Source organism: Aedes aegypti, chromosome 3 (genome assembly GCF_002204515.2).
Source record: "Aedes aegypti strain LVP_AGWG chromosome 3, AaegL5.0 Primary Assembly, whole genome shotgun sequence".
Classification (NCBI taxonomy): Eukaryota; Metazoa; Arthropoda; class Insecta; order Diptera; family Culicidae; genus Aedes; species Aedes aegypti.
The window spans coordinates 286334348-287487780 of NC_035109.1; the positions used below are offsets into that span (position 1 = coordinate 286334348).

A 1153433-nucleotide genomic window follows, 5' to 3' on the forward strand; every position below is an offset into this window, starting at 1 on the left:
CAAAACAATGGTAGCTGCCAGACTGAAAGACCTTAAAGCTTTTCTGAATTGAATAACGTTAACGCTTTAGATCGGACGTAATGAAAAACCTCTTTGTCAACCATAGAGGCGCAGTCTAAATGATCCAGAGTAGTATGAGTTATCTGCATCGAGTTGTATTGTTCAACAACGGTGGTCGAAGTCTGAGGAACTGGATAGGTGCCAAATTCGAGCTTAGTCCTATTACCATGGTCAAGTGATGGACGCCTCATCAGCAGAGGGGTGAAACCGGAACCGAAACCTCCACCGAAGTAGTGGAAGATGAGAAAACCTTGCAGACCTTTTAGCTGATCGGTCAATCAGTGCAATCCAGGACAACATCGTCAATTTCCTTTCCGATTATGTATCTGTTCCGAGTGGAACAGCTGAGGGTAGTGTAGTATCCGCAACTCAACATCACATCCGGCTGATTCCACCATCAGCCGAATTATTTTTTCGCTGCTACAAATAGAGCATCTACACTCCACAACAATCTTCACTCAACTAACTCTTCTTTTGCAAGCACACTCCAAACCTGCCTGGTTCCTGGTTTCAAACTGTTACTCATTGCGGACCTCATCGACTGGATATGGTTGAAGATCGACGAAAATGGAACGGAGTACGTATTCTTCGGCTTCAGTTCTGTTGAAGAATGAGTTGAAGGATGTCGTTTACACCTCCGTTGATCTTTTTCGAGGGCATCTAAACGATTCGATCCCATATTCCAGACAGTACAGTTCTCAGCAGGCATTACTGATCTAGACGGAGCTAACGGAAATAGATCTGTAACCAGGTGATAATGGACATTTGTTCATGGGCTCCAAAGTTTTAAAGGCTCTTCGTTGCCAGCAAAGATGTGCCCAGACAGCAGTAGGATATCGTGGAGGGTTTATTTCCGAAGTACAAACCAACCACATGGCCACTGGAACAGTCCGATGAAAATGAGACAGCAACCACCGAGTATCTTTAAGTGTCCACTAGAAGACTCTAGCAGGCTACCATCCTGGCAAATCCGAACACATACAGGAAAGTGCTGCAGAAGTGTCTAACTTGCCAGAAGTGTGAAAGATTCAAAAGCTGGTGCTGCTCCCTAAGCAAGAAAAGCCCGCTGGATACGCTTTGAAAACTTCTTCATCCTTACCTTACTAGTCAAGCTATAGTTGGGGTGGCCTCTGCTGTACGTATAAGACGTCTCCATTCGACTCGGTCCATGGCTACCATACATACTGCGTATGTTTCACAGATCATCCTGATCGCTGAGCTCCATGTTATCTTGTGCCGGTTGGATTGTTTCCGAGAACCATTTTCACTGGGTTGTTATCCGGCATTCTGGTGACAGCTGCTGCAATTCATGGTTCAACCGCCTTCTTCACGTTCCGTCTTCAGTGTGCACTCCGCCGTAGATGGTCCGCAACACCTTCCGTTCGAAAACACCAATGGCGCCGCGTTGATCCTCTGCACCATCGTTTCCCAAACCTGGCTTCCGCGACCCCCCCGACCTGTTAGCGCCTCGCTTTGCATGTACTACAAAAAGCGAGCTGACGCGGCGTTGGGGAGTCGTGAAAATCAAGTTTGGGAAACGATGCTCTGCACGTAGGGTTCATGTTTAGTGTCCATAGAGAAGTATGGGTCAAATAAGCGTCTTGTAGACAGCTAACTTCGTTTAATGGCGAACTTTGTTCCACCATCGGTGAAACCAAGTAGCTATCCCGATGTCTATATCCGTTCTTTTAATCACAACCTCTAAGGCAATGTTGAACAGTAAACACGAAAGACCATCACTATATCGTAACCCTCTACGAGATTCTAAGGGACTCGAGAGTGCCCTGATACTCAGAGTACGCTCATCACTCGCTCCATCGTCGCTTGGATCAACTAATCATTTTGTCCAGGAATTCGTGCAAAATCTGCCAGATTCTTTCAGATAAGAGTCTCGGTATAAGATATACGGAGAATGACAGCGTGCATCCCCTCAAAGGTTCATTCTGATGGAGTCATGACACTGCTATGGACCGATGCACGAGTTCACTAATTTGACGTTTGAGCGGTGCCGTATTCACTAGTTGCCATGGTCACTTAAATAACACGGCACCGCTCAAACGTCATCTAGTGAACTCGTGCATTGATCCATTGCCCATAAAAGTGAAGATGGTTGGTTTTTCGGACGACGTGTCACTTACAATAATGCTCAGACGGTTTGGCCAGCATTGACTCTGCCCTCAAGTTAAAGCATGGCCCACTTAGCAATGGAACAAACTTGTTTGCTTATTACAGCGCTCCTAGTGGACGGTTTAAGAAACTTTTGACGTTCATTTGTTGACAATAACACTTGTAATAACACTGTTTCTGTTCATAAAACTCTCCGATTTATGTTGATGCAACGGTTTGACCAATTGTCTAAATTCGTTGCAGCTGGGAATGGCTATGGAAATTTCTCCAAACATTTTTCACAGTATCTTTCAGGTGTTCCTCTAGTTATTTTACTTTGGAGTTTTTCTATGAATCCATGGATTATACTAGAGATTCGCCCATAAATTCTTCTTAGGATTCTACGAGACATTTTATCAATGATTCCTCTTGAAGTTTATCCACAAATTTATCCAGAAATTCGTCCGGGGAAAATCGTTCGGACATTCCTTTAGGAATTCCTACAAAGATGCCTTCAATGGTTCCTCCATAAATTATTCAGGATTTTTTCCGGTGATTTCTTCAGAGATCAATAAAAAAAATCCTCAAGTGATTTCTACAGAAATTCTTCTTGGCTTACTCCAAGGTTGTTCGAAAGATTTCTTCAAAGATGCCTTTAGCCATAAATTTCTGAAGATTTCCAAGAATTTCCACCAGGAGTTCCTCTTATCAAAAATCTTCCAGTGATTCTTCTAGTAATTTCCCTAGGAATTCTTCCACAGATTCTTCCAGCAAATCCTTCAGCGATTAATCTAATTATTCTACGCAATTTTCTCTAGAAATTTCTTCAGAATTTTTTACAGAAGTAAGAATTGTTCGCGAAATTCCAGGTAGATATTCTCATGGTGGTTTATTGTGGACTCCTTGGATTTTTTTTGGTTAATTCCATTGAAGAATTTCTGATAACCCTGAATGAATTCTAAAAAGGGAAATCCTGGTGAAAAATTTGAAAGTTTTTCTGATGAGACTTCTGGTGAAATTATCAGTGTTAACCCTGTTGACCTGGTGAAAATCCTTAAAAAGCTCCGCTCTCGAAGCATTTTCACCACTAACATTTATCGAGAAAATATTGGTGAAGTCTCTGAAGAATTTACTGGTGGAATCTTTATGGGAAATTGTGGTCGAGCTCCTTGATATATTCGTTGTGGGATCCTTGGAGAACATCTTGGCGGAAAAACCTCAGGTGAAATTTTTGAATTCTTGGTTGAATCATTGGATAATTATTTGGAAGGTGGAATCCCTGAAGGATTTATGTAGAAATTTCTAGTTGAAATCCATAGAAGAAATCGTAGCGGAATTGATGAATTCCGGAACGAATTTCTAGTAAATAACCTGATGGAACCCAGAATAACCCTATAGAAATTTCTGGAGGAACCTTCAGAGGAATCCCTCACAGAATCAATGACAGATCTTATGATGGAATCTCAGAAGGTACTCATGATGGAATCCCATGAGGATTTCATTATACTATCTCAGCAATATTCCTAATGGATTCCAAGGTAGTACTTTTGCCAAAATATCTCTTTAAACTGCTACCAAAATCAATGAAAGAACTTCTTATGAAATGATGTAACCCTGGAGGAACTCTTGATAGAATTCATGTAGAAATTCCAGGTAGAAAATGCCTAGAAGACTCCTGATGGAAAACCCAGATGAACTCCTGCTAAAAATACTTAAAAGAACTCATAATGTAATCCCAGGATGAACTTCTAATGAAATCTCTGGAGGAATTCCTGACGGGATCCTAATAGGAACTCCTGATGAAATCCCTGGAGTGATTCCTGATAATATGATCTTATTATATCTCTGAATAGTTTAATCTTGGAAGGAGCTCCTAAGAGAATACCTAGAGAAACTTCTGAAAGAATCGTTGTAGAGATTACAGATGGAATCTCTGAAGAACCTCATGATAGAATTTTTGGAAGAACCTAGAAAAACTTCTGTCGTAATCTCTGGAAGAACTCCCAATGGAATCCCTCGAAGTTCTCCTGAAAGAATCCCTAGAGGAACTCCCTTTGGTATCTCTGAAGGAATTCCTAATTGAATCCCTGTAGGAACTCCTGATGAAATTCCTAGAAGAACCACCGTTGGAAGACTTATAGGATCTCCTTATGGAGAAACCAGAGAGCCAGAGAAACTTTTAACAGAATCCCTAAGGGAATTTCATGATGAAATCCATAAGAGCACTCCCGTTGTTATCCTCAGAAGAACTCCTGTTGTAATCGCTAGGAGAACTTCTGATGTACTTAATCCCTCGAGGATGGAATCTTATGGAATCCCTTTAGGAACTCCTGATGAAATCTCTCGAATCTCTTCCTGGAGGAATTCTTGATGATCACTAGAAGAACTAGATGATCTTTCCAGAAAAACTCTTTATGGAATCCTTAGAGGAATTTTCTATGGAATCCTGAATGAACTTTTTCTTGGAATCCCTGTTGGAACTCCTGATGGGATCCCTGTAGGAAATTTGCAGGATCAGCATGGAGTCTACGCAGCGTAAATTCGCGCATTTTGACTTGCCTTTCATCTGCATCGGCAGTTCGTGGAACGCCGAAGCTCAAATTTGACATGCTGACATTTGGCATACAGTGACTACTTGTTTTTCTAAGTGTAGATCGATCCTTACTTAGGAGTTTGCCCGAGCAAAAACGAGTTACAGGTTACGAGAGACCTTCCATCGTCGGGGAAGATTTATGTCGGCGTAGACCATTTCTACTGCTAGAGACCAGTTGAGTAGATCGCGGGGTAGCGTCGGCAAGCCTGTGAACAGAAAATTACCCTCGATCAATATCACAGAACTGACCTTGACATCGGTTCGGATAGCAACAGTTCGGGAGATCTTTCGCGGTGCATCACCGGGAAAACCTTCGTCGAAGAAGGATACAGATCTACTTTCTTGGACTGTTCTGAGTAGTGCGCAGCATATTACCGGCTAGAGTCGTTGGGGCGGCAGCAAACCGGTAGTTTTACTCTAACCAGAATCGCTGGACCGATCTCGGCATCCAACTACTCTACCTGAAGAGATCGAAAAGCAGCGAATTGATAGCAACTTACTGCAGGGCTACGCAGCACTGCAGTAATTGTACTGGACCCCGGCGTGATGCTGACTTATACACACAAAACAGAACCTAATGCAAAATCTGTATAAGATCCTTACAAGTACGGAAAACGTAAAAGTTTTCGTAAACTGTATGAGTACCATACAACCTACGTAAACTATATGAGAACTATACAGTGACTCAATTTCATTTTCGTACGGGGCACTGTAAATGGAAACATTTTGTGATTGCCAAATAATAGATTACACCTATTACCTTCAATGTAGATAAAGTATTTTAAACTCAATACATTATTTAATAGTTTTTTACTAACTTGATGTGAAAACAGTATCCCGTACGAATATGAAATTGGGCCACTGTACATGTAACGGTGCTATTGGATATTTGAAAGGTTCTATGCAAAACTGTATTGTAATCTTGCAGCCATATAATTACAAAGTAAAAGATATTATTTACAGTGAAACTTAAGAATTAATTGGTTTTTACTTCTGTAATATTTCTAGAAATTGATAAATATTGTTCTCAGAAACTACCATTAGTTCATGAATAGAAAACGAAATTTGGTGCAAATCAAATGAAACAAAATAGTAAAGTAAATTAACCAGTATTCGTGTATTTCAATTTGCATGCTTAAAACTAATAACGGGTTGAATTTGAATTTCTCATCTATATTTTTCTTACCTTATAAATAAACGTAAATTGTTTGATGAATGTTCACCTGGTCGGTAGACCTCTCGTTCTTCAAATAAGTATAAAACTAGACTAATGACTAGAAGTTTTCATTCCTCGCAACACATAAGAGCACATTTCATTGAAACTCATGATAATTACAACATAAATTAATTCTCTAACTCTACTCATCGTACAGCTTAAAGAATAAAGAACGAAACCAAACTAGACACATTTATACAACAGGTACACAATTTTTAACACACGGAAGGACATTTCAACAAACTAGTAACATTACATTGAAACACATTCATCCCGTCTCATTTTTTCTTGTCATTTCCTTGAACAATACATTCATACACGTTTTATTCTTCCATTCGTATTGCGTTGTAACTCACACTTTATTATTTATCCGATTCATCTCCGGATGCCACTGGGGGCTGATCGCGCAACGACATACGCACAAGGGAATAAGAGATCGTACATTACAGGACTAGTGGTAGTGTTGTCGGTGAAGTTCGACACGTACTTGTGAGTGAAGGAGCGGGGAGTCACCTTTTCATAAGATCGTACACGTGTTTCCAGAGTGTTCTACACAACCTAGAGAGTGAGTGTGTATTTGTGTTCGTGTGTGTTCGATTCGTCTTTGATGCGTTCCGGAGGAGGGATGAGTTCTTCTTCGATCGTGAAGTGCTCATCCGTCCTCTGGAACTCCTCATCAAAGCGTTCCGCTGTGGATCGAGGCGGTTTGAGGAGATTTTGTTCGTGGAATGAAGATTGAAGGGGGGCCAGCGGACGAGGGGCGACTTTGGAAGGAGTGGTGCAATGTGCGCGTGCTGTTGTTTGTGTGAATTGGGACGATTTTCACATGCTGGAAGGGTTAGAAGGATAGGTTTCAAAAGAGCAGATAATCCACAGCGGAAATTGCTGCGCGGGCTGAGTGAGTTTAGAGGTGTGGTGGTGACTCCCCGAAAGAGTGATTTTGGTGTTTGCTTTACTGCTGCTGCTGCGCAGATGTTATATCGATGATAAGTTGATGATTGTGCCAGTCACTTCAATTTTCTTAGATTAGAAAAACTACGTTGTACTAATGTTTTTCTTTCTTATTTCGTTGTTACATGCAGTACGTCAAGTGTTTATTTTGTTGCAAGTGTTCATCACAAACATCTTCTAATGATTCATAATTATGTTTAGAGTTTCTTAAAAGAGCACCTAGATATTTTATTAAAAAAGGTTTTTCAACTATTTAGAAAGCTTTATTTACTTCAAAATATTTCAGAAGATGAATCGCGGCATAAATTTAATGGAAGCATTTGGGTCTGTCCATTAATCCTGTAAGGCCGTAGTCACCAAAGTGCGGCCTGCGAGCTACACGTGTCTTCTGGATCTCCTAGATGATACAAACTTCGTACATTATACAATTGTTACAATTGGCTGTACTATCCCTAAAGTTATCACGAAGTTATCACACTGATCTTTTCGGGTAACTATTTTCGATCAAAAATACAGACGGTTGAAAAATGAGCCTGAGGATCACTGTTGTAAGGGGTTAGGGGAAAAAAGGAGGGTTTCCGTATATCTAACGCCCTATATAACTTATTCTTAGTTTTCATACAAATCACACTGTTGTGAGAGAGGGGGAGAAGCATCAAAATAGTCTTACGTGTGTAATAGGCAAATTTTTATAAGAATATGAGTGATCCCGCTTTAATTATGCATATATGGTTTTCTAGAAATTTTCCGGCATTCATTTCTGATGTAACTTTAAACAAATATCAAGTAAAATTGTATGCTTCCTTATGGTTGATGAAGCAATTCAATGGAAATTCTGGTAAGTGGCAACCTAATACTAAAAGTTAAGTATTTCATTTTCTAATATTTTGAAGATTGTTTCTGTCAGGTGTAAGTTATCCTTTATAGTTTCAGCAGCAATTCCATGAAGATGGCAGCTCTGCGCATTGTCGATAAACTGTCATATTTCGTTCCCCTCTGTAGTCTTACGCTATAATTGGGAGTGAACAACTTGCACAACAACAGTGGGGGATCCCAGCTTCAAGTGTTTTCCTGCGAGTTGTACTGCAATGACCTCGGAATATTTTTCCCGTGGATGGCGAAGAGTAAATAAATAATCTTGTAAGGGTTGTGATGAAACTATTTTTATCATACTCATCATGGATTAGTACGACATGTCCAGCACCTCTTTTTAAAATATTTTTTTCCGGACACTCACAAACTTTCTGGAGAATCATTTTGAAATCTGTCAAAAATCTGTATTTAAACCAATGATCTGACCAATAATTATTGAATGGTTTCACCAGGAATCAACCAAAGACATTATGAAGCATTCGTCTAAAACTCTCAATGATTTTTGTTGGTTTTTGCCTAAAATCTTGCTGGAAAAACTTCTTATTATTTCTAAAATAACCTATCATAAAATTCTTCAAACTTTGTCCTTGAATCTCTTCAATGGATGACACTAGAGATGTAATTATTCTCATGGAATTCTGTAAGATTGTTGAAAAATATATTTTGCTGAAGTGGTTTCGTAAGGTTCCTGGTTGTTCCATAGGGGTTTTAGGATATCTCTTGTAGAATTGTCATTAAAATTCCTAAGAGTCATTTCTCTTAAACATCCTTGCTTGAAACCTTTTCCTTACGCATCTTCAGAAATTGGTACTTAAAAAGTTTTTTTTTCAAAGAGGATGTTATCGAGACCTCTTTAAGATGTTTTAGAGCATTCTTTCAAGTGTTCGTTCAACCGTTCACTCGAAGGTTCCTCTTATGACACATTAATAAACTCCTGTACAGATTACTCATGTTGTACTTCAATATTTCTCTCATGAAATCCTCTATACATCTTAAAATCCTCAGGGAGAACCTCAGGAAACATTCAAAGCTTTCTCTTGTATTTATGTGGGGATTCCATTTAAATTGCACCAGCCAAGCATTTTCTCGGGTTATAAAACGCAAAAACACATTTTAGCTTCTATATATTGCGAAGCAGACTTCTACTTGTGCTCTGTCACAACGCTAAACTGCAACTGTTTCATTCATTTCCATTGTGTTCGATACAATACATTTAAAAGGGATTTCTGTCAATTTTTACTGCTTAAATTGAAAACCCAACATTTATACTAAAATACTTTTTATAACGGGTTTGGTGGTCTCATGACTACCGCTCCTGCTTCATAAGCAAAAAGTCTTGGGTTCAATCCCAAACCCATCTCTTTCTTTGTAATTTGTAGTTGTATCTTTCACTTGCTTCTATCTTCCTCTCTTAAGGTGAAACATTGCTAATATCATCGATCTCTGTGTAGAAAGTCATCGGAAAAAGATCTTTCTGGTGACCTTTTGCAAACTACTATCGGCTGGCATTATGCGCTGATGTGATATTTTGCTCTTCTTATTTTAAGCTTTCTGCTGGTGCACAAATCCAAAATAAAAAGTGCTTTGTTGCTGGATGCTTCCTTCGCGAGATTTGTGCCTTTGAAATTCTAGTTCAATCTTATAAGTTGATTCCAAACTGTTTCAGTATCACACTTAAACTATACGTTCATAGCAATCGCTAGAGCCAAAGACGAAAAAAAAAAACCGTTTCCCTACGCTTCCATTCTTGCAGCATTATAGCACGCTTTTCCTTACTCCTGGTACACAGGCAATTCGCTAACCAAAAAGCAAGCCTCTACCATGAAAATTTCTTTGCCCTTATACCGTTCCGCTTGAACTGGCGTAGATGCAGGGGTATTTCCGGTTTACTGTGAGTCAGTTTTAAATGCAACATCAATTCCTCTCCTCCTCTTTCCCTACATTGGTTTGCATTCTGGCAGGCGCCATTATTGCTTAAGAATAGAAGTTTATCAGCAGTTATACACTGAGGCTGTCTGTTATTCCCAGGCAGTCATCTGGTTGGTTCCTTATGTATGTGCAGCTGATCTGGCGATAGTGGAGTAGCAACCACGGGCTGCGAATCAAGCTCAAGTTTATATGTAAATTCTAAAATACTTTTAATGTTGTCTGAGAAACAAATGGATTTTTAACAACTTCAAGAATTAGCATCTCACGTCTCCGACAGGGCTCGTGCTTAAGCCCTCTTATTTACAACTTTTGCGAAAGAGATATTGATGATTGTCTCATGGGACATTGCTTGCTAAGTCAGCTTGCGGATGGCGCCAGGACCAAAGGCGGATTGTAAGATACTCTGGACAATTTGTCAATTTGGGCTGCAAAGCTGAGTATCGAATTCTCCCCGGAAAGATAAAATTAGGTTGGTTGTCATTTCTAGGAAGCGTATTACAGCAGAGATTGAGTAAGGAAATCTTTCAAGGTCTTTCAAATATGTACTTATGCGTACACTCACAGATACGTAGTGGGGCTATATCATACAATAATTCTCTCAGTCCTCGAATATGGTAGCTCTTGTTCAATCCGCTGCGAGAATACACATCTTTAAACTCCAGCGTTTCCAATATAGCTGTATCCGCATTGCGCTAGGCTGCATGACTCATACTATGAGTTTGAAGGTATTAGCAGGAGTACCGCCTTTATCAGATCATTTCGTGGAATTGACGTTACGGCTTTTCATCCGCTGTGAAGTATCACATTCGTTGGTGATTGAGAATTTGCGGCTAATCGAACGTAATTCTAAAACAAGATGTATGAGCCTGTATTACTTGTACATGATTCTGGAGGTTAACCCTTCTTCGATTGTTTCCAATCGTAGTTGTTTTCCCAGTCTTATCCAATAACACTGTAGCTTTTTGATCTGTCCATGAGAAAAGACACCCGCGGAATTACAGATCTGATTCGCTCGAAGCTCATACCAAAAATTTTTGCAAGCATTTAGGCCATTTCAGTTGAGACAAAAAGTTTTACATCGCCGAGCCAAAAACAAATGATTCTACTTGTTCTGGTGTATTAAATGAGGTTCATATCGCCGCTCAGAAACTTCAAAGCCCCTTCCGCCTTCATTACGCATTTGAGCGAATTGCCTCTCTTCCTTTTGATCAACACTTCATTTTACAGATAGTCTCAATTTTATAGAGGCTATTCGTTCAATGCGACCGGCGAAACACTCTCCGTATTTCCTTGATCTGGGTCTCTGCCCTTTGTACGATTCCGGGCAATGAGAAAACGGACTCGCTTGCGCTATGGAAGGTAATATTTATGACCACGAAATCACCTTCAACGAGTATTTTTACAACTGCTCGTCAGCACGGCTTGATTAGTTGGCAACATGAATGTGATGCAGGAGACATGGGCAGGTGGTAGCATTCCATTCTCCCGCAGGTTTCGAGAAAACTTTGGTTTAAGGGTTTGGATGTGAGTCGATTACATTACCTCCATTTCACTTTGATCAGGTTTGATCAATGCCGTACACTGCGAGAAATATGTAATAAATTTACTTTGGATGATCAATAAAAATCGATAAAAGTATGCAGTCAGAGTGGACCAAGTGCTTATTACAACAACAGCAAAAATGATCAGCGCGCTGAGGAATGCGAGAAAATTAAAAACATTTCAAGATGTTTGTCAGATTTTTCAATATCGAATGATTCTTCTATTCATCCATCAATAGGAATTCATAAATTTTACTTAATTCGATACATTTGATTTTGGTTTTTGATCATTTACCATATTTGGATGGGTGGTCAGAAATTTCAACAATTTCTGTGCAGACAGAGCGAACCAAGTATTGATTCTACGCTAACGCTAACGCTAACGCTAACAGAGCGAACCAAGTATTGATATGCAATAAACTGATTTATTATTGCATTTTTTGAGTCAATTTCAGAGTCCGATAGAAGTTTATGGTAGTTATATGGTGTATGCATCGAATGTCCTAGAACACGCTTATTTGACCAGTATATTTTGGTCAGTACTCAAGATTTTCACTTGGTCCATTCTGACTAAACGCATATTTGAAAATTTCTGGTCTTCTATGCCCTGACCCTGCAAAACCTTAATAATCTGCTTATCTTAGAGATATGCACCCAGTTTGAACATTGAAGCATTAAATGATTATTATTTCCTAGAAAGAGTGAACCAACTCACTGAACGGAGATGTTTAGTTCATTCAGAGTGGACCAATTCCATCAAAAAATCGTTCTATCAGAGGTTTGGATTATGATTTTACATGGTTATCACTTCACATTATATTGTTTAAAAGTAACTCAAAGATGTGTAGAAATATTGAACCAAAATTTAAACGAGTTTAAACATTACAGAGCTTTAGACTTTAAACCCATTTTCATTAAAATATGAAAAATGTCACTTGGTCCACTCTGACTTAACGCTGACCATATATATTTAACTCGTCGATTTATTTCTCTCATCTCAATATGAAATAAGTAATTTAAACTCAACTCATGATTGTAGAAATTTCAAGCTCACCATTCAATCAACTCAACTTCTAATCTGCGCAGCAGCTTCGTAGTTCTTCTACAGCAACCATTTGTAGAGCATTCTTGTGGTTCACAATCTAAGCGCTGTCTTATATGTGTGTGAGACCGATTAAGGCTAATGCGATGCGATGCGGTTTGTGTCGGTGAAAAGAATGCTACTTTTGAAAGAACACTAGAGAGAGAGAGCGTACATAAGTGTGTTGTTGTTGTTGGATACAGCTACCTACTTCACAAAGGTTACATTATTCTAAGAGCCGAAGTTGTGTCCATGGACAAAAAGCGAGCTGCTGCTGGGAACTAAAAGCGGTGCGGTGCGCGTTTATCGAACGTGTACGTTTTAAGCGGTGCCTAGAAACGGATAGCGAATGGGGGGAGAGATTTTCTGTTCTTGCAAGCGATTTCTAGATTTTCGATAGCGGGGGATTCTCCTCAAGAGTTGGGTTTGGTTAGAGAGGTTGTTTTTTTTTTGTTTGGTTTCGAGTCACTAAACATTCATATTTCAATATTTATGATTTCATATTACACATATTTTAACAAACACTTGTTTTCTTCTCGTAATTATGACTGACGTGTGTGTGTTTTCCTATGTGGTTTCTTTTTGTGTATGCGGTTGGTTTGATGGTCGCTCTAGAAATTGAGATATTTTTCGCTCTCACTGGATTGGGATCAAACTTTGGTTGAATCTCTTTGTTCACCTTGAGTTGGTTCTTTTGGGTTTCTTCTTGATTACTGTTTTCGTTTTCTTTTGGTACTTGGTGATGGTGGTAAGGTTTCGATTTCATTTCGATTGGTTCTTGCTCACCGGAAGCCGGGGTTTTAGTTTTGCTCCTAAACGAGAATCATCAAACATACACAAACGCGGAATATAAATTCGATAAATACGGTCATATGCAATGTTTAATGCTTATTCTAAAACAGCAGGAAAGATACTCTGGTCCGCCGAGCGTCACCTTTAGCGCCCCGGCGGGCCATCCCGTACTGTCACATGCTCGCCTCGGTGCTTGTCGTGGATCCCTTGCTATCTCCCTGCAGTCCGGAGGAACCGTCTTCGTCCCGGGCACCGCCACTGGCCGCTCGTCCTGCCAGGCCACTAAAGTCTAGCTTATACTGTGTTTTTCATGAGAATGAGACAATTACGTCAGGAAGAAAATGGGGAGAAAATTGTCCCAAGCACGCCCATTTCGGGACGTGCCAAGGACGGAAAAAAGAGAGAAGAAAAAGTATATTAATTAAATTTCGTTCAAATCTGCTGAAAAATGAGAAGAGCTATTAGTAAGTCGTTAGTTTAGTAAAAGCTACCATTCAGCTGGTAGAATGCGACGCGCTACTGGCAAAATTAGAAACAAAACAAAAAACCAACAACTAAACCAACTAACGACGAACGCAAAAACGGAAAGCTTACAGCAAAACAAAAAAAAAACTGTTGCTGAAACCATTTTGTGAGAACGGAAAGGACGGGAACAAAAAGGTTACAAAAGTAATCAGCCGTGAAGGAAAATACACCGAGACGGAGAATTAGTTTCTTGCTTCAATGGCGAGTATCCATCGGGTTGCGCACGGACCCATGCAATCGTTGACAAAATGGAATATCTAATCCTTCAAAATAGTTTAAGGTTTTTTATGGTATGCTGAAGTAGGGAAAAATATTTCAGTTTGTTCCGTTTAATGCCTTTCGACAAATTTGAAAAAAACCATACTTCAATATATGTTATTCAAAATGTAGCCCAATTTTAAGTAATTTAACAAGTCATAGATATAATTTGTTTTTTTTTTTTCTCAAAATGTTTATCAGTAGTATGGAAGAGAGGTTAGAAACATTGGAACATCAATTATTGTTTATATTTTCAATTTGGTCATGCTGTTTATATCTAGAACTTCTTACAAATTTGTGTAAACTAATAAACCTCAAAAATATCGTGTAGTCCACATTTTGAACCAAACTCGATTTGAATTCTATTATTGCTCGAGGAGATCAGATACCAAATGACCATAAATTATTGTTGTTCAATAGATATTACAATACTTGAATTCAAACTTGGTGATGTTCGAGTCAAATGTGTAAATATTTGGAAAAGCGTTAAAATTATAACCATTGTTTGTCTTCTGTGAATGATCTTCGAAATTTGATAGAAACGTCGTGAATGAAGATGAGTGTGAATTCCATGAGTGCAAGTCTAAAACTTTTAAGGGTAAACGCAGAGAAATGTTTAACTAATCGAAATTTACATACATTTTAATGATGATAGGATTTATACGTTGATTTGTAGATACGTAAACGTTACATACAGGTCGGATTCGATTATCCGGAGACTTGATTTTCCGGGATTCGATTATCAGGAATTTTAGACTTGATTATCCGGAATTTTTTTTCTATATTCTTGTTTTTCAATTTTTATCCATAAATCTGAGATAATTTGATACTGCAATATACAATATGAATGATTTTGCAGCTTAGAACGTATTTAAGAAAAGGGGGGCTTTGAAAAAGTGTTTATTGGGTATGCCGGCCAAATTTTTTTTTTTTTTTGGGAAGACCCCTACTGTTCCTAGAAAAAATTTCTGGCTACGCCACCGTATCATATAAATAAAATAACAAAAAAAAAAAAGATAATATTTAGGTTCTATTGTCGAAGATTTCAATTTTTTTCTTAGTGATTCGATTATCCGGAGTGAAAAAAAAAATGATACTCCAGATAATCGAGTCCAACTTGTATTTCATAAGCTGTAAATCGGATCTACAATGTATTTTTCTAGATTGTCAAATATAGTTGATATTGACGCAATTGTCTCATATATCTACAAAGTTGACAAATTTTTAAAATTGATACATGGATTACAACATAAATTTCGATCAAATTTGGTTTACTCCAAAGCTGCATATTGTTCACGTATTCTTATATTGTGTATTTCTTTCACTACTGCATTGAATTGTATTGAATCATGTTGGTGTCTTCATAGCACTTATTCTTTGGATTGTGAAGAATAAGCCGGCTGAAGACACCGACTCGATTTGATGCAATCGCGCACTTTTATTAACGTTTTCGCACATGTTAAAACTTCTGCGATTGTTTAGTGGTGAAAGAAATGCGCAATATGCCCAATAAAATATGTTACTAAACTACATACTAGAACAATAGTGAGGAATGATGCAAGGATGCAAGAGCCATTAGTTGCCTTTTTCAGAGGTTTTGCCCTCCCCATACACAAATTGATTGTTTTTATTTGGAAAAGCGATGCATGATCAAATTTGAAGGTATGTTTCCAATTACTCTCTAGTAAGGAGAAAGTAACAGATAACAATCATGTTCAAAGATAAAAAAAAACTGAGTCTATTCAGGACGGATTTCACGCCAACTCGACAAAGGGATTGCACTGTGTTTTATTTTCTTGATTTCATGTGCTTTTTGAATAGCACCCAAACCGTTGATTTTAGCGATAAAGTTTGTTCGGCGAAGATTCTTGCTATATTAAAGCGCAACTTTTGACGAAAAAAGTTTTTTGATCAACCCACCTAGCAGTGAGATAGAAACACTAATTTTTTTAAACATTTAGATAGACATATGGTGTCTTCGGCAAAGTTGTAGAATTGGCAATTTGAAACAACTTTGTAGAAGACACGATTTTTCTATCTCTTATACTTTTTGAGATATATGCCGTTGTATGTGAATGACCCCTAAAAATCATAGTTTTTATCATAACTTTTTTCCAAGATTTTTAACATTTTTTGTGTTTTCTACAAAGTTGTTTGTCATAGAAAAACCCGTATTTTTGCTGAACATATCATCACCCTATCTTTTGAAGTTACAAAGTTTTTCATGAATTCCCAGGTAACCAGTAAGCATTTAAAAAAGCATTTATGTAGCAGTATATGCGCCTTTACTGCAGGTCATTAAATGCCAGCGAGCCGTATATGCGCCTTAAATGCTACCAAAATGCAGGTTTTGGCCCGATATACGGCTGCTTAAATGCTAACCCTTCAGGAATTTCGTATCGAACTGTCAAAAAATGAAAACGTCTTGAACATAACGTCTCACTCTCAAATGAAACCAATCAAAACAAAATTTCTCTCCCCACACCACAACCTCCTACTCTCCTCTCCCCCTTCTAACTTCATTTTTCATCACATTACATTATCACTGCTGGTCCCTGTTCGTATCGCATCTCTCTTGAACTACATATGTTAGTTATTCGCCAACCCACCGGGAATTTAATACTGCGACCCTTAGCTTGTTGAGCGCATCGCGCTGCAGGATAGTCTAAAGATGAAATGTTAATGTGAATTGATTGTTTGCTCTATTTAAACTTTGCTACCACAGGATTTGTGTTTTGGATGAGTAAACGAAATAGAACTTAGAAAAGGCATTGATTCTGGCAGCATCTCTCTCGTGTTGGTGTAATGCATCCAAAGTACATGGTTAGAAAAGTGAGAAGGGATTTGTCGTCGTTGGCGTTGGTATGAACGTGACCCTCGTGTAGGTCACCGACACACCCTTTCATGTCATTCAACCTAATCGTAAACACTTAACATAATTATATTATTTTGTACGATGTAGGCACAATATTCAATTAATTGCTCGATAGGATTTCAATTCGTCATCAAACGTCAACATCCCACCGCCAAATCGCTAGTGTTTGGAGGGGATTTTAACCTCCAAATTGCCAAATAACCTCCAAATCATCACCTCCAAGTTAGTTCTAATAGCCTCTGTTATATGAAATATGGTGGCGCGTCGATCGTCGCAAGTTTATCGTTAAACAGTCAATATGATTTTACTGTCTTGGTCTCGTGTTTGTTGTCCCAGTGTTTTTATTTTCTACTCCCAGGGTCCCTCTTATTTCAATGCAAAGCAATGAAAATAGTATCGGAAATTTATCTGCGTTCATGTAATCACATCTATCGCATACTGTGTTTCAGTTTTCTTTGTTACTAAAACAGTACTGATTAATTATACTACTAAAATCATGTCTTCGTGATACCTCTTGGAAGGCAGGAAAGGGTTTCATGCAGGCCAGTGAGAAATATCATGAAAATATTTGTTTCTCTTAGCAGTTTCGTGGCAGTATAAAGGCAGTTGAGATGCTCTGAAACCAAAACAAATTGCGCATTTGAAATGCTGATTAACAGTTGAAAACATTTGAATAGCAGTTCTTTTGCTAATTTGAGGCACCTAAGCAATCAGTATGCTATATTAGGGCAGTGTGCACATGAAATGCAATTAGAAGACTGATTTACGGCTTATTCAAATGCTTATTGGTTACCTGGGTTACTCTTTTTTCGAGGGGAAGTTTAGGCCTCTATAACTGGCTTCGGCGCAAAATGGCGCAAACAACTCTTACAAATCATGAAAGTACCATATCTTCCCTTTCAGCAGTTGATAAAAACTTTTGTCTATAAGCGTCTTTGCATGGGTTTTTACTATCAAATATATAAGCCCTATTAAAACGAATTCGACTGATAATTATTTACTTTAAGAGGTAGAGAGTAGCAATTTTCAGCAAAAACACGCGTTTTAAGATGTTTAACAACTTTTTAGAGGGCATGAAAAATGTTAAAAATCTTGTAAAAGAGTTACGAATTTTTTAAGATAAAGTGCACAAATTTGTATGAAAAAAATCGTTTAAAATCATTTTTGTTTATAACTTTTTACTTATATTTTAAACATTTTTAATGTCTTCTACAAAGTTGTTAAACATCTTAAGGCTAAGTAGCCCGTCATTCGTTTTGGCAACAATGATGACTTTTCAGCTTGCATTTCAAAGTGATAACACTCAATCTTGATAGTTTATATTGACTTGAAAAAAGTATCACTTCACACGCTAACATGCATACAGTATGCTGATACTTTTTCAGCTGTGTCAGTTCAAAACCACCTGATTTTCTTTGATTCGGAATCGTGAGATGAATCAGCAACAATCATCAACGACGCGTACAAATTCCAATGACGGCCTTTTTTGCCTTAAAACGCGTGTTTTTGCTGAACATTGTTTCTCTCTATCTCTTAAAGTAAAATAATTATCAGTCGAATTCGTTTTGATAAGGCTTGTTTGTTTGATAGTAATAACCCATGCAAAGACGCTTATAGACAAAAGTTTTTATCAACTGCTGAAAGGGAAGATATGGTACTTTCATGATTTGTAAGAGTTGTCTGCGCCATTTTGCGCCGAAGCCAGTTATAGAGGCCTAAACTACCCCTTGAAAAAAGAGTAATTCATGAATAACTTTGTTACTTCAAAAGATAGGGTGATGATATGTTCAGCAAAAACACGGGTTTTTCTATGACAAACAACTTTGTAGAAAACACAAAAAATGTTAAAAATCTTGGGAAAAAGTTATGATAAAAAATATGATATTTAAGGGTCATTCACATACAACGGCATATATCTCAAAAAGTATAAGAGATAGAAAAATCGTGTCTTCAACAAAGTTGTTTCAAATTGCCAATTCTACAACTTTGCCGAAGACACCATATGTCTATCTATATGTTTAATAAAATAGTTTTTTTTATCTCACTGCTAGGTGGATTGATCAAAAAACTGTTTTCGTCAAAAGTTGCGCTTTAATATAGCAAGATACTTCTCCGAACAAACTATATCGCTTAAATCAACGGTTTGGATGCTATTCAAAAAGCGCATGAAATCGAGAAAATAAAACACAGTGGATTGGCAGCATCCTTTCAGAATTCAATTCAATGAAACTTTCTGGGTGTAAAGACTATGTGAAACTAAGATACTTTACATACTTTGTTTTTTCAAAATCGATCTAGACTAACATTTGGAAAGGGTCAATGTTTTTTTTTTACTTATTTTTTATAAACCCGTATAACTCGAAAAAGGTAAGACCTACAAAATAGTGTTGGATGGGGGACTGTCGTGAAATTTCCTGAAGTTTTAGAAAAAAATATTGAAAAATAAAAAAAAAACATTTCATCTGTAGATAAAACAATACAAATAATTAATAACATTATTGTTTTGTTTTCATATTCCATATAAAAAGTACCACAGAACATGATATGATGATTTTCGCATTTTTTATGGGTCATACTGTATACTTCCTGCTTCACATTGTTCCAAAAAGTTGTACATGGGAAAGTTGTAGAACTATTTGAAATCTAAAACTTTGCTGAAGTCAGCATGCCGATAGTTTTAAAATCTTGGGAGTTACGGAAGAAAATTGAACTTGTAGAGTATTTTTGAAAAGATTTTTTAATTTCAATTCAAAAATAATACGTTTCTACAGTTTTTACAAAAAAAGTTGCTTAATGCCGCTATATGGAAGCGATTAGTGAATTACTATAGAGCATTGCATTTTGAATTAAATGCAAGGTGGTATATCTTTGATAAGTGTAAACATTTCTGAACTTTCTGCTCAAGATTTCTTTTAAAAGTTGTATACAGAAAAGTTGTAGGTCTTATTGAAATCTACAACTTGGCTGAAACCAAAACGCCGATTACTTTAGAATCTTGGGAGTACATTCGAACGTCGAGTTTTTTTTTAAGTATTTCTGAAGAGAATTTACTCAATTAAAAAAAGGTTCCTACAATTTTTGCAGCAGAAGTTACTGTACGGCCTTTTGAATGCCCCTTAAAGAAAAATATTATTAAACCAATTCCTTGAGTAAACGGGATCTAAATATTTCATAATTTTTCACTTAATATTGCTCATAACTTAAAAATGCCAAACTTGCAATGTTCAGCAAAAATTTGTATCACAACTTCCTTTACAACTCTTCACATTCACGTAAAACGGAAAACAAAAAAGTTATATGCCATATGATTTTTTGGATCCACTCTTAGTAAAACTTTCAGAATCAATTTACTGAGATCATATGAAGAGTTAGATTAAAAGTGTCTTCAGCAAAGTTTTTCATAGCAACATAATCACGAATTTTCTCAAACAAAAGAGTTTGGTTCAAAATTGAAGCCTGTATAAGGAGCAGCCTGTTCAACTTTTTTTTATTAGAGGAATCAAATTTTCATTACAATCAACTTACGCGACAACATACGTCTAAAATGAACAAGAAACACTTTTTCCCAATGCAAACGTTTTTTTTTTCTAAATTGTCGACTCGGGCCATTATTAACTCTGTTGATATATCAGTCTGCTGTGGAAACTCTGTTACTATTGAACAATATTCAGTTCAATGTGACGGAAAATAACGTCATTTGTAACCTAAATTTACGTCATATTACTTGCTGTAAATTTTCGGGACATATGGATTAATTTTAAATATATTTTTAAGTGTACAGAAAGCAGTTTTACGCGGTTAGATGCATTTTGAGCTTTAGAATGAAACATTATTCGAAAAAGGTCTTCTACAAAGTTGTTTGTATTAGCTAGGCCCTTTATTGGGTGTTATTAAAAATAAGGGTGGTCTACATTTTCGTAAAAACGTTATAACTAACTTTCTTATTCGTAGAAATTATACTATAGATGCTTCACGAAAGTGGTCCGTAGAAAATTTGTTTTCTGGCTCCAGAAGTTTCAATATTAATATATAATTAAATAATGGACCACTTTTAGAGCTTTGAATTACAGGCTATTTGACGAGTAAAAGAGTTCTCTATCTCTTTCCTTTTGGCAGTTATTGTTGTTTTTCTTGCAAAACACGCTTATTTTGATTGTTATCTCCGGTTAGAGCAAACGCAAAAATATATTTTGACGAAAGATAAAATAAAATTATTTTGTAAATCCAGGAATTAAGGATGTGTTTTTGCTGTATCCCTAATAAAATGCATTGAAAAACAGTGCATTTTTATTAGAAAAACTATAATAATCTACTAATTAGAATAGATATCAACAATCTTCAATCTTTAATTTGCGTATTACCAAGTTCTACATGTTGTTCATGGATTACTTTGATAAGAAATCAATATTGAAAAAAAAACAGAGTTACAAAATTTTTTTTCTGGACCGCCTTATGCTGAATGGGGAAAAATGCTATAAGTTGTTTGTTTAGTCACAAAACAATTTTTTTTTTGAAAAAGTTCAAAAATTAATTTAAATTGAAGACTATATGCAATTATATATAATGGAATGGTGTCTGTATCTTACGAAAAGGCTTGAGAACAGGTTAACGGATTTGCACAATTCTATCACTGTTGCATTCGACACGGGATGCGACGTGTTCGTGTTTGGAAAAAGTCTAGGAAAGTTTTCGAAATAGTCAGAAAACGGGAAAAACTAATCTGTTATTTTGTATGGAAGATTTCATGACATTTTTCAACAGCCTATTTGATGGCAAGACGAAGTTTGCCGGGACCACTAGTTAAATAATAAATAATTGCATACATTTTAAGTAATATTGTGAACCATCCTAATTTTTAAATAGCTCTAAATAATAGGTAAAGTCATCCGACAAAGCTTATTATTGATTACCATTAACCATTAGTATGATGAACAATGGCAATTTATTTAAAATAAACTTCTTGTCTCTGAAGTTCAATCGTGTTTTGAATCTCATTTTATACAAAGTATTTACATTTAAATAATTTGAATATAATATATTCAAAAAACTTATACATTGCTGTTCTGAATAATAGCAGCGCATGTCGATTTTCATACAAAATGCTCAACTTTGACATGCTGTAGTTTTGTTCCCTTTCAAGCAATCGAGTTGAAATTTTCTCCACAGAACTACAAATATGCCCAATTTTGTAAACACAAAATTTCAAAATTTTCCAAGCCCCTGCCGGAAAGTGAGATACTAGGTGAAATTGTTCGAAAAAATAGCAGTTTTAAAAATTTGAATTTCGGCTTGACATTATAGTTTTAAATTGTATATCACTTACCATTGGAACAATCTCCTCCTACTTATCAAACCTACACCTAAACCGAAAATGTTTAAAATATTTGTAGAAGAAAAATTTTAAAATGAAAAACTGCTATTTTTTCAAAAAATTTCACCTAGTGTCTCACTTTTCGGCAGGGACTCAGAAAAAACTGAAATTTTGTAGTTACAAAATTGATCATATTTGTAGTTCTGTGGAGAAAATTTCAGCTCGATTGCTTGAAAGGGAACAAAACTACAGCATGTTAAAGTTGAGCATTTTGTATGAAAATCGACATGCGCTGCTATTATTCAGAACAGCAATGTACTTGCGTGTTATTCTTAAATTAGTTAAAACGCGTGGTAAAAATTGATAGATATGAGTGAAATAATGAAAAAAAAAATCCTCGTGCTCAGGTGAGATTCGAACCCACGGCTCTTGTATGCTTGACGAGTACTTTACCATTTGGTGATACAATAAATCAGAAGGCTACAAGTTTCGAATTCAAATCTCAACAAATCATGTGGATCCTCCTGCTAAACCATATCCATCAACCTCTTGTATACTATAGCTTTATAATAAAACTAACTATAATAGTGTAACTATAACAAAGTCCATGTTGGGGGCCCGTTGATTTGGGTTCTAGTGCAAATTAGAACAGAAAGATAATGTAAGGATAACTACAGTAACTTCGAAATTGTTTCCATTGGAGCTGCATTTCATGCTATAAAAATAAAATTCAGAATAATGCAATACATTGGTTTTTTATTCGTTATCTGTATGCAATACAAGTATTTACAGTGTAGATTATACAAAATATGTTTGTGAAATCATTATTTATAACTTGATGATTTTGTATGTGATATACTGTAAATGTTTGATTATACGCGATTCTCCATCAAAAACAAAAGGTTTTTGAGGGTATTTATCTGTACTAACTTATTTTTCTTGATAGAGAACCGTGAATAACTAATGGAAATGCCCTATTTTGTTAAAAAAAATTGCATAAACTTGAAATAAATCGAAAACTACTACCTCTAGAGAATGAACCTTGAGGATATCATCTTGATTCTGATCAAAAACTAAAATAGGGATGTTATTTAAAGCAGCGATACGAAATTAGACCAAAAAGCAATACAAATATTTTTGGAAATTTTTACAGCATGTCCGAAAAAATATCCATAAGTAATTGTAACCCATTCAAAAAGAAATATAAAGGTACCAGATTTAGCATCATATCATTACGATATTCACTTCACATCACGACCTCCAAGCTTAAAGTTAGTTTCAATTTTTAAACGTGGTTTTCTAAAATCTTAGTTTTCGTTGATGTTTTCACTTTAATTGACGCCCGTATCAATCCAAACATTCCAATTTAGATTCTTAGTCGTCCGTGCTTGTAGAGAATTCAATAAAATTTGTTTTTCCTCTGTAAAAGACACGGTGTTTATTTTACCACCACTTCCCTAACTATGTGATTGTTTACTAGAAAACCACTTATGATTTGGCTTATATGATTATTATCGAGTCCTTAAGACGGTCCGATCCAAAGACCGAAGCGTTCCAGCTTTGAAAACTGTTTTTACCCTACTGGTAATGATCTTTTTAATGAATATGATTGATGCCATCTAAAATATTCATGCAATGAAACAATTCATAGCATTGAACGACTAGTCATCATATGCAGTTATGCAGTGCAAGTTCATTTAATTATAAGCTCTACGTGTAAACTGTGCCATCATTCATTCATTGTCTCTACAATGTGCAAGCTATCATTCAACAATCAATGTTTGTACTGTAGACTACGGTGACGAAAAACTTTCGTCTAATTTCAGTGTAGTACCTTTTTTATAATATTCACTGACAATACCATGTACTGTGACCGTTAAGAATGTGTCGTTTTTAATTGAAAGTTTTTTCAACGAATCTAATTATTTCTTTTCAGAAATGTTATGCAAAAAACGTTACCCGATTACAATTTTCGAAGTACAAAAACGTCCTCTTCTGTATCTGTACTCTCTAATCAAACTTCGCAAAATCGTCATCGTTTCTCCTGTCTCGACGCTCAAAAGATTATTTTCTCTTAGAATTCGTTTCGCGTAATAAGCTTCCAAAACTCCAGCACTAATTAAAAATTTCTCTTTACAAGATGCGTAGTGCCCTGCAGGCACAATACCCCAGTCCCCCTTGTTCCCAATCGTTCCTCATCATGAGTAAAAATCGTCCCGGAGCGGCCCCAGGAAAAATCTCCCCCTAATTGAATTCCCATCAAAGCATAAATTCTCACACTGCTGGAGCCTGGTGGGAACCGAAGGATCCCAGTCCCACAGTGGATGGCGAATTCCTTCAAAGTCGTAGGACCGCCGGTGAACGGGGGCGTCTCCACCATTGGCGTTGGAGGTGGCCAGGTCGGTGTTGCTGCCGTTGTTGTTGTTGCTATCGTTGTTGCTTTCGCCGGTGTCATTGTTGTCGTTGCAAATGGCAGAGTTGGCAGACCCAGGAGTTTCAGCAATGGCAGCCAGCCGCTAGAAAGGTGGACATCAGGACGGAGGGGATGGTCAATCGAAAAAAGAATGGAAATTGAGAATTGAGGAAGAAAATTTCACGAAGGTGTGGGGGGTTTCTACGAAATGGCTCAATTAGTTTTGGCAATCACATCCAGCAAACATCGATGGGCAGCGGTGGATGTGGGTTGATTGGTGGACTCCATCAGGATAACGGCGTTGTTTCGATTCAGATCATGGAATGGAGTTTGACGTGAAGTGAGTGGTGGTTGCTTTCGATGGAAAACGTCGATGCTAATACTCTAAAACTGTTTTCAGTTCTCCAGGTCAGCGTAATCTTTGACAGCTTAACATTTATTGAAGTAGTATATGCCCAGGAGAAGTAGAGTCAGCAATGGTTTCAACAAGTCTAAAAAATAGTTCAGTTCCCAAGCGCTCACAGGGGTTCATGGAATTGTTCCGCCAAGAGCTTCATAAGGTTCTCAAGGTTTTATAATGGGTTTTTGAAGCATTTTAAAATTTTCTCAGGCGTTCACAAGAGGTTTTCTATATTATCCAGAGTCACCAGCACAATTATCTTCAATCGTCTCTAACAGAGCCGGGAAAATGAATTGCATTAGTTTAACAAGAGAGTAACAAATCATGTCAATTGTTTACCTTAATCTAATAGCAACTGAGAAGTACGACTTGATACGTCTACCGGATGTCGGATCAAAGTCGCCTTAAATCACATCCGATGTTGAACTAATATTGGCTTGACATCGAATTAAGTCGGGTTCGTAACGTGTCGTGTCGAGTAAACGTCGCTTTAATCATTTCAAATGTACTTTAAAAAAAACTATGCTTCTGGCTGATTCGTGTGATTTCATGTTATGCAGCCCACAGACGCTCAGACGGTTAGACCAACATTGACTCCGCCTCCAGGTTGATGCTCATCTTTGACCATGTGTCATGCTGCTTGCCGAACCAATATGACAGTTTGTGAAACTGATTGGATGGTTGACGAATCGGTCGGACAAAATCAGAAGAGTTTGATTTTGTTCAAAACACCGATGGGCGGAGCCGAATGTTTGACGAACTGGTCGTCAGCATGTCAAATTGAAGCTTTCACGTCTCATGAACTGCCGATGCAGATGGATGGCAAATCAAAATGCGTGAATGGACCAATGCACGTGTTCACTAATTTGACGTTTGAGTGGTGCCGAATTCACTGGTTCCATGGTCAAATAAACAACACTAGCGATTTTCCTCAATTTTTAACCTATTTCTTTAACTTTAAGTTCCACCAGGAATTCGTCCATGTAAAGCTGCAGGAATTTCTTCACGAATTCTACCAAAATCCCTTCATGGATTTCAATGGTAATTCCTTCATGATTCCACAAGTGTCCTCCAGAAATTTAATCAAGATTTTGTCCGGTGATTTAACAAGGATTTCCTGTAAGAATTCCGTTAGAAATGACCTTCTGAAAGTTCACCTGAAGTTCGTCAAAGGATTCCATCAGGAGTTCTTCTAGGAATTCCTTCAAACGGGATTCCAGGGATTCCAGGGATTCCATCAGGATAACTTCAAAATTTTCCATCAAAAGTTTTTGTAAGGAGCTCCATCAAAATTTCCTACAAGGATTTCATCAGGAGTTGTTACAGGGATTCCATCAGTAATTTCTCTAGAGATCAGGAGTTATTGCAGGGAAATAAGCACGAATTTGTCCAGGAATTCCATCAGGAGTACTTCTAAAGAATAAATCATTTAAGATTCAATCTCGAAAGATTCCATCACGAGTTCCTTCAGGGTTCCCATCAGGAGTGCATCTAGAAATTCCATCGGAAGTTCCTCTAGGGATTCCATCAAAAGTTCTTCTGGGGATCAGATGTTCGTCTAGGGATTCCATCAGGAATTCCTTCAGGATTTCCATCTGGAATTCCTCCAGAGATCCCATTAAGAGTTCCTTTAGGGATTGCACTTGAAACTCATCTAGAGATTCCATTAGGAGTTCCTCAAGCAATTCTATTAGAAGTTCCTCCAGGGATTCCATCAGGAGTTATTTCAGAGATTCCACTTGTCATTCCTCTATCATATTCTATAAGAAGTTCTTCTCAGGAGTTCCTCCAATGATTCCATCAGGAGTTCCTATAGGGATTTTATCAGGAGTACCTTTAGGGCTTCCATAAGAGTTTTTTTCTGAGGATTTTATCAGGAGTTCCTCCAAGGATTCCAACAAGAGTTCCTCCTGCGATTTCATCTGGCATTCCTCAAGAGACCTTACCAGGAGTTCTTCTAGAGATTATATCAGGAGTTCCTCGAGGAATTCCATCAGGATTCCTTCAAGGTTAATCATCAGGAGTTACTCTAGGGATTCCATCAGTAGTGCCATCAGGAATATTATCAGGAGTTCTTCCAGGGATTTCATCAAGAGTTTCTCTATAGAGTCCATCAGAAGTTCCTTAAAAGATTCCACCTGGAGTTCCTTCAGAGATTATATAAAAAGCTCCTTAAGAAAATGCATAAAGATTCCTTGAAGGGATGGCATTTGGAGTTCCTCCAGGGATTCCATCAGGAAGTCTTTAAGAAATCTTATCAGTTATTTGATCAGGAATTCCAACAGGAGTTCTTATAGGGATTTCATCAGGAGTATCTCTAGAGATTACATAAGAAATTTCTTAAGAGATTCCGCTTGGAAATCCTCCAGGGATTGCTTCAAAAGTTATTCTAGGGATGAGAATCAGGACTAAAGAAACATTTGCCTATTTTATAATCATTTATTAAGCAATTTTTCACAACTACATACTGAATAGTTGCTTTATTATATTACTTTGCAGCTGCTACGCACACACTGTTCAAGCAAATCTGGCGAAATTATTAAGCTTCTTATTATTTAATGACTGTAATCATATATTGTAATGATGTTTATTCAGGTTTCACTTAGCTTAATAAGGATTGATGATTTAACAACGCTAGTTCAACAAACTACATTATTGCAGTTTAATTCAGCATCATGTTGAACAACATTTTAATTATTTCCAAGTGAAGCCTTTGTTCAGGCGTTGTTCACACAAATTTGGAGAAGTTATAAAGCGTGTCGTTGTATATTGACTTTATTCTACAACTTCAAAATCGCTTTATAATCATTCATCTCAGCTTTTATTCAACTGCCACAAAATTGATTGAAAACAAATAAATTACTAAAAATAGCTAACACTGTATACATCAAATGCAGTGTATACCTTTACCATGAATTAATAACCACACTTTTAATAATTACCTGAATACTGGATTCAAACTCGAGACCTTCCACCTTCCCATCGTCAGCGGTATACCTTGCCATCTGCGTCATCCTTGAATTCATATATCAGCCTTCCAGTCCCCAATATAAACCTCTTGTAGCTGATTATTGATCATGCTTGAGCTCCTATTCAACAATAACTAATCAACACATGCTATGCTGATCAACAACTGAATAAGCGCATTACTTCTGCTGCTGTTCAGTACTGATGCGAGCTGAACTCAGTCGGCTATTTATATCGCACAGTGAGAAAATCTATTTCAATGCTGGTCAAAAATAAAGTTTATTCACAAAGTAAAAACAGTCTGAAATGATTAATCGAATTTCATAATAAGTTTTAACTTGTTAAAACTTTAATTGAATTGTTCATCTAACTATACTAAAATTCATTTATTAAATGTATAATATTTCTACTAGGTTAATATTTTTATTATTTGTCGTACTTTTTCCATCTATTAAACATTATACAAATATAAAATATATTTCAATCAATAATCCTATGTCAGAAGACTGATTCAAAATATTTTCTAAACATAATTAAATATTGTATTGGGAAAGCATCAGTTATTATTGTATCCAACATGTTTTTATATATTAGCAAGTTAGTGGCGAATTCGCCAAGGGCGAAAAGCCACTCAAATAAAGATAAATAATAATAATATTAGTAAGTTGAACATTGCAATACATTAGGAATACAACGCAATTTTTAGATATTTTGTCCATTTTTCAAAAATTTGGCTATGGTGTGACCTCTTTTGTAAGGCTTCTTTGTTGCTGAACAATGTGTTTAGTAATCGTTATTTTGGACTTCTTTGGATGACCTGCTCGGATGATATATTTATGTTGTATTAGGATTTTATAAAATACCTATTCAGCTTTTAATCATGTTCATGTTAAACATGGAAACAGCTGAAGTGCGAAGCAACCAAAACGTTAGTTCGTCTCCTGTACGTCTGTTTACACAATTATATTTGTTTGGTGGAATATTGGCTCTTTAATAGAAGGAAAAATGACTTATTCGACTCATTAGTAAAACAATCTTAACAAGTCGGCAGAGATTCTTTGGAGAAGTTTAATAAGTGTTGATTCTACTATTATTCATTCCAATGAAAAATGTTGAACATTGACTTAAATTTGGATCTAAATACCATCTTCTCAGCTCTTTGTAGGGCATTTTTTCAGCTGTCACCATTATTCAACAATAATTAACTGTGTATGTTTATTTGTGACACTTGACTGTAAGTTGGGTAACCACTTTCATGTAACTATTGTTAAATTATTATTTGTACTTCGATTATCATTAAAAATGTTATGATTAGTAACTTTTTCCGATATCAATAACGTCGCATTTGGAACATTTGGAAAATTTAAATTTTGATATTTTTAATCCAATGTGATTCGAACTTTACCCTCGTTGATCCATTACGTCGCCATTACGTCCATTACGTTAATCCATCCATCGCATACACGTCTTGGATTTGATTTGAAAAACATTTGAAACATTTGAAAATAACATAAAAAGACATAATATGCTTTGCTTGAATAAGAGCATACTCATATACTGTTATTCACATTGTTCATAAGTTTTACTAATCATGCTGGTCAACATTTTAAGTATAAGACACTGAAACTTTTGTACGATTTGTTGTTAATCAAATGTTCAATATGCTACTAAAATGATGGCTACAACCTATAGAAGCTTTTAATCAGTCAATTGTTAAACTTCTTATGTGTTGTAGAACAAAAGCTACTATATTTGCATTTTCGGAGGTTTATTCAGCTCTTATTCAAAACACAAACTGCAAGTGGAATAACAGCTTTTTCATAAGCGGAAATTAATTTTATTCAATTAATGATTCAACTAAAAATTTGTTCAGCAATGGTTGCTGCTATGCAGCTTGTATTAAACACGTAAGTATCTTAAAAGCTACCAATTGTTCCTTGGGGAGTTCTTTTGGGGATTTCATCTGGAGTTCCTTAAGGGATTTCATTAGCATTTTTTTAAGATATTCAACATGGAATTCCTCCAGGGATTCTAACAAAAGTTTCTGTAGGGATTCCATCAGGAGTTCCGCTGAGTATTTCATCAGAAGTTCCTATAGGGATCCTATTACGAATTCCTACAGAGATAACAATGGAAGTTCTTCTGGGGTTTCCATCGGAAGTTCCTCCAAAGAATCCACCTGGTTTTCTTACAAGAGTTCTTTCAGAAGATTCCATCAGGAGTTCCTTCGAAGATTGCACCTGGAATTCCACTAGAATTAATATCAGGGGTTTCTCGTGGAATTCCATCAAGATTTCTTCTTGGGAGTTCCGCCAGGCATAAAATCAGGAATCTCTCCAGGGATTCCATCAATAGTTCCTAAAGGGATACCACCAGGAGTTCTTTAAGGTGATTATAAAACGAAGCCAAACTTTGAATTTTCAAGTGCACAAGACTGGAGAATCTAGCAACAGTTTGCGCTGAAAATCAATCAAATTGCTTGGTTCCTGATGGTGACCAATGGGATTAATTTTCAACGCGGAGCGCATTTTGGTTCTCAAGTCTTGTGCTCTTAAAAATGTGAGGTCTGGCTTTGTTCTATAATCACCTTAAGAGGTTCCATTAAGAGTTTCTATAGAGATTCCATCAGGAGTACTTCTAGGGGTTTTATCAGAAATTCTTCTAGGGTTTCCAGTAGGAGTTCCTTCAGAGATCATACCTGGAATTTTTACAAAAAATCTATCAAGAGTTTCTCCAATGATTGTATCAGGAATTTTTCCAGGGATTATATAAGAAGTTTTTCCAAGGATTCCATTAGAAGTTCTTGCAGGGATTCTATCAGGAATTCTTCTAGGTTCCTCAGGAAATCCTCTAGCATTATTGTGGGTCCCATCAGGCTATTTACTACGGATTCATCCCGGAATTTATTAAGAGATTATACTACAATTTTTTTCCGAGGGGTTTCTGTAGGGTTTCTTCAGAGATTCTACCTGGATTTCCTACAGGAATTTTATCGAGAGTTTCTCTAATGATTCCATCAGGAATTCATTCAGGGGTTACATCAGAAGTTCTTCAAAGGATTCCATCAGAAGTTTCTAGGGGGGTTTAATCAGGAGGTCTTCAATAGATTTATTTGGGAGTTTCTGCAGGGATTCCATCGAAAGTTCTTCCATGGAATGCATTAAAAATACTTCTAAGGTTTCATCATAAAATCTTCCTGGAATTCCATTAGAAGTACTGTCAGAAATTCTGCCAAGGGTTCCTTCAGGAATTCCTCTAGGGTTGTTCTGTTTCTGTTGTGTTTATTAGGGATTCCTTCCGGAATTTGTTCTACCAAAATTTTCTTCCATGGGTTTCTCTAAGGAATTCTTCAAGAGGTTCCTTCAGAAACTCTTCAAGGGAGTCGTGTCAGAATTCCTTAATAGATTTCTCCCGGAATTTATAAAGAGATCCCTCCCGAAATACCTCAAGGGTTATAAGGAACTCCTTCAGGGATTTTACCAAAAATTTCTTATAAAGATTTCGTCACCGAAATTAATCATATAATATCTTCCAGAATTTATCAATGGATTCCTCGCGGAATTTTTCAATCGATTTTTTCCAGAATTCATCAAGGGATTCCTTCCGGAACCCCTTAAGGAGTCAATCCCGGAAATTCTCAAGGGATTTCCCCTGATTTTTTCAAGGAATTTATTGCGGAATATCTTCAGGGATTTTTTAGGGTTTTCAGTAATTCCTCCAGCAATTTTACCATAAATTTCCTGATAGGGTTTTATCAGAAATGTGTTATAAATATTTCAGAAATTTTGGAATCATCCAGTATACTATCCAGTGACTTTATCAGGAGTTCCTCCTGGGATTCAAAACAGAAATTCTTCCAGGGATTTCTCAGTGAATTTCTTCAGTAATTTCAACAGGAATTCTTTCAAAAATTCCACTAGGATTTCCTCTAAGGGTTCCAAAGGAAAATCCCCCACATAAAACCTTCAAAAATTTCTCCGTGAATATCGTCTGGAATTCACCCAGGGAATTCTCCAGGATTTCCATCAGGAAAGCCTTTAAGGATTCCAGCTGAAATTCTTAAAAGGATTCCCTATAAATTCTTTCAGAAACTCCACCAATATTTTTGCGATGATTTAACCGGAAATTTCAAATTCAAATTCCAAAATATTCTGGAAAAAATCCTCCAAGGACTCCGCCAAGATGAACTCCAAGGATCCCATTACGAATTTCTTATGGAATTTCTCCACAACTTTCTATAAAGATTCCACCAGTCATTCCTTCAGAGACTTCACCAGTATTTTCTCTCTTTTTTTCACCAGTAATTTATCGAGAGATAAGTTTTTTTAAATGAATTTCACCAGGAGTTAGGGTTGTCATACTAAAATCTGTATTTATCCCTTGAGTTTTCTTTATATCTGTATCCTGGAGCAAAACATCTGTTTTTTAAATCTGTATCACTGAAAACTGGAACAGTCATGAGAATTATATAAGATATGTAAGGAAATATCAATTAAACTAAAATGCAGAACTGTTACATCTAAGCTTGAGTTTTAATGTTTTCAAAAGTATCTATTTTCATTTTTGCTTTAAATCTGTATAATTTTGGATGAATAGAATGTGTAATTATGTATTTTTCCATATAACCTGTAATCTTTATACACAGATTCTTGGTCTTAAAATATTCAAGAAAATCCGTAAAATACAGATAAATCTGTAACCGGCAACCCTGCCAGGAGTCCTTCTAAGGTTAACACTGGGAATATTACAAGAGTTTTGCTGGAATTTACACCAGAAAAAATCACCAAAGATTTGCCAGAAGTTCTACCATAAAATATTTCAGAGGTCTCACTAAGTAGGATTTTCCTTCAGGATTATTAGAAACTCCTCCAGGAAATTCACTGATATTTACTCAGAGGATTAAACAAAGCATTTCCCTGAATGCCTTCAGTTTAAATCCCAAAAAAAAAAAACAAAACACTTTGACGATTTTTTTTTATTTCTGGAAAAACACTTCACCAAAGAAATCACTGGAGAAACTCCCATAGAATTACCTGAAAAAATCCTTAATATATCTCTGGAAGAGATTTTAAAGACTCCCTTAAGTAGTTACCAAAGGATGCTCTAAGGTAATTCCAGGTGGATTCCTTAATCCTTTAAGAAATACTGGAAGCAGTTTATGGATAAATTCCTTTAAGAATCCTCGGAGAAATTTTTGGTAGATCCTTAAAGGAATTCCTGCAGAAATCCCAGGACGAATGCATCGTAGGGTCCTTTCGGAGATACAAGGAAGAACCTTGAAAGGAAACACTGGTGGAAAAACGAATTCATTAAAGGAGGAACCTCACAGAAAAATGCAAGCAGAATCTCTAAAGGAAATTTGAGTGATATCCCGTTCAGGAAGTTTCGATGATTTCTTTTGCAGTATTGATCGTGGAAACTCTGAAGGCTTTCTTGGAGGAATTCTTGGTGGAACCCCCGGAGGAACTCCTTCATGAATCCTTGGAGAAATTGTGGGCAGAATCATTGTAAGAGTTTCTGGAATAAACCTGTGCATGTATTTCCGTAGGAATTTTTGAAGGAATATGTAGAAAAAATCGGTGAAGGATTTTCAAGAGGAATCTGTGGTGGAATAACTAGAGAAAAAGAAAAATCACTGGAAGATTTTTGATAGAAGCAATTCTTTGATAACATTCTTGTACTAGTTTCTTTGGAGGGATTTCTTGAGCAATCTCTTTGAGAATTTCTGGTGGAATTGCAGGAAAAGATTCTGATAGAATCTGTTTAGAAATTCCTAAAGTTTCGCTGGGGAATTCCTAAATTAATCTTTGGAATTTTTTTGGTGAAATTCTTGAAGGAAGCATTGGATAAATCACTGTAAAAATCCTTCGGGAAGTTTTTGTTTAAATCCATGGAGAAATCTCTAGAAAAATTACTAGCAAGAATCGCTGAAGAAATTCTTGGTGGAGGTTCTGAAGTAACGCCTTGTAAAATTTGAGGAGCAACCCTAGGAGGCAAAAAGTTCTGTTGAACTCTTGGTAATTTCTGGTGATGAATTTTTTGAGGAATCCATTGAGAAGTAACTGAAAAAAATCATGATGATTCCTTGGTAATGCGTGATGGAAAAACATCTAGAGGAATTCTTGAATGAATTTTTGAGAAATTGTTATAGCAATCTCTGAAGAAATTACTTGAGATTTTTTGCATTGGTCTTTGAAGGAATCAGTGGAGGAAACCCTGAATAATTTGTAGAGGTCTTTTGTAAAAAAACAAGTTTTTTCGACTACAGACCAAATGGGAGAATATCCTTACAAATGAATCCAAGCCATTTATGTGCACCCACTAAAGCTGTTTTCTCCCAACCTAAAATTCGTCCCCAACCCGGAGAGACGTCATCGATTGGAATTGGAAAGGTCACGGCCCAATCTGTATCGTCCCTCCTTCTTGATTGGATTCAATGTGTACCGACAATTGGGAAATTAAATCACAGCATCTATTTGCTCCATTATTGGGTGGTAGGTAGACTATACGGCTGCAACGCCAAAAGGACTTTAAATTGATGATGACGAAGTGGCGTTGGGAGAAGGACTGGAAAAGGACAAAATGGTACGTTTACCTAGTCTCCTACATAAGTCACAGACAAACGTGTGTTAGATTGGGACAACCGAAAAAATAATGAATGAGGCTAAAACCGGTACTACACGAAGAGAAGCCCAAAGGATGGACAATAGTCTGGCAATAATAATATCAACTCAGAGGATCCCAGATAGGGGTAAATAGTGATTGGTTTGTATCGATCGATTTTGTATTTTTTTATGTTTGAGGTACTGATGGATAGGTGTATTGTCGAGTATGGTGCATTGTATTCCCCAATCGACATCGGAAACATGCCATCTGCTTATTGGAATCTGTTGCACTTCGTTTGGGGTGGTCAAGGTATGTTTCTCACTGGAATGGATTCGAACAGGTCGTGGTCAAGCTTCTACTTGTGTGAGCTTATATATCTTTATAAGATAGGACCTAGATTTGGATCTAACCTATATCAGTTGGTGGTCAGCTCTCTAGCTTGGTGTCGATGTGGTTTCTATGGCACACGATGTCTCTGGGATGTGCTCAAACATTGGTGTTCAGGGTGTTGCGAAGAAGTGCATGTGTTTTTGCGATGACTGATTGTTGTTTCTTTGATTCGTGCACTTCCAGCCTATTCTCTATTCGTGCAGTGGTCGAGTGCCTTGTCCAACTTGCAGTAGCTTAGAGTAGTGTGTGATGCGATGAGCCTTTTTCCCAGCTATAGTGTCACTTTCACTCAAAGTTCACACGTTCTCAGTCAATCCACGAAATCCAGTAAATAACGTTAACTCGTGTACTCTATTCACAAATCCACTTAGTCAAAGTTACGCTCGTACCACAACAGTGAATGCAATGGCAACAACAAACCATCGCTGGCTTTTTCTTATCAGAAAGGATTCGGAGGAGTTTTGGATCGGAACGTGATTAGCGCGGTTCGTCTTACCCGTCTACACTCACCGGTCATCTGTTTCTTGATTGCTCCTAACGCTTGCTGATGACCGCACATTCGGAGACACAAATGATTAATTCCAGGATTGTATGACTGAACGCTAGGAGCTTGTGGTTTTCAGGGCTAACTAAGGAAGTGGGGAAATGAGTCCCAATCAAAATGGTTGTAATTGGTGTAGTGCTCTCTAGGTATATAGGTCTAGCGCATTCCAATTCGGTATGAATGGATATGGATATGTTAATCATGGAATATTTACAAGAATGAGAGATTTTCTTATAAAAACTGTGGGATTTATCATGCTTTTTTTACCTTGAACGTGTTTCAATCGATACTGATCTAGACACTGTTTTAAAAGGCTTTCCGCTAATTGTAGGAAGTGATGTTTATGCTCACCACATAATCTAGATCTTTATTGGACAGTCTGATGGAAGTAATATAAATCTTGGACTATTTGATATAGACAATATCCCAAATTTATGGTATCTAGAAGAAGTGTTCGCCTGTACACTCTGTGTGAACAGAATAACAGCTGTTCAATCAAAATGATAATGATTTCAATACCTTTCTGTAATTCTAACATTTGGAAAGCGCCCAAGAAGTTTAGAGCCATTTTTCAGAAACGTTGCTGTTAAGCACTTTTTAGTCCGCCCTCGCAAATTAACATCACTATCAGAAATATTAGTGTTAGCTCTTCCTGATAGTGGTATTGGTGAGCGTGAACGAGTTGAATTGAACTCAACAGCGTCTTGCAAAGCCATTGTTTACCAATATCGATGTGCCCTTTTCGAATGTTTATCGAGAATTAAAATAGAGAGCGTTATTTTTTGTCTCCCCAAGAGAATTTCTCTCTGGACTCCCTGAAATGGGTGGCATGGCATGGGTGCTGCCAGTTCAATCGAAGATGGTGTCGAAACAGTAAGCACTCCATGAGCGTATTGTACGGTTTTACGGTTTTACCCGACCAACTTGCCCCAGTGCCGTCCCTTTGCGATTTTTTTCGGCTCCCTCAGTACCCAAGTGTACAAAAATAATTGACGGGCCAAGGATACGGAACAGTTGACTACGAGGATCCGGAATTGTATCCGGAAGATGGATGTCAGTGCCGTTCAGCGCTCTTGTGAGAGCATCGCGACTGAGCTGCGTCGTACGGCTTGATCAGTGCCCCTTATCCAAAATTCATTGACGATTTTTTGAAGATTAAACATCAGGGGTATTCACTTAAAATCACGGAAAGTACAATTCTGCGTAAAATTAAGCAAAAGAAAGTTTCAAATGAAAGGAATATTTCATTTGATTTGGCGGAATGTCATATGAGTTACTTATAATCCAGTAGTAGCAGGCAATGTTGGCGTCCAAAATTCGTGTTAGAAATTCTCAGAACTTTTTATTCGTATTATTTCAGCTCGAAATTGGTCATTTTTGAGGGTTTATCTAAGTAGGTTGAATTTTGCGTAATAAGTGTTGGTATCATCTTCGGTAAGTAGGCCTTGACCGGGCTACAGGTCTTTTTTCTGCGCTTGTCATTTTTTTTCTACTTTCAGCTGATTTTCAACTCCGAAGCTTTGCAATTTGAGGCGTTTGGATTTTGTGTGCAGATCACTTGGATAGAAGGTGCCAATATCGGTTGTATCGTTGGAAAGCTTCAAATAGCAAGGCTCCTCGTAGGTGTTGGTGATTCCAGCCGTTAACGTTGCTGTTGTTGGTGTCGCCGAAGTTGATTGAAGCTCTATCCTTGGTTGCCGTTCAAGAGTTTCAATTCAAGCATTTGGATTCAAGTTTTCGTCGCTTTTGTTGTTTTTGGACGTTCCGCTAAACCTTGAGTATAGTTTTATCTTAATTATTTATTTCTTTAATTGTTCTTGATTACTTGGTAGTCCTAGTATTTTTTATTTTTTTACGTTATAAGTTTCCATTATGGAAACTGACGGGGATGAGGGAGAACCCAAAGAAAATAATAATTGTTCTGAATCCTCTTCTTCGACCAAACCTTTCCGTGTAAAAGTTTACCCTTCTAGTTTTTCTGGGCCTTTTGTCGTATTTTTTCGAAAAACGGAGAAACCCATTAATGTTTTACTGATTTCCTCTGAGATTTATAAAATATATAAATCTGTAAAGGAAATCAAAAAAATTTCTTTGGACAAATTGAGAATAGTTTTTGGATCACGAGATGAAGCTAACGCTCTCTTGGAATCCAAATTATTTTTTAATTCCTATCGTGTGTATGCTCCTTGTGAGTCATGCGAAATAAATGGAATTATATATGATGAATCATTAGACTGTGATGACATTAGCTTCATGGTTCAGGGTTTTTTAGGAACAAATCCATTTCTCCTGTCGAGATTTTGGATTGTGTTCGTTCGATGGAAATGATTCCAAATATGTTCACTCGAACTGTATTAAGATTACATTTTCTGGATCTGTACTTCCAGACTACGTAAATGTTGATAATGTAATTTTTCGCGTGAGACTTTATTACCCAAAGCTCATGCATTGTGACCGATGCCTTCTCTTTGGTCACACTTCAAATTTTTGTTCAAATAAACAAAAATGTTTCAAGTGTGGTGAATTTCATTCTTCATCCACTTGTAAAAATGTATCGAATGTTTGTATTTATTGTAAACAGAAACACAATTCTTTGAAAGAATGTGCTGTTTACATTGAAAATCAATCAAAATTTAATCAAAAAATTAAAAATAAAAATTCTTTGTCTTATGCTGAAGTAATGAGATCCACTGATAACATTGCTTCTACAAATACTTTTGAAATTTTGTCAGATGATGATGGTAAAGTAGACCAAGAAAATTTTGGTAACTATGTATATAAACCTCCTAGTAAAAGAAAAATAATTAACATTAAAACTTCTAACAATCATAATCAATGCTTCGAACCTCAACCATCTACTTCTTTTGATATGAGCTTTCCACCCTTAAATTATACTGTTTCTTCTAAAAATATTCCTGGATTTCGTGAAGTAGATACTGATCTTACTTCTAACAGTAAAAATCAAAATTCAAATAATTTTCCAGAGGAAAAAGTAAAAGAAGATACTGGTAGTTCAGTTTTGAACATTTTAGAAGAAATAGTAGAGTTTTTGGGATTGAGTGATTTTTGGAAAAAAATTATTAAATTATTTTTACCTATATTGGCTACTTTTTTAAATAAATTGAATTCTTTTGGCCCTCTTTTATCTTCATTTTTCTCTTTCTAATGGCTTCAATAAATATTAATAATTTGAACGTTCTACAATGGACTTGTCGAAGCATTATTCCAAAAATTGATAGATTGAAAGCTTTGATAAGCGGTTATAATATAGATTTGTTTTGTTTAAACGAAACTTGGTTAGAGCCATCCAAATTCTTTCGTATTTCAAAATTTAATATAATTCGAAAAGATAGAGATTCTTCATATGGAGGAGTTCTTATTGGAATTCGTGATGATATAGAGTTTAAATATTTGGATTTATCAATACATTCACAAGTTGAATTATTGCTATTTCTATTAAAAAAGAAAAGAGTGAGTTTTCAATTATTTGCTTTTATATTCCTCCAAATGTATCTTTTTCTTTATCCCAAATTAAGAGTATATTAAATGAAGTACCTCCTCCATTTTATATATTAGGCGATTTCAATGCACACAATTTTGCATGGGGTAGTGAGAAAACTGATGGTAGAGGTTCGTTGATTATGGATTTGATTGATGATTTAAACTTACATATCCTAAATGATGGATCTTTTACTAGGATTGTTGTACCACCAAACCATCATTCGTGTATTGACTTATCGCTATGCTCTAATAGCTTGTCTATGAAATCTTCATGGAAAACTATTGACGATCCTAATGGTAGTGATCATTTGCCAATTTTAATAGAAATTCAAAATCCTATTCGTGATAAATCAGTCCATGATTCTAATGTTTCTAATCTATGTGAAAATGTAAATTGGACAAAATTTTCCGATCTTGTATCCCTTTCATTGATTAATTTTATTGATTCGGTATCTCCAATTGACAATTACAATAATTTTTCAAAATTATTAATTGATTGTTTATTCAAATCTCAAAATAAAAAAAATGTTTCACGATTTATTAAAAAAAATCGCCCTTCTTTCTGGTGGGATAATGAATGTTCCATTGCTTTAAAAACTAAATCTGATGCTTTCAAATTATTTCGTAAATCAGGCTCCAGAAATCATTATTTTGCATATCGTAAAACTGAAGCACAATTCATAAGACTAACTTAATCCAAAAAGAGAAATTATTGGAAATATTTTATTCAAAATTTAGATAGAGAAACTTCTTTATCTACATTGTGGGATGTTGCCAGAAATTTAAGAAATTATGATCCCATCATTTCTACTGTTTTAGAATATTCGGAAAAATGGATACATGAGTTTGCTTCAAAAATTTGTCCTGATTTTGTCCCACGTTCCATTAAATTTAAAAATAGTCCATTAAATTATTTTCCTGATCTTTGTTGTCCGTTTTCATTAGCCGAATTCAATTTAGCATTATCAATTCCGAAAAATACTGCTCCAGGTATTGATAACATAAAATTTATTGTATTGAAAAATTTACCTGATGATGGAAAAACCTATTTACTTTCAATATATAATGCTTTCTTATATCAAAATATAATTCCTACTGAATGGCGATTTATTAAAGTTATAAGTATCCTTAAACCTGGTAGAGATCCGTCATCGGCTGATAGTAGAAGACCAATTAGTTTATTATCTTGTTTGCGTAAACTTTTGGAAAGAATGATTTTAAATCGTCTTGAATTGTGGGCTGAAAACAATAACATTTTTTCATCTTCTCAATTTGGATTTAGGAGAGGTCGAGGTACTCGCGATTGTGTTTCACTTTTAGCTTCACAAATTCAGCTTTCATTCAATAGAAAACAAGACTTAGTTTCTACTTTTCTTGATGTTTCTGGAGCCTATGATTCTGTTCTAATTGATTTATTATTTGAAAAGATGAATAATTTCAAAATTCCCAGTATGTTTTCTAATTTCATAATTAATTTATTTTCTTTCAAAATTATGAACTTTTTTCATAATGGAGAATCAAAATTATTAAGACATAGTTATTTCGGACTTCCACAAGGATCATGTTTAAGTCCATATTTATACAATTTATTTACCAGCGACATGACATCAATAATTCCTAATGGTTGTTATTTGCTTCAATTTGCAGATGATAATGTTATTTCTATCAGTGGCAAAAATAGAGAAGTCATTAGTCATTTTATGCAATGCGCCTTAAATAACATTGATTCATGGGCACATGAGAATGGATTTTCATTTTCTGTTCAAAAAACAAAATATATGATCTTTTCGAGAAAACATTCGAACATTTCCATTAATTTATATCTTAATGGAATCGAAATTGAACAAGTTGATGAATTTAAATACCTTGGCATATGGTTTGACCCTAAATTAAATTGGAACATTCATATTAAACAAATTCAAAAAACATGTTCAAAACGAATAAATTTTCTCCGTACTATTACAGGTACTTGGTGGGGTGCTAATCCATCTGATTTAATTACACTTTACAAAACTACTATTCGTTCAGTCATGGAATATGGTTGTTTCACTTTTGGAAGTGCTGCACAAACACACTTTATCAAACTTGAAAAAAATACAATTTCGTTGTTTGAGAATTTGTTTGAAACTTATGAATTCAACTCATACTCAATCAACAGAAGTACTGGCTGGTGTCGTACCACTTAAAATTCGTTTTCAAGAACTCAATTGTAAATTTTTGATGAATTGTTTATCAAATAATCATCCAATTATCAATATTTTGAAGTCTTTATTCGAAATTAACCCAACGAGCAAAATATTGGAATCTTACATTCATTGCTCATCTGAAAATATAGTATCAATTTCATATAACAGTTTTTATAATTTTGAAATTAATATTCACACTTTTCAACCTTTGATTGACTTTTCTCTATTCCATGAACTGAAACAAATTCCAAATCATCTGTATTCTTCTTTTGCCAATATTTTATTTATGCGTAAATTTGATGGAATTACTTCCTCACAATTTTATTTCACTGATGGATCCTTAGCTCAAAGTATCGCGGGTTTTGGAGTATACAATGAATTTTTGGCTCATTTTTTCAAATTAAAATCTCCTTGCTCCATATTCATTGCAGAATTGATTGCCTTATACTTTACTTGTAACTTGATAAAGGATTGTCCACCAAATGTTTACATTGTATGTTCTGACAGCTTGAGTTGTCTTCGTGCTTTGAGTACCATCTCTTTCAATTTCAAAACTCATCATGTTTTATTTATGATGAAAAAAATATTATTTTTGCAATTCGATTGCATATCGACTAACTTTTTATCAAGGGAATGACCTACATAACAGCCTACTTTTCCTATCGATACAAACAGTGCTGAAAAGTGTTACTTTTCAGCACTAATAACTGTATCGAAAAGTAGCACTTTTCAGTACTGTTTTGGAATTGGCGTCGGATCACCTCCATACGTCATTTATTGAAATGCTGTGATTTTCTCAAACCATTTTCTGATTCTAGGATCCGAATCCGATTCAATTCGGTTCGTCAAATGGATGTAGAATCAGAACTTAAGTTGATTTTTCATCCGTTTGTTGACGAACCGAATTAAATCGGATCCTAGAATCAGAATCTGGTTGACCGTGGGAATTCGGAAGTAGAGGATTTATGAGTTCACTATATAAAAGAACGGGAGCGTTACTCGTCGTATTTATCCAACTCGGCGAGCCTCGTTGGATAAATGTACGACTCGTGCTGAAAAAATCATCATTTTGCAACTTGTTGCATAAATAACTATTAATTTGCATAGTCAAGGATTTATTATTAAATTTGTGTGGATCCCTGCTCATTGTAGAATATACGGTAATGAGCAGGCTGATTCATTGGCTAAACTTGGTGTTGTTCGGGGTATAACTTATGATCGTGATATTTTTCCTTCTGAGCATTATCCTAAACTGAAAATACATTCCCTTGATAGTTGGCAAACTTGTTGGAACTCCAATGATAAAGGAAGATGGTGTCATTCAATTTGTCCAAAAGTAAGTCATTTTCCTTGGTTTAGAAATATACCAGGAACCAGAAACTTTATTTGTTCATTTTCGCGATTGATTTCAAATCATTATATTTGTAACAATCATTTATATCGTATTAATATTGTGGATTCAAATCTATGTGAATGTGGTGAATCTTATGAAGATATTGATCATATAGTTCTTCAATGTTCCAGGTTCATTTTACCAAGGAATAAATTATTTAATAGTATAATCAAATATGGCCATCCAATTCCTGTATCTATTCGGGATATACTGGGTACAAGATGTTATCATATACTTAAACTCTTATTTAGTTTTTTGAATGAAATCTCATATATTGTTTGATACTCGTGCCTTGTGTGTGTTTTTTTTTTCTATTTTTATTTGCAGATGTGAAGATGGATTCTGTTTTGGAAGACCCCCTCCCTCATCCTTGTGGAGTTTTGATAATCACTGGGAAAGGAATCACCCTCCACGCGATGCTCACACAACTTACCAAGACAAGTGTTGATTCTCAAGTGAGGCAGAGCATGCATGCATATAGTATGCAAGTGGCAGGAGCGTGTTACTAAGGGAAACCAATATTGTCAACATGACAGTGTGCATCACATTAGATCGTATTAAACCGCTTACTGTGATCAATCCTATTATCACTTCCCAACGCAGTTGATTCTATATCCCACATTCTTCCTCTGCTCCAAAGAAATTCCAATTTCTTGAAATTAATAGAAATCAAATATATAAAAAAAATCAATAAAAAATAAATAATTTTCTTATATATCGTTCAATTCAAACTACCATAAATTCATCTACTGAAAGCTCATTTCCTTACACGAATTATTGTCGAATCATCTAGCTATCTTGCTTATTTTCTAATACCATTTAAAATTGTCCATATTCCATATTCTATCGCAACACTTGTCTCAGCGTACTTTAAACATCAAATTTGGGATGGTCATATTTGCTGTACATTAAAAAAAATCTTCACTTCGAACTAAATTCCAAACAATTCTTCACTCCAAAACCAAATTTGTTTTTGCTCTATATTTTTGTATTACAACCTGACATTCATAGTTTGATTAATCGTGCAATGTTACGTGAAAAGGTTACATAGTGTTCTGATAACAAGTACCATCCGATTCAGGTATGACTGACCATTTAACCTGTATAGCAACAAAAAACCTTTAATCATTCTTTATTGGGACTATCTATTCATACTGCATACTTTTTTATGCATAGTGTGATGTATTTTTAACTAGTTCGTTTATGTGAAGCTCAATCGCGTTTAACGCTTTACGGAGCCGAAATTCATGTTTTTGTATTTTGAGTGTAATACTGTGATGTTGTAATTTAGTAAACAATATTTACACGAGACAAATTTCAGAATGACTGTCAATGCACCAGTAGCAGCGCCATCCAACAGTCTGAACACATTATTCAAATTTAAAACAAAATTCTCGAATAAAACATGTTGTCCCGTTAGTACACTTTTCAAGCCTTTTTTAGTCCAACAAATGTGTTTTTTTTAATGCTTGTCAAGAGCTAAATTTTTTCTGCCAGCTAGTCTCCTCTTGGGGCAACCAACACTCCCAATTTTTGTTATTTGGCATTTCGCACAAAAACACACTTATCGTATTTTCTTTTTCCCTACAAAGAATATTGTTCGGTCATTTACCATACAACAAACTAGACGTTGTAAACACATGCTCTGACGTTTGCATAAAGCAAAACAATATAATCGTTCTAGACAGCAAATATTTCCAGTTTTCTTTCCAACAAAACGCTTCATTGTTCTGGAATTACATTTACCTATAAAAATATAAGAATAAAACCTTGCTTATTTGTAACATTATAGCACGCAGGCAAGCGCTAAAAGTATCCAATCTGGTACTTGAATAAATCGAACAAAAAACATTAATAATTCTCGTAATTCGTTTGCGGACATTGCCGAGGCTCCTCTTTCATCACGGCAAACAACACGCTGTGATCTTCCAAACTGACATGTGCACACATCAATACAACAAAATCCACGAATTCTTGCTATTAGTCAGCGGGCAGGGCATTGCCGGGACTCCTCTTCCCCAACAGCAAACAACACGCTCTATCTTTCTGACCTGACATTTGCACTTAGCAAAACAACAAGGTCTGCGAATTCTAGCTTTTCAGCAGCGGACATTGCCTGGGCTCCTCTTCCCCCACAGCAAACAAAACGCTGTAAGCTTCTGATCTGACATTTGCAAATAGCAAAACAACAAGATCGAATAAATTTCGCTTTTCGGCAGCGGACATTGCCGGGGTTCTTCTTCGCCCACGACAAACAACTCGCTGTTAGCGTCCGATCTGACATTTGCACCAAGCAAAACAACAAGATCGACGAAATTTCGCTTTTCGGCAGCGGACATTGCCCCACGGCAAACAACACGCTGTAAGCGTCCACAAATCAATGCTCTTTCTCGGGTTGTTTCTTCAGTGTAAACTTTTTTTTTCACGAGCGGGAAGCAAATCTGATACGGAGAAAGAAATTTTCACTTAACAAACACCACGCTGCGGGCTGCATTTCTGATTTTCACTTTTTCACATAAGCAACGCGGCAGGGTGATTCCGTCCATTGAAAAAATGTAGAATAATCCAGGTATCTTTCCACAAGTTAGTAGAAAACTGGCAGGATCGCCAATGTGGAGTTTTGATAATCACTGGGAAAGGAATCACTTCATACTTCAGATAGCTTGGATTCATGTTGCAGTTTGTGGCTTTGTTATGGTATATCTTTGCCGTATGAGCCTTTAGTTATAAGATTTCTTTTTGTTTTGTAACGTTATACGAAAAGATGAAGAGGTTTTGTGCCTCTTTGAGAAAGATTTAGAAAGGAAATCACTCAAAGGGGTTTTTCCCTCTTCCAAAATTTTTGTTAAAATAAATAAATAAATAATAAATAAGTGTTGGTATCAATGGTAGTGTAGCGCATCATTTTTTTTATCGAAAAGAACGAAGTTTGATGCTTAGAAGATTTATATATGACCGCTTTTACCTGGACATAAGCAATCGATTTTGGATTATCGGCAATAATAATTGACTTAATATGTGGTGGAAGCTAGCCCAGTAATCCATATTTCCTTGAAAGCGCTATTTGGCGTCCTGCATGATTCGATTAGGGGAAACTGTATGTCCAATCGCAAACTATCCCTCACTGAAGTAAGTTTGATTTTTCCCTCACTTAATTGATATGAGGCAAAATGACACAGACTGTCTTAGTACTATCGTAATGAGCTTTTATTGGCTCTTTAAAATCAAATTGGCGAAGAAATTACAAAAACTTCGGTTCGCATAAAAATCACTTGGGCGAATTAGGGGCATATGAGACGAGGCGCGAAAAATCCAATAAGTACCGTGACTTTCATATGAATCCCCGAAAATATGCCATCGATCGATATAACTGAAACATCCGCCGAACAATATAGTTAACAGGTCGAGGCGAAAAATGTTTGCCTTTTGCTTAAGCAAACCTGGAGCGGCTGTACTTTATGTTAGGAGCGGCTCACAACAGCGTCTGTTCCCCAGGGGCGGCTGATCATCGTCCGAGTGCCAGAGAAGGACCCTAAGCTAAGCTTCGCACTATGGTCCTCCGAACATTTATGGGGAATGGTCTAGGGGGTTGCTGTCAGGTCCTGCAAGCCAACCGAAACACATCAGCACAGAAACGTCAACGAGAGAATACGGACTGGAACAATCGGCAAAGACCACAGCGACGGAAATGGACAAGCGATTGAAAACTCAGTACGTGAAACTACAAATCTCTCCACTTCATCGGAAGCACACGGATACTCTCCGATGTACTAAAGATCCGCGGTTTCGGCATCGTACCCAAGTAACCATTAGCACTAATAATAAGCACTTAATCAGCATCATAAATGCGTACATGCATTATAATAGCACCACAAATGCTTACACACCTTATAACAGCAATTTCGCTGCATAGAAACCCTATTACAGCATCATTAATGCTTCTAAGCCTGATGCATACAGGCATTAAATAAGCACTATATTGGCTCTATATTCGCATACAGGGCCTGTTTAAATGCCATCCAGTGTTTTGACAGAAATACCACGTGCTTTGTGTTTACATATAGTGGTGAGAGGGAGTCAAACATAAGTCTTCTCACTACTACAATTGCAGGTTTGATGACGGGGAAAAGTGGTGGTTTAAATTGGTCACTTTTCTTTCCAATACTATTCATCTTATGTGGGCGAAGGAGCAAAGGAGCAGAACTTCAACAACTCAACAATACAGGTGTCGCAGGTTCGAGACGCAAAATTAGGAATTTCATCATCATAAAACAAGGATCAATATGTGGCAATTTCAAGTCCTCAAAAGGATGAAAACCACCAAAATGAATAAGTCTGATACGGAGAAGTAGGGAAAGTGTACCAGTTATGGCCATAGTGGTTCCCTATTTGGCCATATGCAAAATATGGATAACTTTTACATTTTTAATCTTTCTGAATGTTTTAACATCAAGATTTATCCTTTATCTTACTGCTAAAACACAAAAGATCTTTCAAAATGTGAAGGCATTCAAGATATCACGTATGGCGAAATAGGGAACCACTATGGCCATAACTGGTACACCTACCCTACTATCTCAATCATTTTATTACATTTTGCATACTATTCGAGGTTTCCATTTTCATTCATTTATTTATTTACCTCGTGTACCAGCTGCTTGGCCGCATACGCGAAAGCTCTCTGGCTGCGTACGCGAAAGCACAAAATATTCGCCCGAAAAACCTGGCAAAAAACAACTGACGTTTCTCACGTGGTCTTATATCAGCACTAGTGATGCCGAGAAGCACGGTTATATCTTCGCATTATAATGGCACGCTATTTCGCCTTTTCTGGCATTATAATAGCATTATATGCGTATATAAAACTGACAAGCATCAAATGATTACCCTATATGCGCATATAATGCTGTTACCGTGCCGCATTATCGTGCTTACTGATTACTTGGGTAGTTCTGCAGGAGGTGCAGCATCTTGAGGCAGCGTTTCCGGATGAGGGCGAGCTCAACAGGGCCCCTCTTGAGGACTGCTGGAGGATAGTCAAAGCAGCCATTAACGACGCTGCCGAAAGCATTGTCGGATATGTTGAACGGAGCTCAAGAAACGATTGGTTCGACGAAGAGTGCCATGAGGTTTTAGAGGAGAAGAATGCACTGCGGGCTGCAATGCTGAAGCATGGAACGCGACAAAACATGGAACGATACAGACTGAAGCGGAAACAGCAAACCCACCTATTCCGGGAGAAAAAAACGCCGCCTGGAAGAGGTGGAATGCCAAGAGATGGAGTTGCTGTACAGTTCTCAAGAAACTCGGAAGTTCTATCAGAAGCCCAACACATCTCGCAAAGGCTTCGTGCCGCAAGCTGTAATGAGCCGGGATAAGGATGGGAGTATCTTGACGGACGGACGCGAGGTGATCAAAAGGTGGAAGCAGCACTACGATGAACACCTGAATGGCGCAGAGAACACAGGCATAGAAGGCCGGGACACCGAAGGCGATGGCTATGTCAGCTCAGCGGACAGTGGAATCCAACCAGCTCCCACGATGGGGGAAGTTAAGGATGCCATTCAACAGCTCAAAAACAACAAGGCCGCTGGCAATGATGGTAGATGGGCCCGGACAGGTTGGCCGCTTGTCTGCATCAGCTGATAGTCAGAATCTGGCAGACGGAACTGGAGTGTGAAAACTATCGTGCAATCACTATCCTAAACGCCGCCTACAAAATGCTGTCTAAGTTTATGTTCCATCGTCTAACACCTATAGCAAACAAGTTCATGCAAAGTTATCAAGCAGTTTCCATCAACGGTCGCTCGACAACGGTTCAGATCTTTTCCGTGCGGAAAATTCTTCAGAAATGCCGTGAGAACCACCACATGTTCATCAATTTTAAAGCGACATACGACAGTATTGACCGCGTAGAGCTGGGGAAGATCGTGAACGAAAACAGCTTTCCCGAGATGCTCACAAAGATTGATTAGAGCAGCGATTAACGGTGTGTAAAACACTCCACTTTGTTCGAGTCTCGCCGGGGACTTCGACAGAGCGATTTCATGCCTGTTGTTCAATATTCCGCTTGAAGGTGTCGTGCGAAGAGCTGAACAGTCAAGGCACGATTTTCACGAGATCCTAACAATTTGTTTGCTTTGCGGACGACGTGGATATTATTGGGAGAAAATTTGAAACGATGGCTGATCTGTTAACCCGCCTGAAAACGTGAAGCAACGATAGTCGGGCTAATGGTGAATGCATCGAAAACAAAGTACATGCTGGTAGGCGGAACCGAGAGCGATAGGGCCCGCCTAAGAAGAAGTGTCACGATAGACGGGGATACCTTCGAGCTGGTGGAAGAGTTCGTCTACCTCGGATCCTTGTTGACGGCTGACAACAATGTTAGTCGGGAAATACGAAGGCGAATCATCAGCGGAAGTCGTGCCTACTATGGGCTCTAGAAGAAATTGCAGTCAAAAAACATTCACCCCCGCACCGAATGCACAAAGCGCTCATAAGACCGGTAGTCCTCTACGGGCATGAGACGTGGACTATGTTCGAAGAGGTCTTGCAAGCTCTTAGGGTTTTCGAACGCCGAGTGCTAAGGACGACCTTCGGCGGTGTGCAGAAGAACAGTGAACCAGGAGCTCACCCAAGTCTACGGCGAACCTCGTATCCAGAATGGGGCCAAAGCTGGCAGGATACAATGGGCAGGGCATGTTGCAATAATTCCGGACAGCAACCCAGCAAAGCTTCGCTTCGAATCCGGTGGACACAAGAAGGCGTGGAGCGCAACGAGCTTGATGGGCGGATCAAGTGCGTATCGATTTGGCGACCGGGGGGCAGAACAGATGATGGAGAGGTGCGACCAAGAAGCGAGTATTGTGGCGTGGAATTGTTGTTTCAGTGTTATCTGTTTGGATGTTACCTAAATAAATGAAATGAATGGCTTTCACGGAATTCTGTGGAACGACGGACTCTTCCCGATATGAGTCAGATATGAAGTCTACAAGATGGGCTCGGAAGAAACGCTTTTGTAGAAAATTCTGAGCGAAACGCTTGATGTGCCAAGATAAGTTCCACTGCGCTAGCTGACGAAGCACTTATAGACTCTTTGTCCGGTTAAACACCTTTGATAGATCCAGGGAAACGATCTCGGTATGTAAGTCGCTATGTAGGACATTACTGGGTTGGAAAAAATAGGTTGAAGTCCCGTGTCCTGCTCTAATAGCGTGTTGTCTATGATCCAAGAACTGTTTCGGTTGACGGTTCACCGACCGCTCCATCAACTTTGACATACAGCACGTAAAAGTTTTTAAAAGTTTTTTAAATGAGATCCAGGTGTTTTCCGAAAGAAGCAAGATTTTTTTATGGTATGGTAACCGATGCCACCTGGGCCAGTAGATTTATCGGTACTGCATTCCATTGCAAAAATTAGCTCACTGAAACTGACTGGCTTGCTGATTGGTACGTTATCATGATCATCAGGAACGGAAAACTCCGCCACAGAACTGAGAGTTTGTTGAATACGGTGCATAAAGAGATCGCTGTAGCTTTCGACGTCTGTTAGCTTAGCGAAATTTTCGACTAGCGCCATGGCTACTGTTGGAGGATCAGATACATCAGAACCTTGAATTTGGAGTGTAAGTGTTATTGTCTTTCACTTGCCACTGAGAGGGTTTCTTATCATCGGGTTACACAACTAAAAGACGAGCACAACGATGTCGAGAGCATCTTCGGGTATGTGGAACGAAATACTGAATCGTTCATAAGAAGCCCCACAGTTTTAGAAGAAGCACAATACATCCCTAAAAAACTACACCAAACCAATAAAATGTATTGAAATAAAATTGGAATCATTTGATAAATGGACGTGAAGTGATCGAAAGGTGAAAGCAGCCATACGATGAACACTGGTATGGTAGAGAGAACACAATAGGACCAAGATAACGAAATCAACGGCTAAATCAAGAATGTGAATAATGGAAACAAACCTTCTCCCATTTTGAAGGAAGTTAACCTTCCGTCAGTCGCTCAAAAAAAAGTTACACCAGCGGTCGCATCGTGTACTGAGTACACGCGGAGCAATTTTGATTACCAAGCTAATGCTAGGCAAGATAGAGTATTGATGTCTTCGGCAAATTTCTTCAGTTCAACGGTACCAATTGGTCAGTGGACAAATGAAACTTTGAAAACATCCTCAACTTCCAGTGGCCATCGGATTGTTCCCCGGGGGAACCGATGAAGTGGATATTTTGCAATGCAACTTCTCGAACACAAATATCTCAGGATCTAGATATTTTAGCAAGATGGTGTCTTCGGCAAAGTTGTTCAGTAAGTCAAGGACCAACATGTGATAGGCCGCTTGTTTCGGAATTCTGCCACCATTTGGCGCTAGTGAGCATGTAATTTTTCAAACACAGATGTCTCAGGATCCTGACTACCTAGAAAGATGCGGTCTTCGACAAAGTTGGTAAGTAGGTCATGCACTAACATATTATAGGCCATCTAACTTGAAATTCTGCTATCAGCAGGTGCTAGTGAGTATACAATATTTCAATCACGAATATCTCAGGATCCCGATTTTTGAGAAAGATGGTGTTTTCGGCAATGTTGTTCAGTAGTTTAAGGACTAATATGTGATGATCTATTTAGTTCGGAATTCTTTCACCAGATGACGCTAGTGAGCATGACATTTTTCGAACACGTATATCTCAGGATCTCGATTACCTAGAAAGTTGACGTCTTCAACAAAAGTGTTGAGTGGGTGATAGGTCATGTGATAGGCCACCTAACTTGAAATTCTACTACCAGATGGCGCTAAGGACTGTTCATTTAAGTAAGTGGACACCTAAATATTAACATTTTGGTGTGAAAATTCCATAAAAACAAATAAAATTTTGTTTCAGTGTGTACCCAAGTGTTTATTTTGACAGCAGACAAAAGTTGACATAAAAAAAAAATATAAATTCCAAGCGATGGGTCGAATTGACATGGCGACTCGCAATTTTTTTCTGCACAAATGGTGTACAGAAAAACTGTCGTTCCGAGATTTGACTAAAATCGCGAAGTGTCCTAATTGAATTTTTTCAACGCTTTGGCCAAAACAGATATTCCTGACGACGTACGATACATCCCAACAGAAAATTTTTGGAAAAATGATTTGTTATGGCAAGCAATTTGCTCCTGCAGTATGAAAATACTAGTTAGTAGTTAGTAGTAGTTGAAGAATTTGTGTACCTTGGAACTCTAGTGACTTGCGATAATGATGTTACCCGCGAGGTTAAAAGGCGTATTACAGCTGCGAGTCGGGCTTTTTACGGACTTCGTAACCAGCTAAAGTCCCGCAGCTTACAGACGAAGACCAAACTCGCGTTGTACAAGACTCTAATTCTTCCGGTAGCTCTGTACGGCCACGAATCTTGGACGTTGAAAGAGGTTGACCGGAGAGCTTTTGGGGTCTTCGAACGTAAAGTGCTGCGAACAATACTCGGCGGTAAATTGGACAATGGCATCTGGCGGCGTCGCATGAATCACGAGTTATACCAAGTCTATAACGAAATGGATATTGTTAAGCGTATAAAACACGGCAGGCTGCGGTGGGCTGGGCATGTAGCTCGCATGTCGGAGGAACGTCAGGCTAAACTAATATTCAGCAGAGAACCAGGGAGAGGCCGTCGCCTCCGTGGAAGGCCGCGCACCAGATGGCTTTTTGCAGTTGAGGAGGATTTAAGGTCGCTTAACGTTCAGGGCGACTGGAAGCGATTGGCCCAGGACCGGGTCCAATGGAGAAGGCTTCTTCATTCGGCGTAGATTCAACGCAATAGCAAGGAATTGTTGCCCATCAAGTATCAAGTAAGTAAGTATGAAAATACTACATATTTCACGACGGGTTCAATCACCAGCGAAAATTACAAAACTGAATGCATTAAAAAATTGCTTCTGCCCATCTACTGCAAGCATACCATGCCTCCATTGTTTTTGCCAGACTTAGCATCGGCTCACTATGCTTCAGCTACTTTGGAGATGCTCAAGAAGGAAAAAGTCGAATTTGTAGAAAAATGATCGAATCCATCAAATTGCTCAGAACTACGCCCCATTGAAACATATTGGGCAATAATCAAACGACATCTTAAGAAGGATGGAAGAGAAGCAAGCTTCATCGATTTTTTCAAGAAAATGTGGTCACAACGAACAGCAGCACAACGAAAAGTTCCGAAAAAAGTTGTGCAGAACCTTATGGGAGGTATAATTAGAAAAGTAAGAGCATTCTCCAGCAATGCTCAATAAATGTTCAAATATATGTGAATTTGGTCGAAATTACGTTGATTTCCATGTATTTTAGGTAAACTCATGAATTTGTTCGAAAATAAACAGTTTACTGTAAAAAACACGTGTCCACTTTCTTAAATGAACAGGCCTTAGTGAGCATGCTGTATTTAGGTTGCGGCAATCTCAGGATAGCGATATTATAGCATGATGGTGTCTTCAGCAAAGCTGTTTAATAGATCAAGGACTAAACATGTGATGTGCCGTTTGATTAGAGATTCTTCCACAACACGGTCTATGCATTTTTTCGAAAGCATATATTTCAGGATCCTGATTAGGAAAATAAAATTACATTAGAAAGATGTTGTCTTTGATGAAGTTGTTCTGGTCAACGTGTGAGGGGTAAAATATACTTAAAATTCTTCCACATCCAATTTAAAATGCAGTGGGCTGCTAGATTTCAAATACTTACATCAGGCTACACTAGAGGTCCTGATTCAAATGTTTTTAATACAGAATCTCGAGTTCTCGATTATTTTAAAACTTGGCGTCTTCGGCAAAGTTTTTCAGTCAGCAAAGTGCTGACATGTTATGAGCAATTTTATTTGCAATTATGTAATTCGATGACAGTGAGCATTTTATTTTCTGAACATCTTGTGATGCTGACATTTAGGCTATCAGTGCACGTTTTGTCAAATGTTAAAAAAATTCACTACGAGGGAATTAAAAGGCAAGCACAACATAAAATGAGAGATATAAGGTTCATTCTCGTTCAAAATCAAGATTGATATGGAACATTTTTATATTCAGCCCATTAAACGAACTTCTGATGAATACATTGATTATGTTTGCGTGAAAAGACTTCGTAAAACGCACAGAAGTTATCACATAAAACGCACTATATCTACGCGGTTTACAGGTAGAATCATCTCGGAAATTCTCATGATACGGTGAACCGGGTAAATGGAGATCCGTACACACTTACATTATGTCTCCGACCTCAGCGAAACATGTCGACAAGAACCCAAGAGCTGAGAATTTGGTAATTTTCAAAATCGAATCTCGGAACATATTCTACTGAGATATCGGCAAACCGAATTTTTCACAACATAAGTACTGTTCGATTTTGGTAACATTCGTTTTCGACCCCAATGCAAAGCGTTTCCTGAATATGTTATGATATAGCATTAATTATGAACAATGTTTCTAACAAAATCAATGTTGTAGGATGACTTTTTATTTCAATATCTAAAAAATTTGACTACAAAAATGAGCCACGAAAAATCGTTTCATTTCGGCATGCTTCGTTTATAGCAACATAAATAATATTGAGTTTTCGTATATTGTGAAACCTCCATGGGTCAATTTTTCGCTACTCGATATCGACTCATGGAACCATACTAAAATTCAAATTTCATGTTTACTTTAATTATCCCCAACAACAGCTTTCCAAGATACTGTACATAATGCGATATTACAATGATTCGATGATCCCTTCAATTATCATAGCAATCATGGAGCGTTGACTATAATGATAAACATAGAAAATATGATTATACTGGAGATGCACTGAGAGCATTTTAAATTTATTTATAAACAACACAGGCAGTGACTATTAGAGTGGTTCAAAAAATCGTTTTTGCTCCACACCACTCATTCGATTCTAGATCAAATTCTGGGTGTCCTCCCAAAATTTGAGTTCATTTGGATGAAAATTGAGACTGCACAAGCCCTTTAAAGTTTATATGGGAATTACTATGAGAAAAGCAACGAATTCATTCAATCGGTCATAGTGTTTGCCCATGTGCTCTTGGGGATTAGTGCTACTTTGATAATGTGAGATACATTCATCAGCTACAACTTTGCTGAAGACCGTTTTCAATCGGACGCCTCAGTAATTAGTTATTGATTTATATCCAGTCACAAATTCTTCAGCAGTGCTCATTTAACTTCTGAACAGGCAACATTGCTGCACCTGGAGCGAAAGATAGCACGCACAAATCATGGCTACTATGTTTTACTGCATATATCCAGTGATGCCTGCAGAACAGCCTAATAATTATAGCCAAAGTTTCACAACTCATTCAAAAATCAATAACTAATTACTGGGGCGTCCGATTTAAAAACGGTCTTCGGCAAAGTTGTAGCTGACTATTGTATCTCACAGTATCAACGTAGTTCTAATCCCCAAGATCACATGGGCAAACACTATGACCGATTAAACGAGTTGCTTGCTTTTCCTATAGTAATTCCCATATAAACTTTAAAGGGCTTGTGCAGTCTCAGTTTTCATCTGAATGAGCTCAAATTTTGGGAGGACGCTCAGAATTTGATCTAGAATCGAATGAACGGTGTGGAGCAAAAACGATTTTTTGAACCACTTTAGTGACTATAGATCGTTGCACACCTGACATAACCAGCGCCACCTGTTGGATGAATTTTGAAACTTGAAGTCCTTGGCATTAGGCTTTCATCTAATGAGCAACTTTGCCGAAGATGTTATATTACTTAGTAATGAGGATATCTCAGGACATTTATTTAAGAATCATGATCCAAAGATATCTGCGTTTGAAAAATTCCATGATCACTAGCACCGTTTTGTGGAAGAATTCCTAATCAAACGTCACATCATATGTTTAGTCTTTGATCTACTAAACAACTTTGCCGAAAACACCATCTTGCTATAATATCGCTATCCTAAGATAGCCGCGATGTTTGAAAAATTACATGCTAACTATCGCCAAATGGTGGCAGAATTCCGAAACAAGCGACCTATCACATGTTGGTCCTTGACCTACTGAACAACTTTGCCGAAGACACCATCTTGCTAAAATATCTAGATCCTGAGATATTTGTGTTCGAGAAGTTGCATTGCAAAATATCCACTTCATCGGTTCCCCCGGTGAACAATCCGGTGGCCACTGGAAGTTGAGGATGTTTTCAAAGTTTCATTTGTCCACTGACCAATTGGTACCGTTGAACTGAAGAAATTTGCCGAAGGCATCAATATTCTATCTTGCCTAGTTTTAGATTTATAATCAAAATGCTCCGCGTGTACTCAGTATACGATGCGACCACTCGTGTGACGGGCCAGGAAAAAAAAGTTACACGAGCGGTCGCACTGGTGTACTGAGTACACGCGTAAAAACTTAGGTTAAAAACACGATGTTTTCGAACACTTTTCGTCGATTTTTTCGAAAAATTTCTTCTGTACAAGCAAAAAGAAGAGTAGATCTTGGAATAGGACCAACACCCGGATCAATTTGAAGAGATTTTCAACGTGTTTTTCGGCTTTTCGCAAAGTGCGTGTACTCAGTACACTAGGGCGACCGACGGTGGGTTAAGGATACAATGTTAAGGACATCATAGGAGCTGAACTGAGAACTGGTCTGCACCGGTTGTTTATAAGACATATCCTCAAATATAGGGAAAAACTGTAATCTGAAAACTACCCCGCGATAGCTATTCCTAATGACGAATAGAAAATGCTATTTAAGCTTGTCTTTCGTAGTCTATCGCATTTAACAAATGAGTTTGTATGATGGTTTCATTGGCCGCTCAATAACTGACTAGATCATTACTGTACGTCAAATTTTCGTGAATACTAGATAACTACACATTTTTTCTTCTTTGATTTCAAAAAGACGTATTGCATTGACCACACCAAGTTAGTAAAATAATCATGGACGACAACGACTATCCCGGGAAGCTCAAAAGACTAGTTTGGGCAAAGAAGCATGGTGTTCAAAATTGCGTGAAGATTCCAGGCGCACATTTCAGTTGGTTTAAATTCCGCTAAGGACTTCGACGTGATGATACCTACTGTTCAAAAATACTTGGAAAGTGCCAAGTGCCTTCACTGGCTCAACAACCAAGGCACGATTTTCACAAGATCCAGTCAATTGGTTTACTTCACTGATCATATTAACATTTTCGGTAGGACGTTTAAACATAATGCCCTTAAATATGTATATCTATACCATTGCCGACGGGCAAAAGACGATGAGCTTTCAATGGATTTTAGGGCGTAATCATAACTTGCGCGAGATTTCTATCTTGTTAGGAACAACAACAATTAAAATGTAAACATATATATTGTCCGGAAAGATTAGACCTGAAAGCTACCACGTATGCTTGACACTGCTTCTTTCCAACGTAAATTGCCAACCTATCCATGCCGATAATCATGTTCAACAAGCACTTTCCTTTTAATGAGACAACAGCTGTTTAGAGATTAGTGTTACGAAAAGAAATTCGATACAAGCATATTGTTAGCATCACACACACAGACATTTCCTAACCCACTCTTGCTAAACTTTCCCATTGTGAAACTTTTTTCCAGGCCATTCATGGGGATATTTATGGCGTACACCCAGAATAAAACATTTCGCATTCCTCCCACCGGCAGGGAAGTGTTGCCAAATTTCCCACCACTCGAGAGTTAGTCAACTGTTGCAAACATCATCTTGTTAGTGCAAAAGTTAGTAATTTTCGCAAAAATACACGCAAAAACTTTAGCAACCCTGTTTCAACTCGGTATGCTCACATATGAATTTGGTTTCATGTTTCCGTTTTCCCACCGCGCACCACAAGCAGGTAGTCGGGTTCTGGGCATGGCGTTCCGTTTCCTTGTAAACATGGCCTGGCCGCCATCCATCCCCAACTTCCTGGTTCGTGGCTTCTTCTGCAGCTGATTCGCATTTTTCTCGCTCTACATATGGTTTCCTTCGCTCGCTTGCGGTCGAGCCCTTTTTCCTTTGTTTTTTTGCGGTTCGTTCTTCTTTGTTTCTGGGGGAACTTCGGGGGGAGTGGGACTCGGGACATTTGTGTTCAGTGTGACGTAAGATTGGTGTAACAGTTCCGTGGCAATGCACTCTGGGTCACATTACGAAACGGTGGGCAGGCGGATTGGCACACTTTGCACACACACTCGCTCGGACGTGTATTGATTTATGGCGTGACTATTTTAATTTGTATGCCACTTGTTGAGGCATCGATAGGCCATTCTGGTGGTGGATTTTTGTTTGTTCGTGTCGGACATTCGGGTGGGATTACACGGTTACGGATTGAGCCAGATGCGAGGTTTTTTTTTCGAGGGTCACACACAGGTGAACGGTTATTTAGGGCGGATCACACATGCGGGAGGTGACCGTTAACGTTTAGCACACCGTTTGGAGGAGGTTAGACGTTTGTGGCAGGGCCATTAATTTCAATGGTTGGGTTCATGAAAGGAAATAAAACATAATTTTGGAAGGTAAATATGATAAATTGGTGGGTTTTGTGTGGTCACGGAGCCACGTCAAATAACCGCGGTAATAACTCTTAATCCTGCATCATACGTCACAGAGATTTGAATTATAAGGACATTTGTTGTGATTAAAAATAATGAATCATAATAAATTGAATGTTACATGTCTTTGTTACAACGTTGCAGAGTTAAACATGTGCATTTGAAACAGCTCAAAATCCATGGATAGCCATGACCGACATGTGTCACATTTACAAAAGGACTGAATCGCGATAATATATTGTAGATCTAGCACGAAATTGCATTATGATTTCCGATCGTTGATTTCAGTTGATGTTCCTTTACGATAAGCATAACATTGGAAGTAGTGCGCTGTATAGTTTGCCTGATGATTAATTCAGCGTACTTTTTCCAACAATATGTTTAATTGTGCAAAATAGGAATCATTTGATCAATGACTTCAATTTAGTGCTGGCTACAATAATCTAACAAAGAACAATGTGCATACAACCCCTTTAACGTCAGCATTATATTTTTTCCCAAAAAATATTCCTATCGCGATGACTTTATTGGTTTTCGTATAGATTTTCAATATTTTTACAAAATTTTTTTACAAGTTCTGAAAAAACTCTTCTATTTTTAGAACGTATGCCAATTTCAGTAAACCAAACAGTGATTTAAGCTGAAAATATTTTCGATTGGTGATCACCAGCGATTGATCAACTAATAATTTTCAGAGCAAGCCAATATCTATTGCACCTAGTTTACGTTCTTGGAAATTTGAGGTACGGCACCGGTACATATTTTCATCAATATAAAATTGTAATTGTTGTAATTGGAAAACATTGTATTGTGTGGCTTCACAGTAAATAAATACAGCTGGCATAATACAGTATGCACTAGGAAGTTTGAAAATTTAAACCCACCTCTTAATATCAGAAGAATAAATCCATCCCATCTGTGCTCACCAGTCATTTTTATGGTTAAGCTGTCTGTCTGAGTAAAATTCAAAAAAAAAAAACGTATAGCCCGTTTTCAAGTTGCGTCTTTTTGATGGCATATGTCCAAATTCAAAGGAACTGTCTTCAGCAACGCTCAACTGCAATTTATTCAATTAATAATTTTCCACAACTTTTTTCTAACTAACTCATCTACTTACAAAAAAGTGGTTTCCTTCTTACATCTTCCAAGTAGATTCAGCTTTTGGGTTGGACGAGTATTGGTGCAGTAAATTGAATCCTAATTGGTTTTCAGGTCCCCAGGTAGCCGTATGAACTGCAGCTACTTCTTGGACTACTTGCAGATTTACGGTACTCCTCTGTCCGTTATTATCAGAAAAACAACTCCATAATATCTGTGCTCACCATTCGTTTTCTATAGCTAAGCTGCATATCTGGACAAAATAAAAAAAATCGTAGGGCCCGTTTTGAAGTTACATCCTTTTTATTGTATAAGTCTACAAATTCAAAGGAAACCTGTGATATTTAAACATATTTTAATTGATCGTGATTGTCAGAAGCAACAAACCACCAAAAATAGGTTCAAATTTGATGTTTTTAAGTTATTTGTAACTTCTAGTTGGAGTTTTGAATGAGAAGGTCAACAAAATATGGAGTTACGCCCTTCTGGAGACAATAATTTTTAATATAATTGTTTGGGCGCATCGCCCCCTAAACACGCCAGTGGAAGTTTCTGCTGTTTTGCTCATCCAGACAGCTCGCCCAAAAACCAGACGGTATTGTTCAACCGATGGAGTAGTCGACGGAAGAACAATAGGTCGTCGCAGTCCATGCTATGCCTAGACGGCTACGGATGGATATATGGACAGACGACTCTTATCTCCATCATGCCCATGCGATTGTTGCTGCTGTCCTTGTCCAGCGTATTGCGGTGCGGAGAACATTTATCCGAGGCTTGGATGCGGCGATGATAGACAACCAACGATGGCTGGGGTGCTCTCACACTGACCAAGCCGATCGTTGTTTCTCTCAGTGGATGACGTCACTGATATCGATCATCAGAGCACGGTGGATGGATGGCTCGCTCTGATGATGATATCAAACGCATCCACTTCTCAGTTCCACTTTGGTCTCACGGCGCGATCGGTCGCATTTGATATTATTTACCCGTGAATTCGATTAGATTTAAGTTACGTAGAATATAGTTCTTAGTTGAGAAAAGAGGTGTTCTTTTTTGATCGGTAGAACGAAATTCCCGCGTCTGCTCGGAGTGACTCAGGTGTGTGACAAAGTGACGGAGGTAGAATCTGGTTCTGCTGTGGCTTAATTAGAAGTAGTTCTGGAGCTACAAAAGGTGTTCATAGTGAGGAAACTGGTACTGCAGTGTGGAAGATACCGTTCAATTTGCCCTGGTTGTGGCTAGCGGCTAGAAGGTGACATAGTGTACGGTTGATTGGAGATAATTGCGCCAATTCGTTACCACGAAATTTATTGTCGGCAACTGGAGCCTAGGCGAGAGTGTGGACCTTTTTTGCCAGAATTCGAAGGTGGGTTCCGGACCCGACATATGGTCCTTCGAGCCGGATAGTGCTGAACTGGAGTGGTCACGGATTTGAGCGTGTAGGATTTCCGCCATCGCGGTTCCACGTTATGACGCTTTGTTACCGCGCTGTAATAGCGAATCGCCATCCTTTCCGTGGATGAAAAGGAGTTTCGTGACAAAAGAAGAATAGGCTCTTGGCGCGTACCCAAGCCAAGCCAAACCTGGACGCCGCCCTGTTGGTTTCCTGTACTAAGGATTCGGGACGGCGACTGCTAGCATCGGACTTGGAAGGCAACACTAAGTTTGCTCCGCCTGTGGGTTTTCCAGGTAACTAATTAGACACTTAGTGTATGTCTTGTCGGAGCTAGGCATTTCCCTTTGCTAACACCGGTTTTATTCATTCACACTGTCATCGCTATTACGGAGCCATCATCACTCTACGAGGATCGTCGTTCCGCTTAACCAGATAGGAAGCTCTGGAGTTGTGAATACTTGGTATACGATTATCAGCCCGGATTGGAATCGGCGCTGGTGCTGATCGATTCATCGGATTACTACTCATCGCCTGCACGACCGACGGGTGGACTCAAGCAAGGAGGCAGCAACGTGGAGCGTTATCCAGGTTAGTGAACATTTAGTGTATGTCCGCCGAAGCGTGGGCGTTTGGATACTCCACAATTTTAAATAAAATTTATCCTCCTTGGCTTGCGACATCTACACCCACTCATCCCTGCTATATACTACGGATTATTGAGGCTATATAAACTATAATTGAACGTTTTTTTGGATACGTTCGGCATCATTTGGCACGGGCATTGGTACACCGTTGTTTTCTCCGGGTGAGTTGCACGGTATATGTCCCGTCGAAGCAATTTTTTGGATACTACAGTTAATTTCCCTCCATTTCACGCGACTTGATGAAATTGAACAAGATTTGATCCACATCTGGCTACGCTTTGCTACCAAAGTTGGACGATTTTACCCTATTGCTGCACCCGTGACGCTGTTCACTTGGTTAGGTGAGTCGAACAGTATATGTGCAGCCGAAGTTAAACTTTTGGATGCTACCGCCACGATTCTCTCCTCTATTCACACCAATCCATCAAATTACCCTCGAGATTCCGAACAATCGACGTTGTTGTCACAACATTGTGTGGCCGAATACCGCCGACTGCGTAGGGTGTCCTGTATCACTCTCATAGGTTAGTTAGAGCACGATATATGTCCTAGCGAAGCTAGGCAATTACGCAGTATACTACACCATCATTTTCATCCGTTCAACAACCGATTGATTTCGACGAGTCATCATGTCGCTGGCATCGTACAAGGTCCTGGTGGCGAAGCTGAGCGATGTTCAACAAACCTTCAACGATATTTGGAGCTACGTTGACGATCTGCCGGAGAATGCGACCATCAGCCAAATGACTGTTCGTTTGGAAAGACTGGACGACCTGTGGGAGAAGTTTTCCGAGTATCTCATCGAAATCAAAACCCATGCCGTCCACGACAGCGAGAAGAATCCGTACATAAAGGAGAGGAAGGACTTCAGTGATCGCTACTACCATGCGAAAGCGCTTCTACTGGATGCGATCAAGCTGAAGCAGGAACCAATGGAGTTGAACACGTCGGCTAGGTTTCTAAATACGTCCGGTGGTGGGAATCTTGATCATGTCAGGTTGCCACAGATCAAGCTTCAAACATTTAGTGGAAACATTGAGGAGTGGCTCAGTTTCCGCGATCTTTTCTCCTCGGTCATCCACTGCAAAGCGGATCTCCCTGATGTAGAAAAACTCTACTACCTCAAGGGATGCCTCCAAGGAGAACCGAAGAATTTGGTCGACTCTCTTCAAATCACTAGCGCCAATTACAAGGTCGCTTGGGATCTTCTACAGAAGAGATACGATAACAGTAAACACCTGAAGAAGCTCCAGGTGCAAGCCCTTTTCAAGCTTCCCAGCTTGACCAAAGAATCCTCATCGGATCTGCATACTCTCGTGGAAGGTTTCGAGAGGATCGTGCAGACCTTAGATAACGTCGTCCAGCCTGGTGATTATAAGGACCTATTGTTGGTCAACATTCTCTCTGCGCGATTGGATCCTGTGACACGTAGAGGATGGGAGGAGTTCTCTTCTACAAAACAACAGGATACGGTTGTTGAACTCACCGAATATCTCCAGCGACGCATCCGTATGCTGGAATCGCTGCCAGGGAAGCAATCGGAGTCCAAGAACTCAGCTCAGTTCCACCAACCCGGGAAGTTCAAGACATCTTCGGTCAAGACGAGCTTCAACACCGTCCAAACATCCGGAGTAAGTTGTGTTGCCTGCAGTGCCAATCACCAGCTGTTTCAGTGCAGTGTATTCCAAAGGATGCCGCAATCGGAAAGGGAGGCAGTTCTCAGAAATCATTCTCTCTGTAGAAACTGTTTCAAGTCCGGTCATCACGCTAAGGATTGCCAGTCGAAGTTCTCTTGCCGGTATTGCAAGAAGCGTCATCATTCGCTGGTGTGCTTCAGGCCTGACAAGGACAATTCTTCGAAGTCGGTAGTGGCACCGAAGCCGACGAGGTCCAACAGTTCGAGGGAAGAACAGGATTCTACGGAGACGGCTACCCCAGGTCCCAGCACTACGGGTAATTCTACATCGCAAGTATCCAACATGGCGGCCACCGATGCCGTTGTGGCTCACGGATCAGCCCAGTATTCCAAGGTACTGCTGGCGACGGCTATCGTGATTGTCGAAGACAACAGTGGACATCGCTATCCAGCACGCGCTCTGCTGGACTCAGGTTCAGAAAGCAATTTTGTTACGGAGAGGCTCAGTCAGCGGTTAAGGGTAACCCGCGGGAAGATAGATGTCAAGGTCCATGGAATCGGCCAAGCAAGGACCAACGTTAGGCAGCAGATCGAAACCACCATTCGATCACGTATATCGGATTACTCCCGACGGATGAACTTTCTCGTTCTACCGAAGGTGACAGTCAATCTACCTACATCTACGATCAACGTTTCAAGTTGGAGGCTACCAGATGGCATCGAATTGGCTGATCCATCGTTCAATGTGTCCATGACGGTAGATATGGTTCTGGGAATCGAATCATTCTTCGATTTCTTCAGGAATGGACGGCAGATTTCGTTAGGAGAGCGACTGCCAGCACTCAACGAATCTGTATTCGGTTGGGTGGTTTGCGGTGGAGTATCGGTTCCCAATCAGTCGCTGAACATTAGCTGCAACGTGTCGGCTTCAGAAGGTCTAGAGGAGTTGATGGCCCGATTTTGGTCCTGCGAGGAGGTCGGGTCGGCTGAAAACTATTCGCCACAAGAAGCGCGTTGCGAGGAGCACTTTGTTCATACCGTACAAAGGGGGGAGGATGGCCGTTACACTATCGCTCTACCGACTGACGAAGACGTTTTGGAGCGGATTGGTGAATCAAGAGAGATCGCGGTTCGACGTCTTCAGGCTACGGAGCGTAGATTGGCGAAAAACGCAGATCTTCGTACGCAATACTGCGCCTTCATGGCGGAGTACTTTCAGCTTGGGCATATGAGCAAGGTCGAGAATGTCCCAGGTTCGGTGAAACGCTGCTATCTGCCACACCATCCAGTAGTGAAGGAAGCCAGTACTACCACCAAGGTTCGCGTTGTATTCAACGCTTCGAGTGAAACGTCCACAAGGGTGACGTTGAACGATGCGCTACTGGTCGGACCGATCATTCAAGATGATCTGCGATCAATCATCATGCGGAGCCGAACGAAACAGGTGATGCTTGTCGCGGACGTTGAAAAAATGTTCCGCCAAATCCTGGTTCGTGAAGAAGATAGACCGCTGCAATCGATTCTGTGGAGGTCATCACCGGAGGAGGAAATCAGCACGTACGAGCTGAACACCGTCACCTACGGAACTAAACCGGCACCCTTTTTGGCGACTAGGGTCCTGAAGCAGCTCTCGGATGATGAGGAAGGAAGATTTCCGCTGGCGGCTAAGGCAGTCCGGGAAGATACATACATGGACGATGTGATTACTGGTTCGAACGACGTGGATGAAGCTGTGCAGTTGAGGGTACAGCTGCAGGAACTTATGAATGCCGGAGGATTCAGGCTTCGTAAATGGGCTTCCAATTATCCAGAGGCGTTGGATGGAGTTGGAACGGAGGATTTAGCCATTCCTATCACGGAGATTAGTCTAGACCCAGACCCGGCGGTAAAAACTCTCGGATTGACTTGGATGCCGAGAACCGACACTCTGCGATTCCAATTCACGATTCCAGCATTAGAAGACGTAGAATCCTTGACCAAGCGTAAGGTTCTATCGACCATCGCCACTCTTTTCGATCCACTAGGCCTCATAGGAGCTGCAATCACATCATTCAAGGTGTTTATGCAGCAATTGTGGACCCTAGAAAGCGAGGGTGGAAGGCGATTGGATTGGGATCAACCATTACCTCACACGGTGGGTGAGACATGGCGAAGTTATCACCGACAACTACCGATTCTCAACGAGATCAGGATCAACAGGTGCGTTATGGTTCCACAGACTGAACGAATTGACCTTCACTGCTTTTCGGACGCCTCGGAGAAGGCGTACGGTGGATGCGTTTACGTACGGAGTGAGGATTCAAGCGGAAACGTTCTGGTTCGTCTGGTCGCGTCTAAATCAAGAGTTGCACCCTTGAGTTGCCAGACAATTCCCAGATTGGAGCTATGTGGAGCACTTTTAACTGCGGAGCTGTTCGAAAAGGTCAACCAAGCAATCAGACTACCAGCAGATGTACATTTCTGGACGGATTCCACGTGCGTCTTAGACTGGTTAGTAGCCACTCCATCTACCTGGAGTCCGTACGTCGGAAATAGATGCGCGAAAATTCAACGGTTGACGGAGGGTTGGCAATGGCGGCATGTTCCAGGAGTTCAGAATCCCGCTGATCTGATCTCACGAGGAATTACACCGCAGAATATCTCAGGGAATCGTTTCTGGTGGCACGGGCCGGACTGGCTGTTAGGAAGTCCAGAAGGATGGCCACACTCAACAGTTTTATCGAACGCCGAGGAGGTGGAAAAGGAAAAGCGCCGAACTGTAACAGTAGTCACAGCGACAACCGCTCCGGAATTTGTAGAGGAGTATGTTGCGAAGTTTTCATCGTATTCGGAGATGATTCGGACTGCTGCAATCTGGCAACGATTGATGAAGCTCCTCAGGAAACCCAAGGCGGAGAGAAGAGGTGGATTTCTCTCATCGGATGAACTTAAAGATGCGGAATATACCATCCTTCGGCAAGTTCAGAAGGTAGCCCTCGCCGATGAATGGCGGGCCTTGTCAGAAGGAGTACCAGTGTCACTAAAATCGTCACTACGCTGGTTCCATCCTTACATTTCCGCAGATGGTTTAATTCGTCTCGGTGGCCGATTGAGACATTCGGCAGAATCTGAGGACTTCAAACACCCAATTGTTCTTTCAAAGGGGCATCGGCTGACTCGGCTTCTCGTTGAGCAATACCACGGAAGACTACTTCATGCTGGACCTCAGCTGCTATTGAGCACCATTCGGCTGAAATACTGGCCATTAGATGGAAGAAGCATCGTCCGCCAGGTTGTTCATCGTTGCCACAAGTGCTTCAGAGCCAAACCGTCTCCAGTGAAGCAGTTCATGGGTGAGCTGCCGGCTGAGCGAGTCACGATATCGCGCCCATTTTCCCGGACAGGCGTAGATTTTTTCGGACCAGTTTACGTTAGGCCAGGTCCTAGACGTACCGCGGTGAAAGCGTACGGAGCCATTTTTATATGTCTTGCGACAAAGGCTGTCCACATAGAGCTGGTCTCCGACTTATCGACGGATCGGTTCATCCAGGCGTTACGACGGTTCGTAGCAAGGCGAGGAAAGTGTGCCGATATATTTTCGGACAACGGCACCAACTTTGTGGGTGCCCGGAATCGGTTGCAAGAGCTGCTGCGTTTGTTGAAGGACAAGGGTCACAAGGAGAAGGTCAACAACTTCTGTTTGGACGAAGGAATGCGTTGGCACTTTAGCCCTCCAAGTGGCCCCCATTTCGGTGGACTTTGGGAGGCGGCGGTTCGTTCCACTAAGTACCACCTGCAGAGAGTAATTGGAGATACCCCAATGTCCATAGAGGACATGGTTACGCTGTTGGTCCAGGTGGAAGGATGCCTCAACTCTAGACCAATCACTCCACTCTCAACCGATCCTAGTGATCTAGAGCCTCTCACGCCAGGCCATTTTCTAATCGGTTCGTCAATACAGGCTCTCCCAGAGACCGACGTAACCGATATTCAGTTGAACCGACTAAACCAAATAGAGCTGGTGCAACGGAAGGTCCAGGATTTTTGGAAGCGTTGGAGACAGGAATACCTGAGCCAACTTCAAGGACGAAACAAACGCTGGCGACCGCCAGTTAGTATTGAAGTTGGAAAACTGGTAGTAATCTGCGACGACAACCTGCCGCCCATGCGTTGGAAGTTGGGCAGAATCGAGGAAACGCACCCCGGAGCTGATGGCGTAGTACGCGTTGTTACGTTGAGGACCGCTTCCGGAAATCTAAAACGACCGGTGGAGAAAATCTGCCTCTTACCGGAACCAATCGTTGAGCACGAATTTTACTCCAAATCCCAAAACTAAAATCCATTTCCCAATCCAAATCCATCTCCCGTCCTAGCCGAAGAGGAGTTTTTTTTTTTCTTTCTTTTCAGAAATTCATGGAATTTCAGGGTGGGTGAGAATGTTTGGGCGCATCGCCCCCTAAACACGCCAGTGGAAGTTTCTGCTGTTTTGCTCATCCAGACAGCTCGCCCAAAAACCAGACGGTATTGTTCAACCGATGGAGTAGTCGACGGAAGAACAATAGGTCGTCGCAGTCCATGCTATGCCTAGACGGCTACGGATGGATATATGGACAGACGACTCTTATCTCCATCATGCCCATGCGATTGTTGCTGCTGTCCTTGTCCAGCGTATTGCGGTGCGGAGAACATTTATCCGAGGCTTGGATGCGGCGATGATAGACAACCAACGATGGCTGGGGTGCTCTCACACTGACCAAGCCGATCGTTGTTTCTCTCAGTGGATGACGTCACTGATATCGATCATCAGAGCACGGTGGATGGATGGCTCGCTCTGATGATGATATCAAACGCATCCACTTCTCAGTTCCACTTTGGTCTCACGGCGCGATCGGTCGCATTTGATATTATTTACCCGTGAATTCGATTAGATTTAAGTTACGTAGAATATAGTTCTTAGTTGAGAAAAGAGGTGTTCTTTTTTGATCGGTAGAACGAAATTCCCGCGTCTGCTCGGAGTGACTCAGGTGTGTGACGAAGTGACGGAGGTAGAATCTGGTTCTGCTGTGGCTTAATTAGAAGTAGTTCTGGAGCTACAAAAGGTGTTCATAGTGAGGAAACTGGTACTGCAGTGTGGAAGATACCGTTCAATTTGCCCTGGTTGTGGCTAGCGGCTAGAAGGTGACATAGTGTACGGTTGATTGGAGATAATTGCGCCAATTCGTTACCACGAAATTTATTGTCGGCAACTGGAGCCTAGGCGAGAGTGTGGACCTTTTTTGCCAGAATTCGAAGGTGGGTTCCGGACCCGACAATAATAATTATGCATTATGATACCATTCAGCATGCTCAAATGTTTCCAATGACACATTGATTTTACATGCAACAAAAGTCTTTCACAATCAACTAATTTATCATAGGCTCAAGTGCTATAAGGAATTACGGAACCAATTTCTTCAAGTAATCAAATAAGTTTTTATCCAGAATATGATAGTTTGGTGAAGTAATGAACTCATGATTCAGATCATTGAACATGCAATTCATGTTGTATATAGCAGGGTATGAAATAAAATGAAATTAACGATGTAGAAAGCAGCGATACCAAATGGTTAAAATTATGCAAAGTATAGAACATCCATTATTATTTAGTTTAATCGAATTTAAAATTTAGAGCTTTTTATCTTTGTCACCTATGAATAGTTTGTTCAGCAAAGTATGATTTATTTTCGTTTGTCTTCAATGATTATATCAGCGGGTGAATCTGAACTTCACAGGCACAGTTTGCGATCGAAAAAAAAACAAAAGCTTACAGATAAATCATGGTATATGGTTATGGTATATAGATAAGAAGGTAACCAACACGGCCACAGAACAATTTTCGGCAACAAAAACTGGAAGTTAAGTCTTTTTAAATCATATCGCTCTGAATTCCATTACCCCGAACACATTGAAATCTTAAGACCATAACCTCGAGTTTCAGGTCCTAGAATGGCATTACATTAGGGGGCCCAGATAGCCGTAGCGGTAAACGCGCAGCTATTCAGCATGACCATGCTGAGGGTCGTGGGTTCGAATCCCACTGGTCGAGGATCTTTTCGTAAAGGAAATTTTCTCGATTCCCAGGGCATAGAGTATCTTCGTACCTGCCACACGATATACACATGCAAAAATGGTCAATCGGCAAAGAAAGCTCTCAGTTAATAACTGTGGAAGTGCTCATAAGAACACTAATCTGAGAAGCAGGCTTTGTCCCAGTTGGGACGTAACGCCAGAAAGGAGGATGAATGGCATTACTTCGTATTCCGTTATCACGTGGCAATGTCATTCAAAGTAATTATAAATTCGGGACTATTGCAATCAGCACAATGATACATTCAGAATGACGACTCTCGGGTTAATGACATTCGGGGAAATGAAATTCGAGGTTATGGGGTAGAATCTCTTCAAGAGCGGTTGCATTTGAGTATTAATTTTTAAGGAAGACATGTAAAATTAATATTTGCAAGTATAACGGTTTTAAAATCAATGAATCCAAACAATACCAAACATTTCTTACATTTTTTAAACGTATTTCAAGTATTTAGGCTTTTCACGAGTAAGCTTGTACTCAGCAGTTAAGGTTTGAGTTCTCAAGTAGTACAAACTTGGCCAGAACAGCCGAGGGGCAGCTAGTAGGGTTGGAACAATATTTTATGACAAATAATAACATTACAAATTGGCTCCGTAATGCCAAATATCGCTTGAGCCTATGAAAAGTCAATTGATTGTGAATGATTTTGATGGCATGTAAGTTCAATGTGTAATTGAAAACATTTGAACAAGCTTACCGGTATTTGAATGCCTAATAAATCTATTTGAAATTAGTAATTTTGACAGTTACACTTCAAATAGGGCGCAACTCAAAATTTCGACAATCATCTCATTCAAAACTCTACCCAACGGTTACAAATAACTAAAAATACCTACTTTGAACCTTATTTTAATGATTTATATCAGAAGAAATAAAACATTAAAATAAAGCCATCAAAGCCAATAAAATCAGTTTAAATTTTTCAGATTTCCTTTGAATCCTGTGGACTTACACACCCAAATAAGCGAACCTTCAAAACGGGCCCTACGTTTTTTTTTTAATTTTTCCCAGGCATGCAGCTTAACTATAGAAAACGATTGGTGAGCACAGATTTGATGGAGTTGTTTTTCTTATAATAACGGTCAGGGGAACACCGTGAGATTGTTATGCACTAAATCAATAGTTCTCGGGCTTTATGCAACTACCTTCACCAAAGTTTATACTTATTTCAGTATTAACATAAACCTCAAGATAAATCAATCCCCGTCTCTGCACCTTACCGTCAGCCGCCCTCACGTCCGGTCATCCGGTCATCCGAGCCCTTGATCACCGCTCCGACGACACCCCGTCTCCAGGGCTTCCGATTCTTTCCGTCGACTACGAAGACCAAATCGCCCACTTCGGGCGGTTTCTGATCGTCGAACTATTTCGTCGGAAGGTACTCCTTCGTCCATCTCTCCCACATTCGGTATGTTAGGAACATCTATCGCTTGTATACGTTCCGCAGTGCCTCTGCGGGAGCCGTTGATCCTCCATCGTCCTTCAGTCTGCACCAGACACCGTTCCTCGTAGGAAGTGGTTCGGCGTCAGTGCTTCGCATTCGCTTGAATCCTGTGGCAAGTAGATCAACGGACGCGTGTTGATCATGTTCTTTCACTTTTCCGACCGCACCATCCGCTCCCAGAAACCCATGTGTGGGATTCCAGCTTCAGCGCATTCCTGGTTTATCTTCTCCATATTTACCATCTCGTTACTCGCTCCTCTGAAGCAAGTGGCATTGTCGGAGAATATTTGGTGTGGTTTTACATACATGCTACGCTTCTCGTTTTGACGCCCTACCGTGACTTCCACCGGGTCAAGGTAAACTAGGCCGATGAAACTGAAGGGCCAATGTTGAGTGGTGACTCTCCATTTTCGGTGATCTCGGTCGACACTTGCTGACTTTGCACCAGACGCAATTTTTCATTATCTGATGTATCACATTTGCGGAATTTGAAACCGCTGCCTCATCTCGTTGAATACGATTTCCAAATTGGCGTGCCCGAACTCTTCGTGGTAGTGCTGTATCAACCTTTGCGTGATTTCGTGGGCCACGATAAAACAATTGGATGCTTCTCATCGAATGAGATCTCCTCCAAATTAGCAAGTCTGCCATCCATGCGCAGCACTTCGTCGTCCAATACCGGAGAACTTTTGTAGATCGGGATACTCTTCCTAATGTTCTCCACCGGTCTGCCCGACTGGCGCTTGAGGTTGATGGTGAGCGCGCAGTTCCACTGTCCCTGTCGCCAGAGCAAGGTTTCCGCTTGCTGAAGCTTTTCTCGCTGCAGTGGTGCATGCAGCGTCGCCTAATTCGTCGCTGTTGCCTCGATCATCTGCCGCTGCTTTGCGGTAGCCCGTGTAGAAATGATCGGCTATCCTCTTTTGTTTCGCCGGCAGTTGGCAATTAAGCGCACTGCGTTGGCTGTCATCCGCAAAAACTTCGTCCAGCGTGGTTCGACGTCGATCATTCCGTGGAACAATACAACGCCTCTTGCTTCTTCGTGGGTCTCTTCGATCGTCGCTTCTTGTGTCGGCTAGAGTGCCTGTAAACAAGAGTGACGTCTTGCTCTAGTTTGGACAGGTCTCCTGCTCGATTGGAACGCGGATTTGTATGAAAATGACAGTTCGCCGCTGTTCCAATTTTGACATTGACGCCACTCTTATTTAAATCCACTCTGGTGTCGGCCACTGCTCTTCTGCCCGGTACAGAGGGATTTGTCCCCACTTCGTCCGCAACGTGTTGGTATCCACCACCAATCCGTTACCTTTGTCAGCTCTTGGATCTGGCCGACGCGGAAGGCAACAAATCGTTTGTAGCGGTGTTGATCGGAGGGCATCCGTCCAGAAGACAGTACGGTAAATCTGGTACGAATGCATGTCGAGCACAGTTTGGCTTATTCATGCTCCTAGGACCGTGCCCATCAGTTCCAGCCGGAAAATCTACTGTCGCTTTATTGGCGCCACCTTAGCCCAAAACATCATCAAACTGCAGCGGACCGCTCCGTTGGTAACCGCTCGCAAGTATGCCACACAGTCGTTTCCATGTTCGCTGGCATCGGCAAAGATATGGACTTCTAGCGAATCAACTTCGGCAAATTTAGCGCCCCCTATGTAACAGCGGGGAATCCGGATAGCTTCAACCACCAGCAACTGGGGTGTCCACGGGATCGACTTCTTGGTCCCAATCGCAGCCGGATCGCCACAGATACTATTTGACGATTTTGCCGTGGATGGTAAACGGCGACAGCAGTCCAAGCGGACCGAAAAATCCTATCACGCAGCTGATGACAACTGGTCCATGTCCGGATCCCAAATGACTTCCAAGACTCTCTCATTCGACGTTGGCGTGTCACGGCTGAAATGCACCGGCGCCGCTTTTATTCGACTCCGCAGGACTTCTTGTGAATTTGAAACCCAGTTCCGGATCTCGAATCATCCTTTTTGGTGGAACAGTCGTACCTCATGCGCTCGCTTGACAGCGTTTTCCTCCGTATCAAATCCGTATCGAAAAAGTCGTCGACGTAGTATCGGTGAATGATCGCCGCCGATGCTTCTGGGTATTGCGAGACGAACACTTCAGCGTTCCGATTTTCGCTCGTCGACCCGAACGTCGCTACGTCCATGACGTAGATACTCGGTTGATCCTTCGAATGTTGAACCACTGCTTTTGATTGCCTTCAGCGCGAATCTTCAGCTGGTGGAACATTTCCTTCAAATCACCGCCGAATGCTATGCTTCGTTCGCGGAAACCAGCAAGAACTTTTACCAGCGGAACCAGCATGCTTGGTCCTGTTCTTCTTCTTTCTGGCGTTACGTCCCCACTGGAACAGAGCCTGCTTCTCAGCTAACTGAGAGCTTACTATGCCAATGACCATTTTTGCATGCGTATATCGTGTGGCAGATACGAAGTCGAGAAAATTTCCAACCCTAAAAGATCCTCGACCGGTGCGATTCGAACCCACGACCCTCAGCTTGGTCTTGCTGAATAGGTGCGCGTTTACCGCTACGGCTATCTGGGCCCATGTTAATAGCTGCCAATTCAGAGAAATTCCGTAGCCACGGCGTCCCAGGTTTCTGGGTTTTGAACGACGTTGAGCGAGAGGTACCAGACCTGATCGGAGACAGTGCCGTTCAGCTCTTGCACGGAGGCGAGGTGTGCATACGCGTTTTTGCTGGTACTCGTCGATCTGCCTGCAGACGTTTTTCCGCAACTTCTCGTTTTTCTCGAGTCGCTTCTTCAGCTGCTTCATCCTCCGCAGGGCCATCAGTTAACTGTCCGGGAATCGTGGGATGACGTTTTCCACAGCAATTCGGTCTCGAAGCGATCGCCGACGCGTTTTGTGGTGCGCTCCAATATTTCCGCGGGCACGTGTTTCCTTACTGTCTTTTGCGGAATCTGACTGGCGTTTGTGCTCGATATCCACAGGCTCGTTCTGTGGGTTTCCTCTACTCTCGATCCACCTGATGGTGCGTTGCTCTTGTACTCCGAAAGCACCCAGGTGATCGACGAGCTTTTTCTCCACCAGCGTGACGGAGCGAGCACCGTAGTGGTCCTTATGTGTGCACATAGTCCGAGCGCGTTCTCGACCGGGTGCATCAGTGGGTATTTGCGATTCTCTGCATTTGCCGACATTAGAGCGAATTCTAAATTTGCACTGCCCGTCGTGCTCGTTAAAGCAAACATGGCACAGCTTCTCTCGAGTCACCAGCCTCAATCGGTTAACGTATCGGAGCTTCTTGAAGTACGCACAGTGTCGCAGTTGGTGGTTGGTTGGTTCCTTGACATATTTTGCACGGTTTGAGGTTCTTCTCTCGCTGAGCGTAGTGGCAGGGTTGCTGGCTTTGTTGTGGAGGTGTAATCCACTCTTCTTCTTATGTAGCTTCTTCCCGGATTGGGAAGCTGCCTTCGGCTGCTGCAACGGCTTGAATTCAACATCAACGTTGGCCTCACAAGCATCTGCTACGATGTCCATTAAGAGGTCTGTGAACGTTTGCAACTTCGTTTCGCCACGGCATTCACGCTTCTCACGATCCGGCAGCTTATCGACCAGCGACTTGATCAGCAGTGGTTTGACAATGTGTTGATGAAGTTCCACAGCCTCCAGATGGCTGCAGAGTTGCGCCACCATATTTCCGAATGGAACAAAGCTACGGATATTATCCGCTTTCGGAGGTTGCAGCCAATTCACCTTATCCAGCAGGCTCTCGAGTAGTTGGTTTTGGGCGGCCCAAATACCGACGCAGCTTCTCGATGACCCTCGGGATGGATTGAGGGAGCAGCAACTGCCCGGAAACTTTTTTTTTACCGCTTATGCAGTCGCATAAGGTTTTCGTGGTTCATGTAACTACAGGCCTCGTTAGAAGCTTTGTAGGCGGCGTAAAACAGAAGCCACTGCGTTGGTTTGCCCGTAAATTGTGGAAGTTTGTCGATCAAGACTGCTGTTGCTGAAGTCCGTTCTGGTTCACTTCATCCACCTTCTGTATGTTTTTCTGATTGAGGTGCCTGTATGGCGAGATGGTACATACCTCGTCCGACGATCCGGAAGATTGGCTCGACACTTCGGATTCTTCGTCGTCCTCGCTCTCTTCGTCGTCTGCTGCTAGCTTCTTAACGTTCTCCTTGCTCAGCTTATACAACTTTTCAATGATTTTTCTGGCACGACCATCGCCGATTTTGGCCCTTTTTGTATCGACAGCTCCACCAACTGCTTATCCATGGCCTGATTCTCGAACGATTCCTGATTCGCTTTCATCCGTTCGGTTTGTTCCGACTTTTTTCGGAGCATTTCCGCTTGCCAAAACTTTTTGGCCTCTTCTTCTTCTCCACGCATCTGCAGCTTCAACTCCATCTTTTTTCGCTCAAATGCACGCTGCATCTCCCTTTCTCTTTTCCGCAGCTTCAGCTCCACTTCCATCTCCTCATACTGCGGCTCTTTACGTTCCTCTAGCGTTCGAAATTGCTTCAACGCTAGATGCGTCTAAGTGGGAGTTGACGCTGGATTTGTTTGACTCGTCGATTTCCTTGCAGCTGCGCTGCTGCTTCCTGGCTTCTCGTTGCTTCTGGTACTCCTCAGCTTCGAAAATCGACCGGGCAGTCTGCATTTTGGCAGAACCACTTTTTCGGCAACTTGCCTGACACCACATCGACACAAAGGGAATGGAACCACGCGGAATAACCATCACAACCGATCATTTCTTCGTGCTGAGTTGACGGACCGCAGATACCGCAATGAGTTTCCGTGAAATCAAGGACGCGTTGGTTGACGGAAGCAGAATCGGAAGCCATATTTGGGACAAGATTGGTTTCTCATAAGAACAAAATCGTATGACACTCTTCAAAATATCCATATGCTAAAAGTTCTTAAAAGTTTCGTTTCGAAGACAATTTTAAACGACAAATTGTAGAATAAAATAATTTTAATATTCCTCAAAAACCCTATTCTGCCCAGACATGCAGCTTAACCTTAGAAAGCGATTAGTGAGCACAAAATTGGTGCAGATTCTTTTCTGTTAACTGTCTAGTGATAACCGTAAAAACCACTCAATATTCTAATGGCTACCAACATTTTTGATTTAGTTTAAGGAGGAGAAATTTTGTATTTATGTAATCGTTGTTGCCAAATGGTGTGAAATTTGACACTGCACATCTTTACTTAAGATATTGATGCAAGTTTTGAGCCCAAATATGCTTCATAAATATCCCATGACCTAAAAGCTGCCGAAAATGCAACAAGTCACCCTATTTGTACCGAAGTTGAGAACAGTTAGAGAATTCCGTGACTGTTAGATCCGTGATGGACGGGATCGAGTGGTGATGATGGAAGTGAACGATTAATTTGGTCTACACGACAGGTGGGACTGAGTTATTGAGTGTGAAAGGACCCTGGGGCAACAACAGGTGGGTGCCTAGGATTGTCTTTTTGTGTTCACTTTCGTGTTGGAGATCGTCTTTCGCTCTCTCTCCCTTTCGCTAGCGATACTTTGACAGTGCAAACTTCCGTCGATTCCGGGGCAAAGCGGAGGACGGTTTGTCTACTTCCGAGCCAGATACTGCAGCCGTCGTTACCTTGTCTTTGGTGGACTTTCTGCCCAACGATGACGATTCGATGGGAGTCACGACGGACGGAACGTTGATTAAGCGGTTGTCGAAGGGCATGCCGGTCAATTCGTAGATCTGGAGAGAACAGGGAGGTTCGATTTACATCGGTTGTAAATGGATGCTCGTTATCATCGAGGGGATGATTTATTTGTTCAAGTGGTTGCTGTTCAACTTCAACTGTCGTCAACACTTTCGCCAGGATGATTTAACATCTTTCTGAATATTGCACGATGGGCCAGATCGTAAAATTAGGAGGAAATATTATTTTGACTATAAGAATGTCAAAATTGTCTTTGACATAATTGTTCTATATACACAGCGAAAAAGTCCTAAATTTACATGACACATAAACTTCTATGATTGTCATGTAAAACGAGTTATAACTAAATATTCATCGATAATTAATGTAAACTGCCTCACTGCATTCAAGAATGCTTGAAATCTTGAGTGAAACATTTCATGATCTTGCATCGAGCATTTGCCAATATTGCATGCTTTCTTGCATCTTGAAAGTGAAATTGCAAACAAGAATGCTCGGTTTACACTATTAAATGCTGTCTAAAATAATGCACATGAATGGATCGATAGCTCGATCATTTCATGTGCAATCATATTCATATTCATATTCATCATATATATGTTTGAAATTTTAGCATTAATCGTGTAGACGAGCCGTTTTGTTTGCAACATAGTTTGAGAGAAGATGTTTCATTCTAAATATTAAGAATTTTGATAGAAATGATGGGTATAATAGACTGCGAGCTGGCCCAATGTGCATTGGCAATAACGTTTCAGGACACCGCCTTTTGTAATTACAAAAAGCGAAAATCGAAGGCAATAAGTCATCGAAAATACAATTGGCCTTCCTGGAAACTGCTGTTTTAAAAAAATAATTTAAATTTTAAATAATGATTTATCACTGATTCCGTTCAACATGACACGATTTTACCACGTGTTCGGTCGCAATAAAGTAGATGAGATGGAGTGACCAAATTTCTCCGGTATCAAATTGAGTCATCCCCAAGCAAATTGAATCCCCACAATTCGATTATCATCCACCTCGTCTCGATTCCATTCAATTAGGAAGGATGACATGCACACATACCTACTCGTGCACCTTTTCGTCCCGGGACTTGTTTCCTTATCGCAGCGCGACCAACAACGAAAAGGGAAAACTTGCGGGGAAAATACCCATAATCTGAAACGTAAAATTCGGAACTCGCATGCAAACCATGAAACTGATATCAGAATCGAAATGAAAATGGAAATCACAGCATGAAATAAAATCGAACGATAATGCGCATCGTCTCCTCCGCTTCACGACCTCGATGCAAATCATGAACGAAAATTGAATTATGTAAATGCACACCCGAGATTCATCCCCCGAGGGACCCCGGGTTTTTCGTTACCGACTATCAACCCCCACGCTATGTTGAAAGGGGCTTTTTATGCAACCTTGTTGTACCTGCGATTTTCTTTCACTAGAAGTTGTTCTAGATCATTTGAAACAAACAAACAAAATTTGAACCAAAACAAAACTAGTGAAAACCGCAAAATATTCCACCTTCAGGGATTGAATACCGAGGAAATTACGAGCATCTCTCACTTTTCGCTTTCTTTAACAATCATGATCCGCAGTACATCATGAGAGCCTGCTTATCATCTTCTGTCACAGCTTTGAATTGATCGGGGATGACAGTGCATGATAAAACCTATCTAACCAAGCTTCAAATATGGAGAACAGTATTGATATAATTTTTTTTGAGGATTTTTTATCATGAAATTGAAGTACCGCCAACGCCAATGGTAAATAAGCGAGAAAAATGGGTTCTATCTTCGCTTTCTCTTTGGGGCTCTCGTTCGCTGCCGTTATTTATCAAGTTTGTACAACTTGCGAAACATTGTTGATCATAGACCGACACAGATGTGAAGTTTTTCTTCGCTTGCTTTGATCGTGCTTCAAAATCAAATGAGAGCAAATTCTGCAATGCCTATCTACCTTGGATTTTTTTGAGAAATCATCTTAATCATCATCTCATCAAATCCAAATCAAAAGATGCTTTCTCAAAAATCCAACGTAGAATATTTTGCGGTTTTCACTAGTTTGATTCTAATGACCAAGAGCAACTTTATGTGAAAGCGTATCTGAGGTACATGAAACTTGCATAATAACCCCCTTCGTACATAGCGCCCCATAATTCGCTCCGACGCCATATCGCCATGGCGACGGTCATCCGAAGCCATCCGCCCCACCCCTTTCTTACCTTGTTGGCGCAGTCGAAACAGGTCGAAACCACCTTCGATATCACATTCATCAGATTCTTCGTCTCCTGGATGACGTGATCGACCTTGACGAAGGTAGCGGCCTTGCCCACGGTCGGATCCTTGACGGTGAACTGCAACGTCTGCACGTAGGTTGGCACTTTGTCCAGGTGGTCTAGCAGTTCCTTCTTGGGGGCACCAGCCGGGACTTGGTAGGAAAATTGGCGAACCACCTTGTAGAGTCGGTTCGCCTCCTCGGCAAAGTACTCCGCCTGGGTGAACAGGTCCTGCGTCGTCCGGAGGGTTCCCTCGCCCTTGGTAAACTGATACATCGAGAAAGCCATCGCCGACATGTTTTTCGCCCTGGTGGGAATAAAGTTCGTCATTAGAGGATAGTAACCATTAATTTCTGATTGATCCGGATTACAAGTGTGTACATCACATTAATATACAGTATGTCTAGGGAATTGAGAAAACATTTGACCAGTAGTGTCTGAATATGGAATCATAAACTTAGCTCACTTTAGACTAACTGAAAACTGGACTAAGATGGAGAATTTCGAGTTCATCGAATCCTTGAAGTTATACGAGACTCTCAAAGTTCTTCGGATCAACAAAGATTTCCCAAAGACTCTTATAAGTGTAGTTCTTCGGGTTTTCAAGCGCAGCCTGCAGTTTTCGGAACCAAAGGAACTAATCATCTTTCCCAAACATGCTAGATAGCCGCGTTATGACGGTAGCGATTTTTTCATATGGCTAAAAATTAACACTACGGACTGCCTGTTCCGATGGTGAAATTCTACCTCTTAGGTGACGTCTAATTCATTGTTTGATGCAGCTTCATGCTTACCGTGCCTAGGAATGAATGGTTAGGGGGCTAAATAAAACCTAACCGTGAACGGAGCCTGTGGAGTACCAGGGCGCCATCCATAGTATTGGGGCCTTCCTGTACTACCCGGAGAAATGTTGCAGGTGACTTTGTGTTTTTCCGAGATATCGGCTGCCATTCTTCAGTCTCAAACCTGAGGCTTGATAAGGGTGAAACTATAAAGATTGTGTAATTTAGCTTAAATTTTCATTTCCAAGGTTTTGCCCCATGCGTTTTACACAGTGTATTTTGTGCTTTTCGCCTTTGGCGACTTCTAATAGATACCGATCTGTTTTTTTCGCAACTGGACTTTTTCGTGCTTAAATTGCAAAAAGTTTAATCCTGCCTTGTTTGGTTAGTTGCTGGGACGGGATAGCTCAGATCATTATTTAGCTTAAAACAACAGCAACGATCAGTTTTGCTTATTAATGCAAAATACTATAACCCAAGTGGCGTTAAATCGAAAACCTTATTTTTGTAATGGGATTTTCTATCTTGATAGCCTTGTGGACCTAGCGTTTGCTACTTTCAGCAACCATGAAATGGCAATCTAGCGTGCCATGCCTCGTGCATGCATGCTAGTAAATAGGGCAATCGTTTGTACACTCATTTTTAGTCAACTATCAGAGATGTATGTGCTACACAATCGATGATTTTGTTGATGAGCTCGATAGGAAATATGTGTCGTACACTGCGTAACAAAAAGCCTTCCGATGATTGTGGGCAGGAAATATAGGTGTTCGGATAGAAATGCAAACCATCCTCAAAGCAGTTTTTAGTGATGACAGTTAAAAATAAGCCGTATTGCGCTGGCCTTCGATGTGATGAGAACATTCTGTTTTAAAAATCAGATTGCATCGATCAGCTTCTTCGGGAGTATGATGTCGTGGAACAGATGTACTGCTCGCAATTCGATTTTTATATTTGCCGGAGAAAGTTGCTTAGATGGCCATAGTTCTTGAAGTTGATAGAGGAAGTACGGTCAGCTAAACCACTCGGGTGACAAACCAAATTCACTCTTCCATTTTGTTAGGCTATCAGCAATGTTCATCCTCGAGGGTACCCATCTCCATTTGGACAGCTGCGTTAGGCTTAAAATCTCTCCGATACTGTAGCAACAAAATTGTTTGTAGCGCTTCTGATCCGACGTCAGCCATGACAAGACAGTTTGGGAGTCAGCCCAGAAAAAAATTGACTTTCAACCACGCCATCACTAAGAAACATTTTACTCTTGCGTTGATCTTAATCCGCAGGAATTAGGCACATCGGAAAGCGTTTTCGCTTGCAGTTCTCCAGAAATCTTGGATACGCATCTTTCCCAACAACGGGGTGAATGGAGCTAGCAGAACCAATAGATCGAAGAGAACCATTAACGAGCTGAAGATTATTCTCTTTGTCGCTTTGCTTTTCAGGAGAATCAGGAGAAATTTCAATTCCTGATGGAACTGCATACGACAGAGTATCTACTTAGATGCGGATTCCAGATTGTTGGAGTACAATGCTTAATCTTTTTCCATTTGTGCCTCCTCTTCGGAGTCTAGACTGTCAGAGTAGTCATCCATATAAATTCGGTCCACGATTGCAGAAGCGGCATCAGAAAATTGCGACGAATATCATTCTACGGTACTCCATAGCATTTAGTTTCTTTATGAACTGAGCCGAACGAGGGGAACATGTTGCCACAAAGGTGGCTACTGTGTGGTTCAGAATAATAGAATTATTAGTAGTAGAACGCTAATAGCGTAGTTGTCACAAAACTGATTTCAATTTTTATTACCTTAAATTATGGTTTTTTATTGTTTGTTCTATACCATGATGTTGTTTTGGTTCTTAAAATTAATCTGACACTTTGAAGCCCGGTACTCACGCTGTCAGTTCGTGGCAAACTAGATGTTGGTAACACGAACAGCAGCGACATTAGCATTCTTAGGTTTATGCTTCTACTTTCAGAATAGATGTGGGCAAACGGGAGCGCTTTGCTTTGACTTTACTGGAAGAGTGAGGTGTTGGTTTGTTCGCTATGCCTACTTGATTGCCTGATTAATAATCGGGTGTCAACTTCACATTCTTTGGCTACTAGGATGCCACTTAGAGTAATCAGAACGCCACTGTAAGCATAGGGTTGTAATACTGCAGATTCAATACCGCACAGCTACATCCATAATGTAGACCGTTGGACATTGAGTGTAATCAAAGCGAAATAAAAGATCTGAACGTACACCTCAATCTGCTGGTGAACCTCGGATTGGAGCCATTGGTCCTTAACTGGGAGGGAGAAACCGATACGAAATTTATGTACGTCAAGGTGAGCCGAGATTCGGCTGTCACGAACTGTCACTGTGAGCCCAGATCTAAAACAATGGACAAACATGATAAAAGCGCGTAATTGATTAAAACATATTAACATATGTGAAAAATTGATTGAACAGCCATTCATGCTTATTCAAAAGTAATGTCACAATAGCACCTTTTATTTTGATTGAACATAAAGTATTCAAATACGCATTATTTTACTTTTTCCAATAAAAACGAAAATGAAATGCATACAAAACTCTGACCCTTTTTCCATGTTTGTCCAGAACAATCAAAGGAACACAACAAAAGAAAACTACCGATTTTAATCATATATTTATTTATTTGGTTTTACATCAATCATCTTGATAAAACCTCCCCAATTCACTCGATTCATGGCCGCTTCTCTCCTTCCTCGACTGCGACCCGCGCTCTCCAGGTCCTGGTGCACCTGCTCAATCCACCTAGCTCGCTGTGCCCCACGCCTTCTTGTTCCGACCGGATTCGTAGCGAACACCATCTTTACAGGGCTGTTGTCCGGCATTCTTGCAACATGCCCTGCCCAGCGTATCCTTCCAGCTTTAGCTACCTTCACGATACTGGGTTTGCCATAGAGTTGAGCGAGCTCGTGGTTCATCCTTCGCCGCCACACGCCGTTCTCCTGCATGTCGCCGAAGATCGTCCTTAGCATTCGGCGTTCGAAAATCCCAAGAGCTTGCAAGTCCTCCTCGAGCATAATCCACGTCTCATGGCCGTAGAGGACTACCGGTCTTATGAGCGTTTTGTACATCGCGCATTTGCTGCGGGGGTGAATCTTTCTTGACCGCAGTTTCTTCTGGAGCCCATAGTAGGCACGACTTCCGCTGATGATGCGCCTTCGTATTTCTCGACTAACATTGTTGTCAGCCGTCAACAAGGATTCGAGATAGACGAACTCGTCCACCACCTCGATGGTATCCCCGTCTAGCGTAACACTGCTTCCTATAAGGGCCCTGTCGCGCTTAGCTCCGCCAAGCCGCATGTACTTTGTTTTCGACGCATTCACCATTAGCCCGACTTTTGTTGCTTCGCGTTAAAGGCGGGTGAACAAATCTGCCATCGTTTCAAATGTTCGGCCGACAATGTCCATATCATTCGCGAAGCAAACAAATTGACTGGATCTCGTAAAAATCGTGCCTCGATTATTAAGTCCTGCTCTCCGCATAACACCTTCAAGCGCAATATTGAACAACAGGCACGAAAGCCCGTCGCCCTGTCGTAGTCCCCGCCGAGACTCGAACGAACTAATCAGTTGTGCACACCGTCTATCGTTGCTCAAATCAATCTTGTGAGCTTCCCGGGAAAGCTGTTCTTGTCCATGATCTTCCATAGCTCTACACGGTCAACACTATCGTATGCTGCCTTGAAATCGATGAACAAATGGTTCGTTGGAACCTGGTACTTACGGCATTTCTGGAGGATTTGCCACACGGAAAAGATCTGGTTCGTTGTCGAGCGGCCGTCGATGAAACCTGCTTGATAACTTCCCACGAACTCGTTTGCTATAGGTGATAGACGATGGAAGAGAATCTGGGATAGCACTTTGTAGGCGGCGTTCAGTATAGCCTTGCTTCCACTCATCCAGTAGCTGTTCCGTTTCTCAGTTCCGTTCTTGTCGAACCAATCGTTCCGTAGACTCCGGCCCACGTACCGGACGTTTATCTCAGCTGCATCGTTGATGGCTGCATTCACTGTTCTCCAGCAGTCCTCTAGAGGGGCTTCATTCAGCTCACCCTCTTCCGGTAATGCAGCCTCGAGGTGCTGCGCGTATGCAGCGGCGACATCCGGTTGCTTAAGCCGCTCTAGGTCATACCGGGGCGGCCATCGGTACAGTACGTTGTTAACTACGGAGAGATTTGGGCACAGTTTGACCATCACCAGATAGTGGTCAGAGTCGACGTTAGCGCCACGATAGGTCCTGACATCGATAATGTCGGAGAAGTGCCGTCCATCAATCAGAACGTGATCGATTTGCGATTCTGTCTGCTGTGGTGATCTCCAGGTGTATCGGTATGGAAGGTTGTGGTGGAAGTAGGTGCTACGGATGGCCATGTTCTTGGAGGCGGCGATATCAATTTGTCGTTAGCCGTTTTCGTTCGTCAGCCGGTGGGCGCTGAACTTTCCAATCGTCGGTCTGAACTCCTCCTCCTGGGCAACCTGAGCGTTTAGATCTCCTGTGATGATTTTGACGTCGTGGTACTCGCGTTCGAGCTGCGCGTAAAAAGCGTCTTTATCATCATCAGTGGTTCCGGAGTGAGGGCTGTTCACGTTTATTATGCAAAAGTTCACGCGCCTGAGTGATATGTAAACTCATCACTATAAAAGCTGTTCCCAGCTCATGTGTATTGCCGCAGCTCTGGTAGATGGCCTCTAAACATTCACACCATCGAACCTGTCCAGCACACCTCCTGCAGCGCTACGATGCCGATACCGCGGATCTTCAGTGTATCGGAGAGTATGCGTGTGCTTCCGATAAAGTTGAGAGATTTGCAGTTCCACGTACCGAGTTTTCAATCGCTAGTCCCTTTCCGTCGCTGTGGTCTTTGCCGAGTCTGCCTTGATTTTCGTTGGTAAGCTGGAGTTTTCTTGCAGTTCCCTGGCCCTTAAGACGTCCTTTATTTTCTGTGATACTTCTGCTTGATCATGCATGCTCTCAATAGTATATAGTGTTCTTAACAGATCGAAGAGATAGTAATTGCTGATCGGCTGAATCGCATGGTAATGTACGCAATGCTACTCATGCTGTACTTCGCATGCTAGGGTGAAGTTCGTTGTTGATTTGAAACATATATTGATCATCCAAGAAGTGAAAGGACCGCTATAGGTTCTCCGAAATTGCCCACTTTCGATTCCAGAGGAGCAAACAAATGGAGGTTATACAGACCTATCAAAATGCAAGGAACGTCCACAACCAATGCATTGGTTGCAATGATCGATAGTCTTTTCAAATGACGGTATCGCTTGATGATCTCCTTGATTGCGACGTCATACTTGGGCAAAATAAGTTCGTTCACCGTACGCGCCTCCTTCAGCTCATACCGATTCGACTACCCCCTTGTCGAGATTTGAAGCTCGATTTTTCGTGACGTGTCTTTGTACCAACTGGTTAGCTTAAACATCAACATTCGGAGAATCTTAAAATGCCAGAGGAATCAGAGCCGAAGGGAAATGAAGGTCGCAACTTATGTTGTGCGAGGACCATGATAGCGCAGACGACATGGTCTAATGCGATAACTGTGACCTGCGGGCCCACTATCGTTACGCTAAGTAACCGAAGCTGTCAAGGAAAACCCGTGTGTGTGCGCCAGAAATATAACAATTCCTTGTAGGTACCAAAAACCCCAGGAAGCCCACCACGAGGAATACTTCCGGTGAAAAAGATAGTAAAAGTGATACCAGGTCAGACATAGGGAACGAGGATGGAATCGTTGCTAGCTTTTAGGAGTCAACAAGAAAACAGAGATGCATTTGAACGTGTTCTGTTCATGTTCTGTTCAAAGCTTGTGCTCACGAGAGCCGTGTTCAAGTTCAAACAGTATGCATTGTTTGATCACAGTGCACTGTTCATCTTATGGCAACCGTCACACAGTGGGACGAAACTGAAAATTGACGGTCAAAACCTCTTAGAGGTGTTTTAGCCCATAGGTGTCTTCGGGACATTGTTTTGAATTAGCATCCCGAGTAATAATAAAAAATAATTTTTAAATTAAACTAAATAGGGCACCCGAGTAAAAATATTTTTTTGAAGTTTTTGTTTTTGGTCGATCATTACTTCAGCAAAGTTTTCAACAGCTTTGCTGTACATACTTGATATTTTTGACTTCGTTTTCACGGTGAAATTTTTAAATTTAACCTATTTTACCATTTCTATGCTCAATGTGCAATTTACGAGCATGACATGTTCTACAACATTTTATATATTACAAAAATAAACAAATTTTCCGAATATACCAAAGCTGTGAAATCATCACATTCCAAGATGTAATGAAATTATGTTAAAATTTATATAATTTTCGACCATTTTTCAAAGCAAGTTTCTCCTGAATCGGCACTTTTCGGCAGCCATATTTAGTATACTTTGATGCCTTATTATATCAGTTAAAGCCCCATGGCCACAGAATGATCGGATCTCACAGGGCTTATTGATTTCAACCATTTTTTGACAGGCCTGGAATTTTATTTTGACATCAAATAGTTTTTGACCTTTTGTATGCTCACAGTGCAATACTCTGTATTAGTTATATCATAAAATAACATATTAGAAAACACATTTATCACACTAAAATTGCTCAATTTTAGCATCAACTCGTAGTTGTCGACGATAATTTGGCTTCGGTCACAATGCGTGAAAAATTTGAGAAACAAATAATAATATAGTCGGTGTTCAAACAGACTGAATCAAGTGTTTTGTAAAAATTTCACCGTGAAAACGAAGTCAAAAATATCAAGTATGTACAGCAAAGCTGTTGAAAATGAAAAGAACTAAAACTTTGCTGAAGTAATGATCGCCCAAAAAAAAAAATTTCAAAAAAATATTTTTGCTCGGGTGTCCTATTTAGTCTAATTTAAAAATAATGTTTTATTATTACTCGGGATGCTAATTCAAAACTATGTTCCAAAGACACCTATGGGCTAAAACGCCTCTAAGAGGTTTTGACCATCAATTTTCAGTTTCGTCCCACTGTGCGTCACCGTCAGTCATTGAAGAAAACAGGAAAAAGTAGACAGAGTGAAACAGCTGTACTAAAAGAGAATCCTTCATGAAAAGCGACTTGAAATGGAGTGTGAGATGAAGGCAGAAAAAACGGTTGCAGAAAAGGCAAATATTGAACATACAGTGAGAGGCAAAATAAAGTGCCCACCTTACCAGTTTTCGAATTTCTCTCATTGATTTGGTTCAAATTAAAGTTAACACACCTAAATCTTTTGTGATATTTTATTTTTGATGTTCTTTTAAAGTTGCACTTACGAAATTTTGATAAAAAAAAGAATTTTACTTAAAGAAAAAGAAAATCAATTTGTATTGAAAAAAAAGTAGTGACAAAAATAAGTGCCCACTTCCTTCTTGGCCCCAGAAAAGATGATTTAAGAAAAATAAAAAGCAATTTAATAGTTAATGTGTCCTCCTTTGGCCTTAAGGACTTGCTGGAGGCTCTTCGGCATGCTTTTCACCAGGTTTTGTAGGTGTTGTGGATCTAGTTCTTCCCAGGCGCGCTCCAAGGCTTCAAAATAATTATTTTTGTTGGTAACACCAGTTTTTTCAACCCTGGCATCGAGAATCGCCCACAAATTCTCGATGGGGTTGAGGTCTGGGCTTTGTGGAGGCCATTCCAGCGGTTTAATCCGACAAGACCGGAAAAAAGACTTGGTCTTCTTTCCAGTATGCTTCGGGTCGTTGTTCTAGAGAAATATGAATTTCTCTTCAAGGCCCGTCTGGATCAGCGAAACCTCCAGATTTTCCAGCAAGATGTTAATGTAGGAATCTGCCATCATTATTCCGTCGATTTTCACGAGGTTTTCTACTCCACTCCATGAAAAACACCCCCAGACCATCACATTTCCTCCTCCATGCTTCACCGTTCCTTGGATGTGGTGCTCTGCATCACACACGAGCCCGCCGCTCTCGGTTAGACAGCTCGAGCTTCAGGAGCGCCACATCCAAGGAACGGTGACGCATGGAAGTGTGATGTGATGAAATGTGATGGTCTGGGGGTGTTTTTCATGGAGTGGAGTAGGAAGCGTCGTGAAAATCGACGGAATAATGACGGCAGATTCCTACATTAACATCTTGCTGGAAAATCTGGAGGTTTCGCTGATCCAGACGGGCCTTGAAGAGAAATTCATATTTCTCTAGAACAACGACCCGAAGCATACTGGAAAGAAGACCAAGTCTTTCTTCCGGTCTTGTCGGATTAAACCGCTGGAATGGCCTCCACAAAGCCCAGACCTCAACCCCATCGAGAATTTGTGGGCGATTCTCGATGCTAGGGTTGAAAAAACTGGTGTTACCAACAAAAATAATTATTTTGAAGCCTTGGAGCGCGCCTGGGAAGAACTAGATCCACAACACCTACAAAACCTGGTGAAAAGCATGCCGAAGAGCCTCCAGCAAGTCCTTAAGGCCAAAGGAGGACACATTAACTATTAAATTGCTTTTTATTTTTCTTAAATCATCTTTTCTGGGGCCAAGAAGGAAGTGGGCACTTATTTTTGTCACTACTTTTTTTTCAATACAAATTGATTTTCTTTTTCTTTAAGTAAAATTCTTTTTTTAATCAAAATTTCGTAAGTGCAACTTTAAAAGAACATCAAAAATAAAATATCACAAAAGATTTAGGTGTGTTAACTTTAATTTGAACCAAATCAATGAGAGAAATTCGAAAACTGGTAAGGTGGGCACTTTATTTTGCCTCTCACTGTACAGCTTGCGCAGGAACAACAACTCCTTGAGCAACAGCTCCGGAATGAACAAAAATTCCTTCGACGACGAAACCGTTTCCACAAACTCAAGCTTGACCTTAGTCAACAATTTGACCAGCCAGGCGATTCGGATTCAGGTGCAATTCAGCTATGAAGCAATTCATAGGAAACCACAAGCAGAACGTCGACTTGGAATATCCAAGACCTACGAATTGCTTCATTCTCGCTCTTTGCGTTTCGTGTACACGCTTCGAAAATTCTACATGAATTCATTTCAGAGCAATTCTCTCTGAAACCAGGCCGCCATCGGTACCCATCGTTAGAATTCCAATTTTATGTCACTGATCGCTATTTTTCGATTAAACTTAAAGGTGGTCCTTTCGGTTTTCTCAAATTGGTTGATCCCTTGTACGCCAGCTGGCTAAACAGTTTGCAAAAAAAAAAAAACATTTTTTCATATATCTTGGGTATTTCTTCACGTGATATGTCTCATATTTCCTTTGGAACACATAGCAAACTTAGTGGCATCGTGAAAAGAAAAGGATATAGCTTTCATTTGAAGTTGAAAAAAATGGCGGCCATTTTAAATTTGGCTGCCATCTTGAATTTTGTTAGAAAAATCGGGTTTTCACCATTAGTGCACCGCTCGTTTTGAATTCTGAGGTTACCATCAGAAAGCTGAGAAAAAATTGCATAAGGCTACAAAAACTAGGTGTGCAATGGTTTTACCCTACGAGAAGAATGATTTTCTAAATCATATTCTACGATTTTGACGTATATGGCGAGTGCAATCAATGCAAACATTATTTTTTGTACATTTTAGAAACAAGTTTTCAATCGTTGGTGTTTTATTCAAGTCGAGTGAAGAATAAAAGTATTATTTTTAATGATAAAATATGGCGGCCATGAAGGATTTTGACGCCAACTAAGGTTACGTATACTCTTTTTCTTATTATTCTTCATTTTCCTGACGTTATGTCCCTACCTGAACCGAGCCTGATACTCAGCTTTATTAGTTATAAACACCGGTTATTAACTAGAAATTTTCTTTTATAATGCAATTTTTGATAACAGAATAATTCTTCAACATATCTTTGAATTCAGGAATAATGATTAAATAAATTCAATAAATGAAAACCGTCCAGAAACATCGATTGAAATAAACGAACATTTTTTTACCACATACATTGTTGTTCATTGAATGAAGTTTATAGATTGCGCGTTGGGACATTAGTAAGTCTTGAGGTAATATCTGTAGTTTTAACGTAAAACATTGCCCAAAGTGCATTTATTTAGAATGGAAATCTCAGGTTTTTGATTAAAAAATCCTTGATTTTCTGAGCCATAAAGTATACTTTTTAACTACCGCCCAATATACATGTGATAATTAGCGAAATTGAAAGATAAGAAGCAGGCCATGTTCTTATGTGGATATAATGCCGAAAGGCTGGTGTATAATTTCGAGGTTGGAAAATCCGGCGGCCATCTTGGATTTCGACACCATCTTGGTTTTTAGCAGTTGCATGATTTCTTACTATCTCAGCGCTCATCATGTTAAATTATGAGGCCCCCGTTAAAAAAAAACAATCAGATTCTTGCTTTCTTATTTTATCGCAGCTGTTCAACTGATTGTTCATTTCTATGTGTAATGGTTTTAGACCAAATAAATGAAAGAAACAATACTATTTTCCAACTCGAAGATATATGGAAGAATCATTCAGGTAGAAAATAAGCGTTAAAATATCCTATTTGATAATTTGTTTAAAGGTGAAGATGAATCGAAACCAAACTTTAAATTTTCAAGAGCACGGATCTGGGGAACCAAGCATCCGTTAAAGCTGAAAACTTAATCGATTGGTCACTAGCTATCAGCTCAAACGGAAATCTCAATCATATCACAAAGCTCGTTTTCGGAAATCATTGCCAGAAATTCATGGAGGAATATCTCTAGACACAACTCAGCGATTTAAGCAAAACTTCGTCAAACTATTCTTGCAAGTTCTTATAAACTCTCCTCAAAAAGTTCATCAAGAATTTATTCCATGAATTTTATTGAAACTATAAAAGCGTCACGCTAGAAAGAGCTTGGTCAAATACTATGGTACTGGGACTCACATTATCAAAATATATGTTTGCTACTATTGAATCGATGAAGATTTGATTGTTTATTAAGAGCTCCAATATTAGAAACATGCAAAATTTAATTATAAACTGCATGCACAAAAACCATTCCCTTATAACTTTCATTCTATATTCATCTGAGTTGGTTTGCCTCGCGTTTGTCGCAAAAAAAGCATTAAATCTTAAGTGGAGTCCAGCGAATAAGAGAGTGTTTAACACAGTCCCTTAACTTTTCGACTAGACTTCATTTTATGGAGTGCTTCCGAACGGAGGAATAATGCTTTACTTTTTTAACGTCTTTCTAGATTATGTTGAACCAAAGCACCACGTCAGCTATTATTCTACTAACGGATTATTAAGCGTTTAACGAGGTGCAATTCACACCCCAGTGCTGGCGTATCGCGCCCATTAAAAGCATTTTTTCACTGCTGCATTCTCAACGCGAGAGCATAAAGTGGCAATAACAAATTAAAAGTTCCTCTCATCGGCGATGGCTTTTTAACCTTACCTCTTGACGATGTCGTTGTTCTCCTCGGACGCCCCGTTCCACTTGTCCGTCTCGGCGTCCATCTCGTTGGTGACCATCTTCATCTCCAGTCCGGTTTTGGCAATCTTTTCCTGCTCCTCCGAGTCGAGGCGCGTTGGCTTCAGCGGTTTCGATGTGGTTCCATGTTTCTGGTGGAGGAAAAGTTACAACAAGAAAATCGATTTATTAAATGTATGTCAATCAATAATCAATAATCATTCTTACCCCAGGTCTCGGAAGACTAAGATACTCGGTGGTTTTGTCGGTTTTGTTCGTTGTCTGTGCCAGGTCGATCACCTCCTTGGTGATGGTGGTCACGTCCGTCGACAGCCACTGCCACATATCGACAAACACTTCGAGGTTATCTTTGGCGTGTTTACTCTCCGGATGCGACGTCAGAGCCCGTGCCGCTGTGATCACCTGCGGCCCGTAGATCCTCACGTTGATTTCGGTGAACTTGGCTTGCACCTGCAGCGTTTCCGTCAGAGCTATCTGTCGCAGCAGTTTACATACCTGCAGTAAACGGGAATAATTTATCTTGACATCTAGATACCGTATTCTACCCAACCAACTTACCTCCAGTATATGATCGATATGCTCGTGAAACCGATCGGCGCACTCCTGTAACCGGTCGATCTCCTGATTTAAGGCAATGTTCCTGAGCGAGTTGGCAATGTCGATGCCAGCCTTGATGATATGTGACAGCTCGGCCGATTGGTCCTGCGCTGTCAGGGTGAGCTGCGTCGTGAGGTCATGCGCCGCCGTGAGGACGCTCTCGATGGCGCTTTCGATGTCGTAGGATGCGTTCGGATACTGCTCCATGCTGACGGCGATTCGCATCAGTTGGTTCAGCTCCAGCTTGGCACGGTCGCACAGCAGCAGAATGTTCTCCCGGTAGTCGTGACTCGTGTACGCCGAATCGGTAAAGTCCTGAGTCTTTTCACAAACCTTGTCGAGTGCGGCCAGCAGCTGCTCCCGGGTATCGGAGGAAAATATTGAGATCCCTAGCTGTAAAATCAAGAAGATACCCATGATATGACTCATCCTTGCGTACGCCCTCCCCGAAGCCTTACTTCAGATTTATTGTCATATTTGGGAAACTCGCGTTCCCTAGTACTATACTCTCTGGAATGACCGATGGAATTTCTGTCGCGATCGCGCTCGCTGTTCCGCCTCGTCAGCTCTCGCCGGTACTCGATTCCGGTTTCCTTGTCGCGCACGGCGGTCGGCGAAACACAATCTTTGGCACCAAGGGGAGGTGGCCCGACGGCTGCCGTCATGGAAGAACTGGTTTTACTGCCGGCACTGCGCCGCTCGTAATCCGGACGGGACATCTCGATGAGGCGGGAAAAGTGCCGCAGGCAGGTGAAGGCCGTCGCCCGTTCCGAATCCCATTCGGGAACCTGGTCGAAGAGTGGATTGGTAGTCATTAGTTGCGTGACCAAATTGCAAAATAACTTACCTGTCGTAACGCATTTCGTTCGCTAGCCGTCTCCAGAATGCCGTCTTTCACCACATAGTGTATCAAGTCCATTGCTCTTCGCATTTGGCAGAAAACGGTGTCACGGTTTTCCTTGGAGTGGGGACACTCGGGATGCCTCAAACACGTCTGTTAGGTTAAAGAGAAATGTGGATATATTATAACGATGAACTAATTCAGAAATACGATTGGAAAACAAAATGATGCAAATAAATACAGTATGGCCCGTAAAAACGATGCGAAAATTGTTTAAACGTGAATAAAGCATCCACAAGCGTTATTTTCATTGTTGTTGTGAGTGAATGTAATATCTATTCTGACATAACTCTGCTTTAAAAGACAATTTTTGTCAGATTCTCCTTACTGTCCTAAAAAATGTAATAAAGCAAAGAAGTTAAAAGGTTTTGTCCGCTCAAAGTTAGAAATAGCATCTGATTGTCGTATACTCTGGTGATAAATTTTCCACCTTCGAAAATCACATTCTATTATTAAATGTTTTAGTTTGTTTGGTATCAGAGGATGGAGTAGTTCTTAGAGAACGTGTTTTTCATGGTCACAATAATATATTTTGCCAGGATCATAGTTTTGAGGGCATTTGCGTCTTATAAGTTTTATATGCCTTTATTTTTTGTAAAAGTTCAATTAAAAATGAAAGTTGAGGTCTATAACAGTTTTTTGAGAATGAAATTTGTTCCTTCGGTTAGAGAAAGCTTATACCAATACTAGCTCATAGGTTTTGGACAAAACAGAGCCACTTATCACACTTATATGAAGGTTCAACCACGGCTCTCCAAAATGAGCCGTTTTTTGAAAATATGTTTAAGTGACCCAGATATGAACCAATTCTATCATTTGATATGGGCGAATGCTGGAGACAAGGCATGTGAAGAATCTCATGCCATCGTTGTTGATGTTTTAGAAGCTTTCATCACAAAGATATCGAACTCGACGACCGCATGATAAAATTTAAAGGTATGCTTCCAATTCCTCTCTAGTATGGTGAAAGTATCAGATAAAAATCATGTCCAAAGCAAAATACTGAGTCTATATAAGTTGAACAATACAAATAATGAATAACATTTATGTTTCGTTCACATTTTCTATATAAAAACTACCGTAAAACATGATGTGACGATTTTCGCATTTTTTTATGGGCCATACTGTAATAGTGTTTACACAGAATCGATCATGGAATCTTTTGAATCTGAATCTGAGTGACGTATTAGAACTTTTTGCATGTAGACGTAGCATTTTAAAAATTCCAGCATGAATTACATCAGGGATTAAGAATTTCCTCCGGTGATTTCACCAAGAAGTTTCCCAAAGATTCCACCGGAATTTACACAAAAAATCTCAAATCTGTTATTAAAATGCTTGGTGGACTCTCTGAAGGTATTCCTTGTAGAATTCCTGGAAAAAAATCAAGGTCTAATCCCGGTCGGAAATCTTGATTCAATCTCCTTAAGAATTCCGGAAGAAATCCCTTGAGAAAATACTTTGGAAGAGGTATGGAACCTTTTGGAACCCATTAACTAATTCCTGGAGGAATCCCAAATAAAATACTAGGGGTATCCTTGAAATAGATATTCGTGAAACTTCTGGTAAATACTTTGGAGGAAATATAAGTAGAATCATGGGAAAAATCGCTGGTCGAATCCCTGGGTTAATTCCTATTCGACACCCTGGAGGAATTTTCAATTGAATCCCTGTATGGGTTCCTGGTTGTGTCCTTAAAGATTTTTTTGGGATCCCTAAAAGTATTGCATGTTAAAACTATGACGTAATTCTTGATAGAATCCACAGAGAAAATACTGGGGGAATCCCTGAGGGCTTTTTCGAGAACATTGTGATGCAATCGCTAGTCAAATCCCATGTATAAACGGAATTCCTGAAATAAATCCTGATAGTAATTTCAGGTGAAATCCCTCTGGTAGAATCCCTGACGAATCTCAGGAGGCATTTCTGGAAGCATCCCTAGAAGAATCACTTAAGAGACTGTTGAAGGAATCTCTATAGAAATTTCTGGTAAAGCTTCATAAAAAATGGTGAGGTAATGAGCAATGGGGTATCTGGAAAGATTCCTGTAGAAATTTTAAAAGAAACTTCTGGGAGAATTTCTGAAAAAATTTCATGGAAAAAATCCTAAAGGAATTTATAGAAAAATATATAGATGAGTCACTAAATAAGTTTCTGATGAAAACGCTCAGATGAACTACTAGAGGAATCTTTGAAAAAAATCTGTCAAAAATTTCTAGTTTAATCCCTGGAGAAATCCCTGGAGGAATCTTTACAAGAATTCTTGAAGGTATCGCTGGAAAAACTCCTTGTTGAAAACACATTAGAGAATGTAAGAATAATCCCCGACAAAATTTTGAGTCATAATTTAAAGAATATTAAAAAAAATTCGAGAATATGTTTAACTAGAAATTTTTTATTATCATACAAATTCCTGAATAGAATATTAACAATATTCCCTATGTAAATACTTCAGGAATATCTAAAAAACTTCGAAGAATTATTTGTTACTTGCTTTGAGGCATCGTTGAAGAAATCTCTAGTAAAGAAAATAATATTTGATTTTGTTAGCATTTTGTAGGCAAACTTTGTAGAAGGATTTACTCTAGAGATCACCTTGAATATCTTACTGAATTCTAGGGAGATTCCTGCATGAATGAGTCAGCGATTGTCCCAGGAATGCTGCCAGAGATTTATCCAGGAATTCCTTTATGAATTAATCCAAAGATTCCTCCAGGAATTCCTTAAGAAATTCTCCCGAATTTCCTACAAAGATTTCTTGAGGAATTCCTGCACAAATATTTCAGCGATTTACCAGTTATTTTCCAGATATTACTTTAAGCATTCCTCTAAGAAATTTTACAATGATTTTTTTTGGAGTTTATCCAGGAATTCTCAAAGAATTTTTACTGATTTTTTTTCCAAGCTCTGGAAATGGATGGATGGCTCCATTAATTGGTCAGGGATTTTTTTCTGGAAATTTTTCGAAAATTCTCATAGAAATTTCTCTTCCACAAAGGAATTTTGGAGAAATCCCTGAATGAATTCCGAAGAAGCTTCTAGAGGAATTCCTTCAGAAATCCCCTTAACTGTGGTAGGAATCTCAAAAAATTTCCTAGAGGCATATTTGGGGAGTTCCTGGAGGAATCTCTGGAGAATTTTTAGATAAATCGCTGGGGATTTTTTAGAGGAATCCCTGAAGATTGTCTGAGGAACCTGGGGTTAATTCCTGGAAAAAATCAAGGGATTTCTTGGAGAAATCCCTGGGGAATACCTGGAGACGTCCCTTTTGACCTTCCTGGAGAAATTTCTGGAAGAATCCTTGGAAAATTCCTTGAGATACTGCTGGAGATGTTTTCAGGAATTCATTGGATATTTTTGAAAGAATCCCTTGAGAATTGCTTGAAAAAGTCCGGGAAAATTCCTGAATAGAGAACCCTGAGGAATTTCTGGAAAAATTAATGTTCATTTCTTCCCTTATTCACTGGAAAATTCTTGATGCTCCTGGAATAATTTTTGAAGCATTTCTCGGCAGTTTTTGGGAAATTCTAGAAGAAATTTCTGAAGGAATCCAGCAGGAGTTTCTAGAGGAATCCCGGATGAATTCCTGGAGGAATCCCGGAGGAATCCCTGGATCAATCACGGAAGAATTCCTGGAGGAATCCCGGTGAAATCCCGGGAGGGTTTCCAGATAAATCCCTGGAGGCATCCTAGAGAAATCCCTGAAGGAATCCCGGAGGAATTACTTAGGGATTCTTGGAGGAATTCTGGGAAAATTCCTGTAGGAGTCCTGAAAGAATTCCCTTTGGAAACAAGTCCTGGAGAAATTGCTAGGGATGTTTTTGAGAAATTCCTGGGAAATTCCTGGAGCAATCCCTGGAAAATTCTTCGAGAAATTCCTGGAAATTTTTTGGGAAATTCCTGGTGAATCCTTGAAAGGATCCTTGGGATTTTCCTGAATGAATCTTTTAAGCATGTAACTGAAATTCCTGAGGAATATCCGGAGTAATTTCTGGATGAATCCTTAGGGAGTTCCTGGAAGAATTTCTGAAAGAATCATTGGAAAATTCCTGGAGGAACTCATTAAGGTGTTTTTTTAGGAATTTCTGGAATTTTCTGGAAGAATATCTTGAGTTTTTCGGATGGAATCCCCTGAGATTTCTTTAAGAAGTTCCTGAATCATTCGTGAAGGAAGATCCCTGGTGAATATCAGGAGGAATGTATGTTGATTCATTCCTGAAAAATTAGCTGGGACATTCCTGGAATAATTTCTGCAGCATTTCTCTGCAGTTCCTTGGGACTTCTTGAAGAAATTTCTGGAGGAATCCAGCAGGAGTTACTAGGGAAATTCCGGATGAATTCCTGGAAGGAATTTCTTGAGGAATCCCTGGTGAATTCCCGGAGGAATCCTTGGATAAATCCCACAAAAATGCCTGGAGGAATCTCGGAGGAATCCCTGGAAGAGCCCCAGAGGAACCCCAGTAGGAATCCCGGAGAAATCCTGGAGGAATTCCTTAGAGAAACCCACAGGATTCTCTGGAGGAATCTCGGAGGATTTCTTGGAGGAATCCTTGGAGAATTCTTATAGGAACCCCGAAGGAATTCCTGTGAGAAAAAATCGTGGAGAAATTGCCAGGGATTTTTTAAAACATCCCTGGCAAATTCCTGGAGCAATACCTGGAGAATTCTTACAGAAATTTCTGAAAAATTCCTGGAGACATCCCTGGTAAGTCCTTGAAGGGATCCCTGAGAAATTTCCGAAATTATATTTGAAGAATTTGTCTGAAATTCCTGGGGAACTTCCTGGAGGAATTTCTGAATGAATCCTTCTATAATTCTTGGAGGCATTCATGGAGGTGTTTTTTTTAGGAATTCCCGGGATATTTTTGGAAGAATATCTTGAGAATTTCTGATGGAATCCCTCAAGAATTTTTGAAGAAGTTCCTGGAGAATTCCTGAAGAAAGATTCCTGGGGAATATCTGGCCCCAATTGCCTGGGGAATTCATGAAGAAATCTCTAGGACATTCCAGAAATAATTTCTGAAGCATTTCTCTGCAGTTCCTGGGGAATTTTTGAGTATTTTTTTGGAGAGATCCCTATGGAATTTCTGCAGGAATCTCTGGGAAAGTCTTGTAAAGATCCCTGGGGAATTCCTGGAGAAATCCTTGAAGAATTTCTTTAGGAATCTCTGAGGACATCCTGGAGTAACTTCAAAGGAAATCCTGGAGTGATCTCTGAGGAACTCTGAAAATTTCCCGGAGTAATTCCTAAATAAGACTCGAAGGATGCACTTGCCTATTTTTGTAGGAATACCTGAATAGTTCCTGAAGAAATTACTGAAAAATTCCAGTGGAAACCATTGAAAACTTTCTGTAGGAATTCCTGGCGGAATCCGTTGGAAATTTCCGGGGGAGTTCCTGCAAAATTCATGGAGGAATCTCTTGTGAAATTTCTAAATAATTCTATGAGCACTCCGACCACACACTCAGAGAAAAGAAGAGGGATACACCAGAGGAACATGAAAATCATAAATAGCAGAGAAACGACAATGAGTGCGTCAGCGAGCAGAATAACGGCATTGAATGGCGCACCATGAAAAGCCAGTAAGAGAAGTATGCAGCACGTAAGGAGAGAAAAAGAAAAGAGAAAAAGAAAGAAAAGAGACGGCCACCTTGTTAGAGGTTCAAAGGCGACGCTCGTGTAATTGAGGCAAGCGACAACACAACCTACGCGGCGATTCTCAGGAGAGTAAGGGAGTATCCAGAGCTGGTGCTGGGTAAAAACATGTGAGAACCAGGCGCACCAAGACAGGAGATTTATGAACTCAAAAAAGATCCGTCGATAGTTCGGCCTGCCGGGAGCTCGTCGCGAGTTAGCATCGGAGAGTTAGCGAAGAATACACTCATAATAACCATCAAGCGATCTTTGACAAGGATCGTTTCGTCGAAGCACTCCGAGCAGTAAGCGATGCTCCAAACATGGATGCAGGAGAGCTGACAGAAGCGTTGGCGAGAGCGTGTGAAGCAACTATGCCGAGAAAATTGGAGCCAAGGAATCAGTGACGTCCTGCATACTGGAGGAAAGACAAGCTCAGAACCCTCCGTGCAGCATGCTTAAGAGCCGCGTTCAAACGGGAGATAGCGACGAGTAAACCTACGTGCTACAAGGAATTTGGGCCAAAAAGCTGACGCAACTCACTGGGACAACGCCTATCGAGTAATGATGGCGAATCCTTTAAGTCGATAGTGGACGGTCTTTTTCCTACGTATGCTCTCACTGCGTGGCCGCTCACACCGTACGCTGACGTAGATGAAGAAATTGCCGATATCCAAATTTCTAACGCAGAGCTGATAACGATTGCGAAAGGAAGCTGAACAAAGCTTTTGGGTCCAGATGGTATCTCCAAGATACATTTAGGACAGCGTTGCAAAAGTGTCTGGCGGAAGGTTGCTTCCCAGACCGATGGAAGGTTCAGAAGCTGCTGTTCTTGCCAAAACCGGGAAAACCGCCAGGTGATCCTGCTTCACATAGACCAATATGCTTGCTGGATACTCTTGGTAAACTACTGAAGAAGGTCATCCTCGGAAGGCTGACGTGCTACACGGAAGTGCAGTTCAGATTCCAGGAAAAAGATTTCGACGATGGATGCTATTCCAATGGTCATCGCGTGCGCGGAGAATGCGTCCAAGCAGGAGAGAAGAAGCAATCGATACTGCGCAGTGGTAAAGATAGATGTGAACAACAAAATCAACAGAGCCAATTGGGAGGCTATTGCCGAAGCCAAACGCGGGTCCCCGAATATCTGTGTAAAGTTCTGCAAAGCTACTTTCAGAACCGGGTACTGGTTTACGACAAGACCAGGGAAGGATGTCAACCAAAGTAATGGAGGGAGTTCTACAGGGATCCATACCTGGTCCAACACTGTGAGCACAGACAAACAGACGTAACACTTAGAACAAATCGCGATTTAAATCATAGTCGCGAGAACATGTACGCCCAATGCTAAAATCACTGTGTTTGGCCGATGGACCAACAGGTGGCGGTAGTGTGTAAACGTCAAACATGAACAAAAACGATGCGAGCGCTACGGGTGGTGGATTGGCCACCTACCATATATTTGAATCAACCGTTAAAAAGGTGGTCGATGGACATCGAAGAGAGTGTGACGTCTGTTTGTCTGTGCTGTGAGTATGATGTACGATGGAGTGCTAACATTGAAACTGCCGAATGGAGTCAAGATCGACGGGATGGCAGATGACGTCCTTCTTGCAATATCTGGCGAGACTGTGAATGAGGTGGAGATGCTGATGGCGGAATCGCTAGACATCATTGAATCGTGCAGCTTGACTCCTGCAGTTTCATAAAACGGAGGTGGTACTGGTCAGCAACTGCAAGACGATTATGCAGTTCGCGATCAACGTCAGAGGACAGGTTAGTTCCACCGTCGGGGACTAGGCCGAGTAGCATCAATCGTTATAAACCACCAGTTTAGGGTCGTAGGAGCGCCAGTGAACCAGAAGTCCTCCTACCGGAATCGCAGGACCGACCTCGGTCGGAGCTCAAAAAGCAGCAGCGGAGAGTAGTCATAGAGTAGCGAAATGTACATGAGTGTCCAGTAGAAGTTCAACAGGGCTCTGACGAGGGGCCAGCCCAAGAAAAGAATGTGTCGTCGCACAGAAAGCTGTGCAAAGTCCCTGCAAACGTTAAGGCGCAAAACATGTAATCGCAAAGATACCGTAAAAATGTCGTAGTGAGCAGCGTTTTTGACTATATTAAGCTCCAACAGCGAAATACCAGAACGGCTAAAGGCTGAGACTGTCGAAGTGGTAGGGAAAGTTTTGTAGAGGTTAACGTGAGTCCCACACCGTGCCAACATACAACAGGCCAGGAGGCCAGGCTTTTGAAGCTTTTTTTGTATCCTACTATAAATAAAAAAACAGGGTGGTAGTGGTTACGACTAGAGGTGACATGGCGCCATAAGAGAAGTCGCCCGAGTTGCTACGAACGATGATCGATCCCGCATAACGACACGAGCCCACGGCCCCTTTCGCCGTATAAATGCTGCAGATGAAGGAGAAGAATTGCCGAGGGTGACGAACGAAGATCTTGACAAAGTCGTGAAATCATTCTCGTCAAATAAAGCACAGGGACCCAAAGGTATCCCGAATGTTGCACTTAAAGGCGCATTCAATGCGGATCCGAAATGCAACGCTGCATAGATCAAGGAATCTTCCCGGATGTATGGAAGCGACAGAAATTGGGCAAGTTATAAGAGAGGTTGATCCTCAACAGGCTATTACCGTATAGGGAAATGCAGCCTGTACTCTGGATGTGAAGAATGCGTTCAATAGCGCAAGCTGGGAAGCAATAGCTCATGCACTTCACCGCCTCAAGGTACCGGTGCAGTTGTGTAAGCTTCTAGAAAAGTATGTTGATGGTACGATTTTAAGTATGACACAGAGGAGGGGCAGAAAAGCGGTGGATACCGTGGGAGTACCTCAAGGTTAAATCCTGGGCCCGATGTTATGGAATGTGATGTACGGTGACGTACTAACGGTGCCCCTTCCGATGGCTGTTAAGATTGTTGGCTTCGCCGATAATATCACCCTAGTGGTCTCTGATGAATCGATGGAGGAAGTAGAGTTGACAACAGCACACTCTATCTCCATAGTCGAGGAATAAATGAAGTATAGGAAACTGCGACTGATCTATCACAAAACTGAGATGGTTCGAGCAGCGTACGCTTATCTCGATAGGTGATTGCACCATAGAGTCCAAGCGATTAGGCACCTTGGGGTAAGAATCGATGACAAGCTCAGCCTCACTAGCCACGTTCAGTATGCCTGTAGAAGTGCATCTACAGCTATAGCGACGTTTTTGAGGATGATGTCTAACAGCTCCACTGTATTTGTATCCTGTACCGAGGTATGGAGGACAAATCTGGTCAAAAGCGTTTAGAACGAGCAGAAACCTAAAGTGGTTAGAAAGCACGATTCTTAAGAGCCCATGTGAATCATAGCTGGTATAATGACCATCGGGTTCATCATCAAAGAAGAAGTTCTATGTATCAACCAAAAAGGTACCAGAGGAGTCCGTAACACGTGTACAAATACAGCACTAAGAGGTTAGCAGCCGAAATGGAATAACTCCACAAAAGGTAGGTGGACCCATCGGTTAATACCAAATGTGTCAGATTGGTATACAAGAAACGATGGTGAACTTCCATCTGACACAGTTTCTGTCAGGATATGGTTTTTATTCGCATTTATCTGCATAGGTTAGAGCATGCAGAATTACCTACGTGATTTCCACCTTGTAAAAGGAGCTCAGCTATCAATAAAAAAGCTGACATAATATATTTCGTTACTGATATTATTTGTTCATATTTACGCTGAGAAATTGCGTGTCAGACTCGACTGTGATAATGAGAAATTTGGGACGTATCTCAATGGATGTAATTGGCATAATATAGAACTATAGAATCATAATCCCCAACCAACATGACAACTTACCCTAGAAGACGTCAGCAACATCATCGTCGATCGCTCCAGTACCTGTCGTGCCGACGACATTTGCGCTCTCCGCCGTTCGTCCTTCAGATCGTTCTGTCGATTACCTACAAATATCGTCGTAAAAGCGAGAAACGAAATGAACCAATATTAATTCTCGATTCAGTCAACACACGTTCGTAATAAAAACACGAAACACTTGAGCTTTTCCACACGTGCAGGCAATTTCCCGAGAAAACGATGGTTCTGCGAGGCCCACCATGGATGGGCTCCCTCCTGCCAGCACAGGTCGATCAATTAAATTAATCCCATTAAATCTTTCACATCCGGGAGAATTTATGGCAAGCAATTATAATCTCGTCGTCAGTAGCTAATGTGTGCGGCTTTTCCAAGCTACATCGCAGTATAAATCAATGGCGACCGACGTGGAGGAACCTCACACGCTCCGCATGCACTGCACACACGCAGTCAGTCGTCAGTTGGGGATAAGTAGCTCTATCTGGGAAACCACGTAGCAGCAGCGGTGGATGCTTTACTGTCGGTTGTAAGAGTATGTGATATTTGTAAGGATTCCGTCAAAACCGGAGTGACTCTAATAGTTTTTTTTTTTTGAAAGAACATTTACACATTATTTCTTTAATATTTTTGCTTTATATTTTTAAAAACAAGTTATCGATTTCGATTAGAAGATCTATAATTTTTCATATAATTGTAACCCGACAGAATCGGTTAACTTCGGTAATGGGTAGGGAGAGATCTCCTAGGGTGCCGGTACCAATGGTTGTAATATACCAGTAGATTGGACTATGGAATAAAACGGACATTTTTCGATAAAAACGACATGTGCTATTTTTGGTGGATAGATCGTCTCTAAGTTAGTCGATTTGCCAAATTTCAGCTATTTATTTGATCAAAAGGTCATATAAATAATTAAGTTTAGGCAAAAAAATTGCTCTCTTGCACCAGTAGTTGCCGTCGTGTTCCAGTAGTGGATCAACGGATGGAAGCAGTTCTTAAAATAGATGTATAAAAATGAAGAAAAGCCCTAGAGATGATCTTTATGCTTCATTCGAAAGATATTAGTTGCTGTTCCGAGGGAAAAATGTTAAACCTGTGTAAAAATTTACCATTTTGTTTTAAATTCCTTGCATCATTACCGAACGTCTACTACTGGAGCACTAGCGCAACTACTGGAACACGTGTACCAATAGTGTCTCAAGGGATTTTATATTAAAGCAATAGTTTTATCACTCTTTTTTATATTTTTCCCATATAGTAGAGGTTGAAATCTTTCTGTTGACGCCAAAAGATCTCTGTTAAGGCTTTTCGTTATTTTTTATGATTTTTTATAGCTTAGGTAGTCCACTAATGGCACCGGAACCCTAGTACCGGACTTTTAAGGGATGTTTTATTTTTGTCAGTGCTGTAGATGGATTAAAACTTTGTGTTGGTCACAGAAACACATTAATAGCTTGGATAATTACCACGCGATCACTCATTCTGCAGTGATTATGAACTAGAGTGCTATGTCACATCACTGTTGTTGGTTATCAAATCAAAGTGATATTGATAGTTTTACTAAATTAGCCATCAGCTGATATGACTGATATTGAGCAACTCTGAAAAGCTACAACTGTACCTTTTAATTCCACCCTAATTTTTTTCTTTGACAGATACGCGTATTTCGACTACCATTTGTAGCCTTCTTCAGTGTCAGTTACTCTTATCCACTGTGGATATGGGTAGCCGGTACGTGGTAGTCAAAATGTCCATTTGGGCTGCGAAGCTGGGCATTGATTTTTCCTGTAGAAAACTGAGTTGGTTATCCTTTCTAGTGATCCAGCAGAGATTGAGCTTAAAATTTGGGTTAACCCGTATAGGCCTGAGTGAAAATAAAAAAAAAACTGAAACTCTCACAGCTCAGTGAATATACTTAACGAATTTCAATTATTTTTGTCAGTATACTTGCCCTGTGGCCGGAGTTATTCCGGTGGGTTACTGGGTCAGGTCAGGTGAAAAGGTTTATGTGTTTTGTGCTCCTGAAGGTAGGCAAACTTCAAGTCACAGATGGTTTCCAGAATCGGTTGTAATGTGTACAATATATCAAATAATTTAAAGAACGACTTATTATTATTCAATTCAAACGTTTCTCGAAAGATCAGTGTGAATCTTTCGAGAAACGTTTGAATTGAATAACCATGTTTCCTACAAATAATCTTTTGCGGGTCCCCAGGACGCCTCGAAATTACTATAAGGTGGCCAATTCATATCTAAACATCTGTGTCAAACTGGAAACGCATTTGTGTGAGCTATTATGTTTGATCTCAAATTTTAAGAGCATGCTTGTCCGTTTTCTAGTGTTAAATTCACAGTCTGGGCAGCTAAATGGCTGAAGACGGTGTCCGTGTCTTTTCTTTTATAAAATACACTGTGCCCCTGCTGACGCGAGCAATATTGGTATTTGACAGTAAGAACGACCGAGAGGGAAAAAGAAAGAAAATAGATCGGGTATAGAATAATATGTGATTTGTGTCTGGAAAATAATAAAAAAATCAATATATTGCATAATTGACCTGTAAATCCACTTCTGTAATATTCACTCGATTGTTTCAAGTACGCATCTTTCACAAGCAGGGATGCCAGGTAGGTAGACATGTCTTACATTGGAAGACATTCGAGGAGCGTTGAAGACATTTGGAACACGGAAGATATTTGGAATACATTTCAGAATTTATGGAGACATTTGAATGACAATTTCATATTTCCAAGATAAAAAATAAAATAACTAAGTTAAGGTGTTTACAAAATGAAGCCAAACTTTTAATTTTCAAATGCAAAAGACTTGAGAATCTGACAACAGTTTCCGTTGAAAATCAATCAAATTGCTCGCTTTCTGGTGGTGACCAATGTGATAATTTTTTAACGCTGATCGCTGTTTGGTTCTCAACACTTGTGCTCTGAAAAATGTGAGGTGTGGCTTCGTTCTATAATCATCTTAAATATAACAGGAACTATTGTAGAAGTTTCTTATAATCCCTCCCCTAATTCTAAAAAAAATCTATTGATTCCTTCTGGTATTTATTTAAGAACTCTTTCAAGAATTGTTAATACTTTCTTATATCAACTCTCCCAGGGATTCCAGGAGAAGTTCTTTAAATAATGTTTGCAAGGATTTTATTTCGTAGATTCCTCCAAGATCTCTTTGATTTTCCTTGTTTTTTTTTGCAAATCCATCAAAGGATCACTACATGAATTTATTTTTTTCATGTTTTTTAGAGTTGTCGTTAAAAATTGTCCATGACTTATCCAAAAAGATCCTCCAAATTCCTTTTCAAGGATTCCTCCTGGAACCTCTCCAGAAATCTTTAAAACATCCAGGATTCCTTCAAAATCTTTTGACAATACTTCGAAGAATATCTGTAGGAATCCGTTGAAGATTTAAGATACTTCAGGAAGATTCTGATTCCAGCAATCCTTGTGCAAACATCGTAGACATTCTATGCTGTATGTTTTAAATCAATCACTAGACGAATGCTAAGAGATGATTTTGGGAAGAATTAATGAATTAAAAAAATGGTGTAACGGTTGGTGGAATTCATGGAGCATTATTATGCAGAAAAGTTTATTATTGAAAAGAATCCCTGTAAAGTTTTGTAGAGCAATTGATGAATCCGTTGTTTAACTAATGGATGTACTTCTGGAGTATTTTATTATTAGGCAAAAAAAATTAAACCAGGGTTATTTGGTAAAGAAACCTTGCGATTTTTTCTAAAGATAATTTTGACAAAGTAGTATTTGTTTCTTAACGAAATTACTAGAAGATACCCTAGAGAACTACGGGGCCCAGATAGCCGTAGCGGTAAACGCGCAGCTATTCAGCAAGACCAAGCTGAGGGTCGTGGGTTCGAATCCCACCGGTCGAGGATCTTTTCGGGTTGGAAATTTTCTCGACTTCCCAGGGCATAGAGTATCTTCGTACCTGCCACACGATATACACATGCAAAAATGGTCAATTGGCATAGAAAGCTCTCAGTTAATAACTGTGGAAGTGCTCATAAGAACACTAATCTGAGAAGCAGGCTTTGTCCCAGTTGGGACGTAACGCCAGAAAGAAGAACCCTAGAGAACTTCATAAACAACTTCATAAAACGTTTCTCTGCTTGAAATTTTTTGGAAGTGTTTCCGATGCCTCTTCGGATCAAATCGTGCAAAAGCAGGATATCATTGAAATATCAAGAAAGCTTAAGGTCTTATGATTAACTTTTGCTAGAATTTACAAAGACATTCCTTTTGAAATTCTTGAGGTAATGAGAAAAACGTGTGAGAGAATCTCTGGATAGATTTCTTGAAGTGTTCCTGGAGTAATTCTTGGAGAAATCCCTAAAGAAACTTCTAAGGAAAGTTTTTGAGTTATAATACCTAGAAATTTTTCCGATGAATTGCCTGGAGTAATTTCGAAAAGAATTTCTGAACAAATTAGAGAAATTCTGGGTTTTTTCAGAATGATTTTTTTCGGTATATCAAAATCAAACCCATTATAATATCTTGGAAGAAATAACAAGAGAATACCGTGGATGACATGATTAGAGGAATATTAATGGGAACCTCGAAAGAATTCATAGATTGTGTTGACTAAAAAACTGTTTTTGTGAAATCATTTGGGGAGAATTTTCTAGGAAGGGTGTGACGAAGTTCCTTATATAATTCTAAGAGTTTCTGGACGAATCCTTACAGATTTTTTTTGGAAAAGTTATTTGAGGTATTTCGGAAAGAATTCTTGGATGAATACTTGTGATTAGTTTTTCAGGAATTCTGGGAGGAACTTCTTAAAAGTTGCTCAGTAATTTTGCAGCAATTCTTGAAAACAAAAATCCTTGCCCTGGAACAGTCGATGTGTTACAGCGCCTTTGACATTTTCTGGAATTTCTTCTCGAATTTCCCTTTTTAAAAAATCCTCAATCCTTTTAAATTTTTAATGAATCCGAATCATAATTTTCACCGGAATCCTCTACTTCCTTATCTTTCATAAATTCTCAACTCAACAATAAATGCAATATAAAATTTCATCTTGGCCGAAAATTTTGATTCTGTTTGAATCATTAAGAAAAAATTTCTATATATATTTTTAGGTTGAAGACATTGGAAGGCACAGAAGCAGGCTTAGCAGTACGGAACTACGTTGTTAATATTGTCATTTTTTAACCTTTAAAGTGTTCGTTCAAAAATTTCAAGCTGAAATTTTTGACATCCTTTTCTCTCATGTTGTTAAACGTGATCTTTTGAGTGTATTACAGCCCCCATTCTTACACAAAATATATCGTTACTACGCTATACTCTGTTTTCCTTAGCTGTCACTCTTTTCTGTTTTAGAAAAAACTGCTTTTCACTTGCTAATAATGCCTTCAATTTATGAACAACGTTTTGTTATTGACACATAGGTATATGTGGAGTATATCTAGTTTGGAATTTCAGATATATAAAAATCAGAAAGCCGGTGTTTTACTTTCAAGAGATTCTTAATCATTTTCATTTTATAGTGTCCACTTGAGATATTTCATCAAGGTATACCGAGGCAAATTAAAACAGATGTGGCAAAATCAATTGCAAAGTTTAGAATAAGATGTCAAAAAACCTTAGCAGATTTTTCTTCTTAAAAAGTTTGTTCCATTTGTTGACATAATGTTTTTCTAATGACATTTCTCATCATTATTAAACCTCACAATGAAATCTTGCCATTCAAACCTGTCTCGGTGCACCATAAAACATAATAATCTCTGCTCGTTTCCGCAAGATTTACAAAAAGTTTCAGAAACATCCCTTAGGGGTTCCCAGAAAAATATGACTGTTTTTGGTATTGCTATGCCCAAGTAACAATTGTTATTCCAACTGGGTTAATCTAAGTTTATGAAAGTTTTATAGTAGATTTGCATATTTTTCTAGGTTTAATAGTAATTTTCATCCAGTACAAATGATCTTGGACTGTTTTGGGTTTCAACACCTACCTTTGATAATTTGGCAGCATTAAAATCCATGCGTTAATAAACTAATGTGCGAATACTTTTCTCCAAAAGCAGAAAATGTAAATAAACAAACGTCAAATTGAGCTCCTATTGAATAAACCGAACAAATCTTATCACGACCTTCAAGAAGATCAGTTTGTATTCATCGAGACTGCCTTGAGCGTAAGAACTCTCAAGTGATATTTGTTACACTTGCCCGAGTTCAGCTTAATTTATTATGATTCTATGATGGTGTTGAGTAAAACTACAGCCATGATTAGTGAATATCGATGCTTTGGGATGGAAGCCATGATGGGAGAATCAGTTCCCATGAATTGCGTAAACAAAACTTTCAACAGGTTCCAGGGGCTTCTAGTGTGAGTTTGAAATGGTTTCTAGTGATTTCCGTGGGTTTAAGGAGAGTTTCCTAGCGATGACCAAATAATTTTTATATTTCCCAAAAGTACCGAAATCACAGTGAGTCAAATTTTTTTTTTTTAGGAATCCCCAAGGAATAATTTTTTTTAGACGTTCTAGAGGAAATTCTAGAGGCATTTTAAAGTGAATTTCAATAGTTTTATTTGTGTATATTGAAAATAGTTATCCTAGGTTCAAGGTTGCTTTAAATTATTTATAGGGAGTGGTCTGAGAAGTCTCTAGTAATCCCTGAGAACACCTCAGAACCTAATGTGTAATCTTGGGAACTTCTGTAAACTCCTCTGGAATTCTCAGCAACAGTTACGGTTACGGAACCCTTTGTAATCTACACGGATAAAAATCTGATCCCCATACCATGATTTACAAATCATGAAATTCATAAATTGATTAGGTCATAATATCAGGATCACAAATCATGGTTCCTGGAGTCATAATCATGATTCCTCAAAAGCGTAACATCCAGTGTGAAAACAGTAAGCGGCGCACTTTGCATCATCTCATTCGTATCGATCACTCTTAATTCAAAATGACGAAGCGGTTGAGTGGTAGAGTACGTGGCTCACAATCGGAAGGTTCTTGGCTCGAGTCTCGATATGTGCTTTTTTAACTTTTTTTTTATTTTGTCGATCATAAACGGATGCGCGACTCAGCATTTTTGGCAAATGAATCATGATTCCGAGCAATCAGCTACAAAAACCTAACGCGTGTGTTGCGTTACGGCAATCTGACTCATGATATCATGAGTCCAAATCATGGTGTATTTTCATAAGACGAAAACCCGCTGGAATCATGATATCATGAGTCATAATCTTGTTTTTGGATTCTGATTTCTACCCGTGTAAGCCCCTGATAACTTTTTGGGAATCCGAAACTATAATATCTTATCTCCGGCAAAGGACGCCTGAAATTGTTCGACTTTTTTGCTGGTTTCCCAATACCATAATGCGAATGCGTTCATTTAGCTGCCCCCTGAAATCCCCTCCCGAGCCTATTAGAATCCTATAGAAATGTTTTGCAATCCCATGAAAACGCCTAGGAGTCTTAAGGGCTTGATTTCTTCAAAACTATTTGGTTTATAATCCTAAACCTAGTCCAAAACTTTGTTTCATGATCTAGATTAGCTTCATTTATCAACATTCCTGATGTTTTGCCAAATTTTATGAGTTACACACATTGGCCGGAATTCCGTCCTCCAAAAAATCATGCAATTCAATCCCAAAGGACAGGCCAATTCTTATTTGAGCCATTAAAAAAAGGGAAATTTTAAAAGCCGCTTTTTGTGGTAAAATGGACAAATCCAAAAATAAAATAAAAACAAAACCATCGCTGCTAAGTTTACCAAATATACTACGGTTTTCACCTGAGTATTGTACGTACGGTGCTACCCAGATCGATATAATCAGAAAAAATCTTCATCAAATTTGTGCTCTCCAGTCGTTGTTTATGGCTAACCTGGATGTCTGACCAATTTCTGTGTTAACCATATTTTTCATAGCTTTTTTCAAATATTTCTCTGCAGAACTTGTAATTCTTTGTGTAATTTGATTTTTTTTTCACTGTGTTACATTGAAAGTTGAGCTTAATAACGGACATTCCTTCTTTCTTACTCATACATCTTCCAACAATCTACATTGATGTACATTGTACTGAGTAAGAATCAATCAAAAGGATCGAAATTGAAAAAAAAAACAGATTTAGCAAGGAAGAAAGGCAGCATACACTCGTCGGGCAAAGAGATAAAATTATTCTTCAAATCAAAGAAAGGTTAAGGAAATGTTGAACGTGAATGCTCAAGTTCACCTAGTCCAGATTATTGTGATATCTTTTTTCTATGAAATGTGTTTCGTAATGCCTTGTAGTACCTGAGTTTATAAAGTGATTTATCACAAATTTGTGCATCATTTATTTGCAGTTTGTCATACTTAACGGTATTGGAATACCTCATTTATCTATTTTAAAGCAGTGTTGATATACTCACACTCAAAGCTCAATCAATACGCTGTCCCGTGAGAGCAAACTCATTTGAGATCTGCTTCGCAAATCTCACGCTTGAGATTTTGATGCAAAATCACTCAATCAACTCAAACCGTAAAAATTGATTCAGTCGCAAAACCTGTCAAAAACTCGAAAGCTGCTGTTTACGTTAGAAAGGATTACTATAATTTTACCAGACTAACAAGAAATTAATTGAAATTATTATTATTGAGTAGTGTGTGATCCTTTGACCGTGACGCTTGCTCCTGCGGGGGCGGGTGAAGCGGTCAAGCAGGATTAATCGTGTTTCGCGCGCAGTGCAGTGGGGGGGAGAAGAGTGGCGTGATTCGCGGGTTTATTTAGTAGTGTGTGATCCGACGCTTGCTCCTGCGGGGGCGGGTGATGCGGTCAGAATCGATCATGTTACGTGCGTAGTGTAGTGAAAAAGTGTATTGTATTTTGCGGTAAGCTCAGTGCTGCGACGGAAGAAATAGCATTACATCCTGGTAAAATCATTCTTTATTATTATTTATCTACCTATTTCCATATGAAACTAAATACGTGCCAGGGTCGAAAATTTAATTTTCGATTCGGGAAGTGTAAAAATATTTCAGATATCCATTTGATATCTGGGTGTTTTTATGCGGGGCTTACTGTATATGAAAATGACCTCAGAATGTGTGTGTATTTACTGCCATTCTTGAAATGGGTCGTTGGAATTTCAGTAGAGCTATCACCTTTCATCTCCTGGGCTAAAATTGTCTGCAGATATGAAGATATCGAAGGGTATCAATAAATACATGCATACAATTTTCTTCCATAAAAGCACTGCCGGTCAGTGGGAGGTGGATTGTATACACACACACACACACACACACACACACACTAACAAGAAATTATTGCCTTGTCTGAGTTAACTGCGAAATTACGAGACAATAAGTCAAGAAGGTGAGCCAACTCATCCTTGTTTTTTTTTTTGACTGCTGAGTTGCGTGATTTACAACTTACGCATGATAAATCTCAAGCGTGAATTATGAGGAATTGAGTTTTTCACGAATCCGTTCCCATATCCAAACTCCCAGTGTTTTCTTGTGGAAGTGCAGAGGACTCCTCGGCTTTTATAAAGCAAGTAACACGTCAACATTTCCCTCCCATTCCCAAATTGACCTCATGCTAATTTCGTTTCGTCAACATTAGAGATACCGTGTATCGCTTCCATCCGTATCGACCTGACATATCGCATACCCTTAGCGGGCTGTGCATCCAACCGTGACCACATCGTCACCATCATCATTACCATCATCATCACAGCAACGCCACATTCTGTCCTGTCCTCGCAGTGCTGTATGTTATTACATCGGAACAGCCATCATAAATCCTTTTCCCAGTCAAACACACACACACGGACACGGGTTCCAACGAGGACTAACGAGGAGCTTCCCGATGGCGGAGTCTTGCGGATGAAGACAAGCAAGGGCGGCAGATGAGATCGAGAAAGTATTAGACTGACTTCCCACCATAAAGTGGCCATCTAATGCCCTCAGCTGGATGGTTTGACCCTAGTTACGTCCCGGAGCGCTTGTCATTTGAGCCTTCTAATGGTGATTGCAGTTTCTTTCGATGCGACAAGCAGTCTGTTCCGTTTTCTGGAAAGGGGTATTTTATGGTGGGAAAAAGGATGAACCAGGGACGAGGTGGTTGGGGACATGTAATAATCATAATTTGATTACGGCAAAGAAAATATTAGATTATTGGGAGCGGGATGGGATGGGCGTTGCAGACTGTGTTTGTCGAGCGGCGACGGAAGGATCCCAGTTCATGACACGATTAAGTTAATTGACGGTCCTTAGGGGGATCATAATATGGCTTCGAATTTCCCATACTTGAAAGATGTGTTCGGCTGTAGCGTTGAACTTTGTTCATTAGATTGCTTGGCACATTCTTGTCCCAGCTGTCGCAAAATGTGTCTTTTGGTAATTTTTGGTTCCTGAATATGTTCTTCTCGAGATGGGGCTTCTTTGGGAGCATCAAAATCATTTTCAAAATTTTATTTTGAATCCTTTGCCGTCTTCCTGATATTACAACAGCTGGTCCATATTGGTACAGCATACAATATAGCCGGCCTGAAAATTTGTTCGAAGATCAATAGCTTGTTCTTAAGACAAAGTTTCGGTGTTTTGTTAATGATACACTTATTAACAAAAAACCGAAACCCAAGTCCAAGTACATTTTCAGATTCCACAAATCAACAACGGTTGTAGGACAAAAGGTCGAAGGACAGAAGGTCGAATGACAAAAGGTCGAAGGACAAAAGGTCGAATGGACAAAAGGTCGAAGGGACAAAAGGTCGAATGGACAAAAGGTCGAATGGACAAAAGGTCGAATGGACAAAAGGTCGAATGAAAAAAAAAGGTCGAATGGACAAAAGGTCGAATGGACAAAAGGTCGAATGGAAAAAAAAGGTCAAATTGACAAAAGGTCGAATGGACAAAAGGTCGAATGGACGTAAGGTCTAAATTGTACCGTTGAAAGGATTATCGTACACTCAGTTGCTAACATTTTAATCACAAGTTCCTCCCTTCTCATCCGATTAATGCTATTGTTTTCCAAACAAAACATTCATTTTCTGAATATTGGTTGTTATTATTTTGATACTTCAAAGCATAAATTAATTATTATTAGCTTTTTATTTCATACATTTTCAATAGAGATTTGTCCTTCTTTTAAACATTGGCTGTTCTTTTGGAGTTATACATTATAGTGATATTATACTGTTGTAGACACTTGTATCGACGATTATTCCTTCTTTTATACATCGGCTGTTCTTCATGGATTTCACTTTCACATCTTGCCTGTATTTATTTTTGAATTGAAATGTTGCCTTCTTATAAATATCGGCTGTTCTTTCTGCTTTACAGTGTTTATGAGCATTTCAATTGCATTTCTAACACAGGATTTTCCTTCTTTTGAAGTTTTGCTGTTTTAGGGCTATGCATTACAGTTTAATCTGACTGTTGGTTTCGACTGATTTAAATTAGCATCAGGGAAAAATAATCATCATTTTTCTGGAATTAGGTCCCAACTAGGGTAGAGTCTGCTTCTCAGCTTCTCTAGCGTTTACTGAGAGCTTTTCTGATAATTCGATCATTTTTGCATTTGTGCATCGTGCTTTTTATAAGAAGACGATCTGCAACCCGAACCGTTAGAAGATAGTTCAAGGAATGCAGGTGTGATGTCGCACCACCGACGATCTGAAATCTACCCATGCTCTGAATAGAGTTTTACAGAAAACACATACATTACTCTTGGACTCAGACTCATTTCTCTTCCGAACCACCTGATGGGTTTACTACGAGGAGAGGCTATTTCATGTAGCATTTTAACATATGCAGCAGAAAAAGCCTAGGCAAACTGCTTCTCTTAGCCGCCTTGAACATTGTTACAGGGAACCAGCCTCGGCGAACTCTCTGCTCTGCAGTCGACTCATGGCGGCACTCATGGTGCTATAATTCCAGTATAATATGAATGACAGCCGCAGTTACTGCATTCCAGCACTCGGCATCCCAACACATTGCACATCGAGTGGCATGCACCTCGATGCACTTAGAGTTACATAATTACCAGGAGAACATAAATGAACTAACGAGTCTCCAACCAAACCGCCTTTCAACGCATCGGAATCGTAGTGTGCTGCGCTAGCCGGAGGTTAACGAAAATTCTGAAAGCGCGCGCTAGGGGAGATTTAACACATGCGCTGCTCAGTGCTACGCTCGCCATCGGTATCCAAGTAGTAAAACAACTGCTCAGTAACGAAGAGTCTCTACAGCCATTTTTACCTCATTATGCAGGTGTCTAGATGGTCTACATGATACGGTCGAAGACGCGCGATCCGGAAGCTACAATTTCGATTCTCGTTTTAAAATTTTGTATTCACATCAATTATTGTGCTGTTTTTGAACAACGCATGTGACGAAGCGCATGAGACGCATTGAGAAATTACCCTAAAAAAAGCGAGGAACACCAAAAAGAATCTCAAAATCTACAGTGCACGGGTGAGCATGGAAGGAATGTGGCTCTTGCTCATAAAGCTACAGCACATACACAGTAACTCTGGATGCACAACGACCTGAAAAGTCTAACAAAATTTCACCCCGAAATGATCGTTGCCCAGCTAAAATTGAACCTCCCTCAGTATGGTCTCTCTGAAAATATGCGCGTATTCGTCACGTCTATTTGAGCTGTAGCGCTTGTGATAACTTGCTTTTTTATCTAAAGAGTATAGCCTTTTGTTCTTCCTAAATTGTTGTCCATTCGACCTTTTTTGTCATTCGACTTTTTGTCCATTCGACCTTTTGTCCATTCGACCTTGTTTGTCATTCGACCTTTTGTCCATTCGACCTTTTGTCCATTCGACCTTTTGTCCATTCGACTTTTTGTCCATTCGACCTTTTGTCCATTCGACCTTTTGTCCCTTCGACCATTTGTCCATTCGACCTTCTGTCATTCGACCTTTTGTCATTCGACCTTTTGTCCTTCGACCTTTTGTCATAGATTCATCAACAACCGCTAAAAGCATGTCGAAAAAGACTCCACTTACCGCGAAGGAAATTGGGCATTCGGCAATATTTATCACAATAAACAATTTGGCATTTTTCTAGCAGCAAACAATGGCAACAACGGCAGCGACTGTTACCCGGACCAGTTGATAACGCTTAGCTGCCATTGAAATGCAAATGTGAGACCCTGAGAACGTGCTTCTAGTGATGCCGACGACTCTGCAGAACCACTACCAGGTCCAGAGGACCAGCAGCGCCACAACGACGAAAACCAGCTGAACCGCATTTTCATGGAACATTATTCATTTGGGTTGCCGCGGCAGAGGGAGAGAAAATGGTTCCGATGCGTCGCATTTATTTCACCGCGATTCGCCCATTTCCGCTGAAGCAGGACGACGTCGTTTTTGACCTTCCGCTTCTCTAAGTGGTGGCGCTGTTTGTTATGCAACAATCGAAACTCGAACTTGCTCTCCTGGTGACCGTTAACGAACCAAGTCTCAATGCACAGCGGCAACTACACTGTTAGCTCAATTTGCGAACTAAATGGAGGGTTCGTAAATCATGGTTTTGCCTTTTGGAGGCTACTTGTATGAAATTCATTTTTATGGTTTCAAGAAATGGGGCTTTTTAAGGTGAAGATAAATCGAAGCCATACTTTAAATTTCCAAGAGCATTCTTTCCATCTGAAGAACCGAACACCAGTTTGAGCTGAAAACCTAATCGATTGGTCATCACCAGCTAGTGACCAATCGATTAAACATTGAACTAATGTTTGGTTCTCCAGATTTAATTTAATTTATTTAGTTAACATCTCAACAGGTAACACTGAAAATTTCACGCCACAATACTCGGTTCGTGGCCGCATCTCTCCACACGGTGTGCTGGAACACACATATTATCGAACTTGCATGAACATCTGATATTTTTTCACTAAAAGTTTGCCTTAGTAGACAAGAAAAGCATGTGGCATATTAAAAAATCTTTCATCGGCAATAATTTGAAAAAAAGTCGATTTTTGTGTTTTTGTCCTCTCCCCATATGTTTCATGAACAATAATAGAGACACTGATTTCGATAAATTTCAACGGTAAAAGACCAATTTGACACATCATGAACCCAAATTATTTATAAGAGGTTTTAAATTTAGCGTATTTTTTTTCAAACACCCACACAATATAACCAGCCCATGGCAGTATGCCACATTTTATGTAATCAATAGGATACTGGTACTAACATCAATTGCTACTAGTGCACGTGTTACAATAGTTTGGATTGTACTCCAGTAAAAGACTTTCTGAATTGGTGCAAAAGATTTCAAATAAAATAAGAAATTTGCATGTAAGTAAAACATTTTTGTAGTAGCAGCCATTTAATCTTTTGAATGTTGCGTACGAATAATCTTTAGAACTTTAATTTATTTGGAGACGAAGATGAAACGAAGCCACATCTCAAACTTTCAAGAGCTCAAATCTAGAAAATCAGAAAGCCATTCTATCTGAAAATTTGAACGATTGGTCACCACCAGCGAGTTATCAATCAATCAAGTTTTCAATTCAAACCCCTGACTCGTTTTCTAGATGCGTTACCATGTTACAATAATACATCTATATGAAAGTTGGCTTCCATCAGTGAATCAACTACCACTATGGAACATCGGATTCAAATACTCTTTCCAGTCCACTCATTGGATTCCAGAAGAACTGTTCAAGTTCTCAGCTCAATTGGTATAAATTAAATTTTGCGCCTGCCGTTCAATGTTTATACCAATGGAATATTGTATGGAAGGACTTGCTTATGCAATGAAAATCACCAGAGGTCTTCCATTGACAGCTATAAAAATTTCAACGTATACCTCAATTCATATTTTCACGATGAAGAACATTCACCGCAAATTCAATCTTTGGAGAAAATTGGCTTAGCAGTTTTGGTAGGAATTGAAAAAAAGGTTTTAAAATCTTCCCCGACGTTAAAACCCGATTGGGGTATTTTTAAGGATTCGAGTTTTTTTTTAATATTCAAAAATCCCAGAAGCAAAACAATTTATAGCTACAGTCAACGCTAGAAGTAAATGCCATTTGATTAAATTTATCCAGCAAAAACCTGTCTATACCTTTCTCTGAAAATTTAGGAAAGAAATAAATGTTTTAATATTTCTGGCGCAAATATTCTGATCTATTATGTTCTAATGGCTATATGCAATTGTATATTTGTAAAATATTATCTATTTTCTCAAGAAAACTCCTAACCTTCAGAACTAATGAATCCCAATGATTTCAATTATTTACAGAACTCAAGGACATTGATAATACTTATGTGTGGTCAGTAAATGTGAAGAAAGTTATATACGACATACTGTCATGGGCTGGTCATATTGTGTAGATGTATAAGAAATTGTCCTAAATTTTCATCGTTTAATAATTTATTTGGGTTTATAATGTGCCAAATTAATCTTTGAGCGGTTTAAATTCATCGAATTTAGTGTAACTCACTATTCTCCTATGAACCCCATAAATGGGAGAGAACAAAATACAAAAATCAACTTTTTTAAAATTTTTGCCGATAAAAGATTTTTTAATATGCCGCAAGTTTATCTTGTCTACCAAGGCGAAATTTTAGTGAAGAGTTGTGTTTGATCCTTCAACCTAAACGCTTGCTCCTGCGGGGGCCGGCGATGAGGACAGGATCAAACATGTCGCGCATCGGTCGAGTAAAGTGAAAAAGTGCCGCGTTCGATTAGTTCTTTTCGATCTTTCGACGTTGACGCTTGCTCCTAGGCAGTTCGTCAAGAAAGCCCGAGCAGTCGTCAGTTGTTTTCCCTTCTCAGGTCGCGCGCCTATTTTCTCTGAGTGCTTCTATATATCCAAGCAAACGAGTGAAGCTGAAAGTGGATTGTTGCTGTTCAAGGATGACGGATCAATTGGTGAGCTTGTTTCATGCTACTATTTCTAATCTATAAAATATGTATGACTGCACCATTAATCGTTTCAACGGTGAGTCGTAAATATGATTTTTCAACAAACTATGGAAGGTCCGTCACTGTGAGTGTCGACATAAACCTTGGTTCATAAATTATTTATGTCAATTTTTTTTTAAAGCACCTTTTTCCTTTTACCTCTATTTTTGTAATTAAGAAAAACTTTGAATGGTTCGACACTACGAGTGTGGACTTGCGAAAGGTTCACTTTATTCAACAAACTTTGAAAGGTTCGTCACATCAAGTGTTGGCATAATTTTTCTCTACATAGATATTGTTCATATCAAATGAAAATATTATATTTACATATGAGTATGTTTATATCTCACCAATAATTATTTATCATGGTCTAATCGCTTATCAAAGTGAATCCTGTGACCCAACGATCCTCTTCATTAACAAACATCCCTCCAAGTAACCTTTGTGGATATGCAGAGGCAAACACGGTCTTCAAATAGCAAAGGTTACACACTAACATTCCTTCCCCCAATCCCACCTGACTGCAAGGACTTGGCCGGCGCCATTATTGACCATGTATAAATAGAGGCACTGAATTATGCACACTGAAGAAGATTATGGCCAATCCCAGTCGATCTTCTAGTTGATTCTTTGTGCATTTTCACTGACTTCGGTCAATCACGGAATAGCAATCATTGATATGTGTAGTCAGTTCAATCTAAGCTAAGCTCTACCAAGGCGAACTTTTAGTGAAAAAAGATCGGAGGTTCATGCAAGTTCGATAATAAGTGTGTTCCAGCACACCGTGCTCCATCCTCGGTTCTGCACTACGCTCGCCAAATCGATACGCACTTGATCCACCCACCTAGCTCTCTGCGCTCCACGTCTTCTAGTACCAACCGGATCCAAAGCGAACAATCAATCTTTGCAGGGTTGCTGTACGGCATTCTTGCAACATGCCCTGCCCATCGTATCCTTGCTGCTTGGCCCACCTTAAAGATTCTGGGTTCGCCGTAGAGTTGGGCGAGCTCGTGGTTCATCTTTCGCCGCCACAAACCTGCATACCGCCAAAGATCGTCCTAAGAACCCGACTTTCGAAGACTCCTAGTGCTTGCAAGTCCTCCTAGAGCATCGTCCACGTTGCATGCCCGTAGAGAACTACCGGTCTTATGAGCGTTTTGTACATGGTACATTTGGTACGGGTGTGAATCTTTTTTGACCGCAGCTTCTAATGGAGGCCCAACTTCCACTGATGATGCGCCTCCGTATTTCACGGCTAACGTTATTGTCAGCCGTTAGCAAGGATCCAAGGTAGACGAAATCGTCGACGAACTCAAACGTATCCCCGTCTATCGTAACACTGCTACCTAGGCAAGCCATGCCACGCTCGCCCCCACTAGCTAGCATGTACTTTGTCTTGATTGCACTCACCACCAGTCCAACTTTTGCTGCCTCCCGTTTCAGGCGGATGTTCAGGTCTACCACCTTTTCTAATGTTCGGCCGACAATGTCCATATTATCTGCAAAGCAAACAAATTGACTGGATCTCTTAAAATCGTACCCCAGCTGTTAAGCCCGACTCTCCACATAAAGGCTCCCACAGATCTAACCGACTTTCTACGGCGACAGCGACAAACAATCTCCGCGATTTCGCTCATGTTTCGCTGCATGCACTGTTTGATGAGCCCGTCTAAGCCACAGCGAAGCGATTTCGCTGCGATTCGCGTCGTGTCAGTCAATATGGATCCAAAGAACAGTGCTTACAGCGACACAACAACGCAATGAACTTTGCCAGTCGATCGAACGGTTGCTGCAACATGAATTGGTTGACATACTTGGGGATGGAGTCAATGCTGGTCAAACCGTCTGAGCGTCTGTGGGCTGCATTAGATGAAGAAGAATGCACGATTCATCATGTCTACTGAATGTGTTCTGCTTATCGAATAATCAGTTAATATGCTGGTAGATCTTGTAGCTGCTTCTTCTTCTTTCTGGCGATACGTCCCCACTGGGACAGAGCCTGCTTCTCAGCTTGGTGTCCTTATGAGCACTCCCACAGTTATCAACTGAGAGCTTACTATGCCAATGACCATTTTTACATGCATATATCGTGTGGCAGGTACGAAGATACTCTATGCCCTGGGAAGTCGAGAAAATTTCCAACCCAAAAAGATCCTTGACTGGTGGGATTCGAACCCACGACCCTGCTTAGTCTTGCTGAATAGCTGTGCGTTTACTGCTACGGCTATCTGGGCCCCATCTTATAGATCCTATGGACTTTCTATTCGGACGTTCTTGATTCGCTTAGAACTGCTGCTGCATTCAACGAGATTCGCAATTATATTTACAGTGCATTTCTGGATATGTACTATATTAAAACTTCTTCAATAAGTAACAAGTCAGGATGACCTCGATAACAGGAAGTTTTTAGAAGGCCCAGATTGTTCATAAGCATTTTTTTTTTTCAATGAACATTATTTAGATAGATCTGAAGACTTGTATTTCAGGAGGCTCTTGAATGATACAACAACACAATCGAAGCGACATATTGCGCTGAACTTTTTTGCCCATGTTAAAAAATAAATGGCCCATAGTAAACCCTTGTAGATCTGGAGATTATACAACAGATCATTCTGGAGTGCAGTGCAAGTATGACCAATAATTTGATTAAGCGGTAAGCGGTAAACGCGCATCGATTCAGCAAGACCACGCTGATGGTCGTCGGTTCGTATCCCACCAGGCAACGATCTTTTCACAAAAAATGGCTTCGTAAAACGAAGTTTCAGTGTACCGGGGCGTCGCCATCGTCATCATCATTGCTGCATGGGCCAATTCATTTGGACAGCTTCTTACCGGGATGTTGTTCTTGTTCTGAATGTCGGACAACTTGGAAACACTTTATTGGATATGCTTCGCTCTCCGGAATGGTTTGTTTCCGACAAGGTAACGTGCCTTGAGCAGGGCCATAAATATTATTGTTCAATTGAATTGAATTGCTTGGCGACCTGAATTTGATCGGATTAATAACCGAAGCGAAATTGATTTATTAAAAAATGGATATTTCCGTTGCAGTAAGGCGTGCAAATTTCACGAAGATAGGTTCTGATAATGACATTATTTTTAAAGTGGTATGATTTCCGATCTGGTCAAAATAACGTATTGAATTGGCACATTCGTCGATTTCAAGAGCATTAAGCCTATCCATTTTTTAAGGGATTTGATATGTAAGTAATCAGGTTACTCAACCCTAAGAGGAGTCTTTGATCTACATTTTAGAAGATTTCAGCTGATTCAATTACAATTCAGAGGAGTCATCACCACAATCAATTTTGTGTAGCAAAGACATGTTTGTTTAACAATTCAACCCTCAAAGAAGCAACTTACTGTGTGTGTCGAGAGTCAGTAACACATCTTTAATAACTTATGATCCTTGCGCAACACTATCAGTTTCACTTTCCAAAGCAACGCTGATATTGCCTTGTGCCCTCTCGTTTGCACGAGTCAATATTAGGACAATGATTGTAATTGATGCTTCTTCATTGGAAGAAGTGATTCCACCGTATCACTCAGTCCCTATCCTACCGAGTTGAAGAGTTGAAAAGTCAACACTTGATCTATTTCACATGATGTCGTTTGCTGGTCTTGCTCTATGACCTTCTGAAGCAGAAATTTTCCCATCAAAAAGTTGCCAATCAAACGCTGTTGGTTCACTGGCTCGGTACATCATCGTTAGGAAAGTTTTATGGTTGCATGAAAATAGCCGCCCTGCTCACGTGCATTACTTCCGTGCTCGTGTGTTTAACAACGTTTTCCGCATGTCGGTTTCTATCTAATCCGAGCGACTTTTAATTTTGTACGTGATACGTCCTCTGGCTTTCTTCGAGTGCGTCAGCAAATACGACCCGCGGAGCAAACATTTATGTCCCCCTCGAATTATTCTACATGGGTCCGGATAGGGGTGCTCACGAAGGTGGCCCATTTTTATGTAAAAAATACTAGCTTTGAAGTCACCCCCCTAATATTCTTATTTGTAGCATCAGAAGCTAATAGAAGCCTATGTTCAAACATGGAAGATAGCAAAAAAAAAAATTAATCTTTTGGTCGATTTTTTCCAGACAAACTTCGAGCTCGTCAAACCCATCTTAGAGTTGTCGGATTCCGCTTAAAATGTCACTGTTCCTTTCAGGAGTCCAAATGTACGAATTTGGGGGATGTAACAGTAGATTTTGTTTTCCTAAGTTTGTCTTTTAAGGGCCACCCAAATGCTCACCTTTCCATATCGGTTGCAATGATTGCCCGGAAGAGATTGACGAACACGACCGGCAACACCTCATTGATGAGGCCTCGCAAAAGCGCACGACCCGTCGCAAAAGCTGGCCCATAACCGTTGTGTCGTTAGCTGGGAATACGCTAAAGATGTATTCTACATCTACGGTCAACGGGTTTGGGTCGTTCGCAAAATTTTGGGTTTGATTGCTACCAAGTCATAAAATTTTGCAGCAGTCCTAAAATGGACGATCTAAATTTTGAGGTATGAGGCTATTGGGTCAGGTCGGTGTACGTAGCAATGTTTACTATGAACGAGGTTAATTTTAAAAGTGATGAAGGCAAAAGATTTTGCGAAGTTAGATAACTGTTTTATAGCTTATTTCTTGGTCCCACATTCTTCCTTATCAAATAGATGAAAAGTGCACCGTTTGTAGTGCCAACAGAGTTGGGAGAGAAGAGGACTATGATAAGATGGGTGTTATGTCCATCGCAACGTTGAAGCAGTAATGCGAATGCTCATCACACTACTTAAACAGCTCCAGTTTAATGGGATTCTTAAAGGACGAGCATATTGTCTTCAGCCATTTTAGCTGCGCAGTTTGTAACTTATCACAAGTACCCAGACAAACATACTCCAATGACACAGCCTAGAAACATTCCTTACTAAAAGTGTCGAAAGCTGAAGCGGGAATCGAACCCATACCCCACGAACACGATGCGCTCAATCGTACGGCCACGAAGCCCACTAGTACAGGTCTTGAATTACGTAATAGGAAACAGGTCTGTTACCTTCAAGCCAGCTCTTACTGTGTATTAGTGGTGTGCAAAAATTGAAACAAAAGGAGCTCATGCCGGTAAAAGCGGCTGTCAAATGGTTTAACAGAAGCTCGGTGAAATTAATTTTGTCGTCGAACTTTTCGTTAGTATTTTTCAGGTTTACAGTAAATTTGCTTGTTTTCACGAATTTCACAGAAATTCTTTATTTTTTTTTTGCGAGTTATGTTATTTTCACAATATTCGGCGATTTATTCATATGCATATTGAAATGATTCTAGTGTAATTTTACATAATAATCACGACGTGAGAGATGTAAGGACACCTTGTACAAGCAATATCTTTTTAATTTCTTAATGAAATCGCAATCGGTTTTCTGTGCATCGTTCGACTTATAATAAGGCAAAACGTTTAGAACAGTCGATTTTTGAAAGTTAGCGAAATCAATGATTATTAGAAATAATCTGGAAAATTAGACATTCTATATTTTTTTATTTTCAAAAAAGGCTTGTTCTTCGAAAGCATCATCAATCAGAAGCTTGCCGAACAATATCAAGTTATTTTTGGAGCAACAATTTTCCGGACATCATGAAATCATTTTTCACTTATGGGCATTTTTTTTTATTATCGGACAGGTTTGGCCCGGAGGTTCTCTGATTTGTATGAAATTTTCACCAGAGGTAGAGCTCGTGGACATATGACCAAAAGTGAAATTCAAAAAAATTATGGTGGCCTATTTTCCCGGAAAACTCTCGATGAATTTTCACGATTTCCCTATATACCTCAAACTTGAAAAATTCATATCTCCTGAACTATGCATCGTAGAACAAAAGTCTTTAATGAAATCGAAAGAAAATTTTCTCGGCAATCTTTCATTATTATTATTTTATAATATTAATTACTACCGCCGTTAGCGCACGGTTATGGGGCCCACAATATAACACATTTTCCTATGCAAAGCGGCCCAAATTGTCCGAAATTAAAAAAAAAATCCCCTTATTTTTTTTAGAGAAAAATATAAAATTCAATGGGACTGATGTGGGTAGAATTTTAAGGTTCAAACTACGTCCTGATGGAAGAACAAATATAGTTTTAAAGGGGAAAATAACCTACTTCCTAGAGTTGCTAATCTGGTCAACACGTTACATCAAAAGAACAATTGAAAAACGAATGCTTTATTTCCAGAAGACCTTCCAAAGCACAATGACAATAATCAATGTAGGGAACACTGCTGTAATGAAATCAAGTTTATTTTCCATGTATTGTTTTCATTGTGTGTAATTCTGAGATTACCCATCAAATTACGTAAAGAAAAACGCTTACAATTTGCTGTAGATCGATAAATATGCGTACAGGGTGTCCGCAAATTATCCGTACAAACTTTGAAGGCATGGCTCTATACAATCAAGCATAATAAATTCAATATTCTTGCATGGTTTTAAACCTTAGCTTATTATATTCTTAAAAAGTAAGTTTGACACATTTCCAACTTCAAATAATTGCAAAACCAACCCAAATGTATTGAGGTGTCTTGAAGGGAGCTGTTTTCCGAGCTCTATGACGGAAGAGGAATGTCCATAGAATTCACTGGATTTGAACCGTACAATTTTCTATTTCCAGTCTAACTTGAAGCCACTAACCTGTAGATTACTTCAAATAATAATAGGACATTTGGATTCATCTCTTTTAGGTTTAAGGGATAACTCATCTCCAGTATGACTAACGGCCCTCAGGAAAAACGTCTCCGAAAAATTTAGATTTGTCAATCTCAGTAAAAAGCAATTATTCCGAATTTTTTTAAAGTTGCATTTTGTGTTAACATATAAATGTATTATAAAAGGTACATGGACATTGACTTTTCATTGTTTTTAATGCGAGAACATCTTTCCAATATTTTGCTGTTCGGATAATTTGCGGACACCCTGTACGATTATCGAAGTGCCTAACTTTGACGAACAGTTTTTCTCAGGTGTTTTGGGAAAAACTTTCTAGGTCTTCAATCAGAAGCATTTTGTAAGATTTTATTTTCATTACATTGTAGAATAATAGTTGAACAAAGCACAGAAAACCGATTACGGTTTTATTAATAAATGGATATAGCAAAACCAAAGTGTCCACTTTATAAAATGAACAGTCCTTACACCCTAATACTAATTCTAAGCTTAGTGTTCTAGGAGCAATTACACAGTTATTAATCAAAAGTTTGCTTTGTCAAAGTAGCCATTTTGCATTCTTATTTGTACACAATACTCGAGCTTCATGGCCAAGGAAGTGAAGAAAACAAAAAGACCCTGGAAGGAAACGAAATAAGATACTTTCAGCATGGCTGAAGGCACTTTACAGCACTGTTATACTGATCATTTAATCAAAATTTGCCCTAGAAATTTACCTTAAAGGATTCACATTTATGGGACGACTGGAAGGCAACCGCATTTGAAAGGACACACATTAAAATAAAAAAAGTCAGCTCACTTTTTGCATGCACGATTTCAATATTTATTTCGGAACTTATGCCTGTCGTCCATTATGACAAACGTCCATTATGCCTATCGTATTTATGCCTGTCGTCGTGCATGGTGCACCCGCAACTAACAGCTTAATAAAACAGCTCTGAGAAACTTTCCTTAACCCTTCAAAATCCGAGATGAACCTTGAATTTTTAAAATGACGACTATTCGGAGACTAGTAGATCAATTAATTTGAAACAAGTTTTGAAGTGCATGCGGTTAGTTGGTCTTATTATCTTTGAGTGATCCACCCTGACCCCTCCCCTTTCCTGCCTAGGGTGTGGTTTGGTTTGGAAATAGGTACAACTGAAGCAAAACACTGGTTTCCTAGGTAACGGAAAAAGCGTGGACACGAGGGGTTCAAAATTGGCCACTAACGGATATCTCAACATTTAACCCTTTAGTCGTCGCGCGGTTTGCCACCGTTCGAACCACCACGCTGAAGCTGTATACGATAAGCGAGGTTTTTTCACCACTGTTGTGCAAAATACAACAGCGCGACGACTGAAGTGTTAAATGAGCTAGAAGGTTGGTATCTTCGGCAAAGTTGTGCAGCAGATCAAGGGCTATGCGTCGATGAAGAGTTTGGTTGGAAATTTATCCACTAGGCGGCGCTAGTGACAAATTTTATTCAAATATCTGTATCCCAAGATCCTTGCCAGCTAGAAGGTTTGTGTTTTGGGCAAAATTGTTCAGCAGGTCAATGCATTACTCAAACAATTATTAAGTATGCCCTACCCTAAAGCTGACTACCTAAAAACACTGATCAGATTTGGAATAGATATTCAAAACCTGATTGGTCGCATGGCCATAATGAATCGGCAAAAATATTGTTGCTCAAGATCCTTTTCAGGTGGAAGGTTGGTGTATCCAACCGTTAGGTGACGCTAGTAACATTTTTTATTCATTCCCAAAGGGCTTCTGTATCTCGATTTATCGCAAAACCACAGATAACAGATGTTTAAGTTCTATTGTAAAACTGTGTAAGACAATTAATGGTGATTTTATGTGGCAACACAAGTAGCAACATCGTGGTGGCGCTGTTATCGCTAAGTTCCCATGGTGATGTCTGTGGTGAATATGAAACATTTCAAGATACTTATATTCACCACTGATTGCAGCAATAGGTTGTGTGGCGGCGCTAGTGTTTTCAACGTGTTTTAATTTGAATATTTACACAAGTTTTCAGAAGATTTTTGTTCTAGCAAAAACATCTGTTATGTGTGGCAAAACTAAGGGTTCATGAATTACGGTGGAATCGTTTGCGAAACAATCCGACTGATACAGTTATCTCTCCATAGACCTGTGCGCCGCCGCGCCACGTCGCCGCCGCCGATCAATTTTACGTCACGCCGACGCCGAGTGAGGCATCGGCGGCGTGCCATACGCCGATCAGCACTTCGCCGTCGATTTTGTGTTTTCACGCCGAAAAATAATTCGGCTCGTAAAATTTGATAACTTTACTTTGAAAAAATGCTCTACAAAATAATTCATTGTTGCTTAAGAAATTTCTATAAGGATTCTTACAGGAATTCATCAAGGAATTAGTCCAAGAATTCCTCTATGTATTTCTTTGGGAACTTAAGGAATTTATCTATCAACTCCATCTTAAAACCTTCCAGAGATTCTTCAGTGATTTATCCTGGAATACATACACGGATTTCTGCTTGAACTCCTTCAGAGTTTTCTGTATGAATTCTTTCAGATAATACCGTCGATGGGGGATAATGGGTCTAGGGGGTGAGATTGGGTCAAAACGGAAGAATATGATTTATGAAATATTTCTGCTAATAACGCTGATATTTGTAAAATTTATAATTCATATGTTAGAGAGCATGTTATAACACATAATTAATCACAATATACATTTTTAGAAATAGTAGTTTTTGTTAAAAAATCAACAAACTTGTATGTTGTAACTAGAAAAAAATTACAACACTTAAATTTTTCTGTACAAAGTATCACGCATGTACTTTTACCTCTAATATTATGTTAGTAGAAAGTTGAAAGTCTATTCAATACACTTCACTCATTTTTCAGAATCTTTTTGATTTTTCCATAAGAAATTTAATTTTTTCAGTACGTTGTCTAAAACATTAAAAATGGGGTTGAGATTGGGTCATATAAGAACGATTGTGAATGAATTCACAAGTCTACGTTTTTATCGTTTTACGGTGCTGTGTACTCTTTTATCATCGCATAAACATCAAACAAGTCTACTTGAGGATTTCGTGCATTGAATAACAATGCAAAACATTTTGCCAACTTCTCAAACCAGCAACTGTTTTTCGTATGCAAAAACATCGTAAAATTTTATCAATTGATTTTTTTTTATATTTAATTATTTGTTAGTATTTTCATATCATTGAAACACGGAAGTATAAATGAGTTGGATCGCTGAAATACCGAGATTCTGACGTCAACAACTTCCGGAAATATTTTGATCGTGGTATGTCGCATCGAAATTTAACTATTTACGAAGGTTTAAAATAATCATAGTTTCAGTACACCTTTGGCAGTTGGAATGAGATTTCGAAGACAATTTGAAGGAACAAAACAAGAAAATGTATGTAAAATTGACAATAAATGCTGGGTTTACATAATTTTTTTCATAGCTCTTCAATTCTTCGGTAAAATCGTACTTTTAAGTGGTTTTATCATACTTGTGAAACAAATTAGATGTCTTTTCGTTTTTTTGCACCGTATTTCATCAATATTTTTCAGCTATGAATGGTTCTGCAACCATATTCTCAAAAACAAGTTATTTCAATTACAGTGACCCAATGTCACCTCCACTATGGGGTGAGATTGGGTCATTTTTCATTCACTTGTAGTGCCGTAGTGAATTAAAATTTGTCTTTGATTTTTTTTCTTTGGCGGTTGGAAATGTACCATCAAAGTACATACACACCAAATTTGAAGTTTATTGGAGTTAAATTGCGATAGTTAGTCAATAAATAATTCGTACATATCCTTTTTTGACCCATTCTCAGCCCCAACGACGGTTCTTTAGAATTCTTACAAGACCAGCAATTACTCTAAGAATGCTTACACAGATTCTATCAGTAAGCTTTCAACTAATTTTAAAAAATCCTCGATAAAAATCAATTGATTTTTTACAGGAGTTCCTCCAAGACACTACTCAGGAATCTTTATAGAAGGATTATCAAATATTTCTCAAATAATTGAAACAAATATATGCCTAGGAATTATTGCCAAAGAAGTTTTTTTAAAGTTTTCTCGTGTTATAACAAATAGTGCAACAAATTATTTGAAAAAAAAAAAACTGTAGGAATTCTTCTATAAACCTACAAAAAAAAACCTTTGCGGGATTTCTTCATATGTTTCTGCACTAATTCCTCCAATTATTTGTTTAAGAAACACTTCAGAAAGTCCGTTAGTAATTTCTTCGAACGGGGACGGACCTGGTGTAGTGGTTAGAACACACGCCTCTCACGCCGAGGACCTGGGATCGAAACCCATCCCCGAGATAGTCACTAAAAATTTCAGTGACAACTTCCTTCGGAAGGGAAGTAAAGCCGTTGGTCCCGAGATGAACACTTAAAAAATTTCTTCGAACGTTGTTATAGGGATTTATCGAGAAATTATTGCAAAGATGCCTTCAAGATTTCTGCCAGCACTTTGGAATTTCTCCAAGGATTACACGGATATAGGATACCTACATTTCTCAATCGCATTTGTGAGTAGGTAATCCGTTGATTACTCCTGAAATTTATTCAGAACTTATAGAAGATACTTCTTTGAGTTTATCCGTCAAATGTTCATTTTAAAATTTTTCCAAAGAAAATACTTCAAAGCTTGTTTAAGGACTCTTGGACTGTCTAGTAAATTCTACTCGATTTTCCAACCTGTACTTTAAAAAATTCCTTTGCTAATTTTAACAAGAATGCTTTCAGTAAATAACGTAACGAGTTTTGAAAAAAAAAAAGATTTTAGTATGGTGGCAATGTAAATTTCTATAAGCGCACCTGTATTTTCGATGTAAATGTTTAATGAATTGATAAACTAAATAAGCAACCATTGCTAAAGAAAATAATTCACCAAACACAGCAGAAAAATGTAACAAAAGTGGTTTCACAAGCAAATATACCTCTTTTAAAACCCCAAAGAAAAAAACACTTTATGCACATTTTTATCGTTCTTTCCGAGCGGCTGAATTATAGATTTTTAAACTTGTTATTGACTTTACTACTTTTATTGAACTGTAAATATAGAAAATAATAACAATTTTCTTATGAAAACAAGATAACCAAGTCAATAACTGGTTCAGTTTTTCATTCTCGCTAGAGTTTCGGTTATTTCCCATCGTATGTATACTGTAATTAATATAGTATTACAGTGTCTTACCGATTTTGGCAACCAGGCTAGATTTTTATGTTGCCAAAATGGGGATGTTGCCAAATTGGGGAATTCTGAAATGCTCATGTTTTTATTATTCTTATCTCTAAAAGAATCAGAAAATACATGGCAATTACTACGAATCATGTGAAAATTGTCTGGGAGCCTTCTTCAGTTGAGCTTTTGATTCAAAAGCAGAAACATCGTGAACTGATTATATGCACCATCTGAAAAGTACACTTGTTGCACACAGTACAAGCGTGGCATTACTTTCAGTGACCATTTGCGACTGTTCTAGAGCGCAAAAGTAGATCTTCCAAGCAAGTCTTTACTAGCACATAGATTTCTGCTAGAATTTCAATAACGTCCTTTATTTTTTTTCAGGGTTACTTGAGAATTCTTCAAACATTCGTGCTAGAATTATTCGAATAGTTTTCCCAAAAATCCAGCAAAAAATTTCCAAAGATCCCTCTTACACAGTGTTCCTATAAATCACACACATTTGTCTGTGGTAATTTCACCAAATATTCTTGTGAGTTCCTTCCTTGTTCGTCGAGTATTTTTCCTGGTTCCTAATTATTTTCCCAAGGATTCGTCCAGGAACTATTTTTAAATTTTATCCGAAGAATAATAATAATGAATAAGTTGTCTTGAAAGAATTTCACCATAAATTTCCCCAAGTTTTCTTTTTCAGGGTCTGTTGCATTTTTTTTCAGAGATTTTTCAAGATTATTCCAGATAAGCGCATATGGGACAACAATTTCAATCGCTGTAATTTGAATTATTGCAATGGTGCATTAACTGCTTCATCGTTTTAATTGTCATTTATATTTATGCACCTAAATTTATGTAGCATTAAACGCGAAAATATTTAGCATGATCTTGGGGTTTGGGTTGTGAGCTCAAGCCCCACAGCTAGAGGGTTTTTTGACGTAATTTTCTTGACACTTCGCGACATAGAGTATCTTGGAGGCTTTTTTAAGCCTAATGGCAATGTCCCGGCTAGTTCAGGATTATTTCGTATATTTCGAATCTCACTTAACAATTGTGGAAGTGCTTGTAGAAAACTAAGCTAAGAAGTAGACTCTGTCCCAGTAGGAACGTAACGCTGGAAAAAAGAAGACAAACTCAAACATTTTGGTGTCCAATTTTCTTCACGCCGATGCTCGCCGCCGCCGCCGCCGCCGAAAGTTGTTAACGGCGTGACGCCGATGACGCCGCCGCCGCCGGTATAAAAATGCACTCACGCCGCCGCGATTAAAAATATTTCGGCGCACAGGTCTATCTCTCCATACCCGACTAAGGGTACGTAACGAAATTATATCAGCACATGTCATTATGTCATAAAGTTTTTTTCGAACATAAGTTGTTACAAACTTGATGCAGGATGTTGTTAAATTAACTAAAATTATAGCAAAAAATATATGAATAGTAACATAAACATTACAAACTGTGTTTTAATTCTATCAAAAATACATCATACCAAGTTATAATTTTGAATACAAAGTATTTAAAATTATAATACTGTCTAATATACGGCATAACTCATTCAGTTACAAGCTTTTGATAAATCATATGACAATTCAAACAAAACATGATGCTTGGTGCAATTGACAGAAAAATGTATGATTTGATGTACAACAAGCAATTGAGGACTTATGCCGCAACGAGTCAATCTTCAATCGCTTTCAATTAGTCAAAATTAAATTGATGATCACAACATTTTGCGATAGCTTGGATAGTTTGCGAACCATACAGGTTTTTTTTTCATTCTTCCCAGATGAAACAAAGTAACTAATTTTTATCTTCATTTAGGTTAATATTCTTCAAATGGTTACATGATCTGATCAACAACAATATAGCTTTAGATTTTGTGTAAATGTTTAAATAATGTAGAATGGTGATCAGAGACATACAATAAAGTATATTTCGCTTTGTAAATCAAAACTCAAGTTGAATGAATTGGATTAAACATTATAATATCAAATAATCGTTAGTCTAAAATAATAGAAAACAAATCCAAATATTGTATATTATTGAAATGCATTTAAGTTTTTTTATAAAGTTGTCAAAAGTGAACAACAAAATATATTCACGAGAAATAAAACACAAATGTTACATTTTTGTTTTAATTTGTTCTGTGGCTAAACTGAGCTTGACAAAATAATATCATAATAGGATATGCATATCATATTCTGATAAATTTATTATATTTTTGTTACAAGCCTCTAGTCGGGTAGCTTTACATTCAAAATCTTCATAAATGTGTTATACAACTATATTAAAAGTTGGTTTGCATGGTTTCCCCAATAGTCTCTTAAAGCGCAGTTGCATTGATTTTGTGATTTATATGTCGACATTTCGGTTATTTAGTTTCTTGAAAATTGAGTAATAGATAGTTGACTGTAATTTGATGTTCATTCAAACTTCTGTATCTTAAGATAGTCTAGATGGAATACCAACTTTTAGTTTAGGTGAACCATATCTTTCTGATCATGAAAATCGAATCTAGTACACGACACTGGAAACGGTCTTACAGTTGAGGTCTTACACATATGCGTAATCTGTCCAAAGGATACAAACTCTAGTGAAATTAAATATTATAGTACTACCCACTGAACCACGTATCGTATAAGAGTGTGCATCGAAAATCACATGTTCGTACGTCAAAAAAATCGCGCAAGATGCTAAAATATGGCGTTATCAATGTCAACACAACATGTATATGAATCCCCACTACAGACAATCTGTGTTGACAACAAAACATGTAAACAGTGCAACAAAGAATCGGTACAGTGGTAGGGTGTCAGGGTTAATAATCCAGATATCCTGCCTTCGAGGTTTGCTGGAAACATATTTTTTTATTTTCATCCAAATGTTATGGCATCGTATTTCTGGTCGCAGGAAGTCTGAAAAAGTCGTGTCAAGTGCACAAATAGCCTACACTTTGGTATGCATTATATACGATAAATTGATTCATATATAATGATGTATAACAAAAGCTATACCGACCGAAATGTTGACTGGGTAAATTCGGTTTTTTATTTACTTAAATAAAATTTATTTCCAGATGTAGCTAGTGATTTTTTTTATATTTTGTTGAATAGATGCAGTATCGCCCCCTTAGGTACAATAGCCATCGCTAGGATTAACGTGAGCCTAGCGGACTAGTGTTCTACATTTTAAAGTAGAAATAAATCTATAAATAATTGCAAATTTGTGACTGATGACAACACTTGTAGACAAATGTTTGAATTCAGAGTTACAAAACCTGCACGATTACTGTTTTTTACTTATATACCGAGAATAAACATTTGTTTACTGAAATGTTGTATACCGATACATTTTTCTCTTTTCAAATAATAAAAATGCAATAGGATAGCGTAAATCTTGTACTTTTTTTTTGGGAAAATGTTACTTAGCGAATGGATCAGATAGTCTACCGTTCTTGTTCGGCTGAACAGCTTTGCCGAATACACCAACCTTCCAAACTAATAAGGATTGTGAGACACATACTATTGAAGAAAATTTATTACTAGCACCACCTAGCGGATAAATTCTGAATTAGATAGATTCTGCTGAATAACATGGCCGAAGGCACCAAACCTTCTACCTGGTAAGGATCTTGAAAGTAGAGAATATTGAAGATTTATTTTAATTTGCACCACCTAGTGGATAAATTCATCAGAACCTTCACTGTTAAATAGCTCTTGATCTGCTGAACAACTTTGCCAAAACACCAACCTTCTAGCTGGTAAGGATCTTCAGATACCACCTAGTGGATAAATTCATCAGAACCTTCACTGTTAAATAGCTCTTGATCTGCCTGAACAATTTTGCCGAAGACAAAAAGCTTCTAGCTTGTAGAGATGTATCTCAAGATCTGGTTGAATAAAATTTGTCACTAGCGCCGCCTAGCGGATGAATTCTGAATCAGATTTCTTTTCGCCAAATAGCCCTTGTTCTACTTTGTCGAAGACACCTCTCTTTGAAGGAAGCACCACACTAGACAACAGACTAGCATGCAGTGTGGCACAGTCGAAAAACCTTCATTACGAAAAGTTTTCCGGACTGAAGCGGAAATCGAACCCACACCCCTTGACTCGATTACGGTTAGATGCACTGGGTAACACCTAACCGCACGACCACGAAGCATATTTCAAATTAAATTGACCTACTAGTCGCCATTTGAAAAATTCAAGTTCGTCTCGGGCTTTTAAGGTGAAGATGAGTCGAAGCCAGCATCAAATTTTCAAGAGCATGGATCTGGAGAACCAAACATCCGCGCAGGTAACAATTTGATGCTGTTCAAACGCTTCTGCAGCTAATTTCAAACAGCCTTTGTTTGAATAAAAGCTGTGCATGTCAACACACTCGATTGTTCAGCTCCTAAGCATCTAATTCTGTCGATTTTATCCAGCCTTAAGCTTATTTGAAGCTTTTTGGGAAGCTGAATTATTACTCAATATGCGCTTATATCGAACCCTTCTTAATGACGACCATTTCTATTTTTTAAATAGAAGGCAGCTATCAAAAGCTTAATGATCGCTTGTCAACTCCAGCACTCCAACAGTAAGGAATAGGAAAAGTGAAATACATTTGTACAGATTGTCAGGCAGCCATAGAAGCTTTTGCTTCGGTCCAATCAAGGACGAGGCTTGTTATCGCATGTCGAACTTAAATTGAGGAACTGATTTCAATCAACTCTGTTCTCGCTTGAAATAAATTGGCTGAACTGCGATTTCAATGACCTGGTAAACGCGTATTTAGTAAAATTACCATTGGTTATCTATGCAAGCAAAACACGAAGAAGATCGTAACCAGACTTGCAGTTAAACAGAGCATTCAAATATGCCATAAGGAAGATCACCATGATAACAACAGGTCAGCGTGGGTATGATCAGGAACCATATTAGTGTGAGTGAAACGATGCTAGGTGGTGAAGTGTTTGAAGTGGTGGAAGAAATGAAGTACCTTAAGGTGATATGCCCTGGATAGATATAAGAGATAAAAGATCTAAAAATGATTTTTAAAATTTACTCCTGGAATACCATAAGCATATCATATTTAGCTATTGATAGATCTAACCAATATCAGCGAGCTATTCATTAGATCCGTAAACATCAAATTTTGCTATGGTTCAGAAGTTCCAGGAATAATATTTTGATATTATCTCCAGATATCTTATCTCTTATGTCGATCAAAACAATATCTCGATTTGATGGTCAGAACTTCACTTCTGCTCGGGTTGGAACACGAGGCACGTGCGATAATCATGTTAGGCTAAAGCCGCAAACTTCGCGTTCAAGATTTACCCTTATTAAACAGGGAGACTGAAAAAAATGTCCCAAAATCAAGACAAGGTTAGAAGGATTATCAATTTGGTGTAGACTCAACGTAGTGAATTGTAACTCACCAGGTATGAAGTAAATAAGTACTTTAGACTATATTTGGTGGCGTGTAGGCTGACCTCAATGGTTAAACTATCTCCAGTAGATGAAAAAAACAGGAAGGATACGTTGGGGTACAACATGTTGTGAGAATGCCAGCTAACAAATCAGCAAAAATAATCTTCGAGGTCTATCCGCTTCAAACTAGAACGCGTACAACACTAAGGATACGACAAGATGAGTTTCGAAGTGTGGATTCAAAATAATGATCAAAACCCAGGAATTTTCTTCAATTTATTCATGCTTTTTATTCCATGAAACATCCTTACGCTCGATCGCAAACCTTCAAGCTTCAACGGATGTCAGAGATGTTCATAAACTTTCCACCATAACTTAACAGCATGGAAACGGACTGATAAAAGTGTAAGTAAATGGAAGAACAACAGATTATTGAATGTAGAAAAAATGTGCTCAAAATATTGAACCCACATCGCCGCAGCCGATTCGTGCTCAACGAGGCAAAAATATATTTACTCACCCATGTTGATCATCCGTGGTGTGCGAGCAACGGCTCCATTCCTACACCCTTAACATGTGAGCTTTCGTCACGCTTGATTCCATCCAGCTGGATGGATAAATTTCCGCCATTGTATAGTTATAGTTTGGAAAGTGAATACAGCCAGCGATCCCGTCACAGTCAATGGTGTGAAGAAGACACGACACGCACAAAAGCGACGCGATAAGTTGTGGTTTATGCTCACCCGAGTGGAAAACACGTTAGTTACACCGAATTTTATTTACGAATCCTGTTTAAATAATTCATGAAGCCCACCGGTGTGGATGAAGCTCAAGTGGTGGGCTGATTACATTGATGTTTGTTTGACGAACGGAAAGGACCGCCTCTACTCACCTGTCACATGCGCCAGCTCCACCATCTCAGCGCCGAATACTGAGAAGGCTTTCACGAATTCTGTAAAATTGGCCACTGATTCTAATCTACTTAAAGTTCTAGCTACCTGTTTGTTGAGAGATAAGAAAGGATGAGAATCGTTAATTCTTTTTAATTATGACTCATTGTGTTTGTGACTAATCAACCCAGTGAAATTTTTAACAACTACCGAATATCTAGACATTACATGTACTTTGCAATGTAATATAATAATCCGCAAAAAATCGCTAGACATGCGTGTTGGTAACATTGACGGCAACACGATTGGTCTAGCGAATAGAAAATCGTGAGTTCGATTCTCACCGAGGAAATGTGCTTTTTCGAGATTTCCACTTCAATTAGTCCGTTTGATCCAATTGCAAGATATATGTAATGTCTACACTTCGGTAGTTGTTCACAATCGTTACATTGTTTGTTAAATCGCTTGACCGCATCATCTAGTAAGACTTACCCTGTCTTTGGCTAATAATAACTGTTTAACGACCACGATATCGGCCAGCAGCAGAACCCGCGTCACCGAGCTCAGCAAGGTCCGGGCCGCCCGTATCATCGGTCCTCTGTCGTCAATCGGATTAGGCCGGGGCGAGTATCCCACCGGATCCGTTGCCGCAATATCACATAAACGCTCTATCGATGAGCCTGGAAAAAAGAGAAAGAAGAAAGCCTATGGTAAGAAAATGTGACAGTTACCACCACTGCACTGAAGGGTTTGCCGCGAGTGATTAGAGGATGCACCTGAGGCGACTCAAGGCTGGTATTTGTTGTGTTCATTGATGGGAAGGATTACGGCTTTTCGGGGTGGGATATAAATGGGCAAAAAGATATGGAGGTTATTGGAGCATCGTTGTTGTGTAGAACTGTCCGCATTCAGAGAGAGAGCGAGGCACAGGGACGCTATGGTCTTCCAAAGGCTTCATCGTTCCCTGCACATGGTGAACGATATGATGAAGATGAGGCTACTAGCATGGTATTTGAATTATCTGAGAATGCGTGATGAACACTATCGTTATGATATTGATTGCAAATTGAATAAGAGCAGGTATTTGTTGATAGTTGTTTTTCGTGATTCTTTTTCACGAAATAATTACAAATCGAGTTCTATATGGTAGAATTAGTTCGCCAATATATTTTCTTATAAAAAATGTCTCAGTATAAAATATGTGCCTACAACACTACATGACTGACATTTTTGAACTACATAATTACTTACAACACTTAAATTACAGCAAATACTTTCAATTCCAACATCATTTATTCCAAATTTATCATGGTTTTTAGAACCGATTTAAATTTAAAAAATGTTGTTTTGAGTTTTAGACCAATGGTACGAAGATTTTGATTGCAAGTGAGCTTCAGTGAAGGTTGTTCCCAGGAGAAGAGAATATCAATCACACGATTTTAGTAACCAGCATGCAATTGAAACAAAAAGAATGGAATATAATATCTGACATGTTTTTTCGGTGAAACTATAATAGGCCAGCGTGCGAGTAACGCTGGAATGGTTCGAAGTCAAGTATTGTAATTTCAGACGAGAAATCAATCTCGAGTTAAGGTTGAGTCTAGTACACGACACTGAAGACGCCCTTATAGTTAAGTCGAAACACGCGTATCTGTCAAAAGGATGCAAACTCTAGTGGAATCATATGGTATAATACTAATTCGGGTTTAAGTATTCATGTTTGAATGTATTCTTCAAACTCTTCAAAGTTCGTCAAGCTCGTTAAAAATACCTGCTTCCTTAAAGAAGTTGAGTAGGATCCTCTCGCAGGCGGGGTCATTTTGTTGCACTTCGACTGGATGAAGTAATAATTTTACTGCCTTCTGAGGTATTCGTAGACAAGGGCAGTTCCTAATAATGTGCTCGATGGTATTCTTGGTGTTACAAGTCTCGCAAACTTCCGGAAGTTCCTTCCGTCCCCCATGTTGTGGGTTGCTCGGGTGTGGCCTGTTCTGAGGCGCGTTAGGACCCTTTACTCTTCCAGTCACGCACGTCCGTCCACGGTAGACGTCTATCTTGATTCGCCAGAGGAAGGAGGATCTGTCTCGCGTCCACTCAGTCGCCCATGCTTTCCATATTGTCTTTTTTGCCCAGACCATTGATGTCTCACCCGGGACTTCATTTGTTGGAAAACGACTTTGCCGAGGCTAACCAGTGCGTCGGCACGTTCGTTGCCATTATGGCGCAGTGACCGGTACCCCACATAGCGATGGGCGATTTTGAATCGATGTTCCGAAATCGATTTTTTTTGTTCCGATTAATCGATTTTTTAAATCGATGTTAGGAGCAACTCGATTGAATCGATTTTCTCCATTCGATTTTTGTTTCGATTCAGAACGATGTAAATTGATTAGAATTTTTTATGAGTTGACATAGTTTTGAATCAACCTTGAAGTGTTAATATATAATTTTTAATTTCAAACGTTATTCAATCCGAGAAATTTAACATCATATGCAATTTCGTTTAGTCTTATTTTGAAAACTTTTTTTTTGTAAATTTTCATATGAGCTTGATATTGAATCGATTCAAAACATCGATTCAAAAGATTCGATTAAATCGGTGAATCAGTAACATCGATGTTATGGCAAATTTGCCCAACGCTAACCCCCACATGAATGTTATTGGTCCGCTTCTGTTATCTAGTTTAGTCTGCGTGGCTTGAATGTAGGGATGCCTGTTAGTACATGATCAAATCGCTAGCAGGGCGCCTAGCAGAGTCACTCACAATAAGGACTGGAGCCTGGCTATCTCAGCCGACCGCAAAGAAGATTGCTCTGCTGCTCGACGGAAAACGCTGAACACTGCTCTGGCAGGCGGTATGCTAGATTCAAGCTGGTATCATGGATACCTATGCCCACTCGGCCCGCTAGCTTGGAAACATCCGTGTAGCGTACTTCGGTGTCATTGTATCGTTCCTCCCAATATTTGCCGAGCATGTTTTAACCGCTGCAGGGGTTGCGCCGCTTCGGAATTGGGACCTTAACCTTTCGTTGTCGCGCAAATTTTTATAACGCGAGTAGTCGCGCGTTGTACTTTGTAAACACGCTTGGTTTTACAAATATCTCAGGAACCTGACTTCTTAGAAAGATGGCGTCTTAGGCAAAGTTGTTCAGTGACTCAAAAACTATCATTGATCGAGTTAGTTGATTCTTAATTTTGCCAACAGGTTGAAGCTAGTGAGCATGAAACATTTGTTTTGCAGATCTCAGGATCTTGATCACTTAGAAAGATAGCATCTCCGGAAAAGTTCTGCTTTCTTTGTTTAATCTTGAAGTTCAAGATTAGCTAAAATAACGATTGTCTATGAGCTACACATCAGCTTTGTCGAAGATACCATATTTCTAAAAGGTCAGATTCCTGAAGTATCTGTAAAACAAAAAGTTTCATGCTCACTAGCGCCGGCTGGTGGCAAAATTTTGAATCAACTTGCTCGAATATTGATAGTCCTTAACTTACTGAACAACTTTGCCGAAGATACCATCCTTCTAAATGACCAGGATCCAAAAATATCTGCCAGAACAAAAATAAAAGTTCCATACCCACTAGTGCCACTTAGTGGTCGAATTCCCGAAATAAATGAGGTACCATCAGATTGCGCTCCACCTCCAGAAACAACTTCACTGAAAACCCATGTTTCGAAATTATTTGGATTTTGAGGTATACCGATTTAAAATTGCGGTCTACTCATTATTATGCGACTTCTATGTACATTTGTTGATTTTACCGCATTATAGAGAGTCATACTGTAAACAAAACTATTGAGTATTGTTCTTAAGAAGATTCTTGAGGAACACATTTTGGTTTGGGTGTCGATAGTATCTTTGTTACAAAATCATAGCATATAAATCACATCTGTTTGTACAAAGTACAACAGCGTGACAGCCCGAAGGTTTATCGAGGAGTCGAAGGTGATCTCTCTGGCTTTCCAGCTTCTCGATCCTACACTTACTTCAATAATGGCTCCAGAAGCCGAATATGAAGGTCAAATTTCTTCAAGTCTACTTTAACTTTTGTTTTGCAAATATTTCCGGATCCTGTGCATTTATAAAAATGGCGTTTTCGACTAAGTTGTTCAATAACTCAAGGACTATCATTGCTCGAGAAAATTGATTCAAAATTTTGCCACCAGGCGGCCCTAGTGAGCATGAAAGTATTATTTTGCAGACATCTCTGGAGCATGACCACCAAAAAAGATGGCGTCTTTGGAAAATTTGTTCAGTAGCTCAAGGGCAATCATTATTCAAGCTGAAAGAATTGAGATTTTTAAATAATGATTGCTCTTGAGCTATTGAACAACTTTGTTGAAGACGCCAAGTGGTCAGGATTCTGAGACAAATGTTCATACACACTAGTGCCATCTGGTGGAAAAACCTAGAAACTTTTGGCTTGAACAATGAATAGCCCTTGGCTTATTAAACAAACCTTGCCAAAGACGCCATATTTCTAAATGGCCAGGCTCCTGAGATATTTTGAAAACAAAAGTTTCATGCTCACTAGTGCTGCCCGGTGGCAAAACTTTGAATCAACTGCCTCTAACAATGGTAGCTGAACAACTTTGCCGAAGACGTCAGCTAAGACTAAGTTGTCAGGATCCTAAGATATTCGCAAAACATATTTTTCATACTCACTAGCGCCGCCTGGTGACAAAATCTCAGATTTCTTGGCTCACATAATGATAGCTCTTGTGCTTCTGAACTACTTTGCCGAAGACGCCATCTTTCTAAGTGGCCAGGCTCCAGGGATATTAGAAAAACAAAACTTGCATGTACACTAGCACCACCTGTTGGCGGAATTCCGAAACTGGATAATTACCGCATGTCAGCCCTTGACCTCCTTAACAACTTTGTCGGAGATGGGTTTTCTATATTTTATCTAGATTTCGAGGTATTCCATGGTGAACATGAAAAATCAAGGGTGTTGTACCGTACATAATACGGTTAAAAAATATAAGGGATTACTCCACATAATTCCCATAGTATATATTAGAATTCCCAGGAATCCTCCTGAAATTATTTTCGAAGTTTTCTTTCGGTTTTTTAAGAAGGAATTGATTCAATTAACACTCCAAGGTTGATTCCAAAGACTGTTTTTCGGAGTACCGGGGTGCCCTCGTTGGTTTGGCCACATTTAATCTGAACACTTCGAAAAAAAAAAAAAAAAAAAACAAAAAAACACGAAGACTTGGTTGTGTCGTCTCGATGGTGACGAACAACTGCGGCGCTTCGTTCTTCACTCCACACTCATTCGTTTCGATGCCCCGATCGAAAGCTAGAAAGGTGAAATCAATGAGTTATAGTGCCGTTTGGTTTTATTTAATTTAAAATTCATCAAAATGTTTGAACTTAATTTTTTTTCTAAGTTTTTGCAATAATAATGTTGTGTGTCAGGTAATAAATAATCTATACGGGCCACCACGTCCTTAATTTGAATTAATCAGCTTTCAATGTTCTTTATCTTTAGCTGATTAACTCAAATGAATGACTACCAATTTAAAGACCAGCTCGCTACGGCGAGGCACCAATTTTTGATGCGCGATACACAAGCAGCACGAATGAAAGAAGAGACTACGCTTGCTGCGATAAAAGGAAAGGTTCGTCGGTTTGAAACGAAGCAGTATAGTTTCAGTTGAATGGCAGGCATGAGTCAGTCAGCTGGGGACTGAAAATGTTTTCAAATAAATTTAATTGTTCGACCCTGAACAAAGAGATAAAGGGGTAACCAGAAGTACGATTTTCAGTTGTTTGTAGAGTGACTATGAATTCAAATTAAAAATGATCGCCGAGATCTCTAAGGTTATTTCAGCAATGCCTGAATCTTTCTTTTTGTCGGTAATGCATCTTCACAATCCTGTCAAAACATTTTTCAAAACACAACAAATTGGTTAGAAGTTAAACCGGGAATTTCGCTTTGGAAATCACGTAAACAACTTTTTTCTTTGATTCCTCGTAAAATTTGGCGAGCTTTTTTTTTTTTTAAATATCTAGAAATTCCTTAAGTCATATTCTAGAAATTCCTTTTTTGGAATTCATGAGTTACTTTATAAGCTCCTTTTGTGACAGCACAGCTCCATGTATGATTGTGAAGAAATTTGATATAGGCCAAAAGTCAACCTTCAATCACGACCGACTAATATGAAGCTGGATAGTGACTTGCTTTATTTCTACACATTATTGGTTATAAATGTCTGTATATCTACATACAGTATTGGACAATACATTGGCAACTTTTTCGATTTTCCATACAAAGTAATAATTTTTGGAAGCTAATATCTCAATTATTTATATGCCGATTTAAATGAAAATTTCACAGTACGTCAGGCTACTTCTCACCGACACGTTAATGCTTTCAGTGGACGATTTGCCCTTTGAAGGAAGCACCACACTAGACAACGGAATAGCATGCAACGCCCAGTGGCACAGTCGAAATACTTTCCTGATGAAAAGTTTTCCGGACTGAAGTGGGAATCGAACCCAAACTCCTTGACACGATGCGGCTAAATGCTTGGTAACACTAACCGCACGGCCACGAAGCCCACTTAAATTTCATCATATATTTTTGAGAGATTTTTCCAATCACAAAATCAAAAGCAATAACGGTTTGACCGAAGTGAATTTTTTGACAAATTTTACAAATTGATGTGACATTAAAAGCTGAAGGAATAGCTCTATGGTATATTCAACAAAGTTGTAAATTTGCACAAGAAAAACGAGTTTGCTGAAGACAGTTTTATGTAGCGCTTATATTTTATTTTCAGATAAATCATTTTCAATATTTAGTCAAAAATTTCACTTTGGTCTATCCGTTATGACTTCTAGACTCATGATTGGAAAAACTGTGTAAAAATATATGTTGAAATTCAAGCTATATCTGGCTTGCTGTGAAAATTCAATTCAAATCTGTCAAAAAATAACTGAGATCTGGCCTACCAAAATTGACAATATTTTATGGAAAATAAAACAAAAAGTTGCAAATGTTTTGTTCAATACTGTATGTTTGTAATTTAAGTATGATTTATTTCTATCAATCTTAATGCTTAGTTCAAGATCAGAACGTTAAATATTTTTGTTTTTTTTTTTCATTTGGATATTTTTACATATTACACTATTACTTATTTCGCTTCTTAGAAATGTAATCGGGGTAGATGTACATTGTAGATGCATCTTCATTCGAGATAGTGGATAGATGGATAGCTTACAAAAAAAAACAATCAGTTCCGTGAACATGTTGCATTCACCGATGATACCTTAACATTTTAAAAATGTTGTGAGAAATAGTTTATAAAGTCACCTCTCCACATCTCGATATCGAAGGAACCATCGAGATCAATGTGCTGTAAAAGAGGTGAGGAGATGATTCCTTGTAATACACGACTGTTTGTATGTATTAGTGCACCGATTGTGTCTTCACACAGCAACCCATTGCATTATGACTATGTGTGACGTCATACAGTTTGTTATCGAAGGTTTCTGGGGCTGCGTTGCTAGTCACCCTTTCGTTACCAAGGTTGTTTTGTACGTTGTTACTCAAACAATAACACGAAAAAAAATCAGCACGGGAAGATGGTACTGGAGGTAGTTTATGTAATTAAGTTTTAACTTTTGTTTTACCCTGGGAGGGAGGCACCGATACTACACACGAAATATAGAACAAAGTTTATTTGAACTGCAAGATAACTCCAGCTTGCCAACAACAATCAAGGCAGGCTTGGGGAAAATCGCTAGTTTTCTTTTGTTGTGTACTTTCGATCTTTCCTGACAAACATGGAAAAAGGGTCACAGTTTTCTACGCACCAAATATTAATTTTCATTGGAAAAAGTAAAACCATGCGTTTTTCAATACTTTATATTCAATCAGTTGAAAGGTGCTCACGTGACATTACTTGCATTATGTGCATGAATTGATTTTCATTCAATTTTTGTCACTTTTGATGAAATGCGAAAATGTGTTCTAATCAGTTACGCGCTTTTTCCATGTTAGTCCAATGTTTGAGATCTGGGCTCACAGTGACAGTTCGTGACAGCGGAATCCCGGCTCACTATGACGTAAAGAAATTTTTTATTGGTTTCTCCCTCCCAGGTTTTACCTATTCTAGGAAGGAATTCTACAATGCATACGATTGACCATGGAAGGCACCGTAAAGTACTGAGACCAATACTGAGCTGTAAAATACTTGTTGCTAAAGGATGTGCATGAAATCCCCTAACACTTTACGCTAGATGATGCACTCGTGAATGTAGTGCTGTAGTTCTTATTCCAATTTGATTGGGAAAAGTGGAAAAAAGTATTTTTATCCGCGAGTTAATTGCCAACAAACATTATTCCTGGAATCTAGCTGCAGGTATTTTTTCGGTCTAATCTTAGCTTGTTCCACGATATGAAACGTTTCGTACCCACTCTTAGCATTCCATTGAAACCGTATGACGTCACTCTTCTTCCCATCCATGTTTATTTTGATTTTACACAGCACTAATACAATCACACACCGACTTTCTCCTCACCTCTTCTATATCACATTGCATCGAGATAGGGAGAGATCGAGGCAAAGAACATTTATTTAATGAACACTAGATTGATTATGTTCACATCGACATATGGAGAGAAAATTGGGAACAAATAATCAACAGGGACACATAGAGATATGGAGAGAGGAATCGTATGCAGTATGAAGGGACCGAAGCAATCTCCGCATAGGGAGAGGTATCGAGATGTAAAACATTGAGATGTGGAGAGTCGACTGTAATTTTCAATATTATTACATAAGAGATCACGTTAAAATTTCAATCGCATTGAAACTCACGGTAACGTAAGCATGCAAGCTAAAATACAATTTAACGACATGTATTTTGGTAACATTTTATTCGGAACTCTGTAACTTAACTCGGTTGTTCGTATGTTACACAGTTGTAGAAATAAGAACGACTTTAGTTAAAATGCGACTAGTAATAATTTACTTCAGTTGATACACATTGGCTCCACCTCCTGCGTTTCTTTCGTTACAAATTTGTAAAATATTTTGTTGCCTTTTTCTGTGAATTTTCTTCGCACAAATTGCTGTGATTTTAAAATGACATGAGAAGACTAATCAAAAATTTTGATCCTGAATACCTATGAGGACTCTCCCAAGAAATATTTTAGAAATTTGCAAAACACCTCCGATAAATGAAATTTGTTCAGGGATTCCTCATCTGTATATTTTTTGAACATTCCTTCACTCGAAGTGTGAAAAATTAGATCCTATGGCGTTTCCTGCAGAAAGTTCTCCAGACTGTTTTTGGGGATTACATCAAAGTGGTATCTCTTTGTTTCGCTTTTTGATTAGTCCCAGCAAAATACGTTAACTAATTTTTGAGGTCACTTGCCACACACCCCTGATGAAAATCCTTGCTTCTTTTTTTCAAACTTCTGAAAAATATCAAAAAACGAAGAGTTTGTTTTTTTTTGTGATAAAAAATGCTTCCGTTAATTATTCCCATTACTGAAAGCATATAGTTTTAATCACAGAAAACAAATATTTAAAAAGTTCGTCGTTTTCGGTGTTTAAATAGAGATAATGTTCATTATCACCCAGGATAGAAAAAGTTCGTTTCCGTTCTATGAACATTTAAAAAAATCCATCAATCAACCTCAACGCATAACTCTTCTTTGTTTTGACATCGAACTTTTCGCGTGAATGAATAAAACCGTATCACACATTCCACTCGAGTCAGTTTTAATGGGAAAACTTTGAAACTGTCTAGCGACATGAGTTATGAGCTCTTGTAACGCCATTCCAAGCCCGGTATTGACTGATGGCAAAGAAGAAATGGGTACGCGTTCCCATCATCCCGAGAGGAAAAGGGAACAGAAATGTCAACACCATTACGATCCGCTCAAGCGTCAAGTCATTTCCCGGAAAAACGGTACCGTAAAGATGATGACTTAGATAGTTTTTAAAGCAAATTTGACTATTTTTGCATTCTGGTTTAAACATTTTGTTTATATTGAAGAAAATAAATACTGGCAACTGGTAACATCATTGTAGGCGGAACTAGATTGCTGAAATCTCATCAATGTTTAATATTCGAATATAAAGCGTCAAATATTCTCGATTTAAGGTGAAGATGAATCGAAGCCAAAGCTCAAATTTTCAGTCTAGAAAACCAAACATCCGTTTAAGCTGAAAACTTAATCGATTGGTCACTAGCTGCGAGTGACCAATCAATTAAATTTTCAGCTCATACGGGTGTTCGGTTCTCCAGATTCGTGCTCTTGAAAATTTGAGGTTTGGCTTCGATTCATCTTCACCTTAACGAAAATAGCTCTAACAAGGAGTGTCATATTAAAACGTATTTCTTGTGCATTTATTTTACTTAACTGAATAACATAAATTACGTTACTTCGTTAGATATATTGTTAGGCTGGCACTATCAAAGCTACCCGTATTATCAAACATACCCCGTTTAACGGTACTCCCTGTTTCCTGCTGAATGACGACAGTCCGTTGAGCTAAATCCGCAGCTTCTGTTGCATATATGTGTACTTAGGCATACCCTACAGGTCTGCATAGAAGACAAATGAAGTGGAGAAATCGTTCCTGCTCTCGATGATCAAAATCATAAATATTCGTTACTTTCTGCTCTCGGGACCCGGGAGATTTTGCTACCATCAATCAATCATGAAGCAGAAGAAGAGGGATTCCACGGAGGCATGCAAGTCGATTCTGATCGACCATTTCAAAAATATCTGAAACTTTGCACAGTTTTTCAGTTCCATCTAAATCGTCATTTTCCGATATGAAATCTTCAAGTTGAGTCACGACTAACTTTTCAAAAGGGTGTATGTGAAAATGGTTCAAAAATATTCAAAAAGCTGCACAGCAAAAACGGTTCGTTCGATTATTAGACAACTAAAGAAACAAAGTTAGACAACTAAATAAAGATTCCAAGAAAATACACACAGTAAAATTTTTTTTTTTTTTTTGCATTAAAAAACATCATTTTTGTCACAAAAACTCAAATATCTCAAAACCCTAACGGAATACCAACGTAATTTTTTGAGGGAAAACGGTCCATTATATTAGCTATCTACCATAAAAATTTGGTGATGGTAAGCCAGTAAACAAAACAGTTATGACATTTCAAATATTTCACAAATTTGACACTCAGTGAAAATTGTTTTTTTTTTCAATGTTAATTTTTTTTAGGACCGCAGTTTGTTGCTGAATTTTTTGTTAAGGGTACCGCATGAGGTTAACAAGTTGTTTTCATGATATTTTATTTAATTATTCATAACTATTTACTTACTTATTTGGCTTTACATCAATTATCTTGATAAAGCCTCGCCAACAATATTTCGCCAATTCCCTCGGTTCATGGCCGCTTCTCTCCATCCTCGACTGTGACCCACGCTCTCCAGGTCCTGGTGTACCTGGTCCATCCACCTAGCTCGCTGCGCCCCACGCCTTCTTGTTCCGACTGGATTCGTGGCGAACACCATCTTTACAGGGTTGTTGTCCGGCATTCTTGCAACATGCCCTGCCCAGCGTATCCTTCCATCTTTAGCTACCTTCACGATACTGGGTTCGCCGTAGAGTTGAGCGAGCTCGTGGTTCATCCTTCGCCGCCACACGCCGTTCTCCTGCACGCCGCCGAAGATCGTCCTTAGCACTCGGCGTTCGAAAACCCCAAGAGCTTGCAAGTCCTCCTCGAGCATAGTCCACGCCTCATGCCCATAGAGGACTACCGGTCTTATGAGCGTTTTGTACATCGTGCATTTGGTGCGGGGGTGAATCTTTCTTGACCGCAGTTTCTTCTGGAGCCCATAGTAGGCACGACTTCCGCTGATGATGCGCCTTCGTATTTCCCGACTAACATTGTTGTCAGCCGTCAGCAAGGATCCAAGGTAGACGAACTCGTCCACCACCTCGAAGGTATCCCCGTCTATCGTAACACTGCTTTCTAGGCGGGCCCTGTCGCGCTCAGTTCCGCCAACCAGCATGTACTTTGTTTTCGACGCATTCACCATTAGCCCGACTCTTGTTGCTTCGCGTTTCAGGCGGGTGAACAAATCTGCCACCGTTTCAAATTTTCTTCCAATAATATCCATGTCGTCCGCGAAGCAAACAAATTGTCCGGATCTCGTAAAAATCGTGCCTCGACTGTTAAGTCCGGCTCTCCGCATGACACCTTCAAGCGCAATATTGAACAACAGGCAAGAAAGTCCGTCGCCCTGTCGTAGTCCCCGTCGAGACTCGAACGAACTGGAGTGTTCGCCCGAGATCTTCACGCAGTTTTGCACACCGTCCATCGTTGCTCTGATCAATCTTGTGAGCTTCCCGGGAAAGCTGTTCTCGTCCATGATTTTCCATAGATCTATGCGGTCGATACTATCGTATGCCGCCTTGAAATCGATGAACAAATGGTGCGTAGGGACCTGGTACTCACGGCATTTCTGGAGGATTTGCCGCACGGAAAAGATCTGGTCCGTTGTCGAGCGGCCGTCGATGAAACCTGCTTGATAACTTCCCACGAACTCGTTTGCTATAGGTGATAGACGACGGAAGAGAATCTGGGATAGCACTTTATAGGCGGCGTTTAGGATGGTGATTGCACGATAATTTTCACACTCCAGTTTGTCGCCCTTTTTGTAGATAGGGCATATAACGCCTTGCTTCCACTCCTCCGGTAGCTGTTCCGTTTCCCAGATTCTGACTATCAGCCGATGCAGACAAGCGGCCAACCTGTCCGGGCCCATCTTGATGAGTTCGGCTCCGATACCATCCTTGCCAGCGGCTTTGTTGTTCTTGAGCTGTTGAATGGCATCCTTAACTTCCCCCATCGTGGGAGCTGGTTGATTTCCGCTGTCCGCTGTGCTGACGTAGCCATCGCCTTCGCTGTCCTGACCTTCTGTGCCTGTGTTCTCTGCGCCATTCAGGTGTTCATCGTAGTGCTGCTTCCACCTTTCGATCACCTCGCGTCCGTCCGTCAAGATGCTCCCATCCTTATCCCGGCACATCTCAGCTCGCGGCACGAAGCCTTTGCGGGATGTGTTGAGCTTCTGATAGAACTTCCGCGTTTCTTGAGAACGGTACAGCAACTCCATCTCTTGGCATTCCACCTCTTCCAGGCGGCGCTTTTTGTCCCGGAATAGGCGGGTTTGCTGTTTCCGCTTCAGTCTGTATCGTTCCACGTTTTGCCGCGTACCATGCTGCAGCATTGCAGCCCGCGCTGCATTCTTCTCCTCTAAAACCTCCTGGCACTCCTCGTCGAACCAATCGTTTCTTGAGCTCCGTTCCACATATCCGACAACGCTTTCGGCAGCGTCGTTAATGGCTGCTTTGACTGTCCTCCAGCAGTCCTCAAGAGGGGCCCTATCGAGCTCGCCCTCATCCGGCAACGCTGCCTCAAGATGCTGCGCGTACGCATTGGCGACATCCGGTTGTTTCAGCCGCTCGAGATTGTACCGGGGCGGGCGTCGGTACCGTACATTGTTGATGACGGATAGTTTTGGGCGCAGTTTCACCATCACCAGGTAGTGGTCGGAGTCAATGTTGGCGCCACGATAGGTTCTGACGTCGGTTATGTCGGAGAAGTGCCGTCCATCGATCAAAACGTGGTCGATTTGCGATTCTGTCTGCTGAGGTGATCTCCAGGTGTACCGATACGGGAGGCTGTGCTGGAAATAAGTGCTACGAATGGCCATGTTCTTGGAGGCGGCAAAATCTATCAGTCGTAGGCCGTTCTCGTTCGTCAGCCGGTGGGCGCTGAACTTTCCAATCGTCGGTCTGAACTCCTCCTCCTGGCCAACCTGAGCGTTCAAATCTCCTATGATGATCTTGACGTCGTGGCTTGGGCAGCGGTCGTACTCGCGTTCGAGCTGCGCGTAAAATGCGTCCTTGTCATCATCAGTGCTTCCGGAGTGTGGGCTATGCACGTTGATTATGCTGAAGTTAAAGAATCGGCCTTTGATTCTTAACTTGCACATTCGTTCATTGATCGGCCACCACCCGATCACGCGCCTTTGCATATCACCCATCACTATGAAAGCTGTTCCCAGCTCGCGTGTGTTGCCGCAGCTCTGGTAGATGGTATGATTACCTCTAAACGTTCGCACCAATGCTCCTGTCCAGCACACCTCCTGCAGCGCTACGATGTCGAAACCGCGGGTCTTCAGTACATCGGAGAGTATGCGAGTACTTCTAATGAAGTTGAGAGATTTGCAGTTCCACGTACCGAGTTTCCAATCGCTAGTCCATTTTCGTCGCTGTGGTCTTTGCCGATTGTTCCGGTCCGTATTCTCTCGTTGACGTTCCTGTGCTGATGTGTTTTTACGGTTGGCTTGCAGGGCCTGACACCAACCCCCTAGATTTCCGGAGGACCATTCCCCCTAAATGTTCGGAGGGCCATAGTGCGCAGTTTAGCTTAGAGTCCTTCTCTGGCACTCGGACGATGATCAGCCGCCCCTGACATGGGGAACAGACGCTGTTGTGAGCCGCTCCTAACGTGGAGTACAGACACTCAAGGTTCGCAGAAGCAAAAGCAAAAGCAAACCCCCCCTTCCCTGTCAGCATACGACCAAAGTTCTCACCGGGGGTTGGTTACCCGATCTTCCCCAAGGTTACTCGTACCCCGGCCAGTACCACGAGGAGGTAGGGATAGGAGTTGCTGGGCAAGAGGCTAAGGACCGCACAAAGGGGTCTATTTTATTCCTGCAGGTACACGAGGTACCAATGGTACGCCATGCCCAGCCATTTACCGCGCCACATCATCTATTATAGCATCTATTAGAAAGTTAGACGCGATCCAGTGTTGTGATCTAAAGTCTTGATAGTGTCATATTTTTTATTGTACGTAATTGAAGAAAAATTCTCTCAATAGTGTTGAAACCTTTTGATAATGAAACCTATAAGAAATCTAATATTGAAGACAAAAGCTACAAAAAAAGTTTTCTATACAGGTATACGACTAGTTTACCTGCAAAAAGTTTACCTCGTAGAGAACAAGGCGGGTCTATGCCCAGGTGATCTAGTATACGTAAAGCAGGTCGGTTTTCTCCCCAAAGTTAAAATCTGATTACACCTGGGTATAGACCCGCCTTGGTAGAGAATAGACTTTGTTAATCATATTTGGGAGAAAGCGAGTAACTTCAACAACATCAAAAACATGATAGGTACATACCATGAACATACTCACGAAAAAGCTAAAAATATACTACCACTATGGTTATAAAAGATTTAATTGTAAAATTTTTCTTCAGTCAAGCAAACGACACCAAACTAGTCAGTAAAAACTTAAAAGTGATTTTGTTTATTAAAATCTAACGAGTAACATGAGTAGTCGCTTTCTCAACTGCTGCAGGCCGTTTGCAGAAAAAAAGTGTTCGAAAGAGCTACGAAATCTCACCGAAAGCACCATAGATAAACTGAAAGCGGCTGGTTATGCTCCAATGTCTACATTGAATACAAATTTACGCATTTGTACGTCCTGCCGTTTAAACGTTGACAAACGGGCAATCTGTACATCATCGGTGGATCAGGTTGCAGGAAGTTCGAAAACAACAACAACTGAGGAATTACTAGATGCACCGACAACAACTGAGGAGTTACCAGAAGTAACAAGTGCAGATAGTCTTGCCACGGTACCATCAGCGACATCTGTTTCAACAAATCAATCAGAAGATGAGTGCATCCAGAAGGTCAACATCGAACGCTTCAACGAAGGGATAGCTGGAATAAAAGTGACTCCGATTAAATGGACGAAGATGGGTTACGTCAATTATCCCGAGAAAAAATACCGTGAAATCAACGAAGCTGTACGAAGAAACCTCTTCAAATTAGGATCTGAGGATGTGGAAAATACAGACTACGATGAGGTAATTATGAATATGAAGGAAAGGTTCTCGAATCTAGCCACGACAAGGAAAGAAAAATTATTGATTTTGTCGATGCTGCCAAGCTCGTGGTCTATTCAAGACGCCATTGATGAGTTCAAAACCAATAGAAATACGGCAAAAGAGGCAAAACAATTCAAAAATAACTGTCTTGCAACCAAAAATGCTAGGTCGAGTACTTCATTAACAGATGAGACAAAAGAAAAAATAATTCAATATTTTGAAGACGATGAAGTAAGTAGAGCTATGCCTGACCAAAAAGATTATGTATCTGTAAAAAAAGATGGAAAGCGTCAAGTTATCCAAAAACGATTAATGATGACTACTTTGAAAGAAGCGTATACACGCTACAAGGAAATTAACGAAAATATTAAGGTAGGTTTTTCCTCATTTGCAAGCCTTCGTCCAAGGCAATGCAAGCTTCTATCCAATTCAGGAACACATAATGTTTGTGTGTGCACAACACACGAAAATATTAACCTAATCTTACATAGTTTGAAAAGAATCAATTTATCAAAGGATATTAAAATGTTAACTGGTAGTCTTTTGTGTGAAAATACAACTTCAAATTGCTATCTACGATCTTGTTCGGATTGTCCAGATTCTTCATCATTGGAAAATACTTTATTCGCTGAGTTTGAAGAAAATTATATTGATCAGTTATCATTTGAGCCATGGGTGACCACGGATAGGTGTGACCTAGAAACTATTGTAAAACCTGTAGATGAGTTTGTGTCATTTTTTTGCTTGAAATTAGAAATTATAAATTAATTCCTCACGACTTTATTAAAACAGAGCAATCCCGCTTTTTAAAAAATACGAAAAATACATTACAAGATGATGAATTTTTAGTCATTTGTGATTTTTCTGAAAACTATAGCTTTGTATTGCAAGATGAAGTGCAGTCCCATCACTGGAACGTACAACAAGCTACAATTCATCCATTCGTTATTTATTTCAATGGAAGTACGCAAATTGAACATTTTAGTTTTATTGTAATTTCCGAAGATTTAAGACACGACTCAGTATCTGTAAATTTGTTCATTGCCAAAATGATTAACTTTTTACGCGTTGATAAGGATAAAGAAATCAGAAAGATATATTTCATGTCTGATGGAGCAGCATCGCAGTACAAAAACCGTAAGAATTTTTCGAGCCTATGTCAATTTAAATCAAAGTACGGAATTGATGCAGAATGGCATTTCTTTGCTACGTCACATGGCAAAGGTCCTCGTGATGCTATTAAAACTGCAAAAGAACTATTTGGTTGGGCGAATCGCAGAAAAGAAGAAGATTTAACAAAATTATCATTTTGTTTTACTACTACTGAAGAGTACGAATTAACGGCATCAGAGCTCAGCGAGCAATATAATAACGCGAAAACGATCCAAGGAACCCAAAAATTTCACTGTTTCATTCCATTGTCAGAAAATAAAATTAAAGCAAAACTATACTCGAACTGTACTGATAATGATGCAAAAGTGTTCGATATTGTAAAAAAAATGAATAACAATAAATAAATAAATAAGTATTAATAAAATGTTTTCATGATCTCATAACGCATACCCAAATCCAAAACTTTTAAAGTTTATATATAACATTTAGGAACTCATCGATCATACTCTAAAAAAATATCCTGATAAAAAAAAAAAATATTTTCGTGTAATCTGTTAATTCATTTTAATTTATACATATATACATATACATATAATATTTATACATATAATATACATAATACTAATGAATACATGAAAACGACTTGTTTAATTCACGCAAGGCCCTTAACAATAAAATCAGCAACAAACTGCGGTTTCCGTAATAATTTACACCGAAAAAAAAATTTTTTTTCTACTAAATGTGAAAATTGTGACATGTTTGAAATGTCATAACTTTTTTGTTTATTGGTTTACCATCACCAAATTTTTATGGTAGATAGCTAATATAATGGACCGTTTTCCCTCAAAAAATTACGTTGGTATTCCGATAGGGTTTTGAGATATTTGAGTTTTTGTGTCAAAAATTATGTTTTCTAATGCAAAAAAAATTTTTTTTTTTACTGTGTGAATTTTTTTGGAATCTTTATTTAGTTGTCTAACTTTGTTTCTTTAGTTGTCTAACAATCGAACGAACCGTTTTTGCTGTGCAGCTTTTTGAATATTTTTGAACCATTTTCACATACACCCTTTTGAAAAGTTAGTCGTGACTCAACTTGAAGATTTGATAATGATGACGATTTAGATGGAACTGGAAAACTGTGCAAAGTTTCAGCTCAATAGAAAAAAATGAATTAAAAAATTTACCAAAGTTTGGTGCTGTTGCTTGGAATTACTCAGAAGTAACATCCGATTGGCTTTCCGTTGAACGATTCCGACAGAAGAGAAGCTTCGAATCAATCCGACATTCGTTATCAGTTCGGAGTTGATTATTTTCGATTGCAGCTATTCATCGTTACTGCTGACCATATTTCAAGCATTATTTGCACTGTTCAAGTGATCCAAATCCGAAGACAATCCAGTAAGGAGTAATTTGAGCGAATCGTAGCCAATAACGTTCACGGCGGTAAAATATGAACAAAATGGTCATTCTGTCTCGGTTGCCAGTTGATGTTTTACGCCGTCATAAATCATGGTGGTTTGGTCGGAGGATATGCTGTCTGCTTGTAACCAGTCGTCTTCATATCCGTTGTTTCCTAGGTCAGCGAGAGGAGCGAATGGAGAAGCCATGGGCGTAGCCAGTTATTATGTTTTAGGGACAAACTGTCAGTACGCATCGAACCTTCGTACTGTGCGTACACGAATTCTCTTTGCTCTTGGAAGTTTTTTTTTAACTACCTATAACAATAAAACAGTACTTCTCAGTGTTAAGAAACAGTACTATTCAATGCTTAAATAATAAACTGACTTAATCCACCGATGGTGAGACTGAATCCTTCTTACATTTCCATACAGGTTTGAGATAATTATTATTCATCATTCATTTGGAGCCTTGTACCAGTATAACTAAACATTAGAATTTTGTGATTATGTTCTATCTGCTCTAATAGTTTAATTGTTTGCGAGAAAGTCCTGGTGGATATCAAACTTTATTACTTTTCATATGCTTTTTATCATAGTTTAAGAGGGTCTATAAACCCATGTTGCCATCCTGCAAAATAATATCGAAAAATGAAAAATAGATTGCCTTAAAATGATTTGCCAGAGATTTTTTTAAGATCTATGTGCAGGTTTAAATTATAAAAGGGGAATTCTAAAGATTTTTTGGAAAAAAAAAAAGATTTTTATCTCTGTAATTTATAATTTGATTGCAGTATGATTGTGAATGATGTCAGAGCTTTCAATCGATGAAAAAAGAGCTTAAATCGGATTAAAAATAGCTGAGAAATTGATCAAAATGTATAAAGTTGAATATCTTAGAAAAAAAAATTCCGAATATTTTTAGAACTTTTAAAAACAACTTTCTCCGAAAAAAAAAGGTTCTATCCTTTATATTTGCAGAGTTAGAGATATTATTCGAAAAACAAACGGTTGTTTTCAAATATTGTTATCACTGAAAGGCGCAACTGTTTCAAAAAATTTTGACGCAATTGGAAAGACTTTCCTTTGATTTTTTTTTATTTATTTTGAATTAAATAAGATTGATTATTTTTGAAAATAATACGTTTTTGTACGTAAGCGTCCATGATAAAACAAAACTGAGTTGTGTTTGATCCTTCGACCTTGACGCTTGCTCCTGCGGGGGCCGGCGATGAGGGCAGGATCAAACATGTCGCGCGTCGGTCGAGTGAAAGTGAAAAAGTGGCGTGATCGCTTAGTTGTGTTTGATCCTTCGACCTTAACGCTTGCTCCTGCGGGGGCCGGCGATGAGGACAGGATCAAACATGTCGCGCGTCGGTCGAGTGAAAGTGAAAAAGTGGCGTGATCGCTTAGTTGTGTTTGATCCTTCGACCTTGATGCTTGCTCCTGCGGGGGCCGGCGATGAGGACAGGATCAAACATGTCGCGCGTCGGTCGAGTGAAAGTGAAAAAGTGGCGTGATCGCTTAGTTGTGTTTGATCCTTCGACCTTGATGCTTGCTCCTGCGGGGGCCGGCGATGAGGGCAGGATCAAACATGTCGCGCGTCGGTCGAGTGAAAGTGAAAAAGTGGCGTGATCGCTTAGTTGTGTTTGATCCTTCGACCTTAACGCTTGCTCCTGCGGGGGCCGGCGATGAGGACAGGATCAAACATGTCGCGCGTCGGTCGAGTGAAAGTGAAAAAGTGGCGTGATCGCTTAGTTGTGTTTGATCCTTCGACCTTGATGCTTGCTCCTGCGGGGGCCGGCGATGAGGGCAGGATCAAACATGTCGCGCGTCGGTCGAGTGAAAGTGAAAAAGTGGCGTGATCGCTTAGTTGTGTTTGATCCTTCGACCTTGACGTTTGCTCCTGCGGGGGCCGGCGATGAGGGCAGGATCAAACATGTCGCGCGTCGGTCGAGTGAAAGTGAAAAAGTGGCGTGATCGCTTAGTTGTGTTTGATCCTTCGACCTTGATGCTTGCTCCTGCGGGGGCCGGCGATGAGGACAGGATCAAACATGTCGCGCGTCGGTCGAGTGAAAGTGAAAAAGTGGCGTGATCGCTTAGTTGTGTTTGATCCTTCGACCTTGATGCTTGCTCCTGCGGGGGCCGGCGATGAGGGCAGGATCAAACATGTCGCGCATCGGTCGAGTAAAGTGAAAAAGTGCCGCGTTCGATAAGTTCTTTTTGATCTTTCGACGTTGACGCTTGCTCCTTGGCAGTGCGTCAAGAAAGCCCGAGCAGTCGTCAGTTGTTTTCCCTCTCGGGACGCGCGCCTATTTTCTCTGTGTGTTTTCATATAGCCGAGCAAACGAGTGAAGCTGAAAGTGGATTGTTGCTGCTCAAGGATGACGGATCAATTGGTGAGCTCGTTTCATGCTACTATATCTAATCTATAAAATATGTATGATTGCACCTTTAATAATTTTTAAACAAACTATGAAATGTTCGTCACTGTGAGTGTCGACATAAACTCTGATTCATAAATTATTTACGTCAAATTTTTTTTACTCAAAACACCTTTTTCCTTTTACTTTTATTTTTGTAATTAAAAAAAAAACTTTGAATGGTTCGACACTACGAGTGTAGACTTGCGAAAGGTTCACTTTATTCAACAAACTTTGATAAGTTCGTCACCTCAAGTGTCGGCATAATTTTTCTCTACATAGATATTGTTCACACCAAATAGAAAATTTTATATTTACATATAAGCATATTTATAGCTCACAAATAATTATTTATCATGGTCTAATCACTTATCAAAGTGAATCCTGTGACCCAACGATCCTCCCCATTAACAAACATCCCTCCCAGTAACCTTTGTGGAGATGCAGAGGCAAACACGGTCTCCAAATAGCAAAGGTTACACACTAACATTCCTTCCCCCAATCCCACCTGACTGCAAGGACGTGGCCGGCGCCGTTATTGACCATGTATAAATAGAGGCACTGAATTATGCACACTGAAGAAGATTTTGGCCAATCCCAGCCGATCTTCTAGTTGATTCTTTGTGCATTTTCACTGACCTCGGTCAATCACGGAATAGCAACCATTGATATGTGTAGTCAGTCTAAGCTAAGCTAAGCTAAGTAAACGTCCATGATAAAACAAAACAAGATATTTTTGCTATCCTAACCGAAATAAATGTTGGAATAAGTAGTTTTGGAATAATACCTAGTAGTAAAACCTAAAGGAATACTCGGAAGAACCCCCAATCCTTGGGAAATAATGATTGAAGATGTTTTTAGTGGAATAATTGGCCAAGTATTTGAAAAAAGTAAGAGGTTGTTTCCGAGATACGACCGCAAAGTTGACGTTGGATAATGTTAGCTTCTTCTATTTTCTGATTTAGGACCGTCACGAACTTATGAAAGATTTACCTAGAAATCTAAAAATCTTATCAATTTTCAAACTATTTGTTGCATGTCAATTCTGATCTATTATGGATATTGAGTGTTATTATTTGGTTGGTTCGGTTAACACTTCAACACCGATAGAGCCGGTCGATGGAAGAAGAAGCATGAGCGGTAACTCTCCAAAAAAAATATACCGGTTGAACATTAGGTCCATTCATGATCCACTAAGATTGGTTGCTTTAGTGGATTCCGAAGCCAGTTTGAGATTGAGGTTTTTGTCCATGAAGTCCGCTAACTCTGTGTACTCCTCTTTGCTCAAATCGATGTTGAAGTTACCTGTCACGATGATTGGTATGGTCTCCTTTTGATTCTCGAAGAAGTTCCGCGCCATGAAGAACTTCTTCTGCTTCATTGTGGTATCCGGAGAAATGTAGAGGCAAACCAGTAGTGCCCGACAATTCATTATAGTGATATCGGCAGCGCAAATATCACCATAATCATCTGACAAGCCCAGCTCTACATCATAACAGGTGCAGAGTTTGCGAATCTTGTGCGCCACAGCAATAGTTGTTGTTGGCGGTGAAATCGATCAGGACTTCTTGATTAAGGCCGCACGGGACGGTGTTTTAATCACCCTCTCCATTTGAAAAGTTAATCTCAAGTAACACTCAATGTATCGATGCGAAAAATGTATCCCTAGCATTATATATATGTAGTGCACAACCCATTAAATTTTCAGTTTAATCGGTTCACTAAAACTAGAGATTTGCTTCTGCAAAGTTTTGATGATACAACAACCCTTTGCAGGGCCACAATTGATTAATTAATTTATTTAGTTATCAATTGTAATTTCTAATGATAAGTTTTCAAAGGAGATAAATGGCAAACAAAGTTTAATCTAGGTTCCCAAAATATCTGAATCAATCACATCCAATCACCAGTAATGTCGCTCTTCACGGTGGAAAATTCTCACAACTCTTTCAAAATGAAATGGTCGTCCTGAAAAGGACGGTTGGGGCTTCACCGTCGATCGAACTGGGTTGTCAATCTATTGTTAGACACAATAGACCAAAACACACCAAAAGATTACCGAAGACGATTAAATCGAAATGCGGTCGGTAATTTTGTGCTTCCTTGTTTTCGTTGATTTTCTCACTCCTTCGACGGCAATTTTCAAGGTTTCTAGACGCATGCTCCACGAATTTGATGGTCTAGCTGGATGCCCATGGCCATGATGAGCGATTCCACGGAACCCACAGCATTTAGCTTGGGTTGGGAATAAACAAAGGCAGAAGCAGCGGCAGCGACGAATGTGTAAAATTTATTCCGATAGGAGTTCTTCTCCAATTGCTGGTCGACGATTGACTGATGTGCGCGGGGCTCATTGAAGGTTGGTTGGCTTCGACTGAAGACGATAAAATAAAGATGAGTAAGAAGAAGACCGAAAGGGGCGTGTCCCTTTGCATGACGAAAGTGGCTAAGATATCGAGCAATGATGTCTGTGCTAGGAATACACAAGAAAAACGTGCTTTTCTATGGAAAATGAGACATGCCTTGATATATATCAATTTCTCAAAAGTTTATTCATGAAAATTAATAGTTTCAATTATTGGAGTCGATTCGTAGAAAGATTTCTAATATTCAATGGTTAGCTATTGATAATCAATAGTTATCTTTAGTATGAAGGAAAATTTCTGATCCATGGATGCCAAAATGATGAAAATTGTTCAATGAGAATTTCTTTTCAAAAGCATTCTAAATATGTCGCAATTTTATTGCATATATTCTCATAAAATATGGCAAGTCTAAGAAGCTGTTGGAAATGCCACTCTATTTTACAACCGTTGTGAAATGTTGAATGCACCCCACAGACGCTCAGACGGTTTGACCAACATTGACTCCGCCCCCCGGGTTGATGCTCATGTTGGTGCTATGTTTGACCGTGTGTGATGCTGCTTGACGAACCAATTTGACAGTTTGTGAAACCGATTTGACGGTTGACGAATCGGTCGGCCAAAATCAAACGAGTTTGATTTTGCTCAAACCACCGGTGGGCGGAGCCAAATGTTTGACGAACCGATCATACCGTCTGTAGGGATGTTGCACGAACATCGACGTCATCATGTCAAATTGAAGCTTCTACGTCCCATGAACTACCGATGCAGATGGGTGGAAAGTAAAAATGCGTGAATTTACGCAGCGTCGGTGCCAAAGTGATTCATCAAATGCGCGCTCTTGAGTTGTTTCTATATAGATAGTGAAATATCGTTTCCAACTATCTCTAACCGTTTTCTTTAGCAAATTCATCAAGCATTCTTTAATTATTCCTGAACCAATTTCTCCAGAAATATCTTCAAAGAATCCATCAGCAGTTTTACCTGTGATTCAAAAAAATCCATCCATGGCTTGTATTTGGATTTGTACTACAGGGATTCCATCAAGAATTTTACAAGGAATTTCGCCAGGTAATTCCCTTGTAATATTTTTTGGAATTCTTCCAAAACTCCTTCATGATTCCACCAGTTGAACTTTCGGTAGGAATTTATAAAGGAATTCTTACAGAAATTTCTTGTTATCACTAGACAAAATCTTGATTGGATTTCTGGAGGAACTCCAGAAATTTCGGTAAGAATTCCTTTATAAATTCCTACCGAAAGTTCAACTGAAATTCCTCATGCGATTCTATCAGGAGTTCCTACAAATATTCCATCAGTGATTCCTCTGAGAATGAGGAGTTCTTCTTCTTCTTGGCGTTACGTCTTCACTGGGACAGAGCCTGCTTCTCAACTTCGTATATCGTGTAGCAGGTACGATGATACTCTATGCCCAGGGAAGTCAAGGAAATTTCCATTACGAAAAGATCCTGGACCGACCGGAAATTTAACCCAGAAACCTTCAGCATGGTTTTGCTTTGTAGCCGCGGACTCTGACCACTCGGCTAAGGAAGGCCTCTGCTCTAGAGTCAGGAGTTATTCTAGGGAATTAAACACAATTTCATCCAGGCATTCCATCAGGAGAACTTCTAAAGATTCAATCATACATTTCACGAAGGTTTCATTTAGCAGTTCCTTCAGGGTTTTTATCAGGACTAGCTCTAGGGATTCTAGTTCCTCTAGGAATACCATCAAGAATTCTTCTGGGGGTATCATCAGGTGTTCGGCTAGGGATTCCATCAGGAATTATTTCAGGGATTCCATCTAAAATTCCTCCAGAGATTCGATCAGGAATTCTTTCAGGGATTGCACCTAGAACTCAACTAGGGATTTCATCAGAAGTTTCTCTAGGGATTCTATCAGGAGATATTTCAGAGATTCCACCTGGAATTCCTCCATGGACTCTGTCCGTCGTTGCTCTAGTTCTAGGAGTTCTTCTCGGGATTTCAACAGGACTTCCTTCAATGATTCCATACAGAGTTCCTTCAAGAATATCTTTACAAATTCTTCCAAGGATTCCTTCAGGAGTTCCCCCAGGGATTTCATCAGGGGCTCCTGTATCTATATTATCTGTATTTATGTATCTGCATCTGGATTCTATTGGGAGTACCTTTAGGGCTTTCATCAGAGTTCTTCTGGAGATTTCATCAGGAGTTCCTCCAGGGATTCTATCAAGAGTTCCTTCTGAGATTTCACCCGGATTTTTTCAAGAGATTAAATCAAATGTTCCTCGAGGAATTCCATCAATGTTTCTTCTAGAAATATTATGAGGAGTTCCTCTAGGGATTCTATCAGGAGTTCTATCTGGAAACTTATCAGGAATTCTACCAGGGATTTTATCAGGAGTTCCTAAAGGGATTCCATCAGAAGTCCCTCCAATGCTTAGGAGTTCTTTCAAGAATATCTATAGATAGAAGTTCTTCCAAGGACTCCATCAGGAGTTAATCCAAGGATTCCATCAGGAGTTCCTATAGAGATACTATCAGGAATACCTTTAGAGCTTCCATCAGATTCCTCCAGGGTTTCTTCTGAGATTTCACCTGGAATTCCTCAAGAGATTCTATCAGGAGTTCCTTCAGGAAACTTATCAGGAATTCCTCCAGAAATTTCATGTGGAGTTCATCTAGAGATTTCATCGGGACTCCTGATTCTATCAGGAGTTCCTCTTACAATATCTTTATATTCCTCCCAGTGGCGATTCCCTAACCTCAAATCTACCTGTCCCACGAATATAAATTCTTGAACTTCAGCAACAAATTTGCATGCAATAAGCAGAGATTTGTTAGAAAGCACGATTTCAATAATTTACTCTTTGATTACATTTTGATTTATATTCTAAATTTGTCGAAATAGTCATTTTTAGAATCATAGAACAGGTTGAAAATGAGGTTATGATTCGCCACTGATTCCTCCAAGGATTCCATCAAGAGTTCCTCTAGGGAATCTATCAGGAATTCCAATACGGATTCTATTAAGGACTGTTCATTTTATAAAGTGGACACCTTGTGCATACTGTATCTTTTTAATTTATCAATGAAATTTCAATCTGTTTTCTGCACATCGTTCGACTAGTATTGTACAATGTTGTGATAATAAAAATTCTCCAAAATAATTCATTTTCACGCGAATATGGAACAACGATTAGAACGGTTTTTGGAGGTTATCAAAATCAATGATTGTTAGAAATTGGCTGGAAAATTCAACAACTTACATTTTTTATTTTCAAAAAAGGCTTGTTTTTCGAAAGCATCATCAATCAGAAGCCTGATGGAAAAATCAAGTTATTTTTGGAACAACAATTTTACAGATATAATAAAATCATTTTTATCCCATATTTTCTAGAGAAACTATTTTAAATTTGAAGGGAACTGATATGAGTAGAATCTTTTGATTAAAAGTACGTCCTGACGGAAGTCCTAATATAGTTTTAATATGAAAAATAACTTACGCCTGCAAAGAGTTACTTATGTAGTCCCCACGTCACATTTAAAGCACAATAGAAACACAATTGCTTTATTCTTAGAAGACCTTTCAAAGTACATTGACAATCATCAAAATTGGCAACACTGCTGTAATAAAATATATTTTATTTTCCACATATTATTTTCATAAAATGTTATTCTAAGATTACCAATTGAAATATTCGGAAAAAAACATTTACAATTTGCTGTACATCGATGAATATAAGTACACGATTTTAAAAGTATGAGACTTTCTAGTAAAACTACCATAAACAGTAAAATTTGTACTTAAGACTGTGGTTTAAACGCACGATTTAGCTTTCGTTTGTACAAATATAGTTTCTTTAGTGAAACAAACTAGTTTTGAACACACTTTTTGCTTTTCTCTTTTACTGGGAGTGATAGGATGGAGTATCAACAAATTTGACCATAAATGAGTAAATCACTAAAGTTACCTAATGTCAGAGAATGGTGGAATATAGTGAATTTTTTTAAAGCTATACCTTTAGTAGAATGGTAAAGGATACAAACATACAATTTGTTCATTAAATTTGTAAGTTTTGTTTTACGAAAAATAATGTTGAACTTTGACGAACAGCTTTTATTAGGAGTTTTTGGAAAAACTATTTAGCTCTTCAACCAAAAGCATTTTCTAAGATCTTATATTTTCATAGCATTGTAGAATAATAGTTAAACGATGCACAGAAAACCGATTATGATTTTATCAATAAATAAAAAAAATATATAGCATAAACAAAGTGTCCACTTTATAAAATGAACAGTCCTTAGGAGTACCTTTAGGGCTACCATTAGAGTTCTTCTGAGGATTTCATCACGAGTTCCTCCAGGAATTCCATCAAGAGTTCCTTCTGAGATTCCAGCTAGCATTTCTTCCGAGATTCTATTAGGAGTTTCCCCAGAGTTTATATCAAGAGGTCACCTACGAATTCTATCAGGAGTTCCAGCAGGAATTATATCAGGAATTCCTCCAGGGATTTCATCAGGAGTTCCTGTAGTGATCCCATAGGGAATTCTTCAAGGGATTTCATCAGGAGTTCCTCCTATGATTTCATCTGGAGTTCCTGCAAAAATTCTTCTTCTTCTGGGCATTAACGTCCCCACTGGGACAGAGCCGGCTTCTCAGCTTAGTGTTCTTATGAGAACTTCCACAGTTATTAACTGAGAGCTTTCTTTGCCAAAGTTGCCGTTTTCACATTCGTATATCGTGTGGCAAATACGATGATACTCTATGCCCAGGGAAGTCAAGGAAATTTGCTTTACGAAAAGATCCTTGACTGACCGGGAATCGAACCTAGACACCTTCAGCATGGCGTTGCTTTGAAGCCGCGGACTCTAACCACTCAGATGAGATGCCTCCCAAATTTCATCAAGGAATAAATATCTCCAAGGATACTTGAGGGTTATCAGGAATCACTCCTAAAATTTTTCCGGAAATGTCTCAGGATTTTATCACCGGAATAACTCTACAAATTCCTTCGGGAATTTCTCAAGGAATTTCTCACAAAATATCTTCAAAGATTCTTGGGAGTTTTCAGAAATTGTTTCAGCAATTTTACCACAAATGTCTTATAAAGATTTCACAAGTAATTAGGGAATCCATCAGTATATCCTCAAGTGACTCTATGAGGAGTTCCTCCTAGGATTTAAAAAAGGAATTCCTTCAGCGATTCTTCTGAGAATTCGTTCATTGAATCCACCAGGAATTGATTCGAAAATTTCGCAAGGATTTCCTCTAGGCATTCCAACTAAAAACCCTCCAAGAATTTCTCTAAGGATTCCACCAGAGGTCCATCCATGGATTGGATCTGAAATTCGCCCAGGTAATTCTCTATGATTTCCATCATGAAAATCTTTAAGGAATGAGCTGAAATTCTTATAGGGGTTCCACTAAAAATTCTTTCAGAAGCTTCACCAATATTTTTCCGGTGATTTCACCGGAAATTCAAGAAAATCTTCTAAAAGTTCTTCAGAACATTCTGGAAAAAAATCTTTCGGTTCCTTCAGAGATTTCACCAGTATTTTCTCTAACTATTTCTTCCGGAATGGTGTTTTTTTAAAGAAATTTCGCCATGAGTTCTTCCAGAATTAAGAATATCAATAGAGTTTCGCTAAAAATTCTTTACCAGAAAAATCTAATACAGCTTCGCCAGAAGTTCTACCAGAAAATACTTCAATGATTCGACTAGGATTTTCCTTCTTCGAATTTTTCAGGATTATCAGAAATTCCTCCAGGGTATTAATAAAAAAAACACAAGTTCAAATGACTTTTTTTTCTGGAAAACCGCGAGAGAATCGACCAGCAATTCCACGAAGGGTTGAACTTCATGTTGAATCCCTTGAAGGATTTTTTGGAAAATTTCTGGACAAAATCATGGAATAATTTATACTGAAATCATTGGAGGAATCACCAAAGAAAACACAGGAGAAATTCACTGGGGAAATTCCTTAACACATCTCCGTAAGAACTTTTAAAGGAATCCCTGAAGGAGTTTCTACAGGATTCTCTAAGGCAATTCCTGGTGGATTCCTTGGAAAAAATCCTCCAAGATATACTGGAAGGAATTGCTGGATAAATTCCTTTAGGAATCTTCGAATATTTTGGTAGATTCTTAAAGTAATTCCTTAAAAAATTCAAGGTCGAATGCCTCGTAGGTTCCCTTAAGGGATACAAAGAGAAATCTTTTAAGGAAACACTGGAAGAATGCATAAAATTATTTATTGAAGAATCCCCTGAAAGTAACCTGGGCAAATTCTTTTGCAGTATTTCTTGCTGAATTCCCGAAAGCTTCCTGGTGAAATCTCAAAAGGAATTCCTTAATGAATCTTTGGAGAAATTTTGCGTGGAATCATTGTAAGAGTTCCTGAAGTGAATCCCTACATGTATTTCTGTAGAAGTTTTTGAAGGAAATTCTAGCAAAAATCGCGTTGGAATCTCTGGAAGAATGTTAGGGTTAATCACTGAAGAATTTTTTGGAGGTGTTCCTAGGGAAAGGTTTTTGATACATAGGAGAAATTCCTGGTGGAATTATTGACGGAATTCCTGTAATAATTTCTTGAGCACTCTCTATAAAAATTTCTAGATGAAATCCTATTAAAAGCGCAGGAAAAAATCCTTATATAATCTGTATAGAATTTCTTGAAGTTTCGATGGAGGAATTCCTAAATACATCTGTGGAGGATATTTTGGAGGAATTCTTGAAGGAAGCATTGGATGAATAAATCCCTTGGAAGTTTTTGGGTAAATCTCTGGAGGACTATGTAGAGAAAATTACAAGAAAGAATCGCTGAAGAAATTCCTTTTGGTTGAATTTATGGAGGAGTCCTAGGAGAAGCCCTGAAAAAAGTTCTGGTGAAATGCTTATGGGAATTTCTGGTGATATATTTATTGAGAAGTATCTGAAATAATTTCTTATGTGATTCCTGAATAATGATAGACCTTTTAGAGGAAATAAAGGAATCTTTGAATAATTCGCAGAAAAATCTTTGAAGGAACCTCTGGAAGAAAACCAGCCTGAAGAATTTTCCTCGGAGGAATTTCTGGGTAAATCTGTGGATAAATTTCTAGAGGAATTGTTGATGAAATTCCTGGTAGAATTCCAGGAAGACTTTCTGGTGGAATCCCTAGTATAATAAATGGTTCTGGAAAGACTTCAAAGTAGATTAACTAGAGGAAACCGCTAAAGACTCCGGATACAAACTTTGAAGAAATTACCATAGCCATTCTCATTTCGATGACTGCTGAGAATAATCCCCGATAGAGATCCCTCATAATTTTAGAGTTCTGCCGGAATACTTCGTGCGAATTGTAATTGTAATTCCTTCTCAATATCCATTACTTCCGGTATTTAAATTCTGAAAGTTCTGCTCTTTCTCACAACGATTATTGCCATAGAAATATTCACCCCCACAGCCACAGAAATCGAAAAAAATAACAATCACATATTCACTAGGCTTGCCGAGAGTATTCAAAACATGCGAAGAAATATGGTGTTGCTGCAACAAACGTTGACAGTCGGTCAAACGGTTGCAGAAACATGAATCGGTTTGACTAACTTGGGGGCGGAGTTAATGTTGGTCAAACCGTCTGAGCGTCTGTGGGCTGCAGAACACTCACCCCGGCGGCACTGCAGCTACGTTTGCGAATACAGTATCAAATTGTCGTGCTATCAATTATTCATGACAAATTAAATTTTGTATGAAGCTGTGAGATTGATTGAAAAATATAAGATGTAATAAGGTCGGAAATATTATTCTTTTAACTCTTTTCATCACTTTTGATGGCCCTGAAAAGCGCCGATTTGCTTATACGACGAACCAGCTAAATGTTCCGTGACGTGGATGGCGCACAAGACCAGCGGGTTGTGGATCACCGGGCATAAGTCGGAATCTGGAAACGAAGCTCATTCTTGACATCTTGTGCGATTTCACCAATCCGACGCTCGATTAGCAGCAGCTCCTCGGATCAGCAACTGCGGTATTTCGTTCCTAGCGGGCTTGCTTCTTGACCACCGAAACTGAATTTATTACGAGTCGAAATCTGCAAGCGCGGATAAATTTTCGGCGACGAAGACGGAGACTTGGGCGCTTCTCTAAGCGGCAGTAGTTCGCCGCTCAGAGAAGCGCCCAAGCCATCGGCATCGCCGCCGCAAATCAATCTTGCGTCTTCCTCTTCCGACGACACCAATTGAACTGTGAAGCGGGTGCAAACGCAAACAGGGTTGCCACATTGAAATCTGTATTTTTTCCTTGAAATATCTGTATTTCTGTATCCTTGAGCAAAATATCTGTATTTTAAATCTGTATTCATGAAAATTTATTTAATCATGAGAATTTAACAAGAATGTTAAGAGAATGCTCATCATTCTTAACTAAAATGCAAAACAGCCACAACTCAGCTTGAATTTTAAGGTTTCCAAAATATTTATTTTCATATTTGTTCAAAAAATCTGTATAAATCTGTATACTTTTGACAAAACTCTGTATACAGAATCTGTTTATCTGTATTTTCCCAAAATATCTGTAATCTGTATAAACAGATTCTTGGTCACAAAATATTCGCGAAAATCTGTAAAATACAGATAAATCTGTATATGTGGCAACTCTGAACGCAAAGCGAAAATGACTCACCCGACCGTGTTCACAGTTCGACCGCAAAAAGAAGACTGAAGGAAGAAGCAGGGTGCGGTGCGCTTTTATAGAGGGAAGCGGAATCCAAAAATGTGCTTGGACGTGATTGGTTAGATAAGAAAGGGGTCAACGTTTTACGATTTTTCAATAGTTTGTTGCGAATAATCAATAGTGTTCTCCATTTGAATCGACGCGTAGATAAATTTCCAATCGATTGATGGATAAATATTGAAAATCTATCGATAAATGACTGAGTTATTAGCGGTCAAAACCTGACCATTTTTCGTTACATGCTCAATTTTTCGTTTTTCTGAATTGTACCCCCATATGTTGCCGAAAGACGTTATCCAACGTCAAAAAAATATTCTTGAATAATTGCTTGAAGGTCGTTAGGCCGAAATAGCATTTGATCAGTTAAGGCAAAACAGACTTACTACTATTCCAAATGGCTAACACATTTACTAGTGATTTTTCCTCCTTTTAAACAAAGGCTGTTCTTTCTAGTTATAGTCCACAGCGGATATTGTGGGCTAGATAATGCAAATTATCCCGACCTAACAACTCACAACCTATACGACCTGAAAATTCATTCGGTGGTTCCTAGGTTATTTAAATTATTGACCTAAACACTATCAACTCATCCGATCTTAAAATTCATGCGCCTGACGATCTATTAGAACTATCGGCCATTTTCGGCCTAACGGTATTCGGCCTAACGGCATTCGGCCTTATGGCCATTCGGCTTAACGGGATAGAACCTGTTTTTAGAGGAATAATTGGTCAAAAATTTGAAAAAAAAAATCCTTGAATAATTGCTTGAAGAATGTTCGAATAAAAAAAAAACTTCCGTAGAAAAGGAAAAAGGTTCATGAATTATTTTTTAAAGTGATTCCTTGCTAACCCTCGACAGTAGTTCTAAAATAAAACCTGCATGGGTATTACGCGGTTGGTATCAGTGCTGGAAATGGTAATAGTAGTAGGCCTGAATTTCGAGAAAGTCACGTGGTTTTCTTTCCAGTAGGGGTACTGTGGGTAAAATGAACATAGGGGGTAAAATGAACAGGTTTGTATTTTACGATAATTATGATATTAATCTATGCAAAACAAGGCACCACCCTTAACCCTCGAAAAAAGAGCTATTTCGAGAACTCTTGCGTAATCTTGAACTGTCAAAAGCCGGAAAAGTAAACAAAAACAAAGTACGCCTCTCCGTTTTCTCATATGATGAAAATTTTCACTCGTGGAATATGAGGTTTTTATGACTAAAATCATCAAAAATCTATTGAACTGCGTGGCACATCATATCTTTAAATTATTTATAATAAGTAGACGGAAATTGAATGAATTTTTATCGGTCGAGTAAAGTGAAAAAGTGCCGCATTCGATTTGTTATTTTTGATCTTTCGACGTTGACGCTTGCTCCTGGGCAGTACGCCAAGAAAGCCGAGCAGTCGTCAGTTGTTTTTCCTCTTGGGTCGCGCGCCTATTTTCTCTGAGTGCTTTTATATAGCAGAGAAAACGAGTGAAGCTTGTAATGGATTGTTGCTGCTCAGTCAAGGATGACGGATCAATTGGTGAGCTCGTTTCATGGTACTATTTATAATCTATAAAATATGTATGACTGCACCTTTAATCGTTACAACGGTGAGACGTTAATATGATTTTTCAACAAACTATGAAAGGTTCGTCACTGTGAGTGTCTGATTCATAAATTATTTATGTGTATTTTTTTTCAAAACACCTTTTTCTTTTTACCTTTATTTTTGTAAATATTTTTTTTTTAAATGGTTCGACGCTACAAGTGTAGACTTACGATAGGTTCACTTTATTCAATAAACTTTGAAAGGTTCGTTACCTCAAGGGTCGGCATATTTTTTCTCTACATACATATTGTTCATATCAAATGAAAATATTATATTTACATATAAGCATGTTTATATCTCACAAAAAATAATTGGTCTAATCGCTTATCAAAGTGAATCCTGTGACCCAACGATCCTCCCCATTAACAAACATCCCTTACAGTAACCTTTGTGGAGATGCAGAAGCAAACATGGTCTCCAAATAGCACACTAACATTCCTTCCCCCAATCCCACCTGACTGCAAGGACGTGGCCAGCGCCGTTATTGACCATGTATAAATAGAGGCATTGAATTATGCACACTGAAGAAGATTATGGCCAATCCCAGCCGAACTTCTAGTTGATTCTTTGTGCATTTTCACTGACTTCGGTCAATCACGGAATATGTGTAGTCAGTCTAAGCCAAGCTAAGCTAGCTTAAGATTCTTGAGAGGTAAACAAAAAAAACAATCTAGGGGAAAGTTTTAAATAATAACGCAGGAGAAATATTCAAACTTAAGGTTCGTCTTCTTAAGGTCACGGTTGATATAATTTGTTTTAATTAGCCTGTTTTAATTTCCTGCTCCCTCTCCTTGGCTCCGCCTATGAAAAAAAGCCACCGAGGACATCCTTACATGGGCGCACAAGATTTAGTGCTTGACAGGATATTTGCGACAAACTTCCGTCCTATAGAGAGCAAGAAGTTGCTCCAGCCGAAACATGCCCATCATAATAAAATCGGTAAATAAAATATCCGGAATTAGACCGTCGTCGATGACTGACTTGATCCATGACAAATTTTTATCGCTAAGCAGTTGTCCGGAAGTGTACCAACCAACCAACTCGCAAGACAAAGTTCTGTCGGTCGATCGAATAAAGTAAGCCAAAATAGATGATAAACTTGGTCGTTGCCATTCCGAGAGCCACTTCGAAAGGTGATTCACAGGGCAGGAGAAAAATCAAAAACTTTCGGCAAATCGATAAGCATCGTGGAAACGAATGGATGGTATTTTGGAGATTGGAAGGAATAAAACAACGCATTGCTTTCAGTACTTATCGAACGGTTGTTATGCTGCTTACAGTGACTAATAATTCAAGAAATATCTGATTTTTGGATTATTATGCATATATCAATCTCTTCCATGATTTATTTTACTTTGCAATGCCGATGTCAAGAACTCCATCAGTCAACCATGCAAAGAGCTGGTTCCGGCGACACATTGATCCACTTATGTCGCTAGTAATATTTACGAAGGCATTAAATTTAGAAACAGTCAGTCAATGAAACTGATTTACGAAATCCTTCCAAGGATTCCGAAAGAAATCCTTTCAGTGATTCCTTCAGAAATTCTTTCCTCCAGTACTCTTTCCAATGATTTCTCCAGGAAAACTTCCTGAGATTCCTCCAAGAACTCCACCAGGAATCCTTCCAAAAATAGCTCCAGGATTTTTCAAGAATTCCTCTAGGAAAAAATCCTCTGATTCCTCAAGAAATTCTTCCAGGGATTCCTCCAAGAACCATTCGAGGGATTTCTTCATAAATTCTTTCAGGAATTCCTCCAGAAATTCTCTAGGGATTCCTCTAAGAATTTTTTCAGAAATTACTCCAGGAATCCTTGGAGGAATTTCTCCAGAAATCCTTCCAGGAATTCCTCCAGAAATCCTTCCAGGGATTTCTCAAAAAAAAATAATCCTTGAACTCTTTCATGAATCTTTCCAGAAACCCCTCCAGAAATCCCTCCAGGAATTCCTTGAGGAGTCCTTCATAGGAATTTGTATTAACAAAGTTATGCTCAATAAGTAACAAATTTACATTCACTCCAGTTGAGAAAAAAAGATTCACTATAATTTTCAGCACAAACCGGCAATACCCTAGCAAGTACAGCACAGTATACAAGTTTATGATTTCAGCACCTCTTATCTGCAGCAGGCAGCAACACACCAACACGCCAACAAAGGGAGTTGTCTGCCATAAACAAGCACCAGAAATAATAAATTCTAAAACGATATTGGCTGTGCATGATTTTCCACTTTCTTCCCACCCGCCAAGAAAACTAAACCGGGAGGAGGGAGGATGGAAACGGACTCTTTATCAGTGGAAAGAATTTTTCCGAACTCAATGAAGCTGTACGTACCGACGTAAAGGACGAATACAAAGAACTCGGTGAAGAAAGCTTGGCGGCAGCAACAGGACAGGAGCAACAGAGTGCTGATGACGGTGGCGCTTCACAACAACGTCTGGATGTGGTGGTGGTGCCCAAGGTGGGTGGAAGTAAGAAAGTTTTCCACACCCAGACAATCGGTTGCAATGTAGGTTTTGAATTCAATGAGCTAGCTAGCTTAGCTTAGACTGACTACACATATCAATGGTTGCTATTCCGTGATTGACCGAAGTCAGTGAAAATGCACAAAGAATCAACTAGAAGTTCGGCTGGGATTGGCCATAATCTTCTTCAGTGTGCATAATTCAGTGACTCTATTTATACAGGGTCAATAACGGCGCCGGCCACGTCCTTGCAGTCAGGTGGGATTGGAGGAAGGAATGTTAGTGTGTAACCTTTGCTATATGGAGACCGTGTTTACCTCTGCATCTCCACAAAGGTTACTGGGAGGGATGTTTGTTAATGGGGAGGATCGTTGGGTCACAGGGTTCACTTTGATAAGCGATTAGACCATGATAAATTATTTGACGCGAGCTAAGGATCGAACAATACCAACCTGCTTCGCGAACCGCGCCACTAATAAATCATGCCACGCGAGCGACGCGCGACACGATTGATCCTGCTCACATCACCCGCCCCCGCAGGAGCAAGCGACGCGAGCAAAGGATCAAACACAACTAACCTGCTTCGCGAACCGCGCCACTAATAGATCATGCCACGCGAGCGACGCGCGACACGATTGATCCTGCTCACATCACCCGCCCCCGCAGGAGCAAGTGACGCGAGCAAAGGATCAAACACTACTAACCTGCTTCGCGATCCGCGACACTAATAAATCATGCCACGCGAGCGACGCGCGACACGATTGATCCTGCTCACATCACCCGCCCCCGCAGGAGCAAGCGACGCGAGCAAAGGATCAAACACAACTAACCTGCTTCGCGATCCGCGACACTAATAAATCATGCCACGCGAGCGACGCGCGACACGATTGATCCTGCTCACATCACCCGCCCCCGCAGGAGCAAGCGACGCGAGCAAAGGATCAAACACAACTAACCTGCTTCGCGATCCGCGCCACTAATAGATCATGCCACGCGAGCGACGCGCGACACGATTGATCCTGCGACGCGAGCAAAGGATCAAACACAACTAACCTGCTTCGCGATCCGCGCCACTAATAGATCATGCCACGCGAGCGACGCGCGACACGATTGATCCTGCTCACATCACCCGCCCCCGCAGGAGCAAGCGACGCGAGCAAAGGATCAAACACAACTCTGCAATGTAGGTTTTGAATTCAATGAATAGAAAAAGGCGGGAATCTTGTGCTTGTGCTAGTGCTTGTGAGCACAGATAACGTATGAAAAGTAAGACTTCTTCGGCACCATTGAGCATTTCTCAGTCGGAAAATGTTTGGAGGCGATTGAAATCTTTATTTGTCGAACTGAATTTGAATGCGTTCATCCAGGCGGATATTGTTAGATGTTAATGCAATTTCGTCTGAGACATAAGCTTTTGCATTGAGATGGTAGACTCTACGTGAAGATTCAACATTTCGAAGTAACTTCACGGGAAACAATAATAAGCAACCATATTTTTGTTTTGAGGTGTCATGAAGAAAATATAGTTACAAACGTCTAACGTTGAAATTCAACTTTATTTTAGTCGATTAAAAATAAGTTTTGCTAAAAAAAGTATGCTTTGTGATGTTTACCTTATGATTACTCTTAAGCTTTATCAACATCAGTGGTTTTCAGATCGATTTTCAGATACCTGTAGGTTGATCTGATGAATTAAGTACTAGGGCAAGTGTACCATAGGGCGGTTCAAAATTTAAAAATGTTTAAAAATTCAATCTCCCATATGCTCCTTACCATCCTTATCATAAAAATAGTGTTTTGTGAAATTTTCAGCTCTCTAGGTGATGATTTAAAGGTGGGCCAAAGACAATGTAGGTTTATATGGAAATTACTATGGAGAAATTTTGAGAAATGTTCCAAACACGCTAGTACTGTAATGTAAATACAAACTTATTATCCCATAGTGAAAACTCATTCTTCAAACCATAATGAAGAGATTGGCTGAAGAGGGAAACTCAATCCGACGGATAGCAGAAGAGATATTCGTGAGTTTGTTTGCTATTATTTAGCTCAATATGGGATTATAGCTCTGCAAACATGTACAAAAATCCCAAATAAAATTAGCTCAAAAGGGATTTGTTTCTTCAGCAACATCCTTCATTATGTTTTGAAGAATGAGTTTTCAATATGGGATGATAAGTTTGTACTTACATTACAGTACTAGCGTGTTTGGAACATTTCTCAATATTTCTCCATAGTAATTTCCATATAAACTTACGTTGTCTTTGGGCCATCTTTAAATCAGCACCTAGAAAGCTTAAAATTTCACAGAACACTATTTTTATGGTAAGGATGGTAAGGAGCATATGGGAGATTGAATTCTCAAATATTTTTTAAAATTTGAATCGCCCTAGACTGTACCATTATTGGTGCACCTAAGGGAAAACTGCTTAAACATGGTGATAAAACCATGAAATATGATTTTAATGTATCATTCGATAGATCTCAAATCATTCACTCAAATGTATAAAAATCACAATTCATATGAAATTTCCCTACAAAAAAGCATTGCACCAATAATAGGAACACTGTTCCTGTAGTGGAGGTATGTTTTAAGAATGGTTCCTTTAGTGGCGCAAACCATTGATTTCTTATGGGACCCTCCACTATTGGTACTGATGCACCACTATAGGTGCAAAGGACCAAAAAAATTAGCAAAATAATTGTTTTAAATAGTTTTACGGTTGAAATTCATGAATATTATTCGATTACTTGTATCATTTTCACATCGTGCAGCATAGAAAAATATTACATAATCATTTATTAGTACGAAACATGAAAAACACACTACCTCCACTAATGGAGCGTTTGCTCTATACCATTTAATCCCACTAAATTTTAAAAAATAACTGTTTGTCTAAATTTGCTATATAGTTAAGATCAAATATGTTTTTCATCGAAACAAAGCTAAATCGGTTTCAAACATGCTGAGATGGATTCAAGCTTTTCACATGTGGTAAGTTTAGAAGCAGAATCCGATACAGTGGAAATGTAGTTCCATTGATAAGAAGAGGAAGAAAAAGGATAAGACGATGAAGAGGAAGATAGTTGCATACCTACCCGAGCAGAAGAAAATAACTACTGAATACCAAATTGAGGTATTCCATACCAGATAATTTCCAATACTTACAACCTGAATGAGGTATGAATGAGCCCTGCATAAGAGGTAAAATACCTCAAATAATACCTTCTGCATATTCTACAAATACCAAGCTGATAATTAGATCAGGTATTGTAATATCTAAATAATACGTGATGGGTTTTCATATAAAAGTGTTTTTTTTTTTTCAATAATAGTTCAATACCTCCAGCAGTCCTCAATACCAATCGAATACCAAAATGAAGTATTTTTAATTGTTTTAAACATTTTTTTAAATACCATTATCATACCAAAATGAGGTATTGATAACTGAACAATACCTAATTATGGTATGATACCAACATATGGTATGCATAAGTTATTGCGAGTTATTCTTTCCTCCTCGGGTAGGCCTGTCTTCGTCTGCAATCATTTATGTATTTGTCCAAATGTACTTTATGAGTAGATAAGTTGGAGAAATTTCCAACCCGAAAGCGTCCTCGACCCCACTAGAAGTCAAACTCAACCGCCTTCCGAACAGCATTCCGATAAAATTCAAACCATAATTCACACTACGGCCAGTTTTCATTGCAGTGAATAAATTAACACAATCGCTCCCCAACGCAAATTTATCGGCCGTTCATGATCCTAATGACGTCATTCAACCAACTATTTCATTCCAAAGCAACCATCGAGCCAGCATCTACCGAACTACGAAGTCGGAAGGAGAACCCCCGACGTCGACAAGGACCAAGCCCAACAGTGTGGATCTATTGTTGCCTTTGTTGTTTCAGCCGCTTTGTAGAGCCGACTGCTAAAAACTTGTGCCGAACACCAACCGGAATACCATCACGGCACCACCATCCTTGGAGAGTAATTGGAAAGTGTCATTCGCTTCGGGCTTGTTTTCCTTCGGTGTGTCGAAACACCGAGGAAAATTTGACTTTGGCCTTCTGTGATCCATAGTTGGAGTTGGAGTTTATTCTCTCGTGAATATCTTAACTGCCAATTTCTCACAGTGCCATTGGAGAGAAGATACGGCATGGCAAGGTCCAAAGAGAAAGTCACAAACAATGCAACTATTTTAATTCCTGTCTGCAGTGGTATAGGGGGAGGTTGGTCAAAATGCGTCCTTCAGGAACCAATTGTAATTCAAGTTACTCAAAGTATTCTCAATCAAGAGAACGTTTTCGAAAATTCCTGGGGGACTGATTTGGAAGAAATGAAAACTATCATCAAAAAAAAAAAAAATAAAATAAAATAAAAGATATGAAAGCAATTGGCGATGATGGAATTTTTTACATCCTCATCAAGAAACTTCTATAGAGTAGCTTATCATTGTTGTTCGATATATTTAACAAACGTTTTCAGATGGAATATTTTCCTGGCAAATGGAAAAATGCCAAGGTTGTATCAATTTTAAAACCAAACAAAAATTCTGCCGAAGCTTCTAGCTATCGTCCAATTAGCTTGCTTTCCTTCATCAGTAAACTTTTAAAAAAGGTCATTTAAAACAGATTAATGGTCCACATCAATGAAACTTAAATTTTTGCCAACAATCAGTTCGAATTCTGACATGGACATCCAACAATTTTTAGCATTCACTGTTATTCCCCGATATAATCAGAGTTGTAGCAGAAGATAATAAACATACTCTCATGATGTGCTGCGGATCATGATTGTCACAGAGAGTGATTGGGGAAATATACTCTTAATTTTCTCAGATTTCAATCAAATACGTCTCTGTTTCAACCCCTGTCTGTGATAGTTAGAAATAATTGCACAGTACACTCCATCACTAAAAAAAATTGAATCAGAACGAATCAAATTATTTTTACACGTTGATGGGTTAGTTGGTAACCATCTTCCTCTGGATAGGCTCCACATTTTCATTCCACAACCCGAGGCATGTTCATTTCCTCTTCTGTTGGCACAGTAGAAATAAGATTCACGTGTGCATAACTAGAGAATAGTAGACCGATGGACCGGCAAACCGTAGTATGAAGACGAAAGCTGAAAAAACTAGGTATGTATTGAATTATACTTGCACTGGATCGACGGTGAAGTCACCATGATCCTGAAGCAGACATTGACCCAATTTCACACTCTCACTTACGGGCTTGGACGGGAAGACAAATTGTAGTACGGTAGATGGCGTATTGCTGTGCAGCTTACTGTTTTAGTCGTGTACTTATTCACAATCTCTCCATTGACTACTAATAGGAATTGAAAACAGTATACTAGATTGACTTTGAAGGATTTTTCAATGCGAACTAGTGAAAGTAATTGGAATCACAGTTGCGCATAAACTGAACAGTAGACTGATGCAAATTTTGAAGTTATTGCTCCCCTATGCTTAATCGATGTCAATTATGATGAAAATCATTCTCCCAAAATTTGAAGTGATTTGGAAGAAATTTGACTGTGCACACGCCATTTGAAGTTTATATGGAGATTACTATGGGAAACGCAAACCTTTTGTGTTCAATCTTGTAACTGCTCGTCATAATAATCTATGGAAAAGTGAACACACTCATCTCATGTAAAAACTTCCCAGCTACAACTTTGCCGAAGACCACATTTCGATGGGACGTAAGGATAATTTGTTATTATTGATAACAAAGTCTTAATCATGCTGAAATGATCATTCAATTACTTTCAGAGCAACACTGCTTATTTGCTGTAGAACATAGTAGCCTGGATTACTTTGATCTATTCTTCCCGCCAGGAGCACCACTGTTGCCTGCCGAGCAGTTGGTTAAGCATGCTACATGAAAACCAACTTTATGATGATGAATAACATTGGCGTAGCTAGGATTTTTTGTTTTACAGATGTAATGTCAGTCACAATAATCACGATTTTCAAAAATTTCATAGTTTTGACAGATTTGTATTGATTTTTTTATTTCTTATTGTTATATTTGTATCAGCAATTTTCGCTACGAAAAAGCTTCATTATTTTTGTAATCCAGTCAAAAATCCTTCATGAATTCTAGCAAAAAAAAACTCACCAGATATGTACTTTGTGATTCTTCCACGAACTTTTCAAGTATTCAACCATGTGCTTTGATGAGATTCCTCTGATAATTCCTACGGAAATTTCTCCATGAATTATTTTCGTACTATTCAGTTCTTTCTCCAAGAAATCCCTTACCAGTTTTCACCTAGTTCGTCCTGGGAATCCCAAGGAAAATCTTTCCCAGATTTTTTGATCTCAGCAGAAAATTTCTCTAACAATCTCTATCGAATTGCTTAAAAAATCTCTTGAAGAATTCTGCCAGAGAATGCATTATAGATTCTTTTAATCATTTCTCCTGAAAGGTCTCCTACGTACTTATTACATATAAATTGCAATTGTTAGTATAAAGTGTTCATTAATAACTATTTTTAATGTATTCGAATCCTCTGAGCAGAATCTCAAAAGAGAAACTTAAAAGTAGATTGGATTATCTTGTACCTTTTAATTCCACCCTAAATGCTTATCTTTGACAGATACGCGTATTTCGGCTACAACTTGCAGTCTTCTTCTGTGTCAGTTACTTGTATCCCTTATTAATACGATCAGTTACTCGTATTAATAAGGGATACGAGTAACTGACACAGAAGAAGACTGCAAGTGGTAGTCGAAATACGCGTATCTGACAAAAATTAACATTTAGGGCGGAATTAAAAGGAAAAAGGTACCCCAATATACTGTTCATAAATAATTTGTTTAGAATTTTAGGAATAACTGAGGATTTTTTCAAAATATAGTACCCAAAATTCTAGTTTTCTCACCAAAAATGTCTTCAAGATCACTAAGCCAGTATTCATTCTACGAATTCTTGAGAGAGTTTCCCAACAGTTTTTCCAACTTTGCTTTTGAAGTTCTTCCTAAAGTATCTTTACACGAAATCGCAGCAAAAATTATCCAGACTTCCTGCTAAAAAATTGATTGACTCTTCCTAGTGTTACTGTAAGGATATAATAGTTTAAAATTCCACAAGAATTTCATGAGCAATTAAACGATTCTTTTTGGAAATTCTTGAAGAAATTTTTCATAAGATTTATTAGGATTTACCATTTTATTTCTCAACTTGTCAAAAAATTTCTCCAAAAATTCCATCAAGTATTATTTTTGGTTCTAGAAATAACTCCATTTTTTCGAAATGGTAATCTCTGGATTCTTCCATAAATAACATTTAAAAGTGTATCCGCTCTCCAGTTTTTTGGTTCAAAAACTACTCCCGGGATATCTCAATATGTTCTAGGGATTGTTTTACAAAATCCTCTATGAATCACTTCTTATCAGATTTCTAAAGAAACAAATACAAAAAAGGTTCAAAAGAACTTTCTTGGTATTTTTTTTTTTAAATTGCAGCTTAAATGTTAGTTGGAAAATTTACCACATTCTTGTCGTAAAATTTAAGAATTCAAAATCGTTGAATTTCTGAAACTTGTTGACAATCTACCTCACAGAAAAGCTGCACTACAAAAATTATTGTTTTTTTTTTCTTCGTCTTTTATAATAGAAAATGATTATTGTTAAAACGGATGGAATTTTTACTGAAAGTTTCATGATACTATGGTGAACATACTGATTCCTACCTTTAGAAAATAAAAAAAAAACTTTTTTGAAGGGTCTATTAGCGATTAACAAATTAACGCAAAAATATTACAGGTGTTTTTAAGAACATTACCGAAGATGTATTGTGGTAAAATTCTTAATTTAAGATTTTAATGAATTGAAATATAAAGGGAAACTTTTGCATTACTTTGAAAATTTGATGAGGATCTCCTGATGAACTTTTAGGAATCAGGAACTATACGTATAAAAATACTTCAATCTTTCAAAACTCATGATTCATCTTATATTTAGATTCTTTAAAATGTTGCTTTTTGCCGTATAGAAATATTTTTGTACGAAGTTCATCAAAGTGTCATGCGAAGGAAGGGTTAACGACAAAATGTTGAAGCAGGTAGAACAATAGATGGGCAATGGCACAATGAAAGATAATTTATACTCTTACAACCTCTACAATTAATTTACGAATAAAACAAATTTCTCAATAAGGTCCATCAAAATCTTCTTTAGAAATAATCATTGGTGCCTAGGGCTGCAAATCTCGTTAATAAAAATAATGATAATAATAATAATAATAATAATAATAATAATCATTGAAATCTATCCTTCCTTGACTTTTGGTTCTCTAGAATCCACTCTCGTATCGCACAAAAATTCAAACAAAGAATATAGATTCTGTCAATAATTGGTAAAATTATTTCTAAAGAAGTATTTTAAGGAAGATCAAGACAAAAATCTTCAATAATATCTTAATATTTTTCTTCCTTCTTCCCAGTTATTTTGCTACATGTTTCTCTAAAGATTCCTTTACCGCAATGCTAATTTCGGAAGCAAAAGTATTCCAGGTGGGGGTGGGGGGGGGGGGTTGTTTGGTTAACAAATTTCTTCTGAAAATTCGGAGGCAAGAGACAACAACAATTTTCTTTCTAATTCTTAGATAATCCGGAGATTGAAAGCAAAATTTCTAGAAAAAAAAACATAGAAGAATTTTTGACGCAATTCGTGCAGTTTTGTGGAAATATTTCCTAAGGACTTTTGATGAACTTCGCGAAAGAATTTGTAATACATTTTTTGGAAAATGATATAAAGAAATTTACAGAAGAATTTCTAATACAACTTTCAGCAAATTATTTCAGTGTTAGGTTAAACAGAATCAATGTTTTTTTTTGGAAAAATTGCGAGGAAAAACTGGACTTTTGAAAAATAATTAACATTTTTTAGGTAAAACCCGGGGAAATTTTCCGGAATTAATTTCTAATAAAAAGTATACATAGAAGGAATGGATGTCAACCAGGAGGAAGTTGCGATGAAAGTATAAACAAGCCTCACAATTGTATTTGACTAATTTCCAAGAGATTTGCAAAAGGTCTGAGCCCCCCCTAAATATTCCTTGAAGAATTTGATTATTTATACTAAAATTCTATAAAGACCATCGAATTTTTTTGAAAAATTTTTGTTGGAAATCAATCAAAAAAATTATGGAATAATAAGTTGTCCTGGAAAAATATAGTTTAAGCAATTAATTTATTAATGCAAAAATAATAAATAATTTTAATCAAAATCAAAGAGAAAATTCATTGCTGAAATAAAACACTATAGTCGGTTTTGTTACATTTTTTTCATACCAGGTTAAGTTTCTGTTATTCATCTAAAGGAAACTTGGCCATGCCGGAAAGTCTTGAAAGTTAAGCCTAAATTTTTGACAAAATTCCCTGCTTTGTATTGTCTGAGAAATTCCTTTAGTAATTTCGTCTTATTTTTTTAATTATTTGTTTTCGGACACTGTACGAGTTATAGTTAATTTATGGATTTCTTTAGTGAATTCTTTTAAGGGAAATCTTCATCACCGGACACCTCGAGAAGGGATTGCTCCAAACACATGAGAATGCAGTGAATGTTCTGCTCTATGCTGAAACAGCATTATTCAGAAAAAGACGAATTTTGGGAATCAAATTTCCAGGATATCAACCCTTTTTGTACCACGGTATTTTTTTGCAACAAAGATGTCGAAAAATTGCACTTACCGAATATCACAAGAAGCTAGTTCTAACAGTAGTTATTCGATCGACAGCCGGACGGTTAAGCTTTCGGTTGTCGTACGATTCACCGAAGTCATAACTACCACGCTGATGTTGTGTAAGACAAGCGAGGTTTTCTCACTATAGTTGTACAACATAAATTAACGTAAAAATTCCGAAGATTTTGCTTCATGCTAAATTGTTTTATTTTTTCAAATTTGTTTTATTACCATCGAAAATTCTGGGGGGTGCCTGGATGATTCTGGAGGAGGCCAGGCCCCTCAGGCCCCCCTGTTCCTACGCCAATGATGAATAACAATTTATCCTGAGGTCTTATCGAAAAGTGGTCTTCGGCAAAGTTGTAGCTGGGAGGATTTCACATTAGAAGAATTTGTTCACTTTTCCATAAAATATTATGACGAAGAGATAGAGAGCTGAACACAAAAGATTGGCCTTTATCATAGTAATCTCCATATAAACTTCAAATGGCGTGTGCACAGTCAAATTTCTTCCGAATCACTTCAAACTTTAGGAGGATGCTATTTACCATAATTAAAGTCGTTTAAGCATAGGGGAGCAAACATTTCAAAATTTGCATCACTCTACTGAACAGTCACGTATCAGAAGATAAGAAGTTCCATAATCGAATTCACAACTATTGCATTCAAATGAGTCAGCACACGGAATGTTTGGCATGTGATAGCTGAGATCAGTTTTGTTAGCAATCACGGTAGTTGACACGTTTCTGTTCATATTCGACAGCCTTTGCCTTCAGCATTCACAACATGACCGATCAAAAAAACGTGCAAAAGGAAAATGTCAATTGGATGCAGCTGACCACGATGGCGTCGACGGAAAACAACACGGTTTTGTTTATTTCTATCTGTTTTCGTAATAAATGCTGCTTTCCTTGTGTGAGCGTCACAGATTAAACGATTAGGGCAAACGCTCCCTTAGTGGAGGTAGCTCCAATAGTGGAGGTAGTGTGTTTTGGCATGTTTCGCGCTAATAAATGATTATGTGATATTTTTGTATTCTGTACGATGCGATATGGGGCCCAGATAGCCGTAGCGGTAAACGCGCAGCTATTCAGCAAGACCATGCTGAGGGTCGTGGGTTCGAATCCCACCGGTCGAGGATCTTTTCGGGTTGGAAATTTTCTCGACTTCCCAGGGCATAGAGTATCATCGTACCTGCCACACGATATTACGCATGCAAAAATGGTCATTGGCATAGTAAGCTCTCAGTTAATAACTGTGGAAGTGCTCATAAGAACACTAAGCTGAGAAGCAGGCTCTGTCCCAGTAGGGACGTAACGCCAGAAAGAAGAAGAAGAACGATGCGAAAATGATACAAGTAATCGAATAATATTCACGAAATTTTACCGTAAAACTATTTAAAACAATTAGGGCAAGTGTACCATTAGTGGTGCACCTAAGGGAAAACTGCTAAAACACGGTGTTAAGATCATGAAATATATGATTTTAACGTATCATTCGATAGATCTCAAATCCTTCTATCATTCAAATGTATAAAAATCACGATTCATTTGAAATTTCCCTGCAAAAAGCCTTGCACCAATAATAGGAACACTGTTCCTTTAGTGGAGGTATATTTTAAGGATGGTTCCTTTAGTGGCGCAAACCATTGATTTCTTATGGGACCCTCCACTATGGGTACTGATGCACCACTATAGGTGCAAAGAAGCAAAAATGTTAAGCAAAATAATTGTTTTAAATAGTTTTATGGTTAAATTTCATGAATATTATTCGATTACTTCTATCATTTTCGCATCGTACATAATACAAAAATATCACATAATCATTTATTAGCGCGAAACATGCCAAAACACACTACCTCCACTATTGGAGCTACCTCCACTAAGGGAGCGCTTGCCCTATTTTGCTTAATTTTTTTGCTCCTTTGCACCTATAGTGGTGCATCAGTACCCATAGTGGAGGGTCCCATAAGAAATCAATGATTTGCGCCACTAAAGGAACCATCCTTAAAATATACCTCCACTAAAGGAACAGTGTTCCTATTATTGGTGCAAGGCTTTTTGCAGGGAAATTTCAAATGAATCGTGATTTTTATACATTTGAATGATAGAATGATTTGAGATCTATCGAATGATACGTTAAAATCATATATTTCATGATCCTAACATCGTGTTTTAGCAGTTTTCCCTTAGGTGCACCACTAATGGTACACTTGCCCTATTGTTGTTCATGATTTGATATTTCTGGAGTGTATGTAAAACTCGTGATTTATTAAAATGTTATCGCGTCAGACGATATTCATTTCACAGTTTTTGTATTTCTCGATGTTATATGTGAGAGGTAACGGTAGTGGATGAGTGCACAAAAATCATTTGACTGCTGACCATGGAAGCAAAATGAACATCGCTAGAAACGTCTAATGTTTACAACACTGGCTGAGACGGCAGTGGGTAGTTAACGCTCTGTCCAAGAGACTACAATTTTGCTGGAATAGATTTGTACAATACTTTGCCATTGTTGTAGATGGCTCGTTAATGCACATTTTTTTTTGACGGCATGACTCCAAACTAGGGATTCCAGTAAGCATCATGCGCAACGCACAAACACTTTTTCTTCAACACATTTCGTTGAAATAATTATGTTGGAGAAATCTTCTTAAATATTCCAAAGATGTTTCTAGAAAAAAACATTACCTAAAATTATCAAGGAAATCTCAACAGATACTTTCAAAAATTCTTTGAAATTATTTCAACGGCTTCCCTAACAGCTTAAAAAAATATTATGGAACTTCACTAACCATAACTTTAATAATTTCTCTAACAATTCTCTCACGGCATTCCATTCTAGGATAACTTCCGCAATTACTCTTGGAAATGTTTCAAGATTATTTCCAAGGATATTTTAGAATAAAACAGTATACCCAAGGAACACATATGTTATAATTGATGCATATTAGCTCTTATATGACTAGATTTTGTCATATAAGAGTTAATATGCATCAATTATAACATGTGTGTTACTCGGGTATCTTCTTTGCATTTGTTCATAAATCCGTCCAGAAATAACACTGATAACACCTCTATAAATTATTTTCTGAGGTCTTTCAGAAATTACTTCTGGAAATTTATCAACTTCTGTTAAAGCTCTTGCAGACCATACAGTTGCAAGGATTCTACCCCATTACCCCGAACATCATCATCCTGAATTCCATATCCCCGAACGATCTATTACCTCGAATTCCAAAAACGCGGGGTAATATCATTCAAGGGAAACAGGGGTAGTGGCATTCGGAGTAATGGGGTAGAATCACAGATAGTTGAGCTTGAGCTTGATTGGCCGCACGTGGTTGCTCTTCCAGTAACGCTAGATCATTTTTTCCCCGTTACGCGGGTAGATTACCTTTTCGAGGTGCGTTACGTGGTAAGATCTACCATATTGTACTCTTGTTGTATCTGTTCTTGTTAATACTTATAAGTTACACAGAAAGAAAAATCCATGTAAATTTCAGCGTAAAATCATGCACATGAAGGGAATGTTAAATTTATGCGAATTGTCGTGTAATTGGTTAGAGTCCATGCTACATTACACAATATATAGCAGAAACTTACATGATGTTATTGTAATTTTTGATGTGACGTGTAAATTTTCGACGACTTTGGCATCCCTTTCATGTGCATGATTTTACGCTGGAATTTAAATGGATTTTTCTTTCTGTGTATGGTCGGAAGAGTATAAGAGAGTAACAAGCCACCAAGACCCACCTATTTGTCCTAGATGATGAGAAGGTTGAAGTGAAAAATGAGTCAAGTGTTATCAGGGCTTAACATTTTCCTTTGTAATCGAACAGTCACTCCTTTCACGAAACGTCAAAAGCTCATGGTAAACAAAAAAAAAACCAGCTGATCGCAGCTGTTTCATGGATTGCCTTATTGTATGTCATTTTTCATTATATACAATATGCACGTACATCACACATGCACAATTTGCCCATATAAGCAACGTTTACTGCAAAAGATGATTCCGTTATGCATAAATTTTGGTTGTCCAGGAAAAATATGAATATCTCAGTGAGCCTCATTGCTCTCAATAATATCAGAAAAAGTTTCACTGACAGAAGAAAAATGTTTTCAGTTCGATTTCATGGGAACATTTTTCTGCTCCTAGTATTTCGACCGTTAAACGACTAAAATGATAACAAAATGAGGCCGCGATCGGTTAATTCCTTCGACCTTGACGCTTGCTCCTGAGCAGTGCGTCAAGAAAGCCCGAGCAGCCGTTAGTTTTTTTTTCCTTTTCGGGTCGCTTGCCAATTTTTTTCTGAGTGCTTTTATATAGCCAAGCAAACGAGTGAAGCTGAGAGTGGATTGTGGCTGCTCAGTCAAGGATAACGGATCAATTGGTGAGTTCGTTCCATGCTACTATTTCAAAGCTATAAAATATGTATGACTGCACATTTAATCGTTATAATGGCGGGACGTAAATAAGAATTTTCAACAAACTATGAATGGTTCGTCACTGTGAGTGCCGACACAAACTCTGATTCATGAATTATTTATTTTTAACATTTTTTTATTTTTAGAACACCCATTTTTACCTTTATTTTTGTAACTAAAAAAAACTTTGAATGGTTCGACACTACAAGTGTAGACTTGCGAAAGGTTCACATTATTCTACATACTTTGGACGAATCGCCACTGTAAGTGTCGGCATAAGAATAAGAGTGTTCTATGATGTTCCAACCTATCAAGTTTTTTGTTTCTTTTCAAATACCGCCGTGCAGGGTGACATTGGGCCTAGGGGGTGACTTTAACCGCCCTTTTCGATGCATCTCATGGCTAGTACGGGAGCCTAAAAACTAATCCATGACCATCCAGCGGCTATGATCGTTTATTCAAATATGCACTTGTTTTAAAAAAAACCTGCATAAATTACTAAAAGTGCACTTAAACTCGAAACTATTCTCGGAGTATAGTCCTACACTTTACGCAAACACATTTCATCAGTTTTTCTCACCACGGGCAAAGTTTTAAATTGCGCAAAAAAAAAGCTACTGCCATTACCAGCGACAGTGCCGTTCATCATGGTTCCCATCAGAAACGCTTCCACTTCAATGTTTCGTTTACTTTGAAATACTTTCGCCACCTTTTTCACTAACGTACCACGTTCATACCAGGTATCCGCACTAGGTAGCAGCTACCCACGCAGTTAGTTGCATACGTGTACATAACATCTAGCTGGAAGGTGTACTGAACGCGTGTGACTATGGAAATGAGCAAAGGATCCCACTTCTCTGTGTGTGTGTCTTGAGGTCGGGTAACTTCCTAGGCTGAACCAAACGAGTGGGAGTTGGTTCCCACGCTTCCGTGCGTTTCCTTATTCAGCGAAACAGATAGTAAAACTTACCACCCACTTAGCCCACTTGTTTTGATTTCATCAGCATGGGTGCCATCGACAGCAACAAGCTGCCTCTATCTAATCTAACATTTACGCAGCTGGATGTGGCAGTTACTAGTACCTAGTAGCAGCAGCAGCAGGTGGCAGTAGTTTAACTCAATCGTAACTATTCATCAAAGCAAAGTCAGTAAGTGGTTTACGTGGTGCCAACGGAGTACCTCCCACTGTTCAAGATTCTGTAACATTTGCCGGAAAAGCATTAACCGAAACCATCTATCCAAATTGTATAGTACTACGAATTAGTTAAGATATATGGACGTAGGGTTTCGATCTACGTCGCAAGCGTTAATATTCGTCGCATCAATCTTCAAAAATGTTCCACTATGGCGGATAATCCAACTTACTTACAATATAGATTCATGTTTCATGTGTATTTTTGTGAAAGGTTCGTCCTCTTGTACATCAAAAATGGAATAAACCTATTGTATTTCGGTAAATAACTTCAGTTCAATTATACACTTTGCACTTTTTCAACGGAATCGTATAGACGAAGGCGTACCGAGCGAAATATGATTAGCAATCGAGTGAGGCATGCCACTTTACGATGCATATTTCTTACCGTCTCTCAGTGTGATTCACTTTACAGGGAACTTATTTACCCTATGAAAAACGTTCGTACATCTCATTCCTATCACAAGCCGTAAAAATCCTTAATTTACGAAATTTTAAGAAATTCCCTCAACGACCGCATTCAATTGAGAACGTAAACAAAATCCGGATTAAGAAAAAAACTTATGCGTATCATTGTGTGAGTGAGGTTCGACTGATGCGTAGGGGGAGATCCCCCAGTGCCGGACAGCACCCAATACCGGACAAAGTCGAAACATTGAGAAATCATGGTCCAATCAAGATGGTGTATTAGTAGAAAAGAAAGCTATTATGTAGACTAATGTTTGCGTAGAATAACACATCCTTGAAATATGCATCCTTTTTTAAAAAAGTAGAAAAGTTTGAAAATCTTTAAAAAATTGACGTATCTTCTTAATTTTGAGCCTATTTAGTAATTATTTTGAATACGAAAAAACACTTTGGATCCCGCAAGCATGATCGAACACAATCCTAATTTGATAGTATGAATGTATTTTGTACCACAATTGAAGTAAATATGGACAAATTACAATTTTGGCTAAGCACCTCCTGTCCCTCAGTTTCGGACAGCTTGATTTGTTATATGATATCTTTGTAATTATTGCATCAGTGTCTCAAAATACTTTCATTTTTCATGGGTTCCGTCGACCATGGTATCAAACATGCAATAAAATTAAGGAGAATGAACATTCATAACAACATCGTAAAATGTGCTATTTTTCATCATATATGAAAGAGGTTTTTGATAGGCATCTTGCAAACTAAGAAAAACTCAAATTATGTTTGTAAATGTTGCAAATGCATTGAATTGAAACTATTTCTATAGTGTAAATATTCAATGATGTTCAAATTTACGGAATTCGAGGCATTTCCGGATCGTGTCCGGTATTGGGTACCACCTTTCAAGATCCATCAATTTGGTACTAAAATACATCATCAAAACTCAATGTCAAAATTCATATTTATATTTTCAAATTTATTTTTGTACACTATAAAAATGATAATATTTATCATAATTGGGTAACACGAGCCCATCAAATCAATATTTTTCGAATTATGAATTTAGTGGCTTAAGTGTCCGGTACTGGGGGATCTCCCCCTATCATTGTGTGAGTGAGCGTTTCCTTTGTTTGTGGTGTGAAAACAATCGATGCAATGTGAGCCGTATTTGTTCGGTAAATGTGCATATTTTAGCGTAATCCAGCATGCTGTAGGAATGCAGAGGAATGCCCAAAATCCAAATAATCTAGGTAAACGTTTCATTATTAGTGTGATATTTTGACCACTTACTATATCACAGTAAGCGATTAGTTGTGAGACGAATCAAAACTGATTGCGACCGAAATGAAAATGGAAACGACGGGTACATATAGCCAACGGAAAGTTACAGCATCTTTACATTATTTTTCAATAAACGGTAAAGATTTATCCAAGTCATATTTCACAATGCGAAAACCGTCTTGACATAGGATTGTTTGGCAGCAGTCTGTATCAGCATCTTTCACTGAAAAACTGGGAAAATTGCAAAATTAGTTGAAATTAGTTCATCACCCTATAACACTCAAAAATGTTTTAAAATATCATCAATTTGGAGTGTGGCAAACGGCAACTTTATTACAACGATCGAGAACTGTACTTGCTTAAAAGTACTATCGTCATATTCTTCAAAATTCCTCCACAAAAATGTCCATATAAACATTTCGCTTCTTGGTGTCACTCTCAAATGACCATCACGGAATTATATTTTTAGCAAAATGATTGTAAGAATATCAGAAATAATTTTCAAACTTTTTGCAATTTAACAGCCCTACTGTCACTACTACTAGCTTCTAAAATTGTAATGAAAAAAAAAAACGGGTTAAGTTGAAAATTCGAGTAAATGGTATTCAGCTAAATGGTTTTCGGGTATTCGTCATACCAGTCCACGCAGCTGTATCATTGCCACCGTTGATGGGGATGGGGTTGATTTGGATCCTTCGATTGAGACACGAATTTCCCACCTTTTCTTGGTGCGCACTCCGTGTTGATACAAGAATACTAGGGTGCTGTTTCGGTGTAATGATGAGAATGTTACGGAGAGAGGGGAGACATGTTATTTGCATAGGAAGCGACTGGCTGACGGTGGAGGTGGCGTCGGTCTTCGTCATTTATGGATGCGTTGGGCGTTGGGAGGCTCATTTTTGTGATTACTTCCCGCACATTGGTTGCTTGTTTGGATGGATTGTGATGGGGATGAGGTTTCCCAATGCAAGCAACGACAAATAGGGCCGACTTTCTTGATTTGAGTTGGAAGATTGCTTGAGTTCTTTGGCAAGGTGGAGTGGATCGATGGCGGTGTTGGTGGAAATGGGTACTCGTTTACCTGAAGTGGATGAAGTTTGAACCGGGGCCGTTTTCCTGGAAACTTTTAAATGAAATTGTTGCTGTTTGTGCCTTGCACTGACTGAGATGCTTCTATGAATGTGTGTCGTTATCAGAATGAATATGAGTCATGTCAAGTTGCTGATTGTGAAGTTTGTCTTAGTCCTTGGGTGCTGATCATGTTTTTCCATAGACTTCACACAAGGCGTTTGTTTACCGAAGAATGTTTCTCTGGTGTTAGGTGTATACTTTTAACCTCTTGGCTTCAATCTTACTTGGCTTAGTTTATCATTAGATTATTCACATGTTTGACTAGATCAAGGTGATGTATAAGAATTATTATCACATCAAATGTTTCCTTGAGATCCTTGATAGTCCGAGCATCGAACCCAGAAACCTGAAGATTTTTATTGATTTTTAGACCGAACGAGGTGGAATTTATCAGTGTCGCTAAACGTAGCAAAAATAAGAAGAGGATGCTTTTTCGGAATGCGCTCTCTCTTCCAAGGGTTGCATGAATAACAACGAAAACTGCATCAAAGTGAGCAACCACTTCGATGCTTTTAAGACATTTTTAAAGGGGTAAATTGAAGCAGCCTGCCCAGGTTTTTCGCTTCAAGTGAGGAAGCAAAGGTGTCACCAATCGCTATTAGTATTTCCGAATTTGCTGGATTTTTTCATGGGATCTTGAACCCCATTAGGGAAATCAAGCATTCCTTCCAAATCTCAAATTTTACGTTGGCTTTTAGCCTTCTTAATATGAATAAATAAATTAATTTTCAAAAAGCATCAATAAGAGAGCGGAAAGCATAATATGATTGACCAATAACAATAATAATGCCCAAATACTTGCTACGCAGTTTGGAAGCATTAATGTAAGATGTAAAAGATCATTCTGGATAGCATTGGCGTAGCTAGGATTTTTTTCTGCAGGGGGTCTAGCAAATACTTGTTTTACAGAAGTAATCTGCCCATAACTGCATATTTGTAACATTTGACAAAAATAGGCATTGAGTAAATGGAACATCAAGTGTGCATTTTATGGTATGGAAAGAAACTAAAATTTCTAAAAATTATCAGGAGATCAAAAATTCTTATTTGAGGCTGAAAGTTTGAACAGCTTATATCGTATATTGGGTAAGTTGTCAGAAAATAGTTCTGATAGAAATTTCATTGCTACTACATAACGATACTCATGCATATTCTCAATGTGACTGTTATGCGGTTGCAATTACTAATGTGACAAAAAAACTTGGCATTTTTTTTTGAAATTTCTAGAACAAAATCACAGATTTTAGTAAGTTGATCGAAAGTATACAGTGGTTACACTATCATGGGTCACCCACTAGTATGGCAAATGCCTTTGAATTACATGCAGAATAGAGTGACTAATAACCGTAACTAGGTGATCCATAATAGTGTGGGCAGTGTATGTCATTTGATGACTCTCCAAGGTATTAACCTTCCTAAGGTGTTCGGGTCAATATGACCCGAAACGCACCTTCAAAGCGCCACAACTTTTGTTTGTTACTTCCTATTGGTATGAAATTTGGTGAATTTAAATCTTTTGTGGTTGCATCAAATGAATGAATTGACTTCTTCTCCGGGAATCCCGGAACTTGTTGCGAAACCACTAAGTAGTAGAGCTGGTAGGGTTTCACTTTTTTCAAAGCCGAACCTACTTATTTCAATTCATCAAACCCGGACCAGACCCGAACCCGAAAAATTGTTGCTGTTCAAACCTGAACCCAAACCGAAATTGATTTTTTTTTTGCAAAAAAAATAACAGAATAAATTTCTGATTTCTGATGCATAGAGAAGCTTTCAGGTTGTTAGACTTTTCACAATTCTCACCAAACTCGACCCAAACCCAACCCAAACCCGACTACCCCACCATTTTCAAGCCCGAACACGATCCGTACCCGATAATTTAATAGCCTTCAAACCCAACCCGAACCTGAACCCAAAAAATTTTAAATTTTCAAACCCAAACCCAACCCGAACCCGTCAGGTTTGGGTTCGGGTTCGAAAACCGACACCCGACTATCTCTACTAGGAAACCAATGTTACTTTAAATAACTGAAAATATCTTTGATAAATCCTCTATGAAATTCTGAAAATTTTTAGGTGTCACACGGCTCAGTTCTATCAAATGCTTGCATTTACTACTTCTCCGGGAATCTCAGAACCAGTTGCGGAGCCAATGTGTTGACCAATATTGACTAGATGACTAAGTGAATATCTCATGAACTTTATATGAAATTCCGAAAAATTCCGAAAAAAACTGACAACTTCTCCGGGAGTCTCGGAGCCTGTTACGGAACCGATAGATGGCCAACGTTGCCTTTGATAACTGAGGGCATCTTTAATGAATTCTGTGTGAATTTTTGAAAAACTTTGATAGGTCGCATGATATGGTTCTATCAAATGAATGAATTGGTCACTTTTCCAGAACCCTTGAGGGAACCCAAGAATCTGCCATGGGAAGTCATATAGGAAATGTTGCCATACTCAGATAGCAACGTCTTGGATGAATTTATTATAAAATTCTGCAAATTTTGATGCGCTTGGTCCCATTGAAAATATAAATTGGCCACTACTCCGGATACCCTGGGAACCATTTAATGGCACCCGGAACTGGCCACTTGGCCACTTGGTAACCAGTAGTGCCCTGAACAACTAACCAGTTGATTGGATACCGTTTTCAATGCATTTTAGACAAAATACTATATTTGTGTGTCTCGTGGCCGTGTGGTTAGTGTCGCCAGGCATTTAATCGCATCGTGTCATGGGGTGCGGGTTCGATTCCCGCTTCAGCCATTGAAACTTTTCGTCAGGAATGTTTCACGGTTGTGCCACTGGAGCATGCTTGTCCGTTTTCTAGTGTTAAGTAACATTCTGTGCAGCTAAATGGCTGAAGACGGTGTCCGTGTCTTTTTCACAATTCACAACAAACGCATTTTGCTCTTACAAATGCTCTTGCAAAAATGACCAAACCTTGATCCCTTTGACACCGGTTCTGAGCGGCTAAGTTTAACCATACTAAGATTTTAAGTTAGATTCACAAAATATAAGCCTTGACGATAATTTTGAGTACAAAATCATTTATATTTGGTGAAAAAACGACTGCGAAATTCGTAGGTCAAGTCCGGGTCAATATGACCCGAACACCACAATTTACCACAGTTCATCGATTCTGCCAGTCAAGCAAAACACAAAGCAGCAGCAGCATCAATTCGTGTCTACGAAGGTAATTACCACAGTTGACCTTATGCGTGAAGCTCCGATTATTTTATATGACAAAGCATAGGAAGTCAATTTTCAAAACTTCTTAAAAAATTCAAAACACTTTTTAATTAAATTCTGTTGAGTGTACGAGGTTAGACTATTGAATAAGCAGTATATTGAGAAAAAAATATAAAACTCAAAATTATATGCCTATAATGTAGCCCATCAAAAATATATCAACATATACTGAAAAGATTTTAAATAACTATTGTAGTTAATTTTATATGAGCATTTAAAATTTCGCTTCCTATACCTTGCCGGGTAAAAATTTTGACGCTTCACGCATCGAGCAAACTTTTCCCAGATGGCAGCACCTTCGTACATTCGAATACCATCAGATGTTGTGCTGTCAACGGTTCACACACTGCTTGACTGTTTTTGTCTCTCCACTATGACCGTTTTCGGGCAGCCATTCCATGGTGAATGATTGAAAAAAATGTTAAATAATTCAATCGCTAATATTTCGCTTGTGTTTTCAACTAATTGAAATCTATTAGCTCTAACAGCAAGAGCACAATCATTCCTTTGCGATATATATAAACAAGTTCATTTTCATGCTGCCTTTATCGAGCAAAAATGCAAAACCCCGAAAACCGGAAAAATCGTGTTACCACTGTGCTCGAGTCATTTCGCATTCGGGTTTGAAAAAAAACGTTGGGAAGAAGAAGATTACAGTTTTGAAGAGCCGTGACATTTTTTTGTTTTGAACGGTCATGGTTTGCTTTGGATTTTTATGGTCGTGTAGAAAAATGTGAATGTCGAGGTGGTAAATGTTTGCTACAGTACATTTCCCATTCCTGGACCCGAGCATCTTAAACGTAACTTTCTTTAACACCTTAGGAAGGTTTACTCTTAGGTTAACTAATTGTCGAGTGTGACTAATATGCAGTTATAGGCAGTAATGTCGGACGCAATAAACACGATTTTTACAAATTTGATAGTTTTAACAGATTTGTTTTGACAAAAAATCATTTCCAGACTCTCTGATCTCACCAGAAAATTTCTCGAGAAATTTCTATAGAGTTGCTAAAAAATCTTTTGAAGAATTCCGTCAGAAAATGCATTAGAATGCAATTCTTTTCTCCTTCAATCCGTTAATCCGTTTCTCCTAGAAGGTCTCCTAGGTTCGTATTAGATATAAAATTAAATTGTTAGTATAAAGTATCTTCCAGGTGTTCATTATTGATTTGTTCAGTATTTTCAGAATTACTGAGGATTTCTCCAGATAAATATTTTTTTTAAAATTTCTCTACAATCCAGGAGCAACACTACGCATTTCTTCAAAACCCTCTCGTTTTCTTTTTTTTCTGAACGCCTAATTAAGAAATGCTTAAGGAATTCTTGTTTTTCTTGCAAAAACTATTCCGCGAAACTACTTTTCAGAGTATTGTTTCCCTAAGATTCTCCCAAAAATTTTACCTTAGATTCATCTTAGTCTTTTCCAGAGATTTTTTTTAAACCACACTAACGATTCTTTTGGAAGTTTTTGAAGAAATTATGTATCAGATTCACTAAGATTTTTCAGTTTATTCTTGAACTTCTTAAAAATAATATCCAGAAGTTCCATCAAGTATTTTTTTAGGCTCTAGAAATAATTCCTTTTTTTCCAAATCGTGATCTCAAGATTCTTTCATAAATAACATTTAAAATTTTTACCACTCATCATTTTTAGGTTCAAAAACTACTCCACAAAAATCTCAATATTTTTATTGATTGCCTTAAAATTTTTTCTACGAATCACTCTTTGTGTCAGATTTTCAACCCCTCTACCGATGCGCAGCCATAACCCACGTGAATATTTAAGCCTACAGAATTTATATCGTGTTCGGATATTTACTCCTCCGAACAATACATTAATGGGAATATGTTGTGAAAATGAAGCAATTTGGTGCAGCAGTCTTTGAGTTATGAGCATTTATGTTTCTGGTACCATGCTGGACATATAAATATCTTGAATTCATCAAAAAACCTCAATCGTAATTTTCAAGAATACTGAACCGATTTGCATGTTTTTTTTTCAGAGTAGCTCCTTATTTCCTGGGATTGTTTAGCCCACAGTTTAGTTTTTTGATAAATTGATCGCGTCGCTTGCTCTTGCGGAGACGAGTGATGAACACTTGTTTGGCGTACATGCTAGTATCGAATAATATCGCGAATCTGGTTAGGCGTGATTATATCATGGATCGCACCACCATTAATGACTCCCAGATCTTTACCTTACCCACTAACCCAATATCCTTTCCATGACAACCGTGGAGATGCAGAGATGATCTCGGTCTCTAGTAACAACGGTAGTCACAACATTCCGTCCCTTCCCCGATGACCGTAAGGACGTGGCCGGCGCCGTTATTGACTTTTAATATTTGAGCTCTCGATTTGTGCACATTTAAGAATGGTAAGCTAATCTTAAGCCCCATTCATTGATTCCCTGTCCAACTTCGATTGTTCTGGTCAATCACGGAGTAGCAACTACGAATTGTACGGCCATCTTTGCTCATGCTCATTCTCTAGACAGTTATCAAATCTTAAAAAGACCTACGAACGATAATCATAAAACAATCACGCTCAGCAGTCACAGATACAACTGGTTCCCAATTTTCATCACTCACTCTATTATTTGTCTTGTACAATTGCTTCAAGGACCTAAGGAAGTTTGAGAAAAAAACTCATCGAGCGGATATTCAACATGCACATTTCCGTTGTTTTTACCGATAGCTATTTTTCATTCACATTTGCTTCTTTGTGCAACTCTACAAAAACAAAGCTCATGCAAAATTGAGCAGGTTTCGTTTAATTCGTTTTACCTCCCTTCCGAATTTCTCCGCCACCAAAACGACTCATAGCTGATTCACCGAAAAGCTTTATTTTCCTTGTCCAGCGAAAAATGTTTGGCTCCTCCAAGCTAATTGGAGGCGAAACATGGCAAATTCCTCTCTGGCTGGCCACGCTAGCAGTTTCCGTTTCCGTGTCGTACGGAACCGTCTGGCTTGAAGTTTGAATGGTGCCTGCTTCCCAACGAGCATAGAGTAAGGTGGGGACAAAGTTTGACTTATATAATCAATATTACCAGGAAAATAAATAAATACTGCATAGTCCATCTCACATTTATTGGTAACAATTCCATTGAGCAAGCTACTGTCAAAATATTTACCCATTTTAAGTAATAAAAGTTTCAAAACTGATATTAAAAAATAAACTTCTACGCCATAAGTGGGGTAGAAGTTTGAAACTCATTTGGGTAAAAAATTCGCTAACTGAAATTAAAAAATATTGATATTTTTATGATAAGAATACCTTTCACCAGTCATCAAGTGATGTTTACAGTACACATTGAATTTTCATCAGAAAAGGCCTAATTACACCCTTACATAAAAAAAACGAACAAGATTTTGTTCTTATTTTGATCCATGTAATAACAGTTCGACCATAAATTTTAGTTACTTGGATAACATAAGGAAACACCATGACGTTTATAACATTTGGTTTGAATCAAATTTTAATTCTTAAAAAATATCCTACTTAAACTTTTACCCCACCTTACTCTACACCGTATTTTTGCTGATCCACGGTTTCTTTACTTTTGCACAGCAGGCACACGACAGCGCGATCCGTATTGTGTTTCTAGAATTCGAACCAGCTGCTGCAATATTGCATGAGAGACCAAATGGTTCCGCGTGGTCACTTCAGAACTGGTTTGTGGAAATGCTCCTCCAGTGTAGACGTTTGAATGCTTTTCCGTTCCCACATAAATGGTGCATTTCTGACAGAGTGGGCATTTTGTGGGATAGATTATTTCAAGTCTGCTGAGTTTGAACAAATGGAAAGATATTCAATCAAATAGTATTGTGGGTCCATTCATAGTCTATGTGCTTAGATTGAATGAAACATAAGAATAGACTATACTAACACTGGAACTGTTTAGATTTAGAGTACACCACTTTAGATTCAGAGAACACTCTTTTTAAACTTTTTCCGGAAACATTTTCGTGCTGACTGATTTTACGAGAAATGTGCATACAAGACAAATTAAAAACGTAAAGGACCGCAAATATCACAGATATCTGTTCCTTTAAGAAGCATTGTTAGATTTGTTGGTAACAAAGCGTTTCATCGTCGTTTAACATTGTATCCTAAAAATAAGATAAATTCTAAAAAATCAACAAAGTATTGTCCATAAGAAATCAAGCACTTCTTGGTCTGATGTTAGGTATATCTTTTCGTATATGGTCTATTTTTATAGTTAATGTAATGTAATATGTTCTTCTTCTTCTTGGTATTATGTCCTCGCTGGGACAGAGCCTACTTCTCAGCTTAATGTTCAATGATCACTTCCACAGTTATTAGCTGAGAGCTTTCTTTTCCAAAGATGCCATTTTTGCAATCGTATATCGTGTGGCAGGTACGAAGATACTCTATGCCCAGGGTTGTCAAGGAAATTTGTATTACGAAAAGATCCTGGACCGACCGGGAATGGAACCCAGACACCTTCAGAATGGCTTTGCTTTGTAGCCGTGGTCTCTAACCACTTGGCTAAGGAAGGCCCCATGTATACATATTTTCGTATTGCAAAATCTCCTTACTAGATTCATTATCAATTTCTTCAATTTTTGTGGTATTTTATCACATCCCTTTTCGCCGACAGGACCACGTGGTTTATAAATGGTCTCCAGTATACTCGAAATGCTTAACACAAACAGCTCAACGCCCTACAGTACAATCCAATCCCGTTGCAGTCCCGTGATTTAGAAGCCTCAAACGAGAGCCAAGTTTCATTTAATTAAATTTCGTATTTATAATCAGGGTCACACCATTGTTGAAACTCGAACATAGAAGGATCTGTCGTCGTTTGTGAAACCCTTGCGTGACCTTTTTCGTCTGGAGAAGTGTGGAGATTCCTCCAACCAAGCGAACTGCATGGCAATAGTTTGGATTTGCATTTCAAAGTTTGTCGTTTCGGGCATTCCTGCTACCACACCGTCGTCACCAGTATGAAATAATGTAGCAGAGGGGGGAATGGGAAAGGTTAAGCAGACACATGGGAGGTATCCGTTTTTCCATTAGAATGGAGCGCATACTGTCGACAGGTACACCGGGGAGTCTATCAATGGAACACAAATATGAACAAGCAGCTGAAACTGCCAAAATAAGTATATAAGGCGGTTGGAGGTCTGAACAAAGTCTACGTTCCATACATACTTTTAAAAGTTGGCGTGAACAAAACTCTATGTGTAGGTGATAGAGACGGTCGGGCTTCACATTTTATCAACCCAAATCTGATCCTCACCTCACTTACTGAAAATTTTCAAATCGATAATAACCAATCAAATGGTCCATAAATACGTAATCTAACCGAATTTGACTTCAAAATTTTATATGACTGATAATATGATAATAATATGACAAATTTTGTTTGTTTTTAAGACATATCATTGATAAGCTTTTGAAAACCATATTCTTGATTTGGATTTAGAACCATGATTTGATATCATATTTATATCCCATAATCCAATTTGAAAATTTACTTGTTCATCGCAAGTCACAGTAAGTACACTAAAGACTCATATCGACTCATAGAACCATAGTAAAAATATTAGTATTTTATTAGTTGCTATGATTAAGGGGACCTTGACTAGCTTTCCAAAAATAATCTGTTCCATAATTCGAAATTTCCAGTGGTCGCCCAATGTCCTCAAGTGGACACCTTTAACAAGAACAATTACGAGTGAAATTCATACAGCAATATTACTCATAATTATGTGAAACCGGCATACATTTTGTTTTTGGTTTTCGAAATGATCGCCTGGATGGAAATTATGGTGGAGTTGCTATCATCAGTAATAGACGCACAAAACATCAACTTTTTTCGTCATTTGAAACTAACTTTTTTTAAACTTTGGGTGTTTCTGTTGAAAAACAGCTTAGTAAATACACTCTCATAGCTAACTATTTGCCAGTGCAATAAGTTTATTGGTTTCAAACTGACTTGGGAAATTTGATTCGCAAAACATCATTTTTTCTGTCATTGGCGACTTAAATGCCAAACATTGCTCGTGTTATAATTAGCAAAGCAATTTCAACGGCAGGATTTCAGTTGATGAGTGCTCTTCACAATATTTTTCAATTCAATATCCTGAGAGCCCTATTTGTTTTTCCTCTTCTAGAAACCTTTCTACGATTTATCTGGTTTTACTCACGCAGATTTTAGTCATATGAAGTGATTGTCAATCCTATCAGCTCCACTTTCAAATGAATGGAGCTCAAAATTCAGTTGCAAGACATTTGGGAAGAAACACAATGTTCTCGTTCATCCTGGGTTCGAACCCAGAAGCGGTGGAAGCAACGACAGCGGATCGGATGGCTGCGGTTCTGCAAGCGGCATTGGAAGGAAGGGCGACGCAGCAAGATCACATGATGTTTCGGAAGCAGCGGAAGATCAACAAGCAACAGAACCTCGACAGCAGGATCATACAGCGAAGGATGGAAAGCTGCAGGTCAAGTGTATTTCTAAAGTGGTTGTGTGCCCTGCTAGATAGGGGATCAGAGGTGACCGTGATGAGTAAACGGCTGAGTCAAATGTTGAAGCTGAAACGGTGGACATCATACGTTCCTATGACGGGAATTGAAAAGGCAGAAACTCCGGCAAAACATGCTGTCAGCGTAACAGCTGGTTCCCGAGTCACTGATTTCTCTGAACTACCAATTGATTGTCCTGAACTACCAATGCTCATTGATTCGGTGTTCGGGTGAGATACAAGTCTACAACAAACGAGATCGATTTGATGCTACACAGTGACTGCTACGGTACCCCTCGGGGAGTTGTTGGAAAGGTTCTGGAAAGTGGGAAGTTGCGACGGTCAACCGGCATGGTCCAAAGAAGAGCAAGACTGCGAGCAGAATTTCAAGCGGACGCATTCGAGGGCAGACGATGGACGATACATAGTGCAGTTGCCGAAGCATCCAAATTTCGGTCGGATGTTGAGTGACTCAAGGGTGGAAGTTCTGGATAGATACCGAAAACTGGTGTACCACCTGCTATATATATATATATATCCAATGCCTAGCCCGAGAGCGCATTATTGTTTTATGTATGGAAATAGCACACTGCACTAGCCAGCAACTGCGCTGGCTGAGATTTCTATTGTGTGGGCTTCCAATGGGTCGCGACGTACTCAAACGACCGGTTACGGAACATAAGTCCGTTGCTCGATAAATATTTGTTTTCAATTATGAATTGTGGTTTACGGCTAACCAGCCAAGTGGAAGATTAACAACTACCAAAAAGCTAAACGTTACTCAGTTCAAATTCGTTGTGGATTACATTGACGTACAGCTACAGAAGTGGCATACGGAAATTGCATATACGTGCGCTATGTGGATCGTCATGGCACCGTCTGAATCTAACTTCTTTCTGCAAAATCTCGAGTGACGCCACTGCGAAGAATGACTGCCCCAAGATTGCGACTATGTGCCGCTCGAGAAGCTGCACACCTTTGTCAGACCAAAGTCCTTACGCTGGATGGCATCGAATCTTATTTCTGGTCGAACTCAACTCTAGTTCTTCACTGGTTGAGATCTCCACCAAATACGTGGAAGACCTCCATTGCGAATCGTGTTTGTACAATTGAAACCGAAACTTACGGACTCCTATGGCAACATGGGTTAAGGAGAATCCTGCCGATTTGGTTTCTCGTTGAATTCCCGTAGACGTGGAATTCCCGTAGACAAATAATCTCGGGAAAATGGGACCTTATTGGCTGCAGGAAGCGCCCTATAGCTGGTTGTCAGACAATGTGGAACCAATTCCTGATGATGAGGATTTAGAACACCGAATCATCGTTCAAGCAAACATCATAGCTGTGTAGCCGAACTCCATTTTTTCTCTCCGATCTACGCAACATCCTCTCATCAGAATAGTCGTTTTCTGTTTACTGTTTTTGAACAACTGCCGGCGAAAATCCCAACGGAAAAGTGCAATATTTATCACTGCTAAGATGGCTCTCGTACGGTTAGTACAGCAAGAAATCTTCTCTGATGAAATCAAATCCTTAAAGAAGACCTACCAAGTGTCGCCTAAATCTTTTTTTGAAGCTTCTATGCCCATTCATCGACAAGGAAGGAATCATAAAAGTGAGTGGCTACCTGCGCAATCCCCTCGAGGACTACGCCCCCAGACATTCAGCAGTCCTTCCACAGTCACATGTTTTCATCCGTATGCTTATTCCCAAGTAACACAACTTGTTTTATAAATGAATAAAATACTTGATTCATACAAATTGGTATGTTTCGTGGTGAATATGGATAACTTTATTTTGTACACTTATATCACCGAAACAGCGCAAAAAATGGCGGCTTATAAAACATCTTTCATGTAATAGAAGATGTTTCCCAAAACATCATTAGAACATACAATTATGTGTTAAAGATGTATTACATAGCATCACTAATACTTACTTCTTATATTGAAGCTAAGAAGATGTATTGTTTTACAAATTACATCTATTTTTGTTTTGATAGCATCAGTTCAAACTAAAATCAAAAAAATGAAAGCGATTTTTTTTCTCTTCACGAATTGCTTATGGTGATTATTAAATTTTCTTCTGTTAATAGGGTAACGACTGTTTATTTTGATCTTAATCGCTAACAGTTGGCGCCAGTGGCAAAAAGTACAGACAACAACCCTTCGAACATTCAGTTTATCTGTGCTGGCCGCCTAGCGGCGACACTGATGTGTGTATTCCTTTCACTGATCGCGCTACGCTGGATTCTCAAATTTCTCAAATTTCAAACACAAGCGCATGGAAGAATGGTAGTCGGTGAACTGTCAAAACGTATGGAAAATAATGAAAAACGTAAATTACTTGCAATTAGGAAACGGGATCGAAAAAGTAGTGATTAGAAATCAAGCGTAATATGAATAAATTACTTTTTGTGTTTAGTTCATCTTCCATTGTGCTTCCTTTGCTTCAGGATTTCGTTTTTACTACCACTGAAAAAGAGACATCTATTGCCTTTTCAGTTTTGAATATCGCCCTATTCCCAATAGTGTACTCAAACTGTGTGCGGCTCCAGATTTATTGTGAAATGCACAATTTTATTAATTGTAAATTCATGCGCCTCAATGAAATGGAAAAACGAAACAAACTGTCCTAAAAATATGTGTGCCATCATAGAATTTTTCAGCGGATTAATTCCCAATTTCAGAAACACAATATGGTGTCTTCCTCACGAAGCCTGCAGTGCCGTCAAAAAATGTTCGGATGTTTATCGATTAAATATTTTAAACTATTTTATGAAAATCACGTTACTAAGTAGCATCCACATTAATATCAATCGAACTACCCTGAATAACACACTACTTGTGTATAATCACAATGTGTTTATTGCACTTCTCAAATTAACATTCGGACAGCATAAATCAAACGACTTTATATACTGTGCCGTCAATGCTGCCCCCGGCAAATTTTTACTTTGCATTCGTACGTGCCACGTGGCAACTGAAGCGCTTGTATAGTTAGTTTGAACAACGTATTTAAGACGTAAAAATAACATGCATCTCAAACCATCAAGTTGGCTCAAACAGGAGTTAATAATGCACTACTGACATCTCATTTTCAAGAAAGGTAATGAAGTCATATACTTGTATAATCAACGTATTCAATACGCATCAGAAACATATGTTTTTTGATTGAACGTTGTGAGGCAATTTGTAATCATCAAACCTTACAATGACTGTATTTCACCACAAGATGTTTTTCAATAGGATTATAATACAGTTGTAACACATCATATGTCAATCTCGAATAGCATCGAATGCAATCGCTGTAGCTCAGCTGTGATGACGATGGACTTCAAAGAATAACAGAGCATGTGCTACTGTATAGAATGCTTGCATTTATATTGGTGAACAATCTCGGCTCAACTATGCATTACTTGGTGGTGTAGTGATAAGGTGTTGACTTCTGAATCCAAAGGTCACGTGTTCAAGACCGGGTGAAATTTTTTTTTTTAATTTTCATCAAATTTTTGTGGCATCGTATGTCTGATTGTAAAAGTGTGGAAAAGTCGTGCGAAGTGCTAAGATAGCCTCCACTATGATAGATGTAAAATGGTTCGAAAGTTTATACCAGCTGAAAAATGTCTTTTTGTCACCTTAAAAATTAAGGTTCAAAACTTTGATCGTCATACGGGAGTGGGTTAGAAAGGCCCGGGCCAATATGAACAACTTGCCTGATGTAAATGCATCTTCATGGTGTTTGAATGTTATTGAAACCAAGTTCAAAATACTTTTTTAGCGCATACGTTTTGATAAAGTAAACATGTGCGGTTTAAATCTTGAAAAAGTTATATTAACCCTCTAATACCCAACCCCGCCACACTTTGGAATTTTGTGTATTTTTTCGTACCTCGGAAATCAAAATGATTTTATTTTTGGCTTAAACCTTGACTCATAACACACATATAATGCAGGTTTTTTATGACTTTTGAAACTTTTTTGAATTTTTGAAAATTGTTTGAAAAATTGTATTCTTATATAACCTACAAATGACTGGGGTTCATTTAACGTGTAGGGGGAGATCCCCCAGTGCCGGACAGCACCCAATACCGGACAAAGTCGAAACATTGAGAAATCATGGTCCAATCAAGATGGTGTATTAGTAGAAAAGTAAGCTATTATGTAGACTAATGTTTGCGTAGAATAACACATCCTTGAAATATGCATGCCTTTTTGAAAAAAGTAGAAAAGTTTGAAAATCTTTGAAAAATTGACGTATTTTCTTAATTTTGAGTCTATGTAGTAATTATTTTGATTATGAAAAAATACTTTGGATCCCGCAAGCATGATCGAACATAATCCTAATTTGATGGTATGAATGTATTTTGTACCATAATTGAATAAAATATGGACAAATTACAATTTTCGTTAAGCACCTCCTGTCCCTCAGTTTCGGACAGCTTGATTTGTTATATGATACCTTTGTAATTATTGCGTCAGTTTCTCAAAATACTTTAATTTTTCATGGGTTTCGTTGATCATGGTATCAAACATGCAATAAAATTAAGAAGAATGAACATTCAGAACAATATCGTAAAATGTGCTATTTTTCATCATATATGGAACAGGTTTTTGATTGACATCTAAGGCAAACTAAGAAAAACTCAAATTATTCTTGTAAATGTTGCAAATGCATTGAATTAGTAATTATAAACTATTCCTATCGTATACACATTCAATGATGTTCAAATTTGCAGAATTCGAGGCATTTCCAGATCGTGTCCGGTAGTGGGTGCCATCTTTCAAGATCGATCAATTTGGTACTAAAATACATCATCAAAATGCATTGTCAAAATTCATATTTATATTTTCAAATTTATTTTTGTACACTATAAAAATGATAATATTTATTATAAATGGGTAACACGAGCCCATAAAATCAATATTTTTCGAATTATGAATTTAGTGGCTTAAGTGTCCGGTACTGGGGGATCTCCCCCTAATATAAAAATTCGAACCTATTACATTTTTCTACGAACAACCTATCGCAGAAGAAGAGCTTGATGGTATTAAAATAATTTCAAACCTGTTTTTCCGTTAATTACACGAAAAATAAAAAAAATCCAGAAAAACAATTAAAAATGTAATATTTTTAAAAGTATCGTATAAACTTGCATTTTTATTATTGCTAAAAATCAGTAAGTAGAAGATGCTTCTAGAAAAAATGGAAAAGTATAGGGATGCTCAAAAATAAAAATTATAAAAATCAAAAACCAAATATCATAGATTTGCGAATAAAAATAAATCATTGCTCAAAACGTGTTTAGAACGATTTTAGATAACTAAAAATGATATTTTGATCGAAAATAAAAATTTGGGTATTAGAGGGTTAACGCTCATGAAACTATAATAATACCTAGACCGTTTGTTTTATTTCCAATTCATGATCTTGCATGACATGTTTTTCGAATACTGTACTATAGCTCATATATAACACAAGATGTTATATAATACTCAAATAGAGCTTCAATATAACAATATATCGTTAATACTGCACAAAAAGATGTATTTGGTGTTACTTGGGTTGGGTATTACCATCTTCAAACCCACCACGGAAGACTCAAGCGACCATCGCTGTAATGCGACAGGAGTTTTGGACAATTCATGGCAAAAGAGCTGTCAAATCCGTCCTTCAAAAATGCCATCGCTGCTTTCGCTTCAACTCCAAACCCCCAAAGCCGATGGGTCAACTACGCTCCGCCCGAGTATGCCCTGCTCGACATAAAAACTGGCGTCGACTACGGCGGGCCTTTTTACCTTAAACCTCTTCATCGACGAGCAGCTCCGCCATCGCAGTGTTCATCTGTTTCACCACCAAGGCGATCTATCTTGAGCTCGTCATGGACCTCTCTTCGGCTGGATTCATCTCTGCGTTACGCAGATTCATCGGTACATTCCGAAAATGCGACAAATTTTCAAGGGGCAAAGCATGAGTTACACGAATTTAACAAGAGTCTCAACAGCAAAACTGGTCAATAGACGATTGGATCCAAGCTCGCACACCAAGGAATATCGTAGCACTTCATACCACCCTGTGCTCTCAACTTTGGAGGATTATGGGAGGAAACAGTCCGCTTCACAAAAGCTTCCCTGAAATAGGACATCCGTGCCAACCAACTTACTCAAGAGAATTTCTGCACTTTGTTCGTACAAATCGCAGCTGAGCTCTTTCACCGGCAGGTATGGAGACCCACCCAACCCCACTTCTTGATCGGGCCCTTCATGCAAGCCCTCATTTATTCATTTATTTAGTTAACATCTAAACAGATAACACTGAATCAACAATTCATGCCATAATACGCTCGCCCAATCGATACGCACTTGATCCGCTCACCTAGCTCGCTGCGCTCCACGCCTTCTTGTACCAACCGGACCCGAAGCATACGCCATCTTTGCAGAGTTGCTGTCCGGCATTATTGCAACATGCCCTACCCATCGTATCCTTTGGCCACCTTCATGATACTGGGTTCGCCGTAGAGTTTGGTGAGCTCGTGGTTCATCCTTCGCCGCCACACACCGTTTTCCTGCACACCGCCAAAGCTCGTCCCAAGCACCCGACGTTCGATGACTCCAAGTGCTTGCAGGTCCTGCTCGAGCATCGTCCACTTTACATGCCCGTAGAGGACTACCGGCCTTATGAGCATTTTGTACATGATACATTTGGTGCGGTGTGAATCTTTTTTTGACCGCAGCTTCTTGTGTACTAGGCCCGACTTCCACTGATTATGCGCCTCCGTATTACACGGCTAACGTTATTGTCAGCCGTCAGCAAGGATCCAAGGTAGACGAACTCGTCGACCACCTCGAACGTATCCCCGTCTATCGTAACACTGCTACCTAGGCGAGCCCTGTCACGCTCGGCCCCACCAGCTAGCATGTACTTTGTCTTGGTCGCATTCACCATCAGTCCAACTTTTTATGCCTCGCGTTTCAGGCGGGAGTACAGGTCTGCCACCTTTCAAATGTTCGGCCGAAAATGTCAATATCATCCGCGAAGCTAACAAATTGACTGGATCTCGTAAAAATCGTACCCCGGATGTTAAGCCAAGCTCTCCGCATAACACCTTCTAGCGCAATATTGAACAACAGGCACGAAAGTCCATAACCTTGTCGTAGTCCCCGGCGGGATCCAAACGTACTGGAGTGTTCGCCATAATTTTCCATAGCTCTACGCGGTCGATACTATCATATGCTGCCTTGAAATCGATGAAAAGGTGATGCGTTGGGATATTTTTGCCGTACAGCAAAGATCTGGGCCGTTGTCGATCGGCCATCAACGAAGCCGGCTTGATAACTTCTCACGAACTTGTTTACTACAGGTGACAGACGATGGAAGATAATCTGAGATAATACTTTGTAGGCCACATTTAGAATGGTGATCGCTCGGAAGTTCTCACAATCTAACTTGTCGCCTTTCTTGAAGATGAGGCAAATTACCCCTTCCTTCCACTCCTTCGGTAGCTGTTCTATTTCCCAGATTGTGCCTATCAGCCGGTGCAGACAAATGGCCAGCCTCTCCGGGTCCATCTTTATGAGTTCAGCTCGGATACCATCCATACCACCTGCTTTATTATTCTTGAGCTGGTGAATGAAATCCTTAACCTCCCTCAAAGTGGGGGCTGGTTGGTTTCCATCGCCCGCAGTACCGACGAAAGCATTTCCTCCGTTGTCCCGTCCTTCATTGTCAATGCTCTCAGCACCATCCAGGTGTTCGTCGAAGTGCTGCTTCCACCTTTCGATTACCTCACGCTCGTCCGTCAAAATGCTCCCATCCTTATCCCTGCACATCTCGGCTCGCGGCACGAAGCCGTTGCGGGATGCGTTGAGCTTCTGACAGGACTTGCGTGTTTCTTGAGACCGGCACAGTTGTTCCATCTCCACGCACTCCGTCTCTTCCAGCCGACGTTTTTTCTCCCGAAGGAGGCGGGTCTGCTATTATCGCTTCAGTCTATAACGTTCCACGTTCTATCGGGTCCCTTGCTGCAGCAAAATCTGCCGACATTTCTCATCGAACCAATCGTTCCGTCGACTCCGTCCCACGTACCCGACGTTGCTCTCAGCTGCAATGTTGATGGCTGCTTTCACTGTTCTCCAGCAGTCCTCTAAAGGGGCTTCATCCAGCTCACTCTCTTTCGGTAATGCAGCCTCGAGGTGCTACGCGTATGCCGCTGCGACATCCTATTGTTTGAGCCGCTCTAGGTCGTACCAGGGCGGCCGTCGGTACCGTTCGTTATTAACGACGGAAAGTTTTGGGTGCAGTTTGACCATCACCAGATAGTGGTCAGAGTCGATGAAAAAACCTCAGTAGTCAATTCCGGCATTGAAAGAGGAAAATAAATTGTTACTAAATAACTGCAAAAAGCTCAAAAGCTTGCAATGCAATTTAACGCACAATTCCAATTTAGGACACACATGCCTAATGCAGATAAAAGACATGCTAAAATTGTTTTAGTTTCCTCATTAAATTATACCGATAAATGATCGCATAAGCCCCGTGGCTTACAATCTTGCATTCCATTACACGTTTATCATACAAAGCACTTAAGCGTAATCACGAACGTAAACTAATGAATCACAGAGACCAACCAGTTGAGCCCCAAAAGCTGAACTACTACGCTATACTTAGTTACCGGGGGATGTAATCGCATTTTACCGCACTATCACCGTGTCACGTCAACCAACCACTTGTGCACGTATAAATTTTAGACATGCAACCCGAGACAATAAAACTCAGCCATCAACCCCCGTTTGAAACTCCCTCCCAAGGACCCACTTCCGGAATTCTTCGGACCCTGCAATAACACTCAATAATGGTTGCGCGCACACAGGTGGCCAGTAGGTATGCCAAACCAGCCGAATATGGGTACGTGTGGAACGGCCTTTCTGCATGCTCATTAATCAAGATTAGAATTTAGTTCCATTTGGTGCAGCAGCAGCGGCGGCACAACGTAAGCACCAAACCAAAGTATAGCAGTGCACTATGGTCCAGGAATCAGTTTTACGCGGAAAGATGCATTTTGAGCTTTAGAATGAAACTTTAGACAAAAACGGTCTTGTACAAAGTTGTTTGTATCAGTAAGGTCCTTTGTTTGGTGTTATTTAAAATTAGGGTGGACCACATCTTCATAGAAATTGTGTAACTAACTTTCTTATTTGTAGAAATTATACTATACATGCTTCAGCAAAGTTGTAGACCATTCAATTTTAAGCAACTTTGCCAAAAAAAGTTTTTTTATATCTCTTAAATTGACCGATTTAGAGCTATTTTACTACGGTGACATAGGGTGGTCCGAACAAAATTGGTTTTCTGGCTCTAGAGTTTTCAATTCAAATTTCTCATCAAAGTAGTCTATGAGACACTTTTAGAGCTTGGAAAAATGCGTAGTTTGGTGAGTGAAGAAACTCGCTATCTCTTTCCGTTTGGGAGTTATTATTGTTTTTCTCTCAAAAACATGCCTACCTCGATTGTGAATATTTCTGATTGGGGCAAACATAAAAAATATCTTTTGACGGCATTCAAAAGACAACAAAAAATTGTAAATTATATCAAAAAATTACAGATGTGTTATTTTTGTAACTCTAATAAAACACCTTGAAAATCAAATATTTTTTATCACAAAAACTTTAATAACTTTTGAACTAAAATAGATATCAGCAATATTTTTGCATGAAAATTTGCGTTTTGTTAAGTTCTAAAAGTCGTTCATAGATGACTTTGACGAGAAACTAATATTAAAAACATTAAAATTGAAAAACTGATTTTTGTTGGACAACCCTTTGATGATTAGGAAAAAATGCTCTAGATTGGTCAAATTTTGAGCTACAGAAAAACTTTTTTTGGCAAAGTTGGTCAAAATTCCAAGTTCTACCGCTTTGCCTAAGAGTATATACCAGTATTTTTGCAAATAAAAAAGTTGATTATATGATTTGTCTGAAATTGTGGACCACCCTAGTTTTGAATGACTCAGTATGAAAGCCTAAATTTTTATAAACAATTTTGTAGAAGATCATTTTTGTCTAAAATTTTATTTTCATGCTCAAAATGCAAAATAATAAAGACATACATACTATGAAAATCTTCAAAATAGTTTTAAAGCCCTATCTTTCTTATTTCAGATTTCTCGTCAAAGCGGTCTATGAACGACTTTTAGAACTTAACAAAACGCAAATTTTCATGCAAAAAGATTGATGATATCTTTTTTAGTTCAAAAGTTATTAAAGTTTTTCTGCTTAAAATCATTTGTTTTTAAGGGCATTTTTTAGAGTTACAAAAATAACACATTTGTAATTTTTTGATATAATTTACAATTTTATTTTGTCTTTTGAATGCCGTCAAAAGATATTTTTTATGTTTGCCCCAATCAAAAATATTCACAATCAAAATAGGCATGTTTTTGAGAGAAAAACAACAATAACTCCCATACGGAAAGAGATAACTAAGGGTATGCGAAATACCGAATGATTCCGTCAAAAACGCTTCGAAACGAAATTCCGCGGAATTCCACGGAACTCATACGGGCGAAATTTGTATTTTGCTATTTCGTTTCGTTTCGCCAAATTGTTAAAATATTTCCACGGAAAATTGAAAACAAACGGAATAAAACGGAATTTCGCGAAATTCGAGTTTAATTTCGAACAAAAAAAGGCAAAAAGGTTTCTAGTTCTAGCTACAGTCAAAAATGGGTCCGTATTATGGATCAAATCGACTCATATCATGGATCAGAACACTATAACAGCAATTTATCTGCGAGGCAAACGAATGGTGTGCTAGTGAAAGTATACGTTTTGGCGTTTCTTTAGGAATCGTCTTATCTTAGATGCATAACTGTGGTATGGGTTTCAATGCCCCACAGATATGAATCAACGCTTCTAGGCATATGAAAAACATTTTATTTCCTACGAACGGAACAAATGTGTTTAAGGTGACGATGAATCGAAGCCAAACCTCAAATTTTCAAGAGCACGGATCTGGAGAACCGAACACTCGTTTGAGCTGAAAACTTAATCGATTGGTCACCACCAGCGAGTGACCAATCGATTAAGTTTTCAGCTCAAACGGATGTTTGGTTCTCCAGATCCGTGCTCTTGAAAATTTGAGGTTTGGCTTCGATTTATCTTCACCTTAAGCATGTTATTGTTGATTACGATGCTGTATATAATTATGGTTCGCGTAGGTAAAATGGGTTCTGCGTAATTGCAACTCTATTTGATGAGATATTCTCCGTTCAATCCAACTTTGATCCATATCTGTGGGGTGACTGTAGTATTGACTGGTCCGCAGGATATGATAAACTGCACTGCTGTTGTAAAGTTTCCAAAAACGCCCATTTGCCCTAATTTCCTTGCGGCGAATAGCCCAGGAAAGGAACAACTGCGTTTGATGAACTACCGCAATGTTATCTTCCATAAGAATGAAGAAAGCAAAACCACGGTTGTTCGTTTCCTCCGGGGAACATCGCGTGTCCTTTTGAGCAAATCCGTTAATATATCTCAAAAATTGTTTATAAACAAATGTAAAAAAAAGCTGCGAAGCGTGAGTCCCTGATTTTTTGGATTTGCTCAGGTGGTGCAGATTATTGAAGCGCGCATTAGTTCTCTCTTGCTTTCCCGCTGTGACGTGACTTTTAACTCTGCATAAGAACAGCGGGAGAATAGAAGAGAAAACTAATAGCACGCATCAATTATTCGCGCCACATGAGTAAAGGCTCCCCCAGATCTAAGCGACTTTTTACGGCTACAGCGACAAACAACGCGATTTCGCTGATATTTCGCTGCAAGCAATGTTTGATGAGCACGTTCAAGCCACAGCGACGCGATTTCGCAGCGATTCGCGTCGTGTCAGTCAAGATAGTTCCATAGAAGAGTGCTTGCAGCGACACAACAACGAAATCGCGACAATTTCTTGTCGCTGTCGCCGTAAAAAGTCGCGTAGATTTGGGGGAGCCTTTAAGGACGATGCGTTCGCGACGACGACGAAAAATCGTTGCAATTATTTTAAATTCATCTTGATTGATTTCTTAGGTATGTGTTGATGGATTCTTTAAAATGTAATTTAATTCAATACTCCAGTGAAGACTAAAGCAAATATACCAGTGATTCATCTATTCTACTTATTTTTCTTCTTCTTTCTGGCGTTATGTTCCAACTGGAACAGAGTCTACCTTTCAGTTTAGTATTTTCATGATCACTTATCGACTTGTGTCTCCAATCATATTCATTCAAGCCACAAAGCATACAGTACAGCAAAAAAAAAAATGAAAATCATTATTCCATGTTTTATGGTATATATTGGCATAACATCACATCCACATGATTAAAAAAATTGTAAGGCACTTTTAAAAATTAAATTAATTTTGGGCTCAACTCAATATTTTTGAGATTGTTTAAAATGTTTGTAGGGTGATGTGCTAGTATCCATCGTATTATGCATTGATCAGTGAGAACAGCAATTTTCGCAGTATTGCAGTGAATGATGCTGATACAAACCGATGCCAAACAATTCTTTCTCAAAACGGCTTTAGCATTGTACAGCAACATTTTGATAAATCTTGATCTCTTTTTGAAAATAATACAAAGAAAATGCATCTTACCGTATTCTCAATCCGTCGTATCGTTTTCAACTCCGTCGCAATCAGTTTCCAGATTCATCTCATAACTTACGACTCATTTTGATGTATTGAGTGGTTAATCACAATACATTAACGCTATAATAACATGTTTTACTAGAAAATATAGATCTACGGGCATCTCCCTCCATTCCTTCAGCATGATTTGCATGAATTTCCTTTAAAATTAATTGTTCCTCATCAAAATTCAGCCCAAACTATGAACACAATTCCTTTTGACCGTACAATTCTGGCATTTGATCACAGTACAGCGAAAACAACACAATCAAAGGAACCGTATTTTTACGTCGAGCGTCGCGCACACATTGATGCGCACAAACTTTCTTTTCTCAGTACGACGGATTGAACTTTGTTTACATTCTCAATTATACGCGGCAGTTGAGAAAATTTCGTAAAATTTGGGGATTTATTGAAGTTTTACGGCGTGTGATTGGAATGAAATCCTTTAGTAAAGAAGTACGAAGGTTTTCCATAGTGAAAATAAGTGCCCGGCGATGTAAGTCACACAGGGGGGCGGGAAGAAACTTGTGTTGGAAAGTAATGTGACTGATGTCGATCGCTAAGCATTTCTCTCAAATCGTGTTCGTCCATGCGGTTTCGGTGAAAAAGTGTAAAGTGGATAATTGTACTGTAAATAACTATCGAAATACAGTAGTTTCATTGCATTTTTGATGTACAGGTGGACGAATCATAAAAGCTTTCACAAAATTACATTTGGAAAATGAATCTATGTTGCAGGTAAGTTGGAATATCCGCCGTAGTGGAACATTTTAAGTTTGATACGACGAATAGTGGCTTTTACGACGAAGTAGAACGAAACCCTAACTGCTTTTCGATCCACTTCTTAGTTGTAACATTTAACCCACTCATTCCCTTGTGTGAATGTCAGATATGTTGAAATGAAACCTTATAAAATTAAACAAACAAGAGTCTTACCAAAACATCTAAGGATTCCGCTGAGCAACACTAAGGCTTCCATATGGTAGAGGATTTAAAAAAAAGTTTTTTAAGCCTTTTGTCAAATTTCCAGCTTTTGACAAGAAAAAAAAACTTAAAAGTGTATTCCGCGAAACAAACTCAAAAATTTCGTTTCGTTTCGAAAAATTCCGTGAGATATTTGATTTCGTATCGAGTTACACGAAACATTTTTAAATTTCATTTCGTTTCGTCATTATCAGCGCAAGATATTCCGCGTATCGTTTCGTTTCGTATCGACATGGAAAAAATCCATATCGCATATCCTTAGAGATAACGAGTTTCTTCATTTACCAAACTACGCATTTTTCCAAGCTCTAAAAGTGTTTCATAGACTACTTTGATGAGAAATTTGAATTGAAAACTCTAGAGCCAGAAAACCAATTTTGTTCGGACCACCCTATGTCACCGTAGGAAAATAGCTCTAAATCGGTCAATTTAAGAGATATAAAAAAACTTTTTTTGGCAAAGTTGCTTAAAATTGAATGGTCTACACCTTGCTGAAGCATGTATAGTATAATTTCTACAAATAAGAAAGTTAGTTACACAATTTCTATGAAAATGTGGTCCACCCTAATTTTCAATAACACCAAACAAAGGACCTTACTAATACAAACAACTTTGTAGAAGACCGTTTTTGTCTAATGTTTCATTTTAAAGCTCAAAATTCATCTTTCCGCGTAAAACTGATTCCTGGACCACTGTGCAGTGTCAACGCCAGGGCGTCATTGGGAATTTGGAATACGGCTTGTATCTGCATAAGCGGGAACGGTGTGTCTGAAATCGTTAAAATAGAGAAAATGACCATCAATTCTGTAACAATCATTCAAAAGAAAAGGTATCCAAGCATCCTCTCTGTTGATTGGAAGATGTCATTACTTCTTCACTGGGACACTGCCTGCTTCTCTTCTTAGTGTTCTTATGACCACTTCCACACTGAGAGCTTTCTTTACCAAAGTTGGCATTTCCGCATTCGTTTATCGTTTGGCGAGTACGATGATACTCTATGCCCAGAGAAGTCAAGGAAACAGAATTGATGGTCATTTTTCTGTCAACAACGGTTTTAGATGCACCGTGTGGTCAGTACTCGTGACACGGTTTGGTTAGCTTTGACCACGATTGTCTGCCACATGTACATACATATTACACTCTCCTCCACCCAGACCTTCACCACCCGAGTACGAATTTATGCTAGTCAGCTGCCGGTGGTGGTGCTGACAGCTCGCTGTAATTAATATGCGGACATTTCAGGAAGGTGATTTCATATCATATGCAGATTGAGCTCGGATAGGAACCCATGGGAGCAAAGGACTGATTCTATTCTGCGATTCTATGGCCTCTGTATGTCGAGGCTGTCTGTCTGTCATTCACTCACCAGCTGCTCGTGCCTCCTTGCAGGCATCGTACATGTCCTGCTTGATTTCTGGATTGTCGTCTGCGATTGTCTCGCCCACCGTCACGAACCGTTCCACGGCCAGGTTGACGGCCTGGCCAACCCGCCCTATGGCCCGCATCGTGCGCTCCGAGGTGTGGTGCTGCTGCTCGGACCGGTGCTGGACCAGGTTGGAGATCTGTGCGGAATGGGAAGAAGACAGAGAGAGTGGTTAAAGGGGTCATTAGATGACAAGTGTGGCTTCTGTGGGATGAATTATATTAAAGGTGATTGTTCTAAGGAAAGCATTTATCATTTAAGGTCCTAATAATATATTTACGAGCTGAATCAAACTACGAATGAAAATCCTAGATATAAGGATAAATAATGATAACTTTTCAATAATCACTAATTGCACCAAGTGTTTACATAAGTGTTCACATAAGTCTCTTGAGAAGATTCTTTAGAGGTCTCCATTGAAATCTTAACAGTGTTCACCATAACTTTAAGCTCCATATACCTTTGTCGTTCCTCCTTGACTACAAACCACTACTGTCAGGCGTATTTTAAAATTTCATCATCGTCAGTAAAGAGCTCTATTTCTACAATTGCCCCGACCTTTTATGGTTTCCAGTTCCAAGCCAGCATATTCGTGGCATTCCACGTAGTCACCGACCTCTACCTGGTTTACGCTCAAGAACACTGCCAAGTTTCCGTTTTGCTTCTCCACGTAAGTTTGTAATGAAATTTCTATAGAAATCTATAATAGTTGTTTACGGAACAAGTTGCAGAATGATGATTTTTACAGCACGAGTCGTAAATTTATCCTACGAGACTTGCCGACAGAAAGCGTTGCGTAATAAATCATTACAGCACTGGTTTCAGTTGCGTAAATACTATAGACTATATATTTCAGTGGAGGAAAGTAGGCCGTTTCATGACAGATTGGCATCATGAAAAACATCCTGATGAGAAATTGTAAAAAGCAATTTTATAGAGTTCTTCATATATTGCTCATAAAAGATCGCCAAAAGTCCCCATATACAGTCGATTCTCCACATCTCGACACCGAAGCGATCATCGAGATAGGGAGAGATCGAGACAAAAAACGTGTTTTTAATGAGTACATGATCGAAAACCGCTCCGTTGTTAGGAAAATAGGGGAAATAATAAACAAGCAGACGTCATTTCGCGTTCCTAAGTTGTTCTGAATCAAGAAAATCTGGTCTAGTAACCATTGATATTGGTCATATCGACATACGGAGAGAAAGTTGGGAACAAAAAATCAACAGAAGCACATCGAGATACAGTGATATCGAGATAAGGAGGAAATAGAGATATAGAGATGGAAATTGTATTCAGAATGAAGGGACTGAAAAAAATATCGACATAGCGAGAGATATCGAGATGTAGAACATCGATATGTGGAGAGTCGACTGTAACAGGATTCTTCATAGGATAATGCATAGATGTCTCCACAGATTTTTTTTTTCACAGCAGTATCCAAAAGTCTGCACAGAAATCTTTGGAGAAGTATTCAAATAAATCTCAACAAAAGTCTTCGCAGAAGTGTTTGAAAAAAGTCCAAGTATTCACAAAAGTCTTCACAAATGTCCATAAAAAAGTATTTTCACAGAAAACTTCGCTGCAGTTTTTTGACAGAATTCTCCAAAGTAGGCTTCGAAACGGTTTGTATAGAAATCTATACAGCTGTCTTCACATAACTTCCCACTAATATATCCTATAAAGTCTCCACAGATGTCATCACAAAGTCTTCGTAGAAATGTACACAAAAATCTTCACAGAAATCTACATAGGGTAAGTGTACCAGTTATGGACATAGTGGTTCCCTATTTCGCCATACGTGATTACTTTAATGTCTTAAAATTTTGAAAACTTTCGTGTGTTGTAGTAGTTAGATTTAAGATATATCTTGATGTTAAAGCATTCAAAAAGACTTAAAATGTGAAAGTTATCAAATTGTCCCCTATGGCCAAATAGAGAACCACTATGGCCATAACTGGTACACTTTCCCTATAACTTTTTAAAGATGAAATAATTCCTCGTAGGAGCTGGCACGTAAATCTTCACATAATTATGTACAGAGAACTTCATACAAATCTAAATAGTTATTTTCAAAAGGATCTATACATATTTTTCGTTCAAAATCCAGACAAATTCTCACAAAGGTGTACACATATGTCTCCTCCAAAATAACAAAAACAAAAAATATTTAAAAAGTTCTTTACCTAAGCCTCTACGACATTAAACATCATATAAGTTTTCAAATAAGTCTTCGTAGAAAACTCTACTGAAGTCTTCAGGCAAGCCTTTGCCGAATTGTTATATCATATTTAACCGATGTCTCTGGAGATATCTTCAAAGTTCGAAGTAGTATTCGGTGAAATCAAATCTTTGAAGTAGTATTGAAAACTTTAGAGAATTGTTAAAAAAGAAACCTTTGCATAGGTCTTAATACTCAAGATTATCGCCTATACAGTACTGGACATAAAATATGCAATTGCCGTCATCCACCAAACATGTCCATGTTTGGAGGCCTAGATATCAGCTTCTAGTGATCCTAGGCTTGAAGTTACCCCAAATATTACTATTTGTATTTTACGATTTCCTAAGAATAAAATTCAGGTATTTGCTAAAAGTTTTCTTTAGTTAATAACTCAAAGAATTCTTCAAGAGTACATTAACCGATTCTTTAACAAATTTCACAAGGAATTCCCTTCAGATTTTCATTCGGGTAGAAGAATACATCCTGAATGTTTTTTTCTAAAAAAAACCCTCTGAAATAACTTTAAGGATTTTTTCAGGTCATCCATCGATTCTTCCATATAATTCACAAATAATTTCTTATTTCCCTTCGGGATTTTTTGTATTATTTTTATTTCCGTTTTAAGTGGTTTTTAATATAGCAAATGATAAAATTCTAATAAAATACCTTTAGATATTTCCTGTAGGACTTCTTCAACAGATTATTTTAAATAGTCTCAAACTCATCCAAGATTTCTCTAAGAACGTCTCCTAGGAGATCCTCAGGAAATTTTCCAGAAATAATTAGAGGCAATTTCTAAAAAAAAACCAGTGTATGTTTTCAAACTTAATCCAAAAAATAGCACAGGTTTTGGTAAAATAGATAATTTATTCCTACAAGAGAGAAGTTTTTAAAGATCTCTGGTTTTCTTCTGGATTCTTGGGAAAGTCTTGGATAAGTATCCCGAAGAACTGATTAAGTAATTATTGGGAAATTTGCCAAAAGAAATCCTACATTATTTCCTGCAGGATTTTCTTGAGGAAACCCTGGAAAAACTCGGGTGAAACTCTGAAGGAATTACAGGAAAAAATTTTGTAGCATTTTGTGATCTAAAACTTTAAATGAACTAATAAATTAGAGAATCTTTTGAGAACTCTCTCTTAAAATTATTTATGAAATGTTTGAAAGAACTTAACATTTCTGGAGAAATATATGAAGTATCCCCGGTTAAATGTTTTGCAAAATTTCTTGAAGAATTCCAATTAAATTTTGTTGATGGTAGAATTCATGGAACATTCTGATTCTGAAATGACGCAAAGTAATACTGAAGAAATGAATATGAGAGTTTTTCTTGTTTGTTTTTTTCGTTAAATTTTATACACGATTTTTTTTAGTAGTATGTATATTTTCTCGGAAGTGTTCTTTCAAGAATATTTATCTAATCATTAATTTGAGATGGTTAATACTTAAAAATAAATCGGTAGAATAAAAAAAACTTTCTAGAAAATTCCGTAATGTAACCACATTGTTGGACTGGTAAATGATTTTCTGTAGTAAATTCTGAAAATAATTCTTTAACCCGTATAGGCCTGAGTGAAAGCAAAAATTCTAGAACTCTCACCGCTCAGCGAATTCTTAATGGATTCAAATGATTTTTTGTCAGTATACTGGCACACATATCTAGTTTCTAGAAGTGGACAGTGGAACTCGGAAATATTCCTGTGGTCGGAGTGATTCCGGTGGATCACTGGGTCAGGTCGGGTGAGAAGAATACTGTGCGTTTGTGCCCCTGGAGGTAGGCAAATTTCAAGTCACAGGTAATTTCCGGAATCGTTTATAATGTGGCCACTACATGACGGAATTTAAAGAAAATTGTATCTGTGTAAACCTTTTGAGAAAGGATTGAATTGGATAACTATGAGCTTTGCGTTTGATTAATCCTACAAATGACCATTTTCGGGTTCCGCGACGCTTCAAACTTACGATAAAGTTTCCAAATTGTATCTGAACATCTTTGCCAAGCTTATGGAAACGCATTTAAGTGCATAATTATGTTTTATATCAACTTTTCGAGAATTGCAACGGTTTAGTATCCAACAAATCTATAGCCGGTTCTTCCGGGTATTACGTCCGAATGGCCACATCCGGTATATTTTAAACGATGCAAAACTCTTCATTTTTAATGTTGAATATCAGATCTTAATAATTTATGCAAAATAAAATTATTGTCATTGCAAATAAATAAAGGTTATTTGGCATGTCCCAAAAAATAGCCCTTTTTTACCCGACTTGACCCAGTGACCCACCGGAATAACTCCGGCCACAGAAATATTTCCGAGTTCCTCTGGCCATTTCTAGAAACTAGATATGTGGGCCAATGAACTGACAAAAAATCATTGGAATCAGTTTAGATTTCTCTGAGCGGTGAGGGTTTCAGTATTTTTGCTTTCACTCAGGCCTATACGGGTTAAGCATAGGTTGAGCAATCATTGAAGGATTTCCGAATCAAATTTCTGATAGAAATACTAGAGAAATCTTTATAATAATTTCTGAAGGGACCCTGGTAGAGTCTTTGTTTGTATTTCTAAAAAAAAAACTCTAGACTAGGAGAATTCCTTAAGCTTTTCCCTGATAAATTTGTAAACCTATGGAAAATCGCTTAGTAATATTTGGAGTACAAACATTCATTGTGAAAGGCTTGGTGACCGGCTTGGTTTAGAATATGGTTTAAAATAGAAATGTTTCCAAAGCACTTTCTGGCTTAAGTTATAGAGGGCCCTCGGATATTTGATGGTTTAAAGAATAGTGTATTTTTGAATTCCAAAAAACCGACGTCCTGTTCAAAATGGCTGTGCCTGGTTGAAATAAACGCTATATATCACACACCCACCGCACCCCCCTCTAGCTACGCTACTGCATCTTCATTTAAACCTGCAGTGCCCAAATGCGGATTGTGCTACTTTTCCCCGAATGTTGTTTCCCAAAATGCTGGTTCCACGAACGCCAGTTCCCCGAATGACCTTTTTCCCCGAATGCCATTTCCCCGAATGACCCAGTTCCCCGAAAAGTGGTACTGTCCGAATAGGTGCTCTAACAGTTTTTGGTGGCAAGATGGTGAACTAGAAAGAACGATAAGCAATAGAAAGAAGGAGGTTTTTGGTTTTCCTCGACTATACACATGTTTCCAAAAATGCTGAGGACAGTAAAACTCGTAAGAACCGCCAATCAAATGAAGAAGGATGCATATCAGATGACCAGTACGTTCAGTTCCCTGAACTATAAAAAGTTATGACAATTATGATTGCCAAAAAACTTTTCGGGGAAGGGGGTAATCGGGAAAACGGGATATTCGGGGAACTGGGATTCGGGGAACTGGTGTTCGGGGAAACGACATTCGGGAAAATAGCACAACCCCGAAAATAAACTGTTATAGATAAAACATTAATTTCAATGGGAAGTGAAATGTTATGCAAAATCTTGTTATTTGATGAAACGGTTCAGTTTACCGGTTCACTTTCGAACTGGTAAAATCATTTTTTTTTAGAAGTAATCGTTCAAGTTTGCTGCTATAATTTGGTAGCAGTTTAATCGTAAACTAAAATGTGTAACTGTTTGAACCGTTTCATTAAGGAGTGTACCGAAAAGTAGTCGCAAACTTTCAAACAGTCTCAAAAATAATGGGTTGAACCTACAAACAATGTTTTGATCAGTAATGCTTTACAATGTATTTAAAATGATGATGCGGTGAAATTATTTCAAGAAAGTGGTATTTTGCATGATAATTTTGCAAATTACTAACAGATGCCTATGAAAATCTTGCACACTTCTGAAAAAATTGATATGTTAATAAATGTGTTGAATTAAAAAAAAAAATTTTTTTTTTATGCTAATATATTCTGTGCCACAACTCTCATGACATAGTGTAAACAATATTTTGAAAAATTCATTAACAAGCATTTAATTTAAGCAAATACAAAAATCGAAAAAAGTCGATTTTTAAGGACCTCGTTTTTGATTTTTTCTTTCTACACGTAATGCTAATATCGAATGATTGTAATGAATAAAAAATTGTTTTTTGATTGGAAAAGATTCTTTGCATATTTATGAAGTAACGTAAGCAAAAAATGTTACTCTACATAATTACCGCTGTGTATGACAGAGCTTCAAAAGTTGATTAACCCTCTAATACCCAACCCCGCCTTTAGACGGGGTACACTTTGGAATTTTGTGTATTTTTTCATAGCTCGGAAATTAAAATGATTTTATTTTTGGCTTAAACCTTAACTCATAACACGCATATAAGAAAAGTTTTTATGATTTTTGAAACTTGCTTGTATTATTAAAAATTGTTTGAAAAATTGTATTTTTATATAACCTACAAATGCCTGGGATTCATTTAACGAGTATTATAAAAAATCGTACCTTTTATATTTTTCTACGATCAACCTATCACAGAAGAAGAGCCTGATGGTATTGAAATGATTTCAAATCTGTTTTTCCGTTAGTTACACGGAAAATAAAAAATGTTCCAGAAAAAAATTAAAAAAATCATATTTTCAAAAGTATAGTAAAAACTCAAATTTTTATTATTGTCAAAAATCAGTATTCAGAAGAGGCTTCAAGAAAAAATTTAAAAGGATAGGGATGTTCAAAAATAAAAATAATAAAAATCTAAAACCAAAATTCATAAATTTGCGAAGAAAAATAAATCATTGCCCAAACCGTGTTTAGAATGATTTTAGATAACGAAAAATAATATTTAGATCGAAAACAAAAATTTGGGTATTAGAGGGTTAAACAAAAGTGACTTTCTAAAACCGACCTTGTTCCAATTATTGAGCTCTTTTAGAGCAATAATTTATTTTTTTGCATTTCTTTTTACGTGCTGCGTGAAGTAAACATATTTTCCGATAGAATAAGCTTTTCATCCTATTTTGTTTGATATACATTTTGTTCAATACAAATCATCGAATCTTCAGAAGACACTTCAAAAATGTAATTTTGTGCAAGATTTTATTTTCCATGCTTTTTAAACCTTGTTGTACTTATATTAAGACTGCATATAATTCAATATATTTTTAGCTGCTTCAATTTTTGATGACATGATGAAGATTTGCGTAAAAAAATTTTTCAAAAAGATGAACTATGCTCTGAGATATACCGTTTTAAATGTTTGCGACTACTTTTCGATACACTCATCAGAATATGTTATTTTGAGATATCCAATCAAAATATTTGGAAAAAATCGCCTTCTATTTGCTGTAGATCGATAAATATGCGTAAATGATTTAAAAAGTATAAGATTTTTCAATAAAACAAGAATGCAAATAAAACTTGCGATTTAGCTCTTATTTATACAAATATAGTAATCTAAACCAATTTTTTACACGCTTTCTGCTCTACATATTTTCTAGGAATAAAATAATAGTATATCAGCAAGTTTGGCCATAAGGGATAAATACTTAGAATGATCTAGTGTCGATGAATGGTAAAATATTGTTGATGTTTTTAAAGCTCTACTTATATTAGAATAATAAAGGATACCAACACATAATTTGTTCATAAAAATAAGGATTTTTGTTATGCGAAAAATATTGCTTAACTCTGATGAAGAGTTTTTCTTAGGAGTTTTTGGAAAAACTATATAGTTCTTCAACCAAAAACATTTTAGAGATTTTATATTTTCATACCATTGTAGAATAATTGTTGAACGATGCGCAGAAAATCGTTTACGATTTTATCAATAAATAAAAAGATCTAGCATAAACAAGGTGTCACCTTTATAAAATGAACAGTGCTTATAAGGAAACTCATGCAGTTAGTGATTTTTCTTCAGTTGGACGTATTTTTATAATAATGAGAATCAACGTGTAATGTTATATCTTGTTATTTGATGAGCCGGTTCATTATACTTATCGATACACTTTATTCACTTTCGAATCGGTAAATTCAATATTTTTATTTTAGAAGATAATCACTGAAGTTTGCTGCTATAATTTGTATCTTTTTGAACCGATTCATTCCTAGGATGTACTAGTGAACATGTAATATATTTTAATTTTTTTCAAGAGAATAACCTATGAAGTTAACATTGTAGAGGACTTACAAAAGCTGTGCAGTTACGTTCATGATTAGTTGATTGGATTCAACTTTTTAAATACGCCATGATAATCAATTTTTTTTGCTTATGATTTTTCTTCGAAATGCATTAACCCTTTCAAAAATATTAATCCTAAACAGAAAAAATAACCTTTAAGTACATTAAATTGCACAAAAAATCATTATGAATAATTTTAAGCGAAGTTTGTCTATAACGACTTTTGATCGAAAGTTATCCTCCACAAAGTAACGAAGGGCCTCGAATGTTTTCAGTATGCCATTCCTTCTCAATTTTTTTCCGGTGGTTTGCAAAAATATGCTTTATCGTTTGGTGGGACGTGTACTCAAAATGTTTGGTGACCTATGATCTAGATGATTTTATACTATATTATGTCGAGTACAGTAACTCTATGATCTTCACAGAAATCTCCACATAATTCTCAATAAAGGTTTTCACAAAAGTATTAACACAATATTAGCAGAACCTTTTTAAAAGTTTTCACAGAAAAATTTGACATAAGTATTCAAAAAAGTCCTCGTAATGCCTTCGTAAAAAGCTTTGTAAAAGTTTTCTGAGAAGTCTTCACAAAAATCTTCATGGAAATCGCCATAGATATCTTTACAATGTTCCTTTCCGAGATGTATTCATAAAAGTCACTGTAGAATATTTCAAAGAGATGTCTTCACAAACAAATCCACTATGGAAATTTGAACAGAATACTTCACAGAGATCTGAACGAAGCATTTCATATAGATCTCTTAAAAAATCTTCGCATTAGTCTCCATAAAGGTCTCTTGATTATTCTCAGTAGAATTCTTCATTGCTTAAGTGGTCCCTCCAATGGTAAACAAGCCAAGAAAATGATTTTTATATCGTTTTCTCTTTGCGGCTCTTGTTTGTGCTCGCATTTGTCAAACTTGTTACATTGCCGATCATGGACCGACACAGATGGGAAGTTTTCCTTCGCTTGATTTGTCCGTGCTTCAAAATCAATTGAAAACAAATTCTGCAATTCCTGGTCTATACCGAAGTATTGCCAGAACTTTCCACAAAAATCTTTCCCACGCCGAGGACCTGGGATCGAATCCCATCCCCGACATAGTCACTTATGACGTAAAAAGTTATAGTGACGACTTCCTTCGGAAGGGAAGTAAAGCCGTTGGTCCCGAGATGAACTAGCCTAGGGCTAAAAATCTCGTTAATAAAGTCAAACCAACCAACCAACCAAAAATCTTTCCAGTCTTGGCGGAATTTTCATTTAATTTGTTTGCACAGAACTATACAATGTAGTCCTCACGTAATGCTCAACAGAGGTCTCCCATAAAAATTTCCTCAGATGCCTTTGTAAAGCCTTCGTAAAAATCTTCACAAAAATCTACATAAAATTCTTCACAGATAGGGGTCAGACAGCCGTAGCGGTAAACGCGCAGCTGTTCAGCAAGACCAAGCTGAGGGTCGTGGGTTCAAATCCCACCGGTCGAGGATCCTTTCGGGTTGGAAATTTTCTCGACTTCCCAGGGCATAGAGTATCTTCGTACCTGCTACACGATATACGCATGCAAAAATGGTCATTGGCATAGTAAGCTCTCAGTTAATAACTGTGGAAGTGCTCATAAGAACACTAAGCTGAAAAGCAGGCTCTGCTCCAGTGGGGGCGTAACGCCAGAAAGAAAAATAAGAAGATATCTTCGTAAAAACTTTACAAACGTTTTTGCAATCCCTTGCCAAAATCACTATATGTTTTGCAGTCTTTGCTGAAAATTCCCTAGAATTCTTCAAAATTACATTTTACAGAAGTTTCAACAGAGGTCTAGGCTATTAGGCAGTTGTCTCCAATTGCTGTTTTTCCATACAAAATGCTCAAGTTTGGGGCTCTGTACCTCAGCTTCTGGTAGTCCAATCTTGCTGAAATTTTAATGAAGAACTACAAATAACATGAGGTTTTGGCTGTTACACACTCAAACAGACTTTCAGAGTTCGGTAAAGCAATTTACCGAAACAGACCGGCAATTTCAAATATTACAGTTGTGTCGGTAATTATCAGCTAGATAACCGAAATTTGTAAATCAATCTACAGTAGATCGGTGATTTCGTCCCATTTTAACGAGTACGGTAATTTCATTCACCGAAAATATCTGTAAAACGGATCCAATACCGAGTTCGGTAAATTATTACTGAACCATCAGTAAATTTGAACTGCCAACTCCGGCCTCCGACAGAAAAAGTCAAATACGTAGTGCAACGCGATTCTCCTGAAAGGTGCAACGAAGGCGATGGGTTACGAAATTAGCGTAATAATTCATCATAATCCATCAGAAACTGTTGGTAAGTATTCTTTAGTTCCGTGATTAGCAAATGGAGACAGATGTTTCTACAATTTCGTCGGTGTTTCCTTTCCAGAAGCAAACGTTCACTCCTCTTTCATCGAGCACCATGGAGGTCGGAATCGGAATGAGAGGACTGGCAAAACGTGCGGCGCTGGTGGAAATATTATACTTAATCGTGTAAAATACATACAGGAATAAACGAATATTGTAATACAAATCGCATCAAATGGATAATGTTTTTTGTTTTTCATGGATCCAATAGCTAGGGAACGAAGCGGGAAAAAAATAAATTACCGTATAGATCGGTAAGTGGACCTAAAATTTACCGAAGCGGTCAGCAATTTTTGACGTTTCATGGCAAATCACAGTTTACCGACCATTCGGTACTTTTTTCGTTTACCGAACGCATTACCGACTGTTCAGCTGTTGAGATTTCGGTAAATAAATTACCGACGTCGGTGATTTATTCTAAGTGTGTAGTACTCAACATGATAGAGTATGCATTATTTATACAAAATGGTCAAGTTTGAAAACCTAGATCTGAGCTTCTAGTGTTCGATCGCCTTAAACTGCATCTGAAAAATAGTTTGAATTTCACTCATCTCAATTTCACTCACACAAGCTGCACAATTATCGCAAATCTTCCAATTTAAGAAAAAACGGCATTACTTTCATTTTGAACATCAATAAATGTTAAACTAAATTGTGATCTCTACAAAGTTGGTAGTCCAACCGAAAAACGTTGCGAGATATATTCCTCTAAATAAGTTAATACAAACAATATTGATGATTTGAAATTAGTCCATTTTTGTTGGAATTGGAGGTTTGTGTTAGCTCCATAGTTTTTTTTTTTTTTTTTTGTAAAAAGCTGTCCAGTTGTGCAAATTTGAAGCTATTTACTATTTTCGGTGAAAATTTCAGGGCAATTGAAGCCTTCAAGCTTAATTGTTTTGTTTATGGAAAAGACTATTTTCTACTTTATTCTGTCCAGTCTAGTAACTCCACACAAAAATCGACACAGAAGTCTTCACCGAAGTCTTCACAAAAGTCTCCACTTTATAAAAGTTTCAAAGATGTCCTAACAAATATTTTCACGAAAGTCATCACATAAGTCTTTCGAAAAATCTTAGAAGCAGATGGCTAACAGTCTGGATAAATGGTGCACGAAACAATTATTCTTGCTCCAACGTTTTGACCTCGATTTGGATCTTAATCAGAGGATTATTCGTCACTTCTTTATCCCCTGATGAAGATCCAAATTGGGATCGAAACGTAGGAGCAAGAATAATTGTTCCGTGAACCATTTATTCAGACTATTAGCCAGAAAAATTACCACAATAAGTAATCTAGTCGAAATCACAAAATTAGAAGCAGATGTCTTCACAAAAAACTTCACAGAACAATCAAGCAAAAGTAACAAGACTTCACAAGACAAAGGTCTCCATTAAATTATTCGTAGAGGTCATCATAGTGATATCGATGAAAATATTCACAGTATTCTTCACAGAGATTTAAATCAAAAGATTTAAGAAGTCTTTGCAGAAGTCTTTACAAAAGTCCTCCTCTTCTGATAAGTCACGATAGAATTCTTCACAAATGTCTTCATAGAAATCTTAACAATAGTCCGAATACAAGTGTTCACAGTAGCCTCTATTCAAGACTAAATGAAAGTCTTTACAGAAATTTACATCTAAGTCTCCACGGAAGTATATCTCCTGAAAAAAAAATCATAAACAATCTTTATGATAGAATTTTTAAAGGAATGCCTAAACAAATTTCCTAGGGGTAAACAAAATAAAGTGTAAATTACAAATAAGTTTCTGCAATAAATTTGGAGAATTCTGCAATAAAATTAAGAGAAAAATCTTTGGAAACTATTCAAAGTACAATGATTCTTCAAGCACTGTCTGAAAAAAAATAAACTAAAGAATCCAAAACAATTATTCTAAAATGCTTGAAAACAATTAGAAAAATAATCGTAGGAAAACTTTTAAGTTATTCAAAACAAATTTTGAAAGCCCTGGTAAGCAGTTTTGGGTAATCTTCTGTAGCAATTCAATATCTGTATAAAAAAAATCCAGTACCAGTACTTTAATAATCTTTCATAGTTAACCTAAGAATCCTATAAAAGTTCTTTAAAAATTCGATTAATATTTTTGGAGGAAACTTTCAAGCATTTTATCCTTTCAAATTGCTTTAAGTAGCTGATGATGAAATATTGAATGTTTGTTCATAGAGTTTCTCAATAACATACTTAAATGAATTCATTGTGAAACTCTTGTAATTCACTGAGCTGTCATCGAAACTGATCACAGAAGGATAGATGTTTTTAAGAATGGTTGGATAGGAGGTAGAAGTATAAAACGGATGATAGATGAAAAGAAGAATAAAATAATAAACTATTAGAAACATAAACGGATAGAAGGATATAAGGATAAAATATTAGAAGAATAGAAAGACACATAAATACAACAATTGGACAGAGAGATAAAAGTTTATTTGAGAATCTTCTACACGATTTCTAAAATCCTTGGAGAACTTTTTTTATGTAGTCTTTATAAAATTTTTGAAACTTAATCTTCTGAAAAATTACAAGTATTGCACGAGTCGCTAGAGATTTGACTAGCAGAATTGAAGGGAGTTTTTCTCATTTAAGTTACTAAGCATATTTCAAGAGCTGTTTTGAAAAACCAAAAGAACAATCTTGAATTCTTGAACCAACGCGTGAACAAACTTGTAGCTATATATGACAAAAAAAATAATTGCAAAAAAAAAAATACTGGTTTTTAGTGAGGATTGACGATTGAAGATAAAAAATTGAAAATTGACGATTGACGATTGATGATTGAAGGATGAAAATTCATCGGGAACTTCCAGAAGACTGCTACTTTCCATTTAACAACAGATGGCCCTAACTTTTCCAGTAAATAATCGACCAAGAAAACCAACCCTACTATTGAATTCAATTTTGCACCCTTAAGTACATTTTTCAGGTTGGTCCCACGCCATGCGTTCCGTTGTTAAATCCCAAAATCGGCTTCATTGAAAATCGACAGAGAACTATAATCAATTCGAAGTGCTTTCCGCAAGCAAACCACCGGCTCGCAAGCATAAGCAATCGACAATTGAAGATTCCACTCACATGTCATGCCGCACGAACGCTCAATTGCTGAGGGGTCGACCCAGCTCTACGTCACCAGTTTATTTTTATCCCACTTTGACACCCTCATATTGCTTGGAAAAGATCAACTCACCTGTCCCACTTTCCTTTCTTCCATATATGACACTGGGGCCATATAGGGCTTCCATTACCCTAATCGCATTTCGCATCGATTGAAAACCCTCTCACTCGTACCGGAGGTGACGGTCGTCCCGACTAGCAGAACATATTAAAATTATATCATAAATATATCATACTGAGATAAAATTATCTCCCGTTGATAGTATTTTAAAATAATAGTTAAAAATAACAAGAATAAATTGATATTTTTATACAATATCAATGGGAGATAATTTTATCTAAATATGACATATTTATGATAAAATTTAATAAAGTTCAATGATGCATCATCGTCTTCTTCTTCTTTTCATTTTTGTTCTTCTTGGCATAACCGTCCTCACTGGAACAGAGCATGTTTCTCAGCTTAGTGTTCAATAAGCACTTCCACAGTTATTAACTGAGAGCTTTCTTTGGCAAAGTTGCCATTTTCGCATTCGTATATCGCGTAGCAGGTACGGTGATACTCTATGCCCAGGGAAGTCAAGGAAATTTGCATTACGAAAAGATCCTGGACCAACCGGGAATTGAACCCAGACACCTTCAGCATGGCTTTGCTTGGCAGCCGCGGACTCTAACCACTGGACTAAGGAAGGCTCTCTTGAAATTTAAATATAACAATTTATTTAAATGATTCATAACAAGATTTTATAAGAATGTGTTAAAATTAGTTTAATGACTTTTCATATAAAAAAGGTTATATGAAATCTTGTTACAATCTTCTTATAACTGGAACGATATTTCAGCTAAGGTGTTTAAAACAAATTTGATATGCTATACTGGAAAATTTCAGTTCAACATCATCCTACAATTTAGAACAATCTTTGTTACATAAAATAACCATAATCGAATAAAACATCAAGTTATAACTCTGACAGTTTCATCTAGTCAGGCTGAGAAGAACCCAAACACAATTTTTATATTGGATGAAGAAAGAAAATTGAGTACAGTTCCATGGGCAACATTATTCCTCAATGATGTTTCATGATGGGTTTACCGGAAAGCCCGTAAGTATACGCCCGGAGAAGAGGTCGCAAAATGATTTCGATCACCCCTGGGCTACGCTGCCGGAGGAATGCGGAATCAAAACCAATCCCTTCAGGGGCGAGGGCGAGAAAGGCTTTCATCGTCGTCACAGCACAGCAGCAGCAAATTGATTTCTGTTTCGGTGGAAGACTATTTTTAGTAACCAGCAGCAGACCACAAAATGGTACCAGAGGAAGCGAATCCGCCCCGTGATGGGTTGATTATGTCTGGGATGTTTTTGGCAAATATGAAACTTAGATCTGACGTTGAAGATTGGAATCGAAAGGCAAATTTTAAGCAGCGAAGCCTATTAAAGGAACTGCATTTTGTAATCACAATTTTTGGAAAGTGGTTTTGATAAGAGTTCAGCATTATTCGTTGTCATTATATGTTCTGGAGGTATATTTCAGTTCCTCAGAATATTTTAAAAACATTCTCTGGATTGAGAATGTTTTGAAATTTTGGATAATTTCCAAAAGGACTTTGGATCTCTTTTGAGTTTCGATACAGGTTTCACATAAGTTTCAAAAATAACTGCTAAATGTATGTTATTAGCTGTAAGAAAATTTAGCATAAGAATTTCATTGGGTAAATCCATTCGAAATTAAAATATTCGAACGGCGAAAGAAAATTAGCATGTCAATGAGCATGATTATAGTTTACTTGATGAGTATAAGTCTTAAGCAAGCGACCGTTAACTGAAAAATGAGCATTGCTGGGGATTCTACCTGGGGAATGCCAGGGTCGAAAAACGTTACCGTTTATCTGCCTGTTACGAGCCTCGACGATTCGTTTACGCGAAAGTCAATTCCAAAAGTTAGATTTTTGGTTGCCCCCGCAATTTGCGCATACAAACTTTTTGGTATCTTCCTTCACAGGAAAGAAGTCCTTAGCATAGAAAGAACCTCCGCAAATAATGCATTTAGCATCCATGCGACAATGTTTGGTACCTTGACTCCACTGCAGTGCTGTAAAACGGTGAACAGAGTCTGTTCATGCACACCAGAAAAATGCCACCGCATCGGTGGTTCATTTTGTGCGATTGCGTTTTTGCTTTCTTTGCTCACGATCGCCCGAACACATATACTGTAAAGGGCATCGCATCATTTTATTTTGACATGCAATCACGCTTCCGATTCCGTGTGATATTTCTACAATAACACCACATATCGGTCAATTTTCTCAATACTGTCGTACCGTCAAACGGGGTTACTTGCAACAATTTTCAACTCCAATGCTATATGGATGGAAAATTTAAAGATACAGATGAAACAAAAACCATCTGGTACCCTAATCGCCAAGTAAAGAATACTACGCGGTATTAATTATATCAATATTTGGTTTTCTGGAATCAGGAGAGACGAAAAGTATACATTTTTAATGCTACCCCTGATGTGGGGTAACATGCAACACACAGTGCTACCTAAAGTAAATTATTAAAAACTTAACCTGTATCGTGTTATAGTGATCATTTATAAATTATCTGCAGTAAAAGCATGGCAATAACCAGGGACAGGCTGCTCTACTTTTAGAAAACTGATTATTATTGATTGCATTATGAGTATTAAACCACATCGATTGAATACTCCATTGGCATTGTATAGGGTGTCCACTCGGGGAAATTCTAGCATATCATAAGTCTTGACAGTTGTTGGAATGCCATTAAAACGTTTTAATGCAACATTTGTACAAATACAATGGTACTAGCAGTTATACTTCACTTAACTTATTTTTCTTATAAATATTTAAATTAATTCGACGTATCACATATTGATATACAGTTGTGTTCAGAATAATAGTAGTGAAAGCCGATTTTCATACAAAATGCTCAACTTTGGCATGCTGTAACTTCGTTTCCATATGAGCAATCGGCATGAAATTTTGGCAGTGAACTACAAATATACTCAATTTTATTATCACAAAATTTTAAAAATTTCACACTACCGGCTAAAAAGTTAAGCACCAGGTGAAATCGCTCAAAATAATAGTAGTTTTTCTTTTGTAAATTTTTGTTCTGCAACAATTTTATAAAAAATTGGCTTGTTTATACATTTATGACTTGGGTGAAAATGGTTGAAACGATGAATAAAGAAAAGTTCAAAAACTCAAAATACAGCAGATATTTAAATTATTAAAACTACTATTATTTTGAGCGATTTCACCTGGTGCTTAACTTTTTAGCCGGTAGTGTGAAAATTTTCAAATCTTGTGATAATAAAATTGATTATATTTGTAGTTCACTGCCAAAATTTCCTGCCGATTGCTCTTATGGAGACAAAGTTACAGCATGCCAAAGTTGAGCATTTTGTATGAAAATCGGCTTTCACTACTATTATTCTGAACACAACTGTATATGTCTTAAAATGGTCTCTGTTGGTGTTTTGTCATAATTTTCATTATATTTCATGGAGAAAGTTCCCAATTGCAGATCAGAAAGTTAATTTTAGTACAGATTTTAAAAATTATTCATTATTTTTATGAAGAAATAAAACCAAATTTAATAGTAATGCGATTCGTGTAATTTATCTAATATTTAATACCAAACGTGTATTGAATTGGTTGCGGTACATAAATTTCAATGTTACTGAACAAATAGTATGTTCAATTTAGCCTTTTCATGTGTTTTCGATGACAAATGGCAAGAAATATCAAACAATTGAGGTCAAAATTGCTGTTGCAAGTTACCAAACAAGGGTAGTCAAAAACGTTTTTGATTTTTTATAGTGTTTAAGCATAAAATTATCAAAACTTTTATATTGTCAATTTGTACACTACCAAGTACTGTAACTGATAGCAAATGCCTCGAATGACATATTTCTACCGTTTGTATGGTACGAGGAACGTTTTTCAGCATGAATTTCAAACAACCCAACGTGTAATATGAATTTCACGTCCAGCAAACCAACCAAAAAAGAAAAAATGCCCAAACCCTTGCCAAAATCTTCTGTTGTATACCTAAGGTCAATAAATGGCGGAATAAATCATAATAATTCATCTCAGTGCTGAACAAAACAATAATTCGGTTCAATGTCGAAGTGTTGCAAGTTTCACCCCTGTTGCAAGTTACCCCGTTTGACGGTACATTAGTTTGTAAACTATCCATTATAATCGTAATCCATCCAATTATTCACAAAAATAGCTATTAACGGAAAAAAGAACGGCTGTGAGCAGACTTTGCTCATCCAGCAATCACGCTCTTTTTTACATTTGTTTTGTTCTGGTTCTCCGATGCAAGAATCTGTGACCAAATCGGTCGATGTTGGTTCGTGAGCGTGTGAGCGTGGATTCTGCTTAATAATGGCTTATTTTGCGTAAACGGCATGATTCTTTCCACCACTGCTCCACTGTTGACAACGACGGCACTGAGTGGGGTTTTGAAAATTTCCTTTCCTTGTTAATTTGGGAAATATCCAAGTTACCAATGTATTCCATTTTTGATAGTCACTTTAGAAACCTTTTAAGATGACTTTGGACAAATGTTCAATTTTGTTGTCATAAGTAAAAAAATGTGCTTATTTTCTTCAACATTTTTGAGAAAAATTTTGCGATTTTTAAGAGTTTCTGGCAAAACACTAGAATCTCTTTTTTTGCGATTTGAAAGGAAACCTTTATTCCCCTAATGGAGTTCAATATCTCCTGCCTAAATCCTTCCTGATAGCCAACACATAAAGACGCTTCTCGAACTTTTGCTCAAGCGGTTCTATACTACAAATCCTAAAACTCCAATGAAGGCTAACAGCAAGAATTTGAACTTTACCAATTGAAATTGGAATCGGTAAAGTTTAAGTTTTTGTTGTTCAGCTGAAAAATTATCAATATAAATTCGAATGCACTTTATTGCGTATCGAGTTGCTTTGCCCGTTCATCCACCTCAAACTTAAAAATGAAAACCACCCCAGAAACAATTCAGCCACATTCGCTAAAGCAGCTAGCTCCAAGCTAATCGAATCACGTACCGAACATTAAATTCAAACTTACGGCTAAACGAACGACATTTTTTGAGCCACTTATATCCCAACACGCGCAGACAACTGCTGCCAACAAGTCGGTTCTGTGTTGCTAGTTGCTCATTTGAGACGCGATTGTCGTTTGTGGTTGAGCGTGGGAAAATGGGAAAACGTTTTTCCAGTTTCCTTGAAGCAGGTTATGGCGCATAAATCTCAATAAAATTGCAAGTGCTTCCAAAGTCAAATCGGTGCTTGTTTCAGCTTCGATAGCAATTGTTTTCGGATGTTCAAAGTGGATAACTGAATTCGAGAGACCGGCACTTGCAACTGTACCTTTTCTGTGGATGGAATTATGCCACCTTCACAGCGACGCAATCCAAATATTGATTTTTCCATCGTTCGTTCGTTAACTCGTCATTGTCGTAGTCATCATCGCTCCTAGATTATCCTCTTACGAATACTAATTAGTTTAATCTCTTCTCTTGTTCCATTCTGGTTCGCTCGCTTAGGGATCTCATATTTCTTCAACTATCCTTTGCTAATAGGATTGCTAAAACAGTGGGTTGTTTCTGTGGCAGTTGTCGTGTCATTTGGATTTATTCTTTTGGTCGTGTAATCGTTAATGTTAATCTAGTAGGAGTAAAACCTGATATTGATACATTTACATTGTACTCGTTTGTTTTAAACTGTTTGACATAAGTGGTTTGCAAAAAGGCTGGAATGGAATATTTACGCAAAAACATGGAGTTAGTGGCGAAAGTGGAAGCTTAGCTGAGGAGCAAAGGTCGAACAAGGTATGAGTTAAATGTATTCTACGCTTCCAATTCCAGCAGACCAGATTGGTTTGACTTAGTAACCGTGGTCAGTGACATTGATCCGGATACACTAACTTGTGAAACTGCCGAAAACAGGTAATGTGCAATCTACAGTTACAACTTTCGGATAGCCAAATATTGCTACTTGTGCAAGTATGCATCTCAAGGGAATAGCTAGATTATTTTTTTTTTTTAATTTCTTTATTAGTATCATTCCAAACATTACATTCATTTCTTATATCTAGGTGTTCTGTGTTATTAGACAACACTATCATCCTAATTTGGTAAAATAAATTTAAGATTTAATTAACATTTTGTTAACAACATATTACATTTCATTTGCCGTAGCAGTTCAGTTTTTTTTACAGGTGAGTTGATTTCACCTGCTTATAAGAGAAAACCTAACTTAACCTAAACATATAACTCATTAATCGTGGCAATAGAAGATTGTAACGATTTTTGCCTGAAATTATTAATGATTGTATTTGACATTTGTTCCAATGTTTCAACATTGGGTATTCTATGTAACTCATTGGTACTATACCAGAATCATTTTCAAAATTTTATTTTGAATTCTCTGCAGAGCTTTCTTCCTGGTATTACAACAGCTAGTCCATATTGGTACAGCATACAACATGGTTGGCCTGTAAATTTGTTTGAATATCAAAAGCTTGTTCTTAAGACAAAGTTTTGATTTTCTATTAATAAGGGAATAGAGACATTTTACATATTTATTACATTTGGCTTGAATCCCCTCAATGTGATTTTTGAAAGTTAAATTCTTATCTAGCATGAGCCCTAGATACTTAACTTCATCTGACCAATTTATTGGAACCCCTCTCATCGTGACAACATGTCTACTTGAAGGTTTCAAATAAAGAGCTTTTGGTTTATGTGGGAATATTATTAGTTGAGTTTTGGAAGCATTAGGAGAAATCTTCCATTTATGCAAGTATGAAGAAAAAATATCCAAACTTTTTTGCAATCGACTACAGATGACACGCAGGCTTCGTCCTTTGGCGGAGAGGCCTGTGTCATCCGCAAATAAAGATTTTTGACATCCCTGAGGTAGCTCAGGTAAGTCAGATGTGAAAATATTGTATAATATTGGTCCCAAAATGCTGCCTTGAGGAACACCAGCTCTTACAGGAAGTCTTTCAGATCTGGAGTTCTGATAATTAACCTGAAGTGTACGATTTGACAGATAACTTTGAATTATTCTAACAATGTATGTTGGAAAATTAAAGTTTTTTAATTCTACAATCAAACCTTCATGCCAAACACTGTCGAATGCTTTTTCTATGTCTAGAAGAGCAAGACCAGTAGAATAGCCTTCAGATTTGTTGGAACGGATCAAATTTGTTACACGTAAAAGTTGATGAGTGGTCGAATGGCCATGGCGGAATCCGAACTGTTCATTGGCAAAAATTGAATTTTCGTTGATGTGGGCCATCATTCTGTTCAAAATAACCTTTTCAAAAAGTTTACTGATGGAGGAAAGCAAACTGATTGGACGATAGCTAGAAGCTTCTGCAGGATTTTTGTCTGGTTTTAAAATTGGAACAACCGTAGCATTTTTCCATTTGTCAGGAAAATATGCTAATTTAAAACATTTGTTAAATATATCAACTAAAAACGATAAGCTACTTTCTGGAAGTTTCTTGATGAGGATGTAGAAAATTCCATCATCGCCAGGAGCTTTCATGTTTTTGAATTTTTTCATAATAGTTCTCACTTCTTCCAAATCAGTCTCCCAGGCATTTTCGAAAACGTTCTCTTGATTGAGAATATTTTCGAACTCCTGATTAACTTCATTTTCAATTGGACTAGTAAGTCCTAAATTAAAATTGTGCGCACTTTCAAACTGCATAGCAAGTTTTTGAGCTTTTTTGCAATTAGTTAGTAATAATTTGATAGCTAGATTATGGTAGAATGGGGTACAAGGTGAAAAGCAATAGAGTAAAGTGGGCCAAGAGTTTCTTTTTATGCTTTATAGCTCATTTCAAAACAAATATTATCAATATCGTAATGGTTGAAATGCTATTGAATTAAGAGATATTCTCTTCAAATATTATAGAAATCAATAGAGATTTAAAAAAGTTATGACTATATGTTGTTTTTGGTCGTAAAAATTGTAATTTTTGGTCAAACTTTCATTGCATGGAACAATTTGAGAGAATGAAAATTCCATCTTATATTTTTAATGTGTTTTTTATGTAAGGGCGTTTCTAGACTTATCATAAAAGTGCTATGAGTTGTTGCATAAATGCTGAAACCAATTTTGCCCTATAGTGAGGCAAAAGCTCGAATCAGCAGGGCAATAATTCGAGCCATATATCATCTCGTGAAAAATTTTGCATCTTACCTAAAATCAACATATTATCTAAACATTTGGCGAAATTTGTCTGATTTTCACCAAAAATTAACGTTTTCACGTTACCTTAGTAAGGACCTTAGGTCTTTTTCGACCGATTTCAGAATTCAAATCAATGTAATTTTGATTGAAATTACCTAGCAAATTTTCTGACAGTTATTTTTTGAGGGAAATTTTATTTTTGCGGAAACCAAAGTTTTGAATGACTTCTAGGAGAGCTTCCATAAAAAAAGTTTCGAATAAGGATCTCCAAAAGGACTTTTTTCAGACGTAGTAGGTTCCCGGGGGCCACAATGACCAATCAGGATCTTCTAGAGGGTTCCTGAAACTGGACATGTGTGCCTTTCATTTATGCCCAACAGAACTAAGATCGATCCGCACACTGATTTGTGTGTGCTGTTTGAAGTCACAATTTGCAACTTTTTGTTTGGGACTAAGGAAAGTTAAAATTGGGTGAATATTTTGTCACAAGTTTGTTTAGCCAATATGTTGAAGGTTTATTTAGTGCTATTCATTTATTTTCAGGAAGAATTGTTGAATCCATTAAGTTCGAACTTTTGCCCCACCTTACTCTACTACATAATAAGTAAAAATTATCGTTCATCAATCTGAATAATAATCATAAATGTATGCCAATGATTGAATTGGTTTAGATTGCGGGCTATCCTATAACATTTATTTATTTAGTCCTTTTAACCAGATGTCGATTCGTTACAATACCACTGGTTTATCATTTATTTGTTCAGGAGCTCTTCGATAGATTCGTTAAGAAGCCCCCACACAAAAATTTTCTCAAATTCTTCCATATATTCTTTAGAAGTTTTCGCTAGTGGTCACTCGAAGTATTTTTGGGACTTTTGCAGGAAATACATAAAGAATTTAAGACAGAGTGATAATAACTTGAATTGCACAGATTTTTTTATTTTGTTTTTTTTTTTTTTTGTGAATGTCAATCATTTTTGAAAGAAAACTGAAGCTTTTGGGGGTTTATAAACAAATTAAGGTGATTTATGATTGATTGATTGTTTCATAATTTCTCAATACAATTCTCCAAATGGGATTTTTTCAGAAATACCTGTGAAAAAAATAATCGGAATTTTCTACACAGATCTTGTAACAGTTGAAAAATCAGGCGTTTACTGTTTGCCAGAAAACGCTGAAATTAAAAATCCATGAATTTTATAGCAAAAACAACCATGTATAATCGGGCAGCTCGAATGTATAACAGATTCATTCGAATAACCTACATGTAGGCGTGAGCACTTTAAAATACTAAAAAAATCTACCTATGATCAAATAACTTATATGGGGCACTAATGTATTGAGGTTCGCGACGAGATCTGGACAAAAAACTAAAATTTAAAACGAGACAGGCAATCGGGAACAGGTTTAATAGCATGTTGGAGGAAGAAGGACAACGACCGCGTTCGAATTAGTAAAATTTCATGGTCAGACATCTATCTCAAAATTCTTAAAACTCGTCATTTTCTAAACTTCATCTAGAAGCGACAAGTTGTTCCAAATTATTTTCACCAAAAAGTTAGTGCGTTCATAAGAAAGTTAGTTGAAACCTCTGAAGTTTATACTTATACTAATAAGTTAAAAAGTAAGGGAAAGTTTAAAGCAAATAAAAAAAAAAACAGTATTTCAAAGTGAATTATCAAAATAAAAGGTGAATTTGTGTAGTGATATAATCACCGATCAGGTAAAACTTGTAAAGTACATGGAAGATGTGAAAATAAGTGTATAATGTTTTAACTATAGATTTGAGGTTTTAAAAGTCAGGTTTAGAACCGCAGACTACGCTGAAAGCGAGAGCTGTAGCGAACAGAAAAGGTAGTATTTTGTGGCTTTAAATGTTGGGTGTGTGTTAACTGTTGTGTGGCTTAGCCACACCATGTGGCTTTTCCTTTGGTCTGGATTTTATTCACAGGAATTGGGACCCTATCCACCGACGGGGTGGAATATCGCTTTTTACGATCGAGACGCTTACCACGACGGGAATTGTGGACGACCCTCAAGCACGTGGTCGATCGTACTCATCCTTGGTAATCGTGAGCCTGGCGTGCATACGGCGTCGCAGGCGATCCGACGTGAAGAGAAGACGATGCCATTGACGGGTACGAGCCGATTCTACGAAATGAGGTTGGTGTAGCCAGCACCTGACATTCACCTGCACGAAGAGCGAACCCCATGATTTGGCGGTCAACAGAAACGCCTAGGATCCCAGCAACGAGAGCAGTTCAACGAACGACCGCAACGTCATTAGGTACCGATAGTATTAAGCCACAACCACACCCCTAGGGAAAAAGTAATAGTAAGCCAAATTGTGCAAATGCGAGAAGTTGATAATACATGTAGGCCTAAAACACACATTGTACGTTTAGCGGTGTATTGAGTTTTAATACAGTGATACCTCCATGAGTCGATGTTCCATAACTCGATATCGACTCATGGAACCATACTAAAACCAAAATTTCATGGTTACTACGATGGTCCCCTCAAACTGCTTTCCAAAGCATTTGTTTCCACTACTCGATATTTCCATGAGTCGATGGTCCCTTCAGATATCGACTCATGGAGGTTTGACTGTAGTAAGGAGAATTTGCCCGTTTAGTCTTGATCGGTCGGAATCGGATTGAGAGAGATTTGATATTTCTACGGTTGAGTATTTTCGTTGGTGCAAGTTCCGATTGAATACAAATGGTATCAGGGGTTTGAATTTGAGAATCTAATAGGCTAGAGAACCTGCCCTGAGTGCTTCTCTTGAATTAGTCGGGCACGCAACTACAGTACTGGCATCCTTGTTAAACGCAAGGTTGGCGCAAAAGTCAGTACCGGAAAAAGGTACTATTAGAAAACACCCTCACTTTACAATCTATACATAAATTTTCAGTGATTCATCCACGAATATCCATCACGATTCTTGAGGAGAATTATCTGGGTTTACTTACTTTTATCAGAAGCTTCCCTGAGAATTACGCTGAATTGCGATTAATACAGAGGATTTAATATAAGCAAAATATAGCTATACCTTTTCTATTTTACAATTACCTACCAAAAATACAACTATTGGAAGGAATTATGAAGACATCTTTTCAAAAGTCATATGATAAATTATTGATGAACATTAGGGCGGTTCAAAATTTTAAAAATGTTTGAGAATCCAATCTCCCATATGTTCCTTACCATCCATACCATAAAAATAGTGTTTTGTGAAATTTTCACCTTTCTAGATGGTGTTTTAAAGATAGCCCAAAGACAATGTAGGTTTGTATGGAAATAACTATGCATAAATTTTGATATATGTTCCAAACACGCTAGCACTGTAATGTAAGTACAAACTTATTATCCCATAGTGAAAACTCATATGGGAGATTGGATTTTCAAACATTTTTAAAATTTAAATCGCCCTAATGTAAATGATACTGGAGACAAACCTCTACGAATTCTTTCTTTTTTCCACTACCACATTGATTTATTCCTAAAAATAAGATATTTTTCTTAGGACCTTCGGAATAATATGATGATTGAAATCAGACAGTAAATTTTAAAATGATTGCAAGTGATCTGTGATAGCTATGGCTTCTGACAAAATCGAGATCGCTGGTAAATATGAATAATTGCAAGATCATTTATTAGTTAATAATGCATGATTAGTATTTCTTGTAGAATATTTGCATAACTACACCTCATGAATAAACAACCCAAAACACTTTGCTATGCCAAAACAACGGATGGATGGACGAACACTCATTGCTATTGTGTTTTGATAGTCTTGTGAACTAGTCTAATGATTTCTTGAAGGATTTCTTAATGATTCGTCCAAATGTATCACAATTCTATTTATGTAATCTCTAACTATTCAAATTAACCAGGAAGTCTAAAAAAGCTATCACCAACAATTATGCCAGAGAATTTTCCAAAACCTTTTTCAGGCATAATTCTAGAATTATTCTAAGTATCATTCCAAGATTCACGAAGTTTTTGAAAATCCCATCTTAATATTAGTTTTTTAAACCCATTATTATACATAATTTAAGCATTTTGTTTTGTGTTTTGTGAAAATTTCTTTGAAGATTACTACTGACATAAATTTTTAGAAATTCTTAGAAACCTTTTGCCAGAATGCACCGTTCTCCAGAATGGACCATTCCCTAGAATGTTTTTAATTCTTTTTTCTAGACTAATCAAATTTGCAACTGTAGTAACAGCTGAGCAAAAGTGTTTTATTGTTAGATTACATTTGTAAAAATGTACAGGTTACTTTGAAAACAGTTTCGAATGTCCGTAGAAAGTAGAATAACCAAGAAAAAACTCGCAATAGAACAATAATGCTATTCACAAACAGTCGTGAATGTGTGAAAAATACTGCATACTGATGTATAGATTTATTATTCAGCATGATGGATAATAAAGAAAACATTATTTTTATTATAAATTTTACATGGAATAATGGTTTTGCTAATTGCACCTTTGATTCTCCATTATTTTTATCATAGGCTGTTCTTTGAAGATTTATTACTTGTTTAATATACAGGTTCATGAGATTGAAGAATAAAGAATTCCTTTTTGTCCCAAACATGTTTAAGTAGTGAATTGCCATGAATTTGTTTTGAATATTATTTGTACAGATTGATTGTGAAACCTTTTCCTTGAATATCATTTCCCGAACGCCAGTTCCCCGTTTTACCAAAATTCCGCCAGAATAACCTATAACTGCAAAACTTCGACGCAGTGACGGTGGTTTTAATTTGTTTTTTTCATTTTCCATGTTCTCTCTGTTAGTGCCGTGTGCCTTATAGTGCCTGCAAGAGCAGGAATATGGTAAACAAGAGCACTCACTGATTTGCGACAGGCCGATGCTGATGTTTGAAAGTTCTAAATTTCCTCTCAGTTTTCTGTAAATGAGAGTAATTACCACGGTGTTATATAGGAAAGGGATGGGAAATGTACTGTAGTAAACATTTACCACCTCGACATTCATATTTTTCTACACGACCATTAAAATCCAAATCAAACCATGACCGTTCAAAACGGAAAAATGTCACGGCTCCTCAAAACTGTAATCTTCTTCTTTCCAGCGTTTTTTCAAACCCGAATGCGAAATGACTCGAGCACAGTGGTGACACGATTTTTCCGGTTTTCGGGGTTTTGCATTTTTGCTCGATGAAGGCAGCATGAAATTGAGCTTGCTTATATGTATCGCAACGAAATGATTGTGCTCTTGCTGTTAGCGCTAATAGATTTCAATTAGTTAAAAACACAAGCGAAATATTAGCGATTGAATTATTTAACATTTTTTTCAATCATTCACCTCGAGATGGCTGCCCGAAAACGATCATAGTGGAGAGAAGAAAAACAGTCAAGCAGTGTGTGAACTGTTGGCAGCGCAACGCCTGATGGTATTGATGCTGCTGCTGCTTTGTGTTTTGGTTGACTGACAGAATCGATGAACTGTGGTGAATAGTGGTCACAGTGTCCAAGCCTGATATAGGGTGATGTGCTAGTGTCCATCGTATTAAGCATTGATCAGTGAGAACTGCAATTTTCCCAGTATTGCAGTGAATAATGCTGATACAAACCGATGCCAAACAATTCTTTCTCAAAACGGCTTTAGCATTGTACAATAACATTTTGATAAATCTTGATGTATTTTTGTAAATAATGCAAATAAAATGCATCTTACCGTATTCTCAATCCGTCGTATCGTTTTCAACTCCTTCGCAATCAGTTTCCAGATTCGTCTCACAACTTACGGCTCACTGTGTGTATTGAGTGGTTAAAACACAACATATCAACGCTTTAATAAAATGTTTTCTAGAATATATAGATCTACGGGCATCTCCCTCCATTTCTTCAGCATGATGGAGTTTACTAATTTCCTTTAAAATTAATAGTTCGTCATCAAAATTCAGCCCAAACATATGAACACAATTCCTTTTGACCGTACAATTATGGCATTTGCTCACAGTACAGCGAAAACAACACAATCAAAGGAACCGTATTTTTACGTCGAGCGTCGCGCACACATTGATGCGCACAAGCTTTTTTTTCTCAGTACGACGGATTGAACTTTGTTTACATTCTCAGTTATACGCGGCGGTTGAGGAAATTTCGTAAAATTTGGTGATTTATAGAACTTTTACGGCGTGTGATTGGAATGAAATCCTTCAGTGATGAAGTACGAAGGTTTTCCATAGTGAAAATAAGTGCCCGGCGAAGTAAGTAACCCACGGGGGGCGGAAAGAAACTTGTGTTGGAAAGTGGTGTAGCTCAGTCGATCGCTAAGCATTTCTCTCAAATCGTGTTCTTCCATGCGATTTCGGTGAAAAAGTGCAAAGTGGATAATTGAACTGAAGTTATTTACCGAAATACAGTAGTTTTATTGCATTTTTGGTGTACAAGTGTACAAACCATAACAGCTTTCACAAAATTACACTTGGATAATGGATCTATGTTGCAGGTAAGTTTCAATATCCGCCGTGGTGGAACATTTAAAGTTTGATACGACGAATTGTAGCGCTTACGACGAAGTAGAACAAAACCCTAGGACTTTCAAAAGCCACAAGTGGCTTGTTAGCGCGGGCAGTGTGTTGATGATTTGGAATATCGCTTGGTGTGGTCTCTCACGAATACGCCACTCAGTCTTTGTTAGTTCTCACACCGTGGAACTGAATGCGAATGCCGCTGTCATTCAGTTTCGCCTGAAATTCGATCACTGGCATCGATGATTGTGATTTATTCTTCTCACAATTGCAAATTAAAGAAAATCACTTTATTTTGCACTGACATAGCTGAAAAGTATCAGTATACTTTCTGCATGTAAGCGCAAGTAAAATATTATTTATTTTTTTCAAACGAAAAAACGGTAACGGTAACGAAATATTATTGACTAATTACAAGTGATTGAAAATTGACTTGTTACGACATAAGGCCAATTTTAAATTGCTTGTTTTATATAAAAACATACATTTTTCTATATATTGCGCCAAATATAAACAATTTTGAACGACGAATATGGAAATAAAAGAACCTTAACATCCCTCAAAAACCCAATAGTAGATTGAAAAGTAATAGCAATCTGGCTGGAACTATGCTTCTTTACTTATCACAGTCCTAGTAATCATTGTAATCACCATCTCCATCATGACAATCACCCACCATGCCTTAATCAGAAAAGGGTCAAGTAGCGCCTTCTTGAAGTGAATCTTGTCACACCCGTCGACTCTATAGGAAACAAGGAGAATGAACGGTTCTGTGTTGCATTTAGTACGATATGAAACGAAGCTTGTTCACCGGTTCTGCTAGAAAGCGTTCCAATCAACAAGAGGACGGCGTCATCGTCGACTATTGCCCGAAAGAACTTTTCCCATAATGAATCGAGGCAGGGTGCTGGAGCTTTGTGTTAATTCAACTTTTAATTTCCTGGATTGGCGTCGTACCCATCTCGTCCGGACGAGCATACCAGGTGAGCTTTAATGGGCTACGGGTGCGAGTTAATCTCCCCTCTTGGGAAAATTGAAAAACTTTTTCCTCCTAATGACGTTTTCTTCAACAATTACTAGCGATGACGATGGGTTATTATCGAATACCGTTTGTAATAACCATCCGAGAAGTTTGCATTGAACAACGCTTAATGATTCGATGATGAGACTGGCTCTGACTATGGTCTGTCGGTTCTTCCTTATTGCAGAAAATGGGGAACAGACAGTTCGACATCAAAAGAACATCAAAAAGCACTACCGAACAGTCGGGAGAATCGAGATGGGATACCGAGCAGAGGTTGAGAACTTATTGGAAACTAATTTTTATGTTGTTATACCATCTTAATGAAGTTAACAGTAATCATAACAAAAATCGATTGAAGTCGAGTCTAGTACACGACACTGAAGACGGCCTTACAGTTGAGGTCCAAATACGCGTATCTGTCAAAAGATACCAACTCTATTTGAATGAAATGGTATAACAAGTACTTAATTTGGCTTTAATTTGCTTATTTTACAAACTTTAATTTGGATTTATAAATATGAAAATGAAATCAAATTTTGAAATGAGATTAAGGTCTTAAAATGGTTATTAAAAACTGATATCAATAAGTTGTGAAAAACAAAATTAAGTTTGATAAGACTTCGAAACAGATTCTGCTCGGGGTAATATCAGCTCAGCATCCGAGACTGACTCATTTCCATTTTCTACTCCGTTGTTCGTCGTCTAATCCTCCGTTTAAATGTTTTGCCACGATCCGTTTCCGGTAGCAGCCGGAAGGGAAAAGTCTTTTTTAGAGGCGGCCAGCATGGCAACGCGCGCGTGAACAGTTTTATGTTTCTCATTTGCGAATTTTCCCGTTCCAGAATTGTTATTTTTTGCGCTCTTCCGTTTTGCAGTACTATAAACATTTCGACCAGGGGTTGAAAAGAATCTGGGGGATCTTCATTTTTGTACTTTCGGAGGGTATTCATTGTCGTTTGGAAGGCGAAGATATCCTTTATTTGAGAGACGAAAGCACGTTTTAGTGTTGGTACACTCAGGTATGTTGGGCAGTACTACAATAGTTGGTAACTTGTTCTGGTTGTTACAAAGCTGCTACATTATTTCTATAATATCAATAACATCAACATTTTGAGAGGCCTTTCTTAGTCGATTGGTAAGAGCCCACGGCTACAAAGATCTTTAGGTAATGGAATGTTCCTGGACTTTTCTGGGCATAGAGTATCATTGTACTTGCCACACGATATACGAATGCGAAAATGACAACTTTTAATGAAAGCTCTCAGTTATGAACTGTGGAAGTGCTCATAATAACTCTAAGCTGAGAAGCAGGCTTTGTCCGAGTAGGAACGAAGCAGAAGAGAATGTCCTTGCAGTATACGTTTGAGTTATGATAAAATGCCTTCGTTATAGCTTGACATTCTACTTTAATCCGAATAGTCCACCTTCCATGAAATCTTCAAAGCTTTCTATGTAAAATATCAAAATTTCTACGTCCACAGCTTAGAATAGTATATCTTCTTTGATAGTGGAGATAAACCTGCCCACGGCAGAAAATCTGTTCAATAAAAAATAATCCAATCCAATTCAATCCTTCTTTAATAGGCCATATGTCATGGACATATTTCTTGAGAACAATTTTCACTATTTCTCTCACTCATCCAACTCAACTATTGAATCCTAACTATTGGTTCCAAATGCAAGGGAAAGGGATCAAATCATGGATTAAACTGCCTGTATGCACTGACGCGGTTCAACGCGGTTAAGATTCTAGCATTTGAATTGAAAAACTTGTGCTGGCCACCAAAGAAGCATAGGCATAGACCGAAGCCGTATGCTTCCGTGGAGCTGTTGTACTAGGCAAACATAACTGCAAAAAAGTACTCCAAGTAAGCGCATGCGACGAGCCTCACGAGACGTCTCATGAGAATCGCTCACTAAGATATATATTGTACGTATCTGCATCTCGTGTCTCACATAATCTGTGAGCTGCGATATGGGATATCGCATGGCACACTAGCTCATTTAGGTATACATGAGAAATACGACACTCTGCTATTGATTCGATCTCTACCAACTTTTCAATTTTTCGGCTTTCGGTTACACCTGTTTTTCAAATGTGTCTACTTTATCTAAAATATCCAAACTTTCGTTCCGTTGCACTTGCACACGTGTGTCTCTAGCTTCCGTTCACACATCCACACGACCAACGCAACGATGATGGCCTTCTACTGTTCGGTATCCCGATTCGGTAGCAAAAACCCACACATTCCATACTCGCTCTGGATGCTCGTTCACTCGGAATAAATCATCGCTCTAGCACTTCACCAAGAGAGCGCCAACCACCACCCCAATTTCCTCCAACATGGCAACCGCTTCCGCTGGTGCTGCTCCAGCAACCGCATCCTCTTGCTGTCCTGACGTGGATTGCTTCCGCCACCGGCGGAAAAAATCACCGGAACCAAATCTCATTCTTAATTTTATCCCCTGCTTCACCGTTGGAACAGTATCACTTTGCTGCGATGGAATTTGTTCGCCCCCGCCTCTCTTCAATAATCACTTTTCCACCACACTGCACACTGGGCCAGGAACAGAATTTAGTGAGACAAAATCATTTCAGGAATGCCTTTTTTGTGTCTTTGTTCGATTTTTTTTCTACGATTTCCAGTCATTAGCCAAAGTATGTAGGTATGGGACCTTGTAATGTTTTATTTTATTTCTGTTTTACTACTTTATGCTGATTCAAACAGATACACAGTTGCAAATGCTTGAAATATTTGTTTGTGGACGAAAACGTTTTTATGGTGAGCCTCGAAAACAGTTTGATGAAATGGAAAATTATTATTGACACTATTTGGCCCACGTGAGTAATTACTCTTGAGTTTGATGTTCACTACAAAAACATGGCTACTTCGGCACGAGGTGGTCTGAATCACGCCGTCTTATCAGTAAGTGCACTTACCAGCGTCCGTTGGACACCACTAACCAGTCGTCTTTTAAACGACGATATTGTGGAGCATAGGACAAAAACTTGTTCCGCTGTCAATAATTTGTCAAAAAATAAAACAAAGCACAAAATGTATAATTTAGGAATGCAATATTTCCACAAAGCTACATACTATCTGAAAGCTTATGGTTCAACACTTTTACTGAGCATAAGGATGGAGAAAAATATTTGGTTGTAAATTTTATACTTTTCAATATTATACTTTACTAATTTTGATAATTTTGAACATGAAAAAAAACTTTTGTCGCGTCATGTCGCCGCAATTTCGAACATTGCACATCAAAAAGCATCTTTAGATCTTACAAAAAAAAAAAAAATTTTTTTGCAGAAATTTGCTGATTTGCAAGTTAGAGACATTTAAATAATTCATTATTTTACATATATTTTGACTATACTGTTCATACAAAGTTTATTTAAAATATATTTCACCACTGTTCATACACATTTTAATCAAACTCGGTAATAAACAAACAAAATTTGTGCTCTCAGCCTAGTATGATAACATTTTTAATAAAAAAAAACTTTTTTTTTTAAAGTAACGTAATATGTGATTAACCCCTTCTGAAACAATGAAACGCAAAATAACATATTCAGATTACATATTTCATCGATTAGGGCGATAAAACCAGTTTTGGCCAAACTTCATTTTTTTCCGACCATTGTGCACTGGCCTCAAATTTTTCAAACGTTTGGAAAATAATCAAAAACGTGAATTACAAGCAATTAGGAAACTGAATCGAAAAATTAGTGATTAAAAATCTAGCGTAATGTGAATACATAAGTTTAGCTCGAGTTCCATGGTGCTTGATGGTGCTTGATTCCAAAGTCAAAACCTTCCTGAGATAATCATTCAATTACTTTCAGAGCAACACTGCTTTTTTAGGGGGGTCTGTAGCCTTGAGGTTACGCTTTCGCTTCATAAGCGGAAGGTCATGGGTTCGATTCCCAGCTCCTCCACACAAAAACCCGTCCAGCCACCAGAAGACGCCTCACGGAGGACCGTGCTTTGGGGAGAACATCCATCCTCCGTCAGTATAAGATGGTGACTGAGACAAACTGACCCTCTTCGCAGGCAACTAGCCTCACTAACAACAGAGCTCTCTCCTACCTGCTCGGTGTGAGAGTAAAAGAGTAGGAGAGAGTGAAATTTAGATGTAAATATAGATAAGTTGAAAATAGATCTGTATCGGTAAAGAAGAAGCAACAGATCAACTGATTCCGGCACAATAGTGGCCACGAGCACAGAGTGCCTTAAAAAAAAAAAAAAAACACTGCTTTTTTGCTGTAGAACATAGTAGCCTGGATTACTTTGATCTATTCTTCCGGTCAGGAGCACCACTGTTGCCTGTCGAACAGTTGGTGAAGCATGCTACACGCAAACCCTCTTTATGACGACGAAAAACAATTTATCCTGACCAGCGTTGGGAAAAATCTTGAAATTCATTCTACAGTACCGTAAATTCGGGTGAAATTGATCACTGTGTCACACGATTTTATTTCCCTCTAATAGAGAACAGAAATAAATGCAACCTATGTAAATTAACGTTGTTTGTCTTAACTATTGTCGAATTACATGTTGTGAAGCTTTTTGTGTTAAGGAATGTTTATTTCTATGAAATTAATAGAAAATTGCTTAATCGTGTTCTGTGTGGTATTGGCAGACATCAAGAAACTTATAGTTTTTAACAAGGATTTGGACATGGTGTCAACCTAAAAATTTGTAAGGATGCTTGAAATATAACCCCATAACGAATTTTATCATCAATATTCGTACCGTAAAACGGGGTAACTTTGATAGTTTTTTCGAAGAAAACTTGAATATTGATGCATGCTGTTTCATAGATTTTTAATTTTTATTTTTAAAACAAGTACTGGCATCCTAGCTGGCGCAGTAAATGGCTGGGCATGGCGTACCATTGGTACCTCGCGTTCCTGCAGGAACTTAGCCTCTTGCCCAGCAACTCCTATCCCTACCTCCTCGTGGTACTGTCCGGGGTACGAGTAACCTTGGGGAAGATCGGGTAACCAACCCCCGGTGGGAACATTGGTCGTATGCTGTCAGGGAAGGGGGGGTTTGCTTTTGCAAACCTTGAGCGTCTGTACTCCACGTTAGGAGCGGCTCACAACAGCGTCTGTTCCCCATGTCAGGGGCGGCTGATCATCGTCCGAGTGCCAGAGAAGGACTCTAAGCTAAACTGCGCACTATGGCCCTCCGAACATTTAGGGAGAATGGTCCTCCGGAAATCTAGGGGGTTGGTGTCAGGCCCTGCAAGCCAACCGTAAAAACACATCAGCACAGGAACGTCAACGAGAGAATACGGACCGGAACAATCGGCAAAGACCACAGCGACGAAAATGGACTAGCGATTGGAAACTCGGTACATGGAACTGCAAATCTCTGAACTTCATTGGAAGTGGTGCGAACGTTTAGAGGTAATCATACCATCTACCATAGCTGCGGCAACACACGTGAGCTGGGGACAGCTTTCATAGTGATGGGTGATATGCAAAGGCGCGTGATCGGGTGGTGGCCAATCAATGAACGAATGCGCAAGTTAAGAATCAAAGGCCGATTCTTTAACTTCAGCATAATCAACGTGCATAGCCCACACTCCGGAAGCACTGATGATGACAAGGACGCATTTTACGCGCAGCTCGAACGCGAGTACGACCGCTGCCCAAGCCACGACGTCAAGATCATCATAGGAGATTTGAACGCTCAGGTTGGCCAGGAGGAGGAGTTCAGACCGACGATTGGAAAGTTCAGCGCCCACCGGCTGACGAACGAGAACGGCCTACGACTGATAGATTTTGCCGCCTCCAAGAACATGGCCATTCGTAGCACAGCCTCCCGTATCGGTACACCTGGAGATCACCTCAGCAGACAGAATCGCAAATCGACCACATTTTGATCGATGGACGGCACTTCTCCGACATAACCGACGTCAGAACCTATCGTGGCGCCAACATTGACTCCGACCACTACCTGGTGATGGTGAAACTGCGCCCAAAACTATCCGTCATCAACAATGTACGGTACCGACGCCCGCCCCGGTACAATCTCGAGCGGCTGAAACAACCGGATGTCGCCAATGCGTACGCGCAGCATCTTGAGGCAGCGTTGCCGGATGAGGGCGAGCTCGATAGGGCCCCTCTTGAGGACTGCTGGAGGACAGTCAAAGCAGCCATTAACGACGCTGCCGAAAGCGTTGTCGGATAAGTGGAACGGAGCTCAAGAAACGATTGGTTCGACGAGGAGTGCCAGGAGGTTTTAGAGGAGAAGAATGCAGCGCGGGCTGCAATGCTGCAGCATGGTACGCGGCAAAACGTGGAACGATACAGACTGAAGCGGAAACAGCAAACCCGCCTATTCCGGGACAAAAAGCGCCGCCTGGAAGAGGTGGAATACCAAGAGATGGAGTTGCTGTACCGTTCTCAAGAAACGCGGAAGTTCTATCAGAAGCTCAACACATCCCGCAAAGGCTTCGTGCCGCGAGCTGAGATGTGCCGGGATAAGGATGAGAGCATCTTGACGGACGGACGCGAGGTGATCGAAAGGTGGTAGCAGCACTACGATGAACACCTGAATGGCGCAGAGAACACAGGCACAGAAGGTCAGGACAGCGAAGGCGATGGCTACGTCAGCACAGCGGACAGCGGAAATCAACCAGCTCCCACGATGGGGGAAGTTAAGGATGCCATTCAACAGCTCAAGAACAACAAAGCCGCTGGCAAGGATGGTATCAGAGCCGAACTCATCAAGATGGGCCCGGACAGGTTGGCCGCTTGTCTGCATCGGCTGATAGTCAGAATCTGGGAAACGGAACAACTACCGGAGGAGTGGAAGCAAGGTGTTATATGCCCTATCTACAAAAAGGGCGACAAACTGGAGTGTGAAAACTATCGTGCAATCACCATCCTAAACGCCGCCTACAAAGTGCTATCCCAGATTCTCTTCCGTCGTCTATCACCTATAGCAAACGAGTTCGTGGGAAGTTATCAAGCAGGTTTCATCGACGGCCGCTCGACAACGGACCAGATCTTTTCCGTGCGGCAAATCCTCCAGAAATGCCGTGAGTACCAGGTCCCTACGCACCATTTGTTCATCTATTTCAAGGCGGCAGTTTGCTCGAGTCTCGGCGGGGACTACGACAGGGCGACGGACTTTCGTGCCTGTTGTTCAATATTGCGCTTGAAGGTGTCATGCGGAGAGCCGGACTTAACAGTCGAGGCACGATTTTCACGAGATCCGGACAATTTGTTTGCTTCGCGGACGACATGGATATTATTGGGAGAAAATTTGAAACGGTGGCAGATTTGTTCACCCGCCTGAAACGCGAAGCAACAAGAGTCGGGCTAATGGTGAATGCGTCGAAAACAAAGTACATGCTGGTTGGCGGAACTGAGCGCGACAGGGCCCGCCTAGGAAGCAGTGTTACGATAGACGGGGATACCTTCGAGGTGGTGGACGAGTTCGTCTACCTCGAATCCTTGTTGACGGCTGACAACAATGTTAGTCGGGAAATACGAAGGCGCATCATCAGCGGAAGTCGTGCCTACTATGGGTTCCAGAAGAAACTGCGGTCAAGAAAGATTAACCCCCGCACCAAATGCACGATGTACAAAACGCTCATAAGACCGGTAGTCCTCTATGGGCATGAGGCGTGGACTATGCTCGAGGAGGACTTGTAAGCTCTTGGGGTTTTCGAACGCCGAGTGCTAAGGACGATCTTCGGCGGCGTGCAGGAGAACGGCGTGTGGTGGCGAAGGATGAACCACGAGCTCGCTCAACTCTACGGCGAACCCAGTATCGTGAAGGTAGCTAAAGCCGGAAGGATACGTTGGGCAGGGCATGTTGCAAGAATGCCGGACAACAACCCTGTAAAGGTGGTGTTCACCACGAATCCGGTCGGAACAAGAAGGCGTGGGGCGCAGCGAGCTAGGAGGATTGACCAGGTACACCAGGACCTGGAGAGCGTGGGTCACAGTCGAGGATGGAGAGAAGCGGCCATGAACCGAGGGAATTGGCGAAATATTGTTGGCGAAGCTATATCAAGATAATTGATGTAAAGCCAAATAAGTAAATAAGCAACTGGCATCCTAGCTATCGATTGCAGTTGATAGATTGCCAAAAGATTTATTTTGAATGGATATATAATTTTTCATATAATCGAAAGTCGGTTTTCTGTTTTGGGGTAACTTTGATAATGGAGTATGAATCGAACAAAATTGAATGAATTACGAACATTTGTAGGGCATTGCATACCTCTAGGCGTTTAATGTTATATGAAATTTGCTGACTTCGATTACAAAAATAGTCCCAGTTTGTGAAAATGCTTTTCGCTAAGAGATTTGAGACCGTATTCAAGTTCTACGATAACAAGGCTGTCAAAGATAAGTGGGCAACTATTCAAAACTACATCAAATAGTGATCGTAGAACAGATTGTTTGTAAGAGTTTCGAAAATGGTAAAATTGTGTCAATTTTTAATATCCGTATAAAAAGCTTCAAATGTTCTCGACTCAAATGAAAATAGCTCTTACATGAAGTGTCATACTAATATTCTTCAGTTTTGCATTCGTTTTGCTTAACCAATCAACAGAAATTGTGATATTTTGCTTAGTATGTGGTGGGTTACGCACTATCAAAGTTACCCGCATAATCAAAGATACCCCGTTTTACGGTACCAATTTGTTCATTTTGTTGAAATAATTGAATTTTTCATATATATCAGGAAATTCCTTCGGAAATTGCCTACATTTAGGCGTTTTCTGCAGTATTGTTGAAAATTAATTGTTTATTATTTCCTTAAATTTTGCATTGTTAAGAATTTGGCAAGAATATTTGGATTCAGGAGGCTAAAATTAAATAAGTAAAGTTGTTTTCAAAACAAACAATAATTATTTTGGCAGGTGATCAATTTCACCCCGAAACAGAATTCCTTGATTTTTTATTTTAGAGACGATTTTCAGCACTAAAGTTACAACTGTATGAAAATTTGAGTACATAAACCAATGAGGCTCACCGTCGTACTTGTTTTCCTGCATTAAGTTGTTTGGAATTGGCAAATCATAGAAAACAGACATGGAAAACAGTGAAAAGTGATCAATTTCACCCGAAATTACGGTAGTCAAGTAGAACAAATCACAAACAGCAAAGCCAGTGAAATTCACGCCCATCGCTGCTGTAGGCAAATAGCCTTGAAAATAGCAAAATACTCGTTGCTAAGAGCAACCCAAAATTACTGTAGAAAAATGTTCTATGGACCTATGCACGGGTTCACTTTTTGACGTTTGAGCGGTGCCGTGTTATTTATGTTTCCATAGAAACTAGTGAATTCGGCACCGCTCAAACGTCAAATTAGTGAACTCGTGCATTGGTCCATTTCCCGATGCAGAGCCTTCAATGACACTAATGATTTAGAAAATTCATGCGCTCAACATGGGCTACTTGATGAGATTCACTGTTTTGAACTACTGTACTGGGAGGAGCCACGTAATTTTCGCGAAATTCAAGCCTACTACTATAACCATTCCCAGCACTGATCCTGATCTACTGTACGTGTTCAATAAAAATAAGAATGTTTTTAGTCATACATTAAACATTCTTATTTTTATTGAACACCCCCAGTACAAAAAACGAAAAATTCCTGTATTTCTTTTTCGTTTTTTACCATTACTTTGTTATTTAAAATCCTAGAAATTTGATTTAAAAAAAGGTTGCATCAGGTCCGTCCCACTCGGGCTCAGATTGGGTACTACTTCTAGTACTGCATTTGGTCCCTCGGTAGTGCAAAAGGTACCCAAGTTTGACAGATCGCAGTACACTTTGAACGGCATTCTAGATTACCTTATGAGCCATAAAATTTTAAGCAACTGCAAGGGACATGGGGGTCTTTAATTTGTCTTTGGTTGCATCGCAGCGCTACCCATATGGCGAAATTTTATTGAACTTTTAAATTGAAGAGCAAATAAATTCACGATCAATTTCCGGAAATAAATGCAAAGCGCTAGAGGACTGGCTAAATTCTGATCCTGGCCCAGTGTGCACTCCTCGCAATGACACTCCCAAATTAAACGGAACCGTTTTCGATGGACTGGATGGTTGAGAATTTTCAGCGCAACGTGAGCCCGAAAGCGGGGGAAGGGATTGCGATATGGTCGTAAATTATCGGCTCAGGGAAATCTTATCAGCAGCGTTTTATTTTTTTTGCTGGTTTTACACCACCGGTAAGCGAATGATGATGGAGCTAGAGCCGGGAAAAAAGGGGGAAAAGAATAATGGCTTTTAATATCGCGAACGGGTGCATAGTTTTTGAGCGATATTTAAGGATTTTGGTTTAATACGCTCCCGGGGGGTCTGCCTCCTTTTGTTTCGTGCCAAGTTTCATAACTTCACACTTGTGAGCTAAGATGCGGTATTGAATGAATTTTTTTGAGACTGCTTTTGTCTTAACAACCTCCTGTAGTGTGGGCCTGTTCAGGTTTAACGAAGTTTCATTGAAAGTCTATTCACATTGTCAAGATTGACTAATAAGTTCTTTCTAAGTTTAATTGGCTCTATCTGCCTTAAGACTCCATGTACGACTTTTGCTTCTACTTCTCCGACGTTTCGGCGTTTATTTCGCCTTCTTCAAGGGATTAGAGGCTGCGTTTTGTTGTGTGTATTGGTGTATTGTCTTGTCTAATAAGTTCGAAAATAAGTTCTAAAGATATGGTGATAGCAACAGCTACCACTTAAAAACTAAAAATGTTGCTTGGGATATTTATAGCAAATCCCAGAATTTCCCGAAATTTCAAAGGAAGCATCATAAAGCGGAGCAAGCCACACAAATTCTCGCGGAACTTTTTGCTTCCCTGCTAAGAAGCGCAGAACCCGATGTTTTACTCGGAGAACTTGTGGTTGTTCAAAACAGTTCCTCATAAGGACTTTTATAGTCTTTGAAAACTTGTATTCCCATCAACTAGCTTAACCCCCAACATGCCATGGGACCGGTATCATTAGTCCCATCAGTCCATCATGATGTTATTGTTTTCCACAGTGACTGACCTTGCCCGCTCAGGCAATCCCTCATTATCACTCCATCCAATTACCAAGTCAATGAAACTGACACCAAAATAGCATCGCACGAACGTTGCTAGTGTCCCTTCCATACGCCCCCATCGCCCTTCTATGCCCTATTAGGGCTATCGTGTGCCTCAACATCAACGTTAATAAAATATCGATTACTTGATGGCTTTATAGCGGGGCATTAAATTTAGCGTCCGATAGGATCATGTCCCGCGGAAGTGTCTGGGGCTGCGGATTGACTGAGGGGCCACCCACTCAGGCTAATTTATCATGTGTCGTGCATCCTTGCTGCTTGAGCCACCGTTTAGGCGACCTTTACAGAAGAGCCGCTCTTTTCTACTGGGTCAGAGCAGGATGCCGGTTTACTGATAATTAGGCAGAGGGCTTCTTGAATTGAAACTTCGCTGTGGGAGGTGGAAGGAAGGTCATAATCAAGCGGAGTGTTTAATGCTGATTAGGGTTTTATAAATAAGAGGGAAGTACGAAACATAAATCGAAGAATGAAAAATGAGCAGCGAGTGCCAACGATGTGAAAAAGATATATAAAAAAACATGAAACACTGAATCGCCGATTACCAAAGCCTTTTTTAAGTAAAATCAATTAAATTTAAATTAAAGTCAATACGAGTAAAAGGATACAAGGGGTAACTGAACGGTTCTAATGATATGTGTGTTTCTACAATGGCTCAACAAGAAAATGATTTTTATCATTTTCATATATATTCTACAAACCCGAAACCAAAAGCTTCCAGATAAAGCAAAAATGCAACCACTGAGTTTATTATTAGATTTTACACAAATACTTTCCCTTAATTATTAGTTGATACTCCAACGATATTAAAATCATCTACCGAGACAACCAGATTATAAGTATGATGATATCACCTTTTACGTACAGAATTGGAAGCGATTTTTTTTGTAAAATTATAGTTTGTCCATTAATTAGTATTTACATTGAGATAAAATATAAAACTCTCTACGCTTAAATCATTTTCTTGGGTTTCTGTTATATAGCTAAAGTATTTGCCTAAGAGTTTAAATATGCTAAACCTAACAATGCGATTCAAACTGTAAAAATTTGGATACATGAATGCCTCAGGTTCTAGTCTACGCAAGCTAGATTCGTGTTGCAAAATCTGCCTTCGTAAATACCTCCAGATTTCAGTTACTCGTTGACAATGGAACAGCTTGTGCATGAGTTTCTGGTTCGCCTGGACACAATTCGCAATAAACATTATCAACAACGCTCCGTTGAAACAATAATTCTCGATGTTTAATCTTCTTGTGAAGATTACCAGTACCAGTTAGATCGTTGCGAAGAAGGTTATACTTTGCTATGAATCTGTTTGAAAACAGCTTTCCAGTCTCGTTGAGCTGCTGACACAAATCCTGGATCTGGTTTCAGCGATAGGAAGTGTTGATAAATTCCTTGTGATGATGGAGTGTTCTGAAGTGGATCCGGCAAATCATGTAGTTTTGCATTCAGTAGCCTATGTGATTGAACATTGGCGGGATCGGTTGATTTGGATTTTCCAAAAGGCTGCTCAAAAACGGAAGTTGATGTGCCATGCTTATTAAACGATTCATCAAAAGAGCTTTTGATTTATTTTCAGGACAATGTAAGTTTAGGCCCCCACGATTTTTTGGAAGTGTTAAATTAGTAAACGCTACTCGTTGGAGAGTTTGCCCATGCCATACGAATTTACCAATCTCCGTCTTTATTTTATTGCAGAACCCCTTGGTGAGTGGAATATTTGAGGCCGTATACCACAGCTTGGAATTGATGTAGGTATTCAGCAGGATGACTTTCTAGATTAGATTCAGTTTCCTTGGGTGATGAAGCCATAATCGAGTACGCAAACCATTTAACACCGCTTGCCAATTGAGTTTTTGGGCTTGTCTAATATTGTCTCCATAACGTACACCGAGAATATTTATAACATTTTCGATGTTCAACCACTCCGTGTCGATTGTAAGATTAATGTTGCCAATCATGACTGCAACTGTTTTGTGTTTGTTCAGAACTGCACCAGATATTGAACCAAAATCATTGAATATGGCAATAACTTGATTAACTGATTCTTCATTATCAAGAAACATCGATATATCGTCAGCGTATGCTGTTATCAGTGGGAATCGCCGCGACATAGCGTCTAGCAAAGGTTGCAAGTATAAGACGAATAAGTGCATAGAGAGTGGGTCACCTTGCCTCACAGATCGACCAATTTTCAATTCCGGGGTTAAACGACCATTCACCAGAATCCTTGAAAATGATTGATTCCAGATTGATTCAAGAAATTCCACGAATCGGGGGTTGAAGTTCACTCTCAACATTGTTCTTGACAGAAACTGATGATTCACTCTGTCAAAGGCGTGATCCAGATCGAAGGACACTAAAAGAGAACTTCTGCGGTAGTGTTTCAGCTGACAAATTTTATCGGTGATGTGACATGTTGCTTCGAAGATACTTCTTTTGCCATTCGAACACTTCTGATGATCTGAGAGCACAAGAGGGAGCAAGCCATTCATTCTTTGCCTAAGAATCCTAGCCAAGACTTTATAGTCGTAATTCAGAAGAGAAATTGGATGATACCCTTTAGCACTTTTGTCGGATCCTTTCTTTTTCACGAGGACAATGATTCCATCGAAAAACTGTTTCGAAAGATTTCCTTGAAGAGCGTCGTTGATTACATTCGTAAATTCATAGCAAATGATCCGCCATGTTTTCAGAAAGAACTCTTTTGGCAATCCCCTGGTGACTTCCTAGAGCAGCTACCTTTGATAGCGGCGAGGACCTCATCTTGAGTCACTGCTTCCATGAGGTTTTCATTTTGCTGGTTGTTTTGTGGAATTACTCTGGCTGGTACGAAGTCTGTTAAGTTGCCAGCTTCAGTCGAAGAGTACAGCGTTTCGAAATACTGTCTAATTGTATTACTAATTTGATTGTGGTCATGTATTTCACTACCCTCTTCTGTTTGAAGCGTAGCGATCGTACTTTTGACTTTTCTTCCATGAATTTGGGCTACATGAAAAAGTGTAGTTGATTCCCCTGCTAGAAAAAGTTTCGTTGATTCTTCTGAAGTTCTCCGAAAAATTTTTCTGGTGACGTAACATCTGTGCTTTGATTTGGTTTATTGTTCCAAGCTGTTCTGGATTCCCAAAATAGTTGTCGTAGGCTTCTTTTAGCAACCGACGATATAATTCCATCGTGTCCCTGAAGTCGCGATGAACGATTGACATTTTCCATTTCAAAAAGGAGATAAGCTTTGGTTTGGTATGGGAGAGCCACCATTCCATCCACGTACGGTAGTTGCGTCTTACACGTGCCCAGTACATCCACTTACGAGTAAACTCATTCATGACTTCCACATCATCGAGGATATGAGGTTGAAACCGCCAAATACCCCGTCCAACAGGAGTGCCCAGATTGGGAAGAACAATCCGCACTATATACGCTTTGTGGTCCGAAAAGGCCGTAGCTGCAAAGTGTGCTTTCATTGCGTTTGAGATCAGTATGCGATCAAGACGTGATGCAGTGTTTGATCTAACATAGGAGAATTCGATTCTGCTACCATTTAATGTATCCCACGAGTCTACTAATTTCGCTGCAGTCATTAGTCGCTTGCACATTGGGCTGATGCTGCTACTACCTGTTGCATCTTTTGGATTTACTACTGCATTAAAGTCACCACCTAGCACTACATGATCAGTTGAGTGATGTAGATAATGTGCCACAGTTGAATTGAAAAACTCCTCTCTTGCGTTTCTCATCAAAGCGCCAGAAGGAGCATAGAGGTTAATAAAAGTAGTAGATCCTATCCTCAGTGATATCACCCGATTGTCTAGGCTTTTCTCTACATTATGAACGTTGTACTGATTTCTAACTGCCACCGCTGTACCACGCTCGTGAGCATCAACGTTGAAAATGATCAAATATCCTGGTATTTCTAATTCTTCACCAAATACTTCTTGTAAAAGAATAACGTCTAGTTCCGAAGCACGAATAAATGACCTCAATGCGTCCAGTTTAGTCTGATTGGATATGTTGCAAATATTGATCGTAGCTACTTTATAACTTAACAAATCCATCACCCTAATGTTAGAAGAAAGCTACCTTGCAAACTATGCAAACCTTGGCTGCGTTCCCTGTCTCTGGCAGTCGTAATGACATGCGAGTGCGAATGACAAGCTGATGAGAGATATTTGTCATGCCGCCTCTTACACCATAACATTGTTTTTGTTTTTGCAAGCAGGTTTCGTTTTCGCTCACCTGGTGTTTGTGAATGAACTACAGTCGCCTCGAACATCTCGGATTTCATAGTGTTGCCTTTAGTGCTGTACCAGTGAAGAGTAGTGAGTTGAACCAGTTGCGGTGTTGGAATCGTCGTTAGGAAAGGCGATGATCCCAGTGACCGATATAGGTTCGACGTGAAGTCCTTCCGCAAGATGTGCAGTGTGCATTCTGCAAAAAGTGATCGTTTTTCTAGTGTGGCAGTATCCGATGTTGCTTCGGTAGAACATATACTTTGGCTTACCTCACAGAGAGTATAGCCCGCGATGATAGTGATGCGATTGCTGAAGGTGAATGAATTGTGTGACTTTGTTGTAGTGATGAGATGTGTTTCATATTCGAAAAACGTGGTAGCTAATTCATTTTTCCGCTGATCATGAATAAGGCGCTCGATGGAGTACATGAATGGGATGTTGATTGTTTGCGATGTGTTGTGCTTCCGACAAGGTTCCATTGATGGATTCGGTTGTTGAGGTAAGTGATGAATTGATGTTGCAGAATATAGAGGTGGAATTTTTTTGAGACGAGTGGTAGTATCTTGTATAGCTTCGGCGTGACATACACCCATTGTATAGCTTACCGAGAAGAGGAAGTGTTGTTCGTCCGGCTCCTGCTTTTGCGCTTTACATCTAGGAAGGGTGTTTCGAGTGCAGTAGTTGATTTTGGTGACCGTTGACGTTTCGGGGCAGCTGTGTTAGTTGTTGCTTCCTCGCCATCATCCGAGATAACGAAATCCGAATCGACAGATCGGGATGATGGGTCTTCTTCAATTTCTTTATTAACGAATGGTGAGCTGGTCCTACTCGGCCCAGCGACTTGCGAGTTTCCTAGTGGACGACGGGAAGAAGATCTGGTCCTGATTGATTGTTGTTCAGCCGTCGCCATGATTTGATCCGTAGAAATTGCATTTTTGAGAACGTTGGTGTTTCTTTCGCTTTCGGATGATTTCGCTGATTGTGTCCTTGGAAGATGGCGACTGCTCATTAGTACTGGATGATGCCAGTGGTGGCAGCATTCCTTGTACCACTTGGGCAGCAGTTAGTCGGCTGTTTATGTCGAGGCCCATCTCTTTCCGCACCTCATTGCAGGTACGACCAATATGGAGAGGTCGGACGCAATAACGACAGGTGCGAACCTGGTTGCGATATGCGATATAGGCAGTGTATGTTCCGATAGAGATGTAAGATGGAATGGGTTTCTGTATTCTCATCCGTACTAGTCTTACCCCAGTGGGTAAGCCAGGCCAAAAGTCTTTCCACAGTTCGTCCTGAGTGGAAAGCACTTCGCCGTAGGGCGCTAGGTGTTTTGCAATGATCTCGGTCGATATGTATGACGGCATATCAGCTACCTTAACATCGATTGCATTGTCGTAGGGTACTAGCGGAATGGCATACTGTTTGTTGTTGAGGTCAATAGTATGCTTCAGGCTATGCTCAGCGACAAGCTCTTCCACATAAGTCTGCGACTTGAGCTCGATGATGACTCGTGCTTTGGAGATGCTCGGTTGAATACAGTTGACCTTGGACATGTCTAACTTAATTTTGTTGCTGATGAGCTCGTGGATTTTTTCTAGCTTGGGGCGGGCTGGCATGGCACTAAAGTCCAAGAAGTGGGAATCCTTGCGATGGTCGTTCATCTTGACGATGGATTGACCACTTCCACGGGGAACGTGGTATCGGTAAATGCGCCGACTCGCGACGAAATAATATAAACAATAGCAATTGTTTTCACTTAGCAGGATGCTCAAACACGTCTGATCGCTATGAGAACTAAATGTCAACTATAAGCGATTTGACAACTGCTATGGATTGATTTGACTTACATTGTAAGTTTATACGTAACGAAACAAAATGCATTGACAAACTCAGAAAAAAAGCGTTAATCAAACGATTTCGTTCTCTGTGTTGTACGGGTGTGATGTAATTGGCACAAATAAACGACTTTTTACATAAAATCCTATACGACTTCTGGTAATTTTCTCTTAATCTAAACCACGTCATTCTACCTCCATGTCGCAATTTACTCGTGTTAAAATTAATACCATCGCCAAAATAATCCACACCCAAAAGGGATCAAAAATTTAATTAACATTCATCTGCAAAGCGTAGCTTTCCTGGGCATAACCCAACAAAGCACGCATCCCGAAGCGGCCAAAGTTCCGCTCATCATCCGAAAAAAAAAAACCAAAACACCGGTGCCCTGTTGAAAAAGGTCACAAGCGGCATAATCCTCCCAAGCTTCGCAGTAATTGATTATTCTCTTCTTAGTACCAGTAAACATTTTGTCACTGCTCTCCGTCCACAACAGAGAAGAAATATAGCCAGCAACGACGATAGCAACAGCAAGGACAACATGAGAGATCCCTGCGATAGGACACCACCGCTTCTAATGAGTTCATGAAGCTTTTAATTTTTCACACTTGGTCCTTTCTCCTGTGGCGCATTCTGTCCACCAGTCCTTTTCGGTCCAGTAATCAGTTCATTGGGAAAACTGCCACAATCAGAAGACTACACTGAAGTCAAGACAATCGAGAAAGGGGTTGCGCAAAATTGGCTCCTGCTAATTTTTGGTGTACATAGCTCCCGGCAAACAAACGAGCCGAATCTAGTTTCAAATCTAGGCACTCCATCACTCACTAATTTTCGTTATTCATTAGCCGGAGAAAATTGAGGATGCTTTCCCTCCCCCATCCCAGTTGTGCTCAGTTGTTTCGTCGCTTTTGGTCGTCGAAAGCGAACAGTGGTCCAAAGCAGGTAAAAATTGAAAATACAATATTTGTGATATCGTTCAATTATATTTTTCCAGATTTGTTACGTATTGAATAGTAGTTTCCCAAATTTGAAGACCGATTTGTATAATGCAATTTTACAGATGTCAACTTGAATTAGCCTTTCTGCATCAATCTTTAGCATGTGTAATTCCTCCAAAGCCGCTAATTCTGTACTGAATCACAATCATATCTAGCTCAATTGGTCTCATTCGAAAAAAAATATCTTGTTCTATGTTTCGAAAAGGTTTATAATTCGATTTGACATATTTACCTTTTATATATGTCAACAATAGTGTATTATATGGGACTTCTTCTATAATTTAGTAATTTTTCAGAGCTGTTGAAAGTTACTTAGGAGAAAATATCAAATGATTTAATTTCATTGTGTCACAAATCTGTTGTATGCAATGCTTGTAGCAAAAAAAAAAAATAAACGGTGTCCGGCCATTTGGCAAATGCCGTTTGGCCGAATGCCGTTTGGCCGAACGCCATTTGGTCGAATAACGAACAAAAAAATCAAATTGCTACAACGTAGGATTCTTAGGTGTGGCCCTAAAATCAGCTAATTAATTTATTCACTTTTATAATGTGACGGGACTTCATGTTTATCGCTATAAAAGTGATCCAAGAGAATGGTAAAACCGACCCGTTAATTTAAAGCGGAGCTTTGAATTCCACGCATCGCGTCAAGACTCTAAGCTGATAATAATTTCATCTTTGGGTTACCAACGGTGCGCTAGGGTTCCTGTTTTTTTTGTTCTTTCGAGTTATACTGGTTTTGTTACTATTGGCAATAATTTGGCTGATATATTTCAATTGGGAATTTCACCTTCTTTAAATCATCGGCAGTTCTTTGTAGTTATACTAATATAACGATTATTTCACTTGCTCTTGCTTAAATTTTTTGAGAATTATTCCTGCTTTTGATCATATGCTGTTCTTTCAAGAAAAAATTCTATACCAAGAAATTATGCTACAGATATTTACCGCATAATTTCTATAGGAATGTTAATTGGGCTTCTTCAACAAAGCTTGTAGAATTTTTCAGACAATTGGAAACTGTTCAGGGATTTTCTCTGTGTTTTTCCAAGTAATCCTTCTCGAATTATTCTGAGAGTTACTCCAGATATCACGTAACATAATTGTATAACGATTCCTGCAACAATTGCTCCTGACATTTGCTCGAGGTCCATCACAGCTTTTCTTTGTATTGTATTAAACAATTTTCCCTGGAGGTTTTTCAAGTAAGTAAGTATTTCATCATAAACATGTATAGAAAATTCCAACTATTTCCATAACTTATGTTTTCATATCATCCAGATAATATAACTTAGTTCATTTAAAATATCTCGCACCAGCAATTATTCTTTTGATTCTGAAGTAGTTTAAGAAGGAGTCTTAGCAAAAATAAAGTGTAAATATCATGAAGTTGTGTTTTTAAGTTTTGCATTTAATAAATAATATAACCAGAGGAAAAACTGGAATTAAATCATGAAGAAATTTTCTTTTCGAATTTCGAGACGTTTTCTTGGCAAATTTCTGACGTATCGTTTTCAGAAATACGTTAAAAAACTAACTTTGGATGTTTGCAGAGATTTGTGAGTTAGTTTTTGAACAAATGTTGATGCTACAACAAATGGTTTTTTTTTCATATTGAGTTTTTAAAACCATTAACGCACATGTTACTAAGAAACCAAATTGAACCATGATGTGTTTTAGCTCCGCTTTTCTAACTGCGAATGAAAAACAGTCTTTCATCGTTTAACGTTTCATGCAAAAAAGGTTCCGAGATTGTGTATATTGACCGTTCTCGCGTAAAATTCGTGAATGAACTTTCAAAGTCGTTCGCCCCTCCCTGACCGAAATTCTGGCAACTCCCATGTTTATTTCATATTATTTTTGTGTCCGATTGATGAAATCCGTGATATTTTAGTAAAAATGTATGCTTAATGGAGTTTCTAGGTATTATTAGAAGTTCATTATTTTATTTCACAATAAGATGACAAAAAGTGTTGGTTCATGATATCATTCTTCATATGGAAGAACTTTTGGAAAAATATGTCTTTCATTATCGAACTTATACGTACCTTCAACATTTTTTCAAAAAGGTTTAATATTTAAAAAAAAAAAACGTGATTGAAAGCTCACAAAATATTCTGCTGGAAAAATGTCGCCCATCGGAGGGCGTATATTGTATTTATATTGTGCGGTATTTAGTACTATGCCTAGGGTTATTCTTAGTTGAACTCTGTAAAAACTCGTGAAGAAATTTTGGAACAATTCATTGGTAAAAATCTAATTAAATCGCTTGCATATTTCAGAAATTATGGTATTGCGCAAATCACTGAAAAGTTCTTTGTTCTGGTTTTTGATGCAATCAAGATAAAGTGTTTGATTTTATTATTGGAATTATCGAATATAATTAAAAAAAAACCTGCGCAGATACTTCTGAAGTAAAACTCTGGAACTTCTCAAACTCTGTCGTAATTCCTTAAATTCTTAGATTTTTCCAAAACTCCTTCTAAAAAAGTTTTAGAAGAAATTTGGCAAGAATATTCAGAAGAATTTTTAAAAAAACTAGTAGAACCGGGCGTGTTTAGAGAAATCTCTGCTTTTATCACTTGAAGAACTTCTTGTAGTAATGAAAGAATCCAAGAAGGGCTCCCTGAAAAAAAAGGACGAAACCAAAAAGATTTTTACATATCTAAGAAGTTCTCGCAAACTTTCTTGATCCTCAGATAAATCTCTATGGGTATATTTAAACAATTCATGGTTATTGGTGAAGGAATACTTGAGAAATCCACAGGCTTGGCCAAAGGTACATTTTCAGTAGTTTTCAGGGAAAAATGCTCAGAGGTCTCCTCATTGTAAGGTTTGGTCAAAACCCTGATTCCCAGAATGAATTCTGCAGGAATTTTGAAGAATCCTCGAAAATATGCGGGTTTAAATGTCCGGGATCTATGTGGCATTTTTTTTAATACCGAAATGAATTGACGACCTTACAGGAACGCCAGCTAGATTCCTATATAAATAGCTATATTATAGTGGGTTTCGTGGTCGTGCGATTAGCGGCGTCAGTCGTTTAGGAGTAATTATAATGCCATGGGTCGATTCCTGCTTAGGCGAATGTCATGGTTCGATTCCCGCTCCAGTCGGTCTCGTTCTCGTCAAACGAAAAATTCATCACTGGAGTGTTTCGTGTTGACGGTTGCATAATGTTCGTGATTGTTCCGTCTGTGGAGATTTTGGCTGAAGACGGTGTAAATTGTCTTTTTTCACACCCGAAGCAATTATTCAAAAAAAAAAAAAATATAGAAAAAAACCTGATCGCTCAAAATTTATAAAAGAGTTTTTACATAAAAGCATTGGAAGAAATTCCCTGGCTTTGTTGATAACGATGATTCTGAAGATATCCAGTTAGAATTTCTACAAAAAATCCTTAAAGAATTCCTAAATTTCTGGATACGTTTCATAAAAAAGTTTTGACAATATTCATGGCATAATTCCATATAAATTACCAGGAGATATTTTTAAAGAAATATCCTGATGAGTTTTGTAAGGTCACCAGAGAATCATTTTTTTATCATCCAAAAATACCTACAAAACTAAATTTAATGTATACCTGAAGGAAATTAGATTCATGGAGCAGTCTTTGGGGATTGTTCAAAATAACCTGTCAAGGAATCACCAAAACACTTCCTAAAACAATTTCAACAAGTCATTGGTATACTTTTTAACAGAAAAGCTATAAAAATACCTGTAGTTTCTCTAAAGAATTGAGATAAGGATTATACAAATATTTTTTCTTGTACCAAAAAATTTCTGATGAAATTATTAGAAACACTTGAAATCCTATGACACCATTGGTAAACCAGAGGTAACAAACCATCAGCTTAGAGTCTTTACGCGATGTGTGGAGTTCACAACTTCGTCCTGAATAAACGGGTCGATTTTATCATGCTCTTGGAGCTCTTATATAGTGACAAACATGACGTCCCGTCATATTATAAAAAACAACAAATTAATTAGCTTTTCAGTTATTGGGCCACACTTATGAATCCTACACATTGGCGATATAGCAATTTGATTTTTTTTTCGTGATTCGGCCAAACGGCAATCGGCCAAACAATCCGTTCGGCCAGATGACATTCAGTCAAATGGCGTTTGGCTAAACGGCATTCGATCAAATGGCTAGACACCGTTTAATCCCACCAGGGTGTTTGAAAGTCAAAGAATCCCGTGGAACAACGACCCCAAGGACAAGCTAAAATATGAAGAACTAAAAATTACCATTTTGTCACTGTTCAAAAGAAAAAAATAGGATTAAAATATTGTTACAATAAAATTTTCTCTGTATTTTATTTGTTTGCAACCAGGGTACAAACCAAAATATGTTTCCTCGCCTTGAGCCTCTCAAGTGGTCTCGGACATAGAAGAAAATAAAGATTTGCATTAGCCTAAAAAGTAAAATGAAAAATGACTCCAATAACCTCCTCCCCCTTGGTTGCGCCACAGGTATTTCGACGTTTTGTCCCTGTATCTACAAATTATTGTTGAAATTTGAAGTTGATCAGTGCACTAAATAGACGAAATAGGGCAAACGCTCCCTTAGTGGAGGTAGTGTGTTTTGGCATGTTTCGCGCTAATAAATGATTATGTGATATTTTTCTATTAAGTACGATGCGAAAATGATACAAGTAATCGAATAATATTCATGAAATTTAACCGTTAAACTATTTAAAACAATGATTTTGCTTAATTTTTTTGCTCCCTTGCATCTATAGTGATGCATCAGTACCCATAGTGGAGGATCCCATAAGAAATCAATGGATTGCGCCACTAAAGGAACCATTCTTAAAACATACCTCCACTAAAGGAACAGTGTTCCTTATTTTGGTGCAAGGCTTTTAATAGGGAAATTTCAAATGAATCATATATTTCATGATTTTAACACCATGTTTAAGCAGTTTTCTTTTAGGTGCACCACTAATGGTACACTTGCCCTATAGGTTGCCATTGGGGATTTTCGTCGACTAAATTTTTTGAAATTTAGCAGTATGATGTTAAAAATATTGAGTAAAAATATGTATGCATAAAAGTAACAAATTTAAGCCCATTAGCTTTCGAAAAAACACATACGATAACAACAAAACTGGCGAAGATACAACAAGTCACCCAAATTCTTTTTATTTCAATTTGATAAATGTGGGATTCAATGCGGCGTACGACTCAGTGAAAAGAAATGAGCTTTGGCAGATAATGTCTGAACATGGTTTTCCGGCGAAACTAATAAGGCTGATACGTGCTACGCTGGATGGTTCGAAATCAAGTGTTCGGATCGCAGACGAGGTGTCAACCTCGTTCGTGACGTTAGACGGATTGAAGCAGGGAGACGCACTTTCGAATTTACTGTTCATCATCGAGGGTGCTATTAGGAGATCTGGCGTGCAGAGAAATGGCACTATTATCACGAGGTCGCACATGCTTCTTGGCTTTGCGGATGATATAGACCTAATTGGAATCGATCGCAGGTCAGTGGAAGAGGCCTTCGTGCCTCTGAAGAGGGAGACAGTGAGGGTAGACCTGACCATTAATTACATGGTTGCAGGTAGAGATAGAGTCAGGCATGGTGGTGTAGGTACTGAGGTAGTGTTTGATGGGGATGTGTTTGAAGTTGTTGAAGAATTTGTTTTCCTTGGAACACTTGTGACATGTGACAACGACGTTTCCCGCGAAGTGAAAAGATGTATTGCGGCTGCGAATAGGGCCTTTTACGGACAACGTAACCAGCTTAGGTCCCGCAGCTTGCAAACGGAAACAAAATTCGCCCTGTATAAAACATTGATTCTTCCGGTGGCTCTCTACGGGCACGAAGCGTGGACGTTGAAAGAGTCAGACCGGAAAGCTCTCGGTGTTTTCGAGCGTAAAGTGCTGCGGACAATACTCGGTGGGAAACTCGAAAATGGTGTGTGGCGCAGACGCATGAGTCACGAGTTGTATCAAGTGTACAAAGATGCGAATATTATCAAGCGTGTAAAATACGGCAGACTTCAGTGGGCTGGTCACTTAGTGCGAATGTCGGAAGAAAGAATTGCGAAAATAATATTCAGCAGGGAACCAGGTAGAGGTCGGCGGCTTCGGGGAAGACCACGAATACGCTGGCTGTCCGCAGTGGAAGAGGACCTGGCGACCCTGAACGTTCGGGGAAACTGGAGAAGTTTCGCCCAAGACCGACGAAGATGGAGCTCTACAATACGCCCGGCAATGGCGTGACACTACGCTGTAGCTATCAAGATATCAAAGTAGGTAAATGTGGGATTTCTATTTCAGCATTATTTCAAATCAAATATCTTTAAAAAATGTGTTTTTTATGTATAAGAAGTTTCTAACGATATGAATGAAAGGTGCATTTTTGGGCAATTTTTATAAGGACTACGACCACTGTACAGCCTGAGCATCCCCCTGTTTGTTCTCTCGAAAGCGATGAGAAATTAGTTTCGCACGATAAGGCAGCTCGTGTAGATTATTAATTATAATCATAATGATTTTTGCTCGTTCATTGTTTATGAGAACGTTGGGATGGGTGTCTGGCACTGGGAACGACTTTCCGTTCATCAAGGAGTTGCTGAGAGTTATAGGCAAGGCACACAGCGTCTCTTCTCTGCAGATATTGACACTGAACACGAGAGCCGTTGGTTGCGAAGAACGAGCCAGGAAGTCAAGCAGGCTGCAAAAAAAGTTCTGAATGTTGAATGAAGCAGGAAAAAACCTAATTGCTTCTTTGGCTAATAGCGTAGAAAAAACCTGGCTCGCCTTGGAAGCCTGTCGATTGGTCTGGAAATAGATGGAGGCTGCGCCGGTTTTGCGTGGGATCAGATTGAGATGGATGGCCGGCATTAATCAAATGAGTCAATCGAATTTGCGATGATCAAACGACAAGTCTGGGTCAAAGTGAGTGGCGTGTCTGTGTTTTGTGTGAGTCAAGGCCGTAGAAAGTGGGAAATAGAATGAATCAAGTGCGAATGGGGGTTTTATTTGTCCTTGAGAAGCAAAGAGAAGGGAGTGATTGTCTAAGAGTATTCGTGGTATTTGTGGTAAGAACATCCTGCTAAAGGTAAAGGTGTTAAAGAGAGCTTTCCATGCAAAATTACCATTTTTTCATGTGCATATCATGTGGCAGGAAAGAAAATATTTTATACCCTGGGAAATTAAGAAAATGTCCAACAAGATCTGCAATCGGTGCGAATCCTAACATCAATGTTTATCGTATTAAACGCATTGAATATAGTAAATCTTCAATATGTTTACCTGAAAGTAAAAGATAAAAAAATATGTTAGTACTTTATCACTAAGTTTTAACGAGAATTTGTATTGTATTTAAGATACGCTTATTTTGACCTGAAATGTTAGGTAGTCTCTAGTGTTGTAAACTAAACAGGATTTATTTACTAACATTGAAATTTAATTTTCCTTTGTGGTCAAAAGCACAGATTTTTCCCTGGTAGACACGTAAAAATGTAACGCTTCCTAAAAATTGCTCCATAAATTAAACTCAACAATCGACGCCTTCCCAACATGGCTTTCAGCGAACGTTGATTGAATCGTAAACCCAATTTATGTTCCATTCCGACGCTCTACGGTCGATTCGCTTACAAATCAATTCTTTCCGGAGGTAAACCCAAGCCGTATTCTTCGCACAAATCTTGCTCCCCCACAGGAAAATCCCACAATTCAAAGGGTGCTTAAATCTGTCGGATCAGTCTCGGAATTTATAGTTTCGTTTTATGTCGCAAACCGAACTTCACGAAGGCCGTTCGTTAAATCTGTTCGTGAAACTTACAAAAGAGCATTGCTTGATATTGCACGAGATATTTTATACCTCTTGCTTTGTCTGTCTGTCAAGTCTAACTTGTTCCAATAGGGGCGAACCGTGTTTGGAAGTAAGGGATGGATGGGATGGAGGTTAGAAAAAGTTACGTCTGGTTTACCGCCGGTATTAGCTGCCACACTGAGAAGAGAAAGTGAATCTAGGGTAATAGGTACCCTTGAAGCAAAACGACTCATGGTGTCTTTCAAGAGTATTTGAAAAGTAATTTGGGAAGATTTTTAATTGGGGGCTGGTTTTTGGTATCATCAACATACAACTTTACAAAACTCCAAGAAGTAAGTCTCAATTTATCTAGAATATTCATATAAATCCCGAAATGTTTTGTCCCTGTGGTGCATATAACCCCCGAAACCCTATGATACATCTATGCAAACTGACGAGAAATTTGCTCTGAAACATGGTAGAGTAACAACCAGAAGGCCGGACCAAGATCGCATCACCATTCTCAGCATCAACATCATCAAGCGTCGTCATTGTTTCGCACTAGGTTATAGGTTCTTAAAAGGGGAAAGCTTTCTGTCCGCATGACACGAGATGGGTTGGAATTTTTGCGCAAGTAGTAAAATATTGTCCTATTCTACAAGCGCATCGTAGTTTACGACAGTAGGGATTCCTAAAATGCGTATCAAGGCTGCAGTGTCCTTATTGAACGAGACGATGCAAAATGTGGTACTTTTAACACATTTTTTCTTCAGATAAATTTCTAGTATTCCCCATGATTTTTCCTGGAATTCGTTTATAGAGAAATACAGAAATCAGGTATAGAGAAATACATATGATTCATGATTTCAAAATTTTTCGCCTTAGGTGTCCCTTAGACTTTTGTTACGATTCCCAAGATAATCCACAAACAACTTGAGAATCACTGAAGACTTCTTGCTAGCTTTAAGCTTCACAGATCCACATCATCGTCTGGCATCCAAACCTCCGAAATCGTCCAGTACTGTTGAAACCGCTTACTGGTGTAAATATTTGCTCAGCATAATTTAAGACATGGTCCGAGACTGTGCAAGAATATTTTGCCCTGACACAAGCAGATTAAAATTCGCCCTAAATTGGGTGCTTTTGGTGTGCCTGGCAAATTTATATCCCCACTCCTTCTGTTTGCAAATGCAGTGTCAAATCCTCACCACCATCCAAGTTTCATTTCCCGACTGAAGACACAACGTTCGAAATTTGCATCTTTGCCAATCAGAAATTCACCAAGTTTATGTATTTGAGCTGGTCGTACAACAAAATTGTGGGCGAAGCTGCCGGGACTACTACAAGTTGGCCAAACTAGTTTACAACCAAGTGATGAACAATGTTGAAGTTTACACCGCAATGAATTTGCAACTAGCCAAGAGCTCTCGACGGAATATTTTAAACTTTCCGGCCAAATGCAGCAGCAGTTTTCCGGCTTCCAACTCCTCGAGAAGAAAATGTCAAAAAGTCTTACGACGTCCACCGATCCACCACAAGCTGGAAGAAACTGGCAAATCATTCCTGGCACTGAGTTGCAATGATTTTCAGGTTCAGGTGTTTCTAGAAGTTCTCCGAGTGCAGCTGCGCTCCTGTTTCCATGATATCAAGATTGTAGTACGAGCATCTAGACTTCCTGTAGGGAAAAAAATCAGCCATGTCACTAGCAGCAAACACCCGACACGGTGCAACCCAGACCGTCATTGTAATAAAGAGTCCATCAAATCTGCCAGTCGATTTTTTTCGTTGAGCTGCACGTCTGGACGAATAATCGTGCGAACCGTACTAAGGTTACGTCCTTCTGATGACTTAAGTCCACAAATTCTAACGAAAACAGATACTTTCTTGGAGGTACGACTGTTATGTTGATGTTTGAGGTTATGGCTTTCAGTCTTAAATAAAACTCAAAAACGTATTTTTGCTTACATCCGACGTTTCGGACACATGTATTGTGCCTTTTTCAAGGAATAACGTCGGATGTAAGCAAAAATCTGTTTTTGAGTTTTATTTAAGACTGAAAGCCATAACCTCAAACGAAAACAGATGAATTTGCCCAGATTTGTAGATTCATATTACAAACAGCCTCAAATTCTGGACGCTCTTCTTTGTATGGGGAATATTTTACACGAAATGTTTCAATTTTTGCAATTCAAAAATTCTCACTTTCGAGGCTCGTTTAAGTAAGCATTGTTCATAGATATCTACTCAAATTTCAAATGTGCAAATGCCTTATATATCTCTTTAATGATTTGACGATTTCCAATGATGGTTTTGGCTTCTCTATTTATGATTTTCATAATGTTTTTTTTTTTCAAATTGTCCGGAATATGAGGCAAAAGTGGGGAAGTGTCCAGAATAAGAAAAGACCACACAATTCTATTTATTTTAATTGTACATGTTTCGGAATCAAAGTCTTCACTCACCATTCAAAACATATTTTGCATTAATTACATATTTTGAATGCTCGATAACACGAAGGAATAATACATAATGATTGTATGTGCTTTTTAATGAGTTATACTTCACTGAGGCGCCATAATATGCCATAATATGAATCAAATTGGTATTAACTTCAAGGCTGGGTGGCCCCTCTTTGTCCGTCAACAGGCGCAGGCACCTTCAGCAAGTTCTCCAAACCGAAAGCGTTCAACGTTGCACTGTCTGTACTGCAGGATTTAACCTCGTTACCTGTTGTGAGCGACAGGCGAACTCCTCTAGGTCATCCTGAAGAAGTAGAGGCTTGTATCCAGCAAACGAATCATCCGAGGAAGAGGAGCCTGAAGAATCGGATTCAGAGGATAAAGGCTCGTCGCAGGAGGAAAACATTGGAATGAGTCCCGAAGTCTTCATGCGTGGACCAACCACGGCCTAATTATACGCTCGGCATTTCCTGTCGAAGAAGCTTTCCGAAGAATGGCCTTTTTTTAGAAATCTCGCACCACTTCAAGAGCGTTTGAAGGGTCAAGTGCAGGATGCAGTGAGAAGCAGCTTACCACCCAGTGCAGTGCCGCAAGTCATCAAAACCTTGCGGATGCTGTACGAAAGGTCTGAACAGCTACTGAATATGCTGTTTTCGAACGTTTATTCAGTTTGGTGTCGTCGTTCAGGAGCTTACTGATCATTTGGAGGCAACGGAACTGACAGCGCATCTCAGTAACCCGATGCTCCTCCAGGAGTTAACGGAAAAAAACTGCCTGCCAGCACGCATCTCGAGTGGGTACGGTACCGGAGGAAAGCCCAAGTCGTTACGCTCTGGACATTGTCAGGACAGTGAGTCTGCACTCGTTGCATCGGACCTAGCGTTCCACCAGAAAAAGGGAAGGAATGAACAAGACGGATTTCTGCATATGCACAACGTCGAAGATAGCGAAGCAGTCCACCAAGTTTCGCAACGGCGAAAGAAGACATGCAGGATTGGCGGCCGTTGAGATCATCAGATTCGGAACTGCGCCACGTTCAAGAGGTTGCGTTTGTCGGAAAGATGGGAAGCGGTACGAAAATGGAAGCTTTGCTATCTGTGGCTCAACCAACCAACCGGTTTCAAACCAGGAGTTGCACGACATGCTACGAAACCATTACACCCTGTAGGACTCGGTGGTTTCCGTGGCGATGCTACCGGAAAGCGAGAGGAAGTCTATCTGTGGCGGTCGGCACAACCCGATTGTTACGATTATTATTTGTTTAGTTGGTGTTACATCAATTAATTTGATAAAACCTCGTTAACGATGTTACGCCAATTTACTCGATCCATGGCTGTGTCTCTCCAACTTAGATTTTGGCCCACGTTCTCCGGATCTTGTTGCACCTGATCAAGCCACCTCGCTCGCTGTGCTCTCCGTCTTCTTGTGCCAACCGGATTTGACGCGAACACCATCTTTGCAGGATTGTTGTCCGGTAGTCTTGCAACATGCCCAGCGCACCCTTGAAGCGCACGAACTTGAATGTTCGCCCGAAATTAGTCTTGTGAGCTTCCCGGGAAAGCTGTACTCGTTCATGATTTTCCATAGCACTTCGCGGTCGGTGCTATCTTAAGCCGCTTTGATATCGATGAACAGGTGATGCGTTGGGACTTGATATTCACGGCATTTCTGGAGGATTTGCCGTACAGTGAAGATTTGGTTTGTTGTCGAGCGGCCGTTGATGAAACCAGCTTGATAACTTCCCACAAACTCATTTGTTATTGGTGATAGACGACGGAAGATAATCTGGGATAGCACTTTGTAGGCGGCATTCACGATAGTTTTCCAGTTTGTCGCCCTTCTTGTAGATAGGGCATATGACCCCTTGCCTCCACTCCTCCGGCAGTTGTTCCGTTTCCCAGATTCTGACAATCAGCCGGTGCAGATAGGCGGCCAACCTCTCCGGGCACATTTTGATGAGTTCAGCTCCAATACCATCCTTACCAGCGGCCTTGTAATTCTTGAGCTGGTTGATGACATCCTTAACTTCCCTCAATGTGGGGGCAGGTTGGTTTCCTTCATCCGCCGTGCTGACGTAGTCACTTCCTCCGCTGTCGTAACCCTCGGCGCCTGTGTTTTCCGTGCCATTCATGTGTGCATCGTAGTGCTGCTTCCACCTTTCAATCACCTCACGTCCGTCCGCCAAGATGCTTCCGTCTTTATCCATTTCGGCTCGCGGAACGAAGCCTTTTCGGGATGCGTTAAGCTTCTCGTAGAACTTTCGCGTTTCTTGTGAACGATGCAGCGGCTCCATTTCTTCACATTCCGCTTCTACCAGGCGACGCTTTTTGTCCCGGAATAGGCGGGTTTGCTGCTTTCGTTTTCTTTTATAGTGCTCCACGTTTTGTCGCGTTTCTTTGCTGCAGCATTGCAGCGCGGGCTGCATCCTTCTCCTCCAAAACCTGCCTGCATTCTTTGTCGAACCAATCGTTACATGTCCTCCTTTCCACGTACCCGACGATGCTTTCGGCTGCGTTATTGATGACTGCATTTATGTTGCTCCAGCAGTCCTCAAGAGGGGCTTCGTCAAGCTCGCCCTCTTTCGGCAACGCTACCTCGAAATGCTGCGCGTATGCGGCAGCGACGTTTGGTTGGGCCAGACGCGCTAGGTTATACCGAGGCGGGCGTCGATACCGTACATTGCTGATGACGGATAGTTTTTGGCGCAGTTTCACCATCACTAGATAGTGATCAGATTCAATGTTAGCGCCACGATAGGTTCTGACGTCGGTATTATCGGAGAAGTGCCGTCCATCGATCAAAACGTGGTCGATTTGTGATTCCGTTTGCAGTGGTGATCTCCAGGTGTACCGATACGGGAGGCTGTGCTGGAAGTAGGTGCTGCAAATGGCCATGTTCTTGGAGGCGACAATATCTATCAGTCGTAGGCCGTTCTCGTTCGTCAGCCGTTGGGCGCTGAACTTTCCAATCGTCGGTCTGAACTCCTCTCCTGGCCAACCTGAGCGTTCAAATCTCCTATGATGATCTTGACGTCGTGGCTTGGGAAGCGGTCGTACTCGCGTTCGAGCTGCGCGTGAAATGCGTCCTTGTCATCATCAGTGCTTCCGGAGTGAGGGCTATATACGTTTATGGTACATAAGTTGAAGAACCAGCCTTTGAGCCTCAACTTGCACATTCTTTCTTTGTTCGCCCACCACCCGATCACGTGCCTTTGCATACCATCCATCACTTTGAAAGCTGTTCCCAGCTCACGTGTGTTGCCGCAGCTCTGGTAGATGGTATGATTACCTCTAAACGTTCGCATCATCGAACCAGTCCAGCACACCTCCTGCAGCGCTACGATGTCGAACCCGCGGGTCTTCAGTACATCGGAGAGTATGCGAGTACTTCCAATGAAGTTGAGAGATTTGCAGTTCCACGTACCGAGTTTCCAATCGCTAGTGCATTTTCGTCGCTGTGGTCTTTGCCGATTGTTCCGGTCCGTATTCTTTCGTTTACGTTCCTGTGCTGGTGTATTTTAACGGCTGGCTTGCAGGGCCTGACACCAACCTTCTAGATTTCCGGAGGACCATTCCCCCTAAATGTTCGGAGGGCCATAGTGCGCAGTTTAGCTTAGAGCCCTTCTCTGGCACTCGGACAATGATCAGCCGCCCCTGACATGCAGAAGCAAGAGCATAAGCAAATTTTGCTGTTGATTGCTACGAAAACCCATTTTTGATGGAAGACAAAGCGGCACAGGATTCGTTCCTCCCGTTCGAATTCCGGTATTCGCTATATGTAATATTTCCACCAGCAAGTGGCACACGCAAATACAGAGACTGTGGTCAATGGGGTCCAAAAGCTTTTTCGGATTCCAAATCTTCGAGCGGAATTAAAGGCGGTGGTGAAGGCATGCTTGTGGTGTAGAAAAAGCAAACGTGCTCCAAAGGTTCTGCCGATGGCATTTTCGCTTAGGAGTCATCCACCTCGAAGGAGGCCATTCAGCTTCACTGGCGTGGACTATTGCGATACGATCGTGATCACGGTTGGGCGTGGTTCACGTGCCTTACAAAGAGAGAGATTTACCTGGAAGTTGTACATAGTTTGGCGTTGTTCACTTACTCCGACTATCTGGGATGCTAATGGGGTTTAGGCTCTGTTCTCACTCAACGGTCTATTACGGAATCACGTCTCGAGTGTGGTACAGGGAAAAAAGGGGAAAACTACTCTGTACCACGCCACACCACTGCAGGTTGTGTAAAATACTTGCTCTCCAACACTCCTTCTCATCACTCAACCTCCGAACCGCACATCTGCCAACGAGCTTTTTTCTTCATCTAAGCTCCTTCTGGCACCGAGCTTCTCCTAGCTAACGAACTCCTCCTAGTCTCAAACTCCTTCTGGCAAACCGTGCCATCCTCCGAGCTCCTCCTGACTTTCGAGTTCCTCCAGCTTTTCCAAGCTCGTCCTCTCCGATCAATCAGCACTCGTCACCAGCCTTGACCACATACCGGCCTCCAACTTTTGAGCACCTCGTCCAAGCTACCTCCCGTCCAGGCTCTACATCCTCAGAGAACTTCTGCCTCGTCGCCATGTCTCCTCGTCCAGATGCTTCTACGTGATCCCTCATTAAAGTCGCCTTTAGCGTCCTCCAGGCGTTCCAGGGCCCATAACTTGTTGAAAATAAACCTACGCAACAACAAAACTTCCGCTCCAACTGCAGGCTACTGACTGATATTGCTACCACGTCAGGCATCTCTCTTTTATTCAATGTTTGGTTATCAACCTATGTACAATCTAATTCTCTTACCTGTTTCTTTGTTTCGCGATCTACTCAGCTAGTCCCCGGCGGGGAATCTAGCCTACTCTGACTCGATGGTGGTTGGTATGGTGCCGAGGTCAGTCCTGCGATTCCGGTGGAGGAAGGCTTCCGATTCGCAGGTGCCCCAACAAACCATCACCGATACTACGTGACGCTCGAACTACTCGGCCCAGTCCCGACGGAGAATCTAGCCTACTCCAATCGTGGCCCGACGCCGGTGTTCTTGCCAATTATGTTGCAGCGACAACACGATGTGCGTTATTGCTCTGTTCACAGCGTGCATTTACGTGTTGACACATTTTCTGCACGACGTTGTCGGGGTTTAAATCTCCGTCGCTGCTTCCGAGCATTTCGTTCCGCACTTCCGCGTATCTTGGACAGTCAAGAATCACATGTTGCGGAGTCTCCTCGATGTTTGGGCAATCTAGGCAGTATGGCGGCTCTGCATGACCGAATCTATGGAGATATTTTCTGAAACTTCCATGGCCTGATAGGAACTGTGTCAGGTAGAAGTTCACCTCTCCATGCTTCCTATTCATCCACGTTGACAGGTAAGGGATTAGCCGGTGGGTCCATCTTCCTTTCATCGCGCAGTCCGACTCGTGCTGCCATCTCACCATAGATCTGACTCTGGCCGTCTTCCGTTTGTTCCTGACCTCTTTTCGTTGATAGCACTCGATATGCTTCGCCAAAGTGATGCAAATGGGGATAATACCGACTATAACGCATACTGCATCTGACAATATCGTCTATATGCACTCGCGACTCGTACTGTCGTCAGTCGAAACGCTCTGCTCAACTTTTCGCGGTTTTGTTTCTAGTGCCTTACCCCAAGCAGGAACTCCATACCTCAGTATCGATGACGAGACGTTAGCTAGCAGACGCCTCGTACTGCTGCTTGGACGCCCGCTGTCACTTGCAGAGACAACTTCCCTTCGTATGTTTCGTACACCAGGATTCTGCTCTGGAAGTAGCTCTTTAGGATCTTGCATTCTGTGCAGTGCTGCAGGGATGGCCTCCCAGCTGGCGCTGTTGAATGCATTTGTGCCATCAATCGAGACCACGGCGCATTATCGACCTCCTCTTCGTTTCGGCGCAGTATCGATCTCCTCTTCGACGCCTTTTAAACGCACTCGAGTACTGCTCGAATTGCGTCTATCGTCGACAAACCTTGGCGGAATCCAAACAGCCTTAGTGACAAGCCACGCTCACTCTCCGTACACTCCGTCAGCCTGTCAAAGATGATTCTTTCCAGGAGTTTTCCGAGCGTATTCAGTAGGCAAATGGGCCTAAACGAGACTGGATCTCCCAGTGGCTTCCCTGGCTTTGGCAGCAGTACCAGTTTCTGGGTCTTTCATATTCCTGGAAAGTAACCTTCGTCAAGGCACTTCTGCAACTGAATATGCCAGGATGTACAGGCTTTCAGCGCTACTTTCGGTATTTTATTTGGACCAGGGGATTTCTTTGATTTTAGTCGCTTCTACAAGCTTGTCGTTAGACATTTGTCATTCCTCAGCGATTCCTCCTGCGTCTTCACCGTACGGCGTTGGTGTCCAGGATGTTGGATCTTGCTTGGGGAAAAGACCCTCCATGATCAACTTCAGCTTATCTGGACACATCTCAATTGGTGTCGAAGGGCCCTCGATGTTTGCCATAACGACTCGATACGCATTATCCCACGGATTGGTGCCTGCATCTCGGCACAGCTCTTTATAGCAATTAGATTTACTATACTTGACCTCCCGTTTGAGTGCACTAGCTGCTCGAAAAGCTGTCCTTCGCTGCCTTCTCTCCATTTCCGCCCCTTCTCTCTGAGCCCGCCTACTGGCTCTGAGACAAGCAGTGCGAAGCGTGCCGAGCGTGTCATCACGGATTGTCATTCCACCAGTAAACTGGTCACTCCACTGGGGATCTGGTGTACATACCGTTAGAAGGAGCGATGAAGTATGTACACGTGGGGTTGTTGGAGACTCTCTCTAATAGAGAGGTTAACCTGCGGCTGATGGCCGACTACGAAAAGCGTTGGTGAAGATGACGAAAGGAGAGTTTCGACGTCCGGTAGTATTGCTGACAGCGCTAGCAGAGTTGCTGAATATCAATTATATCAGCTGATGGCTGATGGTCTAAAACTATCAATATCACTTGCGAGCTATCAATTTCACTTTGATTTGACAACCAACAGCAGTGATGCGACATCGCCCTTTAGATCAAAATCACTGCAGGATGAGTGACCACGTGGTCATTATCCATGCTATTAATGTTTTTCAGTGACCAACACATAGTTTCAAACTATCTGCAACACTGTCGAAAATATCTTACTGATAAATTGCCATTTTATGTGCTTAATTTAAAGTTTAACTTAACCCATCAGTGATATCCATAGTCTATCGCCATCAATGCACTGGTGATGGAGTAGACAGCATGATGTTGATGTGATATGGAATGATCCGATTTGTATCGTAGTCGGCCTGTACAAATCAGCAAATTTAAAGCATTGATAGTGACATCGAGCAACTCTGAGCGCTAGAAATTCAGAAGCGTAACTCTGGCATTGGAGAATCCTACAAACATGTAAAATCAATTTTTGCAAATGTTGATTTAAATTTAATAATAGTAGTTTATGAAACAAATTGCAGTATGATGATTTTTACAGCAAGGGCCATTAATTTATCCAACGAAGTTTGCCTAGTTGGATAGTTACGACGATGGCTGTAAAAATCGAGTTCTGCAACGAGTTGCGTACAATATTTGTTGCAATTTGTTAGAAGACCATTGAGGGTATTAGGAAGCATATCAGGGTACATTCATCATTGTTTTGCAAATAATGAGAATTGTTATATAATGATTCGTCAACCAACTCAAAACAGTTGCGTTACGTAATATTCATTACGAATATTACCGCTCTACACAATTCTATGGAGAAGAAGAAGAACAATTCTATGGAGGAAAGTAGGCCGTTTCATGGCAGATTGGCATGATGAAAACGCCTATAAATGGATTTTCGAAATTTCTCATCATAATAGGCTGTTTTTAATCACGTCAATCTGTCATGAAACGGCCTACTTTCCTCCATAGAATTGTGCAGTGCGGTAATAGTCATAACGCAATTCAAATCAGTTGCATAATAATCATTTCGCAACGCTTTTTCACTACGCAATTGTTTTGAGTTGGGTAATGAATCATAACACAAAAAATCATCATCAAAAGTGAAATAATGGTGAATGCATCCCGATGTTATTTATGAAACCCTCAAATGGTCTTCTACGAAATTGCAAAAAAATGTTGTACGCACCTCGTTAAAGAACTCGTATTTTACAGCACTCATCGTAATTATTCAACTCGGTAAGCCTCGTTGGATAAATGTATGATTCATTCTGTAAAAATCATCGTTCTGAAACTTGTTGCGTAACCTACTATTAAAACAGGTATTCTTTGCTTTTCATAAAAATCTCACGCGCTGAAAATAAATTTAGTTTTAGCAAATGAAATCATACGATTTAACGATATCATTCGTTGATTTCTGCGCAACAAAACATTTTCATAGTAAGTATTTAACCAACAACGTAATCAAATTCAAACTTTAAGTTAAAAATAAACAATTGTTACATTGTATTGAGCATTTTAAAATTGAAATACACTTTAGCCATGAAAATCAACTGGTGATAACAATCAGATTTGATAGTTTTTTTTTTCTGATAGTATCGGTCTGAGAAGCACTGCGTTCAACGTACACAAAAGTTTCATTAGTGCTGCCAAGTGGAGCGCATAGAAAAAAAAAGACGACAAAACCAGAATTTCGCTAATCTGTGCCACTTGTTCGCGTTCTTCGAAGCGTATGAGCACAATACTACACTGACTGCCGTCACCGTCATTTGGCAGGCAGCTGCTTCTTGCCGGAGCTTTTTTATGCTATGTGACAAGCAACTTTAAGATGGTTCCCTACCAGAAGGTGACCCATTCTGTGGTAAGCCATGGTAAAGGGAAAACGAGATAATGTACGCCCTTTAAAGAAAAACTCAACTTTAACTGTGTATTTCGTCGAAAACGTTATTCTTATTGGGTTTACAGGGAAGTCGCATGAATATGAACGCAATTGGTTAAACCAATCATTGGAATAAGGCAATCATATCTATAAAATTAAATAAAAAAAAAATACACCATTGTAAACGATTTTTCCAAAACAACGGGATATGACGCACCACCCAATTCCAAGTGTTTTTTTTTTGTGGTAAAATCCAGCTATATCCCAATTTATTATGTATACAAAAAATATAAACTCGTTTGAGTTTAGGTTTTAAATGCATAATTTGAATTTTACCGATAATTTCTGACCAACCATTAAGCATGGCACATTTTGATCCTAGGCATTTACTTCTAAGGTTGTCCAAAGTTATTTGAATTTTTCTGACGTTGAAATTTGAAAATATTTTTCCCTGAGATTAATGGTTCTTAATTGATATAAAAATCGTATGAAAAGATCGAACTTGACTGAAATACCTATTTTTCATGCAGTGGCCTTCCTTAGCCTAGTAGTAAGAATCCTCAGATACAAAGCAAAGCCATGATGAAGGTGTCTTCCGATCGGTCCAGGATAATTTTGTATTGGACATTTGCTTGACTTCCCTGGGCGTAGAGTATATTGTACCTGCCATACGATATACGAATGCGAGAATGGCATCTTTGGCAAGGAAAATTCCCACTTAATAACTGTGGATGTGTCATTGAACACTAAGCTGAGATGCAGGTTCTGTCCCAGTGAGGAGGTAATGCCAAATAGAATATCTTCTTCTTCGGTGGCGCGTTTCACCCCAACGGTGCTTTTAGCACGCAGTTCCCCTAATAGCTACAGAAGAAACCGGGTGCTCCATCTCGTGAGCCTTCGCTCGCAAACGCTTGCTCTCTGTTGCAGTCAGTGGAACATGTGAATGTAAATTACATCTTCAAGTGATTCAAAATACCATGTTGGAAAAGATGACGGTAAAGTGATGGTGCAATTTCCCAAATGGGCTGGCTACAACATGACGAGATGGATGATTTGAATTTTTTTTCTTCAATGTGAACAGGGAACGGTGAAATTTTCCTTTTTTTACGTGTTCATTTTCGAGTTTGAAGTGCTACAAATGGTTTCTGAATTGAACGAATCATTGTACCAATGAGTAACATGTTGGTTGAGGTGGGTACTCTTCATGCTAGGGAAGTAAGTCATGGTAGATCGAGAAAATTGAGATTGATGGCTTTTTTTTGTATGATGATTGAAGGTATCTGACAATGGAATCATTGAACAACAAATGAGTACTTTTAAACTTGCTTCGTAACAATTTCTTTAGCTGAGCAATAATCTAAAATAGGGTGTTGTTTACACATACAACGAGCTGACTTGATCTGGGTATTATTGTTATTCTATTCCACTACAGAGGATTTCAATATTTTGCATATTATGTAATTTTTCCTGATTACCGGGAAAACAACAAAAATGATGTCAATAGCTAGCAAACGAGAAAAAAAAACAGTATTCTCAATGAAAACTGACAAAAATGTAACATGTTCTCCTGCATAAGGACCCCTCAATTGGAAAATATTCAATATGTTGAAGAGCACTGATAAAGGCAGGCAAAGCTGCCTCTAATAATTTAAAGATGACGATATAATGTGGAAGCAAGTAGTTTTGTTTTAAAATTGATAACATCATATTTCGCCAGATGCTGACATTTTCCTCTTATTATTGAATTTTCTTTTAATTTCAAATTTTCAATGATTCTTTAATGAATGTTTACAGGTATTCCAACAAGGTTTTTTGTTTTCTTTTTCTAAGCGTCCTTCAAGAAATTTTCAGATATTAAGCGTTTTTTTTTTAAGAAATCCCTCTAAGGACTCCATCAGAATACTTTTATAAACTTGTGCTTGATTTTCTCCTGGGATACCTTCAGGGATTCCTCTTGCAATTGGTTCAAGATTTTTTCTAGGAAATCAACAATTGCATTCAAACCATTAGGAGTTTTCCGGAGGAATCATCCGAGAAATAAGAAAAATAGCTCCAAAGATTAATCATTGATATCATCAAAGTATTTTTAAGATATGATTCAAGGTATTTCTTCAGATATTGTGCATATTGTTTCTTCAACGATTTTGCATGAATAAACGTTAGGAATTTCTCCTGGGATTCCTGCAAAAGTTTTTACAGGGGTTCTGCCAAGGGATTTTATGTGGAATTTATAAGAAAAGATTTGGAACCAGCTTAAGTAATTCCTTCAGTGAATTTGTTTTTTTTTTAATTTTCGCAGGGCTTCTGCAAATCATTCTCTCTGGAATTCTTCCAAAAATAACTTCAAGCACTCATCGAAGAACTATTTCATGAATTCATGGATGCAACTATATTTCCGAAAATTTCTCCAGATATTCTTGCATTATTTCTTCACATGTTTTTGTAAGGCAGTGTCAATTTATTACATAACACTATAATTGAAACTTTCTTGTATGAAAATTTTTAAATGTTTGTATGAGCCGTAACGCTTGAGCCTAGAGCGTTTCGTAATTTGTGGACGATGCCTAAGAATGGAGAAAATATTACACCAATATTTCTTCAATCATTTAGACATAAATGTACATGAACTGCTTTATTTTCATTTTAACTTTTTGAAGAAACATCATAAAGTATCTAATAAGCACTGTATTTGAATGATTTTGGGTTTGCATTGTCAATTTATGTGTTCTTTTTTAAACAATAGGTGAAAGTACTTGAACCTCACGAAAAATAGTGCTACATTTATAAACTGTGACGAACTAATTTTAAAAAATTCAGAGTGATGTATCGATTTGATTAGCTTTACTTCCACTTTTCATATGTCATCAAAGTTTGAGTATATGCTTCAAACTTTTGCTACAAATCTCTTAAACATTAATCAAATAATATTGTGAGATTTGTTCATAACTTCAACGTCCTAGAGGACTATCATTTCTTCTATGTCGAGTTTTTATCTACAAATTGATTCCAGAATTTATTCCAGGATTCAACTTAATAAAATATGCCTTATTTTTCAAAAGTTCACGGTTTACCCTCACAATTGCTCCAAAAATTAATTGATTCTGTTGAATCTTATACTGAGATATTTAGCTGAAAGTACTACCATTATTTCGTCTGTGAATTCCTTCAAATAGTTTTCCCTAAAAATTTATTACAAATTCTTTTGAGAAGTTTATCAAAAGCCTTTCAAGAAATTTTCCCAAGTTCATCAAAAATTGCATAAGAAATTCTTCTATGGTCTTTATTTTGGAAATTCTGCTTGAAATCCCTGGATTATACAAGAAATATTTGCGAAAAGTGTTTTGAAATATCTCTTACCTTAGAATCTTCAGAATTTATTGAAAACCCCCAAGAATACTCTCAGGAAGGGAAAAGAGATTTATTAAGATATTAATAAAGAACACTTCCTTCACATATTTCTTTAGAAATTGTTTCATCAATTATTGGCAGAATATATATTCTGGGACTGAAGTTTGTACTTGCAGAATTTATGGGAACTTTCTGGTAGAATTCTGGTTAATCCAGAAATCAAGGAAGGAATTCTGCTTGAGTTGTGTTTGATCCTTCGACCTTGACGCTTGCTCCTCCGGGGGCGGGCGATGAGAGCAGGATCAAACATGTCGCGCGTCGGTCGATCGGTAGTGAAAAAAGTGAAACGATAGTTAGTTGTGTTTGATCCTTCGGCCTTGACGCTTGCTCCTGCGGAGGCGGGTTATGAGGGCAGAATCAAACTTGTCACGCGTTGTTCGCGTAGTGAAATAAAAAAGCGCCGCGGATCGTTAGTAGTGTTTGATCTATTGATCGTGTCGCTTGCTCCTGCGTGGGCGAGTGATGAACACTTGTTCGGCGTACAATGCGATTATCAAATTGTATCGCGAATCCGATTAGGCGTGATTAAATCATGGATCGCATCACTTACAATTAGTGACTCCCAGATCTTTACCTGATCCCAATAACCCAATATCCTATCCATGACAACTGTGGAGATGCAGAGGTATACTCGGTCTCTAGTAACAACGGTTATTCCTTCCCTTCCCCGATGACCGTAAGGACGTGGCCGGTGCCGTTATTGACTTTTATAAATTGAGCTCTCGGAATCCCTGAAAAATACTTGGATGAAATTCTGATAAGTTTTTCGGAAGAATTCTAAGACGTCATCCCAGGGGAATAGATAAATAGTTCTTCAAAAAAAAAACCCTAAACAAATTGCATGGGAATTTTGAGTTTTTTCGCAGAAGGGTTTGTGGAAGAACAGTTGACCATATTCCGTTAGAAACTTTAAAATTACATTGAAGGTTTTTAAAATTTCCTTAGGGAGAAATTGAAAAAAAAAATATTTAGAGGTACATTGAATTTTTAATAAAATCTAAAGAAAAACATAAAAGAATTTCCGTGCAAACAAATGCAGATAAATCTGTGGAGAACTTCTCTGAGAAGTCGCTAAGAACAATTGAGCCCTGTTCAATTACGTATTGAAATCTTGTGATATATTAGGAAGAATGCTTAAAGTAACACAGGTAAAAAGCATTTTATGTTTTTAGCAAAATGTCCTGAATATTTTTTGCTACGAATTTTTGAAGCAATTTTTGAAGAATTTCCGACAGATTTTTTGAAAGATTTTTTGAAGTAATCTTAAGAGCAACTTTAGGAAGAACCTAAAATCAAACTTGAAAACTTATTGTGGAAAGAATCCTTGCTTGGTTATCCTGAAAACAATTTTGATGAGACTCCTAGAATTTCTTTTAAAATTTCTTGGCAAAATCCTCAGTAATATCAGTAAATCCCAAACAAATTATTAATAAACAAATTAATAATGTTAACTAACCATTGGAATAAATATGTAATACACACGTTGAAGACTTTCCAGGAGAAATGTTCAAAAGAATCTTTAAGTATTCTCTGGCGGATTTACTCAAGATATTTTTATGAATTTGGTACAAATTGTTCAAGAATTTTTCTTGTGAGATCAAAAACCTAAAAACCCACATGAACAATACTTTGAATAATAACATCCAGGGAACGTAGGAATCCCAGGAGGAACTGAGTGAAAACTGGTAAAGGAGTTGTTGGAGAAAGCACTACAAAAAACGGATATAATTCATGAAGAAATTCAGAATTTTCAGAGGAAACTATTAACGCTCAACGCTCCGTCATCGTAATCATCGTCATCATCGAAACTTCAAAACCAGTTTTTCCGTTCAAAACCAAGAATTATTGGGTGAAAATATGTTCACTGTGTTTCGATTGAAGAAGAGAATACAGTGAACACATTTTCGTGTACGTTTTCTTGATTTTAAACGATAAAACTGCTTTTGAAAATTCCGAAATCAATGACGGATCCTGCCCCCTTAAAGCAATATAGTTGAATATAGTTTTTAGAACAATTTTTGAAGGACTTTTTTCACTGGATTAGACAAAGATTGAAAATTTTTTTTCACATGCCTGCCAAGACTTCGAAATATAAAAAGATCAAAACTGATATCCTTCCTGTTAATCAAATTTAAATGAAAGTTAACAACAATATTTTACAATTTTTCATCTCTAAAACTATGTAAATGCTTAAATTTTTCAGCCAATTTGATAAAATATTTTTTAAAACCATCTTTATGATCTATTAACATGTAAACAAAGCTAAGGAGTGCTTCATTTTAACGCTTCACATATTTTTGAGACTACAAACCTGAAAAAACCTGAAGTGTATAGATGCATTGGTTTTAAAATTATCATTGTTTGAAATGACCAAATTTATTTCATCACAGTTCCTAAGTTTGAAAATAAAATTGAAAGTTGCCTCATAATTAATAAACAAACTACATTCATAATTGAAAAACACTGTTCTGCATGCCATTGATCGAGCACCAATGCTGAAGCTTCTCTTGAACCATGTTATCAAAGCATCAACACATACACAAACTTAATACCGTATGCTCAATTTCGCAACAAACACTTCCTTGTTCGTGTCGTTGAGCGATGATGGTAGAGGTGACACAACGGCAATACCACACCATAAAGGCTCCCCCAAATCTACGCGACTTTTTACGGCGACAGCGACAAGAAATCGATTTCGTTGTTGTGTCGCTGCATGCACTGTTTGTTAAGCGCATCTAAGCCTCAGCGACGCGATTCGCGACGTGTCAGTCAAGATGGTTTCATAGAAGAGTGCTTGCTGCGACACAACAACGAAATCGTAACGATTTTTGTCGCTGTCGCCGTAAAAAGTCGCGTAGATTTTGGGGAGCCTTAAAGCAGAACAACAGCCTATTGTCGGCAAAGCTTTCCCACAGCACATGATACACGCTAAGCCTGCTCAACGCAGCCCATGTGTTAACCTTTGCGGTACTAACATAGTTTTTGGCACCCAATTTTTAACTTTAATGAGCTGTAAATTAATCAAATTTTAACCGATTTAAATTCTTTTAGCTTCATTCGATCGGGAATCTCTTCTAGTTTCTATGGCCAGAGTATGGTTTGCATTGATTCAACGGTTCCGGAGTTATTCCGGATTCCGTTGGGGTAATAGATTATTTTGGAATGGTGTTTTTAATTTTCGTTGCCAAATTCATGATGTTTACCCTTCTCATATATGTGTATTGTTCGGAAAAATGTTTCAAAATATTGTATTCATTTGTTAGAACACCATAGGTTCCTCTGGCATCACCTGGTTACCTGACGGATTTGGTGCCCCGGGGAAGTGGCCACTTGTCGATCTGGATCAAACCCTGTCATGTGACCCAGCAAAATTCATGAATTTTCAGCGATAATTCATTGGCGATCAAAGTAACCACATCATTTCATACTGAGAACCACCGGGCCATGTCACGGATTTGATGCCCCCCGGGGAAGTGGCCACTTGTCGATCTGGACTAAACCCTATCATGTGACCCATCAAAATTCATGAATTTTCAGAGACAATTCATTGGCGATCAAAGTAATTTCATCATTTCATACTGGGAACCACCAGGCCATGTCACGGATTTGATTCCCCCGGGGATGTGGCCACTTGTCGATCTGGATCAAACCCTATCATGTGACCCATTAAAATTCATGAATTTTCAGCGACAATTCATTGGCTATCAAAGTAACTACATCATTTCATACTGGGAACCATCCGGCCATGTCACGGATTTGATGTCCCCGGGGAAGTGGCCACTTGTCGATCTGGATCAAACCCTGTCATGCGACCCATCAAATTTCATGGATATGTAGGGCCAATTCATTGGTAATCGAGGCAATTACATCGTTTCATGCTGGGAACCACCCAGCCATGTTACGTACAGTGAATTAAATTATCGCGAAAATGAGATGAAAATGTGCTTTTTCCCAACAACCCGATAATTGTTGCCACATTTATCTGCGAGAAACAGATTTCGGGATCAGCTACAATTGTTGATCATAGTGCTGACGATAAGTCAAGATCATTTTCACTGATCCAACTTAATCGGCTCTAAACTTATCGCGATAGTTATCACAAGGTAAATAACAAAAATTGTTACCTTCGACAGGGTTTGAACCCATGTCCATGAAAAAAAAAAGTTTTCAGGGCCTGCGCACCATATCCACACGACCGCGTCAGTAGAACGAAAAGAAAGAGAAATTTGGTATATAAAAGCAACATGCGAAATTGAAGGACTCTTAAAACGACGAAACAAAAAGTAGAAAAGGAGGAAGCCAACTTGTCGTTGCTGGTAATAATATATCATTCGTTGCTGTAGATCTCGAGAAACACACTCTCGTAGTGCCGGACGGGTTTGATATTATCGCATGTCCCTTTCTTCCGAAAAATCGCCTTGAGTAATACCGTTGTGACCGATAATTTCACTCCCTGGTTAATAATTTGATGCCCCGAGGAAGTGGTCACTTGTGGACCTTGAACAAACCCTAGCCAATCAAATTTCAAATTTCAAACCCTAGCCGAACTCGATCAAATTTCATGAATTTTCAGCGCCAATTCATGATGATCATAGCAAATGCATGTAGTATTCCTTAGCCCAGTGGTAACGTCCCCGGCTACAAAGCAAAGCTATGCTACAAGTTTCTGGGTTAAATTCCTGGTTAGTCCAGGATCGCAACGAAAATTTTCTGAACTTTCAAGGAAGTAAAATATTATAATGCCTGCCACATGATAATCGTGATCTAACGCAAAGCTAAAATGCAAAGTATAGTATTTGGAAACTTGCAATCAGAAGACACAGTGTGTTTGTTTGACAAATTGAGACATGAATTTGCGAAAAAATACGCGTTCTAGTGAGACTCGAACTCACGACTCCGTGTACGCTAGACCGGCGCTTTAACCAACTAAGCTACAGAACACCTTATGATTCTGCGGAATAGAAAGCCAGAATGGTGAATCCTAGTTGAAGTCACTTGTGATAACTTTGTAAGAAAATTCACCGCGCTTATTTCACTGATAAGGAGGTGATAATTTAAATACAGGGAAGCGTAAATATTCATTTCAATTTTCAAACTTTTCGTAACATAACCTCTCATTTGATCGCCAATACGAAACGCCTTATTTTTCTGTTTGCTTTCACATGTTTCGCCTCATGCTCTGTTGCCATTTTTCTCAGTTCGTACGCTGCAGCATCAGAGTGCGCTGTCAGATGTTTTCGCAAAAAAAAAGCAAAAATACCGGAATTGTCTGAAGCGTGTTTATTTCATTCGGAAGTCAAATTGAATATCCGTGTAAAAAATAATCGTGAAGTGAACGTATGTGCAAAACAGTATTTTATTTGGAGTGCTTTATATCTCGTGTCGTGACTCACGGAATCAGGTACTTTTCGAAAGAAAATTTGTTAGTTTTTATATTGAATAACATGTTATTTCAGTATGGATTACGAAAGTGATGATGAGAATTCGGATCTGTCTAGCATCTTAGATCTGGACACCGTCAATTTGGAGGACGAAATATCCTGTGGATCTATGGAGTCTCTGTTTGGAAGTGATTTTGAAGACGACCATTCGGATGTATTTATTTCCAAATGCTGAGCTGTAAAGTGGACTCAACATCCACCTAAGCTGGATTCCGAAGCAGCTCCGAAAACGTTTGATCCGCATTTCAATATTGAATTGAAGGGCATCAAAACACCCGTTGATGCATTCCGAGTGTTTTTTGATGATTCTATCATCAAAAGCATTTGCGAATTCACAAACGCTGAAGGGGATTCAGATCGCGAGTTTGAACATGTGGAAGAAGATGAAATGTGGGCTTGGTTCGCAATTCTTATAGCAGCTGGTAAGAACCATGATTCCAAGCAAAATTACAAGGATATGTGGAGTACTGACGAGGTTTCTAGTCGGCTGTTCTATTCAGCGGTTATGGGTAGAACTAGGTAAGAATTAACATTATAGAATTGTAAGCCATAAAATTAAATATTGTTTCATGCTTGTTTCCTTTAGATTCGAATTGATCTATCGGAACTTGCGTTTTGATGATTCAATTTCACGGCGGCCGCCTCGTTCTAAAACCCAACGATCTGCTCGATCAACCAAGTCGAACATTACGAAAAAGGACAGTTCTCACCAACAATCACGATCAAAATCTCGTCAGAAAACGGTAGCTTCTTCTTCTTCTTCTGTGACACCAACGGATCGTCTTCAAACTGTGCGGCAGGTCACAGAACGTGTAAGACAGAATATATTGAAAGTCTACTCGCCATCACAGGATCTTACTATTGATGAGCGTATGATACCATATCGAGGAAGGCGCTGCTTTCGAATATACATGAAAAGCAAGCCTTGTAGATATAGTATCAAAATGTGTAGTGCAGTAGATCCTGTGAACTCCATGTTGTGTAATTTTGACATTTATGTGGGTAGGTCATTCATTGAAAAACATTTTTTTTTCAAATAATATTACTAAAACTAATATAATACTATATTTGTATTTCAGGAAAAGTTGACAACAAGCCTGAACAACAGCAAGGAAAACGTGTGGTTACTCAGCTATTACAACCTTTCTACAATACGAATCGCCGAGTTACATTTGACAACTTTTTTACGAGCTTCATTCTTCTAATTCAGCTTTTGGATTTGGGATTTGTGGCAATTGGTACATTGCGTGCCAACAAGAAAGAAATTCCGAGTGAGTTTCTGCCTGGAAAATCCAAACAGCCCGGTACGGCAATGTACGGTTTCCATGAAAATAAGCTAATGCTTGTTTCATGGACCGAAAAAAAACAAAACCGTGTTAGTCTTGTCCACAGATCCTTCAACAATGCCTACTGAGGCAGAGATGAAGGATAGTCTGGAGAGCAAGGAAAAGCCCAAAGTTGTCAATATGTATAACTCATTGAAAGGGGGTGTTGACACTCTAGACAAATCAACAGGTTACTATACATGTAAAAGACGAACAAACAGGTATCCCGTAGCTATAATTTATAATATCATTGATATTTGTACCCACAATGCGTTCCACACGTATATAGCTGCCCATCCTGAATTTCGACCCGGGGAAAAGAGTAAAAAAAAGTTTTTCTTAGATTGGCTTTCTAAAGAACTCGCACTAAGTCATGTGCGGAAGCGTAAGTCGAAATCAAAAATTCGGAAAGATGTGGCTAACAACATTGACATTTTTCTTGAAAATTACAATCGAATGTATGGAGTTTGCTATGAATGCAATGAGCATGAAAATATCAAGACGTGCAAAGTTTGTGATGCATTGTGTTGTCAAGCAGATCGGCGTACTTATACTTTGTATACATGTCCTTCTTGTGTAGAAGTAGATCTGGTCAAAACGAATTTTCTGAAAAGTCCTAATATCAAGCGATGTTCAGTTTGTCCTCGATCCAAGGATGTAAAAACAACTGTGATCTGCCATAGCTGTGGAATTGCTGTGTGTGGTCGACACGAGAAACGAACGGAAGAAAAGCACGAAATTTGTATGAACTGTTTGAAGAAATAAAAACAAATATGGACAGAGAACAAAGCTTTTTATTACAAGAATTAATATATCAAAGACAGAGATTTGAAACTTTGTGTGATAATAAATAACCGAAAGTTATCGATGTTTCCCATATATCTAAACTAGAGGGAAATTTTACAAATAATTCAGGATAGTCAGCATTGTTGGCTGAAGTTTGAATCAAAGTAATGCCCAAAAGAAATCTGATTTATTTTTTGAAAGAACTACGATGTACTTGATAGAATTTTGTTAGTATTATTTGTTGCATATATCATGGAGAAGTTTTAGTGGAACGAGGAAACTGTTCATTTCTTCATTCGAACATTTTCGCCAGCTTCATGTAAATGTATCAAGAGATCTACTATGCAGTAGATTTTTTTTTCAACTTTCCGTAACGAAAGCCTAGCAGTTTTGAATGACAATCATTATTGTAAGGATTTTCAGATACGTGTTTTTTTTTCTGGAACTCATGAAGTAAAACTCCTTAAGATTTTTCTGTAAAAGAACAGGTTACATCTAAGAGAAACGCATACTGTTTTCATGAGCTCAGCTGTGTGAATTTCGGATTAATTTTAACCCATAATGATTTATCAAATATCAGGTGCATCAAATCTGACGTCCATTGTTTTTTTGGATTTCTAGACCCTCTTTTCAATACCTAATACACGCACTGTCACACCTCCATAGATCCCCCCAAATGGTAGACATAATTTTTTAATGATCCCTCAGTTACGAAACAAGTTTCACTGATACTCGGCTTTGAGGCCACCAGTAAATTGGCGCTGAGAACTCATGTAACTTGTTTATTTCCTTTGACAGATCGAATCCGTGACATGGCTGAGTGGTTCCCAGTATGAAATGATGTAATTACTTTGATCACCAATGAATTGTCGCTGAAAATTCATGAATTTTGATGGGTCACATGACAGGGTTTGATCCAGATCGACAAGTGGCCACTTCCCCGGGGGCATCAAATCCGTGACATGGCCCGGTGGTTCCCAGTATGAAATTACTTTGATCGCCAATGAATTGTCGCTGAAAATTCATGAATTTTTATGGGTCGCATGATAGGGTTTGATCCAGATCGACAAGTGGCCACTTCCCCGGGGGGCATCAAATCCGTGACATGGCCCGGTGGTTCCCAGTATGAAATTACTCTGATCGCCAATGAATTGTCGCTGAAAATTCATGAATTTTGATGGGTCGCATGATAGGGTTTGATCCAGATCGACAAGTGGCCACTTCCCCGGGGCATCAAATCCGTGACATGGCCCGGTGGTTCCCAGTATGAAATTACTTCGATCGCCAATGAATTGTCGCTGAAAATTCATGAATTTTGATGGGTCGCATGATAGGGTTTGATCCAGATCGACAAGTGGCCACTTCCCCGGGGGCATCAAATCCGTGACATGGCCTGGTGGTTCTCAGTATGCAATGATGTGGTTACTTTGATCGCCAATGAATTATCGCTGAAAATTCATGAATTTTGATGGGTCGCATGACAGGGTTTGATCCAGATCGACAAGTGGCCACTTCCCCGGGGGCATCAAATCCGTGACATGGCCCGGTGGTTTCCAGTATGAAATTACTTTGATCGCCAATGAATTGTCGCTGAAAATTCATGAATTTTGCTGGGTCGCATGATAGGGTTTGATCCAGATCGACAAGTGGCCACTTCCCCGGGGGGCATCAAATCCGTGACATGGCCTGGTGGTTCTCAGTATGCAATGATGTGGTTACTTTGATCGCCAATGAATTATCGCTGAAAATTCATGAATTTTGATGGGTCGCATGACAGGGTTTGATCCAGATCGACAAGTGGCCACTTCCCCGGGGGCATCAAATCCGTGACATGGCCCGGTGGTTCCCAGTATGAAATTACTCTGATCGCCAATGAATTGTCGCTGAAAATTCATGAATTTTGATGGGTCGCATGATAGGGTTTGATCCAGATCGACAAGTGGCCACTTCCCCGGGGGGCATCAAATCCGTGACATGGCCCGGTGGTTCCCAGTATGAAATTACTCTGATCGCCAATGAATTGTCGCTGAAAATTCATGAATTTTGATGGGTCGCATGATAGGGTTTGATCCAGATCGACAAGTGGCCACTTCCCCGGGGGGCATCAAATCCGTGACATGGCCCGGTGGTTCCCAGTATGAAATTACTCTGATCGCCAATGAATTGTCGCTGAAAATTCATGAATTTTGATGGGTCGCATGATAGGGTTTGATCCAGATCGACAAGTGGCCACTTCCCCGGGGGCATCAAATCCGTGACATGGCCCGGTGGTTCCCAGTATGAAATTACTCTGATCGCCAATGAATTGTCGCTGAAAATTCATGAATTTTGATGGGTCGCATGATAGGGTTTGATCCAGATCGACAAGTGGCCACTTCCCCGGGGGGCATCAAATCCGTGACATGGCCCGGTGGTTCCCAGTATGAAATTACTCTGATCGCCAATGAATTGTCGCTGAAAATTCATGAATTTTGATGGGTCGCATGATAGGGTTTGATCCAGATCGACAAGTGGCCACTTCCCCGGGGGCATCAAATCCGTGACATGGCCCGGTGGTTCCCAGTATGAAATTACTCTGATCGCCAATGAATTGTCGCTGAAAATTCATGAATTTTGATGGGTCGCATGATAGGGTTTGATCCAGATCGACAAGTGGCCACTTCCCCGGGGGCACCAAATCCGTGACATGGCCCGGTGGTTCTCAGTATGAAATGATGTGGTTACTTTGATCGCCAATGAATTATCGCTGAAAATTCATGAATTTTGCTGGGTCACATGACAGGGTTTGATCCAGATCGACAAGTGGCCACTTCCCCGGGGGCACCAAATCCGTCAGGTAACCAGGTGATGCCAGAGGAACCTATGGTGTTCTAACAAATGAATACAATATTTTGAAACATTTTTCCGAACAATACACATATATGAGAAGGGTAAACATCATGAATTTGGCAACGAAAATTAAAAACACCATTCCAAAATAATCTATTACCCCAACGGAATCCGGAATAACTCCGGAACCGTTGAACCAATGCAAACCATACTCTGGCCATAGAAACTAGAAGAGATTCCCGATCGAATGAAGCTAAAAGAATTTAAATCGGTTAAAATTTGATTAATTTACAGCTCATTAAAGTTAAAAATTGGGTGCCAAAAACTATGTTAGTACCGCAAAGGTTAAAACTACACAGAATGAGGCAACCAATGCAGGACTCTCTGGCTGAGTGAAAATTCTGTGTAAGTCGCACTCATGCTATGTGTAACCGATGTGTTGGCCATTGGCTGTGCGCGGATCGATGGAAATGGAACTGTCAGTCATCTCCCGCGCAGCAGCAAACAGTTGGCCGTTGGTAAGATGGGGAGTTTTCAGTTATTTTTTCCAGCGAAAAGCCGGAAGATGGTCGCAAATGAGAAAGTTTTTTTCCCATTTGCTTCCGCTTCGGCTATTCGAATGAAAAAATCTCTGAAAAACTTTAAAATCGGCATGTTTTTTTTATGTTTTTAGAAGCAAAACAAACATGGAAGCGTATTCCGCATTCCAAGCGTTCCTCCTCTGTGCGCATTTTACTCATTCGGTTTGTTTACCACCGTTTGCACAAAACTGTGTACAGCCCTCTTTGCACAGAATCTGTGCTGCATGAAGAGAGGCCGATTTTGTGTACTCGGCACTCATTTTTGAGCGGATGAAGTTTAGCGTGTTCGTTTTCGGGCGGGAGTACACGCTAAACTTGTCACGCTCAAAAATGAGTGCCGAGTACACAAAATCAGCCTCACTTCATGCAGCACAGATTCTGTGTAAATGGGGCTGTACACAGTTTTGTGGAAACGGTGGTAAACAAACCGAATGAGTGAAATGCGCACAGAGGAGGAACGTTTGGAATGCGGAATACGCTTCCATTTTTGTTTTTTCTTCTGAAAACATTGAAAATACATTCAAATTTTGAAGTTTTCAGAGATTTTTTCATTCGAATAGCCGAAGCGGAAGCAAATGGGGAAAAAACTTCCGCATTTGCGACCATCTTCAGCCTTTTCGCTGGAAAAAATCCCAGAAAACTCCCCATTTTACCAACGGCCAACTGTTTGCTGCCGTGCGGGAGATGACTGACAGTTCCATTTCCATCGATCCGCGCACAGCCAATGGCCAAAACATCGGCTACACACAGCATGAGTGCGACTTACACAGAATTTTCACTCAGCCAGAGAGTCCTGCATTGGTTGCCTCATTCTGTGTAGTTTTAACACATGCACTGCGTTGAGCAGGCTTAGCGTGAACAGCGCGCCAAACTGTATCCAGCTTTTTACGAGCGTCAATGGCTGCCGCAAAAAGGCTCGCTTTCTGGTAGGGATCAGTCGATATGACGTTTGGCTTGGGTCCGTTCCATATAAAATGACCCAAGCCAAACGTCATATCGACTCCTCCTTACCAGAAAGCGAGGCCGTTTGCGGCAGCCATTAGCATTTTTAAAAAGCTGGATTGAGAAGCGTGCGCGGTAAAGACTCAATAGTTCAATTATTGTATGCCCGTACTGTGTGCCTATATAAGGCGCACCAATTTAGCCTGTAAGATTGTAGTTTGCTTCATTTCCCCCACCGAGTAGGCACGCTGCCTCTCGGTGGCAATAAATCAGTAGCGTGTGAAAGTCGATCGTTTGATTCTTCGTCCGCCCATATCAAGACACAACGTAGGGAAAGACGTCCTGGCCGAAACAAATAATAAGTTCATCATCAGCTTCATGTACTGGCCTCTGGGCGAGTCCAGTACATAATACTGAAGATTTATTAAAATTCAAAAGTTATCAAAAATTCTTTATATAAGACGAAAATATAATAAAAAAATCATTTTAATAAAAAAAAACATTTAGAACATTTTCAATAGTAACTCAGTTACTCGTAGCCACTTAAGTGGATATGAGTAACTGACAATGAAGAAGGCTACAAGTGGTAGTCAAAATACATTTTTTTTATTCTCTTTATTGAGGTTCTGCCCACTTCGAAAACTTAAAAGAGTCATATTGTTTCTGTCATTACTATCTCTTTGTGTTCTATGAACGAGTGGAATTCCCTTTTATGTCGTAGTTTATGATATTTAACGTTCCTTTTAAAAATTCAATCCATTTCCTCAAACCAAGCTTGTTTACCATAATAGAATTTACTTTTCAAAGAATACCCTCATTTCGATCCTAATTATCGAGTGAGTAAAGTTAGACTTAACTTGATATTTTGTGTTGCTGAACATTATTCATAAAAGCCGTTGTAGAAACTGCGCAGCTTTTCACCAAAACTAAGCTAAGAGTCATGAGTTCGATTCCCATCGGTCCAGGAACTTTTCGTAATGCAAATATTTTCGACTACCCTGGGTATGGAGTATCTTCGTACATGCCACAAGATATACGAATACAATAATTGTCATTAAAAAGAAGAAGTAGGAGTCATCTAAAATGTGTGTACCTTGAGATTTTGACACTTTTTTTTATAAAAAGCACCATCTAGATGTTATATTATAACTAACCGCATGAAGCTCAATACATCTATGCTTGCTTAATGATACTCTCGAAACATTTGTTGTTGTAATTCACCGAATACGGTACCATAACACTTCAAATTAATAGAACTAATAAGATGGAAGCACCGTAATGAAGGCAGCTTACAGCAATTAGTTGGTGTCATCCTGTACCATCGAGATCGGAAACTAGCCGTCCCCACACGTGTAATGCCACAAATATGTTTCGGGCAATAACAATATTGATCGCTCAGAGTCAACTTTACTCGACCGTGTCTTCAACCATTGCCATCTAGAAAACCGCAACCACACTTCCCACAAGCAACAGCCGATATGTGAGCAATAGTGAACGATATCTAGCCCCATTTCATGCGGAGCTTATCCCGTCTATTTTCAGTAATGTTCCGAAGCCATCACTACTTTCACACCATTGCACACAGGGGTGATTTTGAACAAACATGGGAATTATGTTCATACAAGTTCATACAAGCATTCAAAGACACGCATTCGTTCTAGTTGCTCCTCTGTGCATCGCCGTCCATCCCAGCATCTCACACCTAATTCGTTCGGTCCATGAGTCCCAGCACTAGACTTAGTAGTGTCCCCGTCAGAACCATCCGTAAGAAGAGCATTATGGATATGTTGCCCCAACCTAAGTATGTGGAACCATTCGAAGTTGGCTCGGAGGAAGAAGAAAAGCGCAAATCGGTGTATCGGACTTCCGCCCTGACGAAAGCGACAGCCCAGCCAAATTGCAACAGAACCGAAGCTCTCTGCTCAACACATTTTACTCAATCAGAACAACTATCATGAGCGGGGAGTGGAATTCAGATTGAATTAAGATACGAGAGCAAATATTTGCTCCTTCTCGTATAGTTTGCTGGGTGGGTGGCATGTCCTCCCGAGCATAAGAAAGTCTCTGCAAAATACCAAACTATGGTATTGCATACCAGACTCCAATACTTCCTTCAGAATAAGGTATAAATAAGCCAGCTTAGAAGGTAAAATGTCTTAAAATAATGGTAGTCAACACCTCAAGCAGTCATAAATTGCTTTCCAATACCTCAATGAGGTATTTTTAAATGTTTCAAATAATATTTACAATACTTTAATAATATCAAAATGAGAATTGGGCAATACCTAGACTACTGAACAATACCTCAATATCTAATTGAGGAAAAATACAAAAAAAAGGTAGACATAGATAGGTACGAGTTATTCATTCTTGCTCGGGCTGAATATCTTGTTGCGTCGAAAGGAAGTGCATTGTAGGGGAAACTGTCAATAAATTCCCTGCCCTGTTTGCTGGGGTTGTGCCGGATCGAGTTTGTTGGGTGATGTCCGAGTTGGGTTTACTCGCAGTACATTGGGAGTTGATAGAAATTCAAATTTCGACTCTGACTGAACTCTGAATGAAGGAGGCGAGAAAGGGTTGCTCGATGTCGAGATACATAAATTATGTTAACCTTTCGGTTATGGTAGGAGAGTTTGTCATCAGTAGATGTTGCGCAACGTTATTCATGTAGGCTCAAATCAATCACTGGATCTAAGTTAAGCTTAGTATGGACAGTGTTGCCAAATGGGAACAACAATCTAGTAGGGACGTTTACACTGATACACGTCTCACTTGACACGCCTTTTCAAAATTAAAAAGGACATATCTCATTCCAGGAGCCTTAGCCGAGTGGTTAGAGTCCGCGGCTTCAAATCAGTCATAGTGAAGGTGTGTGGGTTCGATTCCAGGTCGGTCTAGCATCTTTTAGAAATGGAAATTTCCTTGACTTTCCTGGGTATAGAGTTTCATCGTACCTGCCACACGATATACGAATGCGAAAATGGCAACTTTGGCAAAGAAAGCTCTCAGTTAATAACTGTGGAATGTCTCATTGAACAACCAACTGAGAAGCAGGCTCTGTCCCAGTGAGAACATAATGGCATGAGGAGGAAGAAGACTGAAGCAGGCTAAGAAAGCTTTCAGTTAATATCTGTAAAAGTGGAATATGTTGAAGTTTCGTTTACAACTCAAGAGAAATAAGAAAATCTATATCCGATAGTAGAACAAGCTCCAGGAGTACTAACTATAATCATTGTCATTGTCAATAAAGTTGCCAAGAAAAGTTTCTTCTCACTACCGCAAAAATAGGCTTTCAACCTCTTCCCTCGGTGGGTGTCTTTTCCGCTGATTAAAGTCGTTTCATTTGCCTTAACGATTATGATTCATAAAACTCGAACGAACAAATGTAGCATGAGATGGTAGTCGCCACCAGCTTCATCCGTTTCGTTCCAATTCGATATCGAAAGCTATTAAAAATACTTCAAAGCAATGGTTATAATTACAACCCTTTCGGGGGTTTTATAACGCAGTCCGTTAGATGGAACATAATCGTAAATATTTTATGGAGATGTGGCTTTCCGAATGAACTGACACTAGTGAATGAAATTGACGGAATCCAATAGCTGAATGACGTTTCGAGAATAAAATTAATTTATTCGTGGCCAAATGAAAACTTTCAATTTGAGAACTTCAAATGTTCTTAAAACTTTGTGAGAGGCTCAAGTCTTTCTTCTTTTCAGCAACCTACCTTTGTTTTCCAAACAAGCACGATTAAATTTGATTAAAAATTGTTGCAAAATAATTTATCTTATCTGCTGCACATCCACTATATTGATAGCAATGGATTCAGTACAACATGTGAACATCGAACAAGTTTTTTTTGTTATCTAGTAACTTTTTTAATTAAACCGTTGGATGCAATTCTTGTTATTCATTGCCAACCGTGCATGTAGGCAACGATTCTAGCGGAATGAATTACATCTACATGTGTTCACGGCACTGGTTTATAATTTTCATGGTGCAGAAAAGGTAATGAAATTGAAAAGAATTTGTTACGCTGGAATTTAGGATGGTTCGCTTGACTGACAAACAGTCGAGATATAACGTGTCTAGATAGAATATTTATCAACAATCAATTGAAACATGGACGTAGCCAGCTAAAAGCAAAAAATGGTTTAAGGTGTTCTTTAGGAATGCTTCTTAGAATTCTTTCAAAATTAATCTATGGAATGCTAATGAACTTTGTTCAGAAAACACATTTGTGAAGCCCCTCGGACGATGCCCATCTACCGTACCAACACCATGCTTCGATCGACCAATTCATAGTCGACGAATGGTTTGAAATTGAAGCGACAGACGTTGTGTTTTATTGGCACAATGGATTGAAAAGCTTAAAATAGCTGATTCATCAAAAGCTAGCCTATGTGCAAAAGAAGTATTCTAGCATTATCGTGTAACAAGTGAAATATTTAATATCTATTTTCAACATGAACAATAATAATTGATTGCACTAGTAATCAACCAGTAGTGAAATAATTATAGTAGTTATAGGAAGTAGATACGGTAAAACTAATAGTTTTCATCCAATTTAGACTATTATACCTATATCTATTGTTATGAATGAGTGTATCTTTGAAAGTTTGTAATACTCTAATTGATTATCCTAAGTTGAAGGGTAAGAATTAAAACCAAAACATGCAACGAATTAGTTAAAACCTATCCTAAATTTGTTAAAACTACAGGTCTATGTGCACCTGTGCAAGCAAATCTTTACCGAAAGCAGGAAATATCAGAACAGTGTCTAATATCTAATATGACATTTTCAGGATTTTCATTGTACTTTTTTTTCTTGAGCAAGCTATTTGAAGGTGAAATTTTGTGATTAAATATGATCTTCAGTCAGTCATCTTCATAACTTTGTAAAGTTTCAGTCAATTTTGAAACTTTTAGCATCATTCACCTCAACATTAAGTCTATGCAACATTTGTAAATCATCGAAATTGTCTAAAATTAAAACTAGTTTAGGTAAAAAGAGGTTTTCACCAATTGTTTCCACACTTTACCAAAAAATCATCTTTGTTTGAACATAACATAATGAATACTTAACAGATTCTAAATCTTTTATATTCTTTTGTTCATTCAATTTAAAGATTTTCTGCCAGAAATTACATTTTTACTTGTTTTTAATTATGAATCGTAGTTTACGGCTAACCAGCCGAGTGGAAGATTAACAACTACCGAAAAGCTAAACATTACATATACTTTGCAATTGGATTAAATGGATAAATTGATGCGAAATTTTGCGAAAAAATTACACGTCTTCTCAGTGAGAATCGAACTCACGACTCCCTGATCTCTAGGAAGCTCACACAATAGAACCTTCAGCCAGCACAGTTGCTGGCTAGTGTGGTTTGCTATTTCAATACCTAAAATATAATGCGCTCTCGGGCTAGGCATTGGATAAAAATAGAAAGCGTTGTGTTTGGATGGGCATCTTATTCTTCTGAAAGAGATGCATTTTGCGAGAAAGGACCACGTGATTATTGAGCTGAAATTGAATTCAGGTTAGCTTTTGCGTCCATGAGTCCTCTCATGGCATAGGGATAACGCGCCCTAACTAGGAGTGGTGAGTTCGATTCTCACTGAGAAGACATGTAACTTTTTCGCAATACTTCACATCAATTTGTCCATTTAATCCATTTGCATAGTATATGTAATGTTTACATTCTTCTTCTGGGTATTGACGTCCTCACTGGGACAGAGAATGCTTCTCAGCTTAGTGTTCTTATGAGCACTTCCACAGTTATTAACTGAGAGCTTTCTTTGCCAAAGTTGCCATTTCCACATTCGTATCTCGTGTGGCAGGTACGATGATACTCTATGCCCAGGGAAGTCAAGGAAATTTCGATTACGAAAAGAACCTGGACCGACCTGGAATCGAACCCAGACACCTTCAGCATGACTTTGCTTTGTAGCCGCGGACTCTAACCGCTCGGCTAAGGAAGGCCCCTATAATGCAATGTTTACATATTTACTGCTTAATTGAAGTTCATAAAGCATGTTGTGACCAATTTGAACACATTGTTGCTAAGACCTTTATAAAAGTATTCTAAGTGAAAAAAACAAGCTTCAGATTTTGTTTAAACGTTACGTCAGCAAAAATTTGAAAAATATAATATATTGAATTCATTAACTCACTGCGCGTGGTAAAGACGGATCAATTGTGAGTGAATAAAAAAAATCCGCGTGTCCAGGTGTGATTCAAACTCAAGACTCTTGTATGCTGGACGAGTACCTTCGTCGATGGTACATGGTTTTCCGACGAAGCTGATTAGACTGATTTGTGCAACATTGGAAGGATCGAAATCAAGTATACGGGTTGCGAATGAGATTTCAACATCCTTCGTAACCTTAGACGGATTGAAGCAGGGCGATGCACTTTCAAACCTATTGTTCAACATAGCGCTAAAAGGAGAGCTTGCGTGCATAGGAATGGCACTATTATCACACGTTCGTATATGCTGGTTTTGCGGACGATAGCGACATAATCGAGATTGATCGCCGAGCCGTGGAAGAGGCATACGTGCCTTTTAAAAGGGAGACAATGCGAATTGGGCTCATTATTGATACCACAAAGACAAAGTACATGGTCGCTGGTTGACATCGTAGGCCCATAGGTGACGTTGGTAGTGAGGTGGTGATAGGTGGTGATATTTTTGAAGTAGTTGAAGAATTTGTGTACCTTGGAACTCTAGTGACTTGCAATAATGATGTTACCCGCGAGGTAAAAAGGCGTATTGCAGCTGCGAGTTGGGCTTTTTACGGACTTCGTAACCAGCTAAAGTCCCGCAGCTTACAGACGAAGACCAAACTCACGTTGTACAAGACTTTTATTCTTCCGGTAGCTCTGTACGGCCACGTATCTTGAACGTTGAAAGAGGTCGACCGGAGAGCTTTTGGGGTCTTTGAACGTAAAGTGCTGCGAACAATACTCGGCGGTAAATTGGACAATGGCATCTGGCGGCGTCGCATGAATCACGAGTCATACCAAGTCTATAATGAAATGGATATTGTTAAGCGTATAAAACACGGCAGGCTGCGGTGGGCTGGGCATGTAGCTCGCATATCGGAGAAACGTCAAGCTAAACCAATATTCAGCAGAGAACCAGGGAGAGGCCGTCGCCTTCGTGGAAGGCCACGCACCAGATGGCTTTTTGCAGTTGAGGAGGATTTAAGGTCGCTTAACGTTCAGGGTGACTGGAAGCGATTGGCCCAGGATCGGGTCCAATGGAGAAGTCTTCTTCATTCACGGCCGTTGAGTTGATTTTACTTATAAAAATAATTTTACGACGTGATATGTTTCTTCATTCAAGTAAAAAACAAAGTGTTAATTGCAAGGTGAAAATGGATAACTCTAAGTGTGATTTGGTTACAAGTTTCTTGTGTCACATTTGTGGTTTTACTTGCCAAGGCACAAGCAAATAAGCTTCACTTCACTGGTAATTGACGAGTACAAGTAGTACTTTAGAAGGGATCCACAAATCAACGATTTATCTAAAATTGATCATTGTGTTTTCTGCCATTCAATGCTGCTCAAGAGGGAACATCGGTCAATACTTGCAGTGCTAATGATATTATCTGCTCTAGATGTGGCTCATATGCTTTGTTATTCGTGTTCAATGCCCTCATTAGTGGGTAAAAATGGTGCCAAAGAAATGAAAATCAATATCCAAAAAGGTCGCCGTGCACTCTTCCAGTAAAAGTCTTACTACCGTCGATGGGGGTGACAATGGGTCCAGGGGGTGAGATTGTGTCAAAACGGAAAAATATGATTTATGAAATATTTCAGCTTATAACGCTGATATTACTAAAATTTATAAATCATATGTTAGGGGACATATTATAACACGTAATTAATCACAATAAACATTTTTAGAAATAATAGTTTTTGTGAAATATATCAATAAACTTGTATGTTGAAACTAGACAAAATTTACAACATGAAATTTCTCCTGTTCAAAGTATCACGCATGTACTTTAACCTCTATTGTTATATTAGTAGAAGGTTGAAAGTCTTTTCATTACATTTCATACGTATTTTCCAGAATCTATTTGAATTTTCCACAAAAATTTAATTTTTTTCTGTACATTGTCTATAACATCAAAAATGGGGGTGAGATTGGGTCAAGGAAGAACGATAGTGAATGAATTCACAAGCTTACTTTTTGTCTTTATACGGTACCATGTGTACTTTTTCCTCATTAAGAAAGAATAAACTTCTAAATACAGCATCGCTGAAAAATCAAACAACTCTAGTTGAGGATCCCGTGCATTGAGTAACAATACAACGCTTTGAAAACTTCTCAAATCAGCAACTGTTTTTCGTGCGCAACAACATCGTAAAATTTACCAGAGGGTTTCTTTTATTTATTTATGAGTGTTTTCATATTACAGAAACATCTCACGGAAGTACAAACGAGTTGGATCGTAGTAGTTGGATAATACCGGGATTATGATGTCAACATCTACCTGAAATGTATTGATCGTGGAATGTCGCATCGAAATTTAACTATTTGGGAAGGTATAAAATAGTCGCTGTTTCAGTGCACCTTTGGGAAAACTGAATAGGCTTTATAACAATGGGGGTGAGACTTTGAAAACAATTTGAGGGAAAAAAACAAGGAAAATTCTGTAAACTTGACGATAAATGCTGGGTTTACATATTTTTTCTCATAGCTCATCAATTTTAAGCTACAATCATTCTTTTGTGTGGGTTTATCATACGTGTCAGACATCTTAGATGTCTTTTCGTCTTGTTTGCATCGTATTTCATCAATATTTTTCAGCTGTGAATGGTGTTGCAATCATATTCTCAAGAACAAGTGATTTCAATTACAGTGACCCAATGTCACCCCTTCTATGGGGTGAGATTGGGTCATTTTTCATTCACTTGTAGTGCCACAGTGAATAAATATTTGTCTGTAATTTTTTGGACGAATGTTAATGTACCATCAAAGTACGTACACACCAAATTTGAAGTTTATTGGAGTTAAATTGCGATAGTTATTAAATAAATAAATTGCACATATCCGTTTTTGACCCATTCTCACCCCCAACGACGGTATCTGACAAGATTGATGCTGAGGAGGAGGAATCTTCTTGTCCTGATAATCACGAGGATGACTAACCGCTAATAGACTCGACACCTACGATAGTAACAAGTTCATCATTTCATCCACAACCGTCTACGTCGGCGGGTCATGCTGATAATCCGGACCTGGTTGGCAAGCTAGCTTTGATGATTCAAAATGAAATAATTGCAAATTTCAAGCTGATCAATATTCCAAAGTTTCCATGTTTTGTTTGCCTGTGGGACAGGAGCAATGATGGGGATAATGAATCAGCATGGTCATCACGTCCTTCTTTTGATAAGTACCCAGACAATAAACAAATGCTTTTAAAAAACATTGCTATAAAAGAGGCTAGCTATAAAAAACTAGATATTAATGTTACATTTAGCATGCATTCTTTGATTCGTCATCTTGCAAGATTTCCTTCAAATCTTGGAAGTTTTTCAGACGAGCAGGGTGAGCGAGCACATCAAGATTTTAAGGACATCGAACAACGGTTTAAAGGAAAAAATAAAGTCAATGCAAATGGAGCATATTGTTGGAGATAAGTTCGACAAAAATATCCAGAAGAAAAGATAAGACAATTACCAACCAAAACAAAATATTTCGGTGTTCAATACATGTAGGAAAAGGGTAACAAAAAATATCATGAAACATATATGTATTCGATTATTTTCCTCAATCCGAAATTCTAATTTACATTGTAGCAACATCATAAAAAGGTGATGTACAAAAAATAAAGCAGAAGATAATGTAGCTGCAAATAAACTCTACTGTTATCTCAAGAAATTGTGGATCTCCGTGAACAATAAATACATTTGTTTTGAAAATGTATATTTTTGATATTTGTGAAAATGCTCAAATGTCCAAGAGCAAATAAAAGGCACTTTTTGTGGCCAAATGAAGTATTGTCATTGCGCTGTTCATATGTATATGAGAAATGAAGCAAAGATGATGTAGCCATCACACTAGCAAAGATTTTGACTGAAATAAGTGTGAGTTCGTTAGCCTATTAGATTTTAAATTCATTATAGTGAACAAGAAATAAAATAACCTGCAAGGAATCCTCCATAAACCACGTGGTTATATTTTTGGTATTTTTCATCCCCCTTCCCCTTGCAGTCAACTCTTCAAATTTTTATTTTTATTTACATGAAACGTCACCTTTGAGCAAACCCCCCCCCCTTAAATGAACACGCAATTTATGGACGGTTCCACAGTATGTTAAAGGGGTTGTTCATAAACCACGGTTTTTCTGGAGAGATAGCTGGTGGATTGTAGTTTCACAAAAACCGAATATTTCAACCATATATGTCAAATATTCCATCATTTGCAATATTCTAAAAATGGGGAAGGCACAAAAAAAAGCGGGGGGCTCCCTGCCAATCTTAGTACAACTCTTCATATTGTATTTAAAGTTTAAAACATAATATGGCACATGAATTCCGCTATCCTGAATATAAAACACTTTGTCAATTTATTGAAAAGATTAGATTTTCAAATAAAAAATGCAAAATATTCAAATATATTTTAAAAATGACCTGGGCATCCTGTAGTAATTATTATAGTAATAAGTAATTGTAGTAATTACGACATTTTTTAAGAAAGTCCTTTGGTTGCTATTAAAACATTTTAAGAAACTGTACAGCATTGTGACAGTAATGACAAACATCCCAGACAACCAAAATAAATGTATAGTGAAATCACCTGAAGGATTTGTAAGTGCAAAATTTCACTTATAAGAAGTCGCGAAAAGGCATTCTACGTACAAAAGTGGAGGCAATATACGTGCATATGTTATGTAATGAACAATAGCATGCAATACGAGTGTATAAATTTTCAACCGAAATAACCTGTGGTCTTATGCGACTTAACTAATGATAACAAATGTTGATTTGACAGATGCTACGGATTGATTCGACTTAATTTGTACGGGTGTTTGGGACGAAGCAAAATGTACAAATGTTTTAAGAAAAGAAGTGTTGTATGCGAGGCAACTCATTAATCTGACGAGTTTATCCACGGTGTTTTGCGGGTTTGATGTAATTAGTATGAATAAGCGAGTTGTAACGTGAACTTTCATGCGATTTCTGGTTGTCTGGGATGTCTTTATTCTATGACAGCTGAAACACGTTATATGCATGCTAAATTAAAATTATTTTCTAGACCAAAGGGTTTCTATTTTACCATAGTCTGAGTCTAATAAAATATTTTTTCTGTCAGTTTCATTTAAGAAATTCTTAAAGAACTTCTTTGAAGTACACTTTAAAGCAATTGATAATAATTTCAGGACAAAGCTCCGACGTAATCGTTCCTAGCGATTTCATGGTTGGAACTGTATGAACTATTTATAAAACCTACTGATCATGTACAACAAGAGAACTTGTTGAATTTAACCTTTTTTAAGAATTTAATCATTCATAGTTTAATGTGAGCAACTGTACCTGTCGAACCACCAAGTACTTCTAAAGGTATGAGAGGACGAAGAAATGCCCACCGGCTGGTTGGATGGCTTCATCTATAAGAAAGGGCACATACTGGAGTGTGTCAATTACAGTGAAATCACCCTGATGAACTCGGTGTAAAACATATTGTCGTGCATCCTGTTTAAGAGACTGAGATCGCTCGAGAAGTCCTTCGTCGGCGAATACCAAGCTGGTTTTTGTGAGGGCCGCTCGGCAATGGACCAGATATTTATCTTGCGGATGATCCTAGATAAGTTACAAGAGACTTGCAGACTCACCATCTGTTTATTGATTTCAAGGTGGCGTACGACTCAGTGAAAAGAAATGAGCTGTGGCAGATAATGTCTGAACATGGTTTTCCGGCGGAACTTATAAGGCTGATACGTGCTACGCTGGATGGTTCGAAATCAAGTGTTAGGATCCCAGACGAGGTGTCATTCTCGTTCGTGACGTTAGACGGATTGAAGCAGGGAGATGCACTTTCGAATTTATTGTTATTTATTGTTCATCAATGCATTCGCACTCGATGGTGCTGTTAGAAGATCGAGCGTGCAGAGAAACCGCACTATCATCACACGTTCACACATGCTCCTTGACTTGGCGGACGATATTGACCTTATTGAAATCTATCGCAAGTCAGTGGAGGAGTACTTCGTGCCTCTGAAAAGGGAGAGAGCAATGATTGGCCTGATCGTTAATTCTACCAAAACAAAGTACATGGTTGCAGGTATATGTAGAGGTAGGCTTGGTTGTGTAGATGCTGGGTTGTGTTTGATGAGGATGTGTTTGAAGTTGTTGAAGAACTTGTTTACCTTGGAACACTTGTGACATGCAACAACGACGTTTCCCGCGAAGTGAAAAGTCGTGTTGCGGCTGCGAATAGGGCCTATTACGGACAACGTAACCAGCTTAGATCCCGCAGCTTGCAAACGGAAACAAAATTCGCCCTGTATAAAACATTGATTCTTCCGGTGGCTCTCTACGGGCACGAAGCGTGGACGTTGAAAGAGTCAGACCGGAAAGCTCTCGGTGTTTTCGAGCGAAAAGTGCTGCGGACAATACTCGATGGGTAACTCGAAAATGGTGTGTGGCGTAGACGCATGAATCACGAGTTGCATCAAGTGTATAAAGATTATTAGGCGTGTGAAATATGGCAGACTTCAGTGGACAAGTCACTTAATGCGAATGCCGGAAGAAAGAATTGCGAAAATAATATTCAGCAGGGAACCAGATGAAGGAAGGCGAATTCATGGAAGACCAGTGGATGAACACCTGGTGATTCCAAACGTTCGGGACAAATGAAGAAACATCACCCAAGACCGACGAAGATGGAGCTCTACAGTGCGCTCGGCAATGTCGTACTCAAATTGCTACTGTGGAAAAAGTGGGAAAGAAATCGTTCTTAGTTTAACGTTTCTTTCAAAAAAGGGTACAGAGAATGTGTATAAGAATGTGCGAATCATTTGAAGTCAAGGCAGGGGTATCTTTAATGGAAATCCTAGTTACGCTCACGACAACAAAGACAAAAACATGCTTTTCCATGACGAACAGCATGTGCTACATTCGTTATAAAATGCTTCACGCATGATTGATGCCTTCTTTACGATTGCATGCACCTCACTTATGTGATATCCAATCCAAACGTGAAGCAAACGGATCCGCCTGAGTCCTTGAAACGTCCTCGAACTTGAAACAGACTCACAAGTTTGCGTGATTGATTTTGCATTCACACAAGGATTTCGTGTGCATCAGAGCAGCACTCCGAAAGCTCTAGCTGCTTGCTACCGTCGTCATCTTCATCGTTGAAAAGTTTATTTTTTTGATGCTTTGTTTGCATAAATCATCAAAATCCACGAGCTTACTTCTGGTTCGTTACCCAGCGAAGTTGAATAGAGTAAGGAGGGGTAAAATTTTATTGTTTATCATTATTTTTTTTAATTATTTATTACTATCATTCCAAACTTTACATTCATTTCTTATATCTAGGTGTTCTGTGTTATTAGACAACACTATCATCCTAATTTGATAAACAAATTTAAGATTTTACTAACATTTTGTTAATAACATATTACATTTCATTTGCCGTAGCAGTTAAGCCTTTTTACAGGTGAGTAGATTTCACCTACTTTTAAGAGAAAAAAAAACGCTTTCAATTTACTTAACCTAACTTAACCTAAATATATAACGTATTTCTCGTGGCAATAGAAGATTGTAACGATTTTCGCCTGAAATTATAAATTAATTTATTTGACATTTGTTCCAATGATTCAAGATTGGATATTCTATGTAACTCATTTGTACTATACCAGGGAGGAAGCTTCAGAATCATTTTCATTTTTTTATTATTTACTCTATTACAATACACTATACTATAAGTTTGACATTGCAAATGCTTGGGGTACGTTTTTCCAAAATCATGGAAAAACACATGTTCATGTCTGACTTGTAATCGACCAAATGTTTCGTTAATTGGTCAATTGCATGTCAATTTTATTTATGTTTTGTGCGTACAGCTGAAAGCTTAACTGAACGTGATAAACTTGAAATCATTTGTTTTACAAGAACAACGGTATATTAATTTTTTTTTTGTAAAATTTTATATTGTCGTTTAGATGTTATTTACAGTGTTGTGAAACATAAAACTATCCAAGCCTAAATTATTTTCAGGTGTTTCTATTACATAGCTAAAGTAATTTCCTAGGGATTTGATGATATATTCTCTACTGTTGCGGCTAATGTTATGCAGGACAGGATATATGAAGTCTTCAGGTTCTAGCCTACGCAAGCTAGGTTCACATCTCAAAATAAGACTTCGCTGGTATCGCCAAATATCCCTAACTCGTTGACACCGGAAAAGCTTATGCACAACAGATTCTGGTTCTCCTGGACAAATTTCACAAACTTCATCGTCTACAGCACCTCGTTGAAAGAGCAATTCTCTATGTTTGATCTTTTTGTTCATTATTGTGTACCAGTTTGCACGCTGAGAGGAATTTAACGTGTTGCAATGAAGAATTTTGAAAATTGCTTTCCAATTTCGTTGAATTGCTGAGACAAATCCTGGATCCGGTTTCTGTGCAAGCAAATGATGGTAAATGCCTTGAGAGGACGGGTTGTCCTTAAGTTGATCCGGTAGTCTGGGCAACTCTTCTCTTAATCGAATGATATGATTGAACATGGGAGGAATCGGGTCATTTGGGTTATCCAGAAAACTGCTCAAAAATGGAAGCTGGTGCATCAAAATAATCATGCGATTAAGAAGTAAGGCTTTTGATTTAGTTTCCGGGCAGTGGAGATTTAATCCTCCTCGATTTTTGGGAAGAATCAGATTGGAGAAAGCTATCCGTTGAAGCGTTTGACCGTGCCAGACAAATTTCCCGATTTCTGCTCTAATTTTATTGATGAATCCTTTAGTGAGTGCAATATTAGACGCCATGTACCATACTTTGGAGTTAATGTAGGTGTTAAGCAAAATAATTTTCTGAATCAAGTTTAGCTTTCTTGGGTGATGCAACCATAGCCGTGTTCGCAACCCATTCAATACTGCTTGCCAATTCAGTTTTTGGGCTTGTCTGATGTTGTCACCATAGCGCACTCCAAGAATGTTGACAAAGTTTTCTATGGTTAGCCATTCCGTGTCCATAGTCAAGTTGATGTTGCCTATCATCACCGCAACAGTTTTTTGCTTGTTTAAGACCGCACCTGAGATTAGGCCGAATTCGTGAAAGATGTTAGCTACTTCGACAAGCATTTCTTCATTATCAAAAAACATGGAAATATCATCTGCATAGGCATTGATTACTGCAGTCGGGAAACGATGTACGATACGATCTAGTAACGGTTGCAAATATAGTACAAATAAGTGCATTGAGAGCGGATCCCCTTGCCTCACTGATCGATCAATTTTAAATTCCTGGGTTAGATGTCCATTGATCAGGATTTTAGAGAACGATTGACTCCAAATTGTAGCGAGAAGATTTACAAACTGCGGATTGAAGTTCATTCGAAGCATAGTTTCTTTCAAGAACTGATGATTCACTCTATCAAAGGCATGATCGAGATCAAAAGAAACCAGAAGTGCATTTCGGCGAGAATGTTTCAGTTGAGCAATTTTATCAGAGATACGGCATGTTGCTTCGAAAATAGTTCTCCTTCCATTTGAACATTTCTGATGATCTGTCAGTACGAATGAAAGCAAATTATTCATCCTTTGTTTGAGCACTCTTGCTAAGACTTTATAATCGTAGTTCAGAAGGGATATTGGACGATAACCTTTTATGCTTTTGTCTCTTCCTTTCTTCTTAACTAGAACTATGATTCCATCGAAGAATTGCTTCATCACATTTCCATGCAAAGCGTCGTTGATCACATTTGTGAATTCAAGCGCTATGATGCGCCAAGCTTTCAAGAAGAATTCTTTTGGAAGCCCATCTACGCCTGGAGACTTTCTTGATGAGCTACCTTTGATTGCAGCAAGAACTTCATCTTGTGTTGCTGCATGCATAAGATGTTCATTGGAGTAATTGTTTTCAGGAATAATTTTTGTCGGCAAGAAAACTTCAGACTCTTCATTTTCTGCTAAAGAGTACAATGATTCAAAGTACGTTTTGATCGTGTTCTTTATTTGAGCTTGATCACGGATTTCGCTTCCGTTTTCTGTTTCGAGCATGGTAATTGTACTTTTAGTTCTCTTTCCTTGGATTTGAGCTACGTGAAAAAGTGTTGTCGATTCGCCAGATAGAAACGTTTCGTTGATTTTTCTGAATTGCGTAGAAAAGTTTCGTTGATGACTAAGCATTTGAGCTTTAATATGGTTTATCGTAGCTAGTTGATCTGGATTACCGAAATAGTTATCGTAGGCTTCTTTCAGTAAACTCCGATATAATTCCATTGCGTCTCTGAAGTCACGGTGTACGATCGACGTTTTCCATTTTAGAAATGAGACTAACTTCGGTTTGGTGAATAAAACCCACCATTCTAACCAAGAACGAAAGTTTCTTCTAGAACGCACCCAGTATGCCCATTTCCTAGATAGCTCGTTCAAAACTTCAATATCGTCCAAAATGTGTGGTTGTAGGCGCCAAATTCCACGTCCAGCCGGAGTACCCAAGTTAGGAAGAACCATCCGTACTACAAAAGCCTTATGATCCGAAAACGCAGTAACTGAGAAGTGGGCAGTACGCAGTTGAGGCTTCATAACGTTTGAAATAAGTATGCGATCAAGTCGTGATGCCGTATTTGATCGAATGAAGGAAAATTCCACCCTGTTTCCATTCAGTACTTCCCAAGAATCTGCTAATTGTGCTGCGTTCATCAACCGTTTACACATCGGACTAATACTACTGCTACCTGTCGCATCTTTAGGATTAACTACCGCATTAAAGTCCCCACCTAGCACTACAAATTTCGTGGAATGATGAAGGTAATGTGCAACTGATGAATTGAAAAATTCCTCTCTCGCGTTCCTTAACAAAGCACCAGAGGGAGCATAGATGTTGATGAAAGTGACTGATCCTATCCTTAATGAGATTATGCGATTGTCTAAACTCTTTTCTATATTATGTACGTTGTACAGATCTCTAACCGCCACAGCAGTACCACGTTGTGCAGCATCAACATTGAATATCATTGTGTACCCTGGCATTTGTATCTCTTCGCTTTGCACTTCTTGCAGAAAAATAATATCCAGTTCTAAAGAACGAATGAATGATTTCAGTGCATCAACTTTTGTTTGGTTTGAGATGTTGGAGATATTAATTGTAGCTATCTTATAGCTCAACAAATCCATCGAAATAAATTTACAGAGTCGTACCTGGCGGAGCCTTACATAAACCTTGTGTGCGTTCCATGTCTCTGATCATCAATGTTACGTGGACAAAGCAGACACAATGAAGCGAAGTGCTTGTCAAACGATCAGCTGTTCGTGTGACGTCAGTTACGATGGATATTGGTTGATGTTTTGAAAGCAGAATTAGTTTCCCTATTCGCTCACCTGTGAATCGTGAATGAACTGAGTCGACATCGATCATCCTGTGGCGATTCAATAACTCGGTGAATGAAGCAGTTTTTTGCGATGGTCCGTGGTCCGAGATCAATGTGTAGTTCGTCAGTGTATGCATCTTAGCTGCCGGAGTGAAGTGAACCCACCAGGTGCGTAGTGTGTGGAAAGTTTTCGGGTCTGCAAGAAGTGTTCGGTTTTCTAGTGCGGCAGTAACTGGAATTGCTTCGGTAGGACATATACTTTGGCTTACCTCATAAAGGGAAAAGCCCACGATGCGGTAGGTGGTGTTATTCACGATGGCATGGATAGAAGTGCTGGTACATACTGGTTGCTTCCTAAGGTTGTGCGTTTTCTCGTCAATTGGAACGTTGTGATGAGTTTGTTGAATAGTTTGCAGGATGTGCAGGGTTGATAACGAATGCCAGTGTAGTTTTGTGAAAAGAGATACAAATTGCTTTAAAACGACGGCAGCATCTGTGGCTTCGGCAGTACATATACTAGGGCTTACCTGTGAAAAGGAGTAGCCCTCGCTAGAGTGAAGAATGTTTACGTTGGGTGAGTGCCGTGCATTATTGTACTCCATATCATAGCTACGTATTTTATTGTATTTTGCTGATAATAACGTCCGGCACGGTTTGAAGATGAATGATGTTGAAGAGAATGAAAGTGGAATTTGCTTGAGACGAGTGGTAGCATCTTGACTAGCTTCGGCGTGACATACACCAATTCTAAAGCTTACCGTGAAGAGGAAGTGTTATTGGTCCTACTTCTGCTCTTGCGTTTAACTTCTAAGAAGGGGGCGTCGGTTGATGTGACAGATTTTGGAGAACGATGTCTTTTGGGGGCGATGATACTTGCCGATGCTTCTTCGCCATCATCTGAGATGACGAAATCCGTGGTCTGGGGCGGGGAATCAGCACACGCATTGTTCTTGCTTGGTCCAGCGACCTGGGAGTTTCCCGATGGCAGACGCGTCACTGAAGAGGGTCTGCTAGTTGGTTTCCCAGCCGTCGCCATAATGCGATCAGTAATTGCAGCTACCAGATTGTTGTGAGCTCTGGTATTCTCTTCGGTTTCGTTTGATGTTTCCATAGCAATAGATGTGTTTGGTGACGTTGAAGATGGCGGATTTGTTGTAGATGCTGACGATGGTGGTAACATTCCCTGTACCACTTGTGCAGCCGTTAGCCGGCTATTGATGTCGAGGCCCATCTCTTTGCGGACCTCATTGCATGTACGACCAATATGCAGAGGCCGGACGCAATAACGACAGGTGCGAACCTGGTTGCGGTAAGCGATGAAGGCAGTGTATGTTCCGATCGATATGTACGATGGAATCGGTTTTTGTATCCTCATTCGTACTAGTCTTACGCCAGTGGGTAGGCCAGGCCAAAAGTCTTTCCACAGTTCATCTTGTGTGGAAAGAACTTCACCGTAGGGTGCTAGGTGCTTAACTATGCTCTCGGTAGAGATATATGACGGCATATCAGCTACCTTAACCTCAATAGCATTGTCGTATGGTACTAGCGGGATAGCATACTGTTTATCGTTGAGCTCAACGGTATGCTTCAGGCTATGTTCTGCTACTAATTCCTCCACATAAGCCTGCGATTTGAGCTCGATAATGACTCGCGCTTTACTCATGCTTGGTTGGATACAGTTTACCCTAGACATGTCTAGGTTGATTTTTTTGCTGATGAGCTCGTGAACTTTTTCCAGCTTGGGGCGGGTTGGCATGGCACTGAAGTCTAGGTAGAGGGAATCCTTGCGGTGGTCATTCATCTTGACGATGGTTTGGCCCACTCCACCGGGAGGACAGAATTCGGCAACGCGCCGACACGCGACGGTATATTAAGAACAATAGCAATTGTTTTCACTTATCGGTAAGCACAAAACACGTCTACACGATGCGAAAACGAAATGTCAACTAGATTAATCAACTGTATCTTTTAATTTTGCCCCATCTTACTCTATATTATATGTGTGAAATACAGCTCAGCTCTCGTGTTCTTCCTTCAGTTATGGGGATATTGCCGTACGTATGTCGTATCGAATTCGAATGTGACAACGACGACCGGGAATGGTTAATGAAGTGACATCGTCACCAGGTTGTATCTCGTTTTTCAAGCCTGCCTGTGACTATATCCAGAACCGCGCGCAAGGATAGGGGGACTGGGGGTAGTTTGCCCACGTTAAGGAAAACAGCGATTTTAGATGTGAAAAACATTATTTTATGCTCTTTTTTATTTATGGTCGGATAAACAAACATGTTTTCTTTCAAATAGTAGAAACAGCTATCCGTTTTAGCTTTTCTGGGGTTTATAAATTAATTTTTAAAAAATGCTTGCTTAACTGCACATGTATTGTTTTGCGGGGTAAAATGCCCCGCTTCAGTCCGGCGTTAGCCGTTCTGTAAACGTACGCACACAATCATGCTTGTTTATAGGTTGCATACATCCGGGCGTTTGTTCAGATGTTATTGTTCATAAATAGTATACATGCTGATGCGAAAAATGTACATTTGTAAGGTTCCAATTTGTTCATAACTTGAACGTGGCATTACGTTTGGAAGAATTTGAATTCAAACGGCTGTTTTGGTGTTATGAAATAGGGGTGGGCGTTTTGCCCCCAGAGTTGATTAAAGTTTAGGTCCTTCGTAAAGCTTTTTTAGGACAAATTTAATATATTTTTTGCATGTAATACAAACTATGACAGTGCACAAGTGGGCTCTTGGCGATAGTTTCAAAAAATTGGTTATTTATCGACCTAAAAAATGAGCTTGAAAATCGCACCAAATTGCAACGAAAACAGCGAAAAACGTTTTTATTCGTTTTTAACGACATTTTTGATAGAAATATATAAAAATATATTAATAGAAGCATTTTTATCCATTTTCTATGATATAAGATAGAAAAAAACATTCTAAAACACATCGTTCGTCCAAATCGAGGGTGGCGCGTTTTGCCCCCTATGGGCATATTACCCCCAGTTCCCCTATCTTCCAAGGCATGTGTAGATCCTGATTTTACGCTAGATACTGCAACACCATCTGCAGATACGAACGACCAACCGACCGACGACAGCACATCACTAGAGACTAGATGATCCTATCATCTCCAAAGTCATTTCCGATAGAGTGAACGTGCTTGGCATATCATTTTCTAGTGAGGACACGATGATGGCGGCGTTGAAACCTTGGTAGGTTGTTTGTTTCAGTTATTCTGTTGCGGCAAACAAATTCTAGTTAGGTAAATCGGACGAAAATGCAGTGCAGATTGGATTCGAGCTATTAAACGAGTAGCTAATGCTGCCGTAAATTTGGTTTTAACAAACGATATGGGGTACTCGTTATTTTGTTTTCAAGCAGTTATTTTCCGTTTATTTCATGAAGGGGGATGAAAATTTATTAGGTTTATTCAAATCTGAATGGGTACCTCATAGTAAGATTTATTATGTCTCGCAACCTGCAGAACGAGAACCGAGAGCAATACTGGTTGGAAGAGTCGCTAAGGTGCGATGCTGGCAATTAAATTTTTGGCAACAATCCAAATTTAAGATCGTGCGTATCATGGCGATATGTACGGAATTTTATACCAAAGTAAAGGATTATTACATATGTGGATGCATTCTACTACATTTTGAAGCCGTAACGGTAAACGTGCAGCTTTTCAGCAAGACTAAGCTGAGGGTCGTGGGTTCCAATCCCACTGTTCGAGGATCTTTTCGGGTTGAAAATTTTCTCGACTTAGAGGGCATAGATTACTTTCGTATCCGACGAACAGGCTATGTTCCAGTTGGGACGTAACAACAGAAATAAGAAGAACAAAATATTCCGTGGAAATAGATAAGGTTTTGGTATCTTTTTTTCGTTTATTTGAGAAAGCTAAAGTTTTTATCAAAACTAAAGTAAGATACATATGTTTCATTTCAAGAAACCCATAACGAAACTACTGACCTGTGGCATAAGACCAGGATCAGAAACAATGGCGTGTATATTAGCGCTTTAGCCTATAATAGGGAGCGGGTTCCTATTCTTGGCACTTTTGATTCACTTCGGCAATGGGGTTTTTTGAAAGCTACCGAGCTCATGTTTAGCCAAAATATGCGTCGTATTGAAGTGCGTCTTATTGCAAAATTTCAGACAATGCGGCCGAGAAAATCGCCCATGTCAAAGTGAATCATGGAAGTGCCCACGTAGCTATGCACCCTTACCCTTCTTGGACAAAAAGTGCAGAAATTTTTTGCCTATTTCAGAGAAGTCAATATCAATAGAGAAATAAGCTGTGTTAACCTGTGTTCTTGGGCTGCATCACTTACCAGTCTATACTTTAGTCTGGATAAATTTCTGTATTTATCCATCATGACATGCATGAAAAAATTTCGTTTGGAGCTCTTGAGGTTATACTTTAGTATCATAGAGATGTGTCTACAGAAACTAGTAAAAGGATTTCTGGCAGATATTAAACTAAAATCTGGTGATTCTCTCAGAGGAATTCGTCTATCATAGTACAACAAAGTAACTAGACCAATAGCTGCAGAGATTTGCAAAAACATTAGAAAATAACTGAAAAAATCGGTAATATCCTTTGAACGATGCCTAAAAACATTTCTGTCTGAAAAAATCGGTAATATCCTTTGAACGATGCCTAAAAACATTTCTGTCATTAATTTATAAGTAATACTTGCAACAACTCTCTGCAGAGTCCGAAAAGAAATATTTTTAGGATTTTTTTAGATTACCCTGAAAGGTACATGGAAGTGTCGTTCTTTATGAATAATTCTTAAAGCGTCACTGCATGAATTATTTGTGAAATTTGATTGTTTATTCTAGAGGAAATTTCTGGTTGAACTCTGAGAGATAATTTTACTAAGTTTATTTCAGCAAAATTTGTGCAATTTTCTTCAAGAATTCCTGGAGTGAATTCTAGTTAAAATTCCGGGGAAAATCAGTCTATCTATCTATATAAATAAAGGTGTGTGTATGTCACAAAATGGCTTGAGAACGGGCTATCGGAAATCAAAAATTCCTCCATGTGTATATTCCTGGAGTGTTCTGACGTTTTTGTGTATACAAAATGCTCATGAAATTGAACGTGAAAGTCGGGAAAAAGAGAGTTACGAAACTGTTATTATATGCAGTATGTTTTATAGCAATTTTCAACAGCCTACTTGATAGCAAAACAAAGTTTTCTGGGACCACTTGTATACAATATTTTGTTAAATACTTAGAGCAGCTTCATGAGGAACCTCTTAAAAATCTTAAATATACTTTCAGAGAACCTCCAGTGGAATCCTTCGAAAAAAAAAAACGATGACATTCTTATAATCTCTGTGTAAGTTAATTAGTATCTGAGTGAAACCCTGCAGAAAACACTGAAGGAATTCTTAAATGTAATGCCAGGAAATATATTCGAAATCAATTAAACATGGAGAAATCGCCTTGGAAAATTAGATCAGGAAGTAAAAAACAGGTAGAAAAATAACACTGCGGAACACGTTTTTGTCTCCAGCATCAAAATACCTCTATTTATTTAATTAAGGGTTGCTGAATCCATTGCCGTTTACAGAATTATCATAGCACGTCTAGTTTTTGAGATATTGGTTGTTGAAAATGCAAAAATTGACTATTTCAGCCAACTTGCATGCAAGTTTGCCAGCTTGTAAGGCAATTTATTTGCTTAATTTGCCACAGAATTCAAACTTTATGTGTATAACAATACTTATCACCAAAGTTTATAATACTTTCCATGCGGAAAAGTTATTTTTTGATGGTTTAGAAAAGTTTTTTTTTTGCCATATAAGAGAAACGAAGAATTTTGTATGGAGACTGCAAGCATGTTGAAAAAATCGGTTTAATCCTAATTTAATCGTGAAATTTCAACGAAAATACATCTAAAACGAAAGTTTAAGTCCTTTTTTGCATGCTTGGTGGATAAGATTACAAAAAAGTTTGATAAAATATACTTAAAATTTTAGGTAAACATCAATAAAACGAATGTTTTATACAACTTTGGCGACCTGTAGCTAAAAATTGTGACGTGCTGGAAAATTTCTGAAAACGGCATCAGATTAAGCTACCCCAAATCTGCTAGAGACACATAATTTGATTCTTGAGACATGTAAAAATGTCATTTTTGTTGCGCTGTGTAATTGAAAAGTTTTTTTGAGGGATTTCAGGAACATAACTAGGAGGTATTCCTATAGGAACTCTCGTGATGATTGCTCAAAAAATTCGGAGAGAATTCTTGAAATTAAACTTTTTGAAATCATTTAAACATTATGTCTAGCTTCAATATAGTGTTTTTCTTAATCCTAGATATCTATTGACGCACATGTTTTCTGTATGGTTTTCCATAGAAATATTGATCATTTTGACTCAAGAATAATTTTCGAAAATGGCTTATATGTTTTTGCAAGCAATTTTTTTTAAGAAATTCCAACTTGGAAACTGTTGATTTTAGAAAAAAAAATCAATGAAAAAGTTACAGTGAACTGTTTGGACTACAAGACAGATGTTTGGAACAAGGTTCATGATGGAGAAATGTTAAATAAAAAAGTTTTATAAGAAAAATTGTGACGATTTTTAGAATTTTTGTTGTTTGTCAAAATATATGTATGCGTTATGATGATTTAATAAGAATCTTGAAATTATTCTAAACCATGCAGTAGCGTAGTTGAAAGGGAGCAGTGGATGCGGTCCGCACCAGGCCCCGAGTTAACAAGTGCCCCGAAATCATGGTAAACAATTCTCATAGTAGTAGCAATTGTATGTATTTTTTTTATTAACTAACATGAGAACAGGAAAGTTTGAAGGGGACCAAGTGTAAAACCAAGTTCATCAAAATCCTTCAAAATACTGAAACAAATATACGACAAATAAAATTAGAGTTTCAATGAGATAAATAGAATTTGAAGAGACAAAAAACGAATACTACTTTGTTTTGCACTACGTTTTCACAAATTATCAAATGATCTTAAAAATATTTCGAAATTCCTTGAGGAACCAACATTCTCCACATAACAGTTCTTTGACCACCATTTTGTTTATAGTCAAAAATAAAATATGTGCTTCACAACATTGGGAAAGGTGGAGCTTTTACAAAATATCGTACAAATAGGTTGAGCTGCTCTCAAGAAATCTCAGCATTACATTTTTTTATATTCAAGATGTTTATGCAGCCAGAATGTTACCGGAAACAAAAGTAAACCTATTTAGAAATACTCATTACTCAAAAACAATTGCAATAAATTACTTTATTTCTTAACAACACACACATCAATGTATTGTTTCAAAAAAGCGAAATGACATCGTATCATCGGTGCATCAAAGAATCACGGAATATCTCCTTTATCAGATTGTCACAGATTCTCAAAATACAAGAGATTATTTTTAGAAGTTAAGGGAAAATGGCGAATAACACTGCGGAACACGTTTTTGTCTCCAGCACCAAAATACCGCTATTCACTTAATTAAGGGTTGCTGAATCCATTGCCGTTTTCAGAAATATCATAGCACGTCTAGTTTTTGAGGTATTGACTGTTGAAAATGCAAAAAATGACTATTTCAGCCAACTTGCATGCAAGTTTGCCAGCTTGTACGGAAATTTATTTGCTTAATTTGCCATAGAATTCAAAATTTATGAGTATAACAATACTTTTCATCAATGTTTATTATACTTTTGATGCGGAAAAGTAATTTTTTGATGGTTTTGAAAAGTATTGTATTTTTTCCATATAAGAGAAACGAAGAATTTTCTATGGAGAATGCAAGCATGTTGAAAAAATCGGTTTAATTGAAATTTAATCGTGCAATTCCAATTAAATTATATCTGAAATGAAAGTTCAAGTTCTAGATTGCATGTTCGGTGGATTAGATTAAAAAACTTAGATAAATTGTACTTAAAATTTCATGTAAACATCAATTAAACCAGTGTTTTATGCAACTTTGGCGACCTGTAGCTAAAAATTGTGACGTGCTGGAACATTTCTGAGAATGGCATCAGATTCAGCAACTCCAAATCTACTAGAGACACATAATTTGATTCTTGAGACACGCAAAAATGTCATTTTTGTTACGCTGTGTAATTATCGAACATCGCGATTTAAACAAATTGTCATTATAAAAAATGATGATGGCTAAGAGTATAGTTTGGAGTTCAGTTTGGTTTTAATTTTTTGATGACACCTGAAAAAAAACTGCACAAATGGTAAGAGGAAAATTATGAATGTAGAGAAAGTGAATCATTTATGGCTAGTGGTTTCTTAATTTGCCGTACACGATATTTCGATAATTTTTCATATATTAAATCTTTTTTTGAGTGTGTTAACATCAAGAGATATCCTATCATACTGCCAGAACACACAACATTTTTTAAAATGTGGATACATTCAAGCTATCACTCATGGCGAAATAAAGAACCAATATATATATATATATATATATATATATATATATATATATATATATATATATATATATATATATATATATATATATATATATATATATATATATATATATATATATATATATATATATATATATATATATATATATATATATAACTGATACACTTTCCCTATAATTTCTTAACAAATTTGATAATTAAAAAAGTGCCTAAAAAAAAGTTTAAATTTGAATTTTTTTTATTGAAACTCATATACTCATCGAAACTAAGCTGGCGTGAAGAATTATTTTGGACAAAAAACCGAACACGGTTTTTAAAGCTAAATCAATGAAATTTATTGAAGACAAACTCTAAAAGAATCTTATAAAATGTTAGATTTGGTTTGCTTCATTATAGAAACATTCAGCTTATTATTTAAGCTCACATCAAAGGAAATTTTTTCGGAGATTAAGGTTTGTCACTTGTTCATATTTTTTGTAACTTATCTCTAATAAAATGCTTCGGTATGGTAACTCGAATTTGATGTGAGGAATTTTATTCTCAGAAATGTCAAAAATATTGTCTATAACATTTATTCAAAAATAAAAGAAATCACCCCAAAATATTCAAAATGCCTCAGTCATACAGGAATCACTGACTTAATTCAAAAGACTAATTTAACTCCAGATTTTTTCTTATTCTTCAATCTATTAATTCAGAAATACTTAAGATTGTTAGTCTAGAATTACATAAAGAAGACTTGCAGAAAACTTTAATCACAGTCACTTTGTAATTGTAATGCTCGTTAGCTTACCAAAACAAATTGATGCATTGAGATGGCGTATTTGATATTTGACTATGAAACGATTTGTGCAATAAGTATTTGTGTAATAGGTATTTTAATGGCAAAAAAACTCAAAGAAAGGATTTTTTGATTACGATTACTTGAACATCGATTGTTGATTGTATGACAAACACTTTTATTCCAGGGGCCCCCAAATTTGTCTCCGCACCGGGCCCCGATAACTCTAGCTACGTCGTGATCACTTCTCTAAAAGTAAGCATTTTTGAAATATAACAAGTTCAATAGAATAGGCCCTTTCCATTAGTTATTCGCGATTCTATATCAGAAAAAATACATTTTTAAAAGTACAGGCCATGTTTATCTCCACTTACTTATTTTTCTTGATACAAAATCGCAAATAACTAATGAAAATGCCCTGTTTAATTATTTAATTCCTATTTTTTTCAATTAACTTGATATAATTCTAAAGAAATTATCATGATAATTGTTATGGTTAAGAATAATTTCAAGATTTTTACTGTAGAACGTATTTATTGTGATATAAACGTATTTATTGTGATATAAATACAAATTATTGAAAATCGACCAAAAGTTGTACCTAGAAAAAAAAAATATTAAACATTTCTTCATAATTAAACTTTGTTCCAAACCACTCTTCCCTATCAAGATTGTACGTTGAAAATTTAAAAAAAAAATAAATTGGGGTTTTTGTAAAATTTAAAATTTAAATTTTGTTTTTGATTTTTTCACGAAAAAACATAAAAATTTTTTCAGTGTACATATTTTTCGAGTAGTCTAAACGGTTCACTTCAACTTCTTCACAGAATATTTTTCTCTAAAATCAACAGTTGCGGAGTTAGAAAAAAATATATAGGCCATTTTCAAAGTGATTGTTGAGTCAAAATTATAATTAGTTAGTTTAGTTAGTTTGACTTTATTAACGAGATTTTTAGCCCTGGGCTAGTTCATCTCGGGACCAACGGCTTTACTTCCCTTCCGAAGGAAGTCGTCACTATAACATTTTACGTCATAAGTGACTATAATGTTTTCTATGGAAAACACTCATTGTACCATGTCAAAAATATGTGCAAAATTTAATCCAAAGCGAAGATTATCGAGCATGATTTTCATTTTTTTTCGTTTCATCTGGATGAAATTCGTCTATTCCGTTACAAATACGAGGACAATTGTTTTGAAGAATTCTCGAAAACTATAGATTTACTCTAAAAAGAATCGATGAATGATTTCCAGCTGTTCTAAGTTCTGATACAAACTTAGACGCCATACCTAAAAAAATGTAAGGATTACTCCTGAATTAATTCATTGATGAATTTCAGAAGATATTTAAAGAGCTCTTTGATGCATCTCTGCAGGGGTTTTTGTTCGAATTAATTAAAGATGATCAGAATGCAGTATTGCTGGCAAGGGCCTTGGAAAAGAAGGTTCATTAAAGATTTTTGGCAGATTTCTTACAAGACACGTCATGAATTTCTAACAAAGCCTATTGATAATTTCTGGTGAAATAAATGGAAAAAAGCTAGAGCTTCTGGTAGTCTCAAGAAATTCTACCAAATCTATAACATGGGAAAATCTCGAATGGTTGATTTCCAAATGTCTGGTGATCTACTTGTGTGACTGACCTGAATTTTCTGCACCAACATTTTTTATCGAAGCAAATCTTGCTTGAAAGCCCTTTTCAATAACTCAGATTGTGACAAAACATGTTTAGAGTGCAAATATTACACTCTTAACTAGTTTACTCACAATTTTATCATTTGTGCATAATAAGGGTGCGGCCTATTTTTCGAAACTTATAAAAAAGCCGAAAACGCTTGTGCTCTTCTGCATTCGAATGACATAAAAAAAGAAACCTCATAGTTTGAGCCAAAAATATTGAGATTGAGAGGTGGTGCAGCGACTTGGAGGTGATTTTTTATGTATTGTAAATGGTCTTCAGTAAAGTTTACATAACTTTGTTATTCTTTTACCAATATCGAAACTTCTGGCAGCATTCTCCTCAAATTAACCTTCATCCAGCCAACATACTTTTCACATGCAAAAAACACACTAAAATGTACATAACTTTTTTGTTTCTCGATGGATTTTGTTGAAATTTTCAGAACTTCCCGAAAAAAATCTTCTAGTTTATGGTACAGGAAACTTGGGAATATGGTCCACGTGGTTCCGGAGTTATTCCGGATTGTCTTGGGGTACCAAGATTGGCCACATCGTCCATGCAACGGGTATCTCAAAACCCAGATGAGCTAGAAGGTTGGTATCTACGGCAAAGTTGTTCAGCAGACTAAGGGCTATCTGGCAATAACAAAATTAGTTGAGAATTTCTCCGCTAGGTGGCGCCAGATATAATTTTTCTTCAATCTTCTATATCTCAAGATCCTGATGAGATAGAAGGTTGGTGTCTTCGGCAAAGTTGTTCAGCAGACCAAGAGCTATCTGGTAGTGATTGGGAAATTATTCGCTAGCTTGCTCTAGTAACATTTTTTTTTCAATCTCCTATATCAAGAGATATTGACAAGCTAGAGGGTTGGTGTCTTCGAAAAAGTTGTTCAGCAGATCAAGGATTTTTGGGCAGTTGCAAGTCTTATTAAAAATTCATCCCCTAGGTGGGGCTCATATAAAATTTCAAAAATCAAAGGTGACTTCCGTAAATTTATTCAATAGATCAAGGGCTATTTGGCAGTGCAACATCCGGTTGAGAATTCATCCACTAGATGTTGGTAGCAATAATGTTTTAATCTGCTATATATTGAGATCGTGAAGAGCTAGAAGGCTAGCGGTAAAAAAAATATTAATGGGAATTCATTTAAGACCGATACTTTAGCGTACGAGGATCTTGGAATAAAATTATTCTAAAAAAAATACGCCAGCGCCACTAAAACTCAAACTTACTTGATCCCTAATAGGGAGATTTCAGCCATTAAATATGATTTGCTGAAAAACTAACCTTCCTGCTTATCATATTGTTGAATTAGATAAGTTCTATGAAAACATCACTAGTGACATCTAGGGAACAAAATTTGAATCAATTTTATCACTATCAGATATTGGGGCTCTCATTTTTTAGGTATTTAGGACCACCAAATTCAGAATATTGGAGAGGTTACTAGCACCATATAGCGAATGAAAAGTGATTCAGTTTTCCATTTCAGATGGCCCTTAATCTATTCAACATCCAGTGTTGGTACATTGACACTCAAATCTCAACCATGAGGTTCTCCCACAAAAGCAAAATCTTTTGATATATGCTTCGAATATGGTTAGAACATACGCTGAGGACCTGGGATGCGACCCATCTAAGAGATAGTCATTAAAAATGTTAGTGACGACTTCCTTCTGAAAAAAGGTAAAGCCGTTGGTCCCGAGATGAACTAGCCCATAGCTTATTCTTGTTCTTCTTCTTCTTCTTCTTCTTCTTCTTCTTCTTCTTCTTCTTCTTCTTCTTCTTGGCATTACGTCAGTCGAAAAACTCACTAGGACAGAACCACCTTCTCAGATTAGTGTTCAATGATAACTTCCACAGTTATTAACTGAGAGCTTTCTTTGCCAAAGTTGCCATTTTCGTATTTGTATATCGTGTGGCAGATGCGATGATAGTGTATGCCCAGAGAATACAAAAAAAAAATCCATTACCGAAAGATCCTGAGCCTACCGGGAATCGAACCCAGATATCTTCAGCATGGCTTTGCTTCACAGCCGTGGACTCTAACCACTCGGCGAAGGAAGGCTCCACCAAAAATCTCATAAATAAAATATAAGGCTTTGAGTGAAAAAAGCATATAAAACAAATTGATGATCCAACTCATGTATTGTGGCTGTTGAGCTGCGTAAGCAACAAATCAAACGTGAAAAATCTTAAAAATAAATATGAGAATTTTCGCCACGATATGCACAACTTTGTTGAAGACAAACTGGAGCCACCCAACATTGATCTGCTTGTTAACTTTTGATACATAAATTGAAGATAATTTGTTACTAACGCCATCTAGCGGATAAATTCCCAATTAGATTTATTGCTGCCAGCTAGCCCTTGATCTGTTGAACAACTTTGCCGAAGACAACAACCTTCTAGCTTATCAGAATCTTGAGATATAATTAATTGAAGAACAATTGTTACTAGCGGCACCTAGCGGATATATTCCCAATTAAGATCGTTACTGCCGGATAGCTCTTGGTCTGCTGAACAACTTTACCGAAGACACCTACCTTCTAGCTCATCAGGATCTTGAGATATAGAAGATTGAAGAAAAAATATAACTGGCGCCACCTAGCGGATAAATTCCCAATTAAGATTGTTACTGCCAGAAAGCTCTGGGTCTGCTTAACAAATTTGCCGAAGACACCAACCTTCTAGCTCAACTGTGTTTTGAGATATCCGTTGCATGGACGATGTGGCCAATTTTGGTACCCCAAGACAATCCGGAATAACTCCTGAACCATGTGGACCATATTTCCAAGTTTTCTGGACAATAAACTAGAAGAGTTTTTCGGGAAGTTCTGAAAAATTCAACAAAATCCATCGAGAAACAAAAAAGTTGTGCACATTTTAGTGTGTTTTTTGCATGTGAAAAGTATGTTGGCTGGATGAAGGTTAATGAAATGTTTGTGGAACAACAAGTTTGTCTAAAATCAAAACTAGTGTTAGTGAAGATTAGGTTTCTCCAATTTATTTCACCATTTTGCTAATAAAATCATCTTCCTGTGACCATATCTTCATAACTTTTCAAACTGGGTATAGAACTTAAAAAAAAAAAGTTTTTACTTGATTCAACAAAAACAACCCAAAAACATATTAAAAAAAAAACCGTTATTTTTTGGATATGTAATAAAAATTGATTGATTTTTGAATCTCAGTCTGAATTTGTGAACGGTTCAATGTTTTTGCCTGACGTTTCGGCCATTTGTTCTGGCCTTTTTCAAGAGAAAAATGGTTAATCATTTTTGTCCTAATTGATTTAGCTGATCTGCGTGTCAGTTGATAATAGTTTTGTTTTTGGTACTAATTACTACCAAGTACAACCAAAAATCTACGGTGTGCATATTTTTGGCCTTTCCAAAGGGTTAACAAACAAGAAGAACCAGTTTCAGCTTTAGTCATATTGTTAAACAGGCAAAAAAATGGATTTTTTTCGTAGGAAGATCATGTATTTGTACAGTTTTTGTAAATAAACTAAGTCAATCCCATTTTTTTTTAAATGTGCTGTGAACACAGTTTGTAAACAACTGAGCTTGCTCAAAAGCATGTAACACGATTTGATAACGGTTGAATATTCGAGAAGTAATGGTCAAACAAAAATGATTTTTATAGTGAAATGAGGATCGTTTTGAGATAACTACTTTTAATTAAGATAAGTTTTGATTTTGGACAAATATAATGTTCCACAAACGTTTCACAAATTCAATTTTGAAGAGAATGATGCTAAAAGTTTCAAAACTAGTCAATAAAATAATAAAGTATGTACACTTTACTGAAGGCCATATTTTATAACTTGAAAATTCACATTCAAGTCGCTTGTCCCCCTACAACTCTCAATATTTTTGGCTCAAACTTTGAGGCAGAATGACGAACATGAATTGGCTCATGTTGAAACTACACCAAATATTGAATCCAGAAATGCTAAAAGCTATATTTAATCATTTAATAATAAGTTTTTGCTATCACATAACAATAAAGTTACTCACACTGGTCAGATCCTACTCCTTAAAACTCCAACCAACTGACACCAATATTCAATGTGTGAATTAAACTGTAAATATTTTTATATGAATTGCATATTTTACTTTTGTTCAGTATTTTTTAGTTCTTACTTTACAGGCACCAAGCACGATCTTTATTACCCTGCAACTTATGATGAACCAAATAATTCCTGATAACCGACACCGGACCGCTGACGCATGACGGTTCACCATAGTAGCATGTCCGATAGAACTTGAAACTATTGAAAACCAATGCTACAGGTCCAAAGCCCTGATAAAGGTAGATGGTTGTGATGGCTATGACCGTGGTCATCATGTAAAGAACAAGCGGACAATGCTGTTTCGTGTCAGCACCGAGGAGACAGCCCCTCTAGCACGATGTAGGTAGCGCAACCCTGGTTAGGTGGCCTATCGAAGACTCTTCACCAATCAAGGAAGGCAAATGTAGAGCAAACGGATTGATTTTACGGCAACAGACCCGGCAACGAATAAAGGACAACGATTGGAAAGTTGGATCTTGGAACGTGAGAACTTTGAATGAACCCGCGCGTGTTGGGCTCCTGGCTCGTGAACTGCGGAATGTCGGCGTGAACGTGGCAGCTATCCAGGAAATACGCTGGCCGAGAACCGGTATCACATCTACTACAGCGGTGGTGACAGAGCAGAACATGGAGTTGGCTTCATAGTGATTGGGAAGCAGATGAAGCGAATTATTCGGTGGAAACTGGTAAGCGACCGAATCTGTGTGTTGAGAATAAAGGGCAAGTTCTTCAACTACAGCCTGATCAGCATATATGCGCCAACGAACGATAAGCCCGATGACATGAAGGATGAGTTATATGAGAGCCTGGATAAGGCCTACGGAGAGTGCCCAAAACAAGACGTCAAGATAGTCATCGGCGACGCAAATGCGCAGATCGGGAAAGAAGATTTCTTCCGACCCGTCATTGGAATGGAAAGCCTTCATTCCGTTACCAATGATAATGGCCCGCGGCTAGTAACCTTCGCTGCTGCTAGAGGGATGGCAATCAGCAGTACCCACCTCGCACGAAAGAATATCCGCAAACACACCTGGTGACACCTGAGTGGCGATGCCTGCTCCCAAATAGACCACGTGCTGGTTGATGGGCGTCATTACTCAGTTGTCATGGATGTCAGGATCTTCCGAGGCCCTAATATCGACTCAGATCATTATCTCGTTGTAGCTAAAATTCGGGCGCGGTTATCTAGCGTCACGAGTTCCACAACAAACAGAACGCTGCGCTTCAATATACAACACTTATCGACTGATGGGGTAGCTGCGCAATACCGTCAGCAACTAGACGAGCAGTTGGGAAGAATCAACGTTGCTGGAGACGTCGACAGCCTGTGGGATCCTATCCAGGAAGCTGTGACAACAACGGCGCGGGAAGTGATCGGCACTGGTCAACGACGAAGACGAAACGACTGGTGCGATGAAGAGTGCCAGAGAGTGACAGACATGAAGAATGTCGCCAGAAGCCGTATGCTTGTGGCCGGTTCCCGACAGAACAGACAGCGGTACAGGGTAGCGAGAGCCGAAGAAAAGCGAATCCACCGCATACAGAAAAGGCAGCACGAAGAAAGTGTGGTAGCTAACGCTCAAGAAAGCATGAACCGGAATGATATGCGGAGATTCTATGCAACGGTCAATGGTGCGCGGCACAATACCGCCATGTGCAATGATCGAGAAGGGAATTTGCTGACCGATAAAACGGCGGTGGCTGCCAGGTGGAAGAAGCACTTTCAGCAATTGTTGAACGGTGAGAATGGAAATGTATCGAGGAACAGGATGCACATAGATGATGACGATCAAGCTGTGGACTCACCGACCATAAGAGAGGTGAAAAAGGATATCAGCGAGCTGAAGAACTGTAAGGCTGCTGGGAAGGACGAGATCCCGGTCCAGCTTCTCAAGCACGGAAGCGAGCAGCTTTACAAGTCGATCCACCGAGTACTGCTGAAGGTATGAGAGGACGAAGAATTGCCCACCGGCTGGTTGGATGGCCTCATCCGCCCTATCTACAAGAAAGGGCACAGACTGGAGTGTGCCAATTACAGAATTACCCTGCTGAATTCGGCGTACAAAATTCTGTCGCGCATCCTGTTTAACAGACTGTGACCGCTCGAGGAGTCCTTCGTCGGTGAATACCAAGCTGGTTTTCGTGAGGGCCGTTCGACAACGGAAATGTTTAGCTTGCGAATGATCCTAGACAAATTCTGGGAGTACAACTTGTAGACTCACCATCTGTTTATTGAATTCAAGGCGGCGTACGACTCAGTGAAAAGAAATAAGCTTTGGCAGATAATGTCTGAAAATGGTTTTCAGGCTTAACTAATTAGGCTGATACGTGCTACGCTGGATGGTTCGAAATCAAGTGTTCGGATCGCAGACGAGGTGTCAACCTCGTTCGTGACGTTAGACGGATTGAAGCAGGGAGACGCACTTTCGAATTTACTGTTCAACATTGCACTCGAGGGTGTTATGAGGAGATCTGGCGTGCAGAGAAATGGCACTATTATCACAAGGTCGCACATGCTCCTTAGCTTTGCGGACGATATAGATCTAATTGGAATCGATCGCAGGTCAGTGGAAGAGGCCTTTCGTGCCTCTGAAGAGGGAGACAGTGAGGATAGGCCTGACCATTAATTCTACCAAAACAAAGTACATGGTTGCAGGTAGAGATAGAGTCAGGCATGGTAGTGTAGAAACTGAGGTAGTGTTTGATGGGGATGTGTTTGAAGTTGTTGAAGAATTTGTTTACCTTGAAACACTTGTGACATGTGACAACGACGTTTCCCGCGAAGTGAAAAGACGTGTTGCGGCTGCGAATAGGGCCTATTACGGACTACGCAATCAGCTTAGGTCTCGCAGCTTGCAAACGGAAACAAAATTCGCCCTGTATAAAACATTGATTCTTCCGGTAGCTCTCTACGGGCACGAAGCGTGGACGTTGAAAGAGTCAGACCGGAAAGCTCTCGGTGTTTTCGATCGTAAAGTGCTGCGGAAAATACTCGGTGGGAAACTCGAAAATGGTGTGTGGCGCAGACGAATGATACACGAGTTGTATCAAGTGTACAAAGATGCGAATATTATCAATCGTGTAAAATACGGCAGACTTCAGTGGGCTGGTCACTTAGTGTGAATGTCGGAAGAAAGAATTGCGAAAATAATATTCAGCAGGGAACCAGGTAGAGGTCGGCGGCTTCGGGGAAGACCACGAATATGCTGGCTGTACGCAGTGGAAGAGGACCTGGCGACCCTAAACGTTCGGGGTAACTGGAGAAGTTTCCCCCAAGACCGACAAAGATGGAGCTTTACAAGACGCCCGGCAATGGCGTGACGCTATGCTGTAGCCATCAAGCTAAGGTATCAAAGTAGGTAACCGGCAGATTTAGGCAAATAATTACAACGCTAATAGATGCAGCAATGGAAGCAACACAATACACGCCTATCTCTACAACAGTTCATTGCATCGACGAGTTTACGACTGAATAATTTTAGACGACGTGAACATTGAAAGATATTGCCTGAATTTCTCTTGTGTGACACTAGTGAGAAAACATTCAAATTTCAATTAACTAACGAGGAAGCTCGTAGAAGAAAATTTGAAGATGAGTCTATTAACACTGAGCTGATGAGCGACATCCACAACTGATGCAGCAGTTCCCACCCCTTCATTGTTCATCTGTCCATTGATATTCAAGTGTTTACTGCAGTGCTGTTTCCACCTTTCGATCGAGATGCTTGCATGCATAAACCTACACATTTTGGCTCGCTTATTTAACATCTCAAGCATCACCTGATTTACAATATATCTTATGAGCAAGTTTCACAAAACGCGTTTTTTGAACCAATATCAGTATAAACGCTCATGTGAAGCGACGAATAATTACAAACACGATGCACGGGCCATTGTTTAATCAGTGTAATAACACTGTCTACTATTCTTTATTTCACATATACTTACTATTTCGTTTGGCAGAGTAGGATGAATGGCTTCGCTAACAATAGTACAAAATATGTAATCTAGTGCTTAGAAAATCATCCACTATTATCTATGTTTTACCTGAAATTAGAAAAATAAGGTTTTATGTAGAGTTACTTACTATCAGTAGAAAATAGTAAAATTGTATTATTACACACTACAACCAAATTTGAACATTTATTTTGTTTCGGATTTATTAAGTTTTGGATTCAAAATTAAATGTTAAATGAGGTCTTGTTATGTTAAATTGACTGTTCCTGATGAACGGTAACTTCATAGTGAACTCATTATTTAAAACATTTGCTTGCTTCCAATGGCGGTTGATTTCATAGAATATGCAAAGCTGCTCATCGCATTAAGTATAGTGAGAAACCTGAGATCGAATTCACAATCTCTTGCTTAAAAAAACAAAAGAAGAGCAGTTACTAGAAAAAAGAAAGAGTAAAACAGGTTGCAAAAATAAATACAATTGATTCAATTAATGATGGAACATGCCAATCCTTCAGTTGTATAATTTGTGTTTTGTTCTGTTTTAGATAGCTCTTTGACAGATATAAATTGAGGTCAACTTGCGAAAGCCTTGTATATATATTTGCTGAAACAGCACCCAAAGTGATTTATACGTGATTTTCCATCAATGTGATTCTGACTTTCTCTTTTTCTAATGTCATCTATTCATTCCATTTCCTCAATTGTTAATCCAACCGAAACGGATGCCTTGATTAATTCATCGGTCGATACCTATCGTTCCTCTCCGATCAACGAAAGATCTTACTCCAAAGCAAACCACCAATGCAATATCAAAGCCTTCTAAATCCATCGAAATCCATTTTTTCCACATTTATCACGGCCGGATGAATAGCTTCCTTATGGTGGTGACCTCTTCCTTCTGGTCGCAACTGTCATCGTTTACGTTGTCGTCGTCCTTCGAAACGACTCTCCGTGAACTTGTTGATTTGCCACCGAAAAGTGTTCTATACGTACTGCTGCTGCTGACTCGACAAACAAAGGACTTTCTTCATTCGCATAAAGAAATGTGTCTGCGTGCTGAAGAAGGTGGTGGCGACCGACGTCGTACTTCTTTTTGGCACAGAACTCGTCCAAAACCATTCCACGGAAGAACGTTTTTGAAGATTTTGGGCGGTGAAATTCGATTGCTTCAAGCGAGGCATCTGTTGCTTTACGAGTGAAATGAAATTTAGGGTTTACCACCACCAAATGGTTTCGCTTTGATCCGTTGGCATTAATACGGACTTTTGAAGGAAAATCAAAAGTCTACAATGGAAGGGGTGTGACCTCGGCTCGTAATGTAAGTACCGAAATATGGTAATAATTTGGCGGTGAAATGGTTAACTGTGGGTCGAAGCAAAGAAAAGTTCTTGATACGAACAGTACCGACGCCATCTTTCTACGCATTGGGTGCCATAAAACATCACTCACCGGAACGTGACTTGGAGTGCTTCGGCGGCAATAATAATTCCATCTTGGTGGTTTCGCTTCCTTCTGGTGAGATTTATGCCCGGTAGTAAATAAGCGTACGTGACGGAGGTTAAGCCGTGTATTTTATTGGTTTTGTCGGTTTCGTCATCCCCCAAAAGAGAAAAAAAAAAACCTCCAGACTGATGTAATTGATGCGGATTTCGATTCAATTAGGGTCAAGGTCGTGTCCAGAATCCTGAAGTGATGGCGGAGACAAGTTTCGGTCGATCAATCTTGTGCGCTGGAAATAACTCGCATTAACGCAAAACTGCCATTAAGCTTTGATGCAGTTCATGACGAGATGGAAAAACTTGCTTCGTTCCTTCCTTTGCTTGTCCGGCATGTGTGATGTGTTAAGCGATTAAAAGTTTTTCCTGACTCCATATGGGATACAAGGGTGTCTGAAGACAAAAGCGTAGCTGAGTTTTCCATCAACAAGGGGTTTTCGAACAAAGTTGTTTTACAGATAACACAGAACATCGGCTAGTATTTGTGAACGTTTCTTAACTGAATATATCAAATAGACGGATTAGAATTTCGTAATCCTCAAAAGCCTCTCTCTAGCACTGCCCATGTACCGTGACCAAGCGTGCAGTCAGTGTGTCGTTAAGCTGATCCACCCAGTCAGTGATACAGAGCAGCGGCCAAAAGGATCGCCTGCAGTGGCAGTTTGAAACTAGTTTTTCACTTGAGCGAATACACTTGCTAAATGCATAATATCGCGAATCCGGTCAGGCGTGAATATATCAAGGATCGCATCATCAACTAAAGATGACTCCCAGATCCTTACCTTATCCCACTAACCCAATATCCTTTCCATGACAACTATGGAGATGCAGAAGATTCTTCGGTCTCTAAAACCAATGGTTGTCTAACTAACATTCCTTCCCTTCCCCGATGACCGTAAGGACGTGGCCGGCGCCGTTATTGACTTCTAAAGTTTGAGCTCTCGATTTGTGCACATTGAAGAATGGTGAGCTAATCCCAAGCCCCATTCACTAAATCCCTGTGCAACTTCGATTGCTCTGGTCAATCATGGAGTAGCAACTACGAATTGTACGGTCATTTATGCTCATGCTCATGCTCATGAGCGAATACACTTGCTAAATGCAATTGGAAGCCAGTGTTGTTGAATGAGGAAAGTTTTCACATACGTTGGAAGGAAAGCGAAGCAATTAACTCACAGTAGCTGCTTTCCCGCTCGTTCAGAAATCTTTGCTGCAGCCGTTTTTTCGAGCTCAAACAAACCGGAACTGCTATTGACACAATTCGTTTAAATAGTCACTTCGAAAGCTGGTACAGTAGTGGTGATGTGAGTCGGATGAAGTGATGAATTAAATCTAGCTTTTGTATTTTTTTTTGGGTTCTGACAAACGTGAGAAATGCCAAATCAAATAGAGTAAAGAAAGTGCAGCAAAACATAAATGTTGAACAGAGAGAGGCACTATGTACTCGACAAGTAGAAGAGTCTTAAAAAAACTAATTTAAAGAGTAAAAAAGTTAGTTTTTGACAGCATGTTCCGGGAAGCGGAAAATAGTCTGCTCAAGTTGGCATCGGTCTTCGGGATATGTGTCTAAGAGAAAATGAAAGAACGTTGTAGATATACTGGTCGGTCGATTTCAATGCATTAGTTGTAATTAGATACTCAAATGTCTTCGGTTGAAAGTTTCCCAGTCTTTGTTCGCGGTTGTCGTTTAGCTGAATATGTTTTTAATGGACTAGCTTGAAAGATGTTAAGCTGAGATATATTAAATATTGAACTAAAAAAGTTCAATGTTCTAGTCAAAATTGTAGCCAACCATATCCTGACAACGCTGACCTTGATTCTGATCATATCCTTGATACTTCTTAAATTACCAGAATAATCGAAGTTGCACAATGAATCAAGAGATGTAGCTTGGGACTAGCTTTCCATCTTCAATGTACACTTTCGAGAACTCCAAACATTAAAAGTCAAGAACGGCGCCGGTCACGTCCTTACGGTCATCGGGGAAGGGAAGGAATATTAGTGTGACATTGGAAGGGATCATAGCTGCATTATCAGGATTGACCTTGGTAAGTCATGCAACCTCAGTTCAAAAAATTATCTATCAGTACTTCAAAGACAACATAAGATAAGTCGACACTTTAAGTGTCAAACCATTCAAAGGTTTTTTGAATAATAAAAATAAGGTAAATTCAAAGGTGTGGGTTTTTACTGTCATGTAAAGCAAGTACAAAAGTTTATGTCGACACTTTGACACAGTGACGAACTGTTCATATTTTGGTAAATAATTCATATAAGTGACATTGCACCGTTTTCATGATAAAAATACGTTCCATAATATATTTTACACTCAAAATAGAAACATAAAACGGGCTCACCAAATTGTTCGTCCATCCTTGACTAAGTAACAGTTATCCACTTTAATCAGCATACTCATTGCACAAAAGAAAATCACTCCGGTGATGCGAAATCCCGAGCTCGACTACTTGGGCCATCGAGAAGCATTCAGAATGCGTGCAGATTAAAACAAAAAAAAACTACGAAAAATCAACGAACTTTTTGCTTGGGCTGCAACGAGGCACTTTGATACTTCTTAAATTACCGAATTAAAGAAGAATTTCTAGAATAGGGCCAGGAGAATTTTTGCACATTTTTCAAAATGAAATAGTTTTGGATGGATTTCCGAAAGAAATCTTGAGGGATTTTTGTAAGGAACCCGAAAGATTTATGGAAAAAATCTTAAAAAGATATTGAGAAGAATAACAGATCTTTAAAAGATTACCATCCCTCTGGAAAGCAATTAAAGAAACATTTTCTGCAGAATTCCAGAGAAATTATGCCGATGAAGTCCGGAACAACTTCCAAGACGAATTTGCGGGATAATCAAAGAGAAAGTCTTCCTGGCCTTTTTTTTCTCTGATGAATCACAGAGCGATCAGATAGATAACTATAATAATTTCAGAAGAATTTCGAAGTAAACTAAGAGGACTTTCCGAGAGATTTTTGTAAGAATTCCAGAAGGGTGCTTTTAAAGAATCTCACAGGGATTCTTGGAAGATTCTACGAAAAATTTTCTGTAGTTTCATAAATAAATTGCAGGAGGAATCCCAGAAGCATTTTCAGAATAACCCAAAATGGATTTTTGGGCGGATCAGCTCTGTTGGACCAACAGAGGGTTTTTTTTTCTGATAAATTTAGGCAGAATTTCGTATAAAGGATTCTATGATGATTACCGGAAGAACTTCAGACAATTTTTTTGGATAATCCCAGAAAAATTTACGGAAGAATTGATGAGGGATTCCAGGAAGAATCCAGAGAGATTTTCAGATCTTCTTAAAGAATCCTAAAGTGATTCAATTTATAATCTTAGATGATCTGCCCGAAGAATCCCAGAATAAATGAAAGAAGATCAAAAAATAGTCACTAATGCATAAATTTAAATACCGTAAAACGGGGTATCTTTGATAATGTGGGTAACATGACTCCCAGATCCTTACCTTATCCCACTAACCCAATATCCTTTCCATGACAACTATGGAGATGCAGAAGATTCTTCGGTCTCTAAAACCAATGGTTGTCTAACTAACATTCCTTCCCTTCCCCGATGACCGTAAGGACGTGGCCGGCGCCGTTATTGACTTCTAAAGTTTGAGCTCTCGATTTGTGCACATTGAAGAATGGTGAGCTAATCCCAAGCCCCATTCACTAAATCCCTGTGCAACTTCGATTGCTCTGGTCAATCATGGAGTAGCAACTACGAATTGTACGGTCATTTATGCTCATGCTCATGCTCATGAGCGAATACACTTGCTAAATGCAATTGGAAGCCAGTGTTGTTGAATGAGGAAAGTTTTCACATACGTTGGAAGGAAAGCGAAGCAATTAACTCACAGTAGCTGCTTTCCCGCTCGTTCAGAAATCTTTGCTGCAGCCGTTTTTTCGAGCTCAAACAAACCGGAACTGCTATTGACACAATTCGTTTAAATAGTCACTTCGAAAGCTGGTACAGTAGTGGTGATGTGAGTCGGATGAAGTGATGAATTAAATCTAGCTTTTGTATTTTTTTTTGGGTTCTGACAAACGTGAGAAATGCCAAATCAAATAGAGTAAAGAAAGTGCAGCAAAACATAAATGTTGAACAGAGAGAGGCACTATGTACTCGACAAGTAGAAGAGTCTTAAAAAAACTAATTTAAAGAGTAAAAAAGTTAGTTTTTGACAGCATGTTCCGGGAAGCGGAAAATAGTCTGCTCAAGTTGGCATCGGTCTTCGGGATATGTGTCTAAGAGAAAATGAAAGAACGTTGTAGATATACTGGTCGGTCGATTTCAATGCATTAGTTGTAATTAGATACTCAAATGTCTTCGGTTGAAAGTTTCCCAGTCTTTGTTCGCGGTTGTCGTTTAGCTGAATATGTTTTTAATGGACTAGCTTGAAAGATGTTAAGCTGAGATATATTAAATATTGAACTAAAAAAGTTCAATGTTCTAGTCAAAATTGTAGCCAACCATATCCTGACAACGCTGACCTTGATTCTGATCATATCCTTGATACTTCTTAAATTACCAGAATAATCGAAGTTGCACAATGAATCAAGAGATGTAGCTTGGGACTAGCTTTCCATCTTCAATGTACACTTTCGAGAACTCCAAACATTAAAAGTCAAGAACGGCGCCGGTCACGTCCTTACGGTCATCGGGGAAGGGAAGGAATATTAGTGTGACATTGGAAGGGATCATAGCTGCATTATCAGGATTGACCTTGGTAAGTCATGCAACCTCAGTTCAAAAAATTATCTATCAGTACTTCAAAGACAACATAAGATAAGTCGACACTTTAAGTGTCAAACCATTCAAAGGTTTTTTGAATAATAAAAATAAGGTAAATTCAAAGGTGTGGGTTTTTACTGTCATGTAAAGCAAGTACAAAAGTTTATGTCGACACTTTGACACAGTGACGAACTGTTCATATTTTGGTAAATAATTCATATAAGTGACATTGCACCGTTTTCATGATAAAAATACGTTCCATAATATATTTTACACTCAAAATAGAAACATAAAACGGGCTCACCAAATTGTTCGTCCATCCTTGACTAAGTAACAGTTATCCACTTTAATCAGCATACTCATTGCACAAAAGAAAATCACTCCGGTGATGCGAAATCCCGAGCTCGACTACTTGGGCCATCGAGAAGCATTCAGAATGCGTGCAGAATAAAACAAAAAAAAACTACGAAAAATCAACGAACTTTTTGCTTGGGCTGCAACGAGGCACTTTGATACTTCTTAAATTACCGAATTAAAGAAGAATTTCTAGAATAGGGCCAGGAGAATTTTTGCACATTTTTCAAAATGAAATAGTTTTGGATGGATTTCCGAAAGAAATCTTGAGGGATTTTTGTAAGGAACCCGAAAGATTTATGGAAAAAATCTTAAAAAGATATTGAGAAGAATAACAGATCTTTAAAAGATTACCATCCCTCTGGAAAGCAATTAAAGAAACATTTTCTGCAGAATTCCAGAGAAATTATGCCGATGAAGTCCGGAACAACTTCCAAGACGAATTTGCGGGATAATCAAAGAGAAAGTCTTCCTGGCCTTTTTTTTCTCTGATGAATCACAGAGCGATCAGATAGATAACTATAATAATTTCAGAAGAATTTCGAAGTAAACTAAGAGGACTTTCCGAGAGATTTTTGTAAGAATTCCAGAAGGGTGCTTTTAAAGAATCTCACAGGGATTCTTGGAAGATTCTACGAAAAATTTTCTGTAGTTTCATAAATAAATTGCAGGAGGAATCCCAGAAGCATTTTCAGAATAACCCAAAATGGATTTTTGGGCGGATCAGCTCTGTTGGACCAACAGAGGGTTTTTTTTTCTGATAAATTTAGGCAGAATTTCGTATAAAGGATTCTATGATGATTACCGGAAGAACTTCAGACAATTTTTTTGGATAATCCCAGAAAAATTTACGGAAGAATTGATGAGGGATTCCAGGAAGAATCCAGAGAGATTTTCAGATCTTCTTAAAGAATCCTAAAGTGATTCAATTTATAATCTTAGATGATCTGCCCGAAGAATCCCAGAATAAATGAAAGAAGATCAAAAAATAGTCACTAATGCATAAATTTAAATACCGTAAAACGGGGTATCTTTGATAATGTGGGTAACATTGATAGTGCGTTACCCACCACATACCAAACGAAATATCATAATTTCTGTTAATCGGTTAAGCAAAACGAATGCAAGAATGAAGAATATTAGTATGACACTTCATGTAAGAGCTGTTTTCATTTGAATCGAAAACATTTGAGGCTTTTTATACATATATTAAAAATTGCCATAATTTTAGAATTTTCGAAACGCTTACAAACAATCTGTTCTACGAGCACTATTTGATATAGTTTTGAATAGTTGGCCACTTATCTTTGACAGCCTAGTTATCATATCATAACTTGAATATGGTCTCAAATCTCTTAGCAAAAAGCATTTTCACAAACTGGGACCATTTTTGTAATCTAAGTCAGAAATTTCCATATAACGTTAAACGCCTAGAGGTATGCAATGCCCTACAAATGTTCGTAATCCATTGAATTTTGTTCGATGCATACTCCATTATCAAAGTTACCCCAAAACAGAAAACCGACTTTCGATGATATGAAAAATTATATATCAAATCAAAATAAATCTTTTGGCAATCTATCAACAGCAATCGATAGCAAGGATGCCAGTACTTGTTTTAAAAATATAATCTATAATTCTTTGAAACAGCATCCAAAATATTCAAGTTTTCTTCGAAAAAACTATCAAAGTTACCCCGTTTTACGGTACTTTGTGACTATTTTTTAGTGTAAAGAACCGTGTATGCGCTCGAGAAATGAATCTGGCCCTAGTGCAACAACCGCGCTGCATTCGATGAATCCTATGCAACAAAAATTGTCGGCACTATCCGTCAAATTCACTCACCAAAACCATTTTGATGAATATAACAACGCAGCTGTTGTTCAGTCTTATTATATAATAATCTTATGAATACAGGCTATCATATTTTGCTATATAGATGATGTGATAAAAAAGGCTACGTTTGACACAAAGACATTTAGTCATGGGCGTAGCCAGAGGAGAGCAGAGAGCCGTTCCTCCCCCCTTCCTGGCCAGCTGAAAAAAAATACAAATCAACTTGTTTGCAACGAAGGATAATATATTGTTATAATTTTCCCAAGATTATTTTTAGCACTCATAATGATGAAAATTGTGTACCTATTCAATAACAAGTAATAAATCTAGGAGTACTTATCAAAATCAGACTGTCTGACTGGATTGTCTTTCCAGAAATCATTTAGAGTATTTAGCATTGCATTGTCCCTTCCTGGCCAATCGAAAAAAAATGCCACAATATTGATCGTATATTTTGACGTTTTCAATTGAGTTTTTGAGTTATGGCAAATTTTGTAAAAAATGTGCAAATGTGCCATTTTGAACCTTTTTTTGAAAAATAATTACTCATGAAAGAAGCATCGTAGAAACAAAGTTTTTTTTTATGAAAATGAAAGCAAATTTTCTCAGGAATAAAAAAAATATATTAACTGGAAACAGTTTTCCACAAAATTTTCCACCGTTGAGAAAATTCGTAAAGAAGAGCCGGAAAAACTATGTTCCAATTAGTGGAAAACTTTCAAAAATATATTTTTGAGAAGGTAATGTCATAAACTTTAATCGCTGAAATTTTGGAATTGTACTTTTTTTCGTTTTTGAGTTATGGCCAATTTTGTGGAAAATGATCATATAAGCCTTTTTTTTTGGAAACACATATTTCAATCGAAGCATCGGTAAAACAAAGATTTTTTATCAAAACAATTGCAAATTTTCTTAAACATCTGAAAAAAAGATATGGGATTGGTTTTAATGAAGTTATAAATCGGAATAATGATATTTTTCATGAAAAATTGCACCGCTAAGAAAAACTGAAAAAAAACTGCCTCAATTTTTCATTACACTGAAAAGGGATTCTTTCTTTTCTGTGGAACAAATAAGATTATTATTATTTTTTTTTTAATTTTATTTATTCAATTATTCAGTATATAACTTACATTTTCATCTTAATACTATTTATTTTTATCAACCGAAAAAATTGTCTTTGGCTGCTAATACCAGAAGATTTTCGTTTCTTTGTATTATTAAGAACAAAGCATGCTGTATTTTCTTGGTTTTCATGTGCATCTGAGAATTCACTAGCAAAAATGCTTCGTTCGTATTTTGGTATAAATGAATGATATTTTTTTGTTTCAGGAATTGGAACAAGGTTAGAAAATCTCTTTGGTAAACTTATGATTCTCAAGCTATTTCAACGCTTTAAACCAAAATTGGTAAATACCTAATTGCCATATTGTCTACCCATTGATTTAACTGTCAATTTTGTAGTTACCTAACAGCTAGCTGGAAAAAATGCCTACATTATGATTGAAGAAATCTTTGTTTCTATGCTGTTTCGTTCTTAAGCAGTTTTGAATTTGAATTTGAAAATAAGCTTTATGAACTTATATATGTATAAATTTGTAAACAGCTCATCTTGACAATATTTGATCATGTTTTAGGAACGAAAAATGAGCGTAGTTAAAAATATTAAGGATTGGATCTTATTGATCGCTCTTTTCAAATATACTTTGTTTGTAAGCTGGAATAGCTAATCGGGTTATCATTATTTATTTTCCTTAACGGTGAAAAATGTCCTGGGAAACTTATTCCATTTTAAAAAATCCCAAAGTTTTGAGAAAATTTGATTCCGATTTGACAAAAAAATGTTTCTGTGATCTTCAGTTATGATTTTCGAACGAAAAGACTTGTACGAGAAATCTGGGCATTTTTCACAAAACTATGACCAAACGCAGGAATTAAAAAGTAGTACATCTTAAAAATTTCAGTGATTGAAATTTATAAAATTTCTGTTCTCAAAAACGTTTCTTTGAAAATCTTACACGAGTTGGAACATATTTTTCCGGCTTTTCTTTACGAATTTTCTCAACGGTGGAAAATTTTGTGGAAAACTTTTTCCATTTAACATTTTTTTCTATTCCTTAGAAAATTTGCTTTCATTTTCATAAAAAAAAACTTTGTTTCTACGATGCTTCTTTCTTGAGCTATGATTTTTCACAGAAAAGGCTAGAAATGGCACATTTTTACATTTTTTACAAAATTTGCCATAACTCAACAACGAAAAAAAAATACATTTCAAAAATTTCAGCGATTAAAGCTTATAAAATTATTCTCTCAAAAATATTTTTTTGAAAATTTTCCACGAGTTGGAGCATAATTTTTCCGGCTTTCCTTTACGAATTTTCTCAACGGTGAAAAATTTTGTGGAAAACTTTTTCCAGTTAATATTTTTTTTATTCCTGAGAAAATTTGCTTTCATTTTCATACAAAAAAACTTTGTTTCTACGATGCTTCGTTCTCGAGTAATGATTTTACAAAGTAAGTAGTGTCAGGGGAAAACAAAAAAGTTCCAACTGAGTTTTCCGGGAAAATAGGCGACCCTGAATTATTCTCAATTTTTTTTTATTCATATATTGATGAGCCCTGCCTGTGGAAAAAGTTTCATGGAAATCTGAGACCTTTAGGCCCAAACCCGTACGGAAATAAAAAAAATCCCCTTTAGCATCTTTTATATTTTATTCCTTGAAAGATTCTAGATATTCCATTAGAAATTTATTGAGATTTAAGAATTAGTTCATTATTTTTTTTCAAGAATTCCACATAAAGTTCAAATGCTTTTATGTGGAATTCTTGAAAATAAAAATATTCTCGGTGAAATTAGACACAAAAATTTGTCCAGAAATTTCTCTTAGAACTTCTTCAAGAACTTTCGCAAAAATTCTTCCTAAAATATCCAATTCAGAGTAATTCATTTAAATTGTTTGAATACAATTGGTTTTTATGTAGGAAATTCTGCTGTTTATAATTTCAAGCAAATTAAAAAAAAGATTCACTTACGATTCCTACAGAAAGTTCTCAAGGCAGTTTTTCGGAATTTCGTCAGATATTTCTACAATCCTTTCTGCAGGATGCTTGAAAAATTTTCGATAATTTTTAATGAGATTATGAAATCTTTCAAGAGTCCCTTTGGCAAAATTACTTAAGAATTGAATTGCCCAAGATTTATTCCTGTTGTTTCCCTAGAAGAAAAAACTAATAGTTTTCTAAGAATTTCTCCAAATATTCAAGCAGGAATCACTCCACAGATGCATTAGAAATTATTACAGGGATTTTTCAGATTTTCGTCTTATGTTTCAGGATTTACTATCATTTATCGATGAATGCCCCTTACAACACCAAACCTACCTATTCGTATACTTTTTTCAGAATATTGTTTCAACAAGAATTTGCGAGGAATATTCTTAGGAAAATTTGAATAGATCCTTGGAAGAGTTCCTAAAAAAATATAGGAGGTGTTGCGTGTTCGGATAAGAGAGAAACGCAAAGACGTGTTTATTCTACAAACATGGTTTTATGACTGATCTTTGTTCTACATTATTGGAATCATGTGGAGAGATGTGTGTCTGCTCTGCAGGGTTGCCAGTTATTACAATTCAATCTTTAGCAACATAACTGAATAATGCAACAGGAGGAGCAATACCCGAGCAGAAGAAGATTGCTTAAGCAGAAGAAATCTCTTAATAAATGTTAGATTTAACCTTATGAACTCATTCATTCTGTTTTAAAGAAATCAATTTGAAATCAAATACCTTGAGGTGTTTCTTGAAAAAACTTCTTCTGAAATGACCTAAAGGAAAAACCATAACCAAATCCTGGAAAAATCTCTACATGAGTCCGCAGACAATTTCCAAGGGAATTTCTGTCTTTTTTTTTTTTTTGGTCCTATTGCCTAGAGAAATTTGGGAGTCATTCCTATAAAAAATACATGTGAAATCGATTTTTGGAAAATCTTAGATGAACTTTATGAAATCCTTATACCCCGTCTGACACAAATGCCACGCTGGTGGTAAAGTGTCATAAATAAACTAATAAATAATAAACAAACTTATATCCCGTGACTTGACTGCCGTTCAATGGGACTTTTACCAATCCAATCTTCAGGAATTTTCCATTCCATTTCTTAAAGGCGTTTACTCAGGCAACAAATTGAATCATTTTAAACTCCATTTTGCTAATTGTAAAAGTAGAAAGATTTGGATTGCCTTCAAAGCAAAGCATTTCACGCAAAAAGGTTAAACAGGTTGTATATAATGATCATTTTGCATGAAATTTGTAAATATGTTTCCAAGGTCGCTCGCCCCCCTTTGATGGAAATCTTTGCTACGCCCATGCATTTAGTCGAATGAATATTTGGCCGAAAGTGTATTTTTGCGAAATAATGCAGAATAAGAGTAGCCTCTCATTAAAAGAAGGGATAATTATAATTAAAAATGGTCCGTTTAGCGACAATAATTATGTTAACAGTATAATTCAAACAATAACCTATTATTTTATGAAGGGATATATAGCTTCTTTCGAACATAATGTTCTATTACTCCAAAAAATAATTTTAACTGTGTCAACTTTTTGTGTTAAGCAAGTTTAACACCATTTTCGACTAGCGATCAAAAAACTTCCAATTTTAGTATTTTCCCTGATTGTGAGTTCTGGCCAGAGCTGGTAATGTCGTGAATATCACGTGACTTTGACAATTGGATAATGATAACACTGCGGAACACGTTTTTGTCTCCAGCATCAAAATACCTGTATTTACTTATTTAAGGGTTGCTGCATCCATTGTCGTTTACAGAAATATCATAGCACGTCTAGTTTTTGACATATTGGTTGTTGAAAATGCAAAAAAATACTATTTCAGCCAACTTGCATGCAAGTTTGCCAGCTTGTAAGGCAATTTATCAGCTTAATTTGCCACAGAATTCAAACTTTATGTGTATAACAATACTTATCATCAAAGTTTATAATATTTTTGATGCAGAAATGTTATTTTTTGATGGTTTAGAAAAGTATTGTATTTTGCCATATAAACGAAGAATTTTGCATCGAGACTGCAAGCATGTTGAAAAATCGATTTAATCTAAACTTAATCGTGAAATTTCAACCAAAATATATCTAATACAAAAGTTTAAGTCCTTTTGTGTATGCCTGGTGGATAAGATCACAAAAAAGTATGATAAAATATACTTCAGATTTTAGGTAAACATAAATAAAACCAATGTTTTATACAACTTTGGCGACCTGTACCTAAAAATTGTGACATGCTGGGATATTTCTGAGAACGGCATCAGATTCAGCAACCCCAAATCTACTGGAGACACATAATTTGATCTTTGAGACACGCAAAAATTTGTTTTTGTTGCGCTGTGTAATATCATCCTTTCTCGTGGGAAAAGTCAACGCAAAATGTTTTTGTCGGTGACCTTTTCCGGATTATTATCAATTCAGACCGACTATTGGAAAGTTCAGCGTCCACCGGCTGACGAACGAAAACGGCTTACGACTAATTGATTTCGCCGCCTCCAAGAATATGACCATTCGTAGCACCTACTACACACCGATACACCTGGAGATCACCACAGTAGACAGAATCGCAAATCGATCACGTTCTGATTGATGGACGGCACTTCTCCGACATTATCGACGTCAGGACCTATCGTGGCGCTAACATCGACTCAGATCACTATCTGGTGATGGTCAAACTGCGCCCAAAACTCTCCGTCGTTAACAACGTACGATACCGACGGCCGCCCCGGTATGACCTAGAGCGGCTCAAGCAACCGGATGTCGTAGCGGCATACGCGCAGCACCACGAGGCTGCATTACCGGAAGAGGGTGAGCTGGACGATGCCCCTCTTGAGGACTGCTGGAGAACAGTAAAATCAGCCATCAACAATGCAGCTGATAGCAACGTCGGGTACGTGGGACGGAGTCGACGGAACGATTGGTTCGACGAAGAGTGCGAGGAGGTTTTGGAGGAGAAGAATGCAGCGCGGGCGGTCATGCTGCAGCAAGGGACCCGGCAGAACGTGGAACGCTATGAACGGAAACGGCAACAGCAGACCCGTCTCTTTCGGGAGAAAAATAAAGTAAGAGATTGTTTCCGAGATACGACCGCCAAGTTGACGTTGGATAACGTTAGCTTCTTTTATTTCCTGGTTTGAGACCGTCACGAACTTATGAAAGATTTGTACTGTCAAAAACCTAATCAATTTTCACACTATTTGTTGTATGTTAATTATGACTTATTATTTATGGACATTGTGTGTTATTATTTGCTTGGTTCAGTTAACACTTCAACACCGATACAATTGGTCGATGGAAGAAGAAGCATGAGCGGAAACTCTTGCTCTCCAAACAAATATTCCAGTTGAACGTTAGGTCCACAAATGATTCACTAAGATTGATTGCTTTAGTGGGTTCCAGTTTTAGGTTGAGGTACTTCTCCATGAAGTCCGCGAACTCCATGTTATTTTGTTTGCTCATATCGATGTTGAAGTTGCCTGTCACGATGATTGGCATGGTCTCTTATTGATACTCGAAGTTCCACGCCATAAAGAACTTCTTCTGCTTCGTCGTGGTAGTGCCCGACAATTCATTATAGTGATCTCGGCAGCGTATATATCACCATAATCATCTGACAAGCCCAGCTATACATCATAACAGGTGAAAATATTGATGCAACCTGCAGGGAATCAACGGTGTTTGTGGTAACTATTCTTGAATTGTGTTAAAGAATGTTTCTTTCTATGAAAATAATGTAAAATTTAATCATGTACGGTGTAGTATTGACAAACATCCATACATTTCTAGTTCTAAACAAGGATTTGATCATGGTATCAAACCTGAAAATTTGTAAGGATGCTTAAAATATATCCCCGAGCCCGATTTCATCTTCTAAACTCGTACCAATTAGCGCATACGGTTGAAATAATTTAATTTCTCTTAGATATCAGGGATTTTCTTAGGAAATTGCCTACATTTAGGCGTTTTCATAGCAATTCTTGAAATTAACTAGGGTGCCGGTACCAATGGTTGTAATGTACCAGTAGATTGGACTATGGAATAAAACGTACATTTTACGATAAAAATGACATGTGCTATTTTTGGTGGTTAGATCGCCTCTAGTTTAGTCGATTTGCCAATTTTCAGCTTTTTATTTTATCAAAAAGTCATATAAATAATTAAGTTTAGTGCAAAGAATTTGCTCCCTTGCACCAGTATTTGCCGTCGTGTTCCAATAGTGGATCAACGGATGGAAGCAGTTTTTAAAATAGATGTATAAAAATGTAGAAAAGTTCCAAAGATGATCTTTATGCTTCATTCAAAAGATATTAGTTGCTTTTCCAAGGGAAAAATGTTAAACCTATATAAAAATTTACCATTTTGTTTAAAATGCCTTGCATCATTCCCGAACGTCTACTACTGGAGCACTAGCGCAACTACTGGAACACGTGTACCAATAGTGGCTCAAGCAATTTTATGTAGAAAAAATAGTTTTATCACTCTTTTTATATTTTTCCCATATAGTAGAGGTTGAAATCTTTCTGTTGACGCCAAAAGATCTCTGCTAAGGCTTTTCGTTATGATTTTTACAGCTTAGTTAGTCCACTAATGGCACCGGCACCTTATTCATTATTTCCTTAAATATTGCATTACAGACAAGCCTCCATGAGTCGATATTGAAGGGACCATCGACTCATGGAAATATCGAGTCATGGAACAGCTATTTTTTGGAAAGCTGTTTGAAGGGACCATCATAGTAACCATGTTTGGATGTTTTAGTATGGTTCCATGAGTCGATATCGAGTGATGGAACATCGACTCATGGAGGGATGGCTGTATTAAGAACTTTGCTAGCATATTCGGATTCAGGGAGTTGATATTCATTATGTAGAGTCGTTACAAAAAAAAACAACAAAAATCGCATTGACAAGTGATCAATTTCACCCCGAAATGGGATTCCTCGATTTTTTATTTAAAGGATGATTTTTAGCACTAATAACACATTTGTTAGAATATTTTGGCACATGAGCCAAAGAGGCTGACCGTCGTACTTGTTTTCCTGCATTCAGTCGTTTGGCATTTTCAACATCATTGAAAACAGACAAGAAAAACCATGAAAAATGATCAATTTCACGCGAATTAACGGTACCGTAATTTCGGGTGAAATTGATCATTTTTCACGATTTATCTAGTCTATTTTCTATAATTTTAACAATGCCAAACAACTAAATGCAGGAAAACAAGTACGAAGGTGAGCCTCATCGAACTATGTACCGAAATTTTCTAACAAATGTCATTTTAGTGTTAACAAATACCTCTAAAATAAAAAATCAGTGGATCTCATTTCGGGGTGAAATTGATCACTTGTCAATGCCATTATTGTTAGTTTCCAAAACATCTTTATATGATAAATTTGAGCTCCCTGAATCCGAATATGTTTGTAAAATTCTTAACAATTCAATATTTATATAAATAACGAATAGTTAAATTTCAAGAATTACGCGGTAAACGCCTAAATGTATGCAATTTCCTAAGGAATTCAATGATATCTAACAGAAATTCAATTATTTCAACCATATGAGCTAATTGGTACGAGTTTTGGTGATGAAATCTGGTTTGGGGATATATCTCATGCATCCTCACAAACTTTCAGGTTTATACCATGTTCAAATCCTTGCTTATAAATAGAAGTTCATAGGTGTTTGTCAATTCTGCACCGTGCATGATTTTGAAATTTTACGTTATTTTCATAGTACCGTAATTTCGGGTGAAATTGATCATTTTTCACTGTTTCCTTGGTATGCTTTCTAAACTGTTATCAATACCATACAACTAAATGCAGGAAAACAAGTACGACGGTGAACCTCATTGGCTCATGTACCGAAATTTTTCAACAAATGTAACGTTAGTGCCAAAAATTTGGTCTAAAATTAAAAATCGGGGAATCCCATTTCGGGGTGAAATTGATCACTTGTCAATGTTATTATTGTTAGTTTCTAAATCAACTTTACATACTTAATTTGGGCCTCCTGAATCCAAATCTGCTTGCCAAATTCTTAACAAGACAATATTTATTAAAATAATCAATAATTAAATTTCAAGAATACCGCGAAAAACGCCTAAATGTAGGCAATTTCCAAAGGATTTGCCTACTTTGTTGCAGAAAATTGAATTTTTCAACAAAACGAGCAAATTGGTAAGAGTTTTGATAGTAAAATCTGTTTTGAAGATATATTGTTAGCATCCTTACAAACTTTCAGGTTTACACTATGTCCAAATCCTTGTTTAAAACTAGAAGTTTATAGATGATGATCAATTTCACACTAAACTTGATTCTAGAATTTTACATTATTTTCATAGAAATAAACATTCTGTGGCACAAAAAAACTTCACTATACACAATTAGACATTATTTATGACAAACAACGTTCATTTACTATAAGTTGCAATGAGCTTGGTGCACTATTAGTAAGAAATAAAATCGCGTGACACGGTGATCAATTTCACCCTACTGATCAATTACACCCGAATTTACGGTAATAAACATTCTTTAACGCAAAAAACTTCACAACACACAATTCTACAATAGTTACGACAAGCAACGTTCATTTACTGCAGCTTACATTGATATTTGTGTCCCATTACGAATAAATAAAATCGTGTAATACGATGATCAATTTCACCCGTCTGATCAATTACACCCGATTTTACGGTACATGTAAACTTCAAAACGTCAAAACCTTATAAAAGCAAGAAAAATGCGCTTTTCTATGAAAAATAAGACATACCTTGATATATCCCAATTTTTCAATAGTTTAGTCATGAAAATCAATAGTTTTCTTTATTGTAGTAGATTCGTAAAAAGATTTCCAATCGATTGGTGCAAGAATCTTGAAAATCTATCCGGGCGTTAGTAAGTTATTAACAGTCAAAATCTAACCACTTTTCGTGACGCGAGCGATTTTTCGTTTTTCGAAATTGTACCCCAGTAAGTTGCCGTAAGACGTTATCCAACGTCAAAACGCTGCATGGAGGAGTCAGAGTGCGAGGAGAAGGAACAGCTGTGCCGGTCTCAAGAAACACGTAAGTTCTATCAGAAGCTCAACGCATCCCGCAACGGCTTCGTGCCGCAAGCCGAGATGTGCAAAGATAAGGATGGGAGCATTCTGACGGACGAGCGTGAGGTGATCGAAAGGTGAAAGCAGCACTTCAACGATCACCTGAATGGCGCTGAGAGCACAGGCAATGAAGGACGGGACAACGGAGGAAATGCCTTCGTCAGTACTGCGAAAGATGGAAACCAACCAGCCTCCACTTTGAGGGAGGTTAAGGATGCCATTTACCAGCTCAAGAACAATGAAGCTGCTGGTAAGGATGATATCGGAGCTGAACTCATAAAGATGGGTTCGGAGAGGTTGGCCATTTGTCTGCACCGGCTGATAGGCACACTCTGGGAAACAAAACAGCTACCGGAGGAGTGGAAGGAAGAGGTAATATGCCCCATCTACAAGAAAGGTGACAAGTTAGATTGTGAGAACTTTCGAGCGATCACCATTCCAAATGCGGCTTACAAAGTATTATCCCAGATCATCTTCCGTCGTCTGTCACCTGTAGTAAACGAGTTGGTGGGAAGTTATCAAGCCGGCTTCGTTGACGGCCGATCGATATTGGACCAGATCTTTACTGTACGGCAAATCCTCCAAAAATGTCTTGAATACCAGGTGCCTTTGCCTCACCTTTTCATCGATTCCAAGGCGGCATACGAAAGTATCGACCACGTAGAGCTACAGAAGATCATGAACGAGAACAATTTTCCCGGGAAGCTCACGAGACTGATAAAAGCATCGATGGAAGGTGTGCAAAAAAGTGTGTTTTAGGTAAACATTCCAGTTCGTTTGAAAACTGTCGTGGACTACGACAAGATGATGGAATTTCGTGCTTCTTGTTCAATATTTCACTATAAGGTGTTATGCGGAGAGCTTGGCTTAACAGCCAGGATACGATTTTTACGAGTTCCAGTCAATTTCAATGCTTCGCGGATGATATGGATATTGTCAGCCGAACATTTGAAAAAGTGGCAGACCTGTACATCCGCCTGAAACGCTAGGCAGCAAAAGTTAGACTGGTGGTGAATGCGTCCAAGACAAAATATATTCTAGTAAGTGGAGCCGAGCGCGACAGGACTCACCTAGGTAGCAGTGTTACGATAGACGGTGATACGTTCGGGGTGGTCGACGAGTTCGTCTACCTTGGATCCTTGCTGACGGCTGACAATAACGTTAGCCGTGTAATACGGAGGCGCATAATCAGTGGAAGTCGGGCCTTCTATGGCCTCCAGAAAAAGCTGTGGTCAAGAAAGATTCACGCCCACACCTAATGTAAGTACACCCGATTCTGTTTTTGCACGGGGGATGCGTACCGTGCATAAAAAAGTTTTCAGTTCAAAATTTCAAAAACCGTGCAAAAAAAGTAACACAATTTCTCGACGTTTCATGCAAAAATAAGGTTTTGGCGAAAAAAATGTTTGGAAACTTTTTTTGCACGGCCGTGTGAAAAAATACGTGCAAAAACAGAATCGGGTGTACCATGTACAAAACGCTCATAAGGCATGACTACCGGCCGTTGATGAAACGTGGACGATGGTCGAGGAGGACCTGCATGCACTTGGAGTCTTCGAACGGCAGGTGCTTAGGACGATCTTTGGCGGCAAAGGATGCATTACGAGCTCGCCCAACTCTATGGCGAACCCAGTATACAGAAGGTGGCCAAAGCTGGAAGGATACGATGGGCAGGGCATGTTCCAAGAATGCTGGACAGCAACCCTGCAAAGATGATGTTCGTGCCGGATCCGGTTGGTACAAGAAGGCGTGGAGCGCAGCGAGCTAGGTGGGCGGATCAAGTGCGCATCGATTTGGTGAGCGTGGGGTAGAACCGAGGATGGAGAGGATGGAAGTTGTTGATTCAGTGTTATCTGTTTAGATGTTAACTAAATAAATGAATGAATTTTCCTTTAAACTTAGCTTTCCGTGATAACAAAAACCAATGAGAAATAAATATTTCAATGTATTCACATAAGGCTGCTCAGACCAGTTCACTGTTTCTGCAACGCTTTCCTTCTCTGTGGGTTTCCTCCGATAGGAATCAACAAGCTTTCTATCGCATTACGCGAAAGCCCAATCGTAATGCCATTGTCGTACACATTCTATCAACATTCCATCGCAACGGAATAACGACATTGGTCAACAACGGAGGGCTGTTCCGTTCCGCATCATAATCAGTACTAGTAGCCGCAGTCAGAGCTGATCGGTTGGAACAGGGTGGGCCAAATCGATTCCCTTCGGTTTACAGTGGCATCTTATTCTTATAGGCATTAGTTTCACTAAAACAGAGCCAGTTTCTCAGCTTAGTGTTCAAATGAGCACATCGACAGTTATCATCAAGCGTTACTTTGTTACGCTTATGCTTTTTTCTAACTTAACCTAAATATATAACGTAATAATCAAAAATTATCATTAATTTGATTCGACATTTGCCCCTATGTTTCAACTTTGGATATTCTATGTAACTTATAAGAACCATGCCAGAAAAAGAACTACAGAATCACTTTCAAAATTTTATTTTGAATCCTCTGCAGAGCATTCTTCCTGGTATTACAACAGCAAGTCAATTTGAATATCAAATGCTTGTTCTTAAGAAAAAGTTTTGATTTTCTGTTAATAAATGGGAACCGACATTTTATATTGTGGTTCCATTTAATTTGAATGCCCTCAATGTGATATTTGAAAGTTAAATTTTTATCAAGCATGAGCCCTAGATACCTAACTTCATGTGATTAGTTTATTGGAATCCCTCTCTTAATTCTGATTAGAAGCATATTATTCAAGCGTATGGTAACATGGATACTCACTTAGAGTGCACGCATATAATAATATTTTTTAAGAATTTTCATTTTGATTAGAACTTTGACCAATGAATTTGAGAGGCTAATCTGAGCCACCCTACTCTATGTTGTTTTCTAGTGAACGCATAGGAACAGTGCAAAATCTTTCTTCATCTCGGAGCTGCGGTTGAAGTCTCCACTGGATTTAACGACATACCATGCCAGAGTTGTTGGCAAAGTTTTATGCGTCTATGGCAGCTTTTAAGATGCATCCGAATGGCAGTAGCCACAGCCACCTCTGGGGGCTAGTTTTATGGTTTTCCTACGACTTTCTTCTGTGCGAATGACAGAAAAACTCTGCTGGCCGTGACTTGTCGGAGTATGGACTATCCTGGGTTTACTTCTTCGCATTACAACCCAACTGGAGCAAAGACTGTTTTTATATGAGATGGTCTAGAGCATTTCCACTGTCATAGAGAAGATTTTTTGCCGATAATTCCATGTTAAGCATGTTTCGCAATCTTTTGCGTTGGTTTTGTAATGCAGCATCATACAATACCGCAGAGGTGAAGTAAACCTCCATTCTGGTTTATATGGCCAGTTAATGGTCATCATAAGCATGCTGAGCTTGGCCTTAAAGATTATTCAAGGGGCTGCTACTGGCAACACCCAAGTAGAAGACTTTCCAGAAAGCACCATCGCCGATATAAATCATGCGGTTTTAGGTTGTTGCTTGCTTCGGATACCGGTCTTCTATCGGGTTATTGAATGCTGATTCTGTTGGCCGACCATCAAACATGGGAAGGGATAAGAAATCCAATAGTGACTATGCACTATGGGCAACCAGGTGGCCAAAAAAGCTGAATAAAGACTTGTCCGGATTCGTTTCCTTGTTAGTCATTCTATAGTCGATATTTCTTCTTTTATTTTTGGCATAACGTCCTCCCTGTGACAGAGATAGCTTCTAAGCTTAATGTTCTTATGAGCACTTCCACAGATATTAACTGAGAGTTTTCCTTGCCAAAGTTGCTATTTTTGCATTCGTATTACGTGTGGCAGGTACGATTATACTCTATGGCCAGAGAAGTCAAGGAAATTTCCATTACGAAAAGATCCTGGAACAACCGGGAATCGAACCCAGACACCTTCAGCATGGCTTTGCTTTGTAGCCTAACCACTCGGCTAAGGAAGGCTCCCAAGTGAAAAAAGTGAGACATAAAACCGTCTACATATTTTTGTCCACTATATTGTACAGAAACTGCCCATAGTCCCACTCAGAGGAGGACCACGAAGGAGTGTCATCTGTTGGTTTGGTCGCACAGGGTGTTCAAAGCAGCCAGCGGATGTCACACCGCACTCCTTGGGGCGTTTTTTTTTTTTCTTGGCACAAGCTAATGCATTTCAGTGGCAGAAATATGAGCAAGCGGCAAACAGAACAGGAAAGTGGGTGTGTGTGCACCATGTCTGAGCTCTTTGCTTTCCACTTTTATGACCGGATGCTCTTTCAATCGCAGCTGGAAAAGAGTAGCTTCGTGTGTACTTGTGTCAGGATGCAGATGGATGGTGTTCAATGGATTCGTTATTGGAAACTGAAAGTTGATGAAAAATGTCAATGATAATCATTAAATTCAAATTACAATCAAGTTGGAGATATCCAGAAAGGTTCGATCCGAAAATTTTATCAACAAGCTTTCGAAGAAAAAAAACAATTATAACTTCTTAAATTCTCTCAACATTCTTTTTAACGTTTATCCTACCAGAGATGCTTCTAAATGGTGTAGAGACATAATGTCGAAATACAAAACATTGAATCCCAAAACGTCGTAAAGGAAACAAACATTGATTGTAGTCAATTTTCAACAGTGATTTAGAGTTGTTTTCCAGACTTCTATTGCCATTCATTTCTTATGTTCTGTGTTATGAGACAACACTATCATCCTTATTTGGTAAAAGAAATTTAAGATTTTATTAACATTTTGTTAACAACATATTACATTTCATTTGCCGTAGCAGTTCAGATTTTTTACAGGTGAGTTAATTTCACCTGCTTGTAAGAAAAAAAAAACGCTTTGAATTTACTTAACCTAACTTAACCTAAATATATAACGCATTAATCGTGGCAATAGAAGATTATAACGATTTTTGCCTGAAATTATTAATTATTTTATTTGACATTTGTTCCAATGTTTCAACATTGGATATTCTATGTAACTCATTGGTTCTACACCAGGGAGGAAGCTTCAGAATCATTTTCTAAATTTTATTTTGAATTCTCTGCAGAGCTTTCTTCCTGGTATTAAAACAGTTAGTCCATATTGGTACAGCATACAACATGGCTGGCCTGAAAATTTGTTTGAATATCAAAAGCTTGTTTTTAAGACAAAGTTTTGATTTTCTATTAATAAGGGGATAGAGACATTTTACATGTTTATTACATTTCGCTTGAATGCCCTCAATGTGATTTTTAAAAGTTAAATTCTTATCTAGCATGAGCCCTAAATACTTAACTTCATCTGACCAATTTGTTGGAACCCCTCTCATCGTGACAACATGTTTACTTGAAGGTTTCAAATAAAGAGCTTTTGGTTAACGTGGGAATATTATTAATTGAGTTTTGGAAGCATTAGGAGAAATCTTACAATTTTACAAGTATGAAGAAAAAATATCCAAACTTTTTTGCAATCGACTACAGATGACACGCAGGCTTCGTCCTTTGGCGGAAAGGCCTGTGTCATCCGCAAACAAAGATTTTTGACATCCTTGATGTAACTCAGGTAAGTCAGATGTGAAAATATTGTATAATATTGATCCCAAAATGCTGCCTTGGGGAACACCAGCTCTTACAGGAAGTCTTCCAGACCTGGAGTTCTGATAATTAACCTAAAGTGTACGATTTGACAGATAACTTTGAATTATTCAAATAATGTATGTTGGAAAATTAAAGTTTTTTCAATTTTACAATAAAACCTTCATGCCAAAAACTGCCCGACTAAGGGTACATAACAAAATTATATCAGCATATGTTATTATGTTATAAGTTTTTTTTTCGAACATAGGTTGTTACAAACTTGATGCAGGATGTTGTTAAAATAACTAAAATTATAACAAAAAGTGTATGAATAGTAACATAAACATAACAAAATATGTTTTAATTCTATCAAAAACATATCAAACCAAGTTATAATGTTTGATACAAAGTATCAAAATTATAATACTGTTCGATATACGATAATATTGTATATTATCGAAATGCATAACTATCTATTTATTTTGTTATGAAGTTGTTAAAAATGAATAAAAAAATATCTTAAAGGGAAATAAAACACATTATGTTATATTTCTGTTTTATTATGTTCTATGGAGAACGGAGCCTAACAAAATTATATCATAATATGATATGCATATCATATTCTGATAAAATTTTATTATATTTTTGTTATAAGCCTCTAGTCGGGTGTCGAATGCTTTTTCTATGTCTTGAAGAGCAAGACCAGTAGAATAGCCTTCAGATTTGTTGGAACGGATCAAATTTGTTACACGTAAAAGTTGATGAGTGGTCGAATGTCCATGGCGGAATCCGAACTGTTCATTGGCAAAAATTGAATTTTCGTTGATGTGGGCCATCATTCTGTTCAAAATGACCTTTTCAAAAAGTTTACTGATGGAGGAAATCAAACCGATTGGACGATAGCAAGATGCTTCTTCGGGTTTTTGTTGAATTAGTGCAACCTTAGCATTTTTCGATTTGTCAGGAAAATATGCCAACTGAAAACATTTGTTATATACACTCCCGTGTATAAGTTTGGGTTCACCCCCTAAAAACATACAAAAGTAATCAGTCCATATCTCTGGGATAACACGTCAAATTGAAACTGTCTAAGCCGCATTCGAAAGGTTATTTAGAGTTATTTTTACTTCGTATGTGTTTTTTCAAAAACATTTCTTGAATTTTTTATTCTAAATTTTTACTTAAAATTGTGACATTTTTCAAAAAACACTGGAAAAACATAGCCGATTTTCTCAGCATTGGATCGACTAAAATTTTAAAACAAGGTGTATTTAGAATCGTAATATTATATTCTTTGAAGGGCGCTCACGAAATTTTTGCGGAAAAATCTGGAAACTATTCAAATACAATTAAACAGTCATTCAAGTCATCGTGCAAAAGTTTGGGTTCACCCCTCAGTATGCTGTATCGTGCAAAAGTTTGGGTGCACTCGAACATACGTAAAACACGAAAAATATGTGAAATCTCAAACGCGCCATTATTTGCGTTTGAAAAAGCTATGAATTTTTAAAATCGGTTGAAAAATGGCAGAGATATTGTCAAAAATTGCGTGCAGCTCAAGTGAACCCAAACTTTTGCACGATGAGAAATCTTATTTTCAAAATTTTGGTTTCTTAATTGTGCAAAACGTTTTTTGATTTCTTTCTGCAAGTTCTGCCATATAATTTTCGTAGCAGGATCGCGAGTGCGTTGAAGTTGCCTTCTTCTCACGTTTTTAAGACGGATCAAGAGTTTAAGATCATCGTCTATAATCACGGATTCAAATTTTATTTCTTATTTTGGAATTGTATGCTCCTGGCTTCAACAATGGAATTCGCTAAAGTTTCAAGAGCATTGTCAATATCAAGTTTTGTTTGTGAAGAAATGCTAAAAGATAAGAGTCAATATATCTTTCATATATATTTCAGTCAACTCGAAAATAATTGAAAGTGGAGCTGATAGGATTGAGAATCGCTTCATGGGATATTTGAAATGTAACAGGGACATGATCAGATTCAAAATCAGCATGAGTAACTAATTGGCTACAAAGATGACTAGAGTCGGTTAAGACCAAGTCAATCGTAGATGGATTTTTAGCAGAGAAAAAACATGTAGGGCTATCAGGGTATTGAATTGAGAAATATTCTGAAGAGCACTCATCAAATAAAATTCTGCCGTTGGAATTACTTTGAGAATTATTCCATGACCGATGTTTGGCATTAAAGTCACCAATGACAAAATATTTGACTTATTGCGAGTGAATTTTCGCAAGTCAGTTTGGAGCAAATTAACTTGCTGTCCAGAGCATTGAAAAAGCAAATAGGCAGCTATGAAAGTATATTTACCAAGCTGTGTTTCAACTAAACACCTAAAGTTGAAAAAACTGTAGTTTCAAATGACGAAAACAGTTGATGTTTTATACACCTATGAATGATGATTGCAACTCCGCCACATGCCCCATCAAGTCGATCATTACCGTAAACAAAAAAGTTAGGATCTCTTTTAAAATCTGAAATAAAATCACTTGAAGTGGGTACATTATCTGATGATTTCCCGTTAGAATTTTCGGTAGACAAAGAGGCGGAGTAGAAGTTTTTTTTTTATAGGCACTTCGTGCTTGTGGCCACTACTGTGCCGGACTCAGTTGATCTGTAGCTTCTTTATCGATACAGATCTATTTTCAACTTATCTATATTTACATCTAGTTTCACTCTCTCCTGCTCTTTTACTCTCACACCGAGCAGGTAGGAGAGAGCTCTGCTATTAGTGAGGCTAGCTGCCTGCGAAGAGGGTCAGTTTGTCTCAGTCACCATCTGATACTGACGGAGGATGGATGTGCTCCCCAAAGCACGGTCCTCCGTGAGGCGTCTTCTGGTGGCTGGACGGGTTTTTTGTGGAGGGGCTGGGAATCTAACCCATGACCTTCCGCGTGGGATAAAATTAAGATTCACGCTCCAGTCCACTTTTTGCATTGCATTTGGGTCCCATAACAACTGTGCAAAAGTTCAGCTCGATTGGTGAAACTATATTTTAGCGCCAGCCGTTCAAAGTTTGTATGGGATTTACTATGGGAAAACTTACTTTTGCAAAGAAAAATCGCCAGAGGTCGCCCATTGACCTTTATAAAAATTCCGAACGCAAACTTCGATAAGTAATTTTACCATGAAGAATATTGCCGAAGACTGCGAAACAATCCGACACTTGTGAAAAAAAATATTCTATGAAAACCTATTGCTAAGACGACGATGATTAACACGTAAAGGAATATCAATAATAACAAAATCGGGCAAAATTTCCGAATAGTCGATGCTTAATAACTTTTTTACAAGCATCGGATTGCTTTGCGGTCTTCGACAATGTAGTTCATCTTAAAAATACCTATCGCGTTCTGCGTTCAAAATTTTTATAGAGGTCAATGGGCGAACTCTGGCAATTTTTCTTCGCATAGTAAATCCCATACAAACTTTGAACGACTGGCGCTAAAATATAGTTTCACCAATCGAGCTGACTTTTGCACAGTTGTTATGGGACCCAAATGCAATCCAAAAAGTGGACTGGAGCGTGAATCTGAATCTTTCATATAACCGTGTCCCAGGCTAATGGGTACTCGTAGTACGAATAGGAGAGGAGTTCAAATTACCTGCTATGATATCGGCAAAAGATTTTCCTTGGGTAGAAACATTCGAACGGCTACCTGACGGATTGAAATTAGTTTGTAAATTAGCATGATTATGATCCGGAAACGACCGTTATCGTAACGGAAACTACCGTTCATTTGCCTGGCACGAGCCTCGACGACTCGCCTACGCGAAGGGCAAGTTCAATAATTTGACTTATGATTTCCCCCGCAATTCGAGCATATAAACTTGGTGGTATCTTCCTTCACTGGACAGACGTCCCTAGCGTGAGAAGAACCTCCGCAAATCATGCATTTAGCATCCATGCGGCAATTTTTTGTACCATGACCCCACTTTTGGCACCGACGGCACTGAGTGGGGTTCTGGTAATTTCCTCCAGGTTTCTGGAAATGTTCCCATGTCACACGGACATCGAACATAAGTCTTGCTTTTTCTAAAGCTAAAAGTGTTATTTAGATTTTTAAAGTGAACTAAATAATATTCTTGAGAAAACACTTTCCGACGAATGCCACATTTGATTCTCTTTTCCAAAATGATAACTTAGGCTGTGGAAAATCCAAGTTAATCATTTATTACATTTTTGATCTCTTTAGGTGACTTATAGTCACTTGAGATACCTTTCAAGAGGACTTTGAACAAACGTTCAGTTTTGTCGTCCATAATTAAAACATTGTGCTTCTGCTCTTCAAGATGTTCAAGATCTCCTGCCCAAATCCTCCAAATTCGGAGCAACTGACCACGATTGGCGGCACTCTTTGTTATCTCACCTGAATCGAAAAGCCTGGGCTAGAGGCTGGTTTGATTTGATGGTCGGAAAATTTGTCTAAAGCATCGGACTGATTTGACCCCTTTAGGACGCCTTAAAAGAATCCCACTAGGAGACTAAATTTTTATCATATAAATAATTCCTTATCTATATTTCTGAAAACTCTCAGGAGTTCACTCTGAAGCTCAAATCCTATGAAGAAAATCCATGCTACGTCAATGCCTTTGTATGTTGTGTAACTTAGAATTGACCAGTTCTACCAATCGATTTCAGCCCAGTTTCATTCAGTAGGCCTCTGCTCCAGTGACGATAATAAAATTCCTCAACCCCAATTCTTTCCAGTAGTTGCGACCCTTTTGGTTCGAGTTCGTCGATTGTGGTTGTTCAACCAACTATTGCTACCGCTGGCTGCTGGGGCTGAAACATCGGATGCAGAGATATAGGCCAAAAATAAACACGTTTGCGAATCAATAAAACCAAACCGACGTTGTCCAAAAATAAATAACCCAATCTCGCAATAGCACGCCTGCTGGACAGTTTCGCCAACCGCTGCAACATTTTTGCCTGTTGTTGGTCAAAATGTTGTTTCACCGCATTGATTGTCCAGCAGCATTTGTCCCGGACGTCAGTAATTTCTAATTAATCGATTTATGACACCATTATCTCTGTCAGTCACATGCATAATACCACCAATTTACGCTTCATTGGTTGTTTGTCTCCACCCCCCCCCCCCCCCCCCGAAAATAACCCTTCGGGGTCTACGACAGATTACGTCCACACAATATACCCCTTTTCCTTATTTGTTAGAAGACTTTCAAAATTTTGCACTGATCTTCGCGTTTCCTTCATCCTGAAAGCGTGACGTAATTTACCGACAGTTCCTTTGCTAGAACGATGCGTATACGTATCGTTCGTCAGCAGCCCAAATAAAAATGGACACCCGGAAGGGGGTCCCCGTCATAAATAAACGAAAAACGCTCGACACTATCAGCAATTTATCAGCTATTTTGGGGGCTCCCACGCTACAGCCACTTGCCGTGTTGTCGCTTGTCAGCGTTTTTACCTGCGTGGTGTGGGACAATTCCATGTCCACATCACGTACCTACTGGCGATATCCGAAGAATAAATGTATCGCTTACAGGGTGGATTTATCACGTGCTGGTGATCTTTTCCATAACAGTGAGTCTTTATTTCACTGTGGGACTGGGAAATGACGTCGTGGGTGCTGCGTTACTGGGTGAGTTTCCTACGCAAAAATATGAGAGCAGATCCATTCTTGTCTAATTGGCAAATCCTTAAATTTCATTCCTTAGCATTATGGTAACATTCAAGACTGCAAAGCGGAACCGTAAATATTGCATATTAAATGAAAATGGAATGGTGTTTGTATGTAACGAGTTGGATTGAAAACGAGTCAATAGACTTGAATAGTACTTCCCTGTCCTTCAACATGTAAAATCGATTTTTTTTTTGTTGGACTCGTTAGCGAAAGATGGTGGTAGTAATCCTTCTTGGACACCGTCTTGGGAACTTCCTTAGCCGAGTGGTTAGTCTCCGCGGCTACAAAGCAAAGCCATGCTGAAGGTGTCTGGGTTCGATTCCCGATCGGTTTAGGATCTTTTCGTATTGGGCATAGCGTATAATCGTACCTGCCACACGATATACGAATGGGAAAATGGCATCTTTGGCAAAAAAAGCTTTTAGTTAATAACTGTGGAAGTGCTCATAAGAACACCAAGCTGAGAAGCAGGCTCTTTCCCAGTTGAAGACGTAATGCCAAGAAGAAGAAGGGAACTTCAGAGTGTTTTTATTTTCAGAAATGTAGATCAGGAATCAACATTAACCATATTCTTTGATTGAAGTGAGGAAACAAAGACGGCCGCCAATCGTGATCAGTTGTTCCGAATTTGGAGGATATAGCCAAGAGATCTTGAACTCCATTAGGGGAATTTAGATTTTTCTTCCAAATCGCAAAGAAAGGAGATCTAAATAATATAAATGCTTTAGAAAAAGCAAGACTTATGTTCGATTTCCCTGTAACATGGAGACAATACCAGAAACCTGGAGGAACACAGTGCCGTCAGTGCCAAAATTGGGATTTCGGTATCAAACATTGCCGCATGAATGCTGAATGCATGATTTTTGGAGGTTCTTCCCACGCTAAGGACTTCTGTCCTGTGAAGGAAGATACCAAAAAGTTTGTATGAGCAAATTGCGGGGGCAACCATAAGTATAACTTTTGGGATTGCCCTTCGCGTAAACGAATCGTTGAGACCAGTGAATCAAATTATCATCAAAATAGACAAAAAACAAACAACAAAGCAAGCTCGCTCACAACCGTTTGTCGCAACTGTTGCGGATAAGGACACAATAAAAAGTAAAATTGTCATGACAATCACAGAGCGCAACATTGTTGCAACCTTTTCAACTCGCGATTAATCAGTTATTTTAAACACAAAACCAAATTTGTTTTATGGATGCTGCTTGATAATGGGTGGATGTTTACCAACACGGAGAAAGTTCTCGAAAATTGAGTCAAGTTGAGTCAGTCGTCGGGTGCAGACGCATTTTTAAGCGCTCCGTAGTTATTTTAAATTAATTTTTTTTTTGCTGTTTACAAACATCGCGCGCGACCGGTAAAAATGCAGTGTAGTGTTGAATCATGCAATATCAGTGGCGATCGCTTCCTATGGAAGTGCGAGTTCTGCTTTAAAAATTACCACGCGGCATGCATTGGTGTGCAACGCCATCAGGAGAGTTTTATTTTATCATTTATGGTACCTCTCTGCGGCGATTGCCAGCATAATTTGAAAACTGGAATTGACACCCGCAAAGTGCTCCATCAACAGCAGCAGCTAATCGATTCAATTAGGGCACAAACTGACGCCAATCTTCGAGTAGCCGCCGATCTAAAAAAGCTCAGTGCAATGGGGGATTTATTTGACCAAATTGAGCTTCAACTAAAGGAATCGGTGCTGAGTATTAACAACAGCACATCGTCGATCGTTTCGAATGCTGTGTCGGCATTATCGCGTGTGGCTGAAAAAAACTCAACAATAAAAAATGATACGCCCAACAGTGATTTACTTGCAATAAAAAATCATTTGACCGGGCTTTTGGACATATCAATGAAATCTTCAAAACAGAACATTGAAGATTTTGTTGAAACGTTGACTACAGATCTAACCGGCGAACTAAAAAAGATCTGTTCTGAAGTCCAGTCACTGAGCAGTCTAACCATTGAGATGGCTGCTCATTGCAACGATCATAATGCCAGTCAACCACACATGACAACGGATGCGATAGTTGAAATGCAATCGATCGGCAATGAAATTTTGAGTGAAGTTAAAGTTTTAATCGATACTGTTAACTCACCACAAACCAACATTGACGCTGTTCGATTCGTGGAAGTTGAGTCACCCCCTAGCCTTTTAGATGAGTTGGCTGATCAAGGAATCGAAACTGTTAATTTGAACCCGGGCCGAAATTCGAATGGCACTGCAGGTTGGCGTTTGCTAGGAACAAAAAAGGTTTGGCACTCTGATTGGACAGAATATGACAATCGTCAGCAGCGTCGTGCATCGCAGCAAAAAACTAAGGAAAAGGCCCAAAAACGGAAGAAAGCGAATAAACACAGAGGCCATAACAACAGTACCAATCGAAAAACAAACTCCATTTTTTCAAAAACTCCCTCCAAGCACACCAGAAGTAAAAATGAACGCGAAAATATGAAAAACAATACATCACAAAAATGGTTCAACTACAACGATAGCAACATGAAGCGCAGAAGCAACGGAGCGGTTTCCAATGGTCTTCCCTCGGATAAGGATTTACTCGCAGCAGCAAAGCAGACTTTTTCCAAGCCTCCAGTGAAGCAACGTGGGATCAAATTTCAGAGAGGCGAAATTTTGAATCCGTATCCTGTCGATGATGCATTCCCTTCGTGCTCAACATCTAGTTCGAACTGGTTGTTTGGTCCTGCCTTAAGAAACTCCTTTTCGCAGCATTGTTCCTCGTGCTCCTGTGAAAAAACGTGTTTTCGATCAACTTGACGCAGTCTTCAGACGTAGACCCTGACGATCCAGTCGTGGCTGATGAACAACTAGTTGGTAATATTTTAAATAATGACAATGTATCTAATAATAGATCTGAACTTTCAAATAATGTTATGCAAAGGTATGTGTTACCATCAACTTCTTCAGAAGCAAATGCTACCGAAATTTTAGTATATTGCCAAAATTTTAATCGCATGAAGAGTGCATCTAAAATGAACGAAATTTATAAACGAATTCTAACTTCATCCTTCTCAGTTGTTATGGGCACTGAAACTAGTTGGAATGAAAAAATTAAAAGTGAAGAAGTTTTTGGTAATAGTTTTAATGTATTCAGAGATGACCGAGATTTGGTCCTTACCCAAAGAATGTCTGGTGGTGGAGTTCTCATCGCAATATCTACTAAATTCAATTCAGAATTAATTATTTCATCAAAACATAAAGAATTTGAACATGTGTGGGTGAAAGCACACATCGCCGGAGAAACACATATATTTGCTTCTGTGTATTTTCCGCCAGACCAAGCTTGCAAATCATCATATGAAATTTTCTTTCAAACTGCTGATGAAATTGTATCCCAGTTATCTCCAGAATTCAAAGTGCATATCTATGGCGACTTTAATCAGCGTAATGCTGATTTTATTCGTGATTCCGAAAACGAAAGCATTCTGCTTCCGGTTGTCGGTGAAAATGAATCATTACAATTTATTTTTGAAAAAGCTGCATTTTTAGGTTTAAATCAAATAAATCATGTGAAAAACCGGCAAAACTGTTATTTGGACTTCTTATTCTCAAACATTATGGATGATTTCTGTGTGAAGGAATCTGTTTCTCCACTATGGAAAAATGAAGCATTTCACACAGCTATTGAGTACTCAATTTTTGTTCACAATAATCACAATTCTGACAACTGTGACTTTGAGAATTTCTTTGATTATAAAAACGCTAATTATGTCGGAATTAAACAAAAATTAAATAGAATAGATTGGCAATCCGTTTTGAAAAACCAGGGAGATTTAGAAATCGCCGTGACGGATTTTTATTCAATTTTGTCGGAAATTATTCAAATGGAAGTTCCTTTATTGCGAAGACGTCGTAGAAATGGGTCGAAAAACCCTGTTTGGATTAATAAGCAAATAACTAATTTAAAAAATCGTAAGCAAAAGGCTCATAAAATTTACAGGCAACAAAAATCTCGAGAAAGTTTAGAAAACTATTTGTATATTGTCAACCAACTTAATCAAGCAATATCCGCTGCGCTTGAAGAGTACAACACAAAAATAGAAAATGATTTAAAATCTTGCCCTAGAAATTTCTTCAATTATGCTAAATCGAAGATGAAGTCTAACAATTTTCCATCTAAAATGACATTGGATGATAGAGCAGCTGATAATCCAGATGGTGTGCAATCTTTTTGCTACTTTTTTCCAAGAGACTTTTACTAACTTTTCGGATAAAGATCGTCACTTTGAATATTTTTCTAGTTTTCCTGATTTTACAAGCGATATCGGTGTAAGTCAAATACTTTTACAGGACATTTTAACAGGACTGAAGAATTTAGATTCCACCAAAGGATCAGGACCAGATGGAATCCCACCTATTTTACTGAAAAACTTAGCTAATGAATTTACAGCACCATTATTTTGGCTATTCAACAAGTCACTTGAAATGAGCAGATTTCCAAAAGAATGGAAAAGATCGTATCTCATACCCATTTACAAGTCTGGGAGAAAATCTTATGTTCGAAATTATCGTGGAATTGCTATTATTTCATCCATTCCAAAACTATTTGAATCAATTATAAATAAAAATGTGTTCAGCCAAATAAAACATAGAATAACGAATACACAACACGGTTTCTATAAAGGTCGTTCTACTACAACAAACCTTTTGGAATTTGTAAATTACACTTTCAATGCAATGGATAGAGGTAACCACGTCGAAGCACTTTACACCGATTTTAGTAAGGCATTTGACAGACTAGACATTCCTATGTTGATTTTCAAGCTCAATAAAATGGGAATTGCGATGAGACTCCTCAACTGGATTGAATCTTATTTAACAGATCGCCAACAAATAGTTAGATTTGAGGGAAAAATGTCTAAACCTGTTCACGTTACATCAGGAGTTCCCCAAGGTTCGCATTTAGGTCCATTGTTATTTATATTATTTGTTAACGATATTTCATATGTGCTTAAACATCTTAAAATTCTGATTTATGCCGACGATATGAAACTTTATATGGAAATCAATAGTAACAAAGATAGCGACATTTATCTGAATGAAATAAGTTTATTTGATAAATGGTGTAGCAAAAGCTTACTTCAATTAAACGTCAAAAAATGTAATTTAATCACATATAGCAGAAAACGGAATACACCACAGATTACTGTCTCTTTAGGAAATCAAATTGTTCAAAAGTGCGATAAGATTAGAGATTTAGGTGTCATATTAGATTCTAAACTTACCTTTACTGATCATTATAATACGATTATCCATAAAGCAACCAATATGTTGAGCTTTATTAAGCGTTTTAGCTACAATTTTCGGGATCCATATACGATTAAAACCTTGTACATTGCTTATGTAAGATCAGTTCTAGAATATTGTAGTATTGTGTGGTCTCCGCATATAAAATACATGGTGATAGAATCGAATCAGTACAGAAGCAATTTCTTTTATATGCCTTACGCAAATTAGGCTGGACAACGTTTCCACTGCCATCATACGAGGCTCGATGCATGCTTATCGATATTCAAACCTTAAATGAGCGTCGCGAAATAGCCATGATTTCATTTATCAATGATATTGTATCGCAGCGTATTGATTCCACCAATCTTTTATCATGTTTGAATTTCTACACACCCGCTAGACAGTTAAGAAATCGGAATTTGTTTGCATCAAATAATCATCGAACTAACTATGCAAAATTCGGCCCAATGAATCGAATGATGTCTCTTTATAATCAGCATTGCACAGAAATTGATCTGACCATGTCGCGAACAAAGCTAAGACAATATTTTAATTCCTTACGATATAATACAACATAGAATTAAGCAAATGTGTAGTCTACTATTGATTGACGAAATAAATAAATAAATAAATTGCAATGCGAAGCCCACAAAATCTCTGCGCACGTGGTGATCGATCTTTGTCATATTCTGTTCAAGTGATGATGAACTCATGTTGCGGAATAAAATTGTTGCAACAAGAGCAGGAGGTGACAATGTCTTTGTTGCTGCGTGTTGGGTGACAATTGATTCACTGGTTGAGACTCATACCAGGCAGATGAAAGGCAACGGTTTTTGTAGCCGGAATTCCCCGGCAGAATCTCCAACAGTTCTATTTTTTTTCAGTTAACGGACGCTGGCTTAAGAATCATACCTATCAGGTAAATTATAATCATGTTCATTCACAAACTTATTTTCTTCCGTCGGGTCCGCTCGAATCTTTCCAATTTAACCTTACTGATGCATTAAGAAAATAATACAGTTATTTACTGAGAGCCTTCTTTGCTGAATGACCATTTTTGTCTGTGTATATCGTGTGGTAGGTACGAAGATGCTATGCTATGCTATGCTTTGCTATGCTACGCTATGCTCTGGTAAGTTGAGAACATCCCCAAATCAAAAAAAAATCCTGGGCCTGTGGGGTTCGAACCCGAACCACGACCGCTATATGGGCCTCCCATACATAAAATTATCATACTAGAAACACTTTTCCCGTTACGGCCAAATTAGAAAACAATAATAATTACAAGAAAACATTCAGAGATTCCCTCAATAGTTCTTTTCGTTATCTCTCTACAGAGTCTTCAAGGGGTTTATCCAGGAATTCTTTGAAGATTCCTCCATGAATTTTACTAGAAATTCCCTCAAGACAAACTCTACTAGCGGTTTTGCCAGAGATTTCTCCAGGAAGATTTTTTGTTTGCTACTAGATTTTCTATACCGGTTTCGATAGGGCTCCAGAAATGCCTTCAGCAGTTCGTTCAGAAATTTTTCCAAGATTTCCTCCAAGAATTCTTACAAGGATTATTTCAGGATTTTTGCAGAGTTTTCTCAAGCGATTTCACCAGGAGTTCCTATCGGAATGCCTCCAGTGATTCCTCCATAGATTCTTCCAGTAAAATCTTCACTGGGATTTCTCCAGGAATTTCTTAGGAAACCTGTCCACGATTTATTGCAGAGATAATTTCAAGGACTCCTTAAGAGTTTCCTCCAAAGATTCTTCAAACAATTTATTCTAATATTCTTCCGAAAAATCTTCCAGAGATACCACAAGAAGTACTTTCATGAATTTATATTGAAATGCTTCAAAAGTGTTCTTCAGGAATTCTTTCAAGAAAATCTCAAGAAAATTGCTTCATGAATTATTCGAAGAATTTCCTTCATAGTTTCTTCAAAGTTTAGTTCTGGACCTTCATAAAATCCGATAAAGTATTCCTTCAAGAATTCCTTCAGAAATTCATATAAGGATTCATCCAGAAATTTCATAAAAATGAATGAGAATTCCTCCCGGGGTTCATGCACGATATTTTTTTAAGTTTTTAACAAAGAGTTTTCTTTGCCAAAATTGGTTTGTTTGCCAAATAAAGAACGCGTAGACAAAAAGCGTACTTCAAATCCAGAACGCGTAAAATCGCGTTAGTCGATAAGCTACTAGCTTATCCCTGGAACAATTTCAAGAGGAAATTATGTAGAGATTTTTCTGGGCCAATCATTGGAAGAATTACTGAAGAAAAAATTGGAGAGATATCTGTAGGAATGCCTGTAGAAATTTTCTTAGAAAAATCCCTGGAGAAGTCTCTGCGACCTTTTAATATAGCCATTCCATGAAAAACCGACCTAGTGGGTCACCGAATTCCGTGAAAATTTGCTATTTTGGATTTTTTATAAGGGTGACCATTACCGAAATAGAATGACCAAAAAAATCGTGATTTTGCTAAATTTTTATAAAAAAAATAACTTATGAACCGCTTGACAGATTTTTAATTTTCTTGAACGAAATAAAAGCTAACTTTTCAAGAAAAATATAAAATTTCACAAAAATTGTTCACATGAAAAAATATATAGAAAATAAATCCGTTTTTTCGTGTTTCGAAGGCCTCGGGACAGAAGGAGCTATTGCTGTTCTGATTTTTTCTTGAAAGTTCAGAAAATTCTACGTTTACTGTCAAATTTTCAGCGATGTATGTTTTTTAGTTTTTGAGATATCATTTTTTTGAAAATAAAAAATCAGTCATTTTTCATCAGCACACACTGTAGGTCTCAGCGCATTAGATATATCCCTTAAAAAAAATCATAACTGTTAAACAGCTCAACCGATTTCCAATCTTTTTATATGAAATGAAAGCTTATGATTTCAACTTTTCAAAAAAATATAGAACTCGAAAAAAATATATCTGGAAGAATCACTGGAGATTCCTTCGAGGAATTCCAGAAAGATTCACTGTGGATATTTCCTGTTTTAAGGGCCCAGACAGCCGTAGTGATAAACGCGCAGCTATTCAGCATGACCATGCTGAGGGTCGTGGGTTCGAATCCCACTGGTCGAGGATCTTTTCGTAAAGGAAATTTTCTCGATTCCCAGGGCATAGGGTATCTTCGTACCTGCTACACGATATACACATGCAAAAATGGTCAATCGGCAAAGAAAGCTCTCAGTTAATAACTGTAGAAGTGCTCACAAGAATACTAATCTGAGAAGCAGGCTTTGTCCCAGTTGAGACGTAATACCAGAAAGAAGAAGAATTTCCTGTTTTTGTTTTTCTGGAGAAATCCCTTGGATAATTCTTGGAGTAATCTTTGGAGAAATTCCCGGAGAAATGCCAGTAGAAATCTCTGGAGTAATCTATGAAGAGTGTTTTCAAAAGCAGATTATGTAGTTTTTACTGCAGGAATTTCTGTGAAAATTTTCCAAATGTATTCCCTGGAGAAATTCTTAGCATAATGTCTGATGAAATTCCTGCGGGAGTTAATGGGAGAATCTCTGGAAGAATTTCAAGAGGAAGGCCCAATACGAATCCTTGGATAAATTGCTGGAGAATCCCTGACAAATCCTTGGAGTAAGTCATGTAGCGATTTCCCTGAAGGAAATTCTTGAGGAATCCCTTTAGGCAATTGTAAGTAGTGAAAGACCTGGAGGAATCCTCGGATGATATTCTGAAAGAATCACTGGAGAAATATATTGGAGTAATCACTGGATGATTTTCTAGAGGAATTTCTAAAGAAATAGGGTAATTCGCCAATTGTTGAACGGTCAAAGTGCTCGCTAATTGCTGAACGCGCCTTAAGTAATACACGGACTGTTCAACAATAGGCGAGGTTTTAAGCCATTCAACATTTGGCGAATGATCCTATCAGGAGGAATAGCTTGAAAAATCCTTGGAGAAATCTACGGAGAAATTCCGGAGCAATCCTGGAAGAATTCCTGAAACGAATCCTGGAGGAATCCTTGGAGCGAAGATTTTACTGGAGGAAATACTGGAGACATTCCTACACGAACTCCTGAAGAAATCTCTGAAGGAATCCCTGTAGATAAGTTCTTGCAGGAATCCCTTGTCAAATCCATGGAGAAATTGCTTAAGTTATTCATGGAGTCCTATCGCAATCAGTCAAAAATGTCTCACGTCGCACAAAAGTCTCTCTGGAGGAATCACTGGTAGAAGGCTTAGTGGAATCCTGGGAGAAATCGCTGTATGGATTACAGTAGAGATTATCTTAAAGGATTGTCTAGTGGATTCCCTAGATCAATCTTCGAAAGAACTTTTGGGAAAATCTCTGGAAGAGTCTCTAGAGAAAAAAGTCAATTTGGACAAATTGAGATATAAAATTGTGAAAAATAATAGAATCGTTCTGGTGGGCTTCGATCCAACGACTCCCAATACGCTAGACTGGGCGCGGTAACCAACGACGCCCGTTCTGTGGCGTTCTGTGAACTTAAAACGCAGTTGCCTGAGTTCAGTTCTGCGACCCGGATCGTTTTCGGATTTCTACTCCCGGATAGTACCCGTTTTATGCTGTTGGACAAATGTTGCCTATGCTGTGGGCAAACGATAAAACGGAACACAGCTAATCCTTGAAAAGGCACAATACATGTGTCCGAAACGTCGGATGTAAGTAAAAATCCGTTTTTGAGTTTTATTTAAGAGTGAAAGCCATAACCTCAAACATCAACATAACAGTCGTACCTCCAAGAAAATATGAAACATATATTGATTCTAATCTAGATGTTAACATTTCTTTACAAACAAAACTTGATATTGACAATGCTCTTGAAACTTTAACAAACTCCATTGTTGAAGCCATTGGATCATTGCAATTTGAATCCGTGATTATAGACGATGATCTTAAACTCTTGATCCGTCTTATAAACGTGAGGAGAAGGCAATTTCAACGCACTCGTGATCCTGGTATGAAAATTATATGGCAGGATTTGCTGAAAGAATTCAAAAAACGTTTTTCACAATTAAAGAACAAAAAATTTTGAAAATAAAATTTCTCAATTGGACCCTGGCTATAAGCCCTTTTGGAAATTATCTAAAATTTTGAAAAAAAAACCTCAGGAGCCAATACCGGCATTAAAAGAGGAAAACAAATTATTACTAACTAATTGTGAAAAAGCTCAAAAACTTGCTATGCAGTTTAAAATTCCTGGGAGACTGATTTGGAAGAAGTGAGAAGTACTGAAAAAAAAAACAAAAATACGAAAGCCCCTGGTGATGATGGAGTTTCCTACATCCATAGCAAGAAACTTCCAGAGAGCAGCTTATAATTATTGGTTTATATATTTAACAAATGATTGCAGTGGGCATATATTCCCGACGAATGAAAAATTCCAAGGTTGTACCAATTTTAAAACCGGAAAAAAATTCTGCAGAAGTATATAGCTATCGTCCAATCAGTTTGCTTTCCTCCATCAGTAAACTTTTTGGAAAAGTCATTTTGAACAGAATGATTGCCCACATCAACGAAAATTCATTTTTTGCCAATAAACAGTTCGGATTCCGCCATGGACATTCGACCACTCGTCAACTTTTACGTGTTACAAATTTGACCCGTTCCAACAAATCTGAAGGCTACTCTACTGGTCTTGCTCTTCTAGACATAACAAAAGCATTCGACAGTGTTTGGCATAAAGGCTTGATTGTAAAATTAAAAAACTTAAATTTTCCAACATGCATTGTTAGAATAATTCGAAGTTATTTGTCAAATCGTACACTTCAGGTTAATTATCAGAACTCCAGATCTGACAGACTTCCTGTAAGAGCTGGTGTTCTCCAAGGCAGCGTTTTGGGACCAATATTATACAATATTTTCACATCTGACTTACCTGAGTTACGTCAGGGATGTCGAAAATCACTGTTTGCGGATGAACAGGCCTCTCCACCAATGGACAAAGCCTGTGTCTACTACATTGCACATTGCAAAAAAGTTTGGATATTTTTTCTTCATACTTGCAAAAATGGAAGATTTCTCCTTATGCTTCAAAAACGGTAAGCTGAAAAACAAGGTCTGTTCCAGTTAGGACACAACGTTAGTAAGAGGAAAAATCATCTTTCGTTGTAACACCATTCGAACTTTTGCCTCCCACTTCCGCCAAGGCCATGCGGCGGCAACCGAGGTACGAGCAAAAATAACAAACACATACATTTCCTATCCAAGTTTACTCAAGAAATTAATTACGGGAGATTTTGTTGGCTTCTCCGCCGTTTGCGACGTTTTCTCCATCTCGATATCTTAGGCAACTGATGAGGGTGTGTTGATATTTATTTGTTGTTCGAGCAGCACTCCCTGCAACGTGCCTCTGCTTCCGAAGGATTAGCTCAGGACGATGGTGTATAGCCCAGTACAGAAAAAATACAGGGGGCGTAATAAATTGATACCCGGTGTTTTTGTTCACCATATAAATGGGACCCCAAATGGGACCTTTAATTGGATTTTTGTTATTTTAATCCTGTGAATTATTACCTTGAAGAAAAATAACTCAGATATTATCAAATTTTTCTTTTTCTTTTCGTTACGTCCCATTAGAACCTGTTTTTCAGCTTGGTGTTCTTATAAGTACTTCCACAGTTATTACCTGAGTGTTTTCTTTGCCAGTATCGCCCAAGGAAATCGAGGAAATTAACAATCCTGAAAGGTCCTAGATCGGTGGGATTTGAACCCACGACTCTCAGCTTGTTCTTGCTAAAAAGCTGCGCATTAGCCGCTAAGGCTATTCTGGCCCCTTTTCCATATTAGGTTTAACTGGTTTGCGTTCAAATGACGTAAGTAACCGCAAAATTTCGTAACAGTTTCCTTAATAATGCAATAAATCATTCACTCGTCAAATTCAGCAAATTCAATTGAACGTGTCCAATCTTGACGTCCCGAATCCTCCCACTCGGAACACCCCCTCCAAACAAATCCTTTCGAAAGGTGAACAAGTTACGCCCAAACACTTTGCAGTTCACTTGAAAGCCAACCGTTTTTTATTTTCGTAACTGCACCGCCACAATCCAGTTCAATAAAATTTTCATTCAACTCTGGCCGCTTCTCTGCCTTTCCCCCTTTCTTCATCGATTGCTAGAAGGATATTGATACGTGCCTTTGGTTTTCCTCCACAGCCAGTCCAGCTAGACTGCGGCATACGTAACAAGGTACCGTAAAATGGGGTATCTTTGGAAATGTTTACAAACAATCTGTTGTACGATCACTATTTGATGAAGTTTTTAGGAATCCGTTTCTTATCTCTGACAGTCTAGTTATCGAATTTAAATACGAACTGGAATCCGGTCTTAAATATGCCTACTTGTTAAAAAAGTACTTGTTAAAAAAAACATAATGAAAATCTTTAAGGCAAAAAGCAGAAATAAACAGATTATCTTCCGAAAAACTATTGAAGTTACCCCGTTTGACGGTTCCTTCCTCAGTATCGGCGAAAAAGCCAACAGCTCTAAAATCGAACCACACCTCACGGAGGTGCTTCAGTGGTGGCGAACGCTTGACTTTTGGTATTCGATTAAGGCAGCTGACATGCACATAAGCTTCGGAGCGTCTCGGCCAGAACTTTGGCACAAGAAGTAGGTACGTTGGCGTTCGATCGGGACGGAATTTGGCAGGTAAAATGTGCAAAAGCTCTAGTTGTTCGCTGTGCACACAGTAAGTGGGGGAGGAGTTTGAGGAGATCTTGGCTTGCGATTCAGATTCGGATACTAGAATTACACAGGAATGTAGTAATTGATTTTGCTGCAATTTGGTTTTTATTGATATTGAACTAGCAAAACGACATTTACAAAGGACGATCAGATTGAATATCTCAGACGTAATTCCCTTAGCATTTTGATGACATGAGCGGCTGTAAAGCAAAGCCATGTTTAGCGTGACTGGGTTCGATTCCTGGACGGTCCAGCCGTTCTGAATCGCAGTGTTGGTAGACTCACACTCAAATCTCAATTGTTGAGTTCTCTCGCAAGAGCAAACTCATTTAAGATTTGCTTCAAAAATCTCACGCATGAGATTTTGATGCAAAATCATTTGCTCACGCTCATGCCGCCAAAAATGATTTAATCACAAAACCCTTCAGATATCTGTCAAAATACAAGCCAATAAGTCATGATATTTTGGCTGTTGAGTTGCGTGGGCTACAACTCAAACGTGACAAATGAGAATGTGAAATTCTCGCAACGTTGTCTGAATGAATAATTGTGGAAACGCTTAACGAGCACTAAGCTGAAAAGCAGGCTTTGTCACAGTGAGATTAAATACTCAACCTTCAAATTCAGGGATTGAATTTTGAGAAAATTAAGAATATCTCTCATTTATCGCTCTCTGTAGCAATCATGATCCGGAACACATCATGACAGTCTGTTTATCATCTTCTGCTACAGCTCTGGTTTGATCGGTAGAATAACAACGCATGAAAAATTCCATCTCAACAAGCTCCAAATCTGTGGGGCATTATTGCTATAGGACGTTCGGGGATTTTTTATCATATTAGTGAAATAAAACACCTAATGGCAAATAAGTGGAAAAACGGGTATTATTGTCGCTCTCTTATGATTATGGAACAATACAGATGTGATGCTTTTCTTCGTTTGATTTGATCTTGCTTCAAAATCAAATGGGAGCGAATTCTGCAATGCCTGACAGAGATCTCATTTCGGAATATCTAATCCGAACCTACATCGAATTGTCGGACATTTGCTTTTTGCACGATGTATTTTGGGCATTATTTTCGATTAGATTTCATTATTTTAATGACTTTAACATTAACCATTCACGACAGATGTCGAAATAATCAATTTTGGGTGAGTAAGGGCCGTTCCCTGGTTCAAAGTTTCCACAGTGGGACCTTAAAAAGTGGAACATCGATGTTTGCGTCGGGTTTAGAATTTCAACATGCTCTTCAATGTATCTTTACTTTTTGTGTGCTATATTTAAAAGTTTGCAATCCAGGTGGTAAATACTAAGAAAGAATAGTTTTTTTTATATATAAAAATATAAAAACGACAAACAAAGCTTTGTTGCAGCGTTTTTTCAATTAATCTGACCAGGTAAGCGCAGAGCACCAATTTTCGACCCAGCGCACAGTGCGTCGCTCCATAGACAAAAATCAAATTCCATGTTATTTTATCCAGCGATAATAAATATCCACAGGTGTTTATAGATAGCATCCGTTATTGAAACAAGTATTTATAAGCTATACAAAGCATTAAAACTACTACAACAAGCGTCGAAAGTGACAGATGTCTGAGTAGCAGAAAAACTCAATTTTGTCGCATGTTTTCAGCAATCCTTTCAACTAGCACGGTGAGTGTTGAAAGCAATCTATTCAATCAAAATCTAAAAGAGAACATGGCTGAAGATTGGTAGAGTATATTTGATGTGGTAAGAACACCAATTTTTACTTTGAATATGAGAATTTCTCATTGAGAAATCGGCACGTAGAGGCTATGAAATAAAATTTAAGAAATACTAACATTACACTTTTTATATTAAATTTAGGGGAGGGATTATTAGAGTATGTTTAAAACTACAAATTGAACTTTAACACTTCACTTTTGCAAACAAAAAATAAAATACTAAAATCACTTGTAAGGCGAGCAAATACCTTTAAACTCTAATATGTGTTGCTTATCTTGACAGATAGGCCTATTTCGTCTGCGACTTACAGACTTCTTCAGTGTCGAGTCTCGTATGACGATTTCCCACTTTGGATAGTATGAAGATTTCCCACTTTGGATAGTCTGGAACTTACGATTTCACGTTTCCTTTCCTCTTTCACAAACTAGCCGTGCAAACGACACTACATTAGCGATTTTGTGCTCTCACTTGCATCGTTACCTGTCTCTTACATCCAGAAAGAAAGCCACCTATTTTTTGCACTCCCATTTACCAAACTGCTCCTCAAATCCAATCCAAACCCGCCGTCAGCTTTCCCCCGAAGCATCATTAGTCACCATACAAGGGCTGGCACTCCTAATGGCTTCTGATCTGCCTAGTGCAGCTGCCAGAAAGTATTTTTTATTCCTTCCTCGTTTGCAAACAATCGCCTTACTGGAAGAACGAAAAGAAAAAAAAAACACGGCAAATTGAGCTTCGGTTGGGCAGGTGCGTTCTGTGGGTGACCAAACGTTTCCGTCTTTCTTCCGTTGCCGAAAAACAGTGGCAAAAAAACGTCAGACGCTAAAGACTATTCAGAGCACACAACGAGGTGGCTGGCAGCTCTCCGATGTCCAGAGTAAGGGTAAATGTAACAAATATACAACATGTTTTTATCTTCTCATTATCATATAATCAGCCCTGTCGTCCTGCTTAGTCGCGCTTAGTCGACGACTAAGAAGCTTTTCTCAGATTTTTTTTTAGAATTTTTCACCCGAAGACATAAAAAAAATGTGCGAAATCAACAACAATCTAACGCCCCATAAAATATCAATCGAAATTTCCAACCTGTACCTAATAACGCCCTGTAGTAATTTAAACCTATTTGCATAGAATTTCATATATAACAAGGGCATATTACCGCCCTGTAGAAAATCAATCGAAAGTTACGAGCTGTTTCAACGCCCTAGAGTAATTTCACCACATCGAATGAATACTCCAGGCTTTATCAACGCCCTAGAGTAATTTGACCTTATTCCACATAGATCAAAATTGAAAACTCCAAGTAATTTGTCCCATATAAATCCATAGCATCCTAACGCCCTATATGACATCAATTAAAAATTCAAGCTTTATCAACGCCTTGGAGTAACTTGACCTCACCTTATGTAGACCAAGTGCATCTTTACGCCCCACATCACTCGAATGTTCCAAGCATTATCAACGCCCTGGAGTAATTTGAACTCATGCCATGTAAATCAGTTGCATCTTAACGCCCTGAGGGACAAACAAGATGTATAAATGCCCTTGACTAATTTGACCTTGTCTTACGTAGATCTGGTGCACCTCAATGCCCTGCATCGATTGAAAACTCCAATCTGCATTGACACCCTAGAGTAATTTGAACTTGTCTCATATAGATCAGCTGCATCTTACGACCCTGTAGGACATTATTTAAAATTTTAAAGCTGCATAAACGCCTTGGATTAATTTGACTTCATCCCATGTAAATCAAGTGCATCTTGACGCCCTGTATGACATCAATAGAAACTCCAAACTCTACCAACGCCGGAGAGTATTTTGATCTAATCCCATATCGACCAAATACATCTCAATGCCCTGTAGGACAACAATTGAAAATTCAAACTTAACCAGCGCCCTGGAGTAATGTGACCTCATTTTTCGTAGACCAAGTGCATCTCTACGCCCTATAGGACATCAATCGAATATTCCAAGATTTAATAACGCCCTGGAGTGATTTGACCTTGTTCCATGTAAATAAGTTGCATTTTAACGCCCTGTGGGACAAACGTCAAGATGTATAAACGCCCTCCACTAATTTGACATTGTCTTACGTAGATCAGGTACACCTCAATGCCCTGTATCGATTGAAAATTACAATCTGTATTGATGTCTTGGAGTAATTTGACCATGTCTCGCGTAGATCTTAGATAAGGTGCATGTTAACTGCCTGTAGGACATCAATTGAAAATTCCATGCTGTATCATCGTCCTGGAGTATTTTGGACTTGTGTCATGTAAATCAACTTTAGATATCCATTTTCCTTGTCTTTTGACCTTGTTTTTACCTGGTTGTCTTACGTAGATCAGGTGCAACTTAATGATCTGTTTCCATTGAAAATTCCGAGCTGTATCAATGCCCTGGAGTAATTCGACCTCATCTATGTAGATCAGGTACATCTCAACACTCTGTGGGACATACATTAAAAATTCCTAGCTCTAGCAACGCCCTGGAGTAATTTGGCCTTCTTTCACGTAGTTCAGAACAGTGTTGACCAGACTCATTTCCCCGAAATTCGAATTGTGAAGCCACGAACTGTTATAACTGTACGTTGTATTCCTGAGATGGATGGGGAGGTGGTTGGGCTTGAGTGTTGCACATGGGATCCGACAGTTTCGATCTCGGTGGGCCGCAATTCAAGTTTCGGTGAAATGATTCGCACTCACTTCCCCACTCATTGCATTTCACCGAAACTTGAATTGTGACTCTCGGGGATCAAAATTGATCGATTTTGTGTGCAGTACTCAAGCTTAACCATCTGCTTTTCTATCTTAGGAGGATAGAGCATGGTTTTAGTAGTTCGTGGCTTCGTAGTTCGGAAAATGTTATTTTCGGGGAAATGAGTCTGAGCACCACTGGTTCAGAAACATCTTAATGCTTTGTATAACATCAATCGATCAAGCTATATCAACGGTCTGAAGTAATCTGACTTAATTCCATATTATTCTTTGCGAGATCTGGAGCATATTTACGTCCTATTGAAAATCAATTGAAATTGCTTAGCAGTATCAACGCCCTGGAGTAATTTGACTGGAGTAACTAACTTATCCTATGAAGATCAGGTACATCTCAGCGCCCTGTATGACATTAATTGAAAATTCCAAGCTCTATCAATATCCAGCACTAATTTAACCTTAGTCCACATTAATAAGTTGATATCCTAGATTCTGCTTTTGGAAAACTGATGATTTTGATTCATTTTTTTAACAGAAAATATATCATATATTTCTCCAAGTAAGCTTCATATATTACTTTACGTACAAACATAATCAAACATTTGAAACATCGAATATTAGGTATTAATTTATATATGTTTAACTTAGAAACTTTTCTTCGCATTCTAGTCAAGTCTACATTTTTTCTTGTCTGACACAAAACGTCAAGACACAAAACGGTTTTAGATTGGCACTAGATGATTCCTTTAACACTGGGTGAGTGATAGGTTCTACAAGACTGAATTTATTTCATGGATTAAGATTTCTATTTAAAGGGCACATCGTAATTGTAGCTGCATGACTCTAGGAAATAGTCACATAGCTGTCACTCACGGCTCATCACCGTCAGCTACAGTCAGCTTAGGTAGGAATCACAGAAGGTGACCCTTCTCTGCGGCTAACGAGACTCTGTATTCCTCCCTCATCTCTAGGGTCGGCACGCTTATCCTTTGCTGTTTCGCGTATTCAGGAAAACACTTGGGTTGCCATTTCACACTCCTGTTTATTCTTCTTCTTCTTCTACTTCTTCTCTCTCTCACACTGTTCTCTTCTCTAGTTTTCCAGCTTCGCTATCTACCTTTCTCTCTTCTTCGCCCACTTTCTTAAGGCTAGTCTGACCTTATCTCCTTCTCGTCTGGGGCCCCTCTGCCCCTCCTCGCTGTACCTGCTCGATCCATGGCTTTCCTGCGACCTTTGCTGCCATACCTGAACCACGGGTTGAGCGTATTGGACAAAAAGCTTGCATCATCTGGTAGCATCCTGCTCGTCGGCCTAATGTAGCGATGGAATCTGCCCACGGTTGGTGGTACAACCACGGGGTTCTGTGTCCCCCATACACCACATACACTGTCCCACCTCTATCACTGGTGGGAATACTTGGGCATTTGCCCGATTTCAGTCTTTGGACTGTTGAGGATCCACTCATAATCCATGGCCTCCATTTGCTACCAATGCTATTATTATTATTGTCTTTATTAACGAGGCTTTCAGCCCGTGGCTGGTTCACCTCGATGCTACCAATGTTTGCTACCAATATTGTATTGCGCACACGCCATCTGGTTGTCAATTATGGAAGATATTTGGCTGGCTGCGTGGTTATCGGGTGACCAAACAAGAAGTAGAAACACACAACACAAACACTTTCCTGAATTATCAACATTCAAATGACACGAAAACTACACTAACCGCGACAAAACCTCTATAACCTGCTGAGGGAGTACTACGAACCGTTACATAGCATATACAGTAGGTATTGTTAAGGTAGATTCAATTGATACTAGGACAAAATTACATTCACTTTATACATCAGCAAATTTTTCAACTAAACAATGTTGAAGCCCATGTACTTGATCTCTTCGTTTCATATTTCAATAGAAATGGAACACAGACTAAATACGTGCAAATGCATATAAGTTTTCGTTCGTTAGGAATGTATATTAAAGTATTTGTGATATTTGTAATTTTGATATATCAAAATGTTGCTAAGGGTTTTCGGATTTCGTACAGTTTGTTTAAACTCAAGAACAAAATTATCTCTTGAAACTAATCAGAGTTGTCAATTGTTGAAAATATTTGTAAGTCATATTTTACATTGAATAGCAACGCAAAAAGCGCAAGAGGCGCAGTCTGTTTGCAACACATTTAAGTAATATCGAAATTGCTTATTTGTTGCAAAATACTTAAAAGAAAAAAAAATGAAAACAAAAATATGAACGAGAAACGAACTTCCGACCTCAAGATCATCACTCTTCTCTTCTACTCACTACTCCACCAGCTCTTCGAACAATTGCTTCGCCAATGCACTATAAAAGCGACCACATAACCCATTAATGAAAGCTTGCTGCTTACAACTTGACTGCACCCTTCGGAATACAAGTTCATTACCGGTGAAATTAGGCCACGCCTGAAATAATCTAAACTTTTCGCAAAAATTTCCACGCAACACATGAGACACACCTTTTAAACAAACAAACTGTTGCTAGACTATGTTTTCGTTGTTAGATGATAGCGGAATTTGGGGCAAGTGTGCCACCCCTGATTTTTGTAAAAACTACAAACTATATTTTTTATTTGAGCTTAACAATATGTTCCCTTATAGTCCATAATACAATGGTCAAAATATGACGCAAATTGCTCTTTTTTTCACGTATTTACATCGACTTTTGTGAAAACTATAAAATTTCAGTGATTTTTTATAAGATTTCGTTGTTTCTAAATAGCATGGTGAGAGGTAAATTAATAACGAATTTTTCAAACGTACTGTACATTGTGAAGCTATACAAATGTGTAAGTAATTGTGGCATTTGAACGAAAAAAGTATTTAGTTTTACATACAAAATCCATTTTGGTTGAAATCTATACTTTTTGGGGCAAGTGTGCCACCTATTTGGTAAACAAAAATGGTTGGAGTGAAATTCATAAAAATGTAAACATCATCAACAAATTCATGATAACGAACCAAAATGAGGCACCAGTAGTGGTTTTTTAAGTGTATAAGAGGAATAGCGAACATTTTTGCACCGACAATGATTTTTTCTCCAAAAATTCGATAATAACATGGTTTTAGGCGTTTTAAGAACTATTTTACTTATTTTCATCAATATTTTACCTTTATTTAGTGCTGATCTAGTGTAATATTATACAGATCCTCTATAATGAAAGAGTAATTCATATATCGCATTGAATGGAGACAAAAATAACGATTTTAGTTATTCGAATTGACTAGTAGAAAGTTCCACATGTGAGGAACCTTATAAAGCATCCCCTCATGACGGTAAACCTAAAAATATTTTTAAAATTGTCAATTAGGCTCTGCTTTGTTAGGAATATTAACAGGAAATAATGAAAATTTCATTACAAGTAGAATTACATGAATGTTCATTCGATGGCCTTCTTGCCCCATAAGGGTGGCACACTTGCCCCATAGTGTTGAAAATCAGGGTATTTTGAATGATATTTGAGGAGCTCCAAAACTAATACTTTTTGAAATTAATTTCTTTTTAAATGGCACAGTGCTTATGAAAAGATGTGAAACTAACATCGTGAGGCTGAAATGGCGGGTTTTTTAAGCTTTAGACAAAGTTAAAGAACAATTTGTTTGGTGGCACACTTGCCCCAAATCCCGCTACGTAAGGTGCAGCTCAACCATATTGCAACTGGATAGAAACAAACAAACTTCTAGCTGTCATACACGTAGTTTAGTGCAACTTTCTCGCAACTGGAATGAATCTTCTTGAGTTGTGGGTATGGAAACGAAAATTAAATGCAAGTTGCAGATGCTGTTCATGAAAGTAATTTGACACATAACATTAAAACCGGCATTTTGGGAGAAGTTACAAGAGTTTGTTTGAAAAGTTGCTGAAAACATCTTGATAAATTTGACTTAATTGCTATTTGAAAAGGACATTTACAGCAAAACTTGTCGTTTCAAAAATGTTGAACGTCAAACAAGGAGTGAAATGCATATTCATTGGAACGACAATGGAGCTTTATGAGCCTTGATATTGATATGCAACCGAACTAGAACCAGGTAAGTTACAGATGCTTTTATTGATACGCGATTGAAACCATTTTAGAAAAGTATCTCATCGGAAGATGTTTCGCGTGCTACTTGGGAAACCCATAGCTACATAACCTCCATCACAGTTGATCTATATATATTAAAATATTTGTGATATTTCTTATGAGACGACATCATTAACGCCTGGGAATAGAAGCGCCCTCTGGGCTATAGCAACGCCCCCCTCAAAAAGGGACGACTAAGAAGCTCAAATTTTACGACGACAGGGCTGCATATAATCAAAACTTTGTCTCAAGAACAAGCTTCTGATCTTCAGACAAATTATCAGGAGAGTCATGCTGTATGATGCATCAATATGGACTAGCTGTTGTAATATCAGGAAGAAATAAAAAGCATATCGCATACCCTTAGTCCGGCGGGAGGAACCTTCCAGGTAAGGCATAAGTGGCTCTCGGCTACTCGCTCAAAGATGCAGCACGTGATGTCTTCGTTCGATCTGGAGAGGGAGGGGGAGGCGAAGGCCGTTAATTCTCGTAAAAAGAACGATAAAACACAACAACTCCGGAATGGAATGGATCCATTAATTATCTTGACACGCGATCCAGGACACACCAAGGAGGGTGCCCTCCTAAGCTTCTCGCTCCATTGAACGGACCAGCAGTAGTCAGTCAATGGAGGGAGGAAGCCGTCAGCCACATGTTGACGCTTGAGGTTGTTCTTTTCCGGAAGCTTCTGGTCCCCCTCTTGGTGAATGTGGAGGAAACAGATTTGTGGGTTCGAGTTTCGGACAGAAGGTGTGACGTGAGATTTAGGATTCATAAAAAGGTCTGAAAAATGGATTCGATTATCTGGCGCTCGGCCTTGTTTATCGTGGTCAAGCTGTGTCATGGGACACTTAGCCAAGAATAACGAATGTTCCAGTTATTGGAAATTGTTGGAACATAAGTTTTCCAGTTACCCCATCGGGGTACGTTCGAGTCTTATGCGGCCATGTTGTTTGGGCACGTGCTCATCTGAGGCAAGGCGTAGCCATAATCGTTTATTTTTGTACCATTTGCCATCACGCTTTCCGGCTTTTGGAAATCACCGACCGTTGCATGTGGGCATTCCATGTGCTTGTTGAACATTGGCGTAGAGACAAGGGGGGGGGGGGGGTGCATGCCAAATATGCAAAAAATGTGACTTGTGAGACAAAACTGTCAGTTTCTTTCTACAAGTCTTAAAATCTACAAGCAGAATCAATGATCTTCAGAAGGATTAAGAACAAAGTTGATACAAGAATCATATCAACCCGGTGAAGATGGTTCTCGAAAACAATCCGACTGGCATAAATTGAGGAAGGTCTGCGGACCCTTCGCAGAATAAGTGGTTGGCGACGGGCGGCCATGAACCGAGTTGAATGGGGACGTCCCCTACGTACAGCAGAGGGCACCCAGTTCTTAGCCTGACATGTAAAGTAAGGTAAGTAAATCTACTCTTTTCGGAATCCTGTCGGTCGTTTAGACAGCTGAGGTGGCAATCGAGCATAACAGGAATGGCATCCGTTATTGGCGGTTGTCACTCTGGATGTGAAGAATGCGTCCAACAACTCAAACTGGGAAGTGATAGCACTCGCACTTCACCACCTCAAGATATCAGATCAGTTGTGTAAGCTTCTAGAAATCTATTTTGACGGTAGAATTCTACTCTGTAACACAGAGACAGAAAAGCGGTAGAATCTCCGTGGGGGTACCTCAAGGTTCAATCCTGGGCCCGATTTCATGGAATGCTATGTACGATGACGTACTGAGGCTGCTCTTTCCGACAGGTGTTTAGATGGTTGGCTTCGCCGATGATATCACCCTAGTGGTCTATGGCAAATCGATGGAGGAAGTAGAGTTGACAGCAGCGCACTCTATCTCCATAGTTGAGGAATGGTTGAGATCTTAGAAACTAGGACTGGCCCATCACAATACTGAAGAGGTGGTGGTCAACAACCGTAAGTCCGATCAACGGGTGCGTATCTCGGTTGGTTATTGCACCATAGAGTCCAAACGATCCCTTAGGCACCTTGGGGGTAATGATCGATGACAAGCTCAGCTTCACTATAGTGCACTAGCCACGTCCAAAATGCCTGTAAAAGGGCATCTACCGCTATAGTGGCGCTTTCAAGGATGATGTCTAACAGCTCTACTGTAATTGCCAGCAAACGCAAGTTCCTGGCAAGTGTGGCGCTATCCATACTGAGGTACGGAGGACCAATCTGGTCAAAAGTGCTTAGAACGAGCAGAAACCTGAAGCGATTGGAAAGCAACGTATAGGATCATGTATTTAAAAGTAGCAAGCGCATCATAGTCATCTCGGCTCCCCGTGCTTCAACCAAAGAGGTACAAGAGAAGTTTGCAACGCTTGTAAAGAGACATCGCACAGTGCGTTGAATGTATGGAGATGCGGGACAAAAATCAAAACTGGAAGATCAAGCCATTTAAGCACCTTGGTATGAAAGGATAAGTTTTTTCTGGTGAAAAGAGCTGCAATTTGCATAAATGACATATAGTATACGCATAATCGCAAAACTGTCTTTTCCAAGAAAAACGTTATACGTTTTTATGCAAAAAAAAAAATGCGCACATTTTAAAAATTTTCTAGTATTCAACATAAAATTTGAATAAAATCTTGGAAACTTCATTTAAAATATATTATTATAAACATAAACTTGCTCTGGTGTAATGTCTGGTTCAGCTTTGACCACAAAGCGTTGCGAGATTTTCGGATTTTTTATCACAAACAACTCATTTTCATACTTGTGTTGATTAAGGAGTATACCGAAAAATAGTTGAAAATCTCGAAGAGTTGCAGGGAGTTGCAGCTGTATCTTTCAGACCTCTTAGAGGACACTCTGAAAAAGATGTTTGTGAGTGATTTAGGGTGGAACTCGGTGGAACTTTTTTTGAATCGATAACCAAAGTTACATGTTAGTATTTTATAAGTTTGATTTCATAGCCAACTCGTGCAGATTTCTCATATTCAAAGTTAAAATTGGTGTGCTTATCCCATCAAATATACTTAAGAAATCTTCAAACATGTTCTCTTTTAAATTTTGATTGAATATATTGGTTTCAACGCCCTCCGTACTGGTTGAAAGTAATGTTGAAAACATGCGACAAAATTAAGTTTTTCTGCTACTCCGACAACTGTCACTTTCGACGCTTGTTGTAGTCGTTTTAGTGCTTTATGAATCTTATAAATACACGTTTCAATAGCCGATGTTATCTATAAACACTTTTGGATACTTATTATCGCCGAAAAAAATAACTTGAAATTTGATGTTTGTCTATGGAGCAACGCACTGTGCATCGCTTAGAAGTTGGCAGCAGGAATGGGCTAACTCCACTAGAGGTAGATGGACCGATCAGCTTATACCAAATGTGTCAGATTGGTATAAAAGAACCCATGGGGAAGTGAACTTCCATTGGACGCAGTTTTTGTCTGAATATGCATAGATTCGGGCTTATTCTACCTGCGTTCCTCAATTGTGCTGGAGTGAAGGAAACAGCGGAGCACGTCGTGTTCGATTGCCCCCGTTTTATTATTGTGAGAGATCGCATGCTCGCTACCAGACTCGGGAACTGTGATCACAATTTGCCACAGTTCATCGATTCTGCCAGTCAACCAAAACACAAAGCAGAAGCAGCATCAATACCATCAGGCGTTGCGCTGCCAACGGTTCACACACTACTTGAATGTTTTTGTCTCTCCGCTATGACCGTTTTCGGACAGCCATCTCGAGGTGAATGATTGGAAAAGTTGTAAAATAATTCAATCGCTAATATTTCGCTTGTGTTTTCATCTAGTTGATATCTATTAGCGTTAACAGCAAGAGCACAATCATTCCGTTGCGATACATATAAACAAGTTCAATTTCATGCTGCCTTTATCGAGCAAAAATGCAAAACCCCGAAAACCGGAAAAATCGTGTTACCACTGTGCTCGAGTCATTTCGCATTCGGGTTTGAAAAAACGTTAGGAAGAAGAAGATTACAGTTTTGAAGAGCCGTGACATTTTTTTGTTTTGAACGGTCATGGTTTGCTTTGGATTTTGATGTTCGTGTAGAAAAATGTGAATGTCGAGGTGGTAAATGTTTGCGACAGTACATTTCCCATCACTGCTCGCTACATGCGCAGTGGACAAGTCCCCAAACAATATAATCCAAAGAATGTGTGCGGATGTCGCGTGATGGAATGCAGTAGCTACGGCTATCACTCACATTATGCAGCGGCAATTGCGCACCGACCAAGAGTCGGCTGAAGAGGATTAGTCCTTCCGAGGCTGGTCCCCTGTAACATAGTTTAAGTCGGCCAGGAGAAGCAGTTTGCCTAGGCTACTTCTGCTACATGTGTTATGTGCTGGCCCCTCCTCGAAGAAATACCGTAAGGTGGTTCCGGGGAGATAAGGGTCTGAGTCCAAGGTAATGTATGTGCACTTTGTGCACCACTTGAGCAATTTAGCGAAAAGTGCTCACGTACAGTGCATGGACTGGATTTAGCTGGTCGTTGGTGATGCGGCATCCCCGCACTCCCTGAATTACCTTGTCTGGGGTCTGATTGTAGATTTCCCCCATGAAAAAAATAAGAGTGAACTCCCGTCCCAAATGTTTATGAACAATATGTTTACCCACTAAGGCTAATGAAATTATATTCTGTCAAGTTTTCAGTTCGATAAACTTTTATGGTTTAAAAAGAACTCTTTTGAGTAAGGCCTTCATATCTACAAACGTTACCAATAATCTCTCAAAGGAATATAATCAAGGTTTATAACCACGTGAACTCATCGTCATTGTACAGTCACCCCACAGTTATGGATCAACTAAGGGTCATTTTTCAGATCAAAATATGATTAAAAAACATGGTGATGCGGTACAAAACAAAATTACCTCCCTGGCACTGCAGAATATAGTTGTTTTTTGGAATACACCTCAAAATACTCGGTTATTTACGAAAAAGTGTCGATTTCGATAGAAATTGCAAACGATGTCCAGATGTGGATCAGTGGGCAAGAAGGATCCATAATCAAAACGACTCATATTACAACCATTAAACAATTCGCACCAGTATGAAGCTCACAGCTAAATTTCTGGGAGATCTTCGGTTTTACCTGTAGATTGGGAAGTATATACTACATTTAACTGCATATTTGTAACATTATACAAAAAAACATTGAGAAAAATGCACTTCAAGTGAGTATTTTCCATCAGTATTGCTTGCTTTACTTTTGGTCCTGGGCACCCCTGGTGGTGCAGAGGGCCGATGTGAAAGATTTCCACCCTGGACGATTGCCCGCTATCGCCATGACCTGTTTCCAGGTCAAGTTTTGGCCGATTTCTTTGTTGAGGCTGCGTCGCCATGAATCTGCTGAATCTGCTGCGATGTCCTGCTGAGTGACGTCCGGCACGGAATCCTGCCTGCTGCCGTCGGAGAGTCGCGTCAATCTTCTCCTGTATCCGGTTCATTATTTGCACATAACTTTGAGAACTATACACAATAACATGATGCCTCGTCACCTTTTACGTAACTTCACTAAGATGCCTTACATCTAGTCGGCCGGAAAGGTCCTAGATATTGTAGAATAACTGTTGTGCAGCTATCAGAGGGTCAGCCTCGAATATCTCGGCTGATATGCGATCGACCCCTGGAACTCTATTTAACTTCATACTTCGAATGGCCGTCTCTATCTCAAGTACTGATGGAGCTTCAGTGTTGGCATGACTCGTGTCACACATGTAATGCATCCAGCCCTTGGCAAATCGTACCGAGAAGTTTGTGGCACAGTCGAAACTTCCAAAAGGTTTTTGAAATGCTCTAACCATCGTTTCAGTTGGTCAGCTGAGTCGATAAGCAGCTGTTTAAACGTATCTTTTACAGGCAATGCGACATCTTTGCTCCCTAAGGTGACGGAAAATATCGTAGAGGAAGAGAATGCAGCCGATTGCTGCGGCTTTCTTGCCTTCATCGGCTAGACAACCCGCTTACGCTCGTTAGTCCCGTCTGCATGAGCGTTTCATTTCCTTTTCTAGAGCCGAGTATTGCTCACGGGCTTAAGCTTTGGCTCCACGGGTTTTTACTTGCTCTATCACGGCCTTAGCATTTCTCCGCCCCTCTATCTTCCTCCAGGTGTCTTCCGTGATTCACTGCTTTCTTTGGGTGCGACTTCGCTTAGTCCTAGGATCTCATGCTACATGCGGTATGCCTCATTGGCAAGTTGTGCCAGTTTACCGTGTTGGGCTAGGGTTCCATGTTCCAAATCATGTCCGTTGTTTCATGCTAAAGGTCTGTGCCGATACATCAGTTCGTAATCTTTCTCTGTCGGTTTCTCGAACGGTTTGAAAAGTTTCGGGAACAGGAGGTTGTTAGCCTAAGGTACCCTATCCTCGTGATGGGGCCGCCTTCTTAAGTGTAGCTTCCGAGGAACGACATTTCATATTCAGCCACAGACGCTGTTTGAGCTGCATCTTCTTGGTGTACAGACGCTCAAGACGCCCCTCCTCGCTCTAGCTGAAGTGAGTGCCACACATATGCCGGCGTATTACACACACTCAAGTGTAGTAATGCCAATAGACAGACATGACATACGACACAAACAGAATCAACACAGCAAGAGTCCACACAATAAGAATAAAAGTGGCGATAAACAGGCAACTTTATCGAAGTTCTGCGACCCGGATCGTTTTTTTCGGATTCTACGCCCGTGTTAAGACCAGAACGGGCAAAGTAAGTAACCGAGACGATAAAAGTGCTCCAGCACTCCCTGCTCGCCTGTTCATTAATTTTTATCTGACTCTTGCTTGCAGATTCTATGTTGACTTATGCTGCCTATGCTGTGGGCAAGTTATTGAGAAAACGGAACACAGTTAGTAAGTTAACTCAACATAATCAAACATAAACACAACATAAAATGTTCATTGTCCACAGACTCCTTGAAAAAGGCACAATAAATGTGTCCGAAACGTCGGATGAAAAATTAAAATCCGTTTTTGAGCATAATAGACTGAAGGCCATAACCTACAACATGAAGTGAGAAGGACAATAGTGCTCAGGCTGCACTACCAGCTTAGTGCACAACCCTTAGCTGGCGGTCTTTGTTATCAGTTGACTCGTAAAAGTATGAGGTAGGGACTTACCCAGGACCAGAGCTATACTGAGAAAGAGCGTTTTCCAGGTTGTCGGCTCATTATTTTGCAGCCCAATCAATATTGAAAGAAGTACTGTTTGATAAGGTCTCTGGATCTGACAAAAGCTTACGACACCGCCTGGTGACACCGGTATAATTCGCACCTTGAAATCATGGTGGAAACGTGGTCGGATGATGAATCCTCTGCAAAACTTCCTTTCGGAGCGAACGTTTCAGGTGTCGTTGGGTGGTTACACATCCAGTGAACACAAGATGCAAAATGGTGTGCCGCAGGGATCAGTGTTATCCGTAACGCTGTATCTGGTGGCGATGCAGCCCATCTTCCTGGTACTGCCGGATGGAACTAAAAACGAAGGAGTGCATCAGAAATTGCAGACCGCCGTGAAGGCTGTTTGTAAATGGGTGAAAAGCGTCGGCTTCTGAATGTCTGCAGCAAAGTCGCATATTTTCTACTGCAGCCCGAATGCGCGTCGAGAACCGGCTCAGAAAGTAGTCGTTGATCAAGTCTCCATTCCGAAAACAAACCGGTGAGGGTTCTAGGAATCACCCTGGATCGTACCTTGACGTTCAAGCCGCATTGTAAGAAGGTGAAAACAGCATGCGAGTCGCGTCTAGGAATACTGAAGATGATCGGAGCCAAACTGCCGCGAGGCAATCGAACAAGTCGAATCGGCGTTAGTTACTGCAAAACTAACGTACGGTATCGGATTGGTAAGCACACACAGGACGGAGACGGCTGTGGGTCGCTGGCAGAAGAGGCTCGACTGCGGTGGGTGGGTGAGAGGCTTCCAAACTACTGAGGGCAAGTGTGCGTCCCGGTTCCCATCGCTGTGTCGTAGCTTTCCAAGTTGGCGCTACTCCGCTGTCACTCTGACGATTATCCGTTGGTTTTTTGGCTGGTTTTCAAACTCAGACAGTGTTGCCAAAAAAATAATTCTTTAATTCGACGCGCTTCGGATCGTCTAGAGGAAATTACAGATACGGCCCTCCCTCCTGTCATCTTGTGAGACAAGGCGATCGTACTTGGTACGGACGGAAACCCTCGATTATGTATATGGGACGTCAAGAGTATTCGAGCCTGTGACCCACCGGAGAAACTTCTATCGACTTGCAACCATTGGCGTAGCTAGGATTTTTTCCTGGAGGGGGCCTAGGGGGGGCCTAGAAAATTCTTGATTTACCGAATAATAATCATGATTTTCGCAAATTTCGTAGTTTGCGAAAATTTGCGTTGATTTTATCTGTTTGTGTTTTTGTCTCATATCAGCTATTATCTCTGAATATCAGTAATGCTTGTAAATCACAATTTTCATTACGGAAAATTCGACACGAATGCCACACGTATGGTAAAGTGTCCTAAATAAATATTAATATTAATAATAATAATAATTACGGAAAATATCAATTCTTTGTCTAATCCATTAAAAAAATCCTTCAAGAATTTTTCAAAAGAACTCACGAAGAATATCCCTTTGAAGTTCTTGCACAAACTTTTCAAGTATCGGGGATCTTTTCATTAACTATTTCCGTACTTTTCCAGTGCAAGAACGCCTTTACCAGTTTTCACTCAGTTTTTGCTGGGACTCCCACGGAATAAGTAGTTATTATTAAACAGATTTTTCCCGGAGTTTCTTTAGGCTTTATAATCTGGAATTTTTCGAAAAAACTGTATCAAATTGCTCAAAAGAAGACATCAGAATTTTAAATATTTCTCCATGAAGCTATACTACGTACTTATCACACATAAATTTTAATTGTTGAAAATATCATTAAGTTGTTCATTAATAATGTATTAAGGATTTTCTGGAAATACTTGGGATTTCTCCAACAAATATTACAATAAATATTACCAAAATTGTGTTCAAAAATCTCTCTGAAATTCTTAAAGTCAGGGTGTCGACTACCTGGAAAAACCTGGAAAGTCAGGGAATGCCAGGGAATCCAATTTTTGACCTGGAAAGTCAGGGAATTTCACTACAGGTCATGAAATATTATCTACCAATACTATATTACAACATCAAACGAGTTGGTTATCTGCAAATTATTGAATACCATAAATTTGTTGGACGAAATGGGTAATCAATCTTAGCTATTAACCATTGATAAAGCGCTGTTATGTATGGTAAAGCAAACTATATTTTACTATCTATAAAAAAAATCCTCGGAATTTCGAATTTTGAAAATGTGATGAATAAGGTTCCAAGCGCTACTTTAGGATTTTCATTAGGAGCTTTCCTATACTGATGTTTTGAATCGCAGAATGAACACAAAAAAATCCCCAGATATTCTGGAGATTCTTCTGAAATTCTCCTTAACAATCTGCGATACTTTGCAATTTGTTATGTCTAGATCATCCCCGCTATCATAAATTGAATTTTATTGACAATTTCATCGGTCTTTTCCGGTGAAGTTAAAATTTTAACATTTATGTACCGAACGTTTACCGAATTCTTGTGAATCTGAAATTTAAGTGCTTTTCCTCTGCTCCAAGATTTTTAAGAATCCAGAAATTCTCTAAATAGAATTTCTGCTATGATAGTTATTGAAATTTTGTGAGATTTCTTGAAGATACTCTTAGAAGAATCGATTATTGAATTCTTAGAGCAGTTCCTCACAGCATTGCTGGAGGCACGACAAGTTTTTATTAGAACAATAATAAATCTCTGAATGATTTTTTAAAACATGAATTCTTCGGGGAAGAAAACCAAGGCATAATTCATATGGAAAGTCCAAAATTTTTATTAAAATAAATAAATTGTAACAAATCTTCGTGAAGAATTATTTGAAGTACCTATTCGAAAAAAATGAATTCATTTTGAGTAAAAAAAAATTGAGACTTTTGAAAAAATCTTCCTAAGTATTCTTGAAGAAATATTCGCATTAGTTTATGGAGGAATTATGTAAGATTTTCTGTAATAGTTTATGAACTAGCATCTCCTTATATTAAACAAATACATGTAGAGAAAAACATTGAGAATTTGAAATCTTGAAGATTTTAACCGAGTATGATTAGTAAGTAGATGACTCAGGATTTTCTGGGTATCTACTCAGCTTTCACTATTTTTTGTTTCATACGAATCTTTGAGCTTTGAAAGAAAACACTCAAGTGATCAGTTTAATCATGCTAGCTTTAAAACACGCTCTAGAAAATTATATAACAGTTGTATTCGAGTAAAGTGAAATCCTTTGCTAAACTGAGCGAAAGCTTTTTCTTTATACGACCTATTACGGCAAATAAAGACCTAAATTTTCCTTGTAGTTGTTCCAAATTTGACGGCACTTGAAGTAATACATCAAAATCTAGAATGTCGTAGAAAGTGTACTGCGATATGCCAAACTTGGTAAACAAACAAACTTTATTTTTATTTTGTCTTTAAACCAAATTCAGTACTCTGAAATGTTTCTGAAAAATTACTGGGAGGTCGGGGAAAGTCAGGGACTTTTATTTTCCAAATTGAGTCGACACCCTGTAGAAGATTGCTTGAAAAATTCACAGCAAAAATTATTGATTCTCTCTTGATTTCTCCTAATATTCCACAAGGTTTTCATAAATAATGAAATAAGATCTAACTGGGAAAATGTGCTTAGTGATTTCTCAGAGAACTTTTCAACAAATCTATTTGCATTTTTTCAAAGAAAATTTTCTAAGTGTTTCTTTAGATTTATCTAAAAATCAATTTGAATTCCTTACCCATATTTTTTCAATTCAATCATTTCAATGTTTTTAGTGGAATGGGTTCAGCTATTCTTTCAAAAACTCTTCCGTGCAAATATTCAAAACAGAGATTTCTTTTTTTTTTTTATTATTAAAGTTCAAATTGAATTTGGAAAAATATTGAACTCTTATCGGGAAACTCAAGAATTAATCGTAGAATTTTCAGAACTTTCTGACGTCCTGACGATGTGACTCACAGAATAAGCTTTGGCGTTTTTTTAAGGATTAACTACAAAAAATCTTGTTAATTTTTATCGTCTTTATAATAGAGAATGGTTTATGTTAAAACAGATGGAATTTTTATGACGGTGTTTGTATATTACATTTTTTGAAAATGTTTCGCATGAACTCCGAAGCTTAAATATGGCAGATTAATCTAAAAACTTTTAACTATTGTGGTAGAACTGTAAAAGTTGTTTATATCAAGCACACAGCTAAAAATGTTTTATAACAAAATTCATAATTTAAAACTTGGAGTAAGTTTTTGCATAACTTTGAAAATTCGTTGAGGAATTTCTGATGGTTTTTCAGAAATCAGGAGCCATACGTATAAGAACTCCTGGAATCCATTTTTCTCCTTTAGATTCTTTAAAATGTTGCTTTTTGGAGTACGAATTTTTGTACGAAGGTGCCTAAGAATACGACATGTGAAGGAAGGAGAAACAACAAAATGTTAAATCAGATCGAAACAACCAAAGTTAAGTGATTATCTATTTTTTTCTCTAGAGGTGAATGAATGGGCTGGATAAATAAACAATAAACTGCAGGATAATTGAAATCGTTCAAATCATATTAAAAAAAAAAAAAAAACAAATTTCTTAAGGAGCTCCTTCAGAATCTTCATAATTAAGCCAAAAAGCCTCTAGGAATTCCGCCTTGAAAATGTACAAGAATTCAATTCCAGAATATATATTTTTTGCAGAATTTATAAAACATTGTTTTAAGGAAGATCTTCACAAATTTCTTCATGAATTTCTTAATTAATCCCTACCCAGTTATTTTGCTAAATTGCTGATTTTGGAAGTAAAAATATGCCTGGGATTTTTCAATAAATTTCTTCTGGAGATTCGAAGCCAAAATACATTCCAAAAATACTTTTCGTATATAATTCCTGTAAAATCTGGGGATTTGAAGTAGAATTTACAAAAAAAAAAAACAAAGGAGAATTTGTAACGCAATTTACAATGCATTTTAAAAATATTTCTGAAGGACTAATAATGAACTTTGCAAAAAAGTTTTTAATGACTTTTTTGGGAAAACTAGGGTCATTTACGGCTTTGGCTATTATCGGCAACCAGATTTCAAATGCCAGATACACAGATCTTTAAAACACATCAATGAAAACATTCAGATGTTTCTTTGTTTTGTCAGCTTCCCGTTGACGAGATTGCCGAGACTAGACGAACAAATTCACCATAGATGCCATCAATTCAAATGAGCACGCCTCAAAGTGCGACTGATTTGGAGATTTGGCTACAGTTCTTATGGAAAATCTGCCGAAGAGATTTAAGGCTGCCGACATTAGTCACACGGATATTGGTTGTTCGAAGCGTTATAAATAAGTTTCCAAGAAGGTTTTAACAAGTCTATCGGTGTGAATTGATAGAGGATTGAGCAGCGCATACATGTAAACAGGGCAGGCAATCGTCAGATTCGTCACAGTGCGATGACGAAATAAAAAAAGACATCGTCATCCAGTATAATAACTCTGGCAGGTCGTCGTCTCGTCATCGACGAAAGAATGCACGACGAACGTCAACCCAAAATCGTCTACGAACCACATTGTCTTCATTCCGTTCGCTCCCCTTTCTCAAACGAAGGAGGCGTTTATTGTATATTCGCTTGCTATGCACAAAACGGCGAATGCCATCCCAGAATTGCTTGTATTGGCAATTTAACCCTTACTCCTCAAGCTTCTACAATAGCTCTGTTGGTAAGCGCGTGATGTTGATAATTCAGAGATCGTTTGTTCAATTCCGGACACGTTTTGTTGTTTTGTTTTTGTTTTATTTTTTTTTTTTCAATAAAGGCTCATAATCTATCGACGCCACGGTTCATAGTTTTAGTCGGCTCAGAGCTCCCGAAAGAAGATTCGACCATAACGAAGGAGGTTTATTTGTTCGTCATGACGCCGAGCCTTTGTGGCGGACGACTGCAGCAAATCGTCATCCAACGCTGGTTGAGTGACGATGACGATTCTTTTTTTAGTTTCGTCGACGACTTTTTCCATTTGACGATGACGATTACCTGCCCTGCATGTAAACAAGCAAAAACGTAATTTGTCTGCTGATGTTCGAGAAAATTGCAAAAGAAGCGCGACATCGGTTTGGACTGCCAAGAATACGTAAATTCCCCTATATGAAGAATTTGACAGAATCAACGATTATTTTGAAAAAAATGTTAGGGCAAAGTTTGAACTTTTTCAAGGTTTAGCAATTTTTAGCAAATCTCAATATAATTTGACTACTTTCTAAAAGATTTGAAGCAAAAGGTATAAACCACTCTTCGATATACATTAACGAATTTGATCACTGAAATTCTTGAGACTGTAAAAAACTTACTTGGTAAAACGTAGTTTAGAGATAAATTAAAAAGTTCATTCATACGAAATTATTAAAAAAAATGAAGCGAAAACAGAGAAAGAACATATTGCTGGAATCAAAAATTATGGCCGTTTTTTTTACTTTTTTTTTGAAGCCTTAGGTAAGTTCGAAATTCTTTGAAGAGATATGTTTTGAATTAGGCCTTGTTTTTCGCCAATAATTGCAGCTACTTTACGTCTTAGAAGTTCCTTTAGTAATTTTGCCTATTTATTTCTTTGCCGAGACCTTTTTTATCAATAAATTTCTTCAAAGAAATCTTATGGAGACAATCATCATCACCGGACACCTTGATCAGGGCACCCTCCAAGGACACAGAAAATCGTAATTCAGGTAAAAGGCTACACTATGCTAGAACATTTGAAATAGTATGGTTTGCCCTACTCAGAAAATACGAATTTAAGGATCCGATTTTCTAGGATACTGACGCTTTTTAGTTTCACAGTATTTTGAAACGGAGATGTCGAGCGACAGCAGGACGATTAATTTTTCGATGGTCGCACAATTCAACGAATTCAGAACCGCCACACTAATGCTGTGAACGACAATCTGGGTTTTCCCACTATTATTGAACAAAATAAAAGAACGTAACTACTGAAGAATGTTTATCAATAGATTCAGAATATTTTACTTCACTTTAGAATTATGTAAACATTTTTTTTTCATATATATTTTCATTCAAAATTCTGGAGGGGGCCTGGAAGACTCTGGGGGGGGGGGCTGGCCCCCCTGGCCCCCCCTATTCCTACGCCAATGCTTGCAACTCCATCGTCGTCTACACTGATGGACCAAAGTGCGGAGACACGGTAGGAGCCGCATTTTACAACAATAGTCTTTCAAGGATATTCATTCTACTTAGAGATTGTAGCGAAATCTTTGCAGAGGCGCATGCTAGTAAGATGGCGATTTTATGCCCAACATCCGGAGCGAAATGGCGATACTCACAAATTCGGTCAGTTGCCTGCAGGCTCTGGAGGCAGGAGCATCCAAGCACCCGTGGATTTAAGTGATCGAGGGCATACAGTATGGCTAATAAATAAATGCGAAAATCGTCATATCATAATTTATGGTAGTTCTTATAAGAAAAATATGAACGGAACGTTAATTTTGTTATATTTATATATTCAAAATATTATTTAAACTAAAACATTTTGCACACGGTGACTGGTTGTTTTTATAAAGATATTTCTTTCAGGGTAAGAGAACAATAGTGATGCAGACAGTCAACAGCTTACACGGTAAGACAAAGCGAGTCCCAACTTGCCGGTGGCTATTTATTTCATCTCATGGAAGGGTTTATTATTCACACCCATCAAAGGCAATCTACAATACATTTATAGCACCAGAATTTATTGATATTGATGTGGTATGCACCACAGTTCTTCCTCCTTGAGAACTTCATCTATTCTAGAATCTAATCTCTATCCTACTCGAAAGTTGATGATAACATTCACTTAACCAAAATAAGATCAATTGATCAACGCAATATTGAAATCTCAAGAACATCACATGTCCAATCAAAAACATGCACATTTCGATCTGTACACAATTCTTATCATGAAACAGCAAATTCTTCGTTTGAAAGCCATTGGGCTTCTCCACAGCGGCAATATCAAGTCCGAAAAATATTCAATTTTAGGACATATTCCGTAAAATAAATAATATAATTACTCTGCACATTAATACCACAACTTACACTCTCTTCACAATTTTCGCGAAACATATCAAAACAACCAGGGCTTTGCCCGTAAATTTTAATTCTTACCACAGCCAATTAGGCAGAATTAATCCGGTGGATTTCCCACCATGTCAAATATATATGCGCTGGATCACCGACTTACAATACCCAATGCGATAATTGTACTATACGTCGCCACTTTTATGTACTTACTTATTTGGCTTTACATCAATTATCTTGATAAAGCCTCGCCGACAACATTTCGCCAAATCACTCAGTTCATGGCCGCTTCTCTCCATCCTCGACTGTGACCCACGCTCTCCATCCACCTAGCTCGCTGCGCCCCACGCCTTCTTGTTCCGACCGGATTTGTAGCGAACACCTTTTAACAGGGTTGTTGTCCGGCATTCTTGCAATATGCCCTGCCCAGCGTATCCTACCAGCTTTAGCTACCTTCACGATACTGGGTTCGCCGTAGAGTTGAGCGAGCTCGTGGTTCATCCTTCGCCGCCACACGCCGTTCTCCTGCACGCCGTCGAAGATCGTCCTTAGCACTCGGCGTTCGAAAACCCCAAGAGCTTGCAAGTCCTCCTCGAGCATAGTCCACGCCTCATGCCCATAGAGGACTACCGGTCTTATGAGCGTTTTGTACATCGTGCATTTGGTGCGGGGGTGAATCTTTCTTGACCGCAGTTTCTTCTGGAGCCCATAGTAGGCACGACTTCCGCTGATGATGCGCCTTCGTATTTCCCGACTAACATTGTTGTCAGCCGTCAACAAGGATCCGAGATAGCATTGGCGTAGGAACAGGGGGGGCCAGGGGGGCCAGGCCCCCCCCAGAGTCTTCCAGGCCCCCTCCAGAATTTTGAACGAAAATATATATGAAAAAAAAAATGTTTACATAATTCTAAAGTGAAGTAAAATACTCTGAATCTATTGATAAACATTCTTCAGTAGTTACGTTCTTTTATTTTGTTCAATAATAGTGGGAAAACCCAGATTGTCGTTCACAGCATTAGTGTGGCGGTTCTGAATTCGATGAATTGTGCGACCATCGAAAAATTAATCGTCCTGCTGTCGCTCGACATCTCCGTTTCAAAATACTGTGATACTAAAAAGCGTCAGTATCCTAGAAAATCGGTTCCTTAAATTCGTATTTTCTGAGTAGGGCAAACCATACTATTTCAAATGTTCTAGCATAGTGTAGCCTTTTACCTGAATTACGATTCTCTGTGTCCTTGGAGGGTGCCCTGATCGAGGTGTCCGGTGATGATGATTGTCCCCATAAGATTTCTTTAAAGAAATTCATTGATAAAAAAGGTCTCGGCAAAGAAATAAATAAGCAAAATTACTTAAGGAACTTCTAATACGTAAAGTAGCTGCAATTATTGTCGAAGAACAAGGCCTAATTCAAAACAAATCTCTTCAAAGAATTTCGAACTTACCTAAGGCTTCAAAAAAAAAAAGTAAAAATAACGGCCATAATTTTTGATTCCAGCAATATGTTCTTTCTCTGTTTTCGCTTCATTTTTTAAATAATTTCGTATGAATGAACTTTTTAATTTATCTCTAAACTACGTTTTACCAAGTAAGTTTTTAACAGTCTCAAGAATTTCAGTGATCAAATTCGTTAATGTATATCGAAGAGTTTATTTGTTAGTTTATTTGTGACACTTTACCACCAGCGTGGCATTCGTGTCAGATATCGAAGAGCGGTTTATACCTTTTGCTTCAAATCTTTTAGAAAGTAGTCAAATAATATTGAGATTTTCCAAAAATTGCTAAACCTTGAAAAAGTTTAAACTTTGCCCTAACATTTTTTTCAAAAAAATCGTTGATTCTGTCAAAGGAATCAGGAAATGAAGGAAATAGGGGAATTTACGTATTCTTGGCAGTCCAAACCGATGTCGCGCTTCTTATGCAATTTTCTCGAACATCAGCAGACAAATTACGTTTTTGCCTATTTACATGTATACGCTGCTCAATCCTCTATCAATTCACTCCGATAGACTTGTTAAAACCTTCTTGAAAACTTATTTATAACGCTTCGAACAACCAATATCCGTGTGACTAATGCCGGTAGCCTTAAATATTCTCTTCGGCAGATTTTCCATAAGAACTGTAGGCAAATCTCCCAATCAGTCGCACTTTGAGGCGTGTTCATTTGAATTGATGGCATCTATGGTGAAATTGTTCGTCCAGTCTCGGCAATCTCGTCAACGGGAAGCTGACAAAACAATGAAACATCTGAATGTTTTCATTGATGTGTTTTGAAGAAAAAATTCTGTGTATCTGGCATTTGAAATTTGGTTGCCGATAATAGTCCAATGGTGCCGAAGCAGTAAATGACCCTAGTTTTCCTAAAAAGTTATTAAAAACTTTTTCGCAAAGTTCATTATAAGTCCTTCAGAAATATTTTTAAAATGCATTGTAAATTGCGTTACAAATTCTCCTTTGTTTTTTTTTGTAAATTCTACTTCAAATCCCCAATTCTACAGGAATTATATACGAAAAGTATTTTTGGAATGTCTTTTGGCTTTGAATCTCCAGAAGAAATTTATTGAAAAATCCCAGGCATATTTAAACTTTCGAAATTAGAAATTTAGCAAAATAACTAGACAGGGATTAATTAAGAAATTCATGAAAAAATTTGTGAAGATCTTCCTTAAAACAATGTTTCAGAAATTGTTTCATAAATTCTGCAAAAAATATATATTCTGGAATTGAATTCTTGTACATTTTCACGGCGGAATTCCTAGAGGCTTTTGGCTTAAATATGAAGATTCTGATGGAGCTCCTTGAGAAATTTTTTTTTTTAAATGATTTGAGCGATTTCAATTATCCTGCAGTTTATTGTTTATTTATCCAGCCCACTGATTCACCTCTGGAGAAAATATATAAATAATCACTTATCTTTGGTTGTTTCGATCTGATTTAACATTTTGTTGTTTCTGCTTCCTTCACATGACGTATTCTTAGGCACCTTTGTACAAAAATTCGTACTCCAAAAAGCAACATTTTAAAGAATCTAAAGGAGAAAAATGAATTCCAGGAGTTTTAAAATTTTTCAGAGTTCTTATACGTATGGCTCCTGATTTCTGAAAATCCATCAGGAATTCCTCAACGAATTTTCAAAGTTATGCAAAAATTTATTTATTTATTTATTTTAATAACGAAATTGTTATTCCATATGAATTATGCCTTGGTTTTCTTCCCCGAAGAATTCATCTAGAGATGCTCAAAAAAAATCATTCAGGGATTTATTAATGTTCTATTAAAAATTTGTCGTGCCTCCAGCAATGCTGTGAGGAATTGCTCCAAGAATTCGATAATCGATTCTTCTAAGAGTATCTTCAAGAAATCTCACAAAATTCCAATCTATCATAGCAGAAATTCTATTTAGAGAATTTCTGGATTCTTAAAAATCTTGGAGCAGGGGAAAAGCACTAAAATTTCGACTCATAAGAATTCGGTAAACCTTCGGTTAATGTTACAATTTTAATTTCACCGGAAAAGGCCGATGAAATTGTCAATAAAATTAAATTTATGATAGCATCCCCGCTATCATAACAGACATAACAAATTGCAAAGAATCGCAGATCGATTACTTAAGGAGAATTTCAGAAGAATCTCCAGAATATCTGGGGAATTTTTTGTGTTCATTCTGCGATTCTAAACTTCAGTATAAGAAAGCTCTTAATGAAAATCCTAAAGTAGCGCTTGGAACCTTATTCATGACATTTTCAAAATTCGAAATTCCGAGGATTTTTTTTATAGATAGTAAAATATAGTTTACTTTACCATACATAACAGCGCTTTATCAATGGTTAAAAGCTAAGATTGATTACCCATTTCGTCCAACAAATTTATCGTATTCAATAATTTGCAGATAATTCACTTGTTTGATGTTGTAATATAGTATTGACCGATAATTTTTCCTGATCTGTAGTGAAATTCCCTGACTTTCCAGGTCAAAAATTGGATTCCCTGACATTCCCTGACTTTCCAGGTTTTTCCAGGTAGTCGATACCCTGACTTTAAGAATCTCAGAGAGATTTTTGAACACAATTTTGGTAGTATTTATTGTAATATTTCTTGGAGAAATCCTAAGTATTTCCAGAAAATCCTTAATACATTATTAATGAATAACTTGATGATATTTTCAAAAATTAAAATTTATGTGTGATAAGTACGTAGTTTAGCTTCATGGAGAAATGTTTAAAATTCTGATGTCTTCTTTTGAGCAATTTGATACAGTTTCTTTGAAAAATTTCAGATTATAAAGCCTAAAGAAACTCCGGGAAAAATCTGTTTAATAATGACTACTTATTCCGTGGGAGTCCCAGCAAAAACTGAGTGAAAACTGGTAAAGGCGTTCTTGCACTGGAAAAGTACGGAAATAGTTCATGAAGAAATCCCCGATAGTTGAAAAGTTTGTGCAAGAACTTCAAGATATTCTACGTGAGTTCTTTGAAAAAATTCTTGAAGGATTTTTTTACTGGATTAGACAAAGAATTTATATTTTCCGTAATTATTATTATTATAAATATTTATTTAGCACACTTTACCATACGTGTGACATTCGTGTCGAATTTTCCGTAATGAAAATTGTAATTAACAAGCATTACTGATATTCAAAGATAATAGCTGATATGAGACAAAAACACAAACAGATAAAATCAACGCAAATTTTTGCAAACTACGAAAATTGCGATAATCGGTAAATCAAGAATTTTTTAGGCCCCCCCTAGGCCCCCTCCAGAAAAAAATCCTAGCTACGCCAATGCGAGATAGACGAACTCGTCCACCACCTTGAAGGTATCCCCGTCTATCGTAACACTGCTTCCTAGGCGGGCCCTGTCGCGCTCAGTTCCGCCAACCAGCATGTACTTTGTTTTCGACGCATTGTTGCTTCGCGTTTCAGGCGGGTGAACAAATCTGCCACCGTTTCAAATTTTCTCCCAATATTATCCATGTCGTTCGCGAAGCAAACAAATTGTCCGGATATCGTGGAAATCGTGCCTCGACTGTTAAGTCCGGCTTTCCGCATGACACTTTCAAGTGTAATATTGAACAATAGGCACAATAGTCCGTCTCCCTGTCGTAGTCCCCGCGGAGACTCGAACGAACTGGAGTGTTCGCCCGAGATCTTCACGCAGTTTTGCACATCGTCCATCGTTGCTCTGATCAATCTTGTGAGCTTCCCGGGAAAGCTGTTCTCGTCCATCATTTTCCATAGCTCTACGCGGTCGATACTATCGTATGCCGCCTTGAAATCGATGAACAAATGATGCGTAGGGACCTGGTACTCACGGCTTTTCTCGAGGATTTGCCGCACGGAAAAGATCTGGTCCGTTGTCGAGCGGCCGTCGATGAAATCTGCTTGATAACTTCCCACAAACTCGTTTGCTATAGGTGATAGACGACGGAAGAGAATCTGGGATAGCACTTTGTAGGCGGCGTTTAGGATGGTGATTGCACGATAATTTTCACACTTCAGTTTGTCGCCCTTTTTGTAGATAGGGCATATAACGTCTAGCTTCCACTCCTCCGGTAGCTGTTCCGTTTCCCAGATTCTGACTATCAGCCGATGCAGACAAGCGGCCAACCTGTCCGGGCCCATCTTGATGAGTTCAGCTCCGATACCATCCTTGCCAGCGGCCTTGTTGTTCTTGAGCTGTTGAATGGCATCCTTAACTTCCCCCATCGTGGGAGCTGGTTGGTTTCCGATGTCCGCTGTGCTGACGTAGCCATCGCCTTCGCTGTCCTGACCTTCTGTGCCTGTGTTCTCTGCGCCATTCAGGTGTTCATCGTAGTGCTGCTTCCACCTTTCGATCACCTCGCGTCCGTCCGTCAAGATGCTCCCATCCTTATCCCGGCACATCTCAGCTCGCGGCACGAAGCCTTTGCGGGATATGTTGAGCTTCTGATAGAACTTCCGCGTTTCTTGAGAACGGTACAGCAACTTCATCTCTTGGCATTCCACCTCTTCCAGGCGGCGCTTTTTGTCCCGGAATAGGCGGGTTTGCTGTTTCCGCTTCAGTCTGTATCGTTCCACGTTTTGCCGCGTACCATGCTGCAGCATTGCAGCCCGCGCTGCATTTTTCTCCTCTAAATCCTCGTTTCTTGAGCTCCGTTCCACATATCCGTAAATGCTTTCGGCAGCGTCGTTAATAGCTGCTTTGACTGTCCTCCAGCAGTCCTCAAGAGCGGCCCTATCGAGCTCGCCCTCATCAGGCAACGCTGCCTCAAGATGCTGCGCGTACGCATTGGCGACATCTGGTTGTTTCAGCCGCTCGAGAATCCACCGGGGCGGGCGTCGGTATCGTACATTGTTGATGACGGATAGTTTTGGGCGCAGTTTCACCATCACCAGGTAGTGGTCGGAGTCAATATTAGCGCCACGATAGATTCAGACGTCGGTTATGTCGGAGAAGTGCCGTCCATCGATCAAAACGTGGTCGATTTGCGATTCTGTCTGCTGAGGTGATCTCCAAGTGTACCGATACGGAAGGCTGTGCTGGAAATAGGTGCTACGAATGGCCATGTTCTTGGAGTCGGCAAAATCTATCAGTCGTAAGCCGTTCTCGTTCGTCAGCCGGTGAGCGCTGAACTTTCCAATCGTCGGTCTGAACTCCTCCTCCTGGCCAACCTGAACGTTCAAATCTCCTATGATGATCTTGACGTCGTGGCTTGGGCAGCGGTCGTACTCGCGTTCGAGCTGCGCGTAAAATGCGTTCTTGTCATCATCAGTGCTTCCGGAGTGTGGGCTATGCACGTTGATTATGCTGAAGTTAAAGAATCGGCCTTTAATTCTTAACTTGCACATTCGTTCATTGATCGGCCACCACCCGATGACGCGCCTTTGCATATCATCCATCACTTTGAAAGCTGTTCCCAGCTCGCGTGTGTTGCCGCAGCTCTGGTAGATGGTATGATTACCTCTAAACGTTCGCACTAATGCTCCTGTTCAGCACACCTCCTGCAGCGCTACGATGTCGAAACCGCGGGTCTTCAGTACATCGGAGAGTATGCGAGTACTTCCAATGAAGTTGAGAAATTTGCAGTTCCACGTACCGAGTTTCCAATCGCTAGTCCATTTTCGTCGCTGTGGTCTTTGACGATTGTTCCGGTCCGCATTCTCTCGTTGACGTTCCTGTGCTGATGTGTTTTTACGGTTGGCTTGCAGGGCCTGACACCAACCCCCTAGATTTCCGGAGGACCATTCCCGCTAAATGTTCGGAGGGCCATAGTGCGCAGTTTAGCTTAAAGTCCTTCTTTTGCACTTGGACGATGATCAGCCGCCCCTGACATGGGGAACAGACGCTGTTGTGAGCCGCTCCTAACATGGAGTACAGACGCTCCAGGTTTGCAGAAGCAAGAGCAAAAGCAAATCCCCCCTTCCCTGTCAGCATACGACCAAAGTTCCCACCGGGGGTTGGTTACCTGATCTTCTCCAAGGTTACTCGTAACCCGGCCAGTACCACGAGGAGGTAGGGATAGGAGTTGCTGGGCAAGAGACTAAGGACCGCACAAAGGGGTCTATTTTATTCCTGCAGGTACGCGAGGTACCAATGGTACGCCATGCCCAGCCATTTACCGCGCCGCCACTTTTATGTATTCAAGATATTATTTAAACTAAAACTTTTTGCACACGGTGACTGGTTGTTTTTAAAGAGATATTTCTTTCAGAGTAAGAAAACAATAGTGATGTAGTACAGTCAACAGCTTACACGGTAAGAGAGAGCAAGTCCCAACTTGCCGTGTCTATTTATTTCAATTATGTGTATTGTTTAATCTGTTCAGACTCAGTTTTATGCTTTGAACATGATTTCTATCTGTTATTTTCACCTTATTAGAAATAAATTGGAAGCATACCTTCAAATTTTATCATGCAGTCATCGAATTCAATATCTTTGTGATGAATGTTTCTAAAACATAAATGATGGGGTGAAATTCTTCACAGGCCTTGCCTCTAGCATTCGCCCATATTGTATGATAGAATGGATTCATACCTGGATCATTGAAGACTTAAATATATTTTCGAAATAACGGCTCATTTTGGAGAGTCGTAGTTGAACCTTCATATAAATGAGATAAGCGGCTCTGTTTTGCTCAAAACATATGAGCTAGCGTTGATATAGGTTATCTCTAACCTAAGGATTTTTTTATCCAAAAACTGTTATAAACCTCTACTTTTCATTAAACTCTAACAAAAAAAAAGCCATATAAAACCTATAAGACGCAAATGCCCTCAAAACTATGTCCCTGGCAAAATATTTTATTGTGACTATGAAAAACACATTCTCTAAAAACTTATCCATCCAATGATACCGTAAAATCGGGTGTAATTGATCAGACGGGTGAAATTGATCATCGTATCACACGATTTTATTTATTGGTAACAGAGCACAAATATCAATGTAAGCTGCAGTAAATGAACGTTGTTTGTCGTAACTATTGTCGAATTGTGTGTTGTGAAGTTTTTTCCGGCATGTTTATTACTATGAAAATAACGTAAAATTTCAAAATCATTCACGATGAAGTATTGACAAACACCTATGAACTTCTATTTCTAAGCAAGGATTTAAACATGGTATAAACCTGAAAGTTTATGAGGATGCTTGAGATATATCACCAAACCAGATTTCATCACCAAAACTCGTACCAATTAGCTCTTATGGTTGAAATAATTGAATTTCTTTTAGATATCATTGAATTCCTTAGGAAATTGCATACATTTAGGCGTTTTCCACGTAATTCTTGAAATTTAACTATTCGTTATTTATATAAACATTGCATTGTTAAGAATTTGACAAGCATATTCGAACTCAGGGAGCTCAAATTTATCATGTAGAGTTGTTTTGAAATCTAACAATAATGGCATTGACAAGTGATCAATTTCACCCCGAAATGAGATCCCCCGATTTTTTATTTTAGAGATATTTGTTAACACTAAAATAACATTTGTTAGAAAAATTCGGTGCATGAGTCGATGAGGCTCACCTTTGTACTTGTTTTCCTACATTTAGTTGTTTGGCTTTGTTAACATTATAGAAAACAGACTAGAAAAAACGTGAAAAATGATCAATTTCACCCGAAATTACGGTACCAAATAAACTAATGTTTTTCACAATAATGTGTGATTTTCGAAGGTGGAAAGTTTATCAACAGAGTATACGACAATCAGACGCTGTTCGTTACTTTGAGCGGACAAAACCTTTAAACTTCTTAGCTTCACTGCATTATTACATTCACTCTCATAAACAATGAAAATAACGCTTGTGGGTGCTAAATTCACTAAATTCACAATCGCCTGGTCAACGTGGCAAGACAGCAACCGGCTATCGACAGTAATAACTGCTATTTGCGCCTTTTGGTATTACTCACCAATGACAATAAAGTTTAACTAATTGTGAGTAAATTTCCGCAAGCTTGTTCAAAGCAAATGAAGGGAAATAGGCAGCCAGGAAAGTATATTTTCTAAGATTTGTTTCAAAAGAAGCATCCTAAGTTTCAAAAACTTTAGTTTCAAAAGACGGAAACAGTTGATGTTTTATACGCCTATGAATGATGATAGCAACTCCATCCAGTCGATCTTTACGATAAACAAAAAACAAAAAAGTTTGGATCTCCTTTGAGTTTGGATTTAGATTTCAAACAAGTTTCAGTAATTACTGCAATATGTATATGCTATATATTAGCTGTTAGAAAATTAAACACCTCGTCCATTTTACCATTTTAAAACCGAGCACTCCAATCCAAATTTTTCACAAATTCATTTGGATCCATTAGAAAAACAATTTTATAAGTAAAATTTTACACCAACTTTTACACTTGGCTTCAGTCATAGTAATGGTTTTGGACATTGCATCAATCATTTGATTCAATTGTTCAGTTAGTTCAGTTCAACAATCTATGTTTACGTTTCATAAACGCGGATTTAATCAGATAGTCAGATCAGATAGTTTTCTAAAATCTAAGGACCTGTAAAAAGATTTCAAATCGATTGAGTATTCATGAAGTCTTAGTCAAGATTTTTTTAGTAAAATTCGGAAAGAAAATGTAGAAAACTACTTTCTATCATGTCAAGTTTTAATTTTAGACAAATTTGATGTCTAGTAAACTGATTGTAATATAATTTCGAGCACAATGATGCTAAAAATTTCAAAATTGATTGAGATATAAGATATTTATAAAGACTTCAATGCAGGTCATATTTTATAACTTTAAAATTCACCCTCAAGCCGCTTGCGCCACCTCTAAATCTTAATATTGTTGGTTGGAGCGTTCTATTTTTATGTGATTTCAATTCAGAAGACCACAAGAATTTTGGTTTCGAGAACTTTCGAAAAATAACACGCACCTTATTCAACATTCGTGATATGCTGGGCTTTTTCTAGGCTCCCTCCAGAAAAAAAACATCCCAACTACGCCACTGTCGCCGTTCAACAAACGAAAGAATTTAATTACGCTCGGCAAACACCCGGTGGGGTGGGGCTCGACAATCATTGGCTGCCGGTGGCCATCAACGATGTGGTCGAATTCGTCGGTTTACGTTTGCGTTCAGTTCAGTCCTAGAAGAAACAACAGCCTACGGTAGAAACCACAATTAGGACGAGATTGTTCCGTGACGAGTCGCTGACTTCAATTGCCACTGGGCATTTGAAACCGATTGTGTGAAGGAAGAAGAAGGCTCTTGGGAGAGGGGTTGGGAAATCAAGTTCAAATCAGTCGTGTTTTATTTTTCTTTTAAGAGTTACACGTATAAGGAGTGTATTGAAAAGTATTCGAAAACATTCCAAACGATTTGTCTGAGAATAGAGTGGATGTACTCCGAACTTTTCTTTCAAGCATATCCCAGGAATTGTTTAAATCAATCTCTTGATTGAGACTGCCTTCGAAATTTTGAGTTGACTTTCAATTGGACTTATGAATCCTAAATTAAAATTATGCACGCTTTCAAACAGCATATAAAATTTTTGAGCTTTTTTGTAATTAGTTAGTTATAATTTGTTCCTCTGTCAATGTCGGAATTGGCTACTGAGTTTTTTTCTAACTTTCAAATAATTTTCAGCCAAAATCTGATTTAGAAATTTTATTTTCAATTAAGTTATGATTTTCTCCACAAACCATGAAAATTTCTCATACACAAACTTATAACAAAATTTGTTGAAATTTTACATGTTTTTCAACATGTCAATTTTAAAGAGGTAATTTCTACTCATAAAATTGCCTGTGGGTTCAACTCAGAGATTGTTATAAATGTATGCGACTTCATTTCGCCACACTCCTTAGTAGGACCAAGCTTCCCCTTACTTAAAAACCTGGTACGTGAATACTAACTTAAAATAAATATGATCGCACATAACCCACCCAACAAATTAAGACCTCTATTTTCAACAGCCAGGTCCAATCAAAATGAAATCCGGGAATTTTCCATTCGTTGGATCGTTAGTTTGTTGGAGCATACACCTCCAATCACCATCGCCCATGATGGGTGGTGGAAAGGGAAATTGATTCGTTCACCGAGCGTGTGCCATTTGACCGTTTGAGTTACTTCACTGGAAATTTGAATCACTTCTTCATGTCACGACAGCGAACAGAACTAATTGCACCACCACCACCGCCGGAGGGAGGGTTCACTTGTTGGAGCTAATTTTCGCTCTTTTTTTACCCCGTTTGCTGCTAGTAATTATCCGTTGTTTTTTTAGACTGAACTGCTGAAAGCTTGTAAACGTGACAGTTCTATATTGGATGTCACTTATTGGCTTCGCGGTGGTGTGTTGTTGGGATCTTGAGTGAGCGATTGACGGTAACGGATTTAGTTCAAATGGAGGTGCATGGTTGTTCAATATGGTTTCAGCAGCTTTTGAAGCCTAATATGTTTTTCATTTCTGTCTTAACACTTACCAACTACCAACTATTCTATGGAATGAAACTGTGACATACCTGGAACATAGAGAAAAGTAGTTATATGAGTAAAGAGATTTGCATTGAAATGATTGTGAATTTTGATGTGAATCTGCGATATATGTACACAATATGTTTTGGGAGCAAATCACAAAATTATTTCGGTATTTACTACTTTGGATTATATACAATGCAAGCAAGCATTTCCCATGAGCACGTTTGGCATAATTTAAGCGTGTTAAAAAATCTTCGAGCTGTTTAGTAGAATACCTATAAGTAGATGAAAAAGTCGAATTAAGTACTATACCATTTAATTCCACTATAGTTTGTATCCTTTGACAGATACGCGTATTTCGACCTCAACTGTAAGGCCGTCTTCATTGTCCTGTACTAGACTCGACTTTAAGCGTGTATGTTTTACATAATGGACATAACGCATTATGAGAAAACTATTTTTTTTTAAATAAATGCAACCTGTTCATGTAAGAAACTACTTTATGTAAAAAGACGAAGTGATGAATTTAGAACAGGGGTTGAATACTGAGAAAATTCAGAATATCTCTCACTTATCGCTCTCTGCAACAATCATGATCCGCAACACATCATGAGAGACTGTTTATTGTCACTGCAACAGGACAGATTATATTGGAGGGATATCCCATCAAAATCCATCAAAACAAGCTCCAAACTTTGGGGGGCACTATTGCTATAGGATGTTTGAGCATTGTTTATCATGCCAGTAAAGTTAACACTTACCCACAATGGTATTTAAGCGAGAAACATAGGTTTTATCATCTCAATTAGATGTAGTTATCATTTTACGAACGGAGGCATACCAAAAACAAAAAAGTTTATTATTCAAAAACGTCTACACCAATATTATATTCATCTCTTGAAACCTGTGACTTTGAGTCAGACTTTCCCAGGAAAAAAAATATTTTTAAAGCTTTTCTATTGGTCTTACTACCGACTAAAGGTTCCCCTTTCCAACTATAAACGTTTCTGGAAACGCAGCAGAATCGCAAAATATAACAAGCGCACATTTCCGCAGTCTGTCAGCACTTTTCGGGACAATAATTTCGGTCCTCCACATGCAGCAGAATTGCTCCCCATATAGAAAACAGAATGTAGGGGCCTTCCTTAATCGAGTGGTTAGAGTACGCGGCTACAAAGCAAAGTCATGCTGAAGGTCTCTGGGTTCATTTCGCGGTAAGTCCAGGATCTTTTCTTGAAGGAAATTTTCTTGACTTCAGTGGGCATAGAGTATCATCGTACCTGCCACACGACATACAAATGCGAAAAATGGCAACTTTGGCAAAGAAAGCTCTCAGTTAATAACTGTGGAACTGCTCATAAGAATACCAAGCTGAGAAGCAGGCTCTGCCCAGTGAGAACGTATTGCCAAGAAGAAGAACGTAAGGTCGAGAACATTCCCCCATCGTTGGCTCTTTTCCATCTCCACTCGCATAGCAGACATTTTTTCGTATTCATCAATGCCAGCACAAAAGGTACTTCAGTACATGCTCGCTGGGTTCGGGTGCACTTAGGAGGGTTGTCTTTCCAGAGCGCAAAAGACGCAATCCAAGCGGAAGGCAGAGGACCCAAAACTTACCGTCGGGCAAAATTTAGCCAATCACGCCATTTGGCAAATAACACATTCTTTGTGCTTGCCACGCTCTTTCTCGGTTCCACTTTTCCGGAGTAGGGACCAACAGTTTGATGAACCTTTGTCAATCAAACGTTGCTGCAATTTACCTTAGTTTCAGGAGGAAATCCTGTTCCTGTTCGTGTCGCGTTGTTTGTCTTTGACAGCCTCATTAGGATTCAGGTTCACGCGGGCACAATGGCAGGAATCTATAAAAAAGTCGGACAAAACCTCAAGAATTTTACGAAATTGTGCGAACTCTTACACTCCGTGCGTATTATCAGTCAAAGTCATATCCTTTATAATTTATGATTTGGCCTCGTAGTTTAAAACGCAAGAAATATATTTTAAACTAGTGGTCCGGGCAAACCTTGTCTTGCCATCAAGTAGGCTGTTGAAAAACGATTTTGATCGTCCCATATAAAATGACAGTTTCGTTCGCGCTCGTTTTTTCAACTTTCCCGGTAAACATCCTGGGTTTTTTATACACACAAACACGTCGGAACCCTTGACGAACAAAACTGAGAAAGAATCATCCAAATCCGTTGACCCGTTCGTAAGCCATTTCGTGACATACAAACACCATTCCATTTTTATTTATATAGAAGATAGATATGAAATTTTGATATCAATTTCTAATGTTTTGTCCAACTTTCCGCCACTGTGCGCGGATGGTGATCAGAACCTGCGGCATATCCCCATTTCAAACACGAAGATTATATCTAGGTACAAATTCCAAGTCAGTATGGTGATTGGGAGGTAAGAACCCATGAATAAGAAATTACAATGGCAAATAGAGATGATTCCGGTGGACGCAAAGTGGATCCCGTGATCAGTTTTCCACTCGGGAATTAATATTTGATAAATCTTTTCGACGGAGCTGAGCGCCTGTTTGTTCAGCTTTGGGGGAGGTTTCACAACCAACGAGAGATTTCTGGGCTTTGTAGAAGGAACAAAATTTCCTACCCGTATCCCGTTCAGAAGAATAATCTCTGTATTGCCCGCGGATAAGAGCAAGACACGCTCCACGAAACAGGAAAGGCACGGGAAGCATTATAATAATCGTAATTTCTGGGTGTTTCTCGCTTATTCAATGCTTTTTTTTCCTATTCAGGGTCGTCGTAGAGGAACGGGTAGTCGAAAAAATAAAAATACCGCGCTACACAGTTTTGGATACCATTTGCCATTTGTTCTCTTCTTCCGGCGGATATAGAAAGGTGTACAGAAATAGAATTCGCTTGACACTCGGCATCTGATAGTGGCTTCTTGAAATAAATTAAAGAAAATACCGACGTGTCTTATCGCAGGGAATATTTAAGCTGAACTCATCCGGAGCAATTATAAGAAAAGGATGATAATAGATTCTAAATAATATTATGTCTGGACTGTTTGATTGTTGTAATGAATTCATGTAACAAGTTTCTCAAATGTGTTTTGTTTAAAACATGGAGAATAAACTAGTTATTTTTGCAATTTCTTATCGTAATAGGCTGTTTTTCATCACGTGAATCTGTCATGAAACGGTATACTTTTCTGCACTGAAGAATGGAGTGCGGCAATATTCATTACGCAACTAAAACCAGTGCTGTAATGATTCATTACACAACGCTTTTTCATTACGCAACTGTTTTGAGTTGCGTAATGAATCATTACACAACAATGTTTCAAAAATTGTAAAGTACTGGTGAATGCATTGTGATATAATTTCTGATACCCTCAAGTGGTCTTCTACGAAATTGCAAAAAATGTTATACGTTTCTCGTTGCAGAACTCGATTTTAACAGCACTCGGCAAGCCTCGTAGGATAAATTTACGACTCGTACTGTAAAAAATCATCATTCGGCAACTTGTTCCGTAAACTACTATTATGCAATAAGGTGCTTTTCTTCATTGCCGACACGAACCGCCGCATAAAGCTCCCGACTTTTTTTTAGAGTGAACCAACAAACTTTACTGCTTTCTATATGTCGATCGTGCTCACAGTCAGCTAGCTTCTGGTTCAATATCCATTGCACTATCCGTAGAATCAGAAACTTGTTGACTAAGTCATTGATAATTCCAGAGCAATTCGATAAATGACGTATGGAGGCAAACAGATGATTTTTTGACTACTCCAAAAACAGTGCTGAAAAGTGCTACTTTTCGATACCGTTATCAGTGCTGAAAAGAAGCACCTTTATACACTGTTTATTTCGTTAGGAAAAGTAGGCCGTTATTAAATACCACGAGTGCTGCCATTTTTTGCAATTACGAAAAACGCCGTACTATTGGATTATTTGAATTGTTGTATCGACTCAGAGCTTTTAATTACGTAGTCTATGATAGGCCTGTGCGAACAGACTGTCATAAATTTTCACTCTTCCATCGATATCATATTTGAACTATATTTGGAACAGGTAAGACTAGTGGCGTAGCTAGGGTTTTTGGGGCCCGGTGCGGAGTCAAATTCGGGGGCCCTTCAAAATAGGGGTTTGTGCAAATGGACCAGTCAATAAATCGAAATAGTAATATACCTTCAACCAACATGAATATTCAACGTTTTCAACTTTTTGGTAGTAATCAAAATGTCAATTTAATTGTATTAATAATATTAAAGAGTAATATTCCTATACAACCATTTGAAGACTGATAGCGGTTAAGCGTGGAACATTAGAGACCTCATACCTGCACAATGGAACCAAGAAGAGACTGAACAGAAATCAGGTTTCAATAATGATGCCTAAAGTAATCCGACCAGACAACTCTCGAAATCTTTCCAAAAGTTTTTGCAGGATTTAATGATTTCTATTGGAAAAAGTTAATCAGGTATTTGTTTCAAGTTTCTTTCAGCTATTAATTCGTAGACTCTTTCAGGACAACATTAAACGATTCCTTCACAAACTTCCCATGGAAAAAATATCTCTAAATATATCATTAATTATGTACATAATTTCCTACAAAATAGAAGTCTTTCAAAGATCTTCAGATCAATTCTGGACTCTTGAGAATGTTTTGGGTGAGTCTTTAGAAAACTAATAAAATAATTATTGAAAAACTATCCAAACCAAAACTTCATAGCAAAAACTCAGGAAAAATCTCGAGTGGAACTCTTGGAGGAATTACAGGAGTAATTGCTGTAGCATTTAGTGGTTTTAAACACTGAACAAATTTTTAAATTGTAGAAGCGAAGTAGGATTTTCTTAAAACATAATTCTAGAGATCATTGAAAGAACTTCTTATATATGAAAATCCCTGGTTGTATTTGTTGTGGAATTCTTGGAAGAATTTCTTACAGATTTTGTGAAATAATCCTAAGACGGGTTAAGGGAATAATTCTTTGAATAATCTATGGGATAATCTTAAAGATTTTTAAAAACGACTGTAAGTATTTCGAAAATATCACCCTAACAACTAGAGTTTGCAATCCCAGGAAAATTCCCGGGAAATGAGATTTACCGGGATTCTCGTTCCCGGGAAATGATATTTTGTTTCCCGGGATTCCCGTATTTTCCAGGATTTCCGTATTTCCCGGGATTTCGTATATCTCGGGTAGTTCTATTAAAAAAAGAGTTAACCATCTATTTTCAAACAAAAACCATCGCACAATTTACTTTTCATATAATTCCAACCACTGCTGGGAATGGTAATAGTAGTAGGCTTGAATTTTCGCGAAAATCACGTGGCTCTCCAAGTACAGTAGTTCAAAAACGTAAATCTCATCAAGTAGCCTATGTTGGGTGCACGAATTATCTAAATCATGAGTGTCATTGAAGGCTCTAAATGCGGGAAATAGTACATTTTTCTACAGTAGTTTTGGGTTGCCCATAGCAACGGGTGTTTTGCTATTTTCAAGGCATTTTGCCTACAGCAGTGATGGGCGTGAGTTTCACTGGCTTCGCTGACTGGCTACTGTAGAGTGATTTTTAGATTTTTTCCTAACCCTGATTCCAACTAATGACCTCACTAGATCACTAGTTATATTTCGATGTTGATTTGTTGTTTTTTTTAATCAAATAGTTTTGACAAAACTGATATATCTTTGACGATATGTTTTTCCAAAAAAGATTATATACTATACAAAATAAGGGATTTTTCGAGGGATCTTCCATGAATTGAGTACGCTTATCAAGTTACTCAAGTTCTCAGGATTTTTCGGGAAATTGCAAATTTATTTCCCGTTTCCCAGAAAGTCAAATTCCGGGAAAATTGGAAACTATAACAAAAGCTTTCGAGTAATTATTATATGATTCGTCGAAATAATTTCAGCAAACCTAGAACAAACCTTTTGTTATTTTCCGGGAACATTTTTTGTAAGAATATTTTCAAGTTATCCCAGTGTTATATCTGGAGAAATAGTTTTGAAAATATTTTGAGAGAATTCTCGTTGTAATTCCGTTATTGGACTGCTGAAAGATTTTCAGGAGCAAATTTTGAAGAAATGTACCATCTCTTAGAAATCAATTAGGTATTTTGAAGACAAATTCCTGGTAGAATTACTAAACGAATATCTACAACTATTTCTGGCGTCCCTGGAAAATTTGTTTGAAGAAAGCTCTTAAGCAGAATTTCTGAAGAAAAAAATTTATAATTCTAAGGAGTTGTCACATCTCAGGTAAAAGGGACTTTAGATACTGATTTGCATAAAAAAAAGATTTTAGAGACCTTTGTGTAACTTTTTTAGCCTTATCGAAATATGCTTTGGTACTTTTCAAGAATGTATAAAATATTGTGTACCAAGAACACCGCTAGCGTATGACGGCTCACCATAGCAGCATGTCCGAAAGAACTTGAAACTATTGAGAACCAGAGCTACAGGTCCAAAGTCCTGATAAAGGTGGATGGTTGTGATGACTATGACCGTGGTCATCATGTAAAGAACAAACGGACAATGCTGTATCGTTCCAGCACCGAGGAGGCAGCTCCTCTAGCACGATGTAGCTAGCGCAACACTAGGTTAGGTGGCCTATCAAAGACTGACCAACCAAAAAAGGCAAAAGAAGAGCAAACGGATTGATTTTACGGCAAGAGACCTGGCAACGAATAGAGGACAATGATTGGAAAGTTGGAACTTTGAATGAGTCCGTGCGTGTTCGACTCCTGGCTCGTGAACTGCGGAATGTACGCGTGAACGTGGTAGCTATCCAGAAAATACGCTGGCCGAGAACCGGAGAACGTGGATTCCGAGCGGTGGACCCCATCGCCAACACTTCATTCAAGTACCACATCTACTACAGCGGTGGCGACAGAGAAGAACGTGGAGTTGGCTTCATAGTGATTGGAAAGTAGATTAAGCGAATTATTCGGTGGAAACCGGTATGCGACCGAATCTGTGTGCTGAGAATAACGGGTAAGTTCTTCAACTACAGCCTGATCATCATATATGCGCCAACGAACGATAAGCCCGATCACATGAAGGATGAGTTCTATGAGAGCCTGGATAAGGCCTACGGAGAGTGCCCAGAACAAGACGTCAAGATAGTCATTGGCGACGCAAATGCGCAGATCGGGAAAGAAGATTTCTTTCGACCCGTCATTGGAACGGAAAGCCTTCATTCCGTTACCAGTGATAATGGCCTGCGGCTAGTAACCTTCGCTGCTGGAAGAGGGATGGTAATCAGCAGTATCCACTTCGCACGAAAGAATATCCGCAAACACACCTGGCGACACCCGAGTGGCGATGCCTGCTCCCAAATAGACCACGTGCTGGTTGATGGGCGACAATTCTCAGATGTCATAGATGTCAGGACCTTCCGAGGCCCTAATATCAACTCGGATCATTATCTCGTTGTAGCTAAAATTCGGGCGTGGTTATCCAGTCTCACAAGTTCCCGAACGAACAGAACGCTGCGCTTCAATATACAACGCTTGTCGACTGATGGTATAGCTGCACAGTACCGTCAGCAGCTAAAGACGAGCAGTTGGGAAGAATCAACGTTGCTAGAGATGTCGACAGCCTGTGGGACCCTATTCACGAAGCTGTGACAACAAAGGCGCGGGAAGTGATTGGCACTGGTCAACAATGAAGACAAAACGACTGGTTCGATGAAGAGTGACAGACATGAAGAATGTCGCCAGATGCTGTATTCTTGTGTCCGGTACCCTACAGAACAGAGAGCGGTATAGGGCAACGAGAACCGAAGAAAATTGAATCCATCGCAGAAAGAAAAGGCAGCACGAAGAAAGTGTGGCAGCTGACGCTCAAGAAAGCATGAACTGGAATGATATGCGGAGATTCTATGCAACGGACAATGGTGCGCGGCACAATACCGTACCAGTATCGGCCATGTGCAATGATCGAGAAGGGAATTTGCTGACCGATAAAACGACGATGGCTGCCAGGTGGAAGGAGCACTTTCAGCAATTGTTGAACATCGAAGATGGAAATGTAGCGAGAAACAGAATGAACATTGATGATGACGATCAAGGTATGGACCCACCGACCATAGGAGAGTATAAAAAGGCTACCAGCGAGCTTAAGAGCTGTAAGGCTGCAGGTAAGGACGAGATCCCGGTCAAGCTTCTCAAGCTCGGAAGTGAGCAGCTTTATCAGTCGATCCACCAAGTACTTCAGAAGGTATGGAAGGACGAAGACTTGCCCACCGGCTGGTAGGATGGCCTTATATGCCCTATCTACAAGAAAGGGCACATACTGGAGTGTGCCAATTACAGAGGTAATACCCTGCTGAATTCGGCGTACAAAATTCTGTCGCGCATCTTGTTTAACAGACTGAGACCGCTCGAGGAGTCCTTCCTGGGCGTATACCAAGCTGGTTTTCGTGAGGGCCGTTCGACTATGGACCAGATGCTTAGCTTGCGAATCATCCTAGACAAATTCCGGAAGTATAACTTGCAGACTCACCATCTGTTTATTGACTTCAAGGCCGCGTACGACTCAGTGAAAATAAATGAGCAGTGGCAGATAATGTCTGAACATGATTTTTCGGCGTAACTAATTAGGCTGATACGTGCTACGCTGGATGGTTCGAAATCAAGGGTTCGGATCGCAGACGAGGTGTCAACCTCGTTCGTGACGTTAGACGGGTTGAAGCAGGGAGACGCACTTTTGAATTTACTGTTCAACATTGCACTCGAGGGTGCTATTAAGAGATCTGGCGTATAGAGAAATGGCACTATTATCACAAGGTCGCACATGCTCCTTGGCTTTGCGGACGATATAGATCTAATTGGAATTGATCGCAGGTCAGTGGAAAAGGCCTTTCGTGCCTCTGAAGATGGAGACAGCGAAGACAGGCCTGGCCATTAATGCTATTAAAATGAAGTACATGGTTACAGGTAGAGATAGAGTCAGGCTTGGTGTTGTTGGTGCTGACAAAGGAAGGTCACGATGGTGTTACACGGGGCTTTCTACCGGACTATTTACTCAGTCAATTGATAATTTGTCAAAAAGATTTTTCTCAGTATTTATTACGATAGTAATTAGCAGAATTGACATTTATATATGTTTAAAATGAATTTTTATGCCATTGGCGTAACTAACATGGAATATGAACACCAGAACAAATTTGGTTATATAAGAATAGTAAACCAAGAAGAAACCCATCCTGATTGCGCATTAAGCATGGAAAAAATACATTTTAAACATACATTAATGTCAATTCTGCTCTCTACCATCACAATAAATATTAAAAAAATATGTTTGTCAAATTTACAATTAGCTTAATATTATAATGTACGCACAAAATTGCTTCTTTTAGAGCCCCTCCTGAATGCATCACTGGTTCATCTTCCGAAAGGCTTTGGGGTTTTTCATATTTCGACATGCAGAATCTCACAAAAATAGCCCGGTTGAAAACCCCGTGTAACACCATCGTGACCTTCTCTCACGTTTTTTTTTTTGTGGTTTTGAAAACTTTCAGAAAGAAACCGCACCAAAGTGGACATGGATAGCCTCCAATTAAGAAAAAAGTTGAACTATGTTTCATCTCCAAAGCTAGTCTTTTAAAATGTCCCCCATTCCCAATTGTTTATTTGATTAGTCTAGGCGTATCACCCATTTTTTTTTTCATCTGCAGGTCTTTTTTCTAGTATCGTTATATGTATCTCCTTTGGTGTGCATTTCTAAGGATAAAAAGCAAACATCCTCCCAATAACTTTATCTTCAAAAATTCCATCACTCCTTCTTCTCCTTATTTTCGCAAATAGTTGCTTCAGACAAAAAATGTTGCTATCTTCCATGAATCAACGAATCAGCTTCCAGCTTCATTTCAGAATACAAAGTAGCACAAACATAAAAAATAAAGAAACCCAACTATCCGTCGCAAAAAAGTTTTCCACACCAAAGTACCGCTCCGTTTCTGAGGGAGTTTCCGTTTTGCCAACTTTCGAACTTCTTCCGTCTATTGGATGCGGGAGAATTTTTACGATGCAACTGAGATAGCGAGAAATGGTTGCACTCGCTGCGATACTGGCTTTGATTGGCGAAGTGGTGGGTGGTGGTGGTGCTGACTGTTAAAAGCGTTACCCATTTTATTGACTGTCGAAAGTGCTTTCAGTTACTGTCGGGGCGACAAGAACGCACCAATTGAATACGAATGCAACTTAGAGCTGGAATGACTTTTTCAAGTGAGATCGTTAAGTTCTATGGGGTATTAACTGACGTCATTTTGAGTAGCAGTTGTTACTGTGGGAGTTGTAATGACATCCGTTTTATTTGATCAAAGTTAGTGAGTGCAATTCTATGGGATTAATGAGGAATTAAGATTTGATGTACACTCGACATATTATAATATCCATAAATAACATGTGAAGAAATTTTCTCCATCTAATAATTACTTCAAGAATTCCCACCAAAATTCTTTCAGACAGTTTTCCAAGGATTCCGATTGATTGGAGTAATGTAATTACCTTGCACATAATTCAAGGAACCCTGGTCAGAATTATTCGAGAAATAAGCACTGAGACGAACATTATTTTTAAAATTCTATCAATGATAACTTTTGAAACAATATGTCAATACACTTCTATACTGCACCACTAACACACTCGCAATTCTGCTATGAAAATTATACGTTTTGATTCTAAAGGCTAAAACTCGTCTTGCTATTCGAGACATATGCTTTGTGGTATATATTTTACATAAAAAATCAAGAGCTATGGAGGTTTTCAAAAGGAAATATAAATTTAGATTATCGTCACTCTCCAGCGGAAGCTGTTCTAATCCAGTGAACCCATTCAGGAAGTCAAATCACTTTCCAGTTTGAAAAATGAGCACATGTCATCGTAAAGCTCCCAACTAACTTCGGGACCACGTTCCCGGCAAACAGCTGATGCACAACCTGGTTGGATGCCGATTTCTCCTTGTTGGGTTCCATGTCATCCAGGCAGAGCCGGCAAAAGCAGAAGGCACACTTCTAAGCAATGCACTCCAATCCATGTCAGTGGGGTGACTTTGAAGCAGCAAACAGATTGTAAGCAACTATATTGCACCACCCACTCAATTCATCGCTAGAGTGCGGTGGAAAGTTGTCTACTTTGCTTCCAAGTTTGCATGGTCTAGGCATGGTCTGTGCTGCACAGTCACAGTCACATGACAATGTTTATTCACGAACATGAGATATTTATTCAGGACCCAATATGGAGGGTACTTCCGCTCGCGAACTCGACTCGTTTCCGGTTCGTAGTCTGATGAGCGCGCGGGACAAACAAAGTATCTGGAGAATCTAGGAAGTTTCCGCATGGGGAGCAAAATTTCCATATTATGCCAAATATTACGGGAGACTGGGGAGATGCTGATCCCCTTTACTTAATTAGTAATTGCAAAGGGAAACCATTATTTGACGAAATTTCTGCATGGGCTCTCATGTAAACATGTGCAGCTAAATTAAACATTAGGGTCGGCTATTGGTACCGCATAGCTAAAAATAAATATTCGTATAAAATCTAAAAATAAAGGCAGCGGCATTATTTTTACCTAAACTGAAAGCTTTTTATCTTGGTTTTGTAGCAAAAATATGAAAACTAAGAAAACTCACATTTTTCTATTTATTATCGCTTGTGCCACTATAGAAACAATTGTGCCTATAGTAGCACTATTTATAATTTCTATTCCTATAGAAGACCTAGCTTCACGGCATAGGCAAAATACAAATAAAATCCGTGTTTTTACAAAACTTTTATATTTTTTCTTTAGAGTATGGATCAAAACCTATCAATTGATAGAAAAAAAGCTCTTAATTCATCAATTAGTTTGTTTAATAAAAAATAGTTTCTCTTAGTAGTGCTACTATACGAACTATAGGTATACTATAGGTGCAAAGCAGCTCAAATTTTAAGCAAAACTATTTATTTGGATCATTTTTTGAACAAAATCGAGATGTGTATCAATGGTACTTAGATTCATAGCTCCTGACCTATACGTCAAAAAATATTTTGCAAAGATTTATAGCGAAATGCCCGTAAAAAGCCACTAGTGCGACTATAGAGGACTGTCAACTAAGGGAACATCGACCCTAAAAAATGATTTCTGATTGCCTAAAACAGTGGTGCTCAAGCTGCAGAATATTGCGGGCCAAATCGCAATTTTTCCTCAGAACGGCGGGTCGCAAAGGGAAATTTAAGTGGTTGTTCACAGCATTGATTTTATAATTATTTGATGAAATGAATTTTTTTAAGGTATACTATTATTTAAATACTGAATAGAAACTTTTATTCTTAACTAGTTACTAAATTTTGAAATTCTTGATTATAAATTATTTTTTCAACATCCAAAATGAAATTGTAATGTTTTTCGAAAAATTGTGATTCTCACACACTACGATTCATGTGAAATTGTCCTGGTAATCTCAACAGCTGAACGTTCGGTGAAAAATCACTGAACAATTTGTGGTATCGTTGAACAAAATCAAAAAGAAAAACTCGAAAATGATCTAATCGGAAATTGAGCTCTCGACCTACCGATCAGGAAGCAACCTTGCCACCACTTTACCATCTTTCCCTACGTTTACTTAAGTGGAGTAGAAAAAACTGAAACAAAAGTAGCTCAAGCTTGCCAGAAGTTCGATGAAAAAAATATTGCCACCGATCTGTTTGTTAGTATTTTACAGTAAATTTCTTTGTTTCCGCGGATTTTATCGGAAAATGATAGAATTTACAGATAAATCATTTTATTTTTGTTAACAATCTGAATACGAAAATTCACAGTATTCGGCGATTTATTCGAAGAGTGTATATAGAAAATATACTAAAAAAAATCTAACTCTCCAAAACAACTTCTAACGAATTTTCTTTATCTTGCCTGTTCACTTTTCTTTTAATTTCTCTTGCTTAACCCATTTGAAGTACTGGTTTCTTAAAATAGCTGCGAAAAAATCAGAATAATTTTCAGATTTTCCTTTTATTTAGGTTTTAAATTTTATGCCTTCTTTCTGTAAATAGACACATATAAAGAATGAAAAAAATAATTCAAAACTCTAAATATTATGTTTAAGAGACAGCTTTAGATACATAATGGTTTTACAGATCATTTTTTAATATTTATGGAAATATTAAGAATTTACCGCATTCAGTTAGTCGTTCAGAACACATGACAATCATAACTTACAACTTCAAATGTGAAAATAATCCCAAAATCCTCAAAAAAAACAGAAACCAATAAAAAAAAACAAGTATTTCAGTAATCAGTGTTGCATTTGAACGCGTTCAGTTTGCGTTTCAGTTCAAATTTTTGAACGAGGGATCAAGGAGGCTTGAACATTGATCAGTTCAAAAATTTGAACCCGTAGGAACTGGAAATTGAACGTTCAATGATCATTGATTCCATTCACGAAAGTTATTATGGAACGGTTTATGTTCCATACATTTTCAGAGATGTGTTTTTTCGTTAGTTTTGTCTTTCATTTTGTGCATTATGAATTGAATGGGCCGTTCATAAGCAGTGTTAGAATATTGCACGACAGTTCAAGCTTGCCACGTTCTCGTACAAAATTGCAGCGCATTCAGTTCACTTTTGGCTCGCATTCAGTTTAAAAAGCATAGCTATCTGGAATTTCTGGTATTTTTATAAGAGTTAGTGATCATGTTTCATTTTATCCCGTGCTAAATTTTGTAGAATACCTATTTTATTGTATGATAACAAAAGTCACATCCAATCAAAAAACAAAATCAATGCTGTTAGGAATACATATATTAATAAAGCAATGCACTTTCATACTAATTTCAACTTTTTGATTGGATTAAAGATTTTTGATTATAAAAAATAAATAATAATAAAGAATTCAAAAGTGTTTTAGGGCCGCATTTTCGGGCTTCGCGTACCACATGCGGCTCGCGGGCCGCGGAATGAGCACCACTAGCCTAAAATGTACTCAAGAGCTTCAAATGACTTGAAACAGCTCATAACGGCTTAAAACGCCCTGAAATGGCTTAAAACAGCTTAAAATGGTTTATAACGGCTTAAAACGGCTTAAAATGGTTTAAATGTCCTAAATGACCTGAAATGGTTTAAAACAGCTTAAAACTATTTAAAATGGCTCAAAACAGCTTAAAGCTGTTTATATCGACATAAAGTGGTTAAAAAGGCTGAAAACGGCTTATAACGGATTTAAAAAGCTTGAATGGCTGTAAATGGCTTAAGGGCCGATTTCTTCACCTTCGCTTAAGCCGTAAACCACGATTACCCATACGATTAAACCAGGTTTAAGGCCTAAGCGGTGGTGAAGAAACCGCTTATAAGATAGCTAAAAAATACTTAAAATGGCTTTAAATTGCGCATAACAGCGTATAATGTACTGAATAAAGAATGGTTTGAGAAAAGGTAGTAAACGGATATTACGTCAACACTTCAGGGATTGACAGCTGTCATATTAAAAGGTGTTCGTTTCTATATTTAGGCTTGTGCGCTATTAAATCAGTGGCGCAGGGTTGATCCCAACATCCCCTGACCCGTAATGCATGTCCAGCGCTTCCGATGGTACTGCGTTACCCTGAGCTTCATCGTTGTTTGCTGCCTTAATATCCAGGATGGTAACCTTCGTCGCCAGACGCCACAGCACTCCTCGCCTCGCTGATGCACCAATAACACCTTCTCTCCCACCTGACATGCTTCATTCTCACTGTCAAAGCTATCCAGGTAATCGTCGACATAGTGTCGACGCACAATCGCTCACACTGTCCTTGGATACTCCACAGTATGTTCTGTCGCATTCATGTTCTTTACAAACTGCGCCGAACATGGCGAGCTTGTTGAGTCCAACATCGCTACGTCGATGACGAAGGATCTTGGAGGTTTCCCGCTTTCACTGGGCCAAAGAAATAGCTGACTGTATCGGTGATCCCGTCGGATCTTAAGCTGATGGAACATTTCCATGATGTCCCCCACGACGGCGATCTTCCGTTCCCGAAATCTGTTGAACACTTCCGGGAGTAGTTGCACTCAATCCGGTCCTTTCAGAAGCATGCTGTTCAAGGAAATGCCGTCCACTGTTGCTGCCGCATCCCATACCATTCGGATCTTGTTTGGCTTCTTCAGGTTCTGCACTATTCCGACGAGGAGGTACCGCACTCTTCTTGGGTCAGTGGCGGCCAAATCATCGTCCGTGGCCTCGTGGATGTTCCCCTTCTTTTGGTACCGCTCTATCTGACGTTGTATGTTCTCGAATAGAGCTGGATCCGTGTTGAAGCGCCACTCCAGACACTGTAGCCGTCTCACTGCCACAGCGTAGTTATCGGGAAACAGCAACCCGGTCTCAAATCCGCCTTCGATTCATCTAGTTGTCTTCTCGAATAATGCTCTGGTCCACTTGTCTTCGTCCGAATCAGGACTTCGATGCACCGAAACTCCTACATTTTCCACCGTGAAGTTTTGCTTCACTAGCTCGTGTTCGTGCTCGTATTGTCAGAGTCGCAGCCACAGATGTGCAAGTTACAACTCGCGATGTTCGACCCATTAGGCATTGATCCTTGAATTGCCCATCCGAAACAAGTCTTCGCAGCCATAGGCTCTTCTTCTCGTCCTTCTCGTAGTTGTTGAGTGGCGGTGAGATGTGTATTCTTTGCTCCAATTAGTATACAAGGAAAACTGTGACTCAAAACGATCAGCGAGCTCTTTGTAGCGCAGTGTTTGAACCGGTGCCAGAGATTCTACGGTTCTGACATCTTTGAGCGGATATCTTTTACCGCCTCTGATCCCCGAATTTTCCACCTCCACCTGATGTGAATCTTCCTCTTCGCGACTGATATTACTCGTCCAGGTCAGGCAAAGACGCATTTCCGTTCCTTCAGCCTGAAGATCATCGGCTATGCACTTTTCAAGAAGCGTTACGGATGAGTCTTCGTCGATGAAGGTTAGAGTTTCTACGCTTCGTCCCTTACTGAAGAGTCGTACTGGTATCATGCGGAAAAGCGTAGAGCTCTGGGTGTGATGAGGTTCACGCCTTCGGTGGGATTTCTTCGTGGCACTGTCTTATTTCCTTGTCGTGCCGGCTTGACTGCGGTTGGCGGGCTTTTCGAATAGCTTTGTAGGAGCGGATGATGACGAAGTTGGCAACCTTGCACATTATAACGCGCTGACGATCGACACGGCTTCCTTCCATGCTTTCCGAGGCAGATTCGGCAAAGAAAATGATTGTGAATGGCTTTCCAACGATCGTCACGATCCATCTTTTTAAAGACTTCGCACTCACTCGCTCCTGATTCCCACAGATCAAACATGCAATCGACGAAGATGTCTTTGCATACTGCCCTTTGACTTCTCAGGCGACGCTTCACCGGCTGAAGTAGTGTAGGCGTTGACGAACCCCTTTTGCTTCTCATTCTTCTTCGGCTATGTCCCCGTCGGGTCCAACGTGAGAGTGACTTCAGCTGCTGCCGACACCAGACTCGCCATGTACCGACTGAACACACGGATATCAACCCTAAGAGCTCTTGAAGAAGCACCGGGTTTGATAGGTGAATATTAGAATTATTGAATATTAGCTAAATATTAGAATTTTTAAACACCGTCATCCTTTTGTATTAACACCGAGATTAAACTAATAATTGTCCCCTTAATAAAAAAAAAGCTTTGAGCTCGCTTAACCCTAAACACAGCGTGCTTCATAGAGCTCAGAAAGTACATCTGAAAACGTTCCAACACAACTCAAAGATTTGGAGAGAATTTTGCCTATCCTACAGGCAAAGAATTACCGATAGCGCCAATGATCGGAGTGAATCCAAAAGAGGACTGTTTAAGAATCGGTCCAAAATACTCATTTCGATATCGGTAGACTGTGACTATGGCAGATGGTTTTCATCAGCCTACAGCCTATTATCGCCGCCTGGAGCTCCAACCGCGGAACGGAGAGCGTTTTCAGCGGTGCTACTTTTGCTTTCCCTCCAAAGAATTAAACATTCGGATTCTGTACTATTTGTACTGAACAAAGAATGGTTTGAGGAAATATAGTAAACGGAGTACGGTTATTACATCAACACTTCAAGGATTGACAGCTGTCATATTGGAAGGTGTTCGTTTCGATATTAAGGCTTGTGCGCTATAAAGTGCGGTAGGGTTGACCCCAACACAAAGTATATGTATGAGGTATATGTGCTTAAAACGACTTAAAACTACTCAAAACAGCCTAAAACGGCTTATAACGGTTTAAAACGGTTTTTAGGTGGTTTAAAAAAGCTTAAAACGGCTTAAAACAGCTTAAAAATGTTTAAAATTACTTACCACGGCTTTAAAAGGGTCTTGAGTATCTTAATTAATAAATTTGAAGTTGCGTTAATGTTTAACCCGTAGGCTACGGGGCTGACATTTAAAAATCAAATTGCTTGTATTTGAGCATAACTCAATATTTTTTCATGAAATTTTGGGGATTGATACACTATTAATTGTAGTTCCATGAGTAATGGGAAAGTACACATTTGGAGTATTGTTGACAAAGTTATTCCAGAACTTCTCTGGGTCAGGTAGGGTAAAAATCACATAAACTTCCTTTTAGAACTCATTTATCATTTGCAAACGAAATGTTTTCATAAAAAAAAAGTGTATAGGCTAGTTATTTGTAATAAGTTACGATGCACCAAGGGATTTAGAAATGTATAACTTACCTAGAACAAAGCTAAGGCCTCCAGAACATTCTGAGATTTTGTCCATAATCTACACAGGTTCATAAATTATTTTAAGCGAGTGGTGTCTCCGTTTAGTGCTTTACAGCACTCATTTAGCCATAACAGACGTGTTCACGAATTTTGACAAGATATTGGATATTGAAAGTCATCCAAATTGTCCTGGAGTTCAGGTCCTCTTGATCTACCAAATCTACTACAGTCTATACTCACCCAATTCTCGTTAAACATTCTTATTCCTATCCATAAAGTTTCATATGACCCGGAAAGTGTACTGCCGTTATACGCATAACTGTCCCATGTTCCAAAATATGCAACCAAGTAAAACGCGTTTTAAGATTTTAGCACATTCATATGTCGTGCCAGGTTTGTGATGAATCTAAATGAAATTGTTGCAAAAGTATGAAGTATAGCGTTTACACTAAAATCAAGAGTTTGTATAATGGGAAAAAGTAAATTTTGCTACGAAATTCAAAGTGAGACTGTTATGCCAACAAGTACGGGGTTTTGGGTTATTTTTTCGCCTAACAGTCCCTCTGATAGTACTGATCAGTTATGTGCTAAGCGTACTGATGTCTGCTTTTACGTATATATGGTACCAAATATAGAGGATTTATATCCTTGAGACTATGTTGAGGCAATTAATGAAGGCTCAAGTGACATAAGCAAAACGAATCCACATGTGGAGAAGTGAGGAGATATGATTTTATACTTTAAGATGAAAAGCAAATTTTTTTGTATGTGAGATATTAAGAAAATATATGAGATAGGGAAAGAAAGGGTAGATGAGTAAGTGAGAAAGTTAATAAGATTTAAAAAAGGTATAGTAAATTTGTTAGTAGAGAAACAGTGTCAGTAGATTCATTAGATTTTGTAAATCTTGTCATCATAGTAATTTAAAATTCATAGTACAACAAATAAGCTCGAGAACATTTGTATTTGCACACAATGGAATTTTATGATCAAGTATGGATATATTAAAAACATATTGTTTGAATAATAAGTCAAGCTTTATACCACAATTGATGCCCAGTTTTTAAGTGTATTCTGAAGGCCTTAAGATTAACAATGTTCATAGTAGTATATTTTACGAGCCATATGGAGCTTTATGGATAGGAATTAGAACATTTAACGAGAATTGAGTGAGTATATACTATAGTAGATTTTTTAGATCATAAGGACCTGTATTCCAGGACAATTTGTATGACTTCCAATATCCAATATCTTGTCAAAATTTTTGGACGTGTCTGTTAAGGCTTAATGAGTGCTGTAAAGCATTGAACGTAGACATCACACCCTTAAAATAATGCATGAACCTGTGTAGATAATGGACAAAATCTCAGAATGTTCTAGAGGCCTTAGCATTGTTCTAGGTAAGTTATATATTTCTAAATCTCTTGGTGCATCGTAACTTATTGCGAACAAGTGGTCTGTACACTTTTTGTATGAAAACATTTCGTTACCAAATGATAAATGAGTTCTAAAAGGAAGTTTATGTGATTTTTACCCTACCTGACCCAGAGAAGTTCTGGAATAACTTTGTCAGCAATACTCCAAATGTGTACTTTCCCATTACTCATGGAACTACAACTAATAGTGTATCAATCCCCAAAATTTCATGAAAAAATATTGAGTTGTGCTCAAATACAAGCAATTTGAATTTTGCATGTCAGCCCCGTAGCCTACGGGTTAATGTGTATCTCAGCGTTTTCTTGTAATCATGTTATTCTTATCCTCAGCACTTTAACATAAAAGATAGCAGTCTTAAGTTTATAGAGATCAATAAATAAATAAATACACATGTGGTGTGAGACAGCCTGAAACAGCATAAAATGGTTCAAAATAGTTTATAACGGCTTGAAACAGCTTAAAAAAGCTTGAAACAGCTTAAAGGCTCAAAACATTTAAAACAGCTTTAAATGGGTTTGAATAACGCAAAACAGCTTAAAACGGCTTGAAATTTTTCAAAACAGCTTAAAACGGTTTGAAACTGCTTAAAACAGTTCAAAACGACTAAAAAAGACTTTAAATAAAGACACGGACACCATCTTCAGCCATTTAACTGCACAGACTGTAACTTAAACGCTAGACAATGGACTAGCATGCTCTAGTGGCACAGCGAAAAGATGCATTCCGAGCTTTAGAATCAAACATTAGACGAAAGCGGTCTTCTACAAAGTTGTTTGTATTAATTTGGTCCTTTGTTTGGTGTTATTGAAAATTAGGGTGGTCCACGTTTTCATAGAAATGGTGAAACTAACTTTCTTATTCGTAGAAATTATTTTATGAATGCTTCAGGAAAGTTGTAGACCATTCAATTTCAAGCAACTTCGCCAAGAAAAAAGTTTTTTTTTGTATCGCTTAAATTGACCGATTTAAAGACATAGGGTGGTCCGAACAATACTGGTTTTCTGGCTCTAGCGTTTCCAATTCAAATATCTCATCAAAGTAGTCTATGAAACACTTTTAGCGTTTTGAAAAAGCGTAATTTGGTCCCAGTACTTGTTTTAAAAATTATAAATGATATATTTTTGAAACAGCACGTATAAATATTCAAGTTTTTTTTCGAACAAACTATCAAAGTTACCCCGTTTTTGTCGGAACCGACGAAATTCACGGTGGAAACAAAGTAAAATACTATACGCCAGAGTGTTATACAAAACCGACTTTATTCAAAGAACGCGTAAAACAGAATAAAGGGAAATAAATGTTGCAGCATAAATTCAAAAAAAAAAAAACAGCCTACCGTGACTCAATTTCAAAATTCAAATTTTCCTTAAACATTGCTACCTTCATTGCTTTTTCCTTCTGCATCTCAGATTTGTGGCTTATAGCGACTTTAAATGGCCTAAAACTACTTTAAATGGCTTTAAATGTCCTAAAATGTCTTTAAACAACTGAAAACGGCTTAAAACAGCTTAAAACGACTTAGAATAGTTAAAAAATCGTTTTTTTTTTTCCAATGACATTTCTCATGTAGCGTTCGAAAAAGTTTGGTGTTACTTGATCCCCTTTTGAACACATATACAGCCATTCCATGAAAAACCGATCTAGTGGGTCTCCGAATTCCGTGCAAATTTGCTATTTTGTTTCTTATCCGAAATAAAGATACACGTATTTTTGGATTTTTTGATTAGGGTGACCGTTTCCGAAATAGGGTGACCAGAAAAATCGCGATTTCGCAAAATTTTTATTTTTAAAAAAATTATAACTTTTGAACCGTTTGACCGATTTTCAATCTTTTTGGACGAAATGAAGGCTAAAGATTTTGACTTTTCAGGAAAAATATAAAATTTCACAAAAATTGTGTTTTGGCATGAAAAAACTCAATAGTTTCCGTTTTTCGTGTTTTGAAGGCCTCAGGACCAAAGGGGCTATCGCTGTTCTAATTTTTTCTTGAAAATTCAGAAAATTTTACGTCTACTGTCAAATTTTCAGCGATGTATGTTTTTTAGTTTTTGAGATATATTTTTTTGAAAATAAAAAATCAGTCATTTTTTATCGGCACACACTGTAGGTCTCAGCGCATTAGATTTGTAATGTTTAAAAAAATTATAACTTTTGAACAGCTTAACCGATTTCCAATCTTTTTGTATGGAATGAAAGCTTAAAATTTCAACTATTCAGACAAAATTGAAAAATCTGATAAAAATATGTTTAAACGTGAAAAAATATAAAAATTTCTAGTTTTTTTTAGAAATTTTCCTATATTTTAATGTAATTTTTTTTTTCTTCAAAGTTTTCTATTTTTTTCTGAAAAGTTGAGACCTTAATCATTCCATAAAAAATGATTGGAAATCGGTTGAGCTGTTCAAAAGTTATGATTTTTTTTAAACATTACAAATCTAATGCGCTGAGATCTACAGTGTGTGCCAATGAAAAATGACTGATTTTTTTATTTAAAAAAAAATATATCTCAAAAACTTAAAAACATACATCGCTGAAAATTTGACAGTAGACGTAAAATTTTCCGAACTTTTAAGAAAAAATGAGAGCAGCAATAGCCCCTTTGGTCCCGAGGCCTTCAAAACACGAAAAAACGGAAACTTTTGAGTTTTTTCATGTAAAAACACAATTTTGTGAAATTTTATATTTTTCCCGAAAAGTCAAAATCTTTAGCCTTCATTTCGTCCAAAAAGATTGAAAATCAGTCAAACGGCTCAAAAGTTACAATTTTTTTAAAAATAAAAATTTTGCAAAATCGCGATTTTTCTGGTCACCCTATTTCGGAAATGGTCACCCTAATCAAAAAATCCTGAAAATAACTGATCAGTACTATCAGAGGGACTGTTAGGCGAAAAAATAACCCAAAACCCCGTACTTGTTGGCATAACAGTCTCACTTTGAATTTCGTAGCAAAATTTACTTTTTCCCATTATACAAACTCTTGATTTTAGTGTAAACGCTATACTTCATACTTTTGCAACAATTTCATTTAGATTCATCACAAACCTGGCACGACATATGAATGTGCTAAAATCTTAAAACGCGTTTTACTTGGTTGCATATTTTGGAACATGGGACAGTTATGCGTATAACGGCAGTACACTTTCCGGGTCATATGAAACTTTATGGATAGGAATAAGAATGTTTAACGAGAATTGGGTGAGTATAGACTGTAGTAGATTTGGTAGATCAAGAGGACCTGAACTCCAGGACAATTTGGATGACTTTCAATATCCAATATCTTGTCAAAATTCGTGAACACGTCTGTTATGGCTAAATGAGTGCTGTAAAGCACTAAACGGAGACACCACTCGCTTAAAATAATTTATGAACCTGTGTAGATTATGGACAAAATCTCAGAATGTTCTAGAGGCCTTAGCATTGTTCTAGGTAAGTTATATATTTCTAAATCTCTTGGTGCATCGTAACTTATTGCGAACAAGTGGTCTGTACACTTTTTGTATGAAAACATTTCGTTACCAAATGATAAATGAGTTCTAAAAGGAAGTTTATGTGATTTTTACCCTACCTGACCCAGAGAAGTTCTGGAATAACTTTGTCAGCAATACTCCAAATGTGTACTTTCCCATTACTCATGGAACTACAACTAATAGTGTATCAATCCCCAAAATTTCATGAAAAAATATTGAGTTATGCTCAAATACAAGCAATTTGAATTTTGCATGTCAGCCCCGTAGCCTACGGGTTAATGTGTATCTCAGCGTTTTCTTGTAATCATGTTATTCTTATCCTCAGCACTTTAACATAAAAGATAGCAGTCTTAAGTTTATAGAGATCAATAAATAAATAAATACACATGTGGTGTGAGACAGCCTGAAACAGCATAAAATGGTTCAAAATAGTTTATAACGGCTTGAAACAGCTTAAAAAAGCTTGAAACAGCTTAAAGGCTCAAAACATTTAAAACAGCTTTAAATGGGTTTGAATAACGCAAAACAGCTTAAAACGGCTTGAAATTTTTCAAAACAGCTTAAAACGGTTTGAAACTGCTTAAAACAGTTCAAAACGACTAAAAAAGACTTTAAATAAAGACACGGACACCATCTTCAGCCATTTAACTGCACAGACTGTAACTTAAACGCTAGACAATGGACTAGCATGCTCTAGTGGCACAGCGAAAAGATGCATTCCGAGCTTTAGAATCAAACATTAGACGAAAGCGGTCTTCTACAAAGTTGTTTGTATTAATTTGGTCCTTTGTTTGGTGTTATTGAAAATTAGGGTGGTCCACGTTTTCATAGAAATGGTGAAACTAACTTTCTTATTCGTAGAAATTATTTTATGAATGCTTCAGGAAAGTTGTAGACCATTCAATTTCAAGCAACTTCGCCAAGAAAAAAGTTTTTTTTTGTATCGCTTAAATTGACCGATTTAAAGACATAGGGTGGTCCGAACAATACTGGTTTTCTGGCTCTAGCGTTTCCAATTCAAATATCTCATCAAAGTAGTCTATGAAACACTTTTAGCGTTTTGAAAAAGCGTAATTTGGTCCCAGTACTTGTTTTAAAAATTATAAATGATATATTTTTGAAACAGCACGTATAAATATTCAAGTTTTTTTTCGAACAAACTATCAAAGTTACCCCGTTTTTGTCGGAACCGACGAAATTCACGGTGGAAACAAAGTAAAATACTATACGCCAGAGTGTTATACAAAACCGACTTTATTCAAAGAACGCGTAAAACAGAATAAAGGGAAATAAATGTTGCAGCATAAATTCAAAAAAAAAAAAACAGCCTACCGTGACTCAATTTCAAAATTCAAATTTTCCTTAAACATTGCTACCTTCATTGCTTTTTCCTTCTGCATCTCAGATTTGTGGCTTATAGCGACTTTAAATGGCCTAAAACTACTTTAAATGGCTTTAAATGTCCTAAAATGTCTTTAAACAACTGAAAACGGCTTAAAACAGCTTAAAACGACTTAGAATAGTTAAAAAATCGTTTTTTTTTTCCAATGACATTTCTCATGTAGCGTTCGAAAAAGTTTGGTGTTACTTGATCCCCTTTTGAACACATATACAGCCATTCCATGAAAAACCGATCTAGTGGGTCTCCGAATTCCGTGCAAATTTGCTATTTTGTTTCTTATCCGAAATAAAGATACACGTATTTTTGGATTTTTTGATTAGGGTGACCGTTTCCGAAATAGGGTGACCAGAAAAATCGCGATTTCGCAAAATTTTTATTTTTAAAAAAATTATAACTTTTGAACCGTTTGACCGATTTTCAATCTTTTTGGACGAAATGAAGGCTAAAGATTTTGACTTTTCAGGAAAAATATAAAATTTCACAAAAATTGTGTTTTGGCATGAAAAAACTCAATAGTTTCCGTTTTTTCGTGTTTTGAAGGCCTCAGGACCAAAGGGGCTATCGCTGTTCTAATTTTTTCTTGAAAATTCAGAAAATTTTACGTCTACTGTCAAATTTTCAGCGATGTATGTTTTTTAGTTTTTGAGATATATTTTTTTGAAAATAAAAAATCAGTCATTTTTTATCGGCACACACTGTAGGTCTCAGCGCATTAGATTTGTAATGTTTAAAAAAATTATAACTTTTGAACAGCTTAACCGATTTCCAATCTTTTTGTATGGAATGAAAGCTTAAAATTTCAACTATTCAGACAAAATTGAAAAATCTGATAAAAATATGTTTAAACGTGAAAAAATATAAAAATTTCTAGTTTTTTTTAGAAATTTTCCTATATTTTAATGTAATTTTTTTTTTCTTCAAAGTTTTCTATTTTTTTCTGAAAAGTTGAGACCTTAATCATTCCATAAAAAATGATTGGAAATCGGTTGAGCTGTTCAAAAGTTATGATTTTTTTTAAACATTACAAATCTAATGCGCTGAGATCTACAGTGTGTGCCAATGAAAAATGACTGATTTTTTTATTTAAAAAAAATATATCTCAAAAACTTAAAAACATACATCGCTGAAAATTTGACAGTAGACGTAAAATTTTCCGAACTTTTAAGAAAAAATGAGAGCAGCAATAGCCCCTTTGGTCCCGAGGCCTTCAAAACACGAAAAAACGGAAACTTTTGAGTTTTTTCATGTAAAAACACAATTTTGTGAAATTTTATATTTTTCCCGAAAAGTCAAAATCTTTAGCCTTCATTTCGTCCAAAAAGATTGAAAATCAGTCAAACGGCTCAAAAGTTACAATTTTTTTAAAAATAAAAATTTTGCAAAATCGCGATTTTTCTGGTCACCCTATTTCGGAAATGGTCACCCTAATCAAAAAATCCAAAAATACGTGTATCCTTTTTTTGGATAAGGAACAAAATAGCAAATTTGCATGGAATTCGGAGACCCACTAGATCGGTTTTTCATGGAATGGCTGTAACTTATGTAAAGGTACAGTAGATCCACAATTAAGAATCGTCCACAATTTATGAATCAGCTGACTTTAAATGATAAAAGAACAACAAAAACCAACACAAAACATCACGTAAACAATTTTACTCAAAATAAATTATAAGCGAAAATGTTTCCGTGATGTTTTGTGCTATTTTTTACTGTTATTTTGTCCTTTAAAGGCAGCTGATTCATAAATTGTGGGTGATTCTTAATTGTGGATTCACTGTAACTGATATCGGAAAACTGTAATTAGATTTTGTTTCTACACCATTGAGGCCTCAAATTAAAAAAAAAAACTATGCATTAATATGAACATTGCCCAGAATTTTATAACAAATACAATTTCATTAATTTAGGGAGACTTGAAAAGCCCAAACGAAAAGGGGATTAAGTGACATTTTGGTCGGTTTTGAGTTGGGTATACTAAAGAAAATCTTCTGATTTTAGGCTTCCCAAAAATAAGTTTTTGTCACTCACATCCCTCTGTTTAAATGTATGCACTGAAGCCAAGCGAAATTAACATTCGATAACACATTTTATCGTCGAAGATATTACAATTCTAAGAAAATTAAAACTTAAAAAAATAATGTACCACAAATATAATGTCTGACTATAAGTTTAGGGATCAAACGTCCCCAACCTATATCTTACAAATAAAGTTCTGAAAATTTGATCCGATTTGACGCAAATTTATAAAGATTATGAATCCCGTTCAAAAAATATCTGTTGAATTTTATTCAAGTTAAGTCAAACAAACTGCTTCTGTTATGGCTTTATATTCAAATATCGAAATTACCGTTTCCAAACAATTTTTTCTATGATTACCCTTCGATGAATTTGCTTTTGTCCTTGATAGGAGTGCTTTGATGTGGGCCAAGCAATCTGAGTACGAAACAGCCCAAGAAGTTAACTGTTACTCGATGATTTTGCTGCACAGTCAGAAGTAATGTCAAGCTTAGGTCAAAATAAGGTAGTGTCAACTTCAAGCATGCAAATCATGCATAAGAATAACATTCACCATTTATGCATAAACAATGTTTCAACACAAAATGTTGATTCGAGCTTAAGAAAGTTGTTTTCAATCAGTGCTATCTCTTTGATCAATGGAACCTCGTTTAACGATACCTGCAAAATTATACAATAATAGTTGGGAATGGAGGGGGCAGCTTTAAGGGGTCATGACTATAAAAAGAATCATCTATGCAGAAACAATTATATTTTGATTTAGATTCCTGTCAATAAATACAACAAACAACCAGCCTCCAATTGCTACCAGATTGGTCATCCTGTCTGCGTCTGTCACAAACAATTAATTCAGCTATTAATCACACAGCTACACTCAAGGCTACTCTGCAAATTGGACTTTGCCTACATCTCAGCGGAAATTCGCCTTATTGTGCTTCGTATTCCGGTTTTCCGTTTCTCGGGAAAATGAGGTGCAGAATACGCCCCCTGGTGGCAAAGGAAGTAATCATCACACCGTTGTCCTCGACAACGCCCACCAGCAACATATTCATTTAGTCTAATAGCATGCTTAAACCCGAAACTCTTTTTGAAAACACCGAATAAAGCGGATTCCGGGTAGAGGAAAATCTAATCAAAAAGAAGTAAGACATAATTGGAGAATATCTTGGAAACCGGCTCCACAAGTACATAATGAAGACGTTACTGGTACCGAATCTCCCATTCGAACCAAACATTCCGGTTTGCCTTTGGACCGTAGATTGAGGCTCGCCTGTTCGTCATTTCAAACGCAAATTGGTGTGGGTTTTGTGTTACACAGCCCATTTGAGTTTTTCCCATGGAGAACCCCACGCATTTCTCATCTCTTCTTGTTTTCCCGTCTTTACAAACATTCTACTGCCAAGTATGCTTAACCGACCATAAGCAAACGAATTATGCTGAGTTAACCCCCCCCCAGCCCTCCTCAAGTACTGCCGTCACTCTCAGCCCACCCAGTCGCTTTGTGCTTTTCACTTGTTTGTCTTGTGATTATACCCAAACAAATCTACGGCCCTTCCTTCACCCACCCATTGGGAATGATTCTAATGTGGCACCCTTGGATGATTCTTTACATGTAGATTGAGTTCAAATCGAGTGGAATTCAACTTGGAAACTATATTGCCGGGATTGCAAACCGATAAACTTCTATGATTGATTTAAAATCAATATTGAATGTAACATATAATCATTATTAGATGTCAAATTATCCGTTGAAATCACTGCCAATTTATCGAATAGTGAACACGTAAAATAAACTTCATTATTCTCGATTCTGTTCAGCATAAATTCGTTCAGATTAATCTAATCCGAAGGAATATATAGAGTCTATTTTGAAAAATGAATGGAGCTTTCTTGCTATAACTCAAAGCTTTGAGACATAATTTACGAACAAATTGGTATCAACAAAAGAAAGCAATGTCAGTCACTTGCTCCGTAGTTTCTACATTTTATGTTCAGTGGAATTCATTAGTAGACTTTATTCCAGAAAGGCAGCTTATAATACTACAACTAGTCCATATTGGAAGAAAAACTTTGGAAAAATAAAAAAAATGTTACCAAAGCAATCAGTTTAGTGTTCTTATAAGCACTTCCACAGTTACTAATTGAGAGGTTTTTTTTGCCAAAGTTGCCATTTTCGCATTCCTATATCGTTTCGCAGGGACGATGAAACTTTATGCCCACGAAAGTCAAGGAAATTTACATTCCGGAAAGATCCTGGATCGATCCTGGACCATCAGCATGACTTTGCTTTGTAGCTGTGGACGTTACCACTCGGTTAAGGAAAGTCCCACTTTTTATAATAAAATGGATCCTTTTGTAGAAATTAGAGTAGTTTTAAAATCAAAGAGTGGAATTTTGAGATTTTAGTACAAAACAAATCTGACCACAGAGTAATAAATCATCGTCAGAACACATGCCAACTGATCAACACAAATATGTATAAACTTCAATTTCATAATACCCATTAGGCGATGATTACGTGAATAATATCACAATGCAAAAAATATAAATATATATATCTTAATATATTTCCCTTCCATTCCGTCTGTTCTCGCCCAAGCCTTGGCAGTTCTGAGTTCAGTTGTACTCGAGCCGTAGTCGTCCTCAACGCAGTTGGCAAAATCGCGTACATATTTTACGTCACACACGGCTGTCGCTGCATTGTCGTCACCAAGATCTGTATACTGCCACGACTGCCACTGACTGTGTGCTGTAGCGAAGCCCCGCTGGCAATGACGAGCAGCAACGACCTTGTTTCGCGTTTATGAGTTTTCCCAGCCAACTCGCCGTAAGCCGGGGGACCAATGAAATACTCTGGACCGAAGCCGAAACCGTTGTTGCCCACTACTCGACTACTCGTCAGTCGATTCGCCTTCGCTCATGTGTACGCAACGTGTGCCGCACATAAGCTTCCCGGCGGCACATAGTGGCTGTTCTCCATACAAATGTTGGCCAAAAGTATCAATCTCGTAAAAATCTTTCGAACATCCTAAATGACAAAACAAGATTTTCAAAGTAAATTGATGGATTGTTTCATTGAATAAAAATTTGATGGAAATAGTCGCTGAATAAAAAAAAAATATGTTTCAACATTTAGCTTTGTTTTCGATTTTTGAGCATAATCCTTTTAGCTGAGAACTTGGCCGGTAGAGGTACTTTTTCTGACTTGCACTTTTTGATCTTTGAGGGATAAGGATAAGAATGCAAACTTTGTAACATTCAATATCTCCAGATCCTGATGTTTTGGAAGGTTGTTGTCTTCGGAAGAGTTGTTCAGTAGCTCAAAGGCTGACCTGCCAGTGGTCATTCTGATACGAAATTACCCCTGCAGGCGGCGCTAGTGAGTATGGAACTTTGGTTTTGTGGATATTTCAGGATTTTGACCACCTAAGAGCTATTTTATTTGCGCCGTGCTGGGTCTGGGCCGGGGCCGGGAAGTTTGCATTTCGCGACGGGACATTTTCGCTCAGTTCACACTGCGGTCGTACTTACCGGGCGTGCAACGGCTTTTGATGATGCGAGATAGCACGCACACTATGACGCAGCTGTCAGATGATTTTGTGTATGTTCAAATCTTTAATTGATGTTGATTTTGAAGTTCTGGCTTTTTGCCAGTCTTCCTTAAGGGGATTTTTAGGGAATTTTTCCACCAAGTACTAAGATTTTATTATATACCATTAAATAACCTTCCAGTATATTTGTTAATACATTCCTCTAGGTACCTTTCCTCTTCTAGGAATTCCCCGAGACTTTTTTTTTTTCAAGGGTATTGCATATACAACTCAACTATATGAATCGATCAAAAAACTTTTGCATAAATTATATCATAAACAAACCAAAAGTTTTATCAAAATCAATTTCCATTTTTTTTTTTGGATATTTATCTAAGCAATAACACCGACATATTCTAGGGAAACTGCTACAGTTCATATTAAGGATGACTATTTAATAAACGTTTACCATTAGTTTAATTTGTTTTTCTTTCCACAATATTCTTCCGGTATTTTATTCAAAATATTTGTTTTGTCAAAGATAAAATAAATTGGGAGTTTACTTGAATTACTTCAGAATTTCTTTTTGAGAAAATTTAGGGACTACTTCTTAAAAACTTAAAGGACATTTTTAAGGATTCGCCAATGAATTCTTTAAAAAAAAATCGTTAAATTACAAAGAAATTTTTTTGGGGATTACTTCGAAAAGTTTGCCTGTTATTTGAATTTTTGAACTTCCTTCCGTAGATTTTCTTCTAGAATTTGCTAAATTAAACATTTGAATTTTTTGAAGCGTGGTGTAAGCACGGGCCTATCGATCGTAAGATTCTTGATTCGAGTCCAGGTTGCCATAAAACTTTTATGTTTTCAAATTTTAGTTGCTTAAGACAAATTTTTGAAATTCAATTCTATTCCATGTGGTAATAGTCTGAGTGAGGATATGTTTTCAAAGAACGTCACAAATCTCAGATGTCAGTTTTTTTTAGAAATCCTCGTTGGAATCGAGCAATCTAAGGCAGTTCTGGTGATATTTTAAGAGAAATTTACTTTAATGTCAGGAAAATATCTGGAGTATTTCCGAAGAAAGTTCATGAGGCATTCCTGAATATGCTCTTAGAATGATTGATGCTTGAGACTTGCAGCAAACTCCTAGAAAAAAATCTGAATAAATTTTCGTACAATCCTAGAATGATTCCCGAAAGAAAACTTGCAAAATACCCTAATAATCAAATCCTTACAATAACTGCTGGTGGAATTAAAACTGTTCTTCTAATATTTTACCAGGTTATGCAATTCTTCAATTAAAGTTTTTTTTAGATGTCTGCTCTTGGGTTGAATCTTGAAGTGGATGAACTTGTTATGGAATACTTGGAATGATTTATTGAAATAAAAAAATCCTAGTTGATTTCTTCGGGGTATACTGATAAGACTGATAAGAATCTTCCCGGAATAATTCCTGGAGGAACTCCTGGAGGTATTCCTGGAGAAAATCCTTAACAAATTCCTAGAGATACTTCTGGAGGAATTCCTGAAGGAATTACCAAAGGAATTTTTGAAACAGCTTTTGGAAGAATTCCTGAAGAAACTACTGGAAGAATTCGTGGAGGAACTCCCGGAGCAACTCTTGGAAGAATTCCTGATTGAGTTTTCACAAAATAGTTTATTTTGAATACAATACTTTTCACTTTTGCATCCATAAAAACAACGGGCTGCATTTGACGTTTCGTAACAGCCGAATCTGGGCTGCATATGACGTTGATATTTTTCCTCTTCGCGAGTCTCTCTCAGATAAAAACAAGAGAGTAATTGAATACATAACCCGGTCGGGCCCCGGACGGGTTCCTGTCCGGACCCGGCACGGTGCAATGAGAATGGCCCTTTAGAAAGAGATGTTTTTGGCAAAGTTGTTCAGTAGCAAAAGGCCAAAAGTCTCAAGATTTCGCCATTAGGCGGTGCTAGTGATCATGGAACTTTTGTTTTGCGGATAGCTCAGTAGCCTGACAACTCCGTCGAAGGCAGTACTGTACTATCTCTCAACATATACGAAATGTTCAACACCAGCCCCAAATTAATGATATCCCATAAGCCCTGGGTTTGCTCCAGTGTGTCTTATAGGCAACCCGGGAGCATGGTGACAGCTGCCGTACAACGTCAGTGTACTAAACAATTTTGGTCCGTGGTACTGTCAAACTCAATGAAATCATGGAGTGTGCTCAAAATAGGGCGTAAACTAGAATTATGCTTGATGAAGATAAAAAAAAAGTTTTACAATTTTTGTTTGGCATTTGTGATTTCATTATGAACGAGTGATCATCAATTTGCGATTCTCTAAAAGGATTTTTACGGTCATCGGGAAGATTTTGTATGGCTCACAAGCGAGTTTTGAATAGTGGTGTGATGTGGTCTGCATGCTGTAAGTTGCGTATAGTAACCGATCCTAGGAAAGCTTTGTTTACGAAATTATTTTTTGACCACTTGGCAATTCAAAGCAAGACAATTTTGTTAGGGATCGTTCAAATATCACGTAACACAACAAGGAGAGGGAAGGGGTCTTTTGTAGTGTTAAGGTCCATACAATAAATTGAAATTTTCCATACATAATCTGCTACTTCAGGGAGGAAGGGGGTTTAAATTGTAAAATTTCTTCGTTACGTAATATTTTGATCATCCCTTAGATACTTACGATGATCATTAATTTATGGGAAATTGACTGTAGTTATAGGCTTGAAATCAATCTGAGATCATATCCAGCTTTAAACTCGCAATATATTTTCTTTTGCAGAATTGAACACTTTTTTTTCATACTCATCACCAGATGTCTAAGTTTCAATAAGATAAGCTTATTGGATAAACTATCCAGCTTTTTACGAGCGCTAATATCATCAAAATTAGCCCACTTCTACAAAGAGGGATCGTTTGACTTGGGTTGGTTGATATCGACTTATCCACCGGTGCACTAAATTTACTCAGTCCAAGAATTTTGACACTTGACCGAAACCCATTGAGAGGCGTGACCCGCTAACGTCAACATTCTTGGAGAAAGTAAATCTATTACACCGGTGGACTATTAAATTGACCGGATCCAAGCCAAACATCAATATGTTGGATCCCTACCAAAAAAAAGTTAACTTTTGGCGGCCATTACCGCTTTTAAAAAGCTGGATAGTTCATCCAATGGACTTATCCACGGTCTTCTCTTCTTGTCGATTTTTTTCGATCTAAATATGTTTACATAAAATTACATCCGCACCAACACGAATGTTCACCTGATGAACAATGCGTGGATGAATGTACAGCGTAATCATTTATTTTTCTGAATACATCGCCCGCAGTAAAGGGTTTGTTCTCGCTGGAAGTTGCAGCGTGACGTCATCGTATATTAGTTCATATTGACAAGCCAATCGAGCCCTCTGTCACCATGGAAGATGGTGTCTCCATCGATGTCGATAGCCTGCATAAAAGCGATACACAAAATGAGCTAGGCTGTATTGTAAGTAATTTCTCATGGATTACTTTCCCGCAAAACAGGCACTAACTGATCATTTAATCTTTTCACCGAACAAATTGGTGCGCTCTTAAGTGGTGTTTAAACTTGTTGACTTTAAGACGAAAATATCACACTCGCCCTTATTACATTTCATTCCATTCGTTGTTTTGCACCCGTCAACAACGAAACAAAATTCCGATCTGCCATAGTGAATAATCGTACCGGCAGCGGTGGATGGCCCCATTGTTTACGTTGCAAGTAGGTACGTGAAAATTGCGTTATCTGTCACTTAGCGGGGGGGGGTTGCTTATAGGAGTGCGTGTAATAGGAATGCGTTGTACAAATATTGGTGAAAAAATTTACCAACCTATTATTTTACATTTGGAGAGCTTTGGACCACTGTGTGGCGGCAGCACAGGGTTGGCTTGAGCACGTTTTCGTCGTATGTCGCGGCGCGATGGCATCTACCCGGCACAATAGCCGCCAGCGAGAAACCGGCCGTGGAGAAAGGTAACAAATTTTCACCACGTCATTTTCCGCAGGTTGGCATTCGGTGCAAAAGATGCCGAAGGCGCGCACACACAAACACGACCAAAGCTTCCGATGGGTTGGAACATACAGCAAGTAAGTATTTCGGTGCAGGTTTCTACTGCATACCGGAGCAGCACCGCCGCCGGGATCTTCCGTAAAAGATGTTTGTACAGACGATACTGAGCGGGAAAAGGTAAGTAGAACGATCGGAACAGATGTTACCTACCGGGGAAATTACCGGCACTAATGAAAATACATGCCATGCATTTTCTACGGCTCGGGGTACGAGGAATCGTTACGCAATCTGATCATGCTTTGCATATGAATTGTGAAAGGTGTAAATAATTGATTTGAAAATAATAATTCACAGTGCTCTGCAGACCGTAATTATAAGAAAAGAGTGTATGGTTTTGAATTACTAACTTGACAAAGGAGTCCTTTTTGATGTGGAATATCTGATATTAACTTGCACATTTTGATATGATACAAGTTTCATTACTTGTGGAATAGGAAGCCTGTTCTTCTAAATTTTAACTATATAAACGATTAAGATTTTCAATCAAATTTCCCGCATTTACAAAATAAGAGAAAATCTAACATTGGGGAGTTCGAAAATATTTGCAACACACCAGTAATCCAAGATTTTTATCCATGAGTACGCAGCTACACTCATATTTCAGTACAATTCCATTTCATATTCCAAGCACACGGTTGTTTGTGTGTATCTAAAAAGCATAAACCGAATGAGACTTTTCCAGGAAGTTGCTTAAAATACAATCCTCCGCTTGTTCCTCCGGCTCTAGCTAGAACGAAAGGCTGATAGCGCTGGGTGTGTCGAGTTGTACATTATACTGACAGGGGATTGGAAGTAAATATGTTTCGTTTTTTTTTCGTTACTCTTATGAAACTGTGTTTGTCGCGATTCCCGGAAACTGTAAGCTATGTTAAGCTCTGAAAATGGATTGAAAAGGCGCCGCTTCCGTTCTTTCGTGAATAGGATTATAACTGAAAATTAAATTTGATTTCACATTAAGTATTTGAAGAACATTTGATAACTACAACAGCTTTATCTATTGAATTTGATTCATGTAAATTCACAGTAAATTAAAATATTTTTACTTCTTAGTCAATTTTAAAAAAAAATAAAGAACTACACTCCAACCTCTTTTTACGACCGTTTTTTTACCGACGGTTCTTTTTTACGACCGAAATTCAGATTAACGACCGTTTTCATATATGATCATTATCTTAAAAAGTACTGTAAAACGGGGTAACTTTGATAGTTTTTTCGAAGAAAATTTGAATATTTATGCATGCTGTTTCAAAGAATTTTATATCATATTTTTAAAACAAGTACTGGTATCCTAACTATCGATTCCAGTTCATAGATTTCCAAAAGATTTATTCTTAATGGATTTATAATTTTTCATATAATTGAAAATCGGTTTTCTGTTTTGGGGTAACTTTGATAATGAAGCATCACTCGAACAAAATTGAATGAATTACAGAACATTTGTAGGGCGTTGCATATCTTTAGGTATTTAACGCTATATGGAAATTTCTGACTTAGATTACAAAAATGGTCCCAGTTTGTAAAAATAGTATTCGCTAAGAGTTTTGAGACCCAATTCGAGTTCTACTATAACTTGGCTATCAAGTATAAGTGACGAATTCATTATGACTTTATCAAATAGTGATCGTAGAACAGATTGTTTGAGAGCATTTCAAAATTGCTAAAATCTTATAAATTTTCCATATTTGCATATAAATCCTCTAATGTACTTGATTCCAACGGAAATAGCTTTAACATGAAGTGTCATACTAATACTCTTTACTTTTGCATTCGTTTTGCTTAACAGATTAACAGGAACTTTGTTATTTCGTTTAGTATGTTGAGAGTCTCGCATTATCAAAGTTACCCGCATTATCAAAGTTACCCCGTTTTACGGTATTCAAAATAGAGGATCATTATGTTCAGCAAAATTGCTCAGTAGTTCAAGGGCTAACATATGGTGGTCATTCAATTGCGGAATTCTGCCACTAGGCGGCGCTAGTGAGCATGAAACTTTTGTTTTGCAGATATCTCAGGATCCTGACCACTTAGAAAGATGGCGCCTTCGGCAATGTTGTTCAGTAGCTCAAGGACTATCATTATTCTAACCAAGATATTCGAGATTTTGCCACCAGGCGGCGCTAGTGAGCATAGAATTTTTGTTTTCCCGGTAGCTCAGGATCCTGACCACTTTGAGAGATGGCGTCTTCGACAAAGTTGTTCAGTAGCTCAAGCGCTATATTTATAAACGCTATGAGGTTCAAAATTTTCCCACCAGGTACCGCTAGTGAGCATGAAACTTTTGTTTTGCGGATAGGGGCGGTCCATTAATTAGGTAAGACATTTTTGGTGGTTTTTCAATCCCCCCTCCCCCCATGGTAAGATTTTTTGTATGAAAATTGAAAATAATTTGTATGGCGCGTAAGAATTCTCAAACCCCCCCCTCCCCCCATAACCCCTTACGTAATTAATGGATGTCCCCATATCTCAAAATCCTGGCCACTTAGAAAGATGGCGCCTTCGGCAAAGTTGTTGAGTAGCTCAAGCGCTATATTTATAAAAGTTATGAGATTCGAAATTTTGCCATCAGGCGGCGCTAGTGAGCATAGAATTTTTGTTTTGCGGATAGCTCAGGATCCTGACCACTTAGAAAGATGGCGTCTTCGACAAAGTTGTTCAGTAGCTCAAGGACTATCATTATTTTAACCAATATAATCTAAATTTTGCCACCAGGTGGCGCTAGTGAGCATACAATGTTTGTTTTCCCGATAGCTCAGAATCCTGACCACTTAGAGAGATGGCGTCTTCGACAAAGTTGTTCAGTAACTCAAGCGCTATCATTATAAAAGTTATGAGATTCAAAGTTTTGCCACCAGGCGGCGCTAGTGAGCATAAAACTTTTGTTTCGCGGATAGCTCAGGATCCTGCCCACTTAGAAAGATGGCGTCTTCGGCAAAGTTGTTCAGTAGCTCAATCGCTATTATTATAAAAGTTATGAGATTCGAAATTTTGCCACCAGCTGGCGCTAGTGAGCATAGAATTTTTGTTTTCCGGATAGCTCAGGATTCTGGTCACTTAGAGAGATGATGTCTTCGGCAAATTTGTTCAGTAGCTCAAGGACTATCATTATTCTAGCCAAGAGATTCGAGATTTTGCCACCAGGCGACGCTAGTGAGCATAGATTTTTTGTTTTCCGGATAGCTCAGGATCCTGACCACTTAGAAAGATGTCGCCTTCGGCAGAGTTATTCAGTTGCTCAAGGACTGTCATTATAAAAGCTATAAGATTCAAAATTTTGCCACCAGGCGGTGCAAGTGAACATGAAACTTTTGTTTTGCGGATATCTCAGGATCCTGGCCACTTAGAAAGATGGAGCCTTCGGCAAAGTTGTTCAGTAGCTTAATCGCTATCATTATAAAAGCTATGAGATTCACAATTTTGCCACCAGGTGGCGCTAGTGAGCATGAAACTTTTGTTTCGCGGATATATCAGGATCTTGACTACATAGACATGGCGTCTTGGGCAAAGTTGTGCTACTCAACAAGTTTATCGAAGACTCCATCTTTCTAAGTGGTCAGGATTCTGAGATATCCGCAAAACAAAAGTTTCATTCTCACTAGCGCCACCTGGTGGCAAAATTTTTAATCTCAAAGCACTTATAATGGTAGTCCTTGAGCTACTGAACATCTTTGCCGAAGACGCCATCCTTCTAAGTGGTCAAGATCCTGAGCTATCCGCAAAACAAAAATTCAATGCTCACTAGCGCCATCTGATGGCAAAATCTCGAATCTCTTGGCTAAAATAATGACAGTCCTTGAGCTACTGAACATCTTTGCCGAAGACGCCATCTTTCTAAGTGGTAAGGATCCTGAGCTATCTGGCAAACAAATAATCTATGCTCACTAGCGTCGCCTGGTGGCAAAATTTTGAATCTCATAGCTCTTATAATGATAGTCCTTGATCTACTGAACATCTATGCCGAAGACGTCATCTCTCTAAGTGGTCAGGATCCTGAGCTATCCGCAAAACAAACATTCTATGCCCCCTTAACGCCGTCTGGAGGCAAAATCTCGAATCTCTTGGCTAGAATAATGATAGTCCTTGAGCTACTGAACAACTTTGCTGAAGTCGCCATCTTTCTAAGTGGTCAGGATCCTGAGCTATCTGGCAAGCAAATAATCTATGCTCACTAGCGCCGCCTGGTGGCCAAATCTCGAATCTCATAACTTTTATTATGATAGCGCTTGAGCTACTGAACAACTTTGCTGAAGACGCCATCTCTCTAAGTAGTCAGGATCCTGAGCTATCTGGCAAACAAATAATCTTTGCTCACTAGCGCCGCCTGGTGGCAAAATTTTGAATCTCATAGCTTCGATAATAATAGTCCTTGAGCTACTGAACAACTTTGCCCAAGACACCATCTTTCTAAGTGGTTGGGATCCTGAGCTTTCTGGCAAACAAATAATCTATGCTCACTTGCGCCGCATGGTGGCCAAATCTCGAATCTCTTGGCTAGAATAATGATAGTCCTTGAGCCACTGAACAACTTTGTCGAAGACGCCATTTTTCTAAGTGGCCAGGATCCTGAGCTATCCGCAAAACAAAAATTCTATGCATATTGAACAACTTTGCCAAAGACGCCATCTTTCTAAGTGGCCAGGATCCTAAGATATCCGCAAATTAAAAGTTTCATGCTCACTAGCGCCGCCTGGTGGCAAAATTTTGAACCTCATAGCGTTTAGAATGATAGTCCTTGAGCTACTGAACAACTTTGCCGAAGACGCATTCTTTCTAAGTGGCCAGAATCCTGAGCTATCCGCAAAACAAACATTCTAATCTCACTAGCGCCACCTGGTGGCACAATCTCAAAACTCATAACTTTTATAATGATAGCGCTTGAGCTACTGAACAACTTTGCCGAAGGCGCCATCTTTCTAAGTGGTCAGGATCCTAAGATAACCGCAAAACAAACATTCTATGCTCACTAGCGCCGCCTAGTGGCAAAATTTCGAATCTCATAACTCATAAGTGACCATGATCCTGAGATATCCGCAAAACAAAAGTTTCATGCTCACTAGCGCCACCTGGTGGCAAAATTTTGAACCTCATGGCGTTTGTAATGATAGTCTTTGAGCTACTGAACAACTTTGCCGAAGACGCCATCTATCTAAGTGGCCACGATCCCGAGCTATTCGCAATATAAACATTCTATGCTCATTAGCGCCACCTAGTGGCGAAATTTCGAAACTCTTGGCTAGAATAATGATAGTCCTTGAGCTACTGAACAACTTTGCCGAAGACGCCATCTTTCTAAGTGGTCAGGATCATGAGATATTCGCAAAACAATATTTGCATGCACACTTGTACTGCCTGGTGGCGCAATTTCACTTAAGCAGTGTTGCCAGCTACGAAAAAAAATTTGAACCCTTCATGAAAAACTGGATTACAGTTGAAGAGTATTGCTATGTTGCTAAGCATTATATTTTTGTGTTCCACTCAAGTTTGATGGTTTTGGTCTTTACTTCATTCTTCTTAAACAGTGTTGCCAGCCACATGAACATTTGTGATTCGGCCGACTGTATGGCAAGCAACATTTCTTTCAACTTTGGTGAACATTCGGTATCGATATCTTTGAAATTTTTTGGCATTTGCATATCACACCCCCATTAAATTGGCTCTTTTGATAACAATTGAGCAGTGTTGCCATCTATTACCAATATATGAAATTTTGAACGGCTATTTTGGAAAGTTCTCAACCCATGCTTCAACTTTGCCGAATATGTCGAATCAGTATTTCCGCATCTAGACGTTGCATTTTTTCAAAAACGTAATTATAACCCTGATTTTTTTTACTACCCCCCGATAACGGTCGTAAAAAGAGGTTGGGGTGTACTATGTTGGCTATCCAATGTCAGGATATAAGAAACTTCTCTGAAAAAAACATGGAAATCAGTTGAGTTGTCTTCAAAAAATCCGAAAATTACATTAAGATATTTTTTGAAGATTTTAAGATTTTTATACGGCCAGATTGGTACCAGAAACAAAAATGTTGATAACTCCAAAACTGTTGCTTCATTTTTTCACAGCAGACTCTCATTGCAGTATTGTTTCGAGAAGCGTATGATCAAACATGAGAACAATTCTGCAGCCCGCCAAAAAAGAATGGAATATCTCCTAATGCCATCTGGCCGAACGGGTCATTTAGCCGAATTACTAACAAAAAATAATCCAATTGCATCAACACTGATGTGTAGGATTCTGAAGAGTGTCCCAATAACTGTGATAGCTGTGACTTGTCAATAAATTGGGTTATGAAAAAAACGGGTTTTCTGAAGAAATTTAAGATGGCAGCCATAATAAAGAATGGCCGCCAATTTTTTTAGCTTCAAATGAAAACTACATCGTTCTTCCATATGATGTCACTGAGTTTGCTATGTGTTCCAAAGAAAATAAGATTCATCGAAAAATTCAAAAAAAACTATAAAGCATGCTGGGGCGTACAAGAGGAATTTGAGTAAACCGAAAGACCACCATCTAGTTTTAGCATATACTAGCGATCAGTGACATAAAGTTGAAATTTTAACGATATGTGCCGATGGCGGCCTGGTTTCAGCGAGAATTGCTCATATACAACAGTAGAATAGAATTCTTCTTGTTTTTAAACCGATAAATTTTTTGCATCTCATGGTTTCAGTGCAAATGAGAAACGATGTCTTATAAATTAAAAAAAAAATGTATTGTAGAGAAAACATCTCGACTTCAAATATGAAAATAGGCGCATTTTATAGACATTCAAAAATATAGACCTAAAAGGGCATTATATGTTTTTGTATTTCTTATACCTTTTTTTTAGAACATGTGTTCAAAAGATGATAAAGCACAATATTTTTTTTGTTTTGAAAAAAACTACCTCTATTGATTGGAAAAACATTCAATCCACCAAAATCTGAAACTTGCTTCCGTGGGAATAGTGAGGATCTTAACAGATAGGTGGTATCCAATCAAAAAATTCATAAATGGGCGTCTATTACAACCATCCAACATTCAGCAGAGCGCAATCGACAATTGAGAACTGTTGGATCTGTCGAGAAGCACATTTGCAGATAAGATACTCAACCCTGCAGTACGATACCGACATAGCTCTCAGTACATTTTCTCGCAAGATGCAAACCGAACCAAACCAAACCACCGAATGGAACATAAAGATCTCAATCAGATAGATGAAATGGAGTTGCTGATGGGAAACAGTTGCCACGAGAAATGAATGCCCAGCCCGGAGGATGTCTGGCCGGGCTCTGGATTCAGAAAGAGACACAGAAAGAGTGCTGGAAAACTTGTTCCATCGAAAGAAAACGGTGGGAAAATTTGAGAAACAGCATCACCGTAGAACGATACCGGCTCGGGATACAGATGAAAAAATGCTTTTTAATAAGAACAGGTTGGTTCTTTGTGAAGTGAAACCAATTCGAGATCTGGCAATGAAGAAAGGTAAAGGAAGGAGATTGGGAGAAATCTTCGTTTATTTTTCTTTGGAGAATTTCAACAACTTCGTTGTTCCTGCATTGCTACAGCCACACTCAAATGATGAGTGGATACTTAAAATATAACAAAAAGTACGAAGGCTGGCCTACAATAAATGAAACATGAAACTTCGCTAAAGTACCCGGGGACAAGTAACAAAACCGGGCAGCACGAATTTCCTTCAAGTATGTGTTAGAGCAAACATGCTGCGAAGTTTTAAATTTATGATTGTGCCAAGGAAATTTGATATCTGCTCCATTGTTAGCATCGTCGTTGTCAGAGATCATGTGCTGAGATGTGACATTTCGGGTGGAGAGGGATGCGTGTGAGTTTGTTTGCGGATGTGGTATTGGAGAAACGAGGGATTTATACTTTTGACGCATGTTTGGGATGTGGTTGTGAGAGATGCTCTCATCAAGGCTTTAACATCATGTTTTTATCAATTTTCAATGCCTCAATGAAATACAATTTTAAATGAAATTCAAGAATACAAAATTTAACGAAATACCAATGTACACACCAGGTCTAAACCAGTCTTTATTTTCGTAATCGAAAGGTTTTAAAATACCGAAAAACGGAACTTTCATAAGTTTCACTATAAAAAATAGGTAGAAAATGGAAAATATCAAAATTTCACTGATGGAAAAACTTAAAACTTCCCATTGTAAGAATAGAACCTAAATACTGGACTTTAGCGAGGCGAGAAAATAAAAGCATATACATTCGATTTTTATAATCGTCTTGCTCAGACATAGCTTGGAGTATACGTGTTCAGATTTACTTGTTGGCATTACGTCCTCACTGGGACAGAGCTTGCTTCTCAGCTCAATGAGCACTTTTGAACTTAGAGCTTTCTTTGCCAAAGATGCCATGTTCGCATTCGTATTTCGTGTGGCAGGTACGATGATATTTTGTGCCCAGGGAAGTCAAGGAAATTTCCATTACGAAAAGATCCTGGACCGCCCGGGAATCGAACCCTGACACCTTCAGTATGGCTTTGAAGTCGCGGACTCTAACTACTTGGCTAAGGAAGGCCCCTCTACACAAATGTAATTTGGAATTAAAAAAAAAAAAACACTCTACTCTTCTGTCCTTCTCCATCAATATGACAAACAACTATTCGGGGACCCATCAGAAGCAGCATATCATCTGCAAAAACTCGCACGCGCTCCAAATGTCATACGTCGCTCTCGGCATGGCGTCTTCCATTCCACCTTAGATAATTCCAAGCGATTTGTAGCCCCCCAATGGAACCATTCCATTCAGCCACACAACATGAAAAACCCATTTTAGCACCATCCTCGTCCTCGTCTTGTCCATCGACGTCTTCGTCGTACTGGTTCCGAAAATAGACGCCACTCCAAAGGCTCCTTTCTATCCCCTGGCCCACCAGAGCAGGGAACTAAATTTATGATAGAAGAATCAACATTTTATCAAGTTCTACTATATCGTCAACGGATACTTAGTCGGCTCTAAAAATGGATCCGAAAATAAATTTCCGTTCCAACGGGTGGTGGGATAATTGGGTGGTTAGGGGGTGAGGTGTTTTTCCGGAAGTAAACAGTTTTCGGTGGAAGCATTTACTGCGAAACTAAGTTTTGCGAAACGCGTTGGCGAAACGTAAATAAACACTATTTTCAGCACACTGCTACTGATATGATGGATGTAAAACGGAACAATACTGGCATGAGTTGTGATTTTGAAGAATGAAGTGAGTAAAGCAAGAGCTTTGCGTAAGTGGCAATATATGTCTTAAATAGGCATTATTCTTCGAAAGGAAATTCAACCTTACTAACTTGAATACCATTTCGATTCATATTACGGACACTTAAGGCTTCAGTGAAATACAACTAATCAATACACATATACATTTAATTGTTCTGGATGAAACTTTAGCGGAATTAGCCCTTGCCAAAACTTAAACTTCGAAAGGTGGGTGAAAATTCGGACTCCACATTTTGAACTCACTTTAACAAATAGAACTGTTCGGCTTCTTCATGATTTTTATTCCGGACACAACCACACTTTTGCTTCCAATTCCGGACACTGCGATTCAAACTCCGGACAGCTCTTTAAAAACACAATTAGAATAGTTGGAACAAAGTTGAGCATTGTAAATTTCTATGGATTTCTATATGCATTGTTTATTAACATCATCTTTCAAATTGGGATTTTTTAAACGGCAAATTTTGAAACATTTCGAGTGAAATCTTACTCATGCAAAGCAGAGTGTCCGGGATTCGGATTCCGCAGCAGTTCAAACTGTTTACAGGTGAGTTGAATTCACCTGCTTATAAGTAAAACACCACATAGCCGCAAGCGTTAACGCACAGTGAAGTCCATTGAATCTGAAGAAAATCTACGAACCCGCAGTGGGGCTAGAGAAGCAAACTAGAGAAGCGTTTATCCAAGGTGAGTGAACGAACGGATCAACAGTTATGAACTAAAGTGGTAACATCGCTAAAGCATCAGCTGAAAAGGTCGCCAGTCTGAATCATACAGAGTTGGGAATGGTAATAGTAGTAGGCTTGAGTTTTTGCGAAAATCACGTGGTTCTTCTAATACAGTAGCTCAAAATTGTGAATCTCATCAAGTAGTCTAGGGGCCCAGATAGCCGTAGCGGTAAACGCGCAGCTATTCAGCATGACCATGCTGGGGGTCGTGGATTCGAATCCCACTGGTCGAGGATCTTTTCGTAAAGACAATTTTCTCGATTTCCAGGGCATAGAGTATTTTCGTACCTGCCACACGATATACAAATGCAAAAATTATCAATCGGCAAAGAAAGCTCTCAGTTAATAACTGTGGAAGTGCTCATAAGAATACTAATCTGAGAAGCAGGCTTTGTCCCAGTGGAGACGTAACGCCAGAAAGAAGAAGAATCAAGTAGTCTAGTTGGGTACATGAATTTTCTAAATCAGTAGTGTTAAATGCGGGAAATAGAACATTTTTCTACCGTAGTTTTGGGTTGCCCTTAGTGACGGGTGTTTTGCTATTTTCAAGGCATTTTGCCTACTGCAGCAACAGGCGTGAGTTTCACTGGCTCCGCTGACTGTGATTTGCTGCGCTTGCCTACTCTGCCGTTATACGCATAATTGTCCCATGTTACTTTTTGTGCGTATTGACTTTTTGTCATCAAACAGTTTATTTTTACGTATAGTTTTAGAAAACACTTACCAAAAATTAACTTTGTACGGAAACTCAATGAAAAGCAAGCCAAGTCAATTTGTCGCATTGTTGAACTTCCACGCATAACTGTCCCACTCATCTATTTCTACGCATAACTGTCACACTATACAATTCGCTGCGCTGATCTCGAACAAAATATTCAGTTGTCAGTTATGAATAAGCTTGTGTTTGGGAAAATCGTTTTGAACATTTTCTTACGTTGACTTTACATCCCATGTGGAACACAACCTGTGTTATGTGTTTTTTATCGGGATGCATTCATCGTTCATGTGAGCCTGGCGTCAAATTTGATTTAAATTTATCAATATCAAAATATTATTTTACACCCGTTTTTCAGTTGAATTTTCAGAGTCAATCACAAAATTCTTCTAGTTTTGGAACCGCGGTCAACGATTAGAAATTCACCGTAATTTTGGATTCATCATGGGGAGTACTGAAGTAATCCCACTTGAAGAATCAGTAACCACTTTAATTTCGAGTCCATGGCTTCATGATTTAACAAACCAAATCCAAATAAAAATAGTTCGACCGTTTTTGGATGACTTGGCCACATGCTGGGTTATTCCGAACACCGGTTCACTGGTGGAAGTGGCCATTATATTGGCGAATCTGAAACCTGGCGTGCGACATATCAATTTTCATGAATTTGCAAATCAAGTCTAAAGGTGGTTGAAATGTATTTGAATGACTTGACCACATGTCAGATTGTTCTGAATTCCCGGTTCCCTGGGGGAAATGGTCTCTAAACTGTCGGTTCTGAAACCTTGCTGGACACATCATACTTCATAAATTCCCAAATCAAGGCTAAAGAAGGGTACTTCAAAGGTTCTTGGATGACTTGATAACATGCCAGCTTGTTTAAGATACCCTGTTCCCCAGGGGAAGTGGCCATTATATTGGCGGTCCTGAGATAGGTTACGACATATCAAACTTGATGAGGTCAAGAAGAAGTGAAAGTCAAGTCAAAAGAAGAATAGTTCAAAAGGTTTTGGATGACCTGTCCACATACTGGGTTATTCCGCATAATTGGCTCTTCGGTGCAAGTGGCAAATATGTTGGTGGTTCTAAAATTTACTTTGCAATGTATCAAATATCATGATTTTGCAAACAAAGTCCAAAGAAATGTCAAATCGTGTGAAGATTTGTGTCGTGAATTTTGAGTTAAATATTTACTCCGCAGAATAACCTTGAATTCGCAGACGTGTTTCTGTCAAACCTTCAGCTGGAAGAGTCGATATAAGAATTTATTACATCTTTTAAACTCTCTAACTTACTCATCCACTCTTTCTTGCACTAACCCATACATTTTCTCATTATCACACATACAGAAAACTTTGCTTTCCATCCCAAACTATAAAATCGTATTTCTTCACTTCCCCACACGTGGCTCCGTTTGGCACATGTCACTTGAGCCTTCATTAAGTGCCTTAACATAGTCTTGAGGATATGCGTCCTCTACATTCGGTACAATCTATACTTAAGAACGGTCATCTACAGCAGTACGCTTAGCACATAATTGGTCACCACTATCAGTGGGACTGTTATGCGTAGAAATTCATTAAAAACCCCGTATTTCTAGGCATAACAGTCCCACCTAGAATTTCGCAGCTATATTTACTTTATCCCCGTAATACAAACTCTTGACTCTAATAAACACGCTATTCTTTATACTATTGTAAAGATTTTAATGTAATTTACCACATACCTGGTCAACACGAGGCCTAAATGTGTTAAAATGTTGAAACGCGTTTTTCTCGATTTCATATTTTGAAACATGGGACAATTATGCGTATAACGGCAGTACTGTAGTGTGAATTTCAGAACTTTTCCCAACCCCGGAATCATGTACCCCTATAATAGGGGTAGTGTCAATCCCAGGAAGACAAGTAAAAGAGTGGTTTGGGATGCGGCCGTGAAAGTGCGTGGAGTTTGCTTCAACGATATGTCTCTTATGGGAGTTCCGTAGCAATTCTGACAAGGGAAAATTCCCCTATGCTCAGATAACCGGGAAATATTTTAGCGTATTCTCGTTCGAGATGAAGACAAATAGTCACAGTGTTCTTTTTTTGAAGAAGCAGTCCTGTTGACGATGAGCAAATCTATGTGATCAATATTGTACTGTTCAATGCCAAGAGCTCTCCATGCAAAGCGCAGTTTGTAAAGAATTAGAACGCATCCGATTACAGTGATCAGTACAACAGGACAGTAGTGTGGAAAATCGTGCTAAATGAATCATTTATTCACTATTTTCATGTTATCATTTTGCTTTTCATTCATAAAGTAGGGTTTAAAAACGTAAAGCATGTCCAAAGTTCAATGTTTATCTACCATATTCGTAATTTTGTAACAAAACTTTCAGATTCAGAGAAAACTTTTCTTGTGTCCATACGGATGCTGCACAAATTGCTGTCTTTGCATCTTGAAGTGTCAACAAATATATTGCTTTGAACTTGGCAGACTAGTCGATTGTGCTACTTTTCCCCGAATGTCGTTTCACCGAATGTCGGTTCCCCGAACGCCATTTTCCCGAATGACCCGTTTCCCCGAAAAGTGTAGCAGTTCAAATAGGTGCTATAACAGTTTTCAGTGGCAGGATGGTAAATTAGAAAGAATGGTAAGCAATCAAAAGAAGGAGGTATTTAGTCATTCTCTACTATACACATGTTGCCAAAAATGCTGAGGACGGAAAAACTCGTAGGAATCGCCAATCAAATAAAGAAGGATACATATGAGATGACCAGTACATTCACCTCCCTAAAATGTATACAGTTATGTCAAATATGAGTGCAAAAAACTTTTCGGGGAAGCGGGCGATTCGGGGAAACGGGATATTCAGGGAACTGGCATTCAAGGAACTGGCATTTGGGGAACTGGCGTTTGGGGAAACGACATTCGGGGAAAAGTAGCACAACCGACTAGTCATTGGGTGCTGAGCCCTTCATTATTCTCTTCGGCATTGTTTTTTTTTTTGGCCGAACTGTTTTAAACATTGCGATTAGAAGCACTTCTAATCTAGAAGCTTGGTTGCTTTCAAAAAAATCCCATGCCGAAGTTAATAAAAAGTGCTTTATTTGTACCCAGTTGTCTAAAAATATGCAGCTTCATTTGTTTACGATAATCCTGTTGGTATTTATTATATCCAACTGCTTGATCATTTCCGTTAAACTACTTCACCCTCAGTTTTTTTTGTCAGTACCGAAAATACCGGTACTCAAAACTTTCCAGTACCGGTATTTCGGTACCAAAAATTGATAGGTATTACTGTTACTTTCGGTACCGATACTCCCGGTGCCAAAACCTTACTGTAAGCAGTTTCCTGTCGACAAAAATGCAGCTTATGAACAAGTCCTGGGGTCCTGTGATTCCTACCGAGGATACATTTGCATTCAGACAGCACAAAGTAGAGGAAGTACTAGAGTCGATTCCTACAAAACGGCAGTTGCTGCGGTACACTACATGCGTAGCTTATTTGAGAGTGACATTTGACGGAGAGAATCAGTGCTTATTAATAACTGCAAAAACCAAAGAAGCAACGCATAGGGAGTAGTAGCGAAAACCATTGGGGCGTCTACTTTCTACGATTTCTCCCAGATTCGTGAAACTTTGAATTAATCGCTCCCAAAGAGAGCATTGAGTCGCAGCTCTTCGTCTGTAGAGTTTTTTTATACGATGATAGAGAAACAAAACTTTTTCTTGTAACAAAATTTTATAGTTCAATCTCATTGTGCTTTAGTATTACCAGATATCTCCTGTAACGCACGCAAGACATTAAATGTTTTGAAGAATTTCTTTTGGAAATTTCCAAAGGACTTCACGATTAATCACTTTAAATCTTCAGAAATATTTAAACAAATTCAGTGAAAACATTTCTTATCGTTTTTGAAAAAATACTAAAACTGTGGAAAAACTTTGAAAGCAAATCTGAAAAACTTTACGCAAACATCCATCTGAAGTAATTCGTACACGAATCATTTGAAATATTTCTGTTCTGCTTGAAGAATTCGTCATGGTTAGGCTTCAAGAGAAACGTATACAAGTAGAGAAACTAAAGGCTAGTTTAAAAAAAATCCTAAGGAATGATGCATAATCGTGAGTGTAATCTGTTTTGAAATCCGTATTAAACAACTTCTCCTTCTTGGAAGAGCTCTTGGATCAATCACTAAACACTATAAATTCCACGAATGAAAAATTTGTAATTGTGGAAATTTTGGAACAATTCAGTATTAGCATAGCATAGCATAGCATAGACTGACTGTACATGTCAATGGTTGCTACTCCGTGATTGATCGGAACTGGTAAGAATTGCACTACGATCCAAATGAATAAGGGATGGGAGTTTCCGCTTACTCTCGAAGTGCAATTTTAGCAGATCTAATATTATTGATCAATAACGGCGCCGGCCAAGTCCTTACAGTCAGTTGGGATGGGGAAGGAGTGTTAGGGTGTAATGATTGTTGCTTTTAGAGACCGAGAATACCTCTGCATCTCCACAATCACCACGGGAAGGGTGTTTATTAGTGAGGGAGGAAAAGATCTGGGAGTCACCTCTGGTCGGTGATGCGATCCATGGAAAAGGGGGAAATATACGACTTATATTTAAAGCTAGTTTTGTATTTTTGTCTCGAGAAGTTTTTGGTTTTTGGAAACTTTAAAACATACGTCAACATTATAGATCGACATCGACATTATAGATTGTCGAACAATTCAAAAGACGTTTTTATTAATGACGAAAACTGAAAATTACATGTATAGATTTAAATTATATGAAACAGGAATAATGCCGACACTTGTAGTGACGAACCATACGTAGTTTGCTTGAAAATGACATATGAGAATTACTGTGCATTTTGTCTCGATATGGTAGAAGTTTTAAAAAATACGTCAACATTCACAATGTCGAACAATTCAAAAGATATTCTATAGGGTTTAAGTCACCGTCGATTGTTATATTTGAAGATTGTTGATATATTTCGGTGATTACTACACACTGAAACACGATTAATAAAACCACACTGGTGGTGAACGATCGATTTGAACAAATCTGATGATGGCTGAAAATCAGTAAGCCGAAACGTTATAATCGTGTTTCAGTGTGTAGTAATCACCGAAAAATATCAACAATCTTCAAATATATAATTCAAAAGATAATTTTCAATAATGTCAAAAAGAGAAAAATATATGTATATTGAAATTGTACAAGAAAATAGCATAATGCCGACACTTATAGTGACGAACCATACAAAGTTTGTTTTATTATTACATAAAAGTTACGCTTTCAAGAAAAAATGTGTTATCATAAGCATGAAACGAACTCACCAGTTGGTAATCCATTCTCGACTGAACACAAAACTGACACTGACAGCAAAACTTCTTGACGTTCCGAAAACAATCCGTCTTGCTTGGGCCTTCCCAAATACCTACCCAGCAAGATGCTCCAAAACAGGGAAAGAAATCGATCGGACGATGCAAAATCGAACTGTCCTGCTTGGGCTTCACGAAGCACTACCCAGCAAGACGCTCCAAACAGGGAAAAAAAATAATCTCCGGCGACGAAAACGCGCGAAATCGTGAGCAAAATATATCGGACGACGCAAAACCGAACTGTCCTGCTTGGGCCTCACGAAGCACTACCCAGCAAGACGCTCCAAAACAGGGAAAAAAATTCTCCGGTGACGAAAACGCGCGAAATTGTGAGCTTCGTGGCCGTGCGGTTAGTGTCGTCAGGCAGTGATCACTTCGTGTCATGGGGTGTGGGTTCGATTCCCGCGTCAGCCATTGAAACTTTTCGCAAAAAATGTTTCTCGGCTGTGCCATTGGAGCATGCTTGTCCGTTGTCTAGTGTTAAGTTACAGTCTGCAGCTAAATGGCTGAAGACGGTGTCCGTGTCTTTTTTTTTTTTTAAATCGATCGGACGACGCAAAACCGAACTGTCCTGCTTGGGCCTCACGAAGCACTACCTGTGGAAATTTTGGAACAATTCAGTATTGAATATTAAGTTGAATATATTTTTATTATCTTAAGGATTATCTGCTTTAGGCTTGTTCATCCCCAGTCCGATAAACAGTAAACTTTAACAATAACATTTCGCGCAAATCACAATGGACTTAATTGTAGAAACTTTTAAAAGTTATTGATTATTCGTGTCATGCTATACAGAGAGTATTCGCTGGTGAGGACAAAATCCATATAAAAAGCAGTCCAATGCTGAAAAGTAGGCTGCCTCAAAGAAGTCCCTTTTTTCAAACCCCTTTCATCTTGTAAGAACTTTGTTGTATGTGTAATAATATTTATTTAAAATTTTGTAACAAAACTGGACCCTGTCATCAGGATTGATAATTCTCCTCAACATCATCAAAGTTCGGTGACATACTCTAGAGCAGCGTGCTGCCTTTGCCTCTTTGCGAGTGAGCGGAAAAATGCTAAGCAGAAAGGCAACGAAAAATGAGCGAGGAAGATGCAGCACAAAACACAACAGAGTAAAATTCCATCAAAAAAGGGTGCTCTCACAACTCCCCGAGGACTGTCTGTTCGGACGGCAGACTCAAGAGTTCGTTTGAAGTGTGAGTGATGGTGAGCATCGCAACGAGAGAGAGAGAGAGAGTACCTGAAAAAATTCTCGCATTTTTTTTGCACTCTCAATCGAATCGCTTGAGGATCTGTGATGAAAATTTTGAGTTTATTTTTTTCTCCTCAGGAAAACGGCAAAATCCAAATCAGAAGAGTTTCTATCAAGCCTGCCTGTCATTGAATAAGCATAACAAAACGGCCAAGCCTTTACAGTTTATCAGTTTACGAACTGCGTGTTTTGAATTGGTTAAATATTAAAAATTAAAACATGAAATTAAATGTCCATAAAATCGAAGTACATAAAATCGAGGATCCATGTAATCGAGGGTCCACAATATCGAGGTATACCTGTAGTATGTTCATCTTGTTTTCAATCAGCACAAATTTTACATAAAATCCGCGTTCATGTATGGGATTTATGAAATTATATTTTGAAGTTGTCATTGGCATAAATGCGGACTGGTCACTATGCTCATACTAATTGTGGAAATCCTCATAGAACACATAACGGAGAAGCAGCTTCTGTCCCAGCAGATGTGAAAAGACAGAAATATGAAGATTTTTTATGAGGTACAAACCAAAACGATAGAAGAAGAAGCGTTCATTGACATATGTAGTTGTCAAAGTAATAAAAATTTAACCACTGGTTGAAAGCAGTGGAGCGGAGGGCAATTTGAACTCATACCCGTGAAGATTTCGGTCTAGATCATAATCTAAAAACTTTTGACACAAACTTTCTGCAGAATTTTCACTTAAATCAGTTTCAAAAATTCATCTTATCGGATATGACAAACAAAATAAAATCAGAATTAGTTTCACTAGATCCCCCGATGGATTTTTTTAAATTTAGCAGCAAATGAAAGAGGAAGGTCTTGGCTTTCATCGGTCCAAATTTGAGATATGACATTTTTTCTGTTTTTATGCTACATGAAAAAGACACCATGTAAGAGTTCATTCAAATATTACGTAACGCAAAATTTGTCAATTTTAGACCCCCTCCCACCCCCACGTAACAGCTTTTGTATGAACAATTTTGAATGTTTGTATGGACCGTAACACTGTGTTAGACCCCCTCCCTCCCCCTGTTGCGTTACGTAATATTTGAACGGTCCCTAATACTGTGTAGGGATATTGAATAAAATAGACATTTCTATTAAAATGCCAAATATATCCCAAGTATCACTGTGGGCTTCGTGGTCGTGCGGTTAGTGTCGTCAGGCATTTGGCCGCATCGTGTCAAGGAGTATGGGTTCGATTCCCGCTTCAGGTCAGAAAACTTTTCGTGAAGAAGGTTTTCCTACTGTGCCACTGAGTGTTGCATGCTAGTCTGTTGTCTAGTGTGGTACTTCCTTAAAAGGACATAAGCGTCCACTGGAAGCATTAAAGTGTTGATGTCTTAAAAAAAATCCTGAGGCAGACAAAAATACTCTGAAAACAACATTATTTTTCGTTTGTTTTATACATTCAAGCCTGGTAAATCGTATTTTTCTGTGCATTCAGATCGACTGCTTTTGTCGATTTGTGGAATCTAGTGCAGATCAAGAATTATTTTAATGATAATACCGGTTGTTATTATATTATGTTACATATAGGTAAATTACTAAATGCAATAGATTTTCATATTGTTATCTAAATGATTAGGTGAGTTTATGCAAGATTATTACAAAATATGATTGACTTGTTTTGCACATGGATGAATCGCTCATGTTCAATAGTTTTATGTGAATTGAGTTTACGTGAAACTTTACTAAACGAAACGACTGTATGCGAAACTCCCCACTCCCTGACAAAATATTCACATCAAAAGAAGTGTGAGACGTAGACGGTTGCATAATATGAATTCTTGCAATAAACTTATGATAATGAGCCATTTGTACATATGTGGAGGGGTGTGAAAGTTACCCTCAATGTGTGACAAACATGTATGGAAGCAGTTTATTATTTAGTATCAATTTATAAATGTCAGATCCTGACAGGTACAATCTGCTACGTTGGGCGTGGAGAGTGCTTCAAGCATTTAATAGACAGCAGCTTCCGATCGGCGAAGATTACTTGCCGTTCGACGAGTGCGTAGAATGACGTTAGATGAAAGCAAGTAGATACCAAGAGGAAGCACAGTGCGATACACAAAAGCCGACGATTCTCCAGCAGCTGATGTAGAGAAGCGCCCACTAAGCACACTCTCAATTAGGCTTGCATACTCAGCAATTTATTTGCATTGACATACAGCACACCGACTGACTGCGATACAAAGTAGGTTGCTGCCGGGTACTGAATCTTGTGCGTGGCGTACGACTTTAGCAGAGGGTGGTGAAGATTTAGCAAAGATACAATATCCGTCAATACACACTTTTGAAAGGGTCCTTCGGTTGACAGAGCTGTTGCTGGTGCTCCGCCGACGAATGTTGCCGGAGGCTGATCCATGGGAGGCGCATCTATCTCGTTCACTGCTATGGCCGCCGGTACCGGCAGAAGAGCCTACTCCCGAAGCTCCACCCGAACCGGCATTACCACCCCCACCACCACTTGCTCCAATTTCATCGGCACTCACAGCACCACTTGCACCCCCACTCTTAAAGTAACTGGTGTCGTCCATTTTCCCTCCTGCTTTTCCTCCCACTTTCACTCACACATACACGGAGAGGACTTTCTTGCTTTTGAGATTTGATTCTTCACTTCTGTTTCGCCCCCTCGAGTCTCAATGTCGCCGTTTCCTCGTCGTCGTCGTCGTCGTCGTCATAAGTTTCATCTATATAGCTTCAAAGGATCCATCACATCGTGTAACACTATCAAATATCGATGAAACTTCGAGCACCGATGCTTTTGGGATCACATTCCCGTTTGTTCGCTTCTTGGTATCTGGAAGTATTACGCTCACTGAGGTGTTGACATGTACGAGTATGAATTGAAATAATAAATAGAATCCCGATGATTACTGGTGACTTTAGATCATCACCCTCTAGATGTTTCTTTGGCTTAACACAAGCTTCAATTTTCCAAATTTACAAAACATTCGTAATGTACTAAGCGAATGTCACACGTATGCTCAAATGAACAAACATTCAGAAGTAATATTACGTAAATGGAATCACATTAAATAGGAATTACGTAAAAAGAAGTAACGTGAATGGGGGTTTATGAGTAGAACAAAGTGCCTTTTTTTATAATTCTTGACTTTTTAGGCACTCTAAAAACAAACTATCGAAACCGATGCTACAAATCCTGTTGAATACAATGGCAAATCTCCTGGACACTACTCGCTCTAAAGTCAACAGTAAATCACCTAAAGTTTACGATCTGGCTTTTTACCGGTTTCGAGAATTGCTGTTCCTACTGCTACCATCTCCCTATGGGAAACATTCTTGCAACAAAAAAAAAACCGAACAGGGGCGGAAACATTTCCCACATAAAATTACTATTTTTGCCATGTTACGTTCCTTCGGCACCTTCGAGGTCAACGACAAAGCACTTCAATTGAACGAATACAGCAGAAGCGACAGAAGGCGGAAAGCGAGCTCTGTAAGCCCCATCATCGTCATTGTACCTAGTCGGTCGTCAAACGAGGGCACCTGTCAGAAAAAATAGTCTCTCCCATCCATCGCAGATCCACTCACAGGATAAAACAGGGATCGTTAAATAAATATATAGAATATGAATTCGGGAATACACTCTGAAATGAATCAGCAGATTCGTAAGATAAGATAAGATTCAAACATATCGATAATTATTTTGTGCAAGTTGTCCCACTTTTCTATTCAAAATATTTGAAAAAAAAAAAAAAATCTTCAAAACCTTTGTGAAACTTTCTGACCGAATGGGTTAAATCATTTCAGAGTGTAGACAGTTCCTTGGAGAAAATGCTTCCCAACATATGTTGTAGGTGGGGATGAAATTTTGCAGAGCTTGTCCGTTTATGGACTTTTCGTTGTAAAGTTGCTGCTTACTCGGAAAGTTTATCGTTGAAGTACCATCGGAGAAAGTCCTTATGTGGTGTACCTAGTCGGTGAAAAGGTCGGAGTAAAGAAGAACATTGATTCAATATTTGCTACAAATGTCAATCTATTTGTTTGTTGGTGATTGCATTCCACGAAACTTTTAAGTTTGGTTTGTTATCTAGCGAAAGCTAACGATGGTTATCTTTCTTGAGCACAATCTTGAAGAAAAAATCCTCTTAGAAGGTCACTTCTTCTTTCGTTTATTCACTAAAAATGGTTGCAACCACAGTCAAAAGGAAAGGTGAATCTCTGAATTGACGACTTCCTCCCTAAAAAACGCGATTCAAAATTGTCACTAAACGTAGCAGAAATGGAAGAGAGGACGTTGCTCCGGAATGCGCGCTTTTTTAAGAGTGAAATGGATAATGTTGATAATTGCATCGAAATGAGCAATCAGTTCGATGCTCTAGACAAATTTTCCGAACACCAAATCGTAGCAGACTCTAGCCCAGGCTCTTTGATTCAAGTGAGGAAGAAAAGAGTGCCGCCTATCGTGGTCAGTTGTTCCGAATTTGGGGGATTTAGGCAGGAGATCTTGAACTCCATTAGGGGAATCAAGGTCTCCTTCCAAATCGCAAAGAAAGGCGACTGCCGCGTTTTGCCGGAAACTCTTGAAGATCGCGAACTTCTTCTCAAACATCTTGAAGAGAAGAAGCACCAATTTTAACTTATGACGACAAAACTGAACGTTTGTTCAAAGTCGACTTGAAAGGTCTCTCAAGTGACTATAAGTCACCTGAAGAGATCAAAAAAGGAATAATTGATTTATTTGGATTTTCCCCAGTCCAAGTAATCATTATGAAAACGAGAACCAAATTGTTCGGAGAGGGATTTCTCAAGAACACTTCGTAGCCGTGCGGTTAGTGTCACCAAGGCATTTAGCCGCATCGTGCTTAGGAGCGTGGGTTCGATTCCCGCCTCAGGCTAAAAAACTTTTCGACAGGAATGTTTTCCGACTGCCACTGGGCGTTGCATGCTAGTCCGTTGTCTAGTGTGGTGCTTCCTTCAAAGGGCAAAATAGCCCACTGGAAGCATTAACGTGTAGTGTCTTAAAAAAAAATGTTCACTTTAACAAAAAAAGATCTAAATAATATTAAAACTTTAGAAAAAGCTAGACTTATGTTCAATGTCCATGTGACATGGGAGAGAAACCTGGAGGAAATTTCCAGAACTCCACTCAGTGCCGTCGGTGCCAAAAGTGGGATGCTAAATGCATGATTTGCGGAGGTTCTTCTCACGCTAAGGACGTCTGTCCAGTGAAGGAAGATACTGAAAACTTCATATGCGCCAATTGCGGGGGCAATCATAAGTCATTTTTTGGGCTTGCCCTTCGCGTAGGCGAGTCGTCAAGACTCGTTCCAGGCAGATGAATGGAAATATCCGTTGCGATAACGGTCGTTTCCGGAATTTCCCTGGTAGAGTATCGAATAAGGCTCATTTTTCAGTTAACGATCGCTTGAATAGGAATCATACCCATCAGGTGTATCATAATCATGCTCATTCACAAACTAATTTTAACCCGTCGGGTAGCCGTTTGAATCTTTCAAATTCGAATGTACCCAAGGAAAATACTTTGCCGATATCGTATCAGGTAATTTGAACTCCTCCCCTGTTCATACTATGAGTACCCATTCCACTTGTTTCAAATCAAATGGAAAAAACTCTGCCGCCACAGGTAACATCTATTCCGCCTCTTCGTCTACCGAAAAGTCTAACGGAAAATCATCAAATGTACCAACATCAAGTGATATGTCTGCCTCTGATTTTAATTTTCTAACTGAAAAACTGAATCTAATGATTGATGCAATGTTCAAAGCCACCACTATGACAGAAGAAGTCCAAGTTGGTGTGAAATTTACTAATCAAATTGTTATTGGATTACGTTTTTCTAATCAATCCAATAAAAAATAATTTTATTATTTTAAATTGAAATGCTCGTTCCTTGAATGGCAAAGAGGACGATCTGTTTAATTTTGTTACAGGTAATAACGTGCATATAGCAGTAATTACTGAAACATATTTGAAACCTGGATCCAAACTAAAAAAAGATCCTAACTTTTTTGTTTATCGTAATGATCGACTTGATGGGGCATGTGGGGGAGTTGCAATCATCATTCATAGGCGTATAAAACATAAACTATTTTCATCATTTGAAACTAAAGTTTTTGAAACTTTAGGTGTTTCTGTTGAAACACAGTTTGGTAAATATACTTTCATAGCTGCCTATTTGCCTTTTCAATGCTCTGGACAGCAAGTTAATTTGCTCCAAACTGACTTGCGAAAATTGACTCGCAATAAGTCAAAATTTTTTGTCATTGGTGACTTCAATGCCAAACATCGGTCATGGAGTAATTCTCAAAGTAATTCCAACGGCAGAATTTTATTTGATGAGTGCTCTTCAGGATATTTCTCAATTCAATACTCTGATAGCCCTACATGTTTTTCCTCTTCTAGAAATCCATCTACGATTGATTTGGTCTTAACCGACTCTAGTTATTTTTGTAGCCAACTGATTACTCATGCTGATTTTGATTCTGATCATGTCCCTGTTACATTTCAAATATCCCATGTAGCGATTCTCAATCCTATCAGCTCCACTTTCAATTATTTACGAGCCGACTAGAATATATATGAAACGTATGATGACTTTAATCTTGATGTTAACATTTCTTTAGAAACTAAACTTGATATTGACAATGCTCTTGAAACTTCAACAAATTCCATTGTTGAAGCCCGGAGCATTTCAATTCCAAAATGTGAAGTAAAATTCGAATCCGTGATTATAGACGATGATCTTAAACTCTTGATCTGTCTTAAAAACGTGAGGGGAAGGCAATTTCAACGCACTCGTGATCCTGCTATGAAAATTATATGGCAGGATTTTCAGAAAGAAATCAAGAAACGTTTTGCAGATTTAAGAAACAAAAATTTTGAAAATAAAATTTCTCAATTGGACGTTGGCTCTAAGCCCTTTTGGAAATTATCTAAAATCTTGAAAAAACCTCAGAAGCCAATACCGGCTTTGAAAGAGGAAAACAAATTATTACTAACTAATTGCGAAAAAGCTCAAAAACTTGCTATGCAGTTTAAAAGTGCGCACAATTTTAATTTAGGACTTACTAGTCCTATTGAAAATCAAGTTACTGAGGAGTTCGAAAATATTCTCAATCAAGAGAACGTTTTCGAAAATGCCTGGGAGACTGATTTGGAAGAAATGAGAACTATAATTAAAAAATTCAAAAACATGAAAGCTCCTGGCGATGATGGAATTTTCTACAAATTCATCAAGAAACTTCCAGAAAGTAGCTTATCATTTTTAGTTGATATATTTAACAAATGTTTTCAATTAGCATATTTTCCTGACAAATGGAAAAATGCTAAGGTTGTTCCAATTTTAAAACCAGACAAAAATCCTACAGAAGCTTCTAGCTATCGTCCAATCAGTTTGCTTTCCTCCATCAGTAAACTTTTTGAAAAGGTTATTTTGAGCAGAATGATGGCCCACATCAACGAAAATTCAATTTTTGCCAATGAACAGTTCGGATTCCGCCATGGACATTCGACCACTCATCAACTTTTACGTGTAACAAATTTGATCCGTTCCAACAAATCTGAAGGCTATTCTACTGGTCTTGCTCTTCTAGACATAGAAAAAGCATTCGACAGTGTTTGGCATGAAGGTTTGATTGTAAAATTAAAAAACTTTAATTTTCCAACATACATTGTTAGAATAATTCAAAGTTATCTGTCAAATCGTACACTTCAGGTTAATTATCAGAACTCCAGATCTGAAAGACTTCCTGTAAGAGCTGGTGTTCCTCAAGGCAGCATTTTGGGACCAATATTATACAATATTTTCACATCTGACTTACCTGAGTTACCTCAGGGATGTAAAAAATCTTTGTTTGCGGATGACACAGGCCTCTCCGCCAAAGGACGAAGCCTGCGTGTCATCTGTAGTCGATTGCAAAAAAGTTTGGATATTTTTTCTTCATACTTGCAAAAACGGAAGATTTCTCCTAATGCTTCCAAAACTCAACTAATAATATTCCCACATAAACCAAAAGCTCTTTATTTGAAACCTTCAAGTAGACATGTTGTCACGATGAGAGGGATTCCAATAAATTGGTCAGATGAAGTTAAGTATCTAGGGCTCATGCCTGATAAGAATTTAACTTTCAAAAATCACATTGAGGGCATTCAAGCCAAATGTAATAAATATGTAAAATGTCTTTATCTCCTTATTAATAGAAAATCAAAACTTTGTCTTAAGAACAAGCTTTTGATATTCAAACAAATGTTCAGGCCAGCCATGTTGTATGCTGTACCAATATGGACTAGCTGTCGTAATACCAGGAAGAAAGCTCTGCAGAGAATTCAAATAATTTTGAAAATGATTCTGAGGCTTCCTCCCTGGTATAGTACCAATGAGTTAAATAGAATATCCAATGTTGAAACATTGGATCAAATGTCAAATAAAATCATTAATAATTTCAGGCAAAAATCGTTACAATCTTCTATTGCCACGATTAATGCGTTATATGTTTAGGTTAAGTTAGGTTAAGTATATTTAAAGCGTTTTTTTTCTCTTATAAGCAGGTGAAATCAACTCACCTGTAAACAATCTGAACTGCTACGGCAAATGAAATATTATATGTTGTTAACAAAATGTTAATTAAATCTTAAATTTGTTTTACCAAATTAGGATGAGAGTGTTGTCTAATAACACAGAACACCTAGATATAAGAAATGAATGTAATGTTTAGAATGAAACTAATAAAAAAATAAAAAAAAGAAAAGATAATATTACGTGTAATTCAAAATAGGTGCTGTATCATGGTCTAAAACCACCATAGGACAACCTATTGCATTTGTAAATCCTTACAAATGAACTACAACTTATGGTGTCTTTGTTAAACTCACAATATCCTATTACTCTGTGCAACATTGTGCTTGCTTGTAAAATATAATTGATTTTTTTTTTCGTCAATAGATTTAGGTATCAATTGATAGCGCTCAGGCTATGTAAGTGGATCCATAATCGTACAATTCAGAGAGCCCTTCATACAATTCTGTAATATATTACGTTTACTCGTATTAAGGGCTGAAAGTTTGTGCCAAATTCAACAACAAATCACCGATTAGTCCTACAAAATGGGGGTATGAATTTTTGGGATTCCTAGGATGATCTAAAATGCCTGTTGTGTTCAACTGTTTGTTATGCGACAACACACATTGTATTTGCCACTCAACATAAAAAATGAGTTTCAATTTGGGCTTGTAGCACCATATGCCTAAACTCTTTAATTCTTCTTCTCCGAACACATTTCAGCTTCAAGATCAAACGAGATGAATTCATTAGCTGGATTTCTCAATTATACATATCTTCTACCAACTAGGTCAACATGTGGAAAGTTACTCATTAATTGTTTAGCTTCAAGTTACTCTACTCACAATAAACAAAAACCACTTTCATGAGCAACCATAAACTTGTACGAGAGTTTAGTGAAACAAATTTGAGGATTTCGACATTCACCAACTTCTCAACTTCCAAAAAAGGATTTTTAATTGTTGGCTCAACAATTCAACATCATGTGCGATGCCCTTTTTCAGTACAACCATTTTTCGATTGCTTTCCTTCAGTTTTGGTCTACCATCTCACAAAATTTTCCCACACATTACACATATCGATGAAGCCTGCCCACAAAATCCAGCTGTTTCATCTCCTGAAAGCCTGGTTCAGATTTCCCACGGTTGACACTAACACAAACTCATGACGACGACGACGACGACAAAGACGACGATATCACAAAACGGTAGGCATGAAACAGAAGCGAATTCTCGGTGGCCCTCATCTAATGAAGTAAACAGATTGCCTCCGAAGGGCTCCACAAAATCTCATCCATTTTCCGACCAGTTCTCCCTTTGACGAAGCAACCGCGTCAATCTCGGTCCGAAAACAAACCACTAACACTATCGAGCAAAAATGAGGCAACATCCCTCATCCTACGTTCGGTTCCCAGATTCAATGTAACGTGATGGAGCAGATTTCGGAATAGGCTTTTACTTTCTCCACCGACGGTTTCTAATAGCGGAAGTACGAGTTCAAACACACACTCGAATACCAATTTGGCTCGATACTCTCAGGGGGCTCGCTTCAATATCGATAAATTCAGTCGACTTTTTTCAGGAAGCCAGCCAAAATCAGGCTTCAATTCAGCAGGGAACGTATCAAAACCAAAATACACAAACTCATTGATTATTAATGATGGAAAATCACCTTGTTTGCACCTTTCCTCCGAACAAACTTTGCACTTTCGGTCAGAAGCACGCGTCCAGACCAAGGCGGTGGGAAGCTTCCCTCGGAAATCCCGTCTCTCACTTCTAGAACAACCACACTAATCCCTTGGAGCTCGGAGGATCCAAATGCCACCCCCACAAACACGAACACATTTTCCCACCAACTACGCACACAATCTCGCCGGCCGAGTGCTTGTGCCTTGAGCTGCTGAAACGAAGGGACCCACGGATGGCACGGCTCACGGCACGGGACGGTTGGTTATTCTTCACGATACTCTGGAAATCCCGGGGTAATTAGACTCACTTTTTCTAGCGATGTCAAACTCATGCACTGACAAGACTTTCCGAAACGGGAAAAAAGCTTCACTTCTCACTCACTGCAGCTCTCGCGGTTTGATGCTCCACTGCTGATTCTTTATTCTGATTTTTCCACCCTCGTTCATTCACTTCTACATCCTGTGACCAGCAGCTGTAGCTGTGTAGCTTGGGAAAACCCCGTAGACGTCGTCGTCGAGGAAAATTCTTCAAACCCTCAGAATACTGTTTCGCAGAACTTTCCTCCCCGGCCACGACTTCACGCACTCACTCCGTAATCCGAACCGAAACTACGAAATCCCGAGACTTCCCAGAGACCTCCGGAGGAATCACCTTTGCACAGCACCAGTCACACAAAGTTGTGGGTGGTGTACTTTTTCTTTTTCCTTCACCTTTATCTGAAGTCTCCTCAATCACTCTGACTGACTGGAATATCACCTGGGAGTTGGCAGATTTTTGCGAGCGACGCGAACGGAAGACGATATGCAACTAAAGCACTCGTAGAGCCTCGTTGAAGTTGAATCTCCAGGTTTTGCAGGGGACTCCTTTTCGGTTCGTGCCATGTGCAGGAGAGAGTGTTTGAAACCATGCGCTCCCACACAGGCAGGATACCACTCACCCAAAATGTGGGTGGGTGGGTGTTCAACTTTCAATGTCGACGGTGGCTGGTGCTTCGTGGGCTCACGCTTGATTGTGTTGTGTTAGGTGTGCGCTGGTATTGAATGTCAAAACCACACCACGGGGAAAACGCCGGGAACGGCCTCCATGGAGCAGTGCTCGGTGGGGGAGGAATGTTGCGTGCGGTCCGAACGGCAGACGAGAGAAGCTTTTGATTGTATTGGACGGGGCTCTGACGAGTGATTACAATTCTGGCCAACTTGTGGAATATGTTGTGACGGTGTTCTGGGATGGGGTGATTTTAGTTAAATGGCATATACTTCAAGTTTTGTGACTATCAGATGATTTGCACGGATTTCCAAGAGGCAGTTCGGATTCCGGAAAAGGACTTCGAAGGTGGATGCTTTTCGGACTGATCAAGAAGAGGCAATCGATACTGGGCAGTGATAATGATAGATATTAGGCTATCGCCGCAGTTCTACATAGAATGCGTCGAGCTAGCTGGAATCTTTAGACGTCATCGAATAGTTGATGGCTGGAGAGTCAGCAACTGCAAAGTAGTTCAGCAGTTCGAGGTCAACGACAGAAGACTCGCAATTTCATTAAAGCGTTTTCAAGAGCACCTCGGCGTATTGGTCGACGACAGGTCTTCAACAGCCGCTTCGACATCGAAGATTCCTCCGAAAATCCCTCAGATATTCTTTCGGAAATATTAGAGAAGAGAAACCTCGTGTATTCTTCCGAAAACCATTCTGGGATGTCCCGGATGTCATTTAAGGATTCGTCTTCTGGGACTATTTCAGAATTATTTTGGAGTTATCTGGCTTCTCCAAGATTTTTCTGTAAATGCCACTAGGGTTCTTTGTGGAATTTATCCAGTAAAACTAGCTGGGAATCTTCCAGAAATCATTCTGGATAAATTCTCGAAGGTATCCGGAAGAATTGCTGTAAGATTGTCGGAATGAGCCCAAAAGGAGTTTCGTAAGAATTCAGAAAAGATATCCAGCAGAATGCCAGAACGGTTTCCGGTAAATTTCAAAAAAGAATTTCCGTAAATATTCCACAGCAAATTCTTAGAAGAGTTCCAGAAAAAATCCGAAAAAATCTCAGAGTGATATATGGGAGAATATATGGGGAATTTCTTTAAGAACCTATGCTTTCAAAAAGATTTTCTACGGGATTCCTGTAAGTAAAAGAGAAATCCGGAAAACTCTCCGATGAATTTTAGGAAGAATTCCAGAGAGATTTCCGTAAACATTCTGGAATAGTTTTCCGAACAATCTTAGATGAGTTTTTTCAAGAATCCCAGAGGCCAATATTTGAAGATGTCTGGAATGATTTTAGCAAGATTTCTGAAAAAATATGCTTTTTGAAAGAGTACTAGAACGATTTCCAAACAATTCTAAGGGGATTTTTGGAAAAACTTCAGAGTGAATCTGAAGAATTCAGACACGATTTCCTTAAGTATTCTAAACGAATTGACGGAAGAATTTCAGAAGGATTTCCAAAATAACCTAAAAGAATTCATAGTTATTTTTTAAATATTATAGTTGCAGAGAGATTTCTGGGAGAATTTAAATGGGATCACCAGTAGAGTACCACTGACATTTACCAAAATATTACAGAAAGATTTATATAAAAATATCAAAGATTTCCGAGAGATTTCTGAAAGAAAGAGTCCCAGGGAGATTTACTGAAGAATCAGAAGGATTTCTGAAAAATATCAGAGGGATAACTAAAACAAAAAAATCCGAAATAATGTCAGCGGAATTTCTGGAAGAATGTTTAAGATGTTTCCGGAGGAATCTCAGAAGGATTTTTGGAATAAACACAGGTGAATTTTCCGAAGTATACCATAAAGATTTTCGAAACATACCAGCGACAAGCATCTTTTTATAATCCTACATAAATTTCAAGATGAATCTCAGTAGGATTCCCGAACAATTTTCAGGAGAATCCCAGGAATATACGGAATATACGGAAGATCTCAGTGAGATTTGGGAGGGTGTTTGAAAAAATCTCAAATGGAATGCTAGAAAAATCCTGGAAGGGTTTCCTGCAGAGTTGCTTGCTGTCACTATCAACGCTTAAAATTTGCTGATTTGTACAGGCCGACTGCGATACAATTCGGATCAATCTACATCATATCAATATCATGCTGTCTACTCCATCACAAGTGCATTGATGGCGATAGACTATGGATATCGCTGATGGGTTAAGTTTAGCCTTAAATTAAGCAGTTTAAATTTCAATTTATCAGTACGATATTTTTTACAGTGTTGCAGATACGTTGAAACTATTTGTTGGTCACTGAAAAACAGTAATAGCATGAATAATTACCACGTGATCACTCATTCCGCAGTGATTATGATCTAGAGTGCGATGTCGCATCACTGCAGTTGGTTGTCAAATCAAAGTGATATTGATAGCTCGCAAGTGATAGTGATAGTTTTAGACCATCATCCATCAGCTGATATGATTGATATTAAGCAACTCTGGTTTCCTGATGAATCCTTTAGAGGTTTCCGGAAGAATCCCTGAAGATTTTAGAAGAAACTCAGAGTGATTCAATTTACAATCCAAGAGGAATTCCCTCAGAGAAAATGTTAATTTTCAAAAGGATGTCCAGAAAGTTCCCAGTAAGAATATCGGGAAAATCACAAATAGTGAAAGTCTCTCTAATAAACAAAAAAAAAATTGAAATCGCATTATATTCATATTTTTCCGCAATAATTATGGAGCAAGAAGTCAAACAGTCATTTTTAAATACTATAAAACTACCTTACTTGGAAGCCGCTTAAGATATGTACTGCTTATCTGGAGTTCGGGTCAGTGACATTTGAAGCTTTGATTATCGTTTAACAATTCATAACTACCAATAACAATGAGAGTTTGCCAGTTTTTGATAATTTTGATTATCAGAAGGCCGGCTTCAAAGGCACGTTGCCCGCCAGTTGGGAGATTTGTGATGAGTATTCACAATGATGAACACGAAAATCTGAGTATGTATTTAATGTTTGGAGACGTGATATAGATAACGTAAGAGTTGGGAAAAATTCTGCAAAAATAGGCGCTGTAATTAGCGTAGTATACCGTGATGAATCAATACCCGGACGCTTAAGACGGCACACATGTTCAAACTCTTATTTATGTATGTTTTGTTGGAATATTCAAAAAATGTTATTGTTCAACACATTCTTACAAATCAAATCTTCATAAAAGTGAAGAAATATCCGGTATCAACCATGATTTTAACAAGAAAATTATCAAAATATTGATGCTTACCTTGTCTTTGAATCCGGACACCAGATGCAAAATATGTTTTTATATCCGGATACTGTTGGATCGATATCCGGACATCTATGTTAAAACATGATTTATTTGAATATCACTAATGAAAATCATGTCAAATTCAATATAATATCGTTCTTCGACAGAACCAATGTTAGTACTTCTCTAACAATGTTGCACGTAATATTAATATTACTGTTGTGGTTACCTGAACTGGAGCGCTTGCAGCTCACACTGAAGTACTTGCGGCTTGAGTGTCAATCACGAAAGATTTACACAGTTTATCTCACATTTTACTGTATTCTGATAACCAGAGGCGCGTCCACGTTCGTAATCATGGGTAGGACATACGTTGGTGTATATTTTGAACACAATGAAGTTAAAAACTGGACTGGAAATTGAAAGTGAGGGGAAAATTTTCTGAGAATTTTGTAAAGAATGAAGAATCAAGAATTCAGTCTGGATTTTACCTAGAAGAACCATAGAAATGAATTTTGTTGTTGTTTTTTAGGAATCATCTGAATTCCTCCAAAAATTCTTTTTTAAGAAAGTCCCGATTCTCGGTCAAAACATCTTCTATAATTGAATCAATAACTTCAACATGACACAGGCGGAGGAATTTTTGCAGGGTTTCTCGAAAAAAAAACCTTGAGCTATTTTTTCAAACTCTATGGAATAAACCTTTGTGGATGTTCTCGGAAGAAATTCTGTAAAAATCCTTGGAAGATTTCCTTGAGTAACAACTGGAGAATTCGGTTGAAGGATTAATGAAAAAAGGAGGGGAAATTCTTTTATAGTTTTTGAAAAAAAAATATCAAAGTCATATCTGAGGAAATTACCGGAGGTAGCAGCTGTGGCGTTCTCGCGAATTTCCTTTAGCCAATTCTGGAGGAGTTCTTCGGATTGACGTAAGTTTTTCATTGTTTCACTCGACAAGGGATGCGACGTGCTCGTGCGAAGAAAAAGTTTGTTAAAGTATCCTAAATAATCGGGAAACGGGAGAAGACTAATGCCATTTTGTATGGGGGATTACATAAGATTTTACAATAGCCTACTTGATGGCAAGACGAAGTTTGCCAAGGCAACTAGTTCTGAATAAAATCACTATGATAATTTTTGAAGCTTTTTTTCAGGGAATCCGAGACTTGAAATTCTTGAAGATCCTGTTGGACTCGTTATAGTCTCTGAAGGTTTTTTTTTTGAAGTCTGTACAATTTTTCATCAGGATTCAAAGCAAGTAGAATGAGCTTTCTTAGAGACTTGCATTAAAATAGAGATTAGGTATCTAAAGAGAAAACTACTACCAGCCTTATCTTTAGGATCAATCATTGGATCATCTTTTGTTAGCATTCATATTAAAAAAAATATGAGTACCCTGCATATTCATCTTCTTCTTCTTTCTGGCGTTACGTCCCAACTGGGACAAAGCCTGCTTCTCAGATTAGTGTTCTTATGAGCACTTCCACAGTTATTAACTGAGAGCTTTCTTTGCCGATTGACCATTTTTGCATTTGTATATCGTATGGCAGGTACGATGATACTCTATGCCCTGGGAGTCGACAAAATTTCCTTTACGAAAAGATCCTCGACCGGTGGGATTCGAACCCACGACCCTCAGCATGGTCATGCTGAATAGCTGCGTGTTTACTGCATATTCATATCTTTTTTAAATAAATTTTGTTAATCACATTTGACAGCAATAGACCAAAAGGCAAGCATTTACAACCAGTGAGTTGTAATTTCCTCATCTATTTCTAGATAACAAATGGATGAACAGTAAAAAATCTGTGAATTTGCGTAGTTTTTGAGACCCGGCTAATCGCAAAAGTTTTCAGGAGAAACTTAAGATGCTTGAAAAATGTTCCATCGTGCAGAAACTCCATTACATATTTTACTGGATTTTATTCAGAAATTTTGCAAACAAAAATCTTTCAATTTGCTCTAAATATTTTTATGAATGATGCCACAAAATATGAGTCTGAATTTTGTCAAATAATGTTTCATGAATTAACTAAGAACTATTTCCAGAAATGTTTACGTCAATTCTGAATCGGTCAATAACTTCTAGAGAGTGTGATGTAGGAGTTCTAAAAATTGCTCTAAAAATCATCCAAGACAGCGGTTTTCATATCGTGCTCCGCGGAGCACTTGGTGCTCCGCAAAGCCATGGCAGGTTTTCCGCGACAGTTTTGAAGATTTGAACCAATGCCTTGAAATAGCTCTACTTCTTGCTTTAAAATACGGTCTTAATACTAAACCAAGCCATACCTAGAATTTTCTTTTAGGACCACTGTTTTGTTCTTTAGTTTTGTGCTCTAGAAAGTTTAGAGGTTTTTAATTCATTTTCACATTATGGTAAATGACACAATAAACGAGTCTTATACACAGCGGTGTCAAAATCTCGTTCATTATCGAACATTCATGTATCTCGGATATCTTTACAAAAACGTTCAAGATTTGAGCTAATATTTCGTTATAGGCTAGATAAAATATATTGTCAGGAAAAATTTTGTACGGAACAGTTTTAGCTGCAAAATTGTACTTTCTTGAATTTAGTTTGTAAAACAAATCGGAAAGTTGAAATTATCCAATTTTTCCCGCCAAATTAAATATGGAAGCTTTCTGTATGTGATAGTTTTGTCGGGATACTTATCCTCGTTGGATAAAAATATCTGAGAAACATGCAACTTTTATAATAATTGAAATGTTGATACCGTGCTAATAAAATTAAGAATATTTCATGAGTTTTATCAACATTATGAGTATATGAGTGCTGAACTTGTGGTTAATCCATTCAAACACATTAATGTTGACCTAAAAAGATGTATTTCGCTAAAGAATGTCGCTCAGTTGTTCAAAGTAAAAACTGAAGTTCGAAAATGTCTTAAACAAACCCATTCTGTCATTTTTAATATTGACATATCCCAATATTGAAATAAAGTTTCATTTTAATGCCTAATAGGCCATTTCCGTCAAACTCAACACCCCTATTTTATATTTTCACATAGTACAAGCCTGAAGTACAAAAGCTTTCACAATCAAATAAAATATTTAAGATTGTAATTTTAAAAGAAGTTCAAAACTAAGATGAATCGGAGCCAAACCTGCTCTCTAGCACAAATCTGAAAAATCGAAAATCCGCTTGAGCTGGAAACTTGATCTATTTGCCACAAATTGAAAATGACCAATCGATCAAGTTTTCAGTTTAAACGAATGTTAACATAAATCTTACTTCACGATTTTCGTATGAATTATAGGGACGATTTAAGCTTGGAAAAAGTTCAGTTTACGAACAGAGTGGTGATGAAGACCAGGTGCTCCACGCAACAATTTTATTTCAAAAAGTGCTCCGCGAGCCGATAAGGCTGAAAACCCCTGATCCAAGAGATTCAGCAATGCTTTGATAGATTATATCAAGAGTGATCACACGTTCAGAAATCCCTAGCACCATCAAAACGATACGACTAATATTAGATCAATCCAATGCATTAACTACAAATTCTTCAATAATCTTCTGATAATTCTCTGTGGTTGTTCCAGTAACTTCTCAAGAATTACTTCCAAGCTTTCCGCAGATTTTTTTTTTTTTTTGCTAGGTCATGGGTAGGACAATCCTTTGACTGTCCTACCCAGGCGTTTTTGTGCGTAGTACATGTCCTACCTGTCCTACCCACTTCCCGCGCCACTGCTGATAACTCACACCGCTTTTCATTTATTTTTTACAATTCTTCTCTAATTTTCTAAAAAAAAATCACATTCACTAGTAAAAATTAGGCTTTCCAATTGTTGTCCGGATTTTAAACCACTGACTCAAAATCCCGGACAGACAGACAACACACCATGAAATACATATTTGCATCCTAATCTTCAACAATCTTGTTACCAAACTTTCAAAAAAGCTTCATATACAGGGTGTCCGCAAATTATCCGAACAGCAAAATATTGGAAAGATGTTCTCGCATTAAAAACAATGAAAAGTCAATGTCCATGTACCTTTTATAATACATTTATATGTTAACACAAAATGCAACTTTAAAAAAATTCGGAATAATTGCTTTTTACTGAGATTGACAAATCTAAATTTTTCGGAGACGTTTTTCCTGAGGGCCGTTAGTCATACTGGAGATGAGTTATCCCTTAAACCTAAAAGAGATGAATCCAAATGTCCTATTATTATTTGAAGTAATCTACAGGTTAGTGGCTTCAAGTTAGACTGGAAATAGAAAATTGTACGGTTCAAATCCAGTGAATTCTATGGACATTCCTCTTCCGTCATAGAGCTCGGAAAACAGCTCCCTTCAAGACACCTCAATACATTTGGGTTGGTTTTGCAATTATTTGAAGTTGGAAATGTGTCAAACTTACTTTTTAAGAATATAATAAGCTAAGGTTTAAAACCATGCAAGAATATTGAATTTATTATGCTTGATTGTATAGAGCCATGCCTTCAAAGTTTGTACGGATAATTTGCGGACACCCTGTAAACAATTTTGTTCAAAACACTGCATGAAAAAAGATTCACACACCTTTTCTGCAAACAAAACGTTGTTCGTGTTTGGGCTTGCGCGTCTATAGATTCTCGAACTTGAATCTACATGGACCGCGACGAAATGACGTTCAACCGGAACTACTAATTTGTTGTTATTTTTATCATTTTTTTGGCAGTGGTAACTAGATTTAAAATGATAGTAATATGTTCTACAATGGTAAAGGAAATAATTTGAATAAAACCCAAACATATTAGCATTCAAATCTAGCTTTAATTAATGAATATTACTAGAGTGTCCGGATATTGGTACCGTCCGGGTTTTGGTTCATCACGGTATCACTGAGTTTTGCTGAAATTTAGCAATATTTTATTCGAAGCTTATCCAGCTTCTTACGCCAGCCTTGCCATAAACTATGAATCACCCCTTTTTGACGTTTCTGGCCTACACTAGAATATTTTAATGGTTCAATCTAAGCAAGTTTTGCGTTGCTGACATTTTTTCTGGTTTATGCAAACGAAAGTCAAAAAAATCCCTTAAAATAAAATCTAAAGGTTTTATTCCGGATTTTCTGCGTTTAATACAGTTTATTACTATTTTTTGCCATTTTAGACTTATGATGAGCAGCCATGAACTGGTGCCTGTAAATATAGGTTATTTTGAGAACAGAACAACGTGAATGAATGTTACGAGCTTTACAACGAATTTAATGCCAAACAAATTGCTCCAGTGATCAAATACTAATGCTTTCTTTAGATTTTTTTTCAAAACATACCTTGGACGGCATTTGTAGGAATTTATAGAGCTCGGGGCTATTCCTGTTTAAATAACACATCGCTATATGAGACAGAGATTTCTCATCCCACTCGCAGAACAAACCCAAATGTAACAGCATTTATGAAAGACATAGACCTCTCGAACGAAGATCAATATTCGAACATATCAGACTACTTTGAAAATATCCATGTAAGTTTTGATTCATCCCATCTTCCGTGAAGTTTACGGAAGGTTATAAAATATATAACAGTGGAGCCAGGTTGGGCTATGTTTGTTGATCGTGTTAATCAGAGTATAAGAGCCAATAACGATGTACAAAATGCTGTCCTCTCGAATTTCTTTATCTTCAATAATTAGCTCAGAAACGCTTTTCTCTTGTCGAGAATAATAAAAAGAAGTTGGTAAAAAATAGGTGAATATTGTAATATAAAAAACACAGCTGCAAAATTAACCCAGTGAAAATATTTGACATTGCAATCAACAATCGAAGAGCATGGCCTACTAAGAGCTAACTTCAAAATAGGTTGGCAAGAAATGTTAAAATCAAATCAGTTTTATAGCTAGCGTAAAAGCTGGTATGTTTTGCGAAGGTTTCAAAATTTACTTTTCTGAGATTCAAAAATAATAGAAATTACGGTTCTGGGCCATATGCCCTAATGCCATTTGGCCGTATGCCGTTTGACCGGAATTGAAAACCAATAGTGAACTATGCTAGCAAGCATTTGTAATGAATTTCAAAGAACTTATTCAGCTTATTCTGAAAGAAAGATAAATCATCTTTGATATACAAACACTTATCTTTTCAGTGTCAGTTCGAGAAACAGTCAGTGCTGAAAGGAGAACATCCTAAATCTGAGTAATTATTTATACTCTGCTAGCGGTAATAGCTGCCAGCAGTAATTTTCGCATTGCGTTTGTCGTCAGCTTTTGACAGTAACTAAAACTGTTTACGAACTCTTGAAAGAACAGTATTTGATCAAAAGACGGAAAAATATCTTATGAAAATTTAAGGAAGTGTAATGCATACTTGTTTTTAATTATGATTCGTGGTTTATGGCTAACCAGCCGAGTGGAAGTTTGACAACTACCGAAAAACTAAACATTACATATACTTTGTAATTGGATTAAATGGACAAATTGATGTGAAGTTTTGCGAATAATTCACACGTCTTCTCGGTGAGAATTGAACTCACGACTCATTGATCTCTAGTTATCGAATTCAGGTTAACTTCTGCGTACATGAGTCCTCTCGTGGCGTAGGCGTAACGCGCCCTAACTAGAGATCAGGGAATCGTGAGTTCGGTTCTCAACGAGAAGACGTGTAACTTTTTCGCAAAACTTCACATCAATTTGCCCATTTAGTCCAATTGCTAAGTATGTGTAATGTTTAGTTTTTCGGTAGTTATCAAGTGAAATGCAAATAATCATTAAATCAGTTTAAGTAAAAAGAACTGCCGATGATTTAAAGAAGGTAAAATTCCCAATTAAACATAAGTCGAATTATTCAAAGCAGTTATGAAACCAATATGTCTCGAAAGAATAGCCTATTTTCAGGAGAAGGAAAAATTCTGATGAAATCATTAAAAACACATGAAACCCTAGCACATTCTTGGTAACCCAGAGACGAATCAATCATCAGCTTAGAGTCTTGCCGCGATGTGTGGAGTTCACAACTTCGTGCTGAATTAATGAGTTGATTTTTATCATTCTCTAAGAGCACATGACAAACATGAAGTCTCGTCATATTAAAAAATAAACATATTGATTACCTGATTAGTTATTGGGCCACACTTATGAATCCTACACATCAGCATTGTAGCAATTTTATTATTTTTTTGTACGTAACTCGGCCAAACGGCATTCCGGCCAAATACTTAGGGAAATAATGCTGCAATATTCAGCCGAAGTTTTCATAACCGATAAATCAATTATTATATTTATGTTAGGATTATAAGATATATTTTGAGAACCAATTACAAACCAGCTCATTCGCCTTCTCCAATTTCTACCCCGCGGCTATAAAAAGCCACTCAAGCCAATAGGCAATTTAGTTCTTATATTGGAGAAGGCAAAGGAACGGTCCTTATGCTAGTGAATAAGCTAACGGTGTGAATAAACCAGTGAAAAGTTATACGCGGTGTTTTAAAGTGCGATCCGAAAGACTTCCAAAAGTACGTTGGTAAAGTTATCCAACAAATTTGGGGGCTCGTCCGGGAAGTGTCGGAATCGCGATTGTGTCAAGGGACACGTAAAGTGCTGAAGTTTTTGAAGAAATAGTGTACATAGTTAGATATAAACCATTAGTGATTAGTTTGAGTTAAGACATTGAATTTGAAATCTAGTGATTAGGCAAAACATTAATTGAATTCGAACTAAATCATAAGTGAAATAAGTGAATTATTTAGTGCTTTTCTTCATCGAAAGCATTGCCAAAGCGCGCGAAGGTGCGTTTTTTTTTTCTTTCTCGAAGAACAGTTTCGAAGCGCGCCAATCAGTGTTAAACAGCCTACCTCTCGAGCGGCGGCGCCAAAACATTGAAAGTGTGACCGGTCAAAGGCCACCGAACGAGGTAAAAACAGACTGTGAACTATTGTGCTCGCAAATTTGCGAATCTTTCTAATGGCGAACCTACCACCGTACGGGTACGGAGCTCCTCCATCCCCTCGCCAATTTCTTCAACCTCCTCCCTTTATTCCACCTAATCAAACATTGCCTCCACCTCCCCCTCCACCTGTGGTGAACTATGGTCTACCACCACGTGATCCGAACAATAACCGTTTTGCTCAAATGATCAATCAACTGAACTTTTCGAATATGAGCGTAGTGAATTTAACAGAACAAATGACTGCTATGCAAAGTGTGATCGACAGTTTAAGAATGGAAAACTCGAGGCTCACCAGTGCGTTAGAAGAAAGACGCACCAACAATACGCCTCTGCGAAGTTGTAGTACGCCTAATGGCGGTATTTTGTACCCAGAATTTGAAATAAATAGAAGTGAATATCATGAAGAAATTGAGCTGCAAAGAAATGTGAATAGTGCTAGCAATGTCCCTGTCGGCAATGGTCGAGTTGAAGAAGATGATGAGCAGCGAAGAAATTTGAATTGTGTTAATAATAACACTATCGGCAATGGTCGAGATGAAGGAAATGTTGCAAGGGCAATGAGATGTGATAACAGCAGCAACTACGCTGGGGTTAGTGTGTCATGTGAAATGATGAATGATATTCCTACCACGAGAAATTCTAATGTGCCGGATAGGTCCGACGGTGGTGCGCAAAACAACGCCAATACTTGGGCCGTGCGATGTGGTACCATGCGTGATGATTGTTACGATGGCTTCAATCAGCGTCTGACGGTAAGTGAAATTGAATCAGCTTTTTCCGAATTTTCTGGTACAGATCTGTACCCTGTGCACAAATGGATTACTGACTTTGAAGAGATGTCAGAGACGATTGGTTTATCCGACATGCGTAAATTTGTAGTGGCGAAGCGTAAGCTGATTGGCTTGGCGAAAATGTCGCTTAATAGCGCTCACCACATTACTAATTGGAGGGCACTCAGAGATTTTTTAATTGCTGAGTTTGAACACAGAGAAAATAGTGCTCTGGTTCATGAGCGGCTAAGGGCACGCAAGAGGAATTTGGGAGAAAACGTTCTCGAATACTTTTTGGTTATGCGTGAAATCGGAGCAAAAGCAAATGTAGATTCAGAATCGATTATCACTCACACTATTAATGGCATCAATGATAATGGCCCTGATAAGATGTTGCTTTATGGAGCAAAATCTGTTAGCGAGTTCAGAGAGAAACTACGTGTATATCAGGTAATAAAAGATAATAAGTTTACTAGGGAGAATCGAATGCCAACTGCAAATACGGAGAAGAGATACGGTTATTCCCGTTTCGACAGTGGTTATCAATCGAAATCGCCTAATGGGTATAATAATATACCAAAGAGTGCAGCATGTTATAGCTGTGGAAAGGTCGGTCATTTAGCCAGAGAATGTCCCAAAAGATTTGGTGATAAAAATGTCAATGTGTGCAAATCTTCAATGGTTTCAAAGGGAACTTATATGTCAGTTTTATTAGAAAATTTACCTGTCGAAGCATTTTTTGATTCTGGTGCCGATGTGTCTTTGTTGCGTGAAGATTGGGCTGATAAATTGAATTTGATAATTGATGAACGCGAGAAAAAAAGGTTAATAACGCTTAATGGCACTATTTGGACTCTTGGCTCCACACGGGTAGATGTACAAATTGAACATACTTCTCTCCGTATGGTTTTTGATGTCCTCTCTTCAAAAGATATGCCTCAGAGCGTGATAATTGGAAGAAATTTATTGATCTACGGAGACGTTAGCGTAACTGCTGATGGAGCTAAATTTATGCCTAAGGAAGAGAATTTCGCGATGAGGATCACAACAGATGAGGTAGAAGATGATCCGTTGGATCACATTAAAAACATTGAGATACGAGAAGATGTTAGAAATTTGATTGAAAATTACACACCACGACAAAACGCAGAAACAAGAGTTAAGTTGAAAATTATTTTGAAAAATGATTCTCCTATAGAGCAATTGCCACGTAGACTAGCTCCTTTAGAGAAGCAAATAGTAGATAAACAGGTAGCTGAATGGCTAGAAGAGGGAATTATTAGACCGAGCACTTCGGAATACAGCAGCCCTATTGTTTTAGCGCATAAAAAAGATGGGACTAGGCGATTGTGTGTTGATTATAGGAAACTAAATAAATTGATTGTGCGTGATCATTTTCCGATACCATTGATAGAGGATATTATTGATGAACTTCATTCTGCGAGAATTTTTTCAACATTAGATCTTGAAAATGGATTTTTTCACGTGCCAGTAGATGAAACGAGTATAAAATTTACTGCTTTTGTAACTCCATCGGGGCAATATGAGTTCCTCAGAACTCCGTTCGGGTTAAGTATTTCACCAACTGTGTTTCAACGTTTTATTAATGATATTTTCCGAGAACTTATAGAGAAAAAAATTGTTATCGTTTACATTGATGATTTACTAATCCCTGCAAAGGATGAAAAAGAGGCTTTAGAGAGACTGAAAATGGTTCTAGAAATAGCAGAGAAGCACGGTTTGAAAATCAAATGGAAGAAATGTCAACTACTAAAGAGAAAAATTGAGCATTTAGGGCATGAAATTGATAACGGTGTCATTCGTCCAACGCCAGATAAAATAGTAGCGGTTACTAATTTTCCAGAACCCAGTAGTTTCAAGGAGGTGCAACAGTTTTTGGGGCTGACCGGCTATTTTAGAAAATTTGTAGAAGGGTATTCTATTATTGCTAAGCCTCTCACAGACTTATTACGAAAAGAAACTGTATTTGTATTTGGCCCCAGTGAAAGAGAAGCCGTGGTAAAGCTAAAAGAAGCGTTATGTGGTAAGCCTGCATTGAAACTGTATAGTCCAAGTGCTCTAACAGAATTGCACACAGATGCATCTAAAATCGGATACGGAGCGATCTTGCTGCAGAAATCTGCTAACGATAGTAGTTTTCATCCAATTTATTACTACAGTAAGAAAACCTCCTCAGCTGAATCAAATTACCCCAGTTATGAATTGGAAGTTCTTGCAATAGTGTCTGCATTGAAAAAATTTCGCGTTTATTTATTAGGAATTCCATTCACAATTGCCACGGATTGTGCTGCATTCAAAATGACGATGGAAAAAAGAGATATTTCGCCTAGAATTGCAGGGTGGGCTCTTTTGTTAGAAGAATACGAATACAGATTGGAACATCGGCCAGGAGAACGTATGAAACATGTTGATGCACTAAGTCGGAACCCAGTTGTACTTCTACTACAGAGTAATGTTATAGAACAAATAAAAGTTTGCCAAAGGAAAGATGAAAAGCTCGCTGCAATAATTCAAGCTTTAGGAGTTGGAAATTACGATGATTATTTTTTGGATCATGGAGTTCTGTATAAAAATTACGCAGGGGGTAAGCTTTTAGTCATACCGAAATCAATGCATAATTCTGTTATCCGTCAAATTCATGAGCAAGGGCATTTTGCATCAAAAAAGATGAGCGAGCTCATTATGCGAGAATACTGGATTGATGATTTATCAGCTAAACTGGATAGGTTTACTCAAAGTTGTGTGTCCTGTATCTTAGCTAGTCGTAAAGCAGGAAAAAAGGAAGGATTATTGTATCCCATTCCCAAAGACGAAATTCCACTTACAACATATCATATTGATCACTTAGGACCTTTAACAGCATCAAGCAAGCAATATCGCTATATTTTTACGGTAATGGATTCTTTTAGCAAATTTGTGTGGATTTACCCAGTAAAATCAACTACAGCAGATGAAGTCATAAAGAAACTTGATTTACAAAAGAGTGTGTTTGGTAGTCCAAAAAGAATTATATCAGATAGAGGTTCGGCTTTTACATCGACAGCTTTTGACTTGTATTGTGAATCCGAAGGGATTGAACATTTACTTATAACAACTGGAGTACCGCGTGGCAACGGCCAAGTAGAAAGAATCCATGGTGTGATAGTTCCAGCGTTGGCAAAATTGGCCATTGATAATCCGGAATCGTGGTACAAATACGTTACAGATTTACAAAGATTTTTGAATAATACACTGCAAAGAAGTATTGGAAGGACTCCTTTTGAAATATTATTTGGCGCAAAAATGAGAACACGTGAGGATGTTAAATTAGCAGAAACTATAGAACAAGAATGGATAAAACTTTTCGAAGAATCAAGAGACAAAATTAGAGAAGATGCAAGACAAAGTATACAACAAACACAGGAGAAAATGAAAAAACAATTTGATAAACACAGAAAAAATGCAAACGAATACGATGTAGGAGATTTAGTAGCAATCAATCGAACTCAATTTGGAACACATTTGAAAATCGCAAAGAAGTTCTTAGGACCTTACCGTGTAATTAACAAGAAGAGAAATGATCGTTATGATGTGGAAAAAGTAGGCAATCACGAAGGGCCAAATCGAACATCTACATGTGCTGAATTTATGAAAAGATTTATTCCTCTAGAAGAAGATAGCAAAAATGATGAAGAAGTGCAAAAGTAATTACGTCATTCGGGTCAAATGACGGTCAGGATGGCCGATTGTTAGGATTATAAGATATATTTTGAGAACCAATTACAAACCAGCTCATTCGCCTTCTCCAATTTCTACCTCGCGGCTATAAAAAGCCACTCAAGCCAATAGGCAATTTAGTTCTTATATTGGAGAAGGCAAAGGAACGGTCCTTATGCTAGTGAATAAGCTAACGGTGTGAATAAACCAGTGAAAAGTTATACGCGGTGTTTTAAAGTGCGATCCGAAAGACTTCCAAAAGTACGTTGGTAAAGTTATCCAACATTTATTATGATCATGAATAATATGATGAACTTATACTAAAATGAGCAGTAACCACATTTTTCTTAAAGACGATAGTCACAATTGTCACATATAACTTACAATCATTTTTGGCATAGCTGGAATAAATCGTACCTGGAAAAAAGAAAAGAAAACTATTTAGCGCTTTTTTTATAGAATCTATTGTAATTGTCTTCTGCCCTGATCAAAAGCGTAGCGAGACGGAAGTAAAATTAATTTTTGATCATATATATTTTTAGACCACAAGTTTTGATACTACGAAAAAACTAGAATTATCGCTATGTTATAAATCACTATGCATAAATTATGTGAGGATATGTATAATTGCCATATCGTATAAAAACGCATATTAGAATAACTGTAACACTACATTCAAGACAAGACCGTAGTCCGGAAGGGGAAATCAGACTACCCAAAAAAAATTCTTTTTGGGTTACTGCATTTAGTTTTTACCCACGGTTGGGTTGTTTTGCCTCCCTCGCAACAGCAATGTTGTCAAAAACACAGAAAGACGCACCGACCCAGCGTCGAAGTTCAATGGGAGCATGAGTTTGAATCTCGTCGAGCGAATTTCAATTGAGTGCAAAAAAAATCAATTGACAAGGAAAGCTCCCAGTTAATAACTATGAATGTAATCATAAGATCGATCATCTAAGAATCCGACTCTAACTTCTAACATACTTCATAAATGTTGCACAGTAGTCATATAAATTATCTTACATCCAAACTCCACTGCAGGATACCTGCTTGGCTCCTCCACAAAACCCTACGCTAATTAATCATCACTTCGAATTGGTACCAAACCCCCCAAACGCCCTCTGCGGAAACATTTACCCACAATAATCGATCCCAACCCCAGTCGTCATAGCCACGTGGCACACATTTCGGAGGGCCCCATCTCTGACAGGTTCTTAATTGAAAGTTCACCAAAATTGACATCCAGAGACCACGCACTGATCGCTGTACCCACACACAGCCAAACGATTCACAACTGTGCTCATCAATCACCCTCCGGTACGCAGGAGACGCAACAACATTCATCAACCATCTTTTGGTTCCCCTTCCCGACTGAACGGAATCAACAGACGACCTTCTTGCTGAGCGCCAATCATGGACGAATCTGGCGTAATTTTTAAAATGGGTCCATGTTACTGGAAACAACAGATAGATACCACGGTACTTCTCTCTCATCCATGGACTCTTCTAACGCATGAGCCTAGATATTAGGGTGTCTCAAAATTTGATTTGTCTGCAAACTTGGGCGCTGAAGTTCCAAATGTAAGAATATGATGCTACTAACAATGTACATTGCACAGCTAAAAATATGTTGTAAATTTAAGGTTTATTTTACTGCACATATTTGGAGCATCAAAATAAACTGAAATGTCAACGATAAATCGCTTATTTTTCAATCAAATGCACTTTAAATTTACACGATCGTGTAACGTTCATGCATCTTCGGTTGAAAACTAAACAAAAAGCCGTAAAAATATATTAGTTTGGTTTATTTTTACTTTATGCCTCAGTTTATACTACATTGGAATTTAAATATTTTTATCTGTGTGGATAAAATTGTTTACGCCTGAACCGTCAGTTTTAGATATATGGTGCCTTTAACAAAGTTTCTCCATATTTTTCAGAAATTTTCATCATTGATGTGAAATGAGGGTGGTCCACCATGGTTTACAAGATCAAAATACAAACCTTTTTGTTTTGGATTTATTGATTTGGAGCAACTTTACCGAATAACTCAAATTTCCATCTCTTATGTTTCGCGAGTTATGATTTTTTAAACTAATCCTTCACAGAAAGAAAAATCCGTATAAATTTCAGCGTAAATTCACATGAAGGGAATGCCAGAATGATGCTGATGTAATATTACATGATGTGTCATGTAAATTTGCGACAAATCTGGCATTCCCTTTATTTGTATAATTTTACGCTGAAATTTATATGGATTTTTCTTTCTGTGTAAAAAACCCACATCACTTTAAAACTGCTCCGGCATATAATTTGCCTTCCTTGCACTCTTTAGATTACGCTTACTGTGATTAATCTAATATCAATACCAGTATATTCAATTTTAAATGACTTTACATACAGTTATTTTGGTTGTTCTAGCAAATATATCATTTTTTGCTTTCTTTACCTTATAAATTTTGGTTTAGGCCAAGCAATTATGTGATTGCTTGATTCCAAGCAATTATGTGAAAACTTATCTGTAAAAATAAGCATCTTTATGATATGTCTTAAAACGTCATTACATAAAAAATTTAAAAGGATTTTATATTTATTTGGTTCCATGCAATGACAATTTGATCAAAAATCGAACTCCTTCCCCACTCTACTCTATGTTTTTATCGGAATATTCACAAAATGGTTTTATGAATATTATAAATATTGGGCTTCTTTTTGTATATTCTTACAATAAATCAGTAGTGGTATGTTTGATACTCACACATACCGCTACTATAATTCTTTAACTATTAAAACATAGAAAATTTTGTAAGAAAAAACAATGCCGATGACAGCATACCCTGAATTGCAAATAGAGATTTATATGATATTATATAAAAAGAGATAACTTACTACAATAATAACATCTAAACAACATTTATTAGTGTTCCTCCCTTACAAAAGTTTGTTTGTAACATCATCATCTACCATTTGGAGGCAGAGCCTTCAAATGTTCTGACAAAATGAAATTCTGGAACACCCTACTAGGTATCCCATTTCATGACCAAACCGAATGACGCGGCCCGCACCTTCAGGATATTAATGATCCTGATGGTGTTAGGTCGGTGTGGTCGAGAACTGGTGTGTTGGTTCAGGACCAATCGGGAGATGGAGAGAGCTTTCCATTTGTATTTTTTGTGTGTGTCTGCTGCCATCGTCGATTATCCTTGACATGCTTCCTGTTTTATGTGTGATCTTCTTCCGCGCGTGAGAAGCGGTCTTTGCCGGATACGGTTCTTCTTGTTCCCGGATCTAAATATAGCCCATGCATGGAACGCTTTCAGACACAGATACACATGCACCGAAGTGGGAGCTGTACCACCATTGTGAGAGCTGACGGGATGTGAGTAGCAAATGAGAGTTGAGTGTCCTCGTTGGGCTAGAACTCGGAGCAATATAGAATAATGTAGTGGTGAATGCGGGGAATTGAGTTACCTCAACGACCATGGCCATGTGACTTCAAAGTGAAAGCTTTCTGGAGTGAGCGGTGGTTTCTGTGAATGATGTACGATGGGTGGTTTGTCGCTTTTGTCTAGCTTTCTTTGTTTTTTATCGGTCTACTCGATTTCTTTTTGATCATGAGTTGCTGGGTATATATTGATTCGTGAATATGATATATTTATGTGTGATTAATATAACTTTGCTGATCATAAATTAAGATTACTATACAATTAATTCCTTTCACCTAAGTAGTCTATGAAGTAAGGCAGCATTTTGAAAGAGAGGCCGATTTCTGATACTTTAAAGAGAAAGCAATAACAGTAAAAAATAATGGGTCAGTACCCATTTATAACAATTCAACGACCATTTTTCAGTATAAAAACACAAAATATCATCTTTCATATCTATCCGACAATTTTTATGATAAAAATAGAATTCTGTAAAATTTTCAGCCGTTTTGGTTTAAAAGTGGCCCTAAGACGTTGAATGTTTATATAAAAAAAAGGTTTCTAGACATTTAAAAATGTTTCTAAGACTGGTATAACTATCACAACCACGTTCAAGCTTGTTGGTTCTACCGAAACATATGACTCACGCTTTAGCAAAAAAGTTGCTGAATAAAATACTTATTCAAGCTAATTTGGGATTACAGCAAAGGTACTCGTAGTTTTAATGCCACATTGAAAGGGGTGGAATTCTGAGAAAATTGAGATTATCACACATATCGCTCTCTAAAACAGTCATGATCCGCAACCAATCATGAGAGTCTGTTTATCGTCTACTGCTACAGCTCTGATTATATCGGGGGAATAGCATCAAAACCTGGGGACACTATTTATATCAGATGTTTGGGGGGTTGTTCATCAACCAGTAAAGTAAAATACATACCCCCAATGGTAAATAAGCGAGAAAAATCTTTTTTATCGTTCTCTCTCTCTCTTTGGGGCTCTCCTTCGCGGCTACTATTTATCAAACTTGTTAAACCTAGCTTACGAAACAGTTTCGATCAAGGATCGATACAAATGAAATGTTTTCCTTCACTTGCTTTGATCGTGCTCCAAAACCAATTGAGAATTAATTCTGCAATACCTGCTCATGGACATGGCTCATGGCTGGTTGGTAAATGGCTGGGCATAGCGTACCATTGGTACCTCGCGTACCTGAAGGAATAAAATAGACCCCTTTGTGCGGTCCTTAGCCTCTTGCCCAGCAACTCCTATCCCTACCTCCTCGCGGTACTGGCCGGGGTACGAGTAACCTTAGAGAAGATCGGGTAACCAACCCCCGGTGGGAACTTTGGTCGTATGCTGACAGGGAAGGGGGGGTTTGCTTTTGCTTTTGCTTCTGCAAACCTTGAGCGTCTGTACTTCATGTTAGGAGCGGCTCACAACAGCGTCTGTTCCCCATGTCAAGGGCGGCTGATCATCGTCCGAGTGCCAGAGAAGGACTCTAAGCTAAACTGCGCACTATGGTCCTCCGAACATTTAGGGGGAATGGTCCTCCGGAAATCTAGGGGGTTGGTGTCAGGCCCTGTAAGCCAGCCGTAAAAAAATCAAGCAACGAATAATCAACGAGAGATTACGAACCGGGACAATCGGCGAAGACCACAGCGACGTAAGGGGACTAGCAATTGGAAGCTCGGTACGTGGAACTGTAAATCTCTCAACTTCATCAGGAGCACACGCATACTCGCCGACGTGCTGAAGGACCGTGGATTCGGCATCGTAGCGTTGCAGGAAGTGTGTTGGAAGGGATCAATGGTGCGAACGTTTAGAGGTAACCATACCATCTACCAGAGCTGCGGCAATACACATGAGCTGGGAACAGCTTTTATAGTGATGGGTGATATGCAGAGGCGCGTGATCGGGTGGTGGCCGATCAATGAGAGAATGTGCAAGTTGAGGATCAAAGGCCGGTTCTTCAACTTCAGCATAATAAACGTGCACAGCCCTCACTCCGGAAGAACTGATGATGATAAAGACGCTTTTTACGCGCAGCTTGAACGCGAGTACGACAGTTGCCCAAGCCACGACGTCAAAATCATCATAGGAGATCTAAACGCTTAGGTTGGCCAGGAGGAGGAGTTCAGACCGATGATTGGAAAGTTCAGCGCCCACCGGCTGACGAACGAAAACGGCCTGCGACTAATTGATTTTGCCGCCTCCAAGAATATGGCCATTCGTAGCACCTACTTCCAGCACAGCCTTCCGTACCGATACACCTGGAGATCACCACAGCAGACAGAATCTCAAATCGACCACGTTCTGATTGATGGTCGGCACTTCTCCAACATTATCGACGTCAGGACCTATCGTGGCGCTAACATCGACTCCGACCACTATCAAGCAACCGGATGTCGCAGCGGCATACGCGCAGCAACTCGAAGCTGCATTACCGGAAGAGGATGAGCTGGATGATGCCCCTCTTGAGGACTGCTGGAGAACAGTAAAAACAGCCATCAACGATGCAGCTGAGAGCAACGTCGGGTACGTGGGACGGAGTCGACGGAACGATTGGTTCGACGAGGAGTGCCAGGAGGTTTTGAAGGAGAAGAATGCAGCGCGGGCGGTCATGCTGCAGCAAGGGACCCGGCAGAACGTGGAACGCTATAGACGGAAACGGCTACAGCAGACCCGCCTCTTTCGGGAGAAAAAAACGCCGCCTGGAGGAGACGGAGTGCGAGGAGATGGAACAGCTGTGCCGGTCTCAGGAAACGCGTAGGTTCTATCAGAAGCTCAACGCATCCCGCAACGGCTTCGTGCCGCGAGCCGAGATGTGCAGGGATAAGGATGGGAGCATTCTGACGGACGAGCGTGAGGTGATCGAAAGGTGGAAGCAGCACTTCGACGAGCACCTGAATGGTGCTGAGAGCACAGGCAACGAAGGACGGGACAACGGAGGAAATGCCTTCGTCAGTACTGCGGAAGATGGAAACCAACCAGCCCCCACTTTGAGGGAGGTTAAGGATGCCATTCACCAGCTCAAGAACAATAAAGCTGCTGGTAAGGATGGTATCGGAGCTGAACTCATAAAGATGGGTCCGGAAAGGCTGGCCATTTGTCTGCACCGGCTGATAGGCACAATCTGGAAAACAGAACAGCTACCGGAGGAGTGGAAGGAAGGGGTAATCTGCCCCATCTACAAGAAAGGCGACAAGTTAGATTGTGAGAACTTTCGAGCGATCACCATTCTAAATGCGGCCTACAAAGTATAATCCCAGATCATCTTCCGTCGTCTGTCACCCGTATTAAACGAGTTCGTGGGAAGTTATCAAGCCGGCTTCGTTGACGGCCGATCGACAACGGACCAGATTTTTACTGTACAGCAAATCCTCCAAAAATGTCGTGAATACCAGGTCCCAACGCATCACATTTTCATCGATTTCAAGGCGGCATACGACAGTATCGACCGCGTAGAGCTATGGAAAATCATGGACGAGAACAGCTATCCCGGGAAGCTCACGAGACTGATAAGAGCGACGATGGAAGTTGTGCAATTGTGTGAAGGTTTCAGGCGAACACTCCAGTTCGTTTGGATCCCACCGGGGACTACGACAAGGTGATGGACTTTCGTGCCTGTTGTTCAATATTGCGCTAGAAGGTATTATGCGGAGAGCCGGGCTTAACAGCCGGGGTTCGATTTTTACGAGATCCAGTCAATTTGTTTGCTTCGCGGATGATATGGACATCGTCGGCCGAACATTTGAAAAGGTGACAGACCTGTACACCCGCCTGAAACGCGAGGCAGCAAAAGTTGGACTGGTGGTGAATGCGGCCAAGACAAAGTACATGCTAGCTGGTGGGGCCGAGCGCGACAGGGCTCGCCTAGGTAGCAGTGTTACGATAGACGGGGATACGTTCGAGGTGGTCGACGAGTTCGTCTACCTTGGATCCTTGATGACGGCTGACAATAACGTTAGCCGTAAAATACGGAAGCGCATCATTAGTGGAAGTCGGGCCTACTATGGCCTCCAGAAGAAACTGCGGTAAAAAAAGATTCACGCCCACACCAAATGTACCATGTACAAAACGCTCATAAGGCCAGTAGTCCTCTACGGGCATGAAACGTGGACGATGCTCGAGGAGGACCTGCAAGCACTTGGAGTCTTCGAACGTCGGGTACTTAGGACGATCTTCGGCGGTGTGCAGGAGAACGGTGTGTGGCGGCGAAGGATGAACCACGAGCTCGCCCAACTCTACGGCGAACCCAGTATCCAGAAGGTGGACAAAGCTGGAAGGATACGATGGGCAGGGCATGTTGCAAGAATGCCGGACAGCAACCCTGCAAAGATGGTATTCGCTTCAGTTCCGGTTGGTACAAGAAGGCGTGGAGCGCAGCGAGCTAGGTGGGCGGATCAAGTGCGTATCGATTTGGCGAGCGTGGGGCAGAACCGAGGAAGGAGAGATGCGGCCACGAACCGAGTATTGTGGCGTGAAATTGTTGATTCAGTGATATCTGTGTAGATGTTAACTAAATAAATGAATGAACCTGCTCATGGAGTTAAAACATAGCAAAATAAGGTGAACATCTGTTTAAGATTGAAATATAATTTTCAGCAACCTCCTTTGAAGAATGAGTTTTCAATTTGAGATTATAGGTTTGCAATTATATTGAAGTACACAACGAACTTCGAACATGACTTTGACTCTGATCGTGTTCCTAATATATTTCAAAGTTGGAAATTTTGGGAAACTGAGGCATCGTCACAAGTAAAGAGCTCTCACTCAAGAAACTAGGACCGAAGACTTTCAAATCAAATAAAGCTGATATGACCACACTTTTTTATTGAGTACCCACAATTTTTACTTGAAGTTGTGACATTTTCCAATAAACATACTTAAATCCTTGGCTAATTTTCTCAGCATTGGATCGACCAAACTTTTAAACCGGCACGATATTAGAACCGTAATCTCATAATCTTTCAAGAGCACTAGGAAAATTTTTGAGGAACAATCTGAAAACTATTCAAAATCATTGAAATTCATGTCATCGTGCAAAAGTTTGGATTCACCCTTCAGTATAGTGTAGCGTGCAAATGTTTGGGGTCATTAGAATTTACTTAACCCATTGATGCCCAGTAATCTATTTTAAGATCAGTAACTTTTATGAATACAGTTATTTTTTAGAGAAATCAAAAGGATGGTATCTTCCGAAAAATTGTGAAAGAACTCACCACGCTCGTATAATGTTACAATTAGTGTGCTTTCCAAATCATAGAATCCTGAACGATTCTAGAATGGATCCTGGAAATTAGTGGGATTCTAAGATTTCAGATGGAATCCCAGAATCAATCCAGTGGTGATTCTTCGATTTCACTGTAGATCCTTGGATTTCAGTGTAGATTGTAGCATTGTTCCAGTGAGAATCCAGAGATTGTTGTGTAGATTTTAGTATTCCAGAGTGGATCTGGGACTGTGATGTAGATCGTAAGGTGACAGTGTGGATCTTGGTATTTCAGTACGAATTTTAGGATTGCAGTGTGAATCTTAAGATCACCGTGTAGATCCTAGAATTCCAGTGTGGATCTTGAGATTACAGTTTAGATCCTGAGATTCCAGCCTAGGTTCTGGTATTTCAGTGATGATCCTTTGATAACAGTATAAATGTTGGCATTATAGTGTGGATTCTGAATTCCCAGTGTGGATCTTAGGATTCCTGTTAAGATCCACGGATTGCAGCGTGGATCGTAGAATTTCAATGTAGATTCTGGGATTGTAATGTGAATCATAGGATATGAGTAGATTTCGGCAGAGATTCTGTTTTCCTAGGTGTGAGTCCTTGAATAACTATGTGGATTCCGGTATTCCAGTGTAATTTTAGTGTAGATCCTCGTGATCCAGTGGTAATCCTGGTATTCTAATGTGATCCTTGGATTTTAATATTGATCCTAAGCTAGCAGTGTTGATGTTGGGATTCCAGCGTAGATGCTGGGAATTCTGTGCGGAACGTAGGGTTCACGTGTGGATTCATGTATTTCAGTGTGGATCCTAGGATTTCAGTATGGATTTTAGAATTAAAATATAAATTCTAGGAAGTCATTGTGGATTCTGGGGTGCAATATGGATTCTGATATAACAGTATGGATCATAGTTTTCCAGTTAAGTCCAAAATATTCCAGAAATTTTCTACTGTTATAAAAAAAATCCGTTCATAAGCACTATTTTACATAGGACAAAAGGACAAATAGGGAAAGTGTACCAGTTATGGCTATAGTGGTTCCCTATACGTATTTTCTCGAAGACTTTCACATTTTCAATATTTTTGAATGTGTTAACATCAATATACAATTGATATTAAACTACTCAAACACACAGAATGATTAAAAATTTGAAGATAATCAAATTATCGCGTATGGCGAAATAGGGAATGATTATGTCCATAATTAGTACACCTATCCTATGTATATGGTAGGAATCGAGAAGGCATTTTTTTTTTTTGAAGAATCCTTGAAGAAATGTTTGTTAGAATCCGTAAAGAAACTTCTGGAAGAATCTTTTGCGAAATTTCTTTAGATTCCTAGAAGAGGATTTCCTTTCATATATATATATATATATATATATATATATATATATATATATATATATATATATATATATATATATATATATATATATATATTTTTTTTTTTTTTTTTTTTTTTTGAAAAAAATAATCTATTAAATATTAAAGTAAACGTTCAATGAATATTTCGAGAAATTTGAAAAAGGGCAATTTTTGGAAATAATCACTGATGAAATCTCTGAAGGAATCTCAAGATGAACTCTTGGAATGATTTTTAGATGAACCTCTAAAAGCATGTATAGAATAATACCTCGGAGTGGTTCTTGGTAAATTGCATACAGAAAATCCTAAAGATATTTATGAAGAAATCCCTGGAGAGTTTGTGGAAAAACTTATCCATGTTTTTTACTTTTTTAGGACTATGGGACATTAGTATATTCCAGGAATAATTTTTGAACTGTTTCGTATGAAATCGGCGCAAGGATTCACGAAAGAATATCAATGATAATCCGTGAATGAAAATCCAAAAAAAAAAAAAATGGAAGAACCGCCGAAAATAAGAACCTTAAGAAATTTCCCGAGGAATCTTAGATGAACTAAATCCTTGGCAAGAAGTCTTTGTGGAATTTCTGGAATCATTTCCAAATAAATCCACGTGTAAAAAATATTCATTCCTGACGGGTATCCTTAAAAGAATCTCAAAAATTATTACACAGCGTAACAAAAATAACATTTTTGCGTGTCTCAAGGATGAAATTATGTGTCTCTAGTAGATTTGGGGTTGCTGAATCTAAGCCCTTCTCGGAAATGTTCCAGCACGTCACAATTTTTAGCTACAGGTCGCCAAAGTAGTATAAAACACTGGTTTTATTAACGTTTACATGAAATTAAAAGTACAATTTATCAAACTTTTTTGTAATCTAATCCACCAAACATGCAAAATAGAACTTGAACTTTCATTTCAGACATAATTTGATTGAAATTGCGCGATTAAATTTCCATTAAACCGATTTTTTTTATTGTACCCCGTTTGGCATAAAGGCGTTTGGCATAAGGTCGTTTGACATAATGGTCGTTTGGCATAATGGCTGTTTGGCATAATGGTCATTTGGCATAATGACCGTTTGGCATAATGATTGACTTAAAATAAAAATTGGAATTTTTTAAGCTTTCACCGAGATCAACACCACCGAGGCCATAGCAAAAAAAATTGGTGGTGTTCGTTCAAAGATTATCCAAGCTAAGAATTTCAAAAATTGTTGTGACATTATAGAGCATTACTAAAAAAAAAACTCGTGACGGGCCTCTACATCTCAGAGCATAGAGTATCCTTGAGCTTGTTGCGATATACATATTTGAAAACAGTAAATTAGCAAGGATAGTTTGCAGTTATTTATCAAGGGAACGATCATAGAATATTCCGCTGCAGTCCCAGTTTGGACGTAACACTCGATGAAAATTACTTGATAAAAGAATGATTTTTTTTTTCGCCAAATCTCAAAAGCTCTAATCCAAAGATCTTTCAATGCGACTTAATGCAAAAATAGCCTTTATACGAAAGCAGATTATTTTTCGTTTAAAATGTTTAAGACGCAAAAAAATCGTTTCACAGCATAGCTCAAATGATCAACACATCCTTAAAATAAAATATTTGTGGCAAAACTTTTCAACGGTTTAATATAAATTCTAATTTTGGAAGTGTACATCAAAAACACCGTCTATTTTCGAGAGAAGGGGAAATTTGTGACTGAAATAATATTTTTTCCAGCACATCCCAGAAGGAGATCACGTGTTTGCCCCAAAAAAGTATATGTGGAATATTGGCAGGTTCTAAAATAATTATAATCCTAACAACACATCTGGCAAGAATTGATAAAATAGCAATATATAGAAATAGTTAACAATTAACTTTACTAAATGATAAAATTTAAAACAGTATGAATATAAAGAACAGCCTATTTATAAAAGAAGGCAAAATTTACAATCAAACCAATAGAAGAATGGACGCCAAAAATTATTGCGGCAATGACTGGTTCCTCCGAAAAGTGGTGATGAGAAAGAACGATAAACAATCAAAAGAAGGAAGTATTCTGTCATTCTCGGCTATACACATGTTGGCAAAAATGCTGAGGACGGTAAAACTCAAAAGAACCGCCAATTAAATAAAGGAGGGAGTGGGACGGACCTGGTGTAGTGGTTATAACACACGCCTATCACGCCGAGGACCTGACGACTTCCTTCGGAAGGGAAGTAAAGCCGTTGGTCCCGAGATGAACTAGCCCAGGGCTAAAATCTCGTTAATAAAGATAAAAAAAAATAAATAAGGGTGTATATTAGATGGTCAGTTCGTTCACCACCCTGAAATGTATAAAGTTACGACAATTATGAGTGCTAAACACTTATCGGGGATGTGGGCTAGTCGAGGAAACGGGATATTCGACTAACTAGCATTCGGGGAAACGACATTCGGGGAAAAGTAGCACAACTCATCAAAGTAACTGCAGTATTCGATTTCTCTTATCGCTGACAGTTTGAGCAGATCAATGTTATCGATTACCGCCTTTTTGTCAGTTGGAAACAAAAATACTTAAAAAAATATAGCTCCAAAGAACAGCTTTTGCATAAAAGAAGGCGAAATTTATCAAAAGTTTAAATCAACAGTTTTCATATCCATAGTTATGGTTTCATCATATTTAGGAAAAAAATAGACCAATTAAAAGAAGGGTAAATTTGTGCTAAATATATAAAAATCTTCAGTGCAAAAATTTGTTCCAATAGCGTAACTCAAAAGAAGAATTAATATTTGAAAGAAGGGTAATTTCTGGATAAATAATAAAATACTATTGGCAATAACTTTCCTAATATGCTTAAATTTATTCAAGAGCGAATGATTGTTAAAAAGACTGGTGTCAACAGAAAGATTCAATAGAAACGTATAAATGAAAATTGAGAAATTCTTAGTCTCAGACTCATTATGCCAAACGAATATTATGCCAAACGACCATTAAGCCAAACGACCATCAAACCAAACGGCTTTATTCCAAATGACCATTATGCCAAACGACTTCATGCCAAACGGCTTTATGCCAAACGACTTTATGCCAAATGACCTACCACCGATTTTTTCAACATGCTTGCAGTCTCCATACAAAATTCTTCGTTTCTTCTATATGGCAAAAGACAACAATTCTCTAAACCATCAAAAAAATAACTTTTCTGCATGGAAAGTACTACAAACTTTGATGATAAGTATTGTTATACACATAAAGTTTGAATTCTGTGGCAAATTAAGCCAATATATTACCTTACGAGCTGGAAAACTTGTATCCAAGTTGGCTGAAATAGTCATTTTTGGCATTTTCAACAGTCAATATCACAAAAACAAGACGTGCTATGATATTTCTGAAAACGGCAATGGATTCAGCAACCCTTAATTAAGTGAATAGCGGTATTTTGATGCTGGAGACAAAAACGTGTTCCGTAGTGTTATCGGTGGAATACGTTGAAGAATTCTTGTAGGATTCAATTGATAATTTTCTAACGGAATACCTTGACGCATTTATGTATAATTTTCCGTAAAAATTATTTCCTAGAGCATTTCTAAAATAATTTTGAGTTTTTTAAGCTTGAATATTTATCGGCGTGAAAGTACAAAATCAGCGACGTAATGTTGATTGGTGTATGGCGCGCCACCGATGCCTCAATCGTAAATTGAGTCGGTGGCGGCGCACAAATCTACTGTCAAACGCGTATGTTTAGTGCTTAATTTTACATTTTGCGCGAGCTGTCAAATCAGCACCTTCTCCATCACCAGTTGTTTGGCTGCACTCCAGTTGTTCGTGGATGACAGCCGTTTCAGTCCTGTACATACAATACTTTTCAAAAGCATCAAAAAATAACTTTTGATAATCGAAAGTGTTATGAACTCTTTTGATAATTCTTAACAAGAAAAAGTAAACTCTGCAGTGAATTAAGCAAGGTAATCGCCATAAAAGTTGATAAACTTGCATGCAAGTTTACTTAAATTGTTATATAATGCACTTTCTACAGCCAATGTACTAAAAACTATACATATTATGATATTTTTGAAAACTTCAATGAATTTAGCAACCCAAAAAAAGTTAAAAGTTGTATTTTGGCACTTGATATAAAAAAAAGTTCCGCAGTGAAGTTGGTGCATCTTTCGACTGTCTCGGAAAGGACACACTTCTAGCACGAGCTCTTCTCCAAAAGCACAATAAAGAATCTGAAAAAAAAAGATTGCCCAATAAGTGTCGAGCACAAACGCTGACCGCTTGCTTGACCGCTTGAAATGCTTGAACGAAACGCAGTTTTTAACGTGACCTTAAAAAATGTAGTTTCCAACACATTTTTTTGGAATTCAAAGCTATCTGTTACATCGTATACTGCAGGTTAATTATCAGAACTTCTAGTATGGCAGACTTTCTGAAAGAGCTAGTGTCCCGCAAGGCCAGAATGGTCAACCACTGTCATGCCGTGTATTGTAAGACGGTGCTTTAATCTAATCTTTAACGATTTAGAGAATCGTAAAGGAGTGGCAATACCGATTCGAGGTATCAACAACGTCTAAACCAAGCCTTAAAAAGCCTATCGAAACTTAAGAAACAATGATTTTATGCCACGTCCATCGAGCCTGATTCGTTTCAATACCGATCCTCCAATTACCCATAGTAGAAAATCACCATTGAGTATCTCGATCAGACAGTCGAATTTTGATATAATGAGAAGTGCACGAAGACAAGATGTGAGTAATTCCATCATCAGAATGTAGAACAAGAATTGGTGAACACGATATACAAAGCCTGGAATGGAAGTCAAACGAGTGGGGTCCAATTATTACAGAAATGAGAGTTCAGTTGTGAAATGGGTAAAACATACTTGTTTTGTTTGTTGCATTCATTTATTTCACTTTTATTATTTGTTTCTATACTACTCGTACTATAATAAAGCACTTAAAAATTAGCGTAGAAGTTAGGCCTATGTTATACGTTATAAGTGACAATAGTTTAGAGTTAAGTCCCCTATCTCTTTTGCTATAAATAAATAATCAATGATTTTTTTGTACATTACTTGATTACTAGACGATCTCCTCATGCTAATAAGTTACTACTCGAGAATGGAACCATACCACTAAGCGTAGATATCATATCACGGACATCTCCATTCAAGCCTACATTGACACCATCCATCTTTTTCAGCATATCACCAATCAGTGTGGACAGATTGAGTTCGGTTGCTACAGACGAATTTTCCATTATCTCTTCCCGTAAAGCACTCAACCTTTCTTGAAGTAACTCAAACTCCTTCTCCGAAGGTTTTCGCTCACTCAAAAATTCACCGATGTCGTCTTCCAAGTCATTCAAAATTGGCTGTGCCCATTTCACTTCATTCGGTTGTTTCTTCAACATCACCCGTTTCAAATCAAGTAATTCAACCTCCAGATCTTGTTTGCAACGAGACAAATCGTTCACTTGTACAGTTTGTTCTCGTTCATCACTGAAGACTACATCCCTCAAGAAACTGAATCCAGCTTTCAAATTCCGCAAAGCAGCGGGAGCGATTCTTGCCAGCATCAGCCAACCATCCACCATGTCGAACACCCTGATGTTTTGATTGGGAGTGTAGATGAAGGTGGTTTGCTCTCCGTCGCAAGCAATCGAAGGCCGATCGTGCCATGTCAGAGGCAAACATCGGCTGAACAAGTCTTGTCCGAACGCTTCCGGAGCGAATGTCTCCCCTTTCGAGAAGATGTTCACGGTGGATTCACGTTGCGGGCAGATGATCTGATTGCCGTCACTATCGGGTGAGTAGCACAGCTTCTGGAAGGATTTGTGGTATGATTCGTTTGAAGGGCGACCGTACGAAGCACCAATCGATAGAGAGCTTTGTGAATCTTGGTGAGAGTGTTCAGTTTGAGAGAAAAATGAATCGAATAGCTCCGACATATTTTCAAAGAAATCGTTCAAAAAGTTTGAAACGCTGGGAGATGCTGCAGAGCTGCTCATTGGGGCGGAACGCTTCTTTCTCACATGTTTCGTTAATGTTCCGTTAGGGTGATTGGTGAAGAAGTATTGATTTTTCTTGAACATCAAACCTGCCATCGATGGCATTGCAATGGCTGCGTAACCGATGCGCTGATATGGCATGAAAAACCCACGGTGAATCATAATAAAATCTTTAGGAATCTTTGCCAAATCTGCTTTGACTGTTGTCTTCAGAATTTGCTTACTAATGGACTGACCATTTTTGTACCAGGTTAGAATAATGGTATCTTTCACACGACGCATTGTGAAAGCCTTTGAAGGAATGTTGACTTTATGCCAAATCATCTTCAATCCGTTAGGCTTTACAACGTTATAAACCTTTGCGGCGCCATGTTTGGCAGTGCCGGCTGTACCCATAAAGATGGTAGAGGCTCCTTCAATCATGCCGAACCATGTTCGAGGACTCTTCCAGTCCCACTGAGAAATTTGAAAGTTAAAGTTGTTTGCCATACCGCCACCAAGGTACACAAATAGCAGAAAGCCTCCTACCATGAGCGAAGCGTAGATCATCTTCACCAAATTGGATGATATCGACATGAAACTTCGAGTGATTCCAACGAAACCTGATGGGAAGCTAACCGCAATAGATGCTCCAGAGAGAAGACCATTCCATACAGCGGGCGATGTCCAGTCCCATTTGGCAGGGTTCCACTGATTTGAAGCGGCGGCTGCGCCAAGGAAAGCTCCTGCCACGGAGATAACACCCGTTGCTAAAGCTCCAGCGATCATGGATCCTCCGAACATGGCCGTGAAGTAACTGAACGTAGCTGCTCCACCATAAACGGCAAATGCTCCCATGATGGCGCCGGCAAACAACCCGATCCACGTCTTCTTATCACCCCAAGCCCATTTGGCGGGATTCCAGCTGTTATTCGCGGAGGCAGCTCCGAGGTAAGCACCAACGATAGCTCCGATGATCATCAGAACCAGAGTAACCGCAATCTGACCATCCGGATCGATTTGCGACACGGGGGAGTTCCCTGCGTACTTGTACGGACTGGCGTACTGTTCCATGGGATCCATTTGGAAGAAGCGTCCAATATCCGGATCGTACAGTCGAGCGTGGTAATTGTACAGGCCTGTTTCTTCGTCGAATTCCTGACCTGTGTAGCGGAAGGCAATGTGGGCTTCTGGGTTTGATCCGTATTTACGGATCATCTGCCCGTACGGGAGATAGTCGTAGGCAGCAACAACTTTACCCTGGTGGATTACCAATCGCGTTGATCCTTCGTGATCCAGGAGAACGTTGTAGTACTTGTTGTTACGGAAGAAGCCCAGGAGACCTAGAGGCCCGTGGATATAAGCCGTGACCGTATTGATGGGCTTGTTGGTATCCTTTGGGTTGGGATATTCTTGCTTGTACTCTACCAGAACGTTACCCTTGTTGTCTCGAACGTAGTAGTTTACAGAAATGATGTCGTTATCCTTGTTTCGCACGCGCTTAAATGTTCGCTCACCTCGGAAATCGTAGCCAAACTCCAAAGTTCGAGACCTGTCCGACATTTCGATACGGGAAACACGCTGAGTCAACGGATCGTACTCGATCTTGTCGATTTTCTTGTGAAGTGCCTTAATCACGTTACCTTCGTCGTCATGCACGATCATCTTTTCTTGCTGTTTGGTGCCCTCCTTGATAGTGGCTATCTGATTCTTTTGGTGTTTGTATTTCAGCTCGAAACGTTTGAAACCCGTGTAGAATACCCCGTGATTTCCATTAGGATCAATTGAAAACGATTCCACATCTCCCGGTGAGTTTCCCAACATTGAAGCAAGGGTGTTCTTCAGAATGCGCAATACGTTCTTCCTCACGGGTTCTTGAAGAGATTGTATCACCTGCTTTAATTTGAGCTTATCGAAAGCTTGTTGGTATTCTCGCTTACACTTGGCTTCCTCTGTTCTGTCTCCACTTGACCAAGGCGTACAAATAGAAGAGTCTCCACCCTTTCCTTCCAACAAGGATTCCAGTTTCGGTTTGTGTATAACTGATCCCACCAAACCTGTTGTCAACTGTTGAGTTCCTTCAAAAATCGCTTTTGTTCCTTCAACCTTGTTAATGCTTCTACTCAAGCTATCCCAAAATCTATCCAATTCATGTGACTTCATACCAGCATTCGCAAAAGACGCTTTGGAGAGTGGAGCCGTCAAGCTGTCTTTCTCCTTACCGACAAAGCTTTTGGCGGCGATCAACTCTCCATGACTACCGTAGTCGTATGCATGTCCGTAATGCTCAGGATAGCCCTGCTCCAGCATTTTTTCCGAAATATACCGCCAGTTCGAAGGAGTTGCGCATTTCATCGGTAATCCTGTTTCCAAATCGGGGTAGAATGTCTTAACGGGACGTCCAGTGGTGTCGATATAGCCAAGATTTAACAGTGCGTCGAAACAGGTTTCTGCTGTCGTGAAATCAATGCCACCAGACACGAATGCTCTTGCAGTCAACGGAATCAAATTCTGATCGCACTTGTCATGCCAACTGGCCTTGAACTCAGTTCTAAGAATGCTGCCGTCACCGGTAGGCTCACATCCATAACCTTTTTCCGTGTAGTATAATTTTTCGGTGAGGAAATTATTAGCAATCTCCACCAAGTATCCAGGAGCTACGTACTTGTAAGTTTGATCAAACTTACTGTCCCCGTAATTGTGGGATATCTTCGTTACCTTTCCCTCTGCATCGTGATCAATACCAGCAATCGGGATAAACTCAGTCTGTCCGCTGGTCTTTTGTTCGACTCTCGCAACTTCTACTATTTCACCTCTCAAGTTGTGCTTGTACTTCAGAATCAGCTGCTTGCCATCCACGCCGAACGGATACTGTATTCCGCTAACCTTATCATTCTCCTGCAAGTACACCAGTGACAAGGTCTCGTTGGTCGTTGGGCTGATGTAGCTCTTACGAATGATATTGCTCTCTTCATCGAAGAACATCACCTCGCTGAACAAAACTTCCTTGTTCTTCTTCACCGTACGTTGGATTCGTCCTCTGAGCGAAGGTTCGGATTCAGTTTCTCCGTAATCGAAGTACACGGCTTGGTCCCGATTTGGAATTGCCTGATGGGATTTTGTGGTTTCCCGCACCTGCTGCAGAGTGGTAGGGTTGGCCGGGACTTGCCCCGCTTCACACATCCGTCCGAAAATGTTGTACAAGAAATACACAATCTTGTCCGCTTGTTTATCTTCCTTGTAGTGGATCTGATAGCGCAACTGATTGTACTCATTGTAGATGAACTCTACCCGACCACCATCGGGAGTTTCCTTGGAGGTGATGAACTCTCCAGTGGAGTCGTACTTGGATGTCACCGCCCAAGGTGAAGCAACTACCTGCTTCTCGGGTTGATAGTCTCCAGATCTGGATTTCTCATGGTAGTAACTAGGTGGCAGCATTTGGATCTGATTTCCATGCTGGTCATAGATGTATGTGGTCAGAATGTTGTTGTAGTCCTTGACCTGGGTGTATTCTGCAACTTTTTTGTTCCTACGATTGTAGACCACCACGTGCTTCTTTCCATTGGGAGATTTCTCTTCCTCTTGGCGGTAGCCTTCGTTCTTCGGGTAGTTTCTTTGTATGAACGCGAGGTCGGAAGCAATAGCGTACTGGTGAACGAAAGCCCCTTTAATGGAGTTTTTGACACCTGGATGTCCGACTTTGTGGCGAATCTCCAAGGGATTGTTGTAATATACTGTTTGCGAGTACGGATAACCTTCGTATATGGTATTGGTTGCCGTGGCGACGTATCCTTGCATTGGACCAGTATTAAGGAAGTAATTGCGGTCTGTAGGATTGTCGTTCGAAACGAAATCGTCATGGTATTGGAACGCTTTGAATGCGGTTGAGCGTCCATCTATCAGAGATTTCTGCACCCAAACCGTTTCGGCAACCCTACGTCCAATAACATCGTACATCATTTGGCGGATCAAAACGTTGCTAGAATCTAGCAGCAGAATTTCCTGCAACGGTTTGGAATCTCGATTCAAGTAGGACACTTGAATCTCCGCATCTTCCATCACTATTACATCTTTGATTCCTACAGGTCCACTGGTCTGCAGAGAGACGGCTTCGTTGTTAAACTTGGCATGGGTTTCCGGTGCTTCAATTCTGAGATGGCCATCGACCCAAATGCTGGTTAGCTTAGGTGTTGCGAAGATGACCAGTTCAGCATTGCTTGGAGTAGTCGCAGTATGTCCTTTGTATTGAACAGCATTCGGTTTCACCACCACTGTAGTCTTACCGATGGTCAACGAAAGCTGCGAACTTCCGCTCATGCTGTACACCAACCGGATGCAAATCGATTCAGAAGAAAACTTTTCCTTGGAGATGATTTGACCTTGCAGAATAGCTTGGTTCGGTTCAACGGTTGCGGCGCCTCCAATCTGCCACCGTTTCTCCATCGTGTATGGAGAGAATGACTCCACCCAACTGTGCTTAGCACGCATCTGAAGTCTTGAGCTAATGCCTCCCTCCCGTTTCTTCTCGTCCTTCTTGTTCCCAACGCGTTTGGAATAGCTCGCTAGATATTTGATGTTTCCGGTTTCGTCAACTTCGGCGATTCGTCGATTGTACGCATCGTACAAACGCCTGGAAACGAAGCCATTCGTCTGGATCGTGGCTGTGCGCTGTCCGATGCGAGCGTCGTATACGCTTCCTTCAAAGTTGAAGTTCACTGGCGATAGTCGAACGTGATCTACGTGAACGTCGTCCGCTCCCGTTGGCTTGACGATGATCTTGAAATGGACTCGTTTTACTGCGGTTGATTCGGGAACAGCGATTTCTCTGCTATCTGCTTCGACGTAAATCCACTCGTCAATGGTTTGCTTGATTGTGCCCTTCATCGGTTTGTTGTCTACGTAGAGCGAAAGCATATCCGTTGTACTACCGACAGCCGTTTCCTGTGTCGTCCTTATCCAGGTACTGGCGATGAAGGTGTCGTAATACGCCGTATTGGGAAACTCCGCAATTAACTCTTCGCCTTTTCTCAGCAAAAGGAAATTTCTTCCAGTTGCAGAAAACTCATTCCGGCGAATGTTAGACTCTTGAATAGGTCTTCGATTAACTGTCCAACCCGTCATATCTTCGTAGTCTTCAAATCCTAGAAATTGAACCAATTCCTGGTTGGCACTGTAGGGAGTGGTCTTCAGGATGGGGTGATATCCACTCTTGTCGGTGATGGTTTGTTCTGCGTCCAGCTGTGCTCCATCCCGTTGTTTGTCTTCCTCTTGTTGCATTTCGTTCATTCGTTTAACATACTCAGGGTCGAACACTTGATTATCCGCAGTCATCACCTGGACAATTTGTTGATTATCTTGGAGATCGTTTGTCTCCCTATAGTATCCTGTGGCTGACTTGCCTCCTCCGGGGACTACAATTGTGGTTTTGAACGCCACTTGATTCATGGATACAACCGGGTCTTCATACTCGTATTTGATCACATAGCTGTCGTAGGGTGTTGTCAGCTTCTCCTCCGAGATGACTTGCGCGTAGATCTTGTTGATCTTGTTCAAAGCTTTCAAAGGTCTTACGATGGTTTTCTGATCTGACATTCGGGTCGTGACCATTGCTGCATGACTGGAAGAGCCATGGAGGATTTCACCTCGGTAGTCTACTGAATCTTCCCAACCACGGCTGTTGATCTTCAACGGAAGAACTTTGATATCGTTTTTCTTCTGTGTTACCAGATAGTACGGATACTTGATGGACACGTTTCGGGCAGAGTTGGTTTGCAAGCTGACACAACTTTCCGTTCGTTCTTGCTCAGTCTTAGTGCAAAGCTTGATCTCGTCTCCATCGGAGTCTTTCTTGAAGTTGGAAAACGCTCCCAGTGGAATCTTGAACTTTGTGAGCTTCAAGGTATCACGATCCAATTGCTTCGCGATGAAATTCCCATTATCGTGGATGATCTGGTGATCGTTGACAATGATACCTTCCTGGTTGACTTGCATCATGTACTTCTCGAAATCCAAAGGAATCTTCATACGACGTTCGTATTGTCCAATAAGTTTCTCATTTTGGGATGATGGTTTTGTAGGTTTGTTGTCTTTATCAGTAGCTTCAATATACGTCAACTTGAATTTACTTCCCTGCTTTTTAAACTCAAATCGATACTTGTCCAAGTCGTTTGTGTTCTTTGTTTTATGCTCATCAAATACGTCCAGTGTGAGGTTAAACTTTGCGAGGTCCCCTCCTTGAAGTTCGATTGATGATCTACTGGAAACGGTATAGTCATGTTTCAGAAGGTATAGCAGCACCTTGACGGTGATTCTTCCAGTGAAACTAAGCTTGATTGTTCTAAGGGCCACTACATTGTTATACAGTATCAAACCGTAGTCAGACAACGACTCCTTGAGGTCACGTTTGTAGTCATCAACCTCTTTCTTAGCTTCTGCTTCGTCTTCAGGAAACGTACCTTGTACATCGATGTATTCAAAAAATGTGTCAACGTCAGAAATACTAGGTTTACTTTTAGCATCACTCAAAGTTTCTTGCTGCAGTTTCCCTAAGGCATCCCATCGTATCAAAACCAAGTCATTTTTGCAGTAGACAGCACCTCTGTTCATCAGAGTAAATGCGTCTACATCGCCAATATCCTTCGAAGTGTAGCTCCACACTTTTGTACCAGATTTCTTGTACTCAAAGTGCACCTTCTTCGAATGATAGTACACGAATGAATCCTCTTGGAAGTCATACTTGAACTTTTTATCTTCCGAAACCCTTGAATTATTATTCGTAGTATCTAGCTTCCATGAGTCATCCTCACCCTTGTTCAAAATGTAGATCTTATTGTGAAGTTTTTCTTTCTCTTCAGCATACCTGACTAAGATCGCGATATAGCTATGCATCATGAATGGACTGTAGGATTTGATCTTGAAACCTCGGTAGCTTTCGATTCGAATGCTTTGATTTTTGATGAAATCGTTTTTCCCAGCGGAGTCTTTCAATCGCACGTAAAGATCCGTTTCGCCGACGGTTTTTTCGATTTCAAGCGAATACTCATTGCCTGTGTACAAATCTGCCATTTTTGCGATTTCCTGCTCAAATTGTTGGGTAGCAATTGCTTGTTTCGTATACTTAAAGTCTACCACAGATTTCGAAGGTAACCGAATTTGTTGAACCCTTGGTTTTAACTTATCATCCTTATTATACTCAAAACCTAAGACTGGGTCTGGATCATCATCCTGTTTTATACTTTCCAAATAATATAGACTATCAATCTTCGTGCTGGTTAGTTTCAATACTTGTGCGGTACTTGGGCTATCGATTTCTACCTTTTCCAGTAATTTATTGTTAATAAACTTATGTTCCTTCACCAATCCCGACGATACTTGTTTCCCCAAACCTTCAATAGTTTTGTAGCTAAACTTGATAGTTGTCTTATTGCTATCATCAGTGATGCTAAGTAGATGCATTGTATGTGTGCTAGGATCAAGTGGAGTGTATGTGTACTTAAGTTTAACGTCTCTGTGTGCTACACTGCTTATCTCTACCAAATTCCACTGAACGCTATGAATCTTCTTGCTATCATAATTCGCCGAAGGACCGTACCAATCAGCCCAACCTGGAACACTCACAACTCCCTGATTATTCATTCCATATACGTACCGGATCTTACCATCACTTACTTCCCACTTTTCTTCTCGAGCCGTGTATTCAAACGTAGCGTCTTTGTTACCGACCATGTTGAACAGAACTTTTCCATTGGCCGAAGGCTTTGTCCAATCTCTCTCCAGCCTGATCTTCATCTGATCCTTCACCAAGTAATAGTCCTGCTTATCCTCAAACACTGTATTTCCATGATCAAGCACAATACAATCCCGTCCCAGCGTCCAGTGTCGACCCAGAACACTCATATCCTCTCCGTCCGATTCATCGTAATACACCACGAGCTTGATCGGTAGTCCCATTCGTCCCTGGAGATCCACCAGTGGAAACGAAAACCTGATCTTTCCGCTCAGCTTGTCCACGATGTTCTTGAAACTGGCCTCATCAAGGCTGTCGCGTAGCCAAGAAACAGGTTTACTAAGAGCACCACTGCGAACGGTGACCTTCGAGCTCTTCGTAGCCTTGACTCGTTCCGCGGATGGCTTAGCAGGTGATCCTTGATCCAACTTCGGTTCAACCGCATCTACAACTTCCAGGGTCAGCAAACACAGCTCCCCATTGTAAACACCCAAAACCTTGATGTCGTTTCCTTCTTTCGTCGCACCGGGAGCCACTACTGCATGTTTCGCATCTTGCACCCCTTCTACGACATAGTTCTTACACTTTTCATCAACCGGCATATACTCAATTCCCTTCGGACCGGTTCCAATCAGAGCTTCCTGATTCCCTCCTTCGTCCATCAAAGTTACAGTGTCCACAAATCGCCGACTCCATCCACCAAACGACGAAAAGTAAGGGCAAAAGTACTTGAAGGTAGATGCTGACCCTTGCACGGAATATACATTCAATCCTTGCGGTGAGATATGCAGCAACTCATTGTTCTTAGTTAACAAGATCTTCTCCGCACTTGCCCGTACATTCACATCAATTTTCTGATTCTTTTGCAATCCTTTCGCGTCTACCTTATAGATCACCGACTTCGTATCACTATTCACCGCCACGTACGCCACCGATCCGTCCCGCTGTTCCACCGGAAGTACTACTCCTGTCAGAACATTCACAGGATTTCCCAATGCCAACGACAGCTTCCCATTCCCAGCACCAATCCCAAACGAATTCAACTCCTTCAGGTCATCCAACCCTATCGCAAAGTCCTTTCCACCACTCTTCACCAACACAATCGTTGAATTTCCTCCACCGTAGTTCTCATCCGCCATATCGTCTCCACCTTTCACGTTCAAGCTCCTCGGAGGATCATCCTCCGAAAACCCGAGTCCCTCCTTCCTAACTCCCAACACCATCTTCTTCCCGCCAACCACGGTCACAGTCCACGGTCGCGTCGGATGATTCAACGCCGTATCGAACACCGTCGCGTTCCACGCCATGCTCCTCGACGAAGGATCGTGCTTGGACAGCTCTCGGCCGTACTTGACGTAGATGGGACCACGCGCAAAACCTCCGGCTTCCAGAAGCGGGCGGATGCGGACCTCCTTCCCGGCGGGAAAGCCCAGACGGTTGTTGTACTTTTTGACTTCTTTGATTCGCAGCATCGTTGCAAGAATAAAGACTTCATGATGGGCTCGATGGCTGACCGGTGGTATATATATCGGGTTGGAAGCGAGCTGCTGAAGGTGCGCAACCAGCTGTATCAATACGGGCTGGGATTCTTGTTTAGTAAGCGTGCAGCAGAGCGAGATTGTTTAATCGCAAACAAAAGCTCGGGATCTATGCACTGATGGAAAGTGTTGTAGATAATTTTCAATCATTGCATTTCAATTTAATTGCTCGCTCTTTTATTCAACTCAATTACAATAGGTTTTGATGATCTGATTTCGAACATAATCCTTAACTCACATTCAGCAATTCCCAAAAGCAATTCTTGAAGAAGAATCCCCAAAGTGGATTCTCTAGAGGAGTTCCTAACAGAAATACTTGAAGATATTTTAAATATGTTATAATGTAATATCCTGGGTCACCACTGTGAAAAACCACAGAGAAACACTTGGAAGAGTAGCTGCAAGAATTGTTAATAAAATCTCTGGAGAAATTCTCGTAAAAATCTCTGGAGAAAGTTGAGAAGATGTTTCCTTCGAAATAGGCTAGATCAACTACCAGGAACAAGTTGAGTAGATCACGAAATAGCACCGGCATGGTAAATGTTCGTCGGATACTTGAGAACAGGAAGTTTTTCGTCACCTAAATCGCAGATCCAACTTCGGCATCTGCCCGTAAAGCATCAGTTTGGCAGATCTTCAACCGCCGTGGACTATTCTTAGTAGTGCGTAGCGTGTATGGTAGTCTTAATGGCGCTAGTGAACCGGAATTGCTGGACCGATTGCGATACTTCACTGGTCTGCAGTGAATGAAATCATCACGGAAATAAGAGGAAAATAAGCGTTTTTCAAGCAACTTGACAGTTCGATACAGTATTTATCTGCGTGGAACAGATTTCGTGAACCGCTATAATTGGTGATAAGCCAGGATCGATCTGTTCATTTTCACTGATCCAACTTTATCGGTACTAAACTTATCAGTGCACATTGGTCCCAAAGCCCTATCTATGAAGACAAAAATGATAGCGCCTAAACCATCAATTATAGATTTATAGTGTCTTCGACAAAGTTTCTCCATATTTTTCAGACATTATTTTCAGTGATGCGAAATTAGGGTGGCCCACATGGTTTAAGAGATCAGCACATAAACTTTTTTGCTGACGCATTTAGGCCTACACAATGTTCTACAATGTTTTAGAACAACCGATTTGAAGCAACTTTGCCGAAGAACCTAAATTTCTATCTCTTATGGTTCGCGACTTATGATTTTTTTAACAAAAAAGTTAGGGTGGTACTGAAAAATCAGTTTTTTCTTGATAACTATTTATACGATAATTTCTCGTTAAAACTTTGTGTCGAGCACTTTTAGAACTTTTGATTGCGCAACTTTTTACCGAAGAAACTATTGTTCTATCTCTTATGGTTACAGAGTTATCGGAAATTTTCTTCGAAAAAAACAGATGTTTTCAAATGCCAATATCTCCGAAAGGCGCAAACGGATTTTCAATATTTTATCGTTATTAGAAAGATTATCTCTTTCTCTGTTTATGGTGAAAAAATGTGAGGACGTGTTCTGTTTGAAAAGATTGACAACATTTTGAAAATAATATGTTTTTAAACGAAAATTGTCCATAACATGAAAAATAATCGAGATAGCTTTTTGGTGCCTTCAGCAAAAATGTGCAAAATTTTATATTCTGAGAGCGTTTCATACAAAGTATTAACCTTCGGGCTATCGCGCTTAAGGACTAAGCAAAGAAATAATTTGAACTACTGAACAACTCTGCCGAAGACGCCATTTTTCTAAGTGATCAGGCTCCTGAGATATTTGGGAAACAAATGTTTTATACTCACTAGCGCCACCTGGTGGCAACATTTTGAATCAACAAGGTCTAACAATCATAGTCCATAAGTTACGAGCAACTTTGCCGAAGACGCCATCTTTCTAAGTGGTCAGGATCTTGAGATCTGCGATACAAAAGTTTCATGATCACTAGCGCCGCCTAGTGGCAAAATCCCGATTTTTTTGGCTAAAATAATGATAGCCCTTGAGCTACTGAAAAACTTTGCCGAAGACGTCATCTTTCTAAGTGGTCAGACTCCTGGAATATGCGCAAAACCAAGGGTGTTGTACAAAGTACAACGCGCGACTACTCGCGTTACAAAAGTTCGTGCAACGACCGAAAGGTTAAGTCCAGCAGTGCTGTATGAATCAAGCAGGGCCCGATTCGCAGAGCCAATGAACGACCGAAATGTTGTCGGGAAAAGGGAAGGAGTTCTTCTGCCACGAAACTCCGCTCAAGTTGAAATCGCCTAAAATTATGATATTTTCTCTTGGTCCTAATTGTGAAACAATCCAGTTGAGTGACTCAATATGATTTTCGATCAATAGATCATCGTTTACAGTCGCCCCACAGTTATGGATAGCACACAGATATGGATCTGAGTTAGATTAAACGGAGAATATCACATCAAATTGAGTTGCAATGCGCAGAACACATTTTACCTACGTGAACTATAGATCTATACAGCAATGCAATAAATAATTATAATATGTTAAAGTACATTTCTTCCGTCCATAGAAAATAAAATGTCAACCACATGCCTTGAAGCGTGGATTCATATCTGTGGGGCGTTAAAAGCCATACCGTATTCCAAGGGCAAATTGATCACTGGGGCGTATTTGATCAGTTGGGTACCAAAAAACATGTTCTTCCAAGGATGCTGAAGGTTTCGTTGGCCCCACAGACATTTCATGTTTTCTAGTTTTCTTCTTCTTTCTGGCGTTATGTCCCAACTGGGATAAAGCCTGCTTCTCAGATTAGTGTTCTTATGAGCACTTCCACAGTTATTAACTGAGAGCTTTCTTTGCCGATTCACCATTTTTGCATGTGTACATGTGTATATCGTGTGACAACTACGAAGATACTCTTTGCCCTGGGAATCGAGAAAACTTCCTCTACGAAAAGTTCCTCAACCAGCGGGATTCGAACCCACGACCCGCAGCATTGTCATGCTGAATAGCTGCGCGTTTACCGCTACGGCTATCTGGGCCTCAACATATATTTTGACCAATTCCGATAAGGCATACCTTCAGCAATTCTTGCAGGAATTCTGCAAGAATTACCTAATCCTGGAGATTAGGAGTGTAGAAATTTCTTTACATATTTCGCAGAATTTCATGCAGAAATGCCTTCAGTGTTTTTTTTTTCATGGATTCACCCAGTAAAATCTTTACTGGGATTCCTCCAGCAATTTCTCCAGGAACTGTTTCAAGAATTTTTTCAGGAAATCCTGCAGAGATTCTTCAAGCTATTTCTCCTTGTGTTTCTTTAGAAATCTCTCTAGAATTGTTCCAGAGATTCCTCCATTGATTATCCCAGAAAAATCTTTACAGAGATGTCTCCAAGGCTTTGTGCAGGAACTAGGACAATCTCTTTAAATATTTTTTCTAGATTTATCGAGAAATTCCTTAATGATTTCCTCTAAGTCTACATGCAAGGATATCCACAGGTATTCCTCTCGATATTCTCCAGGAATAACTACTGAATTTTCTCCAGAAATTTCTCTCTCTATTTCTTTTGGAATTTCTCCAGGGATTCTCCCATTATCCAAATTACCCTAAGAATATCTCCAGGAATTACCTATAAAAAACTCTTCAAGGATTGTTCTAGGAAAATCTCTTCATGGATTTCTCCAGGGATTTCTACAGGAATGTCTGCAGGAAATACTCCAAGTAATATTCCAGGGATTTAAGCAGAAAAATCTCTATAAGGGTTTATCTAAGAGTTCCTCCTGCAAAATCTCTACAATGATTCTTACAAGGATTCTTCCAAGGATTACTCCAGATCCCTTCAGATATTTCTTCAGAAAATTAACTAGGCTACAGAGATTCTACCCGGGTAATCTTTCCTTGATTCCTTTAGTAATTTGCTCAGCTAATCCTTCAGAGATTTCTACAAGATTTTTTAAGGGACTGCTGCAGGGATTCCTTCATGAAAATCTTTACAAGGATTTTTCCAGAAATTTCTGAAGCAATTTTTCTTTTTCAGGAATTTTTCCAAAGATTATTCCACAAAATATCTACATGGTTTCCTCGAAAATTTTACCAAGGATTTCCTCAGAAATTCAATTCTTTTTTGGTAGGGAGCCAAATCGTATTTGATTCACTTCGGCAGTTGGTTGTTTTTTGAAAACTACTGAGCTCATATTTGGGTACAATATGCGGCGTATTGAAGTGCTTCTTATTGCAAAGTTTCAGACGATTCGTACAAGAAAAACCCCTGATGCCAAAGTGAAATATGGAAGTGCCCAACTAGCTCTGCACCTATTTTTATAGAAGTTTAAAAAGCGGAAAATTCGGTGGAATTTTGATGTTTGTTGATTTTTTAAAAAAGTTTTTCGATACATTTATAAAAAATTGTCCCAAGCATTCTTTCAGGGATTTTGTCAAGAAATCTTCATGGAAATATTCCTTCAGCACCATCAGCTTTGATCCTGTCCTTACGCCAATGCAGCCCGATGAGAATGTCGACTGCCTTGGAATGCGGACAGTCTCTCCGTTCGGCTCCCCGTCCACTTATTTGCAAATCCTTGATGACATCGTGAACCAATAGTCTGCAAGAGTTTTCACCGGTCCGGTGTGTAAAGGGTAGCTGCAATGTATGGTGGATCATTTTTTCTTTCGATCGTCAACACCGAGCACAAGGAAACAGACAGGCACGACTTTGATCGGAATTAAAGTTCCTTGCGCAGCTGATGAGTTTCTTGCTGCCGGTTCTGATTCCGCTGGTACTGTTGCTGGTCTCCAATCCAAATCCAATCCAAATCCAATACAAATCTAATCCAAATCCAATCCAAATCTAATCTTAATCCAATCCAATTCCAATCCAAATCCAATCCAAATCAAATCCAAATCAAATCCAAATCAAATCCAAATCAAATCCAATTCCAATCCAAATCAAATCCAATCTAAATCCAATCCAAAACCAATCAAATCCAATCCAAATCCAATCTAAATCCAATCCAATTCCAATCCAAATCAAATCCGAATCAAATCCAAATCAAAACCAATCTAAATTCAATCCAATTCCAATCCAAATCCAATTCAAAACCAATTCAAATCCAATCCAAATCATATCCAATCCAATTCCAATTCGAATCAAATCCAAATCAAATCCAATTCCAATCCAAATCCAATCCAAATCCAATCCAAATCCAATCTATATTTTTCTCGTCGGAGTCCTCTCGCTTCGTTATTTACAAAACATTACACCTCGGAGTCCTCACGCTCGGGTTTCAATTCACTTAATTTTTGCTCCTTTCTCTTATTTTTTTTCTTTACTATGAGACCTCTCGCTCCAACAGAATCATTTTACTTCGGATGAATACCAATTTAATCGCTAACCGGAAAAATAACTATCGGTGCAAAATCAATTGCACTCATTTTACCTTTTGTAATATGGATGCTACCAATGTTTTCCTCCAAAATTCTTTAAAGAAGCATTCGTACACTAGGTATTAATCCACGTTGCTTGATACATTTGATCGCCTTTTTTTTTTCAGCATTCCACTTTCAATATTTGAAATTATATATTTTCTTTAGTTTCAGCTTCCTCGACCGCTAAAATACTTACGGGAGCGTTTACTACGCCATTGTCGTGACGATTTGCGTATTATGTCCGGAATTTCTCGTGAATTCAATAATCCGCTGGCACTAGCACGCGACCAAAAATCGTCAGCTTTTTTGAAGTACGTCTCATCGCACTAACATTTTCTAATAGACTGATCAGATACCGATCAACACACCCGTATCTAACTTCGTTTTTTTAAGTGTGCGAATATGAGAAGGCTGTTGGTAACATCCCGAACGCCCTGCCCTGATATTCTCTTGTCTAGGTTGTCACTCTCTACTTATCATGCCATTCGTTTCAACCCGAACACCATTCCATATCCGTAATCATTTTTAGCCGATCTCTGCCGACAAAGTATATAACAATTAGTTTTCGCTCCAATTTCGGCATCCTCTTCGTTTCTCGTTTTTATGGCATAACCAAGCACGCTAAACCAAGTAAAGACGAACTTTGTCACTAATATTTATTATGGGACCTATGTCTACTACAATATGGTAATCGCCCACGCTCTAATAAGGTCAACGATTCTGCTGGGGGACACGATCACCTTCTGGCTCGGTAGGCTACACACCGATAAGGACTATTTACAAGGGAAGGGACAGAAAAAATAAATAAATTGAAGAATAGCACAAGTGCAATACACTTACCGTTGAAGACGGGCAAGTTACGGGTTACGTAATGTTGGCAGTCGATTTTCACCGCGGTACCGTTCTGATTCATATTACGGACACTTAAGGCCTCAGTGAAGTGTAAACCAGCATAGAGCATACAAAATAAACCATTCTGTATGATTCCTTAGCGTTATCGAGCGTTGGAAGCCCTTAGCTTTCGGATGGTGGGTAAAGAATACGCTTTCGCAACTTGAATAATTTTAAATAAATCAAAATGTGTGGCCTTCTCATGATACTTATTCCGGACGGTTCCTCACTTTTGCCTCATATTCCGGACAATTTGATTCGAATTTCGGACAGCTCATGATAATCATTAATGGAACAGTCAAATCATTTATTGAAATCGTCAAACTACTAAAGAGACGTCTAAGGTAGTTGGGCATTATAAATTTGCAAAGATATTTATGGAAAAAGCTTAATAAAACAAGCCTCGAAAGTAAGCACTTTTGAACGGCGAAAATTGAAACATTTCGAGTGAAATGTTTCCCATACAAAGGAGAGTGTCCGGAATTTGAAGCTGTCCGTAATATGAATCAAAATGGTATGTGGCGTGCTTTCATCACCAGCCGATAACAAACGGCACGGGTCAAACTATTTTTTTTACGGCAAAAGCCGGATGGATCCGCAAAGATTGTTTGCACCACTGACTTTCTTCTTTTTCGCAAAAATAAGATAGCCAAAACAAAAACAACATTTTTGACAGAGTAAATGCTCAGTTCGAAATTCGAACTTACTTTGAGGAAAGTATCCTTTTATTCATATGGTTTTGAGTAAATGCTCAAAGATTTTACTTTACTCAAATCGGCTTGAGCATGAGCAAGTACTCGGTTTTATTCATATGACCTATTGGGATGAACAAGCCTGCGCGATTTGAATTTCAAAGCTAGCAGTACACTGTCGCTAGAACTCTTGTCGCTGTTAGAAGGCGATCAACCCTGATCAATCAGCTGATTTGATGACGTATTCCTATTAAGTCAAATCTCAGAAAGGACGTAAACGTCGTAACACCGATCGCTAATGATCATCTGATACTCAGTCAGAGAGCTGTTCATTCCACCAAGGTTCTGATAGAACATCATCGTTTTGGAGGTTTATGTTGCATTTTCATGACCGACACCTTCGAGGGCTTGTACGGTGATGCTCACAATCGGATACACGCTGGAAGGGGAAAGTCCAACGGGAACAGGATGGACGGTCGGTCGGGTAAGCAATATGTGTCGTCGTGCCGGATAAATACGCTGGAATAAGCATTCTCATCACCATCAGACAAAGAAACTGTCGATTCATGGAAGTACTTGCCTGCTAGGACGGCTTGGAGACGCCCTCTCCGTACTCATACACAGGACCGGAATGACTGCAGGACGCTGGAGAAATGTTCTCGACTGTGATGAGAAGATCAGGGACTTCCATCAGACTTGCAGGCACGCATCCCGCAGGCATGTTTGTCAAATGTTGGAATAGTCCTTGTTGCGAACGCCCCTCGTAAATGAGCGCACCTTCAATTCACCGACCCGATGTACATTGACGTCGACTAGACAGGAGCAGAGTGACGGGGACAGGACCGTGTTTTGGAAAGACATGTGCGATTCGTTTATCATTGCGAGCTAAAAAGCAACATTGTGCATATAAAGTGCTGAATTATTGATAATTTGCGATAATTTTCCCTTAAATTAGAATTGAAAATTTGATATCCTACTTACGAACTACGGTAAAATTTGATATTATGTGCTACAGATCATGCATTAACATTAAATTCACTTTTCAGTAAAAGTTATAAATCTTCCTAAAGATCAGCCGCTGGTTTCAAGTTAATTTATGAATTAGAACATGTTATAACGGTAATTGAAGATCATATTGGTATAAAACTCTTAAAATGATGTATGAATTATGTAATCTTAGATACAGCCAACAGAGCGAAGTTATATTTATCGCCCGGGATAAAAACGCAAGAAATTTACAAAACGTAAGCCAATTTGTAAGTAACAATTTGTGAACTAACCTCACTGAAATCGATATTTTCAGGAAACTTTAACGTTGGCCTCAATAATCCTGTTTAAAATTTCGGAACATAGTTTTCTTCAGTTGCTAGCGCAACAGTCCTGGTTGCTTGCTGTACACATGAACGATGATAACTTTGGCATTTGTTGGCTAGAAACGATGGAAGTTACCGGAGGAGAGGTGTTCTCATTGCACGGTTGAGGTTCGGAAGACCCCCTCTCTATACTCCTTAGTTGTATATTTGGAGTAGTTAAAACTCATGAACTCTTGCAATGCGTCTTTAAAGCAACCAATTTTAATACAAAATATTGAGGAATTTCTGGAAGAACTCCTTAAAGAATTCAGTTGACAGCTGCCCTTCGTGCGCGACAGACGTTTTCTATCTCGTATCTCGAGCTTCTCGCGAAATCTGTGTCGAAATACAAGATGTCTTCTTATCGGAAGAACACTCTTGTAGTGGACTTCAGTGTTTTGCCGAAGCGTTCTCCAACGGATCAGGTGGAGGAGTTCCTCAGGGATATCGTTAAACTCGATATGGCCGACGTCAGGAGCATCCAACTGTACACTTTAAGAAACTGTGTGTACATCGAAATGTACAACGCAGGTGTACCCCTTCGCCTAGCGAAACTACATCATCTACGATACACGATCGGGTATAACGGAGTGAAATACTTCATCCCAATATACGTGGATGGCCCAACAACTACCATCCGGATCCACGATCTATCACCACAGATGCCAAACTCAACGATATCCGACTACCTGCGACAGTACGGCAAAGTCATCTCCATTAGCAACGAAGTTTGGAGAAATTACTTTTCGGGAACGCCGAACGGAGTGAGATTGGTGCGTATGCAAATGGAGAAGCCGGTGCCGACTTACATCATAATCGACAACCAACCCTCGCTCGTTACCTACCCAAAAGCCGAGAAACCCAAAACATCATCAGAGAAAGGAGATGAGCCAAAACAACAGAAACCCAACTCTGTTACAAATGCTATCGATCAAGCGAACAACGATGATAGCCAACCGATACAACAGCATCAAATAGACGTGGACGATGGCGATGAAGATGACGATGACGACGCACGCACACCGTGCGACAACGACGACGGCGACGACAACGACGACGATAATAATGCGGTAGATGACGATTTGCAAACCACCACGATGCGGCGGCTGTCAACCAGAACGTCAAGCGATGAAAACGATGTAGATCGAGCGTACGATAAGGGTCAAGGAACTAGAACAGGAAAAGAATTGAAAGAGCCATGCGAATCCCCCGATTTGGGCTGAGGGATTACCCGATCCAGAAAATGTAAGAAGTTGAATTAAATTGAATTCTTTGTAAAATTAGGTAGGATAATTAATAATTGAATTTGTCGATAGAATAAGTAATTAATCAAAATGAATTGTATTGTTAGTCTTAATTCAATCGGACACGAATGCATCACACTGGTGTAAAGTGTCGATAATAAACAAATCAATCAATCCTTAAAGAATTCAAATTTCTCGGAAGAAACTAAATTCTGAAAAAATATCTGCAGAAATCCCTAACTATTTTCTGTCGCATTTTTTGGATGAATACTTGCTAGATGCCTGCGAAAGTGAGTTTTTCCTGGAAAAAAGTTAGTGGAATCTATTTCAATGAAATCCTTAAATCCATTCCAGGAAGTTTTTAAATGTCTCAGATAATCCTTGAAAGCTAATGTCAGGTCATTAGCCCGAAGTACGTTAGGCCGAATGGGTTATTGAGACGAAGCTGAAATGGGTAACTCGGTCGAATATTTTAAAACTTAGTAAAACCTGAATGGATCCTTTCTCTCATTATAGGCTATTCATTCTTTATTTCGCGTGGTTCATATGGATAAATTATAAGTGAAATTATGAAATAAAAAAAAATCGCGTGCTCAGGTGGGATTCGAACCCTCTTGGCTCTTCTTATGAGCACTTCCACAGTTATTATCTGAGAGCTTTCTTTGCTAAAGTTACCATTTTCGCATTCGTATATCATGTGACAGGTACAATTATACTCTATGCTCAGGGAAGTCAAGAAAATTTTCATTACGAAAAGATCCTGGACCGACCGCGAGTCGAGCCCAGGCACCTTCAGTATGGCTTTGCTTTGTAGCCGCGGACTCTAACCACTCGGCTAAGAAAGTCGCATACTCGTCTAGCATACAAAAATCGTGTGTTCGAATCCCACCTGAGAACCATAATTTCACTCATAATTTATCCAACTTTACCATGACAATATTTGATAACCGAACAAATTTAAAAACTCTGGACGGATAAGACCAAGAATGTGTAGCATTTATTAATTTAAAAGGTAAGAAAGCAAATGCACGTTATTTTTCTAAATATTTATCTTTTCTATACCAAAAAATAGTTCGTAAAATAATGTTTTTGTGTAATAATTTTTCAATTTTTCTTTAAACGGTAATCCTACAAAAACCTAGGAATTAATAATTCCATATTTTTCCTCGAGTGTAACAGGCAACACATGTTGCAAATATTGACCAAAGCAGTAAATCACTGCCATTCGTCGCCGGTCCCATCCAGTAAATCATATAAATTGCAATCCCTAGGCATCCAGGAGACAGTTGGATCAAATGACTTGATTCATCACTGGAAGAAAAACCAAAAGTTTTCGAAAATGCTTCGTATAACTGAAGTGAAAAAGTCCACGGTGCCCCTCGGGTCCCCTATCGGGAAGGAAGCATCGGTCAAGTTGTTCGGGAATGACTTTAATGGAGCTGACATCTACCTGAAGTATGGCCGCGAGTTGTTGAAGCTGAAACCCGTCGGTCAGAATATGGGACTTCAGTGGAACAAGACGCTGTTCGACACGGCCCTGAACCATCCTCGTCAACCGTGGGATGTGTCTAAGACTGGCGACAAACCAGTTATTTTCATCGTGAACCAGGAGAAAATGATATCGGTGGATGGCAACTCGCAGCAAAATTCTGATGTGGATATGGGTGACTTGATGCTGGACGATTACAAGAGTGAGAACTCCACAATTTTACTTGTAAATAATCTCGGAAAGGAAGTCGTGGTATCGATGGATGATTTGTCAATGTTAACTTCATTTGTTGTGGGAGAAAAAGGAAACAAGTTTACATTGCAACAGATACCTACGACAGAAACGCAAGGTTTGTTGAGATCGGTGGCTGGACAAGATCAAACTGCGCAGTTTGTAACCGTCAACAGCAAAAAATCCTTTTTGTATCGATTGGACGGAGGAAATAAAAAATGGCAAAAAATTTCACTGACTGCGTCTTCGAACGCTGCAATGATCTTGAAATTGAAGAGCAATGAAGTGATTCACATCTCTCCGCAAGGATTAAGCGTTTATTCGATAACTGGTCAATCTACGCAGTTCAAGTTCTACTGCCCGCTGTTCTCAGCAATTCATGGCTGGTCACAAATGTTTACGGATACATTGCGGTTGATGATGATCAAGGGAGATCAAGAGGCAGTGATCGGAACTGGACCCAAAGGTATCGAATATTTCCCAGTGTCTTCGGAGTGCAAAAGTTACGTGGTCGATGAGTCGAAAGGCAACGATAAGGAGAAAATGAATGCTAAACATGCCCTTGTTGCAGCTGTCTCGGCAGAATCGAACAATAAATTCGACGTTTTGGGATATTACAACGGAGGAATGTACGTGATCAAGCTTCAAGTGGAAGAAGCGAAGCAGCCGTCCGTCAAGGATAGTTCGGTAACACCTCAACCTGCAAAGCGATTTAAGGCTACAGCAAGTCAGAAGGTTCAAATCTTGGAAGGCGAATTGGGATCGAAACCAACCCGTTGGCTAAGAGATACGATCGACGAGTCGAGCTTCAAGAACATTGTGGACAAGCTGATGGGGAAAGTGCAGTTTACGATTCCGCTGATCGATATGCAGGACCGTACGGGACTTCCGATCAAGATGGTGGCGTACTACGAAGAAACGGACAACGAGGAGATGAGCGTACTTGGGAGATACTGGACCTTGGGGAAGGACTGTATCGTGCTGGATCATGGCAATACGGTGTTCGAAGACAAGCAGGAGTTTTATTTGGTCAAAGATCAGATGAAGATCAAGCTTGAAAGGGACTGGAGCGCTGGTACGGGGAAGGCAGTGTTCAACATGCAGGGGAATAAGAATGTGACGTTTGACTATAATGGAAGTGAAGAGAAGTGGGAAGTTGGGAACGGAAAATTGAAGTACATCTATGGAATCAAGGGGAAAGGGGCTGTGACCGTTCCAGCTTGGTCCGATTGGAAGGGACCTTCGGGAGAGTTTGATCGTTCGAAAGAGCATGTAGTTCAGTGGAATTTGATTGAAATCAAGAGCGAATTCAGTGATAAAATCAAAATTAAATATGAATATGGCAAGTTAGATCCAAAAACGAATATGATGCACCTGAAACGTATTACTGACGACGATAAGACTACCATTCAGTTTAAATACCAAGATATGCAAGGAGTTGGACAAAAACAAGATTCTCGCGACGTCAAAGAGCACAAGTTCATCAACAACAAATTTCTGGAAAGTATAGAAGTAGATACATCAACTTACAAACAATCATTAAAAATAACGAGCAAAAAAGTCGACAATCTTTACTATTTAGAAAGCATCAACCAAGATGGTGATAGCGATCCAGTTCTTCGATTCGATTACAATACGGATGACCAATTGAAACCAAGATTGTCTCGGATACAACTTCCATCCAAGTCTTATCTAGACTTCGAGTACAGAAATCAACCTTTTCCAACAAATGGTTTCCAACAAGAAGTCGCTAAACTGTCGGATCTGTACTCTGGATCTAGCTACTCATTGATGATAACCAAGGAATCCGGGGAAACACGATTGAAAGTCGAGCAAAAGGATTCTTCCGGCTGGAATTACTCCCTGCCAAAGGTAACTGTGTACGTAGAAAGCTATGGAGGTAAAAAAATTCAGAACTATCAACCGTTCATGCACCAGAATTACTTTGCAGTGGTAGTGAACTATGCAGATGGTAACAGTAAGATCTATATCTTCAACAAGGATCAGACAGGGGTTTGGAAGCCGGAGCAATCAGTGCTCCGTCAGGACGTCTTCAATGACAAACTTTTCAAATACGATTTCCAAGAGGACTACTTTGTGTACTACGCATCGGGGAAACTAAGTTTGTTCAGCAAGAAGAGTGAGAACAGCGAATGGAGTCAGCTATATCACCAAATTAGTGATCCTGATATGATCGTACTACTGAACAGAGGGGCAGTCTATTTTAAAAATGATCTAATGTTGCTACATTGGGACCAGTCTAATAAACCCATACAAATAAATTTGTCTGCAAAAGGTAAAAAGCCCAATTTGAAGGACTTAGATACATTTTTCACGCGCATAGATCTTCAAGGATCTGATCCCGACAACAAAGAAGAATCCCAGAAGGAAATCGATGATTACAAGAAGGAACTGACGGAGCAGTTTAATTCCAACGGATTAGTCATGTACAACAACCTAGTAGCGGTAAGAACTGCTGAATTGAGCAAACTAGGCACAACTTCAATGAAAGTATTTCTGTATCTACTAAACAAAGACTACGGCGTGTCAAGTCAGTCGATCATCGAGGTACCGGGTGAAAATCTCAAAACTTTCAATTTGACTTTGGACGTGTTTGATGAGGGCAAAACTACTGATCCAACAAATCTAGACAAGTATCGATTCGAGTTCAAAGAAGAATCGGACAAGTATAAACTGAAGTTCATATCGGCCACCGATAAAGATGGAAAGGAAACAAAGCCATCCAAACGCAACCAAGACTCTATCGCAATGTACGAACGCAAGATGCGAATTCCACTGGACTTTGAAAAGTACATGATGCAGGTCAACCACGACGGAATCATACTCGGAAACCAACAGATCTACCATAAAAACGGCGTATTCACCACAAAGCCAATGGATAGAGAATCTCTTAAGCTGACGAAGTTCAACATCCCATTCGGAGAGTACACCTCCTTCCGGAAAGATTCGGAAGCTGACGAAGTAAAAGTGTGTTACCAAACACAATCCAGCTCTTGCGGTACCCTCTCCACGAACTCCGCTCGGAACGTTTCGGTCAAATACCCGTACTACCTAGTCGCACAACGTAGAAACGACGTAGTTGTATTGCCGCTGAAAATTAATAGCCGAGGTTGGGAGAAACAAGTTGTCTACCCTTCAGAAGTTCTGCATGGATCTACGAGTCACAGCGTTCTAGTAACTACACGCATGTCAGACAATGCAACCATTATTCGTCCTCTGAAAAGCTTGAACAACGACAATTCCGTCAAAGTCCGGTTGGTCGTACAGGAGAAGCTTACAACCCCGCACGAAGAACATCTGATCAAGTACGAATACGGCGAACCGGTGCTATCCGCTGCAGAAGTTCTGTTCCGTAAAACGGTTGTCATTCCCGGAGGGCACAAAGAGCTAACCGGATACTACGAGGAGACCACCGATTTGACGACAAACGAGCAAACCGTACGGGTGATGACCTCCCAGAATGAGGTGTTCGACCCGGAGTACGTCAAGCGGATGCACGAAATGGAAGACGAGCAGAAGAAGCAGCAAGATCAACCGCAGATCGACGAGGACGGAACGCTGTTCGACGCCACGCGCTCAAGGCCGCTTCTGAAAACGAAACCGTACGCGAAGAGTGATAGGTTGATTCACTACATCGGGTTTGAAGACTATGAAGACATGGGCGGATGGCAGTTCAGTGATCGGAACATCCGGAGAAATGCCTTTTCGGCTACTGGAAGGAACTACCTTAAGTTGCAAGGTGGAGATCAATTGATCAAGAACATACAATCGGTTTCCTACTACGAGTATTTCGTAGCAAGTGCTTGGGTAAGAGTACTCCAGGAGGTTACTCTAGGTAGCCCAACAAATATTATTGAAATAGAAATCTCGGGCAAAAAGATTCAAGGTGAGATAAAAGAAAACAATGGAGAGTGGCTCTACATTGAAGCTATTACCAACACCGTGGCAGTACCAAAAATGAATGATCCTCGGAAAGTCAATCTGAAGGTTACGCTCAAGCCTCCCGGAGGCAGTGAAATCCACGTAGACCATGTCCGTATTTCACCGCTGAGTTATGACTTCGAGGCGAGCGTGTATGACTCCCAAACAGGTCGAACGACTGCCCTCATCCATAACAACGGTCAAATATCCTATCGATCGTACGATGCGAACAACAGACGGGTGGCTGAGGTCAGCGAGCAAGGTCAGATCAAGTTCCTGGCCAGCTACACCAAACGAGGTCAAATGAAGACTCCTTCGGGAGCACCACAAGAAGGAAGTGGCAACGCAAAAATACAAATCCGGCCCAAGCGAGGATGGATGGAGTCGTTTTCGCCGTATTCAGTAGAAGAACGTTGGGATCTTGGGTCGAGCAGTAAGGCGCAACCTGGAGTTCTGCAGGTGCAGGGGACGGCAACTTACAAGCACAAATTCAGCGCAGACTCCGTTGGCGTTCGAATGTTCTACTCGATTCAGTCAGGTCAGTTGCAGATTCGAGTCGCTAAAACTACTGTCACTTTAGGAGTTGGATCTATAACATATAACGGAAAATCTGAGAGAATACCAACCAATGGAGAAGTGATAGTCCTTACAACCCCAAAGCTGGTCACAATCTGGGTTGAAGGCCATATAGTCTATGAGAACATCCAAAACGTCAGTGAGTTTAACAAAGAGAGTCTTTCGTTGCAAGCAAGTGGATCTGTTGAAATTCGAAATCTAATTATCATGGAAAATGTTGAGATACAAGTATCGTACATGAACCGCGACTTCAAACCTCTGCAGGAGATTCTGCTGCAAGATGCGGGTACAATACTGGTTCGTCAACTGACTTACGACTCCATAGGCCGGAAAGTGGCAGAGACTGTTTGGGCCAAATTGGCAATCGGCATCGATTCTAGCTCTAAAGTACTACAATACCATGAAGAATTCATCCGAAACGATAGACAGCAAAATAATTTCCTGATATCAGGTTCAATAGAAGGCAGTGTCAACAATGGTAACGACATGTATCAGAAGTATCCATACTCTCAGACCGAGTACTATGATAATCCCCTTGAGATTCGATCCAAGTCGGGTCATCCTGGCGTGAAGTACTCCATCAAAGGTGAATTCAAACACGAGTACAAAATTGAATCAGATTTACCGTTCATCAAGCGCTACTACCCCAAAGAGAAAGGTTACCGTCAAGAGCAAGAAAAGAAGTCCAACGGCAGGACACAGGTAGTCGTGTACAATCGCCGCAACAAAAAGGTAGCCGAATACATCCAAGTCAGTGACTACAACAACATTCTGACTACGTACGCTTTCAACGAGAAATGTAACCAGGTGCAGATGTTACCTCCCAGTTACTACGAAGAGAACAAGACAAATCAAGGTTACAACCCAGTTTTGACAGAAATCGAATCTCCGTGGGCTTCGACCACCAAGTACGATTCTTCCGGAGAATACGTTGTCATGAAGTCTACGCCGGACGGTGGACGCGTTGACTTCTTGTATAACGATTTCAAGCAGCTTACTTATCAAATGCATTTCGATGAACGCAATAAGGTCGACAAGATCGTCTACTTCCTGTACAACGCTGCCGGCAAGGTTTGCGAAGCTGGTAAATTGAAAGCAACCTCTGAAGTAGAATCCGCGGTAAGAAAAAATGCTAAAGCATATCAGCAAATCCCCAACCGGGAGTACGCAATGTACTTCGACTACGGTGAAAACGATCCGAATCCAGCGGTACGCGATAGAATGCAGCGTATTGTGAAACGAAACAATGAGGTCCATTTCGATGAGGCATTGTTCTACGACGAAGACGGGAATTTAATCTCCAAAAGCTACATCAGCCCGGTGAAGAACGAGTCTTTGTCATTGGAGTATCTGCAGGAGAACGACAAAATCGGAGGAATACGGTACCCGTTCCTGGTGGATGGCGAACAGTTGGTGCTTAAGTTTGATCACAACCTAAGGGGAGAGGTTACCAAGGTATCTCGTGTTCGGGAAACAGGCGAAGAAGCTGCAATTGTGGATTTGGACCATGATGCTCAAGGGAAGGTCACTCGGATCGGTTTCAAGTACGGAGGATACTCGTTCGATCAGAATTATGTGTACAAAGCTCCTGGATATCTATCGATGATTCAGAACGAGTTTCTCAACGAAACCATGTATTACACCAGCAAAGGGTATGGAACTGAACCAACCGGAGACGGGAGCATTCTGAGGACGGAGTTCCAAGCTGGGTGGCACAACAGATGCGATCAGAATCTCATTCCGGTAACTGCACGAACTTTCGAAAGTAATCGCATGAGTTTGGACTTGGCGGAGATATGCTTCGATGCATTGAATAAGCTGGGGTATTTTGATGAATTGGGACGTCCTCTGAAGACGTACTATCCGGATCTAGAGGTTAACATGCCAGCAATCTGTTCAACAGGTTTCAATAGATTACACCTCTCGTCAATGTTGTTCAAGAAGGGATTCCCTGAGCATTACGGACATGCTTATGACTACGGAACCCATGGAGAGCTCATAGCAGCCAAGTCTTTTGTCGGACAGGAGAAGGATAAACTTGAACCTTCGCTGAAAGAGAAATACGTTGTTGATGACCTTAGCAAAACCATTTCTGAATTGAGTCGGGAGAAGCTGTCAGCTTTATGGAAGCAATTAGTCGACTCAAAGTTGATTGATAAAGTGGAAGGTATCAAAGCTTTCTACACAGATTCTAATAAATCGTCATTAAGTATGTCGTTGATAAACAAAATATCTCATATACTGTACACCAACGGCTTGGTAGGATCCTCCAATCCACAGTGTGAAAATCTTCTCAAGGGAGACAGTGGAAGAAACAAACAAATATGTGAGAATCTATTGAAAACAGCGCGTGATCCACCAATGCATTCTAAACTTCGAGCGGTTCTTGCCCAAAACTCTAATATAAAATCAAAGCTCATCAATCGCTTGTGGAAAATTCTGGCGTCAGTCATTGGTAACTCACCTGGAGATGTAGAATCCTACTCAATCGATCCAAACGGAAATCACCGAGTGTTTTACACAGGATTCAACAGATACGAATTATCGTACAAAACGAGGAAGAATCAAATTGCAACTATAAAACACGGAAAAGACGTTCACCAAATACAGCACGACAGCGAAGGCAACGTAGTCAAAGCGCTCCACAAGAATATCGAAAAAATAGAATACGATCCCCTTACTCAGCGAGTATCGCGTATTGAAATGACCAACAAACATCGTATCATAGAAATCGGATTCGACTACCGAGGTGAACGTACGTTGAAACGCGTTCGGAATCAGGCTAATCAAATAATCTCCGAGACATACTACGTCCGTGACAACAAGGGAAACACCCTAGTAGAATACAAGCTTGAATACCCCAATCCCGACCAAAAGACCAAACCCATAACCACCGTAACTGCCTACGTCCACGGACCATTGGGTCTCCTCGGATTCTTCCGGAACAACAAATTCTACAACACCCTCCTAGATCACGAAGGCTCCACCCGTTTGGTCCTTCTCAATGGGGAAGTTGTCGCCGCTTACGATTACTTCCCGTACGGTCAACTGATGCGAATCTACGGTTCCAACCCGGAGGCTCACATTGCCTATCGTTACACCGGACAGGAGTACGATGAAGAAACCGGGCTTTACAACTACCATGCACGTCTCTACGATCCGGACATCGGTCGCTTTTTCCAGATGGACCCGATGGAGCAGTACGCAAGCCCTTACAAGTACGCAGGAAACTCTCCGGTCTCGCAAATCGATCCGGACGGTCAGATCGCCATTACACTCATTGTAATGGCAATTGGGGCATTGGTTGGAGCCTACATAGGTGCCTCCTCAGCCAACAACAGTTGGAATCCTGCCAAATGGGCATGGGATGACAAGAAGACCTGGATTGGAATATTTGCTGGAGCTGCAATGGGCGCAATGGCTGTCTACGGAGGCGCGGCGACCTTCAGCTACTTCGCCGGAATGTTTGGAAGCTCGTTGGCAGCCGCTCTGGCAACTGGTGCTATATCCGTAGCAGGCGCCTTCCTTGGGGCAGCTGCAGCTGCCAATGAGTGGAATCCCGCCAAGTGGGATTGGAGCTCACCGGCTGTCTGGAATGGATTGCTGAACGGCATTTCTATTGCTCTAAGCTTCCCGTCCGGATTCGTGGGCATTAAGCGCACCTTTTTCTCATTTGCTTTCCGAACATCGAAGATCATCTACGGAGTGGCGATGAGCAGTGGGTTCCTACTGCTCACTTACGTGGGTGCTGCCATGGCGAACAACTTCAACTTTCGCCTGGATACCTGGGACTGGAAGAGTCCCCGAACCTGGTTCGGAATGGTCGAGGGTGTCTCAACCCTCTTCTTGGGTACGGCAAGTGCCGTTAAGCACGGTGCCGCAAAAACACATTTCATCGTTCAACCTAACAAAGTCAAACTATGTTGGTACCGGATCAACATCCCCGCAAAGTCGTTCACCGTCAAGCAAATCGGTAACGAGTTTGTGCTAACGTGGTACAAATACGGCAATCGAATGGGTATCCAGATTGTCAAGAGTGAGGCATCATTGATGAAACACCTCAGACCAGTGTACGGAGCCACGGAAGCTTTCTTTATTTCGCATGCCCAACGAGCAAAATCAGTTCTTGCTATGGGAATGTTTGGAGGTTTCCACGTCCATAACTTCCAAACTTACTTCGCCCATGAGCCAAGCAATACCACAGAAACTGCTTCGGAAAAACCGGCAACTAGACGAAAGCGGTTCATCTGGACCAATGCGACTTCGGCTACTAGTTCATCTGCAAGCTTCGCTGGATGGTTAAATGGTTTTATCCATACTGTAACGAACTATTTCAATTTTGAAGAACCAACCTTAGAAAACCGACAAACCAAGAGTATCCAGCACTACGCAATGCCAACCATTACCAACATCCCCGGAAAATCTTTCGAAAAACTTTGCTACTCTCCAGCCGATGATAACACCCGACTGATTTGCCCGCAGCGTGAATCATTCGTAAACGTTTTCTCAAAACTACCAGCATTCGAAGAGAACAGTTTCGGACGTGACACTTTCTCAAACTGCATGCCCCTTTCGTGGCAGCAACATCCATCCGTAGTATGCGACGGACACGAAACCACCTTCATCTACACGCCTCAACAAGATCTACGCGTTTTCGAACTCGTAGATGGATGGCTTCTTCTGGCTAGAATTGCGCCGGCTGCTATCAAGAACTTGATGGCTGGATTCCGTCATTTGAAGAACTGCGTGTTCTCCAAAGAGTCGAACAGCGTGCAGATCAACGATCAGGAATACCAAAAACGGGAACTTGAGTTGGACTTGAAAAACTTGAAGAATCTTATACAGAGCCTCGGCGCGACGTCAAACATACGGTGGGCGGAACCAATTTTTGAAGATCTTGAACTGGACATTGAGGAATTCAGTCGAAAGAAGCATCCGAAAAAATCGGAGCTTTCGCTTCTTCAGGAAAGAATGGATGCATTGCAGGAGGAGCTAGAAGAGGAAATGACGCCCATACGAATAGACCCTTGCATCTTCCAGCAAGTGGGTCTCAGTCAGCTCGGTAGGCTTCCAGTGAGTTTGGGCGAACCAATGCAGTCTATGTCATTCCTACTCGCTGGCTCGAGTAATGATGTCAAATTACTTGGATAGATTAGAATTCTTGTTATCTTTGACGGGAACAAACACATGTAACTGTTCTAATCAATCTGTAGGAGTATTACATAAAACTGGATTAGCTACAATACGATATATGAAAAATCGTCAAAAGAACAACTTATAAGAAGACAAAAGGTCGAAAGAACAAACTGTGGAAATTATTTGCTTTAGGGAATGTTTGTTCTTTCTACCTTCTGTCAAAATAAACTATACATACTTTGTAAAGGTAAAATTGCAAAAGAAATGATATATAACAGGACTTACATGTTAGAATAAATGCAGATAACCATTGTAGTATGGTTGCACTAATGCAGTCTAAATATTTAGTATACCTGAAAATAAACGAAAGAATGTTGTCAATAATAAAAGAAGAATTTTAATGTGCATATGAAGTCAAAATAAGAATATCCAGTCATGTTTCATGCCGCCAGATGCAATTTTCTAATATCACTTGCGGTTCTTCCGCGAATTTTTCAGGTATGCAATAATGTGCTTTTAACCCTCTAATACCCAAGTTTTATTTTCGATCTAATATCATTTTTCGTTATTTAAAATCGTTCTAAACACGTTTTGGGCAATGATTTTTTTTTCCAAAATCTATGAATTTTAGTTTATGATTTTTATAATTTTTATTTTTGAACATCCTTTTTAATGAAGCCTCTTCTGGTTACTGATATTTAGCAAAAATATAAGCCTAAGATTTTGCAGTAGGGGGAGGTCCCCCAGTGCCGGACAGCACCCAATACCGGACAAAGTTGAAACATTGAGAAATCATGGTCCAATCAAGATGGTGTATTAGTAGAAAAGAAAGCTATTATGTAGACTAATGTTTGCGTAGAATAACACATCCTTGAAATATGCATCCCTTTTTAAAAAAGTAGAAAAGTTTGAAAATCTTTAAAAAATTGACGTATCTTCTTAATTTTGAGCCTATTTAGTAATTATTTTGAATATGAAAAAATACTTTGGATCCCGCAAGCATGATCGAACATAATCCTAATTTGATAGTAAGAATGTATTTTGTACCATAATTGAAGTAAATATGGACAAATTACAATTTTGGTGAAGCACCTCCTGTCCCTCAGTTTCGGACAGCTTGATTTGTTATATGATATCTTTGTAAATATTGCATCAGTGTCTCAAAATACTTTCATTTTTCATGGGTTCCGTCGACCATGGTATCAAACATGCAATAAAATTAAGAAGAATGAACATTCATAACAACATCGTAAAATGTGCTATTTTTCATCATATATGAAAGAGGTTTTTGATAGGCATCTTGCAAACTAAGAAAAACTCAAATTATTTTTGTAAATGTTGCAATTGCATTGAATTGGTAATTATAAACTATTTCTATAATGGACACATTCAATGATGTTCAAATTTACAGAATTCGAGGCATTTCCAGATCGTGTCCGGTATTGGGTGCCACCTTTCAAGATCGATCAATTTGGTACTAAAATACATCATCAAAACACAATGTCAAAATTCATATTTATATTTTCAAATTTATTTTTGTACATTATAAAAATGATAATATCATAAATGGGTAACACGAGCCCATAAAATTAATTATTTTTCGAATTATGAATTTAGTGGCTTAAGTGTCCGGTACTGGGGGATCTCCCCCTACTTTTGAAATAAGTTATTATTTGTGGAATATATTGTATTTTCTGTGTAACTAACGTAAAAACAGGTTTCATATTATTTCAATACCACCAGGCTCATCTTCTGAGATAGGTTCACACTTAGAATAAAACACAGAATTCGGTGAAATAATCTACGGAGTCTGAACTGTAAAATACGCTTTTACGGATTTTTCTGTAAAACACTAATGTTTTGAACAGAACTGTCAAATATTTACAGAATATTCTGTAAAGGCAGAAAAAGTACAAAATTCTAAAAAGCGTAAAAATTTTCACATGCTGTTCGGTGAAGATGAAATATTTCATTGTAGGCACCGAAAATCTGTGGAATCAATTTTCAATTGCCAACCGCGGCCTGAACCAAAATTGGTGCTGTTTCAAGTAAAAAAGTTAAACAGAATAAGAACCAAGTGACTATTTTAAAATAGAAATGGGCATCCAAAATAATAGAGGCTGATTAATATTTGTATAATAATTGTGAGGAATGTTTTAGAATCCCAATAAAATTAAGGTACACATGTGTAAAGAACACACTTAGAATTAATCACAGATATCTGTGAAATTCCACCGAATTCTCAACAGCAGATTTTTCGGTAATCCGTTCGGTGATTTTTTACTTCACCGAACGATCTGTAAATCTTGAAAAATTTCATCTGTCAAAAGCACCGAATAGTTCGGTGATTTTGTACAGATTTTCTGTGGAATTGTTTATTGCTTTTGGAGGTTTTACTGAGCAGTTCGGTGATTTTTTACAGATCTACTGTGATTTTTTTGTTATTCTATTGGCATTTTACCAATTGAATCTGTGTAATTTTACAGAACTTCTGTGAAAAGGGAAAAAGTTTCCTTTCGGATTTTTGATGACATGCTATTATTGCAATAATTTCGAAGGGCTTGCTGCATTCTAAATATACCTACACAATGAATGGCGCGAACGGGTTGAACGAATTGATTGAAACAAAACACTTGACGATGATTGCGAAATAATACATTTACATTCCCTTCTTTACACATGTGTACCTTAATTTTATTGGGATTCTAAAACATTCCTCACAATTATTATACAAATATTAATCAGCCTCTATTATTTTGGATGCCCATTTCTATTTTAAAATAGTCACTTGGTTCTAATTCTGTTTAACTTTTTTACTTGAAACAGCACCAATTTTGGTTCAGGCCGCGGTTGGCAATTGAAAATTGATTCCACAGATTTTCGGTGCCTACAATGAAATATTTCATCTTCACCGAACAGCATGTGAAAATTTTTACGCTTTTTAGAATTTTGTACTTTTTCTGCCTTTACAGAATATTCTGTAAATATTTGACAGTTCTGTTCAAAACATTAGTGTTTTACAGAAAAATCCGTAAAAGCGTATTTTACAGTTCAGACTCCGTAGATTATTTCACCGAATTCTGTGTTTTATTCTAAGTGTGAAGGGAATGTAAATGTATTATTTCGCAATCATCGTCAAGTGTTTTGTTTCAATCAATTCGTTCAACCCGTTCGCGCCATTCATTGTGTAGGTATATTTAGAATGCAGCAAGCCCTTCGAAATTATTGCAATAATAGCATGTCATCAAAAATCCGAAAGGAAACTTTTTCCCTTTTCACAGAAGTTCTGTAAAATTACACAGATTCAATTGGTAAAATGCCAATAGAATAACAAAAAAATCACAGTAGATCTGTAAAAAATCACCGAACTGCTCAGTAAAACCTCCAAAAGCAATAAACAATTCCACAGAAAATCTGTACAAAATCACCGAACTATTCGGTGCTTTTGACAGATGAAATTTTTCAAGATTTACAGATCGTTCGGTGAAGTAAAAAATCACCGAACCGATTATCGAAAAATCTGCTGTTGAGAATTCGGTGGAATTTCACAGATATCTGTGATTAATTCTAAGTGTGTAGTATTGGAAATTATCTGGAATATCTCAATTTGGTATTCAGTAGTTATTTTCTTCTGCTCGGGTACTGGGTCAAGTCGGGTAAAAAAGGCGATTTTTTGGGACATGCCAAGTTATCTTTGTGGATTTCTAATGGCAATCATTCTAATGCATAAATCAGTAAGATCTGATATTCAACATTATAAATAAATAGTTTTGCAACCGCTTAGAGTGTACCAGATGCGGCCACTCAGATTCAATGTCCTGTAGAACCAGCTCTAGATTTGTTAGTTATTAAACCGTTTCAAATCTCTATAAGTATAGATCGAACATAATAGTTCACTAAAATGCATTCCCATAAGCTTGACACAGATGTTAAGATACAAATTGGCCACTTTATCATAAATTTGAGGCATCCTGGGAACCCGAAAATGGTTATTTGTAGGATCAATCAAATGCAGTTGACATAATTATTCAATTTAATCGATTATCAGAAGGTTTACGCTGATGAGTTTTTCTTAAAACTCCATGATGTAGTGGCCACATTATAGCCGATTCTGGAAACTATCTGTGACTTGAAATTTGCCTACCTCCAGGGGCACAGAAGCACAGAACCCTTGTCACCCGACCTAACCCAGTGATCCACCGCAATAACTCCGGCCACATGAACATTCCCGAGATTCTTTGACCACTATATACTGACAAACAATAATTGAAATCCGTTAGGTATTTGCTGAGCTGTGAGAGTTTTAGTATTTTTTCTTTCACTCAGGCCCAGGGCAGGCAATCGTCAGATTCGTCACAGTGCGATGACGAAATAAAAAAGACATCGTCATCCAGTATAATAACTCTGGCAGGTCGTCGTCTCGTCATCGACGAAAGAACACACGACGAACATCAATCCAAAATCGTCAACGAACAACTTTGTCTTCTTTCCGTTCGCTCCCCTTTCTCAAACGAAGGAGGCGTTTATTGTATATTCGCTTGCTATGCACAAAACGGCGAATGCCATCCCAGATTTGCTTGTATTGGCGATTCAACCCGTACTCCTCAAGCTTCAACAATAACTCTGTTGGTAAGTGCGTGACGTTGACGATTCAGAGATCGTTTGTTCAATTCCGGACACGTTTTGTTTTATTTTATCAAAGAAGGCTCATAATCTATCGACGCCACGGTTCATATTTTTAGTCGGCTCAGAGCTCCCGATCGAAGATTCGACCATAACGAAGGAGGCTTATTTGTTCGTCATGACGCCGAGCCTTTGTGGCGGACCACTGCAGCAAATCGTCATCCAATGCTGGTTGAGTGACGATGACGATTCTTTTTTTTAGTTTCGTTGACGACTTTTTCCATTTGACGGTGACGATTGTCTACCCTGACTGGAAATTATCTGTGACTTGAAATTTGCCTACCTCCAGCAGGCAAAGAAGCACAGAAGCACAGAACCCTTGTCGCCCGACCTGACCCAGTGATCCACCGCAATAACTCCGGCCACATGAACATTCCCGAGATTCTTTGACCACTTTTAGAAACAAGATATGTGTACTAGTATACTGACAAAAAATAATTGAAATCCGTTAAGTATTTGCTGAGCTGTAAGAGTTTTAGTATTTTTTCTTTTACTCAGGCCTATACGGGTTAAAAACCACTACGACGAAATACCTAACGTTATACCGCACAGAAAAGCTGGGTTTTGTGGGATTTTCTACAAAAAATCTTGTTCTTTTTTCTTCGTTTTTTTTATAATAAACAATGATTGGCTTTTAAAAGGATAGAAATTTTGCTGAAGGTATGATTAACAGATATATGGAGAAACCATTTTTTTTGTCTACTGGAGAAATACCAAACAAAGTTTTTTGGAGGGATTATTTGTATGTATTGTGATAGAACTATAAAAGTTCCACTCGGAAGTTAATCAAAGAACATTGCCAAAGATGTCTTATGGTAAAATTTGTAATGATCATTCTGAATTTAAATCTTAAATGAAATATTTACATTACTTTGAAAATTTGTTGAGACATTCCTGATGAACTTTCAGAAACCATTTTGTCAAAACTCTTAGTATTTATTTTTCTTCTTCAGATTCTTTGAAAAGTTTCTATTTAAAATATGAAAAGAGTTTTGTAGGAAGTTCCCGAAGAAAGCGTCATATGCGAAGGAAGGAGAACAACAAAATGTTTTAGCAGGTAGAAACATCAGATGAACAACGGAACAACAACGAATAAGTAATTATTCATAATATTTTCTCTGCAGGTGAATGATTAAAGGATAATTGAAAACTCTGTAATGAATTAAGAAAAAAAAAAACAATTTCTCTTCATCAGAATCTTCTATAAATAGTATCCATGAAATCGAGCAGATTTCGTTCCTTGACCTCTGGATTCCCCAGATTTCTTCCAGAAATCCTATAGAAATTCTACCCTGGGATTGCACAAGAATTCAAACCTAGTACCGTTTTGACTCATATTCCGAATACTTAAGGCCAACCGTAACTTCAAATGCAAATGATAGGCATAAATAAGATGATATTTGTGAAAACTTGAATTCCTTCGCAAAGTCTAACTGTAAGTTGTTGGTTTTGCTGATAAAATTGTTTATTTTAACGTGTTAAGTATGGAACAACATTTTGATTCAAATGCCGAACACTGTGTTCATTCGGTCTCATATTCCGAACACCTTTATTCAAATTGTGAACAGCACGATTAAATCGTATTCAAATGAAAAATTTCGCAAATAAATTCATATGAGCTAGTTCTACTACCCTCGAACTAGAGAATCATCACTATTCCCGAGGTATAAAATAGATTGGAAGATATTAAAATTGAATTGCAATTGACTGCCATTTGCTGGTTATTTGATGACAAATTTCAGTGAAACATTTCAACCAAGTCCAGGGATGAGAAATGTACTGTAGCAAACATTTACCACCTCGACATTCACATTTTTCTACACGACCATCAAAATCCAAAGCAAACCATGACCGTTCAAAACAAAATATGTAACGGCTCATCAAAACAGTAATCTTCTTCTTCGCAACGTTGTTTCAAACCCGAATGCGAAATGACTCGAGCACAGTGGTGACACGATTTTTCTGGTTTTCGGGGTTTTGCATTTTTGCTCGATAACAGCATGAAATTGAACTTGTTCATATGTATCGGAACGGAATGATTGTGCTCTTGCTATTAGCGCTAATAGATTTCAATTAGTTGAAAACACAAACGAAATATTAGCGATTGAATTATTTAACATTTTTTTTCAATCATTCACCTCGAGATGGCTGCCCGAAAACGGTCATAATGGAGAGAAGAAAAAAAATTAAGCAGTGTGTGAACCATCGGCAGCGCAACGCCTGATGGTATTGATGCTACTGCTTTGTGTTTTGGTTGACTGACAGAATCGATGAACTGTGGCAAATTGTGATCACAGTTCCCAAGCCTGACCAAGTCGTCATACAAAAACCGAGTGTTCGGAATTTGAGACAGGTATGGGTTTTACCAATTATTGATTAAAATATTCTTATAGAAAAATTTTAAGGAAAATTTTTAAATTTTTCTTTATAAATATCTCGGTATATGTAATACTGTCCGATCTCGAGCGGGGCATGCTCCAAAAACATAGGAAATCATAATGCAGTGGATATGCTGCTTTATGCTAAAGCATTTAATACAGCATTGTTATCATTATTCAGACAACACGAATTTTGTGAACATAATTTCCAGGAATTGACGGTTTTTTGTACCACTGTGTTTCTCTTGAATTGGAGATGTCGAAAAATTGCACTAATCACTCACAACAACAAGTTGGTTCTTGCAGTAACCAATCGTACGATAGCCGGACAAACAGTGGCGCATGGCCGGACAAAGCATCAAAAGTTCATGTTCTCAAAATCGCTTGTTAATATTTTCTATAGGCTTCTATACCATTGAGAGACGATTTCTCAAAATTTTAAATTGATCTGTTTTGTTTGCGATTTTTGGCAGCATCGTTAGTGCGGGAAAGTCAGCAAAATTGGACTGCTTAAAATTCATCAACTATGGTTCACCTAGCAAACTTCAATAGGTTTCATTCGAAGGCGTAGTTTTAAGCCTTAGATTTGACTTTAATAACATAAATGTTTACACATTGTTATTTGTAGCAAAAAGTGGTTTTCGCAACATTTCTCCAAAATTTTGATAAATTTTCAAAACTTCGTCCATTGTTTGTAAAGTGTTTCGAGAAAATGAGTCACTCACTATGAAGGAGCAAATCATCCATACTTTCTGACGTGCAATAGTTTTCTTGCACCAACCCCCCCGCCTTTGCCCCTAAAGGTGAAAATTCTGTTTTTTATTTTTCATCATAATTTCATCAGTCAAATCTGTATAATGTATCATAACTCAATTAAAACTTTACCAAAACTACCACTAAAAATTTAATTTTGTATCTCTTATTTAGGTTTATACACAAATTTCTGCGTTACAGCCAATTTTTTTGTAATAAAAGCCTTTTTATTCGATTGGAAGAAAAAACTTAATATGCACAAATTTTACTAGAAAATCGAATTTTCTATTTGACAGTTATATCCAACGGTATGATATCAGGTATTTAAGATAGATAATAGATTGCCATTATCAAGCAATTTAGGACGTATTTGAGGTTTTGTCCGACCATTGTATGAAGTTCCGCCACTGTGGGACGGTTTATCTTTCGGTTGTCGCGCGATTCACCGACGTCAAATTCCCCGCGCTTATGCTGTGCACGACAAGCGAGGTTCTCCCACTATTGTTGTACAAAGTAAAAGAACGAAACTACTGAAGAGTTTTTTTTTTGTCAGTAATAAGAGTCATGTAAATTGATTTAAAGCATAACCATCCCAGTGAAATCCCAAACCATGCTCTGAAGACAGCTATTATGGCTAACCCATATATGTTCAGAATTGTACTGCAAAACTGCGTGAATAATAGCAATTCCCCATCACCTCAAAGCGGCCGAAGTAAATATTTCTGACGACGCCATGAAAACCACCCGAAGATCACTAAACTAAAGGTTTATGTTCTTGTTGGATACCACCAGCGATTCACAGTTCTGACAAAAATACAAGATTACGGTGCAGTAATCTGGAGAGTGAAAGCTACATATATTACAGCGGGCGTTCCGTACGGATTTATTCCTGGGACCTATTTTCTGGAAAATGGTGTATGTCACAGCGTTGAAGCTGAATCTTCTAAGGGGAGTCCAGATTCTTAAGTTTGTGGACGATATGGAGCTCCCAGTTGACGGACGAGGTTGGTATTCTAATGGCTATCGCTTCCACTTTTCAAGCAGGAGGACGTGGGTTCAACCCATTCTTTAACAAAAAAAAAAGCTACATGTCTCGGCTTTTGCCTTTCTTGTTTGATGAATAATATTCGATAGGCCTCCTAACCAGGGTTGCGCTGCAAGAAAAAGCAAAGACTGGAGTGTACCCAATTACAGACGAATTAACAGACTGAGTATGCTTGAGGAGTCCTTCGTTGACTAATACCAATCTGGTTTTCGGAGATCCTCTCGACAACGGACCAGATGTCTACCTTGCGATGCATCAGGAAAGTTACATCAGAACCATGCTTTTTTATTATATTCTTCTAACTCTGTGTTTAGTTTTTCGAATTGAATCAAATTATCAGGCTGTCCATAATTTACAATCTTTCATCAATCTACGTAGTGTTTTTCACCAAAACTTGTGAAAACGACAGTGCATATTATCTTAGGAACCCCTACATGATTGGGAATGGGATAACATAGACTGGATCAACAAAAACGACTACTGTACAAACCAGGGTTGAAGTGTTGCACACCGTTCGCGTTCCTGGTGATTCAAAATCAAGAAGTATTGCTGTTTTTTATCTCATAGTTTGTCTTATTATGTCTCATGTTTCGGGAAGCAGTTATTCCAAAGTTTTTGTTTTTATTTGAGGACTTGTGGAGAAATTTGAACGATTTTCTTGAGAAATAATTGTATAAAGATACAGCACTTATTATAGAATATTCGGAATTTGAGACAAAACCTTTTTTAGAGAAATCAGAACAGTAACTGATTAATATCTTGATAGGGAATAACTAAGAATGTCAGAAAACAACCAAGTAAATTTAATCCATATAAATAAAAATGGAATGGTGTTTGTGTGTCACGAAATGGCTTACGAACGGGTCAACGGTTTTGAATGATTCTTTCTCAGTTTTGTTCGTCAAGGGTTCCGACGTGTTTGTGTGTATAAAAATCCCAGGATATTCACCGGGAAAGTTGAAAAAACGAGCGCGAGCGAAACTGTCATTTTATATGGGCCGAACAAAAGTGTTTTTCAACAGCCTACTTGATGGCGAGACGAAGTTTGCCGGGACCACTAGTAGTATCTAAAAATCTAAATAAAAATCCACTTGAAACCTTTTCAGAAAATAATTGAAGATGCAAAAAAACACTGCTAATATTCCTCAAATCATGGTTTTACTCATGGTACGTCCACAAATTACGCTCTATGGGGAGGGGGGAGTAGAAAACAGAGTTGCTATATATATCATATCAGCTGATGGCTGATGGTCTAAAACTATCACTATCACTTGCGAGCTATCAATATCACTTTGATTTGACAACCAACAGCAGTGATGCGACATTGCACTCTAGATCATAATCACTGCGGAATGAGTGATCACGTGGTATGGGTATCTTCAATAATTTTGTCGACAAACTTTTCATAAATTTCGAATAATGAAATGGCTTACAGTTGCAGATGTTTCCATGCTACAAAATGTTATAACCCACGTACGTATACTCACCCATAATCAAAACGATAAGCCATGGTCCTTTTGATTATTTTCCATTAAAGCAAAAACCACAACATGGAAAATTGAAAATAATGTTTTCTTCTACCCCCTCCCATCAAGCCGCACCTACCTCAATGAATGATCTTAATGGAAAGCAAAGTGGAATACCCAAAAGGATTTCCACTTAAGGTGCTCAGACGCGGCGACAACCGCCCACAAAGAATGACAAAACCACGTGAAACGACTAGCCAAGTGCAATTTGGTGTCTACGTTTTCATCTGGCTGCCATACAGAGTTTTCATGTGAGGTTCATGGCAGCCAAGTGAAAGTTTTGCTTCGCTTTTGTTTGCGGTTATCTGCTTTCGGGTTTTGCAATGGAATTGAATTCGTTTTGTTCTTTGTTATATCGTGAATATTTGCGGTCAAATTGAACAGAACAATCGTATTTCGGGCAATTGCTTCTCTACAGTGTTCGTTTTCCAAAATGCGCTTCAAGAGAGTACGACTAAAACGCCACAAGATGGACTTGAATGCTCTCCTGCTAGCAAAATGTTACACAATACTGCTTGATAAGCGGAACTTTCTTGATTCAACGGGATACTGCAAAACACGCAACTCTTTGATCTTTTGAATCCGTATCGTGAAGCGAGGAATCATTTTTCCGCTTCCTATGCGTATTACGCTGAGGCGTCAAAGAGGGATGAACACAACAAGATCAAAGTTGTTTGGAAATTGAATCCGTTCGAGTGATTGAGCGAACGGAACACGCATAACGAGGTGGGTGTTAGCTTCGTAGTGCTGGAACGTGGGTAGCGGAAGAGTCAAAATGTTGGAACGTTTACTTACGACAAAGCAGTGAGCGACGAAATGACAGTAGATTTTCATCACCTTGGATGGTCGTTGTTTAGTAGTGTTTCCTGCACGTCAGTTCGGGTGTTGGATTCTGATTTGCGGTGAAAATTTATGTAAACATGAAATGAATATTAACTAGGCGAAATGTGGGGATAGCAATCAGCAGTCAGATCTATAGTTGTAAACATTTTATAAAAGATTTCTTAAGCTTGGCTCTAAAATAAATAAGTAAAGTCTGTTCATGCAAGCTCAGATTTTGGAACAAATTTTTTTAACGTTTTTCACAATATATGCAATGTGTCACAAAATTTCGCTCTATCAGGAAGCTTGATGGTTCAACATTCAAATGATAGCTACATTTTTGCTATAGGTCACAAAAATCTTTTAAATTTTTTCATGAATCTCGTCGAGGTTACCGCAATATGCCATTTCTCAGAGTAACTATTATACAATATATTGTTTATAATATTTTTATCTCTCATTTGAAGCTTGAACACCCCGGTAAAATTTTGCAGCACCATGTGATGCGTACAATCACCCTACAGCTATTAATTAACTGAGTGTTACATTTTAGTTCAAAATATGACTGAAAATAATGATATCTGTAATCATCTATATCATTGATGCGGGAAGTCGGTAGAACAGGTAGGACATGTCTTACGCACAAAAATACCTGAATAGGATAGTCAAAGGATTGTCCTATCCATGAACCCACTACAGAAATTCTACAGCCGGATGTAGATCTTCTTGGATTATTGGCCATGAGCATCGTTGAAACAATTCACGATGTACGTATCTTAATCAAACCTCGCTTAGTGTAGTGCTGTTGGCGATAGCCGATGATGCTCTTGATTTCTCAAGGCATTCTTAGAAAAAAAATGTTGATGATCTGTTGACCAATTCCTTTAGAACTTGGCGTAAACATTTCTTCAAGATATTCCTTGATTATTTCTTAAAAAATCAATAGATCCCAAGATTCATAAAAAAGAGTATATTTTGGAGACTTTCCGGAAAAAATTCTTGTCAGAAAAATTGTTTAGGACATTCCAGCGAAATATTTAAAAGTGTTTCTGCACGTTGAACCATTTAACAAGAATCTCCAGCTTCGTGAGTAACTTTAAAATAAGCTCGGAAGTTTCTAGTTCCGGTAATATCCAGTTTGCGCCACTACTATGAATCGCAAGCGAAGTTTAGTTGATATCAGTTTTCAACATATCTTCCAATGATCATTCAGTTGCACTCAGAGGCGCGGCCACGTTCGGAACCATGGGTAGGACAAAGGTTGGCAAATATTTTGTGCACATTTAAATTAAAAGTTACTATATTTAGGAGCTCTCTAGGAATTTCATCAGAAATTTATTCAAGGCTCCCGCCCAAAACGTCATTTTAAACTCAATCAATAATTTCTCCAGAAAATTCTAGGCATTTTCTTTAAAATTGTCTATCAGGATTTATTAAAGATTTTAACTAGGGATTTCTCTAAAGATACCTTCAGCAATTGATTCAGGGATTCCTTCTAAGATTTCTACAGAAATTCCACAAGTAGTTCTTTGAGATTTTCTCAAATAATTCTTAAGTAAAAAGAAAATCTAAAATTCATCCAGGAATGTCTCCAAGATTTTTTTTCTTAAATATATATCCGTAAGGTATTTCCAAAAAAAAACCCTAGAGTACCCTTTGATAAAACTAGAGTTTAAAAATTACTCACTCTTTCGAAGAAGTTTATAAAAAAAAATCCTAGATAATTTGCAAAGATAACCAAAAAAATCAATCGAATTTCTGGATTGTATTACGCAGAATTTCTTAAGAAATTTCTCTAAAAACATTGGAAAAAATCGTTATAGAAATTTGTGTAGGAATGATCGAAGGACTTACTGGAAAAAAATCTGTAGTATAAACTGGTGTAAGACCTTAAATAAACTTTTAAAGATAACATGGACATATCTTGAGATACTTTTTAAGAATGTTTGGTAAAACTGTAGGAATCATACTTGGATGAAATGCTGAAAAAATCTCTTGAAAAAATAGATTTGTCCGAAGAACCCCTCAAGGAATTTTGGATTTCTGAGAGGAAACGTGAATGGATTCTTAATGGAATCCACATAAACATTTGTAGAAATTCTTGCAGGGTTTTTGGTAAAAAACTCTTAAGCTATTTTTCTAAACACTCTGGAATAAACCTTTGTGAATTTCCTCGGAAAAAATGTTGTTGAAGTTTTTTAAAAATCTATAGTTTGAATAGTTTGAAAAACAAATTTTAAATGAGAAAATTACTGAAAGTAGTAGCTTTGCAATTTTCAAAAATTTTTGGAGCGAATTTTGTAGAAATTCTTCTAAGCATCCTTTGAAAAATCGCTGGTAGAGTTTATGGGTGAATTGGTAGAGAAATCTTTGCAAGAATTTCTGAAGAGAACCCTGTAGGAGAAAGTATTTCAAATAAAATCACTATGGAAATTCCTGAAGCTTTTCCTCGGGGTATCTGAGAAGAATTTCTTGAAGAGGCATTATATTCTCTGAAGGTTTATTTGGAGCCTGTACAATTTTGCATCAGAATCCAATGCAAGTAAAATTAAGCAAAAAAATAGATTTTGGCTAAAAATATTAAAAATATAAACTTCTTAGAAACTTACATTAAAATAGAGACCAAGTCTCTGTATATAAACCTACTACCAATTCTGACGTTTGTATCATTCATTGAATCAAGTTTTGTTATCATTCATATTGAAAAAAATATATCTTGTATTTATGTATATCCTTTCTATGCCAATTTTATTAAACAAATTTGACAAAAATAGGCCAAAAAGCTTGCCTTTACAACCAGTGAGGTTGTTCTAACTTCCTCATATATTGTTAGATAACAAATGGATGAACAGCAAACATTCTGCGAATTTGTGTAGTTTTTTTTCTTTGCACTGAAGTTTTTTTTTTTTTTGTAGAATCGTGGATAGGACAATCCTTCGACTGTCCTACCCAGGTGTTTTTGTGCGTAGTACATGTCCTACTTATCCTACCCACTTCCCGCGCCACTGGTTGCACTAATGATACAGCACGACTTTTTCTGTTGGATTAGAACAGCATTTGAATATTTTGATAAGGAAGTTATAGAATAATATAACTGGCTTTAAGTTTCGCAGATTGTTCTAGTTTCTATCAAATCTGTCTAAGTGAACTGGTTCAAAGAAGGATATAAATTTTGGTCAAATAATAAATCACCAATGAAGTTGGTCCAACTATAAAAGATTTTGCCAACGTTTGTTCTACCCATGTTTCTGAATGAACACGCGAATGTAGAATGTACATCTGTATAAAACAAAATGCCTTCCGGGGACTAAAGAATATACCTAGTTGTTTGCTAGTACCGTGTCCAGTATATTCTCATACAAATTCAAGGTTCAATTATTTCACATTAGTCTATTTGACATAATTGGTTATTTTATTTATCAAAAGGCGTTATAATACTGCTTCACTAAATTACAAATACATTTTATCTACTCAAGATTTTCCAGAATTTGTTTCCAATCTTCAGAATAGTTCATCTTTTTCTAAAATTCTATCTTTGTTCAACCTATTCCTAGTATCGCTTGATAGGGACGGCAAGATCGTATGGGATAATAATGGGACTTTTATGTAATTGTAATTGGAAATTTAAAAATATTGTGTTGGTGATGGTTTTCACATACATTTTGTATAGGACAGTTCAAGATGCAATATTGAGTTTTCTTGAATTTAGAATAAAAAATAACCGTTAAAGTAGAAGAAATACAACTTTCCCTTACATAATATTTTGAAACTTTCAGGGTGTGCATGTTTGGCGAGATACTAATCCTTGCTAAAAAAAATCTGAGACGCATGCAATTGTGATAATCAAGACTTTGACAACGTGATACAAAATTAGAAATATTTCATGAGTTTAATCAACATTATGAATAGTTCCGAAAATGTTAAACATGTAGTTACCCCATGTGAAGAAGTTAATAAGAGCTTTAAAAAGAAATATTTAGAGCATGGGCATGATTTGCCGCCCGCAGATGCTACTCCGTTATAGCAAGAACAGCTGTACTTACACAGGGAACCAACAGGCACTACTCGGGATCAGTAGCATCCTCAATGTGTAAGTACCGGTGCTCTCATTATTATAACAAACAATAACGGTGCCGGCTGCGTCCGAATGCAGGTCAATTTAGGGATGGAAGGGAAATGTTGACGTGTTACTTGCTTTACGGAAGCCGAGGAGTTCTCTGCACTTTCACAAGTACGCACTGGGAGTTTGGATATGGGAAAGGTTTGGGTAAAGGATTCGTTATGGTAAACGATAAATATATAATGTCAAATGAATGCACCTAACCGGATTCGCGATTTTACTCGATAAAAGTATTGAACACCGAACAAATGCTCGTCTCGTTCAGTTGCTCGAAATAAAAACATAATTCGAAAAATTTCCAAGGCAAAGCAGTTCTGCCGTTTCCCAGCCAAGCATTTTTAAATAGTTGGTGAAAAAATAAATGGAATTATTAGATGCCTAATTGTCACAGTTCAAGCCATAATTAAATAGCCTGCTTAATTAAACGGATCAAATATTTCTTGATTAGAAATATAAGTTTGAAATAAAATCAAAATATGTTGAAGATTTATTAACAAAAATCTTACTTCACTATTCTCATAGGAATTATAGGGTCGAATTAAGCTATCATCTATCATTCAAATCAAGTGGTAGTGAAGAACAGGCGCTCCGTGCTTTTTTGAATAGTACTTCGCGAAACAAAAAGGCTGGAAACTACTTTCCTAAAATGTGCACTTAGAGAGTGAGCGGAAAGTCCAATTCCTTTTCCATTTAAATCAAAGTGCAATTCTTATCAGTTCCGTTCCAATTAATTACGGAGTAACATCCATTGACATGTATACTGCTGTCATACGCATAATTTTCCCATATTATAAAACATGCCTTGTATTGATCAGGTTTGCGATACAATCAAATAAATTTGTTGCATTAGTAAGTCTCAATTATCATCAAACAAAATTTAGTCAATTTTTTCATCATGCTAGACTGCTATCCTATAAGCTAAAAAAATCTCCAGCCGTTTCAATATATTTTTGTGTACCTATGAAAAATTCTCCGAATTATTAATAATAATTATAATACTAAGTAATGTTTTCGTGTGTTTTTTCTTCGAACACATCAAATTCAAGCGTTAATTAGATTTTGAAATTACTTAAAATTAATGGTCTCTCGTTATTTGTGATAAATACTGCCTTCCAAGACGAGAAAAATTTATGGTGAATTTTAAGAAGAATTAGCAATCATTAAGATAAAACGAATCTTATTCTCGTGATTAGTATCATACAGGCGTATCTGCAGTGATTGATTTCTCTTCGTCGATTTTCTCTTCGGATCAGTACACAAACTCCAACCGATGATTATAACATTTTACGAAGCAGCATGAGAAAGGACGATAAGTAGTTTATACTGAATCCAAAATATCAGTTTTAAATTGTCGCCTGGCCAAGTTATTAAAAAGAAAATCGATGAAGAGACATCGATACTCGATACTGAATGCGAGAATATTCAATATTTACAAAATTTTCCAAATCGATTTTGACTCATGAGCCTTGCCCTCCCCAATACTATCATGAAGTTGACGCCTCTGGCTGGGAACGTCCGGATTTTTTTTTAATGTTTTTTTGTAAATGTCAGAATTTCAACTTCTCCCAGAACTACCCTGAATTGCGATTTGTAAGCAAAATATAGCTATGCCCACTCGTTTTTACAAATGACAATCGAAATCGGACAGTTGGAATCTACGATAAAAAGTCGGAATACAAAGGATCAGAAAAAAGGACAGAAGGTCGAAAGACAAAAGGTCGAAAGGACAAAAGGTCGGAGAACAAAAATAGAATGGACAATAGGTTGAAAATCTGTTTTCAAAGAAGGAAAAATTTCCCACCAGTAAATCATTTTCGTCCTTTCGACGTTTTGTCTTTGGACATTTTGACCATAAACCTTGATGAATTTGGGAATTCTTAAGGCCTTTTATTAAACAATTAAGTATGATTAGGATCTCTTGAAGTATATTTGGATGAAATTGGCAGGTAATGATCACTGCTCGTGAATTATCAACGCAATACACTATTATATGCAAAAACAACATGATCTGATAAAACCACATGGTTGACCTAAGGTTACAAACCGGTAAAAGCAAAAAAATGAAAATTGAAAAACAATAATGGATGTATGGTTCCCTTCCTGAGCAATAAATAATTCACTAAATACCGCTAGCATATTTGTCCTTTCGACATTTTGTTCATTTCCACGTTTTAAGATTAGACGTTCTGTCTTTCGCCACTTTCCGAATCATCCAGGATTGTGTATATCAATCTGCGGAAAACCATGTTCTTAGAAAGAAATCTGCACCAACATCAGTATAAGCCATTTTATGAGACGTTTCGAATCATATGGTTTCCGTTTGTTTACCAGCTTTGAAAGTTTCTGGCGGGCCGATTTATTTACGTTTCTTCTAGCGCTACATTTGGAAGGAGCATATTCAATAATGGCGCTGGTGGAAATGCAACACAGTTTTTAATGTTCGCATGTAAAATTTAAATCAGTAAGCAAGGAAGATATTTTTCATCTACGTTACCTGTAATACATGTAAACCGGGCAGAAACATGCGCTGAAAGAGACGGGGAAGTCATCGGCAACAAAAATGTGACCAGCGCCATTCAGATATCATGCTAGTTTTTTGAACAACAACAATGAGCGGCCCGCCAGAAAACGTCATTCGAACGTCTCGTAAAATGGCTTATATCAACTACGCAACGGATGAGAATAGGGCGATATTCAAAACTGAAAATGCAATAGATGGCTCTTTTTCAGTGGTAGTAAAAACGAAATCCTGAAGCAAAGAAAGTACCACGGAAGATGAACTAAACACAAAAAGTTATGTATTCACATTACACTTGATTTGTAATCACTACTTTTTTGATCCACTTTCCTACTTTCAAGTAATTTACGTTTTTCTTTATTTTCCATTCGTTTTGACAGTTCTCCGACTACCATTCTTCCATGCGCTTGTGTTGAAAGTTTGAGAAATTTGAGAATCCAGCGTACCGCGATCAGTGGAAGGAATACAAACAACAGTGTCGTCGCTCGGCGGCCAGTGGAAGAAACTGAATGTTCTAAAGGTTGTTGTCCGTACTTTTTGCCGCTGGCGACAACTATTAGCGGTTATGAACGAAATAAACAGTCGGTACCCTATTCTCGGTAAACTATAACCGTAGTGAAAAATAAACTGACGAAGAATATCGGAATCCCACCTCAGGCTCTTTCCGAGAATGAACCGCTGCACGAGTTCACTATTTCTCGTTTGAGCGGTGCCGTGTTATTTACGTGACCATGGCAACGAGTGAATTCGGCACCGCTCAAATGTCAAATAAATGAACTCGTGCATTGGTCCATGGACCTATGCACGCGTTCACTATTTGACGTTTTAGCGGTGCCGTGTTATTTACGTGACCATGGCAACGAGTGAATTCGGCACCGCTCAAACGTCAAATTAGTGAACTCGTGCATTGATCCATAGTGGATCTGATAGTCTTCATCTTATATGTGGGGGACTGGTTCATCTCAGGATTAATCCGGAAACTTCCATCTATGCAGCCGAAACTCAAAAACGTGTGAACGCCGATAACGAAAATGTTCTTCAAATACACAACACAAAATGTTCCATTCGCACACCCCTCGTATATGCGAAACATTCATCCACACATTCATTTCATTCATTCATAGTCACTCACTCTTGTCAACATGATGAACCCTACGCGAGAACCAAAACAAAGTTTGACAGTTCGTCGCGGAAAATAAAACACGTCGTGGAATCGGTGTCGTGAAAAAAGTAGTGAAACGGTCGGAAAAACGGTTGAAATAAATTGGAAAGGTGTTTTAGTGCTGTGCCAGAACCAGAGAGAAGTGGAAGTATGGTCCAATGCACGAGTTCATTATTTGACGTTTTAGCGGTGCCGTGTTATTTATGTGACCATGGCAACTAGTGAATTCAGCACCACTCAAACGTCAAATTAGTGAACTTGTGCATTGGTCCATTGAAGGTGTTCACACTTCAGTCGTCGCGCTGTTGTATTTTGTACAACAGTTGTGAAAAAACCTCGCTTATCGTACACAGCATCAGCGTGGTGGTTCTGACGGTGGTAAACCGCGCGACGACTGAAGGGTTAAGTGGAAAGAGTTTTTTTTTGTGTGTTTTTGTTTCGTTCGCAGCAGCCGCATTCTCCGGATGGTGCAGTTGCCAACTGGGAGGTGTTGCTGAGGATTCTAGCCCGGCGGTGCTGTGATGGAAAGTATCTGACAGGAATTGGATTGCAATACTTGCCCGAAAACGGAATGAGCGTGACCCCAACCCGGCTCCAGAAATTTCATCGAATTGTACGGAAAGGAAAGCTGATCTGATGGACGGAAAGGAAAACAAAGATGAAGATGAATGAATCGACGGAGAGGACTAAAAATAACCAATTAATAATGAGGATCGGTAAAGAAAGACTGCAATTGGACTGGATCGTGTGAGCTATAAAAGGAAATTATCGACAATGCCAGGAAACGAATACTCAAACTCGAAAAACAAGTTCAACTGTTCGAGGAGGCTACCAACTAAAGGAAAAAGGTAGATTATTGTTATAATTTTCGAAATTCACTTTACATTACAAATTTTTAATGCCACTTTTAGACTTTTAGGTACTAAATGACTCGAAAGACGAACTGAAAGAAAAATACTAAGGATACTAAGAATTATTTCGAAAAAGGAACAAAAATAGGAATAATTCATGGAAAATCGTGCAGTGAGTTCAATTTCAAAAAATCATCTAAGTACTAATCTAGTTATAATTGAGGACGAAGTGTAGGAATTAACTAACCTATTCAAATATTTACAAAGAGATATTTACAAGGGATTCGTCATAGAACGAATCGCTTCACGTCCTATTCAATAAAAAAATGCGTCTACCCGTATTTGGTGTTTTAGGGGACTTTTCCTCGTTGTCACTCAATAGAGACTGTACGGTGTACATAGCTTGATCAATTTTTGAAAAATGTTGTCGATTTTAGATATTCTCCTCAAGTACCGTAATTTCGGGTGAAATTGGTAATTTTTCACGTTTTTTCTAGTCTGTTTTCTATAATGGCAAACAACTAAATTCAGGAAAACAAGTTCGAAGGTGTGCCTCGTCGGGGTGAAATTTATCATTTGTCAATGCCATTATTGTTAGTTTTCAAAACAACTCTACATGATAATTTTGAGCTCCCTGAATCCGAATATGCTTGTCAAAATCTTAACAATGCAATATTTATATAAAAATTAATAGTTAAATTTCAAGAATTACGCGGAAAATGCCTAAAAGTATGCAATTTCCTAAGAAAATCAATGATATCTAACAGAAATTCAATTATTTCAACCATTTGAGCTAATTGGTACGAGTTTTGGTGATGAAATCTGGTTTGCGGATATATCTCAAGCATCCTCACAAACTTTCAGGTTTATACTCTGTTCAATACCTTGCTTAGAAATACAAGTTTATAGGTGTTTGTCGATACTGTACCGTGCATGATTTTGAAATTTTACATTATTTTCATAGTAATAAACATTCTTCAACGCAAAAAAACTTCACAACACACAATTCGACAATAGTTACGACAAACAACGTTCATTTACTGCAGCTTACATTGATATTTGTGCTCCATTACGCATAAATAAAATCGTGTGATACGATGATCAATTTCACCCTTCTGAACAATTACACCCGATTTTACGGTACTCTTGGATAGGTCGTTATGTTAGCAGCTTGCTCTTCTCTTTTAGTACTTCAATATTTTATTTTGAGAAATCATTACCGATACCCGCTTTATGCCGTCGTGGTGATCTACTACTTTGAACAGGTCATCATCCGGCTCATTCTTTGATTTGTGAAGTGAGATGTTGATGACGGGTTTCATCACAATCAGTCATGGTTTTGCTAGCAAATTTTCCCTGGTCGAATTCGACTTTTATTCGAGAAAATATTCACCCCGTAGGTATTTTATTTGGATTTCGTACTCGCTTATAAAGAAGCACATAGCTTTAAATTTAATTTTCGAAAATTTGTCGTGATTTGGACATCACATCGATTACCTTCCACAGCTCTTTCCTTTTCTCTAAAACGTTTGCTGCCTGAAATCGGTCTAAGAATATTTGCGAGGAAAAAATCTGATCAGCTGTTGTGCGGTTCTCACGCTAACCAACCTGGTATTCACCGACAAAAAAAAACTTCTTGAGCGATCTCAGTCTGTTCAATGAATTTTGTGCTCAGAATTTAGCAGATCCAACAATCAATTTGGCAATAGGGTCCGAAGTATTTTGAAACAAATCTTGCATGTCCGTAACACGATAGAGCGTGTTGTTGATTCTAATCTGGCAAATTTCCCGCTTATAGGGTAATTTACGGCTTCGGCACCATTCAACTCTTATCGGCAACCGAATTTCAAACGCCAAAGACACACATTAATGAAAAAATCAGTTGATTCTTTGTTCTAGCAGTTTACTGCTGGTAATATTTCCGAGACTGAACAAACAATATCGCCAGAGATGTCATAAATTCAAATGAACACACCTCAAAAGTTCTTATGTGAAAGTTGCCGAAGAGAACGAGGCTGCCGACAATAGTCATACTGACAAAACATGTTCGCAGCGTTGTAAAAACGTTTCCAAAAACATTTTGACAAGTCTGTCGGTGTGAATCGATAGAGGATTGAGTAGCGCATAAATGTAAACAGACGAATTCGTAATTTGTCTGTTTATGTCCAAGCAAATTATAAAAGAATCGCGGCATCAGCTTAGATTGCCGAGTATACGTAAAATCCCCTATGTTTGACCGAATAATTATCCCCGAAATCAATCAGCACGATATATGGCTTCAAACAATGTAAAAGAAACTTAACCATGCGTCCCCATAAATACGATGCATGCTCTGCAATTTCTACGTGGGAAACAAGTTCCCCAAGACAAGCGCATCAAGTTAAAAGAATATATCACCACGTCCCGTTATACAAAACTGAAAAATACTATACCAGAAAATGAGAAACTCTCCTGTCTTCCAATGCAGCAGCACCTCAGTTCCTATACGTGTCCACAGCACACGGTTAGGCAAAACGCTCGTCGGTGTTTTCCAGTGCAACAGTCGGTTGCGTCCATTAGGCGCATGCGTCCTTTCCGGTCAGATACGGCGGACACCTGACAAACACCCGCTGCTTCTGCTAACGGCGCCCGTCGTAATGTGCACAGTGCGAGTGATGATCATTCGTGGGTTTTCCGCCGCTGCTGCACGCTTCTCGTCGGCATCTGTTTATTATGACTCTTCGTGTCGAGCATAAATCGAAAACGAAAGCACGTGGATCAGGAACTCACGTTCTCACGCCTTGGCTGGCAGAAGAACTGGCGCTATATTGAATGCTTGCTAAATGGCTGGTATGCTGCTAGAAGCATGCCAAAGTTTTCGGGATTTTCTCGGTGTACCGTCACTCCTTACGAGGAACGGTGCACTGATGATGCAGTTGTTCTGACGTAGCGAAGAGTAAAGTGCAATGGATAATTTACATTTATCGTGGCAATGGAAGATTGCAACGATTTTTGTCTTTAATTATAAATAATTTTATTTGACATCATGATTGGCCTGCATATTTGTTAGAAGATCAAAACTTGTTTTCAAGAAAAAGTTTGGATTTTCTGTTAATGAGTGGATATAGACATTTTATATTTGTTACATTTGGCTTGAATGCCCTCAAAATGATTTTGAAAGTTAAAATTTTATCTAGCATTAGCACTAGATACTTAACTTCATCTGACAAATTTATTGCAACCCCTCTCATGATACACATGTAAGAATGGAAATCAGCGTGAGTAACCAGTTAGCTACAAAAGTGACTAGAGTAGGAAAATACCAAATCAATCTAGATGGGTTTCTAGAAAAGGAAGAACAAGTAGGGCTACCAGGGTATTGAATTGAAAAATATCCTGAAGAGCACTCATCAAATAAAATTCTGCCGTTGGAATTGCTTTAGCGAATTATTCCATGAGCGATGCTTTGCATTAACAACACCAGAGACAGAAAATTCTGACTTATTTAGAGAAAATTTTCGCAAGTCAGTTTGAATCAAATTAATTTGCTACCCAGTGCATTGAAAATGCAAATAGGCAGTTATGACAGTATATTTGCGAAGATGTATCAACAGAAACGCTCAAAGTTTCGAAAGCTTTAGATTCAAATGGCGAAAATAGTTCATGTTGTATACGCTCATGAAAGATGATTGCAATTCCACCACATGCTCAATACAGTCGATCATTACGATAAACAAAAAAGTTTGGATTTTTTTGTGTTTTGATCCAATTTTCAATAAGAAAACACTTTTGTCTGTTTTTGTGGAGGTGACCCAAACTTTTTCACGAGAGATTTTATACAATCCCTTGAAGTTCAACGTCGTACGTGTTTGTGTTCGTTGATATTGATAACATTGTTAAACTGGGTACCGTCGATGGAGGTGGCAATGGGTCTAGGAGGTGAGAAATTTATGATTTATGAAATATTTCAACTAATAACGCTGATATCACTAGAAATAATCATTCATATGTTAGGTAACACATTATTACACATAATTTATCACAATATACATTTCTAGAATAAGTAGTTTTTGTTTACTATATCAATAAACTTGTATGTTTAAACTAGATAAAATTTACAAAATTAAATTTCTCCTGTGCAAAGTATAACGCATGTACTTTAACCTCTATCGTTGTATTAGTAGAATGTTGAAAGTCTTTTCATTACACTTCACACGTATTTTCCGGAATCTAATTGATTTCTCCACAAAAATTGTATTTTTTTCGGTATGGTGTCTCAAACATTGAAAATGGGGGTGATATTGGGTCAAGCAAGAACGATAGTAAATGAAATTGCAAGACCACTTTTTTGACATTTTACGGTGCTGGGTGTTCTCAATCCTCATTAAGATGTGTTTATTCTTTCTAAATACAGCATCTCTGAAACATCAAACAAGTCTACTTGAGGATTCCGTGCATTGAATAACAATGCAACGCATTTTGACAACTTCTCAAACCAGCAACTGTGTTTCGCAGCACCATCGTAAAATTTTACCACATGGATTTTTTTTTTGGATTTAATTATTTATTAGTGTTTTCATATTATAGAAACATCTCACGAAAGTACGAATGAGTTAGATCGCTGAAATACCGGGATTATGACGTCAACATCTGCCTGAAATGTATTCATCGAAGAATGTCGCACCGTAATATAACTATTTGCGAAGGTTTCTAAATAATCACTGTTTCAGTACACCTCTGGGAGAACTGAATAGGCTTTTTTGCAATGGGGATGAGACTTTGAAGATAATTTGAGGGAAACAAATAAGAAAATTTATGTAAACTTGACGATAAATGTTGGGTCTCATATATTTTCTCAGAGCTCTTCAAATTTTTGGTAAAATCGTTCTTTTAAGTGGGTTTATCATACTTGTGAAACATCTTAGATATCTTTTCGTCTTGTATGCATCGTATTTCATCAATATTTTTCAGCTGTGAATTGTATTGCAATCATATTCTCAAAAACATGTTATTTCAATTACAGTGACCCAATGTCACCACCTCTATGGGGTGAGATTGGGTCATTTTCCATTCACTTGTAGTGCCGCTGTGAATAAATATATTTCAATTATTTTTTTTTTTGAACAGTTGTTAATGTACCATCAAAGTACATACACACAAAATTTGAAGTTTATTGAAGCTAAATTGCGATAGTTATTCAATAAACCCATCGTACATATGCCTTTTTGACCCATTCTCACCCCCAACGACGGTATTAAAATTTTTAAAATGATCAATTTTACCCGAAATTACAGTATCTCAAGTCAACTCTGAAACCACTTGGACCATATTTTTAAATAAGAAAAATTTCTGGGAAGTTCTCATATTTTCAACTACATTTTTAAAGAAACAAAAAATATGCAAATTTCAATGTGGTTTTCAAAATGCAAAAAATGTGTTGGCTGGAAAATTTTTTATTTTTTTAAGTGGTCTTCAAATCTTTCTAACCCGAAAACGCCGCATTTGCGTATAGGGCACTTGCAGCCTTTGTTTAGTGTGCCCAACGGCTCCCTTTGATTTTGCTGGGAAACGTTCCGTAACGTGTTTTCCGTTTCAAAGCGTTACCCAGCAAAATCAAAGGGAGCCGTTGGGCACACTTTTGTTTGCTGCAAGCGCAAGGACATAAAAATGTATCAAAACACTTAATAATTCCGGGTAATAAACCTTTCATCCGGAATAAAACATTGTAAAAACACACATCATCTCAAGGACTATCCCAACGACTCACCAGACCAAAGTTTCTTTCCCGAGATACATTACATCACAGAGGGAGTAATAATTCCCCCGCAATCGGACAACGTCTTCCTCTTCTCGATGAAAACTTCCGCTCCGAGACCCCCTTGAAGTCCATGTTTTCCGTCACGTTCGGCGTCCACTCGCACCACCGTCCGACACATCGATGAAAATTTTATAAATAAACAACAATCGCGATAATAATAACTCACACTCGTCACCTTGTCATGTCGGGGCTGTTGGCTTGCTTCGGATATCCACGCTTTCTGGTTTCTTGCGATTTCGAAAAATTTGCACCAGACACTCTCCACTATGGGTCAGGAATTGAATTTTTGCGACACAATAGCAAACACTTGAAAAATTAACAAAAATCAACTTAATTTCAAATTACGTATACCTACATGGAAAGCATGTGTTTGGGTTGTTTTCTGTTCCATTTGCATTCAACGGAAATGTTCTTTGATATTTTCGAACCAAATGTTGATACAAGATATCCTTCTTGGTCAAATTATAAGCACAGACAAACAGACCTCACACTCTCATCATTGTCCATCGACCACCTTTTTAACGGTCGATTCACACTAGCAGCGCTTGCATAGTTTTTGTTCGTGTTTGACGTTTACACACTACCGCTATCTGTTGGCCCAAAACACTGTAATTTGAGCCTTGGGCGTGTACGGTAAACAGGTATAATACGCCCCCCTTAAGGAAAAACCGCTCTATCACAGTAGCAAATGCATTACTTCTATCGTTTTTGATGTCAAGGTGTTATGTTGTAAGTTGGTCATGCTCTGCATGCAACTTTCCCTTGCCAGGTAGCATCTAAAAATAGTACAAGACGTTTTTTGTAAACGGTCTGAATTTTGACGTTTCAAAACAAACCGGGCAATATGCTCTTCCCACAAAAAAAAAAACGTTCCACAGCGTTGTACAAATGCTCGAAGAGAAATTCCACCACTTGCTAAGCTTAAAAGGGTACATTAGCAGTCATCTTCCGGTAAAAGTTTTTGTAATAAGTACAATAGTAGGGGTACCGGGGGCAGTATGGACACCCGGGGCAGAATGGACACCCCCTGTATCTTTGCATAAGCGAATACTTTTTCACTTTAAATGCAAACAATATTTCAGTTGCCTGTCGAAGGAGTAAATTATCCACTGAAATTTCAGAAAAAATGTTCAAAACATTGATTTTAAATAGAAAAGTTGAGCATATTTTTATTTGATTCGAAAATTATAACATTCACACCTCACCAAATAAGGTTTCAGAGGCAAATGACTGCAAGTTGACCGATAATGTAGCTCTTGATTGAATCTTCAATTATTTATGCTAAATTCAAAAATATAGTAGATTTTTTTCTGGTACTTTGAGACATTGAAAAACTTATATAAAAATTTCTTATACTGTTGGGGCAATATGGACACCACGTGACAAAGTAGAGCTGACACTTCAAAGAGAAAAAAATATAACTTTAAATACAAAATTATCCAAAAATAATTAGCATTCAATGCAATGATTATGAAGCGGAACCACAAATCAGTTGAAAATCGTCAATTTTTGATTAAAACTAACCTGGAGGCAATATTGAAAGCATCTTCACGAAAAATGTCGTAAATTGGTTTTAATCATGTTTCCAGTGGCACAGTGACCTGTCACTATGATTTCCTGAATATGAACTTCATTTTTCGAGGTTTTGAGAACGAACGCGGGACAATTTTCCTATAAACATTAGGGTATCCATACTGCCCCATGGGGGTGTCCACTTTGCCCCGCTAGCTTGATGGCGACTACCAAATTTAAGCTTTTTTTAAACCTATTTTTAAAAACAAAATATTTGTTTCCCAATTATGCAACCATGTTTAACAAATGCTTAAGAACTCAAAAAAGCATACTGCACATAAAAAACAGTATAATATTTATGTCCTCACAGTCAAAATAGGCAAATTCCTTAAAGTGTCCATACTGCCCCGTGTCCTCCTAAATGAAGGGCTTCATTTACAACGAGGCTTGCTTATCGGTTTAGAAATTTTACGCTAAAAAGCTGATTCTCGATATTTTTCATACTTGGTTTTTCATACTTCTCGAAGATCTAATATTTACAACATCATTTGGTAGGCGGCTTGGGCACGTCAGGAGTTAATCATCAATATTAACCTCCTTTTCCCGAGCAGCCTAGATAGCCGCGTAGTGTCGGTAGCGGTTGTTTCAACTGGCTAAGAATTAACACTACGGACTGCCTGTTCCGGTGGTAAAAGTCCACCTCACAGGTGACCCCTAATTTATGGTGTGATGCGTACCGTGCCTAAGAATGAATGGTTAGGGGGGTCTAAATAAAACCTAACCGCAAACGGAGCCTGTGGGGTACCAGGGCGCCCTCCACAGTATTGAGTCCTTCCTGTGCTACCCGGAGCAATGGTGCAGGTGACCTTGTGTTTCTCCGAGATAATCGGCTGCCCTTCTTCAGTCTCTATCCTGAGGCTTAATAAGGGTGGGATTATGAATATGTTGACATTTAATTTAAATTATCACCTATATGGATTCGCATTATGCGTTTTACACAGTGTATTCTGTGCTCTTTCGCCTTTGGCGACTTTAAATAGATACCGATCTGGTTTTTTCGTTGCTGGTCTTTTTCGTGCTGAGATTGCAAAAAGCTTAATCCTGCCTAGTTTGGGTAGTGGCTACGGTTAGGTTAGCTCAGATCAATCTTCAGCATAAAAGAACAGCAACGATCAATCTTTGCAGACTCATGCAAAATGGTGCAGCCCAAGTGGCGCTAGTTCAAGAACCCTACTTTCGTAGAGGGAACTTCTATCTAGGTAACCTTGTGGACCCAGTTTTTGCTACTTTTAGCAAACTTGAAATGGCAAACTCGCGCTCCATGCCCCGCGCATGCGTGCTCGTTAATAAAGCAATCGTTGCTACACTCATTTCTGAGTTAACTACCAGAGATGTATGTGCTGTCACAATCGATGTTTCTGTTGGTGACCTCAACAGGAAATACGTCTATTGTTCGGTATATTTACCACATGATGAACCATCCCCAACGGATGACTTCAAACGAGTTGTCGTACACTGCGTAACAAAAGGCCTTCCGCTGATTGTGGGCAGTGATGCCAATGCTCATCACATCATCTGGGGCAGCTCGGATATCAATTTGAGAGGCTCCAGTCTGATGGAATACTTAAGTAGTACAGACCTTGGATTACTTAACATAGGCAATCGCCCAACCTTCATGGTTTCTAATAGAGAAGAAGTGTTAGACATAACGCTCTGCTCGAATAGAATCAGTCACGAGTTGACGAATTGGCATGTATCAGATGAGGAATCATCTGATCATCGCTACATCTTCTTTGAACATTCAAATGTAACTGCGCAGACTTTGCGTTTTAGGAATCCCCGGTCAACAAACTGGGAACTCTACATTGAATTGGTTGCGACCAAATTTCATGGATATTCTCCGTCCATTGAAAATCCAAGTGATCTGGATGATGCCGTTGATACTACAACATCCTACATTATGGAAGCTTTTGAAGAAGCATGTCCTCTGCGGTCTGTAAAGACTACAAGAGGGACCCCATGGTGGAATTCCGATCTGACTAGACTCAGGAAACAATGTAGAAGGAGTTGGAACAGACGCCGTTCAGCTGGATCAGAGTCGTTCAAGTCAGCTCGCAAGGCTTACAAGAAGGCTCTTCGTTCTGCTGAACGATCCGGCTGGAAAAACCTTTGTACAAATGTTTCCAGTTTGAGTGAAGTCAGTCGGTTGAACAAAATTCTTGCAAAATCTAAGGATTTCCAAGTGAACGAAATTCGCTTACCTAATGGTGACTTTACTTCTTCCGATGAAGAAGTTTTAGAATGTTTATTCAATACACACTTCCCCGGATGTGTGGACATAGCATCTACGGATAAACCAAATGTCTTTTCATGTAGTTACGAGTCTCTGGCCTCGGCTCGCAGTATCGTAACTACTGAATCGATTCAATGGGCACTTAATAGTTTTGCTCCTTTCAAATCTCCAGGAGCGTGTAACGTTTTACGTTTTTTGTAGTTTAAAAACTTTAAGAATAAACAAAAATAAATAAAACAAAAAATGATTTTAGTTTTTATAGCGTTGAATAAAAATATTTTGTTTGCGTTCGTAAAATGCAGCGATCCATGTAGCGTAAGCGTATGTGGATTGCGTTTGCCATAACGAATTATGAAAGCTTCGCAAAGCGCCATGTACACATTTTGGCGGACTACAGGCGTAATTCAGATTTGTCGCCATACCTACCATACGCCATGCAAAAGCAGTTGGCGCGATTTTCTATAATAGTTGCTTTTTGTTTGAATAGTTGGACGGTCAGAATAGGCAGTTTCTTGGCGCAAGAGTTTCTTCGACTCAATCATTTCGCTACGAAGTTGGCTGGAGAGCAGAAGTGCGCGAGTCGTGTGATAAAATTAAGTTCAGTTGCAGTAATTTTTAAAAGTTGAAGTTAAATCTGGTGAAATTAAATTTGAAGTCTTAGGTAAAAGTTAGTGAGTGAGTTTGAAAGTAACAAGTTGTGTTAAACGTTTTGTGTATTTCTTTCTTTAGAGGACTGCGGTCCGTGAATAATTCGCGTTTCTGCGCAAAAGGTTTTATTAAGTTTATCTCAACGGAAAAAGGTAATTATAATTAATTAATTGCATGAAGACTTAAAAACTAATGTGATTTCGCGTTGGACATGCAGCGCCCTGCGCTTTTTCCGTACGGCTGGATTTCTTTCCGTTGGTATTCGGCACCCGTCACCGCCGAACCGTGAATTGTGAGTCCGTTCATCGAGGATTTGGAAGTCCGTTCTTCGTCGAGACCCGTGTGCAGTGCAAAAGGCCCGCCTTTATCAGGTAGTTAAACGGAGACGTGAGTGAAGTCGCTAAAGTGCTCTGCAGCGAATTTCCTCCTTCGGACGCCAATTACCGAAGGTAAAGGTCCCATCACGTTACATTTTGTGGACCATTTCACCGAGAGTTCGGTTCGTCGAAGCGTGACGTCAATTACACGCCACGAACCTCGATCCTAACCCAAAGATAGGGCGGCATTACTCCCCGCTCGGATTAGCGGACAGGTACGCGAAGCCGGGTCGCTGGGTACGTGCTTTTCTATTGGAAGGAGCGGATCGTCCCGGGTATAATTCGGCGCAATCGCCGTCTCACTCTCGAGATCCGAAATCGGAAGCTTCCGTTCCAGCCGCCACTCCCTCCGCAACGATACTTCGGCCATTTTGCACGCGGGTCGATTCATCGCTGCCCGCCAATTTGCAGCACGGACACGCCGGTGGTCGTCATCTCGTTACCGCCATCGCCGAGGTCGACCGTCGCCATCATCGAGTCTGCGGAGTCGACATTTCGTTTCCCGTCAACGAGCCATCATCGAGTCAATGCCAAAATCCTGCGCAGGTACGTCAAGAGCTTATTTTACATGGCCATGTTTGCTCTTTTCCATTCCGTACGGTCCTTTGTCCAACCCGAATGAATGGTGAATTCGATTCCTAAAATAAACCATTTTTGAAGAAAGATTAGTTACTTTTTCCGTTACGTTTAACTATGCTTAAATAAAATTACTCGCTAACTTACATTACGTTTCGTTCCGTTTATTAGCTCTTTTGAGTAAGCATCCTCTTCTGAATTCCCTAAAACTTTAAGGCTGTGGAGGAGTAAAAGTTATTCTTGCGTTTGATTTTCTAGTGTTGTTTACCAAGAACCGTTCAAAACTCTCCCAGAGAGAAAAGGTCTCTAAACGTCGGGCAAATCTGAACACGACTGGTGGTCTCTCATTGAGAGTGGCGCTTAAGCCACCGAGTTTGCTAATAATCTCTAGTAAAGTTTTACGGACGGTTACAAGCGGATGGGATTTATCCTGTTCTGCTCCAAAAGGGATTTGAGTCTATCAAACATGTTTTGAAAAAGCTACTTGTAAGCAGTTTTGCTACCGGGTACATTCCCAAATCCTGGCGTGATATTACTGTAAAGTTTATCCCAAAAGGAGGACGTGCGTCGTATGAGGAAGCGAAGAGTTTTAGACCAATCAGTCTGACCTCTTTTCTTCTGAAATGTCTGGAACGCATTATCGATCATCACATCCGTGATGTTTATTTGGCAAACATGCCTCTTCATGTGAATCAACATGCATACCAATCTGGAAAGTCCACTGTGACTCTCTTACACAAAGTTGTATACGATATCGAGAAAGCATTCGCTCAGAAGCAATCCTGCTTGGGTGTTTTCTTGGATATTGAGGGTGCCTTTGATAACGTGTCTTTCGATGCCATATTGGAAGCCGCACGAAACCATGGGCTACCTACAATGATTACCAATTGGATTCATCAAATGCTCAAAAACCGACATCTCTTCTCGACATTGCGTCAAGCAGCGATTCGAAAATTGAGTGTTTGCGGATGCCCCCAAGGGGGAGTCTTGTCACCACTTTTGTGGAATCTCGTAGCAGATACGCTATTGAGGCAACTCAATAATTGCGGTTTTCCAACTTATGGATTTGCCGACGACTATCTAGCTCTGATAGTTGGTATGTGCATAAGCACCCTATTCGACCTGATGCAAAGTGCTCTTCAGGTAGTCGAGAGTTGGTGTCGCCAATATGGCCTTTCGGTTAACCCGAATAAAACATCTATTGTTCTTTTTACGGAAAGACGAAACCGCGATGGAATTCGACCTTTACGTCTTTTTGGCACTGAGATTAATGTGACTGATCAAGTAAAGTATGTTGGAGTCATTCTAGATTCCAAACTTTCATGGACACCTCACATTGATTTCAGAGTCAAAAAAGCTTGCATGGCCTTCGGTCAATGCCGGCGAACCTTTGGTAAAACTTGGGGCCTCAAACCCAAATATATCAAATGGATTTACACAACAGTTGTTCGGCCAATATTGGCATATGGATGTCTTGTGTGGTGGCAAAAGGGCGAAGTGAGAACAATCCAATCAAAATTGGGCCATCTCCAAAGGATGTGCTTGATGGCGATGTCTGGTGCGTTCTCTACAACTCCCACAGCAGCGCTCGAGGCCCTTTTCGACGTTGCGCCACTACACATATATCTTAAACAAGAAGCACTTTCTTGCTCTTACCGTTTATGGGTACTGGATCTACTGGAGAAAAATCCAGTGAATCGTAGATCTACACACACTTCGTTGTTTCCATTTTTGGTGAATTGGGACAAAATTGTCCTTGCTCCAAGTGATCTCACAATTGCTTGTAACTTTCCTTACAGGACATTTACCACACAATTCCCTTCACGGGAAGAGTGGACGTCTGGCTATTTGGAAAGAAGTATATCAAGCAATATAGTATGTTACACTGATGGCTCCCTTCTTGAAGGTAGAGCTGGTGCAGGAGTATATTCTCGTGAGCTAAGGCTGAATCAGTTTTACTCACTTGGTAGAAACTGCACCGTTTTTCAGGCGGAAATATTTGCTCTTATGTGTGGAGTGCAATCAGCACTCCAACAGCGCGTAATGGGTAAAGTCATATACTTCTGTTCAGATAGTCAGGCTGCTATAAAAGCTCTCGCTTCGGCCAACTCAAGGTCGAAGCTTGTTATCGCATGTCGAACTCAAATTGAGGAACTGAATTCAGTCAACTCTGTAAACCTTGTATGGGTACCTGGCCATTCTTCCATCGCTGGAAATGAATTGGCTGATGAGCTAGCTCGCGATGGAGCATCGCATGACTTCATTGGCCCTGAGCCGGCTATTCCAATTTCGAAGTGCTGGGTGAAGCTTCAGATAAACTCTTGGGCGGCAACTCAGCACAAGCAATATTGGAATAGTTTGGAGTCGTGTCGTCAAACAAAATTGTATATTACTGAGCCATCTCCAAAGGTGGCGAAGTATTTAACAAATCTGTCAAAGCAGAATTGCAGTCTCTTGGTCAGAGCGTTGACAGGCCACTGCCGACTCAACTATCACATGGCAAATATTCAGCGTGCTGACTCATTTGTGTGTGATAGTTGTGACTCCGATTATGGAACTTCGTATCACCTGATATGTAACTGTCCAGTTTTTGCGCAAATGCGATTCCAATTACTTGGTAAACACTTATTAAGTGAAACTGAATTCAGAAGCCTGAATCTTCAGGACATTCTGTTATTCTTAACCCGCTGTGGTAATGAGCTATAGGCTCTCTTTACGCTCATGCGTTTTGCAGTGCCCTTTTTAGGGCGCTGTTCGAACCCATTGTGGTATGGAGCTACATGCTCTCATTTCGCTTATGCGATCTTCCCTCTTCAAGGGACCCCACTCCTATTTCCTCCCATCTTTCCCTTCCCTTTCCTCTCCCATCGGGTAGATGATGAAATAGGCTCAAATATGGCGATGGCACAAATCTCCCAACTGGTGGGGAACGTGCCTTTGGAGCCGGCCTTCTGATACCTGATACCTGATTCTCGATATTTTTCATACTTGGTTTTTCATACTTCTCGAAGATCTAATATTTACAACATCATTTTTCCGTGGATATTTAAGACATGTAACCACGTTTACGTGTTAAAGAAGCCTCAATCCTTTAAAAATGAAATGGGGCGTATTGCCCGGTTGGTTATCAACCGTTTCGAGTTCTAAAAATCGGCAATCTTTGCGTTTCAATATCCAACGCCTGTCAGCAGATGGTGTAGCAGCCGACTACCAACTCGACGATTAGTGAAATCATCAATAGCATCAACCTTAGCGATCGGTGTGAGTCAGTCCACGGAGCGGTGAACACAGTAGCGCGAGAACTGGTAAGTACTACTCAACGAAGACCGAGGAACGATTGGTTCGACGAGGAATGTCAGAGAATGACGAGAAGTACGTGGCTAGAAGCCGGATGCTGGTGTCTGGTATCCGTCAGAGCAGAGAGCGGCAGCTAAAAAACGGATCCATCGCAGAAAGAAAAAAGAACATTAACAGGCAGTAATTGCGCAGGCGCAAGAAGCTATGGAATAGAACGACATGCGGCGGTTTTACAAACCTGTCAACGGTGTGCGGAGAAGAACAGCGTCATCTCCCGACTCTGCAACGACCGCGAAGAAAACATGCTGACGGATAAAACAATGGTATCCGTCAGGTGGAAAGAGTACTTCGAGTCATTGTTGAATAGAGATAACGGTAGTGGATCTGGTAGCAAAATCCAAATCGATGACGATGGAAAGGCTGTGGAACTTCCAACGTTAGATAAGGTAAAAAAAAGGTTTAAATGCGCTGAAAAACAACAAGGCTGCTGGGAAAGTCGAGCTACCGGCCGAACTTCTCAAACACGGAAATGAACAGCTGCACGAATTCCTTCACCGTATCAATTCGAAGATATGGGAAGAAGAAAAAAAGTCTACTAGTTGGTGGGATGGTCTCATTTGCCCTTTGTACAAGAAAGGGCATCGACTGGAGTGCGCCAATTACCGAGGAATAACACTCCTTAATTCGGCGTACAAAATCATGTCTGGAATTCTGTTCAAGCCGCATGTCCTTTGTCGACGAATACCAACCTGGTTTTCGAGGGGGCCAAACAACGACGGATCAAATGTTTACCCTGCGTCAAATCCTAGATAAATTCCTAGAGTACAGCTTGCAGACCCGTCATGTGTTTGTAGATTTTAAAGCAGCGTATGAATCAGTGAAGAGAAACGAGTTGTGGCTTCCCGGTGAAGCTGATTAGACTGATTCGTGCAACTCGAAAGTTTTTCACTAACGAAAACATTGTGGTCAAACGCTTATAGAAAAATATCACACAGGGCCGTAGCAACGTAGACGGTCCGTAGGGGGCTGAGTAAAGATGGTCAACCTCAGAAAAAAACAGCGTTAAAATGGTTCAGAGCTCATATCTTTGCCATCAGACAGAAATATTATAATTTTATTTCACCGTTGGAAACATTCAAGACCAGCATTGCAGGGAAAATATCAAACAGAGTCGTAGCAAGGCATATGGAGACTGGAGGGCTCCCATTTGGAATGTTTACCAAACCTATAAAACATATTTCGGTGACGCTATGCAATCAATTTTTGATTTTCTTTTACGATTCGGCACTTCAAGTGTAGATATTCAATAGAAAAATACTAAACATGGTCGTAGCTAGGAAAAACAGTAGTAAGAGGCTTTCATTGAAAAAATACCATAAATTTTCAAAAAAATCATAATTCTATGATGAACAATCCGATTTTGGATTTTCTTTTACCATTTAAATGCTGAAAGTTATGCCTTTCATGAAAAAATATTGCAGGTAGACGAAGTAAGATATGAGGTTTTTAAGGGTTATGCTCTATTTCTTGGTCTCATTTGCCTGTATATTAAAATTCCTTGTAGATATCAAGCTGTTAAATTTGAATAGAGGCATACATTTTTGAAAACACTCAAAATTTATTTCACCTAAAAACTACGGAATACCCTTTTTTCACCTGTTTGTCTGTAGCTCAAAATGCAACTCAATTACATGTACTTTTTTCGACATAAAATAAATTGTAGAAGCCAAATAATGCTGTTTGATTAAAAAAAGAAACTTCTGATTACACTCAATTTTTTTTTACATAAAAAGCTGCTTAAAATCCTATTTCATGAATCTGTTTGTGTGTAAATCGGTATTCAATGCAATTACAAGTAGATTTTTGGACATGAATTTGCTTATAGAAATTAAGTGAATAGGTTTGAGAAGAAATAGACATATTCATAAAACACTTCAAATTTATTTTACCTAAGAAACTACAAGAAATCCTACCTCATGAGCATGTTAGTTTGAACATCAAAAGTGATGACACGTAGATATTTCGGAAAAAATAGCTTATAGAAGTTAGATGAACATGTTTGAATAGTAATAGAAGTTTCTGATTACACTCAAAATTTATTTTACCCATGAAACTAAGAATACCCCTGAGTAATAAACATATATGCTTGTAAATAAAAATTCCCATCAATTGTATGTCATTTTTCCAACATAAAATTGATTGAAGATGTGAAGTTAGCATTTTTGAGAAGTAATACAAATTTTTGGTTACACTCAAAATTTATTTTACCCAAAAAAGGGAAACATAGTGCAATAGGCATTTATGCTTGTAAATAAATAATCAAAGCAAAAATATATTTTAGTTTTCAACTTCAAATTGATTATAGAAGGTAAATAAGTTTGTAAAGCAAAGCAAATTTTTGATTACACTCGAAATTTATTTCACACGACGAACTAAGAAAAACCCTTTATCTGCCTGTTAGCCTGTAAATCATATTTGAAGGCGATGATATTATTTTTTTTGTTATAAGTTTACATATAGAACTTATATCAACATGTTTGGGTTGTAATTATAATTTTTGAATACACTCTAAAAATATTATACTTATAATACTAATAAAAAAACAATTTTAAATTTATTCAACTCTAAATCAAAATCTCAGGCAATGATATTTAGTTTTTTTTTACATATATTTGATTGAAGAAGTTAAGTTAACATTACTGAGTAGAAATATAAATTTGTTATAACACTCAAAATTTATATTACCTAAGAAACAACAAAAAAAAACCCTTAGTCTGGTCGTGTGTAAATCGAATTTTTTTAGCAATGACAAGTAGCCTTTTCGGCATGAAATTGCTTATAGAAGTTAAATGAGCTTGTTTGAGAAGTAATGTATTTTCTTATAACACTTTAAATGTATTTAACCTAAGAAACTACGAGAAACCCTATCTCACACATAACACGAAGCTTTTTTGGAATAAATTTGCTTATAGAAGTTGGGTGACCATTTTTAAGTAGATATAGAGATTTCTGGTTACACTCAAAATTTATTTTCGCTAAGAGACCACGTTAAACCCTGTTTCCGAGATGAATTTCTATGATGCAGTTAAGGAAACATGTTTAAGCGAAGAAAAGGAATTTTTTATCACAAACAGAAATTATTTAACTTAAAAATAATGAATATCACAGTTTAAAGTGAAATAAATTTTAAAAGTAATCAAAAATTGCTATTTCACATAATAATGTTCACTTGACTATTACAATAAATTCGTTCAATTGGCTTCTACAATCAATTCAATGTCAAAAATCTACATATTGATTTAGATTTTAATATCAGGGTAAGGCACAAATTTGGGATTTTCATAGTATTTAAGTAAAATCAATTCTGAGTGTAATTAAAAACATATTTATTTCTTCAGACATGTTTATTTAACTGCTATAAAGAAAATGATGTCGAAAAAACTTAATATTATCGTTATCAATTTTGCTTTACAGGTAAAACAAGCTCATGAAACAGGATTTTTCTTAGTTTGTTAGGTTACATAAATTTCAAGTGTAATCAAAACTTTAAATTACCTATCTTATATATTATCTTCTACAATCAATTTGATGTTGAAAAAACAGAAAATCTCGATTACTTTTTCAAATCGTAAGTAACTTTCATACGGTTTTGAGAAAATGAATTATGAAGAATCACAACCCGTCTTCTAAAACTGTTTTAAAATGAATCACCTTTTTAACATTTTTTTTGCCCTGTACATCGCTTAAATTTTGCATACAATCAGCTCGCGTTCAAAAACTAGGTAGTTTTAATTATTTCTCACAAAAATAATTGAAACAAAATGATAAGCCGTTTCATTTAGTTACTTTCGACGTTTTTCTACCAGTGTAAAATCGGCTGTTTGTGTTGTGTTTTGATTCGTGGTTAAGTCACTTTATCTCTCCATACAACGGAGCAGTGAAAGTAGCGGTTGGGTTGCGAAAATTGAAATTCTTACTTACGCCTTTTTATAATTCCGGATTTAAACGTTCTAAAAGTAAAATAATCTAGTTGAGTAAGTGCGAAACGTTTGGAATTTTGTCTGCGAAACACGTAAGATAGATAAAGTAAATTTGTTCACTTTTCTGACTTAAGTCTATTTGAATAAGTTTTCGAGATATCAACGCTTTGAATATATATTTACAAACATAAAAATTTGTTTAACAGGGTTGTAAGTAGTTTCTTAAGTAAATTAATTGTTGAGTGTAATCAAAAACGTGTATAACTTCTCAAACATATTTGCTTGATTACTACGAACAACGTAATGTTGAACAAAATTAACATACTATCGCTTTGAATTTTTATTCACAAGCATATACGTTAATGAATCAAGGTTTTACGTAAATTCTTAGGTAAAATAAATTTTGAGTGTAATAAAAAATTTATATTTCTGCTCAAACATGTTCAATAAACTTCTACAGTGAAACCTCCATGAGTTGATATTGAAGGGACCATCGACTCGTGGAAATATCGAGCCATGGAACAGCAATCCTTTTGAAAGCTGTTTCAAGGGACCATCTTAGTAACCATGAAATTTTGTTTCTAGTATGGTTCCATGAGTCGATATCGAGTTATGGAACATCGACTCATGGAGGTTTAACTGTATAAGTAAATTCAATTCAAAAATAACTACTTGTCATTGCTTTGAATTTTGATTTATACACAAATAGACTTATGATATAGGGTTTTAACTAGAGTTGCATATTTCTCAGGAGCACATAAATGTACTAGCGAGTCTCCAACCAACCCGTCTCTCAGCTCAGTATCCTAGTGTGCTGCGCTAGACGGAGGCTCACGAAAATTATAAAAGCGCGCGCTTGGTAATGTGCTCTCGGGGAGACTCGTCTCATGCGCTGCTCGGCGCTACGGCTCGTCATCGGGTCCTAGGTCATCGGTATCCAAGTAGTGAAACAACCGCTTAGTAACTAAGAACCTCTACAAATATTTTCGCATCATTATGCAGGTGTCTAGATGGCCCACATGATATGGTCGAAGACTCGCGTTCCAAGAGTTACAATTTCGATCCTCGTTGAAAACTTTTGTAATCACTTCAATTATTGCGCAGAATTTTAAACAGCACATGTGACGGAGCGCATGAGACCGCATTGAGACACATCTCAAGAAAAATGAGGAGCACCGAAAAAGGTCTCACAATGTACAGAGCACCCGCGCGCTTGCAAGCAATGAGGCTCCTGCACCTAAGGCTACAGCACGTGGACAGTAACTCTAGTTTTAACACTTTCTTAGGTAAAATAAATTTTGATTGTAATCAGAAGTTTCTTCTTTTGTTCACACATCTTCATTTGACTTGTGCAAATAAATTTATGCCGAAAAAAAAATTACATGCTGTTGCTAAGAATTTTGAGCTATAGACGAACAGGTGAAAAAAAAGGTTTTCCATAGTTTTTAGGTGAAATAAATGTTGAGTGTTTTCAAAAATGTATATCTCTATTCAAATTTATCGACTTTACTTCTACAATGAATTTTATTGAAAAAGAACTACATGGTATTGCTTTAAATTTTGATTTGAAATCTAACAGGGCCAACAAATAGGGCGTACCCCTTAAAAACCTTACATATTACGACTATGTGCAGTATTTTTTTTCTCTGATAGATATAACTTTAGGCATTCAAATGATAAAAGAAAATCAAAATCGATAACTTTATCATAAAATTATAATTTATTGAAGATTTTAATCATTTTTTTAATGGAAGCCCCTTATTACTGTTTTTCCTAGCTACGATCATGTTTAGTATTTTTATATTGAAGATCTACACTAGAAGTGTCAAATTTTGAAACAAAATCAAAAAGTTATTTCAAAGTGGAACCAAAATATTTTTTATAGGATTAGTAAACATTCCAAATGTGAGCCCCCTCCCATTCTCAATTTGCCTTGCTACGACTCTGTTTGATATTTTTCCCTGCATTGCTGGTCTTGAATGTTTCCAACGGCGAAATAAAATTATAATATTTCTGTCTGATGGCTGAGATATGAGCTCTGAACCATTGTAACGCTCTTTTTTTTAGGAAGACATATTTTCACACCCCCCTTAAGACTCTTTATCCCTTGTTAAGACTATGTAGAATATTTTTATTTATTAGGTGAAGAGTCAAGCTTTATGACTGTGAAAGAAAATTTGAAATCGAATAACAAGTTTTAGAGTAACGGCTGTTCAAAAATCTGTGTAACGCTAATTTTTAGCACCTTTTCCTGACAGGTAACGAGATTGATAGCCCTGGGCTAGTTAATCTCGGGTAGAAATAGGGTTGAATTTAATAGATTTGTCATAAAAAACCAACATTTGAAATGAAAAAAGCTCTTGTGGCAACCTGGAATCGATCCAACAACTTTTCAGTCGATAGTTCCGTTTGTACACAATGCGCCTATCGAAGCCTCGATATAGAGCGATGCCAAACAATACATAAAGAACTCACATTGTTATAATCCCTCCAGGCAAAACGATGAACCACGTATAAATCGCTATTTTGTGACCTCATATCGATTTCTGTGTCATAGCCTTATCAACTTAGCACAGTATGAAATTTAAAAATTTTAAGCGTTATGAAAAAAACTGAAGTTCGTAGACACAAAAGTCAATTTGGACAAATTGAAATGAAAAATTGTGAAAAATAATGGTTTCATTCTGGTGGGCTTCGATCCCACGACTCGCAATACGCTACAGAACGGGTAACAATTCTGCAGTGCAATCGGTCAACCTAAAACCAAAGTCCGTCACGACCCCACATTCTCCTTCATAACTCTACATCTCCTTCAGGCTCTCTTAGATGCGCAATTACTCTCCTAAGCGTGCCTACGAACACCAGAGAGAGATTTTATTTTAAGCGTCGCATTGTTGCGCTGATTGCGCTGCAGAATCGTCAACCGTTTTGGGCGTAGTTGGTTAACGCGCTCAGTCTAGTATATTGGGAGTAATGGGATCGAGGCCTACCCGAACGATTATATTATTTTTCACAATTTCACATCTCAATTTGTCCAAATTAAGTTTTGTGTCTACGAACTTGAGGTTTTTTTTAAACGCCGTCGGCTGGTTTAGGCCGTAAAATACATGACAACCCTAGATGCGGAATTAAGTGTTATGTTATTTTCAAACCGACCCATGAATGGACTTTGGTTAAAAAAGTAATTGATATTTGGTTGTTATAAATCCAATTAAATTTATTTAATTGTTTAGTTTTTTTTTGACGGCAGCGGTGGTTGAAAATAATTGATCGAATTATTAATTGGAATTTTGTCGCGAAATTTTGATTCCTGGTCCATAGTGCGCTCTTCCAATCTGCCGCCCGCAGTCTATATCGGTTTTGGGTCTAGATACAAATGCCAAACATGATTCGGCTTCCTATTATTGTTTTCCGTCACAATATCTGCCGCTGGCAGCTGCTCGGGAGGCTAAGAAAATAATGAAAGTTTAATAGCCCACTAACCAACAGCACCGTGGCAGTCGGTCCACAATAATAATCAAAAGAGCATAAGACACCGAATATTAAAATATCGATGAATCTCGCCGTCATTTTGCCGGTTCTGTTCGGGGTCGGCCTGTTGTGTGGCCAAAAACATAGCTCCGTGATTTTATAGCGGACTGACCAGCCACTGACAATTATTAAACCGAAAGCTTATTTATAGCGTTGCTATTTTCTAATAAACAGGATGACGAATGTGTTGTTTACGAGACGCATGGCACTCGAGGCGGCATATGGCGATAGAAGCCTGTTGTCGTGGTTTCAGCAGTTGTGTGGATAGAAAAATGATTACGGGATGAAGATAAATAATCAAACATCAGTGTAAAGGCTCGTTCCAGGCAGATGAACGGCAACGTTCATCGTACTCGGAATTCCCCAGGCAGAATCTCCAACAATTTTTATTTTTCAGTTAACGAACGCTTGCTTAAAAACCATACCATTCACAAGATAATTTTCTTCCTAATCTATTTTTTTTTTTCAACAAAAATGGAAATACCCAAGGAAATACCTATGCCAATGTTGTCACAGGTTATTTCAATTATTGCTCTTCAAATTTTCTTCCTAAGGGTAAATAGACAAACCCGCGCGTATGCTGCCGCAGGTAACTTCTATTCCGTATCTTTAACAATGAAAATTTCCAACAGAAAATCATAAGAAAACTCACCTATTTCTACATGTCTCCCTCTGATTTTGATTTTTTAACTGAACAATTGAATCAAATGATTGATATAATGTTCACAACCACCACTATGGCTGAAGTAGTCCAAGTTGGTGTGAAATTTACTAATAAAATTGTTGTTGGATAAATGGAACCATCTATTTTCTTGTAAATTTGAATTGAAATGCTCGTTCTTTCAATGGTTGAGAGGACGAGCTGTTTAATTTTCTAACAGCTATTAACATACATGTAGCAGTTATTACTGAAATTTATTTCAAACTTGAATCCACACCCAAATCCAAACTTAATTGTTTATCGTAATAATCGATTTGATGAAGCATGTGGTGGAGTTGCCGTCATCATTCAGAGGCGAATAAAACATCAACTTTTTTCGTCACTTGAATCCAAAGTTTTTGAAACTTTATGTGTTTTTGTTGAAACACAGCTTGGTAAATATACTTTCAAAGCTGCCTATTTGCCTTTTCAATGCTTTGGACAGCAAGTTAATTTGCTCCAAACTAATGACACTAATGCCAAACATCGGTCATGGAATAATTCTCAAAGTAATTCCAACTGCAGAATTTTATTTGATGAGTGCTCTTCAGAATATTTCTCAATTCGATACCCTGATAGGTCTATGTGTTTTCCTCTTCTAGAAATCAATCTACGATTGATTGGGTCTCAACCGACTCTAGTCATCTTTGTAGCCAATAAGTTCTTCAAGCTGATTTTGAGTCTTATCATGTCTCTGTTACGTTTCAAATATCCCATGAAGCGATTCATAATCCTTTTATCTCCACTTTCAAATATTTTCGAGCCGACTGGAATATATAAGAAATATATATCTATAGTAATTTTGATGTTAACATTTATTTACAAACAAAACTTGATATTGACAATGCTCTTGAAGCTTTAACACATTCCATTGTTCCATTGCAAGTAGCATACTATTTTTGGTTGGTATAGCTAGCAAATGTTTTCAGTTGGCATGTTAAAGTTTGGAACTCTACCGATACAAGATATAAAAAAATCCTATTAACGGGGACAATATCATAAAAATTTCGCAATTCTTGCGGTTTTCAGTCTTCCATAGCGTTCACATTTCAACGCCCATGCTCCAAAACTGACCGCCCGAATTGATGTGCGGTTGTTGTTACTAAATATGTATTAATGTAGTGGCTGTTCTATTTACGTCCCGCTGTTCTCGGTGGGTTGGAAGCACCCGTTGCTATTTATAGGATCATTATTTTTCCCTATTCTTTCAACAACACACCCAGTCAGTGACGATGGCTGATGTGCTTCGCTGCATTCCGCTGCCGGCGGATTATTTGTGACGACGCGCGGTAAGCTACGCGCTCAAAAGTCTATGCGAAACTCCTCTTTTTTGCACCATATTTCCACCGTTACCTGCACATTCCGCGTTGAGAGCGATTCTTTGCTAAAGTTAAATGTGTAGGGCAGGATGCTCCAAAATGATCGGTGGGATGTATTGAGCCAAACTGTAACTGTAATCTTCGTTTGCGGATAACACAGGCCTCTCCGCCAAAGGACAAAGCCTGCGTGTCATCTCTTGTAGATTGCAAAAAAGCTTGGATATTCTTTGCAAAAATGGGAGATTTCTCCGAATGCTTTCAAAAATCAACTAATAATATTCCCACATAAACCAAAAGCTCTTTATTTAAAGCCTTCAAGTAGACATGTTGTCAGTTGAAGTTAAGATTCTAGGGCTCATGCTAGACAAACTTTCAAAAATCACATTTAAGCATTCAAGTCTGTGATTCAAGCCAAATAAAACAAATACCTATAGAAAATGTTTAACCACTCATTTACCGAAAATCAAAACATTGTCTTAAGAATAAGCTATTAATCTTCAAAGTCAGCCATGTTGTATGATGTACCAATATGAACCAGCTGTTGTAATACCAGGAAGAAAGCTCTGCAGATAATTCAAAACAAAATGGTGTAGTACTTAACGATTTACATAGAATATCCAGTGTTGAAACATTGGTACAAATGTCAAATAAAATTGTAAATAATTTAAGAAGAAAATTGCTGCAATCTCCTATTGCTACGATTAATACGTTATCTATTTAGGTTAAGTAAGTTTAGGTTAACCAGAAGCGTTATTTTTTATAAGCAGGTAAAAACAACTCACTTGCTAAAAAAACTGTACTTCTACGGTAAACGAAAATTAAAATGTTGTTACCAAAATGTTAATATTTAAAAGCCCAATTTAGTTTTACCAAATTATTACTTTGAAATTTGGTTCAGACCGTTTACTGGAAAAGCTACACAAGTGCGTAACGCAGCATTCTCCCCTACATGTATAACTGTATGCAAAGAGTGCCGCGGCGCAATGGAAATTCGACGTATCACCATGACTGGGAAAATCCAATTTAATGCCACGCGGAAAAAGGATTATTCTGTTGTACAAGTAAATAGGCAGACGAAACGGAGGACACACCGTGTGCTGGCAGGTATCGGCCTAGGTATTGCATTGGATGACGAGCAAAGTGAGAAGCGCGTTACACAGAGAGTTGTTGTCGTTGATGAACGAGCGCAATGGGAATAATTAATATTGAAGCGACGATTAAAATTGAATGCTTTACTGATATTTAACAGGTAGAGAGGCGCACTCATCGCGTGACACAGATTCGAGTCACATTTGTGACAAGTGGAATTATTGCGAGCGATTCTCATTGACAGTGCTTGATGATATCGACGATTTATTCACGGATTTTGATTTAATACGTGAATAAGGCTTACAAATTATGATTGCATTCGATGATGACAATGAGATAGAAAGTTTAACAATGTGCCATTGAGGGGCTCAAAAAGCTGTAGTGGTAAATATGCAGCTACTCATCAACACCATGCTGATGGTCGTGGGTTCAAGCCCTCCCGGTCGAAGATCTTTTTGTAATGGAAATTTTCTTGAATGATGATAGACTGTCTTCTTGCTTGCCACATGATGCAGGTACACATGCAAAAATGATCAATTGTTAAGGCAAGCTTCCAGTTAATATCTGTGTAAGTGCTCATAAGAAGGGGAAATTAGATGCAGGATCTATCTCAGTTGGAACGTACTGCCAAAACGAAGAAGATGTGTCAGTATATGAGATAATCATTATTCTAATAATCAATTATCAACCGGTACATAATCTGCATAAACTCATGGAGAACCAAATCCCTAGTCCAAAAGTGATGAAATGTTTATGGTTGTAGAAGCTTTGACGTTAATCAAGCCCAATGCACGACAATTTTATCAGAAAATCGGGGAATTTCGCCGTGAAACGACATGTACGCGTGCTCCTATTATATTGTCTGCTTAGGGGGCATATCATCTACTGTTTGATTCAGGAAAATTTATGATCGTCTCTGATCGAACCCAGAGTGCAAAAAAAAACTATTTTACATCATAGCGAACAATATTGTAGAAGGTTGTATCACGATTAAAATTGAGAAAGTTGACGTTTTAACTATCGGAAGTACAGTCACCGCACAGTTATGGATCAGCTAAGGGTAAAAACAAAAGCACCTACAAGCCAGAGAGGAATATAATTGTTTTCTTGAATACACCTGAAAATTTGCGGTTATATACAACAAAAGGCCATGTTACATAGAAATTTCAAACGTTGTCCATCCTACAGATGTGGATCAGTGGGAGAGAAGGATTTTTATTATGGATCAAAGCGACTCATATTATGGATCAGAACACTATAACAGCAATTTATCTGTGTGGTAAACAAATGGTATGTTAGTGAAAACATACGTTTTGGCGTATATTTGATTATATTTGATTCATAACTGTGGTATGGGTTTCAATGCCCCACAGTTATGGATCAACACTTCTACGAGTATGGTTGGCATTTTATTTCATTTATTATATTTTATTATATTATAATTGATTACTATGTTGTATCGATATATGGTTCCCATCGAAGCCAAATTTCAAAATTTCAAGAGCACAAATCTGGAGAACCGAACAGCCGTTTGAGCTGAAAACTTAATTGATTTCTCACCACCAGCTAGTGAGCAATCGATGAAGTTTTCAGCTTAAACGGATGTTTGGTTCTCCAGATTTGTGCTCTTGAAAATTTAAGATTTGGCTTACATTCATCTTCACCTGTTCTGCTCTATTTATTTAAATGTAAAGGTTCGTTCCTGCCTTATCGACTTAAAAAAACAATAGGGTCCTACAACCTTGCCCCTATTTTAGTACCGAACGCTTAAGTTTGGGCCAAAAATACATATTTTATTTACTCAATTTTTAAATGTTTTTCGTTTGGTCAAGCCAAAAAAAACATTTTTCCGGTTTTTGAGATTTTGTCGCACCTTTTAGTTCAAACTCAAATGTTGGGTGTGGAGTCAACTCTCCCTTACTCGATATTTCCCCTAACCTGATGGAATGCGCGGTCCCTTCAATTTATCATACTTTGAACCCTCGGTAAGTCGATACCTCTCTAACTCGAACTCGATGCGATCTGTTAGAGTTTCCCATACAAGTTTACCTCTCTAACTCGATACTTCCATAAAAAGTTTCAAATATCTTCCAAATGTTAATAAATTCCATAAATTTGAATGCTAAGATTATGCTTATGGTAAAATTAAGGGTTTCAACTTGTCCCAGGGTGATATAACTTTAAACTTTAATTGACTGTCCAAAAGGTGTAAAGTGGGTGTATGAGTCAAAATTGTACTATTTTTCGCGTTAAAAAGAACTATTTTGAATGTATTTTGCAAAATCGACGAAAATTTCAAAATTTGAAAAATATGAGTTCTGTATTTCGATACCTCCCTAACTCGATGGTCCCTTCAATATCGAGTTAGGGAGAGTTGACTGTGTTTTGTTTTCCGTGTAGCTTTAGAAATGTCAGTCAGGACAACCCCAGTGTTAAAAAATTGAAGCCCTGTATCGTTTTTATCGACTAAATGAATGTCAAACATGATCAAAAGTGTCAAGGCTTAAATTTGCACCCATTTTTAAATTAAAGTTTAAATATAAAAGAGCCGTTAATAGTAGCAAAAACACGCTCACACATCGATTTGATACGTGTTCTCCTACGTGAGTGCCGGTTAGCTTATCATCGACAGTTTCTCAAACTGTGGGTCGCGACCCCAAGGGGGGTCAAGAGCCGATCTTTGGTGGGTCTAGACAAAAAATCGTTCTCTAGGGTTTTGGTATTTCAGGTTCAGATATTCTTACAAAAATTTGGTTTGACGTTGTTCGTAACACTGCCATTTATTTATTTGAAAATAAAAAAAAAGGTTAAGACCAGCTGAAACTTAACACTGAATCCACAATTTCACGCCACAATATTCGGCTCGTGGCCGCATCTATCCATCCTCGGTTCTACCCCACGCTCGCCAAATCGATACCCACTTGATCCGCCCACCTAGCACGCTGCGCTGCACGCCTTCTTGTACCAACCGGATCCGACGCGAATACCATCTTTGCAGGGTTGCTGTCCGGCACTCTTGCAACATGCCCTGTCCATCGTATCCTTCCAGCTTTGGCCACCTTCTGGATACTGGATCCATCGCACTGTCGTAGTCCCCTCCGAGACTTGAACTAACTGGAGTGTTCGCCCGAGATCTTCACGCAGTTTTGTACACCGTCCATCGTTGATCTAATCAATCTTGTGAGCTTCCCGGAAAAGCTGTTCTCGTCCATGATCTTCCATAGCTCTGCACGGTCGATACTGTCGTATGCCTTGAAATCGATGAACAGATGGCGCATAGGGATCTAGTACTCACGGCATTTCTGGAGGATTTGCCGCACGGAAAAGATCTGGTCCGTTGTCGAGCGGCCGTCGATGAAACCTGCTTGATAACTTCCCACGAACTCGTTTGCTATAGGTGATAGACGACGGAAGAGAATCTCTGGGATAGCACTTTGTAGGCGGCGTTTAGGATAGTGATTGCACGATAATTCTCACACTCCAGTTTGTTGCCCTTTTGTAGATAGGGCATATAACGCCTTGCTTCCACTCCTTCGGTAGCTGTTCCGTTTCCCAAATTCTGCTGTTTTTCTCAGGCTAAAATATTAACGTCCCATAAAAAAATATAAAATTTCCATAAAAAATGCAAAATTTGCCAGTAAAGAAACAAGGGTAAAATCAACAGAAAAGTTAAAAATTTCCATAAAAAAATAAAGAAGTTCATAGAAAAAACAAAATTTTCCATAAATAAAAAAAATTGAGCAATAAATAGATTCAAAAGTGCAGTAGAATCGACAATAATGTCACTAAAAAATATCAAATTTTCCATTTAAAAACCTCAAAATGTCCCTATTTTCTTCACAAAAAGCAATAAATAATTATAAATTTTCCACAAAAAAAGCCAAAATTTGCAATAAATAAATAATAATTCGCCCACTATAAATCAGAAAATTTCCATTCAAAAAATCAAAGATAGCAATAGCAGTAAATGCAAAGTTGCAATAAACAAACCTAACTGAGCAATTCAAAATGACAATCAATACATGAAAATGTTGTAGAAAATTCCAATATTTAAGTAAAACTTTCCCTCAAAATAACGTAATTTTCCAATAATGAGTAATAATGTGTGTAATGGATTTCATAAATGTTCAGTCAAACTGAAGCATTGTTTTCACAATTGAAGCTAATTAGTCGTCGTATGTAGATGTAGTAATTGCATTTTAGAGATCGATAATTAATTACGTAAGAATTTAGGGGAGGGGAGAGTGGGGATGTTGGCCGGGTTTGAAAAAAAAAATTCTTGCCATATAGAAAAAATTAATGTTTCATACAAAAAATCATACATGGAGGGGAGGCGAGGTTTCGAAAAATCACAAAAAAAAATGTTTTTTATTACACCCCATCGTGAGGCGCTACAATTTTAATTATTTCGGCAAAGTTGAAATGAAACATGAAGTGGGTGATGAGGTACAAAAGTAGCGTTACAGCATGCTTAACCATATTTGTAGTACTGAGACAACCCACTAGATCTAAAAATGAACCTATTAGAAGATACTTTAAAAAGCGTTATGTTCGTATGCAAATAAAAAAAAAAAAATATTTAGGAAAAAACTCATCAATCGAAATATATACATTTCTGCAACTGCTGTGGGTAGTTACTTTACTGATGCTTAGTTTGTAAACACCAGTTCCCTGGCTGGTGGGGCATGGGAGCATAAGCTTCTACCATCAATGTAGTTGGACATAACCCAAGCAGTGACATAAGTGTTCCTAATATTGGAAGATTAGATATCCCATGTTCCATGTTTCATTTCAACTTTGCCGAAATAAGTAAAATTGTAGCGCCTAACGATGGGGTGTATTAAAAAACATTTTTTTGTGATTTTTCGAAACCTCGCCTCCCCTCCATGTATGATTTTTTGTATGAAACATCAATTTTTTCTATATGGCAAGAAATATTTTTTTCAAACCCGGCCAATCTCCCCGCTCTCCTCTCCCCTAAATTCTTACGTAATTAATTATCGAACTCTAAAATGCAATTTCTACATCTACATACAGTATTGGACAAAACATTTGCAACTTTTTCGATTTTCCATACAAAATGACCAACTTTGGTAAGTTAGATCTCAGTTATTTATGGACCGATTCGAATGAATCTTTTACAAAACATCAGGTGTGACTTGAATTTTAACATATATTTTTGAATAATTTTTCCAATCACGAGTTTATAAGTAATAACGATTTGATTAAAGTGTAATTTTTGACGAAAAAATCAAAACTTTTTATCTCAAAATCTGATAGCCTTACACAAAAACTGTCTTCAGCAAACTTATTCATCTCGTCAAAATCTACAACTTTGCTGAACATATGATGAAGCTATTCCTTCAATATGTTAAGTTATGTCAATTATGAAAAATCGTCAAAAAATTCACTTTAGTATAACCGTTACTACTTTTCAACTTGTGATTGGAAAAATCACTCAAAAATATATGTTAAAGTTCAAGTTATGTCTGATATTCTGTGAAAATTTCATTCAAATCGGACCATAAATAACTGAGTTATAGTTTATCAAAGTTGGTCATTTTGTATGGAAAATCGAAAAAGTTGCAAACGTTTGTCCAATACTGTATGTACGACGACTAACTAGCTCCAATTGTGAAAACAATGCTTCAGTTTGACTGAAAATTTATGAAATCCATTATACACATTATTACTCATTATTGGAAAATTACGTTATTTTTATGGAAAGTTTTACTTAAATATTGGAATTTTCTACAACATTTTCATGTATTGATTGTAATTTTGAATTGCTCAGTTGGGTTTGTTTATTGCAACTTTGCATTTACTGCTATTGCTATCTTTGATTTTTTGAATGGAAATTTTTGATTTATTGTGGGCGAATTATTATTTATTTATTGCAAATTTTGGCTTTTTTTGTGGAAAATTTATAATTATTTATTGCTTTTTGTGAAGAAAATAGGGACATTTTGAGGTTTTTAAATGGAAAATTTGATATTTTTTAGTGAGATTATTGTCGATTCTACTGCACTTTTGAATCTATTTATTGCTCAAAATTTTTTTATTTATGGAAAATTTTGTTTTTTCTATGCACTTCTTTATTTTTTTATGAAAATTTTTAACTTTTCTGTTGATTTTACCCTTGTTTCTTTACTGGCAAATTTTGCATTTTTTATGGAAATTTTATATTTTTTTATGGAACGATTAATTGTCTGCCGTTTTTCTCACTATCTGCCGATGCAGACAAGCGGCCAACCTGTCGGGGCCCATCTTGATGAGTTCGGCTCCGAAACCATCCTTGCCAGCGGCCTTGTTGTTCTTGAGCAGTTGATTGGCATCCTTAACTTCCCCCATCGTGTTGGTTTCCACTGTCCACTGTGCTGACGTTGCCATCGCTTTCGCTGTCCTGACCTTCTGTGCCTGTGTTCTCTGCGCCATTCAGGTGTTCATCGGGGGTGACCCATTTCGCATAAAGACGTTTCGCATATGGACGTTTGGCATAATGGACGTTTCGCATAAAGCAGTTTCATAGAAGAACAGGTAGCATTTTAAAGAAGGCATATACAGTCGACTCTCTACATCTTGATGTTCTATATCTCGATATCTCTCCCTATGTCGATGATTTATTCGGTCCCTTTATTCTGCATACATTTTCACTCTCCGTATCTCGATATCCTCTATATCTCGATATTTCCCTTTTTCGATGTGTTCCTAATTGATTGTTGTTCCCGATTTTCTCTCCGTATGTCGATATGCCCGTTATCAAAGGTCACTAGTCCCGATTTCATTGATAGAAAACAGTTCGGGAACACGAAGAGACGTTTGTTTGTTTATTATTTTCTTGGTAACGGAGTGGTTTTCAATCTAGTATTCGTTAAAAATGTGTTCTTTGTCTCGATCTCTCCCTATCTCGATGGTCTCTTCAATATCGAGATGTGGAGAGTCAACTGTAATTCTGATTATGCCAAACGTCCGTATGCGAATCGTCCTTATGCGAAACGTCTTTATACGAAATGTCCCACCCCCGTGTTCATCGTAGTGCTGCTTCCCCCTTTTGATCACCTCGCGTCCGTCCGTCAAGAAGCTCCCATCCTTATCCCGGCACATCTCAGCTCGCGGCACGAAGCCTTCGCGGGATGTGTTGAGCTTCTGATAGAACATCCGCGTTTCTTGAGAACGGTATAGCAACTCCATCTCTTGGCATTCCACCTCTTCCAGGCGGCGCTTTTTATCCCGGAATAGGCGGGTTTGCTGTTTCCGCTTCAGTGTGTATCGTTCCACGTTTTGTCGCGTACCATGCTGCAGCATTGCAGCCCGCGCTGCATTCTTCTTCTCTAAAACCTCCTAGCACTCTTCGTTGAATCAATCGTTTCTTGAGCTCCGTTCCACATATCCGACAATGCTTTCGGCAGCGTCGTTAATCGCTGCTTTGACTGTCCTCCAGCAGTCCTCAAGAGGGGCCTTATCGAGCTCACCCTAATCCGTCAACGCTGCCTCAAGATGCTGCGCGTACGCATTGGCGACATCCGGTGATTTCAGCCGCTCGAGATAGTACCGGGGCGGGCGTCGGTACCGTACATCATTGATGACGGATAGTTTTGGGCACAGTTTCACCATCACCAGGTAGTGGTCGGAGTCAATGTTAGCGCCACGATAGGTTCTGACGTCGATTATGTCGGATACATGTCGGAGAAGAGAAGTGCCGTCCATTGATCAAAACGTGGTCGATTTGCGATTCTGTCTGCAGAGGTGATCTCCAGGTGTACCGATACGGGAGGCTGTGCTGGAAATAGGTGCTACGAATGGCCATGTTCTTGGAGGCGGCCAAATCTATCAGTCGTAGGCCGTTCTCGTTCGTCAGCCGGTGGGCGCTGAACTTTCCAATCGTCGGTCTGAACTCCTCCTCCTGGCCAACCTGAGCGTTCAAATCTCCTATGATGATCTTGACGTCGTGGTTTGGGCAGTGGTCGTACTCGCGTTCGAGCCGCGCGTAAAATGCGTCCTTGTCATCATCAGTGCTTCCGAGGTATGGACTATGCACGTTGATTATGCTGAAGTTAAAGAATCGGCCTTTGATTCTTAACTTGCACATTCTTTCGTTGATCGGCAACCACCCGATCACGCGCCTTTGCATATCACCAGGGATTGGGTGCGACTCAAATCTCTTTCGGTGCTACACGCGCTGCTGCGAGATAGCACCCAAAATTCGAAAGAGACGTGCAAGAGTATTTTTCTTTGGACTGCACCCTAGCTGTGCTGACTCACAATGTGCTTTGGGATGCATAGTATCGAGAAGTCTCATTTTCACTCTTTGCGTTTCGTACACGCGTAAACAAATTCACTTGAATTCATTTCATTAATATGTGACTGTCAAAACTCTTAAACACGTTGAACATAATTCGTCACCACCTTATGTTTTTGACTTTACCAAATATGTCAAGAACAACAACAATAAGATTTTGTAAAGCACTTATTAAGCTTGTCCGCTTTCAAAGCATACTTTGTTGAAAATATTCTAGAGTGGATTTTGTGCTTTCACGAAAGAGACTGAAAGAGTAGAGATTGTGCTTTGCTTTGTCTCGCATAGAAACAAATTGTCTCCTGCGCCTTGCTTTGAGTTTACTTGCGAAGAATGGGAGACGCACAATCAATTTCTGAGTGGCACGCATGTTTTTGGCACTGCACTGAGTTTTCAGACATTCCCTGCATATCACCCATCACTATAAAATCTGTTCCCAGCTCACGTGTGTTGCCGCAGCTCTGGTAGATGGTATGATTACCTCTAAACTTTCGCACCACATTCAAAGTACACACTTAAATTACTTCACATAAAGCTTCATCAATTCAATGCAGGCAATTAACCTAATAAATTGCGTTAGGGAAAGTGTACCAGTTATGGCCATAGTGGTTCCCTATTTGGACATATGTGAAATTTCGAAAAATAAATTCATTTTAAATCGTTTTGAATGTTTCAACATCAAGCTAAATCTTAAATCTAACTACTACAACACACAAAAATTTTCAAAATTAGGAGAAAATAAAGAAATCACGTAATTCCCCTACTATACTTCAGAAACCATTTCTGGTGCCTCAATTTGGTTTACTATTATGTTTTGTTTATGATGTTAACAATTTTATAAATTTCACTCCAACAATTTTCGTTTACCAGATAGGTGGCACACTTGCCCCAATTAGTGTAGATTTAAACCAAACAGGTCATATGTGGTCGGGGTTCTGCTAAACCGCACCAAGTGCCATTTTTTTCCCAAATTAAGTTTTTAAACCAGAGCACTCAAATAGTTATAACCTTTTTACCATAAAATATCGGGTAATTTGACCAGTTCCTTGTAATCTTAGACGAAACATTTTCTCTGGGAGGACATGTAAAACTATAATTTTGTTCAGCCAGAGTGAACCATAAACCAACGCACGTTATCAGAGGGACTTCATTTTTCTGTTAAAAGCAAGATTTTTCAATTTCCTTTTATATCCTTACAAATGATCCATTCCAAGCAACTCACAGAAACAGAGGCCAGTGAAATTGGGCAGTAATTGACTAATTTAAATGAAAAATTGTTTCGGTGGCGTTGATCCATTTCCTTCTAAATTTCATTCAGCCACACCTCACTAAGTACCGTAAACCGGAGGCAAATTGACCACTTTTTTACAACTTTTTGCCTTAATTTCCTTTGGAATCCAAAAATTGTCATTTTTTTCTGTAAAATCAGTAGTTCATTGATCTCTATCAGTTTATGTAATCGATTTTTTATGGAATAAAATTTAACATTCCGTAAAATTAGTTTCAATATAAAAATTAAAAATGACTCATTGGGGCGAAATTAATCACTATATAATAAAGCAAATTTTAGTATGTAAAATTTCCCTATCTACTAAATTTGGGTCTCCTGAATCTGGAAACGATGTCAAAATTCTTACAACTCGTGTATATCATACTTTTATTACAAAATTAAACTTTGTAAATCTGCCTGATACGCCTAAATGTATGCAATTTCCCTTGAATTTAGTACATTATTCAACAATAATCGGTTTTACGAGCAAAAAACTATTCTTGTAAAGCTGTACGATTTCAAAAATGAGTTCAGCAGTTTACACTGAAGCTAACACAACATCTTCAACACTCAAAGTTTACATGCAGGCTTAGCACCAGTGGATTGTTTAATACCAAAATATCCAACAGTATTGCTAACACCTTCAAAAACTGTGAATATTTCTATGCAAAACTGACCTAAATAAAAATAAAATAGTTTAAAACCATCATAAGACACCTTCACACTAGAAAACATGGAATGTTTGTGATGGCAACGAAGTATTAAGCATCCTTGAAAGGAAATGCTATTTGGAACCGACCTGATCAAATGCACCCCAGTGATCAATTTGCCCCCGGATTACGGTACTGTTTATCTAAAAATCACATTTGGACATGAAGTAAAGACCTAGACATGCATTAAAAAAAACTTATAAAAATACTATAAATATTGCTGTGTGCGTTTGAAATGCAAACATCAAATGCGGGAACACCAAACGCGGTAAGATATTTCACAAGAAATGCGATGTCAAAGATAGATTTTTCTTGCTAGGTCGGCGGTGATTTAGGGAAAGTGTACCAGTTATGGCCATAGTGGTTTCCTATTTGGCCATACGTGAAATTTTGATAACTTTCACATTTTAAATATTTTTGAATGTTTTAACATCAATATATATCTTAAATCTAACTGCTACAACACACAAAAGTTTTCAAAATTTGAAGACATTGAAGTTATCACATATGGCGAAATAGGGAACCACTATGTCCATAACTGGTACACTTACCCTATTTAATTGTTGCTAGGTGTCCTTTGATTGTTTTGTGTTACCGCATTTGGAGGACGTTTAGTCTAGATTTGCATCCCAAATGCAAACAGCAATACTAACATTATCTTGTTACATAACATGTTCATTAATCCACACAGGAGTCGTAATGAAATAACAAATCAATTTAATCAGACACAGTGTGAACAAATGAGGTGGACTTGGTGCGCTTTAGCGTTAGCGTAGTTACGGTATACTTCGTAGATTGGATACTAGCAACATTTATTTTTATTTTAGATAATCTCATTCAGACTGCCTTCAAGAACAAGGAAGGTGTATATTCCTTGATCCAATCTTAAACAAGAAAACCAAAACCATGAATATCGATATTCCTGGCCACGCCCATCTTTACCGTAACTTGGGATAGAGGAAGGAAGTGTTGATGTAGCACTTACTTAATGAGAGGCCACCGACTCAGCGACACCCTTATAAGTGCTACGGAGGTGGGGGTTGGGAGAGGAAAAAAGTCAGGATTCGCTTTGAAAGCTAGCGATGGACACAGGGCATTTTTTGTTTAAGTGTTTTTAATTAAATCTTTTGAATGTCGGCAATCAAAGAGAAGATATTTGTCTAATTTAAGGTGTATGGTTAATTAGAATCCGCATATTACTTTCCGTTTCAAATGGCTATGTAGGGAAAGTGTACCAGTTATGGCCATAGTGGTTCCCTATTTGGCCATACGTGAAATTTTGATAACTTTCACATTTTAAAACTTTTTGAATGTTTTAACATCAAAATATATCTTAAACCTAACTACTACAACAAACAAAAATTTTTCAAATTTGATGACATTAAAGTAATCACGTATGACGAAATAGGGAACCACTATGTCCATAACTGGTACACCTACCCTAAACCACGAATCAAGTGTGTGTATCTGCTTATAAATGAATTAAAAGCAGAACCGACCCCTCAAGGGTTATCGGTAGAAAAAAAAAGAAAAAAAAAATAACAGAAACAAAACCGCAGCGCGTAAGACCTGCAGTACTTTTTGAACTAGGTATTCGAAAATTGAACATTAGAAACAAAAAATCGTATTCAACTCATTGAAAAAAAAAACAACGAACGCGCATCTTTGTGTTTTAACTATAAAAGCTCAAAAAACGGAGAAATTGTGGAAATAGTGGCAAATTCAAAACGTATTTCCTTCCACACGCGAACCACATGATTATCCGTAATCCCGATTCGACGAAGTCACAAAAAAAACAGAATCGTTTTCGCGGCAGTTATTAGGATTGAACTATTGCTAACAATATTCAGATAATAGTTTGAAACAAACTCACCGGATCTCCCAATTCGGTATAGCTGCTAAAGATGACCAATATATTTCCAACGGTGCTTTGTATTATCACGTACACTAAACTTTTAGGCGCAGGGAGCATAATTTTACTGGCAGGAAACCGAACGTCACAACGGCACACCACAACACATTGCTCCTTCGGAAACCGAACTAATCGTCCTTCTTTATACTGCCCATAAAAGCATAACTGTCCCATATTGATTTTCGAACCAACACCTATTTTCGTCGCAACATTCATGTTTCAATATATACTTTACTATGCATATAAAATATAACACATTTTGTTTGAAAATGTTGTGGAAAAATATGAAGATAGTGTAGTCCCATATTGAAAAATAAAGGCATAACAGTCTCTATATGAACTTTTAACCTCAACAGTAGCTGCAAAACTTGATATTCATTCAAGTTTATATTTTTTGCTAATCAATATAAGCAAAATGAGTAATCTGAGCATTGGTGCTAAATAAATTTGGCATGCAAAAATTTTCTGGAAAATTATAAAGATTTGTATGAGATAGCAAACTTCAGACTTTGAGCGTTATTTTCTCAATGCCTACTTTTTCAATATGGGACAGTTATGCCTTTATAGGAAGTATACTAGTTATATGATTTCAACTACATTTTTCACCATAAACACATTGCTTTTATAATCCCATCAGCCAAACTTAAATTCACAAGCCGAATCGAAACTTGAGGAGCGCGAGAAAAAATGCAGCAAAATTTTAGAAACGTCCGTCCGAGGTCACGGCTTGCTGCGATTCCGAGGTGGACTTGGTGCGCTTTAGTTGTTCATAAAATAACGTTATTGCCAGGGACGAAAATACTCAATCTACCCTCGCCTACATTGATACTTGCTGGGTAGAACCTTCGTTGATTTTTATTTGTTTTTATCCTCACCTGGACAACATAACAAAGACTGGCAAAGCGGTTGCGCAAGATAGTCAGTTTCCTTTTAACCTGCTGCTACTCAACCGCTTTGTGATAATCGGAAACAAATAATGATATTCATTCTAACCAGCTTGACTGTTTCTACATTCCGCTTCGGGAAGTTGTAATTTTTGCACGAGGCACACTAAAGACGCGTCAATATATTCGATTCCGTGCATCGGATCGTTCATTACCCGTATAGCAGCATATTTTTTTAATTAATATGAAACTCATTGATAATCAATTTTCTAAAACTGACACTCTTCTGCTTCTGATAATCAAAAACACCCAAGGGGAAGGTCACTCTACGCACTTCATTCGGCACAGTTGTGCCTTCAGTGCGCCGAGGTACGCCAAGCGTGCCAAACGTGCTACAACTTTACATACCATAAAAATTCAATGAACTGAAATTATGGAAAAACATTCTCAGCAAGCATTGAAATATGTAGTTTTTTTTTCATGTTTGCCTCTTGTTATATAATTTTAAAAAGTTCTTAATATTGCGTTACTTGCCCATCATGTATTTATATGTAAAACTTTGATGGGAAGGTTTAGGAAACGGCCCACACGAATTCCTAGACAAGTCGGGAACTACAGATACGGAGCATCAACGGTTATGTACGGAATCACGCTGGAAGGGAAAAGGTAGAAATTGGGAGAATTACGATGGAAGCACAGACAGACAGACATAACATCTTGAACAATAATAAGTTTTAATTTATGCAAATATTAACACCCAATGTCAAAAATACTTACGCGTTTTCAAGACAAAATAATCGATTGAAGAAAATTTTTCTTGCCAAAATTTGTTTCAATTTTAAATTTTCGTAAAAATTGGGAACCTCAAAATGTATGAAAAACAGAACCAAAAATTTATGAATATGCCCAAAAAAAGTCTTCAACCCCTAAATCATGTTGGAAGACAAATTTCATTTCTTAAAATAGCGAAATATTGATAATGCGGACCACTATGGAGGGTACTAACATTCTGCAGCCATTTTGTGGTCAGTGCGTTCGGGGCTTTAATATAATATGAGAGGTTGCATAAACTTTAGAAATTACCTGTTTTGTAAAGTTTTGAATAGATGTAAAAACTTTTTGCCCAAACGGTTCTTTGTTTTAAAGATGGAAAACACCAACGACATACGGGCATCGTTGTTTGTTTTGCCCATTTACTTTTCTGCCATCTTCATTGGTTCAATCATATTGGTGGGGGTGCGGTTACTTTGATGGAGGTCTAAATGTCAGTGAATTGAGTACACGCTAACTTTAAAGTACCCATTAAATGGGTATCATGTACCCATCTTTATGATCAATATGGAAATGTCAGAAAAAGGGTATTTTCCGATAACATTAAAAAAGGCACTTTAACCTCATTTCGAAGATGCTTTCATAACGGTAAAAATGGGTAAATAGTGCACGTAATAGTTTGGAAAGCAAAAAATCGCCATTATATGAATCTTTTGTTGTTTTTTTGTACTACTTATGGAAGAAAGTATCCTTTCACTTTTGCCAAAAATGCAAGCCGCATTCTATATTAACACGTAAGTACTAGACACCTTATGCTAAGACCATGATTTTCAAAATTTGGTTTTCTTATTGCAGATACTTACGAGTCCTGCAGGTAGCTGTTTATAATAACTAGCTCATTAAAACCAAAACTGCTCGATGCATCGATTCCCGATGAATAATGATTCATCACCTCGTGACTTGTTCCGGTTCTTGAAAGGAGAATATAAAATCAAGGAATCCAGTATTGATCAGCACTGACTGGCGTTCAGGAGCTTCCATGCATGAAAATTAATCGTAAAATAAATTATAATTATTCTGTGAAATAAAAGTGTTTTTGTGAAGTCTATTAATAACGTTTTATTTTTTGAGCAATTTCTTAAATCCCTACCCTCAATCTACTGTATCGATAATTAAAAAATGTTTTTTAACCAATTTTCATGTTGCAGGTCAAGAGTTAAAAATACCCATTGTTTGAAGTTCGTAAACAATGCTCTTTAATGAGTAAATCGACTTTACTCTTTTAATGAGTTAAACCACTTTAGTCGGAAATGGGTACGAAAGTACCCATTAATGGGTACTTCCAAGTAAGCGTGTATAGTGAGCATATTTTTTTTCGTCCCTGGTTATTGCCATCAAACCCCGTCTGTCAGAGTGCACATGACTTGTTACAAGTTTATCACGCTTCATTCAAGAAGTGAAGATAGCTTAGCGTTAGCACACTAGATTATTACTCAGAAGGCACGAGTTCAAATCCCGATGAAACTTTTTTCTGTTGTTCTATCTGATGGTTAAGGAAATCATTCAACTTTTAGATTCTGAAGCAATGTTGCTGAACAACGATCGGAAACGCGAGGCACGATGAATTTTCGTAGGCATCAAAACAAAATCTGCGAATAAACACAAACAACCGTTCGGGCGCATCATTCGTTCGTGTTTCATTTTCGGATCGTTGTTTCTCCCGACGCTATCATAGGGTGATTTTCCATCACTCGGTAATGTGAACGGTACGATCCACGCTGCCTGTTCTTCGCGAAGAGCAGGAAAATATTCATTTCGATCATCTTCATACGGGCTCGCAACAATCACGCTAAACTTGCTCCGCTCAAAAATGGGTGGCGAGCGCACAAAATTGGCCTCTTTTCGTGCAGCACGGATTCTGTGCAAAGGGGCTGTACACAGTTTTGGGCAAACGGTGGTAAACAAAACTGAATGAGTGAAATGAGCACAGAGGAGGAACGCTTGGAATGAGGAATTCACTTCCAATTTTAAAGTTTTTCAGAGATTTTTTCATTTGAATAGCCAAAGTGGAAGCAAATGGGGAAAAAACTTTCGCATTTGCGACCATCTTCCGGCTTTTCGCTAGAAAACATTTCAGAAAACTCGCCATCTTACCAACAGCCAACTGTTTGCTGCCGCGCGGGAGATCATTGACAGTTCCGTTTCCATCGATCCCCGCACAGCCGAAGGCCAACACGTCGGTAACTCATAGAATGAGTGCGACCTACACAGAATTTTCACTCAGTCAACCAGTTCTGCATTGGTTGCCTCATTCTGTGTAGTTTTAATTCATGCGCTGCGTGGAACTGGCTTAGCGTGGAGTGTTTGCTTGACTTTACGAGAAGAAGCAACCTTGCAATGAATCACCAGAATGAACCACTTATCGGTGTGTTCATTTTGCATCCTCGGCGTTGCATCCGTTCGCTTTTTGCGATGCTCTTCGTGACGCAAAAATGAAAAATGAATTTTGGCGAATGTTGGATCGCGAAGATGCGTGAATCATTGTTCACGAAGAAGATCCATCGCAACACATCTGAAGTGAATCAAATTATCATCAAAATAGACAAAAAACAAACAACAAAGCAAGCTCGCTCACAACCGTTTGTCGCAACTGTTGCGGATGAGGACACAATCAAAAGCAAAATTGTCATGACAATCACAGAGCGCAACATTGTTGCAACCTTTTCAACTCGCGATCAATCAGTTATTTTAAACACAAAACCAAATTTGTTTCATGGATGCTGTTTGATAATGTGTTAATGTTTACCAACGCGGAGAAAGTTCTCGAAAATTGAAATGCGAAGCCCAGAAAATCGCTGCGCACGTGGTGATCGATCTTTGTCATATTTTGTTCAAGTGATGATAAACTCATGTTGCGGAATAAAATTGTTGCAACAAGAATAGGAGGTGACAATGTCTTTGTTGCTGCGCGTTGGGTGACAATTGATTCACTGAGATTCTGTGATTATGTTTATAGTGTAGTAAAACATCTTACAGCAGGTTAATGTACAGTTGGAATGATGATCATTCCTGGTGTACACTTCACGCATTGAACTGTGAACTTGTTCGGCAAAAGTTCACCAAATGGAAGCAACTTGGTGTGCTTTGGCAGAGCGAATTCATGGTTTTCTTCGATCATCATAATTTTGAAACACATCACTGTTGTCTCATTTGAGTTTAAAATGGATAACTCGCTTAATCAAAGATGTGTGGAAAGCGTAGAAGAGTTGTTGCATCAATTGTCCACATAGATCCTCAACACAGCAGCGTGTCTAGACATTTGAATAACAACGAATCCTTCCCAATCAGTGTACATAAAGATTTGTGATATAGATTCCAAACATGCAAGGTGATGATAAACATCATTCGTCTCCAATGTTACTTGTGTTGTTGAAAACTACACAAAACATCCAACCATACCGAACCAAGAACCATATTTTTTCATTTTTGTTCAGCCAGAGTGAACTGAGTGCTTCATATTTTTAAATAAAATTCAATTAAATCGATAGTTTAAGATGATTTACTTGTATATAAGATCTCGAGTTACTTATTGGATACCGTTAATCGCATGTGAGCGACAAAACAATAAAATTAATCGTCCGCGATCTGCTAGTACACGATAAAACTTTAACGTAAAATATCTCGGAATAAAGTTTTTGGCCCACACTTGAATAGTATTACGAAGTACAGTGCGTTATAATAATCTGGTAAGAGTTTACCTATTACCATGCTATTTACAAAAACGAAATCTTATAAAAGATCACTAAAATTTGATTGTTTTTACAAAAGTTGATGTAAATACGTGAAAAATAGTGCAATTTGCATCATATTTTGATCATTGTATTGTGAACTATAAGGGAACATATTGTTAAGCTCAAATAGAAAATATATTGTGTAGTTTTTATAAAAAGCAGAGGTGGTACACTTACTCCTATGACGCACTCGCCCCAAAGTCCGCTGAATGGAGCATCCGATTAACTGTTTGTCGTAGGACGAACGATTTGTCGAATATGGCATCATGTTGCGATTAATGCGAATCAATTTAAAATTCACGGATAAACTTTCTCACATACCATGCACGATTGACTTTCAGATTAAAAACGACACGCTAGGAGACAAATTGGGGAGTGCAATCAGAAAAATCCTCCAAAAGTATGACCTTGATTAACAATTGATCGTCAGCTCACAGGCCGAGCGATTCATTTTTCGCGGAGCGGAGTTTGTTGTGATGGCTTGACGACTGATGGCTGGTTTGCTACTGACAAGAAAAGGAATCGCATATCTCGATGCGTGGAAAATTTCTTCCCAAAAATTCACATTTTTCTGATCGCAGTACGCAGTTGAGAAGGATTGTCATTTCAAAGGGGGCTCTCTGTAGGAAATTTCTCGACCCATTCAGTCAAGAAATTTTTTTACTTTTCTTGAGCGAAACAGCATACTAAGCTTAAGGTGAAAATTAATCAAAGCCATACCTCAAAATTTTAAGAGCACAAATCTGGAGATCCGAACACCCGTTTGAGCTGAAAACTTAATCGATTGGTCACCACCAACTAGTGACCAATCGATTAGGTTTTCAGCTTAAACGGATGTTTGGTTCTTCAGATTTGTGCTCTTGAAAATTCGAGGTTTGGCTTCGATTCATCTTGACCTTAAGGGTTTATCGTTGTTGCTATGCTCGCATGATAAAGAACAACCACGATGCATCATTTGTTTTATCATGATCACTAGACTTCCATCGTTGATCCTTTCAATGTTGTCTTTAATTATAATGTTTTTATAAATATTTAACTTGGTTGAAGCATTGCAAAGACATGATGACTTTAACTTAGAGGCTTTTATCAGTTGAATTCGACCAGGAAATACATTTTGTTGTAAATTTTATGTGAAAAAGCTTTTTCAAGACTCTCATCCATAACGACATGTGATTCAAAAGTGCCACGAAAAGGAAACATGTATCTTTCGTACTGAACATCTGAATCATGCAAAGATTAAAAATAAACTTAAATAATATAAATATTATGCGATAATCGAATAGATAATCCACTCCCAGACTAAACATTGTCCCACTTCCGAATGAATAAATTATTCCCCGTATCAAAATGAATCCGACGCCCGGCGTCGAACCTTGTCACATACTCAGAGTGACCATCACTGTCTAACATTTGCCAAATTATTGCCCGTTCATTGACGTCACCAGCGCACAGTGGTCCAGGAATCAGTTTTACGCGGAAAGATGAATTTTGAGCTTTAAAATGAAACATTAGACAAAAACGGTCTTCTACAAAGTTGTTTGTATTAGTAAGGTCCTTTGTTTGGTGTTATTGAAAATTAGGGTGGACCACATTTTCATAGAAATTGTGTAACTAACTTTCTTATTTGTAGAAATTATACTATACATGCTTCAGCAAGGTGTAGACCATTCAATTTTAAGCAACTTTGCCAAAAAAAGTTTTTTTATATCTCTTAAATTGACCGATTTAGAGCAATTTTCCTACGGTGACATAGGGTGGTCCGAACAAAATTGGTTTTCTGGCTCTAGAGTTTTCAATTCAAATTTCTCATCAAAGTAGTCTATGAAACACTTTTAGAGCTTGGAAAAATGCGTAGTTTGGTAAATGAAGAAACTCGTTATCTCTTTCCGTATGGGAGTTATTGTTGTTTTTCTCTCAAAAACATGCCTATTTTGATTGTGAATATTTTTGATTGGGGCAAACATAAAAAATATCTTTTGACGGCATTCAAAAGACAAAATAAAATTGTAAATTATATCAAAAAATTACAAATGTGTTATTTTTGTAACTCTAAAAAAATGCCCTTAAAAACAAATGATTTTAAGCAGAAAAACTTTAATAACTTTTGAACTAAAAAAGATATCATCAATCTTTTTGCATGAAAATTTGCGTTTTGTTAAGTTCTAAAAGTCGTTCATAGACCGCTTTGACGAGAAATCTGAAATAAGAAAGATAGGGCTTTAAAACTATTTTGAAGATTTTCATAGTATGTATGTCTTTACTATTTTGCATTTTGAGCATGAAAATAAAATTTTAGACAAAAATGATCTTCTACAAAATTGTTTATAAAAATTTAGGCTTTCATACTGAGTCATTCAAAACTAGGGTGGTCCACAATTTCAGACAAATCATATAATCAACTTTTTTATTTGCAAAAATACTGGTATATACTCTTAGGCAAAGCGGTAGAACTTGGAATTTTGACCAACTTTGCCAAAAAAAGTTTTTCTGTAGCTCAAAATTTGACCAATCTAGAGCATTTTTTCCTAATCATCAAAGGGTTGTCCAACAAAAATCAGTTTTTCAATTTTAGTGTTTTTAATATTAGTTTCTCGTCAAAGTCATCTATGAACGACTTTTAGAACTTAACAAAACGCAAATTTTCATGCAAAAATATTGCTGATATCTATTTTAGTTCAAAAGTTATTAAAGTTTTTGTGATAAAAAATATTTGATTTTCAAGGTGTTTTATTAGAGTTACAAAAATAACACATCTGTAATTTTTTGATATAATTTACAATTTTTTGTTGTCTTTTGAATGCCGTCCAAAGATATTTTTTATGTTTGCCCCAATCAGAAATATTCACAATCGAAGTAGGCATGTTTTTGAGAGAAAAACAATAATAACTCCCAAACGGAAAGAGATAGCGAGTTTCTTCACTCACCAAACTACGCATTTTTCCAAGCTCTAAAAGTGTCTCATAGACTACTTTGATGAGAAATTTGAATTGAAAACTCTAGAGCCAGAAAACCAATTTTGTTCGGACCACCCTATGTCACCGTAGTAAAATAGCTCTAAATCGGTCAATTTAAGAGATATAAAAAAACTTTTTTTGGCAAAGTTGCTTAAAATTGAATGGTCTACAACTTTGCTGAAGCATGTATAGTATAATTTCTACAAATAAGAAAGTTAGTTACACAATTTCTATGAAGATGTGGTCCACCCTAATTTTAAATAACACCAAACAAAGGACCTTACTGATACAAACAACTTTGTACAAGACCGTTTTTGTCTAAAGTTTCATTCTAAAGCTCAAAATGCATCTTTCCGCGTAAAACTGATTCCTGGACCATAGTGCAGCGGTTTCCATATAACCCACCAACGAATGGTCTGGTCGACGAAGCGGCAAATCGTCATTCCTTACAGGCGACGCTCAGACCCAGGCCCGTACTTTTCCTGGTCGAAAAAAAACAGCACGTCTCACCTACTGTAATAGCCGTGCCATACGTAGCAGCACGAGTAATTTGTCACTTGAGTAAACAGTTTTTCTCTCGGTTTCTAACTTGGGGTTTTGCGAGAAAAACTCACGTTTTTTGAACTTCACCGACCGGGCTCGAACTGCTCGCCGGATCGAGGGGAACATATTGTTTTACGGTTTGGATGATTTTGTGGGATGATTGGTGTTGTAACTTTTTGATGATTTTAGAAATGGATGTTTGTTCATTTATTTACATTCATTTTGTTAAGCATCTAATTCACAGCAATGTATGCTTAGGACTACCATATTTACTATCATCAGAAAGAGTACATATTTTCAACTCTATGAACAATACTAAAAAATATCCTATCCTCAAAATACACGTTTTACTATCGAGTTTGTCTGACTTTCCCCGTATTTTTTTCAATATTATAAAGTCGTTAGTAGCATTAACCCGTCTTCTTGTTGACATTACGTCCTCACTGGGACAAAGCCTGCTTCCCAGCTTAGTGTTCAATGAGCACATCCACAGTTATTAACTGAGAGCTTTCTTTGACAAATTTGCCATTTACACATTCATATATCGTGTGACAGGTGCGATGACACTCTATGCCCGATGGGGCTTATTTTTTGAAAGTTCTCCAAACCAAAAGTTTGTGTGCTCTTCTGAATTCAAATAACATAAAATAGGAAACCTCAAAGTTTGAGCCAAAAATATTGAGAGGTGGCGCAAGCTAAATGAAGAAAAGAATGATGCTGAAGGCTTTAAAATTGATAACAAAATAACACAGTTATGAAAACTTCACAGAATGTCATATTTTATAATTTGAAAAATCAGTATTACTGAATAAAAAAAAGACTTCATCAAAAATTTCAGGACCTTTTAGGGATATGATGCATGATATAAGCACGCCTAACTGAATTCACGATATTACTTAATCGCCGCATTGCACGCTGAAGAAGTGTACATATAGCATCGCTCACCCGGACAGGAACAATAAACGATCCAAACACTACTCAATCAGCTATAAGGCGATGTTTCAGAACAAAAAGTGTGCCTGTTAAGTAGATAGATTCTATGCAAGTCTTGATCGATGTCCACATATCTGAGATAGACGAAAGTTTCTTTGACACTTTTCACTGCCCTCGCCCACTCATATCGAATTTCAGTCATCAAACTTACTAGCAAGCAGAACGAAGGTACTTGCCTGTTTCATCAGCGGCAGCAGCATCTTCTCGATAGACTTTATTTTGATGTCCAACTTGAACTCCATCGGAACGCTATTTCCGTTGCCACCTGACCCCATTCCAACTGCTCCTCCAGAATAGCCTCCCTCTGCCATCTCGAATCTATCTCGATACTCAGAAACTCGTCTTGTTTCTTTCTACACTTTTCGCTGTTGAAAACACCTTCTCCGACAAACAGCAATTCCATCAATTTTGCTTACACTGCTCTGCACACTAATCGAATTACCACCAACAAGAATTGAATCAACGCCACAAAAGGCCACGATAAAAACCATTCACTTTGGCTGTACTGCCGCATAAACTTAAACTTATCTTTCCCTTTCTTAAACACTTTTCCACAGCTTTTTCTCAGGCTTTCCTCCCCGCATGGAAAACAATTTTCTCTCACAATTGAGCTCACAAACTCCTTAAAAGGCCATAGCACCTTCGGAACAAAAAGAACACCACTGCATGAGCCGCTTTTCCCCCACGTTCTCCCCCTCTCCTCCCCGTCACTTGCCCTAGAAATCACAAGAACAAAACACCTGCCACCGAAAATCCGCGCCCAGACAGGGCGGCCCACCACCCAGTTTGACCCTTGTATGGTTGAAGAAATCCTCGAACCGCGCACGGCTAAAGATCACGAACGGCGAAAACGCGGCGCTCAACAAGCGTCGAATTCCGTGCACGCCCGAAACCGACCGGTCGAACGAACTGAACCACAGAGCAGAAGCGACGGCCTTCGAGCCAAACCAGGGTGGATGTTCCAGTAGTGGAGGTACTGAGCGCGATTCAAGTGGGTTTAACTGCTCGTTATCCTATAAGACCTATGAATACAGTTATGAATATTTAATATTTGAATTGTCCGAGTATTTGAGACTCACAATGAATTCGAATCCATTAATCTACTAAGCATGTAAGAGTTTAAAACTTCTTAGCAAATTTAACTGTAAAAACTGAGAATATTGATAAATATTATGATTTTTCATCTTTACCTATTAGTTTTACGCATGTCTATGTGTATATCCTATTCAGTGGCGCAACCAAGGGGGGGTTTTGGGGTTCTAAACCCCCCCCCCCCCCCAGAGCCGAAAAAAAATTAAAGGGTTGCCAAGTATCTTTTAGAAATTCAACACAGAGCAGTAACTTAGTTTGATTCGTAGGAACACTAGGAATGTCAATGATTTTCACATTTATTTTGCTCTAAGTTTTATTTTTTAAATTCATAAGCTTTTCAGGGAGTTTTATAAAAACATCTGCGAATTTTCAAGGCTCACTTTACGAAATTTTCAAGCCTCTTTTAAAAACAAACAGAAGGCGTTGTGTCCACAGTTTGCCAAACCTTCAGAACCTTTTCATTGCTGCAGCATCCGAAATATCAAAATTCTTATAGTTGCTCAAGCATTTTGCCAAATTTGGCGACCTTTAGAGTATACCAATTCTTTGATCTTTAAAAATTATTAGAGAGGAGGAAAGTTTTCGAATGCTCTTGAAGTATTTAGCTGCCGGTAGAATCATTTCGGACCCATTAGGAACTTATGACAATTTTGAGATTATGTATGTGTGGATTGAGTGTTAAGGGTGATGAGGGTGTTCATTCAAAAAATGTTAGAAAAATATTACTCTGATTTGTCTATTAGAAATATGGATGCATTGCCGTCCCACTACAATAGTAAATGAATCGCGATTTTCAAAGGCATCCAAAAATTAAGGTTTAATATTTGTTTTAAGGTGTTATCACATGTTTGGACATAAAATCGCCACAATGAAAGCAGAATTAATGTTTGACCATTGCACTCTTTTATCAGGATTGCCAATCCTGTAAGATCCGACAATTAGTTTTTAATGATTTTTATTGCAAATCTCTGTGCTTGAAGATTGTTGTCGAAGCCATTCTCCTTGTTGATAAACTCGAAAACATATTTAAGGGACTACACAGAAAGAGAGCAGCTGTATAGCATCACGCTAATTTATTGTAATGGTTTTTAATTTTATTTAAGTATGCAATTTCTAAAACATACATTAATTCTTCAACTCGATTTTTTCATGAAAAAAATCTTCTCAAATATATTTTAAAGTTTACAAAACCCCCCCTAGAACCAAATCCTGGTTACGCTACGTTTATAACTTTCGTTTATAACTTTCTACAAATCTACAACTAAAGAATAGCAAGAGTTCAATTATGCATTCAATTATTATTATCCAATGTAAAAATATATACTTTTTTGTAAAAAAAAAATGCAAAAAAAAAATATTTTATCTATATGTAATCAAGATAAATGTTACAGATCTGCAAAACTGGATGTACACGGGAAATTAAGGTTAATAAAAGCATATTTTTCTATGATCATTTATTTTGCTGACAGTAAATAATAATCACCATGTTCAAGAATTTCGTGCGCAGAAATTAAGAAGATTTAATAAAAAAAATCACTGTTTACAGTCGAGTGTTCGAAATATAAGGACTGTTCAGAATTTGAGACAAAACGGTATTTACTTTCAAAATCGTAATGTAAATTATTGATTGTGATGATAAAAACACGTTTTACTATTACTTCAAGCCTGGTATAAAATAACGTTTTGCTGCAAATGCTGAATGCTGTCTCATATTTCGAACACTCTGATTCAAATTCCGAACAATATGAATAAACAGCACTTACATTAACACCAGGAGCCCCGGGATCAATAACATCTACATGTATTATCGACTATATCTCAGCGTCTAGTACACATGCACAGCTCAGCCGATTTTCGAGAATCAGGTTTGGGTAGGTCGCAGATTTTGACTGTAAAAACCACTAGTGCTCTGGATATGCATGCTAGATGTTTGGTATCTCAGACAAAAAAATCTGGTATAAGTTCCCGAGCAGAAGAAAATAACTACTGACTACCAAATTGACGTATTCCATACCAGATAATTTCCAATACTTACAACCTGAATGAAGAATAAATGAGCCCTGCATAAGAGGTAAAATACCTCAAAAAATACCTTCTGCGTATTCTACAAATCTTCTCCTTCTTCTTAGCATTAACGTCCTTACTGGGACAAAGCATGCTTCTCAGCTTAGTGTTCTTGTGAGCACTTCCACAGTTATTAACTGAGAGCTTTCTTTGCCAAATTTGCCATTTTCGCATTCGTATATCGTGTGGCAGGTACGATTATACTCTATGCCCAGGGAAGTCAAGGAAATTTACATTACGAAAAGACCCAAGCAGCATAGTTTGTTTCAACTCAAGAATAAAATAATCTCTTGAAACTAATCCAAGTTGTCAATGGTTGAAAATATGACTTTCAATTGCACTGAACAGCAACGCAAAAAGCGCAAGAGGTGGAGTCTGTTTGCAACATATTTAAGTTATATCTAAATTGCTTATTTGTGATAAAATACTTGAGAGAAAAAAAATGAAAACAAAGATGAACGAGAACCAAACATCCGACCTCAAGATCACCTAATTTCTTCTTTACTCACTACTCCACCAGCTCTTCGAACAATTGCTTCGCAAATGCACTATAAAAGCGACCACATGGCCCATTAATCAAAGTTTGTTGCTTATAACTTTACTGCCCCATTCGGAATACAAGTTCATTACTGTCGAAATTAGACCACGCCTGAAATAATCTAAAATAATCTAAAACTTCCGCGCAACATATGAGAAACACCATTCAAACAAACAAACTGTTGCTAGACCATGTTTTAGTTGTTAGATGATACGTAAGGTGCAACTCAACCATATTGCAACTCGATTCAAACAAACAAACTTCTAGCTGTCATACACGTAGTTAAGTGCAACTTGGTCGCAACTGAGATGAATCTTCTTGAGTTGTGGGTATGGAAACGAAAATTGAATGCTAGTTGCGGATGCTTTAAATGGAAGTAATTTGAAACATAACATTAAAACCGGCATTTTGAGTGAAGTTTCAAGAATTTGTTTGAAAAGTTGCTGGAAACATCTTGACAAACTTGACTTCATTGCTATTTGCAAAGGACATTTGCAGCAAATCTTGTCGTTTCAAAAATGTTGAACGTCTAACAAGAAGTGAAATGCATGTTCATTGGAACGGAAATGAAACTTTATGAGCCCTAATATTGATATGCAACCGAACTAGAACATTGTAAGTTACAGATGCTTTTATTGATACGCGATTGAAACCATTTTTGAAAAGCATCTCTTTGGAAGATGTTTCGTGTGCTACTTGGGGATCCTGGACCGACCGGGAATTGAACCCAGACACCTTCAGCATGACTTTGCTTAGTAGCCGCGGACGCTAACCACTCGGCTAAGGAAGGCCTCTGTATTCTACAAATACCAAGCTAAAATTAAATCAGGTATTGTAATACCTTAATAATACGTGATGGATTTTCATATAAAACTGATTTTTTTCAATAATGGTTCAATACCTCCAGCAGTCCTCAATACCTATCGAACACCAAAATGAAGTATTTATAATTATTTTCAACATTTTTTTTTTTTCAAATAATACCAAAATGAGGTATTGACAACTGAACAATACCTAATTATGGTATGATACCAAAATATGGTATGCTTAAGTTATTGCGAGTTATTCTTTCATCCTCGGGTTGCACTACATTTTATTCCCTTTGGATTCTAGATTACTTGTAACGGATTTAGATTAGTTTCATTTTCTATTATGAACAACCTTGTTCAAAACATCCATCTGCAATGTTGTTCATGGAGACATTTTTGACATTTTTTGGTACAAATTTTCTTGTAAAAATGCAGTGAACATGTCCTCAGCGTTTTGCCCAGCAACTCCTATCCCTACCTCCTCGTGGTACTGACCGGGGTACGAGTAACCGTGTAGAAGATCGGGTAACCAACCCCCGGTTGGAACTTTGGTCGTATGCTGACAGGGAAGGGGGGTTTGCTTTTGCCTTTGCTTCTGCAAACCTGAAGCGTTTGTACTCCATGTTAGGAGCGGCTCACAACAGCGTCTGTTCCCCATGTCAGGGGCGGCTGATCATCGTCCGAGTGCCAGTGAAGGACTCTTAACTAAAATGCGCACTATGGCCCTCCGAACATTTAGGGGGAATGGTCCTCCGGAAATCTAGGGGGTTGGTGTCAGGCCCTGCAAGCCAGCCATAACAACACATCAGTACAGGAACGTCAACGAGAGAATACGGACCGGAACAATCGGCAAAGACCACAGCGACGAGAATGGACTAGCGATTGGAAACTCGGTACGTGGAACTGCAAATCTCTCAACTTCATTGGAAATACTCGCATACTCTCCGATGTACTGAAGACCCGTGGTTTCGACATCGTAGCGCTGCAGGAGGTGTGCGAACGTTTAGAGGTAACCATACCATCTACCAGAGCTGCGGCAACACACGCGAGCTGGGAACAGCTTTTATTGTGATGGGTGATATGCAAAGGCGCGTGATCGGACGGTGGCCGATCAATAAACGAATGTGCAAGTTAAGAATCAAAGGCCGATTCTTTAACTTCAGCATAATCAACGTGCATAGCCCACACTCCGGAAGCACTGATGATGACAACCACGACGTCAAGATCATCATAGGAGATTTGAACGCTCAGGTTGGCCAGGAGGAGGAGTTCAGACCGACGATTGGAAAGTTCAGCGCCCACCGGCTGACGAACGAGAACGGCCTACGACTGATAGATTTTGCCGCCTCCAAGAATATGGCCATTCGTAGCACTTATTTCCAGCACAGCCTCCCATATCGGTACACCTGGAGATCACCTCAGCAGACTGAATCGCAAATCGACCTCAGAACCTATCGTGGCGCTGACATTGACTCCGACCACTACCTGGTGATGGTGAAACTGCACCCAAAACTATCCGTCATGAATGATGTACGGTACCGACGCCCGCCCTGGTACAATCTCGAGCGGCTGAAACAACCGGATGTCGCCAAAGCGTACGCGCAGCATCTTGAGGCAGCGTTGCCGGATGAGAGCGAGCTCGATAGGGCCCCTCTTGAGGACAGAGAGCTGGAAGAGGTGGAATGCCAAGAGACGGAGTTGCTGTACCGTTCTCAAGAAACGCGGAAATCCTATCAGAAGCTCAACACATCCCGCAACGGCTTCGTGCCGCGAGCTGAAATGTGCCGGGATAAGGATGGGAGCATCTTGACGGACGGACGCGAGGTGTTCGAAAGGTGGAAGCAGCACTACGATGGACACCTGAATGGCGCAGAGAACACAGGCACAGAAAGTCAGGACAGCAGAAAGTCAGCACAGCGGACAGTGGAAACCAACCAGCTCCCACGATGGGAGAAGTTAAGGATGCCATTCAACAGCTCAAGAACAACAAGACCGTTGGCAAGGATGGTATCGGAGCCGAACTCATCAAGATAGACCCGGACAGGTTAGCCGCTTGTCTGCATCGGCTGATAGTCAGAATCTGGGAAACGGAACAGCTACCGGGGGAGTGGAAGCAAGGCGTTATATGCCCTATCCACAAAAAGGGCGACAAACTGGAGTGTGAAAATTATCGTGCAATCACTATCCTAAATGCCGCCTACAAAGTACTATCCCAGATTCTCTTCCGTCGTCTATCACCTATAGCAAACGAGTTCGTGGAAAGTTATCAAGCAGGTTTCATCGACGGCCGCCGGACAACGGACCAGATCTTTTCCGTGCGGCAAATCCTCCAGAAATGCCGTGAGTACCAGGTCCCTACGCAACATTTGTTCATCGATTTCAAGGCGGCATACACGGAGACGGAATTCAACTCAATTTTGGGTTGTTTCAACGCAATTCCGTAGTTGAGCCCAATAACTCAATTTTGGCTAAATTTCCAAGGTCCCCACTAGGTAGTTTGGCTTTAATTCCATTAGAAAAATATACTCAATTTTGGGTTGATTTAACGCAAAATTGAGTTCTTTCGACCCAAACATAAGAAAAGTTGCATTTACCCAAATTTGGCTTATTGGGCCAAAGTACCCCCATTGGGTAGATGCAGCTCTCTCTATTTTTGACAACATTCGTGTGGGAGAAAGAGAAAACCGAGAGATTTTGGGTTGAAACTATAATCGATATACTTAATTTTGGGTAAAGCAAACTCAAAAATTAGGTAAAAATATTTCTCCGTGTACGATAGTATCGACCGCGTAGAGCTATGGAAAATTATGGACGAGAACAGCTTTCCCGGGAAGCTCACAAGATTGACAGCGTGAAGATCTCAGGCGAACACTCCAGTTCCCGACAGGGCGACGGACTTTTGTGCCTATTGTTCAATATTGCGCTTGAAGGTGTCATGCGGAGAGCCGGACTTAACAGTCGAGGCACGATTTTCACGAGATCCGGACAATTTGTTTGCTTCGCGGACGACATGGATATAATTGGGAGAAAATTTGAAATGGTGGCAGATTTGTTCACCCGCCTAAAACGCGAAGCAACATGAGTCGGGCTAATGGTGAATGCGTCGAAAACAAAGTACATGCTGGTTGGCGGAACTGAGCGCGACAGGACCCGCCTAGGAAGCAGTGTTACGATAGACGGGGATACCTTCGAGGTGGTGGACGAGTTCGTCTACCTCGGATCCTTGTTGACGGCTGACAATAATGTTAGACGGGAAATACGAAGGCGCATCATCAAGGGCTCCAGAAGAAACTACGGTCAAGAAAAATTGACCCCCGCACCAAATGTACGATGTACAAAACGCTCATAAGACCGGTAGTCCTCTATGGGCATGAGGCGTGGACTATGCTCGAGGAAGACTTGCAAGCTCTTAGGGTTTTCGAACGCCGAGTGCTAAGAACGATCTTCGGCAGCGTGCAGGGGAACGGCGTGTGGCGGCGAAGGATGAACCACGAGCTCGCTCAACTCTACGGCGAACCCAGTATCGTGAAGGTAGCGAAGAAGGCGTGGGGCGCAGCGAGCTAGGTAGATTGACCAGGAGCAACAGGACCTGGAGAGCGTGAGTCGCATTCGAGGATGGAGAGAAGCGGCCATGAACCGAGTGAATTGGCGAGGCTTTATCAAGATAATTGATGTAAAGCCAAATAAGTAAGTAAGTAAGGCTACTGAGTAGTAGAGATTGTTCGGGTCGGGTTTGAAAATATAATTTTTTTCGGGTTCAGGTTTGGGTCGGGTTTGGAGGCTACATAATTATCGAGTTTCCCTATGCACCAGAAACGATGAATTTATCATTTTTTTTTAAACTCGGGTTGTATTCGGGTTTTTCTTAAAAAAAATTGTCGGGTTCGGGTTAAAACAGCGATTTTTTTTTCGGGTTCGGGTCCGGTCCGGGTTTGAAGAAATAAAATAAGTCGGGTACGGTTCGGGTTCTGAAAATGTGAGACCCGACTATCTATACTGAGTAGTACGATATGCACTACACTAAGCATACGGGTGGTGCCACAATAGATATAAAAACTGATCGCAGTCGCGCAGGAATAAGACACATGTTTTTAAATCCCACATTGATACACTTCAGACATGTATATAGGTACCATATTGTTTGTAAATGTTACGTCCATCCAATTGTAAACAAACGGCTGCAGGATTGTAAGGTGGTAATTTTATTATTATTATCTGTTTCAAATTTTTAAATAGTTCGCAGAAGATGGTCGAAGTCCAGTGAAACGACGGATGCATTCGAACAATCTGTGCACATTATTTTTCACGAAAACAAATCGATTATTCATGGACACACTTAATCACTTCTGACACACTATATTATTTCATACGTTTTCAGATTTCTACAAGCTAATATATCGAAAGACAGTGCTGGTTCTGCAGCAACTTCAATAAAAACAGTTGTAACGGCAATACCTCCACTATTATAACACCCACAACCATTGGCTAACTTACCCTACACGAGAAAAAAAGAAACAAAAAAGATTTTCCAACTGCGGCCTCAGCCGTGGATGGCGACGCGGAAAATTTCGTCGAGTCGGGAGCAACTCCTGAGCTCAGCCAGAGACGCGCGCGCACGAGAGATCAGCGAAAGAACCGGGCGAACACTGACTGACTGACTGAATGCTCGATGGCAGCCGGCGTCTTCGTTGCTCTGATCGATCGACGACGACGCGTTGTCGCGTTGGACTTAACTGCTCACTCGTCGCGGACGGTGGCCGTTTAGTGCCTACATTAGTAGGGGAATATGGGGCGAAGCAATATCTGTGGGATGTTTTCTTGAAATCTGACATAATTTATTATGACGCCCTGAAATTATTGACAACCGAGTGTGTTAAGCAGCTGGTTTTGTACAGAGATGCATTTACAAATTGGGCAAATGTAACATGATCGATTTCTCTTCATCGATCCTCTCTTCGTTTAATAAAGATGACAAGATCCAAGTTTGTTAGGAATATTTCACGCTTGGCAGCATAACATAGCCTGAGATGAAAAAATGCTAACAAACTTGCATCTTGTCCCCTTCATTAAGCGAGGATAAAATTTATGAAGAGAAATCGACCATGTTACTTACGCCCTTATTCTTGCACACCTAAATTAAGCGTACGGTTACTTACGCATACATCACTTACGGTTCGCTAAAATCGAACAATCGATCATCACTTCTCAAACTTTGGTAGTGCGTTACCCACCACATACCTACTAAACGAAATATCATTAATTCTGTAAATCGGTTAAGCAAAACGAATGCAAAACTAAAGAATATTAGTATGACACTTCACTTAAGAACTATTTTCATTTCAATCAAGGACATTTGAGGCGTTATACACGAATATTAAAAATTGATTCGATTTTAGCTTTTTTGAAATGCTTACAAACCATCTGTTCTACGATCACTATTTGGTGTATACACCTATATAAACTATAGTTTTGAATAGATGGTCACTTATCTTTGACAGCCATAGAACTTGAATATGGTCTCAAATCTCAATGCGAAAAGCATTTTCACAAACTGGGACCATTTTTGGAATCTAAGTCAGAAATTTCCATATATCGTTGATCGCCTAGAGGTATGCAATGCCCTTTAAATATTACGTAATTCATTCAATTTTGTTCGATTTATACTGCATTATCAAAGTAGCCCCAAAACAGAAAACCGACTTCGATTATCCATTCAAAATAAATCTTTTGGCAATCTATCAACTGCAATCAATAGCTAGGATGCCAGTACTTGTTTCGACGACACGAATGCACCCTTCTGGTGTAAAGTGTCACAAATGTGCTTGTTCCAAATATATAAATTAAAATTATTCGAAACAGCATGCATATATATTCAAGTTTTCTTCAAAAAACTATCAAAAAGTTACCCTGTTCTACGGTGTATCATTTATCGGTGGTTGGCATTATATTCCAATTTGCCATCGTCGCACAATTTCAAACTATCCTAAATCCACAGCATCGCGGATTTGCGCTTCGATTTACCTATTAGCTCACACCTTCATTCCACGATCAAGCAACAAAAAATTATTACGGCCAAGCCGTCGAACCAGTCGATGATGGTAGAAATGTTATGACGTTGGACGACTATTGAAACAAGTCGATGATGACTGCCTGCTGCCAGTGATGTGTGGAAAATTAAACACACCCAATTTTGCGAGAGTAAAAATCTATTTTGGTTCAGGGGAAATATGGACCCCCGTGGTGTTGGGTGGCAGTACGATTTTCGGGAGAAACAGATGACGTCATATCGAAAACTTTATTCGAAGCGTTCGCACTGTAGGATGAGAAAGCGCCCAAATGTTTGCTACCGATTGTACCTAGCGTTATGGTAGGTGTGTGCAGAAGATAACACTGTCAATAAACCAAATAAGGTAGAATCACCGGTTTTAGTAAGCCTATGTGTTCTGCAAATACGTTAAATAATAGCATTTAATTTATATTATGCATGGAAAAATAACGAAACAGAGCAAAAACCTCTTTTTTGTATTGAAAATCGCATTAGTCAATGTATGCCACCAAAACCCATTTGGGCCACAATTTTCGGTTCTTATTATCACATTGTTTACTTATGAGAGTACACGGAGAAAAAATATGGCAAATACAACCAAATTTTACTTGATTTTAACCAAAATCTTAGGTTAAAATTTGCACAAACATAATCTTAGTTTGATATTACTTTGTGCGTTGTTTGTAACACACTAAAATTCAATATAATTTTTATGTTGCAAATGTCATCCCGCATAGAAATCTACAATTTTCCTTACATTCATTACAGTATATATCTCTTATTGGTAACGGTTAATGTTCCACAAACAGTCGCTTAAATGTGATACAACATGGAACCGGGAAATGGTAAAACATTACCACAACAATTTGCGGAATGGTTGTGTTTGAAACAACGCCAACACACTCACTCATAGACATTCCACCGTAAATTACTATGGATCAATGCACGAGTTCACTAATTTGACGTTTGAGCGGTGCCGAATTCATTAGTTGCCATGGTCACGTAAATAACACGGCACCGCTAAAACGTCAAATAGTGAACTCGTGCACTGATCCATAGTGTAATAATTTGGCAAACAGTCAAATCCATCATAGTGTGCGTAACTTATATTTTTGCTGCCAACGCTGTCATGTTTTCCCATGGTTCAGTAAAAAAGAGCAAAAAAGCTAAGAACTTAAAAATCAATTGCAGTTTGAAAAAGTAGCAATAAAAATACTCCGGCTGGCCGAAAGTGTGTACGAAGTTGGAAAACTGTGCTGCTAATCCTCAATTCATCTGTGCTGAAATTTCACCGGAGCCGGAGGATACGCTTCCAATATCTGGCAGTTCATTCAGTATTTCGATCAGTAGAAGAAATTTCCGGAAGCCATGGTATACGAAGACTGCAAATAAGGATGTTGTTTTGTTTGGTAAGACGATGCCCACCGCAGCGTGAATAAACACAAATTGCTAACGACCATCATAACGCGACATTGCACCGGTCGTTGCTAAACACGTATGGGAAACAGTAACCCACCCTGTCGGTTAACAGTGCGTTTGTATATTTGGCAACGCTATCCAACCGATCCAACCGTTGCTATTCTGCAAAACAAAGTGACGTGCAGTCTTTCAGGCATTCATCCGGGGATTTGCTGCAAGAATTTCTCCGGGGACTCGCTCCAGGTATCCCGTCGGGTATATATTTTCTTCAGAAATTTATCCGTGGATTTCGTCCAGAAATTCCTCTTTGGATTTTCTCAAGAATTTTCTTCGATGATTTGATACACGATTTTTTCCGGGGGTTTCGTCCAGGAATTCCGCCGGGATTTTCTCCATATATATCTCCGGAGATTTTTCCAAGGTGATTTGGTTCAGGATTTTCTCTAGGATGATTTTCTTCAGAAATACTTTCGGGATTTTTTTCAGAGAATTTTCCCGGAGATTTCCTCCGAGAATTTCTCTTGGGATTTAAACCAGGAATTCATTCGAGAATTCTCTCCAGGATTTTTTTTTCTAGAATTTCTCCAGGGGTTTCGAGGATTCCTTCGGCAATTTCCCCAGAACCTCCTCTCGGAGTTTTCTCCAGGAATTTATCCGAGAATTTCAAGGTTTCTCTCTGGGGGTATTCATAGACCTTCTGGGTGATTTTTTTCCAGGAATTCAACAGGGGATTTCTATAGCAAATTCTCCGGGGATTTCGTCCAGGATTTTCTTCAAAAAATCTGTCGCGGATTTTTTTTCAGAGAATTTTTTCGGAGATTTCCTTTAGGAATTTCTCTTGGGATTAGAATTAGGAATTTCTCTTAGGATTCCAACCAGGAAATTCCCCGGGGATTTTCTTCAGGAATTCCTCCGGGGATTTCAAGGATTGCTTCGGCAATATCCCCAAGAACTCCTCTGAGAATTTTTGCCAGGAATTTCTCAGGGGATTTACAATAGTAATTCCTCGCGGAATTTACTCCAGGAATTCCTCAGTGAATTTCCAATAGCAATTCCTCCGGAGATTTCGTCCAGGATTTTCTCTGGGGATGTCGTCCAGAAATTCATTGAGAAATTCCTCTAAGGATTTTCTTCAAAAATTGTTTCTGGGATTTTTTTTAGAGAATTTTTTTTTTCTCGAAACTTCTTCTGGGATATCCTCCAGAAATTCTTCTGGGAATTTCGTCTAGAAATTCCTTCAGAGATTTCGTCCAGGAATTCCTTTAGAAACTTCTTTGACGATATGCTCCTGGCATTCCTTCCGGAGAATTCCCCCAAGAACTCCTCCGGGTATTTTCTTCAAAAATTCTTTCTGAGGATTTTCTTAAAAAAATCCTCCGGAGATTGTTTTATACAATTCCTCTGGGGATTTACTCCAGGATTTTTTCCGAGAATATCAAACAGAAATTTCTTCGGGGATATTCGTCAAGACCTCTATTGATAATTTTCTCCAGGAATTCCCCAAGGGACTTTTAATAACAATTCTTACGGGGATTTCGTCCAGAAATTCTTTTGTGCTTTCCTCCAGGAATTGCTTCGGGAATTTCCTTCAGAAGCACCTCCGGAGATTGGTCCAGGAATTCCCCTGAGCATTTCCTCCAGAAACTTCCCTGGCGATTTGCTCTAGGAATTACCAAGGGGATTTCCAATAGCAATCCCTCAGGGGATTTCGTCCAGAATTTCCTCTGGGTATTTCACAAAAAAAAAAAAAAAATCATAAGGAAATTTCTCCGGGGATTTTCTTCAGAAATTATTTCGGGGATTTTTTTCAGAGAATTTTTCTGGAAATAGTTCCAGGTAGTTCTTGAAAAATTTGCAACAGGATTTTTTCCGAAGATTTTTTCCATGAATTTCTTAGAGGATTTCCTTCAGGAATGCCCCAGGGGATTTCTTCCAAGAACTTTTCCGAGAATTCCCTCCAAGAAATAATCCGGGGATTCCCTTTGGAGATATTCTCCAAGAATTCCTCCGGGAATTCTTTTGGAGCTCCATCAGGAATTCTTTCGAATTTCCTTCTTAGTTTCTCCAGGAATATCTCTAGAGTTCGTCAATTAGACCATTTCCGTCAGATCCAACCCCCAGTTTTTGTATTTTTCTTCGAAAGACAATCATTTTTAATGAATATTTACACTTTCAGATTTTGTTTATATTCACTCCTGATTTTCTTATAAATTTTTGAAAACATGGATATTCACCACATTTTGAGATAAAAATCGTCGTGCGGCACAGTTGTTTCAACCCTATGAGCTTACAAAGTGGAGATTTTCCCACAACGTTGAATAACACCCCTGCATTGAATGTTTGTAGACATGATGAAATGTCAAAACCCACGATTCCCGCACATGCATGCAACAAAACTGACTCGCTCGTCCATATGAAAAATGAGTAGCAATTATTTTCGTTGTTTAGGAAATTGCTATTTATTGCCTCAAACCGTCACCGGAATGACAAGGACTAAGGATTACCTGAGAAATGGCCATCATCGTACCTGTATTCCAGTACGACATCCAACATCGCCTTGATCTCGTTGCTGAAAGCTGCTGTTGTGCTCCGCGATAGTCCTTGAAATGGATTCCGCGAACTGTCCTGCTCTTCCGTTTTTGCGACCAGTGGAAAATACCATATTGTTGTTATTAATCGGTAATCGATACTCAGCAGGAATCCGGATCAAACCATATGCCAATCGAGGAGCTCTTGCAACCTCGAAACGGGAACTCTTCCGGATTTACAGTTGGGATAAAACAGCCATTTTTCCACTGCACTATGGTCCAGGAATCAGTTTCACGCGGAAAGATGCATTCTGAGCTTTAGAATGAAACATTAGACAAAAACGGTCTTCTACAAAGTTGTTTGTATTAGTTAAGCCCTTTATTTGGTGTTATTGAAAATTAGAGTTTGTTCAGTAAATTAAAAGAAAGCTCATGATCAAATAATTTTTTTCCACGGAAATGGTCTATTACCCCGGAGTTTATCTAGAAACGCCTCTAGAGTTCCTCCAGAAACACATCCGGAGTTCCTCCATAGTTTGTCTAGGATTTTCTTTTGGAGATTCTGTAGGATTTTCTCCAGACTTTCTACAGGAATTTCTTTAAAGTTCTCTGGGTATTCCTTCGGTGCTTCATCGTTTATTCCTACTGAGTTGTTTTAGAAATTCTTTAGGAGTTCTTTCAGCAATTCTTCTGGATGAAATCCAGTATATCCTCCGAAGGTCGTCCAAAGTTCCACCGGGAAGTACTTTGGATTTCCTTCTTAGCTCCTTTGGAATTGTTGCGTAGTTCTTTCGGGTATTCCTCAAGGAATTTTCCGGGTTTCTCCCATGAATTCTTCTGTAGGTCCTCTAACAATTCTTCTGGCGTTCCTTCAGAAATTTCTCCGGAGTTCTTCCTGAAGCTTTGAACAAACCTCGAAGCATATGCTGGGTAAAATCCAAAAGAATTGCTGAAAGAACTCCAGAGGAATTTCTGGAGCAACTCAGGAGGAATCACCGGTGAAGCTCCGAAGGAACTCTAAAGGAATTCCTGTAGGATTTTTAGACAAAACCCTAGAAAATCGCCAAAGGAAATCCTGGAGTAACTACGAAGCAATTCATGGAGAAACTTAGGACGCGTTCCTGGAGAAACTCTGGATGTGTTATTGGAAGAAGTCCGGAAGCGTTTCTAGAGAAACACCGGAGTAATTGCTTAACGAACTCCGAAGAAATTACTGGAAAAACTGAGGAGAAAATTCAAATTCCCACAGTTGGAAAGAAACTCCGGAGGAACTTTCTAGAAATACAAATGAATCGCTGGAGGAATTTCTGGAAGAAATCTAGAAGAATAGACCATTTCCGTCAGATCTTACCCCCTATTTTTATATTTTTCTTCGAAAGTCGATTATTTTTAATGATTATTGACGCTTTTAGAACTAATTTAAATTAACTCCTTATTTTATTATAATTTTTTGAAAACTGGGATATTCGCCACTTTTTGATGTAGAAATTGTCGTGCGGCACAGTTGTTTCAACCCTGTGGGTATACAAATTGGAGATTTTTTCATAAATTTCAATCTCACCCCTGCGTTGAGTGTTTGTAGATATATTGAAATGTCAGTTTCAAATCCGACACACGGAAGAAACGGAGAAATCCATGTTTTGGATCAACTCAGGTGACGAAGATATTGGATTCAGTTTTCTCTTTTATTCTTCCGCTATGCTTATGTTGAGCAAATAGTGACGTCACTATTTGCTATGCATAAGCACAGCGAATAAATAAAAGAAGGAAATAGTGACACGCATACATTATCTTCGACACCTAAATAAATCCAGAACATTGCGGAGAAATCTGTCGTTAGCCCAGAAGCATTTATGTGGTCAAACGGTCGCCGGAACAGTGAAGCCCGCTTCCCCGTTTATTTACCGGACCCATGAGTGCTTCCCGATTTTATATTCCTCTCACAGGTCTCCCTATAGAATTGTCATTTTTGCAGTCCATTCTACCAATCTGAAGGTCCTCCGCCATCACGAAATTCTTCACGACCACATCAACTATCTTCTTTATCTCCCTGTCCGCTGCTGCTGCGGTGCTCCACGAGTTCACAAAAAGGGTTCTGCTTCCCTCCGGCCCGTGGTCGGCAGCAAAATTGTGGAAGGGACGAAGATTTCTAAACGCGAAATTTTGTTACATATGGAAGCTGGGGGAATCTAAACTAAATGATAGATGTGCCAATCGAGGACCTCTTGCAGTCTTCCGGATTTCCAGTTGGGGTAGAACAGCTTCAAATACAGTATGCTGCTACACGGTGAAATCCTTATCGCCAGTCCCCGGTCGACTATAAAACCGGAAGGGAGCAGGATTTTTTTTATACTTAAGGATCATCACAGCAGCCCCAGGCGAAGGAGATGGTGGTTGGGAAATGTTTCATCGTGAATTCCAAATCCATCATCAAACCAAAACGGCATCCAAAAAATATTAACAAAGTGAAGACAGCACAGGAAAACTTCTCATCTTCTTTCCTCTCGGTGAAGCTGCTGCTTGTGATCAGATTGACAAAAAAAACATATTTTGAGCAAATAAAACATAACCTCGAAACTCCATATAAAAAATATCAACATTTCCCGAAGGGAATGTCAACTCCGCACAAACTTTATATAATTCCAGTAGGAACGTCAAGAGCAGGACAGTCAATTGAGGTTAATGGAAGAGAGACAGAAATGGAGAATTTTCCGCGACGTCCCCATGAGTGCTTCTATCTGTCATGATTGATCCGAACCAGCTGATCGATATTCACCACTATGTGGAGAAAAAATCATAGGGGAAAAAGGGGTCGGATAAAATTCGGAGAGAAATAAATTGTAGGGGACCAATGGGTGAACTAACGTGCCGCAAGTTTTTCATTGTTTTCCAATAGTTAGAGGCTTCAAAACATACCGTTTCCTTAGGAAAGTTTGTTCAGTAAATTGACAGAAAGCATATAAGACAATAAAAAATTCCACAGAAATGGTCTATTGCCGGTGGAATCCGGAGGACGTTCCGAGGAATTGCTGGATGATATCCAGAAGAATTGCCGATGGAAATCCGGAATAATTTTTAGAGGAATTCCCAGAATTCCCAGAAGAAGTCTAGAGAAATTCCCGGAGAAACTTTTGAGAAATTTTCTGAGGAACTCTGGACAAACTCCCGGAGGCAATGTAGTGAATTATTCGAAGCAACTTCAGAAGAATTCCAATTCATGTTTACTATGATGGTCCTCTCAATCAACTTTCCAAAGCATTTATGCTTTATGAGTCGATGGGAACTTCAGTAATCGATTCATGGAGGTTTGCCTGTACTTGAGGAACTCTGGAAAATTCTGGAGATATTTCGAAAACAAAAATTAGGACGAAATATGGAGAAAATCCGAAGGAACTCCCGGTGGAGCAGCAAAAAAATAATCCCGGGAGAGTTCTTGAAAAACAAATCTCCGGAGGATTTTTTGGTGGAACTACATGGAGGAAATCCTCGACCCTGAAGGGGAAACCTTAAGAGGAGTTCATGGGACATCCCTGGAGGATTTTTTTGCAAAAATCACCGGATGAATTTCTGAAGAAAATTCCGGTGGAATTCCTGGTTGAAATAATCAAAGGAATTCATTAGCGATACTTTTTGTCTAAACGTCCAAACAATGCGGAACAAACACTTCACGTTATGTCATGCAAACACTGTAGCTGTCAACAATGATAAACAAGAAGCAAGAATTAGGAATTTCACGACGGAATTCTCTCTCTGTCGCTCTTCAAAAAAAACTTGACACAACAAGTTTGACAGGTACTGGCACCGTTGTTTTCAGATTCCCCGAAGGAGGGAAAGAGAACGATTTTCTGATGACGTCACCGTGCAATGGGCAATAGCAACTACAGGTGCGGAAACAGGGTCGTACTCTACCAACCTTGATATCAACGATCGGTGCAGAAATGAAAGAATAGCTAAAATAGAACCGCTTTGCGTATTCATTTTATGCACGCATCTGTGAACACACTGGTGGGCATCGTCTAAGTGATATTATTTAGGATCATTAAACGTTTTTTATAACATGTTGTTATCTTTCAGGACCTGATATGAAATGGGGACAATCGCGGCTACGATCCAGCACATTGAAATTATGAACCGGATGATGTCATCACGAATCTCTCCGGGGAGGCTATGTGTTAGCTATATATGCCACTCATCTGACTTATGGAATAAAACAAGAGAGTACTTTGAAACTAATTATGATATTATGAAAATATTCATGTTGATTTATTTTTAATAATAATGAAACAGGAACTACGGGTGGTCAAAATTTACTCCAGCCTAATAGATTTCAACTGAAGTAAAATTTTGCTACATGTACTTTCTTGCTTCATTATTTCCTACCATGTTTCCATTATAATTACATTAATAAATTTGTATGGTATTCACGCAAAGCAACAATACTGCAAAGGGTTAAAATACAATAAAGAACAGTAAACCAATAATAACACATACATTAGGCTTTTTGTTTGAATTTTATGGTAAAACAATTTTAAACCTATTTGCATTACAGTAAATTGGATGAAAAATGGATAATATAGCCACCATTTGACGAAATGTAAATCCAAAATTTTGTTCGGAAAAATCGGCGATTTTATATGGTGACATTACTTAACCGCCTATTTCCCATACTGTTATTTTCTCAATCACCGTTCATCAAACTGTTAAAAACGTTCACAGAATGTTTGATTTATTGTTATGTATGATGTTATTTGAAATTGTTCAGAAATTGTCGTAAATTGTTGTGTACATTACGGGAAACAGTGGACAAATGGTTCGTGATTATGCGGGATTTGATTAACCATCTTTAGTTTGAAACAACCTATACATTTTTTGTTTGATTTGCAACGGTAAAAACTACTAATATATAAGGTTATTTTAAACTACGAAAAGTGGTTTGAAAAAACAAAGTACAGTTTGGAACAAATCAATTTATTGTTTGTTTTCAACATTTTTTTGGTGAGAAGTCCTGCTCTGCATTCAATGAAAATGATAATGAATTAAAAGATAAAAATGTCAATAAAAAACTGAAATTTATTGTTTACTATTTCTGTAAATATTCTTATTACTGATTGAAAGGTGAATCAGATTAACTTTTTAACTAATAACGAACTTGTTCCACAGAGCTATTTACAAAACACTACACAAAATCCCTCCTTTCCCAAATCCTTAGGCAAAACACTTCACTACCACTATATGTATGACTGATTCCATGTTCTTTTGACCTTGCATCATTCATACGTATATTGGAAGTCTAGAATAGAAGCAAAACTTAAAGAACCTCCTGGTCAAAGATGTTGCGTTGCCTACTTCCTAAACTCCAAAATCCTCGGTGTATTATGGAAGGTGTGAGTTTTTGAACTTATGCTTGAGACTTTTCTCCGTGTAGTTAAATTAGGAATACCATGGCCGGAGAAGGTATAGCGCAATTGAAATTTTGAGGAAAATGATTTATTTTTATTGTTTGATCAAGTTCGGCGATTCAATCAATTTGACATTGTAATCATCACCACCGTCGAAAGCAGTTTTTCTATTCAAAATAGAAAATTGTTCGAAAAAAATTTTGATTGGATAAAAGAATACAGTGAACACATTTTCAAGTAATGTTTCGAGATGTTGTACGAAAAAACTGCCGTAGCACAGATATTTTAGTAGATTTTTCAACGATTCATTTACAACAATACGCATACAACGTTTTCCTATTATCGTCTTTCTAACTCACGAGCATATTGAGACAGAGCTTGCTTTCAACTTAGTATTTTAAGAGCACTTCTACAATTATTAACCCTTAGTCCTTTGTGAACCTTCCTTGGCCTTATGGTAGCTTCCGCGACTTCAAAATACAGCCATGCTGGGTAAGATTCTAATAAATAAATTTTCTTGACTTGCTTTAACATTATCGTGCCTACCACACGATACAAGAAGGATAAAAAAAACTTTGGCAAAGAAATCAAAACTAGATTCCTACATCTCGGCCATTCAGTAGGGTTCATGCAGTTTTTTTCTTTTTGGAGCGTAAAACGTTTCTCTCAATTATCAATAGTTTTTCAAAATGGCTGGAAATAATTTGGATGAAGCACGGTACAGATGCTGAAAAGGTTATAAAACTGTTTTCCAGTTTTATTGCAAAAAGACTTTCTGTTGATATTTTCCAGATCTCGCTGGGGAGTCATCTGATCTCGGCCCACAGGGGGCAGATTAGACTGGCCAACTGAGACGAACGTCGGTGCAAGATGGCGCTTCAGAATGCAGTGGAATTAGAATCCAGGCGTGGAGCGAAAAGGCGGCGGATTGAGTCCGAAGATGAGCCCCCTTTTCTAGGGTTTTCTCCACCGCTTCCGATACGAAATGAATTACACCCTCAAGCGCTTCAGTTTGATTCCACGAATGCGAAACGACGAAAAGCTATCCCAAATCCGATTAACAGTGAAATAGAACTCAGGTGATCAGTCCGTATTCCGAAGAAAATCAACGATAATATGTTCGTGTACTTCAAGTAATCAGTTAATTGTTCAAAGCTTATCTATAGTTATTCTCATGTTCAATGTTGATAAATGAGTTCTGATTAGGTATTAAAGTTTAATTAAGAATAGATTGATAAGATCAAGTTAATGAAGATTGCTTGTTAAGCTGAATTCTAATACAACAAATTTCGAATTTCTTTAAAACGTCTAATGTCAAACCAAAGAGGGAAGGTATTGTAAGATCAAGTTTCAGTGTTGTAGATTTCGATACTAAGGGACAAACCCCTTCAGCTGACTCAACTGGTTTGACAGTTGGCGATCGATAAGATGAAAAGAAGAAACATTGTATGACAGTTTGTGAAGCATAAAACTCAGAGTAAATACACAGAAGGGTGTCTTATCAGCTCAACTGCAAAACTAGAAACCCATAGAAGAGTGCATGGTGACGTCACGATAAATTCTCCTTCTTTGTCCCTCTTTCATCACGCTCAATTGACTGTCCTGCTCTTTGACACTCACTGCTGGAATTGTTTAGATTTTTTTTATATGGAGTTGACATTCACTGCTGGAATTGTTGACATTTTTTTTATATGGAGTTTCGAGGTTAGGTCAGGCGTGCAACGATCTATACCACAGTTATGAATCAAAGATAAGACGATTCCGAAACAAACGCCAAAAGTTATGCTTTCACTAACACACCATTCTTTACCTCGCAGATAAATTGCTTTTATAGTGTTCTGATTCATAAAAAGGCAATCTGACGTTTAATCACCTTTCTTTTTCCTGCACACGCACGCATTTGGATTGTTTTCATACGGAAACCGTTTCCGTATGAAAACAACAACAAAAAAACCCATTTGATCTTGTTGCTGGCAAGAGAAGGGTGCGCGAGCCTTATATGAGTCGATTTGATCCATAATAGGGATCTTCCTTTCCAACTGATCCACATCTGTGTGGTGGATATCGTTTGGATTTCTATTGAAATCGACCATTTTTGATAAGCGATCGTTCAAATATTACGTAACGCAACAGGGGGAGGGAGGGGGTCTTGCATGGTGTTACGATCCTTACAAAAGTTTAAAATTTCCTATATAAAATCTGTTACATGGGGGAGGGAGGGGTTATGAAATTGAGAAATTTTGCGTTACGTAATATTTGAGTGAACCCTAAATAACCGCGAATTTTGGGATGTATTAAAAAAAAAACAACTATATTCTGCAGTGTCAGGAAGATAATTTTGATTTGTACAGCGTCACCACGTTTTTTAATCATATTTTGTTCTGAAAAATGACCCTTAGTTGATCCATAAGTGTGGGGCGACTGTATTTAAATATGTGAACATTTAGGCTATGAACCGTTTCACCAGTTCGTTTAACTATTAGTTAAAATTTGACATTTCGATGGTTATTTTCCCCTCAAATGGTTAAATTAAACTTCGCGGTCGACCCATTTCGGCTTTGACAGTCGAGTAGTTATTTCAGAACAAAGTTGACAGATGATTAGTTATTCTCAAATTCACGGGAGCAGAAAATAACTTTCGCACTGTCAAGTTTAACCATGCTCCAGAGCAGGGTTATTTCTAACCGGAGGGGAAATAACTATCGAGCTGTCAAACTAAAAGTTAAACGAATCGGTGAACCGGTTCACAGCCTTAAATGTCCAAAAATGGAATTTCATTATTATTATTAATATTATTATTTACATGCTTTCAATGTTCTATTATGATATTCTTTCTACGAGCGCAAGGGAGGCACATATAATAGCATTTTTCAAACTGTCCGATATAACTCACTGCTGAGTGATTCCAAGCAACAGCACCAAAATTTGGTAAATTTTTTAATTCATTTTTTTCTATTGAGCTGAAACTTTGCACAGTTTTCCAGTTCCATCTAAATCGTCATTTTCCGATTTCAAATCTTCAAGTTGAGTCACGACTAACTTTTCAAAAGGGTGTATGTGAAAATGGTTCAAAAATATTCAAAAAGCTGCACAGCAAAAACGGTTCGTTCGATTGTTAGACAACTAAAGAAACAAAGTTTGACAACTAAATAAAGATTCCAAAAAAAAATACACACAGTAAAAAAATTTTTTTTTTTGCATTAAAAAACATAATTTTTGACACAAAAACTCAAATATCTCAAAACCCTATCGGAATACCAACGTAATTTTTTGAGGGAAAACGGTCCATTATATTAGCTATTTACCATAAAAATTTGGTGATGGTAAACCAATAAACATTTAGTAGAAAAAAAATTTTTTTTTGGTGTAAATTATTACGGGAACCGCAGTTTGTTGCTGATTTTATTGTTAAGGGCCTTGCGTGAATTAAACAAGTCGTTTTCATGTATTCATTAGTATTATGTATATTATATGTATATATATTATGTATATGTAGAAATATTATATGTATATGTATATATTTTTTTTTTTTTTTTTTTTGTTTATTAAGGCACTCCGTGCTCGTGGCCACTACTGTGCCGGAATCAGTTTTATCTGTATCTTCCTTACCGATACAGTTCTATTTTTAACTAATCTATATTTACATTTGCTTTCACTCTCTTCTGCTCTTTTGCTCTCACACCGAGCAGGTAGGAGAGTGCTCTGCTGTTGGTCCAATCGATTGCCATAAGCCATAGTCCGTTGCTCTTTTGCGGTGGTTCGTTTTGCCGTTTTCCTGAGTCGTTTGAGGCTAGCTGCCTGCGAAGTGGGTCAATTTGTCTCAGTCACCATCTGATACTGACGGAGGATGGATGTGCTCCCCTATGCACGGTCCTCCGTGCGGCGTCTTCTGGTGGCTGGACGGTTTATTTTTTGGAGGGGCTGGGAATTGAATCCATGACCTTCCGCTTATGAAGCGAAAGCGTAACCTCAAGGCTACGGACCCCCCTATATGTATATATGTATAAATTAAAATGAATTAACAGATTACACGAAAATATTTTTTTTTTTACCAGGATATTTTTTTTTAGAGTATGATCGATGAGTTTCTAAATGTTATATATAAACTTTAAAAGTTTTGGATTTGGGTACACCGGGGATTCGCTGGTTGGAACACGACTGCCTTCCATCTAGCGAATCCGACCCGTTAGTAGGAAAGACTGACAGCTGGTGAAAATGCTTCACACGAACGCATCTGGACAGCAAATCGCCACAAAACGCACATATACATACGCATTTGTTCTATATCTGGAGACTTCGAAGCGACGATACTCAGACGTCAAAGTCAGTTTGACATTTTCTGTTGACATTTGAGTGCTTTTAGTTGGAATATTTTCCAACCAGCGAACATCCAACCATCGAGTCATTCCATGTAGCGGAACCCCAACGAGCGAATCCCCACTGTATGCGTTATGAGATCATGAAAACATTTTATTAATACTTATTTATTTATTTATTGTTATTCAATTTTTTTACAATATCGAACACTTTTGCATCATTATCAGTACAATTCGAGTATAGTTTTGCTTTAATTTTATTTTCTGACAATGGAATGAAACAGTGAAATTTTTGGGTTCCTTGGATCGTTTTCGCGTTATTATATTGCTCGCTGAGCTCTGATACCGTTAATTCGTACTCTTCAGTAGTAGTAAAACAAAATGATAATTTTGTTAAATCTTCTTCTTTTCTGCGATTCGCCCAATCAAATAGTTCTTTTGCAGTTTTAATTGGATGCTCACGTTCTTTGGCTAAACTTGCTCTTGTGGCCATGCGCTTTATGGTTCCTCCAATAGCATCACAAGGACCTTTGCCATGTGACGTAGCAAAGAAATTCCATTCTGCATCAATTCCGTACTTTGATTTAAATTGACATAGGCTCGAAAAATTCTTACGGTTTTTGTACTGCGATGCTGCTCCATCAGACATGAAATATATCTTTCTGATTTCTTTATCCTTATCAACGCGTAAAAAGTTAATCATTTTGGCAATGAACAAATTTACAGATACTGAGTCGTGTCTTAAATCTTCGGAAATTACAATAAAACTAAAATGTTCAATTTGCGTACTTCCATTGAAATAAATAACGAATGGATGAATTGCTCGTTAGATTTTAATAAACAAAATCACTTTTAAGTTTTTACTGACTAGTTTGGTGTCGTTTGCTTGACTGAAGACAAATTTTACAATTAAATCTTTTATAACCATAGTGGTAGTATATTTTTAGCTTTTTCGTGAGTATGTTCATGGTATGTACCTATCATGTTTTTGATGTTGTTGAAGTTACTCGCTTTCTCCCAAATATGATTAACAAAGTCTATTCTCTACCAAGGCGGGTCTATACCCAGGTGTAATCAGATTTTAACTTTGTGGAGAAAACCAGCGCCGAGAAAACCGACCTGCTTTACGTATACTAGATCACCTGGGTATAGACCCGCCTTGTTCTCTACGAGGTAAACTTTTTGCAGGTAAACTAGTCGTATACCTGTATAGAAAACTTTTTTTGTAGCTTTTGTCTTCAATATTAGATTTCTTATAGGTTTCTTTTATCAAAAGGTTTCAACACTATTGAGAGAATTTTTCTTCAGTTACGTACAATAAAAAATATGACACTATCAAGACTTTAGATCACAACACTGGATCGCGTCTAACTTTCTAATAGATGCTAAAATAGTTATGAATAATTAAATAAAATATCTTGAAAACAACTTGTTAACCTCATGTTGTACCCTTAACAAAAAATTCAGCAACAAACTGCGGTCCTAAAAAAAATTAACAATAATAAAAAAAAATTTCACTAAGTGTCAAATTTGTGAAATATTTGAAATGTCATAACTTTTTTGTTTATTGGCTTACCATCACCAAATTTTTATGGTAGATAGCTAATATAATGGACCGTTTTCCCTCAAAAAATTACGTTGGTATTCCGATAGGGTTTTGAGATATTTGAGTTTTTGTGACAAAAATGATGTTTTTCAATGCAAAAAAAAATTTTTTTTACTGTGTGTATTTTTTTTTTGGAATCTTTATTTAGTTGTCTAACTTTGTTTCTTTAGTTGTCTAACAATCGAACGAACCGTTTTTGCTGTGCAGCTTTTTGAATATTTTTGAACCATTTCCACATACACCCTTTTGAAAAGTTAGTCGTGACTCAACTTGAAGATTTGATATCGGAAAATGACGATTTAGATGGAACTGAAAAACTGTGCAAAGTTTCAGATATTTTTGAAATGGTCGATCAGAATCGACTTGCATGCCTCCGTGAAATCCCTCTGCTGGGTAGCAAGACTAATACGGTTGATGTCAATTGAACAAGTTCAGAAAATCGTGGATAGCCATCATGTTATATGTGTATTTTTACTAATTCATGGTTTTCAATGCATTCCTGATATGAGATTTTTTTTTTTTTTGTAATCGAATATAAATCTTTCATGTGGGTTATGAAACCGCTGATCTAGAAGTCCTAATTAGATAAATACTAGTCATGAATATGCACAAGGTTTCGGTGGTAAACTACACATGCGTACACGAAACATAATGGCCTATAAACGACAACACAATATGAGCAATTATAATTCCCACTCTTTCGTCGTAAAGTGTTTAAACCTTATACATGACCGGTCTTAGCTTTCCCCTTTGTCTAAACTGGCCACGTTGTTTATGGCTGGTACCTTAGGCTAGATACCATTGTCTTATCCGCCAAGATCTGTTCATCTCATCTCTTCGTGTTGAGAAGTCGGAGAGTTCACGATGTCGGATACAGGAAGTGAGACTAGCGTATCATTGGAATGTGATGACTCGATAGATGATGAAATCTTCCCAGAAATACTAAAAACTTCAAAAGGCAAGGATTTTTACTTACGTATGAAGGATTTACCTACTAAGCCAACAGAAAAACCGGTAAGTTTGATTATGTTTTACGAAGAGGAAGCACGTGTACTTTGAGGTTGTTGTTGTTGTTTGAGAGGGACTTTAACTCGAAGGCCATTCGTCCCTTTCTTTGAGGTTATCTTTTGGCAATGCGTATTGGAAAAGTATAATGATCACGTTGTTTCCTAACACACAAAAAGGCACGCGCTTGCTAACATCACATCTATCAACCATGAATTGTTTCACGACGATATAAAAAACAGTGTATAAATAAACCATACCGTAATTTGTACAATTGTGAATAATTATTTTTTATCCTTTAATTACAGATCGATAATTCCCACTACTGGGAATGTCGAGAGCATGCGCCGAAAATCAAACGGGATGGTAGCAAACGCTCCTCCTTCCAAAACGGATAGCACCACAAAATTTCACAAACTAATCACAACCATGGAAACGACCCTAAAAAGATTCTTGAATTCAAAATGAGGAATACACTCAAGTGGCGTGCTTTAGAAGATTCCAGTGGCCTGCCAGAGTGATTCGGAATACCTCAGCAGATGGTCTGTCTATTACAGTATCAACAATGAAATTCCTAGGACAACCAACCAGATCGAGGCCTGGCATAGGCGCTGGAACAGTTTAGTTGTGAGTCATGTAGGAATCTTGAAAATGTTGAAAGAATTCCAGCTGGAAGAAAAGCATTCCCGCGAACAAATTCTGGCTCTAATGTCTGCTAATTCCAGTCGGATACAAAAAACAGGAGCGGAAGAAAACGATAAAAAAATTAGTTAGTGATTTTGACAACTACGAATTGTACGATTATTTAACGGCTGTTGCTACTAATCTTCTGTAATTTGGGAAAGGATCTCAGTTTTTTCGGGATCTGTTTTTCAGTCGCCCTTACCACAAATCTTTAATTATGTATATAAACATTATTAACCATTTAGAATAACATAGAAAATAAGTAGTTTACAATTGTTATTAGAAAGACAACATTTTAAACTGTTTTTGATATTGCCTGAAAGAGTAAATTGTTTTGTTTGAAATGAAAAATCCCAAACTATTACAAAACAGATTCAGTTGTTACTAAAATAAAACGGTAACTAAATGCTAAAATCTTCAATTTAAGAATGTAGAGAAAACATATTGAGGTTATGCCAAATGTCTGTTATGCCAAATGATCCTCATCTTTCACTTAGTTAAAAATAATGCCAAATGTCTGTTATGCCAAATGACCGTTATGCCAAATGTCCTTTATGCCAAATGGCTTTATGCCAAATCGTCCGCTCGCCTGACAACCGATTGAAAGGAATACGTTGAATGAAAAGTTCCAACAAAAAAAAAAAAACGCACAGAAATCTCGTGGAATGTCTATGTAAAGCTAGTTCAACACATGAGAGGGTATGAGTCTACCCACAAAAAAAATCTAAATACTTCATTGAAGGATTCCGTTCCAAGAAATGATTTCTCCCGAAGAGTTATCCGACGCCATATCCGACTTTCTTAAAAACAAACAACGAACGGTGGAAATTCTACAGAGCAGAAATGCAATCGCTGTCCCATGATGTAAGAACTAACATTGAAAATTATAATGTTGTAGAATCATTTCAACAAACATAGCTGAACAGAAGAAAATACAATTGACAAGCATAACATTTTCTTTGTTTACATGTTACTTACGTTATTGTTCATTGGGACGCCTTAACAAATGTCAAAGTTAATAGAAATCGTGGATATAACTGATAAATATCAAAAAGTCAAAGTCAAAGGAGGGAGACATTGGGTGTCATGGATGTCAAGCTAAAATATATAAACGACCTCATTTATTTCAATTTAAAGTTTTTAGAATTTGGAGAATCTCAACTATACGATTTCTATCACCCACTTGCCCCACGATACCTTATACTTTATTTTTAGCTTATACATGGTAAGACTGATCACCCATGTCATGTTCGATAATGATGAAAATGTCGTTACTTATTAAAATCACGTCGAATTTGAAGGCCAAAATCTTACTTAGTTGCTTTTTGGGTTATTTTGGAATTGCGGTGTTTACACACTTAAATTATTTTACGGATTCCTGTAAAATCTCAACAGCTGAGCAGTTCGGTGAAATAAATTAACGGATTACGGTAAATTTTTACAATATTCGGTGAAAAATCACCGGAATCCGTAAAATTCCGACGGAATTACGGTGTTTTATTTCACCGAACTGTTCAGCTGTTGAGATTACGGTGAAATTCACCGTATGAGCTTAGTGTGTCAGTCATCTCTCCCTTACTCGATATTCGGTATCTCGATATCGAGTTAGAGAACCATAGTAAAAGTTGGTTTTCATGGCTACCTACCTCGATGGTCCATTGGATCGCATATGCACTGGTTTTGTGTACTGTAACTCGATACCTCCCTAACTCGATGGTCCCTTCAATATCAAGTTATGGAGAGTGGACTGTATTTCAAATTATGGCTTTGAACAACACAGCGAATCAGTAGTGCAATACTTTTCAAAAGCAACCCTTATCCTGCACTTCAACTGACGCATTGCCATAATTACCATATGCGACATTGAGTCGACCATAAATTCAGGCGACAATAAATTTCACGGTCACAAAGTCTCTCTGGTACGTTCGAATCGGACCATGGAGAAGGATTTCGGATATATGGTCATAAAACACTCCAAACATTTACGATTCACGAAGGTTGTAACTCAACATGTAACAAGACTTGGTACTTTATTCCACTAGTTTTTGGTGTCAGGTGGTGAGTCTTTTTTTTTTCGGGAAGCATTTTTGTATTTTCTTATTTTACATAAATCTTCTTGGTGAGTTTGTATCAACTAGAGTAACTATGTTTCCCTAACGACAAGCGGCCAAAGTCGGCAAAGGCCAAAATATTTCCATCTACTTGGCGCTTGCAACTTACTGTGCTAAGAAACGATATTGAATGAGGATAAATCTAGGTTACAAAAGGCGTTGTGTGATGGGACTAACTAGTTTGGATAATAAATTATAAAAACTGCCTTCAAGTTAAATGAATGAAGAAGCGATAAGATGAACAAGGGTGGGAGGATGAAGAAATGGAGCAAAGTTATTCCGGCAGAAAGTGCAGTGTCGTATCTCGATGAGGCATTCTTTCTCGAATGGCGCAGCCTTGGGTCTCGGCTATATGGCTCTCCAATGGATTGCATTTTTTTTGTACTCTACGCATGAGCCTCGTTCCTTCGAGAACTGTCAGTGAGGCAATTTATTTAGAATTATGGACATGATTGATGATGGTTGAGGCAACCATTTTTTCAAGGATTATGATTCTGGCATAGCTTTAGAATCTCGAACGGCATGGAACGTGGTCTTGGTTCATGACTGCCACCTTGTTCTCTATATAATGGCATAACGTACAGAAAAGCCGTACTTTATTTAGAGAATTTTTCATTAGACGAGAGAATGTGGAACTGCACCAATTGGCGGAAACAAAAGATAAGACGTGCAGTGAATAAATCCACGCAAAAGTTGATCTTATGCCGAGTAGAGGCCCAAAGCTCATTCGTTTGCAGTAGCATACTTTCTACCGGAAAGCCCGTCGGCGACGATAATGACGACGATGGCGAAAATAGGAAAGTCAAACCATACCTCTACGTGTACTACCGACTACCTCTCAAACAGCAAATCCAAACCGCAACCTCGAAAACATAAAATTAATATCATTTGAGAGGAACGAAAACGTTCAACGGGAAATCCACTGCTGCCGCAGGATGTACAATGCATGGTGGGAAAAACCGAGCGGCTGGAAAATCCAGCCGGAAAAGTTTGTCTTCTGCAACTGCAGTAGCGTGGTGCTATCGATAGACCTAAATCGTTCCAATTTCCAAGTGGCGAATTTTCGGCCGCTCCATCGAGATGTGCAAGGATGCGCATTTTACGAGATTTGAGAAATCGATTCTCAACAGCGGTATGCCGTCCATCAACATCCATGGAGCTTTAGCCAACAAGCCACGTCTGGCCTTCTACTAACTACGAGATCATTATTTATGGTCTACATTCAAACGAGAAGAATTCATCAACGTTGTTTCATTGATTCTCCAAAGAAAACGGAACGAGTCGTTCTATCAAGCTTCTATAAATACAACGATAGCCAAATGCACTAAACCAAACTTGACATCTCTCTCAAAATCAAATTCCCTGTTCTCCTTCTTAGCTTTTACCTCGCTGCAACGGTGGTGGTGACGGTGGATTAATACCTTTTCGTTTGCGGAGAGATTCCGTAGGGCCTTGGGTCGGCCTCAGTAACTGTCGGAAGTTGAACGGCCCAAGGTATGAGTCGGCATTCTTGTTCTTCTGGAAAATGATCGCCTGTTCGACCGAATCAAATGAGTTCAACGAATTCGAACCACTGCTGCCACTACTCAAACTGCTACTGTTTGAGCTCATGTGATGCCTGTGGTGATGATGCTTGACTGTTCTTAGGTTTGGCGTTTTGACGTCGATATTCAAATACTTTGAAACGTTCAAATGGTGATACTCTTTGGCATCCATCGTTGAGGGATGTGATCGGTTGCTACCCTTGTTAGACTCCAACTCAGCAAATGAAGTCACGTGAGGACTAAACCTATAAACTCCGTTCATCAGTTCGCATACTCCTTGTCCACAGCTCAGACCACTTTCTTTCTGATTTTGATTCTGTGCCCGTCTTCGGTGGTTCAGCAGAAAGTTTGTATCGCCGAACATTCGCATAACCGGACTCTTGCTGTCGATCTTCGTTTCCTCGGAAATGTTCTGATACTCGTGGTGATCGATTATCCTCTTCTGAGCAATTTGCTGACTTGGTTGCGGAATTGGCATGGGGGCTTTCTTCTTGGGCTCCTTTCGTGGTTTCTCAGCGGAACTGCTCAACGCGGACGACGTTCCCGAAGTGGGCGACGTAGATTTTTCCTTCTCCTTGTCCTTCTTCGCTTTTTTCTCTTTCTTCTTCTTCTCTTTGTTCTCCTTCTCCTTCAGCTTGTACTCTTGCTTGGAACTCTGCTTCTTGACTTTGACCTGACCAGCGGAAGGGCTTGGCGTGGACTCCGGCTGGCGATACGACTGATCACGGGACGATGGCGACGGTGAATGTTGCTCTACGTTGTTCGGTGAGTAGCGCAGAATTTGGTGACCATTGGGGTTCAGGTAACTGAAGGCCGGTATGTGACGGATGTGAGCCGGTTCGTTGTTGTGGTGGTTGTTGGATCTGCAAAAAGGAGGGAATAGTCTCAGTGTTGGGGTAAAAAATGGCGGTCTATGCGTGTTCTTGATATGACAATAATACTATAATACAAGTGTCGGGATGAACAGTCTGAAATTATAATTAGGTGATAGGTATTACAGTTTATATTTTATTATTTACTTTCGCGATGTTCCACAAAGTATCTTTGTTTGCATATATAAATCAGTGGTGCTCAAGCTGGAGAATTCCACTGGCCAAATAAGGTTTTTTTTCAAAACTGTGGACCGCATGAATACCCTTCTTCTTCTTCTTCTTCTTCTTTTTCTTCTTGGCATTACGTCCTCACCGGGAAATAGCTTGCTTCCCAGCCTAGTATTTTTATGAGCACTTTCACAGTTATAAACTGAGAGCTTTGTTTTGCCAATGTTGGCATTTTCGCATTCGTATATCGTGTGGCAGGTACGATGATACTCTATGCTCACGGAAGTCAAGGAAATTTCCATGACGAAAAGTTCCTTTACCGACCGGGAATCGAAGCCAGACACCTTCAGCATGGTTTTGCTTTGTAGCCGCGGACTCTAACCATTCGGCTAAGGAAGGCCCTACAATTGCCAAAACATTGGATCTCAGAATACTGATGCAATGAATACAATATAATAAAAAAAACATATTTCACTGCAATAATGTGGGGATTCCTAGTGTGATTCTGAGTTTAAATATCATGCGTTTGAGAGTTTTTGGGGATTTTTTAGATCAATAGTACGTTAAAAAGCTCGCTTGAGTATGTCGACGTTATATGACGCAATTTCACAAGATTTTTTCTAAGTGTACAATGGAATCTTATGATTCCTACCGGACTGCTAAACATGTCCAATGTATTCTTCAGGATTATTGTTTTATTTATTTATTTATTCTACGTCTTCAATTTCAACTTAATTGTACAGACTGAAACTTATTTTAATGTCTTATCCTATTTTTAAACGTCATCTTTGTAATATTAAAATCGAATTTATCATAAACTTCATTAAAGTATCGACAACAAGAGTGTAGAGGGTTATGATGCCCGTAAAAAGTGCGATGTGTCGGAATATACAAAAAAGTTCGATGGCGTAGGCGACGGTTCGGGACATGAATGTTCAGTTGTTAAAGCAAATCTCCGCAATCGATATTCCCCGTCAGAAGATCAAAACAGAACACCCTCTGTAGCAGTATCCTTCCCGACGCTAGCGTGTCCAGTCCAATCAACATGCATCGGTGTTCATATGGCGGCAATTTTATCGAGTCGTTCCACGGCAGGCGCCGTAAAGCATATCGCAAGAATGATTTTTGGACTCTTCCAACTCTATCGCTTTGGATTTGATGGTATGGTGACACTTGAACGGCGTATTCCAAAACACTGCGAACTACTGCACAGTAGATTGATTTGAGTGCGTACACATCTTGGAACGATTTCGTTATTCTTCGCAGAAACCCAAGGAGGGAAAAAGCTTTCGCAGTAGTTGTAGCAATGTGTTCATTGAATGTAATCTTGTTATCAACGATAACTCCCAAATCCTTAACGGAAGTGACACGGTCCAGCTCATGAAATCTGATTGAGTAACTTTGGCGCTCGGGATCGAGTGAATGATATTACCTTACATTTCTCAGCATAGCATTATTAGCACTGTACCAAATCCTTATTGTGTCCAAATCGCGTTGAATGACGCAACAGTCCATTTGAGAGAGAATCGTTTAAAAATTTTCAAATCGATGGCATAAAATAACTTTTCTGATTGAATCGGATCGCATAGGTCTGCAATAAATAACACGAATAGCAGTGGTCCGAGGTGACTGCCTTGAGGGACCCCAGACGGTATTGTAAACCGAGCAGACTCACAAAGAGATTTCAGTGAAATCTAGAGATTCTCAACAAGACCTTATTGATTCCTTTAGATTTCCAAGGGATTCTGAGGTCGGGGAGGAACTTCCTAGCAAACTACAGAACCTGTGCATTTCATTCTCTGCTTACAATCATTTTATATTATTCCAATTCGAATAAATACCAGATTTGACCCCATTAATCTGAATTCTGTAACCCCGAATGAGCAATTATCTTGAATGACATTTCCCCATGATATTGCAATTCGGGTTAGTGTCATTCGGGGTTATGAGCCATTAAGGATGATGCATTCGGGTTAATGGTATTCGAGGTAATGGGGTAGAATCCTTTGTGAACAAAAGATCGTAATCGATATGGAAGCACGTTTCGATTTTATGAAACTAAAACAAAAAGAAATAAAAACTCTACCGTTATTTTATGCTGATCTGAGCAGATATAACATACTTTGTATTCGAATGATCTATTTAGTAGAAAATGGTGATAATTTCAAACATTAAGTTTTTGAGAGATTGCCGAATTCAACAATAGATATTTCGGCTCGTGATAAATCTTGTTAAGAAGTAGCTCTTTATGACTGTCAACTTTAAAGTACGTCTTCCACAGCAACTAAAACTTTGCTTTATAAATATTTTAAAAAGAAAATAAGTAAATTTTTATTAATCTTATTGCTTAACTTGATATTGGATCGGTAGCAGTTTGCCTTATATGGGTGGCACTCTTGCCCCATGGTGCCGGAAAATACGTAATTTTGGGTGATATTTTAGAAAATCCAAAACTAATACTTTTTAGATTTTTAAGGTGAACATGCATCGAAGAGAACCAGGCAGCGATTTGAGCTGAAAAATTAATCAATTGGTAACAAGCTGGTGGTGACCAATCGATCTTTCGTTCTCTATCAATGTTCTCAGTAAATTAAATCACTCACCAAATTAGTATCATGACATTACTAATTCGTGTATTTGATAAACTTTAGTGAATAAATGGCACACTTGCCTTAAATTCCGATATATTATAAAACTATACGGGACCAGTTCATTCTCTCATCAATATAGTATAGAATTGGAATAGAAGATGTAGATGTTTTGCTCAAGAATATTTTAGTACAAAACTTAAATGAAGTATACAATACTAGTCCTGAAGTAATGAAACTGTGCAAATGTATAACTAGCCATTCAACATTTTAGCCTTGAATATTTGTTGATTCTCCTAGACATCGTTTTGAAAAGAGTATAACAAATTCACGCGTACGATAGATAGCCCAAAAACCATGTAGCGTAGCAGAAATTTCAGCCCGACTAGAACTCTCTTGAGTTTTGAAAGTGATAAGCTTAGCACAGCTCAGCAATATCTTTTTTTAACCCTTAAAAGCCCGAGACGGACCTTGAATTTTTAAATGATCACAATCCGGAGATTAGTCGATCAATTAGTTTGAAATAAATTTTAAAGTAAATGCGGTTAGTTGGTCCTACAATCCTTGGGTGAGACATTCCCCCTACTCTTGGTAATGGAAAAAGCGTGGACAGGAGGGGTGCCAAACGGATACCTCAACATCCAAATGAGCTAGAAGGTTGGTGTCTTCGGCAAAGTTATTCAACAGATCAAGGACTAACTGGCGGTGAAGAATCTGATTGAGGATTTTCCCGCTAGGTGGCGCTAGTGGCAAATTTTCTTCAATTGTCTGTATCTGAAGATCCTCAACAGCTAGAAGGTCGGTGTCTTCGGCAAAGTTGTTCAGCAGATCAAGGGCTATCTGGCAGTGAAGAGTCTGGAAATTCATCCGCTTGGTGGCGCGATTTCCATCTTCTCTACCTCAAAAGCCTTTCAGCTAGAAGGTTGGTGTCTTCGGCAAAGTTATTCACCAGATTTAAGGCTATCAGGGGGTAGAGGGCCTGAAAGAGAATTTATTCACTAGGTGGCGTTAATAGAAAATTTTCTCAAATTTAATGTATCTTAAAAACCTTGAATGCTAGAAGGTTGGTGTCTTCGGAAGAGACATATGCTGAACTATGGAGGACTACCTGGCGAGAAGAGTCTGATTGAGACTACATCCGCTAGGTGATGCTAATGAAAATAAATGTTCAATCTTCTCTACTTCAAGGTTCTTAACAGCTAAAAGGTTGGTGTCTTCAGCAATGGTATTTAGCAGATTTTTGGCTATCTGGCGGTAGAGAGTCTGAATGACTCTGCCGACTGGAAGGTGAAAAAATCATGCAAATGATCGGGTACATTATGTGTTACCAAGGTGACGTTGGTTGACATTTGGAGGATTGCTTCTTTATTTAAATATAATGGGTTGCTGTGATAAGTGAGTGATAATAAATGATTGAGTTCGTTTTGTGAAAATTTTAAATCGTGTTTGTTAGAAAACCCATTCAGAATATGTCAAAAATCTGGTGTCAATTTGCTGCTGAATAATGCTACTACTGTGGCTTATGGATACATGCTGAGCTGCAACTTTGGTGAGGAATTTCCAATTTATCCTTTTCCGTTCGACATTGTAAATTTAAGATTTCACATGCATTTATCCTATACCGCATAAATGGGAGAGGGATCAAATTTACATTTCTTCTCGTTTCAGAAAGCGAGTAAAGGCGCTTAAGCCAAGGCCATAGGGCCAGGACATACGGAAGAAATACCTGTGCAATACCAGCAATGGAGTGTGCATTAATTATTTTAGCTACGCCACTAAATGTCCTTTAAACGACCTAAGCGCCAGACTCACTATGTCAAACCGTTTCGGTCGAATTGAAATTTAGGTAAACGATTTCTTCGGCAAAGTCGATCGTTATTTTAAGCTGCAAACAATTGCTGAAGATGTAAAACTTTCAAAGCCTACTTTTTTGAAAACCTGACAAACTTTTGATAAATTGTGCTATAAACCGTTGTACCGTCGATGGGGGTGACAATGGGTCTGGGGGGTGAGATTGGGTCAAAAAGGAAAAATATGATTTATGAAATATTTCAGCTAATAACGGTGATATTACTAAAATTTATAATTCATATGCTAGGGAACATATAATTACACATAATTCATCACAATATACATTTTTAGAAATAGTAGTTTTTGTTTACCATATCAATAAACTTGTATGTTGAAATAAGATAAAATTTACAACATTAAATTTCTCCTGTGCAAAGTATCACGCATGTACTTTAACCTCTACCGTTATATTAGTAGAAGGTTTAAAGTCTTTTCATTTCACTTCACACGTATTTTCCGGAATCTATTTGATTTTTCAACAAAATTTTTTTTTTCCGGTACGGTGTCTAAAACATCAAAAATGGGGGTGAGATTGGGTCAAGCAAGAACGACAGTAAATGAAATTGCAAGTCCACTTTTTTGACATTTTACGGTGCCGGTAGTTCTCTTTTTCATTAAGATGTGTTTATTCTTTCTAAATACAGCAACTCTGAAACATCAAACTAGTCTACTTGAGGATTCCGTACATTGAATAACAATGCAACGCATTTTGACAACTTCTCAATCCAGCAACTGTGTTTCGTGCGCAGCAACATCGTAAAATTTTATCAAATGGATTGTTTTTTTTTTAATTAGTTATTTATCAGTGTTTTCTTATTATAGAAACATCTCCTGGAAGTACAAAAGAGTTGGATCGCTGAAATACTGGGATTATGACGTCAACATCTGCCTGAAATGTTTTGATCGTGGAATGTCGCTCCGAAATTTAACTCTTTGCGAAGAATTAAAATAATCACTGTTTCAGTAAACCTTTGGGGAAACTGAATAGGCTTCATGGCAATGGGGATGAGACTTTGAAGACAATTCGAGGGAAAAAAATAGAAAATGTATGTAAACTTAAAGATGAATGTTGTGTTTACATATTTTTTCTCATAGCTCTTCAATTTTTTGATATAATCGTTCTTTTAAGTGGGTTTATCATACTTGTGAAACATCTTAGATATCTTTTCATCTTGTTTGCATCGTATTTCATCAATATTCTTCAGCTGTGAATGGTTTTGCAACCATATTATCAGAAACAAGTTATTTCAATTGCAGTGACCCAATGTCACCCCCTCTATGGGGTGAGATTGGGTCATTTTTCATTCACTTGTGGTGCCGCTGTGAATAAATATTTTTCTTCAATGTTTTGAACAGTTGTTAATGTACCATCAAAGTGCATGCACACCAAATTTGAAGTTTATTGGAGTTAAATTGCGATAGTTATTCAATAAATAATTCGTACACATCCCTTTTTGACCCATTGTTACCCCCAACGTCGGTGTGTATAGTTTTGTGTGATTTGTCAGTTTAAATACCATTTATCGCCTATGATTATGTCATTTATTGGCTTAAGGCAGAGTTGCTGTAAGAAAGTTTTAATTCAAAAGACAGGGATATTGCCTATAGGCTATTCTTTCGATCGGTCAAGTTCGGGCAGGTATTTTTTATCACCATCCACTTACGAAGGGCTATGATACTTTTGACCATTTTTATAATGGCATGATGTTTATTATGTGTTTTAATGTGATCTGCCCCAGTGTGCGCTACCTAGTGGATAAATTCTCTTTCAGTCCCTCTACCACCAGATAGCATTCAATCTGATAAATAACATAGAGAAGGTAGAGGTAGAGAAGATTGAAGATTTATTTTTACTAGTGCCACCAAGCGGATGAATTTCCAATCAGACTGGGGGGAGGAGTCAGTGCCGGCACAAAATGAAATTGAAACTGCGGATAGAAACCACGTGTTTCGGTTGGGATCAAGCCCACGGCGCTTCAAGAGAGCGTAAATTATTTTTCATAAATTAGCATTTAACAGGTACTGAGGTAGTGTTTGATGTTCAGCGATCTAAAATAATGCTTTATTTAGAAGAAGACAAAATTTAATACATTTTCTGTTTTAAACCTGTTCAGGCGATGTTTTAGATAAACATATCTATTTGGCAAACTCAAAAACCGTATTTTTGTTATATTTTGGACCGACAAATGTACATCTTACTAAACTAAAGCACTCCCCTTAACTAAACTTCAGTCGAAGTAAATTTAGTTGTAAGGGTGATTTTAAATACATATTTTGTAAACATCTGTTTGATTGTTTCTATGAGATGTTATTATAATGCATTTTTCTGTCAATTGAAAAACATACGACTTCTAGTACACGAGTCTAGTACACGACACTGAAGACGGCCTTACAGTTGAGGTCGAAATACGCGTACCGTAATCCGGGGTAACATTGATCAGCGGGGTAAGATTGATCGGTATGATCCTTCTCGTAAAAAGTTCGAATCATCATTTATTGATGAAATATTTTCAAAACATGAATGGTGCCTCTCTTTCTTACATCCATAAGCTAACGAAAGTTGAGGTTTTTGCGAAAATTGGTTTTCGTTCATGCGTGAATTTGTCAACTTTTTGAATCAATGATTTTTATCATTATGGATGACACTACCGAAGATTCATGTCTCACATAAGTTCTGCAAATGGTATGAGCAAGGAAAATGCGATGATAACTAAAAATGGCATTGCTGAAAACGATTCCGTTGTCAAATTTTTCATAAGTTTATTCAATTAAACAACAATAACGAAGTACTATTAGGAATGCAAAATTTCCTTAGAAAATTGCCTACCTTTAGGCGTATTCCACGGTTCAACGCGATTTTATTTTTGAAATAACTCAAAAAGTAAATGACTTATAAGAATTTGGTCTTTATATTCGGCTTCAGGGGCCATGATTTAAGTAAGCAACGACATTTTCAATATTACCGAACCTTTTTTTACAAGGGTGATCAATGTTACCCCAAATCAGCTTAATAAAAAAATCACTTAAAACATTTATTTAAACATACTTATATCTGTTTAAAACCAAAGTACAGTATATAGTCACGAGCGGTAGGTGCCAGTACTTGTTTTAAAAATAAAAAACCTGCGACATTTGCATTTTTAAATGAAAAAATTGCGAAATATCCCAAAAACTGATCAATGTTACCCCGGATTACGGTATCTGTCAAAGGATACAAACTCTAGTGGATTTAAATGGTACACGGAGAAAAACGAAAATACTAGTTAGTGTACGAAATATAACTTTTCCAATATTTTGTTCTTTTAATATTTGAGAAGCTTAAAAGTTAATCGCCGAATTATTATATTTTATACCTTATCATGCTCATCCGCAATTTATTTTGTTATGTGCTTATGCAGTGAATCACGCTATGCTTGGGACTTATTCAAAATAAAGTGCCATTTTGTTCAGTTCGGTATCAACATCACATCGTGTTCAAACAAGTTTCTATTTTTAATCCAAGTGTCGTGACAATTCGACTTTCTTTGTCTATCAAGTGAAACTCTGGAGAGAAAAGCTGCAATGTTTTATGCCGGGAATAGATCATTCATCGCCGACACAACACCGGTCTTTCCGCAATTGTGCCGCGTTTGGCTCACATCAAAAACAGCATCCTCAAAAGATATTCTTCCCAGAAAAGCTGCCACAGGAAACGGTAAGTTCGTTTGTCGTATTCATTTCGGAATCTCATCATCATTTTGCCAAATTTTTCCAGATCATTTAAAACTGGGCCTAATCCACTCCAGTCGTCGTGTGCGGAACAAAAATGAACAGATTGGAGAAAGCACCAACTATGGATAGCAAAAAACGGAGAGAACTACATGATTTGTATGATAATAAATTAGTTACATGCAAAAATGCACATTCTTTTATTTTGTCTGGCCTTTGTTTACTGTAAAAGAAGAAAAAAATGCTAATTTTATTCAAAGCACTTGATTTTTGAACTTTAAGCATCAAACGCATAATTTCCAAAAAATCATTTATCAAAATAAAATACGTTTATACTAGCCAAGATTAATATGCTAAAATGCATTGCAGTGAGTGAATAAACCGAATATGATTTTAGAATGGTATTTAAGCAATTTAGTATAATATTTTCTTAGCGTGTATAGTACTAAATTCGGTTTTTTCATCTACTTATAGGTATTCTACTAAACAGCCCGAAGCTTTATTATCACCTTTGGGAGTTTTTCTGCATATTTTATCAACATTTTTTACGCATACTCTCTCGAGTCAACAGTTATGTCTTTGGATATACCCGTAATTCCGCTAAATATTTTTAGGAATACCTTCAGAAGATTTTTTCAAGATATTACCAAGGATATAACTTTAGAAATTTCTCATAGGATTTTGTTTGGAATTCCTGAAAAACTCCATAGACTCTTTCAATGATCCTTCATACATCCCTCTTATTGTCCTTGACGAAACAACATTGGACTAGTCAAAAACTTCGTTCAGGGATATCTCTAAGGACTCCTCTTAAGAACTATTTCAGAGATTCGTTTGAAAATTGAGGTTTTTTTTTCTGAAATTTCTACAGAATTTACACCAAACTAAGCTGTTAATGATCGTTTTGAGTAATTTAATTAAAATCTACTAAGGGGCCGTCCACTAAATACGTAATGGTTTATGGGGGAGTGCTGGGGGTTTGAGACTTCTTACGCACCATACAATTATTTTTTTAGTGGTATTTACTAAATTTGGTTCATATTAGTGGTTTACTACATTGATTTTCCATTAGAACTCACTGCTATAGAAACGCACCACTATTACTGGTACAAAAAGGCAAAATATAGTCGATTCTGCACATCTCGATGTTCTATATCTCAATATCTCTCCCTATTTCGATGATTTTTTCGGTCCCTTCATTCGGCATACATTTTTACACTTCATATCTCGATATCTCCTTATTTTCAATCTACACGGAAAAAAAAATCCGTTTCCCGATTCATGGACAAAAAGTCATAAAATCATAAAATTCTATGATTCATGATATCATGACCACGAGTCATATGTGATGAAATGAAAATGTTTTAAACTATGATTGTATTATATAAGAAATATTTTGTACAACATGAATTAACTTGTTTTAATTAATTGTTCTTCTTCTTCTTGGCATTTACGTCCTCACTGGGACAGAGCCTGCTTCTCAGCGTAGTTTTCTGATGAGCACTTCCACAGTTATTAACTGAGAGCTTTCTTTGCCAATGTTGCCATTTTCGCATTCGTATATCGTGTGACAGGTACGATGATACTCTATGCCCAGGAAAGTCAAGGAAATTTTCATTACGAAAAGATCCTGGACCGACCGGGAATTGAACCCAGACACCTTCAGCACGGCTTTGCTTTGTAGCCGCGGACTCTAACCACTCGGCTAAGGAAGGCCCTACCCCATTAATTGTTGTAATTATTATTTTCACATTTTTCATATTTGTTATTGTTTTATTTTGTATGTAGACCGCAGGTGATGTCGAGTTCAGCTCATCGATTGGATTTCCGCCTGGTCAAGTTCGGAAATATACGACTGCAACCGCAGATTGTAGCAATTGGCCCATCGCGTACAGAGTCAGCGGTTATGGTGGAGCCGAATATAAGTATCTTTGTATCTGCATGCATGCTGCTTACGTGTTTAACCTGGAATATACGCCAGATTGTAAGGCACTATGGCGTTTTATCCAAATATATTTTTTCTTATTCCTTTTTTCGTTGAGCTCCCCAAGAGCACGAGGGATTTACAGGGTGCCCGTAAATTATCAGAACAAAAAATATAGGGAAGATTATCTCTCTTTGAATATAAACTCAATTTTCAAGTACCTTTTTAATACATCTATTTATTAACAAAAAGTAGAATCCATAATAATTTGAAACTGATAGCTTCGTCCTGAGATAAATAAATTAAAATTTGTTGGAGACGTTATTCTTGAAAGCTGCTATCAATTTTTGAGATATTTTCTCCATGAATTCCAAAAGTGATGAATTCAAAAGCCCTATTTATGTTTGAGATTATCTACAGGATCTTGGCTTGCAGATAGGATGAAGGTAGAAAACTATTCGCTTAAAATTCAGAAAATTCGAAGGACATTTCTCTTCCGTCATTAAGCTCGGAAAACGGCGTTCGCAGAGGCAGCCTAACACATTTAATTCGATTTAACAAATATTTGACATAAAAAAATGTGTCAAACTTCTTACTTAAAAATAAAATTTAATTTGTTTATCTTGGTTGAATAGAGGCATTTCTTCAAAGTTTGTACGGATAATATGCGGACATCCTGTACTCCAATCAATTGAATGAACGCAACATTGTATTTTAAATGTATAGATGAATAAAATAAAATCAATACAAATGAAATAAACTAATAAAGGGCAGTCAATAAATCTCGTAGTCATATATGGAGGTATTGCCAAGGACCATGCTCGATACAAATTTTGATATTTTCGCAAGAATTTAAGACCATGGTTTAAGGGTCTGAAAATCCAAAGACGCATGACGCAACCTGCCACTTTTCATATCCAAAATTTGAATCATAAAATACAGGTACCTAAATTCATGAATAATGCTTATGCTTTCATGAATTGTGTCCATGATTTCAGATCACATGCTTCATGAAATCATAAAGCAATTTGCCACTTTTCATAACCAAAACTGGAATCATAAATGACAGGTATCTAAATTCATGAACAGTACTTATGTTTCCATCAACCGTTCGCATGATTCCAGATCAGATGCTTCATGATTCCATGATTTAATTAATTAATTGGCTCTTTATTATGGGGAAATTCAGCCCTAGGCTGGTTCATCCCCGATTCCAAGATTTAAATTACCACTTTTTATCACTGTGAATTGAAAACGTAACGTTAAGGCAGAGTTACGGTGAAACGATACATGATCTCATGACTTTTATTCATTGTGTATTTTTATTACATTAAATACACGTTCCTCAAGAAATCATGACTCATTTTGTTTGTTTCGAGTGCCGCATTTTTTCCATTTCGCATTTTGTTTGTAGTATTCATTAAAATAATGTTCCTTGTCTCGATCTCTTCCTATCTGGACGGTCTATTCTACATCGAGATGTGGAGAGTCGACTGTAGGTTGAGGTTTTTAATTGTTTTCTACTATTACCTTACTAAATTCTAAGATTTTTCACATATTCATTTTACTTTGACAAGGGCCATTTTAGAAAAAAAAACACACACACAAATATAAAATTTTCCGCTAAATTCACGCTATAAATCGCACTATTCGCAGAATTCCTTGTAAAAATCGTTGATTCCTGAAAATACATTAGCAGAATCCTTGAACCAATCCTTAGAAGAATTCCGACTGGAATTTCTAAAGAAAATATTCAAGAGAAAATATACGAATATTGAGGAGTTTCTGGAAGAATTTTTTGGAGAATGCAAATTACCCGGATGGGAAATCTTGGAAAATCCAGGAATCCCTTGGTATTTTACTCGGGGATGTTCTGTCGGACTCTTTGTAGGAATACTTGGTAGATGAATTGCTCGTAGCGTCTCAACACTTACAAACGGATACAAAATACAGCCTTTTTAAATCTTTAAGTGTGACAGACAATACTCGGTGGGAAACTAGAAAATGGTGTCACGAGTAATGACGTGCGTGAAAAAAGCGTGTATATACGGCAGACTTCAGTGGTTTGGTCACTGAGTTAAGTTTCCCATAAGATGTACTGAATATTTCTTCTACACAAATAATATACCACAGTATAGAAATGATTTACGCCTAGCAATTAGGTTAATTCAACAAGCATAAACACATAAAGCACACATTATGTAACAAAACAGTGCAGACAATAAACGCACATAGAGATATATGCTTACCACTTCCGCTTCGAAAAAAGAAACGAAGCATTTCTAACAGGCTCCTCCAAATGTTTGTAAAACTGCTGGTGCTGCTGTTGGTGCTGGTTATCATAGTTATGCACAGCTCTTGGATTGTGGAAAGGTCTACGTCCGCCCCATACCCAGATTATGTTAAAAAAGATTAGTAGGTTAGTGCTCAGGAAGATAAAACCAGCTGCTAGTGATAATAAAACTCTGTTAAATCTATCCAAGTCAAGCTTTTTTTTGGTAACAATCGTTATTGCTGTTATAGTTAACTCCGCTCGTGTGGTTGTTATTGTTGAGATTGTTGAAATGATCGATCCGACGTGCTATCTGGGCACTACGCTCGTAAGTTATTGCAAACGAAGCCAAATAAATCCAATCATGCAGCGTGAAAAGTACAAATCCGAAAAAGCAAACATTAAACCACAAATCCGTGCAAAAAATAAATCACGCTGTTAGCTGGAGAGTATAAATTAAATTGAACCGAAGCTGTCCGAATTCTCTTCCCAGGAGTTACTGCTTGGTGGGTTGCACCGAAAGCGAATTCCCAGAAGCAGAAACCTCCCGTGGAGTGGCGTCACAGAAGTTCACTTTCCTTTCGACACGCGGTGGTCATCGATTGAATCCGGTAGTTCCCTTTAGGGGTCGTCCATAAATAACGTAGCATTTTGGAGAAGGATGGGGAATTTCGGGAATTTGAGATGATGTGCGACAAGGGGGCGAGAGGGTCTGTAACTAGTGGATGTAGACTTTTGAATTAGATTTCGCTTTTTTTTTCGGTTAGAACAGTTGCACTTCAAAGTAAATTTTGTAATTTCTCATCGTAATGGACCAATGCACGAGTTCATTGTTTGACGTTTAAGTGGAGCCGTTAGCTAGTGAAACTAATGAATTCGGCACCACTTAAACGTCAAATTAGTTAACTCGTGCATTGGCCCATGGATCGATGCACGAGTTCAATATCTGACGTTTGAGCGGAGCCGTGTTATTTATGTGACCATGGCAACGAGTGAATTCGGCACCGCTCAAACTTCAACATAGTGAACCCGTGCATTTGTCCATGCACGAGTTCACTAATTTGACGTTTGAGCAGTGCCGAATTCACTCGTTACCATGGTCACGTAAATAACACGGCACCGCTCAAACATCAAATAGTGAACTCGTGCATCAGTCCATAGGCTTTTTTTCATCACGGCAATCTGTCATAAAATGGCCTACTTTCCTGCACTGAACCATTGTCGTAATAGTCACTTCCATTGAAATCATCTACTGTTTTGAGTTACGTAATGAATCATTACACAACAATTCAGTTGCTTAATAAATATTACACAACGCTTTTCCATTACGCAACTGTTTTAAGTTGCATAATGAATCATTACACAACCATTTAAAAAAATGCAAAATAATGGTTAATGCATCCCGACATGATTTCTGATACCCTCAAATCTTCATATAAGATGAAATTGCCACGATACGGAAATTTATCCTAAGAGGCTTGCCGAGTCCTATTACGACGATTGCTGTAAAAATCGAGTTCTGCAACGAGCTACGTACAACATTTTTCGCAATTTCGTTTATGACTACTTGAGGGTATCAGAAATTATATCGGAACGCATTCACCATTATTTTACAATTTCTGAAAAATTGTTGTGTTATGTTTCATTACGCAACTCAACAGTTTCGTAATGAGAAAGCGTTGAGTAATGAATCATTACAGCACTGGTTTCAGTTGCGTAATGACTATTCCCGCACTGTATACTTCAGTGCAGGAAAGTAGAAGTAGAAAGTTTCATGACAGATTGACATGATGAAAAACAGCCTATTAGGGTGCAGAACCACTTGGGCACTTCCATGATTCACTTTGGCATAAGGGGGTTTTTCTCGGCCGAATTCTCTGAAAGTTTGTAAAAAAGAGCGCTTTAGTACGACGCATATTGAGGCCAAATATGAGCTTTGTAGCTTTCAAAAAAGCCCACTGCCGAAGTGAATCAAAAGTGCCAAGAATGGGACCGGCTCCCTACGATGAGAAATTGCAAAAAAAAAAAAAAAATGTTGCGCGCAACTCATTGCAGAACTCGATAACTACTATTTCGTGTTCGTTCATTTTTTTTGGGAGGGGAGATTTTATGTAAAATATCAGGCTACGTATTGACCAAATGTCATGAGAGGGAGGAGGAGAATAAATATCAGTGACAAACTACCACGTCATTTATGGATGACCCCTTATCATCTTTTTCCCCGATTTCTAATTCAGTTAGGTTAGTGTACCGAGCTTACCTGACCATCCCCTTGAATTTATTGTCCTGCACGGTGGTCTCGTTGCCCTGGAATGCCTGGTGCCAGTTGTTCGACAGCTGCTGTTTGCGTTCGCTCAGCTCCACTTTGCGGTCACCGATGATGTCGTTACGATTGACATCGACCCGCTGGTGCTGTTGCTGTTGCTGGAGGTTCCGTTGTCTGATTATCCGCGGGGAATGATGGAGTGCAGCGGTTCATGAGAGGAAAATAGAAATGCGGAGAATCGTTAGCAAAAAAGAATTATAAGAAATAAACCATTTGGAGCTGCGGAGTGCGAGAAGTGCGGCTTTTAGAACTGAAAATTTTGAATCGTGGGTAAAATTTGATTTGGAGCGAATTAATGATAAATAAAGCAACGGTGACATATTGATGGCAACGATGGAAAGTAAAGGACCGTTGATTAATCATGTAAGAAGTGAGAAGGATTTGAGATTTCCGACGCGCCATTCAAATTATTTTTAATTTTTATACAAAATTTTTAGAAGAAAAAAAACGTCAAAATTGTGTTACTTTATTAAACGACAGCCCTTAAGAATAAAACAAATGTTAAAATGTTGGCACGTTTGATTTAACGATCAACGCTCCGTCATCGTAATCATTGTCATCATCGAAACTTCAAAAGCAGTTTTCTGTTAAAAACTAAAAATTATTCGATGAAAATGTGTTCACTGTGTTCCGGTTGGAGAAAAGAATACAGTGAACACATTTTCCCGTAAATTTTCTTGATTTTGAACGAAAATACTGCTTTTGAAAATTCCAAAATCAATGACGGATCCTGTCCCCTTAACGGATCGAGCATTCAATTCAAAACCCAAATTATTACAATTTTAAGAGCTCTAACTTTGGAAACTGTGGTTTTTAATTTTTGTGTGGAATTAATCATTGTTGAAACATATTGAGATTCCGGTAAGATTACCGGCCGTAGAAATTTTTAATATCCCTGTAAATTCTGACATTACGATAATTATGTTATTTTCTAGAAATTTTCGGATGTCGGTGGGAATTCAGATATTTATAAAGTAATTCTGAATTTTACGTGTGAATTGAGACATCTCAGGTTCTCAGATTTCGTTTGGAATTTTTGTAGGAACTTTGGAATTCCGCTAGGCATATGTCTTAATCATAGGCATGATTTTAATGATAATTCTGAAATTTTAAAAGTCATTCTAGGCATATTGCGGAAAAAATGAAAATCTGGTAAAAACTCTAGAATTTAGGTGGGAATGGGATTCCGATCATTTTTTTTTTAATTCTGTGGGTATTTTTGAGACGGTATTTTTGTAAGAATCCTTGAGATTTCGGTGGGATTCCTGCGAATTATTGTGTGAATATTTGGAATTCTGAAAATCAATCTTTGGAATTATTGTAAACACCTTTAAGATTCCGTTGATCGCCAGTTCCGTTGGAATTTGAATAAACTTTTTGAATGTTTGAATGTTTGTGAAATCGATAAGAATTTTAATAATTTTAAAGGGAACCCTGGTGTTTTAGGGGAGATCCTCATTGGATTCTAACGATTATTATCGGAGTCATCACAATTCCCATAAAAATCTCTACATTCTACATTTTATAAATTACAAGGATTCTATCAAGAACCCCATCGAAATAACGAGAATATCACAGAAACACTTAGGAATTCAACATGCTGTTAAGGAAACACACGGGGAGCCTCAAAATTCTCCCGCAATTTCACCAAAATTTCAGTACTGGTGCTAGGAAATATGTGGTTCCTAGTTTGATAGCTGTAATCTCAAGATCTCTTCATAGATTTTAAGCTAAATACAAAAATTTGTCAAACGCTGGCGTTGGCAATGACCCAAACCCACCCAGAAAATTCTTTGATGTACCATCATCATAAAATCATACAAATAAAGAGAATACCAGACTAATCGCAAAATTACACTACAAATCTAGTCAAATTACAGAACCTTCATGAATTTGTGCAAATTGTCTCGTAATCGGTTAGACTCCATACATTTTCTTCATATGCATGATTGTATTAATTTTAAGCGTCACTCTGAATTGATTTTTCTTTACGTGCAGAATCACCCTGCACTCTGAATAGATGTTTCTTAACGTGCAGCATCAACATCACTGCTACCCGTATGATTCTACCCCATTACCCCGAATGCCATTTCCTCGAATGCCATCACTCCGAATGCCATCACTCCGAATGCCATCACCCGAATGTACCATTACCCCAAATTCAATCACCCCGAATGCTGTTTTCCCGAATTAACGATTATCTTAACATGATGTCATTGATGATATTGGAATTCGGGGCAATGTCATTCGGGGTTATGGGTCGTTCGGGGATTTGAAATTCGGGATAATGAATCCATGCACTATGTGAAAAGCAAGCAATTCTTGAAAACTTATTCAAACAGACTCAAGTAAAAAAGTATACAAACTTATTTTATCGATTCTACGTGTTCGGCAGACGAAATTCTACACGTTTCGCTCTGAAATAACTCGATTTTTTATTTTTAGGGCGTTTAATTTCCGGATTTACAAAACGACGAAAGTAAAATTTTCAACTTTCGCAACCTAACCACTACTTTCGCCGCTCCGTTATATGGCTTAGCTTATCTTAGCTTAGCTTAGACTGACTACACATATCAATGGTTGCTATTCCGTGATTGACCGAAGTCAGTGAAAATGCACAAAGAATCAACTAGAAGTTCAGCTGGGATTGGCCATAATCTTCTTCAGTGTGCATAATTCAGTGCCTCTATTTATACAAGGTCAATAACGGCGCCGGCCACGTCCTTGCAGTCAGGTGGGATTGAGGGAAGCAATGTTAGTGTGTAACCTTTGCTATTTGGAGACCGTGTTTGCCTCTGCATCTCCACTAAGGTTACTGGGAGGGATGTTTGTTAATGGGGAGGATCGTTGGGTCGAAGGATTCACTTTGATAAGCGATTAGACCATGATAAACAATGATTTGTGAGATATATACATGCTTATACGTAAATATAATTGTTCATATAATTTCTATGTAGAGGAAAATTATGCCGACACTTGAGGTGACGAACCATTCAAAGTTTGTTGAACAAATACCTAAATGTAACATTCCTACAGCTGTCAGTACGAAAGCATGTGTTATTATATTTTACTGATTTGAAAAGAAACAAAAGACTCAATTGGTTGGGACATCATAGAACACTCTAATTCTTATGCCGACACTTACAGTGGCGAACCATCCAAAGTTTGTTGAATAAAGTGAACCTTTCGCAAGTCTACACTTGTAGTGTCGAACCATTCAAAGTTTTTTTTAATTACAAAAATAAAGGTATATAAGGGGTGTTCTGAAAAAAAAAATGTTAAACATAAATAAATCATGAATCAGAGTTTGTGTCGACACTCACAGTGACGAACCATCCATAGTTTGTTGAAACATCATATTTACATCCCATTATTGTAACGATTAAATGTGCAGTCATACATATTTTATAGATTAGAAATAGTAGCATGAAACGAGCTCACCAATTGATCCATTATCCTTGACTGAGCAGCCACAATCCACTTTCAGCTTCACTCGTTTGCTCGGCTAGCACTCAGAAAAAAAAAATAGGCGCGCGACCCGAAAAAAAAACACGGACGACAGCTCGGGCTTTCTTGACGCACTGCCCAGGAGCAAGCGTCAAGGTCGTCGAAAGATCAAAAATAACGAACCGATCGCGGCACTTTTTAACTTACTCCAACCGAACTCCCCGATCACGCCACTTTTTCACTTACGAGATCGACGCGCGACATGTTTGATCCTGCCCTCGTCGCTCGCTCCGGCAAAAGCAAGCGTCAAGGTCGAAAGATCAAACAGAACTCACTTTCGCCGCTCCGTTATATGGAGAGACAAAGTGACTTAACCACGAATCAAAACAAAACACTACTTGAGTCGATTTTACACTGGTACAAAAACGTCGCAAGTAACTGAATAAAACGGCTTATCATTTTATCATAATTTTTTTTTGTGGGAAATAATTAGTAAATTTAATGATTTGTAAACGGTCTTCGGCAAAATAGCTGACGGATGTATCTAACAGAATCAGTATAGCTCTAACCTTCATGATTACACGGGCAAACACTATGACCGATTGAATGAATTGCTTACTTTCCCATAGTAATTTCCATACAAACTGTGAAGGGCTTGTGCAGTCTCAGTTTTCATCCAAATGAGCTCAATGGGAGACCAAAAATCTGAACTAGAATCGAATGACTGTGGTGGAGCAAAAATGATTTTTTGAACCACCTTACTGTTACGACATAGGATCAAATTTGACAACATTCGATAAATTTCAAATAACTCTTCAAAAATGTTGCTTTTTTCAAAGTAAGGCATCTCATATCGAATGATTGACTGCAGTTAAAAAGGCAAACAAACATGTGAATAATAATAAACCATTGATCTGTTTAGTTCAACACTCGGGGTGTTTAGTGGAATACCTATAAATAAATTAGAACCAGATTTTGTATTGAATTATTTCATTCCACTAGAGCTTGTACCTTTTGACAGATACGCGTTTTTCGACCTCAAGTGTATGGCCGTCGTCATTGTCGTGTACTGGGCTCAACCTTTTTTCAAACATCTTAAATCAAATGCTGTACACAACAATTATGTTATTTCTCGAAACAGAATATTGACTAAGCTTTAGTAAAGTTTTTCATAGATATATGGATTGAAAATTCATAGAGAAATTAGAATAGAACACTTGGGCTCAAACTGCGGCACGTAGGTCCTTATCCATACGAAATCACCGAACATTTACAGGATCCTGCTACGCAACTCAAAAAGCCCGACTAGGATACTCCGGCTCTCGCTAAGGATTTCAAGGTCTCTATGGATTTCCTAGGCCACCACTTGTGCTCCCCGAATTAAACTGGGATCTTATTCAGAATTATCAAAATTTTGGACAGAAATAGTCATAACACCACTATAAATATGAAGGATTCCGCTATGAATTCAAAGAACGCCATAGAAATCTTAGGAGTTTTCAAGGAATCACCAGATTTCACGCAGCATCTCGAATAACCAATAATACATTCTCTTGATCTCACATGAAACCCCTAATGTCCGATAAGTGTCCTTAGATTCCAGTAATCTCAAGACTCCGCTGAAAATTCTCAGATAGTGGGCTCTCAGCAAGACCCGAAAACATTCTCCAGAATCGAGATAGGAAAATGCTATGTCCAGATAGGGATCAAACTCAAGTGGGCTGCCCATACAGTATGAATGCCTTAGAAAAAATGTTTGAGTTCTAGTTGAGATAATTATATGAATTATTGATTTCTTGAAACGTTGCAAATACATGATCATCTCGAAGTAAATAAGTGCGTATGGGAGCCATAAGTTGGTGGGATTTTGGGAAATATCGACGAAGATGGAGTTCTTGAATGCAGTCGGAGTGAAGCTGACCTTCTGTTCAAATGACAAATGAAAGAATATAAAAAAACACAAATCTCAATGATATTAAAACATGTTGTCAAAAACTGATCCATTTTGTTGCCAAAATCGGGGGACACCAAAAATGGAGCATGCCAAAAACAGTATCATACTGTACTACAAAGTTATAAATGAAGATGTGTTTTGAGTCCCTCAAATCAAACATTTGAAAATTGGACAATAGATGTTCGGATGGCAGAAATTTGAAAAAATATAGAAATTCTAATAATTTTCTTAGAGATGTTTTATGATTGATTAAGGGTGCATTTGATTTGATGCAAAAAATTTAAATGCTTTTAGTAGGAGACACTTTTGTTGCTATCGAGGCTTTGAAGCAATTATCCGCAGCCGCCGTGGGGCAAAAAATCGCACTAGTTTTTCAAATCAAGATAATCGAAATACCTCCAACTACTTGATAATGATATCAAAAAAATTACTAAAAATGGATGGAATGAGCAAAATAAACACTCCAAACATTATGTCAGTGGTTTAACCTGATTTTTTGAAGGAGGATCTGTTAGGCTTAATATTTTTAACAACTACCGAAAAACTTAACATTGCAATTGGATTAAAATTGATGTAAAATTTGTGAAAAAAATACACGTCTTCTCGGTGACCCGGTACCCTTTGGACTTTTGTGTATTTTTTAAATCAAAAATCAAAATAGTTTTATTCAAGAAATAAACCTTGGACTATAGCACGCATATAAGGAAAGTTGTTTGTAACATTTGAAGCATGGCCTTCCATGGTTTTTCCTACAAAAAAAAAAACAATGTGAAAAAGTGCTACTTTTCAGCACTGTTTTCGGTGCTGCAAAATAGCACTCTTCAGTACTGTTTGGGAGGCGTCAGCCAAATATCCAAGTTTATTCTGTCATCGCTTCTGATTCTATATCTGATGTGCGATTCAGATGCATGGCTGGTGAAATTTTCGGCACGATAAAAAATTAGAATCGGTTACTCGCCGAAGTTAAATTTTTCTAAGAATCTATGCGAAATACCTAACTTCAGAAGTTATGCATTCGATTCCGAATGCATAATGCGCCCTACTTCCGAAGCAGGGTATCTTGCATGGATACCGAGAAAAATCCATTTTCGGCGAACTGCATTTTCCAATTGGTCGATTCTATAAATACTTGTTTGAGCACGGATCGTCCAGCATTCGTAGAGGTGGCAGCAGAACCCACTAGGGTAAGTGTTCCCTTAGTTGTGGGTGTTCCTATAGTTGCGGTAGTGCCGCTTCCACTTATTTTATTCCACTAACCACAGAACCAACACTGCCAATCGACGTATTGGCTTGTTGACACACGGAATAGTTGAAAACATCATTCAAATTGCTTTAAAAATGATGAAATACCACTAAAACTTCTGAAACATTTCTCACTTGTACCAATAGTTGCGGTAAAGTGTTCCTATAGTGGAGGATTCCATAAAAAACAACGGATACCACAACTATAGGAACACAAATTAAAAATTTACATCAACTAAAGGAACAGTGTATCAATAGTGGAGGTATTATTTTTCACTGACATGCCGTGGATTACTGCGATGAAATCATTTTTCTCATTAAGCCAATGGTCTTTACTTCGCGTTACAACATTAACATGTACATTAATTGCGCATCTTGAATTTTGGTTTAAATGAAGTTCAATCGTGCTTAGTACCTCCAATATTGGTACATCTACCGTAATGTACATTTTTTTAAATTTTTGACATTCGTAGATACTTCTATATCGCAGTCTACGCGATGGAAAAATACTGAAATGATACAACACATGCACGGTATACACAACAAGGTAGGCTATTCCCACGATTTTCCATCAAAACATGTGTCGTCATTCTCATCGTCAAGCATGAGGCCTTGAGGATAGTAAAGGACTGAGACGAGACTCGCGAAGTCGGTCTTCTTTTTCTACGGTTGCTAAGATTTTCTTCTTCGATTCTGTGTTTACACAAATTTGTGAGCAAGATGTTCAAGCTTTTACATGAACTCAATGGCAAAGATGAATTGCGATTGCATCGTTCCAAGTTCAGAAAACCTTTTCAAGTTAAATTTCATATCCGCAAACGCAGTAAACATTGCAATAACAAATGTTTTGCTTGTTTCGATTTAGTTTCGTCAGCGCAAATCAAATGGAATATTTCGCTGATTTTTTTTTATGAATGATTCCAATACTCTCCACATATTCGCCCACAAAATCAACTGGCTGCATCTGACAGCGAAATCTGGGCTGCATATGACGTTGCTTTTTTTCCTCTTCGCGAGTCTCGTCTCAGGTAAAGGAGGGCAGGCCTTGCTTTCTTTTGTACTTGTTCGAGTTTGCGATAGGAATGACGTCACTGCCAAATGTCATTTTTCGGAGTATAATACATTGCTTCTTGTTACCGTGCTACACATGGATGTATTCCCACGTGGTTTCTGTTTAAATGTTTGTTCGTGCTTTTGGAAATAATCCAGCTTAAACGGAATTTTTCGTAATAGCAAACAATTTTGTCTATATTTTTTTCTAATTTTTCTTGTAACCTCTAATGGTTATCGATTTTTGACAATAATAAAAATTGGGGGTTTCACCTTACTTTTGAGAATATGAATTTTTAAATATTTTTCTTGAACAAATATTATTTTCCGTGTCACTAACGAAAAAAAAACAGTTTTAGGGTAAATCTAATACCATCAAGCTCTACTTCTGTGATAGATTGTTTGAGTAATAGTTGCAACATGTTGCAAAATGATGGTTAAAACCCCCAATTTTTATTATTATCAAAAATCGATAACCATTAGAGGTTACAAAAAAAATTAGAAAAAATATAGATGTTTACAAATAAAAGTAAGAAAAATAAAAAGCCAAAATTTAAAAATTTCCTTTTTATTCGCGATTATTGCTAAAATCGTGTTCAGATCGATTTAAGATAGCAAAAAATGATATATACATCAAAAATAAAAATTTGGATATTAGAGGGTTAACGGAAAGAGCATGTGTCCTTATTGAAACGTGATGTCAAAAATATCTTTTGATGTTCCGGGCCGGGTAAAGCGAATTAGTGTAAAAAGAGCCTTCCTAAACTGTTTTGCACATCAAGGCTTTGTTGTTCATTCAGGCTTTTACTACTCAATATAACATTTTTTTAATACAAGTTAATTTCTAAAAAATCTAGTAACACGATTTGAATACAGTATGTTGAGGTTTGATTCGTCCTACAAGAAAATTGAACTTATCACTTTAAATTTAAAGATCACAACCAAAGCGTGTACTATCATGGAAACATGGAAATTACACATCCACTTAAGTTTAAAAATTCCATCATTTATCACAAAACTTGACAGATAACGGTCCCAGCCGGACACCACTATCGGGCTATTAAACCCAAGTTAAGGTCACAGTCAATTACCTCTCGAAAGAAATCAGAAGTTTTCCATAGCTAGGAAAAAAGAATATACACTTAACCAAGCGCTTCAACTAGTATTTTCCTTCCAAAGAAAAAAACCACCCCAAACAACGAGCTTCACGTGCAACTGTGAAACTAGCCATGTGAAAGGCAAACAAAAAAGAAAAAAAGGTTAACCTCTGAGAAAGGTACGTCTGGCAGGGGACAATCGGGCAAGAAAGTAGGGACGACAGGAAACGAGCAGGCTGCGACATCTACATGCGCCCACTTCTTCCTTTCATTCCCGCTCTTCGCCTTACTCACAACATTTTCCTGGTCCTCGCTCTTCAGCCTCCGCTATAGGCCCAGAGGAAAAACCAGGCAAACATCATGAATGCTAGCAGCAGAACCAGAAGCAGATGTAAAAACCTTTGCGAGCGGAGATTCCGTTCCAGCTCGTAGAACGGCATGTCCCACGGGGATACGTCCTCGAATTCATTTGGCGAAACCACCGGACTTTTTGTTGGCAGCGGGAAAATAGAATCAAGGCATGTTGTGATTTATTTTGTAGCTGGATTGGAACTCGCGAAAAGTTGGGCTTACCTTTGAATCAGCTCCTTGGTCATTTCGTGATCACAGTCTCCAGAACTACGGAACGAGCTGTACTTGGTGAACTCACCACCGGGGACCGTTCCGAGCAGACCTGGCACCAGCACAAAACCTGGCGGTCGTTTGTAGTCGTTGGGGAGCTTTTCTATGGCATCCAGTGGGATTCCGGTTTTGGTGGCGCGTAGATTCTTGTGAATCTCTTGGTTCAACATGTGAACATTTTGAGAGAAGGCTATGAGGTCTACCTGTTGATCTTTGGCCGAGAGAGGTTTGCTTGGTTGAGGAGCCGGTCCCTTCTTTCGACTGCCTTCCTTGTTACTGTTTTTACTCTTGTGGGTTCGATAGAATCTCTGTATTATACGCGCAGCATCCTCCTTGGAGAAGCCCTCCTTCTGCATCATGCGCTGAGCCTCAACGCGATTCTTGGCAATACCTAAGATGTACTTGGTTTTGGCTTCCAGCTCAGGAGTAAGCTTCATTTTGCGGATCGTGTATCCTCTGTAGTAGCTCTGAATGACGATAGCTGCTTTCTCGTTCTCTTTGTTGTTCATGTCTACGGAATGTTTCTCCGATGGTTTAATGAGCTCACTGTTCGACATTTGGTGGATCAGCTTAGCCCTGGCGAATGCCTGTTTGGCTTTGTTTTGTTCTGTAAGGAACAGATTGGTTAAGTTATAAGTTTGATTCTTAAATGTTAACATCTTACCATTATTCTTCTTCTCTCTAGCCTGCCGCTCTTTCTCCAGTCGTTCTCGCTCTTTTTCGAGTCGCTCCCGCTCTTTTTCCAATCGCTCCCGCTCAATCCGTTCCTTCTCCTGTTTCTCCCTAAGCAGTTTGTTCATACGGCGACGGGTCAGCCAGCCTCGGACATGCTTCTGTAATGTAACAGCACTGCGCGCCACTCGTTGCGCTGCCATTTGTTTCTCCCGCTTGATGAACGCCTTGGCTAGCCAACGGCGAACACAGGCTTGCACCAGAATGATTTTTCGGACCTAGTGAGAAGACAGCTGGTTGTTATCGAATCTTTCAGATTCCATTTAGTGTACTTACGTGCTCTTCGTACAGTTTGGACAAATACTCAAAGTGGTAATACTTAAGGAATACCTTGGACTTTCCGAGTGCCCATCCATCCATTTTTAGACGCACTAAAAGTAAACGACACGATTCTCGGCTTGCGACGACGCGTTCCTCGAATCCGTAGCCGAGGAAGTGGTATCTACAGAATAATAAGGAATAAGTAACACTTTACAGAACATGAAGGGATCATCACAAACCTCTTCAGGAACTCAGCGAACGCCAGCCGATGGCTGAATCCATGCTGACGGATCCGAATGGTTTCCAGAACGCCGGTATAGCGTAGCTGTTTCAGCACCTTGACCGGTTCGAAGCTCTTCGCAGCCTTCATGTCGTTCGGCTTGATGCACCGGATAAACTGCGGTGTACCGGTGACCATCTTCTGCAGCAGATCCATCAGCGAGTACCGGAAGTAGGTGGCCACCGTTTGCTGAGCTCTCGATTGCGATGCTAGTCCGCGGGAGTTGAACTTTTCCTGCAATGGTGGGAACATAAAAGTTAGAAACTTCACACATTAAACCACCGTAACGCAACACAACCTTCGTATCAACTTTGATAAAGTTGGACACATTCTGGCGCGATCCGGTGTCCTGGATGGCCGAGTACAGATTGCCCGTTTTGGTAATGGGGCACTGGAACAGGAACCGAATCATGTCGTACTGGCTCTGGCGGATCAGTTGGATGATTTCCGCCGGAAGGAAGTTTCGGTTCTTCTCCAGGAAGCCGTCCGCCTGATAGACGACGCGACCTGCAAAATGGTGAATAGCGAAGCACACGGCGTCCGATTTGGGTCGCTGGTAGAACTTGGACTTGATGTTGTTGTGGAATTTTTCTGCAATTGGGTGGTGGTGAAAATTACTGCGTTGAATAACCGGAAGCCAAACTTACCGATTAGAGACCGATCGTTCGATCGCGGGAAACGGGATTCCTCATCGAGAAGAGCCAGCAGCCCTAGTGGTCGGCTAAGGAGCATATCCAGTACAGGACGGTTATCCGCGAACTCCACTAAATCGACAGGAATTCCTTCGGCCATGTATTCCTGAAATATTTTCGAAAAGTATTTATATACGAGAGTTTTTTACAGATTGAGCTCTTCTCAGATTCATCGTGAAGCCTCAGTTATGATATTGCTTCAGAGAAATTGTCAAGTAAATTGAAAGATAAACCCTGGGGTATTTTGGTGGTTCAATGACCATCCCTTTCATCGTACTTTGTAGCTGTAGTTGCTTATATCTTCCGCTCCCAATCAGACACACTCAATTTTCAATCAATTGTCATCATACATACGTTTATAGGTGACTAGTTTACCAGTGGTGTGTGTATATAATGGCTCATTTGTTTAATAAAAAACTTAACGAAGCCGACATGGACATGGAAACCAATTTTTACTATGATTCTCTATGTCGATATCGAGATACCGAATATCGAGTAAAGGAGAGTTGATTGTATAAATTAGTGATCTAATAAGACTAGATCTAGATTCCAACTAATGGGAATGATATGAAAAGTAAATTGGGCGATGGTTTTTGTTTGATAATAGAATTGTTTTTATTAAAATACGGAATTCCCGGGAAACAGAAAATCATTTCCCGGGAAATCTCGTTTCCAGGGAAATGATCCCGAGATTGGAAACTTTAGGTGATTCGTTTGAATCAAAATCATAAAAATTAATCGATTTTTGTGCAGAGCAAGCTAACATGGCTGGTCCGATTTAAACTCAGTGAAAATATCGCGGAAAAGTATTGACGATACAAATATTGTCAATGTCGTGGTCGCTAAACGGATCAAATTGCATTATCAAATCGCATTACTCAAAAATGTGCGGTGGTGTTGCATTTTTTACTCATTAAGTTCCTAAACCTGCAAAGACGTGTACGTAAGTGATTTTTATACGAAGTAAAGGCTCCCCCAAATCAAGGTGATTTTTTATGTCGACAGCGACAAACAATTGCCGCGGATGTTTCGCTGCATGCACAATTTTATGAGCGTGACCAAGCCACCCGGATAAAAACGTACCATTCAGTGAATGAAGTAAACCATTAATGTACAATATAACGTATTGGATACAATACAGCGTATTGTTATTGAATGTCGAAGCAACATTATTCTTGTTTGAATATACAGTTCATAAACAACATAATATATTGTAACAGAACACTGTATTGTTTTTTATTGGTTGTATACCTTACAATTTTAGTCAAACTCCTATTTTCGCGTAAACTAACTGTTGCTTTTTTCTGTGTAGCTTGGCTGCAGGGATGGGGTGCGACTCAAATCTCTTACGGTGCTACACGCGCTGCTGCGAGCTAGCACCCAAAATTCTAAAGAGACGTGCAGGAGTATTTTTCTCTGGACTGCACCCTGGCTGTGCTGACTCGCAATGTGCTTTGGGATGCATGGTATCGAGTTGTCTCATTTTCACACTTTGCGTTTCGTACACGCGTTAACAAATTCACTTGAATTCATTTCATTAATATGTTACTGTCAAAACTCTTAAACACGTTGAACATAATTCGTCACCACCTTATGTTTCTGACTTTACCAAATATGTCAAGATCCACAACAATAAGATTTTGCAAAGCACTTAGGGCTCATTCATTTATTTCATAACGCTGAAATTGACCATTTTGAACACCCACCCACCCCCTTGTAACGCTTTTTGTATGAATATTATTAAATAATTGTATGGGCTGTAACATTGTTAGGACACCCACCCACCCCCTCTAGCGTCATGAAATTTGTGAATGGGCCCTTATTAAGCTTGTCCGCTTTCAAAGCATACTTTATTGAAAATATTCTAGAGTGGATTTTGTGCTTTCACGAAAGAGACTGAAAGAGTAGAGCTTGTGCTTTGCTTTGTCTCGCACAAAAACAAATAATTATTGTCTCCTGCGCCTTGCTTTGAGTTTACTCGCAAAGAATGGTAGACGCACAATCAATTTCTGAGTGGCACGCATTAGACTGGCCCATAAACAAAAAAGTTGTAAAAATCAACGGGGCACCCCCTAGATATGTCCCTTAGGGTAAGAAAAATGCTCTCTCAAAATTTAAACTCATTTGGTTGCTCACCCAGCTGACGCATTCAATTTGAAGTTTGTATGGAATATACGTTTCAAATATATTGAAAATTGACCCTATGTCACTGTTTCGTTCCGAATACCAGTTAATCGCGTTCAATTGATCCCAGAATGACAAATTCACTAGTTGATACCCTTATGAACATAGTTGCAGAAGGTTGTATCTGGATTTAAGCTCATTTTCATTACCCTTTCAGTTGTTGAAAGTTAGGCTAAGATCAGCACTCCCGTACAATCACTTATATGCATGCACCTTGTGCCGCAGCTCGCCCAGCGTCATAGGTGGCTATGATACGCTTAGTGGCTACCACCCAGTTGTGTTGAAGAAATACCAAGCATTATTGCAAATCTACTTCAGATAGTTAAAACACCAACATTCTCAATTTTAATCGTCATACAACCTTCTACAATATTGTTCGCTATGGTATCAAGTAATGTTTTTGACATTCTGAGTTTAATTGAACGCGATCAACAATGATCGTGACCCAATCAGGAGATGATGTTCTATTTCCCATAAGTTTGAGCTGAAAATCGCATATTAACTTCAATTCAATTGCGCCAGCTCATAATACGACCAAATGAGCTGAGATTTTCAGGAAGTCTTCCACTAACCCTAAATAATAATCCTGGGGGGTGCCGCGAGGAATTTACTAACTTTATTTTTCTCCCATACTGAGCTGGGCCAGTCTAGGCACGCATGTTTTTGGCACTGCACTGAGTTTTCAGACATTCCCTGCTTGGCTGAAAGAAGTAAACAAAAAAAGTTCAGAGAGCAAAAAAAGTAGGATGAAAATATTCAGAAAGTAAAAATGAGCAGTTTTGTAGAAGTCACTTGACATTAGCTGTAACGACGAATCAACCATGATAAATATCTTTACTTCTATAGGAATTAAAATTATTTTGCTACTTTTAGCACGAATATCCTGTAAGTTGGGAGACAATCCATACAAAATACGAATTCTATACTTTTCACTACTAATTGAAATACAGTTCGTTGAATTGTTTTTGTATTGTACAACAATACACGAATTGCTAATCAAGACAATACATGAACAATATATCGTATTGTATTTTCAAAATACATGTATGAAAAAATATCTAGATTTGTATTGTTACGATACTTAACAACCCATACATTATATTGCAAAAATCTCATATAACAAACAGTGAACTGTTCAAAACAATATATTGTACTGTAATTGTATTGTATGTTACAATATATTGTATTGTATTTCCAATATATTGAATGGTACTGTTACAATACGTTATATTGCTTTTGTATTGTATTTTTTATCCGGGCACGGAGGCGCGATTTCGGTGCGATTTTCGTCGTGTTGGTCTAGATAGTATCGTATAAGAGTGCTCGCAGCGACACAACGTCGGAATCGCAGCGATTTTTCGTCGCTATCGCTGAAAAAAATCGCGTTGATTTGAGGAAGCGAAAAAAAAACGTCGCGATTTCGCTAATGTTTCGCTGCATGCACTGGTTATTGAGCGCATCGCGTCAAGATGGTTTCATAAAAGAGTGCTTGCAGCGACACAACAACGATATCACGACGATTTTTGTCGCTGTCGCCGTAAAAAGTCGCGTAGATTTGGGGGAGCCTTTAACCCTCTTATACCCAACCCCGCCTTTAGACGGGGTACACATTGGAATTTTGTGTATTTTTTGTAGCTCGGAAATAAAAATGATTTTATTTTTGGCTTAAACCTTGACTCTTATTACGCATATACACTGAAAACATCTCTTCGTATTTTTTTCCAAAATCCATTTCGTAAAACAAGATTTCGTACATATAACGCTATTTTCATTCATAGTACGAATTATTTGTACTTGACAGAATTTCGCGATTCAGTGACTTTACGAAATAATCGTAAGATGTACGATATACAATTCGTAGATGTACGATAACGTTGTTCGTATTACGAATTATTAGTATTACGAAACTAAAAGGTTTCTTAGACACATTTCGTAAAATACAACATGACACGACCGCAGCCGAGGGAGGTATGAAGAAGCACGTATAAAATTTCGTTCTGAATACAAACCAAACGAATTTCGATTACGAAATGTTTAGTACATTATAACAATCATTGTTTGTTTTGATTACGAGCTTGAATCATATTTCGAAGCTGGTTGCATACATTTTACGAAACTGTTTTGTTGCAGAAAACAACGAATAATTTCGTAGTTCAAACGAACGATTTTGTCATATAAAACAATATATATTTTCAGTGTAAAAAAAGTTTTTTATGACTTTTTAGAACTTTTCTGTATTTTTGAAAATTGTTTGAAAAATTGTATTCTTATATAACCTACCTGCATATGGTTCATTTAACGTGTAATATACAAAATCGTACATTTTATATTTTTCTACGATCAACCTATCACAAAAGAAATGCTTGGTGGTATTAAAATAATTTCAAACCTGCTTTTCCGTTAATTACACGAAAAATAAAAAAAAATCCAGAAAAAAAATTAAAAATTTAATATTTGCATAAGTACCGTAAAAACTTGATGTTTTATTATTGGTAAAAATCAGTAATTAGAAGAGGCTCTAAGAAAAAATGAAAAGGGATAGGGATGTTCAAAAATAAAAATGATAAAAATCAAAAACCAAAATTTATAGATTTGCGAATAAAAATAAATCATTGCCCAAAACGTGTTAAGAACTATATTAGATAAATTAGATCAAAAATAAAAATTTGGGTATTAGAGGGTTAAACAAAACTTTCATAGTGACAGCTGTAAGCAACCTCTATGATTACGGTTGCATCCTTGAGAGCTATGAAAATTATTTGGTACACATATAGTAATAATTGAGTTCAACTCGTTGCAGCTTGAGCTGCAACTTGTTCGGGAACTCAGGCCAGATTTAATTTCCCAAGCAGAGAATAATAACTGGCTTACTAAATTTGATGTTAATTTGCTTGAATTGAGAGTTATATTAAGTGAAATTTGCTTCTTAAAACCCATGACTGACAATTAACCCGTATAGGCCTGAATGAAAGCAAAAATACTAAAATTCTCATCGCTTAGCGAAGACTTAAGGGATTGCAGTAATATTTTGTTAGCATACTCGTATACATAAGTATCTAGTACAAAAGTGACCAGAGGAACCTCGGGAATGTTCATGTGGCCGGAGTTATTTCCGTGAGTCACTGTTTCAGGTCTGGTAAACAAGGGCTATTTTTTTGGAGATATACTACGCTATCTCTATTTATGTGAAATGATCATCATTATAATTTCCATAATTCATTAAGATCTGATATTGAACATTATAAATAAAGAGCATTTGGCCGTTTAGAGTGTACTCGATGTGAACACTCGGACTTAATTCGCAAAAGAACCTGCTATATATTTGTTGAATACTTAATCATTCCAATTATCGAAAAGTAGATATCAAACATAAAACAGTCAACTTTTGTTCGTTGCACGAAATAAATCAAACTTTACGTCAAAAAAAAGACGTGTGTCTTCATTTGATGTGGGCTATACTGCAGTGAATCGCAAGTCAGTCCCATCTTCATTTTAGTCCATATTGATTTCAGTTCAGTTTTCAACATATCTTCCAATAATCTTTCAGCTGCACTGATGAGCTAGTAAGATTTTGTCCGAAAAAATAGGAAAAAAAACAGCAAGTCAAAAATAAACCGTGTTCTGTTCATCTTCATATTTTTCTCGGAAAGCTATCGAAGCGAAAAGCAGATTGTGAAAGTTTCATTATGATACCGTTTTGATTCATATTACGGACAGCTTCAAATTCCGGACACTCTACTTTGTATGGGAAACATTTCACACGAAATGTTTCAATTTTTGCCGTTCAAAAGTTCTCAATTTCGAGGCTCTTTTTAGTAAGCTTTTTCCATGAATATCTTCGAAAATTTATAATGCCCAACTACCTTGGATGTCTATTTAGTGGTTTGACGATTTCAATTGATGATTTGATTGTTCCATTAATGATTATCATGAGCTGTCCGGAATTCGATTCGAAGTGTCCGGAATATGAGGCAAAAGTGAGGAAGCGTCCGGAATAAGAATCATGCAAAGGCCATACATTTTGATTTATTTAAAATTATTCAAGTTGCCGAAGCGTATTCTTTGCCCACCATTCGAAAGATAAGAGCTTCCTACGCTCGATAACGCTAAGGTATCATACATAATGATTTATTTTGTATGCTCTATGCTGGGTTATACTTCACTGAGTCCTTAAGTGTCCGTAATATGAATCAAAACGGTATGAACATGTTCAAATCCTCTAGATTTTTTTGAAAATTCGTATAGAAAACGAGTTTGGAAACTTCACAACCCATTTTTTCGAAACCTACTTTTTAGAGATGGGACTAACTTGCACAGTTGACTAATATAGCACAGTTGATGTATTTATCACAGTTCATAGCATTTGCTAGAACCCGAGACGGAGAGAAATAAACCGTTTCCTTACACTTCCATTCGTTTATCATTATAGCATGCCTTCTTTTATGCCTGATACATAGGCAGTTTGCTAACCAAACCAGCAAGCCTCTCTGCCATAAAAATTACCCCACCCTTTCATCCTTCTCGCATGAAATGGCGTTGACGCAGTGGTATATACGGTCAACCGTGGGAGCCAGTTGAATGCATCATCAATTCCTTCCCCTCATTGGTCTGCATTCTGATGTAACAGGCACCATTGTTGCCTAAAAATAGGAGATCACCAGCACTTATACACTGAGGGTGCCTGTTAATCCCAAGCAGTCATCTGGTTGGTTCCTTGTGTAGGTGCAGCTGATCTGGCGATACTGGAGTAGCAACCACGGGCGACCAATCAAGCTCAAGCTCAATGGGACCAACTTGTGATTCACGGCAGTATAGCTCACCTAACCGGAGCCTAATTGAAACGAAGCCCACCTAAAGATAGTGCAACGAAATTCGACCGTAGTTCACAAAAATACGTTCCCATAAGCTTAGCACAGATGTTTAGATACAAATTGTACAGTTTATAGTTAACACCTCAAGTGTTCCGTGAAAACAAAAATAGCCATTTGAAGGATGAAGGATCAATTAAATGCAGGAAACATGGTTATCCAATTCAATCGTGTTTAAAAAGGTTCACATTGATGCGTTTTTATTGAAATTCTTTTATATAGCGACCACATAATAGCCGATTCCAGATACTATCTGTGATTTGAAATTTGCCTACAAACAGGGGCACTAAAGCACAGCACTTTTTTCACTAGACCTGATTCAGTGACTCACTAAAATTAGTAATAACTCTGGTCACATGAACATTCCAGAATTCCTTTGGCCACTTTTAGGAACTAGATATGTGTACGAATATACTGGAAAAAAACTAAACAAAATCCAGTAAGTCTTTGCTGAGCGGTGTGAGTTGTAGTTCACTCAAGCCTAGACGGGTTTATAATAACTAAAAGTTAATCCTTAATCTGGAAAGTACTTATAGACTTCGAAAACCGATGGTGACGATGATAGATCGTTGAACGTTAAATAAATAGATATTAAATCATTTTATCGCAATAGCTTCATGGGAGCAAATGAATTTTCGAAAAGGAGTCGAAATGTAGTAAAAATTCAAAATATGATACAAAACAGCATTAATGAACTCACATTACCTTTTCAGTGCCTAATTTTGGAAAAAAAAAAGCGAAAATTAAAAAAATCGAGTATTGCTGAAACAATCCTATCTACCTAGAATTGAGCTGTTGCCGCTTGCGAACGTATTCGAACGTATGATTGAAAAATCCTAGTTATTGAGCACAAAACTTGAAGATAATGCCTTACCGAATCGTCCCGTCGTGGAAGTCACCCCTAGAACAGCTTTACTTCTTTTATTTCACTGATCAAAAAATGTAAACAAATCGCCTCTAGAGTATCGCCATAATACTCTTTGTACGAGTTATCGCCATAGTGGAAATGACATGGTTTCCGACTTAAAGCGGTTATTTTCAATGATCACCGGCTAAATTGGTTCATTTGTTCGGTTAAAGTAGTTTTAGCGAATGAAAACATAAATTTCGTCACGGGTGTCCTCTAGCAAACTGCTGAAGAGGTGACATGAGCAAGGCAAAATTTTCAAATGTTCATTTTTCGAAGCTTATCGCACAAATGTTCTTATCAAGGTTTAGTTATCATCAAAATCAAAAAAGTTTATCATTCCTGTGAATATTGGTCGTTATATTCTAGTGAAACACTAATAAAAATCTCTTTTTGTTCCAACCATTGCCATAATTGATACTTCTACCCTAGTCAATATCAACTCATTCTCACCTGTTGTTCCCACGTAAAGATGTGCTGATTAAAGTAATACTGGATTTGTTCGTTGGCGATGTTGATGCAGAGTTGCTCAAATGAATTCTTGTTGAAATTCTCAAATCCAAAAATGTCCAACAATCCAACTGCCAACTGTTCGGGACTGAAAATAAAATGACACATTCAGAATCAAACCCCATCGAACCAGAGAATCGAAACCACTTACTTGTTATTCGGTTTATTATGGACTAGCAGCGAATTGATCTGATTGACCATCCAATCGAACAAACGCCCATACAACCCTTTCGCCATAGCGTCCCTGGCCGTGCACGCTTCCGCCACGTTGTTATGCCTGGTAATGGTCTCCCCTCTCGTTACCACCGAATTGGACGTCAGCGCTTCCAGCAAATCAGCCGACTCCACGCCCAGAAGCTTCGAAACTCGATGCATCGGCGCTACATCGATTACCCTAGCTTTACTATCGGTGTTGTCGTTGGAGTCCATTTCGCCGAATTCCATGTCTCCTAGGTTAAGGATCGCTGCCAGCACTCGATTGACCATGTCCACTTCATCGTCCCGGAATCCGAGCACTTTGAAGCTTGCCAACAGTTGCTTCCAACGTTCAACGTTGGTTTTAGGTAACGTCGCTGTTTCCTGTAGGTAACGGTGGGTTTTTCTGTACGACGGGTGAAGGTAGTATTCCTCCAGACGCTTCTCCGCCTGAAGACCATCGTACATGTAGTAGAAGATGTGAAAGTTGCCTTCCGCTTCCGCTTGCTTGACAACTCGACTCTGTTCCAGAAGGTAAACGAAAATGCGAGCTCCGTTCACTTTCCCACTGCGAGCCATGGTTAGTTCTAGGTATTTCCCGAATCTGGAACTGTTTGAATTGATACCGGTTCGGGCATTGCCGAAAGCTTCCATGATTGGATTGACTTGAAGGATGCGTTCTTCGAGATTTCTGGTAACTGCTTTCCCGAGAAACACCAACTGTTTCAGTAGAAGGTTGGCGCTTTCCGTTTTACCGGAACCACTTTCGCCGGAGATGACGATGGCCTGATTTTGCTTTTGGTGGACCAATGCTTGATGAGCTGCGTCCGCAACGGCGAAGATGTGCGGAGGATTGTCCGATCTGGTCTTGCCACTGTACTTCTTTTGATGGAAGGTGGTGTAGAGTCCCAGTTTGGAGAAAGGGTTCACTGCCACGAGGATGTCGCCAATATATGTATAGATTTGATTGTTCTCAAATCGCTTTTGCAGCTGTTCGACAATGGTGTCTTCCGTTAGGACATCCAGCGCCGCCAAGTCATCTATGTACATTTTCTGCGGTTTGGATTTCCTGTCCGACTTGAGTTTGCCATATTTGGTAGTGGCTTCCGCTTGACGGGGAGCTCTACCATCCGATCGCTGTTTCTGTATTTCGGTTTTCAACTCATACCGTACTTGATCGACATGTGGTCCCACGTTTTTCAAAAATGGATGCGTGATCAATTCCTTCGAGAATGGCCTTTGCTCTAGATCCTTAACTAAACATTCGGATATGAAGTCCGACAACATGGCGGAATAGTTTTCTGGGTGGGTAAGTCTCGGAGGAGGATTCCTTGGAATTTGGAATAAAGCTCGCATCGGATGCAATTCGCAGAGCGGAGGATCACCTTCTGCCAGTTCGATTGCCGTGATCCCGATAGACCACACGTCACACCTGGAATCATACGACTGATCCAACTGCTGTTCGCAAGCGATTACCTCCGGTGCCATCCAGTAGGGCGTTCCAACGCTGGTATTCCTCCGGGCCATGGTGGCTGCCAGGTGCGAGCTAACGCCGAAATCCACCAGCTTGACGTGTCCATTTTCCGTCAGTAGGATATTGTGGCCTTTGATGTCCCGGTGCATGCAATGGTTCTCGTGAAGAAATACCAACGCGTGCACAGTCTCACGCAAAATGTACGCAATCTGATTGTTGGTCAGCCGGGATCCACGGTTGCGTAGACCTTGGACCAGATCCGTAACCGAACCACCGGTGCATAGCTGTGGAAAAACAGAAACGGAAAGTTGGGGCTATTAGATCAGTGGACTAATCGAGTCACGGGGTGGCTAAGGCACGCAATTCTTTTTTTTTTCTTTGCAATAATGCCACACATGGGCAATTAAACAGAATTAAAATGTATGGTGCTGCTGATGATACGATCGAAGTGAATTAAGCTGTTTCGGTCGATTTGAGCACTATGGAATAGATAGTTAGAACCGATTGTACCGGATCTATCATGAATTTAGATTATTTTAGGGATTAACAATTGATTTTTATTACTATTTGCAAATAAGAGGTGTTCTATAAACGATGTGAAATAATTTCAGACATTCAATCTTCTATAGAGATTACAATTTCCAGGTAGGTGTTTCACAGTTTAATACAAAACTTCTAGGATCCTCTTCGGAAGTTCTTTAAAATGTACCAAAAATCATTTACTGGATCTAATTTGTGTTTATTAATAATTATACTGCCCATAAGGGGTCATGCACAAAGCACGTCACGCTCCAAGGGGGTAGGGGGTCAAGCCAAGCGTGACAAGCCTTACCAAATTTTTGGAGGAATCATACAACAAACGTGACAAAGGGGGGGGGGGGGGGGGGGAGGTCAAAAATGTTGAAATTTAGAGTGACATAATTTGTGTACCATCCCTAAGAGCATAATTGTCAAACCTACAGTGACCCAATTTCATATGCGTACAGGCCACTGTTTTCACATCAAGTTAGTGAAAAACTATTAAATGATGTATTGAATTAAAAATTCTTTATCCATATTGAAGGTAAAAGGTGTCATCTATTATTTGGCAATCACAAAATGTTTCCATTTACATTCACCTTTGGATTAATGGAAAAGTATTGAATTTGTGTCTAATTCACCATATTCCATATTCGTACACCTATAAAAAATAACCGTAGAACATTCACAACTAAATTTTAATGCTCTATTTGATTGCTGAATTGCTTTATTATGATGTTCAGATGTAATAAAGTACATTTGAATAATTTATTGGCGGACATACATGAAACCTGGTGAAATTATGAGAAATGCCAGTTTTTCAATGATTTATGCTATGAAATCCAATAATTCGAACAATAACGTTCATTTTTGTTATTGGATCCAATCTATTAATTATATTCGTGAGCTCTGGAAGAATTTTAGATGAAATGAAATCAGTTTACAGAAATCATAAACAGATTTTATCCCTTTTGAGTTCAGAAAATTGTTGTGTCGTAACTTCAAAACTCTGTTAAAATGATATTTTTAATCAATTTAAACCAAATTTTCATCTACCGAAAAGCTAAACATTACATTTACTTTACAATTGGATTAAATGGACAAGAAGTTTTGCGCAAAAGTAACACGTCTTTTCAGTGAGACTCGAAGGGAGTCGTGACCTGATATCTAGTTAGGACGCGTTATCCCTACGCCATGAGAGGACTCATGGACGCATGGGCATCTAATTCTTCCGAAAAAGGTGTACTTTGCGAAAAAGGACCACTTGATTATTGGGCTGAAATCGACTTCAGGTTAACTTCTGCGAGAATTATTCATATATAAATAAAAATGGAATGGTGTTTGTATGTCACGAAATTACTTTAGCTCTCATGGGTGGTTTAGGAAGATTCTTCCACTATTGTGATCGTAAAGTGTTGCGACGTATTTATGGCTACAAAAAGTTGTAGATATTCACCGAGAAACTCGAACTAGCAAGACAAAAAAACACTGTCAATTTGTATTGGAGTTTGACATTTAATCACAAAGTCTACTATGTGGCAATACGACGTTATCCCTGACGGCTAGTACAGACATGGTGCCCCGACAGACCGTTATTATGAAAAAAAAAAATGTCCATCAAATCTGAGTACAGAGCTCGATTCCTGGGTTCATTATGCACCTCTGAGCCAATTTAAAAAAAAATCTCTAGGAGGAATGTTAAGAAATATTTATTTTAAGTTTTTGACTAAAAATTTCAATGTAATTTATATTGAAATAACACAATAGCCTTGAAAAAAGCCTCGAAAATCGCTCAAAAAGTTGAACAAACTGTTCTCAACTAGTACATTATTGTTCAAGTTATTATAGTTATAAATATTTGCAACTGACTTATAACTTACCAGTTGTTTGAGTATGTTTTATATGGCTAACATCAGTAAATAAATTTTAATAATATGATGATATTATGTTCGATAAAAGTGAAACATGCAATGCTGAATATTATTAATTTACAACTTATTTTTTGACTTTCACACTATGTGATCAGCCCATCGATGTCTGCCGTATTTATTTTGCCTAATAATATAAGATTCTTTATACATCTGGTACTACTCTTGATGTATACGTCTAGTTTTCCACCGGATATGGACTTTACGTTAAAATTAACGTATTCTTTTCTCAGCCACAACAGAATATTGATTGCACGTGAAACACTAACAACTTCAAACAAATCTCCAATAAGCACTACCAACGTTTCAACATCACTTGGACTCCCAGTCACTATAGCTGCTACCATGTACTTTGCTTTAATATAACTCATTGTCATCTGTTTATTGATTTCAAGGTCGCGTTCGGTTCAGTGACGAGCATCTCTCTGTGGTAGGAAATGTTTTAAAATCAACTGGAAAAGCTGATTAAGCTGATATATACAATCAAGTGTAGGGATTGTATACGAGGTGAAAACTTCGTATGTGATATTACATCTATCTATCTATATAAATAAAAATGGAATGGTGTTTGTATGTCACGAAATGGCTTACGAACGGGTCAAAGAATTTGAATGTTGCTTTCTCCATTTTGTTTGTCACGGGTTTCGAGGTGTTTGTGCGAATAAAAATACCAGAATATTCACCGGGAAAGTAGGAAAAATGAGAGTGAACTGAATTGTCATTTTGTGCGGCGTGAATCACAGCGTTTTTCAACAGCCTACTAGATGGCAAGACGAAGTTTGCTATCTAGTAGGCTGTTGTTGATGATAAAAAAATGAGGTTTGTATTGCTGTTTGCGTTTGACGTGCAAATCTTGTTCAAATGCGTTCCAAATGCGGTACCACAAATTAATCACCTAGCAAAGAAAAGCTATCTTTGACTTCGCCTTCCTTGTGAAAAATCTTACCGCGTTTGGTGTTCCCGCATTTGATATTTTCATTCCAAACGCACACAGCAATAATTTACTATTCACCATTACATTCCACACTGGGCCAGGAGCAGAATTTAGCCAGAAAAAACCTCTAGCGCTTTTGGAGTGCATTTTTTCGGGTTGGTGTCAAAGGAGACTTATCTTGAATTTGTTTGTTCTTCAATTTGACGATAAAAGTTAGTTGGAAATTTCGCCGCATAGATGGCGCTGCGGTGCAAACTTTTTTGTTTTGTGTGCTAGAGATTTCGCGTCTTCGGCACGTATAAAAATACGACAAGTTGGCGAAGACACCAAAGTTCTAGGACTTCAAATAACAAAGTTATGGTAAGAAATGTGTAAATCACTTACGTTTTTTATACTTTTTACGTCAAAATCGTAAAATGTTTCATTTTAAAAACCACGCGTTGCTTAATTTCGATAACATGCATGTACCGTAAGGGCGCCATCCGCTCATTTAACAGCATTTCTGAGTGTTCAATTCTGTCAATAATCGGTTTTTCGATACTTTTGATCACAGTTTTCGTTAGACGCATGACAAAACATTATTATTTGTTGATAATAAATTGATTTGTGAAAAATATATGTTGTTACCGAATAACATGTATGACAATGTTACATGTGTAGGAAGCCATTCACCGCTCATCCTAAGTGTGAGGTCCTATATATTTCTCACGTAGGAAATATTATATTTTCATTGACTGGTTGGCCCCTTTGTACTAGTATGAGACGATATATTAAGTCATGGCGGTCAAGAGGCATTCTATAAATTTCCATAGCAAAATCATTGATTAACTTGCGTTTACTACCTAAAACAGCATAACATTATTTTTCCCAACATATATGAAACATAAAATTTAATGAATTCTACTCCAACACAATCCATTTTGATATGCTGATACATGATGGTAATTTTTGTTGCGAAAGTTCGTTCAGTTTTTGAACAAATGCGTCATGAGCGGTGAAGGGCGTCCTTACGGTACTGTATGAAAAAAAATCTTATTTTTACATGAATATTTGAATTTTGGAATAAATTATTGTAAAATTATCATAATTTTTAACATAACTTTACTCAAAAAGTTGCAAGTTTTTGCGGAAACTTATCAATATTCCGAAATACGCTATATTTCATCTACCAAATGTCAAAAGTTGCCATATGTATATTTTGATATATTAAATTAAAAATAAATTCAAAATAACCATCTGTTCATATAAATAGAATGGACTTATTATTAATTTTATCATTGTACTACATTGCGTCAGTTAAGATTTGTTGATCAAATACTTTTATATTGATACTTTTGATTTGTGAATTGTGATTTATGTTAGAGAGAACTGTCTCGACACGGTCATAACAGGAAGTAAAAAATGCATTATAGCAGGTCACAGCGAAGTTCTAATTAGACAGTTGCTGGAGATGACATAAGAGCCACTAAACAATATGAAAATATCTATATACTGAAACACCTGACTAACAAAAAGTATTTGATTAATAAAACTTTACTGACGCAATGTGTCAATCAACAATCTTGTAGTACAATGATAAAATTAATGATAAGTCTATTCTATTTATATGAAAAAGATGTTTATTTGAATTTTGATATCCCAAATATATGAAAATATACATACGGCAAACTTTGACATTTGGTAGATGAAATATAGCGTATTTCGGATCATTGTTTTTGCAAAATATTGCAACTTTTAGTAAAGTTATGTTAAAAATTATGATATTTTTACAATAATTTGTTCATAAATTCAAATATTTATGTAAAAATGATTTTTTTTTTCATACAATATATGCATGTTATCGAAAATAAGCGACGAATGGTTTTTAAAATGAAACATTTTACGATTTTGATGTAAAAAGTACAAAAAACGTAAAATTTAAGTGATTTACATATTTTTTACCATAACTTTGTAATTTGAAGTCTTAGAACTTTGGTGTCTTCGACAACTTGTCGTATTTTTACACGTTCTGAAACATTGCCGAAGACGCAAAAGCTCTAGGACGCAAAACAAAAAAGTTTGCATCGCAGCGCCATCTATGCGGCGAAATTTCCAACTAACTTTTATCATCAAATTGAAGAACAAACAAATTCAAGATAAGTCTCCTTTGACACCAACCCGAAAAAATGCACTCCTAAAGCGCTAGAGGTTTTGTCTGGCTAAATTCTGCTCCTGGCCCAGTGTGCATTCTAATGTATATACTTTTTGACTTTGCCGGCGATGATTTTACTGGAATCGATCGCAGCGCAGTTGAGCAGGCTTTCGCTATCTTGAAGAGGGACAACAAAGAAAAGCTTGTAATGTCATTTACTCCAACCAAACGTACATGGTTGCATGTAGAGAAAGAAGCAGGATCAGTTGTGTTGGGTCTTAGGCAGTGCTTGATAAGGTTGTAGTTGAAATTGTCGAAGAGCCTTGGAAAACTTGTGACGTTTGTCAATTGGGTCCTAAAATGTTTAATGAATTCTTGTTTTTATTTAATAATACGAAAGAGCATGTTATTGCAACTACTTTAGCAAGTTTTCCAGCTCAAATAACGGCTATAACATTTTTAAACTTCAATTTTAAAAATGGTTTCGAATATGAACCTTGACACTTGTGATCTTGTTTGACATTCACTTTTTCGACAAAAATGCCACAGGGCATATAGTTTGAACACTGGGGTTGTTCCTATCTGACATTTCGGAAGGGACACGGAAAACAAAATATACCCAACATTTGAGTTTAAACCAAAAGGTGTGACAAAATCATAAAAAAATGTTTTTTGTACTTAAACCAATGAAAATCAATTAAAAATTGAGTAAACATGTGTTTCTGCCCTAAACTTAAGCGTTTGGAACTAAAATTGAGACAGGGCTTTAGGACCCTATTATGTCTCCCGTACAGTAAAAACATTTGTACTGGCTACGATTACGTAACCAGCTTAGGAACTCGCTTTTTGTAAAGGCAAATTACATTTCTACACTGTTGTTTATTAAAAGGCTTATCTCACTTCATCGGTCATCCTTTTCATAAATAATTTCGCCAACAAAAAAAAAACACCTCTGCAATGCTTCTATCTAACGATATCGTGATCATTTATCGTAAAAAACTGAAAAGTGGTCCGAAAAGAAATTTATCCAGCTTTTTACAATCGCTATAAAACAACGAGGGATTGTTTACATTTGATTTATCTTGCCTACCGATTTTATAGCTGTGGCTTAGTAGGCTGTTATCTACTGATTCAAATGTCTAATTTTTTCACCGATCGGTTTCAAACATTTTAAGAGGAAAATAACCATCATCGTTTTTCAAAGTTTTAAAAACCAGTTTTTTCGCTCAAAATCGAAGCAATTTTCATGAAAATCTATCATTGCATGGCACTTACTATTTGTAATGCAATGATAGATTTTCATGAGTATATATTTAAATTTGAACGAAAAAACTGGGTTTTAGTTTTCGATGATTGCTGATGATTGAATGATGGATTCTTGAGCCTTAATTATTTTCGTTGTTTCTATTTTAATAATGATTTTCATTTTTAGGTGCCTTTAAAAATACATGGCTTTTCTCACTAAATACATGCTCAGTGGTGGAATTTGAAGTCAGTCTATGATTGGATGTATTTAGGTTACAAATGAGAATAACGAGCGAAACTAAATCCACTTTGTATCAAGTTTATCCGGCGTAAGAAAATCTAGTTCGGCACGTCAACTGTAGTGTAGCTTTCATATGAAAACCACGCACCTTCATCTACCGTTTTGATTCATATTACGGACACTTAAGGCCTTAGTGAAGTATAACTCAGCATAGAGCATACAAAATAAATCATTCTGTATGATTTCTCAGCGCTATCGAGCGTCGGAAACCCTTAACTTCCGAATGGTGGGTAAAGAATACGCTTCTGCAACTTCAATAATTTTAAATAAATCTAAATGTGTGGCCTTTTCATGATTCTTATTCCGGACGCTTTCTCACTTTTGCCTCATATTCCGGACACTTTGATTCGAATTCCGGACAGCTCATGGAAATCATTATTAGAAAAGTCAAACCATCAGTTTAAGTCGTCAAGCCGCTAAAGAGACGTCTAAGGCAGTCAGATACTATCAGTTTGCATAGATTTCTATGGAAAAAGCTTATTAAAACAAGCCTTGAAAGTGAGAACTTTTGCACAGCAAAAATTGAAACATTTCGTCTGAAATGTTTCCCATACAAACTAGAGTGTCCGGAATTTGAAGCTGTCCGTAATATGATTCAAAACGGTAGTAAAGTTGAAGTTTTTTGGATTGTCAAGAGGGATTTGATTTAATTCATGACATTCCTCGATTACAGTAAGGACGTTACTGCTGCCGGTTTTGACTTTGGAAATTTTGAGCTTTTTATTTGTACATAGTGCACTGCAGTGAGGATGGATGACTCCAGTCTCAAGGCTCATTCATTAGATCTCTGAGCAACTTCGATTGTTCTGGTCAACTACTAATTGTAGGGTCATCAATGCTCATATCAAACCACATGTTTTAGTATCAGAATCTTGTAGTCAACGGTATTTGAATCGTATTTATTTCCATTGCTGCTTTCCAACTCAAATTGCATTCACACTAAATGACAATCAAACCCACCAAACATATAAGTGAAACAAGAGTTGGACAATCGGGTTTAGGGACAAAATGTCGAAAGACAAAACGTAGAAACCCAAAACGTCGAATGCCAAAATGTCGAATCCCAAAACGTCGAAAGGGACAAAACGTCGAAGAGACGAAACGTCGAAAGCAGTTATTTTTGGATAACTTGCGTTGCTAAGGAAAAAAAGGTTGCGATACGAACGCCGTTGGAAACAGAAAAATATTGTATTTCCATCGAAGTATACATGGGGAAAATTTTCAGAAAAATGACAATCTCAAATGCATTTCTGACGAAAAAGGAAGCAGAGAGGCTTGGCGAAAATCAAATTTTGAAGCTTGATATAGGATATGATAGGATTATCAGATGAAGGTAATGAGTGCAGATGTGACTTGTATGCTCACTTTTAATTATTTGTTCTATGAATTCAAAAATAAGTCTAATCGCTCGGGCCCCACGTTGGGCGCCAGTATAAGACTCTAAATTTGTCGGCCCGGAACCTCTCGGTTCCAGAAGGGAACCGGCTCAAACCCAAGGCAGCTGGTCTAAGCCACTGCCGTCTGCTGGGTGGGTGTGCAAGACCTCTTTTGGTTCCGGGTCTCAGGGCGTTTGGCGTGGGGAGCTTTCGGAACGTGAAACCCTATAACTCTAATAATTTACGATTTACAAACAAATTGCTACTCATTAGATACAAATTTGGTGATAAAACAGGGAAATGCCACTGGTTGAGTGTGATAGTGAAGATATATTGAAAGAGGTATGGTAACTTTCATATAACTAAAACTTAAATACAGAAATGATAATAAGAAAACTTCATCAAATTCATAAATAAATTTTTGACAATTTGTGAGTTTTTTTATTCTTTTAAAATTTACTCATTCTTTTGTTGAATACAATTGAACCAATTTTTTCGTATGTTTTTCGTAAGCAGATATTATTCATCAGGATATTTAGCTAGTTTTTCAATATGTATCCTTGAATCGACTTCTATATATTGATTGTTTTGTAGATAATTTATATATTTAATCGTTCAAACACCAAAAAATGAGGAAAATACAAGCCGCGTTGAATAATTTAATAAGGATCAAATTTACAACGACATCATTTAATGCCAGCTACAGTTAATGGATAGTTTTATTTAAACATTAGCATTTTGTTGAAATACTACCATACAATTCTGGCATGTTTTGGCTATTTTAAACAGGATTTTTTTTTTCATTGGCCCTTTCAAACCAAGTTCAAAAATGCGGTATCACGGTGATCAAATTGGAAAAGAATGTAATGTTTTGTATTGGGATTCGATGCTTCTTTTTATCGATTTTATTTCGCACCTTTTTTTTCGAAAAGATATACGTTTTGTCAAACATCCACGTACTTTTTTGTTTTCGACGGTTTGTCTCCTCGACGTTTTATTCTTTCGTCATTTTGGCATTCGACATTTTGTCTTTCGACGTTTTGGCATTCGACATTTTGGCATTCGACGTTTTGGCATTCGACGTTTCGTCCCTTCGACGTTTTGTCCTTTCGACGTTTCGGCATTCGACGTTTTGGCATTCGACGTTTTGTCTTTCGACATTTTGTCACCCAACCGGACAATCGACTGTTAAGTATATTTTAGCTGAATATAACCTTTTGTTCAGCTACTTATGTTACTTGGGTAGCCATGTGGCCCACAAATGCTTCAGTAAATCGTCAAGTCAACACTTTATTCAATAAAACCTAAGTTTACTACTATACCATTGAATATTCTAACTACATTTTGTATCCTTCGACTGATACACGTTTTACGACCTCAACTATAAGACCGTCTTACATTTGAGTTCGAAATTCACGTATCTGTCAAAGAGTACAAGCTCTAGTTGGAATTAAATGGTATAGTACCAAAATCAATTATTATTTACATTTAGGTATTCCAATAAACATCTCGAATCGTCATCACTTAGTTGAATATCACTCTAAATGCGGGAAATAAAATGCATGTTACATTCATCGTTATACTGCCTGTTGTGCTTTTGATACCCAAAATAAGTTTCAATATCGATATTTATTTGTTTTCCAGAAGACTGTCTGAAAACCCTATCCCAGCAGCAATTTTGTAAAAATGAAAAACTTAGAGTGTCAAACTCGCACCGTTTCAATTTCATTCCACTGACTGCTGACGTATTTTCGCTATCGATTTTAAAAGCCGAATAAGGAATCGCTGTAAACCACTAAAAGCAAACCCAAGTTACGTCGCATCTTTCATGCGTTGCGGGGGTAATAAAACTTTAATAAATTACTACAAATTACGAGAAATCCTATCTTCATTCAAGCTTGGATGTTTACCACAAGCAACGAACAAAGGGCTAGAGTTGAACCGAGTCATGATTTGCGGACATAAAATTGCATTGACAGAGTTGTGTCCAATCATTGCCTTCAACATCAACGATGGGCTTGAACAATTACACCCAAACAAACCGAGCATTGCATCGGATCAAATCTTCACACTTTGTATGACTTCCTTCCTTCCACCAAAAGTTGAGGTGCGTATCGCACGTAGATGTTTCTCCGTTGACTGTCAGGCCCGTAGAAAGTTTGCACCACTAATCAAGTAAAAGCGCCGATATCGGACTTGGTTGAGGGCATCCTCCAAATGGCTCCTCTCGTTGGGTGAGAGCTGCGAATGGGCAATCGAAAACCGATTTTTTTTCCTTCTCCTCCATGACGGAGATCGCTGGACCATCACTGAATACGCGCGAGCATCATGGTCTTCGGTAGCCTGGGGAATTCCAAGCTCAAAGCTGCACTATGGGCGATCTGGAGGCCAAAAATCTGTATCAGAATCAAAATCAGCGTGAGTATCCAGTTAGCTACAAAGGTGACTAGAGTCGGTTTAGACCAAATCAATTGTAGAAAAGTCTCTAGAAGAGGAGAAACAAATAGGACACTATCAGGATATTTAATAGAGAAATACCCACTCATCGTATAAATTCTGCCTTTGGAATTGCTTTGTGAATTATTCCATGATCGATGCGTGGCATTAAAGTCAGCAAAGACAAAAAAATTGCCTTATTGCCAGTCAATTTCCTCAAGTCAGTTTGAAGCAAATTGTCTAGCTGCCTAGTGCAATTAAAAGACAAATAGGTAGCTATGAAAGCAAAGTTTCGAATGCTTTGGTTTTAAATGACGGAAACAGTTGATGTTATAGATACGTATGAATGTTGGAGTTCTCATGCTTCATCCAGTCGATCATTACGTTAAAAAAAAGTTTGGATTCTCTTTTGCTTTTTGTAACAAAGCTAATTATTTCACTATAGGCCCTTGTCAAAAATTGTTCTTAGTTTTTTTTTTTTTTTGAGAACAGAACATTAAATTTATATCATAAAACTCATAAATATGACATAATATTGCAAAACTATGTTTTGGCCGCAAGACTAAATGCAATCTGCCCATTGTGAGCCAACCTCTTCGAAGCTATCGCCAAAACATCACAACACCAAGCTCGCCATCATCCGATCGGATCTGGAGTGTAACGCGATAGCGTAGATATTGACGTCGGAGGTTCATTTGGCTAACAGTGAAGCTGCTAGGCATTTCACTGATTAAAGATTCATAAACTCTCAGCTTTCGTTGTCGGGGGGAGAGTGCAAAGTGATTAGGCTGGCCGATGTCAAGGATGGCAATCGGCGACTAGAGTGGAAGCAAATGCCCAGTGGCATGTTGATTGGTCATAAGTCAAGCAACCTAACGATGAAATTTCGTTTGCAATTAGTGGAGGGGTTCGAAATTTGGTTGCGGGAATTCAAGGAAATTAAGCTGACGTATTGTTTCAACTTACAAGCAAATATTTTGATTTATGGAAGCTTTTTCACAAAAAATACAGGAGTAAGAATATCATATGAACATGCTTAGATAGTTAACACTTCAGTCGTCGCGTTGTTGTATTTTGTACAACACTGTTGAAAAAAACTCGCTTTTCGTTCACAACTGCAGCGTGGTGGTTCTGACGATGGCAAACAGCGCGACGTCTTGAAGGTTAAAACAACCGCCATTTTTTGGTTTGGGTAGAATGAAAGAAATTGAAGTATTTTACGTTACATATTTCGTCAACAAAATTCAAATTTCTCGGTACAGGTATTCGAAAGCTTTCAAAATTACATCGTAAAGATTTTATTCCAAGAAAACTATGATAAGAGCATTGGTACAAAAGCTGTAATGCAGAATACTACGAGCCTAATTGCAATTTTTCATCACAGCAGCAAGCCAATAAAGATGTCTAAAGTGAATTTAAATCGAAGTCACAACTTAAATTTTCAAGAGCATCAATCTACTGATCCAAATATCTACTAGTGCTGAACTGTAAGGCTACTGGGAAGAACGAGATCCCGGTCGAACTACTCAAGCACGGAAGTGAGCAGCTCTACCAGTCGATCCACTGACTAGGTACTTCTGAAGGTATAAGTGGACGAAGTGCCCACCGGCTAGTTGGATGGCCTCATACGCTCATCCTTTAAGAAAGGACACATACTAGAGTGTGTCAATTACAGAGGAATTGCTCTGCTGAATTCGGCGAACAAAATACTGACGCGCATCTTGTTCAACAGACTGAGACCGCACGAGGAGTCGGCGAAATACCAAACTGATTTGCATGATGGCCATTCGATAATGGACCAGATGTTTAGCCTCCATCTCTTTGTTATTCTCAAAGCGACGTACGATTCAATGAAACGAAATGAGCTGTGGCAGATAATGTCTGAACATGGCTTTCCGGCGAAACTAATTAGGCTGATACGTGCTACGCTGGCTCGAAAGTGTTCGATTTGCCGACGAGGTGTCAACCTCATTTGTGACGTTAGACCGATTGAAGCTTGGAAACGCACATTCAAATTTACTGCTCAATATTGCACTTGAGGGTGCGTAAAGTGAAATGGCACTACCATCACTCGGTCGCATATGCTCCATGTCAGCCTTCGGCAAGAATAGGAATGACCATTAATTCTATCAAAACGTAGTACGTGGTTGCAGGTAAAGATAGAGGAAGGCTAGGTGGTGTGGTTGCTGAGGTAGTGTTTGATGGGGACGTGTCTGAAATTATTGAAGAATTAGTTTACCTTGGCGCACTTGTAACATGTGAGAACGACGATCCAGACAAGTGAAAAGATGTGTTGCGGCTACGAATAAGGTCATTCACGGACTATAGAACCAGCTTGGGCCCCGTAACTTGCAAACGAAAAAAAAAATCGTCCTGTATTAAACATTAATTCTTCCGGTGGTTCTTTGCGGGATCGAAGCGTGGAAGTTGAAAAAGGCAAACCGGGAAGCCTTCGGTGTTTTTGAGCGTAAAGTCCTGTCGAAAATAGCGTGTGGCGCAGACGCATGAATTACGAATTGTATCAAGTGTATGAAGATGCGAATATTTTTAAACGTGTATAATACCACAGACGTCAGTGGGCTGGTCACTTAGTGCGAATGTAGGAAGAAAGAATTGCGAAAATATTGTTCAGAAGGGAACATGCAGAGGTAGGTGAATTCGTGGAAGACCACGAATACGCTGGCTGTATACAGTGACAGAGGACCTGTCGACCCCAATCGTTCGGGCAACTGGAGAAGTATTGCCCAAGACCGACGAAGTTGGAATGGCACGGAGAACACAGGCGCAGAGAGTCACGACAACGGAGGAAGTGACTATGTCAGCACGGCGCATCAATGAAACTAATCAGTTCCCACATTGATGGAAGTTAAGGATGCCATCAACCAGTTCAATAACAACACGGCAGCTAGTAAAGATAGTATTGGAGCGGAAGCCATTAAAATGGGCCTGGAGAGGTTGGGGCCCAGATAGCCGTAGCGGTAAACGCGCAGCTAATTAGCAAGATCAAGCTGAGGGTCGTGGGTTAATTTGCTGACCTCTCAGCTACGCGGATCTCGGTAAAATAACGAAAATTAGTTGAAATCAACTGAGTCTGTACTATACGAATAAGTATCCTATGGCTTATTAAACCTACAAGATCACATAAGACAGTTTTGTCCATTACAACATGTAACCTTATATATCTTTGTTTTATCAACTTTAATTTAAAATTTAGGCTACCATCGAACTTGAGAACTGCATATTACCATGGTTACATTTGAAAATTTGGAAAAAAAAAATGTTCGGGATTCCTCGGTGGATTTTTTTTGGGGAATACGTCTAATGAAAGCTAAAACCTATGTTTTCGAAGGGTGAAAGATTTAGCGATGCCTATTTTTGTGATAATATTGTTCTACCAGACACGCCGTGACCCGACTAAGTTATTACCTAAAGAGAAAATCGTCGAAGAGATGTCGACCATTGCAGTTACGTCTTTATGATACTGAACGCGAGAAACTCTCGAAAAATCTTCTACTCTTAGAATCTGTGTTGATTTTATCAATTCCTTGGGCGACCAACGCATAGCCATAGCACACTTGAATATCTGAGGCTGCACATTGTTTATCGTGTTCGGTCATTCACTTTTCAAGAGAATAGGTTTTGATGAGAGTCTGTTGTGAAAAAATGAAGCAAATTGATGTAGCTGTTTTTGAGATTAAGGGGTCTATTTTATAAGTCGAGTCGATCAAAATGACTCGACTAGAGTCACTGTCGACCGAAAAAATCACTCGACTCAGCTCTGTCACTCGAGATTTTCGACAGTTGTCACTCTATGTGACTGGATTACTATGGTAGTCGACGGGTGACATCTGAAATATGCATGCTTGCTTTGATCGACAATGAACACAGACGAGTCACATGAATCTGCTCGATTTACAAAATAGGCCCCTAAGGGGTCTATTTTATAAGTCGAGTCGATCAAAATGACTCGACTGGAGTCACTGTCGACTGAAAAATTCGCTCGACTCAGCTCTATCACTCGAGTTTTTCGACAGTTCTCACTCTATGTGACTGGATTATTATGGGAGTCGACGGATGACATCTGGAATATGCATGCTTACTTTGATCGACAGCGAATACAGACGAGTCACATGAATCTGCTCGATTTACAAAATAGACTCCTAAGGATGTATGTTTGTGGCCCCAAATTGGTCCCAGAAGGATCTTGAAAACTTAAAAAAGCATCAAATTTTAGTTTTAAGATTTCTTGGAGACAACTCAACCGCTTTGTATGATTTTTTCAAAGAAGCTCCTTATTACCTCACATCATATAGCCCATATTTGATTTTTGTTTTTTGATAAATTTACTTAAAACAAAATGGTGTCCAAATAAATAATATAAAACGGGAAATGTTGGTCACAGTAAAGTTTTCGACAAGAAAGTCAACAACTTTGGACTCATGAAGAAGATACTATTATATACAACTCAAGTACTGTATGGGTACAGAAAAAAATACATTATTTTTACGCAATGTTTTGGCCTATGTATGCGCCTTATTTTATTGGAGATGGTTAGTTATAGTAACGAGCCTTTTACAAGTTTCGCTAGTATACTTTCAATCGAAACGCATCTGTCCGAATTTCAGTTCAGAAGCACCCTGCATTTCGGTGCATTTGCCTGAACTTAAGATCAACACACATGATTCATTATTTCACCTCTTACATGTTATAGGGTAAGAGATCTAATTTTCGACCCAGTGCTAATTTTTGACCCATTGATAGAACAAACGTTGGTTGGTTGGTTTGACTTTATTAACGAGATTTTTAGCCCTAGGCTAGTTCATCTCGGGACCAACGGCTTTACTTCCCTTCCGAAGGAAGTCGTCACTATAACTTTTTACGTCATAAGTGACTATGTCGGGGATGGGATTCGATCCCAGGTCCTCGGCGTGAGAGGCGAGTGTTCTAACCACTACACCAGGTCCGTCCCCCCAGAACAAACGTTATTTAAACTACTTTTGGAAATTCAGAAACATTTATGAACCACTAGAATATGCCATTGGTGTTATACCTGTCATGATCCAATGAAAATTGCATTTATATAATGGAGTTTAAATCCGAAATTGATTTGATCAATTTTCCATTGTCCAAATCAGTCCTTTTTTCTTCCATTGATGAAAAATCGCCACATATGAAAAAGGCTCAAACCAGTATACAAACTGATCAAAGTGATACCTAATCGATAAAGTTTGATGAAAACAGAGAAAATTTAGGCACATTCTATTGAATTATGTGCATCTATAAGCGAAAATAAATTTAATTACGTGTTTGAAACTGTTCGAAAATTGAAACACCAGGTTTTAATTTTCGACCGGTCGAAAATGCATGCCATAGTTGCAGCAGGTGATGTGCTTTAGTTTTCGACCCTTCATCAAAAGTAAACATCGTTCATAATGGTGGTGCCTCTTTAGTTGAGTTAAATTTCTTATTTCAACGGTTTTTAACCAACACGGTGAGAGATATACTGAACTTGCTTCAATTTCACCAAAATTATATGGATCTTAACATATTATAGCACCCAGAAAAGTACATACAAGTCTCCGCAGAAACCGACATCCAGCAAATAGCATCAAAGGTAGTCAACAAGAACTCAATTATGGAGGACCGACCACAATTTAGGAGATGACAGAATTTGAAGTGTGGATATTCGGCAGTCAGTGACGGGGATGGCTAATGCAACGTGACTTAATGTCGGAGCCTGTTGAAGTTTTTCTAGATTCTGCTGAAAAGGTCCAACTATTTTAAAGACAACCATCCTGGTGAATTGATAGAGCAAGATAAATAAAATCGCGATATTCTTAGAAAGGAACGGAAGAAACAATCCAAAATGAAAAAAACGAAAACAATGTACCGAAACGGCCCTTAAAATAAAACTCGAAGCCTAAAAAGCAATCAAAATCGAGAGCTAAAAGAAGAATAAGAGTTTTTTTTTTATTTGAACTACTAAATAATGAAATGAAATAAATGTTTCAAACAAAATGGTGTTAGGGTCAGTGTTCCCTTAGTGGACAGTCCCCTATAGTCGCACTAGTGGCTTTTTACGGCCGTTTTGCTATGAATCTTTTCAAAATATTTTTTGACATGAAAGTCAGGAGCTATTTATCTAAGTACCATTGATACACAGCTTGATTTTGTTCAAAAAATGATCGAAATAATTAGTTTTGCTTAAAATTTGAGCTCCCTTGCGCCTATAGTTAACCTATTGTTCCTATGGTAGCACTACTGAGAGAAACTATTTTTTATTATCTATATAAATAAAAATGGAATGGTGTTTGTATGTCACGAAATGGCTTACGAACGGGTCAAAGGATTTGAATGATTCTTTCTCAGTTTTGTTCGTCAGGGGTTCCGACGTGTTCGTGTGTATAAAAATCCCAGGATATTCACCGGGAAAGTTGAAAAAACGAGCGCGAACGAAACTGTCATTTTATATGGGACGATCAAAAGCGTTTTTCAACAGCCTACTTGATGGCAAGACGAAGTTTGCCGGGACCACTAGTACGTAATAATTAATTAATAAAGTACTTTTTTTTTACATCAAACGAAAGCTTTTGATCCACACTTTGAAGGAAAAATATAAAAGCTTTGTAAAAATACGGTTTTGATTAGTATTTTGCCAACGCCGTGATGCTAGTGCTACTATAGGAACAGAAATTAGAAATAGTGCTACTATAGGCACATGTATTCCTATAGTGGCACAAGCGATAATAAATGCAAACATATGAATTTTCGCAGTTTTCATATTTTTCCCACAACACCAAGATAAAAAGCTTTCAGATGATGTAAAAATAATGACGCTAGCGTTATTTTTCGATTTTATACGAATATTTGTTCTAAGCTATGCGGCTATTGGTACATCGACCCTACATGTTTTTTTTTTAATTTCTTTAACATTTTGTTAACAACATATAACATTTCATTTGCCGTACCAGTTCAGATTTTTTACAGGTGAGTTGATTTCACCTGCTTATAAGAGAAAAAAACGCTTTAAATATACTTAACCTAACTTAACCTAAACATATAACGCATTAATCGTGGCAATAGAAGATTGTAACGATTTTTGCCTGAAATTATTTATTATTTTATTTGACATTTGTTCCAATGTTTCAACATTGGATATTCTATGTAACTCATTGGTACTATACCAGGGAGGAAGCCTCAGAATCATTTTCAAAATTTTATTTTGAATTCTCTGCAGAGCTTTCTTCCTGGTATTACAACAGCTAGTCCATATTGGTACAGCATACAACATGGCTGGCCTGAAAATTTGTTTGAATATCAAAAGCTTGTTCTTAAGACAAAGTTTTGATTTTCTATTAATAAGGGGATAAAGACATTTTACATATTTATTACATATGGCTTGAATGCCCTCAATGTGATTTTTGAAAGTTAAATTCTTATCAAGCATGAGCCCTAGATACTTAACTTCATCTGACCAATTTATTGGAATCCCTCTAATCGTGACAACATGTCTACTTGAAGGTTTCAAATAAAGAGCTTTTGGTTTATGTGGGAATATTATTAGTTGAGTTTTGGAAGCATTAGGAGAAATCTTCCATTTTTGCAAGTATGAAGAAAAAATATCCAAACTTTTTTGCAATCGACTACAGATGACACGCAGGCTTCGACCTTTGGCGGAGAGGCCTGTGTCCCTGAGGTAACTCAGGTAAGTCAGATGTGAAAATATTGTATAATATTGGTCCCAAAATGCTGCCTTGAGGAACACCAGCTCTTACAGGAAGTCTTTCAGATCTGGAGTTCTGATAATTAACCTGAAGTGTACGATTTGACAGATAACTTTGAATTATTCTAACAATGTATGTTGGAAAATTAAAGATTTTTAATTTTACAATCAAACTTTCATGCCAAACACTGTCGAATGCTTTTTCTATGTCTAGAAGAGCAAGACCAGTAGAATAGCCTTCAGATTTGTTGGAACGGATCAAATTTGTTACACGTAAAAGTTGATGAGTGGTCGAATGTCCATGGCGGAATCCGAACTGTTCATTGACAAAAATTGAATTTTCGTTGATGTGGGCCATCATTCTGTTCAAAATAACCTTTTCAAAAAGTTTACTGATGGAGGAAAGCAAACTGATTGGACGATAGCTAGAAGCTTCTGCAGGATTTTTGTCTGGTTTTAAAATTGGAACAACCTTAGCATTTTTCCATTTGTCAGGAAAATATGCTAATTTGTTAAATATATCAACTAGAAATGATAAGCTACTTTCTGGAAGTTTCTTGATGAGGATGTAGAAAATTCCATCATCGCCAGGAGCTTTCATATTTTTGAATTTTTTAATAATAGTTCTCACTTCTTCCAAATCAGTCTCCCAGGCATTTTCAAAAACGTTCTCTTGATTGAGAATATTTTCGAACTCCTGAGTAACTTGATTTTCGATTGGACTAGTAAGTCCTAAATTAAAATTGTGCGCACTTTCAAACTGCATAGCAAGTTTTTGAGCTTTTTCGCAATTAGTTAGTAATAATTTGTTTTCCTCTTTCAATGCCGGTATAGGCTTCTGAGGTTTTTTCAAGATTTTAGATAATTTCCAAAAGGACTTAGAACCAGGGTCCAATTGAGAAATTTTATTTTCAAAATTTTTGTTTCTTAATTGAACAAAACGCTTTTTGATTTCTTTCTGCAAATCCTGCCATATAATTTTCATAGCAGGATCGCGAGTGCGTTGAAATTGCCTTCTCCTCACGTTTTTAAGACGGATGAAGAGTTTGAGATCATCATCTATAATCACGGATTCAAATTTTACTTCACATTTTGGAATTGCAATGCTTCTGGCTTCAACAATGGAATTTGTTAAATTTTCAAGAGCATTGTCAATATCAAGTTTAGTTTCTAAAGAAATGTTAACATCAAGATTAGAGTCAACATACGTTTTATATATATTCCAGTCGGCTCGTAAGTAATTGAAAGTGGAGCTGATAGGATTTAGAATCGCTTCATGGGATATTTGAAATGTAACAGGCACATGATCAGAATCAAAATCAGCACACGGTGTGCTGAGAGGCAAATATTATCGAACTTTCATGAACCTAAATTTTTTTTTTCACCCAAAGTTGCCCTTAATGATTTTGAAAAAGATGCTGAAAATTAAAAAATCTTTCACCGGCAAAAATTAAAATAAAAGTGATTTTAGTGTTTTTGATCTCTTTTGCTCATATATAATACTGTGACCGAACAATTCAAAAAAGTTTTGATCGTTCAAATGAATACCAACTAGAGAAATGAAGATAGATGACACATTGGACATTAAAAAATAAAACATTGTTTGAAAAAGTCAAATCTATTTTAACTGCCGTAATGTAACTAGCCCACTATAGTCTGCCAAATTTTATTTATTAGAAATATCTTAATAAAAATCATCGATTTGGTGATTGTTAATTAAATGCATGGCTCATGTAATTAATGTTTTTCTTAGTTTATTTTATATAGTTACGAATGTATAACACCTTATAGAATACCGTTTTATGTAACATGAAGACTATTATAGGAAACAATACAACTAAGCAATTTGTTCGAAAAATCTGGATTAGTTCTGGGAACTTTGAAGTTTTCCCACTTCTTCGAAAAATCCTTATGAATAGCCTCAGTTGTCTGCTCCGAAAAGATCGATAATCCGACTTGCTTACTTTCACAAAATTCTGCAACATGTTGATCCATTATGTGGAATTTCGGAGTATTTGGCAGGCGAGCCGCTTTCCAAGCTTTGCAAAATTCTGTAATATTTCGCTGAAAATCCTCTAGTAAATTGATTCCAAAGCAAGAATCAATTACATTCCGAAACTGGTCGAGAGCATCTGTATATTGTTTTAGTGTCGCATCACCATTGTTCAGTATATTTTGCTTTGCCAATAAACTATAACAATGCCTCCCAGTGAAGCCGAACTGAGCATGACGTGGTGCGCCTGATGCTGCTGCCCAAGATTGTGCAATTTCAGGGTTATATTCAGCAACTGCATTGTATAATGTATTCATCAAACCTAGGAGGATATGTAGCGATGGAGGCGCGCATACATCAAGAATCCGGGTAGCCTCATTACCGTGGAAAAGGGGAGCATTAATACAGTTGAAAAATGTTTTCGCAGTCTTCTTGGTTCCACCTTGTGCTTTCCATAAGGTACTGTTTTGAGCAATAGTACCGATTGTTCGTAATAGTCCATGTTTCACTCCCAAATCCGTCTTATTGATTCTACAGAAAGCACAAGGGTGGGTTGAACTATTGCTCATCACTCCAGCTATTATATTTATTATTTTCAGATCACCTATGTTGAAATAGACTCGATAAATCGATTTGAAAATTAAAAATGAACGTTATTAACTACCTGTTACAACAGCATTTATTCACTGAAGCTCAAGTTTTGTCCATATTTTTGAAACGTTTTCATAATTTTCTTGTACATTTTCCACCAGTGCAATAATTAAACTTCGCTTGACTCCAGAATCCTTAAAGTCTGACTTGTTGGTTCGTCGCTCATCTTCAATATTCAAAACGAATTTCAAGGAACCCTGACCACCATCAATTCCTATGAGCAGTCGAGCGTCCTGAACATTTCGTCGACCCTTGACATATTCAATCAGACCAAGAACACTACGGCAATGTATTAAATGCTGCTGGGTTTCGCTTGTTACATTACCGCTGAACGTTTTGAAAACTATTTGCTCTACTAAACTATTTCCGGCGAAACGAACTAGATTTCTGAGCTTCATTTCTTTTGTACAATGATGTGGTTTTCCCCGATGAATTGATGACAAACATTTTGAGCACACTTGAAGAGTTTTTGATGTTGAACGAAGTTGGTTTGGACTTGGCGTTTGCAGTTTTTTTACCGGTTTACTCAAAGGATTGGATCGGGCAACCGAACAAATGCTACACATGTGTCCGGCGTTTGCCTGTCTTCACGTAACTGCTGGCTCATCCTTACTATAATCATGTAATTTTATAGTGGAGTGCGGTAATCCTGATACAAGAAATTTGTTATTTTTACTATTCGAATTAAACTATTTCATTATTACCTTTTGAGAGCCTATACACAACCATGTAACATTTGGCGCAGAGCACTTTCGTATAAATTGCTTCCAATTCATTGAAACTAGGGAGTAGGTGTTGAATTATTGTTTGCTTGCATGTCTTGTGAATTTCTCTAGGCGATTTTGTTTTTGAAAAACATAAAGCGCAAACCAAATTACGACAATTTTCGTGATCCATCTTCGTGTCTTCACAGAACAAGTTTCTTGCTGAGAATGACTGTAAATCAAGAAACGATTCTTTTGATTGTTTGTTGGCGTTTCTATAGGAACGTATTAGTAATGATGATGAGCAACATAACGTATGACGTATGATGAGTAACATAAGCATGATGTACGGCAGGAAAAGTTTTATGTTTTCTTGAAAGCCTGATTTAGCGCGCGGACTTTTGTCTCAGAGAGTTTTGTGATATCTCCTATCAGGACATGACTAGACATGTTTGAACGAAGTTCTGCAAAAGGTCCGAATTGGACCAACCCTGTTCCAATTCGGACCCCACATGTTCTAATTCGGACCACCCTATATTTTATCGGTTTTTTGCTATGGTAGTTATAAAATAAAACACCGATTTGTTTGGTATCAAAGCTTGTTGAACTTTTTCAATAAGCGCAAGCATAACAAATTAATTCAATGCGCGAAAAATTCCAATTTAGTTCGAGTCAGAACCAGCTCAAGTAAAATTCATTGAAAAATAAACATGGGTGAAATCTGAAACTAATTCAAAATTTAGTACAGTGAACTTTCCCTAACTCGATTTTAAACTTAACGTTGGACGTATTGGACATATCGAGATAAAAGAAATATTTATTATAAATTATGGAGCTTTTTGTTATTTTGACAAAATATAAAAGCCATTTTTGCTTAAAATATAATAAAATTGCAACAAATAAAGAATCATATCAGTGACGGACATGATGTAGTGGTTGAAAAACACGACTCTCACGCCGAGGACCTGGGATTGAATCCCATCCCCAAGGGTAGTCACGTATGATGTAAAAAGTTATTGTGACCATTTCCTTCGGAAGAGAAATAAACCCGTTGGTACCGAGATGAACTAGCTCAGGGCTTAAAATCTCGTTAATAAAGATAGAGAAAGAATGAGAATCATGGCATGAAAATATCGGGTTGAAAAGGTTAACTTGTTCGGGAAACTGAAGGAGCCAGCATCGAATCTTGGGACATCGAGTTGGAGAAGTATCGACATACTTACATTTTAGGGTCAACATACGCTATATTAAAGAGATTATTTTCATGTTAAAAAAAAAACATTATATCGGGTAAGAGATAGTTGATTGTATTGTTCTGAGCACTCGTAAACGTTTGTTTTTTTTTTTGTTTCGTATTGCCATACAAATTTGGAACGCTGTATCCAAAATAGGCAGTGGTTTTAATAGAGATTCTTTTCAAGTAGCTGATTTATTAATTACTTTTTTTGTTGACTACCGTATTTCATAGATTTTTCGAAGACTTTTACTTTACCACAACAGGAACAAAGACACCATCCACAAATATTACAACTTCTGTGATTTTCTGGCAAGTTGAGAAGACTTTCACAGATTGGAGCTTTTAAAATAGACTTCGTTCATTGAAAAAGCAAGAGGTCCGTATTGAACCACATCAAAAGGTCCGGATTGGACCAATACACATTTTGAGATATTCAAACTAGTTGAGCACAAACAGTGCATAGACGTTTGAAAACCATATGGTCAGATGGAAGCTTAGGCTTGGGGGATTCGATTATGAAATAACACAGAAAGATTGGAGAATTATTGTCAATTCCAGAGGCTTGGAAATAATGCTAACCGATAGCACACTAGATCACTTCAAAACAACAAACTAACATAAAAATCAAACGAATTAACTGGAAGGCGTCAAATGTTTTGTGTTAGTCCTAGGCAGACGGTGGGTAGAAAAACGGTACACACGATCTTTACAATAGCGCCAGTATTGAGAAATGTTTGATGGTCCGAATTAGAACAGGGTCCGAATTGGACCACCTCCCCCTACTATTTTTTATTGTTTAAGCATACTACTTTCATTACATGGTTTTTATTGATGAAAAATTACAAATGTTTGTATGCTGTTTTAAAACAATAAGAGTATATATGAATAAAAAACGGTAAAATACAGAAATCAATTTTTTTTTAATTTTTGCCGATAAAAGATTTTTTAATCTTCAGCACCTTTTTTTTAAACATTAAGGGCAACTTTGGGTGAAGAAAGATTTAAGGTTCATGAAAGTTCGATAATATTTGTCTCTCAGCACACCGTGCAGCATGAGTAACTAATTGGCTACAAAGATGACTAGAGTCGGTTAAGACCAAGTCAATCGTAGATGGATTTCTAGAAGAGGAAAAACATGTAGGGCTATCAGGGTATTGAATTGAGAAATATCCTGAAGAGCACTCATCAAATAAAATTCTGCCGTTGGAATTACTTTGAGAATTATTCCATGACCGATGTTTGGCATTAAAGTCACCAATGACAAAAATTTTTTACTTATTGCGAGTCAATTTTCGCAAGTCAGTTTGGAGCAAATTAACTTGCTGTCCAGAGCATTGAAAAGGCAAATAGGCAGCTATGAAAGTATACTTACCAAACTGTGTTTCAACAGAAACACCTAAAGTTTCGAAAACTTTAGTTTCAAATGATGAAAACTGGATCTCTTTTGAGTTTAGATCCAGGTTTTAAATACGATTCGGTAATAACTGCTATATGCACGTTATTAACCGTAAGAAAATTAAACAGCTCGTCCTCTTTACCATTCAGAGAACGAGCATTCCAATTTAAAATATTTAAATTATTATTTGGATCCATTAGAAAAACGTAATCCAATAACAATTTGATTTGTAAATTTTACACCTACTTGGACTGCTTCAGTCATAGTGGTGGCTTTGAACATTGCATCAATCATTAGATTCAATTGTTCAGTTAGAAAATTAAAATCAGAGACAGACATGTCATGTGATTTCCCATTAGAATTTCCGGTAGACGAAGAAGCGGAATTACCTGTGGCGGTAGGGTTTTTTCCATTTGATTTGAAACAAGTAGAATGGGTACCCATGGATCGAACAGGGGGGGAGTTCAAATTTCCTGCTACGATATCGGCAAAGGATTTACCGTGGGTAGATACATTCGAAATTGAAAGATTCGAACGGCTACCCGACGGATTAAAATTAGTTTGTGAATGAGCATGATTATGATCTTCCTGATGGGTATGATTCATGATCAAGCGATCGTTAACTGAAAAATGAGCATTGTTCGATACTCTACCAGGAAAATTGCGGAAACGACCGTTATCGTAACGGATATTATCTTTCATCTGCCTGGCACGAGCCTCAATGACCCTTTTGCGTGAAGGGCATTCCCAAAAGTTAGCTTTATGAGGGCCCTTGCAATTGGCGCATTCAAACTTTCTGGTATCTTCTTTCACAGGACAGACGTCCTTAGCGTGAGAAGAACCTCCGCAAATCATGCATTTAGCATCCATGCGACAATTTTTTGTACCATGACCCCACTTTTGGCACCGACGGCACTGAGTGGGGTTCTGGTAATTTCCTCCAGGTTTCTGGAAATGTTCCCATGTCACACGGACATCGAACATAAGTTTTGCTTTTTCTAAAGCTTTAATATTATTTAGTTCTTTTTTGTTAAAGTGAACTAAATAATATTCTTGAGAAAGCCCTTTCCGAACAATGCCAGATTGGGTTCTCTTTTTCATAATGATTACTTGGACTGGGGAAAATCCAAGTAAATCATTTATTCCATTTTTGATCTCTTCAGGTGACTTATAGTCACTTGAGAGACCTTTCAAGACAACTTTGAACAAACGTTCAGTTTTGTCGTCATAAGTAAAACATTTGTGCTTCTTCTCTTCAAGATGTCTGAGAAGAAGTTCACGATCTTTAAGAGTTTCCGGCAAAACACGACAGTCTCCTTTCTTTGCGATTTGGAAGGAAACCTTGATTCCCCTAATGGAGTTCAAGATCTCCTGCCTAAATCCCCCAAATTCGGAACAACTGACCACGATAGGCGGCACTCTTTGCTTCCTCACTTGAATCAAAGAGCCTGGGCTAGAGGCTGCTTCGATTTGGTGTTCGGAAAATTTGTCTAGAGCATCGAACTGATTGCTCATTTCAATACAATTATTCATTTCACCCTTGGAAGAAAGTTCGCATTCCGGGGAAACGTCCTTTCTTCCATTCTTGCTACGTGTAGTGACAGTTTTAAAACCCACTTTTTTGGAAGGAAGTAGTGAATTCAGAGATTCACCCTTCCTTTTGTTAGTTGTTGATACCATGTTTAGTTAATAAACGAAAGAAGTCTCGAAGGTCACGAGAGGTTTTTTCCCAAGACGGTGTCCAAGAAGGATTACCACCGCTAGCTTTCGCCAACGGGTCCAACGAAAAATCGAAGGCACGGGTCCAAACAAGGATCGTAAAGGGATCAATTGTAGAAAAATAGTACTGAAAAGTACTGTTTTAGTAGCACTGAAAAGTACCGTTTTTAATTTTAGCACTGAAAAGTACTGATTTATTGCTTTAGGTAGTTTTTAAGAAAACTTCAAAGAGCAGAGAGAATTCGTGTACGCACAGCACGAAGGTACGATGCGGACTGGTGTTACATGTTTAAATGACAATATCCCATTGCTGTACTACATTCTATCGCAACATTATATCAACTTTTATTTCCCTAATATCCAACGGTTACACATATGGTGAGTGTGGGTTGCATGGTAATATGGAATTTACGTTCGAAAATAATGAACCACTCCTTCTAGAAAACCGGAAATATTGTGGATAAATATATTAGGATGTATTCCGTACACAATACACACCTACAGGTTTTACCACAAATAACTCCGCGCGATTGCAAATATCGAGCATGATTGAGACTATTGCCTTTACATGCTTGATATTTGCTGCCGACGAACATGTCTTGCTTTCATGGATCTACTTTGTACAAACTAATTTCACACCAAATTATTTTCATTGTAAGCAAAAGTAAAGTAGTTAAATCAAGTAGTAGTACATCAAATTATTGGAGTTTTTCTTTTCTCCACATAAAAAATTGTCTCAAGTATCACAAAACAAATTAACGCGTCGATTACAGCTTCGCCCGCAGCGGCTGCTTTTGACCGGACACAACCAGCTGCCGGATATGACTAAAAATTAGTTCGACATACTCTTCGGGATGCATCTGGAAATGTCCCACGTGAGGTGAACGGTCCCAATACTTGACGCCATTGTTCTCCCAGCTGTCTCACACGCGTCTGTTCGCGACTTCCGTTTCAACGGGATCCGTTTTCAAACACAGGAAGAATGCTGGACATTTCAGCAGGTTGGTGTGGAACATCTGGCTTGATCGTATGTAATGCGATGTGGCTGGTTCGTGGAAAGCTTTCATGTGGTAAATCATGTATTTCCGAAGCGCATTCTTCAAGGTTGGATTACGAGGGAACAGGGCGCGGGGTTCTCCTTCCAGAATTTCCGTAATATCGGCTGCACTGTCCCAGATATGACCCTTGACGCGGTCCAGCACGACCTGGTAGTTTTGCAGATCCCGCGCAATGTGCACCAGACACTCACCTTACAAGTAACCTCCGACGGAGAAATCATGAAACAGAAGATCATTCTTGAACTCGTTGTTCTTCAAGAACTTGACGATGTCGGCTGCCACGAGCTGACTGCCCTTCATGGGCCAGAGTAGCTGCCAGGGGGTCAGCTGGGTCACCACAACGTCATAGCCCTGCTCGATGTACAACTTGGCGTATTTGGCCAGGTGTTTCTGCTTGGCGTTCAGCCACGCGAAGATCAGCACAGTTGGCTTGTCCGAGATGTTTCCAACTCGTAGTGTCTTTGCATCTTTCTCAATGGGATTCAGATCTTTGGAGTACAGTTGGAGACTGCGAGAGGTTTCTTGTATCGTGAGATCGCGGCTCGGAGTGGCCATGTTGATATGCTGATCTGAAACGATTGCAGCGTTTAGCAGGGTCGCCTGGCTATGCTGTTGACGTTGCTGCACTTCATAGTGCTTCTGTGGCAGCCGATAGACAGCGGAGCTGAACCGTGCGACGGAACCAATCTGCCGATCCAGGGTACACTTTCTGATATTCTTCGCCAGGTTTGCATTGGCACTTTTCGCTGCAGCTGTGGCCACTAGTCGTATCGAAAGAAATGCCATTGTGGTCGATGCACACACTCGATTTTAAAACAGTAGAATGTAATGTAGTTTGTTCCACGTAAAACGGTTTCATTGATAGAAAAATCGACTAGTGTTCATGAATGTTGCTTTCCCTTGGTCATACAGGCTCAAGAATTCATCATTTAATCATCAGCAATCATCAAAAATTAAAAACCAGTTGTTTCGTTAAAATTTAAATATATCCTTATAAAAATCTATCATCACAATCCAGATAGCAAGTGTAGTGCAATGAACGATTTTCTTGAACATTGCTCAAATTTGGATCAAAAATCAAGTTTTGAACATCTTTAAAACGATGATTATTATATTCCTCTTAAATAATAATATCGTTGTTAATCACTCAGATCCACACAAAATAAAAGAATGACGAAATGTTTTACATTCAATGTTTCGCAATAAACAAAATGTAAAATTTATCATGTAAACCTCATTAAAATCTTCAAAGGATGTGACAGGGATACAAAACCAGTATTTATGGTATTCAGGAGTTTCCCTTAGATCTATCAGATAATTACTGTGGAACTGCTTATAATAAAGTTCGTTACTGAAATGGGAAGCATACACTGTTCGCATTGGGATGTAATTCTAAAAAGCAAAAATAATCGAAGAAAATACAATTATAAATTGATAATTTTCGCACACATATTATTGTTTAAAACTTCCCACGTTCCTTTTACGCTCTCAAGAAGAAAAAAATGATACTCTTCAGATAAGCACAAACTTGATATAAATTCTGTAATATAATATTTTTCTCATACCGATTATATTGTTTCAATTTGGTACAGGTCGAAATTTAGCACATGCATGGGTCGAAAAATAAAACAGTGGGTCGAAAAATAGCACAAAAAGATAAAGTCATTTATCTATAAAAATACAAAAAATGCAATGAAATATCATCTGATAGAAGTTGTACATGAGCAATTAATATGTTTTTTTATTCCATTTCCAAATTGAGTATTAGTTTATGCTTTTGTGTACGGTTTTTATTAGTTTTCCACTCATATTGTGGTTTCATATGTCGAAATATAGTGCTTTTACCCTACCTGCTAGTGTTTTTCACTACAACTTTTGTCCGTGATTCATTCATTGACTTTGACACTTCGGCGTATGGGATTACCCGCTCGTTTTTTCTTAAAGCTAAGTATGCTGTTTCGCTCAAGAATAGTAAAGAAATTCCTTGATTGAATGGGTCAAGAAAATTCCTACAGAGAGCACCATTTGAAATGACATTTCTTCGCAAACGCAAATCAAGGGCCATTCACAAATCACGTTCCGAACAAATATGAAGAAAAGTCTACTTGGTTAATTATCACCCACATTATTAAAATGATAGAAAAAAGATGTGTTCTAACATAATAACGTTATAACGCATAGTTTGATGGAAAAACATATTTTTTTGACATTCTCTGGAAAACCAAAGGGCAGTCTAACCGTCACGTAACTTGGTTGTGTTCCATGCAAGACCAAAATGAATGGAAAGGCAAAATAAAGCCACGTGTGCGGTTAATTATATGCTCGTACATTTTCTCCGACACTTCGTGTGGAATGATCCAGATATAAGTTTATGATTCCCAATTCTCAAGCATGGGTGGAGTGGTCTCATAAACAGTGTGATGATCGGCATGACTTGTGTTTTTTGGATATAACAATTCAGCACACATTGATAGACGGCTTTGTCCAAATTTGGTCAAAAATCTGTAGTGTTGAAACACGTGATGCAGTAAAACTTGACGTGGAATGACCGTTGCACAAAAAAAAAACATTCTCACCCATATCGTCCCTCTCTAAAAATACCTTCTCTAATCCTTGTGCCGGTTCCTCTTCACGCTGACCATCCGCCTCCTTGGTCTCCTTGGGCGGTAAGGCAGTTCCCTTGGCACCCATCAGCACTCGAATGTGAACGAAGGTAAATGTGTAAATGACGGTATCGTTCCGACTTTTGTAATCCTGCTGCATATTGTCGTCCATGGGACCGATTCGGGATCTTCTGTAAATACACGTGACTTGCATGCAACGCACGTGAACTTGGTTTCTTGTGTATTCCGCGTAGGTGCAGTACACTGAACTGGAATTTGTGTGGTGCTGGAAAAACAGGCAAGGTTCCAGTCCTGCTAATTCCTTGCTAGCACTGATGTTAAGCGTGAAAGGAACGATACGTGATTCAGATTCCGTCGTTGATGGTAGAGCAGATTGTTCTTCATGTGATTGCAAGTGTACTTCAAATCTTGACGAAGCCCTCCACTGATATCGATATTCTGGAGTCTCAAATGCCACTATCACTACACAAGACACCCGATACTGCATGTCGCGATTTATCACACCACTTTATCACTGAATTGGTCTTAATTGTTCCGGGATTCGTTCCCAAACACATTTAATCTTTTAACTATTTTCTCTCGAGATTTACTACACACCTCAAGAGGTCACTTCCGAATCCTTCGGTGGAAAGAAATCAACTGAAGATGCCGCGCAGGTCTTTACTCTCAAATTATTTCACGCTTAATTTTCGGTGTTTTATCTGCTAACAGCAGCCACCCCAAAGCCGAAAACACTACCCGGGTAACACTGCTACTGCTACTAATGCCCCGCACCTTGCACCCTGAAGTCAATCTGCCGGTGGTCAAGTCAAGTGCCACTGAGTGCAGCGTGACTCTCTAAGGAGGAAAAAGTGTGACGCTTCGGCAAACTCATAAATTTCTTTCGAGGCGAGCCGAACATCCTCACGTCCGCGCAGAGTATAGGGTCCAAAAATTAATGCAACCTCCCCTCTCCCTAACCACGAACAGAGAGCAACATCTTTCACTGGTTGTGTGGGGAAATTTACTCGGTGTCGAAGGAAAAAGTGACCCATTGGTACCACACAGAGTGGTACCGTAGAATGGGGTAATTTTGATAGATTTTCGGAAGAAAATCTGAAAAATTCTGAATTTAGTCTTAAAGATTTTCGTTTTATAATTTTAAAATAAGTTGGCTACCAATTTTGAGTAAACCGTTGGGTTTTTGAATATTTCCAAAAGTTGTAAAATTTAGTTTGTACATTTGAGACCACAACTATTCTTCTCATGTTTTTTTTTTTTTATTTTTGTGCGTTTATTTATTTATTATTATAAATCAACGAGCTACGTAAAGCCTCAACGATGGAACTTAAAATCTAGTAGTGAACGTTTTAGAACATTCAACAAATGAAAATTTCAACACTAAAAGCTTTCGCAAACAATAACGTACAAGAGAGTGCAGAGTTATTCTTGGTCCCTAGAAGCAACAATTATTACACACTAACATTCCTTCCCCATTCCGTTATTGATCTCTGCCATGATGTGATATGCACAGTATGTTTATGAATTGTAAAGGAGGCTATGGTGCAAGGTTTAACGCTACACGGAGACGGAATTCAACTCAATTTTGGGTTGTTTCAACGCAATTTCGTAGTTGAGCCCAATAACTCAATTTTGGCTAAATTTCCAAGGTCCTCACTAGGTAGTTTGGCTTTAATTCCATTAGAAAAATGTACTAAATTTTGGGTTGATTTAACGCAAAATTGAATTCTTTCGACCCAAACATAAGAAAAGTTGCATTTACCCAAATTTGGCTTATTGGGCCAAAGTACCCCCATTGGGTAGATGCAGCTCTCTCTATTTTTGACAACATTCGTGTGGGAGAAAGAGAAAACCGAGAGATTTTGGGTTGAAACTATAAACAAAATACTTAATTTTGGGTAAAGTAAACTCAAAAATTAGGTAAAAATATTTCTCCGTGTAGGTTGTCTTAAAAAAACATGGATGAATTTTTAATCCTAATTTGCAATTTGTCAATGCTATGTTGTCTTACCTAAAAAAAAGAAAACAAAAATTCTAAGAAAATTACGTTGCTCAAGACTTATTACTTTTGGAATCAAAACTCATTGGTTTCGACATAATCTCAACACCGTTCAAAACCCCAATAAAGAGTCGATTTTCGATTTGCGGTAAACTTTGATAATGGACTTGTTAAAACATTAAAATATACAACCATATGGAGAATGTGGATTACAATGTATGCATCAAAAACTGAATTAAGAAAAAAAATGTAAACGGCTAATTTTGCTATACCGTTTTGATTCATATTACGGACAGCTTTTAATTCCGGACACTCTACTTTGTATGGGAAACATTTCACACGAAATGTTTCAACTTTTGCCGTTCGAAAGTTCACAATTTCGAGGCTCGTTTTAATAAGCTATTTTGATAAATATCTATGCAAATTTATAATGCACAACTGCCTTAGACGTCTCTTAAGTGGTTTAACAATTTCATTTGATGATTTGACTTTTCTTTTAATGATTTTCATGAGATGTCAGGAATTCGAATCAAAGTGTCTGGAATATGAGGCGTCCGGAATAAGAATCATCAAAAGGCTAAACATTTCGATTTATTTAAAATTATTCAAGTTGCGGATTTATTTTGAATGCTCTATGCTGTGCTATACTTCCAAGAGGCCTTAAGTGTCCGTAATATGAATCAAAACGGTAACAAACCTTGTTTGAAACCAGTGGTGCATTTTGAACTGAACACGAGCCAAAAGTGAACGGATCCCGAGCCAAATTTGCACGAGAACGCAGTAGTCAATGAACTTGCGAGCAAGAGCATGTCGTTGCTCAAGAACGGCTCGTTCTTCTCGACAATTGAGTGAATCACCGTAAACTTCCATGAAGGGAACAAACATACAGCTCTTGATATTATGCATATAAAAAAAAAGCTTTGGCATATTTTTTTGTCGTAAACCAGTCAACATTTACCGTGATGAATCAAAATCCGAACGGGATCAATATCCGGAAACTCTAGTGAAATTCATTTAATTCAATGTTAAATATCTGTATGAACGAAAAAATATTATTTCTACGATGAATTTTAACAACCGTTGTCGATTGTAACGTGAAATAACATCAAGTTAGCCTTGAAAAATATTGTTAAATACGAAAACAAAAGTCAGTTTCACTCAGACGCGTTTGTTTCGTAAATTATCAGAAACCGGAAGAATTCTACGCACTATACTATCGCAATTTAGCAATGCATTAGATATTTGTTACGTAATAATTTAATGTGAAACATGTTTTGATGTGAAATGATGAAGTTTCCTGCTCGTTTATTGGAATAGTTTTGTGAAAATAATGCAGAAAACCACATTTCTCTATTAAAACAAGACTGTCCGGATACTGATACGTGTGATTTGGAATCCGGACACAGTACTCAAGCATCAAATTTAACTAGTTTTAACAACAGAAACAGCACCTTGATTACTGGAAAAGCTTGAAGGAATGTTTAAAAGTGATATTAATGTGATTTTGAAAATGATGAACTACGTATGAGTGTAAATTATGTGTTATAATTGGGGGGAACGATGCGCACATCATATTATTTTTTGAAGCCTTCAAAAAACTGTGTATAATGCTGTTCCAGGACCCTTTAACAAATGAGCAACAATTGTTATCACAAATCCATTAACTTATGTCTTGTAACATCAAGGTAAGTTTCATTAATTATGGTTTTATGTGAAATACAGCTGTGTTGATTTGAATGTCCGGATTTCGATGCATCGATGTCCGGATTTTGATTCAAGTGTCCGGATTTGTGAACACTACATGGTGCAGATTTAACACAATTATCACTATATTCTTATGAAATTCATTGCGAATTTTGTGTAAATTATCAAGTTCAACCTTAACAATTATCATTTTATAGTAATACATAAACAAATACTGACTACCAAATTGCATACAGGCATTTGAATATCTGTATCACCTTAGGCGTCCGGGTATTGATGCAGCACGGTATTGGGTTCAGTTTTTGGCTCGCACCGGTTCATATTTTTGAACTGAACAATGTTCAAGCCTACTTGATCGCTGCGTTCAATAAATTGAACTGGAACGCAAACTGAACGCGTTCAAATGCATCACTGTTTGGAACTATTTTAAGAGGTTAAAAGTTGCATAGAAACTGACATAGTTGAAATTAAACTATTAATAAAGTTTGCCCAATAGTGTCAAAAGGATCTACATTACCCGATTGACTTGGTTGTACCTGTTTTGTAAACTTCAATTCAGTACAATTTTAACCATGAATAACTTAACACAGAAATGTGCCAAAATAGTGACGCTTTGAATTGAAAACAAGAACTGTTCATTCTATAAAGTGGACAGTTTGTTTATGCTATATCTTTTTGATTTATTGATAAAATCGTAATCGGTTTTCCTGGCATTGTACAACTATTATTCTACAATGTTATGAAAATATAAGATCTTACAAAATGGGTTTTGTTCACGATCTAAAAAGTGTTTCCAAAACCTTCTAAGAAAGCTGTTCGCCAATATTAAACATTATTTTTCGTAAAACAGGAAGCCTTATTTCAATGAACAAATTGTATGATGGTATCCTTTACTATTTTACCAAAGGTAGAGCTTTAAAAAAATCAATAATTTGCAACCATTCTCTGACAGCTAGGTTACCCTAGTGAATCATACATTTATGGACAAATTTGCTAATACACCATCCTTTTACTCTCAGCAAAAAGAAAAGAAAAAATCATGTTCAAAATTAGTTAGGATTACTAAAGAAACTATAACTGTGCATAAGAGAACTAAATCATGAGTATCAAGTGCATTCTTAAGTATAAATTTTACTCTTAGTGGTTGTATTACTAAAAAGACTCATGCTCATCATATACGTATATTTTTTGATCGACAGCAAATTGTGAACGTTCTTCTCCAAAAATTTCAATCGGTCATCTCAGAATAACTTATTATGAAAATAATACATGGAAAATAAAATCGATATAACTACAGCAGTGTTGCTAAATTTGATGATTTTCATTGTGCTGCTACGAGAGGTCTTCTGAAAATAAACCATTTGTATTTCTAATGTGCTAAATGTGACGTGGGAATTGAATAAGCAACTCTATGAAGGCGTAGGTTATTTTTAATAATAATACTTTATTAGTACTTCTGCCAGGACGTACTTTAAACCAAAAAATTGAACGTATATTAGTTCTCTTTAAATTTAAAATATTTTTCTCTAAACAAATCGGTGGAAAATTATTTTATGTTATCTGGAAAATTGTTTCTCCAAAAATAACATGATATTTTTCAGCAGGCTTCTCATCGATGATGCGTTCGACGAACAAGCCTTTTTTTAATAAAAAATATAGATTATCAAATTTTACAGCCAATTTTGAACAATAATTGATTTTGATAACCTCCAAAAATCGACCACACGTTGTGCTTTATTCGTGTGAAATTTGAATATTTTTGAGGCATTTTTATTATAACAACATTGTACAATCCTAGTCGAACGATGTACAGAAAACAAATTACGATTGTATTAAAAAAATTAAAAATATATAGCACGCACAAGGTGTGCAGTTTATAAAATAAACAGCCCTTAGTCTTGCAGTTGTGTTAACTCAACTTTCATATCCTTGAAAATATCGTGATTAACCTTTACTTTACCGACCTCTGATAAGGCGTTTTCAAATAACTGCCATTTCGCCAATATCCATTCGATTTTTTGAACCCGCCCCAACTTTAAAATGATTTCAGTTGTTTGTCAAAAATGGTTAATGTTGAATTCGGAATCTTGCCGGAGATATTCCGGGTTGTACTGGGGTCGCAAGGGTGCCAAATTTGGGAAATGTGATTATTTTTTTATTTATTGCAGTTACAACACTGAAATTTTTATGTGAAACGTCTCAATATTCTTGAATTCGAAAGAACATGTCAATAAAGGAAAAATAAACAAAATGTAAACAGATTTGTCGGAGGTTGGTAACGTAAAGGTTGATAACAAGAAAATATAGCTGAAAATGTGTTGTTTAAATATCCTCTACGCATTTTTGAAAATACAGCTGTCTGTGTCAACAACATTGAATTCAGTTTCAGTAATTGTACATCAGTTATAGAGTTGTTACCAGTTTTTTTTTCGGCAGTTAAACAATGATTTGCCCAATACTACATTGAATAAACCTTGAACAAAAACTTTTAGATTTCATCAGTGGCTGGTGAATAAAAATTGTTTATGTAATTGCAATACAATTGTACCCCGTTTGGCATGAAGTCGTTTGGCATAATGTCCGTTGGGCCAGTTGAGTGATTTAGAATAAGAAGATTCAAACACAATATATTATATATAATTAGTGTTTTTTTTGTAGTTTTTACCAATATGTTTCGAAAGATCATGCAATGTTTGAAAGAAGGGTGCATTGTGTTGAATATATCAGAAGCTTCAGTGCCAAAGTTTATTCCGAAAGCGCAACTGAAAAGAATAACTAATATATGAAAGAAGGGTAATTCTGAAATACTATTAACAATATTTGTTTCACTATTGGAAATCAATGAGTTTATTCCATAGCATGGTATTGATTCCAAAACAAGCCTGATGTCATCAGAGGGATTTTATACAAACTAAAAAATGAAATTCTCCTTAACAAATCCTTGGTTTCAGACTCATTATGCCAAACGACCATTAATTATGCAAAACGGCTTTATGCCAAATGGCTTTATGCTAAACGACTTTATGCCAAATGGCCTACCATCTTGCAATACATCTTTCGTTCATCTACTCAATGCTCAGAATGCAAAGTGCGACTGCATTATTGAACGAAATTTTCGGTTTAAATCTTTCAAAACATCCCAAAGAAAACATTACAAACATTACACCGGGCCATTTTCAATGGCTGGGTAATTTGAAATGCAAATTAACATGATATGTTCAATATATGTTAGCAAACTTCTTACCTAAAAGATTGACTTATTCGTTGAATTTCTCATCATCATTAAATTTCACAAAGATATTTTGCTTATTCATCATACCCTAGCCATTTGAACTTGCCCTGGTGTACCTTATCTGATTACCGTATTGAATAAATGACTGAGCAAATGTTGTTACACATTGTATGAGCCTGCTAATCAATTGTTTGTCATATACGGAACAACAGCATTCAATTTGCCAGAAGCAAATATTTTTCTATTAAAATTAAGAATAACCTCTCCACAATAGTAAAATCTACACAATATGTGTCGCTGTTTAAACTCTTATTGAAGCAGCTATCAAAATGACATGAAAGTGAGAAACAAAAGCACTGCCTAAAATACATGCAACAAACAAAAAATAAATCTGAAATTTACACTGCTCGTTTTGTTTTGTGATAATCATGTAAAGTGAGTTATAACTAAATCTGGAAAACTTATTCGGACAGCTTCAAATCAGAAGAGTGAACGAACTTATTTTATCGATCCTACGTGTTTCGCAGACGAAATTCTACACGTTCCGCTCTAAACAAACTTGATTTTCACTTTAAGAACGTTCAATTTCTGGGTTTAAAAAATTAAATCTAACGTCGATTTTCAACTTTCGCGACCTAACCGCATCGTTTGGAGTCGTGACTTAATCACGAGTCAAAACAAAACACTACTTGAGAGAAACGGCTTATTATTATGTCAGAATTTTTTGAGGGAAATAATGGAAGCTACCTAGTTTTGAACGCGAGCTGATAAAGTGCTGCATACCTCTAGGATTTTGTGCGTTATATGAAAATACCTGAATTTAATTACAAAAACAATCCTTATTTGTGAAAATGCTTTTCGCTAAATTATAAAAATCCAAATTCAAGTTTTACTATAACCACGTTAGCAAGAATAAGTGATAAACTTCTTGAAAACCCATAAAACATCATCGAACACGAATATAAAGCTACAAATGTTCTCGATTTTAATAAAAATAGCCCCGATATGAAGTTTCATACTAATACTATTAAGGACAATTTAGGCTTCGAAACCATTCGACTATTATCGGTAGCCAAGTTTCAAACGCCATATACACAGTATTTTTCTATCAAAACACAACAATGAAAACATTCAGATGATTCTTTGTTCAGTCAGCTTCCCGCTGATGAGATTTCCGAGACTGTAAAAAAAATTTCGCCAGAGATGTCATCAATTCAAATGAAAATGCCTCAAAATGCAACTGATTCGGAGCTGTCGTATATATTTGCCTGCAGTTCTTATGGGAAAGCTGCCGAAGAGAATGAGGCTGCCGACAATAGTCATACTGACATGAGATTTCGAAGCGTTGTAAAAACGTTTTCAAAATGCTTTTAATAAGTCTGTCGGTGAGAATCAATAGAGATCAGCGCATGAATGTAAACAAACAAATACGTTATTTGTTGATGTTCGAGTAAATTGTAAAAATTATATAAAGCATGGCATCGGCGTAGACTTAGAATTCGGTTTGCTTAACTGACTTACATAAAATTTATTAGATAAGTTGTGGAAGCCGAACTATCAAAGCGACTCGCATTTTTAAAGACACCCCGCCTTACGGCACACGAAAATGTTTGACAAAGTTAGGTGGGTTCATTAAATTCGAAATCCTCGTTCGAATTGTAGCGCAAAAAAGACGATCGTGTAGGTTCGGCGAAAGGTTTCGCCACTCATTATCGGATGACAGCTGTGCGCCCGATATGGATCACATTGAAGTGCGGAAGTGAATTGTTTGATGCATTTGGTACGCTATCTGATGATCGTACAACTTTTACCTTTCGGTGGCTGATCGGTTTTCGGGAACTCTCGCGATGGAGCAATGTTATCATGCGAAGTTTTGGCACAGACAGTCAGTGGTAGGGGGCAATGCATTTACCTACACACGAGTCGCTAATGTTCGGTTATCATTAAAAGGTTTTTGGTCAATTACAGCAACCTTAGCAAAATCAATCAATGACCCCATATGCAATTACACTGCATTATGAGACTTTTTTGTTTAATTTAAATTTCTACGGACTTTAAACAACATTTAATTGGCATAATTAATAAGTAAGTAAAAAAACTTTACTCTGATACAAACATTTTTCAAAACGTAGTCTACAATATACAACAATATTTTGATGATAAATAAGATAGAGTATAAACTCTATAAATTTCATTTACTCTATAAAAAATCGGTCCGAAAAAGAGGTGGTTTGGGGTATGATCAACAATCAATTCTCCCATTTGCATTTCAATCCATCAGTCAGAAATCAACATATTTCTAGAAAGATATTCGTTCAAACATTGATCAAAGCACCAGCTGAAAAATAATAAATCCATCGGATTCAATTATTGCTTAATGGAAAACTTCCTCAAACAAAACACGGGCCGTGCTTGTTTGTTGCGATAATCGAGAAAGCCAAAATTTAACGTTTTTGTAGGTGAAACCAACGACTCGACCACCACTCGCCCACACTGATTGCTTAAATAATTGTTAGTTTAGGCACAGTCTCCGAAACCCCAAAATTTCGTGCCAATGAATGCAGAAAGCCGGACCGCAGGCATCGTAGCGCGAGTTCATGGTCATTGATACTGATTATGCAGCAACCGAATGGAAAAATGGATGGAAAGCCTCTTTGATTAGCGACGCGTCGTCTTAATTCCATTGCCAATTTCCATCAGTTTTATCTAAAAGTGAGTGGCGGATAAAATAATTGCAATAAAAATTAAATATTTTTCGAAGAGTAGAAAACTGAAGTCTAAATGGATTGAATAAAAAATAGATAAAATTTGAACGATCGTATTTTATACACAGTCAATGAGTTATCATACAAAACTGATCTGCGTGAGAATTACTGTGACGGTTGTTTGAAATCTTATCAAAAGTTCAATCGAAGCTTACCTCCAGCACGAACCAAAGCTGATCATCTTCTACGGTGGCACCACGTTTCAGGAATAGCCCGGCAAAGTCCGGAATGTTGGGATGCTTGGACAGGTCCCGCAGCACGAGGTACTCCTCCTCGATTTCCTCGATGTTGTCGGCAATGCTCTCCAGGATCTGTGATAAGTAGAAATAGGAGAAAATCGTGTTAGCGAAGAACAAAATTATTTGCCCAATTCGAATGTAATTTGATAATGAAAGACACGTTCTCTTCACTTCAATTAAAAAGGTCAGGTGTATCTTAAAATCATGGAAAGCCACTCTGGAAAACTCTAACATTATACTTCATGTTCTCCGAATATCTTGATCCTGTATTTTGAAATATAGTAATTACGTTTCTCCAAAAACAATTCAATCTTCATTTTTTCTATGACCTCTAAATAATAGTCGTTATAAGAGTGGTGTAGAATAGTAAAGGAAAGCGATTAAACGAGATTTGTCTGTAATTAATTTGCCAGAAAACTAGTTGCCAAAATGCACCATATACAAGTAAGTATGATCTAAAAAATGCATAAAGTTTCCTCTTTTTCTGTATGTGTACAGATAAATGTTAAAGAGTCTTGTTGATTCATCAGCGTTTCTTCTTCATGACACTTTAAGGTGAAGATGAATTGGAGCCAAACTTCAACTTTTCAAGAGCACGAATCTGGAGAACCGAACATCTATTTGAGCTGAAAACTTAATCGATTGCTCACCACCAGCTAGTGACCAATCGATTAGGTTTTCAGGTTCAACAAATGCTTGGTTCTCCAGATTCGTGCTTTTTAAAATTTGAGGTTTGGCTTCGATTCATCTTCACCTTAAATACAAACACAGTGTAAATTTTGCAATAATTCACTATTACGTGAACAGATACTGAACTATGTAACTTTTCGTAAATCCCGTTTAAAACTTTTCATCGCCCAGTTTCAACAACTGTTATGACTGACGACTAACGCATTAGTTATACAAACAACCGAGTGAGAACTGTTTTATCCGTTCATGTAACAAACATGAGAAAATTCATTTCGGCAGCAAAACTGCAAACAAGAGAAATCACACACTGATGACGCTTTAAATGATTTGCGTTTACAACGCCCTAAAGTGGTGCAACTCAACACGAAGCCGAAATTGCTTACAAATGTTTATTGTGCCGGAAAATGCAAACCTGGAGGAGCTGACATTTTTTGCCTGATGATGAGATCACTCGTTTATGTAAGAAAAAAGACCAGCAGTCGACACCAAATTACAGCTCTGGACATACAGCTCCCAGAGCTGTTAAATGATTATGATGCCCTCCCAAACGACTTCATCACCATACAAAGGGACGAACGAGATTGCACATTGGTCCACGGAACGAAATTAAGTGGAAAAAATTAATAACTTGAAAAATATAAGAGATAGGATTTTGGTGTCTTCTGAACATTTGTTTGTCTGGTCAAGGCGCGTTATATGCTATAGTGTCCTAAGCGCCAAATTTCATAGCTTTCGAAATTCGCTCTCAAACTGTTTTATTTAAAAAGATAGCACAACAAAATGTTCTACAATATTGAAGATTATAGAAAATATGAAAACTTTGTAGAACATCATTTTTTTCTATATCTGATAGTTTTAGAGATATAGGTCACTTTAGAACTTTATGGTCAAAAATCGGTTTTTCCTCAATACTAACGAAAATGTCAATTTTTCAGGCCTACTATGTTCTGAAGAGTTTTAGATATGAGCAAAATACACATTTTCTCTGAAGACGTCATACCTCTAAAATTTTCATATGAAAAGATATAAGCGTTTTTGTAGTTTTTTCACCCACTTTTCCAAGCGTAACATTTCAAAATAGCGCAAGTGAAATCAAAAACTTTTTCCGTTACTTGAATAAGCATATCTTAAAGTGCATTTTAAGAAAATTTGGTGATAGTGATTTTTGATTTTCTCTAATAAATGTGTTCTGAATTATCCCTTAATTTTACTTAGAAAACAGATTTCCTTTAGTTCTTGAGATTCTTATTCAATTACAGTCGAATATTTTGTAATACATTCAAATATACTGAATCATTCTTAGCAAGAACAAGAAGATTGTAGATGTTTATCATGCCTATTTTTATTCATATCGTTAATAATTACAGAGATTTTCGTTCTTTGCCATAAAATACCGTCAATGGAAGGAAAACTCGACGAATTTAAATGAAGTCCTGCCAATATAAGCTGAAGCTTTCACTAGATCGGACAATGCCAATGCAGTTGCATTCCCTTTTTTTGGTTTGTATAAGTTTGAACTAGTACACAACACTGAAGACGGCAGTTGAGGTCGAAATAAGCGTATCTGTCGAAGGATACAAACTCTGGTGGAATTAAACGGTGTTGTACTCAATTCGGTTTTTTTATCTACTTAGTAAAAATGAGTTCAAAGCTACTAAAAATAAATATATGTACCCCGCTTAAGGTGATTATAAAACGAAGCCAAACTTAGAATTTTCAAGTACACAAGACAGGAGAATCTGACAACAATTCGCGTTGAAAATCAATCAAATTACTTCCTTGCTGGTGGTGGCAAGCAATGGAATAAATTTTCAATGTAGAGCGCTTCAATGTAGACTTGAGAGCTCTTGTGCTCTTGAAAATTTGAGGTGTGGCTTCGTTCTATAATCACCTTAAATGGGGGATTAGTAAAGGTTATAAATAAATGAAAATAAGTAGTATTTAATATTTTTGAGATTTTAATCAAATGTTTATTTTCCAATAGTCTATTCGTACGGAGGCCGAGTGCATATAATTGACATAGTTAAGTATTGTCTAGTTCAAAACACACTTATACAAACCTAAAAAAGGGAATGCAACTGCATTGGCATTGTCTAATCTAGTGAAAACTTCAGCTTATATTGGCAGGACTTCATTTAAATTCGTCGAGTTTTCCTTCCATTGACGGTATTGTTTGGCAAAGAACGAAAATCTCTTAACGATATGAATAAAAATAGGCATGATAAACATCTACAAACTTCTTGTTCATGCTAAGAATGATTCAGTATTTTTGAATGTATTACAAAATGTTCGACTGTAATTGAATAAGAACCTCAAGAACTAAAGGAAATCTGTTTTCTAAGTAAAATTAAGGGATAATTCAGAACACATTTATTAGAGAAAATCAAAAATCACTATCACCAAATTTTCTTAAAATGCACTTTAAGATATGCTTATTCAAGTAACGGGAAAAGTTTTTGATTTCACTTGCGCCATTTTGAAATGTTACGCTTGGAAAAGTGGGTGAAAAAACTACAAAAACGCTTATATCTTTTCATATGAAAATTTTAGAGGTATGATGTCTTCAAATAAAATGTGTATTTTGCTCATATCTAAAACTCTTCAGAACATAGTAGGCCTGAAAAATTGACATTTTCGTTAGAATTGAGGAAAACCGATTTTTGACCATAAAGTTCTAAAGTGACCTATATCTCTAAAACTATCAGATATAGAAAAAAATGATGTTCTACAAAGTTTTCATATTTTCTATAATCTTAAATATTATAGAACATTATGTTGCGCTATCTTTTGAAATAAAAAAGTTTGAGAGCGAATTTCGAAAGCTATGAAATTTGGCGCTTAGGACACTTTTGCATATAACGCGCCTTGACCAGACAAACAAATGTTCAGAAGACACCAAAACCCTATCTCCTATATTTTTCAAGTTATTAATTTTTTCCACTTAATTTCGTTCCGTGGACCAATGTGGATTGTGAACAGTGACATCTAGAGTGTCCATCCCGGGACATCCCGGGACAAAAAATCCCGGGATTTGACAAATTTCGGGATTTCCCGTTTCCCGGGATTTTATGTCTGACATCCCGGGAATCCCGGGATTCCCGAAATGTACGTAGAATTTGATGAAAACCACTAAATTTTAATGAAAAAAATGACATTTTTCATCACTATTATTCTTATTTTATAAAGTAGTAAAGCATAATGAAAAAATAATAAATGAGATATTATTTTCATGAAAAGATCAATTTACCAAGTAAGAAACACATACTTTTATTTGTCTAGTTGGAAAGTTTTAATGCTTTTTTTCAACATAAGTCGTTTGTATAAGCCTATGCTGAGATAAAAAAAATTGAAAGTACACCTAAACTGCTGCAAATCAAAAGTCAGTACCATCTGTAAAAAGTAGGCATTGAGAAAATTGACTGAGAAGTTTTCAACCTCGTTTTCATACAAATATTCAAAAAAATTCAGGAGATTGGAACATGTTTCGATTTCAATGAAACTTTCATAATTTGGTTTTTACTCCGTTACCTTTCCAAGAAAAATTTAAAGATGGTAATAATTCATTTTTGCATTACACGATGCGAAAATCTGCAGTGGGACTGACATGCGTTTACTTTTCATTATGGGACAATTCGACTTGGCGTTTTTCCTAATTTTACTGAATAAAAAGTGATTTCTCGTTAGTGCAGCTGAAAGATCATTAGAAGATATAATGAAAACTGATATCAACTCAATTTTGACCAAAATGCAGACTGTCTTGCGATTCACGGCAGTAAATTTCAGTCAATAATTTTCAGTAATTAACCTTTAGCATGATCTACAATACCTTCGATGATCTTTAATCGTTTCTTTTGTTCTAAAGTTTTTATGACTTTTCAAGTGTTTGAAGCAAATTGCTTTAAAATGTTGACTTAAGTTTTTATCATACTTCCATTCATAAGTTTTATAGAGAATTTGAAAAAATCCATAGCAAACCCGTAATTAGTCAAGCTAAGTTATGATTTTTGTTAGATTATTTCATCAGAATAAGAATGTCTTATCTAAAAAGTGATTTGCTATAATTTTATATTATTTTGAAAAATTACATTATCTGTCTATGTCATTGAAAAAAAAATGTTATAATAAATTTGTACATCCGTTTCAACCGAAATGCTACCTTTATTGAAAATTTGATAAATCCCGGGATCCCGGGATTTCCCGGGACAAGCATAGATTTTTGTCCCGAATCCCGGGACGAGCAAAATGGCCGGGAAATGGACACTCTAGTGACATCGAAATGAGGGTTGGACGAGTAGGTGGTTGCCCAACACAAATGCTTTCTGTAATTTGTTACAAAATGCTGAATCAATGCGCAACTTAGTTGCATTCATGTAAATCAATATCTAACACATACACGAGCCAGTGTCTATTTTAGCGTTTCCCAATAGGTGGTCCACGGATCTTTAGGGATCCAAGAGAAAGTTATTTTCATAATTTCGTTAAGGTTAAGGGAATATCAGATGGTTTTTTTTCGTGAGATTTTTGAGACATGCCTGTTGTAGTAATGTTTGAAGCCAATTAGCATGTTTTCTTTTTCAATATTCGCAGCTAGACACAACATGACACAGACAACATGATCAGAAGGGTGCGGCATATATTTTGAAAGTTCTGAAAACCAAAAATTTCTTGTGCTCTTCTGAAGTCAAATCACTCAAAAAGAAAACCATTAAAGTTTGAGCTAAAAATAGTAATATTGAGAGGTGGTACAAGCGTCTTTGAAATGAATTTTCAAGTTATAAAATATAACCGTCAAAGAAGTCACCAAAGCTTTTTCTTTTTTTCAATCAATGTAGCATTTTTTGTGGAATTTACGGCTAAGCAGTCTTGGAATGATTAAAACGAGTTTTGTTTCAACCCAACGTTTCGACACGGGGATTGTGTCTTCCTCAGGGGAGATTAATTTGTCGTTTTTTGTCCCTGAGGAAGACACAATCCCCGTGTCGAAACGTTGGGTTGAAACAAAACTCGTTTTAATCATTCCAAGACTGCTTAGCCGTAAATTCCACAATTAAAATATACAGTCGACTGCTCCACAAAAAGTAGCATTTTTTTGTGCAGTTTTTGTTAAATAACATGGCCAAAACCATTTTTAGTGAGATGTGATGTTTACAATCTTCGAAAATAACTATTTTAGTTTTAAAAGCATGTTAGAAGATTAGGAATCGGTTGAGTATTTATGAAGTTTTGATCAAGCAGAGATGATTTTTCCAGTAAAATGAGCAAAAATTTGGAGAAAACTTTTTTTTGACTAAGACAAGTTCTGATGTTAGTCAAATTAGATGTTCTGCACAGTTTTTGTAAATTTAATTTTGAAGATAATGTTGGTGAAAGCTTCAGGATTGATTAAAAGATAACGATGTTATGGTGACTTCACTATAGTGCACTAATACCCATAACGCGGGTAGATCACCTTTTCGTGGTGCGTTATGGGGTAAACATCTCCCAGCGTCCCCTAGTCCAGACTGCTTCAAACGAAGAGGACAGGATGTTATAGTAATCAAAGGAACACTTTTAGTCCTTGTTACATTTTAAGCCTTGTTAAAAGTGTCAAATCTCGGTTTTCCAGTTGCCGAGAATGATCTTGAGACAAGGAAAATGATTAGATATGAACAATTTGTTCTCTAATCTTTTAATTATTTAGTTTTCTAGTTTGAAAAAGCAAGGACTAGGATGCTGATGCATGGATAATATCGGAGTCAATTCTTGACTTTATCAAGGGATCCGATTTTGACTGATAAAGGGGCGCACCTGCGAATAGTGTACCCACCACACTTTTCGAAGCATAAGCATAGATGACCGTACAATTCGTAGTTGCTACTCCACGATTAACCAGAACAATCGAAGTTGCACAGAGATATAATGAATGGGGCTTGGGATTAGCTTACCTTTCTCAATGTGCATAAATCAAGAGCTCAAAATTTAAAAGTCAATAACGGCACCGGCCACGTCCTTACGGTCATCAGGGGAAGGAAAGGAATGTTAGTGTGATTACTGTTGTTACTAGAGACCAATATCCCCTCTGCATCTCCACGGTTGTCATGGAAAGGGTATTGGGTTAGTGGGATAAGGTAGAGATCTGGGAGTCACCAATGTTTGGTGATGCGATCCATGATATAATCACGCCTAACCGGATTCACGAAATAATTCAATAATCGCATTGTACGCCGAACAAGTGCTCGTCACTCACATTGGTTTATGTTCCGAACAGTAAAAAATAGTGCACTAAAGTTCATTTTTTGTACCTTGAAAATTCACATTCAAGATGCTTGCGCCACCTCTATGTCTTGACATTTTTAGTTCAAACTTTGAGGTTTCTCTTTTTCTGGGGTTTTGAATCAAAAGAGCACACAACTTTTTGGTTTTGAGAACTTTCGAAATTGAAGCCGCGTCCTAATGATCAGTCCAACCCTGCCTATTTTAACACCCGCTGGATAGAATATGCATTGGCTTTTGTTTGTTTTTATAGTACTCTTCTCGGCAACGCAACAAGTAATGTCAAAACGCTTACCAAAGCATTGTCAGATTCCTTTCAACCTGCTCATGCTCAACTGGGCTGTGAAACTCACGAACAAAATGACGAAGATCATTCGCTCGGTTTGACTTCACATTTGTAAATTATAAACTTTGTAAATTATAAACTTTACTGATCCTTAGTTTTTCTACATTGATACTCTTCTGCTTGGGTAATTCTCAAAAACGTGGAAAAGAATAAAATAGTATAAATTTTTTCAGAAGTTATTCGCATTTATTATATCTGTAAATTGGTCTGGTTGTTTTTCTTTGTTCTAAGCTTCTTATTTACGTTACTTCAAAAAATCTCTTGACTTTGTTTTGATTGAACCAATTACATCAAGTACTATAATGAAAACCAAATAGAGTCTTACATTGAAATTCTGATTGAGAATTAATGGAGTACTTTATAAGGATAATTAATTTAGGAAAAAGATCTATCGAAAAATTTTTATTGCATACTATTTTTTGGAATTGTCGAAAATATATGCATTTTTTTAATAACTATTTGATTACGAAAAACAACAAATAAAGATTGAAACATAGTGATTATTCCTATTATTTCCAAACCCTATTATTCCTATTATTTTCACCCTTGCTATCGAACAGTGATCTAGGAAGGACATTGGTTATTATGACATGAAAAGTAAATTGTGTGATAGTTTTTATTGAATATAGATGGCCAATTCTTTAATGAAAAAGAACATCCAGAGAAATATGGGAATCCCGGAAACACGAGAATCTTGGGAATTACGAAATTATTACCCGGGAAACGGGAATCTCGTTTCCCAGGAAAACCTTCCCGGGATTCGAAACTCTAAATAATCAGCATTCTGACAACCTGGGGAGAATCTCGAAGTCTAAGGTGGAGCGTTGAGATTTGTATGGGAATTTTGGTGACTCCAGTTGTAATCGTTAGAATTCAGTGTGCATTCGTCCTGAAACCATAGGATTACCACCGAAATTCCAAAAACTCTTCTTTGTATCCCAAAAATGGTCATCGTAGCCCCGAAAAAATTTACCTTCATTAAAATGGTTCATTACACAATCTCAAAGATTCCATTCGAATACCAAATATTATGAACGAAGCCCGAAAGATGTTTACAAAAATTTCAAAGATTACCATCGTAATTCCAAAGTTCGCATCAAAATTTTCAGTAACCTAATAAATATATTATTCTGAATACGAGTTGAACAAATCGTTCTCAATTCTTCATGATTCAACTTAATAAGCTATTATTCAGCAGCCAATGCACAATGGACCTTTTTGCAAGAAAATGTCTTGAAATTCAATACCTCTGGATGCTGAGATAGAATCGATATTTCTACCGCATAAGAAATATTTTTTTCATGGGCAAACAACTTTACTATTGTTTGAGTGTTTACGGCACGTGATGTTTCAATTTTTTGACTAACTACATGTCATTTACCCTATTTTCAATGCAAATGTAAATCAATATTTCTGGACTTCGCTGGGATAGAATCGATCTTTTTACAGCAAAAGAGGTTTTTTCATAAGCAAAACGGTAGAGAGGTGCATATTCACGCCACGTGATTTTTTGTACAGTTTTAATCAATTTAATATCACTTTACCCAATTTATAATAGAAAAAAACATTAATAAATCAATATCTCAGGTTTACAATCATATAGAATCGATCAGTTAACAGCAAAAGCATAATGAGTTGTTATTTCACGGCACGTTATTTTTTCGTACGGTATAGACCATTTAAAGATTTTACCCTATTCTCAGCAGAGATGCTGGTATACTTTGGAGGCTTTGATCTTATTAGTTATTTGTGGACCGATTAGAATGAAATTTTCACAACACGTCAGCCATAACTTGAATTTAAACGTATTTTTTGACAATTTTTTTCAATCAAGTTCAAAAGTAGTAACGGTATGACTAAAGTTAATTTTTTGACGAAAAATTCTAAACCAAATAGGAAAGCACATAAACTGTCTTCAACAAACTTGTTCATATTGTGTAAGTCTACAACTTTGTTGATGATAGCGTAAAGCTATTCCTTGAACTTTTCAAATTATGTAAATATAAAAAAAGTCAAAAAATCACTTTGCGTGCTTATTTTTTAGAGTGTTGGAGTAATGCCAGCGATATCTTCATATTTGGAATATTTAATTCAGAGTGTATGACTAACAGCCTAACAGGCCAAACGGAATGATGCCAAGGGTGGAGGGCGGCTGTCAAATGGGAGTAAAATTGGAAAGCCGTCAACCCAAGTCCAGAACAAATTCTTGCCTTGAGTATCATACAGGCGTATCTACAGTGATCGATTTTCTCTTGGTACACAAAACTTCACCATTTTTCAGAACATTTTACGATGCTACATAGCGAAGGACTAAATTATTTTAAGGCTTAAAGCGGAAAAGTCATTATTCGCAAAATTACAGGTAATCAATGCACTTTTTTTTTTTTTAAGGCACTCCGTGCTTGTGGCCACTATTGTGCCGGACTCAGTTGATCTTGTAGCTTCTTTATCGATACAGATCTATTTTCAACTTATCTATATTTACATCTAGTTTCACTCTCTCCTACTCTTTTACTCTCACACCGAGCAGGTAGGAAGAGAGCTCTGCTGTTAGTGAGGCTAGCTGCCTGCGAAGAGGGTCAGTTTGTCTCAGTCACCATCTGATACTGACGGAGGATGGACGTGCTCCCTAAAGCACGGTCCTCCGTGAGGCGTCTTCTGGTGGCTGGACGGGTTTTTTGTGGAGGGGCTGGGAAATAATCAATGCACTTGAAAGCTATTATTTGTAAGCAGTTAAATACTAGCAGCTACTGCAGTTATGTGAAGATTATTACGGCGAACAGATGTGCCGGTTAGAATCCGGTGTTTTGTTTATAAACTATTCGGCCGATGTTGGAGTCGGTCGAAAGCAAATTAATATGATTAACGGATACTACAACAATCAAGGCAAACTTGATGGAAATCGATAGTTTTGTTGTGTACATTCGATGTTCCCGAAAAAATATGAAAAAAGGACATAGTTTTCTATGTCGCATAAGTTTATATTTAGTTAACGGGAAAACCAATAGTTCGGTGCAAATTCTTGACACGCATTTTGTTTTTGTACAGATACGCATGATTAAAAGTCGTTTTACCCTATTTTCACAGTGTTGAGATATTTAAACGCATATTATATTATTACTCCGATGGAATAGAATTGATCAGGAAAAAACATTTTTCATTCTTATACTATAAGTCTTTCGTACAGTCTATGCAACAAATATAAAAGAGCAATTTTTCCTTATTTTGAATAATGTAAATTATTTATGTATTATTACTTCCGTTGTCCGCAAGGATTACAGTTAAACTGATTTTGATTTGTTCACATGGGTGACGCACAAGTAATAATGAAATAAACGGATCATATTTTATTTTCACAATATTAATAAATTAAAAATTCATTTATATTGTTCTTCAAAAGACAAAAAATTCTATACTATAAAAATCTTTCCAGAATTTTTACTCTTATCTCAAATACATTTCATGTGAGCATATTTCGCCACATAAAAAGTTATATTTACAGTTTAGAAACTAACATATTATCATCATTTCAATTATAAACGTTCTTTTGAACATCACTCCTATCAATTTTATTTGAAATAGTGAAACAAAAATTTAAAAATTAAATAGGATGACACCCTTTGCAAAGAATCACAAAATCATTTCTCGTGAAATTTCACCTAGCTATCGTTCTGCCCACGACAAAATCTTTCTACCGATTCTCCCGAATCCATAGATATGCATTTATTAATATATCATTTCCCACTCATGTATCATATACATGTAATATATCAGGTGTCCCACTCATGCATTCACTACCGATAAGATGTGTACCCAATTTTGACACTTTTTGGTAATACCACCAGGTTATTCTTGGTTTTCAAAACTGATTTATTGACAGATTCTTTGAATGCCTTATAAGGAGTCATGAACACTTCAGAATGGGGGTGATAAGCCCTACAAAATTTTCAGATGTCTCATACAAAAAGCGTGACAAGAAGAGGGAGGGGGTCGAAAATGTTAGAATTCATCGTAACATAATTTGTGTACTATCCCTTAGACCAATGGTAAACTTTTTTTAAGATGCTTGGAAATAGATTGAAATTTTTTTTATAATGTTCCTTATTATGAGCTGAATTCAATAATTGTAATTTTATAAAATTGGACTAATATCTACCCAGTCAACATTTTGGTTGGTATAACTTTTGTTATACATCATTCTATATGAACCAATTCAATCGTATAGAATGCACGAAAAGGCTATATACATACCAAAGTGGAGGCTATATACGTACTTGGCACGACTTTTTCAGACTTTCTGCGATCAGATATACGATGCCAACAAACTTGGATGAAAATAAAAATAAAAGTTTCCAGCAAGCCTCGAACGCAGGACCTTTGGATTAGGAATCGGATACCTTACCACTATACCACCAAGGGTTTCATGATAGACCTGTCATTATTTGCCAATATTAATACATGTTTCATGTACAGCGACACATACTGTGTTGTTCTTGGAGGCCCATCGTCAGCAGAACCAAGTTAGGGACGAATGACCTTCGGGTTAAAGTCCCTCTCAAACAACAACAACAAAGCAGAACCAAGTTATGGTGGAAATTTTTGCTAAGTTGCGATTTCATACGATGCTTTCTGGATTGATATATGATCTGTCAGTTTATACAACTAAACGTGATTCTATGTTGCACTATTTACGACATGTTTTGTTGTCAACACAGATTGTCGTTTATGAATCGTATTGGGGATTTATATACAACTTGTGTTTACATTGATAGCGTTTAATCAGGCATGTTGTGCAATTGTGATTTTTGACGGACGAATATGTGATTTTGGATACACATTCTTATACGATACGTGGTTCACTGGGTAGGTTTTATAAGTTCTTATTTCAAGATTTTTAATTTCCATAATCTGTGAAGTGCTTGTAGAACTTTAAAAGGGCCGCAGATTTTGAATTGGGAGATTGGGTAGCACTGATCTAATGTTAATCCAACTCCTACGAAAAACGTATGGGCCAACAGCCTGATAGAAACATTATAAGTGCAAACAAAGGTTCCTGCTTAGGCGAATACAACTCTGCACGTGACTTGAAAACAACACAAGCGGTTCAGTTTCTAGAAAGATCTCATACCTTAAGGATTTGTATCAAATTATCGAAAATATCTCACTTACCTTAACGGCATACTTGCGGCCGGTGTGTTTGTCCTTGGCACTGTAGACCTCGCCGTACGTTCCCTCGCCGATCAGATCCAGCAGCTCGAACCGTTCGGTCGGATTGGACAGTCTCAGGAAATCCACATGCTGCGACAGTCCATTATAGGCCATATTCCTGCCGTAGGAAACAGTCAGAAAAAAATACGAAGAATACGAATTAGATTCTCGCGATAGCGGATTGATTTGCACAGAGACTTTCACAAGTTATCACGGAATGACCGCGAAGGTTCCAGCCCGGGTGGAACCGAACAGTCAACTGGTGCTATTCAGTCCGTCAATACTGAGGAAGTCTAGCCAAATTCTCATCGAGCAGTAGTTACAGTTGAACCTTGTAATATTGGCACATATGCCAACAGTACAGTTGCTTTGAGAACTTGAAAAATAAAAGAGGGACAACTGTGGTGCAGAACAAACTCCGAAGCAGAAAACTTTAATAGGATTAGGACTATGGAAAACACGATTCACATGTTTTCGATAGAGGGTGCTTGCTTTCAAAGTGTCCAGTACACTTGCATATTTGCATGTGAGTAAGCAGTTATCGATTTTGGATTTTTGTTTCCTTTGACCGCGATGAATGTTCAACAAGCTTAATTCATATCGTTTATAGTTATCCATCAAATGGCATTCTTTAGGCTTGCAGTGTTTGACATGTGAGATATAGTGTCCTTACTGCCGGATTCCTGGATTTTACTTAACTATGGATCTTCTTCTTCTTCTTGGCATTAGTTCTCAGCCTGCTTCTCAGCTTAGTGTTCAATAAGCACTTCCACAGTTATTAACTGAAAGCTTTTTTTTACCAAAATTGTCATTTTCGCTTTCGCATATCGTGTGGCATGGCAAGTACGATGATACTGTTTGCCCAGGGAAGTCAAGGAAATTTCCATTACGAAAAGATCCTTGACCGACCGGAAATCGAACCCAGACACGTTCAGAATTTCCTTTGTAGCCGCGGACTCTAACCACTCGTCTACAGAAGGCCCCTTACAAGCACACTAAGGCTAAAAATAAACCACGTGGATCTTTTAGGAGAAAGGAAGGAATCCATGTTGTAAAAATCTCACAACTTACAGCATTTTGCGCAGAGCGTGACCATCGTTTGATCATGAGATATGATAACACATTTTCTTCAACTATTCGTTTTGGCGTTACATTCCGACTGGGACAGAGCTCGCTCCTTAACTCAGCTTGATTTTGCTGAATAGTTGTTCATTCACCGTTATAAACTATATTTGAGCATAACAAAGAGTGATGTACAGTATGGCCCATAAAAAATGCGAAAATTGTTTGAACGTGAATATAGCATCCACAAGCGTTTTTTCATTGTTTTTGATAGTGAATGTAATTTCTGATTATTGTAGTATATTCTGGCACAACTTCGCTATCCAAGACAATTTTTGTCATATTTTTCTTACTGTCCTAAATAATGTAATAAAGCAAATAAGTTCAAAGGTTTTGTCCGCCCAAAGCTAGAAACAGCGTCTGATTGTCGTATACTCTGGTGATAAACTTTCCACCTTCAAAAATTACACTTTTTTGTTGAAAATTTTAGGTTGTTTGGTATCAGAGGATGGAGGAGTTCTTAGAGAACGTGTTTTTTATGGTCACAATCAGGGCTGCCAAATGTACAGATTTCTCTGTATTACACAGATATTTTATTCTGACACAGATTCTATTTGTATGGAACACAGATTTTCTTTAAACAATTTTTGTATGGACACAGATTTTTTTGTATGGGACACAGATTTTTAACCTCGTGGATACAGATTTTCTATCAAATCATCTGGCAGCTCTGGTCACAATAGAAAATTTGGTAGGTTCATAGTTTTAAGGGCATTTTCATCTTATAGTTTGATATGCCTTTATTTTTTGTTAAGGTTGAATAAAAAATAAATACGGAGGCCTATAACAGATTTTTGAGAATGGAGTTTGTTCCTTCGGTTAGAGACAACTTATATCAATACTAGCTCAAAGGTTTTGAGCAAGATGGAGCCACTTATTAAACTTATACGAAGGTTCAATCAAAGCTCTCCAAAATGAGCCGTATTTCGAAAATATGTTTAAGTTTCCAATTACCCAGGTATAAGTCAATTCTATCATTTGATATGGGCGTATGCTAGAGACAAAGTCTGTGAAGAATCCCTTGCCATCGTTGATGTTTTAGAAGCTTTCATCACACAGATATTGAACTCGACGTCCGCATGATAAAATTTGAAGGTATGCTTCCAATTCCTTTTTGGTTAGGTGAAAGTAACAGATAAAATCATATCCAAAGCGAAAAACTGAGTCTAAATAGATTGAACAATACAAATTATGAATAATATTTAGTTTCATTCACATTTTCTATGTAAAAACTATCATAAAACATGATATGACGATTTTCGCATTTTTTATGGGCCATACTGTAACAATGAAAACCATACCTACTCTCATTTATTTTTTCAAAAATTATTGCAATGCTGCCACATCTCAAATACGAAACTCTTCCTTCTTTCTGGCATTACATTCCAACGGGGTCAGAGCCTGCTCCTTTGCTTAGTGTTCCTATGAGCACTTCCACAATTATTAACTAAGAGCTTTCTTAGCCAACTGACTATTTTTTGTGTATATAGTCTGACAGTTACCAAAATAATCTATGCCCTGAGATTTCGAGAAAATTTCCATTACGAAAAGATCTTTGGTCGAAGGAATCGAACCTACGACCTCAGCTTGGTCTTGCTGAATAAATGGTAATCGCGCAGCTATTCTGGGCTCAACACCCATTCAGTATGGTTTATTACGTACCCTAAGATCAGCAATGGTGTTTGGAAGAAACTTTGAGGAATAATAATTTTGTGGAAACTTTTATTTACTTGGAGACTTCTGTTAAGATTTCTGCAGAAACTCCCGTTGAGGCTTTTGTAGCAACTTCTGTGAGCACTTCTGTAAAAACTTCTATGCAGATTTATGTAGAGCATCCAATGGAGACTGTAGTGTTTTTCATTCAGTGTGCAGTTGGATTTCCTTGGAGACTCCTGGTGATCCTCGTGTGAGACTACTTATCAAGGCCTATGTGAAGGCTTAAGTGGAAACTTAAGTAGAGATTTATATGAAGACATTTGTAGATATCTCAGCAAAAACTTCAATGGAAACCTCTAAACGACTGGTTCTATGAAGAGTGCCAGAGAGTGACAGACAAGAAGAATGTCGCCAGAAGCCGTATGCTTGTGGCCGGTACCCGACAGAACAGAGAGCGGTACAGGGCAGCGAGAGCCGAAGAAAAAGCGAATCCACTGCAGAAAGAAAGGCAGCACGAAGAAAGTGTGGTATCTGAAGCTCAAGAAAGCATGAACCGGAATGATATGCGGAGATTCTATGCAACGGTCAATAGTGCGCGGCACAATACCGTACCAGTGCCCGCCATGTGCAATGATCGAGAAGTGAATTTGCTGACCGATAAAACGGTGGTGGCTGCCAGGTGGAAGGAGCACTTTCAGCAATTGTTGAACGGTCAAAATGGAAATGTAGCGAGGAACATGATGAACATAGATTATGTTGATCAAGCTGTGGACCCACCGACCATAGGAGAGGTTAAAAAGGCTATCAGTGAGCTGAAGAACTGTAAGGCTGCTGGGAAGGATGAGCTTCTCAAGCACGGAAGTGAGCAGCTTTACCAGTCGATCCACCGAGTACTTCTGAAGGTATGGGAGAACGAAGAATTGCCCACCGGCTGGTTGGATGGCCTCATCCGCCCTATATACAAGAAAGGGCACAGACGGGAGTGTGCCAATTACAGAGGAATTATCCTGCTGAATTCAGCGTACAAAACTCTGCCGCGCATCCTGTTTAAACAGACTGAGACCGCTTGAGGAGTCATTCGTCGGCAAATACCAAGCTGGTTTTCGTGAGGGCCGTTCAACAACGGACCAAATGTTTAGCTTGCGAGTGATCATAGATAAATTCCAGGAGTACAACATGCAGACTCACCATAATTTCATACAAAATGTTTCAATTTTCGCCGTTCAAAAGTTCTCATTTTCAAGGCTCGTTTTAACAAGCATTTTCTATAGATATCTATGAAAATTTATACTACTCAACTTCCTTAGGCGTCTCTCTAGTGGTTTAAACGATTTCATTTGATGATTTGACTTTTCTCTTTATGATTTGTTTGACCTGTCCGGAATTCGAATCGAAGTGTCCGAAATATGAGGCAAAAGTAAGGAAGCGTCCGGAATAAGAATCATGTAAAGCTCACACGTTTCTATTTATTTAAAATTATTCATGTTTCGGAATTTGAAAATCTTCACTCACCATTCGAAAGTTAAAAGGCTTGAAGTTTCGATAACGAGGAGGAATCATACGGAGTGATTTATTTTATATGCTTTTTTGTGAGTTATTCTTTCACTGAGGCCTTAAGTGTCCGTAATATGAATCAAAACGGTACGGCTCAGTGAAAAGGAATGAGCTGTGGCAGATAATGTCTGAGCATGGTTTTCCGGCGAAACTAATTAGGCTGATACGTGCTAACGCTTGGATGGTTCGAAATCAAGTGTTCGGATCGCAAACGAAGTGTCAACCTCGTTCGTGACAATAGACGGGTTGAAGCAGGGAGACGCACTTTCGAATTCACTGTTCAAACATTGCACTCCGAGGGTGCTATTAGGAGATCTGGCGTGCAGAGAAATGGCATTATTATCACAAGGTCGCACATGCTCCTCGGCTTTGCGGACGATATAGACCTAATTGGAATCGATCGCAGGTCAGTGGAAGAAGCCTTCGTGCCTCTGAAGAGGGAGACAGCGAGGATAGGCCTGACCATTAATTCTACCAAAACGAAGTACATGGTTGCAGGTAGAGATAGAGTCAGGCCCAAGCCTGTGGTGTAGGTGCTGAGGTATGTTTGATGGGATGTGTTTGAAGTTGTTGAACGAATTTGATTTTCCCTTGGAACACTTGTGACATGTGACAACGACGTTTCCCGCGAAGTGAAAAGACGTGTTGCGGCTGCGAATAGGGCCTTTTATGGACTACGTCACCAGCTTAGGTCCCACAGCTTGCAAACGGAAGCAAAATTCGCCCTGTATAAAACATTGATTCTTCCGGTTGCTCTATACGGGCACGAAGCGTGGACGTTGAAAGAGGCAGACCGGAAAGCTTTCGGTGTTTTCGAGGCAAGTCACTTGCAGTGAGCTGGTCAACTTAATGCGAAAGTCGGAAGAAAGAATTGCGAAAATAATATTCAAGCAGGGAGCCAGGTAGAAAGTCGGCGGCTTCGGGGGAAGACCACGAATATGCTGGCTGTACGCAGTGGAAGAGGCCCTGGCGACCCTAAACGTTCGGGCAACTGGAAAAGTATCGCCAAGACCGACGAAGATGGAGCTCTACGATACGCCCGGCAATGGCCGTGGACGCTACGCTGTAGCCATCAAGGTATCAAGGTAGTTCATGTAAAAGATAACTCTGGACTTCATTTTTTAACCCAATTATCACAATGTCACAGATGTTCTTATCAAATAAATATTTTCCAATTGATATCTTAACTTTATTTGGAAAGAGTGGTTACTTTGTTCAATATCATGGCAAAAATCAATAAAATGTGTATCTTCAGAAGCTCCCACTGTATGAAAACGACCATGTGAGGAAAATATTAAATCTCATCCAAAGTATCTATGACATTTTGGACGATCGATCATTTGTCTAAAACCCTATTTAACAATTAATTGTGCATGCTCGTGAGGACTGCTGTTATTGCTCCCAGAATGATGAAACCAAAAATTTCCAAACAACAGCTCGATGATACACACCGCAATTTCTTCCCGTCATTCCGCGAGCCTTCTCAACCGTTAAAAGACATTGTTGCTTCATTGACCAAAACTGCAACTGAACAAACTCCTATTCGTTGCACATGCTAGCGTTTCAATCACCAATCACTCACCGATTCAGCAAATACATTCATTTGCTACCAGTAGTACCTGCATTTTACACATTTTCCGCCGGGTACGATTTCCCTGTGCTATAGCGCACCAAATGCACCGTTATTGTTTTCCATGTCAAACATTGTAGCAATTTGCATACCCGAGAGAGTCGGGTCCATCGCGGAGCATTATCACATGCTAACTACAGTAGAGTTACGGTCGGTCGGACGGAAAAACTGCCTTGTGCCACCCACCGGCCGCGAGAATTTTTTCACTTTCACTAGACCAGTGGTTCCCAATTGGTTAAGAGTGTAGTAGTATTGATAATCTATTTTTAGCGCAGCTGGTACACTTCAGGTTAATTATCAGAGATCGAAGTTCATACTTGCAAAAATGGAAGATTTCTCCTTAATGCTTCCAAAACTCAAACTAATAATATTCCCACATAAAACAAAGCTTTTTATTTGAAATCTTCAAGTAGACCTTGTTGTCACGAAAGAGAGGGGTTCCAATAAATTGGACAGATGAAGTTAAGTATCTTGGGCTCATGCTAGATAAGAATTTAACTTTCGAAAATCACAAATGTAACAAATATGTAAAATGTCTCTATCCCCGTATTAATAGAAAATCAAAAACTTTGTTCTTATGAACAAGCTTTTTTCATCTTCAAACACATTTTCAGGCCAGCCTTGTTGGTCTGCGTTTGTCTGTGGTTAAAATTCAGACAAATCTTCCTCATCTACATATTTTCTAGTGGGATTATGAAAGTGGATTTTTCTAGGGGCCGTAAGACAGTAAAAATCTCAAAGGATGTCATCAGCTCAGAAAAACGTTGGAAACCACTGGTCTAGACTGAGCTCTGTTTGACTGGTGGCTTTCTTTGTTCGTTTCTTGATGCTTGACTGGTTCCACTATCAACGTAGGTATATTCCCGATTTGCCCTACGTCAAATCGAACTGGTTGGTGCCATTTGGAAGACTTTTGTTTGGACGCAGATCCAGAGAGAAGCACACGGTGAAATGCAAATAGACGCGGATGTTACGCGATTCGAGGGCCGCCGCCACCACGTGGACTACTGTTCCGGAACGTCAGCAAAAGGGACAGACAAACGGACGAAACACTTAGAACAAATTTCTTTGATATTCATCGCCCAGCTCACACCATAATCACTGGTGAGCTTGTTTCACGAAATATTGTTTTGAGCAAAAACTCTTGTAGATGGTGGTAACGTGAAACGTCAAACACGAAGAAAACTATGCCCACGCCTCTGGCTGTGAAGTGTGCAACATAGCGAATTTGGAATGATGATTACGTCTGGTTAATCCTGTGCAAGGGTCTTCTAAGGTAGGAGACACTGCATCCAGTTTCCCAGCGGCATGTGCGTCATTACCGCAGGGAAAATCGCAAATGTGGACGAGGAAAGCCATTAAAACGATGATGATTTGAATTTCCCAAGCCCTCGAAAGTTTACGACGCCCTAGCTTTCTCAATTACACGGGCAAACATCTACGTTACGCAACGTCCCATGTGTGGTGAGTCGTTGACATCGTGTTTTCGGGGTGTAGAATTCAACGACGTCCGATGATTTAATTGCCCGGCGGCTATCAACAGGCGTGCCTTTTCTGAATTATGAATTACCCAACAATCAAGTTGAAGGTGTCTCTCCGCACTTGGGAAAGTGCGATAGGGCACGAAGTGTTACTTCCGAATTGTTTACGTAGGTCGGCGTGCGTCGTGGGTAAGTTCGGCAGCCTGTTGATCAGATGTTTTGTATACTTTGATGTCGAGCTTTGCTACTTGTGGGGCTAGCAGTCAATTAGTGCTATTAAAACGATTATTAAGTTTGGTTTTTGAAGTTAGGATCAGAACTAGTAATAGTGGTAAGCTCCATCGAAGTTAAATACGCCAATCGCGATATTATCCTCGATTTTACTATAGTAAAATCGAGGATAATACGCGATTGGCGTCCGTAACTTCGATGGAGTTTTACCACCATAATAGGCGAACTGATTAGCTGATTTAGTCCTACTGAATCGTATTTGTAGTGTCCTCTAAGTGAACATAAATTCATTCGTTTGGGAGCATGGGGACTCAAATTATTTAGAAAAATGGGACTCAAATATTATTTCCGTTATGGGCAACGTAGAATAAAGTTGTATCGATTTTGTTTGTAATCCCAAACAAATTGTTCGAAATTTGGTGCTAGATTTTTAATCCTGTTTGCCCTTATGATATGTGCAAAAGTTTGTAGGTATGAGAGGAAGGAAATCTTCTGTTCTATGGAAGGTCAGAAAAATGCTTAGAACAAAAAAGATCATTCGACTGGACCGAGATTTAAATTTTTACTCTCAGCTGAACAGATACCTTTGATAAATTGGGCCGTCATCGGAAAATCAACACCACTTATTCGATTTCCTTCCGTATCTCGATATCGAGAGAACTATAGTAAAAAGTTGGTTTCAATGGATACCTCGATAACTGCATGCATCGTAGGTGTAACTGGATTTGTTCTCCTACTCAATAGCTCCTTAGCCCGTAAAGTGGCAGGACGAACCTTAGTTCCACAAAAAATGCTCGATCTCAGTTCATTCCGAATCCAATTCTTTAAAAAGTTATGAAAAGGGGATTGGTGGTACCTACATTGGGAGGGAGTTGGGGTAATCCATCCCTCCATACCCCCTCCCTCGCTTTTGTTTGACTCGAAAACCTTGGACTGTTTATTTGTTTTCTATAGCCAATTTTGCTGAGCATCATGAACACAAAAAATGCCATGCAAATTTTCGTTCTCCAAACTGGTCAAAATCAGTGAATAAATTGTCACCCAACACGTAACACAAGACATTTGTGATCTCCTATTTCTTGTTGGCAAAAACAATTTTATTCAGCAGCATTCGTTTATCGGCACTTGAAACAGATATAACAAGATCGATGACCACGTGCGCAGCGATTTTGCTGGACTTCGCATTGGCAATTTTCGAGAACTTTCTCTGTGTTGGTAAAACTTTAGCACATTTCGAACAGCAACTAAATACAAGAAATTTGGTTTTGTGTTCAAAAATAAGTGATTAATCGCAATTTGAAAAAGGTTGCAACAATGTTGTGCCCTTGATTTTCATCACAATTTTGCTTTTGATGTATCCCAATCCGCAAAAGTGATGGATAAACGGGTTGTGAGCGAGCTTGCTTTGTTTGTTGTTTTTCGTATCCTTTGATTGAAAATTTGATTCACTGGTCAAAATGATGAACTTAGCCCAAAGTAGGCATTCTGAACCATTATGGTCCTACCGGAAGAGGGACACCGGTGAATCCGGATTCATATAGGAGTGTTCATGTGAAATTGGCTGTATCTCAGTCATATACGAATCCAATCGAATTCTGTAGCCAGGCATTCAACAGCAAACCCTTATAAATCTTTTTTGGTAACGCTGGAAGTTGACGCATCCCCCTAACCCATCCCCCTCGTGTTTAGCTAGAAATTAGTATGATTTTCTATGCAAAAAACTATAGAAATATCTTATCACCGCAAAAAGGGGATTTTTAAAACAGTTTATATCTTACCACATATATCACAACGATACAAGGATTATTCCAAGCTTACAATGACCGTCTGGTCCCGTAAAAAATCGGGTGTAAATGGTCAGAATGGTTGAAATTGATCATCGTATCACACGATTTTTTTATTCGTAAGGAGCACAAATATCAATGTAAGCTGCAGTGAATGAACGTTGTTTGTCGTAAACTATTGTCGAACTGTGTGTTGTGAAGTTTTTGCGTTAAAGAATGTTTATTACTACGGAAATAATGTAAAAATTTCAAATCATGCACGGTGCAGTATTGGCAACCAACTATGAACTTCTATTTCTAAGCAATGATTTAACATTGGTATAAACCTGAAAGTTTGTGAGGATACTTGAGATATATCCCCAAACCAGATTTCATCACCAAAACTTGTACCAATTAGCTCATATGGTTAAAATAATTATATTTCTATTAGATATCATTGAATTCCTTAGGAAATTGCATACATTTAGGAGTTTTCCGCGTATTCTTGAAAATGAACTATACGTTATTTATATAAACATTGCGTTGTTAAGAATTTGACAAGCATATTCGTATTCAGGAGCTCAAATTATCATGTAGAGTTGTTTTGAAAGCTATCAATAATGGCATTGTCAAGTGATCAATTTCACCCCGAAATTAGATACCCTGATTATTTATTTAGAGATATTTGTTAACCACTAAAATTACATTTGTTAGAAAATTCGGTACATTGAATCGATGAGGCTCACCTTCGTACTTGTTTTCCTGCATTTAGTTGTTTGGCATTGTTTAAAATTATAGAAAACAGACTAGAAAAACCGTGAAAGATGACCAATTTCACCCGAAATTACGGTCCTCTTGAAACTGATCTGGGCAGCAGTGATACGGATTTTTTTTTAAAGAAGCTTTTATAGATGGCTTTATATTGGTCATAAACTATCTGAGTTCATTTATCCAAAAAGCATTCAACAGCTGCTTCGTAAGTCTGCTTTTGGAAGTGCGCTAATCAATAGGAAGTTCACATCCGTTGGGGAATCTGTGATTTCAATTGGGTGGGAATCCTCTGATTTTGAAGAGATTACCAAGAATTCGGTAGAAGCTTCCAAGAGGGAGCTCTAAGACTCCGGTTCGAATTTTGAGATTGCAATGGGAGTTCTAAGTTCCAAAACTTCTGAGTTGAGAGATTTCAGTTGAAATTGTTGGTATTCTTAGATTTAGGCCAGGATGCCGAAGATTTATAGAGTTCCTTGAATTCCAGTAGGAATTTTTGAAATGCCTATGGAAATTTCAGTAATTCGATGAACCCTAAGATATACTGACGACAATGTACGATTCCGGAAGAAATTTCCAGGGATTCCAATTGGAATTCTGTAATTCTGGTGGTAGTCATGAATGCTGACAGTGATCTGAAATTTCAATGGGTGGGAGTTTTGAGATTTTGTCAGGATTCTTGAGAGATTTCTGCGAATCCTTTAGAAGCTCTCAGGATTCCTATATGAATTCTTGATTTTCAATGGAAGCTCTGGGTTTCTAGTGAGAATTCCGAAATTTATTGGAAACTAAAGAAAGCGTGCTAGTTTTATGGCAGATGTTAGAAATTTTTGTTGAGAATACTGGATTGCAGTGGGTGAACAGAATCTCTGGCGCGAGATCTAGGCAGTCAGTTAGAACCCTTGGATTCATCTAAGAATTCTGAAATTTAGATGGGAGTGCTGGGATTTCAGTAGAAATGAGAGTTCTGGTTTTATGGAAACAGTTCTGAGAATTAGGGGAGATTGTTGGAATTTTACAGAATTCTTAGATTCCGGTCAGAATTCTGGAATTTCCGTGGGAATTCAGGAATTCCAAAGATTATTCTGAAACATTGGAGAGAATCTTGTGATTCAGGAGAGAATTTGGTCTTGAAATTAGGAAGGAATAATGCAATTATTGGGAAAAAACATCTTTTAAGTCCTGAAATGTTGGTATTTTGACGGAAATTTTCAGGTTTCAATTTCAAAAATCACGATTTTAGTAGGATATCTCCGGGAATTTAGGTATAATTTCTTGCCATTTATGGTGGAACTTTTGGATTACCTTATTTACTGCCAGTGGAAATCTTTGGAAGTTTTGAGATATATATGGGAATTCTGGGATTCTAATAAGAATTTTAAGAATTCAGTTGAACTACACGAAAAGTTCGGCTTTTTGGGTAGGTTTTTCAATAATTTCGGTGGGACTGCTATAATTTCTAACGAATGTTTTAGAATTTGAAAAGAGTCCTGAGATTTCAATACGAATTCTTTGATTTCAAAAGCGAAAATATTAGTTTTGTGATTTATGATTTATGATTCTGATCAGCATCCATGAGCAGGAAGGATTACTAGGATTTCAAAGAGAATCCTGCTATTTCAATTGGAGTCCTAAAATTATGGAGAGGTTCTGGGTTGTCAATGTGATTTCAATTTTTGATATCGGAAATTTTTAAGTTTAGGTAGGAAATTCCACGATTTCAGTAGCATTTATTCAGGGTGTTCAATAATTCGGAGATACTACTATAATTTCTAAAAAAATATTCATTTTTAGAAGAATCCTGGGATTTCATTAAGAAACCTGCGGATTTCGGAAATTAAACCTATGAATTTTGTTTGATTTTCGAATTTCGATGACAGTTCTGGGATTTTAAAAGGCATTGGTTTGAGATATCGGTAGGACAAATTGCTAAATTCTGAAGAAATTTGAAAAAAAAAATAAGATTATTTAAGGATTTCGATACACAAATTCAAAGATACATCGATTAGAGAAAACTCTCGTGGTTTGGATTTTTTTTATTCCAACGATAACGATTATTCGAAAATTCAAATGGCAGCTGGGGATTTTTTTTTATTACCGTACGGGTTTGGGCCGAAGGGTCTCATTTTCATGAAACTTTTTCCACAGGCAGGGCTCATGGATATATGCATAAAAAAATTGAGAAAAATTCAGGGTCGCCTATTTTTCCGGAAAACTCAGGTGGAAATTTTTTGTTTTCCCTTGACACTACTTACTTTGAAAAATCATAACTCAAGAACGAAGCATCGTAGAAACAAAGTTTTTATATGAAAATTTAAGCAAATTTTCTCAAAAAAAAAAATATAAACTGGAAAAAAATTTCCACAAAATTTTCCACCGTTGGGAAAATTCGTAAAGAAAAGCCGGAAAAACTATGCCCGAACTAGTGGAAAAATTTCAAAAAAATATTTTCGAGAAGGTAATTTTATAAGCTTTAATCACTGAAATTTTTGGAATGCACTTTTGTTTCGTTTTTGAGTTATGGCCAATTTGTGAAAAATGTCCAGATGTGCCATATAAGACTTTTCTTTGAAAAATCATAACTCAAGAACGAAACATTGTAGAAACAAAGTTTTAATATGAAAATTTAAGCAAATTTTCTCAGAAATCCAAAAAAAAAAAATATGAACTGGAAAAAGTTTTCCACAAAATTTTCCACCGTTGGGGAAATTCATAAAGAAAAGCTGGAAAATCTATGCCCGAACTCGCGGAAATTTTTCAATAAAATATTTTTTAAAAAAGAAACTTTATAAACTTCAATTCTGGTCACTTTTAGGATGTACTTTTCTTTAGTTCCTGATCTATGGTCAATTTTGTAAAAAATGCAAAGATTTGCAATACATGCCTTTTCGTTTAAAAATCATGACTCAAGACTCATCATGACTTGTCGAACCGGATTCAAATTATCTCAAAAATATGAAATTTTTGAAATGAAATCAGTTTCTCAGGACATTTTTCACTGTTTATGAAAACAAATAATGAAAACCCGATTAGCTATTCCAGCTTTCAAACAAAGTATATTTGAAAAGAGCGATCAATAAGATCCAATGCTACAATATTTTTCAATACGCTCATTTTTCGTTCCTAAAACATGATCAAATATTGCTGGGATGAGCTGTTTGAACCATATATTTACAAATTTATAAGTTCATAAACAAAATTTCTTAAGAACGAAACTACATAGTAACAATGTTTTCTTCAATCAGAATGTAGGCAATTTTTTGCCTGTTAGGTGACTACAAAATTGACAGTTAAATAAATGGGTAGACAATATGACAAATAGGTATTTTTACCAATTCAAGTTTAAAGCGTTGAAATGGCTTGAGAATCATAAGTTTACCAAAAACTGCAAGAAGAAGTGCAAGTGTTGTCTATCAGCTGTATATTCCTCGTTATTATTTTTTGTAAAGTGAAAAAAGTTTTCCCGAAGCTGTTGAGATGGACAAAGTTCAATATTACGAATACAATTCTTTATGCTGTAACCCCTTCGGACTGGACGGCCACAAATCAGTAAGGACAAATCTACGATCGATCAGCCAAGGCCTCACCAGTAAGCTTCATTCGAATGGAGTTCGGTGGATTACGGAAAAGATGAAAAAATGGATAAGGTCCATGTGATGGTATCGGTGGCAATATTAAGCGAATGGCTAGAGATGCTAGTATTAGAAAGTCAGCGGAAATTAATAACGCCAAACAATTTTTTGACTGAGCTGTGTCGCAAAAGGTGAAAGACCAATTTAAAATAGATTGGGAATTCATCTATGCAACTTAAAATGAATATTCAGAAGCTGAAAAAATTACTTCAGGAGAGATTTTCTAACCTTGTTACAATTCCTGGAACAAAAAAATATCATTCATTTATTCCAAAAGACGAACGAAGCATTTTTGCGAGTTAATTCTCAGATGCACATGAAAACCAAGAAAATACAGCATGCTTTGTTCTTAATACTACAAAGAAACGAAAATCTTCTGGTGGTAGCAACCAAAGGCAATCTTCCCGGTTGAAAAAATAGATAGTTTAAGATAAAATGTAAGTTATGTACGGAATAATTGAATAAATAAAATTAAAGAAAAATGTAATAAGAATCTTATTTGTTCCATAGAAAAGGAAGAATCTCTTGGAATGGAAAAGAAACAGTTTGTTCAGCTTTGCTTAACGGTGTAATGTTTCATGAAAAATATAATCCAATCCGACTTATACTTCATTAAAACCAATCCCATATCGTTTCTTTCAGATCTTTTAGAAAATTTGCAATTGCTTTGATAAAAAAAACCTTGTTTTTCTGATGCTTCGATTAAAATATGGGTTTCCAAAGAAAAGGCTAATATGGTCATTTTTCACAAAATTGACCATAACTCAGGAACAAAAAAAAGTACATCCTAAAAGTTACTAGAATTGAAGTTTATAAAGTTTCCTTCTCAAAAATATTTTAATAAAAATTTTCCGCGAGTTCGGGCATAGATTTTCCAGCTTTTCTTTATGAATTTCCCTAACGGTGGAAAATTCTGTGGAAAACTTTTTCCAGTTCATATATTTTTTTTCGGATTTCTGAGAAAATTTGCTTAAATTTTCATATTAAAACTTTGTTTCTACGATGCTTCGTTCTTGAGTTATGATTTTTCAAAGTAAGTAGTGTCAAGGGAAAACAAAAAATTTCCACCTGAGTTTTCCGGAAAAATTTTCCTCATTTTTTTTTATTCATATATCCATGAGCCCTGCCTGTGGAAAAAGTTTCATGAAAATCTGAGACCCTTCGGCCCAATTTGTACGATAATAAAAAAAAATCCCCAGCTGCTAGAGCATTTTGTTGAAATTGTTGGACTTTTAAAAATCTTTTCTAAAATTCTAATCAGAATTCCAGAATTTCAACCGTTTTCTAAGGAATGCCTACTATGGTCTCATGTGCCAAATTTCATAGGTCATTTGACATTTAAAATATACCTGCCTTCATAATTCCCACCAAAATTCAAGCGATTTTCAAGTTTGCTTATCGGACTGCCCAAACTCTTGAGGTATTTCATATTTTTTCTTGCCATTTTTTATATGTCCAAGATTCTTTTCTATTCCTACCTTATAAATTCAAGTTTTCCATAGAATACCTACAGCCAGTGGTGGAAAGAATCATGCCGTTTACGCAAAATGAACCAATATTAAGCAGAATTCACACTCACACGCTCACGAGCCAACAGACACCGATTTGGTCACAGATTCTTGCATCGGAGAACCAGAACAAAACAAATGTAAAAAGAGCGTGATTGCTGGATGAGCAGAGTCTGCTCACAGCCGTTCTTTTTTCCGTTCATAGCTATTTTTGTGAATAATTGGAAGATTATGATTATAATAGATAGATTACAAACTATAGTACGACAGTATTGAGAAAATTTACCGATATGTGGTGTTATTGTATCGGACGCGTGATTGCATGTCAAAATAAAATGATGCGATGCCTTTTACAGTATATGTTTTCGGGCGATCGTGAGCAAAGAAAGCAAGAACGCAATCGCTCAAAATGAACCACCGATGCGGTAGCATTTTTCTGGTGTGCATGAACAGACTCTGTTCACCGTTTTACAGCACTGCCGACAGCATATATCGGAATTCAAGAAATGACACCAAAATCATGGGAGTATGAATCCAACCTCTAAGAGAAATCAAAATCCCAGAATACTTTTATAAAAATCCCAGAACTTCCTTCCAAATCTCATAACCCCTGCCAGAATCCAAGATTTTTTAACGATGTCCAAATGTTACAGCCGTTCACAATACCGAGATTTCCAGTATTTTTTCCTTAATCTCAGAATACTTACTGTGAAACCTAAAATTTCAAAGTTATCACAAACCGAAAAATCCCATCAAAATCGTCGCACTACTTTTGGATTTCCAGAATTCTTCAGAACACTCAACGTGAACTTCTATCAGGATTCCCATCAAAACATCAGAACTACTTTCGGAATAAAAAAAAAAATCCTCACCAAAATCCCAGTAGTCCAAACCAAAGTATTGAATGGATACCTTTTGAAATGTGGAAACCAAACATCCCATCGATTCTCCCGGAATCCCAAAATTCCGTGTGAAATGCCTGGACGTAATAAACAAAGCCCAGAATGTCTGTACCATTACCAGCACTTTCTCGGAATTCCAGTACATTTTTCATAAAACCCAACTCCCACTGCAGTTCAACCAAACTCAAAAAATTCCTATCAAAAACCCAGACCCTCAAGATATAAGATTCACATTTTTTAATTTCCCGAATCTCCTCTGAAAATCTCATCACAACCTTAGAAATTTCATAACAATTTTTAACCACCCAGCGGAATCTATAGGCTTACAGAATGCTTATGATAATCACAGCATTTCCATCCACTGTAACTATAGGAGTTTCTCTCAAAATCCTCTATTTTGCTACAACGTTTTATAAAGTCTATAGGAATACAGACCCAAAATTTAGGTATCCTAAAATTTTGAAATTCCTCTTAGTTTCTAAATCTTAGTTTTAGAATTCCGATGAGATTTCAATAACTCCGAGAAATCATTTTTTTCTGTAAATCTTAAAGTTCTCATCGGAATCCAACAATTTGATTAGATTCAATGACATTGCCAAACTCGTAACTATGAATAAATGAATAAGCGTGGACATATCGTAGAAATTTCAGAATATCCATCATTGAAATGTCAAATATCAAGAATTCAAGACATCTTACCATAATCCAAGAATTTTTACCGGAATCCAAGAATTTTTACCGGAATCGCAGAGATCCTATCGGAATCCTAGCAGTTTCAACTAGATCACCTAAGTTTCGTCTAAAATTCCAAGAATCGCAGTGCGGCGTCCCTCAGAATCTGAACGATTGCTCCAATATTAATTTCAAATTTTATTCCATACACATTGGAAAAGAACCAAATAAACAAACCAATTTTTTTTACGAATTATGTTTTTAACGAAAAAATTCACCTAAAAATATCGTTCGAAAGCTTGAAAACAGTAGAATTTTTTGTTTATACCGTAAAACGGTGTTACATGCGTCTAATGGCGTAGGGGTAACGCGTCCTATCTAGAGAACAGGGAGTCGTGAGTTCAATTCTCACCGAGAAGACGTGTAACTTTTTTGCAAACTTCACATCAATTCGGTATCGATACCTTGAAATCGGTTGTAAACCTTCATGTTTTTATCAATTTACTTCATTTTAATTTTTAATTTCAATTCAAGTTTATTACAAAAATTTGTGCATTATATCGAGTTAGAGAGGCAAACTTGCTTGGGAAACTGAATCAGATAGCATCGAGTTAGGGAAGATCGAGTTAGAGAGGTATCGACTTATAGAGGGATACAAATATGTAAGATCGAAGAGACCGTGCATTTATATCGAGTAAGGGAGAGTTGACTGTAATTGTCTTAAAATTAATATTAAAACCGTTAATCCAGAATGCAGCGATACTCACATTTTCTTAAAAAAAAAACCAACGGACTTACTGCGTTTTATGGAACTCAACTTAAAACCTACCACAGTGTCGCTTTGGCGGCATCCATTTATTACGTAACGCTAAAATTGACAATATTTGACCCCCTCTCTTCGTCCGTAACGCTTTTTTTTGTATGATAAATTTCGAATTTTTCTATGAGTAGAAACGCTAGAGCCTTCTCCCCCCCTCTCCCTAGAGTGTTACGAAATTTGTGGATGGCGACTTGTACCCCTTTGTGTTTGAGCCACTTAATTTATCTTTCAATCCGCAATTTAATAAGTGTTCGTCTTAAAATTCATAACAGGCTACCTCTACACTAGTTCATGATGGATTAATGGTAAATTTTTCAGGAATCATTTTAAGGTTTTTCGTGGAAATGTGTAAGAAATTATGACAGGGAGTATTTCACGTTTCCTGTAGATCCTGAAATCATAAAAATTATTTGTGAGAAAATTCTTGGAGGATTTCATAAGAGACTGCTGTAAAACGCTTACTCTTTTCCTCATTAACTCTACTTGGAGTTCTTCAAGAATCTTTTGATAATTCTTCCTACACTTTTTCATTGCCATTTCCATTGAATTTTTGATTTATTTCCTCAGAAAATCTTCCAAAAGTTTTTCCAGGAATTTGAATCTTTGAATATCTCGGAAATTATTTGAATCTCTAGGAAATTCCCCAGATGTTGCAGTATTTATACTTCTATAAACTTTTTCCATTCCTCAAAGTCTCAATTCTGGGATACTGAAAGCAATTATTCTAAACAAAAACTTCAAGATTTTTAACCAAAAAAAAAATCCAAAATAGTTGCTTTGAATCTGTTTCGTCGAACAGATCACAAAACGGATTCGACGACGAACGAACACGAATCTCAAAACGTCGAAAAGGATTAAACATCGCAAGGACATTTATTACATAGCGTAACATCACAATTTTGAGCTACAGGACGCCAAAGATGCATAAAACCATGTTTTCATTAAAGTTTACATGAAATTTAAGGAACGATTTACCTAAATTTTCAATGATCTTAGTCACAAAACATGCAAAATAGGATTTAAAGTATCGTTTTGAATACAATTTGTTTCAAATTTCACGATTAATTTTAGGTTAAACCATTTAGTTGTTCTCTTATACGGAAAATACAATACTTCTCTAAACCATCAAAAAACAACTTTTGAGCATCGAAAATATTGTTCTATAAAATTAATAGCCAATAAATAGGCATACAAGCTAGCAGACTTGCATGCAAGTTGGCTAAAATCGTCAAATTCTCAATTTTCAATAGCCTTAGGGGACGGACCTGGTGTAGTTGTTAGAACACTCGCCTCTCACGCCAAGGACCTGGGATCGAATCCCATCCCCGACATAGTCACTTATGACGTAAAAAGTTATAGTGACGACTTCCTTCGGAAGGGAAGTAAAGCCGTTGGTCCCGAGATGAACTAGCCCAGGGCTAAAAATCTCGTTAATAAAGTCAAACCAACCAACCAATTTTCAATAGCAAATATCTCAAAAACTAGAAGTGCCACGCTATTTTTAAAAGTGGCAATAGATTTAGCAACCCAAAATTAAGGTTATGGCGGTATTTTGATGCTTGAGACAGAAAATTGTTCCGTAGTGTTATATATTCTGTCGGAAGAGAATCATTCTTCCAAAAACATTTCGTTCCCTTCCAATTCTTTCCTTTCGACGTTTCGGCGATTGAACGTGGAATTCATGAAATATTGTTATACCGACAACCTGTCAGAAGAAATATTTCAGAATGCTACAGAAAATATATTTCACGGATTTTGTAAGGGATTTGTAAAAAAAATGCTGAAATATCCTACGAATAGTTTCTTGTGTAATTGCTAAAGCAAATCAATACATTTAAGGTTTTTTTTTCTTAAAGAATGTGTACTGACGAGACTGACATGCAGCTTGAATGACGTAAGATCACAATTAATGATGTTTTCTGTGATTACAAGTGATTCAAGGATTCAAGGAGGTTTTGAAGAGTAAAAGACGGCTCAATTGATTAATGGGCGTGACTACATGAGTGTTAAGAAATTGCTAAAAGTATCCTAAATCCTAAAAATATCAAAGTCTTCAAAGAAATTTCAGAACTAACTGAGGATCAACGAGACTGAATATACAAGTTATTTTTGGGCTTTCTGGAAATCTCTGGGAATCGTAAGGTATTGAAAACTCCTGAGTATTTATTGGAAATTCCTGGAAATCTCTTGGGAACATCTCATAAATCCTGGACAGTTCGTGGTAGCTTTTGTGAAGTACTGTACATTCCCTGTGTTAGTACAGCTGTTCTGGCATTAACGGAGTAGCAACTGCGGGCGGTAAATCATGCTCATGCTCATGCTCATGCTTTTGTGAAGTATTGTACATCTCAAGGGAATCACCTATGTAAGTACTTTTAAGTTGCCACTGAAGACAGCCTACGAATTCCATGTCAAATCGATCAGTCACAGAACTCGACTATCATTGATTTGCAATTAGCTTTGCACATGTTTTGGGGCCCATAAAGCCGTAGTGATAAACGCGCAGCTATTCAGCAAGACCAAGCTGAGGGTCGTGGGTTCGAATCCCACCGGTCGAGGATCTTTTCGTAAAGGAAATTTTCTCGACTTCCCAGGGCATAGAGTATCTTCGTACCTGCCACACGATATACACATGCAAAAATGGTCATTGGCATAGTAAGCTCTCAGTTAATAACTGTGGAAGTGCTCATTAGAACACTAAGCTGAGAAGCAGGCTCTGTCCCAGTGGGGACGTAACGCCAGAAAGAAGAAGAAGAAGATGTTTTCAGTATGGTAGTATAGGTGTTTTACCGTAGACAAATCGATCATTTAGTCTAAATAATATTTGAAAAGGGCCTATGATTTTTTGCGTGCAATTTATTTGAAAAATTATTGATCCAAAACAGTGTTGTTCAGACTCATTTCCCCGAAAACAACATTTTCCGAACTACGAAGCCACGAACCGAGATCGAAACTGTCGGATCCCATGTGAAACACTCAAGCCCAACCACCTCCCCCTCCATCTCAGAAATACAACGCACAGTTATAACAGTTCATGGCTTCACAATTCGAATTTCGGGGAAATGAGTCTGGTCAACACTGATCCGAAACTATTGGCTTTAGAGAACGTTGTTCTATAGAGAAGTTATAATGGACCGTTTCGACACGTAGACAAAAATATACACTGAAAATATATTTTATTTTTTATCGGAAAGCGCTTAAAAATAAAACCCAAATTTTAAATTACACAAAGGGAGTAATAAAATAAAAACACTTCGGAATATTTTCGAAAATGTGTTTATTTTTGATGGTAAAATAATTATCTTGAAATAATTCTAAACCTTAATGATCATCATGGTCACCTCTGCAGAAGTAGCCATTTTTGAGTTAATTCAAGTTTAACCCCTCTACCGGCAGCTTCATTTTTACCGCTAAAAAATATTAAAATCGCGATAACTTTTTTGTTTCTCGATATTTTTGCACCATTTTTTACAAGATCTTAAAAAACTCTTATAGTTTAGGAATACGTGACGATATTAATCATTGGTGATCTAGTTTTGAAGATATTCCGATATTCCTTGGGGGACCGACATTCTTCATATAAAATGTCTTTGACGGCCATTTCCTTTTTGGTCAATTTATCAAAAAAATAAAATGTATACTGCCAGGTAATAAGGAGCTACGAGGTTTTTTAGAGTTTTCAAGATCTATATTTGCCCAGCATGATACCAGAAACAAAAATGCTCATTACTCAAAGACGGCTGCACCAAATTCCTTCATTTTTTCACAGCATACTCGCATTAATGTATCATTCCGAAAGATAAATAAACGAGTACGATAAAAATTCTGTAACCTGAGATATTAACGTGAGAAATGGTTAACGCGTCGGTCCCCCAAGGAATTTTGGAATATCTCAGGATCCAGATGACCAATGATAAATTTGAACACAGATTCTAAAACTAGGAGATTTTTTTGAGAACTTGTGAAAAAATAGTGCATAAATATCGAGAAACAAAAAAGTTTTCGTGATATGAATATTTTTATTGCGGTAAAAAATGAAGCTGCCGGTAGAGGGGTTAATGCAAAAATATCGATTAAATATTGAAACAGGCACTTTTCATTACATATTCGTGATTATCCATCGGGAACAATAGGTTTTCGGGAGTATAGCATATATATCTCTGTACTGACTTATTTTTCATGGTGGAGAATCGCGAATGGCATATCATTATTTTGTAACATGGTCATTTTATGTAAATATTAATTTAAGATTTATTATAGGGATAATAGAAATGTAGATACATATTGTTGCGTATACAGTTATTTATTTCCTTCGATGTAATTTGTTTTTTCCGTGGTTAATTTATTTTCCTATTTCAAACGATATTTCCTTGATAATTTACTAAATCCAATAAGTTCACTAAATATTTGCAAATTGAGTATCACCACTTCTAAATGACAAGCATTATTCTCAAATCCGCATGACTTGCAAGCAAGTTGCCTTCAAAGTTATAGCAGGATAACTATCGATTCTGAATTAGCTCGAGGTTCAAAGTTCAAATCCGAACCATTCTCTCTTTTTATATGACCGGTAAGCGAAGATGAAACAAAACGAGACAAGACCATCGAGAAGGTATGCGTATGAAAGGGATGTAGTTTTGGGTAAGAACGATGGGGAGATTGATGAAAATCGATTGTTTGAAAGGTCGTCGAACTACTTCGGGAGTTTGACGCACTTCCGGCCACGAAGACCGTAACATTCAACCCGATCTGAGGATTTCAGGGACTTCTTCTCATTCACTTTGACTTGAACCGTGGAAGAGGCGAGAGTGCGCGTAGTTAGTACTTAAGTGTACCTTGTGTCGCGGTGTGTTTAATGTGGTATGTTATTTAGCAGACGTGAGAAGTCTTTTAGATTAAGTATTGTTCAATTCTTGTTCCTTTCCGTGTTAGTCAACGATAGGTCTAAAGTGACGTGCGGTCTATTTTTTTTGGTGTGCGTATAGTGTATAAAGAAGGTAAATTGAATCGTAATTTTTGTGTGGAAATCATTATTTAATTAATTAATTAATTGCGTCGAATAGCCGATCGACGGCTTCTTGTGTGAAATCGCTCAACGGATAGAAAACCTGCTCGGCACACCGCCCCTTTTCGTCAAGCGCATTTTCGACCCCACGCTTCAACGTCGAAGGTCCCGGGTCGGGGAGATTCCGGAAGGGAGACGTTTATCTCCGACAGAGCGAAAGGTCCAACACGCTATTTTCCGCCACGTGACCATTGAACGGATCGACGGTCCCCACGTCGATTATTTGCACCAACCGTCGCCCGCGTGCAAATCGCAGCAGAAGTCGAGAAGCCAATTTGGAGTGCAACGCGCAATACTTCGTCCGGTGAGATGCTGCTTGCCCGACGACGATAATGCAGAACACGGTACCGTGAGTAGAACAAAGCATGCTTATTTCCACACACCAACACTGAACTCGAAGACAGACGACAAACCTTAGCAATCGCTAGAACTGTTCGTTACAAAACCGCACACAAGTTAGGCTAGGAAGCAGAAAGAGAGAGAGTGAGAGAGAGAGAAGGAGAGGAAAGGAACTACCATGAATAAACCCTAGGGTACAAATCCATGCAATAAATGTTTAAGGTCTCGTTTTATTCTAAACCAATGTGTTTCTGTTAGTTCAGTTCATGTAACAATCATTTTGGTCCTAAGGATTTCTCATGTTTTTCGCGTCGTTCTTGTAGTTTTTTGTTGATTGTTTTACTCCAGGTTGGGCTGCCTGGGAAATCAGCCTCAGCACTCACGTGTCGGAAACGGACAAGAAGATTTGAACAGTGAGTTCCTCCGGTGATGAGAAATACGTGAGTGGTGTTTTTGTGGTTTTCGGTAGAATGACGGTTAGCACCAGTTTTCCCTTCAGGACCGTTTGGAACATGATCTTTTTCAGCCATACTCGATAGGTGGTCAGAATCGTTCCGATACTAGCAAACAACAAAAAACCCGCCCTGAGGTTGGGTTTCTGCCGGGCAAACTAAACTTGACGGACAGTCCTCTTTGAGGTGGCGCTTAAGTTGTCCGTTTTTCGAGCTAGACCACGTGTAGAGAACGAGCGGAGCCTAGCCGCATTTAGCGTGCTACAATTTATATAACAAATTTTTGCATTAATTCTCTAATACTCAACCCGCCTCTACACGGGGTACACTTTGGAATGTGGTGTATTTCTTCGTAGCTCAGAAATCAAAACGATTTTATTTTTGGCTCATTTCAAAACACGCATATTGAAGAAGTTTTTAAAGACTTTTGAAACTTTTTTATATTTTTTTAAAATTTGTTTGAAAAATTGTATTCTTATAAAACCTACAATTGCCTAGGGTTCATATAATGTGCAATATAAAAAAAGTACTTTTTACATTTTTCTACGATACACCTATAACAGAAGAAGAGCTAGGTAGTATTAAAATAATTTTAAACTTGTTTTAAAAATATAAAAAGTGTTTTAAATGGGATTTTTGTGCCAAAATTTTTTCATGTCGAAAATTGTTGTATTTGGTGTATTATTTTTTTTTTTGAATCAACAGTTTTGAAATTATGATTTTAAAAAATATCATACAAAAACTCCTACGCCATTTTCAAATGTTATTATTGAATTAAAGTGATCGATTTATCTATGGAAAACTCTGATTCTACCATACCGGAAAAATGTATGAAATTTTAACCCAATCTAAAATTATCGAGTATGATTTTTAATTTTCCGACTCACTCTGGATGGAATTTGTCAGCTTGGAAACATTTATGAACACTTTGAGAGTCCCTTGTTAATCATTTAGAAGCCCTTTAGTTCCTCGAATACCTTGTTCACTTCAAAAAATCTATTGGAATCTCCTGAAAATGTCAGGAGATCTCTGAAATTTTCATTCATTTGATCGAACCCAACAAATTGATTTGCTCATTTGATTTTGGAAACATTGCCAAAATTTTCTTGTTGCTAAATTCAACGATTTTTTTTTTATTGAAAATGGTATCAGTATAGGCCACAAAAGCATTGTGATAACCGGAATAGGTGACTGACCCATACATGATTTTTGTACTTATATTCCCGAAAAATTATGTTGACTAATCCCAAAATAAATCACAATATATCTGTAGATTAGATTACAATAATAAGTTAGGAAAAGTTAAGAAAGTGTTGCCAAAATGGAACGATAAAGTTGCAAAAATCAAACCGCCGAAACTAAGCCGTGCTAAAATCGAACTGGCGCTGTATTTGAGAATGCCAAGAAAATATAAAGCATTTCTTAGAAAATAATAGTGAAAATGAGAGCTTAGATTGCATTATTTCTACTTACAAGTTATTATGGTTTCACCGTTATTAAACCCAATTACCACGCATATTATCAACTCAAATGCCGAGCCTCGAATGTACCATTACGCCAAGTTCTATAACCTCGAATTCACAGTCACTCCGCACGATCTTTCTCCGGGCTAATGTACATATTCTGTCACGCTCTCCATTAGATCATGTCCCCTCTAAGAGCCTAACATAATATGTTATGCATCCTTAACAAGCCTTACCTTCAAAGGTTAAATCACATTTTGTTTCTCAGGATATGGTTACTTCATCTAAATTTTGGACATAATGTTAAATAAACTCAAAAATTGAAATCAAGAAGTATATTTTCGAAGAGAAATATGCTTTGGAAAAATGTACCACGATTAATGCGGTAAGTTAAATTGATTGTAGTACCGTAATCCGGGGTATCATTTATCAGCGGGGTAACATTGATCGGAATGACTCATCTCGTAAAAAGTTTGCATTATTATATAATGAAGGAATATTTCCAAACCATGAATGGTGTTTTTCTTTCTTATATTCATGAGCTAATAAAAGTGAAGATTTTTGCGAAAATTGCGTTTACCTTATGCGTACATTTGGCAACTTTTCGAAACATTGATTTTAATAGTTAAGGATGACACTACCAATCATTTATTTGTTACATAAATTCTGTAAACGAGATGAGCAAGGAAAATGCGATTCTTGGTTGGTTGGTTTGACTTTATTAACGAGATTTTTAGCCATGGGCTAGTTCATCTCGGGACCAACGGCTTTACTTCCCTTCCGAAGGAAGTCGTCACTATAACTTTTTACATCATAAGTGACTATGTCGGGGTTGGGATTCGATCCCAGGTCCTCGGCGTGAGAGGCGAGTGTTCTAACCACTACACCAGGTCCGTCCCCAATGCGATTCTTACTAAAAATGGCATCGCCGAAAACGATTCCATTATCAAAACTTTCATAAGTATGTTCAATTAGGCAACATTACCGAATTACTGTAAAGAATGTAAATTTCCCTTAGGAAATTGCCTACCTTTAGGCGTATTCCGTGGTTCAAGGCGTATTTAATTGTAAAATAACTCAAAAAGTAAATGACTTGTAAGCGTTTGGCTTTCATATTTGGCTTCAGGGGTAATGATTTAAGTAAGTAACGACATTTTCAATATTACCGAACGTTGTTTACATAGGTGATCAATGTTACTCCATACCAGTTAAAACAAAAAATCGCTTAAAACATGTTTTTAAACATTTTTAAATCGGGGGCCCAGATAGCCGTAGCGGTAAACGCGCAGCTATTCAGCAAGACCAAGCTGAGGGTCGTGGGTTCGAATCCCACCGGTCAAGGATCTTTCCGGGTTGGAAATTTTCTCGACTTCCCAGGGCATAAAGTATCATCGTACCTGCCACACGATATACGCATGCAAAAATGGTCATTGACATAGTAAGCTCTCAGTTAATTACTGTGGAAGTGCTCATAAAAACACTAAGCTGAGAAGCAGGCTCTGTCCCAGTGGGGACGTAACGCCAGAAAGAAGAAGAAATCATTTAAAAAACAAAATAAAGTATAAAGTCATGAGTTATAAAGGGGGGATATTCTCGGCCCTAGCAGTCTATACACACTTAGCTCATACGGTGAATTTCACCGTAATCTCAACAGCTGAACAGTTCGGTGAAATAAAACACTGTAATTCCGTCAAAATTTTACGGATTCCGGTGATTTTTCACCGAATACTGTAAAAATTTACCGTACTCCGTTAATTTATTTCACCGAACTGTTCAGCTGTTGAGATTTTACAGGAATCCGTAAAATAATTTAAGTGTGTATGGTAGGCAAAACAGGGTTGATATTCTCAGCTAATAAATGCGTTATATAGTAGCCCGAAGGAAGCATAATTTTATAAAGAACTTCTTCTGAGATATAAGCGTCCGAAGTTTCAAAAATTCACTGTTTTAAGATCTTATTTCACAATAACCCCTCCCCGCGATGACCCATTTTGAATTTTCCTATAAATTTGACTGAAATTGAATTATTTTTTTTCCGCAACTGCAGAAAAATCGAAAATCCGTTCAAATTTGGTGAAGTCATCGCGTGCAACAAATGGGTTGTACACTCGATGAAATATTACTTATGATCAAAAACAAATCCTAAATTGAAATCATGGTCTTCAAATCGGTCTGACTAATATGACCGGATTGAATAAAATAATCATCATCTTCTTCTTCTTGGCATTTACGTCCTCATTGGGACAGAGCCTGCTCTTCAGCTTCGTGTTCTTATGAGCAATTCCACAGTTATTAACTAAGAGCTTTCTTTGCCATTGTTGCCATTTTCGCATTCGTATATCGTGTGGCAGGTACGATTGTACTCTATGCCCAGGGAAGTCAAGGAAATTTCCATTACGAAAAGATCCTGGACCGACCGGGAATTGAACCCAGACACCTTCAGCATGACTTTGCTTTATAGCCACGGACTCTAACCACACGGCTATGGAAGGCCCCTAATAAAATAATCATGTTGTTTGTAAATTACCCACTTATATTCGGGAGTGTCAGTTGAATAGAGTAGGTGTTCACATATACCCAACTATAACTATCAGTTCTCTTTAAAACATCACACCCTCTATGACTCTAATATGTCATTCAAAAATTAACTAGTTCATATCGTTGCAAGTCAGCATCATACAAAATCGTAGTTCCTTCAGTACCCAGTTTATGTTAACTGGTGTGACTCCGACAACGCAAAAGAAGAGCGTTCCGTTCAGATCAAAGAACTTAACTCAACATTTACTTCATCAACCTATATGCAACCCCCAAGGTTCACCAATGAAAAAAAAGCACTTAGACACTATCCCATCAGTAGTGCTGGTCTGGTGCCGAACGAACCGGAAAATGAACTCACTGCGCCCGGGTTGCCGCTGCTGCCTGTTAATTGTGTCATCCGCCAGAGCCCATCAGTCGGTCGGTTCTTTCTTTTATCCTCACCCGTCGTCGTTCGTCATGGTGCCGAGCGATGGGGAGACCATGGAGGTGGGCCCGGGGGTTAGGCAAGCACTACTGCACCAGAGACCTATATTTCCCGAGTGACGCCCGCACAATCAACACAAAGGTGCGAGTCAGACTGGGACTCGAGCAGAAGAATATGGTAAACGAATACTAAATATTTTAAATTAATATAATAAAATATCAGCATACTATAGTATACGCAGTGAATTGGACTATTAAAGTTCTTACATTTTGCCTTATGAAGAATGGAACGACTATTGCGAGATAATCGCTTCATATGTTTTTTCAGCATCATATTGCAACGTGGCGTCGATAATAATTTTATTCGACATTTATTCCAATGTTTCTACATTGGATATTCTGTGTAATTTGTTAGTACTACTAAGGGAGCTTCAAAATCATTTTCAAAATCTGCAGAGTTTCATCCTGATATTACATCAGCTAGTCCATATTCGTGTAGCATGCAAGAGAAGTAAAGCCGTTGGTCCTGAGATGAACAAACCAAATATAAAAAATCTTGTTAATAAAGATAAAAAAAAATCGTCAAATTAGTTTAGCTTAGTACGGTATGCGATTGTTATAGGTTTGCTATTTTTGCCTAATCGGGTAGGTAGGCAAACCGTTGGCATATCTAGTTTCCAGTCGGTGGAATGAAACCTAACTGCCACCATGCGAGTTGACTCGTTCCGTTGAGGAACCCTCAGTAAATATAGTTATAGTAGGTCTATAAAGAGCTTTCTTTTGTTTTGGCTGCATTAGGTCTATCTAAATATAAAAAGTGAAAACGCATATAAAAGCGATTTCTATAGCCGTGTGATCGTTTGGGAGTGTATAATTAGGCTTGGAATGTGAAAATCTGAACAAAATTTAATTTTCTGTCTCTGGAAATGTATACGCACAGTTTGTTAAGAGTCGTGGGTTCGATTCCCACCAGTCGAGGATGTTGTCGGGATCGAAATTTCCGTGACTAACCAAGACATTAGAGTATCTTTGTGCTTGCCACATGATATAGACATGCAAGACAGAAAGCAGGCTCTGACCCAGTTGAGACGTAATGTCAGAAAAACGGAAAATTAAGACACTCCATAAGAATTCATGGAAGAACTTTAGTACACCTAAGGGGTCAACAGTTGCTTGTGAGGAGTTACCAAGGAGTTTTCGAGAGAAGTTCCAAAAAATTTCTAAGGCATTTCCATTTGATATCAAGTGATTCTGAAAAACGCATTGGAATCCCCTAGATTGCCCTTAACCTTTCTTGTGCATAAGGGTCATTTTCAGTCAATTGGCAATGTAAAGGGACTGTAACTTGAAATATCCTAAAGTTCATTTCAATTGAGTGTAAGTTTATTTAAAAGTTCATCAGTGGTTCTCAAACGAAAAATAACGATCTTTCGCCAAATTTACAGCATGTACCAAAAATTATTACACTTGACAGTTAAAGTTAGCCATAACCCTAGACACAAAACGAACGTATCATTGTAAGTAATTGTCTTAATTTAACACTAAAGCCTTATGTAAACAATAAAATAATTACAGTTTCCCCTGAAGAAGACGCCATACCAGCGTCGAAACGTCGGGTTGAATAATAAAACTCGTTTTTAACAAAAAAAGACTGCGTTGCCGATATTTCATCAATCTTCGTGGATAAAAGAGATAGAAATTTAAAATTTTCTGACTTTTCCTAACTTCTGAAAACGAAAATTTTCTGAGTTTTGCATTATAATTTTTGAAAGCATTCTCTGTGTTTGTAAATACTGTTACATTATCGAATAACAACCATAAAAAAAAATTGATTTTGTATCCAAAATAACTTATTAATCACGAGTTGAAAAAATTGCAACAATGTTGCCCCCTGTGTTTATCATGACAATTTTTCTTGTGATATTATCCCAATCCGATTGTGAGCGCGTTTGCTTTGTTTATTGTTTGGTATCTGTTTCAATGGCAATTTGATTCATTGCACATTATGCATAAAGGGTCAACAGATTTTTGTTTTTTAGCTTCATATGAAAGACATCTAACTCTATAATGGAGCTCTGGACATTCTTGTAAGTAAGGCCAGTCTGGACACAAGAGCACCTGGAAACTGTTTCAGCAGGAACTGGTACATATCATATTCAGAAGTTCATATGCCTTCAGAGTACGACAACGGTTCGAATTTCATGGAATTTCATTCAAGTAATCAAGAAGACCTACAATTAGATTTGGAAGGATTTGGTTGGCATAATCCGGAGTCGGTTCCGGTAGGGTGTGATGTGGTCGCATTGTTCCACCATGCGACAGCTCAAAAGTCATGATTTTTCATCCAGACATACAGCCATTTCATGAAAAACCCGATCTAGTGGGTCACCAAATTCCATGAAAATATGCTGCTTTGTTCCTTATCCGAAATAAGGATACACGTGTATTTTGGATTTTTTTGATTACGGTGACCATTTCCGAAAAAAGGTGACCAGAAAAATCGCGACCATGCTATTTTTTTTAAACATAATTAAACATAATTTAAACATTTTAAAAAATAAAAAAAAAATTAATCCGCCGAGACCTACAGTGTGTGCCGATAAAAAATGTTAATTTTATTTTTTTCAAAAATATATATTTCAATAACTAAAAACATACATCTCTAAAAATTTGACAGTATACGTAAAATTTTATGAACTTTCAAGAAAAAAATGAGAACAGCAATAGCCCAAAACACGAAAAAACGGCAATTTTAGTGAAATTATATTTCATATATTATTATTATGTAATTTCATTTCGTCCAAAAAAATTGAAAATCGGTCAAGCGATTCAATAGTTATGGTTTTTTTAAATAAAAATTTTGCAAAGTAGCGATTTTCTGGTCACCCTTTTTCGGAAATGGTCACCCTAATCAAAAAATCCAAAAACACGTGTATCCTTATTTTGGATAAGGAACAAAAAAGCAAATTTTCACGGAATTCGGTGACCCACTAGATCGGGTTTTCATGGAATGGCTGTATAAGTAGACACCATGTCAAACATCACACATAAAATTCTTCTTCTTGTTTCTGGCGTTATGTCACCGGGATAGAGCCTTCTTCTCAGCTTAGTAATCTTATGCGAACTTATTCTTGACCGATGGGATTCGAACTTATGCCCCTGAGCTTGGTCTTGCTGAAAAGTTGCGCATTTACCACTACTGCTATATGGGCCTCCCAAATATGAAATTATTATATCCTTTTTCATTACGGCCAAATAAGAATAAAATGATAATATAAGGAATCGGCATCATTCGACAAGTCATAATTCCTTTTGTCAGCTATCGCAATTTTGAGACCAGTTCAAATAGTGCTCCAGTAAATCCTCCAGGAGTTCTTTCAGGTAAACCTCGAGATATTTGTCCAAGAACTCTTTCGAAGATTCCTCCAGGGTTTCCCTGTACCTAACATTCTTCAAAAATATTCTTTACAGTAATCCGAACAACGATTTTTACAGGGACTCTGCTAGTGATTTTGCCGGAAATTTCTTCAGGAAAAACTTTTGTTTTTTGTCAGATTATTTAGAACGGTTACGATAGGGCTTTAGAAAAACCTTCAGGAATTTTGTCAAGAATTCTTCCTGAGATACTTACAACGATTATTCTACGGATTATTCCATGAATTTTTGTATGTATTTCAGTGCGATTTCGCAAGGAGTCTTCGTAAAGATGTTGTGCCTGAATTCCTCCATAGATTCCTCCATTAAAATCATTACTGGGATTTCTTCAAGGTTTCCACTGAGAATTTTTCCAGGAATTCAGAGATTACACCAATGACTCCTGTAGAGATTCCATCACAGATGCTTCAAGCGATTTCTTCTGATATTTCTCTAAAACAGTGACTCCTCCAAGGATTTCTTCAGGAAATATTCCACAGGGATTTCTCAAGATCACCTCGTCAAACTCTTCAAAAATTACTCAAGATAGTTTTCCAATGATTGTTCCAGAAATTTATCCATGACTACATGCAAGGATTTTCTCAGGTTGTCCTCTGAAGATTTCTCTAGGAATTATTCTGGAGATTTTTACTGGGGTTCCTTCAGGGATCGGTTCAGGGATTTTACCAGGCATTCCTTCAGGAATTCCATCAATAATTCCCACAGAAATTTTGTAACAAATGACTTCAGGAATTCATTTAGAGATTCTTTGCAAGTTTCCTTCAAGAATTTTCCCAAGGATACCTCCAGGAAAATCACTACATGATTTATTCCTAGAATTTTTTTTCTAGTTAATCCTCCAGGGATTCACCTCGAAGTATATCCAGAGATTCGTTCCTGGCCTCCAAAAATTCCTCCAAGAATTCCTTCACAAATTGATCCAGAGATTCACTTGTGAATTCCTCCAGGGGTTTCATTAGAAGTTACCCTAAAAACTCCATCACGGTTTTTCCAGGAAATCTTTTCCTGAGGGATTTTTTGGTAAGGGGCCGTCCATAAATGACGTAGCTTTTTTCACTGATTTTTTACACCCCCCTCCCCCCTCGTAGCATTTTGTCCAAATGCTGATACCCCCCTTGGAAAATACGTACCATATCAAGCACCCCCCCTACATTTTTTTTATTTTTTTTTCAAACAAAAAATTAGAATTCGGAAGTTCAATACAGATTTTGATATTAATTACTGACTGAAACGTAAGGATAATCTAACGAATAAATGTTTAATTTGTCGTAACGCTCAAAAGTAATTTGGAAAACAGTTTTAAATAAACTTTTTCCTGTTTAAGTTGTTGGCTAAATTGTATTACTTTTGCTGTTGTTACCATGAAAAATTAGTTTACAGCTGAAAATATAGAAAAAAGGAAAAAATCTTTGAGTGGATTGATGAAGCTAACAGTAACGAGTTAGGGTACAATAGATTTTATAACATGTTCAAAAGACATTTAGTTATATTAGAGGATTGTTTTTTAATTATTCGTTGTTAGGAAACATATTTCTATGAAAATGATCAAGATAAGATATATTTAATTTGAAATGGAAATTCGTCATTATTTTCAAAATTCAAATCCATTTAGCAATCAGGTGCCAGATGTAGAAAAGATCACACTTGTAATATTTGGAATGTTCAAAAAATCTTAGCGATTTTTCAACTTTATTAATATTTCAGCTTAACTTCATTATCTTTCTCCATACTGAAATAATCTTACACAACCTATAACGAAACAATTAAATACTAAGCTTAATCTTTCTTAAAATTACCAAGTTGAATCTGTTGTCCAGGCTTTTCTATCAAGTTTTATTCAGGCTATTCCATCAAGAGCATTAATATATCAAAACAAATCGATTAATTGATTGGGTGGAGATCTTCTGCAACATTGAGAGCATAATTCACGGAATGAATATCTTGTTTTAATGTAATATTTGCTAAAGCGAACATATGTTTTTTTAAGAAATAAGCTCTAACAGAAAATATTAACAAAGCTAAATCAATGTTTTCCAAGTCGTTAAAGCCTTGATTTTTATTTATTATCTTTCAATTTATATTTTTATAAATTGATTTATTACACTGCGGAACACGTTTTTGTCTCCAGCATCAAAACACCTCTATTTACTCAATTAAGGGTTGCTGAATCCATTGCCGTTTACAGAAATATCACATCACGTCTAGTTTTTGAGATATTAGTTGTTGAAAATGCAAAAAATGACTATTTTAGCCAACTTGCATGCAAGTTTGCCGGCTTGTAAGGCAATTTATTTGCTTAATTTGCCATAGAATACATACTTTATGTGTATAACAATACTTATCATCAAAGTTTATAATACTTTTGATGCGGAAAAGTTATTTTTTGATGGTTTAGAAAAGTATTGTATTTTGCCATATAATAGAAACGAAGAATTTTGTATGGAGACTGCCAGCATGTTGAAAAAATCGGTTTAATCTTAATTTAATCGTGAAATTTCAACCAAAATATATCTAAAACGAAAGTTTAAGTCCTCTTTTGCATGCTTGGTGGATAAGATCACAAAAAAGATTGATAAAATATACTTCAAATTTGAGGTAAACATCAATAAAACCAATGTTTTATACAACTTTGGCGACCTGTAGCTAAAAATTGTGACGTGCTGGGACATTTCTGAGAACGGCATCAGATTCAGTAACCTCAAATCTACTAGAGACACATAATTTGATCCTTGAGACACGCAAAAATGTCATTTTTGTTGCGCTGTGTTATTAAATGGATATAATGTTCACATAATTATTTAAATCATAAAAAAATCTGTTTGATTGCACTACAGAAAATCTTAAATTTCTTAGATTTTTTTTCAATCTTGTCATATGGATGTTTTAAAGCTGAATCATCATTTTAGAACCCAACATTATAAGTCAAACAAAGAAAAAAGAAGTTAGTTTAAAAATAATTGTATGTCATTTTTTCAGCGCCTCTCATTTTACCGCCGTTGTTGGGGAGTGGTCCCTCGCCAGGAATCCTTCGATAGCCGAGCAGTGGGATTGGTTCCGGACCCCAACACGATTCCATCCAGAAGAAAGGAGGAGGGGGGGAGGGGGTTCGTACGCCATACAAGTTCCAGTAGAGTCTTATTAAGCTCCCATTTACAGGCACTTAAAACATTCGCAAATACCGTACAAATACTACATTTATTTCACAAATAACTACACATAATGTACATTTATTTACAGGACAATTAATTATACAAAGAACACATTAAAATATTGGATTTTACTCCATCTAACCGTTCCCGACCGTTGGCTAGTGGGTACTGACTCGAATGCCTAATTATCTAAGCCTCTTACTACTTGTTCGTTATTGCCGAATATTTTCCCAGATATGTGTAAGTGTATAGTAATCTGATTCGAGAGAATTATTAGGTCCAGGGTTGTAGCGATAGGGTGACGTTACTCCCGAACAGCCGTGATTCAAAATGCTACGTCCACTAGCTAGGACCCCTCCCTCCCCCTCATCACACATCGTCACAAATTCGTGAACACCCCCTCCCCCCCTAAAAAAGTTACGTCATTTATGGACGACCCCTGAAGTCATTGGATAAATTCCTAGATGAATTCCTGGAGGTATTCCTGGAGCGATCCCAGGAGAAAGCTCTAGAAAAATTTCTAGTGTAATATCAAGAGGAATCCGGCCAAATCCCTGTAAAAATCCCTGGAGATATTCTTGCAGGAGCTTATGGATGGAGGAATCTCTGAAGAAACCCTTGAAGGTATTCTGGAGAATTGCCAGGAGGGAAATTGCCAAGCTTTGAAGAGTAATTTTTGAAAATTGCTTTTATACATAGGGGAAGCCTAGAAAATTACTTTGGAATCTAGAAAACCTCTTGAAAATCCCTGGAAACTTCTTAAGCATATAAGGAACGCTTTGGGAATACATGGGATACTCGAAAATCCCGTATGTATCCCCATTAAACTTTTTAAATCTTCTAGGGAGAATAGCTTACAAAGACTATAATATCCACTAAGAGCTTCTAGGACTTTATTCAAACCTACTGATTATCTGGAGGGTCTCTTGGAAATCTCTGGAAACCATTAGAAACGACCTAGAAGTGCCTGAGAAGCCCTATATTTTCGTTGAGAGTGTCTACGAACCCCTGGGTACCAAAGCAGACAAGGGGAATAAAACAGTTTTAACTGAAGCAGAAGATTTCACTCCAATTGATGGTATTGCTGAATGACGAGGACACATACCGCCAGCTGCCAACGGATCCATCCAACAGTATATTAAGAAAGATAAGTATAACATTGGATGAATGGTTAGAACAGAAATGCATAGAGAAGAGCGTCCATCCGAATATCAAAATGTCAAGCTGCAACCCTCCCAGAATCTATGGCCTTCCCAACAATACACGAGGAAGGAAGACCTTTGAGGCTATTGGTTTCAACGATAGGGTCTGCAACCTACCAAATACCCCAATTCCTACCTAGTATCCTTGAAAACATCGTCAGAAAAAAACATATTTCCTCGTGAAATTTTGAATTTGCAGAGCAAATAACAGGGATGCAGGTACCTGAGGAGTACGTCCTATTTTCGCTGGATGTAAAATCGTTGTACACAAATGTTTCAGTTGGACTCTACGTTCTTCAGCTACAGGGGCATCAGCTACACGCAAACATTCTTCGGTGTGTCAAAAGGATTTCCACTGTTTTCTGTAGGTAATTGCGAACATTGACATGGTATAAGAGAGCATGAATAAAGTGAAAGCAGAACAGATCGGGATGGTGGTGTACCGGAGATACGTGGACGATTGTTTTTGCGTAGCACACAAGGAACACGTGGACCGTATTCCCTAATTTCATGAAAGATTGCAGTTTACGGTTGAAAAGGTTTCTGGACATGATAGTTAAACGAAAAAATGGAAGGTTGGAGAAAATTTGGTTGCCAAAGCAGGAGAAACGTCGATATCTGGATTTCAATTCAGAAAGTCCGTACTCGCATAAACGTAACACTGTAATTGCTCTGGTTGACAGAGCGATCAATTTGACGGATGTGAAATACCGTCCGAAAGCAATCAACGCAGTAAATAATATGTTGCAATGCAATAACTATCCCAATAAGTTAACCCAAAATGTTCTGAAACAATGAGTGCTTTAGTGAACAACTGCAAACAATCCTCAAGTAAAATGGTATTACATTAGCGGTAAAACCCAAATACAAGCTTAAAAACAAGATTTTCATGAAGCTGAAGGATCCCATTCCACCAAGACAACCAAGAATGTGGTGTATTCTGTACCGTGTGACACTGGAGATGGAAATATATTTAATTTTAACGAGAAAAAATTGTTGAACGCATCCCTGATTAGGTAAGCAGGATCCTGACGGAAACGTTCCATATCAAGCTTGCAGGATAAACCAATATAGTCAACTTACAGCGTGAGTGTGATTCGTTAAACACTAACTACAATGCGCTATCGGTTAAACTACGACAAGTGACGAACAACGAAAGAAGACGAAGCGAGAATGATAGAGGACATACACCACAACAGCAAAGTACCTCACTGAACAATAGTACGTGTTCTCCCAGCTGGATTGGACGGAAGTAGTTTCAGTTGTGGTGATTAATATGTGAGTTGCCACGAACAAAAATAGAACATTTTTGGAGTCTGAAGATAGCCGAAATAGTGCAGTAGGCCGAACGGTCAAGAAATCATAAAAAATGTTTTATTTGTTCACCGAAAAACAGCCATAAAATTGATAGATAGAACCCCTCGGGATTTCCTATCAAAAAATCCATTCAAAATTCGTTCAAAACGAAAAAAACACTGGAAAACATTCAGAGGAACTAGCAATTGGCCAAAAAGTTTTTCCAAGTAGTACAATGATGTTTTACTTGAGAACCATGCTAAAAGAGTTCAATAATATTTAAATGATCTTTTTATGCATCACTTAAGATTCTTCAGAACCCAAGGAGTTCTCGTCAAGAAATTCTTTGCAAGCTGTTCTGGATATACTGGGATACTTGCTAGAATTCCTATAAGTCAACTAATGACCTTGGGAAGAATTCTACTATAATTTCGTCAGGAATCGGTCTTTCTAATTAATTATTTTAATAGTGGTGTGAATTGCAACAGGAAACGATTTCGAATATCTTCATTACCAGTTCACATTTTCGTTCAAATCGTAAAATATTATGTATCAGGGTCAAAATCTAGATTTTTATTACTCGATGTTCATTCTACTGCTCATGCTGTGTGTGAGAGGTGACGGTAGCGGATGAATGCAGAAAAATAAAATGAGTGCTGACTATGGCAACGAAACGAACGTCGTGCAAAGTGTCGAATGTTTACAGCACTGGCGATGACTTCTTTCGGAAGGGAATTAAAGCCGATGGTCCGAGATGAACTAGGGAAAGTGTCAAATTTTGATAACTTTTACATTTTAAATCTTTTTGAATGTTTTAACATCAAGATCTATCTTAAATCTAACTACTACAACAAACCAAAATTTTGAAAATTTAAAGACATGGCGTATGGCGTATGGCGAAATAGGGAACTATTATGTCCATAACTGATACACCTACCCTACCTAGTTCAGGACTAAAAATCTCGTTAATGAAGGTAGAAAAAAGCTTTGTACATCAATAGAAAACTAGATGTTTAAAGGCAGAGTTCGTTGTACAATCCTGTTGTATTTATCCTCACTCATTATTCCTGATTTATTTTCACACCCTAAAATCTACCAAATGATACAAATCCGTTTTAAATTTTTCATTGTTGTGTCATAGCCACCAGTTGGAGCCGTCAAAGAGCCTCTCAAATTAATCCTTCCACATTTGAATTGGTTCAACACGCAACAGATGTGTGGGTGCATCCAAACAAAGCGATTTGGCTTCCGCCCGTGAGCAAACAAACATTAACCCAAACAGTGCCTAAGTTGAGAAGAATCCAACCATCCGCCAAAGCTAAGTCAATTTGCATTACAATGCATCGTTAGTCGGGCAACAAATTCACACCCAAGTAGGTATCATCTACCCATTTCACGAAAGAAGAGAGAGAAAAATGAAGAAGCTTAGGGATGGTGTCAGACTAACTCGTCCGGGCGTCCCACCGAACGAGAAAATAAACTCCAACAATAAATCTCTGTCAACAAGCTTTTAATTTTGGATTGATTCAATTTGTTTGGACTATGTTGTTTTTTTTTTGCGAAAATTTAGAAACAACTAATTTGGCAAAAAAAAACTTGATTCATTAATCTGGTACAGTTGGATGCTACAATTGGACACAATGTGATTCTGCTACTGGAACGTTTGCGTGTTTCAAAATCATTATCTGTTGTAGGTAACAACTTTGTTGAACCACATTCAGAATTCACCAATTCAAGCACGATACTCATTTAAGAGAGAACAAATTGCTTGGGTACGATATTTCATCTGGCTTGGTTGGACATTAATTGTTTGGAATTCAGCAACAATAGTCCTACAAAGGATCTGAATTTCAGTGAATTAATTTGGGATCTTTGTGTTGAGATGGCTTTTGTTCGCCGATGGATATTGTATTTGTTGGAAATTTCAATATATTTTAGGTTAAACGGCTACTATTTAGATAAATTTTTCATAAGCACAAACGATGGTCTGGTTCTCTAGATTTGTGCTCTTAAAAATTCAAGTTTGGATTCGATTCATATTCACATTAAACCCTCGAATAGCGACAAAAAAGTGGTTATCCGGCTTTAATAACACCAAATGAATCAATCTTGAAACGTATCCGATTCTCCCTCACGGAGTTAATTGAAAATGGCAGGTATGGTTTAAAATTGATGGTCTTATTATGCTAATCGCCATACTTTCTATTTCACGCATTTTGTCTGATAGTGCAAACCACTATGACTACATATATGCTATCATCATACATTCCACGCGATAGCCTAGTTACACATTTTCTACGCAGTTTCTGCAGTTCATCATCATGGTAGAACGCCCCAACAATGCTCTTCTCGCCCTCCCCCTGGTCGGTCGTAACTCAAACGGGCATAAAATTAGCATAATGAGCAAATGGAAATAATTTATTGCCATTGGCGGCTCAATTTCACCTTCGCTCAACCGCGCGCAGCAGTCGGCGGAGTTCTAGAGAGGAGTTGGTAGCGGTGCACAGTGGCTCATATTAAAAAAATCGTGGGAAAAATTGCCAATGGGTTACATGAATGCCCTGATTCGCTACTCGCCACACCGTAACGCACATGCACTAGTGTCTATGCACGAAAAATCGCTAATAGGTAACGCGAAAAATATTTGTATGGCGAAATGCATCTAACGAATTATTTCTCAAAATTGGAAACTATTTTCGAAAAAATATTTGGTACCGGTTGTGCGTGATGATGATGGCTATCACGCCTACCAAATATTTTTTTCGATTAAAGCTTCCATTCGCAAGATATTTAAAGTTAGATTCCTTTCCCCATACAAAATAAAATGAGAAAATTTCTGCTGATCAACTGTGATTAAGAGCAAAGAAGATAATCCATTTTCAATATTTTACACATTTAAGCCATGAAAGTGTATTGGGGCATGATTTTTTTGGCATGACCTCGGCTTTCAGTGCTCCAGTTGACCTGAAATTAGAAAATCGTGATTTACGTCATAATTTAATTTACTAAAATTAAAAAAAGAAATAGACAATAAAATCAAAAACTTAATAAAAATTCATTGAAAATTTGACGCAGACAAAACTATCCCTCTTCCTTAACTCATTATTTTCATAAAATTGGCGTCTCTGCCCGATATTGTAGATTTATGTTTGACGGTGATGTTCGGAAATTGGGGTTTTGCCAGCTGTTTGAAAAACTGGACCTCTGTGCTCCGTCATTCCGGAACGCAACCAGCATGATGTATTCATCTCATTTTGTGTTCGCTCACGTAACGCGCGGGTTGGAACGCAGAGGTTCACTCTCACTATCGTAGAACTGATTGGAGCTGAACAAAGAATGTCCATTGTTGGGATTTGGAAATCGTAATTCTTGCCGGGTGGAGTTGAATGGTGAACCCAGGGGGAGGAATTTAATTTGGTTCACTCCAAATCATGCTGAATGGACGCAAACATGAGGCGCACGTGACAACATGGGGTCGATTTTGCGCTGATGTGTACAGAAAAATAGGACAATAGAAGCAATACCTACTGCCGGCACGTTTTGGAATAACCTTGATTTCTGTTTCTCGTTAACATGATTAAGGACTGCTCATTCCATAAAGTGGACAATTTGTACATGCAATATCGTTTTAATTTAAGGTAAAGATGAATCGAAGCCAAACTTTTCAAGAGCACAAATCTGGAGAACCGAGAACCCGTTTGAGCTGAAAACTTAATCGATTGGTCTCCACCAGCTAGTGACTCATCGATTAAGTTTTCAACTTAAACGGATGTTTGGTTCTCCAGATTTGTGTTGTTGAAAATTTGAGGTTTGGCTTCGATTCATCTACACCTTAATAATGAAATCACAATCGGTTTGCTGTACATCGTTCGACTATTATTGTACAATATTGCGATAATATAAAGTCCGCCAAAATAATTAAATTTCACCCAAATAAGGCACAACGTTTGAAACAGTCGATTTTTGGAGGTAATCAAAAATAATGATTATTAGAAATATTCTGGAAAATTCGACAATCTATATTTTTAATTTTCAGAAATGGCTTGTGCCTCTCAGCTTATTGTTCAATGAGCTCATCCACAATTATAAACAATAGAAGGAAGTAACGCTTAAAAACTGTTCTCACATCGTTTTTGTTTCTGTTTAATGTTTGCAATCTAACATTGCTTGCAGATACACACTGTTCGCACCCGAACGTTGAGTTAATCATGATTAAAAAATTTATTATTAAGTGATAAATCATGCTAAAAGCATTTATATGTGGAGTTTTTATTCAAAACTTAGTTAAGCCCAAGATTTCTTGAAGTGAGGTTTATCAATCCAATCTGTCAGTGGGTGCGAAGTGTTTTCAGCTGCGGGGAAGGTGGAAGTGACAGCTAGCGAGTATGTTCTCATGTATCGTTTCTATAGGATTGTTAGGGATTGTTTACCACAGAAAACAAATCCTGCTAGTGAAGTGAAAATTTTCTTCCGCGAAGTTCGAAGATTAGTGATTTAAGCCAATCCAAACATTCAGGCAAAGTGTGTAAGACATAGCCTTTTCTAGCATCTTCTGACCAAAACCAATTTGCCAGCTGTCACTTAGAATTTCAACATGGCGGATGCATTATTCTGACAGATTGATCTACCTCCCTTTTAGATACCTTGGTTAAGGTGATAATAAAACGAAGCCAAACTTTGAATTTTCAAGTGCACAAGACGAGAGAATCTGACAACACTTCACGTTAAAAACCAATCAAAATGCTCGCTTGCTGGTCGTGACCAATGGGATAGCTTTTCAACGCGGAGCGCTGTTTTGTTCTCAAGTCTTGTGCTCTTGAAAATTTGAGGTGTGGCTTCGTTTCATAATCACCTTAACGTTCAACGCTCCGTCATCGTAATCATCTTCATCATCGAAACTTCAAAAGCAGTTTTTCTGTTCAAAACTAAAAATTATTCGGTGAAAATGTGTTCACTGTGTTTCGGTTGGAGAATAGAATACAGTGAACACATTTTCATGTAAATTTTCATTCCGAAATCAATGACGGAACCTGCCCCCTTTGTAAGTGTATGACACATTCCTTGCATACAGTCGAAGCGCGTTATAACGACATCGCAAGGGACCGTCGTAATAGGGAAAAGTCGTTATAGAGAACAGTTATAATATCGAGATGTGTTTCATGGGACCAAAAAATGTCGCTATAGAGAGCTTTTGTCGTTATAAAAGTTGTCGTTATAACGAGCTTCGACTGTACTTTGAGGTGCTTAGGGAAACTCCAGTTATTTCTCTCGTAACTTTTCAAAAGAACCTATCTAACATCTTTTGGGAAGTTTTTCACTATGGATCAAAAAACAATGTCCTTGGCTCGCGTTTCATATGACAAACACTACAGAAAAGGTTAATGTGGCTCAGTTATTGAATAAAGAGAGAGTAAACAAAGTGAGCCTCTCAATGTTAGATAGCCTTTTCGAGAAGTTATGCGAGATTCAATAATTGTTGTTATAAATAATCATTGATTAAATGTAAATTATCAAATGATTAAAAGCTCACAAGTATGCACTAGCGCTTAGAAGTTGGAACAAACGGGTTATACACTAGATAATTATGAATATTACTAATGATTTTCGATAAATACCATATTAAAAACTTTTAAACTTCGTTATACCAAATTTTCGTTCATCCATAAATTTTTTACTCACAAATCGTGATTAAATTTATGATTGATCTTTAATGCCACGGTTCGCACACTGTTCGGCAATCTATGATTCAAAGGTAAGTTTTTCTTAGTATTGCTAGTTGCTAATTCCAACTCGATTTTCCAAAGACTGTATACCAATATACATACTTGAATATCAACTCATGGAGATTTAACTGTATCTGATTTCTTTGGTAAAATTATCACTTTTTACTGAAATCTTGATTGAAAAAAAATCAATGAAGGAATTGTTCATATAAAACAATGTTTAAAAAAATATTTCTCCAACATGATCTTACAAAATTTCCTAATTTTAAAATAAATCATATTCACTAACCATACTTAACTTAATTAATTATCATAATGATTAATCATCAAAAATTTAAGTTTAATCATTAATCATAATCTTCAATCATACTTTGATTTAATCACCGATCGGAATCATCAATCATGGTTCCAAAAATTCTAAACTTTATTTTAATTTTATTTTTCAACATTTTATTGCTTAACATTAGTAAGTATTGTAAGCATTAAGTCGATTTGTCGTGTTTCGTAGATTAACTCACAAAAGTTTTTAATAGAATTTATCCAGTCAACTTCCGGAATGTATCTGATTATTACTTTAGTTTTCTTTACAGAAATTTCTCAAGTTATCTTACCTCTAATTTCTCTAGTAAAACATCATGGAGCCCTTCTTGCAGGTATCATTATTTATATAAGGTACCGTGGGGTAAGTGGATACAGAAAAATCAATAGTTAACTTCATTGTTATGTACAGCTAACGTGAATAATGTAATTCAAACTTTTATCTGTGGATAACAAATGTGAGACTATTATATTTCAAATCGTCATTAATTTCGATTTTTCTGATTGTTATGCATTGAGTATGAGAGACTTAAAAGTTTGCGCCAAATGATCTACTTGCCCCACCATGGTGGGGTAAGTGGATCACCTTTAAAAAAAATCTGTTCTCGAAACAAATGTAGTGTGATTATGTTTAATAAGAATAATATTACCCTCGCTCTTGTTATTAGTGCTACTTATGTTACATTTTAATACTTTAAAATTAAAAAGTATCTTTATTAAATCAAATTATTATAAAAAGTATGTTTATATTAATTCATACTAATTTGAACAAAAAAAAAACATTGTAACAAGAAACATTTGGAGAAAATTCATCCATTTATACGCATAAGTTATACATAAGTATTGTAGGATTATTCTCAAAGATATTTTGGAAAAACACTCTTGGTTTAAAAATATTAGTTACATTTACTTTTGAAAAACAAACTGAAATCCTTCTTTTTTATTTATGAATATATGTGTATCATCTGTCTAGAACAATTTATATGGTCAAATTAGGTACGATACTATGCTTTCGATTGGAAAATAAGTATATTTTGCTCTTTTACAACTCAGCTTAGATAAACCACGAAAAGTTTCGTGTGAATTTTGAAATTATTATTTTTTTTATATTTTTTTTTTATACAAGAAAGGTTAAAAAAAACTTTTAGGTGGATTAATTCAAATTTTCTATGGTCAATTTGACAAATTCAAGCTAGGAATGGAACAAAATAAAGGAAAACAACATTAGCAGATATTATAGCTTATTAAAATTCTCGTAAGCAGTCTGCCAATAAATGATTATTATGCTTGATCCACTTACCCCACCCCATTAAAAAGTAGGTGTAAGTGTACCATGTCCAATATATTTGTATTTATTTATAAAAATGACATATTGTTCATTGTGATTCATTCAATTAGAACTGAAATGCTCACAATGTGTCGAAAAAAATAATAGAATTCGATTTTAGACAGAGATACAATGAATTTTTGATTGATGGAAAACAATTTTCAAATTAATTGCTTTTTGCAGCTAACAAGTTTGTTTGTGTTAGTGTACGTGTAGTACCAGTTTTGCAATAGTTTCAGTCTGGGCGTAAGAATATAACCTAAATCGAAGCAATGGTACGAAAACATTCAACATATTCAAGTATTTATGCTTTATATTGACAAATGATCCACTTACCCCACTGCTACACTTCCCCCACTGTACCTTAATTTTAATCCTCCTTCGGAGTCTTTCCAGGGATTCTCCTGGGTAATCTTTCACGAGATATACCACCGATATTTCCATTAATTATTGCAATTGCGTGAAAGGGTATTCTCCCTGATAACCATCTACAGATTTCGCACGTTATTTATCCAGTAAATTGTCGAATGATTATTCCTGGTGTTGATTTGGGTTTGCACTAATGAATTGTTCATTTTCTGTGATTCATCCAGTTATTTCCAGGATTTCTTCCAAAAATTTTGTCCCAGTTAATCTTAGAATTGCCTTTAACAATTTTTCGATGATTCTATGATAGGGTCTCTGTTAACCTTCACATTACTGAGTGCCACCATCTAAGTTTTAAAATTCTGTAATTTCGCAATCGTTTGATCGATTTTAATGTAATTACAGGAAAAATTGAAGTATTTTTGATTCATGCATTGAAAATTACGTATTCGGTGATGGTTTGGGACTTGGGTGCAAATTTGTTGGGTACTTGGGGTGTATCAAAATGGAAATGATGTGGAAATTCAAGAAATACTATCAATAACTTTATCAAATTAGTGTAAAATTGATCTGCTTGGCAGAATGTATCAATGGCGAATTGTCAAAGAAATCTCTCAGGACATTAGCTCCGAAAAACACCAAGTTGAGAAAAAGGATCTATTCCGGTTGAAACGTATGACCAAACAGTAAAGAAAGCATATGAGAAGATTTATATTCAATTCTTTGTGAAAAATCATGTTATTCAAACCGTCACACCACAACTGCACAAGAGGTCCCAAAAGTGGTCATTTGTAGCCCTATCGGAACCTGCCACCGAATGTCTGAAAATGATCAGAACCACTTTATAAATCATGGCACGGCATTCAGTCACTTCTGGGCAGTGCTGTAAACATTCGACACTTTGCACGACGTTCGTTTCGTTGCCGAGACTGCTGACCAAGCAGTCTTTTTATTTTTCTGCATTCATCTGCTACCGTCACCTCTTACACAAATCACGAGTGGTAGAATGAACAACGAGAAACATAAAAAAAAGTCTATTGAATGTCGCCTGACACGAGGATATTTGCATAAATCATAAGTTTCTCATAGTATTCAGCCATATCGGATAATGAACAAAATTAATAGTTTGATTTTGCTTGTTATGTCGAATGTGACACACATACAGTGGAAGCTGCGCTTATTAAGAAAAATTACAGAAAAAAGCGTTACGTTTCCTAGCACAGCTGTCATGGTCAGAGGCATTCATTTGACATTTTTCTTTCCGACATATATTTAAACGCTCGTGTTTGAATGTTTAAGGGGAGCTCTGCCGAATATCAGCGGAAACGTGTCACCTACCGTGATTGCTTTCAACACTGTTTCTGGGTAGAAAATCATGAATTTTGAGCCGTCGAAAGGAATCAGTGCATGATATATAAGAAATGTCCTTTAAGTGTTCCTACCCATAGCCGGTGCCCATGTTTCCTGAATGACCACAATAGTGTCCAAATTAAAACAGGTGACATATTATATCAAGTAAATCAATGTTTCAAGTTTTCGAAAAGGTTACTTGCATTTCCTCCATACTTTCTATTATGAAATATCCAAAATACCCCAACAAATTTGTCCAAAATAAATTAATTTAGACGAAGCATATAAATCATTTGTGATTTTTCCTGAAAAAATCATCAAAATCGACCGAACGATTGCGAAGTTGAATAATTTCAAAACTTAGATATTGGCACCTATATATTTCTACAAAAGTTTTTTTCAGAGATTAATTGAAATTCCTCCAGGAATATCCCCTATGTTTTTGGAGTACATTCTCAAGGAATTTCTGGATAAATTACTAAATTATTCTTAGAAAATTCTTTCAGGGTTTTCTTGAAGAATGTTTTGGAAAATTCTTGATGATATCCCTACAATAATATTATCAAAACTTGGATAAATATTCCGTGAAATCCGTGAACTCAATAAATTCCTTAAATAATCTGAAGGAAACGTTCAACGATCGAAACGGCCAACTAATGATCAATCAGGATAGTGATATTGTACAGAGAATTACTCAGATGGAGCTTAGGATTTCGCTCTTTATCTTCTTCAATGTACAAATACACTTCCCCTAATATTTTTAGATTGATAACGGCACCGCCACGTCGTTATGTCCATTGGAGAAAGGAAAGAATATTAATTATATAGTGGTTGTTACTAGGAAACTGGATAAATTCATAGTAAAGGATAACGTAGCGAGACAAACAATGATAGCTATAAGAAAGAACGTTACAAATATGTGAAAGGGACGGGCCTGGGATTGAATGCACGACCTTCTGTTTAGCAAACAGAAGCGATAACCATAAGAATATAAACCCCTAGAGTAATATGAAGAGTAATCTCGGACTACCATATTTCAGGTTGAAAGTAAAAACAAAGCTTGATGTAATTCATTGCATTGTTTTCAACATCCCAACGAATTTATTTGGGATGGTTCTAGGGAAATTTCTTATCGAACTATCTTGAAACCCCTTTGGAGCATTTTCTGGAATATCATACATAAGAGTAAAAAGAAATTACTATACAAGAATGTTCCAAAATGATCGAATAAAGTTCAGGTTTAGCTCACAGAGAATTCTTAAGAAATACTACGTTAGTTTCTACGTAAAATTCTCTTTTACGTAGAAAAAACGTAAACATACGGCCAAAACCCAGGTTGTCCTACAATAATTTCTGATGGAAATCTAGGAGTTAAATCCTTAGAATCCGAAAATTATTTATATCCTTAAAACCTCAGGAAAACTGTGTGAGCATAATTAGACAATTTATTAGAGTGATGTCCAACAAACAAATTTACGTGAATTCCCAAACAAATTCCTGCAGAAATTCTTAGACAAATTTATCAAGGAAGGAGAAATCTCTGGATGAGGCTTTTGCACAACCCGGAAAGCAATACTTGAAGATGTTCTTATTTGCATTGTTGCACGATTAGAAACAAATTTCTTGGATGAATATTTGAAGTATACCCGTGCTGCTTTAGCGCAAATTAAACGCAAAAAAGATGTAGACATTGTGTAGGAATTCAGCTCATTTCCAAGAAATTAAATTTGTAAGAAAATCCATAAGATCTATTGTTGAATATCATCTATGGAATCACTTCGTCTATGTGATTGAAACATTTGAAAATTCAACTTTTGTTGAAAGTGAAGTTCTAGGTTGAAGTCAAATGTTTTGCTGAATAAAACATTTTTTTAGGCAATGGCCTGTTTACAAGCATTGTTAATTTTTTCATTTATTTTATTAGTATCATTTTAAACATTACAATCATTGTTTATGTTTAGGAGTTTCTGTGTTAGGCAACACTATCATCCTAATTGATAGAGTATGATTTCATTTACATTTTGTTATCAACATAATGCATTTCATTTGCCGTAGCAGTTCAGAATTTCTACAGGTGAATTGAGTTCACCTGCTTGTGAGAGGAAAAATGCTTTCAATTACCTTGACCTAATTATTATTACTTCTATTCAGCTTTTGGTTTATGCGGGAATATTATAAGTTGAGTTTTGGAAGCATCAGGAAAAATCTTCAATTTTTGCAAGTATGAAGAAAAATATCCAAACTTTTACTTCCTTTTACGTTGCCTTGAGTGACACCTGCTCTTACAGGAAGTCTGAAGTGTACGATTGGTCAGATAACTTTGGATTATTCTAACAATGATGGAAAATTAAAGTTTATTATTTTATTAATCAAGCCTTAATACCAAACACTGTCGAATGCTTTTTCTATGTCTAGAATAGCAAGACCAGTAGTACAGCCTTCAGATTTGTTGGAACAAATCAAATTTATTACACGTAAAAGTTGGTGAGTGGTCGAATATCCATATCAGAATCTGAAAAATTGATTTTTAGTTGACATTCGACACTTTTTAAAAAAGTTCACTAATTGGACTAGTCCTAAATTAAAATTGTGCTCACGTTAAAACTGCAATGCTCGTTCATACTTCCTCGATGATTACGAATCCAAAACGATCCAACTTATACCATAGGATGTGTTCTGCACATCCCATACCGGCATATCTTCATTAACAGCATCTCTTTTTCTGCAAACAATTGCATAACCTTCCTATAACCGTATGGAATGAGAAAACAACCGACACTCTCAACCTCCCAACGCAGGAAGCAGCTTATGCAAATTCACCCGCAATCGACCTGCTCTCGGCACTTCATTTGACCCTAATGCAACCGCAATGCAAACGTAATGAGGAGCCTTCAAAGAGCGCAAAAACCTGACGTAAAACCAATAAACGTCAACGCCGTATGCTGACTTCCCCCACGCCTAGAGGCAGACTCATTAACTCAAGTTACGAAAACCACACGGCATCAAGACAAAAGCTTGCAAACTCTCAAGAAGCTCTTCCCTCGGAGTTCCAAAGGCTAATTAAAACAATTATCATTTGCTCAAAATAAACTATGTTGGTTTATCTTTCGGTTGTAGCGAACGAACGCACTTAGACCTCTTCTATGGCTAGAGTTTTTCGCGTTTGATGGATTTTTTACAAACTGAAGTTATTTGAAGAGTTATGTAGATTACATCCATCCCAAAGATGAGGGAAGAAAGATGGAGATTTAATGTCTTGCTTGTTACCTCCTAATTAATCATTTGTTCTGTTCAAATCTGCAACTTTAAACATTTTTACGGCGGTTGCCTACGCAATTTCACCAGGTTCCAAATCATCGACAGCTTGCAGATCTCGACTTGCGAATCCGCTACTTATGCTTTTGGCGCTGTAGCTTCTTCACAATGTGGAGAGTTTCGTTCTTTCAAATGCTAAATGAACGAGCAAATGTGCAAAAGCCTTTGCAACTCGTTAGTCAAACACAATGGCAGCATTTATGCTGCCACAAACTCGATGATGTGACTGAACGAAGCGCTGGGAGAAATTATTAAAAGAAGTATCCATCATTTTCTATCGTTATGCGTTGATGAATGATGTGTCTTCGTTTTTATGAATGGGATAGCTTTAGTGGAATTACAAAATACTGTTTAATAATTATTGTTCAATCAGTTTGCTTTCCTCCATCAGTAAATTTTTTGAAAAGGTCATTTTGAATAGAATGTGAAATTCAGTTAATGTGTAACAAATTTGATTTGCTCCAACAAATCTGAAGGCTGTTCTACTGGCCTTTCTCTTCTAGATATAGAAAAAGCATTCGACAATTACCGAAAAGCTAAACATTACATATAATTTGCAATTGGATTAGATGGACAAATTGATGTGAAGATTTGCGAAAAAGTTACACGTCTTCTCAGTGAGAATCGAACTCACGACTCCCCGATCTCTAGTTGGGGCGCGTTAACCACTACGCCATGAGAGGACTCATGAACGCAGAAGTTAACCTGAATTCGATTTCAGCTCAATAATCACGTAGTCCTTTTTCGCAAAGTGCTTCACATCAATTCGTCCATCTAATTCAATTGCAAATTATATGTAATGTTTAGCGAGTCGAAAATCTCATAAAAAATCCTGCTGATAGATTCGACAAGATTTCACCAAAAGTTCGAATGGAAACAGTGAAGATTAGCTCTCTGTGTCGAAAGAGAAAAGTTTGTCTCACGCTTGTGATTCATGGAAAATCTCTCAACAGTCATGGCAACAAAAATGGTTCTTTAATAAAATCCGTCAAAACATAAAATTGTTGTTTACGACAGAAAGGTTTGTTGTAAATCTTTTTAGTTTCATTTACCTACGGCGTGTGATGACGATGCAAATATTTTATCAGCCTCTTTTAGCTAAGGAGCGGTTCCACAGAAAATTACGACTTTTTTTTTTCCAAATTTCATTTTTATATATATTTGATTTGGATGAAATTTTGCACATGGTTTCTTCATGCCCAAAAATGCCTTTTTGCATCATCGGTTCGCCATTTTGACTATAGCCTTACTTTTGAGAAGGGCCTAAGAAAAAAATCCTTAAAGCTTAAACATCAATTTTCTTAAAAATCGTATTTGTGATTTTTTTTTTATTTTATATGTTAAAGTAGACAAAAAATGAAGTATTTTGCACAGTGGGTCAAGATGGAGAAACCATGGACAAAAATGTTATGATTTTTTTTAAAAAAAAGGTGCGTTTTTGAAAATGGTCATAATAAACTTTTTTTGATACGGGAAAATCAGGATTACTTTTACCGTTTTAAAGATACAGCGATTTTAACTCGAAATTATGATAAAATTTTCAATTTTCTGTCATTTTCGAATGTTTTTCGAGGCTCATAAGCCTAGAAATTTATTCATTGTCTAAAAGAGCAGATAATTTTTGACTAAAATGTTTGGAAAAATATTGATTTGGTAATTTTTTATGGTATGAGGTGAAATAAAAAATGTGCCCTGTAAAAATGATTTATTTATTTACTAACGCAACACAACTTCAACATTCAACATTGTGATATTTTGATATGTAATTATCAAGAAAATATGGAACAAAATGTTAAATGTTAAAAAATAACAAAATAACGAATATAAAGTAATCAATACGTGAAATGCATTTATATTGATTTAAGATAATGAAATATTTCCATTCGAAAACAAAAGCTTAATGAGTAGGGGAGTAACGTGCCCAGTTGTCTCACACAAATATACCTGATGTTTTCTTGAAGTACAGCACGTTGGTATATTTTTGTGGGCGGACAAAAACGTACCTCATAGTTGATTCAAGTACCCATGTTGGTATAAAAAAGAGCTGATGCTGTCTTTGCTGTGATAAACAAGCAAGTGATAATCAAGGGAATAGTAAAAGATAGCTTAGAACAATGAAGTATAAAATGAACACCATTAACAATGTGTTTCAAAAAAGTGCTCAAAAATGGGTCACAACTGGTAGATGCGATATAGAGACGTTCACAAAACAGAAGGAGGAGTTTGTTTCCTATTTCATTCAAAAGTTAGAAATATTGATACCACATGATTTAATTAATAAAGAGCAGTCTATATTTTTGAAAAATGAAAAAAAATAACTTGCAGGAAAGAGAATTTGTAGCTATATGTGATTTTTCAGAAAATTACACTTTTGTACTTCAGGATGAAGTTCAAAGTCATCACTGGAATGCGCAGCAAGCAACTATTCATCCAATTGCGATTTATTTTAAGGAAAATGGCATGCTCAATCATTTAAGCTTTGTAGTAATTTCCGAAGATTTGCGGCATGATTCTATATCCGCTAACTTATTTATCTCAAAAATGATTAATTTTATACGCCAAGAAAAGCACTTAAATTTTAACAAAATTTATTTCATGTCCGATGGAGCTGCATTACAATATTAAAATAGAAAGAACTTTTCTAGTCTTTGCCAATTTAAGAAAAACTATGATATTGATGTAATGGCCCAGATAGATTGTTAGAGGGGCCCAGATAGCCGTAGCGGTAAACGCGCAGCTATTCAGCATGACCAAGCTGAGGGTCGTGGGTTCAAATCCCACCGGTCGAGGATCTTTTCGGGTTGGAAATTTTCTCGACTTCCCAGGGCATAGAGTATCTTCGTACCTGCCACACGATATACACATGCAAAAATGGTCATTGGCATAGTAAGCTCTCAGTTAACAACTGTGGAAGTGCTCATAAGAACACTAAGCTGAGAAGCAGGCTCTGTCCCAGTGGGGACGTAACGCCAGAAAGAAGAAGAAGAAGATGTTGAATGGCATTTTTTCGCAACATCGCATGGCAAAGGGCCCTGCGATGCATTAGGGGGAACAATAAAACGCATGGCTACAAGGGCTAGTCTAGCTAAAGAACGTGAACATCCCATCAATAATGCCAAGGACTTATTTGATTGGGCTCAAAAGCGAAAGGAGGAGCAACTAACACAAATTTTCTTTTCTTATGCAACTACAACAGAGTATGAACATATCAAGGAGCAGCTTAATGAACAAAATTCGAAAGCAATAACGGTAGCAATTAGCAAAATTTTCTCCTATACCTTTTTTGTTGCAAATTTTGCGTACTTTCATAAAATCAAGTCGAAAAGCGTTCACAAAGTTTATTTAGACCAGTGCTTCCCAAACTTCTTCAACTTTTGCCCCCTTGGGGCCAACATTTATCTGGAATCGCCCCCCTGATATTTGATTTCAATATTTTATTTTATTAGCTGCTGTTCGTCAAAAAATGTCTTCGACTCGCATATCCACAGAATCATGATACAATAACTATTATATACATTTTAAAATATTTTCCTAAATATCGATATCCCAAAATGGTTAGAAATGATTTACTAGATGCAATTTATAATAGCAATTTTAATGATATATTGCTTGCATTACAGGTCACTGAATCAGTTTTCGATACAAGTTCGGCCCAGTTTAAACAAATTGTATGTAATATATGCATAGGCGCCAACTTGTGGCGTAGTTGAGGGATGATTTATTAGTAATGGTTTCATACTGGTTTTTTTTATTTAATCCGAAAACACTGAACAAATATATACTCATATTTTTTTACAACAAGAAAAATTTGTATCTAAAATGATTCGTACCATTAGAAATGATAAGAATGCGTGCAACCAAAACATCAAAATGCCAATGACAGAAATATTAGCTTCCTAAACTCAAAGTTCCCACATAAAAAAATCCTTATAAAAAATATAGGGCTTTTGCAAAAAGTTACAAAAATTCTCAGACTAATGTTTTGTACATCCAAAATATGTTGTGTTTTTAATGTTATCTGTGACTAATCATCCGAGCTTGTGAAAATCTCGAATACCGGCCATTCTTAAAACCCACATGATATTAAAAAACCTGAATGCATAACATGTGCTTGACAATTATGTAGTCTTTCTTTATTTTGAAATTACCCTGATTTGAGATATATCGATCCAAGGTAAAATATTACTGGAATTAGTTAAGTTTGGAATTGATTAACCGTCATATGTGTGTCCTTAAAAGATTATGAGTAATTATTTCCAACAGCTTCCGTGTTAGCCTTTTCGCCCCTTTCTGAATTTTTCGCCCCCCAAATTCTGTTTCACAAATTTTCGCCCCCTTGAGCCTGACAATCGCCCCCAGGGGGGGGGGATCACTGATTTAGACCATATTGAAAAATCAACCTTTTTTAAAAAAATCATAACTTTTTTGTCCATGATTTCTCCATCTTGACCCATTGTGCAAAATACTTCATTTTTGTCAACTTTAAAATAGGAAAAGTGTACCAGTTATGGCCATAGTGGTCCCCTATTTGGCCATATGTGAAATTTCGATAACCTTTACATTTTCAATATTTTCGAATGTTTTAACATCAAGATATATCTTATATCTAACTGTTAAAACACACAAAACCTTTCAAAACGTGCAGACATTTAAGTTATACCGTATGGCTAAATAGGGAACCACTATGGCCATAACTGGTACACTTACCCTACTAAAAAAAAATCAAAAAAACGATTTTTGAGAAAATGGATTTTTAAGCTTTATTTTCGAAATATAAAATATATAACTTTTTTACAGTGTATATTTTTTTTCAGATAGTTCCAACAATAACCTTAAACTTTGCGGACGACACCAAACCGATCAGACAAATAATTTCTGAGTTTTAATTTTTTGAAAATTGTTAAGGCTTTTTTTCTTAGGCCCTTCTCAAAAGTAACACTAGGGTAAAAATGACGAACCGATGATACAAATAGGCATTTTTGGGCATAAAGAAAGCATATGCCAAATTTCAGCCAAATCCAAAAATACAAAAGTAAACCGGCATTCGAATTCAAATGGAACCGCTCATTACCAGAAAATATGGAAGTTATTACCAATTTTATGCAAAACATAAATCACCCGAATAGCTTGATACTGTTGCACCTAGTGGTAACCATCATGCGATGTTGGAGAAATGCAGAGCTGTATTGCAGATCTACTTCAGATGTTTAAAACACCAACTTTATCACTTTTAATCATGATACAACCTTCTACAATATTGTTCGCTATGGTATCAAATAGAGTTTTTGACGTTCTGGGTTCAATTGAACGCGATCAACAGTTTTCCTGAACCAAACAATAGATGATGTACTGTTTCCCATATGTTTGAGCTGGGAATCCCACATTAACTTCAATTCAAATGCGCCAGCTCATAGAACGACCGAATGAGCTGAAATTTTCAGGAAGTCTTCCTCTAACCCTAAAGAATAATTCTGGGGGGTGCCCCGTGGAATTATACAACTTTATTTTTGTTCCATACTGAGATGGGCCAGTCTACTGTTGCAGTCTGTGAGAGTTGCTGCTCTTGAACGCTCTTGTGCCACATACCAAACGAGAGATTGAATGTTTACATTCATAGGGCTCTCCGATTGCGATGTGCTACGAACTGTTATGGTTCGCGAACTGTTACACTCTTCGAATATGGTTCGATCGGCTTATTCGGATCAAAATCCAAACACTGGTTACAGTTATTCAAATGCCTGTATCCAATTAGGCAGTCGGTATTTGATAACGTATTACTATGAAATGAGAACTTGCTGCTATACACACCATTTACAATGAATTTCATGAAAATCTAGTGAAAATTGTGTTAATTCAGCACCATGTCGTGTTCACAAATCCGGACGCTTAAATCGAAATCCGGACATTGATGCATCGAATTCCGGACATGCAAATCACCACAGTCGTTTCTCACATAAAACCATAATAAAGCAAACATACCTTGATTTAACGATACATAAATTCATTCATTAGTGTAAAATGGGGTTGCTCATCTGTTAAAGCGTTCTTGAACAGCATATATTTATCTATATAAATAAAAATGGAATGGTGTTTGTATGTCACGAAATGGCTTGAGAACGGGATATCAGATTTTGAAAATTCTTCCATACTTGTGGGCTTCGTGGCCGTGCGGTTAGCGGCGTCAGCCGTTTAAGCGTATTGTGCCACGAAGCGTGGGTTCGATTCCCACTCCAGTCGGTGGAAACTTTTCGTCAAACGAAAAATTCATCACTGGACTACTGGGTGTTCTGTGTTGTCCGTTGCCTAATGTTCGTGATTGTTCAGTCTGTGCAGCCTTTGGCTGAAGACGGTGTAAATTGTCTTTTTAAATTGTCTTTTTTATGTTCCCAGAGTGTTCCGACGTGTTTGTGTATATGAAAAGTACAGGATAATGCAGGGAAATTCGAGAAAAACCTACTTGATGGCAATACGAAGTTTGCCGGGACCACTAGCTTCTCATAATTATCACACACTATTTAAACTCATGGTAGATAATAATGATCAGAATCATAATGATATCACATTTAAACATTCTTTTCATGTTTCTTAATATATACAATGGAATTTTTAAAATTGTTGCTCAAGCACTGTATCCGGGTTCAAAACTACTTGTACCAGTATCCGAACAATCTTCTTTTAACACACAAACATATGTATTTTCTTTAATTTTGCCAAATGCAAGCAAAATGTGTATGACGCAAAATTGAGATGTAACAAACCCGTTATTAATCACCAAATTGCGGTGGCGCATTGTAAAGAATTCCTTCCGTTTCTGGCAATTTTCGAAATACACGCGTCCGAGAGAAACTGACTTTGTTTTTGTCTTTAACATTTTTTTACAAGGCTAACTTGATGTTATTTCACGTTACAATGGTCAATGCTAGTTTAAATTTTTACTAGCAACAATATATTTTCGTTCTGAATGATATCAAGCATTAAAATAATGAAATTTCACAAGACTGTCCGGATATTGGTCCCGTCCGGGTTTTGATTCATCACGGTATTCCGCAGACTTTCCCAAAAAATTTTCCTCACACAAACTATCACGTCGCATCCCTTGTAAATTACAACTGTGAAAAGCTTACGCCGTTTTTTCGTTATCAAGTCATTTCGTGACATACAAAAACCACTCCATTTTTATTCATATATATAGAAGCTAGATAGCTTTTTATGTATGTATCATGCAAACAAACAATATCAGAATCGAAAATAGTGGGGTTCTATTTGGAGTTTATCACGTGCTTTATTGGTAACATTTTCTTCTTATTTCACACAAAAAAGAACGAAAACGTTCTGGCATTCAATGAGAATTTGGGAGACACTTTTGATTGGTGATATTTTCTGAATACATTTTATGCTAAACTCACATGATGGTATCGATACTGAGATAATGGAAACCAAACAACGCTGCTTACCTGGAATGGAAGAAGAGAGTAAGTAATATTACTTTTGAAGAATTAGCAAATAAAACTAAAATAAAGAATTTTACGTTCGTAGTTGGTGATAGAACTGTTATTTTTTTTGAACCATTTTTTCAAAAAAAAAAAAAAAAAACAATTCATGTAAGAAAGACATAACGACACAAGTAGTAGTCAGTAATGAAACAGTCTGGCACAGATAAATAATTACACAGCGCAACAAAATTGACATTTTTGCGTGTGTCAAGGATCAAATTATGTGTCTCTAGTAGATTTGGGGTTGCTGAATCTGATGCCGTTCTCAGAAATTTCCCAGCACGTCACAATTTTTAGCTACAGGTTGCCAAAGTTGTATAAAACATTGGTTTAATTGATGTTTACCTAAAATTTGAAGTATATTTTATCAAACTTTTTTTGTGATCTTATCCACCAAGCATACAAAAGAGGACTTAAACTTTTGTTTTAGATATATTTTGGTTGAAATTTCACGACTAAATTTAGATTAAAACGATTTTTTCAACATGCTTGCAGTCTCCATACAAAAATCTTCGTTTCTCTTATATGGCATAAGACAATACATTTCTAAACCATAAAAAAAAGATTTTGCGCATCGAAAGCATTATGAACATGATGATTAGTATTGTTATACACATAAAGTTTGAATTCTGTGGCAAATTAAGCAAATAAATTGCCTTACAAGCTGGAAAACTTGCATGCAAGTTGGTCAATTTTTGCATTTTCAACAACCAATATCTCAAAAACTAGACGTGCTATGATATTTCTGTATACGGCAACTGATTCAGCAACCCTTAATTAAGTAAATAGAGATATTTTGATGCTGGAGACAAAAACGTGTTCCGCAGTGTTATAATAGGGTGCTAAAGCCCTGTCTCAATTTTAGTGCCAAACGCTTAAGTTTAGGTCAAAAACATATGTTTACTCAATTTTCTAATGTTTTCCGATGGTTTTAGTCCAAAAACAGTTTGATAAGTTTTTTTTTAATTTTGTCACACCCCTTGGTTTAAACTCAAATTTTGGGTGTATTTTGTTTTCCGTGTCCCTTCCGAAATGTCAGAAAGGAACAACCCCGCACACTGGGGCAGAATTGAAAAAACGCGGAAACAACCTGTAGTTCTTCGGAATGAAGAGATAGACGTTTGGTGTCTTGAGCGAAAATGATCCTTTCAATGAGGCCGATGTTTTCAGATAAAGTCATATTTTTTAGTGTTATTCGCATAAATGACTGAAATGCCATTTCGGTCAAATGGCAGTTTAGGTGTATGGTTTCTTCGGCAAAGTTGATCATTATTTTATACTGAAAATAATTGCTGAAGACGTCAATATTCCAAGGCCTACTATTTTTGAAATAAAGACATTTATTTAAAAAATAAGCTTAAAACCGAAATATTTGACTTTTGCTTGCAATTTTCCAATTGAAATACCATACATCGCCTATGACTATATCATTTATTAACATAAAACAGGTCTGGTGAAAATTTGATGGTAAAAATAAAATTTTGTTGGACTTTTTAAGTAAAATTTTCAAAAAACAGGAATATTGCGTATAGGCCATTCTTGCGATCGGGCAAGTTCGGGCAGGTGTTTTTGTCGCCATCCACTTACGAAAGGTCAGAGCATTCATGTCTAATTTTTTCAAGGATATGATATTTAATATATTTTTTCTATGTGATTTGAAAGTATGCCAAGCTTATACAAAGGTTCAAAATTATTTTATATGGCAGTGTAATAGTTTTACAATGTAAACAAACGTTCAATATAATCATAAACATTCTTGAGGTTTACTGGTACCCAAATTCCCTTAACTATTTGCTTTTTACATTGCTTGTCAATTTGCTATTCGCAAAAACGCCCTAAGCGCCAGACTCATAATGTCAAACAATTTTGGTCGAATGGAAATGTAGGTATATGATTGCTTCGGCAATGTCGATCGTTTTTTTAAGCTGTAAACAATTGCTAAAGATGTCAAATTTACAACGCCACCTATTTTTAAAATCTGATTTTTTTTTGATAAATTGAGCTAAAAACTGTTATATGCAGGGGATAGGCAAAATTTCACCTAAATTCAAATGCTTACAACTTCATGAAAAATGGATGAAATTCGATGCGTCTGCAAGCAATCGACGGCAAATTTGATCTTGTTTCAGGAAACTGCTTGGCCATGCATATTGGCTACCGGACACCGGAGATGTTCCGGATTTTCCGAGGTCATTTCTAAATGGCATATTTTTCTGTCGCTTGTATTTTTGGTTTAGGGACAAAATGTCGAAAGACAAAACGTCGAATCCCAAAACGTCGAATGCCAAAACGTCGAATCCCAAAACGTCGAAAGGGACAAAACGTCGAAGGGACAAAACGTCGAAAGCAGTAGTGTTGCTAAGGAAAAAAATGTTGCGATGCAAACGGTGTTGGGAAAAGCAAAATTCGCATTTTTCATCACAGTAAGCATAGAACAAATTTTCACTAAAATGTCAATTTCTATCCAGACAAGAAGCAGTGAAGCACTTCGAAAACAAATTCGCCGTACCTCTGGATGCTTATAACAGCAAATGAAGAGAAAAAAGTAGTGTAACGTGCACTGGGCAAGTTGGAAGGCAAAGTTTTGAATACGATATCTGTAGATGTGAACAGGAGATTGTTTCATTTGTAGCGTGTCAGCTACCATTTTATTTTATTCCAGCCACTTCAACTTGCCCCTTTATACTTTACATTTTTTTTCCTACGACTAGTGGGCGAACAAAATTTTAATTTGCACTAAAGCAAGGTGCCTCAGAATGTGATGATTCCAGCTGTTTCGTATGTTTGGAGCGTAAGCATTTTACGTTAGATAAATTTGTTTTCACCTAAAACAAAATCTTTGTATCTCAAAAGGTTCATTTTTTTGTGGTTATGTTACAGTTAAACAACTTCTCAAAATTTAATACAGAACTTGGTGAATTGAATTTGCTACTGGTTAAGCTTCCTATTGGTAGATAGAGTATTATTCATTTTTATTAGATACATCCGTTCTTTCAACAAACTAGTGACATCAATCTCATCAAATTTACGAATGGATTCTTGATTATTAGTGGATTTTTTATTCTTCTAAAATGTACTCATTCTTTTATTGAAAAGGTACAAATCAATCAAATAATTAACTTATTTTTCAATGTTTGACTTAGCACTTTGGTGAGATACTTAAAAAATTATTTTATAACCTGAACATCAAAAAATTTGTTTTCAAATTCAGATAAATTTTAGTTATTTACCATTTTATTTTTATTATCACTTCGAAGACGAGCTATAAATTACGATATCATGGTGATAATAGTAAAATCGAAATATTTTTCAATACCTCAACTGTTTAAAACATTGTTGAGTGTTTGAATTTGACGTTACATTATTATCGATTTTCTTCGCATTACTTATTAATCGAATAGGTCAAAGTCACTACAGCGCAAGTTTTGCCAAACACCCTCGATTTTTTTTTTCTTTGACGTTTTGTCCTTTCAACGTTTTGGATTCGACATTTTTTTATTTCGACGTGTTGTCTCTTCAACGTTTTTCTTTTTCGACGTTTTGGAATTCAACATTTTGTCTTTCGACGTTTTGTCCTTTCGACATTTTGGCATTCGACGTTTTGGCATTCGACCTTTTGTCTTTCGACGTTTTGGCATTCGACGTTTTGTCCCTTCGACGTTTTGTCCTTTCGACGTTTTGGCATTCGACATTTTGGCATTCGACATTTTGTCTTTCGACGTTTTGTCACCCAACCTGTATTTTTATGTGGGTTGAAAATGCATAGATGTTTACCACTTTCCTAGAAACTAGAACTAATAGAAAGTTGAATGCCGCCGGACGCATTGAGATTCATTGGAAACCTTCAGAAGCATGAGCATTTCCGTAAAACTGGTTCCATATTTTCGGTCAATCATGTTTGTATTTTAAATCGAGTCGAGTCTAGCCTTAGAAATACGCGTATCTGTAAAAAGATACAAACTCAAGGGGGATTAAAAGGTACGTAAATTTTGTTTTTCATCTGCTTATTAAATTCTTACCATTGCCTCATGCCAATGAATGATATAATCAGAAGCGATAAATGGTATTTAAACTGAAAAATCACAAAACTTATCTATATATTTTAGCACAATTTATCCAATTAATGTCAGTTTTTCAAAATAGTAGGCTTTGGAAATTTGACATCTTTAGTTTACAGCTTAAAATAACGATCGACTTTGCCGAAGCAATCATATACCTACATTTCCATTCGACCGAAATGGTTTGACATAATGAGTCTGGCGCTTAGGGCGTTTTTGTGAATAGCAAATTTACAAGCAATTTAAAAAGCAAATGGTTATGCGCATTTGGGTACCAGTAAACCAAAAGAATGTTTATGATTATGTTAAACTTTTGTGTTTATATTGTAAAACTATTACACTGTCATGTAAAACAATTTTGAACCTTTTTATAAGCTTGGCATACTTTCAGATCACATAGAAAAATATATTAAATATCATATCCTTAGAAAAATTAGACATGAATGCCCTGACTTTTCGTAAGTGGATGACGTCGAAAACACCTGCCCGAACTTGCCCGATCGCAAGAATGGCCTATACGCAATATCCATGTTTTTTGAAAATTTTACTTCAAAAATCCAACAAAATTTTATTTTTACCATCAAATTTTCACCAGACCTGCTTTATGTTAATTAATGATAAAGTCATAGGCAATGTATGGCATTTCAATTGGAAAATTGCAAGCAAAATCCAAATATTTCGGTTTTTAGCACATTTTTTTAAATAAATGTCTTTATTTCAAAAATAGTAGGCCTTGGAAATTTTACGTCTTCAGCAATTATTTTCAGCATAAAAAAATGATCAACTTTGCCGAAGAAACCATACACCTACCCAGATAACCACATATCGTATATTGATGTATGTTGTTAGTTGTATAGTAATTTAATCTAGATCACAATCATAAAACTATCTAGTTTGAATATACATATTGTTGACCAAGAATCTTGCGTGCGATCAAATCCGATTTGAATTGAAATCATAAAAATAAGTCACTTATGATGCTGAAAATTGTCGAAAATTGTTATAGGTTTAAATGAATGAATTCGTACAACATATCACATTTTGTCAATTTATGCATGATTCTGAGCTCATTACTTGGTTTGGTAAGCACTTATTTCAATTACACATTTCATCGTAAATTGTTATAATTGAATCAAAACATCATAAAGCGAACAACGCATCGCTGTAGCTTTTTCTGGTTTTATGGTTTGTTTTTATTAAATATCGAACATTATGCTTGAATTCATTAACAAAAACAAAATAACAAAAATCAAGAAACGAGGAACATATAGTAGGCTGCTTCAAAAATATCGCAAACGTTTCAAACAAGCTTTCCGTAATAATCCGGCTACTCAAGAAGTCAACAGCGCATTAGGGGAACCTGAAACCTTTCACCGACATGATCCCGGAAATGTCGAGAATATTGGAACAGTTATGAATAATCGTGAAATTGTTGAACATACAGGTATAAATATGTCCATAATATTAGACGTGAATATAGCGCTTATATCTAGCTATTATCCGTAGAGAGTGAAAGGAAAATAGTTACTGATATTAGGAAATGGTCGGCCGAAAACAACATTCCACAGACAGCTCTAAAATCATTAATAGATGTCCTTAACAGCAACCTTCAACTTGATTTACCCAAAGACCCACGATCTATTATGCGAACACCCAGGAATGTGGACATCCGCCCTATGGGAGAAGGAGGACAATATTGGCATCAAGGACTGGAGCCATGTCTAAGGAGGATTTTCCGTGATATCAGGACTGATACGTCAATTTCGATTAATATAAACATAGATGGTCTGCCAATTTACAAAAGTACAACGAAAAACTTTTGGCCTATTTTATGCAACATTTACGAGATTCCTAGTATTGCACCAATTGTCGTGGGAATATTCTATGGCTACGGAAAACCGAAAGACGTAAATGCATTTCTCAACCCGTTCATCGATGAGCTACTAAAAATATTAGAATCGGGAATCATCATCCATGGACACCGGCTCTCCATACACATCCGCTGTTTTGTTTGTGACACCCCCGCTAGATCTTTTATTAAAAATGTGACAAACTTCAATGGAAAGTATGGGTGCATCAAATGTACGACCAAGGGACGATTTAGCCAGTTATCGAGAACAATGACGTATCCGGAGTTAAATGCCCCTCTAAGGACCGATAAGGAATTTCGAGAAAACCAGTATCCTGATCATCAACGAGGATACACACCACTTGTGAAACTACCAATCGACATGGTGAACGACATCATTGTTGGTGACTCATTGCATCTACTTGAACTAGGAGTTATGAAAAAAATGATAACTAGTTGGCGAACAGGTTCAATGTCGATGAAAGCGAAATGGGGTTCTTTTCAGAAAAAAGAGATATCAGAATATCTTATTCAAGTAAAATTTCCTGTCGAGATTAATCGAAAAATGAGATCACTAGAATTTGTCTCGCTGTGGAAAGGTTTGGAATATCGACATTTTTTAAATTACGTTGGTATAGTTATACTTAAGGACCATCTCCCTGAAAAATTTTACGATCATTTCCTATACCTTTTCTGTGCTGTAAGAATTTGTTCTGCAGAAAACTATGCCAATCTGCTACCGGTTGCACGATCATTAATCATTGATTTTATCGAAGACTTTAAAGCACTTTATGGTACTGAGTTTGTATCTAGTAACGTACACAATCTCTGCCACATAGTGAGTGAGGTTGAACGGTTCGGACCATTGCCAACATTCACCGCGTACCCGTTTGAGAATTATATGCATTCTTTAAAAAAAATAGTACGAACCGGTCCGAATCCATTAGCACAAATAGCAGCTCGGATAATTGAAGCAGCCAATTCAAAAAGTTCTGAAGGTGCTATTCATCAGAATCATGCAACAATAGCAGAAAAGCAAGGAAGAATAATCTTGGCAATCAAAAATTTCCAACTAAGCACAAACTTTGAAGACAGATGGTTTCTCACAAAACAATGTGAATTGATTCGCTTTAATGACGTTTCTAGGGATAAGGCAGATTTATTGATTTTCGGGTCGCAAATTATTCATAAGTATGATTTTTTTCAGAAGCCATTTAAATCATCTCATATTCATATTTACATTGCTAAAGTAAAATCAAGTAACTATTCAAATACCATGCATTTCAATATTCATGATGTGTTTTGTAAATTAGTTCCTTTACATAGAAAAGAAGGTATTGTGTTCATACCACTACTGCATACGATTCAGTAATTTTAAAGTGATTCGTCAATGAAATAAAAATTAGCGTAATGAAAACGCGGGTAACCATATTGATTTTAAAGTACATGAATAATACATTGATGACGACAGTAGAGAAATACTTTACGACTATCTCCCCATGTGGGATGCTAATGGGTATCACACTATGCATCACGATTGGAACCGTACGATATAAAATTTCGATTACAGTCAGGTCTCCTATTAGAGGCTGCCACCCACTTTCACTCAACAAACACGCCTGAACCTCGCATTTTACAAAGCGAAACTATTAGCAAACATCTTATTACAGTGACCATTAAATTCAGTGGTGTAATTAAGAAGCATTCCAATAAACGAAATTGCATTGAACAGAAGATTGCTGTACCAGCCTACATATACATGAGTCTTATAGGAGTGCGCGTAGTAGGAATGAGCGTTATAGGAGACCCGACTGTACTTTCTATAAATTATGGAGACACATGGTAGTTTGTAGTTCTAATCATTTTCACAGCATCATTCTCAGTGCAATCGACGACACCACTAAAAGTCTGAAACGTACAGATGTATATTTTGTAAAAATATCAATACAAAGTACAGTGAACTCTCCATGAGTCGATTAGCGTTGAGTCGATGTTCCATTATTCGTTATCCATTGGTATCATACAATGATGGTTGCCTCCAACAGCTTTCCAAAAAATATCTGTTCCATACTTTCATGAGTTGTTCCCTTCAATATCAACTCATGGAGGATTGACTGTATACATTATCAGTTTGTGTTATCGTTACATTTATTATGATTTTCCTGCCAAAGTTATACAGTGGACTCAAGTAATGTATAAGCATGTTTTGTACTGTGTCACTTAGACATTTACAGTGACTTAGTAGTCAGTACTTACAAAAAAAAAGATAAATGTAGTTCATATCGAAACTCTAATAAGAGTTGAACAAATAAAAAAAAAACTTCGATTTTCGATCTTCAAATGTTATTTAAATTTGAAATTAGCTGGAATCTGAAGAGATTTTTTCGTCGCGCTCCAGTCCTGCAGAATCAGTTTCATATTCGTCGCTGTTAGAAAGTTCGCCCGACATCCGTGCGTCATCAGATGAACACAGATCATCAGCATCGGCGGCATTTTGTTCAACTGTGGCTGTTGCTTTACTGGAGCGTTTTGGTCTGCATGCTGATTTCCGAAGCCGTCGACTAGTAGATCGAGATTTGCAGTAGCGAAACAGGCGGTTTCGGCAAAATAACTCCAATTGCTGCGCAGTGTAGGACGGATCGCCAATTCGTACTATATCACCCAAAAGCTGAGTGACATTACCGTATTCACGGAAACCTCTCTTTGCTTTATCGCTTCGACTGATTCCTGTCCATGTCATCTTCGTCCAAAACTCACGTGAAAACAGGCAGTCTACCACAGTATAGCAAGCATTGTTGCCTTTTTGGTTATACGCATTTGGAATGATTATTTTTGAGAAATACTCCAACTGAAATGAATTAATAAACCGTTATTGAAACCGAGAAAAGCATGCAAATTATGATTGTACACACATAACGCCGTTGCAATTCTTTGTTGTTGAGTTTTATATTCCACTTCGCTAGCTCATCTTCGTCATTTATTGGCGCATGATTTTCCACGGAATCATCTGGGACAGTCTTTGCAGAGTCATCCTTAGCTTGTATCTCAGACAAAGCTGCATAACGCGCGAAGTTGTTTTGGAACGCATTCTCGATAGATTTCTCGACAGTTTGTTCTATGAACACTTTCAGGTCAGCTTTCATTTGCTCGTAGCTCATTGATCCTAGAAAATATTAAAAAAAACTTCAGATTTACTCAAACTGAAATACTCAACTGAACCATATAGTAAATGGGTTATGGTTCGCAAAACCGACGTAAGCGCCATTGACAATTTAAGCATTCTAAATACATTATTCAGTAGATGATTTCAAATAATATGATTTGATATGATCAGGACGTTTGTTCTAACCCTAATCTAGATGCCAGCGTGGCAAAAATCTTAAAGAATTCGTTATTTGTCGTTCAAATACCATAACTTAAAATATGAAATGACGCTTACGTCAACATTGCGGATATGGCCAATGTAGTCATCCTATTAGGGGGTTATCAACCATCAGCACACGTACGGTTGTCTAGTTCTCGAGATTTGTGGTCTTGAAAATTCGAGGTTTGGATTCATCGAAATCTTCACGTTAAGGTGTAGATGCAATGAAGCTTAACATAGAAATATTAAGAGCACACATCTAGAGAACCAAACAATATTTGATCGATTTGTCACCATTGGCGAATGACAAATCGATGATGTTTTCAGCGTGAACCAGACATTCGGGTTCATTAGTTTTGTGCTTTTATGATTGTAGTTGAGCCTATTTACCTGCGATTTGTAAACCAGAAATGTCGTTTTCGTCTGAGGGCTGAAGATAAACAATATTTTCATCCTGAAAATAAATTTGATTGGCATCCACAAGCGTTGTAGGAGACGTTCCTAAAAACATACTTTTGAAAAAGATGTTCTATGTTTTTGATATATTGTTATATATTACCTCCAATCATTTTACTCGATGTTGGCCACTGATCAGTCTGATCCATAGGAGCTTCCATTTGATTTTCTTGAGCCAAGTGTAAAACAGTTGGCATAGTGTCCTGCGTAGGTGCCGCCAAAAATGATGTTGAATGGCGGATATCCGTAACAACCTGAGCCGCTTCAGCTGCAGGGAATGGCATATCATGGCTTGCTGTTGAATCTACTGTTTTACTGGGAGCTTCACTGGATTCGCCTGATGCACGCAGGATTGTTGTTGGCACGGAAGGTTGCAGTTTGCCGGCATTGATGACTCTCACCTTTGGCTGTGCTGTTTGGGACAGTTCAGTAAGAGGTTGGCGGTTGAATTCTGTAATTAAATAAATAACAATAAAATTAAAAAATAAACAATCTCTTTTGGAAATGAAAATAAATAGGAGGTACAACTAGGGCAGAGGTAACTTACTGATCAGATAATGTAAATAATAATTCGAAGAGCTATCTAATCGATAAATGCTGTTAATGAATCGTTCATAGATTACGTAACGCAACAGGGGGAGGGAGGGGGTATTCCGTAATGTTACGATCCAAACAAAAGTTTTAAATTTTTCATACAAAAGCTGTTACGTGGGGGAGGGAGGGGGTCTAAAATAAGCAAATTTTGCGTTACGTAATATTTGAATCATCCCTAAGACGTATTAACTCACCTTCAATCATATCATTGTAGTTCTTCTTCGCCGATGCCTTCGGTTTTTTGGCAGGCTTGAGCCGCTTCTTCTTACCGTCTACATCGGAGACTTCTCGCTTGGACAGTTCTTCTGCCGCTTCCTCTGCAAGGCTGATTTCCTTAAAGCGGCCGCACACTATCGCCGGAATTTTCTTAGTGGCTCCTTCGAACGTTCGTCCAGAAATTCGTAATTGTTCAATTTTTGCATTTGCAGCTCTTGGCCACAACAAGCAGCTCTTTTCAACCCATTTTGTGGGGACAGCCATCACCTTGAATTTTTGGTTCTCAATAAACTGAACGACGGTGTACATCTGTAAATGTAGTAAAATGGTTATTGTATTATATACTTATTATATAGTTGTTTGCTTACCTTTGCGCAAATTTCTTGAATGCGGAGAGATCGATTTTCATGGAAGCAAGCACTAGAATTTCCGAACGGTTCCGTTTTGTTTACTTTTTTATGAGCTGTCTTAACATAGCAGTGGTGCCAGTTCCAAAACCGCGCATCATTATGGTTTATTTTTTAAGCTGATGCAATTGTGGATAATTGTAGGTGTAAAAATGTTTCAAATGTTTTAACTACACTTAAATATGTTTAAGAGTATTATTGTTATGAATTTTAAGTATCTTATTCTTGAAAAATACTAAATTCTCCTAATGTTCAAAATTGGATTCACAATCAAATTTGTTATATCGGCAACACTTTCTAAACATACTTAAGGTATCGTAAAACAGTTCGAGCAAAATCAGATTTCATCATTTTAATGTCTCATAAAAATCGGTTATATGAACACAGTAAATCATTGCTTGAAATATGATTTCATGTGGTATAACAATAAAGTCACTTCCGACCATTGAAAATGATATCGTTTAAAGTCAATAAAAAGTGCATGGGATATCGTATAATGATGACAATATCTATTTTTAGCTACAAAAATCTACATTAAGAACTGCAGTAATCACACAGTAATACATATGAGGTGTTTTAGTTTGGAATCACTTTTCATCACGTACAGATATAGCACAGACGGATTACGCGATGCCAGCACGCAGTGAACGAGGGTTCAAGTCCAGGAACATGAACGAATAAATAGAAGTGGGTTGTATGAGCGAATTGTATAAAGATTCATAACAATCTACTGAGTTACTTAATATACTAACGTTGCACCTATTGATAGTGTATTAATTTATTTTCAAAATAACAAAACAAATGATCGTATATTGTGCTGTTTTTTTTGTGAATTAAATCAAATCAACCAATACATCAATAAACAAATGAGATCGTAAATATGAATGCATTCAGTCAATTCCGTATCAGTAGAATGGACATGTGATGTCGTAAAGACTATTACATGGAGTCACTTATTTTTCTGATGCGTATATCGCCTCCACTTTGGTGCGTACATTAGGTTTATGTGTATTATATACGATTTAGAAATACTGCATATTTATATGGATATTGTAAAATATACGGACCAAAATGTTTACTGGGTAAACTGCCATTTGACCGAAATGGCATTTCAGTCATTTATGCGAATAACACTAAAATATTTGACTTTATCTCAAAACATCGGCCTCATTGAAAGGATCATTTTCGCTGAAGACACCAAACGTCTATCTCTTCATTCCGAAGAACTACAGATTGTTTCCGCGTTTTTTCAATTTTGCCCCAGTGTGCCCCGGTGCTAAAAAGTTGAACCACTGTGGTATTTTTGTCGACTCTGCGAACGTCAAACATGATCTCAAGTGTCAAGGTTCATTTATGGATCCAAATTTTAAATTAAAGTTTTAATATGATATATCCGTTATTTTAACGGGAAAAAATGCTAAAGTAGTTGCAGTAACATGCTCTTTCGTGTTATTAAATGAAAACAAGATTTCATTAAAAATTTTAGGACCCTATTCTTAAGGTGAAGATGAATCGAAGCCAAGCATCAAATTTTCAAGAGCACAAATGTGGAAAATCGAATATTCGTTCGAGATGAAAACTTAATCGAATATTTCAGGCTTCGACTCTTCTTCACAAATCTTTACAAATTTGGATATGCCATACGCAGGGCCGCATTAAAGGGGGGGGGACTGTGATCGAGGGGGCCATGGAAGTATTTATCATTTGATGACTCTCCCCGGTATTAACTACAATTTTTCAAAAATGTCGAATGTGACTGTTATGCACTTATGGGCAGAGCATTGCCCTCACTCCGGAAGCACTGATGATGACGAGGACGCATTTTACGAGCAGCTTGAACGCGAGTACAACCGCTGCCCAAGCCACGACGTCAAGATCATCATAGGAGATTAGAACGCTCAGGTTGGTCAGGAGGGGTTCAGGCCGACAATTGGAAAGTTCAGCGCCTACCGGCTGACGTATGAAAACGGCCTACGACTACCGTGGTGAATCAATATCCAGACGGTACCAATATCCGGACACTCTTGTTAAATACAATGATTAATGATGAAAAAATTTACTTAAATAAGTATTATAGTGGTAAATTTTATCCATATAATATCTAATACCATTCTTTTTGATCATTTTACAATCATTCGTAATCTAGTAACCATTGCCCAATAATTAATAATAATCAAAACAAAAATAAGTCATTCGTGTTGGACGTGTTTTTTCGCATAGTGAATCATTTCGGTAGAAGTGGCGGGGAACGTGCGTTTTCATTTAGCAGACAGTCTTGTGTTTGAATTGGATTATTCACAACCTATTTTGAATATAACAGTAAAACAAACTCAAACAAACCATTCTAAAGCATTGTATTTTACATCTGTGAGGCGGATATTCGAAGGATAAATCTGAAATAAATCTTGAAAACACTATCAGTCAGGTGTTAACAGTGATTAGAATGCAGTTTTATGCTCAGAAAAGCAGAGTGACTCAAGTATTTCAGAGGTTCTAACCACAAGCGCCCAACCCCATATGTTCGGATGCAGTTGAGGTAATTGAACCAAAAATTTACAACCATTCAATTTACATAAACATTATAGATCAGATTCCTGCATAAAATGTGTATAAGTGTGACATAAAATTAAATGAACATACACTTATTATGGAATTTCATGCAATATTGCATAATGCAAAAGCCGTGTCCGGATTTGATTCACAAATGTCAACAAATTAATAGCAAGTTCTGGTGTAAAACTATGTGTAGCAAAAATGAACTCAAATCATATTCGATGAAAACTGGTTCAAAACGGAGTTTGAACATATGTCTTAGCTCAAGCGTCCGGGTATTTATTCACCACGGTAATTGATTTCGCCGCCTCCAAGAATATGGCCATTCGTAGCACTTACTTCCAGCACAGCCTTTCATACTCTGACCACTATCTGGTGATGGTTAAACTTCGCCCAAAACCCTTTGTTGTTAACAACGTAAGGTACCGACGGCCGCCGTGCCGCGAGCCGAGATGTGCAGGGATAAGGATGGGAGCATTCTGACGGACGAGCGTGAGGTGATCGAAAGGTGGAAGCAGCACTTCGACGAGCACCTGAATGGTGCTGAGAGCACAGGCAATGAAGGGCAGGACAACGGAGGAAATGCCTTCGTCAGTACTGCGGAAGATGGAAACCAACCAGCCCCCACTTTGAGGGAGGTTAAGGATGCCATTCACCAGCTCAAGAACAATAAGCTACTGGTAAGGATGGTATCGGAGCTGAACTCATAAAGATGGGCCCGGAGAGGCTGGCCATTTGTCTGCACCGGCTGATAGGCACAATCTGGGAAACAGAACAGCTACCGGAGGAGTGGATGGAAGGGATAATATGCCCCATCTACAAGAAAGGCGACAAGTTAGATTGTGAGAACTTTCGACCGATCACCATTCCAGATCATCTTCCGTCGTCTGCCTGTCCGTAAAACGAGTTCGTAGGAAGTTATCAAGCCATCTTCGTTGATGACCGATCGACAACGTACCACATCTTTATTGTACGACAAATCCTTCAAAAATGTCGTGAATACCAGGTCCCAACGCATCACCTTTTCATCGATTTCAAGGCGGAAAAAAAAGGCGGCATACGATAGAAGGCGTAAACAGATATTCATACAGCTGTGTGTTCAACAAAAACACCCAAAGTTTCAAAAACTGTTGCAAATGACGAATAAAGCTGATGTTCAATACGCCTATGAATGCTGATAGTAGTTCCAAAACATGCTCCAACCAGGCGATCATTGCGGTGAATGATAAAGATTGTATTCGGGTTTTAAACAGGATTCAAAAATAACTGCTACATGTATGTCAGTTATTGTTATTAACATTACAAAGTTCCTCTCTTTACCATTCGAAAAACGAGCATTTCAAAGACTTCCCATTCGAATTGACCAAATTCACGCGGTTGCCTATTGCAGCGTAGGTAGGAACGACATCAATTTGTTGCTGACCAATCACAACAATTGCATAGTAGAACCGATCGCCCGCTATCCAAACACGTCAAGCCCATCTTTCACGCCACCTTCTGAACCAACTGCGCTATCCATACTAAGCTGAAAAGCTTGCAAGCTATGGCGCGCGAAGACGTTGACGGATCGACTGCGATGGAGCGTGTAAGCGAGTATGATTAATTACTGATTAAACTTTAAATTGAATTAAACTCGAATAAATTTCGCACCATCATTCCGCAAGCAAGCGCGAGCGTGAATTATCGATGCTAGTGTTTTTTTTTCTCTCTCGGCTCAATATGAAGTGGGCGGTTGCAGCTTTCAGGCAGGCAAGCAGTAATTGACGTGGCGAAAGAAGCCAACGAAAATGGAAATTGAAAATAAAGCGAAAACCATTCGAACATGTTCACCCATATCTATCCACCAAATCGGATGTTCATTGCGCTGCATATCGAATACCAATGCAGTAGCAGAGGTGTTAGAAGGGGATTTCTGGAAGAACAATAGGGTTTCTAGAGTGTAGGTCACATTTCCATGTAATGGCCTTTTTTATTGTGTAATCAACCATTTTTTGCATTAAACTTCAAATAACTCTAAAAATACGATTTTCGTAATGTTTTATTTTTGGAATAAAAGCTGGAAAAATGTGGATTTATTTAAAAACAGATTCTGCAGTAAGGTTTCTACTATTCCGAACTATTTTTTTCCAAACCTTGTGAAAGTAACTAATGTCGATTGGAAAAAGTGATCCAGAATTTGGCTCTCTGATTCTCAACAGCTGCATAAATCCATCATCAATGATAGAAAATGGCGAACATGTTTGCTGATTCGAAAAAAAAAAAAAACAAAATAAAATGCTCGCGAGCATCAGAGTGTTCATTTGCTCGCATCTGTAGTGCTCGCGAGTGAACGATGTGATACATATACGTGTTCGGAGCTCTTGGAAAAAAAAGAAAAACAAAACAGTTATTTCTCCTCCTACATTTCTGATTTTCAAGGGGTTCACTCCAAACTGGTAGTTTACTGTCAAATTGAAGGATATACAACTGATTTGTCTGTCAAAACAATACTAAATCACGCCTTGATCGATTACTCGCGAGCAATTTTGCTGTCTCTTTTAGTGTGTTCTCCCGAGAGGGCAGGTGCGAACTTACTCACACCAAGCCTGTTCACGAGTTTGTCATGTTTGTTTTGCGTTGGTTTATACTCAAGAGGTGTTTTTGTGATCATCGATGGTAGCACATCACAAAATAAAACATACGAATTAATGTGTTTGTCGATGAATTGTTGTGAGAGCTGGATTTGTAAATTGGTGGACGGTTTCCAGCTATTAAGGTAGTATTTAGATAAACGGTCCTAGTTTTTTCTTAGAGTTCTTCCATACAAAAATGTTTTGTTACATCCTTGGCTACTATTTGAAGGGTGAGCCAGCTCTTATTCGTAACCCCAACCACTCTACGCCTCTGATCAATACATTTCACACGTGAGTGATGATGGTCGGTTGGAAACGGTCAATAAAGTAATCAATGAATTGAATTGTTCGAAACCGAATGACAGTCAACCGTACCGATACCGTAAAAGCGTACAATTTTTTTTGCTACATCGATCCATTCAACAAAATCATAGTTGCAAATTTGCCATTTCAACGTGCGATATTTAATGATGGTTGAATTATTAGCTGAGTGAGTGTCTCAGCTGTTGAAGGGGGAGGCGTTAATTTATGCTAATTTGCTAGCAACGCTTGTTAACTCTATGTGAAACCACTCAATCGTTGGGCTTCATCGCGGAATTTCAATGCGGTTGACGATTAGTCTCTCGTGACTGCAAAATGAGGACGCGTGTCAGATTTGCATCGTTTTGGTTTCGGATCTGCATATATGCTGTTGCGTTAGTTTTAATTAGTGTAAGTTAGGGCTAAAGTTTGATCTTAGTAGAATATTCATTTTTCCAGAAAAAAATGGTTATATAGAAACAAATACTACATAGTGGACCTTCAACAATTTTTCTTTTACTGTGCTCCATAAAACATTGTTTGAAATTTATAGTTTTAACGTCAAAATGCAACAAAAAGTCATCAACTTTTCCAAATTTCATTCAATTTCTATAATTCTTGTAGTGAAAACTCAAAATTTTGTCCTACTCGAACTTTTGCCCCACTTTACTCTACCACTTAGGGCAGCAAGTAGGCAAGAAAACACTGACAATTACTGCACTGGGCATTCCAGTGCCCATTGCGTGCCGAAATTGTTTTAATTTTAATAAAAATAAAAGCTAACCTTGGTATGCAAAAACACCTGAACAGAACGTTATACGTGCCAGCAGTGCCAAGTGGTCGAGGCGTTTAAAACTGGACTGGGGCTCCATATGTAAACCGAGCACCTCACCTATCCTATCTCCCATGTCAGGTCAGGTGTTGAAGATTGCAGTTGCGGCTCAATTTTTTTTTTAGTTTTTCCAATTATTTCATGTTCTATTAATCACGCAAACGCCGCCAAGAGAGGAAACGTGGTGGCGAAACAGTTGAACACAGGTGTGTGATGCAATACTTGTTGTGGATAAATGCACGGTCTACATGGTTCGTCTGACCGGTAAATGCTAATTGGTGGAAATTGAAATTCTAGCTTTCGATAAATCGATTACCGGCTTGTGCTTCTGACCTACTGCTAAGTTCAATGGCACATGTTGAACATATTGAGAACGTGTACTGGTATCTGGCTACAGGGGGATTTATACATGACGATGTTAATCCGTGATAAATCGGAAATGGTTTTGCACGGAAGCGAGCCATTCATAAAATATTATCTCAAAATCACGTGACGCAGCAGACGTGATCTGACCAACTATTTATATAGAGCATTTCGGTGCTCTCAGAATATTGGCCGCAAAGTTTGCTCGAATTAATTTTGGAAGCTTCCACCTGGAAGCACCAATCTGACATTGAATTCTCTTCGGTGACGACAGATCGATACCAATAGAGTCAGTCCTCTGGATGCGTTTAAATGAAAATCGGGCTTGAATATGCATTAACAAGGCATACGACAATGAGGTTGTCAAATGCACATACGCCAATGAGATCCAATGTATGAAAAACGTCTCGAGAATATAGAAGTGTCTGTGAGCAAAAAATCGAAGCATCATCTAGTCCAGGTGTTTTGATACAAATAAAGAAGCAAATGGTTCTGCTAATCATGGTCAGTATTTCCGAATTGAGTTAATTCAATAAAAGCAGGAGATCTTGAACTCCATTAGAGAAAGCAAGGCTTCCTTTCAAATCTTGGATTAAGAAGATCGCATTGTTTTGTCGGAGGCATTAGTTTTCAAATGTTATTCATTTATTTGGTGCTACATTAATTAACTTGATAAAACATCGCCAACAATATTTCGCCAAATATTTAATGAATTCTTGTTTGATTTAATAATACGAAAGAGCATGTTCTTGCAACTACTTTCAAATTTTTCCAGCTCAAATAACTGCTTCAACATATTTAAACACTAATTTTAGAAATGGTTCCAAATATGAACCTTGACACTTTTGATCATGTTTGACGTTCACTTTGTCGACAAAAATGCCACAGGGCTTTTAGTGAGTAGTGTTGGATCCGTTGAATCTGTCGCATGCTCCTTGTGGGCGAGCGACGGAATCCGGATCCATTGTGTCCGGTTCGCGTTGCGTGGAAGAAAAACCGAAATGCGCCAGTGAAAAAATAAAAAAAAACGCGTCAGTAGAGTTTGATACGTTGAACCTGTTGTATGCTCCTGTCGAGCGAGCAACGAAATCAGTATCGTGTCTGGTTTGGATAGTGCGGTCATTCGTGTATATGCTCACGTATTCATTTCGAATTATATATTTATCGTTTACCAAAACTAATCCTTTCCCATATCCAAACTCCCAGTGTTTTCTTGTGGAAGTGCAGAGGACTCCTCGGCTTCTGTAGAGCAAGTAACACGTCAACATTTCCCTCCCATTCCCAAATTGACCTGCATTCGGACGCAGCCGGCGCCGGTATTGTTGATTATAATAATAAGAGCACCAGTATTTACACATTGAGGATGATACTGATCCCGAGTAGCGTCTGTTGGTTCCCTGTGTAAGTACAGCTGTTCTTGCAATAACGAAGTAGCAACTGCGGGCGGTCAATCATGCTCATGCTCATGCTCAAAAATGCCACAGGGCTTTTAGCTTCAACAATGGGGTTGTACCTAACTGACATTTCGGAAGGGACACGGAAAACAAATTTGAGTTTAAACCAAAGGGTGTGAAAAAATCTCAACAACCATAAAAAATGTTTTTTGGACTTAAACCAAAGAAAATCATTTAAAAAAATAGTTAACAATTGTTTCTGGTCTAAACTAAAGTGTTTTTGTAACTTAAATTGGGACAGAGTTTTAGGACCCTATTCACTCGATTCAGGGCCGCCTCTCGCCATCCTAGACTTCGACCCACGCTCTTTAAGTGCTGGTGTACATAGTCAATCCACCTAGCTCGGATTGGAACCATCTTTACAGGGCTGTTGTCCAGCATTATTACAACATGCCCTGCCCAGCGCATCCTTCAAGCCTTAGCTACCTTCTGGATACTGGGCTCGTCGTAGAGCTAGGCAAGCTCGCGATTCATCCTTCGTCGTCACACACCATTCTCCTGCACGCCGCCGAAGATCGTCCTTAGTAGGTCCTCCTCAAGCATAGTCCACGTCTCATGCCCGTAGAGGACTACCAGTCTAATGAGTGTTTTGTACATCGTGCATTTGGTGAATCTTTCTCGAGATGATTCTTCGAGATGAAAAACGTTGTTGTCAGCCATCAGCATGGATCCGTCACCCGTCTCAAAATAATCCCCGCCTATCGTGACACTGCTTCCTTCAGTTCCGTCTACCAGCATGTACTTTGTTTTCGACGCACAGTCCAACTCTTGTTGCTTCGTGTCTCAGGCGGGTGAACCAATTTGCCACCGTTTCAAATTTTCCTCCAATAATATTCATGTCGTTAGCGAAACAGACAATTTGTGTGGATCTCGTGAAAATCGTCCCTCAACTGGTAAGTTATGCTCTCCGCATGACACCTTCAAGCGCAATATTGAACAGCACGAACGAAAGTCCATCATCTTGTCGTAGTGTCCGGCGGAATTCGAGCGAACTGGAGTGTTCGCCCGAGATCTTCACGCAGTTTTGTACACCGTCCGTCGTTGCCCTTATCAATCTTGTGAGCTTCCCAGGAAAGCTGTTCTCATCCATGATCTTCCATAGCTCTACACAGTCAATACTGTCGTATACCGCTTTGCAATCGATGAACAGGTGGTGCGTAGGACCTGGTACTAACGGAATTTCTGGAGGATTTGCCGCACGAAAAAGGTCTTATCCGTTGTGGAGAGGCCGTCGATGAATCCTGCTTGATAACTTCTCACGAACTTGAGAGCACCTTGTGGGCGGCGTTTAGGATTGTGATTGCACGATATACTCTTCGTAGATAGGGTACTTCCACTCTGGACCCATCTTAATGAGCTCGATATCATCCTTTTCAGCGGCCTTGTTGTTCTTGAGCTTTTGAATGGTATCCTTAACTTCCCCCATCGTGGGAGCTGGTTGGTTTCATCGTAGTGCTGCTTCCACCTTTCGATTACCTCGCGTCCATCCGTCAAGATGCTCCCATGCTTATCCCGGCACATTTCAGCTCGCGGCAAGACGCCTTTGCGGGATGTGATGACTCCTCTCTTGGCCAACCCGAGCGTTCAAATCTCCTATGATGATCTTGACGACGTGGCTTGAGCAGCGGTTGTGCTCCGTACTTTTCCAACTCAAAGGAAAGGGGGTGGGTGGGTATCAAAATTGACCATATTTGGCGTTATGAAATTTAAATTAAACCTTGCAGAAATCATGAGGGTCTTATTGGCTAAATCAATCAAGATTTTGAAGTAGAGGAACAAAACAAAATTCTTGAAGCATTTTTAACAAATCGCCAAGAACTTCTCCATGAGAAACATTACAAAAATCAGAAGTTTCTCAAGTAGTTTTTGATCGGCTTTCTGCACAAATCCTTCAAAGAAAAAATATTTTATTCATTTTTGGATTTTAACAAATTAACCACCTTTATCAGAAATGTTAATGCAATTTTGTGTCGGAGCAGAAGCTGAGCAAATGTGACAAAACAAAGACCATAATTGGACTTTCTTCTCCATTCAGATGGCATTTGCATTAGCAAACGTCAGCTGAAGCACCGATCCAGTACCATCCACGTAGATTAATTACCTTTCACTCGCATTTGCGCCGCCGCCACCACGATAGGATCCAAATTTGCTGACGCTCTTTGGGCATCGTTCAACAAATTTTCAACCGAACGACAAAAAGTCACGCGCCAGACAGCCAAAAGTGTAAACTCTTGGTACGGATTGTTGTTGAAATGGCAAAACCTTTATCGTCGTCGTCAGCAAAATCTGCGAAGCGCATTGTTTGACCGAGAACGAGAGGTGTCAATTGTTCGTTCACGGATGGACAAGAAGTTGTCGGGGCTATAATTTCGTTGTTCTACGCTATTCATTTTGCTTTTTGGGGGTAGCAGAAATGCAGATCGTAATCGCTTACTCTATATCTACTACTCATCCTCTGAGTGGAGTCTTTGTTTATGGGGTGAGAAATTTACTTTGTGGTGTAGACAGGGGGCAACTCAGACGCTAGGGAAAACCCTTTCATGAATCATGCTAGACAAGCTACGGAAGGACCACCCGGAGACGGTCAAAGTTTATATCGTTGTTATCACAGAGCAACCAGAACTTTGATGGAGCTTCGAGGGGTCCTTCTGTTGTAATTGTCCACGCTAACGAATTCAATCTGGAAGGGCCTCTCTTGACCTTGTGGCAACGTTCGCAGCTATATAGCGAATACTTGCTAAAGGTGTCTGGGTTCAATTCCTAGTCGGTGTAGGTTCTTGATTTGGTTGGCTTAAAATGGATTGGTAATTGCGTCGAAATAAGAAAGCATTGCTCATTTTCCGAAGACCAAATCGAAGCAGTCTCTAGCCCAGGCTCTTTGATTCAAGTGAGGAAGCAAAGAGTGCCGCCTATAGTGGTCCGTTGTTCCGAATTTGGGGGATTTAGGCTGGAGATCTTGAACTCCATTAGGAGAATCAAGATCTCCTTCCAAATCACAAAGAAAGGAGACTGTCGCATTTTGACGGAAACTCTTAAAGATCGCGAACTTCTTCTCAAACATCTGGAAAAGAAGAAGTACATTTTTTACTGAACGTTTGTTCAGAATCGTCTTGAAAGGTCTCTCAAGTGGCTCAAGTGACTATAATGACCTGAAGAGATCAAAAATGGAATAAATGATTTAGTTGGATTTTCCCCAGTTCAAGTAATGATTTAGAAAAAGATTACCCAATCTGGCATTGCTCGGAAGGGGCTCTCTCAAGAACATTATTTAGTTCACTTTAACAAAAGTGATCTGATTAATACTGAAGCTTTAGAAAAAGCAAAACTTATGTTCGATGTCCGTGTGACATGGGAACATTTCCAGAATCCTGGAGGAAATTAACAGAACCCCACTCAGTGCCGTCGTTGCCAAAAGTGGGGTCATGGAACAAAAAATTGCCGCATGGATGCTAAATGCATGATTTGCGGAGGTTCTTCTCACGCTAAGGACGTCTGTCCTGTGAAGGAAGATACCATCAAGTTTACATGCTCGAATTGCGGGGGCAATCATAAGTCCAATTTCTAGGAATGCCCTTCGTGTAGGCGAGTCGTCAAGGCTCGTGCCAGGCAGATTGAAGATAATATCCGTTACGATAACGGTCGTTTCCGGAATTTCTCTGGTAGAATTTAAAAACAATGCTCATTCTTCAGTTAACGATCGCTTGATTAGGAATCAAGCAGCAAACCAATAACTGAAGCAGTCCAAGTTGGTGTGAAATTTACTAATCAAATTGTTATTGGATTACGTTTTTCTAATGGATCCAAATAATAATTTAAATATTTTAAATTGAAATGCTCGTTTTCTGAATGGTAAAGAGGACGAGCTGTTTAATTTTCTTACAATTAATAACGTGCATATAGCTAGCAGTTATTACCGAAACTTATTTAAAACCTGGATCTAAACTCAAAAGAGATCCTAACTTTTTTGTTTATCGTAATGCTCGACTTGATGGGGCATGTGGGGGTGTTGCAATCATCATTCATTGGCGTGTAAAACATCAACTGTTTTCGTCATTTGAAACTAAAGTTTTTGAAACTTTAGGTGTTTCAGTTGAAACATAGCTTGGTAAATATACTTTCATAGCTGCCTATTTGCCTTTTCAATGCTCTGGACAGCAAGTTCATTTGCTCCAAACTGACTTGCGAAAATTGACTCGCAATAAGTCAAAATTTTTGTCATTGATGACTTTAATGCCAAACAACGGTCATGGAATAATTCTCAAAGTAATTCCAACGGCAGAATTTTATTTGATGAGTGCTCGTCAGGATATTTCTCAATTCAATACCCTGATAGCCCTACATGTTTTTCCTCTTCTAGAAATCCATCTACGATTGATTTGGTCTTAACTGACTCTAGTCATCTTTGTAGCCAATTAGTTACTCATGCTGATTTTGATTCTGATCATGTCCCTGTTACATTTCAAATATCCCAAGAAGCGATTCTCAATCCTATCAGCTTCACTTTCAATTATTTTCGAGCCGACTGGAGTATACATGAAACGTTTTGACTCTAATTTTGATGTTAACATTTCTTTACAAACTAAACTTGATATTGACAATGCTCTTGAAACTTTAACAAATTCCATTGTTGAAGCCAGGAGCATTGCAATTCCAAAATGTGAAATAAAATTTGAATCCGTGATTATAGACGATGATCTCAAACTCTTGATCCGCCTTAAAAACGTGAGAGGAGACAATTTCAACACACTCGTGATCCTGCTATGAAAATTATATGGCAGGATTTGCAAAAAGAAATCAAGAAACTATTTGCACATTTAAAAAAACAAAAAAAAAATGAAAATAAGATTACTTTATTGGACCCTGGCTCTAAGCCCTTTATGAAATTATCTAAAATTTTGAAAAAACCTCAGAAGCCAATACCGGCATTGAAAGAGGAATACAGATTATTACTAACTAATTGCGAAAAAGCTCAAAAACTTGCTATGCATTTTAAGAGCGTGCACAATTTTAATCTAGGACTTACTAGTCCAATTGAAAATCAAGTTACTCAGGATTTCGAAATTATTCTCAATCAAGAGAACGTTTTCGAAAATGCCTGGGAGACTGATTTGGAAGAAGTGAGAACTATTATTAAATAATTCAAAAATATGAAAGCTTCAGGCGATGATGGAGTTTTCTACATCCATATCAAGAAACTTCCAGCAAGTAGCTTATCATTTTTAGTTGATATATTTAACAAATGTTTTCAATTAGCATATTTTCCTGACAAATGAAAAAATGCTAAGGTTGTTCCAATTTTAAAACCAGACAAAAATCCTACAGAAGCTTCTAGCTATCGTCCAATCAGCTTGCTTTCCTCCATCAGTAAACTTTTTGAAAAGGTTATTTTGAACAGAATGATGGCCCACATCAACGAAAATTCAATTTTTGCCAATGAACAGTTTGGATTTTGCCATGGACATTCGACCACTCATCAACTTTTACGTGTAACAAATTTGATCCGTTCCAACAAATCTGAAGGCTATTCTACTGTTTTTGCCCTTCTAGACATAGAAGAAGCATTCGACAGTTTTTGGCATGAAGGTTTGATCGTAAAATTTAAAAACCGTAATTTTCCAACATACATTGTTAGAATAATCCAAAGTTATCTGTCAAATCGTACACTTCAGGTTAATTATCAGAACTCCAGATCTGAAAGACTTCCTGTAAGAGCTGGTGTTCCTCAAAGCAGCATTTTGGGACTAATATTGTACACTATTTTCACATCTGACTTACCTGAGTTACCCTAGGGATGTCAAAAATCTTTGTTTGCGGGTGACACAGGTCACTGTGCCAAAGGACGAAGCCTGCGTGTCATCTGTAGTAGATTGCAAACAAGTTAGGTTATTTTTTCTTCATACTTGCAGAAATGAAAGATTTCTCCTAATGCTTCCAAAAATCAACTAATAATATTCCCGCATAAACCAAAAGCTCTTTTTTTTTTTTGAAGCTTTCAAGTAGACATGTTGTCACGATGAAAGGGGTTCCAATATATTGGTTAGAAGAAGTTAAGTATCTAGGGCTCATGCTAGATAAGAATTTAAATTTCAAAAATCACATTAAAGACATTCAAGCCAAATGTAACAAATATATAAAATGTCTCCATCCACTTATTAACAGAAAATCAAAACTTTGTCTTAAGAACAAGCTGATGATCATCAAACAAATTTTCAGGCCAGCCATGTTGTATGCTGTGCCAATATGAATTGGCTGTTGTAATACCAGGAAAAAAGCTCTGCAGAGGATTCAAAATAAAATTTTGAAAACGATTCTGAAGCTACCTCCATGGTATAGTACTAATGAGATAAATTATGTTTAATGTTCAAGCATTGGAACAAATGTCGAATAAAATTATTAATAATTTTAGACAAAAATCGTTGCAATCTCAGAAGTAGGCTCTGTTCCAGTGGGGAAGTAAAGACAAAGAGAAGAATCATAACGAATCCATGTTCCATGAACACCATGACTAAATCCCTTTCCATAATTCTGTTATGCTAACAGCACACAATACGCGACCTCAAAAATACACCGTCAAGTGGCAATGAGTTATGAATGGGCAAAAAGTTGTGCCATCTGCTCGCAGTAGTCAATCCTGGGATCTAGAATAAATGGTCGGTCGGTATGGCAGCATCACAAGCAACGACCTTGCTTGCTTCCTGATGCCGAGTGGTTCAAGCTGTCGTAGGAAAATTGATGGTGACTGACCTCGCTCCATCCCTGTTGTATACCAGAGGCGCGGCCACGTTCCTAACCATGGGTAGGACAAACATTGTGAAATGTTTTATGAACAATGAAGCTAAGAACAATGTTAACTCTGGACTGGAAATTGAAAGTTACTATAAGGAGTGTATGTGTCATTTTGGACGGGTTTTCAATGAGTTGAGGAAATTCTACAGTTTCCAAGCGCTCTAACAATATTTTCAGGAGATTGTTTCGCTGAACAACAAAAATGACATAAATCTTAGGAGTTTCTTTTGTGACTCCCATACAATCTGTATAGAATAAGAAAATACTGAAAAAAAAATTAAAGGAAACTTTCTCAAAACTAGGTTTCTATCACTGACATGCCTTTGTTGCTAACACCTACATTTTCATGCAAGTCGTTACCACAAGATTAAGAAAGCTTTTCCCTTTTAAAGGGCTGGTTGCGGCTAAGTGCCTTGAAAAAGATTTTGAATTGAAAATTGAAAGACCTCTTTCTAAAAAAAAGAGACATAAAGAGCCCCAAAAGGAACCGATAAGAGGCCGAAAAGAGACTAAACCGAAACAAAAAAAAACATAATAAGTGTCAAGAGATAAGTTTAATTCTTCATAGCATTAGAGCAGAACATTGTTTTTGAGAATTCTTTGTAACATTCCGACAAGGTGTTGCTCGTGTTTTACATGATTTTCTCTAGGAGTTTCAGCAGAAGTTTATTTATTAAATCATTTAGTGATTGTTTCCAAAGGGATTTTTACAAGATTTTTTTTACGTTTTTCTTCAAGATTTTTTTAGGATACCTGAAGAGATCAACTTGGATATTCCCAAGAAAATCTACAGATATAAAAATTCGTCAACGATTGTTTCAGAAACCATCTGAATTCCTTCACAAATTCTTTGATAAGTTTTTCAAGAAGGTCCTAACTCTTCCAGTAATTTATTCATCGATTTCCTTATGATATCCTCCAAGACTCTCGGCCAAAATGTTCTCTAAAATTCTATCAATTTTTTATTCAGAAAATTTTAGGGGATCCCTTTTAAATTGTCTTTCAGGATTTATATAAGATTTCAACTAGGGATTTCTCTAAAGATATCTTCAGTAATTGGTCCAGAGATTCCTTCTAAGATTTCTACAGAAACTCTCTCAGTAGTTCTTTGAGATTTTCTCAAGTAATAGCATTCCACATCATTTTCTTTAGAAATTTCTCGAAAAACATTGGACAGAATCTCTACAGAAATTTTGTGTAAGAATGGTTGGAGGAAAAATTGAAAATTTTTTTGTAGTATAAACTGGTGTAAAAACATAAATAAACTTTTGAAGATAGCATGGGAATTTTTTGAGATACTTTTAAAAAAATGTTTGGCGATACTGCCGGAATCAGACTTGGATGAAATGTTGGAAACTTTCCTACAAAAAAAATTGTCCGAAGAACTCCCCAAAGAATTTTGGTTTCTGGGAGAAACGTGAATGAATTCTTGAAAAAATCCAAATGAAAATTTGTAGGAATTCTTGTAGAGTTTCTTGCAAAAAAAAAACTCTTAAGGTATTCTTTCCATGAAACTCAGATGTGGATTTCATCGGAAGAAACTCTGTAGAACTCTTCTGAAGATCCCCAAAAGCAACAACTTGTAGAATTTGGTTGAAGAATTAGTGAACAATATATGGAGGATATTCTAAGATAAGTAATACCTGAGGAAATAATTAGAGATAGTAGCTTTGGAGTTTTCAAAGATTTTTGGAGCGAATTCTGAAGAAATTCTTTCAACCATCCTTTGAAAAATCGCTGGAAGAGTTTATGGGAGAATTGGTAGAGAAATCTTTAGAGGACTTTCTGGAGAGATCCCGGTAGGAGAACGTATTTGGAATAAAATGACTATGATAGCTCTTGAAATTCTTCCTCGGGGACGAATTTATTGAAGATGCACTTGGACCCGTTATAGTCACTAAAGTTTTTTTTAAAGCCTGTACTATTTTGCATCAGAATTCAATGCAAGCAGAATAAGGAAAAAACAGATAATTTTTTATTAAAATAAAATTAAAATAGGCACTTTTTAGACACTTGCATTAAAATGGAGACCAAATCTCTGTAAAGAAACCAGTCCTGTCGTTAGGATCATTCATTGGATCAAGTTTTGTCATCATTCATATTGGAAAATATGAATGTCTTTTATATTTATATTATTTTTATGTATTTTTTCAAACAAATTTGACAAAAATAGACCAACTGCTTGTCTTTACAACCCGAGAGGTTGTTCTAATTTCCTCATATATTTCTACGGCAACACTGATGATATTGCTGTTACTTTCACACGTTACGACACCGCCTCCTGTCAAAATTCCATTCATAAAATAAGCGATATGCTGTTCAAAAACGTCTCGTAAAATGGTGTATTCTCAATAGTTCTTCTCACGAGCCGGAATTTTGCGGAGGTCATGCACAAACCATGTCACGCATTACTAGGGAGGAAAATACTATAGTCTCTCTATTCACAGTCTGGTACATAGAACTGTCGGATCCAATCGGATCGGAGCCAATCGAATATGACATGTAAGGAGTGCTTGAATCGGTGAGCAGTATTGTGACAACCAACAAAATATAAGAAATTATATGAAAAATTGACAAAACTTTATTGGTATTGAAACAAAGTGCAGTTCAAAAATATTTGGCGCAATTTGACCTTAATGAAACACATTGGTTGAACGAGAAAAATATTATTTTGTCATTGTTCAAACAAAAAGGTCACTTGAAGAATAAAACATTTTGTTTAATTGCCAGCGATTTAAGTGAGATTATCGCGTTGCCAGTTATTGGAATTTTCTATTTGCCAGACTGTAAATAGAATGACTGTGAGTGTCTTTCATTCTCCATAAGAATAACTGCGAAGTTGATCGAGTTTGTATGTATATTGAACAGATGATAAATAGTTCAATTAATTTTTCAAGCTTTCTTCGGTTTTTTTTTTTTTTTTTTGTTCAATCGTGGGTAGGACAATCCTTTGACTGTCCTACCCAGGTGTTTTTGTGCGTAGTACATGTCCTACCTGTCCTACCCACTTCCCGCGCCACTGTTGTATACACTCCCGTGCAAAAGCCAGATCCTAAATTTTTCACGGGAGACCTTACTGAGGGGTGAACTCAAAGTTTTTCACGATGATCCAAAGCTGATAACATCACTCATTTTTTTTTTGTTTTCAGTGCAATATTTGAAAGTGGTCGAAATTTCAAGCAAATATTTAGTAAACCAAATTGAAAAAATATTTTGTGAAAATCTCTTCGAGATTAACTTATTACCTTTCGAATGAGCCATAAAGAGTTCCAATTATAAATATTATTTCACTGACAAAACACTTTTGTATGCTTTTTATGGGATGACCTCAAACTTTTGCACAGGAGTGTATGTACCATGCCAATTCTGCGTCTGGAAAGAACAACATCCGAGTCGTCAACTTGGTCGAGCCCCCACCGACCGTCAGTCATCCAGCAACATCAGCCGTTTCTACTACAAAGGACGAACCAGATAGCACGGAGATTTATGAGATGGGGGTGAATGGGGTTGAGGAATAATTCATTTCAAATTTTCTTGTGTTCCGGTAAAGGCGAAAGATGGAACGGATCTTCGGTGTCCCTGTATGGTATAAGTGACGTTGGACATACGGCTGTAAAGAATGATGAACGATTGATAAAAAGTTGAAGTCGTACAGAGAAGATTTTGTGTCAATCGGAAAAAGTCGTTTATTGATTTCCCTCGTTTTGTGATATATAGTCAGCCACAGCGGTAAACGCATGGCTATTAGACAATGCTGAGGGTGGTAAGTTGCAATCTTGGTCCGATCTAGGATCCTTTTCGCTTGATTTTTTTTCTCGATTTTATTCACAGATCTCTAAGACAAGTAGGTATTAACCTCTGGCACTGTTGGACAAAAAATGAAAGAACATTTTAAAAATAAATCACTTGAGTAAATAATTTAGATACTACGATACAAACTTCGAAAATTCTAAGAAAACTCTCAAGATTGAGAATTGTAATCTTTTTAAAATTCCTAACTATTTCACAGTAAACAATTCTCATATATTCTTTTATATATCGTGAGAAGAACCATTATCTGTTCTTATGACTAGTACATTTATATCTGCTGAACTACACCCATTTATAAAATGCGGTATAAGTACCAGAATCAAACAGATCACTGACTGCTCTCACGCAAAGACCGTAACCAGAAAGCTGATATTGTCTCTCGAGGCATTTTGCGTTGCAGGGAAAAACTTTTCGATGATTTATGAGAATCGTAACTGAAAGATAAAAGTATCGTGATGATGCCAACTTTCGGAACTAACGAAGGCAGTAGAAGCAGTGGAAGATGTTTCTTTGATTGCTCTTTGATGAGGACGTGGAAGAGAATTTTCATGAGCAAGATGATGAGCTTGAGCATGACGTTTTTCAGTTTTGGTTTGAAAAAAAGAATATTTGGTTTTCTGGAACAGTTATCATTTTGAATTATTGACACACAGTCAAGGTCACATAATATGTCGCAATTTTAGTATGTTGCTTCCTCTTTGCGTATAGCCATTTCCATCAGCAAGAGAATATACCCAAAGCGACAGAAGGGTCCTAAATCCCTGTCCCAATTTTAATGCCAAACGGTTGAATTTAGGATAGAAACAAATGTTCTCTAAATTTTGGTTTAAGTCCAAAGAACATTTTTGAGATTTTGTCATACCCCTTGGTTTAAACTCAAACTTAAAACTGTATCAAATTCAAAGTATCAAATAGGAACAGCCCCAGTGTTAAAAAGTTGAATCCCTGTGGCGTTTTTTCCGCTACGTAAACGTCAAGTATGATCAAAACTGTCAAGGTTCAAATTTGGAGCTATTTTTGAAATCGAAGTTTAAATATGATAAAGCCGTTATTTGAGCGGGGAAATTGTCTAAATAGTATCGAGGAAACGCGCTATCGTGTTATTAAATAAAAACAATGTTTTATCTTAAATTTAAGAATCCTATTCCCAACGCTCTATACACTTCTCAGTTCAGCGAAATTATCGATGAAATACTCATAACTTTTTATATGAATATCATTAATATTCAACACGTGTAGAATAGTGATTGATTGTTATTCGCGATTGATCGAATTTTAAGTATAGATATTTTATGGGCATCCTTCTGTCATTTTTCACCAGAAAAGGCCATCCGCTACAAAAAGTATTGCGTTCACACTTTCAAAAATACTAGAATGGATTACACCCGATTCTGTTTTTGTACGGGGGATGCGTACCGTGCAAAAAAGTTTTCAGTTCAAATTTTCAAAAACCGTGCAAAAAAGTAACATCATTTCTCGACGTTTCATGCAAAAACAAAGATTTGGCGAAAAAAAATGTATGGAAACTTTTTTTGCACGGCCGTGTAAAAAAATCCGTGCAAAAACAGAATCGGGTGTACTATGAAAATAAGAACTTTTAAGTCGTTTTTCTAATTTATAAGTTTTTTTTACATAAAGTGTTTTCAAATGTCAGTCTAGATTTTCCAATGGGTCTCGCGGAATGAGAGATATGGTCCTCTTTCATAATCAATTAAAACACACTGATTCATTAGTTATGGATTGTAAGAGTTTGTAATTTACAAGTATCCCAAATGTTCTCCGCTTAAAATTTGGGCTGAAAGATTTAGTCGACGTTTAAAGGGGATCAGCGAAACTAAATGCATTATTAATGAATTTTTGTTATAAATTCATTTATTTTAATTTAATACTTAATTTTTACCGACTTTTCCAAATTCAATGGCAAACATTTCTAAGAATATTGCATTGGTAAGAGTTCTGCAACAATTAAGGAACTGTCATTTGAATGTCGTCTGACACAATGACATGTGCATAACTTATAAATTTTGCATAGAATCCAGACATATTGGATCGAAAACAATATGAATAGTTTGATTTTGCTTGTTATATTGAATGTGACACCGTACAGTTTCCTAGCTAAGTTATCGTGGTCAAAGCATTCAATTGACATTTTTCTTTCCGACTTTTGTTTGATCGCTCGTACTGTGAATGCACAATGGACCGAATCGACAATTTAGCCGGAAATAAGTGTTTTATCTGTTTTCATCGATTTTAGACGTTCGATGTCTTCAGAGAAGTTTTTCGTATTTGAGTTTTGCATCTCTTTAGAAAAAAGTTGAATAGGGTGGCCCTTATTTATGTTAAAATTTTGACTCAAACTTTTTTGTGTGATAAAATTTGTGGCTGTGCTCTTCGCAAACTTTTAGAAAATGTTATTTTGAATAACTTTCTCTAAGACACTTTTGATCTAACTCTTCATTTGAGCTAAGTAAATTGATTTTGAAAGTTTTAACTTAGGACGGACCCAAAACATCAGTTATATTGATCTAACTTGTTTTTTTTTCAGTTTTACGTGAATGTCTTCGAAAGAGTTGCAGAGGAAGTAAAGATACATATTTTTGCTGAACATCGCAAGTTTCTAACTCTTGTGATTTTAAAGTTATAAGCAAATTTGAGTGAAACACCATGAAATCTTCAGATGCCCATAACTTTTAGTGGCATTAAAAAGGCCATACAATAGGAAACTTTTTATGCAAAAACAGTGAGAACGTAATTTTTGTAAATTGAGAAAATTCAAGTCGAAAATACCCTTACAAACTCAAAATTCGCCTGTAACTCACAAGATTTTAAAGTAAACGGCGTGCTGCCTTTTGTCGATTCGGTCCATTGTAGAATGTTTAACCTTCCAGTCGTCGCGCGGTTTGCCACCGTCAACACCACCACGCTGCTGCTGTGTACGAAAAGCGAGGTTTTTCCACTAGTGTTGTACAAAATACAACAGTGCGACGACTGAAGTGTTAAAGAAACGCTGCCGAATATTAGCGAAAACGTGTCGACTAATTTCTAGAAATTTCTATTCATTCACTGATTTTGACCCATTCAAACGATTTCAGCCTTGCTTTGTATAAATGTACAAAAATTGGCATGGAATTCTTGTAGGTTGAATATCCAAGCTTTTCGGCTCATTTTTAAAGGCATTCGACAAAAAGTTTTTTCATCAATTGTTTCCAGGCCTCCGTCTGATAATCTTCCAGCATAATCACAAATAATTGCATCAAAAATATCAGAACTCGTATTATGACGTATTAGTACCTCCTGACACTTCATATTCCTAAGACAGGGCATTTCTGAAGGAATACAGTCGAAAAGTCCAAATATAAAACTAAAATTACTTCTTTTATTGTGAATGGCCATCGTGTTGATAATCTAATGAACTATATCCAACGGAAATTTTGGATATCTTTATCATTCTAAAAGGGGCAATAGGTTGATTTGTTAATCTCCACCGTTCTAAGCTTTGATAAGTGAGAACCTGCCATTTTCCAAATTTTGCAGCGAATAATGTTGATACAAACCGATGCCAAAAAATTCTTTCCCAAGACGGTTATCGTATTACGAAAAGAGCTTTTAATAAATCATGATTGTTTATTGGTAATAATGCAATGAAATTGACACTTTCCGTTGCCTATATTCGACGTATCGATTTTTATTTCGGTCGCAATCAGTTTTGATTCATCTCACAACTAACGGTTCACAGTGATATAGTGAGTGGTCAAAGAACAACACTTCAACTTTAAAACAAAATAATTAACGAGATGATTTAGATCTACGGGTATCCCGCTCCATTTCTACAGCATGATAGAATATGTGGATTTCCTTTAACCTTCGGGCTGTCGCGCTGTTGTACTTTGTACAACAGTTGTGATTTATATGCTATCATTTTGCAACAAAGATATCTATCGACACCAAACCAAAATATATGCCTCAAGAATCTTCTTAAGAACAATAGTCGACAGTTTTATAATACGGTAAAATCAACAAATATACATGAAAGTCGCATAATAATGAACGTACTATGTACGGTTCGAGGAAACCACAGTTTGAAATCGTCATATCTCGAAATCCAGATAATATAGAAACTTGGTGTCTTTAGTAAAGTTGTTCTGGAGGTGAAGCGCTATCTGATGGTACCTCATTTAATTCGGAATTCAACCGCTAGGTGGCACTAGTGGGCATGGAAGTTTTGCTTTTGTTTTGCAGAGTTTTCAGGATCCTGACCATTTAGAAGGATGTCGTCTTCGGCAAAGTTGTTTAGTAAGTTAAGGACTATCATTTAGTTGTTAGTTAGTTGATTCATTAGTTGATTGCCACTAGGCGGCGCTAGTGAGCATGAAATTTTTGTTTGCATATAACTCAGGAGCCTGACCACTTAGAAAGATGGTGTCTTCGGCAAAGTAATTTGGTAGCTCAAGGGCTATCATTATTTGAGCCGAGAAATAGGATATTTTGCCATCAGTCGGCGCTGATGAGCATAAAATTTTTGTTTTCCGGATACTACAGGATCTTGACTTTTTGAAAAGGCACCTTTGGCAAAGTTGTTCAGACGCTTAGAAACTATCATTATTTTAATAAATCTCTGACTTTAAGGATTAAACAAAGAAAAAATTTGAGCTACTGAACAACTCTGCCGAAGACACCATCTTTCTAAGTGATCAGGCTCCTGAGATATTTGCGAAACAAATATTACATGCTCACTAGCGCCGCCTAGTGGCAACATTTTGATTCAACTAGCTCAAACAATGATAGTCCTTGAGTTAACGAACAACTTTGCCGAAGACGCCATCTTTCTAAGTGGTCAGGATCATGAGATTTGGGAAACAAATGCTTAATGCTCACTAGCGCCACCTAGTGGCAAAATCCTGAATTTCTGGCTTTAATAATGATAGCCCATAAGCTACTGATCAATTTTGCCGAAGACTTCATCTATCTAAGTGTTCAGACTCCTGAGATATTCGCAAAACCAAGGGTGTTGTACAAAGTACAACGCGTAACTACTCGCGTTACAAAAATTCGCGCGACGACCGAAAGGTTAATATTAATTGGTTGCATCAAAGTACAGTACAAAGAAATAAGCATAACTATTTTCGACCAAACGAATGCATGACGACTCACAGTGAGCCAAAAAAAAAATCTTTCACATCACAATCAAAGTAGCCGTTTTCTACGTCGAACATCACGCACTCATTGAAGTTTTTTGTTCTCAGTCTGAAGGATAGAAAACATTGTTTACGTTCTCAATTATATGCTGTCGTTGAGGAAATTTTTTTAAAATTCAGTGAATTATAGAAGTTTAACGGCGTGTGATTGGGATGAAATTCTTCAGTGAGAATGTACGAAGTGCTCGGTGAAGTAAGTCACACAGGGGGCGGGTAGAAATGTGGTGTAGCTCAGTCGATCGCTAATCAGATTTCGCTTGGTAAAAAAGTGCAAAGGTTAATTATAGAAATACAGCAGTTTTATTGCATTTTTAGCGTACAAGCGGACGAACCATAACAGCTTTCTCAAAATAACACTTTGAAAATGGATCTATACTGTAAGTAAGGTCGAATAATCGTTGAAGTGTAATATTTTAAGTTTGATACGCCGAATATTAGCGCTTGCGACGAAGTAAACTGATCGAAGTATAATTTACGTGACGCTTCAAAGGGGGGAGGGGGTCGAGTCAAGCGTGACATGCAAACAAAATTTTCAGAGGACTCAGCTTAATCTCAGCTTAGCTTAGACTGACTACACGTATCAATGGTTGCTATTCCGTGATTGACCGAAGTCAGTGAAAATGCACAAAGAATCAACTAGAGAAATTCGGCTGGGATTGGCCATAATCTTCTTCAGTGTGCATAATTCAGTGCCGCAAATCTCAAAGAACCGTGAAGATTTTTTTCGTTTGACGAAAAACTTTTTTCGACTGGAGTAGGCATGGAATGAATATGCTAGATTTATCAACAGATTCTTTCGATTATTTCCTCTCGAATTTCTTTAGGAGTTACACTTGTTTTCGGAAAACTGTAAATTATTTCAAGAACTTCTTCTAAATTTCATTAATTTTTGTTTTTTGGGGATATCGTCAAGATGTTCCTTTAGACATTGCCACTAGTATTTTTTTCTGTTCCTGAATTCTACCAATGATTCTTTCATCGACCTCTTTGGAGGGATTTAATTAAAGATTTTTTATGTAATGCATCTAAGGAGAAACACATTTATTAACATTTCACCATTAATATTTTCACGCATTTCTGGAATTCCAGAATGAATTCCAACAACTACTCCAAAAATTAAGCAATATTCTTGGATCAGCAAAATATTAACAAAGGCAAATACAAAAAACTAATCTGCGGATTTCTTTTGAAATTTTCACGGGATCACCTTTAAGCATTCTTTTGGACTTAATTAAAAGATACATCCGAAGTTTTATAAAGAAGATTATATATATTTTTTAAATGAAATCTCATCTTATGTGTGATATTTTCTTTTTCTTCGTATGTTTCTTCTCAGATTTGAAAGAGTTTCTTACTGTATGTGGTATCTCAATAATCCTGGATGTTTCCCTTTTTCAAGAAATTGGCTCTGCTTTGGATCAATGAGGTTTTATGCCATTTTGAGAAAAAAAAATCAATTAAAAATCACTCAAAGGCGATTTTTTCTCTTTCAAAAATTTGAAGTTGAAAGTATAGGAAATAAATAAATAAATAATTCTATATACATTTTTTCAAATAGTTTCAGAAAAGTGCATCCAGAAGTTTCTGAATTTATAAGTATTTATCTAAGTTTTTTTGCTTGCAGAAATTTATGGAATCCAAAGAGTAATATCTTGAGAAATGTCCTTAGCATTTTGCTGATTTATGTTTTAATTTTAATTTATCTATGAATTTCTAACATCTTTTTAACAACACTATTAAAGAAATTCATAGATATATTGAAATAAAAATATGGCCGAAGGAACCATTGAATGAAATCCTGTTTCTATATTTTAATAAAACACAGAATCAATCCCGGAGAAAACTAATGCGAAAATTATCTGAACAAATTTTGTTATATATAATACCTGGAGGAAATCGAAACATCCAACATTAAACACTTTTGATAAAATATTTGAAACTCTAGGAAATTTTCAAATTTTGGGAATCTTTTTATTAATTTTTGAGGATTGTTTTTTGAAAAATACTTGAGGTGCGTTTTGAAAAGAAACTCCAGAGATAACTTCTATATTAAAATCTTGGAAAATCTCTAATGGCATCCTAGAGAAATTCTTGCAATACCAAGGGAATTTCTAGTATAATCCGAAAAGGAGTGCTTGGAAAAATACATATGAAGAATTTCAAAGGCTGTTTTTCCTAAACCTGAAAAATAAATGAAAAACCTTCAAGAAACCCAGTAAGCATTTCTGTACGAATTGCTCTAACAATAATTTAAAACTAATCATCGAAAATTACTGGAAAAATCCTTGGAATATTTTAACAATGCTTGAAACTCCTGGTGTAAATTTTATACTATTATCAGAAGGGATATGGAATTTATGAAAGTTTTCCAAAAAGAACTCTTAGAGGACTTCTCACAGGTACATCAGAACAAACTGTTTTATTAGTTACAGGTTGCATTTGGTCAAGGATTTCTAAAAAAACTGATTTTTGAAGGAATTCAGACTGTCATTGAAGGTATGAACCCGAAAGAGTTATCGAGATCAATTTATTGAAGAGTATCTTGAATGGTTACTAAAGAAATCTGAGGAAAACAATATTTTATGATAAAAAAAACTAATATGATTCCTAAGGCGTAATTATAGTTGATATTTTTGATTAAATTTCAGAAAGAATACATGAAGAAATTTCGTTAAAATATGTAGAAGAATTCCCGAAGGTAGCATCTTGAATAATGGATGGATCCCTACAAACTTTCAAGTACTCTCTTTGTTAGAACTACTGAAACAATTGATGATGAAAATCCTAGTATTATAGAATAAAAGTTATGACAGGAAACTACAGACAAATTTTCAGAGGTGTCTTGAGAGAAATCGATAGGAATGCTATTATGAAATCAAGGATATACTTGTGGGAATTTAGAAAAGTATCTTGAGATATTGCCGAGGATTCTATGGTTAAATAAGAGATGCTCTCAAGAACAATCTCTGGAATAAATTATTGGAAATAACATCTTCTAAATTACTTGAACAATCCAAAGAAAAATAAATTGTGAAAAATTCAGAGGAATCCACAGTGCGTTGCTCCATAGACAAAAATCAAATTTCAAGTTATTTTTTTCGGCGATAATAAGTATCCAAAAGTGTTTATAGATAACATCGGCTATTGAAACGTGTATTTATAAGATTCATAAAGCACTAAAACGACTACAACAAGCGTCGAAAGTGACAGTTGTCGGAGTAGCAGAAAAACTTAATTTTGTCGCATGTTTTCAACATTACTTTCAACCAGTACGGAGGGCGTTGAAACCAATATATTCAATCAAAATTTAAAAGAGAACATGTTTGAAGATTTCTTAAGTATATTTGATGGGATAAGCACACCAATTTTAACTTTGAATATTAGAAATCTGCACGAGTTGGCTATGAAATCAAACTTATAAAATACTAACATGTAACTTTGGTTATCGATTCAAAAAAAGTTCCACCGAGTTCCACTCTAAATCACTCACAGACATCTTTTTCAGAGTGTCCTCTAAGAGGTCTGAAAGATACAGCTGCAACTCCCTGCAACTCTTCGAGATTTTCAACTATTTTTCGGTAAACTCCCTAATCAGCTCAAGTATGAAAATGAGTTGTTTGTGATAAAAAATCCGAAAATCTCGCAACGCTATGTGGTCAAAGCTGAACCAGACATTACACCAGAGCAAGTTTATGTTTAAAATAATACATTTTAAATGAAGTTTCCAAGATTTTATTCAAATTTTATGGTAAATACTAGAAATTTTTTAAAATGTGCGCATTTTTTTGCATAAAAACGTATAAGTCACTTTTGCAGCTACGAGTGTGAAGAGACATATTTGCAAATAACTTCTTACATCATTATAGGCAATAATAGTACAAATTACAAGGTTTTTGTTGGAAAATATTGGAATTGGCGCTTAGGACAGTTTTGCGATTATGAGTATACTATATGTCATTTATGCAAATTGCAGCTCTTTTCACCAGAAAAAACTTTTCCTTTCATACCAAGGTGATTAAATGGCTTGATCTTCCAGTTTTGATTTTTGTCCCGCATCTCCATACATTCAACGCACTGTGGAATCCTACTAAACATTCTTGGCGAACTTGTGGAGTTTCAAATTCATTGCAAATTCCTTGAAGAATTCCTGCATGAATTTATTTTAAGATAATTTAGCAGATGCTTGACAAAAGCCTTTTGAGTTTTATATAAGGATTTTGGCTGATTCCTCACAAGATCCATTGCGGAATGTTTATAAAATTTTCAAATAATATCGGATAAGATCTCCGGCAGAAGTCTGATTTCTAGTTGGACTTCAAAAACTATTACAAAACTTCATCACGGCGCAATTTTACATACACATGCATTTTGAAGACTATCTTTTAAAAATTCAAACCTAATATATTTGGAGCCTTCCTTAGTCGAGTGGTTACTGTCCGCGGCTACAAAGCAAAGCCATGCTGTAGGTGTCTGGATTCGATTCCCGGTTGGTCCAGGATCTTTTCGTAATGGAAATTTCCTTGACTTCCCTGGGTATAGAGTATCATCGTACCTGCCATACGATATACAAATGCGAAAATGGCAACTTTGGCAAAAAAAAAGCTCTTAGTTAATAACTGTGGAAGTGCTCATAAGAACATTACGCTGAGAGCAGACTCTGTCCCAGTGGAGACGTATGCCAAGAAGAAGAAGCATCAAGATCTGCAGACACATCTTTTAAGAAGTTTTATGACTGACATAATTAGCATTTTACAAACATATTCTTTCAGTAATCATGCAGTGCAATCCTCGTTTCAAGTATAATAAAGGTCAGAAGTTCATTTACGTTTCCCCACTCGATGCGTAATTTGAAGTTTTAATCATTTAAATATCAAAGTTGTAGATTAAAGAAGAGGGTAGATGGCCATTTGAATTATATTTGAAACCATTTTTGAAAAGTAATTCACATTAGCATTTGCATACTCTGAACAGCCCTGAACAAATAACTCCCAATAACTTATGCATACCATATTTTGGTATCATACCAAAATTAGGTATTGTTCAGTTGTCAATACCTCAATTTGGTATTATAATGACATTGAAAAAAATCTTTAAGACAATTAAAATAACTTCATTGAGGTATTAGACAGCTATTGAGAACTGCTGGAGGTATTAAACTACTTTTGAAAAATTTCACTTTTAATTGAAAATCCATCAAGTATTATCAGGTATTACAATACCTGATCTAATTATCAGTTTGGTGTTCGTAGAATATGCTTGAGATATTATGTGAGGTATTTTACCTCTTATGCAGGGCTCATTCATACCTTATTCAGGCTGTAAGTATTAGAAATTATCTGATATGGAATACCTTAGCTTGGTATTCAGAAGTTATTTTCTTCTGCTCGGGAAGAGCAACAGTACCTATTTATTAACCAGTTGAATTGAACTACATCCAACTAGCATCTCTATTAAACGTTACACCTGAGTATCAAATTAGCCGTAACACTGATTGCATGCCACAACACAAGAGCGTCTCATCGCCCAACCCAATCCCATTCAATGTCATCCTTGGAAGATGCCTACAATCAGAAGCATCGACAACCATCAAAGGCGCAGGTACTTTGTTTATATTAGACAACGTTTCCTCCAGTCTTTTCCATAGCCTGTCCCTAACTTCGGAGCTGGTGACGTTCGCACTAATGAAATTTAATGACGGTAATAATCGTGCTAATATTTATAAACACATCGTCACCAGTAAGCGCCACCAGGCATGGGGCGCCTTTCGCACTACTGCAGCAACACTCTCATCAGTTCAGTGGATACGGTGTGTCTGAAACTGTCATGATAGAAAATAAAATACCTTCAATTTTGCATTTTTGCAATTCGAAACACACCCTCTAAACGGAAACTTTATATGAAATTTTGACAACATTTATCGATAAACAGCAGAACCAAGGAAACAGAAAGAGGCTTCCAGTGAGCTGAAGAACTGTAATGCTGCAGAGAAGGACGAGATCTCGGTCAGGCTTCTCGAGAACGGAAGTAGGCAGCTTTACCAGTTGATCCACCTAGTACTTCTGAAGGCACGGGAGGACGAAGAAATGCCCACCAAAGACCGCACTATACAAATCTCGCCCAGCACCTTATAAATAAGGCGCTCTCGGCTAGGCATTGCATACAATAGAAAGCTTTGTGTTTAGATGGGCATATAATTCTTCCGAAAGATTGCGCTTTGCGAAAGAGGACCACGTGATTATTGAGCTGAATTGAATTCAGGTTAACTTCTGCGTTTTTGAAACCTCTCGTGGTATAGGGGTAACGCGCCCTATCTAGGGAACTGGTAGTCGTTAGTTCGATTATCACTGAGAAGACGTGTAACTTTTTCGCAAATTTCGCATCTATTTGTCCATTGAATCCAATTGCAAAGTACTCATATGTACACGGGTAGAAATCAGAATCCAAAAACAAGATTATGACTCATGATATCATGATTCCAGCGTGCTTTCGTCTTATGAAAATACACCATGATTTGGACTCATGATATCATGAGTCAGATTGCCGTAACGCAACACACGCGTTAGGTTTTTGTAGCTGATTGCTCGGAATCATGATTCAAATGCCAAAAATGCTGAGTCGTGCATCCGTTTATGATCGACAAAATAAAAAAAACGTTAAAAATAGCATGCATTGAGATTCGAGCCAAGAACCTTCCGATTGTGAGCCACGTACTCTACCACTCAACCGCTTCGTCATCTTGAATTAATAGTGATCGATACGAATGTGATGAAGCAAAGTGCGCCGCTTAGTGTTTTCACACTGGATGTTACGCTTATGAGGAATCATGATTATGACTCCAGGAACCATGATTTGTGATCCTGATATTATGACCTAACCAATTTATGAATTTCATGATTTGTAAATCATGGTGTGGGGATCAGATTTTTATCTGTGTAATGTTTAGTTTAACGGTTTATCTTAGTTTCCATCTTCTTCTTACTTGGCATTAGTTTCTTAGTTTCTTCTTCTTCTTACTTGGCATTACGTCCCACTGGGACAGAGCCTGCTTATAGGCTTAGTGTTCTAATGAGCATTTCCACAGTTATTAACTGAGAGCTTTCTTTGCCAAAGTTGACATTTTTGCATTCGTATATCGTGTGGCAGGTACGACGATACTCTATGCCTAGGGAAGTCAAGAAAATTTCCTTTACGAAAAGATCCTGGACCGACGGGAACCCAGAACCCAGACATGGCTTTGCTTTGTAGCCGCGGACTCTAACAACTCGGCTAAGGAAGGCCCCATTCTATAGCTTGGTATTCTGAAGTAAGGTACATAGAATGGTGGGTGCAAAATTGATAGTATTTTTTTCTTCAATTACGGTTTCAGCCACACCGTGCCTAGGAACAAACATCATTGTAATATTGTGCCGCGCCGTTTGATAGCGACAAACGAGTTGGCTGTCGCGAATACCTGTGTAACGCGCGCGCGCGTGTGAATAATATCAAATCATGGAACTGGTTGGTCGTTACCCCCCTGTTGACGAAGCATGCAGTACCTAACAAGTTCACTCGCATAAATGCCACGGACACCATTATTGTGTGTGCAGAAGAATTTCCATCGACAAGCACCATTATTAAACAATTTTCCTTCAACATGGAACATGACAGTCGGATGTAATGCAAATAGTGTCCGATAAACGGCGAAGATAGGCTGACTGCCAACTGAGGTTCTGCGTAGTAAAGAACACCCGCAAAGGTCACCTATTTCTCACGCACCACAGGTAGCGTGGGTGGTCTGCCAATGGCAAACAAATTAAAGAGCATTTAAAGAAAAGGAACACTCTGTGGATTTCCTTAGCCGAGTGGTTAGAGTCCGTGGCTACAAAGCAAAGCCATGCTGAAGGTGTCTAGGTTCGATTTCCGGTCAGTCTAGGATTTTCATCATAGAAATTTCCTTGACTTCCATGGAAATAGAGAGTCATTATACCTGCCACATGATTAAAATTAAAAATTATAAAACTAGCACTACAAAATATTAAAATATTCCAAGAAAGAAATAGAAATCATGACTCAAAAATTTAGAAAAAAAACAATACAATTGAGGTTTATAACTAAAAAAATCTTAAAACAACAATAGGAAAATAGACACGCAAATAAAATTATATTAATAAAAATTGTAAAAAAACAATTGCTATTAGATGTTTCCATGCTTTATTTTTTATTTCTCTTTTAAAAGCTTCTAATATAAGCTTTATATTTTCAGTTTTTTTTCTGTAAAATATTCAATTCTTTAATGCTGGTTTTAGGCAAAAAATATGTTTTCAAATTCTATTTTGAAATTTTTAATTGCTTGTTTATACCCAATAATTGCTTGTTTTAATTATTTGATTGATTGTTTTTGAATAAAATAATGAGCATGACAATATTTTTTCCCGTCTGCCAATACCTACTTGGCACTGTACGACGTCTGCGAAGACGATGTTTGCCCAAGATACGACCCCCCGATAAGAAAAGCGCTATGATGGCTGATGGAGTGCTGATAAAGATGCGTATTTTGCATATAAGTAGTTACGCACTTTGGTCCGCATCTTGTGTACGATCAGGTGCTGACACACCGAGGGGAAGATATCCAAAGCAGGGTTATTTCATACGGGCGCGAGAATGGCGATTGCGATGGGCGTATATTTGCGGACAGGTAAATCAGGCTGGTTCAAAATAAATTCAGTATCTTTACGTCCCTTGAACAGAAAACACTGTCCATCGAAATCTGGAAACTATCTTTCATAAATACTAAAGAAAATCTTATGTTCTGCTGGGAGAAATCCTTGCAAGAATACAATAAGGAACTCGTTATATCTGCAGACATTTATTCAAAAACCTTCCAAAAAAGTTATTGGAGAAACATTGAAAAATAAATTGAAAACGTATGCCAAAATGCTGATTTACAAATACCTGGTGGAACTTTTGGAATAAAATTTAGAAGAATCTCTGGTGTGACGATTCTAAGCTCTTGGAGAAATTTTCGAAAGGAATTAGAAAGAAATACAGCAGAAATTTTTCAATGCATTCAGTTCTGTTTTCTATATTTCTGAGAATTAGAAGCGTGAGATATGCACTTGAAAAAAAAAAGAAAATCTTTAAAGTCTCTGCTGATGAACTTGAGGAGACATTAATCAAAGAATCTTTCGAATTAGATCCTGAAAATAACTAAATTTCTGGTGTAATTCTAAAGGAATATCTAAAAAGATCTCTTTGGCGCGTACTCTAGTGATTATATCTAGTATTCTTCCAAAGAATCCCGCTGCGAATACAGTTCAAAGGTAAGTTCAGAGATTTTTCTAGGAATTTCTCAAGTAACCTCTTAAGGAATTCCTCTAAGAATTTTCTTAAAGTGTAACTCAAAAGTTTCTTACGAAATTGTACCCGCGATTTTTCCCGAAATTTCTCTCGAAAGTATTTTTTATCGAAACTCAGACTTTTTCATAGAAATTTATTAAAAGATCTCTTCAAAGCTTCCACCGGAAATTCTCTCTGGCACTCTCCTTTCAAAAATTTATCCTTTGATTTGTTCAAGAATTCTCAAGATAAATTCTCATGGAATTTATCATGAGGCTTCAAAGTATATCTAGTGATGCATTATATCAAAGATTCCCCCAGATATATCTTTAGGGTTTTCAATAGTTTTACTGTTAGCGAATTATTCAACTTTCTTCTCGAATTACTTCAGGATTAATTGATTCCATAATTCTTCAAAGATTCATCCATCAATTCCTGCTGAAATTCCTGCAACAATACATTCAAAGACTCTTTTTGGGATTTTTATCACAAGATTCCTCTACGATACTTGCAGAAATTGGTACGGAATTTTTGCAAGTATTTCTCAAGAATTATCTATGTTGTTTTGAACACCCTGGAGTCCCTAGAAGAAAGTCTGTATAAACTTTTGAGGAGAAATCCATGAAGAAATTCCTGGAGGAATTCCTCGGGAGTAGTTCTGGAAGAAATTTCTGGAAAATCACGTAATTGGATAAATTTCTGAAAGAAAGAATGGAGTTACGCACAGCGAAATGCCTGCAAAACATTTTAAAATGAAATCTAGGAAGCTTAGAATGAATCCCTAGAAAGTGTGGCATCGAACCCGGGGAGTTTTATAGATTTCTCAAGTAGTTTTTTAAAGGTATCTAGACGTTGTCAACAGAGTTTTTGATGAGTTTTCTAGGGTTTCATAGGTTTTAAAAACATGACACTATACAAGGATAATAGGGATTCATCGAGGTTCCCATGAGTTTTCGGAACATCTCAGAGGTTCTCAGAGTGGGAAAGATCCCAAAGTGCGAAAGGACAACAACAAAATGTCTACAACAATTACGCAGTTAACTGCGTCATAACCGGTCTACAAAGGACGTTTAACAGAATAGCTGCGGAACTCGATTTTAACGTGTCACGTGACGTGCTTCGAGATAGATTTTTTAATGTTTTCAGATAGATTTTAAGTGATATGACTTTTAAATATTTTTTGTATGTAGTCTGTGTGTTATTATAAATTATAAATAACCATCATTGGGGCTCAATTTCCTGTTGATTAAGAAGAAGAAATAAACTTGAAAATCACGATAATTTCAGGATTTTGACCGGGACGACCCAGATAGCCGTAGCGGTAAACGCGCAGCTATTCAGCAATACCAAGCTGAGGGTCGTGGGTTCGAATCCAGTGTTGATAGACTCACACTCAAAATCTCAATCAATACGCTCTCCCGTGAGAGCAAACTCATTAGAGATCTGCTTCGTAAATCTCAAGCTTGAGATTTTGATGCAAAATCAACTCAATCAACTCAAACCGTAAAAAATGATTCAGTCGCAAAACTCGGCAAAAACTCGTGAAACCCGAATATTGTTGTTTACGTTAGAAAGGATTACTATAACTTTACCAGACTAACAGCAAATTATTGCCGTGTGTGAGTAAACTGCGGAAATACGAGACAATGAGTTAAAAAGGTGAGCCAACTCATCCATGATTTTTTGACTGCTGAGTTGCATGATTGACAACTCACACATGATAAATCTCAAGCGTGAGTTGTGAGAAATTGAGTTTTTCACAACACTGTTCGAATCCCACCGGTCGAGGATCTTTTCGGGTTGGAAATTTTCTCGATTCCCAGGGCATAGAGTATATTCGTACCTGCCACACGATCGTCATTGGCATAGTAAGCTCTCATTTAATAACTGTGGAAGTGCTCATAAGAACACTAAGCTGAGATGCAGGCTCTGTCCCAGTGGGGACGTAACGCCAGAAAGAAGAAGAAAACCGGGAAGACAGAGAAGGTACAGGGGACGAGAGCCAAGGTTGTCAAAAAGGTATGAACAAACAACCATAACAAAAACCACGAAAGAACGTGTAAACAAGCTCCCAAAGAGGATTCGAAAAAACGCTCCCAAATCGTGGAAAGAGTTTCATTTAATATCGTGAATTTGATTTTTAGAAAATTAACACGTTAACAAGCAGATAAAAACTCAGTTTGAAGGTGACCTTGATCGGCAATGTGTAAGAGCCCAATGATCAATGGGTTTAGTGATAAGAGAAACTTAAATACCTATTCAAAATTCATTCTTTTTTTATTTTAAATGTGCGGGTCCCATAATCGTATCTGAATCTGATTTGGAGGTATGTTACAGACCTCGCTGGTTTTTATTGCAATTATAATTGAGAATATAAATCAGTTAAATTTTCGAGTCATGTTTTGTATACAATCAAGGCTGGTAGCAGATCTCTTTTAAGAGGATCAGCCTTTATTTCGTTGTAGGCTCTATTTTTAAAGGAAAGTGCTGAAAAACTCTATTTTAAGCAAAATGGTCTCAAAAGTCACTGTTTTATTTATTCTGCTTGCAGTGAATCCGGCTTCAAAAGGTTCTAGAGAGACCTTCAAAGACTATTTTGCAATTTTTTCACAGGTTCTTCAGCAACTTCTTTTCAGACTCCTCGAGGGAAAACTTTAGAAATTCTGGTAGTGAATTCTACAATGATCCTTTCTGATTTACTTTTGGGATCTGCTTCAGAAATTTCTCTATTGATTCCAACACCAAGTCTCCCAAACACTTTCCAGCGTTGCTTCAAGAGATGGTTGAAGGAATTTCTTCGATTTTCTAGACCATTTTTATTTCCCCAGTTGTAACTAAAGATGATATTCCAAAACTCCCTACAGGAGTTCTTATCGTTCTTATAATCGTCAAAAGAGTTTTTTTTGTTTTTTTTTACTTTTTGTCGACCGGCGCGATGTTGCTCATCTACAGGACAATGTCCGACTCCGACTCTAAGTAAAAAAATAAATAAAAAGAAATTCTAGAAAATCCTTTAAGAAAAAACTATTTGAAATCGTATGGATGTTGTAAACTATGGAAAATATTTGGAAACATTCCTGGAGTACTTATGATTTTCTTGAAAATTTTCTGAAAGGTTTTTCGATGGAATTCATGCTGGTATCTCTGTGGCAACTTCTATGGGTAGCCTAAGAAAAAATCTACGTTAATTTCCTTAGGTAGTTCGTGAAAACCTACAATGAACTCCTGAAGAAATCTTTAGAGTGCATTCTGTAATTTAGTTGAAGCAAACTTTGGAAAAATTAATTAATTCAAGGCATTACTTCCATCAAGAATTTCAAAATCAATCAAAATACAAAATTTGGGATGTGTCAACATTTCCCTACAATTCTCAAATTAAGCTGTATATGAATCATTGCTTTCCAAAACTACTTCGCCAGCTAATATTTCCACTTCCATAGCAATTGACTGGAAGTCCTCTCGTTAATTTTGTAAATTCATGTATTTTTGAATAAGTAGGCTCATTAATTAACATTTTTGTTATTAAACGACTACAACAACATTATGAACACATCAGCATAAGTTCCATCACTTTAGTCATAATTCTATAGAAGGTCGTCGTTTATTTCAACAGTCGATTACACATTAGCGCCTTACATTTAGCGTCACCCAAATTTTGAGAGACCCTAGATGAAACTCCTCACTGGGCCCCAAAAACCCTAGCTACGCCATTGTACTCAGGAGATCACCGAAAGACCTCTAATAATATCTCAAAAAACGAAATTAAATTTATAGGTAACAACTCAGAACACGTTGAGAAACTCCCGGAAGCTGTACAAAGTGAAAAATTCTAGTTTCATTGAAAAAAAGAGAAAACACTCAAATATAATATATAATATTAATTCAGGAAGTTCAGTGTGTACAAGTCTTTGAACAAATGTCATAGAGTTTAACCGAAACTCTTCAATCAATCAATCAGATGACGTATGTACGTATGAAGCAGTCTAATCCCACATGCTGATAAGGCATAGGTATTAGAGGCTTCGTCGAACAGGTCTTCAAGCGGTATCGCGACAGCTTTCGGCTTGCGATTGATTTATAGAAGAGATAGCGCAACGCAAAGTGTGGTAATGTTAGTAGGATTAGCATAATAGCTGCGTTGGTGCACAAAGTGGCAAGCTATCCGTGCCACTACGGTAAGTCCAATCGCGAAGGTAAACCATTGCAACCTAATTGAGAATTATGATGATTTGGGTGTCAAGTTAAATCGGTTCATTGCATCGCAATAAACGCATCTTACGATGCATGGCTCGATGAACGATTCCGCAGCTTAATTAATTACAGTCGGCTTGTATACGTACCACATCATGGTGTGTCATTAGAAGCACGTGCTCTTCATGGGATGACAGTTCTGCTGCTGTTGAACGACACCTTCAAAACACCTCACTTAGTTCTTCACGCAAACAACTTCCATCTCAATTCACATCATCTGCTTGGCGTTGTCTAACAACAGAACACAACGGTGTATACCAGGGTGGCCCATAATGATCATACTATAAAAATCTAAAGTTGAACCCCTCAAATTTATTCATTTGAATCAAAGCTACTGTGTTAATTTGCGCGGAAGCCGTCAACTCTAAAGGGTGGGGCTCAACAAGCTTGATGTTTATATGCAAAAAATCGACCAAATATATAGAAATACGATTCTATTTACATTTTTGACCACAGGTGGCGCTGTAGCCACTCTTTTACTTGAATCGAATTTGATTTAAAAAATCTCCAATCAAGAGAAAAGAGACTGCAACAACAAACCGAACGTCTGTTTGTTAAGAAACGGAAAAAGATATTAGGTACAAGTTGTTTTTTTTTTTCATGTAAAAATGGCCCACCTTAGTGTACACGCACCGTTTCATTAGATGAACCTCCCCATCGACAAGAATCTGGCATTACACGACACACGCACCACTTGCGCATAAATTTCCTTCCGGCACTAATCTTCACCTCCGGGCCCAGACTTCTACAAACAGCTTCCTGCCACTACTGTTTGAAGTTCTTATTAAATCCTGGTTTGTTGTACTACTCGTTCCGGTCTGGCTTGGAGCACACACAAAGTAGAAAAGCACGTACGAAAGTCACTGACAAGTGCCGCCAATTAAGGCTGATTGATTATGGGAACGCACGAATCTTCAGTATCCGGTACCGGGGTCTTCTTTGCCCGAGGAGGCTGGATTGAATTAATCCTTTTGTATCACACGGTAGCTTCTCGTAGGTCGTAGTGGCAGGATAATTTATTGATTCATATCTTTCATTTGGGGTTCACTGGTTCTTACACTGCAGAGTTTTGAGGCCATTTTAGTGTTGCGGAATGTTTTTTCAAAACCCTTATACAAGCAACGTAAATTTATTGAAAGGGAAAGGGTGTTATGGAAGGGATTATCTAAAATTCCAATATACGAAATAAAATCAAAATTTACAATACGCTGCGTGATACATTTTAATATCCCACGATTTACCCACCATAAGAACCATGCCGATGTGTAACCACTGAAGTTTTAAACTCATTTAAATTTTCCCATTTATCATTAATCATTTCATGAATAATTCATAAATTCAAACTGTGTTTCTGGAGGCCTTGAGGAAAATTTAAAACGAATAACTGACAAAAAAGTTCTATGCTCACTAACGCCACCTGGTGGCAAAATGAATCGCGTAGCTTTTATAATAATAGCGCTTGAGCTGCTGAACAACTTTGTCGAAGACCCCATCTTTCTAAGTGATCAGGATCCTGAGATATCCGCAAAACAAAAAAATCTTGCTCACAAGTGCTGCCTGGTGGAAAAACCTTGTATCTCTTGACTAGAATAATGATAGTCCTTGAGCTACTGAACAACATGGCCGAAGATGCCATCTTTACAAGTGGTCAGGATCCTGAGATATCCACAAAACAAAAGTTCATGCACACTTGTACTGCCTGGTGGCGTAATTTCACTTAAGCAGTGTTGCCAGCTACGACAAAATTTTGAACCCTTCATGAAAAACTGGATTACAGTTGGAAAGTATTGCTATGTTGCTAAGCATTCTTTTTTTCTATTCCAGTGTTGCCAGCCACATGAACATTTGTGATTCAGCCGACTGTATAGCACGCAACACTTCCTTCAACTTTGGTGAACATTCGGTATTGTTATCTTTGAAAATTTTTGGTATTTGCATATCACACCTCCATAAAATAGGCTCTTTTGATAACAATCGAGCAGTGTTGCCATCTATTGCCAAAATATGAAAACATGAACGGCCATTTTGGAAAGTTCTCAACCCATGCTTCAACTTTGACGAATATTTCGAATCAGTGTTTCCACATATAGACGTTGCATTTTTCAAAAACATAATTATAACCTTGATTTTTTTTACGACCGATTCATTCTTATTACGACTTATGGGAAACCCATGAATTCCCTATTGTTTGTCGGTGGTGCTCACGACGAATTCCATGTCAAATTGTTTAGTCACAGAACTCGAAAATCTTTGATTTGCAGTAAATTTTGTTTTCATTAAGTTCGTTCCATAGAAAATCGATCATTTTGACTTAAGAATAACTTTTGAAAATAAGTTTTTGAATGCAATATATTTGAAAAATTTCAACTGCGAAACTGTTGATTTTAGAGAACAATGTTGTATAATGAAGTTGTAGCGAACCATTTGGACATTCAAAAATAAAACTTAAAATTTTAAATTACACAAAAAAACCATTTTTAATATATTTTTTTAATACATTCACCATAAAATTTTGATTGGAAGCAGATGTTTGTGACAAAGCTTTATGATGGAGAAATTTTTAATAAAAAAGTTTTTTTTAAACAACTTTTGGTTGATTTTTAAAATTTTAATTTAATGTTTTTATTTTCAAATAAAATACGTTCTGATGATACAACGAGAATCTTGAAATAATCCTAAACCATAGAGATTATCATGATCACCTCTCTAAGAGTAGCCATTTCTGAAATATATCTAGTTCAATGCAAAAAAATGATTGTTTAAATAACAAAATAGGCCATTTTCATTCGTTATTCGCGATTCTTCATCAAGAACAATACGTTTTTGAGAGTGTAGCCCATTTTTATCTCTATTTACTCATTTTTCTTGATGGTTCATCTCGAATAACTATTGAAAATGGCCTATTTTAATATTTTTTGCACCTAACTTGATATAATCGCAAAAGGCTTCTCTTCAGAACCATTTTCGGCTGATTTGGAGCTGCCGAAGAGATTCACCTGTAGATCTTATGGGAAAGTAGCCGAAGAGAATGAGGCTACCGACAATAGTCACACTGACAAGAGATGTTCGCAGCGTTGTGAAAACTTTTCTAAAAGCATTCTGACAAGTCTGTCGGTGTGAAACGATAGAGGATTGAGCAACGCATAAATGTAAACAGACAAACACGAAATTTGTCTGCTGATGTCCGAGAAAATTACAAAAGAAAGGCGGCATCGGTTAAGACTGCCGAGAATACATAAGTTTCCGTATTAATTTTGACGAAAAATCAAAATTGTGAAAATCGACCGGATGTTGTTCTTAAAAAAAAACTTTTTTTTAAATGTCTCCATCACGAAACTGTGTCCAAAACATCTGTTTCCTATCAAGACTTTATGGTAAAAATATAAAAAGTAATAAGAATCGAGTTTTTGTGTAATTTAACAGTCAAATTTTAATTTTGAATTTTTAGTGAAAAAAATATAAATAAATATGTTTTTAGTGTATATTTTTTTTCTTGCTGTCCAAATGATTCGCAACAACTTCTTCCTTGAACATTTTTCTCCAAAATCACCAGTTTTAAAGCTAGAATTTTTCAAAAACATCGCTTGCAAATGTCATAGGCCATTTCCAAAAGTTACTCCTGAATCGAAATGATTGATTTTTCTATGGAAAACACTTATTCTACCATACCAAAAGCATGTGCAAAATTTGATCTAAATCGAAGGTTTTTTCGACTCCTTCCGGATGGAATTTGTCTTTAGCTTTTCTTTGAGACATATCGGCAAAAATTTCTTGAAGAAATTCCTGAAATTCTACGGTGAATTATTGAATATTAATTACAAAGTTATACAAAAATTCTGAGATTAACATTCGGAATAAAATATTAGGTAGTTTTTGAATCTTTTGGAAAGTCTGGTGGAATTTCTGGAGAAATTCTGGAGTTCAGAAATAAATAGAAAATATCTATTGTAAATCTTTTGAAACATTTTTTTCAAAATCCTCAGAAGAATCGCTAGTGCTATTAAAAGAAAAACAAATTGAAATACTTGCAAGAATCTCTGAAAAAAAAATTACAAAGGAATCTTCTTCTTCTTCTTTCTGGCGTTACGTCCCAACTGGGACAAAGCCTGCTTTTCAGATAAGTGTTCTTATGAGCACTTTCACAGTTATTAACTGAGAGCTTTCTTTGCCGATTGACCATTTTTGCATGCGTATATCGTGTGGCAGGTACGAAGATACTCTATGCCCTGGGAATCGAGAAAATTTCCAACCCGAAAAGATCCTCGACCAGCGGGATTCGAACCCACGACCCTCAGCATGGTCATGCTGAATAGTTGCGCGTTTACCGCTACGGCTATCTGGGCCCTACAAAGGAACTAGGATAAAATCTCAGGGGAAACAATAATATAATTCGCTAAAATAAACTTTGAAAAAATTTCTCGGAAGAATTTTGAGTATTTTCGCAGAAGTTTTTGAAAAAATAGCTGAGCGTATTTCACTAGAATTTTATAGATTTTTTTCGGGAATACAAAAGAGTAACATCAAAATGATTTGAAGAAGCATTTGTGGAGAACTACTCAAATAAATCACTTAAATTATTCCCCCAATTTAATCATGAGTAATCGTTTTCTGCAACAAATCCTTGATCATTTCAGCTGAAAAGCATTCTTTATAGAAATTCCGAGGGAAATATGAAAAGAAACTTTAAAAAGAATCTCAAATTTCAATCTCAATTTTTGTTTGTTGAACTTCGTGGAGAACACTTATAGAATGTCTAGTACTATCTCTTAGAAAAATTATCTATTCTGTAATTCTAGAAAATCCTAAACAAATTATTAGAGAAACGACCGAATAGTGGCTTCAACTAACAATGGAATTTTATGTAATATGTACGTAGATACCCTTTCTGAAGATTTTTTCACAGAATTTATTAGGTATTCTCTTGTGGAATCTTTCAGGAGATTTGTTTTAAAAATAGTCGATAGGCTTTCTGACTCTACCAGAATCTTTTGAATATTAACTACCGACAGCTTCATTTTTTATCGCCAAAAAATATTCCAATCGCGAAAACTTTTTTGTTTCTCAATATTTTTGCACCATTTTTTCACAAGACCTTAAAAATCTCTTTCAGTATCAGTATTCAGTATTTTCTTTTTAAACTATAACTTCAAGAAATTACTACATATTAAAACTGATAGTTTGATGAAGTCTAGGTAGAGCACTGTTTGGATTTTGATCCGAATAAGACGATCGAACCATATTAAGAGAGTGTAGCAGCTCATTGCACATCGCAACCGGAGAGCCCAATGAATGTAAACATTCAATCTCTCGTTTTCTACGTGGCGCGAGAGCGTTCAAGAGCAGCAACTCTCACAGACTACAACAGTATCGAGCCATTCGGATGATTTATGTTTTGCATAAAAATGGTAATGAATTCAATATTTTCTGGTAATGCACCTTTTAACAACCTAATCATAATCTATTGGATCACCAAACATCCTTTTGGTTGTAAACATAGCACAGAAAATGGAAAATATTCGCCTCTGTTTTTTGATCAGAATTAGAGTGTGTCAGCGAATGTTACAAGTTATCGGCACCATACCATTGTTTTCGTTCATGGCTCGTTATCTTCCACGAACGATAAATGTCATGAGTGTTGTATGAATGCAGGCGGATAAATGAAATGAAATTATGACTCGTGTGTCAATGATCGTTATTTTTTTTCCAAAGCCTGACGTAGAGTCCAATAATCAAACATTGCATGAAGAGATGGATAAAAGAAATGCAATTTTTGGTCAGATTCTTGCCTAAAAAAAGGAGTTGAAACTCGAGCATGTGCAACACAGTTCCAATATTTTTGATAATAAATTGTTTTCTTATCAATCAATTTATGGTTCCTTTTTATTATCCTTTTTGCAATGACACAGTTCTTCAGATTTCCGTTATCGGTGTCATGATAACAAAAGTACTGTAATAATGCATACTCTCCCAAACTCGATACTGAAGGGAACATCGAGTTAGGATGGTACAGTCAGGTCTCCTATTAGACACATGGTTGGGGGGCGTAATAGGAATCTACGTTATAGGAGACCCAGGGCTTATGGGATTTCATCACTTTGGGGGTGTCGTTGAATATCTCGTATGCCAAAAGAGATAGTACAGTACTGTCTTCGGCGAAGTTTCAGTACTAAGTACGATCTACCTTAAGGAGTTGAGGATCATCCTTTTAGTTGAGAACTTGGCCGGTAGGGGCGCTTTTTCTGATTTGCACTATATAAACCTGAGGGATAAGAATGCAAAATTTTGTAACATGTGATATCTCTGAATCCTGATGTTTTGGAAGGTTGGTGTCTTCGGAAGAGTTGTTCAGTAGCTCAAGGGCTGACATCATTTGAGCCGAAAGTTTCGAAATTTTGCCACTAGGCGGCGCTAGTGAGCAAAGAATTTTTGTTTTGCGCACAGCTCAGTAGCCTGACCACTTAGAAAGATGGCGTCTTCGGCAAAGTTGCTCAGTATCACAAGGGCTAACATTATTTGAGCCAAAAGTTTTGAAATTTTGCCACTAGGTGGCGCTAGTGAGCAAGGAATTTTTATTTCGTGGATAGCTCAGTAGTCTGACCACTTAGAAGGGCTAACATTATTTGAGCCGAAAGTTTCGAAATTTTGCCACTAGGCGGCGCTAGTGAGCAAAGAATTTTTGTTTTGCGCATAGCTCAGTAGCCCGACCACTTAGAAAGATGGCGTCTTCGGCAAAGTTGCTCAGTATCACAAGGGCTAACATTATTTGAGCCAAAAGTTTCGAAATTTTGCCACTAGGCGGCGCTAGTGAGCAAGGAATTTTTATTTCGTGGATAGCTCAGTAGTCTGACCACTTAGAAAGATGGCGTCTTCGGCAAAGTTGCTCAGTATCACAAGGGCTAACATTATTTGAGCCAAAAGTTTCGAAATTTTGCCACTAGGCGGCGCTAGTGAGCAAGGGATTTTTATTTCGTGGATAGCTCAGTTGCCTGACCACTTAGAAAGATGGCGTCTTCGGCAAAGTTGCTCAGTATCACAAGGGCTTACATTATTTGAGCCGAAAGTTTCAAAATTTTGCCACTAGGCGGCGCTAATGAGCAAATAATTTTTGTTTTGCGCATAGCTCAGTAGCCCGACTACTTAGAAAGATGGCGTCTTCGGCAAAGTTGCTCAGTATCGCAAGAACTAACATTATTTGAGCCGAAAGTTTCAAAATTTTGCCACTAGGCGGCGCTAGTGAACAAGGAATTTTTGTTTTGCGCATATCTCAGTAGTCTGACCACTTAGAAAGATGGCGTCTTCGGCAAAGTTGCTCAGTATTACTAGGGCTAACATTATTTGAGCCAAAAGTTTCGAAATTTTGCCACTAGGCGGCGCTAGTGAGCCAAGAATTTTTGTTTTGCGCATAGCTCAGTAGCTCGACCACTTAGAAAGATGGCGTCTTCGGCAAAGTTGCTCAGTATCACAAGGGCTAACATTATTTGAGCCAAAAGTTTCGAAATTTTGCCACTAGGCGGCGCTAGTGAGCAAGGAATTTTTATTTCGTGGATAGCTCAGTAGTCTGACCACTTAGAAAGTTGGCGTCTTCGGCAAAGTTGCTCAGTATCACAAGGGCTAACATTATTTGAGCCGAAAGTTTCGAAATTTTGCCACTAGGCGGCGCTAGTGAGCAAAGAATTTTTGTTTTGCGCATAGCTCAGTAGCCTGACCACTTAGAAAGATGGCGTCTTCGGCAAAGTTGCTCAGTATCACAAGGGCTAACATTATTTGAGCCGAAAGTTTCGAAATTTTGCCACTAGGCGGCGCTAGTGAGCAAGGAATTTTTATTTCGTGGATAGCTCAGAAGCGCCGCCTAGTGGCAAAATTTTGAAACTTTCGGCTCAAATAATGTTAGTCCTTGTGATACTGATCAACTTTGCCGAAGACGCCAACTTTCTAAGTGGTCAGGCAACTGAGCTATCCACGAAATAAAAATTCCTTGCTCACTAGCGCCGCCTAGTGGCAAAATTTCGAAACTTTTGGCTCAAATAATGTTAGTCCTTGTGAAACTGATCAACTTTGTCGAAGACGCCATCTTTCTAAGTGGTCAGGCTACTGAGCTATCCACGAAACAAAAATTATTTGCTCACTAGCGCCGCCTAGTGGCAAAATTTCGAAACTTTTGGTTCAAATAATGTTAGCCCTTGTGATACTGATCAACTTTGCCGAAGACGCCATCTTTCTAAGTGGTCAGGCAACTGAGCTATGCGCAAAACAAAAATTCCATGCCCACTAGCGCCGCCTGGTGGCGTAATTCCGTATCAGAATGACCACCACATGTCAGCCCTTGAGCTACTGAACAACTCTTCCGAAGACACCAACCTTCAAAAACATCAGGATTCAGAGATATCATATGTTACAAAATTTTGCATTCTTATCCCTCATGGTTCATATAGTGCAAATCAGAAAAAGCGCCCCTACCGGCCAAGTTCTCAACTAAAAGGATGATCCTCAACTCCTAAAAGTAGATCGTACTAAGCACTGAAGCTTCGCCGAAGACAGTACTGTGCTATCTCTTTTGGCATACGAGATATTCAACGACACCCCCAAAGTGATGAAATCCCATAAGCCCTGGGTCTCCTATAACGTCCTGGTGTGTCTTATAGGAGTGAGCGTAATAGGAGTGCACGTTATAGGAATGCGTTTAATAGGAGACCCGACTGTATCAAGTTATAGAGCACAAAACCAGTGCAAATGAGATCCAAGGAACCTTAGAATAAGCTATGAAAACCAACTTCAACTATGGTTCTTTAACTCGATATCGTGATACTAAATATCGAATAAGAGAGGGTTGACTGTAAAGCTGAGCTTGAGCTTGAGCTTGATTGGCCGCCCGTGCTACTCCAGTATCGCCAGATCAGTTGCACTTACACAAGGAACCAACCGAATGACTGCTTGGGACTAACGGGCATCCTCAGTGTATAAGTGTTGGTGATCTTCTATTTTTAGCGACAATGGTGCCTGCCACGTCAGAATGCAGACCAATGTGGGGAAGGGGGAGGAATTGATGATACATTATACTGGCTCCCACGTAGACCGTATATACCACTGCATCTAAGCCAGTTCATGCGGGAGTGTATTGATTGGGGGAGAGGCATGGCAGAGAGGTTTGCTTTTGTGGTTAGCAGACTGCCTATGTATCAGGCGTAAGAAAAGGCATGCGCGTGAAACAATGGAAGCGTTAGGGAAACGGTTTCTTGTCCGTCTCTGGTTCTAGCGTTTGCTATGAACGAATAGTTTGAAGGTGATAGATTTTGAATGGAAGATAGAAGCAAGTGGGAGATATACAACTACAAAATACGGGGAAAGGGACGGGCCCGGGATTGAACCCATGATCTTCTGCTTATGAAGCTGAAGCGGTAACCATCAGACCACCAACCCCGTCACGAATAATAGAGGGTTGACTGTACAATAAAACCAAAACACTTCGTCAAATGACAACTGTAAACTAATAGGTCACTTTCCACTATCCGCACCCAAACACAATTGTACACAATTGAAATAATACACAACTGAAATATAATCACTCATCCCGAAGTCGAAAATTCTGCGATTTCAAAAATTTACACGCACCTTAAACCGTTCGCGACGCTACAGTTCACTGCGCCGCAAGTCTCAAACTTGTACGCGGAAGACATAGAGCTAGACTAAAGTCAAGGTTCGCACAAAAAACGAGAGCTCAATACTTCCATGTCTATCTACGGGCTGCATTTTCTTTATCACGGTAATTCGCGCACCAATTGGAAATCGAATCGAGCCGGGTACAGTGGTCTCGAAGAGATGATTTTTTGGAAAGAATTATTGTTTTATTTTATAATACAATCGAAAAAACCGACATTTTGGAAGTTTCAGTTGAATTTCTTTAAAGATACCTAGGCTACCAAGCTGATGAATTTCGATTGAAATAACTAAAAACAAAAACGTGGAATATGTATTGTAATAACGAGCGTTTTAGATTCTGTCAATTAAGATATTTTAAGGTTAATAAGTGCAACGTTTTTCTTAGGCTAATCGTAATGTTCGCAGCCATAGTGCAATTCCAGAATCTTATAAATGTAAGACTTATGAAATAATACTTATTAATCAATGGCTTTCATATAATTTTTGTTAAAAAAATTTGCGATAAAAAGATATGAATTTCGTGTCAAAAATAAAGCAAAACTTATTAAGATTAATATTAAATTGCGGCTACTGTGTGAACACTTGAAATGAATTCCAGTTTCATTCGCGAGAGAAAACAATACTATCAAATTTCCTGTGTTATCATCAATTGATTCAGCGATTGATAGAAGAGGAAAATATCAACAGCTCCAACGCGGACCAACGCGTCGGCAATCTACGTATAGTTGATTGGATTTGAATCGATTAATAACAAAACAAAACAGATAATCTCTCCGACTGCAATGGCCAGACCAGTATGACTCAGTCGATATTTTCTATCGATGAATGATGTTTGGGAAGCGTCAGTATTGTTTTCGAACGACATGCCAGACAGAATCGATCGCTATCATCGTCTTATCAGAAGACGTAAAAAGTCAACACTATAGCGGACAATTCGTTTTATCATGCGAAGGACACGTCATTGGGCATCACCTGTGGAAAAATCAATATCACAAAAATTTGTATTATCCAGCTGTAGAAATATTTGGTCTTTCTTACTCGGCAATTCGGTCTGCCGAGTAAGAAACAATTATCAATTGCGATTCTTATGAAACATAAGATTGATGCTTTACCACTAATGCATTTATAGTTTCGTGAATTTATTCACTACGTGACCGTGTAATTTTTTGGACGCATTGGGTTCGATACCCGTTTCAATCTTTAAACGAAAAATTCAACTCTGGCCTACTGGGTATTTCGTGTTTTCCGTTGTCGTGTTGTGCAGCCTTCGGCTAAAGACGGTTTGAAGTATTTTTTTTTAAATCCAAAACATTTAGGTTAGAATCCTGCCGGAGAGCATCGAGTATCTTTGTGCTTGCCACAAGGCACACACATGCGAAAATGGACCATTGGAAAAAAGCTCTCAGTCATAACTGTGAAAGTGCTCAAAAGCACACTGGCTCTAATCTTAAAGCTCTGAGAAACTAGCCTAATCCAATAGGGACGTAATACCAGGAAGAAGGAGATTCTTGAACTATTTAACTCTAGTGAATATTATACACCTTTCGATGGTCAGAGAACGGTATAAAAATGGAATCCCATCACAGCACGTGTCATTTGTCAGGTATTCTATCTGATGTGTCAGCAGAACCATCAATACCAGCATCTACTATACTCTCCCCATATCGAATTGTTTGTCCATGTGCTCAAGCACTTGACACCGAATGGGCAGACACCGATTGATCATCGTCAGCCGGAGCGGACGCTTTTCATGTTCGATTTCAACAAGCTGAAAATTGAATCTATGTGCTTGTCGTCGATTACTTTGACACCTGGCGACACGGTTGTTGAGTTCATATCACGGACTGATAACATTGATGAAAGGGTGTTAGTTGTTATCTTACCTGTGTGAAGAATGTGTTGTTTTTAAACTAGAGTGACGGCGTTGCATACCTGAAAACAAAAGAAAATGTATAAGATGAATTTGAAATGATGTAGCATTAACTTAATAAAAAAAAACAGTTTAAAATAATAATAAATCTTGGAGCTGTTTAGTTGAATACATATAAGTAAATGAAAAACCAAGTTAAGTACTACACAATTTAATTCCACTAGAGTTTGTATCGAAATTAAACCTTAAAACACAAATTGCAAAAAAATAGGTATCTTCGATTTTTTTCAATTTTTTTTCTGTAAAATTTCAATGTAAAACCAGATGTTTTAAGCACAGTTTCAACATCGTGCAATCTAAAATTAAAAAGTTTTTCTAAGAGCAACTTTTGGTGCATTTCTGGAAATTCAATTTCTGGCCGTAGAAAAGACGTTTTGATGCTGTAATATGATTCTTCATCCAAAAACAATTCAAAATGCTTATAACAATGATCTTCCTAAAACTAGCCGTTTTCTAGATATTTAGGATTCTATTATATTAATATCATAAAACTTAAGAAAATACGCCCGTTTCATAAGTTACTCCAGATGCTCCACCAACAATGTTACGTTTATCTCTTTCCACATTTAAATCCCATGTTTTAAGGGCAGTTTCAACATGGTGCAATTTAAAATAATTTTTTTTTTCTAAGTACAACTTTTGGTGTATTTTTAGAAAATTCAATTTCTGGTTATAGAAAAGGCGTTTTGATGCTGCAATATGATTTTTTATCCAAAAACAATTCAAAATTCTAATATCAAAGATCTTCCTATAAGTTACCGCTTCAAGATATTTGGGATTGAATTATATTAATATCATAAAACTTAAGAAAATGCGCCCGTTTCTTACATTATTCCAGATGCTCCATCAACAATGTTACGTTAATCTCTTCCCACATTAATATCCCATCTACTTTTTCTTTTCTAGACGGTTGTATAAACTGTTCGAAAGATACAGGATGATTGTTGGAATATTGTTGAGAATTAATATAAGTATTACCACAGACAAACAGACGTAACACTGGATAAATTTCCATCGCCCACGAATTTAACGATCAGTTTAAAATACAACAGTTGTCAAGTTCACAACCAGAGGCGCGCGCGTCGCTTTCCTTCGTGTTTGACATTTCAAACTACCGCCACCTGTTGGACATGTGGCACAAAAAGTTATTTCGTTCAATAAGCTCACTAGATGGTGGTAGTATTTGTGGTCGAGAGAATTGCAGGTTGGTCCTCACGATTGTTGATTTGCGGATTAAAACGATACACAGACACACGGCATGAGCCGCAAATCTTCAACGACGTATTAAGAGGAACTTCACATTGCATGGCAACTAGTTTTTGAATCATTTCTTCGGTTAAAAAACGTTTCGATGATTAACATTTTTTGTTACTTCGGGAACGGTCTACAGCACTTTTGTGAGATCCATTTTGCTCTAATATTGAACGTTAACTGTTTATCTGTTTAACTGTTAATCGCTTCTATATGCTAGGTACCTAGTGTAGGGAATATTTGTAAATTTGTACGGTCATGATTTGCCAGCATGGCCAGGTATACGCTTGTACGGGTAAGCAAAATGGGAGGTACTTCGAGGAAGAGAAAATTGAGAGTGGGTAGATAGAAAAGTTCGATAGAATCCGCTATAAAAGGCAGGGAACGATCAGGCTCTGGGCATTCTTGTGTAGATTGTGGTCGAGATGTGACGTACGGTCACGACACCTAGATAGGAAACGCATATAAAAAATCTAGTTCAAGCACTAAGAGAAAAAAGAATGGAATTCGATGAAGTATGTATGTACCCGCTAGTGTTTCGAGCGAAACAGAGAATGTGCCCCGAGCAAGCCGAGCGCTTGTTCAACTATTGTTTTCATTGCCTCCGTATTTGTCTTGGTTTGTTTGACGGATCATTTTGGAGGGATTGGTGGTGGCTAATAATATTGTTACATATTGTTATTGTTGCTTCTCAACAATATGTTTATTTGTGTAAGTGTCAAACATAAAGTTGATGGGATATTATTGCGCATTTCATTCACCACTGGACTACGCAGTTAGTTTTTATAAGTAAGGGAAGGAAAATAAAAGTGCGATTCTGCATCCAATCTTGATGTCTTCAGCGCACTCATTCATTATAAATCGTAGAATAAGTGCGCTGAAGACACCAACAAGATTTGATGCAGGATCGCACTTTTATTTACATACTCGCACTTATGAAAACTGACTGAGCAGTCCAGTGGTGAACGAAATACCCAATGATGTGGGAAGAGATTAACGTAACATTGTTGATGGAGCATCTGGAATAATGTAAGAAACGGGCGTATTTTCTTAAGTTTTATGATATTAATATAATTCAATCCCAAATATCTTGAAGCGGTAACTTATAGGAAGATCATTGATATTATAATTTTGAATTGTTTTTGGATAAAAAATCATATTGCAGCATCAAAACGCCTTTTCTATAACCAGAAATTGAATTTTCAAAAAATACACCAAAAGTTGTACTTAGAAAAAAAAAATATTTTAAATTGCACCATATTGAAACTGCCCTTAAAACATGGGATTTTAATGTGGAAAGAGATAAACGTAACATTGTTGGTGGAGCATCTGGAGTAACTTATGAAACAGGCGTATTTTCTTAAGTTTTATGATATTAATATAATAGAATCCTAAATATCTAGAAAACGGCTAGTTTTAGGAAGATCATTGTTATAAGCATTTTGAATTGTTTTTGGATGAAGAATCATATTACAGCATCAAAACGTCTTTTCTACGGCCAGAAATTGAATTTTCAGAAATGCACCAAAAGTTGCTCTTAGAAAAACTTTTTTATTTTAGATTGCACCATGTTGAAACTGTGCTTAAAACATCTGGTTTTACATTGAAATTTTGCAGAAAAAAATTGAAAAAAAATCGAAGATACCTATTTTTTGCAATTTGTGTTTTATGTTTCAATTTCGATTTTTTCATGAAAATAAGAGTATTTTTTTTTCAGTGTATATTTTTTTACAAAGCCTATTTGATTGTCTACCATCCCTCCTCAGACACTTTTTCACTATAACAAATGGTTTCCGAGGTACAATTTTTTTTAAATGGTGGTGCTAAAAATACTTACACCCTTATCAGAAGTTACTCTTGATTTTAAATGGTCTCTCCACCAGTGGAAAAAACTTATTCTATTATATCGAAACTATGTGCAAAATTCCATTTGAACCCAAGGTAATCCAGTTTCATCGTTTACCGATTTGGCGTGGAACCGCTCATACGCGTATTTCGACCTCAACTGTAAGGCCGTCTTCAGTGCAGGCTTAACAGTGCCTCACTCGCGAGTTTGAATTGAGTTGATTTGCCGGGAATTCTGAGGAGTTTTTTCCTTCTCATAATTTTTATGCGTGAGACTCATTATTGAGTTCACGAGCTACGTTATATACCGATGCACGAGTTCACTCGATGACGTTTGAGCGGTGCCGTGTTATTTACGTGACCATGGCAACAAGTGAATTCGGCATCGCTCAAACGTGAACTCGTGCATTGGTCCATACAATACATAGCAAATATTGAACTCTCACTTCGTTTCCCCTAGAACTCACCACAGTGTGAACACTTCCAAATCAGAAATGCTCGCAAAGAGCAACGAGATAAAACTTTCTCAGATATGACCATATTTCTCTCACGCAATTTTCTACTCTCTGAGTAAATTTGCAGCTGTCAAAGTTCCCAAAACAAAATAAGCCTTCCAAAAATAAGGTGTATTTCGCGATCTGTGAACTAAAAATGGCTCAAAAACAAACCCAAAAACGGAATCCAGCGATTTCTTTATTGAAAGTGTTGCGCCGGATAATGTGTGAGAAGCAGTTAAAAAGCACGCAAACGTACAATCTTAAGCGGCACATCACCACAGCTCATACGACCGTCGCAAACAACAATGGTTTGACACCCGAGCAAGCCGATCTTGGAGATGAGCCTGCAAAAGTCCATCGCATTTCGGTAAAACATGGTACGCTGGGCAACAGAGTGCAATCTGCCTCTGAACTTCTTCTCCAAAGAGTGTGTGCGAGATGTTCTAAGCCCTCTGGAAGTAGGCCTTCAAATACAACGATCGAACAGACAGCAGATTTCCGTATATGCAGAGGTGGTCCAGAAGCGAATTGAAAAATCCATCACTGACGAAGCTAAAGGGCGGATGGTTCGTCTCAAAGCTGATCTGGCTACTCGAAAAGGGCGACCCGTGTTAGGTGTTAATGCCGAGTACGTCAAAGATGGCCGAAATACAAGACAACGCTTATCCGAGAAGGTATTGGACATCTTAAAACGGTTCTTCATCAGTATCCCAAACAAGTATTCCTTCACCACGGATAATGGATCGAATTTTCTCAAAGCTGAAGTTCAGTGTCGTGTACTAGAATCGACTAGGTACCGGTAGAGTGCAGAGTTATTTGAGCACTTACATAATTCACTTTGGCATGGGGGGTTTTTCTCAACCGAATTGTATGCAACTTTGCAACAAGAAACACTTCAATACGACGCATATTGTGGCCAAATATGAGCTCAGTAGCTTTCAAAAAACCCCACTGCCGAAGTGAATCAAAATTGCCAAGAATAAGATCCGGCTCCCTAACTCAGTTATCGATTGCAGTTGATAAATTTCATAACGTTTCATTTTGAATGGATTGATAAATTTTCATATAATTGAAAGTTTATTTTCGGTTTTGGATTAACTTTGATAATGGCTTTGTAAATAAAAATCCATTTGGTCCATTTTTTGGTCAACATTTTTATCAAAAATGGCCCTGTGAATATTAAGTAGACCAGTAGAAAAAACCAAACCGCACGAGCATGCACCGGCTGTTTTATTTTTTCGATCCATTTCCAATACGATCAACAAAAACAAACAAAATCTGAGTGAATTCCTAGAGGAACTTCAAATAAAACGCATGTGGATCTCTGAAGAAATTCTTGGAGGACATCTAAAACATTCCTGGGGGAACTCCGAAGGATTTGATGGAGGATCTGCTGTATTAATTGGGTTAGTATGCTGAATCTTCAAAGCAATCCATGAAAGAACTTCGAGCAATTTCTGGAGGAACTCCGAATAATTCCTGCTGGATCTATGGAGGAACTCTAAAAAAATTCCTGGTGGGCTCAGAATGAATTCTCGGCGAAAATTCTGAAAGAATTTGTGAAGGAAATCCGGGGGAATTTCTAGGAGAACTTCAAAGGAATTCCTGGAGAGACTCCCCAAGTAACATTAGTACTTAGCGAAACAATAATTTAATAAGCTGAAATAAGCTTGAGAGTGATTTATTCAACTCTTATTCAGCAAAATTGTTTGTTAGGTCTGATCAAAATTATTGAGGCTTTTCCGGAGGAACTCTAGAGGAAATCCCCCTAGGATGTTTTAGAAAAAAAATCACCGGATGAATTTGTGGATCAATTGCCCGGAGGAATTCCATGATAAAATCCCGGAAAAAATTCTAGAGCAAATCTCCGTAGGAATTCCTGGAGGGTATTCCGGAGGAATAACTGTAAGAAACCCTTGCAGAAATTTCTGGAGGAAATCCCATGAGAAAATCCTGGAGGAAACCCCCGGAGAAATGTCTGGAGGAATGGGAACCTCTAGAAGAATTCTGGAAGGATATCCCCGGATAAAATCATGGAGCAAATTACCTGTGGAATTCCTGGACGGAATACAGGAAAAAAAATTTAAGAAATCATTGCAGAAATTCTTGGTGGAAATTGCATGCAAAATTTCAGAAGGAAATCTTTGGAGAAATTATTGGTGGAAATCTCAAGAGGAATTCCTGGAGCGAATCCACGGAGGAATTCCCCGGAACAATTTGTGGACGAAATTGCTTGAGAAATTCTTGAAAAATAACTTCGTATGCATTTGAAGAAAATCCCAGTAGGAATTCCTGGAGAAATTCCTGGAGCAAATTCCCGGAAGAATTCCTGGGATAAATTCCCGGAGGAATTCAATCAGGAAATCCACGGAAAAATTCCTGGTGCAAATACTCAGATAAACTCCTGGATGAAGTCCCCGGAATGAATTCCTGATAAAATCCCCCAAGGAGTTTCAGGAGAAAATTCCTGCAAGAATTACATAATAAAATCTCCTGAGGAATTCCTGAAGGAAATTCTCGGAGTAATACCTGGAGGAAATTCTCATATAAAATTCCTGGACGAAACCTCTGCAGAAATTCCTGATGCAAATCCCCAGAGCAATTCCTGGGTTCCTGGATTAAAAGTGCACTATTAAACCAATATTTCGTAAATATTTTTGAAAGAAAATTTAAAAGCACTATGGTTTTCTAATATTTTGAACAATATTTTTTTACGTGACATTCATGTCCTCTTTTCACTAATATAAAATTCTCTAAGAATCATGCTCATTATTCTTAAAAAAAAAATTTCCAGCATTCTATGACAGTTTTACTTAGAACAGTGTTATTCTGTAAGATTATGAATGGAGTTCCATCAGGATCCCACTCATTATCCTTTCAAAATGCTGTTTTTTAAGTCAGAAATAAATTATATTTGTGTAAAAGTCTTCTCTTAATTTTTTAATAATTACTTCCAGAAATCTTTGTCCTTAGTCTCTGTTGAATTATAGAAAGTGTGTGTATCCTTCTTGAAAAAAAGTAAATTTCAATTGAAAAAGCGGTGCTGTGGACAGCCCTTCTGACTTCGGATACAGTAGAAGAAAACATGTGCTAGTTTTTCTGTTGTTTGAAGAATTTCATTTCATTTCATCTATCACACTGGATGTCAGAATTGAAAATACAGTAAAAGTACCCGAATGCTCTTGTTGTAATCTGAAAGTATTGAACCACAGTTATAGGATAACTTGTCAAGGGTTTTGATATTTTTAAACCATCGAGATACCCAAATCTGTAGCTCAAATGTTCACCGTTAACACTACATCTCCCTTGCTGTGTATGACTTGCGTGGTTGAGAGTGTAGCTGTATAGAAAATTATGAAACTTAAAACAAACTGCAATATTTTTTGTTATAAGCCTCCGCCTCTGCTTTGAGGCATATTTTATACTATAGAACAGTGCTATGTGCACACATTTTCAGGGATCACCCCGACCAATGGATTACAACTGAAATACTACAAATTTTGTTAGTTAGATAGGAAGTTTTTTATAACAAAATATGTTTGACTGATAAGCAGTTAAAAAAATACAAAATTTCCCCTACATTAAACACAATTGAAGCAGCCTTTGTTATTATAACTGGTTTTGTTTCAATTGTGTTATAATTTCCTCAACCAACTCAGAGGGTCACACATCTGGTCACTTTATGTTAATTACTAGTTTGAAACATTAAGCATAAATTTAGGGTAGTTTAAGGGTAAAAACACCGGTTTAGGCCTAGGACAGAACGTGACAGCTCAACTAAGACTGCCCCGTTGTTTTTCAGTCGTTAACCTTGACGATACAAAAGCCAGTGCTGCCAGTGTTCTCTTTAAGCGAATATTGCGAACAATTTCAGATATCAATACTCATAATTTGATTGTTTCTTACTTGCTTTATTCGTTTAGTGCAATTGAGGGTGATATTTCTTTCAAAAATCAGGTTTATATTCAAAACAGGCGATATTATTAGAGAAAATTGACATAATTGCCATTGTTTTGCTCTCAATTCAGTATTTTTTTATTTATTTTAGTATTGTAAGATCACATGTGGTACACTTAAAATAAAAAAAAACAGATTTGAAACAAAAAGATTTTGTGAAAAATTTCCAAACTTTTGATGAAACCCCTAATTTATGAACGTGCAACACGGCCGTGCTAGAAACAAACTGCCCTGTTGCAATCCAACTCAACGATGTGAAAGTAGGCCATTGCCAAAACGACCAATAAGAAGTGGTCTTTTTTGACAGGCAATATGGTTTCATTTTTGTACTTTGACCTGACGACTCTACCCCATTACCCCGTATGCCATTTTGCCATATGTCATCATCCCAAATGCCATTACCTACCCCGAATGCAATTTCCCCGAATTTACAATAAACTTTGCGTAATGACATTGATAACATTTCCGCACGATATTGGAATTCGGGGTAATGTCATTCGGGGTTATGGATCGTTCGGGCATTTAGAAATCGGTACTTCTCCTTATCATATTTAAAATTTAATTTAACCTTCCGCGGATGTTAAGAAAAACAACTTAATAAGATACTGGGGTCATTATGACCCAGAAATGTATACCCCTATAAATCAGCGAAATATCAACCGAATAATGAAATTTATGCCGCATTCGAAAGATATACTCCTCAAGATTCTGATCACTACCTGGAATACCGGTTCCGGATCCAGTGGCCACCGGGAATCGGCTACGAAAGGGACCATGTTGGCCACGTGGAATTTCAGTACACTCAGTCCAGAAATCTGCAGTCATCACCAAATTGTATGAGATGCAGGCCATATAGGAATGTACTGTCTTCAGCAAACTTGTTTCGGGGACCAAGAACTTCCACATGGGATACAATTTAGTTCAGAACTCGACCGCGACGTGGCGCTAGCGTCGATATGAACTTCCGGTAGGGGCTAATTATGCGATAACTCGAGATCGCGAGCACATAGAAGGATGCTGTCTTCGGCAAAGTTGCTCAGGAGGATAAGGACTTTCACATGAGATACAATTTAGTTCAGAACTCGACCGCGACGTGGCGCTAGCGTCGATATGAACTTCCGGTAGGGGCTAATTATGCGATAACTCGAGATCACGAGCACATAGAAGGATGCTGTCTTCGGCAAAGTTGCTCAGGAGGATAAGGACTTCCACATGAGATACAATTTAGTTCAGAACTCGACCGCGACGTGGCGCTAGCGTCGATATGAACTTCCGGTAGGGGCTAATTATGCGATAACTCGAGATCGCGAGCACATAGAAGGATGCTGTCTTCGGCAAAGTTGCTCAGGAGGATAAGGAATTCCACATGAGATACACTTTAGTTCAGAACTCAACCGCTGCGTGGCGCTAGCGTCGATATGAACTTCCGGTAGGGGCTAATTATGCGATAACTCGAGATTGCGAGCACATAGAAGGATGCTGTCTTCGGCATAGTTGCTCAGGAGGATAAGGACTTTCACATGAGATACAATTTAGTTCAGAACTCGACCGCGACGTGGCGCTAGCGTCGATATGAACTTCCGGTAGGGGCGAATTATGTGATAACTCGAGATTGCGAACACATAGAAAGATGCAGTCTTCGGCAAAGTTGTTCAGGACGATAAGGACTTGCAAATGAGATACAATTTAGTTTAGAACTCGACCACCGCGTGGCACTAGCGTCGATAATATCTTTCGGTAGAAATTACACTGATATTGTCCGTGCATCAGAATCATAGTCCCTACTTCTTCAAATTACAGAATCAAATGAATGAAGGATTATGAAACAAATTGTTCAATTTTTTTCCTTGTATATCTTTTCTCCATAACGCACCATGAAACTGTGACGTACCCGCGTCACAGTCATTTAGAAGGATGCTGTCTTCCACAAAGTTGCTCGACCACCCGGTGGATTTGACGTCGATTTGTATTTCCGATAGAGGTTATTTATTAGAGGGGGGTTTCACATTTTATGAGCCCAAACACGACCCGTACCCGACTTACTTCATTTTTTTTAAACCCGGACCCGACCCGTACTCAGACCTGACCCAAACTTGAAAAAAAAATCCGCTGTTCAAATCCGAATCTGACTCGAAACCTAAGCATTTTTTGTAAGAAAAGACCGAGTTTTAAAAATAGATAAATTCATCGTTTCTGATGCATAAGGAAGCTTTTTGGTTGTTACTCTTACCATAACTCTTACTAAAGTCCATCTAAATCCGAATTTTTACAAGCCCGATTCCGACGTACTCGAAAAAAATGTTCTAGCCTTCAAATCCGTCCCGAACCATTCGAGTCCGGGTTTGAAACCCCGAGACCCGACTTATAGAATGATAAAATTGTTCGAGAGAATAAGGAATTAGTCATGAACATACGTTCAAAATTTAACCAGCATGTGGTGCTGGCGTCTATATGTATTTCCAGAAGGAACTCTTTTTTGAAGGTTTTATCTTCGGCAAAGTTGTTCAGTTGTTTTTTATTCTGCGTAGTAAATTCCGCGTGACGCTCGTCATTATATTGCTCTTATATGATATGAACTCTGAACTTGTGGGCTTCGTGGCCGTGCGGTTAGTGTCGTCAGGCAATGAGTGCTTCGTGTCATGGGGTGTGGGTTCGATTCCCGCTGCAGCCATTGAAACTTTTCGTGAGGAATGTTTCTCGGCTGTACCATTGGAGCATGCTTGTTCTTTGTCTAGTGTTAAGTAACAGTCTGTGCTGCTAAATGGCTGAAGACGGTGTCCGTGTCCGTGTGTTTTAACTACACGATCCACGAAATATATGTTACGATATAAACTACAGTCGACTCTTCATAATCGACTTATAGAATTATGGTATAATAGAATATACCGACACAAAATCGAAGGAACAAATTTTTGTATTTCCAATATTTTTATTATCATTTTTGTAAGAAAGCAGTATTATTTTGTTGATAGCATTTTACAAACTATTATTTGAAAACATTTTTCGAAGTGCTCGAAAAATCACGTTATTTTTACTGACAATAGTTTTTATCATTTTCATGTCATTACAACTTGTAAGTATTTGTCCCCAAAAAAGAAAAAAAATTAAAATAGATATCGAGTTATGGAGAGAAATTCACATCTCACGTAACATCAACTTGTGGAGATATCGAGTTACAGAAATATCGACTTATGGAGAGCACAATGTATGGAAATTTGAAGGAACCGGAAAATCCATCTAGTTATAGAGTATATCGGGTTATAGAATATCGAGTTGTGGAGAGTCGATTGTATATAATATAAAATAAGCTCTATGATATGATATGAACTATATTGTACTCATTTCTAAAATTCCAACAAGAGTCCAGATACAGATAACGTCATGAAATTGCAAAAACAATTACTTCTAGTTTTCTTTAGAAGTTGTTGCAGTAACTGTGCACTTTAGTTTTTAATTGGATCCGGAGGAATCTTATGACTTTATACCAGTAATTCCTTCTGGATTTCCGCCAAAAAGTTATCTAGATCTCAAGACGTAGTTCACATCGGAGTTATTCAAAGGATATAGTCCAGTAACCTTAAATGATTTGTACGATGGATTCTACAGTTATTTACCGAGAGCTCATCCGATGGAATACAAACCCATGCCCTTCTGTCCTCATCCTCTCGAAATATCTCCAGAGACTCTCCCAAAGATTTTTCCAGGAAATCTTTCGAAGATTCCTCCAAGTATTTTACCAGAAAATAATCCAAGCTATTCTGTACCTTAATCTCTACAATGATTTCTTCTGGGGTTCCCTAGGACTTTTGACAGAGATTTTTTCAGGAAGAACTTTTGTTTGCCATGCATGGAATAGCTTCCTCCAGGGAGTTGACATGGAATTTTTACAAGGATTCCTACAAAAAAAATATGCATAAGGATTTCTTCAGAGATTTCGCAAAGGTTTCCAGCAGAAATGTCTTAAGTGATTCCTTCGTAGATTCCTCCAACAAAATCTCTATTGGGATTCTTTCAGGATTTTTTCCAAGGGTTCCTCCAGGATTCGTTTTAGGAATACTTCGAAATTTCTCCGGAAATTTCTCCAGAGATTTTTTAAGTTATTTCTTCTGGTATTCCTCTATAAAATTTTCCACAGACTTTTGCAAGGATTTCTCCAGGAAAGTGTCTTCAAGGATTCTTGCACAGATATCTTCAAGGCTTTCTCCAGGAATTCCTCCAGGAGTAACACTTAAAACAATTTCTTCAAGGATTACTAAAGATGTTTCTCTAGTGATATCTTCAGATTTTTTTTTCCGAGGATTCCTCCACGAATACATACAAAAAGAACCCCAAGCAGTTCTCTTGCGATTCGTTCAGAAATTATTCCGGGATTCCTCCAGGGATGATTCTATGAGGAAATTCTACAAGGATTCCACAAGGAATTTCTGCAGGTGTTCTAAAACTCACGAATTCCTCAAGGAAATTTCATGAAACGCCTCAAGAATTTCTCAAGGTAATCTTCCAGGGATTCCCCAAGAATTTCTCCAGGGATTCGTACTGGGTCTTCAATAATACTCCATGGATTCCCCCAAGAGTTCTTCTTGAAATTTCTCTAAAGATTCTTCCATTAATTCCTGCTATAATATTATCAGAACTTATGCTAAAAATTTCTCCATGGATTTCATTAAAAAAAATCTCTACATACCCTACAGTAAAATCTCTATAATTTTTTTTTTGAAAATCTATTCATGGATTTCTTAAGATATTTCTCCTTAGATTTTTTGAGAAATTTTTCTATTTTAATACTCCTATAAGGATTCTTTCAGGGATTTATCCAACAAAAATCTACAGGGGTTTTTCCAGCAAAAAATCTACAGGGGTTTTTCCAGGGATTTTTCTAGCGATTCCACCTGCAAAATTTCTACATCGATTCTTCCTAGGATACCTCCATTCATCAGTGATTCCTCCAAAGATGTCTCCAAGAGTCCTTCATGGATGCCTACACTGCCCATATCTGCATATTTGTCACATTCGACATTTTTGACAAATTGAAGTTAATACCATGGAGAGTCATCAAATGATAAATACTTTCGATCAGCTTACTGAAATATGTGAGATTGTTCTAGAAATTTCGAAAAAAATACCAAGTTGTTTTGTCGCATTGGTAATTATAACCGCATAACAGTAACATTGAGATTATAAATGAGCTTCGTAATGTAACAGCAATGAAATTTCTACCAGAATTATTTTCTGACTATTCACCTAGTATGCGATATGAGTTGTACAAAATATCAGCCTCAAATAAGCACTTTTGAGTTCCTGGTAATTTTTAGTAATTTTAGTTTCCTCCCATACTGTCATCAAATGTACTCTTGGTATTCCATTTACTCAATGCCTACTTTTGTCGAATGTTACAAATATGCAGTTATGGGCAGTACATGAGTCTATCCAAAGACTCCTACAGAGATTTCTCTATGCAAATCTTTACAGGAATTCCTGCAGAGATTTCTCCAGCTATTTCTTCAGGAATTTCTTCAAGGATCGCTACAGAAAAATCTCTACATGGTTTCCTGTAGATATCGTTTCAGGAATGAACTGGTAGAGATTTTAATGTATATATAAATGAAATATGAGTTTCGTCTACGCAGTCTTCATCATAAATAGAACGTTGAAAAAAATAGAGACTGCGTAACTGAAAAGCATGTATGCTGTTCCGGGGATTTTTGTAAGGAATTCCTCCAGAGCTTTCCTCGAGAATCCCTTCTTGGGCTCTTGCAAGAATTTCTCCAGCGATCCCTATAAGAACTCATAAAATAATTTCTTGTAAAATCCCCAATTGAATGGTAGAATCTCTGGAATAATTCGTTATAGAATTCCTGGAGCGATCCCTGGAGGAAATCTTAGAAGTAAATCCTAGAGGAATCTTGGAAGGACTACCAGCGGAATGTCTGGAGAATTCACTGTGGAAATATTTTAAGTAATCCTTGAAGAAATGTTTCTTAGAGAAACCTCTGACATTCTGCAAAAATCTCTGTAGAGATCTTCTTGGAGGAATCCTTAGGGGAATCTCTTATTTTTTATTAGAGGAATGTCAGGAGAAATCGCTTGAAGAATCTTTGCAAGAATCGCTGGAGGAGTGCTTGAAGTAATCTATGCAATAATTCCTGGAAAAGTTCCCTGAGGATGGATTAATTCCCGGAGAAATCTATCTGGAGTGAATTCTTCAGAGTTTTTGCAATTCCCTCACAGGTCTTTTTTTTATTGAATTCTTCGACGATCTGATTTTAAAATTGTTTTCGGTATTTCTCAAGTTATTATTTTTGGATTTGACGGAATAATAGTCTGATTTTTTTCTGAAGGATAATTTTGAATTTTCTCAAGAGGATTTTTTAAAAAAACACTTCAGAGTACTTTTTAATAATGCGTCCTAATGAAGCTATTTTTGGAATTCCTCCAGCTGTTCTTTCTAGTATTAGTCCATAAGATATTTTCAACATTCGTTCGAGTTGATGTATGAACTCCTCCACGGTCATTTATTCAATCTAATTTGATTCTTCTAATCCTTTATTATAGAATTCTACGAGAAATTTGGGTTTTTGGGATTTTTTCATTGAAATTGCTTAATTTTTTTACAAACCTTTTTTCAAGATAATCTGACGAAATTTTTCTGAGTTCTTCCTGCCAAAATTGTTATCATACAAAACCTTTATGCAAATTCTTGTTGAAATTTCTGCAGAAGCTGATTCAAAAGAAATGTCCAGAAGTTAGCGGAGAAGAATGTTTTATTTTGGCGTTACTATCCTGTTAATTATTATTACTTACGCAAAAATAATTGATTCTGAATCAAATCAACTACTTCAGCACTAAATTTTACTTTAAATCAAATTCACACACTCTATTGATTTTACAGTAATACCTCCATGAGTCGATGTTCCATGACTCGATATCGACTCATGGGACCATAGTAAAAACAAACTTTCATGGTTACTATGATGGTCCCTAGAAGCAGCTTTCCAAAAGAATGCTGTTCCATGACTCGATATTTCCATGAGTCGATGGTCCCTTCAATATCAACTCATGGAGGTTTCACTGTACTATAAATTTTTAATTATCTCAATAATAATATTGATAATTATCACTATCCGAACACATTCACATCTTTATACTTCAAGTCACGCTCGCAAATCTACTTACTCTAACTTGCGAAGAATAGTGTAGGTGATTAGATAATCACAACTCAAGCAGAAGATTACGTTCAAATTAAAGTTTATGACGTGCACTTTTTTAAGTGGGGGTAAGAAAATGTAGGAAGTTTCTTATGAAATGTGCTCAAGAGTTTCTTTCGGAATTCTATCTCTTATTTCTTCTAGGGATACGCCACAGAATTTTTTTTCGGGGACATCCTTATAAATTATTTCCTAGGAGAGACACCCCCAGTTCTCCTCAAGGCGTAATTTTATCAATTTATTTATTTATCCAATGATTTTAAAAATTACTCCTTAAATTACTGTTTAGTTCTTTTTGGAGTTTCTCACGAATTTCTTTCAGCAATTTATTTCTTTGTTTACATGAAAAATTAGCCACGTGGTGGTCGTTTTCTAAACTAAATTGTGTCTAATGTGGAAGTCCTTATCCTCCTGAGCAACTTTGCCGAAGACTGCATCTTTCTATGTGTTCGCATTCTTGTATTATCGCACAACTAGCCCCTACCGGAAGGCCACATCAACGTTAGCGTCACGCGATGGTCGAGTTCTGAACTAAATTGTATCTCATGTGGAAGTCCTTATCCTCATGAACAACTTTGCCGAAGACTGCATCTTTCTATGTGCTCGCAATCTCGAGTTATCGCATAATTAGCCTCTACCGGAAGTTCATATCGACGCTAGCGCCACGTCGCGGTCGAGTTCTGAACTAAATTGTATCTCATGTGAAAGTCCTTATCCTCCTGAGCAACTATGTCAAAGACAGCATCCTTCTATGTGCTCGCAATCTCGAGTTATCGCATAATTAGCCTCTACCGGAAGTTCATAGCAACGCCAACGCCACGCGGTGGTCGAGCTCTGAACTAAATTGTATCTCATGTGGAAGTCCTTATCATCCTGAGCAACTTTGTCGAAGACAGCATCCTTCTATGTGCTCGCAATCTCGTGTTATCGCATAATTAGCCCTTACCGAAAGTCCATATCGACGCTAGCGCCACGCGGTGTCGAGTTCTGAACTAAATTGTATCTTATGTGAAAGTCCTTATCCTCATGAACAACTTTGCCGAAGACTGCATCTTTCTATGTGCTCGCAATCTTGAGTTATCGCATAATTAGCTCCTACCGGAAGTTCATATCGACGCTAGCGCCACGCAGCGGTCGAGTTCTGAACTAAATTGTATCTCATGAGGAAATGCTTATCCTCCTAAGCAACTTTGCCGAAGACAGCATCCTTCTATGTGTTCGCATTCTCGAGTTATCGCATAATTAGCCCCTACCGGAAGTTCATATCGACGCTAGCGCCACGTCGCGGTCGAGTTCTGAACTAAATTGTATCCCATGTGGAAGTTCTTGGTCCCCGAAACAAGTTTGCTGAAGACAGTACATTCCTATATGGCTTGCATCTTATACAATTTGGTGATGACTGCAGATTTCTGGACTGAGTGTACTGAAATTCCACGTGGCCAACATGGTCCCCTTCGTAGCCGATTCCCGGTGGCCACTGGATCCGGAACCGGTATTCCAGGTAGTGATCAGAATCTTGAGGAGTATATCTTTCGAATGCGGCATAAATTTCATTATTCGGTTGATATTTTGCTGATTTATACGGGTATACATTTCTGGGTCATAATGACCCCAGTATCTTATTAAGTTGTTTTTTTGTGGCGCCATCTTAGAATCACCTTAAGAAAAAAATTTTTTGGTCTTGCGCTTCGTTTCCACAAAATATTAAAAGTCAGGGAATTTCAGAGAGATCCGTTTGATAACAACAGAGATATTGCAGGTTGAAATTCGATTTTGGGTCATTATGACCCCAGTATCTTACTAAGGTTAAGCAATGGGTCCAAATTTGAACATTGACACTTTTGATTACGTTTGACGTTCACTTAGGCTGTGAACCGTTTCACCGATTCGTTTAACTTTTAGTTAAAATTCGAGAGTTCGATAGTTATTACCCCTTCTTCTTCTTCTTTCTGGCGTTACGTCCCCACTGGGACAGAGCCTGCTTCTCAGATTAGTGTTCTTATGCGCACTTCCACAGTTATTAACTGAGAGCTTACTATGCCAATGACCATTTTTGCATGTGTATATCGTGTAGCAGGTACGAAGATACTCTATGCCCTGGGAAGTCGAGAAAATTTCCAACCCGAAAAGATCCTCGACCGGTGGGATTCGAACCCACGACCCTCAGCTTGGTCTTGGTGAATAGCTGCGCGTTTACCGCTACGGCTATCTGGGCCCCCGTTTAGAAATAACCCTGCTCTGTCAACTTTGATCTGAAATATTACTCGACTGTCAAAACTCAAATGGGTCGACCGCGAAACGGTGGTAGGTCATTAGGCATAAAGTATTTTGGCACAAAGCCGTTTGGCATAAAGTCGTTTGGCATAATGGTAATTTGGCATAAAGTCGTTTGGCATAATGGTCGTTTGGCATAATGGTCGTTTGGCATAATAGTCGTTTGGCATAATAAGTCTGAAATCAAGAATTTCTTAAGATGACATTACATTTCTATAGAATCTTTCTGATGATATCACGCTTGTTTTTGGAGTCATGATACAAAATGATACTTTATACAACAACCATATGCTCTTGATTAAACTAAAGCATATTAGGAAAGTAATTGTCAATAATATTTTATTATATACCCAGAAATTACCCTTCTTTCAAATATTAATCTTTACGTTACCGGCCTCCGACAAGGCATTTTCAAATAGCTGCCATTTCGTCAATTTCCATTCGATTTTTTTGAAACCACCGTCAGTTTACTTTACAAAGGTTTCAGTTATTTGTCATAAATGGAGAATGCTGAATACGGTCATGAGGGTGCTAAATTTGGGAAATGTGATTATTTTTTGGTTTATTTCAGTTACAACACTGAAGTTTTTATGTAAAATGTGAGATAATGATCGATTGTCATCATTTCAACATAATTTGAATAAGTGGACCGTTCCGGAACATCGTAGCCGGTTCCGCCAGGGCCAGTTTGGGGACATTTCCGTTTCATGTCCAAAACATACCGTGCGACGTCTCAATCTTCATGAATTCGGGAGAACATGTCAATAAAAGAATAAAAACCCCGGTACAAACAGATATGGCCACTCCAGATTTCCTGGCACTGGTTCCACGACAATCTCTTTGAGGACATTTCTGCTTTTTGTCCAAAACATAGCGTGTGATGTCTCAATCTTTGTGAATTGGAAAGTACATGTCAATTGAAAAAGAATTAGCTTATTATCAACTGATGTGGTCACTCCATAGCTCCAAGCACAGGTTCCGCAAGGGCATCCTTTGAGACATTTCGGTTTTATATCCATAACAAACCGTATGACGTGTCAATCTTCGTGAATGCGAAAGAACATGTCAATTAATGAAGTATGAACTAGGTATCAACTAATTAGGTCACTGCCAACCCAGTAAACACAAACTCGTATACGATAGCGCATAAGAGTACAAAAGTGGAGGTGATATACGTACATGTGTCTTTAGACCGCATGCAAAATGTACGTACTTATATCGCCTCCACATTTATACTCTTATATCCTGTTACATACGATCGTGTGTTCACTGGGAAGCACCTGGTACTGGTTTCGCCAATGCCTCTTAGGGGACATTTCAGTTTCATGTCCAAAACCTATTGTGCAACGTTTGAATCTTCATGAATTCGACAGAACATGGCAATTAATGAGGAATAGACCCTGTAATTCCACTCCTGAGCATCACGTACAGGTTCCAGAAAGGCCTATTTTATGACATTACCGTTATTTGAAGGAACAAATATGTCAATAAATGAAGAATGACTTCGCTGCCAACAGATCTGGCTACTCCAGAGAACAAGGAATAGGTTTCGCAGAAAACCTTTTTTGAAAATTTTCCGTTATTTGAACAAAACATGCTGTGCCAAGGGTAAAGCATAATGAAAATTCTGAAAAGTATTCAAATAAATCTAGTATAAAATACATACAAACTGATGTGGCTTCTGTTCACTGATGCAGTCTTAGGCAGGATCTTTCTGAACAGATGTTTTCCACGATTTTTGGAAAATCTGTTATGCAGATCTTCATGAATACGCCAGGAATGCACTGTGCAACTAGTTAAAACTCAGCAGAAAACTGATAAGAAAACTAACAAGGAATCCACCAGAACATGTTTCGAACATCATCAGAAATCCAACAAGAATCCAAGGATTGTTACCAAGAATCTATTGTTAACTTCGAAGGAAATTTTCTTTTAATTACTTAGGGTTCTCAATAAATTTGTTGATAAAAACTTAAAAGGAATTCACTTTAGAACTCCTCATGTATACACATAAAAACAGTCTTATGATTTATGAAAACCCTTTGGCTTACTGACCTTTGGCATGTTTACTGCCAATAATCAATTTAACAGTACAAAAAAGAACAACCTATTGCCCGTTTAAAGAAGAGTAAACTCGACCAAACGTCGGTTCCGTAAATCGTATCGCTTATTCATGAATGGAGGAATTCCACGTGCAACAGAATAAAAATTTTGCTTAGAATATGTTGAGGATTTTATCAGAAATTAAACAATAATCTCGCCAGCAATTATCTAATTTGGAACCCATTCGAGATTTCATCTATCACCCGCAAAGGATTTTCCTACAGATTAGTGTTCGGTCCATCGATTGTGTCGCTTGCCCCTACGGGGGAGTTAGTGGTATATTGGCTTTTCAGTCTTGACAAAATTAAAAACTGTTATTTTATTTTGTCCAACGTTTCGGTACGCTTGGGACCTTCCTCAGGGACTCAATTGTTACAGTTCTTTCGTCCAGTGTGGTTCGGTAGAACCTGTAACTGTCTGGTGGATCGATTTTTCCCGCACGACCGCAGCCAGTTTAGAATGCTTTTTCGGTGGGAAAATCGAACTTAAGGCTGCGCACCGGAATTTAGTACCTGATCCAATATCGATCACCATTGCAATGGTGAAGTCGTCGCAAGGTTTATTTTGGACATAAAACGTAAATGTCCCCAAAGAGGCCCTCGTGGAACCTGTGCCAGGAAATCTGGAGTGGCCACATCTGTTTGTACCGGGGTTTTTATTCTTTTATTGACATGTTCTTCCGAATTCATGAAGATTGATACGTCGCACGGTATGTTTTGGACATGAAACGGAAATGTCCCCAAAATGGCCCTGGCGGAACCGGCTACGATGTTCCGGAACGGTCCAATTATTCAAATTATGTTGAAATGATGACAATCGATCATTATCTCACGTTTTACATAAAAACTTTAGTGTTGTAACTGAAATAAACAAAAAAATAATCACATTTCCCAAATTTGGCACCCTCGTGACCCCAGTACAATCCGGAATATCTCCGGCATGGTTCCGTATTCAGCATTCTCCATTTATGACAAATAACTGAAACCTTTTTAAAGTAAACTGACGCTGGTTTTAAAAAATCGAATGGAAATTGACGAAATGGCAGCTATTTGAAAATGCCTTGTCGGAGGCCGGTAACGTAAAGGTTAATTCTTCTTTTAAGTTTCGCTATTGAAATAAATTATGCACTAAAGATTTTGATAGCACAAATTCACCCGTCTTTCAAACGTTCAAGATTTTTTTTTCTAAATGTGATAAAACTGTGATTATAGGTATGAAAACCGTTGATTTAAAATATAAATAAATTTCACCTTTTTTTATACATAGGTTGTTCTTTTTTAAATATTTTATTGTTTCCAAGTGACAAAAGGGTGGCATTCGACAACATTGATGTAATCAAGTTATCAGCGAATGGAGACATCGTTTACTGCAGTTTCTTCGGTGGGTTGTGCTACTTTTCCCCGAATGTCGTTTCCCTGAACGCCAGTTCCCCGAATATTCCGTTTCCCGAAAAGTTTTTGGCACTCATAACTGTCGTAACTTTATACATTTCAGGGTGATAAACGAACTGGCCATCTTATATGCACCCTTCTAGCACCTATTCAAACTGCACCACTTTTCGGGGAAACCGCTCATTCGGGGAAATGGCAATTCCGGGAATCGACATTTGGAGAAACCACATTCGGGGAAAAGAAGCACAAACACTTCGATGATTCTGAACGCAATCATTGATGTCTTTTCGTTTAATTATGCCGCAATATTTTTTGTCGTCCAATCTTCTATTGATTTAATCATAAATTTTGCCTTCTTTAAAAATAGGTTGATCTTTATATTTATACTGTTGTAATTTTTATTATTTAGTAAAGCTAAATGTTAACCATTTTTATATTTTGCTGGTCTACCAATTTTTGCAAGACGTGCTGTTTGCAAACGAGATTTTTTTTTTGCAAACGAGATCATCCTTTCGAAATATGCTGGAAAAATATTAGAGTCGACTCTCCACAACTCGATGTTTTATAACTCGATATACTCTATAACTCGATGGATTTTTCGATCCCTTCAAATTTTCATACATCATGCACTCCATAAGTCGATATTTCTTTAACTCGATATCTCCTCTGGTCGATGTCACGTGAGAAGGAAAATTCGCCCCATAACTCGATATCTATTTCAAAATCTTTCTTATTTGGGGAAACGTGGTCTAATTCTTGTTTGGAGATGAAAAAATAGTTGCAAGTTGATATAAAAGTTGAAAAACGTTCAAATAAAAAAAAAATATTGTAAGTCAAAAAATGTGATTTTTCGAGCATTTAGATTTTTTTCAAATGATAGTTTGTAAAGTACAATCAACAAAATAATATTACATTCTTACAGAAGTGACTATTTATGTATAAGAAAAACAGAAATTTGTTCCTTCGATTTTTTGATTTGGTACATTCTATATTCGATAATTCTATAAGTCGATGGTCCCTTGAATATCGAGTTATGGAGAGTCGACTGTATCTCAATCACAAATTTCCCCTTCTTTCGATAAAAGACGGAGTTTTTGATGCACACTTTAAAAAATAATAAATTTATATTGAATGGTTGAAAAGTTTTGCCACAAATGTTTTCTTTTAAAAATGCGTTTTTCATTGGAGTTATGCTGTGAGAAGATTTTTTTGAGTTAGAGCCTTGAACATTTTAAACGAAAAACAATCTGCTCTTATATATAGGCTATTTTTTCATTATGCTGCAGTAGTAGATCTTTGAGGCTTTTTATATTTTGCAAATAAATTTTCCCTTCTTTTATCAAGTAATTTTCATCAAGTGTTACGTCCAAACTGGGACAGAGCTTGATCTGCAGCGAAATATTCTATGAGCGTTCCCTTTATAAATTACTGCGAACTTTCTTTGCCAATTTATTATATTCAAATATGTATATCGCAACAAGCTCAAAGATAGTCTATGTTCTGGGATGTAGAAAAAAACAATATTTCAAAAAGATCTTCCACAAGACCCTTCACGAGTTTTAATTAGTGCTATCCAATTTCACAACAATTTTTTCCACGCATTGGAAAATCTCCGAACGAACACCACGCTTGTTGAGAACCTACCAAAAAATGTTTGCTATGTGCTCGGTGGTGTTGATCTCGGTAAAAGCTTCGAAATTGCCAATATTCATTCTAAGTCAATGATTATGCCAAACGGCCATTATGCCAAATGACCATTATGCCAAACGGCCATTATGCCAAACAACTTTATGCCAAACAGCTTTATGCCAAACGACTTTATGCCAAACGGGGTACAATCCGCGAAGCTTATTTTAACCATTTGAGGGGAAAATAACTTTCGAAATGTCTAAATTTAACTAAAAGTTAAACGAATTGGTGAAACGGTTCACAGCTTTAGTCGACTAAAACGCCTCAGGGGCTCAATTTATTAACACTGGGGTTGTTCCTATCTGACATTTTGGGAGGGACACAGAAAACAAAATACAGTCAAAATTTTAGTTTAAACCCCCTTTGATGACAAAATCTCAAAAATCAGAAAAAAATAGTAAATTGCAAACATGTTTTTCTGGCCTAAACTGACGTTTGGTGATAAAATTGAAACAGGGCTTTACTACCGTGAATCGCAAGTCAGTCCCATCTGCATTTTCGTCAAAATTGAGTTGAGTTCAGTTTTCAACATCTCTTCCAACGCTCTTTCAGCTACACTAATGAAATAATATAATTTGTTCGGAAAAATTAGGAAAAAACAGCAAGTCAAATTGTCACATAATGAAAAGTAATCGCATATCAGTCACACTACAGAATTTCGCATCGTGGAACACAACAATGTAACTTGTTTTGATCATCTTTATATTTTTCTCGGAAAGATATCGTAATGAAAAGCAAGTTGTGAAAGTTTCATTAAGATTGGAACATCTTTTTATCCCCTGGAATATTTTGAATTTTCATATGGAAAACGAGTTTGAAAACTTCACAGTACATTATCTCAACGCCTACTTTTTATAGATGGGACTGATTTGCGATTCACGGCAGTTTAGGACTGAAAAAAAATCATATCGCTTAGTTTCATTTTGCTCTATCGTATCAAGTACTAAATTTGGAAACTATACATTTTGGCCCTTAATGTGCAAGAATCCGTTATCGCAATCATCGTCATCATCGAATTTCCTGCTCAAAACTGAGATCTATTCGTTGAACAGCAATTATTTATGTTACTGTGTTTCGGTTGCAGAATAGAATACAGTGAACAAGTTTTCATTCAAATTTTAATCATTTTGAACGAAAATACTGCTTTTTTAAATTACAAATTTAATAGCCCCTTAAGCATAAGTGTTTGCTCATCCCTTTTGAAAAATATACGTCTCGATTTTATTGAATCTACATTGCTTACCATAAACGGGCTTTCTGATTTTGATTATCTATCATATATAGAAAAGCTCATGTCGGTATTGCAAGCTCTGATAATGTATGTTATGCTTATACCTCACAAAACGTTGCTCATCTCGTTGATTATAATTAAAATGATAATTACCCATGCGAATCTTGATCGAAAACTAACACAAATCATTCGCTAATTGATTTAATTAAATTTTGTAGAATACTCCAAGCTCTCCACACCATCTATCACCCTCGTTGATTGGCATCAATTAATTAGGTTCATTTATCATTTTTTCCAGGGCGCCCAATTACCGAACCGGTTTGTAGAAGTCTATCAAAATCACACCTTTTTGCTCGTCCATTGCATTTACCAACCCCGTTTCATAACCAGCCTATGCACATTATAGGCGCACATTACTTGCAGCACAATCACTCACTCACACGTTACATACTTGCATGCAACCGGTCGATCCATCCGTTCAGCCGTCGTCGTCCGGTAACATCATTTCTGCACCGGGGACCGTACTTAATTGATCGACGAAAAATGCTTCTTTTATTCACTTCCACCATGATGAAGTAATCAATCATTCTTCACATTTTGGCACAAGGGGCGTCTTCCTCATTACCTTCGCGAGCGGTTTGCACTCCGCGCCTCCGTCCAGCACAATGGTCCGAATCGATGATTTTGCATGAAAATGGCATTTGCTCTGTATTCGTTTTATACGTATATCATATGATATCTTCGGAGAAATTGCTAGTATAAAGATTGCCACATTTGAATCTGTATTATTACATATATTATCTGTATTACTGTATTGTCAAAACTCAGTTCAAATATTAGGGTTTACACAAATACGTACAATCAACTCTCAATAATTCTATGGTGAAGAGACAATCGAGTTAGGAAATAATCTAGTTATAGAACAAAAAACCAGTGCAAATGCGATCCTAGGGACCATCAAGGTTGTCATGAAAACCAACTTTTACTATGGTTCTCAAACTCGATATCGAGATACTAAATATCTAGTAAGAGAAAGTTAACTGTAAGTGAAAAGTTGTAGATCTAATTGAAACCGGCAGCATTTCTGGGTACAGCACAACGATAACATTAAAATTTAGTGAATTACAGGAAAATTTTGGATTTTTGAAAGATATGTTTGAAGTGATTTTTCTCGATTTGAGAAAAAACGTAGGAAAATGATTCTTGGACTCTGCCTTAGTTTAAACTTTCAGGATTGATTTACTAAGCTCAAATGAAGAGTTATATCAAAAGTATCTTCAGAAAAGCTGTTCATAAAACCAATATCCAAAAGTTTACAAACCGCAAAAAGTAAACATCCGCAAATTTCAGATATGTCTGATTCAAAATTGAATCTTAAAATCCTATCCAAATGTTTTCAAAAAGATGCAAAACTCAATTACAAACAACTTATCTGAAGACATTGTTCGTCTAAATCAACTAGAACAGAAAAGAAACATTTAAACCTGCTAAATTGTCGATTTGGACCATAGTGCGCTGCAAATTTAGACCCCGAAGTCCAGCGCAGCTTAGTTTGGCGAATTGCGAAAAGAAATTTAAGATGCTTGCAGTGATAGACATATCTGACTGAATATGTAGCTCACCATAACCATCCATCGCGTTACATTTCACGGAGACGACGACAACGAGGGGAGGCAATTTATACGTTAATTGAATCCTTCATCGACAATCGACTGCGCCACTTGGAGCATGGAGAGCGCGAAATACAAAATTTATGCATTGGGGAAAAAAGTCTTTTGGCAAGCATTAGAGGCACATATCGGTGCGCGGCAAACTGAATCAATCAATCATGTTGCAAATGGATGATTGTGTTTAACAGCCGAACTGTAACAGCTTTTAGCCGGTTGAATAGCTTGTTCCAAAGTTGTTTTTTCTCTTATCAAATACTTATTCAATAGGTTACCGAGAGCTAGTTGTGATGTATTGCAATGGTCCTTGAGGCAAAATAAAAAGTTAATATGCATTAAATTAATGTTTTTTTTTTCACGGCTGCGCCAACGCAACATTTAAAATGTTGCATATGTATCATGTTTTTGTATCTGTTGAACATAGATAATTCGAACTCAGAATCGAATCGAATCGAATCAGAGCGGTGATGATAGGTTAGAAATTCAGTTATGATTAATGTTGTATGTCAGACGGCCACTAATGGTCAAGCCAACCCAATCCAATTGAACCCATTTTTTTTTCTGCCTCTGTCTTATAAAAAACATACATGATCAATAGCAAACATGGAAATTTGACTACATTCTGTTGGTTTGAAATCAATTTATAACAAATTTTTGGTTCATGGCATTAACATGGCTTCTACATGTGCATAGTCTCTAGAGACGAGTAGTGAACGCATTGGTGATTGGGTTTCATGAGTCATTTTCTGTATCACCCGCAAAGCAAACAAATTACCTGGATCTGTTGAAAAAGGTCCTCGATGTTTCATCCGACTCTCCTCATAACACCTCCTAGCAACATTCAAGTGTTTCTCGAAGTGCTGCTTCCACCTTTCTATTACAACACGTTCGTCCGACAAGATGCTTTGATCATTATACCTGCACATCTCGTTTGCCAGAATGGTGCCTTTTGGGAATGTGTTCAGTTTCTGATAGAGCTTACGTATTTTTTTTTTAGATCGACACAGCTGTCCCATCTCGTCGTCCTCTGGTTACTCTAGATGCGGCTCTGCTGTTTCCGTTTCCACCTTCAAAGTTTTGCTTTCAATGTAGCCCTTGATGCATTCTACTCCTCCAGAATCTACATGCACTCATCGACGAAGTAATCGTTCTGTCGATTCCGTCATACTTACCCGAAGTTGCTCTCAGTTACATCGTTGATGGTTGCTTTCTCTGTACTAGCCCCCCCAAAAAAGGAGCTTTAAATATCAAGCTCAGTTTCACCTTTAAGTTATTGTGCTCAGCAGTTGCGAGATTTAGATACCTTAGCCTGGGAGCGTTTTCAAGCTCATCAGGGATAAGAAAAAGTGATAATCAAAACTTGGGAGGTCAATAATGTCAATAGGAAAATAATTGAAAGCCAAGGGGGTGGTTACTCCGCACAAAGTTGGCGCATCAATTTGTGCCAATGTTTTTTTACTGTGTCTTTAGGTGTGCCGATGTGCCCAGATGAAAAATTTCACCCTGAACCCAGGGGGAATATTCAAATATTACTTTAATCATTTGAGAAAGAAGTGGGGGTTCACAAAAACATGGTAGTGCTAGGCATTGGAAAAAGAGAAACAGATGGGAGAGGGCCCAGAAATCCCCAAAAACAATAGACGTCAGTTTTCAATCATCCCTAGACTGAATTTTTGCTAATGTTATCATTATAACTTTTGCCGTCGTGGGCAGGAAAATTTTAAAATACATTTGTTTCTTGGAATTGGCTATTATGTGGCCACCTAGAACCAAGAACTATCACAAAAATGCCTTTAATATGAACGAATGTGATTTTTATGGTTCCCCGGGCACCTCATATTTCAAAAAATGTTAAAAAATTGTTTCTAAACATCTAAACCAAGCTTATGTGAACGCATTTTTTTTAACGATAATGAAAGCAAATAAGATTTCAAATATTGCAAGTGACGAATAGTTTCAAAATCTGCACGATTTCTGAGAAATTCTCAAAAGCATTAGTGTAGCTGAAAAATGCGTTCTTATTTTTTGAATTTAAACTTCATAAAGTCAACATACTTTTGCATTCTGAAAAACACAATAAAACCTGCATAACTTTTTTTCTTCTTGATGAATTTTGCAGAAATATTAGAGGTTCCCGAAAAACTTTTCTAGTCCAAGGTCTGAAAGTTTTGGAAATATGGTCCAGGTCTTCTTCTTCCTGGCGGGAAGCACTGATGATGACAAGGACGCATTTTACGCGCAACTCAAACGCGAGTACAACAGCTGCCCAAGCCACGACGTCAAAATCATCATAGGAGATCTAAACGCTCAGGTTGGCCAGGAGGAGGAATTCAGACCGACGATTGGAAAGTTCAGCACCCACCGGTCGACGAACGAAAACGGCTTACGACTAATTGATTTCCAAGAATATGGCCATTCGTAGCACATACTTCCAGCACAGCCTTCCATATCGATACACCTGGAGATCACCACAGCAGACAGAATCACAAATCAACCACGTTCTGATTGGTGGACGGCACTTCTCCAACATTATCGACGTCAGGACCTATCGTGGCGCTAACATCGACTCTTACCACTATCTGGTGATGGTCAAATTGCACCCAAAACTCTCCGTCGTTAACAACGTACGGTACCGACGGCCGCCCCGGTATGACCTAGAGCGGCTCAAGCAACCGGATGTCGCAGCGGCATACGCGTAGCACCTCGAGGCTGCATTACCGGAAGAAGGTGAGCTGGACGAAGCCCCTCTTGTTTTTTTTTGTTTCTTTATTAAGGTGAATTTTAGCACATTAACATATGGCTAGTTCTTCATCCGAATGGGAATGCCAGATGGGCATCCCACGAAAAATGAGTAGAGAAGGATGGTCAGAAGGGCCAGCCTTTGAGCCCAACCATGGGGTCTCACCATTGTGGGTTTTTAACGTAGGACGATAAACACAACTTAAAAAAAGGGGTACGTGCGCCTTTGCTTGGAAGATGACTTCTGCAGCCGAGCGAAAGAAAAAGGATCGTTGGCAGGGTTGCGATTGATGACTATGTTGTTGGATGGGTCTTATCCCCGAAAACGGAATATTTCGGGGAGCCCTCCAGTCGTGGTGGTGTGGAGATTCTTGCAGGTTCATTGAAATGATGGTGCGGTTGCGTTAGGAATTACGTTAGATGGATGGGACTTACCCCCGGAGGAGAGGTCTTCAGGGAGTCCAATCCTAGGTATTCTCCGACGTGGATTGAAAGCGGATCAGGTTGAGTCGTTACGTGCGGGAGTAAAGTCTGGCTTCCTTAAGGAAGCAAATTAGGGCCGCCAAAGATGCGGGGTCATTTGCGAGGGCATCGCGGATGCTTCCGGGAATGCTATTTGTACGTCTGTGGTGTTCGTACAGAGGTCATTGGCAGATTACATGTTCCGCTGAGTTTTGAACACCGCATTGTTCACACTCTTGACGGAAAGATATGCCATCAAAGTTATAGGCAAAACGGGTATGTCCGGTCCTGAGGCGCGAAATTATTTTCTGGTCGTGAAGCGAGGAGAGCTCTTCCCAACTAGACGTATTTCCCTTTACCTTCCGAAGCTGAGCCGAAGTATTTTGATGCCACTCTTAGGCCCAATAGTCTCTGACGGACTTAGCGATCCAGCGTTTTACGTCTTGGAGTGGAACGGAAAGGGTAAAACGAGACATTTGGTGTCCCGTACCAGCTAACAAGTCTGCAACCACATTTCCTTGAATACCGCAGTGCCCAGGAACCCAGGTAAAGGTGACTGTCTCTGGAGTATGGGCTCGTATACCCTGTATCCACGGGTGGGTCGGCCGTTCTGACTGCAACGCTGATAGAACGCTTGTGGAATCGGTGATGATGAGGAGCACTCGCTGGTGAGATGGCTGCATAAAAGATGGCCGCTGCTTCGGCAGAGAAAACCGAACACTCAGTTGGAAGGCTTTGACAGAGTGTCAGATCAGCGGCAGAGATGCCGATACCTACTCCACGCTGTGAAAGAGAGCCGTCTGTTTTTTTTTTTTTTTTTTTTTTTCTTCTAAGCAATGGGGGGATAATCTGCTCAACAGACGCCGTGTGGGGTTAGGGACCATTTACTACATGCAAGCAGTAAACAGGACTACACCCCCGACCCACTAAACCATTTCCATTGCCGCCAAACCCTTCGTCTCTCCGGGACCACCAAGAAGGCATTGCTTCGGAGAGGGGCTATTGCACATCGCATCCTCCAGGTTAGCTGCGTAGCCATGCAGCAACGAACATCGATGACACGCTTAGGGGGGTCCACCAAGGTAGCATGCTGGCGCTTTGCCAGCTTCCCAGGTGGTCCTCACCTCCCGTTGTCCGCTGAAAGCGGGCAGGGTCGACCACTACGCCCGCGCCCAGCTGCACCGCAGGTATCAAGAACTGATACTGCGGGCTTCGCAATTTGACCTACTGAAGGCTCAGGCCCTATCAGCTAGCACCAGCTGGGATTGCTGACGAAGGGGCCTCCACCTGCCCCGAACAACCAGAGGCTCGTATCCACCCAGTAGGCCGGCGCCACGACAGCAGCGCTACCAGGATGTTCTCCCCGCGGCCACTTAATCGCTGTAAGGGTCGATTTCGACCGTAGGGCACCGGTATGACCTACGTAGCCGACTGCGAACCCTTGGACCACCTGTTGTTTAGCGTCTGCACTAGCCACTCCTCGAGTCCACTCGCCACCTCCTTTGCAGTTCCGAGACGATGTGGGTGATAGCCGATGAAACGGCATTCCAGCCAAACTCGTCTTCACACATCCTCTGGACCAAATTGTCCGGAGTCGTGTCCCGACCGCATGTGGCTAACATGCGGTCACGCATTGTGCGGAAACGCGGGCACACAAACAAAACGTGTTCCGCCGTTTCCTCTAAACCTGCACAAACTGGACATTCGGGAGAACCCGCATGACCGAAACGGTGTAGATACTGTCTAAAGCAACCATGGCCCGAAAGGACCTGTGTCAGGTGGAATGTTAGTTCCCCATGGCGCCTATTGACCCAGATATCTAACCTCGGAATCAACCTGTGAGTCCACACTCCCTTGGTGGAACTGTTCCACGCACGCTGCCATTTGACCATGGAGGCCAGTCTGGCAGTCCTGCGTATGCCTCTTGTGCCGTGCATTTCGAAGCACTCTATGTCTTCCATGATAAGGATACCAATAGGCACCATACCGGTGATGACGCAGAGTGCATCGTGTGACACGGTACGGTACGCGCTCGCAACCCTCAGGCACATTAGCCTATAAGTACTCTCTAGCTTGCTACGGTAGCTCTTGGTACTTAAGGCCGTGCCCCAAGCCGGGCCACCATACCTCAGTATGGACGAGGCGACACTGGCCAGAAGCTTTCGCTTGCTGGCGTACACCGCAGAGCTATTGGACATCATCCGGGACAGTGCCACAATAGCTGTGGAGGCTCTCTTGCAGGCATAATCGACGTGGCTACCGAAGGTAAGCTTATCGTCGATCATCACCCCCAAGTGTTTGACGGAGCGCTTCGAAGTGATCGTGCAGTCGCATACACTGATCACCGCTTGCTGCACCGACTTTCGGTTGTTGACAACAACCGCCTCAGTTTTGTGGTGAGCCAATTCCAGTTTCCTGGAGCTCATCCACTCCTCCACAATTGCGATCGAGTGGGCTGCAGTCAATTCCACTTCTTCGATCGATTCACCGTAGACCTCCAGCGTAATATCGTCGGCAAAGCCAACGATGACCACACCCGCCGGGAATTTTAATCTCAACACCTCGTCATACATGACATTCCATAACACCGGGCCCAGGATGGAACCTTGCGGGACTCCTGAGGTTATGTGAAAGCACTTCCGACCCATCTCTGTGTCATAGACTAATACCCGATTCTGGAAGTAACTTCCGAGAATCTTGTACAGGTACTCGGGTATCCCCAGACGCAGGAGCGCATCGGCAATAGCCGCCCAACTGGCACTATTAAATGCGTTCCTTACATCCAGAGTCACTACTGCGCAGTAGCGAATCCCCCTCCTCTTACGCTGGAGTGCTATCTCAGCGGTTTTCTTAACCGTCAGAATAGCGTCTACGGTGGACTTCCCTTTCCGGAAGCCGAACTGGTTGCTTGAGAGACCATTTACACTCTCAGTGTACCTCAACAGTCTGTTGAGGATGATCTTCTCGAGCACCTTCCCCGCCGTGTCAATCAAGCATATTGGTCTATACGCCGACGGGTCACCAGGTGGTTTCCCCGCCTTTGGCAATAGTACCAGGCTCTGCCTCTTCCACGCATCTGGAAATACTCCCTCGTCCAGGCATATCTGCATAGCAGATCTGAACATACCGGGAGCCTCCAAGATTGCGACTTTGAGGGCCAGGTTTGGAACTCCGTCCGGACCTGGTGCCTTCCCCATGCTTAGGGATTTTGCAATCCCTACAAGTTCCTCATCGGTTACTCTATCCTCATCGCCAGCCCCAATCCCCGGCTGTCCTACAAAAGGAGGCCATGGGCTAGGGTTGTGGCGCGGAAAGAGCCCCTCGATGATCCCCTCCAGCATCTGTGGAGATTGCTCCGTAGGAGCAATTGCACCTCTTGTCTTCGCCATAACGATCCTGTAGGCATCACCCCACGGGTTCACGTTGGCACTCTGACAGAGTCTCTCAAAGCAGGCCTTTTTGCTTGCCCTTATCTCGGACTTCAGCGCGACTTTGGCAGCGGTGAACACCGCCCGTCGTTCTTCACGCTCCTGCTCGGTACGTGCTCGCTGCATCCGCCTCCTGGCCCGTAGGCAGGCGCGGCGCAGGTTCGCAATTGCTTGAGTCCACCAGTACGTCGGTGGTCTCCCATTTCTAGGGTGGACTTTCCTAGGCATGGTCGCATCGCACGCACGCGAAAGCACCGCTACCAGTTCGTCCCCGCTTAGGCCGAGTAGGTTACGCTCACGACGGAGCGCCTCCCTAAGTACTTCGTCATTGAAGTACGATGTCTTCCACCTACGAGGGCTTGGCCTTGACCTAGCCGCTTCCTCAACCCGCTGCCTGCTGTTGTTGTAGTCGATACTGTAGCGAACGGCCAGGTGGTCGCTGTGAGTGTAGGCATTGTCTACCCTCCAATTCGAACTACTCGTTAGGCCAGGACTACTAAAAGTAACGTCGATAATCGACTCCGCTCCGTTACGGCTGAAGGTACTTTTGGTACCAACATTAGCCAGATTGACATCTAGCACGGCCAGTGCCTCTAGCAGGATTTGACCTCGCTGGTTCGTGTTACGGCTTCCCCATTCCACGGCCCAGGCATTGAAGTCACCCGCTATTACAACTGGCCTTCGCCCTGTCAGCGCGGTCGTCATACAGTCCAGCATCTGCGTGAACCGCTCGGTCGACCAACTCGGAGGCGCATAGCAGCTACAGAAGAGGACCCCGTTTACCTTGGCGATCACGAAACCCTCCTAGGTAGTAGACACCAACTGCTGGACAGGGTATTTACCCGTTGTTCATATCGCCGCCATTTTTCCGGATCCATCCACGACCCAGTTGCCGTTGCCGGCGGGTACTCGGTATGGGTCCGATATGATGGCGATGTCCGTCCCCCACTCAGCAACTGACTGATACAGCAGTTGCTGAGCTGCGTCACAGTGGTTCAGGTTCAGCTGCGTTACCTGCACTGTGACTTTTCGTTAATGGCTCGTTTGAAGGTCGGGCACCTTGAGCCTCCCGTTGGATGATTGTTGTTCACGGACTTGCCGGAACAAATCAAGCACTTGGGAGGGTTCTTGTTGCCTAGTGCCTTATGACCTTCCTCACCACAACGCCTACACAACTTGGTCCTATCAGGGCCTTTACAGCCCCAGGACTTGTGTCCTGGTTCCCTACACCTAAAGCAGATCACCGGTTGCTCATGTATGTTCAGTGAGCATACTGACCAACCAACCTTGATCTTGCCTACCTTAGCGGACTTATTTGCGTCCGCCACAGGTAGGTGTACTAAGGCCACCTGAGTACCTGCCGGACCTTTCCGTAGCTGAACGGCAGCGGTGGGCACCTGAATCTCGCACTGTTGCCGCAGTGCTGTGACGAGCTCTTCTGCGTTGGTGATCTCGTCAAGGTTCATCACCTTCAGAGTCACTGACTGCGTCAGAGCCCTCACTTCGACACCCTCGCCAAGGACCTCTTCCGCCAAACTTTTGTAGGCGGCGCCCTTGCGCTCCTTGTCGCGCTTAAGCTCGAGAATCATTTCACCTGTACGAGTGCGTCTGACACTGCGTACGTCGGCTCCAAGATCTGCGAGCTTCGCGTCACTGCGCATCGCCTTCAGGACTTCCGAGTACTTGGACTCTTCCGTCTTGATGATGATCGCATCACCCTTTTCGCGCTTGGCACCTACCCTCCTACTTTTCTTAGGCCTGGTATCCCTGCGCTCCTGAACTTCCTGCTTCTCCTTCTTCTTCTTTCTCACTACGGTTGTCCAGGGGACGTCCCCCCCCTGATCCGCCCTAACCTGTGGTGATTGAGGACCTCTCAAAGGTCGCAACCCCCTGTTCCCATCACTCCGTGAGGGGCCAGCCTTTTCGGGCCCACCCTTCTCGGCTTTCCGGGACGCCTGGCTGGGGTCCGATTTTCCGGCACTTCTGCCGGTTTTCGGGGTTAATATCCGCCTGGCCTTGCGAGCGCCGCCGGGTAGCTCCTCCCCTGACGGCTGCCTCGCGCGCTTCTGCGATTGCTTGTTGTAAGCATTCGCTTCCGCACTTTTGGGGCTACCCGCGAAGACGAAGGGCTCCGTCTGGGTAGACTTCGGCACCTTCAATTTCACGGGTTCTGCCGCAGCCACAGTCGCCATGGGTTCAGCATGGTTCTGCTTGGCCGCGAACATCGACTTACGAAGTCTGAACAGGGCCTGCTTGAGGTCCTTGCTGATGTTAGACTTCGAGGACGCAAAGTCAATTATGGAGTCGAGCTGCTGTGCAGCCACTTCCATCGCAGAGAGCCCATCTCTACTTTTATTGATGGCCCTCATCAACCACGCTCCATCCATAACCTCACCCGATGCGTTAGCCGGGGATGAAATATGGTTTCCAGCACTGGCACTACGTGCACTGCTGCCTCCTCCTGCTTCCGCTCTCCTCAACGGAGACCTAGCTAACCCACTTCTTGCGAAGGGGTTCGCTTCCCTACTACTGCTACTACCTGCACTACTACTATTATTTTGATTTTGGTTTAAGTTTGTATTCATGATTGGATCCCACGAGTAGCACGGGAAAAGAGGTCCACCACGCCAGAGCCCTGCATTAACGCGGTAAGGGACAAAATACTGTGAGGGGTGCCCAGGTGCCCCACAGGCTCCGTTAACGGCCGAACATCTTTTTCACCCCTTCGACCATTCATTCCTCAGCACGGTTTTTCGCATCACACCTTGAATTGGGGTTACCCCGTTTGGTGGACTCTTACCACCGGAACAGGTCGTCCGTAGTTCTATTCTATACGCCGGAACTACACGGCTAAGAGAGCCGTCTGTGTAACGATGTATGTGTTCCGGGTATTTAGTCCGCAGGAGTTCCAATACGGACGTTCTAAGCACCGTAGAGTCAGCGCCACTAGGGAAGGTCTTTTTTATCTGCTCGTCTTTGATTGGAGGGGGAAGCTGCCAACTGCTCGCTCCATGCCAGTGTACTCTAGCCACAGGGGGAAGACTGGAATTGGCAACTTCACGGAGGATAAGGTCTGCTTGATCAAAGAGAGCGACCCTATCGTTTCCAGCTGTTTTTGAAGCGTAAGTAGCCGCCTTGCGGCAGATGGCTGCGTGCACTCGATGGCGGAATGGGAGGATACCAGCTTCTGCACAGGCTGCGTCGGCGGGGGTTGATGGAAGTAAACCGGAAATAGTGCGGACGTACCCGTTGAAAACCGGTGAGAGGATTTCAAGCAGATTTTGTTGACTCAAACAGGTAATCTCGAGACCACTAGTTTGTGTCGCGAGTTACAAACGTGGCTGCGAAAGCTTTTAGCTGCGGAGAGGGAAAAACCAACAGAAAAAGCCCATTTGTGTTGTGTTGTGCTGTTACTGCTGCTTGCGCTTTGACTCTAGTGCGCCTAGGAGTATGACCAATGGCTACCAGCAAGATGTCGTCAGCATATACACAAATGTAAATGTCTGGCGGCAAATTTTCGAACACTCCGTTCATCGCTACCAGGAACAGCGTAACCGCGATGACCGAACCTTGTGGGACCCCAGTTTCCTCGGCGAAGGTGCATGAGCTGTGGTTCCCTACTGCAACCCGAAAAGAACGATGCAGAAGAAAGTTTTTAAGAAAGCCGATCAGGTTCCCGGAGAAACCCCATTCCGTCAGTTGTTTCAGTACCAAAGGCGTCCATGTTCTATTGAACGCCTTGGAAATGTCCAGTGAAACGAGGTCTGCATGCTGTCCTTTTGTCCGCGCATCATGAAGGAGGTCTTCAAGGGAGGCGAAGTAAGAGTCAGTGCCGTATCCCGGCCTGAAGGCGTGCAGTCGATGTCCGAGGCGACCATCCGCTTCGAGCTGCTCTTTTAATCGTCGGCTAACCATTCTCTCGACCACCTTCGAGAGGCAACACGTTAGAAATATGGGACGATATTTAGATGTGTCCCGAGAGGCCACGTTGGTTTTGGGAATAGGGATGACGAGACTTTCTCTCCATTCGTCCGGGAATGAGCGCTGGTGCCACATACTATTGATTAGCTCTAACAGTTTCGCTTTACCTCCGAGAGGGAGGTTTTTTATAAGGGGGTAGCCAATACCGTCGAGGCCGGCGGATTTACCAGTACTAGACTCGAGGGCAAAGTTGAGCTCTCGCATGGAGAAGGAGCAATTCAACTGCGAGGTGCCATGGTCCTCCGGAATCACGAAATTAGATAGACTAGATTGGTTGTTAGCGATTCTTTGGTGAAAAACTGGATCGTATGCATCGATGCTGACTAGCCTACCAAAGTAATTTCCCAGGGCTTCGGCAACCGCAGAAGACTCGGTGATCGTTGACCCTTGAATGTCCAAGGAAATCGGCGTGATTTTCCTTTTACCACTTAGGGCGTTAATCTTCCCCCATAAATCTGCCGAAGTTTGGGAAGGATTCATGCAATCAACAAATTCTTTCCATGACAACCGCTTGGCTGTCCTTATGGTGGAACGACATTTTATGTTGACGGTTCAGTAAATCCTGAGTTTATCTTCTTTCTCCGGATGGTCGTTGGGAAGCCTTTTAAGTGCTCACAGGGCTTTCCGGCATGCTTTTACAATGGAGCGGGTGTCATCAGACCACCAGCGAAGAGCTTTCCTTCCTGGTCTGCTGCTGCTTTTGGGGATGGCTGAGGCAGCTGCCTTTGTAAGAACATTGGAAAAGCTGGTTAAAGAGGCAGGCTCTTCTAATTCGAGAAGATGATTGATGTTTGATTGGTAGATTTGCCAGTCCGCCCGATCGTAGCACCACTTGGGGCGTCTGGTAATTGGCGGGGCCGTGACCGCTGCAGAAATCTGAATCGGATAATAATCGCTACCATGCAAGTCGGCGCAAGCTTGCCATAGAAACTTGTAAGCTATGGAGCGACTTGCCATAGAAAAATCTATGGACGAAGCGACACGGCCGTTGTAGAAAGTGGGTGAGCCTTCATTTAAGGATACCATGTCCGAATCTTCTAGGGCGTCAAGGATTGCTGTTCCGCGTGGATCTGTCCAGAATCCAGATTTGATGATGCACATTGAAATCTCCAAGGAGCAGTCGGGGCTCTGGAGTAGTCTTGATTATGTTTATGATTTTCTCTTTGATTCCAGAGAGGGAGCCGCAAGGAAGGTGGCAGTTAATGATCGTTAGTTTAAAGCTATCAACTAATCGAACAGCTACAATGGGTAAGTCACTGTCGATTTCTATAATTTCGAAAGGGACACTCAGCAAGACGCCGAGGGCAACGGTGTGCCGCACGTTCCTGCTTTTCTTCATTATCCATCTGTATTTTCCGCTGAGAGAGCGGGCAGAGCACCAACCTGCAGGAGGTAAATCTTGCGTCAACTACCGCTATGAACCGCTCCCTCAGCGGAAAATACAGATGGACAATGAAAAAAAGCAGGAACGTGCGGCACACCGTTGCCCTCGGCGTCTTGCTGAGTGTCCCTGTTACTGTTCTCCAGCAGTCCTCAAGAGGGGCTTCGAATAATTTCGAAGCCCCTCTTGAGGACTGCTGGAGAACAGTAAAAGCAGCCATTAACGATGCAGCTGAGAGCAACGTCGGGTACGTGGGACGGAGTCGACGGAACGATTGGTTCGACGATGAGTGCTAGGAGGTTTTGGAGGAAAAGAATGCAGCGCGGGTGGTCATGCTGCAGCAAGGGATCCGGCAGAACGTGGAACGCTATAAACGGAAACGGCAACAGCAGACCCGCCTATTTCGGGAGAAAAAACGCCGCCTGGAGGAGACGGAGTGCGAGGAGATGAAACAGCTGTGCCGGTTTCAAGAAACGCGTAAGTTCTATCAGAAGCTCAACGCATCCCGCAACGGCTCCGTGCCGTGAGCCGAGATGTGCAGGGATAAAGATGGGAGCATTCTGACGATTTTATTTACACGGCACGTGTAAAAAAAACGTAGTGAAACTTCCACCTCACAAACAAGATGCTAATAATTTATTATAGAATACCTTAACTTTTACTCTGGCCAGTCCAACCTTAAATCGCGCGCCAAATTTAAGTAACGATCTAGTGAGGTAGGCCATTTTTTTATTCAACGAGTACCGTAATCCGGGGTATCTTTGATCAGCGGGGTAATATTGATCGGAATGACTCATCTCGTAAAAAGTTCGTATCATCATTTATTGATGGAACATTTCCAAATCACGAATGGTGCTTCTCTTTCTTATATTCATAAGCTAATGTAAGTGAGGGTTTTTGCGAAAATTGCGTTTACATTATGCGTAAATTTGTAAACTTTTCGAAACAATGATTTCAATGGGTAAGGATGACATTACCAAAGATTCATGACTCACATAAGTTCTGCAAACGATATGAGCAAGGAAAATGCAGTTTTTACTAAAAATGGCATCGCCAAAAACGATTCCGTTGTCAAAATTTTTATAAGTATGCTCAATTAGGCAATATTAATGAATTACTGCAAATAATATAGAATTTCCTTAGGAAATTGCCTACCTTTAGGCGTATTTCGTGGTTCGAAGTGTTTTTAATTTTAAAATAACTCAAAAAGTAAATGACTTGTAAGCGTTTGACCTTCATATTCGGCTTCGGGGGCCATGATTTAAGTAAGTAACGATATTTTCAATATAACCGAACGTTGTTTACAAAGGTGATCAATGTTACCCCATATCAGCTAAATCAAAAAATCACTTTAAACATTTTTTTAAACATGCTTAAATCTTTCAAAAAAACAAAATGCAGTATATAGTCACGAGCTATGGGTAGCAGTACTTGTTTTAAGAATATAAAATTTGCAATACTTGCATTTTCAAACGAAATATTTAAGAAATATTAAAAAAAATGATCAGTGTTCCCCCGGATTACGGTAATTGAGACATTTCTGTAAAATCAAACAAAAATCAATCGGTGAAGCAAGTTCCTTCTTAAGAAATTGGAAAAAAAAAATGTGGCAGAGCGTCTTACTCATGATTCTGTGTGAATACTTCCCAAGATGCAGTCCAGAATTGCCCTGAATTCTCTAAAATCTTGAAATCAGAATTTAATTGGAATAATTTAAAAATTCAGCTCAGCTCAGCTCTGAGAATGAACTTAAACTTTTTATAATAATAAAACATAGAGTTCAGCCAAAATCCAGCTTTAGTACGTAAGAATTATGTCCTAAATTTTGCTAAAAAAAACTAGCCCGGACTTCTGATACTAGTGCTATATGCCCTGGCCCCGCCCTGAAGAATTACCGTAAGGTGGTTCCGGTGAGATAAGGATCTTAGGCCAAGGGAAATGTTTGTGCACTCTGTACACTAGACTGGCCCAGCTCAGTATGGGAGAAAAATAAAGTTGTATGATTCCACGGGGCACCCCCCAGGATTGCTTCTTGGGGTAAGAGGAAGCCTTTCTGAAAAATTCAGCTCATTTGGTCGTTCCATGAGCTGGCGCATTTGAATTGAAGTTAATATGGGATTTTCAGCTCAAACACATGAGCAACAGTACATCATCTACTGTTTGGTTCAGGAAAATTGATGATCACGTTCAATTGGACCCAGAATGTCAAAAACACTACTTGATGTAATAGCGAAGAATATTGTAGAAGATTGTACCATGATCAAAATTAATAAAGTTGGTGTTTTAACCATCTGAAGTATATTATGCAATACTGCTTGTATTTCTTCAACATAGCTTGGAAGTAGCCACTAAGCGCATCATAGCCACCTGTGACGCTGGGCGAGCTGAGGCACATGTCGCATGCATAAGTGACTGTACGAGAGTGCTGATCTAAGCCTAAATTACAACAACTGAAAGAGTAATGAAAATGAGATTAAATCCAGATACAACCTTCTGCAATTATGTTCATTAGGGTATCAACTAATGTATTTGTCATTCTGAGCTCATTCGAATAATTAGTATACGTAACGAGACAGTGACATAGGATCAATTTTCAATGTATTTGAGACGAATATCCCATACAAACTTCAAATCTAATGCGCCAGCTGGTGGAGCAACCAATTGATTTGAAATTTTGAGAGAGCGTTTTTCTTACCCCGTTGAGTTTTACAACTTTTTTGTTTAAGGGCCAGTCCATTCCGGAGTATTCCGACAAAATTGTTCCCAAGATTCCATTTAAAATCATGTGTTGGAGTCTGTAAAAATGCTGTCCAAGATTTCTTATGAGTTCTTCTTAACACCTCTACCAGCAGCATCAATTTTTTACCACAAAAAAATCCAAGATTAGGATATTCCGCTGTTCTTTGGAGGAATGACATTCCTGATTTGTAATTTATTTGGCCGTCATATTGTTTTTAGTTAGGAGCCAGTTCGCGAGAACCGCAACCCCCATGCCATGGTCCTCCGGAATCACGAAATTAGATAGACTAGATTGGTTGTTAGCGATTCTTTGGTGAAAAACTGGATCGTATGCATCGATGCTGACTAGCCTACCAAAGTAATTTCCCAGGGCTTCGGCAACCGCAGAAGACTCGGTGATCGTTGACCCTTGAATGTCCAAGGAAATCGGCGTGATTTTCCTTTTACCACTTAGGGCGTTAATCTTCCCCCATAAATCTGCCGAAGTTTGGGAAGGATTCATGCAATCAACAAATTCTTTCCATGACAACCGCTTGGCTGTCCTTATGGTGGAACGACATTTTATGTTGACGGTTCAGTAAATCCTGAGTTTATCTTCTTTCTCCGGATGGTCGTTGGGAAGCCTTTTAAGTGCTCACAGGGCTTTCCGGCATGCTTTTACAATGGAGCGGGTGTCATCAGACCACCAGCGAAGAGCTTTCCTTCCTGGTCTGCTGCTGCTTTTGGGGATGGCTGAGGCAGCTGCCTTTGTAAGAACATTGGAAAAGCTGGTTAAAGAGGCAGGCTCTTCTAATTCGAGAAGATGATTGATGTTTGATTGGTAGATTTGCCAGTCCGCCCGATCGTAGCACCACTTGGGGCGTCTGGTAATTGGCGGGGCCGTGACCGCTGCAGAAATCTGAATCGGATAATAATCGCTACCATGCAAGTCGGCGCAAGCTTGCCATAGAAACTTGTAAGCTATGGAGCGACTTGCCATAGAAAAATCTATGGACGAAGCGACACGGCCGTTGTAGAAAGTGGGTGAGCCTTCATTTAAGGATACCATGTCCGAATCTTCTAGGGCGTCAAGGATTGCTGTTCCGCGTGGATCTGTCCAGAATCCAGATTTGATGATGCACATTGAAATCTCCAAGGAGCAGTCGGGGCTCTGGAGTAGTCTTGATTATGTTTATGATTTTCTCTTTGATTCCAGAGAGGGAGCCGCAAGGAAGGTGGCAGTTAATGATCGTTAGTTTAAAGCTATCAACTAATCGAACAGCTACAATGGGTAAGTCACTGTCGATTTCTATAATTTCGAAAGGGACACTCAGCAAGACGCCGAGGGCAACGGTGTGCCGCACGTTCCTGCTTTTCTTCATTATCCATCTGTATTTTCCGCTGAGAGAGCGGGCAGAGCACCAACCTGCAGGAGGTAAATCTTGCGTCAACTACCGCTATGAACCGCTCCCTCAGCGGAAAATACAGATGGACAATGAAAAAAAGCAGGAACGTGCGGCACACCGTTGCCCTCGGCGTCTTGCTGAGTGTCCCTGTTACTGTTCTCCAGCAGTCCTCAAGAGGGGCTTCGAATAATTTCGAAGCCCCTCTTGAGGACTGCTGGAGAACAGTAAAAGCAGCCATTAACGATGCAGCTGAGAGCAACGTCGGGTACGTGGGACGGAGTCGACGGAACGATTGGTTCGACGATGAGTGCTAGGAGGTTTTGGAGGAAAAGAATGCAGCGCGGGTGGTCATGCTGCAGCAAGGGATCCGGCAGAACGTGGAACGCTATAAACGGAAACGGCAACAGCAGACCCGCCTATTTCGGGAGAAAAAACGCCGCCTGGAGGAGACGGAGTGCGAGGAGATGAAACAGCTGTGCCGGTTTCAAGAAACGCGTAAGTTCTATCAGAAGCTCAACGCATCCCGCAACGGCTCCGTGCCGTGAGCCGAGATGTGCAGGGATAAAGATGGGAGCATTCTGACGATTTTATTTACACGGCACGTGTAAAAAAAACGTAGTGAAACTTCCACCTCACAAACAAGATGCTAATAATTTATTATAGAATACCTTAACTTTTACTCTGGCCAGTCCAACCTTAAATCGCGCGCCAAATTTAAGTAACGATCTAGTGAGGTAGGCCATTTTTTTATTCAACGAGTACCGTAATCCGGGGTATCTTTGATCAGCGGGGTAATATTGATCGGAATGACTCATCTCGTAAAAAGTTCGTATCATCATTTATTGATGGAACATTTCCAAATCACGAATGGTGCTTCTCTTTCTTATATTCATAAGCTAATGTAAGTGAGGGTTTTTGCGAAAATTGCGTTTACATTATGCGTAAATTTGTAAACTTTTCGAAACAATGATTTCAATGGGTAAGGATGACATTACCAAAGATTCATGACTCACATAAGTTCTGCAAACGATATGAGCAAGGAAAATGCAGTTTTTACTAAAAATGGCATCGCCAAAAACGATTCCGTTGTCAAAATTTTTATAAGTATGCTCAATTAGGCAATATTAATGAATTACTGCAAATAATATAGAATTTCCTTAGGAAATTGCCTACCTTTAGGCGTATTTCGTGGTTCGAAGTGTTTTTAATTTTAAAATAACTCAAAAAGTAAATGACTTGTAAGCGTTTGACCTTCATATTCGGCTTCGGGGGCCATGATTTAAGTAAGTAACGATATTTTCAATATAACCGAACGTTGTTTACAAAGGTGATCAATGTTACCCCATATCAGCTAAATCAAAAAATCACTTTAAACATTTTTTTAAACATGCTTAAATCTTTCAAAAAAACAAAATGCAGTATATAGTCACGAGCTATGGGTAGCAGTACTTGTTTTAAGAATATAAAATTTGCAATACTTGCATTTTCAAACGAAATATTTAAGAAATATTAAAAAAAATGATCAGTGTTCCCCCGGATTACGGTAATTGAGACATTTCTGTAAAATCAAACAAAAATCAATCGGTGAAGCAAGTTCCTTCTTAAGAAATTGGAAAAAAAAAAATGTGGCAGAGCGTCTTACTCATGATTCTGTGTGAATACTTCCCAAGATGCAGTCCAGAATTGCCCTGAATTCTCTAAAATCTTGAAATCAGAATTTAATTGGAATAATTTAAAAATTCAGCTCAGCTCAGCTCTGAGAATGAACTTAAACTTTTTATAATAATAAAACATAGAGTTCAGCCAAAATCCAGCTTTAGTACGTAAGAATTATGTCCTAAATTTTGCTAAAAAAAACTAGCCCGGACTTCTGATACTAGTGCTATATGCCCTGGCCCCGCCCTGAAGAATTACCGTAAGGTGGTTCCGGTGAGATAAGGATCTTAGGCCAAGGGAAATGTTTGTGCACTCTGTACACTAGACTGGCCCAGCTCAGTATGGGAGAAAAATAAAGTTGTATGATTCCACGGGGCACCCCCCAGGATTGCTTCTTGGGGTAAGAGGAAGCCTTTCTGAAAAATTCAGCTCATTTGGTCGTTCCATGAGCTGGCGCATTTGAATTGAAGTTAATATGGGATTTTCAGCTCAAACACATGAGCAACAGTACATCATCTACTGTTTGGTTCAGGAAAATTGATGATCACGTTCAATTGGACCCAGAATGTCAAAAACACTACTTGATGTAATAGCGAAGAATATTGTAGAAGATTGTACCATGATCAAAATTAATAAAGTTGGTGTTTTAACCATCTGAAGTATATTATGCAATACTGCTTGTATTTCTTCAACATAGCTTGGAAGTAGCCACTAAGCGCATCATAGCCACCTGTGACGCTGGGCGAGCTGAGGCACATGTCGCATGCATAAGTGACTGTACGAGAGTGCTGATCTAAGCCTAAATTACAACAACTGAAAGAGTAATGAAAATGAGATTAAATCCAGATACAACCTTCTGCAATTATGTTCATTAGGGTATCAACTAATGTATTTGTCATTCTGAGCTCATTCGAATAATTAGTATACGTAACGAGACAGTGACATAGGATCAATTTTCAATGTATTTGAGACGAATATCCCATACAAACTTCAAATCTAATGCGCCAGCTGGTGGAGCAACCAATTGATTTGAAATTTTGAGAGAGCGTTTTTCTTACCCCGTTGAGTTTTACAACTTTTTTGTTTAAGGGCCAGTCCATTCCGGAGTATTCCGACAAAATTGTTCCCAAGATTCCATTTAAAATCATGTGTTGGAGTCTGTAAAAATGCTGTCCAAGATTTCTTATGAGTTCTTCTTAACACCTCTACCAGCAGCATCAATTTTTTACCACAAAAAAATCCAAGATTAGGATATTCCGCTGTTCTTTGGAGGAATGACATTCCTGATTTGTAATTTATTTGGCCGTCATATTGTTTTTAGTTAGGAGCCAGTTCGCGAGAACCGCAACCCCCATCCAAGAGAAGTTGTATTGATGTTATCTGATCAGGCTGAAATTTTCAAGGATCGTTCTATATAAGAAGATATTTTGCAAAATTTTAGATTTTTATATTAGAGGGAATTGGGACAAAATGACTCCCAATGATTTCATGTCACTAAACATGCAAAATCACAAAAACTGATATAACTTTAGTAAAAGTGCACGAATCATTTTGAAATTTGGCATGATTACCCTACGCTATGTAAATTTTAAGGTCAGCATGGTATATTAATTTCAAAAATACTTCAAATCGAGAAAACCATATTTTTCATAAAAAATTTAGTGATTTTCAAATCGATTTTTTTTCTTGCAAACCGAACTAGGTCAAAAAACTAAATATGACGTTTTGAAGGGCAACTCATGGGATTTCATTTGAGGTGTAATCCAGACATGCCGTTTCAAAAATTTTCGAAATTATTTTTTTCGGGGTGGTGTTTGAACGTAAGATATTTTGCGAGTACCGCAACCCCCTTGCCCAGAGAGTTTGGGGGGAAGTGGAACAAAATAACCACTTATGTTTTTTTAAATACAAGATCAATTAAACTGCTTATAGGTATACTAAAAATGCATGGAATTTTATGAAACTTGGCATGTTTACTTAACGTAATATGAAACTCAAAATAAACATGGTATTTTGAAAAAAAAATGTTTCAACTCGAAAAAAAAAAATAATATTAGTGATAGTGTCGACGAATACAACTTTGATGAATGAATAATATGATTTTTATATAGTGATTGTAACATAATAATATACAAAGTTATAGTTTAGAAGTTGTTTATTTTGAAGTTCCGTCGATGGGGGTGACAATGGGTCTAGGGGGTGAGATTGGGTCAAAACGGAAAAATATGTTTTGTGAAATATTTCAGCCGATATTACTAAAATTAATGATTCATATGTTAGGGAACATATTATTACACATAATTCATAACAATATACATTTTTAAAAATAGTAGTTTTTGTTTACTACATCAATAAACTTGCATGTTGAAACTAGATAAAATTTACAACATTAAATTTCTGCTGTACAAAGTATCACGCATGTACTCTAGCCTCTATCGTTGTATTAGTAGAATGTTGAAAGTCTTTTCATTACACATCACAGGTATTTTCTGGAATCTGTTTGATTTTCCCACAAAAAAATCATTTTTTTCGGTACGATGTCTAAAACATGGAAAATGGGGGTGAGATTGGGTCAGGCAAGAACGATAGTAAATTAAATTCCAAGTCCACTTTTTTGACATTTTACGGTGCCGGGTGTTCTCTTTTTTCATTATGATGTGTTTATTCTTTCTATATACAGCATCTCTGAAACATCAAACAAGTCTACTTGAGTATTCCGTGCATTGAATAACAATATAACGCATTTTGACAACTTCTCAAACCAGCAACTGTTTTTCGTGCGCAACAACTTCGTAAATGTTTATCAAAAGGGTGTTTTTTTCTAAATTTGATTATTTATCAGTGTTTTCATATAATAGAAACATCTCACGGAAGTAAAAATGAGTTGGATCGCTGAAATACTGGGATTATGACGTCAACTTCTGCCTGAAATTTATTGATCGTGGAATGTCGCATCGAAATTTAACTATTTGCGAAGGTTTAAAATAATCACTGTTTCAGTACATCTTTGGGGAAACTGAATGGGCTTTATAGCAATGGGGATGAGACTTTGAAGACAATTTGAGGGAAAAACCAAGAAAATTTATGTAAACTTGACGATAAATGTTTGGTTTACTTATTTTTTTTCATAACTCTTCAATTTTCTGTATAATCTTTCTTTTAAGTGGGTTTATCATACTTGTGAAACATCTTAGATATCTTTTTGTCTTGTTTGCATCGTGTTTTATCAATATTTTTCAGTTGTGAATGGTTTTGAAATCATATTCTCAAAAACAAGTTATTTTAATTACAGTGACCCAATGTCACCCCCTCTATGGGGTGAGATTGGGTCATTTTTTATTCACTTGTGGTGCCGCTGTGAATAAATATTTGTCTTTAATTTTTTGAACAGTTGTTAATGTACCATCAAAGTACATACACACCAAATTTGAAGTTTATTGGAGTTAAATTGCGATGGTCATTCAAAAAATAAATCCCACATATCCCTTTTTAACCCATTGTCACCCCCAACGACGGTTCATAGAATTTAATTCATTTAATTTAATTTAACTTAATCAACAAAATAAAATATGGGCTATACAATAATAGATAATAAGGAGCTTCTCTTAAAAAAAACAGACAAATCTGTTGAGTCTTCTCCAAGATATCTTAAAATAAGAATATGATGTTTTGTGAAGTTTTCAAAGGTCCTCCTGCGACTACAGTGGTACCACAAACATAAAAGCTCATATCTCAAAAAAAGATGAGCTATTTTTCCCGAATGTCAGTTCCTCGAATGTCGTTTCCCCGAACACCAGTTCTCCGAATGCCAGTTCCCTGAGTCCCCCGTTTCCCCAAAAAGCAGTAGTTTTGGCAATATGTTTTTAGTCGAGAACGATCAAACCTTATTATGATTATAGTTCGGTAGCACTGTTGATCACGTCCGTCGGATTAAGTGCATTCATCCGTCCCTGTATTGCCACTGATTCTTCCGCCAACCAAGTTGATAGTCAACCCTGGACTACGACAGATACAACGGTAACCATTACAGTATATAGCTCGTGTGAGTCTAGGCATGATGATCGATTCCTCGATATTCAGGACTGCCCACAAGTCTTTCTTTCTAATTGATCAACCTACCACTGAAGACTATTCTTGCACCTTTTTGAACTTCAGCACTTTTTGAAAGTAACGGGTCATTCGGGGAACTGGCGTTCGGGGAAAAGTAGCACAATCCTCAAAAACGGTTGCACCAAATCACTTCATTTTTTCACAACGAACTCTCACCAAAGTATTGTTTCGAAAATTGTATTACCAAACACGAGAAAAAATCTATAGCCTAGGATTCAAAGTGAGTTATGGCTTCGCGTCGGTCCACAAGGAATTTTGGAATCTCTTCAGGTCCAGGCGACCAGTTATTAAATTCGACATAGTAAGAAAACGAGTTTTTTTTTAGAACTTTAAGTAAATGGTGCAAAAATAATGAACATCGAAAAAGTTATCGCGATGTGGAAAAGTTAAGCTGCTAATAGAGGGATTAATTCATTAAGACAGGGGATTTCAACCTTCTTGCTCACAGAGTACATTTAATAATTATATTGCTGCATGTAACACCTGTCCATTATTGTGACTCCGTATAATGTTCTACTCACGTAAATCCTAAAACTCTCACAAAATATCGATTTTTTTTGCTGTATACGCTTTTTATTTACTATCGGATGATTTTAAGGTTGCGATTAAATTGAAAATGAAAATCAATTAAAGAAGGATATAAAAAAGTGATCTCTCAACTGGTCAAAGGAATGATCCTTGAAGAAATTTTTTCACGTGGGGCTATGCATCACAAGGGGTGGCCAGAATTAAAAAAAAAACACACACAACGCTTTATTACACAAGCGAGTGAAGTGATAATTGCATGGTGTATCTGATTAAATTAATTTTTGTGGGATTTTTTCAAACAAACTACCTTATCAAGCCTACAATCTGACACCATGAAGCATTATACTTCGTTTCCAAAAGTGGGCGTCGCCGAAATAGCCTGCAATTAAAATTTACTCAAAATGGCAGATTACTACTCGTTGCATACAATTCAATTAAACACACCTCTATTCAAATTGAACTCGTCAAGATGATGTGTGCTCACTCTTCACACCTCGCAATCGCCCCTCAAAGGCACCGCCCGGTTATTTAAATCTCAATTGCTATAAACCAAGCTTCCTTCAATTAGCCGCCATAAGAGTGCGATAACGGATTCACTAATTGATTGCTCTTTATGACGATGGCGGCGGCGGCGGCGGCAGCATTTATGTCGATATGTATATATGTAATTCAATTGATTGGGTGGAAGTAAAAGATAACTTGTTTTGCGATTCTTCTTCGGGCTGCAGCATGTAGGATGAATCGCGATTGCGTCGAGTCTTTCGACATGCCTTTTTTCCGGGGGTGGATCATATCAAAGATTGCGTTATCGGACGGCTGAACCAATTTGGGACGGTTTGGATATCGTTGGATAATATTTCGTTTATGTTTGAAAATGCTGTTTTGTAATCAATCGGATAAAGTTAAATGCCTTTAAGGAGTTACAAAAAACCATCACTAAATACACTCCAACCTCTTTGAGTCTGTATGTGATCATACAAATCCAATATATTAGGCAATATTGAAAAATGGTTGGTGTTGCCAGCTATCAATTAAATTTATTTGTATTTATTACGGCTCTGATTAGCAGCTGTTCTCTTCACTTTATCTTCACACATCCAACTCTGCTTTCTTGTTGTGGTTTCATATTTTAAACAATGTGTTGAATTTGATGGAACAGCGTTGCCATCTAACGACAGAAATATGTATCATGTATCGAACCGTCGCAAAAGGAACGGTCGTATAAAGAGGTTAAAATGTGCGTCAAGATTCAAAAGCACTTCGCGAATGAAATTCTTCCACTCGACCTACTGTCAAGCAATTACCGAACATCATCATTACGTTCTTGTTGCCAAGTACCTACCACATGCCTTCTAAAATTAAATGCCAAGTACATGTGCCTTCGTACCGTTATGGTTTTGTTCCACTCATTTTTATGAGACAAACTCTCTGCTGCTACTCGTGCACGCTTATTATCTATGGAATTTTACCGCTCAGTAATTTTAATCGCTCTCTTTATGATTCTGCTCGGCATGTCACAATTGACTAAAGAACTTAAATTTTGTTGAATGGTCCGTACATCACCACGCAAGCAATCTCGTACATTTTACCTTGTCCAATTGCTGAAGCAATTCACGCAAAATGTCAACGTAATTGTGCGCGTAACGGTAAAATGTCGAAAATGATACGGTCAAAATTATCTCTCCTTACCTGCATTAAATTGAACCGTTATCAATCAACGAGTTTGAACTTTATCTGACCCATCATTCTCGTACAGATGGGAAAAGTAACCCATCATTATTAGCCTCTGCAAAAGGGTGCCAACAAACGGTGCTGCTTTGAACGTGTGTGCATTAGGGTGGTTCAAAATTCATAAAAGTTTTAAAATCCAATCTCCAATACCTTTATTATCATCCTCACCAAAAAATAGTGTTCTGTGATTTTTTTTGCATTTCCGGTGGTGCTTTAAAGGTGACCTAAAGACGATGTAGGTTTATATGAAAATAACTACGGAGAAATGTATTTCTTCCGAAGGAAGTCGTCACTTTAAATCTCACGTCATAAGTGAGTATATAGGGGATGGAATTCGATCCCAGGTCATCGGGCTGAGAGGCGTGTGTTCTAACCACGCAAATATCTCAAACAAAATAAGCTCAAAATGTAGTTGTTTCTTCAGCCACTGTCTTCAGTTGAGCTTACATAATATGGTTTAAGATTTATGCCAGCATCAACATGAATACAACAATTCTGCCGATGTTAAGAATACTAATTCAGTTTCTGCATATAAAATTTTCATATAGAACTTTAATATCTTTTGGTCACATTTAAATCTTCAACAGAATAGATGAAGATTCGACAAAACTCTACTTTTATCACAAGAATTACAAAGAAGATATGGGAGATGGAATCTCACAACTTTTTTGTAATTTGAACCACCCTAATGTACATATGACAGCAAAAATGGCAAAATTGGACGCTGTTGGATGCCCATTTTTCCTCCATCATTACCGTCATCTCGGGTCTTTTATTCCGCAGCAGACGTATGGAGATAGCGTTGCGCACAAGGCACCATTTAGACAGGCTAATCAGAGCCGAGTTGAACTTGTGCTTGCTTGAGTTCTTGCGCGCATGCTCTGCAATTAGCATTGATGCATTGTTGATCACAGCTGAGACTAGTGATGTGGTACCAGCAATCCAGTCTGAACTGACAGCGAAACAGTGGTATTTCTGCGGCGCTAGCATGGAGTATAGTAGTTGTAGCCCGAGAAATGTGTAGCAACATAATTACGAAAATTATACTTTTTTCTACATTGGCTTCGAATTTGTTCGATTCAATTCTTCGATACCCAATCCCGTCTTAAGACGCGGTACGCTTTTTTGTATTTTTTCGTTACTCCGATACCAAAGCTTATTTTGGCTGGTAAGATCACAACACGCATATAGTGAGATATCTAAGCGGAAAAATTAATGATTCCGAAATGATATGGTTCAATGCAATTTTTTTAGAATCAAACTTGTTAATTTTGATGAGGACTTTGCACCTAAAAAAGTCATTTCAAATGGAGCCCGCTGTAGAAAACTTCTTAACCATCGATGTCAAAGAAAGGTCTCTTTCAATATTGTGCTAGAAGGTGTCATGCGGAGAATCTGGTTTAGCAACAGACACACGATTTTCAAAAGATCCAGCAAATTTGTTTGCTTTGTGATACTGACACTTGAAATGGTCTGAAGGGTTATGCGAAAAAATTGGATTGGTGGTAAATGCGTCAAAAAAGAGCACTTGCTGGTAGACGGAATCGAGAGCGACAGCGCTCGCCTAGGGAACAATTTTATGATAGACGGGGATACTTTCGAGGTGGTTGATGAGTTCGTTTACCTTAAAACCTCGTTAATGACTGAAAACAACGTTATTCGTGAAATATGTAGACCAGGCCTGCCCAACCTTTTTGAACCGCGCGCCAAATCGCAGAAAAAAAATTGTGTGGCGGGCCACATTTTTGTACGTTCAAATATATGCATGAAGTCTGACAAAACCAAACATCGGATTTTCAAAAGCACAAACTAGAAAACTAGACAATCGTTCGCTGTAATTTTGATCGACTGGTCACCACCAGCTGATGACGATTCGACCAAATTTTCAGCTTGAATGGTTGTTTAGTTCCCTATATTTGTGCTGTTGAAAATTCGAGGCTTAGCTTCGATGTATTTTCGCCTTAAGTTCCAAATTTTTTTTTATCACTCGTTATGTTCTCATAAAATAAACACAGTGAATATGACAAAAGTCAGTAAACGAAGTTCAACGAAACAAATTTCATTTGGAAAAACCGAAAAACAATCCCGCTAGATATTGTAAAAGCCCATTTCAAAATTATGAAATAAATTCCAGCATATTTTGATAGATCTGAGTACACCAGAAATTAAAAACCCTGTGAGAAAAATGCCCAAGATTTTATAAAATCATACTCCGAATTCTTCCAGAACCCGGCCTAGTAGTAGGAAGTTTCAGGATTTTACAAGAATCGTGTCTATGATTCCTTCAGAATCTCACCCAATAATCATTCCGGAATCCTTTCTTGAAAACGTTGTGAATACTTACCAGTATATAAAAACAAACCTGCTCAATACTCTATCATTTTTTCGCTTAAGATTCTGTCAAAATCCTACATGGTGTTATATGGTAACCTTTCCCAGGATTTTAGAAAATTACGTTTTAAATCACGCCCAGCTGTTGGTAAAATTTACTTTCAAATTTCTGTGAAAATTTGAGCCATGATTTAGTAAAATTTTGTTTGAAAATTTATCCTTTTGACAATGACATTTTTGTTGTAATCACAATAATATTAATCTGATATTTGTGTTTTCTCTCATAATGAACCTCAAATCATTATCTCAAGTCAGATTTATAAGTAGAATAAATTTAACCTTTATAAAAACTGCAATCGGCAGTGCTTAAATCTAGCTTCAAAATGCCCAGATTCTAAAATTTTGAACTCAAATCATTCACAAAATAAACAGTTTCCGAGCTAAAATGTTAGCTTGAAACTAAATTGCAAATTGAAATGGTTAGTCTTGGTATGCTCTATTTAACCTCGGGTTGGTATAATAGCCAACGGGCCAAATATGAGAAATATCTTTGAACCCTTCGCGGGCCGCACAAAATAAGGTCGCGGGCCGGATGCGGCCCGCGGGCCGTACGTTGGGCAGCCCTGATGTAGACGCTTGATCAGAGGAAATCGTGCCTCCACAAGGCACTGCGATCGCCATGAACTTCGCCATCATGAACCATGAATTTCGTCAGGTTCTACGACGAAGCCAATATCTTGAAGGCGGCGAGAACCGGAAGGGATTGCTCGGTATGTTGCAAGACTAACGGACAATAATTTTACAAAATTATTGTTTGCGTCGACCTACGTTGGAACAATGAGTGTTAAAGCACAGCGTACGAGTTGGGACGATCAGGTGACAGATCTAGGTGATCTAGAGGTCTGATTCTACTTTTGTAATCAGTCCAGCAATAACCAGGTAAGATTGATTGGCAACGAAACTTCACAATTCAATGTAGGGCAACTGGGTGTAAAATGCGCCGTTGGGGTAAAACGCGCCACCCTTGTTTTGAACAAAAGACGTGCTTTGAGACGCTGTTTTTCACCCGAGATAAAAGAAAATGTATTAAAATGCTTTTCTATATTTATTTTAAAGTGTTTTCCTGGAAAAAATCGTAAAAAACTCGAAAAAACTTTTTTCGCTGTTTTCGTTGTAATTTTGTGTTATTTTCTAGATAATTTTTCAGGCCGATAAACAACAAAACTTTTGAAACTATCACCGAGAATCGACTTGTGCACTCCCATAGTTTGTATTCCATGCGGAAAAAGTGTTGAATTTAACCTTAAAAAGCGTATCGAAGGACTTAAACTTTAATCAACTCGTGGGGCACACCTATTCCATAACACCAAAACAGCCGTTTGAATTCAAATTCCAGCAAACGTAACGCCAAGCTGTAGTTACGTGGCAATTTGAACCTTACAAATCCATATTTTTCGAATCAGCATGTATACTATAATCGAACAATAACATCTGATCAAACGCCCTTATGTATGCAACGTATTTGCAAGCATGAGTGCGCATGCGTGCGCGCGAACGACTAACGCCGAGATCAGATGGCGCGTTTTACCCAGCAAAAAATTAACTTATTGGGCCGTATGAATAAAATGTAGTAAAGTTGAGTTTACTACATTCTCGGTAGTAAACGCTATATGTGGAACACGAGTGGAACATGTTTGTGTCATTTTCCTTTCTACACCTTTCGGACATACTACAAACAACGCATTGATATGAATAAAGGTAGCATTTACTACAAAGCTACTGGTAGTTAGCTTCAGAGGTTGCTACACATGCTTTGAGATTGCGGAATTGAATGGAATAATTTACTTTTGAGTAAAAATCATGGGAAAACGATATAAGTTTTGATATTTCGGAAGGTATTTTGAGTTTTGCTTAGGAATTTTGAGGTTACGAAAACATTCGCCCCACCAATGCTGAGATTCCGGTATGATTACCGGCAGTAGCAATTTGTAATATCCGTGTGAATTCTGGCATTACGATAATTATGTTATTTGCTAGGAATTTTAGGATGTTGGTAGGAATTCATATATTTATAATGTAACTCTGAATTTTACGTGTAAATACTGACATCTCAGATTATCAGATTTCCTTTGGAATTCCGGAATTCCTGTAGGAACTTTGGGATTCCGATAGGGATGTCGGATGTCCAGCTCCGTTGGAATTTCAAAGCAAAGCTTTAATATAAACCTTTTGAATGTCGGTAAATATTTTAAAGATTTCAATGGGATTTTTTGTGAAATCGATAAGAATTTTAATTATTTCAAAGGTGACCCAGGTGTTTTAGGGGAGATCCTCATTGAATTCTAACGACTACCAATGGAATCACTACAATTCCCATAAAAATCTCTACATTCGAAGTTCTAGAAATTCCAAGGATACTATCAGAAACACCACCAAAATAACGAGAATATCACAGAAACACTTAGAACTTCCGAAATTCAACATGCTGTTAAGAACACAAACGGGGAGCATCAAAAATCTACCGCAATCTCACCAGAATCTCAGTACTGTTGCTAGAAAATATGTGGTTCCTAATTTGATAGTTGTAATCTCAAGATCTCCTCATAGATGTTAAGCTAATATAAAAAAAAAAAAATTGGCGTTGGCGAAGACCGAAAACCACCCAGAAAATTCTTTGATGTAAGGTACCGCGGGGCAAGTGGGAACGAAAAAAACGATAGTTCAAACAAATTGTTCAATAAAATTTTCAAATGTCAATATTTTTCAAATCCAACAACACAATCACGTTTTGGCAAGATATTTGCTGGTGTGTGCATTAAACTAATCGAATAATTTCGAAATTGTGATAACTTTGGAAGAAAGTTTTAGAATGAGTCATTGGACGCAGTTACCTCGCTAAACGGGGCAAGTGGGACACATCCAGTATCATACGTCAATCCACATCAGTAAGTCAACCATTACAATAATAGGATTGATAAGTCATAGATTTTTAATTTTAAGTACACATTTGATGTACATAAGGGATCAACCATAAAATACGTTACGTTTTAGGAGGAAACCCTTTATTTAATAGTATGTCACCTCACATTTAATATTAACTGAAAATTCCTCAATAAAAGCGTAAAGAGGAATTGAACATGTTCAAAATATATCATTTATAAGTTTTTAATTAAAATGTAACACATAAACAATCAATAATTGACAAAATTATAAATATGTTTTGTTATTATTTATATGCATGGCAGAAAACCACCTTCTTCTTCTTCTTTTCTGGCGTTACGTCCCCACTGGGACAGAGCCTGCTTCTCAGCTTAGTGTTCTTATGAGCACTTCCACAGTTATTAACTGAGAGCTTACTATGCCAATGACCATTTTTGCATGCGTATATCGTGTGGCAGGTACGAAGATACTCTATGCCCTGGGAAGTCGAGAACATTTCCAACCCGAAAAGATCCTCGACCGGTGGGATTCGAACCCACGACCCTCAGCTTGGTCTTGCTGAATAGCTGCGCGTTTACCGCTACGGCTATCTGGGCCCCACCTTATGAGATGGAATTGTTTTCCATCACTTTGGTAGAAATAACAAATAAAGTTCAAATAACATAAAAAAGTAATCGTTCTCATGATACATTTCAAATTTCAGCTGTGTGTTTATTCAATTTTGAAGTCGTATTTCAAAAATAAAAAAAAAAATTAAAAAAAAGAATAATAACACACATAAGAGGGAGATTATGCAATTACGTAATTTGAGGTTGATCTTTTTTGATAAAAATCATTTGTCTGAATGTTTTAGTGCTACTCTCTAGCAAAATGTATGAAACGTGTAGGAAAAGTTTTGATTCTGGTTTTTGTTTTGATAGGTCCCACTTACCCCAGGTAAGGTACCGTGGGGCAAGTGGGTAACGGAATTCGCATAGTTGAGATTCTTCCAATTCTAGAGACTTTAAATTGAAACAAATGAGGTTGTGTATATTTTTTAGCTTGACTTCCACCATATATAAGCAGCATGCTGAAATTGATTTTTATGAAAAATTGAAGAAAAAAATACAGAAAAAGTTTTTGAAAAATGTCTCCTTACTTTTCACTTGCCCCAAAAGTGGGGCAAGTGAAAAGTTTACCGTTTTGAACAATAAATTCAAAAACAAATAGTTACATTCACGATTTCTATTAGCTTTAACACTTGTTAAGGCTTCCCAATGAACAATAACATAAGTTACATGTAAACAAAGAAAATGTTATACTGTTCACTTCAATTTTTTTCTGTTCAGTTATGTTAGTTGAAATGATTCGACAACATTATAACTGCAACATTTCCAATGTTAGTTCTTACATTATAGGACAGCAATTGCATTTCTGCTCTGTAGAATTTCCACCGCTCGTTATTTGTTTTTAAGAAAGTCGGATATGACGTCGGATAACTCTCTTCAGGAGAAATCAAACGGAATCCTTCAATAACGTATTTAGGGTCTTTTTTATGTGGGTAGACCTATACCCCATTTTTATGTTTTGAACTAGCTTTACATAGACATTCTACGAGATTTCCGTGTGTTCTCTAATATTGCAACTTTTCAGTCAACGTCTTCCTTTTAATTGGCTGCCCGAAGTAGACATATTGCTATTGTAATATTTGGCAACATCTTTTAGAGAATTTCCATGATTTCTACTAGCTTTTAACGCTTGAGTATAGTGTTTCTTGAATTATCAGCACGTTATGTTTTTCTATGATAATTGCGAACCATGTTTACTTATGGCTACTTAAAGAGATAACACAAATTCAATCTCTAATGATAAACTTTTCACTTGCCCCACCTGATAAGAAAATTGACGGTGTTTAAATTTAGTTATTTTCAAGTCTACGTCGAATTAATTCTAAAACTTTTTTTATTGCAGTTTGAAACTGTCACAGAGGACAACTAAGAAGTGGTACAGGAAATTATTTTCCGCAACTTTTTTTCCACTGAAAATATTAAAATAAGATTGTACGCCGCCAACTTGTTATGGAGTAACAGTTGACAGGTTAACAATTTTTCACTCTATTATGCAATAATGGCTGAAAAATCTCAGAAATCTCTTACCTATCGTAATGTTCTCAATGACCTTAAAGGTTTACGCATGAGTTTAAAACGTTAATTCACATATTCAGTAAAATATATCAATTGTTTTCACTTACCCCATTTACCCACTTGCCCCGCGGTACCTTACAAATATATTTTGGGGTAAGATAGACCATCAAAAATATCATATGAAATGAAAACAAAATACTGGTTTATCGTTAGCAACTTGTAATAATACTAAAAATTATAGCTTACAGATGGAAACTCTATTGAAAACACATTTATTTTTGCAAGGCAATGCAAGACGTGAAACGTGTCACAATTTGTCATGCAAGTTGAAAATGGCGCTGAACTGACAACTGTTACATGAACCACATGGTAATAAAAATAACAATATGTTAAGTACTAAATACATTCCTTGTCATTGTATCTTCAACTTTCTAGAAGAATATCCCCATGAAAAACTTTTCCATGTTGAGCTATGACGAAAGGTCCCACTTACCCCGGATTCTCACTTGCTCCGGGGTACCTTACCATCATCATAAAATCATAGACATAAAGAGAATACCAGACTAATCGCAAAATTACACTACAAATATTGTCAAATTACAGCACCTTCATGATTGTGTGCAAATTGTCGCTTAATCGATTAGATTCCATGCATTTCCTTCATATGCGTGATTGTATTAATGTTAAGCGCCACTCTGAATAGATTGTTCTTTACGTGCAGAATCACTCTGCATTCTGAATGGAAATTTCTTAACGTGCAGCTTCAGTCACCGCTCATGTTCGAAAGTAGTAAGTACTACATGTTCGAAAAGTTTTTTATTCATACCAAAAGTGTAGTAAACTTTGTGGATTTTGTTTTTGAGTAGATGCTACATGTAGTAAAGTTCAATGTTTTTTATTCATATCACCCATTAACTCCAGAAAAAATAAAATGGATGGCTGGATCTACTATTTGATAGAAAACATGTTTGTCTATGAGATAATGAACAAAAAAAGGCTCATAATAATGTTCTTCATAGCTTAAAACGCTTCCTTCCTTAGGGGGCGCGTTTTACCCCCAGTTACCCTAATAGTAGTTTACGGAACATGTTGCAGAATGATGATTAATACAGCACGAGTCGTAAATTTATTATAATTACGACCAGTGCTGTAAAAATCGAGTTCTGCAACGAGTTACGTACAACATTTTTTGCAATTTCGTAGAAGACCACTTGAGGGTATTTGAAATAATATCAGAATGCATTCATCATAATTTAACAATTTCTGAAAAATTGTTGTGTAATGATTCATTACGCAACTCAAAACAGTTGCGTAATGAGAAAGCGTTGCGTAATGAATCATTACAGCATTGGTTTCAGTTGCGTAATGACTATTCCAGCACTGCATACTTCAGTGCTGGAAAGTAGGTCGTTTCATGACAGATTGGCGTAATGAAAATCAGCCTATTACGATGAGAAATTGCAAATAGTAGTTTACGGAACAAGTTGCAGAATGATGATTTTTACAGCACGAGTTGTAAGTTTATCCTACGAGGCTCGCCGAGTAGGGTAATTACGACGAGTGCTGTAAAAATCGAGTTCTGCAACGAGTTACGTACAACATTTTTTGCAATTTCGTGGAAGACAACTTGAGGGTATCAGAAATCATATAGGAATGCATTCACCATCATTCTACAATTTCTGAAAAATTGTTATGTAATGATTCATTACGCAACTCAAAACAGTTGCGTAATGAGAAAGCGTTGCGTAATGGATCATTACAGCACTGGTTTCAGTAAGGTAATGACTATTACCACTCTGTATACTTCAGTGCAGGAAAATAGGCCGTTTCATGACAGATTGGCGTGATGAAAAACAGCCTATTACGATGAGAAATTGCAAAAAATATTTTTTGCAGATCTGAGTTGATTATCCGGATGATTCCAATAATATATAATTGCGATAATAAACGAATCAATCAAATAATCGATCCACACTTTTTTCTTTCAACTTTTGCGTGAAATTAAGTGTTTTCCAACTGTGGTTCTTGTTATTTATAGAACTATACAAGAGTTGAATGATATCAAAGATTTTAACTCTGACTATTCAACTGTTTTCATAATTATCCAATCTCGACTCATATTACCACCACCACCAGCTAGTGACCAATCGATTATTTTCAGCTTAAACGGATGTTTGGTTCTCCAGATCCGTGCTCTTGAAAATTCGAAGTTTGGCTTCGAATAATCTTCACCTGACCTGCGCACTATGGTTCTCCGAACATTTAGGGGGAATGGTCCTTCGAAATCTAGGAGATTGGTGCCAGGCCCTGCCAGCCAGCCGTATAAAAATCTAGCAATGAATACGAACCGGGACAATCGGTGAAGACCACAGCGACGTAAAGAGACTAGCGATTAGAAGCTCGGTACGTAGAACTGTAAATCTCTCAACTGCATCGGGAGCACACGCATACTCGCCGATGCTGAAGGAGCGCGGATTTGGTATCGTAGCGTTGCAGGAAGTGTGTTGGAAGGGATCAATGGTGCGAACGTTTAGAGGTAACCATACCATCTACCAGAGCTGCGGCAAAACACACAAACTGGGAACAGCTTTTAAAGTGATGGGTAATATGCAGAGGCGCGTGATCGGGTAGTAGCCGATCAATGAGAGAATGTGCAGGTTGAGCTTTGAGCCGCTTCTTCAACTTCAGCATAATAAACGTGCACATCCCTCACTCCGGAAGCACTGATGATGATAAAGACACCTTTTACGCGCAGCTCGAACGTGAGTACGACAGCTGCCCAAGCCACGACGTCAAAATCATCATAGGAGATCTAAGCGCTCAGGTTGGCCAGGAGGAGGAATTCAGACCAACTATTGGAAAGTTAAGCGCCCACCGGCTGACAAACGAATACGGCCTACGACTAATTGATTTCGCCGCCTCCAAGAATATCATCATTCGTAGCACCTACTACCAGCACAGCCTTCCATACCGATACACCTGGAGGTCACCACAGCAGACAGAATCGCAAATCGACCACGTTCTGACTGATGCTCGGCACTTCTCCGACATTATCGACGTCAGGACCTATCGTGGCGCTAACATTGACTCTGACCGCTATCTGATGATGGTCAAACTGCGCCCAAAACTCTCCGTCGTTAACAACGTATGGTATTGACGGCCGACCCGATATGACCTAGAGCGCTCAAGCAGCCGGATGTCGCAGCGGCATACGCGCAGCACCTCGAGGCTGCATTACCCGAAGAGGGTGAGCTGGATGAAGCCCCTCTTGAGGACTACTGGAGAACAGTGAAGGCAGTCATCAACAATGCAGCTGGGAGCAACGTCGGGTATGTGGGACGGAGTCGACGGAACGACTGGTTCGACGAGGAATGTAGGCAGATTCTGGAGGAGAAGAATGCAGCGCGGGCGGTCATGCTGCAGCAAGGGACCCGGCAGAACGTGGAGCGGCAACAGCAGACCCGCCTCTTTCGGGAGAAAAAACGTTGCCTGGAGGAGACGGAGTGCAAGGAGATGGAACAGCTGTGCCGGTCTCAAGAAACGCGTAAGTTCTATCAGAAGCTCAACGCATCCCGCACCGGCTTCGTGAAGCAAGCCGCGATGTGCAGGGATAAGGATGGGAGCATTTTGACGGACGAGCGTGAGGTGATCGAAAGGTGGAAGCAGCACTTCGACGAACATCTGAATGGCGCTGAGAGGTCGAGACAACGGAGGAAATGCCTTCGTCGGTACTGCGGAGGATGGAAACCAATCAGCCCCTACTTTGAGGGAGATTGAGGATGCCATTCACCAGCTCAAGAACAACAAAGCTGCTGGTAAGGATGGTATCGAAGCTGAACTCATAAAGATGGGCCCGGAGAGGATGGCCATTTGTCTGCACCGGCTGATAGGCACAATCTGGGAAACGGATCAGTTACCGGAGGACTGGAAGGAAGGGGTAATATGCCTACAAAGTATTATCCCAGATTAACCTGTATTAACCTGTAGTAAACGAGTTTGTGAAAAGTTAACAAGCCGGCTTCGTGGACGGCCGATCGACAACGGACCAGATCTTACTGTACTGCAGATCTCACTGAAGATACTGTACGGCAAATCCATTTCATCACCATTTCATCGATTTCAAGGCGGCATACGATAGTATCGACCGCGTAGAGCTATGGAAAATCATGGACGATAACAGCTTTCCCAGCTCACGAGACTGATAAGAGCGACGATGGGAGGTGTGCAAATTTGTGTGAAGGTTTCAGGCGAACATTCCAGTTCGTTTGGATCCCGCCGGGGACTACGCCAAGGTGATGGACTTTCGTGCCTGTTGTTCAATATTGCGCTAGAAGGTGTTATGTGGAGAGCCGGGCTTATCAGCCGGGGTACAATTTTAACGAGATCCAGTCAATTTGTTTGCTTCGCAGATGATATGGATATTGTCAGCCGAACATCTCAAAAGGTGGCGGACCTGTACACCAGCCTGGAACGCGAGGCAGCAAAAGTTGGACTGGCGGTGAATGCGTTCAAGACAATGTACATGCTAGCTGGTTTGACCGAACACGACAGGGCTAGCCTAGGTAACAGTGTTACGATAGACTGGGATACGCTCGACGTGGTCGACGAGTTCGTCGGTTGGTACAAGAAGGCGAGAAGCGCAGCGAGCTAGGTGGTCAATGTCAATTTGACGAGCGTGGGGCAGAACCGAGGATGGAGAGATGCGTCCACGAGTATTGTGGCGTGAAATTGTTGATTCAGTGTTATCTGTTTAATTGTTAACTAAATAAATGGAAGATAACCAAGGCTATTTGTGCCCTAAATCTCGGGGGACTAAAATTTGGTGAGTTTAGTGATAATGATGATTTTGCCCTAAGTTTACGGTACCGTAAATCAACGGCGAGGGAAATTGAATTAGATGGTTAAGATAGCATACCATATGAAATACAACTTGAAAAAGTAGTGTTCACTATATTAGCGTTTTTAGCTGGAAAACAAGTAAATAATTCTACAATTTACCCTGATTTTAATAACACACATGGAGCGTTGGTCCAGAAGTGCCTTGTTTTGTGTAAATTTATGTAAGAGAGTTCCGATGTTTTCGTAACCAAAACTGAAGGCCTGGAATGATTGTTATATGATACATAGATAAAAAGATTTTTTGCTACTTCGATATCGACCGTTGTTCAAATTTAGCAATATCGAAAGCAGTAGGAAACGACCATTCAAACTCATCCATCCATCTAATAACTCGATCATTCAAAAGTATTTTTAGAAATGATTTTATTTCCCCTGGAAATTACTTCTAACAAACCATACTGTTTTATAGCGACCGATGATCGTAAAAAGATCGGCTAGTCATTTTCACAAGATAATTAGAGCATTTCAGGCAGCAGCTGTGCATATCTGATGCCCACCAGGCAAATCAGCACATCTAGCCCAGTTTTAACGCCCGATGTATTTCGCAGAGAGTGGCCCACCGAAGAGGAGTAGCCGCTTCGAACGACAAGTGAAATGCTTACTAATTTATCCACTGTCAGTGGGGCTTTCTTCGGGTCCTGGCCAATTTCTTTAATTTCGCGTCACACATTTGGATTCCAACCAGATACCCACGGTTCGTACCACTATTATTACAGTCCCTTACCGATTTTAGAAAAAAAAAAAAACCGTGAATCTTTGATGTTGGCCAAATCGGTTATTTCAATATGATTATACTTATATCATTGTTGCCTCTGAAAACTTCAGGAAGCTATTACCTGGAAATATCTTAAAACCTGTCCAGCTTAGCTTTTAACCCAAAAGCAGACTTTGTGTACTGAGTACACCAACCATCTAAAAAGCACACCTGACAACCTAACACAGTTCAAGCTAAGTCTCTGATAATTTCATATACAGGCTACTGAAAACTTCGGAAGATATGTCCAAAAACTTCATGCGTATATTTTTTGCCGAACAATATATCAATAAACTGTTTGATAAATTCCAGTCGGAATTGTTGATAAAAGAAACAGGAGATAATAATTTAATTTAAGTGAAAGTTTTACATAATTTTTAGTGCAACTCTAAAGCCATTTATAGCCTAATTACGTAAGAATGCAAAAAAACTTATTTGGCCGTCAGTCTTCATGGAAACTGCCAATTGTTTTATTTCAATATGTTAGGTTACAATACTTGATAGTCATTTTTTTTCAATGTGTTGTCGAAATCGGGAAGAAATTGTTTCCAACAACGGGTCTTGCTTAACCCGGGGGTACACAGAGTGAGTGTTGTCAAAATCAGTAAGCTACTGTATGTACTCGCATCATCCAAACCTCTTCTAAATTAGGACCCTCCTAAGCGCCGAGGGGTTGGTCTGTTTTACTTTCACGCCAAAATTTCCATCCCATCGACCAACAACCCCATCAGCGATTGCACGGGACATGACAGTAATTTAGCAAATCTTAATTAGTCATCGGGAAAAGCGTACCCGCAGTCGCCGTTGCTAATGCCAAAGACATTCATGGGTCTTTCCCTCCCAGAGAGCCCAGAGCGTGTCAGTTCACGGTGCCGATTTTTGGGGGGCCCGTAAGCAAAGCAGGTAGATGAAAGCTTTTATTAAACCGCCGCCACGGTCAAGGGAAACCCAGTGATTGTGCTTTCCAAGTGTCTCTGTGCTCTGCTTGCGGCGGATTGTTTGTTTGTACGCTCTTCAAGGTGAATGAAATGCAAATTGAAAATGCATACTGACCGGAGGAAAATGCGCTAAGGGTATGCGGTATTTTGATTGATTCCGATAAAAAGCGCTCGAAACAAAATTGCGCGAAATTCCACGGTATCCAATATAAACGAAATATTGTTTTCTTTCTTCAAATTGAATGAATTTTTCCGATATTTTTTTAAAAACAAACCAAATATTACGACATTTTAAGAATTTCTTGCTAGAAGTTAATTCAAAATTTGTTTTTATTTTCAAATGAAAATAAAATTATTTTATATAGGGTAGATGTATTAATAGTGGAGGTACTAAGCACGATTGAACTTCATTTAACCGCCTAAATTTAAAAAGCGCAATTAATGTACATGTTAATGATGTAACGGGAAGCAACGACCATTGATTTAATGAGAAAAATGATTTCATCACAGTAACCCACGGTGTGTCAATGAAAACTAATACCTCCACTATTGGTACACTGTTCCTTTAGTAGCGGTATTTTTTAAAATTTGTGTTCCTATAGTTGCGGTATCCGTTGTTTTCTTATCGGATCCTCCACTAAAGGAACACTTTTCCGCAACTATTGGTACTAGCAAGAAAAGTTTTAGTAATGTTAATGATATTTCATCAGTTTTAAGGCAATTTAAACGCTCTTTTCAACTATTCCGTGTATCAACAAACCAATACGTGAATGGGCAGTGTCGGTTCGGTGGCTGATGTTATAATATCAGAGAAAATGGCACTACCGCTACTATAGGAGCACCCACAACTAATGGATCACTTACCCTAAACAGATTAGAATCTCCGGAGCAAATGTTAGTCTCTAGCATCAAAATTCACTAATTTAAGGTTGGTGAATCCAATTTAAGCTTGCTGTTCTCAAAAATATCATAGTATGTAAAGTTTTTAATGTATTGGCCGTTTGAAAAAAGAAAATATTAATGAATTGCATGCATGTTTACCAGCTAATATCGCGATATCTTGGCTAAGTTTGCAACATAATTCAAACTTTATTTCAAGTTCACAATACTTTCAATGGTTAAGTTTGCTTTTTGATGATTTTGAAAAGTATTGTATATTGTCAAATAAAAGAAACAAAGAATTTTGTTTAAACACTACAAAAATGTTGAAAAGTCGATTTAATTTAAATTTAATCGTACACTTGAATTAAATCATATCCAACATTAAATTTAACGTCTTATTTTGCATGCTTATTGGATTAAATCACTTAAAAGTTTGCTAAATTACTTGTGCTACTTTTCTTAGAATGTCGGGTCTCCAAATGTTGTTTCTCTGAGCGCCAGTTCCTCGAATGCCAGTTCTTCGAATACACCGTTACCCTGAACAGCTCAGTTCTCCGAAAAGTTTTTAGCTCTCATAATTGTCATCACTTTTTGCGTTTCCAGGTGGTGAACGAACCGGTCATCTGATATGAACTCTTCTTTACTTTATTGGCGGTTCTTTCAAGTTTCATCGTCCTAGGCATTTTTGGCAAGATGTGTTTAGTCAAGAATGGCCTTTACTCTATAATACCTCCTTCATTTGATTGGATTGAGTAGTGTTTGGTCCATCGGTTGTGTCGCTTGCCCTTGAAGGAAGAGCGATACAATAAGAATAAATCGTGTCCGGTTCACGCAGTGCGAAGGAAGAGTAGCGTGATCGATTCAATAGTGTTTAATCTATCGATTGTGTCGTTTGCTTATGCGGGAGCGAACGATAGGACCGGAAACTCACTCGTTTGGCATGCAATACATATTCGAGTAATATCACGTATCCGGTTAGGCGTAATTATATCATGGATCCCACCTTATTGCACTAACCCAATATCCTTTCCATGAAAACTGTGGAGGTATATTCGGTCTCTAGTAACAATGGTTGTCTAACTAACATTCCTTCCCTTCCCTGATAACCGCATGCATTGGGCGTGACCGGCGCCGTTATTGACTTTTAAACTTTTAACTCTCGATTTGTGCACATTAAGAATTATTAGTTAATCCCAAGCTCCATTCATTCAATCTCTTCGCAGTTTCGATTTTTCTGGTTAATCAAGAGGATCAAAGATTATTCTTGCACCTTTTTGAACTGTATCATCACTTTTCGGGGAAATGGGTCTATCGAGGAAATGGCTTTCGGAGAAACGGGCCATTCGGAGAACTGGCATTCGACGAAGTGACATTCGGGGAAACGGCATTCGGAGAAAAGCAGCACAATCGATAAATCATATTTTAAATTTAATGTGGAAATTATTAAAACCAGTGTTTTTTTTTATAATTTTAACGACCTGTGCTAGAGGTCGTGACGTATTAGAACAATTCTGAGAGCGGTTGAATAGATTGTATAGTAGGCCGTCTCTTATTTTTTGAAAATGCGAAATGTTCGTCATTGTAAAGTGCTCGTTTTGGTAAGAAAAAAGTCAGGTAAAAATTTGAAGTTCGTACGTGGACGCTGAGTGGTCCCCTAACGACCCTAAAGGTATAAGGTGTAGATGACCCCCGTGTTCCAAATCGAGCTCGCTGCTCTGGTGTACGCAACATGAGTACGAAAAGCCACTTTGATGTATAAATGTGAGGAATTACTTACCCTGCTTTAGTTCCTCTAAAGAGAGAATTTTAATGAGCCTAAATTTATAAAATATCAAGTATTTTCATTTTTTTGTTTTCGTTTAGTTTAACAACAAATGTTGTTAAAATACTGCCAATGTAATTTGATAAAAGGTTAGAAGCCACCAATAATTAGAAAATGAAAATTAGATCATTTTGGGAGGAATCCATAGGTAATTTATTTTCGATTTCTATGACCTTTTTGGCGAGATCTTCAAAAATTTCTCAGAACCTCATAGACAGGTTAGAAAACATTTTTATTTTCACTCTAACCATCGGGGTTTTTGGTGAGGTCGACTGATATATGTCATAATGATATTTGGTACATATCTACAAAGATTCTTCACGGATATTCATTTTGACAACGGTTATTCTTAAAGCTAGCTGGTTGTTATTATTTGCTTTATTATAGTGACTTTTCGCCCTTGTTAAGTTCACCACCAGATTCATGGAGGTGCACAAGTTGTTCTTTACCCTATTAACAGAGCACGATTTTTTTTGAAAATTATTCATTTTCTATGAAAATTTTCCATCGAGCTCAATGAATAATACTTCATAGACTCCTTGATCAATTCTAAATGGACTCCTCCATTCATCAAGGCCGATTTTTTGCCTTTGGTGGCAGACAATAGGTGTGATTTTAGCTGCCCAGTTCAATTGATAAATTGTCGTGAGATTTCCGACTTGTTTCCATAATTATTCATTTTTAGAGATCTGCGAGATGTTTGTTGATTCTCAGCTGTGGCCCTTTCTAAGTTCTACAAACATCCTGCGGACACCTTGAACATCAGCTTTTAAAAAATTGGAAACAAATAAATGACAAATAAGGATCAATTTGAAATTTAAGAGAGATACCGTCCGGTAATTCAAAGAGGATTTCACAAATAAATTACAAATGATCTCAACAGGCTTCTTCTTCTTCTTTTTTCTGGCGTTACTCAACAGGCATCCGAACCCAACTTGATAAGAATCCTGTTTAGGGTTCCAGAAACAATCTGTCAATGTTCGCAAAGTAAACTAACAGGTATGCTAGACAGACACATTCAAATGTTACATCTGAAATTCCAACAAAAAAATCCCAACAACACGTCGTCAAAGTCTTTCCTAGGATTTCGTTGAAGGTTGTCTCAAGAATGAAATCAAAGGTTTATCTAAGTTTGAATGATTTCCTCAGGTAACCTATAAGAAAATTGCCAATAAAATTTATGAAGATACTGTTAGAATTTAGCACAAAGTTTTCCTAAAAACTTTTTATCAAGAACCTTGTTAGATTTTTGCAAAAGCTTGCCAGAAATCTACGCAGGCTCAAAACTACAAGCAAATGTATTAAATCTCACGAAAAATCTACTACGAATCTTTGTAACTTTGAGATAATTACGCCAATAGTTTAAGTGAAATGTCAAGAATTTAGAATTTCTCAAATACCGTAGATTTTGCGCCAAGGAACTTCGTAAATATTTTCCTAGGAATTCATAAGAAATGATCACTGAAAATATGGCTTAGAATTTTCAATTGATTCATGCAGAAACGATCTTATTTCAAATTTCACTTATATAAAATGTACACTCCCGTGCATAAGTTTGGGTTCACCCCCTAAAAAACATGCAAAAGTGTTCAGTCCATATCTTTGTGATTACACGTCCAATTGAAACTCTTTAACCCGCATTCGAAAGGCAAAGAGTTATTCTTACTTCGCATGTATTTTTCCAAAAACATTCTTTGAACTTTGTATACTAAATTCTTACTTAAAGTTGTGACATTTTTCAAAAAACACAGTGAAAAATCATATCTAATTTCCTCAGCATTGGATCGACCAAAATTTTAAAACAAGGTGTCATTAGAATCGTAATCTTATATTCTTTGAAGGGCACTCACGAAATTTTTGCGGAAAAATCTGAAAAGTATTCAAAATCAATGAAACAGTCAGTCAAGTCATCGTGCAAAAGTTTGGGTTCACCCCTCAGTATGGTGTATCGTGCAAAAGCTTGGCTTCACCTGAACTTACTTAAATCTGTGAAATCTCAAACCAATCATGTACGCGCCATTTTTGTGCGCTCGAAAAAGCTTTAAACTATTAAAATCGGTTGAAAAATGGCAGAGATATTGACAAAAATGATATGCGTGCGGCTCAGGTGAACCCAAACTTTTGCACGATGACTTGACTGACTGTTTCATTGATTTTGAATACTTTCCAGATTTTTTCGCTAAAATTTCGAGGGGGATTCTTCAAAGAATATAAGATTACGATTCTAATGACACTTTGATTTAAAATTTTGGTCGATCCAATGCTGAGGAAATTAGATATGATTTTTCAGTGTGTTTTTTGAAAAATGTAACAACTTCAAGTAAAAATTTAGTATACAAAATTCAAAAAATGTTTTCGAAAAAATATATAGGAAGTAAGAATAACTCTTTGCCTTTCAAATGCGGCTTGAAGAGTTTCAATTGGACGTGTAATCACAGAGATATGGACAGAACACTTTTGTATATTTTTTAGGGGGTGAACCCAAACTTTTGCACGGGAGTTTATATGATTTGAATGATGTCCAATTATTCTTACAGATATTCTTACAAACTCTGGGGAAATTGGTATTAAAATTTCTATTCACATTTATATAACAACTCTATATTTTTAGGTTTCTCAATCGGTGATTCACGGACCTCTAGGGGCCGTGACGACTTCTCATGGGGGGCACAAAGCCACTTTAAATAAGTGAAGATTGTCAAAATTATTTTGTATATTTCCATCATAAAATATATTTACCTCTGCCAATATGAATCATCCGTCCAAACCTGTTATCTATACTCAAAATATTGTTCATCAATCATATAGAAATATTCATTTTGTCGTTCTTAGTACATATACAAAAATCCTTTTTTGGTTTGCACGCCCTAAAAATTGTACAATATCGTTGCATATACAGGAAATGTAAGGATTTCTGACAGAAAATTTTAGATTTTATTACAAATACTACATGAAAAAATTTACTTGTTCCGTATGTACAGTAAAACATTACAATATGTGTAAGATTTTCATGTGAAAAGTATTGCAGTACAGACCCGATTTTGTCAGCCCCTTTTTGCGAAGAACTTTCGGCTATCACAGTTTCATTGTTAAATTTTCTTCAAATTTTAAACCCAGTTAAAATTATAAATATGCATGACAACGTGAAGGAAGAATTCTGATATCTTGTTTACCTTTTGCAGAAGAGCTGAAAAATGATTTGCAAAAGGGGATGACAAAATCTGGTCATCTATCTTTTATTTTGTAATTACTGATTGGGTGTACCGACATAACAAAACTGCATATCGCATACCTTCAAGATGTGCACCTCTCGACTGTGGACTTTGGCTATCACTAGGTGAATCCGTCGGTGGTCGGCTTGGTGAAGAAGCTCAGAGCATAAACAGAGTGGAAGAAAAACTCTCTACGCTGGACTCTGGTGGTCTATGGGGCTGAAGCTAACAAGCTAACGAATTGGTCTTGCGGCATCTACCTACCTCAAAGTTGGTTTTTATTTGCATATATGGGAAAATGCTTTCCGAGACGGTGGTCTTCTTCGCGGTTGACGGAATTAGCGGGCTTCGCTTTGCTCAGCGCTTTGAAGATTTGATTGGAAAGATTAAAAGCAAACGGGCTAGAGTTCAAATTTGAGAGAAAGTGAATTTGGATAAACACTCGATGAGGGTTTGTTTATTTATTAGGATTGCCGAACGTTAAAAAAATACCAATCTCAAAAAATCCAAAAATGGTCTCCCATTTTAATTGCTCTAGACATCCGGAAGCTGTAGTGATAATTGAGCTTGAATTCAATTTTCGATATTCAACAGCATTTGGAATGAAGGCTTGATTATTAAATTAAAAAAAAACTTTAATTTTCCAACATACATTGTTAGAATAATCCAAAGTTATCTGTCAAATCATACATTTCCGGTTAATTTTCAGAACTGGAAGTCTGAAAGACTTCCTGTAAAAGCTGAGGTTTTTCAAGGCAGCATTTTAGGACCAACATTCTCCATGTATGCGAAAATGGAAGAATAAAAGCAATTTAAATTATGACAAAAGGCTTCAAAGTTTACCAATATTTTTTTACTTTATACACATTGTATGGAAGCCAAAAACAAACTTTTTACGAATTATGATATTTTTTCTTAATGAATGAAAAAATTAACAACAAATACTGTTAGAAAGCTAAAAACAGTGAAATATTTCTAAACACTCAATTTAATACTGACCAAAAAGTCACTTATCCCCTTTGCGTTAGAGCCTCTAAAATGATATGATTAAAAAAACATGATAACACGAATTGGACTAATAGGAAATTGACTGGCTGCTCACGTGATACGCGAATCACCCATTTCGTGAATCAAATTTACTACAGATCAATCATAACCGTTGTTTACATAACAGTAATCACGGCTGTCATAAGTCAGCTTTGCGAATCTCGCAAAAAGTGAAAGAAACTTACTTTGTCAGAGAAACAGAAATTGACCGAAGACACACGCCTATTATAATATCAAACGAAAAAGTTTTCGGCTCACAAACCGAATCACTCAATTTAGGATCATCGTTCGTCTAAAATTATACCATATCATATTACATGGCAGAGCAGCCATCGCAAAACGTCGGATATGCAATCACCGTAATCGTACCTCTTTCAAATTGCTCTATACTTCCGAGCCACGAACGCACCCAAATAACAAACCAAGGGGAAACTTTCAATGTCAACGACGGAATAGCACCCAAAAAAACGACAATCACCTCGCATCTACGTAACCGATTCGAAACCGAAATGACAAAAAAGTGAAATGTGATCATCACCATCACGAAGCTACGAAAGTTCATTGCTCGCATTTTGAATTTGGACGATGTTACACGAAACAAACTGGATGAAGCTATTGGGTTGGGTCGGTTTGGGTGATGATGACGCGTTTTGGGACCTGAGCTTATATGACGGTAGGGTGGAGGTACCGGTATTCGTCACCGTGGGTTATGTACCGTTTTACGACAGAAACAAGCAAATATCGTATAGTGCACATTAAACACTTCAAAATGATGTGGCAACATTCTCAATAATCTCAAAGTAGTCTGAAAAAATAATTAGAAAAAGTCTAGAAAATTTAGATTTATGCGCCTTATACGGCCATATTGTGGCTGAATTTCCTCGTTCAACACACTCACAACATTGTAAAGTCTTTTGATTGATTTATAAAAATTATTGTTTCCATTGGGTGGCGAATACTGATACACCTACCCTACCCAAAATAGCACTAACGAGTTTTTGTGAATGGATGAAAACGTCTAATTGGCTATTAATCATCGGTCACTGCAAGAGTGAAGGCAGTTAGATAGTCCTAAACAAAGGTGGATCGCATTTCCAAGATCTGCGTTGGACTTTTACCACAGGTGAAGAACTATGCACAAATTATACGCTTTGCAGTTCACCGGACGATTCGTCTGATTGCGAATCATATTAAACATTAGTTGTATCTTCGAACACAGCAAAAAAAAATCAGTCCCGTTGCAACTATGATGTCCCTAACTAACATTTTTTGAACTCATAAAACCAGCCAAGTGACTACTGAAAATTTATGTCTACCAATCGATAGAACCAGATATAAAATTTAACGAAAAATACCTAAAAGATTGGCCGTGATCTGAATCCTGGTGAGTTAGCTGGTGAGAGTCACGTCCGATACCATTCGGTCATCTCATCATGCTGAAGGAAATGAGTTAAAATCGTTCTTGGAGCGATAATCAGGTGGTTGCCGATCAACGAATGAATTTGGAAGTTGAGAATTAAATGCCGATTCTTAAACTTTAGCATAATCAACGTGCTAACTCCGGAAGTACTGAAGATGACAAACACGCATTTTACGCGCAGCTTGAACGGGAGTACCGTTTTGATTCATATTATGGACAGCTTTTAATTCCGGACACTCTACTTTGTATGGGAAACATTTCATACGAAATGTTTCAATTTTCGGCGTTCAAAAGTTCACAATTTCGAGGCTCGTTTTAATAAGCTATTTTCATTATTAGCTTTGCAAATTTATAATGCACAACTGCCTTAGACGTCTCTTTAGCGGATTAACAATTTTATTTGATGATTTGACTTTTCTATTAATGATTTTCATGAGATGTCCGGAATTCGAATCAAAGTGTCCGGAATATGAGGCAAAAGTGAGGAAGCGTCCGGAATAAGAATCATCAAAAGGCCATTCATTTCGATTTATTTGAATTTTTTTGTAGCGGAAACGTATTCTTCACCCATCATTCGAAAGTTAAAGGTTTCCGGCGCTCGATAACGCTGAGGAATTCTACAGAATGGTTTATTTTGTATGCTCTATGCTGTGCTATACTTACCTAAGGCCTTAGGTGTCCGTAATATGAATCAAAACGGTACGACCGCTGCCCAAGCCACGACGTCAGCCGGTGGGCGCTGAACTTTCCAATAGTCGGTCTGAATTCCTCCTTCTGGCCAACCTGAGCGTTTAAATCTCCAATGATGATTTTAACGTCATGGCTAGGGCAGCTGTCGTACTCGCGTTTGAGCTGCGCGTAAAAAGCGTCTTTACCATCATCAGTGCTTCCGGAGTAAGGGCTGTGCACGTTTATTATGCTGAAGTTGAAGAACCGGCCTTTGAGCCTCAACTTGCACATTCTCTCATTGATCGGCCATCACCCGATCACGCACCTCTGCATATCACCCATCACTATAAAAGCTGTTCCCAGCTCGTTTGTTGCCGCAGCTCTGGTAGATGGTATGGTTACCTCTAAACGTTCGCATTCTTCCAACACTACAATGCCGACTCCGTGGTCCTCCAGCACGTCGGCGAGTATGCGTATGCTCCCGATGTAGTTGAGAGATTTACAGTTCCACGTACCGAACTTCCAATCACTATTCCCTTTTCGTCGCTGCGGTCTTCGCCGATTGTCCCGGTTTGTATTCTCTCGTTGATTATTCCTTACTTGATTTTTTTACGGCTGGCACCAACCCCCTAGATTTCCGGAGGACCATTCCCCCTAAATGTTTGGAGGGCCATAGTGCACAGTTTAGCGAGTCCTTCTCTGGCACTCGGACGATGATCAGCCGCCCCTGACATGGGGAACAGATGCTGTTGTGAGCCGCTCCTAACATGGAGTACAGACGCTCCAGGTTTGCAGAAGCAAAAGCAAAACCAAAACCCCCCCTTCCCTGTCAGCATACGACCAAAGTTCCCACCAGGGTTGGTTACTCGATCTTCCCTAAAGTTATTCGTACCCCGGCCAGTACCACGAGGAGATAGGGATAGGAATTGCTGGGCAAAGGGGTCTATTTTATTCCTGTAGGTACGCGAGGTACCAATGGTACGCCATGCCCAGCCATTTACCAACCAACTTTTTTTTGATATAGTATTTGTAGAAAGCGATTTGTATGCTAGTTTTGTACGTGGTTTTGGAAAGGTGAATTGTATTTTGAACTGTGATATTGAATATCGCATATATTTAAGTGAACTATTGAATTTTAGTTCATATTGACAATGAAAGAATATAAAATTTAATGAGAAATAAATTGACACGGATAATGAATTAAAGTTGAAGAATATAAAAAAAATAATATATGTGATTATATTACAATTTACGTACGTTTATGTTTAATAAATCTTAAAATAATATTCACAAAAAAGTGACCATGCTACATGCTGGACGACTAGACGGACTTTCTTCGATGGATCACCGGCTCGGATACTCTGCTTCACGTCCCATACAATTGAAGGTTTCCATTCGTTCCAAGCTCGATCGCCTTGTCTCACAAGTTGACCGATTGCAGGGAGTGCTGTGTCGGTGATTTCCTCCAAACGATCCGATGCGCGCCGAGTCAAAGAGAGAGTGTTGTTACGGCTGTTCTTCGAAAGAATTCGGATCGCTGTCCTCGCTGCGCACTGAACCACCAGCAATTCAAATAGTACGGTGTCCGCTTCGGCCATGATCGAGTTTATCGGACTAGTAATAAAAGCTCCGGAATCAAACCGAACCATTTTATTATATGCCGGAGCAAGGATCTACAAAGCTGCTGGTCCTCCTCGGCTCACCAATCCGATTCCGTACGTCAGCTTTGCAGTGACTAAGGCCAATCTGACTTGTAGCGTAGCAGACTTGTCCGATTGCCTGAGGGTAATTTGGCTCCGATCATCTGGAGCATTCTTAGGCGTGACTCACATGCTTTCTTCGCAATCTTGCAATGGGGCTAGATTGCCAACGTATGATCCAGAGTGATACCTAGAACCCACAACCGGTTGGTTTTCGGGATGGAGACTTATTCAACGAGAACATTCCTCGCCGGCTCCCGACGCGCTTTCGGGCTGCAGTAGAATTGCGAACCCAACACTCTTTGCCCATTTACAGACAGCCTTCACGGCTGGTATTCATAATAGTGCTGCTTCTACCTTTAGATCACCTCGTGTTCGTCCGTCAAGATGCTCCCATTATTATCACTACGCCTTTGTGGGATGCATTGAGTTCCAAACGGCGCTTTTTGTTCCGGAATAGGCGGGTTTGCTGTTTCCGTTCAGTCTGTACCGTTTCACGTTTTTCCACGTACGTAAGCTTCAGCATCGCGGCACACGTTGCATTTTTCTCCTCCAACACATCTTTGCATTCCTCGTCAAACCAATCGTTTCTTGAAGTTCGTTTCTTTCGGCAGCATCGCTAATTATTGCTTTGCCTGTACTCCTGCAGCTCCATCGAGTTCGCCTTCACCCGACAACGCTGCTATATTGTACCGATGCGGGATTTGTTACCACACATCGTTGATGACAGATAGTTTCGTGCGCCGTTTCACAATCACCAGGCTTCTCCGACAATATCGAAGTCAGGACCAATCGTGGCACTGACATCGACTCTCACCACTATCTGGTGATGGTACAACGTAGAGTACCGACGGCCGCCCCGGTATGATCTAGAGCGGCTTAAGCAACCGGATGTCGCCAATGCGTAAGCGCAGTACCTTGAGGCTGCACTACAGGAAGAAGGTTTGCCGTGTAGTTTCCGGCTTATAGAATTGAACTACGGACGACCAGTTCCGGTGGTAAGAGTCCATCAAACGGGGTAACCCCAATTGAAGGTGTCAAGCGAAAAACCGTGCTGAGGAATGAATGGTCGAAGGGGTAAAAAAGATGTTCGGCTATAAACGGAGCCTGTAGGGCACCTGGGCACCCCTCACAGTATTTTGTCCCTTACCGCGTTAACGCAGGGCTCTGGCGTGGTGGACCTCTTTTCCCGTGCTACTCGTGGGATTCAATAATGAGTACAATTTCTAATCTAAACAATAGTAGTAGTGCAGGTAGTAGCAGTAGTAGGGAAGCGAACCCCTTCGCAAGAAGTGGGTTAGCTAGGTCTCCGTTGAGGAGAGTGGAAGGAGGAGGAGGCAGCAGTGCACGTAGTGCCAGTGCTGGAAACCATATTTCATCCCCGGCTAACGCATCGGGTGAGGTTATGGATGGAGCGTGGTTGATGAGGGCCATCAATAAAAGTAGAGATGGGCTCTCTGCGATGGAAGTGGCTGCACAGCAGCTCGACTCCATAATTGACGTCCTCGAAGTCTAACATCAGCAAGGACCTCAAGCAGGCCCTGTTCAGACTTCGTAAGTCAATGTTGACGGCCAAACAGAACCATGCTGAACCCATGGCGACTGTGGCTGCGGCAGAGCCCGTGGAATTGAAGGTGCCGAAGTCTACCCAGACGGAGCCCTTCGTCTTCGCGGGTAGCCCCAAAAGCGCGGAAGCGAACGCTTACAACAAGCAATCGCAGAAGCGCGCGAGGCAGCCGTCAGGGGAGGAGCTACCCGGCAGCGCTCGTAAGGCCAGGCGGATACTAACCCCGAAAACCGGCAGAAGTGCCGGAAAATCGGACCCCAGCCAGGCGTCCCGGAAAGCCGAGAAGGGTGGGCCCGAAAAGGCTGGCCCCTCACGGAGTGATGGGAACAGGGGGTTGCGACCTTTGAGAGGTCCTCCATCACCACAGGTTAGGGCGGACCAGGGGGGGACGCCCCCTGGACAACCGTAGTGAGGAAGAACAAGAAGAAGAAACAGGAGAATCAGGAGCGCAGGGATACCAGGCCTAAGAAAGGTAGGAGGGTAGGTGCCAAGCGCGAAAAGGGTGATGCGATCATCATCAAGACGGAAGAGTCCAAGTACTCGGAAGTCCTGAAGGCAATGCGCAGTGACGCGAAGCTTGCGGATCTAGGAGCCGACGTACGCAGTGTCAGACGCACTCGTACAGGTGAAATGATCCTCGAGCTTAAGCGCGACAAGGAGCGCAAGGGCGCCGCCTACAAAAGTTTGGCGGAAGAGGTCCTTGGCGCTGGTGTTGAAGTGAGGGCTCTGACGCAGTCAGTGACTCTGAAGGTGATGAACCTTGACGAGATCACCAACGCAGAAGAGCTCGTCACGGCACTGCGGCAACAGTTCGAAGTTCAGGTGCCCACCACCGCCGTTCAGCTACGGAAAGGTCCGGCAGGTACTCAGGTGGCCTTAATACACCTACCTGTGGCGGACGCAAATAAGTCCGCTAAGGTAGGTAAGATCAAGGTTGGTTGGTCAGTATATTCACTGAATATACATGAGCAACCGGTGATCTGCTTAAGGTGTAGGGAACCAGGACACAAGTCCTGGGGCTGTAAAGGCCCTGATAGGACCAAGTTGTGCAGGCGTTGTGGTGAGGAAGGTCATGAGGCACTAGGCTGCAAGAACCCTCCCAAGTGCTTGATTTGTTCCGGCAAGTCCGTGAACAACAATCACCCAACGGGAGGCTCAAGGTGCCCGACCTTCAAACGAGCCATTAACGAAAAGTCACAGTGCAGGTAACGCAGCTGAACCTGAACCACTGTGACGCAGCTCAGCAACTGCTGTATCAGTCAGTTGCTGAGTGGGGGACGGACATCGCCATCATATCGGACCCATACCGAGTACCCGCCGGCAACGGCAACTGGGTCGTGGATGGATCCGGAAAAATGGCGGCGATATGAACAACGGGTAAATACCCTGTCCAGCAGTTGGTGTCTACTACCTAGGAGGGTTTCGTGATCGCCAAGGTAAACGGGGTCCTCTTCTGTAGCTGCTATGCGCCTCCGAGTTGGTCGACCGAGCGGTTCACGCAGATGCTGGACTGTATGACGACCGCGCTGACAGGGCGAAGGCCAGTTGTAATAGCGGGTGACTTCAATGCCTGGGCCGTGGAATGGGGAAGCCGTAACACGAACCAGCGAGGTCAAATCCTGCTAGAGGCACTGGCCGTGCTAGATGTCAATCTGGCTAATGTTGGTACCAAAAGTACCTTCAGCCGTAACGGAGCGGAGTCGATTATCGACGTTACTTTTAGTAGTCCTGGCCTAACGAGTAGTTCGAATTGGAGGGTAGACAATGCCTACACTCACAGCGACCACCTGGCCGTTCGCTACAGTATCGACTACAACAACAGCAGGCAGCGGGTTGAGGAAGCGGCTAGGTCAAGGCCAAGCCCTCGTAGGTGGAAGACATCGTACTTCAATGATGAAGTACTTAGGGAGGCGCTCCGCCGTGAGCGTAACCTACTCGGCCTAAGCGGGGACGAACTGGTAGCGGTGCTTACTCGGTGCTATGCGATGCGACCATGCCTAGAAAAGTCCACCCTAGGAATGGGAGACCACCGACGTACTGGTGGACTCAAGCTATTGCGAACCTGCGCCGTGCCTGCCTACGGGCCAGGAGACGGATGCAGCGAGCACGTACCGAGCAGGAGCGTGAAGAACGACGGGCGGTGTTCACCGCTGCCAAAGTCGCGCTGAAGTCCGAGATAAGGGCAAGCAAAAAGGCCTGCTTCGAGGGACTCTGTCAGAGTGCCAACGCGAACCCGTGGGGTGATGCCTATAGGATCGTTATGGCGAAGACAAGAGGTGCAATTGCTCCTACGGAGCAATCTCCACAGATGCTGGAGGGGATCATCGAGGGGCTCTTCCCGCGCCACAACCCTAGCCCATGGCCTCCTTTGTAGGACAGCCGGGGATTGGGGCTGGCGATGAGGATAGAGTAACCGATGAGGAACTTGTAGGGATTGCAAAATCCCTAAGCATGGGGAAGGCACCAGGTCCGGACGGAGTTCCAAACCTGGCCCTCAAAGCCGCAATCTTGGAGGCTCCCGGTATGTTCAGATCTGCCATGCAGATATGCCTGGACGAGGGAGTATTTCCAGATGCGTGGAAGAGGCAGAGCCTGGTACTATGGCCAAAGGCGGGGAAACCACCCGGTGACCCGTCGGCGTATAGACCAATATGCCTGATTGACACGGTGGGGAAGGTGCTCGAGAAGATCATCCTCAACAGACTGTCGAGGTACACCGAGGGTGTAAATGGTCTCTCAGGCAACCAGTTCGGCTTCCGGAAAGGGAGGTCCACCGTAGACGCTATTCTGACGGTTAAGAAAACCGCTGAGATAGCACTCCAGCGTAAGAGGAGGGGTATTCGCTACTGCGCAGTAGTGACTCTGGATGTAAGGAACGCATTTAATAGTGCCAGTTGGGCGGCTATTGCTGATGCGCTCCTGCGTCTGGGGATACCCGAGTACCTGTACAAGATTCTCGGAAGTTACTTCCATAATCGGGTATTAGTCTATGACACAGAGCTTACCTTCGGTAGCCATGTCGATTATGCCTGCAAGATAGCCTCCACAGCTATTGTGGCACTGTCCCGGATGATGTCCAATAGCTCTGCGGTGTACGCCAGTAAGCGTAAGCTTCTGGCCAGTGTCGCCTCGTCCATACTGAGGTATGGTGGCCCGGCTTGGGACACGGCTTTGAGTACCGATAGCTACCGTAGCAAGCTAGAGAGTACTTATAGGCTAATGTGCCTGAGGGTTGCGAGCGCGTACCGTACCGTGTCACACGATGCACTCTGTGTCATCACCGGTATGATGCCTATTGGTATCCTTATCATGGAAGACATAGAGTGCTTCGAAAGGCGCGGCACAAGAGGCATACGCAGGACTGCCAGACTGGCCTCCATGGTCAAATGGCAGCGTGCGTGGGACAGTTCCACCAAGGGAGTGTGGACTCACAGGTTGATTCCGAGGTTGGATATCTGGGTCAATAGGCGCCATGGGGAACTAACATTCCACCTAACACAGGTCCTTTCGGGCCATGGATGCTTTAGACAGTATCTACACCGTTTCGGTCATGCGGGTTCTCCCGAATGTCCAGTTTGTGCAGGTTTAGAGGAAACGGCGGAACACGTTTTGTTCGTGTGCCCGCGTTTCCGCACAATGCGTGACCGCATGTTTGCCATATGCGGTCGGGACACGACTCCGGACAATTTGGTCCAGAGGATGTGTGAAGACGAGTTTGGCTGGAATGGCGTTTCATCGGCTATCACCCACATCGTCTCGGAACTCCAAAGGAGGTGGTGTGTGGACTCGAGGAGTGACTAGTGCAGACGCTAAACAACAGGTGGTCCAAGGGTTCGCAGTCGGCTACTTAGGTCATACCGGTGCCCTACGGTCGAAGTCGACCCTTACAGCGATTAAGTGGCCGCGGGGAGAACATCCTGGTAGCACTGCTGTCGTGGCGTCGGCCTAGTGGGTTGGATACGAGCCTCTGGTTGTTCGGGGCAGGTGGAGGCCCCTTTGTCAGCAATCCCAGCTGGTGCTAGCTGATAGGGCCTGAGCCTTCAGTAGGTCAAATTGCGAAGCCCGCAGTATCAGTTCTTGATACCTGCGGTGCAGCTGGGCGCGGGCTTAGTAGTCGACCCTGCCCGCCATCAGCGGACAACGGGAGGTGAGGACCACCCGGGAAGCTGGCAATGCGCCAGCATGCTACCCAAGTAGCACGCGAAACATCTTCCAAAGAAATGCTTTTCAAAAATGGTTTCAATCACGTATCAATAAAAGCATCTGTAACTTATCTGGTTCTAGTTCGGTTCCATATCAATATCAAGGATCATAAAGTTTCATTGCCGATCCAATGAACATGCATTTCACTCCTTGTTTGACGTTCAACATATTTGAAATGACAAGATTTGCTGCAAATGTCCCTTGCAAATAGCAATAAAGTCAAATTTATCAAGATGTTTTCAGCAACATTTCAAACAAACTCTTGAAACTTCTCCCAAAATGCCGGTTTTAATGTTGTGTTTCACATTACTTTCATTTAAAGCATCCGCAACTTGCATTCAATTTTCGTTCCCATAGAAGATTCATCTCAGTTGCGAGAAAGTTGCACTAAACTTCGTGTATGACAGCTAGAAGTTTGTTTGTTTCAATCCAGTTGCGATATGGTTGAGTTGCACCTTACGAATCATCTAACAAAGAAAACATGGTCTAGCAACAGTTTGTTTGTTTAAAAGGTGTTTCTCAAGTGTTGCGCGGAAGTTTTTGCGAAAAGTTAAGATTATTTCAGGCGTGGCCTAATTTCGCCAATAATGAACTTGTATTCCGAACGGTGCAGTCAAGTTATAAGCAACAGCTTTGATCAATGGGCCATGTGGTCGCTTTTATAGTGCATTGGCGAAGCAATTGTTTGTAGAGCTGGTGGAGTAGTGAGTAGAGGTAAAGATTGGTGATCTTGAGGTCGGAAGTTTGATACTCGTTCATGTTTATGTTTTCATTTTTTTTTCTTTTAAGTATTTTGCAACAAACAAGCAATTTCGATATTACTTAAATTTGTTGCAAACAGACTCCGCCTTGCGCTTTTTGCGTTGCTATTCAGTGCAATTGTAAGTCATATTTTCACCAATTGACAAATCTGATTAGTTTCAAGAGAGAATTTTATTCTTGAGTTGTAACAAACTGTGCTGCTTGGGTACCTTGGTGGACCCCCCTAAGCGTGTCATCGATGTTCGTTGCTGCATGGCTACGCAGCTAACCTGGAGGATGCGATATGCAATAGCCCCTCTCCGAAGCAATGCCTTCTTGGTGGTCCCGGAGAGACGAAGGGTTTGGCGGCAATGGAAATGGTTTAGTGGGTCGGGGGTGTAGTCCTGTTTACTGCTTGCATGTAGTAAATGGTCTTCAACCCCACACTCCCGGACCTCGGTCCGGAGTCTGTTGAGCAGAATATCCCCCCATTGCTTAGAAAAAAAAAAAAAAAAAAAAAAAACAGGAAGAAGGTGAGCTGGATGACGCCCCTCTTGAGGACTGCTGGAAAGCAGTGAAGACAGCCATCAACAATGCAGCTGAGAGCAACGTCGGGTACGTGGGACGGAGTTGGTGGAACGATTGGTTCGACGAGGAATGTAGGCAGATTATGGAGGATAAGAATGCAGCGCGGGCGGTCATGCTGCAGCAAGGGACCCGGCAGAACGTGGAGCGGCAACAGCAGACCCGCCTCTTTCGGGAGAAAAAACGCCGTCTGGAAGAGACGGAATGCGAGGAGATGGAACGGCTGTGCCGGTCTCAAGAAACACGTAAGTTCTATCAGAAGCTCAACGCATCCCACAACGGCTTCGTGCCGCGAGTCGAGATGTGCAGGGATAAGGATGGGAGCATTTTGACGGACGAGCGTGAGGTGATCGAAAGGTGGAAGCAGCATTTCAACGAGCAACTGAATGGCGCTGAAAGCACAGGCAATGAAGGACGGGACAACGAAGGAAATGCCTCCGTCAGTACTGCGGAGGATGGAAACTAACCAGCCCCCCACTTTGAGGGAGGTTAAGGATGCCATTAACCAGCTCAAAAACAATAAAGCTGCTGGTGAGGATGATATCGGAGCTGAACTCATAAAAATGGGCCCGGAGAGGCTGGCCATTTGTCTGCACTAGCTGACAGGCACAATCTGGGAAACAGAAAAGCTACCGGAGGAGTGGAAGGAAGGGGTAATATGCCCCGTCTACAAGAAAGGCGACAAGTTTGATTATGAGAACTTTTGAGCGATCACCATTCTACATGCGGTCTACAAAGTAGACAAAGTCTACAGATCTTTACTGTACGGCAAATCCTCCAAAAATGTCGTGAATACCAGGTAGAAACGCATCATCGATTTCAAGGCGGCATACGATACGTACGCGTAGAGCAATGGAAAATCATAGACGAGAACAGCTTTCCCGGGAAGGTCACGAGACTGATAAGAGCGACGATGGAAGGTATGCAAAATTGTGTTTCAGGCGAACATTCCAGGTCGTTTGGATCCCACCGGGGACTACGACAAGGTGATGGACTTTCGTGCCTGTTGTTCAATATTGCGCTAGAAGGTGTTCTGCGGAGAGCCGGGCTTAAGGTGAAGATGAATCGAAGCCAAACCTCAAATTTTCAAGAGCACGGATCTGGAGAACCGAACATCCGTTTGAGCTGAAAAGTTAATCGATTGGTCACCACCAGCGAGTGACCAATCGATTAGGTTTTCAACTCAAACGGATGTTTGGTGCTCCAGATCCGTGCTCTTGAAAATTTGAGTTTTGGCTTCGATTTATCTTCACCTTAACAGTCGGCGTACGATTTTTACGAGATCCAATCAATTTGTTTGCTTCGCGGATGATATGGACATTGTCGGCCGAACATTTGAATAGGTGGCAGACCTGTACAGTGTACACCCGCCTGAAACGCGAGGCAGCGAAAGTTGGTGGTGAATGCGTCCAAGACAAAGTATATGCTAGCTGGTGGGGCCGAGCGCGACAGGGCTCGCCTAGGTAGCAGTGTTAGGATAGACGGGGATACGTTTGAGGTGGTTGACGAGTTCGTCTACCTTGGATCCTTGCTGACGGCTGACAATAACGTTAGCCGTGAAACACGGAGGCGCATCATCAGTGGAATTCGGGCCTACTATGGCCCCACAAGAAGCTGCGGTCAAAAAAGATTCACACCCGCATCAAATGTACCATGCACAAAACGCTCATTAGGCCGGTAGTCTTCTACGGGCATGAAACGTGGGCGATGCTCGAGGATGACTTGCAAGCACTGCAGAACGTCGGTGCTTAGGAAGATCTTTTGCGGTATGAAGGAAAACGGTGTGTGGCGGCCAAGGAAGGTCAAGCTGGAAGGATACGATAGGCAGGGCATGTTGCAAGAATGCCGGACAGCAACCCTGCAAAGATGGTGTTCGCTTCGGATCCGGTTGGTACAAGAAGGCGTGGAGCGCAACGAGCTAGGTGGGCGGATCAAATGCGTATCGATTTGGCGAGCGTGGGGTAGAACGAAGGCTGGAGAGATGCGGCCACGAATCGAGTATTATGGCGTGAAATTGTTGATTCAGTGTTATCTGTTTAGATGTTAACTAAATAAATAAAATTAACTATACTGGAAACATGTGTGAAATTGAATCCAATACTAAGCACAATAATTTTATTTTTCGACTCATTCTGGTTCGAATTCGTCTGTTTGTATCGTTGTAGGTTGTCATTGTTTACTCAACGTTCGACTAGCAGCAAAGAAAACGCGTCATTACTGAATACTGCTAAACGTCAGCGGAATGATCCCACAGTTTGTCTGTTCCTTAAATATTATTGTTACCGTTAACTTGACCAAACTGCGAGTTTTGGGATTCCCCAAAGCTTGTATAGAAAATTCAGAAGAATCCATGAATTTGTTAAAACGCCTTCTTGCCCACCGGATCCAACGCGAACACCATCTTTGCAGGGTTGCTGTTCGACGAAATACAAATGGATTTAGAGGGATTATTGTGAAAAAAGGTAAAAAACATCGGATTTTTGAAACTTGCATAACTCCTCTCCACGATGAACCACCCTCCTTTCTGAATTTTCTTATTAATTTCAGTAAACTTCAATCAAATTTGCTTTCCAAAACTGCCGAAAAATCGAAAATCTGTTCAAATTTGGCGAAGTTAATACAAAATATTTTAAAATCATAATCAGATATCCTAAACCTAGAAAACATTGAGTGTCTGTGATGCGGCCGAAATCTTAAATCTTCCCCTGGAATACGGTGCTACTCTGAATTTGTTTCTTGACATTTTCGTCGATCGAATCCGATTATGTTTTGAGAGTTGTTGTAAAGTAAAACTGATGGAATGATGTATTTTTTGCTGTGTACATTGCAACTTTGTTTTGGAAGTTTCGTGGCAATTAAAGCAATCTATAAATCCTTCAAAACCCTCATCTATCACAACTGGTCAGCCCATCAATTGTCGGAAATGATCGGAATTCCAAATGGACCTCTCAAGCAAGCCACCACTCCATACTAATGCCGAGTAATTCGATTCAACGCTTATTAACTTGACATTTATCGCTACACCACAGGTACAAATAATCACTTACGTTAAACGATTCCAACGACTGCGGAGGCCCAACGCAAAATTAGCCAAACTTTTCAAGATACATTCATGCACAGACCAGAAAAGTGAAACCGGTGAAATGTCTTATTAAAATTTTACCCATCATAATAACCCTCAACCCCCCGAAGCTTCAGTCCAGCTCCCCAAAACGAAACATATTTTGTGTGTTTTATTTGCCCCAAACGTAAACGCATCGAGCGATTCGATCGTCGGACCAACAAACCGTTTCGATGGGCGATGCAGATAGGTAGGTAGTCACGATCAGTTTGGATGCTCGGACGCTATCCAAATGGGTGTGACTTTCCTTTTCCTCGACCGTAATCTGAACCCAATCGAAAGCGAGCGGTGATTTGGAGATGTGTGTCTTAGGAGATGGTAAAATAATGAAGTGAATCCCAAACTATAAGATTTCTTGAAATACAACAATATTTGAAATTTAACTTTCTAACTTAACCAATTTTATGATAAAGTATCGTTTTGACTCATATTCCGAACACCTAAGGCCAACAGTAACTTTAAATGCATCTGATGGGCAAAAAATTGGTTGATATTCATGTAAATTTTAATTTCTTCGGAAAGTCTAACTGTTAGCTGTTGGGTGTACCGATAATCATGTTGATTTAGTTAGTTTTAGTATTGTTTTTACGTAAAAGTATGGAACAACATAGCGGCCCAAATAGCCGTAGCGGTAAACGCGCAGCTATTCAGCAAGACCAAGCTGAGGGTCGTGGGTTCGAATCCCACCGGCCGAGGATCTTTTCGGGTTGGAAATTTTCTCGACTTCCCAGGGCATAGAGTATCTTCGTTACTGCCACACGATATACGCACGCAAAAATGGTCATTGGCATAGTAAGCTCTCAGTTAATAACTGTGGAAGTGCTCATAAGAACACTAAGCTGAGAAGCAGGCTCTGTCCCAGTGGGGACGTAACGCCAGAAAGAAGAAAAAAAAGATGGAACAACATTTTAATTCAAATGCCGATTCTGTCTCATATTCCGAACACCTTGATTCAAATTCCGAACAGCACGAATAAATCGTAATCAAATTAATAATTTCGCATATAAACTTATCTCAGCTTGTTCTACTGATCTCAAACTAGAGAATCATCACTAATCCCGCGAAATAAATTATATTGGAGACGTTAAAATTTAATTGAAATTGACTACCATTTCCTTGTTATTTGGTGACATATTTCAGTGAAACATTTCAACCAAATCGCCATACGAAAACCGAGTGTTCGAAATATGAGTCTGTTCTAAATTTGAGACAAAGGGATGGTACACAAATTATGTCACGCTAAATTTCGACTTTTTCGACCACCCCCCCCCCTTCGTCACACTTTTTGTATGAGTCCTCCGAAAATTTTGTAAGGATTGTCACGCTTGGCTCGACCCCCCCCCTGGAGCGTGACGTAATTTGTGCATGACCCCAAAAGGGTATTCAATAATCAAAGTAATCCCAAAACCAACTTTCGATATTATGACAAACTATACAGTCAGTGACAATAGTTAGTAACCAAATGCAATTTTTCCATATAAAATGCCCAAGTATAGGGCTTTGTTTCTCAGCTTCTGGTTGTCAGATTTGACTGATTTTTCGATCTCAAGAGACAGAAAGAAGTTTCTCATGGGTCCTTTTGAAAAGTTACGCGAGAATTGCCTGTCTTTTCCATAGTAATTCCCATACAAATTTTGAAGGTTATTCTCCCCTTCAAGTCGCATAAAAGATCTTCCCCAAACTAACATTGAACTTACCTTCAACCAAGGGTCTCGACGACCTTTGGCGCTTCCTAGTCTCCGTTGCAGTCTATGGCTTTTCGCGCTCCCCCAATGCACCTTAATCCGTACCCATTGAAACCGGTTCCAGCTGCAACGAACTCGAGCCTAGTTCCGAATGAGTCATGCTCTTGCACGAAGCCAAGTGCCGTACCGTTGCTGGTTGACTGCTGGAAACCAAGTCAACGACGCAAAACTGCACGCACTGTCACACGGTCTGAAATTGAATCGAGGGAAAAAACAGTACAACAATTGAGTCGGCCGTTAATGAAATTATTAAGAGTAATTAAACGCGGGAAAACTCCCCAGTCAATGTCAATGTCGTTCCAAATCCAATCCGGTTGTCAACGACCGACAACATGACGGTCACGGCTTCGGATTTGTTTGTCTTGGCGGTGCGATGCGTTGCAGAAAAGCCGACGTGACGGACCTTAAGTAAAAGTAAGAAGTAGGGGGAGATTGTTCAAAATGCTCTCACGAATTAAAATGGCTCAAATTAACCTGATGATGAAAGTAATATTTCTCCAACCGAAACACAGAGAACACATTTTCATCGAAAAATATTAAGTTTTCATAGAAAAAAAAAACTGCTTTAGAAGTTTCGATGATGCCGATGATTACAATGCCGGATTCTTGAACGTCAAATTAGCATTTTGAACCATCCTGCCCTACTCCTACCCACCCGACGACGGGCCACCAACGGAGAAACCTCAGCGCACTTCCACCGCTCCGAAGGCCTATTTTCATTTCCCGCGAGGTTCGGCACAATTATGCATGCATTTTACTGTCGGTACACGCAGGCACACACTTTACACTTAGGTACAGCCAACAGGTGTAAATGTGCGAAAAATTTCCCTATGGGTTGCCGGGTTTTAGCTGGTAAAGTGCTTTCGCTTTCTCGTGCCCATTCCTAGGCTGTTGAATGAAATCGTTTGTTTTTCGAATTAGTGCCACAAAGTGTTGGGGAAAATTGATTGATTATGGTGCTGAAGGTTTGGCGGTAGCGGTTGGAAGTTGCAATTGAAATGCAGTTATTTAGGAAAATTAAGATCATTTTCCGAAGATTGTTCGAGGAGATTGATAAGCCCGGAAGAAGGTAACGGTCAGTAGAACACTGATGAAATAGGATGAAAAACAGTACATTAAGAATCGCAAAGTGCTCACAACGATTTGGAGTTGAATAATCTCGTATAGAGTAGGCACTTAGAACATGTGCTTTAGACTTTTCGTTGAACCCTTTAGCGAAAGCTAGCGGTGTAATCCTTTTTGGTCACCGTCTTGGGAAAAAAAACCTCTCGAAGGTCACGTCTTCTTTCGTTTATTCACTGCACATGGTTGCAACTACAAACAAAGGGAAGAGTGAATCTCTGAATTCACAACTTCCTCCCAAAAAAAAACCGGGATTAAAAACTGTCACTAAATATGGCAGAAATGGAATAAAGGACGTTTTTCCGGAATGCGAACTTTCTACCAAGGGTGAAATGAATAATGTTAATAATTACATAGAAATGAGCAATAAGTTCAATGCTCTAGAAAAATTTTTCGAACACCAAATCGACGCAGTCTCTAGCCCAGGCTCTTTGATTCAAGTGAGGAAGCAAAGAGTGCCGCCTATCGTGGTCAGTTGTTCTAAATTTGGAGGATTTAGTTACGAGATCATGAACTCCATTAGGGGAATCAAGGTCTTCTTCCAAATCGCAAAGAAAGGAGACTGTCGCGTTTTGCCGGAAACTCTTAAAGATCGCGAACTTCTTCTCAAACTTCTTGAAGAGAAGAAGCACATTTTTATTACTTATGACGACAAAACTGAACGATTGTTCAAAGTTGTCTTGAAAGGTATCTCAAGTGACTATAAGTCACCTGAAGAGATCAAAAATGGAATACATGATTTACTTGGATTTTCCCCAGTTCAAGTAATCATTATGAAAAAGAGAACCCAATCTGGCATTGTTCGGAAAGGGCTTTCTCAAGAATATTATTTAGTTCACTTCAACAAAAAAAGATCTAAATAATATTAAAGTTTTAGGAAAAGCAAGACTCATGTTCGATGGCCGTGTGACGTTGGAACATTTCCAGAAACCTGGAGGAAATTATCAGAACCCCACTCAGTGTCGTCGGTTCCCAAAAGTGGGGTTATGGTACACAAAATTATCACATGGATGCTAAATGCATGATTTGTGGAGGTTCTTCTCAAGTCAAGGACGTCTGTCCGGTGAAGGAAAATACCGATAAGTTCATATGCGCAAATTGCGGGGGCAATTTTTGGCCTTGCCCTTCGCGTAGGCGAGTCGTCGATGCTCGTGCCAGGCAGATGAACAGTAATATCCGTTACGATAACGTTCGTTCCCGGAATTTTCCTGGTAGAGTATCGAACAATGCTAATTTTTCAGTTAACGATCGCTTGATTAGGAGTTATACCCATCAGGTAGATCATAATCATGCTGATTCACAATCTAATTTTAATCCGTCGGGTAGCCGTTCGAATCTTTTAATTTCGAATGGATCTACTCAAGGAAAATCCTCTGCCGATATCGTAGCAGGTAATTTGAATTCTTCCCATTTTTATACTATGAGTAACCGTTCTAACTGTTTCAAATCAAATGGAAAAAAAAATCCTGCCACAACAAGGAACTTCTACTCTGCTTCTTCGTCTACCGAAAATTCTGACGGAAAATCATCAGATAATGTACCCACTTCAAGTGATATGTCAGCTTCTGATTTTAGTTTTCTAACTGTACAATTGAATCTAATGATTGATGCAATGTTCAAAGCCTCCACTATGACTGAAGCAGTCCAAGTAGGTGTAAAATTTACAAATCAAATTGTTATTGGATTACGTTTTTCTAATGGATCCAAATAATAATTTAAATATTTTAAATTGGAATGCTCGTTCTCTGAATGGTAAAGAGGACGAGCTGTTTAACTTTCTTACGGTTAATAACGTGCATATAGCAGTTATTACCGAAAAGTATTTGAAACCTGGATCTAAACACAAAAGAGATCCTAACTTTTATGTTTATCGTAATGATCGACATGATGAGGCATGTGGGGGAGCTGCAATCATCATTCATAGGCGTATAAAACATCAGCTGTTTTCGGCATTTAGAACTAAAGTTTTTTTAAATTTTAGGTGTTTATGTTGAAACACAGCTTGGTAAACATACCTTCATAGCTGCCTATTTGCCTTTTCAATGCTCTGGACAGCAAGTTAATTTGCTCTAAACTGATTTGCGAAAATTGACTCGCAATAAGTTTTTTTTGTCATTGGTGACTTTAATGCCAAACATTCGTCATGGAATAATTCTCAAAGTGATTCCAACGGCAGAATTTTATTTGATGAGTGCTCTTCAGGATATTTCTCAATTCAATACCCTGATCGCCCTACGTGTTTTTCCTCCTCTAGAAATCCATCTACGATTGATTTGGTCTTAACCGACTCTAGTCACCTTTGTAGCCAACTGATTACTCATGCTGATTTTGATTCTGATCATGTCCCTGTTACATTTCAAATATCCCATGAAGCGAAAAATTTTGAAAATAAAATTTCTGAATTGGACTCTGGCTCTGAGCCCTATCGGAAATTATCTAAAATTTAAAAAAAAATCTCAGAAGCCAATACCGGCATTGAAAGAGGAAAACAATTTATTACTTACTAATTGCGAAAAAGCTCAAAAACTTGCTATACAGTTTGAAACCGCGCACAATTCCAATTTAGGACTTACTAGTCCAATTGAAAATCAAGTTACTCAGGACTTCGAAAATATTCTCAATCAAGAGAACGTTTTCGAATATGCCTGTGAGACTGATGTGGAAGAAGTGAGAACTATTATTGAAAAATTCAAAATTATGAAAGCTCCTGGCGATGATGGAATTATCTATATCCTCATCAAGAAACTTCCAGAAAGTAGCTTATCATTTTTAGTTGATATATTTAACAAATGTTTTCAATTAGCATATTTTCCTGACAAATGGAAAAATTCTAAGGTTGTTCCAATTTTGAAACCAGACAAAAATCCTGCAGAAGCTTCTAGCTATCGTCCAATCAGTTTGCTATCCTCCATCAGTAAACTTTTTGAAAAGGTTATTTTGAACAGAATGATGTCCCACATCAACGAAAATTCAATTTTTGCCAATGAACAGTTCGGATTCCGCCATGGACATTCGACCACTCATCAACTTTTACGTGTAACGAATTTGATCCGTTCCAACAAATCTGAAGGCTATTCTACTGGTCTTGCTCTTCTAGACATAGAAAAAGCATTCGTCAGTGTTTGGCATGAAGGTTTGATCGAAAAATTAAAAAAACTTTGATTTTCCAACATACATTGTTAGAATAATTCAAAGTTATCTGTCAAATCGTACACTTCACGGTAATTATCAGAACTCCAGATCTGAAAGACTTCCTGTAAGAGCTGGTGTTCCTCAAGGCAGCATTTTGGGATCAATATTATACAATATTTTCACATCTGACTTACCTGGGTTACCTCAGGGTTGTCAAAAATCCTTGTTTGCGGATGACACAGGCCTCTCCGCCAAAGGACAAAGTCTGCGTGTCATCTGTAGTCGATTGCAAAAAAGTTTGGATATTTTTTTTCATACTTGCAAAAATGGAAGATTTCTCCTAATGCTTCCAAAACTCAACTAATAATGTTCCCACATAAACCAAAAGCTCTTTATTTGAAACCTTCAAGTAGACATGTTGTCATGATGAGAGGGATTCCAATAAATTGGTCAGATGAAGTTAAGTATCTAGGGCTCATGCTTGATAAGAATTTAACTTTCTAAAATCACATTGAGGGCATTCAAGCCAAATGTAATAAATATGTAAAATGTCTTTATCCCCTTATTAATAGAAAATCAAAACTTTGTCTTAAGAACAAGCTTTTGATATTCAAACAAATTTTCAGGCCAGCCATGTAGTATGCAGTACCAATATGGACTAGCTGTTGTAATACCAGGAAGAAAGCTCTGCAGAGAATTCAAAATAAAATTTTGAAAATGATTCTGAAGCTTTCACCCTGGTATAGTACCACTGAGTTACATAGAATATCCAATGTTGAAACAATGGAATAAATGTCAAATAAAATAATTAATAATTTCAGGTAAAAATCGTTACTATCTTCTATTGACACGATTAATGCGTTGTATGTTTAGGTTAAGTAAATTGGAAAACGTTTTTTTTTTCTCTTATAAGCAGGAGAAATTAACTCACCTGTAAAAAATCTGAACTGCTATGGTTCATTTGCCGTAATATGTAATATGTTGTTAACAAAATGTTAATAACCTTAAATTTGTTTTACCAAATTAGGATGATAGTGTTGTCTAATAACACAGAACACCTAGACATAAGAAATGAATGTAATGTTTGGAATGATACTAATAAAGAATTTAAAAAAAATATGTGTCGGTGTCTGTAATAGAAAATGTAACCACTGTTACGAGTCTGCAAGTCGTTTGGAAAAAATCAAATGTCGATTTTCAGGAAATCTCAGCTTCCCTAGATGTACAAGATTACCATACAGTGACTATCAAGGGTGGCGATGGCATTGAAACGATTCTGAAACCACGAATGCAAATTATTTTAAATGAATTACAGCTGACATTGGTACGATTCCAAAACAACGAATGCAAATAGTTTTCAATAAATTGCAGCTTTCTTGGTTAACTTCCTCCTAAATAAATGTTGAAAAAATAGCTGTTCAAAAAATCGCAGTTCTCGAAGCCAATTTTTAGAAATGTCCACTCTTCTGGATGATCTTCCAGATGACCATACAATTGCCATTCAAGACCAAACGACAGTGACGACATTGATACAATTCTGAAACAACACATGCATTTTTTTGTTTCCTAGAAGAAATTGCAGCTCTGTTAATTTTTAGGGATGTTTCGGATTTTCCCGAGCACCAATAAATTACTATACGAGATAGTTCGGAAGTAACGATGCTGATTTGAATTTCAGCACTGCATGTCGTTTGAAAAAAATATTTAGGTGAATTTTCAAGATATGTCCACTTTTACGGATACTCGGATCTTCCGAAGAGCCCAAAGCGGGCGTTCATTGACGATGACATTTAAACGATTTTGAAACTACGCTGAAACGCAGTTTTTTGGGTCAATTGTCAACATATGTCCATTTTTTAGGAAAGTTCTGGATCTTCCAGAGGATCAAAAACTGGTCATTCGATATCGTAACGAGAAACTGCAAGCCGTTTGAAAAAAGTTCCATTTCTCTAGGTCAACTTTCAGGATATTTCCACTTTTAAGGATGTTCTGGATCTTCCGAAGGAAACTTGTTTCAAAATATGAAACTAGAAGTCTTTGGATTGCATTTAGTAAAAAACTGCATCTGAATCAGTTGAGTTGAGCGTTCACAATAACAATTTATAAAAAAAATCGTGGCTCGTTCAGATACGTGTTCAGAATGTCAGGAGAAGTTAATATTGCATGATTCCAAAAAGTAATTAAATACATTTCTTATGAACTAAGAAGCAAAAAAATGATAAGTGTCAATTAGACCCTGGCTCTACGCCTTTTCAGAAGTTAGCTGAAATTTTGCAAAAGCCTCTAAACTCAATTCCGGCATTTAAGAAGGAATACAAAATATTATCAACTAATAGTAAAAAGCTCAAAAACATGCTATGCAGTTTTAAAGTAGGCACAATTATAATTTAGGAATCATCAGTTCAATTAATAACCAATTTACTCAGGATTCCGCATACATTCTCAATCAAGAGAACGTTTTCGACTTATCTTAGACTGGTTTGGAAGAAATGAGAGCTATTATTGAAAAATCCAAAAATATGAAAGTCCCATGGCGATTATGGAATTTTTTAATCTTCCTATATGAAATGTTCAGTTCTACAAAATGACGTAAACGTACGTTATTCAAGCAATATATTTATTATTCATGACTTTGTTTGCACAAAATGATTTTTCAATTATGTTAACGTTGTCTGGTATTAGGGTTTTTTCTTTTACTGATAATACATAATAATCCTGCATTTGTCGACACTAGAATTCCTAAATTCATTCCCAGCAATGCATAACAGCTTCAAACCCATAAATTTAATTCGCCCTGACGACACGTGTTATATTAATTGCTCTCAATTCGTTAGCTACGATTTATTACCGCAATAGATGATGGCAAACGCACGCACCGAGCCGCAAATGAGCCGGTAAAACCAAAGATCGTTAGAGCTGCCATGTGCATGGTTTCGTTTGCAATCGATTGGTCAAAGTTGATGATTTAGCAATGTGACGGAATCCATTCATTTTGCAAACACAGAGTGATTGGTTACACCACATATTATGGGCTGATGGATCAATGAGCTAACCATTTGTTTAATGTGCCATTGACGTCATTGTGCTATAAACAATGCTAAATTAAAGTTTTTCCCTATAAGTTAATCGTGAGTACAGTGCAACTGTTCAACTTTTTTTCGGATGCTATCGAATTACCGTAAATTTGATACACCGTGTTTGGCTCGGATATCGGTAAATAAGATGAAACGGTTTTTGTAGGGATCATTCTCGTTCGCAGAAAAACTTGGCATTCAACTAGCATCGATTCCGATGATTGACAGACATGAGTTAACGAACCTTGAATAATTCACCCTTTCAACTTTTTTTAATCACTTTATTTAAAGCGTCTCAAATAAAGACAACTGCCTAACTCATCACTATATTATCGACGAAACACCTTTCTATTGTAAATTTCTTTCGAGATTTAGCTGATTTGCTTTTTTGTTGAGGGATTCCCTATAATGGTCAGGTTCATCATAGCACAATATTTCACTGATGATGAACCTATACTTACAAACAGTAGCTTCATGACGCCAATTTTCCAATTATTAGTATGCCACGAAACTTGAAGAAGTAGTATAGATCCAATAAACCAGCTGGACGATCATCAGGTAAAAAGTTTGCTGATTTATCTATGTTTTTGTTGACACACTTTTTTCAGCGATGTGCCCGGTTACAGAGAGTCTTGTATGCACACGAGGTTCCCCATCAGAGGAAAACTGGTTTGAAATTTGAAACCATCGACTTTCCTAGATGCCATCAGCCAACATCACTGGATTCTGTGCTCGTTTCGGAACTTTCTGCAAACAGCAGCAAAACGTGCCTTTCCAGTGCAGAAGTAGAGTAGGTGACACCGTTTGAGGACGGATGGATCCAGGATCAGAAAGCCGAAGTAAGAACAGGAAACAAATTGGACCGGTTGCGCCGTGAATGGAGTGCGCTCTTTTGGTCGTTGAAGTTTTGTACGTTTAGCTGGGATGCAGGTATGAATACGAAAAAAGTAAACTATCGCTAGACTATCTAAAATGCAGTTTGCATGTAGCTTGCGTGTTGGTCTGTTGTTGACCGGGTCATTCCAATGGGATTGTGGAGTATCGAGAATTGCAGGTTATCGATTGAATTGGAGCATGTTGCAGGATTAGCGAGTGGGTTAACGACGTATCTTCAAATTAGATGAATGAAAAATCTGAACAGACAGTGTTGCAGAAAATCTGTTAGGCTTATCTAAGGCTGTTTCAGTGGTTGACATATAAGTTTAAAAACTCTACCGGTTTCGAACTGTTATGCAGTAGTTTCTCAATTATATCACAGATCCAAAAACTTTTGGTGTGACATAGCAAAGCGTTATATAATAAAAATGTATTTGTTTGCCATATGGTTTTCATTGAAATCTCTCTAAACAAAGCAAAAATTAAGTGATTCAAATAAATAGCTTATTAGTAACAAATCAAGTAGCAAAATATGGATTTTTTGAGCGTTGCCGTTTAATGTAAAATGTGTGAAAATCATACCATTCCGGTGGCGTGATATAATCGAAATGTAAACCGTGCTTAAATCGAGAGTGATAAAATAAGGCAAAAAACGAGCAGTAATGAAATCGAGAAACTGCTGTACAAAATTGACTTAGCAAAGCGTAAATATGTCGTAAATGAGAGCTAGATCGGAATTGGTGTTAGCGCAAAATCTGTAATCCTTTCAACAAAGCGTTTAAGAATATTTGCTATAAATGGTGTTACATCCTTCAAGACATGACATTGTGGCACCATGTTACACAAACGAACTCGGTCCATGCCTGGTCCAGCTTTTAGATCGTCCCACATTTCCAAGATTTTGCTCTTTTAGGTGAAACCAACTAGCTCGTTGCACCCACTCCGCCTTGTATCGGCCGGGTCCCAGGTAAACCACATTTTTGCGAGATTCTTGTCCGGCATTTTCACAACGTGTCCCACCGATAGGTACCCACCCAGTTTTGGCGACATTCTGGATACTGGGTTCACCGTAGAATTGGGCGAGCTTATGATGCAATCTTCTCCTCCACAGGTTGTTTTCACATACTTCGCCAAAGATCGTCATAAGTACACGTCTTTCAAAAACTCCTAGTGCTTGCAGGTCCTCTTTGAGCATTGTCCACGTATTAAGCCCGTAGAGGACTACTGGTCTTATCAGCGTCTTGTACATGGTACACTTAGTACGGATGTGAAGTTTATCAGACCGCAAAGTCTTGTGGAGTTCATAAAAAGCACGACTTCCGGCAATGATACGTCTTCGAATTTCTCTGCTGCAGTTGTTATCCGACATTATCAATGATCCGAAGTAGACAAATTCGTCCCACAATGTCCATGTCGTCGGCAAAATAGATGAACTGGCTGGATGTTTCATAACACCTTCTAGCGCAGTACTGAACAGGAGGTAGGAAAGGCCATCACCTTGTCGAAGTCCTTTGCTTGCTTCAAAAGGGTCCACTATCTATCGTTGCTTTGATCAGTCTAATAAATTTTCCAAGAGAACGGTTTCTAGCCCATAATTGTACACAGCTCCTTGCGGTCGATGGTTTCATAAGCCGCTTTGAAATTGATGAATAGGTGGTTCATTGGAACTTGATACTCGTGACACTTTTGGAGGATCTGCCACAACACAAAGATTTTTGTATATTAGGTATATCACTCCCTCCTTCCACTCCTCCGGTATCCCAGATCCTGGGTATCAATCGGTGCAGAAAAGTTGCCAACATGATCCATTTTAATAAGTTCTGTTTGAAAACCATCCTTCCCAGCTGCTTTGTTGTTCATGAGCTGTTTGATAGAATTCTTAACTTCACTTACTTTTGGAGTTGGCACGTCTCTCTCATCCATCATACCGATGAAGCCAACCCTCATGCTGCCTTGGTATTTCGCATCTGTGCCATTCAGGCGTTCGTAGTAGTGCTGTTTTCGCCTTTCAATCGCATGACGTTCGTCCGTCAAGATACCTCCATCCTTATCTCGGCACATTTCGGCTCGCAACACAAAGCCTTTGCGGAATGCATTGGGTTTTTCTGTAGAACCTACGCGTTTCTTGATAACGATACAGCTGCTCAATCTCTTTGCACTCCAGCTCTTCCAGGCGACGCTTTTTCTCCCGGATTAGATGGGTATACTGCCTTCGCTTCTGTTTGTATCGTTCCACATTTTAACGAGTACCTTGCTGCAGCATCATCGCCAACGCTGCATGGTTCTCGCCCAAAACCGTCTAACACTCCTTGTTGAACTAACCTCGATCACCGTTGGTTCAACTCGTTCAACTGCTTTGACACTACTCCAGCAGTCATCCAGAGATGCTTCGGTGTGCTCTCCCTCATCCGGCAACGCTGCCTTAAGGCTTTGGGCGTAATCAGTTGCGACTTCGGGTAGCTTGAGTCGTTCCAGATTGTACCGTGGCGAGCGTCGGTACCGAATGTTGTTCACAACGAAAAGCCATAGACGCACTTTAACCATCACAAGGTAGTGGTCAAAATCAATGTTTGCGCTGCGATAGGTTCTGACATCAATTATGTCCGAAAAGTGTCTTCCATTAATCAAACGTGATCGATTTGTGATTCTGTCTGTTGAGGTGAGCTCCAAGTGTACTGATACGGTAGACTGTGTTGGACAAAGATACTACGTATGGCCATGTTCTTGGAGGCGGCGAAATCGATGAGTCTAAGGTCGTTTCCGATCGTAAGCTGCTGAGCGCTGAACTTCCCTATAATCGATTTGATTACCTCTTCCTGGTCAGCCTGAGCGATGAGATATTCGATAACGATTTTGACGTCACGTTCTACCTGCACATAGAAAGCGTCCTTATATTTTTCTTCCTCTGCTAGGTAATTACTTATTTCACGAATATTTCATGAAGTTGCTAAATGGCTAAATTGTGTCAAGTACAATTATATCGTATGGTATATGAAAATGGCGTTTAGGTATGAACTATAGATTAACGAATTAGACGAGTGCCCAAAATTTTAGAGTGATCAGTATTGTTTTAAATTTTAAGTAGCATTTTAGGCGTGCAAAAGTGATCAGAATTGGACTACTTTGAATTCATCAACTATAGTTCACCTAGCTAACTTTGTGCAGTTGTATCTCAACAAAATCATAAGCGGTTTGAGCTCAATAGGCTTTTTTAAAAAACGTAGTCCTCAGCCTTTTCAATTTTTAACAAGTTTAGCTGACATTGATTATGATACGATGAAACAAAAATTAATATGGATAAATTTCACCAAAAAAATCTAATTTTCAATTTCAAATTTACTTTCTACGGTCCTATTTTCAATAGATTTGGGACGCACTTGAAGTTTGGTTTGAACTTTGTAAGTAAGCGCGCCACTGTGCAGCGTAACAAACATACCGTTTTTGCGTAACTCAAGGATCAAATCATGTTGCTCTGGTTAATTTGTTGTTGCTGCATCTGATGACATTCTCGGAAATATCCCAGCACATCAAAGTTTTTGACTACAGGTCGCCAAATTTATGTTAAATACTTGTTTTATAAAAGATTACAAGATTTTTTTTTCTTTTACAAACTTTTCAGTGATCCAATCACTCCAAGCATGCAGAATTGAACTTAAACTTTGTTGTAGGACGTAGTTTAGTTCGAAATGCACAAAGTTTGAACTAAAGATATTAAGGTTTAGATGTGGCGCAAGCGTCTAGAAAGTCAATTTTCATGTTATATAAAATGACCTTCAGTGAAATCAGCATTACTTTGTTATTTTCTTACCAATTTTGAAACTTCTAGCACCATTATCTTCAAAAATTATATGAAAACTTTCTAGAACATTTAATTTATCTAAAATCGAAACAAGTCTAAGTTAAAAATGGTTTTTTTTATCAATTTTTTCCTCATGCTACTAAAAATTCATCTTTGTTTAACCATAACTGCAATAATATTCATCGATTACAAATCTTTTTACATATTTTTGAAGCAAATTTAGTTGTTTTCAAACTATTCAAAAAAAAACATTTATTTTTATTTTCATTTATTTTCTTATGGTTTTGACCTAGTTATGCAACAAAAACTACCCAAAAAACATGATATTTTCAGAGTTTTGTTCGCCGGAAATTGTATATTTTTTATGAAACTTATGTTTACCGTGCACCCCCGCTAATTGGAACGGTACCTCATGCAAACCATCGGGGTTCATTTTTAATTTGAACATCTAGTCACCCTAGAATCGTGTTTCTGGTTACCTCTTTAACTGTTTTGTTTTGATTTTGCGTTCCGTTCCACAGCGTTTCATTTCACTTTACTCCGTTCCTTGAGCTAAATGGCGTTTGAACCATTTTTAATTTGAACGACGTGCAAATTAGCGGGGTACAAATTGAAAAGTGTTCTGATTAAAAGTGGTCAAACCAACGGGGGTACCCGGTACAAAGCATCTTGTTTAAATTGTGAGTTGAAAAGTGTATATATTTTTACATGTACAAACATATTTTTTGTAAAACTGGCAAAAATTTGGAAAAACTGGCATTTTTCGTTAAAAAATCATGTTTTTTTGCTGTTTTTGTCGAATAACTTGTTCAAAACAATTTTTGAGTGTAATGTGTTGTATGAATAGTTAAAAAACAACTAAATTTGCTTCAAAAGCATGTATAAACATTTCTAATCGTTCAAGTATTTACGAAGTTATGGTCAAACATAGAAGTATTTATGGTCAAACAAAGATGAAATTTTTAGTAAAATGAGTAATAAATTGGAGTAAACTACTTTTATCTGAAACTGGTTTTGATTTTAAATAAATTTTATGCTCTATAATGTTTTCATAAATTTAATTTTGGAGGGAGTAATGCTAAAAGTTTCATAAGTGGTTGAAAAATAACAAAGTTATGTTTACTTCACTGTAGGTCTTTTTTTATAACTTGATAATTCACCTTCAAGTCGCTTGCGCCACCACTTAATGCTAATATTTTTGGCTCAAATTTTTATGTTTTTTATGTGATTTGAATTCAGAATAGCACACAAATATTTGGTTTTGAAAACTTTTGAAAAATAACCCGTACCCTACTACTCAATAAAATTTCAAATAATTCGATATTTGCAGTCCACATACAAGTCTTCATTTTATTACAGTGTTGTCCCGGTTTTGTCAGCCCCATGCTGCATTTAGGGTTGACAAAATCGAGAAAGAGCTAAAATCGGGAAACATTTCTCCGACTGATTTTAAGGTGAAGATGCATCGAAGCCAAACCTCAAATTTTCAAGAGCACAAATCTAGAAAACCAGACAGCGGTTTGAGCTGAAAACCTCATCGATTGGTCACACGCTGGTGTTGACCAATCGATTAACTTTTCAGCATGAACGACTGTTGAGTTCCCTAGATTTGTGCTTTTGAAAATTAGAGGTTTGGCTTCGATGCATCTTCACTTTTAGTTTTTATTTTAACTTAACTTCGTTTTATGGGTTTGTTTATGTCAATAGCGTTTTTTTATTTCCATTTTCTATATACAGTAGTCCGGGAAGCTTTGATCGGTTTCTCATATAATTATTAAAACTTTCATTTGAATATGCAAAGTTTTATATTTTTATAACAAGTACTGGCATCTATTCCCCGTGTCTAAACACTGTATTTATGTTAATGATCGAATCAATTTAAAATGTTGTTAATTCTAAGAATCGTTGCCCCTGAAGCCAAATATGAAGGCCAAACTCTTACAAGTCATATACCTATTGGATTATTTTTGAATAAAAACAATTTGGACCGCGGAATACGCCTTAACGGTATCGAATTGTATTTGGATTATGTTATTTAACACCATGAACATAACAACCTCGACAAATGTCACGGTAGAAGAGAAATCTCGGTCTTTAGATTGTATAGACGTGGCCAAGGCCATAACTGACTTTATGTACTGAGTATTTCCAGTATAGACATGTTTTGTCTGATTAAAATAAACAAAAATTTTGGTTGACCAAATTGGGTAAAGAAGGATGCTAAAATCAGGGGTAGATAAAATCGAGGGCTGATAAAATCGGGTCATTTCTGTAAATAAGTATGGCAAGATATGATACTTGTTTTTAATTATGAATCGTGGTTTTATGGCTTACCAGCCGAGTGGAAGTTTAACAACTACCGATAGCTTAACATTACATATATTTTGCAATTGGATTAAATTGACAAATTGATGTGAAGTTTTGCGAAAAAGTTACACGTCTTCTCAGTGAGAATCGAACTCACGACTCCCTGATCTCTAGTTAGGGCGCGTTACCCCTACGCCATGAGAGGACTCATGAACGCAGAAGTTAACCTGAATTCGACTTCAGCTCAATAATCACGTGGTCCTTTTTCGCAAAGTGCACCTCTTTCGGGAGAATTAGATGCCCATCCAAACACAACGCTTTCTATATATATATATATATCCAATGCCTAGCCCGAGAGCGCATTATTTTTTAGGTATGGAAATAGCACACTACACTAGCCAGCAACTGCGCTGAGTGTGGTTTCTATTGTGTGGGCTTCCAATGGGTCGCGACGTTCTCAAACGACCGGTTACGGAACACGAGTCCGTTGCTCGATAAATACTTGTTTTTAATTATGAATCGTGGTTTTACGGCTAACCAGTTCATAATTAAAAACAAGTATTCATCGAGCAACGGACTCATGTTCCGTAACCGGTCGTTTGAGAACGTCACGATCCATTGGAAGCCCACACAATAAAAACCTCAGCCAGCGCAGTCGCTGGCTAGTGTAGTGTGCTATTTCCATACCTAAAAAATAATGCGCTCTCGGGCTAGGCATTGGATATATATAGAAAGCGTTGTGTTTGGATGGGCATCTAGTTCTTCCAAAAGAGGTGAACTTTGCGAAAAAGGACCACGTGATTATTGAGCTGAAATCGAATTCAGGTTAACTTCTGCGTTCATGAGTCCTCTCATGGCGTAGGGGTAACGCGCCCTAACTAGAGTTCAGGGAGTCGTGAGTTCGATTCTCACTGAGAAGACATGTAACTTTTTCGCAAAACTTCACATCAATTTGTCCATTTAATCCAATTGCAAAATATATGTAATGTTTAGCTATCGGTAGTTGTTAAGATATGATGCTTTTTTAAAACATCAAAAATAACTTTTGAGCATCGAAAATTCAATGAACATTGTTCAAAAGGATTGTGCTTTTTTCCTGTCGTTTCCCAGAATGCCATTCCCTCGAATGTCATTTCTCCGAACGCCAATTCCACGAAAGACCTGCTTCCCAGAAAAGTGATGCAGTTCAAAAAAATGCAAGAATTGTCTTAAGTGACAGGGTAGTCAACAAGTTAGAATGTTAAGAAATCAAAAAAAGGAGATATTTCTTCATTCTCAACTTAACATATAATGCCGATGGATGATTAAACTCAAAAGAACTGAATATTAAACTTGGAAAGGTGCATATCAGATGACCGGTGTATCCATTACCCTGAAATGTTTGAAGCTGTGACAATTATAAGCAGGAAATGTCTGAAAACTCAGTACTGTGCGCCTCCCATTCTTAGCGATCAAACTCAACGCATGGTGCAGGAGACAATTTGTTTTTGTGCGAGACAAATCAAAGTAAAATCTTTACTCTTCCGATCTCTTTCGTGCCAGCACAAATATCCACTATAGGAAAATTTCAGCAAGATATGCTTTGCAATCGGACAAGCTTAATAAGTGCTCTGCAAAAACTTATAGTTGTGAATCTTGGTATATTTGGTAGTCAGAAACATAAGATGGTAATAAATTATGTTTTCCATGTTTTAGGGATTTGACAGTCACATATTAGTGAAAATAATTCAAGTGGAATTTTTGACGCGTGTACCACGGAGTCCATCGCAGCTTGCGAGTGCAGAAAAATTACTCGTGCACGTCTCTTTCGAATTTAAGGTGCTGTCTCGCAGCAGCGCGTGTAGCACTGAAAGAAATTTGAGTCGCACCCAACCCCAGATTAACCCGTATAGGCCCAAGTGAAAGCAAATATACTAAGACCCTCACCGGTCAGCGGATACTAAACGGATTCAAATATGTTTTTGTCAGTTTACTGGTACCCATGTCTAGTTAGTAAAAGTGGCCAGAGGAACTCGGGAATATTCCTATGGCCGGAGTTATCCAGTGCATCACAAGGTCCTTTGACCACTTTTAGAAACTAGATATGTGTACGAGTATACTTAAAAATATTAGTTGAAATCCGTTTAGTATTCGCTGAGTGGTGAGAGTGTTAGTATGTTTTGTTTCACTCAGACTTAAAGTGCCAAAAACATTTCGGGGAAGTTGGTTATTCGGGGATCTGGCTTTCGAGGAACTGGTGTTCTGGAAATCGGCATTCTGGAAAAAGTAGCACAACCATTGATAAGTATTCATCAATCTTAATTTTCCACTTGCAATAGTATTCATTAACATGTAAAGTTTGAATTGTGTGATAAATTAGGCAATTGAATCTCCATACAAGCTGTCAAGCCTTTCTAAGCCGAGTGGTTAGAGTCCGCGGCTACAAAGCAAAACCATGCTGAAGGTGTCTGGGTCCGAATCCAGGTCGGTCCAGGATCTTTTCGTAACATATATTTCCTTGACTTCCCTGGGCATAGAGTATAATCGTACCTGCCACACGATATACGAATGCGAAAATGGCAACTTTGGCCAAGAAAGCTCTCAGTTAAAATCAGTGGAATTGCTCACAAGAACACTACACTGAGTAACAAATACTGTTCCAGTGCGGACGTAATGCCAAGGATAAGAGAAGAAGGAGAAGAACAAGCTGTCAAACTTGCATGCAAGTTGACTCGTTGAATAATGCATTTTAACAGCCAATATCTCAAAAACTAGACGTGCTATAATATTGATTATGCAGTGTAGTAGTAGCTGGACTTAGTTGACTCGCAGTAAATCATTTCGATATTGTTCAACTATTTTATGATTCAATTCATTGTGAGCTAAAATCTTCAATTATGAAGCACTATCCTATAGAATAGAAGAACAACCAGTGTGCTAAAAATTTGGACTTTTTCTTCGTTTGGTGTCAGAATTGTGTAGTCGTACCTGGTATGCACGTATTTTTGTTGGAATCGTGAATATATTCATAAAAGTCACTGATGGTGCATCATTTCAAAGTTGGAACACACGAGTTTGAAGAAAAAAAAAAGATAATTTAACGATGTAATCGAAGATCCAAAAAAGCTAGTAGCAAATTACTCTCGCAAGTGCATTTCCAAATTGCCCGGATTAAATTCAGGCACGAAACCGTGTGAATTCGTTTTCATTTGAGTGCAAAAATCAAACGTTGCATATTGAATTACATCCGCCTGTCTCAAATGTAGTCGCGCGTGCAAAACTTAATAATTCACATCACAATTACATTTCAAATTCCGATTTCCCATACATGGTGCATGATGGTGATGGCGCCCTCAGCGAAAAAAGTACTTGTATGCACAGTCAGTTTGCTTGGTAGGTACCTACCGTCAACTCAAAATGACATTAATGTTGCAACGTCAACGTCCGGTTGCTGTTGGTCGAGAGGGAAATTTTTCGAACATCCAAAACCGTTACAATCTGATGGTGGCGACGACTTTGCAGATTCCAAACTGCGATCACGGTTTACTATAAGGGTATGCGATATTTAGTTTATTTCCTCCAAATACCAAGAAGCCTTAAACGCTTTAAGAACTCCTTTTAAACATCCTGGAAGATTCTAGGAAGCTTTTAATAACCTCTGGAACTACTAATTAAACTTTAGCACTTCACTCTTTTTTTTTCTTCTCTCTTTGCATAAAATAAAAAACTAAAATCACTAGCAAGGCGAGCAAATACCTTTAAACTCTAATGTGCTGCTTATCTTGAAAGATAGGCCTATTTACTCGCATTACTAGTGATATTAATATTTTATTTTTTGCAAAAAGTGAAATGTTAAAGTTAAATTAGTAGTTTTCAACATACTCTAATAATCACTCCCCTAAATTTAATAAAAAAAATGTAGTGAAACCTTTGGAAAGTCTTTAGAACTCCATGGAAATAACTATAAATCATTTCTTTCCATCTTCATGGCCGAGATATTTAGTCCTGGGCTAGTTCATTTCAGAACCCTCGGCTTCACTTCCTTTCTAAAGAAAGACTTCACTATGACTTCATAATACCTGACTATCTCAAGGATAGGATTCGATCTTAGGTTCATGGCATGAGAGTCGTATGTTCTAGCCACTACAACAGATCCGTCCCCTGCTACAAATCATTGAAAAAAAACACACCATATGTCCTGGAAACTTCTGGCTTTTCATGAAACATTTTTATATCTTGTTTCGGTTTTGTCATTAACAGTGCTAGGTATCCCGTGTATCGTTTCGTTTCGTATCGACATGAAACAAATACATATCGCGTACCCTTAATTTACCACCGGACTACGTGCTCACTGGGACCACCCCTTTCCCACCGGCCAGCAGCAAGGCGTTCGACGAGCGCTAGTAGTGTAATTGGCGACAATTAGAGTCGGATGAAAGTAAAATCTTTCGTTTTGCTTTTCGTCCAGTTGGGTTTTGTATTTTTTGGACTTTCGCTACCTTTCGGCTGGCTGGTAATTGGATCACGTTGGGAGCCGTCGACAGGTGGATGGACCAAGGATTGATGGACAACCATGTCCGCGTGCCTTGAATCGGATAATGCGATGATTGGATAAGGATGCCGGCGGCCAGGCGGTGAATGATGCGCGCAGAGCGTTTAACCCTATGTGAGCCAAAGTTTTATTTTCAATGTTAACGCCATGTTTCGCTATTCAAACCAGAAAGACACATTGGGCCTATAATTTATTTTGATTCGCAAAAAACTGAATTTTGTTGTTTTGTTTTTTTTTCGTTTTTTTTTTTACATTTATATTTTTACCGAAACCTATTCTGGCTACTAATTTTAAATACAAGAAAAAAAATTTCACTGATGAAAAAATAAAATGAAATTATTTGAATACCACCAGACTCTTATAGTGCGATGGGTTGATTGCAAAATGTACACATTATTAGTACCGTAAACTGGGGTGAAGTTGATCACTTTTGAGCGATTTTGTTCAATAAAATCCGGTGGGATGCAATTTTTATCATCCAGATATTTTTTAAACCAGTACAGGTTGGATGTTTATCGAATTACGTAAAGGAAATTTGGACAAAATCCAATAAACATATTAAAAATAATTTTTAAACAGCAAAAAGTGAAGTTTTAGATTCCGGGGTGAAGTTGATCAATTCTCGAAAACTTATTCTAACAGACTCAAGTCAAAAAAGTATACAAACTTACTTTATCGATTCTACGTGTTTCATAGACGAAATTCTACACGTTGCGCTCTGAAAAAATTCGATTTTTCACTTTTAAAACGTTTAATTTCCGGATTTACAAAACGACGAAAGTAAGATTCTCAACTTTCGCAACCTAACCACTACTTTCGCCGCCCCGCTGTATGGAGAGACAAAGTGACTTAACCACGAATCAAAACAAAACACTACTTGAGCCGATTTTACACTGGTAGAAAAACGTCGAAAGTAACTGAATAAATCGGCTTATCATTTTGTAATATTTTTTTTGTGGGAAATAACAGGAACTCCCTAGTTTTTGAACGCGAGCTTAATGTATGCAAAATTTAAGCGATGTACACGGCGAAAAAAAATTAAAAAGTTGATTAATTTTAAAACAGTTTTAAAAGACAGGTTGTGATTCTTCTGAATTAATTTGCTCAAAACCATATGAAAGTTACTTACGTCGATTTGAAAAAGTAATCGAGAATTATTGTGATAGGTTTCCAAAACTAAAGAGATATGCTATTCACTAAATATGGGATCTCTGAATCTGAATCAAGACTCAAAAATCTTACAACTTGTTGATAAATCGGCATATTTAAGAATTTAATTTTGTGGTTTATAGAATAAACCACATTGAACGCCTAAATGTAGGCAATTACCATTGAAATTGACACACTGTTCACGAAAAGAGCAATATTTTCACTAGACATGATTTTTTATTCTCAACTCATATTTGAAACTGGGTAAAGAAAACATATCTGGAATGAATGCGACAGTTTACCGTTTTGATTCATATTGCGGACAGCTTCAAATTCCGGACACTCTACTTTGTATGGGAAACATTTCACGCGAAATGTTTCAATTTTTGCTGTTCAAAAGTTCTCAATTTCAAGACTCGTTTTAGTAAACTTTTTCCATAAATATCTTTGAAAATTTATAATGCCCAACTACCTTAGATGTCTCTTTGGCGGTGTAACGATTTCGATTGATGATTTGACTGTTCCATTAATGATTATCATGAGCAGTCCGGAATTCGATTCAATGTGTCCGGAATATGAGGCAAAAGTGAGGAAGCGTCCGGAATAAGATTCATGAAAAGGCCACAATTTTTGATTAATTTAAAATTATTGAAGTTGCGGAAGCGTATTCTTCACCCACCGTTCGAAAATAAAGGGCTTCCGACGCTCGATAGCGTTAAGGAATCATACAGAATGATTTATTTTGTATGCTCTATGCTGGGTTATATTTCTCTGAGTCCTTAAGTGTCCGTAATATGAATCAAAACGGTATTTGAGTGGTGTCTTCATATGGCCTAAGAAATAGTCGATTGTTTGGAGAAGAACCCTTCAACAGTTCATAAAAGATTTCCTTAAAAACCTTTTTTTCCATGGTGTTATAATTTTCTATGTCAAATCAAATAAAGGGAAATGAAGTACAGGTACTAGACAATGCAACAACACAGTAATGTTGATAATTGAAATTGAATTATAGCTCCCTTGACTGATTGTACAGGTGGCTATGGAAATGATCAACTTCTCCCCACTGATCAAATACACCCCGAATTACGGTATTTAACATTAAATGAGACCCAGGCCTTTGTAGGTTATAAATAATTCAATTTCCCAAACATTTTCCAATAATACGAAAAAAAAACAAATTTATAAAAAAAAACTTGATAAGTTGGGACTTAGAGGGTTAACATGATGTTTTCGGTAATCGTGCAAAAGAGAAACAAAGATTTTGATTCCGGCTTTCGGTGGTGGCCAATGACTTGGTTGGTGAACTGACATCGTGAATGAGACAACTTCGTACTTTGTATGCAGCACAGGGGCGGCGGCGAGTGTTCATCAAAAAGTGATAAACTGCGCTAAATGGGCAATTACGCCTGCGTCTTTGGTTGGCGATGCATCAAAGGAAGGTGGCTGGTGGAAATGGTTTGAATCTCTTACGAATTGAATGGATAAAACTTTGAAAGCATATTGCAATAAATGAACCTATTTGTTGGCAATAAATTAATGTCTCTGGAAATCAACGATCTTTCGGAGGCAAGCGACAACGCATAGACAAGGGCAATAAACTTGTCGAGAAATTCAACAAATGTTTTTCACAATTTCGTATAGTTTTTTTTTCTAAATAAAGGCGCACAAAAACAAAAAAGTGTAATTGACATTTGACCTGCTTGAATAATATGTTTCTACAACATGGCCTCGAAAAATCATGTTATTTTTACTGATAATCAGTGAATCAATTCTCAACCAACATGCAGCAATAACAACATTGTCCACTTCGATTCTTATTGGAACAATATGAATCCACTACAACAGATTATCACAACTTGAACAGAATATGACAATAATTGCTCACCGTATGCGTAGCGATTTTCTAGGGTTTGAATTGTAATTTTCGAGATATTTTGTCGTGTTGGTTAGCCTTGTCACATTATCGAATAACCTCCATAATAATAACTTGATTTTGTGTTGAAAATAGCACTTGTTGAAAAGGTTGCAACAATGTTGCCCCTTGTGTACGTCATGAGGATTTTTCTTGAGATTGTATCCTAATCCCGGAGAAAAGGACAAATGATTGTGGGGAGAGGACGCTTGCATTGTTGTTTGTTTTGCGTCGTTACAGAGACATTTTTAATTTTTATGTTTTGTTCATGTCAAAGTTCATGTTTGTTCAATGAAAGTTGTCCAATTGGCTTATAAAGAGCACGATTTACAAAAAAAATGATGGGACTGAAAAATTCATCGTGTAATAGAATATATCTAATTATATAATATCAAGTTATGTAGAGTCGACTGTTTTGAGAACAATAGCTACAGGTTCGAAGGCCCTTATAAAAGTGGATGGTTCTAATGGCTGTGACCGCGATCATTAGCTATAGCATATATGTGAAGAACAAACGAACAATACTGTATCGTGTCAGTACCGAGGAGGCAGTCCCTCTATAACAGAGTAGATAGTAACCCTGGCCCATCTAAGACTCTTCACCAACCAAGACAGGCAGAAATAGAGTTAATGAATTGATTTTATGACAACAGATCTGGCAAGAATCTCTGGACATCGATCTAACCAGAGAGGTGACACCCTATGTTTTCACAATGGGATTTGACAGGTTAAGTTGTGCATCCTTATCGGGAGCAAAATGTATACTACAGTATCAAAATCAACATGTCTATTTTTCAAATATTATCATTCCCTACAATGGAGAACATTACAAACGCATGGAGCGCAACAAAATCTGCTAGAGCTGTGAGATGATAATGAGCTACAGAAAACCAAATGTTTCTAGGAATAATCATACCATAAATAAGAGACAAAAAAAGTGAACTAATTTCTTCAGAACGAAACGCGAGTTATGCATTGAATCTGTGTGCCATGGTTCACTTCCCCACATTCACATTAGCTACTTTGGGTGTGCTGTGTTATCGTTTCATAGAGGACACCAAGAAAAGGTCCTTGGATCAAACATGAGAAATCTGCAATCACTAAGAAATGCAGAATACACAAACACTGACAGCAAACATAGCATTTTGAGAAAAATATTTCTGATTGATCATTAAGCACCAATAGAGCACATCAGTTTTGAACATTAATCGTCAGTTTAGAATCTTATGCCAGGGACCAAAACGGTAGTCCTAAAAATCAAAATAGTTTGTTCGAAATCCAAATTGTTTTACGGGTGATAAAAAAAACCGTGAATAGTAAGTGAGGTTTAAAACGTCAAAAAGATGCACCGGTATTCGCCATAGAATCAATATTCGCCCCCTCAGAGTATATGCCGTAAACATAAATAGATTAGTATTCATTAAATGACTTTGAAATGATGACGAGGCGACGAATTTAGGAATCGAAAATTAAAAACATGGCGAATACTGGTGAAGATGATTTAAATCCATACAAAAAAAAAATTTTAACCAGTTTTTATTCTACCAAATAAACATGGGTTGAGAGTGAAAGTATTTAAAAATCTTACGATTGATTTAAAATAAATAGTTTACCTTAGGGTGGCGAATACTAGTACATCTAGCTTATTTGAAATTTATCTATCTATCTATCCATCTTCTTCTATATAAATGGAGTGGTGTTTGTATGTCACGAAATAGTTTGAGAACGTATGAACGGATTTGCATAAATTTTTCACAATTGCACTCGGCAAGGGATGCGACGGGATAGTGCGAGGATAAAATGTTTCAAAGTCTCCGGAATAATCGGGAAACTGGAGATGATTCATGTGTTATTTTGTATAGGGGATAACATGACATTTTACAACAGCCTACTTGATGGCAAGACGAAGTTTGCCGGGTCCACGAGATCCAAATAATTCTCTTTGTAGCTATAACACAAATTACGTTTAATTGTTCAGACAAACATATAACGTTACAACTACACGCCAAGACGAAGATGCGCAAAATTGAGTATGATTCACAGCAAATCGACCAACACATCTTGTGTATAATAAAAAAAACCACTCTTCAAAATGTTCATGTGAATTTAAGTCTTCATAGATGCACAAAGAAGAAGCTATACTTTTGACGTACATTTACGTCCGTTCCTAAAATTACATGATACGAACATAACAAATAAAACACGGCATGATGTGAAATATGACGTTATGTCGTAAAAATAGTCATAGATTTCACAATGTAGGACAAAACGTCGAAGGACAGAAGGTCGAATGACAAAAGGTCGAAGGACAGAAGGTCGAATGGACAAAAGGTCGAAGCGACAAAAGGTCGAATGAAAAAACAGGTCGAATGGACGAAAGGTCCAAATTGTACCGTTGAAAAGATTATCGTAGAGTAAAGTTGGGACAAAAGTTCGAGTAGGGTAAGAGTTTCTTTTAAAGATTTCTTGCTCAATTCAAAACAAATCTTATAAATGTCATGGTGATTCGAATGTTATTCAAGTAAGAGACTTTCAATCCAAATATCATAAAAATCGATTGAGATTTTGAAAAGTTATTGCTGTTTATTGTTTTTCAATGTGAATATTGTAATTTTTGGTAAAACTTTCGTTGCATTGAACCAATTGAAGATAAAATCTTTTTCAATATTTTATGTTAGGGCGTTTCTAGACCTATCATAAGGTTGCTTTGAGGTGTATTAGTTTTTGCATAAATGCTTGAAAACAATTTTGGGCCCATAGTGGGGCAAAAGTTCGAATTAGCGGGGCAAAAGTTCGAACCATGTATAAAATCACGGAAAAATTTGCAAATTGCCTAAAATCCACATATTATCTTCAAATTTAGTTAAATTTGTCTGATCGTGTGAAAACTGTCACCAAAATTTTACATTTTCACTTTGTTTTGCGAAAAACTGCTATTTTTGAATATATTACAATCAACCCGGTTTTGGGCAATTTTTTGATGAAAATTTAGTGTGTATTTTTCGTCAAACTTAAGATTACGGCTGGTGTAAAGTATGCCTGTCATAAAAGGATCGATATTTGTGTTTTAGCCAGTGAACTTTTGCCCCACACTAGATTCGAACTCTTGCCCCACCGGTGGGGTAAAAGTTCGAATAAGACAATCAATTTTGAAACTGTTATTACTAAAAATGGATAAATATTTTGACATAAGTTTGTTCAGCAAAATTATAGCCAAAATGTTGAAGGTTCACTGTATGGTATTTGTTTTGACTGCTATTGTTTTCCTGGAAACTTTGATTATACCACTAAGGTCGAACTCTTGCCCCACCTTACTCTAAACATAGTAGCTAACAAGTTGACCACAAATTGCTCCCTTCTGAAGTTTTTCCTTCTATTAAATGATAGCTGTTCTTTAGAACTACCTTTTGAAGCAATAATTTGTATTAAGGCTATTTTTTCCAAACAAAAGATTCATTTTCTAAACGTCAATTGTTATAATTTTGATACTCCAAAACAAAGAGTAATTATTTTTAGCTCTTTTTTTTTGTTACATTTTCAAGAGAGATTTGTCCTTCTTTTAAACATTGGCTGTTCTTTTGAAGTTATTCATAATGGTGATTTCATACTGTTGTAGACACTTGTATCGACGATTATTCCTTCTGTTAAAAATCGGCTGTTCTTCATAGATTTCACATTTACATCTTACCTGTTATTATTTTTTTTTTTAAAGAAATGTTGCCATCTTATAAAGTTTGCTGTTCTTCATGCTTCAGAGTGTTTGTGGGCATTTCAATTTCATTTTTAGGGCTATGCATTAGAGTTTTACCTAACTGTTGGTATCGACTGATTTCAATTACGTCTCATCCAACTAGGGTAGGATCTGCTTCTCAGCTACTCAAGCATTTACTGAGAGCTTTTCTGATAATTTGTTCATCATGTTTTTATTAGGAGATGATCTGCAACCCGAACCGTGAGAAGATAACTCAAGGAATGCGGGTGTGAAGTCGCGCCAATCTACCCATTCACAGAAAACACATACATTATTCTTGAACTCAGATTTATTTATTTTCGGAATAACCTGATGGTATTACTTCGAGGAGAGGCTATTGCATATAGCACTTTAACACATGAAGCAGAAAAAGCTAAGGCAAACTGCTTCTCCTAGTCGCCTTGAACATTTTTACAGGGAACCAGCCTCGGCAGAGCGAACCATCTAACGAGTGGCATACAGCTCGATGCACTTAGAGTTACATAATTTGCAGGAGAACAGAAATGAACTAACTGGAGACTCTCCAATCAAACCGCCTTTCAACGCATCAGAATCGTAGTGTGCTGCGCTAGCCGAAGGTTCGCGAAAATTCTGAAAGCGCGCACTAGGAGAGATTCAACATATGCACTGCTCGGTGCTACGCTCGCCATCGGTATCCAAGTTGTAAAACAACTGCTTAGTAACGAAGAGTCTCTACTACTATTTTTACCACATTATGCAGGTGTCTATATGGTCTACATGATACGGTCGAAGACGCGTGATCCAGGAGTTACAATTTCGATTCTCGTTTTAAAATTGTGTCTTCACTTCAATTATTGCGCTGAATTTCAACAGCGCATGTGAAGGAGCGCATGAGATGCATTGAAAAATATCTAAAAAAAAAACGAGGAACATCAACAAAGGTCTCAAAATGTACAGTGCACGGGTGAGCATGAAAAGAATGTGGCTCTTGCACAAAAGGCTAGAGCACGTACACAATAGCTCCGGATGCACTATGACCTGAAAAGTCTAACAAAATTTCATCTCAAATGGGTCGTTGACCAGCTGAAATTGAACCCTCAGCACGGTCTTACTGAAAATATTCGCGTTTTCGTATCGTCTATTTTAGCTGTGGCACTTGTGCTTGGTTTGGTGACAACTTGAATTTTTACCTATAGAGTATAGCCTTTTGTTCCTCTGAAATTTTTGTCCATTCAACCTTTTTTGCCATTTGACCTTTTGTCCATTCGACCTTTTGTCCATTCGACCTTTTGCCCATTCGACCTTTTGTCCATTCGACCTTATGTCATTCGACCTTTTGTCATTCGACCTTTTGTCCTTCGACCTTTTGTCATAGATTCATTTTTGAGGCATATGGAACAAAAAAGAGCACGAACACATACCGTCTAGCCGTAGTCTGTACTCCTCGATCATCCCGGTCAACATGCTCACTACTACACTTGTCTAATTGTCACGCAAAGCAATGAATGATACCTAAATCTATCCGATTGTAACAAAGTTATTTATGCAACTAGTTGCAAAATGATGATTTGTTCACGAGTTGACTAGGCTTGCTGAGTTACTCTTACAATACTTATATGATAGTAGACTACTCCAAAAAAGTGCTACTTTTCAGCACTGTTTCGACTGGTAGAAAAAATAAGCCATTATATTGTCCATTGCAAAAATCGTTTTTAAATTTAATCACTCTTCATCAGTTGCAGAAGAAATCATTCTGCATGATTAAATGCAGATTTGACGGTTTGAATGATATCTTCAGAAAAGTTTATTGTCATGTAAAATTACGGTTTAATAAAAACAGAAAGGGTGTTCAATAAGTTCGAATACAACTTATCATCGTTGTGTAGTTGCGCACCATGTGCAATCTGTCAACGATCATACCATGTGGAAAACACCAGTTCTCGTCCGATCACCATGTGCATTCTGTGTATTGGTATTGGTGTCAACTTTAGCCTCGTATATAGGCTAACCGACTTTTAATTCAAATGTCAACTTTCTGTCATTTGTTGTTTGTTACCGCGACGTCGAAGTCAAGCAAAACTGATACTTTTGCGGCTCGCAGGATCGCAGGAGTTCGTGTCTTCAGATGAGAAATTCTTTGTCTTGTAACAGCCGCACAATGTTCAAAATGATCTGCTGCGGGCGCCGACGTTCGCCAGCATCCCCATCATTCATCCCTTATAAACATCCCGCAGTTCCAAAGCGCCGCGTCGGTGATAGTTTGGGGGTTGTATTCAAGCGTGGGAAGTTCCCACTGCTGGTTATCGTGAAATACGCGAAAATCAACGCAGCGTATTATAACACCGAGGTTCTGGAGAATGTTGTGGCCCCGGCACTTTGGGACCTCCACGGGAAGGATCATTACGTCTTTCTACAGGCACTGGCCGACACGGCGAATATCGTCCAAGAGTGGTGTCGAGAGAATTGAACTGACTTTCTCGATAAGACTTTGTGGCCCCCCAGCTGTCCGGACCTTGATCCCCTGGACTTTTACGTATGGTCGTACATGTTGAAGCATCAAGTACTATGAATCAATTCAAGAAGCTCAATGCCAAGATCTGGGACGAGATGCCGATGAACCAGGTGCGTTCCGCATGCGATTCTTTTGAATAACGTCTCAAGCTCGTCATAAAGCACAAAGGGGTGGGAGTGCTTTAACACGTATCTGTCAAAGTATACAATCTTTAAAGAAATTATATGGTATTGTACTAAATTTTGGTTTTCATTTACTCATAGGTATTCCACTAAACAGCTCTAAGATTTTTTGTCAAAGCATTAAGTTAGTTCCCGTAGCCTCAAGGTTACACTTTCGCTTTGTAAGCGGAAGGTCATGGGTTCGATTCCGACGCCGCACGGAGGACTGTGGACTGGGGGAACACATCCATTCTTCGTCAGCATCGGATGGTGACTGAGACAAACTGACCCTCTTCGCAGGCAACAATGCCTCACTCGATACTGGAAACACGGCAAACTGAGCCACCGCACAACAATGGATTGGATATATGGACATGGATCGGACCAACCGCAGCGATAAACACAAGGTCTCTCTTCTATCTACTCGGTAGATGTGTTGCTAAGAGCGAAATAGCATAAGAATTAGGTTAAAAATAGATTCTGTGGCTGTGTGGCTACAGAAAACTATGATACTCGGCACAGTAGCGGCCAAGTGCACGTAAGTACATTTGAACATGCTTAACGGTATTATAATGCCTAATTAGTCTATTTAAAGTTGGTGTTTTCAATGGTTACACCTCAAAAAGGGCGTAACTCCAAATTTCGTCTATCTTCTCATTCAAAACTCCACCAAGAGGTTCCAAAAAACCAGACAAACCAACTTTGAAACAAATGTTGATGATATATTGTATAATAGTGTAAATTGTGTGCTCCATCTTATGCTGCACATGGTGCGTTTTCAAGTAAAACATTCCTCTACTGGCCACCAGATGTCGAAGTGATCGTTTATCTTTAAAAATATTTACCGTTAAGCCCAAAAAGGAGAATTAGCGGGAAAGTGGTTTCTGAAGTTGTAGTAGTATTATTACAATCAAAATCTAGTAAGCACACTGTCATTAATTTCAAAATTGTGATCTGTGAATGCAACTAACGCTTAGACCATTTCTCAAATTGAAAAAAAATGGATTCAATCAGTCGTGCGGGTGACTGAAGGTACCTCAAAAATTCACATTTCTTCACAATTCTTATTCTAGATAATTCTCAGCAAAATCTCTATCACAAAAACTCAACCGAAGTTTAATTTCATACCCTTTCTGAACATTTTTGTAAAACTTTATTATCTTTTCCGGATTTCAGATAAATTGTAATATTCGTATAAATGAAGTAATTATAAATTTCACGCGCAGTGGCGAGTAGATTTAATCTGTGTGTTGATATAATTACCTTGTATACATATATTCTACCACTTATAAATCGGTCGTTTGAAATACCTGTAAAAAGAGAAATAGAAGAATGAATTATTTTTCTATATTAACTTTTGAATGTTCATAATATGTTGGTTAATTTTATGCCGGAATACAATTTGCTCGCTCAAACGAAGTTACACAAAATTGAGTAAGGCCCGCATGAAATCAAGCTCTGTCAGGTCATCACATCATATGTGTGATTTAAACACATTCTGAAAAAAACACTTGTTGTGAAAATTTAGGAAATTCAACAGAAATCAGCACAAAATCGATCTTTCAGGATGTGTTAAAATTAAACTCATGGTATGTCGGTTGAGAAGAGCCCGATTTTGTGTAAATGCATTTTATGGAGCGTTCTAAAATGTAAAATTCATTGCACAGTTTTAGGAATGTTTATGTTTTTTTCCATTTAGATAATTCAATACAAGAAATTATCTTCAGACCAGCTTTATATGTTCAAGTTACTTAGCAGTTTAGATTTTTAGATTTGCAGATAGTTTCAGGGCATGTTGATCTAGAATGGCCTATGTGCCACTTCGAAAAGATATCTTTCAATAAAGATATCTGCTAGGCTTATAGCAGGAAGGGTTACTTTTTCAGAGGTTAACTCAAATACTTCGTCATCCTTCACGTTTGCAGGCAGACAATCCATTCCAGAAAATCTCACAAATAAATTCCTTCAATAAACAGCTGAGGAAAATTCATACAGATAGAGTTGCAATTTGTAATAGTTGCACATTTTTGTGTTAAAACAACTTAATTTAAAACTGTGAAAACTTAACTTAAAACTGTGAAAACCTTGCTCCACTAGAACCCAAACAATAATAATAAATAAATAGAAAAACAACGGTGGGCATGAGAGAAATGGCAATAAAACGTGTGTAAATTAAACACTATCTATAACAAATTTGAAGAGTGTGGAAATGACGTCAGCTATTTCAAAGAAAACCTGTGCAGCACAATTAAATTATAAACCGTGTCCACTGATCAGCAAAAAACCGCCTATATTTGTCAACATCTACTTATTTTGTCTTCCTGCATGTTGAAGTTGTTCCGAACTGCCACCACGCCCAAAAGTCATGCGTCCGCAGTTTACAAGTGCAATCGGACCTTCCGACTTTTTGTCGGTAAAGTTGTAGCCAGATGTAAACATTCCGAAAACAAAACAAAAATAAATGCAACGGATTCGCTTTCATAAACAACTGCAACCGAGTTCGGTGCTGCGCTTCTCTATACGCTGCCACGGCGCAGTGGCGGTACTCCATGAAAATGTTGGCTGAAAGTACAATTTTCGTTGGAATCGGTCATATTGGGTCACGGGGCCCAGATAGCCGTAGCGGTAAACGCGCAGCTATTCAGCAAGACCAAGCTGAGGGTCGTGGGTTCGAATCCCACCGGTCGAGGATCTTTTCGGGTTGGAAATTTTCTCGACTTCCCAGGGCATAGAGTATCTTCGTACCTGCCACACGATATACACATGCAAAAATGGTCATTGGCATAGTAAGCTCTCAGTTAATAACTGTGGAAGTGCTCATAAGAACACTAAGCTGAGAAGCAGGCTCTGTCCCAGTAGGGACGTAACGCCAGAAAGAAGAAGAAGAAGAAGATATTGAAAATTTATTTATAAAAAAAAAACAAGATTTTTGAAGGCAATTTTATGGACAAAAAAAATCGATAAAAAAAACAAAAAAAATATATGAATATCTTGGATAAATGTATCAGAATCGGATTGAAATAGCATGTTTTGTTAATTAAGGTAATGAGCCCATATCAACATTTAAACTTAGAAACATGTAGCCATTTGCATACCATTGTATAAAAGAATATCGTTGGTAAACTTTTTGTGGTTCCGGAATCGACTCGGAAATCAATAATGACAAAAAAATCAATGTTTGAAACAAGCCTGGTTTGCTGTGTAAAAAATACAAATTTTCATATCTTGGCCTGTGCAACAACATAAAGGGATAAATGGTCATCTAAGAACGTAGATTACATATAAAACACATGCTTTAAAAAATTTCTTAACCAACATTTTTTGATATTTTCAAATTATAAACATGTTAAATACAATTCAAAATATTTTCAAAACAGAGAGTAGGGTGCCTTTTTTTCAATGATACCGGTTGGGTTTGATTAACATTTAATATAAAAACAATGGTTTCGATTGTTGCAGTTATGAAATTTTAAATTTCAAAAGAATTATTTTCAATAGACATCTTTACCATTTGCATGATATAAAATATCGAAAAATAATCCAAACAATCTAAAGCTTCGAAAAATTGCTATTCAATATAGTATTGTAAGGTAAAATATTAGTAGAACAATTTACAAACTTTGTTCAACTTTGGGCCAGCGTGCGCCCGTCCGTCGATTTCTGTCGCCACTCATCAAAAGCATTCATTGGAAATCTAAAACCCCAAGCCCTCGACCAGACCAGAGAGTGCAGTTGATTGCCCAGAAAACATCGATATGGTGGCCCCCCGCATACGATTCATTCAATGAGTCCACCACATATGGCTGACGCTGCTTAATGCGTGGGAGTGATTCTTCTGTGTTTCCTCGATTATGCATTTTTCGTGTATCTTCGGTGTGCATGTCCGACTTCCAGTAAACATGAATGAAACGAACCAATTGGTCGACGCGGGTTTGGAATTGTACGGATATGCTGCGCGGACACTCAAACGCACCCGCGGCATAGCACTATGGGCGATAAGGTGGTCAAAAATCGAATATTAGTTACATGATTGTCATAGTAGATAATTCTGTATTCCAAAAATATAAGAGCAAGATAAGTGACGACCACACTGAATAATGTACGTTGGGTTTTTTTATGGAAACTCTCTACATCCCATATACTTGATCACATTTTTCACTAAGCTCTTATTGATTTATTTTTCAATATTTTTTATCAATTTTCCTTTTTTTAAGGTAAAGATTGCTACAGGAGATATTTGAATATCGAAAATTGATTTGTATCATCATAACTAAGTAAGTTCTAATAGTTATTATGGTTTTAGTAATGTTAATCAGAGAAATGGCCTATATGCAACATAAGAAACAAAACTGATGTTTCCACTATGGGTTTATTTCAAAAACATCAAATTTGCATTGCAAACCTCACAAATTTGACATGACAAACATATTTTGGCCTCAAGACTATATGGAGTCTGTCCATAGTGACATAGCGGTGAATCAGTGCAGTGATAAAGAAACAGCTGCTTGTGGCGATGATTGCGGGCCTAAATTGGTTTTATCTGTTCGGATCGGTTGGAGTAGAAGATCCACGTCGATTGAGTTATTACCGTAAACAATAACAAAGAAAAAGGGGCGCGAAGGGAGTGCCTTCAGCTTTCGATTTTCGTTTGATGCTATACCGACTGGTGGTTTGATTGCGTACAGTATTGTACGCACTTTGAAACGAAGTGGAGTATTTGAAAAGAAACTTTCATCAGTTTCATTAAGAAATCCGGAACGTTGTAATTTGATTTGACTTTTCTAACTCTTTTGTAAAAGCAACTGATTTTATTTTCAACAAAATAAGTCGAAGGGGCCTTCCTTAGCCGAGTGGTTAGAGTCCGCGGCTACAAAGCAAAGCCATGCTGAAGGTGTCTGGGTTCGATTCCCGGTCGGTCCAGGATCTTTTCGTAATGGAAATATCCTTGACTTCCCTGGGCATATAGTATAATCGTACCTGTCACACGATATACGAATGCGAAAATGGCAACTAAGGCAATGGTAGCTCTCAGTTAACAACTGTGGAAGTGCTCATTAGAACACTACGCTGAGTAGCCGGATCTGCCCCAGGACGTTAATGCTAAGAAGAAGAAGAAGAAGTCACAGAGCTTATTCACGTTATCACTGTGCAAAAGATTTTTACATGCGAGAAACAATAAAGGCTATTACCACAAATTGTACGTCTGGTCGAGATTTTTTGAAAAACACATAATAAGTTGATAGCATGTTAAAAATTATTTTAGATCAAACAGTTTATTTCTGTCCATTATGACACGGTAAATGGCAGGGCATGGCGTACCATTGGTACCTCGCGTACCTGCAGGAATAAAATAGACCCCTTTGTGTGGTCCCTACCCTCATGTCCAGCAACTCCTATCTCTACCTTCTCATGGTACTGGCCAGGGTACGAGCAACCTCAGGGAAGATCGGGTAACCAACCCCGGTGGGAACTATGGTCGTATGCTGATAGGAAAGGAGGGGTTTGCTTCTGCAAACCTGGAGCGTCTGTACTCCATGTTATGAGCGTCTGTTCCCCATGTCAGGGGCGGCTGATCATCGTCCGAGTGCCAGAGAAGGACTCTAAGCTAAACTGCGCACTATGGTCCTCCGAACATTTAGGGGGAATGGTCCTTCGGAAATCTAGGCGGTTGGTGTCATGCCCTGCAAGCCAACCGTAAAAATACATCAGCACAGGAACGTCAACGAGAGAAAACGGACCAGGACAATCGGCAAAGACCACAGCGACGGAAAGGGAGTAGCGATTGGAAGCTCAGTACGTGAAACTGTAAATCTCTCAACTTCATCGGGAGCACACGCATACTCGCCGACGTGCTGAAGGACCACGGGTTCGGCATCGTAGCGCTGCAGGAAGTGTGTTGGAAGGGATCAATGGTGCGAACGTTTAGAGGTAACCATACTATCTACCAGAGCTGCGACACACACACGAGCTGGGAACAGCTTCTATAGTGATGGGTGATATGCAGAGGCGCGTATCGGGTGGTGGCCGATCAATGAGAGAATGTGCAAGTTGAAGCTCAAAGGCCGGTTCTTCAACTTCAGCATAATAAACGCGCACAGCCCTCACTCCGGAAGCACTGATGATGATAAAGATGCTTTTTACGCGCAGCTCCAACGCGAGTACGACAGCTGCCCAAGCCATGACGTCAAAATCATCATAGGAGATCTAAGCGCTCAGGTTGGCCAGGAGGATGAGTTCAAACCGACTATTGGAAAGTTCAGCGCCCACCAGCTGACGAACTATAACGGCCTATGACTAATTGATTTCGCCGTCTCCAAGAATATGGCCATTCGTAGCACCTATTTCCAGCACAGCCTTCCATACCGATACACCTGGAGATCACCGCAGCAGACAGAATCACAAATGTACCATTCTGATTGATGGACCTATCGTGGCGCTAACATCGATATCTGGTTAAACTGCGCCCAAAACTCTCCGTCGGTCACAACGTACGGTATCGACGGCCACCCCGGTATGATATAGAGCGGCTTAAGCAACTGCGTACGCGCAGCACCTCGAGGCTGCATTACCGGAAGAGGGTGAGCTGGGTGAAGCCCCTCTCGAGGACTGCTGGAGAACAGTAAAAGCAGCCATCAACGATGCAGCTGAGAGCAACGTCGGGAGAGTCCACCGAACGATTGGTTCGACGAGGAGTGCCAGGAGGTTTTGGAGGAGAAGAATGCAGCGCGGGCGGTCATGCTGCAGCAAGGGACATGGCAGAACGTGGAACGCTATAGACGGAAACGGCAACAGCAGACCCGCCTCTTTCGGGAGAAAAAAACGCCGTCTGGAGGAGACGGAGTGTGAGGAGATGGAACAGCTGTGCCGGTCTCAAGAAACACGTAAGTTCTATCAGAAGCTCAGCACATCCCGCAACGGTTTGCTGCCGCGAGCCGAGATGTGCAGGGATAAGGATGAGAGCATTTTAACGGACGAGTGTGATCGAAAGGTGGAAGCAGCACTTCGACGAGCACCTGAATGGCGCTGAGAGTACAGGCAATGAAGGACGGCACAACGGAGGAAATCCCTTCGTCAGTACTGCGGAGGATGGAAACCAACCAGCCCCCACTTTGAGGGAGGTTAAGGATGCCATTCATCAGCTCAAAAACAATAAATCTGGTGGTAACTATGGGTCCAGAGAGGCTGGCTATTTGACTGCACCGGCATCTACAAGAAAGGCGACAAGTTAGATTGTGAGATCTTTCGAGCGATCACCATTCTAAATGCGGCCTACCATGTATTATCCCAGATCATCTTCCATCGTCTGTCACCTGTAGTAAACGAGTTCGTGGGAAGTTATCAAGCCGGCTTCGTTGATGGCCGATCGACAACGGTCCAGAGCTTAACTGTACGGCAAAACCTCCTAAACTGTCGTGAATACCAGGTCCCAACGCATCACCTTTTCATCGATTTCAAGGCGGCATACGACAGTATCGACCGCGTAGAGCTATGGAAAATCATGGACAAGTACAGCTTACCTGGGAAGCACACGAGACTGATAAGAGCGACGATGGAAGGTGTGCAAAATTGTGTGAAGGTTTCAGGCGAATACTCCAGTTCGTTTGGAACCCACAGGGGACTACGACAAGGTGATGGACGTTCGTGCCTGTTGTCCAATATTGCGCTAGAAGGTGTTAAACGGAGAGCCGGGCTTAGCAGCCGGAGTACGATTTGTACGGGATCCAGTCAATTTGTTTGCTTCGCGGATGATATTGACATTGTCGGCCGAACATTTGGAAATGTGGCAGACCTGTACAGTGTACACCCGCCTGAAACGCGAGGAAGCAAATGTTGGACTGGTAGTGAATGCGACCAAGACAAAGTACATGCTAGCTGGTGGGACCGAGCGCGACAGGGCTCGAATAGGTAGCAGTGTTACGATAGACGGGGATACGTTCGAGGTGGTCGATGAGTTCGTCTACCATGGATCCTTGCTGACGGCTGACAATAACATTAGCCGTTAAGGTCTGAGGTCACGCTCGACCGTTAAAAATTTAAAATCACCACGTTTTACCGTTAAAAACGCACGTGTTGGCTCTCTCAGAGAGAGTATTTTCCCGGAAGATTGAGGATGACAGTGTTGCCATAAAATATTTCAATTGATATCCTTGTATATTGTTTCTCCGGTAATGATGATTATTAGGAATAAAGTCCAGTTTACAGGAAATATAATTCAGTCGTAAATATTTAGCTTGAAACTTTGAGAACTATAATATCCGTTGGTAAACTGGAAAATAAATACATATTTACTAAAATAACTAGAGACATCGACCGCTAATGGTTGTATTGTTGACGGTGTATTTGTCCAGGTCATTTTTTCGGTACTACACTCAACTCAATCAATAATTGTAGTACATCATATTTTATGAAAGATTTGTGGGATATTTAATGTAAAAAGCGCTGCAAGTAATACATCAATCAGCTGTATAATCCATAAACAAAATTATATTCAGTATACTGCATAAATTATGAAACAATAGTCAGAAATAAAACGGTTATGCTTTATAGTTCTAGCTAGAGTTTCATCATCTGTGTTGTATTCAATTATATTTGAACCAAATTATCAATACAATTATGATGATGTCAATCATGCACAATTTCTGCAAAAAATATGTGACATGGAAATAATATCATACTATTAATATTTTCGCATCAAATAAGACACTCACGCATAAGCACACTTCCGAAATACTTGATAAACTTGCATGGTCACCATCATTGTGCTATTCGGTACACTTGCCCCGAAACCAAGAAATACAGTTTTCAAATACCGCAGTGATCGAACATAAAAAATAAAGCTTATAAAGTTAAAAGAAGTGTGAACATTGATGCGGATTTTATATTCAATAAATGTTAGGCATACTTCTTCACATATATCATATTTGGACAACGCCATACAGTGAAATAACACCTTCTGGCACCCACAAAACAGTCAACAATCTCACTCTCTATTCTCTTTGCATGCCAGCACAGCGCGCAGCAGCGGGAGAAGGTAAAAAAATCCCACAAGCAGCTGCATGTAGCGAGAGAAAGAGTACAAGGCAGATAAACAAACGATCATCCTGTCCATGCGGGCTGCGTTTAGTAGTTGCTAATAACGCAGAGAAAATAATTACGATCAGTCATTTCGAGTTGGATAGCTCGAATGTTCAGAAATTGATTTTGTCGATCAGCTATCTGCTCGATGGCAATAATGCGACATTATGTAGGATTGAGAGAATAGGAAACGTGAGGTCTTCGAAGAATATTTTTATGATTTTGGACTTGAGACGTTTAGAAGAAAATTCAACAAACTGCGAGTGTCTTGAAAATTCAAGGTTTATATACAAATACATTTTGGGAAAATATCTGCAACATATTAGATGGTATGATAATTTTGCAAATTGTTGAATTATTTTTGAAAAATATGACTTCAAACAGAATATTTCGACCAGAAGAATTTTTTTTTTCTAATTATGACATTTAAATTAATTTTTACATTAATTTTGTGCGTTCAACAATAAGGTGAAAATTAATTTTTAAAATTGTCATAATTTCAAATTAATTTGTTTTGTGTAAATTTCTAAGCTTATTTCAAAATTGTACGTGAATGCTTAGAACATCTGGGGTAATATTGGCACAGTTGGCAATATTTGGGAATAATGAATAAATTGAGATTATTCATGAGTTATTTAAACATGCTAAGAACTTCTGAGAGAATAAATGAAAGTGTTAGAATAACAAAAATTTGAGAAGTCATACCTATTCCTAGCTATGGAATTTTAAAAGTATGAAAAATGGTGGGATTTTAAAAATTTTCTAAAATTTACAAATTCTAAAATAATGAAAAATTCAGAAGTTACAACAGAAAAAAAATAGGACTTCTATAACATAATTTGCATCACATAGGAACGTTTGAGAAGTGTGATTGATGGAAAAAATATTATTAAACAATTCGTGAATCTTGGAAAACCAATTCGGAAAATAGGAATATTTTTGAATTATGGAAATCTCTTACATTATGATTAAAATATTGTAAAGCAGCAAATATACAGCAAATAAGAATGTTTAAAGCGTATAGAAACTTATCAGGTTGGATCTGAATATTCTGAAATTATTTCAATAAAAGTAGTTTTGGAAAAATATTTGTGGAGAATCTAAATGATTGATGATAATGGAAAATTTTGAGATTTATATACTATAATTGTGATTAGATCTAAAGTAGAATATTGTGCCGGATCTAAATTTTTGAGGATAACATTCTGTTTTTTTTTCTTCAGAATAGCTTGTGATTACAAAGGTATTTTGAGAAGATGTTTGTGATAAATCTGAAAGTGAAAATTAATCGAAGCCAAATTTATACTTTTTAAAAGCACAACTCTACATAAACACATTCAACTGAAAATTGAAGTTTGGCTTTGATTCATCTTTACTTGAATGTTTGAAGATATCGGAAAATTATTACAATATATCTAAATTATTTGTAAATACTGTGAAGTTTTGGAAAAATATATATGTCGATTGGGAATGTTTGAAGATTACAAAAAATGTTGAGGGTATTTATGAAATATATGGATAACCATAAGAACGTCGTGAAAATATTGAAATTCATTCGTCTAAAATTGAAAAAATAGTGTTGAATCTGAATATTTGTAGATAGCGTGAAATTCTGAACATTATGTCTGATTGATTGTAAATTTCTTCATACAAAGGGGTTTGGGAGATTGTTGTGTCAAATCGGAATACAATTCAAATTCAGATAAATTTAAATCTGATTACCAAAAATTCTGAGATAATTTCTTTATGTAAATTATTGATGTTTTGGAAGAATAATGTTGCGAATCAACAAACTATGAATGATTCGTCAGTATGAGTGTCGGCATGTACTCTTATTCGTAAATAATATGTTTACCATAATTTTATTTTTGTAATAAGAAAAACTTTCAATGGTTCGACACTATAAGCGTAGATCTGCTAAACGATCGCATTTTCAACAAACTATCAATGATTTGTGGGTGTCGGCATAAAAGTTATTTGTGATAGTCAAATCAATTGAGTTGTTTTTTTTTCACTTGTTTTTTATATAAAGTTCAAATATGATATTTATTAGTAGTTTATATCTCTCAAATAATTGTTTATTAAGGTACAATCGCTTATCAAAGTGACCCAACGATCCTCCCAAGTTAAACTTTCCTTCCAGTAACCTTTGTGGAGATGCAGAGGTGAACACGGTCTCCAAATAGCAAAGATTAAACACTTATATTTCTTCCCCCAATACTTATCATCTGAATGGAAGGACGTGGCTGGCGCCGTTTTTGATTCTGTATAAATAGAGGCACTGAATTATACTCACTGAAGAAAATTCTGGCCAATCCCAGCCGACCTTCTGGTTGCGGTGCTCAAACGCGGTTTTGAGTTAAGTATAACAACAAAAAAATCTACACTTTTCAAGCTTTCCAACGGTACTGTTCGATGATTTTTCCGTCCAATAGAAAAAATGTCATGATTCGCAGAAGATTAGCTTGGTTTTGTGGTTTCCATACAATATGTATGGCATGCAAAATTGCTGGAACAAACTTCAAAGTCAATTTTCTCAAAACTTGGTTATTGTTACTTCCACCTCTTTGCTTCTTACCCCCTCAGTTGAATCTTTATGCATCTTCACTGACTTCGGTTAGTCACGGAACCATGGATATGTGTAGTCAGTCTCAATTAAGCTAAGCTTGCTTTGATCGTGCTTTGAAATCAATTGAGAACGAATTCCGCAATGCCTGATTCTGAATATTTGAAGATAATGGAGTTTGTTTCTAAATTATTTATCAATACATTGAAGTTTCGTGCTGTCTTGTTGATTAGGAATATTTGAAGATAACGGGAAATTCAAAGAATATTTTTGAATATTATATTGAAGGTTTGGATGAGCATTTTGTCGAATATTAATGTTTGAAGATGATGAGAAAGTCTGATTACTTTTTTTTGTAATAATTGGGGACAAGTTTTCGCAAAATAACAGCGAAATGATTAGTTGAGGCAGCTTTTCGTAGATAAGAGGGTCTTTTTACATCAACATTGAAATGGATATTTTGTTTTTTTTTTTGGAGTTACGATGTTGTTTTGAATATCAATTTTCTCTACACCATATTGAAATTTTATAGCCGAAAGGCACTTCTTTTCGATCTACAAGAAATATGTGCCAGTTTTCGGATTTCATACAAGGCAAGTCAAAAATTGTTACATCAATTGTTCATCAAAAACAGTAAACATTAAAAGCATTTTGAAATTTTATTTGTTCGTAACCGAGCGACTAGAGATGCTAGACCAAGATTATATTTTTTATTCAATATGATTCAAAATGATTTCATACTTTGAAATAATGATTGGTTTTGATCATTCTCGTGTGTTCTATATAAATAAATCATATCCAGATCTTCTTCTTCTTCTTGGCATTACGTCCCCATTGGGACAAAGCTTGCCTCAGCACTTCCACAGTTATTAACTGAGAGCTTTCTTTGCCAAAGTGCCATTTTTCGCATTCATATATCGTGTGACAGGTACGATGATACTCTATGCCCAGGGAAGTTAAGGAAATTTCCGTTACGAAAAGATCTTGGATCGACCGGGAATCGAACCCAGACACCTTCAGCATGGCTTTGCTTTGTAGCCGCGGACTCTAACTACTCGGCTAAGGAAGGCCTTATTATATCCAGATGCATTCATAATTATTTTCAAATTAAAGGCGATACATCGGTTTATCTTATTGCAAACACTTGTAAAATTCTGAGAATATTTCAGAATAATTTGTGAATACATTAAGGTTTTGGAAGAGTAATCTGTTGAATATGAATGTTTAGAGAAAACGAGAAATACTCATAACAATTTCTGAATCTGTATATCATTTGTAAACACCTAAGTTTTTTTTTAACTTTTGTTTAAAGTCTAATTTTCACTATTTGTGAATACAAAAAAATAGTAAATATTCACATCTCAACAGGAAATGTTTGAAGATAACGAAATATTCTGATATATTCTGATGAATAATTTGTGAAAAAAAGAAGCTTTGAGAGAATAGTTGTATCAAATCTGATCGTTTGAAGGATTTTCTTAGATTTTTTATAAATTACTTTTGAATACATATATGTGTGCCAAATATAAATGCTTTAAGTTCACGGAACACTCTGAGATTTTTTCTGAATGATATTGAACATGAATTTAAACAAGTTTTTGGAAATTATTTTTGTCAAATCTGATAACGAAAATAAAATCTTAGATTTTTTCTAAATTTTGTTTAAATACTTTGAAGTTTGAAAAATCAGTATGTTTGAAGATAACGATTTCTTAGGGCAACTTCACCGGTGGTCCTTATTTTTGGTCTAAATTTATACCAAAAATGGACCAGTCAAAAATTCATACACCAGTAAAAATAGACCAAACTTCACGCGCATGCACCGGTTGTTGTATATTTTTTTATCCAGCAGAATTTATTAAACCTGAAGAATTCCTAAGGAACTCTGAAGGAGTACACGGATGAACTGCAAAGGAATTCCTGTATGAATCTCGACAGAATTCGCGGCGGAGCTTGAAAAAACAACCGGCAGAGCTCCGAAGCTTTTCTCCAAGAATTTTAAAGTGAATTCCTAACAGCAATTCCCTTGGGTATTTCATCTAGAAATTTTATCGGAGATTAACTCTAGACGCATTTCCAAAGATTTCATCAATAAATACCTCCAAGGATTCAATTATCGAATTAATTTGTGGGTTTTCTCCAAAAATTCTTTAGGGGGTTTCTCAGAGAATTTAAAACAGGAATTTCTCCGAGAAGCTTTTTGTAGATTGCACCAGGAATTTCTACGAGCATATCCTCCGGAAATTCCTCTGGCGATTTGCTATAAAAATCCTCCGATTTTTTTTTCAAAAAATTCCTCCGGGGATTTTCTACAAGAACTCTTCCGGGGATTTTCTTCAGAAATCCCTCAGGAGTTCTCCAATAGTAATTCCTCCGGTGATTTGCTCCAGAAATTACTCCGGGGATTTCCTCAAGGAATTCCTCCGAGGATATTATCTAGAAAATTCTCCGGATATTTTCTCATAGAATTCCTCCCCCAAGAATTCTTTCGGGGATTAACTCCTGAAATTTCTCCGATAATTTCAAATAGAAATTCCTCCGGGAATTTCAAGGATTTTTTGGGATATTCCCCTAGGCCCCCATGGGAATTTTCTCCAGGAATTCCCCAGGAGATCTCTCTTTGGATCTCTGTATTTCCTTTAGAAATTTCTCCCTGGATTTAGTCCAGAAATTCCTCTGGGATTTTTCCAAGAGCTTCTCCGGGGATTTCCTCGGAGGATTTCGTAAAAAAATTAATTACGAAATTCCTTCGAAGATTTTCTCCAGAAACTCCTTCGAAGACTTTTTCAGAGAATTTATCCGATTATTTCTTTCAGGAATATCTCTAGGGATTTGCACCAGAAATTTTTCCGGAGATTTTCTTCAAGAATTCCTCTGAGGATTTCCTCCGGGGATTTGGTCCAGGATTTTCTCTAGGGATTCCGTACAGAAATTCATTAAGAAATTACTCTAAGAATTTTTTCCAGAAACCCTTTCGGGGATTTTTCCAGAGTATTTTTCCGGAGACATCCTTCAGGAATTTCTCGAGGGATTTGAACCGGGAATTCCTCGGGGGATTTTTTGCAGGAATTTCTCCTAGAATTTCAGCACGGATTCCTCTAGCGATTTCAAGGATTCCTCAAGCGATATCTTTAGGAATTCTACCGGGAATTCTTTCCAAAAATTTCTCAAGGGATTATCAATAGCTATCACTCCGAAGATTTTGTCCATAAATTCCACGGGGAATTTTGTCCAGAAATTCTTACAGGGATTTACTCCAGGAATTGTTTCGGGGATTTTCTCAAGGAGCATCACTGAGGATTTTCTCCCGCAACTCCTCCTGGGATTTCCTCCAGGAATTCTACTGGGAAATTCGTCCAGAAATTCCCCCAGGGATTTCGTCTAGAAAGGTATTCCTCCGTAGCAATTCTTCCGAGAATTATCATTGAAAATACTCCTGGGAATTTCGTCCAGCAATTTCTCCGGCAATATCATCCAGAAATTCCTCTGAGTATATCCTCCAGAAACTCCTCAGGGGATTTCCCCCATGAATTCTTCCGGGTATTAACTCCTGAAATTTCTCCGAGAATTTCAAACAACAATTTCTCTCCCAAGACCCGCTCGGGAATTTTCTCCAGGAATTCTCCAGGGGATTTCTAATAGCATTAAATCCGGGGATTTCATACAGAAATTCTACCGGGCTTTCCTCTAGGAATTGTTCCGGGAGTTTCCTCCAGAAGCAACTCCGGAGATTGGTCCAGGGATTCCTCCGTGGGATCCCTTCAAAAACCCCTCTGGCACTTTGCTCCACGAATTTCTCCAGGGATTTTCTACACAAATTCCTAAGGGGATTTCGTTCAGAAATTCCTCCGGGAATTTCATTCAGAAATTCTTCCGAGAATTTCATTCAGAAATTCTTACGAGAATTTAATTCAGAAATTCTTCCGTGGATTTCGTTCAGGATTTTCTCTGGGGATTCATTCATTGGATTTCTCCAGCAATTCATCCGGGAATTTCTTCCCAGAGTTCCACTTCAGGTTTTCGCAAGGATTTCCTCTGGGGCCGAGGGTTTTCTTCAAAGATTTCCTCAGGAGATATTCTCCAAGAGTTCATCCGGGATTTCTTTTGGAGATCTACCAGAAATTCCCTCCTTAATTTCTGGAGGAAAGTCCCGGAATAATTTCTAGACAAAATCCTTGGAGGAGTTCTTGGGGGATATCTCCGAAAAAATCATTGAAATCCCTCTCTTGGAAAACAAAAAAAAGTTCTTGATATCCCCGGGGGAATCCTTGAAGTTCCCGGAGGAATTCCTGGAGGAAATTCTCGGACCACTTCCTGGAGGAAATTGCCGGACGAATTCCACGAGCAATTTCCAGATAAATTCCCGGGAGAGTTCCTGGACGAAATCCCCAGAGGAATTTTTTAATAAAATACCTAGAAGAAATCTCCGAAAGCATATTTAGACAAAATCCCCAGAGGAATTCCTGGACGACATCCCCGCAGAAATTTTTGGGAGAAATTCTCAAAGGGAACAAATTCCTGGAGGATAATTTGGAGGTAATACACGGAGAAATTTTTGGAGGAATTCCTCGAGAAAAGCCCCGGACTAATTTCTAGTGAAAATCCCCGGAGGAGTTCTATCTCCGAAAGAATCATTGAAATCTCCGAATGAATTCTTGGAAAAAAAGTTCTTGATAACCACAGGAGAATCCTTGAAGTTCCCGGAGAAATTCCAGATGCAATTTCCAGACAAATTTCTAGATGAATTCTCTAAAAAGTCCTCGGGATAATTCATGGACAAAATCCCCCGAGGATTTTTTTTAATGAAAACTCCGAAAGAATTTCTGGACAAAATCTCCAGAGGATTTCCTTGAGGAAATCCCCGCAGGAATTCTTGTGAGAAATTCTCAAAAGAAGCAAATCCCCGAAAGAATTTTTGGAGGTAATCTACGGAGTATCTTCTTCTTTCTGGCGGTACGTCCCAACTGGGACAAAGCCTGCTTCTCTGATTAGTGTTCTTATGAGCACTTCCAAAGTTATAAACTGAGAGCTTTCTTTGCCGATTGACCATTTTTGCATGTGTATATCGTGTGGCAGGTACGAAGATACTCTATGCCCTGGGAATCGAGAAAATTTCCATTACGAAAAGATCCAGCGGGATTCGAACCCACGATCCTCAGCATGGTCATGCTGAATAGCTGCGCGTTTACCGCTGCGGCTATCTGGGCCCCACACGGAGTATATTATGAAGGAATTCTTGGAGGAAAGTCACGGAATAATTTCTAGAAAAAATCCCCGGAGGAGTTCTAGGGGGATATCCCCGGAAGATACATTGAAATCCCCGAAGGAATTCTTAGAAAAACAAAGAAGTTCTTGATATCCCCGGGGGAATCCTTGAAGTTCCCGGAAGAATTCCTGGAGGAAATTCTCGGACTACTTCCTGGATGAAATTGCCGAAGGAATTCCACGAGCAATTTCCAGATAAATTCCTGGATTCTCTGTAAAAAAAAATACCGGGAGAATTCCTGGACGAAATCCCCAGAGGATTTTTAAAAGGAAATCCTTACAGAAAATCCCCGAAAATATATCTGGACAAAATCCCCAGAGGAATTCCTGGACGACATCCCCGCAGGAATTCTTAGGGGAAATTCTCAAAGGGAGGAAATCTCCGGAAGATATTTTGGAGGTTATCCGAGGAGAAATCGTTGGAAGAATTCCTGGAGGAAAGCCCAGGAATAATTTCTGGAGAAAATCCCCGGAGGAGTTCTTGGGGGATATCTCCGAATGAATCATTGAAATCCCTGAAGGAATTCTTGGAAAAAAAGTAGTTCTTGATATCCCCGGAGGAATCCTTGAAGTTCCCGGAGGAATTCCTGGAGGAACTCCAGATGCATTTTTTTAATCAGAGGGTCATTCGTCCCTTCAATGCACGGAATCTAAAAGTAGTTGTTTGATGTTTTAGTGATAAATGTTAAGAAATAATAAACACATCTAAATGAGGAAAGTTTACATACGGCACCGTAAAACGTAAAAAAACGTGATTTCATTCACTATCATTCTTGAATGACCCAATCATGCCCCAATTTTTAATAATTTAGACACTGAATTGAAAACAAATATTTTATTTTGAAAAATATAATGGATTTCAGAAATTAGGAGTGAAGTGAATTTAAAATATTTTTAAGCAACTACTATTATAACAATAGAGGTTATAGTACATGCATGCTGTGCAAAGTGCACAGGATAATATAAATGCTGTGATTTTTCACTACTTTCAACATACAAGTTAATTGATATATTAAACAAAAACAATTATTTATTTTGGTTAATGGTGTGCAATAATATGTTCCCTAGCATATGCATTACTAATGCTAGTAATATCGGTGTTATTGGCTTGGATATATCAATAATTAAATTTTATCGTTTTGACCCAATCTCACTCTAGGTGTTGTGCTCCCCATCGGTATTGAAATTTTCGGTGAATGATGAGTTGTGTCTGAATGTTTGAAATTAATATTAAATTCTGATCATTGTTTCTGAAGAATTGTGAAATAGTGAGCACTAAGGAGTTTTGGTAGGAGCTAAGGAGCTTGGAAAAAAATCCGACAGAGCTCCGAAGGTATTCTCGGTGGAGTTTTTCTCCAGGAATTTTAAAGGGAATTTCCAAAAGCAATTCCTTCGGATATTTCGTCTAGAAATTCTTCCGGAGATTTACTCTAGGCACATCTCCAAAGATCTCATCAATAAATACCTCCAAGGATTCAATTAACAAGTTCAATCGTGGATCTTCTCCAGCAATTTTTAGGGGATTTCTCAGAAAATTAAAAACAGGAATTTCTCCGAGAAGCTCTTTCGAGATTGTACCAGGAATTTCTCCGAAGATTTTCTCCAGGAAGTCCTCTGGAGATTTCTAGGATTCCTCCAACATTTATTCTAGGATATCCCCAACATTTATTCTGAGAATTTTCTCCATGAATTTCTTTCAGAAATTTCTGCAGGAATCCCCGGGGATTTCAAGGATTCATTCAACGATAACCCCAGAAACTCCTCCGGGCATTTTATCCAGAAATTACTCAGGGGATTGTCAATAGCTATTTTTTCTATAAATTCCTCGGGGAATTTTGTCCAGAAATTCTCAGGGGATCTTCTCTAGGAATTTTCCCGGAGATTTTCTTCACGAATTGTCCCGGGGATTTCCTCCAGAAGCACCTATGAGGTTTTTCGCCCTCAACTTCTATTGGGAATTCTTCTGAGGATTTCGTCCAGAAACTCCTCTGGCGAGCTGCTCCAGATATTTCTCCGTAGATTTTCTCCAGACATTTTTCCGGAGATTTTTTTCTAAGAATTCTTCCGGAGATTTCCCCCAAAAAGTCCTCCTGGATGTTCTTCAGGATTTTTCAAAGGAATTTCCAACAGCAGTTCTTCCGAGGATTTTCATCAGAAATAATTATGGGGATTTCGTCCAGCAATTTCTCCGGGAGTATCATCCAGGAATTCCTCCGAGAATATCCTCCAGGAACCAGAAATTTCAAGGATTCCTCCAGGGATATCCCCCAACATTTATTCCTAAGATTTTCTCCAGGAACTTCTTTCAGGAATTCATCACGGGATTTACTGCAGGAATACCTCCGGGGATTCACCCCAGGAATTCCTTCGGTATGTATTTCCTTTATGAATTTCTCCGTGGATTTCGTCCAGAAACTCCTCCGGAAATTTTTCTAAGAGATCACCCGGGGATATCCTCTGAGGATTTCTTATAGAAAATCATAAAGAAATTCCTTCGAGGATTTTCTCCAGAAATTCCATTGGAGACTTTTTCAGAGAATTTATCCGAATATTTTTACCACGAATATCTCTGGGGATTTGTACCATAATTTTTCCGGAGATTTCGTCCTGGAATTCTTCAGAGGATTTCTAATAGTAATTCCTCCGGGGATTTGGTTCAAGATTTTCTCTAGGGATTCCGTCCAGAAATTCATTAAGAAATTCCTCTGAGGATTTTTTTCATTAATTCATTCGCGGATTTTTTCAGAGAATTTTTCCGGAGACATCCTTCAGGAATTTTTCTAGGGATTTGAACCAGGAATTCTCTCGGGGATTTTTACACGAAATTCTCCTAGAATTTATGCAGGAATTCCTCTAGGGATTTCAAGGAATCCTCCAGCAATGTCCTTAGAAACTCCTCCAGAAATTTCTCAGGGCATTTTTCAATAGCAATTACTCCGGAGATTTCGTCCAGAAATTCCTCGGCGAATTTTGTCGAGAAATTCTTCCGGGGACTTCATCCTGGAATTGTTTCGGGGATTTTCTCAAGAAGCACCACTGAGGATTTTCTCCCGCAACTCCTCCGGGGATTTCCTCCAGGAATTCTTCTGGGGATTTCGTCCATAAACTTCTTTGGCGATCTACTTCACGTATTCCTCCAGGCATTTTCTCCAGAAATTTCTCCGGAGATTTTTTCATAAAATTCCTCTGGGATTTCCCCCAAGAATTCTTCCGGGGATTTACTCCTGAAATTTCTCCGAGAATTTCAAATAGCAATTTTTCCGGGAAATTCAAGGATTTCTCGGGCTAGTCCCCAAGGAAGGGAAATTTCTCCAGGAATTCCCCAGGTGATTTCTAATAGTAATTCACCCGATGATTCGAACAGAAATTCTTCCGGGCTTTACTCTAGAAATTGTTCCAGAAATTTCCTCCAGAAGCACCTCCGGAGATTGGTCCCGGAATTCATCCGTGGATTTCCTCTAGAAACCGCTCAGGCGCTTTGCTCCACGAATTTCTCCAGGGATTTTCTTCCGAATTACTCAGGATCCCCTTCCAGGATTTTCTTTTGGAATTTCGCCTAGAAATTTGTTCATTGGATTTCTCCAGGATTTCTCCCCTGAGTTCCTCTTCATGTTTTCACAAGGATATCCTCAGGGGCCAAAAGTTTTCTTCAACGATTTCCGAAGATTTTCTCCAAGAATTCATTCGGGAATTCTTCTGGAGCTCTACCAGAAATTCCTTTAAATTTCCCTTTAAATTTCTTCATAAATTTCTCTAGATATCGTTAAGCAATTACCCAGAAGTTCCTCCATGAATTATTCCGTTATTCCTCCAGGATTACCTATTGGAGATCAACTAGGATATTGTCCAGAATTCCTCTGTGTCATGTCTACCTATCTCAAGTGATATTAATTATTCTACCTTTTGACATGGTACCTTTTATCTGTTCGTATCTATGGGATATCTAAGATATAAGTACTGGCTGCAGTTGACGCATAAGGGAGACTTCCCGGAATGTGGACTGATTAACATATTATTTTATTCTTTATTTACTATTTATAAAACTCTGTAGGTCCTTCAGCATGTCTTCCAGAGTTCCTTCAGCAATTTCTCCGAAGTTCCTCCTGAAGATTGGGAGGAACTTCGGAGGATATGATGGATAGAATCCAAAAGAATTGATAAAAGAACTCCGGATCTCCGGAGAAACTCTGAAGGAATTCTTGTAGGAACTCTGGACAAAATCCTAGAGAATATCCAAAGGAAATCAGGGAGGAACTACAAAGCAATTCCTAGAGGAACTCAGAAGAAGTTGCTGGAGAAACTCCGGATGTGTTTCTGGAGGAACTTCGGGGTAATTGCTTGACAAACACCAAAGAAATTCCTGGAGAAACTAAGAAGAATATTCGAAGCAAAGGGATCAAATCCTCAAAAGAATTTTTATAGGTAATCTATGGAGAATTTTTAGAAGGAATTTCTGGAAAAAATACCTGGAGAAATTTTAGGTTCAATTTTCAAAGAATTTCTTGGATGAATTCTCTCCCTAGAAAAAATCCCCGAAAGAATTTATGTACAAAATCCCAAGAGGAATTCCTAGGCGACATCCCCGCAGGAATTATTGGATAAATTCTCAAATGGATCGATTCCCCGGAAGATTTTTTGGAGGTAATCTATGAAGCAATTTTTGGAGGAATTCCTGGAGGAACGTCCCAGAATAATTTCACGAGGAAATCCCCAGGAGAAGTTCTTGGGGGATATCAACAGAAGAATCATTGATATCCCCGAAGGAATCCTTGAAGTTCCCGGAGGAATTCCTGGAGGAAAATCCCGAAGAAATTCCAGGTGCAATTTCCAGAGAAATTTCTAGATGAATTATCTACAAAAACCTCGGGAGAATTCATGGACGAAATCCCCTGAGGAATTTGTTTATAGAAATACCCGAAAGAATTTCTGGACAAAATCCTCAGATGATTTCCTGGAGAAAATCCCCGTAGGAATTCTTGGGAGAAATTCTCAAAGGAAGCAAATGCTCGGATGAATTTTCGGAGGAATTCCTGGAGGATAGCCTCGGAATAATTCCTTCAGATAATCCCTGAAAGAGTTCTTGGGGGATATCTCCGGAAAAATCATTGAAATCCCCGAAGGAATTCTTGGAAAAAAAAGTTCTTGATATCCCCGGAGAAATCCTTGAAAAACTTGGAGGAAATTCTCGGACCAATTCCTGGATCAAATTGCCGAAGAAATTTCACGAGCAATTTCCAGATAAATTCCTGGATGAATTATCTAAAAAAATCCCCAGAGGAATTCCTGGATGAAATCCTCGCAGGAATTCTCGAGGAAAATTCTCAAAAGGAACAAATCCCCGGAAGATTTGTTGGAGGTATTCTACGGAGCAATTTTTGAAGGAATTCCTGGATGAAAACCCAGGAATAATTTCTGCAGAAAATCCCCGGAGAAGTTTTTGAGGGAAAATCTCCGGAAGAATCATTGAAATCCCCGAAGGAATTCGTGTAAAAAAGTAGTTCTTGATATCCCCGGAGGAACCCTTGAAATTGCCGGAGGAAGTTTTGGAGGACATTATATGACCAATTCCTTGAAGAAATCTCCTAAGGAATTCCTGGAGAAATCCCGCGTGCAATTTCCAGATAAATTCCTGGATGAATTCGGTGAAAAAATCCTCGGAGGAGTTTTTTTTATGAAATCCCAAGAGAAAATCCTCGAAAGAATATCTGGACAAAATCCCCAGAATAATTCCTGGATGAAATCCTCGCAGGAATTCTCGAAGGAAATTCTCAAAAGGAACAAATCCCCGGAAGATTTTTTGGAGGTAATTTACGGAGCAATTTTTGAAGGAATTCCTGGAGGAAAACCCAGGAACAATTTCTGCAGAAAATCCCCGGAGAAGGTTTTTAGGGGATATCTCCGGAAGAATCATCGAAATCCCCGAAGGAGTTCTTGCTAAAAAGTAGTTCTTGATATCCCCGAAGGAATTCTTGAAGTTCCCGGAGGAATTCCTGGAGGAAATTCTCGGACCAATTCCTTGAGGAAATCTCCTAAGGAAATAATTCCTGGAGAAAATTCCTGGAGAAATTCCGCGGGCAATTTCCAGATAAATTCCTGGATGAATTCGTTGAAAAAATCCTCGGAGGAGTTTTTTTTTTTTTATGAAATCTCAAGAGGAAATCCTCGAAAGAATATCTGACAAAATCTCCAGAGGAATTCCTGGATGAAATCCTCCCAGGAATTCTTGAGGAAAATTCTCAAAAGGAACAAATCCTCGGAAGATTTTTTGGAGGTAATTTACGGAGCAATTTTTGAAGGAATTCCTGGAAGAAATCCCAGAAATAATTTCTGCAGAAAAACCCCGGAGAAGGTTCTGGAGGATATCTCCGGAAGAATCATCGAAATATCCAAAGGAATTCGTGTAAAAAAGTAGTTCTTGATATCTCTTAAGGAATCCTTGAAGTTCGCGGAGGCATTCCTGGAGGAAATTCTCGGACCAATTCCTTGAGGAAATCTCCTAAGGAAATAATTCCTGGATGAAATGAAATTTCCAGATAAATTCCTGGATGAATTCGTTGAAAAAAATCCTCGGAGGAGTTTTTTCTTATGAAATCCCAAGAGGAAATCCCCGAAAGAATATCTGGACAAAATCCCCAGAGGAATTCCTGGATGAAATCCTCGCAGGAATTGTCGAGGGAAATTCACAATCCCCGAATGAGTTTTTGGAGTTATTCTAGGCAGCATTTTTTGAAGGAATTCCTGGAGGATAGCCCAGGAACAATTTCTGCAGAAAATCCCCGGAGAAGTTTTTGGGGGATATCTCCGGAAGAATCATCAAAATCTCCAAAGGAATTCGTGTATAAAAGTAGTCCTTGATATCTCCGAAGGAATCTTTGAAGTTCCCGGAGGCATTCCTGAAGGAAATTCTCGGACCAATTCCTTGAGGAAATCTCCTAAGGAAATAATTCCTGGATGAAATGAAATTTCCAGATAAATTCCTGGATGAATTCGTTAAAAAAAATCCTCGGAGGAGTTTTTTTTATGAAATCCCAAGAGAAAATCCTCGAAAGAATATCTGGACAAAATCCCCAGAGGAATTCCTGGATGAAATTCTCACAGGAATTGTCAAGGGAAACTTACGGAAGAATGTTTGGAGGAATTTCTTGAGGAAAGGCCAGGATTAATTGGTTGGTTTGACTTTATTAACGAGATTTTTAGCTCTGGGCTATTTCATCTCGGGACCAACGGCTTTACTTCCCTTCCGAAGGAAGTCGTCATTATAACTTTTTACGTCATAAGTGACTATGTCGGGGATGGGATTCGATCCCAGGTCCTCAGCGTGAGAGGCTAGTGTTCTAACCACTACACCAGGTCCGTCCCCAAAAGGCCAGGAACCATTTCTGCAGAAAATCACCGGAGAAGTTTTTGAGGGAAAATCTCCGGAAGAATCATCATTGAAATTCCCGAAGGAATTCGTGTAAAAAAGTAGTTCTTAATATCCCTGGAAGAATCCTTGAAGATTCCGGAGGAATTCCTGGAGGAAATTCTCGAACCAATTCCATGAGGAAATCTTCTAATGAATTCCAGGAGAAAATTCCCGGAGATAATCCACGTGCAATTTCCAGATAAATTCCTGGATGAAGTCTCTGAAAAAATCCTCGGAGGAGTTTTTTCTATGAAATCCCAAGAGGAAATCCCCGAAAGAATATCTGGACAAAAGCCCCAAAGAAATTCCTGGATAAAATCCTTGCAGGAATTGTCGAGGGAAATTCTCAAAGGGAACAAATCCCCGGAAGATTTTTTGGAGGTAACTTACGGAGGAATGTTTGGAGAAATTTCTTGAGGAAGGGCCAGGAACCATTTCTGCAGAAAATCCCCGGAGAAGTTTTTGAGGGAAAATCTCCGGAAGAATCATTGAAATTCCCGAAGGAATTCGTGTAAAAAAGTAGTTCTTGATATCCCCGGAAGAATCATTGAAGCTTCCGGAGGAATTGCTGGAGGAAATTCTCGAAACAATTCCACGAGGAAAACTTCTAAGGAATAACTGGAGGAAATTCCCGGAGAAAATCCACGTGCAATTTCCAGATAAACTCCTGGATGAAGTCTCTGAAAAAATCCTCGGAGGAATTTTTTTTTTATGAAATCCCAAGAAGAAATCCCCGAAAGAATATCTGGACAAAATCTCCAGAGGAATTCCTGGATAAAATTCTCGCAGGAATTGTCGAGGAAAATTCTCAAAAGGAACAAATCCCCGGAAGAGTTTTTGGAGTTATTCTAGGCAGCATTTTTTTAAGGAATTCTTGGAGGATAGCCCAGGAACAATTTCTGCAGAAAATCCCAGGAGAAGTTTTTGGGGGATATCTCCGGAAGAATCATCGAAATTCCCGAAGGAATTCATGTAAAAAGTAGTTCTTGATATCCCCGGAGGAATCCTTGAAGTTTCCTAAGGAATTCCTGAAGGAAATTTTAGGAGCAATTCCTTGAAGAAATCTCCTTAATAATTCTTTCAGGAAATTTCCGGAAAAAATCCACGTGCAATTTCCAGATAAATTCCTGGATGAATTCTCTGATAAAATCCTCAAAGGATTTTTTTTCTTATGAAATCCCAAGAGGAAATCCCCATAAGAATATGTGGACAAAATTTCAAGAGGAATTCCTGGATAAAATCCTCGCAGGAATTGTCGAGGGAAATTCTCAAAGGGAACAAATCCCCGGAAGAGTTTTTGGAGTTATTCTAGGTAGCATTTATTGAATGAATTCCTGGAGGAAAGCCCCGGAATAATTTCTTCAGAAAATCCCCGGGGGGGATATCTCCAGAAGAATCATCGAAATCTCCGAAGGAATTCGTGTAAAACAAGCAGTTCTTGATATCCCCGGAGGAATCCTTGAAGTTTCCTAAGGAATTCCTGGAGGAATTTCCCGGAGAAATACCACGTGCAGTTTCCAAATAAATTCCTGGATGAAGTCTCTGAAAAAATTACCATGAGAATTCCTGAACGAAATCCTCGGAGGATTTTTTTTAAGGAATCCCAGGAGGGAATCCCTGAGAGAATGTCTGGACAAAATCCCCAGAGGAATTCCTGGATGAAATCCTCGCAGGAATTCTCGAGGGAAATTCTCAAAATGAACAAATCCCCGGAAGATTTTTTGGAGTTATTCAACAGAGCAATTTTTGAAGGAATTCCTCGAGGATAGCCCAGGAACAATTTCTGCAGAAAATCCCCGGAGAAGTTTTTGGGGGATATCTCCGGAAGAATCATGGAAATCCCCGAAGGAGTTCGTGTATAAAAGTAGTTCTTGATATCCTCGGAGGAATCCTTGAAGTTCTCCGAGGAATCCTTGAAGTTCCCGGAGGAATTCATGGAGGAAATTCTCGGACGAATTCCTTGAGGAAATTTTTCCTAAGGAATTTCTGGAGAAAATTTCCGGAGAAATTCCACGTGCAATTCCCAGATAAATTCCTGGATGAATTCTCAGAAAAAATCCTCAAAGGAGTTTTTTTATGAAATCCCAAGAGGAAATCCCCGTAAGAATATCTGGACAAAATCCCCAGAGGAATTCCTGGATAAAATCCTCGCAGAAATTGTCGAGGGAAATTTTCAAAGGGAACAAATCCCTGGAAGATTTTTTGGAGGTAATATACGGAGCAATTTTTGAAGGAATTCCTGGAGGAAAGCCCCGGAATAATTTTTGCAGAAAATCCCCGGAGAAGTTTTTGGGGGATATCTCCGGAAGAATCATTGAAATTCCCGAAGGAATTCGTGTAAAAAAGTAGTTCTTGATATCCTCGGAAGAATCATTGAAGTTTCCGGAGGAATTGCTGGAGGAAATTCTCGAAACAATTCCACGAGGAAAACTTCTAAGGAATTACTGGAGGAAATTCCTGGAGAAAATCCACGTGCAATTTCCAGATAAACTCCTGGATGAAGTCTCTGAAAAAATCCTCGGAGGAATTTTTTTTTATGAAATCCCAAGAGGAAATCTCCGAAAGAATATCTGGACAAAATCCCCAGAGGAATTCCTGGATGAAATCCTCGCAGGAATTCTCGAGGAAAATTCTCAAAAGGAACAAATCCCCGGAAGAGTTTTTGGAGTTATTCTAGGCAGCATTTTTTAAAGGAATTTTTGGAGGATAGCCCAGGAACAATTTCTGCAGAAAATCCCCGGAGAAGTTTTTGGGGGATATCTCCGGAAGAATCATCGAAATATCCGAAGGAATTCGTGTAAAACAAGCAGTTCTTGATATCCTCGGAGGAATCCTTGAAGTTCCCGGAGGAATTCCTGGAGGAAATTTCAGGAGCAATTCCTTGAGGAAATCTCCTAAGGAATTCCTGGAGAAAATGCCTGAAGAAATTCCACGTGCGCTTTCCAGATAAATTCCTTGATGAATTCGTTGAAAACATCCTCGGATGAGTTTTTTTTTATGAAATCCCAAGAGGAAATCCTCGGAAGAATATGTGGACAAAATCTCCAGAGGAATTCCTGGATGAAATCCTTGCAGGAATTCTCGAGGGAAATTCTCAAAGGGAACAAATCCCCGGAAGAGTTTTTGGAGTTATTCTAGGTTGCATTTATTGAAGGAATTCCTGGAGGAATAATTTCTTCAGAAAATCCCAGGAGAAGTTTTTGGGGGATATCTCCGGAAGAATCATCGAAATCCCCGAAGGAATTCATGTAAAAAGTAGTTCTTGATATCCTCGGAGGAATCCTTGAAGTTTCCTAAGGAATTCCTGAAGGAAATTTTAGGAGCAAGAAGAAATCTCCTAAGGAATTCTTGCAGGAAGTTTCTGGAGAAATTCCACGTGCAATTTCCAGATAAATTCCTGGATGAATTCTCTGATAAAATCCTCAAAGGAGTTTTTTCTTATGAAATCCCAAGAGGAAATCCCCATAAGAATATCTGGACAAAATTTCCAGAGGAATTCCTGGATAAAATCCTCGCAGGAATTGCCGAGGGAAATTCTCAAAGGGAACAAATCCCCGGAAGTTTTTTTGGAGGTAATTTACGGAGCAATTTTTGAAGGAATTCCTGGAGGAAAGCCCCGGAATAATTTCTTCAGAAAATCCCCGGAGAAGTTTTTGGGGGATATCTCCGGAAGAATCATCGAAATCCCCGAAGGAATTCGTGTATAAAAGTAGTTCTAGATATCCTCGGAGGAATCCTTGAAATTCTCGGAGGAGTCCTTGAAGTTCCCGGAGGAATTCATGGAGGAAATTCTCGGACGAATTCCTTGAGGAAATTTTTATTAAGGAATTTCTGGAGAAAATTCCCGGAGAAATTTCACGTGCAATTCCCAGATAAATTCCTGGATGAATTCATCGAAATCCCCGAAGGAATTCATGTAAAAAGTAGTTCTTGATATCCTCGGAGGAATCCTTGAAGTTTCCTAAGGAATTCCTGAAGGAAATTTTAGGAGAAATTCCACGTGCAATTTGCAGATAAATTCCTGGATGAATTCTCTGATAAAATCCTCAAAGGAGTTTTTTCTTATGAAATCCCAAGAGGAAATCCCCATAAGAATATCTGGACAAAATTTCCAGAGGAATTCCTGGATAAAATCCTTGCAGGAATTGCCGAGGGAAATTCTCAAAGGGAACAAATCCCCGGAAGTTTTTTTGGAGGTAATTTACGGAGCAATTTTTGAAGGAAATCCTGGAGGAAAGCCCCGGAATAATTTCTTCAGAAAATCCCCGGAGAAGTTTTTGGGGGATATCTCCGGAAGAATCATCGAAATATCCGAAGGAATTCGTGTAAAACAAGCAGTTCTTTATATCCTCGGAGGAATCCTTGAAGTTCCCGGAGGAATTCCTGGAGGAAATTCTCGGACCAATACCTTGAGGAAATCTCCTAAGGAATTCCTGGAGAAAATGCCTGAAGTAATTCCACGTGCGCTTTCCAGATAAATTCCTTGATGAATTCGTTGAAAAAATCCTCGGAGGAGTTTTTTTTTATGAAATCCCAAGAGGAAATCCTCGGAAGAATATGTGGACAAAATCTCCAGAGGAATTCCTGGATGAAATCCTCGCAGGAATTGTCGAGGGAAATTCTCAAAATGAACAAATCCCCAGAAGATTTTTTGGAGTTATTCTACGGAGCAATTTTTGAAAGAATTCCTTGAGGATAGCCCAGGAACAATTTCTGCAGAAAACCCCCGGAGAAGTTTTTGGGGGATATCTCCGGAAGAATCATCGAAATCCCCGAAGGAATTCGTGTATAAAAGTAGTTCTAGATATCCTCGGAGGACTCCTTGAAATTCTCGGAGGAGTCCTTGAAGTTCCCGGAGGAATTCATGGAGGAAATTCTCGGACGAATTCCTTGAGGAAATTTTTATTAAGGAATTTCTGGAGAAAATTCCCGGAGAAATTTCACGTGCAATTCCCAGATAAATTCCTGGATGAATTCTCTGAAAAAATCCTCAAAGGAGTTTTTTTTATGAAATCCCAAGAGGAAATCCCCGTAAGAATATCTGGACAAAATCCCCAGAGGAATTCCTGGATAAAATCCTCGCAGGAATTGTCGAGGGAAATTCTCAAAGGGAACAAATCCCTGGAAGATATTTTGGAGGTAATTTACGGAGCAATTTTTGAAGGAATTCCTGGAGGAAAGCCCCGGAATATTTTTTGCAGAAAATCCCCGGAGAAGTTTTTGGGGGATATCTCCGGAAGAATCATCGAAATCCCCGAAGGAATTCGAATTTGTGTAAAAAAGTAGTTCTTGATATCTCCGGAGGAATCCTTGAAGAACCCGGAGGAATTCCTGGAGGAAATTCTCGGACCAATTCCTTGAGGAAATCTCCCAAGGAAATCCTGGAGGAAATTCCCGGAGAAATTCCGCGTGCAATTTCCAAATAAATTCCTGGATTAAGTCTCTGAAAAAATCCTCATGAGAATTCCTGGACGAAATCCTCGGAGGATTTTTTTTAAGAATCCCAAGAGGAAATCCTCGAGAGAATGTCTGGACAAAATCCCCAGAGGAATTCCTGGATGAAATCCTCGCAGGAATTCTCGAGGGAAATTCTCAAAATGAACAAATCCCCGGAGGTATTCTACGGAGCAATTTTTGGAGGAATTCCTGGACGATAGCCCAGGAACAATTTCTGCAGAAAATCCCCGGAGAAGCTTTTGGGGGATATCTCCGGAAGAATCATCGAAATCCCCGAAGGAATTCATGTAAAAGTAGTTCTTGATATCCCCAGAGGCATCCTTGAAGATTCCGGTGGAACTCCTGAAAGAAAGTTTTGGAGCAATTCCTAGAGGAAATCTCCTAAGGAATTCTTGCAGGCAATTTCAGGAGAATTTCCACGTGCAATTTCCAGATCAATTAGTGGATGAATTCTCTGATAAAATCCTCAAAGGAGTTTTTTCTTATGAAATCCCAAGAGGAAATCCCCGTAAGAATATCTGGACAAACTCCCCGAAGGAATTCCTGGATAAAATCCTCGCAGGAATTGTCGAGGGAAATTCTCAAAGGGAACAAATCCCCGGAAGATTTTTTGGAGGTAATTTACGGAGCAATTATTGAAGGAATTCCTGGAGGAAAGACCCGGAATAATTTCTTCAGAAAATCCCCGGGACGAAATCCTCGGAGGATTTTTTTTAAGGAATCCCAAGAGGGAATCCCTGAGAGAATGTCTGGACAAAATCCCCAGAGGAATTCCTGGATGAAATCCTCGCAGGAATTCTCGAGGGAAATTCTCAAAATGAACAAATCCCCGGAAGATTTTTTGGAGTTATTCTACGGAGCAATTTCTGAAGGAATTCCTCGAGGATATCCCAGGAACAATTTCTGCAGAAAATCCCCGGAGAAGTTTTTGGGGGATATCTCCGGAAGAATCATCGAAATCCCCGAAGGAATCCGTGTATAAAAGTAGTTCTTGTTATCCTCGGAGGAATCCTTGAAGTTCTCGGAGGAATCTTTGAAGTTTCCGGAGGAATTCATGGAGGAAATTGTCGGACGAATTCCTTGAGGAAATTTTTTCAAAGGAATTTCTGGAGAAAATTCCCGGGGAAATTCCACGTGCAATTCCCAGATAAATTCCTGGATGAATTCTCTGAAAAAATTCTCAAAGGAGTTTTTTTTTATGAAATCCCAAGAGGAAATCCCCGTAAGAATATCTGGACAAAATCCCCAGAGGAATTTCTGGATGAAATCCTCGCAGGAATTGTCGAGGGAAATTCTCAAAGGGAACAAATCCCTGGAAGATTTTTTGGAGGTAATTTACGGAGCAATTTTTGAAGGAATTCCTGGAGGAAAGCCCCGGAATAATTTTTGCAGAAAATCCCCGGAGAAGTTTTTGGGGGATATCTCCGGAAGAATCATCAAAATCCCCGAAAAAATTTGTGTAAAAAAGTAGTTCTTGATATCCCCGGAGGAATCCCTGAAGTACCCGGAGGAATTCTTGTAGGAAATTCTCGGACCAATTCTTTGAGGAAATCTCCTAAGGAATTCCTGGAGGAAATTCTTGAAGAAATTCCACGTGCAATTTCCAGATAAATTTTTGGATGAATTCGTTGAAAAAATTGTCGGAGGAGTTTTTTTTTATGAAATTCCAAAAGGAAATCCTCGAAAGAATATCTGGACAAAATCCCCAGAAGAATTCCTGGATGAAATCCTCACAGGAATTGTCGAGGGAAATTCTCAAAAGGAACAAATCCCCGGAATATTTTTTGGAGGTAACGTACGGAGGAATTTTTGGTCGAATTTCTGAAGGAAAGCCCAGGAACCATTTCTGCAGAAAATCCCCGGAGAAGTTTTTGAGGGAAAATCTCCGGAAGATTCATTGAACTTCCCGAAGGAATTCGTGTAAAATATAGTTCTTGATATCCCGGAGGAATCCTTGAAGATTCCAGAGGAATTTCTGGAGGAAAATCTCGGACGAATTCCTTGAGGAAATCTCCTAAGGAATTCTTGGAGGAAATTCCCGGAAAAATCCACGTGCAATTTCCAGATAAATTCATAGATGAAGTCTCGGAAAAAATTCTCGGAGGAGTTTTTTTTTATGAAATCCCAAGAGGAAATTCCTGAAAGAATATCTGGACAAAATCCCCAAAGGAAATCCTGGATGAAATCCTCGCAGGAATTGTCGAGGGAAATTCTCAAAAGGAACAAAGCCCTGGAAGATTTTTTGGAGGTATTCTACGGAGCAATTTTTCAAGGAATTTCTCGAGGATAGCCCAGGAACAATTTCTGCAGAAAATCCCGGGAGAAGTTTTTGGGGGATATCTCCGGAAGAATCATCGAAATCCCCGAAGGAATTCGTGTAAAAAAGTAGTTCTTGATATCCCCGGAGGTATCCTTGAAGTTTCCGGAGGAATTCCTGAAGGAAATTTTAGGAGCAATTCCTTGAGGAAATCTAAGGAATTCTTGCAGGAAATTCCCGGAGGAATTCCACGTGCAATTTCCAAATAAATTCCTGGATGAATTCTCTGAAAAAAATCCCCAAGAGAATTCCTGGACGAAATCCTCGGAGGATTTTTTTTATGAAATCCCAAAAGGAAATCCTCGAGAGAATATCTGGACAAAATCCCCAGAGGAATTCCTGGATGAAATCCTCGCAGGAATTCTCGAGGAAAATTTTTGAAAGGAACAAATCCCCGGAAGTTTTTTTAGAGGTAATTTACGGAGAAATTTTTGGAGGAATTCCTGGAGGAAAGCCCAGGAACCATTTCTACAGAAAATCCCCGGAGAAGTTTTTGGGGAAAATCTCCGGAAGAATAATTGAAATCCCCGAAGGAATTCGTGTAAAAAAGTAGTTCTTGATATCCCCGGAGGAATCCTTGAAGTACCCGGAGAAATTCCTGGAGGAAATTCCACGTGCAATTTCCAGATGAATTCCCGGATGAAGTCTCTGAAAAATCACCTGGAGAATTCCTGGACGAACTCCTCGGAGGATTTTTTTTAATGAAATTCCCAGAAGAAATCCCCGAAAGAATATCTGGACAATATCCCCAGAGAAATTCCTGGACGACATCCTCGCAGGAATACTTGGGGGAAATTCTCAAAGGGACCAAATCCAAATTTTGGAGGCATTTATGGAAAAAATATCTAAATCTCTACAATAATCTACTCTCATTATTTCAGAGTTTTCGATTAGTTACAAAACAAATCAGATTATCACAAATAGTATCTCAAGAGTATAACGTAGTGAAAAACAATTTTGAAATTATCTTAAACTTTCCCGCAATTTCCATATATTACCATTTGACACCATAAGAATTTGATATTACTTCCAATTATTTCATTGGGCACATAACTTATTGCAAAAATTATATGTATTCACATAAAATTTAGAAATATTCAATGAATTTACCGAAATTTTCAAACTCTCTTCAATGGAACAAAATTATCCCAGGAAAACCAAGCACAAAAAGTAATTTAAAAATGTTGAGAAAATGTTACCTTATTTACAAACACTTCGATACAATACAAATATTATCCCAAGACTCTCATGTAAACAGAAAATTTATCAGAAATAATTCTAAGAATTTCTGAAAATGTTGTAAACATTCCTTTATAACAAATAAATTCTCAAAAAAAAAAAAAAAATTGCTTTCACAAATAATTTCAGAATTCTTCCAAAGGTCCTTCGCATAAAAATATAACATTGCGTTTTTGTCTCAAGCACCAAAAAACCGCTAATTACTAACTCAAATATTATCTCATATTTTTCAAACATTTATAGATAAAAAATTATTCCTCCAATTTTCCTACGTATAAAAAATATATATAAAAAAATCAAAGTTTGCAACATTATTCAAATATATCCATTTGATCTGCTAAGTATCAGAAAATTGTATACATAATCAATATCAGAATTTACCGATATTTTTTTCTGAGTATTGAAAAATAATCTCATAATTCAAAGAATTTTTTAATCCTTGCCGACAATCTCTAAATTTATCGCATTTTTAAACAATTTTATTTCACACAAATATTGTTCCAAAAATATTTTTTATTGGCAAATCATTTCAAACCTGCCCAATGCACACATATATTCTTCCAAACCAATTGCGTATTAATAAATAAATGAGCACAAATATTCCCCTAAAAATTTAATATATTTGCAAATAACTATGAAACTACCTCAGATATAAGAAGAAGAAGAAAGAATCTCAGAATCTGGAAAGAATACACTATGAAGATTATAACTACACCGTCTGATCCATTGTCACTCTCATTGACGGTAGTTTTTCAGTAGGAAACGTCATAACCTTGCTTTAGCTTTGATCACCGTTTACTTAATGGTTTTCAGTTTATTGGTGCTTTTCGGTGATTTCGGTGATTCACCGAAAAGCACCAATAAACTGAAAACCACCCCGAAACGTCATAACATTTCATACAAAATTGAATATTTTCAAAAAGAGCTTCATTAGTTTGAATAATCTTCCAGATGATCTGCCTATTCATTACAATGTTCTCAACAAATAGAAATATTCGCCTGATCCATAACTATTGTTTCTGATTGTTTTTTTTTTGTTATTCAACATTTTGACATTCATAGTTCAAGCACATGTTGCCAAATAATAACCAATGTGGTAATCATCGCATTATAACATGATAACTTTTTGATAAGTTTTGATTCTAGCACTTCATAACGTGTACTGCTAAACGCACCGCAACAGTAAACAGAGAGCCAAAGGGACAGAGTGATTCCTAACCGCATAGGGTTTCCAAAATACTATTGGTTCAATTCATGTTTACCATAATCAAATGAAAATAAAACAGATTGATACAATGCAAAATATGAATATGGTAATATTTTATAATTTATTTGAACATATTCAGTGTGTAAGCAGTGCTTTCATATCATTGTTCATAACAAGATCATACCAACAGAAATGCTGCTGAATAATAAGTGATCTTGTGCTGGTTACCCTACGCCCAAATGCGATCATTGGTGCTCTCGCATTTTTTCAGGCTCGGAGAAAATGAGAGAATGTTGTCTCTCAAGTTCGGAGAATATCCTGAAAATTTTGAAAATTTCCCTGGTTTTAAATCGAGACTACTCAAAATTAAAAGCATGTACACCACTTTTTATTAAACCAAAATGAACATAAATACAAAACGCAGGCTTACTCGAGCCGGTTTTTCAATAAATTGACTCTAAATATTTTAAAAAATCAAACAACGGTGGTTAGTCCCCAAAAAATGACAGTAAAAAGTTATGCTCTTTAGGTTAGTATTCAAATTTGGTTGAAGCCTGAATTATGAAATCTTCACAAAATATTCTAAGAAAGATTTCGAAGAGCTCCTCGGTCGGAAATTACGATATTCTGAGTAGGATTCGAGAAATTCTATTCCAATCACTGAAAATTTCAAAATCCTCTCTCGCGCGAGAAGCGTGACCTCAGACCTTAAATACGGAGGCGCATCATCAGTGGAAGTCGGACCCACTATGGCCTCCACATGAAGCTGCGGTCGAAAAAGATTCACGCCCGCACCAAATGTACCATGTACAAAACGCTCATAAGGCCGGTGATTCTCTAAAGGCATGAAACGTGGACGATGCTCGAGGAGGACCTGCAAGCACTTGGAGTGCTGGCGGTGTGTGGCGGCGAAGGATGAACCACGAGCTCGCTCAACTCTACGGCGAACCCAGTATCCAGAAGTTGGCCAAAGCTGGAAGGATTCAATGGGCAGGGCATGTTGCAAGAATGCCGGACAACAACCTTGCAAGGATGGTGTTCGCTTCGGATCCGGTTGGTACAAGAAGGCGTGGAGCACAACGAGCTAGGGGAGCGGATTAAGCGCGTATCGGTTTGGCGAGCGTGGGGCAGAACCGAGGATGGAAAGATGCGGCCACGAACTGAATATTGTAGCGTGAAATTGTTGATTCGGTTGTATCTGTTAAGATGTTTACTAAATAAATGAAATGAACGGCGCTGGCCACGTCCTTACACGCACCGGGGAAGGTAAGGAATGTTAGTTTGACTACCATTGTTACTAGAGACCGAGATCGACTCTGCATCTACACGATTGTCATGCAAGGGATATTGTGTTAGTGGGATGCGATCCATGATTTAATCACGACTAACTGGATTCGCGAAATAATTCGGTAATCGCAGTGTATGCCGAAGAAGTGTTCTTCGCTCGCCCACGCAGGAGCAAGCGACGCGATCAATAGATCAAACACTACTAAGCGATCGCGGCACTTTTTCACTACGACATGCGACATGTTTGATCCTGCCCTCATCGCCCGCTCCCGCAGGAGCAAGCGTTAAGGTCGAAGTATCAAACACTACTCATAGAAAACACTATCATCATAATTAGGTAAAACTAAATTAAGCATTTATTAACAACATATTACATTTCATTTGTCGTAGCAGTTTAGAATTTTACAGATGCGTTGATTGCACATGTTTATAAAACAAAAAAAATAAATAAGCAGAAAAGATTGAAGATTTTTATTTCACTAGCTTAACCTAGCGGAAGGATCCACAATCAGACTCTTTATCGCCAGATAGCACTTGATCTGCTGAACTGCTTTGCTGAAGACAAAAACCTTTTAGCTAGACCTAGGGGCGGGACAGCTTTTGCTTTTGAGCAAGCTCTTGAGCAAGACACTGAGTAACTCTGAGCAACTCTTGTTGCTTGATTTCAAGCACACATAGCAACCCGTGTAGTAACCTGTCGTTAGTGTGTTGATAACAATGTCTTCACTGAAGAGCGCTAACGCGTACATAGGGAGTATGCTGCTTTTGACCCGCTTTTCAACCTAAACAAATTAGGTAACGTTGAACCCGATATGCCTGCCTCCATATTACAACGGGATTTTTTTTAATGTCTAGTTCTTCCCTCGAATGGCAAACTTTTACGAAAGATATACTATTCCCTAAACCTAAATCTTTTTATACATAATTGTATTATCAACTGAGTGCATAATCCATGGAACTTCATCAATGTTGGATAAACCTGTTTGACAAGAATTGTTAATTACATTTCGATGCATAATGTAGACACCTTTATAGGTAAAATTCCATCTTAGTTTTAAATAGAGTTTTTGAACCATTTATCGATTTATTTAGAACATTAAATAACATTCTTGAAACATATAATTTATATTTTTAGGATATATTTCCTTCATAGAAGGTTTTTGATGTTTTTTAGATAATCCTTCAGTTCCAACTGGAGCGAACGGTAAATTCTTATATACAAACACCTAAGCCCTGTTTACTTGTGAGCGGCCTTCCCCATATGGAACAGGATGTCAAACAGTTCCTCATGCTTTCGTTTGGAATGGATGTTGCCCTTCAGGAATCTTAGGAAACGCTTATCTTTGAACATCTTGAGCAATGTAATGCCTCGTTTCTCCTACGGGAGATGAACAACGACCTCACGGACCAGACCACGTCACATCTTTGGTTTGGATTCTTATGGTACGAAACGAGCAGATTCTTTGACCTTATGACCTCAACCAGAACTGCAACCGCTTCAGCATGGTAGTCTTGTGGCCCTTGTTAGATCTGACACAGATCAATTATCATAATTAAAGACAGCTAAAATATGTGAATAAGGTTGGATCAGTTTTAAAATGTATAATTAGGTACCTCTGAGACCCACGATGACTTTTTGCTGTTATTACATTTGCTGGAGTGAAAAAATATTACCACGAATTACACTTGAGATATGCAGTTGGTGTGTTGCTAAAGATGTGACTGGGAATTCAAACCTTTGCCGAATTTCACTTCTAGTCGATGAAATTATTTGACATCAATATTGACTACCGCGCACAATTGATGTCGATTGGTTTTGTGATCCAAGTAACCGTACATAATCTTGAGCAAACTGCGAGTAACTCAAGCTTGCTCAATGTCCAAAGAGTTGCTCTGAGCAATGCTGTCCCACCCCTTGAGCTAGACCTTGAGATACAGACAAATGAAAAAATTATACTATCGCCACCTAGCGGATAAATTCTCAATTAGATTTTTCACTTCCAGGTAGCCCTAAATCTGCTGAACATCTTTGCCGAAGACATCAACATTCTAGATGATAGGGACCTTGAGGTAAAGAAGAATGACGATTTTGAGGGTTCAGGAGGGATGTTGCACTCAAGGATCGAAAGACCGACTAACCGCTTTTATTTTAAAATTTATTTCAATTTAGCGGTCCCAACAAACTTCATCTTGCCATCAAGTAGGCTTTTGAAAACGTTAAGAAATTCCCCATTCAAAATGACACCTTAATCTTCTCCCATTTCCTCCATTATTCCGGAGACTTTCCCGAACTTTTTCTTCGCATGAATACGTCGCATCCCTTGTGGAGTGCAACAGTGAAAAACTTACGTCAATGCGTTGACCCGTTATTAAGCCATTTCGTGACATACAAATACCACCCCATTTTAATTTACATAGATTAATTGATCAACTGGTCTCCAAATTGTGGCCATTTAAAAATTCAAGGTTCGTCTCGGGCTATTGAAGGTAAAGGTAAAAATGCAATAATGCTTATCCAAAACTTCCTAAAATCAATCTATATAAATAAAAATGGAATGGTGTTTATATGTCACGAAATGGCTCGAGAACGGGTCAACGGATTTGAATGATTCTTTCTCCGTTTTGTTCATCAAGGGTTCCGACGTGTTTGTGTGTATAAAAATCCCAACATATTCACCGGGAAAGTTAGAAAAATAAGAGTGCACGGAACTGTAATTTGGTATGGGACGATCAAAAGCGTTTTTCAATAGCCTACTTGATGACAAGACGAAGTTTGCCGGGACCACTAGTAGAATATTAAATCCATTTTGTTTCGACACTAATGCGGTCATTTCTAGAACATGATCACCAGATATCGGTTCTACTGGGGATCATAAAGCGACACTTCCAGAACATCATGCACTGATACTATTCGACGGCTCAAAATTCATGGTTTTCACCTATAAGTAATTGAATATCGTGTCATGAATTATAAAGTGGTTCGGACTATTTGTGATATTTGGTGATAGGTTCGAGTAAGGCTCCTATTCATCAGTTTTGGAACATCTTCTGCCGTTGTCGTATAAAGGCTTGAATTTCATGGCATTTACACAAATGTCTTATCTTTTTCTTTTCTTCTAACTTCTCAGCTAACAATTTAACGACCAGTTTCACATTACTAACCTGATAATTCTTAAAAATAAACATTTATTTGCATTTGTATGTAATAGTCTCCAAACGGCAACTGGTGATACATTCTGTCAAGTAGATCAAATTACAATTGCTTTTCAAAATTTTGGTAAGCTATTATGCATATCCCGATTATTTCAATTTAGCAATACCCTAGATTCCCATGTTTTTCATAAATTCCTTGTCGTAAATATGTTCGAAACCTAGAAAACTTAACAATGATTTTAAAAATCAATCACTTCTAATATTTGCATATTATGGTACTATTCCACATAACACTGAGAAAAACTCATTGATCGTAGTTGTTCACTCTGTAGTGTAACAAAAATCGCTGTTTCCCACCGAAATGCTCAACTTGATACAAGGGAATTCCTTTCCGAAGATATACCTATTAAGTCGTCGAACAAAATAGTCGAATGCCTGCGGATAAAAATGGTGAAAATTTTAATCATAGACACATGCATGGATTAGCTATCAGAAAAGGGAAACTCCATTGACTAAAGGCGCTTCCAAAATCTCCGATGACTTAATTGAGCTAAATTATTTAGTTTACCGACGGATCCCAAACACTTACAAACAAATGTTCCCCTATTGAATCGCCGTTGCACTAGGAAAACGCATCACCGGGTGAAAATGGAAATGGCCAGCAGCAACCAGTTTCGGAGAAATGGCCCAATTTTTGAACAACTTCCAAATCAAAAATTACCACCGATCGCAAAAGCATCGAGGCGCGCGCGCGTCTACTTTTGCGTCATTGCTCGAGCGAGTTGGGTCCTTCTGCGCAGAAATCTCACTACAGGGAGCAATCAATCAACAATCTGCACACGCATGCCTCATTAGGATGGTTCAAAATTGAAAAAGGTTTTGAAAACCAAACTCCCACAATCACCTGAGAGAGAGAGAGAGGACAGCTCGCTGACAGTTGGCATGTTTTCTTACCTTCTTTGACTTCTTTCTTCAATTCTTGGGTTGTGTACAACGGTCAGATGAACTTATTTTGGTCAAAATTATATTCACTTCTTGTTGTACACTACGAAAAATGCAATGGATATAAAAAATCAATAGCAGTTTGCCGACACGCAACTATATTTAGATATTCAACTTTTTTAAATGTGAATCATCGAAAAACACTTGAAAATTTCAATAACGATTATTTGAATTTTGACGGTTTTCACGTTCTGCCCTTCGAATGTGTGGCTTTCCAATGACAGTTGATGACATATTCCCTTGACTTTTTGAAGTTCGCAATCTAAGCTAGCTGTCACCTCTCTCAGATTATCACCACCGAAAAAGCTGGAAATTTCACAGTACACTATTTTTATCGTAAAGATAGCAAGGAAAATAAGGGATACTGGATGTTCAACATTTTTCTGAAATATGAACCGCCCTAATGCCTGATTGCCTGTGCCTGGCTGCTGTTGTTTGCGAATTCCGTTCAGCTACAGTTTGAAAACCGCGATTTCATAACCTGGCAAGGCGGTTGGTTCCTGTGTTTCAGTTGTGACGGTTATGTGCTTAATTTTCTTCACCGCTCGAAATTGCAACAGCAGCTGGCTGCAACCGATACCTACCTGCCTGATCGGCTTTATACACCACCGCAAAAAGCCTTCATTTTTCTTGCAATAGTGCAGTCAGTGGTCGTAGTCGTAGATGATATTCATGGAGAAAAATTTAAAATTGACAAAATATTTGAGTCAAATTTGACAAACATAAGGATATCAAAAAAAAACTGTTTGGGTTCAACACGTTCCTAGGATACAGGTTGAGTTTTTAATAAAGTTGTTGAATCATTTAGGCAGTGTTACTGTCATATCAACAAACCTTCTTCTTCTTCTTCTTGGCACCACTCATTTTCGCATTCATATATCGTGTGGCAGGCACAATTATACTATATGCCTAGGGAAGTCAAGGAAATTTCCATTACGAAAAGATCCTGGACCGACCCGGAATATAACCCAGACCCCTTCAGCACGGTCGCGGACTGTAACCACTCGGCTAAGAAAGGCCCCTAAACTATCAACAAATCCCGATAGTTAAACTAACATAAATGATGAGTTGACAACCAAACATATTTGTAGATTCAACTCGTGATTTTTCTTACTGTGCTATTTGACGAATTCCAGTGGAGCACAACACTCGAACAGTTGAGCACCTCTGCAACGCCGGAGACACCACTCAGTGGAAAATATCATTTGAATGTTGGTTTTCAATTTGTTTGCAAACAGTGCACGGACGACGCGGGTTGTCCAAATTTTCATGCTCAACAGAAGCGAGCGAACAAATTAATAGCTGATCATTGAGATGTGACCGATCGAATGGAGCACACATAGCGGTGGGCCCATTTCTGTGGGTTTGTTTCGGTGTCAGCAATTGATTGGATGACACCTATTTCGTAGCACCTTGAATGGAGGCTCTCGAGCGCAATTTACTTACCATACTGGGTAGCAATCATTTCAAGCACCAGTGGGATTCCATTTTTGGAATGCTCCATTTTTGGCACCTACGAACCCCGATTTTAAAAACGATTAAAATAAATTTTATTAAAAACATCACCATTCTTCTTCTTTTGCTGGTTATGCAAAAGTTGCTTTGGGAATTCCTAAAAGAGTTCCAGGTGTATTTCAAAGCTTGATGACTTCCGCCATGTATTTCTTTAAAATTTCAGCAGTGATTTCTTCAGGGAATTGGTCCAGTAAGATAGTTAAATATTTTAAAATAAAAGTATTTGTATTCCACCAAGAGTTTCATATTCTCGATTAGTTCATGTAAGAATTTCTTCAAAATACATACAATCATACAAAAAGTTTTAAGAATTTTTCGAAGAATTTCATCAGTTCTCCATGATTTTTTCCGGTCGAGTTTTTTTTTTTGGTTTTTATTCGTTCCAGTATTTATTAAGGAATTCTAGCTCGTGTATGTTGAGGAAACAGAGTGCCGGTGTAAATGGTTGTAATGTACCAGGTCCAATCTAGACAAACGAATAAAACGGATATTTACGATAAAAATTACATGCGTCAACTTGTGATGAATAGATCGCCTCTAGTATAGTCGATTTGCCAAATTTTGAGCTTGGTAAGATCAAAAAATTAAACTATTATGAAAGTTTTACAAAAAAATGCTCCCCTTGCACCAGCATTTCCATAAAAAAGGCGTCGAAGCATATTTAATGGGGGTTGAGCTATTACCGTTTGAGCTACGAACACACCGATACTGACGCTTCATTAGTATGAATTTTGAGATACTATATTGTCTAGTCAATAACTGCTCAATAAAAAATAATATTGAAAACAAAATGGCTAACGTTTCAATAAAAGGTTTCGAAAACGCTGCATGAAGTTACGAATTTCAGTTTATTTAGAAATTTGACGAACATATTCATGATTACCTATTTTTCCATAAAAGCTTTCAATTTGTTTATAATCGTAATAACAGCAAATTTATGTTTGGCCGGGAAACGTTTAGAGTAGATTTTCTGTATCTTCTTGTGTTTGACAATAAATTCTTTAAAACATTGGCAAACGTTAAGTGAACATTCAGCAGCTTTGTCCCAATGAAAAAATGGTTTAAATAAGTTAAATATTTATTTTTTATCCAATTAGCTTGTACTGCCCATAATATTTCCTGGTTGGAACAGTAGGAGCATAGAATTTTTAACATTTTAACTTCTTATACAGCTAAATGGCTGTCCGTGTCTTCTTAGAAATAATAGCAAACCTGCATAACGTTTGCTACTATTTCTAAAAAGACACAGAAAACCATTTAGCTGCACACACTGTAACTTAAAACTAGACAACGGACAAGCATGCTTCAGTGACACAGCCGAGCAAGGTTACTGATACTCCCCGAGCAGAAGAAAATAACTACTGAATACCAAATTGAGGTATTCCATACCAGATAATTTCCAATACTACATACCTAAATGAGGTATGAATTAGCCCTGCATAAGAGGTAACATACCTCAAATAATATCTCAAGCATATTCTACGAACACCAAACAGATTACTAGATCAGGTATTGTAATACCTCAATAATACTTGATGGATTTTCATATAAAAATGATTTTTTTCAATTGTAGTTCAATACCTCCAGCAGACCTCAACAGCTGTTTAATAGCTCAATGAAGTATTTTTAATTGTTTTAATTTTTTTTTTTTCAATACCATTATAATACCAAATTGAGGTATTGACAACTGAACAATACCTAATTTTGGTATGATACCAAAAAATGGTATGCATAAGTTATTGGGGAGTTATTTGTTCCTCCTCGGGTCGCCTCGTACGACTCGAAATCGCTTGCCGCTTCTAAACGCGTTCGGAAAAAGGAGAGTCGATAACAAAGCATTATTCCAGAATGAGTGATCCGATAGCATCGTCGAGAGGCTTGTGAGAGCCTTCTGCGGGGAGAGTGTTCACACGTTCTGCCACACACAAGGGTGCCATCAAAGATGGTTAGAAGGAAAAAGATAACCGACTCCCATCTTTTCTAGGCGACATGAATAGTGCCGCCCTGGTGAGTCAAAAGCCAACTAATATGCAACGTTCTCCTAGTGACCACCAGATGTTGAAGTGTTCGTTTATGATATTCACGCTTGAAAAAGGTACACAACTCAATCGAGGATGACCGATATTGCCAATCATCTCTAAATGGCATAAAATGTGGGAAAAGAAGAGAAAATAGCACATGAACATATTTTAGTATATATAAAAATTACTCAAATTTTGTGTTGGTTCAGAAGAGCCTGATGTTATGTGAGTCGTACTCACTTCTATGTAACATTTTTCAAGCGTGTTTGTTTTGATTTCTTCCACTTTTCGTTTTTTGATTGCACGATGATTTAAATTTAACTGAATATAATGTTTACGCGCTTTTGACTTAACAGATGGCAGTAGTGTTACTTGAATAGCGTGTCGTCGGTAAAATGTATGGCAAAATAAAGAGTCGATCATCTTTTTCCTTTTAACCATCTTTGGTGCCATTATGCCAGATTAATCTGGCACTGCATGAATTTTAGTCGACGAAAAGATAAAAAGACAAACTACTCATTCTACAAGACTTTTTCAAATCCAGCAAGACTTTACCGACCGACGCTTAGTCATAACCGACATTGACATTGGTGTAACCATTTTTGAGTATTTAGGTATTTAGTTCCGCTCACGCCGTATAAAGATCTTGAAAACATCGATAACCGATCATCGCTTTGTGGATTTTGTAATGCTCAGTATTCGTTAGGACAACTCAACCGATATGTATCTTTTTTGAAGAGAAGTTTTTCAATACCTGACCTGAGTAAAAACAAAATGGCGGTGTTTTATATAGGGGATGTCGATCTCTCAAAGCATTTCGGATTATTCTCAAAACCAAGTAATCAATGGTCAATGTGGGCTTCGTAGCCGTGCGGTTAGTGTCACCAAGCATTTAGCCGCATCGTGCTAGGGAGTGTGGGTTCGATTCCCGCCTCAGGCTGGTAAACTTTTCGTGAGAAATGTGTCGCTTCCTTCAAAGGGCATAAATGCCCACTGGAAGCATTAACGTGTCAGTGTCTTAAAAAAAATATATCGACACGGATTCCATAAATAAACAAGTTTTTAAGAGCTGGTGAAAAACTGGTAGAAAACTATTGAAAAACAAATAATAAATCATGGCGATCAAACATTGGTTTCTGGTGGAAAAAGATGCTGCTACTAGAAGGGTTGACCTGTATCCAGATCAACTCTACTAGAGCGTAGTTCTCATTTATGAAGTTCATACAGATTTTTTTTTCCGAAACAGCCTCATGCATTTAAAAAAAGGTCAAGCTCAAGTTTCAGTGATGAAGTTAATTTTAGATAAATTTGTCTATGTTATATATTTTTTGTTACATTAAAATTTGGATATATTAGCATACCTCACAATGGAGTCTGCAAGATTTTGCAAGACTTTTTATTTTGAACTCACCAGACATTTTCCAAAACCTACTGGCAACCCTGGCCACACAGTCTGGCTCGATTCTACACTGAGGCAAAAATACTTAGGTTTTCCATACATCAAGACTTATGAACCAGCCAAATTATGGTTTCATTGCACGCTTAAACATTTCGAAAATGGGATCATAAGTTTCATAAGTGAGAGCTCTGAATTCTTTAACAACAATTACTTGAAATAATTATCATAGCAATCGCTAGAAGAACTACTCCGCTTTCGATGTTGGCTACAAGTTGATCGAAAGTAGATCACATGTTATCAACACATGTCAATTTTTGAGCACGTCTGAAATAAAAGGGGAACAATATTATCGATTCATAATTCGAATTAAGATATTATCATTGCGCTTATTACCGAATTTCATTGATTGACTTATGAAATTTATTACTAAAATTCTTCACCAAAATCATTAGTAAAACTTAAAAATTTCAACAATAATCGTTGTGGCGCCAAATCATAATTATTTCTTAAGAAAATGTTAAGTTTTTTTGCCTCAGGGTAACAACTCTTCAGGAAAAGTTGCGATCGGGGAAGAGCGCAAGCAGCAATTAACGTTCACTGCGAGTTCTAGTGAACGCTAGCCGCGAGTGGCAGGGGACCGACTCATAGGAGCTCGGAAAGAAGAATTATTGCTGCCGTGGAATGAAGAATGTGTAATAAAATGATCGAAATCATATAGCGTGTTGCGCACATTGCGCGTGGGTAGAAACATTGGTTTGCGATTAAACGTGCGGAATTACGCCTGGTCAGATTTGGTGTGTTCATCGCACTTATTAAAAATGAGATGACAAACAAGTACGGTGAAGAAACCAGACCGATCATAGATCCCGCACTTTTAACAACTCCGCACTTAGAGGAGGAGGGGGGTCCTGTTAGAAATATTAAATATTAAAATAATTAACATTAATTACTAAAATTAATATTAAAATTATAATAAAACTCACATTTGTGCAACAAGTTCTGGTAAACAAATTTCTGAATTTCATCCAAGATGATTTTTGACAGGTTTTCCATTCGCGAGCGAAAAAGTGTACAAAAAGAGAATCACGTGTGGAACAACACATCGAATCTTGCTTCGTTGTGATGATACGCTACTTTGCAGCCGAGAAACATTCTTGACGAAAAGTTTCAACGGCTGAAGCGGAAATCGAACCCACACGCCATAACACGATGGCTTAACTGCCTGGCGATACTAACCGTACGGTCATGTAGCCCAGAGTAATTATTATGCGTTTAGTCTAAGTAACGATTTCAATGCATGATGTTGAACTCATACGCACTCTACGCATCTTACGATTACGATTTTGTATGAATTACAAAAAAAAAGCACATCATAGCATAGTGACTGTACAATGTACATGTCAATGGTTGCTACTCCGTGATTGATCGGAACTGGCAAGAATAGCACTTCGATCTCGAAGTGCAATTTTAGCAGATCTCATATTATTTATAAATAACGGCACCGGCCAAGTCCTTACAGTCTATTAGAATGGGAAAGGAATGTTAGGGTGTAATGATTGTTGCTTCTAGAGACCTTGAATACCTCTGCATCTTCACAATCACCATGGGAAGGGTGTTTATTAGTAAGGAAAGAAAAAGATCTGGGAGTCACTTTTGGTCGGTGATGTGATCCATGGAAAAGGAGAATAAATACGACTGTAATTTGTATGAATTTGTAATTTAATGAATTACAAAAATAAATTGAATAACTACCGTAAAACTAAACATAAGATTATCTTTGCAATTGGATTTAATGGACAAATTGATGTGAAATTTCCGAAAAAGTTATACGTTTTCTCGGTGAGAATCGTACTCACGACTTCCTGTTCACTAAATAGGGCGCATTACTCATGGATGCAAAAGCTAATCTGAATTCGATTTAACCCAATATAGTAGAATAAAACTCAACAATCTTTCGCAAAGTGCACCTATCTTTCGCAAAGTGCAATATTTTTCTAATTGGTACCTTCATTCAAATTTTGCTCATTCTATTCCTGTTTTAATATTCATGTTGTTGAATATACAGATTTATTTAACAGTTTTGAGTTGAAGAAATTAATGTAGGGCTGGTAGCAGGTCGTTTTCTAGAAAACTATATTTATGTTTTAATGTCTCTAAAAAGTCTCTACTTTTAATGGAAGGTCTATAGTGGATGTTCATTTATCGAAAATTACTTTATATTTATTCTGTTTAATGTGAATCCTGATGCAAAATTCTGCAGGCTCCATTAAAAGACTTCAGTGCTGCTATTCTCACTCGAGGAAAAATTTCAAGAACTATTTTTAAGGATTCATTGAGGGATCTCTCTAGAAATTTTTCTAGAGATTCCTTTACCAATTCTCCCAGAAAATCTTCTAGCCATTTTTCAAAGGATGCTCAGAGGACTTTCCCTAGAACTTTCTCCGGGAAATTCTTGAGCACTCTGACGATATTACCTCCAGTAACTCCTCAAAGATACCCCGATTTGTTTTTTCCAAGGACTATACTAGGAGTTCCTACAGATATTTTTTTCACTAATCCATTCTTCAGTTGTTACTCCTGGAGATCTTAAAGAGAATTTTCGAAGATGTTCTAAACGTAAATCTTGGAGGATAAACTGAGGAAATTGATGAAACAATCATCGAAAAATTCTTGAAAACTTAGGACTTTCTTGAAAAAAAAAATAAAAAAAAACTTTGGGGAAATTCCTAATAGAATCTCTAAGTGATTTCTATGGTTGTCTTTGCAAAAAATTAGTTATATTCTTAAGATGTCCGAAACAAAATTCTTAGGGGAATTCTACGGGGAATAATCACTTAATGAACTTCTGGAGAATCATTGGGAATAACCTCTGAATCCTTGGGAAAATACCTAAATTCTAACGAAATTTCTAGAGAATATCATAAAAAATGCAAACAGTAATACGATCAGCAGCACTATCGTAATGTTACAAGGAATTACAAAAACAAGGAAAATGTCTGACATGATTCTGTGATGAAGAATCAAACTCGTAACTTCTGATTCCTATTGGTTTACGTTTTGTTTTTCTGTTTCCTGTTTGGTGAATTTTCGGTCTCTTTTTGGCTTCTATTTGATCTCTTCTTGGTCTCTTTCTGCAAGCTAGATGTCTCTAAAGTTCCTATATTCAAAACAACAGTTCAACACCACCAGCACCAGCCAGCTGCAGTGTTAGTCATTTTCAAAATTAATATTTAAATAATTTAGTTTTATTACTTAATCTGCAGATCTATAATTTTTATTCGATCCTATACTCAAACTTCGTTGAGAAAGCTTTCGTAACAGTTCGAAAGGTCACGTTAGAAATTTGTTAGGAAATTACACAAAAGGACTTGCACTCAACTAGTTTATCCAAATCGTTTTTTAATCTTCGTGTATCTCTTGAAGTCAGCAAAATCCCATTCTAAATGTTCTAATATTTTGTTTTAGTAATTTCATTTCACTTTATTTGAATCAATTTCGATAAATTCTTACGGGATAAAAAAAATAATCTTACAAATCGTATGATGCGATTCAAAAAAGTATGTACTATTGCATTGATTCTAAATATTCGTAAAAGTTTAACTACATACATGTTTGTCAAAATTTGTAGGGCCCCGTAAATGCGGCCCTGAACCATAGTTAAGCAAAAGTACAAAAAACTTATCAATGAAAACAGATAACAAAATGCTTCAGACAAACCGTACACTTCCATAAATATTTGAAATGATCGTTAAATATCCTACGATTTGTGACTACATAAATTCAAAAGCTCAGCTTACTGTCAAAATATACTAGAAACTACGAAATTGATAATTACTCATTCTTTAAACAGCTTGGGTGATATTAAATTCTATATTCTAGCTATCTATACCACAAACAAGCAGACATAACACTATGAAGACTCTGATTTGAAAAATATCGTTCGTCGACTAGCAAATCATATCAAAATTATATCACAAATATATCATATTCAGATAAAGTTATCTCCCGTTGATGACATTTAGATATGACGTATTATTTCTCAATGATTCTTAACAATATTATACCATAACGTGTTACAATTCATTTTATAACACCATGTTACTAAAAGTTATAACAAATCTTAATACAATCTTGTTATAACTGGAATTTTGGCTACATTCATCATTATAACAAAATTATATAAAAGGTCGTTACGACAACAGGACATGATATAATTGTGTTTTATTGTATGAAGAACATTTACCAAGAACGAGTAAGTTTGTCGTTTATATACGACACTAACTGTGACGTTATGTTTTTCAGCTCTGACGCAGCAGCAATTTGAAAAGCACCAAGTCCATGCAAGCGAAGACGTAGAACTAGAGCGTGTATCACTCTTTACTTCAAGTGTACCAATAGCCTCAACGTTAGGGGTGTCAGGTATATTTTGGTGGTTTGGTACATGTCTCGGTTCTATTCCCAGTAAAGGCTTGGTTTTTTAAAAGTAACATATTTTTTATATCATTTCTGTCATTTTCTTAAATAGACTTACACGCTTAAAAACATTTACCCAAAAATGAGTAAAAGTATATAGTTTTTACCTTAATTGATTTTTACTCAAAGGGGTGTTTATAACAAAATATGTTACAACTTTGATATGCTGTAGTGCAAAATTTTAGTTATTTTAACAACAACCTAAATCTTAATTATAATAACCAGTGTTACAAAAAATATCTGAACAAATCAAGTTATTTTATTGATAACTTCAGCTAGTCGGGTATAAATGAATAGGTTTGCACCGTTTATAATGTACCATATGTGGCCACTCGGACTTAATGCCCTGAAGAACCGTTTAGATCTGATGGATACCAAACCATTTCAGTTCTCGAAAAGTAAAGAACAAACGTAAAAGTTCACAAAAATGCGTTTCCATAAGCTAGGCACAGATGTTGAGATATAAATTGGTCACTTTATATTCAATTTGAGGCAACCCGGGGATCCGAAAATGGATTTTGTAAGATCCATCAAATGCAGGAAACATGCTTATACAATTTAATAGTTTCTCAAAAGGTTTAAACTGATGCGTTTTCTTAAAATCCTTTGATATAGTGACCACATTATAGCCGATTCCGGAAACTATCTTTGACTTTAAATTTGCCTACCTCCAGGATACCTTTTTTCCTTTTTACATCAGGAATTTTCAAGTGCACAAGACTGGAGAATCTGACAACAGTTCGCGTTGAATTCAAATTACTTGCTTGCTGGTGGTGACCAATGGGATAAATTTTCAACGCGGAGCGCTGTTTGGTTCTCAAGTCTTGTGCTCTTGAAAATTTGAGGTGTGGCTTCGTTTTGAAATCACCTTAAGGCAACCTTGCCCTGTTGATCAGCAATCACCTAGATCATCATTGCATGACTAATATCACCTCATTTAATACGATATGAATAGGCTGCCTAAAAAACATCCGGATTCCGTTCCGGAATGCATTCAGATGATTCATCCGGACATGCACCGGGTGGCGCAGCAGAGATTAACCGATGACGGAGCCGCATTTTGGACGGTGCGTAATGGAGCTTTAATGTCCGCACGATTCATCGTTCACCACTAATGACCGTCTAGCAGTTGAACACCGTGGAAAACGCCAGGCGTTAGTAAAAGCAATCAAAATGATCCGCTCAGCCCGCAGAGTAGTGGAGGTTTTCGAAATCTCCGGAGAAAATGTTTTTGTGGTGAAAATTGTTCACCGTTAATGCGCTAATGATGATGACACCTGAAGGGAATGCTTCATAAATCGATGGGGTGCCAGATGTGCGTGTCTGAATGTTCGCGAAGTGACAAATTTGCACTACTCGCGTTATGAGGGGAGTAAGGATTTATCAAATTTAATTCAATAGACCGAGAGATGAACATTTATTTTAGGCATACTGTAATGCTATTCAAATGACCAGAGTGTATGAACATATCCTCTTCATGAAACACGCAATTTCTGTCAGAAACATCTAAAGATGCACAATCATCTTATTTCAGATTCATTCGCCTCTGAGTGGTTCTGAATTCCCAATCAAATCTCATGCTTCGTAAATAATTAAAAAGTTATTACCTTCCAAGTGGAGAAGAACATTGCAACGAAATTATCTATTGAAAGATTACACTGCGGAACACGTTTTCGTCTCAAGCATCAGAATATCGCTATTTACTTAATTAAGGGTTGTTGAACCCATTTCCGTTTTCAAAAATATCGTAGCACGTCTAGTTTTTGAGATATTGGCTGTTGAAAATGCAAAATTTGACTATATCAGCCAACCTGCATGTAAGTTTTGCAGCTTGTATGGCAATTTATTTGCATAATTTGTCACAGAAATCAAACTTTATGTGTATAAGAATACTTTTCAACAAAGTTAATAATACTTTCGATGCTCAAAAGTTATTTTTTAGTGATTTAGAAACATATTGTATATTTCCATATAAGAGAAACGAAGAATTTTATATGAAGACTGCAACCATGTTGAAAAAATAGATTCAATCTAAATTTGTTTATGCAAATTCAAACAAATTAAATCTAAAATAAAAGTTTAAGTCCTTGTTTTGCATGCTTAGTGCATTAGACCACAAAATCATACCTTTAATTTCATGTAAACATCAATAAAACCAGTGTTTTTATGCAATTTTGGCGACCTGTCGCTAGGAATTGTGATGTACTGGGACACTTCTGAGAACGGCAACAGATTGACCAACCCAAAATCTACTAGAGACACATAATTTAATCCTTGAGACACGCAAAAATGTAATTTTTGTTACGCTGTGTTATAGCATGTCCAACATTTCAATACAAAATGTTGTTTTGTCATCAAAAAGTGCAACTCATTATATCACCAATCTTCCTCAATTATCTCAAGTTGCTTCCCACCCTCATAAAGTCAAATATCTCTGACACAAACCGTCAACTCTCTGTGACTTCTACTCAATGCAATCAAGATCGTGTTGCCTGTCGTTACGTTAGCTCGCCAGGTCACCTCCTGATGTCACTGACCGATCCAATCTTCATAAACGACAAACAACAACTGTCTGGATCTCCATCTACCAGCAATCATCTTGTTAGTAGGTATGGGATAACATCAAAGCGGTAGCAACACCGCGTAACCGCGAGAGCGACTCCAATCAATTTATGCACCAAAAACATCTGGCTGGAGGCGAGAGCGCAGCATAAATCGTAGGTACACTTTTGCCGCGGTGCGAGTAAACCAATAACCTCGATATCATTGTGTGATGTACAATACCTCCGCATGAAATACGATCGACATCCGACAGAATCCGGACCAACAATCTTCAGACACACAGTGGTTCAGATTTTGAAAACCCATGTCCAAACTTTTTGTCCATGAAAAATGTGAAATATGATTGGCAGACCTTATTTTTAGTACAGTGACTATTCTTTGGCTTTGTTCTAACATTGGATATTTAATGTAACTCATTAGTACTATACCAGGGAGGTAGCTCTAAAATAATTTTAAAAATTCAATTTTGAATCTTCTGCTGAGATTTTTTCCTGATATTACAACAAATACTCCATATTGGTACAGCATAAAATATGGTCGGTCTTAAGATTTGTTTGAAAATCAAAAGCATATTCTTAATATAAAGTTTTGATTTTCTGAAAATAAGTGGATACAGACATTTTATATATTTGATTATTTTTTTTGTTTGAGTGCTCTCAGTGTGATTTTTGAAAGTAAAATTTTGATCTAGCATGAGCCCTAGATACTTCAATTCATCTGACCAATTTATTAGAATCCCTCTCATTTGGACAACATGTCTACTTGAAGGTTTCAAACAAAGAGCTTTCGGTTTATGTGGGAATATCATAAGTTGAGTTTTGAAATCATTAAGAGAAATCTTCCCTTTTTTGCAAGTATGAAGAAACATTATTCAATCTTTTTGCAATCTACAAAAGGTGACACGCAGACTTCGTATCTGGCAGAGAGGCCTGTGTCATCCGCAAACAAAGTCTTATGACATCGCTGAGGTAACTCAGAGGTAAGTTAGATGTTAAAATATTGTATAATATTGGCCCCAAAACGCTGCCTTGAGGAACACCAACTCTTATAGGAAGTCTTCCAGATCTGGAGTTCTAATAATTAGTGTGAGTTCTAATAATTAGTGTGAAATCAGATAACATTGAATTATTCTAACAATGTATGTTGGATAATTATAATTATTTCATTTTAAAATCAAGTCTTAAAGCCAAACACTGTCGAATGCTTTTTCTATGTCTAGAAGAGCAAGACCAGTAGAATAGCCTTCAGATCTGTTGGAACGGATTAAATTTGTTACACGTAAAAGTTGATGAGTCGAATGTCCATGGCGGAATCCGAACAGTATGGTAAAAATTGAATTTTCGTTGATGTGGACCATCATTCTGTTACAAAATGACCTTTTTAAAAAGTTTACTGATGGAGGAAAGCAAGTTGATTGGGCAATAGCTGAAAGCTAATGCAGGATTTTTGTCCAGTTTTTAACTTGGTACAAACTTGGCATTTTTCAATTTGTTAATTTTAGATGAATGTTTGACTTTGTTTTTAAACATTTTTGAAAATTAGGTTTTTGTCAACTTTTCAAAAAACTGGACCTCTGAGGGGTGCACTGCCCATTGATTGACTGATGCAGCTGGAGGTGCGAAGCGAAGTACTTTCAGTTTGTTTGTACTTTCTTCTTCGTTTCGGATCTCGTCGTGGTGGGCATCTGATGGCCACGCCGTCGCCGGGGAGGAGGCGTTTGACCGCGATACAGATTGCTCGAATAAGTTTAATTTCATTGGAGCAATTTTCTGATTAAAGGCGAAGCTCTTAATTCAACGAGTCATGTAGGCGCGCAAGCAAAAGTGCTGGGCCCGATTGTATTGTGCCCGCACAGTAGCAGGCCACCATCATCTAAGTCTGTTGGAGATTATTGGAGTAGAAAGGGTTTTCATTTGTAGGAAGTTTAACTTGACGGCTGGACTAACTATACAAAGTGGGAATGGGACTAAGGGAACGAAATCAGTAGCTGGGCAGTGAAGAGTACTACATATCACTGTTTCTCCTGTCTTATTCTTTCTGGTGTTATGTCCCAACTGGGACAGTGCCTACTTTTCAGCTTAGTGTTCTTATGAGCATTTCCACAGTTATTAACTGAGAGCTTTGCTTGCCAAAGTTGCCATTTTCGCATACGTATATCGTGTGGTAGGTACGAAGATAGTCTTTGCTCAGGGTAGTCGTGAAAATTTCCAACCCGGTAAGATCATCGACCAGTGGGATTCGAACCCACGACCGTCAGCTTGGTCTTGCTGAATAGCTGGGCGTTCACCGTTACAACTATCTGGACCCTCTGTCTGTGCATTAGATGAGTCTGACTTTTTAACCTAAATTTCAAAAATCACTACAAAAAGACGGGGTTGGTGGTTTAATGGCTACCGCTTCTACTTCATATGCAGAAGGTCATGGGTTCCATCCCAAGCCCGTCCCTTTTCTCCTACTTTGTAGTTGTATCTTTCGCTTGCTTCTATCTACCACTCTTGATATTTCACAGTTGATCTATCACAGTTCATAGCATTTGCTAGAACCCGAGACGGACAGAAATAAACCGTTTCCCTACGCTTCCATTCTTTCATCATTATAGCACGCCTTTCGTTACGCCTGATACATAGGCAGTCTGCTAACCAAACAAGCAAGCCTCTCTGCCTCAAAAATTACCCCAACCCTTTCACCCTTCCCGCATGAACTGGCGTAGACGCAGTGGTATATACGGTCTACCGTGGGAGCTAGTTGAATGCATCATCAACTCCTTCCCCTTCCCTTCTTTAGTCACCATTCTGACGTGGCAAGCACCACATTGTTGCCTAAAAATATAAGCTCACCACCACTTATACACCTTTCGAATGAGCCAGAATAAATTATCTCAGACAGAGATATGAACCCTTTTCTACATAATTTTTTGGGTCGCCCCAAATTTTTACACGGGTTTGAATTTTGTTAAAAAGCATGAGAAAATCAAAGGCTATTATAAAATGAGAATAAATCAACACAAAGGTTGTGATAATGTTACTTCGGATGGAATTTCCCATGGAATTCCTTTGAACATTTCTCCAATAGAGAAACAAAAGAGTAGATTAGACTACCTTTTACCTTTTGATTCCGCCCTAATTGCTTAACAGATACGCATTTTTCGACTACCACTTGCAGTCTTCTTCCGTGGAAGTTGATCGTATCCACTATCTGTCAAAAATAATCAATTAGGGCGGAAATAAAAGAGACAAGGTACTCCCATCTACTTTTCTGTTTCTCTATTGAGATTCTGCTCAGAGGATTCGAATACATAAAAAGAGTTATTTCTCCAATGTTTTCGTAAGTATTTTTGCAGGAACTCCTCCAAGCAAAAACTTTTTTTTTTAAATAGTCCGATTTTTTGAGAGACTCCTCAACGATTTTTTGAGATATTTCCAAAAGAATTTCTTTATAAATTTAAGATTTTTTTTTCTTAAAAGTTCAAAATAAAACAATGTTTATGTCTACTCCACAATTTCATCTACAAAATTCGTGCTATATTTTCCTAAAGATAAGAAAATAATAAGGGAATGTTCCCAAGAAAACCCTCCCATATTTTTTTTTAAATTTTTCAGGCATTTGCTGCACAAAATCGTTTAGAAACTACAATTGTTCTTAAATAATGATTCTGTATTTTTGGTAATCAATTCAAGATATTTTTTAACACGATTTTTCTGTCAAATTTTTATTTTTTTTCTGAATAACTTTATGAAATCACAATCGTAATACTCATATGTAATTTTCAAACAAACTATGTATAATTCGTCACTACAAGTGTCGGCATTATTCCTGTTTCATATAATTTAAAATATATACATGTAATTTTCAGTTTTCGTCATTAATAAAAACATCTTTTGAATTGTTCGACATTATAAATGTTGGCGTATTTTTTAAAGCTTCTACCAAAAACTTCTCGAGACAACAATACAAAACTTGCTTTAAATATAAGTCGTATATTCCTGCCTTGTCCATGGATCGCTTCATCGACCAGAGGTGACTCCCAGATCTTTTCCTGTTCCACTAATAAACACCCTTCCCGTGGTGATTGTGGAGATGCAGAGGTATTCTCGGTCTCTAGAAGCAACAATCATTACACCCTAACATTCCTTCCCCATCCCAACTGACTGTAAGGACTTGGCCGACGCCGTTGTTAATCAATAATATTAGATCTGCTAAAATTGCACTTCGAGAGTAAGCGGAAACTCCCATCCCTTATTCATTTGGATCGTAGTGCAATTCTTACCAGTTCCGATCAATCACGGAGTAGCAACCATTGACATGTACAGTCAGTCTATGCTATGCTATGCATGCTATGCTAAACTTTGACAATAATTGAAACTATATTTGGGATTTCGTCAAATATCTAAAAATTCATGGCCTGGAGACGAATGAAACTATATTAGATTTTTCATCATACGACAGCATACGATAGGATTGCTTTTGATGGAAAATTTTCCCGCTTTCGTTCTGAGTTCGAACAACTGAGCGTCTAAATGGGTTGACTACAAGTTCAGCACTCTCGGAAATATTCATAATTTTGATGAAACTCGTGAAATATGCCAAATTTTGTATCGAAATATCGATTATAATCGAAGTGATATGCGCGTTCTTTTCGACGAGGATAAAAATCTCAGCAAAACTTTCACACCCAAAATGTAACAAAATATGCTGTTGGGGAGAATCAGAATTCTTCAAAAATAAGGGTTGATTTTTATATTAAATTCAAGAAACCCCAATAAAACTGTCCTATACGAAATCTTTGAGAAAACTTTCACAGACAGAATATTGTTAACCTTCCAGTTAGCTGGCATTCAAAATCTTAGCCCAAATGTTAAACGTTTTCGTAAAAATGTTCGACGTACATGAAAGTTCAATAATGGAACCGATTTTGACACTGAGTGTAAGACTCGTAGAAACTGTATTTCGTCTTCCACCATATTGTCAAAAATAAATAAATTGAAATAACCTCTAAACTTTCAAGAGCACACATCTGAGGGAAAGAACAGCGATGTCAAGAGAAATTCGGTCGATTCACACTTCGATTATTCTACGGATTCATGTGAAATTTCACCGTAATCTCAACAGCTGAATGTTCATTAAAACATAAACTCAAGAATCTGTGAAACAGTTGAACAAAATCATAAAAAAAAACTTGAAAATGGCCCAACCAGGAATTGAACTCTTGACCTAGCGATCAGGAAGCAGGCTTATTACCACTTAGGGCTGTGCAATATGAGGATTTATCGGTATCGGCGATATCGTATTGAATAAATATCGGTATCGGCGATATATCGGATTTGACATTATCGATATAGAACCGATATTCTATGATTTTCAAAAAAGATGTTTAAAAGTAAAACCGACAATATCGGATTCGTTTGACACCAACTGATGCATTATGGAGTCCATTACTTGAATTTCATAGTGATACTTTGCCATAAACATGTATTTTTAAAATTTATTGAACAATTTTCAATAATGTGGTATAAACAAAAATATTTATCGGAACTGTTATCGGATCGATAATAGCTTTATCGATATCGAAAAATATCGGGTCGACAGATATCGGATATCGTATCGATAAAATCAATCCGATAATATCGATATTATCGATAAGCTATTACCACTACACCAGCTAATAAATAATGTTGTGCAACAAAAGGAGCTCATGCCTGCCAGAGCAGCTATAAAATTATTTCACAGAATTTCGGTAACAAAATGCTGTAACCTTTCGTTAGTATGTTACAGAATGACGGTAACTTTGATGGATTTCACGGATTTTGTCGGTGAAATAGTAGATTTTACACACAAATCTGTATTTATGTTGTTAACAGTTTAAATTCGGTGATTTATTTCACGGTAAAACTGTTTGTTTTGTTTTTCAAAATTCATACTCATTAAATTTTAGATATGGCTTGGTTTGGTATAAATAAAAGCGTATTTTAAATTTAGGTATTTCAAGGCATTGGTACAAAGTTTTAAAACTGTCGCGGAGCACCTGACAAGGGTTCCCGGAGCACCAAGTGCTCCGCGGAGCACGGTATGAAAACCGCTGGATCGTCCAGAAGTGTTCGATTATACCTGACGAAATTTGACGAAATTAAAATTCACACAGAAATCCTTGTAAACTCAGCGTTAAATCATGCACATGAAGGGAATGCCAGATTGTTATGCAAATTTACATGATACATCTTGTAAATTTACATTGAAAACATGTTAATTTCCACTATAAATCATGTAATCTTACATGACACTTAACCAATTACGCGACAATTTGCATAAACTTACATGATGTTAATTTATTTTTACACGATGTGTTATGTAATTTACGACAAATCTGGAATTAGAGAGGATCAAATTTTAAAAAGCTTGGAAAATAGTGTTCTGTGAAAATTACTAATTTATAGGTGGTGATTTAAAGATGATGTAGGTCTACGGAGGAATTTTGGAAAAATGTTCCAAACACGTCAGTACTAGAATGTAAGTACAAACTTATCATTTCATAGTGAAAACTCAATCTCCAAACACCTCAATGAAGGATGTTGCTGAAGAAACATATCTCTTTTTTAAATTTTCTTTGAGCCGCCTTTAAATCACCACCGAAAAAGCTGAAAAAATCCTAGAATACTATTTTTATGATAAGGATGGTAAGAGAAATATGTGAGATTGAATTTTGAATCGCCCTAATCTGACACTACTTTTATGTGCATGGTTTAACGCTGAAATTTACATGGATTTTTATTTTTGTGTGGGTTCTCCTGGGGTTAAACGGGCAACTCAATAAAAATTGTTATTTTCAAATTTGTTGCAGTCTTTCTCTGTTGATTGGAAAAACATCAAATAATTAACGAAATAAATTTATGGAATTAGCGCTACCGTAATTTCGGGTTAAATTGATCACTTTTCACGGTTTTCCATGTCTGTTTTCTATGATGTTGCCAATTCCAAACAACTTAATGCAGGAAAACAAGTACGACGGTGAGCCTCATTGGTTTATATACTCAAATTTTCATACAGTTGTGATTTTAGTGCTGAAAATCGTCTCTAAAATAAAAAATCAAGGAATTCCACTTCGAGGTGAAATTGATCACCTGTCAAAACAATTACTGTTAGTTTTGAAAACAACTTTACTTATTTAATTTGGGCCTCCTGAATCCAAATATGCTTGCCAAATTCTTAACAATGCAAAATTTATGGAAATAATAAACAATTAATTTTCAACAGTACCGCAGAAAACGCCTAAATGTAGGCAATTTCCATGGGAATCTTCTGATATTTATAAAAAAATTCAATTAATACAACAAAATGAACAAATTGGTACGAATTTTGATAATAAAATTCGTTTTGGAATTATATATATAGCATCCTTACAAATTTTCAGGTTGACACCATGTCAAAATCCTTGTTAAAAACTATAAGTTTATTGATGTCTGTCAATACCACACAGAACACGATTATGAAATTTTCTATTATTTTCATAGAAATAAACATTCCTTAACACAAAAAGCTTCACAACATGCAATTCGACAATAGTTAAGACAAATAACGTTCATTGAAATAAGTTTGCTTTGATTTCTGTGCTCTATTAGAGGGAAATAAAATCGTGTGACACAGTGATCAATTTCACCCTACTGATCAATTTCACCCGAATTTACGGTACTTATGATCTCAAACGGAATTTTGACAGTTTTCTTCCCATATAGTTGGTACACAATTCAAGCTTGTTGAAACGAAGTATGCTTTACAAGTTAATGAAATAAGCATCAATCAATCAACATAAATCTCTGTGAGGCTAAATAAATTGTAACAAAAAATACATAATGTTCGTTACAATGAGCAATCGCTGTTAACGCTATAACACCCACTAATTGTTCAAAGAAAACGGTTCTGGGGTTGTAAACCCAAGCACATACATTGGGCGGTTTCAAACAAAAGATCCCATCTGATGCCTCACTACTCCAAAGAAGCCGCTCCCCTCTAGCCACCTACTCACGCCACCTCCCAGACGGGAAATACATCTAATGAATTTACTTATTTAATTTTACCTCTTCACTCAGCAATGGCTCTTCGTCCCCCCGGTGCCGTCTTAGTATCGACAACCTCTGCTGTGCGCACCAATCATCGCCGATAATGCGAAACACACATACTTCTGGTGTTTTGATTTTTTCAGTTCGCTGTTATCTTAATCTTTCCACTTTTTCTCCTCTTGGGGCCCGGCAGTTGTTGTTTTAGTTTTTGTGTTCGTTTTTTTTTTCGCTAGCCGTCCGTCCCACACCCGATTACCATGATCCGGCGGCAGCTAAAACGCTCGTTTTTGCCTTTCACGCACCGGTTTGGGTGCGGAAAGGCTACGGAATCGGTTTTAAAAATGAATCTTTTTTGACTCAATCGTTTAACAACAACCGTAAAACTAAACATTTCACATGAAGCTATTGGATAAAATGAACAAATTGATGTGAAATTTGCGAAAAAGTTACAGTTTCGGTGAGAATCGAACTCACTACGACCTGTTCACTAGATAGGGCTAGTTACCCTACACCACGAGAGGACTCATGGACGCAAAAGTTAACCTAAATTCGTTTTCAACTCAATAATCACGTGGTCCAAATCCTGGAACTTAAATTCTTCGAAATTAAATTCCAAAAATGTTTGTAAGATTATTTCGAGAATGCCCCTGGATTCTTCCGGAAAACATCAGAAATACTTTAGGAAATCCTTTTGGAAAAGTCCGGTTCCAGTTTTCCGGGTGTTATATCTTTATCGTTTACCAAAAAGAATCGTTTCCCATATCCAAACTCCCAGTGTTTTCTTGTGGAAGTGCAGAGGACTCCTCGGCTTTCATAAACCAAGTAACACGTCAACATTTCCCTCTCATCCCCAAATTGACCTTCATTCGGACGCAGCCGGCGTTTGTTTGTTATAATAATGAGAGCACCAGTATTTACATATTGAAGATGCTACTGATCCTCAATAGCGTCTGTTGGTTCCCTGTGTAAGTACAGTTGTTCTTGTAATAACGAGGTAGCAACAGCGGGCGGTCAATCATGCTCATGGACAATTTCAGATATTTTTCAAGAATTATTCCATAAATTCTTCTGAAATTCTCACCAAAAATGCTTCCGTGATTTTTTCAAATATCATTGGGATTAATTACAAAAATCTCTCTGTGATTATTCTTTCGAGTATCTCCCTAGTATTTTAATAAATTCTTCTGTAATACCCTTAAATTTCTTCCAGAAATCTTTTTTCGAAGATTCTACTGCATTTTATTTCTGGATTTTTTTTTTTGGAAATCCCACTAGGATTCTTCCGTAAAAGCTTCTGAGATTCGGCCAGAAAACCACTGGAATTCTTCTGGATATCATTCAAGGATTCTACCGGAAATTTTCCTGTGATGTTACCGTAAATAGTTCTTCCGGAAATACCATTGGGATTCTTTTAAAAATAATTACAGGATTCATCCGAATATCTTTCTACAGTTCTTCTGAAAATTCTTTTGAGGATTTCTTCGGTAATAAAGAAAGATTTCCTGAAGAATCCCAAAATGATTTGCGAAAGAATCAAAGAGAGGTTTCTTAAAGAATTACATGAGGATCTCCGTAAAAATCTGAAAGAATCCGTTGAGGATTTTCTGAAGAATGCCTAATAGATTTTTGATTGTATTTCATACTGATGTCCAAAAGAATCCCAGAAGTTATTTCGTAAGATTTTCAGATAAATCCCAGGGTTTTTGGAAGACTCCGCTAAGACATCCAGAAAATTTTCGAATCAATTTAAGAGTGACTTTCAGAAAATGTCAAGGCAATTAATAGATAAATCACAAAAAAAATCAAGAGCACTCCCCGAAGAATTTCCAGAAAAATCACAGAGAGATAGTTTCAGAATTCCAGAGAGGTTTTAAAAAAATCTAACAACAGGATTTCTGGATAAACTCGAAACTGATATTCGAATATTTCTAGGGAAAAAAGCAGGATTTGCGTTAGAATTTAAGAAAGATTTCTGGAAAAGTTCTAGGAGGATTTCCAAACTATTTCCAAGAATTTCATGGAAATAAAAGAGAATTCCAAATAAATGTCCGAGAAATATTTGGAAGAATTTCAATAGGATCTCCGGAAGTTTTTTTTTTTTTTTTAAATCTTTATTAGAGTGTATTTTAACACACGAGGGCTAGTTCTACACTATCTCCGGAAGTATTCCACAGGTATTTCTGGAATAATTACACAAAACTTCACGAATGAATCCGAGAGAAATTTTCAGAAGAATCCCAAGAATTTGAGTACAAAAATCTGACAGTGAAAGCGTAGATTTTTTATTACAGTTTCAAACGGATTTCCGGGAGAATCTCAGATGAATCGGAATTATTCGAGAGATGTTCATTGAAGAATCTAAGAGGGGTATTCGAAGAAGTGCCAGAGAGATTCGTGGAAGAATTACTGATGGATTTCTCGGAAAATATCAGATGAATACATATAACAATTTCGGATGGATTTCCGAAAGATCCCGAGGAATTTAAGTTGTCAATTACGTTTTTAGAAACAAAAAAGTCTGTTTCCCCTCCGAGATGTCCATATCACAATTTGCTATTACTAAGCTTTCTTCACCTGCACGGGTAACTAAATTCTTCTAAAATCCTGAACAACATTTTAAAAAATTCTCTGTAAGAAACTGACATAATCTTGAGAACAGTTAGTCGGCGTTAAGTCAGAGTGGACCAAGTGACATTTTTCATATTTTGAGAAAAACGGGCTCAAAGTCTAACACTTTGTCATTTTTAAACCCTTTGAAATTTTAATTCAATATTTCTACACAACATTGTGTTACTTTCAAACAATATAATGTGAGGTGATAATCATGAAAAATCGTAATCCAAACCTCTGATAGAACGATTTTTTGATGGACTACGTGCACTTGGTTCACTCTGACTGAACTAAAGACCACCGTTCAGTGAGTTGGTCCACTCTGACTGAACAATTTCTAGGAAAATAACAATCATATAATGGGTGCATATATCTATGATAAGCAGATTATCAAGACTCTTTGACATCAGTATCGTTAATTCTTAAATAATCCATAGCTTGAAAATACGGATTTTGCAGGGTCAGGGCATGGAAGACCAGAAATATTCAAATATGCGTTCAGTCAGAGTGGACCAAGTGAAAAACTTGAGTACCGACCAAAATATACTGTTCCAATAAGCGGGTTCTAGGACATTCTATACATACACCATAGAACGACCATAAACTTCTATCGGACTCTGAATTCGACTCAAAATATGCAATAATGAATCAGTTCGTTGCTTTTTGGCACTTGGTCCGCTCTGTCTGCACAGAAATTGTTACAATTTCTGACCACCCATCCGAATAAGAGATATGGTCAAAAATAAACATAAAATGCATCGAGTTAAGTAATATTTATGATTTCTTTTGATGGATGAGTAGAAGAATCATTCGATGTCGAAAAATCTGACAAATCCCTTAAAAGGTCTTTTATTTCCTCGCATTCCTCAGCGCGCTGATCATTTTCGCTGTTAGGGTAATAAGCACTTGGTTCACTCTGACTGCATACTTTTATCGATTTTTATTGATCATCCAAAGTTAAATTTGTTACATATCTCTCTGACTTAACGCCGACCAGTTCTCACATAATCTTTTGCAAATTAATCGCTGAATCCTAGAAGCGATCCTAAAGACTCCTCCAAGGGATTTAATTTTTGAATAGAATCTATCTATCTTCTATCTTCTATCTTCTATCTTCTATCTTCTATCTTCTATCTTCTATCTTCTATCTTCTATCTCTATCTTCTATCTTCTATCTTCTATCTTCTATCTTCTACTTTATCTTCTATCTTCTATCTCTATCTTCTATCTTCTCTTCTATCTTCTATCTTCTATCTTCTATCTTCTATCTTCTATCTTCTATCTTCTATCTTCTATCTTCTATCTTCTATCTTCTATCTTCTATCTTCTATCTTCTATCTTCTATCTTCTATCTTCTATCTTCTATCTTCTATCTTCTATCTTCTATCTTCTATCTTCTATCTTCTATCTTCTATCTTCTATCTTCTATCTTCTATCTTCTATCTTCTATCTTCTATCTTCTATCTTCTATCTTCTATCTTCTATCTTCTATCTTCTATCTTCTATCTTCTATCTTCTATCTTCTATCTTCTATCTTCTATCTTCTATCTTCTATCTTCTATCTTCTATCTTCTATCTTCTATCTTCTATCTTCTATCTTCTATCTTCTATCTTCTATCTTCAATCTTCTATCTTTAGCACCTCTTTCTTCTATCTTCTATCTTCTTCTTTGTATGTCACAAAATGGCTCGAGAACGAGCCAACCGATCTACGTGACAGGTATTTAGCCACATCGTGCTAAGGAGCGTGGGTTCGAATCGCGCCTCGGGCGGAAAGCTTTTCGTGAAGAATGGTTTCTGACTGTGTCACTGGGCGTTGTATGCTGTTCCGTTGTCTAGTTTGGTGCTTTCCTCAAAGGGCAAAATATCCGCTGAAGGCATTAACGTGTCGGTGTCTTAATGTTAGCATCTGTTCAATTTCAGACTACGTTTGCCCACCGATTAAGTTTCTGACACTTGGACGCCGGATCAGAAAGGTTGGACAAACCCGCTGTAGGTGAATCACACCAGGGATTTTTTACAGCCGCGCTCCTTCACCAGCCGAAAGTCGGATTGGGAGAGGCACAAAAAAGTGCGAAGAAAGTTTTTGCCTCTTTTGTTTTGAACGCTTGATTCACCATCACCACCGAACACCGCCGCCCGGCTACCAGCTGTTTACCGATGGGTGCTTTTGACCACATAGAGAGGATTTCTTCTCGCTTCGATGAATCTCCTTCGAGACAACATGTCCACGTGTAAACTGCGGTACCACCGGAGAGCTGAAGCTGTGTTGTGTACCTATTGCTTATTTATCCGACCGTCCGTCCCTGACCATGTCCAGTGTTGCTCACGGACAGGCAGGCAGGGAAGCAAGCAGGCGGACTATGGACGCACAAGTGGTCAAAAATTGGAAAAAAAACCTAGTTCTGTTTATGATAGATTCGTGTCCGTTATTCTAGAGTAAATAGTTTTGTTAAGATATTCCTAGAATATCAAAGAAAGATATGTAGTTGTTTAATACAGTATGGCAGAGTTAGAGTTCAACATGTGTCTCGAAAACTTGTTTTTGAAAACAAACCATCAAATTTGTATTACAAAACTCATGTATATGACTGTAAACATATTTTTGACTGCCAAACTGTATGGAAACTGCCCATAGTGAGACGGGCAGGTACATACAATCACGCTGGTGCCGTTGGCTGCCTCTGGTGCCTATCTCTCTTCTGTGGCGTGTCTTTCATGGTCAACGGAAGTAGGTTAATGGTACCCTTGAAGTGCCAAAGTGAGTTCCCGGTGGGGAGCAACCCCCACAGAGACGACGAAGACGACGGCACTTTGAAAACTCGGTGCGTTGAACCTCAGGAAGAAGACCTCTGACCAGGGAAGAAAGCGTGCTGGATGGATGACTGACTGGTGCCTTGATAAATGTGAAACGGTGATAGGAGAAGAGATGTTTGTAAGGGTGATGATCGTAGGCAAAGTAGCTTGGCAAGCATTGGGTGGTTTGATACGTGGTGTTTTTGAGGGCCTGGTCGAAAAGATGGACCTCTCTCTCTGCGTGGTCGTGAAAACCCATCGCGAAAGGGAAGTGGTCCAAATTTTGGCTCATTACAATGATTATTAAAGCTGGGGGAACGGTGTCAAATTCAAATGAATGTGAAAGTACACCACAATTGGGTCGGTTTGTTATTTGAATAAGGTATGTAGTACAGTGCAAGGCTGTATGGGAGGCCTGTTTTTGACTTATTTATATGTACAAAAATATCATTCAAAAACTTAGAAAACTAAGGCCCATCATTCAATTAATTAGCGAAAGCTTGCGGTGGTAATCCTTCTTGGACACCGTCTTGGGAAAAAAAAACCTCTTAGGAGGTCTCGTCTTCTTTCGTTTATTCAATAAACATAATTACAACTACAAACAAAATGAAGGCTGAATCTCTAAATTCACAACTTACTTCCAAAAAAGTGGGATTTAAAACTAGCACTAAACGTGGCAAGATTGGAAGAAAGGACGTTTCTCCAGAATACGCGCTTTCTTCCAAGGGTGAAATGGATAATGATGATAATTGCATCAAAATGAGCATCAGTTCACTGCCCATAACTGCATATTTGTAACATTCGACAAAAGTAGGCATTGAGTAAATGGAATACCATGTGTGCATTTTATGGCAATATGGCAGAAAACTAAAATTTCTGAAAATTTCCAGGAACTCAAAGGTGCTTATTTGAGGCTGATATTTTGTACAACTCATATCGAATACTAGATGAATAGTCGTAAAATAATTCTGATAGAAATTTCATTGCTATTAAATTACGAGGCTAATTGACAATCTCAATGTGACTGTTATGCGGTTATAATAGCCAATGTGACAAAACAACTTGGTATTTTTTTTCGAATTTTCTAGAACAACCTCACAGATTTCAGTAAGTTAATCGAAAGTATTTATCATTTGATGACTGCCCATGGTATTACCTCCATTTTGTCAAAAATGTCTAATGTGACTGTTATGCAGTTATGGGCAGTTCAATGCTCTAGACAAATTTTCCGAACACCAAATCATCAAACAGTCTCACGCTCAGGCTCTTTGATTCAAGTGAGGAAGCAAAGAGTGCCGCCTATCGTGGTCAGTTGTTCCGAATTGGGGGGATTTAGCCAGGAGATTTTAAACTCTATTAGGGGAATCAAGGTTTCCTTCCAAATCGGCAAGAAAAGAGACTGTCGCATTTTGCCGCGAACTCTTAAAGATCGCGAACTTCTTCTCAAACATCTTGAAGAGAAGAAGCACATCTTTTACGTATGACGACAAAACTGAACGTTTGTTCAAAGTTGTCTTGAAAGGTCTCTCAAGTGACTATAAGTCACTTGAAGAGATCGAAAATAAAATAAATGATATACTTCCCCAGTCCAAGTAATCATTATGAAAAAAAAGAATCCGTCTGGCATACTTCGGAAAGAGCTTTCGCAAAAATATTATATAGTGCTTTAGAAAAAGCAAGACTTATGTTCGATGTCCGTATGGCATGCGAACATTTCCAGAAACCTGGAGGAAACTTCCAGAACCCCACTCAGGGCCGTCGGTGCCAAAAGTGGGATCATGGAACAAAACATTGCCGCATGGATGCTAAATGCATGATTTACGGAGGTTCTTCTCACGCTAAGGACGTCTGTCCAGTGAAGGAAGATGCCATCAAGTTTATCTGCTCGAATTTCAGAGGCAATCATAAGTCCAATTTTTGTGCTTGCCCTTCGCGTAAGTGATTCGTCGAGGCTCGTGCTAGGCAGATGAACAGTAACATCCGTTACGATAACGGTCGTTTCCGGAATTTGCCTGGTAGAGTATCGAACAATGCTCATTTATCAGTTAACGATCGCTTGATTGGGAATCATATCCATCAGGTAGATCATAATCATGCTCACAAACTAATTTTAATCCGTCAGGAAGCCATTCGAATCTTTTAGTTGTGAATATATCTATCCAAGGAAAATCCTTTGCTGATATCTTAGCAGGTAATTTGAACTCCTCCCCTATTCATACTATGAGTACCCAATTTAATTGTTTCAAATCAAATGAAAAAAAAAAACACTACCGCCACAGTAAACTTCTACTCCGCCTCTTTGTCTACCGAAAAATCGAAATCATCAGATAATGTATTCACTTCAAATGATATGCCTGCCTTTGATTTTAATTTTCTAACATTGATGCAATATTCAAAGCCACTACTATGACTGCAGCAGTCAAAGTCGGTGTAAAATTTACTTATCAAATTGTTATTGGATTACGTTTTTTTAATGGATCCAAATAATAATTTAAATATTTTAAATTGGAATGCTCGTCTTTAATTTTCTTACAGCTAATAACGTGCATATAGCAGTTATTACTGAAACATATTTTAAACCTGGATCCAAACTGAAAAATGATCCTAATTTTTTTGTTTATCGTAACGATCGACTTGATGAGGCATGTGGGGGAGTTGCAATCATCATTCATAGGCGTATAAAACATCAACTTTTTTCGTCATTTGAAACTAAAGTTTTTGAAACTTCAGATTTTTCAGTTGATACACAGCTGGGTAAATATACTTTCATAGCTGCCTATTTGCCTTTTCAATGGTCTGGACCTGAGACGAGACTCGCGAAGACGGTCTTCTTTTTCTGTGATTGCTGAGTTTTTTCTTATTCCACTTTGTGTTTATACCAATTATGCGCAAGCCGTTCAAATCCTCACATGAACCTCTGAGCAAAAAATGATTGAGTTTGCATCACATCGAATCATAAATAGCCGTTTGAGTGAAATTTCATGCCAGCAAACGTAGCAGACATTGGAAATAATTAATCTTCTGCTTAGATTTATCAGCAACTTTGGAAATAAACTGCTCCGCTGACTGAGGTTTTCAATTACAATTTACTTTGAACACAATACTTTTCACTTTTTCAGCCATGAAAACGGTGGGCTGCATTTGACGTTTCGTGAGAGGGGAATCTGGGCTGCATATGACGTTGATATTTTTCCTCTTCGCGAGTCTCTCTCAGGTCTGGACTGCAAGTTTATTTGCTCCAAACTGACTTGCGAAAATTGACTCAGTCAAATTTTTTTGTCATTGGTGACTTTGATGCCAAACATCGATCATGGAATAATTCTCAAAGTAATTTCAACGGCAGAATTTTATTTGATGAGTGCTCTTCAGGATATTTCTTGATTCAATACCCTGATAGCCCTACATGCTTTTCCTCTTCTAGAAATCCATCTACGATTGACTTGGTCTTAACCGACTCTAGTCATTTTTGTAGCCAATTAGTTACTCATGCTGATTTTGATTTTGATCGTGTCTCTGTTATATTTCAAATATCCCATGAAGCGATTCTCAATCCAAATTCCATTGTTGAAGCCAGGAGCATTGCAATTCCGAAATGTAAAGTAAAATTTGAATCCGTGATTATAGACGATGATCTTAAACTCTTGATCCGTCTTAAAAACGTGAGGAGAAGGCAATTTCAACGCACTCGTGATCCTGCTATGAAAATTATATGGCAGAAATAAATCAAGAAACATTTTGCACAATTAAGAAACAAAAATTTTGAAAATAAGATTTCTCAATTGGACCTTAGAGCCACCCTTTTGAAAATTGTCTAAAATTTTGAAAAAAACCTCAGAAGCCAATACCGGCATTGAAAGAGGAAAATAAATTATTACTAACCAATTGCAAAAAAAAAACTCAAAAACTTGCTATGCCGTTTGAAAGCGCACACAATTTTAATTTAGGACTTACTAGTCCAATTGAAAATCGAGTTATTTAGGAGTTTGAAAATATTCTCAATCAAGAGAATATTTTCGATAATTCCTGTGAGACTGATTTGGAAGAAGTGAGAACTATTCTAAAATCTAAAATTTGAAAGCTCCTGGCGATGATGGAATTTTCTACATCCTAATCAAGAAACTTCCAGAAAGTAGCTTATCATTCTTAGTTGATATATTTAACAAATGTTTTAAATTAGCATATTTTCCTGACAATTGGAAAAATGTTAAGGTCGTACCAATTTTGAAACCAGACAAAAATCCTGCAGCAGCTTCTAGCTATCTACCAGTCAGTTTGCTTTCCTCCATCAGTAAACTTTTTGAAAAGGTTATTTTGAACAGAATGATGGTCCACATCAACGAAAATTCAATTTTTGCCAATTAACAGTTCGGATTCCGCCATGGACATTCGACCACTCATCAACTTTTACGTGTAACAAATTTGATCCGTTCCAACAAATCTGAATGCTATTCTACTGGTCTTGTTCTTCTAGACATAAAAAAAGCATTCGCTTGAGTTTGGCATGAAGGCTTGATTGTAAAATTAAAAAACTTTAATTTTCCAACATACATTGTTAGAATAATTCAAAGTTATCCGTCAAATCGTACACTTCACGTTAATTATCAGAACTCCAGGTCTGAAAGACTTCCTGTAAGACCGAGATGCATTCATTCTGAACGCTCGTGTTCTGTGAGCGTTCGCAAATGATCCTTTTATTGCTCTCGTGTTCGTATTCAGCTCTTTGATCAAACACACGGCCACTAGATTGAACACGAAGTTGTGTTCTGCAAATCTCAAACCGTATTTTCGTATTTCGACCTTAGCGTTCCATACAACATTCCAAGTTTTGAGTAGCTAGGCGCGGATACTTCGGTTGAGTCAATAGAAATATTAGTAGTAGAACGCTAGTGGCGCTGTTACCACAAAACTGATTTTAATTATTTTTACCTTCAGTTATGAGTGTTCGTTGTTTTTTAAATGCCAATGATTTGTTTTGGTCTTTAAATTGATTTGACACTTTGAAGCCCGGTACGCACGCTGTCAGCGCGTGACAAACTAGATGTTGGTAACACGAACAGTAGCGACATTAGCATTCTTAGGTTAATGCTTCTACTGTTGAGTCCCGACTGCACTCCAACAAGCGAGTGTTATTCGCTAGTTGTCAAATGATGGGACAAATTCTGAAAAACAACGCCATGTGCACATTAACAGCTCCTGCCCTTCGACAAAACACTGCCGAAAATCGAATGACTCTACATGGGTGAATCGTAATAATTCGAAAGAGATGAACGAACGGATGGAAGTTAATCGGCAGCAGGGCAAATTGGCATTTGTAAAGTAAGAGTAAACCTTCCAAAATACCATGAATGTCGATTGATTTTCAAATAACATTTGTAACAGACAAAAAGAGCATTGTTAGATGTATTGTATACAATTTATTTTAGAAAATATATTGAAATTATCCGAACATTCAAAAACAAGACCAATTTTTTGTGAGCTTTCAGGAGAAAGGTTTCCAAGGCTGTAAACGTTTGTTGAACAGAACTCATCGTGTGGTCCCTGTTTGGAATGACAACAGATATCGTCTCCCAGACGCTTCTGTTGGGCCACTTTTGTATCGTCGAGTTTCAACAGCATTTTGGTGGACTAGATCTATAATCCTGGAACAGAAATGTTTTTAAAAAATAGCAAATTATGTATATATGTATTTGATACAAACAATTCTAACTTGCCCAATTGGCCAGTATTTGCTACACCCGGCGGAGAAAACAATTACTGATAGAAATGGTTGCCAGGCGATGAATAGTGCACTGTGTTCAAACGATGCTAATTGTTTGAACTTGATCACGACTCTCGTGAGCACATGTTTTGAACAGAACATGAACAGAACGCGTTCAAATGCATCTCTGCTGTAAGAGCTGGTGTTCCTCAAGGCAGTATTTTGGGACCAATATTATACAATATTTTCACATTTGACTTACCTGTGTTACCTCAGGGATGTCAAAAATCCTTGTTTGCGGATGACACAGGCCTTTCCGCCAAAGGACAAAGTCTGCGTGTTATCTGTAGTCGATTGCAATAAAGTTTGGATATTTTTACTTCATACTTGTAAAAATGGATTATTTCCCCTAATGCCTCTAAAACTCAACTAATAATATTCCCATATAAACCAAAAGCTCTTTATTTGAAAGTTTCAAGTAGACATGTTATCACGATGAGAGGGGTTCCAATAAACTGGTCAGATGGAGCTGAGTATCTAGGGCTCATGTTAGATAAGAATTTAACTTTCAAAAATCACATTGAGGGCATTCAAGCCAAATTTAACAAATATGTAAAATGTCTTTGTCCCCTTATTAATAGAAAATCAAAACATTGTCTTAAGAACATGTTTTTCATATTCAAATAAATTTTCAGACCAGCCATGTTGTATGCTGTACCAGTATGGACTAGCTGTTGTAATACCAGGAAGAAAGCTCTGCAGAGAATTCAAAATATAAGTTTGAAAATGATTCTGAGGCTTCCTTCCTGGTATAGTATCAATGAGTTACATAGAATATCCAATGTTGAAACATTGGAACAAATGTCGAATACAATTATTAATATTTTTGACAAAAATCGTTGCAATCTTCTACACGATAAATGCGTTATATATCTAGGTTAAGTTAGGTTAAGATAATTGAAAGCGTTTTTTATATAATCAAGTGAAATCAACTCACTTGTGAAAATTCTGAACTGCTTCGGCAAATGAAGGGGCCTATTTTATAAATCTAGCGGATCTATGTGACTCGTCTGTGGACACTGTCGATCAAAGTAACCCTGCATATTTCAGATGGCATCCGTCGACTCCCATAGTAATCTAGTCACATAGAGTGACAACTGTCAATAAACTCGAGTGACAGAGCTGAGTCGAGCGAAGTTTTTGGTCGATAGTGACTCCAGTCGAGGACTTTTTGATCGACTCTTATAAGTCGAGTCGGGCCCGAAATGTAATAAGTTGTTAACAAAATGTTAGTAAGAGCTTAATTTTATTTTACCATATTAGGATGATAGTGTTGATTAACACAGAACACCTATAGGGTAGGTGTACCAGTTATGGCCATAGTGGTTCCATATTTCGCCATACGTGATATCTTGAATGCCTTCACATTTTGAAAAATCTTTTGTGTTTTAGCAGTAAAGTAAAGGATAAATCTTGATGTTAAAACGTTCAAAAAGATTAAAAATGTAAAAGTTACCCAAATTTTACATATGGCCAAATAAGGAACCACTATGGCCATAACTGGTACATTTTCCCTATATAAGAAATGAATGTAATGTTTGGAATGACACAAATAAAGAATAAAAAAGGTAGAATATCTCAAAAATCTTGTATAGGTGAATGTTATGTGATGTTATGTTTGTAATAATTAAGTTGTTAAACTAAATTTTCTTCTACACCTTTCTACAATATCCTTCACAAACATCGATGAATTAAAGATCGCACATAAAATCCCATCTTGTTTATCGTTACGTTTTGTTGTTACCTTCATTTCAGGTGCAGCCAAACGATTTGACGACCTTTCGTCTACTAAGTTTGAAAGCTTATAGCTATCCAACGAATCACAGACCGAATCGTCTGCCCATCACTAGACATAACTGCTGCAAGATAACCCAAATCAGCTCTCACTCACGATATACCTACATAGGAGATAACTTTTTATGACATTGAGATAGAGCTATAATTTCCATAATCATACACTTTCCTCTCCCATTCCGTCACGAATCTATTCGGAGACCTACCTTTTGTGGATTTGTATTCGACACCGACTCCGTTCCAACTGCGATACTCTGCAAGTCAATGATTTTCGTTCACGTTAAAATATCCAAAACAATAAAACGAATAGTTTGCTGCTGCCTTCCAGTGCCAAATTATCTGCTATCTCCGTTGTCGTCGTCGTGAGGAAATTATGATCTTCGCCACTTTCTTCTACTTCTTCGAATCTGTGGTTCCCTTCCACGTCTCTTCAGTTTCGTTGGGTGTTTATGTTACTTTTCTCACAGTTTCACTGTCATTCACACTCTACGGGCCCGGAGGTCTTCTGGTAAACCATCGCTTGATCTCCACCTTAACAATGCATGACGGAAGAAACTATGCACAAAAACACCACCCAAAGGTCACACCTGAATGAAGTCGAATGCCTTCAGCAAGTATTTCACATGAATCACTCTTCGGTTTAGGTATCTTCTTTCACAAGACCTCGTCCCGTCCCTCAATCCAACTTATCACACGTCAAACTAGCGCCAAAAGCACATCTTCTTTTCCTCCACTGATAATCACTCTCTTCCTACAACAGTTAATTAACTGTTAGTCGATTGAACTATGCACAACAACCCGCTCTGCACACCATATTCTCACTGGCTGGTGTAGATTTCTCATGTCATGGTAAATCGCGTTTTCGCTGCCGCAGAAAACGTATTCAGACAATTCTATTATCTCTGTGCTTCGTTCGCCCACTCAAGCGCGGCACGCCGGAAATATCCAAACACCCAAACCCTGAGTTGGATTCCACGACGGATCCACGGTGCACTGAAAACGGAACCAGCCTCTAAGATATTAATCCACGCTTAACAGCCAATCAATGAAGCACGCACGCTAGTATGTAAATATTAGAAACCGATTTATGCTCACACACGCACGCGTGATCGCTCTTCTTGCGCAGATCACAGAACTATGCACTCGGTTGGAGGCGCACCGCTTCGAAAGCATCCACTCGGTAACGTTAGGTTCGGTAGACTGTCTAGTTGATGTTCGGTAGCATGCGCCAGAGCCTCGCGCCCGGTTTAGCTGGATGATAAGCGCCACCAACCGAACCGATCATGGTGAAGCGAAAAGCGCGAGAGCGAAGTTTCAAGCCGGTTTGAGCGAAACTTGGCTTTTGCCTAGTTTCGCGCGCTCTTCGGTCGCGTACTCTCGCTCTCGTCAGGTGCGCTTCGGCGGCGGAGAACAAGCTGCACAAGACATTCCAAGAAGATCGCATTGCGGCAAAACAACCATGCGGTTGCGGTCAGCTGTTTTATGTTTATGTTTCACTAGATTTTTTTCTGTTTTGTTTTATTACACTCTGTTGTCTTATTTGATGTGCTGGACAAGAAAAACGAACCTGCCAACGACGGTGGCGCGACTATCTTACCCGGTCAGACTGTTCGCAAGTGTTGCGTTAGTGTTAATGGTCGTTGCCAACTACGGGACGGCTTCAAGTTGGAGGTTTCACAATGAATAGCAACGCTATAAGAGTTTACTGTTGTGCTTTTTATGGGATGATATTTAGATTTTCAAATATAAGTGACGCGTTTTTTATTGATGTTATGAGGCTTTGGGCTATGCTTCTCTTGGGAATCTATCAAAGTTTGAGTTGTCATTTGAACTGGAACCTGATGAACTACAGTGGCCCAATTTCATATTCTTACAGGATACTGTTTTCACATCAAGTAAGTAAAAAACTATTAAATAATGTATTGAGCTTAAAATATCACGACACTACCTTTTTAATTTACACAATAAACAACAGGCCCTGAAGAAGATCCCAACAACTGGATCGAAACGTTGGCAATGATTTAAAATAATCAACGCTTAATTCGTGACTGAAAGCCGAAATCCAATTATCAGCTTAAAATACTTTATCTACATTGGAGGTAAAAGGTGTCATCTATTGATTGCTAATCACAAAATGTTTCCATTTACATTCATCTTTGGATTAGTGGGATAGTATTGAACTTATGTCTAAAATTCACCCAATTCCATATTGGTACACTTACCAAAATTCAAACGTACAACTTTCAAAACTAAATTTAAAAGCTCTGTTTGATTGCTGGAGTGCTTTATTATGATTTTTAGATGCAGTGAAGCACATTTGGATAATTTATAAGCGTACATATATGACATTTAGGTAAAATTGTGGGAAATGCAAGTTTTCCAATGATTTTTGCTATGAAATCCAATAATTCAAACAACAGCGTTCATTTTTGTCATTAGATCCAGTCTATTTATTATATTCGTGAGGTCTGATAGATATTTAGTTGAAATGTATACAGTTTACAGAAATTATAAACAGTTTTTATCCCTTTTGAGTTCAGAAAATTGTTGTGCCATAATTTCAAAACTCTTCTAAAATGATATTTCTTATCAATGTAAACCAAATTTTCATTCTAAACAACAGGTAAAGGGTAATTTCGAACTTTTCTGTAAAAAGAATTCGAACTACGAACTTCGTTTTACAATAAAGTACCCTAAACTACACTGTGCATACCTCCACATGATTGATGTTATCGCAATATTCAATTATCTATGAATTAATATTCAAATTATATTTAAAAAAAACACCCTATTTTGCAATTTATTGATTTTATAATAAAAATATAAAATAACTGGAATGAGCAGAGAGCATTGATATACTTTTTACTAGAATATATTCTGTAGTTTTCATCATTTTAATAATGTTTGTGTTGCGGTTACGGCAATAATATTTATTCTTTAAATCTCTATAACCATGTATGGTAGTAAAATGTAAATAAAAAATAATAACTACACAATGTTTTGATAGGAGCAATAACTATGGATTATGTATATCCATTTAGGAGTCAAACTGAGAGAAATTGACTAAATTTTTTGGTTTTGGATTTGTTATAAATGTTATATTGCCTAAGATCCAAAAGTATAAGTTGTCGATATCCACTCCTAGCTACTCTAAAACTGATTGAAATTTTTCGAAACTGCAAAATTCGCTGTAATCATTCTTAAGGAACTGATAATGAAAAAAATTTAAGTTATTGTAAAACTTACCGAATATTTTAGCAAAAAACATGTAGAAATTGGTATTTTTTTTAATTTACTTAAGTTTCAAATATGCCGGTTTATAAATTTTCCAAATGTACTCTACTACATCTGAACATCACAACGAAGAACTTAAGCAATCATCTAGTCCATTGAAAATTAGTTTTGAATGTTATATATTTCTTTTTTGTTAGGTGTACGAATATGGAATTGGGTCAATTATTAGCTTAGCTTAGCTTAGCTTAGACTGACTACACATATCAATGGTTGCTATTCCTTGATTGACCGAAGTCAGTGAAAATGCACAAAGAATCAATTAGAAGTTCGGCTGGGATTGGCCATAATCTTCTTCAGTGTGCATAATTCAGTGCCTCTATTTATACATGGTCAATAACGGCGCCGGCCACGTCCTTGCAGTCAGGTGGGATTGGAGGAAGGAATGTTAGTGTGTAACCTTTGCTATTTGGAGACCGTGTTTGCCTCTGCATCTCCACAAAGGTTACTGGGAGGGATGTTTGTTAATGGGGAGGATCGTTGGGTCACAGGATTCACTTTGATAAGCGATTAGACCATGATAAATAATTTGTGAGATATAAACATGCTCATATTTAAATATAATATTTTCATTTGATATGAACAATATCTATTTTGAGAAAAATTATGCCGACACTTGAGGTGACGAACCTTTCAAAGTTTGTTGAATAAAGTGAACCTTTTGTAAGCCTACACTTGTAGTGTCGAACCATTCAAAGTTGTTTTAATAAAAAAAATAAAGGTAAAAAGAAAAAGGAGTTTTGAAAAAAAAGTTTAGTCATAAATAATTTATGAATCAGAGTTTATATCGACACTCACAGTGACACAGTGAGTTTGTTGAAAAATCATATTTACGTCTCACCATTGTAACGATTAAAGGTGCAGTCAAACGTATTTTATAGATTAGAAATAGTAGCATGAAACGAGCTCACCAATTGATCCGTCATCCTTGAGCAGCAACAATCCACTTTCAGCTTCACTCGTTTGCTCGGCTATATAAAAGCACTCAGAGAAATTAGGCGCGCGACCCGAGAGGGAAAACAACTGACGACTGCTCAGGCTTTCTTGACGCACTGCCCAGGAGCAAGCGTCAACGTCGAAAGATCAAAAAGAACTAATCGAACGCGGCACTTTTTCACTTTACTCGACCGATGCGCGACATGTTTGATCTTGCCCTCATCGCTGCCCCCCGCAGGAGCAAGCGTCAAGGTCGAAGGATCAAACACAACTAAGCGATCACGCCACTTTTTCATTTTCACTCGACCGACGCGCGACATGTTTAATCCTGCCCTCATCGCCAGCCCCCGCAGGAGCAAGCGTCAAGGTCGAAGGATCAAACGCAACTAAGCGATCGCGGTTTTTTTCACTTTCACTCGACCGACGCGCGACATGTTTGATCCTGCCCTCATCGCCAGCCCCCGCAAGAGCAAACGCCAAGGTCGAAGGATCAAACACAACTAAGCGATCGCGGTTTTTTTCACTTTCACTCGACCGACGCGCGACATGTTTGATCCTGCCCTCATCGCCAGCCCCCGCAAGAGCAAACGCCAAGGTCGAAGGATCAAACACAACTAAGCGATCGCGGTTTTTTTCACTTTCACTCGACCGACGCGCGACATGTTTGATCCTGCCCTCATCGCCAGCCCCCGCAAGAGCAAACGCCAAGGTCGAAGGATCAAACACAACTAAGCGATCGCGGTTTTTTTCACTTTCACTCGACCGACGCGCGACATGTTTGATCCTGCCCTCATCGCCAGCCCCCGCAAGAGCAAGCGCCAAGGTCGAAGGATCAAACACAACTAAGCGATCGTGGGTTTTTTCCACTTTCACTCGACCGACGCGCGACATGTTTGATACTGCCCTCATCGCCAGCCCCCGCAGGAGCAAGCGTCAAGGTCGAAGGATCAAACACAACTAAGCGATCACGCCACTTTTTCATTTTCACTCGACCGACGCGCGACATGTTTAATCCTGCCCTCATCGCCAGCCCCCGCAGGAGCAAGCGTCAAGGTCGAAGGATCAAACACAACTAAGCGATCGCGGTTTTTTTCACTTTCACTCGACCGACGCGCGACATGTTTGATCCTGCCCTCATCGCCAGCCCCCGCAAGAGCAAACGCCAAGGTCGAAGGATCAAACACAACTAAGCGATCGCGGTTTTTTTCACTTTCACTCGACCGACGCGCGACATGTTTGATCCTGCCCTCATCGCCAGCCCCCGCAAGAGCAAACGCCAAGGTCGAAGGATCAAACACAACTAAGCGATCGCGGTTTTTTTCACTTTCACTCGACCGACGCGCGACATGTTTGATCCTGCCCTCATCGCCAGCCCCCGCAGGAGCAAGCGTCAAGGTCGAAGGATCAAACACAACTAAGCGATCGCGGTTTTTTTTCACTTTCACTCGACCGACGCGCGACATGTTTGATCCTGCCCTCATCGCCAGCCCCCGCAGGAGCAAGCGTCAAGGTCGAAGGATCAAACACAACTAAGCGATCGCGGTTTTTTTCACTTTCACTCGACCGACGCGCGACATGTTTGATCCTGCCCTCATCGCCAGCCCCCGCAAGAGCAAACGCCAAGGTCGAAGGATCAAACACAACTAAGCGATCGCGGTTTTTTTCACTTTCACTCGACCGACGCGCGACATGTTTGATCCTGCCCTCATCGCCAGCCCCCGCAGGAGCAAGCGTCAAGGTCGAAGGATCAAACACAACTAAGCGATCGCGGTTTTTTTTCACTTTCACTCGACCGACGCGCGACATGTTTGATCCTGCCCTCATCGCCAGCCCCCGCAGGAGCAAGCGTCAAGGTCGAAGGATCAAACACAACTAAGCGATCGCGGTTTTTTTCACTTTCACTCGACCGACGCGCGACATGTTTGATCCTGCCCTCATCGCCAGCCCCCGCAAGAGCAAACGCCAAGGTCGAAGGATCAAACACAACTAAGCGATCGCGGTTTTTTTCACTTTCACTCGACCGACGCGCGACATGTTTGATCCTGCCCTCATCGCCAGCCCCCGCAAGAGCAAACGCCAAGGTCGAAGGATCAAACACAACTAAGCGATCGCGGTTTTTTTCACTTTCACTCGACCGACGCGCGACATGTTTGATCCTGCCCTCATCGCCAGCCCCCGCAAGAGCAAACGCCAAGGTCGAAGGATCAAACACAACTAAGCGATCGCGGTTTTTTTCACTTTCACTCGACCGACGCGCGACATGTTTGATCCTGCCCTCATCGCCAGCCCCCGCAGGAGCAAGCGTCAAGGTCGAAGGATCAAACACAACTAAGCGATCGCGGTTTTTTTTCACTTTCACTCGACCGACGCGCGACATGTTTGATCCTGCCCTCATCGCCAGCCCCCGCAGGAGCAAGCGTCAAGGTCGAAGGATCAAACACAACTCCGAATATGGAATTGGGTCAATTATAGACACAAACTCAATACATTTCCATTATTCCAAAGAAATGAATACAGTTTGTCATTGCCAAACAATAGATGATACCTATACCTTTCGTTATTGATGAAGTATATCGAAGTCCATGTACCATTTAATAGTTTTAAACCAACTTGATATGAAAACAGTGCCTCGTACGAAAATGAAATTGAGTCACTGTATCTATTACAGGCCTGCCCAACCTTTTTGAATCACGGGCCAAATCGCAGAAGAAAATTTTAGTGGCGGGCCACGTTTTTGGACGCTCAAATATATGCATTAGTGTGGAACAAAATTTAGATTCTCGCTCCAGTCCACTTTTTGGATTGCATTTAGGTCCCATAACAACTGTGCAAAATTTCAGCTCGATCGGAGAAACTATATTTTAGCGCCAGCTGTTCAAAGTTTGTATGGTATTTACCATGGGAAAACTTACTTTTGCAAAGAAAAATCGCCAGAGGTCGCCCACTGACCTCTATAAAAATTCTGAACACAGACCTCGATAGGTATTTTTATGATGAAGAATATTGCCGAAGACCGCGAAACAATCCGACACTTGTGAAAAAAGTTATTCAATGAAAACCTATTGACAAGGCGACGTTGATTAACACGTAAAAGAATAACAATAATAACAAAATCGGGCAAAATTTCCGAATAGTCTATGCTTAATAACTTTTTTCACGAGCATCGGATTGATTTGCGGTTCTTCTTGAAAACGTTGTGAATGCTTACCAGTATTTAAAAACAAAGCTGTTCAAAACTCTATCATTTTTTCGATTAAGATTCTGCCAAAATCTTACGTAGTGTTATATGGTAACCTTTTCCCAGGATTTTAGCAATTACGTTCCAAATCACGCTCAGGTGTTGGTTAAATTTGCTTCCAAAGTTCTGTGAAAATTTGATCCTTTGGTTTAGTAAAATTTTGTTTGAAAATTTATACTTACTTATATATTTGGCTTTACATCAATTATCTTGATAAAGCCTCGCCAACAATTATTCGCCAATTCACTCGGTTCATGGCCGCTTCGACTGTGACCCACGCTCTCCATGTCCTGATGCACCTGGTCAATCCACCTAGCTCGCTGCGCCCCACGCCTTCTTGTTCCGACCGGATTCGTAGCGAACACCATCTTTACAAATGTTGTTGTCCGGCATTCTTGCAACATGCCCTGCCCAGCGTATCCTTGCAGCTTTAGCAACCTTCACGATACTGGGTTCGCCGTAGAGTTGAGCGAGCTCGTGGTTCATCCTTCGCCGCCACACGCCGTTCTCCTGTACGCCGCTGAAGATCGTGCTTAGCACTCGGCGCTCGAAAACCCCAAGAGCTTGCAAGTCCTCCTCGAGCATAGTCCACGCCTCATGCCCATAGAGGACTACCGGTCACCACCAGCTAGGGACCAATCGATTAAGTTTTCAGCTTAAACGGATGTGATTTGTGCTCTTGAAAATTTGAGCTTTGACTTCGATTTATCTTCATCTTAATATTTTAACTTAGTCAACTCTGATGGAAATTTAGGATATAAATTCTTGAAAATGATACCGATACTGATGTCAAAGGATGTTGGTAATCTGTTTATCATAAAAATATTAACCCAGTTTGACCATCCAAACATTTATTGATTGTTTAAATAAATAATTGATCAGTCAGACTGAACCAAATCACTGAACGGTATTGTTTGGTTCAGTTATATTTTTCCATGATTATCACATTATATCATCTGAAAGTAACACAAAGGTGTGTAGAAATATTTAGCAAAAATTTTCACGATATAACAAATTGCAAAGTGTTATACTTTAAGCCCATTTTTCTGAACTTATGAACAATGTCGCTTGGTTCACTCTGAATCAACGCCGACCATACAAAAATCATCATGTATTACTAAGGAATTTCAGTACTTGATCCAATTTGTTCGATATTTGTAGAATTTGCATGATATTTTATTTAACTTATTTTAGGTCTAACTCAGGGCTCTTTCATACCCTAGTTTGGTATCCTGCAGAAATTTTTTGTAATCGAGGAAATAAGCTAAATAAATACCGGGTTGAATTAGGACTCGAAGCTACCACTTGTAGTGTCTTGTTCAAAAGATGTGCAATCGCCACTAAAGCTATTTGACTCCTCATAGATGATTAAAAAGACTAACAAAAACTCATTATTAAAAACATTCATTAACAACAGGGAGATGCAGAGGTATTTTCGGGGCCCATTAACAATATTTGTTTTACCAACATTGATTCCTTCTTGATGACAGTAAGGCCGTTCTAAATTTCATTAAATTTTGAGCGTTTGCAGGGTACTATTCTGTGCAATGTTGATTGCCCTAGTCAATCTCTCAGAGTAACAACAACAATGTGTATTAAATGATTACTGAAAACGCATTCGGAATATCAAAATATTTGCTGTGCTATTGGAACTTATCTGTTTGATGACACTTCTATATCATCCAGCATCAGAAAGATCAGAATTGTGGGAATCCTTGATATATCTTTCCAAGGCCAAATTATCGTCTAGTTCGCCAAGTCTGATTACCAACCAATTCATCATATGTTTTCCAATTGAAGTTGTTATTCCTACAACGTGAAATTGCATCCCAAGCTGATTGAAGCAGGTCATCCAAACAGAATCCAGTCAATCACTTTCCGATAAGTGCCCAAACAACTTCATCAACCACACAAATAACAAAATATATTCGATTTCATCAGTTTTCCCCAACAACAGACCTTAAGTAGTTTAATAAACGAAATCTCGAGCACCTGCCATCTGGCGAACCCAGCGTCATCGTTTGGCTACGGATGTTCAAGAGTCGAATCGCATTTCTACACCCAATGTGGTTTCTCTTTGCCCATCGCGCCAAAAACGCATGGCATCCACCAGACACCAAGTAGCCTCTATGGTCACTTTTGAAGGTCACTCAGTTGGATCATACTCATCGAAGCGCAAAAACAACGCCGGATCGACAAAAAATAAACTCATCACGTAGAATCCCTCAACACAAAACGAGAAACGCATCCCCCAAGCCGCCACCATCGAAAAGGCTGACGAAGTTAAATGTTTTCGCAAATTGGCAAACGGCAAAACAAAGCTAAACCGATGCATGTGCCGGTTGGGGAAAACTTACGTAATTCACGGTACCGTACGTATACTCGGTAATTACCGCGGCATGGAGGAGCCGCCATCCCCAGCCATTACAGTGTTTCCAATCTGCATAAGAACAATCCGCAGCAGATTCCAGCACAGAGGAAACTGTTTGGCTTTGCTAGGGCTTAGAAAAAAGAAACCATCTGAAGACCACCACAACCGAAATGCAGCGCCACAATCCGCGCGAGGAACAACAGTTAGCCACCCTCTCAATCAACCTAGACACGCTATACCGATGCACACTGGGCTAAGAACAGAATTTAAGGTGAAACATCTCGGAATCCAAATATGGCCGTCACAATGGCCGACTTGTGCCCCTACTCACGTTTTCAAAGGCACTAAACTGAAGAAATAGTTGGCAAACGTTTATGATTTTTTTTTTATTTTAAGCTTTCTGCTAGTGCACAAAGCCAAAATAAAAAGTTAACTGTAGTTGGATGCGTTCTTCGCGAGATTTGTGCCTTTGAAGTTGCAGTGCAATCTTAGAAGATGATTATTTCAAACTGTTTCACCTTAAGAGAGAAGAGCATTTATTTATAAGATTTTTATTCATTCTTCCATAGAGGGATTTTTCTGGCTACATTCAAACCCAGTGCATGCCCAGTGTGCAATGGGGCGGCATCTGATAAAGGAAAAACCATTACGTGGTGCTCTCGAGACTCATCGCCGTCGCCGTAGTCGGACGATTATGTCTTGCATTTTCCATTTTCCCGCGCCCGAACGTCGGTTTGCTTCCGCCGTATTTTTCAATTGAGCCATTTGGGGGGAACTGTTTGTATTGTTAGGTTACTTCGAGGTGGTTTGTTAATGTCGCCGCGAGCTTCTCACCTATTTTTTTTTTTCTGAATGGTGGTGGCACGGCAATAGGTCATTAACGGGTTGTAAGCTGTGCTATTTGTAGATGGGTTGGTCATTATTATTTACTGAGTTGGAGCAATTCTATCATCAATATCGTCCCAATCAGGCATCAGCAATCGAAGCTCTAATTGCCCGATAATGACGAATGTTGATCTATTTTTTCGGAAATTGTTGATTTTTGGCAAGGCACCATTGAATTGGATGTGGACCATCCACTCAAAACATTTAAAATGGCCTACCAAACTATCTGCACCCGAGCAGAGTTCTCATTGAAATTTTCATTATTTTTTTTATTCTGTCAGTCCATCTTTCAATCAGATTTTTCATTGAGACCACATCGTCAATACGTTACTCACACAAAATCTACCAATCTAAAAAAAGTAATAGATCAAGATCATGGCTTAGCCGACGACATTCTCTCAATTAAAACCAAGAGCATTTATTTCCTTCACATTGAAAAATATATCTGTGCGAGCTTCTCTCTATAACGGCTCAACGAAACCGTCCAACAATTCAAGTTCGTGGCTGCTGCATATCCGATTTCAAATTCGGCATGGAACTCTCAAACGCGCTTTGAACTTGAACTGTCCGTCACTGAATGGTTTGTACAATACCGCAGACACCGACGACGTTCGGTATAATTAAAAGAACAAATTGACCTACGCCAAAGTTTTTGATTCGGTGTCTGATGGTATGGTTTTGCAATGGGAAACCATTAAGAAGAAATTCTTCCAACTGGGAATGTAAATGAGTGGGGTCATACAATTTGATTTGTTATAGAAGAAGAAAACCGGTACCAATCGTTATAAGTGTACCAGTTAGATTGTACTATGGAATAAATCGTATATTTTCTATAAAAACGGCATGTGCTATTTTTCCAGATATATCCTTTCTACTTCATTCGATTTACCATATTTCAGCATTTTGTCCGATCAAAAAAATTAATTAGGGGCATAATGGACGTGTTAAGCTAATGTTCCTTTTAAGACCGTAAAATAGCAAAGTTTTTAATTTATCCCTCGCTAGTTTTCGAGTTTGATGTTAGTAAGACGTGCTACATTCATTAATGATGATAAAAATCATATCATATTTCAGAAAAGCTAGATAGAAAATTGGGTCGAAAACAAAGCTAGTAAAAAGGCCCTAATCCCCCTAATTGCCTTCATGTTTCAGTAGGGAATCAACTGATGGAAGTAGATTTTTGTATAAAAATGAAGAAAAGTTCTAAAGATAATCCTTATGCTTCACTTTTAATGGTGTGAATATAGTGAAAAAAGCCACAGTCCAAAACTAAACCCCAAATGATGAACATGATGGTAGCATTTAAAAGCAATTCATAACTGACTAATTTGAAAATTGAAACAATAACACACTGTCCCAATTTGAGTTGCTATGAGCTGGCACCTAAGCGTCGTAATGATAAGAGAGGCTCCGATTGCAACTCTATGTTGTTATAAAACACCTTTAAATCCAATAGGCTGTTAGAGCATATCGATATTTGTTTCACATACATACAAACATACATACGTGAACGTGCATTAAAGGCAATTATGAGGTGATCGTGGTTCTTCTTCATTTCGGTTTACTTTTGTTTGCGAGGTGAAATTCGAAATTATGATGATTTGAAGGAGTTCACATCAGCTCATTTTACATTCAAAGCTGACAAATCGGACACTTATGGGTTATCTGAGTAGTTATTAGATGTATCGCTTTCTGTAACGGTGTGGCCAATCAGGTTTTTTTTGTATCATGGCCCATATAAACATGCCTACATATCAATGTTTTTACCGATTTAAACGGAAAATTTTCAATATTAACATGTTGCTCATGAGAAATATTGGACTGCCTTAAAATGGATGATTTTTTTTTTCAATTTGACTGTAGGTTGCCGTTTGAACTAATGAATGTTGACATAATTTATTGTTCCATCGAATTAGTTTTATTAACAAATTGTTAGAATTTAGACACCTTGTTTGAATAAACCTAGCTTTAGTTACATTGGATTAAATACAATAAAAATTTACTTGTGATGGTCGAAAAGAATCCATCGAAATATGCAGCCGGGATGGACAAAGTGCTTTTGACCATTTGGACAAAACCGATTAGATCGCTGAAGAATAGAAATTAAAAGACATTCTAAATGATATGTTAGATATTCCGACATTGGATGATTTTTTTCTACATCCGTCAAAGGAAATTGTTGAATTCCATATAATCTAATGTATTTGATATTGATTTCCGACCATTTACCATATTATGATAGTTGATCATTAATTGCAACAATTTGTGTGTAGACAGAGTGAAGGTATGGGCCCAAATATCGATAGCGGCAAACGCGCAGCTTTCCAGCTAGACCAAGCTGAGGGTCGTAAGTTCCAATCTCATCGGTCAAGGATCTTTTCGTAATGGAAATTTTCTCGACTCCCCAAGGCATAGAGTATCTTTGTGCCTGCCAAACGATATACGAATGTAAAAATGGACAATTGGCACTCAGTTAGTAATTGTGGAAGTGCTCATAAGAACAATAAGCTGAAAAGCATGCTCTGACCAGTTCGGACGTAATGCCAGAAGAAAGGAACAATCAAAAAAGCAATTGATTGATTGACTACTTATTATTATAGTACATTCTAAATTGTAAATTGTGGGCTTCGTGGCCGTGCGGTTAGCGGCGTCAGTCGTCTAGAGGTATTGTGTCATGGAGCGTGGGTTCGATTCCCGCTCCAGTCGGTGGAAACTTTTCGTCAAACGTCATCGTTGGGCTACTGGGTGTTACGTGTTGTCCGTTGCCTAATGTTAGTGATCGTTCAGTCTGTGCAACCTATGTGCTGAAGACGGTGTAAATTTTAAATTGTAAATTGGATGGTTCTATGGATGTTGTTTGTACTACAATATGTTGTACGTGATTGTGCTACTTTTCCCCAATGTCGTTTACTCGAATATTATTTTTTCGAATGTCATTTTCTCGAACGCCAGTTTTCCGAAAAACTCTTTTTCACGAATGACATGATGCAATGCAAAGAAGTGCAAGAAGAATTTGTGTCAGTGTCATGAGCTAGAAATAACGATGAGCAATCAAAAGAAGGAGACATTTTGTCAGTCTCAACTAAACACATATTGTCAAGATTGCTCAGGCGATACAACTCGAAAGCATTGTGGCATCTCTGCATCTTCATTCACCCATTCTGCTATCAATATATCAACACATGAATCCTCCAGGGCAAGCACTCTTTGCTTTGCCAAGAATACGAAACCTACTTTCTAGCAAAACAATAAATTACAGAACACACTTGACATTCTTCTGCTTCGACCCACATCTGGTAAAAGTAGAACAATGCTGAATGTGTCTTTTCACCCTTACTCAATTTACAAACATTACCATTACGTCTATGTCTCTTCCGCACCATATGCGTAACAGACGACGCAACGTTTAATGTTTATGACCAATTGAAATCCGAAGCGGCGAGTTGTTAAAACATCGCCTAGTACATGTTTTCAAAACCTTTTCCTTCGTTCCATGTAAGCTCCAAACTTCTCTGACAAATTCTAGATATAAGCAAACTTCTATGTATAGGTGAAGCAAACTAAACTATGTAACTTTATAAAAACCATTTGAAATGAAATATACGAGAGATTCTTACATCAGACACCGTTGAGACTAGTGCCTTCTCCGAAAGTACACACGCCACAGCATCGCCAATCAAATAATGATACAAACACTTGAATTATTTTACCAGAATTCGTGAATTTCACTGTGATCTCAACAGCTGAACAGTTTTCAAGAAATTTTTCAAGAAATCAATAGAGATAGTCGGACGTAGATTCAACACACGCCGCCTGGAAGGTGCCACAGTGAAAAGGTCCTTCGTCGAAAACTGGAGACTTGTGCTGCCAATATTTCGGAAGTTGGCAGCGCAGAAGAGCAATGGACCGCCATCAAAAATGCCTTCATCACTATCAGCGAAAATAATCTGGGTGAGCTACGCACTCTGAGAAAACAGTGGATCACCGATGAAGCCTAGAGAAGCGGAGAGATAGAGCGGGCGAAAACCAGAGGAGCCAAGGCACTTTCCCGTCCCGGCTCTAGAAAGGGAAGTTAAGCGCTCATGTAGGCGGAACAAAAAGCCTGGGCGGACTCCCTTGCTGACGGAGGTGAGAAAGCCGCAGCAACCGGCGACATTCGTCTTCTCTACGATATCTCACGACGCCTTAGCGGGGCAAAGATGAATACAACGATGCCCGTGAAAGACACGACTGGACAATTGTTAACCGACCCCACTGACCAGCTAAAACGCTGGTTTGAGCTCTTCGAACAACTTTTCAAGTACCAACCCGGCCACCAACACCTCAGCATAGTCCGTCTAGGGTTCGGCGTATTAGTCGCGGCAACACCAAAGACTAGAGACAGCCATCCAAAATATGATATCTAACAAAGCCCCTGGGTCGATCGTATATCAGCCGAGATGCTTAAAGCAAACCCCGCAATTTCCGCTCAACTGTAGCATCAACTATTCCGCAATATCTGGGATACCGCGACTTTTTCGGAACCTACTTAAAAAGGGTAACCTCACTGTATACGATAATTGGCGTGGCATCATGTTGCTATGTATTGTTCTCAAAGTTCTATGCAAAGTGACCTTAAACCGGACTCAGGAGACGATCGATGCGACTCTCTGTCGGCAGCAAGCGGGATTCCGTGCCAGACGATTCTGTGTGGACCAGTTTATCACGCTCAGTATCATCCTAGAGCAAGTCAATGAATTCCAAGAATCGCTGTATATGGTATTCATTGACTACGAAAAAGCTTTCGAGCGACTCAATCACGAAAATATGTGGGGTGCCCTGAGACGCAAGGGTGTTCCTGAGAAAATCATCGGCCTCATCGAAGCGCAGTAAGAGGCCTTCACGTGCAGAGTATTGAACAACTGAGTCTTGTCTGAACCCATCCGGGTTGTAGCTGGAGTGAGGCATATACATCCTCTCACCGATACTGTTCCTCATCGTAATGACCTCGATTTGGCTGATGATATTGCTATCCTAGCTCAACGGCGCTCTGATATGCAGAGTAAGCTCGACGATCTTGTAGAACGCTCCTCAGCAACAGGTCTCAACATCAACGTCAACAAGACCAAATCGTTGGATATGAACACGGCCAGTCCTTCCAGCTTTACAGAAGTCAAACAGTGGAGAACGTCGAAAACTTCCAATACCTTGGTAGCAAATTGGCGTCTGACGGCGGTACCAAGATCGACATAGGTGCACGGATCAAGAAGGCGAGGGCTGCTTTTACGAGTTTAAGAAATATTTGGAAGAACAGTCACATTAGTCAACGCACCAAAATTTGAATATTAAAATGTCAAATCTGTGCTGCTATACGTCAGTAAAACGTGGTGTGTATCAGCGGAAAATAAAAGAAACAGTTGACGACAATTTGATAGCTAGCAAACGCCCAAGATGGAAATCTTTCACGTCGGCCCTATGCACCAGAATGGGTGCCCAGGACCCATAAGTGAAAGTAAGTAAAGCCTTTGCGGAACGCGTTGAGCTTCTGGTAGGACTTTCGCGTTTCTTGAAAACGGTATAGCAAACCCATCTCTTGGGATTCCGCGTCTTCCAGGCGGCGCTTCTTGATTCGGAATAGGCAAGTTTGCTGTTTCAGCTTGTGTCTGTATCGTGCGTATCCTGCACTACCAAAACCTCCTGGCACTCATCGTCGAGCCAAACGTTTCTTGAGCTTCGTCAACCGACGGGTGCTGAACTCTATTACCGTCGGACTGAACTCTTCCTCCTGAACAACCGGAGCGTTCAATTCTCCTATGATGACCTCGTGGCTTTGGCAGCGGTCGTACCGTTTTGATTCATATTACGGACAGCTTCAAATTCCGGACACTCTACTTTGTATGGGAAACATTTCACTCGAAATGTTTCAATTTTCGCTGTTCAAAAGTTCTCAATTTCAAGGCTCGTTTTAGTAAACTTTTTCCATAAATATCTTTGAAAATTTATAATGCCCAACTACCTTAGATGTCTCTTTGGTGGTTTAACGATTTCGATTGATGATTTGACAGTTCCATTAATGATTATCATGAGCTGTCCGGAATTCGATTCAAAGTGTCCGGAATATGAGGCAAAAGTGAGGAAGCGTCCGGAATAAGAATCATGAAAAAGCCACACATTTTTTTTTCTTTTTTTAAGGCACTTTGTGCTCGTGGCCACTACTGTGCCGGACTCAGTTGATCTTGTAGCTTCTTTACCGATTTACCGATACAGATCTATTTTCAACTTATCTATATTTACATCTAGTTTCACTCTCTCCTACTCTTACTCTCACACCGAGCAGGTAGGAGAGAGCTCTGCTATTAGTGAGACTAGCTGCCTGCGAAGAGGGTCAGTTTGTCTCAGTCACCATCTGATACTGACGGAGGATGGATGTGCTCCCCCAAAGCACGGTCCTCCGTGAGGCGTCTTCTGGTGGCTGGACGGTTTTTTTTGTGGAGGGGCTGGGAATCGAACCCATGACCTTCCGCTTATGAAGCGAAAGCGTAACCTCAAGGCTACAGACCCCCCTAGCCACACATTTTGAATTATTGAAGTTGCGGAAGCGTATTCTTCACCCACCGTTCGAAAGTAAAGGGCTTCCGACGCTCGATAGTGCTAAGGAATCATACAGAATGATTTATTTTGTATGCTCTATACTGGGTTATATTTCTCTGAGTCCTTAAGTGTCCGTAATATGAATAAAAACGGTACTCGCATTAGAACTGTGCGTGAAATGCTTCTTTGTCATCATCAGTGCATCCCGAGTGTGGGCTATGCACATTGATTTTATTAAAGTTAAAGAATGCTTCTTTGTCATCAAATGCGTGTACTATACACGTCTTAAATATAACTTAAAAACGGATTTTCGCTTACATCCGACGTTTCGGACACATGTATTGTGCCTTTTTCAAAGAATCGTTGGACAGTGATACATTATGTCGTGTTATGTGTTGATTATGTTGGATGTACTCACTAGCTGCGTTCCGTTTTATCGTTTGCCCACAGCTTGAGCTTGATTGGCCGCCCGTGGATGCTACTCCAGTATCGCCAGATCAGTTGCACTTACACAAGGAATCAACCAAATGACTGCTTGGGACTAACAGACACCATCAGTGTATAAGTGCTGGTGACCTGCTATATTTTTAGATGACAATGGTACCTGCCACGTCAGAATGCAGACCAATGTGGGGAAGGGGAGGAAATGATGTTGCACTTATACTGGCCCACTGTAGACCGTGGAGTCCGACTGCATCTACACCAGTTCATGCAGAAGTGTATGGATTTGGGGGAAAGGCATGGCAGAGAGGTTTGCTTTTGTGGTTAGCAGACTGCCCATGTATCAGGCGTAAGGAAGGGCATGCGCGTGGAAGAATGGAAGCGTTAGGGAAACGGTTTTTCTCGTCCGTCTCTGGTTCTAGCGTTTGCTATAAACGAATAGTTTGAGTGTGATAGATTAGGAATGGAAGTTAGAAGCAAAAATTCAAAGTACGAGGAAAGGAACGGACCTGGGATTGAACCCACGACGTTCTGCTTATGGAGCAGAAGCGGTAGCCATTAGACCACCAACCCCGTCGTTTTATCGTTTGCCCACAGCATAGGCAAACATTTGTCCAACAGCATAAAACGCTAGAGTATCAGTTACCAGGCGATCAAAATTTGCAGGTGTCCATATTTCTTACCGTCCGGATACTTACAATTCCCCGTTCGAGTACTGTACGGGAGTTGAAATCCGAAAACGATCCGGGTCGCAGAACTGAAAACGCAGTTGCCTGTTTTGGCGCCACTTTTATTCTTGCTGTGTCGATTCTGTTTGTGTTGTTTGTTGCTGGACAGTATTACTACACCTATTGTGTTTGAATGTGTGTAGTATGCCAGCGTACGTGTTGCTTAAATTGTCTGTATCTGTGCGCTTGTTGACTGTGTGAGGTGTGTTCATAATGTGACATGTTTCGTGTTTTGTTAAATTCTGTTTCTTAAAACTAGAATCAACAATCATAGTACGATCGAATGCGAAGTTGCGTTGGTTGGCAGCCGAGTGATCAAGTAGCGCTGTTCTTTCTCGCAGTTGTGCTACCCCCAGGTCCTCCGTCGTCTTGCCTTGTTCCAGAATGTTTTGTAGTCGGAACAGGAGCGGTGACTTGTGATCCTCGTGTGCAGCTTATTAAGACGACATAATGTATCATTGTCCACAGATTCCTTGAAAAAGGCACAATACATGTGTCCGAAACGTCGGATGTAAGCGAAAATCCGTTTTTAAGTTTCATTTAAGGCTGAAAGCCATAACCTCAAACATCAACATAACAGTCGCACCTCCAAAAAAACATAAATATATGTTAGGTTAATGAGAAGCATGTTAATTAAATCCACCTGCAACTATTCTATACTGTTGCAAAAAGAATAGCCCATTTCAGTTTTATAAATTGAGGTTGATAGTGTTGCGTAACACAAAAAAACACAAGATATAAACAATGAATGTTATGCTTGAATTGTTTGACTAATAAATAAATACAATACTTTTAGGTATTTCAATACTTAACCTAACCTCAGCAGCAAAAGACAAATTTTATCAAAACTAATTTTCCGCTTCAACAAACAAATCCACGAGCTTATCGCCGGTACCGGAAGGCCGACTGATTCGCGCTAGAGAATCAGGTCAGTGCAAGCTCTGCACGTCAACCGGCACCGTCGAGCTCGCATGTTTGTTGGCTGGCCACACCGTCGCAAAGAGCCGATTTTTCCATTCGCCGAATTGTTTGTTTATTTTCCTCGGTTGCATCACTTTTTGCGGTTTCCTAACGCACCTTTTTGGGACCAGCACAACAATCGGCTAGGATTCGCGATGGAGCCAAACGAAAAGCTCATCTTTCCGTGCCTCCGCATCTAAATTCCTACCAGTAGTGGGCTGACTATACGGAGCTGGTGCCTTGGGAGCAAGTAATTAAATACGCTGCGTTGAGCAATAATCTAATTTAGAGTTGCTGATGAGTTCTCCGAGTGTTCGTTTGCGTCACAATGGACGGGAGTGTTGTGAATGGTGTTATACAAATAAGAGTTTTGGCGCGTTTAGGACCTGGTAGTAACACTAAGTCATATAATTGAGAAAATTACAGCACAGAAGACTTAAAGAGGCAGTAGCTGGTGGCAACTCCAAAATGATGTCATCTTTATATTTGCACTTAGCATTTTCTTTGCCAAGACGCTCTTAATGTACTCTTGTTTTTGTGTCAAACTTCAGATGCAATTGCTAATGTTCTCAGTAAATGATAAAGGATCGAAATTTGATGGATTGAATTCCCAAATTCAAAAAACGTTATGAAGCGGTTGCTTTGAATTAAGCTTCACTTGTTCCGTAAAACGAGGTAACATTGATCAATGGGGTAAGGCTTAGGCGTCATCCACAAATTACGTAACGCTTAGTGGGAGGGGGGGGGGGTAGGCTGAAGCATTACGGCCCATACAAAAATTTAAAAATTTTCATACAAAAAGCGTTACGGAGGGGGGGGAGGGGGTCGAACATTTCCAATTTTAGCGTTACGTATTTAATGAATGCTGCCTTACCAGATGGTATCCTTTGGAAGGACATGCCCTCCTTTTTAATCACATATCCTCCCGTCCTCCTTTGGGCAAAAAGTGTTTAATTCACTGTTTTTGTGTATAAATTCAACGCTTTTTTCGCATGGAATACAAATTTTGGGAGTGTACAAGGCGATTCTCGGTGATACTTTCAATAGTTTGGTTATTTATCGACTTGAAAAGTTACACATAAAATCACACAAAATTGCAAAAAACAGCAAAAAACTTTTTTATATTTTTTACAATTTTTGCCAGTAAAATACTTGAAAATATATATAGAGAAGCATTTTTACTCAATTTTTAACGTCTCGGGTAAGAACAAGTCGTTCGTTTAAATCGAGGGTTACGCGTTTTACCCTAACGACGCATTTTACACCTAGTTCCCCTAATGTCAGATAGGAACAACCTCAGTGCGTTTGTCTACTGTGTTATTAAATAAAAAAGAAACTTTTATCAAAACTATTCGGACCATTCTACCTTTTAATGGGAAACACTTCTTATAAATTGATAGGCGCAAACCGCAAACACAAACCGAAAGCACTTAAGGGCTCATTCATTTATTTCATAACGCCAAAACTGGCCATTTTTGATTTTTGAAAATTTAACAAATTTTGTATTAGCCGTAACATCAGGGTGGGTGTCCTCATGATGTTACGGCTCATACAAAATTTGTTAAATTAACCCCTTACAGCGTTATGAAATTTGTGAATAAGCCCTAAGCCCTATTCTTGTGTTATTCTGTCCATTTAGTTTTCCACAAGATCTTTTCCTTGCACACATAAGCACCTCCTGTATGGGAAAATGCAACAAATTATCGGTAGCTCAAGAAAAATACGTAAATATCTTCCTACACTCCATCATTAACGTGAAGATGCATCGAAGCCAAACCTTGAATTTTCAAGAGCACAAATCTAGAGAACCAGACAACCGTTTGTGCTGAAAATGCTACTCAATGGTCACTCGCTGGTGGTGACCAATTGATGAAATTTTCAGCACGAACAGTTGTGAGTTTCTCTAGATTTGTGCTCTTGAAAATTCGAGGTTTGGCTTCGATGCATCTTCACGTTAAATGGAACCCGTTCTGCGCAAACAGCAACCAATAAACTAGGTCCAACAAGCCGGCCGCCGTCGTCGACGTCAGTGGAGTGTGTCACTAGAGTGACCTAATTTTTCTCCGGGAAAGCTGCTCCAGACCAACACACACAGTCCGTTTGTCCGTTCACTGACTGCTGCATGCAACAGCATAAATTCGAGAAGCATGCTGCCTAGCTAGGTATGTATGTACCTACCCACCTACTCACCGGTGAATGAGTAAAGTTGTCTGGTTATCTCAAGCGTGTAGACCCGCTCGCGCACGCCCGCCCATCGCTCCACAATCTCAGCGTGGTTGCTCTAGGGCAGCCTGCTTAATGCACCAGTAAAGAATTGATAATGATCCATAGAAAAATGAAAACTGCTTCTCAATCAAAGCAATTATGAACCATTGAAGTTTATGACACGTTTTTTAAAAATGAAATTGTTCTATGAATAACATTGGTGGTATCGGTAAAACAACAAATGTTCTGACTTGAGGCTGGTTAAAAAATAATTTCTTGGCCTCTCCAAATGCCAAATATTTGTGAAACAAAAGTTTCACGGTCACTAGCGCACCCTGTTGGGAAAATCTCGATTTGTTTTAACTAGAATAATGGTAGACCTTGAGCTACTGAACAACTGTCGACCAAAAAAATCGCTCGACTCGGCTCTGTCACTCGACTTTCTCGACAGTTGTCACTCGATGTGACTGGATTACTATGGGAGTCGACGGGTGACATCTGAAATATGCATGCTTACTTTGATCGACAGTGATTACAGACGAGTCACATGAATCTGCTCGATTTACACAATAGGCCCCTTAAGGTAGATCGTACTGAGTACTGAAACTTCTCCGAAGACAGTCCTGTACTATCTCTTGACGCATACGAAATATTCAGCACACCCCCAATCATATGTCTAATAGGACACCTGACTGTATTTAGCTTATTTCTATAATTTTTTCAGTGTTGCCAGTGTTAAAAAATATTGTTTTACTTTTCCGAAAGCAATGTGTAACACAAAATGCATACTTAAACCTAGATTAGATATAAATAACGTGCAGAAAATGTGTTATATTGATCTTTATCAACTTTACTTGAGTAGTGTTGCCAGCTACCATATAATTTTGAACCTTCCATAAAAAAAACCGGATTACAGTTGAAGAGCATTCCTTTTTTGCTGACCATCATATTTCACTAATTTTTGTGTATTCTTAACTCGTCGTAATTCTTCTTAAACATTGTTGCCAGCCTCATGAACATTTGTGCGTTAGCAGCATTTCCTTCAACTTCGATAAGCATTTAGTACCGTTATCTTAAAAATTCCATAATTGGCTCGATGTATAACAATCGTCATCTATTGCCAGAATATATTAAGTTAACCTTCCTTGAACTTTGGGGTCATTTTTGACCAATCGGCACGGTAAAATAGAGAAAAGAAATAAAAAATCTAAAATTTGCTGAATTTTCCTAACATTTCAATTCTTCAATTTACAATCCAAAATGATCCTAGTTCGACAAGTCATATTTACTTATGAGTAAAAACACATTTTCACGTTGATGATAACCGATGCATATTCTTTGAATAGTTGTGCAGTGTTGGAGTTGTATGTGTTGCTAACATGCATGAAAAAGCTTGTTTGTATCATAGCCATGATGAATTGGTAATGGCAATTTCGACTGGAACTAGATCCATCAGCAAAAAAGTCCAGCATAATATTCCAACAGCTCCGCCAAAACAACTACCCATCTGCCCTCATCAACCGACTCATAAACCGCACCAAATCAACCAGAAACTCCTCCCAAAACCAGCAACATGATCTTCGAGCATCACTCAATACTAAGCAGCTACAAACAAGCCAGCCACACACCAATCACACCGACCTAGCAGAAACAACAACATCCGATGATTCCACCAGACCCTCAGCTCAAAACCATAGAAGTTCCCTCCAGCCGTCTATCGCCGAACCAATCCATCGTCCAGAGTATCGCAGCATTCCGTACATCGCACAACTAAGTCCAACCATCGCCAGCCTCCTAAAAAACGATTTTCCGCAAGTAAAAATAGCCTACAAAACACTTAAAAATATCAAGAGCATCCTAAAACCAGTTAAGGATTCTGTTGATACACTCGATCAATCCAATGTTGTTTACAGTTTATCTTGTACAAACTGCCAACAACAATACATTGGAATGACGAAAAATCAACTAAAAACACGTATCAGTGGACATAAAAGCAACATGAACCAATACACAAACATAATAGAATCTAACGACACAGATACAGAAGACAAATTGACCAATTTAGGAGCCAAAACCGCGCTGATAAAACATGTCATTGATAAAAATCATAGGTTCAATCTAACACATCCCAAAATAATAGATAGAACATACAAAACATCAACCTTACCACTACTTTTTTTTTTGTAAACACATTTATTTAGTTCATATTACATTTAAAGACAATTACAACATAAAACAAAGTCAAGTGCTTCTACTGTAAAACAACTGTTGACATCTAAAACAAAGTTTACATACACAATAAACATTTTTAGAGCCTTGTTTCTGGAATTCACTTCAGTGTTATTCAGTTCTGGTAAAGATAACATTTTGTAGGTTACTCTTCTATTTAAAATTGTTTCTAATTTTAAACGAAGATGATTCCACAGATGTTGCACGCGAACACATGTTGAGAGTTTGTGCTCCAGATCTTCAACTGCATTTGGACACCGGTTGCACATTGGACTATCAATCCTATTTTGTCTGAAGAACAGAACAGCGTGTGGTATTTTCTCGTTGATGACCAAATAGTAGGTGGACTTTTCCTCCGAAGTAAAAGTTTTTCTGCGAATGTTTTTCCAAACTCTTGCCCAATGAATATTTGGATTTTCTTCAACTATTTTTGGTGATTTAATCATGTTTCTGAAGATGGAATGAATTGCTGGTGCAGATGGATTCCTAATCGTGCTCTCAGGGAGATATGGTAACTCTTTAGATATCTGCTTCAGACAAGGATATAAAGCTGGAATCCCAGACACATTCGGAGGGTTGGCCATTTGTTCCAAGAACGATGCTGCAAAAGGAGTGTGTTCTCCGCACTGAAGAAACCGGTTCAATAACAGAGCCTTGCATTTGTGCATCGGGAGATGCAGGTTTAATCCCCCTTTCTCTACTGGAAGAGAAAGCTGTTCCATTGAAATTCGGCAAGGATAACGTGACCAGATGAAACCTCCGATGCGAGAAGTGATTTTTGCTACTGCAGAGTTGGGAATGCTAAGCACTGACGCCATGAACCAGAGTCTCGAGGTGATGAACGTATTTATCAGTGCAACTTTCTGATGCATACTTAATACTCTTTGCTTGAAGAGCCACATTAGACGAGATGTTTTCTTTATGACCTCTGCCTAGTTGAAGTCAAGGGTGCGCTTGAGTGAGTTGAAGTAGACAACTCCAAGAATTTTGATGGCCTCTTCACTTTTGAGCCAACTCACCATCCGATTCGTAGGTTGTTGTGCTCCTATGTGAATCGACGTCGTTTTAGTGAGATTTAGCTTTGCTCCGGAGCACATACCGAAGTCCATGAACGCTTTTTTAATCAGGTCCAATTTCAAATCTTCCACAACAATTATGGATATGTCATCAGCATATGCCACAACGAGTTCTAAAGGATGATTGCAGATGGTTGTGAGTTTTTCAAGGAGAGGGTGAAGGTATAGGACGAAGAGAGTAGTGTTTGATCCTTTGCTCGCGTCACTTGCTCCTGCGGGGGCGGGTGATGTTAGCAGGATCAATCGTGTCGCGCGTCGCTCGCGTGGCATGATTTATTAGTGGCGCGGTTCGCGAAGCAGGTTGGTAGTGTTCGATCCTTAGCTCGCGTCAAATAATTTATCATGGTCTAATCGCTTATCAAAGTGAATCCTGTGACCCAACGATCCTCCCCATTAACAAACATCCCTCTCAGTAACCTTTGTGGAGATGCAGAGGTAAACACGGTCTCCATATAGCAAAGGTTACACACTAACATTCCTTCCTCCAATCCCACCTGACTGCAAGGACGTGGCCGGCGCCGTTATTGACCCTGTATAAATAGAGGCACTGAATTATGCACACTGAAGAAGATTATGGCCAATCCCAGCCGAACTTCTAGTTGATTCTTTGTGCATTTTCACTGACTTCGGTCAATCACGGAATAGCAACCATTGATATGTGTAGTCAGTCTAAGCTAAGCTAAGCTAAGAGAGGGTGAAGGTATAGGACGAAGAGGTGCATGCTGATGGGATCACCTTGGCGAACTGATCGCAGGATTGGGATTTCGGGACTGAGATTTCCATTGACAAGTATTCTCGAATGGGACATGGACATTATTTTGCCAACAAGAGACACAAAATCCGTGTGGAAACGCATACTACGCATAACATTCAACAAGAAATTTACATTCACACGATCAAAGGCATGATCAAGATCAAACGAAATTAGCCTTCCCGATCTTCTTTTGCAATTTATTTCTACGATTCGATCCTTGATGGCGCAAACGGCCTCAAATATATTTCGTTTAGAGTTCGAACACTTTTGATTGGAGTTTAGGAGATTGTTGTCTGTCATGATCTTATCCATCCTCTGCTTTAGGATGCGTGATAGTAACTTATAATCAAAGTTTAACAGAGAAATGGGCCTATACCCTTTGATTGAATCATCACCACCTTTTTTCTTGCTGAGTACAATTATTCCATCAACGAATTTTTGCTGAATATTTCCACGAAGAGCCTCATTTATAACAAGATTGAGTTGACGGTGTATAATGTCAAAGGTCTTCAAGAAGAATTCTTTAGGAAGTCCGTCACATCCTGGAGATTTACGGGAAGCACTTGATTTGATAGCAAAGAAGATTTGAGTACAATTATTCCATCAACGAATTTTTGCTGAATATTTCCACGAAGAGCCTCATTTATAACAAGATTGAGTTGACGGTGTATAATGTCAAAGGTCTTCAAGAAGAATTCTTTAGGAAGTCCGTCACATCCTGGAGATTTACGGGAAGCACTTGATTTGATAGCAAAGAAGATTTCCTGAGTCGTTATTTCATTCATGGCTCCAATATTGAATTCACAGTTAGGAGAGATAAACCTATTGCACGGAAATTCCGTATTTACAGATAGATTTTCATCAGTGTAGAGTGCTTCAAAGTACTGACAGACATGTCTCTCAATTTCAGTGGGGTTTTCTAAGCGGATGTTTGCATGCGTCATTGATCTAATAGTGCTTTTGTTTTTCTTTTGAATGCGTTCTCCCAACTGAAATGCAGAAATTTTTTCTCCGGCGATGAATGTTTCATTTATCCTTTCGAACGATTTTGAAAATTTACTTTGTAGGTTGAGCATTTTGCCTTTGATGCTATTAACCTCTGTAAGACCTTGTGGATTAGCATACAAATTGTCATACGCTTCACGTAGCCGACGATACAAATATTCATTTCTTACATGAAATTCTCGAAACGCTAAATTTGTTTTCCACTTGAAGAAGCTGATGATTTTAGGTTTGACGAAATTCAGCCACCACGACATCCAACTGTCGAAATTTCGCCTCTCTCTCAACCACCGGTTCCACTTTATCTCAAATTCTTCGAGGTTTTCAGGAGTTAACACATGGGTTCGCATCGACCAGAACCCTCGGCCTTGTGGTTTGCCCAGATTTGGGAGGCAACATCTCATTTTGTACGCCTTATGATCAGAAAAAGGTGTAACGAAATATTCGGACGTACGCAGGGACGAGACAAGAGACGACGAAACATATATTCTATCAATGCGAGAAGCACAATTTGGGCGGACGAAACTATATGCGATTTGATTTTTATGAACATAATCCCATGTATCACATAGCTTCAGAGAATCAAGTAGTTGTTTCAGAGACTGACTGTGATTGCTAGACCCAGTTGCATCTTTGGCGGACACAACGCAATTGAAATCACCGCCAAGTATAAGATTTGGTGCAGATTGTTGTAGGTAAAACGGCAGAGATTGTCTGAAAAAATGTTCCCTAGACGACGTATTCTGAGTGCCCGATGGGGGGTACACATTACAAACAGTTACACAATTTCCAACATTTACACATATAATACGCCCATCTAGGCTTCTCTGGACATTGCAATATGGAATATGGGCTTTTAAGGCAACAGCAGTTCCTCTTTTTCTTTCGTCAACGTTTGTAATAACGGTATATCCTGGTATAGATAGGCGTGAATTTTCGACTTCTTGTAGCAGAACAATATCAAAATCCATTAAACGAAAAAACGAGAACATAGACTGAATTTTGCTTACACTGGACATGGCACAAATGTTCACACTTCCTATATTATAACTGATAGATGGATTATTCATCTTGGATCCATTTCAGGTATATAAAGTTAGCTTTGGGGGGCCGACATACACCGCGGCCTACTCGGGGTTAACATGTTAGTAATAGGATCATGTTGAATTTAATTAGGCTTAGGATCGAAACAAAGGATCGATTTTTGGTTTTTTGGGGCGTCCCCTGCGTTTGACTTTTTGAAACGAACCGTTGTCTTGTGACGATTCGTAACTGTCACTGTCGGAAATCTCCATAGTAAGATTGGGAGTGTTGGAGGGATTGGAGGGAATTTTGAAAACGCTCACCGAACTCGTTGTGGCTTTATCATGGACTGCGGTTGCAGCCTGGTGTGTGGATTGATCTCCTGCTGATGGTTGTTTTGCAGATTCTCCTGCCGTAATACCACTAGATGTAGATGCTTCTCCGATATTCTGCTGTGCGCTGTCGATCCATTGTTCTTCCATTCCAGTTGTTTTCATCTGCATGTCGTTCCCATCAGTGGTGGCGGCGGGGATCTCGGGTTGGTCAGACACAGAGGGAAGGCTACATGTGCTGACTTTGTTGTTCGTTGCTACGCTGGCTGGAGCTGAAGATGCCAATTCGTTCAGTGAAACGAAATGTGGCATTAGGGTTGCTGTACTTTTGTTCACCACACTTGCAAAGGTGGTTGAAGGATTGTTGTTCGATTGCGCCGCGAGCTTGAGGCGATCGTTAAGATCTGCTTTTTGACCCAACAGTTTCTTGTTTTCCACACACGTGGAACCCGGGTGGGATGGGTTAGTACAATGTTTACACGTGTGCACCTGGTTCCGGTGAGTAACCAGGGTCTGTTCCCCTTGAATGGTCACAAAAGATTTTATGTGCCGCCGTAACATCATTTTCACTACGCGCACACCTGTAGGTATCCCTTTCAGGGGATAGTTTTTACTCCAGATCTGGTCTTTAATCGTGATTACATCACCGTACTGCTTCAGGAACGCCACTATTTCTTCATTCCGAATATTTTCGGACAGGTCATGAATTTTCACTTCGACGCCGCCGTCATCCATGACGAGACGTACCTTCACCTTAGTCTTGTTCACTTCGATCTCATGCTTTTCGTTATGCATCTGAACTACATCTTGAGCAGTTTGCAAATCACGACACTTGATATGCACACAGTTTTGTGCGTGGTTCATTTGTAGACGCACAACATGATCCACAGTCAGACCAAGTGTTTCGTAAACGAACTTGTGAATGTCTTCGAACGTTGGTCGTTTTGGAAAGTTCGTTAGATCGACTTTGAACGTGTTTTCACGCGGTCGCACAGAGGCCATGGTAGATTTTGTTTGCTTAACGTAGCAAAAAACGATACCGGTCGCCAGCAAAAAAACTGACGCAAATACTCTTTCACACACCGAAGTGCGTGCGCGAAAAGAAAAGGAAAAAAACGAAACGGAGCTTGTTTTTCAGACGTCTGGTCGCAGCGAGAGCTTGAACCTAACTCACTACTCGAAATGTGCCATATAGCATATTCTACTAATACGGTCAACCATCGTACTGATGTACAAGGTCTTAGTAACACATACGCAGGTCTGTTTCACACCATCAAAACCTCTAATAGTAGGAACAACCCCACTAATCCCAATATATCGGTTGAAACCCACGATCGTTTGGCTCAAAATGATGATCGTGACCCAACACAATCCAACACAACCCCCTGATGACCTACCATTTTGAAAAAGTCGTTGCAGTGTTGTGTTGTGTTATAATATAAAATCCGTCGTCAAACCTAAAAATTAAAACGTAAGTTCACGGACTTATTAAAACACCAAACACACTAAATAACAAAATTATAACAGGCAGGCATGATAAAGCGCTCTCCGTCGCCAATCAGACGACAATCTATCTATAACGGGAGACGATAGACCTTAGTGAGTTTTACCACATTATGTTTTATGTTTTCATGTTGTATGATGTATGTTAATATATGTTTTAGCACTCCTTGAAAAAGGCCAAAACTCATCGGCCGAAACGTCGGGAATGTAAAAAACATCGTTTTTCGACTTCCAGACTGAGAAAGCCACCCGAAAGTAGTATTCTAGTTCCAGTCGAAATTGCCATTACCAATTAATCATGGCTATGATACAAACAAGCTTTTTCGTTGATGATAACTTTTGTCATGCATCGAAATTTTGGGACCACTTTCAATGGGGCTCCAGTAAATCCTCCAGGAAAACTTCGAGAGATTTCCTCAAAAATGCCTGTCGAAATATTTCCAAAGATTCTTTCAGAGTTTCTTCAGAAACTGTTTTGAAGATCCATCCAGAGATTTTATCAGAAATTCCTCCAAAATAATCTCTATCATAAACTACAGTGATTTTTCCAGGTCTTCCCCTGATGGTTTTGTCAGAGAATCCTTTAGGAAGAACTTTAGTTCGCTACAAGATTTTCCAGCATTACTCCAAAAATTATTCACGGATTTCTTGCAGGGATATGTTTACAGGGATTCCTATAGAGATTTTGCCAGGAGTTTCTAAAGGAGTTTTTGCCGAAATGAGTCCAGTGATTCCAACATATTCCTCCAGTAAAATCTTTGGTTAGATATCTCCAAGGAAATTCTCCAAGGGTTCAACAGGAAATTTTTCCAGGAATTATTGCAGAGGGCTATTCAAGGATTCTTCCAAAGATTCTTCAGGCGATTTTTCCTTATATTCCTCTAAAAAATCTACCAAAAACACCTCTAGGATTCCTATAGGAAAATCTCTAAAGAGATTTTTACAGATATGTCTTCAAGCTTTCCACCAGGTAACACTACGCCAATTTCTTAAAGGATTGCTTCAGATATTTCTCAGGTGTTTTATCCAGACATTTTTCAGGTAGTCGTATCAAGATTGCACTAGGAATTATTCCTGAGATTTTATCCAGAGATTGCTCCAGCAATTCATCCAGAGATTCCATCGAAAATTCATCTAGGGATCCCACAAGAAACAACTTAATAAATTCCTATAGAGATTCCTCAAGAGCTTCCTTCAGGAATTCTCACAGGAAAATCACTACACGAATTATTAGGCAAATCACTACTAATCAATCCTTCAGGTATTCACTTTGAAATTTCTCCAGAGATTTGTTCTGAGCCTCCAAAAAATCCTTCTAGATTTCCTCTAAGGGTTCTTCTATAATTCCTACAGAGATTCACCCATGAATTCTTTCATGGATTTTATCAAAGTTCTTCAGGGTATCCACGGCGAATTTTCTTAGAGATTTCTCCAGAAACTCTTTTTCTGAAGTAGGTTTTTTTTTTTTTGAAAAATCCTGGAGTGATTCCTGGAGCAATCTCTGGAGGAACCTTTTGAAAAAAAACCTAGAATAATCTCTAGAGGAATTTATGGAAAAAAAATCCTGAAGAAATTCTTGCAGAAGCCTATGGAGTGATTCCTTAAGAAACCTCTGTAGGAACTCCTGATGAAATCCCTGAAATATTAAATATGTTTTTCGGCTCTTTGCATTCTTTTTTTTTCAACGGATTTTTTTTTATGAAGACTGTGTCTCTGAAAAACTCCTTTAAGAAGGATTATCTAAGTTAATTACTGAAGGACTCCTGGAGGCATCTCTGGAAAATCATTGGAGGTATCCCAGGAATAATCACTATAGAGATTTTTTCGGGGAAATCCCTAGAGAAATCCCAGGAAAATCTTCTATAGAAATCCCTGCTGGAATTTCTTCATAAATCTCAGGTGAAATCTCTGGAGAAATCCATGAAGAGATTGTCCAAAAGGAACTAATGTAGAGATTTCACGGGAGAAATTTTCGTAGAGGTTGTTCTAATGTAATCCTTGGAGAAATTTTTTGATGAAATTCCTACAGAAAATCATGGGAGAATCTCTGGAAGAAATTCGAGGGGAACTCTTGGAGGAATTCCTGGATGATGTCCCAGAACGAATCTCTCGAAAAAAAACCTGGGGAATCCCTGTAAGATTATCTGCAGAGATCCTTAGAGTAAGTCATATAGAGATTTTCTTGGTGGTGGCCAGAGTTGCTCGCTGTAACTATCAACGCTCAAAATTTGTTGATTTGTACAGGCTGACTGCGATACAATTCGGATTAATCAATATCACATCAACATCATGCTGTCCACTCCATCACAAGTGCATTGATGGCGATAGACTATGGATATCACTGATGGGTTAAGTTTAGCCTTAAATTAAGCAAGTAAAATGGCAATTTATCAGTACGATATTTTTAACAGTGTTGCAGATAGCTTAAAACTATTTGTTAGTCGCTGAAAAACAGTAATAGCATGGATAATTACCACGTGATCACTTATTCCGCAGTGATTATGATCTAGAGTGCGATGTCGCATCACTGCTATTGGTTGTCAAATCAAAGTGATATTGATAGCTCGCCAGTGATAGTGAAAGTTTTAGAAAATCAGCCATCAGTTGATATGATTGATTTTAATCAACTCTGGTGGTAGCTCTGGACTATTTTCTGGATGAAATTCTTGAGAACACTCTTGAGTAATTCGTGAATTGTAGAACACCTGGAGGAATTCGTGATGAAATACCTACAGGAATTCCTGGTAGAATCCCTCGAGCGAGTCATGGTATAATCCCGGAAAAAATCTTCTGAATAATTCCTGGGCGAATCTCGAGAGGACTACTTGGGGATATCTTTGTATGTATTCGTGGAGGTAATCTTCGACAAAAGTTTGAAAGGACAGAAAGTCAAAATACAAAAAGTCGAAAAGACAAAAAGTCGAAAAACAAAAGAGAAGGGACAAAAGGTCGAAAATCTTTTTTCAAAGAAGGAAAAATTTCCCACCTAGCAAGTCACTTTCGACCTTTTGTCCTTTCGACCTTTTGTCCTTTCGACCTTTTGTCTTCTCGACGTTTTGTCTTTCGACCTTTTGTCTGTAAAACCCGTGGAGGAATCCTTAGAGGAAACTCTGGAGAATTCACTAGAGAAATATCTCGAGTAATCCTTGAAGCGATTGTCTTAGTGTAACTCCTGGAACAATCCTTGGAGAATACCTCGAAGATATCTCTACAGGAACCTTTGTAGAGGTTTTCCTGAAGAAGTCTTTGAAAGATTTTCTAGATGAATCCGTGAAGAAAAACCAGGAGAAATCGCTTGAAAATCCCTACAGAAACCACCATAAAAATTCAGTAGTATTCCTGGAAGAATTCCTGAAACAGATGCTAGAGGAATCCTTGGGGAAATTATTACACAGTTCGAACGAAACGTGTAAATTTCTGAGACATATAATGCACATAATTGGAGCGTGGAATATCATGGATTTTTACATGATATGTCATGTAAACTTCAATTATATGTCATGTAATTTAGCAGGATTCTGTGTGATTACATGACATATAACACATTTTTACATGATTTCAGGCTTAAATTTACATGACGTCATGTTTACATCGCATAAATGAAGTTTACATGACGTGTAAACATCATTATTTTTAACTGTGTAGAATAATTCTAGTAAAGAATTGACTGCAGGAAACTAGGATCACTGGAGACAGGAAAATCTTGGAATAATCCTTTAAAGAGTTCCTGGGAAAACTCGTGGAAGAATTTCCCAAGATAAACCTAGAGTCTTATCAAAACCGGTCAAAAATGTCTAATGGCGAACAGAAGTTCTTCTCCGAGGTAATTCTGGGGAAATCTGTGGGGAAGAGTCTCTGGAAATATTTCGAGGGAGCCCCATTTGGTCCTTAAATTGTGATTACTTTCAAAAGTAAAATTTCGTCAGCGATAAAATGTCGTTTCACTTATGGCTAAAAAAAACCTGGATTGCTATGGAGCATTTTCGTTTTCTTATACCTAGTCGCAAAAACTTTTAGCCATCCCTCTATTGCACTAAGGGGGAAAAGTGGCGAATAAAAAACATTCGTGTACCCAACCAGAGTGGAAGATTCCTATCCAGAAAACATTCCACGGCAGCTCAAGTAGATGTGTAGCAGGTAGGCAAGAGTCCCGATCCGATTCGACGACGACGATGACTGCCTCGGAGCCGGGTTTAACTGTGTGGACATGCAATATCGAGCGTGAAAAGTTAGCGGTAAATGGGAAAGTGCCGGCAGTATGTGGAATCCATTGTGGATATCAGATCATACATATGCTCTCCGCGCTCTCTGATGATGGGCTATTCTTCGGAAGGCTATTTTTCATCGTTTAGAGCAGCGATTCCCGAAGTGGTCGAAAATTTGTATAACTATATTAGAGGGCCAACAACGCCATGAATTAAGGAAAAAGTGAAGAAAATCGAAAAACGAAGTTTATAAACTATTTTCATTAAATTTTCAGAGATTAACGTAAAATCTGAGTTCTCTTGAACTATAGGAAAAAAAACGTTTGGGTTAATTATATATGTTTATCGATACTTCAGCACAATAGAGCTGTCAATAAATTTATTAAATTACACATCAGGGGATTCCAAAAGTTTAGTAAAATAAAGTTTAGGAAACACTGCTCCAGAGTCTAGACCGATTGAAGCAGGAAATCTGCATTTCGTGTTTTTTGCTCTTTTCCCCTTGGGATAACGTTTGACCACTGTTAGCTTCAATCGAGAACATTTGAATCTCGGTCCGGGAAGATCGGTAATTGGCGGGTTTCCACTTGTTTGTGCAAATTCGATCGTGGGTTTTACACCACTCGATAAACACAAGGAAAAACGGTACCTGGATGGATCAACAGAGAGAGTTAGAAGCGATGCGATGGCGTAACAAAAAGACGATGGAGCGAAAGAGGCGATGATTGAGTGATATCATAATTGCTCCACATGGGAAAACAACAGTAGCAGAAAATCACATGCCGGTCGAACCGGTTCGAGAGTGACCGGGTTTTATGCGATGCGTGTTGAAGGTGGTAAAGGGGAGCATAACTGGTTTTGCACTTGTTGTGGAAAAGTAGCGACACGCTGAACGATTATTATATCAATTCAATTAGGTGAAATGTCATCATTGAGGGGGCTTATCAGTATTGTTATTGATAAGCTAATAACTATAATGTATCGTACAAGCGCCATACAACATATAGTTTTGCTTTGTTAACATTTCCTTCTTTCTTATGTAAAATATTCACGGAAATTCATGTTTTAAATTTTTATTTGCATAATTTATTCAATAATAATTTTATGATTTAGTAACCGGCAATCCATGCGCCTGGATTTTCCGTATATTATTTTAATATATTAAAAAAAACTTATGATTAATGCTAAGATTTTATGTGAATTGTCAGGCAGTGCGTTAAAGGTTTTTCAAATACAGTGCCCGTTCGATATTGACACGGTGTGTTTTTGGCAACTTAACCGCTCGGTTTTGGTAACACGGAAATGCATACAAAAAAAGTTAATACACTAAAAGCCAAAATATTCAAAAATCGGTTGGATCATTGCTGAGAACGAGCATTTTGAAAATAGTACGTTCGTCCTGGAACTTTACTGTTTTTAATTAGCGTAACACGATACCATAATTTTGCACCTAGTGTTACTTTTCGAAGAATGGTCAGGTTTTAGATATTTTTTTATGGAATCACGTATCTTGACGAGTACTAAGAGAATCCAAAATATAAGATTGTTATAAGAATTATGTATTCTTCAATGTCAAAAATTAGGCAATTTTCGTAACGCAACACCACAATAATGTTTATGTTTATTGGTATTCATCAACAGGCTGAGTTGCCCAAATGCGACTATTAAAAAAACGTTTTCCAATAATAAATAATTTGTTTTGTTGTTCTGTTGTTAGTATTGAAACAATAGTATAGTTTGAAACAACCCAAGTAACCAGTAAGCACGATAATGCGGCACGGTAACAGCATTATATGCGCATATGTATAGGGTAATCATTTGATGCATGCCAGTTTTATATACGCATGTAATGCTATTATAATGCCAGAAAAGGCGAAATAGCGTGCCATTATAGTGCCAAGATATGACCGTGCTTCTCTGCACCACTAATGCTGATATAAGACCACGTGAGAAACGTCAGTTGTTTTCGCCAGGTTTTAAGGGCGAATATTTTGTGCTTTCGTGTACGCAGCCAGAGAGCTTTCGCATATGCGGCCAACCAACTGGTACACGAGGTAAATAAATGAATGATTGAAAATGGAAACCTCTAATAGTATGCAAAAAATGTAATAAAATGATACATATAGTACTTCTCCGTATCAGCCATACTCGTTTTGGTAGTTTTCATCCTTTTGAGGACTTGCAATTGCCACATTTTGATCCTCGTTTTATGATGATGAAATTCCTCATTTTGCATCTCGAACCTGCAACACCCGTATTGTTGAGTTGTCCTGCTCATTTGCTCCTACGGCCACATAAGATAAATAGTATTGGAAAGAAAAGTGACCAATTTAAACCATCACTTTTCCCCGTCATAAAACCTGCAACTGTAGTAGTGAGAAGATTTATGTTTGACTCCCTCTGACCACTATATGCAAACACAAAGCACGTGGTATATCTGTCAAAACACTGGATGGCATTTAAACATGCCTTGTATTCGAATATAAAGCCAATATAGTGCTTATTTAATGCCTGTATGCATCAGGCTTAGAAACATTAATGATGCTGTAATAGGGTTTCTATGCAGCGGAAGTGCTGTTATAAGGTGTGTAAGCTTTTGTGGTGCAATTATAATGCACTTGGGAATAGTATTGAAACAATAGTAATGTTTTCAAACAACAAAAAAAAAATGTTTAAAACAATAGTATAGTGTTTGAAGGAATATGATCGATAATAACATTTTATCGTTAAGCAGATTCGTGACTCGGCTGTTCTGTATTTTCAAAGAAAGCGCAGGATCGGAAAAAGAGACCGACCAATGTTTATAATCCTTACAAATTGCCTGTAAGGGGTGGAGTGGGGCCTTCCTTAGCCGAGTGGTTAGAGTCCGCGGCTACAAAGCAAAGCCATGCTGAAGGTACCTGGGTTCGAACCCCGGTCGGTCCAGGATCTTTTCGTACTGGAAACTTCCTTCACTTCCCTGGGCAAAGAGTATCATCGTACCTGCCACACGATATACGAATGCGAAAATGGCAACTTAGGCAAAGAAAGCTCTCAGTTAATAACTGTGGAAGTGCTCATATAAACACTAAGCTGAGTAGCCGGCTCTGTCCCAATGGGGACGTTAATGCCAAGAAGAAGGGTGGAGTGATACAAGATGTTTATTGTTTTTTTTTTTTTTTAAAAAAAAAGGACTACGTAGTAAATGACCAACGCCAGCGTCATACATTACGCATTATGTTTACCTATTGAATTTAACATTCCCATCTGCGGCTTGCTTGGGCGTGGGCTTGTTCTAATATAACGTCTATCATATGGGGGATGACAATGGAAAAGAATGGAAAGATTATAGATTTTAGTACGTTCTGTTGTTACGACTCAGTGACCGCACCAACATAACAAGAGCAATTATTAGAAAAACTAACACAGTCAAGAACTGCCACGGTCGTTCTTCAAATGTCCTCTTAATTTCCAGTTCATCATTGCTTCACTAAGTTCTTTGAGTAGAAATGAAGAAAATTGCGCAAACATGATCTCTGACTAAATCATTTCTACATGTATTTCATCTTTATAAGACTACTGATACTAACGCCACATTTTCACCAGCATCAATCCGAACCAAGAGAAAATGGCACAAAAGTCAGAACTGAAAAAGCAGTTTCCTGATGAAAATAAAAACACACAGCCTTTTTATTTGGCTAATGAAAGAGCTGTGTGTTTTTATTTTCTTTGATTTGTCTATTTAAAAAGAGAACACTGTTTTTTCAGTTTTGACTTTTGCACCATTTTTACTTTGGCCTTAACTTATGTTTGCCAACCTAAAATGATCAGAACATTTGAATCAAATAGTAAGTTTAAAGTTTATCGATACTTGTTTCCTAAAACAAGACTGCAAGTTTTTGACATTACCTTATCAACATTAAACATTTTCATGTCCAAGAAGCTTACTTAGATCCAACCATAAAAAAATACATTGAGCCACGAATTAACCCAACTTTGACTTCTTTTGACGCAATTCGTCGCTTCCGTGGAATAACCCAAATTTGGGTTAAATGACATATTCCTGTCATTAGGTAGTTGCCGTTTGACAACAGCGAAAAAATACTCAGTGCAAAAAAAATCTACCCAGCGTTAGCTTTCGAAGTCTCCGTAGTGGGTAAAAACAACTTACCGTTAGGTAAACTCGAAAGAACCCAAATTTAGCTTATTCCATTGAACTTCAACGACATTGCTGTTACGAGAAAGGCAAAACAACCCAACCGTGGGTAAAAACTAAATGCAGTTTACCCAAATTTGATTATTAAGAACTTATTTTTTGGGTAGTCTGACTTCTCCGTGTAGTGTTGAAAAGAAATGTCAGAAAGGGTGATTCAATATTTATAGCAATCCAGCGTAAAAAGCTGGATTAACAGCTATAAGTACTTGTCAGAGCTTTAAATTTTTAATTCATTGACAAACAGTTAAGAAAAATGGTATTTCCTAATTCATTTCAGTAATTTAAAAGTTGAGTGTAATCAAAAAATTATGTTTCAGTTCGACCATGTTCTCTGCAAATGTCGAAAAGTATCCTAAATGTCTCATTGAACATAATTGCAGAAGGAAATTTTTCACTAGAACTTTCCTTTCAAAAGATAATACTGATCTAGATGAGTTATAAGTTATGTAGTTCCAAGGGGATGGTCACTCTACGCAGTGTGCCTAGCGCAACTGTGGCACATTTCGGCGCATTGACTGGCACAGCGTTTCAAAGTGGGTTGCTATAAAAATCACATTGAACTGAAATTCCCATCTCAGCAATCATTGGTTTTCTGAGTTGATCTCCTTGTATCACATACGAAAAATGTTGACATTTGGGCTTCGGTTCGAGAAAGACCTCCTTATACATATATTATTTTAGCATTAATGAACTTTCTTCTTATTCCAGAACGAAGCACCATGTTTGTCGCATTAGTGTTTCATATGTTGATAGTTCAGACGAGATGACGTGATTCATTCTGACCGAACCGGTACCGCTTCCGTTGCCGTTCCGCTGTCATTGCGTTCGGGCCTTTAGAGTGGCACCAAATCAGCAGAACCCATAGAATCGTGATGGAATTGACTTTGGTCAATTCCTTTACTAAATTGGTATTGAATAAAAACCAATGTTAAAAGATAAATATAAAAAAGCGTCTGGGACCTTGTCATCAGCTCATAGAGCTCGTTCACAAATTTTATAAAGCTGGAGGGGGTGCGTGGGTGTCCAAACGATATTACGGCTCATATAAAAACTGAATAATATTCATACAAAAATCTTTACAAGGGGTTGGATGGGTGTCCAATATAGCCAATTTTTGCGTTATGAAGCAAATGAGTAACCCCATAGCAAATTCAAAAGGCGATATAACGGGGAAAAATGTAGGGAGGTCTGGGGAAAAATAGTCAATGCCTTTCCTTACTCGAGCTGTTAAACATACAATTCTCCCCGAATAAATACCGTAAGGTGGTTCCGGAGAGAAAAGGGTCTCAGACTAAGGGTAATGTCTGTGCATTCTGTACACCAATTGAACAATTCAACGAGAATTACTCACTTACAGGGCACCTTTTTCCCTTTAACGGCGTCCCCCCGTACCTAACCGTAAACACTACGTATTGCAGTTCTCGTGTTGTCTTGGTAGTTGTGTTGGCCATTTCCTAAATCTTCCAATTGAAGTCTCATAGGCCTTTCTCGTAGGTTGGTCGTGCGATAATGTGAAACGTATCCCGGAATATGTAGCACCGTCCCCTAAGAAGCACTTCAGAAGGATTAATGGAAGTTCAGAGAATCTCAAATTTGTAGAACGAGAGATAAACAAGAAAAAAAAAATACAAATCTCAATGCTTGCTGAGAACGATTTTCCGTAATTTCAGTTCATTGAATTTTATGGCATGCTACTATTATAGCACGTTTGGTACGCTTGACACACTTTGGCGCAGTGAAGGCACAGCTGTGCCGACTGAAGTGCGTAGTGACCACCCCCTTGTGTAGTTCAAATCCAAAGGGATCAACATGTAGTGCAACTTATTCCAAAATACTTTGTCGGAGATTCCAAACGTCTAGCATCTAAAGATTATGGCATGCGAAATCCGCGATCTAAACAAATCTGCCTCGTTAAGGATAGCGTGATCAAAATATTTTGGACAGACCGTTACGTGTATATAATTTGGCCATTTACGACAAAATCAAATGGAAGTTGCTAAATTATATACGCGTAACGTACTGTCCAAAACACATAAAACACCCTACTCAAAATACTTTTTTGTTTCTCGTGCATTATTTGTCTAGTTATCAAGGGACATTCGGGTTTGAAATAATTAAAATTATAACATTTGCTATAAAATTTGACACAGTTCTTATGTCGCTTCGGTGTGCGAAAAAACAATGTATTTTTTTAATTGCTCTAGGGGAAATTTGAGCACCCCTAGGAACATTTTTTCCTTCCGTACTATAACATATATATTTATTCTCTTGCCTCTAATTAAATTTTCAAACAAATGACACGTTATTTTTGCGTTATGAATTCGCTATTCGAAATTGAGTGAATAAGGGGTGGCATCAATATTAATTTTTGGACACACTCTAAACTTCTTTTGCTGAAAATCTACGGAAATACTTATTTTACTGCCTTCAAATAATCGAGTTTCAGCTTCTCTCCATGATTTGATTGTGCAGAAACAGTGCGTGTATTTGAGTAAAAAAATATTACATATGATTACACTCAAAGTTTGTTTTCCAAAATTAAGCAAAATCCTATTTTTCTACAACTACTTACCTGTCAATCGAAATTTGAAGATTTTGCCTGTTGATCGAAATTTATTGCTATTACATGTAATTTTTTCGACATTAAATTGATTGTAGAGGTCAATTTATCATGCTAAAGCAATAATAGATTATCAATACATTTTGAAATATATTTTATTTCAATTAAAAGGAATTCAGATTGTAATAAACATTTCTTTTTCTTCCACAACGGAATACGAGTAAAAAACTACATGTTATCGGTTTATGTCGGTAAATTGTTTCATAGCCATACAGGTTTTAACCCTCTAATACACAAATTTTTAATTTCGATCTAAATATCTTTTTCAGTTATCTAAAATCGTTCCAAATACGTTTCGGACAATGATTTATTTTTATTTGCAAATCTTTCAGTTTTGGTTTTTGATTTTTATTATTTTTATTTTTGAACATCCCTATCCTTTTCCATTTTTTCTTGAAGCCCCTTCTTGTTACTCATTTTTAGCAATTATAAAAATTCAAGTTTTTATGGTACTTTTGAAAATTTATTTTCCGTGTAATTAACGGGAAAAAAAGGTTTGAAATTATTTTAATAGCTCTTCTTCTGTGATAGGTTGATCGTAGAAAAATATAAAAGGTACGATTTTTTATATTACACGTTAAATACACCACAGACATTTGTAGGTTATAAAAGAATACAATTTTTCGAACAATTTTCAAAAAATACAAAAAAAAATCAAAAGCCTTAAAAACTTTTCTGATATGCGTGTTATGAGTTAAGGTTTAAGCCAAAAATAAAATCATTTTGATTTCCGAGCTACGAAAAAATACACAAAATTCCAAAGTGTATCCCATCTAAAGGCGGGGTTGGGTATGAGGGGGTTAAATATTGAATTTAGGTACAGCGAATTTTGAGTTCAATTCAAAAATGTGTTTGTTCTTCCAAATATGTCCGTTAGAGAACTATCAACAAATACATATCATATTTCATCGCTTGGAATGGCGTTGCATTGTTGAATTCGTGCCAAAATGCGTATCAGATAAAACTAGGAAATGCCTTTAGCGCAATATCAATAACTTTACAACTTAGCAGAATAAACTGTCTATTTTGAGAGCTTAAAAGTTTGCGTTTCATTACTGTAAGAATTATGAAAATCGTTGCTCAAGTGGATATATGCATTAACGAAGTTAAAAGTTGGATTTTTTCTCGAATAAACGTTTAAAATTTAAATTTACAAGTAAAAATAGCAGTTTTTTTACTTGTTTTCAGTCGTTGAAGATTTGGATATAATCAAAACATATCTATTTAATCTTAAAAAAGTTCACAGGATTTGTACTAGGTTTTAGTAATTTTTGAATTCAAAGGAGTTTTCAATGTAGTTCCCTTTCTTGGTTAAACATAGGTACTCTTTTTGTACAATCAAATTTATTTCGAAAAACTACACGCCATCGCATTGAAACTTGTTTTAAAAGCACTCAATTGAAACAATTGAGTTTATTCGTAATACTTTAGTAAAATAAATTTTGAATGTAACCAAAAATTACTATTCCTGCCAAAATATATTCAATAAATTTCTACAAAAGAATTCATGTCAGTAAACCTACATGTTATGCCTTTGAACATTGTTTTACATGGTGAAATTCAAGCTTTCTCGTAGGTTTTTCACTAATAGAGATTTTGAGTGTAATCCAGAATTTCTATTTCTGCTCAAACATGTTCACTGAAAACGTTTAATCCAGTTTATGCAAATAAAATGCATGTCATTCCTCTGAATTTTGAATTATGGGCAAACAGGTTTAGAAACTAGGATGTCTTGATGTTTTTTAAAGTAAACTAAATTTAGAGTGTGATTTCGATATTTTATTAAAGCTAAGTACAGTTAACTCTCCCTTACTCGATATTCGGTATCTCAATATCGAGTTAGAGAACCATAGTAAAAGTTGGTTTTCATGGCTAACTCGATGGTCCCTTGGATAGCAATTGCACTGATTTTGTGTTCTTTAACTCGATACCTCCCTAACTCGATGTTCCCTTCAATATCGAGTAAGGGAGAGCTAACTGTATGCTCCTTCGTTCAAGGAAAGTAAAGAATTCCTTGACTGAATGGGTCAAGAAATTTCCTACAGAGAGTCCCCTTTAAAATGACATTCCTTCTCAACTGCGTACTGCCATCAGAAAAATGTGATTTTCTGGATCATTTCTCGGAAGAAATTTTCCACGCATCGAGATAGGCGATTCCTTTTCTTGTCAGTAGCAAACCAGCCTTAACACTACTGCAATTAAATAAATGTCATAAAACTACATCTCATTGCTATGAATTGCAGTTCCTAACAAACAGTTGAGAAAAATTGCGTTTTTATCTCTTGTCAGTAACATTTATTTTGAGTGTTATCAAAAATGTATACTCCTGTTCAAGCATGTTCACTGCACTTATACAAGCAAATATATCGAGAAAAATTCAAAAATGTATCATTGAAAAACATGACACATTAGGATGTTTTGAACTAGGACGTTCATAATAGAAGATAAAACTGATCTAGATCAGTTACAAGTAATGTAGATCAAAACCAAAGGGAACAAAATGCAGTGCAACTAATTCCAACACACTTTATCGAAGGTACTCAACCTCTAGCATGCATATGCAGAGCACTAGGGGTTTTTATAGTCGAATTCAGCGACCTACACAAATTTGCCTCGTTAGGGGATGCTCGAAATATTTGTTTTCAAATACCGTAAAACGGGGTAACATTGATAGTTTTTTCGAAGAAAACTTCAATATATATACAAGCTGCTTCAAAGAATTGCAATTTATAATTTTAAAACAAAAACTGACATCGTAGCTATCGATTGCACTTGATAGATTGCCAAAAAGTTTATTCTGAATGGATATATTATTTTTCATATAATCGAAAGTCGGGTTTCTGTTTTGGGGTAACTTTGATAATGAGGTATAAATCGAACAACATTGAACGAATTACGGAACATTTGTAGGGCGTTGCATACCTCTAGGCGTTTAACGATAAATGGAAATTTATGACTTAGATTATAAAAATGGTTCCAGTTTGTAAAAATGGATTTCGCTAAGAGATTTGAATCCGAATTCTTGTTCTACTATAACTAGACTGTCAAGGATAAGTGACGAATTCATTATAACTTCATCAAATAGTGATCGTAGAACAGATTGTTTGTAAGCGTTGCAAAAATGCTAAAATCTTACAAATTTTCAATATTTGCATAAAAATCCTCAAATGCACTTGATTCCAACAAAAATAGCTTTGACATGAAGTTTCATACTAATATGCTTTACTTTTGCATTCGTTTTGCTTAACTAATTAACAGAAACTTCGTTATTTCGTTTAATATATTGTGGGCCTCGCACTATCAATGTTACCCGCATTATCAAAGTTACCCCGTTTTACGGTACATGTGTTATGTTTCTTATTATTCACGATTATTCGAATGTAACATTTGCGGTAAGAATCATGCATTTTCAGTTTTTGTTAAAAAATTGTATTGGTTTAATTGTTCCAGGGAAAATTTTAACACCTCTAGGAGCATTTCTTCTTATTTGATTCTATCATTGGCACTTTTGATTCACTTCGACAAAAGGGTTTTTTGAAAGCCACAGAGCTCATATTTGGCCACGATATGCGTCATACTAAAGTGCTTCTTATATTAAAGCTTCAGGCAATTCGATAGAGAAAAACCCCACATGCCAAAGTGAATAATGGAAGTGCCCAAATAGCTCTGCACCCTACGTGAAAGAATTTCGAAAAATGGTTGAGCCGTCGCTGAGAAATAGCCGATAATCCATTTAGATTTTTTTGATCCTGGGGCTCCGCGTTACTATTATAATCACGGGGCTCCTAGTTTTTTTCTTGGGAGAAATTTTCCACGCATCGAGATAGGCGATTCCTTTTCTTGTCAGTAGCAAACCAGCCTTAACTTGTAGCACGCCTAAATGTATACCCCATGGCGTGGATGTCTTATTGTTTCACTCTTCATAACTTCTACTCAGAGATCTAATCGATGCAACTTAAACATTAATCTGAAAATCTTTTAAAGTTTTGCTTAATTTTCATTGTTATAAAAACAAACATTTAATAAGTTCTATGTAAATATCATGTTAACTATCAATGATCTGTTTTGTTTGAAGAGAAAATCAATGAAAACACAAAACCTTGCCCATTTCAGAGTCCAACTTTATCTCTAAATAGTAATCTTTTCTAGTGTTATTAACAGTCCATCAGACTAACGCTTACCTTGCCCATCGCGCCATCTGTTTTTCGCGACGCAAACATCGAACGACGGACAATACAAACGCTTACCGCCAACGCTTGCAGTCGGGCAGCGAAGGGCCGACGCGCGCAAAAATTGAAACCGCGCTTCCACGCTTTCAAGCAGTTGCGCTCCGCGCCACGTGGTATCCCATGGTGACGGAAATAACAGTTTCGCTCGGTCAGGAAGAAATTTTCATCGCTCCCGGAAATCATTCTCAGTTCGGAGCTCGAAGCGATCAGATCGTAGCAAAAAAAAATTAAAAGTGTAAAAAATACCTATAATTTGGAGAAATATATTACAAGATTCGGAATCGGGAAGCTAAATTCAAGTGTGAAATACAGTGGAAGCAGTTTTAATTGAAGCGCGGAAGGCTGAAGGTTTTATTGGATACCTCAAGGTTTCACGGCGGTATAGAAGCTTGAAACAGGAAGATTTTGAAGGCCACCGGAGCTGGAAAATCGATATATCTGGTAAGTTTTTGAGCTTCGAGCAATGAAAGAACCTTCGCGAAGACGGACCGAATATTCTACAATTTTCTTTCTGTGTGAACTATTCCAGAACCGGAAGCTACCTTCTCCGACGAGTGAAAATGTGTGACCCGTGCTGCTCCCCGTGCGATCCCTGCTATCCCTGTTATCCTTGCGTAAGATGTCACTGTTCCTCCTGTCACAAATGTGACCACCACTGTACCCATTCCTGTTGCACCAAGCATCGTTATCATTTCTGTTATCTGTGTTTGCGCCATCACTATTAATTCCGTTTCCGTTTTGATGTGGGTGGGATCACTGACCTATTCGCGTATAGATTTTAGAATGGGCCCGCGGATTTGATCAGAAGTTTTGAGGAAATCGTCCAACCTGGCAGCCCTTTCGGAAACACCCATAAATCAATCAGCAACGTATTACACCACCACACTAAAACCCGTCCGGAAGGGCATTGGCCAGGGGGAAGAGGGAATGTTTGGTTATTTTTCGAAAACGGATTACAAATCAATACTATTTTACGATTGCGATTGAAATAGTGTTTGTATTTGGCTCAATGTCGTTTTGCGCTTTTCAATGTGTGAGAATGACTTGGCGCATTGGCAAGGGGGTGACATTCCGAGGCAACATTTTACCCATCGCACGAGGTTGTGATTCGGCAGTAAAATCGTTAGTCGGAAGTTCTGTCGCCACCTATACGACCGTTTGTGAACATAGATATTGCGCGTTTCCTAAACGTTTTTCAGTTCAATGTAAGAACTAGGATTTTTGATTATTTTCAGTTATTTAACACAATGGTAGCTAAACTTTAGAATAGCTTCCATCAGTAATGATTTGTCAGTTTAAAATGATTAGTTTAATCACATTAACTCTCTTAAAGCTCAAAACTGTGATTCAAAAAGTAGCACCAGCTTTCCGGGTTGGATTCAGAACATAGTTCTGAATTGCGGAAGTAGGTGATTGTTACCAATAGACAATGTTGTGTTTGTTCGTTGGTTGGTATTTAATAATTTACAAAATATATCGGATATTCTTGCAGATGTTTATAAAAGATGATTATTTATCGTAAAACCATGTTAAATTAGCAACTACAAGTGTTCAGAACACGCGTAACTTTTTGGTTTTTCACACATATAAATAACCATTTTATCATTGTCAGTCGCCCCGTTCCCCGTCCTATCTGTGCTGGTGGAAGCGCCCATTGATCGTCTTCGATAGTACCGACACGGTACACCACAGCTGGAATCTGCGCCGCAAGGAACCAAACATCCCGGACATCCGTTACGAAGAAATGTACTGCCGCGGAAGACGAATCTACTAGGTACGTCTCAGCACAGGAGTTCGGGGAACGGGGGACGCTGCTTCATCATTTGAAACATCGCACAATCAACCACCTTCCTCCTACTCCCCTCTTCCAAACCCAAGGGTCCTTGTCCTCCGCCGTGTGCTCCGGGGAGCCTCTGCGATCCGTGTGTCCCAAAAACATACGCAGCACATGACCTGAACTGTATGCCGCAATGCCCAGTTATATGCCCTCCGGCACAATGTGGCCCGCGATTCATAACCGTCCAACAGCCACCGCGAGTAGTAGCTCAGCGCAAAATGATCAACTGCTGCCGAACTGTAGTCGACAAACATGTGGTGCCACGAACGAAGACTATCGTTGAACCGAAGATCATCTATCAGCCACGCTGTTACGTAGAGCCCTGCATCATCTACCGGAAGCGAGTCGTCCCGGATCCGAAGATCCTCTACTACAAACGCATCGTCCCTGATCCGAAGATTGTCTGTACTCCACGGACCATTGTTGAGCCTAAAGAGATCTGCACGACTATGGTGTGTCAACCGAAACCACAAACGGTCCAAATTCCACCTCCACCACAGTATTGCTGCATTCCGACAGGCACTGGCTTCACCAAGGCACCTGCTTGCTCTCCGTGCGACCCTGTTTGTCAACCTCGACGATGCTAGGTGCTAACATCATGGGGAACAACGCGAGTGAAGGTAAGTGTACAAAGGTGGGCGTACATGGTGGTAAGTTTTAAAGGTTATTCCGATGACACCATTCCACCCTTGTACCTTGCCTTTCCTCCCACATGTTTGCCAATTTCCTGGGTAAATCTAACTGTCGTCTTTTCTCCTTAGGTGCCAGCTCGAGGTTGCAAGAGTCGTGAGCTACGTGGAGGACAGCTTATAGCCAACTGCGAATGTTTGAAACGGAACGGTCTTCAACACGATTGTCCACGCTCTGAGTGTCAGGTAGGTTCCCTCAAATTTGAAGAAATTCCGGTTCTCACAGTCAATTCTCTCGCAGGGAAAACCATGCTGCCTTACCAAACCGGAAGCCACCTGTTGTCCATCGACGTACGCTCGAAGATTCCGCAATGTGACCATGGGTAACAAAAGCAATCCGGTCTGTCCGAAGCGGTGTCGTGTGACGACCGTGGGAAGTGGCTGTAATCCGTGCGCTGTTGATTGCTACTCTGGTGGACCATGTGGCCCTTGTGGTCCTTGTGGACCCTGTGCACCGTGTGGCCCCTGTGGACCTTGCGGCCCGTGTGGTCCAGTGTGTGATCCATGCTGTGGCCCTGTTTGCGATCCCAGCTGCCCTCCTGTGTGTGACCCATGCGCTTGCGTACCTCAGGGAGATTGTGGCCCATGCGGAGCTCCGACGCCGAATTGTATGCCATGTTGTAAGTAGCTTTACTTCATCAATTCCTTTTAAATTTTCTCTGAAAACCAATACAAACATTATCCCCTTTTCCAGACGATCCCTGCACGCCCAGTATTCCACCGCCTTGTGGAGATATGTGCGCTCCCTACCCAACCTGTGGACCATGCTAACCCCGAACAAACCCTGCCACCATTACACGTCGCTTCCATCATTGTACGATTATAAGCTAAACGGCGCACCATCCTGCATCCATCCCACATCTTTAGTGCCAATCATCATTGCCCACGTTTTAATGCGCTGTGCCTTCCCCAAACGAAGCGCTACCTATTTGTATAATCCTCGAGCACTACAAATCGCGCACCGATGTCAATAAAGTTGTTTCTACTGTATCAAATCTGTTCGGCGTTCTTTCTTTCCCTATTTTTACACAGAATTCTAGGAAAATGGCTTTATTACTAATCTACTCGCTACTGTTTGGAAAATCTTCGCTTTTGTTAAACCATAGTATTCAATCCTATAATGGGCTGACTTTTACTCCGAAGTCGATCGTCCCACTTCTTGGCGGCGTTAGCCACGTAGCCCGGTTTGATCGGTATGTCCGGCTCATCCCGTCCTTGTTCTCTTCTCCTTCCCGGTAGGCTTCTCTGTGAGCAGTTGCAGTTACTGCAGCTGGATCCAGATCCCGAACCAGATCCATGCGCCGTCGTAGGTGAAGTGGTAGGCTTTGCCGGTGGTGGTGGCCTTGGACGAGGATTCATCTGTACTGCTTCGTTGTCAAACTTGTCTGCCGGAACGTAGGTGCTACGACGAGATGGTGAGATTTCTTCCACGAACGACTCGTTGTCGTGATAAGAAGGTGCTTTCGGTGACTGTTGGTGCACAGATTGGCGACCTGATTGTGGCCCGGCATCGCGGTAGTCCCGTCGATCTCTGTAATCGTACCGAGGTAGGTATTGGATTTCCTTCCCAGCTATACGACGACTTTCTTCAGGTGCTGGTCGCACGTGAGCAAAAACCGGCGTCTGCACAGAAGGAAGCACTTTGCGTTCAACGATAGACTCCCGGCTGTAATCCAGACCTTCGCCAATACTTTCCAGATAGCTTTGCCGCCTTGATTCAGATTTACGATAGCTTCTTCGGTCCGGTTCATCTCGATCCGCATAATCTCGTCCATTTGAATCCACAAATCGATGACTATCCGGTTCGTTCATATCTTTGTACCGTTCCTTGCCTGAAATAAGATACACTGGCGCTTCCGTATCGGTCGATACATCCTTCTTCAAAGTAATACCCTTTTCCGTTTCCGATGCTCTCGAAACGTTCGTCATTGAGGAGCTATCGGTTTGAGTCGTATGGGCGGTCATGCGAGCCAACGGGTCGGCCAAGTCTATGACGAACAGTATCGCTACCAGGAACGATAAACAGCCCAGTATGATGGCGTTGTCATGGAGGTCCGGATGTACTTGGTCTATTGAGGCAAAAACCAGGCCACCTACCAAAAAGGAAACAAATGTTGGTCATGGTCAGTTTTTGTATTTCGAGTTCTAGTGCGAGACGCGAAAGGCCATTGACATACCTGCAGCGAAGAATAGCAACGTTCCTAGCGTTAGCACGATCTTTTCGAAAAGCGTCGGTCTCGATTTGGCATCCACACATCTGGAAAGCAGTAGAGCAAAAATTAGTTGATATTCTAATGCGCATCTTTCTTTCCTGCTCTGCCCATAACTGCAAAACAGTCACAATCGACATTTTTGAAAAAATGGAGTTAATACCATGGAGAGTCATCAAATGATAAATACTTTCGATCAACTTACTGAAATCTGTGAGATTGTTCTAGAAAATTCGAAAAAAATACCAAGTTGTTTTGTCATATTGATAATTATAACCACATAGGGTAAACAGGTATAATACGCCCCCCTAAGGAAAAACTGCTTTATCGCAGTGGCAATTGCATTACTTCTATAGTTGTTGGTGTCAAAGTGTTATTTACTTAGTTGGTCATGCTCTGCATTCAACTTTCTCTTGCCAGGTAGCTTCTAAAAAGAGTATAAGACGTTTTCTGTAGATGGTCCACATCTTGACGATTCAAAACAAACCGGGCAATATGCCCCTCTCGTTGAAAAAGTTCCGCAGCGTTGAAAAAATCATTCCAAGGAGAATTCCACCACTTGCTAAGCTGAAAGGGGTTCATTAGCAGTCGTCTTTCGGTAAAAGTTTTTGTAACAAGTATAATAGTGAAGGATGGGCTTCATTTACAACGAGGCTTGCCTATCGGACCCAAATTTCACGCCAAATAGCTGATTTTCGATATTTTTGATTTTTCTATTGGTTGTTTATACTTTCCAAAGATTTTATATGCGCAACATCATTTTTTCGCGAATATTTAAGATATGCAATCATATTTACGTGTTAAAGAAGCCTCAATCCCTTGAAAATGAATTGGGGCGTATTGTCCGGTTGGGGCGCATTCTCCAATTTACCCTAACAGTCACATTGAGATTATAAATGAGCCTCGTAATGTGATAGCAAAGAAATTTCTATCAGAATAATTTTCTAACAATTCATCTAGTGTGCGATATGCGTTGTACAAAATATCAGCCTCAAATTAGTTATTTATGCAACAAGTTGCAAAATGATGATTTTTTCAGCACGAGTCGTACATTTATCCAAAGAGGCTCGTCGAGTTGGATAAATACGACGAATGCTGAAAAAATCGAGTTTTGCAACGAGTTGCATACAACTTGTTTTGCTATTACGAAAAAACCGTTTAATCGAGTTGTATCTAGGATCACAATCATATTTCAGAATAACCCACGTGGCCATACATGCGTCGTACAGGCTCAATATTTTTCAATCAGGTAGGCTGTGATACATATACGTACTACATGACTGTCACATATTTTCGCGCTTTATAGATAGAAGCGTGGAGGTGGTCAAGATATTCGAGGACAACCCAGGTAAGATGCTGATTGCAATTTTATACCGAATTGTACATTCACTATTCATGTGCTAAGTTATCTGCACGCATCGGATTTTTTGGGAATTAACTAGATCATCGTTTCTCAAACTTGGCTTTCGTAACCCCTTGCCCTCTCGTCCCCTCGCTCGTTTTATCAATAAAAACTGGTGAGACGGTAAGGGGTCGCGAAATTCAAGTTTGGGAAGCTATGAACTAGATAACTCTACTACCTCATCTTCGTCTTGCTAGACAACCCGATGCCGAAACAAAATCGCCACACGAGTGGGATTCGGATCGTCCAATGGATGTATGGCAAGCTGCTTGTCATTGGTAAATACAAAACCATTCGAAAGATGGCTGTAAAAGCCATTCAGATATTAAGTTGGCGATTCTCAAAAGAGTACTGAAAAGTGTTGCTTTTCAGCACCCAAAACAATGATGAAAAGTAGCACTTTTCAGTTCTGTTTCTTTTGTTAGGAAAAGTAGCCCATTATGTTGCTCATTTAATTGATGAAAAGTAGGCTTATAAGCAACGGAATAGCAAAATAGTACTTTTCAGCGCTTCTTTTTTATACCCGTTGATCTTTTTTCGGTCCTTGATTGGACCCGTGCCTTCAATTTTCCGTTGGACTCCGTCTTGGGGAAAAACCTCTTAGAAGGTTTACTCATTAAATATGGTTATAAAGAACAAAAGGAAGGGTGAATCTCTGAATTTACAACTTCCTTCCAAAAAAGTGAGTTTCAGAACTGTCACTAAGGGCAACTTCACCGGTGGTCCAAATCACGCGTTGGGTTTTGGACCATGTTAAAAATTGAAGCTTGCACTGGTGTTACAAATAATATTCCAATTTTATTTTATACCTGTTTTCTGGTCTAGTTTTTTTGGAACAGACCAGCTACGAGGTCCATTTTGGTCGCATTTGGACCAAGTTTTGAAATTTCTACAGAGAATTTATCCAGGAATTCTTCCGGTAATATCGCCAGGAACTTCTCCGGGAGTTCTCTCCACGAATTTCTCAGAGGATTTACTATAGCTATTACTCTAGGAATTTCGTCTAGAAATTCTTCCGGGGATTTCTACAAGGAAATGCTACGGGGATTTCCTCAAGAAGCACCTCCTAGAATTTCCTCCCAAAACTCCTTTTGGAATTTCCTCTAGGGATTCTTCCGAGAATTTCATCCAGTAAATCCTCCAGAAACTCCTCCGGGATTTTCTCCAGGAATTTTTAAAGGGATTTCCAATAGCAATTCCTTCGGGGATTTCATCTAGGAATGGCTTTGTGGATTTCATCCAGAAATTCTTCCGGGGATTTACTCAAGATGTACCTCCAAAGATATTTCCAGGGATTTTATTAAGAAATTCCTCCGGGGATTTCCTCCACAAAACGCTTCGGGGATTTTTCAGAGATTTTATCCGGAGACTTCTTTTAGGAATTTCACTGGGGATTTACACCAGGAATTTCTCGGGAGATTTCTCCCAGGAGTTCTTTCAAGGATTTCGTTCAGAATTTCCTCTGAATATTTCGTCCAGAACTTCATTAAGAAATTTATTCGATGATTTTCTCCAGAAATTGTTTCGGGGATTTTTTCAGAGATTTTTTCCGGAGTACCAGGAGTTGCTGTGGAGATTTGCTCGAGAAATTACTCCAGGGATGCCTCCCAACATTTACTCCGGGGATTTTCTCCAGGAATTCCTCAGGGGATTTCCAATAGCAATTCCTCCGGAGATTTTCCTCAAAAATTCCTCCAGCAATTTTTCCGGGATTTTCTTTATATAATCCTCCGGGAATTTTCTACATGAATTGCTTCGGGGGTTTCCACCAGGAATTCCTCCGAAGTTTTTCTTCAGAAAGAATTCCTCCGGGGCCAAGGATTTCCTTCAGGGTTTTCCACAAAAAAATCCTCTGGAGTTTGAGAGAACCATCATAGAAAACATGAAATGCTGGTTCTTGTTGGTCCATGTGTCGATGTCAAATAATGGAACATCGACTCATGGAGGTTTTACCGTAATTCCTCGGAAATGCTCCGGAGTTCCTCTAGAAATTCTTTGAAGTTGCTTTGAATAATTCACTGCACCCTCCGGGAGTTTGTCCAGAGTTCCTCAGCAGTTTTGTGAAAAACTCGATCTCTGAGATTTTTCATGCGTGAGTTGTGAATCACGCAACTCAGCATTAAAAAAATCATGGATGAGTTGGCTCACCTTTTTGACTCATTGTCTCGTATTTCCACAGTTTACTCACACACGGCAATAATTTCTTGTTAGTCTGGTAGAATTATAGTAATCTTTCTAACTTAAACAACAACATTCGGTTTTCACGAATTTTTGACGGGTCTTGCGACTGAATCATTGTTTACGGTTTGAGTTGATTCAGTGATTTTGCATCAAATTCTCAAGCGTGAGATGTGCGAAGCAGATCTTGAATTTTTTTTTTTTGCTCTCACGGGACAGCGAATTGATTGAGATTTGAGTGTGAGTCTATCAACACTGTCGGAGACGATTTGGGGAAAGCACTTGATGTCTTCCGGCGTGGATCATCGGTAAGGTCGGCAAGCGGAGCATTACACATTCCGGTTCAAACCCTTTGTGATAAACTCAATTATAAGTACACTCCAACCTTTTTTAACGACCGTTTTTTACCGACGGTTCGTTTTACGACCACTTTTTTACGACCGAAATTCAGATTAACGAGCGTTTTAATAAATGATCAATATCTTGAAAAGTATTCAAAATAGACGGTCATGATGTTCAGCAAAATTGTTCAGTAGTTCAAGGGCTAACATATGGTGGTAATTGAATTGCGGAATTCTGCTACTAGGTGGCGCTAGTGAGCATCGAAATTTTGTTTTGCGGATATCTTAGGATCCTGACCACTTAGAAAGATAGAGTCTTCGGCAAAGTTATTCAGTAGCTCAAGGATTATCACTATAAAACCTACGAGATTCAAAATTTTGCCACCACGCGGCGCTAGTGAGCACAGAATATTTGTTTTGCGGTTATCTTAGGATCCTGACCACTAAGAAAGATGGCGCTTTCGGCAAAGTTGTTCAGTAGCTCAAGGACTATCATTATAAGAGCTATGAGATTCAAAATTTTGCCACCAGGTGGCGCTAGTGAGCATAGAACTTTTGTTTTGCGGATAGCTTAGGATTCTGACCACTTAGAAAGGTGGCGGCTTCGGCAAAGCTGTTTAGTAGCTCAAGCGCTATCATAATAAAAGCTATGAGATTCAAAATTCTGCCACCAGGCGGCGTTAGTGAGCATGAAACATTTGTTTTGCGGATATCTCAGGATCCTGGCCACATAGAAAGATGGTGTCTTCGGCAAAGTTGCTCATTAGCTCAAGCGCTATCATTATAAAAACTATGAGATTCAAAATGTTGCCATCAGGCAGCGTTAGTGAGCATAGAACTTTTATTTTGCGTATATCTCAGGATCCTGGCCACTTAGAAAGATGGCGTCTTTGGAAAAGTTGTTCAGTTGTTCAAGCGCTACCATTATTAAAACCATGGGATTCAAAATGTTGCCACCAGGTGGCGCTAGTGCGCATGAAACTTTTGTTTTGCTGTTATCTCAGGATCTTGACCATTAAGAAAGATGGCGTCTTCGGCAAATTTGTTGAGTAGCACAACTTTGCCCAACACGCCATGTCTATGTAGTCAGGATCCTGAGCTATCCGCAAAACAAAAGTCTCATGTTCACTAGCGCCACCTGGTGGAAAAACCTCAATTCTCTTGACTACAATAATAATAGCCCTTGAGCTACCGAACAGCTTCGCCGAATATGCCATCTTTCTAAGTGGTCAGGATCCTGATATATGCGCAAAACAAAAGTTCTATGCTCACTAGCGCCGCCTGGTGACAAAATCTTGAATCTCTTGGCAAGAATAATGATAGTCCTTGAGCTACTGAACAACTTTGCCGAAGACGCCATCTTTCTAAGTGGTCAGGATCCTGACATATCCGCAAAACAAAAGTTGCATGCACACTTGTACTGCCTGGTGGCACAATTTCACTTGAGCAGTGTTGCCAGCTACGACAAAATTTTGAATCCTTATTGATAAACTGGATTACAGTTGAAGAGTATTGCTATATTGCTAAGCATTCTATTTTACTGTTCCGCTCAAGTTTATGGTTTTGACCAGGGTTGGGAAAAATCTCTAAATTCACTCTACTGTAGCCAAGCAAAGCCAATCACAGTCAGCAAAGCCAGTGAAACTCACGCCCATCGCTGCTGTAGGCAAAAAGCCTTGAAAATAGCAAAACACCCGTTGCTAAGGGCAACCCAGAATTGCTGTAGAAAAATGTTCTATTTCCCGCTGCATTTCCCGCAGTTAGGGCCTTCAATGACACTCATGATTGAGAAAATTCGTGCACCCAACATAGGCTACTTGATGAGATTCACGTTTTTGAACTACTGTACTGGAGAGCCACGTGATTTTCGCGAAAATTCAAGCCTACTACTATTACCATTCCCAGCACTGGTTTTGACCTTTTCTCTATTCTTCTTAAACAGTGTTGCCAGCCACATGAACATTTGTGATTTGGCCGACTGTATGGCACGCAACACTTCCTTCAACTGTGGTGCACATTCGGTATCGTTATTCTTAAAAACTTAAACCCCCATAAAATTGACTCTTTTGATAACAATCGAGCAGTGTTGCCATTTATTACCAAAATATGAAAACATGAACGACCATTTTTGAAAGTTCTCAACCCATGCTTCAACTTTGCCGTGCAACCCACTGGGACAGAGCCTGCTTCTCAGCTTAGTGTTCTTATGAGCACTTCCACAGTTATTAACTGAGAGCTTACTGTGCAAATGACCATTTTTGCATGCGTATATCGTGTGGCAGGTACGAGGATACTCTATGCCCTGGGAAGTCGAGAAAATTTCCAACCCGAAAAGATCCTTGACCGGTGGGATTCGAACCCACGACCCTCAGCTTGGTCTTGCTGAATAGCTGCGCGTTTACCGCTACGGCTATCTGGGCCCCTCAAGAGAACGTTTTCGATAATTCCTGAGAGACTGAATTGGAAGAAGTGAAAATTATGATTGAAAAATTCAAAAATATGAAAGCCCCTGGCGATGATGAAATTGTCAACATCCTCATCATGAAACATCCAGAGAGTAGCTTATGATTTTTGGATGACATATTTTACAAATGTTTTCAGTTTCAGTTACAAATGTTTGAGAAGGTTATTTTGAACAGAATGATGGTCTACATAAAAAAAAATCATTTTTTGCAAATGAACAGTTCGAATTCCGACATGGACATTCGAACACTCATCAACTTTTACTTGTAACATTATACGTGGTTCGTTCCAACAAATCTGAAGGCTATACTACTGGTCTTGTTCTTCTAGGCAAATAAAAAAGCATTCGACAGTGTTTGGAAGAAGACATGATTGTAGAATTAATAAAACTTAAATTTTCCAACATTCATTGTTAGATTAATCCAAAGTTATCTGTCAAATCGTACACTTCAAATGAATTATCAGAACTCCAAGTCTGAAAAGCTTCCTGTAAGAGCTGGTGTTCCTCAAGGGACCATTATTATACAATATTTTCACATCTGACTTACCTGATTTTCCTCAGGGATGTATAAACTTTTGTTTGTGGATGACACAGGCCTATCCGCCAAAGGACGAAGCCTGCGTGTCATCTGTTGTAGATTGCAAACAAGTTTGGATATTTTTTCTTCACACTTGCAAATTTGGAAGATTTCTCCTAAGTACTGTTCATTTTATAAAGTGGACACCTTGTGCATGTTGTATCTTTTTAATTTATCAATGAAATTTCAATCGGTTTTCTGTACATCGTTCGACTAGTATTGTACAACGTTGTGATAATAAAATATTCTCCAAAATAATCTAATTACACACGAATATGGAACAAAGTTTAGTACGGTCGGTTTTTGGAGGTTATTAAAATCAAGATAGTTAGAAATTGGCTGAAAAATTCGACAATCTTTATTTTTTATTTTCGAAAAAAGCTTATTCTTCGAAAGCAACATCAATCAGAAGCCTGATGGAAAAAATCAAGTTATTTTTGGAGCAACAATTTTACAGATTTAATGAAATCATTTCCCTCCATATTTTTGGAGAAAAATATTTTAAATTTGAAGGGCACTGACATGAGTAGATTTTATTTTTGGTTTAAAGTACGTCCTGACGGAAGTGCTAATATAGAATTGGTATTAACAATAACGTACGCCTTCATAGAGTTACTTATGTAGTCCCCACGTCGCATTTAAAGCACAATAGAAAAAACATTGCTTTATTTTTGGAAGACCTTTCAAAGCATAATGACAACCATCAAAATTGGCAACACTGCTGTAATAAAATCGATTTTATTTTCATAATATGTTATTCTGAGATTACCTACTGATATATTCAGAGAAAAACGTTTACAATTCGCTGTAAATCGATAAATATACGTATATGATTTTAAAAGTACGAAACTTTTAAGTTAAACGACCACAAAGAGTAAAATTCATACTTAAGATTGCGGTTTAAACTCATGATTTAGTACTCGTTTATACAAATATAGTTTCTTTAGTAATATAAACTTATTTTGAACACGCTTTTTACTATTCTCTTTTGTTGGAAGAGAAAGGATGGTGTATCAGCAGAATTGGGCATAAATGGATTAATCACTAATGTTACCTAATGTCAGTGAATGGTGGAATATAATTCATTTCTTTTAAAACTACACCTTCAGTAGAATAGTAACGGACACAAACATACAATTTGTTCATAAAAATGAGGATTTTTGTTTTACGAAAAATAATGTTAAACTTTGACAATCTGTTTTTCTTATGAGGTGTTGGAAAAACTATTTAGCTCTTCAACCAAAAGCATTTTATAAGATCTTATACTTCCATAGCATTGTTGAATAATAGTTGAACGATGTACAGAAAACCGATTACGATTTTATCAATATATAAAAAAAGATACAGCATAAACAAAGTGTCCACTTTATAAAATGAACAGTCCTTAATGCTTCCAGAACTCAACTAATAATATTCCCACTCAAACTCAAAAGCTCTTCGTTTAAAACCTTCAAGTAGACATGTGGTCACGATGAGAGAGAATCCAATAAATTGATCAGATGAAGCTAAGTATCTAGGGCTCATGGTGGATAAAAATTCAACTCTCAAAAATCACATTCACATCAAAATTTGGTTGATAGTTTTGCGTAACATAGGGCACCCAGATATAAGAATGATGTTTTACCTTATTAGCATAATATAATGGTTTCTAACACAGAACATATCTATTTGAGAAAAGAATGTCATTTTCAAACTGATATTTTTGAAGGAATTAAAGAGGTTATTCAAATGCAACTGACATAGAACGACAAGGACACCATCCCCACTAGCACCACGCGTCTCCATCCGAAATTTCTAGGTCAACGTAAATTGTCAACGTTAGAAGTCTATCCATTCTTCAGGTCTCACTCATTGTAAGAAAAAACAGCATTATCATGCGACGGTAAGTATATTTAATTTGTTTTGACAAACAAAGTGGTCTCGTGTAGGGCTATTAACTTTGACGCGCGCCGAAACAATGGACCATGTGTGTCGTGCCAGATATTTGCTCCATATGATACATTTCCATTCATGACTCACAACCTGCTGCTGTAGCAAAAAATATCTATCAAACATCTGAAACAATCCGACAGCTACTTAACGACAAATAATGTACTTGCAGAACGGCGGACAGCTACCTCCAGATTGCAAATTTGATTACCACGCGATTACCACGCGATGAGAAGTCCCACCAAGGGTCATGAACAAATCCCACGAGAACCACCACACGGGAGGAACCAAAATCAAAACAAACGAATCTGTTATGTATCAAAGTGTCTCTTGAGCCACTAGACATCGGTCGGCGTAACGTACGGTACGTATGCAATAGATGCTTAACGACTTGTTCCAAACAACGTTGCTAACACAGGTGCTAAAGCCATCATTGAGGTAGCTAGTCCAGTGGTGACCAAATTGTGGTTCTTTGCATGATTTTGGGCAGGTCCGCGAGCCTATTTTGGATTTATGTGGCATGTGGTCCTAGGGAGGCTTATTTCTTAAAACCTTCCGTATTCAAAAGCTACAAAGTGAAAAGATCACTAGTTCCTTAACCACGTTCTGAAAAATTTATAAATTTTTGGAGGTTTAGAAGTGGCGCAAAGGGTCTGAATGCGTTGTCCGTGATATTAAAGAATTCTTTATTATTTTGGTATAGTTTTCAGGTTGTGTTGATTATTTTAAGAACATCTTAGAGGAAAAATCAACTCATAAATTTCGTTTATAGTTCTGAAAGAAGTTTTACCTTCATGCTTCCAACAATTTTCTCATGATTTCTGTCATTTTCAGTAAGGGTCGTGCCATATGTATCTCATAAATGTTGAAAGAAATGATCTAAAATGATTGTTATAAATGTGCACAAAATTCCTGATGTCTAACAAACATTTTCTTTAAGAATATCTGCAGAAATTTTCTGATTACTATCTTCTTCTCCTTGGCATTTAGGGAATTTACATTACGAAAAGATCCTGGACCGACCGGGAGTCGAACCCGAACACTTTCAGCATTGGTTTGTAGACGCGGACTCTAATCACTAGGCTAAAGAAGGCCACTGATACAAATTCTATAGAAATCGATTTTAGTATTTTTAAAATAAAAACTTCTTTAAAATCATGGATTGCCCATATAATTGCATAGTAGATCTGAATTAAGTAGTGATAGAAAATATAATTATTATCACGGAAAAAAAAAATCATGAATCAATAAAAGAAGTGAAGTGAAAAGTGCTAAGAGTAGGATCCGGCTCCCTACAGACACTTTAAAAAATTTAAAATGTTACTTCGAGAGAAATATCGAAAGACTTTAGAGGCGGTGTTAACAAACAAAGTGGAATTTTTAGAGTGCCTTTGGGTTCGTCAAAAGTCAGAAGTGACCCGCACAGTCAGCTTGCTTGAGCATCACTGAGCTAGTCATAGTACAAGAAGGACGGCGGATGGGAAACTTGAAGCGTCGAAACCACCGCCCGCCGTCCGTCGTCATCATCTGTGTCTGGTGGGAAATCGAGAAAATCAATTGTCTTCGGGGTAAGTTGCATGCCATGTTATAAGTTGGATGCACACTCGTAGAGGATGGTAATTTCCAGTCGTCGGATAATGGCCAAGAGCATGCAGATTTTTATTACCGGGGGGTAACTATACATATTCCTCGGTTCGTATTATCTATTTTTTGCCATCTGACAGCTAGTCACATGTGCGGCGCTGAATCACCTTGGGGCTGAGATACGAACCGATTAGTTTCTAAGTCGTTAGAACTGACCTTGTGATTAGCATCAACGCTATGACAATTGTGTAGCCGCCGTAGACGATATTGGTAAATGCATTGCCGCCACTGCTCCAGGTGACGTTGTGTATCAGACTCCATTCTCTGGAAGAAGAAAAAAAATTGGCATAATTAGCAACACGAAATGTCGAACACGAGGATGACTTGGCATAACGAAACTGCTTAAATAAGATTTTGCTGAAAACTAAATGAGTTTTCCTTGAACGAGAAGAAGAAATAATTTCGTTTTGTTCGAAACTTATACTGCTAGTTTGAAATTACGATGAACAAGTTCATTGATGATCGTATAATTCGTAGTTATTACTACGTGATTGGCCAGAACAATTGAATTTTTACAGAGATCCAAGGTGCTTGGATTCTATTAAAAGCCTGTCATGTAATTATTTTTTAGATATCCAGACCCCTCCCCCACAATCGCCTTTTACCAGACAAAAATCTTAAAATGTGTGTGGATTTGTATGGAGACCTCACTCATTTCCCCCAAATGACCACGTGGTTTGTGGACAGCCCCTTACCATTCATTTATTTTATTTATTCAGTAAACATCTAAACAGATAACACTGAATCAACCATTCCACGTCACAATAGTCGGTTCGTGACCGCATCTCTCCATCCTCGGTTCCCACGCTCGCCAAATCGATACGCTCTTGATCCGCCCACCTAGTTCACTGCGCTTCACGCCTCCTTGTACCAACCGGATCCGACGCGAACACCCATCTTTTCAGGGTTGCTGTCCGGCATTCTTGCAACATGCCCTGCTCATTGTTTCCTTCTAGTGTTGGCCACCTTCTGGATACTGGGTTCGCCATAGAGTTGGGCGAGCTCGTGGTTCATCCTTCGCCGCCACATACCGTTTTCCTGCACACCGCTAAAGATCGTCCTAAGCACCCGACGTTCGAAGACTCCAAGTGCTTGCATGTCCTCCTCGACCATTGTCCACGTTTCATGCCCGTAGAGGACTACCGGCCTTATGAGCGTTTTGTACATGATACATTTGGTGCGGGTGTGAATCTTTTTGACCACAGCTTCTTGTGGAGGCCATAGGGCCTACTTCCACTGATGAAGCGCCTCCGTATTTCACGGCTAACGTTATTGTCAGCCGTCAGCAAGGATCCAAGGTAGACGAACTCGTCGACCACCTCGAACGTATCCCCGTCTATCGTAACACTGCTACCTAGGCGAGCCCTGTCGCGCTCGGCTCAACCAGCTAACATGTACTTTGTCTTGGCCGCATTCACCACCCGTCCAACCTTTGCTGCCTCGCGTTTCAGGCGGATGTACAGGTCTGCCACCTTTTCAAATGTTCGGCGGACAATGTCCATACCATCAGCGAAGCAAATAATTTGATTGGATCTCTTAAAAATCGTACCCCGAATGTTCGCATTACACCTTCTAGCGCAATATTGAACAACATGCACGAAAGTTCATCACCTTATCGTAGTCCCCGGCGGTATCCAAACGAACTGCAATGTTCGCCTGAAACCTTCATACAATTTTGCACCCCTTCCATCGTCACTTTTATCATTCTCGTGAGCTTCCCAGGAAAGCTGTTCTCGTCAATTTTTTTTTTTTTTAATTTCTTTATTAGTATCATTCCAAACATTACATTCATTATTTCTTATATCTAGGTGTTCTGTGTTATTAGACAACACTATCATCCTAATTTGGTAAAACAAATCTAAGATTTTGTTAACATTTTGTTAACAACATATTACATTTCATTTGCCGTAGCAGTTCAGATTTTTTACAGGTGAGTTGATTTCACCTGCTTATAAGAGAAAAAAAAAAGTTTTTAATATACTTAACCTAACTTAACCTAAACATATAACGCATTAATCGTGGCAATAGTAGATTGTAACGATTTTTGCCTGAAATTATTGATTATTTTATTTGACATTTGTTCCAATGTTTCAACATTGGATATTCTATGTAACTCATTGGTACTATACCAGGGAGGAAGCCTCAGAATCATTTTCAAAATTTTATTTTGAATTCTCTGCAGAGCTTTCTTCCTGGTATTACAACAGCTAGTCCATATTGATACAGCATACAACATGGCTGGCCTGAACATTTGTTTGAATATCAAAAGCTTGTCCTTAAGACAAAGTTTTGATTTTCTATTAATAAGGGGATAGAGACATTTTACATATATGTTACATTTGGCTTGAATGCCCTCAATGTGATTTTTGAAAGTTAAATTCTTATCTAGCATGAGTCCTAGATACTTAACTTCATCTGACCAATTTATTGGAACCCCTCTCATCGTGACAACATGTCTACTTGAAGGTTTCAAATAAAGAGCTTTTGGTTTATGTGGGAATATTATTAGTTGAGTTTTGGAAGCATTAGGAGAAATCTTCCATTTTTGCAAGTATGAAGAAAAAATATCCAAACTTTTTTGCAATCGACTACAGATGACACGCAGGCTTCGTCCTTTGGCGGAGAGGCCTGTGTCATCCGCAAACAAAGATTTTTGACATCCCTGAGGTAACTCAGGTAAGTCAGATGTGAAAATATTGTATAATATTGGTCCCAAAATGCTGCCTTGGGGAACACCAGCTCTTACAGGAAGTCTTTCAGATCTGGAGTTCTGATAATTAACCTGAAGTGTACGATTTGACAGATAACTTTGAATTATTCTAACAATGTATGTTGGAAAATTAAAATTTTTCAATTTTACAATCAAACCTTCATGCCAAACACTGTCGAATGCTTTTTCTATGTCTAGAAGAGCAAGACCAGTAGAGTAGCCTTCAGATTTGTTGGAACGGATCAAATTTGTTACACGTAAAAGTTGATGAGTGGTCGAATGTCCATGGCGGAATCCGAACTGTTCATTGGCAAAAATTGAATTCTCGTTGATGTGGGCCATCATTCTGTTCAAAATAACCTTTTCAAAAAGTTTACTGATTGAGGAAAGCAAACTGATTGGACGATAGCTAGAAGCTTCTGCAGGATTTTTGTCTGGTTTTAAAATTGGAACAACCTTTGCATTTTTCCATTTGTCAGGAAAATATGCTAATTGAAAACATTTGTTAAATATATCAACTAAAAATGATAAGCTACTTTCTGGAAGTTTCTTGATGAGGATGTAGAAAATTCCATCATCGCCAGGAGCTTTCATATTTTTGAATTTTTTAATAATAGTTCTCACTTCTTCCAAATCAGTCTCCCAGGCATTTTCGAAAACGTTCTCTTGATTGAGAATATTTTCGAACTCCTGAGTAACTTCATTTTCAATTGGACTAGTAAGTCCTAAATTAAAATTGTGCGCACTTTCAAACTGCATAGCAAGTTTTTGAGCTTTTTCGCAATTAGTTAGTAATAATTTGTTTTCCTCTTTCAATGCCGGTATAGGCTTCTGAGGTTTTTTCAAGATTTTAGATAATTTCCAAAAGGGCTTAGAGCCGGGGTCCAATTGAGAAATTTTATTTTCAAAATTTTTGTTTCTTAAATCTGCAAAACGTTTCTTGATTTCTTTCTGCAAATCCTGCCATATAATTTTCATAGCAGGATCACGAGTGCGTTGAAATTGCCTTCTCCTCACGTTTTTAAGACGGATCAAAAGTTTAAGATCATCGTCTATAATCACGGATTCAAATTTTACTTCACATTTTGGAATTGCAATGTTTCTGGCTTCAACAATGGAATTTGTTAAAGTTTCAAGAGCATTGTCAATATCAATTTTAGTTTCTAAAGAAATGTTAACATCAAGATTAGAGTCAACATACGTTTCATATATATTCCAGTCGGCTCGTAAATAATTGAAAGTGGAGCTGATAGGATTGAGAATCGCTTCTTGCGATATTTGAAATGTAACAGGGACATGATCAGAATCAAAATCAGCATGAGTAATCAGTTGGCTACAAAGATGACTAGAGTCGGTTAAGACCAAGTCAATCGTAGATGGATTTCTAGAAGAGGAAAAACATGTAGGGCTATCAGGGTATTGAATTGAGAAATATCCTGAAGAGCACTCATCAAATAAAATTCTGCCGTTGGAATTACTTTGAGAATTATTCCATGACCGATGTTTGGCATTAAAGTCACCAATGACAAAAAATTTTGACTTATTGCGAGTCAATTTTCGCAAGTCAGTTTGGAGCAAATTAACTTGCTGTCCAGAGCATTGAAAAGGCAAATAGGCAGCTATGAAAGTATATTTACCAAACTGTGTTTCAACAGAAACACCTAAAGTTTCAAAAACTTTAGTTTCAAATGACGAAAACAGTTGATGTTTTATACACCTATGAATGATGATTGCAACTCCCCCACATGCCCCATCAAGTTGATCATTACGATAAACAAAAAAGTTAGGATCTTTTTTAAATTTGGATCCAGGTTTTAAATAAGTTTCGGTAATAACTGCTATATGCACTAGAGTGGTTCAAAAAATCGTTTTTGCTCCACACCGCTCATTCGATTCTAGATCAAATTCTGAGTGTCCTCCCAAAATTTGAGCTCATTTGGATGAATACTGAGACTGCACAAGTCCTTTAAAGTTTATATGGGAATTACTATGGGAAAAGCAAGCAATTCATTCAATCGGTCATAGTGTTTTCCCATGTGCTCTTGGGGATTAGAGCTACGTTGATACTGTGAGATACATTTATCAGCTACAACTTTGCCGAAGACCGTTTTTAAATCGGACGCCCCGGTAATTAGTTATTGATTTTTGAATGAGTTGTAAAACTTTGGCTATAATTATTGGGCTGTTCTGCAGGCATCACTGGATATATGCAGTAAAACATAGTAGCCATGATTTGTGCGTGCTATCTTTCGCGCCAAGTGCAGCAATGTTGCCTGTTCAGAAGTTAAATGAGCACTGCCGAAGAATTTGTGACTGGATATAAATCAATAACTAATTACTGAGGCGTCCGATTTAAAAACGGTCTTCGGCAAAGTTGTAGCTGATGAATGTATCTCACAGTATCAACGTAGCTCTAATCCTCAAGAGCACATGGGAAAACACTATGACCGATTGAATGAATTGCTTGCTTTTCCCATATTAATTCCCATATAAACTTTGAAGGGCTTGTGCAGTCTCAATTTTCATCCAAATGAGCTCAAATTTTGGGAGGACAGTCAGAATTTGATCTAGAATCGAATAAGCGGTGTGGAGCAAAAACGATTTTTTGAACCACTCTAATATGCACGTTATTAGCTGTAAGAAAATTAAACAGCTCGTCCTCTTTACCATTCAGAGAACGAGCATTCCAATTTAAAATATTTAAATTATTATTTGGATCCATTAGAAAAACGTAATCCAATAACAATTTTATTTGTAAATTTTACACCTACTTGGACTGCTTCAGTCATAGTGGTGGCTTTGAACATTGCATCAATCATTAGATTCAATTGTTCAGTTAGAAAATTAAAATCAGAGGCAGACATATCATCTGATGATTTCCCATTGGAATTTTCGGTAGACGAAGAAGCGGGTAGGAGTTACCTGTGGCGGTAGGGTTTTTTCCATTTGATTTGAAACAAGTAGAATGGGTACTCATGGAACGAACAGGGGAAGAGTTCAAATTACCTGCTACGATATCGGCAAAGGATTTACCGTGGGTAGATACATTCGAAATTGAAAGATTCGAACGGCTACCCGACGGATTAAAATTTGTTTGTGAATGAGCATGATTATGATCTTCCTGGTGGGTATGATTCCTTATCAAGCGATCGTTAACTGAAAAATGAGCATTGTTCGATACTCTACCAGGCAAATTCCGGAAACGACCGTTATCGTAACGGATATTATCCTTCATCTGCTTGGCACGAGCCTCAACGACTCTTTTGCGTGAAATGCATTCCCAAAAGTTAGCTTTGTGAGGGCCCTTGCAATTGGCGCATTGAAATTTTCTGGTATCTTCTTTCACAGGACAGTCGTCCTTAGCGTGAGAAGAACCTCCGCAAATCATGCATTTAGCATCCATGCGACAATTTTTTGTACCATGACCCCACTTTTGGCACCGACGGCACTGAGTGGGGTTCTGGTAATTTCCTCCAGGTTTCTGGAAATGTTCCCACGTCACACGGACATCGAACATAAGTTTAGCTTTTTCTAAAGCTTTAATATTATTTAGTTCTTTTTTGTTAAAGTGAACTAAATAATATTCTTGAGAAAGTTCTTTCCGAACAATGCCAGATTGGGTTCTCTTTTTCATAATGATTACTTGGACTGGGGAAAATCCAAGTAAATCATTTATTCCATTTTTGATCTCTTCAGGTGACTTATAGTCACTTGAGAGACCTTTCAAGACGACTTTGAACAAACGTTCAGTTTTGTCGTCATAAGTAAAAACTTTGTGCTTCTTCTCTTCAAGATATCTGAGAAGAAGTTCGCGATCTTTAAGAGTTTCCGGCAAAACGCGACAGTCTCCTTTCTTTGCGATTTGGAAGGAAACCTTGATTCCCCTAATGGAGTTCAAGATCTCCTGCCTAAATCCCCCAAATTCGGAACAACTGACCACGATAGGCGGCACTCTTTGCTTCCTCACTTGAATCAAAGAGCCTGGGCTAGAGGCTGCTTCGATTTGGTGTTCGGAAAATTTGTCTAGAGCATCGAACTGATTGCTCATTTCAATACAATTATTCATTTCACCCTTGGAAGAAACTTCGCATTCCGGGGAAGCGTCCTTTCTTCCATTCTTGCCACGTGTAGTGACAGTTTTAAAACCCACTTTTTTGGAAGGAAGTAGTGAATTCAGAGATTCACCCTTCCTTTTGTTAGTTGTTGATACCATGTTTAGTTAATAAACGAGAAAGACGTGACCTTCGAGAGGTTTTTTCCCTAGACGGTGTCCAAGAAGGATTACCACCGCTAGCTTTCGCCAACGGGTCCAACGAAAAATCGAAGGCACGGGTCCAAACAAGGATCGTAAAGGGATCAATAGTAGAAAAAATAGTACTGAAAAGTACTGTTTAAGTAGCACTGAAAAGTACCGTTTTTAATTTTAGCACTGAAAAGTACTGTTTGTGTAGCACTGAAAAGTACTGTTTTATTGCTTTAGGTAGTTTTTAAGAAAACTCCCAAGAGCAGAGAGAATTCGTGTACGCACAGCACGAAGGTACGATGCGCACTGTTGTTCTCGTCCAAGATTTTCCATAGCTCTAAGCGGTCGATACTATCGTATGCCGCCTTGAAATCGATGAAAAGGTGATGCGTTGGGCCCGGTATTCACGACATTTTTGGAGGATTTGCCGTACAGTAAAGATCTGATCCGTTGTCGATCGATCTTCAACGAAGTCGGCTTGATAACTTCCCACGAACTCGCTTACTATAGGTGTCAGACGACGGAAGATGATCTGGGATAATTCTTTTGTAGGCCGCATTTAGAATGGTGATCGCTCGAAAGTTCTCTCAATCTAACTTGTCGCATTTCTTGTAGATGGGGCATATCACCCCTTCCACACCTCCGGTAGCTATTTTGTTTCCCAGATTGTGCATATCAGCCGGTGCAAACAAATGGCTAGCCTCTCTGGGCCCATCTTTATGAGTTCAGCTCCGATACTATCCTTACCAGCATCTTTATTATTCTTGAGCTGGTGAATGGCATCGTTAACCTGCCTCCAAGTGGGGGCTGGTTGGTTTCCATCCTCCGCAGTACCTACGAAGGCATTTCCTCCGTTGTCCCGACCTTCATTGCCTGTGCTCTCAGCGCCATTCAGATGTTCGTCGAAGTGTTGCTTCCACCTTTCGATCACCTCACGCTCGTCCGTCAAAATGCTCCCATCCTTATCCTTGCACACCTCGGCTCGCGGAATGAAGCCGATGCGGGATGCGTTGAGCTTCTGATAGAACTTACGTGTTTCTTGAGTTTGGCACATCTGTTCTATCTTCTCGCCCTCCGTCTCCTCCAGGCGGCGTTTTTTCTCCCGAAAGAGGCGGGTCTGCTGTTGTTAGCGCCACGATAGGTCCGGACGTCGATAATGTCGCAGAAGTGCCGTCAATCAATCAGAACGTGGTCGATTTGTGATTCTGCCTGCTGTGGTGATCTCCAGGTGTATCGGTATGGAAGACTGTAGTGGAAGTAGGTGCTAAGGCCATATTCTTGGAGGCGGTGAAATCAATTAGTCGTAAGCCGTTTTCGTTCGTCAGCCGGTAAGCGCAGAACTTTCCAATCGTCGGTTTGAATTCCTCCTCCTGGCCAACCTGAGTGTTTAGATCTCCTATGATGATTTTGACGTCATGGTTTGGGCAGCTGTCGTACTCGCATTCGAGCTGCGCATAAAAAGCGGCTTTATCATCATCAGTGCTTCCGGAGTGAGGTCTGTGCACGTATATTATGCTAAAGTTGAAGAACCGGCCTTTGAGCCTCAACTTGCACATTCTCTCATTGATCGGCCACCACCCGATTACGCGCCTCTTCATACCACCCATCACTATAAAAGCTGTTCCCAGCTCGTGTGTGTTGTCGCAGCACTGGTAGATTGTATGGTTACCTCAAAACGTTCGCGCCATTGAACCCTTCCAACACACTTCCTGCAACGCTACGATGCCGAATCCACGATCCTTCAGCACGTCGGCGAGTATGCGTATGCTCCCGATGAAGTTGAGAGATTTACAGTTCCACGTACCGAGCTTCCAATCGCTAGTCCCTTTCCGTCACTGTGGTCTTCGCCGATTGTCCTGGTTTGTATTCTCTCGTTGATTATTTGTTGCTTGATTTTTTACTGCTGGCTTGCAGGGCCTGACACCAACCTCCTAGATTTCCAGATAACCATTCCCCCTAAATATTCGGAGGGCCATTGTGCGCAGTTTAGCTTAGAGTCCTTCTCTGGCACTCGGACGATGATCAGCCGCCTTTGACATGGGGAACAGACGCTGTTGTGAGCCGCTCCTAACATGGAGTACAGACGGTCCAGGTTTGCTGAAGCAAAAGCTAAACTCACACCAGGGTTTTTTTATCGCGAATTCCTCCAGGTGTTCTACAACTCACAAATTCCTCAAGAAATTCTTCATCCAGGAATTTACCAGGAAATTCGCTACATGACTAACATCAAGGACCTCTCCAGATTTATTTTTACAGGGTTCCCCATGGTTTTCTCGAGAGATTCGTTGTGGGCCTCTGAAAAATCATCCAGGGATTCTTCTAAAAGTTCCTCTTAGAATAGTTCCAGAGATTTTCCCATGAATTTCGGTAAAAATTTCATCAGAAATTGTCCTAACAATTTATTTAGGGATTGCATTAGGAAAATGTTTACAAAAAATCCTTCAGTAAAATCTCTACATGATTTCCTTTTGGAAAATCTCTTCATTATTTCCTCCAGAGATTTCATATGGGATTTCTACAGAAATTTTTCCAAGGTTTATTCCAGGGATTTTTTCAGAAGAATCTCTAAAGGTGGTTACCCGGGATTTCTCTAAGGAATTTACCAGCATGTGGGGCCTTCCTTAGCCGAGTGGTTAGAGTCCGCGGCTACAAAGCAAAGCCTTGCTGAAGGTGTCTGGGTTCGAATCCCGGTCGGTCCAGGATCTTTTCGTAACATAGTGGCATCGTATAGAGGAAGGATATAGCTTTCATCTGAGACTAAAAACATTTTGGCGGCCATTTTGAACTAGTCTGCCATCTTGAATTTTGTTAGAAAACCCTTTTTGCACCATTAGTGGTACGCTCGTTTAGAATTCAGAGGACACCACCTGAAAGCTGAGAAAAAAACTGAGTAGAAAAGGCTACAAAAACTAGGTGAGCAATGGCAAACCCTATGAAATGAACGACTTTCTAAATCGTGTTCTACGATTATGACGTGTATGGCGAGTGCAATCAATGAAAACATAATTTTTTACACCAAAAAAAAAAAACAAGCTTTCAATCATTGCTGGTTTCTTCGAGTCGATTAACGAATAACCTAAGTGGAAAAAAAAATGACGGCCATCTTGAGTCAGAATACAAGATGGCCGTCAAATTTTAAGTAGTAGAAGGAGTTTTTCACCTTGTTAGTATTCAACATATTGAATTTCGAGGCTACATCTAAAACAGATTACGCATACTCTTATTCTTTTTATTCCTGGCGTTACGTTCCTACTTGAACCGAGCATACTACTCAGCTTAATTATCTATGAAAAAAAGGTTATTTCAAAGAAATTATCTTTTCTAATGTGTGTTTGGTTCTTCGATATATCTATGAATTCAGGAATAATGAATAAATTAATTCAATGAATCAAACCATCTAAAACCGTTGATTGAAATAAACAATTTTTTATTAATCATATGCATTTTTGTTCATTGAATTAAGTTTGTAGATTGCGCGTTAGTACCGTAATTTCGGGTGAAACTGATCATTTTTCACGGTTTTTCTTGTCTGTTTTCCATAATGTTGACAATGCCAAACAACTGAATGCAGGAAAACAAGTACGAAGGTGAGCCTCATTGGCTCATATACCGAAATTTTCTAACAAATGTCGTTTTAGTGCTATGAAATATCTCTAAAATAAAAAAATCGGAGGATCTCATTTCGGGGTGACATTGATCACTTGTCATTGCGATTATTGTTAGTTTTCAAAACAACTTTACATAATAAATTTGAGCTCCCTGAATCCGAATGTGCTTGCTAAATTCTACACAATACATTTTTTTAGAAATATTGTGTTGTTAAATTTCAAGAATTCCGCTGAAAACGCCTAAATGTATGCAATTTCATAAGGAGTTTCCTGATATCTAACAGAAAATCAAATATTTCAACCGAATTAGCCAATTGGTACGAGTTTTGGTGATGAAATCTGGTTTGGGAATATATATTAAGCATTCTCACAAACTTGCAGGTTTATACCATGTTCGAATCCTTATTTAGAACTAGAAGTTTTTGGATGTTTGTCAATAATGCACCGTACATGATCTTGAAATGTTACATTAATTTAACAGAAATAAAAAAAATAAACAGAAACACACAATTTGACAATAGTTGCGACAAACAACGTTCATTCACTGCAGGTTACATGATATTTGTGCTCCATTAGGAAGAAATAAAATCATGTGCCACAGTGATCAATTATACCCGAATTTACGGTAAGTATTGTAGATATCTGTAGCTTTAATGTAAAATATTTCCAAAAGTGCATTTATTGCTAGACGAATTCTTATGTTTTGGAGTTATAAAATTCCTTAGTTTTCTGTACCATTCAGTATCGTTTTAACTTTCCAAGGGAAATATGAGACATATTACGTAATACCCAAGATTTATCACGACATATCACGAAATACCTAAGATTTATTAAAAAATGGGCTTTTTTGCAAACTGTTTAGCTAGCTCGTGTACGAGGTGTACCAATTCGAGAAAACTGAAAGGACTTTACTTTAATTTAAGCATATACTAGCGATTTGTTACATGAAATTGGAATTCTAACGATAGGTACCGATGGCGGCCTGGTTTCAGCGAGAATTGCTCACTGTATATTTTAATGAATTATGTCTTTAGTCAATGCAGTCTTTATTACAAAAAAAAAACCTTTGAAAAAATAAGTACTGCGTGGCCGAAAAGTATACATTATCTTCCAGGTTATCCTTCCCGCAACTTATCCAGGGATTTCTCAAAACATTTTTTCAGGAAAGGAATTCCTGGAGGAACATCTAAAAAAAATCGGACTTCTGATTATTTTTAATCAAACCCCTGGAAAAATTAAAAGATAAATCTCTCTAAGAATTTATAAAGGAGTCCCCAGAGGATTTTTTAGAGGCCCCGAATGAATCTCTGGAGAAATTTCAAAGTGAATATGTAAAGGATTACCTGGACAAATCATTTCAATAATATATGGAACGATTTTCCTGAGAGAATTCCTGAAAGAAACTTTTAAGGAATTTCTATAGAAATTTATTAAGCAATTTCTTGTAGAATCTCAAGATCGATTTTCGGTGGAACCTCCGGAAGAATGGTTGGAGTGATGTCTAGAGCAAATCTCAGGAATAATTCTTTGAGGAATCTCCAGCGGATTAAGAATTTCGGGAGAAATATCTGAAGTGATCCCTTAAGAAATTGTCGTAGTGTAACCTGGAGAAAGACTTAAAGACATCTCTGCAAAAAAACATATAAAGATTTTCATAGAAGAATCCTTAGAGGAGTTTCTGGAAGATTTTTTTGAGGGATTCCGAAGGAGTCCTTGCAGTAATTTTTGGAAAAGTTTCCTGAGGAATCCTGGAATACTCCGACCAAATTCGGCCAAATCTGGTTGTTGGTCCTCTCGTTAATCGGACTGAAAAAGCATGAAATTTGAAACGTCGTGCCACACATGCGTATAAGCCGAGTCTAGTACATATACGACACTAAAGACGGCCTTACAGTTGAGGTCGAAATACGCGTATCTGTCAAAGGATATAAACTCTAGTGGAATTAAATAGTATAGTACTAAATTCGGTTTTTCATCTACTTATAAGTTACTTAATATGGTGTCCGGTCAGTTTGCCGAATGCCGTTTGACCGAATGCCATTTGGCCGAACGGATCATTTGACCGAATTACGAACACAAATATATTCAAATTGCTTCAATGCTGATGTGTAGGATTCATAAGTGTGGCCAAATAACTGATCAGCTAGTTAATTTGTTGATTTTGATGAGGTGGTGGGACATCATGGTTGTGACTATATAAGTGCTCCAATAAAACGATTTAATCGATCCGTTAATTCAAGACGAACTTGTGTACTCCAAACATAAAGACTCAAAGCTGATGTTGGTTCGTCTCCGGGTTACCAATGATGTACTAGAGTCAGGGCCGTACAATTTCATTTCATTGAAACCATTTTCAGTCCCAAGCTGATTGACTCAAGCTTGCCTTTCAGTTGAAACGGTACTGCTTCGTTTCAACCCTACAAACATTTCCTTTCATCACAGCAAGCGTAGTCTCTCATTTTTTCGTGCTGCTTGTGCATCGCGCGTCATGAATCGGAGGCTCACTGAAGCGAGCTGGCCTTTCAATCGGTAGTCTCTGTTTTTAGGAGCCGATTAATTCAAATGAACGGCGAGATGGTCCGTGTAGTTTCTCTGTCTTATTTAATTACCTAACAAAGTGCATATTACTATTGCAAAAAGTAGTTAAAATTCAATCTAAAACATTTTGATGGATTTGAATGAAATTAAATGAAGCAAAATTCTGATTCTTTCATTTCATTTTTCGTGTTCTTTGCTTTCATTCGGGCAGCGAAACGAATGAGTGTGGAACGAAGCAATGCAGTTGTTCGTTACCATCGAGACGACACTGCCAAGCCTTCGTGTTTCACACAATGCTTTCGAAAATGCACAGCCCTGGCTAGAGTATAAAGTGTTTTTTTTTTAATGATTTCATCAGAAATGTTTTCATTTTTAAACATGGGCTATTTTTTTGCATCATACTGGTTTCATTTCTAACAAATGGCATTCATCCAAACGATCCGTTCGGCCAGATGGCATTTGTCCAAATAGCGTTCGGCCAAACGGCATTCGACCAAATGGACGGGCACCTTTTCTAAGCTTAAGATTGCAACGTGTGAACTGAGCTCTGCGCCGTTGTTTGCGTATAGCAGTAAACGGCGCTTGGGAAACGAACTCGGTGAACACTTGGAAGTTGTTCATTAAGTAAGACATTTTTGAAATTTTTTTCTTGGTTGGATTTTTGTATGAAAATAAAAAATAAATTGTTTGACCCGTAAGAAATCTCAAACCCCCCTCCGCCTATAAATCCTTACGTAATTGATGGACGATCCTTTTCGTCAAAAAGCTCACTATTTCTCCATTATGAAAAGATGAAGCCAAAAATTGTAATTGCTAAACTGCCCATAAGAGCATAACTGTCCCATATAGATTTTCGAATCAACACCTTTTTTGGTCGCAACATCCATGTTTAACACACTGTAAAACGTGGATTGTATTCAAGTTCAATTTTTTGCTGATCAATAGCAGCAAAATGAGTTATCTGTGCGGTTGTGTGAAATGAATATGGCATGTACTTCAAAATTATGAATATTTGTATGAAAAGTCAAACTTCAAACTTAGAGCACTATTTTCTTAATGCCTACTTTTTCTATATGGGACAGTTATGCCTTTATGGACAGTAAAAATATGGAATAATTTACTTAGTACGATTAGAGGGATTGAAGCAAACCAATCATGCACAAGAACAAAAAAGTCGTAAACCATTTTAGTTACTGTCAAAAGCTGACTACAAACGCAATGTGAAAACCTCTGCAGGTTGCTGTTACCCCTAGCAGAGAAGTGAATAATTGCTTACATGTAGGTTGCTCTTCTTTCAGCACTGAATGTTTCTGGAACTAACACTAAAGAGCTAATAATTTGTATATAAATGATGAATTATCCTTCTCTTGAAATAAAATTTTCTTTGAAATTCATTACAAATGCATGCAAAATGTACTACCCATATTCGCATAACATTACAATATTTATAGGAAATCCCATAGAACATGTAACTGTTATGTGAATATGGACAGTGTAGTTCACTATTGTTTTAATTTCGGCCAAACGGCATTCGGAAATTGACACGATATGTACCTGTTCCTTCTGAAACAGGATCCAGGTGTCTTTGTGCCAGTGTTCCCAAAATGGCCATACTAAAAATATGCCCAGGGTTGTATTTTATAGTTCCATATCTTTCATATAAAGGTAATAGAACGACAATTGGCTCAAAAGTGGATTATTGAGAGCGTTTCAAAGCCATGGGTTATTTTTGCCTCTAATGCATAATGTGTCACTTTTTTTTGTAGCGCCGCTCCTAGAGGACACTGAGAGCTTCTTTTGCACGAAAATGTTTGTTTTCAGAAGTTAAGAAAAGTCAGAAAATTTCAGATTTATATCTCTTTTCTCTACAAAGTTACAGCTCCTTTACCGTGCCGATAAGCCAAAAATGACTCACAAGGAAGGTTAAAATTATTTAGAATGAAATCACTTTATGTCAATATGAATAAAATATGCATTTTATGTAGTATGCAAGGTGACAATGAATCGAAGTCATACTTCATATTTTCAAGAGCACAAATCTTTACATCGTTTTGTAATCCATGTTATATTTGTGGTATTTTGCCTCTTTAAAGAGCTTACTATAGTATGTTAGCGTTTAACTCTCAACTAAAGTTATGGTGTTCGTTTTCCAAACTTTTCTATTGGGATACGAAACACGTTATTCTTCATTATTTCTCGGTTAATGCATATAAAATAAATGACAACCCCTTGTAAACCACATCCTACTTAGCATCACATCGATGATTAGTGTTTCTTACCTAGATAATTTCTGATTCCGCACGAATACTCGCCGTGACTCATGGTCAGTGATGATTTTCGTAATTATACATGCAACACATGCCAACTGCAATTAAACCAATAATCACGAAATATTAATCCAAATGATGAGCTTTCACTCTCTGGATCGTTAACTATAAGCACTGATTGATCTAACAATGCACTTACTAATTCGATGAACTTAATGAATATTCTTGATGCCGGTCTAACCATGCTTCCGCGTTTTTTGTATCCGCAATCACGATAAGTTGATTCGATCGACAAATGTGTCAATCAATGGAAATCTATCAAATTCACTACAATGGTACTCTCCTCACACCACTCAAAATTGACTCCTCAAAATCATCCAAACTCTTCGAAACGATCAATCGGTTCACCAGTGGTCATTGTTTCACACATTCTACCTCCAGAAAAGACCCCAATTTCACTTTCATTCTGGCATTCCTTATCACGGATGGAGGCACAATTTCCAGTCAACGAGCAACACTTCCCGATAAGTAATTTTTCCAACGTTCTTTTTCGCGTTCCGTTCCGTTCGACGGTTAAACAATAAATAATTTCCCAAGCGCCGTTTAGTGCTATTCGCGCTTAGGCTCGCGCCGCGGCCAACAGTTTTGGACCTATGACACAGAGGGACATAAGGGGTCTCTTGCTAGTAAGCGCTAACTAAGTACACATACTACACACTTGGACTACCAGACGATGGATGATAGTAATCAAAGACACTGCTAAACAATACGTCTTTTCACGCGCGCGCACACTCGCTACACACACGCTGCCGCCTTCGAAGATAGTTAAGCTTCTAAAGTGAATATGAATAAATGCAAAAAAAAAAAGTTGAATACAAAACGATTTGGCTGTAACTGCCCGCGGTCTTTGGAAGGGTGGCTAAGTACAATGCATTGTACTAGAGAAATGTACTCCAGGCCCCATGTAGAAGCGTGAACCCTAGTCGGCTGCCTATTCAGCGTTGACTTCACTTGATAATTTGAGAGCGTCTCCGTGTATGAATGAAATGCATTCTGTGAGAAAAATGAGCTACCTTCGTTCGGTTAGGGAACACACCTTATGCTAATTGCTGAGAATGTAGAAGCTTGGAGCTAACTATGGATGTGTTTCTGTTTATTTACATCGCTATATTGACTGTACTTGTGTATTTGGTGGCATTATGTGGTTACAGTGAATCACCAAGCAATGTGACTCAACAGGTTATGAACAACAACATAACATAAAACAAGCTTATTGTATATGAAACTAATATGCCCTAGTACTTATGATAAGTTCATGATTTTATTGTGAATGAAATGATGACAGAAGCTCAGATTTGTTTTGAATTTTTGTTTTTGAACATTTGTTTTGAATTGCATCCAATCGATTTTTTGTGCCACTTTACTCTATATTTTTCTACATGCTCTATTTTTGGTAGATAGATTCTTTCTAGTTTGGTCGATTTGCCAAATTTCAGCTTTTTATATCATCAAAAAGTCATATAAGTAATTGAGTTTTCGTAAAAAAAAGACCACACTTGCACTTGTAGTTGTCGCCTGCTACAGTAGTGGATCAACTGATAGATGCAGTATTTCTACAGATGCATAAAAATAAAGAAATGTCCCACAGATGATACGAAAGATTTTAGTTGCTCATCATTTTCTTCTCACGGATTATGGGGATGCCGCTCAAACGACAATAAAACCAGCCCATGCACTGTATTTGAGCAATTCCTAATGGTCATTTGGCATAAAGTCGACTATTATCGTTTGGCATAATGAGTCTGAAACTAAGAATTTCTCAATTTCTCGTTTTTGCGTTTCTATTGTATCGTTCCAATGACACCAAGCCTTTTGGAGTCAATTGATACAAAATGACACTTTATTCAACAATCATTCGCTCTTGAATAAATTTAAGCATATTAGGAAAGTTATTGCCAATAGTATTTTATTGTTTATCCAGAAATTACCCTTCTTTCAAATATTAATTCTTCTTTTGAAGTTCGCTATTGAAACAAATTTTTGCACTGAAGATTTTTATATATTTAGCACAAATTTACCCTTCTTTTATAGGTATGAAAACTGTTGTTTTAAAATGTCAATAAAGTTATTCTTCTTAAATGCATAGACTGCTCTTTGGAGCTATATTTTTTTAGTATTTTTTTGTTTCCAACTGACAAAAGGGCAGGAATTGATAACATTGATCTGCTCAAATTATCAGCGAAAAAAGAAATCTATTACTACAGTTACTTCGATGGGTTGTACTACTTTTCCCCGAATGTCGGTCTCTGAATGTCGTTTCCCCGAACGCCAGTTCCCCGAATATCCCGTTTCCCCGACTAGCCCTTTTTCCTGAAAAGTTTTTAGCACTCATAATTGTCGTAACTTTATACATTTCAGGGTGGTGAACGAACTGACCATCTAATATGCACGCTTCTTTATTTCATTGGCGATTCTTTCGAGTTTTACCGTCCTCAGCATATTTGCCAACATGTGTATAACCGAGAATGACAGAATACTTCTTTCTTTTGATTGTTTATTGTTTTTTATCGTCACCACTTTTCAGGGGAACCAGTCATTACCGCAATAATTGTTGGCGTCCATTCTTCTATTGGTGGAATAGTAAATTTTGCCTTCTTTTAAAAATAGGCTGTTCTTTATATTTATACTGTTTTAAGTTTTAATATTTAGTAAAGCTAAATATTTACTTGTTTTATCACTTCTTGCCAGATGTATTTTTAGAATGATAATTATTTTAGAACCTGCCAATAGTCAACATATACTTTTTTTGGGCAAATGCGTGATCTCCTTCCGAGATATGCTGGAAAAATATTATTTCAATCACAAACTTTCTCTTCTCTCGATAATAGACGGTGTTTTTAATGTACACTTCCAAAATAAGAATTTATATTGAACCGTTGAAAAGTTTTGCCACAAATATTTTCATTTAAAGATGTGTTGTTCATTTGAGCTATGCTGTGAAAAGAATTTTTTTTGCGTTAGAGCCTTAAACATTTTAAACGAAAAATAATCTGCTCTCGTGTATATGCTCAAAAAAGAGTTCTGGAAAACGCGAACTGTCAAAAATACACCGTGAACTACCATCATCGTTCTCAGAACTAGGCAACGCGTTCACATAAACATGATCTAGTTCACGGTGTATTTTTGCTTGTTGACGAGTTCACGTCTGCTGTTCAAGGATACGAGAACGGATTTTATTCTGTGTAGGCTATTTTTACATTAAGTCGCATTGATAGATCATTGGATTAGAGCTTTTGATATTTAAAAAAAAATCCATTCTTTTATCAAATAATTTTCATCGTGTGTTACGTCCAAACTGGGACAGAGCTTGATCTGCAGCGAAATATTCTATGAGCGTTCTCTTGATGAATAACTGCGAACTTTCCTTGCCCATTTATTATTTTCATATATGTTTATCGCAACAAGCTCAAAGATACTCTATGTTCTGAGATGTAGAGACCCGTAACGAGTTTTATTTAGTAATGCTCTCTAATGTCACAACAATTTTTGAAATTCTTAGCTTGGATAATCTCTGAACGAACACCACGCTTGCTTAGAACTTACTAAACTTTTTTGCTATGGGCACGGTGGTATTGATCTCGGTCAAAGCTTAAAAATTCTGATATTTATTTTAAGTCAATTATTATGCCAAACGGCCATTATGCCAAATGACCATTATGCCAAACGGCCATTATGCCAAACGACTTTATGCCAAACGGCTTTATGCCAAACGACCTTATGTCAAACGACTTTATGCCAAACGGGGTACAATAAAAAATTGATAGACCAGCAAAATATAAAAATGGTTAACATTTAGCTTTACTAAATAATAAAATTTAAAACAGTATAAATATAAAGATCAACCTATTTTTAAAAGAAGGCAAAATTTATGATTAGATCAATAGAAGATTGGACGACAAAAATTATTGCGGCATAATAAAACGAAAAGACATCAACAATTGCGTTCAGAATCATCGAAGTTTTTGTGCTACTTTTCCCCGAATGTGGTTTCTCCAAATGTCGATTCCCGGAATGCCTGTTCATCAAATTACCCTATTCCCTGAATGCCATTTCCCCGAATGAGCGGTTTCCCCGAAAAGTGGTGCAGTTTGAATAGGTGCTATAATAGTTTTCAGTGGCTGGATAGTGAACGAGAAAGAACGATAACCAATCAAAAGAAGGAAGTATTCTGTCATTCTCGGTTATTTGGAAAAAATGCTGAAGACGGTAAAACTCGAAAGAACCGCCAATTAAATAAAGAAGGGTGCATATCAGATGGCCAGTTCGTTCACCACCCTGAAATGTATAAAGTTACGACAATTATGAGTGCCAAAAACTTTTCGGGAAACGGGATATTCGGGGAACTGGCGTTCAGGGAAACGACATTCGGAGACTGACATTCGGGGAAAAGTAGCACAACCCATCGAAGAAACTGCAGTAAACGATGTCTCCTTTCGCTGATAACTTGAGTACATGAATGTTTTCGAATGCCACCCTTTTGTCACTTGGAAACAATAAAATATTTAAAAAAGAACATCCTATGTATAAAAAAGGTGAAATTTATTCAAATTTTAAATCAATGGTTTTCATACCTATAATTAAAGTTTCATCACATTTAGAAAAAAAAACCTAGAACGTTTGAAAGAAGGGCGAATTTGTGCTATCAAAATCTTCAGTGCAAAAATTTATTCCAATAGCGAAACTTAAAAGAAGAATTAATGTTGGAAAGAAGGGTAATTTCTGGGTATATAATAAAATATTATTGACAATAACTTTCCTAATATGCTTTAGTTTAATCAAGAGCATATGATTTTTGAATAAAGTATCATCTTGTATCATGAATCCAAAAACAAGCGTGATATGATCAGAAAGATTCTATAGAAACGTAAAAACGAATGCCATCTTAAGAAATTCTTGATTTCAGACTTATTATGCCAAACGACTATTATGCCAAACGACCATTATGCCAAACGACTTTATGCCAAATGACTATTATGCCAGCGAAAATGATCAGCGTGCTGAGGAATGCGAGAAAATTGAAAACATTTCAAGAGATTTGTCAGATTTTTCGACAAAGGATGATTCTTCTGCTTATCCTTCAATAGAAATTCATAAATATTACTTAATTCGATGCATTTGATTTTGATTTTTGACCATTTACATTTTTGAATGGGTGGTCAGAAATTGCAACAATATCTGTGCAGACAGAGCGGACCAAGTGTTGGAAAGCAATAAACTGATTGATTATTGCATTTTTTGAGTCAATTTCAGAGTCAGATAGAAGTTTATGGTAGTTCTATGGTGTTTGTATGGCATGTCCTAGGACCCGCTTATTGGCCAGCATATATTGGTCGGTACTTAAGATTTTCACTTGGTCCACTCTGACTGAACGCATATTTGAATATTTCTGGTCTTCAATGCCCTGACCTGCAAAACCTTAATTTTCAAGCTATCGTAATGCCACTGATTTCAGTATTGACTGTATGGATCATTGAAGAATTTACGATACTGGTGTTGAAGGATCTTGATAATCTGTTTATTTTAGAGATATGCACCCAAGTTGACCATGCAAGCATTAAACGATTGTTATTTTTTAAGAAATTGTTCAGTCAGAGTGAACCAACTCACTGAACGGAGATCTTTAATTCAGTCAGAGTGGACTAAGTATACATAGGCCATCAAAAAAATCGTTCTATTAGAGGTTTGGATTATGATTTTTCATGATTATCACTTCACATTATATTGTTTGAAAGTAACACAAAGATGTGTAGAAATATTGAACCAAAATTTAAACGAGTACAAACATCATAGAGCGTTAGACTTTAAACCCATTTTTCTCAAAATATGAAAAATGTCACTTGGTCCACTCTGACTTAACGCCGACCAACTGTGATGAAGATTATGTTGCTATGGGTTTTCGACTTTCAGTTTATACAGATCATAAGCGGAAATCCAAAAACCAACATTTTAATATATAAATATAACAAATATCACAAATACCTTAGTACACATTCCTAGCAAACGAAAACCAATATGCTTACGTATTTAGTTTGTGTTCCATTTCTATTAAAATATGGAACCAAGAGATCATGTACATGGGCTTATACATTATTTAGTGGAAAAATTTGCTAATGTGATAAGTGAAAGTTATGTTATGTTGTCCTTGTATCAATTGAATCTACCATAACAATGTATTATATCCTAGAGTCTAACAACTAAGACTATTACGATGTGCCCTTTTGAAAGAAATCTCGATCCATGAAATAAACTCAGTCTTGTAGAACCTACCACTTAATGTAAAACGGATCATCTAGTGCCAATCCAAAAACCTCACCGACCGTTTATTTGAAAAAGATTTTTTGTGTTTGCCTCAAATTTCAAAATTATGTTTTGTGTGGCATTTTGCCTTTAAAACAATATATTGTTATTGCAATTCACTTTAAAAAATGTTAAAAATTTAAGCAAATTGATGCAACAGTTATCGAGTAACGACCAAATGTTTCTGGTACCACTCTGTCCGTATAAAGCTCTTCAAAAGCCTAAAGCATAATTTTGACAGTACAACTGAATTGTATGATATTTTATGATTTTATATTGTAATTATTATTGTTCGATAAATTGACTAAGAACAAAATGGCATTGCAGAAAATATGATGTTTGCATTCAATTAGAAATTCGTTCTTTCGGTAAATATTATTGGACAGTTTTTGCAGCTGCTCTAACTCAGTTTTTTCTAAGCTTATTGATGTTGATCTCAGAATTCAAAACAATGCGCTAACGATAAAACATGTTTTTCTGATAAAATTTAAGATTCATTCAAATTCAAAATCGTCCCCAAAATTGTTTTAAACTAGACTACATATTTTCTTTGCAATGCCCCCAAGATTGTTTTGTGTTTCAAGGAATATACGAGTAGAAAGATAGGTGAAGAAAAATATAAAAAAACTGAGCCTTCAACAAACTGTCAACTAAGGTCCAGCAATTTGAGTTAACCAAAACACTTCTCCTCTATTTTTATAAATTTCAAGCGAACTGCGACGCAAACTGTAATTCTAATTATGTATGCCGATGGTAACCGCGTTTCAGCGATAAAAAGTTAACCATAAACCGAAACATTTTTTGACGAAATATTATGCGTATTCTCAGTCATGTCAATCGAATAATTAAGTTTACAAAGATTTTTTTGAGTTTTGAGCAGTACTAAAATCTAGAAGGTTTGAACTGTTTTCGATTTTCAGCTGAATTTAGGTGTTTGATTTTCAGCCATATATATGGCTTAAATTAAAAATTAAATATCGCTCTTGAGGTAATATTTAAATTAAAAATATTAACATTTGCTCTGGATTTCAAAATATTTCGCTATGGTTTTATCTTTTGTCGTTTTACGTTAGATATGTTTTATTTATTTCATCAAATTTACGAACACGAAAATGCTGCTCTTGGTGCATACTTGATAATGAAAGTTTATCACTATCACATGTAAATTATTGGTCCAAAATAAACAAGGGTATGAACTGACTATCTTAAGAACATATAAGTTGAAGATTTTTTCAGCTTTAAACTTTAACATATTTCATCAAATTTCGAGAGTGGTCTTAGGCCGAATATTAAGGATCAAGCGCAAGCAGCCCTGTAGGCAAATGCTTTTATATCGTAATATTCATTTAATTATGAGATTGTGCTACTTTGCCATGAATTTTGATTCCCCAAATGTCGTTTCATCGAACATCAGTCCCTTGAATGTCTGTTCTCCGAATATCCCGTTTCACAATTTCCTACATTTCAGAATGGACCAGTCATCTGGTACGCACCCTGTCACAGAGAATTATTCTTGCACCTTCATGATCTACATCACTTCTTGAAGAGACTATAGATTTTATTAACAACATATAAAATGGAAAGAACTTACCAATGTAATAAATAAACTGCTCGGCATACCCAATACGCTGATCAACATTGATCCTGCTTGCATCGCTCATTCCCGCAAGAGCCGATAGCGCAACTAAAGGACCAAATACTACTATTCACTTGATATACGTTAGTTAAGGTCATAAAGCAAACAACATTGAATTGGTTTTCGACAGGACGTTAAGATGCAGCTGATCTACGTGAAACAGAGTATAATCACTTCAGGGCGTTGATACAGGCTAAAAAATTTGTTTGATTTGTACTGGGCGTTTTACGATTTTTTACGATTCAATTCATTAATGTGGATTAAGGTGAAATTACTGCTGGATGTTGATGGAGCTTGGAATTTTCAATTAATGTCCTACAGGGCGTTGAGGTGTACCTGATCTTCAAAGGATAAGGCCAAATTTCTCCTGGGTGTTGATATTGCTCAGAATGCATGCACATTTTACCATGCACTTGATGTTCTACAAAATGTTAATACGGTCTACATGAGACAAGATCAATTACTATACAGCTTGAAAATTTCGATTGATGCCATACAGGGCATTAAGATGCACCTGGTCAATGTGGAATTTTCGACCCGTGCCCTAAAAAGTTAAGTTAAGTTAAGTTGCACCTGATCTACATAGAATAAGGTCAAATTACTCCAGGGCGGCAATACAGTTTGTATCATACCTGACCTACATAAGATAAGCTTGAATCATTCCAGGGCGTTGAACAGGCTAGAATTTCTAATTGATGTCCTAGAGGACGTTAATATGTACCTAATATACGTGAGAAAGGAACAAATTAATCCAGGGCGTTGATATATTTTGAAAATTTCCATGACATCAATCAGAGCGTTAAACCTGATCTTCAAAGAATAAAGTCAAATTATTCCAGGGCATTGATACTGCTAAGAAATTTCTATTGACTTTCAACATGGCGTAAATATGCATCAGATCTCGCAAAGATCAATATGGAATAAACTCAAATTACTTCAGACCGTTGATATAGCTTGATCTATTGATATTATACAAAGCGTTAAGATATTTCTCAACTATGTGAAATAAGGCCAAATTACTCCAGGGCGTTGAGATGTACCTGATCTACATGGAATGAGGTCAAATTGCTCCAGGGCGTTGATACAGCTTAGAATTTTCAATAGATATAGGGCATCAAATAACACCTGATCTACGTAACACAAGGTCGTGAGACATGGAAAATAGATATCGAATAAGGGATCATCCATATATGACGACCATTCTTAGGGGGAGGGGGGGGCGGTGTCTATGAAAATGTGACACTGCATGTATCAGGTATTGGAAAAAGCGTGACAGAGCCCCCCTCTAGCGGGGGGTCTATGAGTCTCGAAAAACGATGGAAGTCATATTTGAATCGCCCCTAATATGAAGTTGATTTACATGATACGAGTCTAAATTATTCCAGGACGTTATACAGCATAGAATTTTCAAATGATGTCCTACAGGGCGTTAATATGTACCTGAGAAAAGGTCAAATTAGGGCGTCAATACAGATTGGAATTTTCAATCGATATAGGGCATTGAGGTGCACCTGATCTACGTAAGACAAGGTCAAATTAGTGGTGGGCGTATATACATCTTGCCATTAGTCCCACAGGTTGTTAAAATGCAGCTTACCAAGGTCAAATCACTTCAGTGCGTTTTTTAAATCTTGGAATATTCAATTGATGTCCTACAGGGCGTAAAATGAGGTCATATTACACCAGGACGTTGATAAAGCTTGAATTTTCTATTGCTGTCCTACAGGGCGTTGAAATGTATTCGATCGATATGGGATTAGGTCAAATTACTCCAGGACGTTTATAGAGCTTGGAGTTTCTATTTATGTCATACAGGGCGTCAAGATGCACTTGATTTACTTGGGATAAGGTGAAATTAATTCAGGCCATTTATACAGCATTAAATTTTTAAAGAATGTCCTACAGGGCGTTAGGATGCAGCTGATCTAAATGAGACAAGTTCAAATTACTCTAGGGCGTCAATACAAATTGAAGTTTTCAATCGATGCAGGGCATTGAGGTGCACCTTATCTAAGTATGACGAGGTCAAATCAGCCAAGAGCGTTTATACATCTTGACATGTGTCCCACAGGGCGTTAAGATGCAGCTGATTTACATGGTACGAGTCCAAATTACTCCAGGGCGTTGATAATGCTTGGAATATTCAAGTGATGTGATGTGACGGGGTGTAAAGGTAGACGTAAAGATGCACTTGGTCTACATAAGGGAGGTCAAGTTACTCCCAGGCATTGATAAAGCTTGAATTTTTAATTGATGTCATACAGGGCGTTAGGATGCTACGGATCTATATGGGACAAGTAATACTACTCCATGACGTAGATACAGCTTGGAGTTTTCAATTTCAAGTTCTATATGAAATGGGTAAATTCACTCCAGAGCGTTGGTAGGTAAAGGTTGGAAATTTCGATTGATATCTTATGGGACGTTAGTTTGTTGTTAATTTCGCACATATTTTTTTTTATGATTTCGGGTAAATAATTCTAAAAAAATCTGGCAAAAGCTTCTTAGTCGTCGACTAAGCAGGACAACAGGGCTTATGTGTGAGAAAAAAAACCATGATTTTTTTCGTATTTCATTATATTATATTCCTTAAATATAGGTATCGGTGATATAGCGGATATAAAATTATCGATATCAAACCTATATCCAATAATTGGAATATGAAAAACCATGTTTTTTTTCTTTCACGTGTTATCAAATTTTCCTCGATACTAGACAAAACAATAATGGAATAATAGATTGGATAAGGTCTCATATTGTAATCTGAGATAGTGCTGCCAACTCCGAATGTAATGTGGCGAGAAACAAGCCATTCAATTAAAGAAAACTGATTAGACAAAATTAACTCGCTCATTGAGCTGCATCGAATTCTGAGATTCTGTTACTTTCACTTGTTTGGTCTTTTTTGAAATTGACACGTTATAAAAATAATGATAAGGAGCTAAACAGACATTTTCTTAAATCAACTCCTTCTTCTTTTTCATGGCATTCCTCACTGAGACAGAGCCTGCTTCTCACCTTAGTGTTCTTATGAGCACTTCCAGTTATTCACTGAAAACTTTCTTTGCCAAACTTGCCATTTTTGTATTCGTATATCGTGTTGCAGATATGATTATACTCTATGCCCAGGGAAGTGAAGGAAATTTTCATAACGAAAAGATCCTAGACCGACTGGGAATCGAATCACATTCAGTATGGCTTTGCTTGGTAGCCGCGGACTCTAACCACTCGGCTAAATCGACTCTAAATTTTGAAAATCTTTTTTTTATCAGTGTAGGCCACAAATGGTACAATTTCCATATGGAATTTAATTTAAAATAAACAGATAAGACCAAATTGACTCACTTCTTGAGCTTCGTTTAATTCTGTGATAATTGTGACTGTCATTCGTCTGATATTTTTTTTTTTTGAAAATGACACATTTTTGTTAGAAAAACTTAGAACTTCCAAAATATTGTTGTTTTTTCAGTGTAACAAATTAGATACCGCAAAATGGGGTGTTAAGAGTTAGAACAAAAGTTTAAATCAAATTTTGAGCAACTTCTTGTGCATCAATACACTGATATAAAAACCGTAGTATTCCAAACTATCGGATCATGCTTATTTTTACTATGTCTCATTATAGTAAAATTACCAAAACACGTTGTGCTGATTACCATGTTTCAATTGACAGTACCATCAGGTCCGTCCCACTCGGGCTCAGATTGGGTACCACTTCTAGTACTGCATTTCTGCCCATGAAGGCATAACTGTCCCATATGGAAATAGTAGGCATTGAGAAAATTGCGCTAGATGTTTGAGTTTTGTATTCTCATACAAATGTTCATAATTTTCTAGTACATTTCTGCATGCCATATTTATTTAGCACCACCGCACACATAACTCGTTTTGCTTCTAGGCATCAGCAAAAAATATAATCTTGAACACAACTCACGTTTTGCAATTGTTATAAGGGTTGAAAGTTGATATAGAGACTGTTATGCCTTTATTTTTCAATATGGGACTGCACCAGCTTCATATTTTTCCGCAACTTTTCCGAACAAAGTGTGTTAATTTTTATATGCATAGTAAAGTACATATAAAAACATGAATGTTGCGACGAAAAAAGGTGTTGGTTCGAAAATCCATATGGGACAGTTATGCTTTTATGGGCAGATTTGGTCCTTGCCACACGATATACGAATGCGAAAATGGCAAATTTGGCAAAGAAAGCTCTCAGTTGAAAACTTTGGAGTACTCATAAGAACACTGAGCTGAGAAGCAGGCTTTGTCACAGTGGATACGTAATGCCAATAAGAAGAAGAAGAAAAAATAAAAATACAACATATTACCCATTTGAAGAGCAAATTCGACCAAACGTCCATTCCGTCAATCATACTGCTCGTTTACAAATGAAGGAATCCCACGTGCAATAAACTAAAATGGAAATTCTCACAATTTGTCTAGGATTTCATCAGTATTTAAATAACAATCTAGCCAGGAATTCATCAAACATCTAATCCGGAATCCATTCAAGATTTTGTCTATTATCCGCAAGGGTTTTTTGTTCATACAAATATACCCCAATTATTTTTTCTTTTTTTAATGAGGCCTTAAGGGGCTGTCCATTAATTACGTAAGACAATTTTAGCGGTTTTTCAACCCCCGCCCCCCTCCACACCCTGGTAAGATTTTTTGTATGAAAACCAAAAATAATTTGTATGGCGCGTAAGAAATCTTCAACCCCCCCTCCCCCCATAAACCCTTACGTAATTAATGGACCACCCCTAACTTAATTAGCCAGTTCATTCACCTCTATTATAATGTTTATCAATTATTTTAACAATCCATTTAACTGTAAATACTTCAACATTTTGGTATCTGCTTCTCTGTTTTCGCTTAATGCTTCTCTTAGATTTAAGCTGATCCCAAATTTTCCCCTAATGTTACCATTTTTTAACATTTTGTTATTATGTGTTACATGTTTGGTTCATCATATATAGCGTTTTTTTTTAATAGTTGTTTATTAGTGATTCTAGAATGCTCTAAGTGAGATCGTCTTATGGATTTTAGTTTTTTTTTGGCTTAACTCGATCCTCCCATTTTCCAACATATGTTTTGCTCTTGCATCTTGCACCACTTAGGGTTTATCTGAAATTAAATCCTTAATGTTTATCCTTAATGTTTGATTTAATCTCATCCCATCTCAACAAAATAACTGGCAAATAAAGTTTTGACATTTTAATACCTCTTCATTCATCGACATATTCCTTCGAATCTATGAAGATTGAGACGGAGGAGGGCATGTTTTGGTTATACAACGAATATGTCCTTAATGAGACCCTTGTGGAACCTGTGTTAGGTGCTCTGGAGATGTCACAGCAAAGAATACCAAGTTCATTCTTCGTTTACTGTCACGTTCTTTAAATGTAAAAATGTAAAAGTCTCCATGCAGGTCCTGGCGGAGCCTGCGCTACAGTATCGGACATATAAAATGCACCAACGTCATTTTCCTATACAAAATGGTTAACTTCAGATAGCTATATCTCGGTTGTGCTACTTTTCCCCGAATGTCGTTTCCCCGAATGCCAGTTCCCCGATTGCCAGTTCTCCGAATATCCCGTTTCCTCGAATAGCCCACTTCCCCGAAAAATTTTTGGCACTCATGTGTGACATAACTGTATACATTTCAGGGGGGTGAATTTACTGGTCATCTGATATGCACCCTTCTTTATTTGATTGGCGGTTCTTAAGAGTTTTCCCGTCCTCAGCATTTTTGGCAACATGTTTATAGTCGAGAATGACTAAATACCTCCTTCTTTTGATTGCTTACCATTATTTCTAATTCACCATCTTACAACTGATAACTATTATAGCAGTTATTTGAACTGCTACACTTTTCGGGGAAACGGGTCATTCGAGGAAATGGCATTCGGGGAAACGGGGCATTCGGGGAAAAGTAGCACAAACAAACATACAATCATTGGTACACAACTTAAATTTGATAAGATCGTTTCAAATTATCTATATTATAATTTATGATCACATTGCACACGTGGTCTCATACTTGGTGAGCTAATCCATGTATTCATAATCCCATTATTCTTGATTTATTTATTATAATTACCCTGTATACCATTGTGTTTCAAATCATGTTCGTTATTTATTATCATTTTAACAGCCAACTGTTTCGGTTATTGTATAGCGGGAAAGGGCCGAAATAAGTTTTTTTCTCGTTTCAGAGAGCGAGTAACGGCGCTTAAGCCAAGGCTCTAGAGCCAGGACATGAGGAGGAAATACCTGTGTCCCTTCCCAGGAGAACATACAAGAATGGAGTGCGCATTAACTTCCTTAGCAACGCCACTCCTAACGATCTTACCTATAAACCTGAATCAAAACGGTTGGTACGGTTGTCCCCGTTTCTGCCTTTTAAAAATTGAAATTTTTTCGCCTATCATGTTACTCATTCGTTAATAATCGTGAATTAATCGTACTGAAATTTATCGAAGACGGTTTCTATGAGGGCCGCAAGCCATTTAATAGAACTCTAAAAAAATGAATTCAAAAATCCAGTTATTGGTTGTGATCATCTTCAAGGCTTCAAGATAGACTGCAAGTAAGCATAAGCATAAGCATAGATGACCGTACAATTTGTAGTTGCTACTCCGTGATTGACTAGAACAATCGAAGTTGCACAGAGATTTAATTAATGGGGCATGGGATTAGCGTACCATTCTCAATGTGCACAAATCGAGAGCTCAAATTTTATAAGTCAATAACGGCGCCGGCAACGTCCTTACGGTCATCGGGGAAGGGAAGGAATGTTAGTTCGACAACCGTTGTTAATAGAGATCGAGATCACCTCTGCATCTCCACAGTTGTCATGGATATTGGGTTAGTGAGATAAGGTATAGATCTGGGAGTCACCAATGTTTGGTGATGCGATCCATGATATAATCTCGCCTAACCGGATTCGCGAAATAATTCAATAATCCCATTGTACGCCGAACAAGTGTTCGTCACTCGCCCACGTAGGAGCAAGCGACACAATCAATAGATCAAACACTACTAATGAACCGATCACTTTTTCACTAATGCACTACCGACGCGCGACATGTTTGATCCTGCCCTCATCGCCTGCCCCCGCAGAAGCAAGCATCAAGGTCGAAGGATCAAACACTACTCGCTCTCGCTTCAAGATAGACTGCAAGTAGAACATTATTCAGTTCAAATCTTGTGTGTACGAAGGACATTTCTATTCAATCATTAAGCTCGTAAAACGGCATTCACTTTGACTGCTTTACACATTTGTTCTAATTTTTCAAATAGCTACGAATATAATAGGTCAAGATATTGAACCATGTAGGAATGTTCAATTTATTTATCTTGGTTGTATGGAGACATGCCTTTAGAGTTTGTACGGATAATATGCCGACACACTGTATATTTGTACACTAGAATGTTATAAAACTTATGTTACGGTGAATACGGCCGTCGCTCTGAGTACCCCTCGGGAAAGCGATAACTCATCGCTTCAGCATGTGTCAGCTGGCATGACATCTCTGGGTGACACTTCGAAGTGTGAGTAAAGATCTAATCAATCGAGTTAGGAGAAAACAAAATACTAACCAGATACAGATTAAGAGTCATTAGAGAAGAATTGAGGATTAAGCCTAAAAGATTAAAAATTACCCGAATTAGTGAAATTTTTCGTAAAAATCTTTATTGTAAGTACAAGATGAATTATATAAACATAACTCCGAAGATGAACTGAAGAAACGAATTGTTTAAATAGGTCGCATTCTTGCCGGTACTGCCTAGGGCTACATGATTCAGCATATTGGAATTTGAGGATTATTTTTAGAAGTAAGTGATACAATGTATACATAAGGATAAGAGAGGTTAACCTTGGAATTATTCTAGTAAAACGATCTTGAGCTGTAATTTCTAAACTGTTGGTGGATCTAAACAGGAGCGCGGACCAAATTTGTAAGTCTAGCAACTTTCAATGGTTTACATAATTTTCTAATAAATTTTGCATAGCTTTTAGCGCATTGAACCACCCCTATCACCGGTGTTTCAGCTTAGAAGACTCCGAATCCTCCTACGCCAACAATAAATATTTTATATGTGCTATGTTTCCGTATAAGATGCCAAAAAGCCTTAAGCGTGCAAGAATGGAGGCGATCTACGAGGCAGTATGTATATTTTATATGATAAAATTTTGCACACAATGCGAGTGTACAAATTTTATTGCGATTTGATCTGTAATCTTATGTGACTTAATTTATGATAATAACGTTGATCTGATAATTGCATTGAATACTTTCGATTCACTTTGTACGCGTATATGGAACGTAATATGGAATGCACGTATAAAAATCAGAAAATAGGGCTCTATGCAAAGGAACTAAACAATCAAACGATTTAATACATTGTATATGGCGATATTGAAGACTTTTAACGTTAAGTGGTATGCAAGTTCAGGTTTTCTGGGAGGACTTTATGTTTACATAACAAAAATGAAATTTACATGACGTGTGATCACAATTTTTTACAATATAGATATTAGAAATGAGTGCAATGTCTAAAATAACACTAATAAAGGAATTAGAAAATCCCTGTCAAGATCTCTCTATTTTTACGTATAAAATTTTTTATCGTAAATTTTAAATTGTATGAGGGCATTATATGCCCTTAAAAATCGATGAAATTTTCAACTAGTAACAGTTCTCGACATGAAAACTACAAATGGCCTTACTTTCTTAAATTAGCTAAATTGAGCGAAGTATTGAACTAGTATCAAAGATAATTGGTAATTGGAATATTACCTTTACCGACGTTGACATTGTCCTACTGACCAAATTAAAAAAAAAAGATGTCCTCCGCATTCCACATGTTCATAACCACAAATAATTGGTGTAAGTAAGCTTGTCTTATTCAACACATCAAAACTACCACATGAAGCAAATTACTTCCGATTAAAAGCGACAAAATATTTTCCACAAGCGCACATTGTAAACTTCCCGATCATACATCTAAACGTGTGCATATAAGCCCGCAAATAAGGGGTGTTCCTCACCGCAACTTCATTAAATCTTTTAACCCCACGTCAACCAGAAACCCACCGCCCAAGAAAACATAATTTAATGCTTCGCTGATTGCACAACCTTGCGCAGTGTCAACTAGATAAAATAATGCAACTTTAAGGTGTAAAAAGCAGTAATGTGCTTTTACTATTCTGTTCGAGGAAATCCAAACATTTCTTCACTCGGCATCGAATCGGAACACCAAAAGCGACAAAAATGCAATGAAAGTGAAACCACTATGGGTACGAATTTCCCTTTCAACTTCTTTGTCGTATAGCGCTGAAGTTCCATGCTTTTTCCAAGGGCCACACGCCCTGGAGAAGTGGTTAACGGTGCGACTAAAAACTGTTTACTCACGTAATTTACCAGCGATGTGTTAATTGCGATGTGTCGTTGCTTTCAGAAATTTGGGAAATTCAAACAAGGCAGAATAAGTGTAGCACTGAATGAAGCGCACACATAAACTTGCAGGTTGTGGGAGGGGGTGGCAGATATGCAAAACTGATAAATGTTGGTAAAAGTCGAATATTATGCTCCATAGTCGAGTGCTTTGTGTGTAGGTACATGTCGTGAGATAATGAAAAGTGACACACTTCTCAGGCTTGTTCGAAGCCCCTGCGTAGCGTACTGCGCGTGGCTCAAGCGTAGTGCCATTTGTCATCGTGGAATTGTACATTGCATCGAACTGTTGTCGTATAAAAACAAGTACCATGTGTACAACGTGGGCGATGGAAAATGCTATGCGATGAATTCAAAACTTGCAATAATGTGCATAATTCTGATAAATATTTTGTAAAAACCTAAATGCATAATAATCGTCAAAAAAATTCTCGTCTTCGAAATTCAGTTTGTATGAAGTTTTGCAGATTTGATATTAATCTGTAGACTATAAACAAGACTTTTTTGACAATGTTTATACAAAGCTATGTCAGGTATATGCCTTTGTATAACTAGGTCAGCCACGAACTCTGTGTCATCCAGGTCTTCAGATCTACAAACTCGACAACAATATTTATGTCTAGATAGCAGTAGCGGCCAACGCGCAGCTATTCAGCAAGACCAATCAGAGGGTCGTGGATTCGAATTCCACCAGTCGAGAATCTTTTCGTGAAGGAAAGGACGTAATACGTAATGCCAGAAAAGAAGAAGCAGAAGATTTATACCCATATACAGTCAATCCATGAAAAAAATACAAAAACATAGTGGGTCACCGAATTCCTTGAAAATTTTTATATTCTGTTCCTTATCCAAAATAAGGACACACGTGTTTTTGGATTTTTCGATTAGGATGACTATTTCCGAAATAGGGTGACCAGACGACTTTGCATTTTTTTTAAAGAAACCATAACCAGATTTGGGAAAAGTTATGAAATTCACACTACAGTATGCAAGCGCAGCAATTCAAAGTCAGGTGAGCCAATGAAACTCACGCCTATGGGGCCCTGCACAAAAAATCAGTCGCTCTCTTTCACTCTTTAATTAAATTAGTAAACAACAAGGCCAGTAAACGTCAAAGTCCCATATAAAATCAAAACAGTGCAGAGGTCCATTGCTGCTGTAGGCAAAATGCCTTGAAAATAGCAAAACACCCGTTGCTAAGGGCAACTCAAAACTACTGTAGAAAAATGTTCTATTTCCCGCATTTATAGCCTTCAATGACACTACTGATTTAGAAAATTCATGTACCCAATATAAGCTACTTGATGAGATTTACAATTTTGAACTACTGTATTAGAAGAGCCACGTGATTTCCGCAAAAATTCAAGCCTACTATTATGACCATACCCGACTCTGATCATAACTTTTGAACCGCTTGACCGATTTCCAATTTTCTTGGACGAAATGAAAGCTAACGATTTTGACTTAACTAAATATATAAAATTTAACGAAAATTGTTTTTTTTTACATGAAACAAAATCGAAAATTCCAGTTTTTTTCGTGTTTTGAAGGCCTTGAGACCATAGGAGCTATTGCTGTTCTCATTTTTTCTTAAAAGTTCAGAAAACTTTACGTTTACTGTCAAATATTCAACGGTGTATGTTTTAAGTTTTCGAGATACATGATTTTAAAAATAAAAAAACAGTCATTTTATATCAGCACACACTGTAGGTCACAGCACATTAGATTTTTTATTAAAAAAAACATAACTTTTGAACAGTTCAACCGATTTCCAATCTTTTTTTATGGAATGAAAGTTTAAGATTTCAACTTTTCAGAAAAAATATAAAACTCTGAATAAAAAAAAATCACAATGAATTCTTAAAAAAATTTTTTTTTTTCAGAGTTTTATAATTTTTCTGAAAAGTTGAAATCTTAAGCTTTTATTATATAAAAAAAAGATTGGAAATCGGTTAAGCTGTTCAAGAGTTATGACTTTAAAAAAAAATAAAAATCTTATGCGCTGAGACCTACAGTGTGCGCCGATAAAAATTGACTGATTTTTTTATTTTCAAAAAAAATATATCTCAAAAACTTAAAAACATACACCGTTGAAAATTTGACAGTAAACGAAAAATGTTCTGAACTTTCAAGAAAAAATGAGTACAACAATAGCCCCTTTGGTCCAATGGCCTTCAAAACACGAATAAACGGATTTTTTTTTTCACGTAGAAAACCAATTTTTGCGAAATTTCATATTTATCTTGAAAATCTTCATCATTTTTAGCTTTCATTTCGTCCAAGAAAATTGAAAATCGGTCAAGCGGTTCAAAAGTTATGATTTCTTAAAAAATATTTTATTTTGCAAAGTTGCGATTTTTTTAGGGTGACCAAAAAATGCACAAAAAAGTATAAAAAAAAACACGTGTATCCTTATTTCGGATAAGGAATAAAATAGAAAAGTTTCACGGAATTCAGTGACCTACTAGTTCGTTTTTTTCATGGAATGGTTGAGAGGTCCATGTAAATGTATTCTGGCATGTTTTGAGTTCAATGGGCGTTTGAGGTCATACAATGGCTTCATTGAATACAAGGCTTAAGATCTATAAGTGTAACTAGTGATTCGAAGGTTTGAGAACAAAGTTGATACCTATACGGGCTTATTTGAGTTCAACGACTGTTGAAGGTCTACCAAGATCAACTTGGTGTACAGGTCATCATGTGGCATAGTATAAGCTATGTTTTTAAAATGTATCGGAATCAAAAATCTCAGATTTTTTAAATTTGAAATTATGGCTACGAATTTGTTCTAGTTACTCTTCTGAGAGTTGACTCAAATGTAAACTTCTTCTATTTATGTAACATCACGTATTTTACATCAGAAGATTTAACATAGATGTAGGATCCAGTGTATTTCACATACCTACTTTCAAATTATACACTTTGCACCTGCTTAACAAAGCAAAATCTGTTTCAACTTTCAAGGTCGTTGTCCTGCTCACGTAAACATTCCTACGACGCACATTTTTTCCATCATTAGTCATCCTTGGCGAATCAGTGTTTCCTAAGTATATCCTTGAAAGAGGTGAATAAAACTTCTCCCTGTATTATTAGGCAAAGAACAAAGTTTGTTTTATTTTCTACCGTATAATAATAACATGATGGCATGTCGCCCGGTCTGCGCACACATTCCTTTGCTTCAGGTTTTCACGGAGCTGCCTTCTAGGGGGCCCTCTCGGTAAATACTCGCGAGGATATTTCTTTGTTTGCTGCAAGACGGGCCACAACCTACCACATCATATTTTTGCAAGGAATTTAGCAGAACCGCACAATTCGTGTCTACGTGTCATTACGTAGGAAATAACTCAAAAAAGTAGGGCCAAGGAGATACAGTGAAATCAATAAATGCTAACTGATTTTGGCTTGGTTTGTCGACTTTATGCGTTTTACAATGAATAAGGAGGTTTCTTCAGATATTCATCAGTTACACAAACTTATTCATCTTATTTTATTTGAAACTGTTGCTTGAGCTTTAATTATTGGATTCAATTTCTTAAAAAAAATTAAGCCAGTATGCTACTCTGAATAACTGAATATATAAACATTTTGATCTGATATAGTCAACCAGTATACAGCTTCTTCTTCTTTCTGGCATTACGTCCCTGTTGGGACAGACCCTGCTTTTCATCTTAGTGTTATGAGCACTTCCACAGTTATTAGCTGAGAGCTTTCTTTGCCAATTGATCATTTTTGTGTACATCGTTTAGCAGGTACCTAACCAGAACTCTTTTCGTTTGTTTTCGATAATCTTGGTCATTAAAATTACTGCAGAGTCAAGATCTTCAATACCTACACTCTGGATCATAATATCTAATATCTAAAGCTTAGGAGATTTTATCCCTCGATGTCCATAACTTTATATACTAGAAATGGGTTGCTTTGGTTATCTTCTAGAACATCCAAGTTGCTATGGATTTTTATTTTTATGAACTAAATGCTCTATCATAATTTTAAGTCACTCTAGGCATGCGGTTTATATCAGTTGCTATCCATAGCGCTTTGTAATAGCACGAGAAGCGTGTTAGTCGAACAGGGTAAAGGGTTCTAAGTGATATACAGTGAACTCTTCATAACTCGATATTGAAGGGACCATCGAGTTAGGGAGAAATCTAAGAGATCACCAAGATAACCATGAAAACCAACCTTTACTATGGTTCTCTAACTCGATATCGAGATACCGAATATCGAGTAAGGGAGAGTTGACTGTATTGTATATCTGTTATCAGTAGAAGAGGTTTTTGATAAGCTAAATTATAGGAAACAGACATAAGATTACAGAGTTTCGAAAAATATAGGAAAAAAACCACTTAAGGTGAAGATGAATCGAAGCCAAAGTTCAAATTTTCAAGAGCACGGATCTGGAGAACCAATCATCCGTTTAAGCTGAAAACTTAATCGATTGGTCACTAGCTGGTGATGACCAATCGATTAGATTTTCAGCTCAATCGGGTGTTTGGTTCTCCAGATCCGTGCTCTTGAAAATTTGAACTTTGGCTTCGATTCACCTTCACCTTAATTCCAGTTGCTTGAAAACGGAGGGGCACAGAAAAGGGAGACTCTACTTACTTTTGCTTGAAAATTGAAAAAAAAAACATATAAAAGTAAAACAGCTTGATGAGTAGAATTATATTAGCGTGAATATTGCTAACATTGTTCGGCTGGTAAGCGTTTCGTTGCATTGGAAACGAATCTTTCCTTTAACTCCGCATGGTGAAATATAGAGGGACTACTGAGCCATTGATATTTCGCAGTGTAGCCATGCTAACAAATTGCATTCTATAAAATAACTCGTGGTCCCGGCAAACTTCGTTTTGTCATCAAGTAGGCTGTTGTAAACGTCATGTAATCCCCCATACAAAATGATACATTAGTCTTCTCCTATTTTCCCGATCATTCGGGAGGTTTTTTTTTGAAAATCTTACGACAATTAATTGATTTATTCTCAAGCCATTTCGTGACATACAAACACCACTCTATTTTATGTATATAGAAGATATCGTATCCACTTCGAAAATGATACGTTTTTTCCTGGTCTATTCGTTATGACCAAATTAAAAAAAAAACCTTGCTGCCTTCAACTACTGTTCATATGGTTATCGAATGAACGGTTTTCTTTATCTGCCATTATATGGGATTATTATTTGTGTTTTCTACGGAATTGACGGACCCCTCAGAGGCAGAAAATAATTCAATGCAACCCGGTGAAGCTAATCAGCACTTGGTAACAAATAATAATGACAATTCACCATATGGTTTAACAGACTTAAATAACGAACTACCAATAATTTCTTCTGAAACACAGCCAACTGAAATTATAATCTATTGTCAGAACTTTAATCGCATGAAAAGTGCTTTTAAAATTAATGAAATTCATAAAAATATATTAAGTTCATCGTACTCAATCATTTTGGGAACAGAAACAAGTTGGAATGATGATGTGAAAAGTGAAGAAATTTTTGGTAGCAATTACAACGTATTTCGCAATGATCGTGACTTACTTTTGACACAAAGAAGATCGGGCGGAGGAGTCGTCGTTGCAATATCATCAAATTTCAGTTCTGAAATCATTGCTACACCTAACTTTAAAGAATTTGAGCATGTGTGGGTTAAATCAAATATTGGTAATGAAACTCATATTTTTGTATCAGTTTACTTTCCCCCAGATCAGGCTTGTAAGTCAACATACGAGAGTTTTTTCCTGATAGCAGAAAAAATCATAAATCAACTTCCTCCCGAAAACAAGATGCATATTTATGGCGATTTCAATCAACGTAATGCAGATTTCATTCCTGATTTTGAAAACGAGAGTATTCTACTCCCTGTTGTTGGCGATAATGAAACTTTGCAACTTATTTTTGACAAAACTGCATCCTTAGGTCTTAATCAAATAAATCACGTAAAAAATAAACAAAACTGTTTCCTAGATTTTTTATTGACAAATATGCATGAAGATTTCTGTGTAAGTGAGTTAATTTCACCATTATGGAAAAATGAAGCGATTCACACGGCAATAGAATATTCTATGTTAATGCATATTTATCATACTCCTCACGAATATGTGTATGATAATATTTTCGATTATAGTAGAGCCAATTATACTAATATTAGACTGAAATTAGATAACGCAAATTGGCAATCTGTTTTGAAAAATCAAAATAATATTGAATGTGCAATAGAAATCTTTTACAATTTATTGTTTGAAACCATTAGGGAGGAAGTACCTGTTAAGAAGAGACGAAGGAATCACAACTCAAAAAATCCAATTTGGTTCAACAAGCAAATCATAAATTTAAAAAATTGAAAACAAAAAGCTCACAAAGTTTACAGAAGATATAAAAAACCAGACGATTTAGAAAAATATTTGGTTATTTGCGACCAACTCAATTTAGCCATTTCTACAGCACTTACCGAGTACAACATAAAAACTGAAAATGAAATAAAGTCATGTCCAAAGATTTTTTTCAATTACGTTAAAACTAAACTTAAATTGTGCAATTTTCCAGCAACAATGACTTTGGATGAAAAAGTAGGAAATAATTCTGAAGATATTTGCAATCTTTTCGCAATTTTTTTTCAAGAAAATTATTCAACATTTTCGGAAAACGTTCGAGATTATTCTTACTTTTTACATTTTGCTGACTTTCCGAGTGATGTTGGCGTTTTAATTTTATAAATGTTCTGGACATTTTGTTTGGTCTTAAAAAATTGGACGCCACTAAAGGATCAGGGCCAGATGAAATTCCACCTGGATTCATAAAAAACTTAGCAACTGAACTCACAACTCCATTATTTTGGTTATTCAATATGTCTCTTCAAACTGGCCAACTTCCAAAGGTATGGAAAAAATCATTCCTCATACCAATATATAAATCAGGTAAGAAATCGGACATTCGAAATTATCGCGGTATTGCTATTATGTCATGTATTCCAAAACTTTTCGAGTCAATTGTAATCAAAAATATGTTTGCCCAAATAAAAACTCGTATAACAAACAAACCTTCTGGAATTTGTAAGTTACTCACTGAGTGCAATGGATAAAGGTTACTTCGTAGAAGCTCTTTACACTGACTTTAGTAAAACATTTGATAAACTGGACATTCCAATGTTGACTTTCAAGCTTGAAAAAATGGGAATCGAAATGAATCTCCTTACGGGGATCAAGTCCTATTTGAACGACCGTCAGCAAATAGTAAAATTCAATGGGAAAAGATCAAATCCAATACATGTTACATCTGGAGTACCTCAAGGCTCACACTTAGGCCCTCTTCTTTTTATTTTATATGTTAATGACGTTTCTTATATTCTAAACAAACTGAGGGTCCTTATATATGCTGACGACATGAAGAAATTTTTAGAAATAAAGAATGATGACGATCATAATGTTTTTAAGAATGAGATTCAAATTTTCTACACGTGGTGCTGCAAAATATAATTGAATATAAAAAATGTAACCTCATAAGTTATAGCAGAAAACGAACCTCACCAAATATGTCTATTGTTTTAGGAAACGAACATGTAAAAAAATGTGATAAAATAAGAGACTTAGGAGTTATTTTAGAATCAAAACTATCATTTGTAGATCACTATAATGCAATAATTCATAGAGCAGGAAATATGCTCATTTTCATAAAACGATTTGGTCAACACTTTCGTGATCCTTACACATTAAAAATACTTTATGTTGCGTATGTAAGATCAATATTAGAATATTGTAGTATTGTTTGGTTACCTTACACAAAAAAACATGAAGAACGTATAGAATCGATACAAAAGCAGTTTTTATTATACGCACTACGTAATTTAGGCTGGTCAGTACTTCCTCTACCATCATATGAATCACGATGCATGCTTATCAATATGAAATCACTGAAAGTGCGTCGTGATTATGCTATGGTTTCTTTTGTTAACGATATTGTTTCACATCGCATTGATTCTGCTGATATACTTTCAAAACTGAATTTTTATCCTCCTACTCGTCACTTGCGCAATCGTTACTTGTTCGCAGTAGGTCATCATCGCACGAACTACGCTAAATTTAGTCCGTTGAATCAGATGATGACTACATATAATCTGTATTGTGAAATGACTGATGTTAACATGTCTCGAACAAAACTGAAAAAGTACTTTTTTGATATACAAAACAATAGTAACTGAGGAATGTATTATGAATCGAGTATACTCAACAAATTTATAGTATATAAACACATAGATATTAAGAACACAATGTAATTTAGAATGGTCTACAAAATGTTTGACGTCAAATAAATAAATAAACTGTTGTGACGGAATTTGTTTGTGAAACTGGCAACACTGCAATAGAGAAATAGTCAGTAGTGTTCTTTGGAAGAGAAGAGTTCAGGAGGCCGTTTCTTTGGTAGTGCGAAGTGAACACCAAAATGTATGTAACTATAATAATTGTAATTTGTAATATTTATACTGAATAAACCATTTTCAGCATTGAAGCTGCGAGCATTAAGGCTGCTGTCAATTTTTGTGTGTTTCTGCCAAAGGTGACTCTCCCCCTCCCCAACATAAACATAGTAAAAAATTTGTAAACATAAATGGATTAAATGCACAGTATAGTATGAAAATATGCTGCAATAGAATTCCAACTTTCGTATCGCCGGATTTTTTTGAAGCCTTTTGATGGAAGTCATCAAAACTGAACACAGAATAACACTCAGAAATCTCAAGGAACTATACAGAAATCTATTATAGAAATACTTTATGAATTTATTTTAGTATTATTTAGTTTATTTCACATTTAACTTGCAACTAATATTTTATCTTTGCCACAGTAAAACCTCCATGAGTCGATATCTGAAGGGACCATCGACTCATGGAAATATCGAGTAGTGGAAACAAAAGCCTTGGAATGTCGTTTGAAAGAACCATCATAGTAACCATGAAATTTTGTTTTTAGTATGGTTCCATGAGTCGATATCGAGTCATGGAACATCGACTCATGGAGGTTTAACTGTATAACGGTTTCTCAAGAAAATCCTTAATATTTTAGACATATAGCATTGTATTACTTGTTGAATTTCTTTAAAAATCTAGCCCGGAATTCTGTCAAAAGTTTTCAGATATACCTATAATACTTTCAGAAAGTACTCAATCCATGGGAAATTTTTGCGAGTACTTAGAACAAGGTATTGAAAACATGAAACATGTTAACTGGAGAGATCACTGGAAGAGATTTCTGATGAACTTATAAAAATTCCTTGGAGGTTATCTGGAAGATGAAAGATTCTTCGAAAAAATGCTTATAGGAATCGTAAAGACAAAATTGTTCCAATTATGAGATTAAACCAAAATTAAAAAGACAAATTTCTTTGGGTTGAAATAAATTACATTAAACTTCAGCAAACAGTGCTGTTATATCTTTTTTCATGGACTACGGAAAATACTTCGAAATGAGACATAACAAGTTACCTTGCTTTCTATTGAGAACGTCTTGTTTGATTATATAAATAAAGGAATTACGAAAAAAAACTCCTAGATTTAACTCTAGATGAGATTTTAGAGAAATTTTAGAAAAAAATATTCGGAACAATACCAAAAACAATATCTATGGTGAAAACTTGGGCCATATCTGGAAAAACATACAGCAAGGTTTCTCGACAAATTAATTTAAAATATCATAAAAATACCTGTAGGAATTTCTGAGAAATCTGCTCGAGATGGTGAATACAAGATTTGGTGAATAGAAAATTTGTGGAGTGATTCCTGAAAAGACTACTAAAGGAATAACCAAATGAAATTCTTAATGAGTTTCTGAAGGAGGAAATCGCAGAAGAAAATACTGAAAAAAAATCAGAGATAAAATCGGAAATTTTTTCATTTATTTAGTTAACATCTAGACAAATAACACTGAATCAACAATTTCACGCCACAATACTCGGTTCGAGGCTGCATCTCTCCATCCTCGGTTCTGCCACACGCTCGCCAAATCGATGCGCACTTGATCCGCCCACCTAGCTCGCTGCGCTCCACGCCTTCTTATACCAACCGGATCCGAAGCAACCACCATCTTGGCAGGGTTGCTGTCCGGTATTCTTGCAACATGCAACATAATTTTTGGATCAAATTACATACATGGTCTCATATTTGGTCAGATGAATCATGTTTTCATATTCTTGTTATTCATAATTAACATTATAGACTAATATTTTTTAGAATCATGTTTTTTTCACAAATGTTTTCTTTTTAAATAATTTATGGGAAACAGTGTTGGTTCCTGTATTGCGGGAAAGGGGCAAAATAAATTTTCATCTTGTTTCAGAGAGTGGGCAAAGGCGCTTAAACCAAGGCTCTTGTGCCAGGACATGAGGGGGAAATGCCTATGTCCCAACCCAGGAGAACAACAATGGAATGTGCATTAACTTTCTTAGCAAAGCCATTCCCAACGATTTTATCTATAACCCTGAATCGAAACGGTTGGTACGGTTGTCTCAATTTCTTCTTTCCTTAAATTGAAATTCTTTTGGCTGTTAGTTTATTGATCCATGAACAACCTAATCGTCATTTTTGTAATTATCTTTAACCCTAAAGTCTGCACAGTGGGCCTGTCATATCGCAGATATTCTGCAAATATTAATACAGTAGATGCATTAGCCTTAGAATGCTAATGTCGCGACTGTTCGTGTGACCAACATCTAGTTTGACACGCTCTGACAGCTTGAGTACCGGGTCTATAAATGTCAAACAAATTTTGTCAACCGAAATAAACCATTCTCTAGAACATGGCACTGAAAATACAATCAAAAGCTTCAATAATAACTATAATTAAAATAATTGTGTTTTGTGACAACAGCGCCATTAGAGCTCTTCTACTTGTATTTAAAAAAATACACGGAAACGTTAATGCTCCCAGTGCATGGTTATGACCTTTGAAGGAAGCACCACACTAGACAATGGACTAGCATGCAACGCCCAGTGGCACAGTTGAAATACGTTCATAACGAAAAGTTTTCCAGGCTGAAGCGGTAATCGAACCCACACTCCTTGTCTCAATGTGGCTAAATACGGCCATTAAGCCCACTATTCTATTATTAGTACTGACAAAAAAAATACCTGAATTTCCAGGATGCTTTTCAATATTGGCTGTGCAAGCACATAGATTAGATTATATTAGAATGCAAAACATTGTCAGGTATCATACAAGGTAATTTAGTGACAGTTATCTGATGATTTTTCCAATATTTTTTCTTGGATTTATCCAAGATTTCCTGGTACGATTTCTACAATATGTTTCCAAACATACTCAAAAAAAAATTCAACGAAAAAAGAAAATTCTTTCGGAAAAACGTTAACCCGAACGTTTAGGGTCGCCAGGTCCTCTTCAACTACACACAGCCAGCGTATTCTATCAAGCCGGCCTCTATCTTTTCCTGCAACCTTGTACTTCGTTTTGATAGAATTAATAGTCAGGTATATCCTCGCTGACCGTGTGATAATAGTGCCGTTTCACTGCACGCCAGATCTTCTAATAACACCCTCGAGTGCAATGTTGAACAGTAAATTCGAAAGTGTGTCTACCTGCTTCAATCTGTCACGAACGAGGTTGATACCGTTTTGATTCATATTACGGACAGCTTCTAATTCCGGACACGCTGCTTTGTATGGGAAACATTTCACACGAAATGGTTCAATTTTTGCTGTTCAAAGTTCCCATTTTCATAGCTCATTTCAATAAGCATTTTCCATAGAAACGTATGCAAATTTATAATGTACAAGTATCTTGAACGTGTCTTTAGTTGTTTGACGATTTCAATTGATGTGATGACTTTTCTTTTTATGAGGTAATATGAGGCAAAAGTAATTAAGCGTCCGGAATAAGAATCATCAAGAGTTCACACATTTTTATTTATTTAAAATTATTCATGTTACGGAATAAGAATATTCACTCACCATTCGAAATTTAAGTGTTTTGAAGGCTCGATAACGCGAATAAATCATACAGAATGATTTATTTTATATGCTTTCTGATGAGTAATACTTCACTGAGGCCATAAGTGTCCGTATTAAGCATATCCAGCATAGGCCTCTGCACTGTTTTGATTTTGCATGGGATCTTGACGTTTACTGGCCTTGTTGTTTACAAATTTCGTGAAAGAGTGAAAGAGAGACAATTATTTTTGTGCAGAGCCCTATAGCACATACCGTGCTGCATCAATACCCGGACGCCCAAGGTTATACGCATTTTCAAATGCTTTGGATAATCGTTATTTTATTATGTAATTGTTATTTTATAATGTATTGCTATTAAACGATAACTATTAGGATAGAACTTGATAATTTTCACAAAATTTACAATGAATTTTTTGAAAATACCGTAAAAATTTAGTTAATTCTGTACCATGTCGTGTCCACAAATCCGGACACATGAATCAAAATCCGGACATCTATGCATCAAATTCCGGACATTCAAATAATAACAGCTTTTTTCACATAAAACTTTAAAAATATTTAACACACCTTCAAATCACGATACACAGAATGATAGATTTGTAAACAACATATTTTTTCTCTGTTGGATGATCCTGAAACATCATAAAACGTTGTTTTTGAAGTCTTCAAAATATATTGTGATATGTGCATAATTCCTCATAGTATTTACACACATTTTACACTAATTTTCAGTTTATATTGTTTAACATCACAGTAATATAACTTTTGACCACTTTTTCCAGGTTTTCGAATAATTATAATGTATTATTTTATTGTTGATTCTTGGAAAAATAGATGTTAAAGTATTGTGTCCGGATTCAAAACCACACGTATAAGTATCCGGACAGTCTTCTTCTAGCACTTAATTATGTGTATTTTCAGTAAATTCTGCAAAACTATTGAACTATTTATCAAGAAAAAGACACAAACAAATCACTACAGAACATGTATTACAAATGATTAAAACGTAAGAAACGCGTCAATAATTGCCGAATTGCGATGGTGCATTGAGTATTATTCCTTCGATTTTCGTTAATTTCGAAAATAAACGCGTCCGAGTGAAACTGACTGTTGTTTTTAACTTTACCGTTGTTTTACAAGGCTAACTTGATGTCAATTCACGTTACAATGGTCAACGGTAGTTAACATTTATTATACGAAAAATATTCTTACATTTTTAAAGGATATTTAACATTGAAATTATTGAATTTCACCAGAGTGTCCGGATATTGGTCCCGTCCGGATTTTGATTCATCACGGTATCAGCCTACTCAGTATCGCCGAAAAACCATGTTTAGACGTTATTTGCCACATCTCATTTTTTTTTCACTGAGTCGAACGCCGCATGGAAATCAATAAACAGATGTTGAATTTGCAAGTTATACTCCTTATATATGAATTTATCCAGGATTATTCACAAGGTAAACATCTGGTCCATCGTCGAGCGGCACACACTAAAATTAGCTTAGACGGATTTCACGCCAACTCGACACGCGATTGGCAGCACCCCTTCAGAATTCAATGAGACTTTCTGGATGTGAAAAGTATGTGAAACTAAGGTATTTTGCATATTTTGTTTTTTCAAAATTGATCTAGACTAACATTTGGATAGGGTAAATTTTTTTTATTTTTTTTTTTAAACCCGTATAACTCAAAAACGGTAAGACCTACAAAAAAGTGTTGTATGGAGGTATATCAAAGTGTTGTAATGGTATACCAATTAAGAGGAAGAACCAGGATATATTGCAATAATAATAATAAAAACAAACCACGACTTTTTTCATAAACATAATATTGACCCTTTCCAGACACCTGTTAAGATTGGCTTTGACCAAATAAGACATGAAATATTATTGTGATATCTTTCCAACCATAAAAAACCCATCGTATTGTTAGACGGAGTTGATTTTCTCATAAGCGGTTTGGTGCGAGATCAATTGAATTTAATAAAAAAAAAACTGTATAATTCCGTTTTATTTCTTTTAACTACTCCCAATAAAACAAAAATGATCTATTTTGTGATTAAAACTTATTTATCACTTAAAAATATGATCACACTAGACTATTTAAAGCTAAATAAAAATAAAATAAAAAATTCATTTTGGACTTGAAAAAATCGATGTTTGAAAAACTTTTTTCCCTCAAATATGCCCAATTTGCAATGTATGGACGACTTTTAGTAAATTTAATTACGAAACTTTTGGCTTAAGGATGATCAAAATCTGAAACGGCCGTTTTTTTTAAATCGACTTTAAAGTTTTGAATAATTTTTTTTTTTAGTTTAGAAAATGTGTTTTTATTTTTTCAATATTTTTCTCTAAAACATCAGGAAATTTCACGACAGTCCCCTATACAACACTTTTTTGTACGTCTTATCGTTTTCGAGTTATACGGGTTTAAAAAAAGTAAAAAAAAACTTTGACCCTTTCCAAATGTTAGTCTAAATCGATTTTGAAAAAAACAAAGCATGTAAAGTATCTTAGTTTCACATAGTCTTCACACCTAGAAAGTTTCATTGAATTCTGAAGGGGTACTGCCAATCGCGTGTCGAGTTGGCGTGAAATCCGTCATTTGCTTCATTTACATTCTAATTTACATCTAAAACATACTATAGTTCGTTATTCTTACGAAGGCCGTTGTTTTCAAGAATAATGTTGCAATTAGTAAGAGGTTGAGGTGAGAAAATTACAGACACATCTCAAATCATCCAAAGCACAAATCTGGAGAACCAAACTGGCATTGAGGCTGAAAATTTATTTGAATGATAATCACCAGCAAGTGACCAACGAACAAGATTTCAGCTAGAACGGCTATCCGATTCTCTATATTTGTGAAATTTTGAGATTCGATTCAAATTCTCCATAATTAAGCAAGAATATGTTTCAGCACTAATATTTTCCATCTCTCGAACTATTTGACAATAGATACGGAGGCGCTTTCTTCGTACCATTTTGCACTTGTAACGTCTAAAGCTAAGTATGCTGTTTTGCTCAAGAAAAGTAAAAAAAAATCCTTAACCTAATGGGTCAATAAATGTCCTACAGAGAGCCACTTTGAAATGACATTTCTTCTCAACTGCGTACTGCGATCAGAAAAATGTAATTTTCTGGACTATTTCTGGGAAGAAATTTTCCACACATCGAGGTAGGCGATTCCTTGTCAATAGCAAACCAGCCTTAAGATGAAGTAGGCCGTCATTGAAATTTGTACGCGTGGTAGATGATTGTTGTTAATTCATTCTACGGCTTCGAATTAAAGAAAATTAGTTGGGTTGCACTGACATTGCTGGTGAAGTATCAGCATACTATCGGCATGTAAACGCATCTAATGATACATTTTGAAAGCAATATGAATTATGAAGACTAAGATTTTTTACTTTGAAATTGCGAGCTGCACTTCAATCATCACTGCCAAAATGAATGACGGGCTACTTAGCCTTAAGAAAAAAAATCCTACATTTGTTAATCCCAGGTGCAAAATCGAATCAAATCTGCCATCTGACTGAATTTGCCGCTTGCTGAGCAAAAGTGGTAACTCAGAGAGTTGCACGATGCGCATACCCTACTCAGAGCAAAGCTGTCCTCCCCCTAGCTTCACTTTGTCTAATAGTTTTGAAGATAAAAATTGAAGAAAGTAAGTACCGTAAGGACGCCAATCACCGCTCATGCTCCATTCACCGCTCATTGAATTATTTTGAAAAATCTGAACAAATTTTCGCAATAAAAGTCATCAACATGTATTAGTATATCAGAATGGATTGTATCAGAATGAAGTTCATATGATTTAATATTATATACTATTCATAAAAAAATAACTTTAGGCTTTTCAAGGCGGTAAACATGAGTTGAACAATGAATTTATTATGGCAGATCGAAAAATGCTTCTTAGTTGCCACGCTTTAATATGTTGTTGTACTATAGTACAAAGATAACAACCAGCTAGTGAAAGTAAATTATATCCTACTAGTTGTGTATTTACAGCCTCATAGTTGGGATGAGCGGTGAATGGCGCCCTACACATGTATCATTGCCATACATGTTAATCCATACCATTATACGTTGTTTTCATTTCAACTTCTTTCCTACAAAAACAAATGTTTTATCTAGCGTCTAGCGCAAAAAGTTGCGAAAAATATTGAAAAAACCGATTTTTGGCAGCATTTATTGTGTTGAAATGCTGTTAAATGAGCGGTGAATGGCGTCCTTACGGTACAACTATGAATTTTTGCCATATTCTTATAGGGTGATAGAATTGGTTAAATAGGCATTTTTACACATACAAAATGCAAGAACATTTTACCAACTATTTGTAGATATCTATGATGGCCGATTATACGTTTGTACCTCTTTGTTATTACTTTGTATGGCATGACCAATTTGTATCATTAAAAGAAAATTCAGAAAATTGACAAGATGGTTTTTCAAAACGTTTCGATTCGAACGGAATCTTAAATAACTTCAGAATTATAGTTACTATCTACATAAAAAGACACTAAGTTTGCAAAGGAAAAAGCATAAGCATAAATTACCGTATAGTTTATAATTGCTACTACATGATTGACTAGAACAATCCAAGTTGCACAAATATCCTATTGATGGGGCTTAGGATTAGCTTACCATTCTCTAAATTCCATTCTCTAAGCTCAAAATCTAAGAGTCAATAACGGCACTTGCCACGATCAGAAAAGGAGAGGAATATTACTAGAGATCGAATATACCTCTGCATATTCATAGTTGTCATGGCAAGGATGCTAGGTTAGTGATGAGATATATGTATTCTCGCCTAACTGAATTCTCAATATTACTGGAAATACGTATCACTGTTGCAAAAACTCTTGGCTATAAATATGATAAATGTTTGAAAACTTACCATATTCAAATGTAGAAAGCATCTGGTTTGAAGTCGAGTAAAAAACTTAAGAAATTTCACAGTGTACCTGCCTTATCTTTAAGCTCATTTTCACGCGTATTAAGCTTTCAGCACATTGCGATGGGGAAACATAAAAAAGAACAGTTCTCATTAGTATTCAACTGAAGCTGAGGTTAAGAAGCTCGTTTAGTTTAATAAGTAAGAGAAAGTACAAAGATTTGAAATACACTTGCATATTATAAGTAAAAGTAGTGAACGAATTCAAGTTGTTGCAAGCATTTAATTAGTTAGTTCTGATTAAAACAACGGATTCATGTCGACCAATGTGAAAATCGATAGTTGAAATGCATAAACTTTAATGAAAAATATACGATTTAGATTGCCAATATTTATGCACCCTGAATGCTTTGGAGTGCGAATATAACTGCTTGTAGAAATATAATTTTCAAAAACGGACGAACAATGTCAGACCAAATATCAATAAAAAATCCAAACGATACAAAACGAAACCTTCCATCGATGCAAACACCAACTTTGGAGAATGTTGCCGAGTATACCAAGCAAAGTGCATGTGAGTTTTGTGACATCACACCTATCCACGGATGTAAACATTTTCTGAGCAGTGCAAACCAACTGTTGATTGAACGGTAATTACAGATAACTCAAATAGCAAGCACAACACAAATTACAAACCGACACTTTACATACCGTTTCATTTCAGCATATGGTGGTTTTGTGTATTCGGAGTAGCGTTATACTATTGTGGCCATCTTGTATTCAACGTCTACGAAGAACGGAAACGCGATCCTATCATTATTAGTTTCGACCAGCAAACGTCTTCCATCTATTCAATTCCCTTTCCAGCGGTTACGATTTGCCCCGAAACTAAAGTTAAGTCATCCGTTTTGAACATGTCGCACACATTCGAACTGGTGCGCAAAAACAAACTGAATGAAACCATTGATGAAGAACGGTGAGTGGTAATTGTGCTTTTGTGAAAACTGATTATCTAGATCATTTTTCTATTCTCCAGTGTGCGACGACTGCTATTACTACTACAACTATGTGATTACAACATCTACGATAAGCACGAAACGCCATTCTACTCCGACGATGTTTTGGTTCAGCTCAGAAAGATGTCCATTCCCTCGTACGAAGTTTTCAACTCTTGCGGTTGGAAAGGTGAAGGGGTAACTTGTTTGAAGTACTTCAAAACAACGCTAACCGAGAAAGGCTTCTGTTATACCTTCAATGCCATCGCAAACAACGACTTGCTCCGGAAAGATCAGCTAGATCCAAGGTACAATCTGAATTCCGAGACGCGTTCTTCAGATTGGGAGCTTGACGAAGGGTTCCACGGTAATGTCGGGAGTAACGCTTTTCCACGTCGAATAGTTTCCGGAGGATATCGCAATAGTCTCGGAGCAACCCTTATAGTCAACAAAAGTGACCTGGACTATCTCTGCGGCGATTCTTTTCAAGGGTATAAGGTAATGCTTCATATGCCTGACGAATTCCCATTAGTTTCCCACCAGTACTTCCGAGTTCCATTGGATCAGGAACTGATTGTATCGGTAACTCCAAACGTTATTTCCACGAATGATCGTGTACGACGTTATCTACCGGAAGAGCGGAAATGTTACTACACACACGAACGGTACTTGCGTTTCTTCAAAATCTACAACAAAATCAACTGTGAAACGGAATGTTTGACGAACTATACTTATCATCTGTGCGGTTGTGTTCAATTTTGGATGCCTCACCCCAAGGGGGCTCCAGTCTGTACGCTTCACGATGCCCCATGCTATCAATCGGCTGTATCGCATATCTCCAAAAGGGCTGCCAGATTCAGATCGGACTCCTGCAACTGTCTACAAACGTGCAACTACATAGAATATCAAACCCAAGTGTCACAAGCCGGATGGAATTGGCAGAACGGCGAATTTTTCAACTACATGGAGCGAAGACCAATGACAGATAGGTTCGGCAATCTTCTAGACAAAACTTACAAGCATATAAACTATGTAATTCTTTACAGCGTGCATCAGTCCAAGATGGTGATCTACTTCCGGGAGGCGGACTTTATTCCTTTAGTGCGCAAAGAGAGAACTAGTGTGAGTGAGTTGATTGCCAACTGCGGAGGGTTGATGGGCTTGTTCATGGGGGCCAGCTTGGTAAGCATGGTCGAGCTGGTTTACTATTGCACCTTGAGACCGGTTGCAATGTGGATGCTAGAAAAGCGGAAGAATCCTGACAACAATGAAGATGAACAACGATGTTCTTGCCGATGTGAGATCAACCAAGAGTAGCTATTTGTTCTCTAGCATAAGCACATTTTTGATTAAAATATGGTGTACAAAGTTACTGTTTTAAGATTGAATAGAAAGTTATTAATAAACAATAGAGTTGTCAACTTTTCGGAAATAATCCTAACTAGAACACAAAGTGAACATCGAAGCCAAGCTGCATCTCGACTTACACACTGAGTTTATAGAGTAAAATCATTAATGTTGCTATTGTTCGAGGTTTAGCTTTCCACGACCTGACAGCGGGCGTAACGGGCTTGAGGCCACATTAATTTTTAGAACAAACAATGGAAAACCATAATTAAGGCAATAATAATTGAAATCAGTTTTGTGACAACAGTCATGGGCGGATGTGAAGGTCGTTGACCTCCCCCCCCATGGACGACGGAAAAAAACAATCAAAACTTTACTAATTTACACAGAAGTTTTGTTTGAATTTTTCAAGGATTATTTCAGCTGTTATTTATATACCATTGCTTTTTGGATAGTCCAAGTCCAAGTGAAAATTAGACTTCAGCCCAAGATTTTTCCAGGAATCAGCTATTTTATACACAAAGCAGGCGTTACATCGCTTCTCCTTTGCTGAAGAATTTTAGGAGTCATTGGTGGACTCTTATAAGAAATCATTCAAAGAGTTTATCAACAGTCCGCAGAAGAATCTGCCAAAAAAAATTCCCGTTCTGTAAGGAGATTTTTGAACAACATATCCGATATATATTTTTTGAATTCATCCTTAGAATCTTGCCAAAAATTTCTTCTTAACATAAAGAATGCTTCATTAATTGCTTCAAGAGTTCAAAGAACTTACTGAGAAATTGAAGGGATTCCACCGTGTTTGCCTAAGATTAATATTTTTGCATATTTTTCTTAAGAATTTCTTTAATTAATTCTTTTTAAAGATTCATACGGAAATTTTACTGAATTTTTAAAAGGTTTTGCCTGAAACTCAACTTTATTTGAGTAGACTGAACATTTCCACCAGAAACGACTAGGATAAGCAAAGAATTCCTACTGGAATAATTCTGAAACTTTTTTAAGCATTCGATTAGTTGCACCAGGAATACCCCCAAATATTGCCTTAGGAAGAGTTTCCCTAAAAAATGCTTGATATTATGGTCAAATTTACCCATAAATAACTTTTGAGCATCTTAAAAATAATTGCTGGATACCACCGGAGATTGTAATTTGTTTAAAAATTTCAGATATTTCCCTTGTTATTTCTTCCTGAATTGTTCTAAATAAGAAATTCCTTTAGGTATTGTATAAACATATTATACGGCTATTCAAGCACAAATTTTTCCAGGAAATTCTTTGGGATTCCTTCAGATATTTTATCAAGAACTCAATCTACGAAATGACTTCAGGATTCTTCCTCCATTTCTTGAGGATTTTTTTATAAAAGATACCCAAAAAAAGTTATAGAAAACTCGGAAACTTCTAAGAGCTCTCCCGGAAAAAATATGTTTAGTATACAATTAGAAGTAGGTTTGAATAGGAATTTTGAATAGGAATCTTATCTAAAACGTATCGTATTGATTGATGTAGGAATTAATGCTGTGCTTTTCTCTGAAACAAAATTTTGATTTTTTTCAGGGCTTCTCCAAATATTTAAAAAGGCAATCTTCCTAACATGCATTAGAAATAATTTCAGAATTTTTTTTCAGAACATCATCTAATATTTACTTAAGGTTTGGCTGTAATTTCGATGCATTATTGCGAGAATTGATGCAGAAATCTCAGGAGAAATTCTTTTAAACTATACTTAAAGAGATTCCAAGAAGAGAATTCCTGTGGAATTTAATGTAACTATTTTAGAGGAGATTTTAAATAAATCCCTGGGGACATTCTTATTAAAATTGAAGAATGTTGGTGATCTGGAAGAAATTCTTTGATTCTTGATGTAGCTGTTGGTGTTGATTATAAAATAATCCTAGAAGATATGTCAAAAATAATTTGTGTAAGAAATACTTAAAAGCTCAAAGACATAGCTCAGCGGAAGACATTTCGATAAAATTCTTGTTAGAATTTCATTGAGAGGTATTTACCAGAAAACAAATAGATGGAAGAATCTTAAATGGGAAGTTTGATGGAATTTGCAAGAATTCCGTGAACAAAAATATAATTGATTTCAGAAGATACATTGACAGTATTCTTGAATCAATCCTCAGAGATCAGGAATTTCAGGCATCTATTGAGACAGAGCAAATTATCCAGAAAGTAAAATAAGAACAAATCCTGGAAAAATCTCTAATGACATCCCTACACATTTTCTGTTAAGTTATTTTAAGGAATGCTTGCTAAAACAAAGTAAGATGCCTGGATACATTCTGGAGCTTTTCCTGGAAGAAATGCTGGTGGGATCATTATAATTATTAACTTTATTTACGAGACTTTCAGCCCGTGGCTGGTTCGTCTCGGGCTGGTGGGATCAAACTTAGAAAATTCTTGGAGAAACTGTATGAAATCCTCATATTCGAAATTAACGATCAATAAAAACTCCACCAATCGAAATTTTTTAACTTTTTCAATCCGGAATTTTTCAAAGCTTTGAATGGTCAACAAATTGAACCAACACGTGTTTTGGACTCCTTCATAGTTTTACGTTTCGTACAGAAAAGGGTGCAAAGATTGTGTAAATTCGTTAATAAACTTCTGAAGTCGCTTGGCCACCCCCTCCGTTGATGGAAATGCTGGCTGCGCCTGTATCAACGGCGCCACTAGCCTTCTACTATGTACACTGCAACCTCAATTTACAAACTAGATCAGTGGTTCATAAATTGAATTGGATCGTGAAGTGAACCAGTTCGTAAAATGTGGTTTTTAGTTCGTAAAATGAGGTTTTACCATTAAGAGTTTACTTGTAAGGAATTACTTTTTGCTGTTTCAATAAATTGTGCTTATTATTGATTTATGTGATTCCTAATCAGACTAAAATGTGTGAAAGTTAAGATCGTCCAAAAAAAAATTCTTGGAGTTTGGGCACATGATGCTATGTGAGTAAAATATCTCGCGACCCTGATCCCCAGAAGATTGTTTTACAGTCGACTCTCCACATCTCGATGGTCTACATCTCGATATCTCTCCCTATGTCGATGATTTCATAAGTCCCTTAAGTCTGCATACATTTTCACTTTCCATAACTCGATATCCTCCTCATCTCGATATCTCCATATCTCGATGTGTTTCTGTTGATTTTTCGTTCTCAATTTCCTCGATCCATCAGGAGTATGTTCTTTGAACGCAAGAATACCCAAATAACCATCCCAAATATTCTACATGCTCGTTGAAAGGCGACATTTCTCATATGTCATATATGTCAGAACCTTTCAGGGCTCTTATATTGAATCAGATAATTATCTCGTTGTTGCTAAAATTTGGGCGCGGTTTTCCAGCGTCACGTGTTCCATAAATCAGAGAACTTCCACAGCTTCAATATGCAATGCTTGTCAGTGTATTGTAGAACGTGAAGTACGGCTAAAGGTTTTCCGTCTCCTGTTCCGTTCCCTGGCTCAAGAAAAAAGACAACTTAAGCACCACCGAAGAGAACCGTCTGTCGAGTTATGTTTGCCCGGCCAGAAATCCAACCTCATTGTGTTTTTTTTTTATAAGAATCTCAATAGCAATTTAGAAAACGATACACAAAACTCAAAAGGTATAGTGGATCGAGATTTCTCAGTTATAGAGGTCGCCTTAAGCGATTCTCAAAAAAATAGTTGATGCTGACCGTCGTTCTACCGACAAACAAAGACACCACTCACGTGTATCATCACTGGAAGAACTCACTAATTCAAATTTTCCTGTCCGCTTCAGACACGTGAGTGGAGAGACTGATTTCCCAGGCAGTCTGCCCTGACGTACAACAAACAGAAAAAAAACAGGTAGAACGACGCGAACGTGAGAAATCTCGGAGACCAAAAAACTGTTACAGGGAAAGCACTAACATATTACTAAAATACATAATTTGGTTGAGAACAGCAAAAACATTTAGAAATTTATTCAAATTTTAAAACCTATGTTTTTATTCATGACGTGTGTTTCTTTCTTCTACTTCTTCATACTTCCTAGATTTCCCTAAAGTGTGTGCGGATTTTCTAAACTAATTGTATCTACATTTTCTTTTAGTTTTCGAGCTCGGTTATTTTAACGCGAAAAATATTTGTACAGCGAAAAGCATCTAACGAATTATTTCTCGAAATTGGGAACTATTTTTGCAAAAAATATTTGATACCAGTTGTACGTGATGATAATGACTATCACGTCTACAAAATATTTTTTTCGATTAATGCTTTCATTTACGAGAAATTTGAAATTAGATGTCTTTCCCCATACAAAACAAAACGAAAAAACTGCTGCTGATGAACTGTGGACAAGAGCAAAGCAGGTAATCCATTGCGTGACGCTACGCTGTTCACTGCTAGTCGAGATTACCGACTTCGGTAAATTTTACTGGATTTTCGGACTACAGTGTTCTTGGTAATTTGTTTCTGTTACTAAATGTGGGGTAAATCGAAAAAATAAGCAAGGGATAGAAACTACCAGTCTACCCAGTAAACATTGCTGTGAATTTTTACTGGCTTCTTCAGTTTTTTTTTTCTTGAGATGCTCGTGCAGCTCTCGGAAAGTACACAAATTTTCTATCAACCAAGCCCACAATAAGAAATTTTCAACCGTTTTTATTCGAAAAAGTAGGTGATTCAACCTACGGAGGTTCCTTAGCCAAGTGGTTAGAGGTTCGATTTCCGGTTGGTCCAGGATCTTTTCGTAATGGAAATTTCCTTGAATTTCCTGGGCATATAGTATCATCGTACCTGTCACACGATATACGAATGCGAAAATGGCAATTAAGGCATTTACAGAAATATTTGTTTTGCTCGCGTATTTTGCATGGTGTTCATTTTACCACCAACCGCTGTTCATTTTACCCACATAGTGCAGGTAAAATGAACATTTGCATAGCTTTTTGATAGTGATGAAAATATGTAAAAATTTAGCTATTTTAGTCTGAATCCACGTCGCTGCTGTAGATTACATCCCTATTTTTGATGTTGTGTGATAGAACTATACAATTTCCTCGTTTTTCTATCAGAAACAAGATGATTTCCTTAAGGTGTTCATTTTACCACCCCTTCCCCTATCATTACACTGTTGAGAGGCCCAAACGCAAAGAAGCGCAAGTAACATTTTGTTTGGATTTGAGTAGAGTATACTAAAAATTCTACTATTTTCACGCTTCCCAATGGTATTTTAAGATTTTTTTGCGTCGAGTAGAAAACATGACATAATTCTTAGATGGTTGGCTATTTTTTCGGTTTCTATACAATTTGTATAGAATGAAAGATTGCTGAAAATACTTTAGAGTTGATTGTCTCAAAACAATGTGTTTGTCACTTACGCCTTTTCGCTTCTAACCTCCTCAGTTATTATATTTTATTTGCACTTGATATCTATGTTTTATAATTAATCCTTTAATATGAGCTAAACGTGTATCAAATTTCACATAATATGGCATTAATTCCATATTAATTCCTGATCGAGTATCCTAGAACTGTTGAAAATATCGCTGATGCTTAGCATATGGCTTAACCCGGAGATGAATTCTATGACCACGACTCCGTAGATGGTTTGCACGAGTTTTCTTCTCTTGTACTGATAGATCCCTCCTCAATCTACGAACACAACAATAGTACAAAATTTCCGCCAAACTCAACATGCTGGATCCCATCAAAAGTGCAAACAATCCTCCGAGTTGTGCGATGGCTTGATTGACTCCTACTAGTTCTCTTCGCCACATCGGAATGTAGTGCCGGTCTCTCAGCGAAACGAACATCAATCCTGGATCTACACTGCAAAATAAGTAAAGTTAAAATGTGTGTTTTATAATTGATCAATAAAAACGATACTTGTCACGCAAGAATTCTAGCTTGATGGGAAAGTCGTTTACGGGGATTTGCGTATACCCCACCTGATAACTGATGGAGTTGCACGATGGCAAACAGTGGCAAAAATGAGCATTCTTTTCGGCCAACTGTGCCTTTATAACAAGATCAAACAATGCATTTAGAGAAGTGCTATAACAGTCTATTTTGCTAGCGTCACATATTTTCGTATTGCTCAGCCGGGGCATAGAAAATTTCACGCATCCGCACTTCATCAGTGTATAGTTGGCAACACATTCGATAATACAGTTGAATTGATTGTAATGTTTAAAAAACTGGAGATGGCGTTCATTGTTGAAGAAACAATTCCTTTTGATTGGATTTATGGATCGAAGTGTTTCTGATGCCTTGAACACATTTACACCAACAGATATTATAGCAGCACTTTTATTATTCAAGCGGTAGAATCGATCTAGCGTTACAGCAATTTCGTCCGGAGCATGGATTGCAAATTTGAAACCTGTGTGCGCTCCCTGTAAAAGCAATAACAGGGAATATTAATATTTTAGAATAGTAAATGAAAAACTGTAATACCAAGCAGATCGCCTCTTGATCTGAGCGATTAGCAAAAGCTGCCATTATGATTCCAGAAACAATGCCGTTCGAAAGAGGTCTATATGGATATGCATTCAATCCAGATCCTACGCGATATCCATCCTCTCGTGTCCATTCCGAAGGAGAAGCTACATTGGAAAAGTTGAGAAAATCCGGAGAGATTCTATCCGTTCTATAGATTTCATCCAGAGCCAATGAATTAAACGTATAACAAACACCATCATCTAGCAGTTGTTCCATAATGATGTTTTTGCACGGTATTAACTGAGATCTCCACCAACAGTGTCCCATCGTAGATTCCAGAGGTTGTGCCATGGCTCGAAGATTTTTAACAACATGCTCATTCTTTTCATTATCAAATTTCATCCAATGATTCGCAAATGGACAAACGTGCTTCAAAGCACGAATTTTCAATTCGCTGTCTCTATCCAGCATCGTGAAATTATGATCCATTAATTTGATAGTCTCAGTTATATTGAAAATGTCAGAACGCGACTTCGACAGAGGGCAGATTGTAACGGCTGGAAATGGGACTGTTGAAACGGGCATCAGATCAGAACCATACACGATAGTGACCGGATTTGCCTCCCACTTCTCGTAAATTTTAAACATGGAAAACGTGCACGCTGCAAAGGAGGCTCCGATCCATAGAATCCACCATAACCTGAAAGTGTGCACTTTCAATCAATAGTTCAATACTTCAATTTAATTAGCCAAAAAAATGCAAAAGTACTTCTCTTCTTTGGTTATATCTTGCATTACGAGGTAGCGATTGGCGTACACAAAATTTTCCGAGAAATATTCATTGAGGTATCGTTTCCACGGTTTAACACTGGGTATCATCCTCAGCAAGAGATATCAGTCAGCAGTTGAAAGTTGAACTGGCACTGAACAGATTTGTATCGTTTGCTTCAATATAGCATGCTATTCATAAAACAATCGAAACCGTCACGAAGAGATTTAATAATTCATAATATTTCTCTGAACTCCAAAAGAAGATTTACCCGATAATAAATAGACATTTTTAATTTCACATTAAAAGTAAAATTGTGTTCGTGCTAATAAACCAACTTGTGTTAATGTCTCAATTTGTTTTAATTTACACGAGCTCGAGTTCAAAATACTTTTTCGTACAGGTTTTATTGAATTGCTTCTATAAATAGCAATCATGTACATTAGGGAGGCCCATCATTTGTGAATAAAGCCAAACTTAAATTCAAAATTCACCTTCTGGAATCACTGCATTGAACCCCTATAAGCTACCGTAATTTCGGGTGAAATTGATCGTTTTTCACGGTTTTTCTTGTCCGATTTCTATAATGTTGACAATGCCAAACAATTAAATGCAGGAAAACACGTACGAAGGTGAGTCTCATTGACTCATGTACCGAAATTTTCTAACAAATGTCATTTTAGTGCTAAGAAATATCTCTAAAATAAAAAATCGGGAAATCTCATTTCGGGGTGAAATTGATCACTTGTCAATGCGATTATTGTTAGCTTTCAAACCAGCTCTATATAATAAATTTGAGGTCCCTGAATCCGAATATGCTTGCTAAATTCTTAACAGTACAATAATTATAGAAATAATGAACAGTTAAATTTCAAGAATTACGCGAAAAACGCCTAAATGTATGCAATTTCCTAAGGAATATCTCGATATCTAACAGACATTCAATAGGGTCCTAAAGCCCTGTCCCAATTTTAGTGCCAAACGCTTAAGTTTAGGCCAAAAACACATGTTTACTCAATTTTCTACTGTTTTCCGTTGGTTTAAGCCCAAAAAACATTTTTTTTAGATTTTGTCACATCCTTTGGCTTAAACTCAAATTTTGGGTGTATTTTGTTTTCCGTGTCCCTTCCGAAATGTCAGATAGGAACAACCCCAGTGTTAAAACTAAAAGCCCTGTGGTGTTTTTGTCGACTAAGCGAACGTCAAACATGATCTTAAGTGTCAAGGTTCATTTATGGACCCAATTTTTAAATTAAAGTTTAAACATGATATAGCCGTTATTTGAGCGGGAAAAATTGCTAAAGTAGTTGCAGTGAGATGCTCTTTCGTGTTATTGAATAAAAACAAGATTTCATTAAAAATTTTAGGACCCAATTATTTCCACCGAATGACCAAATTGGTACGAGTTTTGGTTATGAAATCTGGTTTGGGGATATATCTAAAGCATCCTCACAAACTTTCAGGTTTATACCATGTTCAAATCTTGTTAAGAACTAGAAGTTTATGGATGTTTGTCAATATTGCACTGCACATGATATTAGAATTTTACATTATTTTCATAGAAATAAACATTCTTTAACGCAAAACACTTAACAACACACAATTCAACAATAGTTACGAAAAACAACGTTCATTCACTGCAGGTTACATTGATATTTGTGCTCCATTAGGAAGAAATAAAATCGAGTGACACGATGATCAATTTCACCCTACTGATCAATTTCACCCGAATTTACGGTACTGTGAATGTTCAATTGAAATCGGTAAACTTTTAAGCTTCAGGATTATGTGGATCGTATGTACACATAAAGTATTGAACAATACATTTGCGACTTTTTTCATTTTAAGCATAAGCAGGAGCATTGATGACCCTACAATTCGTAGTTGCTACTCCGTGGTTAACCCATATCCGCCCAGCGTCCTAAAAATAGGACAGAAGCCCCGAACGCCCAGCATCCTATAAATAGGACAGTACTTGTAGTGCAAATATCTTGAAAATAAAGAGGTTTACGAGAAAACTGTCTTTTGCAAAGTTGATCACAGGACTGCTGACTTCCACTTGGTAACTATTTTAATTCAGAATTACCTCACCAGGTGGCGCACAGTCGCCAACAAATGTTGCATACATAAGCAACATATGAAACAACTTTCTGACGTACAAATATTTGCTTCGTTTATATCTCTGTCCAGCGATGAGATACAAAAATGGTGTCTTTGACAAAGTTGAACAACTAAATAATACCTATTCGCATAGAACCTTATAAATTCGGAAAAAGCTCCCAAGATGGCGCTAGTGAGCCAAAACTTCATTTGCTTATATCTTAGTCCAGCGATGAGATACAAAAAAGGTGTCTTCGACAAATGTGAACAACCAAATGAGACCTATTTGCATAGAACCTTATATATTCTGAAAACACTCCCAAAATGGCGCTAGTGAGCCAAAACTTTATTTGCTTATATCTTAGTCCAGTTACAAAATTGGTGTCTTCGATAAAGTTGATCAACCAAATGAAACCTATTCGCCTAAAACCTTATTAGTTCGGAAAACACTCAAAAGATGGCGTTAGTGGTCGAACCTTTTGATTGTTCATATCTCAGTTAAGTGATGAGATACAACATTGGTGTCTTCGACAAATGTGTTCAAATGAATCCTATTCGCTTAGAACCTTATTAGTTCGGAAAATACTCAAAAGGTGGCGCTAGTGGTCATTTTTTTATATCTCAGTCCAGCGATGAGATTCGAAATTGGTGTCTTCGACAAAAGTATTCAATAGGGCGATATTCAAAACTGAAAAGGCTCTTTTTCAATGGTTGTAAAAACGAAATCCTGAAGCAAAGAAAGCACCACGGAAGATGAACTAAACACAAAAAGTTATGTTTTCACTTTACACTTGATTTCTAATCACTATTTTTTTGATCCAGTTTCCTAATTGCAAGCAATTTACGATTTTTATTATTTTTCATACGTTTTGACAGTTCTCCGACTACCATTCTTCCATGCGCTTGTGTTGAAGGTTTGAGAAATTTGAGAATCCAGCATAGTGCAATCAGTGGGTGACATACAAACAACAGTGTAGTCGCTCGGCGGCCGGTAAAAGAAACTGAATGTTCGAAAGGTTGTTGTCTGTAATTTTTGCTGCTGGCGCCAACTGTTAGCGTTTGAGAACAAAATAAACAGTCATTACCCTATTAAATGGGATATATTCGCCCAGAAACATAGTAGTTTGAAAAACTCTCCCAAGGTGGCGCTAGTAAACAAACATTGTATTTGCTTATATCTCAATCCAGTTAGTGTATGTATGTATGTATGTTTATTTATTTGTGACGATAACCTATTAGTTTAAAAACTTTGACAAAGTTGAAGAACTAAATGAGACCTATTCGCCTGGAAATCGCCTTAATGGCACTACTGGGCACAAATTTTGTTCGCTTAGGGAAAGCGTACCAGTTATGGCCATAACGGTTCCCTATTTGGCCATATGTGAAATTTTGATAAATTTCACATTTTAAATCTTTTTGAATGTTTTAACCAGAGACGCATTTTGAACGCTCATGTTCTGTGAGCGTTCTCAAATGATCCTTCGATTGCTCTCGTGTTCCAATGTGCTGTAAAAGAGGTGAGGAGATGATTCCTTGTAATACACGACTGTTTGTATGTATTAGTGCACCGATTGTGTCTTCACACGACAACCCATTGCATCATGACTTTGTGTGACGTCATACAGTTTGTTATCGAAGGTTTCTGGGGCTGCGTTGCTAGTCTGAGAGAGACTCGCGAAGAGGAAAAATATCAACGTCATATGCAGCCCAGATTCCGCTGTCACGAAACGTCAAATGCAGCCCGTCGTGGAACAGTGAAAAGTATTGTATTCAAAATAAATTATTATTAAAAACCTCAATCAGTGGAGCAGTTTTTCCAAAGATGCTGATAAATCTAAACACAAGACTAGTTATTTATAATGTCTGCCACGCTTGCTGGCATGAAATTTCACTCAAAATGCCGTTTATGCGTCGGTGTGATTCAAACGCAATTGTTTTTTGCTGCGATGGTCATGTGAGAGCTTGAACGGTTTGCTCAAGATTGATGTAAATAATAAGGGGAACAAGAAAAAACTCAGCAATCGCAGAAAAAGAAGACCGTCTCCGCGAGTCTCGTCTCAGTTGCTAGTCACCCTTTCGTTACCAAGGTTGTTTTGTGCGTTGTTTCTCAAACAATAACACGAAAAAAAAACTCCCCCCGGGAAGATGGCACTGGAGGTAGTTTATGTAATTAGGTTTTAACTTTTGTTTTACCTATTTTAGGAAGAAATTCTACAATGCATACGACTGACCATGGAAGGCACCGTAAAGTACTGAGACCAATACTGAGCTGGAAAAACCTTTTGTTGCTAAAGGATGTGAATGTAGTGCTGTAGTTCTTATTCAATTTGATTGGGAAAAGTGGTAAAAAGTATTTTTATCCGCGAGTTTATTGCCAACAAACATTATTCCTGGAATCTAGCTGCAGGTATTTTTTCGGTCTAATCTTAGCTTGTTCCACGATATGAAACGTTTCGTACACACTCTTAGCATTCCATTGAAACCGTATGACGTCACTCTTCTTCTCATCCATGTTTATTTTGATTTTACACAGCACTAATACAATCACACACCGACTTTCTCCTCACCTCTTTTATATCACATTGCTCGTGTTCATGTCCAGTTTATGGACCAATGCACGAGTTCATTATTTGACGTTTTAGCGGTGCCGTGTTATTTATGTGACCATGGATACCAGTGAATTCGGCACCGCTCAAACGTCAAATTAGTGAACTCGTGCATCGGTTCATTGAACACACACACGATGACTAGATTGATTATGGAGTTGTGATCTCCAAAATTGTCGACGTTCGCGCAATTATGTTTTTCGACCACTAACGCTCGACCTCGACCTTCAACGCTCGACCAAACAATATACTAAGATTTCGGTAGAGGCTTGTACGATCAGGGGCAACTTAGAACTGGGATGAATGCACCGGAATCGCACATATGAAGGTTGAAAAAATTCAGAACACTTAAGTACCTATTTACACATATACTGAGCTTGTGCCCTTTCAGAGAACGCTGTTAAAATCAGATGGCAGTCATAGGGTTAGCATCGGTGTGGATGGATCGCAGTTCAATTCAGTATGAACAGATGAACATCAATTTCTATCACAGGACAAATCAAAATTCGGATAGTGTTCATTATTTGTATTGCAATGAATAACGAGTAAAACCCTTGACGGGCGGTAAAAAAACGCAAATTTCAAATTTGGATAGCATAAGTATATTCATAAAATCCAGATTGTCATACGATATAGATTATATTTTGCGCCTTAACAGAATGTACTGACCCTGAACTGCGAATGACATCCCGAGACGCTCAAGCATAGAAATACCGTCTCAAACAGCGCCGTTGTCTAACCAGTAATGCCAGCGTTCAAGCGATTGCAATTTAAGAAAAGAATGGTCCTAAAACAGAGATGATGGTCTAAAATATTTCTTAATATATTTCATACAATGAATTTTTACTTGCTAGGAATAATCCAACGATGTTTGTGCACCACATAATGGACCGATGCACGAGTTCACTAATTTGACGTTTTAGCGGTGCCGAATTTACTCGTTACCATGGTCACGTAAATAACACGGCACCGCTCAAACGTCAGATAGTGAACTCGTGCATTGGTCCATAGAAAACAAATAATGACGGTGACGGTTGCCACGAGATGAACAGCGCACTGTGATCAAACATCCAAATTGTTTGAACTTGAACACGGCTCTCGTGACCACAAGCTTTGAACAGAACGCGTTCAAATGCAACTGTGGTTTTAACATCAAGATATATCTTAAATCTAACTACTACAACACACGAAAATTTTCAAAATTTAAAGACATTAAAGTAATCACGTATGGCGAAATAGAGAACCAGTATATCCATAACTGGTACACCTATCCTATATATTAGTCCACTGATGAAATCCAAAGAAAGCTATGCGCCTAAATCCTTCTCATTTTGGAATTTATTCTCATGATGGCGCTAGTCGGCAAATATTTTATTCGCCTATATTGAAGTCCAGTGATGCAAAATTTGGTATCTTCGAAAACGATGATCAACTAAAGGAGATATTTTCGCAAAAAAATATATTAGCTGTGAATTTTTATGTGCGAAACATCAAGGAAACAACCAATAAGAAATTCGGATGCAATGCTTCTTACATTTTAGATGAACCTTGACAACATTTATTGAAGGCTAAAAGAAGAAAACACATGTTTTCTAGCCGTCGAATGAAAAAGATGATTTTTTGAAGGGAGTGAAGAACGAAAAAAATCGACAAATTGACTTATCCATTCATGAACTGAACTCCAAGGGTGAAGGGCGGCTGTTAAATGAGAGTAAAATTGAATAGCCGCCAACCAGTCCAGAACCAGTTTAATGGCTTAACGTGGAAAAGTAAAAATAATTATTCGCAAAATTACAGGTAATAAATGCACTTGAAAGAAATTGTTTGCAAGCAGTTATTTACTACGCGCTACTGCAGTGCGTTGTTGCCAATTTAATCAGAAAATTCTACTAAATTCCTAAAATGAATGTTCGAGACAATTGATTACGCATTCACCATTGTTTGGTCGTATTTTTGTATGGTTGTTCGCTTTTTTGAACCAGCGTCACGTTGAGGTAGCATTACAGAGCCTGCTGCTGAACTCACTCGGTCCAACCATTGTGACA

At 38.3% G+C, this 1153433-nt stretch overlaps 9 protein-coding genes and 1 long non-coding RNA gene across 27 annotated transcripts; 3 read left to right on the top strand and 7 right to left on the bottom strand.

The window, feature by feature from the left end:
• Positions 1-12869: 12869 nt before the first annotated feature.
• Positions 12870-611591, bottom strand: LOC5574124 (alpha-catulin). 7 transcript variants are annotated; one of them, XM_021853431.1, is made up of 15 exons: positions 611424-611591; positions 602603-603066; positions 214535-214730; positions 136147-136334; positions 135657-135762; positions 101553-101656; positions 92007-92153; positions 91618-91947; positions 91121-91552; positions 90770-91057; positions 90527-90693; positions 78281-78641; positions 75984-76091; positions 34908-35431; positions 13363-13441 (listed from the first exon to the last, which is right to left on the bottom strand). In XM_021853431.1, the coding sequence occupies exons 2-14, from the start codon at positions 602735-602737 to the stop codon at positions 35327-35329; spliced, it is 2667 nt and encodes an 888-aa protein (XP_021709123.1). In that variant the 5' UTR covers positions 602738-603066; positions 611424-611591; the 3' UTR covers positions 13363-13441; positions 34908-35326. The 7 variants fall into 7 exon arrangements, with proteins under 7 accessions (XP_021709126.1, XP_021709122.1, XP_021709124.1 ...); XM_021853433.1 differs by lacking the exons at positions 602603-603066; positions 611424-611591 and adding an exon at positions 472543-474102; XM_021853428.1 differs by lacking the exons at positions 602603-603066; positions 611424-611591 and adding an exon at positions 464618-466424.
• LOC5572722 lies at positions 504023-514359 on the bottom strand. Its single transcript, XM_001660488.2, has one exon. It carries the CDS (start codon positions 514327-514329, stop codon positions 504235-504237), a length of 10095 nt encoding a protein of 3364 aa, XP_001660538.2. The 5' UTR covers positions 514330-514359; the 3' UTR covers positions 504023-504234.
• A 20322-nt stretch (positions 611592-631913) lies between the features above and the next one.
• LOC5572723 (myosin-IIIb) lies at positions 631914-1028608 on the bottom strand. 10 transcript variants are annotated; one of them, XM_021851362.1, is made up of 16 exons: positions 838238-838338; positions 829246-829737; positions 828718-828859; positions 723182-723338; positions 710641-710796; positions 669293-671094; positions 669085-669229; positions 660628-660778; positions 660279-660571; positions 659940-660214; positions 659716-659881; positions 659372-659657; positions 658660-659314; positions 658486-658572; positions 649231-649410; positions 631914-634450 (listed from the first exon to the last, which is right to left on the bottom strand). In XM_021851362.1, the coding sequence occupies exons 3-16, from the start codon at positions 828723-828725 to the stop codon at positions 633418-633420; spliced, it is 5394 nt and encodes a 1797-aa protein (XP_021707054.1). In that variant the 5' UTR covers positions 828726-828859; positions 829246-829737; positions 838238-838338; the 3' UTR covers positions 631914-633417. The 10 variants fall into 10 exon arrangements, with proteins under 10 accessions (XP_021707054.1, XP_021707055.1, XP_021707051.1 ...); XM_021851365.1 differs by lacking the exon at positions 829246-829737 and adding an exon at positions 646948-647073 and having other exon boundaries at positions 634313-634450; positions 838238-838341; XM_021851363.1 differs by lacking the exons at positions 828718-828859; positions 829246-829737; positions 838238-838338 and adding exons at positions 926117-926354; positions 1027609-1028608.
• On the bottom strand, positions 698005-698967 carry LOC110678454. Its single transcript, XM_021851369.1, is given in 1 exon segment — positions 698005-698967. A coding segment is annotated over 1 exon segment (921 nt). The 5' UTR covers positions 698948-698967; the 3' UTR covers positions 698005-698026.
• On the top strand, positions 785096-788127 carry LOC110678452. Its single transcript, XM_021851367.1, has 2 exons — positions 785096-785715; positions 785778-788127. The coding sequence occupies exons 1-2, from the start codon at positions 785484-785486 to the stop codon at positions 787490-787492; spliced, it is 1947 nt and encodes a 648-aa protein (XP_021707059.1). The 5' UTR covers positions 785096-785483; the 3' UTR covers positions 787493-788127.
• On the bottom strand, positions 788304-791232 carry LOC110678453. The gene is made up of 6 exons (XM_021851368.1): positions 791119-791232; positions 790729-791059; positions 790044-790391; positions 789875-789985; positions 789033-789283; positions 788304-788968 (listed from the first exon to the last, which is right to left on the bottom strand). The coding sequence occupies exons 2-6, from the start codon at positions 791057-791059 to the stop codon at positions 788480-788482; spliced, it is 1530 nt and encodes a 509-aa protein (XP_021707060.1). The 5' UTR covers positions 791119-791232; the 3' UTR covers positions 788304-788479.
• A 43752-nt stretch (positions 1028609-1072360) lies between the features above and the next one.
• LOC5563930 (keratin-associated protein 5-5) lies at positions 1072361-1075716 on the top strand. Its single transcript, XM_021849423.1, has 5 exons — positions 1072361-1072636; positions 1072725-1072809; positions 1074794-1074907; positions 1074963-1075341; positions 1075416-1075716. Exons 2-5 carry the CDS (start codon positions 1072756-1072758, stop codon positions 1075490-1075492), a joined length of 624 nt encoding a protein of 207 aa, XP_021705115.1. The 5' UTR covers positions 1072361-1072636; positions 1072725-1072755; the 3' UTR covers positions 1075493-1075716.
• A 39-nt stretch (positions 1075717-1075755) lies between these two features.
• Positions 1075756-1137952, bottom strand: LOC5563928. Of its 3 annotated transcripts, XM_021849420.1 has the most exons (6): positions 1103560-1103810; positions 1103032-1103483; positions 1102845-1102930; positions 1087623-1087730; positions 1076899-1076978; positions 1075756-1076814 (listed from the first exon to the last, which is right to left on the bottom strand). In XM_021849420.1, exons 2-6 carry the CDS (start codon positions 1103074-1103076, stop codon positions 1075817-1075819), a joined length of 1317 nt encoding a protein of 438 aa, XP_021705112.1. In that variant the 5' UTR covers positions 1103077-1103483; positions 1103560-1103810; the 3' UTR covers positions 1075756-1075816. The 3 variants fall into 3 exon arrangements, with proteins under 3 accessions (XP_021705112.1, XP_021705111.1, XP_021705113.1); XM_021849419.1 differs by having other exon boundaries at positions 1103032-1103810; XM_021849421.1 differs by lacking the exons at positions 1102845-1102930; positions 1103032-1103483; positions 1103560-1103810 and adding an exon at positions 1137861-1137952.
• On the top strand, positions 1137294-1139576 carry LOC5563925 (pickpocket protein 28). Its single transcript, XM_021849418.1, has 4 exons — positions 1137294-1137799; positions 1137874-1138125; positions 1138186-1139133; positions 1139191-1139576. Exons 1-4 carry the CDS (start codon positions 1137555-1137557, stop codon positions 1139459-1139461), a joined length of 1716 nt encoding a protein of 571 aa, XP_021705110.1. The 5' UTR covers positions 1137294-1137554; the 3' UTR covers positions 1139462-1139576.
• Positions 1139577-1144901: 5325 nt separating this feature from the next.
• Positions 1144902-1145857, bottom strand: LOC110678655. Its single transcript, XR_002501810.1, has 2 exons — positions 1145359-1145857; positions 1144902-1145301 (listed from the first exon to the last, which is right to left on the bottom strand). It is a non-coding gene; the product is annotated as an uncharacterized LOC110678655 (long non-coding RNA).
• Positions 1145858-1153433: the final 7576 nt, after the last annotated feature.

Coding starts and splice junctions, on each gene's coding strand:
- LOC5574124 (XM_021853428.1), bottom strand. CDS start 464,863: ATGGACGACACCAGTTACTTTAAGAGTGGGGGTGCAAGTGGTGCTGTG. Junction 91,948..92,006: donor AACGAAATGCGTTACGACAG/GTAAGTTATTTT, acceptor CTCTTCGACCAG/GTTCCCGAATGGGATTCGGA. Junction 90,694..90,769: donor TTAGTCTTCCGAGACCTGGG/GTAAGAATGATT, acceptor TTCCTCCACCAG/AAACATGGAACCACATCGAA.
- LOC5572722 (XM_001660488.2), bottom strand. CDS start 514,329: ATGCTGCGAATCAAAGAAGTCAAAAAGTACAACAACCGTCTGGGCTTT.
- LOC110678452 (XM_021851367.1), top strand. CDS start 785,484: ATGCTTGAATTCATTAACAAAAACAAAATAACAAAAATCAAGAAACGA. Junction 785,716..785,777: donor TGAAATTGTTGAACATACAG/GTATAAATATGT, acceptor TATTATCCGTAG/AGAGTGAAAGGAAAATAGTT.
- LOC110678453 (XM_021851368.1), bottom strand. CDS start 791,059: ATGTACACCGTCGTTCAGTTTATTGAGAACCAAAAATTCAAGGTGATG. Junction 789,986..790,043: donor ATCGAGTAAAATGATTGGAG/GTAATATATAAC, acceptor GTATGTTTTTAG/GAACGTCTCCTACAACGCTT. Junction 789,284..789,874: donor TTCTGGTTTACAAATCGCAG/GTAAATAGGCTC, acceptor AATATTTTCTAG/GATCAATGAGCTACGAGCAA.
- LOC5572723 (XM_021851359.1), bottom strand. Junction 660,215..660,278: donor TTATCAAAGTTGATACGAAG/GTTGTGTTGCGT, acceptor CCACCATTGCAG/GAAAAGTTCAACTCCCGCGG. Junction 649,411..658,485: donor CGGAATCTCCGCTCGCAAAG/GTTTTTACATCT, acceptor GCGGATAATCAG/ACAACGGAACCTCCAGCAAC.
- LOC5563930 (XM_021849423.1), top strand. CDS start 1,072,756: ATGTGTGACCCGTGCTGCTCCCCGTGCGATCCCTGCTATCCCTGTTAT. Junction 1,074,908..1,074,962: donor GTCCACGCTCTGAGTGTCAG/GTAGGTTCCCTC, acceptor ATTCTCTCGCAG/GGAAAACCATGCTGCCTTAC. Junction 1,075,342..1,075,415: donor GCCGAATTGTATGCCATGTT/GTAAGTAGCTTT, acceptor CCCCTTTTCCAG/ACGATCCCTGCACGCCCAGT.
- LOC5563928 (XM_021849420.1), bottom strand. CDS start 1,103,076: ATGGTTAGACCGGCATCAAGAATATTCATTAAGTTCATCGAATTA. Junction 1,076,979..1,087,622: donor GCGTTGATGCTAATCACAAG/GTCAGTTCTAAC, acceptor ACTGCTTTCCAG/ATGTGTGGATGCCAAATCGA. Junction 1,076,815..1,076,898: donor GTTGCTATTCTTCGCTGCAG/GTATGTCAATGG, acceptor CCTTTTTGGTAG/GTGGCCTGGTTTTTGCCTCA.
- LOC5563925 (XM_021849418.1), top strand. CDS start 1,137,555: ATGCTTTGGAGTGCGAATATAACTGCTTGTAGAAATATAATTTTCAAA. Junction 1,137,800..1,137,873: donor AACCAACTGTTGATTGAACG/GTAATTACAGAT, acceptor GTTTCATTTCAG/CATATGGTGGTTTTGTGTAT. Junction 1,139,134..1,139,190: donor CGAAGACCAATGACAGATAG/GTTCGGCAATCT, acceptor AATTCTTTACAG/CGTGCATCAGTCCAAGATGG.